At 38.5% G+C, this 1,017,228-nt stretch overlaps 4 protein-coding genes and 1 long non-coding RNA gene across 21 annotated transcripts; 4 read left to right on the top strand and 1 right to left on the bottom strand.

Annotated features, from left to right (window-relative positions):
- The first annotated feature begins 21,939 nt into the window (after nt 1-21,939).
- On the top strand, nt 21,940-72,609 carry TASOR (transcription activation suppressor). 7 transcript variants are annotated; one of them, XM_067544189.1, is made up of 24 exons: nt 21,940-22,404; nt 30,791-30,936; nt 31,757-31,849; nt 33,075-33,147; nt 34,859-34,950; nt 35,375-35,533; nt 41,542-41,669; nt 43,350-43,381; nt 44,795-44,900; nt 45,338-45,441; nt 45,527-45,630; nt 45,861-45,933; nt 46,033-46,107; nt 50,233-50,949; nt 53,054-53,493; nt 56,716-56,860; nt 58,428-58,484; nt 63,143-63,975; nt 65,205-65,327; nt 69,534-69,693; nt 70,453-70,561; nt 70,762-70,940; nt 71,029-71,187; nt 71,854-72,609. In XM_067544189.1, the coding sequence occupies exons 1-24, from the start codon at nt 22,038-22,040 to the stop codon at nt 72,411-72,413; spliced, it is 5,034 nt and encodes a 1,677-aa protein (XP_067400290.1). In that variant the 5' UTR covers nt 21,940-22,037; the 3' UTR covers nt 72,414-72,609. The 7 variants fall into 7 exon arrangements, with proteins under 7 accessions (XP_067400290.1, XP_067400288.1, XP_067400293.1 ...); XM_067544187.1 differs by having other exon boundaries at nt 63,020-63,975; XM_067544192.1 differs by lacking the exon at nt 71,854-72,609 and adding an exon at nt 71,577-71,710.
- CCDC66 (coiled-coil domain containing 66) lies at nt 71,995-124,217 on the bottom strand. Of its 4 annotated transcripts, none has more exons than XM_067544195.1 (20): nt 124,002-124,216; nt 122,109-122,173; nt 118,115-118,140; nt 115,719-116,148; nt 112,911-113,073; nt 112,604-112,707; nt 111,349-111,482; nt 109,833-110,009; nt 108,855-108,986; nt 103,262-103,515; nt 102,810-102,894; nt 101,805-101,966; nt 99,901-100,060; nt 99,209-99,346; nt 92,321-92,820; nt 90,311-90,345; nt 88,538-88,821; nt 87,549-87,676; nt 76,964-77,052; nt 71,995-72,129 (listed from the first exon to the last, which is right to left on the bottom strand). In XM_067544195.1, the coding sequence occupies exons 1-19, from the start codon at nt 124,010-124,012 to the stop codon at nt 76,969-76,971; spliced, it is 3,072 nt and encodes a 1,023-aa protein (XP_067400296.1). In that variant the 5' UTR covers nt 124,013-124,216; the 3' UTR covers nt 71,995-72,129; nt 76,964-76,968. The 4 variants fall into 4 exon arrangements, with proteins under 4 accessions (XP_067400296.1, XP_067400295.1, XP_067400297.1 ...); XM_067544194.1 differs by lacking the exon at nt 71,995-72,129 and adding an exon at nt 76,623-76,865; XM_067544196.1 differs by lacking the exons at nt 71,995-72,129; nt 99,209-99,346 and adding an exon at nt 76,623-76,865 and having other exon boundaries at nt 124,002-124,217.
- Nucleotides 124,218-168,145: 43,928 nt separating this feature from the next.
- Nucleotides 168,146-853,377, top strand: ERC2 (ELKS/RAB6-interacting/CAST family member 2). Of its 7 annotated transcripts, XM_067544466.1 has the most exons (18): nt 168,146-168,216; nt 180,331-180,420; nt 206,340-207,143; nt 285,255-285,671; nt 355,313-355,387; nt 362,611-362,652; nt 375,618-375,773; nt 382,947-383,114; nt 459,900-460,067; nt 501,722-501,859; nt 517,760-517,900; nt 519,329-519,469; nt 530,664-530,857; nt 568,954-569,089; nt 615,607-615,767; nt 721,619-721,766; nt 747,424-747,558; nt 853,056-853,377. In XM_067544466.1, exons 3-18 carry the CDS (start codon nt 206,487-206,489, stop codon nt 853,134-853,136), a joined length of 2,958 nt encoding a protein of 985 aa, XP_067400567.1. In that variant the 5' UTR covers nt 168,146-168,216; nt 180,331-180,420; nt 206,340-206,486; the 3' UTR covers nt 853,137-853,377. The 7 variants fall into 7 exon arrangements, with proteins under 7 accessions (XP_067400567.1, XP_067400571.1, XP_067400566.1 ...); XM_067544470.1 differs by lacking the exons at nt 168,146-168,216; nt 180,331-180,420 and adding an exon at nt 173,764-174,162 and having other exon boundaries at nt 206,340-206,909; XM_067544465.1 differs by lacking the exons at nt 168,146-168,216; nt 180,331-180,420 and adding an exon at nt 173,764-174,162.
- On the top strand, nt 306,893-327,401 carry LOC137150505 (uncharacterized). Its single transcript, XR_010918986.1, has 4 exons — nt 306,893-307,019; nt 326,423-326,609; nt 326,868-326,987; nt 327,197-327,401. It is a non-coding gene; the product is annotated as an uncharacterized lncRNA (long non-coding RNA).
- An 84,280-nt stretch (nt 853,378-937,657) lies between the features above and the next one.
- Nucleotides 937,658-955,047, top strand: WNT5A (Wnt family member 5A). 2 transcript variants are annotated; one of them, XM_067544185.1, is made up of 5 exons: nt 937,658-938,095; nt 943,826-943,959; nt 944,966-945,231; nt 950,204-950,496; nt 952,188-955,047. In XM_067544185.1, exons 1-5 carry the CDS (start codon nt 938,090-938,092, stop codon nt 952,644-952,646), a joined length of 1,158 nt encoding a protein of 385 aa, XP_067400286.1. In that variant the 5' UTR covers nt 937,658-938,089; the 3' UTR covers nt 952,647-955,047. The 2 variants fall into 2 exon arrangements, with proteins under 2 accessions (XP_067400286.1, XP_067400287.1); XM_067544186.1 differs by lacking the exon at nt 937,658-938,095 and adding an exon at nt 943,432-943,509.
- Nucleotides 955,048-1,017,228: the final 62,181 nt, after the last annotated feature.

The raw sequence follows: 1,017,228 nt of genomic DNA, 5'->3' as shown, positions 1-1,017,228 counted from the left end.
TTTGAATGGCTCATATAAAAGACTTTAGATTGTTTCGGTAATAGTATTCGTTTGTTGACAGGTGGTATGAATAGATATCTGTCTTGACTGATATTTTTGCCTATGCTTATTTTTGTTCTGTCAATCTGTGTATAACTGTAAATTATACACTTTTCTGAAATGTACCATTATTATAAAATTGCTTGTAACTGAAAGTTTGATGAAAGGCAATGTTTAGATAAGAGAGGTTAGTTTAACAATTACTACCTCCTTTACAGAATTACATAAATTACATTACAACATTGAATCTCTCATTTACTATGTTTTCCTATAAGAACTCACTGCTATAGACCTACTGTGCATCACCAAACATTCATTACTGGGAAGAAAATTATTTTTAGATACCGCATTGAAACTGTCATAATATATCTATACTTACTGAGTAAATAAACATTTTCTGTTTCTGTTGTTGCTTTCATCAGCAAATACTGAAGCAATTTATGCAACGAGGACCCAATATTTCTAGAAAAACCAAGTAGAACAAAAAAAATTAATTTGGAAATTTTGTTTTATAACAGCTTTTTTATGTTAAAGCAACAATACAGGACACTGTGTGTGTGTGTGTGTGTGTGTGTGTGTGTGTGTGTGTGTGTGTGTGTGTGTGTGTGTGTGTGTGTGTGTGTGTGTGTGTGTGTGTGTGTGTGTGTGTGTGTGTGTGTGTGTGTGTGTGTGTGTGAGAGAACAAACACTATTTGTTTCTTGGATTCACCTTTGTTCCTTGGATATGGAATCTTTTGTAGTTTTTCACTTGTGTGTGATCTGCATGTCAGATGTTTGGTGGTTATTACTCTGACCTGAATAAGCTATACTGTGAGGGATGTGTGTTTTCAGTAGTTTTTACTTCAGTTAGTGTTAAACTGCTCTTCTCGTGTGAACAATTTTTCAGTGGAATAAAGTTTTATTGTTTTGTCAACCAACTTCAAGATGTGTAATTCATACTGGAAAAGTGATCTAGATATGTATTATCTTTTTTCTCAACACTACTTAATGTTTTGCTGTGCAGTTCTCATAAATGCAAAATCTGACAGGTTAAGTTTATATATAAACTGATTCTGCTCAAAGAGAAGTAGCGAGAATATCCTTTTTTAAACGTGTGGTGTCATGAAATCTCCACAGGTTTTTTTTGTTTGGACTTTGCTCTGATACATGTTTATAGTATTGTGTATATTTCTAGAGTTATTGAGTACACCAGTGAATTCATTGCAAACATATGCTTTAGCATACTCTTTAGTATTCCCTGTTCAGGTGGCAGGTGGCGAGTACACGTTAGTTGCAGGATAAGGTCTATAGTTACTTGTTTTTCACTCTGTTTTTTCTTGCCATCATTTTTATGTTACTTGCCAAACTTATTTTATTTGAATATATTTATAGAATTGGTCCATGTGAAGAGGTGAAAATATGGTATCCATAATCACTACATTTAGTCTGGAAAGTCTTTGAAATCTCACTGTCATATGGCAGTCTATTGTGTATGATGTGTGGGGCAGATCTTCAACTGGTAAAAAAATGATTCATATCAGCTGCACAGCGACCCATAAAAAAGTTGTTTTGCAACAAATATATATAAATGTGTATTTTTTTCTTCTTGAAACAGGTATTTTATACAATATATGCTGCTTTTCTATAAAACCTTTAATAAAAAGATTTATATTCATATATAATTGTGGGAGGTGCTGGCTGTAGTTACATAATTAAGATTATCTTCTAAAATGTGACAAATTTATGTTTTTCATTAAAAGTAGGTGGCTTTTGCTGTGAATTTTTTCAGCAACAATGTCTATGCCTTTTGAATTTTCTGTACAAGTTTCTAAATTTTTTTTTAATAGAAAGTGTTTTAAACTGGGCTCTGTCTGAGGTTTGTCCATATCAGCCCAATTTTCCTTTCTTCACTGATATGATGAAAACATGTTACATTGCCTATCAAAACAAAAATTGGTGGAGGGGAGGATGTTGAATAGATGTGGTGCAGCAATTAAAAATTATCCTAAATTCAAGTTTTAAAAAAATTTAAAAGTTGAATTTAGGATAATTTTTAACCATTATTTGTCATAACAAAGTTTATGCACCAGCAATTGCTGACAGAGAAACTGTGTGTGAAAGCACATAAAATCTTAGTCAGAAACGACACTTCCATCAGAATTTATCTTACAGTGAAGAAGGTTTTGTTTTATATGTGACTACTGATGGATAAAATAGGTCAGCAGCTGCACTTCAACCCCTTCATAGTAGTCCTGTTCTTCCCCTCCTGCTTGCCTAAACAAAAATAACTAGCAAAATAATATTAAATTATTGTGAAGCAGTTAAGGCTGATACATACCTAATACAAAAGCAGGAAATTGAAAAGTTGAGTGACCTAACAGTATATACCGTCTACTTCTCCCCACACAGACACTTATCTTTTCCACAACTCTACATATTCTACTTTGCTCTTCTTGGAGTACTAGACTTCCCATCATTCCATCCACCCCTTCTCAACACACCAAATTATTACATTAAATATCCACAACTGTTTTGAGAGAGCCTAAAGTATGGTGGAAGGGCATATGCAGAAGGAAATGTTGAGGAAGGCAGAGTTAAAGGCTGTAACATAGTTAAGCGTGTGCCTGTGATTGGAGAATATTTATTGTTAAGTGACAATATATTTGACATGAAAACACAAATGAAAAGTATTAATATACACAAACAAAAATGTTACAAGAATGCTAAGGTTGCAAAGTTAAGCATTCGTAAGCTAGGAAATGCTCCCGTTGTATATATGTATTATGCTACTGTCTTTAATTATATGACCATATACTTCAATGACTGTGGATTTAGGTCACTATTGTGCGCTTTTGAAAATATCACCTAAATCCTCCGTTCTCAACCTTTTCCATACTAACATCCCATGTTACAACAGTGGAAAAAAACCAGGACACATTTTTCACCCCAATGTGAGTAACCATGGACTCAATTACATCCACAAAAGCAAGAATTCAATGCTGCAACTTAAATTGCATATATTCCCTTCAGTGCCTAATTTCAAAAGAAGACTTAAGGTGGTTAAACATTTGTGTGTAGGAATTTACGTTAGTCTCATCTTCATTTCTTTTTTTATTGATATTGAGGTTTTTAACATTAAGGAAACTGTTTTTTGTTTTTTTTTTGTTTTGGGTCATTAAATTTCCTGTCTGCTACAGTAATTGTAAACTAAGAAGAGTGGAAATTTCAGGGAAGTATGAGACTGTCATATTACTGACATCAAAATTGTTTTTTTCATTTAGTTTTCAACTAAATATATGAATTCTCCATGGAAATGTATGCAACTCTGTTTTTAAGATCAATCAAGTCATTTGTTAGTTTCAATAGCTTCTGCTTGAACAGAATGGATTTTCAGAAGCAAATATCCTTGATGCTTCTAAATTCAAGAGCACGTCACAGATACAAAATTTTGAAGATTTCGCCAGTCTTATTTTGTAATGCTGGCCACCAGGAATGGAAAGTCTTGAACTTTTCTTCTATCTGCAGGTCTTTGGTGTCAAGTACTGGTAGATTAGTCAAATAGTTCTCAAACTTTTTTCATTTGCAGACCTCTAAAAAAATTTCAAATGGCGCTAAGGACCTCTTTGAAAATCTTAGTCTGTGGACTCCTAGGTGGCCGGATGCAGATTGAAAATCATTCATTTATGGTAATGACAACTTTTTGCAGACGCCTTAGAGACATAGTCTGTGGACCCTGTGGGGTCTACGGATCACAGGTTAAGAACAAATGATGTAGTCCACGCTTCAAAAATCTAAGAATTTTGAGAGTTACAGGACTTAACACATTGATATCTCCAAATACGAAGCCTAACAGTCTGTTGCTAGTCCTGAGAACAGCTGAATCTATCATTCCTGATGGAGGCCATTTTTTAAAGTGTATTCTTTCCATAAGGGTGGCTTATACAAATACCAGAGAAGTTGAAGATTAGAAGAACATGGCCAGGCAATGAACAGTGGTAGTGTTTTTGTTATCTCCATCTCCTCATTAAAAATAAACAAACTGTTAAAAAACCCAGCAAAATAGCTATTCTTGTTGCCGTATCAAGGGACGTTTTCACCCAATGTATTCACTGTTTTCTTCTTAAAGGGATGACAACTCTGGCATTGAATAATTTCTGAAGTGAATAGATTAAGATAAACTTTCTGATCTACCATCTATATTTTTAGTTATATTAAGCACATGCTACTGTGCACCTTTTTATACCAGATTTGGATATAATTCCTCTTATACAAGACGTTGGTGAGACCTCATCTGGAATACTGTGTGTAGTTCTGGTCCCCCATGTTTAAGAAAGATGAACTCAAACTGGAGCAGGTGCAGAGAAGGGCTACTAGGATGATCCGTGGAATGGAAAACCTGCCTTATGAGAGGAGACTCAAAGAGGTTGGCTTATTTAGTCTAACCAAAAGAAGGGTGAGGGGGGAGATATGATTGCTCTCTACAAATACATCAGAGGAATAAATACCAGGGAAGGAGAGGAATTATTTAAGTTCAACACCAATGTGGACACGAGAATAATGAATATAAACTGGCGAACAAGAAGTTTAGACTTGAAATTAGATTCAAGTTTCTAACCATCAGAGGACTGAAGTTCCAGAATAGCCTTCCAAGGGGTGCAGTGGGGGGCAAAAATCCTAGCTGGCTTCAAAACTGAGCTTAATAAATTTATGGAGAGAATTGTATGAAGGGACAGCCTAGTTTGGCAATTGACTGATCTTTGAGTACTGGTGGTAGATATGCCAAGGGCCTGTGAAGGGATGTTAGATGGAGTGGGTTCTGAGTTATTACAGAGAATTCTTTCTTGGGTGTCTGGCTGGTGAGTCTTGCCCACATGCTCAGGGTTTAACTGATCGCCCTATTTGGGGTCAGGAAGGAATTTTCCCCCAGGGCAGATTGGCAAAGCCCCTGGGGTTTTTTCGCCTTCCTCTGCAGCATGGGGCACGGCTCACCTGCTGGTGGATTCTCTGTACCTTAAAGTCTTTAAACCATGATTTGAGGACTTTAATAACTCAGTCATACGTCACAGATCTATTACAGGAGTGGACGGGTGAGGTTCTGTGGCCTGCGTTGTGCAGGAGGTCAGACTAAATGATCATATTGGTCCCTTCTGACCTTAGTCTATATGATATAATATCCTCTACCACCAACCCATACAGTGGAATGAAAGAGCTAGCTGCATACCAACGTATATAGGGAGAGGAAATTAGGATGTAATCAATATGGATTTTATCAAAAAGTCCCAAGATCTTGTTGATGGATGCAGTTGTATTTAGAAGAGTCAATAAATCTACCCTGGAGCTTTCAGGATCTTGGATGAGGCCTTTACCCCACTTCAAACATCAACATTTATGCTGTAGGAACTTTTGGGCGACCCAGGAGCAACCTGAAGCATTCCCCTAAACTTAAATAGCTTTAAATGACTTAGCAGCTCCTGCATCTGTTGCCACGGGGCCAAATTCTCTGCTGGTATAGTTCCACTGCTATCAATGCAGTTATGTCAGCAGAGTATTTGGCTCATAGTCTCTCCGTCTATTGGTGATGAACATTTTACAACAGAGAAACATTTGACTCTATTAAAGGGATACTTTCCCAGTGTCAACAGTCTGAAAATAAAACCAATATGCAATACAAACATTTCTGAAAATAGTTCTCCACAATGCAAAAAAAAAAAAACCACCTCCCACCCTTCTCACCTTCCTTCCCCTACACCAAAAGAAATTAACTGAAGATAGGAAATCTCTGAAGGAAAAATTTCCCTTTGGTCCACAGTCCTTTTTTTTTGTTTTAAATGTATAGTTACAGGAGTCAGTGGCAGAAGTGGAATCAGCATTCTCTTTAAAAACAGCGCAAATGCCCTGAAGGAGAACATGCAATGAAATGTAGTTGTAGACTCATGGGTTTGGAAGAAAAAAACCCTACCATAATGAAAGTGGCAGTTACATTTCCCCAGCAGGTAAATACTGCATCTGGGTGTACATCTTCACTGCGGAGTTAGCCCATGCTTTTACTCAGGTATTGCCCCATACGCCACTCCTATCCAAACACACAAACTTCTCACCCAAGATAAGGGGAACTGACTTTCAATATGGGCTGACTGGCATGACTGGGTTAGAGCCTAGGTCTACTTTCACTTGGGCTGGAAATCCACCCACTTTACACAGAGGATTCAGGCTGATAGCCCTCCAGTGCCTTCCCACAATATTGAGTTGGTGCCCAGGAGGACAGACTAGTTCTCCCACAATTCAGTGAGAAAGAGTCAGAGTACAATATTGCAACACAAAAGAATCATGGGCTATACCCCCCAGAAATCCTAGCAACACACATGGATGAATATAGCACCAATGAGGACACAGTAACTTGGATAGGGGTTTGAAAAACAAGGTTACTTACCAGTAACTGATGTTCGAGATGTGTTGCTCGTGTCCATTCCACTATAGATGTGTGCATGCCTCCGTGCACAGCTACCGGAACTTTTTGCCCCTTAGCAGAGCCCGTAGGGCCAGCTCTGGTGCCCCCTGGAGTCCCACGCATATGCTGCATTATATGAGGCACTGCCGCCCCTACGTCCCTTCTTTCTGCCAACTCCGGCGGCCGGGACGGGACGGGACGGGACGGGGGGGGGGGGGGGGGGGTGTTGTGGAATGGACATGAGCAATGCATCTCGAAGAACATCAGTTATTGGTAAAAGTAACCGTGTTTTCTTCTTTAAGTGATTGCGCACGTCCATTCCACTATAGGTGACTAACAAGCAGTACTTTGGAGGTGGGCTGGAGTTAGCAGTGAGCTGCCTGCAGCCCAGCTCTGCTGAAGCCCACTACTTCCCGCACCTTGGACAGAGGCATGGTGGGACATGAAGGTATGTACCGCCAGCGTGGCAGCTGTTTTGCAGATGCCCTGCCCTGGCACTTCCGCTAGGAGGGCTGTGGATGGAGCTTGAGTTCTGTCAGGTGAGCTGTGGCATCCGGAAGCAGCACCTTCGCCTGCTCGTAGCCGAACGCGATGCAGGAAATTATTCACAAGGAATTTGCGGCGGCCAGAGACCGGTGAAGCTTTCATCTGGTCGGAAGCTGCGATGAAGAGCTGTATCACTCTCCGGAACGGCCTCGTACATGTGATGTAGAAGCCAGGGCCCCACTTGCGTTTTAGCGAGTGCTGCCTTCTCCTTTCCTCCGGACCATGTGGTTCGGGGAAACCTGGGGAGAATATATAACTGGTCCAATGAGACTGGGCAACCACCTTGGGCTGGGTGCGGTCTCATTGAACCTTATCTTCTAGACCACAGTATGAGGGAAGAGCTCTGGGGTCACAGCCCTGATCCTGGAAACCTTTCTTACGGAGGTAAATACCCCCAGGGAGGCCTCCTTCGCGGAAGGCTAGAGTGGAGGGCATGACGCCCTGGGTTCTGGGGAAAGGGCTATGGGCCAGGAAGGACCAGATCGAGATCCCAGGGAAGCACTGGGTCGCAGGTTTACGGATAGAGCCTTCCACCGTCTTCAGGGACCGAACTGCCATCTGACGGGAGGACCGCAATCCCCCTTCCAGCGGCTGATATGGCTGCTAGGTGGGGCTACAGGGAGGCTAGTCGATCTCTGGAGCTTTAGCTCTGGCATGTATTTCCCGAATCGCCTCCCCTGATGAGAGGCTGGGCAGAGTATCTTGGGACTGCTCCACTTGCTGGTAGCGCTATTGAATAAAGTATTCACAAACAAGTCTGGCTTGCAGTCGCCCTTGTTGTCTGGAGTAGAGCCTGTCTGCCCCACTTATCCCTGTGGCTGGCAGCAACCACCACCAGGGGCGGGGTGGTGAACAGTATTCAAATCCCTTGGCTGGGCGTAATACTTTTCTTGGCTCATTTAGGCATCGGGCTACAGAGGAGGGGGTTTTGCCACAAGACCCTCGCTATGTTGGGCGCCCCTCTGTAGGCCAGGGCAGCTACCACTTTGTGGAGCCCCTCGGTGGTATATTAAAGCTTGTCTGACGTCCCTTTTGCTCCTTCGCCTCCAGCCCCAGGTGGAGGCCACCTCCGGAGCAGTTCCCGGTGAGCTCTAGAAACAGCCAGGGCTCAGGAATGTGCTTCATCTGGCCGGGGACCTGCAGCCCCTCTTCCCACCGACCGGCGGTCCCCATAGAAGTCTATGCCCATGGTGCCGAGTCGTTGTCCGAGGGCGCATGGTGGCCTTTTTCTTGTACTTGAGGCACTGACTGCATCCCTGAGGGGTTGACGGACCGTGGTCCCGTCCCCACTCAGGAAACCCCTTAGGCCCCCATACAGCCATTGGGGGTGACCATTGCCTTTGAGGCCATCTGCCTGGGGTTCTGGCACCTTTGTTGATGGATGCTCCCCCAGGTACTGCATCCCCAAGGGGACACTGAGGCACCGTTGACAAACCACTGCTGGTGCTGCCCAAAGCATCCTATTGTGCGGTACTGTTGCTCCAAAGAGCGACCCCTCAGCAACGACCACCTCAACTACCAGGGTCGTCGTGGGTGCCACGGCCGGAGCAGGCGTACGGACAACTCTCTGGCGAGCTGGGTGACCCGAGCATCATCCCTGCATTGAGGACTTTTTGCACTCCCCATGCATCTCGGCGTTGAGTCAAGCTCCAGTGGTGCCAAGGCTGATTCCAGCATCCAGACTTGCCTTGGTGCCCAGCGAACTTCTCGGTGCCGAGTCCATCTCCGGCATCCGAGTTGGTGCAGCCTCGGTATGGGGAGCAATATCTCGTGCCGAGGCTGTCTCCAGCATCCGGGTTTTTGCCTCGGTGCGGGGTCGAACTCCTCAGTGCCGAGTCCGTCTCCGGCATCCAGGGTTCCTCGTTGCCTCGGTGCAGAGCGCGAACTGCTCGGTGCTGAGCCTGTCTCCGGCTACTGTGTTCTGCACCGCCCAGCAAACACCTTGGTGCCGAGTCCGTCTCCGGCATCTGGGTTCTGCACCGCCCGGCTCCTTGGTAGCGAGGTTGTCTCCGGTGACTGGGATCAGCGCTGCATACTTGCTGGCAAACTCTTCAGTGCCAGAGCGGGGGGATGGACCTCACCTGGTGCCAGGGGGTCAAGACCAGTGTTGGGGGGGCGACTTTGCTCTCCACCTTATGCAGGTTGGTCCGGCGACCGCAACCTGGGATGACTTCTAGGGGGGCGTTCCTGCTCTACCCTAGGAAACCAGTCTGCAGAAGATCTTCCTCCCCATACCGGGGATCTCCTGAGCCATTCAGGGGGTCCCAATGTGGGCTTCCCCTTAATGCCAGCCCCTTCTTTCTCACGGAGGTATGGGGGGCGACAGCGTCTGTAAGGCCAACAAGGCTCTTGCCGCCCTTTGGCCACCGAAGCCGGTAGCTGCTGAGGGACTCCCCCACTCCTCGAGTTGGGGAGGCTCCCTGGCTGGAGACGCTGGCTCCGGCAGTGGGTCTCCGTGATCCAACCTCGGTGCGGATCTGTGCTCCATCCCGCCTGCTCCAATGGTGCGGGGATCTGAGTGCTTCCATCTCCGCAGTGCTGAGTCGGGTTGGTGCCGATGGTGCTCTCTGCACCAGAGGTGTGCTGGATACTGCAGCGAAGCCATTGGCTCAGAGCCGGCTCAGGGCTCCGTGAGCCAGGCTTTCAGGTGGATTTTCCAGAGGTCTGAAAGCCTTATGATTCGTTCTCTTACTTACAAAGACCTTTCCCTCCACGCTTTAGGCAGTGGGGGTTAGTTAGCAGGAAAGCCTTCCCGCTGGACCGCACGGCTTGAAGCCATGACACTGGAGCATACCTGCTCCTGGTAAGAAATTAAACTAGACTATTTTCAAGAGTCTAACTTACTACTACAGCAGTTACTAATCTAACTAACTAATTAACACAAAAATCCTAGTTTTAAGGTTTAAACACGGGGAATAAAGTGCTTGCAATAGAAGCGCAGGCAGTTCCAGTAACCGCCACGGGTGGAAAGAAGGAACTGAGGGGGCGTAGGGGCAGCAGTGCCTCATATACCGCAGCATGTGTGTGGGACTCCAGGGGGCACCAGAGCCCGTCCTATGGGATCTGCTAAGGGGAAAAAAGTTCCAGTAGTTATGCACGGAGGCGTGCACACACCTATAGTGGAATGGACATGAGCAATCACTCGAAGAAGTGATTCCTCACATCTGGTCCAGGATAACACAGATGTGCTCAAACCTGGATGCCAATCTAATCCAATCTAACTCTGCAGTGAACCTTGCTTTGCAGTGAAGACACACCCTAGAAGAGAAGCAATTTAATTGCTCCCGAGCCAGTGTGCTTTTAGAAGCACGCACAAAGGTGCATGATCTGAGACGTAAGTATTGATTATCACAGACTTAATTCCCAAGTACCACTATTATAGCAATGTAATGAGAGCCAATAAATGAGTTATAAAATATTGATTCTTCTCTATCACCTTCCTTGCTCCCTTTAAATCTCCAAGGAAAGTGACTGAAATTCTCAGGCAGACAGTCGAAACACAGGGTGAAAACCACAAATGCTGCATACAGTTTATCTGGATAACTGAACACCATACTTCTGCAATTAGATAAATATCTGGTGTTATGTTTCTGTAATTTATGTAAATTACAGCCATAGACACTAATTACCCTATTTAAACTTGGCTACCTCCCCAAAGACTTCTAAGAAGAAACTAATTATTATTACTCTGTATTTTTGTAAACCACTGGAGTGTACCACAACACCAGATTATTTGTGTTGAAAAGACTTTTAAATAGGTAACCTAATGTAAAAACAACCAACCAGAGATTAGGTCACAATTTTTAACTTTCATTTAGAGACTGCCACATTTTTTAAAGCCCCGTAAAGCATATGAAATTACAATAAAGAAATAATGTCTAAAATAAGATTCTTGGTTTAAATATTCAACAGAAATAAATATTTATCTAACAATCATTCCTAAATACAATTTTTCTCTCAAAAAATAAATCAACTGTGAATTTTTATTGTTTGGATAGCTCATGAAATTACAAACTTGGTGTCCCATATATGACCCAGGGACCCCTTGGTGCCAACAGGCAGAGCACATAGGGTGCATAAAAGTTACAGGGGTCCCCTAGGTCTGGTATCTACATACTAATTCGTCAAAAGATGTCATGTAAGGTCTCCAATGAAAGCCTGTGTCATACTGGTCCTCATTATCATTGCAAAATGTACATACAGCTAATATGTAAGGAGCTATGCATATATACTGAAAATTATGTTCCTGAGGTCAGAGACTTGGGGCTGGTCACCAGAAAAGGTGAAAAATAGGTTTCTTTTAGGAAAAAGATGATTATGTATACGTCTGTCTACATGTAAATTTAGTATTATATGGTTTACAATGAGCACCCTTTACAGTCTCAACAAAATTCTAATCAAGTGATTGCAAAGTCTCTAGGAGAGATCCTAGACAGGAAAACACAAGCAGCGGGGTTATCCTGTATACAAGGGCAGACAATGGATTTTTGGATTATAATTGTAGTGGTAAACTAGATATCTTTCCACTGAGGAGGGAAGAGGATAGCATGCTTGTTTCATGAATGGAAGATCACAGCCAGGCGTGGCCGTAATAAGCTGGAAGGATTCTGGGTGAGCTTTTGCTCTGATGACCTGACAATTTCTTATTAATTAATTTTGGCTTTAGTATGCATATTATGGTTTTATTTTATATGTAAGCTTTGTTTCCAATATTTCTGCTTGCTATCATTTTACTCTGTTTTTTTGCTAAATAAATGTATATCTGGTTTCTCTATAAACATATCTAAGTGCAGTGTGTTAAGTGGAGTTCTGTTCTATAGTGTAACTGGTAAGCTGTGATGTTCTGTTCCTTTGGGAACAGAGGATCTGAGAATTCTGAGTGTTCAGTGGATCAGGGCACTACAAAGAACTCGGGTAGGGAGGCATTGGAATGTGCCTATTAACTTGTGAAGAAAGAGTGTGGCCTCTGGAAGCCTGGATGGCAGTGCTTCTGTTGCCAGAGGCTGGAGAATTTGGGGAACTGACCCACACCAGGCACAGACAAGGCTTTCTCACACCAAGAGCAGGTAGTAGAAAAATGCCTTTTCAACCATGGGTACCTCTGTCACACCATATCTCTTAACTAGAGCTGGATGGATTATTCTCAGTGGACAACTGAATGAATATAGTCCATTTTCCTTTTTGCTCAGGTATTCCTAAGCAGTCTGATTTTTACGGAGTTACTTATTTGATTCAACGTTTGTGCAATCATATTTGTCAAACAGATTTGTCAACTATCTTCTGTACATATTGCTTTCAGAATTTATACTTTTATTTTTTGCTGTGTGATCACTTAAGTTGTATGGTATTGTATTCCTTAGGTGCTATTAAGGTTTACTAGATACAGCAGATTCTTATAGAAATCCATAATGGACAAAGCATCACTGGCATTAACACGCTACACAGCTTATTCCAAAACTTATGGAAATTTCCAGACAAGACTTAGTTTATTTCCAGGGAAAAACCATAACCCCTATCCTAAGTATCAAATGCTGACCAGATCTTGCTTCTCTTGTGACATGTGCTGAGATAACTCAGGCTAGTTCAGTTGTTTTGAAAATGCAAATAGATTTGACTATTAGATTTTCTTTTAATTATTAACATAACTGAATGGTTGTTACTGACCTTAAACTAGGATAAAGGTAGCAATGCTCTATTTAGCTCTGTTTTAGGATTTCCTATAATGCCTATCACCAGGGCATTCCTTCTCCTTTCAAAATTTACATCAGCACATTTGAGAAAATTGTGACATGACATGGGCGCCAGTCCCATTAATCTGCCTGTGATATCCAGCTCTATATCTTTTTCTCAGCAGACGTAACCAGCTTTGTAACTGAGAAGTTGCAGAAGATAAAACAGCTGGCTCAAGCCTACCCCAGGTAGTAGCATGAGCAAAACCCATGACAGAACTGGCCAGAACACTGCCTTCCCCCTTCATTGAGGGCATTCCTCCTTCCACACTGTACCTCTTCCTCCTTGGGAAAAGGCCCAGACATCGTGATTAACACCTTTTGTAATTTCCAGTTTAGACTACTGCAATTCATGAGGTTTAAGACGAGGGTCACATACAAACTCTGTCTAGTACTGCATACATCATCCTAACAAAGAGTCACTGAAGAGATCATATTAGAACACACACACACACACACACACACACACACACACACACACACACACACACACACACACACACACACACACACACACACACACACACACACACCATTTCCTTCAATTGCTGATCCTAATCTATAAGGCTTGCTATCCACACAAAAATCTGTTATACCTGAGACTGCCTCTTCCTCCATTACTAAGGAAGTAGAATTCAATGGGAATGTTATTGACAGAACCTAGGATGAAACTTTCAACTGCTTAGGTAGGGCATTCTCCACAGAGGACACTCAAATGTGGAACTTGTCACAAGATAAGAGAAGAAACTGAAGCCTGAGAGTTGTCTCATTACAATGCAACATCCAGTGATTCTTAAAAGCTTTCCTTCACTTAAAAAAAAAAATTGGTCAGCCAGAGACTTTTTATAAAAAAGCATTAGAAGTAGAATGAAGACATTGAGTTTTTTCTAGACATAGCATCAAGCATATTTTTATCCATTTTATTTGTAATTTCTTTTGAAAATATAATTGGCAATATACCAAATGTTTAGAAAATATCAAGAAACTGAGGAAATATTTACCTGAACAGCATTTTTGTCTCATCAACCAAACTATTATAGGACCTCTCTTATCTTTACCTCCTTCCCGACTGCACATTATTTCCTGATCTCAACTGAAGTTCCAGAGTCTTTCCCAACCCTCTGGAAAGTCACAGGATCTGTACCTCTACATCAACTTCAGATGTAGGTTTCTCACTTTTCCAACTGAATTTGGATCCCTCCAACTCCCCTCTTCTGAATTTCTCCAAAATGATTTATACGAAATATAATTAATGCTGAAATGTACTATGAATTTTGGATCCATATGAGACAGGAAACAACAACGTAAGAGACAGGTGCCAAACATTAGTGCATCTACATAAAACATCCATATCAGCATTTTTCCAACTTCAGATTCTGACAAAGGCCTATATACATGTCTTCAGGACCATAATCCATATGGTCCTTCCTTTCTTCCACCATTCGGACTGATGCAGGAACTACTGATAAGTAAGGGCTTGTCTGCATGGGGACACTCAAGAAAGTTAAGGTGAATCAATGAAATGTGTGACATTAATGCACATAAATTAAAGCTCATTAAACCCCTGTATGGATGCTCTTATTCAGGAGTAAACATCCTTAGAGAAGATTAAGCTACAACAAACTAAGGCTACTTTACTCCTGAATTAGAATACCCATATGCAGGTCTAACATGCTACAGCTTACGCATCTTAAATTTCCTGAGTGCCCCTGTGTAGACATGGCATAAAGACAAAGAACTATTGTGGCAGTAAGAACAAAGTACAATGTAACAGAACTTTGCAATCAGCCAGAAGTACATACATTTGTGCAATAGAGGGGGAAGATGAGACTTCACAAATGTGAAATCGTCACTTTAATTTTAAAAAGTCTAAGCATAAATTACTAATATATAAACTAACACATTTCAAGAAAGTCGTTTTTTAAATGCCAGCTGTACTTAAGCTCCAGGACAACTTTAACATAGATCCAATAAACCAGTGGTTCTCAACCTTTCACGTACCCCCTGGTTGAGAACCACTGCAATAAACTGACCAGAAAATTCAAATTTGATGTAAAATATATTGCTGGTAAATTAACTCTGTTTCAAATGCATATCAATGCTTATTTCACAAGTATGGAGGAAGACTCCTATTTCTTTCTTGCTTTCAGAGGCTAAGGTGCATTGTATTTCAAATAATTTCATCATCCAACCACTAGAAAGCATAAGTAAAGTGGCATCTCTCACTGACTGATACCACACCATTCATTATAAAAATACTAAAACAACATAAGCATTTCAAAAACTTTCCAAAAAGTAAATTATATATTTCTTATTTGGTAAATAATTGGCTAAACCACTAGTTTTCCTTAAAGCTCAGCCTAAAATAGAAACATTTGAGAAAGTGGGATAACAATTCCAAATCTGACGGATATTCTTCATTGCTCAGAAATAATTTATAGACTATATCATAAGATAGAAGGCCAAGTGGATCTTTCCATTGTATTCCAAAACCTTTCTATATTTCCTGATGATTTAATGTTTGATGCATCTTAGAAGAACACAGAGAAAAAAGTGCCAGCTCAATCATTCACTGGAATGATTACTAAAGATCCCCCTAATGAAATTTCTATACATATAAAAATCTAAAGGAAATTCTTGTATACTAATTTTGTTTATTATTCCAATTAGCTCAAGAATGGCTTTGTGTCCACATCCCACTCTGCAGCTTCTCCCTAAGAAAGAATGAACATGCCACAATAAAAAATGCATTTTACCTTCAAAGCAAGGACTTTATAATTGACAAAATCAAAGCCAACAAATATTAATAAGTATATTACAATTTGATAAGTTCACACATTCATTTCAGACATAACACTTTGAAACATCACCCATAAGCATTCCATTAAAAGTTTTGATTTTCCTTGGAAGCCAATTTATTTCCAAGATCATAAAGACTAGAAGTTTTCTCCTCTTCTATCATTTGTAATTTTACAGAAAATAATTCAGATTTAATGATGACCTTGTTGATAAAAAAAAAAAACTTAATTTCTATTAGTGCTTTCCAATATATTTGAACTGCAGGGACTAGATGTGGAAATACAGTAGAACCTCAGTTACAAACACCTCGGGAATGGAGATTGTTCATAACTCTGAAATGTTTGTGACTGTGAACAAAATGTTATGGTGGTTCTTTCAAAAGTTTACAACTGAACACTGACTTACCATAGCTTTGAAACTTTACTATGCAAAAGAAAAAACTGCTTTTAAATATCTTAATTTAAATTAAACAAGCTCAGAAAGTTTTCTTATCTTGTCAAATCTCTTTTAAAATCTTTCTTTATTTTTTTTTAGTAGTTTAACACAGTATTGTACTGTATTTGGGTTTTTTTTGTATCTCCACTGCTGCCTGATTTTGTACTTCAGGTTCCAAATGAGGTGTGTGGTCAGTTCATAACTCTGGTGTTCATAATTCTGAGGTTCTACTGTAGTTGCCGTACCATATTTTATTTTCTTTATTGGCAACAACAAAGAACCACTTCTACACTACAAAATTTGGTTGACAAGTTACGTTGGCATACAGCCGCCGACATTTGCATATAACTCAGCATGTGCATGCTTGGCTGCTAGCATCAGTGTTGTGTGTAATAACCAGGACTGCGTCTGTCATTGTAACATCAATGTAAAGTGCAGTACATCACAAGTAGGTATGCCAGTGTGTCCTGCCCAGCCATCCAGCACAATGTCTTTTGGGACATTTTCACACAGCTTTGTGGGATAGTAGGAAATCACCCAGGGAGTTCTAGGAGCAAGGGGTAAAGCTGTTACTATGCCACTCTCTACATACCATAATACTTTTCACATCCCATAATTTTCACGTCTTTTTCAAAACTACTACAGCATGTGCCCTACTTATTGGCATCCATCTTTTCTCTAACAGAAGCATGGAAGTGCATAGCTCAGCAAAACTGCATCCTACTGCAATGGAAGAAACTAGGCTACCATCCCTAGAAATCTTTGGGAAAGGATTGCAGTGTATCTCCATGAAAGTTCCATTGAGATATCTTAAGAGAATGTAATACATCAATATTCTGATAAGCAGAGTCCTCCATATGCTCCCTGTCACCTAGCCCAAAAAGCCAAAGAAATCAGATGCCAATCCTACCTGTTTGTTCTATCTCTACCCAAGCACAAGACACGGATCTGATGTGGACTCTGTAATCAGACTGCCTTACCACCTTTTCAGAATAAATTCCATAACCTTTTGTTTTCTAACATTTTACCAGTACAGCAATGAAAAGTCAATCCCTGTGCCTTAATTTATTAATGTACTGGCACCATTTTAAAATGGAGAACAAAGGCAGTGAGATGAAGGAGATGAGGTTTGAGGGAAAAGGAAAAAAACTGCAAGGAATAATACTTGTACAGAATTACCCAAGTTCCCTTTCACTTCATCAGTGGCTCACCTGTACTCACATGGCTAGACTGCTGCAGAGTTTGAAACACTTCCTGGCTCATGGAATGGTTTGAGTCCCCTGGGGCATTGCTCTTCCTTTCTGCTTCCTCTGCATTGTCCATGGCAGGGAACTTTACCTCAGACTTCTCTGAGGTAGCCACAGTTGTCTGCTGGGTGCTAGTTGGGTCACAGCCAAGCGTAGCATACAATTTGTTGTAAAAGCGCCAAATCTCTTTTTGTCCTCCTTGCTTTGTAATATTCCTGGGATAGTTCCTTCACTTTCATGTGAAATTACTGATCCCTCTAATGCCCCTTTGCTAGCATCCCCTGTGCACTCTCCCCATGTTTCTATGGCTGGTCCATAGCCGTGCTTGCATAATCTTTTCCCTCCCACAGGCCAAGGAGACCCAATACTTCTTCTCTACTTCAGGCAGCAGTGCAACAAGTAGCTTTCTGTGTATGAGGAGCCGGCATGGTCAGTTAGGCAGTTGGATACACACACAAAAGGTATGCTACTAGGTGTGCTTGCTAAGGTGGGCAATCAGGAGAAGGCATTTAAAAAACATGCAGGGGTTTAAAAGGTGTTGGGGGGAGGGGATACCAATCTCTCTGACCCCTGGGCATTGGAATTCAAAACTGTGATAAGAACAGTCACTGTCACAAGGACAGAGGCATTGTGGGACAGGCACTGGAGGACTGTTAAGGTTGACACAACTAATACAATGTCTACAGTTGCACTGCATTGACCTCAATAGGTCGGCCATGGTTCTGCACCACTCAGGGAGGTGATGTTACTGTATCACTGTAATGGGCCACTTAAGTCAGCAGAAGACAAATTTAAGTGTAGACACATGCATAACTAAGTCAACACAAGTGGACTTAGGTTGATCTAATTTTGTAGTGTAAATCTAACTATCCTTTCTTACAACTGATTACAGTTCTTTTATCTCTATAATTGGACAAAATACCAATACTAGACATCCCCACATTTCACGCTGCAGCAACTCATTCCTTTGGTTTCCTGGTAGCACATTTTCATGCAAACCAGTTTCTCTTCCGTTTTTGTTTAGCCTCAGTAGCACCAAATAATTCTTCCAAACATCAGTATTCCCTGGTACCTAAATGATATGGATTTTCTTTCCTTGACCAATTCTGTAATGCTTTGTCCTCTTGATCATGAGATATTTTGTTCATTAAGAATTTCTGTATGAAACATTTTAGTTACCTTTTTACTGTGTCTCTAATTATTCTACATGTTATATTTGCTGTCACCAGTGCATAAAATCTTTGCAACATTTCCAAATTCTAAAAATGCCATGGTGTAGACTGAATATGCTCATATTTTTATGGGGCAATTCTAAAAACTCTTCATAAGGATCTCCTATGACCAATGGTGTTGAAGGCAACAACCTGATGTGTGGTTTTCGGTTGTGTTTTTTTAATATTGAGCCATCTTACATTATTTTTAGATTTTTGCATCTTTGATCTTCTCTAGTTTATAGTAGGAAACAAATGCTTAAAGTATTTTTAAAAGAGATGAACAGTTATACAAAAAATAATATTTGTCCAGCTTCTAGCCTAGCTTTGCCACAAACCTAAATTTTAAAACTGTTAGGTTTAAATTGAACCTTTTTCTAAACCCAGCTGAAAGAATTCTAACAGTGGACTGAAGCATTTCCTGAAGTTGTATACTTTACAGATACACAGAAATGGATAAGCTTAGTTCCTACCCTCCATTCTGTTTTATTTAAAAAGTGGTTGGTTACTCACAATTTGTAGTTTTTCTTGATGAATCTCACTTGAAGTTTCTAGTACAAGTCATGGAGCAAATGTACCAATTATCAGTTCAATATCCTTAATGTAAAAGGAACTCCCTTTGGCTCTGATCTTACGAAGATTTACACACATGCTTAACTTTACATACTTGTGAATAGTTCCATCGACTTCAGAATATGTAGTTAAGTAACTGTGCCAGACTTTGCATGATTAGGTGTTTCCTTTGCAGTTCCCAATTCCACAGCAAAGCATGAGGAGGCACAACCAACCACATCTATGAACTGCTACTTCTAACTTCCTCTCTCAAAACACTAGTAGCAGACCATAGAAAAAAGACTATTTCTCTCTGCTGTGACTCCATAAAGTTTTCTGGCATCTTTTTTTCTTTGAAGGCTGGATGTCAAACTGTTCAGAACAAGAGAAATACAATTAAAGTAAATTTACTTACTCCACATTGTCCACTTAAGCAGCTAGCAGTTACAGAAATTTTACGTATAACAAACAAACAAAGTGAAGCAACAACAGAGAACTCAAACATCCACCATGCTGATAGCTCCTCAGTTCACAAACGTTGTGCAGGAAATAACTTTGTCCCCATTTTTTAAGTATTTTTTATGGATTTCTAGTGAAAGAAATATCTTGAAACTCCTACAACAATATTTCTTACATGTCTAAAGCTGCTTTCTTAGAACTATTCCTAAAGCAAGGGCACACATTCTAAAGAGAGGGTAGCATACCTTTCAACTTGCCAAGGCACAAATGAGAGACCCAATATGGAGACAAAATTATTCATGCAGAAAATTTAAAATTATTATTCTATTTCTATTCAGGATCTTATACTCCCTTCTGTATTGCAGTACCTATGCATCTTACAAAAGCACATTAAATAACTTATTTGCCATGTATGGTTCTTTTTTCCTTTTTTCCCCAGAAAGAAAAATTGTGAGGTATTTTGTTTTAAATTATTTATATCAGTATACTGTGGTGTGTGTTTATATTAAAAGGTAAGAGCCAAAAGTCTTGCACATGGTTCAGAAGACAGTAAGTTTAATTGTGGGAGGAGAAAGTGTTTAGATCCTGAGTTTGTTCCTGTCTTGGACAGGCACCTGAGAAGGCTGTCTCCTGCATAAACAAGCTTTATCCTTGTGGCAGACAATTCCATTGTGCCAGAGGTCTGGAGCTGTTGAACATGATCCTCATCCAGAGCTATAAGTGACCTTTAGGTATCTTAGGGGTCACAGTGTTCAGTACGATGAAAGTAAGGATTGAGACTTTGAATCTGACCTGATCTCCTATGGGCAATAAGTACAGTGAAGAGTAGACAAGTTTCATATGTTCAATGCAGACCTTGTTGCTGAGCTGCTGCATTCTGTACTTGGGAGTTTCCAGAAAGCTGATGACTTAGTGTATAGACAGATTGCATTACTGTAGCATAGTCAGATGACAGAAGTGTGCATTACCAAGGATACATCATCGTCCACAAGGAAAAACTGTGGTAGAACATCAGATGCTGCTGCTGTAGGATTAATTATCTTGGTGTAAATAACTATCTATAATCTGAGATTCATGATTATTTCTATTGCAAGTTATTTTTTGAACAGATGTGAACAGACTATATTTGCATGGAATATAAATATTGGGACAAAATGAGTGACATTACACTCTAAATGAAATATCCAATAATCAGCAGAAAATTGGGGACAAATTCCTCTCAGTATCTATTTTCTATTTTTGTTATTAAAATAGTTACTGAAGAACCGTAAGTGTTCAAAGACAAGCATATGGCTAGATGGGACACCCAAATTACCAAGTTACACAGAAACCACACTTTTAAAACCCAACAGCACTGAATCAGTCTTAAGCTTTCTGAAAATGATAAAACTGAATAGAATTCAGTTTATGGTGTAGATCTTTGGATGAGACCTTAAAAACACAAATCCTAACTAGCTGTTGTAGACGTTCAAACAAGGAGAAGGACCCACGAATTCTCAAATTCCACTTCTCGAGAAAGGCAAGGTGAGAAACCAGACCTCTGCCTCTCTAAGCCCCCCTGAAGAAATAAGGTTGGAAACTAGGCCCACACCTTCATCTCTATTCCCAATCATGAACAAGGGTGGGGATCAGACTGATACCTTCTTCTCTATTCCTTTTTCTTGAAGAAGCAGGGTATTACACCCATCTTCTCCTCCGTTCCACGCCTGAAAGATGGATGGCTTACATTGCCAATTTCTCTTTTGTCCCCAATGCTGTAAAAAGGACAGGAAACTGGTCCCTGGCCTTTTCCTCTGGTTCTGATGATGTGACATAACAGCCGGTGAAGATGCAATTTTGTGTGGTCCCATTTAGGCCATTATCAAAGGCTGACTGATAGATTTAGGGACTCAGACATGCTTCCACTGCAGGAGCTTCAGGACTGGTGGCAGTTGGTCCAGCAGATTCCACCCTGCTTCCACCCTCACATCACAGCAGCAAGCACCGGGGCAAAGGCTTGGTGAGTCTACCTGGTACAAACATGTTCCCTTTCCCAACAGCTGTGACCCATGACAGGTGCTTCAACGGCCTGGGTACTAGCAGTGCAACAGTGGTGGATGGTGCCACCCTTTTAAATGAGGCCTGAGAGAAAAAATCATCATGCTTCTCAGGAACTCTCCCTTATCTTGCTGCCAAGCCTAAATGGCGAAGTGAACTAGCAATGGGAACCACTCGCCACAAGGAAGCTATGGAAGGGAGGAGCGCGCCAAAAGAGACACCATTCCAGTTCACCAACGTCCCAGCTTTTCTTTCCTGCGCCACACAGTCGCCCCTCCTCCCATATTTATAACCTGCCTTACGCATTGATTGGCCGCGGCGGGCGGGACGCTGGCCACGCCCCTTTCCCAGCTGCGGCGCCGCCGCCATGTTGGCGGGGGGGCAAGAGGGGAGGGGACGGGAGGAGTTGCCATAAAGTGAGCCGAAGAGCGGCGCGCCGCGGAGTGCGGTAGAGGCTAGCGGGCGGTGCATGGAGCTTGGGAAGGGGTGGTTCAGTAGGTGAAGCAGAGAAAGGAACAGTGGCTGCTGCTCAGTTGTTTCCTTGCCGTAGGGTTCAATGGCGGATGCCGTGGTTACCGGCGCTGGCGAGATAGAGCCGGAGCAGCTTCAGCGGACGGAGAAAAGCGACCGGGGCCTCCTCGGTGTGGAGAGCAGCGGCGCAGCAGCAGAGGACAACACACAAAATGGCGGCCGCTGTGATAGCAGTAGCGCCGAGGAGGCGCTGCTGGTGGCTGCTACGGAGGATAAGGCCCCCCCAAATCTCAGCAGCAGCCAGCGCAAGATCAGCGTTTCCACGGCACATGAGCTGCAGCAACCACAGCCCAGCGACGTGGTGGGGGGGCCATCCCCTCTCCCCAAGCCCCCCGAAGATCTGCCTATTAGGAGGAATTTTCAGATCCCCAGGAAGAACAGAGAAAAGAAAGGTTGTTCCCCCCCTCCCTTCTTCTCACCCTCACCTCCTCTTCATCTTATTAATTAGGGAGGCTCTTTATACACTTCTCACAGCTGCATGCAAAATCTTGCGGGTGTGGAGGAGGCTGTGGAATGGCTCGGACTAGAAAGGCTTTTGGGGATGAGAGTTTAGTGCCACAGAAGCATTTATAGTCTCCTTTTTGCGTGAGGAAAAAAAGGTGCAGCTTGAATTTGAAAGGGTTGCTTAAAAGTGGAAAAGGCTGGATTTGATTAGGGTGGGCTTGGAAATGGTTTATCACAGCTCCACTTCTGAGGCACGCGCGCGCACACACAGCCAAGATGGTTCTTTGTGGGGGACACACACGGACATACAGAGAAGATGGTTCTTTTCTTTCTCTCTCTTCCCTCTCTGCAGGAGACAAGTGCATCCATATTTAGATTGAGCTGGTAAACACATTGTACGTTTCTACTTCAGAGACACATGCAGAGAAGATGTCTCTTCTTTCCCTACCCATTGAAAGCTTGTGTGTGTCTCCATCTCTTTGCAGGAGAGAAGTGTACATCCCACATTCATGTGCTTCACACTGGAAATGTTACTTTTTGAGGCTCCTGTTTTTTAAAATGGATCTTCCTCTGAAAGCCAGTGTTATCTCTCTCATTTTCTGGGAGACTATTAATTTCTGATTGCTTTTATTTTGTTAATTAACCAAGAAGATTTACTTATTTTGTATCTTTTTTCCAAAGTTACCCCTTTCTTGCCCTTCTCCAGTAGCAGAACAGAGGTCATTAACAAAACAGTTACCACTGCAAGGCATTTTAATATAGGGTTTTCATCTTTCAAAGAAGCTGTTTAACTTTTGTAACTCTCTTTAAAAATTTGATCTATAAGGAGGAAGTGAAGGTAGGTTTGTTTATTCCCTTTCTCCTTCCCATTTTGGAGCTGGCAGTAATTCTCTTGGAAATACAAATGTGGATATGAAGCTAGCACAGGCTATTGTAAAAAGGACGAGATTGACTTAAAATAATGATGTTCTGTCCTCCTTGATGTTCATCTGATAGAAAAGTGTCTGGATAAAACATGGCTTCTCTTGTTTCAGATATCCCAGGGGCAAGTGTGATTGTTTTAACCAGAGAGTTATAGAAACAAATCCAGAGGCATTCAGTCCATCATACAGATTTTTAAACTACCTGCCTAGCAATTGGTTCCATTGTGAATCTGGATAAACCTAAAATATATAATCTCTAACTGGAAAACACCTTCTAGAAGATCATGTAGTACATCGCCTGCCTGTGCAGGATTTCCTGCAGTATATGCTTTTGACTCCTTTAGCATTTTAAATATCTTGAGTGTTAAGGCTTCTGTCACTTCTTTTGGGTTGGAGGGGAGACTGTTCTGATCTAACTCGTTCCAAATGACTTGTTAACATCAAGACTATTTGGCGTGTTCTCATGGATTTACTCTTTGGTGTATTAGAATTTCTTCTTTAAAATACTGTCCAAAGAGGTCTCGGTTTTAAATACTACTTACTATTTAAGAATCTTTTGGAAACTTGAAACATTTCTTTCCATTCTATCATATACATATGCTGATGTATTGTTCATGAGTGCTTGGCTTTTGCCATAACCATGCCATACCATTATGTGCTAGGATATCATTACTTATCACATACTATAACAAAATTGGGCTAGATGGGTAATTGGATGGAAGACTTCCAGAGAGAACTTGGGTGTTGCAGTAAAAGTTAATGATGAACTGGGAAGTTGTGGTATTAAATCAATACTAAAGCAGTGCCCCAGTTTAATGCCAGAGTGCTGGTTCACTGTTGGCAATTTGGTCTTCTGGATGAGTTCTGGAACCAAGGCATCTCTTTCTTCCCCCAAGCACTTATGGCTAATAAAGAAGACATCTCTTCTTGGAAAGGTAGGGATGTTGATATTGCCGCCCTGTCCAAATTCCAAACTTAGGAACACTAAGCAACGCTGACCAAAAAAAAAAAAAAAAATCCTTTTGCAACTTCCAATGGAAGTTATTCTTGACCACTTGTCTAGAAGGATCTTGTAGCATTGCTGGTGCAGAATGACTGCTGTGTTCCACCCATGAGGTGGCTGCTTTTCAGTTGTGGGAGACTGATCCCTGATATACAACCTATAAAGCTCTTTGTGCTCCTGCATGATGAAAGCAGTATATCAGTGTAAGTCATAACTATATTTTCTTTTACATTACATTTTTAAAAACATTGAAACCTATTCTACTTTGGGGACAGTTTTTAAATAACTGTGAGGCAATTTAAAAACTGTACATGGAATTTGCAGAAACAGGTAAATCCTGGGTCTACGAGCTTCTTCAATGTCTGAAGCAAGAATAGGTGTTTCTTGAATGACAACTAGAAATAAATGGAAACATGGTATCAAGGCTAAGCCTACGTCTAGAGAGTTATAGAAAATGTTTTGAGTTCAACTGAACAAATCAGCGATGGAACTAATTGAGGGATTATATAATGAAGCTCTTTCTATTGATTCTCTGCAGGAATCTAACAGGAGGGTGGGGCTTTATAAACTGTCATTAAATGGCAAGAGGCGTGTTTTTATTTACTTGCTTTCCCTTTTCCATAGAGACGTGCTTCCATAGGGAGCATGACATTAAATGTTTATAAGCAGGAAAGATTGAATTTATTTTGATTTGAGGATTTGGTCTATTTTATGGTGTCTAGATTACACAAGGCACTAATTGCAATAGCCCAGTTTCCTGTTTTGTTCATAAACTCTGTGGCCTGCTGCCATACCACCATCTCATATGACTTAGCCGTGTCTTGCAAGCTGTCCACCTTGATCCTGGCCATTCCTTTGAGAGACCTTTCACCGAAATGTAATGGGGAAGGGGAAGGTGCACAAGAAATGATGCTGGTACCAGTGTCTTCCTTTGGACACTCATAAAAGCAGTTAAGTACGTGCTTGAGTAGTCCCACTGATTGTAGTCCCACTGATGCTTAAAGATAAGCACATGCTTGAGTACCTTCCTGAATTGTCACTTGGTAAGGTGCCACAGCTGTTTCTGTCTAGATGCAAAATCAAGTCTTGCTTGTCATTAAAAATTCCATGGCACTTGTAAGTGCTGGGTTGTTGGCCAAACTCTAGTTCAAGTGAGGATGTCTTTTTGCTTACTTATATTATCTAATATATCATTTGATATGTATTTTTCCATTATTCTTCCTAAACTTTTGAAAATGGTGGTTCAGTGCTATTCACCATCAACAGTCCCCACCCTAGGGGATTAAGTGATTCCCTGAATTTGTAAACTGCTTCCATACATTTCAGGGTGAAAGATATTACAATAATACAAGGTCACGCCTTATAAATAAATCATTTTGAGGTCCCATTTTATCAGCACAGATCTGTCTTTATGATCTAGCACTAGGAAACCATGATTTCAAGAAAATGGTATTGTTCATATTTTGGTGGCAAAAACATTTCATTCCTAAAGAACATTATCATCCAGCTAATTTTCCTGTTTTATGAAAAGGAAAATGCTTTGTATTCCTGGAAACCTGAAGTAAAGCTTACTTTATGTGAAGAAAGTCAATATTCCCCAAGAAAACAGCATTATCTTCCTGATTTAGTGGATGTCTCTAATAATCATAAAAACCAAAGGAACCTGTAAATTTAATCTGATCATGTTTACTGAGAATCATATATTGCCTTTGAACTGGAAGTTGACTAACAGTGCTGTCTCAGTATTGAAAATGATGCCTGGCTGTACAGTATAGACAGTCAAGCACCAATATCTGTTTTCAAACATTAAAGTGACATTGCCTATATATTTTCATTCTGTGTAACAAAATGACTATTATACTAATACTGGTAGAGCTTATATGCAAGTATAGTGAAATCTCCTTTGTACTTCAAACAAAATTTCACAAATCCTATAGCATAGTTCCTGAATGTCCTGAAGGCCATTATAAATTAAACTTCTCATTTCCATAACTGCATGCAGCTAACTTCACACAAACTGGAAAATGGACAGTAGAAACAGGCCAGGTATTTTTCTAATCCCGGTGACTTTCTAGGTCATTGTACGTTTCTTCCTGAACTCCTACAAGAATAAAAATGCCCCATGAATGCCTGTAAAATCTTAAAGTATGTGCACATATTGCAGGATATAGTGATGGTTATGAAGAAAAAATACTTGTGTGTTTATCTCCTAAATATATAATAATATAGACAATATTATCCTGGAACTGCAATTCTATAGTTATAATTACTACTTGGTTGGAACCAAAAAATTGACATCGTGTTGTCTGAGTATTCAATTGGTGGTTCTGAAGATATGTGCTTCCTGAACTGTATTAAAATACCTTCTATGTCTTAGGTTTAAGGCCTAAGCAACAGGTGATGTGTACAGAAATATAGTGTTCCCTGATCTACCTCAAATGTTCTTTCCTTCTCCTTAAAAAAAACAACCTCGCAAAATCAAGATTTTTTTAAAATTTATTGTTGACTGGGTTTTTGCTGGCTGAAGTCAAGATTGTTGAATGACTATTTCTTTTCCTTCCCTCCCCCCCCCCCACCCCTATAATTAGCTTTTTAAAAAAGAAAATCAAACAAAAAAAACCCTACAAATTCCATCTAAACAGTTCAGTCTAACTACTATTTTGGCAGCTGGGGAGGTAGGGCTGTAAGAGCCCCTCTGTTTGATGTAGGCTATGAGAGGATTGCTTTTTGCGTTGGGGTGATATTTCTATAGGCCTGGTAAACCAACTTTAACAGAAAAAAGGTTTTTTGGTTTTTAAAAAATACAAAAGCCAAAGGCCATTGATCGTTAAATCTTTTCCAGTACCTTAAACATTAAGAAGTAACAACAAACAAAATTACATAATTTTACTTTTTTCTGTGTTTTACATGTGAACAGGCAAAATTTGCTGTATAATGAAACTTGTGGATTTTAGACGGTATCACCAAAAGACATACCATAAAGTTTTTGCTACTTATTTGAATTGATGAAATCAAATTATATACAGAATGTATGAGATACTTCATTGAACTTCTTTCCCCCTTAGGTGAAATGCATAATTCATGTTTTAAAGCACCTTAAAGTCAGAACTTTAGGTCCAAGATATTAAAAAGTCGAGTGACATTTAGGTGTCTAGTTTTAAGACCTTTTAAAGGGGCTTAAACTTTTCCAGAAGTTAAATGTTCAATACTTTTTGAAAATCCAAGGCTGCTTTAAGGGGTCTCAAATTGGGCTCCTAAAAAGCTCTATTCATTTCTGAATATATTGTCCATGGATCTTTATTTAGTTCAGAGATGGTATCAACTCTGACTAACTATATTTCTTGTGATAGACATAATAAAATTTCATCTAATGTGAAGAAACCCCAGTACTTTCAAAACCTATCCTTGAGCAACAGCTATGCATGTCTTTCTCTGCATATTAAGTACTATCACCCAAGAAATTAAAAAAACAAACAAACAGATCTTGGTTATTACCAGAGCTCTAGACTATATACTCTACCATAGTTCAAGGGATTAGGTGGGTATAGTGCACCAATCCATGACACTGTTGCCATACACAAAACTGTTCGATGTCTAGTTGTCAATAATACATTATTCCTCATAGAAGAAAATGAAGAATAGGCTTGCAAAGAAACTAAATTTTGGAGAATTGTTGATCTTCATAAAATTGTTCATAATACAGGGTCTAAGAAAACAAAAACAGGTAACATCATTAATAATGGCTGAACAGAACTTTAACAGCAGACAGGACCTCACCATAAGCAGTAATGTGCCTTTTACAGTCTTGCATTGAAGAAGTAGACTGTATACTACTACTATGTGACCACTCTTTCATATATAATATTGCAAGTCCTGTGAACCATATACATAATATTGAGCATCCAGGGTAACTTTTTTTTTTTTTCCCAAGCTTACAGAAATTCAACAACAGCCATAGTAACATAACAGGACAACCAATTCAAATCACTGCTATTTTCACTACAAAAGTTTGAAAAATTATTTTTTAGATGCTCTGAATAGAAATTCTGAATGGTCAAAGTGCGATACAGTCTATAGTGAAACTGTTTCCAGCATAATTTATTGAAATGAGTGCATGTAGATGCTGTATAAATGCAGAATTACTGCAGTCTTAAATCATATTTCTGTTGCTCAAATTACTTCTTAAAAACTTTGACACAAACAGGTTTATTTGTAGGTAATGTTGTGGAAATTTTCCAATACTTTGTAACCTTTCTTAATCTTATAAAAACAGCTCTAATATACTTAAACAGCAAAAAACGTGTTCTCTAGATCTGGAGAAATCAAGATATAGCTAAGATGATAATCTGATATTTTGTAAGACTGCTGCTGTAATCGATCTTTCTTTACGAAAGGAAAAAACTGTTATCCTGACTTTCCTCTGTGTTCCTTCTCTGTGCTTGGTTGGGTGTGGTATTTTGCGTCTGGTGACCTTTTTTCCCCCCTTGTGTCTTGTCTTGAACGAAGATTGTGAGCTATTTGGGTTAGGGACCATTTTATTGTATGTTTGTATGATACCTAGTAAAATAGGCCCTGACCTGGTGGTTGGCTTGAGGTTCTACTGCAGTACATATAATGCACACTATATAGCTAAACTTTGTTATTAATAGGGTTCATAATTAATTAATTAATTGTATATGTATAACAAGTATGTTTTGTGTTACCAGGGCATTGTCTTTTAAATACAAAATACAACTGTATATAATATATACAGCTTTAAGAACGAAGACTTATGCCTCTGTTGCAAGATGACTCAGTTTCAGTAATGAGTTAATCCTATTTTTACTGATTTTTTTTTTTTTGTTAAATTATTTTTTAATATCCATGCTAAATTTAACTCTGAAAGAAGGCCTAGTGTATGGTTTGGCTGGCCTTAGATAACCATGGCAATGACTTAATACTGCGTAAAGAAACAAATCATGACCCGCCTCCTGCATCTAGTAGTTCCTTCCGAGAGGGGTCTGATGACTGGACGCCACTGCAAAGCAAACTGTTGGCTCATTAGTCTTTTTCCACTATATAGCTTTAAGTCTCAATCTTACAAGATAAGTAAGACGTGCAACATTTAGTGTTTTCAGTTTCCATTAAGCTGAACCCAATTGCATGACCATACATGCAGTAATAGATCCTGTCCTTTTCTTCTAATTGGCTGTTATCCACAAGCTTTTACTAGCTGTTGATCAAGCTGTTCTTGTCACTTGGAGCCTCTGTAGTGTCCCTGTTTAATTTTGTGGACCTCCCACCCCTTTAAAAACCATGCACATGCGCACACCATTATCCAGTCTTGTGTAATCTTTGACATCCTTAAATCACGCCTTGCGGTTTTGTTAAATGTTTTATACTGTACCTGTAGCCACATTTGTTTTTGTAATTCCTTTAGAATTTCTGTGCCTCCTGAACTTTTAGAGCAGGAGGCAGGCAGTAATAGAAAGGGCAAAAGGATTGTTTTGAAGGTATCTGGCAGATCTGTTTACAAACTGAACTCTGGTACCCTGCTAGAATAAAGCTTTACTTCTGTACATCTTAAAAAGCTGTATAGGGAAGAAACCTGGCACATGGTGCTTCAGATCTCTTAGGAGTGCAACTTAACTTTTTTGCAGCTTAGTTGCTGCCCATCCTGGGCTCCTCTCTGCAAATCAGTGCTTCGGTTTTGCTGCTCCATGCTGCGTAGTTAAAATGGTGGATGGGGATGGAGCTGAGGGGTTGAAAGATAAACCCGAACCAAGGAGCCGGCTACACAAATTTAGGCGGCAGCTTGGCAAAAAAGTAAATTTGAAGTGGCCATCTTTGGGACTGCATAGTTACATTATTTAAAGGACCTGAGTTATCTTGGGGGATTTCTTAAACTAGAGCTTGAACACACATAGATGACCCTATATTGTCCCTTCTGATAATAGCCATTCATTGTCAAGGTGAGTAGGCTAAATATTGACCAAAAAATTGATGTTCAAGTGTCTGGAGAAAACTGAGAGGCTGCAACCAGAAACTACTACATTCTTGCAATAACAAATTGTTCTGTCTAACGGCATATTACAGCTTTTTGCAACGTATGTTTGCTACTTTCTTGGGAGTATGTTGAAATTACAATAGTGTATTTCCCTTGCAAAGCTCCTGTAAACTAAGATGACAACTTGCTCAAAAGTAAATATCAGTAGGAGATGAAGAAATGTTGCTACCGTCCATGACTGTGATACTGCTAAGCCTAAATTTCACAATTCTGAGACAGTTTTTAATAAAAAATATCTAAAACGAATCAAGCCATAAAACTAAATAGGGTTTTTCTCTTGAGCTTATAAAACTAATAGTGAAATGAAAATACTGGGAATTTTTCAAATGTATATTGATACTAATTTTCTTCTCTCTGTGTAGCCCTATTTCAGCCAGTAACTATGGGCTCTCGAGAGTTTGAAGACGTTGTGAAAATTTTGCATTCATCTTACTTGGAGTCAGGTTCAGTGGCCAATTTCAATTACAAAAGAGCCAGCTTAATCCATAGTGAGCTGTTGGAAAAGGAGGTGAGTACCTACAGCTTGCCTTTTATGAAACAGTGTATAAGCTATCAACTTTTTTAGAGGTTTTGCCTAGCTCCTTCATTTACTTGAAGCCAAACTGTTTCATATGCACAAATGTTGGATCCTTGTGTTCCATACTGGGTTCTCTAAGACACTGCATGTGACTTCCCATATTTGAATGAGTTTGCTATACTTAAATGAATAGCACTACCTGAATAATTCAGTAAGCTTTTAAATTCAAGATAATTAAATTAGGGCTATTTCAAAATATGATTCATACTGATTTACAATGTGAAATATGAAGAAATATTGTTTACAAATCATACTACTAGTCTTTCCTCTTGGAAGTTCTTGTTACTAGCAAAATTAACCATATTTGCAATAGATGATTATATAGCAGAGATCTTTGGGGAAGGGGTTACTTGTGCCCTTTTCTTTGTTCCCTGCCAAAAAAAGTGGGCTTGCTCATTTGATCTTGCTGCCTCCAAGATGAGGGAAATGGATGGGGTGTCATGTTTCTGGCTGTGTATGTTACCATTTCTATTATGGAGGGCCACTTGACCAATCTGCCTGGCTTTGTTTTTCTTCTGAATAAAACAGACTGGCTGCTCTGAATATTACTTGAACCGAAGTAAACTCAAAATTTAACACTAACGCTATATGAAGTTACTGATAGAGCTGTGACACTTTTTCTGTATATTTCTCTAGAGCAGTGTTTCTCAATTGGTGTTAGTCAAATTCAACTTCCTGCAAGCCAGGTGGCACTTGATTGAGACAATACTAGTTTCTTCAATGCACGTATTAAGACTTTGTTTGATAATAGTTCACAGAAAAACGCAGAGAACTGAAATGCGATGGTCGCCTAGAAAAAGAGCTCGTAGAATCTTACGCGTTTCTGATGGTTGATCGACCTCAGGTGAGAAGAGACATAGGCTTTATAAAATAAGGTTGCTTTTTTAGCATTTTTTCTTGTTACTGGTTAGAAAGGTCTTTCAAACAATTGTTTGATGACTTTATGATTCATTAACAACTGCTGTATGTTCTGCATCTGCAGAGTTCAGCACAAGGGAGCCATAGAAATAAGGGAAGAGGGATTTTGTTGAACTGTGATCTGTTATTCAGTGACATTAATGGGATCCCAGTTACAAATGTTTAATTTTCTTAATTTTTTTGTCTCATACCTCTTAGGTTTATGCTTATAGAACCAAAAAAAAAAAAAAAAAAAAAGCATTCTTAATTTTACTTATAGTGTTTAACTCTTTGGCTGTTTTTGAGATGTTGGAGCATGTATATTGAACAAGGGTATTGCTTTGCTTGATCTTTTTTGAGACGTTTTGGGGGGATTCTTGGATAACTTGTACTGCTTTTCTCTTGACATTAACACAAGGGAGACCCCTGAAAACTGTTGTGTGAAATGTTGGCTAGTTGGGACTATTGCAGTGAGTCCCTTCTTTCTGATGTGGAGACAAGGAAAGTTTAAAAAAAAAAACAAAAAAAAAAAAACAAAAAAAAACCCACCTTACCTTCATGCTGCTTTCTGGGGTATATATCCTTTATGATCAAGACTTGCTCTGAATATTTTTAGATGTGTATAGTCTTCCTCAGTGGGGCTGTATATCTCCAAGAGCCGTATATAACCTGCAGTATTTGCAGTCAGGATGTTACAGGAAAGTCACCCTATTGGATGGGCCCCTTCTGTTGCCACCTTATAAAGGCTGGAGGAAGAAAATATTCTGTATTCTCTTTATTTTTTTGATACAGACTGAAGTCTTCAAAATGTAGTTATTTTACCTTCAGGTGTGTAGTTGTAGATCAAGCACATCTTACTTCCTTAAATTTTTTAGGTGGCTATGGTTAAGTTATATAGACCTGTTTCTATAAACACATTGCCTCCACAGCATACATAACTGTCCACATTTGGCATGTATTAATCTTCATGCCCTAACAGTTGTTCAGTTAACACAAGGTACAATTATAATTGAGATTACACTAATTGTGTATCAAGTGTTTGACATAGAATAGAATTTAGAACGTGTATTCATAAAAAGGAGAGGTTTAATAAATTGCCTGTTGCGCTCATATTCTAATTTTACTTTAAAAATGTGTATGCATCTAAAATTAGATAAATTTGTTTAATTCAGGTTCAAAATATATGTGAGAAGGGTCTACAGGTGGGCCATTCCAAAATAACAATTCTTGGCAGTCCTTCCATGGGTAACTATCTCCTGTTTCTTTTCTTTGTATATATTTACATCATTACAGTATGATATTTCCAATACGGATAATGTGATACAACTTTAAACCTATTGACCCTGTTATATAATTTCCCAAAATTAGCACTTACACTGTGGAAAAATCCGACACAGCTGGTTTCAGGAAATGACCTTGGATTCAGGAGCAGTACAATTTTTACAAATACTTGAATTAAAAATCAAAATTAAGCTGGTCTTTAAAATGGCTTTCACAAAATTAAGATTGCATTACCTAATTACCGAATTTCAGGGAATGTTCTAGGCATCCATAGGCAGAATCCTATTGACTTTTTGTGGACAATTGGAAAACCCCAGATTGGGGTGGGGGAGAGGAAGGGAGCACACTGAGCCCCTGCCATTTGTTTAACTTGAAGTTGCAGTTCTGTACTCTTCTGGTTGTGTGTACATCAAAGAACTGGCTGATGTCACCCATTAACATCTTCCAGCATAACAATACACCCAGCTCAGCTCTGCCTCCCAGTTGAGTTTAACATTTTAGCATCCTGAATAGTTATCCTCCCACACTGAAGGAAGACCCAGGGGATAGAGGAAAGGGGAAAAGAGCTGCAGAGGCTGACACCTGATCTCTGCAGGCACAAATGGGGGTGGGGGAGAGCCAGTGGCGCAAAGGCCCTGCGCCAGGATTGCAAGGAGGAGGATGAGACCCTGGATCGTGGCAGAGCCCACCCCACAACTGAACAGTTCCTGCCCACGGGTGACTCCAACACTCCTGGCTGGTGAGTGGGGCCAGTGATACCCGATTCCCATAGGCACAAGGTGTTGTAAAGGCTGGAATCCTGGCTTTGGAGAAGACCCCTCCCCTCAGCCCCAGCCAGGACTTTGAGGAGGACTTGTCATCCCTAACTGTGGGGGAAGCCATCCAGCAGCTGAACCACTCCCTCCCCAGGCATCCAGCCATTCAGCAGTGGAATGGCCTCCCTACAGCCAGGGACTTGCTGTCCTCACAACCCTGGGGAGTCTCTGCAATGCCACAGCAGGACCCACCCTTCCCTATACTTTGTACCTTCAGGGATCAGGTGTCCCAGACTTGTGGCTATGTAGGGAGCTCTGTATGGTTCCGCTGTCAGGGCCTTGCTCGGTCACTCACCAGCCAGAGTGTGGGAGCTGTCCCCAGGCAGGAACTGTTCAGCAGTAGGGTGGCCTCCTCCACATCAGGGGCTCATTGTCGTCCTTGCAGTCCTGGCTGGGGGCCTCTACTGTGCTGGGCTGGGATGATTGAAAACACTTCCACACTTGTCCCTTTGTATCTTGGGCTTTGTAGTGGCACAGGGAGCCCCCTGCAGCCTTACTGTCAGTGCTGCCCTAACTCAACCCTAAAATAAAAATCTGTTTAAAAAAAAAAAAAAATCAATGAAATGGCCGGGGGAGATAAAAATCAAATTCTGCCAAGCCTAACTGTGGAATGTTGCCTACAATCTAATATGATAGCATGAAAGGTGACTGAACACAGTGCTATCTGCCTTGCTTCACATGAGGCATTTAGGCTGTTTGCTCTTCCCTGTAACTACAAAATTGTTACAATTGTACTGAATTGGTACTTATAGTCTTATAGAAATGGCTAGCGCTTTTGTCATGCTAATTTATCTCAAGTATAACATTTTAATGTTCAGAACCTTCATTCTCTTAACTTTGTATTCCACCTTCTTCATCAGGTGTGTATCTCTCCAGGTATGCTGATTTATTACAGGCTAATCCCCTGGAAGTTGGAGCAACAGGTGACGTGATTATTTTTAAAATAATAAAGGTAACTTCTATTCTTAGCTTTTATCTTCAAAGGCTGCATTTCTTATTTTTGAAGTTTTCTTGCCTTTATTGGTTTGTTACAGAGTTCTGCTGCTTGTTTGTTTTTGAAGGGTATTTGAAATTATACAAGGCTCTGTAGTAGGAAGAAAATATCTAACCATTTTTATTTAAAAGCATATATTCATTTTAATAAACCATGACTTAGTTGTTTCGCTGGATACATGCAGATTTAACTGGTTTGTTTTTTTGTTCCTTCAGCTTTGCTTTTTCTTCAAAAAGATGGAATGAGAATGAGCTTTTTTTTTAATACTTTTAGCTAATGTCAGTTAGCTCACTCTTACAGTACTGTTGCACTTTATCTGTAGCTGCTCTAACAATTGGTATAATTAAGAATTTAACCCTGCAGTTCTTTTTTTCCTTTATAGGGAAAAATGAAAAGCATATATGACCACATGGGTGTGAAAACAATGGAATCAACAGTTAAAAGTGCATTAGATCCAACACCAAAGCATGAGTGCCATGTTTCAAAGAATGCTAATAAAGTAAATTCCTTGTTGGCTTACAGAGCGTATGAGCTTACTCAGGTAGGAGAGTGGCTTTATTTATATATTTGTATGTATGAAAAGAAAGCATGGTGTAGTAGTGTTACAGATGTAAACACTTCAGACAGTCACATATGAGATTACTTAATCACTTACTGTGCAAGTAAAATATTTGCCTGTTCTAAAACGTTATATGTATCTCAATATAGTTTTTCATTCTGTTTGTAACTAAAACATTTTAAGTGGTCCTGTATCCCTTCTCTAAGTCCACAGTAAGTTTCTCCTTTTCTAAAATATTATCTTTGAGTATGTGTCATTGTGGATTTTACTGTAGGTGAGCATGCACCTCTTACGTATAGGAACAAAGTGGCTTCTTAATTTTTAAATAGGAGTGTCTGGGTCAGTGCATGTGCACTGTGTCATCTCATGCTCCTGTATGAGGGCATGCCCTCTCCTTCCTCAGTTTCCTCTTACCGCCCATGGCAGTGAGATGGAACTTGCTGAGTTCCGACCCCACTGCTAGTTCTTAGCTCAGGCTAAAATTTTTCAGAAATCTTCCACTACTTCTGAATTTCCAAGGACTGATTCAGACTCTACTGGTGAGAAACTCCCCGCCCCAGCACTCTGTACAGGGCTCTGTAACATGGCAGACACTAAATCTGCCAACTTATTCATCCTGTGGTGGACTTATCCCTCTGAAAGATGGACGTAGGAAGTCTCTCTTAGTGTGTGGTGTTTTTGTTTTTAAATCTTATATTCCAAGCCGATGCTTGGTGTGCTTGTCATTATCTGCTAGAATGAGCTTCAGCCTCATGATTTGCATTGTCTAGTTCAGTCTCTGAACACCCATTTATCACTCAGGATTCATCACCATTTCATTTGGGGCTCCTCCACTGCTCTAAGAGAAGGGTGATGAAGTGGATTTTCACTCCATCCATTTAGCCTCTTCAGTCTTAGTGCAGGGTTCTCTTTTATAGGAACCCGTTCTCTGCAGACCACAGAAGTAGGAAAGACTCTAGGACAAGAAATAACAAGTGGTAGGAGAAACATTGGGTGCCATTCTCTTTTCCTGTATGTAACACCCTGTAACAACCTCTCCCTATGAACATGCTGGGGTACCTTGGCTGTTACAGACAGCAGTTTTCTAGGGCTCTGAGCCTAGCCTGCTGGAATTGGGGGGAGATGGTCTACTATCTCAGAGCATTTCCCCAACTGGTCGGACACTTGAGGAACAAGAAGCTAGAGCAGATGATGAGGCTACTTCTCAAACCACTATCTCCTGGCCATCACTTAATGAAACTGTAATGCCTGTCCAACATTTGTGGCTGATGACTTTAAGCAGCTTCAAAACCTCATCAATCGCACGGCAGACTCCTTGTCCTCTCTGAGTGGTATCTGAAAGGAATCACAACATAGGTTATTGAATGTCCTCCAACTGGCAGCACTGAACAGTCAGTGAGGTGATATTGGATCCCACGAGGACAGTTTGGCAGACTCTAGCAACAGTACCACCAACTTGCAAGAGGTCTGATAAAGGACTCTGAATTTTTGTTTTCCATCCCTCTCCTAATTTGCTGGTATTGGAGGCAGTAAATGATCAGGGAAAACAGCATCATTCCAAGGTGACCCTATAGTTCTAATCATAGAAGTGTCTTGATCTTTTTGAGCAGAAGTGTTATTTATCAATGACTCTCTGATTTTTAGATCTCTAATTAACAGGCCCTCCTGTCCAAACACAGTCACATGAACTACACAAAATTTAAGCATTTATTGAGAACCTTCCTCTGGAACAAAGAGTAATTTCAAGCTGTCAGTGCCAAAGGACAATTATTAGCCCAGACATCTCTCCAAGTGCCCATGGATGCTGCAGACCCTGTGGCCCATTTAGTCTTCTGGAGGGTAATCCTGCTTGGGGCATCCTGGCTTCAGCTGTCCGGTTTCCCAAGAGAGGTCAAGAGTATGGTGAAGGACCTTCCCTTTGTGGGGCTTAAGTTGTTTACAGAGAACACAGACAAGTCCCTCCATATGCTGAAAGACTCCAAAAACCACTCTGCAGTTGCTTGGAATTTATACCATGGGAGCAAGAGAGAGCCTAGTAGATCACACACTGCCTAGGGATCCCACCAGAAACAATTTTCCAGGTTCTAGAGACCCACATAACCCACTAGAAAGAAGCACAGTTTCCAGAGGAAGAGAACCATAAACCATCTGGTTCAAGTATACAAGTAGCTTCCTCAAAGCACCAGTTTTGATGGGTTGACTGAGGGTGTGAAGCCTCCTCTCTCTAGCCTTTCAGCTACAACAGTTTGTCTTCCTGCCTCCCCCCATTTGGAAGGCAGCTCTCCCACTTCTGACATGCATGGGACTGGAATACCACAGACAAATAGGTTTTGGAGATTGTTACATTGGGCTATGCCATCCCCTTCACATCCCCCTTCTCTTTTCCTCTTCGGGACCCCTCTCATGAGCTCATAACCTCTGGTCCTTGTCCTGCCTGATCTTGTTCATCTTTAGAGTCCAAGCTATTGAGGAAAATACATAATTACAGGCCCATTTGTCTAAGGAAGGAGAAAGGCATCTGCTGAAGATAGTAGGCTTGGTGTCTCCCCCCCCGCCTCGACCCTACCACCACACTCCTCCCAAACAGAACAGACAATACTTCCTATTTGTGGAAGAGGCAAAGATAGCCATCTCCAGACATTCCCACATTCGGAATAAGTCATCTAGGATCTGTGGGTCTAGCTCTCTTTCATAGTCCTGGGAGTAGTGTCTGCTGAGAACATTCGCCATGATGTTTTGTATTCCAGGGAGGTGCATTACTGAAATGTGAATACAATGGGCTATGCCCCAATTCCATATCTTTAGTGCTTCAGCACACAGAGAGATGTGTCTCTGTCCCACTGGTTAATATCAAACATGCAAGCCTCTTTGTCCATCAAAATCTTGATAGACTTCCCTTAGAAGTAGAAAATGGAGACAAGCATTTCTGACTACCTCCAGCAGGTTAATGTGGAGACTGGTCTCCTGAGGTTGACCCTGTCCCGAGGACTGTCTGGACACAGATGTGCGCCCCATCTGAGTAGCAGTGCATCCCTTTGTATGGTGACCATTAGTTCTGGCCGAAAAAACACCAGCCCTGACATTGTGGTGATTATTCCATTAATCTAGGGAATCTTTCACCTGGCATGGAACAGAAATTTATTTAATCAAAGCTGTCTGGTGACTAGACTATCCTGAAATACACCTTCGCTGCTTTCGGGGTAACATTGCATGATCTGTGACGAAGGTGCAAGCTGCAATGTGACCCAGAAGCTGCAAACAGAATCCTACTGAGGTCTGAGGGCTCACTTGAATAGTCTTGACGAGGTTTGATAAGGTTATGAATCTGTCCATGGGAAGATAGGCTTTGGCAGTTAGTATATCCAAAGATGTCCCCAACAAAGTATATTTTCCACACAGTGGTCAATGCAGACTTAGACATTGAGCTGAAGGCCTTACTGCAGGCTCAGCGATAGGGTCCTCTGAGTGGCTGACAGCACTTCCCCATAAGACTGACCCTTGAACAGTCAGCTGTTGAGGTATGAGAATACCACAGTTGCTCTAGACAAAGGTTTGCTGCCACCACCGCTAGAACCTTTGAGAACACTCTTGGTAGTTGAGAGACTGAAAAGGAAGCACGTAGTATCGGAAGTGCTCCTGGCCTATCATGAAATGCAAATATCTTCTGTGAGCTGGGTATATCGCAATTTGGAAATGTGTGCCTTGTAGGCTGAGAGTTGAAAAACCAATCCACTGGGTATAATGAAGGCATTGTCGCTGTCAGAGTCACCATCCTGAATTTTTGGGACTTGACAAATTTGTTTAGAATCTTAGATCTAAAATATCGGTCTCCATCCTCTGGTTTTCTTTGGTATGAGGAAGTAACTTAAGTAGAAACTGTTTCCCTGTGTAGACATGGGACAGACAATTGCTCCTAAGCAAAAGAGGGAGTTTGTTTCCTTTCTTAGAGTCTTTATATGGCCAAGACAATCCTGGTATCCTTATCTGTTTTAATTGATTGTTGGACAAGGAGACCGACAATCTTCCATGCTTTGCTTTTCTTCTCAAGATGCGAGCCGCATCCCAACCTAAAGATTCTTCAGCTCAAGGCTTGGCTCCTCGATGGTTGGCTGGAATTGCACTTGAATTTTCTTCAGTTGCGTTTATCCTGGATTACCTGCTACAGCTGAAGAAAACAGGTTTATGAAGTAGTTCAATTGTTCATCTGGCTACAATATCAGCCTTCCATTCTCCAGTGTAAGGGTTCTCAGCGAACTAGTTTAAGATCCTAGACCGGAGCAGGGTCTTTTACTTGAGAGAAGAGTTTCCCCAGTGCTTTAATAAACCTTACAGTTGTGGGGTGAGACTACTGAGAGTTGGGGAAATTGGAGGCTTTGATGGTGGAGCTTCCCTTTACAGTATTTTCAAGGACAAAGTTTCCTTACTTCCACATCCCAAATTCCTTCCTAAGGTATCATCTGAATTTCATCTGAACCAAACCATATGATTTTACACCCCACCATCACCCCCAAACTCTGGTCAGGAAGCTTCTTTCCATACTTCTGATGTCCAGAAGAGCACTGGCTTTCTGTCTCAATAGGACCAAACTGTTTCAGAAGTCTTTCCATTGCAGACAGATCTAAGGGTTCTGCTGTTTCTACTCAGACTGTCAAAAGTGGATTTGGGGATCTATTATCATGGGCTTTGAGGCTGGCAATATCCAGCCTTCTGCTGGGGTTTTGGTCCACTTCACTAGGTCACAATTAACATTTATGTGGTCTTCAATATACACTTTCTCCAAACACTGTGCGTCTTGGTCCATGTCTCTAGAACTGACATGGCAGTGGGCAGTGTAATTCTGTCTTCTGTACTAGACTCTAATTGGAAGCACTGTCCTGAGGATACTGCTCAGAAGTAAACTGAAGTGGAGTAGCCATAGGACACTACTTAAAGAAGAAAATGTTACTCACCCTGTGCAGTGACTATAGTTCAAAATGTGTGTTCCTATGGGTGCTCCACTACTTGCCCTCCTTCCTCTCTGGTTTTTGGAGTTTTCTTGGTGGCACTTTGCAGTAGAGAAGGAACTTAAGAGGTGGTTCACCCATACAGCCCTATATAGCTTCAGTGTGAGGCAGGATGATGTGTAGGGCACATGCATGTGTTAAACAGGCATTGCTAATGAAATCTCTGATTGAAGGCGCATAAGCACCCATAGGGGAACACATCTTAAAGAACTACAGTTACTGCACAGGGTGAATGAGTTTTCCTGTAAATGACTTACATAGCATTACATAAGAACTTGTGATAAAAGAAGAGAGAGAATCCAACTCTGTGGACAGCAGTCAACTCCCTTAAACACAAGACTTTCTCTTCCTGTAGTCCCTAGCCTCATTTATTACACACCTTCAAACTTCTGCGACAAAGGAAGTAAGGGTCCTACAGACAAGTGTCTTGTAGTACACAACCTTGGTTGATCCCTATAGCAGGTTCATCCTGTGTACTGAATAAAGCTGGGTGCCTGCAGGAAAAATAGTATATGATGATGTAATTAAAGACCGTATCATAATACACATGCACACGGAGGCTGAATAAGATTGTATTGGAAACTTTTGATTGCTTGACTTTGCAACATTATTGTTCTGTTAATGTAGTGTTTTAACATATAATTTGGATTGCAAAATGTGTATGAATGTGCATTTTTGTCTGTACTTTAGATACTAGGCTTCATAGAAAATGTTTCTTACAGGTAGTAAAATTAGTTTGTTTTTCAAAATCTAATCTACTATATTCATCTTCAGCATAATTTAATACTTAAAAAGCATTAATTTCTGGATTATTTAAAACTCTTTTGGTTAATAATAAAGATACAGGATTTCTGAGGGATGGCTGTGAAACTAGTGGCACATTTTCAGAAAGAATTGGAAACCATTCGTTAGCTTTAAGTAAACTTGCAAAATACAAGTTTAACAGATTTCTCATTTAGTTAACTTTTGTATTTGCTTCTTTTTTAGTACTACTTTTATGAATATGGCTTTGATGAAATAAGACGAAGACCAAGACATGTTTGTCCATACGCTGTTGTTTCGTTTGCTTATAAGGATGAAATAATTCAAGTACCAAAATTTTTGCCCCCATCAAGGTAAGGTTAGAATGCAGGTTTACAAAAATTTTCAGTGTTTAATATGAAGAGACTTGTAATCCCTAATATATATTCAGTTTAGCATTACTATTCCTGAACACTGGTGCTGTGTGAATATTTAATATTTGGGAAATTGAGGACTCACTGTTAAGAGCATTCAAGCTTACTGCGAGAAGTTATGAGTATTGGTTTGTGCAGAACCGTGGCCTGTGCAGAACATAGTTCTGCTGCTTTTCTTCCCCTCCTCAAAACCACGCTGCCCATCCAGAGGGGTGTTTTGCTTCTGTCAAAACGCCTTCTAAATTTTAAAAAAATTAAAATAAATTTGAAAGTTATTATGGGTATAAAAAGAAACTAAAAGTAGTTTCATGTACTCTACCTGGAAGCAAGGCCCCCACCTATTTTTGTGGTCTTACAATAATATATTCTTTCACTTTTGTAATAATGAAAAATCTTGTGTCTGAAAGAGCCACACAAACATGGAAAACCTCTTACTATACAGAGGAAACCGATTGTAGACAAAGTAACGTGTACAAAATAAACTGAAAAATTGATCCTTCTTCTGTCATCCTATTCAATTATAGTAATCTTTTGTGACTTTTGTAACAGAAGTAGGTTTTGACAAGCTTCAGTAGTGGCGTCCCTTGTAAAGTATTGTGTGTGTATATTTGTGCAAATTACTTAAGAATTTGGTAATTCTCTGGAGACAGACAGAAAGATTGACTTATCACTCCCAGCAAAGGCATTTCTGTACTTGATCTTCCAAAGTTTGAAATTGCCACCCACAATTTAAGGATTCACATAAACGCGGGATTTTCAGATGCTTCTAAAAATCCCACACTTAATTTTGTTTTCCATCTTTAAAATCTGTTTTACAGTAGCTTATCCAGTGAGATGAAATGGGATGTATTGTTTTTTCAGTATGGAACCATTGGAAGATTGCTATTGGGTGTTTAAAATAATAATTGTCATAGACCATTAGTCAAACTGGAGCTCCCTTTCTCTCTCCCAACCTGGTATGGGGGAAGGGTTTGTCTAATCTCCCTCTTTCATGGAATGTCCACCTTCTCACTTTGTTGTACACTCCTCCAAACCTCTCTCAGAAGTACTCTTCCTTTGGTTTAGAATTGCTGTAAAGAGAGCATCCAGCCTCTCTACTGCTCCTGAAATAATATAGCTACTACAATATTCTCTTTGGACTGCTCTGACTGCAACTTCTGTACTGCTTTTAACTGTATCTGTTAAGCTGCTCTGATGGATATGGTTAAAACATTACAACTCCCTCGCGTGGATGCAGTTATACTGGTATAAAAAGTTTCTATTGGGATAGATTATTACTATACATTACGGAATGAAGTTATACTGGTATAACTGTATACACATTAGGGGGTTGTTTGTACTATTTTAACTATATTGGCATAAAAACTGATATGGATAAAGCACTACAAAACCTGTTTGTAGGCAAAACTTTTGCTCGCTCACTCTCTCCCCACTTGCCCCAATGGATGAATGTGCTGCCCCAGCAACTCCAGTAATGTGGGATTAGAGGATACATGATTGCAGTGTTGCTGTCCTTTTAGACTGGCCAATACATCCTAAATGTAAAGGTTTTGTGGGTTTTTTAATTGTATATTGAGAGAGAAACTTCTGTTTAATTTTTTCTTGTTTTGTGTTTGTTAGGTCAAACAGCTTTAATACAGATAGAAACACAGGTAAGGATCAGCTGCACTGTAACTCCTGGTTTTATAATAAATGCATTGACTACTTTAGTCACTTGCTATTAGCTTTACATGAGCTTTATATGTGCTTTAATTGGCTAACCTGTTTTTGGGTCATTGTAGTTAGAGAATAAAGAGTAGATACTAGCTTTGGTGTACCTGACGGCCAAGCGTAAAAAGTAAACTCAACAGTGCAGATTACATTATGGTGTGGCTAATTAGAGTGGTTTAGGATGCAGTTGGAACCCAGGGGGTAGTTTTTCCTATTTCATGTTACAAAATAGGTTCAAAATAGTAATACAAAAAAACATATTGCCTTCTTGTATTTTTTGCGGTTGTTAAAACTGCAAGAAAAATTGGGAAAAGCTCACTAACAACCATAACTGGGATGGGATTATGTTGTCTGAGGCTACTTGCCTGTCCTTACTATTTAAAGTGCTTTGATAATTGATATGAAAAGTTCTTTTCTGTCTCATAATGAAATGCAGCCTTCTGACTTCCATAACTAGCAGTTGTTTTTCCATGCCACCTGACAATGCACATTTGTTTTATAGTATCTTTAAAATATATGTAAGTAGAAAGTTAAGAGCTACAATAGTTTAATACTGCAGTGAATATCCAGTGGCACGTTGATTACTGCAGAATTCCAGTTTTCATTTAAAAAAAACCCACTAACTCTTCATGGTCTTAGAAAGAAACTTAGGCATGTGACCTGGAGCAGTGATGCTTTCTGAAGTTTGTAGTGAACCTGAAACAGCTTTAAAGTCTGAACTCTCCCCATTTATTTCCATGGGGAATCAGCTCTGATGCCTAACTATGAAGAAGTATGTATTACTGGGTCTAGCAGTTTCCCTGATGTCCATTTCAGCAAAGATATCTAGGAGTTGGAAATGGGGAAGGGTGGAGAAGGTCTAGCAGGTTTGTGAGCTACTGTCTGTATTTCTGGGCACTCCCATCGCTCTGTCCTCAATGCAATAGACAACTTAAACTCTGCCTTTGTTAGACCTGAATCCTGTCAACAGTTTGGCAGTGGCAACTTTTTATTTCTCTACTATTTCTGTGTAGAAACTTCGTTTCCTCTCTCTTTTCTCTTGCTTTTTTTTGTTTTGTTTTTTTGGGTGCAGGTCCATTAGTGGAAGCACTGTGTAGCCAGGACAAAGGTAATTTTTTCCCCACCGTGTTGTTTAGCTCTACTCTGAGCAAGGTAAAACCATGTGGTAGTGAAAATTGCCTGTGCCCTGGCTACTCATGTGTGCTTTTCATTGCCACCAGCAGTAGGAAACTTCCCAAAACTTAGCGTAGAGACATGCTGTCTTTCTCTCTTGTCCCTCGCTCACTTCACTTAACAGCGTATCTTCACTTGAGACAACTGCTTTATTTATTTTTTCTTCCCCCATCTTAATTTAGATAAGACTAACTACACTTTATGGAGAGGTCAGCTTTTGAATAAAGGGAAGCTTTTATGCCATGCTGCTTTGAAATCTGCAACACGTCCTTTCCTTCCATGTAAACTGTAAGTGTTGATTTGAAAACAGTGAAGCTGAAAAATATTGGTGTATAAAAACTTTCTTTAACAGAATCTCGTGAAATCTGGCCAGATTAATTATTAAAACTTAATCTAAATGCATTGGGTAAAATTTTCAAGTTACTTAGGAACACAAGTCCGACTTGGGTTTCTAAGTTACTTAAACACTTCAGAAAATATTGTCAATTAATACGTGTGTTTGGTTTAAACAAGCTTTTTAAAAAAACACAACAGGCTTTTCTCTGCAATTCCTGTTCTTCTGGTAGAAAACTTCCTTGATTACTTTTATGTTTCAAGAAATTAGTTTTCAAATGAGTGTATTTAAAAACAAAACAAAAGCACACCCTTCAGTTTTTATTTCATCAATGAGACTGGGACTATGGGGTAAAGAGAAGTTGACTTTTTTTCTTTCTCTTTCATTTCAGTCCTGAGAAGCTTAACATTGAAACTGTTATGAGCATTGACCAACTGAAGAAGAAAATTGCACCAGCATTGTTCTATAAGGAAACTTATCTAGGGGCAAAAGAAGGTATACACTCATGTTTTTGAAGTAAAAATGACCTCTGGATATAAACCTGAATTTTTACGACTTTTTTTCCTTCCCTTTTAATTAGTGTTCAAGAGTGGAATGTACTGTAGCCTTTATGAGGTTGTGGAAAAGACAAGGTCTGGAAGTAACTTGGAAGGCTTACTTCAAAAACTAGAGAAAGAGAAATTAGTGAGTAGAATATGTTTCTTTTTTCTTTTCAAAATGCTTGCACTAAATATTTTCTGTAATGTTTCAAGAAAATGGAGAGAATCTATTCTTGCTGGCAACACATTGCAGATGTAAGAGGATTGTTTTTCGGTGCCAGTGATACATTGGAACTTGTTAATGTTAACAAATAAATCTCCTAAGCTTTGGGGCATACTTCATACTAGATCTACTTTTTTTGCTCAAAAATGCAGGTTCTTGTTAAACCACTTGGGGACAGAGGATATCTCTTTCTTCTTTCTCCTTGGCAAATGACATCCCCATATGGTATGTAATGTTTTAAAATAGTTAGTTGTGTTTTGAAATATAACTGGCTTCCTAGTAATAAATTGTATAATTCTGTTATCACTTTTTTGCTTTTTGTAGAGCACCAAACTGGAAGGTCCCGCATTCTGCAGGCATTGTTCCTATTTCAGGAACCTAGAGGTATAATGACTTCAAGTAAGTCCATTGACTTCTGATTGCATTCTGTGGTTAGATGTAGTTAATATACAGTTGAGATGCACATCTATGTAGCTCAGTTTTAGATCAGGGTTGCTACTTACAATGCGTGAGCATGAAAGAACATATATTGATTTAGAACTCAGTGATTGCAGGGCTAGCACTAAGAAAACCCTTTTTACTTGTTTTTTACTTATTACAATAGTTCATTATTTTCTGTCTAATTGTATGAAAGGGAGCAATATTTATTTTCAGTAAGAGTAAGTTCCAGTAGAACTAGCTATTCATCTGTCCCTGAAGACTGCCTTTTATTAAGGTGTATCATTACAGTTAAATCATCTATTAATTTTGACCCATAGAACTTAAAGGATAAAATGTATCTGTAGGGCATGGAATAACTTAATTTGGTTGCTTGAAGTTATGCACTGGGACACGAATCATGTTTTCAGTTCAACAGTTGAGCAAAGAAAATGTATGGAGCGAGAGAAGCATAGGATAATCAGTCATCGTTAATACCACTAAAAAGAACTGAACTTAGAATTTTAATAGATCTGGAATGGAATTTTAAAAAATCCACCATTCAGAGTTGAAGCTTTCTGTTTCTATTATTTGTTGAGCATGTACTCTTCAGATTTGGTTGCTCCCAGGTTCCTACCTCACCCTATGCCTTAGATCCTTTCACTTTCTAGAGGAGCCCACATAAATATCAGGGAGATAAATGACTCGTTTATATCTTCTAGCCAGGTAAATGCCACAGCCAGACATAGTGGATTCGCAGGAGACTGCTGCCAGCCTGTTGTACCAAGGGGTCTAGTTAGTTCCCCACTGCCAAATAATTTTCTTTGTCATTATTACTCCAGTTGCCTCCAAAAATATACATGCAAGTCAACGTAACTACTAGAAATGGATGCTTTAATAAAAAGTGGTATTTCATAACTCAACATAAGAATGGTCATACTGGATCAGCCAAGTGGTCCATCTAGCCCAGTGTCCTGTCTTCTGACAATGGCCAATGCAAGAGGCTTCAAAGGAAATGACCGAACAGGGCAATTATCAAGTGATCCACCTCCTGTCATCCAGTCCCAGCATCTGGTAGTCAGAGGTTCAGGGACACCCATGTCATGGGATTGCATTCCTGACCATGGTGGCTAATAGATGTTGATGGACCTTTCCTCCATAAACTTATTTAATGCTTTTTTGAACCTGGTTATAATTTTGGCCTTCACAATCTCCCCTGGCAGCGAGATCCACAGGTTGACTATACGTTGTGTGAAGAAGTTCTTCCTTTTGTTTGTTTTTAAACCTGCTGCCTATTAATTTCATTGGATGGTTCTTGCATTGTGTGAAGGGGTAAATAACATTTCCTTATTCATTTTCTCCACACCATTCATGATTTTTATAGACCTTTATTGTATCCCCCTTAGTCGTCTTTTTTCCAAGCTAAACAGTCCCAGTCTTTTTAATCTCTTTGTGTGGAAGCTCTTCTGTGTCCTTAATCATTTTTGTTGCCCTGCCCTGTACCTTTTCCATTTCTAATATCTTTTTTTTGAGATGAGGTGATCAGAACTGAGTGCAGTATTCAAGGTGTGGGAGTACCATGGATTTATATAGTGGCATTATATTTACTGTCTTATCCATCCCTTTCCTAATGGTTCTTAACATTCTGTTAACAATTTTGACTGCTGCTGCACATTGATTGGATGTTTTCACTGTCCACAGTGACTCCAAGATCTTTCTTGAGTGGTAAAGCTAATTTAGACCCCATCATTTTGCACATATAGTTGGGATTTTGTTTTCTAATATGCATTATTTTGCATTTATCAACATTGAATTGCATCTGTTATTTTGCTGCTTGGTCACCTAGTTTAGTGAGATTCCTTTGTAACTCTTAGCAGTCTGCTGTGGACTTAAATATTTTGAGTAATTTTATATTCTCTGCAAACTTTGCCATCTCACTGTTCTTCCTTTTTCCAGATTATTTATGAAATACGTTGAACAGCCTAGGTCCCAGTACAGATTTTTTGGGGGGACCCCCTGTTTACCTCTCTCTATTCTGAAAATGGACCATTTATTCCTACCCATTGTTTCCAATCTTTTTTAACCAGTTACTGATCCATGAAAGAACCTTCTCTCTTAACCCATCATTGCTTAGTTTTCTTAAGAGCCTTTGGTGAGGGACTTTCTCAAAGGATTTTTGAATTCTAAGTATATTATTTCCACTGGATCACTCTTGTCCACATGTTTGTTGACTCCTTCAAAGAATTTTAATAAATTTGTGAGGCATGATTTTTCTTCACAAAAGCTGTGATGATTCTTCAGCAACAAATTGTGTGTTTGTCTGATAATTCTGTTCTTTGCTATAGTTTCAACCAATTTGCCTAGTTAGGCAAGTTGCCTGAAGTTAGGCTTACCAGCCTGCAGTTGCCAGGATCACTGCTGGAGGGTTTTTAAAAAAAATTACCACATTAACTATCCTCCGCACATCTGGACAGCTGATTTAAGTGATAGATTAGATACCACAATTAGTAGTTCAATTTCAAGTCTGAGTTCATTCAGAACTCTTAGGAAAATACCATCTGCTCCTGGTTACTTATTACTGTTTAATAAGGAGGAAAATTGTATCCACACTGAAACCTTTAAACTCTCTGACTCTTCCCCCCAACTCCTCCTAACGCATCACCTGTTAATATTTATATTGCAATAAACCATAAAGGTACCATTTGGGGACTAGAACTCCATTGGGCTAAGCACTGTGCATGCATATGATGAAGACAGTCTGTTCCTCAAACAGATTATAAATACAAAAATGATGAGACACAACAGATAGATATTGTCCTCCCTTCTATCTTTTTTGTAACAGTGAGCCTACTGTGATTACAATAACAAGCAGCAGTTGCCACACAATAGACATAGCTATTTTAGAGATGATTAGCTCCAAAAAGCATTAGAATATTTTGCAAAAAGTAAACTGCAGACAGTTTTTCAGAACAACATAACTTTAAAACTTGGAATTTTTCATCTCTCTCTTTCCAGAGAGGGGGGGAACCTCTTGGGGCACTATCCAGAAACTTAAGGGCAATCAGGTCTTTTTACAGAAGTGAGGTGGGATTGAAAATTGGACTGACAGTGAAGAGCTTTGCCCTATGATGAGTGACTTCGTCAGTTCCAGGTTAATGGACTAAATCTTGGAAAGGGCTGGATTTCAAACTGAGCTAGGGAATGTTTGAATCCAGGGTTTAGATTTTGTGCCTGTCTCTAATCTCATGCCTTAGTTCTGTGTTTCTGACTTGTGGAGGAGTTTGATCTAGTGGGTGAAGTCTCCCAATTTGTTTCTAATTTAGAAATCTTAATTGGAACTGGTTTTAATTGCTGGTTTGGCAACTTTTACTCTCAAAAAGGAACTTGTCAGCACTGGAGCTATGAATGTGGGACACTGTAAGGAGCCTGAGATACTAAATCAAGAGTGTTAATAAACTGAAAGACTTCTCTGGTGAAGTGATTAATCAGTGGCAGACAGACTGAAAGGAGTTAGTATAGCAGTCATCTGAATTGTGTATGTGAAATGTACTGTGAAAACCTGTCACTTTTTTTCTTCATGTGTGTCCTGGCTTCTTTGAACATTTCTAAGAATTACTTTGAGAACAAACCAAACACAAAACTAACTGTTGATTGAGTTTATAGAACTTAAACTTTCAAAAGGGTTAGGGCATTGCTTGAATAGTTGGACAAGGGAGGAAAGCCTTCATTGCTGGAGTGATGAGACAAGTATGAAAGTGTAGATAGAAAGGAGATAAGTGGTGATGAGGCCTTTAGGCTGAACTTGTTCATCAGACAATCGTCTTTTTTTTTTTTTTTTTTTTCCCCAGGAGTGAAAAATGGGGGATGTGGGGAAAGGTCTTCCCTACAGGAAGGTAGTAAACAGGATGATTTAATCATCTTGGGTAAATGTCTGTAGCGTTTTTTTGTAACTAGATGATCTCTGGAAAAATGATCAAGTTAAAGACTGGATTTAGATAATTTTGTAATAGCTATAATTGTTGTGTAGTAGTTTAGCAGCTGTCTATTTTGGCCCAATTTTTTTTAATGATTTGTTTTAATCATGGGCTTTCTTTCCTTCCATCACAGATCAAAAAAATGTTCCCTTCGCAGTACAGAAAAGTTCAACTACATCAGTATTGCAGGAAAATAATGAGATTATGCCAAAGCTCATGAAGTTCATTCAGTCACTACACTTTGCTTTAATTCAGTCTCGTAAAGACACTACTGCAGATTTCAATACTGTGGTGGAAAAGCATGTAAATGAGTATTTGAAGCGAAGCATTAGTGGGTCTAGCAAATATAGGGAATTTGTTTTATACCCTTATGAATCACGGCTCGATGACCGAAAATTTCTATATCCTGCTCCAAAAAACAAGTCCCATATTGACAGCTGCTTGCGTAATTACATCTTTGGTTCTGAAGCTTATCAACTGCCTGTTTCTAAAGCAAAAGAATTGATGGAGGGAAATCAGAAAGTTCAGCAGTTCAGTCCCATTTCAGATTATGAAGCCGCAGAAGAAGAAACTGACTTCACAAATGCAAAAACTGGGAAAAGAAACGGTTCTAAATGTGGAGGTGCAGCTGCTAAGCAAAAACCCCCTCATCCTGGAGACTATGATCCTGATAGACTCAAAGAGCTCATTAACTTAATTCAGTGCAAGAAAAAAAATGTAGGTGGAGAATCTGATACAGAAGATACTAGAAATAAAAGTGGACTAAAACGAAGACTACACAGTCACTCTGAAAATCTGCGGAAGCACTTAAAAATGAGTGAATCCTCAGAAAATAGTTGCCAGTATGAAGGTAAGAAATGTAATTTGTGTAGAATTCTGTTTTAAAATAGTAAAATTACACTGAAAATTATGGAAGTGCTTTTTTAGGTAAGACCATTGGAATGACTTCATTGCTGCTTTGTGTTATTCTGTTTATGCACAGTTGCTTCACTCAAAAATGGTTAGTGTGAAAATTCATAAATAAAGGGATGATTGTCATTGACACCTTTATAAATATATTTGACCTGACACTTTCTAGAGGCCATGAGCACAAGCAACTCCCATTGACTTCCATAGAAGCTGCTGACGTTCTGCAGCTGTGGAAATAAGACCAGTGACCTCTTAGAGAGTTTGCTTAGTAACAGGATATATTTTTGAGGCTGTAGATATCTGTACGTTCTGTGCATTCATGGTCTTTATACAAATTTTTGGTATCCTACTATTTTCTGTAGAATGTAATACTTTAAATAATTGTATCTAGCCCTTTGTGGTTCCAGTGCAGCGTACTAGTCTCCCTGAATGTGCAGACAAACTGAAACAGTAGCTTGGAGAGGCAAGCACTGTAGTCATTCCTCTTGATGTTTAAGACTATGAAGTCTGCTATATCTGACATGCCCCAGCACTGCTAGCTATTTAATTTATCTTGGCAGAAGCATAACTAATGCGTTTAATCCAGTGTTGTTGGATGTTGCATTCTTTGAAAGAATGGTAATCAGTAAAATTCTTACAAATGCTATAGAAACAAATAATTATCACATTCATGGATTGTGTATTTTTTTGTTGTCCACACACCTGAAAAAGTTAAAACGTATGAACAGAGGGCACTTTTCTCTGCACCTTTTACCACCTTGGCACACAATAATAGATTCCAGTTTTGCTAAAAAGGCTTTGATACCTGGGGAGTGCTACAATGTTTTTTTTTTTTTTTTTAAGGTTAAAAAAACCCCCACCTCTTGGCCTTTTGCGCACATGTACACTTCCTACAGCATTTGAAGTTTCTGGTGTTGCTAGCAGTAGCTCACTTTTCTCTCTCTGCTCTCCTTTTTTCTCCACTCCTGGGAGAAGGCAGGGAGGGCATTAGTCCCCTCAGCCAGTGATTCATGAAGGAGTCTGCCTCCTGTCTTGCCATGGGGAAAACAAGACCATGGGACTCTTAAGGGAATGTAAATCGTCAGCCATAGGAGTTGGACTCCTGCAGTACTGCTAATGGAATTTATGGAGCCTCTTCCTTTCTTGTAGATCACTAAAATACAGAATTAGGGCCAAATGGCAATGCAAACTAAACAAAATCGTACAACATCCATTTGAGCTGAATTTTGGGGGGAAATCTTTGACTGAAACCAGCTGTTTTTGAAAATTTCTTCATGTTGGGCTGCATTTTATATGCTTTATATAGGCCCCAAAGTGAGGTTTTTGTTTTGAAAAGCTTTTGACTTAAAAATAATTTAAACTAGGTTTTGTACAGGTTAGTTTTGGGTTTTAAGGACAAGAGAAAGTTGGTTATTGGTGCTAAATTGTGTCTAATCCCTGTAGATATGCCTTAATATATGTACTCAAAAAGAAATTTTCTAATCTGCAAATGCAGCATTGGTAAACTAGTGAAAAATTGTCAGATATTTGAAGTAGTTTTAACATGTTTTGGTTGACCTCTTTTTAAAATAAATTCAACTAACACCCTATAATTTGGGGGTAAGTGGATGGGGGCAAGGAATTAATGGAATGATAAGATTGCTGATTTCTTGTTTTTTTGTCTGTGTGGTAGACATAAAATATATAGGATATGTAATGTTGCCAGGTTAACCTTAAGAGAACTGTAACTTTATTTTCTGATTTTACTACAGTGCTCTTACATTAAGCAAATATTAAGTAATGCAACATTAATCCTTTTTGTTTACACTACATTAAAATATCATTGTGCAAAGTGGTCTGAAATAGGGCTGATCTGATCTGAGGGGCATATTTCTAGCCTTAGGAAATTGCTGCCCTCTCTCTCCCCCATGTCCTCAGATTAGTCCAGATTTTCTCTGTATGTGAACTATGGGAATTTTCTCTGAAGACTGGAAGGATGTTTAGAAAGATGACTTGGTATTGATCGGCCTTTTTTTCCCCCCCTTCTCATCCTCCTCCCTTTAAAGGCGGAAGAACCTCAGAATCGCCACAATCTGTTTTCTCAATAATTACTGGTCTTGGTGGACATGATACTGACTTGAGACAGCAAGATGCAACAGACCCTGCGGTTACAGACACACACGGCCTCATTAAGTTGCTCTTAGAAACACTAGCTAGTGCAGGACATTTGGATTCATCATTGGCACGGTCTGTAAACCAAGCTTTAGGTTTGGACACTGATGAAATAGAGGATTTAAGGCAAAAACATGAATATGAATCCATTCCAGCACAGGATAAGGAAGAACATGCGCTTCCTAATATTGCACAAGCTGAAAATGTAAACTTTAAGGATCCACATAGCCCAGTGATGTTGGAAACTGAAGCAACATGCTTAGCCTATCCTACTGATGTTGACCTCAGGCTTTCTGCTAATGAAGTAGGCATTGACCACACGCTGCGTTTAAAAGTAAGTATCTTCAAGGGAAAAATCCAGTATTATTAGGATGCTGAATAAGCATACAGTACTTACAGTTGTGAAAATTTCTTTATCATTAGTTCCTATAAATTGTACCCAAGGCTTCTGTTTTTAGGCATTTGTCTTGGAGCTGTTTGTGTTTCCCGGGAGCAATGCTGAAAAGTCAAGTTTCTGTACACTAACATCATTTTTTTTAGATATGTGCTTCTACCTATTAGGCCTATTCCTTTTCTTTGAAAAAGATAACTGAAGAGCACCTTGATGATGAAAGACATACATCTGGTCTCAATCTGTTCTGGCCTAGCTTTTCAACTAGCTATCTTTCAGCTGGTAAGGGTGCTCCAATAATATGCTATAAGATTGCTGCTGCTCCTTTGCTTAAGAAGGTAGCTGGCTATTGAATTAGAGACTTGCGTCCTTTGGTTTCTTTTTCACCCTGGTAGGAACCAGACATCACTGACAGTCCATCTTTTTACCTCTTGCACGTATCAGACATTTTTATTTAGCCTCTTAGATGATTTATGATGGTGTGGCTTCTCTGTGGAGTATAAGGGGTTGTCTTTTATGGGAACAGGCATGTTAATGATTATATAATGGGCCCTATGTGCCCTCCTGCTGCTTAGTCACCTCTTTTCTCTCCAGAGAATGGAGAGATCCACTGTCACATCTCTGTGGGATGGCATTGGATCCTGCTAGGATGTTGAGGCTTACTATGCTTGGAAGCACAGTAAGGAGAGGCTGATGGCCCAAGTTCCCTTCGTAGCTGGTTCTAGACCTTGTGGCAATCTTAAATCCTGCTTTCCAAAAATGCTAAGGCAAAGGGGATCTCTCTCCTCCTTTTTTAAACTCCTGCAGTCAGGTTTCTGTGGGCAAGTCAATGTGCTCCACAGTCAGATGTTTCAACAGTTCAAGGAGGAGGAGGTTGATAAATTGGAGAGGATTCAGAGAAGAACCATGAGAATTATTAGATTAGAAAATATGCCTTATAGCGATAGACTCAAGGAGCTCAATCTATTTATCTTAACAAAGTCAATGTGAAGGGCTGACTTGATTAGTCTGACTCTGCAAGTACCTACATGGGGAATAAATATTTGATAATGAGCTCTTCAGCCTAGCAGAGAGAGCCATGATACCATCCAGTGGCTGAAAATTCCGGTTAGACACATTCAAACTGGAAATAAGATATCCCTGAAGTCTTATCTGCATCTCCATAGGTAATGATTTCAGGATCTGAGCCCAGGTCTATGCTATAAACTTATATCGGTGTAACTATGTTGCTCAGGGGTGTTAGCTACAGTTATACTGACCTGACTCCTAGTATTGACCGCACTGTGTCAAGGGGAGGGCTTCACCTATTGACATAGTTGCCACCTCTCATGGAGGTAGATTAACTACGCTGATGGGAGAAACTTTCCTGTCCAGCGTAGTGACGTTTTCATTGCAGCATTGTAGTGGCACAGTGCTGCTGTAGTTTTTTAGGTGTAGACTTCCATCAGACTTCTTGTCTGTCTTATGTTCTGACCACGGAAAGGGCAGTTCACCTCTTATTCAGTTACTGCTAGATGGATTCAAATATAGATTAAGGAAGCATGTATAGTGGATAGTTTTCCATGTCTTATGGGGCTTAGAGGTGGCATTTTTCAAAACAGTTCAGTGTTGGCCTGACTCTGCCCCCATTGAAGTCAGTGGGAAAAATTGCCATAGATTTCAGTGGGGCAGAGAGAGGCCAGTGCTATAAGCTCTTGAAAAATTCATCCTAAAACTCACTCCCAAAATATGACCACTTGGGCTTAGAGAAAATCTCAACAGCCTGTAAGTGGCCTATACCTACTTCCCTATACCATTATTGTATGATTGTTGGAATTTCCTCTCAGGTCAACTTTTGATTGTAGGGTCCTGAGAGCTCCAGTCCAAGGATTGACAAGGTAGGTTCTCCAGATAAATTCTCCCATGACCTAGGTAATCCGATATTACTAGACCAAACAGTTTCTACGTTATTGGAGTTCCCTGAGCAGAAAAGGGAATTTTGGTCCTATCTGTAAATAACACTTCTGTAAGCAGTTCTGACCATCTGGAATCTGTTAGCAGTATTGTTGTAGCTGTGTGGGTCCCAGGATATAAGAGACAAGTGGGTGAGATAATATGTTCCTCTAGACCAACTTCTGTTGGTGGAAGACAAGCTTTTGAGTTTCACACAGCTCTTCTTCAGGTCTGCAAAAGGAAACCAGAGTGTCACAGTTAAATGCTATGTGGAAAATGTTGCTAAGCATAAGGGGTTAATGCTGTGCAAGAGACCACTTAAAATGAAGTTGTCAGCTAACACTTCTGAAGTTGTAGGATAAAGGAGGATTAGTGGGCTACAAATTTTTGTAATAAGCCCAAAAACCAGTTTCTGAGACCATGATATTTAGTGTCTAGCAGAGTTAGAATTTGTTTGCAGGCTCTTCTTTCTTTAGGAGGTGTTTTGTAGGTTTCTTTTGAGGATGGGTACAGCTGGGGCACGATAGCTTTGTGAAAAGTGTTGATCCACAGGTGGTAAAATGTATGGTTTTGTCTTTAGCATTTTTCTTTGTGAGCTCATTAAGATCAAATCCCACACAACACACCTTTCCAGATTCATTTGTCCTACACACATGCCTGTCACAACATGCAGTGTACCTCAGCCAGTACATCAAATACCCCAGAAACAACAACCATGTTGGTGAAACCAGATAATCACTGTGCTCTCAAATGAACACCTTAACTCAATCTGAAATCTAGCTGGGAGTCTTACTGATTCAGAATTTAATTTCAGTTTATAGAAAGTTATCAGTTGGTTGAGGGCAGGTGTGCCTTTTCTGACTTGAATATCAGCTGACTCAAGCTACCTGGTTAAGGGAAGAGAAACAAGCAATCTGCTTATAGACAGTTCGAAATGCTTGAAAGGGGGTGGGGGCAAATTTTAGGCAAATGTGCCTAAAATGGCCCTCTGAATTACTATGGGAAAGACAGTTTTTATCACTTCAGCAGCTTTGCTGATGTTCTGTCATGAAGGATAAAAATACATATGGTAAAGTATTTCTGCCTGTGTTCAGATTTGATTAACTTAAAGGCAAACATTCTATTAGATTGGTGATCTTATCTACATTCCCACTACGGGTGAGAAGGCAAAAGGTTAATACTTGGGTGTTAAGAATGCGTCACAGTCTTGAATTGAGAATTTTATTTTTTTAGGAACCAAGCACTGGAAGTGTTAGTAGCTTTGATGACTACAGCCCATGTCCTAGCACTCCCATTGAACATGCTTATCGTAGGCAACATTCCAACTCAAATAATATAGGAGAAGCTGGAATACACTGGAAACTGATTCCAATTACAGGTAAAGACACTGCTAACTCTTATGCTGTTCTAAAATATAAAAATGTAACAGAACCAGTTTTCTAAAGGTCTCATCTTTCATAGATCCCACTCTTGGGTCACACTGTGTAATAGTACATAGCTTTGTTTTTAATATTTGGCTATTACAGAAATAGGCTGAACTATAAGCCTCCAGGGATCAAATTCTGCTGTTATATCCATGTAACAACCCATTCTCGTCATTGGGCATGCCTAGCTGTAACAAAGACCAGATTTTAACTTCTTGGATGTGATGACTGAGTAGGAATAGCTTTGGTAATATATTGGCTTCATGTAGTGTAGCTGTCTAGAATTATGGTCTTCATATTCAGTTGTTTGCTTGAATTTGTATCTCACAAGATGCATCAGACTAAAAGCTGCAGTCATCACTTTCATCATGACGTTGATAGGCCTAGTTGCAAGACTAAATAGGCTTATGCTACAGAGGGGTTCAGCATAGAAATAGTTTGAGGTTACAGTTGACCTTATTGGAAGAAGAGTCCCTTTTCACCAAATAAAGATATCCTTCTAGAGGTACTTCAAAATCTTCATCTTTGACCATAAGAATGAAACCCATTTTCTTAGAGAATCTTCTTTAAAGAACCTTCTCATCCTACCTCTTGATGACTGAGTCGACAGTATCAAGTCCCCAAGAAACCTATGAGCATTGGCGTTGAGGGGTGTGAATAGTGGGATAAAAGAGGCAAAAAGTCAAGAGCCATAAATGCTTCTGAGGCTGGGCACTGAGTCCTTTTTTTTTTATCCCTCTCTCTTCCTATGACTGACCCAAGTAGGATGCATTAACTATAAAAGCTATTGGTTCCTGCTCATCTTCTAAGAATCATGGAGTGGTGACTTTAGATGGAGCTGGATTGGCCTTACCAAAGGGCACTGAGACCATTTCAATATCCATCTTCTTGTTTTTTATTTCCACAATCTTCTTCATAATCCTTTCAAGGAGATAGGATAGCTTGGATATCTGGCCTTCTGCAGTTTAAGCCCCAGAGGACTAAGCTCATTACCCATTTAGTGCTTTCCCAAACAGTGGAAAATAGAGAGAGACTGTCAAGTGTTATGATGGACAAAGTGTTTTTTGCATTCTTGAATGGAAACAGTTACTGCGTGTTCTGACACTACATGGTTGTGGAAATAGCAATGATAAGGAACATGATTAGGCAGCTCAAACTATAGTTTATCATAAGTGCTGGATGTGGGAGTTCTTATGAGGATTTGCCAGTTGGCTGTTACAGCATACGATCAACTACTAGGTTTCAGTATTATGTGAAGCTTTTATCTGAACCATGGAATTTTCCCTGAAGTATTTTCTTGGATGTTCCTTCTCTTCTTATCCCTGATCACCAGAGATGGAGGTAGTATGTTTTAATTAATAGACATCACCGGCTTTACAAACTCTCTAGGGCATTAACTTTCAAATTAGCTCTTACTGTATTTATATACTAATTAGTTCCATAACACAATTAGTTTGTGAGAGGTGCTATATAAGTATCTATCCAGAAACTCTACAAATGCTAACTGCTGCTCTCCCTCAGGAGGGGCAGGAAGAGATCCAGAGGATCAACTGGAAAAACATGGAGATAACCAAACAGGTGAGAAGAATGGCTTTTTTGGGCTCTTTTTTTTTTTTTTTTTTTTTTTTGCATATGCCACTACTTCCCAAATTGCTGAATAGACACTTAGTCTCTTCTGGTATTAAATTTTCATCAGGAAACCTGAGGATTGGATAAGTAGTCTGGAATTGATTCACTGAAGAATGTTAAAGGAGAATTAGAAGAGTCTTAAAATTTCAGACTTTTGTGTCAGTTTGATTATATCAAGCATACCTTCCTGACAATGTAACAGTGTCAAACAGCCTTTGAATTTCCTTGTAGGGATTTAAGATCTTTTCTATAGCATCACTTACAATAAGCTTCTATGCCCTTATAGAATAGACTGCATCTGATGATTTGTGGGTTTCTTTATTTTGTGGTGGAGGGATGGTTGTAGAAGAAAAGCATAGGTTTCAGGGAAAGCAACTTTAGTTTTTCACTTTTTCTCAATTGTAGGGAGATGAATTAGTGATTGATCTCTTGCTTTAGAATAGTAAAGCAAAATAGTAATTTGCCATTTTGATTTTCAATCCTCTGTATCACAGTTGTGAGGAATGATAGAAAGTTCTGATTTTTTTTAAGTAGTAAATTCTTTGCTTTCTGTTGCATGGTGCTTTCTAATCTCTCACTGAAAAAACTTACTAGAGAGGGAACCTTGCCTTTAATTACCTAAATTACGTTGTTAAGCATTGGGTGATCTTTGTCTTAATTACTATGTAATCCAAACTCCACAATAGGCTGGAAGTAAATTTAGGTTTCAGTTTTAGATATCTGCTTTCTTGCTTGCGGTGATTTGTCCTAACCAGAACATGATTTTATTCCTTTAACTTAAAAAGTCATCTTGAATCTGGGGCTAGTCTCTTATGCCAGAAATTCAGTCAAACTTGTTCTTGCTTACTCTTCCCTGATACCTTGTACAAGAAAATGGGGTAGTAGATGATGCTCTTAAAAGTGATAACTTTTGGTGCTATTCATTTTGCAACTAAGCTGTTAAATGTTTTGGGGCTTTTTCCTTTGGCATATGCTACATGAACTGCTGATTTATTTTTTTTATTTTGTTTTAATAAACTCATCAAAAATAGTCTTTTCCTTTTGTCATTCTAAAATGACGTCTTTCCACAGCATTGCAGAATCTTGCTGTGTAAATCAACAAGGATAGCTTTTTTTTTTTAAGTTGGTATTTTTTTTATGCACTCGTTTGTAGAAAAAGCTTCTTTGGTGTGTCTAGTTAAAGTAGGAAGTCATATGTTTGAACAGGAACAAATGTTGGAAGTTATTTGCTCAGTGTACCTGTTCCAACTAGTTTGACAATTTGTGCCCATGCCTAACACACTTTCTCCTTAGTATTTGTGACCCAATGGTGTAGATATGTGAAGGATGCCACCTTCAGAGAGCACTAGTTAAAAGTAACGTCTTTATTTCTTCTCTGTAAAGTGACTGGAAATACTTTGGATTTAAAATTCTGACCCCAAAGCATTGCTTTATAGTTTGAATTTCTGTTGTAGTTTGGGGGGGAGGGGGAAAAGGGGTTGTAAATAGCTGGCTTCTCGTCAACAAACTTAGAAAGTTCTATATGTTCTGGTAGTCTTAGGTTGAAAGGCAGCGTCTGTCATGCGTTGTTTAAAATGCACAGAACTTTTCTCTTGCAGTACAACTAAATTGATCTTTCATGTGTTTGTCATGTCTCAAATTAGTGTTAATAAATCTTATAGCATCTCTCTCAATGATTGTTTCATATTTTGGATTTAGAAGGTTAGTCACATTCTGCCTAGTGAAGCATATATGAGGTGGGGGAGCCATATTAATAATGTCTTCCCTAAAAATCTGTATTTAAGGATGTAACTGAATAGTAATCATTTGTCATTGGAAAATTTAAAAAGCGGTAAAAATTAAAGTACAGTATTGTTAATTCAGTCTTAAGAGTGTATGAAAAGATTATATAGTACTATATATTTTGGGGTACAAAAATAAAGTAGAAGTTTTGTGAAAATGACATTTTGATAAGCAGCTTGAGACAAATGAAATGCACAAATAAGAACATATGGCCTGTATTTTACACTAGTGCAAAGTGGGTTTAAAATGCTACTGTTATGTAGGGAAAGGTGCTGCAGTGCTGCTACACTCGGGTAATATTTTGCTTCTGGAAGAGTCTTCAAGGGGAGGAGGGGAAGGGAATATGTTTAAAAAAATAACAGGCAAGTTAGGGTAAATCTCCATGTTTGTCTAATTTGGAAATGTATAGTGTTCATTTATCTTTAAAATGCAATTCTGTTCTAAAAATGACTCTTAAAAGTTTGTGTAGCTGTGACTTCTAGACTCAAATGTGCTCTGCATACCTGTGTAAAAAATTACACATCCCAACTTCAAGCCCTGCAAAACATGTCCTTGGTTCAGAGTCAGGCTCTGTTCTCTTCTTTTTGCTAATCCCAAATACAGTAGAACCTCAGAGTTAAGAGCACCTGAAATTGACTGGTCAGCCCCACACCTCATTTGGAACCAGAAGCACACAATCAGGCAGCCCCACCCACCCACGATACTGTACAGCAGTGTTTCTCAACCTTTTAAGTAGCAAGTACCCCTTAACTTCTGAAAATTTTAATAAGTATCCCAACACTTAATTTTCCATGGGATTTTATATTTCCAGACTAATGGGAGCCATATGTTGGGAGAAGGGCTGAGTATATAAGGCCGTGATACGACAGATGTCAGATCTAGTGTGGGTAGGGTTACCACCTTTACACCAGGGGTGCGCAACTCAAGTATGTACCTGGGCTAGAGGTGATGTTGGCCAAAACTAGGAAGCCTTGAGTGGCATGCCAATGTTGGGGAATATAGAGCACTGTGCCAAGTTTTTTGCCGTAGTTTTGAGAGGAGGAAGGGGTGAGAGAGAAAGAGACAGGAAAAGAGAGTAACTGGTGAAATCTGGGATTTTCATAGTTATCAATTTCACTGCTCAGCTAGTGCCACCTGGGCAAGTTGTAGGCGGCTGCCGCCTGGCTGCCAGCCCAGGAGGTGGGTGACCGCCACCCAATCCGAGCTGGGGCAGAGGAGGCTTCCGCGCCAGCTGGGACCCAGGGATGTGGGCAGGTGGTTGCTGCCCGTCTTCAAGCTGGGGCATAGGAGGCTGTCCCTCGGCTCGGAGCCGGGGTGCAGGTGGCTGCTGCCCAGCTCGCGAGATGCAGGAGGCTGCCACCAGGCTCCCAGCTGGGAAGCAGGGAGCTGCTGCCCGCCTCCCCCAAAAGCCGGCGGCTGCCGCCTTCCTTCCCACTGGGAGCTGTGACTAGGTGGGAAGCGGGGGGCTGCTGCCCGCCTTCCTCAGAAGCCAGGGGCTGCCCACATGCCTCCCAGCTGGGAGCTGGGATCGGGTGGGAAGTGGGCTGCAGTCGCCTGGCTTCTCCAGAAGTCAGCAGCTGCTGCCCGCCTCCCCTTCACTCTGTTTTTCCCTGGGTGCCCCCAGCCTGTCTCTCACGTACCCCCAAGGGTACGTGTACCACAGTTTGAGAAACTGTGCTGTACAGTACTGTGTTAAATGTAAACTACTAAAAAAAAAAAAAAGGAAAACAGCATTTTTCTTCTGCATAGTAAAATTTCAAAGCATTAAGTTAATTTTTAGTTGTAAACTTTTGAAAACAACCATAACATTTTGTTCAGAGTTACGAACATTTTAGAGTTATGAACAACCTCCATTCCTAAGGTGTTTGTAACTCTGAATTTCTACTACATAAAGATTATGAGGCATATACATAACAATACCTTTGTTTGCAGATTTGGCAGAGAGGTAATGGATAGAATGTGCTTGGGAATGAAACTAACCATAAGTATAATGATCTATGTCAGGCTGGAATAATGCAGTGAAACTTTTCCACATCTGCTTACAGTGTTATCTGATCTGTAAATAAATGGAGGACTTCTGTTACTACTGTCAATCTTGTATTTTTCATGAGCATTGAAAGAAACTTGTTTAACAGTAAGATTTGAGGGAGATCTAAGATTGTAAGGGACTCACTAGCTGAACTCAGATTTTCATAATTGCATGCCAATTATACTTGCAAAAATGGCTAGCCATCTGACTCATCATTTTACATGCACACAGTTTAAACTCTACACCTTAGTGTGTGACTAAATATACTTATTAAATTCTAAAGATTTCTACTTAGTAGCTAGATAGGAAGAAAATGTCAAGGATCTAACTGGTCACCTACCTACTTCAGTCTGCTTGTATCTCCTGAAGGTTAGAGTACTTCCTGTTGTGCAGTAGTGCTTATCAGATGATGTTGGGCAGAATGACTTGCCTATGATCTTCTTTCCTAAGCGAGAGTAATGAAATGCTAAAATATTTGTTTTTCTTCCCCTAGAACCTAAGACAGGTTAAACTCTCAGGGCTTCTGTACTATCATTTGGCATTAACTCCCTAAATGAGGAGTTAAATTGTTAGGCAGAAGTTGATGCTGTTTTAAAATCATTACAAACTTCAAGTGTATATTTTTGTTGACTTTTCAAAGATTAGATTATAATAATTAACTCTTCCTGTATAGGTCTGAAATCACCAGAAGAACAACTGGTGTATTTGCCACCAAAGGATGCCCTTCCTAATGACCCCCGGGTAATAAATAGACAGAGAAGTTCTGATTACCAGTTTCCATACTCTCCATTTTCAGACATACAAAAGGGAACAAAAGAAGATGGACTGCATACAAGTCACGTGGAGAAAAATGAAGAACAGTGTGCACTAACAGATCACCTTCTTTCATCTAAGCACTCCATAAGTGGAATAATAGAGTCTACATTATTGGAAGAATACAATCTCTTTGCAAGACAGGTTCAGGAGATTTTGCAGCAGAAGAATATTGCATATGTTAGTGGAATGTCCACGCCTGTCTTTTCAGCCCAAGAGAGGGTAATGAGACTGTCTGAATACATATGTTTACAGGCATCAGAAATCTCTGTCCAAGAATATATAGAGAGACTGAGTGAAAAGCTGAATAATGTTGTTGCTCTATCATCTTCATGTAGTAGGCATACTCCACCTCTTAACTCTAGTCCAGATCCAGCAGGAGATGCTGTAACTGACGCTGAATTGAATCCTCCACCAGAGCAGGCTGTACCTGTTTCAAGTGACTTTGACACTGCACTGTTATCAGAACCACCATGTAACAGTATTGTGGAGGATCCAGACTGTAATGATCAGCATTCATCAATGAACTTAACCATGGTGAAAGAGGAAATGGACCATGTGACTGCCACCACAGAGGTTATATTGACATCCGATAAAAACACTTCCAGTGATGGTCCACTGGAGCCCCCAGAAAAGACTCAGAAATCACCAGATAACTTAAACATTTCAACTCAACCAGCACTCTCTGATTTTATAAGCCAGTTAAAACCTGAAGTATTCAACAGCTTAGTCAAAATCATTAAAGATGTACAGAAAAACACTGTGAAATTTTACATTCATGAAGAGGAGGAAAGTACCCTCTGCAAAGAAATAAAGGTAAATAGTTTTTCCCTTAGGATCTACCCTTAGCACAGAGCTAGGGTGTCGCACACTTCATAGCTTCTGTAAGCTGAGCAAATTGCACACAGCAGGGGCTTCTTGTATGCCTTCATTCCCCACTCCCCCTCCCCAAAACCCTGCATAAACTCTGTGTGCCACCCTCCCCTCCCTTTCCTTTCTATTTCAGGAACTCCTTGTAACTCTCATCAACTAGCACTTTTGATCTATAAACAGTTGTAGAGATGCTCGAAGTTGTGGCATCGTTGTTCAGCTGGCACGAGCTGTCTTCCCCCCCCATTTTCTCCCTTCCTGTCTTTGTTGTTCCCCAAAATCGATAGGATTCTTCTCATTGATGCTTGGAACATTTCCTGAAAAAGTGGTGGTCAAAAATCACACTACGTCCAAACACAAATGTCACCATGTTGAGTGTAAGGCCTTGAAAGCTTGGCCAAATATTTCTACATTTTAAAAATGGTGTTAATGAAGCCATTCAGTCTGGAATGAATAAACCTGACCTGCAAACATAAGTAAGGTACATAGATACATTTGAGCTTTGAAATTGGATGTTGATTGACTTATGAAAGTAAGGCTCTTCTGTGGCATATTTGCACTGAGTTTGTCTTCCTCTTGTCTGGACAGGTATAAGCCTATTAGCTGGACAGTGGGATTGGTTGTAGAAGAGAACTTGTTTTGTTCTTTTTGAAAGTAACACTGTAGGGCAGCATCTATGACGGTTCAGGAATGAAAAGAAAAACATGATCAAAAGCATAGTGTTCTCCGTTCTACTTGAAATAGAGAATTTATTAAGGGGGAGGGTCAGATGAAAAATTCCTACCATTTTTGTTTCTTGAAATTCCAGATAATGTTGAGAAATTGCACTTCTATGTTAATATTAAATACCATGGAGTTGAAAGTTAGTGCTTTTGGCTTTTAGTGAAAGCTTGTGCAATTTTCAGCAGATACTAAGGGGATCAGCCACTGAGAGTTCTGTAAAAATAATTCCAGAAAGAACTTTATAAAATGAATCTATTCCCTGTCTTTCTATACCTTTTTTTAGCTTGTGCTCTTGGTTATAGGTTAAAAAAAAAAAAAAAAAAAAAAGTCCTACATATATTCTACTAAAAATGTCTATGTGCTTGTTTGAATAGTAAAAACTGTCTGCATGGTGAGCTTTGGAATTGCATTGGTTTAACTAGTTAAATCTTTGTTTCTTTTTTGTGGGGTAGGAATACCTTACAAAATTAGGTAATACAGAGTGCCACCCAGAACAATTCTTGAAAAGAAGAGCTGCTTTAGATAAACTATTGATAATTATTCAAAATGAAGATATTGCCAGCCTCATCCATAAGGTACATTAAATAAATCAAACTCAAAGCTTAAGTTAGTCATTTGCATTTAAAATGTTACATTGTAATGTGCATCTTGAGTAAAATGGATTAAACTTGTTGACGTATCAAATCTTGTAACTCTTAAACTACTTATGACCACACAACTTTTTTCCTTTTAATTTAGATTAGACAAAATGGAAGCACTGCTTACAGATCAATAGCCAAGGTTAAGTGGAGTTTGCACCTAAAGCGGGGACTTAACTATGTTGTTGTAGTACTTACTGAGTACAGAATGAATATTCTGATCTTGGAAGTAAATTGGTTAATTAGTCCAAGTTAAAATTAAGGAATTAATACCAAGTGTTAGGGAAAGTTGAAGCAGTTTGCTCAGTTAAGATTATTCTGGACAAAAAAAGTCTTTATAACTAAAACTCACTGAAATCTTGGGCACTGTATACATAAGCTTTTGAATTTTTTTAAGGGTTAATTGTTTTCCATTATTTTTCAAGACTGAAAGTTTCTCTTTCAGCAGGAACTGACAATTGTTATTCTTTAGAGAATTCTACATATAATTGTTCTTTCAAAAGGGAACTATGGTCAACTTGCTAATGTTAGGTGGCCAATTTTGAGAGAGGCCTCCATCTCCTATTATTATCAAGGAGACTGAGGCCACAGGGTACTCTTAAAAAAGAGCTGCTGGCTTCATTGGAAACAGTGAGAGTTAATGGCTATATTGAAAAGACACCTTAACTGACAGCAGCTGTGACTTCTGTCCCATTGAAAAGAAAGAGAGATGGCAGGTATTTTGAAAGAGGCATTTATTCAGAGAGACTCATGAAGAATGTTATGCACCAGCCTCTGCTGACCAGTAAACCATAATAGAGGCTCAGACTAAACGTATACCCTATATCATAAAAGACAATAAGAGGACAACAAGAATGCCACCCTGGCTAAACAGCAGAGTAATGAAAGCTATTGGAGGTTTTAAAAAAGGGCATCTTTTGAGATTTGGAAGTCCTATTTTAGTGAGGCTAATAATAGGAAGGAGCACAAACTCTGGCAAGTCAAGTGTAAAAGGATAATAAGACTGGCCAAGAGAATCTGAGAAGTAATATGTTAGACACACAAACTAGCCATAAGGAATTTTAGTACATCAGATGGAGGAAGCCTGCCAAACAGGCAGTGGGGCCTGTGATGACAAGGTATTGAAGGAGCATTCAGGGAAGACTAGGCCATTGCAAGGAAGCTAAATGAATTCTTTGCATTGGTCTTCGCTGCAGAGTGATGTGTGGGAGCTAGCTGTGATGTGGGTATTGTTTTTGGGAAACAAATCTGAAATACTGTCCCCCCATGTCAGAAGGTAGCTAATGTAACATTGATTTTTGAAAAGGGCTTCAGAGGCGATCCTGGCAATTCCAGGGTGGAGAACTTAACTTCAGTACCAGGCTAATAAGTTGAAACTATAATAAAGAGCAGAATTATCAAACCCATAGAGAAACACAGTATGTTGGAGAAAAGTCAACACAGCTGTTGTAAAGAGAAGTTATGCCTCCCCAATCTATTAGAATTCTTTGTGTGTCAACAAGCATGTGGCTACAGGTGATACAGTTGATAGTATACTTGGATTTTCAGAAAGCCTTTTGACAAGGTACCCCCACCAAAGGCTTGTAAAGAAACTATATACACATGGGAGAACAGGGAAAGTCATCCTACAGATCAGTAGTAACTGGTTGAAAGAAAACAAACAATATGAATAAATGGGTCAGTTTTCACAAGAGAGAAGTAACTAGCAGGGTCCCCCAAGGATAACCTTTTGCTGTTCAACATATTCACTAATCTAGAAAAAGGAGTGAATAGTGAAGTGCCAGAGTTTGCAGATGATACAAAGTTAGTCAAGATAGTTTTAAGTCCAGAGCTGACCACAAAGAGTTACAGAAGGAGTCTCACTAAACTGGGGGACTGGGCAACAAAATGGCAGATTAAATTGACTTTTTAATCAGTGCAAAGTAATGCATATTGGAAAAGTAATCCCACCTATACATATGTAATGATGGAGTCTAAATTAGCAGTTTCCACTTGAGAGAGATGTTGGAGTAACCCTATACAGTTCTCTGAAAACTTGAGCACAGTGTACAGCAGTGGTTAAAAAAAAAACTAACAATGTTAGGAACTGTTAGAGAGGGGAGAGGTAATGAAACAAAAAAATATAATGCCACTATATAAATCTGTCATGCACCCACACCTTGAATACTGCTTGTACTTCTGGTTGCTCATCTCAAAAAAGGTAGTGGAACTGGAAAAAGTTCAGAGAAGGATGATAAAGGGTATGGAGTGGTTTCCATTTGATAAAAAGACTGGGAATATTTATCTTAGAAAACAGAAGACTAAGGGGCAACATGATAGAGGTCTAAAAATCATGAATGGTGTGGAAAAAGTGAATAAGGAAGTGTTATTTACCTTTCTCCCCCAGTACAAAAATCACCCTATAAAATTAATAAGCAGCAGGTTTAATGCAGATAAGAGGAAGTACTTTTTCACACAACACAATGTCAATCTGTGGAACCCATTGCCATGGGATGTTGTGATGGCCAAAAGTATAACTGGGTTCAAAAAAGAATTACTTAAGTTCATGGAGCATAGGTTCTTCAATGGCTATTATCCAAGATGGTTGGTGATGCATCCCCTTGCTTGGGTTGACCATAAACCTCTGGCTGTCTGAAGCCAGGGGGGTGGAAGACTGTTCTGGATCACTCTCAAATTGCCCTGTTTTCGACACTCCCCCTGAAGTTCTGGTACTGGCCACTATTAGAGACAGGATACTGAGCCAGATGGACTGTTGGTGTGACCCAGTGTGGCAGCTCTTACGTTCTAAACCATCTATTATGGAAACACTACCATTAATCCTAAATTTTTCTGCTCACAAGCTACCTGTTGCATCAGATCTGTTCAACAAAAAGTTTAGGAAAGTGAAGCTGAGGGTGTGTAGGGGAAGAAGGGGGAAAACGTGTGCGCACACACAGTGGAGGGAGATGCAAGAGGCAGGGGGAATTTTGGAGTACAGGAAGGAGAAAATGAGTAGAGTGGTACAGTCTTCCTGTTTTGGGCAGTGTCAGAATGGCATAAAGTAGCCAGAACATACCAGTGAATCTGGCAGTGATGTTAAAATAGAACTTTTAATGATTTAAGGTTGATACCTCACATACTAGGTAATATTTCTTATTTAAGGTAACAGTCTCTTTAGGTTGCTTGACCTTTTTCTTCTTGTATGAAAATTATTTTAAAAAAAGTTCCCTGACAAAAATGGTTAAAATGGAATTAAGGTTGAGAGTACATATTAGTAATTTAGGATAAAACACAAATGTTGCAGCTATATCAGAAACAAGCTTTATAAAGTCAGGATATTCAAAGTTCGGTCACATGTAAAAAAGAGCCAAAAAAGGTTTAAGATAAGGAAATGCAAAGTTAAGACAAATCTGCACTGTATTGACATAGTGAGGAGGCAGAAGAAAGAGAAATGTAATGTCTTTTATACTTCTGATCTGGAAAGACACATGCTAAATGCCTAAATCATGTGGTTTTACATGGTGTCACTGCAGGGCAGAGTTAAGATTGTTTGGAGGGCCTGTCAACCTTGATTCCGTTTTAACATAATTTTTGTTTTGGGGAATATAGATGTGATAGTACCATTTGATCTTTAGTCCTGGATATGCTGTGAACAGAAACTACAAGCTTCCCCACACAGCTTTGCCAATGCACATCATTCTTAATATGTATTCAACTCCATGGAGGTTTCATTAATGCTGTTGTGTATAGTTTTTATGATGGGTGAAGGGAACTTATGCGCACTTAGATATTATGTTGATGGCCATGGTATAAAAACTTACATGGGATGGGGCAGCGACTAAAGATATTTTGTGGAATATTCACCTTTTCATACTGTTATCACTTCCAATCTCCCTACCTCCATTCTGCATGCATTTCTGTAATGACTTCATTGTGAGATCAAGTCCCACAGAAATAAATAGATTAGTCAGTTTTGGAAAAAGTCTGTCTCAGAACCCATAAGCTAGTGTTGGAGATAGGGGCAGGAAGTTTTGTAATCTTGGGTTTTCTATTTTTTCTTATAGGCATTTAAAATGTAGTTTCAAATCCAATCACTCTTCCCTTGTCTGTTTGCATCATACTTTTACTCTAATTCTAACTATATATATTTCCCTTTTTAAACAGATACCTGGTTTAGTAACTCTGAAGAGACTTTCCTGTGTCAGTTTTGCTGGTGTTGATAGCTTGGATGATGTGAAAAACCATACTTACAATGAATTGTTTGTGTCTGGTGGTTTTGTTGTGTCTGATGAATCTGTTCTTAATCCAGAGTCTGTCACAGTTGGTAAGAATTTTTGTTAAAAATAATGAATTTTAGTATGGGAGAAATGTCTTATTGACAACACTTGAGAATGAAATCCTGCATCTAAGTACAGAAGAGTGGCATGGCACTGCAAACTTTTTGCAATCATATGTATCAAGCTTGTTGGGAAAGACCCACCTCCAGGAATGTTAAATCAGTATATTCTCATTATTGGCCTTTCTGGAGATAGCTGTCCACAACTGGATTTTGGGCTACTTTAATAGGCTGTTGATGTAGAAGTCAGTGTAGTCTCTTAGCCTGGGCAAGATTGAATACCTACCTTGACATGAAAATTTTTGTGTGTTGTTACCAAACCATTCCAGTCCCCAAAGAATTATACACAGCTTTTATAATTGTTGCCTTTATTTAAAACAGCATAGTTCTTTCCATTCTCTTTTTCCCCCTGCCCAATAACCACCACCACCTTGTAAAACAAAACTGAAGTGAATTATTTTTAATAAATCTTTTAATGGCAATAAGTCACGTTGGGCCAAATTTAGCCTGTGTATAAGCTCACACAATTTTAGTGGACCTGGGTAACTGACAGCAAACTATAATCTATTAGAAACTGAATAATCTGTGAAAGACAAATTTCACAAAGTTCAGTACTGGGGTTATGTTTACAGTTGTCTTCCATTTTACAAATCTTTGCTTAACAACAATAGTTTATGTTTATAGCTCTGATTTAAATGGTTTTTTAAATTATTTTATTAAACATTATTTTAATTTTCTCCAAAACAGATAAACTTAAAAATTTCTTAAAGTTCCTTGAGGACCTCAGTACCCCTGATGGGAAATGGCAGTGGAAAGTCCACTGTAAAATACAAAAAAAACTCAAAGAGCTTGGAAGGTAAGCAAATGTACTCTAAATGTCCAAGTACTGAAATGACACGTTGGAAAAATAGTGCTTTCAAAGATCTAAAATGTTAAATCAAGAAAATATATTTGAAGGGTGTTTTCATTTTGTGATACAGTATGTAATTTGTATCTTGATCTAAATGTAAACATAAAATCAATCCTCTTTTAAATAGAATGGATTCATTTTTTCAGAATGAATGCTAAAGCCCTGAGTCTGCTGACACTTCTGAATATCTATCAGAAGAAACACATGGTTGAGATTCTGTCCTATCATAACTGTGACTCTCAAACACGAAACGCTCCAGAATTAGACTGTCTTGTTAGACTTCAGGCTCAGAATATACAACAAAGACATGTTGTCTTCTTAACAGGTAAAAACAGAACTTGCAGCTATCTTTTTCTTAACTTTGATATTATTATATTACTAAGCCACTCCTTTCTTCTTTTTGTAAATTTTAGAAAAGAATGTCAAAACCTTTTCAGATTATGCTGATAATGGAATAGTAGTTGCTACAGTTGATGACTTTATGCAGAACTTCAAAAATCTTGTTGGCTACCATAACTCAATTACTGAAGAAAATAACCTTCCTTCACCTGGTGTTCCTGAGAGACAATCAGGTAATATTCAGCATATTTTATACTCTTTCCAGGTAATCAGAGGAGTGGGGTGGAGATCCTTTAAGTGTAGTGTTCCTGTCTCTTACCAAATAAACAGTGTAGATTGTGAGGAAATCCCAACTCTCAAATACTCTTTATTTTAAACTATGGGAAAGGGAAGTTGGGATGGAATACTTTGATATCTTAAATACAGAATCACAGGCTAATTCAGTATCCAAGAAAGCCCAATGATAAAGAGGGTAATATGTAAGCCAGCTGGCATACCCTTCTGTTCTGAGGGAAGGATGAGCTTAATGACAGATTTAGAAATGGTAACAAAATGAACTTGGATGTCAGTAATTGCATTCTGTAATTGTCTTATCAAATACTGACCTACTGTATAACTTTAGATGCTGTTTTGACATTAACCCCTTTGGAGCTGGGAGTTGGGATTTCCCAACACTAAACATGAACACAATGCGCAGAAGCTTTTAGCATCGGAATATCTGGACATTCACACAAAGGGTTAAGTGTGTGTGTTGAGTAAGTGAACAAGAGTGGCAGAAGACCAAGCCTTAAGTGATATTGGACTTACAGACCTGAAGCATAACACTCTGTGAGTAGTGTATAGCTTTTTTTAAAAATTGTATATTTTCAATAGAGTAGGACTTCTCTTTCTTAATATAGTTCATGTAGAAAGCGATGAAAAGGACGAGGAAGACATGTCTTTGGATTCAGGGGATGAAACATCACAAATAGAAATCTGCAGTGATGCCTCAAAGTATGAATCTCATTCAGAAGCTTTACAGACAGAGACCAAAGGCTCACATGGAACAGATTCAAAAGAAAACTCTCTAACTGATATGCAGCTGTCTTCTGAAGGACAAATTGGGTTGATGGAGAAAACTTCTCAGCTTGATTTGGAGGAGATACAGCCAATTACTCCTGTTTTGACAACATGTTCTGTTGAAGGAGACAAAAACAATTCAGTAGATCAAGTTCCTTTCAACAACTTTCAAGTTTACAGTAGACAGTTAAGTTTGTCCCATCAGTTCAGTCATTTTAATGTTCTCACTCATCAGACTTTTCTGGGAACAACATACCCAATTTCCACAAATCAAAACCAAGAAGGTGGGAATTACTTTCTGTCTGCTTACAGCCAGAGCATGGATACAGACAAGTCTTCATCTCCTAGTAATTGGGATGTAAATTGTGATTCTTCCAGGCCATATCCAAAACAGAAATAAACACAAAACTAAAACTTTTTATAGGCTGTTGTGGACTACTTCTGTTTCTAAAAAAGTGAATTAACAGTTTCTATTTTATTCTCTGAACAAAATGTTTCTTGTCCTTTAACTCAATGTTTTCCTGTCTTATTTAAATCATGATGGCCTGTACCAGTTGAAGCATCTGAAAATTGAAATAAATATATTTTTTAACATTTATTGTATTTGAATTATCTTGTTTGTTGGCACTTTTAAGTTTTTACATTTGTATTTGACCTGTACTTGGGCTTCAGTTTGAAGTCTGTTTTAATGTAAAACTGAATGTTTGCTTAAAGCATGTGAAATAGCAAAGCTTCATTTTTAAAGTAAACAGTAATAGAGTATCCGAACCACTTTTCTTTCAATGAATATCAAAACTGTTATGTATTTATTTGATTGACATTGGACACAAATTTTGTACAAAATGTTTTTACATAGCTATAAGGCAGTGTAGTTATTTTAATGAATCTATACATATATACTGGATTTTGGCTAAATACCTCAATTAGAGTAACCAATGGTGCAGTTGCATTTAAAAAAATAAACTCTTCATGCACATGGGACTTAGTAGCAACTTGCATTGTTTGTTTTATATTCTGTTTCCAAAATACAGAAAACTGATGGTGCAAAGTGTATTTCAATAATACCATTTTTGAGTGCATCTAATTAATTTGTTTAGTAGTTCCTGCTTATCACAAATCCATGGAAAGGGCCTTACAGTTTACAAGTTCTGTACCATATCATTGTAAATAATCTTACAGCTGGCAGAAAACTAATTTGTTTGGTTTTAGCTTATACTACTATATGTAATTCAACAGGTAGTTATCACTATAACACTATCAGTACTTTTGGGCCCTGAACTTAGTGTTCTGCTAAATGTGGTGCTGTCATTTAAATAAATATCTTCATAAATGTAGAGTTTTTACTATTAACCCTTTCTCTTAAAATTACATGTACTGTGCTAGATTTTTGTTAATCTCTCCTCCTCTTGGCTCCCCCCCCCCCCCCAATATATTTTTTTGTGGTAACTCAGTTACTGAAGCATGATATATCAACTTTCCTTGTGCACAGTTTTGTGAATACTAGAGAAGACTTCTAGAAAATAGAATGTGGATGGTAAAGTGTTAAGGACTCTGTCATACTATCATGTGTTTGTTTTGTTTTAATTTAGGATTAATCTAAAACTACCACCTAAGATTAATATAAGAAAACAAAACAAAAAAACCAAGAACAAGAACTTAATTGATTTTCTTCAGACAGTTTTATTTGTGTTGCAGTCAGTTTGGATCTTAGTATAGCAACAAGGGACAAACATTTTAAAGGCAAAATCTGATTATAAACCACAAATGTCAGGTGCACTCACTACTGAAATAGCTTAAACTGTTTTTTAAAGCTAACTAATTTCAAGCTGGTGTCCATTTTTAAAATACTTTTTCATGCACCTAATGAAAACACTTCTATAAAAAGTATTCTAAAAATAGAAGAAAAGCTGCTTCACTTTGTTTTACTGTATCTAGCATAGTTACAAGAAGCTGTTCCTTACAGAATATCAAACTGTTTAGTATATTAGTGAGGAACTAAGCCACTTATGGAACATGTGTTAAATCATAATGCAGGTGCTCTTCTTCTCATGAAGAAAAATATTCTCAATTTCTCAGTTAAACTGCCTTTCTTCTTTACACTTTAGATGGTGAAATTGCCATCCAGAAACAACTGTCTTACAAAGCGCACATTCAGATGTGTGGTGGTTCTCATATAATTAGTGAGAGAATTTATCCAAACTGTTGCCTAACAGATGGCCAGATATTTATCACTTGTGTACCTCTAAATTAAACAAATGCTTTTTGGTTTGGATTAAAGGCATTTATCTTCAAATTCAAGCTTCTTACAACATACTGTCTCGAGGAATCTCATTTGAGCTGTACATAATATTCCTCCTGTGGTAGTTTTGAAAAAATACTGGTCAACGCCATGAGCCCATTGGCATGAGTTAAAATTGATTCCTCTGTACAGGTATCCCTTCTGGCTGGAACAATTTTGCCCTGAACTGACTTCAAACACATTTAGAGAGCTGAGCCCAAACACTATTTTGAACCTAAATTCAGAAACAGATGTTCAATTTTTAATACTGTTTGTGTTCACCAAATATACAAACCTAGTTTAGAACTTTTTTTTTTTTTTTAAACAAGATTCTGCTATCTGAAAGCAGGAACTAACTCATATTTGTTTTTATTTGAATAAATGACCTGACCCCACATTGAGCAGTAAGTTGTCTGGCTTGTTGGAAGCTAGAGGCTAGGGCTAGAGAGCGAGGATATGACTTTATGCTGCAGCTGCAGACCAGATTAGCATGGAGATGCTGATCCATTCCCCCACCCTACCCCTTGGATGACCGGAAGAAAGGGAGAACTCTAGGTCCATGCTGGTGCAGGAAAAGCTCTTGTTTACATCCATCAGGTGGATTTGTTCAGGGTGGCATTTCTGGTAGCTTTTTTTTTTTTTTTTTTTTAAAGCTTTTAGGATCAGTGAACTAGTACCGGAGTCCTGTAGGGATTCTTCTAGAAGGGCTTTGCAACTGAGGGATATAGACTGGGAGGGGCAATCAATTATATTAACCATATGGAAGTTAAAGACTAATGAAGGAGGCTGGGGTGAATCCATTATTCTACAGGAGGTTGGCAAGTGTGGGATCTGCCCTGTGGAGACTGTGAGGGCACATGCATGGAGATAAGACCAGGGTGGGACAGGGCCACCTTTTTATTCGCTGTGGTGAGAGTTCCTTCACACTACCAGTTTGCTACAATTTCAAGAGGGGGACTAAATGTTGGGGCATCCAGCACATGAATTTAGTTCCCACTCATTCAGGAGCTGGTGGCAACAGCAGAGGCCCAGCTGGGCATGGGAACTAGAGTAATTCAGGCAATTGGGCATTGGCATTGTGAATCATACATAATGTATGAAACCCCAGGTGGGGAATCTGTTAATTTTCCATTGTATTTTCATTCCAGATGCTGGCAGACAGGCCAGGCACATGATGATGTGGATCTGCAGGCACAGTATTATTTACTGGGCATGTAGGTGGTCTTCCAGGTTAGCTGGAGGTTTGTAGCTGGGCCTCAGTGGTAAAGCAGTCCTGAGCTGGCAAGGGAGAAGGGGCATGTTATGGGACCAGCTGATTCCTTTTCTGTACACTAGGGGGGCCTGTGAGCAGGCACCAGATATAATTGTGTTTCACCTTGGGGAAGATGATTTGAGACTGTGTGAAGGGGTAGGCTTAATGGTAAGAGCTAAGAAGGACTTGAGGTAGATCCTGGAACTTTTCCCATGAGTAAAAGTTATATGGTTGGACATGCTGCAACACAGGGTATGGGAGGGAGCTGTGAAGCCCCCGTGGGCTGACAAGGCTAAGAGGTATGTGAATAGGGAGGTGGCCAAATTCATGCGTGTCAAAGGAGGGTCAGTAATTTCACATGCAGCCATAGGATATGGGGCACCAGAATTATTCAGCGAGGATGGGGTCCACGCATCAGATTTGTGGGCTGACAAGTTTTGGCCGATATTAAATGGGGCATTGAGATGCTTGGGAACCTGTTAAGTATTGGGGGGGGAGGGGCAGACAAACTAATTGTTGGTGCCTCTTTGTGGCAGATGTCTAGTTCAGGTACTATGTGGGAAAGGGAATTTATTGGTAAAGAATTTTAAGGAGCAGAAATTGGGGAAGAGGATGGGGTTCAGGGCTCCTATGACTGGTCTGACTCCTAATAGCTCCCCTTACCACTCATTTGAGGGGGGGGAATCATGAGGTCCCTGCTGTGGGTTGGCTGGGGACCAGGCTGGCTAAGAGGGAGGGTTGACAGAAGCCCCCTGAGTATATACTGATTATGGATTTATCTGCACTGTACGCTTTTATCTGCCAGGTACTCCCAGGCATTTAAGAATAAAGTTGTGGCCTAACTAAACCACGTCAAGTGTTTCTTGTCGTCCTTCCGGCATAGCTGGACAATAGAAGCTGCCGTTCAGTTTTAGGCTCCTTATTCAATATATACACTGTTTTTTGAGTGCTGGGTTGCTTGGTAGCACACAAACTCTATTTATCTAAGTGATGCGACAGCTTTTGGGGCAAAGCAACACTGAAAGTGGAAAAGATTGGTACTTCATATTTTTTTTAGCATGAGGCAAAAATTTGTCATTCAAAAATATTTAATTTTATTTATGCAAAAAATACACTACATTCTACAAAAAGTTAATGTAAATAACTTTCTATACTGATGCTTTCCCTACTACATATTTTTAAGAAATCTTCATAGCAGAAGACCATTCTAAACATCAAATGCATTATATATTAGATTCAAGAATCTTCAAGCAACTTCATGTTGGGGGTTGGGAATGAAACCACATATCCTCTCACATTTCATGTAGAAGGTTAGACCTTTGCTAAAAAACATTTAGATGCAGTTAGTAAATTACAGTAACAGGTATAAAGTGCTGTGCCTGATGTTTTTAAAGCTGAATTATTTTGTATGCTTTTGTACCTCTTTTAAAATGGTGAAATGAAGTTCTCTTCTTGTCTTATGGTTGGAATTAGACCAGTCTCCAACTCCTTCTGCTTCTGGAGGAGACCCTGAAATAACGAGTACAAATTAAATGCTCTTTCTTCTCCACAAATTGTGAATAGTGGCAAGCTTCTACTTTATTTCTTATTCATCCTTTTAAACCACTTGTTTTAAAGCTCTTAACCAGTTTAAAATATTTTTTAATTATGTAAATCAAGCATTCAAAGTAGGAAAACACCCACACTAAGATTGTGTATGCTGTGTTATTTCATTTTCCTTTTGCACATGCACGGTGAAAGTCTTGCCTTCCACCTAGAGGAAGTCTGAGAAAGAGCAAGGGTTAACATTTCTAGTATTGTGGCTAGGGGCCCCAATTGTTGAGCAGAACCTCCACCCCCCCACTGCTAGGTGCTGAACAAAAAGATGGTCCCTGCCCCAAAGAGCTTATGTAAGCCTTTTGTTCCTGGGCACCCCCATCATAGGCCCTAGCATGGAGGCAGGAGTGGAAGTGGCCAGGCTTTTATGTGCTTGGCAATTCCAAGATGCAGCAAGGCCCACAGGCATTGATGTTTAACTGTCAAGTTAAAAGACTTAACTTTTTGAATTAATGGCTGTCATTAATTATAGGAGGCCCCTATAATGTGTCTCAACTGTGATTTTTAAAAAAATGCTTAAAACAGACATTTGCACAACTGAAAATTTAAGTAGCACAAAAGGATTAATATATATTGATCGTTGCCATCGTAATTATTTTTGAAAATCGTATCCTGCCAAGCCTACATCTATTATAGAGTGTTACAGGAGCCTTGGGGTTGCCAGGCTGTGCGAGAGGTTGCACAGGCCCTGCGAGGAGCTCAAAGTGGAAAGGTGGCCTAACATCTTTTTTGCTCCTCCCTCCCTACACTTGGGCTATACCTTGTGTGTGGACTCTTGAAAGACTTTGCACAAAATCTGGTTCCCTCAGTTCTATTCTTAGCTCTGCCAGAAGTGATCCTGTGTAATCTCTCAGTAAGAAGGAAAGAAAGCTACTTAGTTCTCCTAAAACAGGTTTATGAGGTCTTGCTCAGAAATAGGGGCTAAGATACAGACTTATTCTCAGTCAGTGGAAAGAAGGTGACTAGAATGCATGGGAGGGTGGGTGTTTTTTGACACCTATCACCCTTTTCCCTGGTGGTTAAGTTTGAGTGAAACATGAGTGACAGAGCCTGCTGTGCCCATGATGGAGAAAAAGGAGCCTGTGCCATCATAGTTGGGAGAGAAGGGGAAGAGAATCTCTGCTTTTGTGGAAGGGGAGGATGTGCTCTTCCCACTACACACCCCTAATTTTTTACTCCTGCCTTTCCTAAGCCAAGTAGTGGTGGAAGCTAAGGATACTACTACTGTATTCCCTGCCCTCTGGCTCTCTAATTCTGGGTCTGGGAGCATGTTTGGTGCAGTTGATATGGTGGGGTTTTGTGGAGCTCCAGTGTACTTGTTGCAGACAGAACATAAAACAATTTTAGCAGCAAGCATCTCATAAGCGCCACTGCCCATGTACAAATTGCAGTTTTCAGAAGCTTAAACCTTCAGCCAAATGTGCTTGGATTTTCATTGACAGCAAAAAGTACCTCTCTGATCTCCCAGCTAAAATCCTCATTTTTAAAGTTTCTTTAAAGTACCAGAAAATTTTAGTCTGTCTTAAATAAATTTTGTCTTGGTCATAGGAATAAATTACCCTCTGAACTAGAAAAATAAGATTAGAGCCAAAAGTAGTTAAACAAGGAGTTGTTCAGAGCTGAATGTTGCATATAAAAGCCAGATGCAATCAACTGCCTTGGGCAGGAGGATAGCAGAGATTATCCAACAGTTAAATGTCCTAAAGGTAGTAAGTGGCTGCTGGGATAACAACAAAAGACTCCAAAAATTCATTCCTTGATAGAACTAAGGTTTATTGAAAGAATAATCTTTCCCTCAAGCTTTTGCCAGCAGAGACAACTGATAGGCATCAGATAGAAAAACATTGCTATTTCACCCCCTACACTAAACCTGAAATCACTTACGTCAGCACCTTAAAGCACTAATACCAAAGTTCTTTGCTAAACTCATCAAGCACAAACTTCAGGAATGCTCAGCAAACATGATGGCTTCGCTCTCCATGCTTCAACACCATTTTGCAAATATGGGATAGCTAGAGGAATATTCAAAAGTGGTGGATCTTCGGCAAGCATTTCCATGAGCTCAGAGAGAAACCCAGCCCAGCCAAACAGAATTGGAAAATGTAGTGGATCTTGCTACATAGACGGTTTCTTCTGCCAATCTCCCACATGTACATGTCACACAAAGTATGGCAATTTTAGAATCCCAGCTAGTTCATTCAGAATTAGACAATAACAATGACTGCCAGCTTTGTGTTCCTCATGTTTTGCATGCTCTAGGAAGGGATATGGGGTGAGGAAGGGGTTATATCTGCTACTGGTGAACCACATGTACAGGGGCTGAAGCATGTCTCCCTAGAAGCATGGTAATTATTAAAGATACTATAACTGCTTGTAGTTCTACTGGAATACAAACTTGTAGACTTTCTCCCTCTAATTTAACTGCTTTACTAAAGGTATTTGTCTTGCCCCTACAACTGTAATGTGAAAGGGGCAAGAGTCAAAAGAGAAATTTACTCACTCTGCAGTAACTGAGGTTCTTTGAGATGTGTCCCCCCCTGGGTGCTCCACTGTAGGTGCGGCAACGCTTTTGCATCTGAAATCAGAAATCTTCAACAACAGTGCCCATTGGACTGCACATGTGCACCATCCCTGCCTCACGCATTGCGCTGGAAGTATAAATAGTGCCATCTGGTCTGACTGCCCTCAGTTCTTTCTCTGCCACAGAGCCATAAGTTAAGCTCCGAAGCAGAGGGGAGGAGGGCAGGTAGTGGGGCACCCATGAGCGGGCACATCTCCAAGAACCTCAGTTATTGCACAGGGGGAGTAACTCTCTCTTCTTTTTCGAGTGATGTCCCCATGGATGCTCCACTGTAGGTGACTACAAAGCAGTGCTCCTAGTTGGAAGGTTGGGGCTTTGGAGCGGCTTGTAAAGTTGAGGACAATGCTGTGTCCCCAAAAGATAGCATCTGCATAGGAGTCCTGCATAATGTTGGGCAAAGGTATCTGAGGATGCCCATGTGGCTGCCTTACATATGGCACCAATAGGAACATTGTTCAAAAAAGCAATGGAGGTTGATGCTGCATGTGTGGACTGTGGTCTAACTGAGGTAGGAACCTGTGTATTATGAAGTTCATCTGATATGCAAATGCATTGTGAGATCCATTTGGAAAGATGCTGCTTTGATATAGCATCGCCTTTGGACCTCTCGGTAGTGGAGCCAAAGAGACGTGGTGACTTTCTGAATGGTTGTGTCCTATCAAGGTAGAAAGATACACACGTCTTATGTCCAGAGTCTGGAAAGTTGTGTCTTGTGGATTACTGTGTGTGTTGGGGAAAAAAGGTGGGAACGTATATGGGTTGGTTCAAATGAAAAGAAGTTATTACCCTTCAGTAGGAATTTTGGGATGTAGATAAGTGTGACTTTGTCCTTGAGAAAGACAGTATGTAGTGGAAGAGCCACGAGCACTGAGATTTCTACCACCCTTCGAGCTGCGATAATGGCAATGAGAAAGGCAGTTTTCATAGATGTAGAAGTGAACATGTTGCCATTGGCTCCAAAGGGGGTTTCATTGATGATCATAGGACTAGAGTAGGGTCCCAGGTACAAGTGGGAGCTCATATATGTGGGTAGAACTTCTGGATGCGTTTTAGAAAGCATTTAATGAGTGGATGGGTGAATAGAGAGCATCAATGAATAGCATGATGGAAGATGGTGATGGCTGCCAAGTGCACTTTAACGGAATTGTTAGATAATCCGCTCTGTTTGAGTTGGATAAGGTACTCTAGAATAGAGTGGCAATGGGCATTAGCTGCCTGTATATGTTTTGGGGTGCACCAGTGTTGGAATCTGTTCCATTTGTGGGTATACATGTGTCTGATGGTGTCTCGTCTACTGTGTAGTAAGACTAATTTTACTTGATCAGAGCAGTCTACCTCTGGACCCCGAAACCAAGAAGGAGCCACACCTTCAAGGTGAAGTGTCTGTGGATTGGATACTGGGCATGCCCATTGTCCTGTGAGAGGAGCCACGGTGTCGGAGGAAGGTTGATGGGTTGGCATAGAGACATCCAAAGAAGGTAGGTGTACCACACTTGTTGGGGCTATTAATATGATGTGAGTTTGGTCCTCTTGTATTTTGCAAAAGACTCAGAACAGTAGGGGGAATGTATACAGCAATGTTCCATGTACCACATTGATCCTCATTCCAGTCCTGCTCTGGAACAAAACTAGGGGCAATGAGAATTCAGTGGGGTGGCGAACAGGTCTGTGGTTGGATGGCCCCATTGGCGGAATATGGGACGTAATGCTCTCATGTCCAATTCCTATTCGTGTTCTTAGGAAAACGTTCTGCTCAGCGTGTCCGCCATGGTGTTGTGCTGTCCGGGAAGATATGCTGCCGAAATGGAAATATTGCTTCCAAACAGATAATGAGATCTTGGCTCTTCCCTGTCTGTTGATAGAATACATGCAGGCGAGATTGTCTGTCATCACTCTTACTGTTTGGTGTTTGAGAAGTAGTAGGAAATATTGGCAAGCATTGTGAACCACTCTTAACTCTAAAAGGTTGATGTGTATAGTGGATTCGGTGACTGTCCATCTGCCTTGTATCCTTTCTTCCAGTAGATGTGCTCCCCAGCCGATGAGGGAGGCGTCAGTGGTTAGAACCATGGTCGGTGAGGGTTGAAGGAAGGGGACTCCTGCACGAACGCTGTTGGTATGTGTCCATTAGAGTAGACGGTCCTTCACTTGTCTCTTCATGGACAATGGTTTCTGGATGTTGAGTTCGTAAAGAAGGTACACTGTGCAGAGCCAGCCCTGGAGAAAGCGCATATGTAGTCTCACGTCTTACCACGAAAGTGGCTGTTGCCATATGTCCCAGGAGCTGAAGACACGTGTGTGCTGATACCCAGAGACACATGAGAATGTTCTAAATCAGATCCATTATAGCTGGGAATCTATGAGGCAGTAGAAAGGCTGTTGCTCATATGGAATCAAGTTGAGCATCAATGAATTCCAGTGTTTGAACCGGCTTTAGGGTGGATTTTCTAGCTTGACAAGAAGGCCCAAGTTGTTGAAAGTGTTCATGGTTGTGTGGACTGCTCAGAGTGCTTCGGCCTTGGATGGAGCTTTGAGAAGGCAATCATCAGAGTACAGGAAGATGATTCCTGTCTTTCTTAAGTGGGCCGCTATCACTGCGAGTACCTTGGAGAAAACTCGTGGTGCTGTTGATAAGCTGAAAGGTAGCACTTTGTATTGGAAGTGGTTGTAGAAAGCATCATAGGAAGCGTCTGTGAGCAGAATGTATGGTGATGTGAAAATAGGCATTCTGTAGGTCAAGGGCTGAGAACCAATCCCCCTGTTCCAGTGCAAGGTCTAGGATGGGAGTCACCTGCCGGATTTCTTCTGAACCAAAAAGTAGTGGGAGTAGAATCCTCAGCCCCTGTGTTGTGTGGGGACCAGTTATATGGCTCCCAGTTGCAGAATATGGTTTAATTCCTCCATGAGAATTGTCTTGTGAGAGGGGGTTCCTGAGGAGAGGTGGGGAGGGGAGGCAGTGGGGTGGTATAGTTAGGAAGGGGATGGAATATCCTTTCTTGATTATTTCCAGGGACCTATCTGTCTGAAGTGATAAGCTTCCAAGATGTTAGGAATGGTGCCAATCGGATGGTCTCTTTGTGGTTTTGCAGATGCTGGGAACAGGTGGAACAGAGGGGGTTTTGGGGCCCTCGACTGCACCTTCAAAACTGTTGCTTATTAGAAGGTGCTTGAGACGCTGCCCCTTGTGCAGCAGGCTTTCCACAGTTGTTGTGATTGTTAGGGGGTTTTGACGGCAGCATTGGTTGTCAAATTGCCTTTGTGGGTAGTATGGTTGAGACCTGGATCTTGGAGGAAGCTGGCACTTCCCCAACTTTCTCTTTGGTTGTGGGGTATATATGCCCAAAGATCTTATTGTGGCTCTGAAGTCCTTCAGAAAGTGTAATGAGTTATCCATGCGCGCCGAAAAGAGTTTTTGCCCTTCGAACGGTAGATTTTCAATAGTTGTTTGTACTTCTTTTGGGAATCCTGAGAGGTGTAACCAGGATGCGCATCTCATAACTACAGCTGTAGCAATGGATCTATTGTATCGGCTGTATCCAGGAAGGGCCTGTAGCGGTGTGCGGGCTATGAGATGGCCTTCCATTATCAAAGGAAAAAATTGTTCATTTTTGGCCTGTGGGAGGTCCTGGCATAACACCTCCAGTTTAGAGTAATTCTTGTAGTTGTATTTGACCATGAGGGCCTCGTAATTAGAGATCGTAAACTGGATTGTTGCAGAAGAGTAGGATTTTTTTTCCCGAATAAGTCAACTCGCTTCCAGTCCCAGTCAGAATGAGAAGATCAGGGTTGGTATGGGTGATTCTTCTCGTGCACAGCATTCACCACCAGGGAGTTTGGAGTAGGATGGGAAAACAAAAACTTTGCATTTTTGCTAGCACATATTTTCTATCCGCAGGTTTGCATGTGGGCAGGATAGAGGCTGGGGTCTGCCATAAGAGGTTGGCTGATTCCACAAGTGTTCCTTTGATGGGTAGCGTGATTTTTTTACGTAGAGGAGGTGTGAAGAATGTCAACGAGTTCATATTGTTGCTCTCTGGCCTCCTCTAGTTGTATATGTAGATCATCAGCAACCCGGCGGAATGGCTCCTGGAAATGTTTAAAGTCATCAGCTGCTATGGGAGGTGGTGGCATGATGGCCTCATCCAGCGAGGATGATGAAAAGTGTAGTGTGAGTGATACTTCCTGGTCTTGCTCACCATCCTATTCTTCCTCCTGTTCCTGCAGCTGTTCTTTCTCCTGTTGTGTTTGTGGAAGTTGTAGGTGAGAAGATCTGGAGAGAGATGAAGATGGAATGAACGGCAGGGCAGGCATTGTATCTACCATGGTGGGGAGTTGCCAAACTAAGCTCTATACATAGCCCACAGGTCCCAATAGGGCCAGTTCGGTGGGAGGGGAATGTGAGACTGCATCCAAGGAGGACCCTGCCAAGGCTGGGTTCCCTGAGATGTTGATGGACAGATAGGTGCTAACTGACCTGATGTTGATGGTGCGATGGACTCAACATATTTCTTCCTCTTCCTCCTCTACATCACTAGGAAACGGAGGAGCAGTCCCTGCAGGAGAGAACAAAGCATGGCTGGACTTAGAAGATGGTGAGACTTGTGATAAGGTTTGTCTCAAGAGTGGAGATTCTGGGGTATCAGATGCTCTTAAATCCGAGATGTATCTGAATTCTTGCAGCATATAAGGCATCCACGGTGCAGAAGGTGTATGCTATAGTATGGCCAGCAGGTGGAGGTGGAGCCGCTGATGCGGTTAGCGCCAGTGCCAATGTCTTTGTTGGTGCTAAGGATGTTGGTGCTGCCACCTTAGCCAGTGCTGAGGATTTTGTCGGTGCCGACATCTTCAAGGTTGACAATTTTGTTAGTGCCAGCAGTTTCAATGGCACCAATATCAGTGCCAATAGTTTCTTTGGGACCAGCAATATGTAGATGTAGATGAGATAGTGGGCTCAACTTGATCACCACAGACAGAGGGTGGTGCCGATAGTTGGCGGTGAGCACTCGTGTGGTCCTCAGATTTTCTGTCAGAGAGTGAGGGAACAGGTCTCTGTGGAGACATGACTCTTATCAGAAGCCATTGACACCATGGATCTAGCTGGGGATGGCATTCTGGATGTTTGCACCTCAGAAGCTGAGGGAGAGGTGGTTCTCTTCATACCCTCGGCCCAGTCGGAGGATGCCTTTCTCTTGGTCAGGCATGAGGTGAGGGGGTCAGTGGATGGTATTGCTGACGATGAGGGTCTTTCTGGGGAAGACTGAGAACCCAGATGTGATGCTGGTTGAAGGGATTTTTCCATTAGGATAAGCTTTAGCCTAATGTCCTTGTCTTTCCTTGCTCTTTGTTTGAGGCTAAGGCACTGGGAGCACTTGTGGGAAACGTCCTTCTCCCAGGCAGCAAATACAGTGTGCATGGCTGTCCATTAAGGAAAACGTGGCCCCGCATGATGATCACCTCTTAAACCTGGGAGAACCTCGCATAAGGGTGAAAGGGTAGCTTCCCTCTCAGGAAAGGAGAAGCAGGGAAATGAAAAAAACTATTCTATATTAAAACTGTAGAAGTGGAAAGTTGAGATAAATTATAGATACAAAAGGATTTGGGGGGGGATGAAAAGGAAAACTGAGAACTAGCTATTTAAAGTAGAGGTAAGAGAGTATCTGAGAAGAAAAAAACAGGCTCTGCTAAAGCTTCCATTCCAGACCACAGGTGGTAGAGAAGGGGACACGGCGCTATTTATACTTCCTGCGCAATGTACGAGGCAGGGGAGGTGCGCATGTGCGGTCCAATGGGTACTGCTATTGAAGGTCTCCGACTCCAAACGCAAAGGCACTGCCACACCTACAGAAGAGCACCCATGGGGACATTACTTGAAGAACTACAAATTCATTACTTCTGCCAATAAATCACTGGTAGAACCTGCTTATGTTTTTGGTATAGATCACTGCTGCACCAAACAATGACACTACATTAGGACATATTCTCATTGGGAAATTAATGCAAACAAGCTCAGCTAACTAGCAAATGTTCCTGCTTTCATAGCATGAATTAATTTTTAATGGCAGAATGGGAACCTGAAAAGCAACCGCTACTGAATGAAAAAAAGACACCAATACTGTTTGCAAAGGCCAGTTTTCAAGCAGCTGCACAGCTAGAAGTAGAGACAATTCTAGGATACAAAGGGGGAGGACAGCAATGTGACTCATAGCGCTTGATTTTACAAGATCATCTCTAAACAGTTTAAGCTCTGAAAGAGCAAGGCTGCATGTACCCCCACACAGAATATATGCAGCCTGGTTTCTATAATAATGTTTTAAATAATTTATTAATGGTAATTTGAAAGACTGAAGCAGGTCAATCAATACACAAAGCAGGAACAAAAACTGGCATTATGTCTTCTTTTTCCAGTTTGGCTTGTAAAATTTGCATGAAGTGTATGTTGTAGAGATTCCAGTGTCCATTAGTAGTTTAAACTGATGTTTAATGTTCAGAATGAAAGGCATTAATGCTGTATCTATGAATGGCTCCATGCTATCAGTTACACCAGAAATGTTCTTTGTGAAAAATATGCAAACTTGTAGAGAATTACAATGTGAGTTATTTTAGGAGTTTTATTATCGTATGCACTTTGCACTCCCCCATACCACATCATTTAGCAGAAGAAACCCATGAAGAGTTTGTGCTGATCATTCAAGCCTACTATCTCAATTGTCCTGGCCATGAAGAAAGACGGGCCTGCAGTAGAGAGAGATGCATAAATACCGCATCCCACCCCACCCCTGGGCACATGTACCAGTTTTTCCCATACCTGAGCTTGTCGCTTCCCTTTCCTGCTTGGCTCTGTTCAGATGAGTTTCCCTTTTCCCCTCTTCACTATTCCTTTAATTGCTCCTTAAAGAACACCAAAACTTATTTCTTTCTGTAGCCAAACAAGGACTCACTGCATCTAGCTATAGTGAGCACATCTGCTTTGAACCAAATTCTATTATCCACTCATTAACAGGGAGAGAATCAAATTAATTTCTGTCTTACTAATTAGATGCAGGACAGTGTCATCTCCATAGTACCTTGACACTTATCCACAAAAGAGTATAGCCTTCAGAATCATTAACTAGTGTTTTTATGTGCAGTGTGTGTCCTTTTAATTATCTTAATCTTTTCACTAAAATAAACAGATCTCATTCAAAATTGTTTTCATTAAATCTTGTGGAGATATGTCATTACCATTGATTTACTAGAGATAATGGTGCAAACACTGCAAACCTCATACACATGTTCAGAGGCTTTTGTTTTGAACAAATTCACATATATAATATTCTGTTAAGCCACTTCTCATTTTTATAGATACATTGGGAATCCAAAAACAGACTGCAGTGTTGACAAAAGAAAACCTAATTTAGGAAAGGTGTTTTATAATGATTCGTATTTCAAATCAACAAAGTAAAATATTTTTCATAGTTACTATAGAATTGCCAACCCTGTTAAGTCTTTTGCTGTCAATGGATAGCTAAACCTTGACAGGGTCATCCACCAGTTGTGGGAATGCCACTCCCTCAAGATAGGGTCCTGATGTGCTATGAAAAATTATTCCACTTTTATCCATAAAGTTGAATCACCCCACTCTCCAGGAAGACCACTTTCTTAGGTATCCAACTGTCTCAAAGCTAGGAAAGGAAAGAGGCTGAAGATGAGAGTAATGTAAGAAAGACCAGGGCAAAAAAGTAGGATGGAAGAGGAGACAAAATTGAGAATAGGACTAAAAGGATAGGAAAATGTTTATGAAAAACACAAAACTTTAAAATGTTCATTACATATTTAGCTTATACTGTACCTGGCGTAATTCTGACAGTCCTTTGAGGATTGCCTGTTGTCGGTCTCTATTTTTCACCACATTAGGATTAAGAAGTGGATCTCTCACATGATCAGAGCTAAAAATCTGTCGTGGTGTATGGTACGAATCTAAAGATAAGTATAATTAATTATACTATGTAATTGTTTCAATTTTATGTTAGTTTCTTCAAAGTAATCTTTATATAGACTTTGCAGAATTTGAATTTTTTATAATTTAAGTGGAAAATAACTATTTTTAAACATTTTTTTCTATTTCTGTAGATTTAAATTTTCACAGTTGCAAGAAATTTTGGGGAGATCAGAAATTGAAGGTTAGACAATAATTGTTAATGCCAGTAGATGTTGAGATTCAAAAAGTTAAAGCTGTATAACCATTAAAACAAAAATTGTCAATATTACATGTCAAAATATACAAAGTAAATATCCTTAAAACAAACTCCTCAAGCAAACAGTCTTTTTTTAAAAACTTTATCTATATGTGAATTTCAATTATTGATGGAAATATTTTTTCACTGGTTTGTGTCTGTGGTGAAATCGATGTTAACTGATATTTACCAATAAAAATCTAATCTTTCCAAACTTGTCTTTATAGCTGATAAAGAGCCTGTTTTTCTTCACTGCCAGATTTATCATGAAAACTATTTAAGTTAAACCATATTTCAATTACTTAAAAAAGTTCCAATATATCCATATACATATGTATTACCTAATAAAGTACAGTGATGCTTCATTAGAATATACTGCTAATAAAAAGAACAAGTTAACTTTATTTTCTTTTAACACTACTAAGTGGCCTACTAAGCATAGGATCTCTCTACAATACTGTGCCACAACTTCTTAGTCTCTAAGGCATTTATAAGGATAAATGTCAGACTGCACCATTTACATCAGCTATTCACACAACTCTTAAAACTAAATCATTTTAAGCCCCCTCTCATCTTAATATCAATTTACAATACATTTCAGTACCATTAAACTGTCGATATTGCGGATCATGTGTTGAAGGTCTAGTCATTGGCGCATCTGGATCAAGGTAATAAATTTCGTTTGTTCGCACGTAGGGAATAAAATGAGAAGAGGGTGGCCTTTCAGGTTCAATAACTGGAGAAGATTTCCTCTGCTGCATGTCTGAGTTGATATTTTTCTCTCTTCCACTATTGCCATTCTGAATTGGGAAATTAGAAGTACTTATCTGCCTTTGTTGTACTTGGTGTAATCTGTTTTTAACTGCTGGAACAGGTGGTGATTCAGATCTGTGCAAACAATTTTAGTTAGCCTAAAATAGCCATTTTCAAGCAATGTGCTTCATTTTATTACTTCTAAAAATTCTAAAGAAATATTGTTTAATGTATCTTTAAACAAAATTTAAAATATGTCTTCCCTCCCCTGTGTGCTTTATGTGCACTATAAACATTTTGGAGCTTGATTTTCCTCTCTGTGCTGGGCTCTCTGATTCACTCTTCTAGCCAACATGGCCAGAAACTCAATGGATATTGCTAATTAGGAATTCACAGGTGACAATTAGCATAGTGACTCTGCTACTTCCCTTGTATTGGTTGATGAAGGGGAGAACCCACACAGCTCTGGTTATTCTCACCTGCCAAAATAGTCACTTGGGACCAAAAGCTTGGCTAGACCTGAGAATCAGGCCATCAATATTCTATTTCTATCAGCTGCAGAAAAGTCCAGGCTCTTCTTTTCTAAACAACTGACTAGCATCCTATAATTCCTCTTCTATAGTCTTTGACATTTTTATTTTAAATATTTGACAGAAATATCTGTTTGTTAAAATTAGCCATTTGCTTATCATTCTCTTTGTACCTGAAAACAAGCTCTATGTAATTTATATAAGCAATTCATATTATTTAACCTGTGCTAGTTCTTTTAAGGCTGAAATGCATTCTAAATACTTTTTATAAGAATAAATGCAAATAAATGTGCTAAGCAAAAAATATATGCTGCAAAACGTCATATTCCCTGGTAAGTGACAGAAAAAGAGTAGGTCCTGTTTTTACGTAACTAAATTTGTCCTCATTTTGGGACAGATTCTGCTGTCTAATATTGTGCCTTTAGCGCCCAATGACGCACATCAAAAGGCCATTTTGATTTGATCCAATATCTTCTCTTATACAGAGAGGTTGCAGGAATGGGCCCTTCAATAAGGAATCTGATTCATTTTGCATTTGGGTGCTTAAAGCAGTCTCTGTGAGGGAAGTTAGTCAGTGACTGCAGGAGTACCTTCAGTATTGCCAATCCCAACCTCTCAAAATTCATGAGTTAGCTGCCCCCCACTCCCCAAATTAAAATTAACTTAAAAATCATCCAGTGTTTTAATAATAAATGCTAAATTATTTTTATTTGTCTTATATTTGAAAACCAGACAAGTTCATGTTTAAAGCTTTTCTCCACAACCATGAGGGAATTACTTGTACTTTTTTTCTCTCATTACAAGTATCTTTGACATTTGAAATTCCAGTTATGAAGGCATTAAGGGAGATAAGAACACTCCAACTCTAAAGGAAACCCAAAGAACCTTTGATTCCACATTTGATCAGCTACCATACTTTTATACTTCAAAGCCCAGTATAGTTTACTCTCTGGAGTAAGTCTTTTACTGGAGAATGAAATATATATAAATGTTTAATTAAGAAATTGTATATTTTAGTAAAAATTTCACTAAAAACTTATTTAATTTCTCATTCTTAATGTCCTTATAGTAACTGATGCTGAATGCAGACCTACCTTTCTTCATTTAAGCGACTCTGAGACTGTTCTTCCTAGAATAAGAGCAAAAGAAGTAAAAAAAAAAGAAACCAAAAAAACAAAAACAAAAATCCTAATTTTTCAATACACATTTTATTTTGTAAGACAAAATGGTTTTTTCCTTCTTAAATTCCTAGGTAGTGTTAGACCTGTATTCAGGAGAAATACACTTATCTAAGACCTACATCAGAGATATTGTTACAAACATTGTAGACCAAATTCATTACTGATGTAATTCTTCTGAAGATAACGTACACCTCCATGAGATTAATGTGCAGAGCAAGTTTGGCATTCCCAAAGCTGATGCAAAAGGTAAGAACCAAGGACTTTAAGGTCTCTAATGCTAGTAACTCTTCATGGTTGGAGGCAAAGTGGACAGGTTGTTCGTGACTCAAGGGGCCACCCTTGAGGCCATGACACTCCCTGACCAAATTTTCCCATTAGGAGAAAGCTCACTACCCCAGACAAGGACAAGTTGTGGCCATTGGAGGTGAACTAAGGAACCACTAATTGCTTCTCTTGGGGACATTAAGGATTAAAATTTCAAGCCTCAGAATCAGTTTGAGTCTGGTAGTGTGTCTACAGAAGCTGTAACCTGGAAGAGTGAGTAGGTAAGAATTCCTTCCTCAACTCCTGTGAGGCTGAGGAAGCAGCTGAGATCTCTGCTAACTCTGAATCAAAGCAGTTGATACTTATCACCTAATCAGCAGCTCAGAAAAAGGGCTGTCCTATCAGGGAAAGACAAAAATAAAATCTCTAAAGGGAGGAAAAAGCTGTAAGAGTGAAAAATTCTCCATGCTATAAAAGAGGATTAGGAAAATAAATTTCTATTCTATTTATTTATACCTGTAGGTGGAAAAGTAATTCACAGGTGGTTGGAGCATCAGAAACACTGGGATATAGAACCTGGTATATATGGCTGGATCCATGCTACCCAAAGCTTCAGACTAAGCACTATTATTAAATGTTTGTCCCTTTTTCCATGCATAACAGATTTTTCTTATAAATGAAAAATAGTGTTAATAGTGTTACTTGTTACTTCTGAACGAGTAGTTTTATACCATACTTCAATTTATCTTGTATTTTCACTCAAAAGTCAACTATTCCTGTAAATCAACTGCAGAATTCAGTTGTAATAACTGCCACTGTTGTTGACCAATGTAAGTGGAAAAACAGTCTTCAGTATTGCAATTCTAGCCCCCACATTCATTTAAGACACACACATGAATACCCCTGAAATTTCACAAGTAACTTATTGTGCCCACAGCCTTTGATGTAGTGTATGTGTAGCATTTATTTTCAGCCAAACAGATACATGGCCTCTTGGCTGGCTATACAGAATTAGAGGTCACTTCATCTCCCAGACACATTTTTCACTGGAAGGTAGAGCTGGTAGAAAGGGGAGAAATGAGGCACAATGCCAGTGCTGGGAGATAAGCAGTATCAGTGCTATTTTCTTTAAACTGTGGGAAGATAGGATTTTTTTTTTCCAACCATGGGCTACTGATGATGTGTTTGGTGGAATGGGAGAAGGAAAAAAAGGTGCAATTATGAAGTATGTACGTTGTTGTCACAAATTCTCTCACCAGTCAACAAGGGCTTTAATTTGTGCAAATTAAAATGGTTCTGCGTATTTTTCCCTGCTTTCCCCTTCACTTTGATGGACATGGAGGGTCAAGTCAGTTTCCTAACTTCAATCTGCAAGAGTACAATGATACCCAGACTTGTTCCTTGCTGCTAATCAGATTCCCTCTTTACACAAAGAATAAATGACAGCTGAGTTACAGGGAATAATACATAAGAGGAGGGTTCTGGGGACATCAAAACCCAGATGAAGTGAAATCTGAATGTATTATGTCACTAGAATATCAACATTACTTTACTAAGTGCTGGAGTTGCACTAATGATCTTCTACCCCAGACACAAATGAGATATTAAATGAGCCAAGGTTTTATAATAAATTGTTGTTGTTAAACACCAAATCATTACCTTTGTGACTGCGTGTCCCTTACTCTTTGTATTACTTTGCTGGTGAGGTGAAGGAGACCTTTCTGGAGAGACTCCTTTCTTCTGACAGAGTTTGCCAGGAGTATTTCTTTCTACCAATTGAAGCAGCTCTATTTGTCGTCTTACTTTCTTTTCCTCCCTTTGCTTTTGTAGCCGTCTAGGATATCTTTCTGATGCTGGAATATACCTTTTCCCAGGTTTATTTATGTTCCAGTCAGGTTTCTTTCCATATTTTTCCATAGGTTTCGTTTGTTTCTCTTTTCTTGCAAATTGGTCATATAAATCAGTGTAATTGCCATTATTCTCTTTTTCTGAAATGTTCTTTTTATCTGGATACTGCATTTCTTTCTTGCATTTTTTGGTGTTAAATTTCTCTTTATATTCTATGGAAATATCTGGAGATGTACAGTCCACAGTTCTTCTTTCTACAACTGGCTCAGTACATGTTTCAGATCTGACATATGCTCTGGAGTCAAAGTAATCTAAAAACAAAAGTATCTCTTTTACATTTTTCTAAGCAGACCACATGACTTCTTTGATTTATATTTTAGTACTTCAGCTATAAATGCATCACCACTCACTTTATTCAAAATATTGGTTGCTACAATATTGGCATACATTTTTAATCCTTCTGATGTTTCAGAGTGAACAGCACAAGGGAGAACCAAACATGGTGACCAGATAAATTCAGTCCATGTTTAAAAGCAAGGAGAACAAAATCTAGACAATGTAAGAGAACTTAAACTATAAATGAAATGAAACTACATGGTCTTGAAATATAGAGTTCATCTTGTGTTGTGATGAAGAACAATACAAAGTTTTTATATGAATCTTTAACATGCATCTTGTTCATGGTTTGTCAGATCATATTCACCATTTGAAGTGCTTCTGACTGTGAGAGGCATTCCCAATCTGGTTTCTTTTCTCCCCTCTCTGAGGGGTTCTGAGTCAGGAGCTGACTCAGTAACCTGTCACTCAGATCCCCAACAATACAGGTTAATTGGAATCTAAGTGGAAGACCAGTGAACAAATAGGGCCATAGCTGAAGGGCCAATTAGAGAAAGAAGCAACTCTAGCAGCTGGGAACAGATACATGGGGAAGGCTCTAAAGGAAGGCAGAGCTGGTTGCTGTTAATACTGCACCTTTTTCCCTCAGAAGTCAGAGGAGAGCTGACTGGGTCTTGTATATATGTAAATAGCACTACAGGCAGTGGCCTGAGAACACTATAATAAAGCACAGTAGTGGTGAAGGTGGCCTGGAGTGAGTATGGTCTGTAACCAAGGCAAGAGAAACTCACAGGGGACCCTTGGGGGCTTACCTGGGATCAGTGTCCCTCATCTGCACAGGGAGCCAGCGTAAGTGTCGATGGTCTGGGAAATGGAAGAAATCTTGAAATGGCTCATGAACAGCAAAAGAAGCTGCAGCAGTCCATGCAGCTTTTTCAACAGTCCCAGCAAACAGAGCAGCAGGCCCCGATGGTGTAGCAGGTAGAGCAACAGAAAGCTCTCCAGAACTTTATCAAGGAACAGATGGTGGTACAGACCCAGATGCTGCAGAGTCTGGTGAGTCCTGTGACTGGATATAGCAATAGCCCAGGGAACTGGACTCTAAAATGGCTCCTACAGCTGACCCTTAGGCCTTTCACCAAACTTTTGAGAGGATGGCTTTAAGTTCCATCTGGGATAAGGTGTCATGGGCTTTGCAAGTGGCTCCCTATCTGACAGACAAAGCCCAACCAGCCCTAAATGAAGAACAGGGACTGTGATGTAGTCAAGGTAGACATCACAGATAGGATGGTTCTGCTGTCAGACAGTTACCAACAGAACTTTAAGGTGGTGAAATGGACAGTGGGAATAAGGTCATAACTTTTGCACAGAGACTGTCAGACTGGGCTACTAGCTGGTTGCAACCAGCGATCCAGGGGCTGGAAGAAGCAACGGATGCGGTGATCCTAGAATAGTTCTTGCTAGGTCTTTCCAAGGTGGGGAGTGTATGGGTGCACTGACACCAATCCTCAACATTAGACAGTGTAGTGAAGCTGATCAAAGAATTCTTAGAGGCTGACCTACCCAGACAGGACAGGAAATTGGAAAGAAGTTGGTAGATGCCCAGCCGAAAAAAGGAGGGAGGAGTCCAAAGGGTCCTCACATTGTGACAGAGGAGGGGTGGCGCGTTAATAATGTGGGCAGCCAGGACACACAAAAAGAGATTGTCCATATATGGATTGCAGGCTGGCGGAGTTTTGTGGGTGGACTGGGAAACCTGTGGGATAAGGCATGCATATTCTTCCAGTCAGGCTTGGCAGGAAATGAGTGAAGGGGTTAATGAACTCAGCCACAGGGTGTGTGCAGTCTGATGAGACCTGGTGAAACTCCATTGGATGTTAGAGATGGTAGTAAGGTTAGAATGTATACATGGGGAAAGAAGACACTGCCCCTTAGTGAAAATTCTGTTAGAGGTCAAGGGTGTGTTTAAATGGAAGGTGGAGGTGGTGGAGGCTTTACCTGTCACGTTGAGTCTTGACTGGAAACCTTCCCAGTGAGAGATGGAGGAAACTTCAGCAGGCCATAGGGTCAGTTATAGAATGCAGAAAAGAAAAAGGAGGTAGTCAGAGAGAAAAGAACCTACACAGGGAGATACACCCAGGAAGCTCAACAAGAGGGAAAAGAGTCTGGCAGAGATAATAGAGGAGAAAGGAAAAACCGAGGTATAACGGGCTGATGGCCAAGACGCCCAGGTATATAGCTGCTAAATACAGGGGTTTCCCAGGGAGTCCCAGGAACGGACCATCATAAGAATAAGATGTCAGACCTACAGGGAATGGAACAAAGTGTCATGGAGAGTGAAAAGTGTCTAGAATCAGAGGTAGAGCAGCAACAAATTAGAAAGGAAGGTCAGATAGTAGAATGCCCTTGGCGTGAAGACAGGCAGAGACTGAATTGTGGGAATAACCACAACCCACAGATTTATTTTGTGTTAGAGAGAGAGAGGCAGGCAGGCAGAAGACTGCTGTTGAGGGGCCGGGAAAAAGCCTAAAGGTGGGGGTCCCACAAAAATCAGGAAATGTTATAAAGGCAGAGCTTGGCCCAAAAGAAAATAGAGCATTTAGAAGAAGGGGGGGGGGGGGTGTCAGGAGCTAACTCAGTAACCTGCCACTCAAATCCTCATCAATATAGGTCAATCTGGACCTAACTGAAGACCAATTAACAAGTAGGGCCCTGCAGCTGAAGGGCTAATTAGAGGGATGAAGCAATCCTAGAACCTGGAAGCAAATAAAGGAAGGAAGCAAGCCCTGGGGAAAGGGGATGCATAGTTTGAAGGAAGGCAGAACTGATTGTTGCTAGTACTGCTCTCTTTTTTCCTAGAAGTAAGAATACTATAATAAAGCACAGTGGCAGTGAAAGTGGCTTGGAGTGACTGTGATCTGTACTGAAGGCAAGACAGACTCACAGAGGACTGCCCCATGACACCCTCTCCTTCTAAAAGGGAAAACTTTATTTCAGTGTTTAGAACTAATAAACCACCTACCACCTTGCCAGTCCCCTTCATAAACTGTATTAAGCACACTCCAAATATTTCTTAATTCTTTAGACTTTGCAAATCTCCATTGATCTTTCTATATTTGCTGCCAAGCCCAAAATATAAATTTCTTGTTAAAGAAACAAAAACATTTTAGTGGACTTTGCCAACCCACTTCAGGGTTCAAGATTAGTGCTGTGCTCTTACTGTAGATAGTTTTTGCAATAAAGAAACTTCTTGACTATTTAAACTAAAAGGCATACAATGAGTGCATATTTCTACTAAATAATTTTTGCCTCAATTATAGTGTTAAGAAATGTAAAGCATCGTTGGTCTTCATTTCTAATAGTGAAAAGTTCCAGAGGGGTAGCCGTGTTAGTCTGTATACAGCAAAAACAACAAGAGTCCTGTAGCACTTTAAATACTAACAAATTTAATTTCTGCAGGCATAAGCTTTCGTGGGCTGTAACCCACTTCGTCAGATGTAAGGAATAGAAATCAGATAGAAGGTGTATATATATATACATCTTAGGGTAAGGAAAAACAACGGGGAAGTTAGGTATAAGCAAAATCCATTCAGTTAGAGTAGTCCCTATTTAGACCCAGTTTGTGTGAAGTTTGCAAATGAATTCCAGTGAGGGATAATGAGCAGATGATCCCTCACTCGCTCAAGCTGTGGGAGGCAGACCTATCCTTCCTTACAGACAGCCCCCCAACCTGAAGCAAATGCTCATCAGCAACCGTACACCATAAAAAATGAACACTAACCCAGCAACATACCCCTCCAACAAACCCCGTTGCCAGCTCTGCCCACACATCGACTCTAGTGACCATCACAGGTCCTAATCACATCAGCCACACCATAAGGAGCTCATTCACCTGCACATCTATTAATGTAATATATGCCATCATGTGCCAGCAATGCTCCTCTGCCATGTACATTGGCCAAACCGGACTGTCACTACGCAAAAGAATAAATGGACACAAATCAAGACATAAAAAAATGGTAACATCCATAAACCATCGGAGAACATTTCAATCTCCCAGGACACTCTGTAGCTGACTGGAAAGTTGCTATACTTCTACAAAAAAACTTCAAAAATAGACTTCAAAGAGAAACTGCAGAACTGGAACTCAGCTGCAAACTTGACACAATCAAACTGGGTCTAAATAGGGACTTGGAATGGTTCTCATTACAAGAAGTAATTGTCACTGTTCACACCTTCTCACCTCCTAATCAATGGTTGTGAATAGGCCTCAACTACTCTGAATGGACTTTGCTTATACCTAACTTCCCCATTGTTGTTCCTTACCCTTAGATGTGTATATATATATATATACACACACCCCTTATCTGATTTCTATTCCTTACATCTGATGAAGTGGGTTACAGCCCACAAAAGCTTATGCCTGCAGAAATTAAATTTGTTAGTCTTTAAAGTGCTACAGGACTCTCGTTGTTATTTCTAATAGTAATAACAACAAGAGATCTGTGGCACTATTCTAATAGTAATGTTTGACATCTGGGAACAAAGGGTCTGGGTATGTGTTAACCTAACAACCCGTTAATGCCAACTGGCAAAGGTTCCTATCAGGCCTGACAAACTCACTGCACCTAACACTTTGCTGTAATAGTATTTATCTATAAGAAACGTGAGCTCTTAAATGAAAGCCAGATCACGATGGTCTGTAATATCATTGTGAAATGTATGTACTGATTTATATTTAAAGTTATGTCTCTGTACTAAAAGTATGTCCTTATAGTTGTATCAAGGTGTTCCTCTCCAACAGAGATGGAAAAACAGTTTTGCCAAACAAAGGGATGTATAGTCACATGGCTACCCAAGTTCATACGTAGTTTAAGCATTGTAAACAAAACACAAAGGGAGCTACAGTTGTATTTCAAGGCAACATGAGCATGTGAAAACTACTTGAAGCCAGCACACCAGAGAGCAAACAGCAGGCGGTCATCCTGACTGTAGGGTCAACACAATGAGTGTTGTGTAATATAAGGAGAAACAAAAAGCCTTTAGTTATCCACTGATTGAGGAAACCCCTTGAAGGGCATAGGGTGTATTCACGAAAACTTGGATCCTGGTTTTGTCTGAAAACCAGCAGTTCTGACAAAAGACTGAATCCTTGGGAGAAAATCTAATTTATAAAATAGGAAAGGTAACCATTAATAAGTGTAGACCTAGGACTACGTTTTATGTTTTGTTTTGTGTTGTTTCCACTCATTAGCCTTACTCAGTATCTCTCCAATCTATATCTTTGATCATAAGTTTATGATTTTTCATTAATATATTTCACTGCTGTGGCATTATAGAGGACCTGATTTTGAGTTGTATCAGTTAAGCTGTGTGTATAATATTCCTCTGTTGAACCTGGTAATTACTATGAATGTCCAGTGACACGGGCTGGACACTGGGGGGACTGATTTGAGGACTCAGGGGTTGGTGTATATCTAGCACTAACCTGCACAGAGAGGGGAGGTCTGCAGAAACCTGGAAGTGTCTATGGAGCCAAAGACTGTTGGTTTCAGGGAGCTGAACCATAGTGGGGACAGACAAGAACACCCCACGTTAAGGGCAGGTAGTGGTGAGGTACCTGACAACACTGAGGACCATCATCACAGTGTGATATTTGGATACACCAACTACTTTTCTGCATGTTTTGCAAGGAGGAAATGCAGAAGGTTTTGCCAATTTTTAAACTCAATGGCTTTTGTTCCCTTACTCCAAAATCACTGGCATCAATTTTCTAGTATCTTCACTACCTCCTTAGGGCTGCAATTCATAAGATATTAGGCATGTGCTTAAGCATAAAAGTAATTCCACTGAAGTTAATGGTAAAACTCATGTGTTTAAAGTGAAGTACACTTTTAAATACCTTGCTGAATTGGGTCCTATATTGTTTACTCACATGATCCTGAATTAGTGCCATACTGCACCCAGACCAGTATGAATTTTTGTTATAAAATAGGTAACAGACCACGCCAAACACACTATGCATTCAGACTCAATAATACAGTTAATGTTGGCAACAGGCTGAGAATACTCTTACGCAGTACTTATGTGTCTTCATTTTTCACAAGTCTAAGCATGCCCTCCTTTGTTAGAACTATCACATCTCGTCCAGCATTAGCTTCCGTATAACTGCTGATATTTTGTTTACTCTTCATATTCTAACATGCCTATTTCTGTCTAAGCAATCACTTCTAGTGTTACTCAGTGCTGCATAAAGTTTTGCCTCTACCTCTAACCTGAGCTAATGAAAAAACTACTCCATTATTTTTTGTAATATATAACATGATACCTTACTAAATCATATCATATTTTTGGAATTTATACCTGTCTGCACAGCAGTATCTTTCCGAGGAGAGGTTACGATTTTAACTTCTTGATGCATCTTACTGCTCACTTCATCAGAACAATGATCATGACTTACATTTGAAAGGCCAGTATTATAACTCTCATATATTTTATCACCTAAATAGTAAGAAAGAAGTGACTTAATTAAAACTATTTTCTATTAATGCTCTATCTAAATCACACTATCAAGCTAACCCTATACTGTAGTTTAATAGAGTAAGAAATTGGGAGGTAGGGCTTCTGGGTTCTAGTCCCGACTCTGCAATTGGCTCACAGTGTGACTTTGGCCAAGTTTCTTAGCTTTTCTAGGGGAGATCTTCAAAAGCAATTACAGGACTGAGGAGTGCAAGGCCCACTGAAAGCCAGATCAGGTGTACTTGTGCTCTTCAGGTGCTCCTGAAAAACTCTACTCTGTGCTTGTCTTCATTTATAAAATGCAGATAATACTGCTTGGTGTTTGAGGCTTGATTAACATTATACATGTTTAGCTTTTTGAGATATTTGACTGGAAGGAGTTTTAAAAGATAAATTTTGTTCATTTTCTGAAGCCAAGGAGCACTGTCTAGACTGACTCCTGAAGCAGAATTTTCTTCTTGAAAATAGTATCCACAGCTCATGCAAACACAAAAAAACCCCCCACAAAATGAAATATATTGAAGTTTGGTACTTGCCGCCGTCACCATCACCATCAAGGTTCTTCTGAAGTTTTGAAATGTCATGTCCTTTTTGAGCCAACGCTCGAATTCGTTGTTCCTGTTTTAATCTCTGTGCCTGTTCTTGAGCTCTCTGCATTGTCTGATACAGCTCATTTGTTTTAAGAGTCATGATTTCCTATCATAAAAAAGGAACAAATGTATGAGAATATTTAGTCTGAGAACAAAATAAACAGGGTTGAATAATCTTATAAAGTGTACATATATTTATGATTTTTTATATTTGGGGTTTTTTTTACAAGTGAGCAGAAGAAATAGAGCTAGAAAGAGCTATATGTAAGGTTAACCAGAGAGGAGCTTATTGCCAGCACTGTAGCAACATAAAAAGCAAGACTCTTGTGATCCTCTGTATCACGTGGCCTGAAGGGAAGCAAAGAAGCCAGTATTAGAAAATTGTGCACCCTAATCCTACGGAAGGGAGACAGCAGAAACAGCAAGTCATCCCCAAGCAGAGCTGCCTCGTCACACTTTTAAGGCTTTGTGGGTTTAAGTTGCAGGAGATGGAGCCAGGTAATAGCTCCTCTCAGCACATTACAGATTTCAGAGAGAAGTGCTAGAGTTCTAATCTCTGTGGCTTTGTGCATGTTGGTAAGGGGAAGGGAGCATCTGATGGCAGTACGTTTCCTGAAGGAGCTGTGCTGCTTGAGGTGAATCCAGTAAAGCAATGAAGTGAGGCAGGTCATCTGTACAGGAACTCAAACCCTAAAAGCTACATGGATGCTTCTGATTTCCCTGCAGAATTTGAAGCCATGTGTGGCTTGAGATATCCTTCCATGCCTTTCTTGAAGCCCACTCCATCTCCTCCAAAAAAGGAGCCAGTTATGTGGCTCAAAACATCAGCTAAAACTTATTTTTTTCCCCTTCCACACATTTGTCCATAGGGGGTAAGGATGAGACCCCAGAACACTGTTTGAATCCACCAAGGGGTCAGAAAAAGTATTCTAGTACCTCTAGAATGTGTCATTGATTTTTGACATGACATTACTAAAATTTATTCTGAAAAAAAACTTCAGCCCTGCTCATTGCATAGCTAGTCAGGTGCATTACATGGCATTTTTGGGGTGTCTCAGAAGCATCAAGCTACAGACCAATACTCCGCTTAGGTAAGCTGGGAAGGTATCAGTGGACCTCAAAGCACAGTTTTTGCTGTTTCTACTAAAAATGCTATTTTGGGTACAAAACATTGCCTAAGACTTTATCCTTCCCAGCTTTTTAAAAAACTTTGAGACTTTTGTCCATCTTCGTGCCTTTTTGTGAAAATTGCCTGGATCTCAAACTGCCCACCCTCCACCGAAAACCCCCCCTCAAAACACCACCACCAACTCCTTAAACTAGAGAGTACACACAATTAATGATATGAATGAGAAAATAGATTTCAGTTTAATGCATATGAAGTTAGTAAGGTCACTCTTTTTTAATTATGGAAAAATAGGTACACTGTGTTTTTTCTAAAAGAGAAAAAAGCTTAAGAGGTGTGGGGGGGAATAAGGTGATACCTTTTCCTCACAATAGGGTGATGGTAGTGCTGACAATTTTCTTGACTTTCTAGTTTAATCAAGAACATTGGGTAACCTTTTTGAAGCAAGTCAGAGGATTTTTTTCACTTCTTCCATTCAAATATTTAAAACTTGATTTATTTTAACAGAAGTGTGGTAAAATTCCCTACACTGCTTCAAAAACCTCAAGATTTTTTACCTTTAACTATAATTACAAATGGAATTTCAACACAGCTCTTGCCTCATGGTTAGATAATAGTATTATTTACTATTTATTTCTAAGTCTATTAGGCACTAACATCTTGATTAAACACTGTCATTTACTTGCACAAAATAAAGGCTTAAATAGGGAGTGCAGACACCCACTTCCTTTTTTTTTTGTTTGAGCATATCCTCTTCAAACTGCTTTTGCATTAGTTCTCGTTCTCGTGCTAAGCGGTGTTCTTCTTCTTGTTCTTCCCATTTTCTTTGCTCTTCCTCCAGCTGCTTCTTCCTTCGCTTTTCCTCTACTTGAGCCATTATAGCTTTCTAGTGATGTCAAAATCAAATAAAATTTAGTAAAATTAACAGTTAATTTGCAATATACATAATATAAAATATATTACAAGCGTTCATGTCTCCTATATGCATTAGAAAACATATAACTTGTATTCTGATTCCATGAGAGTCCAGTTAAATAGGAAAGATATTTTCTGTGCCACACAAGTGGAACTTGGCTCTCTGGCAGGTAAACCTTTTCAGCAGAAAGTATGCCAAAAAATACATTTTTTAAGTACACATGTGCCCCTGGATCCTGTCACCCTGATTACTTTTTATAGGCTCCAGCTTCCCTGGGGGGATAATAAGGCATCTGGTATATTCTGATCTATCCATCTGCCTTGGAAGATATTGTAATAATATAGTATAGTACAGTATATTATGACTCCAATCAGCCACAATAAACTGTACTGCTATGGCAGTGGATGTAAATATAATTGGGGGCTTAATGCAAATGAGAATAAAAACCATACTGTTTAAACATCTGCTGACCAGGAACTACACTATCAGTCCAGCTAAGGTACAGTAAGGATTGGAGAGAAGGGGCACACAAATATATTAGATCCCTGAGGAGGTGTCTCATCATTTTTCTGAGGTATCAGTTTAATAATAGAGGCTTTCAAAGCACTTGACAAATGTTAATTATGCCTTACACACTACTGCTGTGAATGAAGTATACCTGGTTAACCAGGTAATCTGGTAAAGGTGAACTATTGCTCAAGGAAATAGAAACTATGTGTATTGGCATTCAGGCTCCTGCGCTAGTCACCTCACCACACTTAGCCTCATTCATTCTTTCCATTAAGTCTGTGTCAGATTTAAACATGATTGTACCTGATGTTCTAACTGTTTCTGCCGCCGCCTGTCTCTTTCCTCAATTTGTGCAGGATCCAAGAGAGCAGTCATTGACCGGAGAAAACTATGAAGAAAATCATTTAAATGCTTTTCAGTTTTAAAAAGAAAAGAAAAATTCCAGTTTCATTTAATCTGCAATATCAACAAGATTTAAATGTAATATTTTTGTGTCAATACATGTACCTTTATTCATTATTATAGGTTTGCACTATAATTAATAATGAAGTTGAATAAAAGAATGTTATTCCAGTAAACTTTACTAGTAAATTAAAAAAAAAATTTTCACAAGGGATCCATGCCAAGCAAAAATACAAATTCCTGAAGATAGGAGTAAATACCAAATTAATATCCTACAAGAGACTTACTAACTTCTAAAGATATATCAGAAATGAAGTGATTGGAAGACTACTGTCATTGAGGAGTGCACTCACCTGGCTTTTTGATTTTGTTCCAAAGTACTGTTCTCAACATTTTTTTCTAAATTATCCACCTTTGAATGTACAAGGTGGCCTAAAGCTGTAGGTGTAAAAGGATGAATAAAAGCAGTCGAGGCCTCAGATTTGGGGGACAGGCAAAGAATTTCAGGCTGCTTGGTATACGTTCCATTTATGGGGTGTTGTTGATTAGAAGAAGGCTGGTTCTTTAAAGAATCAAAATGCATCGCCCATCTCTCATGCTCCTCAGCCTAAATAGATATGAAGCAACAAAGAAAATGGAAATACACTCAGTTTCATTGCCATATAAAGTACATTTAACTAAACAGTTTGACGATTTATTTCTATTTTGATAAAAGCTACACAGCAGTCTTGCTGTTTTCTTTAAAAGCTCTATTATGTCTTGCTGGTTTTTTTAAAAGCTCTATTATGGAGTTGTAGCACATAGAGTAGTTAGTTCTAGAAATAGGAAAACTGACTCATACGAAAGTAACTTTACAAAAATTCAAACCAAATCTTTTTGGTGCAAAAACACCTGCAATACATTGCTACTATATACAGCAAGACTCAAAAACTAGCAAGTAAAAAAGTTAAATTTGTCAAGAATCTTTTAGTCTTGTAAAAAATAAGTTAATACCAGTACAGGGTTTTCCAGAGCGTTCTCTGTAACCTTATTTTGATGTATGTTGTTGTTTTTCCTGTCTCCAGTAGTCCTACAAATTGCTAGGCTTATCAGTTACCATCCCAGTCACTCCTCCATGCAACTTTGTCTTGCTGCCCAGATATTCCCTCTTTAGCAGTATGAATGAGAAGTATCAGCAAGCTCTTGTTCTTGACAGAAAGCTTTTCTGAAACACACTTTTTATGGCCAAGTATAAAAACAAGGATTCGTATTCTTTCTCACCAGCCCACATCCATGCCCCTGTACTTTCATTCTGGGATAATAGTCAGTGGGCTGGCCTTTGTGCAGGGATCCTCACTAATGGGAACTCTCTTGCTTCCCCCTAATTTTTCAACCACACTAAGCATGCTAAAAAATACTGCATCAATAACAGGAGGTGGTATACGTATGAAGCCTTTTCAGGGATGGAGCTAAGTCAAGACCGTTTTCAGCCAGAGAACAGGTCTTGGAGACTCCTCCACAACCATGACCTTCAAAAAAAATCATAAAAGATCTTGGTTCATAAAGGCATTGGTTCATGATTCATTATGCTGCTTGAGGTTTTTGAAGGTGTCTTGTTCCCCTCCCTCCCTCCCCCCCCCACCAAGAGATCCACCCCACACACATACTCTGTCACATGGGCATTCTGACATGACACCCACACAAGCCAAAAGGAACCAAGGTTTCCCCTGTTGGTCCTCTCTACCATGGGGTGGGTGGGAGTGTGTGCGTGTGTGTATATACACAGTTTTCATTTGATATTTCTAACTTGTAGAAGGAATTGCCTTTTTGAAGCGATTGTGGGGTGGGTGTTCCCTCAGTATTTGTCTTTTAAAGAAGAGAAATTAGCACATCCCATATACAGTCTTGCACAGGGGCACTTCCTAGAGGCAGAAATCCTCTTCTCTGGCAGAAAAAGCTTTAGTCCTATATGAGAGAGCCAACAGAAGCAAAAATGACCAGGAAAAAAGGAAATTTGAAAATTTTTTACCAATCTTCTTCCCACTGTTCCTTGAGTTTCTCACCCCCTAAAGAAGGTAAGTTGTCTGACTCAGATGAAGAGCCAGAGTAGGGTACTTGGGAAAGAATTTTTCTTTTATAAGTCTTTGGTTTAATGTGTAGAAAACTGCAGCCATAACACACATACAAGCTGAAAAAGAGGATGTGAAGGAAACAAAATTAAGTGCAAGACTCTTCCTTCCAAAAATAAATTGGAAACAGGTTTATTGTTACACTCCTCTCTGAGGGACCTGCTCCAAAGAGGTAGCTTATATAAAAATCAAAAGACTAGGCAGCTAATGAAGTTTTACAGCGTCTAGGACTTCAAAGCTATTAAGATTCAGTTTCCAAAGGCAGGTGTAGCAGAGGGCTTCTTAGTTTAGTAACACAAGTAATTATCACATTTAAAGTGAAATTGTTTCCTAAAGTCTCTGGACAGAATGAGGGTGCACTCTTTGTAAGGGATTTTGCAGCAGCAACAGCTAATCAAGCATCCCTGGCACCAAGCTGCTTTGCAAAAGCAGCCATCTTCTGTGTGATAACCTAAAGAGCATCAACTTACTAAAACACTAAATCTTTGTTTTAAGGATTATATAATTAGTATATTCAACTCAGTGGATTCGGTGCACTTCACAGTGAAAGACATGGCCTCTAATTCAGAAGGTCACAGGCTGCAGACAATCACTCCAAGCAAATTTTGTGACAACCACTGTTGGTTGATACACTGGAGAAAGGAGTGCCTGGGAAATGGGAGGAAACAAACACAATCGCCTCACCTCATTGAAGACCCAGAAAAGGAATACATGTCCAGCTACATAGGAAAGTAGTAAGGTGTTTTTTGTTTTTGTTTTTTTTTTACTTCCAATAGTCCCAGAGTAGAATAGGAACAAAGTACTGGAACAGGAATACCAGATCAGAAATTTGTCTCTTTCTCCATCAGCAGAACCAAATGACTGAAGACCAAAGACTGTCCGTTTGGACAGACATGGGTCTGGAAGGCCTTCTAACATATCTTCAAATCTAAGCAGGCAATGTCAGGCAAATGGTGACTGCAGATAATGCATTAGATTTATTCTATTGAGCTCAAGACTTCGCCTTCCAGGTTTTCACAGAATCATCCACTCTCAGAAAATATCAAACTACAATATAGGAGATTACTCATCTTTTATGGACAAGAGAACCACTGAACCAGTTTCTCCTCAGAGAGATATTGGTCTACTTATTTTTTTAAATAATAGATAAAGAAATCTGAAATGACAGCAGCTCTAGATTGAAGAGGTTGAAAAAGTGAATGAAGAAATCTAAAATTTCAAAATGGAGATACTATCAACTCTCTACAGCATCCCCAGAGATTATCTAACAGACCTGGCAGAGGCATATCTTCAAATTCCTGTTCATTAATATCGCTCATCATTTATGTGAGGGTATAGGATACCCTTGTGATTAAGCCACTGTATAGAAACTTGAAAATCTGGTTCCAGCTCTACCACAAATGAGGGCTGTAGCAAAGAAGCATGGCCTCCCTCAGAGATTGACAGCAAGGGAGGGCCAGATGCCCCTGGCAGGTGGAACCAGGAAAGCCACACCCATCACACAGGAAGCAGGGGGTGGGACAGAAACAGGAAGTACAAAAGGTCGGCCCTGCAGCTCAGTTGTGGAAGAGCTGTTGAAGAGAATAGATGGATCTTGTTGGTTTTAACAGCCAGAGGAGCTGTTGCCTGAGGATGGGCCTGGGCTGCTGATTGACTTGGAGCCCCAGGAGCTATTAGGGCTGCTGCCTGAGGACTTGCCTGAGCTGTGGACTGACTGACAGCCAGAAGAGCTGATGGGACTGCTTCTTGCAGTGTACCCTGGGGGGATTGAGGACAATCCTGAGCTGAAGGTACACTATAAAGGGGGTGTAGAAAGTAGCCCAGGAGGTAGCTAACTACAATCTGGCTCTGCTCCTGCCCAAGCATTGGTTGGTGTGTTTCAGCTGGAGCTCTGCTGATCCTGTGATGGAATGCTCTACCTTTATTAGGGCCATGGGCTGGGACCTGGTGGAGTAGGGTGGCATTGGGTTCCTCTGCTACACTAACTCTGGTGTGGCAGATTCCCCACACTAAGCCAGGAGGCTTGTGTTTGGTGCTCAGCCCTGCCTGGGCCCTTTTGATTGTTTAGTGGCCTGCCATACCTGAGAGCTTGGGCTTATAGACTCAATACTGCTCTACCCTGCTGGAAGGTTGGAGCCCTGGAGACTACTAACTTCCCCTGTTGACAGACTGTCATCCTAGGACTATGTAGCAAAAAGGTGTGGCTTCCTTTGGAGATTGACAGTGAGGGAGGGCCCAGCACGCCTACAAGGGCAAATCAGTCTCTCGTTGCCTAATTTTCCCTATCTGCAAAACATGGATAGAATTTCCCTAAATCAAAAGGTGCTATTTAATGTGTTTGAGGCACTCCAGTACTATAGTGATAAGCCTCTTCAAAGAGCTAGGATGAAGCTTGCCTCCACCACTGAAGACAAGAAATGGCCCAGTGTAGGCACTAAAGAAAGGAAACATCTCCTGCAACTATGCACTATCAAACTTATACTAGTCAGCTTTTTGAAAGGACAATTAGGTACCTATGTCCCAGTCCTGTCAGACAACACACACAGGTAAGGAGTCACAAAAATCACAACACTCAAAAAGAAGGCAGTGGAATAAAAAGGACTGTCAAATAAAAGATGAATTAGCTGGTTTTGGTAATAATGGTGTTCCAGCAGTGAAAAAACCTCCTTGGCCAGAGATCGCTTCTACTCTGCACTACGAGGCACCCTAAATTCAACAGCCTGGAAATTTAAAGGCAAACTCTTCCTTCAGTGCTTCCCCAGAGACAGGAGTACTGTCTTTTTGCCCCCAACCAAAGCACAAAACAGAAAAATTCTGGTATAATATATGAGGAGAGAGGCCTGTCAACAGGTATTTTCATGGTATCTGAAGTGCTCATCAACCAGTAAGAGGAGAGTGTGTGGCAAACAGATTGGAGGAAGCTCAACTTCTTGGTTATCGAGCAGTTTCCTTAAGAAAGCAACAACATAGAACTTCAGGAACAAGTGTGGCATGTAATTGGAGAACGAAAGGAAATATCAGGTAACAAACTTTCCATTGTGAAAGAGTAGCAAAGTCTTAAATCTTCTTTGAGCAAAGTGACTCAAACTTGTCATGCCAAATATATAAACTATACATTTAGTTTATGCATCAAAGTTTGAAACTTTACAACTGCAAATGGTAAAAATACTGTATTTCATTCTTAAGCAAACAAACAATGAATAAATAAAAAGAGAGCTTTACATGCTGCAGAGCCAGGATTTCTGCAATACTTTGAGGCATGAGGAGTCAGCCTCTGATCCCTCTCCTTCTACCTCAGTCCATTCTAGAGTCTGCAGGAAACTTCCTTTTCTCACTGAGTAGTGTCTGGCCAGTCTTCTTTAACAGCCCCTTCTAAGTACAAGTGCTTTCCCTCCGTGAGAAAATTACTATGAGCAATACCAACCAGTTTTCCTGTGAAGAAAGCTTTTTACAGATGAAACTAGATAGTGGGCTCTTTTTGTTCCCTTTGCTGTCAAAGTACTAAAATGCTACTTTTCTTGCTGGCTGGTTGTTTAGCTAGAGCTCACTGACTGCCATAAAAACGGGGGGTAAACTGCTGGCTCTAGTGAAGTAAACGAATAGAAATTTTACCACTGAGTTCAAATGGGCCAGGATTTCACTTTTGACTTTTTTCAGAGGGCTGGGTGCCCACAACTCCCACCAAAATCAACATGAGTTGTGGATGCTTATTGTCAGGCTTTAAAGGTTGTGTGATCCATAATATGTTGATAGACTTCCACTTGAGCAGAATTGAAAGATAAAATAAAAACAAACCGACCTTTTCTTATACCAAATTACTGCTCTAAATTACAGCTACCTTTAATAAATTGTGTTTTTCCTCTTTCTTTCGTAGTTGGGCCTCTTCCTTTTGTTTGTCCAGATCTACAAGCCACTTCTTCTGTTGTTCACGTTTCACAGCACTAAAGGGGTGCTCCAGTGGTGTAGCTTCCTGAAATCACACAGATGCTGGTCTCTTACCTGTACTGAAAATCTAATTTCTTCATTTATTGAAATGGTAAAGATGCTAGAGCAAATTTTGCTCTCTCCCTTCTTTCTCTTCCAGCTTCAGCTGGTAACAAAAGGGCAAAAGTAACGTAGTCTGGTCCTACTCTAACTTGAACTATTGGACTTTTGCTCCTCAAAATAATGACTGTTCACACTAGGAATAAAAAACCAACAAAAAAACCTTTCCTGTTCTAGTAGTTACAGTTGGGGCAGCAGAGTAACTGGGTGGCTTCCAAGTCCTCAGCCCCATTTCTCATTTTTAAGAAGTACTGCCATTCATGAATTCCTGAATTACTTCACATAATGCTACTGAATTGGGCATAAAATAAAGGACTTCATTTTCAATACAATCTGGTCCAAATTAATTGTCCAGTCAAGGTGTTCAGAACATCGACTATAAAATGCAACTGAGAAACTCTCTACTAATCTTTATTTCTATTGATAGCCTCAACAACAGTTAATTTCTACGTTTGCTAGATTTTATTTAATCTTCTACTTTTCCTTTTTTCCATTAAGAGCTACATACAGAGATTGACTCATGAGTCAAGTACTTTCCTTGATGTCAGTCCTATTCATGTCAGCTCTAAAAGTATCTACTAAAAATGCATGATTTTGAAGAAAGACTTCATAACATCAATATCCTTGTAAACTGTGGATTCAGACGCAGCAATGCAAATTATAGATGGTGCAAAAATTCTGAACAGGCTTGCTTAATAGAACTAATGCAGATACGCACTCACCACAGCAAATTTTTCTTAGACAAGATACTGCATGCGATTTAAAGTCTTACCCCTAATACAAATGCTGTACGAATGGCAGCTGGCAAGTCAGGTGAACTGAAACTAGATGACTGCCCCGTTGGACCACTTGAAACACAGGGTTGAACATCACTAGCCTCTGTGACCAAAGTGGTTCTAAAAATGTGGTTTTCCTCAGTAGCAATGCTCAAATCAGCTGGAAAGGTCATCTGCAAATAATGGAGTATTGGTGACTTAAAATACTCAATTTAACTTTTCGGGGAGTTGGTTGGTTCCATAGAAACACGTTTTTTAAAAATACATTTAAATAAATTGGTGACTTATATTTTAGGTTTTGTACAAGCTGCAGTTCATAGAAACTTCTACCAAAATATGTAATGTACATGCAATTACCAGTGTCCAAGTCAGGAAAAAACTCCTGCATCAACATCTCAAATAAATCCTAATTCTTGGGGTCCAAGATGGACAACTTTCAAGGGATTCTGAATGCTACATAGGAAAGCAATAGCCTGCTTATGCAATAATGGTGATAGATTATATAACCTTGAGAATTGTGCTTATCAGGGTCCAATGAAATGGATAGTGAAATGCAGTACACCCTGGTTATGTTCCCAAAAAGCTGCCATTATCACTTACTTATCAGGTTGCAATTATATTTTTAAACCACCGGAAAAGACACATGCTTCTACAATCTAAGTCTAGACAAATTAGGTATCAAATCCTTGGACAAGATTGACTGAATTTCTTTTCCTTTCTATTAGTAGAGGATACATTCTACTCAGACTCATAAACTAAATATTGGTTTAGACATGTAGATACTTATAGCTAAACTTGCCTTTAATCTAATGAGTTATACATACTGTATTTACACAAAGGTCAAATGTGTTAAACAGCAAAACTAATGAGCAACCTAAAGTACTGCTTGACTGATCATAAATAAACTTTTATTCTCAAACCACAGAACAATGAGAGGAAAAAGCCAACAAATTAAGAATAAAGGCTAAGAAACATCAGAATGAACAAAGTACAGACACATGAATTAAATGATTTTTACAGTATGAACAGTCACAAATTACAAGCAATATGCAAAGTATAAGGTTAAGATTCTGATTTCACTTGACAAGAAGCTCTGCTTAGGCTTTGTGTGGCAACACTAAGGGAGTCTGTTGCAAGACAGCCAGGAGAGAATGGATATGGGATCACTGGTAACTTTCTTCCACCACCCACACAATAAGGGCTCCATACCGTGTCCTTCAGGGCTGTTAGGACATACAAAGCTTCTCTGATACTGTTCTTCTACTAGGGAGAGGAAATGGAATCTCCAAGTGCACAGCTTAGTAGCATGAGCTGTGTGCTGGGATTTTTCCCTAATGCACATTCTACAACTAACCAGGGGATACATGTTGAAAACAAGTTCTTATATGAAAAAATAATAGAGCAATTCTGAAATATGAACAAAATACAGAACTACAAAAAAACCCAAAAACCCTAAAATCCATTTGTTCTCTAAGACATTGCTTTTATTGAATGGTTCCTTGCCAGCCTTACTTTAGTTTGATTGATTGTCTGCAGTTTTTCCAAATGGATTTTATCACGATCACCATCCATTTTTTCCCAATGATAGTATTTTGTCTGTCGCTCCAAAGTTTCTTTTAATTTCTTCTTTAAAGCTATCTGTTCATCTTTAAAATGAAACTTATTAGAATAAGTAAATAACTGTAACTTCAAAAAAGAAAAATATGCAGTGTGGTAATATAAAAAACATAATATAAGCCACTTAAGATGGGTAACTGGGCTTTGCCCAATTAGTTTTTCTAACCAGTTATTTGTTCTAAGTGTTGCAAGGTCCTACGCAAGAGAAATTATGAATTGCCAGTAAAAATAAGATCTTATTCTCCTGAAAACATTGATTCAAAGATAAATATCAATAGTTACGTTTTTAAAAAAGCCTATACCACAATGGTATTGACCGTTTGGATGGCAGGATTAAGTATCAATTCCTACAAGTTTATTTAAAATGGGAGAAGGGACCAAACTGACATCTCTCTATAGCTTTCCCTCTCTACCAAAACAGTGTTTGCGTTCTACTTGCTGATTCTGCAACAATAGTTGAAACCTGTGGATCAGTGCTGTGCTACACCTCTTTGAGCCAGCTAGGCTGCTGCAAAAGAGTCAAAGGGCAGACATCAGGCCATCAGGGGAATATCTCCAGCATGCAGAGCCTCAGTACTGCAGCTCCACATGCAAGAAGCATTCTCCAGGTAGAACCAGGCTAGCAGAGGAAGGAGGTGTGTTAAGGACCAAAGAAGGCATGACTGGGTGGACTACTGCCCTGATCATTCTGACCGTGCAGTGGCCCACTGAAGCTATTGCAACAGGAGTGAAAGTTATGGTTGCTCTGTGGAATGCCCTAGCCTGCTCCAAGGGCTCCACTAGCCATGTATACACTAACTAAAGAAGACAAGTCATAAACTGACTCCTGTCAATTCCTGCCTTGTCATAGGCACCAGAGCAAGGATGACTAATCTTAATCTGCATGTATGCAAATTCTGGCTGAAACAAAACAAGGAAAGGTTTTTAAAAATAAAAAGCTATTTTAGCAAGTCTAATTAGAACTTCAACAAATGTTTTACGAACAGGAAAAACACAAACTGATTAGAGAATATTTGAAATGCTTTTCAACTCATATCAATAGATTTACACCAGTATAACTGAAAAATGAAGTTTTGTTTATATTACGTGACCAATGCTACTATAATACATTGCTTAATACAAATATGGCAAATTATATTTTAATGCATACCTAGTTCCTTCTTCCACTGGGACTTCTTTGCTTCTAACAAGATTTTATCCCCTTCTCTTTCACCTAAGGTACTAAACATGTCAGCTGGTTTCCATGAATTCTTACTGGGGGGGAAAAAACCAAAAAGAACCCCAAAATTAATTTTGTTTTTAAAAACCAAGGTGTTTAATTTTAAATTAGCTATTCATTTAGATTGCAACTACTCAGGTTCTATTTCATTACTAATGTGTTCATATTAAAAGTCTAATATAGGATGCTAGAACAAAAAAAAATTGTTTTGGATGATTAATTCAACAGATCTTCATACATAACTTTCTGTTCGGCCTGCTCAGATGCTTCTTGTTTCCTGCTTGAAGCATAATTTTCATTTGGGACAGATGAAACTTCACCAGCTTTCTGGAGTAATCCCATAATGTTTTCCTCTTGTGGTGCCTGATTAGTAGCAGTGATGTCTGTGTTTTTGTTTTGGCCTACGAAGTAAAATGTACATTTTAAAAACATTGCAGTAGATTCTCACTCCACATTGTGTACAATAGTCTATATTAACAGTAGAACCTGGCTAATTCAAAATAATGAAGCTGAAGCTCACATGCGCACTAGAACTGCAAAGGGGTAACACCACCAAGTATGGCACCTCAGAAGAGGTGTACATACAGAGTGACATTACACCTTTTAGCAGTGGAAGCAGTTCTCCTGAGCACTGGCAAGGTATGTCTCCTTGAGGTACAATGATTTCTAGAACTGCTGCTGGAATCGTGCAATGCCACATAACGTCAACATAGGGCAATACCTAAAATGATTCAATTCTGCACTAAATGTTGATGGAGTTGCTGCAGTTTTGCTTTCCCAGAGTCTGCTTAGAATATTCTTAACTAACCAAGTTATTTTTAGGGCACAATCTCTAGTAAATGTGTTTGCGGTAAGGTATTATCTTATGCATAAGGGAATGTGATAAGAAGGATGGCCTTGGGTTAAGGAATTGGACTAGAACTCGGTTCTTGGTTCAGTTGTCCTACAAATTATTGTGACCTTGAGCAAGTCCCTTAATCCCTCTGACTATTCCACAACTGTAAAGCAAGTATAATGCTTCCTTTCTCCCAAAACCTTTTCCCCCATCCCCTACATAAACTGTAAGCCATTTGGGATAGGAACTGTTTCTGGTATGCACAGCATCCAGTACAATGGGCCCTGATCTTGGCTGGGACCTCAAGGTGCTACTGTGATATGTATAATACTAACAACAAGGTGTCATTAAAATTTTCTGAAAACTACTCTTAACATACTAGGAGACTATAAGTTGTACCTCTTTCAAAAAGAAAATTTTTTTTAAAAAGTGTCTCAAGACATGGAAAACTTTAACTCTTTTCAACCTATTTATTTAGGCCCAGAATATACAAATTTCAAAAAGTAGTAAGTATAGAAATTAAAATCAATGGTGGATGCTATTTTTAGGAAAAACAGATGAGATGTCTGCTCTTGCAGGGGCACAGAGGGGATTAAATAATTTCCAATAGCTTTACATGTAGTTATCTACATCATTCTTCTTTGCTTTAACCCCAAAGAATTGAAGTTTCTTTTTTTAAAAGTCTATCTCATCTACAGAATTCATTTTTAGAAAACATAGCATACATAAAGTGTCTTTTGTAGGACTAAGGGAAAATCACTTTGTTCTGGCTAATTTTGGACTATCAACGTGATTGAACAGCAAGAGTCCTGTGGCACCTTAATTACTAACAGATTTATTTGGGCATAAGCTTTCGTGGGCAGAAACCCACTTCGTCGGATTGAATATTTCACTCATAAACTGTCAGTCTCACACATATGGATAGGCTATATGAACTTCTTCTTTCAGTAAGATAAGAATAGATCCTAAAGTGATAGCATCACTTTCTTGTGAGGAGACTCTCCCTGTAAATCTAGCTTTATTTTAAAATAATCCAGCTCATCTATGTCAGTGGTTGGAACTTGGAACAGGTTCATAGCAACTGAAATGAGCTGGGGGCCTGAGTCTAGTTTCTAATGAACTGGTGGTCTCATCACTGAACATAATCATATTTGGCATGTTAGTTAAGACTTTCAACAGAGACACTTAAGACCAAATGCTGGTGTAAACTGGCACTGCTCCACTGAAGTCAACAGAGCTGCACCTTCATTATATGTTCCAGGATGTGCTATGATATTACACCCACCACAGAATCTGGTGGAGCATGAAACTGGTTTTGAGATTTAATAAGTCTGGTATTTTTAACTGGACACACAGGCCTCTAAATATTTCTGACTCACACACACACACACACACCCCCACGGAAAAAGAAAATCTTCAAATGGATGCAATTGTTAAAGGCGCAGACCCACCAAACACTCACTTAATGAAACATCCTAATAACTTCTGTAGGAAACCAGATCACCTACTTGTGCAAAAGGTTAAATGGGTGCACGTTTGTAAGATCAGGGCCTAATACAGCACTTACCTCACCTCACCCTCCCAAACAAGTCTGCTCCAAAGCAGTTCTATGGTGGATCTTCTGGGCAGGAGGATTTAATTCCTACTCCCTTGTGATCTCTTCCCATTTACTTTCCTTGGGCCATGTGCTTGAGAGAGGATTTTTCTCCCAAGAGTAGGGCTATATCACGAGGAATTACTTTTTTTATGATCATGTGTAAATACTGTGTTCCGCTTAGAGAGACGTAAAATCTTTATACCATTTAGATAAAATGGACACGAGAGAAATTAGTTTCCTAACAAAAACACATGTATCTGACTCAGTCGTTACATAGGTGAAGAAAATCTATATCAAAGATTTTAATGTGTGTAAACTAACAGTAATAACTTAGAGACGGTTTTGTAATTTTTAATTTATAATGGAAAATGTTCCTTGTAAAAATAAGTTGAAATATTTTCTCAAAGTGCCTTTGACTTTAATGGATACAAAATAACACTTTTTTGAAGACTGCACATTTAATTATTCAACGAACTTCCTCAAGCTTAAATCTAAAGTTCAAGTATTTCATTTTTATTTTAAAAAAAACCCTGCAGTTCATTTTCATAATACAAACCTTCAAAAAGCTATCAGTAAGAGAAAATTTCATTTCTGCTGCAGGATATATATCTTACTTGTTTCTTCTTGTTTTTCCTCCTGGCTCTGGGACTCAGTTTTGGTTCCTTGTTTTACAGTCATCAAAATCCGTTCAAGTTGTTCTTGTGTTAAACACACCAAACTGCTCCTTAGATCTTCAGCTGAGATGTGAGATTTTTGAGACTTCTGTTTGGACTTTTTAACAGCAATTTTATTAGGATTCTGTAAATAAGGCATTCCAGTTGTGTTGTCATTTTGCATAATCAAAGCATGATCTTTATTTAAGGATTCCTTTGATGAGAAAGTCACATGGGTTTTTTCACCTTTTATTGCTGACCAACTTGATCCACTTCTGGATTTTGCTAAAATATGTTCATGCTTGACAGAGGTATTTTGTGTTGATTTCAGAATATCTCCAGACTGTTTTGTTCTCAATGGATGTTTGAGGATCTTAGCTTTATTACCCAACTGTTAAAACAATAACAGTTTTTTATTTATTTTAATATCCTATGAAAGATGAAACTGTGTACCCTTAGTCTTTTCCTGCCTTTACATGGTAAAAGTGCACTTATTTTGTCATGTCTAAATATTAAGAGTCAATTCTGTTCTCTGTGCAGTTCACTAAACGGAATGTCTCCATATTACTAATGTAACTGAAAGGAGGATTTAGCTCCAAGTATACATTACTGTTAATATGAATGTCTAAAGTAACAGTATGGAAATTAGTTTTACAATCAGTTACTTGTCCCATATTGCTGTTACTAGAGACAATAATCCCTCTTCTGCATGTGGTTCTGCTAGGGGAAAAAAACCAGAATAAAATTTTAAAAATCTGGTTCTCACCAGAAGCACTAATTTAAAATGCATTTGCATTCAACTCTCAGCTTTCAAACCCTTTGATAAACAAAACAGGATAATTTTCTTTTAACCTCTTGCATGCCATGCCTAACCTAGTTTCCTTTCAAATAGTGAGCCCAATGATTTCTATGTTATGTCCTGGCATAGGGGTGTATGAATGTATTGTTGCATTTATGATGCTTATCCAGCAAGGGCACTAGACTTGTTATAAGTCACGTTTATCTAATCAAGCATGACGAAGATTGCTGAAAGTCTCAGACAGATATGGGAGCTGGGGAAAGAGAGAGTTTTTAGATAATAGTCTTAAAAAATACATTTTACCCAAGATAAACTACTAACTTCTGCAAAAAGAACGAAAACCACAGTATTAACTAAAAGTCTTGTAATTGAAGGAGGTACATAGTAAAAATGATGCTTCCTCATGTTCTCCATCCTAACCCATCCCCAAGGCAACTTAGAACACATAGAAATAAGAACAAGTTGTCTCAGGCTGAGCTGTTATGGACCATAGTAAGTAGCAAATTCACCCCTTCGAATAATCATGTGCAACTCTTATAGATATGAACAGGAGGTGTATGCAAACATCTGAAGGCATAATTTATTCCTAACTAAGGCTTCAGAATTACAACAGCTGCTGATATATGTTAACTGCATAGGAATTCCTTTGATCCTTTTTCTACACCTCTCTGCTGGAGTCCCCCAGAGATCTCCCTTGGTTCTCGCTCTCTTTTCCCCTACCTCTTATGCATGTTCTTGGGTGATCTCATCTGCCCCCATGATCTTGCTTAACATTTCTATGCTGATGATGACTCTCAATTCACTCCTGACCTCTCCCCCTCTATTCAGGCTCACAATTCTTCCTTTATTATCTCTTCCTGAAAGTCATGTTGCTTTCCTTCAAAATAAACATGGCTAAAAATGAAATTTCTAAAGCTTGGCTAGAACCAGGCATATTTTTTCCCTCTTGTCCCCACACATCAGTATGTTGCCAACCTTGTTTTGTTCTGTACTATAAAAATCCATCTCTTTCTCATTTTCCCTTCAGCTGTAACACTTGTCTATGCTTTGGTTCTCTCCTGCCTTAACTACTGAAACCTCTCCTCTCCTCTGGCCTCTGCATCTCAAAATTTGCTCCTTTCTAGTAAGGATGGCCTTAAGATAGTTAAGATACTTGAATGGGACTCAGAAAATCTGCCTTCAATACCCAACTTTACCAGATTCTGTGTGGCTTTCAACTACACACTTAATCATCAGAACATTATCCAATGTGGTTCACTGTACTGTCTTTTTTTTTTTTTTTTAAATCTCTCTTCTGAGAATTTGTCTTAGCGAACTACATTTTACGCATATTGCATGCAAAGTATTTTCCAGAGAGAGAGGGGTTCAAGTCCTTAAAGCTTACAGTAGCTGACAAAGTAGGTAAGTTTAACAGTGGAACTTCATTCTTTCATAATCAACATTGACCACATATATTTATCTAAATATAGAAATCGCTATTTAAACACATTTTGAAAAGATAGTAACTCCTTTATTTTTAGAGAAGAACCAAAAATACAGTAGTCATTAATCCACTTACCTTCATTGTGGATTTTGATTTACCCACTGTAAAACAAATAAAACAAAACACACACACATGAGAAAAGTATTCAATGATCAACAATTATTTCCTTGACAACCACACCCTGAGAAATTCATGGTCCCACCTGGCCTTAAAATTTATGACTCTATCTATTATGGTTATCTAGTCTCACCCCTACTGTCTAATAAAGCCAAATAACCTTACCTAGTAATTTCTGCATCAAGCCCATAACTTCTGTTTAAGATGCAGCATACTTTTAGAAAGATATCCAGTCTTTAAATAAAGATTTCAAGTGATGTAAAATTCACTACAAGCCTAGGTAAGCTGTTCCAATGGTTAAATACCCTATTTTTTAAAAATGTGTACCTTGTTTCTAGTCTGCATGTGTCTAGCTGCAGCTTCCAACCACGGGATTTCACTATCCCTTTAGGGTTGTCCACACAAAGACTTGGTACACAGCAAACCATGGCATGAATCTGCAGCGCACTAGCCTGCTGTACTCTGACTCGCTGTGTGGACCCTACTACTATACACTAAAAGTTTTAAAGTCTGCTTTGACCTTAGTATGCAGCAGCAGGGTCCATTTAGGGCTTGTCTACCCAACACAGCAAAGCACTCTAGAGGATATGATTTGTAGAGCAGTCTAACCGCCCTGTGTAGATCCTGGTGGCCCATTATAAAAAGAACCTAGTTCACTTTAACACAGTTCTGCGCAGGATCTACACAGGGCAGTTAGAACGCAACACACTAGAGCACTTAACAAATTACATCCCTGTAGAGCACTTTTCTGCACTGTGTAGATAAGCCCTTAGTGTGTGGTAGGCTAGTGTGCTGTATATTCACACCCTGGCTTGCCACATACTATGTCGCCTTTTTTCTGATTGATTAAAGAACCATCTACTATCAGAAATCTCTTTTCTATTTAGGTACTTCTAGACTGTAATCAAGTCATCTCTTAGCCTTCTCTTGGCTAAACTAAACAGATTGATCTTCTTTAATGCTTACTATAAGGCATATTTTCCAGACCTTGAATTATTCTGGCAGCTCTTTTCTGAACCCTTTTCAATTTTTCAACATACTTTTTGAAGTGCTGACACTGGAAATGAATACACCGTTCAGTAATGCTGTATACAGAAGTAATATCACCTCCCCACTCCTACTGGATATTTCCTAGCTTATATATCCAAGGATGATGTTCGTCATCTTAGCTACAGCATCCCCATGTTCAACTGATTATCTACTATTACCCCTACAGTTCTTCTCATTGTCACTGCATTTCAGGATACAGGCCTCTATCTTGTAAGGCCTACATTTTTGTTCCTAGATGTATGACCTTGCATTTGTATTTCTTTAAAAAATATGTTCAAATGAGTCATCCTACCATGCAATCCAGGTGTGTCTGTATAACTGACTGGTCCCCATCACTATTTACCACTCCACTAATTTTTGTCTCATGGTCAAATGATACTAGCAATGACTTTATATTTTCTTCCAGATCCTTGATAAAGATAGCTTACAGCACTAGCTCAAGAGTAGATCTCTGTGAGACCCAGTGGAAACAATTCCACTGATGATGATTTCCCATTTAAGATAAATATCATTACATTTGTATTTACATTAATTTGTATGCCCCTAAGGCCCTGTAGCTGGGTGTGCTGTCCTTTAAGGATAGACCCCAAGTTTAGCACTACCCTGTTTTCAGTTTCAGTCTGAAGTGAAGGTATTTTGGGGTCAGTTCCCAATGGGCTCTGTGGCCCCTTCCTTTGCCTGAGGGGGGAAAAGAAGGGGTTTGTTCGCCAGATGGCCTCTGCCTACCAACCCAGAATCAAATAGAGACTGCAGTTCTCAGAGAGACCACAAGAATAATAAGCTATAGCAAGGAATGCTGGGAAAGGAGGAAGGAGTCTAAGGTCCCTGCCCTCATAGCAGTGAGAAACTGGAGGGAGTAGGATCTTTTGTGATGCTGTACTGTTTCATAAGAGGGAGACCTGTAGAGAGTACTGGTAAAGTATCTCTCTGGTGAGGAGCTGAAACATTGTTGACAGAATGAGTCCCCTATGACTCTGAGGAGTCATAGTGAAAGTGGTGTGATTATAACCCAACACTAATAAAAGTGAGCCCCTGATAAAAAGGAAGGAGGTTTACACAAATGCTGGAACAAGGGTCCCAGGCAAGGAAAGACCCCTTTGGTAAGTATGTTTTATTGTGGACTTCCTTTTACCATGAAAGGGTGGAGCCTGGGGTTTGGTAGAGGATTACCCAGACAGCAAGAGAAACTGCAGCATAGCTTGCATCTATCTGAGGGACAAGCAAAGATCCTCTGTTTACAGACACCATCATCTTGAAATCTAGTCAGTTTAAAAATAATGAATTGGAAGTAGCTTCAGCTACTGTGCCTGACTTTGAGTCCCATTGCCTCTATTTCTGACTCTACAATCTCACTTCTTTTTTCATTTAAATGGCTTATTCTCTCCACCATTTTTATGTAAAAGAAACACACACAACAATTTCACTGAAACTTGGTTTCTTAAGCCATTACAAGAGGTTTCCTATTAATGTCCCACTGCTGTTTGGAAAGCTTAACATTGTACAGGAAACTGAAATTAATAAATAATGCAACCTGATACAATTCAGCTGAATATCATCACTGCTGTTTACATCAGTCTGATTAACTTTACAAAAGATTTTAGAAAAGATTTTGTATTTTATTTTTTAATTCAAAGCCAATCCACTAGCTAAAGGGTAGTGTTCTTATCTTGCTTTGTGAGCATTCTGTGTTGACTACTATTTCCAATCAGTCACCGAGGCCAGTAAAGGTGGGGAGATTGCCACAGATGTAGCACTCACAGTCCAGAAGGAAAAAGAGAGAAGAGGAAGGCAGTGTACCAAAGTAGTTAATGTCTACAGCAAACTTTATGGGATTATTTTCTGAGCCAATCAATGCCATTAAGTCTTCCCTGGACAAAAATATCATAAATGCAGTATCTGGAAGATGAAAGATGACTTTAAAAGGAGGGGGAAAGGGCAGAGCTTTTCAGGCTTCTGGCAGCTATGTAGTGAACCCTGGGAGATTTTGGGAAAGGGGATTTATGCTTAGATAAAAATAGCAGTGTTTTATTCTGAATATCAGATTTAGGATTTATTAATGAATGACTTGCACAACTTTCTTGAGTTTACTGGTGCTACTGTCCACTCCATTAACCACACCCTGTAGTACTACTCACAATATGGACAGCTGACCCTTCAAGAAATCAGAACCTTTCCCCAGTTGCCTTCTTAACAGAAATACAATCACGTATCATACTTGTCTATTACTGTAAAAGCAATGCTTTCCATTAGAACCATTTAATAATGAACAAATACTGGAAAAGAGGTTTTTTCATCTCACCAGCAAGAATGACAGGTGGTATAAAAGCATTGGTTTTTAAAAGTAAAAATGTTCACAAAGCTTTGTCCTGTTAGTGAATCATTCCACACCCCAGAGAAAGCTGCAGCGCCTTGCAATTTATATGGAACTAAGTTTACAACAATAACAAATTAACATGTTCTCTCTGTTTAAATATAGCATTGTAAAGTTATGGAAGTATTCCCTCAAATTAGGTTAGTCCATGTATAACAGTCAATTTAGCTCTGAATGCCCAAGAGCTAAAAGACTACAGAAAGAGAGGTGAGACTATCTTAGACTTTGCCAGTTGATCAATGTTTATGATGATTAAAACCACTATTGTCAGACAATACATATGGCTGGCATGCAAATGATATATGGAAATTCAAATACAAACCCATGCCAGTAAAATTTTGGTGAATACTAGGACCCATAAACAACAATGTACAGAATATTTATTCAAAACCTTGACTATTTCTTTCACACCACTATTCAAAACATTAATACCTAAGCTTTATAACAAGATGATTCATTTTGCTTATCTTCAAGATGTAAAATGTACTGGAGACAATTGAACTTATTGATTATACATAATAAAAATCATACCATATGAAGCCAAAATTAGCCTAGGTTTTCCATCCAATATTTCAGTTTCAAGCTTTAATCCATCTCTGTAAAACAACAACAACAAAAACAGCTAAACTCTTCTGTACCTGAAATCATCATCAGCAAAGTATGTGGGATTGTGGCACAAGGAAAGAGGTGGGCTCAAGACCGTCAGATGGATTGTTTGGTTTTCTATTTAATATAGACTTAAACAATTCCTTCTTGTAAATAAGTCAGTACTCAGGTGCTGGAGGTTTTAAGCCTGCATGTCTCAATATATATTTAAGTTGGGTTGACATCTTTAAATATATTCATACCTTGTCTTGTATGATTTCTGGCCTGGTACAAGAGATGGGTAATTAGATGATTGATAAAGGGGTGAACTAAAGAAAGATGTGTTAACCAATATAAACCATGTTAATTTCAGCACCATACAAGACTGTGAGATGGCAATAACTGGGAGAACTTTTAAAAAACAGTATTTAGCTGTCCTTTAAATAAAAATTAAAATTGTCTTCATATTCTAGCAGAATTTATGCTGTTATGAGTGAGGATTCTTCAAATACAAAAGAAAAACACCAAGTACACCTCCAGGGAATGGAAATCAATATTTGAGATTGTAAATATTTCTTTAAATCTTACATTTAAGTATCTGAACTCTATTCTACCCAAATCCCAGTTCTTACTGAAAAAAATGGATATATTAATCCTAATATTAAGGCAGGAGTGTTGTTAGCTCTTTTGATTCATGGTATTTTTCTTAGAGCCCTGGTTGTTAGAATCTGATTGTGTGTGCATCTTAGCTTTCATTTTAAAAAAATAATTTAACGTTCTTGCCCTCACAGTTGCACAGAAAAGCCTATAAACATACATCCTACATGTTTGAACACTACAAGGTAAATAAAAAGAACCCTATTTTATATTTTAAAAACTTAATTGTTTTTATGCAAAGATCATGATTATTTTTAATCCTGATTCTTCAACTCTGAGGGCCATTACTACTGATGCAAGGTAAAGTGAAAGTCATAGAGTATGCGTAAGTTGACCTCTGAGGGCATAACCAAGGGGCTACAAGTACAGTAGCATTCATTCTGGAAAGAAAAAATGTGTGAAAATTAAATCTTTTCGCTGCACCATGAGGCACAATAGGAGTAGTGGCTGTGCAAACTTCCGCATCCAAAATTTCCTTCCACTGTGCCATACCTCATCCCTGACTTGCATCACACAACTTGGTCATGATCCATGATTCAGAACTAAACAGCTCTGTATTTTGCTAAATATTATGTAAGCTCACCAGTCCCTCAAGAAACAGGACCTGAGCCCGTGGATCTCTCTTCCTGCTGTGCGTTAACTTTCATAATGCATACCTGTCCCAACGTCCTTTATTAATCCTCGTCGGAAGAAGTGGCGCTAAAGCTCTGACTCCTGCCATTGCCTAGCGGGACGCACAGGGAGGATTTTGTACTTCAAATAGTGTATGCGCTACCTGTAGTAACGCACACGACCGGCAGCTCTTGGGAGGGACTGTTTACACCGAGTTGTGAGGTGAGGCACAGAATGAAGTAGGTAGAGAACCCACTGAACACTCTCAACGAAGAGCACACAAAACACGGGGGGGCCGGGAGGACAGAGGCGCCTCCGACGTTGCCGAGGCGTCTTTGAGACACCAACTTCCAGGGCAAACCCAGGCGCCGACACGTCGCAAATTTTACATGAGGACGTTTTGCAGACCCTGGCCCTGCTTTTGTGGGAGCTTTTTGTAAGCAGCGGCGGGGCCGAGGCGCAGCCCTGCCCGGCTCCGGGGAGCGGGTGAATACGGAGAGCCAGGCCAGGCCCACCGGGACAGACACGCCCAGCGCAGAGGAGCCCAAAGCCAGGCACTGCCCTGCTTACCCCAGGTTCATGGCCCTTCCCCTTCTGCGCCCGCGGGGTCGGGACGCGGCGGCAGGAGCGACCCCGGCGGCCGCTGCCTGGTGGAGTCCCTGACGTGTGTCGAGTTGTGTACGTTGGTTGCTGCCACCACCGCACAATGAGAGAGACGGTGATAGGCTTCCCCGCCGGGGCTCGGGCTCTCCCACCAATGAGCTCTCTTTACACTGCGGGGCTGGCTTCGCGCGCGTGCGAGGCATTGTGGAGGATGCAGTCCGGAGCCTCGCTCCCCCACCTCAGCCGCGCGCTGAGCGGGTGGCAGGAGACAAGACTCCCGAGAGCCTCGCGGGGCCGTTCCAGCCGCTGTAACCGCGTGCGCCTCTGGGGTTCTCTCTTAGATACAGAACTGTTAGTAGAAGGGTTGTGGTTGGGTTTTGTTTTGTTTTGTTTTGTTTTGTTTTTTTTTGGGGGGGGGGGGGATTTAACAATGTTAAGATACATGCAGATGATAGATAGATAGATAGATGCAGAACTATTCGTATTGTATTGTAGCCTATGCAAAATGGAGTAATTGGGGGAGGGGATATACAAAAGCTCTGACGCAAACAATAGTTTATTGGGGATACAAGTGTATTCAAACTGGTTGGGAATCTGTCATACCCCAATTTACTAAAAATTGGGGAGGGGCTATACCAAATTATTAATATTATATTAAAATACACACCTAAGGGCTCAATTGTGTAGTTACATATGTGAGTAACTTTCACTAGAATCAACACAGTACTCAGGATGGGTTTTTCTTGTTACATAAGTATTATTTGTTTTAGGGGTGCTGGAACAGTTTGTATAATGGTGGTGCTGAGAGCCATTGAACCAAACAGTAAACCCTGTATATGAGGGAAACCTTCATGCAGAAGGTCTGGCAGTACCACCAGCACCTCTAGTTCCAGCACCCATCATTTGTTTTGCCAGAGGAATAGATTGGGAGCTGTGGCTGCTTGCTACTGTTGAAAATAAGGCTACTCATTTAGATGCCTATGTATGGGTTGGATGACTAGCTCTAGTCAGTCAGATTTGAAAATGTTGGGGTAGGTGTTTAAAAGTGGTCAAATGAGGGCCAATTTTTTGAACGTGGCCTCTTAACACCTTGAGGATCACTTCCTTACAACATAGGCTTCAACTGATTTCATCCTCCTCGGCCATCTCTTCCCATCCTCTTTCTCTGCCTCCCATTGAATAGCTATAATTGCACTGCAGCTCCCTACCTTTGTATTGTCATCAGTGATGCTTTATGGGAAATGCTTCAGGATAGGACATTGAGCACCCTCTAACCCATTGGTTCCTCAACACAGTTTCTTTAATAATGGGGCATATGAAAAACAAAACCTATTATTTTTTTAACTGGAATCTAAAGTTTTTACTATTTTTCAGGGAGAATTACTTCAATAGAGGGGATTTGGTTCTGATTCAGAAAAGTGCATAAGCATCTACTTAATCCATCCCTATTCAAGGCAACTCTTAAACTCATACTTAAAATAAATGGGCTTAAATCCTTTTAACTTCAAAGGAAGTTAAACACATATTCTAGCACTGTCCTGAATAGCGATGCTTTCCTGAATTGGGACGTAAGTATTTGGTCCCAGATTGAATATTTATAATGGACCATATACTGGAATTCTTACTCAAGCAAAATTCCCACTGAAATCAACAGAAGTTTTGTCCGAATAAGGCCCACAAGATTTGGCCCAATACAAGTCAAAGACTGTCGGACAATGATGCATAATCAAGTTGGATTTGATGTGTACGCAAAACCCAATTTAACTGATGCTATTTGTAATTACGTCAGATGAATGTGCCAGACTAACTCATCTCAGATATCTAACAGACTATCACCTATTTCCATCCAAATACACCTTCCCAGGTAGTTGTCTGCTATTGTTGATGTGGTAACTAAAAATCCAAACAGCCAATCTTAGACTCTTTGGCCTGGATCCTCAAAGGTATTTAGGTTTCTAGTGCCTTTGGTCTGAGACCTCCATTTAAGGACCAGAATAAGGAAGGAAAAGAGACTCAACACAGGGGAAACTTTTCTCAATAACCTACTAAAATGGAATTTAAGTTCTGTGAATAGAGGAAATGCTATGTTTGATTACAGGATACAATTTAGCTATTTTTGGTTGGCTCCTCTATTCCAGAACTTTTCCTTCAGCTCTGAATTTCACTCAGATATTCTAGAGACACCAGCTGTAGGCTTGCTGAATTTATTTTATTTATCTAGGTGATATATTTTCATGCTCATCACAGTGTCTGAATGGCTGAAGAATATCAGAAAACAAAATAGTCTGGTTTTTCATAGTCATGGACCCACTACCCTGGCCGCATCCCATCTCCCACATACCTATGTGCATACTGCACCACAGACCATTGCTCTATGGTGTGCAGAAGTGTGGAGCTCCCAAAGCAGTCTTTCCTTCCCCCTCATCCAAACTATATTCTTTTTTCATAACTTCAAATTTAGTGTTCCCAACAGCAAAATTTTCTTTTTTTAAATGTATCAAAATAAAATATAGCATCATTTCCAGTCTTTATTTTAGCCAGCAGGTGGCAATACAGTTTCAAGCATCTCAGGCAAAAGCTTGAATTTCTCATGGAAGAAAATGTATTTTAGGCAGTCTGCAAAACCATTTTAAAAAGTTTCTTGAAACAAAAACCAATTTTTCATAATCTCCATACTATTTTATCAATTAATTTTAATGTTTTATAAATAAAACATCAGCAGCTTTCTCAACTTTTTTTCAGACAAATGTGAAGAAAAGATTCCTGCTTTGAAGAGTTTACAGTCTAAAAAGAGGTTACCATCTAAATAACGTTAATGTAGTGCTGCTGTTCTGTTTTAGGCACAGTCCCATATACTGCAGTTATGCACCTGCACAAATGGCTATCCTTTTGCCAAGATGCACACTATTTTTTCGTTTGGTTCCACAATAATGTCAATCTTTCTGCTAGATACTCTGATGATGGGTGTCAGTATAAAATCTATAGATGGATCATCTGGCTCTTTAGTTTTTGCATTTGCCATTTTGTGCTCCTGCTCCATTTCTATTTCTTCTGTTTCTCCACCAGAGCAGGTTCAGTGGGTCTCAGTGCCTGTTGTTGCCTTTTTCGTCCACACTCTGAGACCATCCAGAATGGGGTAAATGTCAGAGGTAGAATACATTATCTTAACAGCTTCTTCATAATGAATCTGAAAAGAATCCTAAAATTACTGCTGGAGACCAATTCTGCCTTCTAAAACCACTGTCTTCATTGTAGTCTACGTAGTCTATGAAAAGAATATTCCAAACCTTTACATATGAAGCCATGGATGAAGGGTTGTCATTGCTCAAGCTATATATCTGCCACTACCTCTGAGTGCTACTGCACATATACGAGATGCTCAGAAAACAGATAGGCTACAATATGATACTGTTGTCTGATGTTTTAGGTTACAAGAGTGTTTTGAAATGTTTTCAACCCTTGCAAGAAGACTGGGCAAATTTGATAATTGTAGAGAAATGTAATGACGATCACATCATCGGTTAGAGCACGTCATCACTTCCATAATGAACCCTGATTCTGTACTTTTTCTCCTCTTAATTATGCTTTTGGCAAAACTGTCTGATTACATATTTACCCAAGAGACTGAGTAACTGAGAAAGTGGTTGTGAGAATCAGAGAAGCCATAACTAAGTTACCTCTCTTCTCTCCCTGAACCCATCCCATGTCCTAAATATCCACATTAACTTCTGTCATGACAAGCTCCTCCAGGACTATCATGATCTCATACATTGCTGCCAGAAGACTTGTCTCCATATCAGCACTGAGGTGCTGTCAAGAATGGCCACCAGCTCTGAATGTGACTTGTGGTCTTATAATCTATTCATCCCTATTTGTTCGTTTTTCTTTTGCTTTTGGTTTTAGTCCTTTTAAAAAAAACAGGTAAAAGGTGGGTTCTTGCTGTTGAGGTGTGGTGGGCAATATTTATCATGAGTAAAAGCCCAATTCTTTCTGCCCTTAACTACAGTTCTCAAACTCTAGAGCAATTCAAATTATTGTGTGTTTTCATGTTATGGATGAAGGGGACAAGGGAGAAGAAGCAGAGCTACACTGTTGTCAGAAGTTAAGAGATTAATCTTTGCATGCTGGGAGGAGGGAAGAGACTGTTTCATCAGCCTCCCTATCCCTAGAACTGCCTCCATTCCACTCAGCCTGAAATTCCCATATGGCTCCCATTCCCTTTACAGCTTCTGTCCATAACATGCTCTCTCACGCTCCTGGCACCCATGTACTGATATTTCCCAGCCTGAAAGGCAGCTTCATTGCCCAGAAAAACATCAACAGGCTTGCATTCCTTTCCTGTTACCATTTCTCTCAGAGGACTTCAAGAGGGTCAGGATTATGCGTTTACATCTCTCCTAAATGACAGATTTAGCATCCAGGTAAGAAATGGGTGCCAGGTGGCAATCAAGGCTGCCACTTGGAAATCCTATATCAGGGTTTTTAAAAAATATTCTGATAGCAGTTTTGAGTTGAATAGGTTAGAAGGTTTTGTTCTATGAAGTACACCTGGCCTTACATGTCACTGTAGATCACAGAACACAAAAATATGGATCTACATACATCTTTTGAAGATAACAGAAAAGTGATTCTCTTCCTGATGGACATTTATGGCTAACTTAGTAAAATGCTTGGAAACTCTATCTCCACCTGTAGAGTGGTTTAGAGTTTTGTATTTGATAGACTTTCCTATCCCATATCATAGAGCCACGGTTCTCGACCTTTTTTTCCCGAGTACCACTTGACCTGACTGTACCTGACCCGAGTACCACTCAGGGAAAAAAAAAAGGGGGGGACTTTTGGCAGTGGCAGCGGGGTTTCGCGGCAGCAAGGGGGGGAACTTTCGGCGGCGGTGGGGTTTTGCGGCGGGGGGGGGGGGGGGACTTTCGGCAGCGGATTTGGCGGCGCCGTACAGCTCGCGTACCATCCAGCTTTCTTCGAAGTACCACCGGTGGTACGCATACCACCGGTTGAGAACTGCTGTCATAGAGAATAATACATGCTTGACCTCTCCTGAGAAAATTTATCTAGCTTAGGGTTTGTACTGTTACCCATCACTGTGATCAATGAGCACCTGCAAGGAAAATGAGACTGTCATAGCAAGGTTTGCAGTGGACTTCATGGAGTCATTAGTTCTCCTGCCTTCTCAAAAGATCAGAAAGAAGACCCATAATTGGGTTTTTTTGTAAACATAGGATGTGGTCCTTGGTTGGTCATCAAAAGATAATATTTATAACTTGTCTGACTGTAAGTATTGTTAATGGGTTTTAAATATATATAAAAACTGGATTTCTGTAAGAAAAAGGTGTGATCAAATGTTGCATTTTCATGGGGACTGTGGAAACCTTACTATGAAGTTTCAACTTCAAAATTCTAATGTTTGGCAGCTTGACCTAAACATAATTCCCTTGGATGACTCTGTTACCTGTGAGTTATCAACAAAATGCAGCTAATGGAAGAAAATTAAAACGTGGGTTGTTCAAGGCATATGCTTTCCTTCTTTGAAAAGAGGCATCTGTTTAAAATCAAGATCTTTCAGCATGTACATTCCAAGAGGTTTAATATAAACTATATTACAAAATGAAAAGTCCTCTTTACGTTTTACCAAACTATTGGTCAATATTCACACTTTGCTATAATGTGCCAATAGATACAGTTTCTTATGTAGTTTACCTCATCTATGTTCTCATACATTTCTACATGTGGGGTTTTTTTAAAGAGGAAAATCTCACATAGGGTTCATAGTTTGTCACAAGGAAAATACATAATTTAAAACAAATATAAAATAGCTTTATAAAGGAATTATTCATCTTAATGGAGAAAAATTGCTGTCTGCAAGGTTTGCATCACCAACAAAAGCTGTAAATTAAACTCAAACATACACATTTTAAAAACCTGAAGTGGTTTGATTTGTACATGAAACACTATGGACCAAATTCATGTATTAACTTCAATAGTTACATCAGGGATGAATTTGGCCCAATTAGTTTAATTTTGTATGCTGTTTTAACAAACAATGTAAATATTTGCCATATACATTTTTCATGGATCATATTTTGTTTTATTCTAATTAGTGTAACGATATGATTAAATGAAGTCCTATACATTTAAATGATACTATTTTTAAAATTTGTCTATTCTAAATAAGCAGACTATAATTTATAAAAGTGGACTTTCTACATTTAGAAAAAAGGTTAACACTTCCCATAATACAAACATTTTTTGATATTAGTATGAAGATCAGATCACTTTTTAAAATACCCTAGAGAAAAGACATATCATGAATCATTCCCATGGTAGTAACAAAGGTTCCTTAACCGAACAACTGTTTCATAAGAGATGGTATGTAGTGGTTCTCTCTTGTAGAATATTCCCAAAATATTCATTTATCAAAGTGGGGAATGAGAAGCACTCTATCCAGCTATTATTGCAGTGCAATTATCTAACCAGTACTGAGAGAGAACGCATTGTGCTTTAGTGCTGATAATAGGAATTCTAAGGCAATCTAATTATGTCAAGCCTTTGCTGTCTCAAACAAGTTAGGAAATTTAACTGTATCTTATGTATACGTTGCAATATAACGATTACAGCTTTATTGTCACAATACAGAACTCTTCAAAGAATAATCCAGGCTATAGAATATGTTTCAGACGAGATCTACTTAACTCAAATTTCTATGCTTGCACTTGTATTAAATTTTGGGGAGATGTCAACAGTTAATCATATGGTTTTAGTCAACGATCTTTAACACAGATTGCAATAGACGATGGAGTAATGGAGTACTACCTTGAATTACAGTTTACCACCAGTCTCTTCAACTAATATAAAAGTGATTAGTCCCAGTTAGTACTTTTTATAGAATCCTGCCTAGAGAACCTAAATTTAGGGTCAAAGAGGTAAACAGAGAGAACACTGTAGGGACTGGACATTTCTATATTGCAGACTAGAAACCCTCTTTTCCGCTTTCATGTTTATGCAACAGCTTCTGCATATGTTATATACCCATTCATGGATTTATTTGACCAAAGAAATGGAGTATAATTATATCTTATTTTGCATTCTGCATTCTAGTTTGGTTCACTTGTTCAGTATGAATTCATTTTCTTATGTACCATGAGCAAATCTTCTGCTTAGTTACTGATTCTCATCTGCAGAATTTAACATGAATAGTAGAATCCAAGCAACTGAGTGTGACTGGAGTGATGAGAAAAATATATTTGCAAAAATCTAAACATGATACCTTACACTACTGCTTGACCAAAAATTTTGATTAAAGTAAATGGACTTCTGGGAGGTAGAGCAGAGAAGTTAATATTTGTTCCAATAATATAAGGATTATTGGAATGCCTGCAGGAAAAGGATACCAGACCTTGCTTCACTTCCTGATAAATTAATCACCAACATTCTTGAACTTTGTATGCAGGAGGAATTGTGATATGTGGAAAAAAAACAGTGACCAATAGTCCTTTCAAATTATATGTCTCTTTTCTTCTGGTGAACTTGAAAGCACCTGAATCATTAGTTAATCAAGCTTTCCAATACCTCATATAAAATATATAAGATGAGAGACTGAGATTTCAATGGGAGTTAGACACTTAGGCACTTGTGAAAATCCCACTAGGTGCCTATCTGAATTTTATGTGCCAAAATACCTTTACAAATCTGGCTCCAAGTGATTTAGGCGCACAAGTCTCATTGAAAATCAATGGCACTTGTGTTCCTGAGTCACTCAAGACTGTTATGCTCACTTTCTAGATGGGTAAATAACACCTAAGTGCAATGATTAGGTGCAGTAGTATTAGTGACAATGCCAGATAGCCAAGAAACATTAAACATTTACTTAAACGTCTTAAAACTAGCACAGTCAGATCCTGGCATCATGAGTGGGGCTCTACTGCAATACAAATTGTAATAGTAAAAGTGGTGCCTATCTGTATGTTGTAGGTGCCCTTTCCATAACTTCAAAATATATTTTAAAATAAAGCCATTACTCTGCATAAACTCTGTGTTTTAGAGAAACAAAGGTGAAATGTGTTTCAGTCTTCACTGCTACAAAATATAGACTTAATTTAGTAGTGTCTCTGTTTCAGAAATGGAGTCAATTAGTAAATAAAATGCAGATATCACTGAACACATGGGTGCCTTTCAGAGAGAGAGAGAGTGTGCGTGCGTGGTGAAGAGCAGGATTTTGCTAACTATGGTTACCCACGGGCAGATGGCTTAAGCCTGTTTTTTCATAGCATTCTTAGGAAACAACATCTCTGAAGGATGAAAGGAGTCACGTACACATGCAGACCAATACCATGCTGGATGGAATGTCAGACATGTGCAGGCATTTGTGATTTTGCTAGCATTTAGTGACTGGCATGAAAAGATTATATCAATTCCAATACTACTACTGCTAATGTCTCCGGTGATAGAGGGCTGCATTTGTAGCTAGAGTTGAGTTTTAACCCTGATGCTACATGTGTATAGGCTAGTTGATAACTATAATGTCTGCTACCACTCCAGTTACCTACAGTAGTTGTCCTGAACAATCTATATTAAAGTATTTCTACCTTTAATTTTCATTGATCAAAGCAAAGTGCAATCTATAAGAACATCTTACTAAGTTTTTGTGGAACTAAGGACTTTAGACCCCAATTTGTACAAGTGAACAAATATGTAAATCAAGGGTGGTGCATGGTGTCACAAGCTGATTGGCCCAAGGGGTGGTGGCGGGGCCAGCCACATCTGTGCCATAATTAATTAGTTGATTCTGAGCCCCATGGGTAGGATTAAGAGGGTCAGGTGATAATTTAATAGACACCTGGGCCTCATAAAAAGGGTTAGAGAGCTCAGTGTGGGAGTGGAAACACAGGGAGTGGGCAGACTTCTGTAGAAAGCTCTGAAGTAGGCTTTGGAAGAGGAGTAATGAAATTACAGGAAGTGTGCATACACCTGTGGAAGCCCTTGAGCTAGCAACTACAGGAGACCAGGTACTCCAGAGGAACCAGCCTTGGGGCCCAGTGGTCTGTACTGGAAAATTGAAGTGTGCAGGGAATGGAGCCCAGCAGGTGTTGAAAATAGTACTCCAGGGAAATGAGCCTGGGGGCTGAGTGGTCTATCTCAAAGCCAGAAAGACTTTCAAACAAGATCCAGAATGGAGGTGGGAACAGGACCCTAAGACAGGCTGAAGAGAAGCCTCCAAAGGGCAGAAAATCCTTTTGTTTGTTGGGCTTGGACTTTTGTTGCCCTGGAAGGGGTTAAATGTTTGTGATTGGGAAGTAGATTCAAGCCATGTCTTGAATATGGATCCTTGTGTGCAAAACCAAGGAGATCTCCTTAGGGAGGGAAATTGAGGCAGGAAGTGTCTACAGTGCCACACTCAGCCAGCAGGCATGTGGAATGGCATACAATAATAAATATGGTCTGTGATCAGGCACCACTTTTGTAGGGTAAGAAGGAAAAATTACCTTTCCATCCTGGTATTATAACTTTCTGTAGCTGTCTTCTCTAATATTTTTGTGAAAACTAGTAGATAGGGACAGAATCAGAATTTTAAAACTCCACCAATAGCTCCAGTCACACCACTTGTCCCAATTTTAAGGTATATCTTACAAAATATTTCTTAAGCCAAAGATTGATTATTTGCACAGAAATGCAGCTGAAACTGGCCATGACGTCTATTCTAACAGAGGATGTGGAATATGGGAGTGCTCTAAATGTAAGAACTATCACTTTAAAAAAAATCATTCGCACTCTGTGGCATAATGCTCTCAGGGGCTCTTGCTCTTTTCATCTGAGGTGGCTACTCCCTTCCTCATCATACCACATTCCTAGAGTAGTCTATTGTGCTCCTTTTCCTTGTCTGTGCTGACAACCCTTTCTCTTGCTAGAAGGGCTGAATGCCCATTCCCAGGTGGTTAGTATCTCTTGACTGGCAGGAAGTGTTGGGAACACTGATTTGCACTCTTCCCTAGTGATGACTAAGAGCTTCATTTTGGACAGGCATAGAGAGAAATCCCAGCTGGCTCTGTGCCACACAAAGCTGAGGAGCCCTACAGGAATGAGTTTTTTGTTGGAGTAGAATCTGGTTGGATTTTTTTGTTTGTTTGTTTAAACTGAAGTGCGCATTCTATAAATCCTGTTGGGTTTCATTAACCTGTGAAATAGGTTTCCATAGTCAAGGGTTTCTCAAACTTTGCATAGTGTGGGCCATAACTTTTACAGAGTGTCTTGTGGACATCTCTCCTCTCACTCATGGTCACACAGACTTCATCCCCTTCTACTTTTATCTACATAACATCCTCTGGGAATTACAACAGGCTGACAGAAAATTAAAATTAAAATGTGTTGTAGCTCTGTTGGCCCCCGGATATTACCGAGACAAGGTGGGTGAGGTAATGACTCTTCCTCAGATAAAAGATCTGTGTAGCTCAAAAGTTTGTCTCTTTCACCAACAGAAGATGCTCCGATAAAAGATGTTACCTCACCCACCTGGTCTCTTTAGTAGAATTTAGCAGTTAGAAACAAGGAAAAGATATCTGCCCCATGTAACCAACAAACCAGTAGCAAGTGCTTCACAGACTGCCAGTGGAGTACAGACCACAGTTTAAAACTGCAGTTATAAGCTATTTTAAACCCAGAACCTTCCTCAAGGCAACATTATGCCTTATTATGTGCCATTGGTCAGGCTCAAATTCATATTCAGTTTTCAGCTCTTCATAACCTAACTGTGAAATTATAAAGTGTTTTTTTGTTACTAGCTTGCATTATACCTCAGAATGTAAATGTAAATTTTTACTTTTCTTCATTGCTTTCCACTAAAAATATAATACAGTAATCATCAACTTTATGCAATCAAATGCCAGCATGAAAGTGTATTAATCTTTAACTAGCACATCTGACAATTAATGAAGTGAATGTATGAGCTGTATGCCAACTACATTTATTGCTAAAATCAAGCAAAAATCACTTTCAGGAAAATCAGTTATATTGATGGGCAATATAGTTGGTATAGGACTTGACAGTCTGATGAGACAGCATATGAGTTCATGGCACAGAAGTCAATTTCTGAGACTGTTGCATCTACACACTAAAATACTTCCAATATTCTTTTATGGAGTGATGCACTTTCCTTGAAATTTGGTTGGTAATTAAGTTGCCAAAATATGTGCACACATCATTCATTATTCTATTAAGCTCAGTACATGACTTCTGGCATTTCCCACTGATATTTTTGGGGTTAAGTGATAGTTAAGATAGAGGTTGTATTAACAGGCACTCCTCCCCATTCCATCCTGTTAAAGCTTGTCACCATAAAAGCATTCATGGCATGGAAGACTTGTATTTCTTAATTTTTTAAATTATATACAGTATATGGCAATTGAAGCCTTTAAGATATGGTGCTGGTGAAAACTCTTTCATGTCTCTTGGATGGAAAAGAAGATGAACACTTACATTTAGAAGTATTAGTGGTGAGAGAAACAAATTCTGTTCTCAGAAATCAGCAGGCACAAATGTATGTATTTTGGTCAGGGCCAGTGTAGAGATGGGAATAATCTTGAGAAAGTTATCATAGAAGGAATGGTGGAAGGTCATCGTAGTTAACTAGCAAGGAGATGGTATGTGGCAGCTCACTGGAAAGTCAACTGCTGAGTGTGCAAAATTAGCAATGGATCGAGGAGGTTTCCAAAAATTGTGCTATGATGTCACCAGAATTCAGATATGAATAAATATGGCACCCAACAAAAACTCTGGGGACACCAAAAAAAGCATGCAGTTGGCTTCAGACATTGAAGTTCATTACAGTACAACTTTAAAATGAGAAAATACCCCTTTAAGGTGGTTTGTGTCTGAATTTATGTAAATATAGTATTTTTATTAGCAAGTATGTGAATGGGGACTCTCCCTCTTCCTACCTCCCACACCTATTTCTCTGATATTTTTTGTTTTAAAATAAATTTAATCAATTTGGGGCCATATTTACAGCTGGCAAATGTGGTCACACCTCCACTGATGTCAATAGAATTGGATTGTCTTATGCTAGTGGTGAATCTGACCCCCTATTCCTAGACATAGTTTGATAAACTGCTTGCTACTACAGTGATGAAACATCGATTTCTATTAATATTAATCTTTGTATACACAATAGTTTTTTATTAATTGCCCAAAGATCACATAAAATGACTGTTTCAGTTGCCTGTTGTGCAAACGCATCTATTGAAGCAGTGGCGTACTGAGGGTCTCCAGTGCCTGGGGGCCAAGCCTACATTTGCGGCCCCACAAGACTTCACGCCCGCAGCACAGGGCAGGAGGGGTCCCAGGACCGTCCCCCAGCTGCCTCGAGGAGGGAGGGGGTCTGTACCTGCGGGGGGGGGCGGGTGGAGGCTTGGAGGGGCCACAAATACAGGCTTGGCTCCGCTGTTCCCGCACTTAACCGGCACGTGGTGCCCGCCCATCTCGCTGCAACCCGGCGCTGGCTCGGATGGGGCAGCCTCTCCTCCCAGCCTGGGGGAGGGCGGCCTTTCTTGATGTGCGAGGGGGCACTCCTCAGTGCCTCCTGTGACCCCCGCACTTATCTGCTGCTCCAGTCCGGCCGGGATGGCCTCCCCCCATGCCCCCTGCAGCCCTATGCCCAGGGCCCTGGCTCCCCCTGCAGCCCTATGTCCAGGGCCCTGGCTCCCCTTGCCCCCCTTCGGTATGGCACTGCATTGAAGTGAGTCTTGCTTCAAAAATGAGTGTGTACACTGCATATTTTTTGCCTGGACATGTACTTGGTACTTTGAAGTTTCAGACAGCAAAATAAGTTAGTTTCTCTTCCTTATTATTTATCCATTCTGTCTCTTCATGGCAGTCTTATTAAACACAAGTCAATTAAAAATGTTTGTTGTGAATTTGAACATTCAAATTAATAAAAGTAACACTACACAAATCTTTTTATCAGGATCATCGAGACTAAATGAGGTGAAGATGGAATTTTTTTGCTGTAAATGAGGAAAGGCCATAGAGAGAGTGAGAATTTTATTAATTGCAGAATGGATTATGATCAAAAGGTAAATAGCAGTGTTTGTCCATGTTTATTACATTTCTTTCAACATTTTCATTAGAATAGAAATAAAAATGCAGTGTCTTGTACTACCTTATAAAACACAATGGTTGTCTGGAACAGAAATAGCAACCAAGGTGAAGTTATAGTGCCTGTTGCCCATATATTGTATGTTTTCCAGCATACATAGTGGGTAGAGGGTTGCACACTTCAGTAAAATTTAGCATTGGGTGGTTATGAAGTCTCAATGTCAGCTATGTAATAGGAAAATACAGGGTCAAGTTTGTTTGGTTATTTTTTAGAATGAAATTGCAAAGAATGAATGATCAATAACTCCAAAGTCTTTAGGTTAGCCCACTTATCCTGAAAGATACATTGTTACTTTTAGAAAAGATATGTGTTTTGATGTGAATTTTAATATAACCATAAAAGCAAAGATTTCTGTTTAGCATACCATTCTTGTAAGGAAAGTATCTCATCTTCTGCAAAATAGTTACAAATGAGTCGCTTACTCCTCAAGGCTTGACTGAAATGCAGTATGCAGAAATCTGAGAACTCTTCAATATGGTCTGCAAGCTGCAGAGAATTCCAAACAGTTCTCAATTCCCAGGAAGAAATTCATTCCAGTATAGAGAGCTTGTGCAGAGCACATGCACCACTTATGTCCATATTGTCTTTATTGACAAGTGTCTCAGGACTGGCCTGCTTAGTTCCTACAGCTTTTAATATTTCTTGAATATCTGATTCTCCCTCTCTCCCCACTCCTCCCCCCCCCAACCTATTTCAGAATTTTCTTTTTAGGTATAACATCTTTTCAGATAATGTCTAATATTTTTGCTGAGGAGTCAAATCAGACTTATATGTTCCCCATGGCATAAAAAATCTCCTGGAAAGTGATTCTCCCCCTCCCCTCCAGAAGTGGATGTAGATGTCATAAAATTGGCACTGGGGTCTTCATCAGTTAATTCAACAGCTTCATGTACAGTAATTGACAAATGTGAGCATGATGGGGACTGTGAGGAAAGTGAAAATCTCTTTACTGTTCCAGGCCCCTTTGTTACAGGAGTATTTATTATAATTAACTAATGTCTACTAATGTCTCACCCTTAGACTTCTGCTTGCATATAGGGATTAAGTTAATAGCAGAAAATGTGGAAAGTGCCCCCACAAAAACTCCGAAATAAGCAATTTATTATTTGATACCTAATATCTTAAACATGGGGGGAAGTTGACCCGTCTGTACAATGTACTGAAAATGTTAACCAAATATTAGAACCATTCACGGTGTTTGTTGAACTCCCACCTAAACAATCTGACAGCTAAACGATCATTATAATGTGAAGGCCAACTGGCAAAGATCAGATACTAATTAAGTAAAACATAGATATAAAGTTTTGAAATTTTTACAGAAGCCAAAGTGGCACTCCAAAGTTCTTAAACTAAAAAAATAGTATCAGTAGAGTGGCAGCTGATCAAGCAGTGGGGAGAAGGTCAATACTACCTCCTCTGCTCCCAGACAGAAGCATCATGGGGTAAGGGTCAATGGTAGATCCCTTTGGAGAACTACTAGTCCAGCACTGGAATGGGGAAGGCTATAACACCTCTCCTTCCTCCCTACCACTCCCTACACTAAGTATAACTTCTTTTAAGGAGAGATTTTTCAAAGATTGCTACAAAACTACATAGAGATTAATATTTTTCCTTTACTATTCTTTTTTCCTACTAAAAGCATTTATATCAATCAAGCAGGAAACAACCTATGTTCAGTAAAACTGAGAAATTGTCATGCAGATGTGCTAGGGGATAGTAATAAGATTTAAACCAGCTGCATAGATATAATAGAAAATGATAGCTTTAGCAAGTGAATGCTAGTAATTATATTTCCATCACTCCCTGGTATATTGTGTTTTAGCTTCTTGGGATAAAACTGAACTTGTACAGAATCGGAGTTAAATAAGCTTCTAGGTCTCATGCTGATGGACTGTTTAAAAATCCATGAGGAAAAGAAAAACTAAAACACTTAACACTGTAAGAAAGGCTACCTGAAAGCAAAATTTATTTTTATGTTTCTGGAGCCTCTCACTCTTGTTTCTTGTGCTTAAAATTAAAAGAAAGCTGTAGGGATTTTTAGGTAATATTTATGTTGAATCCCTTATCTTTCTCCTCTGCATTTAACTTCTCAATTTATATGGTAATGGGATCCATAGAAAAGCTACAATCATACCTCTCGTATGTCTCACATTTTGAAGAACATCACTCATTTTTATTACACACAATGACAGTTACCTGCTCTAATCTGGTGTCCCCCCATTTATATTATTAAAATTATTTACATAAAAAAGTATGAATCTATTGAAAGGGTTGTTTATGCTTAAAAATTAATTCCATATCATTACCACAAATAGAAGTTATGGGCTTGTTGCAGAAATTACTGGGTGAGTTCCTTTGTCCTGTGTTATGCAGGAGGTCATAAGAATGGCCATACTAGGTCAGACCAATGGTCCATCTAGCCCAGTATCCTGTCTTCTGATAATGGACAGTACCAGATGCTTCAAAGGGAATAAACAGAACAGGGCAATTCTTGAGTGATCCATTTCTTGTCATCCAGTCCCATCTTCTGGCAGTTAGTGGTTTAGGGACATCCATTGCATGGGTTGTGTCCCTGACCATCTTGGCTAATACTCATTGATGGACTTATCCACCATGAACTTACGAATTCTTTTTTGAACCCAGTTGCACTTTTGGCCTTCCCAACATCCCATGGCAATGAATTCCACAGGGTGACTGTGCATTGTGTGATGAAATACTTCCATATGCTTGTTTTAAACCTGCTACTTATTAATTTCATCAGGTGACCTTTTGTTCTTGTGCTACGTGAAGGGATAAATAATACTTCCTTATTCGCCTTCTGTACACTGCTCATGATTTTATAGACCTCTGTCATATCCCCCTTTAGTCATCTCTTTTCTAAGATGAACAGATCCAGTCTTTTAAATCTCTTTATATGGAAGCTGTTCCATACTTTTAATCATTTGGTTGCCCTACCTCTGTAATTCTAATATAGCTTTTTTTTTTTTAAGATGGAGCAACCAGAACTGTATGCAGTATTCAAAGGGTGGGCATACCATGGATTTATATAGTGGCATTATGATATTTGCTGTCTTATATCTATCTCTTTTGTAATGGTTCCTAATATTCTGTTAGCTCTTTTGACTGCTGCTGCACATTGAGTAGATGTTTTCAGAGAACTATCCACAATGACTCCAAGGTCTTTTCTTGAAGGTAACAGCTAATTCAGACCCCATCATTTTGTATGTATGGTTGGGATTATGTTTTCCAATGAGTATTACTTTGCATTTACTAGCATTTAATTTAATCTGCCACTATTGCCGTCGCTCAGTTTATTGAGATCCCTTTGTAAACTCTTCACAGTCAGCTTTTGACGTAACTATTTTGAGTCATTTTGTATCATCTGCAGATTTTTGTCACCTCACTGTTTACCCCCTTTTCCAGATCATTTATGAATCTGTTTATGTTTGAACTGCACAGGTCCCAGTACCAATCTCTGAGGGACCCTGCAATTTACCAGACTAAATGATCATAATGGTCCGTTCTGACCTTAAAAACTATTAATCACTTTAAGTTTCTGGTAGGTGTTTGCATGTGTGCAGTCCTCATTTTGTGTTCTGTCACACACTGAATCCCATGTATGGGCCTTGGCATGTTGAGAGAGATGGCCACAACATAAATTGGCCAGGGGAAAAAGGCGTGCATGTGCAATGATTCACAATTATTTCACATACATCAGCAGCAGTTAGAGGGGAGAGAAAAAATAAATAGATAAAGCAAATAAAAAGCACAAGGTCTTTTGAAGAGGTTTTCCGGTCAATCAGCTAAATATTTTAAGGAAATCTATGAGGACAATTCTCTGGATACTCATCGCACCATCCTCTAGTAGTCTCAGAAAATTCACTCTTCTACAGTATTCTCCCTCTGTAAATGATTATGGTCTTTAAAATGAGAGCGCAATGGGAGCCCTATTCTGTAGGGTACTGAGTGTCTCTGGTGAATTGCTCAGCTCCCTCAGTTCAATGGGTGATGAGTGTGCTCAGCTCTTTGCATGAGGCACTTGGAACCTTGCAGGACCAGACCCTGTAAGAGCAATAAAATAACACATTAACTACATTTAATAAATCCTGAAAAGTAATGTACATTAGAATCTCTCTAGTTTTGGAAAGTCAGCTATGGGAGTGTTGTTTGTATTTCCATTTGATGCTAAAAACATGTCATTTTGTTTGCTTTCTTTTAAGTTGTGTATCCATTCATTACAAACCAAGAGCAGGACAAAAAGATATTAAGAGACCAAGTATAATATTATAAAGGGGTATGGATATAACATAATAACATTGTTAAAATCCTCTTGTTATTGCAACTATTAACCTATAGTATATCTTTTCATAAAATGTTTAGGGTCGGGGGAAGGGAAAGAACTAAAGAAGTAGGTTGGAAATTGTAGAGAAATTTTTAATATGTAAAACTTAAGAAAAATATAAATGCTATATCTTCTTTACAAAATGATTGATTGGCATGAATTATATTACCCTCCTTTAATTTTTTATTAATTGAGTCCCATCTCAGCTGCTCCAATATCTTGCTTGGGGTTGATGTCAGATTGACAGGCCTATAATTACCATCCACTTACCCTTTTTAAATATTGGTACAATGTTAGTTTTCTTCCAGTCTTCTGGAACATCCCCAGTGCTCCAGAATTTACTGAAATAATCATTAACAGTCCAGTGAGCTCCTCAGTCATCACTTTTAAAACTCTTAGATGCAAGCTATCTGGACAGGCTGATTTAAAAATGTCTAACATTAGTAGCTGCTGTTTAACATCCTCCTGAGATACTAGTAGAATGGAACGAATGTTATCACCATCATTTGATGATACTACATCATCTGTTTTTTCCCAAATAATGAACAGAAATATTTATTTAACACTTCAGCCTTTTCTGTATTATTGTTGATTATTCTACCATTTCTATCTAGCAATGGACCAATACCATGGTCAGGATTCTTTTTGTTCCTAATATACTTAAAAAATCCTTATTGTCCTTAATTCTGCTGGTCGTAGATTTTTTTTTTCCTCATGTCCCTTTGCTTCCTTTATCAATCTTCTATAATTCCTAGTTTCCAATTTATATTTACTACTGTCAACTTCTCCTTTCTTCTATTTGTTAAATAGTATAATTTTATTTTGTATAACTGCCTTCACTTCCCCTCTACACCAGGTTGGTTTTTAAGCCAATATAGCCTTCTTCTTCAGTTGTGGGATTGTGGCTTTTGGGCATCTAGTAAAGTGTTCTTAAACAATTCCCAATGATCATTCACACTTTTCAGATAAAATTCTTCCTTGCAGGTGATTTAGCTCATAATTGTTTTCAGCTTGGTACTTTCACAAAGAATATCTATCACTATTTTGGACTTTTTATTTGCACATTATAAATGTGATTGAATGATGATCACTTGTACCTAAGTTACCGTTACATTTTAGTTCTGTGATCAGTTTCCCTTTACTTGTCAGGATGAAGTCTAATATAGAACCTCCCCTGTGTTGGTTGCAACACTTTTTGAATCAGGAAAATGTCATCTATAATAGTTAGACATTCTAAGGATGTTTTAGTATTGGCAACATGACATTTCCAGCATATGTCATTCAAAAGATCCCCCATGATCATGAAGCTTTTTCCCCTACACCTTATAGATAGGATAATTGGCTCCTTACACTCCTTTCTTCTGAGTTACCAGTGACTTGGAAGCAAGTAATGCCTCTTTGGACATAGAACACCACTCCCTCTGTCCCTTTTCCCACTTGATCTTTCCTAAATAGGTTATAACCATTGATTTTAACTTTTCAATTGTGTGAATCATCCTACCAGGTTTAAGCAATACCAACTAGATTGAAATTATAAATGGTTCATATTGACAGTAAAGACACTGATAAGGATATATTGATGGTTCATATAATAAATGAGCAATTCCAGTTCCTCTTGTTTCATGGGTAGCAAGTATAATAGGCCAAGGGAGGCTAAGCCTACCCTGGCAGAGGTGCTGCCACCCCACCACTGGATACCTGGGCCGGGATGGCCCCACCTCTTCCCTCCCTGGCTGAGAATGGGCTTCTGCCAGAAGTTTTTGCTTATTTATTATGCACCATGCAGGTTCCCAGGCAACTGAGGAAGCAGTATCTGCTATTCACATTCTTTGGTTCCTTGATTAATTTTATTCTCAACATCTTGATTCTGTGCTAAATCTCCCCCTTTTGTATTAGTTTAATGCCGTCCTGACATCTCCAGCCTGTCCCTGTGGAGATTGGATGACCTCTGTCTCAGTAGAAGGGAGCTACACAGCTCCCTCTCCCCATAGAAATGGACTACTTCAGAAATGTCATGTTCCACAAAATCAAAACCCTCCATCCTACACCACTTACATAGCCAGCAGTTCAATTCCAGACTTTTATTCCTTCTGTCTTCCTTTGCTTGTGAAACAAAAAGGATTTCAGAGAAGATTGTTTGGACATTTGTCTTCATCACACTTCTGAGTTCCTTGAAGTTCCCTATTCATCCATCCATCCATCCATCTGACGAAGTGGGTTGCAGCCTACGAAAGCTTATGCCCGCAGAAATTTGTTAGTCTTTAAGGTGCTATAGGACTCTCATTGGTTTTTCTATTATCTGAGATCCCGAGATGTAGTTTCGTTAGTGCTGATATGAATCATCATCAGTGGGTACTTGCCCATTGACTTCAGAAATCTATCCAATCATCCAGTGACAGCTCATGTCTTGGCTCCAGGAAGACAACATACCATCCTGTTGTCCACTTGTCCCTTGCAGAATGTTCTTTCAATTCTTCTGAGTATTGAATCCTCAGCAAAGATGGTCTATCTTCCTTGGATGGTTGGAGATTCTCTTTGTGGGCAAAATTGCTTTTCTTACAACTTGGGCCAAGCTGCTATCCATGCATGTGTCCTATACATCTCTCCATTCCCTCGGACCAGCTGGATCTGGACAGGTATCTTCCAGTTTGCACATTGAGAACCTGGAATTGATTTGGATACCTGTGGCTGTGTGAAATTCCTTGTGGTCCTCTTCTCTGTGGTGGCCATAGCCTGCTCATCCTCATCTCACTCCAGCTGTGAAGAATGCCAACATGATCTCTTGTCTCTGGTGGTTATGAACTGCCCGGCATCCTCTCTGACTGTCTTTCTGACTCCTTGATGGCCAATTTCTTTCTTCCTTGAACCTAAGGTATTGATGTTTTCCCGAACCTGGCTGTCTAGGAATTTCTCAGCTTCTCTGATCCTCAGTAGCATCTCAACTTGCCCCTCCAGTCAAACAATCTATTCCTCCAGCACAGCCATTGACTTGCACAGAAATTCCATTCCGGCTTCAGGCAGAAAAGAAGACATGGCACATCCATTGCAGGTCACTTCCACTGTTCCATTGGTGGCCTTCATGAAATCATACCTAGAGCTGACCCTGGAAGGAAAGCCTCTGACACTCCCTCTCTGAACTCCCTCAGAAAGTCTCCCATTAGCTGCATCTGCTCTCAGGTCTTGCATTTGTCTAGCAAGTGATTGATTATACCAATCCTGCTTACCTTGTCAGCTCAGCCCTGCCCCTAACCAGTAGGGAACGATTAACCACTCAGACTTCAAACAGCAGGACTGATCAAAGCTGCAAGAGTCAGAGCCTTGGGGCCTTCACCAAAGCATCAAATAACCGATCTCTCTCAGGTGCTTACTCTAGGAAACCACAGCCCAGCTATGTAGTCTGCCCACAGAGAACAACCAACTTATAGACGGGACAAACACACCCTTCACAGAGTTCTGCTTCTATCGACCACAGGATCCTTTACACAACTGCGTTTGATTCTCCACTGCCTTGCTACATTGTGTGGTCATTTACACCTGGGCAAAGGAACCAGATCAGAATAGCAGCATTTTATACCCATTTGTGCAAAATGTAAATAATGACACAAGGTTCACAGTTATGGAGAATCAGTCCCTAACTCCTTAAACCTCACAACTGAGGCTTTGTCTACACTAACACTTATGTCAGCAAAACTGTTGTCACTCAGGAGTGTGAAAAAACACCCCTGAGCAACATACATTTTGCTAGCATAAGCACTCTCATATAACTGCATTACACTGATGGGACAGAGCTCTCCCATCGACATAAAACCAGCTCAATGAGTGGCAGTAGGTATGTTGGGAGGAAAACATCTCTCACGGACATAGCGCTGTCCACACGAGTGCTTATGCTGGCAAAACTTATGTCGCCATGGGGTGTGTTTTTTCACACTCCTGAGTGACAAAAGTTTTGCCAATGTAAGTGCTAGTATAGACAATGCCTAAGTGACTACTAAAAAGTTTATTTATATATTGGCCCTAATTTACTATCAGTGGTGTTGCACGGGTGTAACTGAGGCCTGAATTTAGCATAGTAGGCAAGTGAAATTCCATTGACTTCAAAGGTGTGCCTGATGCTGTCCTTGCAGTTCTGTGTTCTGGAAGGTTCTAGGGCTTGTCACTTCTTAAGTGCAGTTCAGTAACTGTCTCATCTTAATCCTGCTGCAATCTTTGACAAACCTTCGCTGACTTCAGTGGTGCAGGATTAAAGCCCTAAAGCAGCATCAGAGTTCAACTCTTGATTGAATAAAGGTATTTGCAGAAATTAATATGGGTAGAGGTCTATGTACAAGACTGAAATCTTCTTTCCAAAACCAGGTTATTGTAACTGGAAAATTCCTGCTTTTATCCTTATCTGCCACCTTTTTAACCAGTCTATGCCTGGTGCATAGTTGATGCAAAGAAATTTCAGCATAACAGATGGAGATTTAGCAAACAGGAAAATGATGGCCTATGTAAATGTAATGCTTTTTCCACTCTTTCGCATAAATCTCTGCTTTTGTCAAGTTTTATGAGAAAAGCTCTTTATCTATAACTTGTTTTTTAATCCAGTTTGGTTTTGGACTTGAATTTATCTAAAAAATAATCTTAATGAGAAGAGCTCAGCAAATGCTATATTGCTGCATATAACTGTTTTTATCTGTGCATTAGAATTTCCAAAGATGAAAATTCACTTAAAAATAATCTTTATCAAACTGTCTCTACAGAAGGGGAATTCATTATATCTGGTGATAATTGTTTTGCAGAAAATTAGGAAAATAGCCTAAATCTCTGTGTGGGTTAAGAGTCACTCCTGCTGAATGAAAGAGCTTCATCTGTTGTTTTGTTTCTATAATGGAAGTTTTTTGGGTTTTTTTGTTGGTTCTAAAAGCTTGGCACTGTTGAATTAGAGAAGCTTGAATAAAAACATATTGGAACACTAGTAAGTCAGGCTATGTTTTTTGAATAAGCAAAGAAGCTTTATTAAGGAAAGGAGATAAAAATGTTGTGCCACAGCTTTCAGACATGTTGTTGTAGGCCTCAGAAGAAAAATACTTTTATCTGGCTGGTTGCAAGATGAGACACTGAACTTGTGATGACAAGCGTGACAACAAAGCATCATGTTGCTTGCTGTGGCACAAGCCATGCAGTCAACTCTTTCTTCTGTGATGATTTCCCATACTACTGCAATGCCCTGTGTATGTCTAATAGTGTTGTCGTTTATACTTTGGGGCAACTGAATTTTGCAGGAAATCACCTCCATACCTACACAATTATTTGCAGACTGTCCAAAATCAGTGTAGTTTCTGAAAGGGTTTTCTATTCCAGTTTTCTATAATTTTATATTTCACACTAGATCTTATTTTAAAGAAGCATACGTTTATAATAAATCGTGTCAGAAGGATATATTATGGCGCTATGATAGTGAGTATGGGCCTGGTACTAATACCCTTACTCATGTTGAATAGTACCTTACTCAGAATAGTCTCACTGAAACCAATGGATATAAGTGAACAGTCAGGTAAAGCATAAATAAGGGTTGCAAAATCTAGATGGTTAAGCATGATACGACTCTGCCTCTAATAGCCATTTAAAAAAAATTCACCCTGAAATGTCACATGATTACTCTTAAACTAGAGAATGTGTGTGGGCTCACTGACTGCTCTTAGGCTAACAAGTTGTTTTTAATTATGGAACTTAGGAAAAATAGTTTTTCCTCCTAGAAAATTGTTCTAACAATATTTTTCTTGTTGTATAACTTAGGTGGTTTATTTAAAAATCTCCATACTTGTTTTACATATCAGCCCACAATGAGAATTAGCACACAGGCATATATTTACTGTTGTGGTGTCTCTAACTTTAAGACTAACTTAAAGATTTACAGTCTGCCCTCAGTAACAGCATGCAGTTATATCACCACAGGGACAAACCAGAGAATGAATTATTTTATGGGGAGTAATTCCTTTTGTGGGGAGTAACTTCTTTTCTTGTAACTACCTGGCCAATACTCTCCCTGTGAGCAAGTGGGTTGAGAGAGGTGTGGAGTGGGAAAAGCCATGACCAGAGGAGCTAGGGCTTCTCCCACTCCTTGCCCCTTTCTGCCCACTTGCTCACAAGAGGCAGTATGGAACAACCAGCTCATCCCCGGGGTTGCAATCACAATCTGAACACATCTGAGCAGGGGATTAAGGGGATTTCCATTTACTCATCAGTGCAGAGGTGTAAGGTCTATGACTAGCTAAACCTTACTTACTTAATAAATTTTCTTTGAGGAAGTTATAAGGTACATATTATGTGTACTGTGTAGATATTGACTAATTTCTTATTCTCTCGTTTATCAGGGAGTTTGGGCAATTATTAGGGGCAGATAGCATCTTTGCTGGTCCTCTTCACAGGGACTAGATTCCTTTAAAGTGGGAAAGGTAAGAATGTAAATGTTAGGCAAATGAAAAGCTGGGAATGGAGTCTAATAGCAGAAGACTGTAGATTATCTAGCAAATTTTGGCATACCAAACATGTGGAAAGAGAGCGGAATATTACTTTATTCCAGTGAATGGTGTTCATCTTCTGGAGTAAAGGGATAAAATTATATAGTGTGTGGGATAAACTCTCCCCCCCCCCCCTTTACAATCTCATACCACCCTACAAATGGTGGAAAAAGGCCTTGTGGCAATTATTTCTATGTTTTGGGTATGGACTGAGAATAGCAGGGTAAAATTTCCATAGCAACCTTTCAGAGTCATCTGCAAAGTCAATCATTTTCAGAATGCTGAAAGTGCTGATGTTTTTTTAGTGGACCAATGCCATTATGCAATAATTATGATAATATTTGCATGCTGGATAGACATCAACCTGACTAATCTTCATTGGTTAGAGCTGCAGCAACTTGCAATTATGATCGAGCCATATATTTAAACATAAATATGTCACAGGAAACAAGGGACAAGTGTTTTATATTTCTATGGTGTGAAACTGTGCCGAGGAGTGTCAAGATGACATATTTGTCCTATACCTAAACTGAGTTGATCTCCAAATTTTTTCCTCTCCATAATATTGATATATTTTAAATAACACATTATCAGACTGAAATTATGTTCCAAATGATGCCTTAGTGCAATATATCATCTCAGAGAAACATTTAGGATATATTATTCCAAAATATCTTTTTTTCAGGGGATGAGAGAGTCAGAACCCAAATCAAAATAATTGTAGGATAAAGATTGCCTTTAAGAGCTTGGCCAACATACTGTCAGGCTGCATCTGGAATTAACTAGCCATGTTTCCTGACCAATTGCTGCAGTAAAAAAGAAACTTTCTATTTGGACTAGATAGCTCAGAGAATTGATACCAAGCACTTTTAGCATCTAGATTGCAGGTTCAAACCCAGTACAAGATTAACTATGATGCTACCATTTGCAAGCTGTTTGATATATGTAGAATGAATTTGGTGGTCGCAGTCCACTTTCTACTTGACAGTCATCCCGTCACAAAAAAGGACCTTTTTTTGACATTGAAAGGAAATTTTGTTTTTAGTCTTAAAGGGGGGGGGGTCGTCAAAGATTGAAAGAGTTCTCTCACACCTATAGATAATCCTCTGTAGTGGAAAGCTAGGGTACATTGTGAAGGGTGATCAGAAAATCCTGATACCTTCCCCACAGAATAGGTACAGTGAAAGCTTATCGCAAAATATGATCATGTGAATGTTCAGGGTTTGTATTTTTCCGTCATTTTTGAGGAATAAATCCTTAAAGAAATTTATACATATTTTCTACAAAAGTTTAGTTTTCTTTACAAACAATTTGTAGGTCAGCCAGCTCTGTTTTCCCCATGTAGTGGGGTTCCCCTGGGTTCTAGTAGGGGGGACAGATTATCCAGTAGTTATGGTGTTCACCTGGGATTTAGAAGACCCAGGTTTAATCCCCTGATCTGATACAAACTTCCTTGGATAAGTCACTTGTCCCTAGATCCTCAAAGGTATTTAGGCACCCAACTCCGATTGCAATAGCTTTGAGAATCTGAGGCTTAGTCTCTCTCTGCCTCAGTTCCCCATCTGTAAAATGGGATAATTGTAACTCTCTTCCTCACAGGGGTGTTGTGAGGATAAATGCATTAAAGATTGTGAGGTGCTCAGGTACTACAATAATGGGGACCATGTAAGTACCTGAGATATCTAGCTAAATAGAATAAGTGGCAGCTCTTCTGTTCAGGAGCAGTGTTTAAACTCTGTATCCACCAACCACAAGGTACAATAGAGTCAATTTACAAAGACAGGCAGACACATGAAGACATAAAATATATTCTAAGTAATTTTGTAGGTATGAAGGAGCAAGGCCATTGCTCAAGTCTGTCTAGTGTTATTTCAAGCAGAATATCTGAAATAAGGAAAGGGAACTGTTTTGGAAAAGCTGCTTTGCATTTACGGTCCTTGATTTTTTTTTTTTTTAAATGACGAGTGCAGGTGAAAAGGGGTGTATGGAAGGACTCTACTCTGAAAGTCTACTCCAGGAGTCTACTCGAAAACTTCTCATGGTTCTCACAATATAGCATATACACCATTCTTTTTTCTACTAAAACCAGAAAAATACAGGTTACTTTTATGATATAAGAACGTAACTTGACTTTATGTGTCCGACATGACTCTCTGAAAATGATCATGATAAAATCATGGCCTCATTTATTATATCAAGGTAAAGAAATAATTTTTCCTAGGAAAAAACAATGAAGTAAAAATAAATGTGTATAGGAAAGGTTAGCTGCTTGGTTGGCTGGGCCAGTATAATTTTTTTTTTAAATGAAGTAGGAAACTCAAGCAACTGAGACACTGAAGCTCTGCACAAAAGCTATTTAGAAAGGGATTTTTCTTCTCTCTTACTCTTCTATGTAATAACTGATGTATGCTAATTTATTTTGATTGACACAAGTATAGAACCAGTGACTACAATCTAAGTGAATTAACATTAGTGCTTTCACAGGAGATGAGGAAATGAACACTCCATAATATTGCTTGCCATTACCATTTTTAGTTTCTTTTTATAGAGTAGTGTTGTTTTTTCCACTGGGAGACTGTGATAAAGAAATATCGCTAAAGGCACTCAGATTCCTGGGAAGATGTAGATAGCAGTTTAGTATGACTAAAGCATAAATTTTCACTTAGTCCATCATTCTTTGTGGCCCTTCTTCCCATATGTCAGCTATATCACTGCACTGAGACTTCCAGGGTAGACTCCTTCTTTTGAAACTATAATTACAGTCTATGGTCCACCATCAAGGAGCCTGTAGTGTATGCCCCTCTTGCCTCTCACTCGGTGTCCCACTTTCACAATGCTCCCATCATGTGAACAAGCATTAGGACTGAGACTGGATTCACATTTGCATCTCTATATGGCAAACAATTAATTATACAAAAAGTTGACTCCTATTGTTATATTCACTTGTTACCTGACCTCAAGCATTAAGATGTTTATGTATCTGTCTGATCCTCACTGTCATGTTTGTTCTCTCTTTTTTTGAGACTACTGCTAAAGCTGTATTTGAAGTAAAATAACAATCCTGTAAAATGAATAACATTCCATATTGATACAACAGAGACCTAGACTGAATTTTGTCAAATTAAATTACTAGAACACATTTAAAAAAAAAAAAAAAAGAGTTCACAGGAGATGCAGACCTATTTGACTCCTGGGTTGGTCAGCAGAGCCTTCCACAACTACAAAAGGCCTGGCCCTCAGATGAGGGAGAGACCACAGAGCTCAGAACTCAAAAGATAACAAGGGACAAAGAATGCAAAAATTGGGCCTGAGTGAAGGTCAGAAAAAAAGATGGTGTCCAAAAAAATTAAAAAATCAGCAGTAAACCCCAGTATGAAAATGTTGTATTGACAGTGATGGAGATTGAAGTATGTTATTTTCATAACAAGTATGGCATGGTTTGTGGCAATGAAAGCTTTCACACTACCTCCCTTCTTCCCTCCCTCTGTGTTCTACATCCACCTGTCACATTTTGTCCCTATTTAGAGTATAAACTCCCTGAGTTTTGGCCTGTCTTTTATGTTTATACAGCATCCAGCCACGTGAGGTCTTCGGATAGGGCCCCAAGCACTAATGAAGTCTCAACAGGAACCAGCTATAAAGATGAGAAGACAGTTCTGTCATCTTGGTCTTTCAATTTTGGCCTCTGAAACAACTGGTACTAACCATCAATAGTAGTGCCTCCTTACTTATGCTTTGCTGTCCTGAAGTTTCACCTTGTTTTGAGGATAATGACAGGTCATTCAGAAAGGTTTGTTTGCAAAGCTTGAGATATGGGTGAGCAGAATGAAAAATACACTCTTTCTGGTAATAGGTATTCCTGTGCTGAAGTATGGGTAGCTGAACAAAGATATCTCTGAGGAACAAAAAGCCCCAAATAATTTTGATATTAGACATGAAATAGAATCATGCTAATCACTAAATGGCATCACTCAATATTTTCTAAGAAATATTTTCTAAGATTTGTGAAATGTCTAGTTGTCATTATTTGTTCAAGCGTTACTGAATTGCTGCAAGGCATGTGTAAGCCAGTGGTTCTCAAACTTATTTGATCATGCCCCACTTCTTTGTGTCTGTAGTAGCTTACAGCTCCCATCCTGCCACACAAGTACATATACAGGTTTTTTTTAAATCAACATGCAACTCTCACTAAATATTAAAAACAGTACAGCACTGTTTGAAACAGAACTATTTAAGGATATAGTAATGTAAATTTTAAGTGAGTTACTGCTTATTTGCATCACACTGTTACTAGTGGGATGGGTGTGCCTGTTTTTTTTGGAGCAAAGCAATTCCATCCTGGGTTGGATGCTTGAAACAGCTATCCAGAGATCCTCTTCTACCTCCAATTAAATGTGCACACTGTATCATATCAAACGGATTATCATACATATGGTAATGACTTTGTATAATGCTATGCAATCTTAACAGAAATCCATCAAAATACACAGCGCCATCTGAGGGCCTGATATGGTTGGAGGAATCAGTGTTGCTAGTTATCTATTGCTGTGGGTAAAATGTGAAAAGGAAGGCTTCCCCTCGCCCCCATAAGCTTCTCATGCTCCTTCCCAAATACATTCTGTGCCCCTCCAAGGGAGACCCCCCCCCCATCCTCTCCAATTTGAGAACCTCTGGTGTAATCTACATGCCTCATCCATTTTGCTGAGACTTCAGTCTCCACATATAATTTCTGCGATGTATGACAAGACAAGGAAAATTATTCAGTTTCCTCCATTTTCTATTCAAGATGGTCTTATATAGTAGAAAAAAGGTCAGTTAAGACCAAGGCTTCTGCCTTTCTGGGAAAGATCTTTCTGCAGACCTTAGGAGTTCTTACAACACTTATGATTTTTTTTAATCTAAAATATATTTGAGTATAAGTCTGGAACAGTTTATTCCAGATGACAGTCTAATTAGCTGTGTGACAATGTGTCAAATGTGGCAGCATTTATGTCCCTTTAGGAAAAGGTAACCATTTTAGTCTAATGTTACAATATGCTTATATTATTACTTAATCAGGTACATTTGCAAATTGATTAAGTTATGAACAGAGAACAGATTGTGAACATGGCTATTAAATGCAAATAAATAATAGGAAATCTCAAAATACCCCTCGTAACACACATGCTGTATTTGTGGAAAGAGTATGATTATGCATGTCTATTCTCTTTCTTCCTAATGAGTCTCTCTCACTTTTTCTATTTTAGAAACCATAAAGCCTTATAACAAGAGGTCACTTGGAAACATTTAAAATGAGTGGGGAGCTATCAGAACAGAAATTCTTCAAAGGATCAGTCACTAAGGAATGTATTGTCACTTCAGTGCATTCAGCTACCACCTATATCCTCAACTAGCTGCAGTAAAATTCAATCATGCAACACCTATTAAGTGACTGTGAAGGAGTACACAAACCACTCACTGGAAAGGAACGTGTTAAAGAGCTACTCTAGGCCCAGGCAGACATGCCCCTCTGTACCTGCACAGGCTGGAGGAGCTTAAAAAGGGGAGCAGAGGAACTCAGTGACAAGAGACAGTGGAGGAGAGCTGATCTACACTCTGAGCTGTTGCTACCTGAGGCCTGGCTATATTGATCTGACCAAGCCTACGACAAGGGGACCTGTGACTCTGAATGTTAGAGGTTTATCTTTGTGTTTAGTTCTTTATTTTTCCCACAAGGTAGAGTGGGGACTGGTAAGAAGTGATCCAAGGAGGCAGTCACATAGCACCTGAGGATGCAAGGCTTAGCTGCCTAGCATTGGGCCCTGAATTGGAGCCTAGTGGAGAGGGTGGATCCAGGCTCTTCTACAACACCCTAAAAAGGGACAAATATGGAAGTCTATCCTTTGGTGGTGAAACTGGGTTAGGGGAAGATCCTGAAAGTACAAGGGTCTGAACCATGAGACCCTGACCCAAGGAGGAAGCCCTGATTTCCTTGCTTAATCCTGAAGACTTCCCCATATTGGATCCTTATATATACCTGAATGGGAAGACCTTGAAAACATCACCTGGCCAGAGGCCTAATTCACTGAAAGTACAGACCACTGAAGAGCAGGGTGGTAGTAAGAAAGGGTAAGAAGGAAGACTACCTCTCATGCCCCTGCCTGATCACTAGGTAGCACTGAGGATGAGTGTTCCCCTTTATAGTGCCACACAGAGGTTAAGTCTTCACTGACGATGGCAAATTCGCTGCCATCAGATTGATTGAGCAGGTCTTCACTGACCGTTCAAATCGATCCAGAAGTCGACTTGTTAAAAGCACCCCCTCAAGTGGCACAGCGCAGTGAAGATGCCACGCACAATGGAACTTAAGTCATTGATGGGAGTTACACAAACTACGCAGAGTAGCTTGCATGATGGCCGCCGAATTTTAAGGTAAGTGTAGACCAGCCCTAAGAGTACACTCAGGGTCCAGTATTGCAGTGTTCGCAGCATCTATGGGTGCTGCAAATATTGCATAGCCATAGAACTTGAGGATATTTATCATCTGACTATATGAACTTACAAGTGCCACTCTTATGAACATATAAGTCCACAGAATACCATCACAATTAACACTAATGAGATCTTCCTAGAACAGATTAATCAAGGGTGTGATTGCATATAAAAGTCCCACTGACTTTCATAACATTAATAGATTGCTCTATCTAGGTTGTATAAGGTCACACCTCCTCTCCCTCCCCTCCCCCCCATGATACCTGTGAAAAACTGTTCTAGTCCAGGGGGAGGTGAGAGAGACTAACTGGGCTGAAATTTTACTTCCCATGTGTGCCTCCTAAAAGAGATAAGATATTGGAAGAAGAGAGGGAGTCTGCCATTCTGATTTGGTACAATGAGACTGAGGTGGGAGGGGTGTGAAGAGGCCCTCCAACCACAGCTTGATTGGTATCTCTGCACCCTCTCCTTGAGGTAAGGATTTTTATTTTAAACATTCCTGGCCCTTAGACCAGGCAGGAATTACTCTGGCTCCACTCATGACACACTCCGCTTTAGTTCATATCTAGGTAATTTCTGATAGCTATGTGAACTCAGCCTGATTGATGGGCAGGGCTAGAACAGAAGGCTCCGGAGTTTGGAAAGCAAGGTGAGAATTCACATGAGTTTCTATCCACTCCTGAACAACTTTTGGGAGGCTGAAGAGACTCTTACCCTTCTAGCCAATGGCAGGGCTTGCAGCACTCCTACAGCCCCAGGTTCTGCTATAGCATTTGTCAGCCAAGTACATCTCTAAAAGGTGGCTTTAGCTAGTGGGTTTTCACAGTCCCAGACTCACTGTCTCTCAGGTACTGTCCTGACTGGTTTGTGCTCACATGCTCTGAGTCTAACTGATCTCCATATGTGGGGTTGGGAAGGAATTTTCCCCCGTCAGATTGGCAGCGACATTTGTCTCTTTTTTGGGTCTTCCTCTGCAGCAAGGGGCACAGGTCCCTTGCTGAGATCATCTGGGTATATCTCATTTAATCAATTCCCTGCAATAGCCTCTTTGGGCATTGGTGCATTTTGGTTCCTCCTATTCTTTTCCGGTGGCACACAATAGTTTAGTCTCCTGTGGGCTGTAATACTTTGGTCTAACTTTGGTTGTTGGGTTTAGTGTGTGGGTGCTGGGTGTTGTTGGTGGCCTGTGAGATACAAGGAGGTCAGACCAGATGATCTGGTGGTCCCTTCTGTTCTTAAACTCTGACTGTGTGACACTTAGCCATGGCCTTATCCCATCCTTCACATCCCTGTATGTTGCTGTGGAGGGTGCTGCCACAGACCATTGTTTCTCTGGTCTGCAGTGGGGGGAGACTTTATCTTTAGGAAAATCAGCCTGCCACCTAGCCAGAATCCATGACTTTAGAAAGCGATGGATATTTTTTGATTGGGTACATTAAAAGGGTTTAGGTTTAGGTACAAAACAACCTTACTATCAGCATGAACCCTTAATTCAAGTAACTTCCCTCACCCGTGTCTCCCTGCTACTAGAAATGTGACAATTTAATTAAATACATACTTTACAGTTTGTGCTATTTTATTAAATCACATTGAACTGTAGTTAAACTTGATTAAGCGGCGTCTTTCCCAACAATATTTCCACAAAATACAGACATTCCATCTGCTATGCAATAAATGGTCTAATCTCCCTTTTATGCACATGTGTAATAGACCTTTAAGTATTTTTTTAATTGTATTACTGCATCTCAAGAACATAGTGGTGTTCTACATATTGGTATACTAGGCAATAACTGTGAAATAAGTCACTTGCTGAAAAGCAGCGTCAAATCGCTGACTTGGTACATGAATTTATTCATGCACAAGTTAGGCCTTTAAATACCGAGTTGCAGATTCAGTAATAATGAACATGTCCCATGTACCAAAAGAATCAATACATAAGGGAAATAAAAATGAATAAATGAGAAAATAAAAAGCAATTGTACAAGTTACATAAAAGAGCAAGGTTTAAAAAGCCCAGGAGACCTGTCCAATCAATTCCTAACACACATTCCCATAACAGAGAAAATATCTCAGAAGAAAAAAATGATGCTGATAAAATCTGACAAACTAGTCTAATGAACAATTTAAGTGTATTTTAATATTCCAATATACCATCTGAGACTGCTGGATTATGCATCACTTTTTTAGCTGCTGGAGAAAAAATACACTATAACTGCTGGGGTGTCCTGGACCTTCTCTACCTGTGTGCTACTCTGGAAACTTTAATGTTTTCTGTCTCTAGAGGGCAACCAGCCAAATAAATTAGTTAAAGCTAAGCCCTGTCCATTTGCTTGCACATGCCAGCTTGGAAGTATTTTTCCCACCTCTCCAACACATGGAATGTCTAGGTTCATGCTGCACTTCTAGGATCCATGTACACCAGGTCACAAAAATCATAGCAGCCACCTGTATTAGAATTGTGGAATCACTAACATGAGGAAAGAGTCCAGTGGAAACTTAACTCCTACATAGTATGTTGCATAGACTGGAGCTTGAAAAATGTACATGACACCTATTAGGCTAGAAGCAGATAGGAAAAGTTATCAAGAAGGCACAGGGCCAGAACAAGTGAGATCTAGGGTCAGTAGCATGGGGAGCAAACTATCACTCCCTTCCAGCTATGGATGGGGAGGGTTATAGATTATTACCAGGCTACTGTCCCAGGACTGTTTTAAGGCCTTCTCTTTTTGTGTAATTTCTGGTTCGTAGATGTTGGATAAATTTGAAGAGCCTGACTCACTTCAGGTGTTTGAAGGAGAATGAGGTGCTCTCTCTTTCAGTTCTTCACCTCACTCCCTCTCCCCAAAGCCTCCCAAATTGCTGAGAGGTGACTAGAGGGGGTCTCTGCTATGCTACTACTCCTTCAGTCCAGTCTCTGTCTGTCTGGGTTATTCTTCAAGAAGAACTCCATTGCTTGCCTGTGCAGCTGCTGATCTTACATTTATATAGCACTTTTCACCCGACGGATCCTGAAATACTTTTAGAGACTGAGCTGCAACAGAGTGATCATTTCATCCACCTCTGTAATGAACTGTGATGGCTGCTTAACAGTCCAGTACTACACAACTGAGTCTCCCTCAAGTCCCCATAGTCATCAGCTTCCATTCAAATGCTATTCTATACAAGGGAAGGAGAAGGACTCGGATTGACTCAGGCATGGGAAGATTTTACAAGCAGAGCAGGGGGTTCCTCTCCATGTTGAAGGCCAGAAGAAAGGAAACTCTGAAGCAATGTATCTTCCCCATCTCCATCATCATGATGGAGGAAGAACAAAGTATTTTGCTCCATGACAGCCAAATGCTACAAGCCCAGCGTAAAACAAGATTTATGATACAGGCTGTCCTTGTTCTGCCTGGTCTAACACTAGGCTGACAAAGTGAAGATGCTCCAGCATAAAACTCGTGCTCTGCAGCAAGGTTGCAACTTATATCTGGAAGCAATAGTTGGTTGCCCTCTGACCCTTCTTTCCTGTCAGATGGAAGAAGAGCATGGTACAAATTTTCCAAAATATTATTTGTCAGTAGGGCTGAGGAGACCATAACTTTAGAAAAATAAATACTTAGAAAGTATTTCTTTGGGAATAAATGAATTTGTTCCTGTTCACTGCTGTTAATATACTTTGTTATATTGCATTTTTTACTGGAGTAAATGAAGTGTCAATGTACTTATCGCTTCATTTGATCAGTCATAAAACTGTCAAATGAATTCTAGTGTATAATCTTTTTTTTTTTTAAATCTGCATTCATTTTCCTCATGACAAAAGGAACAAGCTCCAGCCAAGTTATTCATCTAAGAGGAAATTAAATTCACATACCATTCATATGGATTGTATTTGAAACAACTTCTCATTTTTTTCCTAACATTCTGCATTCAGCACATAAAATCAGTTCCATTGAAAACAATACATTTAGGTAAGTTCATGTAAGCTGGTTCACTTATTTTTGCATTATGTAACAAAATATACAACAGTATATAAAAATGGAAATAACATTTCCATTAGACTATTTTAAACTGTTGGACAGCTTCCCTTAAAAAATCAGAGGCTTAATGCATATGTTTTGTGAAAAAGGAAAAAATATAGAACAAGATTCAGAAAACAAAATTACTGAGTCACCAGTTTTTGTCTGTATAATGATAAACAGCACTAAAGCAACATTCATGTGGTAGCTAGAAATAGCTGTATGGGAGAAACTCTAGTGTGAGGTCAGTAAAAATATGCAGCCTTGGAAGATTTAGAGAAATCATAGTAAACCCAAGATTTTAAATGAGAGATTACTCAATACTAGTGCAACCCAAGCAATGATCAGAACCCTGAATACAAAGATGCTCTTTAGACCTATAGATTCTATATTATGACACTTGTTTCTTTTAATGGAATCTAAGATAAAACACAGTCCCTTTCCCCTCTGCTACGAATGCTTCTTTCCTAAGCCTTAATGTTTCTCAGGTGCAGTAGTTTTCTTCTTCTCTAGTCACCTACAAATAAGAACTTAATTCTTGAATTATTTACCCTAGGCTTCTTTGTAATTTTCTTCTCCTTTTCTTTTTTACCTTAATTTTTTCTACTTTGCACACAAGTATCTTATTTCTTTTTACACAGCAGGTGGTCTGGTGCCTTCAAATTGAGCTAAAAAAGGAATCTCTAAAATACAAGCAAACTAGCACGTGGGCAGGGTTTGGATGCAAGAGCACCACATGCAAGAACTTATATTTCAAATATGGACCCATGGATTTTCCCTATTTTGATCTACAAGAGACTTCACAAGTCTTTCCATAGACAGAACACTTCCTATGGACTTCAGCAGTGGACAGACTTTGTCATTTAATAACCGCATGGGAAAACTATTATACCTCATCAGTCTGTTTCATGCTGAACATTTTGAAGCAGATAATTTTGCCTTCCAAAATGCTGCTATTGTATGCACTTGGATGCTGATTGCAAGTATTATCTTAAGAGAATCATGTCTTAACAGTAGGAAAATTACTCCTCTTCTAAAGCCTTCTTTTGTGCTTTTATTCATCTTCTGCTAGCTGTGTAGCACTAGGAGATAACTGACAAATAGCATCATTCAATTCCATGGTGTCTGTCCGCTTTTCTTTTTATTTATTAAACAAACAACCAAAAAAAAAAAAAATCAAACAACAACATGCAGATTCTCAGCAAGCAGAAAAACTAAATGTCTTCCTGGAGAAGAGAATCACAGCCTATGTGGGAACATAAGGGCAAGTTGCACTGCAGTGGAACCAGTGTGGTTCAGCTGCATAGAGGGGTAGGAGCACGGTTTGAGAAGGGCTAGTCATAAGGTATACAACCTCTGTGCATTGTAGAGGCCATTACTGCACACAGCCTTTCTGCAAGGCATTGCTCAGGTACTAGCCCTACAGAACAGGTGGGGTATGACTTGAATATCTGCCATTTTGTGTGTTGTGTTAGCAATAAGATGTGGCAAGTAGGTAGTGTTGTGGGAAAGAGATCTTTCTTAAGTATGCTGAAGTGGCCAATGTTACAAGCTGAAGCTTTAAAGATTGACATGTAAGCAATCTGGGCCCAGCTTGCATTCCTGAGAGACTCAAGCCACACTAAATCCTGCAGGAGACTTGACCCTCTTTCCTCAGTTCTACTCATCATAATAAAGTGTGGATCTTTGCTGCCTCTGCAACAGGGGCATGTAAGGGCAGTAAACAGCCACTTCAGTAAACAGGATGAAGTAGCTTTTGTGGTTGCTTTGTAGAAGGGAGTAGGGAGAAAGATTTCTTCCAATAGTGGTGCACCCCTCGCATCTGTCAACTGTGCAGTCCAGCAACTCAAGCTGGGTGCTAGCATGAGGATTTGACACAGGTTTATGAGGGATGCAGACAAACTGATTTTGCCTAATTTCTAACCCACTGAAATGTTGTGCATTTGAAATTCTTCTGCTGTGATTGGGCTCATGTTGTCCTTAGTGATTGCTGTAGGAAGGGGGAACTGAATAGGAAAGAAGTGAGGAAAAATATGACAGAGTGGTCAGAGTGAAATACAAATAGAGAGAAATTCTAAGGAGAAAACATATTATACAGACCACACAGAAGGCCCCACTTATGGTGGCTTCATTTTGGAAGGGGGTAAGGAGTGGGGTGGTTGATGGGGTTATTATGTCTCATACAGATCATAAATTTCTTTTCAACCAGAAAAATATATTCTATCATTGAACCACCCTGGATAGAAAAATAAGTTTCAGTTACAAATACGAGGTACAAATATTGCAAACCCTATAAACAATTAAGAAGGCTTGTATATCCCCAATCTTCAAAAAATTTGTTCATCTTTGTCTTTCAGGATAGCCAGAATCTGATGCTAAATTTCCACTGTGTGCAATGAGTTTTATCTGAATATGGTGTACACAATCAGAACCGACAATTGGGCCAGATATTCAAAAGAACTCTGTACCCAAAGTGCTGAGCATTTCTGTAAATCTGGTCCTTATTTAGGTGCCTAAATGGGAGCCGAACTTCCTTGAAAACTGTGGCCCTTAACATCCAATGTAGACTTACACAGCCACATTGTGAAAGGAGAATAATATCTTACATGAGGAGTGCCTGCAAAAGACATGCATCTACTGGGCCTCCACAAAATCCTTTGCACATGCTGACAAGCAGTTGTGAAATAGAAGTTGTAATCATGCATACTAACGGATACACATGTGTAGTTACTTGCAGTTACTGCAGGCAGTACATAAATGGAGGATGATAACCCAGCCACCTTATTCTCTGAGTCAACAAGTGCTGTAGGAGGGAGGTAATTAGAATGGCTGTTAGCGAGTAGATCATGATATACCATCACTATTTAGGAAGAAGTGTTATAATTTTGACTTTCAATTACAATCTGCAAAATTCCCATTTATTTAAGACACATGGGAAGTAAACTGACAGAATGTGCATGTATCAGTTTATTTGTATCCCCAAAGGAGTCATTTTATATTTAGCTGTTGTTTCTGAAACTTTTTCTGCAAGAAAGGGTATAAAACAACTGTTTAACTGATAAGCAACTGCTTAACTGATTACCCATACTACCTTTTCTGGAGTTCTTATGATTTCAATTATTATATAAAGAAAAGGACTTGAGAGCTGAATTTAGTTGTACTGCATAAAGTTTTATTAACTATCCTTAATAGCAACTAATAATATAGATACTAAGAAGGCAAAAATGGTATAGGACTGTGATTTTGCTAACACAAACTAGAAAACTGGTTGATATAACCGGTCAAGTTTTCAGAACAAAATCACACAATCACAATGGAATTTACCACATACTTTAATTATTATCTTGGGAAGGTGACTTTGTTTATATTTTTAATTAAGGTCTCACTTGTGCCAGTTGGTTATCAACTCTGATATTGCTAACACAACAGAAGAAAAACTATCCAAAGCTGGATCACAAGACCTTTTGGTCAGTTACTTACATGCTAGTTCACCAGGTCTCTTTCCCAATTGATCTCTAGTAGTAAATGCTTTTAAATCTATGTCCCAATGGAAGATATTAGCCCCAGGATCTGACTAATATTATGTAAAATAAACTCCTATGTTTATGACACTGTACATACTGAATGCAGTTCAAAAGTTTGGTCATTTGGTTTCATTTTATGGTTATGTATTCCTAGAAATTGAAAGGCAGTGTGACGCTATTAACTATGGTCTGCATGTGTACAGTTACAATACTAGTTAATGGTAACTTTTTCCATTTTAAAGCTACTTTAAAGCAGTTTTTATTTTAATCTGTTACAAAAGAAAGACAAACTGTAAATCTGGCAATCTTTGAAAAATGTGCACTTCTTTACTAATTGAGTAGTCAGCTTCATTCAGGAAGTGGTCAATTGATTGATTTGGGTCACCACCCAAGAGAAAGTCTGTGTGTTACTTATCACTGGATCTTTACTCAGCTGTCAGCGTTCAGTTCAGTTATTGCAGTGTCAGCTCCGGCTGTGAACAAACACAGGTGGAGTCAAAGCCACACAGGACTATAGTCATTTCCTGGTGCACTAGTGGGTTTACTGAGTTTCTGAAAAAGAAAGCCTTCTGAAAGGTGGACCCAGGATCTCAGTTTTTGGCTTTCAGAAAGAAATGTACTGAAGGAGATAGGTCATTTTATCCTATTTCTGCTTGGTGGTTCAACTTGGCTCCTCTTCTTGGAGGGGCTGACATGGAGCGATCAGTTGGAGACCCATATTTTTCCAAAGATTTGAAATGTCCTGTCCAAAGGAGAATCATCCTTTTCACCATGTACTCAGGAAAGAACCATCCGCTTTTGAGTTCTTGCAACTGGAACTGGAATTTTTCTAGTCTCTTACGCAACGTATCTTGCCACAGCAGCACGTATGAGAAAAATTAGGCCATAACTGTTAATACAAACCTCTTGGGACGTACCTTGAACACCAGTTGATTTGCTCTGGTCAGCAACTTATCTCTGCAAGTTACTTTCTGGGTGCCTCTCTGTGATGCATCCTTTGGCAAATTTTGCAATTTTAGGCTTGCTCAAGTTGCAGTTTCTCCATCAACGGTCTGCTAGCTGCTGAAGTGTCCAGTTTAAACATATAATTTATACAAAGTTTCTCTATATTTTGTGATATTCTTTAAACTTTTTTTAACAGTCCATTATACAATGCAGTCACTTCAGGAACTGCTGTTTTCCAGTAGCAGACTGGAAGAGCTGTATAAATCTTCCATTTCTGTTTGTCTTGCTTAACAACAATGGTAGGTCCTTGGTGTGTATGGCTGAGCTAAGTCTGTGCATTATTAATGTCACAGTTACATTTTTGATTCTTGCACTCTATGGTCAAGTATCCTTATCAACACGCTACTTGGTTTCATTTCTTTTTATTTACTGTTTCTTTCAACACAGGTGTATTTTACCAATTTGATAACATAAACAACCTACGTTTCTGAAGAAAATTAAACTTCTAACCATTTCAAAGACACTGATATGCTCAAAAAGGTTGGTTGTTTTTGTGGCTAGGAGGAGTGTAATTGAAAATTATTTTTTTTTGTTTAATTAAAAATTTTTTTTGGAATTTTTGTACTTTAAAGAAATAAAAAATAAGGAACATAGAATTAGATTCCAAACTGTTTGAAACAGAGAGATGATTTCTATTAAAAATATGTTTTATCAGCTTTAAAATACCCTGTCCACATTGAAAGCTATAGAAATAATATAGGGTGCAAACCTGCACTCTTTATTCAAGCAAAACTCATTGGGCCCAATCCCAAGTTGGTGTAAATTGACAGAGCACCATTGACTTAGGTAGAGCAACAATGATGGACACAGATTGCAGGATTAGGTTAATAGATAATATAAATAAAATGAATAGTTTTTAAAGCACCTTTTGGGCAACAGAGAACAAATGAACCACACATTCTCTCCTGAGCAAAACTGATGTTAAACAGATTTTTGTGACTCCTTATAAAAACAGTTTTATGCTAAGAGATTAGAAGTATTAGGAAAAAAACAGCACTAAGAAAATCCCTAGTTTAAAATATCTCTGTTTCTGTATCATTCTTCGCTTACAGTACATGAAATGCCTATGTCAGGGGGGAAAATTACCTCTGATTAATGACACCTTAGATTATTATAATTGAAAGAATTATAAAAATCCCAAATATCTAGTTTTCCCCATTTATACTCTTTCTTTATGTCTTGTCTTTTCGTCAGTGCAGACAATAAAATCCAATTCCCTGTTATTTTTAGTCAATTTCTCTTCATGTCTGTCAAGTACAGGCAATTGGGTTTCTAACCCTGCAAAGGAATTTAAAAAACAAAAACAAAGCCATTCATTACAAAATATTCATTCAAAATATTTACATTCATATTGGGTTTTACACATCTCCATGGCCAACTTGTCATGGTATTAAAAAAAGGAAATAGAATGGAAATAAAAATATATGCAGTTAGGCAAATAGACAATGGGTCACTACAAATATTGCTATTATAATTATTGCCACCGGTCTTATCTTAATGTGGCTCTGGTTGCTCTATTCATATAAGAGATGATTGTAACCATTGCTCATCACAACACTGATACTATAGCACAGTCTGCTCCAGGGTTCAGGAAATTATTCTCCATGTTGTAGCCTGATCTTTTGTGGCTTATAAAAATCTTTAATTGAGTGATAATTCAGTGAATAATGCATTTATTCTTCCCTTCATGGTAGCTACCAATGCTGTAAACTATGGTTTGCCTGTCTACTTCTTTCTATATATATTTGCTTTCTGATTAGTCTGAAGATATCAGAATTAATCCAGTACAGCATGTCAAACCATGGGATTCTACGCTCTGCCCCAACATGAAGTGCAACATGGAAGATGCTTCCCTCATCCCATTTGATGTACTGAAAGGGGAATAGGTGATGCTTTTCTCCTGCCTCTCTTCCTATATGCCACATTGAGGGGCACTGGTGCGTCTCTTTGCCTCTCCTTAACTGGCAAACTGACAAGAGCTTGGATGTTTTTCCCCAGTTTCATCTTTAGATGGCAAACTTCTTGGCCGGGGGGCAATGTAATGGCTGGTTGTACATAGTCTTTGCTGCTGTGGCAGTCTGTACAAGTGCCTTCTTCTCACTCTGAAATTCCTGCCCATGTTGTCAGTAGGGGATGGGTTTTCTTCTTAAAACGGGTGTGTGTGGAAGGGAAGGTAAATTATGAAGGAACTCCTCAATAAGCTAAAACTACAACAGCATATTTTATATATAAATCAGGATTGGTCTGTACATCGCAAAGTTAAGTCAGTGATACTGGCTGTACCCTACTTTTCCCCAAGAACCTCAAGAAAAATGAATTAAAAGATGAGGCAGTCCACAAAATTAAAAAAGACATCAAGTACAGTAATAATTTTACTGTTCTAAATAGCACTTTATTACGTGATATCTCAGCAAAATTGGTGCCTGAATTTGGAAGAGTTCTTTCATGAGCTACCGTCTCCACACACACATGTCCTCACACCAAGTACCTTTGTGCATAAGAAATATATGTGCTTATACTTGTAATCTGCTAGAAAATATCAGCCTTGTATTGAGCTGGTATGGTATAACTGCACTTCTCAACACTATCCCTTTTCCCTTCCCCCAAAGGGCTAGCAAATATACCGATTTGTCCCCAGGGGATTGGAACAAGGCCAATGGCTGGGGGCAATGGCAAGAGGTTGGAAGCTTTGTTAGCAACACTGTCTGAAATAATATGGGGTTGGAAAGGATGTGAAGTTCACAGTGGGAGAAGGGAGTGCCTGCCTAGTAGGAAGGTGAGAGAAGCAAGATTTATTGGTGGCACTGGATCAAATAATGGGAAAGGTAGTGGATGGAGAAGACAAAACTCGGAGGAGATGGCTATGGAGAAGACATATTCTTGATAGCGCTGAGCTGATTCTTGGGCCTAAACACACCTCAGGCAGGGGAGAAGCCTCATTAACCACTACTCATCTTGAGCCCTGGTCTACACTTAGCTGGAGATTCGGTGGCAGTCGATGGGAGTTACGCAAACTACGCAGAGTAGCTTGCGTAACTCACGTTGACTGCTCTGCTTCCCTTCTGCGTGGTGTCTTCACTGTGCTGCGCCAACAGGAACAACGTTCCTGTCGACATAGCGCTATGCTACTTGAGGGGGTGGTTTTACTCAGTCGACTTCCTGATTGATTGAGCAGGTCTACACTGACCGCTCAATCGATCCAGAAAGATCGATCTGGTGGTGGCGACTTTGCTGCCGTCAGCATAGACATACCCTTGTGAGTAGGCCTCAGTACCAGCACAGGTATTGATGGAGACTCTCAGTGGGTGCGTAGACAGAGGTAGAGGTAGAGAGCTCCTTCAGAAGCAACCCAGACTGAGAGCAGGGGCGGGGAGCCTTTCATGTAAGAGTTTGGTTCTGGATGGCTGAGGCACAGATAAAGGAATAGGAGGAGAGATGGAAATTGGAGTGAGAGAATTAAGAGGAAAAATGCAGTGAGGAAGGGAAAGAAAGAAAACATGTCTGTTCTTTTTGGCAATGGATCTTTCCACAACTGGCATATCCCTTCCTTTCTAATAGCTCTTCCATTTCAGCAGCCTTTAGCAGGGCTTTAGTTACTTTAACTGATATAGCTATGGGTTAGCAGATATGGCATTTTCCAGTCTGCGTTTCACAATATAAAAACTCAGTCAGGGTAGCCATAGGTTTGTTTTTCTATAGTGCCTTCCGATTCAAAGCATTAGTGTACAAAAACTAGTGAATTAAGCCTCACAACGTCATTGTTAATCCCATTTTATAGATGTGGAAAATTAAGAATAGAGTTTAAATGGCTGGCCCAAGGTTATGTAATAATAAGTTTGTGACACAGACAGGAACAGAACATAGATCTCCTAACTTAATTCTATGCTTTAACCAATAGACCCTGTGTTCTCAGGAAGATATTAGTAACATCTTTATTTATTATTAACTTTTAAATTAATTCAGACAGTAGTAAAATGATAATTTACCACTCTGAAATGGATCAAATCACTTCATATACAGTATTTTAAATATTTCCACTGAAGGCAGAGGAGTGATTGTGGCATTTTTTTGTCCCATAGGAAAACATTTTGTCATCCCATCTACCACCCTAAATGCTAAGTCATAGAAATGCCACTGTTACTATTACTGAATGCAGTTCAATGGACTTTGAATCAGGTCCTTTGTGCTATAGGGAACCAATATGGCCATTGTTACTTGGGAATCTAGAGTCTGGAAACTCCATTTTAAAATATTTGCAAACATCTTACTGGGTAGAAGTATGAACCTCTGTTTAGACAGTGCAGTCAGGTGATTGCTTGAATAACTTTATGAAGGGAATTAGAAAAATAAAACAGTTTATTCACTACTTCTCAGCTGTATAGCACACAGTAAAACTGCATGACTTAGAACTTGACTGTATAACTATGGAGGACCTGATCTTATAGCATTTACATACAGTTAACTTAAATCAATGGGAATTTTACACTTTTAAGGGCTTCAGAAATTAACTGGAACTGACACATGTAGAAACAAAACTTTTTAATTTATTTAAAATATTTTATATATATTATTTTGCTTTTAATATTTTTATCTATTTTAACTTAAGTAAATAGTTCATTAGTAGCACTTTACACTCACTTTGCACAGATTTAAATGACTACATATGGTGCAAGTCAATCTTCTGGTCTTAGGTGCCAATACAACGTTGATATAAAACATGCAACTCTATTAGGGAAAGTAGGAAAGAAATTCTGGCTGTGATATTCTTATAAGATACTCAAATATTAGAGTGACAAGCACAGTATACACATGTTTAAATAGACTGGCCCCAATTCACTCTTATGATCTGGCTGAAAGCCAGTTTAAATGACTACTTGGGTTTTTCCTACATACAGGGCACTAGGCTTGAAAAAAGGGGCATGACTGAAGCACCACTGCACTCTGACAATCTACATCTGCCAAAATGGCTAGTTGAAACCATCAGCAGCTGGGCATAAGTTAGAGCAGCTCTAAGTTGCACTGGCACCTGAGGTGCCTATAACAGGTCTCAGAAAGAGAGAACAATAAAGGCAGCCTAAAGCCAAATCCTCCCCCCACTATAGGTCCTGTCTGAAAGCAACTCAGCTGGATCATAGAATCTGAACTATTTACTTCAGTGGAGTTGCACCCATTTACACCAGGTATGAACATGTGTTGGCCAAGTTTTAAGCAAAAATATAATTCCCTAGTATATTTGTAAACTTGTGGAAGTAGTTGAGCATGGCAGAAATATTTGTAGATCTTTAACCATTGTAGCATAAATGGATTGTGCTAAACGTAGATTTTAATTTTGTTTACATTTTGATGGAGCAGAATATTAATAACTGCTTATTTAGCATGGCATGTGCCCTTAGCATTAAGTAGCTCTTTTATTTTTCAGAACAGACAAGAGTGGAATGCAATGCAATCAAAAGTTAACAGATCTCTCATGGAAATGATTTAAGCTATAATAAGAAAATTGGAGATTTTATTAACATTGAAGAAAATATGAACATTAAATGAGTATAAACTGTCCAGCCTATAAAAAATGTAGGATTTCTTTAAATCTGGCATTAGATTTTAAATTAGAAAAGCAAAAATGTATTAATTCAGATAGAAATCTCTAGTGTACCTGTATGGGTCTGTAGATTATATTGCATGCTGTACAGCTGAATAAGTAACAGTATGAAATAAAAAAGAATTATATAAAACATTTTATGCCATTCTAAGTTGAGCTGTGTAACCGTGAAACCAGGGGAAACTGAAGTTTTCTTACAAATGCTAAAGTCAGCTCAGATTTGTCAAAAGGTTTGCTAGGCTTCTGTGATGGGGTATATGAAGCTCTGCAGTCCTACACCCCTTCCCAGCAATGGAGCAACTAAGCTGAGTCTAGGCATGAAGGGTCCTGCATGGGAGCTGCCCAGCAGGCTCAGATAAATCGAGCTGCACGGGTGAGCAAGGGTGCTCTTCTATGGCCAAAAGGAGCTGGAGTGGGAGTATTTACTGGAGTGTGGATGGGGGAGGACCTGAGAACTTTAACTCTAAAGTAATGGATGCAGGTAAAGGGACTAGGTGAGAAGAGGGCCAGGGGATGCAGCAGCAGTTAATTAAAGGAAGCAGTATGTAACAGTGAGTTCCACACATCTATTTAAATGATGCTTATAATTAAACTTATCCAGTGTATCACCTTGGATTTTTTTTAATTATGGGACATGATAAATAGGAGCACTTGGTTGGCCTTCACTATTCAAGTCTGTACTAGTACCAGTTTATGTACTTGTATCTTTTTACTTTGCTCCTTGTCAAATAAAATAAAATAAAATAAAATACACCATAGGGCAGATTCTGTCCTGCCCTTAGCTTTTTATATTTTTTATCATTAGGAAGCCTTCTGTGCCTCTAATCATCTCTATACCTTTTGTTGTATTGTTTCTACTTATGCTCTGTTCTTTTTGTGATAAAGTGACCAAAATGGTGGCATTACTTAATTTTTCCAAGCCATTTTCAACTTTTAATTTGTATTTTAAAAAGTACAATGGGCTGTTACTTAATGCTCCTGATTTAGCTTCTGTAATAGAAGATGAAAGCTGAAAGCAGCTTTGTCTGTAGGGAGGCACAGATGAAAGTGGCAGGGACAAGGTTCATGGGAATAAAATTTTTAATGCACCTTTTTCTTTTATTTTTAAAGCATGCACCTGTTGTTGCTGCTTTCAATTATACAGCGGCAGTGACTGGGCTTCATTCACACTTGAATTTCTATTTAAAAACAGGTCTGTTAAACAGCTCCTGTCTTCACCATTTTTATAGAATCTAAAATTTGAAAAGGGGCCAGCTGCTACTGAAATGTTGGCAAAGATAAGGGCAGAAGAGACTGAGTTGGTGAGAATAATGTGTTGTAGATGAAAAAAAGTGTAATAATATTGCTTTTCATAATGTTTGCTTTGAAATTTTAAATAAAAAAAACTGAAAAGAAAAAGTACCATAAAACAAACCTTACACATTTTAGGCTGTACATATTCCTAAAACCACAGTAGCAGCTGAGATGAGGGAGGAAAATATAAAACGGTTTTCTTATTTTAAAAAAATGTTATAACATATTTTATTTATTTCTTAGGCCTAAACTTGCTCCCATTTAAGTCAACAGAAGTTTTGCCATTGATTTCAATAGGCCCTTTACAAGCCCCGATACATGAGCAGTTTGAAAACTTTTTGAGCTGAGGCCTGCTCTTTGAGGTTTTGGTTGTGCCCTCCCTTCCTCCCTCCCTCCCAACCCAGACAAAAAGACACATGCAAAAGTATGCTGATAGCCTACTCATAAACCTAATAGAGACCTTAACATCACTTTAATTAAATTACCTACATCTGTACATTTCAAATACACAGATACTTATCAATGACACAGCTAACGCTTCCTCAGCAGCGGGCTACTTCTACCTTGCATCTAGGCTGCATTGCTAGGCCAAGGCCAATACTTGCCCCTTCCTTCTCGGGTTTTCAGGGTGGGGGATGGCGCATGTGATGACCTCTGGGAGCGGAGCCAGTGCTGGGTGTGAAGGCTGCTGGGAATGGAAATAGATGTGACCGTCGTGGATATTGATCCTAACCTACAGGCTGGGTGGACCACTGAGGTGAGTTGGGGTTGGAGGTTGCATTCCCTGCCCTCCCCTGGGGGGGCTGGCAGGAGCCACCTGGTGTTGCTACTTCCCACAATGTCCCTTCACGCCCCCCCCACAGGGGGTGTGCCCCACAGTTTGTAAACCTCTGCAATACATGGTATGTAAATGAAGAACTGTGGATATACGGTATTGCTATATTTTCAACACAGAAAGGACTTCAGGAAAAAACCCTTTATAAACCAATCAGAAAATATGCCAGAGCATGCCTAAAATGTATAAAATATATTAAAGTCTAAATTATGTCAAATAAAAATATTATGACATTGCATATTACATTCTACATGGATATCTGTTAATAAATATATTGATATGAGCTGGAGGAAACCTTGTTATAGGCTGAGTTAAAACCTCTTTAAGAGTGAGAATTGAAGGGTGCATTCACAAACATTAACTCAAAATGACAGTTATCAGAAAGGCAAAAGGAAGTTGTGAACTCCCCCAGAAGTTTGAACTGAGTGGAAAGCTCTTGCTGAGTAGTATTTATGGGGGGGGTGTGTGTGTGTGTGTGTGTGTGTGTGCGCGCGCGCTTGAGGGAAGGTAGAAAACAGAGGAACTGAGAAGAGCGGGAGAGGCAAAAGAGCCAGAAAGCCAAGCAACAGCCAGTGAGTACAGCGTGCTGCGGGAAAAATCTAGAGTGGGAGTTTTGGGATCTGTTGGCTAAAGAGACTTGGGGCTGTAAGCTAAAAACTGCTCCTCTTGTTTGGTTCTTCCTGTGTTCAGAGAAGTAGACTTTGTACATTCATTGCATCAAAGAAAATACCAGTTTCCATCAATATCTGCTTCTAATGGAACATTCCCAGGGCCTTGAACTTTAACTAGCTGCTCAGGTTGTAAAGGGGTTATGCTATGTTTAAACTACATAATATGAAAAGCAATTCTGACTGCTTCCCTCAGAGAGCTGGCTAAACAGTCTTATTCACTGGTCATCTATCAGGAACTCCTCCATATGAAAAAGTAGTTGCGGATTACTCATGTGCAGGCTTTCTCCCTTTCATATTTAACAATAACACTTCTAGCATCACAACACCAGTGTAATAACTAAAAATGGACCTGACTTGAGAAGCTCAGATTTAGGTCAGTTCTGAATGGGAAGGTTTGATATGCTGTTTTGATCTGGGCCCATGTTGTCTCTACTAACAACCCATGCAGGGTATCTGTGGAATCCTGACTGCTCCCTTTGCTTGAACTCTACATTTTTCCTCTTACAATTCCCCCACCTTCCTCCAGTAGTTGACAAACTCCCCTCTCCCCCCAAAGGTTCTCTACCAAATGGCCCTGTCTATATTAGGGAAATTTTGCCCTTTGGTGATCACAACATTGGATGCCTTACTGTGATGGGTTGTTGGCTACAATTAATTCTGCTCTGAGCTGGATTAGATGACAGTCTAATTCATGATTGCCAAATTGGTCCTTGGCAGCCCTGTTGATCAGAGAACAGAAGCTGCCTTTTCCCTACACTGGCACAGGGATATATCATGGCCACAGTGCTTAAAATGCTGTCATCATCTACAATAAAACTCCCACTGCTTACACAGTGGAGCAAAATTGGTGTTAGCAACAGTGGAAAAAATTGTATGAAATTTCTCTAGTGTAGACAGGATTGGATTTAACTTTTGAAAATAAGGGAAAGTTACTATAAAGTACCACTCAGGAAGATGAATCATATTTTTCTGGTGTCAGTCTATCCTCCTATATAAGAAGCCTGATAGGTCCTCAAGCCTAGAGAGGATAACCACTTCACTGTTGCTCTTTTGACTATGTGGACGTTCATTATTATATACCATGCAATACTTTTGGTAATTACTTTCAACAAAGATTTGTCCATGTAAATATGCAGCCTTTGAAGAGTAAAATTTGGAGTCAGTTCAGATTGTGATAATGCTTACTGTCCCTATTCTAGTATTGTCCTGAGCCCAAGAAAAAAAAAAGGAGATTTCAGTCCCCATTTTATTTTTAACTAAAAGGCATAGAAGCAGCAAAGAGGAAGACACACTTTTATTATGCATCCTGTCCTGTTGGTTTGGATTCCACCATTGTCTTGAATAGTTACATCTCAATGAATATTCATAAAAGAAAATGATTTCAGCTGGCTTTGGATAATGCAAATGCCATAGCACTGAAGGAATTAAATCAGTCTGTAATCTGACTGGCTGAAATCAACTTCATTGGGCAAAATATTTTATTATAGAAATGCCACAAAATCTGTCCTAAGCAAGGTTGTTCAACAGTGTGTATATGGGTGAGCCAGGAATAAAATAATTACAGATTTGAAGTGCTCTGTGAAGACATTACCCTATAGCAACATGGTTAAGAAGAGGAAAGACAGTGATTTATTTGTGAAATTCCTGGTGTGGAGTAGAAGTCTTGAAGATGTGGTCTGAGGTAAATCTGTCATAATACAATGACACAAACGATAATTCTGACCACCAAAAATAAAATAAAAATAAAAATAGCAAGCAAAGGTGGGAAAAAAGCAGAAAAGAAAAGTACATTCCCCAGCATTGAAAGCCAATTATTAGAGCTAGGAAACAAATGGCTTTGGTTTTTTTAAGGATGATTTTTCCTGTTTCACCTCTCTACAAAATCAATCAATCAATCAATCAATCAAAGGAGTCAGTTTCTTAATGCAGTCTGCAACATAATAAATTTCTAGTGAAATAGACTTGGCTCTGTATACTTAAACTTTTAATTGGGGAGTTGCAATAACAAATTTCCTATTTTTTTTTCTCCTGCATAGTCTTAATTATTTTTTCTCCAAAAAATAATCTGGATGGCTCTTGAATTCATTTTACAGTTAGGCCAAAATATAGACATACACACACAAATATGCATTTGGATATCTAATTTAGGCACCTGACTTTGAAAATGTTGGCCTTTAATAAAGAGAGGCAAGAGAACAATTTAATCTCAATAGTTTGCATACAGACCCAGTTGTATTTTGGGCTGTCTTATAACCATCAGCACAGCTTCCTTTCAGACCCACACATATTGGGTGGGGGGAGTGAAACCCCTGGGTTTGCAATGAGGGGACAGAGATAAATACTTGGGTGGGAAGCCAAAGGCTGCTTCTGTTGCTAGAGCTCTTTTTGCTCTGTCTGTTATTAGGGAGCTTGCTACTGCCCCTTGTGGCAGATTGCTCTGCCCTAATGAAAACCCAGCTGCTCCTCGGGAATGCTGGGAATGTTGAGTCAGGGACTAGCAAACCAGAGAGCTTGGCTCGCAGCTTACTGAGGGAGACTCGCTGACGGACAGAAAGACGAGGGATAGAAATACACAAACCTCTCCCGACTGCAGCAGGTTCCCTCTCTCCCTCGCCTCTTAAATGTTCGTCTGTTCCAGCTCTCCATGCTGCCTCTTTCCTCAGTGTAATCAGCTAGACGTGATGTTGTAAAATCCATGTGAGGACGAAAGACAGATGCAATGATTTGAAAGGTGAGACGCTTAAGCAAGAACATGGCCATAATAGATTTTTGTGTATTAATTTTGATGGACATAATTGTTGTATATTGCTGTCTAAAATGTAGTGGCTGAAAATCAAGAAAGAAATGGCAAAAAAGAGAGGATTTTTTCATTCCTTTAATACATTGCAATAAATGTGACCAAGTGCACCTCTTATTATAGTAGTAATGAGTGCCTCTCCCTACAGAATCCTCATCTACATACCTTTCTTGCAATTTCTCCTAAAATCAGCCATCTAATTGTCATTTTTGTGCACCGTTTACAAATACTACTATATTATTTATTAAAGTTGTCTAGCATGGAATTGATGAGAATTGAAAATTCCTAGCTTTGTAGTCCACATAATATGTAAAGCTTAGTGAGGTTTTTGTTTTTTGTTTTAAGACAAACCGTGTCAGAAAAAAAAAAACCAAACACACCCTGATTTATTTATTCTGTTTGTGGCTAGGAAAGGGAAATCAGTCAGACTAACAGGATATTATTTTGCAGTTATATAATGAATGAATACTTACTGGGGTTGCGCGTTTACAATGCTATGTGGTTTTAAGGATCATTTTAGGTGGCACAAGCTTATGATGCAGATGATAAAACCCAGAAATACATTGAGCATACGTACATATTTATATTTTTAAAGAGCTAGAGTAATGAGGTGATGGGGAGGAGGGTGGTGTCTGTTTTATTAGTGTATGATTGATTTCTAGGCGGCTACCTGCTAAGCCTTGTGATGGATGGAAGGGAATCTACTCCCTTAGCGGCGAATTGATATTTCCTTTTTGATGGACAATCCTACAGGCCACTTGCACTGGCAGAAACTGGCTCGTTGCAATGAGCACGGCCAATAAGTGCAGCCAAGAGGAGGGCAAATCCCCCTTGTCAGGGACAGTTTCCTGCTTGGCTTTTTAAATCAGGGGTTTTACTTAACCATTTTTTCCTTCCAATAATTTGCAAACCCTCCCCCCCCCGCCTTCAGTGCCCCTTCCCCACAGCTGCATGGAAGGGAGGAGGAAGCCTTCTCCAGCCCCCTTTCTCCCCACAGAAGGGCAGAGTTCTCCCTCTAAGTGGTTTCTGCGCTGCTCCTTCCTTTCCCCGCGGGGGGGAGGGGGCGAGTATAAAGAGACCCTCAGCCAGTCAGCCCCCCTTGCCGTGCCGTGCCGCCCCGCGGGAGGGGAGGACACCCTACGCCATCACAGGGACAGACGCAAATCGCTCCCCCCCCCGGCCCGGGGCGATGAGGGAAAGAGACTCCCCCTAGCATCCCTGTGCTCCCTCCCCGCCCCCAGTGCACCGAGAGACTTGACTTCGCGCCCCCAGGCGCCCCTCGCATGTTGGGGTGTGAGGCGCCCCAGCCCCCCAGGTCGGACGCTTAACAGCTTCCACACCCTTTGCACGGCACGTGTGTGAACAGCCTGACTCCCCCGCGGCCGGGGCGGTGCTTTCTCCCCCGAGCCTGCTCCAGATCAGGAGTGAGAGGGGCTGCAGCAGCTCCTGTCCTCAAGCTACACAGGTGAAGGGGTGGGAAATTTCCTCTCGCTTCTGGGGAAGAAAAACGCTTCCCCCCCCCCCCACTCCGGGCCTCTCCAGGGGCGAGGGAAGAGTGTCCCTCCCCCCGCGCTCCCACTCGCGGGGTGAGACTCAGAGTGCACCCCATCTCTCCCTCTGCTAAGGGGTGGGGTGGGCGAAAGGCTCACCACAGTTCCCCTCGTGGTTTTCCGGGGAGGCGGAAAAGAGGCTCCCATCGTCAATGGTGTGTGTGTGTGTGTGTGTGTGAGAGAGAGAGAGAGACACTTCTCTCCTAATACTGCACTGTGGCAGAGGGGAAAGGCTCCTCCCAGTGCTGTGGTAAGAAGGGAAGGATTGCCCCCCCTCCTCCCCATCTTTCCTCCATGTCCAGGTGTGAGGAAAAACAGATATTGCAAGTTCCCTGAACTGCCTTCTGGAGCTGAGGAGAGACTTTTCAGGTTCCCTTACTTCCCCCTATGTGGAGGGGAGAAAAAGTCTCTCCAGGTTCTGTTATTGCCCCATATAACAGTTTCCCCAGATCCTTTCACTGTTCCATGATCTGGAGGTGGGAAGAGATTCACTCTAGCTCCCCTGGCTCCCCAGTTGGTGCTGGAAGCAAGTTGGTGCTGCTACAATGTTGGTATGGAGGCCCAATTCCCTGACTCCCCTATGTTGGTGTAGGAAATTGATTCTCTCCAGGTCTTCTCACTGCCCCATGGGAACAGAAGGGATTAGAGGGTAACCCCTAATATTAATGTGTTTGGAGACCCTCCCTTAGTAGTTTTTCAACTGTCCTCGGTGGGAGAAAAGAGTCTACCCCGCTAAACTATTCTACTGCCCCCACAACATAATAATGGCCACAAACTGGGTAAGATCAATGTTCCATCTAGCCCAGTATCTTGTCTTACGACAGTGGCCGGTGCCAGATGCTTCAGAGGAAATGAACAGAATAGCACAATTATCGAGTCCTCCATCCTCTGTTGTTCAGTCCTAGCTTCTGGTAATCCAAAGTTTGGGAACATCCAGAGCATGGGGTTGCATCCCTGACCTATCCTCCATCTAATTATTTTTATAACTCAGTTATACTCTTGGCCTTCACAACATCCCTTGGCAACAAGTTCCAGAGGTTGATTGTGAGTTATGTGAAAAAGTACTTCCTTATGTTTTTTTTTAAACCCACTGTCTATTACATTTCATTGGGTGACCCCTGGTTCTTGTGTTATGTAAAGGGGTAAATAACACTTCCTTATTCACTTTCTCCACACCATTCGTGATTTTATAGATCTCTATCCTATCCTCCCTTAGTCATCTCTTTTCCAAGCTGAGCAGTCCTAGTCTTTTTAATCTCTTCTCATATGGAAGCTGTTCCATGCCGCTAATAATTGCTGTTGCCCTTCTCTTTACCTTTTCTAATTCTGATATCTTTTTTGAGATGGGGTGACCAGAATTGCATGCAGTATGCAAGGTGTGGGTGTACTATGGATTTATATAGCGGTATTGCGATATTTACTGTCTTATTAGCTATCCCTTTCCCTAATGGTTCCTAGCATTGTTAGCTTTTTTGACTTGTGATAAAGTCAGGCTGGATGGCTGGAAGAGGGTGGTCAGTCTTACTGGGTTCTGGAACATGGGTGAGAACAAGCCCGCACATAGCTGAAGGCCCCTCCACCAGTCTAAGGGGAGGAGCTACTGAGCCTGGGACACAACTAAATTCCAGGGACAGCAAATGAAGGAACAGGACCAGGTGTGAAGGTCATAGGGTCAAAAGTAGGGAACTTGAAGGGGACCCCAAGCAGAGAACCCTGGACAGTGCCCACTGCTCCTCAAAGGTGTTTAAGGAGACAGCAGACGTTGCCTAGAGGAACTCCACCCGGATACATGAACCGACGGAGGAACGGCAGTGGGCCCCACAGTTGCAGAGCATCCCCCCAGCCAACCACCTCTTCCTGGTCTTCTAGATGGCCAGAAGGAGGAGATTGACGAGGAGGTCCCGCAACTTTGTGGGGCCATGGATGGGGTGTGTGTAGAGGAACAGGTGCGGGGAAAAGTGCAGCCAGAACCTCAACAAGAGGTTCTGGAGGAGCTGGAACAGGGGCTGCAGCCTGGCGCACCCGAGGTAAATGTGTGCCAGGGTCTCCCTCATGCTGCAGAAGGGGCAGCTGTCAGGACGAGGAGTGAACCGTGCCAAATACAGGCCCATGCTCACGGCTCCGTGAAGAAGCCGCCAGCTTATGTCCCCAGTGGGCTGTGGGACCCAGGTGGAATACGGACTGGCCCACCGGAGTTCCCTGCCCTCAAAAGGTTAGCCCTAGAATGATAAAGGCCCTTTTCCCTACAAACTGAGAGAGGTTTACCTCAGGTCAATTAGGGACACCTGAATCCAATTAAGGGCTGCCTGAGACTTAACTACCTTGAGTCCTTTTGTATGGTCTGCAAATTTTGCCCTGTCTGTATTCACCCCCTTTTTCAGATAATTTATAAATATGTTGAACAGTACAGTCCCAGTACAGATCTTTGAGAGACTCTGCTATTTACCTGTCTGCATTCTGAAAACTGACCATTTATTCCTACCTTTTGTTTCCTGATTTTTAACCGGTTACTGATTTATGAGAGGATCTTTCTCCTTATCCCATGGTTGCTTAGTTTGCTTAAAAGCCTTTACGGAGGAATCTTGTCAAAGGCTTTGTGAAAGGCCAGCTACGCTATATCATCTGGATCACTGTTGTTGTCCGTATGCTTGTTGACTCCCTCCAAGAATTCTAATAGATTGTAAAGGGCAATCACACGTCACCAAAAGCAGCGTTGACTCTTCTCCCAACATATTGTGTCCCTCTGTCTGATAATTCTGTTTGTTATTATAGGTTCAACCAACTTGCCTAAGACTGAAGTTAGGCTTACAGACCTGGATTGCCAGGATCACCTCTAGACCTTTATTAAAAATTGCCATTACATTAGCTATTCTCTAATCATGTTGTACAGAGGCTGATTCAACTGAGAGGTTACATATCACAGTTAGTAGTTCTGCAATTTCATATTTGAGTTCCTTCAGAACTTTTGGGTGAATGCCATCTGATTTATTACTGTTTAATTTATCAAATTGTTGCAAAATCTCCTCTACTGACACCTCAATCTGGGACAGTTCCTCAGATTTGTCACCTAAAAAGAATGGTTTAGTTGTGAGAATCTCCCTCACATCCTCTGCAGTGAAGACCAATGTACGGTAATTCATTAGTCTTTCTGCACTGGCCTTGTCTTCTTTGAGTGCTCCTTTTGCACCTTGATCATCTAGTGGCCCCAATGATTGTTTGGCAGGCTTCCAGCGTTGGATGTACTTAAAAAAAAAAAATTGCTGTTGATTTTTGTGTCTTTTGCTCGTTGTTCTTCAAATTCTTTTTTAGCTTGTCTAATTATATTTTTACATTTGACTTGCCAGAGTTTATGCTCCTGTCTATCTTTCTCACCAGGACTGAACTTCCAATTTTTAAAGGATGCCAGTCTGCCTTTTTGCCTCAACCACTCTATGATTTAGTCATGGTGGCATTTTTTTTTGGTTCTTACTGTGTGGGGTTTTTTTGAGGGGAAGTAGTGGTGTTTAGAAATTTTAGCTCTGCATCCCATCCTGAGGTGACATGTATGTACACGGTCAATATGGGGATAGTTGAAATCCCTCGTTGTTGGGTTTTCTGTTTTCGTAGCCTCTAATCTCCCTGAGCATGTCACTGTTGTTCACCATCCTGATCAGGTGCTCAGTATTATGTTCCTACTGGTATACACTTATTATTCAAGCATGGAATTCATATTATTCATCCATCGAGTTTCTATTGTAGTGTTTTGATTCATTTAAGATTTTTACTACATTTGACTCTGCTTTTTCAACTATAGTGCCATTCCTCCACCTGTGCGAGCTGCTCTGTTTTGTCCTATATATTGTGTACCCGGATATTACCGTGTCCCATGATTACCATTGTTCCGAGTTTCTGTAATGCCTGTTATATTAATAGCCTCATTTAATACCAAGCACTCAAGTTCACTCATCTAAGTATTTAGACTTCTAGCATTTGTAGACAAACACTTATAAAATTTGTCTATAATTAGATATGATTGAATGTTTACATTTAATTCCTACCTGTACTTTATCAGCTCCTATCCTCTCTTCTTTATTAGGACATAGGATTTATTAATGGAGAAACTTTCTTAAGTGATGTCTCTGTCCAAACTGTGTGCTTCTCTGCCCTTCTTGGCTTTTCCCCAGCCCTTAACTTTAAAACTCCTCTATGACTTTTGTAATTTTACATGTCAACAATCCTGGTTCTATTTTGGTTTAGGTGGCACCCATCCTTCCTGGATAGGCTCCTCCTTTCCCAAAAGGTTTCCCATTTCCTAATAAACCTTCTTCCCAACTCCATTGTCTCATCCACTCATTGAGACCCTACAGCTCTGCCTGTCTTACTGGCTCGGTGTGTGGAGCTGGAAGTATTTCAGAGGAGCATTCCCCCCCAGGTGAAAAGGAGGAAGAGATCTAAGGGTGTAATGAATCTAGCCTCACCACTGATTTAACTTGGAAGTGGTAGGCTTGATGGCTTTTAATGCTCACTCCCATCTCTGTGGGATCTGATCTATTGCTCATCCTATTATCATCAGGAATGGCTGTCTGACCTGCTTGACATCTTTTGTGGGAGGAGAGGGAGGAACAGCAAAGAAAGATGTATCCACGCCAGAGAAATTCTTATGGTAGGTACAGGCTGAAGGCTTTGTTGCTCAGGCTGAAACTAGCTGAGTAGGGCCAGCAGCAACAGCAGCATCTTTTCTAGATGTCTCTGTATTGTGGAGAAACCTTGCTCATAGCCTCAGTAAGCACCCCTAAATATGGGCAGAGTTGCATGGGATACTGTCTTTTATCTTGTGGGGATGGGAGGGTGGATGATTTCTACAGCATAAAGCCTATAAAAGGCCCAGCTGTAGCCACCTGGCATTGTGTGAGGCAGAGCCCACAGCTGGGATGAGTACGGTGTCTGGAACCGAGGCAGTGTTACTTTGCTGGTGGAAGAAGTAGCTGAGGGCATGGACTGCATCCCTGTCATTCTCTCAAAGATGCCCTTTATTTTTGGGGGGATGGTTAAAGTAACAGAATAGTTGAATTAAATGATTTGGAGGGAGTGTGGATGCTGAGGAACTAAGGGATATTGCTATGGTCGGGAAGCAATATCTCCTAGCAATATCTAGGCAGGTTTGTACAAGTACCTAGTGATGAAGGCTTTTTAGTAGCTCCCACGCTAAACCTATTCAAGAGATGGGATCTCTCAACTGAGCTCTCATTTTCTATTCGTCCTCTTTGGATTTTGGACTTTCCAATTTTAGGGTGGGATAGGGGGTCTCCTTTGTTTTTACATCTCACCCAAGTGTTGAGCTCTTAGAGTACTTAGATTCTCCTTTTGCACAGAGACTGTTTTCCCAAAACTTGAAGGTTGAGCTTCTTGGCTGGGTGGAGAGTTCTCTCCCGTGAGGCAGAGTCTCCCTCCTTTCCCTCCAGGATGCAGGATAGAATCCCGTTAGGATTTCTCTTTTTCCCTTACTCTGGATTTGGGGTGCTCAGACAAATTTCTCTTTCCCCAAGTAGCTAGGCTTGCAAAATAGCCTCCTGCCATGGAAATGTTGGGTGAAAATATTTAATCCTATTTGGACACTAAATATAGTGATATTCAGGGAATTAGTTACTCAGTTCCTCCAAGCCTAAGAGGGGCTGAATGAGATCCATCATTGTTCCTACCCTACTCTGAGGAGGAGTGACCAGTGCAGGTCCCTGTATGGAGAGTGAAAGGAAGATTTGGGCTACTGTACAGCCCCAAAGACACCAGAGGGAGGCAATAGACCTGTGTCTGTCTTCTTCAAAGACCACATGCACTGTCCTAACTACTTCTCTATCAATATTTATAGTACTTCTTCTATCTATCCTAACATGTTGTGTTTTTGATCTCACTTAGACTGTGAGGGGCAGAGTCAGTCATTTTTATTCACTTTGAAAATACAAGGTGCAGCTTTGTTATATTCTTGCATGTATTGTTGCAATGTTGAGGCTGACTTATTGTGTGCTCTCATGTATATCTTTTCCAGTCTTTGGGCTATTTAGTGTGTATCTTCAATCTATTTTTTCAATATAGATAATCTTTTTGGATGCTCTTACGTGCATTTGGACAATGTTGAGATTGGCTTACCAGGTGGTTTGATTTTTAGTTTGCAATGTTAATGCTGGATTTGCACGATTCTTTTACTTCTATTTTTTTCTTAGTTCTTGAAACAGGGCAAGTGTTACTTAAATGGAAAAGTAGGTAATTTTCATTTTGAGAATCACAGGTCAGCAAGAAAACTTGGGATATGTAAAATACACTATGTTTTTAGAAACTGTGTCCAAAACCCTGGGTACAGGGTAGCTTTGGCTTCAGCATTGCAAAATTAAAACACAGTGACTGAGGCATTACAAAATAGAAAGCAAAACTGTCACCCCCTTTCGTTCATCTCTACTTCCACCAGTAATGGTGATTCTTCTGGGTGGTACGTAAAAGAAGAATGGCAAATATAAATCAGCAGAAAAATCAATTTAAATTGTTCTAGAGCATTTTTGCCTTTAATTGGGTTCATTTTTTGTTTGATTGTATAAGTGCGTTAATGGCTCTTTAAGAAATGATTCTTTTGAAGTAAAGTGGATTGGGTTTATGGTGGGCTATCATTGTCCATATGTAAGGTGTGAAGTTAACTGTTTTTTCTGTTCTGCCTCAGAGAATGGTTGTAGGCTCTCTTTAGGGTCTGGACAAGGCTATAAGCCTAGATTTCAAATGTTCATTTGTACAGAAACATTTTGGAAATGCATCTCCATTCTACTAAATATTGGTTCCTGACATTCAACTCTCATGCTCGGTGTCATTATTTATACCTGGCAACTGGTGCTCTTTATCTTTTGATAAATTCTAGTGTTAGGGACAGAGGTAAGAACACTTGAAAATTAGTATTGCTGTTTTGTCTCTTTTCAGGGAAGTCTAGTGATTTAGTTGGTTTATATGATGCTGATTGCTAATCCCTACTTTTTAAAGCAGTAATTGGGCAGATATGACTTGGGAGTAGTTGAAGTGGTTCAATATACTACTTTTTTATCTTCTTTTGATGAGAAGAGCTTGTATTAAAATTCAAGGTATTACCTTGTGAGATGCTGAGTATCCTCATCTTCCACTTAAGACAATGGAAGTGAAAGTCTTTCAGCACCTCACAGGATCTGGCCTTCAGACAGTCTGATGTGTACAGTATAAAGAGCAAAGTGGGAACCTGGAGTTCCTGCTTTCGTTTAGAAGCTTGCAGGATCTGCCTGTGATCTGAAGCTCATCTTTTGGCTGTGTCAATGATTTTACATGTTGGCAAAGTTCAAACATAATCATAAAGTCAGCAGGGCAAATGGAAGCTACATTTAGTTGTGTTTCAGCTCTCATGCTGGACACAGATACCTCAGTTGAAACTGCTGACCATAGCTGTATTCCAAAGTAAAGTCATGTTTCAGCGGTTAGGATATTTGCCAGTGCCCTGTCACACCCACCAAATGTCAACCTAGCACATAGATGTTTTCCTTTTCCTTTTCCCATGAAGAAACTGGTACAGCAAGGACCAGGGTGATTCTGGTAGTGCAAGTTAGGCCTTATTATCCATGATGTCCAAAATCTGGGGGGAGGTTTTTGTTCGATAGAAGAAAACAAGGACTCAGTCTCCTTTCATGCTTCCAATATTTCCATAGAACTTCATTTATCTATATCTGTTGATGTTACTCTTGAAAACATTTTCCTGCAGTGTTAATGGTGTTTGTAGCAGAGAATCACTATGCTAATGCCCCTGCATGGCAGCATACTACCACATATGGGAGACCTTCTGGAGCTGGTGTGTGTGGAAAAGGCTCTAGTCCCCTGTCATTTTTAGTCTAAAGATGGCACATCTCTTTTCTAGAAGAGTCTGGGCAATGGAGAAATATTGTCTTGTGCAGGCAGCAGTCTTTAGTAGCATATAACCTACCTTTGGTTCCAGTAAGAGCATATTTCTCTCCCTCCCCCACCTTTTATGGCAATGGATAGGGTACATCTGAGGATAAGGACTTGGTTCCACCCTAGTGTCGAAAGCTGTCCTTGAAAACCTAGGTGGATTTGTCCTTCAGTTCCCTAAAGAAATTCCTCGCTTCTGAAGTCATGTTCTAGAAATAAGGAGTAGATGAATTTTCTGGGCTAAATAGATGTTCTCCAAGAAACCTACTTTTACAGTATAGCACTTATTTTAAGTGAGAATTTAGAACAACTACTGTGTAGCCAGCCTGCCTTCTTTTTTTAGTGTCTAAATTACCAATTTTTTTTCAAGTTCTGTTCCATTTCTAATATGTCTATTTGCATATTTAAAAGTTTTAAACTGTTTGCATGTCATGCTAGCACATTTTATGGTACTGCTCTGAGTGCTCATGCCCCAATGCTGCAATAGAATCTAGTGGCTGAGGTTTGCAGAAATGGAAAATAAGTGACGTTAGCAAGTAAAATGAGGAAAGATTCTGCTTTTAGAATTTAAAATAATTAAATTTTAAAAAATCTAAAACTGTTTAGGATAGAAACATGAAAAGATAACGGGAGACAAAAGATCAGAGAGGAGAGTAAGGTAAATGGTAGCTTTACCTGTACAAACTGCTAGTGTTACTGTCATTCAGATAACTGTGTAGTTAGGATAGGTGTTTGCAGGAAAAGGGGAACTTGTAGGAATCAACAGATTGCTTGTGATGGTTATCCATGTGAATGCAAGGGAAACAGATGTGTTTCAGAGGAAGTGAGAGAAGTAGAAGTACAGTCCCTGCCACTCCTGCAATAGGTTATTGTTAATAGGATGCAGAGAATTTATCTCCAGGTAACTAGTTGAGATGCAGTGCAGCTAATGCTGATGTAAGGTTAGTAGAATAGGATGACTGCTCAGTGGCTCATGTGATCTACGTTGGTTGTCTCAGTCCAGTTCCTAATGAAGTTTACAAAATCCAGCCTCACAAATGGAACCAGTAACATCCTTTTGATTCTCAGTGGCCATCACTGAATTGACTTGGAGATTATTCTACTCTCATTCCTGAAAATGATCCCTTCGTGTCAAATTTTGAGGGAGGTTACCTTCCTGCTGCTCTTTTAGTCTTCAATTCTGTTAACACCGCACTTTCATAGGTAGGGCCTTACCAAATTCATGGCCTTGAAAAAATGTCACAGACTGTGGAATAAATCCCTTCCCGTGAAATCTTGCTATGAGAGGGGAGAAGGAGGGGCTGGGACAGGGCTGGGAGCGCCCCAGCTGGGGGCTCCTACTGTTCTCCAGACTCCAGCTGCTAGTCCCCCGGTTGGATAGGGATGGGATTTACTCTTCCCTGTTCCTGGAGGTGGAAGTGGGTCTGATCTCCCCTGTGCTGCTGGGAGTGCCCCAACCAGGGGCTCCTAGCTGCTAGTCACGGCTGGGCTGGTGAGTGACAGGACCTGTTCTTCTCCTGCACAGCTGCTCTCGGGGAGGGGGAAGAGAGAGATCAGGTCCACCTCCAGGTACCTCCCCCCCTGCTGCAGGAAGCTCCGGGTCTGCTGGAGTGGAGCCATAGAAGTGAGGGTGACAATCCCATGACCCTTTCCCCCCTCCCCAACAGGTTTGTGACCCATCACCAACCTCCTTTTTGTTTGGGACCCCCATAGTTATAATATTTGAAATTTCAGATATAAATGTCTGAAAACATGAAATTGACTAATTTTTCAAATCCTATGGCTGTAAAATGACCAGAATGGACCATGAATTTGGTAGGGCCTTATTCATAGGCAACAACATTAATTTTAAAAATTAATTTGCCAAGAGATACATGGCCAATGTAATAGTATTTCATTGTGTGTGTATACTAAACACTGTATGAATCCTCTGTTTTCTTAAAAAAGACCTCTAGGGTCTAAACTTTTCTGTGACCTCATGACGTGTTTTTACAATTTTCTGTCATCTCTACCCTCCCAAAAAAGAGACATTATATTTTTGAAATACAGCTTCCTTGTCTTGTCATTCTTTTGAATAACTGAGACAAGATTAGCAGAGTAGGACATGGTAAAGCATAACTGTATTAGGTCTTGATTCTTTTTCTGCTGCTAATGCAGGAAGATACAGGTGTTCCCAAATGCTTCTTTTGGCCTCCTCCTTTGGAAGAAACCATTTGCAGTGAAAGGCGCGTTTAATTTTGATTGCCAAATATTGGCAGGTACGCTGTACTGTGGCTTTTATACAGACATCCTTTTTTTAAAAAAAACTTCATTTGTAAATCTACTCAGTCAACTTTTTGCTAAGGAAGGAGTAGAATAACACTGAAAACAGGTGTTAGGTGTTCATATTAGATGTCTACAATGATAGTTCACAATTTCTTGTGAATTGGTATGATTATACTCAAAACAGATTAGGCTCAACTTCAGTACTAAGAAAGGGAAGGGGGTGGTAGCATAGCTGAAAACTACTGTGAAATATTTAATAACCCTAGTTGGTTGGGAACTCAGTTCTATCTCCTCTGAAAAATGGCAATTCCAGTAGCACAGTGTATTCTAACACTCTTCTAGTGAACTGGTTCTGTACTGACTCAGAGGGAACCTATTGAATCACCAAAACCATTTCCTACTGGACCTGCATGTTCTTTAGGGGGCTACAATATAAGCATGGATGAGGTCCAGCCCAGTTCATACTGGGCATGATCCTGAGAGGTGATGTGCACCATCATATCACACGGAAGACAATGGAAGTGAAGGGTGCGCCACATCTCACAAGATTGGGCTCTTTATGTATTTTGGTGAGAACACAGCCTAAAATATTACAGCACAAGTCACAGTACAAATACACACATATGCATACTTATTGGCTCAAATTGTTCTTCCACATGGCTTTTGCTTTATATTTTATGACTCTATAAAAATAAGTAGAGCTGTTGAATTAAATTATAGATTATAGAGTGGATTTCTTTACGCTGTTTGGTAGACCATTTTAAATAATCTGGAATGTAAATGTTAAAAAACCCCAACTTTTTTGCATATAGTTTCTCCAATTTAAAAGAAAATGAAACATTCTTATAAACACTGTGTGGACATCTGATACTAAAACCAGATGCTATTTTATTATTTTCTGAAGTAAAAATATTCTTATCGCTAAAATGGAAAAATTGATAGTTTTATTCTGCAAATAGTTCTGAGTAGGCTGTAATTTTACTGATGGGAGCAGAGCCAATGAATTCAGTGGAAACTACTCTTGTGCATCGTTTGCATAATGTTTAAAGGCGCTTTATGAGCCTGAGATGAAAGTAATTAATACAATATGAAGTTAGTAATCTGATATAGAATTTACACATTTGCTCAACTAGTTAGATTCAGTTGAAGCGGGTGGGGTGGGTGGGTGTGTTTAGGGAATCTTGAGGCAGTTTTATCATTACTTTCAACTCCTTTCTGGGAATTCTTTATAGGAAAATAAATAGCCTATCTTTAAACTTCTTTCTTATAATAAATAGGTCACACTGTATGCATAGTGTATTGACACTTCATGTTTCAAAAAGTTATTTAATTCATATTGTGTGTGTGTGTGTGTGTGTGTGTGTGTATAAACTAATCATAAATGTTTGAGTACTGTAAGAATGTTTTATGTGCCTTCTGGTTACTATTCTACTAGTATCTCTTACATTATGCAAATAATAAAATTTATTTTGGATTACTGAAAACTCCCTCATGCAGTCCAAGTATGACTTTTCCAATCATATCTTAATTTCATTTATAAGGAAGGAAATTATTTTCGCATCATGACATGTTTATCACTTTGTGACTGAGCCAATGATCTGTATGAGTTCATTCTGTAGAGCTGATTGGATTATAACAGCGTTTAATGCGTCACTTATTGTATATCAAAGGGGAAACAAATAGAGAGCGATCCTCCATAATGAGTTGATATTGTGTTAAATGAGCTTGTTGCGTGAAACAAATAAATGGCTCTCCTGTCTGTTTCATTTTATTAAAAATCAAATATGGCCTGTTCATCTGCATCACAAATTTCTGCAAAGCCTAAAATACAATAGCTGTAGTACCCATGGTCTTTTACCCCCTACATTTTTTATGGGTCTTATTCTTTCCATTTTCTTACAAGATCATAGAGAAAATAATATGACTAAAGAGATTCCTGCTAAAATGTTCAAAATTATAAAAAACTTAATTTCTTCTAGTGATGGGCTTCATTTATCTAAAGGAACTGAATGGAAGAATATACACAAATATATTCCCTAAGACCAATTAGGTATGTATATTTAAAAATCAAGCCTTAATATATTTATAAATAAAATTTAAGCCTTAATCTGGCAATTGGATCTAATAATGGAGAGTCTGAACTAATGAATCCAATTGCAGGGCCAGACTCTTAATTTGTTTGCCAAGACTCTTGGCTCTTTATGCTCTTAACACACGTTTCCCCCTGTTTTGGTGAGGTGATGAATTAGTTGTATCATATTGCATGTATGAATCAGTCCTCTTTTTCTGTACTTAATTGCTAAAATGCAGTTGGACCCTCAAATGCAAGTAATAGCCTCCAAGTGGGGGAAAAATAGTGTGACTATTTAAACCATAATATAAGCATCCATTTTTTTTCATCTTTCTCATTTTAGGCCTGGGTGGTGGAGAGGCATGCCTTAGGAAGGATGCACATCCAAAAGTGGCCACCTTTGTGCTCCCTTTATTTTGGGTTATATCCCAACCCTAACAAGTTTGCAACCTTCTGGCATGATTTAAATTTGCCTGGTGAGAGTCTTAGACTGTGCTGGCTGTAGTCCCAGTCTTCTAGCTGTTGGATAAGGCATCTTTAAGGGAGCTTCTTGGTAGTGGACCCACACAAAGCTGCCCCTAACATAAATAAGGATCTGCTTTATTATGTTAGTGATTGCATCAGGCTGCTTTTATAAACAAAAGTTAAGAATATTTTCCCTACTGTTTTTATTTGTGGGGGAAGGTGTGTCTGAAAGACTGCTTTGATTCTGTATACATTAATTTAATTGGGTAAACCAAGAATTTAAGATTATTTAGAACTAGGGTTAATTTCAAGCTGTAATGTAAAATCCATCGTTTTTTTAAAATGGAGAGGGTTACAATAATGGTTATTATGTCATCTTAAATCTGGAAGTTGCAATTCGTGATGGGAAGGAGATCGGATTTAATAGTTTTGAGAATGTTGTAGTAAAAACAGTGTCTTATAATTGCTGTGGTAACTCTTCCTCCCCCCCCCCCCCCCCCCCCCCCGGCTCGTTTTAGGTTTCAGCTGAAAAACTGAGCATTTTAATCAGTGGAATGTCAAAGTTAAAATAGTACAGCACTTGCCAAGCTAGTAAAGTCCCTTGGAGACAATGGTACTACATAGAAAATGTGGATTAGGAAGCACTAACTTCCATGCAAAAAGAGTCAGAAGTGAGATTTGTTTCTTCTAGGTGCAAACAGAATTATTTAAAAGCACCTCCTAGCATTTGCAGGAGCATTTGTTAAACATAACAAACTCAGGATAGGATGGGAGAAGACAATGAAAATGATTGTCCCCGATAAAGGAAGGCTGAAGACCTACTAAAACTGCAATTAATCTTCTGAATTCTTTCTTATGGGTGGGAGGGAACTTATTTAATCTCTGGGGGCATCTGCTACCTGCTGCTGATAGGACCTGCATGGGCCAAAAAGGCCCAAAGAGGAACACTTGAAATGAATTTCTGCACCAAGAATGATTAAAGGATTAGAAAACATACCTTAGTGATAAACTAAACAGTTTGAGCTTCTTGAGCCTAACTAAGAGAAGGCTAAGGGGGTGACTTGATATAGTCTAGAAGTACTGACATGGGGAACAAATATTTAATAATTGGCTCTTCCATCTAGCAGAGAGGTGTAACACAATCCAATGGCTAGAAGTTGAAGCTAGACAAATTCCGACTGGAAGTAAGGTGCATACATATAATGGTGAGAGTAATTAATGATGGGACTACTTTACCAAGGGTCATGGATATTTTCCATCACTAACAATTTTTCAATCAAGATTGGATCTTTTTCTAAAAGATAAGCTCTAAGAATTATTTTGAGGAAGTTCTATAGCCTGTGCTATATGGAAGGTCAGACAAAATGATCACAATGGTCCCTTCCGACCTTAAAATCTATGAAAGTTTTAAAGGTGTGTGTGTGTGTGTGTGTGTGTGTGTGTGTGTGTGTGTTTGTTTATTTTTTGTCTTTTAACATTAAAAGCAAACAGGACCCATATTTTCAGTCTTATGACTGAAGAATTAGTGAAATGATATGACAAGAGCCCAGGAGCATGAGAATTGAGCAACTGAGAGGGGAAAGGACTTTTAGCCTAACTCTTAGAAAAAAAAATTTTTTTTTGTTAGCACTTAGTTAAATTCAATTAGCAACATTTTAGATAAAAGATGTTGTTAAACATCATTGGCTCTTTCAATTAAGGAGCAAGAGATCAATATAAATATGCACTGAGACATCTAACCTTCTTTGGAAAACAATTTACTATGTAAAGTGTTCCTTTTTGATATGCTGAACTATGCTGCTGGAATGGATCTGAAAGAGGCTCCACATTGACCCGGTACTGGGCTAAATCCTGGGAGTTGGGGGAATGCTGGCCAATCGGCACGCCTCTCCCTCAACTGGCCAATGGGTACCAGAGACTGCTGGGAGGAGCTACCTATGATCTCTTGGCAAGAGCCTACCTCCCTTGCTACTGAGATTCTCTCTCTCTCTCTTTTACTGTTGGGCTACATCAATTTTCCCCCATCCATTGATGCAAGTGGGTGGTATTTATTTATACAATATGTTTTCCAGCAAAACTAGGGGAGACAAGACCTGATAATTCTGCTATTCCTCAGCCTGGTCTACACTAGAAAATTAAGTTGGCATAACTACATTGCTGAATGGTGTGGATTTTTCACACCCCTGAACTGCATAGTTGAACTGATCTAAGTCCCCACGTAGAAAGCGCTAGGTTGACCGAAGAATTCTTCCATTGGTCTACCTACTGCCTGTCAGGAAGGTGGGTTACATAAATTGATGAGAGAATCCCTCCATCAGTTTAGGTACTGCCTATACTGAAGCACTATGGCACAGCTGTAGCATTTTTTAAGTGGAGACAAACCCTAAGTTAGAAAAGCCATATAATGTTTTTAAAAACCAACACATCCCCTTTCAGGCCTTTTTATCCTTCCAAGGCCAAGGCAAGTTAACTTGTCTCAGGCAGAAGATGATCTGTTTGGAATACCGTTAATAAGAGAGATTCAGATTAGACCTTTAAAGATTATTTCTTTAGATTGTTTAAATACTATTAAATAACGTAAAGGCTGAAAATGGACTGAACTTTAATGTAAATATTTAATCAAAACAGGGTTTAATTTCAAAACTGTTCTCAAAGTTAGTTGTCCAAAACATTGCAGTAAGAAAAAAGATGATTTAAATACAATGCACAGCCAGGCCATTAAAAAAAATACTGCTTTTTTGGTCTTTATTTTGAACATCAGAGTTTACAAAAAGCCTAAACCTCTTAACAAAATAAAAAGGCAGTACTGACTTTCAAGTTACCTACATTTGATAGTAATATGGTTGCTCATTGCATTCAGCATGCTTGCTATCCAACACCCTTAATATTGCTTTTGGGACAAATGGTTTTCGTTGCTAGAATTTTGTGACCTGACTGCTTTATTTTACAGCCTTGTGCGTTCTAAGATGCATATTCAACAACCATTCCTATTCTCTCCTTCATTCACCATTCCTTTTGCATTAAGTAAAATGAAATCCAGAAAAGAGCATCTCCTGTGAGGTGATGAACACCCTCAACTTCCATTAATATCAGTGGGAGTTGAGTGCTCAGTAACTTGCAAGATCAGGTGTCAATAGTCAGTTAAATTCTCATACACAGATTTATACACTTTGTGTAAATAGTACAACAGTGAATAGTCTGAAAATTTCTGAAATAATTTTTAAATCATGGTCTGAATCTGTATTGCTGGTATTATTACACTCTTTTTACTAATGTTGTAAATTTCATTTAACATATAATTTAAGCAATTATCTAAATTTGAATGTTGCCATTCGGTATATTGTAAGGGCATAAGTTAGCAATATTTTTAAAAATATGAACATAGAAATAGGTATTTTTATCACTCTAGTATTTATAATTGTTTTTCAAAATCTTAACAGATACAGCCATACGATTCTTTATATTTTTAAGTATCTGGTTTACAAAAAAACCCTCATTTGATCATTGCTCATACCAGCGTGCATTAAACCAAGAAAGGCCACTTGAACTTTAATATTGGTAAATACAATGTCCAATGCATCTATGAAAAGGCTTTTTGTTCATTATCTTTTTATTATAGACATAGTAAAACAGTAAGTGCTGTAGAACTCAGATTGGCTAATAAATGCACACTTATACAAAGGGTTTCACTTCTCCATTTTCCAATTTTTCTCACTCTTGTCTTTAATGCAGCAATAAATGTTAAAAAAAAAATACTTAAAGAAAATCATATCCTGTTTTGCTTGGTGGTGTTGAGCTATAATTACAACAAGGAAAATCCCAGAGATAGCTAGCAATAAACCATAAATATATTCAGTTCTGGGCCACTGGTTTTAAAAGAGTGCATTCCTCAAAACTTGGAGAAATCCTGTTTACCATTCAATGGTGAGGGTGTTTTCTTTATAAAAAAAAAAAAAAAAAATTGATAAAGGTTGCCAAGAGATTATTTGTGAAACAGCCATGCATCTTTTCCAGAAGACTTTTGTCATCTGAGATGTTTAAAAATGTCGGAAAGATAAGTCATAATGGAAAATATAGGGATGCTGGCTATGTCTTCTTTCTCTTCCCTTATATACCCATCCTTTTAATATCTGTTTTGTTTTCCTTTTATCCCTGTGGAACTTTAAAGATACTGAACTATGTCTAGACAGTTTGGAAGGCTTTCTGAACATATTAAAAATCAGCTTGATAATGTCTGTACTTAATTGGCAATGCGTATTATTTGTGGTTTTTAGTAAGCTTTCAATAAAGTTAGATGTGTGTGTTTTCGGCAATGAGAACTTTGGCAAGTCTTCAGGTATTCCACTATTTCAATACTGGCTTGCATCCAGGGTTTGGTGGTGACAGCTAGAAGATGCTGGATCAGGAAGCAGGGAGAGATTGCAAGTGGAGTTTGAGGTTCCTAAGTGGAGCTGTCAGGATTATAGCAGTGCAACAATGCTACTATAGTTAAGGTTGCATCATGACTTCTGTTTAAAGATTGACCTTCCTAAGGCCTCTAAAATTGACATGCTTAATTGGATACCTTGTGAAATTTGGTGTGCTTCAGGAAGGTGCAGGGTAGGATTACTGACCTAAATTTAGGGTCATTTGAGCTAGGAGTTCCAGAAATATAAATCCTGAAAAAATTGTCACTTTTTTCAAAAACGTTTCTAGCAGGTGTTTGTTGTTTGTTTGCTCAGAGCTCAAACAATTGATGTGATAGAGATCATTTGGACCCGTATCTGTTGAGTTTTACCCAAGTTCAGCACCCACTGAATCTTTGGGGATCCAAACTGAGAATGGTATTTAAGAAAATGTACATATATATATTTTTTTTTTACACTACACATGCATCAATACAGAAAAACAACTAGCGGGTTTCCATTCCTGCCATTTTATATGCTTTAAAGGTTGACACTTGTAAGTGCTCTTAAAAGCGAAATGGTTACTTGGATTACTTTGAAATTTAGTGTGCCTCACGAGGGTACAGAATAGCCATAGTGTACTAAATTTGTGGTCATTTGACCAAAGGATTCCTGAACAACAGGAACCCCCCACCTGTGTCCTCTTTTTGCCTCTGCATATTGTTAAACTGAGAAGTACTAAAGACTGGATGAATCACAGATCTCGTTGAGATTGATGGCTGTGAACTCACCCTTCATTTAACATCGCTAAGGATCTCAAACTCTCATCTAAGAATAAAGCAGTTTTGGACTGGGATGCTGGAAAGAGCTACTATTTGAGAGTCATGGCTTCTAATTTTATTTTAGAGGGAATGCAATCCAAGTCTTCTGGGAAAATAATTAAACCCATGAATGCATCCAGGGCAGGGAGTGGTATTGGGGTTGCAAGAAAGGGAGGCGGGTTATGAGGAGGCAGATAAATGGAAATGGATAGTAGGGGAGGAGAGAGATTGGGAGTTCAGGTCAGGGAGGCTTAAGGTGTGGGGGCAGGATGGAGTGGGACACTGGAAGGGGGGTTAGTGGCAAGGAAACTGGAGGAGAATAAGTGCAGGGGCACCTGTCAGCTCCATATTCTCTCTCCCATGTGTGTCCAGATCTGGTAGCGTCTTGCCCCTCTAAGGGGTCTTAGCCCCCCTCCCTGTCTCCCTCATATGAGCTAGGGGAGGCCTTTTCCCTCTGGGGTGTCTGAGCCCCTCTTGCTGCCATCTGTGTGTGATGTATGATCTGTGGTGCCTGTCATCTGCATGGGTTGAAAACCCCTCCCAACTCCCCTCATGTAAGCTAGGTTCTGAGGGGGCTTGTGCTTTTGGGAGGTGAGAAGGGGTATACTTCATGCATCTCTCTGGCTCTGTAGCACTCAGGAGGGGGATGGGCACACCCACTGAGGTGAACAGAGTGGTTCATATGTCTCAGAGCAATTGTTTTAGGTTGTATTTATCTGCATGGGGTGTTCCCGTTTAGTTGAGAACATCACATTGAGATAAGTGAGCCACGTCAATGCCCTTCTGCCATGTACATTGGCCAAACTGGCCTTTCACTACGGAAAAGAATCAATGGACACAAATCAGACACAAAAAATGGTAACATCCATAAGCCAGTAGGAGAGCACTTCAATCTCCCAGGACACTCTGTAGCTACTCTACAAAAAAACTTCAAAAACAGACTTTAGCGAGAAACTACAGAGCTGGAACTCATCTGCAAACTTGACACAATCAGACTGGGTCTGAATAGAGACCTGGAATGGTTATCTCATTACAAGAAGTACTTGTCACTGTTCACACATTCTCACCTTCTAATCAATGGTTGTGAATAGGCCTCATCTACTCTAACTGAATGGACTTTGCTTACACCTATACACCTCCTATCTGATTTCTGTTTCTTGCATCTGACGAAGTGGGTTGCAGCCCACGAAAGCTTATACCTACAAAAATTAAATTTGTTAAAGTGCTACAGGACTCTTGTCGTTTTTACACCTTTTTGAGTCACCTATGCTGCAGATGAATGTGTAGAGGAGCCTTTCCCTGCATTGTCTCTAAGTGCTATAAAATCTTTGTGCTTCCACAGATTTCCTTGAAATTTGCTGTGCCTCATGGAAGTGCTGAGTAGGGTTAGTGACCCAAATTTGGCATCATTTGGACTAGGGTTTCCAGAGATAAGCCCTACAATAAATAGTCACATTTTTCAGAAAGTTTCTAGGTGGGCTTTTTTGGGGGTGTGCGTGCATGCTCATGCAGTGCTAGCGATCAAACTATTGATGTGTTGCAAGTCACAATGGTCTCAGGTCTTGCCAGCATAAGTGCTAGTGAATGCAAAACTTTTGTTTCTCAGGGGTGTGAACTGTTGAGCAACATAAGTTTTGCCAGCACAAGTGCTTGTGTGGACAGTGCTATGTCAGCAGGAGACAGTCTCCCACCGACATAGCTACCTTTGCTCGTTTAGATGGTCTTATGTTGGCGGGAGAGCTCTCTCCTGTCGACATAACGCGGCTACACAAGTGCTTTTACAGCGGCACAGCTGTACCGATACGGTGGTGCTGTTGTAAATTTTAAGTGTAGACTAGCCCTAAGTCAATGGCACCCACTAAATCTTTGGAGGACCCAAATTGTGAATGGTGTTTAAGACCATGTAAATTTTTTTTACTTGCATAGATATGCAGTCTGGAAGAATTACAATGTACATGCACCGATAAAGAAAAATGTGGGACAGTTTCTATACAGTCACTTTTTGCCTGCTTGGGTAGTTTGAGGGAACGTGCCAATGCCATTGACTGTGGTGAGCACCTGCCACTGGTGTTTCTAATGCAGATCTTTGTACACCTGTGCAATAAACATTTAGAAACTCATGTTTCGCTTGCTTGCTATGAATTATCTATATTATAACTAACATGTCTTTATTTTATGGGAGGTTTACTGTGAACACAGCAGAGTAGTATATAGCTGTTCTTACTTTTTTTTTTCTTATTGTGTGAGGAGTAGCCAGAGACAGAGGTCTGTGTAAGTTGGAAGATGAGGGAGAGGGTTTGAGGAATGAGGACTGGTGTGTGGTGCCTTGGATAGATTGTGAGAGAGCTATTTTACTAATGGAGTGAGGGGAACAACTTGCTACTTCCTGACTTCCCAGGAGATAAATGTGGTCTTTTTCCAAAGAGAGACCATACACAGGTTTGGCACTGACAGCGCTGATGTCTTGACCATGACATGAGAATTTGGTGACTACAGGCTGATTGATTTGATTTGATTTGATTTTGGCTCCATATGCAAATTGCAGTGAATGATATGTACAACTGCCTAAATGACTATTAATTCCTACCAGCTGCGACAGATATGACAATATCCTGGACAAACCTTATTTAATTGTTTTTTAGGACTTCATTGTATTAAAAATGCAAATGTTTACATACTACTGAGGGATTGTTTGTAATTCCTGGGGGGCTTTGGTCCCCCTTCCCTCATCGAACTAAGAAGAGGGGAGTGGTTATGAAAACTCACCCAGGCTGTAACACATCCAGAGAGCTACCACCACCTGCAGATAGGCTTGCATATGGGTTCAGACTGGATTCTCCAGGGACCAACAGACCAAAAAAGGGATTTTTGGACTAACAGCCTCCAGTTAAAACTGACTCAGGGCCTTCTGATCCAGCAAATGGACAGAACCTCTGGGTCAAGGACCCTAAATCCTTAGGAAAGGGTTGGAAAAACTTTGGCCTACTGAGGCGCCAAAAGACTGAGGGGCTTGTTCTGAGTGAAAGTTATGAACTTGTGACCACAGGAAACCCTCTAGGTGGGGTTTGAAGAACTGTTCACTACCCAGATCCCTGTCCAACTAGGTTCACTGTCCAACTAGGAGGTCATATTTAATGGGGTCTTGTAGCAGTCTGACCTGGGTCTGGTACTAGTTAATATTTTCATTAATGACTTGGGTAATGAGATGGAGAACATGCTTATAAAATTTGTGGGTGATGATAAGTTTGAAGGGGTTGTGATCACTTTGCATGATAGGATTAAAATTCAAAAGAAGCTTGATAAATTGGAGAATTGGTCTGAAATCAACAAGATGAAATTCAGTGAAGCCAAGTGTAAACAGGGCCGTATTATTCTTTAGGCACAATAGGCACAGTTCCTAGGGCCTTCGAAACTTTCAGGGCCCAAGAAAAAGAATTTTATATATAATTTTTTATTTTTATTTAAAAAAACTATTTATTAGTAGCTTAAAATCAAATTAGTTATTTCGGTCGGGGGGCCTACGAAGGTCTTAAAACAGCCCTGAGTGTAAAGTACTGCATTTAGGAAGGAAAAATCAAATGCACAACTTCAAAATGGGGAATAACTGGTTAGGGGATAATACTGCTGACAAGGATCTGGGGGTTATAATGGATCACAAACTGAATAAGAGTCAACAATGTGATGCAGTTGTCAAAAAGGCTAATAATCTGGGGTCTGTTAACAGGAGTGTCATATATAAGATACAGGAGGTAACTGTTCTGCATTATTCGGCACTGGTGAGGCCTCAGCTGGAATACTTGTCCAATTCTTGTCACCATGTTTTAGGAAAGAGGTGGACAAATTGGAGAAAGTCCAGAAGAAAGCAACAAAAATGATGGTAGGTTTAGAAACTATGATCTAGGAAGAAAGATTCGAAAAGACTAGGCATGTTTATTCTTCAGAAAAGAAGACTGAGTGGGGAACCTGATAAGTCTTCATATACATTAAGGGCTGTTATAAAGTGGTTGATGATCAGTTGTTTTCCATGCCCACTGAAGGTAGGACAAGAAGTAATGGGTTAAATTTGCAGCAAGGGAGATTTAGGTTAGATATTAGGGTAATTTTTCCTAACTATAAGGATAGTTAAGTACTGGAATAGAGAGGTTGCAGAATCCCATCATGGCAGGTTTTTAAGAACAAGTTAGACAAACACGTGTCAGGGATGTTCTAGTATATTTTGTCCTGTCTCAACATGGGGGGATGAATTACATAACCTTTTGAGGTCCCTTTCTGCCCTACATTTCTAGGATTCTATGTATGCCTTGCAAAATGAAGTTGAAGAGTAATTGCTAACTTTCTTTTTGCAATCTAACTATAGTTCTCCTCCCCCTCCACCCCTTTATTTAGCTTCATTTAACAAGAGGGCAGCCATCTTCTGCATTGACTGAAGATTTACATTAATTTTCCATGTGAAGTGAATTATGATGGATTGGTCTGAAAAAAAGAAACCGTTTTCTCCAACATTTTAAAAAAATTTATAAGTCCTTTTGTTTTGCATGTTTTGAGAGAGAAGAAAAATGACATGCAAAATTTTTCATTAAAATGTTTGTTCAGTGTTTGTATTTTCTAAACTTCATTTTTTGATTTTCCTTTATCTCATTTCCTCTTTGTATCTTACCCCCTTTTTTTCATTTTGTCATGTGAAAAAGGGGTAGAGGAGGGAAAGAAACTGAAATGCAGAAAAATGGGCAGGCAAAACTTTTTTGTCTTCTAATTTTGTCAAAATATTTAACGTTTAAAGAATAAACATTTTATGCAAAACATGTTGGGCCTTTTTGGAAAAATTTCACCCAGCAATGTTGTACCATGACACATCCCTTTGAGCTCTAGTCACTCAGTGAAGAAAACTATATGAACATAGATAAAGGACTAAAATATGTGTGTTTTGTGAAAGGAGCTACGCTATGGCAACTGAAGGGGAAAAAATTGATGAATATCACCCATTACTATTTCAGGTATATTATAACAAGCTGTGGCAATAAACAAGACCAACTGTAAACTAGTTATATTTGCTTATCAGTATACCATGCAGTATAGTAATGAAAGCATTGCAAGATCAAGGCTTTTCTAAGTAACTTTCTAAAGTACTTAAATTTACTATATGACTTGTTTGGGAGATGTCCATATTTTATTTAATCATTATTGGGGAAAAATCGATATAGTAAAATTTAACATCATGCAGCATAATTAGCATATTAGTGCTTAACAAATAATAAAACATTACAGAAGTTCAATGGCTGCTGGTTTGAATTATCTCAATGGTTAAGATAGCAACTCAGTTCCCATTTTAGGTGTCAATTGCTCCATTGACCTAATAGAGAAGTATTTGTAGTTCCCAATGGTGGTATATATATTTGTCCATATGGTGACTTCTGCGACATAATTATCGCCCTTGTCACATAATCTGTCTTACATTTTGTTGCTTGTAGGAGTCAGCCATTCATTCACATATTGATAAGTTTCTCTGATTTTTTTTTTTAATTATTTTTTTAAGTGCACAATGGTTTGATGGTAGCTCAGTGCAGTTGTTAGGTCTACTAGGGAAGTAGATGTCTTGGGGATCAGTACCAAGTCCAAGCAGCATGTTTTTGTGTGGGTGTGTTTGTGTTTTGTAGGGAATCTATGGAATATAACCCACTCATCAACCTTTTACATATAAATTGATTGTCCAGTTTACAGGTGCTCAGGTGCTACAATGAGGGGTGTGTTATAAATAGGCAGATAACATCACCTGTGCATGCAATGTGCTTGTGATTCATTGAGATAAAATATAGACAGGTACAATGTAGAAAATTTGTAATTCAGTGGAAGTAATTTAGCTCAAGCAAAATCCAAACAGGATCTTAACAAAATTAATGGTTCTGTGTAGAAGTACGTAAACAGGATGAAAATATAATAATGAATATAAAACAAATCTGAGAGCTCTGTGGAGATTATATTCTTGTAAGAAAACAGTATAATGTATATCACAAGAATATTAGAGCACTTGGAAATATAGATAATGTAGTAAGGCAAACTAGAATTAAAAGCTGGAGGTTTTTAGGCTAAATAAAAATCCAGTGTGAGAGTATTAATGTAGCTAATGTGAGTCCATGATGATGATGTCAGCAGAGTACAGAAGATGAGATGAGGCAAAAACCTTGAAAATAAATTAAACCTAATTTAGAACAGCCATTAAGAAGCACTTTCTTTCTAAAATAGACTATTCCCTTATTCTCTGAGATCTTAAGGACAGACACTATAGTAAAATACCCAATAATTTTCTTTCTGAGCATGCGTACGTAAGAGGCCCCAAAATCCCTTTATACATTTTTGTTAACAATAAACAATATTTTATATTAAAATATAAAAGTCACTTTAGAAATTAATATAAAAACGCACATTTAAAAGCTATTCTTAAAAGTAAATTGAAACAAATGTGCAGTATTTCTAGTGTCACTAAATTGAAATGATTACATTTAAAAAAAAAAAAAAAGGAAAATAACTGTTTGAAGTATAGAAAAAATATGACCCTAGTCCATATCTAATATGGACCAAATCCTGCACTCTGTGCCAGGCCTAAGGATGGGAGGAAAAGGGGCCCCAGAAAAGCTGGGTGGGGATGGGGAAGAATATAGTCCTCCCATGCCAGTCTATGTAGCTGTATTGGAGCTGCTTCATGCCTGCTACTGTAACCTCTGTAACATCAGTGGCTTGAAGATGTATGTAGCTGTGGATCCCCTGATTTTGTCCCTGAAGCACCCTCTAGGATGATATGCAAGAGATGCTTACCAGTGGTATGATCTCCCTTTGTCTTGCTCCCCACCTTCTGTCCACAGGAACCTCCCTAGTTTTGCTCTGGTTTAGGGCACTCCATGCTTAAGGGTTTGCTTCTCAATGAGTTAAATTTTGCACTGATAGCTTTTAGTCAAGAGAATCATGGTAAATGGAATTTAATTTCCAGGGTCTAAATCCTCTGCATATCCCTCCTCCTTAGCCCAAGCTCACTAGCTGGGCTCAGTGCCAGTAGATTCTATATGAGGTGAAGAGGAAGAAATCCTTATCCATGGAATAGCAGTCGATCTGTTTATGTGTCTGCTGCTGTGGCCCTGAGGTTAGTGTCCCCTGCTGCTCCTGGGCTTCCTGATGGCCCCTGAATTTTGATACCTGGGGGACACAGGAAATCCTTGTGAAGCTAGCCTGTATGAATTGCTGGGAAATGTGGCCCCAAAACCTTTCTCTTCTCCCCCATTCGGCAATTCTACACTGCTTCTACTGCATCTGGGGTCTTGAGAGTTATACAGAAGGGGCAGATTTGCCCACAAGTAATTGATTTGTTCCCATATAAGGGAACATTTTTGTATACTGCATTTCACATGGGCTACATTTTGCCTGCAGATCTGTATAATTCAAAATAAGCCTGGCAATTGATTGCAAATTAAAATGCACGTGAACTGCTGGTGTTTCTTAAGTAATAACTTTTCAGTTGCTATTTCTTCATGGCTTTTTTTCCTTGTTTTCAGAACTTTCACATACAGGTTTCTTTATTAAAAAAGAAATGAACATATCACAAAAACAGTAAAGGAGAAATCAAGGGAAAAACGATGCCTCTTGCCACAAGGTCAGCAACACGGATTGATGGAAAAACATCAGAGAGTTGAACAAGACCCAAATTATTGTTATGGTCATTCATTTTACAGACTTCACATGTGCTGGAGAGGGGAGAGGATTGAACAGACGACAGCTAAAAAAGCCCAGAATGTCAAAACAAGCAGCTAAAAATTCATGTCAGTGATTTAATTGGAGGGCTAAGTGACTTAAAAGAGCAAATATAAATTATATCCATACTAGATTGTGGTATGATAACCTAAGAAATGGTGGCACTGGAACACCAGACATGGGCCTGATATACTGTAGGTATGTCCTATGCTTCTCTGAGACACAACCTTACCAATGTCTCACTCCTGCCACATCTGCAGCTTTTAACTGGGCTCAGTATAAACAATGCTAAGGATTTTGGTAGTCCATTAACATTGCATCTCCTGGTTTATCACTGTGCCAGCTAGCCTAGTATCCAGTCTTTGAACAGTGACTAATGCCAGGTGCTTCAGAGGGACTGAATAGAACAGGTCGTCATCAAGTGATCAATCCCATCAGCCATTCCCAGCCTCTAGCAAACAGCAGTCTCTGCCTGTCCTGGCTAATAGCCATTGATGGGCCTATCCACCATGAACTTATCTAGATCTTTTTTGAACCCCGTTATAATCTTGGCCTTCAATATCCTCTGGCAAGGAGTTCCACAGGTAGACTATGTGTTGTGTGAAGAAATACTTCCTTTTGTTCATTTTAAACCTGCTGCTTATTAATTTCATTTGTTGACCTCTAGTTTTTGTATTATGAGAAGAAATAACACTTCCTTATTTATTTTTCGCCGTACCAATCATGACTTGATAGACCTTTATCATATCCCCCCCTTAGTCGCGTCTTTTCCAAGATGAGAAGTCCCAGTCTTATTAATTTCTCCTCATATGGAAGCTTTTCCATATCCCTAATCATTTTTGTTGCCCTTTTCTGTACTTTTCCAATTCCAATACGTCTTTTTAGAGACGGAGTGACCAAATCTGCACACAGTGTTCAAGATGTGGGCATACCATGGATTTATAAAGAGGCAATATTTTGTTTTCTGTCTTATCTGTCCCTTTCTTATGATTCCAAATATTTTGTTGTCATCTTTGACTGCTGCTGACCATTGAGTGGATGTTTTGAGAGAACTTGGAGTCATTGTGGATAGATCTTTCTTGAGTGGCAATAGCTAATTTAGACCCCATCATTTTATATGTATATTTGGAATTATGTTTTCCAATTTGCATTTATATTTTGCATTTATCAACATCGAATTTCATCTACCGTTTTGTGAGATTCCTTTATAACTCTTTGCAGTCTGCTTTGGACTTAACTACCTTGAGTAGTTTTGTATCATCTGCAAATTTTGCCATATCACTGTTTACCCCTTTTTCCAGATCATTTATGAATATGTTGAACAGTACAGGTCTCAGTACAGACCCCTGGGGGACACCACTATTTACTTCTCTACTCTTTGTTTCCTAACTTTTTTAACCAGTTAATGATCCAGGAGAGGATCTTCTCTCTTATCCTATGACCGCTTCCTTTGCTTAAGAACCTTTGCTAAGGGACCTTGTCAAAGGCTTTCTGAAAATCTAAGTACATTATAGCAACTGGATCACCCTTGTCCACATGCTTGTTGACCCCCTAAAAGAATTCTAGTAGATAGGTGAGGCATGATTTCCCTTTACAAAAGCCATGTTGACTCTTCCCCCATAAATCTTATTCGTCTGTGTGTCTGATATTCTGTTCTTTACTATAGTTTCAACAAATTTGCCTGTTACTGAATTTAGGCTTACTGGCCTGTAATTGCTGGGATTGCCTCTGGAGCCTTTTTAAAAAATTTGCATCATATTGACTATCCTCCAGTCATGCGTTACAGATGCTGATTTAAATGATAGATTACATACCATACTTAGTAGTTCTGTAATTTCATATTTGAGTTTCTTCAGAGCACTTGGGTGGATACCATCTGGTCCTGGTGATTTATCAATTTTGTTCCAAAACCTCCTGTAATGACATTTCAGTCTGGGACAGTTCTTCAGATTTGTCACCTAAAAAGAATGACTCAGGTTTGGGAATCTCCCTCACATGCTCAGTCATGAAGACTGATGCGAAGAATTTTTAGTTTCTCTGCAATAGCCTTATCTTTAGAAATACCTTATCTTATTAACTATGGGATCGTTTCTCTCTGCTCTAGTTTGATGTTCTCCTTCCCTGAGACTTTCCTTCTCCTCAACAGTACAGCAGCTGTCATACCAGGGGTGGAACCGTTCTTCTGTGTCCTGGAAAGTCTCATCTATGTACTTCTGTCTCCCTTAGCTCCTCCAGTTCAGCCACTCTGGTCTTCAAAGCCCGTATGCAGTCTCTGAGGGCCAGGAGCCACTGTATATTTGGATCCTCGTTGTACACCCATTGCACTCTTATGGGGAAGTCGAGATCAATAAAATAAAAATTTGGTGAGAGGATGATTGAGCAATTGGGGAATTATGAGAAGGGATCAAATTGTCCCAACCCCAATAGTCATGAGGTGTTCCCTGCTTCAGTGACTTTAATTTCACTCTATAACTGTGTTTGGAGCTGAGGTATCAGAAATACTTTGTACTCTAGTGAATCAATTGCTATATACAATGTGGCAGCCGGAGCTGGGGAGACATGGATTTTGCCTCTTCACTGGGGACATCTTTGGGCACTCAAATACGCATAATAATAAGCACTGTTGTAAGAATTTAGATAGAGAAATTGCATCTGGCTCTTGTAAGGTTTGGGTTTGTTTCCATACAAGAGGCTTCAAGGCTCGATTTCCTTGGGTCAGGCTTTAGCCTATTCCATTAAAAGGTTTCAGCATTACCCAAAGGCCTGATTCTCCCTCCACAGGCTGAGTAGTTCCCATTGATTTCAATGGAAGTTATTGGTATAGTTGCTACAGTCAAATTTCACATCCACAATTTCTGCTTAAATTGTCAAAATTTCAGTACTTGTCAAAATGGATGTCTGTGCTGCATCCTGCAAAATTGAGGCTTATGTCTACATGGAAGAAATATCTATATTTTGGGACAACAAAACTGCTTGTCTCCTGCAGTATTTCAATACAAAATACAAGCGAATGGAAACAGCGGCTGTTGTTAAGCCAATAAACACAAAACAATGTTTTGTTAGCACTAGTTGATCCAGTTTGCCTAGGGCTGTATCTGCACTAGAGAAAGGAACTATTTGAAATTGGGCCACTTGGAAAGAAACCGTTTCAGCCCAAACAGTTCAGTGTGTCCATTTTAGCCATGCTGAATAGGCATCAGAACCTTGCATTTTTGCCCTCTGTCCCCAAGAACTGTTTTAAACAATTTCCACTGCAGTGCCCTCCGGATATTAATATAGTTCCTGTCCCAACTCTCAGAAAAAGGGGACTCTGGAAGATTTTGAGAGGCCACTAATACACTGTGGAATAGTATCAAAGGGATCAAGATGAACATTTCAGCATGTCCAAATCCACACTGGCAATAAAACAGCTCACACTATATTAGTTCTTAGACCTATTGAAAACCTAGTTGGAAGACACTTTTGTATAAAGTCATAGATGGTTTACAAGCAGTTGTGGTGACCAGAATGGTTTCTGCAATTGTATATTTCTCTAGTGTAGACATAGGTAGGAACTTGGTTTTTGTCTTTGCATTAACGTCTATAATTGCTTTTACTAAAACGGTTTAAACACTGTGGCAATGATTTAATATACTAGCTATTCCTGGTTTAAAAACACTTTTACATTCCTTCACCCACGAATATCTTCTCCCTCTTCTCTCTCCTTCCATATTCACCTCCCAAAACCAAAACAAAATAAAACAAAACAAAAACAAAAAACCCTCAACACAAATGTAGACTGGGCATTATAGAATTGGAATAGGGTATTTGTATATTGTGGTAACATCCTGGGGAAATGCTTAAAAATTGCTGAGTTTAAGTGAAAGACTTGCTGCTGCTGCTCTGAACTAATCACTTTTTAAGAAATGACTTTAGATCTGATGTAGTCATCGCAGTCAAATTACTTAAATTCGCAGATTTGATGGAATGCTTGTTTAAAAAAATCTGTGAAGTCTCACAGTTATGGGTGATAAAGGTGGACCAGATGTTCTTGGTAGTCTCAAATAAATAAAATGAAGAATTTTATTGGTTATGAAATTCCCTATAATTTTAACTGTTCAGATTATTTCAATCAATTACAAAGGTAAGCCTGCCACAGAAATACCATTGACACCAAATGCAGAAAAGGGGATTTGACAGGTCCTCCTCCTCTTGAGGAAAGAATTAACTGTTTGTTTGTAATATGCTTTTTTTTCTTGAAGCAGACAATAAATACCAGCAAGCCTGTTGTTTATACTATCGGTCATCTTTCTAATAATAATTTCTAATTGTACAAAAGACAATTATTCTGTGAAATTAACTGTTTTATTGTTAAACTTGAAATTTAGCTTAACAAGATCTGTTTTTCTACTGCTAAAGCTGAACTCTCAGAAGTACTGTGTTTTTTACTTAATCTCCCCTCCCTTAGCCCCAATGATGTCCCCATCAGTGTGTTTACTCAGCTAATGTTGTTAAAGAAAACAGATATGTTGTGTTTTGCAAATATATTCTTGACCTCTGGTTTCAATTTGTTTTTGTGTAGAAACCAGACAATTTTGTCCCTAGTGCAATTTCATTGTTTGATTTTAAATGCATTGATTTAAATGACTGAAGTTAGACAGGGATATATTTGGCTCAGTGTTACTAAGTAAAAATGCCAAAAATAGTTTTCTTCATTTGAAATTCCATTAAATATGTACGTTCACAGGTAATGATCCTAAATATAAAATACAGTATTTATCTTATTTTAAAAATAATTATTCCAAGACCGGTTGATGTATGCTGTGCTTTCTGAACCATTTTCATCATTGTAAAGTTACTTTATATTGTTTTAAGTTTTTACTCAACTTCAATTATTTGGTTTTTTTCCCTCTAGATCTTCAATTTTTGAGAAGTCCTCGATTTTTGCCTATTCAGTGAATGCAGTGAAACCATTTGCCAACGTTATTTGGAATTATAGGTTTAATATCCAACTTCAGTGTTGCTAATTTCTTATTAACTAGTACCTCACAGTAGCAAAAAAATGTATGGAAGTGCCAGAACAATCAGTAATTTGGAAGGCAGTCCTTCCAGGTCTCCTCGTTTGCCAAGATCTCCTCGTCTGGGCCACAGAAGAACAAGCAGCGGGGGAGGTGGAGGAACAGGTAAGACACTATCCATGGAGAACATCCAGTCTCTTAATGCAGCCTATGCAACATCTGGACCGATGTATCTTAGTGATCATGAAGGTGTCGCTTCTACTACTTTCCCAAAGGGCACAATGACTCTTGGAAGGGCTACAAATCGAGCTGTGTATGGTGGTCGAGTCACAGCTATGGGGAGTAGTCCAAATATTGCTTCAGCTGGACTTTCCCACACAGATGTTCTTTCTTATACTGACCAGCATGGAGGTCTGACCACATCTTCTCATCACCATCATCATCAGGTTCCCTCTATGCTGAGACAGGTAAGGGACAGTACCATGTTAGATCTACAGGCTCAGCTGAAGGAACTACAAAGAGAGAATGATCTTCTGAGAAAAGAACTGGATATCAAGGACAGTAAGCTGGGATCTTCCATGAATAGCATCAAGACTTTCTGGAGTCCTGAGCTAAAAAAGGAAAGAGTCTTGAGGAAAGAAGAAGCTGCCAGAATGTCAGTTCTTAAAGAGCAGATGAGGGTTTCTCATGAAGAGAATCAGGTAAGTAATCCTGAAAGTTAATTTTTACTGATTTACAATTAAGATCTTAATATTTTGCTTATGATACTGTGACCTGTATTAGAGCAAGTTTGGCATCATTAACAGGAATTCTGTGTCTTGTCTACCTCTGGCTACTAAGCAGTAGGAGAGCACACTAATAAGAAGCTGGATATAGCTTGTAATTTCCCTGATTATTGCTGAGAAGAATGACAATTTGCCACTATCTGTTTTTCTTATTTCTGAGACATTCTGTAGTACTTTTTCAACAGCAGTCCAAACACATTCTGCAACCTTCACTGAAGTGGGAAACGCACCACTTCTACATGTAGAAGTATAAAAAAGTATGTGGGGACATATTTTGTCATAAGGACTTAACTGCCCAATTTCCATGAAAGCCAAAGGGAAACATGCTATTTAAATCCCATCACTTAAATTTTTTAATAGTCTATAGTAGACCTACCATGAAGTAAGTTGGAATTGTGCTCTGTCAGCTACTTTCCTTAAAGAGACCTATCTTTAGGAAATGAACAATTTGAAAATGTTTAGTTATGTCTGAAGTGTAATTACTAATGTTTCCTTTCTGTTATAAAATGATTAGATTAAATATACAATGCCATCAGCAGAAAGGTAGCTATTTATCTGCCATTTCTGTGAAGTTATATAGATCAATGGCAAAGATGAGATTGCAAGTTCCTATTTTGCACAAAATTCCCACACACTTTTGCTGATGGGCTTGTATGTTTAAAGCTGTCCCTTTTTAGAACATTTATTGATTCTCTTATGACAAAAACATATGTAATATGTTCTTCACCTTTCGAGATCTCCAATCTGTGCTCCTCCATTGACAGGCAAGTAGCAACAATCAGGGTTTTTGATGTTGTCTTTTTCTCAGGTTTCTAATCACTGGTATTGCTTTGCTTCTGCAGAAGTAGTACTAGTAGTGTGCCTCTCTGAACTTCCCAGTGCATTTAAATGTTTCAGTATATATTATTTCTCTCTCTACAAATATTTTAGTAGTATACTGTGTATTCTTGGTGTTTGCTGACACCAGTCATTTCAATTGGGATCTGCTTTTGCTGTTAGAAAAGGACCATCCTATTCACTCAGTTGAGGAAAAAAATTTTTTTAATTGACTCAGGATCCTCCAAATATTAGAAAATCCAAGTTCTTTATTTCTAGTTATATTGCCAACATGTATTGCCTCCTCACTGTTAAACTTGCATTATGAGGCGCTTTATTCAGAGTGGACTGCACAGTAGATAGTGGGGGACTTGTTCCTAGCAATGCTGCCTGGGAAGAATGTTTTTGATAAAGTAGTTAATGGCTGCCTTTAAAAACCTTTTAAATAATTGCTGCTTAAATATCCATATGTGCATTCATGCTAAGTTTTTAACTAGAATGGTAGGCTGAGTTCTTGTTAATTTATCTAGTCCTTGAGTGTGGTTGGCAGGGAGACAAAACCTTGGGTACTAGAATTCTGATAAGCACTCTGCCAGCTTTTCAGACTTCATCTTTCAAGATGTGTCTCAAGACTTGCTTCAATTCAAAAAGTTAAGTGTTGAGAATAGGGCTGAGTGAAATTCAGATTTTTCATCCTGTGGGAAATTCTGACATTTCAACATTTTCTGTTTTCATTCTAAATCAGAATGAAAGGACTTGATATTTTTAATGGAACAGAAATTCCAAGAACTTTCAATTCACAAGTATCCCATTTCTGTTTTTGTTCTGATCAATTTTTTTCAACATTTTTGATTTAAAAAAACAAAACATTTCAACATTCCCAAAATGGCTTGGTTTGGTATGTTGAAATGATCCCAAATGCTTCATTTCAAGTCAGTTCAATATTAAACTATATTTTCCCATTTTGGCGCACAGCCTCATGGGAGTGGTGGTTTGGGAGTTTGATGCTCTCATTGTCTCCTATAAAACAGACTACTGTAAAATGCAGATTTGGATCAACTGAAACATTTCACAAATTTGTGTTGAATTTGCCAAATTGTTTCACTCGGGTGAGGGGAAACAAAATTCTGAAATTACTTTTTATTTCAAAGTTTTCTTAGTACTTTTTATTAAAATCGAAGTAAAGTTAAAGTCAAAAATAACATTTTATTTTGGGTTGAACCCAATGTTTCTTTTGACTCAATATAAAATCCTGTCTCAATTTTTCAGTCTGGCCAGCAAGCCAGTACTGCATGAATGTAGTTCTTGTGTAGTTCAGGTACTAGAGTGACGGCCCTGGAGATTGAAGACCTCTGTTTCCAGTGAGTGCACTTGAAAATTTCATTCTAGTTGCTGCTATATTCTTCAAATGCTAGAACCCATAAAGTCTCTAGAACTGAAATGAATTTATAAGTGTGTCCATTGTATCTGTACTGTAGGTTCTATCAAGATACCTCCATTTTTAATCTGGAGGGGATCATGTCTAATATGTCGGGTGGATTAATTGATGTGTTTGTACAGAAATTGAAGATTTTGAAGTGTTGTATAAATGCTAGGTATCTCATCATCATCAGTGTTTCACACTCTCCACCTATTCTGTCCTTGGTCTATCTTAAGAATGCCCTCAAGCATTTCAGTCTTGGTGGTGTTTCTTGTGATGTGGACTGAGACAACAACAGCCTTAATATGGTAATGATTTTCAATCACTCCTAATATCCTCTAGGTTTAAACCAGCAATCTCGAAGAGAAAGCATCTTTCTTCCATTATCAATCCCCTGAGCCATCCAGTCTCCTCCAGGAAGCTAACTTAATGGAGGTTGTACTTTTCCATGACCCAGACTGAGACTGACATTCATGGTTAGGATTAATCATTCTCACAGGATGTGGAGCTCATCTGGAGTCTCAAGACTCATGGAAACTGGACATAATCCAAAAGAGAACTCCACATAAACTGTGTGTAGCTCAGGTTAGTGAAGCTTGCACTTCAGTTTTTTCACTTTAAATCAAAGTAGTGTTTATTCACACAGAAACCTTAGTTCTTGCCCTCATCGAAGGCGATGGACCCTGCACCCCTATGTTCTGAATTCAACCTTTGAACCCCAAGGTGGGGTTGTCTAGCAATGAGCTGGTCACAAGATCAGCACAGAACTTTCTAGATGGGCTTGGCTTTCAGATCTGTTGCAGCTATCAGCCACTGACCATCCTTTTGTTTTGCATGCCAAAGAATTTGTTTTTGCATTCTGACATGGCTTCCCTTAATGATCTTGTTTGTGGTAAGTTTAAATTTAGAGAGGCTGGGGCTATCCAATATCGTGTCTGATGCTCTTTTTACAAGCTAGAAGGTGTTTGATGTGTTATTCATAATCTCCCTTCAGTTTTATGGGATCATGTGAGGGGTGTTCACCCCATGCCTCCCCTGAAAGGGTTAAGAAAGCTAAGAAAGGGGCCAGTTAGGGTATGTCTACACTGCCAGCTCCATGGCGATTGATGCAGCAGGATCGATTGAGCGGGTCATGGAGACCCACTCAATCGATCCCAGATGGGCTCTCCAGTCTACGCCAGTAATCCACCTCCGTGAGAGGAGTAAGGCTGCGTCAATGGGAGGGCATCTCCTGTTGATGCAGCGCCTTGGAGACGCAGTGATATGGCAATGTAAGAATGTCAATGGGAGATGTGCAAACTGTTATGTAGCTTGCATATTTCTCATCAACCGCCGGTGGCCATGTAGACCAGGCCTTAGTGAGATAGGCCACACATGAAGGTTTAGGCTGGAAAAGCAACCCCTGACAGGAAGCTGGAGTATAAAGCCAGGAAGCTGGCACCAGAAAAGGCTGCAGTGAGGAAGTCTGCAGCCACCCTTGGGTGCATCAGAGAAGGAAGGATAGAACTCAGGGAAAGAGCAGGACCCAGGGACCCCAGCCCTGATGGAAGGCCATATGCAGAAGGCCTATGGGAGATAGAGTAGGAAGCAGGCCAGGGAAAAAGCCAACAAGGTTGGGGGCTCAACAGACTTGGGCTGTGTGTTCTGTGGTCCCTGGGCTGGAACCTGGAGTAGTGGATGAGCTTAGATTCTCCTACCAGCCACTGACTGAGTGGCATTGCTTGGACAGCAGGTCCAGTGAGACTCTACCCCAGAAGGGGAAACCACTTAGTGACCTGGCCAGAGGACTGAGTCAGAGAGAGGAAGCTGCAGCTCCTGGAGTGACAGGGCTGGTTCACACTTTGGACTTAAGTCAATTTAAAGTCCCCTATATCGATTTAAGTACTCCGACGTTCACACTGTCACCCACTGTTAAGTCGACTTAAGGTGCCAGTAAAATCGATTTAATAAGACCACCTCTGCAAGTGGCGTAGCGCCTAAATCGACTTTGTAAATTCGAATTAGTGTTTGTGTGAACGTAATGGAGCTTAATTCGAATTAATTAACCTCCAGAATGTATCCCATTATGCTCCATTTTCACCTCTCTGGCCAATCAATCTGTGGTGCTCTGTGGTCACAATAGCAGATGAAGTCCCCTCCCCTCAAGCCCTGGGAAGATTTGATTTTCCTGTTTGTTTGGGAGGGGGAAAGGCATGCTGGGGAAGGGACATCTGGTGAGTTCTCTTTCTTCAGTTCCAGTTTCTGTGTGTGTGTTGAATGCAAACAGAGAAAGCAACCCCCCCCACGCCCTCCATTCCGATCCTGTCTGTGTGTGTGTTGAATGCAAGAAGACAAATCAACCCCACCCTAATCAGTTCCCAATAGCTCTCCATTTTGCTTTGGACTGTAGGCAGAGAAATCCACCCCCGCCTCCCCCCAAAAAACCCCTGATACTGTCTCTGTGTGTTTGTGATGCCAGCCGATTACCCCCCAGCCCTCCGCGTGGTCTGCATTAGAAAGTCACTTGCTACATTGTATAAAATCATAATTATGACAACTGAAACATATGTCTCTTCTTACTCTTCAATACATAAACTAGAGGCAACATTGTGTCACACCATCATTGCTGAAATTGATCAATAGATACATTCTTCCTAACTTTAAAAATTGTGTCTACATTGTATCCAAGCATCATTAGTTCAAAATCTTACATATGTATATTGTTCTTCACTAATTTGGCTGTGGCTATCTTGTTTTTTTTTCATTTTGAAGACACCTCGCCAGTGGCCCAACCATTAGTCAGTGCTGCACACAGACAGTCTCAGATTAGGAAAAGGAAGAAACTAAACAGCCTACCCTACCCCTGAAGAGAGTGAAGGAACCCTTCCCCCCACCCCTTCACCCAAAACATAAATTCAAAAATAAAATTTTGCATCTTTTCAAAAACGTTTCTTTATTAAAGAAAATCTTGTTCATGAGGGATTTGCCGGGCACAGATCTGGCAAGCAACAAACGGGGGGGGGGGGCCATGAGAAAAGGCAAGCAACATACGGGGAGGGGGGAGTGGGTGCAAAATACAGAGGGGGGTGCATGAGAAAAGGCTAGCAACATACAGGGACAGAAATCACTAATGCATCACTCATTTGTTGCCTGCAGCAATTGGGAATTGTTCTGCTGGATGTCTTGAAGCAGGGCAGCCGCGGCTGCGTCACCTTCTTGCTCTTTTTCTCAAGTACCCCATGCTAAGCCACGAAAAGCAATGGCGAAATCAGGGAGCAAAAAAAGCGGCTAAAATCCTTTTCCTGTTTGTTTGGGAAGGAGAAAGGGTGGGGGAAGCAGCGACGCATCCTGGGATGATGCCACAGCCTCCATTGGTAGTTACGCTGTGGGATTGCACTGTTTTTTAATTCGAATTAAGGCTGAAATGTATGAATTCAAGAGACCAGCTCAAATAGCATAGTGAGAACAGTCTGCTGTTATTTCTTTAAATCGGCTGCTGAAAGTTGGTTTAAGCTAATTCGAATTAGCGCTGCAGTGTGAACATAGCCTGAGAGAGAGACCAGTGGGAGTGACTGGAAGGGGATGTGTGGGACCTGGAAGAGAGCTAATCCACAGAAGGGTTGGGAGGAGATGCCACCTGTGGTGAGTGAGTGGGACCCCAGTGGCAAACCGCAATAAAGAAATAGCTGTTTACCCCAAAGTTTGGAATTTGTTTACAGGTTTATTGGTCATTTGAGGCCATGTTACCTTGCTCTAGAAAACTTCACCCCTTTGGACTCCCACTCAGCATCCTCACTGGTCGAAGTTATACAATTGCACTCTATTGTGCTGGGCTTTCTTAGAGCAGTGTCATGTTTTAGTGCCTGGTGTCCAGAGACACTATTCCCTATGTAGTCTAAATCTGGCTTAAGTGACTGCAAGCTGTACCTCTTATTACATTAAAGTATTCTCTGGAGCCTATTTCCTCAACCAGCAAGGTAAGTGAATTTATAACTAGTTCTGAGCTTCTTCCATCTTTATCAGGAGATCTTCCTTTCTGCCTTTTTTTTTTTTCTTGGGGGTGGGGAGGGGTCTGAATCCTTGCAAGAAAGGACATTTTTGTTACTGCTTAGACATTTAAAGTAGGACCTTAACATTTCAGTTACAATGGTCAAAGAACTTGAATTCATTGAGAGACTGTTCCCTTTTTTTTCTGGGCCTCAGGAAGCAGGTGCTGGGATTTTCCCTAGCTGAACTGATTCTTTGCTAGATCTACAAGGTTTACAAAGCTGAAAGCATGGCTTCCTCATTTGTAATGTAGGGCCCTATTTTGTTGGGGGGAAAGAGAAATCCTATGTAGTAGAGGCCTGTAAGGATAGCAACCTGGTCAGTCTTACATTCTTTTAAAAATACTTTACCTTCTACAGCTGTGTCTTCAGGGTTTCATGTCCATTGGGCAGAGGTATTGTCTTGTCTCCCTATCACTTCATTGCTCATGCCATTTTTTTTTTTAATTAGGATGGTTGGGATTGCCCTAAATATGATTGATTCTGCCCTTTAATTGGGCAGCAAATTGTCTAGGATTTTTAACCTGTAAATGGTGTTTCTGCATCTTAGTCACCAATCTGTAATGTCCCAACCAGATACTGTGTATATTTTTTTCCTGATTGTTGTTCTTACTAATCTTCTTAGTTTGAGTTTATTATTCAGAAGGGATATTATAGAAGCTTTGCATGGGGATCAGAAGGCTGAGAGCAGGGAGTGCACCAAAAATCCTTCCATGCTTTTTGTTCCCTGCACTGTTGCCTGTCAAAAAAGGAGAGAAAACTAGCACCATCCATTTGGATTGAGGAGTCCAACATGAAGAACCACCATATATTATTCTACTTTTGTTACATTGCAATAATTTAATCAGATCACACTGATGTCTGTAAACAATAATTATAACTTAATTGAATGAAGGAAAAAAGCATGTAAATATAATTAATTGATTATCAAAACAAATAATCCACAGTTACACATAAGACATAATGGGGCAAATTAATTCCTGTTGTTTTCACTGAAGTTAAACCAAGGGCTAATTTGTTCCATTGATTTTTTTCATAAAGTGAAATTCCTGCAAAGATGATTATTTGATTAATTTGCTCTTTAAAAACATATAATAAATTATCTGATCTTTTAGGTTGAATTTCTTCTGTTACAATAAGTTTGCTTCTGATTTATGAGGAAAAAGATAAATGATAAAAAGGATAATAGCAAATCCTCAAAGTTTGATAAGTTTGCATGTTTCTTGAAATAGATTGGGCATATTTACAGAAATGTGAGTGAATCCTGGATACTGCAATTACAAGGATAAAGTTGATAAAAGTAAGATTTAACTAATAGGATCGGTATATGCAAATTAGTAAAATAACTTCAGTTGCGACTGGCACCTCAAATGCAAACATACGTTTTTTGCACTTTGTTCTAGACACTTGTCTTGAAATCAGTAAAGAAAAATAAATTAACAAACATGCAGGAAAGTAGTTTTACTTCCTAATATTAATTAATTCAAATTTATTTACAGTAAAAGGTAGCATGACCAAGCAAACATATAAACATGAACTACAGGCTTTACTCATTTTGCAGGTCTGATGACATTACACATCACCCAAGCTATACTTTTATGTTTATTATTTTGTTTGGCTGCATGATCTAATGCTGAGTACCTACTGAATTATCTACTTTCAAACTAAGATCCCAATGCAGCAGTGAGCTGCTTGCAGGTGAAGTGGCTCTGCCTGGGCCTAATTGGAGCTCATTCTAGGACTGGCCCTAATTTGCTCTTTATCGCCTATACAGTATTGTATATCAATATAACTGTGTGCGTGCGTATGCGTGCACACACACAAACAATATCACAAGTTGTGAAGTTGTAGTAGATACTCATCGTAAAGTACAAGGGTACATGCCCCATGATGATGTGGATAACCTGAGAAGTGCTTGTACACTGCTTGTCTTACTGGTCTTCATGAGGTGTGTTATCACTTTTATAAATGGGTTACAAAACCCCAAGAAAATGTCTTACCTGAAATATTTTTTTGAACATTTTGTTCACCAAGATCAAACAATCCATTTAAATTGTTTTCACTTCAGTTTCATAACTCAGTATTTGAGACATAGACCTTAAAATTGTTTGTCTCTTTGAATCAGTAGGTCAGCATGCTCATACTCCCTATTTTCTGTTCCTCAGAATTCTGCTGGTCTTTTTTTTTTTTTTTGGAAGTTTTTTTTTTTAATTTCTTCTCTGTTAACAGCTACATGCTTACTTGCTAGTTTTTAACTCTAGTTTGGATGGTATTTTCATTATATTCTTCACTTTCATTCATTGAAATTGACATTTTAGGTAAGTGAAACACATTCCTGTTTATCTTCTGCTTTAACTGTTTAAATGATGAAAATTACAGGCATATTTAATAAATCTTCAGATTATTCAGTGACCATGTAGTTGTTTTAAATACGGTTGGAAGCTTTTGACTGTCAGTCTGGCGTCACCTTTCATAGGTCTTTCTTTGATTATATTTATGATATAGGCATTCTTAAGTAATTTATATTAAACCTTCTTAGAGTTCTTATTGTGATTATAACTAAACCTGAAGTCTTGTAACCTGTGTATGTATGAGTGAATTAAATATTAATTCAAGAACAAAAATGCTATAATCCAAAAACAAATGCAGAATGAAAGACTGGCTATCAGTATTTTGTGATAAATAGGACCACAAACATGGAGGCGCTATCAAATGGGGAGTGTGCTGGATTGAAAAAAGTCTTCAAACATCTTTGTTGTCCTTCTTTGAATTTGTGGTTGAGGGCTCGAAGCTATTGTGATATAAATATTAAATAATAGAGATGTGAATGTTGTGTATCAGAATCCAATTTATGACTTCCAGCTGTGCAACAGCCATGCCTGTTAAAGGTGACCTGATAAAGGCTATGTCCTTTCTTGCATTTTTATGAGCTATAAAGGAGGTCTGAAAGGTGTGTGGCTTACCTTAAAACTATCAGGAATGTCAGTGTTGATCTTGGTTTTGCTCTGGGATGTGATGCGGTTTTTAGAGTCTGTATATAATAAGTTCTCACATCTTAAGCCTGGTCTACACTGATAAATTAGATCAACATAGCTACCTTGCTCAGGGCTGTTGAATTAAAAAAAAAACAAAAAACAAAAACCTCTCATTCTGCGATGTAGTTAGGTCGACCTAATCCCCACTGTGTGCACAACAAGGTCAATGGAAGAATTCTTCCATCAACTTAGCTATCCCTTTTGGAGAAGTGCATTACCTACATGAATGGGGGGAAAACTCTTCTCTTGATGTGGGAAGCATCTGTGCTGCAGCTGCAGTGTTTTAGCTGTGCAGTTGTAGTTTAAGTGTACCCATAGCTGAAGGGGAACTGGCGTGGAATTTAAAACAAAGACTTCCTTTCTCCAAAGTGTTTAAACATTGAGGTTAAATAGGTGTTAGCAAAAACAAGTTTCAAAAGAGTTTTAAACAAGCTGACTAAAAATATTACTTTCTCTGTTGAACAACTCTCTTGGCTCTTTTGGTGATGTCATTGTATTAGTTCTGTAATAATCATGCTCTTCTGGTCTAGGCAGGCACTGAATTTCTGATGTAAAAAAAAGGTTCTATGGAAAAAAAAGTTCTACATTTCAAGCCTTTTTTTTTATACACCAGAAAGACCTAAAAACAAGATAAGTCAACTTCTGAGGAAAGATTGATACTGTATAGATGAACAGACTAGCAGAACTTGACCTACTGCCATATGACAAAGGGCTGTGAGCTCATCAGCTCTCAGATTAAAACAGGCATGCCAAGGTAATATTTTGAACTGAGTGCTACAAGAAGTGTTGGTAATAGTACAGGTGGCTTTTTTTCCTCTGAGTGCACTGTATTGCTAGATGTCCGTATCTAGATAAGTTCCAAATAGGGTAATTACGTTGTGTTCACTGCAACTAAATTTCTTTAGCCATTTCACGTGGATATAGGATTCTTCATTCTGTCCTGAATTGTTTTTGAAGTAGTGCTATGTGCGGTTCAGTAGTTGCTGCCTCATGTTTCTGTGGAGGTGAAATGTTTTTTATATAATATAGGCAGGCCCTGGTTCGGAGCTGAGCCTCCCAGATGCACAGCTCAGGAGGTGCAGCCCTAACAGGGAGTGTCGGGGACACAGCTGACATTGTCAACTTTGTACTTCCTAGATTCTGGGCTCCCAGTACAATTTAAAGCAGTCTCTTCAGCAGCTTCCCACAACTACTTATGGGCCACTCCCGTGGCCCTGAGTGGACTGAGCACAATGGACTATGGTTGTTATGCCTCCTTCCGTCCCTTGTCCGTCCCCTGAACAAGAGGTTGGAGGGCAGCAGTGTTCTACAGGGAGCCGTTCTACACTGCTAAAATGTCAAAGGGAAGTTGAGAAAATTGGGATCCTTGTGTGTAAATTGCTTTGGGTTCTGTTGGAATGAATAGCATTGGATGCAGTGCACAAATAACTAGTTACCGGACTAATTGGATCTTTTTTTTTTTTAAAACAAGGTTTCTAATAAGTCAAGTCAGGGTAAAAAAAAATTAGTAAAGATTTTACTTCATGAATTACAGTTCCTCACAAATATCGTAGACAGTACATCAAACATAATTCATGTCCCTGGTAAATTTTTCATTTCTGGTTTTCCCCCAGGGGGATCCTCTGTAATCATGAGGGAGCCCTGAGGAAGTCTTGCATTTTCTCTCTAATTAGCCTCTATAAAATGTTTCCCTTCTCACCTTTTAACCCGGGAGCCCTGGGTCAGCTATGGTAACATTCAGAAATGTTCTTGATATATTTTATATAGTAATAACTTTGGTTCAAATTTATTGCCTGTAGCATCAGCAAATAACTTTTGATTTTTAGTACTTTTAGATTGTTTGGCTCAGGAATTGGAAGTGTATTTACTTTTCAAATTTCCCAAGGCATCCGCCACAATGCAGTTATTTCCCCGACTTCCAGCATTCTGAGATGGTAGACAACACTAAGAAAACATATGAAATAAAGCATCTTCCAGCCTTGAAATGAAGGGAACAATGCTTCTTTGCCAACAGCAAAATCCTGAGGCAAATAAATGTAAATACTTTTGAATTAAGGGTCAGAGCAGCAAGGTCTTGTAAGGTAACCTCCATTCCAGGCCCCGCTACAATGAGAATGGGAGGGGAGGGGGGCGGAGGGAGGGTGTCTCAACCTCACATTTCTGTAGGGGAAAAACAAAAGTCAGGATAAACTGGAGGTGGAAGCATAGCACAGTGAGATGCAGCTATAGAGGCACTGTAAATTCTGAAACACCATCTGCTTCTTCCAATCCAGAGACTAACCTTTTTCATGATTCCGTAACAGTGTAAGTGACTACAGAATCCACCTCTTATTGTAGAATCTAAGTTTCCATTGAAAGTATTTTTACACAGCTGGTTGCTGTGAGGCTCTGATCCAGTAAAATTTAATCACTAGTGTAAATTTAAACATGTGAATTGTTCTGTTGAAATCTGTTGTGCTGTTCACAATTTTAAGGTTACAGACATATTTAAGTTCTTTGGGACGTAAGTTATTGGAGCAGAAAACTAAGAGTTCATGCATCTTCTCCAAATTTGTTCATGGCTCCTACACTGGCTCCCCAGATCCAAAAACCTCCACTGCTCCTCGGGCACCAGAGACCTAAACTACTTCCCATCCCTTGCTGGATGGATGCCAACATTTTCAAATTACTCCTTACCCAGCTGCCAAGAGCTCTAGGTTACTCCACACAACTCCTGTGCTGTTGTCAGATTGAATATTTTGTATATAAAAATTTAAAACATTCCAAAATAGAATTCTGTACTGAATTTAGTATCAAAACAAACAATATGAAGAATATTGTACTAACAGTATTTTTCATGTTTAATTCAATAAAAAAAACTTTTTCTGAATGTAGTTGATCCTGTGACAATCGCATGCAATATCTTTGAGGACCACATTGCATTAAATCTATGAATGGTTTATGTATGATTGTGTTCTTCTCCATGGGGGAGGGTCACCACAGCTCTTACAGGAACTAAAAATGGTGGGCATTAAGGCAATCATTGAGACTAACCACCTCTGGAGAGGGTACTATCCTTGGGAGTGGTTTTTAAAATGGATTTTCCAGAGACTAGGAGATAAAGTAAGGGCTTTTGGTATACAAGGAATCTTGAATTGACTCAGGGTCTTCTTTCTGATCCAGCACATGGACAGGACCCCCTGTCCAAAGGGGAACCCAACCCTGGGAGAATGGTTGGAAAGTCTTTGGCCTGCTAGGGCTTCATAAGACTGGTGTGTGACTTCTGATACATTTAGTGTGTGATTCAACCTATTTCTTGTTTTCTGCATGTTTTCACTGTAATGCTTTTACCTTAAGAATAAAGGAGTTTGCTTAGAAAGAGCTATGCGGTAACTTGTAATTGCTTGACAAAACATGGTTTGTAGCCATCAGAGAGAAAGTGAAGCACAGGTGCTGGCCTTTACACCTCCACCTGTATTATAATCTTTGTATTGTTTAGGCAGACTGGCTTGCTGGAGATATCACAGTGTGAGTCAGGGAGCTCTGCAGCCTTAACTCTTGGTCAGGAGGGAGAGAGACATGGGTCTTTGCCCAAGAGAGGTGATGGCTAGGAGCTAGAAACCTTAAGTGGGTGTCTTTGAGGGACCATGGAGGGGAAAATAAAGGTGCCTTTACCCTGAAACTGTTACAGATCTTGCTTTAGAAATACATTGTTCCACTAAAATAGCATTCCTATATTTAAAAAATGTAAGGTTCTTGCTGCAGAACTTAGGTGCAGAGGGAAGAGTACGCATGTCACGTCTTATAATAATGTTTTTATTTCAAAGATATGACATTGGTGTGTGCCAACGTAAGTTTTAACAAAGCATTCCTGTCCCGGTTCAGGGAGTGAGATATGTAGCTGTCTTTCTGCAATCATAAATATCAGCCTGTCATTTTTCTTCTGTTTTTAGAAGGTAGTTCCCCCATTTGTGACACTAAAGGTATCCGTTGTAACCAGTCTGTGTAAGGCTCTGGAGGATTTCAGTGTAGATGGAATGTGTGACTTTATAACTAAAAGTAGGCAGTGTAATACCTTATTTTGGAGAAACATGTTTTGCCCTCAAGTTCTTCTGAGCCAATAAGAGCAGGGGAAGTAAATCCACAGTTGGAGTATGAAAAATACCTAAGAATAGCAAAGGCAGGCAATGGCAGTTCATGCACCTGAAGAGGGAAAGCTGTCAATGAGAATTAGACAAAAACACCCACTATAGACTCTCTTTCCACCTGAACTCTTTTAATTTATTAAGACTTTTTAGAACTGCAAAGTGAGCAAGCAGAATTTGTTCCATAAAGCTTAAAAGGGTACATTTCCAAGATAGTTCCAGAAAGTAGTCTATTCCTTTTTACGAACTGGAGTGGGTATGGGAGTACTCCAGCAATAAAGGTTGCAGATGAAATAGGCAAATCACTACATTTCACAAACGCTCAAAAGAATTTTCCACTATACAAGAGGTCACCTAAGCAGGCAGACGGGTATCATTCCTAGTCAAGCATGCTACCACCTCATCAGAAGGAGAACTTTTGTCTCAAAAGATTCAAGTGATGGGAAAATAAAGTCTCCCTGAGAAGACATTTTGATGCATCAGATGTAGCTGTGCAAGTCTCCTCTGTTTTTCATGTACTTGTTAAAATGGTCTTGGAAGAGATTACAGAACCAGCTGAAGACAGTATCTTGAAATCTGCCTTGGAAGTGTATTTTGTTAGATGCATCTAGTGGGGTCATTTTGGTCCAAAGGTGTAAGAAGGGGAGGAAACATGGAGTTGGCTATGCAGATAATCTTACGTAGATAGTAGTGAGTTCATGCATGTAAGTTCCCCTCTGTCCTCCCTTCCAGGTCACACAGCAACACTTTGACTGACTCTTGCAACCAAGAATTTACACTGACTGTGAGTGTGTATATTTACTATGGTTTCCATGGAAAAAGGATACACAACATGATACTGATCATACTATTATACAGTGCAATAGTTTTCATTTCCCTCCAATATCTTTGTACATTCCTCAACTTGCCTCTCCCTTTTTGGGAGTCCATTTCCCTACACGTTTTCTTGTCTCTCACTTCCCTTTTGGTGTGTGCATGCTCTCTCTCCCCTTCAAGATGCTCTGTTCCTCTAGTCCTCTCTCCTCCCCATTAGTGCGCACACATTCCTTCTTCTCTCCCTTTCGTATTTTCTAGTTTCCCTTCTCCACTTTGGTTTACTGCTCCATCTTATTCTCCTTGCTCTTTCTCAGGAATGCTGACTCAGATTTGCCCTTTCCTGATATTCCCTTTGTTTCCCCCGTTTGTTATTTGTAGTGACTTTTCCGCTAACTTGTTTGACTGTAGATGATAAAGGCTTGATGTGGTCTGCTTGATCTGCTGCATCAAAATTCCTGAAATGAGCTACTTGTAAATTGTATGCAATTATGTTACTAATTCAATGGAAATCCCAGGACAGACAAACTGATTTACAATGTGGTGTTATGTTGCTACTTGATGTATTGTTCAACATCTCAATTTCAAAAATATTTTAGTAGTGCACTATTAAGAGAGAATCTTTAATTCAAATAGAGCTGTGCCAATCTTGGACCAAGATTGCTCTTAAATCGTATGTGGTTGCTATGGGTTTTTTGAATTTTGTCCCTGTATTTATTGCAGGTTTCACTCTTGAAAATTTATATTTGAATAACTCCACTCGTACTTCATCCAAAATAGATTACCTGAAGTGCTGCTGTTGCACTTCTCAATACTCGGATGGGCACTACAGATTGTGGTGCGTATTGTGACTTCATACTGTGTAGTATTATGGCATGATGCCATTTGTATGGAATCCCATCGTGCATCAATTTTATCTCTATAGTCCTATTAAGATTTTATGCTTGAAGATGTATAGGATTACCTGTTGACGATCCACCTAGAATTACTCTCAACTTGTTGTAAGATTGGACCAGTTTGTGTGTGGTCTTTGACTTGTCAAATTTTTTTGGAAATGGATTGTATTTGAACCACATTTACTTCATCTTCCACCTCCTGCAGGTTGCAGCAACACGATTTTTATAGGCTCCTTTGGAAACATGTCTATTATGACCTATGACAGGAGTTAGTATGACTCGTGTGGCTATGTTGCATGCAAGGGCCCTTTTCCTGACTATTTCACTCTTACTCTTGTTCTCTCCAAGGTCTGTGTTCCCCTACCATGCCTTTTCTCCAGGGGCGCTGGAACAATTTTTATAGTGTGAGTGCTAAGAGCCATTGAACCAATCTCTAAACCCTGTGTGTAATGGAAACCACTTCAAGCCAAGGGTATGGTAGCACCCCCAGCACCTCTAATTCTAGCACTTATTCTTTTCTCCCAGATCTCTAAGCCAAATTCTGGTCTCAGTGGTGGTCCTGATTTACAGCAGTATAATTAAGAACAGAATCTGGGCCTGTGTTCCTACCCCTGCCTTCTTCCCAGGATCTCTGCCCTCTTATGCTTCTCCGGGTCTTTTCCTTGAATATTTATCCCCCAGATCTTCTACTGTGTGACAAAATAGGATGCTCCTTGAAAGTGCACTTTCAAAGCATGTCTATGAAGGGTGAATCTTTTTGCTCTCCAGTAACTAATATAAGGTGAGTTTTCAAATTAGTGCCAGTATCAATTGTTTTAAGCATGAGAGTCCCATAGTTTTTACCTCTGTAGTCATTAAAAGTTTCCATGAGTGTATTCTAGGTTTAAGTGTGACATGGAAGTATGTGTCTGGGAAAGAGAATTGGATGAAATAATTTGTTTGTTTTTTTATGTCTAGTCTCTTTTAGTAGCCACAGATGCATGATTTCAGAGTACAACATTGACCACCTGAAATAAAATATGTGCATCACAAGTAAGATTCAGTATCTGGTAAAATTGATTGAAAGTGCGTATTAACATTCTTGTCAGACAATATAAACAAAATAATTCATTACTGGATTAGATTTTATTCTGTAGGTCAATAGGGATTTTATATGGATTTTTAAAATATTGATATCCTTTTTAATTACAAGTTTGGTAGAGAAAGATAATAGTGTTGACATAAAATACTGAGATTTCTGTAAGGTGTTTGACTTGGTACACAGTTGGATTTTAAAAATAATAGAAAGGTATAAAATTAACATGGCACACATTAAGTGCATTGAAAACTGGCTGTTAGGTCTCGAAATGTGATTGTAAATGAGTGTATTTCCAGTGAGGTTTTGCAGGGATCAGTTCTTGGCCCTATGCATTTTTATCAATGATCTAGAACAGTGTTTCTCAATTAAATTTGGCCACAGAACCCTTTTGAACTCAATAAATAATTGCGGAACCCCCCAAACTCTTAACAGTATTTTTACATATGGGGCCAAAAAAATGTCGAAATAAGCAAATTATATACAAACAACTAGGTCAGCGTTTCTCAATTAAATTACACTTTCACTCGATAACCTTCGCCAAAAAATCCGGGACATCTTCCCTTTTTCGGCGGCGCGGAGAACAGCTGCTCGCGGCGGCGCGGAGAACAGCTGCTAGTGGAACCCTAACAGTGGGGTTCCGCGGAACACCAATTGAGAAACACTGATCTAGAAAAAAACAATATAAAAAATACTGATAAAGTTTGCAGATAACACACACTGGGTGAGTGATAAATAATGACAAGAACAGGTATTGATTCAGAGCGATCTGCATAGCTTTGTAAACTGAAACAGGCAAACACTATGTGTTTAAAACAGCTAAGAGTAAATGTATACCTCTAGAAACAAAGAATGTAGGTCATACGTACAGGATGGGGGACTGTATCATGGGAAGCAGTGACTCTGAAAAAGATTTAGGGGTCATGATAATCAGCTGAACATGAGCTCCCAGTGTGATGCTGTGTCCAAAAGATCTAATGTGATCCTGGGATGTATAAAAGGAATCTCAAGTAGATGTAGAGAGATTATATTACCTCTACACTAGGCACTAATGTGATTGCTGCTGGAATACTGTGTCCAGTTCTGGTGCCCACAATTCATGAAGAAATTGTAGAGGATTCATAGAAGAGCCACAAGAATGATTAAAAGATTAGAAAACATGCCTTTATAGTAATAGACTCAAGGAGTTCAATCTGTTCATCTTAGAGATAGTTAAGGGGTAACTTGATTGCAGCTTCTGAGTATCTACATGGGGAACAAATATTTAACAATGGACTCTTCAATCTAGCAGAAAAAGGTATAACACAGTCATATGGCTGGAAGGTGAAGCTAGGCAAATTCAGCCTGGAAATAAAATCTTTAACTGTAAAAATAATTAACCATTGGTAAAAATTTACCGAGGGTGGTAATGGATTTTCCATTACTGGCCATTTTAAAATTAAGACTGGATGTTTTTTCTAAAATATATGCTCTGGGAATTATTTTGGTGAAGTTCTCTGGCCTGTGTTATACAGGAGGTCGGACTAGATAATCACAATGGTCCCTTCTGGCCTTGGAATCTTTGACTGAATCTTTTTCCTTCAATTTCAAAATTCTTGAAGATCTTAAGGCAGTAAATCTGGGCTCTAACACATGACCACCCACACATTTTTCCTGGTATAGACATGGCCTAAGATACACAGATCCAAGGATTTAATGTAGCTCTCCAAGGAATTGGGAGATGAGCATCATATGTATTGGAGCACTGAATTGTATTACCATTTGAAATGTTTCCTCTCGTCGTTCTGCTGCAAGAGAGAAAATGACATGCAAAATTTATTTCAGCAATTTCAAAATAATTCTTGTTATGCTAAAAAACAGGATATTGAAGGAAAGGTACCTTGTTTCCATTCCAAAATTCCACTTAACTACTCAGAAGATTCCCACACTACATCCTTTGCAACTCATGCAAAAAGAATATTATTTCCACTATTAATTGGATTAGGCTCCTGCTTAGTAAGAACGAATTTTCTCACTTCTTTGAGAAATGAATATGAGAAACTTGGTGATAGTGATACCATTCCAAGTTACTGAAGATTGCTGCCTATAACATGAATTATTAGCTATAGATCAATTGCTCAGATATTGAAAGCATGGTAGGTTTTTTTTTTATAGCTTTAAAAAAAATGAAATGCTGTAAGCAATAGTTGGGGAAAATAGTTTTGGTATAAATTCAGAAAAAGCTGGAGTAACATTATTTAGAAGTCTGAAAAAAGATAAAAAATACAATAGTAATGAAAATAACTATGTTCTACTCACTTTGTTTTGAGTGCGAAGAGGAATAATTGTTTAGTTTAGTCTCCTAACAATATGCTGGAGATGACTTTTCCTTTAGAAAAAGTGATTTTTGAAATTATGATAAAGCTTGAGCAAGAAAAGACCAAACAAAACAAGCCGTTACGTATTTCCCTTTTGAGGTCTAAGGTGGATTTCTATTATTCCCATGAATTCTGCATTAGCTAAGGTAATTGGACAATAGGGAAGGAGAATACCCTAGTAACTGTGTAGAAATTCACTGCTTGTCTATTAGGATTAATCTTCAGAAAGATATATTTCATTGTCAGGATTCCTAACGCAGGTGCTTCTGTTGCATCTTTGGTCAAAGTATAGTCATCCAATCAGAAGGAGATTTCCCTTAAGGTTCAGTGGAATCAAAAAAATATAATCTTTGATAGAGAATTTTGTAGTGTCACATGCAGTTAGGCAGACCTGCCGCATCATTTTAAAAAGCTATAGGAGCTTGGTTCAACAAATTTGAAAGTGTGCAGAAGATTAATTGTTTAGAACTGTATTGAGGTACAATGTAGTATCTAGCCCCATCTTTTATGTTCAGTGCTGAAGGGATGCACTGAAAGTATCTGCTAAGGTTATGTATGCAAATACAGTGTTAAAATACACCTGTGACTACATCCATGGACAATAGATGGCCATGATAAGCAGCTGCTAAAATTCAGCAAAATTTTGTAGAGTGAGATTATTTGGGAAAACATTTGAAAAAGTTGTAACTGAGCATGCGGAAAAAGAAAAGCATGTTATATCATTGACAGAACTCTACAGGAAAGTGAGTAAAGATCTTTCCTCTATGCTAGCAAAAATACTTCAGCAAGAAAATCTGGTATGGAAGAAATAGATCATGGAATGGAAGAGGTAAATCGGCAAATCCAGTCCTCTTCAGTGTTAGATCAGTTTACACTGTCAGAATCTTTCTCTCCAGTGAGGAGGGAGGAGATCAACATTGGGGAAGATGGTTGCATTTTCAGCACCAACAAGTGAATGGGTTTGCTAGTAGCGCTGGGTACAAAAATGTTCTGTAAATTGCTTGAATGCGAAAAATCTACTTGCTTTGGCCATGTTCAATTCTCTTTTGTGTTCACTTTTCACAGACCTCTGAATGATTAAGGTTATGCTTGCAGCAAACTAATTTCCAATTTACGTGCAGGATTAACATAAAATGTATTTAAGCAAACCAAGAAAGAAGCTGAATGAATGTCTGAACACACCTTTGCAGCTATGGCTGCATATGCATTTTGTGTGTGTGTGCGTTCTTTAATTTTAACACAAACTGTGGTCTTGACAGAAACCTGCATACTGGTAAATATAATACATTGGGACTATGTAATACAGGATGGGAAACTTTTTAACACAGAAGGGGGAACAGGTTTCCCAAAATTCCTCATCAGACTCCTGGCACAGAAACAATTCAACCAGTCAGACAATGCAATAAAGAAAATTTTAAGTTAAAACTCTACACCCAACCAATAAATCTCACCATAGCCTATTTTGTTTCGTTAGGAACAATGCCTCTGGCAAGGCATGGATGGCCCAGGGGAAAAAAAAGCTTTAAATATTTTTATAAACAAGATTAGGACAGTTCTGTTCACTTTCTCTTAAATGCTACAGGGATTCAAAATCTCAGTGACTTTTCCCCCTCCCTTCCCTCCACCCAGCTCTCTACCTGACAAGAGTTATGATCATCCAAGTAATGAACAAAAACAGTACCTTGTGACTTCTGGCTAATCCCAACTAATTAACACATCTCAAATGTTAACATACAACTGGCCCAGACCAGTGGTTCATCTAGCCCAGTATCCTATTTGTGACAATGGCCAGTATCCTTGTTTTAAGAAGGTGCAAGAAACCCCATTGCAGATGGTTATGGAAGGGGAGGTTTCTTCCTACCTCTTGTTGCTTAGTGGTTGGTTTATGCCCTGAGGTGTAAACGTTTAGATCTATTCTAAAAGGTTTTAGCTTATCTGTGGATGTTCTTCTTATCCCTATAAATGCCTAATCCTTTTTATGAATCCTACTGAGCTCTTTATCTCAGTGATAACTTGTGGCACTGCATTCCGTAGGTTAATTTTTCATTGTGTAAAAAATATTTCCTCTTACCTGTTTTAGATTTGTTGCATGTCAGTTGCATTGATTGTCCCCTTGTTCTCTCAGAGAGTAGTAAAAAGGAGAGCTCAGTTTACCCCTTCTATAGCATTCATTATTTTGTATATCTGTCATCCCTGCTTATTTTTTTTTCCTGAACAGTTCCAAGTCATTTCAGTGTTTCCTAATATGGAAGTTTCTTTTCAGGTCTCTAATCAGTGTTGTCACCCATCCCTGAATCCCTGGAATACTGAATATCTAACACTCTGTAAGTGATTCACAGAGCATCAGAAAAAGTTAATAAAGTATGAATAACTGAAAGATCAGAATCTGCTGATGGACATTCTCTGAGTGGAAAAGGAGTCTAAAATTTGTCACATCATTGATTGTGAATGGAGCCCTATTTGGCAGTCATTCTTACTGTTTGTTTTGTGTCGTCTGCTCGTGCTACTGATATATTGTCTGTTGGATACTTTTATAGGCACATTAACCATACTTGACATGAACAGGGAGCCTCAAAGATTTTCCGTGGCAAAATTTCCAAATGTAGTGTGTGAAGTTTTTAATGTTTCTTCTGGAGGAATGAAGTGAGAAATCAGAAGTGTGGTTGGCTACAAAATCAGAAGTGGGTGTAGGCTTTGGAAAAATAAGAGAAAAGCTTTAAATTGGATTTGAAGCTAGATATAAAAGGATAACAGATACAGTCTTGGGGCCACATTCTGGGTCCTGCTTTGGCCTGTTTACATGTTCCGCTGGCATAAGGTGGCCATAAGAAAGCTGAAAAGAGCCCTTTGGAGAATACATCAAGGCTGAGGGATGGTGCTAGGCTGAAGTAGGGAGATGGACACTGCCCTCCTGTGCACACCCCAGATTACAGGAATGGGGGGCAGGGACAGGGATAGGAGGGACTATATTGGAAGTGGGCCATGGTCAGACCAATGTGTTTTGGCTACTCGAGTGTGCAAATCCTCATCTGGCTACCTGTGGGCTGCCCTGTGAAGTAGAACAGTACCCAGGGCCATGCCAGCCTCCAGAGCAGCTCAGGAGTAGGGGGAGACAAAGATGCCATTCTTCCACTTCTCCTGGGCTGTACCTTCTGTGCTGAACCAAGCTTTTCCTGGATTATAGAATATGGTCTCTTGAGATTTGAAGTTGGGTTAGGGGAACATCAGAAAAGTGGATTGCAATTTTGGATGTATGAATAGCATGCTGATGATGATTGTTTACTCAGTGTGGAAACAAACTCCACTTAAACAGAAACAAGCTCATTCACAGATGTACAATAAACTTTTAATAAGCTGTAATGTCATGAATGCATTGCTTATAGGGTAAAGACAAATATATATTTTCTGTGCATCAGTCAGGATGCAGATTGTAATATGATACAATGAAAATGTGACACACTGGTGCGGTCAAGTATCAGAACTTTGTTTGGGAGAATTAACCAATGTTTTTTGTTTCCGATTTAAAAAAAAATAACTTGGTCACTGGAGCAGAGTAGAGTGACAGGATAATAGTATTCCACTTTGAAAATGAATCTCTGCCAAACCACAATGTTTATTTTCTATGTATGCCTTATATATCCCTGATCATTTTATAGTGCCACAGGATACCATTATTATATTACAGTTTGGGGCTTGGGTTGTTTTTTGGCATTTTTCTTAATTTTATAACTCCAAAAAATTCTCATCAGTGAAGTAGTAGAAAAACTTTTGAAATTATAAACAGTAAAGATTAAATAAACATCTTTAAAAGAATTTGGATAAAACTGCAACCAAGAATTGAATTCCTGTCTTTTTTTTTTTTTTTTTTTTTTTTTTTTTAAATTAGCTGCTTACCCATTCATAATAAAAAATGTACAGGAGAAAACATTGCCCTTTGGTAACAGAGCTGAAGACATCACATGTTTTATCTAGTGAACATCCTACCCTAATGATTTTGATGTAAAGCACTGCATTGTTTAATATGAAAGTAATAGCTTTATCTTAATGCTTCCTAAATCATGAAGTTAACTTGATATGAATGAGTGAATTCTTGTTTTAGGATGATCAAATTAGTTTAGTGTCCCTTTTTAGATACCAATGTATGCTGAACTCCCAGCAGGGAATTCAAGGATTGTAAATTCCAAAGGCAAGAATGGGTCAGGGCAGAATGGAATGGGTACCTTTCAGCCTGGTCCTACTACAGGTATCTACGCTGTCTCAACTATTATTATTTAGCCACAAATAAACACAACGGAGTTTTTGGGACACATTTTTTATTATTCTGTGGCTGGAGGGTGGTATTTAAAAATAACAAAACCAACAAGTGAACTCTTATACATAATTATTTAAAATGGTTCAACCACCTTGATTGTTCCCTTATTCTGAAATCCTTACTGAGACAAAACTCCTACAAAAGTGGGATTCAGTGGGAGCATTGGCTGGCTATTTCTTCGAAGGATTGCATCAAATCTTCCTGCTCACTGCATTCCTCCTGCCCCTGTATCTCCAAGCTCTCTAGCAGGTTCATGCTTTGTAAAGCACTATTGCTCAGGCAGTGGGCCTCCTACACTTCTCAACCATGATTGTTCCATGTAAGAAAGTGCATGGATTGTACCAGAGCAAGTGAGCGTCATTGTCACTTCATATGTCAGCCAAAAGATACTCCATTCCCCCATGATGGCTAGGCTGATGACTATAAAAGCTTACTGATGTCCTGAATGTGATCCCAGAGCACTTTTCTGTGCCTCTTTTTATATCTTTTCCCACATCAGTTTCCTCTCTCGTTTATATTTGGGATCCCACATTATCTGTTAACTGATCAATTTATTTTTGAATCTCTGAATGGTCAACCATTTTATCAACTACCAATTTTTTTTATGGACACCTTGAAACTGATGATCCATTTGGGGAGACTCAAATTATGTGACCATCACATTAAGAATTGTAGATTTCCTACGGTATAGACTCTGTTATTACAAGTGCACCCTCTACTGTTGTCTCTTCTTTATGTTCTGATGTCTTTCTCTCCCTCCTTGCTTGGCCCTCCCCTATTCAATTGTCTGCCCCTTCTTTGTCTTTTCACTGTTTCTCCCTGTACGCTTCAGTTTGATTTTTTTTTAAAATACTTCACATAGGAAAATTATCCTTCTCTTCATATGTATAATTTTTATATAGAACTGTAGCTTAGCTTTCCTATATAAAAGATAGTGGGGTGATATTCAGCTTAGTAGAGCTATATTGGGGCTGAAATTGGCCCAGTTTTCTTCATTTATTTTTTTTTTGTTATTGAAGTCACTTTCAGAAAGCCACATTGCTTATTTCCTTTATTCACTGACTCCTCTCTCTCACCCTCAGCATCATCTAGTCATTGCTGGTCCATGAGACTTAGCCTGACTCTTACAAGCTCACACACTGTTGTATCTCTGTGATGCAGCCTTCCTCAGGTTGTTTTGGAGTGAGGTAAGGATTGTGTCATGGATTAGGTTTGTGTCTTAAACGTTCTCTTGTTAGCCCAGGGATTTAGTTCAGTTTTGCACATGCCCTCCAATCCTCCACCCCCCTACCCCAAGGGGGGAGCTTATTTTTTGGAGGAGGAGCAGAAATGTAGACCCAGCAATTGCTCTAGGCTCAGATTCTCATCTACTGGGAATAAAAGTAGATGACAGGAGCACACTAGGTTTGACTCCCTGACAGGCTACCCCCTCCCCCAGGTCGGCCTGCGATTGACACTTTGAGGCTTCCCTATCGGGAGTAAAGACAAGACTCACTCCCTATCAGCTGTACATAGGTTTTAAGAAGGTCTGTTTAGCATGGTACTGAAAATAAAGTTCTAGTGATACTCCAACATACCATTGAGAAGTTTTGTATTATCACTTTCTAACTCAACAGTAACATCTATTAGGGAGAGATCATCACAATTAAAGGGCGTAAAATTAGCAAACATATTTCATAGAAATGCTTTGTCTCTGTATTAGGACATGTTGCTCATCTGTTAGATTTTTATTTCAACTGCTGATACAATGTTTTTTCACAAATGTCACACTCCCCTACCACATAAGGAAATTATGAGAAGACTTGAGCAATCCGCTAACGTCTTAATGCTGTATGCTCCTTCAGAGAAGGAGAGGATTTCTTGTGGAAATACTACATCTGGATGAAGCTTTTTAATAAAACCCAAACATTTTCTAAAGGCTATTTAGCTCTCTTGCATTCCAAGAAATTACATTGAAAAACTTATTTATACTACAGTGAATTCAAGTCAAACAAGTTGAATAAGGAAAAGGTGGCAGTTAATGAGAACCAGCAGGGCCTTTGAGCAGAATGCATAATAGTGTAATAAGGCTGGATAAACACCTCAACTCTCCCAGTATCTCTGAGAAGAGAAAGCAAATGTAAGTAATTGAACATATTCCTGCAGTTTTCCTCATTCCACTGTCCAAGTTGCTCTATAAGAAATTTAAACAAAATAGATCAAAATAGATTTGTTGTAAACATTATAAGGACCAAAATAAAGGCTCTAGATGTACTAGGAAGCTTTGTTCAAGTTTCAGACCAAAAGATCTATGGGCTGTTTCTATCACTGAGGTTAAAAAAAAAAAAAAAATCCTTATAATCAAGGCCATGAGTCAGCAAGATATTTAAATATATGACTTCATTGGGATTACTCACATGCTTTAAGCACATGATGATTTTCAGTACTTTGTTGAATTGAGACCTTAGTCTTGCTCTTACGAATTTTCCATTGATCTCGATAATTCTTTGATCAGGAGCTGTTCTCCAGATCCCCTTATTTATCTGTTATTGCTGAAATGCCTTATTTTCTTTCTTTGCAATTACTGATGTTTCCTAATCGTCTTTTCTTTTATGCATCAGCAATCCATATTTCAAACTGAACAGTATTCAAGCAATGGGATATATTTATCTCTGATGTAACATGATTAGTTGTAGTGCAGTTAAGACAGGGATGAATTTTTGTAAGGTCTTCTATATTTTTAGTTCAATTTTAGTTTAGTTTAAATTGTGGGGAACTAGATGACATGGGATTGGTAATGTGATATGGAGTCTTTCACTTCTAGGGACCCAGCTTTTTAGATATGTAGGCATTCAGCATTGCAAAGGCCTAGGTGACTGAGATGGTTAAATCCCATTTTAGATGGTTAAATCTTGGGGGCACTGAGGAGCTTAAGTATTACTGAAAGTCAATGACACCTTGAAATGCTGAATAGACCAACACCTAATTATCTTTAAAAATCTGGGCCTAGGTCAGTAGGGTGAATCCAGTTCATGTCCAAACAAAAGTTCTTAAAATCTGATTATATTCACTCCATTTATATGAACAATGGTTCAGTGAGTGACAGAGTTTTAAAAGTGAAAGAGGCAATTTTGAATTGGATTTGGAGGAGGACAGCAAGCCAGTAAAGGTGATGGTGTCTGGGCTTGGTGTATTCTTACTTTTGGAAGTGGAAAAAATAGTTGCTAGAGCATTTTGGAATACAGAATTTTAGATTATTGCAATTAACTTTTAATAGTTTTGCTAAATCTTCATATCTAAATGGGAAAAAGTAAGGCACAATTAGCAGAGGCACAATTTTGTTTGTTCTTTATCCCCATGAAAAATATCAAGTAAAGGTGCAAGTTTACATTACTTGACATTGTACTGTACCCTAGTAATTTACAATCAGTCCCCATAGGTTCCTTTTTGTTCTCACTGTGTTCATACTCTTCTTTTTTTTCAGTCAGTTTGAATAAAAACAGTTAACTCGTTATGAGTTCTTCCTCCAAGTTCTTCATGATGACACTCTCCATTCTTCGGGTCATAAAAAAGACCGTATTTCAAGCTGTGCACAAAGCAAGGGCAGACTATCCAGGAAGGCTTTGCTTTTCTCAGACTTAAACCTCCTCTCCTGGTGTTGCCCCAAATTTTTTTTCTGATGCTAGGAACAAGTTTGGTTTACACAGTGCTAGACTCCTGTCTGCTAAATTATACCTGTGCGTTTATATGGGAAAGTTCTAAAGACTGGCAGAATTTTCCTAATACAAGAAGGACTCTGTTTCTGAAAATAGGTTTGTCCTCCTTTCTCTTCTTTTGTATTATAGCCTATTGTATTCCTGAAAAAGGTAAGACCTTGCAGCTTTATCATCATTGACAAGAATTTGCACCTTGCTAGTTGGCAATTCCCTGAAATTAACTGTATGGGGTAGAAAAAGTTTTACAGTATTGAGGATAAAATAATTTGTCCCTAAAATTTCTAAAATTGTATATTTAAGATTTAGAAGAACAAGAAATGGTATAGGCTAAATCCGAATAATTCTGTCTTGTTGCCAATTCAGAAATGTGACTCCCACTATTTTAGTCACATGGAGTTCTTGCTGGGCCTAGGAGGCACCATGATCAAGGGCAAACAAAATAATCAGTCACTTATTTTATTATTAAAGAAAGGAAAATAAAAAACAAGCAGTAAACAATGATTACTTGAATTCCAATCTTCTGTTACAATCTTTTCTGTATGTCTGAATTGTTCTCAGCAGAAATTGATGCTTAAAATTGGGTTCCCCTCTGGTTGGGACGTTCTGCTCTAGGTGACTTAAAACCAAGAATACTATTCTCGGAATCAGGAGGGTGTCCTTTCTTAGTGTCTTAGTTACCCATCTATATACTGTTTTAGTTAAAATAATTTCATTTAAGTGTTGGTGATTGGTGTTTGGTTGATCATGGATAACATAAACAGTTTATTAATGAGCAGAGAGGTAAGTTATCTTTAGTAAGTCATATGAAGGCCATTACTTACTCCATTCAAGGAGTGGAATGGAGACAGGCAAAATAATGAATATGAGGAATCTTACATTCAAGTTAAATTCGACTATGTTCCTCTGTTTACCAAGGTTAGTTTTATGTCCTTGCCAGGAATACATACTCTACACAAGATGGTACTTAACAGGAGAAGCTGTTAATACCGTATTAACAATAGTTGCAATATGCTATTAAAATCATTTAGAGACAAATTTAAATCTAAACCCTTGGTTTTACTTTTGAAAATTCCATCTTGCCAATGTTGCTAAAGTCTACGTGATATGTTGCAGAAGCAGTGTGGGGCTGGAAGGTTTTCTTGATGCTGCCTTGTGGCCAGAAGCGACAGGTGGAGGGGGTGTGTGATTGGAACGTTCTGTGGGGGGAGTGATGATGCCAGCCTTGGGTGTCAGGGCTTGGGTAGGGAGCACCAACTCTACACCCTGACTCTCCTCAGCGGCGAGCCCTGTTTGCTGGTTTATCCTGAGTCTGGCAAATCCTGAGCTCTGAAAGCTGGACTCCATCCTGGTTATTAGTGGCAAACTGTGCAGCACCCCCAGTCTGCCTCCTCCAGGTGCAGTGCCTGCCTACCTCCCCTCGCTGGGAGAGGAGTGGCGCCAGTAGGTGGAGGCTGGCAGCACACGTGCGGAAATGCTGCCTGCAGGCACGTGTCAGGCTTTTGCGACATCTGTGCTTTCCTAAACTTGATCATAGTTTCTCTGCTCGATGCAGTGTGTGGTCATCACTGGGGAGGGGTTTGCGATGCAGCACATGAGTTGCTGTGGGGCTGGGAGAGGAGGCGTCATGGGGAGCAAAGGTGGGAGGGGGAGAGAGCGAGGCCTCACCAGGGGCACTAGAGAGTGAGGGGGAGAGCAGGGCAAATGGGCAGCAACATGCCCACCCCTCCCACGTGCAGTCAGTCACCATTGCCCCCCACCGTGCAGAGGCAACGTGTGAGGTGGTCACGTGCCCCTTGCCCTCCCAATCTTTAAATTGTGCCCACTATCACCAGTTACGCATCAGCTCTGAATGTGGCTTTTGTTCTTTTTAGTTGTCTCGTTGCTGCTGTTTGCTTGCTTGTAGGGATGAAATGAACAGGTGAGGCTGAGGGCATGACTGGAGAAGTGTTTAGGACCATAAGTGTAAGAGTGTAATAAAAGTAGTGCAAAAGTAACCAAGAGAGCATATAAGCCCAAGGGGCATCTCTCAGTTGAGAGGAATGTACTCTTCTTCTTTTCCATATTCTCCTTGATGGTATATTCTCCCTGATGGTGAACACTGCCCCTTTGCTGTCCCCTGCTGGGGCTTTGCTGGATTCATATATCAGCTGCTGTCAACTTTTACTGGCTCAATTCCTTCATGGCATGATCTTGATAGTATCTTCACCTCATGAATATGCTGCTGTTAATGTATATGCAGCAGGTTTGTATTTTTCAACTTTATGATTATATGCTTTCGTGTTTGTGGCAGGAAATTCTAAGAACATCTTTGAAAATAGAGTTTTAACTGCTTCTTTTCCTCTGTTAATTTTCTGAAATATTTCTTAGTCCTGTCAAGGTTTAATAGGAGTTGAAATTCTGTTTCAAATGAGCCCAAACACTCCTATTTCCTATCTATATGTCTTGAAGCTCTTAAAATAGTCTTTTTAATTTAAATGATTGTTAAAGAGAGAGGTTTTTAAATTTTAAATGGTCATCAACAAAGGCATTATTTTTTCTTAACAATCTTTGGAGAGTTTTTCTTGTCTTCCTGTGTTTTGGTAAAGAGTTATTTAAGCATTGCCAGATAACTGTGAGAAAGATAGGTTATATAACGCACATTAGTTAAGTACCAGTTACCTCTACTAGGTTTCTCACTGTTCTTTGGATCTGTATTCCTTACCTCAAGTACAGATTGGAGAATTATTATAAATTTGAGTTTTATTAGCTAAAACAGCTTTTAAAGCAAATAATTACAGAAAGCAAAATAAAGGTGGTTAGATGATAGTATTCACAATGTCAGATTGAACTCCATATGGGATGCTACAATGTTCAAGACATAATAATTCAGGTCAATTAATTCAAGGTCGTATCACAATCTTATAACAAAGGTAAACTTGTATTTCGTTCTATACTAGTCTGAACAGCTGCCACTTACATGTGCAAGACTATCACATTAAACTCAAAACAAAATATGCAAGTAATAACTTCAGTGTTATTCTGACTTCTCAGGTTTTTACCAGTACTCTAAACTCTATGCCACTTTAACCAAAGGGTCAAAAAGTAGTACTAGTCAATTAAAAGCTTCTTCCTCTTTTTGTCTAAGAAGCAGTCAGGTCTGTGGACCACAATGGGTTTTTTTCTTTTTTCGGGTGAAGTCTTTGACACACTCAGGTTTCTCATAGTAACTTTTGCCATAGCAGAGCACAGGTTTCCTATTGCAGCACTACTATGCTTAATTAAATGAGTTTCTGCAGCTTTAACATTCACAATTATTTATTGATTTAGAGTAACTTCTAGACAACTAAGCCGAAACTTGTTATTAAAACACAAGTCCACATTGTACATGTTAGTTGTTCATTAACTCAAGTACATACTTCTGAGAAGCATTTAGCTTGACATAACCAAGTTGTCACTTGGATAAGCAATCCATCTATAAAAGTCCTTCATACTAGTTCCAACTAACCAGTAAAATGGTCAGTTTTTCCAGCTCAGCTTCACGGTTGCAATGACTGGTTTCTCAAGATAGATAGGGAGCTCATTCAGGTGATTCACTTAAGATGTTATGACAGCTGTACTATTTTATTCTTTCTGGATTTCACAGCAGCCTCCTTAGATAGGAGTTCAAAAGACAGAACTAACAAGGTGGCTAGTTGAACCATTCAAGGGGTAGTCTTGCTGTCCTTTGTCTCTGCAGATGTTTAGGCTTCAGGGAGCAAGGTGTTGAACAACTCCCAGTTCAAAGTGTAGATATACTCTTAGTTGCTCAACCTCCACCTCCTCTGTGTGAAACACAGAAGCAGCGTATTCTGTTTGATCTTAAGATTTAGGTCTAAGGTATACCAAATATTCTGGTGCATGTCTATAATTTTAATGAGCTCCACATTTTTCTTTATCATTACTACATAACTAATATCTTCCCAATTAATGTAAAAATATACTCAAATGACTTCTTATATTAGTAACCAGTTATAGCATCAATTGACCTTTCTATATGGTCACATATGTAAAAAGCTTGCTGTTTGCCTCTAAATAGAAACCTTAGGTAAAGTATTGGCAAGTACACATATCCGAAATAGCTTATACCCCCATAAGCACTGAGTAACAACAAAGGTTTTCATTTTTAAGTGGAAACATGAGTTAAATGTTCTATATCTCAACTGTCTCAGTTCAGGGCAACTGCTCCTGTATTTCCTCCCCATGGTCCAGCAAGGGCACCCCACTCTAGGCTTCTGGTTCCCTAGCCATTGCCTTTTTTGGCTGGAAACACACGTGTCTCTCTTCTGACCAGGGTATTTCCACTCTGAACAGTTTCCTGACTCAACTGTGATCTCCCCAGCAAAAGACATACTGCTGAAGTAGGCCTGTTTTGCTTCTCTCCTCAGAGACTTTACACAGTATAATTGACACAGTTCAGTGTGGCGCTTACACTGGTTCTGGACTGAAGAGACAGAAGACACTTGGTGCCTACATCTGATAGTGTTAGTGACCGCCAACAGACTGCATTGGCACAGGCACAGGTACTGGCACCAACAACAGAAGCATTACCAGTGTTGGCTGACCTGATGTTAGAGGAAGGTGCTACATCTCCAGTACCATCCTTGGCTTCAATGGCATTACACTCAGCACCAGTACACTTCTCCGATCTCTCAGTACTGATGTCACCTCGAAGAGCAGCACTGGAGAAAGTTTACTCTTCTTCTTGCTCACTGGGATCCATCTTCTCCATGCTGTCCAGTAGGGAATCTTCTCCCCTCCATGCATATGTCAGGAGAGGCTTTCTCTCTCCAAACCAATGACACTCACTTTCAAAGTTCCAACTCATCCACTTCAGGTATGACAATGGCCTAACCAGCCTTGTCCCTACAATGCTCCACCATGGTCCTATTTGACATACTGGAGACTTCAATCTAGAGCATCTAGGATCTGATCTCCCTCAAACCAGTCAAGAAGATTCGGAAGGTCACATTCCATTTAATCAATTTTCAGACCCCTGACAGGAACAGCAAGAACATATGCAGGTGAAGAACAGGCAGGTTCTTGGGCTACTTGACCAATGTCCTTAATCCTCTCCCAGAGATCTGTCACTGTCTTCTAACGAGTCTTCTAACGAGGCACTCTCCAGCTACTGTCCAATATCACTGATATCCTTGAAATAGAGATCTCAGTATTGCAGGAAAAAACTGACTAGTTATTTGACAGTCTACATTCTTTCACTTCTTTTAGAATAGCATTACCAATTAACGGTAAAATTAATGGTAAAATGGATACAACTCTCTGGTAGACACCAGCAACATTACCCCCAGCTGGTAAAACAGTGGGGAGAAGGGGAAGCATCATGTACCTCAAAAGGTATAGCTCCATTCTTGAGCTCAGAAGACTGAACAAATATCTGACACCTCAGATTCAGGATGGTAACATTAGCCTCCATCAGTCCTTCTTTTTGGGTTCAGAATTGGTTTGTGGCTCTTGACCACCAAGAGCATGCTTCTGTTTCCCTCTGGCCCACAGGAAGGTAGCTGCAATTTAAAGTAGGATCTAGACATTACTAATAGAAAGTGCTACCATTTGGTCTCTCCATATCACTGAGACTTCACAAAATATCCAGCAACTGTGGTGGTACTTCTAACAAGACATGGCATTCATATCTGTCCCTACTTAGATAAATGACTGTTTTAAAGTGAGGTCCCATCAAGAAGGCACAACGGTCCTGGGCCTCATAGGTTGAGTAGATTTATTTTTTTTTATAATTCTCTATCACAGATGAATTCATAGGACCCACTACTTGACTCCAAATTAGCCAAAGCATTTCTTCCTGAGGACAGATTTCATTCTCTCTCCAGGTTATTTATCATTAGTATCAAAATGAATCCGTCAATCATAGTAAGAATGTGCTTCAAACTTCTAGGCCACATGTCAGTGAACACGTGTGACACTGCTAGCCAGATTTCACTTATATCCTTTACAAGGCTGGCTGTGATCCATGTATCACCCTGTGAGACATCAAATAAACATGAATGTTGTGGTCCAAGCTTGCATTCTGTCATCACTGAAGAATATTTGAAAGGAGGTACCTTTCTCCACACCACCTCCTACAAAGACATTGATCACTGGTGCATCAGAAAAAGGGTGGGGTATACACCTTGGACCATTTTCAGATAAAAAGAACTTTTGGTTCCAAAAGGACACGACTCTACAATTAAACATACCAGCCCCACGGAACTCCCCTTTGAGCCCCTCTGAATGCAATTTACACTACCTTACTTCGAGACGTCCTTCTTGGTCTCCATTACATCAGCCTGAAGGACCAGCAAATTCTGTAACAAAAGGATCAGTGTAAAGTTTTCTAAGAACAAAAGTGCTAGTAAGTTCTGTATTCCACAGAACACATGTGATTGATAAGCTCATTAACAAGCAGTTATGAAAAATAGTGTTGTATACCTAAATGATGGACTGTGATGGAAGCAGAGGCTGCTTTCTAACTGCACATGAATTCATCAGTGTTCTGTCTGGTAGTTGATTTTATTTTGTTGAGCATTAGCTGATTTACCTTTTGATAGAGCAATAAAAAGAGTTGTGAAAAGAGAAGATTTAGCATTGTTAAAAAATACAATAGAAACTCTTTTTTTATAAGGCATGAAGGGTGTAAAGTATAATCACTCCTTGGTTTTAGCCCAGAGGTTCCCAAACTTTTCTTATTGCATACCTACTTCCAGATCTACCAGCTGCCCATGTACCCCTCCTCTTCTCATCACTGATACTTTGTGTGTTCTTCTTAACACTACCTGTCTTTACCCATGTGTCCATATTTCACTGTTATGTACAGATATAGCTATAGTGTGACACACACAATCAAAACCCCTGCCCCCCCTCCCTCCAGTGCATCCACCCTCTCTCTCCCGGTCTAACTGAGCTCAGAAGTTAGTTGAACAGTTGCTGGGAAACTGAACCCATGCTATATGGTGATTGAAGGTGAAGGCTCTGTACGTCAGCATTTTTGTGTATCAGTGTTCTCATCGTTACGTCTTGAAGTAAATTAACTACTGTATTTTATATAACAAATTCCCATAATTTTAAACTTTTTTGTCTGAGTAGCCTATTATGAAAAGGCTATAAAACGCATCATTACATAATTTCTCCTGTGTATCCCTCAGACATATCTCATGTACCACAGTTTGGGTACCCCTGTTTTAGCCAGTTGGATCATCTTCAAAGCCCCTTCAGGTCATCTGCAGAATGCTTGATTACAGTGTGATAAAGTCATGCCAGAGGGCCTCAAAAGGGCATACCAGGGCTAGTATTTAAGCCCAAGAATGCCAAAAGCCTTTGTTTCTGCAAGAGATGATTGCAGGGTAATTAGAGACATCTGGACCCAATGAAGGGCTAGTCCAGGTGTACTTAAACCCTGCCTTCCCTAAAGGGAGGGGGGAAGCACAGGAGAAAGAAGCTGCCAGAAGGCTTGTGGCAGCTGGAGGAGAAACTTCCCCCAGGCGAGGAGACGGTGCTTCTCTGCAGCCTGAGGGCAGAGAAGGAGACAACCCTTGGCCCCAGCCGGCAGGAGGGAGCCACAGTAAGGTACCTCCCCTCGCCCTGGGGGCACACTGAGGGTAAAGGACAAAAGACTTGTTCAGCCTGGGGAGACGGGGTAACCAGTGACTCCTTGGCCCATGACAAGGGGTAGAAGTGTGAGACACACTAGGGTGAAGCTGGCTGTTGGCCACAACAGACAGAAGCTATGTTTAATTAGTAGAATACAAACAGGTCAATAACTATATATCACACACATTTTATCTATTGTGTTAATAGAATCATAGAAGATTAGGGTTGGAAGGGACCTCAGGAGGTCATCAACCCCAACTAAATCATCCCAGCCAGGGTTTTGTCAAGCCAGGCCTTAAAAACGTCGAAGGATGGATCTTCCACCACCTCCCTTTGTTACCCATTCCAGTGCTTCACTGCAATCTTAGTGAAAAAGTTTTTCCTAATATTCAACCTAGACCTCCCCATTGCAATTTGAGTCTGTTGCTTCTTGTTCTGTCATCTGTCACCATTGAGAACAGCCTAGCTCCATCCTTTTTGGAACCCTCCTTCTGGTAGTTGAAGGCTGCTATCAAATCCCCCCTCACTCTTCGCTTCTGCAGACTAAATAAGCCCAGTTCCCTCAGCCTTTCCTCATAAGTCATGTGCCTTAGTCCCCTAATCGTTTTTGTTGCCCTCTGCTCTACTCTTTCCAATTTGTCCACATCCTTTCGGTAGTGGGTACCCAAAACTAGACACAATACTCCAGATGTGACCTCACTGGTGCCGAATAGAGGGGGATAATCACTTCCCTCAATCTGCTGGCAATTCTCCTACTAATCCAGCCTAATATGCCATTAGCCTTCTTGGCAACCAGGGCACACTGTTAACTCGTATCCAGCTTCTTGTCCACTGTAATCCCCTGGTCCTTTTCTGCAAAACTTAGCCATTTGGTCCCCAGTTTGTAGCAGTGCATGGAATTTTTCCATCCTAAGTGCAGGACTTTGCACTTGTCCTTGTTAAACCCCATCAGATTTCTTTTGGCCCAATCCTCCAATTTTTCTAGGTCACTCTGTATTCTCTCTCTACCTTCCAGCATATCTACCACTCCCCCAGTTTAATGTCATCCACGAACTTGCTGAGCATGCAATCCACCCCATCATCTAGATTGTTAATGAAGATGTTGAACAGAAGCAGCCTCAAGGCTGACCCCTGGGGCACTCCGCTTGATACCGGTTGCCAGCTAGACATTGACTCATTGATCACTACTTGTTGAGCCCGATGATCTAGCCAGCTTTTTATCCACCTTGTCCATTCATCCAAGCCATTCTTCTGTAACTTGCTGGCAAGAATACTGTGAGCGACCGTATCAAAAGCTTTGCTAATATAAAGATATATCACATCCCCATGTCCACAGAGCTAGTCATCTCCTCATAGAAGGCAATCAGGTTGGTCAGGCATAACTTGCCCTTGATGAATCCATGCTGACTGTTCCTGATCACCTTCCTCTCCTCCAAGTGCTTCAAAATGGATTCCTTGAGGACATGCTCCTTTATTTTTCTGGGGACTGAGGTAAGACTGACTGATCTGTGGTTCCCCGGATCCTCTTCCTTCCCTTTTTAAAAGATGGGTGTGATATTTGCCTTTTTCCAATCATCCGGGACCTCCCCCGTTTGCCACAGTTTTTCAAAGATAATGGTCAATGGCTTTGCAATCACATCAGCCAACTCCCTCAGCACCCTCGAGTGCATTGCATCTGGCCACATGGACTTGTGCATGTCCAGCTATTTTAAATAGTCCTGAACCTATTCTTTCACCACTGAGGACTGCTTACCTCCTCCCCATACTGTGCTGCCCAGTGCAGTAGTCTGGGAGTCTGCTTCCTTTACAGGTGTGGTGGGCCCATGGCAATCCCTAGACCCTACATTGTGGAATATTAACATCTGCCACACACACACGTCTTGGACGCTTCACTATAGCTTCTCCAGTTGGGCCAACTGGCCTTGTTTAATATGTTTTTTCTAATCTCATAGCTCTGTTCTATGTTGGTTTTTATATTGTGCTCATCACTGTAGTATCTGAGCATCTTATAGTAGCGCATTAAGTGATGTGACTACACTTGTCATGTTGTCTGTTCTCTCCATCCCCTCCCCAGAGGGAGAAGTATGTGCAGTGGAGTGTCTTGTCTTGGTGGGTTGCTATGTATTTGTATTAAAGAAGGCCTGGTCAAAATGTAATTTGCACATGGAGTGGAGATTGGTACTGATCCCCCCTTCTAACTTCTAATTTGGTGACCAAGTTCTAGTCACTTTCAAAACTTACTATTTTATAAATCTATATGAACCTTAAATAACTATGTTAGGGTTAAGATATGGCTTTTTCACTGAGTTCTACTTGAGAGTGGCTAGAGTAAAGAAGAGCTGTACAAATTGAACAGAAGTAGTTTGAGATTTTCTGAATGAATGCAGGCGAAATATTTGTGGTGCTGGGAGAATTTGCTGACCAGCAGCACTTCCTTCTGCTGCTGAAAGATGCAGCATGCCTCACCTTGCCATGTTCATACTCAGATACCCACAAACCATTTGGGTCAGGAATGCCACTGAGTGAACTGTCCAGCCCAAGGGAGTCTGAATGATGGCTGGCTTCTGTGCAAGTAAACTAGGGGAAGAAGAGTTTCCCTGTGATGTATCTTCCCTCAGGACACCTGATCAGAGGCACCAATAATTTATTTATTTGTCTTTTGGCATTTCAGAAGACAGAAAAAGAGACAATCTGTGCTCCATGGAATTTATAGACTGAAATGTTTTGCACTCTTGCAGCACCTTTCATGTGAGAATCTCAAAGCATTTATAAACCATAATTTAGATTAATAAAATCCCTGTGAAAATACAAACAATAGTATCACCATGAAGAAAACTCATGCACAGGGAAGCAACTCACCCAAAATTACACGGGCAGTCTGTAGTAGAGTTGGGAATATAACCTTGATTTTCTGAATTCCAGTGCCAGGCTTTAACCACAAGGACCATCCTTTCTCCATCTGTCTATTTATAGGAAAAACAATGCAAGTAATACATAATCAAATGTTTGGAATAGTGGTGCCAATATAATCAAAATTCTAATTATACAACATCTTTTGTTTAAGTGGAAGGAAGCGGTAAGGCTAGGTTTTTTTTAGTTTAGAAATAATTCAATTGCTGTCCATGTTTCTTCAAATTGTTCTGAGTTTGGTCAGTGATGCATAGTAACTTGATTAATAACCAATATTCTTTAACAATGTGTTAAGAATGTAAGGTGGGAAAATGAATCACGAGTCCATCCAATTGAGACTTAATCAATTTTTGCCTTTATACATTTTCAGACAGAATTGTTGTCACTTTTAGTATCTGAACATATATTTATGCCAGATGATAAACAGAATAGGTAAGGGCCCAAGTTACAAATTCTGGGGCACCAAGAAGTTCTCCTGTACTTCATGATGGCTGTTGACATCTCTGATCCATGATTTGGTACTTGAGTCTCATTCCTTCAGTTTCTAGTCCAGAATTTCTCCAACTGGGCCCCTTTTTGCTTATATTCTTATACATGTCCTCATTACGCATTCCTTAATTTTTCTCCAGTCAGGACTAAGCATTGTACAATACACATGCACAAGCTTCAGTTTACACATCTTTTGCTGTTTATATAATTTTCATGATATTATATTTTGTCACCCTGCTTCTGGATTTTCCCATTAAAAGGGGACTTTTGTCATTACAAGTTTGTATAGTCATTACACTAATTAACTTCCCTAATACCTAAAATCTTCTAACACAACGTGTCGTTTTTGTTCTGTCAGCAGTAGAATTATTTAAGCAAATCTATGTAAGTGGAGAAGAACTGGCAAAACAACACTCGTGCCCACAAGGTAGGCTGAGGCCTTTGCACAGGTGTTACATCATTCATTATTCATAATTATAAATTATTAAAATATAACTAACAAAGCTCTTAATATTACCATTTTATCAATTTCAATATCATAAGTCAGCATGTGTGTATCATTATAACCCTCTATTGGAGACGGGTTCAGAGTGAGGCCCAGGTCCTCAAAATTTCAATATCTTTAAACACTGGTTTCTACTCAAAGTCTAACATTGTTTCCAAATCATTACAAAAAAACTTCATCAATAATTTTGCTCCTTACATTGAGGCATATTTATTTAATTTTAGTTCCTTAATAATCAATTGTACACTAAGTATTTATCCAGGGACAACTGTTTATTTCTAACAGTCCATACCATCAGAATAGATTTCTTGGTCGATATCTGCAGCAATAATAGATCTCCTCTATGCATCTAAATAATGTATGATTGGAAGTAATTTCTATAAGGTATATCCTAAGGCTAGTAGAACTTAATCGCAAGCCATTATATGTATTCTTTCAAGATTAAAATTTCAGAATAACTGATAAACAAAACTTCCAGAGCATATGAAATAAGCTCCTGCTCTTCATATTTTACATGTACACTTTGCTTTTTGCTCCATGAAAAATCATATACCTTTTAATATAATATTATTTCCTTTTATGTGAAATAAGTGTTATATTATCATTCACAATTCTGTCTGTATATTGAGTTTTTAAAATAAAATGAGCACTTAGGAATTTTAAAGAGGATAGGTTATAATTAGAAGATGCTCCTGCTGCCCCTTTTTTGAATGTTGCCCCTGTGTAGACCATAACTCATACAAATAAACAAACAAACACCAAAAGAGAAATCCACATGGTTTCTAGTTATTACATTTTCTGAATTTTCTTATTAAACTGAGTAAATACTTATTGAGATTAGAGGATTTTAATGTGGCTCTTTGTACAAAGCAATAACTGAGAGGAGTGGTAAGAAAATTTTTTAGACATAGTGATAATAGAGAAGTTAATATGTCAAACTAAAGCTCAACAAGACACACACACATCTAATAAACATTTAGCTTTTTTTTTCCACATAAGGTACAATCACCAATAATATAAATGAAAAACATGAGACTGTTTGTTTCTAAAGATTATAATTAAAAGCAATATATGGGGGGGGGGAGGGAATAGAAAATGCATGGAGGACAAGACTAATGTTATAATCCTTTGTAATGGAGAATAATGGACTATTCATATATTGCAGAAATACTCAACAAGGGTTTTTTTTCCGTTCTTGTCTTTTGGTCATAAAATAAAGTTTGTGTTTTTGTTTTTAAAATAAAGCTCCTCTGACACTAATATTTCTTTGTTTCCTATTGTCTGCACATTGAATAACATTATACCACTACATTTGAAACATAGGTAGATTTTTTTATATTGACTCATACAAGAGGAATATACAGTAAAATGTTTGACATTCCCAATATTTGAAAACTAGACGCAATTCTCTGTCAATGAAGCTCATGGCAAATAAGCCATCTGACTGGAAATACTTTCACCATCAACCTAAAAAGTGGCTTGGGCTGCTTTAAGAAGTGAAAAGATACTCCAGGATATGGTAAAATGATTCTGCTTTCTGCATTCTTTACCAAAATGCCCTATTGGGCTAAGGGGAATGTGTACAGGTGTATTTTCCAGATGGGGCAAATTGAGCGGATTTATCAAGTGCCAGAGCCTGGATTCGTCAGGTTGTAAAGCAATGTATTATCCACTAGTCTATAATGTGTCTCATACAATCTATGTACTTAGACCAAATGTAAAACAGTGATGATAATGCTTCCCTACCTTTTCAAAGAACTGAGAGTTCTACTGATGAAAATACGGTGCAAGGCATTTATTTATTTTATTTATTTTTCACTCTTTTTGTGATATTCTCACTTAGTTGAGAGGAACAGTGGCCTATGGGGTCTAAGTGTTGGTTCCAAAATCCAGGATGGATCTAAACCAAGTTAGCCCGCAGTTCTGATCTTCAGTATTTGAACAGTGGAAGTCAATGGGACGTGCACAGACAAACAAGGGAATCTGGTTTTATTGTGATTACAAAATGGGACTTCAAGACTCCAGACTATGCATAGATGTTCCGATTTAGTGGATACCTCAGGTGTGTTGGAGCCATAAGGCAAAGCCTCACTACGTACCTGAGGTGAGAATTAATCAGCACTAACATAGTCTGTCATATCTTCATAGCTTAATTGTTGGAGAACATAGTGATCCATGAAATAATGGTTAATAACTATACTAGAAGAAAGGTTATAAGTATGTACAGAAATTAATCTCTAGAGTAGTTTTTTGTTTATGTGCCTTGAATATCAAGCTGGCAACTCTTACAACAAAAATTGTCTCTGGAGATTCCATATCTTTATATTTGAAGTATCAATTTAGCTTTCTTGTGCTGTTTGTAACTGCACTTGTTAGCAAGGTACTTGTACACTCTGAATCTTTTTTATATACTTTATGTAATCAAGTACATTCACTCATAGATTTACTTTAGAGTAGAGTTGACGAGAGTGTGCGTGAAGATGAAAATTCCACTATCACTGCAAGTTGATTGAAATACCAAAAACGCTAGGTGGTTAGAAAGAACATAACTATTGTTCTATATGTTTACATAATCTCAACAAATAAACATTCTTTTTGTTAGATTTAATTAGCCAATATAAATTATTTGCTTTTATCAGAAATAGTGTCATGTTTTCATTGTAATACCAGACTTGCCACGTAATAAATTTAGAGGCAAATTTCAAAGTATTAAGTACATGGGTGTAAATTATATTGGACTTCTGCATAAGGGAAAGTATGAGCATGTTGATATTTATATATATGTTCTTATGTACAGAGAACTGATTTAACAAGTCAGTTCAGGATGTCTGGACACCTTACTATTATCCAGAGTGCAATTTATAAACTAGATACTAGTTGCTAGAAGAAACCTGCCAAAAATGTTGATTCCATTAAAACAAATTATAGTGTGTCATAGCACAATAGAATCCTTTCAAATGGATGCCAGTTAAAGGAATACTTTTATTTTGAAAAATAATTCCTCTACTTTCCTAGTTAAGATACCATGTTCTCCTGAAAAAGAAAAATAGTATTAACCCTGCATTAAAATATAATTATTTTAACGAATATACCATGAGAAGAGAGAGAGAACAGTAAGGTTCCCATCTGTTAGAGATGTGAGCTTATTATTAATGTATGGTTGGAATTTACAGTATGTTGTAAAATATGTTTAATAATATATAGCCTGAGTGGAACCTGTTTAGGTATTGTGATGTTGCAGGAGCCAGAGAGCTAAGTGCTCCTTTAGCCTTCCTTTAATCATCTATGTCTGTGTCAAAATCTAAAATGGAAAACTGTTGGCTTCTATTTCAAAATTGTTCAGTGTGCCAAGTTTAGCTGTCCTCGGTTCTCTATTCTGGCAAAACACACTTTGACTTCAATGGGAATTTTTTTCCTGAATATGAAATGAGTAAGGACTAGAGGATCTGGTGCATTGAAAACTTCAGTTTTAGTTGCAGTAATAGTACATTTATTTATTTAACATTTTATACTGTAATAGCGCACAGATGCCCCAATCAGGATTAGAGCCCCATTGTACCAAGTGATATCAAACACACCTCAGGGCAGCAATTGTCTCTTAGGAAGTTTTTAGTTTTTCTTGGAAAACTTGGAGGGGGCATTCATTTGGCAAATGTAATTTTTTTGGCATTTATTGTAGCACACATGATACATTTACATCACCATCAACTTCATTGTAACAAGGTTCCCAAAAAGTCTTCCCTCTTTTTTTTTCCCCTTTCCCCCTTATCCAGGGCCTCTTCATGGCGGGGGGGGAATGGGTACACTTTACCTGGGTCTGGGGGGCCTGGCCCAGGCTGCAACCCTCATTACCATGAGGAAAAAAATTTTCATGGCTCATGAGATTGTATATATGGGATAAGGGAATGAACTTTCTCACCTGCCCCTCAGACCGTGTTACTGTTGTCTCTGTATCTCTCCATTGGATTATTTCCTCTTGTTTTCTGTATACAGTTCTAGCTTCTTGTGCTCCCTTTCAATGCTTTTTACAACTCCTGCTGTGCCTACAGTAAGTCTCTCTATTTCCTTACCACTCCCATCTTATGCCTTCATTTATCTGCTTAAAAAGCTTCCTTTGTTTCATTCATACACTCTTAGCATGGAAGAAGGTATCAAGACATCTGTACACATGGAGTGTCTTCCCCATCCCAGAAATCTGATGCCCACCCTCATCTTTCAAATATATCCATAAAATTTGCTACTTTTGCAAGAACCATGAAGGCTAACTGATGCCACTATGATGTGTTCATCACGTCATTACTGAAATAAAAAAATGCCTCTACTTTTGAGAATAAAAATGATGCTCCAGGATATCACCTTCTCTGGATCTCCTAGTATATGTGTGTGCGTGTGCATTGTTTGTTTGTGTAGTTTGTTAGCTCTTTGGGCAGGGACTACATATTCCTTTGTATAGCTCTGAACAATATTTATTTATTTATTTATTTAAACAAGCTGTTTCTCTGAGTGTCAGAACTCCCTTCCAGTTGCATTACTGGCTGCTTCTGGGTTGGCTTTTGACTGGTGTATACAAAACTTACTCTTGGGACTAAAGGAGTGCAGAAGATTGTTGAGACCAGGAGCTGTCAATTTTTTATTTGTTTTTAGTAAATAACTTTTTTTGTGGGGCAGGAGGAAGGAGTTTGTAGAGATTGTGGAGTAGGCATGAAGGGCATGCCTCTGGGTGTGATGGTGTGGTCCAGTGACCATGAACACCAGAGTACACTAAGTTGGAGTTGTGGCCATGCAAGGAATAGGTAGCTGCCACATGCGGGGAGGTGGAGTCTTCCCCTCCTAAGGGTCCATGTAGTCACTGACACAGTGTCCATTTACTTGGGGAGGAGGTTCGGAGAGAGAATTTTACCTATAACATAATTTGCATTTATTTTTCTTGGAGGAATTATCCAAATCATAGAATGTAATTAATTTAAAAAAAATCATCATCTTACCCAGCAACTAAATAAAGTGTATTTTAGCAGTCCATTCAAACTACAGTACACTACTTTAAAAAAAAAAAAAAAAAAAAAAAAAAAAAGAGGCTGAATATGAAATTTGCCTTTTTTTCCTCAAGGTAAAGTTGGGTTGCATGAAACTTTTTTACCTTCTCAAAATCATATAAGCTCTCTTAGTTTTCACAGCATATATATAATCAGCTGTGTGTGTGTGTGTGTGTGTGTGTGTGTGTGTGTGTGTGTGTGTGTGTGTGTGTGTGTGTGTGTGTTTGTTTGTTTAAAACTCTCTTTGTTTAGTTGTTTGGAGCCTTGGGGATTGACAGTTTATATTTGAAAATATTTGATGCATAAGGGCCTTATTTCTCTCTCACTTACACTGTTTTTTCACTGGCATAGCTCAGTTGACTTTAATGGAGATACACCTGATTTATAATTTAGCAAGTGAGAGAAGAATCAGGCTCCATTACTGCTTTTTTCTTTTTTTCCCCCTCTACTGCAGATGTCCCTGTTTCAGCTAGTTTCAGTGAGATTGTAGGTGTAAATTAATCCTGTTATGTATTCAATTATCTATTAAAATAAATTTGCCTTGTTTAAGGCAGATCACCCACAATTTTCACATATAGATGGAAATAATTAACTTCTGTTTCAAATTTAGTTTTTATTTTGTGGAAGGGTTCAGGAACAAATTGAAGGAGTAGTAGAGACTCATTTTTCTAACAGTCTCTCTAAACGTAAATACATCTTAAAAAATCTTTCATGATTTTAGTCTAATAGAATACAATTTTATATTTATAGAACTTTGTTTTGACTGAATTTAATTGCAAATCTGGGAAGTTGATTATAGTGTTTTTGAGCGGTCTGACATTTTGTTGTTTATACTTTAATAATTGTAGTCATACAGCTACAGCTCTCATATTGATCATTGTAATATAAAAAATTGGATTCGTTATTGTGGGTCAAACCCTGCTGTTGTTACTTCATCCAACGCTAATTGAAGTCAGTGGAAATTTCCCTTGAATAAAAGATTGAGGGCCAGATAGCCCTCTTTTATTCCACATAGAAAAATTTTAAAAACTGCAAAAATGAACAGATTTTTGTAGAGGGGGGCTGATCTTCCTCCACACCTCAGATTCCACAGAAGCCCTTTACAATCTCCATGAGTTTTCGACTCTGGCATGTAAGACTATAGGTGTCTGAAACAGCATTATTATATATGGGTTCCTGTTCTGCTCAATGAACTCTCTGCCTCCCAGAGAATGTGTTTGGGGCAGCTGTTCGGGAATTTATGGGAGCATGTCTCCTAAGAGAGCCATGTGCCATTGAGATGGGAACTAGCATAAGAATGGAGGCCCTCTGGGCCTCTACACAAATTTCCAAGACTCGTGCAAATGTGCCAAAACAATCAGTATCTTCCCATAGATCTTGGGACATCTACAGGGCTGGGGGACCATATTTCCTGCAGAGGTTGTCCATCCTGCAAGGAGGCAATCTATGCCTTTCCTTGTTCACCTCCTGCTATGATGCTTCCGAGGAAACCCGCTTCACCCATGAAAGGGATAATTTGGTCCTGATTAAGGGCTATAGGATTTGGTTTCTGTGATTAGGGAGCATTAAGGTATTGAAGGATCAGATTATAAATTTGCAGTCATATGAAATGTCACTGAAGTAATATTCCTTATTGTCTCCAATCTTAAGTCACACACAGTACTGCTTTCCAATAGTCGCATTATTCCTTCTGTGTATCAAAGTGTGAACAAGATAACTCATCCAGCACATAGACCTGCCCACTTAATAAATCCTGGAGATTACAGTGGGTTCAGTCTTGCAGTTAGCTTGACAACTAAGTGAACTGCATTTAGGATGGAAGACTCACTTCTGAGAAACTGTTCTTTTCAGTATCTATGAATTTAAGATTAGAAGGTGATTACAGAATTGATACCACTGTAATCCTCAGAATTTACCAGTGGACAGGTGTGGGCAGTTTTATGAGTTGTTTTATGGTATATTTCTGTTCTGGCAAACATTGACTCAAGGCAGCATTGTTAACAAGAGAAGATAATCTGAGTGACACCATGGTCAAACAAGATGACTCAAGACTGGTGCTTCAAGAAGAAACAACATTCTGCATTAGGGATAAGCAAATCTTGTTGTGTCTGAGACTTCGTTAACTGTGTAGTCTCATTTTTAGGATAGTTAAGGTTTGCAAAATTAATTTTGAGTTCACAGGGCCAGCTTCTGTGCTGTGCCTTCTGTGAGGCATAGCCCTGGATGATGGTATTGAAATGTGGCTTTTTCATCTATTGCATCTGTGTGAGTAGCCTAAGTGTAGCATACTCTGGCCATGCCCCTTCCACATCAGGGTTGGCACAGGAAGTGGCCTGTTAGGGACGTCTGCTACCCCTCATTGGTGCAATGTTCTGGAGTTTTCATGGTCTCTTTATACAGGATTGTCTATGGGGACTGTAACAGGGTTGCTTGGCCTTGGGCTAGAGAGGCTGGGGTGAAACCAACCCTGATTACAGGATGAGACCCACCTGTGAGGAATCAGATGCTTCCCGTATAAAAGGAGCCAGATTTAAGTGCTGACAGAACCCTGCTGGGACAAGAGCGGAATGGAAGTGATTTCAAGGAGTAATATGGCTCTTGCAAGGCCCTATGTAGGACAGAAGCACAGAGCAGGGAGGCCAGCTCTCCAGGCAGGGAGGGAACCTAACCAAGCAGGGGAGAGACTGGGAGAGCCAGAGAGGAAGTGAAGAGGTGAAACCAGAAGTGGCCCAAGAAAAATTGCAACATGGGTAGACGAGTTGGCCTACCTGCGCAGTATGGGGCGCTGGGCTGGAACCTAGAGTAGAGGGTGGGAGTGGGTTCCCTTATGAACCCAAAGGACCAGGTATACAAACCCTTCACAATGCCTGTTGGGCCCAGTGAGAGGGCAGAAGGATTTGTTTTGTGTTCCAGACCTTTTGAGGATTTTTAGTTTGGACAACTGTGATTCTGGAAGGGGTAAACTAAAAACTCTGGAGGGCTGAGTCACTGGATAAGTTACTGGCAGAGAAACCACCATTGTGCCGGAGTGACCAGTGGTAGGGGTTGCTAGCCCCGTAAGAGAACAGCAATGCTATTCCTAGCCACGAGCGGGCATCCAGTGGTGAGTAGACTGTGTTACATGGACAGAATCTGCCCTGCAACCTTTTTCCCCCGTAATTTATAGTCATGACAATCCCAATTCAGTTTAACAATGTTTTTCTAGTTATAAAGATTCTTGTGCTCTTTAATGTTACCAGATTTGCCCATCATCTTGGGATGCACTCATTTATTAGGCCCTCGGGTGGGGTTGTAATTCTATCAATGTACTTCTTGAGTCACTTGTGCCCTAATATGGAGCTTTACTTCTCCCTTCTGCAAGTCCCCTCCCAATGGAGCTATCCTGCAGGACCTAAGCTTCCCAGGGCTGGGTTCCTCCAGCCCCAGACTCGGATCAACACCCATATATACACACACACATTCACAGATTAACAGAGCACGTCTGAGTGGACCGGGTCAATCAGCACTCTCAAGCTGACCCCTTATATGTCCCTAGACTCAGCAGGCTGGGTCGGACAGCACTTCCAAGCTTCCACCCTTATATGTCACTGGCACCTCACTGGAATAGAGTACGTCTGAGCAGGCTGGGTTGGACAGCACTTTCAAGCTGACACCCTTATATGCCACAGGTTCAGCACATCCCTATCTCCACTTTCCCATTACAATTGTTCTGGTAGTAACCCCCTTGATGAGCAAACCCCACAGGATTTTTGGGCGTTACAGGGATCTTTGGCTTAGATAAAAGAAGCTTTGTTTGTAGAGCAAGAGAGGGAAGCTGAGAACACGAAAGAGTGAACAAAGTTTGGAGAGACTCTGGCAACCAGCTTGATTATAAAAGTTATTTTATTGCCAGGTATATAGAGTACTAGCCATACAAGGAAAGACCAATAACAAAACAGTTACAATATTACACCGTTTCAATTGGGGTATTGAGGACATCTAGCCCAAGTTTGATTACAAAAGTTAAACCTGGAGTGAGAGAGAGCAAGAGAGACCGATCAAATTATGTCTGAGGGGAAAAAGTGGGGAGGGAGAGAGAGATTCCCAGGAGACAGGCTGTTCAGCTTAGGGTCTGGAGTGCTTGAGACAGGCAGAGCCCCCAACATGATCAGTCAGGAAAAAGTGAAGTCCCAGTGGAACTGATGCAGCTTTTGGATCCAGGGCCAGGCATCAGAATAGAGTTTTGAACATGGATAGGGAGTTTTGTAGGGAAGAAACAATGGTTCAAGGAAGAACACTAGATTTGTTTACGGGTAAACAATGGCTCAAGGGAGTATACCAGAGTTGTTTTGTTTAGGCTGGACAATAGGAACTGATCATTCCTGACTATGGGCGGTGTTCCTTCCAGGGAGCTCACAATGCAATTAGGCAGATTCAGTATTTGGATGCCAATAAAGGGTTCATTACTAGAATTGGTCTGATAACTGCTGAGCTGGGGGTGTGCAGATGTGGGTTTATTAACATCTGGAGTGGAGATCTCCCATCATGCAGTGCTTCCCTGGTCTCCGAGTTCAGTGCAGTCTGTGCCTTGGAATCTGTTCTTCATTCTGTGTGGTAATGGAGATGCCTCCTTGTCATATCTTCGATGCAAATTAGGGTAGGGGAGTTAATCCTTAATGCTGTTATCCTAGTCCGATAACAGGTGTGTATTCCACTGCGTTTTCATTGCTTTTTGTTAGTCTTTCTTCTGATCAGTTCGGGTTCAAGCAGAGGCTGGGTGGGGGGCAGAGTCCTTTGTGGGTTAGACAGGCTGGGTACTGCCCCCTGGTTCCCCAAGAACACAGGGCTGACAGGTAACAGTAAGGATAGAACCCCACACCCCCAAACGGCTAGGTTGGCAAAAGTAGTGGCTTATGTATGTTCTGTATCTATGCTATTGTTGCTGGAACTTCTATCTGTGCCACCTCTGATTCTCTGTTAAGCAAAATGTGAACCCAATAAACTTTTGAACTCATGATGTTTGTGTGTTTTGAAATGGGGCCAGATGAGTTCAGTGTCTTCCAAATTAAATCAGAAGTTTTTTTTTATTTAAAAAAAAAAAGTTTGTTTAAAAGATGTAGTGGATCAAAAAGCTCTGCTAGTGTGGACATGCACAATAGTCTGTATAGACAGCCAGGGTGGTGATGGTAGTGAGGGAAGTTTGATGTTCATACTCACCACCTTCCTTTTGTTTAAACTTTCACTAGTACTAGATGTTCTTTCTCATGTAGCCATTGACTAAGGGAATCAAGAATGCCTGTTACTGTTGATAAGAGTCTAGAACTTTCAGTGAATGTACTTAGTCCTTTTCTTCACTCTAGGTGTCCAGGAACTTCTTAGATATAGGATTGGAGATTATTTTTCATGTGCTGTGAGAAGAACGGTGACCAGATTTTCTCTGTTAAAAGTATAGACAGAAAAGGATAGACAAAACTTCTGCACTGACTAGACTAAAATTTGAAGCTTTGACTAATTGTCCCTTGATGGATAAAAATAAGGTCATTATGGGATGAATTATTGCTCTAGGCAGGTTGAATTTTTACCTCTTTGAAAGCAGTTGGCAAAGTTAATTTTATTTATCAGCTGTGGTGCCTAGGTGCTATGGTGATAAGCACATTAAAATATCTCTTGAAGAAAATGGATAGTACAGTAATATTTGTTATAAGATTGGCAGTGCAGTTGCAAACACTACCAGGCTTTTCATCTAAAGCTGTTTTTCAAAGCCTGTAATGACAAGAAAGGTTTTCCTTTTCATCCTTTAGCATTATAATTCTGCCTGGGAGGAGGGGAGGACTACTATTCTGCTGCTTTTATGATGATGGGAAGTAGGGACTACTTAGGAGCTGTCTTCATCATTCTGACTCAGACTCAAGTAGGTCTCTTAAATAAGTAACTGGCAGTGTTCTTCTGATAGAATAAAATGGACCAGCCACTACCAGAATCTAAAAATTTCAGACTTGAATGGCTTTGGTCTAAACAAGTACAATTTGACTTAAGGAAGGATTGTTGGCATGTCACACGATTCACTCTTGTTCCTTACAGAGCAAGTTTCGTTGAATATTTTGCTTTTTATCTGGAAACTGTATCAGAAAGGAATAGTTTCACCATTGAAGTTATCCTCGCTAAAAATGAATCCCTGGGGAGTATTAGCTAGCAGTAAGTTTTTGGTTGTCATCAAAGGAAGGACATGACACACAGCATGCATCTGTGGGGTCAGATGATTCTTTAGCTGATTGTATGCTGCATGTCTTGAAGCACTGAAAGCTTTTGATAGAATTATTCTTAAACTTCTTAGGTTTTTTTGTTTTCGTTTTAAAGCAAAATCAATTGTAATTGTAGAGAGAATATTTTTTTCAAGTGATATATTTTGTATAAATGTATATTTCAAGGCTTTAGATATTATGAACTTGGTTATGAAAGTATTCACCAGTGAGTTATTAGTTAATAAACTTAGTTTTTTAATTGTTTAATGGTTCCAATATTGTTGAATCTTAACGTAAAGGAAAAACCTCATTTATATTTCTTATGAAAAAAAATAAGACTGCAATCTGGACAAGGGTGTAGGTTAATTTCAGACAGAATCTCAAATGTCCAAGAAGCAATGATACAATGTGGAATAACTGAACCATGCATTTTTCTTTTTGGAACATCATTAAGCTATCCTTTTTGATATGCATTAGCTATGTGGTCATTTTTCTGTATTGTGAGTTCAATGTTTGCTGTTTGGGAAAAAAATTAAAATTCCCTTCAGTTTTGCCTATCTGATTTGGTTGTTTTTATCAACCAAAATGTAATATAGTCACTAAATTTAGGCCTTCTTGAGTCTGTCTATTGTGACGTACCCCTGACCTCATGCAAAGACCAAATGGGGTTCCCCATTGTGTCCTGGGCTCTAAACTAGCAATTCCAATACAGGATCTAAGCAAATCAATTATGGTAAGTACTGACTCCAAATCCTTAATAGAGACGACAGTTATACTGTTTTATAGTTGCTGGGTCATACAAGATGTTTGTAAAAAGAGAAGTCATTTAGTAAAGTAGATTGTTCTGTGGACAGAATTAAATTCCATTAGCCTAAAGAAGGAAGCATAATCTATAGTGTTTTCTCTAGCTATGCTTGACATGCACTGATGGTAATGATTTATCTGTGAGCACTGGATGAATACGCCTGTGAGGTATCTTTTGAGCAACATTTGATCCTCCAATTACTCCCATCCAGTATCTGTTACTTACAAAACTGAATCATCTATACGGACTCTATTCAAAACCTGTTAATGATATTAATAAGTTTTAAGAACTGAGCAATCCTAGTAAGTAATAAATAACATAAGGTCATCAATGCATGATATCATCTTGTGGTCATATCTATCCATGTCTGCTGCAGACATTTTCTCATTCATTCTCATTGCCTCAGCCAGGGATTCTGTCTCCAAAACAAATAAAAAGGTGCTGGAAGGACAGCTCTTTCTAGTGCCACACTGACAACAAAACTAAATTAGCCTTCGACACATTTATAACAGATACTCTTGGACAGATTGCGTTCACTCTTTTGATAATACTTGCTTGAACACCAAAAGTTTGCAATCCGTAAACAAGAGTTGCCTTTTGACAAAGTCAAATGGCAGTTCAATATCCAAACTGTGATACGTATAATCTGCCTATTGTATTTAGATCATTAGCACCATGTCACCAATCACAGCAGAGACAACACCAACATTTTAAGAACCTCTGTTTCTCCAAAAGTCACATTACTTTGTTCTATAGATTCTTTATTCACAGGCGCACGGAAAACCAACTCATTTCTGGCATTTCCTTACAGTAGTAGCTTCAAGGGATGTGCTTAAATAACTAAGAGCCACACCCAAACCCCTTCTTTGGAATATATCTACCCACACTTTCCTAGGCAAAAGGGCTAATGGCATCATGGCCTTGGAGTCTCCTGGAATCCCTGTATCCTTAAAGAACACTGGACCCAAATCTGTAGATCATGTGACATCCAAATGCAGTTCTTCTGTTATGTACAGTCCTCTTTGCCCTGGTACCACAGATGGTTTGTTGGATATTCTGCCAGATTCCTTGCTTGTGGTCGCATGCTCCTACCTTCATGGGGGAGAAAGAGGAGGATTGTTACAAACTGAGGTGTAATACAGAAAAAGCATTAACTTCCATGGGGATTTCTGGCATTAAAATATGCTAGTTTTTGACATATTGCATTGTCCAGAACACTTCTCTTCCCCTCCCATCCCCCATCACCAGTGAGATCATCTCAGCATCCCCTCTAATATTCCACAGACCTGTGAAGACTCAAACACTACAAAATGTTCTCTGTGGACTTAGAAGAAGCAAGAAATGAAATACAATGATTCCCTTGTTCCTTGCTTATTGGTCACATTTGGCTCATGTTTGCAAGTGCTGCTTTCTTCCACACTACTCAGTGGAGGGAAGCATAGAGCCCCAATTGCATTTATTAATCCCTCTTCCCAAAAGTAAACTTTCTTTCAAGTTACATATCTTCGTATTTGTTTCAGTTCTTCATAACACACTTATTGTGGTTTCCTATAACCTAAATAACATCTGAGAGTACTTTGATATCAAAGACAGACACACAGGGGGAACCCTTATGAATAGAAGAAGCATGCACACATAGAAAGTATTTAGTAGTTCATAGAATATTCCACAGGCATTGTAGAGATAATAAAAAACCTGGATAGCACTAGTTACTGTGTCTACAACCCCAAATAATAGAGACCAAGATGTGCATTGGTGGCACCAAGTAACTGAATGATTAATGAGAACAACATTAACTCTATTTAAGTTACTGTGTAACTACTAATACTTTCAGTGGAATTACTATGGTATTAACAAGTTATAGTTATTATTGAAGGCAACTTGTTAAGTTCTCAAAATTGTGAACAGAGGTGCCAGTCAGAGTGGACATTTTTGCATATTTACAGTATGTTTACTGCAAAATAATTGGCTAATAACTAGGTGATTTAGGGTCATGCTTAGCTGGAAAAAATTACACCGCTTTCTTTAACTATACAGCATCCTTGCAATCTGTAGTTTCTATTATCCTGAAATGCTGTTGTCTCAAACACACATTATTTAGTGGTAACTATACAGTTTCTGAAACTCATTTCACCATGGTAACTTTCAGCATAATTTCTTTTTAAATCTGTTTTAAATGGCATTGGTCAGGAAGCACACATCTGTGAAATTATACAATAAGTATAAATAAAGCTAGTTAATGTTTACAATTGTGGAGTATTCTTAATAAAACTATCTAAACAGAAACCTTAAGGTTAAAGCAATAAGAACTGAAAGGAGAAATTACCAGCTGGTGTCCCAGAGAGTATAACTAATGTTGCTTTTATAGATGTCATGAGGAAAAAGATAAGATTTCACAGAATATAATACTAAAGTAAAGTTCATTTGTAGGAAAAAATACGCATGTGCAAACCATGGCTATGATTGACACACCAGCAAAGAAAGAACAAAATTCATTAAATGTCTAATTTGTCTTCATTTTTTGAGATAGCTAACTAAATTTTCTCCTTTATTTCTCTCCAGCAATAGTTTAAAATAAATCAGCCAGCTGGCTGAAAACTTTTCACTTGGCAAGTAAGCCCTCAGTTTTATCCTCCAAGGAGGTCAGGGTATCTTGCATTTCTTCTTGGAATGAATTCTTTCGAGTATCTGCTTTATAGAGTCTCCTGCAATATTGGGAGAAAGAAGAGACAAAGGAATTTGGAAGCCAGAAAAATGGTATAGGCCAGTTAGAGAGAATAGGGGATTTAGATAAAATTTTAACTTTTTTCAGCCTCCTTCTTTCAGTAAAAATAGCACCGAGACCAACCACCACAATAGCTGCTTGGAAAGATAACACATTATCTAATGCTGCTGCATTTTCCCTGCATTATGAAAAGAGGAATACAAGGGTAACAAATGTCAGACACTGCTTTTAGAGAATATTACAGTAGAGGCTTGTTTGACACACCTTGTTACATGGGAGCTTTATTCTTTTAACAGTACCAAGTCTTTGAGTTGTGCACAAAGACCAAATAAATGGGCTTGGCAGAAGGATTATTTTCCTGCACTTCCAGGTCTGCAGTAACATCCGTAGCCCCTGTACTCTTCTTCTGTGAGTTTTGGGCAGTGAACTCATGTAGACCAATGTCGGGTTTCAATGCTGATAGCAGAGGATTATTGATGACAGAGGATGCCTGCACTTCCAGGTCTTTATTCCATTTTGCTCCAGCATAACATCTGATTGGCTATTATATGATTTCAGCCCCTGTAGCATCTTCTTCTGTGAGTTTTCTACTATCTAGTGGATGGCGGCCAAGTGAACCACCTTCAGCTCCCTGTCCTCACTTGACCCGGTGTCCAGCACCAGGCCTGCTGTAAGTGTCCACTTAGGTAGCCATCAGGTCAGGGTACAAATAATACACTCCCACAGACCAATTGACTGTTCTTTCTACTGCCCTGCCCCTGAAACGTCTTCCATCCTGCTGTAGAGAGATCTGCTGCAGAGCAGTGCTCCAAAACATGCAGTGCTGTACGGTCCCTCTGTGCTGTTAGCTCCCACTGAGAAACAACCATAGTGCTTTTGCTGCATTTAGGGCCCTTTGTGAGGGTTTTGCCCTTAAAAGGCATGTGGTTTGGAGTCACCTGCTGTTATCTCAAGTGTAGTTGGTTTCCTAAACAATAAAACAAACAAACCCAAAACAAAAATCATTTGTCGGATTTATTCTTTCATTGGGATAACTTTTTCTTTCCATATACTTGCAGATTCTTATAATAAAATATGTATTTCTATGAGGTGTTGTTCTAACAGGGCTGGGAGGGGTCCACTATTTTTGTTTTGGCATGGTGTGGGGAAATGTATGATTGTTAGCAATTAAGTTTGTTTATGTAAGCCATTGCATGTAGTAAAGTATTGCAAGATGCTTCAAACCAGACCACAATTTATAGGCTAAATTCCGGCAGATGTTGGACATCGTTTAGACTAAATTTTTTACACCAATCCTAATGGTATAAAACCTTGTCTGTAGGATCTTCATATGTAATTAGAGGAAAGGTCCAAGGACACATTGTGAATCTCCTTAGGCTTGTACTCACCTCTGTCCACTGTAGTTAGGTCCCTTTGTATTTCCCACATACATTATTTGTTTGTGTTCCTGGCAAGAATAATTTGGGAGGGGAGAAAGGGCTGTGCATGGAGCTGCTGCCAGCCAGAATATGAACACAGAACAACACTGCTTTTGCAAAAAATATATTTACCTGTTTGAGGGTGCCTTTGGCACTGGCTTTGGAAGGTTACCAGGTGGTCTGTTCCCAGGGATTCTCTGTTCCATTGGCTCTGGGAGGCCACAGGGGGATGGGGTCACTGAGCCAAAGTTTGGCTGCATACATACAAATGCAAGTAATCTATATACAGTACAATATACTAGTACAGATATTTATAAATGTCATATGGTGGGGTGAAGAGTATGATTAAAAAACCCACATGTCCAGGTTTTACTGGGACAATTCCTGCTTTTGATTTGGCATTCCGGTGTCCAAAGGACTTCTTTTGGAGTCTCTGAAATATCTGTTTTTATTTAATAGTCGAAACAGATTATTGCCATATTGAGAATTTGCTCTGTTCACTGGAATAAAGTGTTCAGTGTGATGAACAGTTCGGAGTGAAGGGGAAAGCTGAATGAATGTAGACTGTCATAGCTTTTCTTGTTCTTTGTCAGAATGCTGATGACATTTGTTTAGTGCTTTTTGATAAACTCTTTCATGCTGCAGCTTATTGAGGACATTTTAGGTACATTTATGTTAAACAAAATGTATATCCAATGCAGCCCACTGTATCTAAAATGTCCTCAATGAACTGCAATATGTCACTACTTAAAAGAATGCTACCAAGGATTTTCATGCAAGAAGACTTGTGGGGGTAGAATAGTTTCCATGAATATACAGTATGTGCGAATGTTTTATGTAGTTATGGAGGTTCCAGTTGCACCTGCATAGTTAAGACTTAGTTGAGTTTGGCACTTAAAGCAGAGATTCACCCTTTGTATTGTATAAAAACTACAGAACTTAGTCTCTGAATACAGAATTAGTTTTCTGAGAATTTATAAGTAAATCCACTAATCAGCAAAGTAGTTAATATTAAATTACAATGTATCCTTTAAAAAAATTATCATCTGGTGTCAAACCTTTATTTGCAATGACCTGGTGTCTGATTTGTTTTTTAGGCTCAGTTGTCATTCCCTTCCCACCCTCAATCATTCTTTATAACTGAAAGTTTCCCCTTCAGCAGGGCTGATGAATAATAGTTTAGTACAGAAAATTCCACAAAGAACTGCCTTCTTTCAAAATGGCGTTCATCTTCCATTGTTCTTAATGGGACTGAAACCACAACTGTCCTTAGTTAGGCAGCCCTTAGTGAAGTGGCACTTGGAGAACAATGCCTTTCTCTTCTTTCTTCTCAGAGGCTGTCTCCCCTACTTGACAGCACAGGGGGACCACTCTGTTGCCTGAAGGCACCTTGGTTTCACTCTTTGAAAACAGTGGGAGATCATGGCCATTTTGAAAGAGTAATTCTTTGAGTTTCTGTGAAGATTTTATGTACCAGTGGTTGTTAACACAGGGACTTTCAATTATGACTGCAAAAAAGACCACTAATTCTAAATATATATAATATTTTCAAAAGATACCAATTAACAAGAGGGAGAAGAAAACTGGGGTGTGTGTGTGCACATGCAGGGAAGTGTGAGGGTGTAGGAGAGAGGGAGAAACTGGGAGTGTCTGTTAGAGGAATGCAGGGGTATAATAGAGTGGGAATTTTGTAGTGTGTGTACAGGGAAATGTATGGATGTGCAAGAGTTGGAGAGAATTTGGTGGTTGCGGGGGGCGGTGGTGGTATGTGGCTGTTCACTCTGGCTATTTTGCACTGCTCAGGTAAAACAAAGCAGTGCTGAGAACCTAGTTCAACTTGTCAGTATGCTCTGGGCGCTTTGTGTTGCTCCAGAGTAAGAGAGAATGGCCAGAGTGTACAGATAATTTTAAACTTCCATAGACAGAATAATTTAACGTTGGTATGTTATATCTTAAAATCCTAGAATCATAGAAGATTTATGGTTGGAAGGGATCTCAGGAGGTCAGCTAGTCCAACCCCCTGCTCAAAGCAGGATCAACCCCAACTAAATCATCCCAGTCTGAGCTCTGTGAAGCTGGGCCTTAAAAACCTCTAAGGATGGAAATTCCATCACCTCCCTAGGTAACCCATTCCAGTGCTTCACCACCCTCCTAGTGAAAAAGTTATCCAATCTAGACCTCTCACCACTTCAACTTGAGACCATTGCTCCTTTTTCTGTCATCTGCCACCACTGAGAACAGCCTGGCTCCATCCTCTTTGGAACCCCCCTTCAGGTAGTTGAAGGCTGCTATCAAATCCCCCCCCTCACTCTTCTCTTCTGCAGACTAAATAAGGCCAGTTCCCTCACCCTCTCCTCATAAGTCCTGTGCTCCAGCCCCCTAATCATTTTTGTTGCCCTCTGTTCTACTCTCTCCAATTTGTCCACATCCTTTCTGTGGTCGGGGGCCCAAAACCGGACACACTACTCCAGATGTGGCCTCACCAGTGCCGAATAGAGGGAATAATCACTTCCCTCGATCTGCTGGCAGTGCTCCTACTAATGCAGACCAATATGCCATTAGCCTTCTTGGCAATAAGGACACACTGACTCATATCCAGCTTCTTGTCACTGTACTCCCAGGTCCTTTTATGCAGAACTGCTGCTTAGCCAGTTGGTGTTCAGTCTGTAGCTGTGCATGGGATTCTTCCATCTTAGGTGCAGGAGCCTGCACTTGTCCTTGTTGAACCTCATCAGATTTCTTTTGGCCCAATCCTCCAATTTGTTTAGGTCACTCTGTATCCTAGCCCTACCCTGCAGTGTATCTACCACTCCTCCCAGCTTGGTGTCATCCACGAGCTTGCTGAGAGTTCAATCCACGCTATCCTCCAGATCCTTAACAAAGATGTTAAACAAAACTGGACCCAGGTCTAACCTTTAAGGCACTCCGCTTGATATCAGCTGCCAACTAGACATCGAGCTATTGATCACTTAATAGTAAAATCCATATGTTGTTGAGATGAACTTCTTAGATAACTGAGCTGTATACAGCAAGAGGTTTGGATGGCAACACGAGTACCAAGAGCCATATGTTCCCTTCCACTTGCACAGTTTGGAGGGGTACAGAATGGGCTCTAATCACAAAGAGGAGAGTTGGGAGCGAGGGGAGGACGTGTATGGGAAAGGCAAGTATGCAGTATGTTTTCCGCCATTGCATAGGTTTATCTATGGCTATAATATATGGGAAAGAATTGAAGAGACACTAAATGTGGTTCTTTTTGGGTGGTGAAAGCAATATTGGACAAGGCACAAAATTGCTGCTGCCCAGAGCGGCGTTAAGTTCCCATATAGGGCTGTCACAAACTGAAGAGGAAGGTTTGCAGAGAAGCCAGTTACAGAATTGTGCTTGACTGCTTTTAATGAAAGTGGGGGTTGGTGGGATTTGAAGGCAGAGCAGGGATCACATCTATAGCTTGAGGTCTGTGAATATTCCTTATTTATTTCTGTGGATCACAGGATAAAATTCCTATTTAAGCAGTTCCATGAGTATGGTATGGCAGGCCAGCATCTCTCCTCAAGCTATATGAACTTTTGAGAGCAGAGCATTTGATGAAGCTGAAGTGGTTTATGAAACATTTATAGCTGGGAATGCCTACGTACCCTTAATCGCTAACTTTTTTCTATGTTGTGTCCAGTTAGTAAACCATTGCAAGGTTTTTAACAAGTAAAATATGTTTTATGAAAATTTCATAAGTAAAATGCCTGTGATGCACGTATACTGTTTCTCAGACAGATTCTTAAAACAGGGAAAACAGACAATACCTTAGACTGCATACTGACAGAAAAGGAGAGGTTACCAAGAGCTTTTAAAATTCCGCACTAGGGAGTGCAATCAATCAGAAAAAGGATCCTGTGCTGGGAGCAGCTGAACACCCTCAATATCCACTTACTTCATTGCACTTGGCACTCAGCACCTCCAGGAGGCACCTAGTACTTCATAATATGCATATGGACACACTAATATTTTGATGTTGTAATAGGACTATGTCGTGGATCTGATTAAAAATCCTCAAAAGCAGGAAAAATTCGTTGTTTAAAAAAATGAAACCTCTAGTGTGATAAAACACAACAATACAACATTCAGAACTCCCTGCCATGGTTTAATATTGCAGAGTTAGTCCTTAGTTGTGAATTTTATTGTTCTTGTGGGTTTTTCTCACATCTCTATTTTGGTATATTTTTGTTGGGGGGAAAAATACAGAACAGGTTTTACAGCCATGTTTAACACAATTTGTCAGTGCTTAAAATTCAAATTCCCAAGTACTTCTATAATTGAGATTTAATTAGACAGTTATTGTGCAGTACTGTATGCTGAACAGTGATTAGTGAAACATTTATGGTGATTTAACAGCCATGTGGTGGATATGAATGTATTAATTTGTTGTCAATCCTTATCAAAGATGTGTCAATCTGTATTAGAATGTGCATGAACAATACTATTAAATCTGACTGTTTTGAGTTAGAGACTGCAGGCTTTACTGTCTGCTCAACATCTTCTACTGATCCTCTAAAGAGTGGTGTTTAAAGCTTTGGAGGAGGTTATGCAGCCCTTGCAATGGAGGCAGCAGGCCCCCAGAGTCTATATCTCTAACTAGGTACTTATCTGGCCCTCATCACCATAGTGTCTGTGCACCTCATTTTAATTGATTTTGTTTTAACCACACACCTGTGAGGTAGAGAACGAATAATCCTAATTATTTTAGAGATGAAATTGTGACACAGGTTATATTTGCCAAAGTCATGCAGGAAGTCTACAAGTGAATTTGAAATGGAAGCCAGGTCTCCTGAGTCATAATCCAGTGTCCTGTGTAGTAGGACATCTTTCCTATCCGATGGGAAAGGTATCCCAGGCAACTCTGCATTACTTTTTCTGCCTAATCTCAGTGGGCCATGTGTGGGATGATGTTTCTTCACTCTGTTGAGCTGGGCAAGTCTTGTCCTATGGTCAAATGCAAAATGTCCACATTACTTAAAAAAAAAAAAAAAAAATCAGAAAAATATTTTATCATGATGCAGTTCGTCCTCAATAGCATTAAGAATTATCCAGGTACTTCCTATGGATGCTGTAAACATTCACTTGTACCTAAACCAATTATTTGGTGGATCTGAGAATTCATGTAGAAATATTGGCTGTTGTGTGTTGTAGATAGATGATGTGTGGTAAATGCCCTTCATCTTTGTGCCAGCTGCTTGCATTGGTCTAAAATATTTTTGTTCTGCCATTGCTGAAGCTGCTCTTGAAAATCATTGGATCCAATTGTAGAAATAGCTAAGGTGGAACATCTTGCAGTTCTCCCTGACTAGACCTGATTGACCGTAAAATGGCAGAGACTACCAATAGATTAATTGTTAAGGTAGTGGCACTCTACATTCTTTTTATTTTATTTCTCAGAGGTGAGTCTTTCTAATAAATGTCATAATGCATAACAATTTTTAATAACAAAATGTTTATCTGTATATAAAAACCAACTAACTGAAAATTAATCTGACAAGTATTTTCTGGAGTATCTGAAAGACTGACATACCAGTATATATAAAATATTAAAAGGGGAGAAAAAACTTACACCTTTTTTAAAGGAATTAGGAAGAAAGTCAGAAAAGCAAACAGTGACTTGTCGGCCTTTGTTGCACACATTTGCTAAACATTAGAGTGGCTCTGGGGATTGGTAGCAGAATAAAGCACCTATGGATTTGAACCAGTGACCTATACCAATGTGGTAATGACCTATGTTTGCTACCATCTGTTTGGTAATCTGTGTAAAATGACCTGCTGTCTTGATCCAATTCTTAATGGACAAATATCCACAGCACATAAAATATGACCACATTCAGCATTAACTGGCATGGATTAATGTGCCAATCTGAGCAAACTATCCTCAAACCCTTCAACATGGTACTTTCAGGTTATGGTTGGGACAGAGAAGACGTGATCCTGTTTAGCCGCTTCACTTCATTTGTGGATAAACTTTAGTCTGGGAGGGGAGGAGAAGAAACCCCAAAGCAGCTCACCATGATAGTGTTTAATTTCAGAATTGAGAACTATACAAAAATGAGGAAGTTAGTGATACAGAAATTAAAAGGTACTGTGCCAAAAGTGAAATCCTTGCAAGCTGCATGGCAACTTTTTAAAGACACCGTAATAAAGGATCAAAAAAGTGTCACCATAGCTAAACAACAGAGTAAAAGGAGCAATTAGATGCAAAAGGCATCCTTTAAAAAGTGGAAGGTATGTCCTATTGAGGAAAATAGAAAGGAGCATATAAACTGGCAAGTGAAATGTAAAAATATAATTAGAAAGGCGAAAAAAGAATTTGAAGAACGGCTAGCAGAAGACTCAAAAAGTAACAGCAAAAAATGTTTAAGTACATCAGAAGCAGGAGCAACCAGTTGGGCCACTGGACAATCGAGATGCTGAAGGAGCACTCAAGGAAGATAAGGCTATTGTGGAGAAACTAAAATAATTCTTTGCATCAGTCTTCCCAAACCTGAGCCATGTTTTTCGGTGACAAATCTGCGGAACTGTCCCAGACTGAGGTGTCATTAGAGGAGGTTTTAGAAAAAATTGATAAATTAAACAGTAATAAATCACCAGGACCAGATGCTATCCACCCAAGAGTTCTGAAGGAACTCAAATGTGAAATTGTAGAACTACTAACTGGTATGTAATCTATCATTTAAATCTGCTTCTATATCAGATGTCTGGAGGATAGCTAATGTGATGCCAATTTTTAAAAAAGGCTCCAGAGACGATCCTGGCAATTACAGGCCAGTAGGCCTAACTTCAGTACCGGGGAAATTGGTTGAACTATAGTAAAGAACAGAATATCAGACACATAGACGAATATGATTTATGCGGGAAGAGTCAACATGGTTTTTGTAAAGGGAAATCATGCCTCACCTATCTACTAGAATTCTTTGAGGAGGTCAACAAGCATGCGGACAATGGTGATCCAATGGATATAGTGTACTTAAATTTTCAGAAAGCCTTTGACAAGATCCCTCACCAACAGCTCTTTAGCAAAGTAAGCTGTCATGGGATTAGAGGGAAGGTCCTCTCCTGGATCAGTAACTGGTTAAAAGATAGTTTATTCCTACCCTTTGTTTCCTATCAGTTTTCAGAATGGAGAGAGGTAAATAGTGATGTCCCCTAGGGGTCTGCACTGGAACCAATACTGTTCAATATAATTCATAAACTATCTGGAAAAAAGGGGTAAACAATGATGTGGCAAAATTTGCAGATGATACAAAACTACTCAAGATAGTTAAGTCCAAAGCAGACTGCAAGGTGTTACAAAGGGATCTCACAAAACTGGGTGTCTGAATTTCATCTGCCATTTTGTTATCCAGTGTTGATAAAAGCAAAGTAATGCACGTTGAAAGACATAATCCCAACTATACATGTAAAATGATGGGGTCTAAATTAGCTGCTACCACTCAAGAAAGAGATCTTGTAGTCATTGTGGATAGTACTCTGAAAACATCCACTCAATGTGCAGCGACAGTTAAAAAAGCTAACAATGCTGGGACTCATTAGGAAAGAGATAGATAATAAGATAGAAAATATTGTATTGCCTCTTTATGGTACGCCCACATCTTGAATACTGTGTGCAGATCTGGTTGCCCCATCTCATAAAAGATATATTGGAATTGGAAAAGGTAACAGGAAAGGGCAACTAAAATGATTAGGAGTATGGAAAAGCTTCCATATGAGGAGATATTAATAAGACTGGGACTTTTCAGCTTGGAAAAGAGACGACAAAGGTGGGATATGATAGAGGTCTATAAAATCATGACATATGTGTAGAAAATAAATGTGTTATTTATTCCTTCTTATAATACATAAACTAGGGGTCACCAAATGAAATTAATAGGCAACAGGTTTAAAATGAACAAAAGGAAATATTTCTTCACACAACACAGTTAACCTGTGGAACTCCTTGCCAGAGTATGTTGTGAAGGCCAAGACTATAATGGAATTAAAAACAAAAAACAAAAAAACAACAACTAGATAAGTTCATGGAGGATAGGTCCATCAATGGCTATTAGCCAGGATAGGCAGAGGCTGTTTGCCTGAGGCTGGGAATGGCCGAGGGGGTGGATCACTTTATGATTACCTGTTATATTCATTCCCTCTGAAGCACCTGGCATTGGCCACTGTTAGAAGACAAGATACTGGGCTAGATGGACCATTGGTCTGACCCAGTATGGTTGTTCTTATGTAATGTTATCCATTCACATGAATTATGGCTCATATTTTTATCTGAATGCATTAAAAATAAGAGATGGTTCAGAGCCACAAGGTTCTACTTTGTATATGAACCATCTCAAAGTTTATGTACCCTCTGATATTGCTTCACTTTACTTTAAAGATAGGACCAGCTGTAAAACTTGGCTCCTCATCTGAAGTTTCCCAAGTCTTAAGGTATATTTTTCTTGTATTTTGGGCTTAGTCCCGTATCTTATTTTAACAAAACATAAAACTATGCAAGCCTATCTTGTCCTAATCTGGAAATATTATAGACTGGAGAATGAATAATTAGTGTTGCATTGCTTCTCTCAATAACTATATTACACTCATTTATGAAAAAATTGGGAGAATAAATGTTTATTTTAGAAACCGTTCATACTATTAAAATAATCATTTGAACAATGAGAAAAGTAGCCATTTTAGAAGGAAGGACCTGGCTTAGCCTATAACTTTTGGGTTTTACAATATTTAATACCTCAGTAATAAAAGAAAAGGTTTATTTTAGTAAACTTTTATATCAAACATTATCAAGCATTCAGTTGCTTAGGAATCGGACCATAATTTTTTCACTGCTTCTTTTGTTCCCGTTAATCCTTATTTGTAGGATATAAATTTGGTGCCATCTTGTGGGAAAGTTTCACAGTTGCAGCTTACTTATTTTGTTGTTCAGGGTACAGGAGCCTTTCAGGCCTCAAAGAAGTAGATACTGTAGGTGAATATGATGGAAAAAAATACAGGTTTAATTAAATGTATTATGTAATTTGAGAATTATGTTTTCTAAAAGTATGTTATTGTCTACTTTGTGGATTTGACAAGTCAGAGAGATGCTCTCTAATAATTTCTCTTTCCTGCTGATATACAGTGCTTTAACTCAGGATACAACATCTTCTGCAGAAGGTCATCCCAGGTTTTGATACATCACATTTTTCTCTGTTGGCTTTGACTGAAGGCTGTTGTGATTGGAACTGCTAAAATCACTGGGGTGTTTTTTGTTTTGTTTTGTTTTAAATTTCCCATCTCTAATAGAACACATAGTGATAGAACTCCCTTTCAAATGATTTGAATGGAAACTGATTATATATTATTTAGCTCTCACAATTGTTAGTTTGAGCTGAGAAGGATAAGAGTTGGAGCCTGGAGAATATTTTCCTTCATTTTGTCTGATAAAATACATCAGAGATGTGCTGGGATTGGAGCTTGGACCATTACTTGTTTTATTTCTGGATTGCCAGATCCTGTTTTTAAAAGTGCGATATTGTCTCCCTCAATAACATCAATTCATGTGCTGTCTAATAACCAATAACAGACAGATACAGGGGGAAGTTTTCAAAAGCGCAAAGGGGAGTTAGGTGTTCAACTTCATTAAAAGTCAATGTGAATTAGACACCTCACTGCCCTTGATGCCTTTTGAAAATTTCCCTCATAGTGGCTGGTTGGACACTTGTGTTTGTTATTTAGAGAGCCTTGGGGTTAGCAGTGTAGTGTTGAGGTTTTATACCTGGTCTTAAAGTCCTTCATAGGTGTCACTCTGTCCTTCTAGTCTCTTTTTTCAATGTAGTAGAGTAATCATCAGAATCTTGCTTCTCAAGATTGAGCTGATATGTCTCATGTTTATACTTTTCAGGGCATTTCCCACATCCCAGTATGAAAACCTTACATTAGTGCATTAACTTACTGTGTACAATACACTGAGGTGAACTGAGGGTGTGTCTTCACAGCACAATTAACCTGAATTGTAACTCAAGTATTTATTACCCCTAACTTAACTCCTGTATCCTCCCCACACTCACCTCTAAATTGACTTAAGTGGTACTTTAAGCCTGAGCTAGGTGGCCCCTCAGAGTATGTCTATGCTGCAGCTGAGTGGTGTGATTCCCAGCATGGGTAGATAGATTTGTGCTAGCTCCCTCGAGCTAGAGTGATTAAAAGTAGCAGTGCGGACTTTGTGGCACTGGCACTGCTCAGGCTAGCCACCTGAGTTTGGACTCAATGGGTTGGATGGCCTTGGACTTAGGTGGCTAGCCCCAGCCTGTTGCCAGTGCCACAATATCCATGCTATTTTTAGCGCTCTAACTCAAGTTAATCTGGTGCGAGTCTATTTATTGTGCTGGAAATCACATCCGGCAATGGCAGTGTAGACGTAGCCCGGGACGTGTGGAGGGTGAGGGCTGAAGTTCGAATGATGCTGCTGCTTGAGCTAGCACCGCCGTAGGGATGCAACAGCAACTCCGCAGCTAATTCAATCACTTGTGCTGCTAATCAAATCCCACAACTCCAGTGGTGGTTGGAAATATGGCTGCTGTCACTCAGATGAGGCTAGCTTGAGTTCAGTAACCGGAGTCTATTAAATTGAGCTAACTGTTGCAATGAAGACAAGCTCTGAGAGAGCAACAAACCCTTCTCATTAGGTCTATAAAAGCTCTCTTGTTACGTTTAGATTGTGAATGGTACCGAGGCACCAAAACGATGTAATTTAATGGTATTTAGTGCCTTGATGCCCTTACAAGAAGACCTCAGTGATTGAGCAAGCGTCTTGAATTGTAAAAGTCACTTAGGCTTATTTCCTCTATTTTGCCATTTTAGTCTATACAGACTCAATTAACCTTCCTTATGCTTGAGGAAATGTATGCATATTTCTCTTGGCTGAGGACCTAGCTACTGTTGTCCATGGTCTTGCCATCTCCTGTTTAGACTATTTCAACTCTGTCTACTGAGTGTGAAGTTGAAGGCTACATAGAAATTCCAACTTGCACAGTAAGCAGTAGCCAGCCTTTTTATACAAGAAAAGCTGCCAAAAACACATCAGATCAGTACTCTGCTGATTTCTTAAGTGACTGTGGCTACACTTCAAGGCCTTTGGCTTAATCTTCATGATTCTGAATGGTCTATTGAGTAAGTGGAATACTGAGGCTGATCCAGTGCAGAATGAAAACCTCAGGAGCCACAGGCACAACCGTTCCCTGTTCAGGCCCCTTTACTGTGGAGCGCCTTAAAGCAAAGATGTCAGAATGACTCCAAAGCAAAATACAAACCTCCTATTTCCGCAAAGCTATGCTGGGATAATGAAGGCCAAGAACAGACCATCACCATTTCTTAGGGACACATAATGATGGAATAAAATAAAAAGGAAAAAAGTCTGAGTAAAAGCAACAGAATCGTAGAGTAGGGTAAAGTAGAGTCCTTTGTGAACAAATGTAATATGACTCTTGTTTTCTATTTGGTGCCTAGATGCTAGTGATAGTCAGTGATTTCGGTTTTATTGAAATGTGTTGTACAGTTTTTCAAATCTACCTCCTTTTCTTCCAAGAATTTATCCAATCAACTCTACAATACCTTTATTATAATATGATTTACTAATTTTTTCACTCAATGTATTTGGACAATGACAATAATTTGTATTTTGTTTGAACCTATATTCAGATAATTATTCCTCTTTGAAACTTTCTTCTTCTTTTAGCAGTATGAATAAAAAGGCAAAGTACAGAACTCTGTTTACTATTGGCTTCAGTTTTTATGGGCTCCCCTATACAGGTCCCCACTCCCCCATCCCTCTCACCACCACCCCCTTGGTAGGGCAATAATCTCTGTTTGTTTTGACTTTGGAGTTTCTGCTCATTGTTCTGTCTGGGGTGGAAGAAACTAAATATCTTTCTCCTTGGAGTTTATAAGGCAGCGGAATGAAGCCCAGTTCATAGGATGATGTTGTTCAAGAAAAAGTTTCTGCTTTTAATTTTTTTCAAGGATCTTAACAAACATCCTATGAGAGAGTCCCCAAATCTTCTTGAGGAAGAAAACCAGGTCACATAAAAGAGACGATTGAAAATTATGTCTCCACAGGTTCTTTAGTGTTTGAAATCTGACCTTGATTGCTCTCATTAATATCTTTTAGTAAGTGGTTTGCTGACTCAGTGACTGAAAAAGAATCCCTTCTCACATGCGTAATCTTCAATTTTATGAGAAATAGAATAGAAGCAGACTTCTCAAGCATCCTGAATCTTGTGCACATTCCCATTTAGAGTGAATCAGTCTCACTGTCTGCAGCCACTACCAAACTGGATGATATTTCAAGTGCAGGGGAGGGGTAGAGACTTGCAAAATACCCTTTGGCTTAGAGGAGGTTGCATTAGGCTGATAGCCAGGAGCCCAGGACTTCTAAAACTATCCTCTTCCACTAACTTGTATTTGTACTTCTCTTCATTTATTATTGAGCATGACCTCATATACCTTACCGTAGGAGGAAGGCAAGTATAATTCCTTCGATTTTTACAAATAGGTTAACTGAAAAATTGCACATGGTTACTTCTAACAGAGCTTGGAGTAGAACTCTGGTCTCTAATATGACAGACATGGGTATTATTAATGCATCACACTAGTTTTTGGTTTTGGCTGTCCCTTCTATAACCACTGCTCTGACCAATAGACAATACTACCCTCCCCCCCCAATATCCAAGGATAGAATTTAGGAATTTTGTTCCCCAGCATTTTTCAGCTGTCTAGCAAATGGTTGTACAAAGTGTGCCACTTCCCTTCTAATGCCTGGTCACATGCAGAATAATACTCCCTTAGCTCAATGAGCAGCAATCTGTGCTGGAGATCTGATAGTCCTGGGTCTATCCTGTTGCTGGCCTGTGGAAGGGGTCTTTATGGTTGCACATTATACATTTTCTCATTTTCCCTGTTTTCTTTTCAAACAGCTGGCTTAATTAATTCCCATAGAGAAAAGGTATATTTACAAGTGGATTTTATAGTTATGGTGAAAAATAGAACAAAAAAAAAATTCCACATTTTGGAAATTTGTCACATTTCAGTTGCCACATACTGGCAGTTTTGAAGGCTGCGAAGAATGGTTAGGAACGTGTCTTGTCTTATTGAAAGTATTTTTAATTTCCGCCAGTTCTACCTGGCATGTTTGGCAGGAATAACATCAGGGAAGAAAAAGATCATACATTATACCCTTCATATATGATCATTTGTGCTGCCTAGTGGATTCTGTCTGTTCATTGCTAATTGTTTTTGAGGAGTAAGTACAATACAATTATCATTGTATAGCATTTTCCAGCAGTTACCAATGCAGTACTTAGAAAAGGAGATAAAAACAGTAACTGCGATAAGGCTTAGAAAACGTTGACTTTAGTGGCTTTTATTGTCTATTAATAAAGGTACAGTGGATGCTATCAAAAAGAAAACACTGCACTGCTGAAAGAGTAAATAACATATCATGGTATACATTCTAATTATAGCAAATATTGTACAAAAATATGTACTGGGCTACAATATTTGTTCTGCTTTTAATGGTGCCCACTGTAATTAAGACCATGGAATAGATTAGTTTAAAGAATGTGATTTCTTTCCCTCATGTTATAAGACTTCACTGAAGTTGACTGAAAACTTTCGGGCTATTGAAGTCATTGGGAATCTCAGTAATGATTGCAATGGGAATTAGATCAGACACCCTTGCAAAATTCATTTTGAGGAGAATAAGGATCATATGATACCATCTGCTGTAGTTGTAAGTTCCTGTGAAAGTTACACCACATTGATTTCTACATGTGAAGTCATATTTTTTCCTCCAGGCTGGATAATGGCTTTAGCCAGTTTGTTGTTGCCACTTTTCAAAAAACCCTTTGAAAATTTCAGCTCACTTTATAAGAAATTTTAATGTTTTGTTCAAAAGAGTTGTCAGAAATATTTGAATTATAATCAGTCCTTGAAAATCCTGTGAACATTGCTTACAGAGTACCAGTATTTACCTCCTCCCATTTGAGATTTCTGAGATGCTAATTCCACCACTGAGTTTAATCTGCCCTTTCCCATTAGGACTTCTAATGTATGATCTTAATGCAGTAGCATGCTGGATTGTTGTTAGTTGTAAATCTGTTTTACATCATGTTTTCTTGAAGCAATAGCAATGCCGTAAGCAATTTTTCTGTCTATTTGCAGCTTGATGGAGTCAGCCTATATATTCTAGCAAAAAATTATTCTGAGACTTGCATCATGTCTGTCAAGTGATTTGTAGAAGATGCTGAACATTTGATTTCAGAGGATGGTTTAATGGAAGGAGTTGTAATTGTTGCACTCCAGAGTATTACATGTCCATGGTTTGAAAACTCTCAAGTGATTGACTTAAAACAAACTTGCCTTGGCCTATTGCTTAAATACAAGAGGATGCTTTTTTGAGAATGATTGCATGTCCTCAGGCTTGTTCTAAGGCATGAAGATGAAACCTGATTAACAGCTAATACTAGAAAAGAGCAACAAAGAAAAAAAAAAAAAAAAGAAAAAGGAAAAAAAAGCCAGAAATATACTGCCTATTTTGTTAGTTGGAAATGTTAGAATGGAAACATTAGAACAGAACCTACTTACAGAAAATGATAATGGAAATAATTTTGAATAGTGACTTTGATTAATGTGAGACGAAGTAGACCATATTCAATTAAAAATATTAGACAACATTTTTTTTATCTTGCAGGTAGAAAAAACTGATCAATTTGTCTTTCAGATGAGGCAGAAAGTAGAGGTGCTGATCACTTACAATCATTGCACCCATATGCACTTTTCACAATAATAATAATAATGATGTCCTAGCCAAATTCCAATGTAACTAAAATTACATTGAATAAGGCATCTTTCCTGTCCTAACCCATTATATAATGTGCACTGTTCAGCAGTTGTCATGTTTCAACCCATATAGATGGCTGTACAGTGGCAGCCTGAAGTGGTCCCTATATATAGTTTTCAGAACATTTGGGAAACCTTCAGGAAGTATGATGCAGTGTAAAAGAAAGTAGTTATTATTGGTTTTATTAATTAATATTTATTAAACAGTAGCCAAGCATATTATAGTGGCTGTTGGAAATTTCAAAAACCTGACCCTGCTATATACATTGAAAAGGATTACTCAGTTTTTTTCTTTTTTTAAATGCTAAAGATGTTGTATTTCCATTTTGTGGTCTTGATCCTAAAAGGGGATTGCTTCTGTGAATCCTTGTCCGTTCGGAGTCCCATTGAAATCAACAGAACTCTGAACAGGCAGATTTCTGTCTGTTAGGCCTGTATTTTTCCATGATGTTCCACTGTTTGAAACAAACTTTCAGTTGCAGGCCCCTGTTACTCTTCTCACACAAATTTCTCCTAATGGTCCAATTTCTTCCATGTGGCCCACAACCATAAAAAGAACATTGAGATTTTAAAAAATGACATAGTTGACTCATTCATCTGCACCTCCCATGGTGTCCTGTCTGTCTTTCTGTGTGCATTTTCTAGACTTTAAGCTTTCAGAACAAAAACCATTTTAAGCTCTCAAAACAAAAACCCATTTTAAAATCTTTTATATACAGGGTCAACATAATGTTGATTGACAAATATAAAATAACAGATTTGTATTAAGATATATCAGAATATATATTAAAGTTAAAATGAATTCTTATAATAGATTAACAAATAGCAGAAAAATTTAAATTCAGTCTTTTAATGACTGTCCACATTTTAAAAAGTAAGTATGTACTTTTGAAAGATTTAATTGATATATAAATGCCGTTTTACCACATTTCCAGCAAAGTGCTTCAGCAAGTTTTGAAGTACATGAAAGATTAAGATGGTCCCCCTGCTCTGAATAATAATTTTCTTGTTTTCCCTATTATTCGTTTTAATTGATAGCACAGATGTTTGCACAGGCCATGTAATGGAGCTGATCAATAGCAATTTCTTTGTTCAGGAGATGGTTTTCTATTAAAACCTTATTTTAGCGTATCCTCTCAGTTTAACAGAAAAGCTCCATTTGTCTTGAACTACTTCAGGCCATAGAAGAAAATTTTTGAGAGGTTTGAAGGGGATTGGACAAAACAGTATAAAAGTAAAAATAAAGGTTTTTGTTGTTGGAATGGGACTTATTTTGGTTCACTAAGGTCAAAAACTGAAGGAGTAACTCCAATTAAGTCAATAGGGGTAGGACTACTTCAAACTGACAAGTAACAACTGGAAATCAGGAAATTCACTGTTAGAGTGTCCAAAGCACCCTTGAGTCTGCTCCTTGTGTCATGCTTTCTTCCACATATGGGGTACGTAGGGATGTTGTGAACAGTCCAGCAAGAGATCCCATAAAATTTTTCCTATTTAGCTTGTGATAAGCTCCAGAGCTGGAATGAGAGGTGGTGAAATCTAAACAAAAATGCTTTATATAATCCATCCTAATCCATCTATCAACCAATCACTGTGGTATCCAGGCATGAAAGAAACCATATCCAGGGTATGAATCATAACTATAACTAAGGAGGGAGTCTGTACTATTTGACAAATTAAACTTAAACTAAGTTGCATATCACTGGAAGTGTTTGCACTTTGTTAATAAAAACTCGTGCTGGCTGGAATTAGGAAAATAGAAACCTGAAAGTTTTTGAGTATTCCTTTTGAAAAGTGTATCTTCTGAAGATATAATATTGAAAATACTTGGCACATTCTGGAAGCAAAAATCTTTCTTTTTTATTTAAGAAGTATATTTACAATGTCCAGGTTTCAGTAATCTTTCGCAGGATTGCTTTAGCAGGACCCAAATAGGGAGATAAACCCCATTACAAGTAAGGGCAGACTTCTAGCAAGGGATTTGCAGGAGTCTCCTCCAGCACCTCAGTGGAATCACAGATTGATTCTCGCCCTTAGACATAGAGTTGGGGAACAGAGTGGAAAGAAGGCAAGGAAGGAATGAGAAGGGTTTGATTTTAATTTTCATCGTCAACTGTTCATTAACAATGCTCTTTGTTATAGGAATTTTTCTTGTTCTTTGAAGAAGCTTGAGTGTTGAAAATGTCCTTAATATTCTGGTCAAACGTTGACTGCTATGATGAAATAACTCCTGTGGATTCTGCTCTCTGATTTCAGAAGGTTGCCAGGAGTAACTGCAAGATTCAAATTCTGAGCATCTTTTGTAGACAACAGGCATCTGGAGTCTAAAATCAAATAGGATTGGTTATGTTGACTTTTAGGTCGTGAGAAATCATGTCAGGATTAAGATTTAGGACCCAAATATCCTAGAAATCTTCCCTAAAGGAGTGCTAAGTACTTCTGTTCGAAGGAGAACAGATTAAGGCTAAGCATGGCAAAGAAATAAAATGAGAGAGATTTTTGTAGATAGAAATAAGGGTAATTTTATTTTTTGCTAGTCTGCCTTCCCTGTGCCCTCTGTATAGATATGTGGGTGGTGACATCATTATTTACTTGTATTAGTGCTGTGCCTAGAGGCCCTAGTAGACCAGGACCCAACTTGCTAGGCACTGTATAAACACAATAAAAATACGGTCCCTGCCCTGTAAGCTGTTACTTGAATTGCAGAAGGAAAAAATTTCAGACATGGGTGCCTAATGTTAGACTGCATGTTTCCAGCACCTCTAAATGCAAGCTGCTTTTAATTAGATACTCAGTGTTAGACACCAAAGTTTGAAAATTTTAAGTTACTGTTCCTATATTAATCTAATCCTGACTCTTTGACTCTATGTATTTTTTGTTTCTTCCTAGCTATATATAGTTTACCAACTTTAGTCATTTAGAGCCAGATTTTCCCATTCTTACTCTTCTGTGGAAAGGAGGATATTTCAGGGGAATATTTCAGACTTGTATCAATGGATTTTATATCCAAAAATGCTCCAAATTGACTAATGTTCTCCCGTGATTTAGGGATGGACTACCATACATTATATATGTATTACAAAGAAATATAGTGTATGGCAAGATACTAAAAACAATCTGACAGCAGGAGATTGTAGTAAAGTTTTGGAAAAGGAACTAACACTTCTCTAGACAGTGTATAGTGAGACTGGGTTCAGTGCATTAGGAAGTGATCTAGTTTAACTGTGGCTGGATTTCTAAAAGGACTGTATAATTTTCTGAATAATAAGATTTGCTGTTATGTCCCCTAAAATAAGAGAAACAAAATCCCATGCTTCATGGTGCAAGCTGGTCACCTAAGGGATCAGAAGATAATGTTTACACTATGTGCATCATTGTGCAATTGGTCAGCTGTGTAATAAGATTTTTTTCACCTTCTTCTGAAGTATCACTGCTGGAGGCAGGATATTGAACTTGATGGACTAATGGTACAAACTGGCAAATTCTGTGCCTGAAAACACAGGGCATTGTATATAGGGCAACTTTATTCCATTTCCTTTCACACTGCGAAGAGATAATATGATCACACAAGGTTGCCTTTGAGGTGTCCCACAACATCGAAGTGTTAGCTGCAGATGGCGCTTTTAGAGAGTGTGTGTGTGTGTGTGTGTCTCAGAGAGAGAGTTGAATGTGGAAACACACACACATCCGATATTTTAGATCAGACATTTTCAGAGTTGGGGGGCTTGATAGGCTGCGCCAGTGGGATCAAAACAAAGAAAACCCCTGTCACTTTTATGTACAATAAGAAAATTCAAATAGTTGTATTAGATTTCACAAATCAGGGTCCAGCTACTGCTAAAGCCTTTCTCGTGCATCCATCAGTGCTGCAGGGACAAAGCAGGGTTTCATCTAGTGAGACCATAGTGGTGTAGTGCTAGTATTGAGGGCAGAGAGACTGCCCTCATGCTATAGCTCTGTGTTCCATAACTGGTGCCAAGCCAGACAGGAGCTGCTGAGATGTCAGGGACTTGCTGTCAGAAGGTGATGGAGACAGAATGGAGGAACAGGTCATGGTGACTTCTTTGAGGATGGGTCATAGTTGTCTGACACCCTGTCATCACCCTGTACTCAGTGAGGACCCCATCCTAAAAGAAATCCTTCCTGAACTCCCACTTCTGGCCTTCAAAAAAACAAACCCCAACCTCTCCAAGCTCCTGATCAGAAGCAAGCCCCTCACAGACCAAGATACACCAACTCAAAGTGGCACCAGACCCTGCCAGAACGACAGATGCAAAATCTGCAGATATATCTCCACTACTACAATGATCAACACTATCCACAACACACCTTTCAAGGCTACTCCTTGTTTCTACCACAAAATGAAGGAAGTTTCCCACTTCTTCATGTCATGCATCAGAGCTGGTACCATAATGGTATGCATGTGCTTAAACCTGGATTAATTGTTCTTAACATTACATGGTTTGAACTCCACTGTATGCTATTTTATATAAGGGAAGAGGTAAGTGGAAGGACAGTTCTTGTTTGGTTATCTTTTTTCCGTGTTGTAGATAAGGAGTTATGCCATACACTATATGGCGATTAAAAAAAGTAGTATCTCAGATCATGGACCCAATCTTGCTCCCATTCAAGACCATAAGAGTTTTGTAACTAACTTGGTTGGAGGTAGAATGAGACCCTATATTTAAAATTCCTGGGGTTTTTTACCTCTAACAAAATTTCTGCATGTGGTAATCATTTTATAAATATCAAAGTGCAAAATATTGGAGTGTGTGTGTGTATAATATACACCCATCCATAGGATAGTGAAGAAGCTGGATCAGTACCTAGGGGGGAAAAAGCTATAATAGGAATTGATATGTTAAAAATCCAGCTGTGGAGTGAACAAAATGTTGTATGTAAAAGAAGATAAGAGTTTTAAAGCTTGAAATCTATTACATGTATCCGCAACTTGAAATAACTCTAAAATATTTAGTGTCAAAGCAAGCCTCCTCTTCCAAAACCTAGTCACTATTCACCACTACAATGTTAGAGACTTAAAGAGAGATTCTTCTGGCTTTCCGGACACTGAAATAGAATAAATAGTAAGATCATGATTTTTTTTTTCAAGCCTGCAAGCAAGTAATATCCTATATGGTGATGGCAAGGACTGGATGTGTTAAACATCTGATTATTGATTATTTGAAACAATTGCATGTGTCTGTGTGGTTAGAAGATATTACTGCAGCTATTACCCTCCCCACCTTTTGGTTTTAAAATATCTAAGTCTGTACTGGGGTGGAGGGGAGTCCAATCTCTGTTGAACGAAGACAGGAATACATGTTTGGGAGAAGATGTCCTTTATAGGCTTGCTTCATAATATTGGGAGTTGCTCATAGGTCAGTGATGAGATTCATAGAAGTACTGTGCATGGATGGATAGATGGATTCTATGTATGACGTGTTTTGGAAGCATTTGTTCCAAACATAGAGTCTGAGCCAGGGAATTTATTATTTTCTTTTTTTTATATACTAATTTAAGTGCTCTCATACTTAAATCTTTTCTTAAATTTTATTTTAAGAAAGGGGCTCAATTAACTACACTGGGAAGTGAAATAATTTTTGTCCAGTGAACAGGGTATCAGCAATGCACCTTTCCCCACACTGCACTACTAATATGCCCAGTCCTGAGGGTAACTTCATCTCTTTATCCTTCCAGTGTTTTGTCTAGTTGCCAACAAAGGTGCTAATTGTGATGATTTTTTTTTGTGACATGGAAAACTGTCTCTTAGAAATTGGACTGAGGTCACTTTTCATTTTTTATAAACTGCAAATGGCACCTTAATAGAGAACCTAGTTTAAAATATTCCTACAGGGGTTCAGCTAATTTTAATCATTACCTTTCAAGCATCTGGGATAGCTACCCTTCTGATAGTGATTTAGAGACAGATATTCAAAGGTATTTAGGCACCTAAAGATGCAGACACAAATTTAATGGGAGTTTCAAAAGTGCCTAAGCAAGTTAGGTGCTTAACTCTCATTGTTTTCATGAAATATTTTTGAAAATCTGGCCATTAGTATAATTGGGTCTAGAAGAGAGATTAAAAATAGCCCAGTGAAATAGCTGCACAAAAGCTGAGGGACTGTCCCATCAACAAAAAAGTAATGATCTTTATAAAATCTTTGGATTCAGAGAGTTTGTCAAGCCTTCCCCTGTGTTTTACTGATCCTATCTAGATGATTGATATTTTAGACCTCCTTTTGTGCCAATCCTTCTTAATCACCTGAACATTGAGGCATTAATAGGAAACATATGGCCTTCGGTCTCCAAAAGTGGGCACAATGACAGCCACACATGGTTCAACAAATTCTTATTGCTCCTAAAAATTAATTGTACTTCCAAAAGTTCACAAAATGAAGAAAAGCTGCTGTGCTCACAGTCTACAAATAACATGCTGGCCATTTATAGTGAAATGTGCACACTGTGCCATGAGAGTTCTGTTAGAATATGTAGGAATAGTTTGGGAGAATATTCTGTTGTCAAGTAGGTCTAGGCAGAGGGTCTAAGCCCTGTACTCTGTAAAGCAGGATGCCATTCAGTTTACTACTGTAGAATAGCGGGTGTGTTGACCAGCTAATGCCATCCAGAAAAACTCTGAAACCTGGTAGAATGTGGAGATTCATTTTTAAAAGAGAGAATAATAAATAAAAGTGTTGCTGTGGCCAGCCAGTAATGTTAACTAAATTTACAATTTATCGTTGGAGTCTGTTTTAATTTGAAGCCTTTGTCTTCCTATGTTTTCTTCATTTATGAATTCATTCATTATATTCATTCATCATCAGATATTATCTTCTTTAAGACTCAATTTCTATGAGTTCTTCTTGTACATCATCTCCTTAACCATTCTATAATATTTTTGAGGCCGTAAGTACACTCTTTACAAGTTTAACTGAAGTAGATGACATGCTCTATGCTCTGTGGCCACGTAGTTAAATCTCTCTATCTACTTCTATAATTTAAATTGAAAATATGCCTTCAGAAATGTATTTATTTTTAAAATACAGTTAAATGCAAATTAGGGGGTGTGTGGTGGTGGTGGGGGGGTGTGGAATAAAAAAAAAAATCCTGGGAAGATGGAATCTTTTCTTCCCTTAGAGCATTTGTTTAAAACACTCTTACCTTTGATGGGGATTAACCCGTGGATATTGACAAAAATGTTTGTCCGAACAGATTCTAGTAATCTAAGATATACAACCAATATTCTTTCCTATTAATAATTTGTTCCGGTAACTGATAGAAGACGTGATTTCAAAAGCATTAAATCCTAAATACAAAATGCATTTTTACATTATTCAATTTAAATTCAGTTGACTGTTACAAAATTATATATCATCATTGTGCTAAATTTGAACCGGGTAGAGTCAACTAACAGTGAAGAACCAATAGACAGTTCTTATATCTAACTGCATGTAAATTAACTAAATTATGCCTTATCAGTGATTTCATGAGAAAAGTTGAGGAGCTTCAGAAAGTGCATTAGGATTAAAAAGTATCATGCTATGTATCCAAATTGTAAGAATCTCACTGATATACTTGTTGAGATTGAACAGTTCTGTTTTGGACCATGACTATCTAGAAGTTTATAATATTACAAATGTTAGTACATTATTTAGACCATTTCATGAACATAGGGCGCAAGTAGTACTGCTGTGAAATCTGCAAATAACAATATAATCTGAAGTCATATCATAAACTAATAATTTGGCACAATTACGTGTGGCCAAATCTAGTCTTCATTTAGGCAGATCTCCTACTGACTGTCTTCAGTAAGGACTGCAAGATTTAGCTATCAGTGGATAGAAATCCACTTTATACAGGCAGAATATAGTAGGTACAGAATACTTAGACAATCTGTGGTGTGTAGAAATATATTGTAATCTAGGAGAAAACAGTCAAGTTAATAGAAATCTTCTTTATTCAGTGATGGAATTACAACTTTTGAACACTGTAATATATCCATTTGTAATATAGCCATTGAGTATAGTACGTCTTAGCTTTAGAGTGATGTGTTTAAATGCTTATAAAGTTGGTGCTATACTATATGACACAGTAAAATGGATTTTTTAAAAGTACTTTATGTTTAATTCAGTTATTTCTGTCGAATATTCTTTGCTTGCTTTTGACCTTTCTTTATGTTGATTTTGCTTCATTTTTTCATTCACCATGCTGTTCAGTTTTTGGATGCCAGGAGAACAAAGGTTTGTCCACTATTTGCAGTTAATTTGTTTTGCAAAATTCCGTATTGCTTAGTGTTCTATTTTTGTTTATTTGAATTGCAGAAATCCTGTTTAATGACTTTTTTTGTAAATAAAGCAATGAAGAACTTTAGTGATTTACCTTTATTTATTGTGACGGCTATGATTTGCATTATAGCATGAACAGTACCATTGAAAAAAATGGAAGGCAGAATTACTTCTAGTTTATGAAACACTTAGAAAACAAAGAATACTGAGTCTTCAGTCTTTATAAGCACAAAATGTACTAGCGGCTGTGTCACTTTGAGATTTTTGCAACAGTTCCCTTTCTCTTCACTGCTAATTTTATTAAGTATTTTACCTGTAACTGATGCTATATTTTGTGTTTGCATTCATGTTTTATATTTTTCCAGTAGCACCTGAAAACCTTCATTACAAGTATTTTTGTCAAAGATGCATTTGACATTTTATAAGACCACTTGGTAGAAGTTCATCAGTGATTCTATTAGCTTTGTACCGTTACCTATCAACAGCTTACTTAATAGAAGAAAAACTACATTTAGATTCTTCATTGACCTTATTTTTTTTTGTATTATAGCATTTGCAACTGACAATCCAGGCACTTCAAGATGAGCTTCGAACTCAGAGAGACCTTAATCATCTTCTTCAACAAGAAAGCGGAAACAGAGGTTCTGAGCATTTTACTATTGAGCTTACAGAGGAGAATTTTCGAAGACTTCAGGCAGAACATGATAGACAGGCTAAAGAACTCTTTCTCTTGAGAAAAACTCTAGAAGAAATGGAGTTGAGAATTGAAACACAAAAGCAGACACTAAATGCCAGAGATGAATCAATAAAAAAGCTTCTAGAAATGTTGCAAAGTAAAGGTTTGCCATCCAAAGGAATGGAAGATGACCATGAAAGAGCTCGAAGGATGGCTGAGGCTGAATCTCAGGTTAATCATTTAGAAGTGATTTTAGACCAGAAGGAGAAGGAAAACATACATCTGAGAGAGGTAAGAAAAGCACCTTGATCGTAAATCTTTTCAGATAAAAGGACACTGGCAAAGACATTTGTCCTAATTTTGAAAATTTATTTTATACTATTTTGAAACTGGAATCTATTTTCTTTTTGACTTTTCTTAAATTAAAAAAGGACATTGAAACATTTTAATTTCAAATTCTTCCAATCCACAAACACATAAACATAAAGAATGACATACTCTGGAAACAAGTATAAGAAAAGAAATTAGGTTACATTTTGGGTTTTCCCGCATTGAGTGTGTCCCTTTAACCATCAAGTTACATTTCCTTTGAAAAGTCAAAGTTATGCAGCTATTGAGGAGAGAATGAATAGCTACTGAACTGAAAATTAAATAAGGAAGAGTTGACAAAAAATGTAGTAAAATGGTGCAAGGTTATTTTTATCTTATTGGATATCTTGTTCTTGGCATCAATGTGCAGGTTTCTAGTTCTGGTGTAAGACTGGAGGTTGAATCAGCCTAAAATTTATTGCAGATCAAAGCATTGCACATTGAATGTGAGGTGGTGGGAACTGGCTGGTACAGCCAATATCGTAAAGTGGCAAAATGGTACTTTTATCCAGAAAGGTGGGGAGCCACTCATTTACATTCATTAAGGAGTGCACACAGTTTCTGATCAGAAGTACTTATTGTCTTTTTGTCATGGCGTAATTCTTCGTTTACAGTTTCTTCAATAGTGGGAGGGAGCAGCAGGAAGAAATATTTTAAAGCATTCCTTTACATTTTCTTTCTAACTTCTACAGCCTAACAGCTTTCCTGCCATAAGGAGATATGGGTAAATCAGCTTGTCTATAAAAAAAAAATTACTTTAGTCTTCACCAGCCCCTGAAACCAAACTGAACTCAATTCTGCAGTTCAAAAAAGTTTGGAACTTTTATATCTTTGTATGACCCTGAAGTTACTAGTCTTAGGTGAAATATTAAGGACATTTTTGTTCTGGTGGTATTTGACCCATCTGAAGCCCAGAAATTCTGGAAATCTCACCAGACTTATTCTTATATTTCCGGCTCATTTTTTTTCTTTTTTTGCAACACCCTACCTTTTAAGGGAGGAAGAGTAAAGTTTTGTCCTCTAGGCACTGTGGGTGATGGTTCTGTTTCACATAAAGCCTGTATCCTGAAGTCCTTTCTCATGCAAAACTCCCATTTGAAAAGAAATGTTATCCATTAGTAGGGTCTGAATCAATGGGATATCAAAGGAGTTGCAATTGCTTGCGTCAGCACTGAATTTGACTCATAGCCTGCTAGAGTGAAGCTTCTGTGATGTGCTCTATAGCCTAGCAATCTAGTTTCTTGGTTTTGATCTGCTCTTGTCAGAATAAACCACGCTGTTTATTTTAGAGTTAAATGATTTAATAATTTTTCATTGGCACTGTTTGTATCATGGAGTTTAATGTCATTTAGGTCTGTGAGTAAAGCTAGATAGGAATGGAATGTGTTTCACTTCCAGGTTTGATATACTGCTTTGTGATGGGAGGTGATGTGTATTGCTTAGGTTGAAATAAGGTGGTTATCTTTTTTTCTATTTAAAACAAAATATTATTAGCAAAGGGAATTGATCTAATTCTACAATGAAGCCCTAGATGGGAGCGTTCTTGTGAACGAACCTGTGTTGTTTGAATAACTGGCAGTGCAAGTGAGGTTTTGTTCCATTTGCTATAGTCTTCCACCACTGTAAAACAGGATGATTTATTCTATTCAATAGCTTAAGCAAGAACTTTGGAGTTTTTACTGAGAATACTTTTGGAAGCATTTTAAAACTCTGATATATTATGAAACCAGTATATGTATATTTTAGGATGTGTTTTAAATTTGAATGTCTAACAAAATATTTGTGTTTAGGGACTTCACCTAAAATATCATGATTATAGTCTTTTACAAGTTGATCTATAGGGCCCATGTTGAGTATGTCCCTAGGAATGGTATTTTCTTTTGGAGGCCATCTAGTATACAGCTTTGATCAAACTCTTAAAGCTTTTTTTTTTTTTTTTTTTAAATTAGCATTTACTTCTGCTGTTTGACTGCTTGACATTGTAACTGGGCCAAGTTAAAGATGAGTAAACCTCTCTGCAGCAGCAGGTTGAGGTGATACTTGTTAATAATCATGTGCTTTCCAGTACTATTAATCCTTTCACTGCTAGTTTCTGCAATAGTCTCCATGTGACAGAAGAATGGCATGTTCAAAGAGGAAAAACCTCGAAATTTTATATGATGTCAATACCTTTCCTTTAGCTTTCCTTTAATTATACCTGACATAAATACAATATGGTCTTCAATGTTTGTTTTAGTCATTATGACTGTACCTTAAACACTCCAGCAACAGCCGTTACCTGTTGATGATAGAGGTGCAATTTTCTTGGGGCCCTCTTTTTTGTTTTGGTAACTGACTACGCCCCCTGTGCACTGGCAACACACCACGAAAGTTTCCAATCTTCAGTTTGTACTGCATTTCTTTTGTCATTGTTGCTGTATATTTTGGGTCCTATGTTTGAGGAAGCAATACCTGAATTCAGATGTTCTTTCCTAAGGAGGTAGAAATGTTGCTATCTAAATGGATCAGGCTCCTAGCCCTAATCTATGGGGGAGGTATGTGATGGGGTGTATCCCATGGAAGGGACCCTGAAATCATACCACACCTTACCACTGTAGCATTGATAAGAAGAAGGCCCACCACGCCAGCCAACGCCCAGACAAGACTGGAGTTTTGGATATAAATTGTTAGCCCAGTTTTGGAGGCTACACAGGGAGGCATTGCCAGCTGGGAGCAAATTACATGCAGTGGAGTCCATTCAGGCTCAACACCTGAAAAGAAATGGTTACTTTCAGACAGGATAGAGAGAGAGTTTGTACTGTCCAAAAGCAGGCAGCTCTTGTCAAACCATAGTTGTTACTCTACGGTGTTTCTATTATTGGGTATTATGTTTATGAATTTACTTCTTGCAAAACTGAATGGAATGAAATGCAGAGAGACTTTTTCCAAATTAGTATTAGTTTGGGCTATGCCAGAATCTGTTCAATAAAACCCACATCCAGACAAGGTGACATTAATCTCAAACCCAAATCTCTATGAAACTTTGTATTGTTCTAGCCCTACTATATTTGATTTTTTTAAAAAAGATCTTTTAAAGGTACCTTAAAATTTCTTTTCCTCACTTTTCTGCCAGAACAAGAAACCCATATATTGTAAAATACATCTGTTACATTTCTTATATATCACTTTAGTGGGTGATTTATAGGAATATGTAAAATTCATTCTATCAAAGTAAAGAATTCTCTATTCTCACTCCATCTCTTTTCTGATTTGGATGACACTACTCTGATGATTTCTTTTTGTAAGAATGACTAATGGATCTTCAAGAAGCAGTAAGAGAGATGCTGTTACCCAGGGTTCCTCGACCCAGTAACTTTTAGTCTCTGCGAGTTATCAGGAAGAAAACAAAAGGGGAAACAGTACCCTCCGTCTGCTATATGGCTGGCATAGACAAATCAAAACCAAGTGCTCTTAACTTAAAGCTCTATTTTATTGATCTCCAGCACTTCCCCTTTACCGGAAGTCTTCACTTATTATTCTTAAGCACATACAAATACAATAGGTGGTTAGAGTACCCCAAAACTTGATAGTCACTCCACAAGTCTGAGGCAGTCTTCAAGTGAATCAATCACAGATTTCTGAGTGGCCAGTCCTTCCATCTGTGTCTGGAGATCTTTTCAATGTGTCCACGAAGTGATCTGCCTGATTCAGACTCGCTACCTCCTTCTTATACCCCAAAAGTTAGAGACAGGTCAATCAAAAGAATGTTACATAGCAGACCAAACAAATCAATCACTGGGAAGACGCACAAGTTGGAGACGTCACAAAAAAAAAAAAAAAAAAAATTAAGTAAGGAGTCTAAAGCTGTAAGTCTAGCAATGATTTCCCCATAGCTGCAGTCCTAAAATATATCCAGACTATTTTTTTGACATCTGCCCCAACATATTCAGAGAGAGAGAACGCAGAGTCAAGTCCACTTCACGTGTTCACTGTCTGACTTCCTCCCACTCCTCACCCCACCGCAGTTTGCCTTGGTTATGCTAAGTTTTCTGCAGTGGCCTAAAAATGGCTAAAAGCAGTAAGCAGAATAATTGATAGTCCATCCCAATAATTGGCAGTGGTTTTGGATGCCTGGCTGATTGCTAAAATGCCCTGTACAAGGTCAGTCTTGATAAAAGTAATAGGTTGCATTCAGTTTAGTATTGTTACCCTCTTTGACCCAAGTGGTTAACAAGTATTTGGGGTCTTCTGGATTGCTTGCGTTAGGATGAGAAATTGATATTGGAGCCAGGTACTTCCTTGATACAATCCTGTTTGTTTAAAAAAAAAAAAAGAAAAAAAAAAAAAAGACCCGTTTCCCTGAACCCAGTAGGAATCAAACAGGAAACAATTTCCTTTCTTGATATTCTAAGCTGCTCTCTATACCAAAAGTGCTCTTTTTTTCTTAGCTTTTCCTCAGGGTCATGCTACAAGTACTTCTCTTGCTGCTCTTGCCTTTTTGTTGCTTTCTTGGTCTGTTTCTGAGACCTTTCTTGCTGCATTTGCTCACACATATGACTCTACCAAAATAATACCCAGCCCTCTGCATTTGTATTCAGTGCCCCGTGAAACCCCTCTTCCCATATAGCTCAGCTCCTGACTGACTTTGCCTGTGGCTTGTATTTTGGACAGTGACTATTGTTTCAGCTATCCTACTCCAAAAAGACTCTAAACTACTACTACTTCTAAGAAGAGCTTGTAATAATTTTGACTTAGAAAATCTTCTCAAAAGAATATGAATATCCTGCAACAATCCTATTATGACAGGTTGTTGAATCTTCATTTATGCTAGTGGGCATAATAGCCAACCTTCATTCAAGATAAATTTATTATGCCCACCAGCATGAATGAAGATTTACACGACCTATGAGTCTCTGGTTAAAAAAGAGTGAATGGAATAGTGAAACAAAATCCTCCCCTCATTCAAAATAACTTTTTTGCATGTCCAGGATCAGTATAAAACTTCTTCTGGATTGTTAGACACACAGGTTGGTCTGAGTAACGGCAGCAAAACTAAGAATATTTTATTGTGGCTAACTGCACAAGACCTAGAGTCTTGAGAGATGGGTTCTAGTTTTGGCTGTCAGTGACCTGCTATGAGTCTGGGTAAATCATTTGACTTTCATGGAATACATGAAAACTGCAGCTTTTAGATCACCAGGACTCAAGGCTAAGTGCAGAAGGTTATTCTGTGCCATGTTGGGAAGATGTTTCACCATCTGTAAAATTATGATATTTCCCTACCTCCTAAGTCTGTTGTGAACCTTATATTAATGTTTCTCAAGTGCATCAAGAACCTATTTAAGGGTCTTTCTAAATGAAAAAGATAAGCTTCACAGATTCAAACCTTGGCATCAAGGATTCATTCTCTCACTTTTACTCCCATGTCCTTCAAGTCTCCTGTTTTTGATTTTTTTTTTTTTTTAAAAAGATGAACAATTTCAAATTCAGTTGAAAAGAATAATAAAGAGAAGGCAAGAATTGTTCCCCTTATGAGAAGTTGCTTTAGCCATTGTAGTGCTCTTGTAGTTTGCTGACACCATCATCAGTAGAGGCAGTCTGAGGAGACTAGTAATAGGCCTTTATCTCTGAGTACAGGTAAAAGGTCCAAGTCTTCCTTTAGAAAGGACAGGCTCAGAGATTAGGCAGCAACCAAAGTATTGATAAAACCAGTTTGTGTGCTTCTGCTCCTCCAGTCACTGGTGGTATTGTGGAAGAAAATGTTCTGTGCACTCCTTTCCTTCCATTTCAGTGACTTTCATGGAGAGGAGAGTGTGGGGGAGAGACAAACAAACAGTAAATATGCTGGACATGCAGGAATGACATTTACAAGTAAAAATTCTTCTTTCCTGATTTTCCTATTGTTAATTGATTGGAACCAATCTTGTGAGATACTGAACACTTGATGCCTCACAATACTGGACCAATTGCACACACTCTACCGTATTTGCCGTTACAGTTATACTAACCAGTATAGCAACAAAGAGGTTATCTTGCAGTCATATCATCATGTTTACTCCTGTGGTGTGTTCCCTGCAGTGAGATCAGAAAAGCCTGAATGCTGAATACATGAAAACTGCACCTTTTAGATCACCACTAACAGGACTCAAGGCTAAGTGGAGAGGGTCATGCTAGGCCATGTTAGAAAGACTTACCTGTCGAAGTAGAAGATTTGTAGAGGCAAGTAAAAGTGGAGTGAGGCCTATTGAGGTTTGTAGAAGGTGAAGAAAGCTAGCTAGGCTGAACTTGAAATCCTGCTGTCCTTTCACAGAAATGGAAAATTGTCAGGGTAGTTAGCTTATTTTTTAAAATATTTGTATTTGTGATTTCTTTTTTTGAAAGAGAGGTTTCATTTATAGTCCATCTTTTAAAAAACTTAAATATAGTTAATAATTTCTTTCTGAGAAAGGAAAAAAGGACTGATATATTCCTGGGTGGCTGTACCCCTAACACAAGTTGAATGAAGTGCTATTTCACAGTCTAGTGTCATTCTTTGAACAAAAAATAACCCAAATCATTATATTGAATTTTGAAGTCAGTTTTAAAGAGTAGCTTTTTGAAAAGACATGGAGTTATTTTCCATAATTTTAGGAGTTCTTTACTCATGATCATACTTCAACCGCTTAAAACTGAACCCTTGTCTGTAGCCATTCTTCTTAATTGTGTACACACATTCATTTCATTAGAGTTTTTCAGTGTTAGGTGGATTTTATTGATATTTTTAAGAGGTGAGAGCACTGAAGTATTTGCTTGAAGAAGAAAATCAAGTACAGTATAATGAGTTACATCGTTCTTGCAAATATATACACATAAGGAAAAAGACCCTGTTCGTCATGGCAGTGTCCCTTTTTAAATTAAGCATTTTAAACGTTTAAAATCTGTTTGAAGTCTCATGGTTTGCTTGGCATTCAGAATTAAATATTATGAAGATCACTAAGCATACATACCTATCACAAAATGTGAGATGCCTGCCTTATACTTCGTAAATTGGTTATCATGTATCTTTCCTAGGTTTTTAAATAAACATTTTTCTCTATAAGTTTGGAAGAACTTTAGGTAATATGGTGATTTTATCATGTGGAAATCTAGCACAGATGTTTGGTATTACTTTTTTTAAACATGGTGACCACACATGATTTATCCTAAGTACCATTAAGTATTTTTTTATTATTGCTATTAAAAACTTGCCTTAGGCAAAGTCCTGCTAAATTTCTAGTAAAGTCAAATGTTAAAATTCCAGAAAGTATTATTATATATAACACACAGCATCTCCTATATAATGTATAATTTCTCTAAAACTGAATCTGAGATCATATTTAGTTTCATACATGCAATTTAACCCTTATCTTGTATGTATTCTTAAAATAATGCTATAATGTGTAGTTTATAGCTTTGTAGAAACTTTATTATAATTTGTGTATTTTAAACTTTCAGAACTCTTTTTTTTTTTTTTTTTTAAAGATTCTGCTTCTGTCTTTGAACTCAGTTGGTCAAGTAATGAAGGTTGATGATAGGACTTGAACTGCCAGCATGAATTAGTTATTGCATGTTTTAAATGTTATTAATGGAACAAAGTTCGTTCTTCAACAGTGAATAGAACAGATGCCTTGCAGACTTTCAATGTTTACAGTAAATGCCTTGCATTGGAGCCAGTAGTAATTTACTAAGGAACTACTTTATCAACACCAAATATATCTCCCCCTGAAGTTTGTTATATAGATTAACAATCACTCTAGACCGAATCTCTTAATTCGGCTCATTAGTGCCTCTTTCCTTTTTATTCTACTGGCCCGGCTCAAAATATTAATCTAATCAATTACTAGAAGAGTCCCTTCAATTTTAAACAAGTTAAGCCAAAAAATGAAATTTGCCCTCCATAAACTTTTTTAGTATATGAGTTTTAATATGTTGGCTATAAATACATCCTTATACAAAAGATTCTCATTAAGGCAATTATTTTCTGTCAAAATGTAAATAGTTATATGTACATTTTAAGGTGACTTAGGTTTGGAGGAGGACTTTGTAATCTTGGTAGTCACTTCAGACATGAAAAAGTAGACAGAATCTGATTATGCCTTGGAGAACAGTAATACCTTTTAATGTCGCCTATTCATGATGCCCCATATTATTGCTGGCAACACATTTTACAGTGCATGGGAAGAATTAGAAAGGTTACAGACTAAAGACTCAGTTTCTTTTCAAGACAGAACCACTCTCAATGAAGATTTTACACGAGGCCAATCAGGAGTCAGAATCCAAGTCAGAGCTGAGTTTAGAGCTGGGAATTCAGAAGCAGGGCAGTCGTGGCAGCTAGCTAGGGATCTGCATTATTGCCTGGACACTTCCTGGTGTGCTCCATGGGCTTATATAGAGTCAGGGATCCAATCAGGGATTGCTAAAACCACTATCAATAAGATCACTCAAGCAAACCTTCCCAGGGTGTTCAACCTGTGCAGATTGTGGTTTGCAGGGATTGGTTAGGTTACATCTGCCACCAAGGGATGTTGGTTGCCTAGTCACCCTGCAGGCCTGCATTCAAGTCCTGTTGATCCTGACAGCATGTGGTTCATGAGCCATGGGAGAAGATAGATGTTCATCTGCCTAAATCATATGTTGGGCCCAATCTGGTAGGACTGCTCAGAGGCTGACTAACTCCACACAAAATAGCTGGGGGGTGGAGGGGGAAAGAGCGGCGGTGGCAAAGGAAGGAGGAGGGGGAATGATGACCTCCTTTATAACCTTTAGCCTAGTAGTTAGGGTGTTCACCCCCTGGTTCAAGCCACCTTCTCATCAGGCAGAGGGGGATTTGAACGGTGATCTGCCACCGCTGAGGTAAGTGCTTTAACCACTGGGCTGTAGAGTCATTCTTTCTCTGACCAGATTGAATATTGAATTATTTAAAGTGGAACTACATTTGTAGGAGAAACTGAGGGAGATCCACATTAGAACATCCCATAGTTTGGTGGTTAGGGCACTCACTTGAGTGGGAGGACTCGAACCAGGAGCTCTCTCACCCTGGTTGAGTACCCAAACACTGGGCTAGAGGTTATAAAGGAGGTGGTCCTCCTCCTTCCCTTCCTCTCCTTGTCTATTTTTCATGGAGTTAGGTGGCCTCTGAGTGTGCTTACTGGATCAGGGCTTAGGGACATGCAACTTAGGTGGCCTAACCAGTGGTCTCTCCCCTGGTTTTTTAATCGCTCTAGGGCTTAGGCTGGAGATAGGTTCCTGGGCACCTAAAGTGAGGCAGCAGTGTGCATGCTCAGAAGCAGGAACATATTCTCTTAAGAAATCTTCCTGCAAAAACTTAGGCCCGGAATGTCAGCCAAGTGGGTGTTTTGTGAATCACAGAGGTGCCTAAACACAGGACTTATGTGCCTAAGTAACTTTTGATCCAACCCACTGCCTTTTTGTTTCTGCCTATAGCCTCGTTACTCCTTTATTTATTTTACCCTCTTCTCCTTTGCTTGTTGTTTTCTTGTCCACATACTTATTCTTTGACTTTTGATGTGGACGTATTTCTTTAATCAGGGGGATAAATTCTGTTTTCAGTTATATAAATGCAAGTTCATTGAAGACAATGTGGTGGGTGGTGTAATTTGGCCAAAGTGTAGCTGAATTGTGTACATACAAGTTTCAGGTATGACTGAAGAAAATAGTGAGTTAACAGAAAGAGAAAGATGGGAAATTTCTTAAGTAGCTCTCAGTATTACGAGAAATGTATGCATTGTTTTTTTTATTCTGTAATTGGGATTGTACCCTTTTAACTTTAACTGTATAGATTTAGAATTGCTCATTGTAGTTACAAGGAGTCATGTCTTAGGTAGATACTTATGAAGTTTGTATAGTATTTTTAGAGAACCATCTCCCACCCCTAAAAAGTCAACTTGAAAATGTTAAGCACAAGATTTAGGAATGTTGAATAGTAAGAAAACCTCCTAAAGTTTCTAGGATGTCAAAGGACTCCTACTCAACATTTAAAACACAAAGATTAAATTTTCCTATTTGTACGTGTGCATAAATATCAATAAAAGTAATTACCAGTGTTAGTTACTCCTGTGCATTGAGAAGACAATGTACCTCCTAATCTCTTATGCCACTCTGAAGAAAAAGAGCAATTTTACATGTAACTGAGGGAGAAGCAGCACTATTTCTAAAAGATGTATTAAGGACAAGTTTCTCAAAATGAAAATGAGTGAGACCTTGCTATTGGCCATAGAATTCAAGAAATACTCCCTTCACCTCTTTTCCCTCCAAAGAAAAATCCCCTCATTCAAATCTCCATTTTAAAATATCCAGATTTGAATTTTCTACAGTATGAGAGTTACATTTAAAGGGCTAAATTCTGCTCTCACTTGTATAAGGCAAATATGGTGGAATTACTTCAGGTTAACTATACTGTAAGTAAAAGCAGAATTTGGTGTGTATATATAGTATACACCTCATGACAAGTATTTTTGTATGCACCTGCTTATCACTGCACTTCTTACCAGGGAAAATAATATATACTGTTATGCACAAGCCAGTACATTGCACATGTACTGTGAATGTACCCAATGGAAAGAAGGTTCCAAATCGAACGGCCTTTTTTGAAAAACTACTTTTAAAGTAAATAAATATAAATGAGACAGACAGTGCCATTTATACATTACAGGATCCTCACTCACAAGAATAGGGCAAACTACCACTTAATTGTGATCAGTGGAATGGAGAAAGGGTCCTTATGGTAGTAGGATAAATGAGAGAATTTAAATAATGATTCAATATTCATATGCACAGGTTTGAGACTGGTAACCAAAGCTAAAAAGAAGGACCATAAAATTGCTTTCACTAACAAAAAGTATTTCTTCATTATCCTTCCTGGCACAATTTTAGTTAATAGCAGGATGTGGGGGGAAAACACAATATATGATAGTTTGGAACAGATACCAAAAATAGTCAGCTTTGATGTAACTGGTGCATTTTTGCGCACTGCGTCACAGCTGAATCTGTCCATAAAAAGACTGACACATCCAAACCCCTTTTCCATCCTTCTGGGTATTGTTCTGTTTTTCATTTTGTGGTTGAACTTTTTATTTTAGTGTAGGTGAAAGCTATTTTGTATAGGCATAAACATGATAGCCCAAGCCCTTACCTGAATGGGGTGTCGATTAACATTAACAATCAGTCTGAATTTAAATTTGGAAATTTTAAAAGTCAACAAAATAGCAAACTTCTCCCAGTATACAAATGAATCTGAGAGGGATCAATCATTGCTTAGTTTTTAAGATGCTGACTGTCCTGGAATGATGTCCAGGCCATTTTATACTACCTGTTTCCTTTGAAGTTTAATCACTTTTTCAGCACTGATGTGTCTCATTCCCTGTCCAGTCTCCAGCCTTTTCTTCCATGTATGTGCTTCAAGATAAGCACTTTTAGTAAGTATCTGTTCATCACTTCATTGGTTCTTCCAGTATAAGGCCAATAATCTGTCTTGCATCATGGATCATCTGAGGCACTGTAAATATGTGGCCTCAATTTCACTCTTGATTCCTCAAAACTCAGTACAGCCTTCAGAGTATAGAAATAACCCTTTTTCCAGAATTAATACCAAAAGCCCCACTACCATAAACCAGAGTCCCCTGAAGCACAGTCCAGACAATATATTCGTCCCAACAGTCCAATGCCAAGTATGGCTCTTATGTCTCACCACGCCTCACCCCACCTCTTCTAACTGGAGTGTTTTCCACTCTGTTTCCTCCCAGGTAGAGTTTCAGCTGTTGCCTGGAGACGATATTCACCAGCCTCCAGCTATCTTTCAGAGCCAGCAGGCATCTACTCTGCTGCTTTCAGTCTTCAGCTCTCTTTGGCTGTGGCTCGCTGGTCTGGTGAAGTTTATAGGTAACCCCCACCTCCTCCTACCTTCTGCTTTCACCAGCCTGATCTGACTCCACTAGGACACTGTAACTGCCCCCCTCCATCAGGGGCATCCCATCCCTGGAGCTCTCAGCCCATCACTACTCGACTTCTGAGCTCTCCTTACTCTCAGGACTCTAGGTTCAAAACTTTTCCTGTAGCCACTTGCTCAGGGTTTGCGACTCTTTGTTCTGAACTTCCCTTCTCCTACTTCTGAACTCTCATTTATAACTCTCTAGGGCAGCCCCATCCTCCTAAACAAACTCGGGCACATCTGGACTGGAAGAGGAGAGCTAAGTCCAATTTCATGTAAGGAGCCACCTACCCTTTTACAGTAACCAATCATCTATTTTGTTCAAAATAACCGTCTTCAGTATGACCGGTCTAGAAATACTATCTTCAGAGTCATATAAAAAAAACCTGTCCAATAATTTTTTAATCATTGCAAATACCAGTTTTCAAATATCCTGTACGTGCAGATGGTCCAGTCCTGCACAGTCAGGATGAATGGGAACCCCAAACCTACTCCACCTTTTCCAGCTTTTTGCTGAATGAACTGAATTGGATTTGTAAAAGGGAATATCTTATTGTTCAGTGCAGGAGCCTTGCTAGGAAAGTCCTTCTGTGAGCAATCAATATTTTGAGGGAATCTAGACAGCCTTTAGAGTGGTTCTTCACGTTGAACCCAGAGTTCCTAAAGTCCCTTCTCTAAGTCCCTTTATAAAATTCTCATCTGCTTCAGTCTTTACCACGTCCCAGTATACTTTAGAAATAAATTTGTAGCCACAATAATTTCCAATTTCTAATTTCTTAAACAATAGTTTATGGGATGTAAAATTTTTACTTGCTGGTACTAAAAAATTAATTTGAGCTAGCAGTGTCTTCAATTTTGAAATGTAGTGGCTTACAGTACTACTTTGATCATTAATTTGTGGGTTTTTTCCTTTTCATTTTATACTTAGAAATTATGCCTCTTAAAATGTCCTTTTATGGTATTATGATACCTTCAAAATGTTTTCTTTTTCTAAACATTTTGGAACAGGATCAATAGATCAGTCAGTTAACAATTAAGACCTCTTATAATAATCCTTCTGCTGGTTGTGCCACTGCCGCCTTCTTTTCTTTAAAAAAGGGAGAACATTGTAATTCTGCCTTCCCAGGGTTTCAAGGAAACTAGATTGACTGAGAGTGTGTCTAATTACATTACACAACACAACACTTGGATAAGTACCTGAAAAGGGTGATGTTTGCTTGATCCTGTAAAAGAAAACCATATTGTCTAAACTTCCAGAGTTTTTTGGAAAAGTTAATAAAATAGATGATGAAGATAATGATATTAGAGAATCTTTAAGGAAAATAAATAAACATTGAAAAGGGGAGAAAGCATTGTTATGGATTAAAAACCTCACTGATTAATTTTAGTGAATAATTGTTTTTCTCATAGACACAAGAGGCGCCCTGTTTATATCTTTGGGCTTAAGCAGCACAATAGCAGGTAAATTCAAATATTGAAAAGTGAAAGGTAATATGTACTAACCATATTTAGATAGACTCTGAACTTGCAAGACACATATAGGAATTGTCATGTTCATTGACCTCTCTATCTTAGGTACTTATTTGGTACCCATCACCGCAGCATCTGAACAGCTCACAATCTTGTATTAATGGGGAATAGAGAGATTAAGGAACCTGCTCCAGATCTTGCAAGAAGTTTGTAGCAGAGCAAGGAACTGAACCCAGGTCTCCCAAGACTCAGGCTAGTGCCCTATAACCACTGGACCATTCTTCCTTTCCCACTGGATGACTATTCTTCTCAGTCCAGTATGTGAGTGGACCTGCAATGTTAAAAATAGTAATAGGATGGTTGGGCCCAAGGATACTGTAGAAGCTAAAACAGAAGGTATTTTGATATTATATTGAAGAGTTGTCTGTCCTTCTAGGAAATACTATATATTACTTTGGTCATCTCACCATCAGAAGGATACTGCTGAGAATGAAAAGATCTAGAAAAGATTAGTAAAGGTGACTAGATGTACAGTAGGTCTTGCATATGAGGATAGATTCCACAAACTAGGGTTATTCAAACTGGAAAAGAAAAGTGACGGAGGTATTCAAAATGAAGATAGCAATGAAAACTGTTCAGTTATTCCTTTTTTACCTTGTTCCATAATAGTAGAGCAAAATATTATGTGATGAAATTTGAAAAATGGCAAATTTGGATCAAAAATGTCTGAGTATATTTTACCCCTGGAATTCATTGTTACAGATGGTTCACAGAGAGAGGACTAGACTGGACGATTTCATGACTGCTAAAAACTTTAAAATAATCAAAGCTCTCACGTTAGATCAGTTTGGTTCTCAAACTTATTTGATCAAGCTCCCCTTCTATGTGTCTGTAGTATGCTCCTGGCCAGCAGCCGTCCGTCTCCGGCCACCCAGCTCTGAAGGCGGAGTGAAGAGTGGCAGCTGCTGGCTGGGCACCCAGCTCTGAAGGCAGCGCTGCTGCAAGCTTCAGCAGAGACGTAAGGGTGGCAATGCCATACTGTGCTACGCTCACTTCTGTCCTGCTGCTGGCAGAGGGTCTGCCTTCATAGCTGAGTGCCCGGCCAACAGCCACTGCTCTCTGGCTGTCCAGATCTGAATGTGCACAGTAAATCTCTCCCCTCCTCCCCAGTTTCTCAAGCCCTCCCCGGAATACATTCCATGCCCCCAAATTTGAGAACCTCTGCTTTAAACCATATGTTCCATCCCCATTCTTTCTCTCCCCTTCTCCTTCCCGCGGTCATTTCACAATTGGCTCAACACATTAGGGCACTTTCTGAATTTCCTCTGAGGCATGAGCTATTGGACAGAGGCAGGATACCAGACTTAATTGGTTAATGGCCTGATCTGATATGGCTAAACCTGTCTTCCTGTATAAAACCCAATAAAAAGAAAGTTAAAAATACTACAATCATGCTTAGCAGGCATCGGAATAACAGCCATGTCTGACTACAAGAATGTGCTGTAATTTAACCCAACTGACCTTCAGCCAGAGAGCATAAAATACTTAAAATTTGATTGGCAGTTAGATCTCAAACCTAAACACACGCATTTTATTGCAGACGTATAATCCTGCAATATCCAGAAAGAGAACCTTCCTAAAAATAATTCTATTGAGGAAAAAAAAGTTAAAGCTTTTTATGATTATTAGTGCTCCTCTACTGTACAGATGTTGAAGTAATACCATATTTATTGCAGCAGTGCCCCCAAATTGACAATTTTTAGCTATAAAGATGAGACAAGCAGAACAGGTGGTTGTTTTTTTTCCCCCCCACCAGAAAACCTTAGAGCTAAATAGAAATTAAAGTTTTGAAAAGGAATAGATTAGTAAAGTACCCTTTCATTTGTAATGGACATATTTTTCTAAATCTGTTTTGTCTGTGTAGGCTCAATCAAAAAGAGAATATTAGAAAAGTCCCTTTTGTCATCTTAGGGCTGATGTTTCTTTTATGTATTTTCTGAACCCCAGACTGACGCTGCTGTTGCAAGTGCAGCACACATGTTAATTAAACTGAGACTGCTGACAGGAAGAGACAGAGTGATTAATTAGCAAGTATCAGATGCTTTCTTATTATATGTGTGTGAATGGAGCAGCCTCAGTCTTTACTGAGACCACAGAGCAGGATTCTTGAGCAATGAGATTCAGAGCCTCCTATATAGGCTTCCAGCTCATAGCAGTCTGCTACTCTTACTGAAAAATTCTGAGGGCTCACTGTCTGCCTAGCCAAGATAGTTCTATCCTAATATACGTAAAGAACCAAGGAAAGAGGAGTAAAATGGAAGGAGGCTTTGGTTTTTTACTTTTAGAAAAAGCTGCCTTTCATTTATTTATATGCATTTATGAGATATGATAACTGCTGTGAAAGATGAGCATATTTTATTACTAATGTATTTTAAATCACCATTTGGAATACAGCAATAACATTAATTAGGTAAAACTTTAATTATTGTAGTTGTAATCCTGTTGCAGATTTAGGGCCTTATTTTACTCGTTTGTTGTCAAAGTTTTGGGACCCTGATCTGTTTCTACAGAAATCAGTGGCAAAACACCCATTAACTCTAATGACAGCAAGATCAGTCTCACAAATTCAGCAGGTCTTTTTTCAAACATTCCACACAATTACCTTTTGGGCTGAAGTATTTGGTTTCTGTCAAAGGTGAATTATCAACTTTTTAATATAAGCAAAAACACTTTAGAAGTTTGACTTTAGTTAGGATGAAAAAAGCTTATTGTATTTTTTGACCACTCTGTTCATTTTTACATTGTTACTGTAGATAAAAAGTGGTGGAAACTTGCCATAGGCATAGTTCTCATTGAAGAGTAGTGCCACTACCTGGCTTAATTTTTTTCCCATTTGTACCTATGTTATGACCATTGAAAACTTACTATTCTGTTCACATGCAGTAGAGGTTTTCATTACACTGGAGGAGAGCACTTGCATTATTGATACAGTGTGAATATCTGGAATTGTATGCTATTGAAAAATAGCAAAAAGTAGCATTCAGAATCTGTTTGGCTAAGTGTGCACTCTTTATGTTGCATTAACTTTTTTTGTAGTAATTTTTGTAAATTTGAGCATCCATGTCCAAAAAGGCTCCTGGAGAAAATGTAGCAAATAGAAAAAATAATCTAATTACAATTTTTCTGTGCCCAAAGGATTGGCTAGGAAACCCTCAGAACCCACCTCTTCACTTGTAAAGAAGAATAGATAAAATGACTCAAAAACAGGAAGGACCTGCTAATTGTAGCACACCCTTGGAATCCAAGGGATGCCCACAGGGAAGGAGTTCCATTGACAAGATCATAGTACTGGGAGAGGCCCGTTTCTGGCCTCTTTTAGAATGTGTGTTAAGATAACAATCCAACTTCTCACTTTGTTTGGTACAATAGACAGTATTAGGAGGCAAAAGATGGTCCTGCAGGTCCCATAGCCCCGTATTATGAAGGGCTCTATATATCAATAAGTTTTTGAAGTGTATGATAGACTTACTGGCAGCCAGTGCAGTTTGTGGTGAACGGATGTGATTGAGTCCCATGCAGCTATATTATGGTACAAGCAAACAGTTGCATTGTTCAGTTCTTGCAGGTTTTGGGTAGGGAAGGAGCAAAATTACAATTGATCCTGGAGGTGACAAGGGCAAGTGTGGCCATGATGCAGTTTTCATGGGAGGTGCAAAGCTAGAAGCATTGGAGCTCTTTCACGGTGAGGTGACCCAGCATCTCTGATCAGGTCTTAAGTGAAAGATATATCTGACCAAATCTTGCTGCCATTGACGTTGATAAGGAGTCAGCTCATGCACATGAAGAACAGGAAGTGATAAAATAATGGAGAGTCTTTCAAAACTGAACCTCTCTTGGTGACTTTCTCATAGCCAGTTTAGAATCTGAACCAATATAAACTTCCAAATTTAAAATAAAGTATTTTTTCCCCTAACTACTGTATAATAGATCCTGCAGGCTGTACCACCCAAGAAACAACACTGGCAGTCCCATTTCCTTTGAATATCTAACTCTGTAGCTTTACATAGTATTTTACATTCAGTAGTCATTTTCTGTCAGAGAGGTTTTTAATGACTATCATTAGGCTTGGCAGAATTCAATTTTATTTTTTTTTATAATTTTGATGGATAATATTAATGTTCCTTTAAAAAAAAAATTTCCTATACTTATTGATTTTAAATTTTCATAGTTGCAAAAAATAATGGCTTTTAACCTTTTTAATTTTAATTTGTATCCATTTAAAATTTCACAGTTGCAGGAAGCTATGAGGGGGAGGGTGGTCAGACAATGGGTGTCAGACAGTTATTTAATGACAGATGTTGAGAACCAAAAAGTTCACTTTTATAACTGTTTAAAACAGAAATGGTCAACATCACGTCAAAATATATAAAGTAAACTTCCTTAAATCAAATTCTAAAAAGTTCTCAGCAGCACTTTTTCTTTCTTTGCCTCTCTGTGAATTTTATTATTGAAGGAAATATTTGTTTCTTTTGTGTGTGTGTGTGACGAAATCAACATTTACAGACAAATATATAATCTTTCCAAGCATAACTATTATAGTATGTCAGACACAGAGAGGTCAATATCCCAGAGAACTTCTTTTAGTCCTATGGGTTTGAACCCATACAACATAATCCCAACAGAACGTATTTCATAAGAAAACAAGAGTTGTTTAGACTTCTCAGGTCATACACACACAATGTATAGCTGATACTGGAACTCACTGAATCCTTTAAAAAAGCTTCCCCTCCTTGAAAGCTTTCTTTCTATTTACATTGTATCATCCTAGCTGGGTTCCATTCCTGTCTTCCACATTCCTGTCTTCCAGTCTCACTATGTGGCCTTGGGTAAGTCACTTAACCTCTCTCTGCCTAAACATCTAGTCTGGTGATACGGTAGTACCTATTCACCTGTGTGAAGCACTTTTGGATCCCTCATCGAAAGGGACTATATAAGTGAAAAAAATATTATTTTATTTTAAGGTTTGCTCTGATTAGAATTAATCTTACAAATTTAAAACTTTTGTGTTTGTTAATAATCATGGGCTAAATTCTGGCTTGCTTTACACAAGTGCACTGTGCAGAAGAAGGGGTAGGGACACTCTTCTTCCCAGGCCCAGTGCAGGACCTTGGTAGAATACTAATAATACTACTTCCTCAGCACAGGGATGTTGTTATTTATCTTGCTCTAGTGCTTAGGAGCTCTAGTCATGTACCAGGATCCCCTTGTTCTAGACTCTGTAGAAATGTAACAAAAAGACTGTCCCTGCCCCATACAGCTTACAATCTAAGACCAGCCCCTCAGAACCAGCCATAAATGGACATGGCTAGCAGGAGGGAAATGGAGAGTTGGCTGTAGGCAGTGGGAGAAGCTCTTACTACAGCATTTATAAGGCATTTTAGGCTGCATACTCTCTGAGGCATTCTGCTATTGTCTGCCTTGGATAGGCAGGACAGCTCAGAGTATCCCCACATGGCTGCTACTTTTCCATGTCTTGATCTCCTCAGTGCCCCAGAGATGAGTTATGAGTAGAATTTGGTTCTGCCTGTGTCTTGTGTCAAAGAACTTTTAAATTGGTGTAATAAGTTTTAGGGTAAAGATTAAGTTTGCAGATATATAGCGTGTATCACTGCATATCCTTTAAGATCCACATTGTGCAAGTATATGGAAGCATAACACCCAAATTTATAAGAGACTTTTTGTGTGCTTAAGAAAAAAATGTGGCCCTTGGGTTAGCTCTGGTGTGCAAATTAAAATGCTAAAGAAAATTAACATTAGTTATATTTATTTTGAATTTTATATAATTGCACTTAAATATTGCTTTACATTTTTAGTGTCTATAAGTTCTTATTCTGATATGTCATCACTGTGTAAATTGGATTTAAGTACATGATAAATGTGCCATGACTTACTAATGTCCTTTCATTCATGTCTTTCCCTGTGTCCTGCTGAGCTAGTTTAGTGTGGTGAGTTTTTTTGTAAAACACATTAGTTTTTCTGAGTTCTGGTATAGAATACGTTATTTTCAGTCATAATGTTCACACAAATGCAAACGTTTATAGCAAACATGTTCCTATACATCGTTTAGTTTAAGTACAGAATAAAAGAAATTCTTCTGCAACTGGGAGCCCTAATCTTTCAGACTGTAGCCCTAGTTTAGTGTAGGGTGCAAGGAAGCTGTAGTCTAATGCACAGAACACAAACACAGTTCTGCATGTAAACAAACTTAATTTGTTTAGAAGTTTTTAAAATTTGCCCCACATAATTCATATTCTGTACTACACATTTGAGGTCATTAGATTCTGTACATAATCCAAACTGTTGTAATCTAGAAGAAAAGTAATAATATAAATGATTAAAATTGAAAAGATTGTGCTTACCCATTTTGCTGCTTCTGGACTTGATAATTGCAAACAGATTCTGGCTACTTTTGTTTTTCCACTTAACTGAATCTTTTATACTATCATTGCTCTGCTATGCTAGTGATCGCTTTCCTAACTCCTTTCAAGCAAGCATTACTTTCAAAAGCTTCCTGAAAGGGGATAGCCCTGCAGAAGAACATGTACACCTCGTTAAAGGGACCATGCTTCTGAAAGCACTTTTTTCCTCCCCTTCATAACCTACCATTTGCAAAATGCCCTTTCTATTACCTCTGACTGCTGTTGATAGCGTTGTGTTTCTTCTCCCACAATACCTGAGGTACTAACTCAGGTACCTCATATGTTTGTGGAAAATACATGTATGGGGATGAACATGGACCTTAAATTTTACTTTTGTAACCAAATTTTAAAAATTAAATCACCTGGCTACTTTTTCTGATAATGGCAAAAATGCATAATCCCTTTTTATGTAGTTTTATTTATGGAAATGACTATGATCCTACTGACACAGGGAACAGCTGACTAATTCATGAACTGGCGCCTCCCTTCTTCAAGGTGCTTTCATGTTTTTTCTTAATTTTCAAGCAAATCCTCATTAGACTTAGCTAAAACTATTAGGGACAGTGAGGGAACTTAGGCTTTATGGCTTGCATGCATGCCATGTCTTGTCCAAATGAATGAAGCTAAGTTGATTAAGATGCTTGCAGAATGCCTCATGAATTTTAAGCTGTTATTACTACAAATGCCTTTTATATAAATAACCTTAGAAGAATATTTTCGGAGACAGGAGATTGTCACTAATGTGAAGTTCGTTAAGTTTGCTGAGCTATTTTTGTTAACGAGGAAGACAGAAGATGAACTCATATGAATCTGTTCCTAAAAAGTAATGGTGAGTTTTGTTTGTATTTATATTTACCCTTTTTTATTCAGGTAGGCTTCCAAAACGTTTCCAAACTGCAGTAATGGTTTGTGTGCATTGAATAAGTAATAACATATTATTGATTAGATGCTAGTGAAGGTGTTCAAAAATACATTAATTTGTGCTAGCATGTACCACATAAACTCATGTGATTATTAGTAATACACAAGGTTTCTTTATGCTTGAGTTAAGATCATCCTGAGACTAAGTTTCTCCTCTTTGTGTGTGAAATTGCTTAATTGAGAATATCAGGAAAAGAATGAGGGTTAACACCTGTTCTGCATGATAAATTTTGATCAGCAACAGCTGTTTGGTGATAATGCTGATAATTTATGTGTGTGTTAACAATATATATAAAACACAGCTACAGAATGGCTTAGATTGTTGTTCAAACATGACTTCCTTTGAAGTATGGTAGTTTTTGGTTCTTAGCTGGTCTTCTGGAAAAACATCTTACTAGTGGATAATATACTGAAGTGCCCTGGGGAAAAAGTTAGAAAAGACTTATTGCTTTTGATGTGAGCACATGATTTTAAAAATATAGTTGAAGAATTTTTTTAAGTTGATAGACTAAACTGTGTGGTTTTGTTGCGCTGTTAGTCCAGCTTCTGTGCTAAATGGACAAAATAGAGGATGGTGTTTTATGTGAGCATATATATTAGAGGAATTTCAGTGGAAATTATTTCAAACCAAATGGAGTTTCAGAAAATATGGGGTTCTCATTCTTCTGCTGTATTCATAATGTTAAAGGGAAGATTGTCCCATTCTTCAGGGTTTCATACTGGAACCCAGCTGTAAAAACTAAAGTTAAGAGAAAACTGGATGTGGTATAATCTTTTTCATGTATTCTCTGGGACACTGTGGAGAAATGACATTTTAATAGAACGAAGAAAATACAAGGCAATACTCTAGGAGAAAGGAATATTTTATTTTGGGTTTGAGTTTTACCACTTTGATTAGTAAAATGAAAGAATACAAGTTAAGCTTTTTAACTGTCCGCCACATAACTCACTAACTTTTTATAGAGAGTGTATATTTAGCAGTGATTTAGAGATTGAGGCCCTGATCCTGCAAAATTTATGCAGCTGCCTAAAGTTAAGGTCCACGAGTAGTTGATGGATTTCTCCGTCTCTAAAATTAAGGATCTGTGTAAATTTATGAAGGATTGGGGTTTAATATGGTGTGGCTGAATGCTTTCTTAAAAATAAGGATTTCTATTTAAAAAAAAAATCCCCTAAAGAACGCCTGACACTTGTATAACTTGTGGAAAATGACCTTATTTTAGGACTTTCCCCTAACTCAGTTGAAGTCAACAGGAGTTTTGCCGTGCACTACAGTGGGAACAGGCAGCCTGATCCTGCCAAGAATTCTGTACAGTTTCTTTTATGTAGAGTCCTAGTAGCTTGATGTGAGTAAAGTTGTACAGTACTTATGTGTTTAGTATTGGGACCATAGTCATCAGGTTAAGGTCCAAACTACTTTTTTTTTAAACACCACAAACTCATCGCCATAAGTAGAGTTTTACTGGTGTAACTGAAAGACGTTAGCCCAGCAATGTATTCTGCTAAGCCAAAATTGGTTGCCATTTATTACTTTACAAGTAATGCAGTATACAAACTGAAAAAAAACCCCAAACATAAAAGAAAACCCCAAAACAAAATCTTCATACCAAATCATTGTGTCGCTCTCTAAGAATATGAGAGTCCTATATAGACATAAATTTGTGTACACAATCATCCAGCTCATAAACTCACAAGTGTGTGTGTGATATATATAAATAAAAATGCATAGAGGACTGGAGCTATAGATACTCAAACTTATATTCCTCATCCTTTACTAAATATCTTTTCCCATACAAGCCCCAGATTGTGACTTTTGGACAAGCTACTGTATGAAGTAGTATGGCCAGGTTATTGGGAAGATGCCCCTGAACTACCAAAATAAATGTGCTTTCTGGTCAGTAACTCCAAGGTTCCCCAGCTGCACACCTATGAGCTCTTCCATCGACAAAGGCAGGAGGGGCAATTTGACTAAGCGTAAATCATTCAGAATGTAACTTGTTCTGTTGGCATAATTAATATAATGTGTGCAACTAAAATATTTTTTGTCACTAGGTGGCACTCTTGAATGAGGCTTGTGTTTTATTCCTGGGCTGGCATTACATTATTTAATTCACAAACCATCCCTCCCAATTTGTTATTTTCATCATTTCTTTTATAATGTTTTAGTGAAATGAAGAGAAGGTGGAAACCTTTATTTTAAATTGATACCAGGGACACTTATTGGGCTTTTATAAGAGCCTTTTAAATAAATGCAGTGTGGAACAATTGCAAATAAGAACTGATGTAAAGAAGACACAAAGAATAGTGAAGCTTTCTTTACAGAACATGCAAAGGCTGTAGCTCAGGCCTAACAAATTAACCAAGCTTCTGCCTTTTAAGTTTTAATGTTCTGAGTGTAAAGAAAAAAAATGTTTTTGGAATGGATGATAATTTCACTTAGGTACTATACTGCAGTTTTAGTTGGATGAGATATGTTCAGTATTTTTTACAGACCAAACTGGTTAGTATTGCTCTGCGTTGTTAAATCATCATAGTGTTGCACCCCATAAACAAGTGCATTTCAGTAGTGAGTGATGTGAATGTGTATTTGTAACTCAATGAGTGATGCATATATATTCATTTTAATATTTTCTATACTGCCCATCTCCATCTAGCTGCGATGCAGAACAGAATGCAGAGTAATTAAACCAAAATGGGATCTACTGGGTCAGAATAAAATAGCTATTTTATCAAACAAACCTGGAGGGCGAAATACTGAAAAGAGAAGAGCTGATGAAAGAGGGAGTACAAGTTCATCCCAGGAAATACTCGCCCAGATAAATTTCACACCTATAGAACTTACCTTATGCTCCATCTTGGAGCTTTTGTGGATCCTAAGTGGGACTTTGATAGACATCCTTGGGAGGGAGCTTTATAGAAAGGGTTCCTGGACTCTAAAAAGTCTTTACTGCCAGCCTGATTTATAATTAAACTTGTGGTGGAGAGCAGAGAGCTTTGGCAAACTCCACTGCTTTGGAGAAGTATAGGAGAGAGGCAGATGCTTAGGACTTTATACACCAGAAAGAACCTTAAATTGAACTGCAGTGCTGAAACCAGTGCAGAATGTGGATAGTGAGCATTAATAATTCCCTTTCAAATGGGCAATTATGTTGAGGAACTGCTCCAGCTTCTGAATGACATTCAGTGGCTAGGGGGTTTAAATATACCTCTTTGCTGTGCAGTGCAGGTAGGAGCAAAGGACTTAAATGTTTTGCGACTTTTCTAACTAGTAGGTAACGTGGCTATGGGGCATGCTCCTACTTGACCCCAAGCAGGCAGAAGTGACTTTATGTGCTTGTGATGTGGCTAGGACCCTGGGAATTTGAGGTGGTGGGGAGCATGTCAGATGAGGGAAACAGGAAACAGCTGTATTGCATATTAGCATGTCACCCTCCCCTTGAGACACTTCAAGCAGCATTAAGTCTGCTTGCAAGATTTCTGTCATGCAGAAGAGGATGGTTATATGTAGTTGTACAAGGGGAGCAAAGGCAGCATATAGTATAGCCCACAGTTTGTAAGGTGTTTTCTAGACCCTTAGAACGGTGCTATATAAGGGAGTGCTGACTTTTTTTCTTACAATAACATCTATAATCAATACATTGTGAAAGCAAAGTAGATTGCCATAGGCTTTGGGGCTGTCTAAATGTCCCAGAATTAAGTTATTAATCACAGAGAGGTTTTTGCAAAGATACTTTCCCCCATTAATTTTAATGGGAGTTGTGTATCTAAATTTTCTAGTCAGTTTTGCAAATTTCAGCTATGACTGATGCTCTACTATTACCTTTGTTCAATTATATTACATAATGCTTAAATGATTGTGTTCTTTGAGGAAAAAATAGTTGGGACTTATTAAGGAACAAACAAAGCCACATTTGTTTCTGTAAAAGTACAACTGGGGGCTCTATGATAAACCACAGAACGGACACTTGTAATTCTTTAAGCCAGTGGTACTCAGACCTCAGTGGTTCAGGAGTCAAATTAGTGATCAACCATTACCCAAAAGAGCCACAGTAGTGTGAATTCATTGTTTCATATGTTCTATATCTATATTCTCACAGCAAAATGACTAAATATTATTTTATCTACTACAATTAGCTAATAACATAGTAAAAGCATCCTGATTGGTTAATAACTTAGACTGGTTAATATTTAAATCACACAGTGTTTTAACGTTGCATTAAACATGCATTAAATGTTGTAAAGAGGTGCAGGAGACACATTAAAGAACCCCTTGTTGCTCTGAGCCTCAGTCTGAGTATCACTGCTTTAAGTTTAAAGATTAATAGCCTTGTCAGAAAACATTAGGTTGCTAAATAACACGACAGTAATGGTATCGAATTTGGATACAGGATTTTGTGATGCAGAGCCAGAACAGGTCATGTTGTTGTTATAAGGTTTAAAAAAAGTTGCATACAAATGAACCAGATGTAAACCGAACTACCCATATTGCTCTCTAGCTTGCACGTTGGCCCTGCAAAGCTTATGTGGCAGCAATAATAGAGCGTGGGATTATTTAATTTCTTGTGATGAGTCCTCCTTTGATATTTCCAGAGCTTCTGGGCTCAGGTGTAGTCCCTGATATTGTAGATCCAATGGAGCTGTGTAGCCAGGGGAAAAAACTTATGCAGACAAACAGTGTCTATATTTGGATGGATGCGGCATTCCCAGAGCCTGTGCAGATTCCTGGGAATCCATTAGACATGTGGGCTGCTTCTGTGATCTGTTCCATGGGGTGGGTAAGCAAACCCTACCTTATAAATGGAATGATCAGGGAGAAATTTAACAAAGAGATGCTCCCATAGGCTTCTTCTTCAAGAGCTCCATCCCACAGGTTTTACTGAATGAAGGAATGATCAAAGCCAGTGTCCTAAATGAAAGGCTGAGTTTCAGATTTAACTCTGGGTTTTTCTGCTTTTATATATGCCATAGAAATATGGATATAAACTTCCAGGGGACACAATTCATTTTCAAGAAGTTTTGAAGAATCAAATTAGATTAATAGTATTATGGTGATAACACATAAGCAATATAATAAAATACATGGATTGATTGTTTAATCTCTGTGGATAAATTAAGTATTTCTTATTTAACATGATCAAAAACCGTATTTCACAGCTATGACCTCATACGGCTTTCTGATGTAATAACAATGAATTGACAATAAATAGAACTGCAGAATGCATATAACCTAAAGTAATTAGGTTTATTAGTTGAGTCACTTGTGATGACTGCCTTGTCGTACATTAGTAACTGTACCATATCCATCCTGAGATTAAATCTAGAATGATTTTTTCCTATATTAAATCCTTGGGGGGGGGGGAAGTAAAATCTTGCAATCAATAAATATGCAGGAGGGAAGAAACTCATTTAATAATTTGTTAAAGTTACTACATTCTGGCCAGATCTTAAACTGCTGTAAATCAACATGGCTCCATTGAAGTCAATAGAAGCTCTACTACTGATTGCAACAGGAGTAGAAGTGGGCATAAATACAGTGGGAATTGTTTAACCCACCACTGAAATGCTTTCATTTCTAGGGATGTGGGCAGCATCCAGTTGGTGCAGAGCAATCTGTAAAACAGTGGGAATAGTGAAAAGCAAAACCTCACGGGTTACATCTTGTCTGAAATTCTCCTACCCTAGTGTTTCTCAGACTTGTTTGGGGTAGAGACCTGGGGTGAGGAGGGAGATTATCAAGGGTGGAGAAAATTGTAGGGGCCTGAATCCCTTTGCACCCTCCCACCCCTCTCCTCTCTGATTCTGTAACCATGCTGCCAAATCTGAAGAGGGCTCCTTGAAAGCATCCCAGCTTCCCTGTCTGCTCCCATTATGGTCTTCAGTATTATAGCTGTGGGGAGCAGCTCACAGCTACAACTCACTGCCCAAACTTCCCCGCTCCTCTGTCACTCAGCTGTGATATCAATGAACATCCTCTCCTCTCCCTCTGTCTGTGGTGTAATGGGAAGGGGATCAGAGAGGAAAGGAGAAAAGTGTGGGGAGAAAAGTAAGGAAAAAAACTTCAAAAAAAAAAAAAAAAAAAAAAAAAAAAAAAAAAAAGACAGGAGGAAAAAAGGGCAAGATACCCAAAATAGAAAGCAGGAAAAGGGACAGATGGTGGCAACTGTGTCAGGATGTGCCTGGCATGGGGGAAGCAGTGCACAAATGCGCCAAGTAGAGGCGCCAACAGAAAAAGGGATGGGAACAACTCTCCTATACAGCTAAATGTGTGGAAAAGAGAAAGAATAGCGTGACCAGAGGAGTGCAGGTATTTCAAATCAATTGTTTAGATCACTGTGCCATTCCCATTGGCAATAAATAAAAAAATAAAATAAAATAACAACTCTGAAGAGTAAAGGTAATCCTACTGTAACTATGCCATCATAATGGCAGACAATAGGTGCTACTGCTGTGGCTCTTCACTTGATAAGATTTTTACTTGACTATCTATGGTGTTAACCGATAGGCATTCTTCTTTAGCTTAGATAGGACAATTTATGCTTTTGGAAATAAAGGTCCTTATTTCTACTGCTATGGGTGGCTGTTTTTGCCACACTGACGATTTTAAATAACTTAATATTTCTTAGTACACTTATGATGTAGGCAGATCAAAGCAAGATCAATTACACACAACTTGTGGTACACCTGAAGTGCATAAAAACATAGGTAATACGATATAAAATGTGGCCTGCAGTATGATAAGATACATCTAGAATACAGGATGATAGGTGGCATACTAAGCTTCATTTTCACTTAACAAGAGAGATCATGAATGTCATACTTCTGGTGTTTATTTTGCGTTATGACCTTACTTTTAACTCATGAAAATAAAATGTTTCCCTTCCCACTGACACATTATGTTCCTCTGTCTTCATCTTTCTCTCTCATCATAGATTTAGATAAAAACAGACACTACCTATCAAATTCAATGAGAGTTCTGCTTGTATGGTAGCTACAGGACCAGACTCCTAACATTCTGTGTGAACATGTTTGATACTTGCCTAATATTCAAAATTTGTTGACCCTCCACAATTTTATTTAGAGCTATAGATTATATTGTCATCAAATTTAAAGTCAGAAACAGTTTATCAGAAAAAAGGTCTTGACAACCTTTAGGTTAAAGATTGGAAATATTTTTACTAATGACTTAAATCCTGACACCAATTGGATTACTTACAAGTGTCAGTTAATGTTCTATTTAATAAACTTTTCAAGATGTAGGAGGACTGGTTTCCATGGAACCATTGATGTTTTTGGCTTACTTCATAGATTTCATTCATAAAGGCAGAATCTTGATCAAAACTTCAGGAATGTCACTCAGTAATATAGTAAGATGTCTGGTAGTTTGGTCATTTCAGCCAACATATCCATTAACTATCAATTATTTATTTTTATTTTGTGCTCACTTTATATACCAACATGGGCACAGGTATCTGGATATCTTCATTTTACTACCTTAAGTTCAGAAGTATTGATGAGAATTTGGACAAATTTTCTTTTATATTTTGTTAGCTTTTGACCTTTGTTTGACCTGTAAAGTTATTTGTACCTTTCTCAAAGTAATAGCAGGATAAGTCTAAGAAGGTTTTATATCCCCCCCCTTCTTCTGCCTATACATAGCTCAATTAAATGTGAATATGGAAAAAAACTTTAATCATAAAGTGCTATTGTGTGTAACTTTTTAGGTTTTTCTGCAATGTGAGTTTACTGATTTAATTCTGGATAGGCTTCAAACCAGTATAATTATTCTGTAGTACTTTGCAATTCAGGAGTATTGAGTATAATAAGGAAAAACAATGTTCCTAATACCACATTTGGTGTGCAAGTAGTATACATATTGAATACATCCATCTCTTTAGTTAACCAGTTAAAAAATAATAATCTGAGAAACTAAACACACACCTTTGTACAAGTTAAAAGTGAAATAGTTATCAGTATGCATTGTTTCTATGCTTGGAGATTTGATTTTTAAATGTTTGAGATCATTGATTTCCTTTGTTAAAATTATTTTTTAGATAGATTTAATTCATACATAACACGAAGCATACAGTGTATCAGAAGAGATTTGTATGTGGGATGGTAGCTATCATCAATGACCAACTAATGGTTTAAAAACGTAAATAATTCATATATGATGTACAGCATTTTAGTTAACGTGGAATTTCTGGTATTCTTCATGGGTCTGTAAAAATGTTCCTAAGATAGTTTTTCTTTTGCATGTTATGAATATTATGTGAAACGCAATATAAAAAGTAGAACTATAATTCAGCCAAGAGTTCTTTCCTAAGATAATTAAGACAAGTGTCCAAAGAAAGATTTTATTATTTTATTTAAACACAGTAAGAAAAAATTGCTACTTACTCCTTCCTTAAAGGTCCCCACTGATAATACTGGGCAAATTATAATGGCCTCACCTGGACAAAAAAGTATAACCCAATTCCCCATACATACATACAAATATATGAGTAACTTTTCTCTAGAGACAAAGTAAAAATTGGATGAATGACCAAAAGAAAATATTTTTGTTTAAATATGTTGGAATGCTTTCCATATGCAGTACATATTTGTGATTCAAAAAGAATAAAAACAGATTGTCCTTACTAGCCTTGGTAAGTTTGCGTCTTTCACATCTTTGAAAATGTAAGTGCATGAATCATTCCTTTCACTCTTCAAGCTACAGGGCAAAATTCTGCATTACTTTATCCTCAGCCCTAAATAAAAAAAATCTGACGTTTTGTAGCAAGAATTGCTTTCATGCAACAAGCAGTATTCTCAAATGTAGTTCTGCACATTCTTTAATGGAAAGTCTTGCAGATGTGGATGGTATTCATAAGAAAAGATTTTTCCAATGAATGACCTGTCAAAACTTTGCCAGGAAAAAAGGAAATGTATCCTTTTAAAATTCTCAATATATTTTCAGCCAGATCAAATGCGTAGTATTCCAAGGACTGGATTTATCCACAGTGGTGCCTGAAAAATAAAAATCTTTAATGAGGTTGAAGTTGCTTAACTGATGAGGGAAATTGCAAGTGAATATTAGCAGTGACAAATTAAAGCAGGAAAGAAATATTTTTTACTAAAGAGATGTACAAAATACCTGTAGGGCACAGGAATGTGAACTCTCATTATCCACAGAGACAAATTCACGCATATCCTGGAAAATATCAAGATAATGAAGATGGAAACAGAGCAGCAAAGGACAAAGCTCACTGTGGTTTTTTGATCCCTAGAAGAGAAGAAAACAGGATAACTACTGACCTTGGGGGAGGGAATAGTAATGAAAAGAAAGGGATGTCAAGGTTCTTTCATCACTGTCCAGTCTGTGCAGGTGACAGGGGGAAGTAATATGTTTGTCTGTCTCCCAGGCTCCCACCAAAGATTCTTGTAAGGGTCCTCATATTGCTTTAATAGCATGCAACAGATTAGTTTTTTGATTACTTCATCTTGACAGATTTAAAACACTGAGAAGTTGATGATTCTTATTGAAACATTTTAACAGTAGCAATGGTTGCTAACTTCTTCATGTAAGGAAGTCTGTCCGGTTTATTTATGTGATGTGAAGTAGAAAAAAACGGAAGAACAGTATAAAATTGAATATAGTATCAGACTATGACTCTTCTTGGTAGACCATCCATTCCTGCTACTGCTTTTGTAATGCAGAGGATGGAAATGTGGCTAAGGGAATAATATCTTAAGCTAACTAAGGAATTCCACTACTGCATGAATACAGTGGCATATGAAAATTGCAAATGATGTGACTGACTTGGGGATTACCATGGGACTGTGTGACCATTTTCCTTAAGAGGCAAAAAGTCACTGTTCTGCTTATTTAAATGCCCAATATGTGCAAGGTGCTGAAATGCATGTGTTTGAAGTACAGTTAGACGAGGACTGGGAAGGATAAATTGACTGAGGTCCTGTGTGGTAATGCATTTAAGAAGAGCTGGCCCGAAAATAATGAGGTAGAGTTTTAGGAAAGTCTGGTGAGGTTCATAATGATTTGCCCTTTCTTGTCTACCAAACACTATTGATGGATGAATACCTACCTTACTTTTACCAAATGCTTCCCCTTTTTCCCCTTACTGTTCAATCCACTTGCATGCAACTTTTAAAGAAACAATTTACATATAAACATGCCATGCATTTGTTAACAATGTTACTGAGGTTGCAAAATCAAGCACTCAAAGTAAGGCAATGCCAGAATTAATGTTGCCCCTGTAACCTTATTTTGGCCCTGTTGTGCATAAGTGTTATGATGTGGTCTTTAGTTCCATGGTCATATGCTATTTTTCCACCAGAGTTGTACCTCATTTAGTGTGCAAGACCTGCTGCTCAGTTATTGAATGAGTATTGTGTAGTGAATGATGCTGTTTGAAGGATCACAGCCTCATTTGCTATACTTGGAAAGTATGTGATGAATGAGGAAGAACAGAGGAAGAAAAACAGTAATGTAGTGAGTTAAGGCAACTGACTGGGACCAGTGTGATCAGTTGGTAGCACTGCCACACACTACCAAGCTAATGTCACTTCAGAGAAATGTTTCACAAGTGTCCACTAATTGTATATTTGTCCCACATTTTCTGGGTGCTCAACTTAGGGCTTGATCTTTAGAAATACAAAGCACTCAAAGTGCAACTGAAGTCAATGGGAGTTGAAAATGCTCAGCATTTCTGAAAATCAGGTCCTGGGTGTCCAAAGTTGGGTATCCAATCATCAAGGCACCTAAAAGTAGCGGATACTTCTGCAAATTTTGAAATTAATGTCACTGCACCTCAGTTTCTTATCAGTAAATTGAGGATAATATCTGCTTGCTCCACAGATGTGCTGTGAAGGCAAATTAATACTTGTGAGACGTCAACATGGTGACCAGTGCTATAGGGAAAAAACTATGATTAATTTCCTGATGGGCTTTTTCTGTGGCACTCATTACTATATCTAGTTTCTCACAAATATTAATTTATCTTCCCAATGCTCCTGAGAAGCAGAGAGGTGGTATTAGCCCCATTTTAAAGAAAGGGAATTGAGGAACACAAACATTTAAAGCCAAAACTTGCAAAGTGCCCATCTATATATATATAATATAAATTTCTCATTCAATGTATGGCCTATGCTTTTAATGCAGTAAATAAGCCGTAGGCCATACTTTGAGAGAGAATTGAACAGTTAACTCATTCACTGTTCACCCATCATGTACAGTGGCTCTCCAGTTCAGCAAGGGGTAGCTAAGCATTTGCATAGCAGTTCCATTGATATCAAGCTTTGAGACATATGGACATAAGTACCTTGTTGAATCAGGGCCTGAATGAACCTGCAGATAGAAACAGTATGTGATCATATTCATAATGAATTATGTATTGGGGCAAATTTAAAACCCTGGCAACACTGGCATTTTCCTAATTTTTGTGCACTTGAAGCTTTGACAATGTTCTTCTAGCTTAGCTTTTTGTATGTAATATAATAAATCCCTTCCTCTTAGAAGGGGAGCAAAGAGTAGATAACATTCTCTGGCTGGTTGCATCTCAAAGAGTGTGTGTGAATATAAGTTTTTACTTAAGTTCTATTTTGGTCTTGGCTTGGACTTAAACTTGATTGCAAATTCAAAATGGGAGGGTCACTGATATAATATCTTTTATTTTGTTTTACTGGAAATCAACACACCCAAAAAAGGGACATTTATGTTTGTTGTTCTGCCGTATGCTATTCAATTTCCCTTTTGAATTAATGAACAAAGAAAAATAGTGCACAGTTGTGTATTTTATAGTCAAAGGTCATATTTCAGTTTGATCTGAAACTTTCCATTTTTTTAACCAGGGAAATGGAATTATGGGAAATAATGTTAATTAGTTGAGATCCGTCATTTTTTTGCAAAGTAAGTCCCTTGTTTGTACATTATGAACCTGATTAAGTTATTTTTGCAGGGGAGAAATTCCACTGATTTGAATCTGAAGTTTTAATTTAATTAAAGGTGTAAAATTTGAATAGCAAAATATGGAATGGGGGTGAAAAAGGGGGTAGTGATTCCCCATGTGTGCATGTAAATTCCTCTCCAGGCATACTGTCAGTTGGGGTACTGCTTTTTGGGAGGGGGAAGTCAGGGCAGAAGGGTATGAAGCTGGTGGAACAGCATGAATACAGCATGCACCCTTTTGATTCCCAGGGAAGTTACACCATGGAGTTAATTCTGTGGTCTGGTTCATTTTCTGGGTCACCTAAAAAGTGAATTCAGATCCATAGTGTTCTTGGGATAGACTGCAAGATAGAAAAATGTGTTGAAAAAGTAGAACATCTAGTAAATATGTAGTGAACTGATTAAAAGTAATGTCTAGCTTTTTAAAGTGCAGGCTTCACTAGAAGTAATCCTGCATTAATTATCATGCCAGGCTATATATCTCTGGAGAGTATCTATGCTAATTTCTGAATGCTCTGATGCTGGCACCATGCTTCCTGGATGCCAAGTACATGTTAAATGTTTAGGGGAAAAAACCCTTCAAGTTTATGAAGATGATATAATTCTGTACTGATAAATGTAATGAAATTCAGGTTATTGTCTTTGAGGGCTGAAGGAACTAACTTCTTTATAATGTATACAGTTATTTTGTTGAAGGCAAATTACAGAATTAATTGTATCTGAATATTGTGGATTAACACAGGAGTTAAAGGAAAATGCAGGTTTTGACTCAGACTTCTCATGAATGAGATTAAAAATAGCCACATCTGCATTTTGCTTCAGTTTTATTTAGGATTGGAGGGCTGCTAGAAATAGTCAATAGGCTGTGGATGCTTTCTGCACATCGAGCTCACCCATTCAAGGCAAAAAGTGGTCTGCTCTGCAAGACCAAAAAAGAAAGTTGCAGAACAGTTCATTTTGGCCTGGGTTCAGCAAGGAATTTAAGCACATCCTTAATTTTTAAGCAGGAGAGTAGTTTAGTTGACTTCAGTGGGGTTAGGGATATGTTTAATGGGGACTCCCATATGCAACCAGAGTCCTGTTAAAACGAGAGTCCTGTAGCACTTTAAATACTAACAAATTGCATCTGATGAAGTGGGTTGCAGCCCACGAAAGCTTATGCCTGCAGAAATTAAATTTGTTAGTCTTTAAACTGCTACAGGACTCTCCTTGTTTTTGCTGTATACAGAGTAACACGGCTACTACCACTTTAGAGTCCTGTTGATCGTCTTCCCCACTGCTTAGTCATTTGAACCTCTGGGAGTTTCTAGAGCCCACATTCTTCTCCTTCATCAACACCAAGAAAGGAGACAAACTGTTCTGTGTGACATAAGGGCCAGCTGTATGATGGGAAATAGATAATGCTTTGTGAAAGTGACCTTGGCCTTTTTACCCTTTCCCTGGTTAAAATTAATACATATTTAATTTTAATATGTTGAAATACATTTGGGCAGTGCAGGAGTGGGAATTTTGCTTGAGTCAAGACTGCGGGGGTCAGGACCTGTAAGTATCATGTGAGGAATTTGTATCAGAGTGTTCTGTGGAAACAATCATGAACAATAATGGATGTTGCCTGACTAGTTTTCCACAATAAAATATACCCAATTTAATCAAATAATGCTGTTATTTTTAGTGAACATCTGCTATTTTTAATCTTCTTTTTGGGAGAAGAGAACAATATAAATCAAGAACAATAAATATTATTGTCTTACAATATGTTTTAGACATGTGTTGGGATAAAAACAATAGCCACAGGCTGGTACTACAGAAATCTCTCTGTAGACCATTAGGCTTTAGCATTGTTCTTTAATACTCTCCATTACTGTAATAGATTTAGTTCCTGTACACTTTTTAGTCAATAAACAAACATTCAGGGCATGCAAAAATTCATTTTCCACAGGTTTTGGAAAAATCAAATTAGATGAGATAATGCAGTGTTATGGTAATGCAAAGACTAAAAAAAAAACACACATTCATTTGTAACTTTAGCAGAGCTCAGAATGTTTCCTGTTAAATGTTAGAAATTACTGGCATTAAAAATGTGGCAGTGTGGTTTTTTTTGTTTGGACTAAGGGAAACTCTTGTGAATTTTCAGTGTCATTACAATATTATTTTCTCAGCAATGTTTTGGGAAATTTAAGATGCCACAACAGTTCAAGCCGTGGTAAGTCTTTAGATAATATGTCAAGTACAGGGGCCTGAGAGATAAGAGATTTATGTTCTTGTTCCTAACATTGAAACCAACTTGGGCCATGCTCTTGCTCCTACTGAACAAACTCAGTTGGAGTTCTGGGTATTTGTAATCTCACAGGATCAAATTCTTAATTTCTTTGGGCTCCAATGAGGTACTCAAAGGTGTGGAGAGATCATGGGCTAGCATTCTATCTGAACAGAAAATCTAGACTTCAAAAGAAGTATTTAAACCTGCATTTTTAAAGTATGGTTTTGCTGAATCTTCTTGAGAATTTACACATGAAAATCCAGTGTTTGTTCTTGCTAACATGCAAATGGATAACTATGTCCAACTACATGTGCAATATGAATTGTTTAGATACTCAAGCACTTTTATGAACACATCCAATGCACCCTTCTTTGAAAATTTGTCTTTTATGATAAAACTTGGTCCTTATAGTGCTTTTCATCTGTTGACCTCAGATGTTTTACATAGGTGGGTAAGTTCTGTTTTTCTTATGATGAGATTGAGGCCCAGAGAAGGGAAGTAACTTGCCCAGTGCCAGCCAGCAGATGTGAATATGATTGGTCATTCTCATTTCATAGCACTATCAAGCCAAAATTTTAATTTATTGTACAATTTATATTTATATATTGCATTCCCTTCTGTTTCCATATAACCTGTATAATTGCTACCTAAAGACTGTGATTAAGGTAAAATTATGGTACTGTGTTGAACAACTCTATGTTAAGAATTGCAGATTAAAAGAAAATCTCTGCACACTTCCTGGTGCAATATAGAATCTCCCTTCTCTCCACTTTTAAAAGAACTTGCCCTGTTTAAATTGTCTGTCCCATCTTAATAAATAATTTTACATGTTGATACTTTTCATATTATGTGCACAGTAACTCAGCAATCAAAATACTTGGTACCGTGGTTAAATGGTATCTTGTGATTCAGACCCACTTTTAGTCCCTGTCAAGTACACCCCTCTGGTGACTGGTTTCGCTACCTTCACCCCTCTCCAAGTGGAACCACAAGATCCTACTGCTCTTAGATTGGATCTATGGGCTATAGGCCCATTCCCATTTACCAACTGTGTTTGGTACCTGCAAACTCTCTTCCTTTGAGAGCCTGTGACCAGTGGCTGATTTGAAATTACTCAAAAACAGTTTCTTCAAAACACAATATTTATTCATCTGAAAGGTAAATAGCAAACCAAGGAAAGGGTTAAAATAACAAAAGGCCTATATGCCTGGATCTCACTTGAGTTTTATTCTTTCCTTGAAGTTTTGGGTAAATTTCACTCAGTGCAATCATCCCCTCTCCTACAATTTTTGCAGCAGTCCAAGCCCTGGTCTACACTACACAGTTAGATGGACATAAGGCAGCTTATGTCAACCTAACTATGTCAGTGTACACACTACAGCCTTGCTCCTGCCAATGTAAGTGCCCTACTACGCTGACATCATAACTCCATGAGAGGTATAGGGCTTATGTTGGTGTAGTTAGGGTGAAGCAGTGTCAATTGACAAGAAATTGACAAGAAAGCCTGGCTCCCCAACAGGGCTGCTGCTGGGTCTTCACTCCAAGCTGGGTTGCCAGCCAGTCTCCTAGCTTGGGCTTGCCCCCCTGGGGTCCCGGCTTCCCACTCCTGGCAGGGAGTCCGGCTGCCCCGACACTCTCAGCTCAAAGGCCGGCTGCCCCCCAGGCTCTGTTCCCCAACCAGTGTGGATCTCCTTGCTAGAGGCAAGAAGCATTGGTGGGGGCAGCTGGGCCCTGGCTCTCAGCCCTCTACACTGTCCGTATTCGGCTGGTGGAAATGCTCCTGGTGAGGATGCGTACCACCAACAGAAGGAGGGTAGTGTAGACATCAGCCACTGCAGTAATCACTGTGATGGCTGTAAGTCAACCTAACCTAAGTCATGTTAAGATTGTAGTGTAGACATGCTAGACATCTCTAGCTACTTCTACTTCTTCTAGCTACTTCTGCCTTGCTCCCTTTGATCTTAGGCTTGGGCCCTGGAAAAATTAACCTGCTAACCTGGTTGGAGCCAGGCTGGTGGGAGGGCATTTCCCAATGAATAACTCCCTCATTGTTTTCCTAAGGATCCTTGGTATTCTCTCTGGTGGTACTTTATTTTTGTCATTGTTTCAGTGCTTTTCTGTTTTCCCCCAATAGGCTCCCTTCAGTTTAACTCTATGCAGGCAGGTAGGATAATATCAAGCAGGTAAACTGAAGTGCATATGATAGTCATAAAAACACTAGATAACTCATTCTCCTCACTTGATATCCTCCTTGCTATTTATTAGAAATTAATCATTACCCTTACATGAGAGAAATAAGATGGCAGGAATACAGGATTAGTCATGCACAATTCACTTTCAATCACATTGTTGCTTTCCAGCTGAAAACATTATCTTTACTTCTGTCAATCAGAGAAAGCTACAATTTGATGGAACAGTAAAGACAGGGAGTTACACAAAGCAGAGCTATCAAGAACTAAGAACTTAAATTTCTTAAGATATGAGGAAGAGCAGAATAAAGGGAGACAGTTTGTTGTACCACTAATCTTTAGTCTCCACAGTGGTGCTAATGGAGCCAAACTTTATCAAATAGTCCAGAGTTTACCTGGGTGAGAATCACGTTGGGGAAACTTGCTGGCTCTCAAACAGCCTGTCAGAGCTCAAGAGTTTATGGGAACTGTAGTAAGGTAGGGCTGGAGGTTGCCTTTAAAGTCATCAAGTCCAGCCCCCCTGTGCTGTGGCAGGACCAAGTAAACCTAGACCATCCTTCACAAGTGTTTGTCCAACCTGTTCTTAAAAACTTCCAGTGATAGGAATTCTACAGCCTCCCTTGCAGGCCTATTCCAGAGCTTAACTTTATAGTTAGAAAGTTTTTCCTCATATCTAACCTAAATCTTCCTTGCTGCAGATTAAGCCCATTACAACTTGTCCTATCTTCACTGGACATGGAGAACAATTGATCACAGTTCTCTTTATAACAGCCTTTAACATATTTGAAGATTATCAGGTCTTTTTCTCAAAACCAAACATGCCCAGTTTTTTAATGTCTCAACTTCTGAGAGAATCTCAGGATGCCTAAAGATCAACCTATCTATAGTCTAGCACATGGTCCCCAAACTGTGGGGCGCACCCCGCTAAGGAGACATGGAGGAACATCTGATGGCATGGTGGCGCCTGGGCCACGAGAGGATGGGGGGGCTGTGCCACCCAGCCCTGCTCTGCCTCTTGTTCCAGCTAAGGCCCTGCTTCCAGCCCCTGCTCTTGTCTGCTGGCTTCCAATCGTGGTACCCTGGTCCAGCCGTGATGCTGCAACTACACTCCCAGCATGGGGGGTGGGGCACAGACACATTCTGTTAGTGGTAAGGAAAGGTGCAAGAGGATAAGTTTGGAACCATTGGTCCAGCAAGTTTTTATGCTAAAGTATCCATTTCTTTAATATATTTGTTACTGTAAGATAATGTGAAAATGGCCTTCTGTTGTGGAGGGAGACATATCCCCCTTTTTGAAGTTAGAACAATCACACAGATGGGTATCTGCTGATTAATATAGAATCAGACAACTTACTATGTTTCTGATTAATCTCATGTTTAAACCTTCTTCCTTTGTGGTATTGACTTATGCTGAAACAATATTTGTTCCTGATTTAATTAACTTAATCAATTTATATTGATATTTTAGGGTTTCCCTCCTCTTTTCCCCCCTGGCTTACCTTGGCAAACAAAGATAATCCAAATCCCCTCCCTTTGTCTGTTAAACTTGCACTTTCCACCTTCCTAGAATACATTTAATATACAATGGATAGGTGCCATTTTTCTTTGAATTTGTATTTATATATTAATACAAGTATGTAGTATAGCTCAATTGTGAAATATATTTGTGAAAAACCAGGGAAAGAAAGAAAAATATGGTTATTTAGTTTAGGTTTTGAAAAAAAATATAACTAGTCAGTTATACTTACGACAGTTCCCTTTGAGAAATGTCACTTCATTTCAAAGATGCTTTCACTTGAACCTTTGGAGGAGGAGGGGGAGGGTTCTGCCTTGTAGAACTACCTTTAACTAACTTACTACTAGTTTTCACCAGTCTCTAAATAGTGTTTAATATGATCATTCTATTTATAGATTACTAAACCTCAATATTCATTTGCAAATATCAATTTAATACACTATCTAAACAATTTACTTGGTTTTGTTATGTACAAGACCATAAACTGCTGTTAATGCTATTTAAATATGGAAGTGTGCTTAAATTTCTTAAGCGCCTCCATAAATCCCAGCCTTTTTCTATTATCAAGCCTGATATGAACATTCTAATGGATAAAAATCAGCTTTAGACTGAGAATCATGATTCTCTCTTGTTTTGTAGGACCACAGTCTTTTCTGAACCATAGAAACAAAAGCATGTGAAGTCCTTTGTAATAGTTGGACAATTCTAGACTAATGGGCCTATTGTTTTTTCCAAACCCCAGGTGGTTAGTTGTTGTCTTATATCCTGCAGTGAGAGTTCATATCCCTTCTTTTTTAAATCCCTTATATTTGGGTAACATCTTTAACCACTCCCGCTTTTAAAGTTTAATGTTAGTCACCTAAAGAAGTGGGCTGAATTTTTAAAGAGGTACTAGGCCTCCACAATTCCTACTGACATCTGAAAATTAGGCTGATTTTAGCCTTATTTAAGCAGTTGACTATAAACAACCAAATGCGAATATATGTTCTTAATGTTAGCCATCCAGGTATGAAAATGTCCTAAGTGTACGGCCATGCCAAGGAACAGTGGTAGCAAATTTACTGAAAAGATGTGCTGAGTGTGATTTTTTTTTTTTCCAGCACAGCTAATGTAGGAAACTATCAAAAGAAGTAATTTTCAGACAAAAAACTAAATTAAGATGGCCTAAGGTTGAGCGTATATATGAATAATTTAGAGTAAAAAACATTATAGGGATGTTGGAATTATTCCCAAAACAAGCCCTAAAAAACCATGAAATTCAGAGTTGAGATTTCTTTAAGTTTAACCTTAACATATTAAGATCTGGAAATGCACAGTTAAGGCACTCAAACAACTGTAATGCTGCCCTGTAACAACATCATGTAATAACTGCACAATTAATAAGACACATTGTAGACCAGATCAGACTAAATTGATTCATACAGAGTACACATTTGATTTTTTTTTAAAAATCCCCTCCCTCCAAGTTGCCACAATGGCACAATTATGGTTGTGTAGATGTCCAACCTCTGTGTTTCCATACCTTAAAACCCAACATGTTAAGGATAACTCTGAATTTCCTGGGTTTGTATTGCTTATTTTAGGCACAGTTATGATGTCCCTACATTTTTTAACCCTAAATTTTTTATACAGACTTACAGCTTTAACTCAATAGTTTAAAATGTTTTTTTTTTTTTTTTTTAAACTATTGTCAAACATCAGGCCAGCTGTGTAAGCTGGAACATTTTCTAAGAAATGATCTTTAAACTGTTTTGGGGGGTACAAGAGACTTTGTAGCATCGGCATTGCTTAAGTTTAAAGTTTGAAGATGTTGTTAGAGGGTTTTGATAGCACTTTTAGTAGCATATGTAACAAAAGGAATTGACTTAGTGAAACTTGGAGCCTGATCCTGCACTGCTTTCTTGGCAAAGATTCCTAATAGCCTGACAGTTTCTTTCTGCAAAACTGCAGATGATCATTTAACAGCCAAAACCACAACTGGGCATTTACTCTTATAAATGGGGTCATTCCGTGTGTCTACATCGGCTGGAGATGGAGAGAACAGAATGGTGTAGCAGAAGAAGAACAAAGGAGGCATCTAAGCAGAGGTCCACTTCTCTCAGTGAATGGCCCAGAAGTCGTTAGGAACTCTTTTGTGGTAAGTGATTTTTTTGTTTTTGTTTTTTTAATAGAGTGAATTATTTTGCAGCAACATTTACTGTTTATCTTTGTCATCACAGAACTAGCAAACTGTGACTGTTGTATGAAACTTATTTTCTCATTTTTCTGTTTTCGATTAAATTTACTTTAATGTAATTTTTCAGTTCCTCTACATTCATCTTTTTTGGGGGGAGGAGGGAGAGTGGATTTGGCAAAGGACGTGATCAATGTAGATTTTGTTTTGTTTCTCTTGCAGATACTGTATCATCTGCTAGGAATTATGTTGCTATAACAGAAGAATAAGAAGAACTACTTAATGATTTCTTCCCCTCTCCTCCTCCCTCCCCCAACTAGGCTTGAAAGATTATAAACTGAGGCAAGTAAGCTTGCAGTTCCTTGTCTTGTTTCATTTTCATTTGATATGAGGATTGTATACAAGCCATATTGTAAGAGTGCTGCGTGGGCATATGTATGAGGCAGAGCATTGATCATACAGATAAATAAAACAGATCATATTAGATAATGGAATTGAGAATGAAAGGTAAAAGTATTTAAAGTAATATAGTATCTTTTTTTCCCCTATAGATCTTGATGATGTCATCAAGTTTTACTTGCCAATTTCCTCCCAGAAAACACAGGAAGATGGGATGTTCTGAAGAGGCTGGCTACAGAAGGATTAAATTGCACTTTGTCTTCCTTCTTTAGGAATACTTCCTTACATTGTAAACAGATCTAAAGAAAATAGAAACGTCCAAATTTACAAGAAGTTTGTTAAAATAAATATATTTAAACCACACATGGGGTTCTTTAAATATACTTTTTTTTTTTTTTTTTACTGCAAGTGTAAAAAGCTTTTGTGTATTGATGCAAATACTACAAGTGCTCTATGCAATGATTTCCTTTCAGAAAGTCAGATTATAATTAATAATGTGGAGGAGTTACTCTGTGTAGGAGACAAGTGCATAAAATAGACCTAACTTCTGGTAGCAAACATACTGGCAATAATTTTTTTTTTTAAATAGAAATTTTCTACATATGTCCTTTTTATGATCTCAAGTGACATATGGTAAAACAAAAACATATTATACAAATATAGATTTGTATATAGTTGTCTATTCCAATGTGCTTAACAGACCACATAGACTTAATTTTAATCTTGTTTATGTTGGTTTTATACCAATGTACTTCCACTAATTAATAGTTATCCTGTCTTACAGTGGTGGAAATATGATGAGGATCAGGTCTTAGATCTACAGGGATAACTTCACCCACCACTGAAAAGCAGCCTCCTGAATAATCACATTTTGTTATATCAATTAATAGAAAATATGAAATGTATTTTGAAGGGCTTTTTCAACACACTGAGATGTGTTTAGTTTCATCTTAAATGGAGTTTTATCTTATATGGAGCCTTGTGCCAAAATATCTTTGTGCATTAGCTTTACTAATTGGTGTCAGCACACCTTTGGGAATAAATGTTATTAGTTAACTTATGTACCTATTTCTGAAGAAAGTTCTGGTTCAAAGGAGCCAAGAATTGTAGATGTTCGTGGAGTATTGGTCTGTTTGCGGGACCAAGTAAAAGATTAGCTCTTTGAGAATGGAGGTCATGTGGTAAAGTCTATGGGCCCAGAAAATCTGTTAGATTCTATGGAGAGAGTCTATCGAGAACTGGAAAGCATTTAACTAAGAAACAATGGAATGAGTAAAATAAGAGGTGTAAATTGTTCCTACATTATGTCAACGGAGTTAGAGAATTGGAAAGCTTCCGCCAGACAATTTTTTATGATTTCTGACTTTTGGTTCTTTCTTTACACAGTTCGTAATATTCTACCTACCTAATAATATTGGAGCCTGAATTTTGCAATAAAGTGGTACTCAGAATTCTCATTGATTTTTTTTTTTAAACGTGTGTTTCTTACATGGAATAGTTACAGTACAAAGCCTAATGTTTAAAATAAAGTTTAAATTAATTTTTCTCCACTGTTAGGGTTTTTCTACTGGAGAAACATTGATTTATCTCCTCCCCCTCCCCCCATAGTGTTTTGAATTTAACATGTGTTTAGTTTCATCTTAAATGGAGTTTCATCTTATATGGAGCCTTGTGCCAAAATATCTTTGTGCATTAGCTTTACTAATTGGTGTCAGCACACCTTTGGGAATAAATATTATTAGTTAACTGCTATTTCAGAGCCAAGGGCAACATAACTACTTATCTTTTTATAAGAGCTACTAAAGAAGTGGCTGTTTTTGTCAATTATGATGTCATACAATATATAAAATCTGAGGCCTTTCAAAATACAGTAATAATCAATTTCAAGCCAAAAAAAAAAAAAAGATTATACCCCCAGCTTGTGTAAATTGCAGTGTTTACACAGATTGAAGATCTGGCTGTTATGGTGTTATATATTTCAGACACCAGTGAAGACTCGTGTTAAATTTAGGTGCATATATGAGGGTCAGAGGTCAGCTGGCCCCAAGGCAGAAGCTGTAAGTTGCACAAAGTATACACTGTGCCGAAGATGATTGACTGATCTTGTCCAAGACTATAAAAAACTAAGTAGCAGATGTGAAGTATGTACAGAATAAAACATTCCAGGCAGTGATCAGACAAAGGTCAGTATGTACTGGGGAACAGAGACTATGTAAATTGACTAAATCAGATTGATAACTCTCTTTATGTACCGTGTGACAGTTACAAGAAAAAAATAGACTACCCATTGTGAAATGTGAAGTCCCTAAACAGAAAAGTGTCTGACTTCAACAAATGTTTAGAGAAATCTAAAAACAATGAGATGAAGAATTAAGAAAAAACAGATAATTAAAGATGGGTGAATCAGCTTTGAAAAGTTTGAGTACCCCTGAAGAGGTAAAGGGGTGGATAAGGATATCAGGTATCAGTTATATGTGGGTGTACGCAGGTTCAGATTGAATGTGTGTGTAAATGCAGGAGAATGGATGTTGCATTCCTCCAGGTCTTTTTATAATTTCAGAGCAGATGTGTTTCTGCAAAGATGATAAGCAATGAAGTAGTTTATAATGTCAACAACTATATTCTCATAACTAGGCTTAAGAGTTAATGGGGTTAGTTCAACTTCCTGGGCTAATTAATCTCTGAAGGCTTGGCATCAAGCAGTACAATGGAAATGTAGAGTGAATTCCACACTAGTAATAGTAGTAGTGGTATTTCATTCAATGATTTCAAAGAGCTTTACAGATAACTAAGGGCTTTAATAATTTTAGATTGTAAACTCTTCAGAGCAGGGATTATGCCTTTTGGAAAGCACTTTTCACAGTGTGGAATCTACCAGATATAATTTATTAATACTTGAGAGAGGTATGTATGATATCTATATGATACAGATGCGTAAATCAAGACAGAGAGAAGTTACATAATATACTCAAGGCCAAAGTCACATCAAGTCACTGGAGGAAGGGAGAATTTAGGAGCTGTGACTCCCAGTCCCCTCCTCTGATTTCTAGACCGCATTGGATAAAATGAACATACTCTATGCCTCCGTACACTTTAGAAATCCTGTTGTTATGCCAAGGTTTTATTGAGTACATAGAATTTTTGAGTGCTGCTAACTTAAAGCTTTGAAAACTGACAGACCTACCATTTTTTGAGATTTTTTTTTCTTGTTACAGCTAGGAAGTCATTGGCAGATTGTGTTTTCCAAAGATAATGGCTTGTATTAAATCAAACTCCACAAATGCGAGTCTCCATGGTAACAGGGTAGATTCATGTGCCGAGATCTGCTCTTGTAAATCAGACTTATCATCCCACAGGTAGTTTCACTGGTGTATAAAAATGGAGTCATCTTATCTTGTAATGAGAAGGAAGAAATAAGATCAGGAATTTTGTTTGCAGTTCACTTACGGTGGCATGTGCTATACATGTTTACATCTGTGACACTGAAGGTATTAAATGTGTCTGGTTTATTGGAAAAAAATGTAATTTGAAGAGGTTTTTTTAAATCAATGCTTGTCACAAGTTACACAGAAGTCCATTAGAGAGAGGGGCTTGAAAAGCTGCTTGTGGATTAAACTTCTAGAAACATTGTTGATCATGTATAGTGATTGCTACCTATATCTAGAGGTGGAAGAATATATTATCCCATCAGTGCACAGATGATGTGAATCTTCTAGCTATGTGCTAGCAAAAATTATCTGTACTGCTGCACACAAATGACCAAATAAAACATACCCTAAGTATGTCTACACTACAGTAAAACATCTGTGGTTGACCTGTGTCAGCTGACTCAGGCTCTCAGGGCTCAGGTTGCAGGGCTATAAAGCTGCAGTGTAGTCATCTAGGCTCGGACAGGAGCCTGGGCTCTAGGACCTCATGAGGTGGGAGGCTAGACATCCCCTTAGCCTTGGAAAATATCTGTAGGTAAATGTTCTAATTCAGACCTGGCGTAAGAAAGTGTAGTGCTATTGAAGCCAATGGTATTGTACCTCATTAACTGAGGCTTGAATTTGGCCTTTAATGCAGGGGTGACTTACATGTCCACAGAAATGTAAAAAGCAGCTTAAAAACTACAGTTCTGCCATGTAAGCATGACAAAAGTATCTAAGTACTTGTATAAGGAGCCTCCTGCCATGGAGACCTTTCAAAGTAGGCCCTTGCAGATTGGTGGTGAGGAAATGTAAGCAAATTGAGTACATGTCAAAGTGCGATTAGTGTGGATCTGGCACAATGAATATCCATGTGCTCCCATAGTAGGAAGTATGAGAGGAAATGGCACTGTGTTCTCTGCGCTGGTATTCTCATTTTCCAGCCCCTTCTCACCTGCTCAGTGGCAGGATGGACGTGTGAGATTGAGCTGGGGAAAGACACAGCATGTTTTCTAAATCCTTCCAGGAAAAGGCCAGCACTTTAAGTACTTAAAAGCTGAGGGTTTTAATTATGATCCTGTATATTTTTGGAAAGAGCCTACCTTCATTTGCTTGATAAGCAAGTACACTTAGAAAGGGTGTTTAGAGATGTTAGCCCTACAGAATAACAGTTATGGTCCTTCTGATCCTGAAAATTCTTAAGAACATGTGTAACTTTACTCACAGATGCAAAGTTCCTTCCATATACGTTTGCAGCATTGGGGCTAAGTGTGCAAATCTTAGAGGGGGCAAGGGAACATGGCAAGACTACTGAGTGAAACTGGGGATAGAATAACCAATGTTGTGTCATTGCTTTTGGAATGTCAAGTTATCTATTTTGATGTATTGATGGGTATTACCTGAAAAGGGAGATTATCCTCTTAATCTGGGTTGGAAGGTGATCTAATGTTGAATACAAGTTGAGACATGAGACTGAACTGCCAAAGCTCATCTATTCTCTTGGATACATGCTGAGATTGAGCTGACAGGCAGAAAGAGAAAGCTGAGAGAGGAAGACATGTTTTGTTTCCATCAAGATATAGGTAACATTTCAATATTTTTTAAAATTAAGCTTAGTCCATTTTAGTATTTGACAAGACATATAACTTCTGCTTTTATTGTTTTCTATTTCTGTGAAACATTTTTTTAAAATGTGAGATTAAAATGAATTGTGCTTTGGAGCTGTTAGGGACAGTTACTGTGTGGCACCTTGGAGAAGAACTGTACTCTGTCCTCTGGGAGGCAGTCAGGATGGAAAATGGCTTTTATTTTGTATTTGGTTCCCTCTGCTGGACGCTCACCAGGCTGCTGTGTTGGTTCTCAATCTGCTGGATTTGTGTGCTTGAACCTTCCCTGGTTCTGAAAAGGCTGCTGCACTGTCTTTCTCCTCTGCTTTTCTGGTATATTTCATGGGCACTGGCACTCTGTTACCCCTTCACAAAAACAAGACTGCATGGCCTGGATGCTCTAGGACCAGCACTGCCTCCCTGATTCCTCAGTAGATGAAGTCCCCAGTTTCTCTCTTAAGGGGTAGGTGATAGGTGAGGCAGACAGACCCCGAGAGAGGTTTTACAAAGAGTTATCAACACAGTTTACTTTTTGGTTACATAGCACAGAAGATTTATAGAGCCAGACAAAAATAATAAATACACCTTTGCTAATTTCCTTGCCTCAGTTTCCTCACCACTCTGGAGCATTCTTGGGCTTAGGTCAGAGTCCTCTGGGTTGTCCAGGGTGCTGTCCCTGCTGTTTATGGCTTCTTTTCTGAAACATGGAGTCTCTCTCTCCCTGTTTTCTTTGAGGTTGGCTGGTCCAGCTGTTAAACAAGACCCCTCTGCTATAAAAGCATGCCCCTCTTCTGTCCACAGCTTTCTCTTCCTCTTGGTCTGCGAGTCCCTCGAGTTTATAAGTCCTACCACTAAAACCTGGTTTCTTTGTATGGCTGCTGGGGAAGGAAAAGTCCACTCTTCAAATCCCAGTCTCCTGCAGAGAAGTTAGAGCAAACTGGCTCCCCACCACCTTCAACCATCTTACTGTTCTTTTTGGGGCCAATACTATTCATTAGTTAATAGCCCTTAACTACTGTCTGAAAGACAGATTCGTAGGCTCCATCTCCCTATGTCACCCTCCCCTGGAATTTCAGTCCAACATGAAGGTAAAAGGACAACAGAGAAGGCAACAAATCCCACATTCAAAATGGAGTTTGCAGTCTGACACAGAGTCCTCAATATCAAACAGTTAGAAAATAGGAAAGAGGCAGATTCCCCAAATCGTCACATTGATATATCCATGTATTCACTGTGCTCATCACTATGATATGAAAGTGCCTTGGCATGGATATATGGCAGTCTATGCCCTCATTCCCCAAACAATGTCTCAGAAAATCTGACATGGGATGAAGATGGGGGTGGGCTACATTAGCGTTGCTGCAGAAGCTCTGACTTTGACTGACTTGACTTCTGTGCAGTTGTACTTTCAACCTTACTATTACTTTGTAGTTTGCATTTAATCTATAATAAGTGGTCAAAATCTCAGTTTATCAGGCTTTCTGATTGTATGTCACTGACTCCACTTTTTTAAAAAAGTTCTACATAAAATGTCACTAAGTTGCAATAAGAAGTTAATTCTTTGCAGTAAATGGTGTTATTGCTAGTTGCAGTCATTTTGACATCTTTATGATTTGATATTTGATAGCCAGAATCATTGAAATTTTACTCTATTTAAGATTATGTACTGTAAAGTGATTGAAAAATCTGCCTGCAGAGCTAACGGTTTCTTCCTACATTGTCTGGATCTGATAAAGCTAATCACACATTTCACATATCACATTGCTGCAAATCTTCTTTACTTTGTTCCCAAATATTTTGAATACTAGGAAGTTAAAAGACTTTATGCATATTAAAATGTAATAGAAACAATAAAATTAATTTACTTATGTAAATTGTGCTCCTCAAATAATTTCTAAAAATGATTTTAACAATAGTTGAACATAATTTTACAGTGGGTTTAGTGTTTAGCCAAGCTACAAAATTCTAATTAAAGTTACAATATGTATTTATGCGGGAGATTGTGGGGCTTCTTAGAGAGCTACTCTGGTCTACTTAGCATTTCTTGAACTTGAATTTCTATTTTCAAAGTGAAAATGTTGCTAAGGCACAATTTAAAAAAAAAAAAAAAAAAAAAAAAAAAAAAAAAAAGTATTATCGACATACCCAGATACCCCAGTCAGCCCTGGGGTCCCATTGTTACTGATCAGTGTACAAACATATAATAAGAGAGAGTCCCATTTACAGGCTCTGAATCATATGTATTATGACATAAAAAAAACACACCTTCATTAAAATAATGTTAAGGCTGCAAAGTCAAGCACCCAAGTTAGGACAAACCTGAACTAAGATTGCGAGGGCAGTCTTAATTCAGGCATTTCCTAATTTGGATCTCTTGTGCAGATGGTAGTCTCTTTAATTACGACATGATCTGTTATTTTTTTCCACAAGACTACTGCCTCTTTCGGTGCACAGGGTAGCTGGTGCTCAGTTATTCAATATTTCTCTTTATCATCATTTAGGTGTGGCCCCAGGCCTTATTTAGCCACACCAGCCAACTCCTGTACAGAATATAAAATTATTGATTTCCTCATGTGTATTATGGTGCTGTTACTGTATTACCTGAGTGCTTCACAAAAACTAATTTACAACACCCTTGAGAAGTGAGGCATTATTATTGTTCCTATTTTACATAGAAAGAAACGAGGAACAGACACACTAAGGACACTATCAAACAGTGGCATGCTGTGGCTCTCTGGTGCCCAGGGACCAATACATGTATTTGTGCCGCCCTACCCCCACCCCTGTCCTCTACCCCCACCCCTGAAAAAGGCAGGGGTTCTGTGGGGAAAAAGCATGACCACAAAAATAAAGACTGTATCATAATGCAGTCCACTTGTGCATATGTAATAAGATTGCCCAGGCAACACTTATTCTGGCATTTCTTAACTTTAAAATGCCTGATTTTGCAACCTTAACATTCCTTTAATGTAGACTTTTGTATGTCCTCTCTTAAGTGCTTTAATAAATACAATGACAAAAAAAGAAAAAACTTCCATTTGTGTAGAATCATATTGACATCCACATAGGTAATGAGAGGATCTTAGACCTTTAGACTCACAGCACAGATCTCTATTGCATCTGCTAATAAAATAACGTTAGCTGTAGTAGGCTGTAGTAGGCTGTTATCTTGTGTGTGGACCAGCCGCTAGTGTAAGATGAGGCACACATTTTGCTCATGAGTCTCATGGCTAGTTACTGACAGAAGAAGAATGTAGAAACTCAAATTCTGGGTTCTATTCCAAGTTGTGGAGAGGAGTGTGCCCTTGCCATTATAAACCCATTTGCCATTGCCCCCTCATCTGTTCCTGCCCTGTCCTCCCTGGTTCCTGCTGGTTCCCCTCCTTTCTTTTTATCCCCCTCCAACTTCAGCCCTTGTTCCTTCCACCCTGCTCCTTTCCTTTCTGCATTCAAGTTAAGGCGATTTCTCTTTTTCCTCCATGCTGCCTGGACACTGAATGAGTAGGGAGCATGGAGAGCAGAGGAGAGAGCTCTCTGTTCCAGTGGGTGATGCCACAACAGACCCCACAAGCCAACAGGAACAATTGCACAAAAAGGCTTGCTACGCAAGGATGAAGCATGCTCAATTGCTTTAGAGACTGGCTCATGCATAGTCTGATCATATGTAGAAGCTGTGTAGGGATAGAGCATATTCAATGCAAATTGGAACTTTGGAAAATGATGCTGCCACCCTCTAAATTTCTGAGCAAGTGCAAAGTTTATTTTTTTCAGAGATTTATGACGTGGCCAAATTTGAGTAGATTTTTGCAATGGCAGAAAAGGCACATCATCAAAAGTGACTTTCCCTTTGCCAAATTTCAAGTCCCTACACCAAAGCATGGAGCCACTAGAACTTCTAATTGAAACAATTGTACAAAACAAATTAATATGGGCAAAACAACATATTTTCCCTACTTTGTTGTGAGAAATAGCTGAACTGTTTGGCTGGTGTGGTGGGGTGGAAATCAGCTTGAGACAGACACCTTTCATGGAAAATTTTAGCTTAAATAGTTTGTCAAAATTATAAACAACTAAAAATGGGGTCTTGTAATAGAAGGTGTTAAGCAATCTAAACTATAGTCATTTCTACCAGCTCCAGTTATAATATAGTGGATTTATTCTGAATATGTCACTTAGTTCCGTGTGTTCACTAATAACATAGGATTTTCCCTCCTTCTATTTCATAATGTAATTTTCCTCTACTATTTCTCCCTGCTCCAATACAAGAGTAACTACATTATTATATGAATTCTCGAGCCACAAGTGTTGACAGTCTTCTATGTTCTGGTTTGGCTCTCACACAGGCTTTACACAGGTGTGACCTTATTGATTTAAATGGAATTACTCTTCATTTACTACAATGAGTGAAAATTTAGGCATTTAGACTCCATTGCTGATTTCAGGTAGTCAACATGTGAGATGAGTAACAATGTATAGTATAATAATGTATAGTTTGCACTCAGAACCACATACCTAGTATGATACTGTCCCACATGGATAAGAAAAAATGTTTTAAACAAACATGTTGGTTGGAAACATCATGAAATTGATTTCAAGAGCTCATCTCAAATATTTCTTACCATCTTCAAAACAGTAATATGGATGAGGACATAGTGTAATGTATATATCAGGATGACAATCCACTATAGTCTGATATTTAATTGAGAGCTGTTTCATGGGCTGCTAACAACGGAAGCAGAAGACTGAGAGAGGAAAATTGCTGGTCAGCTGACTTCAGGTTACCACAGCAACATCGTGTTCTGTTTCCCAGGTAATGGAAACAGATAGCAACTGTTAAGTAAATTTTTTTCTTTTACTTTTAAAACACTTTTTCTTTAGTGAGCTGATGGATGAACTTCTCTAAAATACGTTGTTAGACTTAATCATAGGATTAAAAATTCAGTTGAATTTTAAATAGTCTGTGTGGGTTGGTTATTGTGACAATAACCAACCCACACAGAGTCACGAAAGTTGGTTCAGTAGTTAAGGCTCTTGGAAGACCTGGGTTTAGTTTCCTGCTCTGCCACAGACCATAGGTAAGTCACTTAGCCTCTCTAGCCCAGATCCACAAAAGGATTTAGGTGCTTACCTCCCACCTTAGGCACTGAAATCCAAAATTTAGGCACCACTGAGATCCTTAAAACCCCTGATAAGATGTTGCCTAATGCTGAAGGCTCCTAAAGTTCCTCAGCACCTAAATTTCTGCTGTTAAAATCCCTGAGGCACCCAAGTTTCTGCCTCTGAGGATGCACACTGCTGGGTCAATCCTGACAGCCAGCGCCTGTCCCAGCAGGATCCTACAACCAGATGAAATTAGGTACTCCGCTGCCTATATCATCTGTAGGGCCCAATCCGGTAGAGGTTCTCAAAGCATACCTAACTCCACACAAAATGGCCAAGAGGGAGGTTGGGGGAAGTGGAGGGATTCCCTTATAACCTCTAGCACAGTGATTAGGGCACTCACGCAAGGTTTGGGCAACACTGGTTCAATTCCTGCCTATGCCTAATGAGGAGAGAGGATTTGAACATGGGTTTCCCACGAGTGCTCTACCCACTGCGCTATGGGATATTCTGATGTGCTTGTCTCTGATTTTCTTGTTGAAACTATTCACTGTGTATAAATAATTAAATATGTATTAAGCCATTGGGAGAGTATTATTCTGTGGTCTAGTCATTGGGCACTCATCTGGGAGATGGGAAGCCCACTTCTAATTCCGTCTCATCATTAGAGGGGATTGAACTGGGGTCTTCCACATCCTGGGCTAAAAGTTGCAAGGAAAGTTGCCACCACAGCTGCCACCTCCTACTTTTTTGTGTGGAATTAGGCATGTGTCATTGTCTTTCTTGCAAAAATGACTTTGTTACCTGACTCCAGGAGAAGGTTCATGGCTGTGGGTCCCATGTGGGAATAGGCACTTAATTCTGAGCTGGAGGGAAGTACTTACGTGCCTGAGAGAGGCAGGGCTTAGGACCCAACTCTTCTGTCCTCTTCGCTAGCTATTGGCTAGCTTAAGTGGCTCCTGACCTAGTGTGCTGGCTTTTGTGGATCCGATTCTTAGGCACCTCTCTCTTCCTGTGTATTGTATAGGGAGCCTAGGTGCCTGACCCAGGGTTTGTGGATTCCACTGAGTGGCTAGGCACCTAAAAGTTAGGGATTGCAACCCCTAAATTCCTTGGTGGATTTGGGCCTGTGCGCCTCAGATTCCCATCTGTAAAATGTGGATTATTGTACCTGTAAGGATAAATGCATTTGTGAGGCACTCAGATACTTATATGGCCCCTAAAACCATAGTCTAACATAGACAGCAGAAGAGACTTTTGGGGGCAGGGGTAGTAGGAGGTTTACAGGGAGATTTTTGGGACAAAACACAAAGGTGATTATAAAAAAAAAATTGGTAAATGGACAATCAAGACAGACACTACTAGTGGAGCAGAGGAAGGAACTGATTTCTCAATAGATATCACCCACAGAGAAGGTGTAGAGGTAGAAATTGTCTTTTTTGGTCACTGTATCTTGTAACATCAAGAGATAAAAAGTCTATAATTGATACGATATCGTTTTCACTTCTGAAGGATGTTTAGCTGGCGGAGAAGGGTGGCTTGGGTATTGCTTTGTCCCACTGATTCCTCACTGCTGGAATGGACCATTTGGGCCATCAACAGTTGTCGCAATTAAAAGCTGCCCTAATTTTCACTGTGATCAGCCCACCAGCAGGATGCCTCCTCCATCCTTCCCCCATCAGGGGAGAGTAAGAGTAGTTTAACATAAACCTCCATGATATTCCCCCCAGCCTTCTTTCCTGAGTAATCTTCTGCTGCTGCTGCTCAGGAACATCGGTCACTATATTTTAGACTTTTAATTAGCTTGTCCTGGCTGTTTGGCTAACATTTCCCAAACAATTCTGTACTTATCCGATGCCTGGCTTGTAATAAAATATAATGCAGTTAATCATTTGCATTAAATGTGCAACCTACTCAGTCCACACCTTGTGTATAAATTTTTCTTGAAAAATAAAAGGAACGATACTAAAATATTAATGAAATCATTCTACTGTGGTTTAGATGATTGGTGTGCACTTGCTGAAAACCACTCCTTCATGTGCGTATCGCAAAGCTGACAGACATGATGCTTAGAGTATTTTGTTCATATCTTTAGAATCCTCTTCAATGGTTAAGCTAAAAGTCAGAAACTACAAAACTGGTCAGAGCAGTCTTGTCTGGTCCGACTTTCAAAATATTCAGAGCTATTTTAAGGGTGAAACTGATAATGCTATCAAATATCTCTCAAGCACATTCTGACAGCTTAATTAAGTAAATAAGGAGAGAGACATTGGGTGATCCTGTTCTTGATGGTCCTTGATAAGCTGTTAATGGACAGAAATGTTTTCCAACTGAAGGTTAGATTTCTCCAGGACAAAGAGGCTTCTGCTTTGTCTTTCTTGAAATATCAGTCTAGGGACAATACTAACTTGTCTTTTGCCAAGCACACACTCTAAATAAGAAAATTTAAGAGCAAAACCCCTGTGTTTTCAATAATGTCAAATGCTTGTGTCATTTTTTTCTCTAGAACAGCTGATGTCATTTATTTGCTGTTTCAGTTCATTGTTTTGATTTGAAGACACAAAACATCTCTCCATTACAGATGACAATTATCTTTAGAATTTGGATGAAACTCCATATCCTAACAACTAAACAGAGCTCGTGGGGGGCCCCCCCTCAAACTTTTCCAGGTGTTTTACATTAGAAAACCAGCTATAGCCAACTCCATAAATTAGCTTAAAATGCTACTGTCGTTCAAACAAGTTTTTAGTCTTCCCTGAAAGTACCCAATATTTTTATGTTCTTGATAAACAGAACTCTTGTTGCAGAAGAATGAAAACATACTTTAATAATCAATGTGGCAAAGGTAGCTCAACATTCTGTACCATAAACTGTAAGTATCTATGCATTCATAGGCCCTAGGTCATTCAAAGTATTCTAAAATAATAAAGATTGTACTGAGAGATAATACATTGGGTCACAGAATACTTGAAAATATGACAAAGCTTAGTATTCCATGTTCTAAGCTGTTCTGAACAAACCATAATTCATCTTCATCATATCCATTATCAAGAAGATCAAAACAAAAACTAATATAGATATGTTGATGAATAACATGTTTGAATAATCAGATTATGGTCCCGAAAGACCGCTTGGTTATTTGCCACCTGATTCCCTAACTTATTTTTCCTTTAAAAAAATCATTTACAATGATGGTGTCTCAACCCCCATTCTTTGCTTGTCTCTTCACCTGTCCAGTTCTTATGGTTAAAATTTTGAGGGTGCAGAATTAATTTTTCATTTTTTAGTATAGCTTTAGATCATTGTGCTATCTCTTGACTTCTAAAATTATTAATTATTTATGCATTTCCATAATATGTAGTGTTACCTAGTGGATATCTGTAGACTGTGATATTGAGTCTTCTGTATTAAACTATATACATTTAGCTTACTCGATCCCTCTTTGTGACTTATCCATCAACCTTGTAACTAAGCATTATTCTTTTCCTTTGTATTTTGTCTATTCTCTGAATGATCCTTCTGCCTGAAAACTGAAGGGATTGGAGTGGTGTTGACACCATGGCTATATATATACAATTTTGTACAACAATGGGTTTCTTTACCACATAAATGTGTTGCAAATTTATTTTGTATTTTGTTCACCTATGATTTTACTTAGATTTTTCAGTGAATATGTTACTTTCTAAATAAAGTAAAGTAGCTGTCCCCAAATGTGTGTGTGTTTTTCATCTCAAAATACTGTGTAGGATTTCAAATTTATTTCTACTGAATTTCATTTTGTTGCATTGTGGCCCACTCCTCCAAATCTCTTCAAATGACTCAACAATTTGTCTGTCATTCTGTATGATTGGTACACATCTGATATTTTTAAAAATGTATTTATCTAGTACTGGAATGCCTGATCGTAGTTTCATTTTATACCTTATTCTAGTTTGCCATGTTCTAGTTCTAGCATACTTACTGAAACTAAGCTCTTTGATACTACAGTGATGGGCATTATAAGTACCTAGAGAGAGAGAGAAATATCAAACCACCATCACTGCTGTGAATTCCATTTGATACTGTTCCCCTCTTGAAAGTCATCCTATTAATAATTTCCCTCTGTTCATCAATGTGATTCTTGCTATTAATTTAAGGCTTCATAATGAGTCATCAAATGTTCCTACAAAAGATGTGTCATTGCAACAGACTGCAGTATAACAGAGAGTTGATTTTGGCTGAGGTGCTTCTGCAATTAGTTGGCATCTTTCTGAGCAGCTTAGCTAAAAGGGAACGCTAGCCATTATCATTCAACTGGAGATACAATTTAGTGGAGAAGACTATTTAAAAAAAATACGTTCTGTGACCGTCTCAGAAGGATAACAATTCAATGTTTTTATTTTTCATTATTAACATATAAACTTTCCATACTAATATATTTTATTCATAACCTGTATTTGATCCCTTTATAAGACCCATTTGTATTTGGTTAATGTTTTATCTGTATATTTTGTTCAAATTCCAAAAACGGCAACTATATATTATAAAATCTGCTTTATCCTGTTTGTATGGGGGTGTTCATTATGTTTTGGAAGAGCTGAGCTCATCTAAACAAAAAGCTCTGAAGAAACAGAGAGACAAACTTAACAAAAAGACCACACTATATTTTTTTAAATTTCCAAAGTCTGATTGAAGGTAAATTGTTTAAAATATCTTGTAAAATGTCCATGGATCTGTGGCAATAGACTCATGTCATGAAATTGATATCTAAGAAAAATATGAGATTCCAAAATTGAAAGTTGGGGAAAAAAGAAGTGTACTTTTATGTCTCCAGAAAGAAATGAAAGAACAAGACACTAAGACAACTAGAGCTTTAATGCACATTTTCCAATAATAAAGGGAAGCAGTTTAATTGATGAGCATCAATCAAAAGCACACTGCAGTCCAGTACTTTTAATTCTTAATTCAAGATTTCTATTTACATTATTGTAGAATAGAAACTAATACAACCATGTTGTAGGTATCAGAGTGTAAAAAAAAATATTAAATGACATCAGGCTACAGGCCCTCTCTTTGACTGGAATTTCCTGCTGACATTGGCCACATTAAATGGGCAGAACATTGCAATCTGCACCTCCCTCTGGGATTGAGAGAATATGAAACATTTGTCAAGCTCAGCTTCAGGATTTTGGTGTATGCATTTTGAAATATTTGCAAAGTCCTTATTTTCTCTTACTTGATTATAGCATAGCATTTAGCTAAGCTTAGAAACCGGAGTATTTATTCTTAAGAAGTTGCGTTCAGCAGTGTTTGTTTGGTTTGAAACTTCCACAGGGTATACTGTCCCATGCCTTGTTCCCTATAAATGCATTTACTTTTCTGTTTAAAGAGCATGTTACTGACAGTCGTGACTTATCTTAAGGAATTATAATCACATACAATGGTCCTCCTTAAAAAGTCAACATTTACCAAATCAAGCTATATGAGATACTGTATTACTTAGTATTCTAAGAATGGGGAAAATTCTGGAATGTCTCAGATGCCCTACTGTGATAACAGTTGGTAAGTTATTTTTTAATCATGTATCCTAATAAGTAGAAATGAAATAAAACACCACACTGGCTGTGTACTATTAAGGTAATTATGGAGAAGTATTTCTAAGCATTCTGTTTAGCCTATATCGTTGACATAATTGAATACTTAAAAAAGAAAATGGCTGAAAAGCAAACCCATTAACAGGAGAGACATTGAATTTCAAAATACAAATGGAGAAGCCACATCCAATTACCTAAAACTTCGTGCTTATGAACAAATCTAGTTCAAACAACTCTAGGACTGATTCTGTGCCAAGATATTTAATTGGATCCTTTGCCACCAACTGAAATACCCAAGATTCAGTTACCAAGATTTCCCTATATCCTCCAAAAACCCCATCTCAGATTTCCATACTATAGAATTCCTATACTAATCTATCTGGATAGGAACTGAATGGAATAGGTCAGCTGTCTAGAACTGAGGTATGTGATTCAGGAGGCGGGGGAGGCGATCCTGTTAAGGAATAGTGGGTTCAGCTTTGCTGTCAAAGAGGAGAATGTGTGAAATGTGATATTGCCGTCATGACAGAAGCTGAAAATTCCTATTTTCTAGAAGGCTCCAATTATTGTCATTACTGAACTTTGCACAAAGCAGTCAATTCTCCACATCATCCAGCATTGTAGTTAAGTTTAAATATTTCACTAGCTCTCTGGCGGACCCTGTTTGGTATCTAGGTTTGGCATCATTTTCTGAAAGAGCCCTGCTGGACAAATACTATGTAGCCTGAAGTAATGATGTTTTAAACAGATATAGGTAACACTTGCCCATGGTTAGAAAAGAAGAATCTCATGGAAGCTGAGAGAGTTAGAAACCAAGAAAATCAAATGATTCTAGGATAGTCACTTAACTGACCCAAAGCAAATACAAACAAGGAAGCACAAGGTACACCAGATTTTATGCTAGCACAATAATAGGAAGAATGACACAAATTAATTGAAAACATGGGTATTGGCAGATTCTCAACTATATCTGGCAAAATTGTGAAACTAAGATAAAATTCTTTTTTTAAAGAAAAGAAAGGAAAAATAAAACCCTTTAATAGTCACAGTTCCTCAGAAATGTACAGGTATCTGGCTTCCTTACTGCTGTAGCCTGCACAGAGCCACAAGAAAATGCTGCTATCTGCAATGCCAGTCCTACTCAAAATCTTATTTGATGTGTGTAGTTTGCAACAATGAATTATGCAAAAAAAAGAAAAAAAGAAATTCAATACCTTTAAAGTTTAGTATATATTAACAACTGTTCAAACAAATAAAAATGTTAATGTTAGTATGTTTTCCAATAAACTTAATAGGCTGGCCACCACATCTGTGGAATACGGGACGTATAATAATTTGGGCTGATTCATATTCAGTGCCCCTTAGTTTTTGCAGCACCAGTTAGCCACCACTTGAGGGACAAAGATTAAATTATTTTTCACCCATCTTCTGTCCAAATTAGAACTGGGCACACACACTACAAATGGAAGAAGCATAAAGGTGCATAGGGAGAGGCGAAAGGGTGGAAAATGTGCTAAAATGGATGCTGCCTTCTGACCCAAACTCCTGTTCTGGAATGCCCCTAAAGAGGGTTATCAAATGGGAATGTGTGTAACTGCTATGTTCCCAATCCCAATAGTAGTAGGAATATTAGTTATCTGATTGTAAAACTATCAGAAAATTGGCCAGTTTTTTCCTATATTTTCAGTAAGTTTTATAATTTCATGGAATCTTTGGAGGTTGAAAATGTTGAATAAGCTCTTAAGGAAAAAATAGAGTAGCTATGTGGGAACTGAGCCACAGAAGTTGTGGTCCCAATCCCTATTGGCCAATACTTGTGACGTTATCAAACACTGCTGTAGATCTTTAAAAAATGTTCCTGCACCTATGAAAAGCAGGCAAACAGCACTCTGTACCAAGCTTGTGGATGCCAGTGGCAGATCTTCCTAGAACTCTGCCTGATAATGAAGCGAGGAAGTCTTGCTGAACATCTGAATCAATGTCCTTTTGAGAATGGGCTTTCTCAGCATGGTGACAGACATCAGTGAAGTCTGCTCTTTCTTAGCACCCTTTGCTATGGCATCCCAGTCGTGATTCATAATTAGGGCTGTAACCCACTTTGGATTTTAAGCCTGATTTTGACACTCATTTCTGCTTCAATTTTAAAGAAGTTTTTTTCCCGACTGTTCAAGTTTTATCTCTTGTTAAACTGGATGGGAAGTTTTTTAAGTTTCATGTTTATTGAATATGGAATCTTTTGTTGTTGGAATTTGAACACGTTTTTCTTTTTGGAAAATTTTTTTAAGTGTTTTATATTTCACAGATGGCTTGGTTTAGAAACCCCAAATTTGTTTAATTCATTTGTCCTCAATATAAATTAGTACATAGTTTTGTTGGGCTGGGTTGTTAATATTTGTTTGTTATAAATATTTGAATCTCTTGGAAATGCCACATGCTTCTTAGTGGAATTTATAAACTTTACAGTTCTATAAGGAGCAGAGAAAGCTATCGAGGTCAGAATTTGTCCAGAGTTTATAAATTTCATTGGAACATAGATACTCTTTCTAGTCCTTTTTACTCACCAATCCTGATTCACTATTATTGCATACTAGTTTGAATCTATTTCACTTATGCAAATCAATGATTTTGTACTGAATTTTACAACCAAGAGAGGAAGTAGGGTGAAAACAATTGATTCTCAAATTGGTTTATACAAAAATAGGCATAAAGAAATCAGTTTCCCCCATTCTTTTGAAAATTTTAAAAAAATCTTAGGAAAAAACAGAAATAACACTGAATGTTTTATTTTTTTGATAGAGAAATTAATTAGCAAAAATATTACTGAATCTACTTTTAAAATTCCAGAGCTGCAATGTCAGCTTCATAGTAATGGTTATATATGCTTTCAGTTATAAACTTGATTTGACACACATGCACTTCACCAACTTCGTCACAAAAACCTCCCTTTCACTTTTATATTTTCACATGTAGTCTCTTGCCAGAAGACACTTTTTTGTAATAAAAGACAATATGTGGTGGCTTGAAGAAGGTGGGAGACAAACTAGGTTTTTCAATATTCTGAATTTCCCTCTAGTGTCTGTCTTTAAGTACCATAAATACAAACCCACTGCATGTTATATGCATAAGTTTGAGATGAATTAAAGCATGATCAGTTGTAAAGAACAGCTCTTGGATATGTTATGGCCTTCAGAGTTTTGTGTATAAATAGTATACTCTGACTTCACTTCTAACTAACTGGTGCTATATGAATAGCTAATCAAGAGTAGTATTGGGGCCAGCAAGAGTGCTGCCAATGATCGTTTATTGTGTTGGAGTACTGATGTGTGTTTAATAGTTTATGCATTTAGGTTGTGATTCAGCAAAGCACCTAAATATGTTTAAGTCCAGCAAAGCACTCAGGCACATGCTTAACTGCTTTGCTGAATAGAGATGGACTTATGCAAACACCCATAAATTCATAGAGTTTAAGGCCAGGGGCACTATTAGATCATCTAGTCTGACCTCCTGCATATTATAAACCCTTTCATTCAATCTATTTACCCCTCTGTTGAACCCAATAATTTGTTTGGCTAAGACATATTTTCCAGAAAGGCATCTAGTCTAGATCTGAAGACCTCAAGAAATGGAGAATCCACCATTTGGTAGTTTATTCCAATGGTTACTCACCCTCCCTGTTAAAAATGTTTGCCTTATTCCCAATTTAAATTAGTCTGTTTTCATCTTTCAGCTATTAGTTCTTGTTTTGGCTTTCTCTGCTAAATTAAAGAGCCCTTTAGTATCCTGTATTTTCTGCTTGTGAAAGTACTTCTCCACCATAATCAGTTTACATCTGTTTTCTTTTAGATAAGCAAAACATATTAAACTTTTTAAGTTTCTTAGTGTAAGATATTTTCTGTAGCTCTCAAATTATGTTTATGGCACTTTTCTGCACCCTCTGCTCTTTAAAATGTGGACAGCAGAACTGGACACAATATTCTAGTACCAGTTTAGTAAATGCCATATACAGAGGTAAAATCGCCTCCCTAAATGCTATTCATTATTCTTCTGTTTATATGTCCAAAGATTGTATTAACTCATTTTGCCACAACTTCACACTGGGAGCTCATGTAGACTTTTTTCTCCACTGTGGCCCAAGGTCCTTTTCAGAGTCAATGCTTTCCAGGATACAGTCCCTCATTCTGTAGATGTGGCCTGCATTCCATGTTCCTAGACATATAATTTTGCATTTGGCTGTATTAAAATTAATTTTGTTTGAATGGAGGCCTACTTTACCAAGTGATCCAGATTGCTCTGAATGACTGCGATGTCCTCCTCACTGTTTACCATTCTGTCAAACTCTGTGTCATCTGCACATATTATGAGCAGTGATTATGCGTTTACTTCCAGACCATTGATGAAAATATTGAATAGTGTTGGGTCTATTACTGATCCCCCTGGAACTTCACAAGAAACAAACTTATTTTGTACTTTTTGTGATTTCAGTTAGCCGCTTCTTCATCCATTTAATGTTTGCTTTATTGATATTATATAATGCTGATTTTTTTTAATCAGAATGAATGTGGTACTAAAAAGTCTAGGTATATTATATCAGTGCACCAACTAAGCAACTAAATTTATAATCCCCTGAAAGAATAAACTCTGTTTGACAAAACTTATTTTCCATAAAACCAGGTTGATTGGCATGTGCTTGAGTTCTTTCATGAACTGGGATGTTAAACAGTAGAAGACTGTAACAATAGAAAGCAATTGCCTCTCTACTATGATTGTGCTACAGCTATCAACTGACTGTCACTTTCAGGGGGCACTCATTTTTCACCTAAACTTTAAACAATTCTACAATATTAGTTACATCCTGGGTTTTATTACACTAAATAACTGAATTAACAGAGACTTGACACAACAAAATGTTCAACGATTTCTACCATGTTATGGAGTGTCTCTAATGGGTTAGTGGCAAAATGATGTGGAATACTACCCACCAAAAATGCTTCTTTATTTCCTAGCTGCTGCAGCCTGGCAATGTTATCAATTCATAGTTGTCAAAAAGATAAAATGTGTCTGATCATAATTTCTTTACTGAGATGCTGTTTCAAGTGCTTCAGGACATTTTTGGGGGGAGAAAGAAAAAGGGAGAGATGGGAGGGAGGGTATGCTGACAGATTAAGAATAATGTAAATTTCAAGTTACAGAATTTTTAAGGATTCTGGTTTAATATGATTTGATTGGTCTTTCTAATAGTGTTTTTGGCTGGAAGACACTAGAAGTTAAATTGACAATTTAGTTAAGTGCCTGTGCTTTTATTTAAATGAAATAATTGATCAGAATGTTAAAATACTGCTGATTTTAAAGTTCAGACAGGCTGATCATGTAGAGGCAGTACAATGCTCTTGTTCACCAGAAGAGTGGAAATCATCTGCTTTGTGGAGGTGTTAGAGAGAACTAGTTGTTCTTATGCCACAACCTGCTGTGACTTGCAGATTTGCCTGTTTTACCTGGGATTAATGGAAGCTAGGTTTGCTTTAAGACCCTCTCCCATGTCTCATTTAGCCTAGTCATTGCCCTCTTTCATATGTCCATTGTAATTGTCCTCTGGTTCTCTGTCTTGGTTCCTTCTTATCAATCTCTATTTTTTCTGTATTATTTTACATTTTTAGTTATTTTTCTTTTTCGCTCTTGTGTTGTGACTCCTCTTGCCTGTTCCCTACTTTGCAGAAGGTCATGTGCTGCTTGGAGAGAGGGGCTGGATAACATACTCTTTCAGCTTACCTTGGATCAGAGGAGAAAAACTTGGGCCTCTGAGTTGCTGCATGAGCTTTCAGCCTCCTGAGTCTCCATTGCTTTACCCACAGCCACAGATGTACCTTTGTCATAGGATATATAGAGAGCAAGGATGGTCCAGTGGCTCGGGTATTAGCCTGCCTCATTGGAGACCTCAATTGCCTGCTCTGCCATAAATAGGCTTGGCAGAATTTGATTTTAATTTTGATGGATAATATAGATGTTTATATTTGAGTGTTTTTTCAAATTTTTTCACTAGTGTGGGAAATTATGGGGTGTGTCAGAAAATAGTGAGGAGCAGACAATTTAAAGTCTGTAGATGTTGAGATTCAAAAGGTTAAATCTTTATAACTGTTAAGCAAATTATCAACATCACATGTCAAAATCTATATATAAAGTAAATATCTTACTCAAACTCTGAAGTTCTCAAGCAGCATTTTTCTTACTTTGATTATCTGTAAATTTTCATTATTATTGATGTAAATATTTTTAGTCGTTTTTTGTGTGTGTATTTGAAATCAGTGTTTACTGGCATTTAACTGATAAAAATCTAATCCTTACAAGACTAGCCATAAACTTGGCAAATCACTTAATTTCTATATCTAAGTTCCTCATTTGAAAAATAATGAGAATAGCGCTTTCCTATCTCTGAGTGGTTGGAACGATAAATTGTGAGGTGATCTGACACTACAATAATGGGGACCATGTAAGTACTGTACAGCAGATCTTACGTGTTCCCCGATGTCTAGTACAAAGAACATTTCTAGTGTGAAAAACACCGCTCTAAGGAATAGGGTAACTGAGAAACTAAATGAATGAAAACGTGTGCCTATGTAAAGAACAATAACTATTTGCTAGGCCATGTTTTCAGAAGTAAAAATGAATGCTGTGAAAAATCTAGCTTTTGGCATTGCAGGTTTTAATAATCCATTTTAAAGGTAAATAACTACTGAGGTAAATTTAAAACAGAGGAGCTAATACATATCCATATGTCATCTATTTAGAATGTAATTTCTTTAGGTAAGTAACCTTTTCTTCCTATTTGTTTGTACAATGCCTAAAAAATTTGTTATTTCTAGGTATTTTTGATGTAAAAATGTATTAGTGTCTTTTTATTCTTGTCTAGTGAACAGTTTCAGACCATTGATATATAATAAAATAATATAATAAAATATATAGTATAAATATATAGTGTGTGTATATATATAGTATATAGTATAAAGTATAAAATATAATGTATAATAAAAATAGCATGTAGCCATTGAAGCCTTAGGAATCTCTATAAAACACAGCAGAAGTAGAATACAAGGAATATCAGTCGTCAATGTCTAAATGTTCCTGGGACAAGGTGGTGAATTGTTTTAAAAGTAAAGCTGGGATGAAGAGGTAGAAATGAAAAAGCAGGATTTATGTTTGTATTAGGTTCAGACTAGGGTTCAGAGTTCAGGTCTGGGGTTGAAACAGGTGTGGAATATCAGTTCAATGGTGTTCAAATTTTGCATGCTTTTCTTGATTAATTTCCACATGGAATAGCAGAAATCTCTCTGTCAACTGATCTTGTGGGATTTCACCATTGTGGGATGCATCTGAAAGGGGTGTGGAGAAGAGACTCCCACCTGCATCTGATTTTTGCATACAACCAAACCAATACTTTGGGTTTGGGTTCTATTCCAGGATTCAAATCCAACATTCCAGAAATACACATGCAGGGAGAAGTGGGCAACCACTTAGTTCTGGTTAGGCCCCATGTCCCCTAAACAGTTAAAGTAGATCTAAAACATCAGTGGGTACCAATGAAAAGATCTGACTGTCTATTTTTGGTGTGCTTATCACCATAATGCCCAGGCACCATCATGGTATCTCAGTACTAATATGCAGTATTTTGTATAGCTCTTGAAAGATTGTTTTTCAGTCTGCAGAATTCTGGTTAAAATGTACAAACAAAGTAATGAATCAGAAAGATCTAGGAATTGCAACAATCCAGAATTCTGATGGGATATAATGAAAGCATAAATTAATAACTGAATGTGCCTCAATAGGTTATTAGTAGAAACCTTGCTGATTAGAGGTTCAAAGATTTTGTAATGTAAATAAAAGGGGCTTCAGACAAAAATTTCAGGATCAAAAGCTATCTTATTTAAAAGAGTTCTAGAAGGCTCCCTGGTCCTTTTAATAAAAGCAATTGCAAAAGACAAAAGCAGCCTCAATCCAAAAAAGACATAATTGACAAAAATATGGAGTTTCCTTATGTTATAGTAACTGCATGTTCAAAATGTCACTTAGGTAACTGTTTAGTCAAATTATGAAACCTCTTAGATGATCTCAGTTAGAAAAACAATACAATATATTATGAAAATAAAGTGATATCAAAATATCCATGAATCAATTTCCCTACAGAAAAAAATTACACAGAACTACATTAATTAAAAAATTGAGCTTTGTGAGAGTCCCTAAATGTTTGAACCTGATTGGAAGAAAACTCACACAAAATAATAAACCGGGAGTCATTTTCTGATCTTCTCCAGAATCCCAAAGTCTGCTGCATTTTACCAGCAGGGCCAGAGAAGAAAAGCTTTTAACTCATCCAGCATCAGATTGATTCATAAAGCTAACAGGAAAAGTATTATGAAGCAAGGCTTCATGCTCTGATAGACATCTAGGAATACTCATCATTGGCAGTCTATTCATCTTTGGCTAAAGGGGTGGAAATTCTGGTTTGTTTCCCTGGGTAATGTATGGAATTCTGTTCATACTCCATCTCACTTTACGTGCCCTTTGGGAACAGTGTCAAGTCTTAAAATTACCTGTAATTTTTGTTGATCGGATAGTGGGTTGATTGGCCAGCTTATTTCCCCCACGCAACTTCCATAGGAGAAAAAAAATGGCAAACCTAGGACATTCACTTAGTGTTTAAGTCATTTGTGAGATTGACATTTAATTCATTTTTTATTTTGGAACTGTCTGCTAAGAAAACCAGTGATTGAGAGATTTCGTTGTTGTAGGTGACATGCAAAGGTTTCTTTCTTTCTTTCTTTTGGAAAATTAGTTATGTCCTAAATGCTCAAAAGAGCAAGGGTAAAGGGGCATTCACCAATTGCTTTATTCTAAATGCACCTTTAAAAAAATATTCTTAGGGCAGGTACTAGAAATTTACTGGTATCATGCAACATAGTGAGTTAAAAAATGGAAGTTTTAAATGTCTAAAAAACACAGTACATCTTTTAACAAACAAATTTAAAACATCCAATATTTGCAGCACTACATGCTACACTTTTTACCAGAGTCCTTATGGCCAGTGCAGTTTCTGGTATTGATAGCATTGCAGCATGATGCATTGTATGACATTGGTCAGTGGGATTCACGGGCCAGAAGTAAGCATTTTGTACTGGTATGTTTAGACTTAAGTTATCATGCACCCTGTCTATGGAAGCTAAGGGGGTTGGGGAAAATGGTGGAATAAGACAAGCCAATCAGAGTAAATCCAACTTCTATGTGATCAACATATACGTATTACTTTATTAATATTATTTGTATTGCCCCTATCACCCAGAAGCCCTTACTAGGACCCCATTGTACTAGGCACAGTACATATGCAACAACAAAAAGATGGTCCCTGCCCCAAAGTATATAACAAGACAACAGATGGATACAGACAGATCGGGAATTCAAGAAAACAATGAGACAATAATGATCAGTGTGATAGGAAGTTCTCAGCATACCAATAGCCTAACTGTAACTTTAATACTAGACTGAGTTCCAAAGGTCACACAAAACTGATCATAAGCATGAATAGAATTGCACGTATTATCTATGGAAACAGCCATTGTTTCCTTCCCTTTAGCCAAAGATGTATGGACTGTCAAAGATGAATGTTTCTGGGTAAATCTCATGCTATTCAGTCCTATCACATACTACTTTTCCTGTATGCTTTAAGTATAAAATGATTCTTTGGGTATAAAAACTAAGATTTAGAAAATTTTGTTCATTCCCATACTATATAAGTGTAGATTGCTGAGTTATTGTCTTGTAGAGATTTAACTTCACAAACAGGCATAGTAGGTTAAGAAATACAATTAGCCAGGAAGCTGAGGGAAAGTGTATTTCTCTTAAACCTTTTGCTGGAAGACTTCCTTTTTACTAAATAATTTTTCCTTTTGTATAAGATGAGCCTGAGTGAAGCCAAAGGGGGAACAGGAAGTGGCAGGACAAGGTGAGGGAAAGGGAAGGTATTTGTACGTTCAGGAAGAACTCTCTCATTAGTCACAATCAGCAGCACCCTATCATGGGGTCAGAGTAGGACTGTTTTTAATGATCTGCTGTGGGAATTGTTAGTTGCCTTCTTTTTTTTTCTTTCTTTCTTTCTTTTAGGGGGAGGGGGAGAATGTGTGGTGTAGGCTGGGAAGGAATTTTTCCATCATTGGCTGAGGCAGGGTGCTGTGGTGTAGGCTGGGAAGGAATTTTTCCATCATTGGCTGAGGCAGGGTGCTGTTTTCCACCTTTCCCATAGCAGGTCAGGGACCAATCAGGTAGGTAAGGAGGTTAAGATGTCCAAGTGCAGGTACTCATTACAGAGGATATATAGTTCACTGATAAGCAGGAGTTGAAAGTGGATTTAAGGGAAGGCAAGCCCTAAGGAAGCTGGAAAAGGGTCGGGGGAGGGGTGGGGTGTGGAGCTCTTAATGTCTGGTGCAATGGAGAGACATCCTTGTTTTTTCCATCCCCTTTGGTTTGGAAGGGGAATTGTTGATGGCAAGATCTCCTAAACAGGTAAAAGATTAAGGAAAGAATGATGACCTGCACTGTATGATTTATTGCTGGGCACTCCCAGACAGGTTGTGGCCTAATAAAGTTGTGGCCTAATTAAAACACATCCATTGCATCATATCTTTCTTCCTGTGTGGCTGAGGAAATGGGATGTAACCAATACTTAGTTGGTTAGTAGTAATAATCACATCTCTCCAGCTGCTTAACCCTTGTCAGGTTGTACTTTACTATATGCATTATGGAAAGAGGTGAATTTTGAGGAGGAAAATGAATGATGACAAGGAAGTGGCTTTATGGGTTTTGAATGGGAGCCTTGCCCATTCATAAGGAACAACATAGAAGACAGCATGAAATGGAGGTGCACTGCTATAACTGAGAGCAGCATTTGGCCTCATATTTTATAAAAGACTTGGATGTTGATCTTATACTGTCCAGGTTATAAAACAGTCTCCATGTTATTTGATGTTCCATTGACAGTTACAGAGAAGCTTTTCTTTCTGAAAATTTCATTAGCTCTCCAAGGAATAAGGCTATACTTAAAGTACTCGAAGGAATCTGTTCCCTAGTATTTCCAGTGTTGGGTTTGAAAGGGACTATTTCACAACATCAAAAGCAATTGCTTAAAGATATTGTTTGAGGGTCTCTTAAGCACTTTTATTTGGGCTTATAAAGAAGAAGCATGAATATAGCATGACTTAATTAAAATCCAAAATATGGTTCCTTGAGGTCTCACCAGAAAGAGTGAAGACACAACAAAATAGATAAACTGCTTGATCTGGATGAAGGAAGAGGCAGAAGGGAAGCTGACCCATCCACAGTGTCATTTGCTGTCCATCCTTGAAGAGGTATCTCCACAGGTTGTTGTGCAGGAATTGAGCTTTATGGATAGGAATACGGTTGGGAATGGACAGTTAGGACTTGTGGGAGACATAGCATAGTCCATAGCATAGTTCCCATTAATTCTGCAAGGAATCATCAAGTAAGCTGAACCCATTGGCATTATTTTAGTCACTTCCCCCTTCTTGGCTCTGAAACTTTGTGGGAGGGTTTGGTAGCAATATTCTATGGCATTGTACTTTCATGCAGGTTAGTGGGGCTGAGAAGGCTAGAAAGAAATAGCCTTTGCACAGATGATTCTGAATTCCAGCAGATCCTATGAGAACCCTAGAGTACCTCATCTAAAACCCCTTTTGGTTCTAACTGCACATGTGTGAATGAGGCACTTAGAAACTGATTGTAAGATAACCACATATGGAAAATTATGGAATTTATGGTTACCTAGAGTATGTGAGAAACATTCACATCAGCATCAGAAGCAATAATTTGAATAGATATTAAATGTTTTTTCTATTAATGGTTTGTACACCGTTCTCAATGTTGTCAATATCTACTCCCCCAGCTTTGAAGAGTGTCTGATGTTGTTTACATTTTTGTGTAGCAATTGTAGCCCCTATATTTTTATTACCTGTAGATTAATCTGTGAAGAATATCATACTGTGAATACATGAAAACTGGAGTGTAAAAGCTACTGTAGATGGTGCTGCATCAACCCATTATATAATTACTATCCTTAAAATGTCAAATTTGAATTTAATGGCTTTAAATTGCTTGTTTCAAATATTGGTAGAAAAACTCCTAAGCAGAGAACTTCAGTAGAAGATTTTAAATGACATTTATTTTTCTTAGTGTTTGAATTAGCAACGCAGTGTACTGTAATTGAATGAATTATTTGATGTCTGGGCAAAAGCAGCAGTGTTGTATTTGGACTAAGAAATTACTTGCTGGCTTTGTCACAGTTGACATTAATTATTGATAGAGGTTTCAGAAATAGCGCATGTGCCGACAGCGTTGACTGTAATATAAGATAGAGACTGCAGTGATGCTAGAGGGATTATAAGAAAGATGCACCTGTAGCATTTGGACTTGTTCACTTCTGAGCATCAGACTTCTCACTTGCTGTGACTGTACTATATTTATATGACTGACAAAATAATGGAAAGATGAGTCGTCAAGCTTATTTTTATCGTGTCCCTCCACAGGAACTACACAGAAGAACCCAACTTCAGCCTGAACCAGCAAAGACAAAAGCTCTTCAGACAGTCATAGAGATGAAGGTATGGACTTTGCATGCTTGCCAATACATGATCTTTTAGTTTGGACTCAGTTAATGCCTTTTAATATTAAAACAAGAAATGAGCGGTAGCTTTTACTGTAGAATTTATTTTGGTGTAAAGCAAGGGATTAATCAGTATTCCCTTCTCCCCCATTTCTAAATTTTCATAGATCTGTAAAACAGTTAATTTAGTAATACCTCTTCTTAGTGAAAAGCTAAGGCCTGCAATTTCATGAACTTGAGAATAGTATTCTGGGAAAGGTATACAAATATTCATTCTCTCCAGAAAGAACAAATAATTCATCTCTCTCCAAACCCATTCTTTGACAAATGAAATAATTTTCCCTTTCCACTTGTTTCCTCAATGAGCCATCCCTGCATTAGGAAGATGACTGATTTGTAGTGAGCAAGCTGATAAACTGGTTTTGCAGCTCATAGAAACTAGATCATACAGAAAGTAGCAGCCTTTTACCTATAATCGTACAGTGAAATTTCATATTCTACTAACGCACAGTAAATAATTCTTTCCTTTTATTAACCTCCTCACACTCATGTCACTGTTCTTAGTTAGGAAGATAAACAAGTAGTCCCCTTCAAAAAGCAGACAAGTCCTGCTTAGTGAGGTTTTACAAGGATAATTTTGGCTACATTGTAGGTAATGTCAAATAACATACAGAAAAGTTGGACAATCTTTGCATTGTAGTATTCTAGTGATCAGAACAGCTTGGGGTATGTTTCAGGAAAACTTTTTGTTTGTTTTAGTAATTAGAAAACTTCAGAGGCCTGATCCTGCAAACCCTTACTCATGTGTATAGTTCTTTCTCACATTGCCTTTGGTGAGGCTACTCACATGAGCAAGAGTTTGTAGGATTGGAGCATAAATTTATCAGTAAAGAATTAGTGCAGAACAGAGAGAGACACACAGACACACACACACACACACACACACACACACAAAACACCCTTCAGCTTTTGTCACAAACAATAAGAATGAATACTAAGGGCTTGCTTTTGTTGCATGTTGATGTAAATCCCGAGTTGCTTCATCAAGGTCTATGAAGTTACAGTGGTGTAAATCTGGTGTAAAGGAAGTTTGAATCAAGCCCTATGTTTTTATGCTGCACACTTACCGTATGATATAGTATTATAAATGGCAAAAAAACCCAAAACAACCTTATCAACCACCCTAAAAGATAAATAACTCTTCAGCACTGAGCTGCCTTGCTGAATATTACTCATTTTTTGGACATGAAATTTTTGCATTACAAAGCTATTATTTCTCTCCCAACACTGTGTGTGGGATTTGCCAAACTTGGTTATACTAACTGCTGTCAAGGCTGAGTGGATAAATGAATATTAATGAAAGGTATATTTTTATATCAGCTCTTTTTAACAGCACTTCTGGGTATATATGCCATTATCTGTTTCTGTATAATTTACTGTTCTTTTGATTATTATATTTAATTATTGTGTCTAAGCCACTTTTTCTCAATCTGTAAATTGCTGGGCTCCCTGCAACCTTCTGGAAGCATAAAGGAACTCTGGTACAATGGGGCAACAGAGAGAGGTTTTTGGTTTTTTTTTTTGCTTGTGGCTTAAAACCAAGTAATCTATTGTTGAATATTGAGAAATAAATGCCAAATATTCAATAGATAGTTCCAGGTGTGCTAAACCCAAAGAGAATAATCAGGCATAAAGGAAAAATTAATAGCCTGTCTCAGACCAAATAATTGAAATCTGTCTGTCATATGAACCTTTAAAAATCATTTTTCTGTTGAAGGTCACTTGCCTGTATTGCTTGCATGTCTCTTAAAAACATGTTCACACTGGAGACAACTGAGGAATTTGTCTAATGGGAAGAGTGCTGTGTCAAAGCTTGAGAAAACCTTGATCTGTTGTTTGATTGCTTTGTTTAATATATATATATATATATAGCATTGCCAGTGTCACACATTTAAAAATTACAATTTAGGTATCAAAAACTCATTAGACTGGTTTAAAATTATGAGATTTAAGAAGAGTAATGTTAAGATCTTTTTATTTGTCTTCTAGGTTTTAACCCATTAGGGATAACAATTTCTAACATTTTCCATAACCATAAGGACTAAAATATTATTTTTTTAATCAAAGCTGAGATTTTCATATAACTATGTGAATGCACAAGTTGGGTCTTTAAGAAAAAAAAAACAAATATTATGAGACTCATGATAAAAATGTGAGAGTTGGCAAACCTTCCTGAACTACAATAATGATGGCCTTTCCCTTCGGTCTTATAAAAGGAAGTGCAAATTAAGGGTCTGAGTTTTACCACTGACTTCCATTATAAGTGAGTGACTTCAGCATATTTGAATGCTGAAGTAAATATAGTACTTGCCTTTTTGATGGATAATTATTAGCTTGGATTATTCCTATATGTCTAATGGGAAAAAAAAAGTATATCAGTGGCAGTGTCCCATATAGTGCTATGTATTTTATGCAGAACTTGCTGTTGATTCCAGCTAAGAGTCCATGTATGAGTTGATATAAGAACATTGCCCAGCATTTTTGCAATAATTCATGAACCACAGCATATTAGAAAGTAGGACACTGGGTTTTGTTGGGATGATCATTTTGAACACTTAACATTGAATGCTATCAGTTAAAAAAATAGTCAAACTGACATGCTGCACCTGTTAGGGTAGTAACAAGAAAAAGAGGAAACCTAAAGGTTAAGTGGCAAAATACATTTTTAGTTCCTCTGCAAATGCCCAAACCCATTCTCCATATGGTGGGAGGGAGTGCTTATAGAGTCACAGGTATTCTGACAATTTTTCTGCAACTGAAGTCAGAAAGTCCTGTCTTTTGGCTCCTCAGGATGCTATGAAATTTATGGTTTCCATTGAAAAAGGATTAAGAGCACTACTTTTTATCTGCAAGATCTTTGTAATGAGCACTCTCACTTATCATTGCTGAGTCTGCATTCTGAAGAGGTGGTGGTGGGTCTGACTGGCTTTCAGCTCCAAAGGACAAAATTCTTTCTTTTTCTCTGACCATACCCTTCTCTGGGGTTGCCCCATTATTGAAGGAAAAAGGGACAAATGTCAATGGCTGAAGTCCACGTGATTAAGCAGCAGTTTTCATTACAATTTTTAGCTTTGGAATGTTTGCCAGTAAATGTCTTAATCCCAGCAGTATTTGTTCAGAAACAATGCAGAACATTTGTTTTAAATGATGACGCATAGAAGCAGTAATTTCCCTACAGTGTTGTGGGGGAAAGGAGGAGGAGTGAGGGAGAGAGAATCGCCCTCCACTACAACACTGACTCTGCACCACCATGAGGCTCCCAGCAGTATACATTTCCTTCTAATTGCATCCTCCCCCACTTGCCAAATTAATATTTGGCCAGTAGCAAGCGGTCTCTCCCTCCCCATCAATCTCTTTTTTTTTTCTTTCCTTCTTTCCCTTATTGTGCTCCTCCCCCTGCCAAAACCTTTCATTTTGTCCTCTTCCCCCAAATTCCCTCATTGTCCTCTCCTCCTCAAGCAGTCACTGCCCTCCTTCCCAGTCTCTCCTCTCTCCCTCCCATAGCCCATCGTCTCCCTCCCCACTACACCTACCAGCCTCTCCTACCTTTCCTTCCATATTTTGTCTCTTCTTGCAATCTCAAAGCCTCATTACTTCCTCTTCATCTTTATTCCCTCACCTGACACTCTTACCTTTCCCCAAAGCTTTTCAACCTGTCCTCTTTTCATCAAATTTCTACACTCTCATATCTCTTCTCTTCTGCACCCAAATTTTCTTCCTTCCCCATCTCTCCTCTCTCCCCACACAGTCTGTTTCTTATCTGCTTGCCAGAACTGTCATATTCTCTCGAGCCCCATCTTCCCAGATACCATCTCCCCCCTCAAAATTCCTTACTCACTTTTCCCCTCTTTTTTCTTTCAAATTTCCTGATTTCTCCAGACCCCTAATTCTCTCTGCCTGCTTCTTCAAACACAGCCTCCCACTCCTCCCTAATTTACTGTCTCTTCTGCCTCTCTTTCCTCTCCTCCTTCTCAGCATCTCTTGTACCTGTGACCTCCCTTTGTCTTCTCCCTCTCCACAAGAGCTCAGTTCTGCCGAGATAGGTCATAGGACGGAGAGGACAGAGTGACCCCCCCTAGAGCCAGGAAACTTCATTGCACCTTTCTGTCTCACCCTGTCCCTCATTCCTTTGTTTATTGTTCCCCCCAAGCTTTCTTATTTAGATTTACCCCTTCACCCCAAGTTTCCTGTCTGTAATAAGGGTGGCACAGAGACATGCTCTTTATTTCCTGGTATCAATCACACTACGTGGGGCAGGGGTACAAGATATTCCTATCCTATGACAGAAGTCAGTATTCACTGACTCCATAGACTTTTGTTCCCAGGGTTCCAGTACTGTCAAACACAAATGTTCAAAGATCATGAGTCAGGGTTCAAATCAAGAGGTTTATTAAGTAATACATTTGTATTATTTTTATTTGCCTTCTGGTGTCTGAGCTGTATAGTGCTTTGCTTTACATTTTCAAGCTGTAATGTGCAACCAGGAAGGCAAGAATCTTTTTATTTTATTTTATTTTATTTTTAAATGGAAGCTGAGATCCTCGTGTCGTTTCCTGAGTCCAGCAATTGGTGCATTAAGGAAAACAAATGTTGCAAGACAGAGAGTTGGTAACACTTGTCTTGGGATTCTCATCTGTCCCTGTTATCGCTCAGCTCCCCTTTTCCCCAAGGTTCCTCTGTCCTTTCTCCACCAGGGTTCCTCCGTCCCCTTATTTGTCCCCTCAGGCACAGAGGAGGAGAAGCAGAAGGCCACTGGGCCGTCAGAGAGCCAGTAGCTTGGGCTCCTGTTCAGCAGGCTAACACCTTTCCCATTCTGCTGACCTCAGCCACTCCAAGCTGGCAGCCAGAAGGCGAGGAGAGAGTTCACCTCTAAATACAGGAATCCTAGCTCTGGCCTCCTGCCTGCCAAGCAAGGAGGGCCACAACAGCTAGAGGTAGGAGTGTGGATATTTCACTGCAGTGTTCTTTTCTCTGCAGCTGCCTCCTGTTAGCTGAGCAAATCAGCTAAACAGCTAGCTGATCCTCACCCAGAAATGGAAAGTAGGGATGATTTTCTGAGCACTGCTACATAAAGCAGTAGCCTCAGACTCCCCTTAGCTGCTTCTCCTCGCTCTGCACCAGCTGGCTGAAAGTTGGTGGAGACACAGTGGTAGGATTTTTGGTTTTTGTTTTTTTGTTTTTTTTCAGGCTGAAATTTGTGGGCGGACAGTCTGCCTTTTTTTCTCCCTCATTCCTTAAAATTATGCCTAGGCATAAAAGGCTTGTTTTAGGAGAAAGATCACTGAAAAATACCTCCGATTTTCAGACTATTTTGATATGGTAGCAAAATATTAAGTGAATAATTGAATTAGTACAAATTACAGTTCATCTGACTGCTGAGTGAGATGTAAGCCAAAAGCCTGTAATATTGCTGTAACCCCCTTGCTTAGAGTATGTTCATAGGGATCTGTGATGCCGATGGATGGTAAACCTATTCTGATTATTCTGTTGAATGAAAGGTTGCTGGTTAATAATATAATAGGCACCAGTTATTGGATGATACCCAGGCCTATTATTAGTCCAGGTCCTCCAGTTAGCTACTTAGTTCAGCATGAAGTGAGAGTTGGAGAGGTAGTATTGTTTTGTGTATATCCTGCCTTAAATACAGATTGGATTTGATAACAAGCTACTTTATTGATGGTTTGCTAGGATGTTTTAATGATCTGTTTCCTTAACCAGGGATGGAGATGATCTGTAATATCCTTTTCCTCAGCTTTGTCCTCGCAGTGCTAATTTCAATGATATGTGAGTGATAAAGTGGAAGGGAAGAAGGCTAGAGTACCAGTGACAGCGTTTCTGAGATGATATGCTGTGGCTGTGCAAGAGTTGAAGTATATATTCTTCACCCCCTTCAAATCTTCTGCAACGTTCCAGTCAGTGGAACCTGGTGGTTAATAACCTAGTTAAACTGGATCATTTGCACCTGATTATGTGTTTTTGCAAGGAATTTTCAGATTACTTTTCATATTTGGACGGAGTTCTCTGTGTTCTTGGGGGATAAAGGCAGCATCTTTTATGTTTGCATTTTATTGTGTGGTGCATGTGCGAGGTACAGGAGAATGTATATGACAAAATCTGTATGTTAGATCCGTGTTTCTTCTTGCTTATGAAAAGCAGGAAGGAGGTGTTGAGGACATTGGTGGAATGGAAAGTCAGTGCCTTGTTTAACAGGGGCAAGGTGTCAGCTTCTCTGAAAGAAGTAATTGTTACAAACTTGCTTAAGAAATCATGTTTTGGTGTGGACAGTTTCTCCAGCTATCACCCATCTCAGATCTTCCAATTTTGCAGAATGACATGAAAACTGTTTTACTGTGAAGTCTTACCAACAATTACGTATGCAAACTAGAATCAAGTTTTATCTTATTGACACAGCCATGAGCAGTAGTATAGTATTTTGGTTTATTTAAATGTTAGATGATATGTTAATGCTAGGGGATTTTATTGCAGTTACTTTGTTATATAATATGTATTCCATACTAAGAACTAAGTTGAGAATATATAATAGTACTAAGCTAAAAACTGAAAAGTCCAGAAATGTGTAATGCAGCCGTATGCATTGTGATACAGACTTTCATTACATGATTATACTATTATTTCCCCTGTTCATTCAATGCACCCGTTGAATGATGTACGTAAATGAGGCAGGGATAAATAGTGAGTGAGGCAGGTGTATTGAAATCCATTGCCTTCAATGGAGTTGCATCCACTTACGCTCTGAGTTTTTGGCACATGTGTTGTAATAATTTAATATGGTTTAAGTTTTTTGGCATATGAGGATGTAAGATTGGTTACTATTGGTTAAAATAACCTCAAACATTAAAAACAAAGGAGATTCAATATATTTGGCCTGACTTATTATTTTTGTTAAGAAGTAATACTGTGAACTTAACACCAGGGCCAAATCATGGTCATCTTGTTCATGCAAAGTCCCACTTAGACTAGTGAGACTACTTGTGTGAGTAAGTTAGGCAAAATTTGCCTACCAATTTGGCATAAAACTCCTCATTGTAAACTATTGGCAATCATGATGAAGTCTGAATAACACGGAGACAAGAACAAAAAGTGTTTGAAACGGCAAGTTCTTAAGTGAATGAAAATATCTGTGATTTTACCTTATTGCAGAAACAACCATCTTTATATATTGATCCGGCTTTGATATTTCAGGTATGTTACTACAAAAATGTGTGTGTGTGTGTGTGTGTGTGATGCCAAGCACTCTTCTTTTTCTGATTGCACGTCCCTTTCTCATTTTAAAGGTGAACCTAAATGTTTTCTACACTCCTTTTAATACCTGTACAGACACTGTCTACATAATCATATTTAATTATCCTTATTAGTATTTCATTTTTTTCCTAACGATTTTTTCTTTTTGGCGCTCTTGCATAGCAAAATGTTGTCATGAATAGGCTTACACTAAGTGAATATTTATCCCAAATACCTGTCTTCTGTAAAATTAATAATAATGAAAACACTTCTGGTCATAATAGATTTGGTAATATCCTTCTTTTACAGAGCTTAAATTTTGAGCCTAACCTTAAGGTGACAGTATTGCCTTAGAAAATAGATCTTTGCAGAAAAAAAAAAGTGATTAAATGTTCAAGTATTGACACAAAAAAAATTTAAACTAAAGGCTCTGTTTCCCAATTGAGGAAATAGAAACATAACATGATGTGTGTGTTCAATTAAAAGTAATCAAGACGGATAGAATTTGCAATTTCAGATATTGAATACTGACATTGAGCTGCTTGTGAACACTACAGAGTTATTCACAGAAATAATTTTGATGAATAATTTTAAGTAACAAATATATTTGGGAATAGTGATTCGTTTGCTGACATTTCATGAACAGAAAAAGAGTCAAAATGCCTTGAATAAATTATTTGGTGCAGATTATTTGCCCAGCTCTATATTTTTCAGTGTGTGTCAGACTATATGCTACCAGCAGTTTTTTGATAATATTCTGGGATATATGAGTCGTCATCACTGGAAACTGATCTGCAGAGTCAGTCTCTTACTGCCTCAATTTTTCTCAGTATAATCAGGACAATCCTTTATTAAATAATGCTTTTAATTTATGCTTCAAGGCATAAATTGAATACTGCCAGGACCACAGAGGAAGGAAACCTATATATGACCTTCTCCCAGGACATATATAGGCTTGTGCTGTTAGGTAGGATTATTAATGCGGGAAGAGATACCCCTTCCTCTGTATTGGTATTGGCAACTGTTGGAAGTAGGATACTAATTCTGATCAATAGTCTGTTCCAATATAGCAAGTCCTGCTATATATTTCTATCTTTTAACAGGGTATGGAGGGCCTAACTTCAAAATCTAATCTCTGATGCCATGATTTTGGAGAACTCGGAAGAGGTTTTAGTCCCAGCTAATACTACACTTCTTCCTTCATCTTCTGTTGCCAAACCTTCTGTCTTAGTGATTCAACACACACCCAGATCAATTGTTGGAATGCTGCTGGTGTAGATAATCCACAGTGCTTGGGGCTTGAAGCAGATAATGCATCTGCTCTTCTTTCAGATTGTTAGACTGACAGACCAAGTGTCCATAAATTTAGCCACAACTAGAGCTTGTTTAAGTTTTTCTGATGGAACGGCTTTCTGTCTGAAATGTTGATTTGACTGAATAGAAACCAGGGAGACTGGCTAGGCAGACTTCCTGCCAGCCTGCCCAGTTCCCCAGAAGCCCAGCTATCCTGGTTCACCATCTACCTGCCTAGTGGGCTTCCCAGACTGCTCTGTTTCCCTGTAGCCTGCCTGAATGGGACCCCCAGGCTGCCTGGCTCCCCAGCTGTCTGGGATGGAAATTCTTGGAAAAGTCCATTTCAGTTCTTCCAAAATTGAATTTTTCAAAAAATCTCTGTTCTGCAGAAAAATTTGCATTTCTGAGGTTTTAGTTCTGATTCTGAATGCGAAAAAAAGTTGCTCATGTGAAATTTCCCTGGGACAGAAGTTCTGGTTTCTGCAGAGCTTTAGCCACAACACTCTGTGTGAGACTAAAAATAAATGTTTGATTTCAGCACTCAGAGCTTATGTGAACAAGTACATAAATAACTACAAGACGTTAAGTGAGAAATTTGTTACAAGGCTTAAACTTTATGCCACAGGTCATAAACTGATCAATTATAGTAAAAGTAAGGAGAAGTAACTGCAGAATTAGTAAAACACAGTTACAGGTTTCTCTGGATTTTGTCATCCTCTGGAGTAACAGGGAAAAGAAGGTGCTAGAAATAGGATATGGGGTTCGCTGGAGCAAGCTGGCTTGCTCCTGTGTGGAATTTTCTATGTTGTAGGTACTACAGTAGTTGTTTGTTCATTCTCTCTTGTCCCTTCTTGAGCCTCATCATAATTATGATGATTTGTTGTTCTTTCCCTCTATCCCCCCTTCTTTTTTGGGATGATTTCTTCAAAACAAGAATTATATAAACAGGCACTTCCCTTTTTTTCCATCTTCCACTCCATCACACACTTTTCTGTCTGCTCCATCACAAAAACCTTTTATAAAAATGCTTTTGCAGATGGAACAATAGATGCCTAATAATAGATGAGTTCTATCTAGCATGTAGAGTAGGTAATTCAATAGCAAAGAGATTTTTCAGTTTGCTTCATTCAGAATCTTAATTCTCCAAGGTCTGCTGATATGAATAATGCTAATCCCCTGGTCAAGATTTAGATACCCTGGTGATAAGCTATGATTCTGCCCTTGGAAGCATGTCACGTTTCACCTAATACACTAGGTAATTTAGATGGCATTTTACCTGCATGATTAAATACAAATTTGAAAATTCTGTTACAAACAAACGCCACTTTTTTTAAAAAAAGAATGTTTTCCTTACAGCTGGTTGGAAATTTTTAGATGGAATGGTTTTCTATTGGGAAAGGCCAATTTGTCAAAATCAAACTGTTCTGCAGGAAAGTGCCAATTTTTGATGATGATCTGATGAAATCCAGGCAGGATTCTGCTTGAATGCTCCCTGCAAGGCTGGTTTCAAAACCTGCTTGGTTTCCTCCTGGCTTGCATGTCTGGCTCCTTTGCATCATGCACCTGACAGACTGATGGGGAGCTAGGAAGATCTGGAATCCCAGCACCAGGCTCCCTGTGTCTCTTACAGGGTTTCCAGTGTCCTTTGCAGGCTGCCCAGATTCCCAGATCGGTGGACTATTCTCCCATTATCAGCTCAGGAGTCGTCCTCTCCTGCCACCTCTGATCCTTAGCTTAGGTGTTACACTCCTTCCAGGGGCATTGCAGGTGGACCAGGAGACGTGGATAAGTGGTGGTAGCACTGTTATGTTCTCAAATCGGCATATTCCCTTTCACCAGAAATTCTGAGATTTGAGGCTTCATTCTGATTCTGAATGATTCTGCTGAATTTCCTGTTGGATAGATACTGCATATTCTGGCCAGCTCTATTTTACCTCCCTTACTCTCTGCTGTCTGAAAGGCTCAGCTGTTTGTTGGGGGTGTGGGCCATTGTGGCAAGGCTGGAGATATGATCTAGAAGTTGTTTGAATCTGTTTGCTTGGGCTTCTGATAGAAGGACCTCTAATGATAGCTCCAGTGTTCAGCGAGGTGCTCTCATTTTTTCCCCCTGTGTAATGATTTGGGTAAGAACTCTTGCTGCTTCACTTTACCGCTTCTTTCTGTTGTGGCTCCCCTTCAAGAAGGGAACAGGTAACATCATTAGCAGCATGCCCAACAGAGTTGCTTTTCAGACAGGAAACAGCAATGCACATGAAATATTAGGAACAATAGGCTTTTATATTTTCTGTATTATTCTCTATCCCATTCCTTATGCATCCTAACATCTTGTTTACTTTTTTTGATTGAGTGCACATTGAGCAGTTCAGTGATGCCTAGGTTCTTTTCCTGAATTGCTACAATTCATACAGAACTCTGAAAGGGGTATGAATAATGTAAAATTTCTCTCTAAAGTGCTTTTCTTGGAGTTAATTGACATGGGATTTCATCTGCCAGCATGGGGAATATCACCTCCCTTTTTCTACTCTGTGTTTCCTGGGTTTATGCATCTAGGAATCGTATTTCCTATATTGTTGCAGCATTGCACTTAAAGACAGGTTGTTAATATTTGCATCAAAAATACATTGGAAAAAATGGTTTAAAAATTCAGTATGTTAGCTATGACTCACAAGGTATGCAGATATATTTGCCTAGTTCCACTCCCTAAAATATCTCTACTATTGTAAACTGCTATGCCATTGTTATGTAAATGAGTTAAACTACACTGGCAAAAAGCTGGGTGTGTTTTTGTGCCTGTTTTTACAGTTCTAGTAGGAAGCAGAAATTGTCTTCTGACCAGCAGGCCACCTTTCTTTTTCTCTGGCCTCCCTTGTCTGATTCTGAACTATTTCATACACTCACTGCTTCATAGGTGGCTGTAGAGATTCTGCTGTGTAGGCATCCCTATGAGGCTGTAGTCAGGCACACAAATATTTACTAGACATTTTATAAGGCCCCAGGCAACTGCCTGCCCACCCCTCTCTGTGTAGCAGAACCAGCCCTGCATTGCTTTTGATTTTAAAATAATTCTTTTGTTGTACCCTGAAGTTTTTTTAAAAATACCTGTTATCAGTGTGACCCTTTTAATTGTTTAGTGTGCTGTGTTTTTGATTCTGTGACTTAATATAAGTATTTAATAAATGTAAAAAGTATTTCACAAAGCATGATGCATGCTGTGACTCTGGTAGTAATTTTATAAGTAACTTGTTTGTGTTAAATCATTAACATGTTCTTGAATCCTTTTTTTCTCACTGTAGATAACTTGCTGTTCTTGTGTTTTAGACAGAATAGGGTTGATAGAAGACTTACAGGGGCAAAGGGAATTAATTAGATAAATTAACAAATTTTCCAGGACGTGACATTTCGTGACACTTTGGTCTTTAACAAAACATCATGTTTTACACAGAAGGAGGAAAAGGCAAAAAACCTCAAAACCCAACATTTCAATCTTCAAGTTATACTATTAAAAATAGAAAATATTCTTACTGTTACCTTGTCATTTTTTAAAGATTAGCCTCCTTTTCATTGTGCATCAGGACAGCAAAGCCTGAATGAAAATGTTTCTTTGGGAATTATGAGGAAGGTCATAAAGGAGGAAAAAATCCTCTCTCTCAAAATGGAAATAGAGGCTGGGCCATGCAATACTGCTGGGTTATTGGAGGAACAGAAAACAGCTGTTTTCCTCAGCTATTGTGAAGTGATATCAAAAATTTCATAACTCGTATGTAGAAGATCTTATTGTTAAATATGGTGGTTGCTTGCCACTGTTGCTAATGAATTAACTTTTTTTCTTCTCAATTAAAATGGAGTAATGAATCAGATATCACAATAACCTAAAACAGATTAAGTGCCTGAATGTGCACCCTTTGTCATCCATGTGCTGAAGGTGCAGTAACTCACCAGCATCCACATCCTGTGATGTCTGCTCACTGCCCTTACTGGTCTACTTAGTGCTCTTCTGTGAGAGAGTGTCCCAACTATTTTGTCATCTTTAGTTAATTTTTGCTTACTCAGATTGGAAAATGAACATCACTTACCTTGGTACTTAAAAAAAAAAAAAAAAAAAAAAAAAAAGGAAGTGCACAGTAATACACTATAAAAAGAATCTTCTTTGCCAGTGTGAAGACCCTGAGCCAGATCCTGTGGCCTGCTCATATTGCACATGGTACAATTCAGAGTGTGTGTGTGTATATATACAGAGTATAAAGTGTGTAAAATTTGCCTTTGCACTTCTTTGATCTTGAGTTTGTGCTGGTCTTGTCCCCAAGTGTAAATTAAAGCAGCATGAAGGCTGCTCTAAAACGTGATTTCTGCCAAATACCCCAGGACAGAAATTAGCAGGCCACAGAGAAGCTCCAGACCCAAACCTACATCAGCTGTTGGAAAGGAGAATGGTGTGGGAAGCCACTATATTGGCTCTTTGCCACTGCATGATATCTTAGACTAGGGTGATTCTCTTGTGGCAGGCTAAGCTGACTTTATGGCTGAATCTGTTGCTGTGCAAGACAAAGTAACTGCAGTACACCCAATGATCTGGACTCTCACAACTCTCCTTCCCCTAATAATTGACTGGGAAAAATAATTTCCTTTTACTTGGAGTAATGGGGTTTATAAACCCCACATGGGCTGGAAAGGGTTAAAGAAATGCAGTCAGCCCCAGCCACTGGACCTGTAGTGGATGTCAGAAAAGGGCTGAAAAAAGGAGAGCTTTCTTAGGTACAGCTGGCTGAGAAGGAGAGCAGACCAACTGCTCTCACTTGGGGAGAAACCTGGCTGGAGCCAAGAACTGAATAGGACTGCAGCCAGTGAGAGTCTCACTAAAGGGAAGGCATGCCTGACATGCGAGTATTAGGGACCTGCCATGGTGCTTAAACCAAGCCATGGCAGGTTGTGCTCCACCTGAAGGGAAATGGGGGAGGTCTGAGAGGTCAGTCCAGAGGTTACCTTCATAGTAACTTGGCCAGAGCCATAAGACACTAGAGTAGACTGGAAACTCAGATGGGGGGAAACTGAGGCAGCAGCATGCTCTGCCACAAGGAGGTGTACAGGGTGCGGTGACTCAACAACACATGGATTATAGAAAAAAATATTTTTAGAGAGAGTAATATAGGTGCATATGATAGACCATATTACACCAAACTGGATTGCATTTTGGCTAATGTCAACATTTTCAAAAATAGAAAGTCAGGATAGGAATTTAGCAACTATTCCCGCTTTTCTGTGTCCTTCCTTTCAAGGTTTACATCCCTTACCACTGAGTGGAATTACTGAGAAGAAGGGCCCTCTAAAGTTTAAGGATAACTTTGGAAATAGGTCTTCAGATTCAGAAAGCAGGTGCCATCAAACATGTCCTACCAGTTATGGAATGTTTCTGTAGATGGGTACACCACTAATGCCATAATGTCTCAGAAGATGTCAAATGAGCTGACGTTTTGTGTTCCTTCCTGCCAAGAAGCTTTTGCTATGTAAGAAATTTACCAATAACTTGTAGCACTCAAAAGGTTCAAGCAATGGCCATATGCTACTGCAGATATCAGAGGCAATATTGGGAAGTTGTTAGTTGGGGTCTGTCTATTAATGGTAATGTTTCACAAGGCAGTCTCTTGTTTAGCTACATGTACTGCTAAGAGGACACAGTAGGCCTCCTTTTCTGTTCCTTGGTTGTATGTCCTCGCATTTGTTTATGCAGAGCCTGCAATCTCCTCAGATCTATTACATCAGCCAGAAGGTCTGGGAAGCTAACCATAGTCTAGTGTAAACCTCCCTTTTAAAGTTTCTGTAATGATAATGTTGTACTCTGAACATTCTCAGGCATCATATCTAAAATGGTGACCATTTCCACATAAATCAGGGAGGAGAGCTGATGAGTCTGTCCATCCCTTGTCTTGGAAAAGGAAAAATCTTGGCACTGCTTGGGTTTCTGAACAGTTTAAGTTCTAATTCAATGGAACAAACTAATTTAGAAAATAAAATTTATGTATTTCAGTGACCCTTGAAAGGATCAAGCCAGCTAGGGCTGTCTTAGCAAAATGGATAAAAATCTGTATTGAAGCAGGTGTCAACAATAGCTCGCTTTGTTATGAGGGGTCATTTATCTGAAGCAGTTTTTGCCTTCGGTGGTTAAAAAAGAGGTCATATTGGTATCAGAAATATAGAAGTTCACAGTGTGAATGTAGATGTCCAGCTATTGTTTTTCATAACATTATTTATATGATATTGCAGTCTATGACCAATATTGGCTAACATCTGTAAGCTTTCAAATGCCTGAATAGCCAAAGACTGTAACCGTACTGCCAACATCTACTGTTCAAGATGTTAGATTTCAAGCCCAGAAGGGACTATCGTGATATTGTAGTCTGACTTCCTGTATAACACAGGTCTTTGCCAAAATAATACCTAGAGTGTATCTTTTAGAAAATATCCAAGTCTAAACTTCCTGATGGCCAGTTTATATCCATTAGTTCTTGTGTCCACACTGGTGCTGAACTTAAATAATTCCCTTCCCTCCTTGGTATTTATCCCTCTGATGTATTTATAGAGAGTAATCATATCTGCCCTTAACCTTCTTTTGGTTAGGCTAAACAAGCCTCCCCAGTCTATTAGAATTCTTTGAGTGGGTTAACATACCTGTGGACAAGAGTGATCCAGAGGATATAGTGCACTTGGACTTTCAGAAAACCTTTGAAAAGGTCCCTCACCAAAGGCTCTTAAGCAAACTTAGCAGTCATGGGATAAGAGGGAAGGTCTTCTCATGGATCAGTAACTGGTTAAAAGACAGGAAACAAAAACTAGGAATAAATGAGCAGTTTAAAGATTGGAGAGAGGTAAATAGCCACATCTCCCAAGGATCTGTACTGGGACCTGTGCGATTCAACATAGTCATAAATGATCTGGAAAAATGGGTTAACCATGAGGTGGCAAAGTTTGCAGACTATACAAAATTACTCAAGATAGTTAAGTCCAAAGCTGACTGTGAAGAGTTACAAAGGATTCTCACTGAACTGGGTGACTGGGCAACAAAATGGCAGATGGAATTCAATGTTGATAAATGCAAAGTAATGCATTTGGAAAACAAAACCCCAGCTATACATACAAAATGATGTCTAATTAGCTGTTACCATTTAGGAAAGAGATCTTGGAGTCATGGATAGTTATTTGAAAACATTTGCTCAATGTGCAGTGACAGTCAAAAAAGATGACAGAATGTTAGGAGCCGTTAGGAAAGGGATAGATAAGAAGACAGAAAATTTCATAATGCTGCTTTGTAAATTCATGGTATGCCCACACCTTGAATACTGTTTGCAGTTCTGGTCAACCCGTCTCAAAAAAGAGATACTTTAGAATTGGAAGTGCAACAAAAATGAATAGGGGCTTGGAACAGCTTCTGCATGAGGAGGAATTAAAAAGATTGGGACATATTAGCTTGGAAAAGAGACGACTAAGGGAGGGATATGATACTGGTCTATAAATCATGAAAGGTGTAGAGAAAGTGAATAAGGAATTGTTATTTACCCATTTGAATAACACAAGAACCAGGGGTCACCCAATGAAATTAATAGGCATCAGCTTTAAAAAAAAAAAAAAAAAAAAGGAAGTACTTCATACAATGCACAGTCAGTCTGTGGAGCTCATTGCCAGGAGATGTTGTGAAGGCCAAAACTATAACTGGGTTCAAAAAACAATTAGATAAGTTCATGGAGGATAACTGCATCAATGGCCATTAGCAAAGATGGTCAGAGATAAAATCTCATGCTCTGGTGTCCTAAGCCTCTAACTGCCAGAAGCTGGGACTTAACGACAGGGGATGGATCATTTGATAATTGCCCTATTCTTTTCATTCCCTCTGAAGTATTTGGCATTGGCTATTGTTGGAAGACAGGATACTGGGCAAGACCGACCATTGGTCTGACCCAGTACAGCCATTCTTATATTCACCCCACCACCTGGTATGGTTCTTGAAGAGTTGAAAGGTCATATTATAGATTCAAGAACCTGATAGATATTGGGAGAGAGGAGGTGTTCCTGGGAGTAAGAAGTGTTAGGAAGTAAATCCTGTTAACTGTTCCTTTAAGGACCAGAAGCCAACCAATCGGTGATGAACTCGGAGAGGGGGACCATCATAAATGCTGCCTTCTTCCTCATAGCAGGACAGATGGTGGTAGGAGAAGGCTTGCAAACTTGCTGAGCCTGAAGACTAAGTAGGGTCAGCTGAGGGAGAAGCTGGCTAAGACCTTACAGTGGGCTGAATTGCAACTCAGCTCCAGGAGGTGAGTTGGGGACTCCTGGTAAGGAGAAGATTCAGACACTGAGAGGTAGTCCTGAGGTAATAATTGTTTGAATTACTCAACTCTAGGGGATGGCTGGGGCTCCTGTCATAAGGAGATATTATAGAGGCCGAGAATCCTGAGGGGGCTGGGAAAATGGTTTAGAATGCAGGCTTCAGAGAAGGCCAGAACTGCCCTTTGTTTGTTTGGGACTTTTTGTTGTGGACTCTTTTGTATAAGGTTTTATAATAAACTGGCCCCAAGGAGGGTATTATTGAATCATGTGTCAAGAATGCCTGAAGTACAGTTATTGGCTGAGAAGAGAAACTGGGGTAAGGAGTACCTGCAGAGCTATGTTAACTCAGCAAGGGGAGGCTATAGGGCAGGTACACCATTCAACACTTGTATTACAGTAACAGTTCTTCCAGCTGTGTTGTCTATATATATTCCATGATCTGCCCTGTTTTCCTGCTACTATGGAGTCTGGTAATGCTTGGATTCTTTATTGGCAAAGGAATGGGATAGTTGGGATGGCTCTGCTCATTATGTCCTGATTTGAGGCATGAGGATGCTCAGGGCACCGACACTGCTGGCCAAAATAATCTGAATTTGGTGCACATGTTCCCAATGTATGAAACAATGGTATATATACAGCAATGCCTCTTGTAAAACTATGAATACTGTAAGGTGAATAACCATTTGTTCTCAAGTAATAGCATTTATACAGGAGCCGGGGCTTTAAGAGAAACATCAAAACAGGTATAAGTGTACTTTCTCTTCAGTATATGAGAATGATACTCTTCAACTAGGCCTAAAATTACAAATCTTACTGGAGTGGGACCATGTCAGTATTTGTAACTGTGGTTGATCCCACCAAGTATGTCATTCCAAATACTGTTCATTGCTTACAGAGGAAAAGATGTTAGATGAATTTGCAGCAACTGAAATGAACTTAAGAGTTCAGTCTTAAAAAAACCTCTGTGGTATCCAGTAATGATAGTTTCAAGATTTGATTCTAAACAATGTAATGTAAAGTTTCTCTTGAAAATTAGATCATATGTGTACCTCGCTTACATACAGTCATATCTGATTCTGGTGACCTATTTGTTTTCCTGACCATTTGCACAATTGTTGTGCAGACTTTCATTCTCTGTACTAATAATGGCAAAGTGAGGGAATAGACTTTTGTTTTCTCAACTGGAAGATTTTCCTGGTAAAGTGTGTGCATATCCTCTGCAGCTCCCAAAGGCATTGTATTAGAGGTTAGTATTGTGCCTATGGGATTACAAAGAGTGAATATAGCAAGGGTCTTTGCTATCCTTTTTAATATGTTCCACCAGGTGGTCCCCTCTGTGCTGGTTTAGCTCCTTTGGCTGATTCAGTGGGGGAATAGGTTCGTGGCCTTACTTTAAACTTGCACATCTCCACCTCCTTTGAGGTTTCTAATTATACTGTTGCTGTGAGGTTCTCCTGGTCCTTGCTGAAAGGCAAATGTTTTATCTGTTCCTGCGGAGGTACCAGGTGGCTCTTTTGTGGATTCTCCTCTATTTTGTGCATTTATGGAAGCTGAAGTACAACCGAGACCTCAGCATTTTGCAGTAAGTGCTTGATAATAAAGGAGTGGGCCTGGGGACTGAAAAAAAATAGGCATCTCATATAAGAATTTAGTCTTGTAATTCTCATTCACCTATCTCTTCTCTGCCACTTTATCTGTACTCTGAATTAAAGTAGCCAAATATGGATAATTATCACATAGCAAGTGAAAGAAGATATTGTTCTAGAGACAGAATCTCTCCCATCCAACCATTTCACAGTTATTTATTACTAATAAAGGAAATAAATGCATTGAATTAATTCCTTGGTTCTGCAAATCATTACTGGTTATAGGAATAAAGGTTAACAATATTGCAACTCAACACAAAGTCTTTGAAGAAAAGAAATTAATGTACATCCCTGCATAGTTTTGGTTCCTCTTGGATTTGTAACAGTAGTTGGTGAAACTCAAAAGGCTCAAATTTTCATTTTGGGTTAGTAGCCAAAAGGTCAGATGCTTATCAGAGCCGGATCCAGACTATCCAACCTCTGAAATTGCAAAATTGGCCTGAAAATAGGCTTTGCTATCATGCAAAAGTTTTGGTGCTGATTTACTTCAGGACAGTCTGGAGGTAGTGTAGGAATGACCTTTTTTAATATCTCAAAACTTCAGCTTCTGGCTAAAGACAGGCAGTACAGTCAGCTGAAAACAGAAACAAAGGTTTTTATTTTACTTCAGAGATTTAAATCTTGGGTAAAGGTTTGGTTCAGCTTTTATTTTATCTGAGAGAATTTCATGGGGCAAAATCCTGACTCCATTATAGTCAATAGGTCGTCTGCCATTGACTTCAGTGGGGCAAGGATTTTACTCCAGTTTCTAATATGTCTTGGCTACTTTGTATTCTTGGACTTCATTTCTCTGCACCTGGTCCATGAAGAATGTGTTCCCTAATAGTTGTTTGAAAACAGATTTCCTACTGAGTCATTTTGCTATACTCTTTCAAAGTGAAAATTTTGTGAGAAGGTACTATAAGTCTTAATGATCTCTATCCATTCCCAATCGGATAGATTTTTTTTTGTTTTCAGACAACAAGCAACAAATCAAAATGAGAACTGAATCACTGGATGTTTACAGTGCTGTGCTGGCACAAAGTGGTAACCAGTCCATGATATATGATGCGGCATTTCTATTATTGCATATTAACTTGTTGCGTACTGTTTGCAATGTTCTTTGAGACTGTAGGATGAAAATATATATCCTGTCTTTGGTTATATGTGGGTATACTAGTGGAGGAAAAGGACATAAGAAAACCTCTTCTCTCATTTCTCAAAACACCAGGGCAGGATTGTAATCTTGTGTTCAAGAGACCATTAGATTGAGAGGTTAGTCAACTCATGATGGCCCTAAATTGTTGGCAAAGCATATAAGGTATTTCCATGTACATTTGGCCCTGCTGTACTGTCTGTTGTCCTTCTCTCTATTGGGCCTTGTAGGAAGTAGGGCAGGATTTTGCCCAGTTTGTGCACGAGCATCAAAATGCTCATTCTTAATAGATGCTAAAATAAAATGAAGCATCGTGCTGTCTTTCTGTTGAGAGCTGAGGTCCAAATCCTGTTTTCCCTTAAACTGGTGTCAGTGGAATTACCCAGGATTAAATCAATATAAATAAGAGCAGAATTTGTTCCAGTTTCTTTTGCTGGTATATTATTATTGTACTGCATTGCTACAAATACTGCATTTTTAACATCCAGGTTTCATATAACTACAAATTCTCTTTATTTTAAAAATCTTTCATTTAGGACACAAAAATAGCTTCACTTGAGCGCAATATAAGGGATCTCGAAGATGAAATACAAACGTTAAAGACAAATGGAGTTCTGAATACAGAGGACCGAGAAGAAGAGATCAAACAAATAGAGGTTTACAAGAGTCACTCAAAGTTCATGAAAAATAAGGTACAGTCTACTAATAAAATAGTTTAATGGTATTAAAATAATGTGAACAGAAGTTTTAATTGGCCTCTTCAGTTTAAGCAGCCCTCTGTGAATTTGCTTATGGCACATCTGCGGTACTTGGCACTGAAAGGAGTTGCTGCAGGAACCCTTTTTGGATTTTAAAAAAAGGCACTTGTAAGTACAGTAGAACCTCAGATTTATGAACACCAGAGTTATGAACTGACTGGTCAACCACACACCTCGTTAGAAACCGGAAGTATGCAATCAGGCGGCAACAGCAGGGACCAAAAATAAACGAAACAAAAAAGAAAAGAAAAATCCCATAAATACAGTACAGTGCTGTGTTAAAAATTGATGATTAAATGCAGCATTTTTCTTCTGCATAGTAAAAGTTCAAAGCTGTATTAAGTCAACTGTAAATTGTAAATTCAGTTGTAGACGTTGGAAAGACCATCACATTTTGTTCAGAGTTATGAACATTTCAGAGTTACGAACAACCTCCATTCCTGAGTGTTTGTAACTCTGAGGTTCTTACTGTATTGATTCAGGAGAGGCTAATCCATCACACTTCATCTGCAAAAACAGATTGATTAATTTACTATATTTCTTATATTTTACACTGTTTCCTATGTTTCTTTTTTTCATTTTCTCCTTTTTTCAGCCTTCTGTTTTCACTGCCCCAAGACTGCTTTATGACTTTATTGGTTTTCCATTCTGACCTTCAATATTTTCATACCATTTTTAATCATTAATTTTTTAAATTACCTTGATAGTATTGTGGTTAGTACCACTGTGCCATATATTATGCTGAGTTATTATTTCCATTGTAAATGTGTGTTACGTATATAGTATATTAAAATTCTAATAATTTAAAAATTTTTAACTTTATAATTCTAATAGTTGCACTTACACAGTGCCTTTCACTTGAAGATCTCAAAACGTTTTACAAAGGTTGATATAAATTATTATCCTCAATTTACAAAAGAGAGAGAGAGAGAGGCTAAATGTATTGGCTAAGGTCATACACCAAGTTAGTAGCAAAGTTTGGAATAGAACCCCAGGGACCTAACTCCAAGACTCACAACAATACTGCTACTCAGTTATTTTAAAATGATTAGACTTAAACTTGGCATATAACCTGTGATCCAAGCTGCACTTTTTTTACCACACTTAATTTAAATATGTTTAGCTGCCCTGTAGTTAAAGAACACGCCCAAAATTTTAGTTTTGTACTTTCAGATTACCTTTTCTGATTCTCTTTTCTCAACTGACTTAAATTTTTTAAATAGTGGTATTTTTAAATACAAACTATGATGAATTTATTCCTGAATTTATGTTTCTGATTATATTATTATTTGCTTATAAAGTAACAAAGTGCTGAGTTGACGCTACCTTCTATAATACACAGGTATGGTGATCAGATTTTTAAACTGGAAAAACTAGGATAGCAATGATAGAGGAGAGGGAAATGAAACATTCACATAGATGAGTTTTGTGAGGTGGGGAAAGGAGAGGTAGGGAGGATGAGCATGGGAGGGGAGGGGAATGTGGGAGAGGAAGGACAGCCGCTGACTATATATAATGAAGTTAAGACATTGGATATAATAAATAAAGTAAAGCTGGTCAAAACCATTGTAGTAATTTTGATTGTGAAACTTTACACTTTTTTTTTCTTGATTTTTTTGCATTCACTCCTCCACATCCAATATCTATTTTTATGTGAAATTTTGTGGAGCTGGTAATTTTTTTAACTGAAAATTGGAAAAGCTCCTTTTGTGTTTAAATTTGTAGCTAGGGATTTTGAAAAAGCTGTTTGAGGGGGTGATTCTACATCTGCTTCGGTGGAGCCCACATGATTTGGTGGAATCATAGAATCATAGAAATGTTGGACTGTATGTGACCTTGATAGGTCATCTAGTCGAGTCCCCTGCATTGACGCAGGACTAAGTAATACCCTGACAGGTATTTGTCTAACTTGTTCTTAAAAACCTCCAGTGATGGAGATTCACAACCTTCCTAGGTAATTTGTTCCAGTGCTTAACTACCCTGACAGGAAGTTTTTCCTAAAGACTAACCTAAATCTCCCTTCCTGCAATTTAAGTTCATTACTTCTTGTCTTGTCCTCAGTGGTTAAGGAGAACAATTTATCACCCTCCTCTTTATAACAACCTTTTATGCACTTGAAGACTGTTATCATCTTCCCCCTCAGTCTTCTTTTCTGCAGACTAAACAAACCCAGTTTTTTCAGTCTTTCCTCATAAGTCATGTTTTTCTAGACCTTTAATCATTTTTGTTGCTCTCTTCTGGACTTTCTCCAATTTGTCCACATCTTTCCAAAGTGTGGTGCCCAGAACTGGACACACTATTCCACTTGAGACCTTATCAGTGCTGAATAGAATGGAAGAATTACTTCTCAAGGCTTGCTTACAACACTCCTGCTCATATATCCCAGAATGATGTTTACTTTTTTGGCAACATTATTACATTGTTGACTCTTATTTAGTCTGTGATCCACTATAACTCCCAGATCTTTTTCTGCAGTACTCCTTCCTAAGCAGTCATTTCCCATTTTGTATTTGCGCAATTGATTATTCCTTTCTGTGTGCAGAACTTTGCATTTGTCCTTATTGAATTTTATTCTGTTTATTTCAGACCATTTCTCCAATTTGTCAAGATCATTTTGAATTCTAATCCTGTCCTCCAAAGCATTTGCAACCCCTCCCAGCTTGGTATTGTCTACAGAATTTATAGGTGTGCTCTGTATGCCATTATCCAGATCATTTATGAAGATATTAAATAGAACCAGACCCAGGACAAATCCCTGTGGGATCCCACTTGATATGCCCTTCCAGCTTGGTTGTGAACCATTGATAACTACTCTCTCAGTATGCTTTTCTAGCCAGTTGTGCACCCACCTTATAGTAAGTTCATCTAGACCATATTTCTCTAGTTTGTTTATGAAAAATTCATGAGACAGTGTCAAAAGCCTTACTGAAGTTAAGATACATCACATCCACGGCTTACCTCTAATCACAAGGTTTGTTACCCTGTCAAGGAAGGGCGTTGGGTTGGTTTGATAAGATTTGTTCTTGACAAATCCATGCTGATGTTACTCATCCCCTTATTTTCTTCTAAGTGCTTACAGTTGATTGTTTGATTATTTGCTCCATTTTTTTACTGGGCACCCAAGTTAAACTGACTGGTCTATAATTCCCTGGGTTGTCCTTATTCCTTTTTTTACAGATAGGTATTATATTTGTCCTTTTCCAGTCCTTTGGGATTTCTCCAGTCTTCCACGAGTTCTCAAATTTAATAGATAATGGCTCAGAGATCTCTTCAGCCAGTTCCTTTAGTATTCTAGGATGTACTTCATCAGACCCTGCCAACTTGAAGATATCTAAGTTGTCTGAGTAATTCTTAACTTGTTCTTTTCCTATATTAGCCTCAGATCCTACCCCATTTACACTGATGTTCACTATGTTAGTTGTCCGATCAGTGCTGACTTTTTTGGTGAAAACTGAAACAAAAAAGGCATTTAACACTTTGCTGCATTTTATGTTATTGTCTTTTCCCTCCTCATTCAATAATGGGCCTACCCTGTTCGGATTCTTCCTCATACTTCTCATGTATTTATAAAATGTTTTCTTGTTACCCTTTATGTCCCTAGTTTAATCTCGTTAGCAAGATTATGTAATGTGCCTAAAGTCACACAATAAATTGCTGTCAGTATTAGGATTAGAACCGAGATTCCCTAATCTCCAGATCCACCTCTAATACATTAGACCATAATGCCTTCTAGGCAAATCATTTTACTCTCTGAGTCTTAGTTTTCCCAAGTGTAAAATTGTATGATATTAAACGATAAGGATTTGCAGTCTCAGAAAAGGTACAGTACCTCAATTTCAGAAAGTGTGGGATCTCCTGGGATAGATTACAGGAAATTCAGTATCAGTATCCTGTGATACCTGCCATGTTTTAGCTACTGTGTTAGATTCTTTTCATGGGAGAAATGAAAGCTTAAGCCCTTTTAGAAGCTTAATTTATATTTAGAGTTTTTTGGAGCACTTTTTCTGTTCAATACAGTCTTTTAAAACTCATAAGTGAGGTTACCATTAGTGAGGTTACAGAACACTTTCAAATGTGGTTAACCTACAAATATGCAGTTTTCAGTAACTTACAATGTAATTCCTACAATGTCTCAGGAAATATATTAAAGCTTTAAAGGTATAAATAATGTTCAAAAACTTGTGCATATAAAGGGGAAGTTCCAATGTTTTTGAGAGGAAGAGATTCAATGTATTTCTTTGCTCTAAAGAGCAGATGAATGAGAAGAAGACTGTTATACATACCATTGTTTCGTCACAACCTTCAGGTCAGAACTTTGATAAGTGTGTCACATTCTGATGAAACTCTGTACAACTTCTTTCACCAGCCCTGTCCTTCCTCTTACAACAGAGATTTGCAGTAAAAGATACTAGTTTGGCCATTCATCATAGAACCTTTCAAGGTGAAAAAAGTATTTATATGGCTGTCAGCAAGCAGATCTTATTATACCTGATCTGTCGAACCTGAGATTGCTGATAAGAAGTTCTGATAAATATAAGTCCTGATTGATGCCAAACAGTAGAACAAGGCTCTTTTCATGGTTAACAACTTTAGGTGCTAGAACTCTCTTTATACCATTAAAGAATAAATATTTAGTTTACATATCTTCTTAATTTAAATCTAGAAAGGAAGGTTTATCAGATGCATGCAGACCATTAGTGAATATTGCTTATTGCATTTGTATAGCACAATACATCAAGGTGTTTTCTTTTTTATAAATTTGAACACATTAATAATAAAGACACGCCTCCAAAATTCTCCAGAGAATGAGACGGTCAGGAACAGGGACAATTAGTGGTACTGGGATACCACATATGGTATCTTCAATCTAGCAGAGGATGGTAAAATACTATCCAATAGCTAGAAGTTGAAGTTAGACAAATTCAGCCTGGATTTAATTTTCGTGTGTGTAAACTGTATGATCAGCATCAAATATTTCCCAAAAGGTGTAATTCAGAATTACGTCTGTGACGTATTATTGTGTATTGACCTTGAGGATGTGGCTGACCATGACAAATGTTTTTTTCTGAGCTACCAGTCCCTTCAACTCTAGATTTAACCTCATCCAAACTGGCCTTTGGGATTAAAGTGAAATGAGAGAATGGGAAAGGCAGTTCCAGCTCTTCTTTGGTCACACTCATAAACTTTGATTTAAAATAAAAATCTCTAGCCCTTATGGTTGTGAGGAAAAACTTCTAAATGTAAACCAAGTATCTTCCAGAGTTAGCAGAGAACATCCTGAAATACTAGCTCTGAGAAGTTACTTCCCATTCAGCCCCGTGCAGGCTGAAGTAATTTGATAATTTAAATAGCTAATACTAAGTATCTCACAACAGGGCAATTTTTCGTAGCCAATTTGCTTGTCCACTGTTGTTGCATAGAAGGTATTGAGAAGAATACCTGTTACATCATCTAAGCTTTAGGGATTGTTCCTTCTAATATATACTCCAGTGCTTTGACTAGTTTTAAATGTTCAAAATACTCAGTCTTTTCCATCCCAGGACTCTTCCCCCATTTAGCAATATGGGCAGGGCAGGGTAGCTGTGATCCTCGACTCCTGTTCATGAACATCAGATTGAGAATCCTTGTCCAAAGTGATGGGGATTGCACAACTTTTACAGTCTAATAGACTTGCCATCTGGAATATCACCACCCAATTCCTCTCCCCCACAGCCTTTTATTAATTATGGCTTTTTTCCTTTGGCTTTCCTGTTACTGGAGAACTCTGCATGAGCTGCCAGGAAAGGGAAATGAAGGGTGAGGGGCAGCAAATGTGTGGCAAGTGGAAGGTGGTTAGAGTTCCATCACTCTATTCCCTACTCCCCTGTTAAATTTCTGTTCCTCATCTACCACTATTTTTTACTGCCATGCTCATAACCTAGGCTTGCTCCAACCAATGGTAACTCATGTCATGATATCTGTGGTGTTTCATTCAACCTACATGTGCATGAAAGCTTTATTTTTCCTTCTGTCCCACTGGCCTCATGTCACCCTAGTTAAGCTCCATTTGGGATAATTGAACTGAGATCTGTTCTGAAGCGTGGGCCAAAATTTCACTTATTAAAGGCAGTAGGAGTTTTGCTATTGACTTCAGTACAAGTGGGATCAGGTGCCAAGTACTCAGAAATGCCGTTAAAATCAATATCAGGGAGACAAGGTGAGTGAGGTAGTATCTTTTATTGGAACAACTGCTGTTTGTGAAAGAGGCAAGATTTCAAGCTCCAGAGAGCAATTCTTCAGGTCTGGGAAAGGTAATCAGAGTGTCACATAAGCTAACTACAACGGAGAACAGAATGTTAAGCACAGGGAGTTAATGTTGCAAGAAACAATTCAAAATGAAGTGGGCAATTAACATACCTATCACAATATGTGATGAACCTCATCCAGTGCATCAAATGCCCCAACAACAACTATGTGGGTAAAATGAGACCACCACTCTGCTCTCAAATGAACTCACACAGAAAAATGATAAAAGACAAAAACACCCTGTCACTTGTGGGTGAACACTTTTCACAAAATGATCACTCCATATCTGATCTCCCAGACCTCATCGTCAAAGAAGACCTGCACACCACCTTCAAAAGATAATCCTGGGAGCTTAAATTCATAACTGCTAGACATCACAAATCGTGGAGTGAATAGAGACACTGGATTTGTGTCTCATTACAACAATCCATAAGCCATTAACCCTCCTTTGTTAACAAAGTTAATTGCCCACTTCACTGTGATGCTCTGATTGCCTTTCCCAGTTCTGAAGAAGAACTCTGTGGAGCTCAAAGACTTGTTGCTTTCACCAACAGAGGTTGGTCCAAATAAAAGATTTTACCTCAATCACTTTGGTCCTAGCATATGAGAGAGACAACACGGCTACAACAACACTGCAAACATTAAAGTCAGTAGAAATTGTGGGTGCCAAGCATCTCAGGGTCAGAACCTTAATACTGTTCCTGACTGTTCAGAAGGTGTTTGGGTTGCATCACATGAGATTCATTCTCCTCTCTCCGAACTCGTGTGAATATAAATTAGAAATTAAATTAACGATGTAAACCAATGTTTTTGCTGTTGCAGATTGACCAATTGAAACAGGAACTTTCAAAAAAAGAATCAGAACTTCTTGCCTTACAAACTAAGCTTGAAACCCTTAGCAATCAGAATTCAGATTGCAAGCAACACATTGAAGTGCTTAAAGAGTCGCTTACTGCCAAAGAACAGAGAGCTGCCATACTTCAGACAGAGGTAAAGTATTTTCTCATCATAAATACAATATAAATGTTTAGTTAACAGTGTGTGTCAGGGTTAAAATGATGAATTAGTTACAAATCTGTGCAGAAGATATATCCTGGGCTTTTTTTCAGTTTGTTAAAAATAGTGTAACAGCTTAAACGCCCTTCCATGTGCTAATCCTTTTGGCATATTTTCCTTTCTTCAGTATGCCAGCTCTGATTCTGCAGTTTTTTTTAAAAAGAACATTCTGATTTCAGTAGCAGTCCTGCATGTGTTAGGATTGCAGGATTGGACCCAAATGTGGAATCCACAACATTAAGGGTGTGTTAGCTGTAACTGAGATTTCCCATGCCTTTAGTGCAACATACAAATGGCAGTTCTCATTTCTTTTTAATATTTTCACTCCTAATTTCAAATTGCCTTGAGGTAGTTTACTTGGATCTCAGACCTGTTTCCTCAGATCTAATGCTAATTTATGTGTCTTCTACTGTACATTTCAATTCAAAAGAGCAAAGCCATTAGTATGTTTTGAAGGGTGCATATATATGGCAGGGGTGCAGGATATTGATCTGAAGTCTGTTTCTTAGACAGTCAGCTTTGATTTTTCAAATGTGAATAGATTGTTAATCCTTAATAAAGGACAGCATAGTTGGTGATTTTTATGTGTGATGTCTAAAGTGCAGAGCTTGAAAATATACATACTGCCACACTAGATATTTAAATGTGGTTCACACAGTTAAGATGATTTTTAAATGTGATGAAATAAACCTTTCCAATATTAGAAACTGTCTTCTCCAATAGTTCCTTTTCCCTGGCTCGTTTTGACTGTGAAGGTATGAAACATAAAATAAGGATGAAACTTATTTATATTTTAACTTTTTTATTTGTAAATTTTGAATTGGTGTGCAGTTTAAAAGAAGACAAATAGGCACTGCATTTAGAAAAGGAAAATAAATTATTTGCATTCAGAAAAGTATAATAATTAAATGGACTGGTTTCTTGAATGATGGTTCAAGCTTTAATCCTAGGTAAAGAAATTCCAGGGGCAAAAGATCACTTTAGTTCATCATTTGAATGGGGAAAAGTTAGCTGGCATTAATCTCTATTCATAAAATAAATATTCTGAGAATCTGGGTGTCTAATTTGCTGCATGTCCCATGATCCATTCTCTTACACATTAAGAAGGTACAAATGACAACTGGAGTTTGCAAATCTGACTTTGTTGGTCAAATAAAATAGAAGGAAACAAATATAAAATCATGATGATAGAACAAAGATAAAAAATATGGTAGGCCTTAGTCTTTAGCTCTAGCGTAATTAAGTTAAACATGTATTAAATCTTACTCTGAATGAATTTGGTTAGCAATTATCATAAAAATGTATTATCTTGTATTATCATAAAAATGTAGCTCTGGAAGGGACCCTGAGAAGTCATCAAGCCTAGCCCTCTGCGCTGAGGCAGGACCAAAGAAACCTAGACCATCCCTGACAGGTGTTTGTCCAACTTCTTCTTAAAAACATCCAGAGATGGGTTTTCCACAACCACTCTTGCAAGCCTATTTCAGAGCTTAACTACCCTTATAGTTAGAAAGTTTTTTCTAATATCTAAGCTAAATCTCCCTTGCTACAGATTAAGCTCATTGCTGCTTGTCCTGCCTTCAGTGGACATGGAGAACAATTGTTGTTCTTGAAGTAGTTGCAGCCATATATTACATGTGGGTATGCGCACCCCATACACCAGAGCCAGAGAACTCTGTTTAGCAGTACCCATGGGGTGGCATTCACACCCTGTGGCCATAGCCCCTCCCCAGCTATATGAGGGCATGCCGTCCTGACCCCTCGGTTCTTTCTCACTGCCTGTAGTCTGGAGTTAGACCTCTGGATGGCATCTTCACCTCATACTTTTCTCTCAGTTTCTGAAAACTTTTTCTTGCATATAGTAATACCACCTTAGGTTTAGTTAAGTGTCAGTTTAGTGTTAGCAAGAGTAGTGGGATGCCCTGTGTGATGCCTCACCAGGGTTTCAGCATTGTCTGTTCTATAGGGGGGCCACCCTCAACAGCAACCCCCACATGAGTTCCTTTTTGTTTCTCAGTGGTGACAAATTAAAGAGAGGTGCTCCATCTGCAAGCCAGTCACAAAGAGGACTCAGGTGGTGAGAGCCTTGTGGTTGAAGCAGCTCCTTCTGAAGCAGGCCATGAAGCCTGCTTTGGCACCAAGGCCCTCATCTGATTAACAGCCACCTGCAGACCCAGCAAGTGATGCCGCTCTGCGTTCAGGTTCTGATGTTTTCCCCCAAGTAGAACAGGGGTTGTTCACCCTCCTCTTGTGCAGTGTGGAAAAGGTTCCATTAAACAAACCGGGAACATTCCAGGGCTTGGAAAACTTCTCCTCTTTTAAGAGGAGTGCTGACTGGCACCATAGTCACTCCGGCACATGGGATGGAGCAGGTCTGTCCAGCCGCTCCCCAGCACTGCTCCAAGAGCAGTGAGGGCCTGTACTGCCTGCTCTGGTTCTGACCTTGTGGGGTCCATGGAGTCCGGTACTGACAATATCTGCACTAGTGCTGACTGTCTCCATGCCGATGGCATACCAAGCATCATCAGACTTGCTTTGTCTCTCAATCCTGAACTCTGCTGGCTCAGGCGTTCTCTGGTGTGATGGCATCTACTACCTCGTCCTCCATTGCACCCTTGGCATCTTCTGGCCTTGTTGCAGAGCTGCCAGGTCCACTGGCAATGTAGCTCTCATGACCTGTGATGCAAACTATGGAGTTGAGGCCAGGACTGGCACCAAAGATGCCCTTGACACTTGGGCATCCTTCAGTGGCAGATCCCTGGCCTCGATGTTGCCAAATCCTCTGGTACTGAGTGGGAGTCTCTCTCATTTGGAGCCTCGAGGGTCGATTCCTCACTCCTGTTAGGCACTGATGCCAACTCTTTATTGGGCTTCAGACAAGTCTGACCAGCTGTTTTCTCCATTGGAGTTGGCTCTTCCATTGTCACCGCAGAAACTTCGGGATTCTTCAAGATCCAAGTCAGGGTCATCTTCCCCCTCCTCACTGGATAGGTGCCAGGGAGCACCCTCGGATCACTATTGGTATTGAGATCAGCATATATATATCCTGTATTCGACCCTACTGGCCAATGGAACTGTTGAATCCCTGGGTGCTTTCCAGTCCCTGAGGTCCTGCTCTTTGACCCACTCCAGAGGAAGACCACTGGTCCTGATGGTGGCTCCCATTACCACTGAGTCTGTTCCCTTTGGACCTATGGGGCTCTTCCGACCACATCCTGTGGTACAAGAACAGGCTGTCTATGCTGCAAATCACCTCCTCCTCCTCACAAGATGATTCTACCATGCCAGAATCTTCCTCTTCCTTGGTGCCCAAGGGCTTTAAGGCATATCAGAACCTCCTGAGGCATATGGCCCCTACCTTGCGTATCCAGGTGGCATTCTTCCAGGAGAATATGCATAAGCTCCTGGATATTCTCCAACCATCAGCTCCAGGGAGATTAGTCCTCCCAATAAATGAGGATCTCCTGGAGCTTGCAAAGGCCCTCTGGAATACCCCAGCTTCATTGTCCCCAACAGTGAAGCATTCAGAGAAATGATACTTCGTTCCCATGCAAGTATTTGAGGGTTTCTGTTCCCACCTGGCTCCTAACTTTCTGGTGATAACTGCAGTGAATTATAGGGCTTGGCAGGGAAGGTATAAATATACGTCCAAAGACAGAGTCCAAGAGGATAGACTTGATGGGGTGAAAGATTTATATCTCCTCTTGCCTGCAGATGCGCATTGTGAACCAGCAGGTGGTGTTCTCTAAATGTGACTTTGTTAATTGGACTGCCTTGTCTAAGTTCGCAGTCAAATTGCCAGCTGAAGACATTCATTTTGGAGGGTTGTTTGGTGGCAAAAATTTAGTTGCAGGCAGCCCTGGACGTGGCAGATTATTCAGCTAGAATTATGGCATCGGTTGTAACCATGAGGAGGGCCTCATGGCTAGATAACTTGGGCACTATGTCCAATGTACAGCAGACGATTCAAGACTTACCATCTGGATGGGTTTTGTTTTCAGAAGACACAAATGAAACCTTGCACTTTTTTAAAGACAACTGATCTACTTTGGATGCTTTGAGAATATATGTGCTGGCCATGAGGAGATCCCACTATAGCAGTAAGCAGCTGCAACAACAATACCACTTGCAATGTTTTTTCAGACAGTGCTCCCTTTTTGTGTGGCAGCAGGACTATTTCAGAAAGAGACAGATCCCAAAGGAGTCTGAGACAGTCCTCTGGTTCTGGATATAGCCAGCTGCGCTGCCCTTTCCCCTTCAGCACCCCACAGCACCTAGCAAGTGCCTGCTTTGACTCATGTGTCCAGGACAGTGATCCAGTAGTACCTTCTCCTTCCCCATTCCCCTTTGTTTGGGGACAGGCTGGCTCACTTTTATAGTGTTTGAGACACTGCTAAAACGGACAATTGGGTACTTACCACCATCCAGTAGATTGTGCCATACTGTTCCTTTCTATCCCTTCTTGTGTTCTCACCCCTCCCCATTGTTTTTCAGGGACCCCTCTCATGAGACACTGCTCTTTTAGCATGTTCAGTCTCTACTGGCCCTCGGGGCCATAGAGGAGGTCCCCTTGCAGCATTGGGGGCAGGGATTCTACTTCCAGTATTTCCTGGTTTCCAATCCCTTGAGAGGGATGACACCTATCTTCAAGCTCCCTGATTTCAACAAATGCATCAGATACATGAGATTCCAGTCATAGAAGTACACTGTGCTGCCCTTTGGCCTGGGTCTTCACAAAATGGCTAGTTGTGGTGACAGCATACCTCAGGAAGAGGGGAATTCATATCTTCCTATATCTGGATGATTGGTTACTAGGGGTGAGTCCAGAGGGGATGTCCTCTGTCATGTCCTGTTCACACTATGCCTACTCAGTCGTCTAGGTCTCATCTTAAACAGCAGGAAATCAACTCTGGTTCCAACTCAAAAAATCGAGTTCATTGAGGTCCTGATAGACTCTACAAATTTGAGAGCGTTTCTGCGGATCAAACGATTCCAGGCGATTTGTCACTTATGTCTGGAGCTGAAGACCCAATCCTCAACCAGAGTCTGAGTATGCCTGAGTTTGCTAGCGCATATGGCTGCATGAACACAGATAGTCAAATATGCCAGACTATGACTCTGTCCTTTTTATATGTGGCTGAAATCAGTCTATCATCCATACTGTCATACCTTGGACAGACTGGTCCGTCTTCCTCCATTAATTAATTAATGGATTTCTTACAGAGGTGGATGGTTCAAGACAACGTGTACCAGGCATGTCCTTCACTTGGTCTCTCATCACCAGAACTGTTGTCACAGATGCCTCCTTAATAGGTGGGGGAACGCATCTGGAGTCATTGAAGGTTCAAGGCCTGTGGTCAGAATGGGAAGCTTCTCTGCATGTTAATGTCCTGGAGCTTCATGCCATCTACAATGCTTATCAGATCTTTCAAGATCTCATCAGGGGCTTAATGGTTCTCATGGTCACCAACAACACCACTGTGATGTATTATGTGAACAGGCAGTGGGGAGCACACTCCAACATGCTTTGTCAGGAGGCAACTGAGTTCTGTCAGTTTTGCATGAGGGAAAAGATTACCACTGTGGTGATTGCTCGCCTGGGATCCACAATCATTTGGCGGAGGACCTCAGCAGGAGTTTCTCCCTGAATCACCAGTGATCCTGAAGCCCAGCATCCTGCAGTCTGTCCTTGCAGTCTGGGGCATGTGACAATTAATGTATTTGCCACAAGAGAAAACAAGAAATGCCAGCTGTTTTGTTCCCAAGGGGGTCTCAGTCTGGCTCTTTGATTGATGCTTTTCACTTCAGTTGGGAATCAGCACTCTTGTATGTCTTTCTTCCAATTCTGATCATCCTGCAGGTCTTTCTCAAGCTGAAATTGGACCGTGGCAGGCACATTCTCAGTGTTCCAGTGTGGTCAAGACAATATTGATTCTCTGATCTCCTCAGGTTATTGGTCCGACCTCCCATATCCTTTTCTCTTCACCCTGACCTGATCACTATCACAGTCAGGTTTTGCACCCAGCACTCAGCTCCTTACATCTCACAGCCTGGATGCTGCATGGTCAAATGAGGAGGAGGAATGATGTTCAGAAGCAGTCTGACAGGTTTTGCTTAACAGTAGGAAGCCGTCCACCAGGGTGGCCTATTCAGCCAAGTGGAATTAGTTCTCAGTATGGTTTGTTAACCTGGGGAGTTCAACCAATGTGGGCTTGTATCCAGGACCTCTTGGAGTACCTGTACACCTTCAGTCTTCTGGCCTTGTGCTTAATTAATTGAGGGTCCATCTGTGGCAATTTCTGCTCTTCATCTATTTATCCATGGGAGGTTTGTGTTTTCAAACACCATGGCAGTGAAGTTCTTGAAAGATGTCACTCATATCCACCCACCCATTAAAGAGCCGATTCCTTTGTGGGACCTTAATGTCATTTTAGCAGTTCTTATGGTACCTTTGTTTGAGCCTCTGGCAACTTCTTCTTACACCCTTCTATGTCAGAAAACTGCCCTTCTTATGTCAATAACATGTGCAAGAAGTGTGCGCGAGTTGTAGGCTTTGACAGAGCCTCCTTACATGCAATTTTCTAAAGACAAAGTAACCATGTGGCTGCGCTCTAAGTTTTTAATCTAATGTGGTTTTCCAGTTTCATTTGAACCACGTTAAAGGTTTACCAATGTTCTTCCCTAAGCCGCAATCAATCCCAGAGGAAAAGTGTCTCCACACTTGGGTGTCAGATCATGTCTAACATTTTATCTCAACAGAACTGAACCTTTCCCTTCCTCACTGAGTCTGTTTGTTATGCAGACTCAATGACAGGTCAAGTGGTCTTTTCACAGTCAGCCCCCAGGTGGATAACTTCCTGTATTATGACAGCATACAAAGTAGCCCAAGCTAAACCTCCTCCAAGGTTAGTACCTCATTCCACAGAGCTCAGGTGATATCATCATTTCTAAATGACATTCCTATATTGGACATTTGCAGGGTGGCCACTTGGTCCTCTATGCATACCTCTGCAAACCATTATGTCATTAAGGCTGTGTCCAGATCAGAGGCAAACTTCGGGAAAGCACTCCTTCAGTCCTCCTTTAAATAAACTCCTCTGAGCTCCACATCCTGTGAGTACTGCTTGCAAGTCACCCACATAGAACACACAGCTGCATCTATTTGAAGAAGAAAAAACGGTTACCTACTTCTAATTGTTGTTCTTTGAGATGTGATGCAGACATGTATTCTGCCCCTCCATCTACTCTGCATTGGAGACTGCACTTCTGACATTTGCTATGAAGAAACTGAGGGGGGTCAGGGTGGCACCACTTTTATATGGTTTGGGGAGGGGCTATACTCCTACAGGTACTTCTAGGCAAAGTTTTCTGGTTCCAGTGCATGGGGAACACCCACTTACATAGAACACAGGTCTCCATCACATTGTGAAGAACACCAGTTACAGGTAGTTAACTGTTTTATCACTCTCTTCTTTATTACTATCCTTACTATTACTATTTGAAAGCTATCAGGTCTTTTCTCAGGACTATACATGCCCAGTTTTTTAACATTTCCTGATAGGTCAGGTTTCTAACCCTTTTATCATTTGTATTGCTCTCCTCTGAACTCTCTTTAATTTGACCACATCTTTCCTAATGTGTGGTGCCCAGAACTGGACACAGTATGCTAGGTAAAGGCTCATCAGTGCCAAGTAGAGTGAGACAACTGCCTCAATGTCTTTCTTAAAATACTCCTGTTAAAGCACCCCAGAATATTAGCTTTTTTTGCAACTGCATCACATTGTTGACTCATATTCACTTTGTGATACCCTATAAACCCTAGATCCTTTTCAGCAGTACTACCACATGTTTCCCATTTTGTGGAAGTGCATTTGATTTTTCTTTCCTAAGTGAAGTACTTTGCACTTGTCTTTATTAAATTTCATCTTGTTGATTTCAGACCAATTCATCAGGGTCCTTTTGAATTCTAATCAAAGTGCTTGTAACCCCTCCCAGTCTGATGTTGTCAGAAGATTTTTATAAGCATACTTTCCGCTCCATTATCCAAGTCATTAATAAAAATTTTGTATAGTACCAGTCCCAGGACTGACCCCTGCAGTAACACACTAGATATGCCCTTCCAGTTTGACACTGAACCATTGACAACTACTCTTTGAATACAGTCTTTCAACCAGTTGTGCACCCACTGTATATTAAATTAAACTAGACTTCATTTTCCTACTTTGCTTCTGACAGTGTCATGCGGAACTATGATAAAAGCCTTTTAAAAGCATATATACTGCTTCCCCCTTCCACTAGGCCAGTATCCCTGTCAAAAAAGGAAGTTAGGTTGGTTTGGCATGATTTGTTCTTGATAAATCCATGCTGGCTATTCCTTATAATCCTGTATCTTCTAGGTGCTTAAAAGTCTGATAATTTGTTCCAGTATTTTTCTAAGTATCAAAGTTAGACTGACTGGTCTGTAATTCCCAGCATCCTTTTTGCTCCCCTTTTTAAAGATAGGTATTATGTTTGCTCTTCTCTAGTCCCCTGGGACCTCACCCATCCTCCATCCTCCATGAGTTCTCCAAGATAATTGCTAACCATTCAAAGATTGCTTTGGCTAGTTCCTTAAGTACCCTAGGAAGAATTTCATCAGGGCCTGCTGACTTGAATACATCTAACTTGCCTAAATATTCTTTAACCTGACCTTTCCCTATTTTGGCTTGTGTTCCTTGCCCCCTTGTTGTTAATATTAATTGTTCATGGTGACCAGATACTCAACACCTTTTTAGTGAAGACTGAAGCAAAATAGGCATTAAACACATCACTTTTTTTATATAATCTGTTATTAGCTCTCCTTCTCTGCTAAGTAGAGGACCTATGCTTTCCTTTGTCTTTTCTTGCTCCTAATATATTTACAGACACTCGTATTCCCTTTTATGTCCCTTGCTAGGTGTAACTCAGTTTGAGCCTTATCCTTTCTGATTTTGTCCATACATGCTTATGCTGTTTTTCAGTACTCTTCCTTAACAAGTCATCCATGTCTCCACTTTTTGTGGAATTCCTTTTTGATTTTCATGTAATTGAAGAGCTTCTGTTGGAGCCATACTGTCTTCTTACTATTCTTCCTATCTTCCTTCACATCAGGATAGGTTGTAGTTGTGCCTCTTAATATTGACTCCTTGAGCAACTGCCAGCTCTCCTGAACTCCTTTTTTCTTTAGATTTTTCTTCTGATGGTACCTTAACTACAAGTACTCTGAGTTTGTCTGCTTTTTTGAAGTCTATTGTCCTTATTTTGCTGCTCTCACTCCTTGGAATCTGAAATCTATCACTTCATGATCACTTTCATCCAAATTGCCTATTCCTCCCTGGTGGTCAGAATCACAAAAAAAAAAAAAAAAAAAAGGTTGTCCCCAGTACATTCCAAGAACTTACTGGAAATATTGTATTTTGCTATTTTACTTTTCCGACAGCTATCTGGGTAGTTAAAATGCCTCATTACTTACGAGGTCTTGTGTTTTGTAAATTTTTTGTTTGTTGTACAATCTCTTCGTGATTTGGAGGTTTTTAGTAGTTTACTCTATCATTATGCCACCTCTGTTTCTTACCCCTTTTATCTTTACCCATAAACTTTCAACTGGTCTTGTTCACTTGTTCTTGTTCTTAGATCCAGAAGGAGGTGAATGTCTTCTTGATGTATAATACATAACATTTCTTTCCTTTTTTCATGCTGCCTGTTTTTCTTCAACAAACTGTACTCCTCTGTACCAATATTCCAGTCATGAGACTTAGCCCACCATGTCTCTGTGATGCCAGTTAAATCATAAGTTAGCTTATGAATTAATACTCCAGTTGTTCCTGTTTATTCCCCATACTCCTTGAGTTTGTGTGTAGACATCTAAGATGTTGAGCAGATTCCCCCACTGATTTCATTGCTATACTGCTGGTGATGGTGATGTATTCCAGTTAATTCTCCACTGATTTGATTACCTAATTCTTCATCAGCCAATACACATTAAAGAAAGTCTAGCATTTATTGTTCTCAGGTGGACTGTGGCAAAAAGGACTGTCTATTTCCTCTGAAACTGCAATGCTATTTTGTGATGTGTTGCTGGCATCAGGCAGTACTGACATAAAAGCAGTTTCTTTTCACCATGCTTCCTGTTCCGTCTGGTCTCACTTGCTACATGACAAAGGGCTCAAGCTTGAACATTTTGCAGGAAACAATTTGAGTTAAAATTAGCTGTAATTGTCTGATGTGCAGAGGACTTGAACCAGTTGTTACACATCCATTTATTGTTAGCCTCCCAGGAACACCAAAGGAAAGATGAGTGATAGAATGATTGGATAGGTGGACTGGTATGATGTGAGGACTTTAGGGCAGAGAATATACCTGACTTTTTTTTATTATTGAGCATGTATATTTGTGTTACTATATAAGTGGTGATATTTTGATCCAATAGTGTGAAATACTGTTAACAAGTTCAGAATCCATATAGGAGTAGATTTTGTGGACTATTGAAGAATAGGTGCTGTATAATTTCTGCTGAATAGCATCACCTTCCTGTGTTATCCAGATCTAATTCACTTCTGTATTAGAAGACAAGACCTGAACTGTTTATGAATGAAGCAAGGCTTTACGTTTATTGTGTATTTGTGGAGATCATACACTCTTTAAACATTTTCCTTATGGTTTTTCTTGTCCCCTGGTGGGCAAGCCTGACTGTACTGTAAGGGTTGGCTAAATCCACGCAGAATGAGCTTGAAATTGTCAGACTTAATCACTAGAAATTGTGTTTTCATTTTGTGTGTGTGTCTGTGTGTGTGTGTGTGTGTGTCTGTGTGTTTATATTATGAACTTTAACCATTTTTTTCTCCTTTACTAACTAACAAATGAATTGATTATAACTAAACCTGAAACAAGATCATCATAGTCTTGCACAAAGAAACTTGCAGACATTTTGAACAGTTTTTGTCACACTTGAATAATTAAATGACCTAATAAATTGATGAGGCTTTGAAGCACAGCAAGCTACTTTATATGCCTCATAGAAAAGCTTACTTCTGGCTTTGAAGTAAGTAGTGTGAGTCTAGTCATTTTATCATATGGCATCACAAGGAATTTTCTTTAATTCTTCTCTCTCTTTAAGATCTCTTTGTAAAAGGAAATGGGGAAAGTTGCTTAATGATTCCGCCTCTTACAGGAAGCAATTTGGGTTACAATTAGCTGTAATTGTTCATGGGCAAGAGACTTTTGGCGGCAGGGTTGAACACATTAAAGTGACTTTTTTTTTCCCTGGGAGATCAGATGAAAATGAGAGGCTCTGTATGTGTAAAGGGTTAATAAGAGATTTAGTCTTAATGCAATGATATACATTTCTGCGTACAGTAAAAACCACATAAAGAAAATGAGTTCCAATGCATAACAAATATATTCAACGTATGTCAAGGTGATTGTAGATGTAGCAGTTCCTTGAAATTTGATTACCAAATAATTTTCATCTTACTGGAAATTTAGAATGGGAAATACTTTTAGTTGACTCTGTAATGTCTGTTTTTCTCTGGAATGCATACAATTATAGTGTCTATGTTTAGAATTACTATTCATGTTTTGTAACAGAATATTTAAATAACTTGTGTTAAACTTTTTATTCATTTACACTATATATGTTGACTTATACCCTTAACTTATGTGCATACTTTAGGTAATATTAAATAAATTTCATTTTTGATTCCTTTGAAATACACTGAATACTTTATAATTTCCCAGATATATATTTTACTTTACTGGTGAGGCTATTGTATTCTGTTTGAATGATATTGGGTCCCAGATCTGCTGACAAATAGTTGTCTTTATTTTTGTACTGTAAAAATAGACTTCATCTGTTATCTAGAAATGAAGTGTACTTCCTGTACCCAGTAAATTTCTAGAGTACTAGGTGTATTATGTATGTAATAATAATAAGTTTCCATCAGAGGCTCACAACTCATTTTGGCACTTAACATGCCATGTTAACGCTCATAAACTAACATAATTTCTGTTTTCAATTTTATACAAAGGCATTATTTTTTATTTTTCATCAATCTTTTTTATCACATTGCACATCTAGCATTGTATAAAGTTCATAGTTATAGTGCAAAAGCCATACAGTGTAGAACTGCCCTTCTAGTGAATCAGTGGTAATTACTGATACCACTATATAGATAATTCTGCATTAGTATTAATACTCTAGAGGTGTATAGTGCCTTCCATATGTGGATCTTAAAGCACTTAAGCTTCAGTGAGCTAAGCCTCACAACACTCATGCTAAGCAAGCTAAAACAGAGACAGTTCGTGTTAGAGTGAGGATTAGAACCCAGATCTTTTGTTCTCATGATCTTCTAATGAATGAATATTATTTACTTTGTATAAATCAGGGATAATCGTCGTTATTGTGTTTCTGGCAATGACCTAATGGTTAAAGTTGTTGATCTATGAACCAGACATTTATAAGGCCTATATCTTGCTCATGAACCAGATTCACATCATTGTTTATGGTCATGCTAAGATTGGAAAAATACAAGCTTGCTAAATGTGTTAGGAAAGATATAGCAACAGTGCCCTGGTCTTTTGACTGCGCAAGTAATGTCTTAATTGTAATAGGCAGGAGTATATATAAATATAATATACCACCTTAATGAGTAAGCAGCAAATATTAATTTTGCAGTTAGGAAATTTATGAAATATGACTCTGGATATGTACTAAAATAAGAGATATTTGGGGAGGAAAGAGAACTAGCAGCAGCTGAAACTGTAAACACTCTAAAAACCTAGGGATTTAATTATAACAGACTAGAAGCAGGCAATCAGAACTTTGCAGGCTGAAATCAACTGAGACCAGATGTGCCACTACTGCCAGCATTGGCTCTAACAGACTGGTTCGGTAGTGCGTATCTTTTCTGTAATGAGCTGACTAACGGCTTTTTTTAAATAAAGTCAGTCAAGTTTGGTTATCTGAAGTATTTTTAATTAAGTTGATTTGAACACATAAAATTAACAGTTTTTGTTTAATTGATTATAAGTTTGAGTTGTGCACATAAAGAAGGGATTCAACAATTTGGTCTGAATAATATGGTGTATTCTCTAGGAGTATCAAACATTATGAGTCTATTAGTGAAATCCAACATATTAAGTTTGTTTGGGTGCCTTAACTGTGTATTTCTACTATTTAACTTTCTTGGATTTCTTTTAAATATAACCTTAGTTCTTAATTTCCTTGTTTTGTAACGCCTGATTTTTGGATAAATGCAGCTAATGTATTCTGTTCTTTTCTTTTCCCTGATTATTAGGGACTTTAAAGCTAAAGCTGATCATGAATTTTCCAAGTAAACTTTTTTTTATGCTGCCAAATGCCGATTCATTGAAATCAAAACTGTTTGCAGGAATCTGCCACTTTAGATGAAAACTTCAGTGGGAAAGGTTTCTCAGGTCTAGGATGGAACTGAATGAGAGAGAGAGAGACTCCTTCCCAGAATAGTCAATAGCCAAGAGGGTTAGGTTACTCATGTGGGAAACCCAGGTTCAAGTCTCTGCTCTAAATCAGGCAGAGCAGGGACTTGAACCATATCCCAGCTGAGTGACCTGACCATTTGATATTTTGTGGTTTCTTTCTTGCTCTCGTTTTTCATCAAAAAATTTAAATTAAATTAAATTAAAATTTAAAAAAAAATCAGTTTGTTTTGTTCCAATGTGAAACTGTTAACATTTTTGAAATCTTGAAAGTTTTTGTGGGATGGGAAAACAATTTCCTACACAGCAGTATTTAAGGCACAACTCATAGTTCTGGGTTATGCAGAGCTGTACTGCCTCAGGGACAGTACTGGAAAACGTTGTTTGTATACAGTTAAGCTTACTCCTTTTGGTACATGGACTGCTCTACTAGCCAATGAACAGTTAAGGAGGGAACTTAGCTCCATGGCCTCCCTGTCCCGTTTGGAAATCTTTGCAAAGGCATCTAAGAGAAGTGCCTCAGAGCGAGGCTTCCTTCTACACATCTTGTAAACATATAGAAGTCCTTTCCTAACCCCAGCACACTTTGTAAAGTGTACATGTGCCGAGGCAAAAATAATCTCCCACCTGCAATTCTACTGAAGTTAACAGAAGGGAATAAAGTGGAGCCTTTCTTTCTACAGCCTTTGTTCACCTTATCAGATCATCAGGGAAAGTGAAAAGGACACCTGTAGACCTCTTCTCTCATTCTCTTTGCCCCATAGGAAGTCAGCAGGATGTGGAAAAGGAGCTTCAGGTTCTGCTGGTGAATCTGTTTGCTCATTTCTTCTAGTCAAGTAGTCAGATCAAAGTTGAGACCCTTCCCAAAAGATTGACCAGGTATTGGGCCTTTGTGTCAGATATCTTGTATCCTAATCCTCCCCATTAGGATCCTTATCTCACTATATTCTCTAACTATAACTAGGTAATGTTTTGAGATCTCTGAGAGAGTGTTTTCCTGTGCTGATATTTTGCTGTTTGGTCCCCTGGAGTCTGTCATGTACTGCTGCCTATGGCCATTTTACAGTTAAAACTTCTTGTAGAGTTTCCCATATACTCAGTTTTCTTTGTACCTTTAATGAGACAAACCTGTCAGTTTCTGTGTTACGGGGTTACATTTAGAAGTTTTTTTCTTTAGAAGTCACATTTGTCACTTTCTAATTGTGATTTCATTAAGCATAAAGAAAATATTCCTGATAACAGTATTCTAGTTTTTGCCTGCTTTGTGGCTAAGTATACATGTATTAGATGAAACATCTTCATTCATTTTCCTCAAATATGTTTTAAAGTGAATTTAATAACTTTGAAAGGTGCCAGAAGGATACAGTTCTATTCAGATTACCTGGTGCATTCATCCAATCAGTCATCACAAGTGCAAGAAAATTAGTTTGGGTCAGTTCTTGGGTTGGTAAACTCCATGGAAAAGCTTGGGGGATGCTGGGTGTAATAATGGTGATACAGTAGATGGCACTCTTCCCCTTTCCACTGAATCCATACTAATCTCCAAGTCTTAGCAGCAGTCTTCAAGATAAAATTTAAAAAACAAGGTCCTAACATTGGTGATAATTAAAATTCCAGTGGCATTTGTTTATAATGATATGGTGTTATCTCTCCAGTTTAAGTAATTATATTCTACCTTCCTCAATTCCCATTCAGTTTCAATTGGATATGGTGGTATTCTTAACATTTTCCCCTTAAACTATTTAGTATTTTGCTTTGAGAAATAGTTGCCACTTTCCACTCCCAAAATGTCTGTATTTAAGTGGTGTGTGAGGTGATAAATGCATCCATATAGCAGGTATAGGACAGACTGTTCTTTGTTGCTTTACAGCACTCAAAAATTGCACCAGATTCCTGTTTAGAAGAATTTATAATCTAATTTCCCATATGTTGCAATGAAGGGACAACAAAATAATGGTGTGGGGGTTGGAGGTGAAAAGAGGTCACCAGAATAAGATTGTTCAATTACTTAATAAAGAAATGTGCATAGTATAGACTTTTAATCTGACTCTTTTAATAGACTCTTGTGGCCCTAGGGCAAAATGGGCTTTGAACACAGCAAGGGTGGTTTAGTAAATTTGTTTGGAGTGGGCATCGTTTTTTACAGGGTAGAATGGAAGAAGGGTTTGAGTCTGTATCTGGAGTAGAACACAAGAGACCGGTCACATAGATAGGCAGGGAGAGAGTTAATCAAGACTTTCAATAACAAGAAGAAATCTAATGAGGTTCAACAAGGACAAGTGCAGAGTCCTCCACTTAGGAAGGAAGAATCCCATGCACAGCTATAGACTGGGGACCGACGAGCTGGGCAGCAGCTCTGTAGAAAAGGACCTGGGGGTAACGGTGGATAAAAAGCTGGATATGAGTCAGCAGTGTGCCCTGGTTGTCAAGAAGGCTAATGGCATATTGGGCTGCATTAGGAGGGGCATTGCCAGCAGGTCACGGGAAGTGATTATTCCCCTCTATTCGGCATTGGTGAGGCCGCATTTAGAATATTGTGTCCAGTTTTGGGCCCCCCACTACAAAAAGGATGTGGACAAGTTAGAGAGAGTGCAGCGGAGGGCAACCAAAATGATTAGGGGCTGGAGCACAGGACTTATGAGGAGAGGCTGAGGGAACTGGGCTTGTTTAGTCTGCAAAAGAGAAGAGTGAGGGGGGATTTGATAGCGGCCTTTAACTACCTGAAAGGGGGTTCCAGGGAGGATGGGGCTAGGCTGTTCTCGGTGGTGGCAGATGACAGAACAAGGAGCAACGGTCTCAAGTTGCAGGGTGGGAGGTCTAGGTTGGACATTAGGAAAAAGTTTTTTACTAGCAGGGTGGTGAAGCACTGGAATGGGTTACCTAGGGAGGTGGTGGAATCTCCATCCTTAGAGGTTTTTAAGCTGCGGCTTGACAAAGCCCTGGCTGGGATGATATAGCTGAGGTTAGTCCTGCTTTGAGCAGGGGGTTGGACTAGATGACCTCCTGAGGTCCCTTCCAACTCTAATATTCTATGATTCTATGAATAGAATTATAAGAAGCTTTTAATTTAATGTGGTTTGTGCAAAGGAAGCAATGGAGAGAAGGAAGGATGATTAAGGCCCTAGATTGGGACTCATGAAACCTGGGCTCAATTCCACAGACTTTTGTTTCTTAGTTCCTCATTTATAAAATGGGGATAATACTTTTCTATTCAATGAGTGTTGTAGGGATACATTTGTTAATGTGCGCAAGGTGTGTGGATATTACTATGATGAAGTACTCCAATGAAAGAGGTGATGTGGTCAGATAGCAATGAGGGGTGATTAACCATTGGGGCAAATTGCTAAGGGAAGTGGTGGATTCTCCATCTTTTGAAGTTTTCAAATCAAGACTGTTTGCCTTTCTGGTAGATATGCTTTGGGCAGACACAAGTTATTGGGCTCAATACAGGAGTAACTGGATGAAATTCTATGGCTATTATACAGGAGGTAAGACTAGATGATCTAATAGTCCCTTCTGGCATTAAAATCTATGAATCTAAGGCAGTAAGTTTTGTTACTATCTGCCTGAGATAGATTTGAACCAGCAAAGTCATCATTACCAACTGTGGGCTAACCAGTCTCCTGTAACTTTATTTTGGGTTTTGAGGGAGAGCCTTAGAGCTGTCTGCATAGGTAAATTTAATCTGGAAACAGAATATACTCCAAGGTTAATATAACAAAACAAAGGATTTGTCACCTGTTGTATCATAACAATTTAAGATGTTAGTTATTTATATATCATACCAATCACAACGAAAAGATCAGAAATCCATATAGATAAGCAATTTCGTGATCAGAAAGCTAAATTTCCACACAAATGACCTGAATGTTCTCATACTAGTCCTCTTTGTTACTGCCATATATTGTACTCCGTTAGCTCAGCTGTGCTTCTTCTACATTAGTGGTAGAGATTATATTTCCTAAAAGCACTTTGACTCTCTTTTCACTCTCAAGTGTGGGAAACTCTTAGGAGAAAAGGCAGTATTTCTATATCTCTGTGGATCTGTATTGGATCTGTGTTGAACTTTTCTATCTAGTGATGGATTAAAGGCTAAATTTGGTGTAAATTTACTTCCATGTAGCCTAGTTATTGGTCATTTTTGGTGGTAAGAGAAATGTTCAATGAAAGAAAGATTTGAAAGCTTCTCTGACAAAGCCCAGTATTTTCCCAAGAGTGTCCCTAGCAATGGAAAAGAAGCCTGAGTCATTTATTCACAGAAAAGGTAAAATGTGTACATAATGCAAGTTCCACACATTGTCCTGAAAACATGCTCCTAATCTGACCTGGAGAACTCACCTCTAGGGGTGAAAGATAACCAGTAAAGAGCTGTTCTAATCTTGATTTCAGTAGGATGTTTGTAGTTATACTGTCAACTTCCTGCCTCAGTAGGATTACTTTGTAATCACCGTGTTGTTACTTAAATCAGTTCAAATACTTTTCTATGTAAATCCCCTAATAAAATAAATTCTCAAAGAGATCTACAGTTACTTCTTAATAAACCCTTTATTATTATAGTCCTTAATAATATTCTGCTGACTGTCTTCAGGTGTCTTTTTAAGACAGTGGCTGAATATTATATAACCGGATGTGATTCCATTTGATATTCCTCCACCTCCCTCACATGTTTTTTGCATTCCAAGTACAATATGGCCTGGGGCTTAAAACTAATCTATTATGATTTATTGTAGATGAGCTATTTCACGAGGCTGATTAATATATTTGTTAGTGAATGGTATCGATTTTTGCCATTCAGCAGAAGGCAGACCTCTTGTATTATTTCTATCCTCTTCATGATTCACATTGACTAAATAGAAACTCATACTATTTCTTGAATTACTACTATTTTCCTGTGATCTTACTCCTATGCTTCGCATGGTTCAGTGACTAGCAGTGACGTATATGCACAGATATGAGGGTTTGCCTAATACCTGAAGGTGATTGAAGAGTAAGAATAATAACACACTTAACTGTGTTTATTTATACAGATAGTTGCTTTATGTATATTTATTGTAGTGGAACATCATAAGTAAGAGAAAACTGATTATTTTTATTGACTGTAGTAAATTTTCTTCTAACAATGGTAATTATAAACCAGATGTTAGATACAAAGGCACTTGAAGTCATAAGACATGAGACTTTTTTAAATATAGCAGTAAATGGGTCGTGAATCTAAAGGATATTTTTCACGTACCTTATCTATTGTCTTTAATGTTAGTGATTTCATATGTTTAAATGTTTGTTTGATTTTAAAAGCCCCCATTTTAAGCTTTTATTATCAGATCTTAGCTGAAACAAAATATCTAATCCTGTAAAGCAATAACTATCATGGAGGCCAGAGATGGGAGGTCTGAAAAATGGTTTATTGCCACTTGGAAAACTGTTTGGAACCACAGCCATTACAAGGTTTATCACCTCTGCTATGTGCATTTCATTTTGTTCCATTTTGAGGGTATATATCACAGAAGTGCCAGACTATGCAAACTTTTTCTACCCTAATGTATGTAGTCTTTGTTTTGATTCTCTCTTTATTAATTATGTGAAAACCTGGGGTAAGATAAAAATGAGCCAGGGTCAGAGTACTCCATTGAAAATGTCACTGTACTCTGGAGATATTAGACTTACTGAGTTTTCTGTTCTGAAGATTTTAGCCACAGGTATTAACTTTTAAAGTGCTATCTGATGCTGTTACTTAAATGTTAGAGAGATTAAACACACATTTTTTAAGTGAGTGAATCTTTCTTATTTGTGCATTCAGGGTAATGGTTAATGGCAGGTAGACATTATATAGACTATATCAGCATTTTTTGATAGTGACTGGCACTTAACTAATGTTCCTACTATCAGGAGGAAACTATGACAGGTGGCTGCAAATACAATTGGTAGTTCACTGGAGCAAAACATCCATTTCACAAGTAATTCTGATGGCCTTATTTAGCACTTGATTAGGTAGTGCACCATTGCTTTAGATAACACAAACAATAATTGGCAGATATGCTATTTGAATGTTAACGAACTGTGAAATAGGTAAATGTCAAAAAGGAAATTCTGTAAATTGTGAACACAGTCCTGTCAGCAGATTAAATGGATTAGAAAGATCTTTTAAATATGTACTGTAACTGAATACTGATGTATTGAATGTACACGTATTAGTACTGAAAACTCAGCAAAACTAAGGAAAAAAGGTGATTATGATAGACGTTTAATGTTACTTTTTTTTTTTTTTTTTAATCTGTTTTCACAGAAGGGCTCTGAAATGATTGCCTTCTTGGCAGTTCTTTAATACTTAGAGCCAAACCACAAATACCTTATCTTCCATTATGTTACAATATTTATATTGAATATCTTTTCAAATGTAAATCTGTTTTTGCAGTAGTAATACTATTGCTAAAGTTATTTCATTCTGACACTGTCTTTCTAGGGTAAAATTGTACTTTACATTTCCCCCCCTACTATTCATAATTTTGTTTCAAATCATGCTAGGCCAATCCTTCAGTGTACTGTCTGCCTTATGCTCAATTGCTAGTGTATTCTGGTTATAAAGCTGGCTTAATTGGTATAGAGAGGATGACCCCAGTGTAAGGATGATTCTCTGATGACATAGAATTGGCGAAGGGGTTTTTATGCCACTTGCTCTCCCTGTTTATGCAGCAGAGAAAAGAGGCCATGGTCAGGGGGAGAAGGATGGCCAAGTTCTTGCACTATATGATTATCAACTGTTTTGGTCCCCTGTGTGCAGCCTGGTATAAGCTACAGCATCTCTCACACCATTCTAAAATATTCTAAGCCATTGGAACTCTCCATATACAAGAAGCAGCAGTATTGCTTTTGATGTCCTTTATTTTCATCTCTTGCCTGCTTGTGACAGTCTTACCCCAAGGCTCTGGAACCTGTCACCTTTCTCATAGTTTTAATGTTCTATGGTCTTTAATGTCTATGAATGACCAGAGAGCACGACAGAGGAAGAAAGCAACAGGGGAATAAATTCAAGAACTTGAGCTGGGAGATGAAAGGATGTGAGAACAACTGTGTTGTGGAGCAGCAAGTCTCTATGCTACAGCAAAAGGAGCACAGCTTTTGTCCATTGGCATATAACATCTGGCTGAGGAATAACTTGTGCACCTCAGAGCTCTAAATTGTATTCCTTAAGAGCAGCCGTATTAAGAAGAAAAAATGATTTAATTATTATATATCTTGAGCTGCACCCTTTAATTTTTAAACTGAACCGTTTGAATCAATCTGTTGCTATGGAAAATAGTAGGGGGAACCACCTGCCAAATGCCTCCCACTCTTCCTTCTGCAACAAATCTGGTGTGAGCTGGAAGCACTCTGAACAGCTGCTGTCCCTTCACTGTAGCAGCTGCTCAACAGCTTCCTCAACTAGCTGCCATTTCTATCACAAGGGAGGAGAGAGTAGTTCTGATTGCTCTGTCATCCCTGCTGGACTGTGGGAGCTCACAAAAGAGCAGGGTGTGAGCAAGCCTGGTTTTGCCCTTTCCCAGACTAGGGGGAATGCCTAGTAAAGGATGGCAGCACTACCACACTCACTCACTCAGGACACCAGAGTTAGAAGAGAATAAGAGAAGCTCAGAATTATGGCTCTCTGATTCTCTTCCCCAGCGTAGGTTAGAGCAGCCTAGAGGCTGTTGTAACTTGTGTCAGCTAGCAGTAGTTCCCTAGGAACCATAAACCATTTGGAGGTGAACAGAGATCAGTGTGCTTCAACCACTCCACCTCTCCATGATCAATACAGCAGGGGCCTGTGTATAGGTAAGTGTAGGAACCAATTATGCTGTGTGTATACCACTAGGAACATACCATGTTTGTGGAATTATCAACAGGAGACTTGTGGGTGATTTCTGCTCCCTTTGTACCACTTAAACAGCCCAAAGGGAGATGAATAGGACAGAGAATCTGTCTCAAAGTATTGATTGTGACTCATTGATCTACTTGTAATAATGCATTAGCCCTCAGATAGCAAAGTTTAGATGTCATTAGATTCAAATGTAGCTCATCGATCATGCACATATTTCTGTAATATATCAGAGCCAGAACTGTCTGTAATACTGTTCCGGTAGTTATTGGTGCCTTCCATCAATTTATATAGAATTTTAGCATTTCATTTAAAAAAAAAAAAAACAACCAAAATTGAAAAATGTGAAAGCTTTTAAGGTAGAAACATAGTTCCATTTGAGGCACTGCAATAAAGGCCTCATTTTCAGCAGTCCTGAGCAGCCTTTAATGCAATTAAGTTTTGAAAATGTTGACCTATATGAGAGGAAGACCTGCTGAACATGCTGTGTTGTCTGAATCGGTATGCAGAGAGCCAGAAAAAGCAGTTCTAAGAGAGATATTGCTCCGTTCATTTCAGTGGGAGTACTAACTGTGAAGCCTTAGTGAAACAATGAGAATTTAAATATAAACATATTTAACTATTTTGCTAATAATTGTTTTAGTAATACCATCCATCTAATGTGCTTACCGTGAGATTGAATGTCTTAGAGGTTAGAGATGGAACTAGACCATTCTTTAGGAGGTAATGCAGAATTACTCCCAGTAGTGTGTTCTCCAGTCCAGTTTTAAATGGGCCTGCCACCTCTTTCTTTAAACTGTTTCACAGAGTAATATTTTCTTATTACTTAAGAAGTTTTCCTTTCCTTTATTTGATATAATTACTCCTAGTTATATCACAGTGTGTGAAGCACAAGGAAACTGGAAGGCAGAGGAGTCCTCAGCTATTGTGCATAGGTGAAAGGAAAGTGGAGCTATTCCCATCATTGACCATAGTATGTTGCCTGACAGGTACTGCGGTTAGATCCAAATTCAAACTTTATTTTAAACCATTTATATTTAATAAGTTAAGGATTTTTTTTAGCAAATTCAGCAAGTTTATATATGCATAAAACAAAAAGAAATCCAGAATCTTCCTATTGTTATTGTCAGGTGTATGGCAGTTAAAGCAACATATAAAGTGTTACCTTTGTTGATCAGAAATAAGGCACCAAACCCTGCAAGTTGATACATTGGTGCAGACCCTCATTCCTATGTGGAGTTCTTTTGACTCATAGGACTCTGCACTGGCATATGGTCCTACCCTGGTGCATCAGTTTGCAGTTTTGAGGCGTAAAGCTAGATATCTACCACGGCCTTGATTTACATGACAAAAACATGCATGTCCTCTTCCCAGCTAGGGTGACCAGATAGCAAGTGTGAAAAATTGAGATGGGGGTGGGGAGCAATAGGTGCCTATGTAAGTTTTTATCATCCTCTTTTCTTTGTATGAAGATGTGATCGTGCTGTGCTTTTTCAGAATGAATCATAGGGCTGAACTGAGAAGTAATGCATAGGGCGAAGCAAATTTTCTATGCACGCCCTTGGGCACACTTATATTCACTTAGACCTACTTACTCCAGAGCTCCCTATGTGTAAGGGAATCTAGTTAATGTGTCAGAGTCAGAAAATGATATAAGCTAAAGTAGTCTCATCCTGTCCTTACTTACATCTCCTAAAATCACCTTGCTGGATAAGTTAGATCAATTAGAGTCTATTCTTTACACATGGATGGAGAAGGCATAAGTTGGTTTGTGGGAATTTGAATGTAAGGGAGTTTAACTGTCATTTATACATCACTTCTGAATTTGGCCCATATTTTAAAATTTATTTATTTGTAGAAATTTCTATGGTTCCCATTGTTGAAGTATCTAAAAACTTTGCAGATATTAATACATTTATTTTCACAACATCTTTGTGAAGTTGAGAAGTAATATTAATCCTATTTTACAGTTGGGGAAATGGAGGCACTTAGACAGACCATGTCCCAGTTCTGCAAAGCACTTAAGTGGCTTAACTTTGAAGTCTGTGTTACTTCAGCACATTAAGCACCTGCTTAAGAGTTTTGCTGAATCAATGCTTTTATGACTAGCTCAAGATCACTTTGTTATTTTGTGGCAAAGCTGGGAACAGAACCCATGGAGAAGGGGTTGCTTTCATTTTTGTTCCATAACCATGAGACTATCCTTTCCTTTAAAATACTAGCTGGCGTTTTATGAAATTGTGTTTTATAAAATGTTGCATCTATATGTATTTTGGGTTTTTTCCCTATCTTTTATTCTTTTAACTACTGGCAGATATTTAACACTTTTCTAGTGAAAAATAAATGTTGCTAACATGCTATGTATGGTGGTTTTTCCTTTTTTAAACTAAGATTCTGACTTTTGCATTTTTTGCTACGGGAGAGCTATGACTTAATCCTGTTTTCATACCTCTTCAGCCAGGTAGTTTGAGTACCAGAAACGGTAACATTAAGATGTGGAATCAAGGGCATCCTAACCTGATCTAAAATATACATATGAAACTAATTCTTTCTGCTGAAATCCTTTTCTAAGTTTTTAATATGTATCCTAAAAGTAAAGGCATTTGGTTGCTATCTTAAAAATGTATCTTACTTGCTGTATTTAAGAAAAAAGGGGAAAATCTCATGTCACTTATTTTATATGAAAGTATTGACACAACCGATTTCTTTATTCCTTGTCAAAATCCAAAGAATTTCTAAATCTCAGCTGAATGGTTTTACTCATAAGCGTATATAATTTCTCTAACAGAAAAAAATAATTAATTTTTAAAAACACTTTGGTAATTACCTTTTCAGAAATGCTGCATTGTAATTATTAATCTGATAACTGACACATCTTAAATTCTACCATTAGGATTTGACAGTATATAGTGAGGAGATCTAAAAACTCTTGAGTAACATACTTAATGGGACTGTTTAGTAGAGTGACAATAAATCAGGATGTCAGAATTGTAAACAATCTCCAAAATGATTACCATCTGTGACAGAACTATTCAGAAAACATTAAGGGATGTGAGTATGGTGTGATTTGGATGAGAAGCAGGGCAGCTTATGTGTTATAGCACAAGTTACCATTAAGATCATTCTGAGTTGTGCTTGAATGTTCATTAACACTTTAAGCCTCTAATCTTACCCTCATCCACAGTATTCTGTACATTGAAATCCGATTATTTTTTCTCCTCTTGAAGGCATTTGTTTGAAGAAAGTTAAATTCATTTGGACTTATATTTGAATTTCTCTTGACTGTTAACAGTTAAAGAGATTTTCCTATGATTTTACAAAAATTATTGTTAAATATTAGCTTTATGAAGCAATTTTTAGTTCAGTTCCAGTGAATCATATATTAACCGGTCATGTTTATTGACCCTGTATTAACAACTCAATTGTTTTATTAAAAAGCCATGTTATGTGAGACAACTTAACTAATAAGTGTGTTTGGTTCTAGAACATAACACACTGTACTTGAAATACATTTTGAAATCTAAAGCCTAGTCAATTGTGGCTGTGCTACAATCTCATTTATGAGGCATGTGTAGCTGTACTGTCCCAGGAGCAGACCAGGAAGCAGAATGTGACCTGGAGAATCAAAATCTGTCTTCCTTTAGAGGTGTAACATGCACTGACCCTATACCTGGTGCAACCTGTCTGCAATACAGCAGCACTGACCAGCATGTTGATGGGCCAGGGGCAGTGTTCTACCCACTCTCCATTCACATGCACCAGGAATATTTAGAGCCCTATAGAATCTGCTCTTTCCATGCGGCTACCCATGGTATGGTTGGTGCAAGGCAATAAGGGGGCACCTCCTCTGTTTGGGCATACAGGATAGTCCCTCAAATAGCAGTATGTTAGCTCAGGATATCCAATGTGGCTATCCATTGTCTATTATCTAGTACTTCTATTATCTTGTTAACAGAAGGAATTATAAATGCCAGTGATCGTAATACTGAAAACCACCCTTAGAATAAAATAAAATGATCATGGAACAATTATAGCTGTTCCGAAAGAATTGTTTTGAACAAAAGAATGCATCCTCTTTCTTCTAACCAGTTAGGAAACAAGCTTCATTGCTTGAGCAGATTCCTAGCAGACCACATCGCTCTGGCATTGGTGACAATAACATGCTAAACTTTTATAGCTGAGTTGTCATGTGACACAATTGTGCAGTGGTTTCAAGAATACTATAGTGGTGAGAAAATTGGCTCTTTTAAAGGATACAATTATTGTTTTTCATCTGTATCCAAAAATCTTCTCACTCTATTTTATTTCAACAGGAAATTCAATGCACAAATAATTTGTCAAGCTGTATTTTATAGGTGGTGTCTGCTAAGATGCATGTTAAAGTTGATGATATCTGAAAATAAGGTGTGACAAAGTAGTTACTTATATATGGAGCATGAATTGGACCAACATATAAATAATAATATGCAAGTTTGGGCTCCCTTTAAAGGTGTTCACAGTTTTAAATAAAAAGAAGTTGAGATTAACATTTTACTGTTAATTATTAATATAAAAGCTAGCCATTGAAAGTGAGCAGCTTGCTGATGTAATTAAACTCGTGTGATTATTCCAACCAGGTGACTTTCTCCTCCCCCCACCCTCCTTTCAGTGTTCCATCAATAATAATAGTTTTACTTAAAATGCACAGGGTGTCTAGGCTTAGTGCTGGCCCCCTGCACAGGTTTAATTTCATCCGTCAGTGAGTATCAGTCAATAGGGGAATCCAATTCCTATTTTATTTATGGTGTCACTCCTCAAAGTAGAATTCTTTATTTTTCTTGTGAATATACCTCTCCTCCCTTAATCTAGTTATATAGATGTTGCGTGATTTGTAAAATGTGTATTTGGGAAGTGTCCTAAATCTCATCTTGCTTATTACAATAAAAAGACAGTATTTAGAGATATAAGTAGTGATGCAATATTAACTTTATAAGACAATGTAAGTAATCTTGAAATCTAATTAAAAATAGACTTGCCAAAGTTCATACATTAAAGTGTCTTGTAAAATGATTTTATCGAAATCCTGAACTATCTAGAAGAAGCAACTCAATTGAGTTGTTTTCTATGAGAGTTAATGTCAAAGTAATACCATGTTTTAAGTGAGAAGTAATAGAGAAAATGTTATCAAAAGACTGTAATATATGGTGTAGATATTAACATCCTGATCTTGCAATGAGAACCATGCCAACAGACTAAATTGGGTGAAATATTTTTAAGAAGGTAGGTTACGTAGTGGTTGAAAACAATAGCATTGTTTTATCTTCAGAGCCCAAAATACAGCTAGAGTATAGATCATAAATGAAAAGTTTGTGTCTAGTCCTAGTAAATTTCATTTTCCTGATGACCTTCAAACCCTAGCTATTACCCCGGTGCAATAACACGACTCCATAGACATAAAGCAACAATTGAACGGGATGCTTCTCCATGCAATAATTGTCCTAAACGGCAGATAGAAGAATGGGTAATTTGCTGCAGAGGTGGTGGAACAGAAGGGAAGGCTGCTTCTGCCTGGCACTACTCTTTATGGGCAGTACTCTGCCTATGGCTGACCAGTCCTAGCACCTCTTGGGGCACAGGAATTGATCAAGAGCAGTCCTCCTAATAAGGGAAGGCTGTCAATGGCCAGCACATACTGCAGCAATACTGCTCTTTTAGCCCCATATAACTTATTCTTACATAACTTCCATAAACTCTCTTTATAAGTTAGTCCAGTGTTACCAAAGAATATTATTTCCTAGTAGAACACACACTAGGTAAACAGAACTTGCAAAGTAAAAAGTTGTTCCATACCTACAGAAAAACACATGATGCATAACATTGTGCAAAGGGTCTACATCTGCCTCTTTCCATTGTGTATGAGGAAATATCAACCTTCATTCACTTGCTATAACAGTGTAGAATTAACTGAGATTTTTTTAATTTATAGTGTTTTTAATATCAACTATTATCACTTTTCTTAGGCTACAGCTACATTGATGGTGGCAAATTCACTGCCATCAGATCGATTTCTCTGGATCGACTGAGCGGTCAGTGCAGACCCACTCAGTCGATCCAGAAATCGACGTACTAAGACCAGCTACACAAGTAGCATAGTGCTGCGTCAACGGGAACACTGTTCCCGTTGGCGCAGCACAGTGCAGTGCAGATAGAGTGCAGAAGAGAAGCTCAGCAGTTGACAGGAGTTATGCAAGTTTTTTGCGTACTTTGCGTAACTCCCGTCGACTGCCACCGAATCTCACAGGTAAGTGTAGACAGGGACTTAGTCTTTTTGGAGTGGATTGAATTTGTTTTTTACAGCGATTTCTTGAACTCTGAAATGGAATTGATGCTTGCAGAAAAAGTGAAGAGTGGACTGTTGCATTGTGGTGTCTATAAAAGCATTGCTTAGAGAGCAAATACGTAGATGAAAAGATGAAAGAACAAAGAAGAGCAATGTACTTGATGTACAAAGATTTTATGTATGTTGGTGAAGAAATTGTTTAACAACATTAGATTTATCTCACCGTTGGTGGCACTTTTTATTTTCATACTTTTTAATTAAAATGGTAAATAATTTTTCTCTTTAGACTTATTGAAGGTTTTCTTATTACCATTTAAAACCAAGTTTAATGGGTTTGCATAGCTGAGCAACATGCATCATAATAGGATAAATTAAGGTTTTATTAGGCTTTCTTCTGATAGTTTAATATAATAAAAATGTAATGAATAATAAGTAATATAAGGCCTTAATCCAGAGATGCTCTCCAAGTCAATGGTAGTTTAGGAAGATAAGCACCCTGCAAATTGAGGCTTATTGTGATTGCACAAAAGAAAGTACTTTAAATGCATACTGTAAAAGGCGGTACAATTCTTTGATGCTTGAAACATTTTGGCAAATGGTTTTTTTCTTCCTTTCTTATTTGTACTGTGATAGTACCTAGAGGGCCCAATCAGGGCCCATTTGTGCTCAGCATTGCACGCACGCACGCAGTGAGAAGAGGGATCCTGGCCTGAAGAGTTTATAGTCTAAGTAAAAGATGAACCCCGACCCAAGGATACAACAAACACTGGGAGCACAAGGTAACAGTGAAATTATTATGGGCACAGCACACCAGCTACCTAGCCGTTAGGCTACAAAACATTGCATATCACAGCAGTGGTGAGTTATAAGGAGGATAATGTAGTGGCTTTGCAGATTTTTGCAGGGAGCTCTTTCTGTGCATAAGGGGCAGAAGAGAGGCACTTGTTGGAACATTTGACTAATGGGCAATTAAGGCTAGCACTGCTGGTGGAGCAGAAGCAGGGATTAATGGTTGAATGTACCTAAAAAAGCAGGCAAAAGTAGCTGTAAACAGAGTGCCACAAGTGACAATGCAATGTAATAGTAATACTTTGTATTTCTGCTATATTTTCCAGCTGAAGATCTCCAAGTGTTTTAAAACACCAATTAAGGGTGAAAACATCCTTTAGATATGTAACTATTATATGTAAACTGCAGAATTGTTTCCTGTAAAACAAGATGAAGCTGTTTTGTTCTCCTAAATAATTTGATTCTATCATTTTCCTCCCATGTTTTCAATGGCATGTATTAATCAGAAATATAAGAGGCTTTTTTTTGGATTTTGCATTGTGTTGTCAACCAAACAGGAACCTAATTCTGTGGACATTTTTTTCAGTTTAAAACAATACTTTTCTATGTGTATAAGCTGAGCAGTATAAAAATCCAGACACAACAGTGCTCTTTCATCTATTCAAGCAAGGAATAATACATGTGGAGCAAAGGCTGTTTTTCTGAAGTAGATTTGCTACTTCACAGTTTTACTATGGTGAGCAATGGTAACTGAATTGTGTAGCCTGAAGGCTTTAGTAAATAAAAGCCTGTGTGGATTGGCTGGCACTGACATGTGGGAACAATTTTCTTAGTTTTCAGTTGCTGCAGGGAGGAATTACAATTGTGGTGCACAGTGAGCCATGAAAGTTGTGGTCTTATACTTGAGAAGAAACTGAGCTAAATTACTACTGTGCATAATAACACCTAGATTAAAAAAAATAGTTTGTTAAAGCAGCCTTTTTTTAATAGACTGAATGGAGAAATTTCTGAATTGAATTAATATCTTTAATTAAAAATGCAAAATACAAAACTCTTCAAAGTTTTGTTTTTCTGGAAGAAAATAATTTACTATGGTAATTTCAGAATTATTTAATCTCTTTGAATAATTGGTCTATTTATACTTTTAGTCATTGAGGCGGCTGACATGCTAGGAAACAGAGCTGACTCAATATTGTGTCTGTTAGCCATCTTAGTTATTACTTCCTCCCCAGTGTGTAAGTTCTCTTCCTTTCTTTTTCTGTGATCTTTAATTTATTGTAATATAATTTAAATCTTAGTCCTTGAAACAAATCAGTTGAAAGGGATGTTTCCTGTATAATGTCATGTACATGTTCTCTGTATATAGGTATTCTCTCATTTTGAATTGCACATTATATTCTGTCTGTCAAACTATTTCTATTTCTGTATATTGAATTTTTTAAAATGTAATAGCTACAAAAATGGCATTTGCTATGCAGCATTATGTAAAATAAATTTGCACAAATGCCAGGGTTACTATCTGTCACATGGAAAATAAGATTAAAAAAGAGTCTTTTTATCCCGCCACCTCACCTATGTATTGAACACCCTCCCAGATCTGTTCACCAAACAATTTCCCTCACCTACTTCAAAAATTTTCCAAACACCCACTTAGCCATCATACTTATGAGGTATGTACTTGTGCGGTAGGAGGAGACAAGAAGGGAGGGGAAAATTAATGGAATCCTCAAGACTTTTGGAGTGGAATCCTCAATGTGTTCACTAATGTTATTTGATTTCACTTTTATTATCCTTTGTTTTTAAACGTCATTTTTTTTTAACTTTGTTACTCTGTCCATTTCACCAGCGCTTTTGTTAATTGGTCCGCACTTATCATGTTGAATTGATACTGTGTTTTCAAGACAGATCTGTATCTTACATGTTTTGAGAGGCATGTGGCACCTAACAATTAAAAAATAATCATGGACATATTTAGGTTTACAGTACGAGTCCCTTTTCATTGTTAAACATGTAAGCAATAACAAACTACAAAGTGTAGAGTATTTAAAAAAGAGAATAAAATCAATAGTTGTAAAAATGTAAGTTGTGTTCTTCTTTGAGTGCTTGCTCATGTCCATTCCATTGTAGGTGTGTGCATGCCTTCATGCACGGTTACCGGAACATTTTTCCTTTTAGCAGTACCCCTAGGGCCGGCTTTGGTGCCCCCTGGAGCCCTGCACACAAGCTGTGGTATATGAGGCGCTGCCGGCCCTATGCCCCCTCAGTTCCTTCTTTCCTCTTGTGACGGTTGCTTGAATTGTTTTGGCTAGCATCGCAATGCTCAATCCCTTTTGTTCTCCCTTAATCATTTGTTCTTTGTCTTAGAAAGGTAGATTAGACCTTAAGTGTTCTTAATAGTGGTAGTTAGTCACTTAGGATAGTCCTGGCTGGGACTTTGCCGGAAGTGGGGCATGCCCTGGACACACCGTGTGCCTCCTGTGGAAAGGGCCTTTCTGCTTAGCAACCCCCATGATAGCTGCCAAAAGTGCCTGGAGGAAGCTCATCATAAGGACAAATGCAAAATTTGTAAGGCTTTCAGACCTTGAACCCAAAAAGACAGAGAGATGGGAGTGGGAGGCCGCCTTTGTACCTGCCGGCGCCATCGACACCAGAGGCATTTCAGGTGACACGGACCTTGTTGGCCTTGCCCCCGCTGCCCCCGCCTTGACCTCTGCCTTGAGAGAAGGGGCTTGTGTTGCAGGGGAAGCCTGCATTGGTACCCCCTGGTTATCTCAGGTGATCTCCGGAGCAGGGAGGGAGATCTCCAACAACCCAGTCACCCCAGGTGGAGGGATCAACACGGCACTGCTCACCCAGAATTCGGCGGGCAGAGCCATGGCCTCCGCCATCTGCATGTGTAGGTGTTCATGGCTGCAATCCTTGGGGCTGTCCAAGGAAGTCCAACAGTCCATCCAGGACCTCCCCTTCGATGGGTCAGCTTTGTTTTCGGATCAGATGATGGGAAGTTGCAAGGTCTGAAAGACTCAAGGGCCCACGCTCTGCTTCTTGGGTCTTTATATCCCCAGACCTCTAGACGCCAGTTCCTTCCTCAGGGCCAGCAACAACAGAGGTACCAGCCACAGCGGTTCACACCCTACAGACAGAGAGACAGAAATAGGGTGTCTAGGAGATGTCAGCCAACACTAGGGTCCTCCTCGGCTCCCCAGCAAGGGTCGTCTAGGTGATCCAGTAATCAAAGGAGGTCATTTTGAAGGTGTGCCTAAGGGCGGCATTCCAGCCTGTTCCCTGGATCCCTTCCGTCCCTTCTTGAACTGCCTAGCTCCCTTCCTGTCCGAATGGGCCAAGGTCACTTCGGATCGCTGGGTCCTTGTCATGGTTTTGGCAGGCTATGCCCTCCAGTTTGCTTCTACCCCTCCCAACAACCCTCTCTCCCCGTCCTTCTTCAGGGACACCTCTCACAAGCAACTCCGCGTAGAGATCCTTCTCAGCCTGAGAGCCGTAGAGGGGGTTCCACTGGACATGAAGTGAAAGGGGTTTTACTTGAGGTACTTCCTCATCCTCAAAGCGAAAGGGGGTCTAAGACCTATAGTAGATCCGCGTCATCTCAACAAATATCTCAAGAGGCTAAAATTTTGCATGGTCTCCCTGCCTCCATCATCCCCTCCCTGGATCCGGGAGACTGGTATGCCGCCCTTGACCTAAAGGATGCTTACTTCCACATTTCTATCTTCCCCAGCCACAGGCATTTCCTCTGTTTTGTGGTAACTGGCTCCCATTACCAGTTTGCAGTGTTGCCCTTTGGCCTTTCCTTGGCTCCGAGGGTGTTTACAAAATGTATGGCAGTGGTGGCGGTGCACCTGACGCGCGAAGGGGTCCAAATTTTCTCTTACCTGGATGACTGGCTGATCAGGAGCACATCCAGAGCAGTGTAGATCTGACATGCGCCACCTGCTGCTGGCTGGGCCTGCTAATAAACGAGCAAAAGCCCAAATTAACCCCAGTGCAGGGGATAGAGTTCATCGGAGTGGTCCTTGACCCATCCAAAGCCAGAGCTTTCCTACCCCAGCCACGCTTCAAGGCGATGTCTGCCATCATTGCTCGTTTGCACCTCTGCCCGAGGACAACAGTCAGGCACTGTCTGCAGTTGTTAGGACACATGGCGGCCTGCACTTATGTGGTGAGGTTGGCTCGCCTAAAACTCAGACCACTTCAGTCATGGCTGGCCTCAGTTTATGCCCCGAGCAGACATTCCCTCGACCGGGTGGTCACAGTCGTCTCCTCCTTCCCCCTCTCCCCCCCTCCCCCACCCCCGATCCTGGCCACACTAGACTGGTGGCAGAGCCCCTGGACAGTATTGAAATGTCTGCAGTTCAAAGAGTTAGTCCCCTTGGTCACCCTGATATTGGACGCCTCAGACTTAGGGTCGAGGGCCCATATTAGTGCCAAACTTGGCACACAAGGGGTCTGGTCAAGGGAGGAGAGCCACATGCACATCAACGTGAGAGAGTTACGGGCTATTCAACTAGCACGTGGCATGTTCCTCCACTTTTTATTGCGGGTAAGGTGGTGCAGGTACCGACAGACAATACAGCGGCCATGTATTATATCAACAGGCGGGGGGAGCCTATTCTTCAGCCTGCTGCAAGGAAGCCATTTGTCTGTGGGACCTGGTGGTGAGGCAGTTTTCACATAACCTCTTATCTCCCAGGAGTGAGGAATGACGAGGCAGACCACCTCAGCAGGTCGTTCTTACCCTGCCACATCTGGTTGCTGCATTCAGATGTGGTCTTTTTGATTTTACGATGGTTGGGTTCTCCCCAGGTGGACCTGTTCACATCAGTATGGAACAAGAAATGCCTGCAGTTCTGCTCCCTCTGTGATCCGAAGGCCGGGTTGCTCTCCGCCGCCTTCCTTCTGCAGTGGTTCGGGGAGCTTCATGTACGCGTTTCTGCCCATTCCTCTCCTTCACAAAGTCCTGCTGAAAATCAAGAGGGACAAGGCAGACATTATCTTAATTGTATCAGCCTGGCCACGCCAGCACTAGTTCAGCATGCTGCTGGACCTATCTATCGCCTCCCTGCAGGAGCTTCCAACATGGCATGATCTCCTGAGCCAGGATCATGGTTGCTTGCTATATCCGGACCTGGACCCCCTATACCTCATGGTGTGGAGGCCCCATGGCTGAGCACAGACGAGCGAGCCTGTTCAGTGCAAGTCCAACAAATCCTGCTATGTAGCAGGTCATGCATCGGGCTAAATGGAAGCAATTTACCTGTTGGGCAGAATCCCTGGGGATTTTGCCTGGGTTGTCGCTAATACAGGCGATCCTGGAGTACTTGTTGCAATTAAAACTCCAGGAGTTAGCCATGGCTTCTCTAAAGGTCCACCTAGCGGCTATATTGGCATTCCATTAGCCGTTAGAGGGGAGATCAGTTTTCTCCTACCCTATGACAATTAAGTTCCTGAAAGGGGTGGAGAGGCTCTATCCGTAGATCCGTGACCCGGTGCTTCCCTGGGATCTCAACCTGGTCCTTTTGTGGCTCATGGGCTTCGAGCCCATGGTTACATGCCATTTACTGCTGTTGTCATGGAAGTTGGCCTTTCTGGTGGCCATTACCTTGGCAAGGTAGGTCTCTGAGATTAGGGCGCTGACCTTGGAGTCTCCTTCTACTGTGTTCTATAAAGACAAAGTTCAGTTGCAGCCGCACCCAGCCTTCCTTCCAAAGGTAGTTTTCCAATTTCATTATAACCAAGACATTTTTCTTCCCGTGTTTTTTCCCAAACCGCATGGTTCAGAGGATGAGAGGAGGTAGCACACGCTAGATGTTAGACGGGTGTTGGCATTCTACATCGAGCGCACGAGACCGTTCTGGAGATCTACACAACTCTTCATTGTGGTGGCTGATGGGATGAAAGGTTTACCTGTTTCCACCCAGTGCATCTCATCATGTTTAAATTCCTGCATCAAGTTCTGCTATGAGCAGGTGAAGGTGCTGCTTCCGTGGATAATTACACCCCACTTAACCAGAGATCAAGCTTTGTCTATAGCCTTACTAGCAGGAGTGCCTGAGCAAGACATCTGCAGGGCTGCCACCTGGTCATCTGTACATACCTTCACTTCCCACTATGCCATTGTCCAGCAGGCATGGGATGATGCGGGCTTCAGCAGAGCGGTGCTGCAGGCAGCTCATCCGTAATTCCGGCCCACCTCCAAGGTATAGCTTATGAGTCACCTACAATGGAATGGACATGAGCAAACACTCGAAGAAGAAAAGACGGTTACTTACCTTGTAACTATTGTTCTTTGAGATGTGTTGCTCCTATCCATTCCATGACCCACACCCACCCCCGCTGCCAAAGTTGGCGGCAAGAAGGAACTGAGGGGGCATAGGGCAGCAGCGCCTCATATACCGCAGCATGTGCGCGGGACTCCAAGGGGCGCCGAAGGCGACCCTACAGGTACCACTAAAGGGAAAAAAATTCTGGTAATCATGCACAAAGGCGTGTGCACACCTACAATGGAATGGACATGAGCAACACATCTCGAAGAACAACAGTTACTAGGTAAGTAAACGTCTTTTCTCGAAGTCTTGATAATTGATGAGCGAATAATGACTGGAGTAATGGAAGCATGTCCCCTGAAATGATGGTCAAAGCATGAAGGGCCATATGAATGTTTAGCATATCTGGCATGTAAATATCTTGCAACACTGGATACAACAGTGCCATGTGAACTCCTGTTCTCACTTTCAGGTGACATTGTAAATTATCTCCTGTAAATTTAAACAAATTTGTTTGTCCTAGCGATTGGCTGAACACAGAAGAGGACTTGTAGGCTCTAAAGTTTTACATTGCTTTATTTTTGAGTGCAGTTATGTAAAAAAAATCCAACATTTGTAATTTGCACTTTCATGATAATGAGATTTAACTATAGTACTTGTATGAGGTGAATTAAAAATTATATTTCTTTTGTTTATCTTTTTTACAGTGCAAATATTTGTAATAAAAATATAAAGTGAGCACTGTACGCTTTGCATTCTGTGTTGTAATTGAAATCAATATATTTGAAAATTTAGAAAACACCCGAAATATTGAAATAAATGGTAGTCTATTATTGTTTAACAGTGTGATTAAAACTGCGATTAATCGCAATTATTTTTTTAATCTCGCAATTAATTGCGATTAATTTTTTTAATAGTTTGGCAGCTTTATAAATTACCTCTTGATTTGGCAGTGGTGTGACCGCTTCTTGAATACTGTGTCCAGTTCTGGTGTTCACAATTCAAGAAAGATGTTAAGTTGTAGAGGGTTTGGAGAAGAGCCACAAGAATGATAAAATGACTGGAAAACATGCCCTATAGTCAGTGATGTAGTGCTAAATTTTACAGAGCCAGAGCCCTGCCCATCCACAAACTAACCACCTGCCCTTCTTCACATCTGCCCCACGTGCTCTATTCTACTCACTTCTTGGACACTTCCTAGCCACAGCATCTCCCAGTGCAACTGATCAACAGATGCTTTGTGGAAGAGCACAAGTCTTGGAGGGAGCCACTGGGAGAGGGGCAGGAAAAGGGGGAAATTTTGAAGAACCAGAATGTTGCTCCATCTTGTCTTTCAGGTGCTGTAGTGATACTCCAGACAGTTCCAGCAGCACTTCACCACTACTTATAGTGAAAGACTAAAGGAGATCAATCTATTTATCTTAACAAAGAGATGATTAAGGAGTAAGCTTGATCACAATCTACAAGTAGTTGCATGAGGAACAGAAAAAATGATAATAGAGGGCTCTTGAACCTAGCAGATACAGGTGTAACAAGATCCAATGGCTGGAATTTGAGGCAAGACAAATTCACATTAGAAATAAGGTATACATTTTTATCAGTGAGTGTAATTAATCATTGGGACAACCTACCCAGGATTGTGGGTTCTTCATCACTGAAAAATTAAAAATCAAGATGTTTTCTACAAGATATGCTCTAGTTCAAGCAGAAATTAATTTGCTAAAGTCCTATGACCTGTGTTATACAGCAGGTGAGACTAGATGGCCACAATGATCCCTTCTTGCATATAATTTATTAAAATTATGTGGTAATAATGGGTTAAAAAGGCATTTTGAATTCTGAGAATATTTCATGTTAAAATTTTTTTTTAAAGTTGGCATTTCATGACTTTTTTGGATTTGAGTTTACACTCTTAATGTTCTTTTAACATATTTCTTAAAATACACAATTTCCTACATTTTAAAAAAAGCAAACTCAAAACCCAGAAATTCTGTCATATGGAATCATATTGATTCCAACATTGGCCATCAGTACAGTTGGAACCTTTAGATGTTCAAAACATACTACTACTACTTCTACTTTAGCTAATGGAGTAAGAGATAGCACAAGTTAGCTATTAACCTCTGTGTGGACCAGCCACTAGAGGAGGATGAAAAATAAACTTTACCAATAGTTTTACAGCTGTTTGCTTAACAACCATACAATGTTGGGACTCTCAAATCCTGGATTCTGTTACAAGTTCTGGAGAGGAGTGTTCTCTATTGGATACAGAGCCTCATGCTGCTGTCTCTCTGAAGCTTATCTCCTTCTGCGTCTTTCCCTAGTACGGTGGTTCCCAAACTTTTTAGTAAGGTAATCCACTAACTGCATTTTGTCTTTTTCTGTGACCCACCCCAAGTCCAAGTTTGTGTGGGGGAAAGGCAAAATTCACAGGTCAAGGTCGTCGTCCTCGCCAAGGGGGCACCAACCCCCCGGAGCAGCACTCTTCAACCCAGCACTGCAACCCTAATCCGGGCTAAGTGCAGCACGGAAGCCCTAAGGGTCATGGTTGGGAGAGTAAGCCTCTATCCCACACTCACCAATTAGTGGCAGCTTCTGTACCAGGGGTGTGGGCCTGGTTCTCTGCTCCAAACTTTGCACTGGGCCAAATGAGTAGCATGTGACCTGTTGCATGGGGTTGCAGTATTCATCAGGTGTGGAAACTCAGCTTGTAGTAGACACCTGGCAAGGAAATTCTGAGCCTGAATAGTTAACATTTGATAAAGTTATCAACTTTAAACTGAAACAACTGACAACAGGATCTTACCATGAAGAGGCCAGATTTGCAAAAGTGCTTCCCGCCCAGTAGCAAATCTAGTCCAATTTTGAACTTGTAGAGGCAGTTCACTTTAGAACTTGTAGAGGCAGATTTTCAGGTTATGGCTTTTTTTGGTCCAAAATGCATAAAATGCAGCTAACTTTTGAGTGTTTTAACTCTGCAACCTTTAATATTCTAGTAACTTGGTTTGTGTAATTTCCTAGTTTTTTTCCAAAAGCTAACTGAAAAAACAGAAATTCCATCATATTGACACCCACATAGTTCATCAGCAGACTTCAAACCTTTCTATTGCACAGACCTTTGCCACTTGAGCTAATGGAGTAATTGGTAACAGCGGTAGTAATGGGTTATTAATCCCTATGTATGTTGACCAAGCATTATAAAGGAATGGGAAACTTTGCCAGAGGGTTTCACAGATATTTGCTGACTGCTGAGGAATGGTGAGATGGAATAATCTGCATTCCAGATTCTGGTAGAGAGTATGTTCTGCCCTTTCCCCTCCTTCTCTGTCCACATCTTCTCTATTCCCCACACTGGCTCCTCGTTCCAATGCTGTTCTCTTCAAAAAGCAAGTTCTAGGCTTGCTCCTCTGAACTCCCAGTATTCCACCCAAGCTGCAGTCTCTTTGCTCAGCCATTCCCAGTTTCATCACCCACTTACTTACAGCTCCTTGTCCAAAGCTTCTTGCTCAGTCAAATCTAGTTCCTCAGTCTCAGTTCCTCATCTCATTTGTCTGTCCTCTGCCAACATTCCCTGTCCCCACTGTCTCCCAGTCCCAATTTCCCTCCCCAGCCTCCTCATTCAATCTGTGTCACATCCTGCCCCAACCCCTCATCTCCTTGCCCAGCTAGTTCCAGTTCTCCCCTTACAAACCAATTCCCAAATCTGTATCCTCTCACCCCCTCACCTCCTTTCCCCCAAGCCAGCGCTTAAAGTAGTCTGAAAAGAAAGGGGGGGGGGGAGGCAGTGTATCCTAACCCCAGCCACAGTAAATTTTCCATGTACTTCATACAGACAATTCACAAATTATTTTATATATTTCATAAACATTCAATTTTTAGCTCATGAAGCTATTTAGACTTCTTTTTAAATAAGGCAACAGGTCTCATACAAATTATTAAAATAAAGCCTGTGAGTTTGGTGGCTAGGCATCTGGTTGTCATTCTACAGATACAGTGATATTCAGTGGGGTTAGGGGGTCTCTGATAATACAAGGCTTGGGGTATAGTGATTCATTGGATTAGGGCATCTCTTGGGATGGGGGTACAGTGAGACTCAGTAGGATTGGGAAAGGTATCTCTGGAGATTGGGAGCTGAGAGTACAGAGAGATTCAGTGGGGTTGGTCTCTCTTGGGACAAGGGTGCAAAGAGATTCACTAGAATTGCAGGGGGGCTCTGAAATTTGGAGGTTCTCTCTGGGGATGGTGATGCAGTCAGATTCTGTGGGGTTGGGGTGGGATTGTAGATTGGAGCCAGGGACTCAGCTCCCCACACTGCTCCTTAGGTTGATGGAAGTGCTCCTGGTGAGAGCGCATTCTATGACCCAAAGAGGGCAGTGTGGATATCAGCCACTGCTATAATTACAGTAATTACAAAAAAACCCAAAACTTATTTTTTAAGTGTAGACAAGGCCTTCTTACACTCTTCAAGTCTTAAAACACAAGTACACTTTCACAATTACAAAATAAAATAGGGTTCACAGTATTGCAGCTGGGCTCTCATTTTGCTTCATTCTTTTATCTCACTGACTGATTGGTGACACCCCACCCCTTATATGTCTGCGAGGGCATGGCTGACAATATTCTAGGAAGTGCAAGGAAACTGTACTTCTCAGAAAGTCTGGAAGGTTCCATGAGATTCTACAAAGGTCCAGAACATTCTTGGAGGTTAGTGAAAAATAAATCCACATACGTAATACCTGAAACATTTTACTTCAAATATTCTATTTTCCCTTTTGTCGCTAACAGCAAAAATGGCACCCCAGGCGATCACCTGGGTCGCTTTCCCCTAAATCCGGCCCTGTCCACTCCTGGCGCAGCCTGCAAAGTTCTCAAGACCCTGGACTGGAGCATGCACAGTGTAGACAGAATGTTCAGGAGAATTCAGCTGTTAAAATCTGAGATGTCTTTACTGTGCATGTTTGAACTGTGTTTTTTAAAGGCTTATATTTGGGTGGATTTTCACTGGGATTGCAAAAGTCAGAAAGGTGACTCTCTGCCAAATTTTGTGTCCATGCTCAAAGCATGGGGATGCTAGAGCTTTTCAAATAAAAGGTCTCCAGAAGTTTTTATGTTGGCAAAACAATGCATTTTCCTCTTGCTCTGTTCTCTGAAATTACTGAAACATTTGGCTGAAATTTTCCAAAAAGATTCAGCCTGAGGCAGGCATGCAGCATGGAAAATTCAGCCCAAACAGTTTGTGTGGCAAACTTTTATAAGCACTTGAAAACTGGGTCATATTAATAGGAAAGTTAATATGAGGTAGTGGATGTTGTATAGGCAACTTTGATTCTGGTATTGTCTGACTTCTGAGTGCTTAACTTTGCCATCCTAATAATGTGCTTTTAATGTAGCTTTTCCTGTGTGTAATAGTACTTACATGCACCTAGAATTATCATTGCCTGTACTGAATGTCCCCTCTGTTCTGAGCTGTGAATTTAAAGGACTTTGCACTAACAAGGTGTGTATTCAGATACTGTTACTAGAGTTGGCTAAAAGCAGGTTGAACCTCTTGCCCAAATGTTGGGAATTGAGATGATTGTTTTCTTTCTCATGCCCCTTTCTGCTTCTGTCTCTCAAATTCTTATCTCAGTATCCAGAGAGCACAACAGCATCTGTAAATACTACTGTCTTTTTCCTGCTGCCCTACACTGAGATCAGGCACAGTATCACTGGCAGGGTGGGAGAGTTGGAGTAGCTTGTAAACAAATCGGTTTTGGGTACGGTTGAATATGGTTATTTTTTTTTCTTTTAAGTAGCTGCAAACTGCTGTAGTTCTAAGAAAATATTTGCAAATCCTTTTTATTACATGAAGCACTTGTGCACTGTCTTTTCTTTGCTGACTTGTACCAGTTATAAATACTATCAGGACAGCTTTAAATACAAGTTAGTAGTTGATTTTAGGTACTATTCATAACTCCTGTGGCTGATTTCCTGTAATACCCACTATAGTTAAAGTTGAAAGAGTTTCCATTATATCCCCTCAGTTTTACACATGCATACATTTCTGAATAATTAATCTTCAGAGCTGGTATTTTCCATGTACTGCCTGAAAATGAATGTAAAGTAAAACTCTTTTTGGATATAAGAAAGGCAAGGGGAGGGAGGAAGCTTTTCCCATTGTAAAATAATGTGTAAAGTTTTGAAACAGCAAAATAGGGTGACGTCTGAAGCCTGGAATGGTAATAGTCCTAACTAAAAGCACTAATCTCAGTAATCTTTGGTGTAAGGGGAAAAATTAATAAAGTGACACAAAAATAATTTCTGAGCATGTTTAGCAGAATCTATGAAGATTTTAAACAGCCCTCTCACTTCTTTGTGACATTACAATAAATGTCCTCATCCAGTTTGAGGCATAAACCAAGACTGTTGTTGCTCCCTTTGGTCAGAGAGCTATGGCAGGAGAGGGGTTGTTCCTGGGATTATTTGCCTGAAGGAGACCATATAAGTCCTCCGTACTAAAATCTTACACACATGGTAAAGACATTTAAAAATAAAAACAATCCTTATGAGGCAGTGAAGGAAATTGGAAGTGAGAAAAAGATTCTGTAGTTTTAGCATAACACCTCCAGATTTTGTTGCTTCTACTATACAGCACAGCTCAGGCTTATAAAACCTATTTTGAAAACTTAAACAGGGCTAACATAATGCAAAGATATTTTGCTGGTCTTCTGCATGGGGTGAATTTAACATACAATATATGTGTATTTCTATGTATTTGCTTCTATGTGTGTGATTCGTTTTGAATATTGACTGTTAAATTACTGTGTACCCGAGGAGTGGAAAAATAACTGAAACTAGATTAGAGTACATCAAGACAACTTGCATTACCATGATGCTAAAAATGTCTTAATTTCTTCTCAAATTATTATATTGCCCTCATCACTGTAGCATCTAATTTATTTTAATTTTAATACAACATTTTAAAAAAATTATTTATTCCATTTTTATCCGCATTTTAAAATGGGAAAACTTCACTCTCCAGTATTCATGGACACTGATGTGTAGTAAAAAGTTACTGTACTGTGAGTCCTTCCTATATTTCTAATGTCAAATGTATTACAGGAGAGCCACAGACTAATTTTGATCTAATTTTTTATTTATCAAATAAATAACAATTGAATAAGCTGACAAAAAAATACTCAACTTCTGTTAACCTGTATATAAAGGCATGGTTTTATCCTTAAATGCCCGGATGTTATTGCGAAGTTGCCAGGAATTGGCAAAAACATTATCACCTTTATTTTTGTACCTTAGGATGTTTATAAATTTTTTTATAAAGCTGTGGTGAATAAAATAGTATGTATTTTATACTGCTTGTAAGTTTATGCTTGGAACTGGAGGGAAGCAGTTAACAGCAGTTTTCCTAACCATAACTATAAACATAGTTAAGGTTAGGTTGCCAAGTGCTAGGCCGCAAATAAAGACAGATGTGTGGTCAAGTCGGCCTCAGCTTTTATTAAATAACCAACTGAACCAAATAAGCTAACCCTAAATCAGGCAGGAAATCCTTGCCAGACTTGACTCAGATTCACATACATTGGTAATGTATGCTGCTGCCCGACTCTGCAGATGCCTTGGTCTTAGTGCACTGTGCCTTGGCATGAGTCAAAGACCAAGGCCCACATTAACCTGTGTTGATTCCAGTCACAATGGTAACCTATGACTTAGGGTTTACCAGGCCCTTTGAAGCCCCCTGCTGGAGGCCTTGAGGTCCTACCACACCCTGCCCCAGGAAAGGATCAGTGAAAATGGGTCCTTCGGGCCTGTCTAGAAAGGCTGCAGGGGAGCAACCAATGAAAGCTCAACAGGCTCAGTTAAAAGGAGCTGCATGGCCTGAGCAGTTCAGTTGCTGGGTGGGACCAGAAGGGTGAAGGAGTAAAAGACTGTGAAATTCCATAGGTAAAGAGACTAGGGGAGAAATCCTGTTTAAGCAAGGGAGAGGACTGGGAAGCTTTCCAGGCACAGAGGCCTAGAAGAGAGAGAGAGAGTCCTCATTAAAAAGGGGTCAGAAACTGTTATAAGCTCTCCAGGCAAAGAGGCCTGAGAGAAGAACCTCAGAAATCAGGACAGAGAAACTTTCCAGGCAAGGAGGCCTGGGAGAATCAAAGGAGGTGATGGGACGGAGAGGGAAGCAGCCTAGGGAATACAGCAGCAGCAACTGTTTTAAAAAAAAAAAAAAAAAAAAGGGGGGGGGGGGGGAGGGGCAGCAAGTGGCTGCTAGTGGGCCTGAGTCCCTCCATTGGCCACTGGGTAAGTGATCTAAGTCCCAAGAAGGGAATAAGACTCAGTACTAGAAGACCGAGAAAGGGTTAGAATTTAAACAGGCCTAGAGACAGGGCTGAAGGACCCTGCGGAGGGGTAAACATTTATTGGCCTGTGTTAACATGGAAGGGGAATCTTTCATGCGTTTGACTGTGTGTGACTTGGCTGGAGGGCTGAGCCACTGAAGAGCTTCCTGACCAGGGCAACTGCTGACAGGAGATACTCAGGAGAGGTGAGCACACCCCATCACATTTGGCAATGGCCTCGTTTAGTATTCTAGGTGTTCCTTCTGTTACAAATGGCAACGCAGGTCTTCACACAAATATTGAGAGGATGGGTCACGTGATTCAGACTCTTCCAGGGAGAAGAGCAGTGCATTCACAAATTGGTTAAAATACACAAGAATATTTTTTTATCACAGATTTTTAGATGGCAGCTTTTCCATAACTGAAATCTCCCCTTATTCCTCCTCCCCCTAATTATGAGATTAAGTAGCGTTTTAGGTGTGGCCAGAGTGGACTAAAATTGTGGGAGGAAGGTTTGGGCAAATATCTGCAACAAAATTAAAAATTCAGTATAGCAATTGCTGTGTTGTAAGGATAGCATGTATCAGAGTCCACTACCTCATGAATGTCTTGTTTATTGTAATAATTAATAAATACTACTTCAGCAACCAGAGGCTTTCTGATGAATTAATGTTAACTTCTTGCTATCCTTGTGCTATATTACCATTTCTATTTGAAAACTGAGAAACTGAAGTACAAAGTGGTTGTTTGACTTACCTAAGGGTCACACAGGAAGTCTGCAGTAGAGCTGGGACCAGAATCTGACCTGATTTTCAGACCTGCAGCATAACCATTCTAGACCCACCTTCTTTCATAGGTGGTACATTTTTGCCCACTTCTGCTATATGCAAAGTAAACAAAATGTTGCTATGCTGTACCTGTTATCATCACATGGGTCAAATGTAACCAAATAGGATCTGAAAAGGATGTCTTTCATCATGCCATCTTTGTTGGTTGTCCTTTCTGTATGTACTATCCATTGGTATCCATTGCACTATATATAGAATAACATTCATTTCTTCTAGGGGAGGAATGTGCTAATGATTCTGGTGTCAACCTGGCCAATATGAGGGGAGATTCACTCTTGGAGCAAGCAGGCAGTGATTCTACCACTGCCTTACCTTGCAGAATATGCCAGTGGAGGGCAGCTTTATGTTCTCCCAGGGGCTTCGTAGAAGCATCGAAAGCGGAGGCTGCTGAGGGACTGTGCTAGCTCAATGTTGTTTTCTAGCTGCTGTGGATAACTACTTCTAGAAAGTGCCACCTGTTTTTAGCCTGTTCTGGCCCACCACATGCTTCCTTTGTGTACTTTCTGCCACTAAGGCCATGTACCAGGGTATATATTAGTTTATACCACTGTAGTCTCTCAACTAAATGTAGCCTTTAGCCTCTTTTGATTTTAGTGTTAGTAGTTTGGTTTTCATGATGATTTTAATATATTCAGTCCCTCTTTGTAGTAAAGGTGTGATACTTTTTTATTTCCTGAACACAGTAATATGATGTGGGTCACAGTTGAAAAGGATTTACATGACAGGGTAAATATCCTCTTGTTCCAGTAATACAGTTAATTACTTCCTCCTCTTCTCTTTTTAAAATCAGATACAAATAAAACATCAGTAAACAATAACAAGCACAAATGAATACAGCCAACTAATACAACACACAAATAGTAATGGCTAAGATAGAAGTCAGGGTACAGTATGAACCCCTTGACAAATGAGATTACTCATTAATTGTGAGCCCTTATCTATTATTAATTCAACTCAAATTGCCTGGCGAACAGACTTCAATTTACAATGTGTTAGTATATTGTTACCTGATGTGCTATTCAACAGCTCAGTTTTATAAAAACTGAGTAATAGTCTACTAATAAAAAGGGAATCATTCCTGTCTAAGTCAAACAGATCTTTGTGAATCCTGGACCAAGAGCAAGCAGAAAAATTATTTCAATGATTAATATCTTGCCCATCTTTCCCTTGAGATTGTGGTCAGAAAAACACCAAAAGAGTGCAGCTCATTGGCCATCTGCCCTACTCTCTGCTGGGTACCTCTCTCGACCACATGCATCTGGTCCATATTTCCCCCCTTGCTCAGCTGTACCTCTAGAAGCAGTTGAAGAAAGCTGAAGCTTAGAGATTGGAGGCCCAGTTTGCTTGGTAGTGGCTTGCTTCACAGTCCTGGAACATTGCTAGACCAGCAGTTTCCCAGGGTATTTTTCAGAATGTGGCCCTGATCAAACCAGGATTATGGGCAGGCATGTTAGTAGCTTCACCTCTTTGCTCCTCCCTATTGCTAATCAGAAGAATCTGTGTGGTGGGTGAGCGGAAGCATTCCTAGATAGTACAAAAATATCTGTGTGCTCTTCTTGGAGCAGAGGAAAAACACTCTGGATGGACAGTTGCACAAAGAGAACGTGAAAATAAGCCAGATAAATGGCTACTGGCCACTCTATTACATGGCTTCAGACCCTGAGCTGTAAAGTACAGGGGGACACAAGTCTGGCAGATTCTTCACTCCCCACTACTGTTCTCCAATCTCTTCTGGCTTGTCTAGCTGCTGCACTCACCCGCTTAGTCTAAAGAAGGAATGCCTCCAGTTTTAAAAGCTAGATTATTTGGTTTTAAAATACAGTTAAGTGTTTAAAATTAAAACAAATAATAATTTAAAGTTTCAAATGTAGTAGATGAGAAGGAATCAGGATGGCAGCTGTGATGTGACACACTGATAATTCAAGAAAATATAAATTCAAAACACATTTTTTGACCCCAATAATACATTCCAGACTGTGCTTTATGGGATAATAATGGTATATCTCAAGTGCTAAAAGGTTACTCTGTCTTTGACTTGATGCTTCACAAAACATTTAAGGTGTACCATTATTATAGTTTAATGATAAATCCTAGGATGAGTTATTGTTACTGTCTACCTAATTTCTTTCTTGAATATGACATAGAAGTTTGATTTATATTGTAAACTACTATAAAAAATCTATTACTTTTCTTTTCTTTTCTTAGTTACATAAGTTACATACAAACTCTAGTCACTGTGGCAAAGCTTTAAAAATGAGTGTGAGGGCATTTTTATACAAGTGATGAGAACCTCCTGGACATGATTGACTTAAATTAGCTTGATTGCTTTTATCAACTACAGCTGCACTATTTAGCATAAAAATGCAAAACATCTAAAAATCATTTGCCTCGCAGCACATAGAAAGATGTTTTTGGTTAGTTTTAAGACGTTTCAAATGTTTCTTCTACACATATTCTCTGAGAATGGATCCAGAACATATCTAGTTACAGAGAATTAGTATAGATATTGTAAACTTTGAGAAAATTAATTAAGGAAAATATGCTGCTTTATGAATTGCATATTTGGGATTTGGGTATTTTAGCTTTTAACTTGTTACTAAGTTAAACAGTTCAGAGATATTTGTTGTAGTGGCATAATCAAGCATCTGTTGTTAAATCCTAAAAGAAAAAGACTCCAGCATTTTTAAGGTAATGTGCAATTAGTCTCACTTGGCTGAACAGTGACATGGTTGAAAGAAAAATCCAGAAGTCATGTAAAACTAAATTTCTGTCAAAATCAGAGGAGAGAATTTTAGACCAGTATTGTTGATTGCAATCCAACTTTGAAAACTGACCTGAGTGTAAGGCTGCTATTGTTCTTTGATGGTTATGTTCAGTACAGTGACTTTGTGTGTGTTTGTGTGTAGGGTGTCTAGCTATCCTTTCTGTATTTCTTCAGTAGCCTTTTTTAGGGCTATGCCACAGGCAAACTCAAAATTGTCCTGTTTTATACAAAGACCTGTTTTTCATCAGTGGTATAGTAGTATATGACGATAAGTCCAGGCAAGTGCTTCTATGCATTCCTTAGATGTTCAGTATTGCCTAATTCAGAGGAAAGATATGCCTGCGCACACAGGTGCGTGCACACACAACATGCTTTGTCAATAATTACTACAGAAATCACATTAAATTATTCTTGTTTTTATCTCGAATAACAGCATATAATAAAGAATAGCTGATTTCTGGTTATTTCAAATTGTCCCCTTTGAAATGTGGTTTTGATTCAAGATTCCCACATCAAGATCAAAACCTTTTATTATTCTTTGAATTAGTGTACCTTTAGTTGTTTCTAAAATGAGGTCCTAGTTCAAGTATTTAGATAATGAAAAATAGTTGAATATCCAGTACGTATGGGTATGCAGTTTCCTTAACCAAACTTACCAGCAAGTGCTTCATAATGGAGTTGGCCTCCACTTTTTCATAATCCTCAGAAGATAGTGCTTCCTAGTAAATTGGTACTGCTTTTTGGTGAGTGACTGTAATGTGTGTATATGAGTGACGTGTGTATATTCTCATTTTGGTGTCTAAAATTAGATTCTATTGCTCTTAGTCCTGTTAGTACAACAGAACCAATACAGCTAGGTATGAGTGAGTTAATTATATATATATTTTTTGGCATCAATAATAGAAGAGTTTAACTTTATAATACGGGGGCAATTAGTTACACCTGTACAAACTTACTGAAGGTAAAGGGATTTCATAGGTGCCAGTGAAGGCATAATATGTGTTTGAAGAGAATAACCAAGATTAACGTTCAGATCCTAGTTTTAACTTTCAGGACTCACAGGAGAAAAAACATTTAAAAAAAATGTAAACTGAGCACATTTGCTATGGAAACCATGGGGTTGATAAACCTGGATCCCTAACTGTTTTTAAAGCACCATTTTTCATAGCAAATTATACAGAATTGGTAGCTCTTTGTTTTTGTCTTTAACTACTTACTCTTTAGATTTCCTCTCATGTACCTAACTTCCACTTTATCAACCAGTTTATGTTCCTTGCTATAGACATTATTTTGACTGTATTTTCCTTCTTTGAAGGATGCTATTTAAGCTTAAATGATCTCTTGTGCTTTGCCATTTAACTGAACTGTATGAAGTGTGTGCCACTACCCAGAAATTGGCCCTATTCCATTCTTGGTTAGTGAAAGCCATTGGAGATTGCCTGGGACAGCTACAGATAGAAATATTAGCAGCTCTTCAACATGTCATCTTTAACTTCATCAAGGTCAGAAAGCAGCTTTTCTGTTTGTGTGAGATATTGTTACATATGTGCCAGTAATTGTAATTAAATTTGCATAGTGCAGGACCCTATGCAGTTAATCTTTGGTAGATTTAATATTAAGACTGCTTCTGTATGCTGGCAGTGTCCTGTTCTGTGAAATGTATCTTGTATTTTCACAATCTTTTGAAGAGATTAGAAAAAGGAGCAGAATTTCAGCCATGTGCAGAATAATCTATGTCTGGAAAAAAGATTACTTTCAGAATGTTTCATGGAAAAGAAAAACAGATGAGGAATAATACTTTTTTTTTAATTTTAGAATTTTCTGAAATGGCAGATTTATAAAGCTCCCGTGTTACTGTCAACTGTCAGAGGTTGGGGGAATGAGTTTTGTTACTAAAGTTTTGTTTCCACTACTCTAGTAAATCTGCTTTCACATCACAACTAATTTTATGGTAAATAATTTACTCCCCAAATTATTTTAGCAGTAATATATGCAATGATCAAAATACATATATTCAAACTAGAGAATAATATTATGATTAATTAAGCAATAAGTATATATGCACAATTGGCACTTCTAAAAAGTGAACAGTTATTACAATGCAGTATAAATACTTTGCTATAGTATATATTCCAAATATAGGAAATGCAGCTGAAAAGTCAGTACCACACTATAGTATTTGTTTTCTTTTAAAGGCATCCACAGTACCAAGGAAATGGCTCTTGCACTAGTCCAAATAAATTTAATATCACAAGTAAGTAGCTTAAAGAGCCTGTTTTTAGTTTCAGGAGCTAAAGTCAGAGGAAGATGGGTCTTTTGGGGATATTCTGGTTAAAAAGTAGAAATGCAGGGAGAACTTTAGTCTCTTACGTGTAAACAAAATAGTGACTCTGAGAGTTCACAATTATGTTGATAATGTAAGAGCCAGAATAGAATTTAGCTGCGTCTCCCATAGTTACACTGGCTAGCAAGAATTTTTTTTTTAAAAGTACTAAAAATTTATTTTTTAATAAATTAAGAATATATTCTTTTGAATTCACAATATGAACAAATCTCTTTAGTAAAAAGAAGCCATTTTTAGTTAGCTGCTTTTCAGAGAATCTCTATGCTTCAAGATAAATAAAAATAGAATCCTCTGAATTAGACGTATCTTTTTATAATGCTGGCTTTCTCTAAGCCAGTGTTTCTCAATTGGTGTTTGCGGGAACACTGTGAGGGTTCCGCTGATCAGCTGTTCTCCGCGCCGCCGAGAGCAGCTGTTCTCCGCGCCGCCGAAAAAGGGAAGATGTCCCAGATTTTCCGGCGGAGGGTATCCAGTGTAAGTGTAGTTTAACTGAGAAATGCTGACCTTTGCTTATTTCGACATTTGAAGACTGTTAAGTTTGGGGGGTTCCGCAATTATTTATGGAGTTCAAAAGGGTTCCGTGGCCAAATTTAATTGAGAAACACTGCTCTAAGCTGCACTCACAGGAAATGAATTTAGAATATCTAGAAGCAGCAACACCGTCAACTGATCAAGAAAGAGAATCAGAAGTCAGGCCTTCAGCTGCTAGAATGAGATCACTACACAATGCTTCATTTTAAATCATAAAAATATTGTTTGTACTAATTAAAAATGAAATGTAAAAAATGGTGTTAGTACAACATTAAGGATGCACAAGTAGTAAGCTACTTGGTAAGCTAACATTGGTGTAGGAGCTTTCAATTTTCTGACTTTTGGTAACTTTAACTATCCAGCTTTAGGCCCTCATCCTGCAAATGCTTATGCATGTGATTAAACTTGTTAGTAATCCAAGGCCCCAAGCATAATTTTTTCGGGCCCAGTACAAACTTGTAACACGGGCACCCTCCCACACACATACCACAATCCTTCATCCCATACATACAATCTCTCATGAGCCATTAAAATTTTTTTCCTTGTGGTAATGGGGTTACAGTTTGGGCTGGGCCCCCCAGGGCCTCCAAGCCCCAGTAAAGTGTACCCCCCCCCCCCATGTGGGTGCCCTGTAGTAATCCCATTTCCTTCAATAGGAATATTCATGTGTGTAAAGTTAAGCACATGTGTAAGGATTTGCAGAATTGGGGTTTTAATGTAGTATTAGCACAGGTTTTTATTTTATTTTCTAGGTTTTTAAAAGAAAAGGAAAAATGAGAGGAAGTGAAAGAAACTTTGAAGAAATATAAACAATTGAATCAGAGTAAATGCTAAAGGAGGTAACCTTTTAAACTGCCTTAAATATTTAGGCTGGTTTAAGTATTTAAATTACTTTAAAACTTTGCAATGGCATAGTTTTAAAGGGGAGTTATCACTTTAGATACCATTAGCAGTTAAAGCAGCATTGTAGTGGCCATAAATACCTAAGATGACATAACATTTTATTGTCTTAAGTATTCAGGGCTACATAAGTGCTTAATCCATTTTAACATCACACTTATGAATAGATATATACATGTATAATATTTTTCTCTCGAAGTGGGAACACAGATTTAGCTAAATTTTCTATGGCATGCATGCATTAATGTATGTTCATCTTATCATAGCTTACTTGTTATTTAATCAATGAGGCCGTCCGTCCTCAGTGAGGACCGTTTACATGCCATATTTCAGAGTTCAGACATTTTGGAGTTATTTGTGTGAAAAAAGTGTCATTCTTTTTCCCATAAAATGGAAAAACATTTATTTTCACCTTCACAGAACTAAAAATGGTACTTGAGATTTCATTCAAATTTCTCTCCAAAATTCATCTTTAGGCAGAAGCTAATTCATCTTTAGGCAGAGGCAGGGAAAGGCACTCTGATATGGTTATAGGTACTAATATAAGAACACAGATCATTAGAATGAAAATTTCATATCAAAAGATGATTTCTTCAGAAATGCATGACTGTGAAAAAGTCACAAGTGACTGGTGAATTCCTGAAACTGCTTTGCAGATTAAACTATAATGTTTGTTATTAGATGAGCACTATAATAATCTATAGACCAGATCGTGCATTGCACTTTGGACCTGTCAGGAGGTGCTAGGACCTTTGTTTTTTCCATTAATATTTTGTAGGTCTTGGAAATAATCATAAAATACATATTTGCAGCAGGTCATTATAAAATATTACTATCTTTCACCTGCAGTGTCAAATTTAAACAATAATAGTGTTGCCATATTTTACCAGGAAGTAATATACCATTCTCCCCTTTTCAATCCGTAAGACACACATTGGTATAATTGTACTTTCATATCATGATTAGCATGTAGGCTGATTTTCACGAAGTGCCTTCAGCACTAATTCTCTGTCTGCAAAATTACATTTTGTGAGATACTAGCAAGATGCTTTACATGGTGATCTATTTTCTGTCCTTTATATTAACTAGTAGCTACTGTGAATTTTTTTATGAGTTTTATTTCAACTTAATCAAAAAAATCAGGATCTCCAGATACACATAGAAGTGGGTTTTTCACTTAACTTCCTATTTATACACCTTTTTCCTGTTCTTTTTCCCCTAGATACACAGTTGGCAGTTTACATTATCTGAGGATTTGGGCCACACATGTTCAGCAACACATTTGGGGTGAAAGCCTGGTGTCACTGAAGTCAGTGGGAATTTTGCTATAATTTTATCTTCAGGTGAAATTACCTTAACGTGCTAGGACTCATGTGGGTTTAAGGTTGCTAACCCTCCAGGAATTAAAGATTATGTCTTGATGAAACATCCAGGAATATGTCCAATCAAAATTGATTTCAAATGGTGTGGAGTTGCATAGGCCTTCTGGACAGGGGTGCATTTCACTCTTTAAGGATAATGTTCAGTGTTTCACACACTATTCATAATTTTAACAGGGATTGGATTGCAAAATAATACTCTGCACATAACATTGAATATTTTATCTAATTATTTTTCAGCACATTTATCTCTGTCCAGTAATAATAGAAATAGTTAGCACTTATTATATTGTTCCTTCCAACTGAGAACTTCAAACATTAAAGGGCAAACTGGAATAATACAATCACTGGACTTCTTTGGGTGTTGTGATGTTCTGCATTCTACCAGGAGAATATGAGGGAGGCATCTCAAGGAGCCACATAGTGTTCTGTGGCTGCTATCTGTGGTGCAGTCATATAACGCTTCCAATACCCCCACCTCCTTCCTACTGTATTTGGGGCAATATGTATGTTCTTTGTGCACTCCCCTGAGTATCTGTGTAAGATACCAGTCATAATATGTCCCAAACTGTTTAAACCCCATAATAGTCCTGTGAGCAAGAGATCTAAGTATTTCTGTTTTATATATTAGGGAAACTGAGATACAGAGGGGTTAGAGGAAACCTGCCATAGGTCAGATAGTGAGCTACTGTCAGAGTTAGATCAGATCTCCTAATTGCCAGTCCTGTGCTCTAGCCACTAGATGTGTTACCACTCACTGCTAAAACTAATCAATAATATCTGTGTGAAATAGTTGGTCCATTTGCTCCGTTTAACACTGAATGCTACAGTTTGAACATTTGTAAGCAATTAGGAAGATTGCCACCACTAAATGAACTGGAAGAAAACATAATTCTTCTGAAACCGCATTAATATTCTGTTTTAGGGTGACCAGATAGCAAGTGTTGAAAATCGGGACAGGGTGGGGGTTATAGGCGCCTATATAAGAAAAAGCCCTGAATTATTGGGACATCTAGTCACCTTATTCTGTTTTAGGCTTCTTTGTTAAGGTCTGCTCACTTTTTCCGTGTTGTAACTTGTGTAAGGGGGAAAAAAAGAACTATGCCTGAACCTTTGGGTATTTTATTTATGTAAACTTATTAATTGGTATTTCGTTATCCAACATAATTTAGGGTATTTGGTTCATCAGACATCAGAGAGATGTAGTTACGAGATAGTTCCTCCTGTCCCCCAGCTCAGATAGTACTTTCGTTGAGTTTACTTCTGTAGTTTCTGTATATTTCATGTGGTTCATCTAGGCAGGAAATTGTCAACATCATTTTTTTCTGCAAAAGCAATAATTACTTGCGCTTTGCAAAAAGTGCAGTATTCATTGTATCTTCATATTACATGAATATATCTTATACTTTTCTGCCTTTCCCTTTACTTGCGTTGAATGCTTATTTTTAAGACATTTTTTACTGTAAATTTTGTTGCAAAATAACCCCCATGCAGATTAGATTGTCTATCAAATTTAACATTAAGCAATAGGACTTCTTGCCATCAAACTGCAGATGAGGTACAGATAATGTTGTAGCTGGAAGATAAACAGGTTACAATTTTATTGCACAGGAGTGAACTTAGCAGAAGAATACAGTGAAACACAGCCACGTAGTCCTTTTAGATGCCAACTCTTGATCCTTCTGTGATCCCAGTATGCTTCACCTGCTGAGACCTATTGTGGGGAAGGTCATGCAGTCAGGCATGAAGACTCCCAACCAAAGACAACCTACCAAGCCCAGAATAGTCTGCACATGGCTGGGATCCCTCACAAAACTAGCATGCTGTTTGGGATTAGATATGGGCATCTGCTTCCAGCAGCAGAAGTAAGTCCATCCCTCCCACTTGCTTTCCCTAGGGTAGGAGAGAGAGTTCTGTTTTGCTTTTCAGTAAAAGGATCCTAGCCCACTAAGTGGAAGCACCTCATGTTAAGAATGCAGTTTAGCTCCAGGAACATTGCCAAACAAATGTTTAAAAATCAGGCCCCCAAAATATTGAAATTTAAAACATAATTCATTTTTGTTTCTTTTTATTGGCCTTCTGTTTTTTGAGTTCTAGTGTGCATGTTTATGTAAGACATACACAAAAGGGAGTGCACAGTGACTTTTAGACCTTTTTGGACTTTTGTTCCTCAGAGGCAGTGTTGCCCGTAAATACTGATAAAGTGACCAAGTACACCATTACAGAAGTACGTATAAGTATACTATGGAAACAGTACTTAGGTATTTATAGGTAGAAGTACAAGCGCAAGTACTTTCAACTCCCTTATTCCCTACGATTGTCTGGTCAATGTATGGACAACTACCTAAATAATAGAAACACATAGTTGAAGAGAGAGAGAGCAAGAATGAAATTTTATTCTATACACTAACATAGAGTAACAATAAAAACATCTCTTACAAATGTAAATACATTTTTCTTTCTATGGGGGGGAGAGGAAGAGAGAGTGTGTGTGTGTAAAAATAATGCTATGTACAGACAACATCATTCTATGAAATGGGCAATTTAGTTGCAAGAATTGGCAACACTGTTCTAATGACCTGCAAATTAAGGACAGAGTCCTGCCCTTAGCCCGAGAAGCACAATGATTCTAGGACTTGTTGGTTCTAAGATGGGCCACAGAGGCACTTGGAAGAGGCACTCTACAATTCTTTGGGACCAGGGGTGATCCAAACAGTGAGCTACAAATATAATGCTGTTATTACTACCTGGTACTTGTTTAACTTCTTTTTGGTTAAGGCATTGAAAGAAAAGGGCATTGAGGAAATGGTGTACACCTGTGGCCTTAATTAATCTCTGGCAACTTTTATCCTTCCCACCATCACAGTGTGCCACGCGCAGCTTTGGTGCACTTCTACTCTGAGGATTTAGCCCATTATTTTTGTCTTAACAGTATCCTCTGTTTTAATTAATAAAAGGGAACAAATAGTGCCAGTGGCCTTTTCATTTTTAAGACATGGTCAGGGAAGCTTTTTTCCCGTACTCCTAAATTATAGAGTGATAGAAGCGTAGGACTGGAAGGTACCTCGAGAGGTCATCTAGTCCAGTCATCTGCACTCAAGGCAGGACTAAATATTATCTAGACCAACCCTGACAGGTGTTTGTCTAATCTGCTCTTAAAAATCTCCAATGATGGAAATTCCACAACTTCCTTAGGTAATTTATTCCAGTGCTTAACTATCCTTGCTGCAGTTTAAGCCCATTGTTTCTTATCCTATCCTCAGAGGTTAAAGAGAACAAGTTTTCTCCCTCCTCCTTGTAACAACTTTTTATTTACTTGAAAACTCTTATCATGTCCCCTCTGTCTTCTCGTCTCCAGTAAAACCTATTTTTTTCAATCCTCCCTCATAGGTCAAAGTTTTCTAGACCTTTAATCATTTTTGTTGCTCTTCTCTGGACTTTCTCCAATTCGTCCACATTTTTCCTGAAATGTGGTGCCCAGAACTGGACACAATACGTCAGATGAGGCCTAATCAGTGTGGAGAAGAGTGGAAGAATAGCTTCTCTCATCTTGCTTACAGCACTCCTGCTAATACATCCCAGAATGATGTTTGCTTTTTTTGCAATGGCATAACACTGTTGACTCATATTTAGCTTGTGATCCACTATGACCCCCAGATCCTTTTCTGCAGTACTCCTTCCTAAGCAGTCATTTTCCATTTTGTATGTGTGCAACTGATTGTTCCTTCCTAAGTGAAGTACTTTGCATTTGTCCTTCTCCAATTTCATCCTATTTACTTTAGACCATTTCTCCAGTTTGTCCAGATCATTCTGAATTTTAATCCTATCCTCCAAAGCACTTGCAACGCCTGCCAGGTTGGTATCTTCTGCAAACTTTATAAATATACTTTCTATGCCATTATCTAAATCATTGATGAAGATATTGAACAGAACTGGACCCAGAACTGATCGCTGGGGGGACCCCACTTGATGTGCCCTTTCAACTTGACTGTGAACCACTGATAGGTACTCTCTGGGAATGGTTTTCCAACCAGTTATGCACCCACCTTATAGTAGCTCCATCTAGGTTGCGTGTCCCTAGTTTGCTTATGAGAAGGTCATGCGAGAGAGTATCAAAAGCCTTACTAAAGTCAAGATATACCACGTCTACCGCTTCCCCCCAGCCACAAGGCTTGTTACCCTGTCAAAGAAAGTTTTGACATGATTTGTTATTGACAAATCCATGCTGACTGTTACTCATCACTTTATTATTTTCCAGGTGTTTGCAAATTGATTGCTTAATTATTTATTCTATTATCTTTCTGGGTACTGAAGTTAAACTGGTTTGCAATTTCCCAGGTTGTCCTTATTCCCCTTTTTATTGATTGGCACTATCTTTGCCCTTTTCCAGTCCTCTGGAATCTCTCCTGTCTTCCATGATTTTTTAAGATAATCGCTAATGGCTCAGATATCTCCCCAGTTAGCTCCTTGATTATTCTAGGACGTATTTCATCATTCTATACTGTATTTGAAAAAAAATTATATATATATATATCCATATTTTATTTGTAATATTTTAAATATATATTTAAACTTCCAAGATTTTGGCATTTAGCTACCAGAGGCTTCTAATGTGTGCTAACAGTTAAAAGATTACATATTTGGATACACCTCTAGTCTCCAGGATGAACCTTAAAATAGTTTTAAGAAGGAACAGTGTTATACCACACAGAAATGTAAATAAGGGAAGTTACTACAAAATTCTTCTGGAAATGCATTTTTTATCCTTGAGCTTGGTTTAGACCTTGTTTAATAAAATGTTGAATGATGGTTTTTTTAATGGTTGTTTTCCTTATTATTCAAGGACATATTTCTACATTAGGTTTGACCTATATTTTGATGGCTATAATTTATGATCAGTTTTCTAATCTAGTCATGTATTTTTAAAACTAGCCTTATTTATAGCCAAAACAACTTGTTTTTGGAGGAAGTTTTATTCCTGTGCAAGTAAGCTAGGGGAAAAGTGATTACTTATTTAACAATCTGATTTCACAACACTTGATTTGTGAGACGATAACATGAACAATTCACTTTCAGTAGCTTTAATTATTGAAGTCTCATGGTTGATTAATTGAAGACTTTCTGATGCATTACACTGCTCACTTATGGCCTGATTATTTATGCCTTGCTCAAACTGGAACTTCATTGACTTCAGGGATAATTTAATCAAGACATAATAGACTGTATTATTATAATGCCTTTATTGGGAGTTCTAACCTAAGTGAGGAATGCAGGATAAGTCTTAATTAGCAAATACTAACACTGTTTTTAAGCTTCAAAAAGGCTTGAGTGTTCCTTGTTTACATGCCAAGACTGCATTTTAGGCTTCTACAATTGAGCTTCATGAACATGTTATAATGCAGTATCATTGCTATCAAGAAACTAGGAAGAAAAGTGGCATTATACAGAAAACCAATTAACCAAAAGTTACAGCTTTACAATATTGACATATTTAAAGGTTGTTTTTTTACTGCTACTGTGGAAAAAGTAAGACAGAGGTCTCCTTCACTGCTTCATTTACTCAACTGTAAAATTGAATTAGGATGATTTTTTTCTAATATGTAGTTTTTTGATATTTTATTCTTGCTTTAGTTTTTTCAGACTCTTCTTTCAGTAAATGTCACTAGTGTCTGCCTCTGAGAAAAATTGACGTCTTGGCTCATCTAATGAATATACTTTATCACTCTTAGGAATAAATCCTGCCCCTTCCTTTGCAGGTGCAGTGTTTCTCTTGGCAGTAGAAACTCCTTTCCTGCAGAAGAAAGGGTGGGGTTGTGCTGTGGATTTGGGGGCTGTGTAATGACTGAGCTGTGTATTCCCTGAGAGTCATGGAGATCAGCTTACTGTGTGCCAGCATGCTTTGGGCAGGAGAGACGTGAGAGTGAGGCCAGAGGCTCCACTGCAATGTAGGTTAGCATAGCAGCAGTGGCACTGCAAGTGTCTTGGCTGCCTTTTAAAAGCCACAGAGTGGCTCCACAGCTACTTTACATCTGGTGTTGTAGATGATTCCATCCTCCATTGCCCTGCATGTGCCCTGTACTTAAGTTCTGATCACCAAGCAAAGTTCTGATTGATCAAGCAAAATTTTAGGGCCCCCAACCTTCATTAAGATCTCAGTGAACTCCCAAGACCTGAATGGAGAGTACCTGAACAAGGATGCCCAGAATGACACGAAAGAGTACCTGCCCAAGGAAACTCAGAAGCATAAGACCTTTTTCATTAGGAAGACCTAATTTGACTTGAAGGATAAGAATATTCTCATTAAAACTTATTTCCCTAAGAACTGGAGACAAACAGCAATTTGTTTAAGTTTGGGCATCAAACAAATACTGAAATTATGTGGACAGAAGCATTTATGCTATTTTATTTGTATTTTAGCCTGTGATGGGATGTTAGATGGGGTGGATTCTGAGTTACTACAGAGAATTCTTTCTGGGTGTCTGGCTGAGTCTTGCCCACATGTTAAGGGTTTAGCTGATCACCATATTTGGAGTCGGAAGGAATTTTCATTCAGGGCAGATTGGCAGAGACCCCGAGGGTTTTTCACCTTCCTCTGCAGCGTGGGACACAGGTCACTTGTTGATGGATTCTCTATACCTTGAAGTCTTTAAACCGTTATTTGAGGATTTCAATAACTCAGTGATAGGTTAGGGATCTATTAAAGGAGTGGGTGTATGAGGTTCTGTGGCCTGCATTGTGCAGGAGGTCAGACTAAATGATCATAATGGTCCCCTCTAATCTTAAAGTCTATGAGTAGGGAGGTGACTTTTTCCTATGTATATGGCTTTGATGAGACTGATACTAGAAAACTGGTGTCCACATTTTAAAAAGGAGAGGCCATAAAAAATAAATCAAGGACTAGAGAAGATTCCTTACACTGATAGACCTGATGAGTTTAGTCTGTTTAGTTTGTCAGAAAGAAGATTAGACATAATTTGATTATGTTGTGTAAGAGAAAATACAGGGATCTTTAGACCAGTGGAGAAAGGCATAAACAGGAGGCAATGGCTGGGAGTTAAAACCAAACAAATTTAAATGAGAAATATCACAGATTTTTAACAGTAAAAGTGATTAATCAGTGGAACAAATTACTAAGGGAAATGGTGGATTCTCCATCTTTTGAAGTCTTCAAGTCAAGACTAATGTATTTCTGGAAGAGGCTTTAGTCAAACACAAGTAATTGGGCTCAGTGCATTGGATAACTGTGAAATACTATGCCTAGTGTTGTATGGGAAGTCAGATTAGATGATTTAACCATTGTTGCATTCCTTCTGGAGCAGCGTGGGAGAGAGATTGACTGAGTGACAGTCCATCTCTTTTGGCCTTCCCACTGTTCTGGGGAAAGCCTAAAATGTGACGTGACTGTCTGTCACAATGTGTGCGCCCTGGTGCGCCAGATTATCCATGCTGCCTGGCATGATGGGATGGAGTCGAGACACTTTATATCTCCTCTGCTCCCTTGCACATGTACTCAGGATGACTGTGATCTGACCTTTTGTGTGCCTTACTCTTGATTTAACACATAATTGGGCTACAGATTTTTGAAATTTCAGACATTCCTTCTTTGATAATATTGGAAAGTAACCAGGCATGACTGTTGATGATCTGGATGAGGCCAACAGTAGGAATATTCAAGAAGATAGCACAGTTCTCTGTTCTGGTCTTACCTTATCTCTACAAGTCACTCTGTACCCAGTTAATTATGCTTCTTAATAAGGGCCACCTTAGGCTTAAAAGTCAGTGTCCGTAAACTTGTTAAACTGCAACAAAGATCAATTAGAAAGGAACTTTCCTATCATACTGTTATCTGCTACAGTTACAGAATCAGAAGATTAAACTTTTACAGCATTAGACAGTCCCCCTTAGGAATGATTAGCATGCTTTTTTTTGTGGAAGAATATGAACACATTCAGTAAAATAATATTTTGGAATAGAAGATAATCTGTGCATATGGAATACTTGTCTAAGGTCTTCCAGACACTCTGGCACACCTCAATGACTCCATGGTAATAGGCCTCATCAAATTCACTTTCCCCCTTCCTAGTAAGCTAGGAGAAACCGGCTTCTTTGTCATCCTTTGATTTGAGCATGAAATTTCTCCTTTACAATCATTTGGGACTCTAAAGTTTTGGTCACAAGCTGAAATGCCAAGTTTTACTTCCTCCGTAAGCAAAATCTTGTCTTGTTGCTCCTCCTGAAAAAAAGTAGACTTTGTGTGAGCTGCATGTGTTAAGCACCTCTTTATTCCCCTTCAGGGAAGTTTGTGTTAATCTTCAAGATGCCATACTTCGAAAACTAAGGCTATGTCACACTGCTCAGATGAATCATCATCAGCATGTGAGTTAGAAATTTATATTTAGATGATTTATAACATTAAGACCACCATGGACTTATAAAAGGAACTGTAATCCCTTTTGGTTCCATCAATCAGGAAGAAATCAGTGATGTCAGCAGTGAGTTTCTCTTAGATGCCAAAATTTCTAGTAACTTTGACTTGAAGTAATTCAAAGCCTTCCCCGCCTTTAGATCCATGAGTTCTTCAGTCCATGCAACTTCCCTAACTAATTCCCTTAATTTTTTAAAGTTAGCCCTTTTGAAATCAAAGACCCTAGTCACAGATCTATTTTTGTTTATCCTTCCATTTAGTTTGAACTGAATTAGCTCAAGGTTGCTTGAACCAAGGTTGTCCCCTACAACCAGTTCTTCTACGAGGTCCTCACTACTCACCAATACCTAACCTAAAATGGCATAATCACACAGTTCTCAGTAGTATTTACTTCATTAAAAACATTAAGGAGGTCTCTGTCCGTATCCAAATTGGATCCCGGTGGTCTGTAGCATACCCCAAGCACTGTCCCAGGGGAAGCTCTAGTAGCTTTCTTCCCCAATACAATTTTTGCCCAGACAGACTCTATCTTATCCATTGCATCACTTCTGATTTCTTTACAATCTACTTTTCATTGATATACAGTGCTACTCCACCACATTTGCCACAGGACCTCAATGGGAAGGAGGGTCTGAGCCTGAGTCAAGACATGACCCAGGGTTCAAGTCCTGTTGCTTTGCCGTGTAGAGACAGTCCCACTGGACTATTGCTCTGGGAGTCCTCCAAAAGTACACCACAATACCATAGGCCAACTTTCTTTGTCTATTGGACAGTCTAGTTTGGTAGACAGACCAGTTTTTCCACACTGCACCTCAAACAAAGGGCTAGTGACCACGTTTTAGGAGTGCACTAGGACTAGGATATAGGTTGTTGGACTTGGGCCTGCATAACGCAGTGTAGATACTGGAGCCCTGGGTAGGGACCCAGCATTCAACAATTTCTGGGGTTATAAATGACTGCAGATGCTCAAGCCCTAGGTTAACACACCCAGGATTTGATAGCTTATGTTCTAACCCGGGGCTTACATAGCAGTGTAGACATACCCTTTGTGTAAACCTCAAAGACAAAAAAGAGATACCTGAATCCTTTTTTTTTCTTCTTCAGAGAATTAAAGCACATTGCCAAGAAAAGATGGAGTGCTGTAGGTCCTAGTTAGATTTAGAGCTGTATATTTAGGATCTGTGAGAACCACTCACTCTAGTCAATCCTCAAGGAAGCCTCTGACTTTAAAGTGTGTTAACTTCCTACAATTTTAAAGATAGGGGGATTTACTCTTGTCTGATCTGCAAGAATCATGCTTTCTGGGAATCCCTTATATCAATCTGGAAAAATACAACAGATGATTTTCAGGGAGCATCCGACTCCCTGGGTTGACATCTAAAGCATCAAGCCTGTGCTTGGGGCACAGTCTTCTGAGAAGTATATCCATTTTGCCAGATTATTGGGTACCTTCATTCTTTTCAAGAGGATGTTATCCAAACCCTATAGTTTGAAGGACAATTAGAAGATCGTGATTTCCCATTTTCTGAATAACTCAGCAAATCTAGCAAAAGTCTTGTTAGGAGAATGAACTCATTCAATTACAGCTTGGTAATTATTGAGACAAATTTACCATTAGCATTCACTTGAATTTAAAAATGAATTCATTTAATTTGTGCTCATACCCCTTTTTGTGTTCACTTACCACCAATGTTTCAGTGATCGCGTTTACTTTCATGAATGCGTGTGTAAGTATTTGCAGCGGAAGTGGTATATTTTTACATGGAAAAGGACACTAGTTGACGCAGCAGGGGGAGAGAGTTACTTTGGCACAGAGGAAATTAAACGAGTCAGCAAAGGATCTGACTGCATCCCTCACAGCTAGTTCCACACATGCAATTACTTTGTATGGAGGTGATGAGAGAAAATTAAATTTAAACTCTATACTCAGCCAGCAAATCTTACAGAAGCCTAGTTTTACTAGGAATGATGCCTTGGGCAAAATCTGTGTGACCCAGAAAGGAAAAAGATTACAATTTTCTAAAATTCCCTAACATCAGGAATATATAACAGAAAACTGTTGTACTACCCTAATTGTTCAGTAATGTCAAAAAGAGAGAAGATTAATTGTTTCACCTTTTAGTAGTTACTGATTTACATTTTTTAAAGTGCAATAATCAACACTCTTAGCACGTGTACTTTTAAAAAAATAACTTAAGAGCATTTATGAAATGGGATAAAGACAAGAAGTGACTCTCTCAGCCATCAACTCCATAAGCCCATTCAACTTTCACCTCATGCTCCATAAAAGCCTTGGGAGAACAAATGCATCCTTCAGCATACCTTGACAGTCCTCAAAATGAGCCTTGTTGTAAGAAGGGATGAAGTAAATTCCAACGTCAAGGATGAATCACTAAGAACTTCTGGTCTGAAATAATAACAAAAATATTATTTCTTTATAGTGGCACCCTTAACAATATAGTTACTTTCCATACGTTCAGGAAAGGGTGGTCCCTGCTCTGAGGATCTCACAATCTAAAGAATAAGGAAGTAGAGAATATTTTATGACAGATTCTGTTTTTACATAATTTCTAATTCTATTTCAAGACCAGGCGATAATTTAAGAATCCTACCTTTTTATATGTATATCCTTCTTTCAGCAGAGTTAAATCTGCAGCTATGGTCTCCATTGATTTGGTGGAACTAGAAACGTAAATGATAATCTCAGTTTTTATTCTATTTAAAAAAATAATTCTTTAGTCCTTCCCCTTGTAAATAAAGCCTTGCAAATATAGATCAGTCTGTACAGCTGAAATAAATGAGCAGTCAGGCTCTACTTTTTCAGTATTTAGCAAGGAGTACCTTAATGGTCCCTCCACACACATGTTTTATGCAGCATGATACAGTTATTCTCATCTAGCTTATCCTCTGTGAAATAGTTAAACTGGCCTTCTGCATAGAATTGTGATAACAGTGGAGTGGATTTGGGGATCAGGGAGGGAGGGGACACCACCAATAATTAGTTTGGTAAGCACATCCAAAAATTGAGACCTGCAGTGATGTCTGTCACTTCCTCATCCCAAGAGGCAGTAATTTTCCACTAGAAACCTAAACCTCAATCAATTTATATAAATTCATATTTTGCCTCTAAAGAATAAAAACATAGCAGGAATCTGTGCAGTGACTATTACAGCACATGCTTCCTGCTGCATGGGACCTGGAATACAGAAGAATAAATGGCCCTTTCTGTTAACATATAAATATAACCGGCTGTGTGAAATGATAAATATATTTACAAGTTACGGATGGCCTCATAACCAGTAAATTATACACTGTGAGAGTTGGAAGTCTAACCTAAGGGACTACATTTTGACATTATCCTACATGTGTAGATGGGGATTATGCCAGAGCCTTTGTTTAGACTGAAGCACGTGCGCATTGGATTGAGTCAGTATGAGTCATCAGGCTTTTTTCCAAAGTAGGGCATTCTGGAATAACTATGGGCTGCTTTACTATATAAGGCCACAACTGTCCAAGAAGTTGGAATAAGGGTAAGAGACAGAACAGAGCGTCTTTGAGCTGAGGTTTGCAAAGTTCTGCTTGTTTTGCTTGCATGGTTCAATCAGAGTGGTAGGAGTGAAAATGGAGAGTTGTTTTATACTCTCACAAAGATTTCTTGCTTTGTAAGTGGATTTTTTTCGTTTTGTTTTTACAGTTTGGATGAAACACCCCAGCCACTGTATCTGCATTCCGTGCATTAGTAATTATTGTTAATTTATCTATTATTACCTGTTGAGTGGTCATATTTTCCCTAGAACCCTGACTGTGTGATGTGAAGGGAAAAGGAGTTAAGAAAATAACAGTGTAACAGGATGTTTACTACTTTGCACCATAGGAAAATCTGTGGCCAATGATCTGCATGATCAAAAAGAGTATGACTGAAAAGCAGGGGAAAGAAAAAAGGAACTTGCTGTGTGAGCCCTTTTGGAGAAGACAGAGCACAGCAAGGCTGCCAATCGCTGTAGTTGCATTGAGCGGATTCTCTTCAATCATGTTCAATTTGAAATTTTTGGACCAAATTACAGTGAGGTGGACGTGGCAGAGCTACTGTTTTGCCTGAGGGGTGGTTGTCCATGTGAGTGAGGGAATGATGCCTGGATGCGTTATGCTTGCATAATCCAGGAACAGAGATAATGGACCAAATTGTTGGCATAAATCCATTGAAGTAAATGGATTTACACCATTTGAGAATTGGCACAATGCCTTAAGGCACCCGAAAAGGTACACTTTCATCAGTGGTCTTTGCAACACCCTCTTCCCACTGCTGTGCAGAGGAAGTTCAGGCCATCTCATTAAACTTGACACTTGGAAAGGAGAGTAAGGGGAACCTTGTGGCAGCTCTAATTTGGCCCATTAATTATTATTATGATGTTTTTTTCTCCATCTTGTAAATGTCGCTATAAATACCCTATCAATTATAGACAAAACATCTCCTTATAGTGAACCTTTCAGAGAAAGAATCTTACTGCACACAGCATTTATAATCATTGCCTAGTTTGCAATGTAAAATTACATACTGTCTGTCAGAGAAATATTGACTGACGATATAGTTCTAAAGGGCACCGATTAACAACTATTAATTCATATTCCTTAAAAGATAAGTATTTAAATGAACTTCTTTGCAAACTTAATTGTGTAACATTACATTATGTAAAAATAGTCTTAGCCTTTAATTGCTGTGTCCCATTTATCTTAATATACAATTGTATGTACACTACAGACTTGTACCTTTCTATAATTATTCGGTTTCTTGTCCAAAATGAATTCAATGGGGAATCAAGCAGAAGTTCTGACTCAAGCATTTCTCTTTGGAGTAACTTGTGCTGTTCTCGAAGAGATGAGTATGTTTATCTTAATAATTTCATACATTGCACCCATGTTGTGACTCCCCCGCATTAGTGTGGCAGTTTCATATTTACTTAGACACATGTTGAAGAATGCCTAGGACATTCTTAATGCCTAGGACATTCACAAAAATTAATGAATTGAGCTTCACATGACATAAATAGTATTTCTACTTTAACAATGAGTAAATGAAAGCATAGAGGGTTGAACCAGATTTTCCGAAGTGCGCGCACTGACTTGCATGCAAGCAAACTCTCATGCCACATGCTTATATCCTTGTGCAGATCCTCGAATATGGACATATAGTAGAGTTTGTGTAAGCACATTTGGACAATTGAATAAACATGCCCTAGGAGGACAATGGAGACCCCCTGGGAAGGCTATTTGCTAACGACTGCCCCACTTCTCCCTATGAGACAAAGGGAGTTGTTCATATGAGTGCAGCATGGCTGGGACATGAGATCCCATAGTGGGACTCATGACAAAAACTGTGCTTATAAGCAGGAGGCCTTCTGTGTGTGAGAGCAGAGAGAGACCAGAACCAGCAGACAAGACTGGGCTGGAGGAGATGGGGTGCAGAAGAATCCTGAACTTCCTGGAAAACGCTGGCTAAGTTGCAAAAGACATGTAGGGGTAAGGAAGGTGAGGCAGAGTCTTGTGTACAGGTGTTTATTTTTCTATAGATCTGTAGATCTCTTGCGCTTTATTTGAGAGTAAAGTGTGCATGTGTTTTTACTTGCTTATACGGTCATGTAACCCCCAAAGAAGAAAATAGTAAACTAGAGAGTCCACAAGTTTGGTGGAACCCTGGGAGCATAGAGCAGCTACTGGAGAGGCTTGGGAGAACTGCCACTAATTTCAGGGTCTAGGTTATTGGACTGTGGGGTCCCCACTCCCAAGAGAGGTGTCAGACATGAGGGCTGCACCTGAATCCTATGCCTAGAGACCAAGAGCCAGAGAGACACGGCTTAAACTGTGCCCAGCCTCAGCAAGCCAAGCGCATGTGGGACCCAAGGTTTGGGTCTAATACAGCAGCCTGGTAAGCGTTCAGGAGTGGGAGTTCATCAGGGCCATAAGATTCCCAATTGCTGGTACTCGAACAATGTAAGTGTTAGTTCCTGTGAAGTTTATCTCCACCGATGTGGACTCTAGAGTCTGGCTTCCCAAGGGGAAGCTTGGTCCTCAAGGGGGGATTCAGGTGGGAATTCTGAAACAAAAAACTTGAAAGTGGTTAAAAGCCGAACCTTTGAGGAGACTGGGTGACCCATGGGGATCTGCAAAGAAGCAGACTGCATCAAGACAAAGTTGGATCTACCTAACTGCTTGAGGGAAATGCAAGGCTTAGATAAAACCGTATACCTTTTACGCTCTTGTTATTTACTCTGTTGGTTATGTTACTGTGGATAAACAAGTAATACTTTGGCTTGAACAAGCTGTCTGGTGTCACTGCATTTATCAACTCGTCAAACCTCCTAGAGAAGTTGGATCTGGTGAGGAAAATGTAGCTAGTAAATGGGGGTGGGGAGTGCTGTAGCATAATAATCGAGTCTCAAAGCAGGCAGGATCACGATATTCAATTCTGAGGAAGTGTAAGACTGTCATTTGAAAGAGGTGCTCATGGAGAGAATGAGAAGTCAAAGATATAGCTTACCCCCTGAACCAGCACACAGGTCCATTGCCTCTATAGTTTAAAGATATTTTTCTACTTCTAGTCCTTTGTATGGATGCATTTAGTTGTTGCTTTTGTGACTAAATTAGCAATCTTATAACAATTTTCAGTAAAAGATTGGTATCCCAACTATTTATAATCATTGATCTCAACTATGTATAGTAAAATAATCTGAAAAAGCAGCACTGATAACATTTTTTCTTAGTACCTGTTATATATAAATGTAGTGGATATCCATTGGTACCTTTTATGTTATTAGTAAATTATACACTATTTTGGCATGAAGCAGTTCAGTGTACTGCCATAACTTTATGGAATAGCATTATAGTGTATTTAATTTAATTTCTATTTATCTGTTTAAAAAATAAAATCGGAAGGTTATTAGAGACAGGATTTTCAAAAGTTAAGTTACCAAGATTGATAGTTTTGTAAATTGGTTTTAAGTATTTTGAATTTACAGCTATCATTATGTTGCAAAATAACATTGACTTTGGAATGACTTACTTCCTTTTGCAGTAATTCATAAAATATTATGACAGCTATAGTTTTATAGTGAGCATAAAAATCAGTGAGGTAAGTTCAGTGAGGTAAGGTTAGTGTTGGAAGTTTTATTAACAAAAACTTTAAGTATTAACACATGAGTTACAATTCCCATGTGTTTTCTGAAATTTGCTGGAACTGAACTGAACATTAAATTCTGAACTTTGGACGAGTCACTTAAAACCACCTAATTTTAGTGCTAGAAGTAGCCAAAAATGTGCGTATGAATAAAACAGTTTTTATACAGTTGGCTGTATTGTCAGTCCACATATGATCAGAATTCCTTGCTGCAGATGATGTAAGGTCCAATCTACACTGTGTTAAAACTGATTGAAGGAGTGATTTTTATTCTTGATTTAAACTCTCTTCCAACTAAGCCATTTTCTAATGCTGTTTGGCCACCCAATATTACTTCCGTGGGGAGAGGGCATGATAACCAAGAAGATTTTGGCTTAGAGTAGAGGAGAATGAAAGGAGGGTCAGCCTCCTCTGCAGCATAAAGGGTCTGCTGCCAGGTTGGGGGGAACCTTCATTAGAGGAGGGATCTGGCTAGAGTCTGCAGGGGCGGAATGGGAGTGATTCATGGAATGTCCGACCATTGTCCCCCGAGAAACATGCAGGGAATTACTGGAAAAGTTAATATACTGAAAGGGGATTTCCACTTCCTAGTCCAACAGGATGGAATTGATCTGGTGAGATTCCCAAGAAGGGAACTTTGTGGAGTTTCCTTTTCCATGCATGGAACAATATGGCCCTGTGTTTGCAAACTGTGTTCTAGCCTAGATCTCAGGCTGCCCTCTCTCCCCCCAGACTAGAATTTAGTTAACTGCCATAAATCTCTCCCCTTCTGTCAATATCCCTTAAGTGTTTATTGCTTAAATATTAAAAGGAGGATACTAAATCAGATTACATTTTCAATGAATTAACAACTCTTTAAGATTAAACGAAATAGCTGAATTAAAAATCCAGCTAGGTCTGCAGCTACAAAATTTAAACTTAATACCAGAACAGTAAAATGAGTGCTTCTGATTTTCATACTTCAGGAATGCTGGCTTACTGCAAAAAAGCTGAGTCAGCGTCTATCACTAAAATTGGGAGGAATCTGTTGTGATATGCTTATAGAAATATCTAGATATGCTACAACAATTAAGATAATGCTGATGAATCCTATAAAGCATATCAAAATATCTCAGTAGGAAGAATCTTGTAACTTTTCGTAAGTAGGTAACTTTTCGTAAGTAAGTTTAATGCAAATATGGGTATCGAATGTAGATTTTATTTTTAAATGATAAAACTTAAGTGTTACAACATCCTGATCCTGAATCTTCTTGTGTGAGGCAGACTGCTGTACTCCCGTAGAGCTTCATGGAAGTCAGTGGAAATTTGTATGGGGATACAAGTCCAATTCACATGCAGGAAGTTGCAGGACTGGGGCCATAGATTTTAAAACAGTTGTATTGTAATACAAATCTTTACCAGTTTACCAGTCATGAGGATCATATCATGGGTAACATGGATTAGGCAACTGCTGTGTAGAGTGGGGCCATTTTAGCAGCCATAGTGCATATTTTTTTGTTAAAATGTTTTAAAGTGAAGATTTTCTCTTCTGCAATGATCCTTCAGGGAGATGCTTAACCAACTCACCAACCAGTCAGGAATTCAGCACCTGAAAACCGCACGAGTAGTAATTAATGTATCCATTCCACCTTTTCACGTGTTCCATGTAGTAAAAGCATGATATTAAATTGCACAGGATTAAATTATCTATGACTTTGGGGTAAGGAAAAATTATTCTTTTTAATATGTGTATTGTGTTCCTGCATTTTCTGGGAGAAATGGATGTGCATTCAGTTTAATTCTCTATTTGACAAATTCTGTTTTGTAACACTGCAGTCTTAAAAAATATGAAAGCCAAATATGGGGGGGGGTTACTTTTATTTTACAGTTAAATCTCATGCAAAATATGGGGCGGAATTTTAAGAGCATGAAAAACACCTGCTGTGCATGTACAACTCAGGTCTGCATGCTCACAAGGGGATGAGTGCATACAAATTTCTGATGAGGGGGGCATGTTTCTTAGTTTGAGATGTGGCACCCCCTAAGGGTGCTGCACCAACTACCCATGTAATGAATGGCAGCACAGGAGTGGAGCGGGCTCTGCAGAGCTGGCACAGGAGGGGACAGGAAAAGGAAAGAATGGGCAGAACCTGGGCTCTGTCGTCCCCCTGCATGTGCTAATGCTAAGTGATAATATTCTGTGCCAAATATAGAGCCAGCAGAGTTTAGTCTCTCTAGCCTGCTAGAGCAATGAGTGGACTGAGAAGGAGACTGTGACTTTGAGCAGCACACTGCCTCTTATCCAGTAGAAATCATTATCTCATGACCTAGTTCATAGTATTCAATTTTTTAAAGACATGAGTGTTTTTATTAATAAATTAAAAAAGAAAAAAATACTGCCAAATCTCTTAGCAAGTACTTTTAACTGTGATGGTAAAATAAGTAATTCTTAACAAAGAAACACAGCATTGCTTCTGCATGTTTTATTTCCTATCAGAGCTCCACAACCTTTAAAGCAGTTTCATAAATGATATATATAATCTGGCCCACAAGTTAGACATTTAACAGTGAGGGAGTTCCAAAAATAGACATCACTTTTGGAACTGGACATGAATAGTGGGTGATGACATGAAGACTAAAAGTTGAAAGTTTAATTTGGAATTTTTGGCCACTTACATTAATTTTTTTGAAGTATACCCTAGTATTGAAAAGTTATAAAATGTTGCATAGTACCAGACCAAATTACAAGTTTTAATGTATTAAATATTTAAAATAAGTACGAAGAAAAATAAGTTAGATGAAAAATAAAAAGCAGTCTACTTATACAGTGATCTTTGAAATGCTTTATGTATTAGGTATCCAATCTTATTTTGCTTTGTTTTTCCAGGAAAAGATGGTGTTCTCTAAATTGCCAAGTTTTATTAGTAAATGACCTGCCAAAGTTTGAAGGGAGGGGGGAAAAAAGTGAAGAACTCTGGTTTTTCAGTCAACATTATATAACTCAGAGAGTTTTCTTGTGTACAAAAATTTCTTATATATAATATATATATACACACACACATATACCTGATACTGTAATATGAACCATGTTCCACTTCTTTTCTGATTGTATTTAAAATGCAGTTGACGTAAGAGGAAGAGGAGGAGGATCAAAATGCCATAGTTTTTCATAGCATGCAGCAGTAAGTTTTTTATTATTTTGTGATAACATTTTTAGGGAAGATAAAGATAATTTGTAACTTCAGAAAATCAATATGCGTGTATATAAGATACTCTTTTGCTCCACATCATCTACAGACCATGAAGATGATTTAACAGCTTTTGGTTTCACACTATTTGGAGATTGAGATTTGACTTACAAAATGTTATACTTGCTTAATACCAAGCTGATAGTATACTGTAAAAGGTTGAATGCAATTCAGCTAAGGTAGTTTAACTTTCTGAGAAATACAAAATTTTTGGTTCATGATTATTAGAAGTTGAGAGAAAAATTAAAGGAAGGGGAGAATTACCCTTTGGATATAGGCAGACAGCAGAATATTAGGCACAGGACTGCTCACCACTGGGAGAGTAAAGGAAAAAGTCCTAGCAGTGTGATAAAACACCTGGCAGGATGTGTGTCTCCCTGCTAGCCTTGGGAAGAAGCAGTAGCCACTAACTTGAACTGTGTTTTCTCCCTTGAAGACCTGGGGTGGGGGGAAGAACGGGGGCGGTGGCTAGGAGGTGGGGAGAGAGAGTATGTGTGTGTGGCTTTCCAGCACACATCCCTCCACCGTTTTCTTTTAGCAGCCAGGAAGGTGAAGGGGACGTTATAGGTGGCATGTAAATTGTGTACTTTGTCTAATATTCTGCCTTAGATCTGCAGTGGATTTTCTGTTACCTGCAGGTTTTAATCTGAGCTCTCACATGTGCTTGTATGTAAAGAGCCTAGCACACATTAGGAGTTGTATTGGTAAAACCTGGTAATAACGCACACTGTTTCTGCAAAAAGAAAAAGAGGGAACATTGAACAGGATGTTGACAGGCAGACATCACTGCATCAGTTACTCTTGGGTCATGTTTTCATGCTTTTATTTGCAACCATTAGAGCTGGAAACTTTCATTTTGGGGAGGGGGGGAAAAGAAAAAAGCTTGAAATACTGTCATAATAACAGATTCCAATAGCTGGAAATGTAGGCACAAGATTATAGTGACTAGGTTTAAATCTATTTCTGCCTTGGGCCAGATCCAGCCTCTTATAGATGAGTGCAATTTATCTCAATGAAAGAGCCTTTACATAGGGAGCCGTGATCCCCTCACTTGCAGTGTACAAAACCACTATGGGCCTGAACAGAACACAGGACTGAGATGAGGCACAAATATTCTGATGGACTTGACCATGGGCAAGAACTTAGCCATTCTAGTGTGTTAACAAGAAAAATGCTTTCCAGATTTGGATTCTATCTTAGCTTAGAAAACCATGAAGTGTTATTTATTAGATAATGTGTGGAAGGGCCAGTCGCAGTGTCATAGTACATGTGCTAACCTAAATGTAGGGTTTTGTTGGGCTGGCTTAGCAGTTAACCATTAGAAGGGAGTTGGGAGAAGGGAGGTCATGGGCCTACTCACTTTAAATCTAGCCAAGAGAGTGGGCTGGCTGCAAAGGGAAGTACGTGCTACACTCTTTTAAATAGCCAAACTTTCCCTGCACAGGTAGGAACTCTGAATGGTACCAGTTCTGATTTTCAGAGGTGCTGAGCAACCTTGGCTCCTGTTAACTTTGTGTGAAACTGCTGATGCTCGGCACTTCTGAAAATCACTCTTAAAGCTTTCCTGAGGAGCAATACTTTGAGAGCTCCTGCTGCTGTGATGCCTTCCATCCACTCAATTGCAGGCTAGTACCTTAAAGGCACAATAGAGCCTTAAATGATTTGCTCAGGGCATCATAGCACGTCTTCTGGATACAAGTCTGGAAAAAGGTCCTTGATGTTCAGTAAAAGGTTACCAATGGGTTATTGTTTTGTTTTATTTAAAAGTCACATTGAGGCTTACATTTTACGCTTGAATAATGTTTGTGGGCTATAAGACCTGTTGTTGTGATGTTGTACTTATTCAAAATCTTCATGACAAGAAAAGAGGAAAAAAGTCCAATAAACTACAGTGTAAATCTTTTTCCCGGTGTATAGAAAAGCAATGAGCCATTTTAAGAGCAGGAAGAACACGCATCCTGAGATTCAATAGATCATCTAAATTGGTCCCAAATTGAGTTTTAAAAATGGCTTTGTAAAGACTTTTGTTCAGAACAAATTTAGCATTACAAAACTCACAATATAAATCAAATTAAATCAGATTTCTTTGCAGATTATGTTGTAGATTAATAATGTGCTGTTTCACCTATGGAAAAAAGGTTGATTGATTAATATACATGATTCTTTCTGATTAGGTTTTTTACACTGCTTAAAATGCTAAAGTAACATTTTTCATTAACTTACTTAATTATTGTTTTTTTATTATGAATTAAATTTCTCATTTCTGTAAAATGTTGATTTAACTCCAAATCAATCACTTTCTGGTGCTGCAGATTTTATATTTGAATTTTAGATTTGTAAATCAAAAAGTTCTCCCTTGTTTGAGCTCTTCAAACCCCAAGTTGGAGGGAAAATTGTTCTAGGACTACATTGCCATGTACTATAAACATACAATAATGTCTTCTCTGAGTGGAACTTACTACTAAAGTTAGCCGGGTGAGATTCATTTAACACACACACTGGATGATATCAGGGATCAGCCATAAAGGCAAAAAAGGTCAGAAAAAGTTTACCTTTATGCAACGACTATTGTGTGTTAATCCGAATTCTCTGACTTCCATGTAATGATAATACAGGCTGTCTCCATCCCCAAATCACCTCTGTATGCTTTCCAGACTATAGACAGAGACTGTCTTCCCGCTACAGAGGAGAAAAAGCAGGCCTGAAAGTAGGCATGTAATGCCATTTTTGGCATCTCCTTTCCCACTCCAAGAGGGCCCCAGCTAAAAATTTGGGCCTAGTAACTGGTCTTCTGGAAAAACAAACAGAAATAGTTCAGTTAAGAGTAAATTGTTTTTATTTCTGGAACCCAGCCTTGACGTTGATGGGAGTTTGGGGGTGTGTAAGGAATGTAGAATTGAATCCATAAAGCTTAGCTCTAACAGTGGTTTGGTTTTATTGATCTCCAATGACATTTAAAAAGTAGGAATTTCTGAAGAGGAACTTCTGAATGGATTCATGTGCGGATAACATTTTATGTACAGCTAGTCTATTTTAATATTTTGTGGCTATAATAGATTTTCCAGTGAGCTGTCTATTACATGACAATACAATGTATATTATTATTTTTAAAAATTAAACCTCATCACAAGAAGACTACAAAAAAACAAAAAAAACAAAAAAACCCAACCCTAATGTTCAGTGTTTTAGCTATTTTGGTCTGAAAATAACAGAGTAGGGAAGAAAACAACTTGTCATAATGTCACAATACATTTGCCCCCTTCTCCTGGCCAAAACTTCCCCTCCCCATCTGTACTGCCAGGTTTCTGCTAGCTGCAGCATAGCTAGTAGCATTTCAGGATAGCAGTATGTGTATATACAGAGACCTGTTTAAGTGATAATTCAAGGGACCAGTGAGAGTTGTAACTCCCATTTAAGTAATAATGGTTAAAGTTAAGTGCTATTAAAGTGCTTTGCTCAGTTGGGGCCTTGATGATGATTTAATTGTGATTCATTTTAAAAGTATGATTAATAAAGAAAAAAGTTAAACACTTGGGTTTGTCATCTCCCCCCCCTTTGGCTTTTGCTTTGCTCCAATAAATTTCCCTATCCATAACAGCAAAGCTTAGGTAGAGAAAAAAAAAAAAAAAGAGATATATTTAAGGGGTATGCTTTCCACTTCAGTCTAATTTCTGTTATTTCTCTTTTCCAGTTCTGCTTTATTTACCATGCTGTCTGTGCAACTTAAGCTCCCTTTTTTTTACTACATTTTCCAGCAGAGATGTTGCTTTTGCTCTTTCCATTTCAGTAACATTCATGTATAAGTTTTTCATTTTTGCAGAACATCAAGCTTGGCACAGGTTACACAGTGTATTTTGGATCCTTATACTCTACAGTCATTCCAAGCTTGGATCTTTTCCATCTTAAATTATGCCAGTGTTGGATCATTTAATTTTCATATTGTTCCTATTCTTTTGTTCCATGTACAATTCAGATTGTTTAAATCCCTATATTACATTTTCCAGTAGTGTTTTTACTGTTCAGTCTGCATGACTTCACTTCCCCTTTACCTCCTCATCATCAGAATTTTGCAATCTGTTATATATGTATATATCTATCATAATTAAGAAGCTTTATGAGTTCCTATGGACCTGATTTATTAAAGTACTTATGCATGTGCTTAAGTGCTTTGCTTGATTGGAATGGAATTTCTCAAATGTATTAACTTAAGCATGTGCTTAAGTATTTTGCTGAATCTGGGCAATTATTATTATTTTAAAGAAGCTGTGACAACTCTTTTACATCAAATGTCTTTGATTATCATAAATCATGACACAATAAGGAAATTTCAAGCACAATAAAGTTTGATTGTTGATGGTATGGATAGTAAATATGTCCCAAGCTACGTCTTAGTGCAGACTCTGTGTTCATATAGAATCCTGTGGGCCTCTTCCCCTCTCGTTCACAATTGTGTAGCCCAACTCCTATTCCACGTATAGTTATACAATATCCCTGTGGCAACTACTGGATAGCAATTGTTTACATAGAAATGTCATATGAGAAAATCATTTACATATTTTAACTGCTTAGTGCAATAATCGTTTAGTCCTTTTTGAAAAAGTCACACTGTCTTTTTTGCTTTTTCAGTCATCTCCCTCTTTCCATTTTTTCTGTTCCCCTGTCTCCTGCTGGTATTTGCTTGTCTGTAACCCTTGCCCTCTTTCTTCTTCATATTGTACCTACTTCCTGGCTGCCTGGTTCTACTCTCCAGTGTACATGTTGCCGAGATCCTTGATTCTCTGCTTCCTGAAACATGCTGCCTACCCATCTGGTCATCTCCTCCCATGCTTACTCTGGTTATGCTACCTGATTATTTTGTTCCTTTCACTGGACATTCCTTTCCTGTTGATTACTCCGAATAATGGCTGTCCGCTTCAGTCCCATTTATATCTGTGGGTCCCTGAAGATCGCGTCTTTTTTCCTCTCCTCTTATTTCTGATGTAGACAGGTAGGCTGGCTCTCCCCCTTCTTATCAGGTGCTTCTGCAGATATCCAGACTCCTAACTGCAATGAAAAATCTAGCTACCTGTAGAAACAGCTGTACACAAGTAGGAACCAGTATCAAATGACATACAATTCTTTCCAGACCACCAGAAAGTGCTCTGCTGACCATAGTTTGACAATTGTTCATATATATATTTTTATCTTACTAATACATTCCATCAACAACCTATGTTAAGAGAACATGAAGTTGCATGGTTGTGCACTCAAAAAACCCAGAAAATGACAAAGTTAAAGTTCTGTATGCAGTTTCCTGACTCTTGGGCTGCTTATCGGTGTAAACTTAACCTATTAATAATTTTTATGGAATTTTATAGTTTGTTTTTAAAAAGTACAAAAGAAATTCCATAATATAGAACAACTTGGTTAAGTACCATCGCAAAAGGACTGGAGGAAAGAACCTTTTTCCTTCAAGGCCTTCAGAGATGTCCAATTTTTATTTTACAAGATTTGCAGTGAATACAGGATATACTCTTACAGTTTTACAGGATGTACAGTGAAGAAAGTAAAGGCTCCTGTTGAAACCCTTCCTTTGTTCAGTGGCACTTTCACTAATTATTTCACTCTTCAGGTCTGGTACTCAGGTATTGAATAGGCAGGATGACTTTCCCAAGCTGTGTACTTCATGACTTCAGCAAGAAAATTCAGAGTAAAATGCACTGCATGTTCACGTATTGCTATTTTCAATGGTCTCTAAATTTTATCAAATCAAAATAAACTTTCCTAGATTATTCATAGGCTCTTCAACTTAATGAAAGCTGTTTCGATGTCCAATATCAACTTCGGAACCCAACCTTCACTGTTTTAGATCTGTTAAACAAAACAACACAATGCTAAAGGATAATGTTTTAATGAGAAAGTATATTCATTTCATTCTCTAAAAAATTCAATTTAGGGCAGAGACCCAAGCCCAGAAAACCTTAGTCCAGAAAATGAAGGTTTCATATGCTACAGAAGACTGGGTTAGAATGGAAAAGCGTATGTAATCTTAACTATTTTTTACTAACATTCTTTCCTTAAAGTCTCTGTGTTTCATTTATTGACTACAGGTTGATGCCTTGAGATTACGACTGGAAGAAAAAGAAACTTTTCTTAATAAAAAAACAAAACAACTGCAAGACCTCACAGAAGAGAAGGGAACCTTGGCTGGAGAGATTCGAGACATGAAAGACATGTTAGAAGTAAAGGAAAGAAAAATCAATGTCCTTCAGAAAAAGGTAAGACTTCGAACAAAAGAATATGTTGTAAAATTTGTGAGACACCAGTAAAAGTATGTATTCCTTTCTTACAATATACTGCCTTTAATGTGATATAAAAACAACTGGGGCTAAGATTGCACTACTTACTCATGGAAGTAGTTTTTACTGACATGATTTGTCCTATTGACTTCAAATGGACTATTTTTGTAAGGATTATTTACATAATGAAGGTTTTGGGATTGGGTCCACCCTCTGCAATTATTAAATTCACCCTATGATGTAATGTGTACAAAATTAGTGATGTTAAGAAAAAATAACTCTTTTTAATGAATTCAGATAAAATTCTTTGACATTCAAAAAAGCCTGATTCTGTTAGTAGTGTCACTGAAATGCATGGGACTGCTAAAGGAAGAAGATACTATTCTGTGAAAGGTTGACAGAATGTGACTCAAACTCTTTCACTTTTTGGATTATACATTTTAAAGATTTGAAGAAAAACTAATTAGGGAACATAAATTCTTTGGGCTTCTTGCACACACAAAACACAGGACATAAAACCTAAGAAACCAAAGACACTCCCCAAAGAGAAATAAGTGCCATCACAGATCAATTTACTCCTTTTTTTCCTCCAAATTTAAAAAAATTAGCAAGTTTTCCATGGAGTCAGCTAATTCACTTTACTCTATTTGATAATTGGTTTCACCTTAATATTATCCACTTAGGGAAGGAAAGATACTATCATAGCACTGCATCTGTTCTATATACAGTCTCTCTCTATATAAAACAAAAGAAAGAAAAGAAAAAACAAGGTCTACTAGTATCTGGAATCAAGTATGTTTTAATGTATAATTTAAAAATAAAAATAAATTTACTTTCCATTTGTAACCTATCAACAGGTTACCCTCTACATGACTTGTAATGTATGTATGTATAGTATGTCTAAATGATACTTCTTAAAACAAAGACTGTTACTAATAATAAGAATAAAATTAAAAGCAAGCCAAATATATCCTCTTAGGATTCTTCCATCTTTAGCACTGAAGGGTTCGTATTGGCTGGATTTGACTCTATCAAAGGTTGGCTAGATGTGAATGCTTGAGCAAAGTAAGATGCCCTGGCATTCTCAGGAATTGAGAACACTGTCCTTGTAGGCCAAGGAAATAAGGGCCCAGAGGTCAAGACCAAAATTTGAATCCCTGCCCTCTGTTTTTGTTTTATGAAATTGTTTAAGAAAAAAAAAAGTTGAGATTCCAACTGTTTCTAACCTTGATAATATGGAAGATACTAAATCTTAAACCTCTCATTGATTCTGAACTGAATATTATTTGTTCTGAGCCTCAAACGAGGATAATTGTGAAGAAGAATAAAAGAAAAGTTACTTGAAGCGGGTTAGAGGCTTGGAATGTGACTAAAATTAGTCCTGGGAGAGAGAGATCAGTAGACAGAGAGCAGGACAAATGGGTATGGTAAATGTAATTTATGGCAGAACTATCATAAGCAAACTAGGAACATGTGGTATAGATGAAATTACTATAATGTGTCTGTATAACTGGTTGCAAAACTGTACTCAGAGTAGTAATCGTTGATTCGCTATCAAACTGGGAGGGCATATCTAGTGGAGTCCCACCGGGTCCATCCTGACTCTCATACTAGTCAATATTTTAATTAATGACTTGGCTAACAGAATGAAGGGTGTGTTTATAAAATGTGTGGATGACGCTGAGCTGGGGAGGAGTTGCTGGCATTTCAGATTAGAATTCAAAAGGACCTTGACAAAGTGGAGAATTGGTCAGAAATCATCAAAATGAAATTCAATAAGAAGAATTGCAAAGTACTACACTTAGGAAAGAAAAATCAAATGCACAAATACAAAATGGGAAATAATTGGCTAGGATAATAATTGCAGAAAAGGCTCGGGGTTTTAGTGGATCCAGTACTGAATATGACCCAACAATGTGATGCAGTTGTGAAAAAAGCTAATATCATTCTGAGGTGTATTAACAGGAGTGTTGTAAGTAAGATGTACTTGGTAATTGACCTGCTCCCTGTGGTACTGGTGAGGACTCAACTGCAGTACTGTGTCCAGTTCTGGGCACCATTTTTTTGGAAAGATGTGGATAAATCGGGGAGAGTCTGGAGGAAAGCAACAAAAATTATAAAAGGCTTAGAAAACCTGACCTTATGAAGAAAAGTTAAAAACTACTAAACAAAACTGGGCATATTTAGTCTTGAGAAAAAAAGACTGAGATGGGGGACCTGATAAGTCATCAAATAAGTTAAGGTGGTTCACAAAAAAGACAGTGATCAAATGTTCTCCATGTCCACTAAAGGTAGGACAAGAAGTAATGGGCTTAATCTGCAGCAAGGGAGATTTAGGTTAGATATTAGGAAAAGCTTTCTAATTCTAAGGGTAGTTAAACTCTGGAACAGGCTTCCAAGAGAGCATGCAGAATCCCTGTCACTGCAGGTTTTTAAGAACAGATTAGGCATACTCCTGTCAGGGGTGGTCTAGGTATACTTGGTCCTGCCTTAGTGCACGGGGCTACAGAAGATCAGTGTTTCTCAACCTTTTTGATACCAGGCACTGATTTCCTATACTGTGTCAGGGAAATCTCAGGGATCGGTGCCAGTCCATGGACCGGTTGTTGAGAAACACTGGACTAGATGACCTCTTGAGTTCCCTTCCAGCCTTACATTTCTGTGATTCTGATATGTAGTGAACATATTCTTGTGAATATACACTATATTGCAGTTTTTCTGTTTAAGATTCCATCAGTGTATGACAGAGGTACAGTAACATTTCTACTTACTATACATTCTGTAGAAAACCCTGGGCTACCTAATAATTCTGCCAAACATTTCTTCATTCCATTTGATCCAAAGTTGTACACTTTCATATCAAATTAATTAAAATGCAGTGTCTGTTCTTTTATATCCATACATGTATAAATAAATAGACTTGTAGACTTTCAAAATACTGGACTTTTTACTGAAGATAACAATTCTAGAGTTGTACTACCACTCCCAACTGAATCCCAGAGTAAACTCTTCTCCTGGAATGTGCATGGTATACAGTGCAATAAATAAATCCTGGTAAGAACTAATTGCAAAATGAGTCTGTACTGAATTGATTCTCTAACGTTGGAATTGGTGCCTGACTTTATTTTTCTTGAATAATATACTGCATCAGGATATTTCTGATGTTCATGTTGTACACGAAGGGCCAAATTCATGCTTTACTTGTAGAAGAAAAGATCAGTGAGATTACAAGCATAAGGATTTGGCATTAAATCATTCTTTGGGATCACACAGTTAAATGTATGTGTAGATTTAGACTCTATGGGGTATTTTTAATGAGCCCATTGCTATAATATCTAGGTGTTGATTTACACTGTCATGCCCAGACATAATTATTGTGTAAATATCATAATTTTATTTATATGGTAGGGATATAATGCATGGAAAATTCTTTCAGAATGATCTTTGGGTCACATTTACAGCTTAGTATGAAGCTTTCAGTAGTGTACGAACATGTTTAGGGTTAAATTCATTCACTGATGATTTATATGAAGAAAGTTTAAAATGGAACATTATCCCCCTTTGTCCCCAATTGTTTAAATAAATTCAGATCATGATACTATAAAAGAAATTTTCTCTGTATATTTTCCTTATGTCTGGTGTACAATCCCAAAGTAGAAATTCTGTAGGTTTCAGTCAAAAATATAGACTTTTTTCCTACACAAAGCTAAAAGGTTGATCTTTTTATTGAGCCCACCCATATTTAGACTGATTATGCAGAATGTCTTCCTTAAAAAATACAACTCCTCCTCCTTTTTCCCCCCCTGATTAACTCAAATGGATGTCTCACCCCTTCTCCAGGATCCAGTAAACGATTTTATCCTTTATCTACAAGAGAGGCAGAGAACATTTGTTGTCTTCATGCCTCATAGACTTTTATATTCTGTCTCACAATTTTAGAAAATTTGGCTCAGTTTGACCATATGCTGTTTTTTCAGTGTTTGTTCAGGGAGTCATGTTTTATTTTTATTTTTTTTACTCTACAGTATTCCACAGTAATAGTCCCAAATACTACAGTAAGATTTCTGTAAAACTGGGACTCTCAAATTTTTCCATTGTGCAGCCCAAGCCTTAATAGTAAGACTGTCTCATGGACAGCCTCCCCGCCTGTTCATGACCACATGACATCACTTCAGCATCTACAGCAATTGTTTACAAGGAAAAATTATATTTGGAAAATAATTAATTTGTATTTAGTGGTTTTTAATGCAGTAAGTTTTTCCTTTTTGAAAAGTTAATTACACTTTTTATTCTTCATTTTGTCTTCTTCCTCACACCGGTTCTGTTCCTTTTTTATAATCTAGCCTCCTTATTCCATTTGTGCTTTGCTGTTGCTGGGTTCTCTTCTCTAGCTTATGCATCCCTGCTGTCCTCCTCTCATGCTCCACTGGTGTTCAGTCATTGGTCCCCTTTTCCTTCTGGTCCCTTGGGTATGTCTCTCCCTGTGGAGCCTTTACTTCAGCTGGTGGCAGTCAAACATTTGGGTGCTTAACATTTGAGGTTCATCTAGTAAGAACTGTATACATTCCTAATATACTATGTGAAATGGACTATGAACTCTTTCAGGTGGAACGTAAGAGCTTCCACAGAAACAGATTTTTGGATCTTCTAGTAGAAGAATATCCTGTCTCTTGCAGTGAACAAGCTGGATATGAAGAAATGCCTGGTTGCCAGGTTATTCTTTTGAAAACATTGAATGTGACAGAGCTGCATTTTTAAAATGTTCACTCTAGTCATTAGGCTTTTCTGAAAGTATTATTACAAGTCTAATTAGGAAGCCTTCATTTTCCTCTATGCAGGGCCAGATTCTGATGTTTTTTATTCATGCTGAATACTACCTGGCTCTGCGAGTAGTCTTATTGTTTCAGTGAAACTATTCAGAGTAAAGTAGACAGAGTCCAACATGAGACAGAGTGATAGAATCTGACCCTAAATTATTGTTTTATATTGCTAATGTGGGACAGATTCTGCCCTCAGATAATCTGTATAGACATTTGATTTTAATGGGTTGCACTAATATAATTGAGAAGGCACTGCATTTAAATCTATTCCACAGAGTAAAATCTTGCAAATGGACTGCAATGAATATATAAATCTTAAAACCAAGTTGAAATGTATAACTCTGTTTTACTCTCCCTGTTTTATACCTGACCATAATCTGCCTCGTTTAAAAAAACCAAAATTACTACAAAAAGAAGTTGGAAGAGTTTCATTTCTATTTGGAACAATTGTTCTGCTTGGAGCATAAAAATAATTCTGTTGAGGACATATTAATAAAGATGGGAATGAAAGAAAAGCATTGGCAATATTTTGACAAGCAGGAGTCTTTCTGATGCATATCAAAGATTCAAACATCTAAATGAATCCCCACAGAATTAATGTGGTGAGTTCTACAGCTAGGCATCTGAGCACATGTTGCCAAAATAGAGTTGAGAAAAGTAGTGGGCTAGATGCTGAGCGGATAATTCACTTTTCTTTTACTCAGGCTTGGTCTACACTTACATCGGCGATTCAGCGGCAGTCGACAGGAGTTACACAAAATACGCAAAGAGCTTGCATAATTCCCGTCAACTTCTATGCTGCTTTTCTGTGTGCCGCCTTCACTGCACTGCGCCAACGGGAACTGCGTTCCCGTCGACACAGCGGTACACCACATGAGGAGGTGGTTTTAGTATGTCGACTTCTGGATCGACTGAGTGGGTCTTCACTGACCACTCATTCGATCCAGATAAGTCGATCTGATGCCGGCATCTTTGCTGCAGTCAGTGTAGACATAGCCTCAGTAAATTCAGTGTAGTTGTGGATGATATCCAAGTAACATCACAGATGAGGCCTTGAAATGCCTTATAGACCTACAACTGCATCCATAGACTGTTGCTCTGCAGATGCCATACACACATGAGAAAGTGTAGTTTTGACCAAACTGGAAAACCATCACGCTATTCAGCATAATTGGCTGTTTTAGGGGAGGCCCAGGGTTGGAATAGCATGCACTTGGATGGTTTGGATCAAGATACATTGCATGGAATAATAAACTTAAGTCAATGTCAGAGGTGGAATATTACTTAATATTTCTTTCTTTTAGAATCTTTGGCACCAACATTTCATTTTAGTGCCAGTAAAACTGGGTATGCTGCTTTAATAGCCATGTTAACCTGGCAAACCTAGTTTTACACCTCATATCTGCCAGTTTAGCATGCAGAAATTTTTGTGTACTTCTTACCAATATGTACAAGTACAAATATGTATGACTACAGCCACCGTGTAGATTGAAAGGCCAAGGGATATTCAGTGTTACAGAAAATAGAAGATTCTGAAGTGGATGACAAGTCTTTTATGTCCTCTCTGTGCTCTCAATTTCTTCCTGCGTACAGTGGCTAATCCTGATACATTTAGCCCCTTAGGTATGCATAGATGTTTGAAAGCCAGTTACATACCACCCTGATTTGATTCTTCAGTGTTTGAAAACAGGAGCTATTTATAAAGAGAAGAAAGTAGAACATGCATTGTTAGATTTTCTTAGGGCAAAAGCTTGTGGAAGTTCTTCTAGGGAGATATTTTGTAGGGGACCAAAATGAGATTATAAAAGTGGATTAAGAGGATATTTGCTTTCACCTACAACACACAATTTCTTAAGTAAAATTGTTATAGTTTCCATCTCTACTAGTTTGTTTCATGACTTATGAAGTGCTACATGACTCAGGGCCCTAACCTACCAGCTATTATGATATTTCCTACAAACGCTAAAGTCTTAGCTATAATGTAATAATGAGAATATGCATGCTTAGCAGATGGACCTTGCACACTTAGTGGTATTGTGCTGTTGACATTAAATTATAGTGTACTGTGCAGTATGTTGCATGCCTTGCAGTTCAGTGTCTTCTAAAAACAGTAAATTTAATCTTGTCTGATTAAGACCATACTGGAACAAACAAATTGGTCTTAATCTTGAATTTAAAAGCTTGAAATTATATTATTATCATCAATTTATATAGGCAAGGGATTCTGACTGAGAAGCACAAAACAGCTGCAGATTCTGAATTCAGAACATTCATGCATTAAAACAGGAAGAATCACTGCACCTTAGGACCTGGCTTGGCATGTAAAGGCTAAGCACATCACTAATATAGGTTGCATCAGATTTTTATACATTTGGTGTGTGGTCTCAAAATCCCATTGCAGGCTGTAAAGTATTTAATGGCAGCTGTTACAGTTGTTAGGGAACAGGGGAAAATACTTATGCCCAGATTTTACTGGTATTTAGGTATTGCTGTACTCAGTGTTGCAACAACTAAGTGATTTATGAACCCAAATCTCATTTTCAAAAGTGATTGAGGCTTGTAGGAACCTAAATCCAATTGGTAGGGATTTAGGCTCCAAAGTGCCTAAATCCCTTTTGAAAATGAGAATTGGGCTCAGTTAAGCATTGTAAACACTGAGCACAGCAATGCCTAAATACGTTTAAAAACCTGGGCCTTAGTATTGGCAAGACACTGACGGCAGAGCACTGGACATTACTACAAACTGTGAAAATGCTGTCAGAGAGCTCTTAAATACGTGAATTGAGTTTGAAAATAAGCAAATCATAGTGTTCCACGTTTGTGTTAGAATGAGATAACAGATGCCGCACTGTGGAATTGTTTCTTGAAACAGACCAGTGCTCTGATAGCAGATTGCATATGTTTTTTAAAAAAATTACCATTGCACGCAAGGTAATGACGACATCAGAGCTGCTAAGGCAACTGTTGACTTGTGTATCTTATGAAGAAACAGCACCGGTAGCAGTAGATATCTCAGTTAAGTATACTGTCTTCAGGGTACTGAATGCCAGAAAGTCTTGTCACTAAGTGATGATGGGTGAAGCTATGCAACACAAGATAATGTTCCTTGGACACTCCGGGATGAAAAGGAGATACACCGATGAAAAACAGCTCTATTTAGGGCTATCAGTATTAATCCAAGAACATCCCATTATAGAATTGATGTCAGAGCAATCCCCACTGGTTCTGTAATGGAGCTCAACTTTAGAGCATGTAAGTAATGCTTATGAAACAAATTGAGGCTGGCTGTGTAAATCAAAGAAAACCAAGAAAGCAGACTATAGCGAATGAGGAAATGATTTTCCAGTTCCACAAAAGTTTTTGATATGTCAAAATTTTTTCTTCTTCTTCTTCTTCACTGGGATGAAACTGAGAACTTGCAAAGTTTTTCATGAAAAATCAGAGCAAACTGCCCACCCCCAAATAGCCGCTAGCTCAGTAGTTAGGGCACTTGGGGCATGGGGGACCTAGGTTCAAGTCCCTTTGTCTCCCACATCCAAGATGAGTGATATTGCCACTTGGTTATAGAGCCAGTCTCTCTCTGTCTGTCTTTCCTGTTGGAACTGTTTCATTTTGTACAACTAATTAAACGTTCATTGGGCAAGAGAGAGACTGATTCAGAGCAGGGACTTTAACTTGGGTGTCCCACATCCTGGGTGAGTGCCCTAAGAACTGGGCTTTTTGCTACTCTGGAGTGGGTATTTCCTTATTGTCTGTCATTAGAAATTCCATTCTGGCCCAGAGAAACCTTCCCAATGAATGTTTAGTTGAAACTGATATGTTCCTGGGGAAAAAAATTGGTTTAAATGAATTCGTATTTTCTGACAAAGTATTTTGTCAGCAATTCCTGACCAGTTCTAGCACATATCCAATCAATCCATCTAAATCAGGGCTCTTCTTAACCTGTGGGGGTGGGGTTATGACCGCACCCTACATTACCCTTTTTAAAAAAAATGTGGTTCTAGCCTTTACAGTTATGGGGAGATCCTAAAAAAAACCAAACTGAGCATAATGCAGTGATATTGACTTCTATCTACAGACAGCCTGAAACAATAGCTCAAAGTATTTATTTTATTCAAGACCTTGTGGATTTTGTGACTCTACAATCATGGATTTTTTCCACTATGCTACTGAATCTAGCATTTTTGCCATGGAATTTGCCCTTTTGTTGTGGCTGAGCACCTAATATTTTGCTTAGTCTCCCTGCTCTACTGGGACCTGCCTGTGTTGCCTCTTGCTGTCTAGATTTCCCTTCAAGAGAAAGTTAATTGGATTATAGCACATTCTCCCTACACTGGTCTAAGGAACTTCATAGGAGGATGCTCATTTCTTACCATTTTCCCCTGCTCTGTGGATTTGCCGCTTGCAGCCCTGACTCTCCTCTACAACAGACCTAGAGCTAATCACATACCAGAATGCTGTCAGGAGTTCTCTGTAGTTGGTAAAGGGTTCTAGAGTGTAAATGGCCTTTAACAGGAGGGAGCAGTGAACCATTTGGAGAGCAAGCATCCATCTTGACAGAAGAAATCCTCTAAATTCCTCAAGTGAAAGCTGATGAGTTCACAAAATCAGAAGGGTGTTTTATTAAGTAGCAACCCTGTAAACATGAAAGTTCTCTGAGCACCAGAGTTGGTATAACTGCAAATAGTGAAAGCCGAGAAGCTCCTTATAGTTGGGGAAACATTGATTGTGCCCCGTTTCTCATGATCGTTATGTTGCAATAGACGTCATTGTATTGGTATTTGAAATGACATTGGGAGTTAGCTGCCTAGGTGCTTCTGAAAATCCCATACGGCACCTAACTTCACCTTCATATTTTTAGAAAAATGTTTAAAGTCTGGCCTGTGTGACTTGAATCCATTGCACCCTGAGCCATGTGGACATGGTGGTGGTCAGTTCACTACAAAGCATAGGCATCAAAGAGGATGCCAATGGAACTATTAAAAAAAGATATCTAATGAGATTGTGAAATTCATAAAGATAAGCCTACCAATGCCCACTTTATTCTTTTATGTAAAGAATAGGCCACTCTTCCAAAACTGAAGTTCATTGGCTTTCACATGGCAATGTTTTTCATACCTTGTTTGATCTCAGAGAAGATAAAGGTTTTCCTGGCTGAATAAGCCCCTGTCCTTGCTGAATATTGCACTGATCAAGTTAACTTGCTCAGAATGCTTCTCTTAGGGCAGACTATGATCTGAGTCCTCGTTCTGTGGGTTGCAAACAAGTGTCAGGGGACTGTGACCACCCACTGTTCCTATACTGGTAAATGTGCAGGGTGTCCTGGCTAGATAAATGGGGGACATGAGTGATGGAAATCCTGATGGAAGAGTATTCCAGTACAGAAAAGATTGGGAACTGCTGCTCCTTGTTGTTCAATTAATCTAGAAAAACACCTATAATTACATTACCATACTCAACTAACAGCCCATCAGCAGCACCTCATTCACCCTAAAGGTATAAAACCCTCCACAGAATTTCCCAGGGGGAATGTGTCTTGAAGAAGATCCCAGCATCCTTAGGAAAGAGAGACGTAGCAACAGCTGAGCCAGCAGAGCTGGCATAAGTCTTCCTCATCTCACAAGCAGATCTAGGACTTTGTAAATACATGGCCTCAGGAGCCAGCACATCCCCACCCTCAGCAGCACCAAGTGCTGGCTCCTTTACATCTCAGGAACTCCAATGATGTCAGCAGTTGTAGGCTCCATGAACTCTGTTGCGTGGTTTGGAGACTGGCAGGTGTGGGAAGAGTCAGAAGGGGGTTTGGGTAACTAAAGAGGAAGTTAGGCTGTTGGCAGTTTACAGCTGCGGACACCTTTAGAGGTTATGCTTCAGTAGAGATTGATTGATTTTGTTTTCTTGCACCTCACACCTGCAAGGACCCACCTAACCCTCCCAACCCTATGTGGGGAACACATCTCGGAGAGATGGGAGGCCTGTCATCTGAGGGACTTCTGAGGATTGTGTGTGTGTGTGTATAGTTATTTGGGACAGGAACCACTGTCATAGGTATTATGTTTGTACAATGCCTAGTCCAGGATGGGGCTGTTAGGTACTACTGCAATAATAATAATGATGGTAGGTAGACAAGTAGTTGGGGAAAATCTACATAAAAGGGAGGTAAACAGGTGTAGGATAAACAAAATTAATATAAATGAGCAAAAGTTCACTTTTTGGTGAGTAGCAGGCACACGTGAAGGGAGCACAGGGAGGTTTGATTTGATAGGGAATTTTTAAAAGGATAAATAATTTTAAATTATTCCTACACAAGTTATGCCCATTGTAAGCTTATGGTAGCAAACTCTGACAAAGGTATTTTCAAACATAGTTCATATAAAAATGTGACTGTTTAATAGTTCAGAATTGTTTAGATAGAATATACTGAAGCCCTTTTAATGATTGTATGCCATTTTAAATTAATGAGACCTGTACATAAGTCTCATGCTACCATTGGGCTGTGAAATGTCAATAGTAATTAATGAAGCTGTCTTTTAATAAGATACTGCATTTATTCATGCTGAGAAATGACTACCAACATGTGAACTAACCACTGAGCTGAGCAAAGGGAAATAATGTTGTTTTCTTTTTAATAGACTGGAGGAAATTTCTTCTGGAGAAAGTGTAAGAGAACTAAGTTATGTATAATATGGTTAACCAATGACAAAAGAGAACACATATTTGGAAGATGCTAAGGAATGGAGAGGAATTATTTAGGGTGGCACGTGGAGGTATAACTAAGAATAATGGAATGCAATTAAGAAAAAGAAAATTTATTGAATCACATGAAAACTTATTAGGCTGTGGAATAGTCTCCCATGGGTTGTTGTAGAAGCCCTAATGCGTGGGACTTAAAAAAAAACAGAGGAGATCAGTACAAAATGTACTTGAGAGAATAATTTTTGCATTGGCAGAAAGATGTTCTGGATGATCTAACTTCTATCATTTCCTCATGCGCTAAGAATGTTCTGTACACTGTGGATTAAATCCTGGGGTCACTGAAATCAATGGAAGTTTTGCCCGAGAGTTCAGTGGGGCCAGGATTTCCTCCTGTGTTCCAAAAAGGATTGTTGTAAGTGTCTGAAAAACAGCATTTATAATGAAAAGTCCAAAAGATTCTTAATTATAACAATATATTCTCTAACAAATGGCTGGGGTGAATCTGCACCTGCATGCTGTTGATTTTGCTCTTACAGCATTGATGGACTCACTGTGTTTCAGATCAGAAATAAATGTAACTAACAGGCAATTTTGTAAAGAAAATTCATTTTCTGCTAACAAATTCTCTAGCTGTACTCATTAATGTAAATCAGACTTATTTTGTAAGAATGATAGCAGGCAATTTCATTCCAAAGTATTTGTATGTTACTACTACTACTACTACTACTTTTGTTCTCACAGCAGTATGATAAATGTAAACTGGACAACAAATACTATAAGTTGTCCATGGAGAAAATAAAGTGAGTGTACATTTGTGTGTGTGTGTGTGTGTGTGTGTGTGTGTGTGTGTAAGGGGATGAATTCTGTGATGGGTTTGCAATGGCAAGTACCCATGTTTAATAAATATTAAACATGCAGTAACTATTTATGTAGACTTTCATGTGACTATCTAGCTCACAACTTAAAACAGCCCCTGGCAATTCACCTTTATGGCAATTTTAATTTATATATTATATGTAGTACTGTAAATAGTTCATGCTTTTGTACAAGGTACACTTCTTTGGTGAGACTACCTATTTTTTAACTTGAACACGCTTCAGCAGTGCAATTGTAAGTTAGTCCTTTGCTCCTAGTAGATGAGATCTTCAGGTTTTTTTGCTGTATTCTGTACCTTTTCTGTGAGTAAAGGTTGCAGAAAACCAAAACAAATAAGGTGACTCCTTTGTATGCATACAGGCTGTAGATGTTAGATGGAAACATTGCTTTCTTAAAATGTAAAATATGAAGTTGAAATTTGTAGTTCACCACTGTATTGACTTACAGAATGTGTATATACACTTGTTATTCAGAGGTGTCCTATGTTTCATTGCCTATAGCTTTCTGAAATTAGCATGAAGACATCTGATCTGTGTAAAAATTAGAATCAATAATTATTTAAAATACAGTAAAGCTCCGCTTGTGCTTTTCTCTGTTTCTCTTTAAAAAAATCATTGTCAAAAATTACAAGGCTAGATTTACCAGCAATCACTCTGTCTGTTCTCTAGTGAGATATATTCACATTCAGACAAACCTCCATTAGAATTTTCATATTCTGATATCAAAGAATGCTACAGTTATGGGTACAGGGTGAGCTGCTCTTTGAATCCCTTTTCCGTATATCTCCACTAACCACTTTTCTGGGGGTGGTTCAGAATTTGTTTTTCATGCGGCTTGTCTATTGTAACAGGGCACAACTCTGCTCCTGTCTTCTTGCCCTGCAGAAACTGTGCCAACTCCACTAGTTGTGCATTCACAGTGCTGTTTATTTTGAGTTCCCTCCACCAAGACCAATACTGTTCCTGTGCAACAGTCTGTTTACAATATCCTCTGTGCTTTTGGCTTTCTCATTAGGACCTGAGGGAAACAGAACTCCCTTCTCTGAGGATTCTGTGTGACTGGGCTCAGCTAGCTCTGCTCCTCTACTCCTCCATCCCTCCCACCCAGCACTTCCTTTCTGTGTCTCATTATCAGATTTGGGCTGATGGGCTGTTTATCACACCTAGTCGTGTGTCCCCCCCCCTCTCCCCCCCCCCCCCCGATTATCTAATTACCTCAATCGGCTTTCTCTGGGGAACTAACTGGCATCTAAGTGATCAGAGTGCAGGCTCTTCTGTTCACCCATTGCACTCCGTCACACTGTACAAGTAGTTATTCCAGAATAGCTATTCCTGATTAACTCCTTGTGTGAATACTCTTTTTCCAGAATAAGAGTGTTTTATGCTGAATTATCTTAATCTACTTTGGAAATTTGCTAAGAAATAAGAAAAGTAGACATTTATTTATAGCTTATTTTACATATTGTGTATTGCATTTGTGTTCTCTTGTTGGCACAAAACCAAAACCCCATCACTTTTGCATTTCTGGAACTCCTTAATGTTAGCAGTCAGGCTTTTCTGGTCATTGCTGTCAATGTTACTGTGCATACAATGGCTAGCGTCTCCAGTGAGTTAATGCTTTTGACTTTTTATTACTCTTGGAAAAGCATCACCCTTCACCTTTGAGTGAAGCTATTACTGGTATTCTGAAAGCATGAAGTTCAAAGACTTAAGAAGAGTTCATACTGTAGGTAAGTTTAACAGTAATGATAAATGAGAAGTCTTTGTTATCCTTATGTTTCCCCCTTCATATTATGGTTACCAGATGTAGTCAGAGCTAACAGTGCCAGTTTGGTCAGATTGCTTTGATAACTTTCTTGTTGCCAAGTAATCTGTACTTCTTGGAGGTAGAATCAATGGTGGCATGTTTGAATAAGTGTAGAATAAACCTGACATCAGAATAGAATTTGAAGCTAATTCACTTCTTTCTGATACACCTGAATTTAATTTTAACACCTAAGCAGCTAAAGTGCTAAGATCAAAGTGAAATAAAGTGCATGGAGTGAAGAGTTACTTGGAGTTAAGAGGAAAATGGCATAACATTGTCTAATCTTGAAATATGAAAGAAATGCTAGGCCCAATTTTCTTCTCACTTGGCTATAAATCTGGGGTGAGTCCATTAAAGTCAGTTACGCCATTGTAAGACCTTGTGTGAGTAAGAGGAAAATCAGCCCCGGTGTTTTTATTGCATAAGAAATTACATGAATCGAAGGCAGAAATCTGTTTCCAGTATTGGAGGGAACATGGAGATCATCTGAGTCTACCATAGAATCCTGTTCTTACTACCTACTCAGCTCCATGAGGGACTGACCATAATGCTGGTCAGAAAGAGAGAGCTGCTCGTTGCGGCTGCGTACAGTGCCTATTGCTGTTCCTGAGTCAGGGTGAGAAATTGCTAAAGTGCCACATTGATTTTTAAAGAATTAGTCTTAAAAGCAACTTAAAAGCAAATATATCTTTATATTTTAACCTGCAGTGAAATACCTGTTGTGAGCTATCCTAAAATATTCATCGATAGTTAAGTCTGGATTTTTGTCATGGCTGTCATGGGAGCCATACATAACATTATTTTAATGTTTGTTTAAAAAAAATCCATGACTTTTGAGAGTTTGGGATTTTTGCATGACAGCGGGTGGATATGATGGTAAACAGTTGAACAAACTTAGAGAGCTGCAGAGCTGCAAAGCTTAAAACCTGGACTGCCTGGGAAGATAATAGAAAGCAGGAATTTAGCAATTTAGTTATATCACAGATCAGGCCAGTGAATTATCACAGAAGGCCTCCATGGGGTCATGAGATACCCCTCTGATCAAGATAATAAATAAATATTATAAATAAAGCTTGGCTGGGTTTACAAAGGGTGATTTCTCTAGTGTGGCAACTTGTGTTCCTCACTGTTATCACTGCACTTGCACTGTTCTTACTATTTTCCATGAAAACACAATAAAAAAGGTTACTTTAGCCTGACTGCTTTGTGAAATTTGTAAATTAGTAATACTTGTGCCTTAACATCACAGACCTAACAAAAGTTTTAAGAGCACAAGTTTAATTCCCTGACTAAAAACTTTTGAGCCAGATTGTCCTTGCTCTTACGTGTGTGTAGTAGGGTGTGTACACACACAAGAAACTTCTCCCTCCATTAAGGGCATGGGACAATCAGAGCATCTTCCCTGAGTCAAAGGCCACAAAGCACTCCAAAGGGGGCAGGACGAGGGCTCCCCCACCCTCCTCGTTGCATCTCACACACCTGGCAGACTGCAGAGCTGGCATCAATCTGTGCCAGTCCAATGGATGGCACAATTAGTGTACTCAAGCTGAGAGATTGTGCTACCTGGGTCACAGTCTTGCCTGGAGCTCCACCATGGGCAACCTGTTGTAACATTTACCCCATTTAGACTTTTGAGAAAATGTCACAATCTAGCTCATAGTATTCAATATGGGCTAGATTGTTTTTCTTCCCTGTGATGAGGGGTGTGTGGGGAGATATGGAGCTGCTCTACCCCAGGAAAACAACTCCTCCTAAAAATTACTGGGTGTGCAAAGACTGCATTCCTGCTATTACATCCTTTTGTGGGTGCAGTTTATTTGCCTCATCTCTGCTGGCCTAGATTTTGGCCCTACCTCCTTGCCCTCTGAACCACCAAGCACTCTGAGTGCAGTAGAGACAGAGCAGCCCTTGCGTCTCTTGGTGTGGTAGCTGTAACTCTTCTTGGCTCTTACATGGGCTGTACAGCCATGTAGGGTCCAGGCAAAATGTAGCTGTAAATGTTTTTCTGAAAAACATTGTACAAACTAGAACAGGAAGCAGGAGAGAGCTTTCCTGCTTTTGGTAAAGTTTAGCATACTATCGATAAACACTGTGATGGCTTTTATTGATGGTAAAACAAAAACTAGTTCTTGTCTTGGATAGTGGAATGGAAATTAATATTTGTATACATTTGCTTTTCATTTTATTAGTTTTCTGTTAGGTAATGAAGAGCTTACTGCTGTAAGTTTGTGAGCATTAAATTAGACATCAATTAGTCATTTTAAAGTCTATACAGTTACTGGTATCTGTCATCCTATGGAACATGATGGTAAATACTTATTTGCAAATTCCCACACATTAGACCTGGTTGTAAAGCACCTTATAGAATGAATCCTGGAGTACAGACTTTTATTTATGACTTGCAGTGGAATGTAAAACCAAAAAAAAAAAAAATTACTGAAACATATTACATTCTTTATTACAAAGTGAGTTCTTTGTAAAAAAATTTATTCTGGAAATTTCACAGGACGAAGATAAATGACACCAAGAATTTTAGATAAAAACTTTAAAAGAGATTTATAGAGGTCAACAAAAATACTAGTGAACATCAAATTATATACAACTTTTAAAAGGGATGAGATAAAGATGAGACTAAAGTAAACATGAAAATATAAACACACACAAAAAAAAAAATCAACCTTCCTCTCACCTCCATAAAGAACAAAAATCTTGGGTTTATTTTCCCCTAGCTTTTCTCCCTAGAATCTGACGCAAGGCTGAAGAAGAAGCAAAAGTATTTACTGACACCCAAGTAAATGCTCTGTGCCATTATAAAGACTTACAACAAAACAAATGAAAATTTTTAATGTATTCAATGCTCTCACTTATAAAAACTTAGGTTGCATAAGCAGCATTTAACATCACAAATGAATTTTGAAGACCAAGTAAAAAAGGGGAAGTCTTGTCCTTCCCCAACTCTCCAGAGAAACTAAAATGTATCCACTCAACCCTCTGATAAAACAATGTCCTTTCTGGCTTTTTTCTTATTTCCAGTGTTAGGAAAATTAAATAAGGAAGGTTATGTATTTTTAATACGTGCGTCGTCATATTTGAACTCAAAGGTCCCTCAGCTGAAAACTTGCCCCCCAGTATCCTGAAGTTTATATTTAGGGTATGTTAACTAGTGTGCTGTGAAAAATGTCATTTCATAGGTAGCCATATTTGGCCTTGTATATCGAAGATAGTACCTGATTTGCACCCAGAAGTGAGTAAGGAGCCAGAGAACTGGTAAAACATGCCTCCTATGTCTAATATCACTAGGCAAGCAGTTGCATCTCGCACTAGCTGAATCTTCTAACTTTCAAAGTTAGCACCCCCCACCCCTCAATTGTAGGAAACATTAAAATAATCCTAACTAGAAATCACAGAAATGTAGAAAATTATAGTGAGATCCAGAATTGAAAAGGATTGCAAATGCTTTACCAGATATATAGATGAGAAATGAAGTTTTTGGCCACCAATGTCAACTGAATTTAGTACCAGATGAGATCTAAAAACACCTCCAAATTTTATTATACTGTGGTGAACTGTTCCTCATTTGGCAGGAGGGTTGATCTAACAGGTCTTTTCATCTCTTAATTTCCACGGTAAATAGGATTTAAGAACGCTGGGTAAATAGATGTTTGGCTGTTGAGGATAATAAATCTCAAAGACATGTTAATGACACCACAGAGCCTCTTATAAACATGTTGTTGGGGGGAAAAAAGTTGAGATACTATGCTAAGGTGTTTTTTATTTTTTTTGTAGATGATATAAGTGATGTATATAAATCTGTTATGTCACAGGAAGAGACAGAGAACAAAATGAATGTTGCAAAAGACAAAATGTGAATGTCTCTTCGCACTGAAAACAGCTATCCTGAACACAGATATTTCAGATTATTTCTGCTTCCTGTTCAGACATGTATAGTAACATGGCAATGCCTTAATATCTTTGCTGCTCTAGAAAGGTACAAACTGTTCAACAGATACTGATTTAAAGAGGCCCAAGTTGCTGCATTTAAAATTTCTGTTAATGTTTAGTAGTGGTTTGATAGTTTGTACACATTGAAAGTCTGTGTCGTACCTGAAGTAAGTAATGGTGCAACTCAATACATGCATTGTCTTTTGTACTGCTATATTGCAAATATTAAATTACATTTCATAGTAACAAGAATCTTAGGGCTCTGACAAACAACATTTGGAACACTTCAACTCTTAATTTCAGTTTGAAATAAAGATACATGCAGTGACCTTGGGTTAATTTTGAATGACAAAAAAGGGCATCTTTAAAAATAGAAGACCAATATTGTAGAGGCCTCCTACTAAACTTTTATTTTAGGTAAACAAGATCTTGTTGTTCCTAATATAAAAATAAATGTTATCTCTCATCAGTGCAAACTAAAAGTTATCTCAGATAATGGAGTATTTCTTTTCATTAATAGTATGGGATCACTTAAGATATTTGTAATTTTCTCTTGTGATATTTTTAACGTATTTTTTTCTAACGGATTTTTTTTTCCAAAGCGCACAAAACTTTTTCCAGGTAAAATCAGATTAGCTGTAACGAGCTTCTTTATACTTTTATAAGGAATGGATGCTCAGATGGTGTAAATCAGCATAGCTCCACCAAATTTGTGAAGCTATGGTTATTTACTGAGGGACTGGACCTAGAAATATAATTCTTACTTTATATTTAAAAAAAATGTCTACCATAGATCATTCTTATTCTGTTAAAAATCCCCTGTCCCCATCCAAGTAATAGGCCTGTGGGTCAATAAACAAGGCTAAATTCTTTCATCTATTGTTTTGATTAGAAATATTGGTCTATTATCAAGAATATTACAGAGCCATTGTAGAATAAAGAGGACTTTGGAAGTTTCTGGCGGTGTTTCTTGGACTGTGGGTACAAATATACAATTCAGAAATACAGATGGCAGATAAACTTTGAAGAATTTGACTCACACCATTTTTCCCTTTCAATTGTGAGATCTGTGATTTATAAACTACTGTATGCACATTTTATGATGTTGAATTTTCTATTTAACTGATACTGTAAATAATGAGAGCAAGTATTGAATGTTCTCTGTATTCCATCATGTATGATAATAGAATATAAATTTATATTTTTTCCAGAGATAATTACCAATATGTATTTTTAACATGCCATTATGTCAACTGTCATTTTTGTGGAAGATTGCATAAACGTTCAAGTTGTGCTACAAATCCATATATACAGGTAAATGTATTGTTAGGGTCCAAATTTAATTTGTGGCCAAAGATTTATAACCAACTTAGTCATAGTGAACCCTAGAAAATACACATCAGAAACTTGCTACCTTGCTGCTATAACTGTATTTTATCTTGCTTAAGTGGGTTTGTGGCACAGCCTAATATTTAAATGTGAATTTCCTTTTTTCCCCCCTCTTAATTCCAGTTTCTCCTGTTGCTTTCCATTAGAATCAGACCTGGGCTATAGTATAGTTTCTACTTAAATAGAAGATGCATTGAATTCCAAAATTGGCAGGACTTGTTAAATGTATTTTAACCTATATAGAAAAGGGAACAAAGGGGAGCTTTTGCTTAATACAAATAATCTTGCATCTTAAATAATGGTAAAGTGTGCCACCAATAGAATGTAACGTATACTTAAAGTAAAAAGGGAATTGTGGCAGAAATTCCTGAAGCAAAATATGAAGAATAAGAAAACTACTCATATACTAAAGTTATTTGCATGCAAATACAAGGAGCATGAAAAATCAAGAAAAATGAGCAATATTACTAAGGTATGATATTTAGACTAAGTCTGGTATTGATTCCTATAACTGCAATGTCAATATAGATGTGTATAATCTCTAAATAGGAGAGATGGAAAGGGAAGAATTAGTAGAGCAATAGCTTTATTTGTCAAATATTTATAATAACTGCATTATGAAGTTCTTTGGATAAGGATACAAAGAATGAAAAATAAGAGAAGCTAAAAAACAAAGGAAGCATCAAACCATCTTGGACATGAATATTGTCACATAGCTTGAAAACTGACTTCAGGAATTTATATATATATATAAACGCTAAATGGTAAAGTATAACATTCTGAGTGTGGGGGAGACCTAGCTAGAGTGGAATGCATCAGCAGTATATATTAGATGTGGTTTTCTTTAGTATTTTCATATCTTTATTAATATAGTGAACAAGAATGAATAAATTGAGGGGTAGTTGCAGACATCAACTGAAATAATACTAAGGAAACTAAAGAGATTAGAAATATGGGCAGCTTCATATAAGAAACATTCATCTTAACACAATCTGGTGACTCTTACTCAATGTTTAGGAGATAACCTGGAAAAGCACTAATGCTGAAAGGACCGTAGGAGTGATAATGGACAGCAAATTAGACAAGAGTTTGCAACTTGATATGGCTCCAAAAAGCATGAATGCAATTTTGAATAGTAGATGCAGAAGCATCATGTTACAGAGTGGAGGGGTAATAATCCCTGTCTAGGTGACTCTGGTGTGACTAAGTCTGGAGAATTATGTTAAATATTGGACATCTCCTTGTCAGAAAGATGACAAATGGGAGGGAGTTCAGAGAATAAAAATAATTAGGGGACTGATGGGGTTTACTTTTGAGAAAGATTAAAGGTTTCTGGCTAAATGAAAACTGAGAGGATATGCGCCTTTTAAATCTTTGAGGAGTGTTAATGCCGTGGAGGAAGAGGAATTATTTACGATTTCATGGGGGGAGGGGAGGAATAGCATTAAATTAGACTGACAGTTATATGTAAGGTTTTGGGATAAGTATCCCAATGGGAGCAGAGGAAGTTCCATTGCCTGGGATTTTTAAAACTAGACTGGGCAAAATATGAGTAAATATACAATAGGGATCAGTCCTGCAGTGGCAGGGAGATGACTATAAACCAAATAGGCCTTTTTCAATTCTAAGGTCAATGATTCTATACCCAGGTGCCCATAGGACCATAAAGTACTGGTAACTGCATAAATCAAGTCCTCTATCTGATGCTCAGGAGAGTACTAGGAGGTTATCCTGCCCTGCTTTTGCCATTAATTTGTTTTCGTGGGGAGAGGGGAAAAAATGCTGCCAAGGCTGTCAAATTCTTCCTAAGGCACCTGAATACCACATGGCAAGATTTGGCCCTTTCACTTTAATATCAGTCTGCAAGTGGATATTTTAAACTATGTATTTTCAGTAATCTGCTTTTTAGTTCCCTTCTTTGTGACACGTTAGAAACCAAAAAACAGAACCTACTTTAAGAGCAGATTGCTCTTTAGTTTTGCAAGGTGTTACGCTAACTTACGTGCAAATCAGACAGTTTATAAATACTCACTCTCCACATGCATCCTTTATGTTGACCTAAAATTAGCATCAAGTAAGAAGGACAAGATTTTCGCAGAAAGGGATTTGCCTTCTATTAAACTGCACACGTACTGTACAGTAGCCTGTTTTCAACTTGAGTTTATATTAGTGTGTATTTAAGGCCAGATGCTTTTCTGTGTCTTGCATGCCGAATAGCATATCAACTTACTGCAAAATCTGCTTGAAAATTCTTTGCTTATGCCAATGCCTCCTACTTATATGCAGCCATACCAGCTAACTACACAAAAATGGTCCTGTGCAGTAAAGGCACACAATTTCTGGAAGCACCTGATAGTATCATCTGAAGAAACAAACCATAGGAGGAGTTAGAACAAAGCCAAAATTCTTTGTATACTAGCCAATAAGGGGTCAGTTTTTTGAAAGAGCTCAGCACCCAGCAGCTTCTCTTGTGACAATTTAGAGACAGGTTTTTTAAAGAGTTCACATCCCTTGTGTTGAAGTCTTTTGAATAGCTGGTTCTGTGCAATAACAGAAAATTACTAGGAAGGAGAATTAACTGGCTGGGACAGAAATCCACATCTTGGTGTAGCATAATATTAATTAAATTGTAAGATCTTTGAGAGTGTCTTCCTTTGTGTTTAGAAAGCACCTAATACATTTTAGATGTGTCTGAACGCATTGTGTGTCTTGCTTAAAAGAGTCCAAGAGCAAAGTTGTTTTGTTCAGAGTTTACTGATGCCCTAAGGAGAAGGGGACACAAAATGAGTATATCCAGATACACAAGTGGATATTTTCAGCCCAGGTTTATTTTGGCTAGCTTCCTGTTAGAGGTTAATTTTAGCGCTAGGTTCTAGCTTTCTCTCAGCTGGAGTCTGGCAACAGATGCCAGGCCATCAGTCCAGGAGCTCCTTTTCCTTTGACAGCCTTCCCTTCTCTTGGCTTAGTCTACCCACTGACCATCCTTCATAGTTTAGCAGGCTTCAGGGCAGCTCCCTCCCCAAGGCTCATTTTGGCTTTCTCCTCCTCTTTTTCCTAGTTGCTCTGTGGGAACTCAGCAGCCAGTCCCTTCCCTCTGAAGGCCCCGTGGCTGCCTCAGTATCCTGAACAGGTAAATTTGCATCCTATACTATGGGGGAAAGACGAATCCCATAGTATTTAGAGCCGGTTAGAACATTTCCAGCAGAGTTTATTCATGAAAAACAGAAATATGTATATTTTTTTTCAGTTCTGGTGTTACTGATCATTTCCCATTACACCTTTCACTCATTCATTGGTATGAGGCATGATTATGGACATGATTTTGTTGCGGTAAAATTAGACAAAATTCATGGAGCATCATGATAAAAACATACAAAATAAGGATATGGTCACGGCGGGGCTGAAGCTGGAGCCCAAATCCTGCCACGAGGGCTAAAGCTGGAGCCAAAGAAGTCATGGAGATCTGTTAAAGTCACGGAATCCATGACCAAATCATATCCTTAGGCAACCAAACTATATTTCTGTTTTTATAATAGAATAATATCTTACATTTCTGTACAGATTTTCTTTTGAGTAGTTTAAGCTTTCTACTAATATTGATGGATATTATCCCCATTTTACAGATTGGTAAACTGAGGTACAAAGAGTGTCTGGTGCTTATCACACATGAAGTCTGCTGCAAATATCTGAATAGAACCCAGATCTCTTGATTGCTAGTCCTGTGTATTTAACCACTAGATTATTCTTCCCAAGCCTAGCTTACTAAAAGTTATTTTAACAGATTAATATCAATGTCCCTTTTAATTTCTTCTGTGAAACATTATTTAGCTGATCTCTGGCTGTGACAGAGTCCTACAGGGATGATGCTCTGGAACCACTCGGGGTGAAGCCAGACAGGCCTCTAATGAAGTGGGCCTCCTCTCACCAGTGCAGCTGCTTCCTGTATCTAGCTTCTGAGTGTTCAGCACCCCTGTTCCACTATGAGCGCCCTTCAGTGAGTCCTCTGGATGGGATGCCTGGGGAGCTCATACACACCCTCAAAGGGGCCATGCACCCCACCTTGCAGTCAGAAGTGATTCACAGCCAGCATGGAAACCAGAAGGGTTTATTAGCTCTCAGGAACACAGCGTAGAAAAGAATGTTGTTAGCAGATGAATCAGAAAGTTACAGCAACAGCCATCTTGGGAAGTTACAGAGCCCCATTCTTGGGCTCTACTCCCGGGGATCTCCCACAGGGGACTGACCCTTCCTGCCGCCAGCCTCAGATACACCTGCTTGCCTCTCCACAGTCTTTTTCTCATTCCTGGGCAAGGTGATCACCTCTCCTTGTTTCTGCCTGCCGCAGCTTGTCGCAGCCAGTTGGCCCAGGGGAAGAGGGGTCCTGGCCATTGTCTGTGTATGACAGTTATTCATGCATTTGCCATGTGTAGCTAAAGGAAGGCCCACCTGCCTTCTAGTGGTCTCTTCAATGATCACAAATCTTGGTCCCATCACTGAAACACGTGAGTAACATAGGGGAAATTGAGGCACTTGCACAGTATTCCAAAAAAACATTAAGAATATCTCTTTTGTCATGCTGGCCTTTCCAGATTATTCAAGTAAAAAATCAATGCTTTTATTTGCTGTACCAAGTTCCTTCCATTGAACATATCCTTTTTGTTCTTTAGTTGTAATTTTAGAGTTATTCTGTGGTTGAATGGTTAAAATTCAGACTGGACTGTCAAATAGCAAAATTAAAGGTACAGTAAATCTATGTAACTACTGAATTTAATAGCTGTCTTTTTCTAGCCAAAATGCAACATAGGCATCAAAATGTTAATTCCTAAATTAGCTGTTTCCTCCTACAGAGCAGACAAGCATAAACAAATTTAATTATCCATGGCAAAATCAAGTTTAATAGAGATAACTACTAGGCCTATTCAGCAGAAAGTTTGAGTTCTGCAGTTTTGGCCAATGAGCTTTGGTAGGCTTTTGTGACAGCTGAGTGTGATTCAAGAGCTGAAAGTCTCTTTGTAATGTTCTCTAGAAAATGTTCTCCAGGCATTGGAAATCCTAGACGAGTGAAGAGAAAAAGTCCTTTTTCTCTTTATCTTGTTACACCAATGGAGTAAGTGAGAGAATTTTGCCCAAAGTTTCTTTATATCTTCCCTTCCTGTTTCTCCCTCCCCTCACCAGCAAATCTGAAGGTGGGGTGCATTCCTTTATTATCCGGTTCTCTGATACTATTTTTTTTTAAGTTAAATGTTATAGTGGTTTTACTGAGCTAATGATAGACTTACAAACTTGGTCAAAACCAGCGTCATATTTTTCCTAAAATAACTTTCTCTGTGTTTCTCTATGTTAGTCTCTCTATGTTAGTCCAGGGTTTGGACTAAGAGATAGTGTGTTTAAATTTAGAAAACAAAACTAATTTTGAGTTGCCAGATTATTAAGGTGAGTTTAAACCTCTGTCTAAACTTTATTTTTGGATCCTCCAGTCACTTACAAGTGGACCAGTTCTTTAAATTGTAGAAAAAAGTAACATATGACAATATTCAGCCTGGAATTTAATTTTACAGCTAAGTTATTACATATTTTATTTTATTTCTTTATTTATTCAGGTTTTTTTTTTTTTTTGAGAAATACAAGTACAGGTGCCCATCCAGTGCTCTGGACATCTTTTCCATAACTTAAAAATCACACTATAAACATAAATATATGTCTACCCATAAATATATCAACCTTAGTGCATACTCTCTTCAACAGCCTTAACAGACAAATGGGTTTTGCAATGTGCTCAGAAAATTAACAAATCTGGGCTCTGGCAAAGATGGTGGGGAGCAAGTTCTAAAATCAAGGATCCCTCCCAGACAGTGCCCTGCCAGCATCTCCCTCTCATAAGCCGGTCGGAGAGCACTTTCATCTCCCTGGACACTCAGCAACAGACTCGAAAGTTGCCATACTTCAACAAAAAAAACTTCAAAACCAAACTCCAGCGCGAAACTGCAGAGCTGAAACTTATACGCAAACTTGACACTATCAGACTAGGTCTGAATAGAGACTGGGAGTGGCTAGCCCACTACAAAAAATAATGTTCCCTCTTTTGACACTCACACCTTCTCATCAGCTGTTGTGAAGGGCCTCATCCACCCTGATTGAATTTACCTCGTTACACTTGCCCTCCTCACTCTGATGTAACTTACCCATCCTTGCATACCTGTATATATACCTACCAAACTGAAGTTTCCAATTCATACATCCGACGAAGTGGATTTCTGCCCACAAAAGCTTATGCCCAAATAATTTTTTAGTCTTTAGGGTGCCACAGGACTCTCACTGTTTTGCTAAAAACAGACTAACACGGCTACCGCTCTGAAACTAAATTAGATAGTCTTTCAAAAATTTCTTGTTGCTGTTACTAGCATTTAAAATGTGAGGTTTATTTTTATTCAGGAACAACCAATATTTGCTGTAGAAGGCTAGGATTTCTTATGTCGCTGGAGCAAATAGGTGTCCAGAGCCTCTTACGAACTTTGAAAAATCTCACCATAAATCTTTATGTTCAGAAGAAAAATATATGCCACTCACTTACTTAGAGGTTGCTGATGAGTTCAGACCCATCTCCTTAGCAATAACTCAGAAAGGAACCATACTTCTACAAGCAAAGGAGCACTCCTGTGCTCGCTCTCTCTCTCCCACTCCCCCCTTGCCAGATGCTCCATTGACTTTGTTGGGTCTTGGATCAGGTTTTAGTGTAAATACTTTTGGGTGATTTGGGATCAGGTAGAGTGGTGGACATTTTAGGAAGACCTGAGGTTCATTTATGCAATGATCTGTTACCCTGGTCCTACTTTTGCCACTACTGTTGTTTTCTTCTCCATAGATTGTAAATAGTTATTCATGCATTTGCCATGTGCAGTAGGTAATTTGTTGTACAGTGTGTGTATTATTCTCTTTCTCTATTATAGTGTTGTTTCGTTATATAACATATAGTAATGGTGGTGAACGAGAACATTTTGGAAACAGACATGGCAGCGATAAAGCATACTCTGTCTCAGGATGAATTTTAAAATCCCTTTTAGGTTTTGTTTTAGATTGTACTTGTTCAGTTCACATTTCACAGTTGTGAATGTCTTGGACAGGTAAATAAAAATACATTTAAGCCCAACAGAGAAGACTGATTGTGCCATTTTTTAATTGTGTCTTGGCTTGAAGGGTTCCTCTTAAAAACTTGAGTTAAAATAACTGTGTTCAGTCAGTCTCCTGACCAAGTCGAGCTACCTGCCTTTTCATTGTTGATATTCTTCTTGATCTCTCAGCTGCCTCTGGGACTGATGGCTGTCCATGTTCTTCACCTTCTCCATACTGTTGTTTCTCTGTGCTTCCACAATTCTGCCCTTTTCTGGTGCCCTCTCACTTCACTGACTTCATTCAGCTACCACTTGAAAACTCCCACCCGTAAGCATCTGACCAGGCTCATGTTTCTGCATGTGTCTGATATTGCCTTTAGGGATACTCTGTGTTGCCATAGGCTCAAGATGTCCAGTACTGAGTTAATAGTAAATGCCCTCCTCTTTCCTATTCTTCATATCTGTCTGCAACTCTGGTATCCTTTCCAACACTCAGGCTTCCTACCAAAATGTCATCTTTGACTCTCCTCTCTCTATATCTAATTGCTCATTAAATCTTAGAGCTGTTCCTAAAGTGTCTCCAATTTTTTTTCCTGTGCTCTGTGTCACTACTGTCAAGGTACTAGTCCACGCTCTGGTCACTTCCTATCTTGACTACTGCAGTTGCTACTTTCTGACCTGTCTCTCCCATCTTTTTCTCTCAGTCTACTGAGAATGTTGTTTTAACAGTCATCTTCCTTTCTCAATATTCTGACTAGGTCTTTGCCTTGTTGCATCTGTGCACTAGCTCCCCACTTCTGTATAAAGGTCAAACTCCTGTTCATTTCAAAGCACACCTACATTGTAACCTATCTACATCTTTGTGCTCATCTCACTCCCATCTGTGCACCTTCAGCCATAATGCTTAGAATAGTGTACCCTTGTATTTGAACTGGCAATGAGGAATGTATGCCAAGTTCAGTCTCATTCCTTCTTCAAAGGCCCCAGAAAATCTATTTGTTCTGTGAAACGTTCAGTGACAGTTAGCCACTCTGTGTTTGTTTGCTGTTGTATTGTCAAACATACGAGAAGAAAGTTCTTGGCAGGTATTACATTCTATGTTAAGTATATTCTAATTGTTTTAAAGAAACATGTACACTTGGGATGATCTATAAATTAAAAAAAAAAGTATTTCAATATGTAGATCTTATACATAAGAGGCTGCACAGTATTTTTTCACCCTAAAATATTAAAAACAAACTGAAGATGAATTATTTGAAAGCTTGAGCTGAGAGCAACAATCCTTGAAAACTTTTAAACTGAGTTTAGTATTTTTTCTGCTAGAACTGAAGATGGAGAAGGCAGTCATAATTAAAATATGAAAAATAATGAGCTTAAACATAATGACCTCCTTAACTTTTTGTTTTTTGGCAAATGGCTTTGCTAAATGGTAGTTTAAACTCCATAAAAATTAGCTTCATAAGAATGTGATATAACTTCTGGCCAGTAAATTATCCAAAAAGAGAAGCACCTTCTTGTTCCTAAGGGTATTCCTTTCAGAAAAGAAACATCTAACTCACAATTCACAGATCACATTGCAGAGTTGATGTTTACAGTGTCTCAAGTTACCATGTTTATACAGTAATTATTCTATTTTGATGCAACACCAAGGCTTCTGCTTTGACTGCCTTGTTTGGCTTGGTTCTTTCATTTTCAATGGGAATGCTGATGGTTCTTCGAAGGTTTTATACAATCTGGATTAATTCTACTAGTTAGTTAGTTTTCCAAATCTTGCTGCACTGGGTTTTTCATGGTGGGTTTCAGAATTCTGTGGAATGTTGACCTCACCTTCTCATAATTACTTTTTTTCTTTGCTATATGGCAGCTAAGGCAACCCTTTTATATTGTTGGACAGATAAAACACAACTCATTAAAGCCAGTGTGATGGTTTGAGTGTAACCATAAGCAAAATCTGGATCTTTGGCTAATACTTTCTGACAATAGCCACCTTGTATTTAAACACATGATTTGGCCTTTATATGTGTAACAGTGTCAAGTTACTGCTTTCATCTTTTCATTACTTATTCAACCTTATAAGAAGGGGTCAGCCATAGACATGACACTGCTTTTCCTTTCATACAGGATATGCTGTATGATTGTGGCCTCTGATGGTCCTGTTCAGCTTTTTATATATTGTAATTTTGTAAAATCAAGTTTATACATTATACATACTTTGCATATGTTTATATATGTTTAATGTTTATCTCAATTACATCAAGATATGTTTTCTTTACCCATGAGTGCTTAATTGGAGAGAAACTGTCCAAAGAAAAAGGATTTACACTTGCAATGAATGAATAACTAATATGCATTGTACATTATTATGTCTTTTTGTCCCTCTGCCGAGCTTTAGCAGATGTCTTGGGCCTTGCAGGTCATCTTCCCAGTGGAGGAGAAGTCAGGGGCATAGAGTTTTGGGTATATTCCAAGTGTACATATGTAAACCAGTCCTAGAACAGAGGTGATTACAAACACATGCAGACAATTGCTCTTTCAGGAATTTCAGCCCAGCACTCATGCCCAGTTCTCAGGGAATAACTGTCTCAAGAATTTAATCCAGTCAGATTCTAAGGCAGAGAGAAAACTCGCTTGCTGTCTTGCATAGTGGCCTCTTCCCAGAACTGTGCATAATAAAACCAATAACAGCAGACGGCCTGTTTTCCCAAGGCTGAACATTTGCTCACAAACTAGGAAAAAGAACTTGGAAACTATGTATAACAGTATCATCTGGTGACTTGTGCCATAACAGCATACTAGAGAGCTGTACATTTTGTTGCTTCAGTAGGCTGAGCTCATTGCACACCCCAGGGGCTCCTGTCATTCCTCCATTTCCCCTCACAAGCTCCTTGTATACCACCCTCCCTATCTTTCAGGGACTCTGCAACCACCCAATCCTTCCTTTACATTGGGGGCTCTTTGCATCTCCCATCCTCCCATGCCTGGTCCCATTTACCCAATATCATTGTCCCCATCTCTCATGTTGGGGGTTTTATGCCCCCATCCCCCATCCCTGCATACTAGGGTTCCCCATTCTTCCCTCCTGCAGGCAATGAACTGTGTGTGACCCCCTTCCCAGTCCCCTTCTCCCAATACAATAGTCCCCCATTCTCACCCTCTTATGTTAGCAGCTGTGCGTGTCACCTCATTTTGCTCCTTCTCCTTGTGCCTTCTGTCACACAGCCCTAGTAGAGCTCCTGCAGCAAGGTGCTCCCCAAGTGACTGGGTTTGGGTTCCACCTCACTGGGCCCTAGTATGTACTCTTAAGCTTTCCTTGGTCTGTGTAGGCTGCAGAACTGTCCTTGGTCTCTCTGGAATGCTTCCTAAAGACAGACTCTCTGATAAACTTTCACAAAAATGGGATCTCTTTAGGCCTCCCAGGACCATTGCAGATCCCCAGGACTTCCCAGTATCTTCAGCACACCCTTTCCAAGACCTCCAAGCTTATGGGCACTCTGGGTTTACATTCACCTCATCAGCAACATGTGATAGTTGAAGAAAGCAGACACACAGACTTGTAAGGGTTCCAAAATCAAACACTAAATGGTATAAACACTAGATGGCATAAAAGATACACATATCTGGAGAAGAAAAATAAAACCGTATACTCGCTTTCCTGCCTTAGTTTCCTCACCACACTGGAACATTCTTTGGGCTTAGAAGAGGGTCCTCTGTAATGTCTTAGATCCAAGCCTGCAGCTGATGAGGTCTCTCTCTCTGATCCTTGTAATCAGTGCCCTTATGCTGTGTTTCCGTAATAGCTGATGAGAGCCCTTATCTTTTTATAATCTCCCATCCCCTTTGTCAGGTGATCAGAATCCATCACTAGGTGATCCATTGCTTAATTACCTCCCTCCCTCTGGATTTCAGACTTGAAAAACTGGTGTGCCCTGAGTAGCAGCCATCTTCTTGTGCCAGGGTGCTCATCAAAATTTATTGGCCTCTATTGCTAGTCCTGGGCCAGGTGTAAGAATTTCTCCTGTTACCTCCTGTGCGGTTTAGTGCTGAATATGGAGGCAAAAGGATAACAAAGAAAACTGACGAGCTCCACTTTGAAAATGGAGTTTGCACTCTGACACTGGTATGCAGAGGCCCCAGTATCAACCAGAATTCACAAGTTGTACATACAGAGATTCCCCCCAAGTCATTACACTTCCTATTCCCCACTTCCCCACTATGGCAGGGTCTCTGTATGCTGTATGTTTTATTGCTGCATTATAGACTGATAAATAAGAATTTGACTTTTAAAAAGTATACTGTACTCAACGCTCAGTGTGTTTTATAAAAATGTGCAACTTAACTCAACATAGTACAAGGGCTAATGTATACACCTGGGGGGATAGTCCCCTCTTGAGCACTGTGTGCATTCTAACTCTTGTTAATGTTAATGTGAGTTGCACGTGTATATCAAAGGAAGGCTATGTCCTAAGTAAGTCGCTTGGTAGCATTACTGTATTGCCTACATTTTATGTTTAACACTGTTCACATTAAAATATTGAATCCAGCTTCGTGCTAAATGGGTTTAAAGTACTGTTGTAGACAAGTGTAAATAAAGTCACGTCACAGATGGAAAGCCAGATTGCGATATGTTTTCTTTTAATTAAAATATTTCATGTCCTCACAAATGCTGCTATTCCAACCCTAAAATGCTGTAGTGCTTAAACACTGCACAAACACACAGGTTGTTCCTCCACAGCTCTGGTCATCAGGTTGATGTGGGGGCTGATGCTTGAAGCACCATTAACTATTTCTGGGCCTCTTGCTAACTACTACTGTGGAAACGTAGTAGGATTCAACCTGGAGAAACTGTAGCACTGAAGGAAGTTGGAGACAGTGGAATAGTGCGGAGGGGCCAGTCCTTTCCATGGATATATCTTGCCTCCATGGGTTTGATGGCATGATTAAGGCCAAAGTGTTTTAACAGGTTACAGTGAACACCAATAAACTGAACTGATTTGATTTTAGTAATTCACACTGATGTTGGCATTTTAGAACTGATACGATCATGTGATTTGGGAATGTTATAATACCCTGATATTTTGGAGAGACAGCCTGCAATGCAAAATATAGGAGGAAATATAAGGCCAAAATATCCTGTTGGACCCTGTGCTATTTTCTCTAGGGGATGTTAGCTCCGTGGAAAGCACTCCAGAAATATGTAGAAATGGGAAAAACTTTCTCTCTTGGTAGCAAAATGGATAATTTGTAGACACTGGAAAGATTAAAATCTTTCCTCTATGGGTTCAGAACTATGATAAGTGCTGAAACGACTATGAAATTCAGGAAAATCCAACTTACGTTGAAAAGATTTATAGACTATTTCCTTACTCTCCTGATAAAAACAAGAGACTAGTAATAAAAAATAAAATACTATAATATATGTAATTGGAAGCAGCAAAACATTCTTCTTTAACTCTACTTCATAAACAAAAACTTGCATTTTTCCAAGAAATCCTATGTATTTTAACGTTTTTCTAATTCATATTTATTTTAATTTTAATATCTAAATATCTTATAACCATTTATTGTGACTTTTTTGAATTTATATAAGTAGGTTGTATAACTTTTCCCCCATAGAAGAAGAAAAATTCATGGTTCATGTGCTGAATCTGTAAGCACTTCTGGGAACTATTCTCTAACTTCATCATTATATTATTCTGAAATGTCAAACTATTGAAGCAAAAGACATGCACAGTGAAAACATTTTATTAATCAAAACTCTGATTAAATAAAATAAGAGTACAGCTTCTGTGCCATGGAAGCTGATGCAGGGCTGTGGAGGTAGATGCTGTATTTTGTTCTTACTGGGTCAGAATCTTAGGTAGTTACTGTAAAATCTGTTAAAGTAATATTAAAAATACTTTCTGACTGCCTTGACACTTGATGACTACACTTCATTCTGTGAAATGTTTCTGGCTATAAACCAGTGCTTCTTTCCAAAAACCATTCCCTGTGCTATCTGCTATCACTTAGCAGTATTTTTTTCAATATGTTATATTGTGCAAAAAAGTTTAATTTGCATCTTTTAAAAAAATGGTTTTTGTTCTGATTTTAACTAAGAATGTTATGTTATCCCAGCATTTAAAAAATGTAGTAAAGTGCAGAGACATTGGTACAGCTCTCTAGATTTTTAATACTTCCATTGTATTAGGTCCCTACCAGAGTTACTTCTTTAGTGATATCAGATTCCAGAATATGTTGAGAGATGTCTGAAATATCCCATTTGCAGTATGGGACAGAACATTTACCATGAGAAATACTATCCAATAAAAGATAAATTGTGTGTAAATAGCCATGTAGGATATTTACATTTGAATTACCTTAATATTGTCCTTTTCAGTTGAGTAGTTCATTTTTGTATCCTTCATTCTGTTTGTGTACGTCTGGGAGGGGGTTAACACTTGAGACTGGATGCTAGGGTTCCAAATTCATAGTCTTAAAATGCAACAAAGAAAACACTTTCTGAAGGAAAAAAATGTATCTGCTGAGGGAGAAGGGGAGCTTGAAATTCTGTCTGTTCATAGGGATATCTTTTCTATTGCATAAATGTTTTTTCTATTAAATCGTTCTCAGATTCTGTTAACTTTTCATTAGAATGTTATAATAATTTGCAGAGTTTGGTTTTTTAAAATACATAAGCTTTTTACTAAATAAAGAATGAAAAAAATTATAACCACAAATTCTGCTTTTCCTGGGTTTTGGGTAAATGAAACTAATCTTATATTTTTTTGATTCACTGCTGTAATGTGATACAAATTTCAGAAAATTAATGAGGTCTAGAGAAATTAAGAGGAATACAACAAAATTAGTTTTAGGACTCAAAGAGCCAGTATTACAAAATATTTGTTGTTTAAGTTATTTAAACCCTATAAATCCAAAGCAGAGTGGAAAATACATTGAGCTAAATTAATTGTATTAGCAAATGTTTTAAGGTTTCATAAAAAGTCAATAGGAAATTTTTTTCTGAGAAATTCTTACACCTTAATACAAATATTTAAAGGCACTATTTTGAAAAGTTTTCTTTGATTATATTATTTTCTTGCAAATTCCAGAGCACAGTATTTTAGCTTTAACTTGAATGTTACAGTATCTTAGTTTTAACTTGGATAACGAAAGTAATTTTTTAAAGAATTTAGGTTTATGTAGAATTATAAAGAATGGTGACAGGTGAGATTTAATGTAATCCGTTGAGTACTTAAGAAGCATTCTTGAGACAGTTGCCAAAAAAGTGACAGGATTAGCACTTGCAGTTTATTGAGAGGATACCTAATAGATAAGATTATCATCAGAGCTTTAAAAATATACAAATAGTATCAACTTTAAATGATGAGAATATACCCATTTATTAAAATACTGAAAGATGAGATGAATTTATTTTAAATACTGAAAGATTAGATGAATGTATTTGTATAAAGATAATGGTGCAATGTCAGTAGGTGGGGATTACATGTTGACAAAACTTGATGGTAATGCATGTCCCAGTTGGCCAGCTGCAAGCATGTGACAAACAAAATTAACATCTCTAATGGACTAGACTGGCTGCTACTATCTGATACTGATATATAAAACCTTGCACGTGCATTCATACCCCCATATATGTTAGAGAGAGAGCAATAACCTGTCATAATCTAGATTATTCTCAGTTTAAAAAACCCGCAAAGAACTAGTTAATTTTATGTGTTACAAGATTTTAGTATTTAAGAATACTAAATCCCATTGATCTCTCTAACCGTACTGAGAGATCTATCCAAGATTAGCTAACCCTGAGATCTTGTCTATGCTAGCAGATCATTATTAAACTCCTGTCCAACCCCTATTTAAAACAAAAAGACTGTTTTTCCTTTCACTTTACACTGGTGTAATCCAAATAACTTTAATGGAGCTGCTCCAGATTTACACCAGTACTAGTGTAAGTAAGAGAATAAACTGGTCATTTGTGTATTGCTTTATATGTGGGCCATGCATTGAATGATTTAGATTAAAACAATTGTAATTCAATGGGGATGTTTTTAATTTGCTGCCTGTTCCCTTTACCTCTGAGGGAAGAATTTTGTTAAATGCTGTAATATTTTACAACATGTTTTCTTGGTTAATTTTAAAATGTGATCCAAGCCTTAGTTTTAAGAGGAAGGAAATCGTGTAAATGCTTTGGAATTCAGATAAGCACTGCACATAGGAAATAAGTACTTTAATTTGGTGTGCTTATGATGGGTAGGTCAAACTGATGATAATAAAAGAGCAGATCCCAATTTAGAATATTGATTACATGTTTTTTGGAAACAGTCTTCTGCTATTCCCCCCTCCATTTGAAAATATATTATGATGAAGCTGAGACATGCAATAGCTTAAATATTCCACAGGGGGTCATGAAGTAGTTGTTAGAATCATTAATACTTGGATGAAAGTAAAGAAACATAGTGTTCAATCCTCTAAGTACTACCCCTTAATAGAATTTTGGATGTGACTACAGCACATGCCATAAAAGTTCCTAACTCGTTAATAGCTCATATTTCTATGTCTGTATAAAAATATACATGAACAAAAATACTACTATGTATAAAATAGAGATCATTTACAGTAATAAGCTGATCTACATAATATCTTCCCAGAACCTTGTTCACCCCTATCCCCTCAGAGAGGTAGAGCATGTAGTGTCTCTTGAGCTTTAACTCTTTATACAGGACCAAATTCCACACAAGGAGTGTCATGCAGGGCAGAATTTGTACAATTGCTGTGGTGCATATTTATGTATTTAAATGCCAAAATTGAAATAGTGCCACTAATTCCACTGATAGCAACGATACAAATGTGTGGAGTATACTTTGGTGTGCCTTTTCTAAAGCTAGTATTTTACTGAGTCACAGAGCAAATAGGTATTTCTTACCCACAATAATAATTCCATGTACTTGCATCACTGCACTGTAAAAAGATTAATATTGGCATAGTACTTTGACATATCTAACTAACGGCTTTTCAAACTGCAATACATTTTTATAAAGAAATTACCACTAGCAAGTACACACGTACATGTGCTTGCACTCTATGTGTGTGTGTGATACACACACACTAACATCTAATTATAAGTTGTCAAAAATATCTTCAATTGACTTCACATTTTAGGTAAAAATACAGTTTATTTCAGATTTTTTTCATGCCAACGTGCATTCCTGGTTTTGTGGCTGAAAATTGCTTTGTATGTGCAAAATATTGCATTATTATATGCAATATAATTCCACTGATTTCAGTAGGGGCAGGATCTAATCCAGTGTGTGCTCTGCTAGAGTCTATCAAAGTAAAAAATCTGGCCCTGATTCAGGATAATGATTAAGCATTGCTTAATTTTAAGCATGTTCTTGACCACTGTCCTGACTAGCAATGCTTTCCTGAACTGGAGTTTTAATCTGAAGTCCTTAAACAGGAAGACTTCGTGAAATGAGTGGGAGTTTTTGCCTGCATGAGGGTTCATGTCAAGCTCTGAAGAGGTAATATTTTTTGCATAAAGACTGGAGCACTGATCCATTTAATGTCTTTCACTGAAATTGGATTTTGAACACAGTATTTATACAATTTTTCCAGATTAACATTAAACTAATGAGAGAGAATGTTGGAGCAGCTGCACTAATCTGCACACTAGACCTTTGTGATTAATGTGGAACATGTTGATCACCCATGAGGTTGATGTGCAATGATTTGAGAAGAGCATTTCCTCAATAAAGGCCCTACTGAACCATTAGGGTTGCAGTTTCAATCACATTCAGCATTTTTTTTGCCAGGTTGCCAGGTACTAAATAAATATCATATGGGAGGTTAAAAAACTGCTTCCTATTAAAAATGAGAGGATACAGTTAATTTAATCAATACATTACTGCTTCAAACCCATGTTTAATTAAGTGTCTCAGAATTTGTTTTATAAAATGTCATGCCAGCATTCTATGACTGATTTGTTCTATTATAAATTGATAACCCACCCTATGCAGTTTTCCAATTATTTTTCTTCCTTTACTATTACTGTACATTAATTTATTATAGGATTTTATATAACCGACTTCAGCCATAAAAAGTTGGAAAGTTACCCTATTGAAAAGAGCTGTTGTCTATTTTTGTTCTACATCAATATTCAAATGGGACTATTAGAAGACTCCGATAAACCAGTCACAATGCTAAAGATATCTATTTATTCAGCTTTATGCAGCTGTCTTCTACCATATAAGTCTCTAGTTGTATACATTTTCAACAGCCATGAAATAATCTACAAACTTCAGGCTTTATAGATGTACAGTAGTAAGTCAGTGACAGGAAGTCTGTGGCAGTTGCTTGGCCAGTCACATCTATAATATATTAAGAAAGAATAAGTGTTTTATAAAACTGCCTAATATATGTGGTAAAATTCTTGGAGACACTTCAGTGTGAAAATGAGCATAGAATCTAAAATATTTGTTTATTTTTAAATAGAGGAAAATCAAAGTGATTCAATAGTGGGTTACTTCATATATCTTGTAAGCCTGAGCTACAGCATCTGTGAGCATAAAAATGTAGTTGCTGAGCCTTTAACACTATTGTGTGTATAATACTCCACTAGCCAAATAGTTGTGTGCTTCATCTGGGAGAGAAAGACGGTAACATCCTTGACAATTTTTGTTAACCTTTCTGTAATATAAAAAGCTGATGCTATCCAAGGGCTGCTACTTGGCTGAATAATGGCCAGGTGTAACATGTTCTGAATTTGCTTGGTGATTTTTGCCATAAAATGTGTTTGTTTTTACTTTTAAATGTGTACTTCGGGGACTACTGCCAGCAGAAATAAAATGACAAGGAACAGTAGAGCAACCTGACCAAAGGTTCTGTTGTTGCAGGATCAGTTGCACAAATGGGAACATTGTGTATGATAGCGCCATTAATCTATTTATGACATATGTGGGTATATCGTTCTCCTTATTCTAATCCACCTCTGAAGATATGAAGTGGACAACAGCCAGAAAAGTAAAACTGCTACGATGATTCTGCATTTGTGTGTGTATACATATTCATATGGAATAGGTTCTTGCTGTACTCTCATCTGTCCATTGGAGTTGAGCATCCTTAGGTAATAAATCAACATTTCTTAAAATCTAACTAAAGTTCATGTTACAGAAGAAAATCAGCTTCAAGAATGTTTAATGAAAGTTGTCTTACTCTGTGATGGCATTTTCTAACCATTTGGGATGGTATTACTATCCCACTTATCCAAAGGCATTTTTTTTTTTGAATTTTTCATATGATTTGGAAAAACTTAAGCAAGATAAGGTTATACTCTTTTTATACCCATTTTACATAGTAGACCTAGTGAAGCAGACAAGTTAAGCAATTTGCTAAGTTCTTGGAGAAGGTCATTTGCAGAACTGGGAATAGAACCCAGGATTCCCAATTCTTACACCCCTAAAGCATTCGATAAGGTAAATCAAAATAAAGTATCAGAGAGAGGAACAACATCAGGAATGTAGGGGAAAGCTCAAATGATGGAAGTGGCACTGATTGTCTAGACTGCTGTTTTCTTTTCGATTGAGAATACTGAAAAATTGTAAGCGTACATAAATATGGCTTAATAGACGTTGTAGTTGTTGCCATATGATTAGTTCTGATTTGGTCCATAATCACTTTTGTGTATTTTTAATTTTTGCTCATGTTTGCATTCTCTTTGTTTTCTTACTGTTAAGAAATGTTATGATGTTTGCAGTGTTGTTGCAGTCAGGCTATGAGCCACTGTTGGTCATAGAATATGAGAGAAGGCGGGTAAGGTAATATCTTTTATTCAGTTGTCTTCTGTTCGTGGAAGGGGACAAACTTTCAAGCTGCACAGAGCTGCTCTTCAGGTAAGGAGAAGGAAAACTAGCATCCAAGCTAAATACAAGGTGGGACAGATCATTTAGCATAAGGGGTCATGTGTTGCAGGAGATCACTTAAAATGAAGTGGGTAATTAACATCTCTAACAATGGAGCATTAGTAGGCAGCAGGGTGTGTACAAGTTGTTGTTATAATGGGTTATAAAACCAGTGTCTTTAAGTCCATGGTTTTCAGTGTCCAGCAGAGTTATGAGTTTAAGTTCACAAGCTTGTCTTTTGAAGGTGTTGTGCGTGATTCCTTCGAGGATGAGGACTGAGAAGTCAGCTATGGAAAATGTGAAAATTTTGTGAAAAATGTTTGCCCATGAGCAATAGGGTGTTTTTGTCTTTTACCCTTTTTTTTTTTTTTTTTTTTTTTTTTTGGTGAGAGCTCATTTGAGAGCATAGTGATTGTCTGGTTTCACCCACAGGGTGGTTGTAGAGGCATTTGATGCAGTGGATGAGGTATACCACGTGTGATAGACACGTGTTGGACCCATGAATCTTGAAAGGTCTTTTGTGTGTGTGTTTGGGGGTGGGGAGAGGTATTGATCAGCACAGCAGGGGAGGAATATCTGCATGTTTTGCATCTGTTGTTCTGGCAGTGTCTGGTGCTCCTTTGACTTGGTGTCCTAATCCTGTGGGAGCTTGCTTCTGCTGAGGAGCTTGCCGAGATTTGGGGGTTGTTTGAAGGCCAGATGTGGGAGAGGGTTTAGGAAAGAGATCTTTCATGATGTGGTCCTCATCAAGTATGGGTTTTGTTTGTTTGTTTATACCCTGTATGGGCTCTAGCATATTCTCTGGGGTTTTTTGTTCTGTTTCTTTATTGAGGCATAATTTGACAATTCCTTTTAAAAAGTTTCTTACAAGTATGTAATGCAAAAGAAATATTTTAAATGAATGTATTTTTAAGTTGTATTATTTTTCATCCTTGATATTGTAAAAAGGAATATTTTGCACATGCTGGGATTTTTTTAGATAAGAGGTGCATGATATGAAGTAAGAGAAATAGAAATATATAGTAAATGGTAACTAATGTAGTCCCCAGGAGAAGATCCAGGCTACCAATCATGTGCAAGTTATAATCTGCAGTTTAGCTTGTTTGTTCTCAGGCTATAGATAATGGATAAAAGTGCCTGGTTTGCTGCCAGTACATGGTTTATTTGCCAGATATGCTGTTTCATACTTGTTCAACTTGATCCATATCACAGGTTCTTCCTATTAAGAGTCTGCTTTACATGCAGTTACTTTAAATCAGTTACCCACAAAAATATTTTATGGTACAAACTTTGCTACAACGTATAGTAGATTTGGCACATTTTTTCAGCCCCAGTCTTGAAACCTTTGTGTGAGCATGACTCACATTCAAGTCAGTGGGAGCTCTGAATGCACAAGGAGAGTATGTTTGGTTCTAACTATATGGAAACAAGGATATTCTGAAATATATTATAAACTGATACCTCAATAGGTTTTCCCCATTTTATATCATAGTCGACCATTCCTTGTTACTATTTATTTTCCTTTAAAATTAAGGACCAGATTTTACTTCTCAACGTTCATACACTCATGCCACCAAAACTGTGGCTAAGACCAAGAGTACTGGGTGAAGAATGGCTGCCCAGACTGTGCATTCCACAAAAAGTTCAAGATGAACCAAGCCCCATTAGCTGTCTGTGAATTGCACCATAGAGAGATATAATAGGCCATATCCACAGAGGGCAGTGGGCGTAATCTGCAAGTACATGCATGTGTGCAGAGAGGGCTACCCTACCAGACAATGGACCCTATGTACAATCCCTATGTAAACCATGATGGGGGATGATGTAAGGTAAGTTCCATGTAAGATATAGGGTGATCAGCTAGCAAATATGAGGAATCGGGACACGGGTGGGGGTAATAGGTGCCCATATAGGAAAATATGGGAATTTTGTACAGTATGAATATCAGGCCACTGATCCTTAGGTTCTGTTGAGCTCCACTCTTTGCAGGGCTCAGTGGGGGAGAAGATTGGGGTAGGTGGGTTAAAGACACTTTTCCTTTTTCACAATCCTTAGGCAAGTTGAAAGCCGCTTTTCCCTTCTCTGTCGTCCCTAGAACTGCCTAAAGGGACTATTGCACCCATGTTCCTGATCTGCCCTGTTATGTGCCTTACTGTAGAGAGGGCCAGGAGCTGGTGGTATAGAGCCAGATACACTGGCTTTACATGACACAGAAATTCCTCTGTGTCAGGAATCACCAGGTGCATTGTAAGGACAGCGCTCTACTTGCTTTGTGCTGCCAGCGTGGTACAGATAGGATGAAGCCAGAGGTGAGGATCCACACCTAGATTTTATTGGAATAATTCAGCGTTTTAACAAAAATGATTAATAGCTGGAGGATGATTACATAATAAATACCTCAGTAGAACTAAAATTTGAAAAATAGTAATTTCTGATAGCATGATATTTTGTCAAAAACTAATTTTCATTGGATAGTATAATTTACATTTTGTATGCTGGACTTCCTTCAGAACTGTATATCTTTTTACATTTATCTTGGCTGTTGACATAATTTAAATGTGCGCCACTTAAATGTTACTCTTATATCTTTTGGGCCATGTTCAAGTTATGCAATGGAGAGTGAGCACTTGGCAGAATGGAAGAATCATGTCAAAATATGTATCATTAAAAAAAAATCTACACATGTAAATTAGAGTTACCCCGGCTAGTTGCGGTTTACATGCTTAATACTGTTGGCTGCTTTAAAAGGCTAACAAGTGCTTGGTGCACCTCCAAAGGTTTGGTTCAAATAAACATTCAGAAGTTGAGATGTTACCCCACAGGTTTTGAGGCTTCCCTTCTCCTTCCGCAACACCCTCCAAATCCATCCCACACCCATCCCAAAACCTTGTGATATGTAGCTATGAATATTGAAAGAACTAAACAAAAGAGGAGGTTGCTCTGTTGCTCATCATGTGCGGCATAAAAGATGTACAGTAACCCGAGGGATACAGCACAATACATGTACATGTAGCTGTTTTAATAATACAGATTATTATGGACCAACTTCCTATCTGAATGATATGACAATGATTAATATTGTGGTGTGTTTTTATTTTTAGATTGAAAATCTACAAGAGCAGCTTAGGGACAAAGATAAACAGCTAACCAACTTAAAAGACAGAGTGAAATCATTGCAGACTGATTCCAGTAACACAGACACAGCTCTAGCAACATTAGAAGAAGCTCTGTCAGAGAAGGTAATGTTTACCATGCAACAGTTTTATATGGTGCTCTTTCAATGAGGGAGTGAAATGTGTGCAAAGAAAGACGCTTTTTTAAAGCACAAGGAAATGAAAGGAAGCTTATGTAAAATTACACAATTAACATGTAAAATAATCTCCTCTGTATTTTTATTTGGCGTTTGTCTTTAAGCTGCAAATGACTTCACCGCACATTAAGTGGTGGGGCCCTTTGTCTGGTTTTTTGGAGAAGGTGTTTTGCCTTGTAAGGGTAGAGAGCCAGTACCTGGTACAGAGCGAGCCCATGAAGGGTCAGTGTTGGGATGGCCAGGTGACTAGAAGAGAGGGGAGACTATTGATGCCGATGTACATGCAGTAAAAGTCTGGTTTTGTTTTGTTTTGTTTTTTACCTGGACCAGGCTGAGCAGCCTCTGATCTATGGAAATAGTTTAAATACCAGGTTTTGTCATGATCCACTGTGGGTATTAAGCTAATCACTACTTTCTAGTGGGGTAGGGTTGAGCTGAGGCTAGGAAGGAATTTTTCCATCACCGCCAGATTGGCCAAGGCAAGGTTGGGTTTTCACCTTCCCTACAGCAGGTTGGGGATTTAGTGGGAGAAAAAAACAAAAGGGGAACTAGGCTATGGTGTCACAACTCATTATGTAAGCTTGGGACAGGTATCCAGGCAAGTACTCTGTAGGGAATAGATACAGTGATCAGATAAAATGGATCTGGAAAGGACTGAAAGGAGGTATTCATTATAGGAATGACAATGAGGATTTCAGAGCTCCTATGAATGGTAAGGCAGGGAGTCAATCCCCCCTTCTTCATAGCTCCCCTTAGTCCTCATTTGAGGGGGGTGGGTGGCGAGATCCCAGCAACTGGTTGGCTGAGGACCAAGATAAGTAAGGGGGAGGACTGACAGCAGTCTTTCAGGTGATATAAATGATATTGGAATTACCTTCACTGTACAATTTTATCTGCTGAGTTTTCTCAGCCATTTGGGAGTAAAGCTGTGGCCTAATTAAACCATGTCCATTGTTTCCTGTCCTCCTTCCAGTATGAGCTGGACAATACCTAAATACATGGGGCGAAATCCTGGCTCCATAGAAATCAATGGGAAAATTTCCATTGACTTCAATGGGATGAGAATTTCACCCGTTGTTAACTTTAAATACATGAGTAGTGCTACTGAACTGTCGTACTTGAACTCAGTGGGACTCTTCTTGTTTTTAAAGTTGAGCACATGCATAAGTCTTTGCAGGATTGAGATCTTAATAATATGTGCCTTATATTATAAATATGCAGCGGGAGCACAACTAAATTAAAAAAAAATATTTACTATTCTGCAGTATTTGATCTTACTGTGGTATTTCCTATCCTAAGCACAGAAAATACATCAAAATACCATTATAAGGTCAGACACTGTGGTGTGGTTTGTTTCTTTCTACTTAAATCACTTTATTAGTTCTTATATTGTCAGTGATAGCCGACAGTTTTACATTACTGTTAACACGATTGTTTCATTTGGTTTAATTATCTGTAGTTTGGACAACTTTCTCAGAAAGTTGAAAACATTTATGCAGGTAAAAATTAATATATTCTCCATGCTAGTAGCTTCCACTGCTAATCTTGGCATGATACTCCACAGTTTCATGTAGCATAGCAAAAAGGAGTTAAGTACTTTTTAGTTTCCTGATAGCTTTTGTTTACTGTTGACTCTGTTCCCAAGTCATGGTTTTATGGACTGACCGGCCAAAGAAAACTGAAGACAAGATTGTCTGTTGTCCTGTGTGCCCATGCAGGCGAATAAGAGGGCTTAAGACAACCCCTTACTTCCCCAAGTGTACTACCTGCTGTGCGGGTTACAGTATGATGGGGAAAGTAATTTCAGAGGGCACTAATTACTCACTCCCTTACAGGTGAGAGGAAAGTTAGATGATCATGGGTAGAGAATGGGTGAACCTTTGATTTGTTCCCAACCTGCTGCCTCCACATGCCAGCAAACGGAACAGTTCATTCTCTGGTCTGTTCTTGGGGCAGCATAGTTATTCACTGCCTCTCACTCAGGGGAAATTGCTATGCCACAGTCTAGCCTTTAGTTAACAACTTTCCCATACAAGGTAGCAAGCTTGTGGAAGACTCAGCCAAGATGAGTGTTAGAAGCAGATAGCATATCTGTGTTGAATAAGAAACAGAGAGATTTAAAAGAAAAGTGTGCCCTCTTTTCTTTACTAGAAATCCAAATGATAAGAAACATTGGGCCAGATCCACAGCTGGCATAAATGGAATTCAATGGAATTGTGTCAATTTACAGCAGTTAAGGATCTAGCCTGTTAAGGACCTGATTCAAAGCCCATATACCCATTGACTTCAGTGTACCTTGGATGAGGCCCTAATAAACTATACAAATATGCATTTGAAAATAGAATGCTCTGTTTATCCCTGATGCACACAGTGTGTAGCACCATTGAACTCAATGGGGATTCTCTGGGGAAAATGGCAAGGTAGAATTGGCCTAAAGTGTTTAATTACACTGTGTCTGTGCCTCTTCTAGTGGATGACTCTTTGAAAAGTGACAGCATTTGTAACTCTGATCATGTGGGAACTCAGTGTCAGGCTGTCAGCCGCGGAAGATTTTGTGATGCGTTGGAAAGAGATAGGGGCTTGACGGGTCTGGTCAGAACCGGTTTGATAAGAGGCACTACTCGGCCGGGTAAACAGGCTGTGCAAGGCCGTGTGAATTTGTCCGTGGTGCCAAAAGAGGAGGAAAGTGAGGACAGAAGGTCATGTGCTGTAAATTAACCAATGCTTGCTGTTCCCTCGAGAATGCTGTATAAAAGCTTGAAATGCAAACTGCGCAAAAAGACTCGGCCATGAATCCACTTGGATTACATGGCAAAATCCCCCGGCAGCCCGCTTCGCAGCATGCCCTAGAGTCTCCCATTGCTGTTTGAAGCGTATGCCGTGATTAAAAATAAGTGCACCTAATTGGTGTGGGCGTGTTTTTATTCCTCACCTGGTATCCAAAACCTGCAGGCAGCTGTAAGCAGCGGTGCCTGGCATAACACAGGCACTGTCACAGATCACTGTGATGTTGGTTCAAAATCAAATAAATGACACTCGTTTTAATTTTTTTTAAATGTTATTTCTGTAAATATTAAACATCACAACCAAATCCTGCCCTCAGATGTGTGTGCGCAATACCCACTGACTTCATTTGAAGTTGCATGAGTATATATGAAAATAAAACTTTTAATGGCACCTGTCTGCTCAGTAGTTTCTCTGGGTGGAATTGATTACAACTCCCATGAAGCCGCTGAGGCTGTATTTTATATGGAACAACTGGTAAATGTTTAAATAAACTTGGATAAATATGGAGCCTTCCCAGTGGTAAGTGGGATTTGCTTTTAGACATTAGTCTGAATACTATGAAATGCTGCCCTCAGTTATGAGGTTTTTCTGAAGTCTACAGATGCAATTAAAACCCTGTGGCAGGAGGTGGAATTAGTGTTATCTATTGTAAGTAAATATGTTTGGGCCTGTGTGCAAAGTTAAATCATGTTCTAGTGTCTAATGAGAATTTTAATCATATAATGAGGTAATATTATTTAATTATCCAAATAAGTTGGCGTGTGTTTAAGGGAGACTGCTGCAGGTATGAATGCAGTATGGTGGGTTTAATGTTATAGCACTTTACAAACAGTATTTAATCCATATGGAATTAGTAAATATCACCCCTATTTTACAGACAGGGAAACAGTCTGTCAGATGTTTTGCGACTTGCTAAAATCACACAAAAAATTAGCATCAGTACTAGGGAATCCAATTTCAATGTTCACTTCTAATCCAGTAGTCCAGATCACCCCACAGAAAAGTTATTTATCCTTCTCCCTTGTTTTGTCATCTGTAAAATGGTTAATATTTAGCTAATAATATGTAGCTGTGTATAAATTTTCTTCTTGTGTATTTTTGGAATTTGCTTATCTTAAATATCATTACACCATTTTAGAAATATTAACACTAATGCACCAAGAAGTTAAAGTGATTTGTCTGGGAGGCACTGTGGTGAAGTGGGTTAAACAGAAAACTGGGAATCATAAGACTTAAATGATTTTCAAAAACTTTTCTATTTCTGTAGAAATTTCTTTCTCCTATGTACTTAAATAAAATAGACCAGATTCTCAGCAGATGTAAATCAGTATGCTGTTTTCCATCAGCTGAAGATCTGGCCCGGCATGAATCATACAAAGTTCTAAAATCTAGTATATCAGAAATTCAAAAAGGCTTTGAATTATGGGCTTTGTCTTTCAGTTTTATCGGTTTATATTTGTAGACTGTGAAGTTGGAAGACTGCAACATAGCAGTTCAAATTAAAGAAGTCCATCAGAATCATCATGTGTGGAATGTTACAGCACCAATAATGTTTATGTCTCATATTTGGAGCTAACTATTTGTTGATTGGAAACCTTTTTGTACTGGTATACCAGACATGAGAACAAAAAACACACCGCAGAGCCAGAACAAGGAGATAAGGTTAATGTGGTGTGAACTGAGCAAGTAACAGGTCACTGGGTTCTGGGGGATTGTATACAAAAAAGAGGAATTGCCCTGGGATGAAAACAGTACTCTGGTCTGTTTGATTTGTATACTGCAAGTCATTGGTGCTAGCCCTTTTTGCCACAGTATCACATGGGCAGTTCATGTTCAGTTCATTATCTATTGTAACTTTTTCAGAGTCCTTGCTTTCCAGGGCACAGCCCCAGCCCTCCCTCCACTCCCCCATCCTGTAAACACGGCCTACAGGCCAGTTTTTTTACAAGTGTTTAGGCACCTAAAGATACAGATAGGGATCTGCCTAGTGGGATTTTCAAAAGCACCTAGGCACCTAAATCCTATTGTCCTTTGATGTATTGAAATTCATATTTAATTGTGCCCAGCTTTCCAAGTGATCCTGATTGCTCTCTATTTACTGACCTTTTCTTATCCCTATTTACCTCTCCACAAATCTTGGTGACATCTACAAACTTTATGAGCAATGGTTTTATATTTATTTACAGAACATTGATAAGAATATTAAACAGCATTGAACCAAGAACTGATCCACATAGACTCCAGCCAAGAAAAACCCACACTTGTAGATGATTTTCCATTCTTTTGGATCAATCAGTTAGCCAGTTTTTAATTTATTGGACGTGTGCCATATTGATTTTTGCATAATGCTAATCGGAATACCAGGAGGTAATATGTCAAATGCTTAACAGAATTCTAAAAGTATTACATCAACACAGTTATGTTTATATAACAAACTTGCAATCTTGACAAAAAATGATATTTAGTTAATTCAATAAAACCTATTTTCCCTGGAGACATATTGATTGGCATTAATCAGATTATTAAACTTTTATTCTTTACATCTCAGTCAGCCATTGTTATTTTGCCTAGAATTGATATCAAATTAACTGGTTCATAATTATCTGTCATCCTGTTTACCCTTTTTTAAAATATTGCTACAATACTGGCTTTATTTCAGTTCTTTGGACGTTCCCAGTTTTCCAAGATTTATTGAAAATAAACATAAATGCTCCATAAAGCTCCTTGCACAATTTTTAAAATTGTTGTGTGCAAATTATCCAGGCCAGCTGATTTTTAATTTTTTTTTAGTAGATTCTGGTTATTTACTTCCTTATTTACTGTTGGAATAGAAAGTATTTCATGATCATTATGAATACATCATCCAGTTTCTTTTAAATACAGAACATAAGTGCTTATTGAACATTTCTGCTTTTTCTGCATCTTTATTAATAATTTTATAATCTCCAGCTATCACAGCTCCAGTCTAGTGTGCCACTTGCCAGATTACTGTGTGGGGACCCGACTGCTGAATACCTGGGTGTTTTAAGCCTATAGAGTCTTAAGTGGAGTCTAGGCACTGCTACTATTTTAGAGCCTCTGGGCAAACCCTTGGGGTGCAGATCTTCTATCTGGCACACCCTCCTGAGAGCTGCAACTATATAATCCCCTGCCTAGCCTCTAGAACTAGTGTTGACTCCTCAGATTCTTCCCATAGCTTAAACACACCCTCTCCCAAAACTCCACCCAAAGGTGTGAGCCTTACAGTTTACCTCTTCATTGGGTCATATGATAGGTGCAATGCGTAGCACACACAGACACTTCACACAAGATTCTAAACCACCATTGCTCTTTACTTAACAGATTAAGCACCAAGAATAAAGATCATATAAAACACATCAAACCTGCTGAATGCAATGTTCCTCCTTCTAACTCATGCTTTCCTTGGGGGACCATCTGAGTTCAGGCAGGCAGGGTTCCCCCTTCCATCATCAGGCTCCTGCAGCAGCTTTTCTCTTCTTGAGTAGCTGAAGATGGTGAAGACCCTGAATAGATCAGCTTCTGCCCTTTTTTATAACGATGCACCGCCTCTGTCAAATGACTCTCAGATCAGCCTCATCAGGTGATCCCAGACGCTTACCAGGGAACTTCATTGCCAGGCAAACTCTCCCTTGAGAAACCACGTCTTTTGGGTGGGAGCCAGCATATAGCCTGAATAGAGGATCACCCTGAGTTACCAATGATCTGTTGTCAGCCTTGTGTCACTAAGCCTGGGAATTTCAGTCCAACATGGAGACAAGGAGACAACAGAAAAGACAAATAGCTCCTACATTCCAAATGGGCTTTGCAGTCTGATAGTTATACAGGGAGTTCATCATTTCACACAGAATTAATAGATTATATAGACAACTCCCCCAAATCATCACAGTCTCTAACAACAGACTTACATTATTGTTCAGTTTCCTGTTGATCCTGCAACTGTCTGTGAGACATCCCTCTCTGCACTATCCAATGCTATGGAAGGAAATGCATGATCATGACGCTTCTTGCGATTCAGAACCATTCTTACAGTTCTCAACAGAAAACATCTGCTAGTGTTTTGGCGTTTATACAATCAGCACAGAAATGGATTTGTCGCTTTCCTAAAGTGATTATTCGTAGGTTCACTTTTCAAAAATATTTGAATCCTCTTCCCTCTTCTCTGCCCCCTCCTACCCGCCAAAAGCTCTCTCTAAAACTTTTATAACTAACAAGGGTTGGGTCATTCCCCAAATTAAAAGAAAAATTACTCTCATAAGGAAAAGATATGATTTTCCCAGCAGAAATTTAATCCCTGATCTACTGTTATGTAGTGCTAAAAATTTCTATAAATTCTCAGTTATACAAACTACAGTACTAAGGTACAGGAGTCAGCATTTGATCTCTACAAGATAAATTGCAGATAGACTTTTTAAGCCCTGTCTATACAATGTAAAATATGGTTTATTCACTGAATGTGGTTTAACCTAGGCCTACTTAACACAGTTCAAAACTCCCATTGATATACAGGGGAATTTAGGTATCTAGGTACTTTTGAAAATCCCACTAGGGGTCTCTCTCCCTGCAAGTTTAGGCACCAAAATAGCCTATGTCACTTAGAGCCTGATTTTTAAAGGTAAGTCCCATTGAGACTTAGGCATCTTATTTGTGCACTTTTGAAAATTTTATCTGAAGTTTAGCTCACTGATTCCCTACCATTAGATGTGCTAAAACAGTTCCCAGACTATTAGTACTGAATGTGGAAACTATGTTTTGAAAATTGAGTCAGAAAAAAACACAATCATATTCTTGGACTGAATTCAAAGCCAGTATACTTTTGTTAATGTGAACAAGGCGTTATTCAGAGATTCATGGATTTTAAGGCCAGAAGGGATCATTGTGATTATCTAGTCTGACATCCTGCATAACGCAGGTCACATTACTTATGTTCTCTAGGTGTAGTTGAACTAAATCATATCTTTTAGAAAAAGGTCCACACTTTATTTGAAAACTCCCCATAGAAGGCTTTTATCCAGAGAATATTAAAACTAGCCATATTAAAACATATTAAAACTAGCCATCCAAACAACAATAAAAAATCACACTTGATGCCACAATTAAATGATTTAACTATGTTTTTTTTCTTTAAAATGTTTACCATAAAGACTGGCTTTTAGTTTTGTGTGTATGATTCTAGGCACATTATCACTTGTGTTGGATTTGTACATGCAAAGGGCAGCTGTGCAAACTTTGTGTGTTTACTGTTTGCAAGTCCTGTAATTTATGTGCACAAATTATAGTGCATTGAGAATTGCAAATAAAGAATTAGATTTTGAATTAGAATTAGAAAATATGGCCACTAGTATTTTACAAAGAAATCTTAGAAGTAGAATTTTGCAAGTGTGTGAATGTTCCATTTTGGCTTTTCTTTTACTTTTAATGGCAAGGTGGCTTTGTCACTATGTCCAACTAACTGAAAAACAGTTAGTGAGAGACTGATGGAATCCTGAAATCATTACTTACACTCAATAGAACAACCAATTTTACAGTATGCCTGTAGAATGTATTCATTTAATATAGAAAATATTTCCAGGATCCTAATATACACCTCTCAGTCTTTAGTGCTTTTCCAAATGATTATCCTGATAAGCTGAGGTAGATAAACACTCTTTAAAGATCCTTTTTGCTGGAGTATTTTGCCTTTTAAAGACTAGTGGAATCAAATCAGATGGGATGCCAACCAGGGATGCTGGAACAATTTTTATAGTGGGGGTGCTGAGAGCCATTGAACCAAACTGTGAACCCTGTATATAATGGAAACCACTTCAAGCCAGGGGGTGCGGTAGTGCCCCCCACACCCTTAGTTCCAGCACATATGATGCCACCACATACATACACAAATGAAACTGTTGTGAACAATGCCAAGTCTTGCATATGGAGAACACAATCTTCATCATGAGCTCTATAGCCATTAGATTATGGTTTTTAAGTACTACTATATTACACTGTGATAAAAACAGCCAGTTTTTAAAATGTACCTTTTAGGGCAACAGTCTTCTATACAAAATACCAAATGTTTATAGCTGTTCTGTTGTTGAATATAGTTAGGGTTGATTCTGTTTCTGATGTCAAATAACTTGTAGTAATGTGCAAGATTCTAAGGAAGTAATTACTTAGGACTGCACGGGAATAATTAATTGATATACTTACGATTTGTGGGCATATTTTAATCATCCTCTAAACTGGAAGTTTCTTTTAGGCAATGAAAGCTCTTTAAAGAAGACTAAAGGTGCACTTTGTATTAAGACAAAAATAATTTTATTCCTGTCCAGATAATTATTTTAAAAATAAGAATAGGTTAAAAACACTATCGACTCTCTTGATATTAACAATAAACTTTTCAAATATGTTAGCTTTAGCACTTGTCCTGCAGCTCAAGAGGTTGCTTTTATGAAGCTGATATTTATAAAGTTGGTCTTGCCATACAACTGCTGTAGCCCCACATATTAGATAAGCAATTGAGTATGTCTGATAATAAAGCAGTATGCTCCTGCAATTCAGTTCCTGACTTCTGTGATAAAGTGCAAGTAGATTAGACCTGTGAGGTACTAGATTAGTGTACAAGGAAAACTTGCCAATGCAAATAAGACTAAAACAAGAATACATTGTTGGGATTTCTGCAAGTTAGCTGTTAATCAAGTAAAACATGGTATATTAGGCCCTATTAACACGTTTTTGACACCAGCCCCCTGAAGCTGACAGTTAAATTAGCCTTCTTTTGTGATTGACTGAGAATAATTTTATACTATTGAACCATTAATAAAATGCCAGTGTGAGTATTATTATACGTTTTATATAATTTATTATATAGGTAATATTCCTTTAAGTAACTAAGTTTTCAGGTGGCACTGGTATGAAAAACAAAACAAAACTCCCCTAAAGTAATTATACACACAGCAATGTATATACTTTAACATTTTTAATCTACATTCAATTCAGGAGGATAATCTTTGAATTTACAGTTTAAATATAACAGACTGGGAATTTAAATATTTATTATCAGGAGTGAATTTGGGCTCTTAATAACATACATCATCCATGTCTTGTGTAGCTCACAATATGTGACACATTAAAAAATGTAAATCCAATACACTCCTGTCATACTGCTCACATTAAAAAAAGGGATTCTGTTTCTGTTTAAGGCCCTGCTCCTGCAGCTTCAGCCATATGGGAGAAGCTCTGTACACACGTAAAGTCATATTGAAGTGGCTAAAGGATATTTCTGGATGAAATCATGGCTTCACTGAAGTCTGTGGGTGGGGTTGCTATTGACAGCATGAAGCCAGGATTTCACCCTCTCTTGTATTTGGTGTATGGTATTGAGCAGCCTACGACTGTACAAATGATATTATCTTGGAAAGGGCTAGTCAGCCTTTTGTCCCCTGTCTTTGACCATTTCTTTTTGCTGTAGCAAGATGGAACACATCTAAGTACATACAGGAATGTCATCACTATGTAGCTCGTTTGTTAGAAGAAGAACTGTGGAATAGTTCAACATTGTCTTCAGCCAAAGGCTCTCACAGTTCTAATATAGGTGCACACTTACCCAAGGAGATGATAGGTGATTTTTTTCTGGCAAGTAAATGCAGGATGTGAAATGAGAGCAGAACTCTGAATTTCAGGCTCTTTAAAAAATTATTCTTCAGAAGTGCAGTAGCAAATAATACCTGTTCTATATCAACTTTATTATTACAAGAACATCAGACTTAGTGCTGATTATTTTCCTATGTCAAAAAGGTCCCAAATGTATGTACTAAAAGTCCCTCAACTGAGGCCTGGCTATATAGTTAAAAATCCTTCATTTGAATGTTAAAAACTCACACTATATTAAAGATTAACTGTGTGTATTAGTACAAAACTAAATTACAAAGCATTTAATATAATGTACATATTTTCTTTGTAGTACTGATGAAACAGAAAGCACTATAGCTTGATGTACAATATTGTATAAAAGGAGGAAATTGTTAAACTTATTGGAGAAGCACAAATATTTACAGGACTAACGAAGCAGGCCTATAATGAACACCACTGAAACAGAACACATATTTTACGTTTACATCTCATGTTCAGATCCAGCAAGAGACGTGACTGAGTTCTCAGTTTATCCATATTAAACATCCGATGTTGATACCTGATGCTAATAGCTGATAATATTCTTATCTTTTCAATTGCAACTTTGTTATACAAATAAATTCTAAAAGATACACTGCTAATAATGTACATTTAAACACAAAAGTCAGGAAATGCAAAAGTTATTATTCTTACTGTCATGTAGCTATGCTCACACTGTACATACTATAAGGTACACATTTAGCATTGTCCGGCTATACTGAAAGAAAGACAGGAAATATATGATATGGTTTTAATCAGGCTACAACTTTATTATTATTAGATGTCTGGGACTACCTGGCCAATAAAAGTGTGTAGTGCAGGTAACTCTATGTTCATTTAATATCTTCCCGAGGGGCTTCTGCCAGCCTCCCTCTTTTTCCATCCAGGTCCCCCAGCCAACTCACTGCTAGGACCTTACCATCCCCGCCTCAAATGAGAGTTAATGTGGGCTATAAGAAAGGGGTTGTCTCCCTGCTGAACCAGCCTTAGGAGCCCCGAACGCTCCACCCCACAATTCTGCTCTTTTAACAAACACCTCCTTTTAAAGTCCTTTACCAAGAGATTTATCGGATCACTGTATGCCTTCCAGATTTTTTAAAAAGAAAAAATCCTTTTCCTGGTCTCTGTCATCTGACTTTTTATCCTGTTCTACTTAACCATTACAGGTTTGCCTAACCTCCAGCCCCATCCAGGTGCAGCATGAAGATTGTCTTCCTCATCGCCATTAATGTCTGAAAAGCTTCTTGCCTAGTTTGATTTGGCGAGACACAATTGAGAGTCAGGGGCACTGGGTGTCTTCTGAGCTAAGGGAATGGGTACATTTTTCTTTCCACATTTGGGGATCTTCAAGTTTCTCTTACAGGTGGGCTCATGAATATGAGGGATCTTCAAGAGAGCCATCTCCTCCTGACTCCCAAACATTCCCCTTTACCACAAGACCATCCAACAATATTCTTTGCACAATTAAAATTATGTAAATATTTTTTTCAATTCAAAAGACCCCATTAATTGAATATTATTTTTAAAACCCAGTAAATCCATATAATGTGCCATTTAAACCTCGGGAAAGTGATTAATCCTGCAGGTTTTTAATGCAAAAAAGAACATACGAATGACCATACTGGGTCAGATCAATGGTCCATCTAGCCCAGTATCCTGTCTTCTGACAGTGGCCAATGACAGATGCTTCAAAGGGAATGAATAGAACAGGGCAATCATCAAGTCATCAATCGTCCAGTCATCCAGTTCCAGCATCTGAAAGTCAGAGGCTTAGGGATACCCAGAGCATGGGGTTACATCTCTGACCATCTTAGCTAATAACCACTGATGGACCTATCCTCCATGAACTTATCTCATTCTTTTTTGAATCCAGTTATAGTTTTGGCCTTCACAAAATCCCCTGGCAATGAGTTCCGCAGACTGGCTGTACATTGTGTGAAGAAGTACTTCCTTTTGTTTGTTTTAAACGTGCTGCCTATTAATTTCATTGGGTGACCCCTGGTTCTTATGTAATATGAAGGGGTAAACAGCAATTTTTCTCCACACCATTCATGATTTTATAGACCCCTATTAGTTGTCTCTTTTCCATCTTGAACAGTCCCAGTCTTTAATCTCTCCTCTTATGAAAGCTATTCCATACCCTTAATAAAATTTTTTGCCCTTCTCTGTACCTTTTCCATTTCCAATATTTTTTTAGATGTGGTGACCAGAACTGTATGCAGTGTGAAAGTGTGGGCATACCATGGATTTTTATAGTGGCATGATATTTACTGTCTTATTATCTATCCCTTTCCTAATGGTTCCTAACATTCTGTTAGCTTTTTTGACTGCCACTGTACACTGAGTGGATATTTTCAGAGAACTAGCCACAGTGACTTCATGATCTCTCTCAAGTGGTAACAGCTAATTCAGACCCCATCATTTTGTATATATAGTTGGGACTATGTTTTCGAATTTTCATTAGTTTGCATTTATCAACTTTGAATTTCATCTGCCATTTTGTTGCTCAATTTATTGCCAGTCACCCAATTTAATGAGATCCCTTTGTAACTCTTTGCAATCTGCTTTGGACTTATCTATCTTGAATAATTTTGTATCATTTGCAAATGTTGCCACCACACTGTTTACACCTTTTTCCAGATCATTTATGAATATATTGAACAGCACTGGTTCCAATACATATCACTTGGGGACGCTGCTATTTACCTTTCTCCATTCTGAAAATTGCCCATTTATTCCTACTCTGGGCTTCCTGTCTTTTAACCAATTATTGATCCATGAGAGAACCTTCCCTCTTATCCCATGACTGCTTACTTTGCTTAAGAGCCTTTCGTGAAAGACTTTGTCAAAGTCATTCTGAAAGTCCAAGTACACTATAACTATGGGGTCACCCTTGTCCATAGGTTTGCTGACCACCTCAAATAATTCTAGTAGATTGGTGAAGCATGATTTTCCCTTGCAAAAGTCATGTTGACTCTTCCCAACAAATCCTATTCATCTATGTGTCTGATAATTCTGCTCTTTTCTATAGTTTCAACCAGTTTGCCTGGTACTGAAGTTAGGCTTACTGGCTTGTAATTGCCAGGATCATGTCTGGAGCTCTTTTTAAAAATTGGCATCACATTAGCTATCTTTCAGTCATCTGGTTAGTAGTTCCACAGTGAGTAATTCTGCAATTTGAGTTCCTTCAGACCTCTTGCATGAATACCATCTGGTCCTGGTAACTTATTACTGTTTAATGTATCAATTTGTTCCAAAATCTGTATTGATACCTCAATCTTTTGTTAACACCTACGGGTTTTGTACTTGAGTGAAGGGTGGGTCCAGGGAAGCTGAAAAGACAGGTGAGACTTGGAAACGCCCTCCCTGTCTGCTGGAAACACTATTTATACTCCACTTGCTCCATCATTCAGTTCCAACACTTTCCCTCATTCTGGGATATAAAGGGGCAGACAAGACATGCTGGCCATTGAAGACAGTGATGAAGAAGGAATACATGGCAGATATGTGGGGATAGTGAGGGGAAACAACTAATGGCTGAGATACAGAAGCTGGGGGATTCAAGGCTCTACCTCTTTGGAGGAAAGAGGCTTTTTTGATGCTTCATAGAGTAGACTAAGGAAGGGGAACGCCTTCACTGGAGAGAGGAGAGGAGAGGGGAGGGGGAGGAGGAAAGGAGGGTTGCTGCAGCAGGGTGGGAATTGGAATTGTTAAGCTCACACTCCTCACTTCGATCTCACCCTTTGTGTCTTACAGGATGAGGTTATGCCTTTTACAGATTTCTGTTGTACAGTGGGTGGGGGGAAGGGAGGAGGGAACAGTTTTGAAGGGCCTCTGAAAAGGATTATACTGAAGGTCTGGAGAGGACAGTTAAATAACTAGAGATTCTTAATAATAAATTTAAATATCAGTTCTGTAAGTGAATGAATGATTTCCCCCCTTACAGGATAATCCCTTTATAAATAAAGTGAGCTGATGAGGACCCACTGAGATGGTGCTGTCTTTGTTTCACTATTTTATTAGCGTTTTGAGATGTATTGAAAAATACAAGTGAGGATAAATCATATTAAAGCAAGCAAAAGGAAAACATTACATGTATGGCAGTATACCTAGTCATGCATGGAACATATTAACATGAGAGAATGCATGTTATTTTGACAATTAGACCTTCATTGTAACCATGTGGTCATGTGTGGCTATGCAGCAGTATTTTAAGGGTTGGTGCTGCTTTTATACTAGAGATTTCATGCATAAATATAAAAATAGAATTTAAAAAGAAACGATCAACAGTATTAAAATGGCACACCAAAGGAATCCAGAGAGGGAAAAGATGGATTATGCCATCTCATCCATTTTCCTGCCAGCATAGTATTGTTTCATACAGCTCATGTTTTGTCTAGTCTAGGTTTAACTTTCCTGAGTGATATGGCTTCCATCACATTGCTTAGCTAAACTATACACTATATACTTGTTTTTATATATTTTTTTAATCAATTCTTTAGCCCACGAATTATGTTAGTCTGCTGTGAATACCTTCTAATTTGTCCAAGTGTTTCCTTTGATGAGCCCAGAACTGAATACACGTTCTAGAGGTAATCCCGTCAAAGCCATGAAGAAAAGGTCTATCATTTTCCTGCTCCTTCTTAGAGCCCAGTTCAGCACACCATTACAGAATATGATAATCTTTAAGCATGCATATAATCATTGTTATTAGGATGGAAAATAGTCTTCTTTGGGTATTACAATTAAAATGAAGGTAGATTTTTCTCTGTCTCATTCAGTATGTTTCTTGACTGCTTCAAAATGTAGTACCTGCGAACCATAGCATTACTGACAACTAGCAGTTTGTTGCTGACATTCTAAATTATTACACAATCATTAACTCCGCTTTAGAACTCTCATGAAGACTCTGTTGCAACCTGCACAGAACTTGCTGGGAAGCTAGACTGTAATAAGTAAATTCAAACAGAGTTCAGTGGAAAATATGGCTTTGTCATTTTGAACATTCATTCGTAAGTGCATTGTCCAAATAAGTAGTGTTCTCTAATATTTTTTAAAAGGTATATGTATTTTACATTAATATCAAGTTTTGTTGAACTTTGCCTATGATGATACCATAATTCAGCATTTAGGGCCTGATCCAATGCCCACCAAAGCCAGTCGAAGTATTTTTATTGTCTTCAGTAAGTGTTGTATGGAGCCTCCACTAATTAGATATTTGTTATCTTTTATTTCCCTTATCTGGAAAATAAAGGTGATATTTGTGCTTCCAAAGATCACTTTTCATAGTGCAACTTAAAGCAAAAAGGGCTTTCTTTATTTTCTGAATTGCTGTATCGAATTTTACATTTTTACTGCTCTTTCTTATTGTTAGGAGAGAATAATAGAGCGCTTGAAGGAGCAGAGAGAACGGGATGACCGAGAAAGAATTGAAGAAATAGAATCCTTTAAAAAGGAAAACAAAGACTTGAAGGAGAAAGTTAATGCTTTACAAGCTGAACTGACAGAGAAGGAGGTCAGTTTTTGCAATAAAATTAAAAATCTTTGTTGTTGTTATCATCCTAACAAGTTTCACTGATATAAATAAGTTAATTAGAGACCACTGTCCAATAGTTTAAGCTATTAGTTACTAAAAATAGATGAAAACCAACTCCTAAAGCAATATATTTTGGAACATTCCTCACTCTCAAACTCTTGATTACTTTCCATAAAATATTTCTTTCCTTTATTTCTTGTTTGTGTGTATTTCTATCTTTTATATATATTTGACAAAGCTTTAATATTTCATTGCTTGTCCTATTTTCAGTTTTTATTTGAACTAATAGGGTAGCAGGAGCAAGACCTTCCAAGTTTAAGATCCAAAAGTATTTGATTCAGTCAGACTGATTAGTGATAATGGGTTTACTTGGTGAGTCCCTGCTCCAGTTGACAGCATTACTAAAGTTTTGGTGCTCAGTTCATTAGATTCTTATGAATTATGTGATGAGCTTAAATCCTATCCATGTCATGCCACAAGACACTTCCTTTGGTTTTTCTCCTCTTGGGAAATATTTTCTCTATTCAATCTGTCTTTAAATTCATTTTTTTCCTAAATCTGCCACCATGATGATGATAATTTTTTAAAAAGCCGGCTACCATTTTTGCAGGGGCTACAAGAAATGAGGGTGAGACTTCCATGGGTTGTGGGTCACTTGCAGGATTATCTGGGTTTATCTCACTTAATCAGTTCCCTGATATTACGGGGGCCTTGGGCACTGGTGAATCCTAGGCCCTCCAATTTTGTGCCTGAGGGCTGCAATACTTGGATCTAATTTCAGTTGTTGGGTTTACTGGGCAGTGTTGGTGGCCTGTGATATACAGGAGGTCAGACTAGGTGATCTATTGGTCCCTTTTGACCTGAACATCTATGACTCTAATTTATTTTAAAGCTTCTAAGGCTATTATAAGTAAAATACGCAAAATTAACAATAGAAGTTTATAATAGTATTTTAAGAACAGATGAATATGTAGAATACTGATATGTGTATCTACCTCCACACTTCTATTATAGGATAACTGGCGAAAGTAAAATCTAATAGTAAATTAAATATAGAGAACACTGAACAGTGTGCAAATATTTTCTAGTTCTCAAGGACTACATTTAAATACAGGTGAATCATCTGTTTCCCCAATGAAATTACCCTCTATGCTTCCAGCAGAGGGAGTGCTGTATATTCAAGAATAAGTAATCTTTTCACAAATATTCAACTTTTTGTTAACTTGCTAAAAATTACCTAATATTTTATTATGCTGTAAATACCCATCCCTGTGCCTGCACATACGTACTATATAAACACAGTTTTTGACGGACAATATAACTGATACAATAATTTGCCATCTTAGTGGCTTGTATCAATGTAATTTCTTACACCATCTTTCCTTTTTTTCTTTAATAATTTTTCAGTCTAGTTTAATTGATCTCAAAGAACATGCATCTTCACTGGCATCAACAGGGCTAAAAAGAGACTCCAAATTAAAGTCTTTAGAAATAGCCATAGAACAAAAGAAAGAAGAATGTAGTAAGTTGGAAGCACAGCTAAAAAAGGTAAGTGCCTTCTAAGAAAATTCTTACTGTGAAATGTACTAAACTCTTCACTTCTTTAGTATATAAGTGACAAAGAAGCAAGAGGTCCATTTTAAAATCTGGCAATCTTCTACTGTCTGCTGATACTAGCATCAAACAATGTTGACTTTTTCTTAAGAAGCATGTATAAAAGCTGTCCGTGAGCCTGAAAAATTATCTTAAGTTTCCTGTCTGAAGGGTATTTGAAAAACTGATGAAAATAGTGGGGGGGGGAGGGAAGTTATAGAAACCAGCCGTTACAATGTGTGCAAATCTAAACTACTGTTAAAGATACATGGAAATGTTTGTAATGTATTAAAAAATGAAAGAATCTCTTCATGAATGATGAACTCCTATTCTTTCTAGTGAGAAATATCTAGGTCTTATACTGAAATTCTCCTTCATTTTATTTATTTAATTAAATTTGTGGTAGTTAAAGAAAATAGTGTTTAATCTATCACAGCTGGCAATTTATTTATATCCACTAAGAAGCAGAAGCAAATATTGAAAGAAAAATGTGTGAGAAGTATAATATTTTATACAATAATTTTATGTAGATTGCTGCATTACAATACTAATTAATTTTCAAATTTTGTTGACACATTTTCTATCATGCATTGTTTCTTTGACATTTTGCTGTGTCATTTGGTACTGTCTGCACTCATTGTTCAAACACCAAACTCATGACATACTTAGTGGGTTTAAGCATCACGTTTCCCTTCTGCAACTATTAAATAAGCCAGTGAGAAGTGTAGATAAAACTTCGGATGTGGATTTATACACTTGTCTTCTAGAAGAGGTTAATTATTTTAGCTTGAATATTGACGTTTTTAGGTCCAGATTCTGATACCCTTCCTCTTGTTGAGTAGTTAGCCTCATTGATTTCAGTTGGACTACCTGTGGAGTAAGGTATTACTCAAGCATGAGCAAGGGTGTCAGAAATTGATTCCCATATTTTTACCTATAATTTTAGATTTTATGAAGCACTTCTAGAGTAGGTACAGGTGCTGTATTGTGTACTTTAGAAGAGTACACCTAAAATATTATGATCTGATATTAATTTTACTTATACTGTATATATACAGTTGTTGGGATGAGAGAGAATATTTTCAAAAAAAACTTGCATGCAAAGGGCTTTTAACAAAATCTTGAATTCTTTTAAATATTTGATAGGCTATCAATGTAATTTGCACCAGAATTAAAATATGTAAATAAAGCGTGTAGCTATAGATCATTTTTATTTTATTAAAAGAAATATAATTATTTATTGAAGGTGTGAATAATCTTTATTTACACTATAGTTCAGATCAGGTGATGAGCATGTTGATATTATGCAAGATAATTATAATTTAAATATTATTACCTCTATGGCTAACTTATTTTTTCCAGTGGCCTTATTTTTGGTAGTTTTTTTTGTAATAAATAGTTGTTTAGAAAGCTGAAGTACCTATCATCCTAAAAAATGGCTATCTGTTTGAAATAGTTGAAATTCTAAATTAACAGCTATGTATATATCAACACATAATTTAGTCATGAAAAAATAAGCAGTTATAAAAGTCTATAAGTGTCTGGGCCTCCTTTTAAATAAAAAGGGAGTATGTTCCTTATGAATAAAATACAAAGGGTTACTAAATGAAAGTTGAAAACATAATAGTTTTATTATACCATAAAGACAACATGAATTCCTGGTGAGAGCTGGCCCAAGATTTTTATGTGATTAGGTATTTCCACAATAACTTGCAGAGATTCAACATTGTTGGATCTGTTTAGGAGAATAGAAACACTGGCTGTTAATGACAATGGATTGCAAACAGTAATTTTTAATAGAAGCTTTAATTTCCGCTAAATATAAAAATATCCTATTATAAAAGTAATTGGCTCTTCAGAAATTGAAACCTACCTTCAGCCACTGATTCTGTCCCTTAAAAGAATAACTGAAACAGAAGTCAGTGTTGTGAAGATTTTAGTATTTTGTTCAATAGAGTTGGTAGGGAGCATCTATGTTTCTTCATTCTTATACACAGTATATAAATCAGCATGTGTCACATGGGTGCTTACTGTATCAATGAACACTGAATACTGCAGAGGTGAGAGATGTGGCGCTTCTATTGGACATAATTTGAAAAGTAACTCAAATAAGTATCCATTCTTTAAAAAAAAAAATTTACAACTTGCATATCATTTACAATTCTTAAAAAAAATAAAGAAATCAAAGTGAAGGCACTTTTAATTATAGTATTTTTAAATTTAGTATAGTTTGCTTAGCATTAACTATGAATCTTTAGTTGCATCAATTTTTATTCCTAAATATTGACTTAATCCAGAACATATTTGCAACAGTGAGCAGTTCCTCTGAGAAGTCATAGGCATAAGCATACCCAGAAGAAGTGTTTATGGGATACAAGCTCTAAGCAAACCTGTGATGAGGAATAGTTTTGCCTTGGAATTTTGTTCCTCTTCTTTTTCAATTTTTTTTTTTTAATTCCACCTTCCTTTTTTTTGTGGGGAGAGGAGAGGAGAGGAGGAAATATCTTTGTTTCTTCAAGACATTTTCCCCAGGTTTTGGCTATACCTCACTATTTCTCAGTTTTATATAGCTTTGCACTGAACAATATCTGCATTTCTAGGGGAGAAAATATGCAGACTCTGAAAGAATATATTCAAAAGTAAAACAAAAGTCCTTAGGCAGACTCTTGAAATATTTCATTACAACAAACTGAACTGCAGTCCTGTTGTTAGTTCAAATAGCATATACGTTTAAAAAACAATAAGTAGGAGAGCATTTAAAAAGAATAATTACTCCAGTGTTCATACTGTATTTTACTGTACAACAAAATTGTTTCAAACCACGAGCATGCTTATTAAGCCTTTTTGTTGCAAGGATTATGATTTGGAATTGATGGGAACAAAATGAGTGGAGAGCTCCCAACACTTTTCTGCCAAAACTCTACAGGCATTTTTTTACTTATTTTCCTTTGCTAATTATGATGGAACACCAGGAATTACCTCATAGGTAGTTAATTATTTTTTATGTTGCTTTCCTGAATCTTATTATCCACTTTAGAATTTCCTCCTTTTGTTGTTTATCATGGATCTTAAATTTCTTTGCTTACTTGACATACTCGCTGTTGCTAAACTACTGTTTGCTAAGCTGTACTATTCAAAAGTCATATTGAATAAAAAATTCAGTCTTGTGTTAATACAAAAGAAAAACCATAAATTTAATGATAAAGTTTAATTAATCTTTTATTATTACCATCTTTGAAACTTTGGTGATGAATTGCAGCCTTGACTAAAAGCGCTTCTAATGATTTATTGTTTGAAACCAGCACTTAATGTATCATCAAAAGTGGACACCTTTCTTTATTTCATGGGTTATTTAACTTGAGAAAGGGAAAGTAACACAAACCTTAAATTTTTTACTCCAGCTATTCTTTTTTAGGAGCCAAAGTCAACATTTATGTTTCCCCAGTGCCTCTTGCTTTCACCGAGGAATGTTTAGAAACTTAAATTTCTACTTTTTTATGACAAGTTCTTCTGTGCAGATGCACTGGATTTGTTGAGCTAATTCTGTTTTCCTGGATCTTTCCTTCTTTTCCTGTCTATGCTTCACTCCTTCCCAACTTTGCAATGTAGCAAGCTGAACAGTTGTTCAATCAGATGTACAATCCAGTAAGTCCTTTCTGAAAGTGCCCGCTGTAACATATGAAAGCATGAGGATCCATTGACCTGACACTGTGTTGTGCTCTTCCTCTGTGGAGCTTTGCAAAAACTTTTTTGATGATCACTTATTTTAGTTATGTCAAAATAAATGAGCTTTGTGGACTTCAAGGCCATTTCTTTTGAATATGATACGTACTAATTGGGAACTGGATTAATATAATATCCTCAGAATTTCAAATGTCATTGCCTTCAGGTCCTCAACTTCTCCATTATATTTAAAAAAAAAAAAAAGGCATGCTGAAGATAGCTGGTTTTTTTGTTTTTTTTTGGTTGTTGCTTTTTTTAACGCTATGTTCATGGGAATACTTTATTGGATCCTTCAAATTCAAAATAATATCTGGTGTTTTATTTATAATATCTCAACTAATGATATCAGTAATAATACCTAGTAAATATCTATCCAGCATAATTTTATACTGTTGCGATATGATCACATTAGTTCAGAAGGCAAAAAATCAATGTGTATGTGTATGTTCAGCATTTATACATTTAAAAAAATATTTTGACCAAGAAAAAGCTGAAAATATAGAATGATGAAAACAAATGTCAATGTTGTTCTATTGTTTAAACAAGAAAATGTAATATTTTGCTTGTTTGGCATTATTCTTCCTGATGCTTTCTCTAATGATAGTTTCTTAAGTTTGTCTCTATTGTATTAATTTTTCAAATTTGAGAAAATTTGCTGTAGAAGATTTTCTGGCTGGTACAAACTAACACTAAAAATATTCTGTGAGCATCACAGGGCAGAAATAGTGATGTAACTGGATTGTGATAACATGGCTATGTATGACCTGCTGATTGCATAATAATCATATTTAGAATTACCATGTAATTGCAATCTGAAGGTGTGGGAGAACTTGATTTTATAGGGTTCTGTGTAAATGTGGTATTATACACTTGGGATGACACTGGTCCCATTGAAGTCAATGGGCATTTTGCCATTAACTTCAGGATTTCGTCCTTAGGGTCTGTTGTTCTATTGTTGATATTGAGTAATTTCCATTGATGTAATGGAAATTTCGTGTGTATTGATGGAAAAATAGATTCCATAGAATATGCCATATCTACTTCTGGAAAATAATGTAATTACATTTGGAACTCAGCCATAAATTGTTTATAGAGAACATAAAACCTAATTATATACCCATTTTCTCATCCATCATACTGTTTTGGTTATATAGTTTGCACTCTTGTACAATGGAATTGTTTCTTTATATTAATATGGATCATCTACAGGATGGTTTCATAGGCAGACACATACTTCCATGCATATCATTTGCACTTTTATAGTGCACACCTCTTGTTTATTGCGGTCTTTTCTGTTATCTTTTCTCTTGCTTTATGTAAACAACTCACTTCATTATTTCAGTTTTAATCACACTGTTATAGTGATTGCTATTTATTGTCCATTAATATATTTGTATATAGTATCCCAAATCTAGCAATTTTTCCTTCTTTTACATACTTATTTTTTACACGTAACGTCTCTCAGTGGTTCAGAACCAATAGATGGAAAGTCTTTTATATTAAATTAATGTAGCAGGTAGTTACATCCTATCCTCAGTGCACATTTTCTTTAGTTATTTTCCCCTTTGTGTTCTATATTTGACAATGTGAGACTAACGGTGTTTTTTAAAAAGTGATCTGAAGACTTGTTCTTTAGTCTACACGATTGCCATTAGCAGAAAGAGAGCCAACTGGGTCTTTCCAAATCGGAGACAAATGACATTTTGTAAGGTGGATGGCAAAAGACAGTTCTGTTGAACTTCAGTCTTCACTTTAAACCTTTTCGGCATTTAACTATCAATTCTTAAGTGAGCATTTGTTCCTTCATAATGTATGTTCCTTTTTCAGTAGAATGATAAATCTTTGTTAGTCCACAGAGAACTGCCAACTCAGGGGCACTCACTCTTATCACTGAAGCTACTTTTTAAAAATTCAGAGAACAAACAGACAAATCTGTTTCACACTTGTAGGCTTTTTGGTAATATAGTGGGAAAAATAAAAAAGGGGCCCTAATCCAGCTCACTTTGTTCATGAGAATATTCAAAATGAATTTAGCAGGACTACTTGTCTGAAGCATATGAACAGAATTTGGGCCTTGTTTACTTTTGTGTGTAGATGTGAACACTGTTTGAATTATGCAAGCATGCCCTGTGCTAATAAACAATGGTTAGAAAACAGTGACATGATTGTTTTTGTTCTGTAATAAGATATTACAGTTTATTTGATAGTTTTGAAGTCCTTTAACCCGCTTCTGAACATTGAGGACTTGATTCTACAAATACTGTTCAGGAGCAATGGAAGATCAAAAACCAAAGCACTTGCAAGATCAGCTCTAACTTGCTTAGCTCGGTCCCATGAGTTACCTTAAAAAATAACTGAAATCTAAAGAGATTTTAAAATTTAAGAGGACAACAGATTATTTAATTTATTATTGAACCAGATAAAATTCGAAGGATCTTAAAAAGTATTTTCTTGCATGTACATTTCTGCTGTTTCATTTAATTATTGTTTTTGTTCAAGCACTAATTTGATCTTTCTGGCTAATTTAAATTAAGGTATACTATTCCAATGCATACATACGATACAGAAAAATGAATGCAGAATTGTGCCCATAATATAATAAATAAAAGCATTAATTTTATATGTCTTTAGCACACTTTTCTATTTCTGTAGAGAATTTGGTATTTATACAGAAAAAAATTACTTTGCCTCTACTTGTGGAATGCAAGATAAAAAACAGGTTGATAATATGAAATGCTTCTTAGAATCAAAGAAGTTCAAACATTAGGGTGACAGTCTCTTCGTTTGGATGTTTTGGGATTGCAGAAAAATGTTTTTTCCAATACTGAAATACAGTGTAGTATCCATTCAATAATTGTGTGTAAGTGGTATATTTAAAATGCAACATCCAATTAATAATTAGAATTAAAAATGTCTATTTACAATTAACATTTATTACTGAGAAACTGTTGTTAGATGTTAACAATACTATTCAAATTAAAAATAGTATCAAGCCCCCAAATAATTAACAAACAAGCAATTAGCATTTATATTTATAAGTGATGTATTTTAATAAAAATTTTTTTGTCTTGTAAAGAACTGTTCAGATGGAACTGCTCGTTTAGCCATAAGTTAGAACATTTAGCTGTGACACTGAGTATCTTTCCCAGACCTGAAGAAAAGCTCTACATGGCTCAAAAGCTTGTCTTTCTCACCAACAGAAATTTGTCTAATAAAAGATATTACCTCACCCACCTTGTCTCTTTATTAGTCCCTAATGTGAGACAACTGAATAATGCTCCTAGTTACTTACTTTCTATTTACATCCAATCAGTCTGTTCTTTGCAAATTTTGAACACAAGAAAACATTTCCTTTTCTAAGATGTTTTATGTTATTGTCCCATCAGCTCTCCATATATTTAGAACCTTTCCTTTTTATCTTCCATTTAGTAATGTGCAAGGATTTGATCCTGCATCTCTTATGCAAAATAGCCCTTATTCTCCCAGTTAGTCCCAATCTACTGAATGGGTAATACCCATGCAAGAAGGGACAACCTAATAATGGTTTGCAATACTGGGCCCCATATTTATTTTCCTAATGATTTTAGATTAGAGTGTTTTTTATCCTGGTATTTGCACTGAGTTTTTACTTTATTTTAATTGTTATGCATCTCTGTGTAGCATCTCCAGAGTCTTGGTGGGGTGGGGTAGGTAATTCGTCAATTCTGAGCTTATTCATGTTTTATAGGCACTGTTTCATGCTTGGAGTGGTGTGGAGATGCATTGCTCCAGGGGGTACTTAGTCAAGAGGAATTGTGCCTTTGGAAGGCTGAATTCCTCATGGAGTTTGCCAATATATAGAGAAAAATACCTTCAATTACACCTTTTTGTGGGTGCAGCATGTTCCTGCATGCATGCCCAGCTAGCTCTGGTGGCTCTGCTGTGTGAAACCTTGGCTCTGCCTTAATCCTTTCCCTTTTGAAGTATCTTGAATCCCGAACATGTTAGGAATAGTTCATTTGCTTGGGGAGTGTTTGGACTTTTATTATGTCCGGCTACTGCACAGGAGGGCAAAGGGGAATAGGGAGTCTCCTGGTGCCATTCACTTCCCTTGTGCTTTCTGGAGCAGTCAGGCCCAGTGGAATTATAATTGTTATAAAAGTTATCCAAGTGATTTCATTTTACACAATTAATTTTCAACACTAAACATTTGAAAACATTACTCTGTCTTCAACATCTAGTACATGTATAGAACTTCCTTCACAATTACAATAATGAAAAGCAACATCAAACATTTACAATTTTAATTTCAAGTCAGTATGCAACTACCATTAATTAAAGCTTTCATAATGATTAAATAAACTATTTGGTAAAGCAGTGTGGTCAAGTGGATATAGTGTGGGACTGGGATTCAGGGAATTTGGGTTCTCTTTCCACCTCTCCCACTGAATCATTGAGTGTGTCTACCCTGCAGCTGGGACCATGAATAGACAGGTGCTGGCTCTGTATGAGTTAGCCCACTAAAATTAACAGTACAGTAGCTCGGGCTAGCTGCCTGAGTACAGTCCTTTCCGACCTCTTGTTACATACTCAGCTGGCTAGACTGAGCCGTGGCCCCGGCTGCCACAGCCACCCTGCTATTTCTTAGCAACCCTAACTTAAGCAGAGCTAGTGTGTGTCTGTCTACCTGAGCCAGGTAGCATCCTCCCAGTTGCTGTGTAGACATACCCACTTTGTGACCCTGAGCAAGTCACTTCATCTCTCTGACGATGCCTGCACTAGGGGATTTTACAAAAATCATCCCATCAGTGCTTCCACTAGTTCAACTGAATGATGCGAGTACTAGGAGGAGCCCTAGTGTGAATAGTGCTTTTCTGCTTAAATTTCTCTTAACTACCATACCGTACAACTGAACAAAGGGAAGTATATGGCATGGTATAAGAAGATAGTTTATAGTAGTCTGTAACTATAAATTAAGCAGACAGTAACTTTTACTTGGTCATTTTTGCACTGTTGTGTGTCAGGGATAAGGCGTGACACTCACATTTGACAACCTTGTCCTCCTTTCCCCAAGCTGTGCAGGGATGCTGTGCATCCAGCAGGACTATAAGGATTTCCCCCATTTACTTCTTTTGGCCACAGGAGAACAATGAGGCAAGGAAATTCAGCTGGCCAAGCGCCCATAAGTCCTTACTCTAGCTACTTCCTCTTCTGGGTCTAAGCCAGCAGGGGGAGCTGGAAGGAGAAGGAGGTGGCTGAAGCCAGCTGTCCCAATATGCTGATGGCAAGGGAGTTGAGTGGAGAAAAGACTGAGAAAGCAGGAGAGGGCATAGAATGGAAACAGGTTGAGTGGCAGGAATAGAATGGGGGGAGCAGGGCTAATGGAGAGAGACTGAAATAGGACAGAAGTGGGATGGTAAGGGAAAGCTAATGGTGATGGGCAAATGGGAAGATGGGGCAGAATGGGTGATTCTGCTTCAAGACTTTTTAAGTGAAACCATGATCCCAGATGGGAGAAGGAAAGCTGAGGAGTGATGTGGAGGGCTGGCTCGCCACATAGATTACCTGGGATCTTAGAAGAGGGAACCTGATTTTACCTGTGGATTTTTGGCCTCAACAGAGTTACAGGAATACTTGCCTCCTCCTTCTCTGTTTTCCCTGGGAAAGGAACATGCCATCCCAAATGTGCAAAGTGCTGTACACTCTCATTTCCTGTTGAAATCAGTGGGAACTGAGTGTGCTCCGCACCTTAAAGGAGGTCCTCAGTTTCTTGCACAACTGCGTTTTGAGCCCTTACTATTACACTTACTTGAAAATATTATTCTGGCAAAACAAAAAATAGTTTGACTATAGCTAATCTTCAGTGTGATATTTATCAAATTTATGTGGATTTCTAACTGATAAAAAAATAATCTGTTGGTTTAAACGTGCTACCAGAACAATACAGTTGAAGTACTCTAAGGACCAGACCCTGCAATGAACTCAGTGTGGGGAGACCCTGTCATCTATGTGGAGCCTGTAACCTAAGAATATAATATTGTCTAGAAAAGAGGGTTGGAGCAACAAGAAAAACAAATATAGTGAGCTTCTCAAGTCACTTCTTTGTTCTTTTCACAATTAGATCTCCTATCTGAATAGAAATCCCAAAGTAGAAAAATAGAATTTGAAAGCAAAATTATTTTTCCTTATTATCCTCATGCTTAAATTGTATGTTACATGCAGAAAAAAAACTTTGTCCTTCAGCAATTAAATTTTTTTTTATTGTTTTCCCCCCTGTAAACACAAGACTTTAAAAACATACATATTGAAAAATTTCTACTAAATCATTGCAAAGAATATCAACCTTCTAACCATAGTAGTTGGTGATACTGATTTTTTTTTCCCAAAACATGCATGTTTCATTTTTACCAGAAGTTGTTTCATTGCTTGCTTGCCTTGTTTGTTCCCTGAAATTAAAAATAAAACAAATCAACATCTGCTCTGTTTAGTGAAATATCAGGAGGACCTACTGTTCTAAATGTCCTTAATCTTTGTAAAATTTGTGTACATTTTTAAAAAATGTTCTCTGAATTTTCTGTGTTTAATGTGCACTGTGGTTAAACTACTTATTTTTTCCCTGCCTGCTCTTTGAAGATGCCATTTAGGAATAATGGGAAACAAGGGGTAGGCTAAGCATTGCAGTGCATTGTTGTTTCCATCTGTCTGTGATTATTTCAGCCTACAGTTTAAAACACTTTATGCCCAATCCTGCTCTCACTGAAGTTAATGGGGGCTTTCTCATTAGTTTTGATGGGAGCAGGACAGGACTCTGCACTGTTGTTGTTGTTTTCATTGTGTTCTTTCTTGTCTGTGAAATTGCCACCCCCACCCATGCATGTGTTTGCCAGGTATATTTATTTGTGCCGTTTTCAATGGACTTTTTCCTCTGATGTTTCAGGTTAAGTATTAACAGTAGGAAAAAAAAGAATTTTGGGTAAAAGTGTCAGCTGAAAGCATTCTTCTAGTTTTACCTTTAAAAACAGCTCTGACTCCTTCCTTTAAATTGTTAGTATCCAATGAGATGTTTATAGATATGCAATGGTTTAATATGTGGACTAGGTTACAATATGTGGCATTTTTTACAATGCCTGCTTGTTCCACAGTATTAAGAAACTTTATAGTGAAACAAAAGTTAAGATTTTCATGGCTATGTTCATATATGAAAAACCCTAAGCTGGGGGAAATATTTTTTCTTCATGATGCAGTTTTGGGCATATAGACCTCAGATGATTTTAGGAAGAATGCGGACAGATTTTGATTTCTCTTTACTGTGCCTTTAGGGGAAAATGTTGCCAACTGACAGAAATACCCATAATCCTTTTTTCATGCAAACTTGAACTCTGGGGTTGCAGAAATAGTGCCGACAAGCTGTCTAAATGATTGTTGTTTTTTTAACTTAACATCGAAGGCTCATGAAGCTGAAGAAGAAGCACGGCTGAACCCAGAATTTGCAGATAGAATGAAACAGCTTGACAAAGAGGCATCTTACTACAGGGAAGAATGTGGCAAAGCTCAAGCTGAAGTTGACCGACTTCTAGAAATCCTCAAGGAAGTGGAGAATGAGAAGAATGATAAAGATAAGAAAATTGCTGAGCTAGAAAGGTAAATTTTTTTGTATTTGCTTTATATTGAGTGGCATTTTTTATTAAATGATTTCCATTGGGGAGGAACATAAAATAATTTAAAAAAAAATGTCAATTCACATTACTTCACATGTACCTAAGAAACAAGTCTGTGTGCTGGCTGTGAAGCAGATTTGGAATCTCTTCTTTTTGGCTAGAAAGGCTTGGTATTCTACACATCAAAGAAAATATATAGGGGAACTCCTACACAATTTGCATAATAACATCCCTGTCTGCAAAACCTGGATGAGATATTGCATTATGGGAACAATTATGCTTTTTTACTGGTACTGTATTAGTATGAGGTGAACCCAAATAAGAACCATTCCAGACATTTGTCCTTACTTGGAACAGCATCAATACCTCTGGCCCTTCCTCTTTCTTCTTACTTACTGGGGAAGTTGGTCAGCCTTTTCCTAGTGAAGGGAAAGAAGTAGGGGGAACCACTCACATTATTCCTTTTAAACTGAACAGTACTCTAAAGTTTCTCCTGCAGATTGTGCCCCAGGTTGTACTGTATATGTGAAGTTCTTGAGTCTGTGAGATTTCTCCATTACAGTCCCAGATTAGCCATTCTTATGGGAGAAAGGAAGGGATCTTGTGTATTCAAGTGTTTCACAAGTGTGTATTCCAGGGGTTTGTTGTGAGATGAGAGACTTAGGGTGCCACATAAATCAACAGGGAGATCAGTGGGTCACAGTGTAACTGGTGCTAGATCCTGTCCATCTAATGGCTACTACTGGCAAAGTGGTGCTGTTCCAGAAGACAGATCCTGACACAAAACAGACCCACTGGTAATTTCAATTATTGGGGGAAGAAAGACAAGATCTGTTTTTTACGGAAGGAGACTTGTGTGGATTAGAGGTAAAACATCCTTACATGGTTTGAAAATTCAGATGAACTTCCAAAAGTTTGATTATTTATCAACTTTTACAATTTCACTGTTGCTAATTATTTATTTACTTTTTGCAGCCACTTGACAAAAATCTGTTTAGCAGTAATTACTTGTGGATGGTGTAGAATAAAATACTTAAGAATAAAATCATATGAAAACTACATTTTATTCAATATATTACTTTATTATACAATATTTTTACTATTATTACAATATTCTAATTACAGTATATTAGTTGTATGAGTAAGGTGCATGTGCCCAAGCGGCGTGGGATGAATGATAGGTGAATTTTGTAGATAAATGCATAATAAATACATCTACCCGATGTGCAAAATGCTCACAAGTTATTGTGAAATTTTTGATAAGCATATGGTAATTCTCCTTGCCCAGATTAGGAGTTATAGTAATTGAGGGCCTTAATATGCCAAGAAGCACGGACATCTACTGAAGTTAGTGGAAATTACTGGTGCCAAGCACCTCATAGGATTGATCCCAATTTTCCTTTTTAAATTTTGTTTTGGGAAACATAGCAAAATAAAAATTTAAATTCCCACACCGTAAATAATATAATAATAATCATAATAAAATAATAGTTTACTTCCAGCATAGTTAATACAAAGACTATAATCAATTATGGATACATAAGGATAAAAATAGATCATATAGCTTTCTTCATGCATATGAATGTGATTTCCTTCATTATATTTTTATTTGATTTATGTGAGCCTTAATCTGAACATAAAGCTGTTTGAGCGATTTACTGACAATAGATTATAGAGAAAATGGTTGGAATTCTAATGAGTAGTGGATATTTTAGATATTTTGCTTCAATTTCACACAAAGAAATGAATCTCATACGTATATTGTGACAAAATTGGTGATATATTTCTGAAAAACATTGTATACAGTATATTTGAATAGCTGAGTATGATCAGTCGGTGACTGTAAAATCTTACAATTTTTAGCCCCCAACTTGAATTGAGATCTGTTAGCATGGATCCTTGTCCTTGTGTGGAATTCTGTTAATTTCAATGGGATTACTCATATGATTAAAGTTAAGCACGTTTAAATGCTTTCATGCATAAGAGCTAGAGTACTCAGCACTTCTCAGGACTGAGCCCTAAATATACAATGTACATAAGAAAGTACTCCACCAAGAAGTAGATTAACTATTCCAAAATAAAACACAAATGTTGACTTAGAAATTGATTGTCTGTTAATCTATTTACTATGTAAGGACTAGGTTAGCACTGGTTTTACACTGCAGTGCGGTAGAATAAGGGGACATAAGGATATTCCCCCTCCTGCATGTGTTTTGGTATTGAAGATGGGGGAGTGGGTGGTGAGCACACCAGGGAAAGTAATCTGCTCCAGGTATAGCGAGACAATGTAGTCCAGGGAAGGAAATGTGACTCAGAGATTCCCTCTTGCTCTAATGGGAAGTAAACTACCGAATTGTTTTACAGGATGCTTCGTACCTTCCCCCTTCTGATGGCTCATCTTTGTTGGCTGGTTATCTGGCCAAGCCAAGACAGAGCCAAAGCTTTATCTATCCCCTACCCATTCCTTGTGAGAATAAAAAGATGAGTAGCAGCTTTGAAAACTTGCTTCCTCCTCCTTGTTCTCTTACTCTGCTATGCAGCCTCCAAAGGGCAGATTACAATGTTACCCTATGTGAAAGCATATTTTGCTGGAATGCTGCATGTATTTAAACTATTATGACTTTTATAGAAACGTATCTTCACATGGTTTGTTTACCTCCCCTTACTTTTTGATGTTTTCACTGCATTTTATAGTTCATAAAATGCGTTATAGGACTTGACTATCTGTCCCTACTTTTTTCCCCTCCTTTGTCTTCTGTTCAGTGACCAGAACAGCACATGCTTGGCACTATCTCTTAGCACCAGTATAGGAGCTTGTGTGAGATTTCTTAGGAAAGTGAGTGCTCTGTTCAGGCATGCATTTTGACACACAATCTGCTGAGCACCGTGTGTATTCTTATTCTAACATCTTCCTTGCATTGCAAGGTACTCTTTTTTTAAATTGTGCAGCATCTAATTTTGTTGGTTTGAACTATAAAAGTCATACTTCATAATATTATGAGTTAGTGTTTTTACCACTATAACAAATATCTCCATTTTAGAGTTGTGGAAGAGTGTTTATAATTAAATCCTTTAATCTGAAATGTAAAAACCATTGAATTAAATTTGTTTTATAGACTGAAATAAAATTTAAAACAGAAATCACGTTTTTAACTGGGCAGTTGACTAGCATACAAGAGAACGTCAAATGTTTGAAAGAAGAGATGTCTGGTTTAGGACAGAGTCTAATAAGTGTACGTGCTGAATAGCAGACAGGCAGGAATTATTATTGAAACTGAAGGAGCTTTTATGCATATGACAGTTCTCTTTGTCTTGAACTTTATATTTCTAGTTCAGAAATCACTGCCCTTCTGACAGTTTAATCATTTACTTCTAACAAATGCCTATAGTGCATACCATACATCACGTATACTGTATACTGTTTGTTGGTCTGTGTGTTAATTACTTTTTATATACAATAAAATACTTTTATTCTTCAAATTGGTTATTGTTACAATATGATAAACTTAAACGCTTTCTCCACTGCTAACATTCTTTAGTAACTTATTGCATTGGTCATGTTTTTTCTGGTATGTCAGTCTAATACTAATTTTCAGTATAGTCAAGTGTAAAAGATCTTCTTCTACAAATATCAATATAACTAACAATAACAATATAGACTCTTAATATCCTGAAATATGGTGTTCCCAGAACAATCTTGCCTTACTTAACTTTGTATCAGTACATAACGTGAGTGGTTTGATAAGGGAATGAGAACTGAATCTTGTGCTTCCAGAACATGAGAAATACAGATATCCTGTTACTCAGAATGTGCACCAGGGTAAATTATGAGTAGTCAGAGTGGGTGGGTGAAGTGGTTATAGAGTTCCTGGTCCTCCACAGTAACCAGGATGTATTGTAGCGGGGAGCTTACTAAACATGGGAACTTCCTGGACAGGAAGTTCTTTAGTTACTACTTAAAGAATGGATTTTTGTGTTTGTCCTCACACTACAGTATGTGTGAATACAAAGCAGCAAAGGGAAGTTGTCCCTGCTCATGGATAACTTGGTATTTGGGAATTGTAAACAGAGTTTTCTGAAAATGTTTGGACTCCATTTGTTTAAACCTTAATAGAAGGGAAGGTTGGAAAAGATCTGACAAGATACCAAGCAGCTACAACTGGTAACAATGGGAGACAGAATGTAAGAGATGCCACAAAATGGGACATTTTGCAGTAGCATGCAGGTCACCAAGAGTAGTGGAAACTGTCCAAGAAGGATTGTTATCAGATGACAGTGAGTCTATACTTCTAAGGACTATATCTTCAATAGAACAAGAATATGTTTGTACACAAGCATGAATCTCAATAATCAAAACCGCCAATTTAAAATTGTTACTGGAACAGCAGTCACCGCAATTCCAAAAAGTTTATAATTAGTCCTGGAAGGAGATCTGCAAAGATCAAATATGGTTCTACATGGGGCTAGTAATAATACATTGGATGTTTGTGGACAGTTCCTTGGGAAATTTGGAAAGGACAGAAAGTTCATCAATAAGTGATCTATGTCATATAAGGAGTAACAACTCCCCTTCCCTAGTGTTGCCAGCAATACAAGGACTACACCTAACCGGCATGGATCTATACAGGATATGTATCCATGCATCTTCTCAGGGATAGGAAAGATATCAAGAGAGTACAAAAAAACAACAACAATGCCATCACCAACTCACTTGGCTCTGCATCCCTATACCATTGGTAGGGAAAGTTAAAGATGAATTCAAGAGTGTGGGCTATATGAGGTTATTTCCAAGATAGAAGAATTCACTGACTGGTATGTGAGGATGGTTGTAGTACTGAAGCTCAGTGGCAAAATCTGCATTTGTGTGGACTTTACACAACTTAGTAAAAGGGTGTGCAGAGACAGACATGCTTCTCGCAGTCTTCCACCAGGCATTAGCTCAGTTATCAGAGGCCAAAGTCTTCTCAAAGTTAGATATTATGACAGATTTCTGGCAGATCCCTCTTGCTAAAAAAATCTATACCATTAAGTACATTCATCACCCAGTTTGGAAAGCAGTTTCATTCATCTTCCACTTGGTATATTGTCAGCCCCAGAATATTTCCAAAAGAGAATCTCTTAGCTTGTCAGGTGTGCCTGGCATCCTTTTCCATGCAGATGACATGTTGGTATATGGCAGAGATACAAATGAACATGAATGATTACATGCAATTTTGAGATGCTTTCAAGAAGCCAGACTCACTCTAAATAAGAAATGTGAATTTGGAAAGGAGCAGATAATATTAGTAGGACATATAATTAGCAAACAGGGAATTCAGACAGATTCAGACAAACTGAGAGCATTAATCATCTGACCCAAAACATTTCTGGTGTAAAAAAGGTTCCTGGACATGACAAACCATTTTGGGAAATTCTTACCAAATTTATTCATGTAACAAAACTCTTAAGAGTTTTCTGAATGGTCACAATATGCGGATCTGCGGGAGCACACAACAAAATTAATTTAATAGAATTTAAAGAACTACTGACATCTCCACCTGTTTTGGCACAATATTCTAAACTACCCAACAGCAGTAGCAGTGAATGCATCGTGATATATTTTAAGAGCAGAAGTCACACAAAAGCAGCCAGAAAGAGACCAGAGACTTGTTGCATTCATATCAAGGAGCGTCTCAAAAAATGAACAGTGTTATGCTCAAGTGGAAAAGGAAGCTCTAGCAGTCACTTGAGCCTATGAACAGCTCCATGCACACCTGTTCAGCTTGGATTTTACCATAAAAACAGACCATAAGCACTTAGAGGGTTCAAAACCATTGGATGATCTTCCACCTAAGATTCAAAGATTTCAGCTATGGTTGATGCAATTTTCTTTCAACAGTGAACATGCCCTAGGGACAGCACTCAGAACAGCAGACGCTCTATCTAGAACCCCAACTAAGCACCTACCAAATGAAAAGGAAAAGACTTCACAGAAAGATGTCAAAGTCCACATTGACCTTGTTCGGGCAACAATTGCAGCATCTGCCAGCTGATTTCAGCAAATTAGAGATGAACAACTAAAGATAAGACTTGACAAAAACTTACTCAACTCTGCCAAGGAGGCTGGGATGGACATCAACTTCCAAGAGACCTACTATTGTATTGACAGGAATGAAAGGAACTTCTTTGTGGCTGGAAAGGATGAAACTATTTTATCCCTACAGTACTCCAGAAAGAGATTCTCTCCAAAATCCATGTAGGACACCGAGGAATAAACAAGTACAGAGCATGAGCACAGCAGTCTCTATGGTGGCCCAGTCTGAGTGGGAAAATTCAGACTTTAGCAGAGGTTTGTGAGGTATTTAACAAGGGGGAAAAAAGCCCCAATCTTCAGAGCCATTATTCTCTACAAAACTACCTGACAGACCTTGGCAGTGGGTAGTAAAATATTTGTTTTTCTGGAAAGGAGACAGATTATTGTAGTTGATTACTTCTCGAGGTATATTGACTTGGCTGTACTTACATAGACTTCATCAGCAGAGGACATCCAGAAACTGAAGTGAATATTTGCAAAACATGGAGTTCCTGAAGTCCTCATATAAAATAATGGGTATCAATTTACCCACTGAAACGTGCCTAGCATTTTTAACATTGTACTAGTAATCCACATTCCCTCCAGAGCAACAGTAAGGCGGAGAGAGCAGTGCAGACTTTAAAAAGACCTGTTAAAAACAGTGGACCCATATAAAGCAGTCATGACTTAACAGCCAACATCACTTGTGTCTGGTCTATCTTCAGCAAAGTGTATGCTGGGAAGATGACTGAGAATGCCTGTATCTGTGGCACCAATATACTTAAACCTAAATAGCCCGACCTGAAGGAATTTTGAAAATGGGATTCCATAATACAAAATAGGCAGCAACAAAACTTTAGTTTTGGCATAGAACAAAAGCATTACCTGAACTGAGACCGGGAAACAAAAGTTGGCTTTAAAAGCTCCAGCTTATTGTTGTTTAGAGTGAAGTTCCATGAGGGTGATGGAGTGGGGGATGAGAGTAAATTGTGATGCAGATCCCTAAAGCCTGAAGTTATTCCAGGGAGGAAAATGTAGACTGGTCAATCATTTTGTTAAATTGAGTCCTGCAATTTAGCATCGCCCTTAGGAATGACAAAGATTTCTCACAGATATTATTTTGAAGCAAAGATACTGCTGAGGTATTTTCTTAGGTGCAATTTGATTGTGTTCTCTTTGTTGGACTTTAATTAATTGTATAGTAAATGTGTGCAGTACTATTGTAAGAGACTGCCAGCGTTTGCATCAGAAATTCTTTGTGGTGAGCTAGACTGGGGCCGGTCTTTAAGCGGCTGTGCAGTAGGTAGGAGATAATAAAGGAACAGAATTATGGCCTCTGTGCTCCACTGACAGTCTTCTTGGGAGCGAGTCTTCCAAAAGCCACCCAGTGGCCATCCTATATAAGGGCCTGCGGCCAGCCAGCTCTGTTCCTTTATCAGTCCCAACTGGGAAGGAGTCAGGTGACTACTAGAAAGCGGGAAGAGGTCAGTTGAGGAGTGCTGCAGGAAAGTTAGCTCCTGTGTCTGGTCCTAGAGTAGGGAGGAGAGGTTCAAGGGGAAAGGCCTCTGGTCCACTGTAGCCGGCTTTATTCAGGGGAATAGCTTTGTATGTCTTAGATTGTGAGTTTTATACTTGAAGAATAAAATCGTGCCCTGAAGAAAAGGCCTAAATACCCTTTTGTGAGTGGCAGTAGTCCTTCTGGGTCTGGTGAGATGGACAAGCAGTCTACCCCCTCCACATCACCCAACAGAGCTAGGACCATATTGCACTCTTCATAGCACAATTGGGTTTCCAGTGGGCAATTCAGCCTCATCAAAACAGAATGTCCTGGTCATCCCCTGGAACGGTGTAGTGCAGCACTGCCTTTCTCCAGGCTTTGATTAAATGTCACAATCTAGCCCACAGTTTGCAGTTTTATTTGTTCATCTAATGATCCACTTCACACATGCAATTGAGTGTTTGCACATACCACCTTAGAGATGCACAGTTATGCACATTGAGTTTTAAATATTCTGGCTTTCATGGGATTTAGACTAAAATTTATTTCACTGCGTATTTATGTAGTGAATTGAGATGGAGACAAAAGTGATGGCTACTCTATAAAAATTGCCAGCATCCACGCCGGGCAGCACTGACATAATTCAATATGGGATATACAAGGAACCAGGATGCTGAAGAGATTTCCAAAGTTATTTTTGTGGCTTTTAAAAAAAAATTACCTTTTATAAATGAATGCAAGAATATGCAGCTGTGACAACTCCAGGAATTATTCTAGGTTGGCATAAAACGTGGATTTATTTTTGTTTTGACTAATTGAAAGCGCACATTAGATATTTTTGTACAAATAAATTATCGAGCATCTGGGTATTTTAAATGATGAAGTATTAACTTCATTCTCAAGAGTGAAAAAAATATTGCTCTCATCTTTAAAAGGGACTGTATTTCCTATGGGGGAGGGAAGCAATATCTTTGATCATTATTAGGTGCAGTACTTTGTGAACCTCCAAAATGAAAATCTTTGAACATGTAGCTAAATTGTTTAGGTTTTTTTGTTTTTCGAGGATGAAGGTGACTTGCTGAATGTGGGTCATCTCCACTGGTTCAAATAATTATTTTGTGATGATTAGTGCATGCTGCCAAACAAATGCCTTAACAATTGCCACCTATTTTTATTAACTACAATTTGTATAGGTACATACACTGAGTCGTAAACATATAGATAGATAGATATCATTTTCCATGGTCAATAAGGTGGCTTTTTGCTTTTAAAGCTTTTGATTTGCTCCTTACTCATCAAGGAAATACTATACAGAAGTTTTATTTTACTGCTTTTTATTTTTTTTATTTTTTTTAAATAAAGACTGTTGATATAACATCTGCTTGCTATATGTTGGAAAAAACTAATGTTTATCCTCCCTTTATTCTCTTTTGCTATCTCCCTTCCTTTCTGTTTATTCTCCAAACCGCTGCTTTCACCCCTGCTCCAACCAGCTTGACTTCCAGGTCAGTATCTTCTGCTTTCTTCTCTTACATCACTCCCTGCTCAGCTAAGCTTGGTCTTCTCATTGATAGAATACCTTTATTAAGTGGTTTTCCTCTTACAATTTATTTTTCACAATTTTCATCATACATGCAGAATTTGTTTTTCATATAATTTTATTGTGAGAAATTATTGGGAGGTTACCAGTTGTGTTTCACGATCAATCATCATTTTCTAAAGCATTGTGTAAAATGAAGGAGCTAGAAAAATGTTATAAATTTCCCATACAACAAAAGTTCTGGCAGTAATAGAGCAGCTATGTTATTGTGGTAGCTTAAGGTGTTTTATTTTAATAAATCACAATGTTTTGAAAAATGTTTTCTAAGAAAAAATGGTTTAGCAACATTGAATCCACATGTTTTTTGTGAAGATTTTTTCTTTTTTAAACTTATTTTTATTATTATTAAGGAACTCATCATTTAAATACAATGTCATATACTGGTTCAAATGATGAGAACAATAATAGCATACAAAAATATTGATAATCAGACTCACTCTTAATACTGCTACTGCTGCCAATTATTATAAATATAATAGAGCAAGCATGAGCATCAGAATAAATTATTCTGTGAATCTGCGCTCTCAAACAGAAACTATTAGCTGTTTGGGGCAGCTGAACATCAGTTGAGCCAAATTCAGGCCTAATACGTGAATAATCCCAAAACAGGTGCACATATATATTTGGCAAATGCAGTGTTAATTTGTATTCTGATCAGAAGTAATTCCCTGCACAGTCTCCCTCTCTTCGATCCAGATTATTCTTGCTAGAATTGGTACAAGTGCATTATTCTTGAATAATGTGTATAAGTGCGTAGGTGCCATTTCATGGGATCAAGGTATATACATTCATAAATATGAAGTCCATGCTGGGAATATTCTTCCAAGTTTCCTCTTGTACGATGGGTCCTCTTGTACGAGCAGCCTTTCCATGGATTTCTTTGAGGGAGAATCAGGATGAGGGTGAACAACTTTAACCTTGCCTTCCTCCTGCAGTTGTGCCTCAGTTTTCCAGTGGACACCTCTGTGAATGGATGAATCAGGATTTACCTCATGATCCTTGAAGGGAAAAATATTAAGGATGGCTGAATCAGCCTTCTGAAGCATCACTCTTATTGTCAGATTAACTCAAAACTTCTTAAAGCTTGTGATTGTTTAGTTAAATGAACTCTGCCCGTCCTCCATTCTTTTTTCTATCTCTCCTTCTCCACCCCCAAATCGAGGCCTGCAGCTTATTCCCCCATCAAGAGCAAGACTATCTCACTTCCATGTCCCTAAATCTGTCACATGACCTTTCACGAAAGACCCATGAACCTATCAGCTCTCCAGTCTTTTTGCTGATCCCTGGTTCCTTTTCCTTTCCAGATTGTGCAGAGCTCTGGTTATTTTCCACTGGCACTGTGCAGTGCACTGTAGGATGGCATTACTAAGCTCTAGGGTGGTTCAAGAACTAGAATGAAACAAGTTCTGGCGTTGCAGAGAGAATAGTGAAGATCTCTTGGATTCACAGTTCTTTAGTCAGAAGAGTGTCAGAAGCTAGGACATTGTCTTTCTGAAGTAGAAATGTTTATTGTTTATGGGCCTAGATTTAGGAGAAGGTGTTGAGTTTTGCAAGCCTGGTTTTAAGGAATGGAATATATTGCATTCCTGGGTTGGCATGACCTGGGCAAGGGTGTATTTTTGTGTGTGTGTGCCACATGGGTGTGAAGGGAAAGGGGACATTGGAGGCTTGCACTGAGTGGGGGCAAGAGGATGGGATAGGATGGAGTAAATCCAAAAGTCTATCAGATAATGGGGAAAAGATAGTATTTGGCTTTTATATAGCACTTTTACTCCATAGATATCAATACACTTTACAAAGGATGGTAAGTGTCATTATTCCCATTTTTCAGATAGGGAAACTGACAGAAAAGTGAAATGACTTGCCAAGGTCATGCTGCTTGTTGATGGGAAGAAGAGTGCTCAATAAATCATGATGTAAACCAAAAGTGCATCAAGAAACAGTAAAACATTATGAATATAAAATGTAAATTAACATATAACTACATCATAATAGTTTCCAAAGCTTTCAAGAGAAGAGCTCAGCAGAAAATGATTGTGAATTGAGATATTGAAAAATGTTTCTGTTCCAAATCAGGATGAGAAGTCTAAATCTCGAAAATGTTTGTGAATTGAATATCTGAAAAAAGTCAAAAACCTCTGTTCAGATCATTTGAAACATTTCATTTAGAGAATTTTGAAGCATTTTGGTTTGATATGGACCATTTTTAATTTAGAATATTTTTACTATGATTAGCTTAAATTTCAAAATGAAAAATTGTTGTGAACTGGAAACCTGGAATTTTTAATTTTGATAATTAGAAACTATTTTAAAAAATTGAGTTGAGAAATTCATTGAAACGGAACCTTTCCTGTGAAAAGTTTATTTCAACAAATGGACATTTTTCAAAGAAAAACATCTTCTCAAAAAATTCCCAACAAGCTCTAGTCAAGAGTAATAAAAAACAAGTAATAGACATTCGTTTGCCACCTATTCCTATACTCCGAAAAAAAACTTATTTATATCAACCAATGAATCAAAATAACAGAGACTCTAGAAATAAGCTTTCTGTGCTTGGTCTTTACTGTTAACAGAATACAATAGATTATTTGATTTTTCTTTACAAAAAGTTTCCCAATATTACTTATCATAGCTGAAGTTGAAGGAAAATACTTAGCTGGAAACTGGCTTATGTGTCATGTTGCTGAGATCCCAAAAGAATTTTTACTGTACTTCTCCAGATGATTTAGCCCCTTTTCAAATGCCTATTTAAGACAGATGAGGTCATGGTGATTGTACTGCAGATGTTTTTTATAATCCTCTCAAAGGAATTCTATAGCTTCTCTCTCAAAAGTTCAGCTAGAGGTGCTTTGTAAATTCAGGTAGATCTGCAATTACTTTATTATACTGTATCCCTATCACATTTACATACAACTAAATTGCCTCTCATATTTTACTCCATAATTTTGTGCTTGCTGATGAAAGTAGACCTGGTTGAAATTCAGAATTTCTATTCCAGGGGAAATGCTGACATTTTGAACTTTCTCTTTGTCTAGAATTGGAACAAAAAGTCATCAATTCAAAATTTCCTGTGAAATGAAATTTTCCCCTCCCCCCAAAAAATCACGTGGGAGATCTCAAAATGACCTTTTCAAAATGTTTCATTCTGATAACGTCAAAGTGCTTTCTTTCAAGCACTTAATGTAATTAATATGAAGTTGAAAAGATAAATGAAACACTTATCAAAATGAAGCACTTTGACGTTATCCGAATGAAATGTTTTTACAATTTTTCTTTGAAATTTTGACAAAATTGATACATTCCTTCTAGACATTTTATTTTGTTAAATCATAATTTTCTGACAGAACAGTGTTCTGTCAGAAAATTTTCAACCACTTCTAGTTGAAAGGGAGAGAGAGTGGTGTCACATCCAAGACTTACTTTTCTGTATTTGGCAGTGCAGATTCCGGGCTTTTAGCTGTAGAAACTTTAGTGTTTCCAATGAAGTGTGTTAAGTGCTCTAGGAAACCCATAAATCTCTAAGCATAACACTTATGTTTTAATGTGGAAAAAGTTTTCTGTTTGGGCTTCTAGTAAACCATTGTTGCCTTGAGTTATTTCAATATCTCCCATTTTGCAATACATGCTTTTGCTAATGAAATTTAGCTCACACTTATCTTCTCTGAAATGCACCTGGCAGCTATATTTTCCTTTTTCAGCTCCTGTGGCTTGGCTGTTGCTTCACATGGAAATTAATGGAAAAGGGCTTCTTAAAAGCCTATTTCAAGTTGAATCCAGTGGCTTTGTGGGGTTTTGGTCCTTAGGTGATTGGTTGTCCCTTCCTTTAAACCTTTCTCCAAGCCTTCATTGTACTAATCATTGTCCCGAGATGGTTTTTTTTTTTTTTTTTTTTTTTTACGGTCCTCTGACAGGTGTATAAACTACATCCGAGCTTTTAAATTTATCTCTTTTTCTTAAGGACAAAGTGGTGCTTCAAGCTCATACAAGGTTTTTGCTAAAAGTGATCTCTTGAATTCCACATGAACTAGTCCATTTGTCTTTTAGTTTTCTTTCACATACCACATGGCTTACCTGGGCACCTTTGTTACATTCACTAAGACAGGCTTTCAGCCAATATCTAGATAGAATTTATTCCCCTCGCAAATCATCCAGATTGATGAGTCCATCTCAGTGTAAAGGCTTTCCAGGTGGATAATTTTTGGGTATCCAGGTTTTTCATTCTCAGGCAAGGTTCCAGATATCAGATGGCCTGATGTCACATTCAACTGGAGCTATGGCAGAATCTTCAGACTGCCTTTGTAACATGTCCATATCTGAAAATTTCAGAAAGACATGTTTATGCTAGTGATTTTTACCCTGCATTATTCTGTATATATTGAGGCTGGGCCAGATGATCATTTTGGGAGAGATGCCATATCTTAGCGCCACAACTGAGAACTCAGTCCATTTCAAAGGAGGGGTTGTTGCTGCAGATTAGAGTCCAAAAGGGAGGATCTGTAGATGCAGTTTTATGGAGGAGGAATATTAACTAGGTTGCAGGCCTCTTAGATGTCAAGTTGTAACCTCAGATAGAAAATTCTTTAGCACATTCCTAGCCCTACAGGTATGAGCTTGTCACAAATCTCTATCTTTCTCTCATCAGCTTCTAAGTTAGTCTTCTACGTTGGCAGTCTGGATAAATATTGGCAATTTTGAAATCTTTGAAGAAGATTCTCATTACTTAAAACTTTACGTTTAGCATTTTTCTGTGTTAAAACTTAACTTTTATAAATCACTTTCCAGGTAAAGCTGATCGCATTTCTATACATATGTAGTTTGCTTTTCCTGAAATTTGAATCTCACCATCATCCTATTCAGCTCGCAATCAATAGCATTACTAAACAGGATGAACACTGATCTAGTTTCTTCTTTATTGTATGTGTAATATAGAGAGCTTCTAGAGATGCTGGGCTGAATAGTAATTAAACCCAAGGATTCAAACAGCCATTTAGAAACAATTTATTTGGAAATCATTGGTTGCTTATTACTGCTTTATTTATAAAACATTTGTTTTCTTTTTTTCCCCTCCAGAAATAAATTTGATGTGCTTTCTTTGGCATACACTTTGATGAATTTAATAATTTAATGTTGGTGCTATAGCATTTGTGTCAGCACATATTCAACATGTATTGAAAAGGTCATCTGCAATATAAAAAGTTAAAGAAAGAATCTCATGCAGTGTAGTTGCCATGTATTTAATTTCTGTGGCATTTAATGATTGGTGTGTGGAAATATCTGTCCTGTGGTTGGGGACGTAATTCCTGTTTTGTTATATTGACCTAAAAGAGTAGCTGACCTCATTAAAGAAAACTGTCGTCCTAACTCTGCCAAATTTTGTCCCTCGAGCCTTGGTTAAGGCTACTAGAGTACGATGTGGGTTTATAGAAGGATTCTAGTGATACATAAAGGTTTTCAAGCATGTGTAATCATTAGAGTCAGAGCTTCATTTAGGAAATGGCTGTATTTAATTATTCAGTTATATTCTTTCCTTTTTAATTGTTTGTTTTGCTTTAGTGTTGTTAGAGAATGTAGTGTCTAAATTATAACATAATGTTCTTTTATACTAATGGCAGACTAGATAATACAATATATTATAGAAATAATTACATGTTTTCTAAGTGTTTATTAAAATAATCCCTAAATACAAGAAACAGCACTTTTTCACTTTTAATGAACAAATTTAATATTTCTTGTTTAGGCCATGCTACATTGCAATACCCCACACCATTTCTGTACATAGATAAACTGTAGATGGGTATGTGTTCCATCAGATATTAATATACAGAAAAATGCAAGAAACTTTGTCACCACCCTTTGCTGTTGGTCTGCCTTATCCTTTCCATGAGAGGTTAAAGCTCAATGAGATGAGCAAGGCAAGGTTTAAGGGGTTTTAAATTTAACTTAGTAGCCTTCTGCAGTTTTGTCAAATGTCAGTTTGATGGTTCCAAGAGCAGTGTGATATGTTGTTCAAAGATAATTTCCCTGGAGAAAATGAGATAGTTATACTAATGAGCACTGAGAGAATCCTTGATATACTGTACTCTTCAGAGAGACTGCTTAATCTTGGTGAGAAACATAGTTGTAATATTTATTGGGTAGCTGACAGAGTGTAGTCATGTCTTTCTGTTATAGTATGTTAGGTAAATTAGACTGCCTTGTAAAATTTGTAAAAATAGTTAAAGGTTTGTTGAAAGGTGCTTCAAACTTATCTGTTATATATATATTCACAATCAAAACATTTTTGGTAAAAAAAGAATTAACGTCAAAAGTGTATTTCAGTGGAGTCCAATTAACATGTAAAAGTCAGTGTTGCACTTTCTTCACAAAAATTCTGAATCTTTAAAAAAAACTCAACAGACTAACTGGAGATGAACAGTTGAAAGATCCAGTCTGTTCCCCTCTGTAATGTAATCCTTCATTGCTCACCATTATCCCACCCAATTGACCCCACTCATATTTTACTTTGCCTCCTACAATTTGCTACACTATATGCAAAGGTCAAAATAACAAACTACTAGGAGATAATTGGAAACCGATCCTTGAATAAGAAAGGAAAATTTATAATCTCCTAGTAATTTATTATTTTGACATTCAAATTTTAGGGGGCAAAGTTGATCTTGGGAGGGCAGCATAAATTGGGTAGAGTGAGAATTCTCTAATCCTTTGAGTACAAAAATATATGCTATGGGTTTGAGTGCACTTGGGTCTCCACTGATGTGCTGGGGAAGAAAGGCCACAAGAAACAGTTCTCCCTTTCCTTTCAGTGCTTTTCCAGAACAGGGACAGCCCTTATGCTCCCCTTGTGTCACTATTGGCACTAATCTCCCTAGAGGGGGTAGGGCCATGGATTCTGGGAAACATTTCCTGTACCCTATGAAAGGACAGTCAAGCATCCATGCTGCTCTTCCTTTCCAGGGTGTTCTGCATCTGGCTGAGGCATGATTCCTCCATGCATCAGATATTTATGTTTACAGAGCAGTCAAATAGCCTCTCATTTGGGAGATATTGAACAAATGAAATAAATGTAGAAGTCAACAAAATCATTCTTTTTGTGTGAAGGAAAGGAGTAGCATAGAAAATAGCGTGGAGACAAAGGAGGGATAATGATACAAAGGACATACTGACTAGAATAGAAGAAAACACCCTAATTTTAGATTATTAATATAAGTAGTGGAGAAAGTTGCGCTCAGTGATCCACTCTGGTACACAAGGCTTGGACCTTGTGTAGGTTTTCTTCTGAGGGTATGTTTGAATTAGCTAACTCAGGTTAAAATAGCAGGGAAGATAAGGCAACTCAGGTTTTAACTCAGTTTAGGAGCTTGAGTTAAAACCTTGAGCTGCTAACCCAAATTAAAATATGAATTGCCTGCTATTTTAACCTCAGTTAGCTAACATGAGTTAAGAACAGAAGAAGGTCTATTTGACTGTGGCCCACAATTGTAACTGTAGCTCATTTTCCAGGTATCAAGCCTCCAGAAAACAAACTTTATTTTTAATTTTCTGTTGTGATTGTGGCTAAAAATTCCACTGAAAATAACTGCTGAACAAGCAAACTATTTATTTACAGCCCTCTTTCCCAACATGCACAGCTGATGGTCTAATGGATCTGTGACAGATGAACCCTCTGACTTAGATTTGAATAGTTTTCATTGTAAATGAAACCTCCTAAAGCGTTATCCAGTAAGAGTGGGCCGAGATCAACAACTGTACTGCACTGAGCTTTCAGTGGTCACAATCCAAAACGTATGAAGAGATGAAACTGGTGTGAGCCACAGCTGACTTTATGAAAAAAGGTAGCAATGAGAATCTAGTGAATCTCAGTTACTTACTTTCCTCCATGCACCACTCTCCAGCATGTAATCACAGCATGTCTCCAGTGCTTTGGGTGGAAGTGCTGCAAACTAAAGGACTCCACTTAGTACCATTTTTGTTTAAACAGTGACTCTGGAAGAGTTCCCAGATTATACATCTGCTAAATAAATACCTAAGCACAGATGTTTATTTTCAAGGTGGGAGATACTGATTCTGTGACAACATCCTGTTGTACCAACTCATAATGCCAACATGTCGGTTTGTATAGTACAGTAATATTTTCTTGTAGATGCTTGTTGTGACCAAGTGACTGTGCCTTAGTTGAAGCACTCAGAATTAGTAACCCCACACATTCATAAGTCAGGCTTCACATATTCATGAGATCAATTTAAAAATGGTGAAATTTTAAAAATAAATAAATTTAGGGCTCTTTTTCTTTGCGCCTAGGGGATACACTTGAGTTACATTTTCAAGTTCTTGTACATAATCATGAGAAACACTGTTTTTTTAATTGAAAGGTGAGATTCTCATGTAATCACTAGGCAGCAGAAGTGGGACATTTAAGTAGTACACCAAATAATGAGACATGTTAATCTTAAGAGTTGGCAACATTGAGTACTGTAACATAGTTGCATTCTTCTGTATCTTTGAGAGATGATAACTAAAATTTTAGCCATATTATTTGAACCGGATATTTTCAGCCACTGTTTATGCTGTTCAGTTACTTGGCCTCATCCTATAGTCATCTTCTCAAAGCAGCAAAGAGTAACTCGGAGCAGTTCTCACTTAGCTTAGCTGGCAGACAGAATTTGAGTCTCTAGGAGAAGGAGAAAAAAAGACTTACCTCCTATCAAAATGTATCTCCTCTCCCTCCCCACTCCAGGGCTCTAAAAAGGGGGCAGGAATGGTTCTCTGTGATACTTTCCTCTAAGGCTTTTAGAGACAAATAAAGAAAGATCTCTGCTATAGAAATATAGTATGTTGGGCCTGTATTAGCTAGAGGGCATTCACATGACCCCTCTCCACAGTAGTCCCCTGAACTACTCCTTGCTTACCGTTAGCTGACATCTGAAGGGAGGGTCCTGATGGTGGAACATTGAACTTCTACATTTCTCTGATGAGCAACCACAATCAAAGTAAATGAAATCCCCTCGAGCTCCATCAAGAAGTGGATTAGGAGATTTAACAGTGTGAAAGAGTAAGCACTGTTTTGCTAAACTTTTTTCTCTTTTGTGCTCCACGGCATCTAAATTGATGAATTTAGGTTAAGCGTGGTCTTTGGGATCACAGAAGTTAAAAAAAAATGTTAAACTCAGTCTCAATGGAACAAATTCTATGGTGTTTACTCAGTTTTTACTCATTCTGTCATCAGACTGAACTCTCATTGATTTCATTGGGAATTTGCTTAACTAAAACCGAGTAAGGACCCTCAGGATTTACCCCTATTCAATCAAGAGAGCCCTTTGCAAGGAAGGATGCTTTGTGTAGGAAGGCTACATTCAACAGACAGATGGTCAGTTGGATATAATTATAGTGTGGGGGCTTCCATTAGCATCATATTTGCTTGTCATTGTACCTATATATCTGTGCTGCTTATTTACATTTGCTATTTATTAATCATTTACATAAAAATAAAGATTCCTGAATTCAAAAGGAATGGAAAATGATCATTTTTTAAAAATTGTGAGATACCTTTGAAATAGAAACTGACAGTTAATAAAACTCTGTTTACACATTTTAGTTACTGGTGCATCTACATGAGTCACTTCCTCTTAAAAGTAATAATTTGGCTATTTAAATGCTCAGGGCATGGACACATTTTATAGTGCTATAAAATGGAATAAAGGAGGTTGTGCAGAAAGCTGATTACAGGGTTTGGTCTTGTTGCTAATAGAGTAACAAATATTCATAGCAGCTCTGTCAGCATGTATCATATAAAGCTAAATCTGATAACCTAACTTTTAAGACAGAAATCCCAACTCAAAAAATGCTCTGTGGGGTTTAAGGATGTAGAAATGATAAACCTCCTAAATACAGCTCTTGGGCTTTCTTAGGCTCCAGCTTGTAGAGGTTGCTTGTTTTTAGGATGGATTAGATTGTGACAATGGTGAACTGGCACATGGATTGATCAGCACGATAGGTGTCCACTAAAGATGCTGGCAGTGGTGAGTTTGTTCACCTTCCCTGAAAAGCCTTCTAGAGTGTGTGGAATGCTGCGTGTTTTGGGGCAGATTTCCTATTTGGCTTTGGGGATTGAATCATAGCTGTTCCAGGACTGCTGCTATCTCCATCATTGACTTTTTGCTTTTCAACCTATGGTTGTTGCCCCATATCCCATTTCAGCAGAAAGCACTTTTGTTTCCAGGCTTACCCGATGCCTCTTTGCTTATTAACTCATAGCAAATATAAGAGCAATCAGAAGCCGGTAACTGCATTCTGCATTACTTTCTTCCGACATATTTGCCATGTGAGGACCTCAGATGAAAATTACTGCTGTGGGTGCCAGTTTTGAGCTTATTTGCAGTTGGTTGCTACCCAGGTGCAGTTTGTACTACAAAACATTCCTGAGATAAAATAGTAAGAGCTCTGTTATCTAAAATTGTACAATGTATGCTTATGATCGTCTCTTCGTGCCAGATTATGCCAGGACATAGTATGGGAGTGCAGGTGTGGGAGGAGAACATAAGGAGCCCTTGTTCTCTCCTTCGTCTATCACACACAAGGGTCAGGCACAATAGCACTTCTTATACTAAGGAAAGGAAGTGACAGGACTGCTCCACAAATCACTCCAAAGAGTGCTGGAGGAGGCATGACTGTGTCCCTGCTGCACATTTTTCTGCCCATGGAGGTCTCCCTCTCCTCCTGTTCTGTTTCTCTAGAACAGTTAGACAAAGACTTGTGAAAGAAATTCAAGACAGGTGTAACAGGGTGTGACAAAAAGGTTATGGTATGTAATCTGTGTGTTTTTGTGTGTGACACATTTAATCAAACTATGGCCCATAGAGACAGCTCCTTGCACAATTTAATCTACTATATGTGGTATAGGTTGCATGGGGTGGAAATGGGGAGATGTTTCTTAAGGGTAGAATATGGGTGAATATCACCATTGCTTTAGCAGCACATGCTATATGTGCACCCTTTTGCTGGAGATGTGGGTAACACCATTATTATTATCTTGACAGGAGCTAAAATGGGACCCATTAGAATTAGCATACATAGTGGGTAAAGTAGGTACTGTGTTTAGGAAAGTATTCCTGGACTGTCTGATTTTTCTCTTTGCTTTTACATTATCTTGCTCCTGCCTGTCTTATTTTGGGACTTCTGTTAGGTTCCAATCCAGCTCAATTAAAGTCAGTGGGAGTCTTTACTTAATGAGGTTTGGGCGTGGTCCTTACAGCTGTTTGAGCTGGTATTTTAATTTTTCATTTTACTAATAGAAACATTTTGTTAAATGGAAGTACAAAGTTGATTGAAATGTTTGCATTGTCATTCCCATAAGAAATCTTATTTGTCTGTTTAAAATTAGAGATGTATTTAAAATTTTAAACAGAGGTCTTATGTAGACCAGAACTTCCCTGAGGTTCAGGAGTGGTGGATACCAACTTTTGTTTCAAGTCTAACTGTAATGGAAATGTTGGCTGTGTCAAAGTAATTAATTCTCCACGGTTCTAATGATTCATCTTGTTTTTGCATTTAAAGTATTCTGTCTCATTTTTGGTCATCATGTCAAATGGGTTAGACAACGAAAAGTAAAGCAAGAAGGGTTAGACATAAGGAACAGATTAAAGTATCCAAGGATGTTTTGGACATTAGGCATTCTTCAGGTCGAAGAACATAATCCTTTTTTCTGGATTGCAAATGCATAGTTTTCGGGGGGGGGGAGGGGGTTAAATCCTGAAAGTATGTAAAATTCAAATGACAACACAGATAATTTTACCTATTAAAATATTTGTCAGGTCTTTAATAACCTATTTTATTGTAAATCCTAATAATTTATAATCTATGTATCCTCGATTAATTTAGTAATTTGAACAGTAGAGTTTTCTTGAATATAAAGGATGCTTTATTTCAACTGTTTTATTCATCATTTCAAAGATTTCAGGCTAAAGTGGGTGTGGGTTTTCTTATCATGATGATACCTATTTCCCTAGACAAATTCATCTATGGGTTGTAAGTGGATAAACAATTTCCCTGCATATTTGTGCCAGCAATACATCTGTCAGTAACCCTCTCACCACCTCACCAAGGCATAAAGCTTATGAAAAGAGGAAAGGCTCCAAGCCTGGATTACATCCATATGGAGTTCGTACTTCACCTAGGCTACCCAAAAGCTGGTTGCTTCAGTTACTCAGCTGATGTTTCTGTCAGGACTAGAACCCAGGTCTTCAGAGCTTGGGATGGCTGACATCCCCACAGTGCTACCAGGAGGCCATGCAGAGCCACCCACCCCAGGAAGCACTGTGGAGAATATGTGCCCCAGGAAGAACTGCCCAAGGGATCCAGAGTGACAGTACCCTGTGGCCCTCTGATTGGCCAACTACCCTATTTAACCCTGGAAGGTGCCCCAGGAATTTGTCTGGGCAACAACACAGACTTCTGGCCTCCTGCATCTCCAGACCTCACCTTGTCTCCTGATCTCTGGTCTCTGATCCCAGCCTGACCCTGACTTATCTCCTGACTCTAGTCTGGTTCTATCTCTGTTCTCCAATCTGACTCTGATCCTGATTCCTGCCTCCTGATTCCAGCCTAGTACTACCTCTGATCTCCGATCTCTGACCTCGACCTGACTTTGAATCTGATTCTTGCTGACTGAACCAAGCTCTAGCAATTCCTATGATCACTGCTCACTGACTACTGTTCCTGATGTGGGCACCCTAATTCAGCTATGACTACTAGGCCAGCGGCTACACTCTGGTCCCTTACAATGTCCAGGACAATTGCATCCCAAAAATCTGGCTCAGGGCAAAAGCTATAGCTATTCCAAAATCAGGAAAACTCCTGGAAGATCCCATGAGCTACTGATCCACCTCTCTCCTTTATATCACAAGCAAGCTTATAGAGGACTCATTCTGATGTGCATCAATGAGATTATCGAACCACAACTGCTCTTAGTTCAGGCTGGCTTCAGACAAGGACAATGTACCCAAGATCAAGTAGTTCACCTAACATCCAAGACTAGAAAGTTGATGCCATTCTGATGGATCTGTCAGGTGCATGTGATACTGTCTGGCATGTGGGACTGTCCACCAAATTGTTGCAGATTATTCCCTATAAACTCATGATGTGGTTCATCATGGAAATAACAAATTGGAGCTTCATCTTGCAAACTGGTGACAGAGTCAGCCAGCTTAGGCATCTCCATAACAGAGTCCCACAAGGATTCATTCTAGTTCTTCGCCTTTTCAACATATATATTTATGAACTACCAACAACTAATGTCGATGAGTATGTATGTACAGATGACATCTGTCTCACTGGCGTGGGTAACATTGAGTATCGAGTTACTCAGCCAGGACACGAATGCTCTGGCCGCTTACCTTCATCAGTGGAGACTTAAATTAAGTGAGTCTAAGATGGTGGTCACACCATTCCTTGTGAACAATCGCTTGGCCAATCAACCCCTTACAGTCTGTGTTGAGGATCCTCCACTCTCTTTCCAGCCTGTTGTTACTTTTTTTAGGAATCAAACTGGACTGCAGTTTAATATACCAGTCCCATCTAGAGCGTTAAAATAAAAAGATAATCTCCAGTGCTTGTTGATCCAGAAGCTACTGAGAACCTTTTGGGGAGCAGAGGATGAACCTCGGTACTGGTATTCACTCCAGCACAATATGAGGCAGAAGCTGGCATATGCATCTCAATTATTCAGAGCTGAACACAGCCACCTGTATCATTAGTGGTTGCCTTAGCCCACATTAAAATCATAGATCCCTCAAAACTTCAACAAGATATCATTACCCTTAAAACTGCAAGAAGGGCTATGACAGAGGAAAATAACCCGCTACATGCAAGGCTGACAACGGTTCAGACATGTGCAAATAATCAATTCACACTTCCTATTAGATCTGTCTGCCTCCAGAAGAAAACACATACATCTCCAGTCCCTCCTGACTTGCCATGACAGATTTTGTGACATGCTTTTGGGGCAGCTGTTCATGAACTCATATCCAGTGCTGCCAGCCCAGTGCCAATCTCAGATGAACAGTGGCATATCAGGGTTGACAGCTCTGTCCTTCCAGAGTGACAGCAACTCTGGGGTAGAGAGACAGGCATGCTGGCAATTTTCAGAAGCCCTAACTTTCATCCACCTGTTTGCAACCTGGGATGCACATCCTAGATCAGGCTGTTGACTGGAACGGTCAGCGTGGCTGCCACAATGCAGAAATTTCCTTTTGCTCAGCCTTCTCTGTGTAACGATGGGGTAGCAATGCAGACAAACGTGGTAACGGAGTGCACAATGAGACTTTGGAGGGCTGACTGCAGTACTTTGATACTCTTGATGAAACAGCAGTTAAATGGTTGAACAATCTAGCTATCAATTTGTGATGACTACAGAAGATGATGACCCTGTCCTAATGTTTACAGTTAGCTAGAGCTTAACCCATCTTTGTTCTTCAAATCTGTATATTCATAATAACAGAGTTTTGTGTTCCAGTAAGATACCAAAATATGGACCCGATTTTGTTCCTCTTGAAGTCAGTGGGAGTTTTCTCATTTGCCCATTGACATCAGCAGGAGAGGACTGGATCCTAAATTCTAAGAATTTTATGCAGTAAAATGTATTTTTGTTTAACTATTAATTTTAATTAATTATTAAATATTAACTATTATTCATTATTAACAAGTAATTATTAAAATAGTTTTTTAAAAATAACATTATTGTTCAGCTTTGATTCAAGTAGAAAATCAAAATGTATTTTTAAAAAGAAGTTAAAGGATGAAATTTCCTTTTTTTTTTTGTACATTTTTTATTTTTAAGGTACAAGGTCAGAACTGCAAAGGCAGATATGTCCATGTGGAATGCCACAGAAGTATTTGAGTTTCAAGGGAGTACTCACATGCATAAAGTTACTGTCACACACACAGTTTTTGCAGGATCAGTCTTAAGTCCTTACAGTATCTTCTATGTGGCTGATGACTTGAACCCATTGTAAGTTGTCAGGGTACAATGCAATATCCATATATCTGAGTCATTTGTTAAGATGTAGAATTGATAAAGGAAGAAGATATTAATTTCTTTTTAAAATGAATTTAAATGACAATTTTAAAAAATCATCACACTGGATTTTTCAAGGAACATTTCTTCAGAAAAATATTTTCAAGTAGCAATCTTAGCAAGATTCTTCCTAAAGTACATCTTCCACAGCATGTTATCCTAGCTGTTTGATTTCTTTTTAAATTAGTGTGTAGAGTTATAGGATTTATCATCACATCAAGTCGGGGGGCATGAATATTTTAAAAAACGCTTAGTTGCTTTGACTAAATTGTTACACTTAAAATTAAAATTTGATTTATTTTGCACTAAAAACACGGTCTATCCTGTTTTGATACGACTGTTTCATTTTGTATTTTTATATTTTGTTTCTGTGCTAGGAACATAAAACAGAGCATTGTTAATCCTATTTCCCATTGTATATTATTCCAGACATGGAGTATTGCATATTTTTGCTATGAAATTGGCAGTGATGTGTAAGGGTTTCTGGCGCAATGGTGAAGTTTTTTAATTGGCTCTGACAGGTAGTCCCACTGTAATAATGTTTAATGTGATGAAAGTTGTTGAAGTGAAGTATTCCTTAGGGGAATATTACAAATCCTGCTCTTCCTCTTTGCATGTTTGCGTTTTTGGAAGTTTTTTTTAAAAAAAAAACCCAAAAAAACAATTTTTACTTTGTGATATCAGATAAAGGCTACTATGAGCATGATACACATCTTATTTTTGGCTGACATTGCCTAGTTTTGGCTGATATTATTGCTTAGTTTTTGGCCAACGTACCCAGGCGCCTAATTAAAATTGGGAATTTAGTAGTGGGTTGATTTTCTGTAACTATTAGAGGGCAAGTCATTTGAGAGTGAACTATAGCTACATGGTATTCTAAGATGAAGTCTGCAAGATACACATATATCTGCTGAATGGAAATTTAAGATTTGTTTTTAAATGCTGGGCTAAAGAAATTAAATGTCCTGCTGCCTGGATTAAGAGATCAGCTGTTGTAATGTTCTTCCAGGAGAACAAGAAAAAAGTTTAACTCAGTTAAAAATAATGCCCAATTTAACATAAAATGCTATCTGTATTCTTTCTATTAATATAGGTTCTAATGTGGTCTCCATTATGGTAGCATATGAGTGCCATTTCTTACAAAAGTTTTGTATTTAAGATTGTAGTTAGATTGTATTTAAGATTGTAGTTAGCCCTAATATGGTTGCACAAGGAAGTAATGCAGAGTAAGACCTTCTCCTACACCTTTCATTAGGACTGCCCCAGATCTCGGGCCCAAGCATGGGGGGAGAGCAGGAGCTGTGTGCCTGGTACATGTCCTTCTTGAGCAGGTGAGTTGAAGAAGTAAAGAGGAATGGGGAAAGTAGGTAGAGCCAAGGCTCCATCCCCTGCCTCAGTGCACTGGCCAGCAGATATGAACTGGAGTGTGGGTGGAGAACATGCTATGCCTTGTAAGGTTGCAGAAAATTGTTCTCCTTCCCCTTTTTCTCCCATGAGCAAGAGGGAATGGAGGAAATTATGATACTCTCAGGATCCTGGGAGTTCCTCCTGGGGCAGCATAGCTATACTCTGCCCTATGTTAAAGTTCACTCTAGCCTTAAAATATCCATGAGAGGATATAACTGAAAAATGTTTAGTATTAAAAAGCTCCACACTCAGAAATTAATAACCAACATTTGGACAAATATGTCAATTTATTCATCTTTTCTCCTTTACACTAATTTGAAGGCCTCCTAAAATTAAATGCTCAGAAGTTTGTTTTATACCTTTATCTCATATTCTTTGTGGTATGGTTGTTAGTTGGATGCAACACATTTCTTTTTTGGACGGCAGAACTGGTTGCATGAAATCTGTGACGTCCCATTGCCCTCACCTGTCAAGTCCCACATGCCTTTGTCCTTTCTTCTCTGCTGTTTAACATATAGGGTGACAAATCAGATGACAATAAGATCCAGTCAAATGCCCATACACGTAAATAATGCATATCAGGCTTTTATAACATTTTTTAAACAGTACTATTTTATTTAAACTCTTCCCAGATCATTTTTTATGTCTTATACTTCATTGATTACTTTCTCTTGCCACCCACATAACTGATCATCTGTTTTTTTCATTCATAGCAGAGTACAATTTCAAAATGTGAAAATTTGAAAGGAACAAAATTCCTATTTGTTATGTACTCATCAAGAAAAATACTTAGATAAGTTTTTGGGAGGTGAGAGGGGGCACTGATTAATGTGCTGCATCGTTGAAGACAGCTACAATTTTGTCTCTACAATTTACATAAGTTTCAATGGTGAAATATTATGAAAGTAGTGTAATATAATACTGTAATATAATGAAATATGAACCTACAGATGGGGGATTCTTGCGTATGCTGTAAAATTTGACATGGAAAATACAGCAATCTATTGCATTTAAGAAATCTTGTCCTGTAAACTTAACTCTATTCAGCATTAGCTGAAATAGAAAGTTTCTATGATGTCTAAACTTTTTGGCTGTTTATTCTAATTGACCAGGACCCTGATGTAATGAAACCTTCCCTTTTCTGCTATTGTTTTCTTTGCAAAACTGACAGGTGTACATACCAGTGTAGTGTGCAAGAGTTGTAATTCTAAGGGATATTTTGGTGCCAATTCTAAATGCAAAAGGAAGGTAAAGGGTTTATTTTTTGGTTGGGGAGGGGGAAGAGTTGCTGCTTTTGGGTTTTTTTTTAAGTGAAATCCCATAGGAATTAAGTTGGTTTTGCTGTAATGTCTTTACCTAAAACTTAAAGGAAATCAGTGAGAAATTCAGTATTATTACATAGTGCAACAGATCATAAGCAAACTATTCTTGATTATAATGAACTGAAATAGGTTTGAATAAGAAATTTATGATGACTTGGTCTCAGTTTTCCTAATTTATATAGAGTGGGCTGTCCTACATATAAGTAATATGCTGAACTTCAGTAACTTTGACATTAAGATCAATTGGAGTTTAAAGAATACGTATATAGTGTAATATCTGGGTACTCCTTACCTGCTACTGATGGTTGAAGTAGTTCTTACTGTTAATCTGTATCAACCCCTCTTCAACAAAGTTAGTTCCTTAGTTTCCTAAGCTCTCTATTATACTATTGCATTGTTAGAAGCTACAGTGACTGACTGGATTCACTGATTACTGCTAAGTGCGGGAAGCCAACCAGTAATCCTTTATTGTACTGGCCCATATTACTGCTCTGCATGTCATATAAGCTCACAGAGAGAATATTACTGGCAAGGACTATGCTGAATTAATGTTATTGAATGAACAAGCAGGTGTCTGACCAGGCTGCAGCGATTATGATCAAGTATTAGCTTGAACAACACACAGTGAAGCAGGATTTCATCAAAAACTCAAGACTGGAGCAGCTTTCTTAGACTTATCTGATGGCTACAGAACCATATCGCTTTCTCCTGAAATGGCTTTCTCCTGAAAACCTGCAAAATTATCCCATACAATGCATCGATAAAATTCTTCCAAGAAATTTTGACCAACTGTAGGTTTTTCATTCTCCTTGGTGACCAGGTCAGCAGGCTATGCACTATCAGCGATTGCCTATGACAGGGATCAGTCTTAGCACTGATCCTGTTTAATATCTACACCAGCAACCTTCCCTAAGCATTATCATGGAAATTTGTCTTTGTTAATAACATTGCTCTGACCACACAGACCTGGGATTTACCTACCACAGAACAAATTCTAACCAAGGACCTTAAAACCATGGAAGAATATTTCATGTATTGGCAGCTAAAACCACACCCCATGAAGATAATGTGTCAGCATTTCATCTAAAAAATTGAATGGAACTGTATGTGGACTTTTGTGGTGAGTCTTAGTGTGTGACATTAGACGGAAGCCTCCATACTACCAGCATCTGAAACATATCCGTGACAGAATAAAGATGTGTGTAAATCTCAACCAGAAACTAGCAGGAATACTGGTCTGCACAACTTTTACAGACCTCTTTACTGGTCTTTGATTGGTCTACTACAGAATATTGCTAGTCCATCTGAAGATGTAGCTCACATACATCACTTGTTAATTCTCAGTTTAACACAGTCATGCAGATCATTATGGGCACAGTAAAATCAACACAACTGTGACTTCTCGTATTGGCACACATCTGTCCACCCCCAATTTGTTGTGACTTGAGAATCCTTTGAGAGTTCCACTATATTCAAGGGAATGGGGATCTTCCAGTGCATGAAGACCTAAATAATATATTGAGATTCTGACTCCAATCCAAAAGACCATTTTGGTTTGCAATGCAACAGCTCAAAGACTTGGGCTCCCACCGAAGATCAGTGGTGAGCAAGGTGGGAGGACACAAATGTCAACAACAAACACCTCATCTGTTATGTTAAATCCTTGGAAAGTACTTGTATTGAGAGAGAGATCAGCACTGAACACAGAGAGATGCAAACCCATGAAAAGTCTTTATTGAACTACACTAAAACCAGCCAGGACTGGCTGAGTTATCCACTAATAATCTAACTCTATTGCTATGGCAACAAGCTAAACTTTGTTGCTACGGCAACCTAGGCAATAAGGCAAGACAAAATACACAACATATGCCTCCCCCTTTAATGAAAACGCCCATTTCACAGAACAATCACTAAAATAGGGAATGAGGGTAGACTGCCTCATTTCCCCGCTAAACCCGGGGATTATTCTGCCCTGTAATGTGGTTTTATCCTAGCTAAAGATCCAGCCATTGAGGAGGCCTTCTCTCTCTAGGTGGATTTACAGTGGACGTCTGGTTTTCTTGCATTGGTGGAGGTCTAACAATGAGCTCAGGAATAATAGCTCAAACAGATGAGGTTGTTGTATCTGCGCGAACAGGGGAGGGAGCTGTATCTGTTGCAGAGGTGGATGGAGAAGGGGAGTCAGGAATGGGTGACTCTTGACTTAATGATATCTCACTTGTAATGGTGAGGTTAGGCAGTTTAACTGGAGATGTGTCCTTGGGACATGTATGACCAGACAACAACTGAGCTACATGTCACTGCCAGGTGAGATCATCTGCAGTTTTGACAATGTAGGAAACGGGTCCTGCTTGAGTGATGACAGTCGCAGGGATCTATTTAGCTTCAGAAGCAAAGTTCTGAGCTAGGACAGGCTATCTAGGACTAAAGATTCGGTCTTTTGCTCTGTGTGCACATCTGAGTACTTGGTTTTGCTGTTGAGTTGCACAACTTATCATACTTTGGGTTTTAGTGGATCAAAGCAAGTGCGCAGCTGTTGTCCCATCATTAGAAAGGCCGGGGATGCTTTGGTTGTAGCATGACGTGTGTTTCTGTAGGATAGTAAGAAGGTGTCCAGACTCTTTTGAATGGACAAATGTCCCCTTGCAGATCTTAAAGCTTGTTTCGTGGTCTGCACAAACCTTTCAGCTAATCCATTGGTGGATGGATGATACAGTGCTGAAGTGATGTGATATATCCCATTTGCTTTCATAAAATTTTCAAACCCCTGAGAGACAAACTGTGATCCATTGTCACTTACAAGTAGTTCTGGCAGACACGACTAAAAATTTCACACACTTTCTGGATAGTACTTTCAGCAGTACTGGATGGCATTACAGAGACTTCTAGACATTTAGAGTGGGCTTCTACAACAATCAGGAACATGCTTCCTTCAAATGAGCCAGCAGAATCAATGTGAATACACTGCCACAGGTTTTCAGGCCAGTCCCCAACTGAGGCACGTTCCTTACACTCTGACATGAAGTACAAGCTCTTGCCTTCTCTTCAATGTCACTGTCCAAGCCAGGCCACCAAAAGTAGCTTCATGCAATTTCTTTCGTGCGCACTATTTCACAGTGACCTGAATGTAGCTGTTCTAACATCTGTGATCTCAGTAGTGGTGAGATAATGATGCGCATCCCCCACAACAAGCAACCAGAATGGATTGATAACTCCATCCTCCTGGACATGTAGGGAAGAAGGTCGGGTGAGACCTGAGAGTCCCATAGAGATGTTCCATGCATCACTAAGTCCATAACTTGGGTCAACGTGAGTCAACGTGAGTTGCCTTCTTTACTTGTGTAGCAGTGATGGGTGTGTTCTCTACCTGTTCAAAGTAGAAGATTTCTTTCTGGCCAATATCTTAATGTTTAATTGGTAAAGGCAGCCTTGAGAGACCATCTGCATTGCAGTGCAGAGTGGATTTCTGATAATTGATCTCATATGTGTGTGTGGAAAGCAACGATGCCCATCGTTGGCTGAGCTATCCACTAATAATCTAATTCTATTGCTATAGCAACAAGCTAAGCTCTGTTGCTATAGCAACCTAGGCAATAAGGCAAGACACAAAATACACATCATCATCAATGACCCAACCAAAGAACCCAGTGGCTTTTCACTTCCATGAAAATAGGCTCACTTTGAATCACATCCACACACCTTAGATATGGCAGCACATCCACACATGGCAGATGTGCTGCCCTCCTCCATAAATGGGAACTGAGGGTTTGTCTATGCAAACATTTAGTTCATGGCAAGCTGAGGTGTTGACTCTACCCCGCATGAGCCTGCCACACTCTGTCTGCTATCTCCTGATGCTCATTAATGTGCTTAAATCTAGTCTTCTTTGAAACAGGACCAGCTCTTGCTGTTATTTGCCCCTTTGTGTTGTATACTACAGGAAAGAAGCTGGCATAGGGAATATGGAGGGGAGAGGGTGATGACAAGAAGCCAGTAGTTCAATCAGTAAATACAAGCCCTTTTATAGGGACCAAATATAAGTTAGTTTATCATTTACTCAGCACTATGTTTGAAACCATTTTAAACTGGAAGGATGCCTCATAACATTGAATCATAGTAAATTGAATAATACATTGCTTAAAGTTCAGTTGAACACCACATCAAACTACGAGGCCAGAAAGAGACATTTCACAGTGTGCTTTTTCCTTGCAGAAATGGTTTTCTGCCCTTTTTCCATGCAGAAATGGCTATATACTTAAGATCTATCCTGTATGAACCTGTATAAGTGGGCTGATTTTTATTTGGATTTGCACAATACTTCTAACATATGGATTGGCATGTGATTATAAAAATAGAAAGGACCTCACCCAGATGCTGAAGGTATTTTAGTAAATAATAGAGAACTGTGTGTCAAAACGCATTTTGTTGCTTATATCTTGGAGTCAGCTTCAAACTGACACACAAGGTTTTTATTCTCCCCTACCTCCAATAATCTGGCAGGATAACCCTGATGGAAATATCTCCGCTATTTCTTAGTTATATATTGCTTAACTGTTACTGATTAATTGTGACACATACTGTTGTGTATTTCATAGCATTAATCTTTCCTTACATGCAACAGTGTGATAAAAGACAGTGATTTAAACTAAATTCCTAAATCTATTGTAGTGGACCTGATGACCCAGTGGTCATCAAGTGGTATATTTCTTGCCCCTCACTCCCAAATCGAATTGAACTGACTTAAAGAGGCTGCTGCAACTCCAACAGGAGGCAATTGTGGCACTATATTGGTGGCCTCTTGCGTCTGGGAAGAAAGAGTTTCTCTGTTGGGAGCCTTTACTCCTGTCAACTTGCAAGGGTATAGGAGAGAATGTCTATAATAATGCATTTAAGAGCTGGGTTTATGCCACGTCAGAAAGGGGTATTCCTCATGTGCGTATGAGGTAGAGGATATTTGACAGTGGGCGAATCTTTTATGAAGATACAAACCAAAGCTTCAACTTCTGCAGTGCCCCAAAATCTCAGTTCCTGATTATTTGTCTCAGCCTGGAGGAATTCAGTTACTGTTTTGTGTAACTCAAAACATGATTGAACTAACCAAATGGCAATTTAAGAAGGAAAATTTTTGATTGTATTGTTTAACTGAGCTGAGGAAATAAATTGCTGGGGAGAGGGTTTTGCTTTTTAGTATATACAACAATATGGAATGTTGGCAAGCATATGCTTTTCTTGCAAATTCGCTTTTCTGGTCTTAGAAGTTGAGTATAAAAGATACAGATAGTAAATGGTCTTTGAGTCAAGTTACTTTGTGTATTAATCATCTAACCCCAACAATATAGCACAAGTTTAGTACTACTACTCAGTGCATCCGTCTTTCCAAATGTATTAGTTTCTTTGGCTGTATTTGTTTTTATTTGTCTGCTGTTTTTATCCCTATAGTTCTTTTTTTCTTTATTTATATTTATCTTTATTTATTTTTCATTAATGGATATCATCCTGTCTTAGTTTTGAACTGCTTTCTTTATGTGAATATCTTTGATTTTTTTTAAACTGTTTTGAAAATTTGAAATTTTGAAAAGGAAGATGAGCTAAATTTGTAACACATTTAAGATAAGAAATAAAACAAATAGAAAAAAAATATACATGTGGTTGTACTGAAGCAAACTACATTGAATCAAATAGTTTGCTAAGAAAGTGGTCACACTGGAGCTGAAGGGTTTCAGAAAAGGAAATTAATAGGGAAATTGCACAGCACACTTGTTGCTTTTACTTCACTGAGTGCCTTGTTTTATTTCAGAGTTCTGTTCCCCATTTTGGTAAATATCACTGTTGTTAAGTTTGAAGTTGTTAAGCTCTCACCTTCCATTCTGAAGTTCCCTTGGTGAAAACCTAACATTCCTGTACCATTACTTCATCTGTTTCAAGTTCTCTGATACCCTGGATACCAATTTGGTTGGCTATCCTATAAAAATGAAGGGTATTGAGCTTCCCAGTAGCCTGCCTAAATTGAGCAGCATTTAGGTCATGATAGCTTCCGTTTCCATTTTATGCAATAAGTTACTCTTCCAACTGAGAAAGAGAGAGACATTAAGGAGAGCTGGAAACATTGCGAAGCAGATTGAATGGTCAATAGTTTGCGAGCCAAAACCAAAAAAATAACACACACAAAAACCCCCAACAAACTTTGTTCTCCTGCAAGCATTGGTGAAAGCGGGGCCTTTGTCACAGATCATTGCTCCATACACTAAAAGATAAAGAAAATGAACTGCGTGTGCACACAGTTCTCTCTTTCTGGGTCAATCTCTAAAAATAAAAATTCTCTTGCTTTTATTATTTTGCTTCCTAGATATTATCATGAAAACCCTTTGATAAAAGAGATTGCGTTGGAAATAATTATATAGAAGGACTTAAATCACTGAACGTTCAAATGCCAACCCATGTGTTTAGCTTTAGGGGAATTTCAGTTTGTCAAAAATGGTCACGAAGCAGATGAAAACTGTATTCTAACTGGCTGATTAACCATTTGTTAGTAAGCAAATTTACATGTGCATAGCTTGGTAAATGGACATCTGCATATGAAATCAAAAGATTCTAAGGCCTGTGTACCAGATCTTTCTGTAGGATTGCAGCCTTATTTGAAATGCACTTACTGGGGCAGGAAATGAGTCTTTGTCTCATTAAATTGGATGCATATTCAGCCAAATTGTGCGCTAGATTGTAATTTTACAATCTGGCCTCACTAAATGCATAATCAAGTGCCCCAGGAGCAGGCTATAGAATGAATTGGGACTCAGAGTCACAATCCTCCCCTGCCCTCTCCTTGTTCTGGAGAGAAGTAAGTTATTTTAGCTCTTTTTGTGGGGAAGCTTACTCCCCTACTATGTCCCAGCTAACTACTCTAGCTGGCTAGTGGGGAGAGGGCAGAGGAGAGGCAAGGGTCCTACTCCTTCACCCCTTCCTCACCCACTTGCTCACAGCAGGGAATGTCAGGCAAATAGCTCTTGCTCTCGCTCCACTGCAACTGTTGTGAGCAGGAGTTAGATAGGGGCCTTATTCCGCCATACAGCAGAGTAAGGATTTTGTCACTCTCGTCCACTGAGGATGACCTAATTTGGTGAGTAGTCCCGCTAACGTGAGTAGCATCACTGAGTGAAAATAAGGGTGGCAGAAGCTGGTCCTCAGCGAGAAAGGATTATACAGGAGCCAGTCCTCACTTGGTATGACTACGCTGCAATTAAAAACCCACAGCTGGCCCATACCATTGACTCAGGCTCGTGGGGCTTGACTAAGGGGCTGTTTAATTGTAGTATAGAGGTAGGAACCTCCTACCTTGCAGGGTCCAAGAGCCCAGGCCCATGAGCCTGAGTCAGTTGGCATGGGCCAGCCGCGGGTTTTTAATTGCAGTGTAGACACACCCAATGAGGTCTCAGTCCAGTAAAGAGTGTGATCAGTCCTATTCATATCATTGGGATTACTAATGTGCTTAAAATTGCATCTGCTTAAGCACCTCATTGAACAGAGACTGGAGTGCATAAGAGAGAGCATTCCAGAGACTTCCAGCAATATAGTTTAAGATTATATTTCTCTTTAAGAAAAAATAAATAAAAATACAAAATAACCACAACCTAGCGTCTCAAAAAGGTGTCTCAAAATCTTTCTCAACAAACTGTTAGTTGTGCATTTTAAGTACCCAATAGTCAAGGACTCTATCTTGTATATGCATAGTAAGATGCTATCTTTACTGTGAGTACTGAGATTACTAGTCTATGCAAATATACTGACCTTTACTGCTAAACATCCCTCACACATTTGTTTGTTTATTATCCATATGCTACCTCTTATCATAACCTTATATAGTGAGCTCCCTGGAGCACGGATTGTCTTAGATTTGTTTATACAGTGCCTTTCTCAGTTTGGCCCTAATCCGTGATTGGGGCATCAAGGTACTACTGCGATACAAATAATAATAGTCACATGATCTAAAACTGTTTCTTAAATAATACATTATAACCTTCGTACATATTTTTCTACAGCCTTTGTAAAATGCCTTTTGCACACAGGGAATGAGGCAGGACTCTACATATCAGCTTTGCATACTTATGTCTGTATGAACTTCATCAGTTTTCTTACTGCCCCACGCTATGTAGTAGTCAGTAATAGAAGGTGCTACATGTGTGTCTAAAATTGTTTTTTATGTTGTATAATATGAGAAACAGCATGTGATGATGTAATATTGCCACTCCACTTCCTACCTTCCCTCCATCTCACCTCATGGGAAGGCTCATCAGGGAATGCAAGTGAATGAAGGCAGATGCAAGGATGGATTTAAGTGGCAGGCCGTAACCTTATTAACACTGGGGAGGTGCACTATATATCCCACATCTCTCATGTACAGGCAGTTAAGTGGGTACAGTGCAGGGGTCACAGGACTCCCACTATATGACCCATGACTTAGGGTAGACCATCCTCAGTGTACCCCTAGAACTCAGCTCATTTCTGAATCCTCTCAACCTTCCTCACTCAAAAGAGGTACCAGGAGGGTACCAAATGGATACTTCGGTCTGCAAAGACTTCAGGGTTCCCATTTTCCACAGATACAAAGTCTACCATTGAAACCCAGGTCTCTCTATTATCTTCAGAAGCTGGCCCTTTCGGCTTTTATTAGCACTGGATACCAGCCACTCTACTCTGCACTCTTATCAAAACCAATCACAAGGAACAATGTTGGCATCCACCCTGACATGGGGAGGAAGAAACCCTGATTAATGATTGAAGATCTGTAAAGAATAATGTTCAAATTTCTTATTCTGCCATCTTAACTTCTAATAGATTTAATATAAAGCATTTATACAGTCTCACACTGGTAATATATTTAAAAAATTATGTTGTGTGAAAGAACATTGCATTGCCAACAATTTAGCAAGAGGTCTTCCTCAGTACTGGAAGGAAAAGAGGGAATGTATGAAAAAAGAAAGGAAATTAACATCATGCTCTGAGTCCTATTTCCGTCATTGCTAGTTTCTTGTATATCACTATCCTTGCCTTCAACTGTATTTTAGAGAGTCATGTAATCTGGTTGCTGCTCTTTGATGCCAGAATATATTAGGTTCCCCAACAAAAGTGACTTTGGGTCTAATTCTCCATTGCCCTGCACCTTGTGTAGACATTTACACAGTGCAAAGTAAAAGTAAAATGCTGTCAAATCAGAATGTTAGCTTTTTACACTCATTTTTTACTTTGCAAATGACTAGGTAAGGTTCTGAGATCAACAAAGAATCAGGCCCTTTTCAGTTTTGCTCGGTGGAAAAACAGAGGTTTCACCTTCTTTGTCTACCAAATTCCTTTTCAGAATAGCAAAGTCCTTTCTCCAACGTACGTGGCTGGACTGATATCTGAGGAAAATTCATTTAATTGTATAGTACTTGCAGCAAGCAGAGTTCTCTCTTGATACCGCTGATCAGATAGCATTAGTCCCTGAAACTTTTTAAGGGCTTTCCTAGCAGAAATACAGTAGACTTTTTTCAAGTAGTGATGGCTTTAATTTAACTGATTTTATAAACTCTTGTCTCTTATTCTTACATAGTTACTGGTGATTTTTCCACTAATGATCTGCTGTATTATGAATCTGCTGTATTATGGCGCTGTACTTACAAATTTGTTATATGCCATTCCTTTCTAATATATTTTTTAAAGCATAATGAAACTGATGTTTCCCTGAGATTCACGGGAAAGTTTGTAGTGTAAATAATAAATGGCAGGATCCATCATGGGAAGTAGGTGGCATTGTCAGCAGAAAACACAATTAAAATTATAAAAGATTGCCCAATTGCTGCAGTATCCTTATGTCTGTACAGCAAATGTACATTGTAACTTGACCTATTCTTCTTATAATGTCCACTGCAGAAGCAACTGGGAAATTTCCAGTGATCTTATGGGCTCTGGAAAATATCCCCTTCATTTGGCAAAAAAGGATTAGCATGTAGAACTCATTAGGAATTTGCACATGACCTTATTATTTTATACATAAAAGGAAGCAAATTCCTCAGAATCAAAAGAAAGTCAAAGAAAATAATATCTAGGAGCCCAGGCAGGTAGAAACCGCTGCTCTAAGCTTGACGTGACAGTGGCTGATGCTGTAGGTTACATGGCAAAAACTGTTTACCCCACTCATCAAGAGAACTATTCTAAGTACAAGAAGCAGGAGAATTTTGAATATTTTAATAAATAGGATTCATAGTGAAGTATGAGTCAACTTTGAAACAATTAAATAATATTTTTAGCTTAAGTTGAGCTCAGTCTTAAGAAAATAAAATGTTTAATTCTGAGAGAATGTTTCTAATTTCATGAAATGCTAGCCATGAATAGTTTTATTTACTTCATTCCTTTATAGAAATCAGGATTATGATCTTTAAAAAGTCATAAGGCTTCTCTGGTTTATATCTTTTCTGGTAAGAAAATATTTCTAAAGACATCCTTCATTCTCAATAACATGTTTATGCTTTGGAACTCCCTCTCCTTCCTCCTTTCCTCCCCCCAAAGCCACCCCTAAATGAATTGTAAAAAATATGAATGTGCAGCATACTTTGGCAAACAGCACAGCTGGAACATTCAGTATACTTTATCTATTACTTCCCTGTATCTTAATAATTAAATATTACTGAAAGCCCAATCCTGCAATCCTTATTCTGGCAAAACTTTCTGTGAAGTCAATGCCTGTGTGAAGACTGCGGGATCTGGCTCCATTGTCAGAAACTATGCTTTTAGCATTGCAAACACTATTAACCAAACATACAAAAACTCTCTTAAAAATTATCTATGTTATGTCATGTGTCAGCTGTATCATGTGTTTATGCATCTTTTTGTAGAGTAAGGAGTGTTTGGAATATATCTTGTGAGAAGGTTTCAAAGATTAAAATAATCTCTGGGCCAGAATATTTGTTTTATCATTTGAAATTTAATTTAATCTAAACCATTTTGAAATGCCATTTTAAAAACAGTATAAATGTTATGTTTTAAGTCTGACATGCAAGATATTTGTATCTGGTGATAAATAATATTCACCAGTTTACATTGTAGCAAGAGATATGTGACTGTAGCCATCAGAATTAACAGGTATATGCATACAATTCTTAGACATATGAAAGATCAAAACAAGAAAGTGGCCAACCTGAAGCACAATCAACAAATGGAAAAAAAGAAGAATGCTCAGTTACTGGAAGAAGTTCGTAGGCGAGAAGACAATATGACAGACAACTCTCAACATTTGCAGGTAAGCTGATTTATTCATTCATAATTGTATGCCAGTTTATTAATTACATTTTAAAATTGCCAGATAAAATATTTTTCAATTTGTCATCTCAAACATGCAAAATGGGTCTGATCCTGCAACACAATGATCATTCGGTTCCCATCAGAGGAGGCACTCATAACCTCACGAGATGAGGTCTAATATATGCTAAAAGGGATCTTCCTTGTAATGCAGAATAAGACAACTATGAAATAAGAAGACCATGAAAGTAAATGAGAATTTACTAAATACATTAAATATTAATCATAGATATGAAATGCTGTCTTCTCTATTTGAATTGAGAATTTTAAATTTGTACAGTATAGCCATACATTTCTCTCTTCCATTCATTTCATGCGCACTCCTTGGACCAAATTCTGCACCCGTTTTTATCTATGCATATATCCATGCATCTACCTACTTATGTATAAATAACTTGGAGGGAATGCAGAGTGGAATGTATTGATCTTCTCTACAATGTGATATCATTTCCCCTTGGTGTAAAGGAAAGGACGATATTCCATTCCCATTTCCTTACTTATCTCAAAATGAAAGCAATGTGAACAGGTTTTTTTTGTTTTATGTGGTTTTTTCCCCCTGTAAAATAGTTATAGAAGATTAAGCATTATATTATTTTACATATGTAAACTTTCAAAGATTTAAAAAAAAAAAGCTATCACAAGGAAAAAGCAGAGCTTTCATGAACCAACAGCTCCTCATTTTTAAAGACACGTTTTTACCTTGGTTTTAGAAGAGTTTATACAGTTAATGATTCATCAGAATTCAGAGATAAAGATTCTGCAAGACAATAGTGAGCTGATATAATTCAATGATACAATGCATACAGAAGAAATGATATTGTGGCAGAGACTAACACACAGATTTGATAACTGCATTCAGTTATTGTTTAGCCTTCTCTAACAGTTGACTAAAAAAACTATGATCAAAGGTATCTAATGTTACAAAAGTTTGTGAATCACATGGGCATATCTGGAATCAGTGTATATAGGTAAAAGTTTAAGGTACAGTGCAATAGGTGCTTTTTTGCTTGATCTGGTGGTATAGTGACTCCTGGAACAGCTTCTAATAGATGGAATTTGGCCCTCATGTGCATTGTACTGTATTGTGTTTCTTGTGTGTGTGTGTGTGTGTGTGTGTGTGTGTGTGTGTGTGTGTGTGTGCGGGCACAATACGGAGAATTGAACACCACTATTTGTGACCCAGTGTTGGCTCTACAGCTAATAAGTATGTCAGAATCAGCTGTAGGAGATTATATACCATCCAAGTTCTTGGAAATCTTATAAATTGCAGAGTTATATACTGCACTGCTCTATACTATATGGGTTTTGTTTTTTTAAAACGAAATCTTGAAGTTTATGCAGACTTACCATGGACCATGGTAAAGGGTAAAATTAGATTTCTATAATACAGAATTACCATTTAGACCACTGAATTAGTTCTTAGAAGTTAATTCATCCCAGTAAACAGAATCTGATTTGATAGCCTAATAGAGGTTTATTTTTGCTATTGAAATTCAGACAGCTGTTGTGGTGGAAAGGTTCACAAAAAGATAGCTTCAGAATTCTTTTTTTCGAGTCTTTGATGTGGCACCCTCAGAGAATGCCATATGGTGGTTTCATGTCTCTCTCATTTTATCTTAGAATTTATAATTATAATGGGCCCATCAAGAGTTAACAGAGCAATACCTTGCCTGAACTTCCAAAGAATAAGCTTTGCCTCGGATATAGCCCTCTTACACATCTCAGCTGCTATCAAACATTTGCCAGTAATTAGTTATGAATATGTTAAATAATTAAGAACAGTTATTTTAATAGTAATATTCTTTATATTCATTACAATTAATTTTTCATTTAAAATGTATGTTTTAGAAGACTACGGAGGCAGAAATAAATGTCAGCTATAATGTATTCATTCCTATATAGTAGAACAAAATCACCTTCAGAAGGAATGCACAAACTGTGATGACCTTTATTAGGAAATAAAAAGGTGCGGTGTTTCTTTCTTGGGTGTGTTTAAAACCTTTGGATACTTGTTTCTATAAACAGCAATATACCCAGTAATAGTATATATGATGTATTATAGGTAAAAAGAGGGGGAAGTCTGATACAATTGTTCAGAGAAACTGAATGACCTCTTCCTAAATGGAAAGTGCTTTAATTTTGTCTAACACGAGGGCCTTATTCACATAGGACAGTGACCCACAGGTTAAAGAGGCATGAAAAGATCAGACAAAACAAGAAGAGATTCATTTCTCCTAGAGGCTTTTGCATTGGTCCTTGAAAGTTACCTCACTGTTGGTAGCTTGATTTCTGAACTACTAGGTGCCTTCTGATGTCACTGGAAGTTGAGGGTTCTGAGCATCTTGAAGGAGATGCTCAACACTTTGCAAGATACACCATAATGTGAATAAAAGTCAGTGATACCAAATCTTTATTTATAACTTATGAATTGACATTACAGGGCACCTTGATCAGGATAGTATCCATCATGTAGACTTAGATTCTTCATGGTGCTACATGCACATGTGAAGGGTGAGAGTACAATGAGCTTCCATCTCTGTGGACAGTTGCAGTCCTGCTTTCGGGGGAGTACAGGACTGTTCTTTCTCTACTCACCTTGAAGTGAAAAGGAGGCAGGGCTATGGCTTTACCCCTTCTTACCTCAGTGCACTAGCCTGCAGATCTAGCTGGTTGCACAGTGCTTAATGACTTCCTGAACTGTGCAAACTGCAAAGGCCTTAGAAGCAGGCCCACAGCCTCTGTTTGCCTGAAACTCTGAGGAAGACTCTGTTGCAGAATACTTATCAGTGTTTCCTCTTGGGAGAGGCAGCTCAGAACTGCTTCTTGCTATGGCACAATGTAACCCATAAGTAAGGTGATCAGGGTCAGTCTTTGTGTTGTGTCCTGTTTCAATGAAATCCGAGTTTTATCCTGGTTTTCTAGCACCCTTTGCTGACTGGCCATTTGAGTAGCCTTTCCTCACTCATTACTCTGTCTTTCTATTCACTCTCGGTTGATGTTGGTTGTGTGTGCACTGGACTGGATGTGTTCTCCCTCTGCTGTCCACTTCCTCAGTGAATTAGACCGGCTCTCATTCCGTAGGTTGGGGTGCAAAGCCGGTTCAAAGGCAGGTGAGTGAGGAATAGAGAGCTCATAAAATTCAATGTCAAATGTAAAATAAATCTTTGAAATGTAAAATGGAGCTCTTTTGGAAATGCAAGTGGCTATGTTTATAGAAAAGACTAGACTGACTCAGAACACTGGCACCCACTCAGATGTGATTTTGATTGACCTCTGAGGCATCAGACAGAAGATGGTTTTGAATTAAAGCTTTAGCACCTGGTGATATCAAATAATTTAATTTATTTGGCATAATATAAATACTCCTGCAAACTTAGTTACAAAGAATCTGGCTGGAGGGATGGAACAGCTGCTTTCTGCTGCTCTCTGTGTGGTGACTGTGCACATTGAATTTGTACTGTGTTCTGCTTTTGCGATCTAATATCTCTGTTCTAAATGATACATATTGTAAATACATTAGATTATAAAGAGGTAACTTGTGTCCACTCATTTCAAATGAGGAATTAGCCCATTACTGGAATATGAATATTTTGATCAATTGGAAGGTATGATAATACTTTGCATCAGTAGATCGAATCTACCTGCATGACTTCTGTTTAAGTCCTTTATAGTGAATGGTTAAATAGTGAATTCATAGCAGTGATTTTCATGTTGTCCCAATTAACAACCTGATAAAATGAAAAACATTGTCAATCTTTATATTAAGATTCCGTTTATAAATAGTAAATAAATGATTAATAAATTATTAATAGATGTTTTAATGCATGGTGACTCTACTGTTACACATTATTATAGAGTCCAAAAACTCAATATGTTGCTTTATAGACGTGGCTTATATCCATCTGTTTCACCTTCTCCTGGATGTGCTTATAACACATATTACTCCTGTTCGTAACATGCTTATAACAGCTGTTAATAATTTCTTAACTTTTTATAAACCATTTTAAATGCAACCTTAATATAAACAGTGACCTAAAATTCTTTGATCAACTGTAATAGATGCCTGATAATATTTGAGGTCATAGTCAGCTGGCTGTAGCTCCAAGGGTCTGATATGTCAGTTCAGGACGTATCCTGTGCTGGAGCACAGTGTAGCTCTGGCCATATCCCCTTTCTCCCGTCAGGCCGCCTACATTGGGAGCTGCGAAGGAGTTGTTGAGGGAGACCATAGAGCTGGCTCTAGGCTACTTGGAGATTCTCCTAGGGGAAACCCCAGGAAATCAGTTAGCTGGGTTTCCAGCTAGTTTACACAGCTGGAGCAGGGGCAGAGGTTCTGTCCCTAAGTCTGCAACTGCTTACTTGCTGTTTGACAGGTTTCAAGAAATTCAGAAGTCAGTAGTTTCTGTGAAACCTCAGCCTAACAATGACGACAGTTTCTTCCTGAAACTTATAGGTCTCATGGCATCCTGTGCATATATAATACTTTTCACTTGGCTCAGGATGAGACACCTTCAAAGTTGGTTAAGAATTGAGTATCTTCCTTAGCTTGGTAATCCCCCATCCTTAGTGATCATGTCTCAGAAGATTCTAGACCCCTATTGTGATGGACAGTGCCCGAGAATGTCTCCTTAGGGAATTCATTTCAGTCTCCCTTAGCTGTCAGCTTTGTGATTGATGCTTCAGGCATAACTTTTGGGGCTTATTTGGATTGCTATAAAATTTGGGGGCCTTCAGAAATATGAGGAGGCCTGACTCTGGAATAATGTCTTAGAAATTTAGGTTACTTATGTTGTTTTTTCTGAGTTTTCCTTCCACAAATCAAGGGCAGACCTGAGATACACCATGTAAATACTGATATATATTTCAGAAATAGTCAGAGAAGGAGGAGCTGACCCTTGTACATTTTGTCAAGAAGCTGTATGCCTTTGAGAATGGTGTATCAGGCATCCTTTCTTTTCTCTGGCTCTTCATCTGCCTGGCAAAGACAAAGCTTTTGCAGATGACTTGAGCAGAAATTATAATGATCAGCACGGATGGTCTCAAACGCTTTGTGGTGACTTCAGTCTTTCATGGGTGGGGGATTCCTCAAATACTTCTCTTTGCAACAAGTGAGTACAAAAAATGTACTTGTTTTGGTCTACAGGATAACAGGGATGCTGGTTTTCTGATAGATACCTTTATCTTGGACTGGTAGAGGAATTTCTTGTACACATTCCTTCCTCTACCTCTGGTACTAAAATATGGATAAACTGGAAAAGAACTGTGCTGGAGCTGGGGCTGTAGCTCTCTATATTTCTTCTTCTCGAACATTTGGTTGCATGAGGAATCATGGTCATTGCTTTTTCAAGCACTATGACATAAATGCAAAAAGTACATAGGCCTTTAGGAAAACTTGGAAGTGGATATACTGGTAATCTCTATGAAGGACTGAATCTATTACTGTAGGTAAGTACCTTTTCTTTCTCTTAAAAAAAAAAAAAAGTCCCAGTAGTTCCTGCTACCTTTTAAACTTTATTTTAGAGTAAATTATGCAGTTGTCATTTATTGTGGACTTGGGATCAACAGCTGGCTATCAATACACAGCTTTTTCAGTTGTGTAATTAAGCTTTCAAAGAAGGAAGATTTACCTCCCTTAATATAAAGTCAAAGATCTTTTTACATTTTGAAGACAAACTGTTATCAAAACATGTATAGATATCTGAGGTAATTCTATCTGTTTTATGATCATTTTTTAAAATTTGCAGTCCTGATGGCTTGTTTAATTTGAGTAATTTGGTTTTTTTCCCTGGCCCTCAAAAATATTTGGTTCAGTAGTAGGTTTCTGCAGCTTTCCACAGAACTTCTCAAATCTGTTTTCTGGTGAGGATTCCAAGCTGTATACCTGTCTGTAAAATGTTTGAAAAAATCTCAACTATTTATCTTTCTGTAGTTCTTTTCTCTTTTATTACAGGACTAGCTTTCAAGCTATATTATCTAGATATCAAAATAACTCACTAACATGTTCTGACTTGTTACTTTCAGCAAACTAATTGGCTTGCTAATAAAATATTGAGTTCCCAGTCCTTTCAATAAGAATAGATTAAGTTTGTAAGGCAACATCCAGTTAAGAAGGCTTACAGTCTGTCTCCTGTTTTGATATACTAATTATTTATTTTGTAAAAATATGTTGATTAATTTTTTTAAAATAAGAAAATATCATTGCTCGCTATAAGTAGGCTTAGCACATCTTGATGTGACTTATATAGTGGAAGATAGCAAAATATTATTTCCCACCCAGTGTGCCCCCAAAACTTATTCTCTTTTGTTTACGTGAACTGCAAGTTAACAATCACTATTTTCCAATAAATGGATGACTGATTTTGTAGATGTTAGTCTTTCTCTCTCTCCACCCTCAATAGAGGAAGAAGTAAATAGCAGGAATTAGGGGAATGGAGAAAGCTGGCTAAGAATATAGAATATTCCAAGCACCATATGTGCTTACAAAAACATATAAATTAAAACAGTATAAAGGTATCTCAGACATAAATAAAATCTAAGGTCAAGTCTTACTTTAACCAGTTACATAATTGCTTGAACACTGCTTATGAAAGGACTGGACATAGGCATTACCCCACTGCAGCATGGCCTATGAACCCCCTTAAAAGCACAAGCCACCAACAATCTCAAATCACAGCAGTGTGTCTGGAACCCAAACTTCTGAAGCTAAATACTTTTTCACAAACTGAACTGTGATTATAATATTATTTGAAGAGTATCCCTATATGCTCCAACCACAATATTATATAATGGAAATTTGCACATAATAGTACACAAATTGGTCTTATCAACAATAAAGTAAATCATTGGAATAGCTGTCAGAGGAAATATTTCTACTTGTGCCTGATTATACATCTTATAAATGCAGAATTCCAACTGTAAAATTTGAACAAAAATATGAAATATTATATTCATGCTGAGCACAATAACTCCATTGTGTGTATTTATCTAAACAGCAACATACACATATCCCAAGGGAGATTTTTGGAACAGTAGGAAGAGAGAATTAAAAAATGTTCATTGCCTATTTTGTTCTGATCTGCTCAACTTCAAAATCTCTTTCTGTCATTTCTCCCTCAGATTTATCTTTTGAAAAAGTTTTTGACTCCACTGTAGGTTTAAACATCTAGGTTGTTCACAATAATTATCCTGCAAGCAGGTTGGGTAGAAGAGAGAAGAGGACCATATGCTGAAGAGAGATTTCTTTATTGTATCAAAACATTTCCTTTTCTTTAAAAGCAAAGCAGTATACAATCCAGGTTAATCTGGAATACTATAATCAGGGATTTTATTTTATCCACTGTACTATTCCTTTAAGTAAATTGTTCTGCAGCTATAAATGGTTCTAAGTTTGTAGAAGCATGATTCTTGCCATGTGAAAGCCTGTAGACACCTATTAAATTAAATGAGGTCCAAAGTGATTTCATTTAGCACAAAACTGTCTTGTGCTCTACAATTCCATTTTTTCTATGACCCCAAAAGTCCTTAAATCCTGAATTTTCTCTTTATTCATCAGTTTGTTGACACATTGATATAATCTCTACCTCTCTAATAGCATTAGGAATATAAGATGCATTGAAGACAGGATGTGTTGTTGTCACATCTCATCTCTCTAGTCTTAAATTAAAATATAACCAAAACCTAACCAAATGGTATACCTGATGTACATTTATTGTGATGTGCTTTAGAATCAATTTCCTTTCTGACATTGTCAAAAACTGGTAGTAACGTGTTAATGAAAAGAAGATTGGAAGATGAGATGAAGTATCACAAACACAAATGAATACAACAGTGTCATCTTGTTAGAGAGAAAAAAACTGTGACTTTATCACACAAACAGATGTCAGTATGCATTTCTGAATTTTCAAGCAAGGCAGGATGAAATCCCATTGTCTGGCTATACCAAAAGGAGGACAGGAAACACTTGATATGGATTTAATCAGGCCATAACGTTATTATTAGATGTCTGGGACTACCCGGCAGATAAAAGTGTATAGTGCAGGAAACTCCATGTTTATTCAAAATAACTACCTGGGGCTTGCACCAGCCCCCCCTTCATTTTCCATCCAGGTACCCAGCCGACCCATTGCTTGGACCTCTTACCATCCACCCTCCCCAGCATCTGAGGGTTAAAGTGGGCTATGAGAAATGGGGGTTGGCTCGCTGCTCTACCAATCATAGGAGCCCCAAACCGCCCTCTGTTCCATTCCTGTAACCAGCACTTCCTTTTTAAGTTGATTTATCTGGTCACTGGATGCCTTTCCTATGGAGTACCTGCAGTGGATATGCAACTAGCTTGACTGCCTCCCTCCCCCAAACTCAGTTGGGTTTCCATACATCCCCCAATGGCCTCTTTTATAGCAGCCAAACCAGCCCCCAAGTCTGACAGATGAACCCCCATCTTTCCTAAATAACTCTATACCAGGATTGTCAAGGTCACCAGAAGCTAGGTTGCCAATGACCATGTACCGCAACACCAACCCCTCTGTGCTGGGCCACATGGGTGACCAGCATTCCAGATCCTGAAATTGGAAGAACTCATTAAAACTTTCTTCATAGCTCAGCCATGTGCCCGGTGCCAAGGATCTCCAGACCACCGACAATATTATATGCCAAGGCTCCATAGCGCCAGTGGCATCTGCTGGGGTTCGTTGCTAACTCCTGGTGCAAGCTCCTGAAATCTGTCGAACTGTGAATGGGACAAAACATCTGCTATGCCATTATCCACCCTGGGCATGTGCTTGGAAGAAAAACCGATGTTAAGGCTTAAACATTGTAGCTCAAATGCCCTCACTAACTTCATAACCCTGTGTCATCTGGAAGTTTGGTGGCTGATAACATATAACACTGCCATGCTGTCTGCCACAGGAGAACCCTTAACACTTCCAACCTAACTGGCGATGGTGCTGTGCCCATTGCACTGCCCGCAGCTCACCCCCCTTTCCTACTTATGTTCTGCACCCAATAACTTGCTCCACTTCAGCCAAACCTGTGGATGGCACTTGACCCTATCTTGTTTTCCCCTTGCGACTGTCCCCTACTGCTCTGGCAAGAATGGGCTGAATGGGTCCCAAAACATGTTGCAAGCGTGCCTGACCTTACAGGTTCTGCAAAAACAACCACTATCATTAAATGCCCATCAAATATCATTATGTGACTCAGGCCCCTCCCCGAGCTGCTTGTGGAATGAACAAATCACTATCCATGTGAACTTCTGGTCCCCGTGGAGTCATCCACTCCAACCACAGCCTGTGATGAGGTATGTCCCACTGGATCCCAGTTTGTGTTGCTGTCCTGAATTGAAACTGCTTGCCATAATTAAACCAAGACATGTCCTTGAACATATTGTTTGTTTGCCTGATTATATCCATATACTTAAACAAAGCTAAGCTTTTCTCTGGGTAAACCTGTACTATAACACCTACATAGATAAGGAAGGTAGCCTCCAAATTTTCCCATGTTCTAGGTATCCTTGACCTCATGGGCAGCTGCCTTTACGGTTTGCTGTGCCGTGCCTTACTCTCTGTCAACACCGCCCTGTGCAACAGGGATATGTCCACGTATTCCCCTGTCTCTGCCTGTCCCTCCCTGCACCTGGGAAAGAAGGGTGTTACTCCCTCTCCTCCCTGCTTTCACCATCCTGTGTCCACCGGGAGCCATGCTACCTGGATCCTCTGCTCCTTGTGGCTGCTGCAGTGTGACTTTATTACACAAACAGATGTCAGTATGCATTTCTGAATTTTTGAGCAAGGCAGGATGAAATTCCATCCATAAAGTTACAGCTTTGTAATGATTAGAATTGAAATGCATACTGCTCACATTTTTCAGGACTCTGAAACTCATAAGTTATTGCATTCAGTTAGTTTTTAACTTAGAGGCAAGAAAGGTGAGGTAATATCTTTTATTGTACCAGCTCTGCTGGTGGAAAGGAGAAACCTTTCGAGCTTCACAGAGCTTTTCCTCAAGTCTGAAAAAGATAACCAGAGTGTCACAGCTAAATACAAGGTGGGGCAGATTCTTAAGCAAAAGGGGTTCACACATGCTGCAGGAGACCACTTAGAATAAACTCTGCAATTAAGGGTTAGCATAATTCCCCCACTCTGCTGGACACTAAAAACCATGGACTCAATAGACACACTGGTTTTATGGCTCATTACAACAATTTGTAACACACCCTACTGCCTGCTAACTCTTAATTGCCCACTTCATTGTAACTGATCTCTTACAGCATGTGTGAACCCCTTTTGCATAACCATCTGTCTCACCTTGCATTTAACTTGGACACTCTAGTTTACCTCCTCAAGACCTAAGAAAGAGCTCCATGAGGCTTGAAAGCTTGTCCCTTCCACAAACGGAAGTGGGTTCAAAATAAAAGATATTTCCTCACCCACCTTGTGTTTCTCTTATCTTGGGACCAACATGGCTACAACAACAATACAAACAACAAAGTTTGTAACTTATGCATTTATCTGAAATTGGCTCTATATCCATCTCTGAAAGATGTTGTAGCATCTTGAAGGTTTTAACAATTCTGGCTATTCTGTGTAAATACAATTTTTGACTTTCAGCCACTCGTCTTCATTGTTGTGGATGAAGGAGCTGAGGTTAGGATTTTGCCTCTCAGGATACAATTCCTCCCTGATCTTCCCTCACTGTGCATAGGGAAAATGCATAGTATTTTATACCTTTGGGTGTTGCAGCCACTAGCTGCACAAAGATGGGGTGGCTAAGGGGGAGGGATTAAGAAGAGAATTGGCCCACATTCTTCTCTCCCTTCTAACTGACCTTGGACTTTGTGCATGTTGTGTAAGTGGTGGGCAGAAGGCTGCTTGTGCCTTCCCCTCTACATAAAAGCCATGGACAGTCTGGCTTCTTGTTTGGAGAGTTTCCAACACAGTTGCTGACAGCATAAGTTAAAAAGCTACTCACCTTTTGGAAGACAGCAGAATTCAAGTGGATCATAGTACATATAAAAAGGTTATTTTCCTTTTTTTGCTCATGAATTAATACAAAAATAGAGAGCTGTGGTAAAGATCCGAAGACAGAATTTGAGAATGTGTCAGGTTTCACATATATCAACGTTAGAGTTAGAAAAGAGGACTCTCTTTAAAGCTTCTGAAAAACTGTTTTGGGAAAATGTGGGGTAATAAGGTAGTTGATTATTAAAATGAGTAACAGTTTTGCTACTTGTGCTACCTGAACATACCTATGGTTAAAGCTGCTGTTTAATATTGTGCCTGGTAGATAAGATTATAGATCCTGATGCTCATTACTAGATCTTGTCCTTTAGAGCTCTAATTTAGTAGTATAGGCTACACAGAACTATTTTCCGCACATGCTTTTTTTCTATTTTTCACACTAAATTTTCATTACTTTTTCAGGTTTTTGGATAGCAAGCCAAATTCAAGTCCAAATGGGCAATCTTTGTAATTTGTCTGGCTATTTCAGAAGGAGGACAAAAGATGCTAGATGAGGCTTTAATTAAGCCACAACTTTATTCTTAAAATATCTAAGCATACCTGAAAGATGAAATTGTACAGCCAACACAATCTTCTTTTCTGATTTTCACACTAAATTTTCATTACTTAAATCAGATACATTTGTTCAGGTCTTGGTAAATACTTTTTAGATAAACAAGCCAATTTCAAGTCCAAATAGGCAATCTTTTTAATTTTTGGCTTTCTCCTTATACAGTCTATTGAGTTAATGAACTAACATATGAACAAATGTAAAAGCCAATATTTTATGCCAGTTTTCTGTAATACGTCTGCAGAATTCTCTTCAATTTATTGCCTGAAAACTAAAGTATATTCTTGTATGCTTCCATTTTCAAATTATAGGTTCCTTAGGGATTGTAAAATTTCTTCTTTTCCTATGGTTAAGCTGAAGTGTGATCAGTTTATAAAAAAAAAAAAAAAATCACATATGTATTGAATATTTTTAGCCTTTATAAAATAAGAGGTATGAAAGGAAAAAAATCTAGCATGGTAGATTACACAACTGTGCACATTAGTGATTTGTTCATGGGCACTTTCTTTGCCATTTTTCTGCTTCTCTAATTATAGTTGGATTTTGCCAGGATAGGAAGTGTAACTAATAACTTCAACCTCAAAAATGTCCAGCCTTCAGCAAAATGTATAGTTTATTATGAATTTCACACAGTTCACTGAGGGTTTTTTCCTTCAAATATTTGGAGAAAAGAAAGCAGTTGCATTTTTGAGAGCAGTCATCTTCTATGATGTATGTCTTTAATATGCATATATTTATAATATATATTTACCTTGTTTTTTAAATTTAGGAAACTGCCTCAATTATGATGTATTGTTTTTATTTTTATGTTGCATACCTTGTGCTGAGATTTATGATGGGAGTAATAGAAAAGGTAAATCTGCTTCTGATGATTTATTGCAATACATTTTAAAAAAACAGCTTACCTACAAAGTCAGAATAATCAAAATAAATACATGTAAGACTGTTAAAGACACAGATACCTTACATACATTTGAATATTAATTCATATTGTTAATGTGAATGAACACTTAGGCATTTTCTTTTCTTGGCCAGTGGAGATTCCATAAGCTCTGGATAAATTCCATATGTGTTGCTGAAATGAGTGTTGAACTTCAGCCAATGTTTTAAGATTATGCTGAAGAGAATTTTTCTAAAAGGTTTCAGATGAAGAAAAATTCTAAACTATTTGAGAGTCTACAGAGGGCAGAAAGGTTGATTGGTAGGTCTGAGGATCAATACCAGAAGTGTTTTTTTTTTCTTTTGGGATTTACTTTGACATTTGTTTTCATTGCACAGTGTAATCCCCAGAAGCCAAAACTACTTTTGTTATAAAATGTCCCTATAGACAGTCTATGAAAATCTTATTTGAAGATCAGTTTCTAGTAGACTTGCAGTCTCTCAAAATCCTTCTTTCTTTGTAGTAATCGATAGACTGACAGAAGTGACAGTGTTCTGTACGGTATATTTTTAACTAACCATTTTAAAAAATAGTTCAAGTTTATATGTCAAATCTTATAACTAGTTGTTTTTTTCATTTCCTGTCTCTTTTTTCTTCGCCAACAGTTATTTATATATGCATATTCAATAACCTGAATATTCTTAAAAACATGTTAATCTCCTTCAGGATTTATGACTTAAGCCAGGAGTACTACAGATTCAGAACATTACCAATACTTCATTATAACAACAATGATAATATTATATGCACTTCTGGAGGATCTTCCATCTAAAAGTCTGGATGTAGATTTCCTTATCTTAGCAGTGCATCAGAAATAATGCTTTATTTGTTTGTTTGTTTCTTTGCAAAGCAAACCCAATATACTATGAGTTTAGGTGTTACCCAAAGTAACACAGCAGAAATAGACCTAGAACCTGAATCTCCTGACTTGCAGGACTTAAATCATTAAGCAATACCGTAAAATATCCTGATCTTACAAACTAGGTTATACTCATCTATTACAGTTAGTTACTTTAAAATCTATGAACAACAATTATTTGAAAATATTTGAATGTTTAATTAAACAACATAACTATTTCTAATAAGGGTACAGTTTATAGAACATATACTTTAATGATTTGAATGGTCTATGTAATGTATATGAATGTGAACTTTAAGAAAAACCGTCCTTCGGAAAAAACAAAACTGAAACAATAAGAAACAGGAAAATTTTAATGTGATACACCTTTTTTTCCCCTCTGAGTATTTATGTAATAACTCACACATGTGGGACTCCTGTAATCTCCAGGGGGCAATCACATTCAACATGCATCAAAAGAAATAGTTCAGTTAAACCAACTCTCCCTATCCAGCAATAATTACTACAGGTTTACAGTGAGATATAGTTGCAAAAGGTTAGTCAGTAGGGCATCTGCAAATCAAGTCATATGTCAACTCTACATCAATAACCTCATTATAATAGATGTTAGTATTTCAGCACATCATAGGCCGATATAGCAAAATGCACTTTGATAGTTTTTTAATGTTAATTTTGACTTATAGCTTGTCCAATATCTTACTGTTATATATTAAACACCCTAGATTATATAAATTATATAAATTATCAATGACAAAGACAATAATTTAGACTGAAATTCTGCGAACTAAAACTGCAATAAAATGTCTGAAGCTATTTATGCAGTTGTCCTTAATTTAACATGAATTTGGGAAGTTTTATTGTGTAATATAAAGACAACTTCATGATGTAGATTTTGCTATTTAAGTGGTTTATCACAAATAATGCTTACGCTGAATTTTTTTTGCAAGCAAACCTGTTTTCTTGTATATGCTGATGTAATTTTTCAGATGCCATAAATATAACCAATTAACAATATACTGCAAGAATTTAGTGGAAAATACTTTGCTTCACTTTCATTTAGATGACAATGTTTTTCTACTTTCTAAAAATAACAAGTGACTAAATTGATAGGTTGGCTGAAGAAAATATGAGTAACACAGGCCATATGAGGGTGAAATACGTAGTGTCATAATTTCTTTTTGCTGTGTGCATACTTGTATAACACATGCTAACCCAGTGTGGCTATTTGTCTCCCTCTAGTGGCTAAACCATGTATAGAGAGATCTGTCTGGTACTGCCTCCAAGCTAATGCACCTGGTCATTAGTTTGGAGAAAGAAAGGTTACTTAGTTGAAATGGGAGTTCTTTGAGTAGATTATCAGTACACAGATCCACCCCATCTGCAGTCCATCCCAACTATTTTGCAGTGGTCACTGTATTCTGAAAAAGTGGAAAGGGGTAAGGTTATGGGGTGGCTGTACCTCTTTATATAACTTTGCTTACAACATTCCATAGCTTGAGTTGAAGTTAATCGCTGCCAGTGATCAAAACTTTCCAGAGGGTTGTGGGCTTTGTGCAGCATCAGTTACATCTTAATAATATGGTGGATGTCCACTGACTATCTACTTCAATAACTTCAGGTATAGATAAGTAACTTTTCTATCTGGTTTGCTACTGATATTGCTAGGTAAGTTATGCAAGGTAATAGATGGTATCTGACTTCCTTATTCATAGAAAAAATATAATTTATCATTATGGAAAGAAGACAAATTCATTTAATTTTTTTTTTCCAGAATAGAATCGTATGGTAAAAATAGAGGGGTTAAGATATAATGGACAGATGTGAAGCTGATATGTAATAATGTTATGAATACTGAGATGTAACCATTTTATGAACTCTATATGGGACTTTGTCAGGAATGGGAATTTTGGTATATTGGATTACTAGGATTTCCTGTATGACAGTATTGACCTAACATCATAAGGGGCTGTGTAAAGAGCAAACAGAAAAACATGAAAGAATAGTAACTACCAGTGAGAAAGGGAGAGAGCAGAACCAGTAGAGGAATGTTAGAGGGGACATTAGGGAACCTAGCTGGATCTGGAAGACATTGTGTGCTGTATCCATCTTTCATATGAAAAAGACTCCCTGCGTAGAAATGTCTGGGAGCAGATCCTCAAGTGGGGTAAATTGTTGTAGTCCCATTGTGTTTAATGAATTAACTAATTTTAATTGAAAAAAATGGAGCGATGACAATTTACACCAGCTGAGGATTTGCCTCCGATGTCTGTGGTTGTGGCCATTGGAAGAAAGACCATGCATGATCAATCAGTTTTAAAAGTTTACCCTATATGTAACTGATCTGTAGCAATGATAACTTTTAAAAAAATCTTAAACCATACAAAATGTTGCTGAAATGTATTCACATATGAAACAGCATTTTGGGGATTCCAACATACAGGGAAAAGGGCCCACTTGGGATCCATTACCAAGTTCCATTGAATTTAATAAACATTTATCTCTGTGTGTTAAATGAAACATCCAAAATCAAAAGCCAGTCCCAGAGAAATAAAATGAATTGTAATTACCGAAAAAGAAACTTGCAGTTGTAAAATTACTGTTTTATATGTACACGGGGGTGAAAGAACTGATATACAGTAGCCTGTTTTTATTACCATTATTTTTAGCTGTGAAGTAATTCCCATTGGATGGGGTAAAGGTTTATTTAATGAATATATAAAGATTTCTATATATCCTTGGTTAGATTAAATGTCATCACAGTTGAACTCCTTGTTAACTTTTCAAATAAAAGAAACATAAAATTGTACACTTGGCATTTTTCCCTTAATGTTCTTTGTTTCCTCTGGATTCGGATATAGATTTGCATAGGATAGTACACTTTGAATTTATCAAGATAGTTCTGTTTTAAAATTGTGAATGAATTTGCCTCCATTTTTCTTTGAAGGTTAGTTAAAGTTTTATTGTACTGCATTCTACGAAATGCATTTTTTAGTTTTTCCTCTCTCTGTCTGAGAGAGTATTCTAGGGACATGTCTGCACTAACTGGAAATATTTTTAAGATTGCATTTGTTCTTTGGTTTAGCTAACATTTATTTAATAATATTATAGAAAAGCAGATTGCTGGTTAGTAAGCAGGTTAGTAAGAGTTATTTTACACCTGTTCTTTAGCTGTACCATGTAGCTGTATCATGCTGAAAACTAGCCCTAATTTTACATAATATAGGTGGCATCCCAAAGATAAAACGTGGGTATATGCAATCTGCTCTTTTCTTCAGAGAGATACTTATAACAACGTGCCATATAAGTGCTGTAGCCCCTTCTCTCATTTTGGATGAAGAATTGCTGTCCTGCTGTGTTTTCTCACATATGGCGTGAAATCCTGGCCCCAGTGAAATAAGTGGGAGTTTTGCCATTGACTTCAGTGGGGCTAGGATTTCACTCATGTTGTTCAAGAGTTAAGAAAGCTACTTAAAACAAATAGCTGAAACATCATCAAACTGTGGAAAATATAGACAAAAATTAAACAGCCAAGGGAATTTAAAAAGGCAGGTAAATGATTCAAATGAAATTTATTATCACTCATCTTTCTATGTCTGATCTGTTGGTGAGAGTGACTATGACTTGAAGATCCAGACATTTAGACATTTTTAGAAAACATTTTCTGGGTTTCAGATGGTCTGTTTCACCTAGTCTTCCAATATACACTTAAATGTGCTTCAGCAATTATTCTAGTTTGGCTGTGTGTATTCAAGTTAGTTAACTAAGGATATATCTGTGCCACAAGTTAAGGTGTAATTGTAGTTTGGGTAGCCATACCTATACAGTCATATTTGCGCTAACTTTAACCTATCTTAGGTAACAACAGTAGTCACTGAAGACATGGCGGCATGGAGTATAGCACAAACTAGCAACCTAAGTACATAGAGTTGCCATCAGACTTGTTCTGATGTAGCTTGCTTATGCTAAAGCCTGTGCTGTCACATTTTAGCTACTTTTATCTGTGCTAGTTAGATTAAGGCTAGCATAGATAGGCATACCTTAATTTGAGGTGTAGATGTACCCTATGGAGCCCCTAATTTGTGTTTGGCAATTGGAACTAGGCACTTTGAACCAACAACACGCATTTAAATATAGCCCAAGAGAAGTGGCTAGCTAGTGGTTAGCTAATCACTAGCAAAGAGTTTATCCAGTCTGGAACTGGAAATCCCTCTCACAGACATCCAAAGTCTGATCGACATACTGCAATAAGAGCCAAACTGCAGGCAGGGAAGGTTTCCAAGTTGATTGCTGCTGCTATACTTGCTTCAACAACAGAGAATTAGGAGATTGGTCTGTAGGCTGTCCCTGGCAGAATTTAGCTCTAGTTTTTTAGTGGTGGTTTTATTCTGAATATAATATTGATCATACAGGGCCAGTTTATGCCTGACCCTTGTGCATAAAGAACTTTCTTTCCCCCCTCCCGTGTGCAAGAAGGATCAGGAGAATTACAGTCCCAGCACTCTAATGAGCATAGGGGAAAAAATCTGTTACCGCTGTAATTAGCTAAGATAGAAACGGGATACATCCAGCATGAGGACATGATTGGCTCCTCATAGCTCAGACCAATGGAGATGCAAAACTAAAGTCAGCCCTCTGCCTATTGAGAAGTGGCCTTTGAAATACTGGATTTGGAGCCAGGAAGATGGGATAACATCCCAGAGGTGATGAGGGGACAATATTCCTTGCATGGGGGAACAAAGATTTTGTATTACCTCCAGATGGTATTCCTGATCAAACACTCTCTTGTGACAATATGGGTGTAACCTCACTGTGATAAGATAATGAACTTTAACACATAGTATTGATGAGTAGGTTAGAGTGAAGGATAGAGAGAGATTGTCAAACTGATCCAGCGATTACCAGAGGAACTTGATTTCCAGAAATGTTCAAATTTCTTTTCTTTTCTCTACAACTAAACTAAGGGGAGCCTAGAGTACTGGGCTCTGCAGTTTCAGGTACCTTTTCTCTTTTGAATAAAACTTGTTTAGGAAGTATCAGACCATCCCAAAGGGACTGGAATCCCTCCATCTCCAAGGAGGGGTACTTAAGGGCAAGGCATTTCTGGATTCTCAGCCCCCACTCCACAGACTCCTTTCCCACAGCCCATTCTTTTTGTGATGGGGCATAGATATAGGTGTCCTTTCCCACTGAAGTGTATACCAATGAGCAGTTGTAAGTAAACATGGGAAGAAGCCAAAAGACCAAGGAGGAGATGTGAGTTGTTCTGCTTTACTCTTGTAACTGTGATATAGAATAAAGTCATACAGCAAGTTAATTAAACAGAAAGTTCTTAAAATGGACAAAAATACTTATATTCTTTAAATTATAGAATTATTTTCTCTATATTTTCTAGTAAGTAAATTTAGGCCAATCCATTTTTTCATTTGAAGTGGTCTGAATATTGGATGTATAACTGGCAGCCTTTAAAGGCATGCTTGTTCTAGATTCTGAATGCAGAAGATTGATTTGGAGAAGATACTGACATAATTGCCTCTTTTTTTTAATTAGGTTTCTTAGATTTTTGAAAATGCTTCCATTGTCAAAGTTCATATATAGGTGCAAGTTTGCCCTCTCCATGCCCAGATGGTTGAGGTATATAGTGTTGATTTTAGTGCATTAAATTACTAGTGTGCTGTCAAAGTCAATTATACATGTTGAAAATGAAGCACACCGCTTCCCTGTATCATTACAGCAGATTTGTTTTTGTTTTGGTTGCACTTTTTGGTTGTGAAAGGAGCTTTATGAGAAATTAGCAAACCGCAGTTTCTAAAATGCTCGCAGTTGAACAATATTTTTGAATGTTTGTCTGCTGAATACCTGAACCTAATCATAAAGGTCTCAATTTTTAAATGGAATGCTCTTCTCTTAACCTGATTTAGTGATGGGTTTACACATTTACTCATTTTACATGCATTTTTTCTTGCTGTTATTACAGGCTTAAAGCTATAACTACACTGTGGTTTTGTGCACATGTATAAAATTTCCCTTCACAGGTAAACCACATGTGCACTATGAACATCTGTCTTCTAATCCAAATATATTGTTGTTGCAAGCAAAAACCTATCCATCTCTTCTAGCCAGGTTCTGAATGGTCTGGATTTTTTGTATGTCCTCTATGACGATGGCTTCTGTTAAGTTGATTGTTCCCCAAACTAATTTTTAAGTAATAAAACAACTGTCCCAAATCTTTCGTTTGAATAACAAGCACAATGTAACAATAGCATTTGTGTTTTTAAGGAAAGCTTAGCCAATGTGGAATATATTTTAAATGAACCAATATTAAAAAGGATTAGGCTTGAATGTCCCTTTCTAATTGTTAGAATGCCTTAATATATTTTATTATTTTTACTGTAAGTTGAGATGCCTATGATTGGGTGAACGTTTATAGGTAAAAGAAAATCACCATCAGTTTGAGTTTGAGGACTTGAAAGAAATGTAAGTCAGTCTAGTCACGTGCCTATGTTCTGAATATATACACTTTTAGGTGCTAACATGACTCTCTCATAATGCATATTTACCTATTTTATTAATCATTTTGGCTCTTTTTCAATACAAAAACAATGGACATGGAGAACAATTGATTGCTGACCTCTTTGTAACTGCCCTTAACATATTTGAAGTCTGTTATTAGGTTCCCCTCAGTAGACTTTTCTCAAGGCTTAAACATGCCCAGTTTTTTGAATGTTTCCTCATAGGTCAGGGTAAAGCTTTTATCATTGGACGCTCTCCAATTTGTCCACGTCTTTCCTAACGTGTGGCACCCAGAATTGGACACAGTATTGCACCTGAGACCTCACCAGTGCCAGGTAAAGTGGGACAATTAACTCCTCTGTTATACATATAACATCCTATTAATACACCTCAGAATGATGTTAGCCTTTTTCACAACTGCATTGCATTGTTGATTCATATTCATGGGTCCAGATTCCAAGGCCAGAAGGGATCATTATGATAATCAGATCTGATCTCCTGTATAACACAGGCCATAGAACTTCCCCAAAATAATTGCTAAAGCATATCTTTTAGGAAAGCATCCAATCTTGATTTAAAAATGGTCAGTGATGGAGAATTACCATGATAAGTAAATTGTTTCAATGGTTAATCACTTTCACTGTTAAAAATTTACATCTTATTTCCAGTCTGAATTTGTCTAGCTTAAACTTTCAGCCATTGGCTTGTGTTATATCTTTTTCTGCTAGATTGAAGAGCTCATCATTAAATGTTTGTTCCCCATGTACATACTTACAGACTGTAATCAAGTCACCCCCTTAACCTTCTCTGTATTAAACTAAATAGATTGAGCTCCTTGAGTCCATCAATATAAGGCATGTTTTTTAATCCTTTAATCATCAGGTTTGGGGACTTCTGGGGGTGGGTGGAGTACCCGTTCCTGATGAACATTCATACCAGGCTGAAAAATTACTTAAGGACCTGTATTTGTCACCATATTCATTTTTTTATCTCCACCCCCGCTTTGTAGCCCCCCGTATATGCCTTTTGACTGAAAGTGTGAATTATTTCGTTTGCTTTTTCAAGGGTTGCTGACAAAAGTGTGTTCGTATTTCAAACTATATTGCTTCATTGCAAACATGTTGGTTGAAGGTGCCTCCAGATGCAGTTGTGTCTCTGATCATCTGCTAGTTACTTAGGTAACTTTAATTATTATTACCAGGAATAAAAGTGGAATGTGTGTTCCTGTGTTGCACTTCCAAGTGCCTAAGTATTCACTATGATCCCAGTACTACAAGATGTTAAGTGCCTCATGCAAGGTACTGTATGCCTTTAGTGACCCAGAACTCAGTGCAAGGTAAGGATGCTCAGCACCTTACAGGATTTGGCCTTAACGCTTTTGGAGAAAGGGAGGAGACTACTCACAGAACTGGAAGATGGATTTGAGTAGCATTTTATCAAACTGTGATAATGAAGCTCAAGTCTGGTATGCCAAACAGCTTACAAACTTTTTGGCAAATCTGAGCTGATGTATAGTTGTAGGAGGAACTCTGTGGGTTTGCATGGTTTTGACCCCAAGCATGTAAAAAATATGTTGGCTTTGGCCTAGTTTCATTTAGAGCTTTTGGCTTCCATTGAGCCCAAAAGTTAAAGCAACATTTGGGACATGAGCCAGAGCCAAAGCCAAAGAAAAGGGTTTGAATGAACCCCTGAAACCATAACCAAAACAAGTTTTACACAGCTCTAATTATGATAATAGTTCCCTCTTTTTTTTCTTTTCACTTCAGTTTCTTTTCACTTTTTTCCATAGCTCAGATCTGTTTCTCCAATTGTTAGGGTACAGGGATGTATATACTCAGTAAAATCATTTTTTTTTTGTGTGGGTAAAGGGGCTAAAAGTGAAAGCTCATGGGTTTTGTCTGTATTTACTTTTACCTTAATTATTTCAATTGCACAGCACATTTTTAAGCACGTCAAATATCCACCTGTATTTCTGAATTTCAGCCAAAAGCCATAAGACGTGCCTAACTTTTGTAATATTTTTTTCTGGTAACTGTAGCAAGGTTAAACATGACCCTCATGGTATATCTTCAGAATATGAAATGATGTAACTGAGACATCTGCACAGAAATAGACTGCAAGCTTGAACTTCTAACTCTTGTTAATAGGTATCTCTCAAATTCTGGTAATGCATTTTCTATGGAGACATAGTTAAGGATACAAACTCCATCTCATTTGGAACTCCTGGAACTGAGGGACAGAACGTTTTAGTGCTGCTGGCCTGAAAATGCCTTTCAAATCCACAATCCAGATATGAACATCAACTATTATACATCTGGTAAACAGTACACATATCATAGGGGATTTGGGGAGTTCTCTTAGTCCATCCAGCTCTCCTTCCCTAAATTTTAATTTTTTAAAAATCCACGCTCAAATAAAAAACTTAATACTGTTTGTATTACAAAGCTAAGTATATGGTTTCATTTTTAAGGTTGCAAAAGTGATTACAAATTAAGCCTCCTTTTGGCCTAAAAATTCTCCTAGTTAGGCTCATGCTGTCAGACTTTTTAAGGTCTGAAGCAGATCAGCCAAGCAATTTTCTGAATTAGAGTGGTGAAAATTTTAACATGTAATCTTAGCCAAATATTACAACACAGATGGACTGAGTTTAAAATTCATTTTGAACTGTTAATTTTGTAGTATTTTTATGTATATATCAACTAGAAGTTAAGTGGGAAAGTGTCACAGGGTTGCTGCCCCTTTAAGGGGAGTCCAGGGCCAGGCCACCTGTGACAAACTAATTTAAGTGGAACAAGCCTGTCTCATGCTTGAATAAAAAACACCTGAGACTGATAAAAGGCCATCAGGGGCCAGAGCTCTGTGGCAGGGAGATACTCGCAGAAGAGAGGAGTTTTCCTAATGAAGAGGAACTCCCAGAGAAACACAGGCTCCAAACAGAAGAACTGTGTTACCCCTAAGTCCAAGAGGAAAGACATTATTTCAAGTTGATTTTGGATTTAATAATGTAGGACCCCAGCAGGGGAATTGTCGCACGCACTGCAGCAAAACTAATTTTACAGGCAGTCTTCACTGACCCTTTCCCAGCTTTATTTTAAGTATGTTTTCATGATAATTTTCTTGTATTATTTCCTTTGTAAAGGGGAATAACATTGTAATCTTAGCTAAACTGCAAAGTGTTTGTTTGGAATTAATAAATTTAGTGTAGTATCTCTTTCCTCATGTATTTGCAAATAAAAGACTAAATCCTAAAGTCCTTACCCTACTTTTGAATGAAATCGTTGCCCCATTGAAGTCAATGGGAGCTTTGCAACCAACTTCACTGAGGCCAGAATATCACCATTGGACTTATTGTGGAGCAGTGGCAATCAAAGAGTGATGAGTGGCCTGGTTTGGTTCACTAGACAGGGCTGACAAGTCTATTACATTGGGGACCTACAGGGCAACCTAACAGTCACAGGGAATGAAGAATAGAAGATGTTGGGGCTCACAGGAGGGCCAGAATAGGTGGGGTCATGGATGGTGGATTTTGGGGGACACATTACTCTTCATGAATCCCATCCTCATCTGTTGTCATCTACAGGCTTCTCAGGCCAGGTCAGAAATTTTTGCATGTATAGTAATGTTACTTTAGGGGTATGATTTTTTTAACAACATTTCTATACTAGAAAAATCCCTAGTATAGCCCGTTATAGCAGCAAAAAAGTACAGTCTTACAGGTTTTTTATTTGAAAATCTTATGTCTCTAGTGACAATGACTGCCTCCTGCTGCCTCTCCTACTACTCACTATGAAGTATTGAATTACTTTACGTCTGACAATGAAAGAATTTAGAATGAGGACAACTCTCAGGGGTAGTTTGTCTAACAAAACATTTAAGAAGAAAGGATTTAATATAGATTTATGGCAAGGAGGAAATCCACACAGTATGAGAAATGACTTTAGGAACAACAGAAGCATGTCTATGTGCAAAAAGAAAACCTATTTTCATGAAAAGTAATTTTAGATGTGCTGAGCACCCACTAAGCCTTCTGAAGCCAATGGGAGCTGCAGGTAGTCAGCACCTCTGAAAAATCAGACCACTTGTTTCTAAGTGCCAAGACTTAAATACATTTGTGTCCAATCTGAGTGTGCGAAACATTGATGTTTCAGTAATGTTAAAGCTGTGGCTGAAGTTTAAAAAAAGCAAGGAATGGTCACTATTATTTGCTCTTGACTTCCCCTTCTGTGCTTAGTTTTTCAGTGTATACCTTACAAATGCTGTCCCCTTGCATGAAAGAACCACTCCTGTAGCCTGCAGTAGTAGTACAAAACATTACAATGTTAACTCATGTTACATCAATATTTTGGACCATTGCTCTAATGTAGAACAATAGAGTGTTCTAAATAAGGGGTCCAACCTTGTGAATCCTGTAACGTACATTACCTTAACATAAAGGTATTGAGTAAAGACAGAATATTAGCCTTATCTTACATTGCTTTTATAATTTTGTATCAGGATTGATATCCTTGAAATGTTGTTTTAATTGTTCTACTTGTTTTTAGTTACTATTATTTTTAAAATACCTTAGTTTAAATGTCAGACTCTTAAGAACAAGATTGAGCTAGAATTAAGAACAAATATAAGGAGCAGTATTTTTTGTTGGAAGTAAATTGGTATGTGATTGCAGACAGTGGTTCCTCTTAGACCCTATATATGTTTTGTTTAAAAAAAAAAATTATTTTCATTACATGTTGATATGCATTTAGCACTGTGAAAGCAGCAGAGCATACAAGTTACTTTTTTTTTTTTAACATTTCCATTTCCTGCAGTATTGTTGCCCCCAGTTCTTTGCTTCTCTTAGTTGCATTTCCCTGTTTTGTTTCCATATTACATCTCATAAACTAAGCAGGGTCAGGTTGGGTCAGTACTTTGATGGTAGCTCTACACAGGATATCTAGGTGAACTGAAGGGGGTAGTCAGATTTTTAGTCAGTGGTAATCTCCCTCTGAGACAGTATTCAGCCAGTGTCCCAGAATTTTTTATAGAGGGCACTGAGTTGCTGAGGGGGCCATCTTTCAGATGTGGCATAAAGACCATGTTGTCATTTAAGATCCCTTCAGACTTTACTGAAGGGTAGGGATGCTAATCTTGGTGTATCGGCCTAATAAAACTCCAGTAATTATTGTCGATACTGCCTTCCTAAATTCCCTCTTCAGTTTTAATTTAATACAGTGTAAGTTTTCTCTTCTTGACCTAAACAGGTGTGCATTGTTTGTGCTTTGCATTCACCCCAGAAGTGACTGCATTTCAGTAATGTCAGAAGTGATGTCTGTGAATCTTTTATCTAAAAATATATCCTAGGGCATCCAGGCACCAGGGCCTCTCACAATCTGGCCCCATTAAGTAGTACTTTGCTGTATGAGAAGTCTTATTGAAATGTATCATTCAGTGTAAAGATAGCACAATTGGACACTTGGATAATCTTTGGGATCCACAGGTGCAAGTGGCTATAAAATGTGAAATATTAAAAAGAATACGTGATGGTTTTACTGACACGTCAAGCTATCAGCACTTAGGATGTCAAACAAAATGATTGTACTGCTTTGCAGAAGGACCTAGTAATAAAGATACTGGATATTTCTGTTTTTCTTTGTGAAATCATTGATTAGTGTGGTAATGAAAGTGTGTAGGCCCTGATAGTGGTCTTAATTCTGTAGCGTCACTTAACTGGGAAAATTAATAACTGAAAAGGAGTCCAGAGTGACCTCAAGACTCTCACTTCATGCATCAGAGGAACTAATATAATCCCGTAGGGTGGGAATGAGGCAAGTTGCATGAGAGCTGACACATCATTTTTCCCATCCTAGCTGCTGGTTGAATAAAGCTGCCCCACCGTATTAGTCACAAGGTAGAAGTAGTGATTTTAGCAGCTGTTGAGCATATAATAGAGGGAAGAGGATTATATATAATCAAACTGTGGCTCAGAATGAAGGCTCAGCTGAACAACAAGTACAAATACTAGTTAGTGGGCACCCTAGAAAAACATGGCTTGTGCAACCGAAGCACAAAGCATGCCCTATTTTTTTCTTAGTCAAGCAACTCAAAGCAAAGCCAAAGACCTACAGACTGATCCAAACCCATTGAAATCAACATGAGTTTTCCATTTATTTCAGTGAGCTTTGAATCACAAATACAAAGCTAATAAGTTGTAGTGTCTCTCCAAAGTATGTGGTACCCTCCGCAACTCCTTGTTTGGTAACAGAGAGAAAGGATCTGTAACTGTTAGAGTGTAAGCAGTCTTGAATATTAATTGTCACTTCAGGAGGGAATGACACATTTAATAAAACTCTGGGGCTTGATCCTGCATCTGCTGAACTTAATGGAAGTGTTCCCCTCTACTTCAATGGGAGCAGGATTAGGTCATTAGTGATGTCTATGGAAATAGAGGTTAATGAGAAATACAGTTTCTCCACAGTGAAATAAGTTTAACCAGCTCCTCCTATTAATACGCCACAAAATTAAGTGACAGTGGGGAAAAATAGGGCTATTGTCAGACAAAAGCAACAGTTGCTAAGAAGATTCAGGACTGGTATTAAATGAGACTACTCGGTGGCAATAGGGTATAATACACAACACAAGAATTTCTGGTACCCTGGTGTCTCAGAAATCTTAGTGTCACAGAATAGTTGAGAAGCGTTTTAACACAGGAATGGGGGAATTTGTTTTTAACATTTGGGCCCTGATTTTTAGAATTGTTTGTGGGTAATCTCTGAACATGGTTACAGACTAGCAATTACTGTACAGACAAGCCCTAGCCTACTGTAACTGCTGGGCAGGGAAATAGTGCCAGGGGTGGTTGCTCAATTATTTAGGTCCTAGGTTATAAAGGGCTTTATAGACTAGTACTAAGATCTTGAATTATATACTTTGGCATACCAGCCATCAACCAATTCTATAGTTACTTCAAAGCTAAAGAAATACATAAGGGAAGGTTTTACAATGTCTGGACCTGGGGGAAAAAGCTAGAAATATTATGTTTGGATGTCTGTAAGAGGTTATGAAAGAAATCTATTTTATAGAGATGTTTTTACTGTTAAACCTAAACAACAGTCTTAAACTTCTGTACCTGGAGAATAATTCCACTAAATCATAGGGGCTTCTTTGATTTTTCCACCATGCTACAAAAGCACATCCTGAACATGTAAACACACAGTGTAAATTGCTACTTGCTTGTAAAAACAGAATAAACTTCAGAAATAAAGGCCTTTAATCCAACCCATTGGGACTCTCTCTGTCTCAGGAAAGAATCCAAAATGGCAGCTACAGTGTGTCAGGTTTCATGGGTCATGTGTATCGTAATGTTGTATCTTTTGAGACTTGTGAGTTTGCTGAAGTTTTAATGTGGCTATCCAGTGGATGACACTTAACATTTTTTTAATTATCCACCATTCCTATAAAGATAATTACACAGTCAGTACGCATTTTAAAATACAGTTTTGTCATGGGAAGAATGCTGTGCTGTACGCTGTGATTTATACAAGACTGTACTATAGGGTGCCTTACTGTCTCAGGAGGCTGAGTCTGTCTATCTGTTCCTCTTATCTATCCACACACAGCTGTACTTAAGCAACTAAAGTACATCCCTATAAACAACTTGAGATGTTTGCAAAGCTGAAGAGTGAAGCATTCCCAAAGCGTGGGAGTAGGAAATACCTGACCTTTTCTTTGAGTTTAGTAGGCAATTCACAAGCTTCCGATTCCTGTCAGGTTGGGGCATCTCATTTTTCAATTTTAAGGATTTTGCCCTCCATAAGCATTGTGAGCCTTTCCAAATTATGGTATATTCTGTTCTTTCCTAAATATTTATTTTATTTTCCTGCAGCAGCCTGGCATCTTTGCTACTTTTTTCCCAGTTGTTACTATAAATTATTTAATATACTGTACTTTTCCTGAGTGTAAGCAGGAGAGTAGAGGCAGAGGACTGACATGCAACCTTTTACTCCTACTCTTACTAGACACTTTGCTGATCACGTACTGTAACAGTTCTGACCAGGTGTAATTTCATCATCAGTATGTGACAAGATGTTTATGACTTTCCTTCCAGATGTGGACCTTGCCACAGTTATCCAAGCCTTTGTCACCTTGATACCTTCATTAATGTGTTCTGAATGGCACAATATGAGGCTAACATTCTGAGCCTGAAATTAGTGCAGAATATGCCTGCATGATTATTATGTAATGTTTTACACAGAGAGCACTCTGCCCTAGACCCCATAAACTGCAGTGGCATCTGGGTACAGTTTTGGGTGCTGGTTTTGAGCTCTGAAGCTCTAACTGGATTATATGTTGCAGCTGCACTAGTGAGGGTGCTGCTTAGGCAATTAGTCCCTTGCTGTAAAGAGAGTGAGTTGGTGGCAAGGCATTTTCCATGAGGAATGATTCCTAGATTCCAAGGCCAGACAGAATCTGACTTCCTGCATAACTCAGGCCATAGAACTTCCCCAAAATAATTCCTAGAACAAATCTATTAGAAAAACATCCACTCCAGATTTAAAAATTGTCAGTCATGGACAATCCACCGCAACCTTTGGTAAATTGTTCCAATGGTTAACTACTTTCACGGTTAACTGAGCACAGTATTGCAGCAGTGGTCACACCAGTGCCAAATATAGAGGTAAAATAACCTCTCTACTCCTATACAAGATTCCCTTGTTTATGCATCCCTGAATCGCATTAGTTCGTTTGGTCACAGGGTCATGCAGGGAACTCATGTTCAATTGATTATGTACCAGTAGCCCCGCATCTTTTTCAGAGTCAGTGCTTCTGTATCCTTTACATTTAGCTGTATTAAAGTGCATATTATTTGCTTGTGGCCAGTTTACCAAGTGATCCAGATCACTCTGTATTAATGCCTGTCTTCATTATTTGCCACTTCTCTCAGTTTTGTGTTATCTGCAAACTTTATCAGTGATGATCATGTATTTTCTTCCAGATCATTAATAAAAATATTCATTAGCATAAGTCCAAGAACAGATCCCACTGGGATCCCACTAGAAACACACCTGCTTGATGATTCCTCGTTTACAGTTACATTTTGACCCTAACAGTTAGCCACTTTTAAATCCACTTAATGTGCATTAAACTTATGAATTTGTTCCCCCTTTTGGTTTGAAAAAGCCTGAATTTGTTAATCATTGTGACATAGTGCAGGTCTCACCATTTCTCATGGGAATGGGTTGAGAAGTTTGGCATTATTGGAAGAGGAAGTTTATTGTTGTTGAAATTATTTGGGGCAAGTATTTTTCTAGTCTGCGTATTTTGTGTCATTAAATAACATAAAAACACATGGATGAAATGGAATAGAAGTATCAAAGGGAGTGAAATAAATAAAGTCCAATATCACCCACCTTCAATTAAGCCGTTGCCATTTTGCATGTCTGTGAGTTCTTTACTTGTAATATTCCTTTAAAAACAAACAAACAAAAGCAAAAGAAGAAAGGAGGTGGGGAAATAATGCCTTATCTTGTACTGCAAAATGCATGCCTAAGAAAAGTGTCAAGAGATTGTTTAGGGTAGTGTGGAATGCACTTCATCATCATGGTAGTTAAAGATCCCACTGGGATTTGAAACCTACTAACATCCAGTAACTTTAGAGCAGACAGGTGGTATGGAGATGAGGGAAATATAGTTGTAGCCTCAGGCAAATACTCAACTTATGCAGCTGTTTCATGCATTCTGGCAACATGACTCAGTTAAAATCAAATAACACTCTCTTTGCCAATATTTCTTTACCTGCATATGAAACCAGTTGTCCTTCGTTTAACAAAAACATGATAATTCAAAGAGCATTAAAAAAAGTACCGTTTCTCACACAGAATTTATATCTTGCAGCTGTACAGTAATCCAAGTGAACTGGAGTAGAGTTTCACTTTATCAGCCAATCATAACTTTAAACTGTTTTTACAATTCATCTTACAATTTTTAAAGCCAGATTTAAGTCTGTATGTGAAAAATAGTCCACATGATGCATGAAACCATAGATTAGTCAGTATGTATTTAAGGTAGTACTTCAGTAACAACAGAAAAATGACTTTAGAGAATTTACAGATTAAAATATGAATGAGGCATTTGGAACTTGTATCAGTGTTGTCAGTACTGTATCTGAAAATAGTAGCTTAAGAATATACTTAATTTACTTATATAGGGCCAAATTCCTGGCCTTGCATTAAAAGCAGCATGCTCAGTATGTTAGTCTGCTGCAAAACCTGGCTCCCCACCAGCATAACCATTCCTGAGGACAGTTAAGCATCATGTGGAAGAGTGGGTGATGTGTCTGTGATTGGTACCCAGGCAGCTGTCTGGGAGTGGGTGAAGCTCTGCAGATGAGCTTTCTGCTCTGTGGCCATCTGACCCCATACCTTGGTCACTTTTCTCCTAGTGAGAGTCCTACTGCATAGGAATCAAAAGACATGGATGGGTCTCTAAATTTAAAGAAAGAAAAGTAGTAGCCACACAGCCAGTGTAAGGGTGCTAAGTGGGGAGCCATGTCCACCCCCATGATGAAGGCCAGTTTCTTGGATTTTGCTCCATGCTGACAGCTCAATCACATATCTCTGCTAGGAAAGCCATGTCTTGGTCCCTGTGGCCCATTTATCTGTCTGTCTGGCACATCAGGCAAGGAGGAGCCTCCTCACCTCCGCAAGTGAATTTCTGGGAGACAACGTACATGCTCAGTACCCTCTTGACATCATCGTCCATAGCCTAGGTACTACTCTGCCCTGGGCTTGTGTGGGGAGTTGATTAGTCTCAGAAGTATTTCACACCAAAGGAGGCAGGAGAATCTTAGGATTTGTTTAGGCCTTTGAGTCTACAAAACCCTCCTACTCTGTGCAGCTCTGGCAGGCTCCAGGGTGAAGGGGCTCATTGGGCCAGGATTTGAATTATAAGAGGCAGAAAATTATTAGAATTATTTTGGGGTGTTAATAAACTACAAAAAAGTCCAACTTTTTACACCAACAATACTTTTTTGTGCAGCTTCGTTCTGCTCTGCTTTATTAGTCTTTTATTCTTTTAAAGCATGTGCTAAGCTATTTTAATATTTAAAATGGGCTTTTCAAAATTTGTTATTTCTCAAGTAAAAGTGGTAGTTGTAAAGTAAAAGATGCTGGACTGACAGAATTGAAGACTGACAAGATCTCCAATAGATTTAGCATGAGCAGCAGCCTTAGAAGTACAGTCACATATTTCAACAGCAGTGCACATTAAGAGTGACTTAGAAAGGACAACCCTATGAGTGAGAGGGTAAATCAAGCTCCGTTTTTTCTGCTGAACATGATAGAAAATTGATATTAGTTGATACTAATTGATACTAGTTATGATATTTGTCTATTATTCTTTCTCTCATCAAACTGTAAAGCACATTACTTTTCAATATTTTTATTGCCAATCACTTTTTTTACTAGTGCATTCTACTGTGTTTTATAAAAGTTACTTTCTGCAGTAACAGTGTTTTTTGGGAAAAAATCATGAATACTTAAATACTTTAAACAGGTTTTTCAACTTAACAATTCTGTTATAATTATTCATCAAACTAGCCTTGGCTCCATGGTTTTAAAGTTATCAAAGTTTACTGTGTTGTGAAAAATATGTTTTACATTGTTTGGACATGCTTGTCATAAGTTTCTCAGTATATCATTATCCTATAAAACCTCCCACTGGCAAGTCTGCAGGAGAAAAATAGCGTAAACTATAGAAGACTTAATGGCAGCTTCCTGCCAATTTTCATTCTTGAATCAACAGCATTTGTTTTTTGCTTTTGTAAAAATGTGCACAATTTAATATTTCAAATAAATTTGTTAGTTTTATTTATCAGCCCAGTGTAACAGATATCCACATTTCCTACACTTCCCTGTTTTTTCCCCCTTTTGATTGCATGATATCTGTGATTCTGGTCATACCAACACTGAGTGTTTGTGCACGTAATTTATATACCTAAAACCAAACATCACTAAAAAACTGAAAGCTTTTAATATCTTTCTTCTGGACAGTTATGTTTAGTTTTGAGTTGAATTATGTGGTAAGAACAGCGGTATTCGTCTCTTTGCTTTGTTTCTTCACAGTTTTCAAATTCTAGTTATAGTTTGCATGGGCCTATCTATGGTATTTTTCTTCAGGTCTGTGTTAGGAAATATTAGCATCATAATTATTTTTATTTGGCAAGTGAATTTTACATGCAGATTGGATAATTAAGGATAGTGAGACAAATTCTGCTTTTAGTTACTGCTTTGGTTCAACTGTGCCAAAGTCAAAAAAGATAAATGATAGCAGAATGTGTCCCACTGAGTTCAAAGGGTATAAACTGCTTTTCTTTCCTGACCTGGGTCCTATCTAGGTTAACAGGTTTTGTTGCCCTCAAAAAATCTTTGTGGACTAAAGGGCTGAATAATCTTTTCTATATGCAGGAAAACTTAACAGGATTCACAATGGGAAAATCTTATATCTTCCTGGGCCTCTTGTTGGCAGCTTGTCTACTAACTAAAGTAAAAGAGAGAAATGAATGTGACAACTCTGATAAGGAAGACAGATATCCTGGAGAAGTAGATACTGCTCTTTTTTATTTTCGTTTGCTTGCAGTCAGGGTGATTTAATATCATATACTTTAGTTAAATGCTTTTGTACTATTACAACCATATTAAACAATAAACGAATAAACATTGACATGTATCACTGTGAGTTTATACCGGCAAGAGTTACTCTTTTGAAGGGGCTAATCTTATTCCCCCTTCAAGGTGGAGTATTGCATAATGTTACACTATGTTAAGATGTATCTTGAGTCACACTATAGATATTTGTAATGCAGACAGTAGGATGCTAGTTATTCAAACAGATTGTCTAAATTTGTCTGGATAATTGGGAGTTTGTATAATTAGGAGTCATGGTCAGACAGGAAGACAGGTTACCAGTTCATTATATACAGTGAGGAAGTTTGGATAACTAGTTCATAGTGTGAATGTTTAGTTTTTCTGTTAACTAAATCTATTATGTATAGGATGACATATATTTATTTTCTGTGCCTGTATATAAAGCTTCTTTAATATTCCACTATCACTTGCATTTACAGAACAGATGGTTTATTATTAGCCATTGCCTTTGTTCTTGTACAGTGAACTTTAAAAAATAGTAGTACCAACTCCAAAATGATAATCTCTACACAATGTCAATTTGTTGCCATAAGAGGATTGTAGTGCTCTAATTATGGGTAACAATTGTATCTCTTTCTACTTTTTAATCACAATTTTTTAAAAAAGAGTTAAACATGCAAAGATAATAAAAAAGGTACATTAGTGTCCAGAATTCTGTCCCAGTGTAACATTTTGATATATAAAGAACAACAAATAATCAGTAGAAATCACAGTATCCCTACTACCTGATCATCATGTTAGAAGTTCACTGGTCCACATGGTAATAAATATAACAAGTACCAAATCACTACTGAGTTATATCCAGTACAAGACAAAGATGCATCTAGACAAACAGATAAGCAAGAAATCAGACCAAGAAATACATTTCCATCTTCTGTGTCCTATTAATCTGTGTATAAAAAAAATGTGTATTTTGACACTTCCAAGTTTAGCATGCAGAACTGGACTGTCTGTCCCGCTAGGAATTCTGCAGCTTCTATACAGCCTTTACTAATCCTGTCACTTTCTGCAGTGTTATTGCACTGGTTGATTCCACTGGAAGAGGAAGATCCACATCCATGGAGGAGTAGGCAGGATTTGCCCCTTCATCTGAGGTTTAATGGTACAAAAGACATTGCAGAGGCCTTCTATATTTAGGTGAATTGTAGCTATCGTGAATCAGTAAGGAAGGCAAGCAGTCCCTGTGGTTCACTTCTCTCTAAATTACTACCATCCAGCTATGTGTTGTCTTTGTTGTCTGTGATTTTTTCCCCTGTTAGTGTTTGAATGATTGAGATTTTAATTTATGAAATAGTGAAATCTCCCACTGCAGAGATTTTACTTTGTGGAGGAGTTTCCAATGGAATTCTCCTTGCTCAGGGAAAGGAATTTAGGGGTGGAGGTAGATGTGTGCATGCAGAAGTGATTTTGAAGGTCTTATGCGTGTACCAAGAAACTGGAGAAATTAGATATATGGAAATAGAAATTGGTGGTCTTCCAGGCAATATGGGATCTAAAAGTGCTAAATCCTTTAATAAATAAACCTTGGTTCAGACTGGAATGTCTTGGCTTGATCTTAAAGATGATATTATGAGGGACTTATAGCAGTTGACTAGCCTCAAAGATAATTATCTGCACATTCCAGTCTTGTTCTGCCATCAGCAGTGCCTGAGGTCTAAATGAAGCAAATGTTATTTCCACTACAAGTATATTTTATTTAGACTAGCCTCAGACCAAGGATTTTATATAAACTGTGCTCCTCACTGGAAATACATGAAGAAAAAATATTTTAATATCTGCAAAACCTGCTTGTCATTGCACCTTATTTACATGTTGTTAACACACTATCCATAATTTCAGCAATCCTTGGCATTCTTCTAACCAGGCCGTCAAATGGTGGGAAAGTACCTTCAGCTTGTGAGCCAGTATTAATAGTTACTGTTTTCACTGACATTCTGTGGATGACAGTATATGTTTTTACAATTCTCTACTGAACATTTGAGGGTCGGATCCCTCAGAACACCCTCAGAACATGTTAATATAGCTTTGTGGATTTGGCTTGTAATGTGTATCAGATGCTCAGCAAATTTAATTTATAGTAGCATGTAGTATGTATTGGAGCTAATTTGAAGATCGAACAACCCATCTGATACAGTACTTATAAGTATTAACAGTACTGTTAAGTATTAACAGAATCATATTTTAGTATGATTTAGTATTTTAGCCTGGAGATGGGTGGAAAACTTTTTTATTTTTAAAAATTGCTTAGCTGATACATGTGGGTTTTATTTACTTGTAGACAATGCCTATGAATTTTTTAGGCTTCATCATTAGGAATTGTTCTGTCTGTATTTCCTGAAAGGTAGAGAGAGAGAGAGAACTGATGCTTTAAAATAATTAATTAACCATTACTTCATTTAGTATTCCTCGTAATAATAGTAATGATGATGTCCATGGTTGTGTTCATATGGAGATGATATGGGTATTCTGGGTCCAGAACCCATTATTGTGTGATCTAGTTGGAACTTAAGTACATAAAAGGATATTTAAACACATCAGTACCAATTTAAGTATCATTATGTGAGATATGGATGCCCTTTTAAGTTACTCATGTTGAATAAATGTCTATGTATTTTTGTTTGAAACAGACCAAATAATCTCATCTTGTAGATTTGAACATTTTCTATTTATACCCTTCTGCTTCAGTACCTCCTTTAGGGAAAGAAAAGAAAAACTCAAGTGAGTAGTAAAACTTAAATCCTGCTGATTATGGTGATTAAAAATGCCATGATATTTTTGAGCAATTTGAGGTGGTTTTGCCAATGTCCTGACCAAATTCTGCCTTGTTGGATGTATTCTGTCTATCTCAAAAATCCTGTTGTGAATCTATTTTAGGGTTTCATACTGCCACCCATTATCATCAGTATCTGAATACCTTCCATGTAAAATTTACTGTCGTAATAAAGTCTTTAGGGAATTTCATTTTCTCTGGCTTTTATTTCATTTGTCCAGACTGGGACTATATCTATTTCAATTTCCCTTTAAGTTCCAATAATAGAAATTGCTTTTCACATTCAACCCAAAAAGGTTCCATTTCAGTTGTGCATGAGAGATTCATATATATATACTATATATATATATATATATATATATATATATATATATATATAAATGATAGAAAATACATTCTTATTTCATTCTATAGGACTCTCTCGTAAGGGGTTATGATTATTTTGTCATCCTGAAAATATATATTATGTGTGTGTGTATATATATATATATATAATCTGAAATGCAGTAAGGGAAACTTCAGGATGAAAATAATCATAACCCCTTACGAGAGAGTCCTATAGAATGAAATAAGAATGTATTTTCTATCATTTTAGCCCACCCCATAGAATTGTACTGCTTGAATGTAATTCTGTTATGTTTTATAAAGTGACATAAGTGGTTATGGGTTATATTGTTCATGCACCTTATGACCCTCAGTCCTTTAAGAGATGGATTTGTGAGTACTGTATTTCTCCCAGATGGGACAGGTGAAGCATCTGACTGGAGGGACCACATCAGTGTGAAGAATCATGTTGTTAGAGAGTCAGATTACTTCCTGTGAGAAGTCTATAAAAAGAATCTTGAATGGAATCTGATGAAGACCAGGGATTTGAAGAGATCTGGTGTGGATCACTTCATAGCAGTTAGTGGAAAAGCTGTGGCCAGAATGGGACGAGGAGAGCTCCATGTGCATACAGAACTGGGGAAGGAGTCCAGCAACAAGATTAGCAGAAGGCCCTGGAAAAGGTCCATGTCCTTATCTTAGATATAACCATGAAGTGCTGAGGAAGGGCCAGATAGGAGCTGGGGGAGCCAAAAAGCAAGGGTAAAGAGCTAAATATGTTTGCTTTAAATAATCCATAAATCAGACCCTAGAGAGGAGATCTTAATTTGGAATGTCAGCTGTATGGTAAGTGCAGAAGGCAGGGTGCAAAAGGAAGGGAAACTGAGGCTCTGAGAAACCTCAGTGGGATAGATTCATTGTCTGTGTTACATGTGGTGTCAGAGTTGGCATCCCTGGAAGGGAAGAGAGAATGTAGGATATCCTGCGCTTACTATCACAGTGGGCAACAGTAGCTTGAGCAACAGAAGGAGACAGAGGTTATATTACCATAGTGTCTATATGGCCCCATAGTTCGGACACAGGGGTGTGAATTGCATTGCTTACTAGCATACTGAGCTCTAACTGCCCCATGTGGGTGCTGGTGCAAACTAAAAGATACCTAGTTCATGTTAATGTAGTCCTCTTTCAAGATGGATTGTGTTAACACAAAGTAGGAATCTTTTAGTCCATGGCTGCAGGGTCTACGTGGGGAAGTTACAGCATGGTTGGTTGAGATCCTGTTTTCATGAATGTAAACACACTGCTTGTTTACTTTCTAGGTGCCGGATAAAGGGAATGTTGTCTTTGCCTTCTACTTACTCCCTAAAGTTAATTGTTTGTACAGTATTAACTACCTATAACTTGTTTTTCCTTTGTGCTCATCCCTGTTGACTTTACATCTCTGTGATAACTTCGTATGTAAATGGGCATCTATAGTGTTAGCTTACTATACTTAATTTATATCTGACTGAGATGTGAATAAACACCTTTAAATACCTCTTATCTGACAGAAGATGTGTTTCTTCACTTCTTCTAGTGACTCATACTTTGATACAGACTCTGAGAACATATTTTCAGTATATATACATAACTCCATACATAGTAACTGTACATACATTTCACAACAATGTTAATGACCAATGTGACCTCAGCTCTCATTTAAGACCTCGTATGATATTCCTTGGCGAACTAGAATGTACAGACCAGAATCCGGACATTCCCGTAATCCCCTTAGCAGCTGGCATCAAGGGGTACTTGGATCACAATAATTACTTCAAAATTTCCCATGTAAAGGTATTCAGGTACTTTCATGCCATCAAATATTCATGTTCCTCAGTATCTTTAGTCATTACACAAAGTGTGAGCATCTTGTAATTTATTTACAAAAACTACCTGTTTGCAATAACACTTACACAGACAGTATAATGATTCCCTTCTGCTTTTGAAACTATTCTATGAGAGAAGCATTTCTAATTTTAATTACATATCAGGATTATGGATTAAATGCAGCTGGGGAAGTAGCTTTGTGCAGAATAACCGAACAAGTGTGCTAAGAATCAACTTCTGGCAAGAAAACTCCTAATTTGCCTCCTCTCCCTGAAGTTGACCTGGTGGATGAAATAGTAGATGTGTGTATGATTCTAGGCATGCCTTCTCCAAAGATCAACATTTGTACACACTTTAGTCACCTTTTATATGCAGTGCTATTGACATTAACCAGAGAGGCCAGACTGACAGCGCTGTACTTTAACACCACCTAAAGAGTTGCTCTGCTGTACTTGCACAGTTTATCTAAAGAGACGCAACACAAAAATCACATAGCCTAATTGTTTTCAATCTAAAAGAGTTCTCATCCGGATACATTCAGTTACCTTACAGGATACTTATCTGTTTAAATACACATAAATTTGATAGCAAATATAGTTACTATAATATATATTTTAAATAATTTTGGAAATATTAGGGCTGTATAATTTGTGAACATACATACATCAGATTTGATTCTGCTCTCACTTATGCCAGTGTAGATCAGATTTAATACTACTTATAGAATTGGAGTTACATGGTGTCCAACTAGTGTAACTTAGAGCAGGATATGGCCCATTAGCTTTTTCCTATCTCATTACAGCTATCATGAACATGTTCAAATGAGGCTGACTGGAAAAAGGAGAGGAAACACAATAAGATTAAGTAAAGAATTACTTTTCAAATTAATTCAAACTTCAAAGAACATACTTTTTTTAAAAGTGAGAAGTGAAATTATAGGCAAATGCTTTTATGTAAATATAATATGTTGTGCATACATGAGCCCTGATTGAGGAAAGAATCCCTACCAGGACAGCACTGAAGCATATTCTTAAATTGGGGATATAGTGCATGCAGTAGCATTAGAGAATATCAATACACTTTACAAATGTAAGCAAGGATAGTGTTAATACCTATTTTACAAATTTAAAATTGAGGCCTAGAGATGTTAAGATCAAAGCTTTCCAAAGTGTCCACTGATTATTCCTGTCAGAGGTCTCGACCTGTATCCATGGCAGTAAATGGACAGATCTTGTTGACTTTATTGAGTGTTGGGTGGAGCCTCCAGTGAGATAGGGCTTGTTGACATGGTGAAAATTATCAGCATAACTATGGTGGCACAATGGTCCCCATGTGGAGACTTTTATTTCAGCATAAGAATGCCTTTTTCTGGTTGGGCTTATACCATTTTCAAAGTTACATAAGCTCAACCAGAAAAAAGACACTGCTGTATAGGGATAAGAGTGACCACATGAGGAACTATATTGGTATAACTATAGTGTTATAATTGCACTGTTATAGTTATGCAATTAAATTTCCCCTTGTAGACAAGCCCTTAATAGTAGAATAGGAAATACAATCCACCAGATCTCTTGACTTCCAGTCCTGTTCTCTAGCCACTAAACATACTGCCTCAGTAGGTAAATATATGCACATCTTTAATGTAAGTGCATGTGCATTCATTCTAGGCAAAATCATGTCCTCAGTTACCCCTGGGCTGCACAGTGATGGGAATGTAGTTGCATAGGTACAATGACAGCAGGTTTTATCTCACAGTGTTATGTGCAGTCTTGAACATTACATGATGATATTTTAAGATAAGTTTTCTTTTCTATATAGAAAACAAATAATGATATTCTGATTTATAATTATGTATTATTTAAAAATACAGTATATAATCAGGATGAATGTAAATAGATAAAAGTATGTTTGTTTCTGTTATGCTTATTTATGTTCAGTTTTTTAAGCGTTTGACATTTAGAATAACAAAAGGAATCTAAACTCAGATGTGCAGGATGAGAATACCTCTTAATTTGCCATGTATTCCTCAACAGCAGCAAAAAGATTCTTCTCCAAATTATTCCAAGTGTTTGACTGAAACACTGCTTATATTCCTCCAGCCTGAAAAATCGGCATCATCAATGTGAGCAGCCTTTAGCTGGCAGGCTGTAACTATAAATAAATATTTGGGGCTTCATTTTGATATTTAAAACGGTGTTAAAATTAAGTTTTACACTAATGTAACTTTTACTGATTACTGTTCTTGTTTTTTCCTGGTGTCCACATGATCAGAATCAGGCCATTGTCTAGTTTACCAAATGTCACAGCAGTAATCCACTGCTGTTGTAGTAATTTTTATTTAGGAGCAACTCCATTCTGTGCGCCGAGGATTCTGCCAATCTTCCCCAGGATTTCAGTTTTGCAGGAAGGTCAGAATTTTGGGAGTCTGCACCACAAAGTCCAGCTCCACAATGGCTCACTGCACACTTCCGTCTAGCTGAGACTTGAGAATGGTGAGGTGCCTGAGCTGGTGGATCTGCTACTATATGGGTCCATAGACCAGATATCTCATACAAGATGGGAGGCAGGCTCTGTGTAGAATACTCCAGTCCTGAGATGGCAATTGGACAAACTCTGAGTTGTGTGAGTAGGGTGGAAATGATTTCTGCTGTTATGCAGAATGTCTTTTAGGGGGCAGAGAGCTGGGTGGGGGAGCTAAAGAACACTGTATTTAATTCTAAAGGGGAGAGTAGATGAATACAAACTTTAAGTTCCATTTAAAAGATACACTGTGCCCATTATTGTCTCCTAAACAATGAGCCTGTTTAGAGTGATTTTTTTTTTACTGACTTACTCCAATATTTCCAAAACTATTAATTAAGTTTGGATATTGGGACATAATACATCACTGAATATCCGTATAATTTCTAGGCAAAATCATCACATTCAGTGCAACAGTGGATAATGTATCCAAGAAGCATAGTATTGTGTTTCTGTTTTTTAATTAACTCATGGGGTTAAAAATAAAACTCTCATCTCACAGCTGATCTGTTGTCTATATGAAGTGAACTCAATTCATTCTCCAGAACTGGGCTCAGTCCAGTTTCCAGAACCTTTATGGACAAGTTTCTAGAATTTAATAGAGATTAAATGAATAAGGTTCTGTGGAATTTAGTCTATTATAGAGTTTAATAAATAATTATATCTTCTCTGTTTTGTTAATTATCCTATATAATAATTTTATTTTAAATTCTGAATGTCAGTTAAAAATACCTAAAGGAAGGTCATACTTTTTAAATTAAAGTCTACAGGACTTTTACATAGGGATGGCAGGTGTCGCTGTCAAAAAGACACAACTGGCATATTTGTTGGCAAAACTCAGCTGGGAGGCCAATATATGAATATCAGGGAGACTGAACTACCTCTCATCGTTAGTAGTGGTCCTGGCAGAGCCATGTGGGGAATCTTTGCTGGTACCTGTCTTGTTCCTCTTTTGTAGTTAAATAGGCTTCAGCTTCTTGAGATGTCAGTCTAGTACATGTCATAAGCACTAAAAATACTTTTTTAAAAAGCCCACTTTACTCAATATGAAGCAATAATTATAAGGTTGAAATAATGGACTCATTTTTTTCAGCACTTGCTGTCAGTAGTATGACATCCCTTTGACAATTATTACTGTCTTCTTATTGAAAAATTAACTAACCAAATGGGGTGGCATTTTAAATGCTGTTGCTAATTTACATTTAAAAGTACATTTAAATTATACAGTACACATTTACTAAAAATGTGTATAATACCTTGCTGGTTGACATCTCTGGGGTGTAATTTCCTAGTCCCTTACATTGGTCATGCCATGATCAAATGACCCAAAATGAACATTAAATACCCTCCTGGAATCTAAGTAGCTTACTTCTAATTTTTGTTGTTGTTGTTAAATCATTCAAATAGTTTGCTCCAGAGCCTATGTATTACATTTTTAGAGGCTGATCATCCACTTCTCCTTTCCCCTTTTCCAGATGTCAAGGGGACTGTTTGTGTATGGATCATAGCCGTCCATGCAGAAAGGGGCAAGGTTAGCCACAGCATCACACTCACCTTCCCAAAACTTTGGGAATGATTCCCCTTCGTTTGGGAACCTTTGAAACAGAAGGTGGCAGGACCCAGAAGGGCTGTGGATGAGGGGCAGGCGGTCCTCTGTTGGGTCGAAAAAAGATAAAGGATAACGCAGTGTCCCCTTGTTTGCCCTGTAGAGTTTAGGGCTGGGTCTGTATTATCTTTTCTGCATCTGCTCCCTGTGGTAGGGAACCCACATTTAAGTGAGATTGTGGGGACAGCTGTGGCCAGGGGGAATTCCCATCGGGATGCACTTTTAGAGCCTTTGTGTGCGAAGAGCACTGGCCTCCCACTGCTCCCCCATCAGTGTGATGTGGTGTGGGCCCTGCTCTACAAAAGGACAAACTTTGCCTTCCCAACCCAAAGACACAACAATTTGGTAGTTGCTACATGACGAGAATCTTATGGAATCTTTCTCTTTGGCTAGTCCCTGGTCTTTACACTGGAAGGGGCTGTCTAGTTCCTGTTAATTCCATATTCACAGAATTGCAGATTGCTGAAGTCTACATAGAGTGTAGTTTGAACTCAGAAGAGTGAGAATTGCTCCCAGTTGATGTGGAGAAAGATAACTTTCCAAGAAAATTTCTAAGCCAGTTGATTCTCAGTTGAACAAATAGAACATCTTGTTTTTTTAGCTTTCTTGATTACCTCTTTTCACTAATTCTAACATTGTTGTATTTAGATTAAAATGGTAAATAAGATAATTGTACGTAAGCATAGTGGGATATATCAACATGTATTTTAGCATTTAAAATTCATAAATGGTCTGAATATACTAACAAAATATTACATTTTAAATGAGTAGGATCATTGTGCATACCGGTATGTGAAAAAAATCCATAAGGGTAAACCAAAACTCTTGTATTTATCAGTAATGTTGCTGTTAAAATGAAGTGCCAACCCTTTTAAGGTAATATTACTAATAATATTAGTCCTGATTGTTGGAAGATTGCCAGCTCTTCGTCATCTTGCAGAAATATGTCATACTTGAACTGTAAAAAAAAAAAAAAAAATCCCCAAACAAACTAAAAACTATGCGATTAACCCCTTTCCCCCTCCTTTTTCCTACTAACTGGAACTATATTATGTTAGCATGAGTTGCGTTGAGCCGAATCCAATCTGGAATTAAGAATGCCCAAGGGCATTTTTAACAAACTGTCATTCATTTGAACTCTAACCCTGTTTAGTTAACAGATTCTGGTTACTCAGATGTATATTTTTTGCACATTCACTTCTCTTTCTTTTCATATTTTGGTTTGAAACTGTATTAATTGGACTTGGAGGGAAAGAGGTTTGTTTAAAACATATTTAAAACGAAGAATGAGAGTTACATGTATAGTAGCTTGGTTTGTTGTTTCTCTGCCATCCAAAAATGATGAACTTCAGTTCAGACATTGAGGATAAACATATTTAGTCAAAATGAGATCCTCAAAATGCCTTGATTAATCTTTCTGGGTTGAAAAAATTCACAGTTTTTAATAGCTCATTTATTATATTATTATAATAAGGAAACTAGTGAAATTAGACCATTGCCTTCCAGAAATGCAAAAAGGAGCTAGTAATGGATTTGGGACATGCAGGGTTTCATCTTAAAAGGCCGAGCACAGAATTCAATGAGATCCCAAATTAATCCCAGAATAAATTATTCCAATGGATGAGATTAAATCAAATCTTTACTTAGTAATTACAATATCTATCCAGCATCCATGAAGGAGCTTCTGGATGTTACAAATTTCAACCATTTCCAATAGGTGTCACTGTAAGGCAGTAATGCTGAAGAAATGTGGGGTAGAATATATATAAAGGTAGAAAAATCATATAACAGAGGTAACTAGAAGAAGAAGATAATCATTACCTGCCATCAGCAGATAATTAAAATACTTTACAGTACTGCTTGGATTTTGGATGGATTACTGATGAGAAATAGTGACTTTGAGAGAAATTCTTCTGTGATTTTTGTACACAGAATATCCTATCAATGTACATACATGGACTGACAGGAGAATAGACACTTCACTATGGAAAGAAAATGGATCCACTCTAAAGAATGGATTCATAAAGTTAGAAAGTGGTTGAATATGTTCTTCAGTGCAAACTTTCTCTTACACTTTGTAGAAGTGTGTGAAAAATGCATGAAGGCGCTATTTAACCAACATTAAGCTGATTCCTCAGCCCCCTTCTATGGACAATGGAGAAATTGAAGAACTCCTGTGAGGTACAAGATAGTATTAGTGCTGGTCTCACTTCTCCTCCATGGGGACCTGAATAAAGCAATCTGATGTCCACTTCTTTACTTTCTGGGGAGAGGGAAGAAAAAAATTCCTAATGCTCCCTTCCTTCCTCACAGCAGGGATTGGAAAAACTAGGAAAGGGGATATTTGGCAAAATTCAGAAAGCTGAGATTCAGCCTTAAAACCAAATGCTAAATATTGGGGTTTGTGCACAACTCTAAATTAAATGGTGATAGATTAGTTCTCTTCCATATCATCATTTTTTAATCATTTAACCCCGACATCAGGGCTGTGAATAGGTTCTGTTGTTAGGGTATGGGCTTTACAGTTGATCTTTCTCCCTTTCTAGAACTTTAAATGTGTAGCTTACAGCACTGCCTATACTTAAGACTGTCTGACATTTTGCATTATAATATAATGTGTGTGTCTATATAATATATATATACGGGCAGTGACCTTGACAATGATTTTAGCAATCACACACATATGCATTTTCTAACTATTTGAAAATCAGTTCCTGCTATACCAGCCTGCCAATTTTTTTCTGTAGATCTTGGTGCAGATCTTCTCTCTTGAATGTATTTTCCCATAGTATAACTTTTCTAGGAAATAGTCACTGTGGCAGGGCAGTAATAACCATTTTCAAAAACATGCCTTCTTAGGTACTGAAAGTACCAGGCATATTCTAATATTCCATCAATCTCAATGGAATGTCAATAGAGAATGGTCACACAGTCGGTGTGGTAAAGGGGTTAAGTAATAGATAAGTTTTCAAATAATGTTTGAATCTGATTACTATTCCTTGATTCATATAATAGTGTTCATTCTGCTTCACAAAGCTATTATGTGGGAGGCAAGCAACACAATATTTGCTCAAATTGGAAAAAAATGTATGTGGTTTATATATGCTTATTGCATGGTAGTAGGATTTAGATAACAGAGGCAAGCAACAATTAAAAATGAACTTGGGGAAAACATCTTATTTTCTCTGTAGACAGGCTGATTATATGACCACAGCTGAATTCTGTCAGACTTCTCCTGTACACCAGAAAAAGCAAACATTTTTGCTTGACTTCCATAGCATCAACAACATGGTGGCACAGAAGAAAAGCAGTCAGATTGGATACATTCCAGTTGGCTCTATCCCCTATTGCTTTCTGGTTGGTCAGATGTAATGCATCTAATATTTTCCTCCACTGTTGGTTAATTTATAGAATTTTAATTTTTTGGAGAGGGAAGTGGGTGAGTAAGAAAACAAAACAGGAAATGTCACAATTTCTTTAAAAATATAGAAATCACTGGATCTTAGGCAAATACTTTACCACATCACCTATTGTTTACATAAAACTCATTAAAAAGTACAAAAGTTCACATTATATCCTGAAGTAGTACATAGTCTGTAATTTGTGATGTCATGATTACTATAGTGGCTACTCTATTTTTAGCAGATTACAAGTAGGGAGAAAGAAAGGAGCAACAAAAAATCTGTAGGTGACCAATCTTACTTCTCCAGTCTTTTATGACTCATGTGTTTAGAGGGGTGCATATAGCAAATACAAAATGTTTTTACTCTGACAAAAAAATTCAGAGAGAAAACTCCAAGTTAGGACCATTGCCTGTATGTACTGGGAGACTGATTCTCTGCTCAAACAACGGGCAAAATTGGGACCTGTGGATGACGTCTAGTCTGATTGGCCTGTAGTCTCCAGTCTTGTCTCATTCGTCTGAGCTTCTGTGCCAAGGGCAAGGGGAAGCCACACTGGAGTTAATGTGCTGTTTGGCAGTGACCATGTAGTGACCTTCTACCCTGTCATATAGACTTAACAGTTCTATTAATGTAATGATCCACCCACAAGACAGTCCTGCTGCTGCCAGGTAGTTGCAATATATATTTTCCTTTCTGCAGAGGTTGAGTTTTATTCTTTAAATAATATTATTTCACTTTTATAACACAACCTACACTTTTTTCTAAATTGCTATTTTCTTATGGTAAAGTAGAGGTTTTTTGAATCCCTGCAGTAAGCAATTTCCCATGAATGCATTTCGTATTTATTGGTAAATGTTCCCCAAAAATTGCTAAGACAGAGCTGAGGTTCAGAATATACTTCATGAATTAAAAATAGATGTTCAGGTGTAAGAACCTTAGTTCTTTCCCTGTGCCATATGCTCCATACTCTCCTCAGAGATTCTCACCAATTGTCATATAAAATAGAAGTCTGAAAGGAGCTGTTTTTGGTGAAAGTTGTGTGTGGTGTCAAGATCAGTTTATAATGGAAATGCTGTTAGAGCCTGAACTATAGAGTTACTGCCACAGGTCCATAATGAGTTCCATAGACTAAGTGGTGCAGGAAGTATTTGTGACAATGGCACAGGTTGAAGGGCTCTTGGTAATGTACATTAGCTCAATGGTTTATATAAATGTTATTGGTGACTAGATGGATTCTTGGAAACTTGATCATTTGCTGATGTTTTAAGAACTGATTTTTTTAACCAGTAAAAAGTAGGAATGGATTTGAACAATGCTTCCACTTATATTCAGCCCTTCTATGATTTTTCTGTGTTTATAAAATGATTATTTGCCATGAAGAATATGGAACTTAAAAAAAATATATGCTTTTTAGTTAGAAGAATTGATGAATGCACTGGAAAAGACCAGACAAGAATTGGATGCTACCAAAGCCCGTCTTGCCTCAACACAGCAGTCTCTAGCTGAGAAAGAAGCACATCTGGCCAACCTAAGAATAGAGAGGAGAAAACAGCTTGAAGAAATTTTAGAAATGAAGTAAGTACACTTACTCCTCTTCATGCTAGATGCACTCAAAAAAGTATTTTTCCATTGCAATTTTGTTTTTTTCTGCTATATATGTACTGTGTTCATATTTAAACAGTCTGAAACTGAGGACCTCTAAAATGTGTGTGGGTTAGGTTCCCTCAAAAATGAAGAAATATAATAAAATATCTTTGGATTATGAAGGTAGTGTTTATTGGTAAGTCAACAACACACACAGGTAGAATACTTGATAAAGTGTTCTAACTTCCATTTGCCTTGTAGTATTAGATACTAATAGAGTAGCAGCACAGTTTCACTTAATTTGAAAGCTTCTGAAATAGTTTTAAAATTAATCTGTCTCCATTCATTATGGAAATTTAAAACATTGATAATGTTCTGCTTTATTCTGATGTGAAAAGGGTTCATTTGTGGCACAAAAATTTGTCCACTGAACTGCATTAAAACTGGGATATGGTCACATCTTTCACTAAGAATCCTGAGAAAAGCTCCATGTTGGATTTCCTGTTAGAATGTCAAATGAGAGGGAAAGAGAAGGTCAATTTTATATAAATGTAAATCTTACTAAGTTGAATTGATAAAAAAAAAATCAGCATGTAATACTATCTCTATATATAGGTTTAAGAAACCAAAAATGGTACAGAGGCCTATAATTTAACTTCCTCCCCACAATAAAGGAAAATGTGTGTAATTATAATGCATTAAGGCTGTGACAATCTCTTTGAAATTGGTGGCCTGCTAGAGAAGAATGACCTTGTTATGACTTGGCCAGTCTGGTAAGTGAACATTACACACAGGAAATTCAAAGAACATGAAATGTATTGTAAAATTACAAATGCAATATAAAAAAGGCCATTTCTAACTTTCAGCTTTTATCAGTTTTCTTGCTGTACAGAACAGCTGTCCATATAGTTATAAAAAAGGTAAGTCCATCTGACAAAGAAATTATTTAATATTGTTGCTCTAAATACACTATACAATGCATATACATTTATATATATGGTATAATTCTGCAAATGTCAAACTGAACAAGGGATATCGTATAATAAGTAGGTTGATTATAAATATCTAGGTGAAATCATGGCCCTAATGAAGTCAATGGGAGTTTTCACTTCTGGTCTATATTGAGAAGTGGAAATGTAGATGGTACATGATGATACTACTGTTTAGTGAGCAAACAGGGAAACAAATGCAATAATAAGAAGCTTTTATTTACTTCGCTGTTTTTTGTAGCTTTATTTCATATAGGTAGATGCTAGTCAACTGCTGATTCAGCTGCAATGAATCAGATGCTTAGTGCCAAAACAATTTCTAATGTTCATCTGTCTTGACTGTATAATGCTGTAGTCAATTGCATTAAGTAAGTGATAGAGTCCTGCCTTAAAGGAAAGTATGCCTTTTTGTCATGACTGATCACAATTATTAGTTGTTGGGTAAAATAAAAAAAGATTGTAAGGCTTGTTCTGACTGTTGATGTGGAATGTTTGGGTGGCTGTACAGACACTCCTGGGTATTGGAGACACATGTTTGGAATGCATCTTTTGGTTGAGATCCCTAGTTGGTAAAGCCTACGTAGAGCTTGAATGCACTTTAGGCAGAAATGGGTTTACCTAGCTTTATGGATAAAGGATCTAATAGATGGTGGAAGATTCCGTTGTCCTACCCCAGAGTTAGAAAGATGTCAAAGGCTAGGATGGAATATAGGAGAGCCACTAATATTGTGATGACAATATCTCATATCACAAATTCCTAATTAAGGAAGTAAGTATTTGTGATTGATAGGATATTTTACTTGTCCTGTCTTTACGTAGTTGTCAGTGTTCGTTCTTTAAATTTTGATAATTACTTTTAACAGCCAGCTTTATTGTTTTTTACTTTGTTTCCTGTAGTGTATTGGTTTATAATTTTTCTAGGCTAGTAAATGCATGTAGGTATCTTTGTTCTAACCTTAACTGGTGTGTCTGTGTTTAAGAAAAGCCCCTTTTTACATACAGTTTTTTTAATCTATTTTTATACCTACAATATGAACCTGAATTTGTCTTAAAAATAAATCCTCCAGATTAAAAACAAACCAACCAACTAACCCAAAATCCCTAAATCCAGAAAGTTTACTTATACACAAATACAGGATACCTCATAGGCAGCAGAGGGTTTCCTAATCGTCATCCTTGCAGTTTGGCCTCCTGCAGGCCAGTGCGGTTAAGTGAAAATCCCAGTTTCAATACTTCATTATTCCAGTTTTAAGCAGGTATAACTCCATCAATTTTTAAAAACTCCAGAGAGTGGTTTGGAGCTTAAACCTTTGCCTTTTGTAAAGTCTCTTCCCTCTAGACGTGTGGGACCTCCCTGGATCCTATCGCAGAGATCCAGTCCTATTGAAATTAATATGAATTTTGCTAATGATTTAGGTGGGAATAGGATTGGACCTACTTTCCTTGGTAAATAAAACAGATGTTAATGTATTATTGTTTTACAGTATACCATAAAATACTGCTGTGTGAGATGTGATATAAGACTGAGTTAATGTTTGGGAAAATCCTTAAGTGGTTTTGGTCCTACTCTGAAATGTATCTCTGGTTATCTGTGCATTAATATTACTAGTCAGTTTGAATGGGATTATCTGATGATAGAATCTTAATGTAGTAGCGCTGCACAGGCGTATCTGTGATTTGGTCAGCATAACCTCTATCACTCATGATGTAGTGTGTGATGAAAAGAATTTATCATGACTATCAGAATCCAGAATGAGGCACATATTAATATGAAACTTCACAATGCCATTTTTACAAAGGCACTTTTAAGTGGAGATCTGCACTTCAGCATCTTAATTTTATTACTTTTTAAGTGCTTGTTACCACATTGCATTAGAGCTACTTTAAAAAAAAGTTATTGTAACTTTGGCTTAATAAAAAGTTCAGAATTTTTTTAAAAAAATTATACATTTAAAAAATCATGCTTTGAGCTCTATGGATGAAAAGAGCTATATTAGTGCTAAATATTGTTTCTGAACATATAAGATGTATATTTTATAATGTGAATGTACATCTTAATTATATATATATATATATATATATCAATCAAAGAAAATATTTTGGTTTAATAAAATCTGCAGTACCTTAATATACTTACTAAATAATCTAATAAGAATAATTTACGAACGTATCAAAGTAGTTTGATTTTATATACTTGCTTACTGAAACAGGAACATAATAAAAGAGCAATTCCAAAGCTGCATGGTATTTAATTATTTTTATTAATATGCATTATGTTCTAATAACCAAACTATAAGTCAAATTAGATCTATATGGGGGATGACAGAATATTGACAGTTTGGCATAGTAGTAGTACATCAGTATAGTGTTTATCTGCTTTTTCTCTGATAATGTCTTAATTTAATTAGCAAGCCCAGACTATAGCTCCATAACTGATATTTACCATTTTATTATTTAATTCTGAGTAGATACAATTTGTGACTGCTGGCTTATAGTCAAATAGGCATGACTTGTATATTTAAGAACTTTCATGATGATTTCCTATGCTTATATTATGTTTAAGTTCCAAACATAGCTCTCCATTCTAAACCCATCTGGCTGATATTGCCAAGATCCATCTTAATTTACTGGGTATAATCAGTTGTCAGTTTTAGATAAGTTCTGCAGTTGTCTCCATATACACTAAGTTATTTAAAGACGTTTAGAATAAAACCAGGTAGCAACTTAATCTAGTGCATTATCTAGTTGGGTTTTTTGATCTGGGCTCTGAGAGAGAGCACCACTCATTAGATAAGTACCCTTCAAAGATGAGGCAGTTGAATGGAATGAGATAAAGATCTCCTTATGTTCTTTGCTTGATGTTAACATGTGAAAAGATCAGAATTATTTTTTAAGAATTCCACAATATTAAAGTTTGGAGCAAGATTTACATGTTATTGACAATAAAGAGTTATATAATTTCTGGAGAAAATATTTTTGTTATGGTGCATATTATTTTCTCAGTGTACACACATAATTCACACTGGCATTAATGGGAGTAATGCATGTATGTTAACAGCAGAAAATACCGTATGTTCAAATCCTTCATTTGGCCTGTTTGGTCCTAATGCTTTCTGCATGGTTTATAACCAGTGCCTTCTAAGCATAATAAAATCACTGAGCTAATTATTATGTAAACTACACTGTATTTTTCAAGTTTCTGTATTGCATAATGTCAATAACTTAATATAGATTTCAGAAATTGTTTACTATCTCTTAAAATGCTTCAATTGTCTTAAAAGTAGACTCTATTTAAAAATACATACTAAGGCTGTTATTCTTTCCTTATACTTAATGTACTTAAGTGTATACTTAATGTAGTGGAAAACGCAAAATCTTGTGGAAACTCAATAAGCCTTTACTTGAAAAGTTTCCTTCATCATCATAAATTTCAAGGCCAGAAGGGACCATTGTGACAATCGAATCTAACCTCCTCTATAGCACAGGCCATAGAACTTCCCAACAAATAATTCCTAGAACCAATGTTTTAGAAAAACATCCAATCATGATTTAAAAATTGTCAGTGATGGAGAACCCACTATGACCCTTAGTATGTTGGTCCAGTGGTTAATTACTCTCCCTGTTGAAACTTTATACCTTATTTCCATTCTGAATTTGTCTCGCTTCAACTTCCAGCCATTGGATCACATTATATCTTTCTCTCCTAGATTGAAGAGTCCATTATTTTATTCCCCAAGTAGGTACTTATAGACAGTAACAAGTCACCCTTAACCTTTTCTGCGTTAGCTAAATAGATTGAGCTGCTGAAGACTATCACTATAAGGCATGTTTTCTAATTCTTTAATCATTCTCATGCTCTTCTCTGAACTCTCTCTAATGTATCAACATCCTTCTTAAACCAGAACGGAACACATTATTCCAGTAGCAGTCTCACCAGTGCAAAACACAGAAGTAAAATAACCAGTCTACTCCAATTCACATTGACCCTTTTGGCCATAGCATCTTATTGGGAGCTCATGTTCAATTGATTATCCACCATGACTCCCAAATCTTTTTCAAAGTCAGTTTCCCACAATAAAGTACCTGATTATGTACGAATGGCCTACATCTTTTATTCCTTGATGTATACATTTACATTTATCCATATTAAAATACACAGTGTTTTCTTTCGCTCTGCTTACCAACTCATCCAGATTCCTCTGTATCAGTAACCTGTCCTCTTCATTATTTACCACTCCCCCAATTTTTGTGTCATTTGCAAATTTTATCAGTGATAATTTGATGTTTCTTCCAGGTCTTTAATAAAATGTTAAATAATGGAAAGACAAGAACCGATCCCTGGGAGACCCCATAAAAATAAATATGTTCTATGATGATTCCCATTTTACTATTACACTTTGAGACTATCAGTTTGCCAGCTTTTAATCCATTTAATGTGTGGCATGTTCATTTTATATCTTCCTAATTTTTAATCATAATGTCATGCAGTACCAAGTCATGTGCCTTACAGAAATCTAAACATATTACCTCAGCACTATTACCTTTATCAACCAAACTTTTAATCACATCAGAAAAAATCAAGTTTGACAGTCTCTATTTTCCATAAAACCTTGTTGATTGGCATTAATTATATTACCTTCCTTTAATTCTTTATTAATCAAGTCCTGTATCAGTCACTCCATTATCCTGAAACAATAGATGAGGGGAAGGAGGAATTTCTCCTCTGTGGTGTGGGCAATGGGTTCAGCCTTTCAATCTTTCGGATGACCCAATATTTGCCAAGAAGTTTTTCAGCTCACAGGACATCTATAATGGCCTAGATTTCCTTTTGCATGGCAGCATAGTTTCCTCAGAAGCAGTACTTCCATACAGTCTCTGATGGAGGTTCCTGCCAAACTCTTTTCATAGGCCCACAGGGACCAAAAATATATTTCACTTAATTGCAAATAGCTCATATTTTATATATTGGACTTATATGGAATCCCATTTAGTTTTAATATATTAATTAATAGGAAAAGGGCTCATTTGTATATAATAATTCACATATGCAGCATATGAAAACTGCTGTGCTATCTCTGCATATGAAACCAATATACTTTTCTCATGTGGAGCAGGTTTCAATGTATGGATGGGGTCACTATTATCTTCCTAACAGTGTCAGTATTATCTTAAACAGAGGAAGATACAATCTGTGCCTCGAAGAGCTCACAGTCTTTAAAGACAAAGACAGATGAAGAGTGGGGGAATGGATATATCACACAAAGAAAGATGACAGAGTAGGGGGAGAGAGAAAAATCTGAGGCTGCTGTGTACTGCATTAGAACTGAACACTCTTTTCTCACAACCAATCAGTGATTGAGCTGATCTGCAAAGCAAAGAAGAGGCAGCTGCAATTGCCTCTAGAAGCTAGTCTCAGGCAGGAGGCTGGTCTCTGAAGTTGCTTCTCTCTCTCTTGCCTCCTCTTCAAAGGGAAAGGATTTTTGTTTTTGTTTGTTTTTTGGTGGGCGGAGACCTTGGATGGATTCAGGAGCTAGGGGGACATGACTTCATCTGCGTAATTTGGTGATAGAAGGAAGTGTTTCTAGTGCCTTATTGATGGCAAAGAGATAGGAGGGAAGAAGGCAGCATATACTCATAGGGACCTCTTTGAGGGAGTGTATTGGGGAAGGACTCTCAGTATGTGAAATTTTCTGTCCCTCCTTATCTCTGCTGGCTGAAAGTCACTGTGTGTAGTCACTAAGTCATTTAGTTTCCCATTTTGTTTATGTGGGTCATTTACACAGGAACAGGGGAAAGAAAAGCACTTCAACAAAATAGGAAAGATTGGCAGGGTGACCTAGGGGTTGATCTAGTCTCTGAAAGGACTTTTAACTTTCTTTTTAAAACTGACAAAATTTAAACTAATGGCATCCTGTTACTATCAATGTTTCTGTGAAGTGGTGCTGCCTCTTTCATTTGTTATAGTTTACAACACTGTTCTTGTTGAAGAGGGAAAACAAATAAGTGGATAATCCAGTCCCTTACCCACATCTCTGTCTGCAAACAGAGATACCCCTGGTACCTGGAGTTTATCACAAACTAAGGGGGAAGATGTTTGTGGGTGTTCCTGTAAAAATATTGGCATATCACTGGATTAGTTTCAAGACAACTGTTCTAACAACCAGCGCCTTGAAGATAATTCCAGAATGAATATATAGAACTGGATGTATGATATTATGTGATCCCTGTACTGTTTGGATAAACTCCAAATGTACATAAAAATACCAGGCTCAGATTTTTCTAGTCTTTCTTTGAGTTACTGTTCTGAAAATAGGATGCATATTAACATTTTCTCTAAATAGTTTACTTAGTCCTAACACAAAGCACTATAAATGTCAATCCATATATTGGGAAAGATAGCTTTAATAGTTTCTCTGTGATGTGAATTGTTTAAGCAGTCATCAGTTGTTGATTTGAATATGCAGTAGATACTTTGCTAATATATAAATAGTTGCGGAGAAAAAGTGTTTTCACAAAGTAGTTCGGCATTTTACATTATTTTGTTTGAGCTATAATTGTATATTCTATAATGATGTTCAGTAAATAGGCAACAAATTGATTGTCTCTAAAAATATATCTTTGGAAAAGTGGAATAGTAGGCTACTTTTGCTAGTCTGTGGACTGTTTCCATTTAATTGTTGGATTCATGCTGAGACTATAGAGAGTCATATCCCAAGTTAAATACAAACAAAACAGCAGGATGTTGATACAACTGTGACTTCCATAGGAAGTAGTTAGAATGGTAATGTGGTCTCCTTGTAAGGTGGGTGGAAACTCCTATGACAGCTTTTTGCCCCACAGACCTGTAGCTCAGCATGCCTTGACTAACTTTTTGACACCACCTTGCAAACACCATAAAGATTAGAGGAACCCAAATGAAAGCTTTGTTCTCTGGAACAGAAGCTTGCTTGACCAAAATGAAGAGATGTTTAAAAAAGAAAAACACTAAAGGGGCACAGGGCAATAAAATGCTTCTCTCTGTGAGAACAGTGTGAGTGAACTATTTACTTGGCAAACCACTTCAGTCATTTAAAGACACATGACTATCACCATGTGTCTGTTTAGATGAGAGCCCAGTAATAGTGCTTTTCAGGCTGAAATACTATGGTTTCTCGAAGGCTTTATTTGACAAAATCTGTGATATTTGACTATTCATTCCCACCAGAAAGAAAGTGTATCATTTCCTCCTTTCATTTGTTTTTCAGTTTATACTCATAATTTGCTTTGATAACTTGACAGAACCTCACATTGGAATGTAATTAGGTCAATTCAAACAATCTTCAGAGTATTGAAAAAAAAGGGGCAATAGTGTGTCCCCAGTCTTTGCCTGAATATTTCCAGGGCAGAGAAGGTGCAAGGAACCTTCGTCATGTCTTGTATTCCCTTTCCAGCAGCTGAGCACAATAGCAGCCCTTGAACTTAGGAAGTGCTTGGAATGTACAGCCCAAAAATACAGTCTTCCTTTGCACTAGGGAATGGCTGAAGTGCTCTTTTGGCCTTCAGTCAACAAACCAAATGACAATGCTTCAACTGCATACAGTATGCAATTGGAAAGGATAGATTCTAATCCATTTGACCTACAGGGAATTCAACCAGTCATAACCAACTAGAAAAAAGAAGTAAGGTTGCAGCTCCTGAATCTGGACAATTCATAACTGGAGGAGTGGCCAAATATGTCAGTCATCTAAATATGAAATATACAGGCTTGGCTTCTAGGGGAAAAGATCCTCCTTCAAACAGATGCTGGAGAGAGAGGTTTTTTCTTACTGTTCTGTATTGCTCATCATTTTCACATTGTAAGATGCTGTATTACAGGACTGTAGTTGTGGCAAAATTAAACTTATCTTGGTTTACATCATCATCTTACTTGCATGGGGTGTGTTACTTGGGAAACAGCATGTTTTAACTTGCAAGGTTCCTGAGGTATCATCCCTTCCAGCTGGAGATTGTTTTTTTTCCCTCCACTGTGGATATGACCCTCCAATTTTGAGACAGATCAATGACCCATGTGCATTTTTGAGTCATCTGCAAGGCAGAAAGGAATGTGTATGTGGAAGGGCTGCCCCTGTATGTTATTTTCTGGGTTACTACCCTCTTGCAGCATATTATTGTTAGAGATCATGTTGCCATTGGTTCTCTAGCCATTCTTATACCCCGCCTCACTCAGTCCAGGGGAATAGGAAATGAGGATCTTGATAATGAAGAGGTTTCATGCTTAAGTGATCATTTCTATTGGAAATTCCACAAGAATTGTTATGGATTTAAGGGTAAGGGTTGCAGCTTGTCTCATGTTTATTCTGAAAAGGGAACAAATCACCCCGAACCTCAGAAATCTTCAGTGGGCTTTTTTTTGTTACAGACTCCAATATAAAATCTACCTCCTACTCTTCCAGGGCTTCCAAAGACATTTCCTTTGTCTCTTTGACCTTCATTTTTAAATCAGGTTTTCTATGCCTTCTCCCACACTACTCTCCACAGACTGGAACAGGCTGACTGCACCTAGTTAATAACTTGATGATTTTTCAGATCTCTTTTCAAAAATTTGTTACATGAAGTCAACTAATGTACTCTGGAAAGGTTAAAGACCATAACTCCCAATACCCTTTTGCTTGTATCATTGATCTACAGGGAATAAGAGAGTCTGTGTGATGATATAAGTAGCAAAATGATAGTTTTAAAGTACTGATTGCAAGAGTGAGGACTGAGACAAGTGCTCTCCCTAGGGACTAGAATACTTAGAGGATGGGCAAAACTCATGAAGTTTTAGGTTTTAAGAACTGCATAAACTACTTCAAGTTTATAGATACTGAGTTTGCAAACCTTTCTCTTGTAATTTGAAACCATTATATTTTCAAGAATAATTAAGTTCTTAAAACAATCTTATAACCCAAAAGGAAGCCTATTTTATGCATTTTCATTCTCTTTGAGTTTATTCTTTTAACTCCTTTTCCACCCCATGTTTCTTCCGCTGTCTCACTGCTCCATTTCTGATAGACTCCCATGAGTGACATGCAAACCCAGGAGCTTTTATGTTGAATTTGCAAATTTGCATTATTTGAGTGGGTTTGAATTTGGCAAATTAGCCCATGGCATACCTCAGATTTGCAGTATTCCAAGGTTCCCAAATTCACTCCTGAAGAACTGGGGAAGGCTGTAGAAGTGGAACAACAGTGAGAAGGAATGGAACTTAGGGATATAGAGGCAGGAAGAGAATGGAGAGGGTGTTACATTAGCTGACTGCAGGAAAGATATGACACTAATTGGCTAGTATTGTGGGCAGTGGTGCAGAATCGGAAAGAACCAGAGTTGCCTAAAAATCTCTCCCCCTGTTTTCCTGGGTAGTTGTGGGTCATATTATAAATAGCCATAAGGAAGATGGAATGATAAACAGCCAAATTCTTATGCAGCCAATACAGTAGGTGAGGGACTAATGCTGCCTTTTTATTATTGAGCTTTGACTAGGTATTTGAAAAACAATTCAGCCAAGACCAATTATCAAATTTTTGCCTAAACTTTGGCAAAATAAATATTCTAAGCCAAATTACAGTGCCAATGTTTCATATGAATAACACTATACATAAATAATTTATGTTATACTATAATTATGAATCAGTAGATGTTGCTAAAAGGTTGTCCTTATAAAAAGAGAAAGGACTTGCAGATCTAAATCATGAAAATTTGGATCTGGATTATATCAAGGGATGCTGATGTTTAGAAGTATTACTTAATTTTCTTTGGAAACATTTTAGGTTAATCTAAAGATAACTAATTTTGGAGTTTGGCTTAGTTTTACCTTGTAAATGAAAATTAAAATGTTATATTGAAAACTGTAATAGCAACTTTTTAATATTTTCCATTGCGTAACCTTAGTTTTAAAATATTAAAATAATTTTTTTTTTAAAATACAAGCAATACAAACATTTTACCCAAAGAATATAATATTTCAGGAAGAAAGCTGTACTCTGCCAGGACTGATCTCAGCCAAACTGTACCTTAGTTTTTAAAATAATCTAAAATATGCTTTCTGAAAGTTTTATCAACTGAGGAAATAGGAATGATCAAAATGATGAAACAGGATGATATTTGTACTGAACTGTAGCCAATAAGAGAATGTGAGGGGTTCCATTTCCAATAACAAGTTCAGAAGAGCAAGTGGCTCCAGAGACAGCAATGGGGGAGTGGGAAACTGAAAGAAAAGCTAAGCTTCTGTTTTCAGGGATACCTTTTTTTTTTTTTTTTTTAACCTGACTGAATTACACACTTGTCTACTGAAACCCTCTTAGCGTAATTCCCATAGGCCTCAGTGACACCTAGGGCAGCACTGATCAACTGCAGGCTCCCATATTGCTAACCTCAGCCAATAAACTGATTATGATTCTAGCAGACGTGTCTGTATTTTAGGCCTTAGAAATAGGGTGGGTAAGTTTTCCCCTTCTTCCAACAAAAATCCTGCATATTTGAGATGCAGAACATGACAATTTAACTATAGGAATTAAGAGCTGATGGCCTCTCCAGCAGGAAGGTTTTGGACTTAGTGAAAATTTGCTTTTTTGAAGTTGGAAAGCCAAGCAAGCTAAAGGGTTCATGCCATATAAACTAAATTGACTGCTTATGAATTAGTATTGGATATACAGAAATATAAAATATACTTAGAAATCTATATTGTACTATATATTGTAAATTTTTATATAAGTTACTGTCAAATAAATGCAGCATATAACCTGATGCTACACAATCTCTAAAGAGTGTGCATGCTAGCGAAAGATTTTAAATAATGTTCTTGACAAGTCAAATGAGATCTGTCAATCACTAAATATTTTTATCTGCCTTAATACTTGCATTTCCTTTACTTAACATATTAGTAAGTAATATTGAAAAAGAGTGTAAGTGTGCAAAGCAACATACCTAGAATATTTCTATATATTTCTCAAGATGAATTAATTTAAACTGCTAACAGAGCAAAAGCAAAATAATTGTCTGTAATATGGTTTGTAATACACAATAGTGGAGTGAGGTGTGAACTATATTAGTGTATGTAGTCACCATGAAAACTACTCCCACACAATTGTGCTAAGACACCTAATTTTTAACTGGTAACACCCCTGCTTTTAGTCCTAGACCATTCTTGAACGGCAGCTGCCAAATTATGATGAAGTGTGTGATGGCTGTTTGTGGTAGGAACTAGGATGAAATCATCCAAATCCTGTTAGTTTATGATTTATGTTGAATTTAGGTCTCTAACGTATGCAAAGTCCATGGACTAGCCCACTGCATCATCTTGACCTTAATGGCACTTGATCTTTACAGGATATTTATGCTACCTTGTTATGGCCCTGATTTTCTGCTTTATGCTACCTGTAGCTCCCTGATCCAGAGCTCCAGCACAAGTTGGGAGGGTTAGCATGTGCACAGTCCTAATTTATGTACTGGTGGCATAGCCACCTCCACCTCTGGAGGTGTATGCCAGTTGAAAGTTTCCCTGAAGAGAGCAAGTACTCCTTTGGTCATTTCTTTAAATTCCTAAGTTGACCAGTGATGTCCAATTTTTGTTTAGGGACCCCAAACCAGGAATGAGCCTCACTCCTTGCTGTGACATCTGAGAAGGAAAACCATAGGTTCCCTCCAGATAGCAGCAAGGGACAACCTTGTAGTGCTCACAGTGGCTGTCTAGGAGAGCAGAGGGTATCCACAGAATCCTGCTTTAATTGTGGAGAGGGAAAAGGAAAAAAAAACCCACCTAGACTACCAGCATTTCTTGGGAGCCTAGTCCAAGACTGTAGAATGGACTCATTCAAAAACTGAAAACAGCCACAAATCTCAACACTATCTGTTTCAAGTGTGGAGTGCACTTCCTCAACCTTGTGTTCACTAATAAAATAAATAAATATACACACAATTTTCTTCCTGTGTAGAGGCAGATAGAGAGAAAAAAAGGAAAGGATTGGTACTCACATCACTTAATGCACTCTTGGATGATGCTTAGGTGCCACTGTGTTGAACATGACATGTGATCCTGAATAGAATAGAAGAGAAGCCAGATGACACAGAAATAGAAAGGCAAAGGACCTTTTCCTCTTTTAGGGAGAGGGGCAGGAAATCTCCCCATCAGAAGGGCTTAGAAGGAAAAAGGGGGCTTAAGGGGAGCTATTTAAATGCTACCCATAATGAGCAATTACTAACCTTGACACTCAGTTTTACGTTCAAGGTTGTAGCATATTTTAATATTACCATGTTCTATTCTTATACAGATAAGCTTTCCCCTTATTAAAAATATGATATTAGTCGTGATCCAGAACCATGCAGAATCACTGTTGAAAGCTGTTGTATTTTGGACCGTTGCTGGTTAATAATCTAGCATTTTATAAGACAATGCTAATTTGTTAATTGATAAATTTATTATGTTCTTTTAAAAGTGTTTTAAATTAACAAGAAAGTGAAAGACTCTTAATGTATTCTAACTTTTTCTTTATTAGAATAAGTATTGTTTTTTCTCAGTGTACATCAGGTTTTGGTTTTGTAAATACATACATACTAAGGGCAATTGTGACTCATTGGCCTAAATTAAAAATCTAAAAAGACTTTTTGTGATTAGAATCCCCCACCTCAAACATGCACACATTTATCCTTGTTGCTTTTGATACTGACCAAACTAGTCCACACAAGCTCCTGAGGAACAAGTTAATGCCCATGGCTTTCTAGTTTCTAGGGCTCATTCTTTTTATCCCTGAACTCGTAGAGCATGCTCCTTTCAATTAACTTCATTTTCTTTCAGTGACTAAGCATAGAGTGCTCATCTTCCAGTCAGGAGGAAAAGTGACTAATCTTTGTGGATTAGTCAAGTGGAGGCAATCATGAAGTTTATCACCTGTTATCCCCTTGTTCTCCAATGCCCCATGGGCAGTTTTATGGGTAGGAAACACATGTAAGCCCACCTGTATCTAAGGTAGGTGTTGTCTTATGTGAAAGCTAAAATGTTTCACCCCCCCACTCTCTCCATGTGGATCATAGAACCAAAGCTAGCCTTGATACTTGCAATACCTAACTTACTTTATCTTTCATGGATAATTTACCTGTGTCATTGTATGCATAATCATGCTTCTCCAGACTAATTACAGGCCAGGCATTAGATTCTACTCAGTTTCACTCTGTTGCCTTGTCCACTCTGGAGAAACACACCTAACCAGATGCTCACCAGCAACTGGGCAGTTTGAGGGAAGATAAATCTCTTCTACATCTCTGGGTGAAACTGTAAGTCTGGTCCTGCCTTGCCTGACCCTGACTTCCACTGGCCTAAGAAAAGACCTGGAAAAGACCCTTATAAACCTTGCTCCCTTGTGTGTCTGCCACCAAGGTATTCTACTAGGCTATGTAACAAAGACAAAACTGGGGATCAGGAGACTTTGTTTCTATTCCTGGCCTTACCACAATCATCCAGTGGGACTTTTGGCAGTCACTTAGCTTTACATTTTTGCATATGTCCACTAATTTTGAGTGGTCAGTTTGAGGCATGATTTTTCATGGTGCTGAGCATGCACGCTTCTGACTGGATCCAATTAGGGTTGTTGGTATTTATCATCACTAAAATTTAGCTCCTTTGTGTTTCAGTTTGACCAACCAGAAATTGCAGTACTCAGAATTAGTGGGTGCCTCTGAAAATTTAGGCCTTAACCTGTGTGTCTCAATTTGTCAGCTGTAGAACTGGGATAATAATATTTCCTAGCTTGTGGGAATATTGATGCTATGTTCATAAAGTCCTATACAAAAGAAATATTTTACTATTATTATTATTATTTTATTATTATTATTATTGCACTTTGATTTAAAAAGTCATTTGATAAAAGGTATTTTTCTCTTACCATTTTATATTTTCCTCAAAGAATTCACATTCACAATATATAGTAAAGATCTGAAAGGTTTAAGATTAAAAAGAAAAGATTCTTGCTTATCAGTATATTTCCCTCCCATTTGACAGACATTTTTTTCTTGCTTTCTTCTTTGTAAAAGGTATACTTGTTGATACAATGTTTTTACAAAGGTAGTTTTGTGTGTTTATATAAATAATTTAAATCCTGATCCTTGAATAAAATTATTCATGTGCTTAAATGTTCACAGACTAAGGACCTTAGTCTGCTCGGGCATCTTGTGACAGTACAAAAATAATGTGGGACCTGGATTTGAGATATGGGGCCAAATTATACTGTATTATGTAGGTATAGATCTATGGTCTTCAGTGAAGTTACTCTGAATTTATATCAGTGTAAGTGGTCCATAAACTTAATTTTTCACACCTAACAGGCTGGGACTGGGAATGCTTCAGAGAAAAGGCACTCAACCATAGGTAAAGCAACCTCATCACATCAGTCTACAGTGACCCCACTTCATAGTCAATGAGCACTGTTGAAGGCTCTGGTGGTAGTTATATCTTGCTCACCTTAGGTTAAGGAGTTAAGGTTAAGCTCTTGAGCTAGAGGGTGGGAGGAGCAGGAGGAAATAAAAGGAAGCCATACTCTGGATATGTCTGCACTAGAACTGAAAAGTATAAATTCTAACTTGAGGAGACATACCCATGATAGCTCTGATTGAGCTAGTGTGCTAAAAATAGACCTGTAGCTGGGAAGGGCTAGCTGCCCCAAGTATGATCCTATCTGAAACTATAAGTATGTGCTCATGGCAGCTAATTCCTCCTGCTGCTTGCTAGCACAATGGGATCCTGGTCCATGACTTAGACTCCTAGGTACTACCCTAACATAAATAAATAAATAAAAATAATAATAATGCTCTGAGCCCTGAGTGGGGGGCTCGAAAGCCTCCCAACAGTCACCAAAAATAGCTCCAATTTATGTAATTTTAAATTATTTAACATTTTTGAGTATTACCATGTTTTTTGAAGTATTTTTCAATTAAAATATTTTTAGTAACTGAACAATCTTATTATGGCTATTCTGAGAGGAAGGTAATATGTGATCTTTTCTTTTAGTCTTCTGTGTGGTCTGTCTGCAAATTGGAAATGAGCTATGTGCATGTTTGTGGAGTTTAGAACAGCAGTTGGTGTTGGAAATACTGTGTAATTCAGTAGCATAAAAGTAGACATAGATTACAATAGCATCCAAAGGATAGAAGCCTATGCAGTGTAGTGGATCTTCATTTGACATCCAGCAACCTTATACCCTCTTAACACAGCAGAAAATACTCTAACATTCATAAGCTTAAAGAAAAAGATTTTTACCTATTAAAAATATTTAAGCTTTCAGTGTGCATGAAAGAAATTTGATTGTTATCCAGTTTTTTCTCTTAAGGATGGATTTTGTCACAGAGCACAGCTAAAATAAAACTGCTGAAACAAAAACACTGCTTCTTTTATGTTCTTGTGGAAAACCAGTCCCTCCTTTCCCCCCAAGACACCTGGTTTCCCTCCCCCCTAAAAAATAAAAAAAAATAAACTAGGGATCCAATCAGACTGAAAAATGCCTACAGTATTTTTACAGTTGTATTAAGAAATACGGTTTATATTTTTGCTCTTTTAGCAAGATCTCCCTTCAACACTTTTATATAGTAATGTTTTGTTTGGTCTAACGTAAGCTTTTGTTAGAATATAGCCTAAAATGAATCTAATTAACAGATGAAGTTAGGAAATCCCTACTGTAATTTGGAAACTAAATGAATAGGGGATATCAATATTTGACAAGCAACTTCCACTTAAGGCTAATGTAACTATTACCTCATTAGAAGTGCAACTTTACACTCCTCACATAAAAACCTTTATTGAATTTAAAATATGTATCTGACAGAGGACCAGCTGAAGTTGAAAATGGCTTTGTGAAATTCATGCCGTCTTTATTGATGCTGACTAGCTTTATAAATGTTTATCTTAATTATGTTTTATTGTGATTAAAAAGATTGCAGATCCTCTGACATTTCAGTAAAGTGAGCTGTTACATTTTTTTTAGGGTGGGGGCAGGGTACAAAGAATAGTCCAGCTCAAGAGAGGAGGCCCCTTGCAGGCCATATGAATCCACTTACATGTAAATTGCTTGTCTATATGAATTAAGATGAAGGTTATGAAAGAACTGCTTTTCTGTGTTTACTATAGGATTTTTGACAGTCTCTTTCCTCTTTCAAGTAAATTTGGCTTAAGTCCATAGTCAGTACAGTTTTAAGTAAACTCCTCTTTTGTTACATTAACAAGGTTATAACATCACTGAGGCAGATTTCCAGCTGCATGAATTGAGGGCTAAGCATGCGGGCTGGGGGGATAATTAAAACCTTAGGGTGGGAGAGTTAAACTATCAAGTAAAATTGGATAAAAGGCTAATTGTCCATAGCAACGTAGTACGTTTCCAAATACCAGTGAAATAATGATAAGTAGGAGTAGTCCTTTAATTGACTTTTGAACATGAAGATTGAAAATTTTAGGGTACAACAAATATCAACAATAAATTAAAAAGAAACCTAAGGAAGTCTTAATTTTAGTCCTTAAATTGTCATATTTTAGTTATTCATTTAATAACAAAGTTATGTTGAAGAATTTAGTATTTTCCCAACTTCTTTGACAAAACAGGAGTATTTTTGTATGAGTTCAAGATGTATGATACAGTATATGAGAACAGGCTGGTCAGCACTTTGTCAAAGTTTGTCATATCTTAGGGGGGAAAAAGAAAAAAAAAAGTTCAGTTACATACCTTTGGTGACCTTCTAGAAAATGACATATAGTCAGGCAAGATGATACATTACCGCAAAGTTTAAAAAAAACAAAATGACTTGTAATGGCAGCTTGTACTGAACTAAATGAATTGTGAAGGCCCATTTGTTATTCATTAGGAGAAGCAGAGCAGATTACTGTTCTGCCTTCATAGGGAGCCTTTAAACTTAAGGTCATTTTACACTAGTACCCTTGTGGCATGGACAACATTTAATACATTTTTAACAGCTTTTACATTTCCACAGTTTGCAGCAGTGCTGGTTGCATCATGTCTGTAATGATGGTGTTTTAAAGTAGTTTAGAGTTACTTTGGAGGGGGGAAAAAGGGGAAACAAAGAGTTGAACTGATGAAGTGACTTTATATACTAAAGAGCTAAGCATGCAGAGCCTACTGCTATGAAGTAAGCAAGATGATTCCCAATGCTAGAGAAGCACATCCCTAGGGAGCAGCAAGTTTCTATACCTTAATAGAACTATAGTTGTTTTTCTCAGTGATTGCTCCCTGGGGGAAGGGAAAATCTGGAGGAGGGTCTGAGGAACCTTTTTATTTTGAGTTGTTCAGGAGTCTGGTGGAGAACGTTCAGCATTTCAGGATTGCTTTGAGGAAGTACTAACACTGTCCATCATAATCAGTAAACGTTGCGGTGGGGGTCCAGGATGAAGCATAGAGGTTTGCAGATCAGAATAAATATTGATTGTCATTGGCTCTCATATGATGGTGCTGTGGCAAGTCAAAAACAAGAAAGCAAATAGAGAATGTGCTGAGATAAAACGATCTGAGAACTTTTGTTCAAATATACTAGGAAAATCTGAAAACAGCCAGTATTTTGAAATAAGAACTTTAATTCTAAACAAGGACATAACATTTGTTAACCAACTTAATCATGTTGTTATTTTACATGCTACTTTTAGACTGTAGTTTAGATTTGTTTGTCCTAGTTCATATTATACTGACTTGAATTTTGGTCAGAAAATGCTTTATTGAAGGATAGATCATGATGCTGATTTTTAAGCAGAATTTAGCATTGATTTCCATGGATACTTTTGCTTGAACACTAGCGACATAGTGTCTAACTTTGCTTGCAAATAAAATGAATTAAGAGAATGCTAATTTAAGTAGACTAATTGTTATTTCTCCCAGGTTCCCCCTTTCACCTCTGCTTTTTTTCTTGTTCAGCACAGCAGTAGTGTTCTTTCTGTACTTCATTGTAGCTAACAAAAGTAATATACTTGTGGTGGTGATACAGTGGTTTTACTATTTTGTTACAATATTTTTTGTCCAAATTAATAGGAACTGACAACTAGCATTTGAACAAAAAATTCTAATGAGTACTTTAACATCAGAGGTATTTTTACATGACATTTTGAATGGCAGCTCATATTTTAAAGTTAACAGACAAAATAGATTTTGTCCCTTTAGAACATAACAAATTTTAAATTACATTTTAAAATGCAACAATATTGACTTCTTCTGTTTTGAATAGCAGCAAATGGGACATTATAAAAGAACTTAGGAATTAAGATGACATTATTGTGTCTAACCTTAATTATTCCAATAAAATTAGGTTTAGGTTTCTTGTTATTTATTTTGGAAATGTTCAATTATGTTGGTATTCACTAATCCTCTAACAGAGGAATATGATCCTCTTTTATGATGAAGTTTAAATTACAATGTTTTCACATAATCATTCTTGATTTCTGAGCTAAAGCTGTATTGGAGAATTGTTTTAAATGAAATCTATTAGAATTATTTAAAGTTTTAAAAAGTGGCTTGTGCATGTGAACAATGTAGTATAACTGTATCTCCAAAAGCTCTCTGCTGATGTTTAGTGTGATCAAAACACAAACACATATGGCTTTGGTCACTTTAGATTTTTTCAAATGCAGGTGGTGGTTGTGAGGGAGGGTTTTATCAGCTCAGATTAAAGTAGAAACCATAGAGCAATATAGTTCAGCAATTCGTTTTTAAAGCCTGCATAGTTTATAACGCCTATCATGAAATTATTCTGTGATGTCCACAGAATAGTAGTCCTGAGCAGGTACAGTATAAATGACATTTCTTTACAAACTGAGTATCTTTTTAATGTCAGTCATATTTCATTACCTGATATTGGTATTTATTTTGTCTTTGAAGTTATTTGCTAAGATTCTTTTCATGTTTGTAGCTTATTTTTCATAAATGTAGAACAAAAGTACAATTCAGTGAGAATTCCACAATTAGGACCTATTGGTTAGCACTACTTTGTTTGTACTATAGCTCTAATTGAATTAGGGTAAGTTACTAGAAAATATCAGTATTCATTCCTTTGATTTATTAACCTCAGGCCAGATCCTCAGTTGAGCTTGAGGAATGCTTGGCCCATGTGAGGAATTGGGTGCTTTTATGTTTCCTGATGCTACACAGCACCAGACCAGTCTTCCATTATAGGTTAGAAGACCTGTCAGGCTGCTCTCACCTGTACCAGCTGTTAGTAGTCCCCAGGAGAATTTGCAACAATTGGGGATCATTTAGATGCTGTGAAACCAGAGCCCACCCTTCTTTGCCTCCATCACATCCCCTCCACTGGCTGTAGTTAGGAAGGTGGCCAAGAGTTGCTATGGCAACTTCATGATCCTCCTACACAAAGTGGCCATCTGTGAGCCTCATCTGCCAGATCTAGAACCATTTTGCACTGTTGAATGGAGCAAAAAAGCTGGAGCACAGCTCTAGAATGAAAGTCATTATTCTGTTGATATGAAATGATAGGTATATAGCCAAAGTTTGGTTTAGGTAAGGGCTCCAAAATTTGGATGCTTATTCAAACCTCTTGGGAATACCTGGTAATAAATCATACGGCACAGGTCATCATTCTTTCCTTAATCCTTTCCACGTATTTGGCAGGACTGCCACCAGTCCCCTTTCCCCACAACCTGGTCCCAGCCAGCCTATTGCTGGGGCCCCACTGCACTCTTCTCATATGAGGTTTAAGACAGACTTGAAAAGAGAGAGGTGTCTCCCTGCCATACTAGATGTAAGGAGCCACTTCCTTAGGAGGTGCGTCTTACTAAATCCACTTCCATGTCCTGTTTATCATGGAACTATGTTCCCTCTGTAACGAGATCTGTACTGGACACCTACCACCTGCTAAGTGTTGACATCTTAACTTAACCTCCTTACCTACCTTAATGGGTCCCTGACCTGCTGTGGGAAAAGTGAAAAAACCCACCCGCCTCAGCCAATCTGGCAGTGAAGGTAAAATACCTTTCCAGTCCCAAAGAAAAAAAGGCAACTACTACAAACCCAAATCAGATGATAAATCCCAGTTCTGATCCTTTGGGTGGGAAGTGGACTTTGATGATCGGTGATAGAGAGACTTCTGAAATGAGTGAGTCAGCAGCACTATCTGATCTGGACACTTCCTGTTTCTCTCTTCCTCCCCCTTCCCCATTGGCTCTGCTTTGTTGGGTCTCTCTCATGACCCAAATGCAGTGGGGACCCATCTTCTTTTCCCTGCTGCCCAGACAAAGAGTCATCACATTCAGTTGTAGTGAGCACATTTTCTGTCTGGGGAATTATTGAATGTTAAGAGAGAGATAATAGATAATTTCCTGGGGGTGTGGAAAGAAATTTCTCTAACCCATAAGCCTGCAATCTCCACAAGCGATAGGAACTTCAAGTGCCCCTTCAAAGGGAAATTAACTCACAGTTTGTGTTTATTCATCTGGTTCATCCCTGGAGTTTATGCTTACTAGACAGGACATTTTGAAGGAAGAATATCTTGAGTAAGAAAACAGTGCTTCCCTGCATGTGAAAAAGGTGCCTCTGATTGGTCAGTTTCTGCCTCCAGGGTTAATTCATGGTTTAATCAAGCTTTCTTTGCTTCCCAGTGGCAAACCGATCCAGGACCCCTTTCAGTCTCCTCTGGGAATGTCAGTATGAGCTTTGTTCTAGGAAACTGAATTCTCTCTAAATAGTTGCTGTTACTCCCTAATGAGTCACTCATGACTTTTTTAGATAGCAGGTGTGCCAGATATGGCAATTTCCTACAATATTCTTGAAAAACTCCTTCTGTATTAAATGCAAAGTTAATTTATTATTGTGGGCTAGGATTGTGTGTAACTTTTCTAGCAAGGAGATGTGATGTGAGACTTGGGAATTCAAGGAGCTATATAGAAATTATTCCAGAAAGGATGGACTTTTGGGACAATAAGTGTGAAGTGGGTTGCCTGAGAAATACCTAGGGATAGGTGAATGCAAATTTCCCACCTCTGATTATGCAGAAACCCAGCCTTTTGAAGCTGCAGTCCTGAGAGGGTGATTGTCTGCTGATTACCTGTTCCTGGAGGTTGGAGCTCAAAGGCCCAAGCTGTATAAAAAAGCAGGCTGACTTGCCAGTCTGGGTTCTGCTTCTGAATCTGAGACAGCTGTGAACTTGAAACGATTGGGGAAAACTCAGTTTGGGTTTTGAAGGACTGACACCTACTAGAATGAAAGGTTGGAGTTGGGGATGATCTCTGATAAGCTTTTTAGCATATATGTAGGTTCTTTTATTGTTTTTAATATGTTTTCGCTAATGGTTTTACCTTCAGAATAAATGTGCTTGCTTAAGAAGAGCTGTGTGGCAGCTTGTAACTGATGACAATTGCTCTGTTCACAGCATCTAGAGAGGAAGCAAAGTGTAGATGCTAGCCTGGTTAGGCATTCTGGCTTCCTAGTAATATCGCAGCATAGTCAGGGAACTCTGCAGCCTTTAAAGATCTCCTGATCATGAGGGAGAGAGATGCAGGTCTCTCCTCTAGAGAGGCGACAGCTGAGTGCCTTTGGTGAATGGCAGAGGGGAATACAGGTGCAATTGCTCTGATGCTGTGACATTAGGGCAGTAAGAATAACTTCTCCTAACCTTGTGCCCATCACTCATGTTGGTGTGGCATAGAAGAACAGAGGGTGAACTGACAGAAGGATGGAGTGCGCCTCCTGTCAAAAGAACTCTCAAAACAACCTTTAAACCCTTGACACATTAGATGAGAATGGTCTACCTGTTTTACTCGAGAGATTCAGAAAAAAGCACTTGCCTTTTCTTCTAATGTAGAGAGGAGAACTGCTTTTTAGGTACTGAAGTGGCTCTTTAAATAAATTATCTGTATTATAAAAAATTGTGTCTAAAATCTAGGAATTCTCTCCCTTTTCCTAGAGTGCAACATTTTATAGCATCATACACAAAATCTTCCTCTATTCGGCTAGATCTGTGTTTTATAATTTCATAAAGACTGTTCTGATATTTCAAATCGTCCAGAGCTTGTTATATATGTATATTCATCTTGGATATCTATGGAGTGGGTATCATATTATTTAGTCTCACCTTCCAACGGAATCCCAATTTTTTCTGTGTGAAAATGCCATATGACAATTACAGCCGTGATCCATGTTTCCCAGTACACAGTACAATTGGAAACAAATATGAGCTACTTTGTTCTGGCCAGAAGAATCCTCTGGCTTGGCTCCTGCTTCAGAGATTCTTTAGATAAACTTAAGCTCCTAACTGTCTGTTTTAAAGGCTGTTGTCTCTTTGTAGAAAAATTAGACTGTGCTTTAAAGAAATCTTGTGATAACAAAACAGTGCTCTCTGGGACATCTACAGTAATTCTAACTCTCAGTTCAAATACAACATCTGATCAGATAGTAGTACTATGCAATCTTGACCTAACTTCTCCATCAGAAATTCCTGCTAAAACACAGAAGCCATGGCAATCCTCCTGAATATTTAACTAGCATGCTGCTACAAATAGCAATCAGCAAATAGGTTTTTTGTCTTTCCCCCTCTGGGGAATTATTACTTAGATCCCATTAGACCATACTAATGGCAACTGAATAAGGTAAAGATACTGTAGAAAAACATACCTACTCAAGAGGAAAGGTTCTGATTAATATGCACTTCTCTGAAATACATTATCATTAGACTCAGTGAATGCTTCAGAAACATTTTCATGAATGAAATTCATGGAAATCCACTGGAATAAAAATCATAATTTGTTTCAGATGTTTGTGCTTCTTTTATGTTTGCATTTTGAAAATATTTTAGCAAGGGAATTTACTGGTATAATTGCTTACAGAAACAGCAAATTTTCAGTAAATATTAGAGAATTTTGAACTCATGAATAGCATTCCCACCAGAAATCGGATTCTAAGAATTACTCCAAGCCTGTCTGGCGACAGAAGCATAGTATGGGACCATCCCCTAGGGCGGTTATCCTGGAACTCACTGAAATTAGAAATATTGCCCCTCTACTTTGACAGTGCCTAGACACCAAAGATTGGTCTTCACTGCAGAGTTAACTGATGCTCTCTCCTGGGTGTTGTCTTTTCCCCCTCTCCCCCCCCATCCACACAAAAACCTCTTACTTGAGTTAAGTGATTCTTTCAAAACAGGCTAGTTGGTACAGATGGCGTTCTGGGTTAGATCTTGAGTTGTGCTTTTAATCGGGTTGGTAACTCACCCATTTTGCAGTGAAGACACAGGCTAAATTACTCCAGTGCTGATAGTCCTCCAGTGCCTTACACCAGTGAATGTTTCACAGTAGGTTCCTCAGATGAGAAGAACAGCAATCCCCAGTTTACCCTAGGGTCTTTTAATGTCGAATTTCATCCCAAACTATAAAAATACCAACAGAATGTATCTGACGTGATGAAAGCTTGATTCTGCTGCAACACACTTTACTAAATCAGATGAAGCACAAGTCGGGGTCCCATACATGTGTGCAGTGGGTAGTCTATGGAGTATAGCTAATTTTTATTTTCATAGGCATGAATTTTTAGCAGCTATGAATACTGAGGGAAAGAAAGGAGCAACACATTCCATTTCCTGGTTGCCAGACCTGTGCAGTGTAAAAGAAATCTACAGTGATAACCTAAAATGAGTTGATTCAGTAGTAGGACAGGATCCATAGTGCTTCCATGATAATGTACCATATATATTTTAAAATATGTCAAGTGTCTAGATCCTTTGGAATTCAGGTGCATAAGACAGATGACCCTGGATTGGCAGAAAACATATAATTTTCTAGTTGAAGGCACAGTAAAATCTATTTTCTGAAAGGTGGTATAAACTAATCTTCCTTCCATAGGAATTTGTCTATAAAACCTTCTGAGGGGAGAAAGGATTTAGTATTTATTCCAGTCACAGATTTTGGCATTGTGACTGGCGCCCAAAGAGTTGCAGCTCTGGCAGTCTGTGGCTTGGTGTGAAAAACCTCCAAAGTGTGTTTTCTAAAGAAAATTATCAGAGGTCATGATTGTGTCAGCCAGGGTCAACAGCTACCAGGCCCAGATAGCTAGATACCAGAGATCTCTCTTTATCCAAGCTCTTGGAAGTGCTAGATCTGACTTTGTACTAGATTGTAATGCTAGATTCAGATCTATTAGGAGGTCAAAACAAGCTGACAGATTTCAGCGAAGAAAAGCTTCTGATTAAATGGAATTAGCTGCAAGGAACTATGTTCATGTCACAGTTGGGCAGAGACAGATGTGCAGATGAATAATCAAAATTAATAGCAGACACCCTTAAAGGACTGGTTAATCTGCCAGTAGAGAGTCTGTGTCTTTTCTTCCCACAAGTGCATGAGCTCATAAAAAATATAAATGAGCCCAATAGCAGCAAGAGCCTTAAGATCTGTCTGCTCATTAGTGAAATTTCAAAGACACATTTCCTGTGGTTCCATATCTTTTTGAGCTTCATATATTAAACAAAAGAACTTAACAGGGATGGGCAAACTTGTTCAAACAAATAGAAACTCCCTCCCCTGGCCCTATGCCCCCCCAAGCTTTCACTTACCAGTATAGGACAGACCAGACTGCACGTATTTGAAGATATGAATATATTCAGATAAGATTTCCTCATATCACTCTCAGAGGAAAATAGATGGGTGTGGGGATGGTTGAGGGTGAGGATTCTCCCATCATTCTCTCTTCCTCAGCCCTGTCTCACAGTTGCTGCTGTGGTAGGACTTTTTGTGGTGAGAGGTTGGGGAAGTTCGAGTTTGCTGACTCCTTATGATGTTTTCAGTGTTTGTGTAGACAACCGTTACTTCTTTAGGGAGATGGTCTGATGGTCTTGATTCCACCCAATTCCCTCTTCTATCTCTGCTAGAGACTACTTTATCCACTCCTTCATTCTGCAGCAGTGGGACCTACCTTCATCAGTTACTGTAGCTCTTTCAACCTTGAAAACACAATGTAGATTTGTGCTCCGGAGTTCACTGGGGTAGTTGGAAATCAGCTATCTGAATAGTCACTTACCATTAAAATGAACTGATTGCTCATTCTCCTGTCTGACATTTCTTTATGGCAACCCATTGTAGAAAATATTATGGGAAAGTTCTCAGATATGAAGATAAGGAAAACTTTCTCTCTACCCAGCTAAATCTGTGCAGAATGAATAACTAAAGGGTGAGTCTATTCTGAATAATTGTGGCAAATGAAAAAATGTTTAACAATATTTCAGTTGTGAAAAACATACTGATAAGTCTCGAAATTGCTTTCATGAGGTACAAGGATTGCCCCACACCACTGATATTTTTGGCCAGTTTGTAGCCTATAAAGAAGACTAATAAGTCTTAATAGGTTATAAGAGGAATTCTGTACTGTATTTGGCCAATACAATAATCTGATAGCTTCCCCTGTCCGTGCTGTTGGGTCCTGGAACCCAGTTTTTCTCTTTCAATAGACTGCTTCCAAAGTACAAGTTCCCCATTTTGCCAAAGACAGTGGTTCTTGCATGGGATTGTGAAAGGCCTTGTAAATAGGGTTAAGGATTAAAAACAGGAAGCCAATGAAGGGATTAAAGGAAGTAGGTTATATGTTCAGAGTCACTGGAAAGGAAGATGACTTAGTATTGTGGCACATTAGGTAGATTGCAGTTGAGAGATGTGAGAAGAAGTCTAGAAACGAGAATTCCTCAATATGTCTAACTCCCTCACCCCCACCCCCATCCCTTCAAAGAACCCTGGGCATTTACTCAAGCATCTAGCACATGTTTCTGGGACTTGAGCTAGCAAGCTCATGGTAGCGCTCTAGGAATAACTGTAGACAGTGCTTTGAAGTTGCAGTTCGGGCTCTGAAGCTCACACCCACCCTGTTGTATTTTATATGTTTGTCTGGTTCAGAATTGTTTGTTATAGGACTTTAGATATTTATATAGGAAAAGGCAGGAGGGTGAGGGTGGGAACATTCAAAACTTCCCACTGCTGATGTCATCTTAAAGATTCAGGGAATAGTTATTTTTAGAAAATGAATGTTTGAATGTTCCCATAAAGTCAACAACATTAAGTATTCTTAAAATCAAAGGTTTTTCATGTCATCCATTAGCATCTGTAACCCAAATTTATACCTAAATTATATTTAACTACTTCTTAGAGGTCTGTAATTATCAATTGACATGGTCCACCATTATACAGAGATGCAATATTTCAAGAGATTTAGAATTTTGTTTTCTGAAAACCCTAGATTTGTACAACTTAGTTATTTAGGAAAAGGGCACAGAAGTAATTTTACAAATACTGATAGTTCATGTACATTTACCCCAAAGCAATTCCAACTAGGGGATAAAGCAGGCTGTTGTGGAACTGAAGTGTTTCCTCCCATGCCTTCTCTACACAACAAATTTGTTACCTGTCAGTTTCATATAGAGTTTATTTATGTTTGACACACTAGAGTTGGCCTGCACTTTATCATCCATCTGCCATATTTGCATAACCTTTCACGGTTAAGGGCTGCCATCTTGACAAATTAAACTGGTTTCCTATGTCTTTTATGGATTAAGCCCTCTTGGACAGGTTGTACTTTCATTTAATTCCTAAATAGTGTTTGCTATGTGTTGTAATCAATACAGTCATTCATTTTATTCCATTGACATCCGACATATGTACTAAAAAGAAAATCTGAAGAAAAATTGTTTAGAAAATATTGAAACAAAATTGAGCCTTGGGAGCCCAGATTCTGAGGCTCCCAGGGCATCTAGTCTCCTGGCTCCCTGAGTGCACTAGAGGACTGACAGACAGCTAAGAGCGTAGAAGCCCTGGGAACCGCAGTTAATCTGGGAACCTCAGAGTTTGGTAGCCAGAGTTCTCAGGACTTCTAGGCTCCCTGCAGCGGAACTGTAAGCCTAGAAGCCCTGGGATTCCTGACCCTGGAGCAGTCTGCATGGAAGGCCTGTCCTGGAGCTGCAGACCCTGAAATCCTTTGGCTCCCCAGTAGCCCACCAGGTGTTTTGGCAGGCAACCAAGTAGGTTTCTGACAGAATCCTGCCTCTGTTTTGTTGGAAGTTCATCAAAACCTGGACATATCTACGACACATTTCAGTTTCAACTGATCAGCATTTTCTGATGAAAAATTGTTTTGTTGGATAACTCTTGACCAGCTCTAGTTAAAGCCACATGTTCTGATTGAGCTGGGGATGGCACTGAGTTGTACCTGGCTCTCAGGCCATTGGAACTAGACCACACAAACACACACTGTCTGTGTCCCTCTCTTACTTTTTACAGTATGTCATATCTTTGGTGGAGTTCCTAACGTCTATATATTTTGCACACTCAGAGTTTGTAAGTTACACGTGGACTCCTTGTTTTGTTTCGTTGGTGGATGTGCCAGACTGAAGTGTAACCTTATGAAGTTCACTTGGATGCTTGGAAAAGGCATTCTGCGTGTCAGAATTCGAAGCAGTTCCCAAATGTTGCTGAGGCCCAAGCAATTACCTGCAAAACTGAAAATCCCATCTCCTCCAAACAAGTCTTATGCACAAGATCTCTCCGTGGACTCGAGAATAAAACAATGCGATTTGTGCGATGTGATATAACACAGAATATTAAACAGGAGCTTAATTCTCCCCATCCTACTTTGGATCGTAAGACTGGGCCTCCTACTGGGAAGTACAATGCTCTCTATTATTAAAATGACAGCCCCCACCTAGAGAGTCAACAGTCCAAATCAAACAATAGAGCCAAAAGCGCCTCCTGTACCACCACAACAATTGAGATCAGCTGGTGCCTTAACAATCCCTTGATTTGAACATCTGGTGGCAGGACATTCTCAGCGGAGGTCCACTGACTATGGAATTCATTCCCCCCTGGGTTGACAAAGCCAGAGTTTCTTTATGTTCAGGGCACAGAGCAAGGCCTATTTCCTTTCCCAGGGAGAAAATTCAGCTGGGAGCCAGCACTTCATCAAAAATGGGTAGAACTGGCCTTGGAGGGATATGACTGTAAAGGCCAGAGGATAAGCTGATCCAGAATATTACTTTGCACCCTCCCCAATCTCACCCTAAAAGATAATTCCTGAGGGAAAGCAGTGGTGGAAACATCTCTTGCTCTTCCCTGGGAGGTGAATCCCTCAGGGTACATTTGCTTATGGTGATGTAAAGAGGTGCACAAATTTGATGATTAGGAATTTGAAACATATAACTCTCCTCTGCCAGCCCTCTTGCTCCACAATCTACCATACAACCGATTGAACCTACCATATCCCCTATTGCTTTCCTTTCCTCCAGCTGCCACAAAATCTTAAGACCCCAGATTCTGTCTCTGCAGTCACTATCAAATGTTTGTTCACCCAACCTGCTATCTTTACTCTGAGCAGCTCATAGTTAGTTGGAGTTCCTGTGATTTCCTTTGTGGAAAAAGCTCCACAGGGTATTGCTGTGTGTTGTATCTGTCTATGGAAGGAAAAAAGTACTACTTGGCCAAATAACTTACACGTACTAATTTCCTTCTGTCTTAAATTGCCAAGTGTTCTTTAGAAGCAGGTGGATAGCTCAACCTGTATATTCCAAAAATGTTTGGCAATGTTAAACGCCTTACCAAGTCTAACAAAATGTGCCTCATTTCACACACAGTAAAGTTTCTTATTTATAGCATATTAAAAGGTTAAAAGCACTCAGAGGAAAAGAAGAACATTAGACAGAGCTATTTTAATCCAGCAAGCACGGTTAAAAAGGGAGGACTTGACAGGTCCTATACATATAGGGGTCCAGGCTAGTGTGATGGCATGAGAAAATTGGGATAATTTTTGCCTTCCAACAAGAAAAAAATCTCAAGGGATTCCACCTATTTTGAAAGTCGGAAAAGTTCAAGTTCTCAAAAGGACTCTGTGCAAAATTAGTGTGAGGATGGGTCCTTGGCAGGAAATATTGCAGAGAGACCTACAAAATATGCCTAATATGTGTGCCTTTGTTGCCATAGCAGCTGTTAATATTTTTGCCAGCAAAAACATGAGTCCCTAATAGACTTGTTTATGTGGAGCGCTTATTAGAGGGAGTAATGCAGATATAATCAGCATTTCTATTTAATTTTGGTTTTAGTTCAGTTGTTTTCAAGGAATTTGTTGCTTGTGTAACAGTGAATGTAATTTCAAATAATGGATTTGAGAGCTCTAGTCATAATAATACAGCTATCCTAGACATTTTATTTTGCTTTATTTGTTGGTGGTAATTTAATACAGGTACATTTATAGTTTGCTTTTTTCTATTTACTTTATTTTACATATTCCTATTTTAACCTAATCGTTGATTTGTTGTTTCCTATATGTTTAAGAAGATTACTAATGTTTGTTGATTAGCTGTAGTATAAATTTCCATGACCGACACAAAGAAGTATAACATAGATAAAAAGCAACACAATCCAAACCCATTTGGTCTCAAGGATCAAGGGTGGTAGAATTGTGCCTGAGATACAGTGCTTTCTGTCCCTGTTATATCAGCTTGCCTTTCTGGTGAAAATTCACACTGCAACTTTTAATAGACAGACATTACTGCTCTTTTTAGATGTCTGGAAAATTGAGCAGGTAACTTCATTATAGAATGCTGCACTGTATCAACTTTCATTATAAAAATTAAACCGCATATGCTCCAAGTCAACAATGCTGAAAACTGTGAAAAGTTTTGTTGTTTTGTGTTCATTATTATTAAAGGCAGAAACTGTTCCAGTAGTTTAATTCCATAGTGTGTAAGTGTACTAGCTTTTTCCTTCTCTTCTTTTCAAATTATTATTACAGTCTAAAACTATACTTCGAATAAGAAAGCTATCTAACTTTGTTCCAAAGATCCTGATGAAGGTTCACTCAATTACCTTTTACATACAATTTTCGATCTTCATGAAAGGAAATTTGACAGAACTGTGAGCCTAGTGCTGCTTGCATCTGGTGTCCCTGAAGATGTAGTTAAATCAAGAATTGCTTTACATTCAGTAGCAAGCAAATCAAAGCGAATCTCATAATATTTACTGTTTATATAGCTTTATGATGAATGTCTATAATGACTAGCACTTCACCATATTTTTGAGGCTAAAATGCACACACATTGCTCATTGAAAGAACAACAGTGGCTTATATGAAAATAAATCATTATGCCTTTGATATTTCTGTATGGGGAATATATGTTTTTGGCAATACTGGATAATACCTGCTCCTGCTGTTTATGAAAGATAAGCACCTGGAAATGTACTAGTATTTCTCCCCCACAGTCCTCAGTTTAATCTTGATATTTAGTTGTTTCAAGTTCATTTTACATTTTCCCTACAGTATAAAGATGAACGTTCATAACAAATTAATTTCCGTTCCTTTTCACCTCATTCTTTTGTATTTCATTCTATGTTTTTTAATAGAAATACAAAGCTTGACCAAAACAAACTAAACCTAGAGTATAAAGATATGCTACTACAACACTGTGAGGAGGAGGGACAGTTACTTAACATCTAATGTGAGAGATTATGTTGAGATGTTGGGAATAGTTGTTAAGGGATAGTATGTACTGTATTTATTCCTGTGATAAAAGCATTGTATTACTCTTAAGAACACTTGTAATGATATACCTTGTATGGAGATTAAAATGTCTAGGTTTCATATTTATTAATTACGAACATCCATGTAAATGTATCCAGAAAATTATATATTTATTAACTTTTATTTTATAAAAATCTACCTATATAAAGGTCTTTGTGAATATTTTTGTAAAATTAAAAAAACCCAACGATTCAACTTGTGTTGCCAAATATCAACTGAGATGCCCTCCTCAATAAAATAAACACCAACCTTCAACACCTTCTCTTAGGCATAGCTGAGGAGTATTGGAACTGTGTTCCAAAACGGTACATGTCTTTGCAGTCCTAATATCATCATTATCTAACAGATGCTGTCCCACAAGTGGGAAAACAAAAATGTAATCTAGTGCTTTTTCTGTGTGCTCTACATGTGTGGTAGAACATTTCCATGCACCACATGTCCCTCTACTATAGCTGTATATCTGCCAAAATAAATATTTTATTCCATTTATTTTTAGTTGGTATTGCACAGGTTCTCCTAAGATTAAACAGTCAAAGGTCAGATAAATTGAGATGAACCATGGATTTAAGACAATTGTGCTGCACATAGTTATTTAAATAGAGATTTTTTAATATATATACCTGATTAAAAGATGAGGATGTTTGCTCAGCAGAGAAGAGCAAAACAATCATTATCTGATTGTACATGGAATCCAGTGGCTGCTAATCAAACTCAGAGCTGCATCTTGTTAAAAATACTTAGCATAGACTTTCTACAATTAGAGGTTTTGCCATGTCAAGGGAATCTTTCACTCAGAGCAGCGACCCATATTGTATTGAACAAACACATGAGTTTTTAATTGGGAACAATAGCTTAACAAACCACTTCCCAGGACCATTGAAAGAAAAGTATGTGCCTATGGCAATTTTGGCACTGAACAATGTTTATTTGCATTTATTTCAAGCCAGGGCCTGATCTACCAAGCAAAAGAAAAAAGTATTGAAAGTTAATACAGAAAACAAAGCATAAATGACCAAAAAAAAAAAAAAAATTGACTAAAACACAATGCCAATTTGCAGATGTGCTATATGTGATTTAGTGGGGAGTGTATGATATGTATACTAGGGCCAGTTCTTCTCTGTTACACTGGTGTAAATCCAGATGAACACAAATGAAATCAACTCATTTGGTCCAAAATTGTATGTACTTCATAGTATACATCACTACAGTATATTATATATTTATTTAGTAGGTTTGATTTATAATATATAGTTAGCTATTTTTATATAGTATTCATCATATTCTGCTTTGTAGAAATGATTGAGTTGAGTACAGCACCAAAGATATCATAAATGTTAAATGCCAGCTCAAACAGGACATTTTAGGTAGTTTGAAAAGTCACTCCGTAGCCTTGGAGTATAGAGAGTACTCTGACATCCAACATTTAAAGGTTATAACTAGGGCTATTGTCAAAAATCTTGCTTTAGATACTATTAAAGTCAATGGTAGCTTGCATATGCATAACTGAGTATAGAATCTAGTCCTAAATAACCAGATGAGTCTGACCTAGCTGAGTGCAAAAATAGTAAGAAAATGAATGGCCTAATACTTAATGCATTGGAATAGAAATCAAGAGCTATGAGTCTGTTCCTTGGTTTACCACAGATTTCCTATGTGATCTTGGGTAAGCCAATTTCAGTCCAAATTTTCAAAAGTGCTTACTAATATTGGGATCCAACATGAGGCTCCTAGGACAAAATTTTTAAGAGGTGCTGCGTACCCAAAAATTGAGACCTTCCATGGTAAACACTGACCCTAACCTCTCTGGATCTGCATGCCCTCATAAACAGGCACAATAAGGAGGTTGTCAACTAAATCCATTAAAATTAGTGAGACGTTCAGGAAATACAATGATGAGGGCAATAGAAAACTCTTTAAATAAAAATCTGTCAAATATGCTGGACCAAAATACTATGTTTCTTATATTTAAGTAGCAGAATTTTAAAGATAATATGACATTTTCTGGAAAGGCAGTTTAAGGTTTTTAAAGTAGGAGTGACATATTAAAACAATGGAGTGCCTGTAATAGTGTGAGCTGCTGCATTTTAGAGATAGCAAGGTCAGGAACTCCTGCAAGAAAAGAACTGCAACAATCCACCCTTGAGAAGAGAGAAGCATTCATCAACAATTCAAAATAGTCCTTGCTGAGCAAAGGTCTCATTCAGCAGGCTGATCAAAATAGCTTTAATAGGGTGCACATGTGCGGAGAAGCAATGCGGACTGGTTAATATTTAGTTGTATTTTATTTTTTTAAAACTTTTAAAATATTTTTTATACATTTGGTAATATGCATTTATAGTGATTTCATTTACGTTCTTTTGGTCAAATATTCACCGGAAATATTGCACGTGATTATTTTTTGTATCATAACTGTGGCTTCACTGACTTAGTATTATTTTAATATAATATTTTACATAGCCGTCCTTATCATATGCTAGTTCTGATGATGATGTTGTTTGCCTTGGACTGTGTTGCAGATAGCTTTGCTTAAGCCATTAGTTGAAGTGATTGGCAGTAAATTGTATGAGAGAGTGATATTTGTTTGCCCTGCGTGTATGGGACCCTGGGTGAAATGAAAAGAGTAATCTAATAAGCTAGTTACTTGACTGGTCGTTTGAGACTTCCATATTCCTTGTTTCATTTTCTTCTGTAGCATAGTTAATGAAATATAGCCCTAAAGCCCTGAGGCTTGAATACATTCAAACAACAAAGTTTGCTTTATCCTGCTGCTTTTATGTGATTGTAGTAAGCCATTGTAGTTCAGAATTTTTCTATTGGTTTCTTGAAGGCTTACTTCAACAATGGGAATCCCCTTTGGCTATATTATAATTTTCTATGCATAGTTTTTTTACCACTGTCCCAAGATGAATTCCAACTTGTTGAGAGCACATCGTTGTACTAAGACGACTATAGAACTGAGATACTATGGTGATAAAAATGGGGTAGCACTATATATATGCTCTCCATTTGCAAAGGCAGCTTTTCAAAACCATATTTCCATATTTCCATATTTTGAATATTTCTTGTTTATTTTTCAGTTTATCTAAAACGAAATGAAAAGAAAGTTAATTCACACTTCTGACATTACACTTCTATATTATGAATCTCAGTACACAGACAAAATGCTCTTATAATAACCTCAATGAAACCCTTAACATACTTGTATCTCTTTAATCTACTTATTTAGTTTCCTTGTCACTAAATTTCTTTCTGTCTTTTTATGTATATGTATCCACTTAAATGTGCACACACACTATAGATAGATATTTATATTGTGGATATTTATATGATGGATTTAACATGTGGGTATATTTTATGATATTATGAACTATAAAACATTCATTTCTACATACCAGCAAAACTACCTGCACGTACCTGTAATATAATATGTAATACAATGCTGAAAATGTCTTTTAAATTTTTGATGTATGTATATTTAGCTGCAATTTTGAGGTACAAGAACTTGGCTGGCAATTGTTGCAGTTGCTAGCCGTCAAGAAGTTTTTGCTAAATGCCAACCAATTTGTATGAATGACTCTTTATTCCATAGTTGTGTTGATAGAGAAATGGTCTCATTTTGAACCACTGAAGATTAGATGGTGGTGTACAGAATTTCAGATATAAAAGATTTTTGGAAGGCACAATAACAGACCAAAGAAGTGTGTTTTATTCATAAATATTGCAGAATAAGGACAGTAGACTATTTGTCTGTTCTAAGACCTCAAGTTACATAAGAAAGAATCCTGATTCTGAATTTGAGGATACTAGTAAAGAAAACCAGGAATATTTCAGCTTTTGTCTGAGGAAAACCGTTATTTGCAAAATATCTGAGTATCAGTAATTTTATTATCTCTAACATTTTGTGTATATTTTGTAGTGAGTAATAGGAAGAACATTTTTTATGGAAGTACTTGTTGCATGATTACTTGAGGTAGTGTGCCAATATTCCCAATATACGCTATTGGCGGAGTACAATTTACACTGATAAAATACACTAAAATAAGAACTTGATTAAACTTTGTGCCCTTTCCAGAAATCAAAGCATCTCAGTTTGGACACTACAAAGTATAAAAAGGGGCAGCCATAAAGATCAAAAGTTCAACAGGGCAGATTATGGTCAGGCTTGGCCTAATGGAATTCTATTTTCAGTTCTTGCTGAAGTTTAATTTGATGCTTTCACAATACCAGTATGGTTGACATCTAGTGCTTCAAATAGACGTATACATTACTAAATCTTTGTAATGTCTGCAATTATTATGATACTGATAGTTGATTTCCACAAAAAGATAAATTTGTGTCTGGCAGCCTGGATCTGAGTAATTAATTTGCAAGCAATCCGTGATACTGTAAATTGGTTCCACTATCCAGAAATGACTTTCAAGAGGAATAGAAAGTACTTTTATCTGCTAACTCTTCATTTAAGGTTTGGTGCTATAAGACAGTCCTATATATCATATACATAGCTACATACTCTCTATTGTTTTAAAACCTCCTTTTTTTGGAAAATGTTAACGGCACAGTTAGCTTTTATTTTAGATGGTTGACAATTTACTAAATGATGTGGTTTACAATGAATAGAGACAACAAAAGCATGTTTTTTGGGGACATGCAGAAGCAGTTGTCTTCCTGCCATCATCATGCATCATGTCTGAAGTTCTAGGAAGAATTGTGTAGCACTTCTCAGCAAAATTCAGGTAATTTTTTTACATTCAGTTAAACCACAATAGCCAAAAATCTTTCAACAAACTTGACTGAGTCAAACAAATGTTTACCAACAGACAGATCATGAATTCTAACATTGTGTGACCAGACCTCATGATCCAATCTTCATAAATTTGTTTTAACTTATGTTTTCATAAAGATCTCCTCTTCCATTGTTGTTGTTGTTTTTTTAATGATCCTGTATCTTTTTTCTTTTACTTATTCCTGCCATTCTACTTGACCATTTATTCATTTGTCCAGTTTACTCATTTTTTCTAGAGATGCCATGGGGGCTTGTACTTCAACCAGTTTTTGCCATGATTTGTTCAACTTTTTTTTTTAATGTTATTGCCCCCTCCCGCCCCCGTTGAATCCCCCACATGCTAGCCTTCAGCCTGCTTTGTTGATGAATTATGTAGGCATATAGACTTCTAATAAGAAGGGAAAGAATACTTTTGTAACCAAAGCACTGAATCAGGTTCTCTTCAGAGCTTTGCCACAGACTTTCTGAGCAAATCATTTATTCAATCTATGCCTTGGTTTTCTGGATTTCAAAGGAGATAATAATAATTTCTCTCTGAGGTAAAAGACTTAATTAATGCTTCTAAAGAATTCTGTGATCTTTTGTTTGGAGGGCACAATATTGGTGCAAAGTATATAATTAACATTATTCTCAGTTTAAAAAGTCCTACCATACGGTCTTATTTGTGTAGTTACCAATGTTAGGCATTTTCATCTTTTCTTTTTTTGTAACTGACTGTACCCATGAATGATATTATATGCCATCAGCTTCCTTTTTGTAGATAACCCATCTTTAAATATGGTAAAAACCTATTTGCAGCAAACGCTAATCTATTTTTAGTGAATATGAGATTTCTTGGATCTGCAATGTCTCCTCCCCCTCACACATATATAGTCCATTTATGAAAAGTGAGTACTGATGAAATGTTTTTCCAACCATTGATTGATCCATCCTGCTGTTGCCATTTTATTCAGTACCACATGCTAACGCTGTCAGATGTAAAGCTAAATCAGAATCTGGTAAACTAGTCTCCATATCAATGAAAGAGTGCCAATGTATGTAGATGAAGGCAAAGGAGAAGAGAAGAATGCCAAATGGAAATTGCGGAGTTGGAAGACAAAAGAAATCCATGGACATTAAGATTATTAAAAACAGTAGGAAAATAACATAAGTGTTCCTGTGATCAGATAGAGAGCCAGGAAATTCCCAGAAACAGAGAAGTTATTTACTGGGAGGGGAAGGAAAGTTTTGATGGTGTAGGCATGTAAGACAAAAAGGCTATCAGTGAAACCATGAATGGATAGTTTAAAGCTGTAACATAGAAGAACATTCCTGTAATTGAACAATTATTACAAAACAAGGTATTAGAGATAACAAAACACTAACAAGTAGCACTTTTTTAAAGTTAGTAACATATGGTTTAAGACTTGAAGAAATAATTATTTTGTAAGCTTCAAAAACTGTGTTGAGGCAGCTGACATCTGAGAAGCAGCAAATGTGTCATTTTACTGTTTATGGACAGTGCCTTTACTCAAGTTAAAATTAATATTTCAAATCTGAAAATTAAAGACTTCCACTAAATTTTGCATCCAGGGCCAAACTCTGCTGGTGTAAATCTGGAGCACTTTCACTGCAGCCATTAGAGCTTTTCCAGGTTTACAACGATGTAACTGAGAGCCGAATTTGCCCTTTTATCTTCAACCAGTTGATTCTGTGTTAACCAAAGGGCCAGAATTCTCACCTAGTATGAAGTGATATAGCTCCATTGACTGAAATTGACTTTCTAGCTCAAAATGTTGAAGAACTTCTATCATTACCATTTAATGACATGTTTAACTGATAAAGAGGGTGCAATTGTAAGCACGACTGTTACAAGGTGAAATGTGGTGAAGATCAGGATGATTAAGCATGCTGCATTATTATTATTTATTATTATTAATTTGACAATACACAAAATCCTAATCCCTACTGCTACTCTCCCAGGTGATTCTGGGGAATATGAAATGCAGCCTTTTGATGAACTAACTGGATATCGAATAGTACGCATGATGCAGATTATTAAACAGTTGAAGATGAGCTGCCTGTTTATGAGGTGCTCGAAAAAGACTAGAAAGAAAAGACTTTTATATGATCTACAATCTAAAATGGAAATTTATTAGAATATCAGAATAAAGAGGAAGAAAAAGAAGACAATCTGAGAGCCTATACAGTCCAGACATTCAGATTAACACTTACAGTACAGCAATCAATACCCAGGGAAACTTTACAGATTTTTGTACAAAACAGAACTTGTAATTTCTCCTTTGATGTTACTAAATTACAAAATGAATAGCAGCAATTTCAAGCCCCCAGGAAATTATAAATATTCTAGGAAAACTTTTTCCCCTCCAAAGGGTGATGTTAATAGTTTGCAACCTGCATGTTTGAAATGCTGGTGAAAGCTATAGCAAAAAATGGCTCTAAAGCTGGGCATCCAAATGCCTTATGCAGCTTTGGAAATTACAGTATTAGTATGACTCAAATCTACCAAATAACATGGAAAATTTTGTTTATTATTTATACAGAATTGAATGGAGTATTTTTCACAAGAATATTATTTCTTCTAACAAATGTATTTAGGTTCTGCGTCAAAGTACACATTAGACAGATGTTAGTTTATCATTCTCATACCGGCAGTTGCTGTATGCAGAGATCACTATAATCTGAGACCAAGCATGTACAACTTTTAGCCTGTCCAAAGAGGATTTTGTCAGTGATAACAGGCATTTATGACATTCCCAAGTGTTAATCTCTGCAGTAAATGTGTTTGTGTTACTTAATACAAACACCATATTATAGTTGCTATTTCCTATAGAAAATGTATTTTCTTTTAATATACTTAATCCTTAGCATTAGCCTTCAAAAATCTATAGTAAGAAATATGTGGATGAAATATGAAAGTGGAGAAGGCATAAACCCTGGCTAAGACATCACTTAAATTGGTTTTTTATGGTAGTGATATGAGACATTTCTCCCTCCCTCCCCCCCATCTTTTGGGTAAGAGATACTAAAATGTACTCTTATAAACAAATGAAAGATCTACGTATTTTCTCTATTCCCACTAGGTGATTTTTTTCATGAGAACATAGTTATTTTAAATGTTGTATAATGTACTCAATACCAGAGTAATATGAAATTACATTGTCAGAAACTGTAAATAGGTTAAGTTGAATCACAAAGAACCAGATTATGACCCGTCCTTTGTCCTTGCTCAGATTAAAGAAGCAGAATGCATCATATTACTCCCATAATTTAATAATTCTTACATTTTAAATTCAGACAGCATTGACTTGACTCACCTCCTGTGTAACCCACCCCACAGAATGTCTATTAATTCCTGCATTAAGTTCAATAGCTGTGCTTGTATTAGAGCATATATTTTAGAACAGCATCCAATTTTAACTAAAAAAAAATTCCAGCATTGTAGAATGCACCACAACCTTTTGTAAAGTGTTTCAGTAGTTAATTATCCTTGTGGTTAAAAATGTATGTCTTCTTTCTAGTCTAAATCTGTCTAGCTTCAATTCACAGCCATTGAGTCTCATGGTACCTTTGTCTGCTAGACTGAAGAGTCTCTATTATCAAATTTCTGTACATTTATGTACTTATAGAAAATCTTGATATACGAAATAGACTGAGCTCTCTAAATCTTTCAGTATAAGGCTTATTTTTCAATTTTTTAATCATTCTCATAGCTCTTCTCTGAATCCCCTCTAATTTTTCAATATCCTTCTTGAAATGAGACACCAGAACTGAACACCTGTATTCTAAAAGCAGCCACACCAGCACCAAATATGAAGGTAATATAACCTCTCTATTCCTATTCAATATCCTCTTTGTTCATACATCCAAGAATCACATTAGCCCTTTTGGCCACAGCTTCACACTGGAAGCTCATATTCAACTGTTAATCCACTATGACCCCCAAGTCTTTTTCAGTCTCACTGCTTTCCAGGATAGAACCCCCTCTCCATCCTATATGAAGGGTCTATGTTCTTTGTTTTAGATATATGACCTTACATTTGGCCATATTGAAACTCGTATTGTTTGCCTGTGCCCAGATTACCAGGAGATCCAGATCACTCTTTATCCATGACCTGTCCTCTTCATTATTTACCACTTTTCAGTTTTTATATTACCTGCAAACTTTATCAGGATGATGTAATATTTCCTCCCTTCAAATCACCGACAAAAATGTTAAAAAGCATAGGGCCAAGAACTGATCCCTGTGAGACCCCAGCCATTCAGTGGCAATTCTTTATTTGTGATTACATTTTGAGACCTATCATTTAATTAGTTTTAATCCATTTTAATGTGTGCCCATGTTGATTTTGTATCGTTCTAGTTTATTGATCAAGATGTGTGGTACCAAGTTAAATGTCTTACAGAAGTCTAAGTAAATTATATCAGTACTATTACCTTTATCAACCAAACTTTCATCTAATAAAAATGATATCAAATTACTTTGACAAGGCCTATTTTCCATAAACCAATATTGATAGTCATTAATTATATTACCCTTCTTTAATTCTTTATTGATCAAGTCCTGTCTCAGCTATTCTGTTGTTTTGCCTGGGATGGCAGAAAGGCCTAAAATTACCTGGGTCATCCCATATACATTTTCTAAATATTGGCACAACATTAATTTTCTTCCACTCACTAGAACTTCCTCAATGTTCCAAGACTTATTGAAAGTCAACATTAACAGTCCAGTGAGCTCCTTGGACAACTCTTTTAAACCTCTTTGATGTAAGTTATCTAGACCTACTGATTTATAACTATCTCACTTCAATAGCTGCTGTTTAACATCCTCCGTATTTACTGTTGAAATGGGAAGTATTTCATTGTCGTCATCATATGGCTTTATGCTAAATACAATTATATAATTATTGACAGTTCTACCACATGCATCTACTAATGGATCAATACCATAGTTAGGAATCCTTTTATTCCTAATATACTTTAGAAACTCCTTATTGGCCTTGATTTTGCAGGCCATAGACTTCTTTTTGAGACCTTGTACTTCCCTTTTCAATTGTCTACAATTCCTAGCTTCAAATTTACATTGATTTCTATCAGCTATATATATGGGGGCAAGGGGGAGGGGGAGAGATGATGGGAATTATACATACACACACACACACGTACATATATGTATTATGTATGTAGTATATATAAATAAAATAAATGGAAAAAGGGGGAATTAGATAGCAATGAAAATAAACTAGAAGCTAGGTATTGTAGAAATATATATCTGTATAGTAGCTTTCGTTTACCTTCTAAATCATGTTTGTTTCTTAATCAGTGTAGCCTTCTTTTTCAATTGTGAGATTGTGATTTTTTTGGGCATCTACTAAAATGTTCTTAAACAGCTCTCAATTCTCATTCACATTTTTCTGTTTAATTTCTTAAGCATGTGTGTAACTTTAAGCAGTTAATTTAAAGATTTGTGTGCTTAACAGTATGCACTTGTTTAAGAACTCTGCTAAATTAAGGTCATAAACTTGATTTTCAGAGATTTGTATTAATTTGTATTAATTTCAAATGGAGTTGTAGATGTTCAGCACCTCTGAAAATCAGGCAAAACTTCTATTGACCTCAACAGGGCTGGGATTTCACTCTGCCACTTTCTAATCAGTGCCTTTCAAAACTACAGTATTTAGTGGCCCATGAAATAGCAATATGTTCTATGTGAAGAAGAAGAATTATCTTGCAAATATGCATATGGAGTAAAGCTCACTTGGTGTTAAGAGGCAACGCAAAGCTCTCTGCATCACAATTTTTGGCACCATTTGTTTTGTAAATTGTAATTAATTCACACACTCTAGCAAAGACGGACAAATACAACCCTAAGCAATAAACAGAAAGAAACACTATCTTAAAAGGCCGCAAAATTAGATGACATACTTCCATGTTATTCAAAGATTGTAATGTCACCTAGCACAATGACCATGCATGTCAGTTGGGTAATTGATAGTGACATTTGGGGAATATGTTCATTGCAATCCTGTGAGTTCATTATGGAAGGATGGGCTGTTGAGAGGGACATTCATCATGACTTCTGATGAAAGTCATATGTTGTAGGAATGTTTGTTGGCTACTTCTCTTCAGGAGAAATAAATACACATCTATACGAAAAATTGTCTTTGAGAGACATCAGAGACACAATACCTTTCAGTCACCCTGGGAAGAATCACTGCAATTGCAGAGAAAATGCCTGCTGGAGTTTCTCCAGTTGCAATAGTTAATAGACAATTCTGCAAAATTTGGCAGAGCAAGAACTAGAAAAGGAACTGGTATAGAAAAGATATGTATACATTGTGAACAATAATATTTTGAATTACTTTTATCCTGCATAGTAATTCAGTTATGTGTTGAGAGAAGCATATTGAGAGAAGAGCTCTAATTTTAAAGTAATTGACAAAGCAAATAATAAAGCAGGTACTATTGGGAAAGAACAAATGTGAAGTGTGTACAGCAGTTGCCATTATGAAGGCAACTCTTACCAAATCACATGATAGTGATTTCACAGTATTTCTCTATATTAACACTAGAAAATAATTGTGATAGCTACTGTTGTAGAGTAATTGTTAGGAAAATGTGATTATTTAATTTTGACAAAAGTGTGGGTGAATGTATTTGCATTAATGCAATATAAAGGAAATAATTAGTTCTTGCTAAATAATCTGAATTAACATAGTTAGAGAAGGTACCTGATACTGAATATTAATAGATAACTTCCAGGGTTTTGTGTGACTAGCTGTGAACACCATTAATTTTTTTAATGAATTAATTTTTCTTTTTTAAGCTGTGAATATTTTTTTATACCTCAGCTAACAAAATTGTTGCATATTATATGGTAAGATGCCCTAGAATGTGAGTTGTAGTGGAACATAGCTAGAGGTTATGGTTAAACTCAATTTAATTACCGTTAGGACTATTTAATTAGCGTATAAGTAAAGGAAGTTATTTCAACCCATCATCTATTAAGAGGTTGAAAGAATCAGATGGGCCATGTGGCTACATTTAAGCTTCCTGTTGTGTATTTTTTTCTTCACAGTTCAGATATATTCTTTGTATTAATCTGTGTGATCAAATAACCCAGACATGCCTTAACTAGCACCAACAACAAAGCCAAACACCTTGTAGCTGTGAGACCTCATGAAAACCAGACTTTGGTCTCTCTGACCTTTTTTAATACCATTTACACATCCACAGGATCTATTAGTGACATTTTTCTTAAGGTGGAAGTACTAACCTTTTAGCTTTGTATAAGTTACAGGCAGAGGATCAGATATTCCATGTGACACTTAAAGGAGATGAATGGTAATAAGATATAAGAATTACTCAGTATATGATGCTTACATAATATATAAGTAAATAAACTACTGTAGTGTATGTATGGTTCATGTTTCTTTTAGAATTACATTTCACTTAAGATAATTACTAAAAATAACTTATTATAATGAACAAATAGCTCTATAAAGCAATCTTCCACACAGGAAATTACTCATTACATGTAATTTTCATGTTCAAGAATAGATTGCAGGTCTATCCTATAACAATACAAATAGAGAGTCTACCACACAATCTAAATTCCAACACATTTAGTAGTCTAAATAATCGCCATTCAGAGGAGTAATAGGTTACTAAAAGAAAATGGAAGAGTTATGCCTCTAGATTGGCTGCATGAATAAAGAAGCTGAATACGTTGACATCTGCTCTCTGGAGGAACAAATATTCTGTGAATTTGTTTATAGCTTGACACACTACTAAAATTCAGTTGTCTAACATTTTGCATAAATATTTATGAACGGTGGCCTGTGCAGTTTCACTGTGAATTAAGAAATATTGGCAGTTAAACTGATATAAATCAACAGAACACCAGATACAAACATTTCTTTTGATCTTTGTTTTTACTAAAACCTTGTAAAAATGACCAGAACCTAATAGCACAGTCCTCATCTTTTAGGATCTGATCCTGCCGGATACTGAGCATTTCCTGAGAGATGTTGAGCATACTAAACTCCCATTGACTTCAGTGAGAGTTAAGGGTTCTGAGCCCCTCATAGAATTTGGTCTTCTGTTTTGAATTTTTTCAAGAAGTTCTTGGAATTGTGTTCTTGGGCTGAAATGTGTTTCTTCAAAAATGACTTTGAGAACTAGTTCATTCTTTGGAAGTTTTTGGTGATCTATGTTTTTTCTGGCATACCTCTGCAGATAAGACATTTTTTTCAGTGTTTACCTTTTTATGACATTTTAGAGAAACAAAGAAATTGGCACATTGTGTGTTTTCAGTTTATTTGAATTTTTTCTTTTAAAAATATTTTTCTTTTAAAGATTTTCTTTTAAAGATTAAAAATCTTTTAAAGAGATTTTTTAAAAAAAGACTGGTGGTAAAATCCATAAGGCACTATAAAAGTGATAAAATTATTAATGATCTAAGAATTGAAAAAAATATTTTCTGCTGTAGTATGAGCTGCAGCTTTTCTTTGAAAGCCTTTGCAACATTACTAAATATGTTTGTAATAGTCATGTTTCTCAGTGGCAGTGGTAGTTCAGAGATCAACATTCTCATTCTTCATACCAGAGTTTTAGGCACTGAGGTGAACTAATTGAATCTTCTTAGTGGTCTCAATGTTAATGCTAAGTAATAGGCATTACGGTAATGCAAGCTGGAGGTAAAAAGAGTGTGGATGATTCACAATGTCTGCATCAGCAAGGGAAGGCCAAACTTCCATAGCTAACCATACGAAAATAAGTACTACAGCATAAACCATTTGGGATTCAGGAGCAGTCAGCTATCCAAAAGGACCCTGATGTTTCTGATCCTTTTTAGTAAAATGTAAATGTATTTCACCAGTTGATGGAGCTGTCACAACCCCTTTCAGTACTCTAGTTGCTTCCCCCTTCCAAACAGCATTTTATTTTATCAGGATAAATTTTATCTGGATTGAGCCTCAGCCAGTTTTCAATCAGGCCTCTACTGAAGTCAGGCACTGGGAAAGCAAAGAAACACTATGGCTTGATTCTGCTAAAAATTGTTAGACAACTGAGTATAATCAGCATTCTAATGGCAATAAAGAACATTATAAAATGATAGAAATAACTCTTTCATTAAACTGCATTTATTATACTGGTGTGGTGGATTCTCCAGATTAAGGTTGGGTTCAATTTTTCCCTTTTAGGAGGGATTATGATGTTTTTTGTATGAAGAAACTGTGTATCTGTCCAAATTACCAGAACAAAATCTGTGAGGAAAGGATTGACTTTTCTGGAGATTTTCAAACTAAATCTTTTACATTGTCGCAACTGATACAGAAACACACTATGTGCAACATTAATATCGCTCATGGTGCAGTGCAAAACCTTGATTACAAGCTCAACAACATTAGCAGATACTTAGGGTTGGCGTGTACATAGCGTGTGTTTGTTTGTGAAGGAAGCATGAGGTTGTAATTAAGGATTTACATTATACTGTGAGGAAGATTAATGTGTTTGTCTGTAGTGTGTTTCCTCATCAGTTGGAGACAGAAGGAAGTTCTTGTCACTGTCTGTGGAAATGCACTGTGTAGGCATTAGAGTGCTGTTAAGAGGTGTCTCATAATTTGTCATATCCTGGATTTTTAGGGTTTGTGTTGGGGGCTATCACACTTATTCAGCCTTGTTTAGATATGGAATTTTTATATTAAAAAATCTTTTGGACATAAAACAAATGGCTCTTAACTGATAACACAATATAAAATAATCTTTTAGTGTTTTCAGTTCTGTCTTTCTATATAATGCACCTCTTTTTAATCTGTGTATCTGAAAAATTACTATAAAGAATGGAATTTTTAACCTTAGTGAAATCCCTGAAGATAGTTTATCAGATGGTAGTATAATTACAGAATTTTAAATCTTGAAAATGAAATGACATTAAAACAAACTGTAACCATTTTATTTAATTTCATAAATATAGTGGCTACACTACAAAGTTAGATTGGCTCAATTGTATCATTGACGGCTGTGAAAAATTAAGCTGAGCTAAGCCCTGGCATAGACACCGCTAAGTTGACAGAAGAATTCTTCCATTGACCTACCACCTCTTGAAGAGGTAGATTTACTACAGCAATAGAAGAACCCCTTCTGTTGCTTTAGTAAGTGTCTACCTTACAACAGCACAGCTGCAGTGCTGCATCTGTTTTCCTGTAGTGTTTCCCATGTATACATACTCTGGTGTGGCATACCAGATCCTTTGAGGCCCCCTGCTGGAGGCCTCATGGTCCTACCACACATACCCCCAGGAAGAGCATCAGAGGTGGATCCTCCAGGCCTGCCTAGAGAGACTGCCTAAAAGCAGCCAATGGGAGCCCATCAGGCTCAGATAAAAGGAGCTGAAGGAGCAGGTGAGTTTCTGGCTGTGACCAGAGGGGCAAGAAAGGGTGCAGAGGAGCTTGATGGGCTGATTTACTGGCCCTGCAAATGAGGGGATCTGACAACTGTAACCCTAAGGTACCAGATGAAAGGAAAGGGGCTATGTGGGAAAAGGCCCAGGGAATAGCAGCAGCAAACTGGAGGCAGAGGTATGTGGCTGCTCTGTATAGGGTCCCTGGTTTGGGACTCGGAGTAGTAAGAAGACCTGGGTTCCCCCATCAGCCAGTATTGGAGTGGTCTAAGCCCTAGAGAAAGGGGAATGCAGCTAGTTTAAAAGCCAAGCAAAGGGCTGGCATTTAAAGGGCCCGGAGGCAGGACTGAAGACTCTAGAGAGGGCAGAGTTTGTGTAACTCTTTGCAATCCTGGAAGTGGACTGAACTTGAGAGATGATCTGGCTGAAGAGTTGGGGTAGTGAGGACCTGTGAAGATAGAGTCTCCAGGGAGAAAACCCTGGGGCAGTGCTCAGTTAAAGGAGCAAAGAAGAATAGAGTCCTGCGCAGTCCATATCTAATCTGCATCCACGGCAATCATCTTACCCTGGACTGCCATCCGCAGCATGTTGATCCGCATCCGCAGGTATCTGCAGCTCTGGGGCTCCCAAACCCCTCCAGGTGGCTGCCCAAGAGCTGATGGGCATGCTAGAGAGCCCCAGGGAACAGCTGATTCCGTGCAGGCTCCCCTGCCAATCAGCTGTTCTGCAGGGGCTCCCCTGCAGAGCAGCTGAATGGCGACCAGCAGGCGAGCCCCGCTGAACAGCTCTTTGGTTGGGGGACTCTCCTGTCCGCCGCTGATTAGCTGTTCTGTGGGGGCTCCCATGCTGGCTGCTGGGCTCCCCTGCTGGCCAGCAGAGAAGCCCCCTGAACAGCTGATCGGCGTCCAGCAGGGGAGCCCTGAGAACAGTTGTTCAGCAGGGCTCCCCTGCTGGCCACCAATCAGCTGTTCAGCTGAGCTTCTCTGCCAGCCAGCAGAGAAGCCACCCAAACAGCTGATTGGCAGCAGGTAGGGGAACCCCGCCCACCGCCCAAGAGCTGTTCAGTGGGGCTCCTCTGCTGGCCGTCAATCAGCTGCTCCTCTGGGCTTCCTCTGCTATCTGTCGATCAGCTGTTCTGCAGGGTTCCCCTGCTAGCCGGGGAGTCCAGCAGAACAGCTGATCGGAGGACAGCTTCCGCCCCCAATCTCACAGGCTATGAGCTGGAGAGAGCTGCTTCCCTTCCTTTGAGATCCGCATCTGCTCAACTATCTGCCAAAAAATGATCTGCAGATATGAAGTGGATATCTGCAGATTTGTAGAGTTCTAAAGAAGAACTCTGCAGGGCCTAGGTGTAAGGGTGAAGAGCAGGGAACTTCAGCAAGTAATGGACAATGAGAAGGACTCTAAGGAAAGCAGCCCGGGGCCTGGTCTACACTGCTGGCAAAATTCGGCGGCAGTTGACAGGAGTAGCTTGCGTAACTCCTGTCGAGTTCTTAACTTCTGTTTAGCGCGCCGGCCCCACTGTGCTGCGCTTTTTGGGGAGGTGGTTTTATTAAATCAACTTCTGGATTGATTGAGCATGTCTTCATTGCCGCTCAATCAAACCAGAAAATTCGATCTGATGTCAGTGAATTTGCTGCCGTCAGTGTAGACATAGCCTGGGATTCAGTTATTTACAACAGGGCATGGAAGGTCTCACAGTTACCCCAGAAGGGGCTGAGAACCAAGTCCAGAAAGCAGGATGAAGAATAAGCCAAAAGAAAGAGAAGAAACATTTGTTTGGATATTTGTTTAGACTTTCAGCTGGACTTTAGTTACCCTGAAAGGGGATTGTTGATTTTGGACTGTGTGACTGGGCAGGAGGGCTGAGCCACTGGAAGACCTGCCTCACAAATTCAACAACCCACAGGGGATGCCAGGAGAAAAAAGATTGCAGCACCACACCCACCTGACAGGAGGCACTCACGAGAGATGTTTTCCCCATCACATATAACCTTAGACTAAAAAGGAGATTTTGCTTTATCAGCAGTATTGTAGGCTGATATGCTGTAGTGTCCATGGACAATGTTCTAGATAGCAGACTGGAAAAATAGTGAGGAAAATTTGGAAAACAGTTAAAAAAATAATTGGGAATGCTGTCAGCTTCCTGTTTTGTTGATGAAAGAAGCAAGGACAAACGTAAACATCGCTGAGGTGTTCAGAGCTAGTGGTGGTGTCTAACAGTATGCTAAAATGACATTTTGTGGGTATGGTAATTATAGGAAGTTAAGCTCAGGATTTTAGTTGAGCAATAATAGGCAATAGCCATTGAGAAAAAAGGACAAAAAAGTGAAATTGAAGATCTTCAGTGCTGTTAGAAAAATGAAGAAGAAAACAAGCAGTGGGAAGGCGAAATTCTTGAGAAAATGGAGGCAGCCATTGTTTTCAATGAGAGCTCTGTGGCTATATCCAGGGGTGCTGGAACAATTTGTGTAGTGGAGGTGCCAAGAGCCATTGAACCACACTGTAAACCCTGTATATGATGGAAACCACTTAAAGCCAGGCAGTGTGGAAGCACCCCCCCCCCAAACTGCTGCGTCCAACTCCTATGGCTATATCATTGTGTAGTGCTATTAAAATATACCCTGCTGCCACAGAGCAGCATCATTCTACATTTGTTTGTTTTGAACACAATTATTTTTAAACAAGCTTCTGTTTTTAGTGGCAAAACTTTATCTGTGAGATAATGGCCTTTATTGCACCAATCAACACTCTGTCTGCTTTATAATAAGCAATATGGACTGATGTAGCGGCCTTTTATCAGTTAGATAAGGACTCACTGGGATAGTTTCACCTCAGACACTTTACATACTGCCAGTCTTTATCTAACCGATAAAGAATTGTGATGGAGGTCCTTGTTACTATTCTAAACCTAAAGTTTAGAAACAAATAAAAACTCTCTCTACATTAGAGCACACATATCCTTTTAAACTTTGGCATTTGGCCTGTGACTTTCCAAAATTCTGTATTGGTTCCTGGAGGTGGAAGTTTGGAGGCAAAGAATGCTGGTATTTCCTGTCCTTGGATAAGAGCCAAGACCAGCACTACAATATGATTTTAAGAGTTTCCAGAACTAACCAAGACAAGGAGGGCACTTTGAGAAATAATGGAGCCCTCAGGCTAATTCTGAAGTATGTAATATAATGTAGTATAGTTCTATCCAGGACAATTATCTTAAGCATCCTGGAATCCAATAAATCTGTGTATTTGAAGTATTTATTTTATAAATCACATATGCATTTGTTATATTTTTATTTGTGTCAGTTCAGGCAACCTGAATTCTGACATTTTGTACTTTTGAATGCTTGACTTTACAACATTTAACACTACTTTAACATAGTTTTTGTATGTAATATCTTAAGTCTTTTTAAAAAGCAAACTGAAATAAACAGAAATCGCATTGTATGGAACCATATTTACCTCAACATGGGTCATCAGCAGGCTTGGATCCTTCCATTCTACAGCACAGATCTCTAATACTTGAGTTAATAGGGTAACTGGTAGCAATATTAGACGTTATCCTCTCTGTGGACCAACCGTAGAGGACTGAGACACACACTTTGTAGATGTGTCTTACGGTTTTTTTGCTAGACAGCAGAAAAATGTTGAGACTCAAGAAACCAGGGTTCTATTCCTGGTTCTGCAAGGCAGTGTGGACTAGTGAGTACATAGACTCCACGTGGTTCTGTCTCAACCAGCTTGCCCTCCTGGGCTTCGGGCATGTTCAGTGTAGATGGACTCTTTCAAGAATTTAGCCATCTATTCTGACAGACCTCTTGAGATGTGCAAATAGTAATTTTCAGAGGCTTATAACTTGGCCAAATATGGGTGACTTTTCATGGAGCAGCACAAGGCACCTCTCGAACTTCACGCTGATCATCTTGCCAAACCTGCTGCAAAGTATGTAAGCACTAGAGCGTCTCAATGAAATGATTACACACATTTTTTTAACATTGGCAAAACAATGCATTTTCCCCTCACCTTGTATTCAGAAATAGCTGAACTGCTTTTGCTGAAATTAAAAAAAAAAAAAAAAAAAATTCAGCTTGCAGCAGACACCTGGCATGGAAGAAAATTCAGGCTGAATAGTTAAAAACGTTAGGCCATTTTGGCTATAGGTGTCAAGCCAGCTCTATCATAAATATGATATTTTCTGAAGGAATATTTTTATGGTTCTCTGAGATAAGTAAAAAAAAGGTGTTACACAGATCTATTTAAAGGGCAAGATTGGGCATAGGCAAGTAAGAAGGCATCATACAACAACTACGTATAATGTTAGGTTGTAACAGTGTGGAAGGGAGAGCAGCTTCTGTTGAGCTGCTACATTTCTAATCCCCCTGTGCCTATGTGAGCAGGCAGTGCACAATGAAGGAGTGGGGGATGGGTAGAGGCTGCTAGATTGCCCTCTTCCTGCCTTGTGCCAGTCTGAACAGTTTCATACTGCCCTATACATGGGACTTGTGGAAAGCCATGATTTTGCTCTCTAGTATCCGTTCTATAGATCATTAGTTTATAAATCATCCATCTCTATCTACATTACTGTATATACACAGTACACATATATACACGCCATATGCATCTGTAGTACGTTACCTCTTTATTATAGGGACCAGAATTTGTTGTCGGTTATAAACCTGTGAAATCCACAGAAGTCAACGTTCTCTGGGCCTGCATGAATTTAATTAGGGCAGGGTATGGACTAGGATCTACCTTGATTAACATGCTGAAAAATTCCATTACACCTATTGGGGCTGTATGGGATGCTGAGCAGGACAAAATATATTCCACTGTGCCTCCCTACAATAGAGTGGTGATCTTCTAAAGATTTGCATGTCATGCCTTAGCTAATGTTAGTTTAATACCCGCAGTATTTTCTATATTTCCCTGTGCTGTAGTTATACTACCATTAGTAAGGCAATTGCCAAGTTTTTAATGGTGACTGTGATAAATACTTCTATACTCATTCTCTTATGATAATCATATGATATTTTTTATTACTACTTTAACTCATTTCCATAATATCAGCTAGTAGAATTTATTTGGCAGTGTCTAGACATTTGATGATGGTAGACTCAGACTTAAAAAAAAAAAAAAAACCAACTACATATATACACCACTCTGTGTGTGCATATATATGTGTGTGTGTGCGCATATATATAATAGTGTGTGGCAATGAGAGCATTGTGTAATTTAGTGGTAATTTTCTCTCTTTAATTTTAGACACAAATTCAGACCAAAGATTTTTTCTTTCCAGAGCTGTCAGTCATGGCAGACACACCATTGTACTGGCCATTTATTTATTTATTTACTGTAGAAGAAAGAAGAGAAGATATTGTAGTTTTGCTAAAATAGTAACTAGACCAACTTTTAATGTACCAGACTTCTCTGGGAGTAAGAAATATTGCAATAGGTTATAAACTTAGTTCATCTCTGAATTATGCACTGTGTACTTAGGGTGTACTAGAGCTATAGTATGTTTATCTGTTGACTTCCACTAAGATTTAGGCTCTATTTCTACTTAATAACATGCTTTGTTTTGTTTGACATGTATTTTATGTCTTCCATGTGCGTGGATATATAAGATACACAATCGTGGGTGAGGGTCTTGAGAGAAAGTGCAGCACTATAAGTAGTAATAATAGTAGTTGTAAGGAAAAAGATAGGACATCGTTTCCTTTATTTTATCTTTTATTTTTCCTTCACAGGTCTAGGGAAGTTACTAAACTGCATAAAACTGAACATAAGAAGTTACTTGAATCATATTATTCTTTTATTGTATTTAAAAGTTTAATTCTTGGCAGTCCATAAAACTGACAAGAAAATATATCCATTATCATTTCCCACTGACTTGCAATTATTGTCCTCACTCCAAAACAAATGTTTTTGCTAAGCTTGCTGCTGATTGACATCCTATACTACATATCAGCTTGTGTTTCCATTAATCAAAATGAGACTACAGCACAAATTGGTCCTGTGTATTAATAGCTTTTATATCCAGAGATCTGGGTTCAAATGGTGCTTATTGGAGATCACAAACAATATGAATTTGGCGGTCATGATATAGATTATAAAACTGCTACTTTTTCTTAGAGTAGTATTTCTGTGAGTGGTCCATCTAGGTGTGCTTGTACCCCATGCAACTCAGATCAAAGATTTGTGTGTTCAGCCCACTCATGCATAGCCTGCAGCCATGTGTCCTGCACCATAACTATATAAAACTGTAAATCGCCCTCAGTTACAACTCATCCTTCTTTGCCTGACAGAGCCTCAGCAGTATCCAAGTTGAGCTTACCTCAACTGTATTTTTTTCCTCATATATGACTAGTTAGTTAGTGGTAGTTCTTACTGTTTCCTTCATGTTAGTTGTAGTAATTTTATAATTAAAAATAATAATAAAAAAAAATCTTACTTTTACTTTTAGGGTAAGGATTGTTGTCCATTCTATATTTTCTCCCCTCAAAGGAACTTAAATGCTAGGAGGGCATGCCTGGTTTTAAATGCTGCCTTCTATGCCAAGAGGCTATTCCAGTCAGTGATGGACACTCCCAGTGTGTTCATTGCCTTGTGAAGTCACATGTTCCCCCAAAGTGTAATTTCTGTTTATCTTTAAAATCAAGAGCTAAAAAGAACCAGGAACTTAAGTTATGTAACCTTATGATGAAGAGTTTACTCTGACTGGCTTCTGATCCTGGCCAGGGGACCTTACCCTCTGCACAATGGTCTCTGAGCAAGTCAACCACTTTGACCTCCTTGGTACAGCACTCTTGTAGAGCATAGAGGAGGAAATCTCTGGAATTCTCTTTAAAAAAGCTCTAGAAAACAGTCTTCAACTATCTAGGTAGAGAATCTACATTAAAGAAATGGTCTCCAGTGCAGACACCTGCTATGGCACATACCGGTCTCTGACTCAGTACTCGCAAGGCTGCAGTTCTTCAGGTACTGTGCGCACCAGTAAACTCAAGGATACCAAGTGTTTTGGCTCTGGAAGATTGGTACTGTCTGGTGATCAGAGCGGTATGGAGAAGAAGACCAGCTCTTTTAAATTTAGTACTGACAGAGTGTACTAGGCTTTTGGTACCCAGAATTTCAGCACTACAGAAGACCAGACCAACACCTACTGGTCATTCACTGGAGTACATGAGACCTTCGGTACTGTCGGCTCCCTTTGTCACAGCTACTTCTGCCCAACCTGCCTCATTGATACCAACCATTGCTTCAGTATCGCTAGAGTTTCAGTTCCTTTGGAACCTGATGGTAACAGTAATCCCTGAATCCCTTCTGTTTGACACTGACCCATTCCTGTTACCAAGCACCTCTTGGTCTCCAGACATGTGCCCAGTGCCAACAGAGTCTCTATCTATCTGTATGAATGCTCCACCTTTACCAAGTGGCAAGGAGAGGAAGATGATGGGGACTTCTCAAAGTCTCCCGCATTTCTGTCCTAGGATTTTCTTTCCATTATCATGGAGCCTTCTTTCCTGAGACCTCCAAGGAGTCAGAATATCCCCATGAGAGACATTCTCCATACTGCTCATATGGACACCCTTGAGTACCTCTACCTGACCTATGCTTCAATAGCCTTTCTTAAGGATGTTCCTGTCACAGTAATATGTAGATCCATGATTTGGACCACCATTTATACATTTTCTGTACACTATATGGTTACTCTCACCTCAGTTTCTAAAGCCATGTTTGGCTCTGCTGTACTGTCTTGAATCTTTGACTCAACACTGAAGCCCCACCCCTCCATAGAGGGTACTATTTGGTAGTCACTGGGGTGGAGCATCCATATGGATGCTACTCAAAGAAGAGAAGGAGAGCTAATGACATCAAGAAGGTTGAGCTGTTTAAATCCTTTGTTTAGCTGCAGTCTTCACTAAAAAGGTTAATGGTGACCAGATATTCAACTCATTCTCCAATCTGAGGCACATGAGGTGCAAATGCACCTAGAATGGAGCACATACAGGGACACTGCTAGAGAGGAGCTCACATACGGACACACATCTCAAAGAACCACATTTCCTGCACAGGGTGAGCAACTTTCTTTTCATTTGAAACAAGGTGTCACAATTACTGTAGTAATTTCTTCTTATAAAGAACTCAGGGGTTGGACAATATGGCTGTTTCCATATAGAATAAGCCTAATCGTCCTAAACTTTGTGGGATATCTTGGTTGCAGCGTTCTAGTCTCCAGCTGGTGTAATTAATCTCTCATTTTCGGAGGCACCAAATTCAACCAGACAACAGAACACAGGCTTGAGAAAAAACTGACTGAAGCACTGCCATTTCTGTAACACAGAATGGCATGCAGCTATCTATGGGATTTTTTTTTTTTTTTTTTTTTTTTTTTTTTTTTTTTTTTTGCAAAAGGCAGATTTACTAACATTTTACAGAACTTTTGAAATATTTTTAAAAACTTTGAATTCCATTAGTGGAAGAAATAATATTCATAACGCAGTTTTTACAGAAAAGTTCATTTGGAAAAAAGATAACATGAGTTTACTATTTTCAATGAAGACTGCCAGCCATACATTCTTATCGTAAGCCTTATAATTTCATATCATATGAGCAATGTATTGATTATCTGCTAAAATAATTAGTATGTTTTCCTTTGCAAAATCTTTGAGTAGCTTGATCTTTGTTTTCAGTAACGAAGGACTGAAGTTAATTTCTCCAGTGTGTCTGCAATTTCTCTTTGGCTTCCATTTTGTATCCTTGTTTTCAGCTTTTACCATATTTGGCTTCCTTTTTCTTTTTGGCTTGTAGAAGAACTAAAATCAAGTGCAAACTAATGCTTTTATGTTTTCATCTCATCTCAGTACAACTTTTGAAGCTCATAGCGTCATAGAAATTTAGGGCTGGAATAGACCTCAAGATCGGCCCACTGTACTGTGGCAGGAATAAGTAAACCTAGACCATCCTTTACATATGCTTGTCCAACTTGTGCTTAAAAACCTCCAATGATGGGGATTCCACAGCTTCCCTTGGAAGCCTGTTCCAGAGCTTTATTACCCTTTTAGTTCAAAAGTTTTTCCTAATATCGATCCTAAATCTCCCTTGCTGCAGATTAAGCCCATTACTTCTTGTCCTAACTTCACTGGATGTGGAGACCAATTGATCAGTTTTTTTATAACCTGTCCTTAACATATTTGAATAGTGTATCAGTTCTCCCCTCAGTCTGCTTTTCTCAACACTAAAGACTAGTTTTTTAATCTTTCCTCATAGATCAGGTTTTCTAAACATTTTATCATTTTTGTTGCTCCCCTCCCCACTTCAGTTTGTCCTCATCTTTCGTAAACTGCGGTGCCCATAATTGGACACAGTACTGCAGCTAAGGCCTCCCCAGTGCTTAGTAGAGTGGGACATACATCAATCTTTTTAATACACCCCAGAATATTAGCCTTTTTCACAGCTGCATCACATAGTTGACTCTTATTCAATTTGTGATCCACTATAACCCCCAGATCTTTTTAGCAGTACTACCGCCTAACCAGTTATTCCCCATTTTTAGTTGTGCATTTTTTTTTCCTTTGTAGGTGAAGTGCTTTGCTCTTGTCTTTACTGAATTTCATCTTGTTGATTTCAGACCAATTCTCTAATTTGTCAAGGTTGTTTTGAATTCTAATCCTGTCTTCCATAATGTTTACAACACCTCCCAGCTTGGTGTCATCTGCAGATTTTATAAGCATACTCTCCACTCCATTTATCCAATTCATAAATGAAAATATTCAATAGTACAAGGCTCAGGTACAGACCCCTGTGGGACCTCCACTAGATACACCCTCTCAGTTTGACAATGAACCATTGATAACTACTTTTTGAGTATGGTCTCTCAACCAATTGTGCACCTATCTTATATTAAATTAAACTAGACTGTGTTTCCCTAGTTTGCTTCTGACAATGTCATGTGGAATTGTGTTAAAAGCCTTTCTAAAAGCGAGATCTCATGTTTACTTCTCCCCTCCTAGCCACTAATCCAATAACTCCATCAAAGAAATAAATTAGGTTGGTTTGGCATGATTTGTTTTTAACAAATGCATCCTGGCTATTCCTTATAATCCTTTATCGTCTAGGTGCTTACAAATTGATTAATAGTTTTTCCCAGTACCTTTCGAGGTATCAGAGTCAGGCTTATTGGTCTATAATTCCTGGCATCCTCTTTGTTTCCCTTTTTAAAGATAGATACTATATTTGCCCTTCTCCAGTCCTCTGAGACCCTATCCTTCCTTCATGAGCTCTCAAAGATGATTGCTAACAATTCTGAGATCACTTCAGCTGGTTTTTTAAGTACCCTAGGATAAATTTAATCAGGTCCTGCTGACTTGAATACATCTAATCTATCTAAATATTCTTTAACTTGTTTTTTTCCCTGTTTTCCCCATTCACCTTACTATAACGTTAATTGAGTTGAGTGTATGGTCACCATTAATCTATTTAATGAAGACTGTAGCAAAAAAGAAATTAAACACTTCAGTTTTCTTGATATCATTAGTTATTGGCTCTCCTGCCTTGCTAAATAGAGGACTTATACTTTCCTTTGCCTTTCTTTTGCATCTAATGTATTTAAATAATTTCTTCTTATTCCCTTTTATGTCCCTTGCTAGGTGTACCTTATTTTATTCTTTAGCCTTTCTGATTTTGTCCCTACATGCTTGCACTATTCTTTTGTATACCTCTTAGCAATTCCACTTTTTGTAGGATTTCTTTTTTATTTTCAGATAATTAAAAAGCTCCTCATGGAGCCATATAGAATCATAGAGTTGGAAAGGACCTCAGGAGGTCATCTAGTCCAACCCGCTGCTCAAAGCAGGACTAACCCCAGCTAAATCATCCCAGCAAGGGTTTTGTCAAGCCGTAGCTTAAAAACCTCTAAAGATGGAGATTCCACCACCTCTCTAGGTAACCCATTCCAGTGCTTCACCACCCTCCTAGTGAAAAACTTTTTCCTAATGTCCAACCTAGATCTCCCCCACTGCAATTTGAGACCGTTGCTCCTTGTTCTGTCATCTGCCACCACTGAGAACAGCCTAGCTCCATCCTCCCCGGAACCCCCTTTCAGGTAGTTAAAGGCTGCTATCAAATCCCCCCTCATTCCTCTCTTCTGCAGACTAAACAAGCCTAGTTCCCTCAGCCTCTCCTCATAAGTTTTATGCTCCAGCCCCCTAATCATTTTTGTTGCCCTCCGCTGGACTCTCTCCAACTTGTCCACATCCTTTTTGTAGTGGGGGGCCCAAAACTGGACACAATACTCCAAATGCGGCCTCACCAATGCTGAATAGAGGGGAATAATCACTTCCTGTGATCTGCTGGCAATGCTCTTACTAATGCAGCCCAATATGCTATTAGCCTTCTTGGAAACCTGGGCACATTGCTGACTCATATCCAGCTTCTGTAACCCCCAGGTCCTTTTCTGCAGAACTGCTGCCTAGCTCATCGGTCCCCAGTCTGTAGCTGTGTATGGGATTCTTCCGTCCAAAGTGCAGGACTCTGCACTTGTCCTTGTTGAACCGCATCAGATTTCTTTTGGCCCAATCCTCCAATTTGTTTAGGTCCTTCTGTATCCTATCTCTACCTTCCAGGGTATCTACCATCCCTCTAGCTTATTGATTTCCTTAGTTGCATCATTAGTTGCTTGCAGATTCAGATAAACTCAAATAAAAATGACTATTTAAGTTTGATGAAAGAAAAATCTTTGCAATCATGTCAAGTAAGATAAGAAAGCTAAAGCAAAAATCAAAACCAAACAAATAAAACATCAACATGGTTGAATAGGAAGTGTTTAGAATGGCTTAAAGTTAAACTTATAGTCATGTACAATGAAGGTCTTGATCCTGCAATCATTGAGGGTGCGCACATCAAGGAGAGCAAGGTTGTTGCGCTGCAACTCATGTGCTAACAAAGGCTACACATAGGTATAAGTGAAGCTCATCAGCTTGTGTGCATGTTTGGTGTTCAGCACACTTGAAAATCAATGCTCTAAATTAAAGTTGAGCTCTTCTGAAAATGTGGCCTTATTTGTGGGTGCTGAACATTGGAAAATCTGACCCTACATATGTTCCGCTCCACTGAGCAGATTCTTAAGTCCTTTGCACACCTGCTCTCCTACTTTCAAGTGCAGAATGATAGAGGATTTGAGCATGAACAGATAATGTTTGGAGAAATATGGGCTTATGGGTAATCCACAGGCTGCAGCAGGGTTCTTATCTATAGCCCTCATGCTACAAGCCAAGTAAGTTGACGGCCATGCAGCAGTGCTCTTATTAATGCAATCTTAGGTCCCCCAGCTCCTTGATCTACTCTATTTTTAACATATGATTATACTTAATACTACTCTGCAGCTACACTGTTTAGGATCAAGCTCTATATATTATTTTGCAAAGTGTTTCTGATATATATTTCATTCACATAATGTAAGCTATTTTGTGTGCATTAATATTAGTAACTTGAAGTAAATTGATATGCTGTTCTCTTTTCATGTAAAAATAATGGACTGTATATGGATCAAGGATACATTGAACTGGCTAATGTTTCAGTGCTTTCACAGGTTGTGAAATGTGATTCTGACCAGCCAGAAAAGGAGAGCAAATAGGACCAGCAGGAATTTTTAAAAAACGTTCAGGGTTGAAGGTGTGATTTGCTTAAAAGGGATGAACTTTCTAATGAACTTTCTAATATCCTTGCCCCGTCATTTCTCCCTGAGTTCTCCTCCACTACCATTGCTTTGTTTGGTAATGGCACTGGGGCTCTTCTATTCATCAGTGTCTCCCTCTTTTCCTTGTGTTTGGTATTGCACATCTATCCTTTCTTTCCCTGTAGCATGTAAAAAGCAAAAAGTGGATCAACAGGATGAGAGGAGCAGAGGGCCAGATACTTAGTTCTGGTCAAGAGGTTCTAAGCCACTTCTCTGTTTGTTGCTTCTGTGATACTGAAATTAGCACATGGCCATTTGGGACTCAGAGTAAATGAGAGTAGCCTAAGGACTGCTCCAGGTTACACTGGTTAGACTGGTACACTGCTCTGGTGGCTGAGGATTGCTAGAATCCAGCGTGCTCCAGTGATGGCTCTTGCATATTCAGGAACAGCCCCTACACTGGAGTGTATGGGGTGGGTGGCGTAGACCTGACTACATCTGCTTTATGCAACTGACATGGTAGCATACTATCTCTTTTACAACATTAGCCCTGATACAAAGGGAGCAGTACTGGAAGCTATGATCTGGTTGAGCATCTCTTGTTAGTCAAAGATAGGAGGTGTTATTTCAAAAAAGATCTGATTTCAGGGAAGTGTCTAATCACTTTTCTTGCTTGGAGGTTGGAGAATGGTGACAAAAAATAAAGAGAGGCCAAAAAAAGAAGAGTTGTAATAGGATGCTCTAAGCTGCATCCAAGCCCACTGTTCACTCAGGGTGTAGATTTTTATTTAAAATATTTCAGTTAGGTGGACGTAGAGCTCCTGTTCTGTACAGAGTACATTTAAACAAGTGTATATATCATTAGAATGTATTGATAAAAGGCCTAATCCTGTAGGTTCCGAGCACCTATTAGCCCTAAAGAGTTTTACACTGTGCCAAACTGACCCAACCGTCAGTCCAGCAACAAAACACTGAATTGCTAAACATTGGATATCAGACACTGCAATAGAATTGTTCTTATATACTTTGTAGATTTTTAGATAGGAAGGTATCAAATTCTATACAATTTCTACTTTAAATGCCCAATAAACTAGATAAACTCCATACTTCCTGCACAAAAAACAGATATGTGGGAGGAAATGATGAAGTGACAAATAGATTGAGCATGTAGGATAAAATCCTGACCCAACTGAAGTCAATAAGATTGTTATTAACTTCAATGGAGCCAGGATTTAACCTGTAGCCTAGTTAAATTGGTGTTCATAAGACACAAAAGTGGTGATGGGTTAAATTTGTATTTGAAAGGCAGAGAGGTTTGAATGTGCATCAGTAGGTTGTGTACTTTAGGCTGCTGACTTATCACATGGGGAACAGAAGTTTCAAAAGAGTTCGGCACCTATTTAGGCACCTAAATAAGGACCAGATTTTTAAAAGTGTTCAGCATGCAGCAGCTTCCATTGTGACACTTGTGGCCAGATTTTCAAAAGAGCACAGAATGCAACTTGCTAAGCAACCTTGAAAATCTGACCACTTCTTTTGGTGCCTAAGTGAATGTTGAGCATTTCTAAAAATTCTATCGCAAGTTAATGCAGATTTCCTAATGGAATTGGACATCTTCAGGATGTTGTCTTCCACAAAGCACTATTTATTGTAGCGACATCTGAATATTAGGCAACCTGAACAAAATACCTGCTATATCAGTACTACCAGATGCCTTAGTGTGGCACTGAGTTAATGAAAACAATCGTAGATGGTTTAATTTTGTAGATTTTCTGTAGTATTTGTATTGAAATAATTTTTTTTGCCATAGCCAATAGGGAAATATTTGGAAAATATTTATCAAGTAAATTGTAGGATTTGATTTTTCTTCACCAAGGCACATGCTCGTTATTGATCAGATTACAGCTTTAAACTACTGGCTGCTTTTTAGATGAGTGATGTGCCAATGACAAACTCAGCCAGAATTCCTCCTGGGGGGCTTTAGGGAGTGCATGCTGGAGCAGAAGCTGAGCCACTTTTTGAAAGGGGAGAGCATGATCTTTCCCAGTGTTGGCTCAGCTTTGCTGACTGGTATGCATTGCATCTACATACTCTGACCCCACGTGACAGAAGATGGCTACATTGTCAATCTTGTGCCATCTTCCTGCCCCTGTTCACTTATGTAGGGTCAGCTATTATCTGGCCCTATGCATGCAAAAATATAGATATTGGTTTACAAAATTAATTTTACCTGTACTATTATTAATTTTAATATGTTGTGTAATATTGTAGCTTCTGTAAGACTACAGAAAAAAACAGGTCTGTAGTACAAGCTGTTAAAACACTGGACAGTTTGTGGAGACTTTGCAATGGAAATATTTATCTTTCTATGAAGTTATTTCAGAATCAATCTGAAGGTGATATTCTAGACTCTATGTAACATGATTGTTACTTCTTCTGCTGCTGGGCAATATATCCTTTGCTAATGACTATATATTGATGACTGGAAAGGAAAACCTGACAAAATTCAGTGAAAATGACATCCCCCTTGAGAAACTTTGTTTGGTAAAATGATGACCTTACAATATGACTTTAGGTATTGAGCCTTCTGAAAAAATAAATATTATTATTTTTTCTTAATCAGTGGAAAATGTGCTTAAGTTGACTGAAATAAATCAATATTGTTGAAAATGTAAACCATTCCTAACCTAAAAAAAGTAAAAACATTACTTTTTATACTTCCAGGATTCGGTTCTAACATATGTCACAGTTCTTTTTTTCATATACAGCGTGAACTTTGAACCCCCGTTTTCAATCTGTAAACATTTCCAGTTATGGAACATGTCTTATCTCATAAGTTGATAAGAATTTCTATGAATTCACTTCTATGGAAAGGTGTGTTAAATTTTTCCTGAGTCATTCTAATACTATTATAATCTCACTTCAGTACATCAAGTTCTACCCTATTCATAGGAACGTGTTTTATCTTTCTAAACTGGAGCAGTGTATTTTCTTAAGTGCAGCCATATATATTCTAGGAAACTATCAGGATAAAATCATATTTAAATGAAATTAATATTTATGTTGCAAATGGCACCATGGATTATTAAAAAGGAAATATTTTTTTAAATTGAAACCGCCGTTTATGTTCTTTGTTTATATTTGGCATTTCTCTAGTTTAGGCAATTAAAATAGCCTGGTCACTTTCAATTCTATTTACCACTCCTATTTCAGTTATTAGTCTGTTTCACTTATCTGATTCTCATGCAGCAGAGCTGCACAATGTATTGTGTTTTGGGTTCTCAGCACCAGCAGAGAATGTTTAAAATGCCTTTTGAACTGTTTTCGCTGAGGTTCAAATCATGGTAGGTTATATAAAATTCTACTATTCATAAAATTATAGAATAGATGATTGTAATATATTGTATATGGCAGTGATTCTCAACCTTTCCAGACTATTTTACCCTTTCAGGAGCCTGATTTGTCTTGTGTACCCAGTTTCACCTCACTTAAAAACTGTTTACAAAATCAGACATAAAAAAAAAGTGTCACAGCCCACTGTTACTGAAAAATTGCTTACTTTTTCATTTTTACCATATAATTATAAAATAAATCTATTGGAATATAAATATTGTACTTTTGTTTCGGAGCATAACATATACAGCAGTAAAAACAAATTATTTATTAAATTTTAGCTTGTACTGACTTCACTAGTGTTTTTTATGTAGCCTATTGTAAAACTAGGCAAATATCTAGATGAGTTGATATATCCCCAGAAGACCTTTGTGTATCTCCAGAGCTACGCATACCCCTGGTTGAGAAACACTGGTATATGGAAAAGGCATTTGGTGAGTGGGAAGGGTGAAATAATCACAAAGTAGAGTGGTTCAGGCATGTCTATGGCAAACAAAAGGGCCCTCTCACATCTGAAGAGTTTATGCCCATTGGCACTTATTAATAATAAATAAACGTACTTTATTTTGTCAGACTTGGTAAATGGTATATTTAATAGGGATAATTGTACAGGTGTTTCTTTTAAGGATAATAAATTTCTCACAAGCCAGTCAAGATCTCCCATTGTTACGAGAACTTCACAACAACAATAAAATGTCCAAACTTTAAGTTAATGTTTATGGCCCTTCATAAGAAATGCAGAGCCACAGACTTTATGCTTTCTTTTCAGAAGGATGTTTTGAATTTTAATTTGTACATAGAAACCACTGACTACACGTGTTTAAGGCCTTCAACCTCTGCAAATTCATATCATTCCACCCAAAACAACATTTGATGATAAAATATCAATTACTAGCTAAGCACAGTACATAACTAAATATTTGCCAGTTTTCTTTTGTTTTTTTTAAATGGACTGGCATGGTTTATACCTTAATTATTTTTAATTCAGTGTCCCTCCCAGTAGAGAGGTTTATTAGGTAGAAATATGATACTGTTAATAAAGCATTAAACAGTTATTCCTTAGTCCGTTGCCTCCTACCAAGTCCAGAGGATACCTTCTTCAACCCCTCTCTACAGAGGTTCAGGCAAGGACTTCCTCAGAACCTTGTCTTACTCCATGAACACCATACAAAGACCACTGGAGCCCTTCAATACTCCCTTTCCATTTGCAGCTCTTTACTTGAACATGCATTTTATTGTACAATTAAGTTACTATTCATACACAGAGCTACTCACTGCTCTTCACTGAAGGTTCTTTTCATGTCTGCTTTCAACTGCCACCTTTTTGGCTGTTCAAAAATTAGCACAATTTTTACAATGGAAAAAAGAGTATTGTCTTTCCTCATACTGAAAAACGGCCAAAGTATTTTTTTGTTGTTTTTACAGTTCAAAGTTTTATTCTCTCTCTCTGTTTCTGTGTGTGCAGCAAGCACACACATTCACGCATAAGCTTTTGGTAGCTACTGTACTGGACCTATTTGAAGAGAAGAGCTATAACATTGCTATTTACCTCCTTTCATACTACAATGGATAACAGACAGACTAGCTGAAATTAGTGGAGAATAGATATTTCCACAGCAGTTTCCCATTACTTAGCCAGCTGATCAGATATTTTTCTTTTCTCTGTTTTAAAACCTCTGGGCTGCAGGAAGGCATTGGATTTTGCTCCTCTGAATTGAAAATATTACCCCATTTTACCACACAAATTATTCCTGGGTATCAGGGTAACACGTGACATATAAATATTAAATATTAGGATAATAGAAATCACTACAGGAGGAAAGTAAAAGGTGAGTGAGAACACCAGAGCTCTAGAAGATCTTTCTACTATGAAGACAAACAAACAAACAAACCCTCATTAATACTTAATGGAAAAAGTAGGATGATAGAAAGAGGGGGGGAAAACGGATTCATGGACAGCTCAAGTGCCTGCTGTTTGCACTAGGTATATTTTGCAAAGTTCAGCAGTCTCATCTAACTTAAGAAATAGCTAAGTTCCCTTGGGGACACTTTGGGGATCAGAGATATACTGTAGTGGGGAATGTAAACATGATAGAGCAAAGTGCAAGGTCATGCAGAGCACTGTGTTAGCAAAAGAATCTTAAAATTGATTCTCTACTTTTCTGTAAATTCTCTCAGAAGAGAAGTAATGATCTCTGAGGTCTAGAATAAAGATAGATAAAGAATTCTGGCATGAAAGCTTTGCACAGACTACAGCTGCCTGAAGAAAATAACAAGATGGTACCCTCATAATGAACTAGATTAGTCCAGTAAAGAAATAATGGTTTGTTCCTAAGGTGCTGGTATTATGGTTTTACATTGTTTAGTAGAAACCTCAAAAGGAAGCTCCGGTGAGGAGCTGTATGACATCACTGATATAAAATGGTGACTTAATCCTTGACTCTTTTCAATCTCAGCTAACCAGAAACCTAAAAATGGCCACTGATTATGAGTACTTCAATTTTTGAGTGCTCAGCTTTAGACACATTGGCCTGATTTGCAGAAGCTCTGAGCACCCACAACTACATCATCAGTGGCAACTCCGAGTGCTCCTTACCTCTGGTGTTTAAGTTTGGACACTAACCTGGCCTGATGCACTCAATATCAATGGCCATTTTTGAAGATTTGGTTATGACTGTCTTTTCTGATGCAGCCCCACTGACCAAAACAGATTGATAGCACAGAAATGAGCAGCTGTCATGGAAGAAACAGAGGTATACAATGTCCTCTCTGATGTGAGATGTGTAACAGGAGAGACTAGAGGATCACGTGTACTAACTTGAGCAAGTGCTTTTGTTTTTTTAAAGGTACTGTATCCTAAAGACATTAAGTTGCTACTGTAGTCTAGTCCAGACTCCCTGAAAGAGCTAACACCAAAGGTGTCACAGGCAACCTTTCAGAGGTTGTTAATGTGAGAAAATGATGTAGAGGAGGAGCACGTGCCAAATGTGACTCAAGACAAAGTAATAAAAGGTCCTTGATCTTGTGAAATTGATCATTGTGGACTACAAAAGATCTTTTTTATTTTTCCATAAACATAGCCTATCTCCACTTCCTTTCTCTTTTTCTTGTGTTGTACTCTCTTGTCCCTATCCTTTTGTGCATTTTAGGAGAGCATTCTAACTTAATATTGTTTTGTAATTTTGTTTTTCTCTTGAAACAATACATTTCAATAATTTTTAAAAGAGCAAAGTGGCAGATATTTCCTAAAACACTGATAGAACTCAAACAGAATTCTGTCCTCTCCAGTGATTGGTTTTTGCCAGCTTTTTTGATGGCTTGAAAATATTTATTTTGAGTTATTGGAACAAAAGACTAAGGGATACTTTTCTTTAGCAATGAACAACATGGCTCTCACAGAATACTGAAAGGATGGGTGGTTGTCTTTAACTGTAGATTAAACAAAATACTGGGAACGCCAAGGTGAACTGTTGCAGAATTATTATACGACTTGTATCAGCCCTTAAATCCCCATCCCTCTGTGATTATAAGGCTGGATCCTGCAAGATGCTGAGCATTCTGCCCCTGTCCAGCAAAGCACTTAAGCACATGCTTAGCTGTAAGCACATGAGCAATCTCACTGGCTTCAATGGGACTATTTGTGTGCTTACCACAAAGCAAGGTCTCAAGTGCTTTACTGGATTGAGGCCAGAGTACTCAGTACTTTGCATGATCGATCCCTGAATCAGTCAAGGAAAGTCATTTTAGGATGATTCCGTGCTTTTGGAAAATAGTCCTTTACACCGAAATGAGTTTTAGGTGGGTACAGATCTCTTTTTACACACTTGGACATACAAGAATCACATGTGCATTTGTGTTTTGACCTATGCATATACACAGCACTTTAATATTAGTACTGCTAATTGTTCTTGACTTATGAACATAAAATTCATTCACTTTAAAATGATTCCATTTTGATTAATAGGAGGATAGATGAAGATCTTCATTTCTCTGATTGTTACAAAGTACTGGTGTACAGCAAAACCAGGCATTTTTGAGGAAGCTGCTGTCATTGCATTTGAAAAGTCTCTATTTCTTTGTGGGGGAGGGAATAGGGGCCTCCTTTGAGGAAAGTCTGAATTAATTGAAATATCCAAAATTTATTACATAATGAGACAGCTTCCTTTCAGAAATTTGGAATAAGGAAATACTTAAAAAAAATGTACAGGGTTTGCCAAAGCAAAACAGATTTGCAGGTTTTGGCAGCTGTGCTCAAAGTCCATAGGTCACGATAGTGAAAAATGACCAATGCAAAATATAGCCAGCAGCTGGCATGTATCTTAATGCTCACAACACACACTCATCAGGCTCTGATGGAGAGATTTATGCTGTTAAAAACAAAATCTTTGAGAGTAATACTGGATAGCCCAGTATATGCAAGTTTCTCACCAGTTAGAAAATGTATGGTACACTTTGGTCTCACTTATTTTCTTATTTAGCAGACTATTGCAGAATATATTTTATTAGTGCATAACACGGCACTACTATTATTGCAGTGCTTTTATTCCCCTAAAAAGACACAATCATTTATCTAGTATTACATTTTAAATTAACTTTTCTTTCTCATAATGATAGGTAGCGTGTTTATAGTGCCTTCCATCTGAGACCATCAAAATGCTTTGCAGATATTAATACAGTTAGCCTTCTACACCATGAGGTAGCCAGGTGTTATTTTATAGTTGAGTTGACTGTGGTACAGAGATGTTGTGGCATGCAGAAGGAGGCACAGGACGTTAGAGGGACTACTCACATAAGTGTTTTTAGAATTTGAGCCTAGGTTTTCTGAGGGCTTATCTATATGAAGACTTATAGAGGGTCAAAGCACAAAGTGCATAGCTCACTACAGAGCTTTTAGTGGGTGATACGGTCCAAACGGTGACACAGTGCATGGTAGGCTAGCACAGAAAAGCCCTAAGTCACAGTCTTGTTCCTTTAGCATCCATCCTTCCACTAGTTTTAGAATTTTGAAAATATTTTAGTTTAACAAGAACGCCACCAGGCTTCTTTAATAAGGATAATTAGCAAGTACATAGCACTTTATATTTCTGTGAATTCTGTACAGACATTAAATCCTGACCCTGTTTATGCATTGGAGGAAAAAGATGTAGAGCCCTCTCCCACCTGCAAACCCTGCATGAACAGTGCTGTGCAAGATTTTAGTGGCCAGTCAGAATCATTCCATATATCACAAGAGAGTGCTGAGAGAGAGCAAGCAAATTATCACTTCAGAGTGCACACAATGGTTTGAGGGGGGTGTAGTGTGTAGGAGCTATCAATAGCCCCAAGGTGGTGAGCATTCATGCCTCAGCTTTCCCCATCTGTGAAATGGGGATAATGATACTTGCCACCTTTGTAAAGCACTGTGAGATCTATAGATGAAAAATACTATATAGTGTGGCAAACAGCCAGCTTCACCCTTGTGGGTCTCACGCTTCTATCCCTTGTAGTGGGCCAGGGAGTCACCGGTTACCCCATCTCCACAGGCTGAACAAGTCTTTTGTCCTTTCCCCTTAGCATGCCCCCAGGGCCAGGGGGGTACCTTACTGTAGCTCCCTCCTGCTGGCTGGGGCTAAGGGTTGTCTCCTTCTCTGCCCCTCTGGCTGCAGAGAAGCACCATGTCCTAGCCTGGGGGGGGGGGGGAGTTTCTCCTCCAGCTCCCACAAGCCTTCTAGCAGTTTCCTTCTCCTGTGCTTCCCCCCCTTTAGGGAAGGCAGGGTTTAAGTACACCTGGACTGGCCCTTCATTGGGTCCAGGTGTCTCTAATTGTCCTGACTTGACTTTATCACAATAGGAATTAGATATTATTCTTAGTCCCCTGAACCATCAGGATTCCTCTTGCTCCCCCTCCCAACAGACTTTAGCTCTCTAATTTAGGAATATAGACTGTAATTCTGAAACCCCTTCATATGATAAGAAAGAGGCCAGCAAAGCCGCAATATTAGATTACTGTGAGATAGTCAACTGCGTCTGTTGAATCAACAGAAGGAGCATAAAACATTTGGTTCCACACAAAAAAGGGAGTTCTGTAAGTTTAGTTTCAAATGATGTATTTTAAATGATGCAGTAAAAAAAAGTTATTTGAAGTGAGGCCATGATAATGTCACTTAATGTAATGTTTTCTGTGCTCCACTGTAGTTTGTTATTACTACATAACTACATACATACTTACTGTACAAGTGCTTTATGTACATTGTTAGATATATATATATGTCTTTGGCCAAATATATAAATCCAAGCCCATGCTTGAGCATTCACGCTGCATTGTAAACCTGAGTTTACAATTGCTGAACCCAGGTCTCACAGCCATGATGATGTGTCCAGACCAGTGTTTCTCAATTAGTGTTCCGCGGAACCCTGGGGTTCCCCGGGAACACTGTTAGGGTTCCATGAGCAGCTGTTCTCCGCGCCGCCGAGAGCAGCTGTTCTCCGTGCCGCCGAAAAAGGGAAGATGTCTCGGATTTTCCGGCAGAGGGTATCCAGTGTAAGTGTAATTTAAGTGAGAAATGCTGACATTTGCTTATTTCGACCTTTGAAGACTGCTAAGAGTTTGGGGGGTTCCGCAATTATTTATGGAGTTCAAAAGGGTTCCGTGGCCAAATTTAATTGAGAAACACTGGTCCAGACTGTACTACCTAGATATTTTGACTGATCTGTGGCTTCACCTGTGTGCACGCTGTAGAATGACAGGGGTTGGACCTGAGTCTCAGAGGACTTCGGCTCTGAGCCATGCTCCTGAATACATGCTGACCTGAGTCTGACTGATTTGTGTGTGGACAGAAAGGAGGCTTGGGCTCAAACCTGAGACAGAGACCTGTGTGTGTGCAGTGTAGACATACCCTCAGACTCTTTCCATTGATTTCAATGGGCTTTGTATCAGGCCTGCTGGATTTAATTCATTTAATCAGATTGATTTTTTTAAATATGGTAACATATCAGAAAGAGAAACTGTGATCTGGCATTGGCAAGATTGGTAGGATGGGGCTTTTTTCCAGTAGATTTTACATAGCAAAATAACAGTGTAGGATGTATTATCTGATTATGGAAAGATTTTCTAAAGTATGACCAATTTTGGAGGAGTAAATGGGAATGAGATTGTCTTTTCGAGAAGAAATTTTGGGAACAGGATAATGTTCATGGTCATGCAGAACTATGTACTTGGTCATCCTTTTTCAGTTCATCCTAATCTTAAACTCCTGCTTTTTCACTATGGCCTAAATACTGTTTGCCTTAGTCACATACACCATCTTACTGGCTTCAGTGTTAAGTGAACAGGATTTGATTCAGTATTCCTCATTCTCTCCTCCAGGAAAAAAAAGTAGAAGGTTCTCTTGAACTCACTTTTTTTCTTTGCCTCAATCCCCTTCCGTAATAAGGTATTCCATATGTTTATTGTATGTGTCAAATTATTCAAAATGTTATTTCTAGATTGTTTTATTTCAGATTTGTTTTTAAACTGGAAAATACATGTTCATTGAGCTGCCTCTGTGTGGACCAGTGTTGACACCCTGTGGCTAACTAGATTTAATCACAGATGAGCATTTAATAGGGATATCCTATGGGAGATCTCCCAGACTTTATCTACTCTTTGAATACAGTAGTCTCATAGCTGAACCATGTATTAACTGTGCAGCCTGTTTCTTCTATCATTTCCTCCAGAGTGCATGTAAAAATACTGTAATAATATATTGAATATCAACTGGATTTTATGGCTACTTTTTCTTATTCTCTGATTCAGTATATTTTAACCGTTTCTTTACTAATGTAAAAATTTGTTGCCAAGTGCACAAAAAAGTCCATGTGTGATGAGTAATGAAAGTGTTCTTTAAAGGGTCATAGAAGCAATGTCCTTTACATCGATCATTCAAGAAGATTCAATTATAAATCTCTAAATCTTATTTATTACTGTTGTGGAGAAGATATTTATCTGGAAAGTTTTTCTACAGAATTTTATTTCCAGTGGTCTCAACATCTGTCTATATATTTAAGGCAAGATTCTGCTCTCAGTAAAAAACATTGCTGTAATTTAAAATAACCCTATTGAAAACAAGGACTGCAAACAACCCAGACTGGTGTCTGTTTCCTCTTTTGTGTCTTGTATAGTACTGATAAAAATGTTGATATTTAATAACAGAGTGCCCTTCACCATGGTATCTGGGCATCATGTGAAAATTAAAGGATAATTGTTACTTTCTTTCTTTAGATTTATAATGGCACATAACAAAGCACTCATCTGTTATTTTGAATACTATTAACAAATCATCAGCAAAGCCCCAGAAAAACCTGATCACTAACGCAGTGAAGTGAAGGGGATGGATCACTCGATGATTATCTGTTCTATTCATTCCTTCTGAAGCACGTGGCAGTGGCCACTGTCAGAAGACAGGATACTGGGCTAGATGGACTATTGGTCTGACCCAGTATGGCCATTCTTATGACTTTCCCCACCAAAACTCCAGCACCCCCAAACAGACACTGTTGTCAGGACCTACACTCTTCTAATATCCAGGCAAAAAAGATGGTCCTTGTAGCATGCCCTGAAAGTCAATAATCTTGGTCTGTTTCAGACCAAAAGCAGCAGCTTGTTCTATAGCTGAGTGGGTCTCATGGAAAATGCTGTAGCGCTAGCCCCCTCTGTTAAAATCAAATGACTCCAACAACGAGTGCCTCTGCTGACCACCACAAAGGCAAATGCAGGAGAGAGTCGGTCAAGTAGGTGCCAAGCCGGGTAGGATTTTGTAAATCAAAACCAACATTCAAATTTCACTCAGAAACTGACAGTCAGTCAGTGCAAGTTACGGAGCACTGCTGTCAAGTTATTTTGCTAAAATATACTGCTTATCCAATGAATTTCTGCCATCTGCATCAGCTTGAGCTTTCTTCTGCATCAACTTTTGAAAGTATCTTCATGTTTAGTTGAATGCTGTAATCCAGCATCACAATAATTGGTTCAAGAAGCACATGTAATGCTAAATTCTGCCCAGATTTACTCTCCATGCAACTCCATTTAACCCAGTGAGGTTGAACAGTACTTAAGACCGAATTTGGCTGTTAGCTGTCAACACTTTGCTCCATTTTCAGCTGCTTGTACTTCTATTACTTACTAGGAAGTTTCTCCTCCAATGAGATATGTATGTGGGGCATTTTGTGCCATCATACATACTGGTGCTGTACTGCATATGCATTCTGTTGAAAGGTAATTACTAGCGATCTCAATAATTTGCAAAAGGGTTCAGCATTTATTTTTTTAATTTGCTGGGGTAAACAGATGAGCTTAATTTTGATGTCCGTGTGGGTTGAGGCTAATTGGTCCTTTTGCCTCTTCCCAGCTAATTATTCACAACTGACTGGCCCACTCGAATATTTTCAGTGTTTGGGAAGGAACGGATATATATAGCAGAATAGGACTGTTCTCATTTTACCAAAATCTCCAGGAAAGATCATCTGGGGGAAGGCAGTCCATCTGCCTTTGTGTTTTGTACCAACAGGATTTAACAGGTCCCCCAGGTCACTCTAGATTCCATATAACAGAACTCTAGGCTTGAGAGAGATTCCACTTACTACAGTATACTATTATTGCTAGATATTGTAGGGTACCATCTGGAATGCCTGCCACTTGTAGACTGATGTGGCAGTGCATGAGCAGCACATTCCAGTGAGACCTCTTCAGAACCCTTTGCTACAGAATTGAGGGTTACTGCCTGCTTTCCTCCACTAAAGATTTTTGCTGTGAATTTCAGGGAGAACAGGTCTACCAGCTCCCTACCCTATCTCCCCTCCACCGCTAAGTAACTTTGCCAAGTCTCAAGTTTCATTACAAATGTTTTGCACAACTCTACTTGTTACCGGTTTTAGACCTCAGCATTCCAGTTATTTCATCCACTTGGGAGTAAAAGTTTGATATGTTAAAAATTTATTTTCCCTTTAGAAGAAACAGACTATAGTTCTTTGCAAGTTAATCTATTGTCCCCATTAGTGTGATAACCTTTAGGCTGTTTTTCCTATAGTCAAATGATTGGAAACATATTTTAGTGTTCTTATAACAAAGTATTTTATTGTAAGAAATCAAAGTGGTGGGATTTACTACATTTTAAACCTACAGGCAAGAAACTCCAAGACCTAGCACTTAGGAATTTTTAGACAAAGAACAACTCATTTAACCAAAACACATTTTGAATTCTTTTTGTTACAGAGGGAAAATATACTTCTTCTCTTCTTAAGTGCATTGCTCTTCATAATCTACCATAAAACTTGAAAGTGTCAATCATTCAGATAATTGAAAACATATAATAAATTTAAGGAATGTACAGCTGCTAAATTAACTAGACATTTAAAAGACAAGAATTTTATTGTAAAACATTGTAGTTTTCCAAAGTCAGTTTTACCTCTAATTGTGTTGCCCAAAAAACCTTCATTTTACAGTTAGTGAGGTTTAGAAATTCTTTTCTGTTTAGTCTTTCATCCTTGAGTACTGAGAATAGAAACTACCATGTTTATCATACTTATTTTGACCTTAACCTTTTTTTTTTTTTTAATGAAAGAGAGTTAAAATATCCCAGCTGGCATGTCTCCTGCTGTTGTGAACAAGAAGAAAAAAAAAGAAAAGGAAAAGGAAAAACTTTGAGTAGTGAGTAAAACCTAATAGCATTTTAGGCAGAGCCCAGAATCCATAATGTTGTTATATGGAGGTAGAACATTGAGGAGGGACTTACTAGTTCTAGTTTTCAGACCTATAAAAACCCTGCTTTTCTGTCTGTTTATAGAAAAGAACTATGATAGAATTGTAAATATCAGAGAATAATAAAACACATTTATTAATTTTTACTTCAACTTTTGTTTTGGATTGCATAAAGAAAAGGAACTGCAAATATAGATAACTAATTGCACCTTTAAATGGAAGGTAGTGGGTTCCATTGCAAGGCTCCTTGGGCCAGATCTTCCGCTGGTGTCAATTGGTGTAGATCCATTAGTTTCACTGGGACTACTGTATGTAAATTCACATCAGCTGACGATGTGCTAAGTGTATAGATTATGGGTGAGCATCTGATTTGTGTGCAAGTGAGAATCTCCTCTCACTTACATTAGTGTAAATCAAGAGTAACTCCACTAGTCAGTGGAGCTACATGAGTGTAAAACAGTTGAATCAGGGGAAAACGGGAATCATATATTCATATTTTTCTTATTTCATCAGTTGGTAAAACTGTGTAATGTGTGATTCAAAATGTGTAATCAGCCTAGAGACTCTGTCCGTTTGCTCTATACCATGGGATGCCTAGATGCCTTAGTGTCTGTGAGGGACTATGCTGGACATCCTCACTGAGAGAGTCTCAGAACTGAGAAAGCTTTGGTCTAAAATTCTTCTGATAATATCTAGGAATTAGATGTAAGCCCATCTAAGTAACAGTAGCTAATGGGCAGAGAAATAGGGTGAGATGCAATTGTTCAAGTATTTAGGGCTTACTTTATGAAAAAGCTTTGTATGCCAATATTAAGACTATGGATTATATCCTCTTGGACATTAGCACTAATGTAGTTACAGAAGATGGGTTTAACTGACTTTAAAGGAACAATCAAGCAGACATGTTCTGCAGCTGTGTGGCCTCTGGATGTGCTTCAAAAGAGTCAGTTTTTAGAACAACTCATGGGAGCGCCACACCAAATTTCCATTCACATTTAATTGCTTGCTGTATATAGATCTCTGGATATCTCTGAATATCCTATAGTTCTGATGCACTGAAATGGCATATCCTGTAGAGTTTGGTGGCATTCCCATCTTTTGGAGTCAGGAGGAAAGAGTGTTCCTCCTGACTCCAGAAGTAAACTAATCCATGCCCAGTAACAAAGATTGGTGCTGGTTGTCCTGGAACTAAGTAGGATGGATTTGAAAGCCAGACCATAATAACCATAGCCAATAAGACTATGTTGAAGTAACATGGATTTTACTCAGCTTGTTCAAAATGTTCAGGGTAGAACTTTCAGAGCCTAATTGATATCAACATTTCAGCTGTTCAGTCCCTGACAGCTTAAATTACAACTTTGTGTTTAAAACTTAGATAGAGAAAGAGGCCATAATGTCTTCTGTTGATGGCAGTAAACTCATGTCTAGCCTCCCATTGTGGAATTAAACTAAAAATATATATCTATATGGTGTCACAGAACCACAGGTTGTGTTATGCCTTTGACCGTTTTACAGTTTTTCTGAGAGTGTACCCCTTCTTTGTGAAAGGCCATGGGCCTCCACTTTTTACAGAGGGGGAGATCCGTGGCTCTGCTACTCTGAGATTGGGTCCTGAGCTTCAACACACCTGTTTCTTTCTGGGACTCCTTCAGCAGATCCAAATGAGCTTGGGTTCCTGTTGGAGATTTACTCTGTAGGAAGCTATGCTACCAGAGCAGGTGTTTACAATGACACAGCAGCTTTTTCAAAACAAGACATTGTTTGTCAACTGGAATACAGTATTTAGGGACATTAGGATAAAATGGCAAAGCAAAACTTAAATGCGTGTCTCTTATCTAACTTGTCAACTTCTGCTTGCTCACTTAGGCAGGCCCCATTTTGCTCTGGCCTGGAAGGCAGACTGCATGCTTGCAGCAAAACTCCCTCCCTTGCCCAGTTGTCCTGGATTGCCTCACCCTGCACTGGGAGAGCAGGATTCTCGCTGCAGTCTGCTCAGACCTCAATTGTTCATCTTCCATTTCAATCAATCATTCTGTTTTCACATGTCCTGCCCCCTAATTCCCTGAAGTCAGGCAAGGAAGGGTTTGTGATCAGAAGACAGATAATTGTCCATAGACATCCAAAAATTCTTCTTGGCTACCAGTCATTAAAAGTCAAAGGTCCAGTTGTTGATCTCCATTCTATTTCCAAGCTAGTCCAGTCACATGTTGCCTGTTCTTGACAGACAATTCACACCAACCCAGACATGTCTACATGATGAACACCCAGTCAATTAATTGCTTAGCCCCCATCCCAGGAAAGGAAACCTCTTCATACCTAGTACATAATAATACAAAAGTGAATGGGAAGACTGACATAATTTTTCTTAAAAATAACAAGAAATTTCTTAGGTTTTCCACTTCAATATTTAGAGTCACTTCAATAATGAGGAAACTGCAGGATCTGTGACTTCCCATAGCCTTATGCGCTCAAAAGTTGTGCCTGTTTAAGTTGGATATACTCCATAGATACTAAAATATAAAATTACTTTTACTTGGTATTTGGGACATTGGTGATGGTGACATTCTTTCTAATAAAAGAAAAATGCCTAATTTTAATAACATTTATGTCGATTAGTCCCTTTCCCTTCTTCTAACTGATGCACTCCGAAATATACTGAAAGTCTTAACAGACTTTATGTTTAGCTTGGAACAATTACCTGAGAAAGGAGACATCTCAGTCTGCTTGGAATTGGCATGATGATTCAATAGCTCATAAATAGCTTATTTCAATATATGTTATCTATCTGTTTTGTTTGGAAGGACTGAAATAGTTCCAAAATGAGTGTTGCACTCTTTACTTTCTTTTCAAGTTAAAATCATAGCAGTTGTTTTTGATGAAAAGCAAAGGGTACAGCAGAGGTAGAGCTTGGCTGAATGGGTATCTTCTTTTTAAAATGTACTTTAAATTTTAAAAATATCATAGAAACAAAAGCTAAATTCTGTTTTCCTGTACACCAGAGAGAAAAACAGTAACAGAGAAAAATTTAGCGCAAAATATATTTGAGGGAGACCAAATCCTGCAATCTTGTTTAATGCCAAACTCTTTTTGAAATTAATGCAATCATTAGTGAAATTAATAAAATATTGACGGAATGAGTATTACAAATGTGGGCCTTTTATGAGTACTATCTCAAAAATATCTAATTATAGTCGAGAAAGGGAATATTACGACGATTCCTACATTTTATATAAAAATAAGATTTTCACTAAATTCCATTGTTGTTTCTTCTGCATCCTGTTTGCATAAGGAAGTTAGGACTATATCAAATCTATTGTACTTTATCCAATATTGTATTGGACTTGAAGGCTGTTAATGGCTTGGTAACATAAAATGACAAACAAAATTCTCTAACAATATGAAAGCAATATAAACCATTTTCACATAGGATGTTCTCTGTCACACAAATAGATATCAGAATTGATTTGTTCATTGTACTGTGATAGTACTTAAAGGGCACATAATGATAAAATTATGTTTAAAAATTGATGATGTTGACATTGTGTCATGGTGCCTTTTCAACACAATGATAGTGTTTCAATTTGTAAATTTTATATGCTGAAAAAATCTTTTTAGCAAGCTGCAAACTTTTAAAGACGTTAAGCCTGCCAAATTATAGCCACTTACTTTTGCCTGACATATTTTCAGTTTAGACCCATATAGGGGCTGCCAAACTTGTTTCTTTTCATTACCTGTTCTATGTCTGGCTTGAAGTTTAGATTTTTGAAAATGGAAAAAAGCTGTTTGTGAAATCACAAGGCTCTTGAGCTCTTAGTTTCCTCTTAGTATCAACGTTTATTTATTTAGGTTTGGGCTGGGTTTCAAAAGATGAAATTGGAAACAGAGAAGGTGATTCTGAATACCATTTATCTGTATGTAAGCGAACATTCAATGTACGTTTAATTTAAAAAATTGCTGTTTCCTACAAGAGGGAGATATTTTTCACATTGTTAAAACATTTTTAGAGGTCACTAGGTGGTCATGTCACCAGCAGGGAGTTGTTGTTTGGCAGGCTGCATTAGCAGTTAGTAACAAATGCCTCCCATGATTCTGTGTTCAAAAGGAGTTGCTTTGGAAGTAACAAATACTTACAACCTGAGAACTGAAGTATAAAAAGTAGTGACAAGGGAAAATGTTTGGAAATGTAAAACAGCATTTTAGTGGCCAAATTGGAGTGTTTAGGAAGTTGAAGATTACATGTCTACTTTATACTTCAGTTTAGAGTTTACAGAAGCAATAATATCTTAACTACTACATTTGGCAGTCACATCATTTCTAGTTAGTAAAGCCCTGTTAATTTGTGGTCTGCCATAGTTCTTGGTTTGGGATATAATAAGTGTTCTTACAATAATTGTTATAAAACCCACCACAATTGTTTAATAGATTCTATTTTTCTGTGTTGCAGTATTTGCATAATCAGTAATCACTGATGAATAAAAATCCTGATTTATTTTATTTAACGTGGGCCTAGAAATATGCAAAGTAATTTTAAAAAGTAAAAAAAATAGTAATACAAGGAATATGAACTAAAGGAAAATTAGGCCTGACCTACACAAGAAAAGGGACTAATTTTGAAAGTGGTTTCTCTTCATCTTTACCATTTGTTATTGATCAATATGTAACGTGCGGACAGCTGCTTTACTTAGTAGTAGTATTTAAAAGGTAAGCGTACTATCAGCTGGACTGAAAACATTTTCATTTCACTGTATATGTAAATAAAATCAATTTATTACTAGTTCATAGCAATAACTGTAGTTTTTCTTTTACTATAAACTACACTTGTTTCCTATGAATACAGTATAGCCATTATGATCATCATACTATTACAGCTATGATCAGATCATCCCATCCTGCAAAAAAAGCCTGTGGAGGGACTCTAGGAGGAGGGACTCTAGAAGGAGGTAATCTCTTTGATCAACCTCTCCTGATGTTCCTTCTTGACTGGTCAATCGTAGGGGCTACTTTGATCTGCGGCCCAGCACTGGCCTCTGGTGTCCATTCTATTCCCACTTGCCACAGCAGCCACCAAAACCACTCCCCATACTCCATGCAGATATAGCCTCAGATTGGACTACGTTGTCTTTTTTGCCTACGCTCTTCATGGCTATAGTGGTGCCAGACTGAGCTGCCCCAGTTTGAGTCCACCAGACCTAGAGAGGATCATGCCACAGAGGCAACTGAGCAATGTTGGAATGGAATATCTGCATGTGGAGTGTCCTCTTCTCATATTGGAGTGGTGTGGACAATCCTTTACATACAGTTCAGTTTTCTTTTACCGGTAAGCTAAAGGGGTTTAGTAGCTGGAATAAATTGTAGGATTCATATCAAATTCTTTAGCATATAGCCCCCCCCCCAAAAAAGAGTTCAAACCTTCACACAAACAACCTCAGATTCGATATGATTGAAACAGTTCAGCCAGGTATGGATAGACTTGGTCTTAATAGCCATTACTTTTCTATAGATATTTACATTGTCATTGTGCTTCTCAGATAAGGTTTTTGTTTTTCTTTTATGAAAAGGCAGTTGCCAGAGCTATGTATTTTACTGTTGTTGTAAATAAATGGAATATAACCTTCTAATGGGATTTGTAGAAGATCAGTGAAGGAATGGTGGATCTCTTTGGAATCTTTCCGTAAGATAGTTGTGGTTTTGAGAGAGACAGACATAAATTTGTTCCTTGTAAGTGAACACAAACAGAATAGAGCTAGAATAGGGTATTATATGTACAATGTCAATTAATATGGTAATTCAGTACTTTTTATTTTCATGCAGAAAAACAATATTTGTCCAGATCACTATCAGGAAGGATGCTAGAATTACAGTGTCTGGAGATGGTAAATATCTCATTAGTTGGTTAGGTAATTAGTATCCATCTGGTGCCCTCCTGACTGTAGCAACTAAGAATTTATTCCATCAGTAGGATCTTATCTCAAGACAATCAGTGACAAAACTATCTTCAGAAAATGAAGTCTACAACTTAACAATAATGTTTCATCATTAACAGTGTTAACACAATCAGCAACATAACACAATACTGATTTCCAGGGATTCTTTTTGTTACTGATGAGGGAAGGATCATAGCTGTTGACAGTTTTTCTACTCTGCTGTCTTTAGTCTGTGGCGTTAATTTTCACTTGCAAAACTAAGCTCTCACTCAATACAATCACAATAATTATTAAATACATAGGCCTCAGTCCTTTGATGCATTAGAGCTGCTTCTTGCATAGAGGGATTCTTTGTGGATAGAGAACAACTGTAGCAGTTAGTTCCTGTGCCACCCCTCTCTCAGGTGTGGAGGAAGTAGAACTGATTTTCAGTTAACATAATGGCTGTTGGAAGTTGTTTGTGGCTGGTACAAATTACAGCAGCCCCAAGGCTGCTCTAATTTCTGCAAGAGATTGTAGTAGATCATCAGCTGGCTGTCCCCCAGAATGAAAGGGGTGCAAAAAGCACCTTCACCTTCCCATCACACTGGATGCACTAAGGACTCCTTGGCTATAGCAGTGGATCTGGCCATCACTATTACATATAAAAAATGCTTTACATATTGTGGCGAGGTAGGCCTGTTTGGCCCTGTGGGTCTGCACTCCCTTCGGCTATGCCGGTGGTGTGGCTGGGTGGGAGCAGGCGGGCCCAGGCCCACCCTCTACCCCAGACCCTGGCCCAGGGACCCTGCGAGGAGTAGCCTCAAACAGCTTAGTCCATGGGATATTACCTTCCCTGGGTCACTTGTCCATGGCCCCCCTGCTTGTGGTCATCCTTCAGGCTTTTGGGGCCGGCATCCCCCGGCCTTGCCTGGACAGGCTTCTCCTTAATTCCTGTGGCTGGGTGCTGTCGCAACACCCACACTAGCTCCAAGCCTCGTAGCTGCGCTGCTCTGCTCCGCTCAACTCCCTCTCAGCTGCCCCTGCCTGCCTGAAACAGAGGCTTTTACCTGCTGTGGTAAGCTCCTTAACTGGCTTCAGGTGACCCAATTAACCTGGAGTAACCCTGGCTGTGTTACCCAGGGAACAGGGATTTGGTAAGCCTGGGGCTGATATATATGCCTGGGGCCTACTTCCGTTCCCTTGTGCACTCCCGCATCCGGGCAGAGTTCCTCTGGGCGGTGTCCGCTGGCTCCCTTGACACCTTCCGGGAGCAGTGGGCGCTGTCCGGGGCTCTCTGCTCAGTGTCCCCTTTTGGTTCCCTCCGTTTGACCCTTTGACCATCACACCCCTTCCTGTTTTCTCATTTGTTGTCCCCCATATTCAGTTGAGTCCTGGATCTGGTGGCTCCTCCCCTTAGGCTGGGGGAGGGGCCTTTAGTGGTGGGCGGGCTTGTGCCCGCCCACCCATCCTGCACTCAAATAGTAGCACCCTCCTATAGCCATCAGGGCTGGCCCCATCACAATATAAAAAGTCCTGCACAAACATGAATTAGCAGGTTATCTTTTTACTATAAAATGTGCATTTATTGGACATTGCGGTAATTGCAAGGTAGATCTTTCTCCTTTAAAATACAGGTGGACCAGACAACCTCCTCTTAGAAAACAAGATAAGCTGTCAACATACATGAGTGTACCTTTCATAATCACTAAAGTCTTCTGTTATCAACTACAACTTTGCTGTGGGAGTAAGCACTGATACTCAACCTTCCATGATCTTCTGAAGTTTGCTTAATCTCCTCTCACTACATGGATTAGCTTCAGTAATACCCTATAAATGTGAACTGAAAGTATCAACCTTCATAAGCATCGAGTATATTCCATTCATCCCAAACAATTGGAGATATTTGTGTTTATCAGAGTGACTTCCACAAATGTTCATTAACATGGAACTACCTCTTTTGTTTTGATCTGGCCATTCAGCTTTACTGTTTGACTCCTCTCTAAAATTAGACTGGACAACAAAGTGGGTGATTTTATTTAAAAATATAAACTTCAACAAAAATGTAATCCTAAATACAGCTGTTTCGTATGCCCACAGAGCCACTTCCACTATTTTTGTATTCAAAGAAGAACTAATGAGCTGCCCCTATCACAGTGAATGAGCAGGAATCAGTATTTCACTGAAAGGTTCAAATGTGGTAACAGAGTAGGTCAACAGCAACATCCTGTCACACGGTTAGTTATATTTTGTAGAACTTGCACTCAAGCACCAGAGAGGACTTAAGGTCCATCTGGTAGGCTACTAAGCAACTAAATCCTGAAAAGGCATTCACTTTGATTGTGCCAGGGTACTTTTTCTCCATTTTCTACATGTCTATATCTTTGAGTTTATTAGCAGGAGAGGTTATGGGTCCAAATTTTCACTCTTCCCTAATTCAGCAGATGTTAACTCCTCCCCTATTCCTCATCTGAAATGCCATTCTCTTTCCCATCACCTTCCTACCTGTGACAGCCTCGAGATCCATATACAGATTTCTGTACATGACCCAATGTCTTTCCGCAGCCTTGTCTGTCATGTCTTTTAAAGTATGGCTCTCAGGCTCTGCTCACAACTTCCATGTGCAGAGAGGAGCATGCAAAAAAACCTCCCAACTTACTGAAAACTCCTGACTAGGACCCCTGGTTCTTTAAAAGTATTTCATCCCACAACATTTAGATGGTACTATGATCTGCTATTGAAGATGTTATCCCTGTACTGAATGCATTTTTTTAATCAACCACCATTGCTCTACTCAGCAATATACTGTTTTCTATCTCAGTCTCTGTCTATTTATTCCCGGATGAAAATTGTGTTAAACTAGAGTTAAGGTTGAGCACACATCAATAATTTAAGAATAGAAACATTACAGGGATGTAATCATCCCAAAAACAAGAGTTACAAACCCAGAACATTCAGTATTAAGGTTAACATTTAAAATGAATTCAAACATGTTAAGATATGAAAATGCTCAATTCAGACATCCAAACATTCTTTACTCTACCTACTAGTGACACTATACAATAACCATAGAATTATTATTGTTTATATTCTAAGATTAGATAAAACTAGTTTCTAAAGAAAAATTCATTTTTTTCTTATGGTGCCACTACAGGGTGGAATTTGGGTTGTTTAGATGCCTTAACTGCATTTCCATACTTTAACTGTGGGGTTGCCATTAACAAAACGCCTTCTTTCAAAATGGCCACTGCCTTGCATTTTTCTCAGTGGGAGTGTAGTCAAATTGCTCTCAGATTAATTTACCGAGAGTTGTTCAATCTGTAGATCGTTCAAGAAGAGGACCCAGGTGGCACGGGACTGTCGCCTCAAGCAGTGCTGGTTTGAGCAAACCATGTGGCCTGATCAGATGCCAAGGCCCTCCTTGGGCCGAAGATCGCCTTCGGGCTTGAAGAGCGCTGCCACCTCTCATTCTGAGGCAGGTGTTTCTCTGACGAGGCACAGGAGCATTCTCTGACGAGGCATTCTCCATCATTGGTGCCAAGAAAGGTCTCATAAGATCAATTGATACCACTCCAGGTCTTAGGATGACTCATCTGGCTCCCCCAGGAAAAGCATGGATTGGCACGTGGCCAGCAATAGCATGTTGGATGGTGCGGGTACCTCTGACCCTTCTCTGGAACTGAGTAGGGAGGTAAGAAACCCCAAACCATTGATTCCAGTTCTGGCCTCCGGGAATCCGTTGAGTCTGGTACCGACAAGGATGATGCTGATACTGACTCTATACATTGTGTCAACACATCAGCTTGCGATGGCCCTGCTCAGCCTTTTGGTTCCATCCTCATCGTTGGTCCAGGTCTTTCCAGGCTCGCACCTTTGACAGTCCCTCCAGTGGAGCATGCCACTGAATCATAGGGCCTGTCAACATCACACCCAGAAGCTCCCCTTTGAGTAGTTGGGATGGAGCTGGTACTGGAATCGGTAAGGGGGACCTCGGTACTGGGACTCTCCTTGGTCCAGCTACAATTGATGCCACAGATGCTTCCATGGTGGCTTTCACCACGCTCAGCGTTGATGCAGTCAGGCTTTCCAGTACTGATGTTTGTGCTGGAACCAACCCTGCCTGTGGTACTGGCATGTTTGGCACCAACGGTACTGCCTTTATCAGGGGCACTGCAGTGTGTATGTGTGTGTGTGTGTGTGTGTATTCCTGCCTTGAGCTGGGTGATGGATGAATTGGACTGCCTATTGGCTCCCTTGGGAGTCGCTCTGACCTTGCGTCAGAGATCCTGGTGCTCGTCATCCTCCCGCTCCACATCACCTGACGAGCTCCGAGGACTGCCAATGGACCACTATGACTCCCAGGGATGGCATATAACCTGTGACTGGAATGGAGGTCCCTGGCCCAGCACCTACTGGCCATCAATGCTCTACGTATTTCAGTGGCCTGCTTGGACTTAGTGGGATGCTTCTCACTCATGGAAATCCTGCTCCTTGTACCGTTCAATGATGGCGGATGCGGATCAGTTGCAAACCCAGGCACTGGCGGTTTTCCTCAGGGCTGAGCAACTGGAGTCGTCCTCTCCAGATACATCATCTCGGGAACAAGAGCCGGCTTTGGCTTAGTCAAGAGCCTCCTCCTCATCTCCGATTGATGCCATGCTGCCTGGTTCATTCTCCCCCTTCATTCCAAAGGACCTTAAGGCATACCAGGGCCTTTTATGCTGCATAGTCACATCCCTTGGCATCCAGGCAGAGTTTCTCCAGAACACCTGCAAGCTGGTGGACATTTTACATCCCTCTGTCCCCCTGGGAGAGTAGCCCTCCCGATTAATGATGCATTCCTCGAGCCAGCGAGAGTCCTCTGGAGTATACTGGCCTTGGTACTGCTTGTGGCCAAAAGCATGGAGAAGCACTAATTCAGTCCTATGCATGGATTTGAAGGGTTATATTCCCATCCATCCCTGAATTCCCTGGTTGTAATGGCAGTGAATGGCAGGGCCCAGCAGTGCAGATTCATGTCCACCCCCAAGGACAGAGAATCCAAGCGGTTGGATCTTCTGGGCAGAAAGATACCTCATCATCTGTACAGATGAGGATCGCGCATCAAGAAGCCTTGCTATACAAATAAGTTTTTTTTCAGTTGGTCAGCAGTGTCCAAAATCATGAACAAGTTGCCCGAGGCCTTGCGTGAAGTGTTTTGGGCATTTGTCACTGAAGGCTACTTGGTAGCCAAAACATCGCTGCAGTTCACCCTTGATGTTGCGGACACTACAGCCAGGGTGATGGTCTCTGCGATTACTATGAGGACAGTTTCCTGGCTTCAAAATGTTCGGATTCCCTTGGATGTCCAGCAAGCCATTGAGGACTTGCCCTTTGATGGCTGGATCTTGTTCATGGGGATGTGCACAGTGTCCAGATAGAGATGCCGCTATGAGACTCAGCAGCAGCAACCATATCGCCTGCAGCACTCCTATATGGAGCCTTTCACTACCCCAGAAAGAGGGATACATCTCACAAGAGGAACCAGTTGAGCTTGGGGTTTGTCCAGTCCATTTGTCCTCCCCCAGCACCTGCTAAACACCCATTTTGACTCCTTGATCCACAGCACTGTTCCAGTCATTGTTCCACCCTCTTCATCCCCCAGCTGCTTTGGGGACGGGCTGGTCTGTTTTTACAATGCTTGGAGCTTGATCACTGACAGCTGGGTCCTAAACACTTTCAGATCAGGCTACACCATCCATTTCTTCTTCACACTCCATCCTCCCCCCTCCTCCCCGTCCCTCTTCAGGGACCCCTTTCAGAAAACACTGCTCATCAAGCAGGCCAGCTCTCTGCTGACATTGGCAGCGATGGAGGAAGTTCCTCTGGAACTCCAGGTCCGAAGCTTCTACTCCCGGTACTTCCTGATACCAATGCCCAAGGGAGGGATGAGACCCATTCTCAATCTTCGCGGCCTCAACAGATTTATCAAATACATGAGGTTCAGCATGGTCACTCTATCGGTATCCTCCCCACACTGTCTTAAAATGATTGGATCACTGATATGGACCTTTAGGATGCCTACTTCCATGAGGCAATTCTGCTGAGCCGCAAGAAGTTTCTTCATTTTATGGTAGGAGAACGCCACTTTCAGTATGCAGTTTTCCCATTCGGCCTCTCTTCTGACCCCAAGTCTGCACCAAATGCATGACTGCTCTTATGGCATATATCAGGAGGAAAGGAATCCTCATTAAATGAGTTTTAAAATTAATGAGAATTAAAAATTATTTTAAAGGCATAGTAGGCCTGCTGCATTTATTAAACTTACTAAATTGTTGAATATACGTCAGCCTGTACTTTTATTTGTATGTTTGTTTTTTAAAAGGGTGAAAGGCTGAAGTTTCTTTGCGCCTCCCTCCAACCCATCCCTCCAAACCTCTTGTGCCCCCCGGGGCAGGGAGCAGTTTGCACACCACTGGGCTAGGATCCATCTCATATTCCAGAAAAATACAAATATCTATTAGTGTTCCCTCTGATTCTTTTCTCAGTAGCCCTTTCCCCAGTTTCTACATTGCCATTTTACTTGGGGGAAGAATGGACTTGTAAGTAACCTGACTCATTGCCAGAATACAGTGGACCATTGTTACATGGATTCCATGCCTAGAGAATATGAATTTCATTTACATTTAGATTTGGATTGTGGATATGTGGAGTTTATAATTGCAACACTTGATATCATGCTTGACAGGACAGCCATCTACAGAAAGGTAGAATAATAGTTAGTTATTAACACATAGTCCTTAAATGACAGTGAAAAAAGCTAGAGCCTACCTTTTCCTATGGATATGCATGCACGGTTTCTGTCAGCACTGTCTCCTTTGAACAGTTGTAGTGATATTTAAGACATAGACTGCTATTTCCTATCACCTGTTCAATGTCTTTATTCATGTGTGGCAAGTAAACAGATGTCTCTAAAGTCTCTCTAGGATTTAATTTCACGTAGAAATAGTAATTATGATCCCATTTGCCTTCAGTAGTATTTTTCCTTCTAGTGGCAGTTCATCCCAGAATGGAAAGTATCACTTGTGTGAGCCACTAGGCCACCCATACATTAAGTTTGAGAGCATTTTCCATAGCAACTAGCTCTTACTGTTTCTGTCACAATTTTTTCCAGATGTGTTGTTGATTCAGGTAGTATTTGAAATGCTACTTAGAAACTTTTTCTCTCGTCTATGTTTTGGAGTCTATTGTTTGGTTAAGGTCATGTTGACCTGTAGTTTTTTATGTTTTTTTAATAAATTAAAACACACACATGCCCATTCATCTAATGGAAAATGTCTTCCGTTTGGGACTACTGTACAACAAACAGCCAAGTGTGCTTTTTCCTTTTGTGGTCACATTCACTCTACACTCTCCTTTTATTTCATTTGCTTGGCCATTATATACCACAGACAGCATTTCTTCTTTAAATTTATGACTTTGATCTATATTTTAGGCTCTCTGAAAGTAATTTATGGTGATCAAATATGCTTCTGCAACTGTATGTAATTTATAGGTTATGATTCATTTTGTCTGTTATAATGCAAACTTGGTCATCTCTACAGTGTGAATATTACACAGATTAGTATTTTTAGATAATCAGCATTGCTGTCTTCCTTTTTTCATGGTTACAATTTGAAAAAAAAACCCAACTTTTTATTTAATTGGGTATTACTGTTTTGACTTCGAGCTTTGAATCAGAACATTTACAGTTTAAATGATTTGCTGCTTTGTTTAATGTTCTTAAATTCTGGATTTATTTATTTTTCGATCCTATAATTCTTTGTTAATCTTTTCAACTCTGCTACTTTCACCAACTACTGTTATGTTTGCTCCAGCAATTAATGTCTTTATAGTCAACTGTGCTACTGTGTACCATGGGTTTGGCAAAAAAAAAAAATTGCATTATCAACCTTCAGTTAGAATTCACGGCTATTTATTAGCATCTCCATCTGATTTGGTTTCTGTCATTAAACAAAAAAACCATTTGCTTCTGAAATATCAAGTGCCATAAATTAATCTAAGCTCTATAAGAGGTTTAAGTGGCTTGATTTTTGATGGTACTAAGCACCCACAGTTCCCACTGACTTTCTTGGGTGCTGCTGGGGCTCCACTAATCGACTCCTCCAAAAATGAGGCCACAAATGTCTCCTTTTTGCTATGTTCTTCAACAAAAGATACATTCCTTACGTCATTTTTGTAAGATATATGGAATGCATCCAAATTTTGCAAAATAACTTCCATTTGGCATTTTCCAGCTGTTGGTGTGAAAGTATTATAAATGTATTAATAACCTATTATCAGGAAATTGTAAAAAGAAATGCTGCCATTTGTTTGTCAGGTTCATTCCTGATAAAGACTAACATCTCTACTTAAAATACAAGTAATCATTGGACAAATTCATATTGTGTTTCAAATAGAAATATCAGAGGTCTAATCCCAGTTGATGAATTACAATAAGTGAGGCACATGGCTCTCAGGCCCTGTAGATTTTGCAGGTGCAAGCCAGGAGGTGAATATTTCCAAGCTTCCATAGGTTACCTCATGTTGTTTTTGAGCAGGAGAAAGAGGAAAGGCCTTGCCCGTGGATAATATTTGCATTCTAAACTGGAGCAAAAAAATCTGAGAACATACACAGTCCTACACCTCAATATCTCTTTGAAGGTTATTATAATATGGCATTACATCCATTGCCAGCACACATGTGTCTTATTGCTGGGGTAAACCCAGCTGTGTGCCATATGGATAAACCTTGGATGCTTTGGTTGCCTAAACATGATTGAATGATTACAGACATAAGTGTTTGGAAGTCTAATGCCTCTTAGCTGACATCTAAGAAAGAGGAAGATGTCAGTAAGCAAGGACCTTGATATTTAAAATGTTGTGCTCTGGGATGACGGAGGAGAAACCTGGCTGCCTCATTGTCGCACTCAGGATATTAGTAGTAGGATATAGGGCATTTTACCTCCAAGTCATTATCATCAAGCAGCTTTTTAGTGGATGGCTGTATGTGAAATGAATTTGGTAGTTCCAGTCTGATTTGTGGGGGTCAGGTGCCCATATCATAGAAACAATCATCAGTTCTGCTAGTGTAATTCACACTCCCTGTTGGCAGTCTGACATGGAAGCCCAGGAACAAATGGTTACTAGAGTCTAAACTGCTTTCTTACCCCTAGAAAAGGCCCCCTATTGAGGTCCATATGCAAGCAGTTACTTAGAAGACTGTCTGCAGTTCTGTGGATCAGTGGAGAACTTCAGTTTTCATACTTTCAATCTGGTGCCCTTTACAAGCACTTAATTTTTCCACGTAGAAGTATATTTTATAAATGTGCTCCAGACAGTCTCATAGTCTACTACAGCTGTGACATGAATCTGTTGTATGCTATCTTTCTGAAAGTTAATATTAATAACTTAGAAATTAGGAAATTTTATCTTCATTTACACCAGTGGAATTCTATTAACTTTAATAGGAGTTGCATAATTGCAACAGACAGCAGAAATTAGTTCTAAATCTTTTCTCTTTCATGGTTACATCAACTCCTTTGTTCCATTTGATGACTGTCAGTTATTTGTTACTTTTTGAAGCTATTTTATCTCTTGAAATATTATTTCCCACTTCAGCACCCTTTTTTTTTTTTTTTTTTTTTTTTTTTTTTGACCTGTCCTGTTTAAAACTTGCCTTTACAACACTTTGGAAGTGCCTGAAGCAAATGTTCCGATTGTGAGGCCCGAACAAATGACTCTTGACTACCATGCAGACATACGGCTTATTGGGCAAAATGTCTTCTCTTTACTACAGTTCAGTGATATTCCTTGTGTCTTTTTTCTTTTTTGTCTGTGTCTTAGAAAGCCAGTGTAATCTGTCTTCCAGTTCTTGATCAATGCATGTCCTGTTCCCTAAAACTGTACATCTGTCTTTTTTAAATTGGTTCTTTAGCTTGAAACAAATTTTTAAACGATTTACTGTACCAAAAAAGATCAATCAGTAAGTTGCCCTATGCAAATTTGAATCATATGATGACATGCATGCTTCTGGCAATGCCTATAGTAACTCCCTTAAGAAGGAAGTCATCATTAGTCAATATGACTCTGGTATCCTACCTCTTTTTTTTTATGACCAGTCTTTTAAGGTACTAATTAGGGAAATATTTGTGTGCTGTTGTCTCATCTCCTCTCTTCCTTCTGAAATATCTTGAAGTTGTTCCATGTGCCCTTAACCTCCCAATATTACTGTCCCTCTTGATGTGTTGCATTTTGAAAGCATTCATTTTGTATGCTATAGTTACAGCTGGAGCAGGTTGGTTGATCTAGACAGGATAGTTGTCCTCAAGAAGTTAAGATGTTTACTCACTAATGAAAAATGAGCAAGAGTAATTTATTCAATAGTGAATCTATTTATTTAGGTTTTATAGTGCCTATCTTAGTAGGCATACCAATGGAAGTACAGAGTTTGCAATTGAACTCTTAGATTTCTATCTAGGTGCTTCACAAAATTAAAATTTTTGGTGTTCCATAAACTGAAAACAAATAAAGATTCAAATATTTGGTTACCCTTTATTCATTACTTAGACAGAATACATGTAACTGCAAAAAGTAAAAATAAAATAAATTGCATATGGCAAACTTCTTTGAATATTAATATGATAAGTGCTGTGGTTTGTTAAATGAGTAAAGACAATTATTGTACAGTGTAAAGAATTCTTCAAAAACAAAATACTCTGGGTGGTGAAAGGAAGTTCATCTTCTAACATGGCAGTCCCCTAACAAATAGATAAACTTGACTAATTAATTGTATTTTTAAAAACAAAAAGTATAAGTTGCAATAATTTATTACAGTTATTTAAAAAATTGCTTATACTTTTAAAAATAAAGTTAAGATCATTCACTTTCTTACAGAACTTATACATACATCAATGCTTAATAATACCATCACTTGTTTATAATAATGACTACAACAGATCAAAGACACCATATCTCTCACCAACCCAAACAGCCAAGAAAAAAAAGATGAACTTTGCAGCATGCCCAGGAGGTTAGTAAATTCAGACTCAGACAGAACATAATGGGGAACATAACATTCCAAAGTTAAGGGCTCTCAGCGAAAACTCTACCAGCAGCCCTGTCAATCTTAAATCTAGTTTGAGTACTTTATTGGTCTCACCTGTTGTAGTGTGGCACAGAGAGTGGCAACAGGTCAGGCAAACCAGTCCCAAATTATGAGGGTTTTATAGATAAAAACCAACAACTAGAATTCCACTTGGGCATGTATTGACAGCCAGTGGAAATTATGGAGCATTTGTGTTATGTAATTTCTGTGAGATACTCCACTTAATAAGTGGGCAGTCATGTTGTCTGGAAGAAAAAAAGGAGGCAATGGATGTGATTTCATTAGGCTGCAACTGTATTCACTTAAAATAGCTGGGAATGCCTAGCAATGAATTGTACAGTGCAGGTCCTCATCCTTTCCTTAAACATTTCCATATAATTCATAACCAGATCCCAACTATCCTGTTACTAGGATCCCACCACCTTCCCTTCATATAAATTGAAAGGGGGTGATTAAAGCAGTGGGTTGGCTTCTTGCAGTTTCAGATGGAGCCCCATATGGAGGCAGGGACAGTCTAGACTGGAGCAGGACAGGAGCAGGGCTAGGAGTGAGATGAGCACAGGAAGGCAGAAAATCCATGGGCGTAGGTGTTAAGCAGCCAGTCCTCTGCTGTTGTTACTGGTCCTTATAAATCTGGCTGATCATCCTGCAGCCAGTCAGGTGCTGTGATTAATGAGGCAGTTCCAGGGCAGTGCAGCTGAGCCTATTAGTTGCCGAGCAGTGAAATCAGCAGTAGAGCAGGCCAGTAGCTGGTCTTAGTTGGCCTCATCCCGACACCATTGTAAATCTCTCCACTGCAAAGCACATCCTGAAGTATCCCTCACTGACTCGTGCACTAGTTCGCTATCTCTAAAAGCACCAAAAAACATTACCAGGAATTGAATTGCAGCCTTGAATTAGGGCAAATCCTTTCAGCGTCTGCATATTTTATTGAGAACTTGTACCAAATTTCTAAGCGTTTGAACAGTGATGGGAGGATGTGGATCCTCTCCAGGACCATGTCTCGAGACTACACCACTAAAATCCTCAGGACTAAGAAGCCACCACAAGGTTCTGGATAACCTCTCATTTTACTGGCAAATACCAGACTCAGTAGGTGACTGGAGAATAACGTTCTGAACATAATTCAGGGTCTGTTGCATCATTAACTGTGAACTATTGCATGGGTATGAAGGGTGGTGGATTGAGTGCCAGGTGCCTTCTTAGGAACCAAGACCAAAGAAAGAAACACAGTGGTTTTTCATAAGTAAATAATTGAATGGCCCTGCAACTCTGTTAGCATTTATTTCCTGTGCAATCTTTTTTTTTTTTTTTTTTTTTTTTTTACAATGCCCCAACCCTTCCACGGACCTCAAATTTGTGGACATTACATAACTTCTTACCCCTTTATAGGGAATCCTAAACCCTTCCCATAAATATGACCCATCTGTATTACTAGGGTAATCCCAAAGGAATAACTGTAACACTTTAAGCTTAAAGGACTCCTGTTGCCAGCACTTCTACTACTGTCCCTGTACCTTGGGGCAAGTGGGAGGAGGAATGGATTTACCTCCAATCTTCTACTACATTGGGGCCTTCCCCAAAAGCTGTAGCAGTTGTGGGCCACAGGGCCCCAAATCAAACACCTGCCCTTGTTAAAAGCCCAGCAAATATTCAGAGCATTGGGTCTCTGTTAGGCTTGCCAAGTAATAAATAGACTGCTGTCAGTATGAACACCTGGCCTCGGTGGTGTCATTCACACCAGCTAGAACGTGTGATGCAGGATGTCCCACCGAATTCCAGTCTATGTTGCAGACCTCAGTCTAAACTGCTCATCATAGTTAAACCAATCCATGCCCGCAAATGTATTAAATGCCCCCCAAATTATGTCCATATATTGAATAATGCTGGGCTTCTTTGCTCTGAAATAACACCTGTATAGATCAAAAAAGCTGCTTCCCAATTTTTTCAGAATTTAGCTAGCCTTGGTCGTTTGGCTTTTACATAGGCAGATTTAGATTAAATCTTAGGGAAAACTTCCTAACTCTAAGCACAGTAGGATGATGGAACAGACTGCCTAGGGAGGTTGTGGAATTTCCTTCACTGGAGGTTTTCAGAAGAAGGCTGGATAGATCACCTGTCAGGGGTGGTTTGGACACAACAAATCCTGCATGTTGGTAGGAGGGGTTAGACTAGATGACCCTTGCGGTCCCTTCTAACCCTGTTGTTCTATGATTGGTTTGCTTATCCAATCTCATCTTGCTGTCTTTCATAGCTTCCCCATGAAGTATTGATAAATATTTATGAATTCATCTCTCAATATCTTATCTTCAGTATTGGAGAGAAGGTGAACTCCCATTGGGTCATGCACCTGTATTACCATATTCCTGACTAACTTCTATGGGACTCTCAAAATCCTGAGGCCCCCGGGTGTCTCCTGAAGGGTGACCCTTTCCCATGAATTAACATGCCCTGTCTGAGGGGGTCTGAACTTTTCTCCCTCATGTTTCTTGTATTGATGACCCCACTGTGTGGGAATTGCAGCATCTGGTTATTCCTTTATCCCAAAGCATGGTGACCGGGAACGCCTCTGCAAGACTCCCCTCTGAGGTAAGCCCCAGCCTCTCAAACAATTGTAAATTAACCTGTAACAGTTGTGAAAAGCTGTTGATCTCTGAGATAGCCATGCTTGTCCCAGTAACCCTGGGCCCTCCCTCCAAGACAGCAGGTCCCCTTACCCAAGCCCTGTGGCTAAATCCGTCACTGCATATTTCAGTAGCTCCAGCCCCAAGGAAGGTGCTCACCTCTCTCCCCTCCCCATCCTGCTGTTTTCCCCAGTAAGGATCAGTAGACCAGTCTCCCCTCTCTGATCCCCAACAGCAGCATTGGAGGGGGGGGAAGGGTCAAATAACCATTCCTGTATCAACTACCCTGTCACTGAACTGCTGCAAGGCTCTCCCGCTGGTTGCAGCACCATGCTCTCCCAAACCATTCCCATTACACTTCTCTCACCCTGAACTCTCTTGCCCCTCAGCCACCGTTTGCTGGTGTTCTGCCCCTGCCATCAGTGATTGCGTCTCTTGCTGTTCTTGTGCTCTGGCTCCTGGGTCCTAGAGGTAGCGCATCTCCCTGATCTCTCTCTGCTTGTCCTGTAGTACTCTGGAGCCATTGAATTGATGCTGAAACAACTTCTGTTACAACAGCATGCATTGTTTCAATGAGTTCTTGGCCTGACCCACCCTCCCCCCAATCCTTAATGCTTGTTGTCCTGCCCTGGTAGGGTTTGCTTCCAAGCAACCCCTTCTACTTACATGGGGAAAGAAGGCTCCATCCGGGTTTCCCAGCCCCTTCTTTATCTTCTTCAAAGGCTGCCCATATTCCCTGTAAGGACTGAGTTCTCTGTGTCCTTGCCCAGCCCTGTCTCCTTTGCATAGGCGGAAAGAATTCACACACCTTAGCCATGCTGATAAAAAAGCCCAGAGGGGGATTTCTCTTCCTTCTTCTGGTTGGGGCCCACCTGCTGAAAGGGGAGTATAGTCTCCTCTCCCTCCTCCCCCCTCTCCCCCCATCTCACCATGTAGCTATGGTGAGTATCCAGAACTTCTGGCAGGCTCTTTGCACATAGAGATGCTGCTGCTGCTGCTGCTGGGAGTAAGTGAATCCCTGCTACGCCTGCTGCCAGCCCAATCCCAGGGCTGCCTGTGGTATAAATATCCTACCCTCTCACACTCACATGCTCTTCTGGTCAGCAGGAAGGGTAATGCAGTGACTTTCACTGACCTGAGCTTCCTGCTCCTCCTGTCCATCCCTGTAAAGTTTTCTTCTCCTGCCCACTTGCTGTAGGCAACCCTTTTCTTCCAGCCAGGCGGACATAGATTCCCCCTCATGGAAGGTTGCAGTGAGCACATTCTGCCTTAGCTTCAGTTTTCAAATGGTATTAGTCATCTGCCCCCATGAAAAGCTCATTCTGGTAAACTAAACTATTCAGAGTCTTCTCTCTGCCCATTGCTTACTAGTGTATCAAAGCTTGAAGCACATGCAGTACTGCAACTAAATGTGGGTTTCTATTTATTGTTTCAGAATGGAGCTAATTAGTCTGATGATGCCCCTCTTAAAAGGTTAGCCGACCAGTCTCTGAGGCTTACTAGTTTTGAAATTCCTACTCTTGAAAGTGCTGCTGCTGTGACTGTATGGAAATTAGAGGGGAAGCCCTCATGTAACTGCAGCCAAAATGTGCACCATACTTCAATTAAAATTTCCCGTGCAAAGGAACCCCAAGGAGTCATCACATGAGTTGTTAATTATTTGTTTTCCCAAAGGATCATATTCATAGATCTATTATCAAAATGCTATGAAAAGCTTGGCTGAAGGCTCCACCCACTCGTGAGAATAATGATCTTTTGGGTTGTATTAAACATTGGCAATTTGTAATATTCAGTCAATTGTAAAAATAAAATAAAATTAAAAAAAAAGTTAAGGTTTCTAACATATGAGAGAAATCTTTATAAATGCTTCCAATAAATTTCAAGTGCTTTAACATTTCAGTAAAGCAAACAAAACAATAGTAACTTTTTTTCCAAAAGCACAGTATCATTTTGGTAGTTTAAAAAATTGGCTGAAAATTATACTCATGGGATCAAATCATTCATCCTGAAAACTACTTTTATCTTTGTCCATTATAAACACCAGGAACAATGTTGAAAGACAAGCAGTTTGACAGTGACAGATTACCTATAGTTTTGTTTTTCTGTTTAGTTTAGATAGACTTTGTGCACTGCTGTGTCCCACTGTAACACAAATCCCTGTATTCAGATGTCATTGGTCTTATTGTTCCCAAAGATTCTTAATCCTCTGTGTTGCATGGTTGTATGGCATACTATAGGCAGAGGTATTTTAGCAAGCAAGCTTGTGTTGGTATGCAGAGCACCATGGCAAAATGGACAAATAAAACAAATCTTAATTAAGAATCAAAATAGCCAGAAATAATGATAATCTGGTAACATCATTTTTTCCCCACAGATTTGTGTGTTCTATTCTTTTAATTGTGCACTGAAATAGCTTTGGCATTGAGTATATTTAGTACCTGACCCTGACTTAACAAAGGTCACCATTAAAATGTCTCTAAATTTCTTACACAGCCTGAACATAGGTATTGCCCACTCGTGTGGGGATTCCTTTCAATTTGCACCAAATGAAAATACGGCAGTTATTGAAAAGGCAAGGTCTGTGAGACTATGATGTAATTAGTTTCATGGACAGATATATCTCCTCTCCAAGAGATCTGTTTTCCTTATCTGTCATTAAGGAAACAAAATTCTAGACAATAAGTTAAAAGTGCATTATGACAGAGAGTAAGAGGGTGGTTTTCAAAGACACACTATGGAATTGTGTGGCTAGCTCTAATGGAAAGTCAGTGGGAGTTCACTGGGTATCTAGCTCCCATTTGTGTCTTTGAAATCTCACCCTAAATTTGTAAGTTTTTCTTAGTGATTTTTTTAAGGCAAAAGGCCCATTTGCATATTTCAGGCTGCTGGAAAAAAAGAAGTATTCAATTCGGGCCAACATAAGAAAACAAAGATATTAAATGGGGCGAGGGGGCATAATGGGAAATGGGGGATAAAAAGATTGCACTGAGAAAAATGGGGGAGGCAAGGGGAGGATGGGAAGAGATCTGCATTCTGATGAACAACTTATGGGTTTGTCAGTTGAAATTCCTCTCCTCCATTTCTTGCACTCTGAACTTCCACATCAAGTACCACTTCTTCTCTGTGCTCCTTCGCACAACCCTGCCAACCTTCAAATTCCTGCTCACAACCCCATGTTCACTCCGCTCCCTTGTCCTCTCTACATGGGCACTCAGCCTCCCCTCAACATCCCACGGTGTGCAAGAGGCTATGAACAGGGTGGTGCCCAAGGGTTCAGGAATCCCTCAGTTGTGAGGGAAAGAGGATGATGTGGAGGACAGTGATTAGATGGGTGGGACAGGGAGCATATGGTACATTGGAGGTGGAGAAACCCATTGCGTTGATGCCAAGCCATTGATGCTTCAAGAGCTTTCTTGACATTGCTGTCTTTGTTCCCCAAAGACTCAGAGCTGTGTAGAGTCCTTGATACTGTCATGGCTTGGCAGAGAGAGTGAGCTTCTCCAGCATTGCTGTTTCATATTATTGTTTATTTTTTTCTGCAAATAGCTTACCCTAAAGAGAGTTGTTGTTTGAAAACAGTTTTAATATATTTTAAATGGAATAGTTTATAAATGGTACCCTCACTATATGACATAGTGTAATCTGTATGGACCAAATTCTACTTTTAGCTCCAGAAATATAGTTCTAGATTAATCCCTCTGAAGTCAATAGAGACTCTGGATTCACACTTTTGTAACTGAATGCAGAATTAGATCCGTGGCTCTGTTGTAGAATGTATAGATTTTAAATTGATTCAGGCAATCAACATATTTTCTTTTTAAAGAAAATGTTTCAAAATACAGATAATGTTCCATTGTTTATTTTCTAAAGATGCATGTGCATCCATAATGGATTAACGGCATGTTTTAACATACCATGTTTTTTTCTTAAGGGGTGACAGAGAGAGGCTGTTTCAAACAGGATCTCTCATCACTGTCTATCTCAAGCCACCTCCTACTGAACTTAAGGTTGAATACTCAGGGTCATAAGGGAAAGAAAACAATAATTAAAGGGAAAAAGTTGATTGAGCTGTTTTTTTCCTCCCTCAGTATGATTGGCATGTGAGAAGTGGGCAATATAGTCTGTGTATATCATTAGTTCAAACATTTCTGACTTGAATTATTTTAATGGCTACATTTTAAATTGCATTTTTGTATTTTATGCAGAATGGCTTAAGTAATCAAGACTGTAAAAGTTCTTGTTAGAAAATCTTGTGTCTATAAGTCTTAATGTTGACATTTTATTTTACGTTGCAATTGTACTGTCTCCAGCTTCTACCCCTAAAAATTGTCATGGGTTCTGTTATTAAAGCTCAGAAAATTATTGATAGACTAACATAGCTGGGGAGTAAAACAGAAGTGTTTACGAAGTTCCCATTTAAATTGACTGTGAAAAGTGGCACTGCAATGTATTACGGTTGTAGGCTTCTGTGAGACTCTTTAAGAAGGTTAACTGCAAGGCAGCACTCAAAAGAGAGCATTTATCTTAGTGGTCATCCTTCAGTGTTTTAGTCTACTGAGAACTTTTTTCAGGGTGGCTAAAACCATTTTTTTGTGTTTTATTAGCTGTATCTTGAATACCTCCTACAAACTGAATGACAGCTTAGGGTTATTAAATCTGTTCTTAGTACATTCTTTTATCCATTGTTAATCTTGACTAAATATATGTTAGTGAACAACCCTTTTTTCTCAGTTGTTGCCCATATTTGTTAAAGAAATTATTCCCTTTGACATTTGTTTAGGCTGAAGTTTGATAAAATACTGCATATAGTATACTTTTCCAGTTTGGCGTTCAGCAGACTATTTCATGGATTTATTTCTCTTTGCATTTTCTTATCTTCCATTCTAGCATGCTTGGGCTTCCTTTTTATATTAAGTAATTTTTTCAGTCCAAGACAGCCTGTTTCACAAGCTTATAGTATGTCTGTATTGTTGCTTAAAGATCATTTAGGGGTTGTATTTTGCAAGTTTTATGTTTACACTTAAATTTGTGCAGCTTTGCATGTCTTCTACTTTCTGAAGTCCCATAGCCAATATTTTTGTGTAAATAAAAATGGTTAATATTCTTTAAAGCTACTCCCAGTGACTTCAGTGGGAGTTTTGTGTTAGTAAGGACTACAGGTTTTAGCCCTTTGGGTAGTGGAGCTGTTTGTTGTTCCCTGTGATCAAGATACTCAAGCACATGCACAACTTTAAGCACATAAGTAGTTCTGCTTAACTATGTTGCTGAACTGAATCCTAGTTTATTACTTCTAGACATGGTGCAAGAACTCGCTCCTGGAGACATCACATTAAGGGATAGATTCTGCCACCCTCAATCACATTGAATAGTAACTTACTCAACAAGAAGTCGCAGTGAAATCATTGGGACTGCTTGCAGTGTAAAATTGTACATGAGTAAGAGTGGCAGAATCTGGGCCTAAATAAACTGGGAATAATCAGGTATTTTCATAAGATAACACCAAAAATATTGCCTGATTTTGCTATTAAGATAATTTATTGAGGGTCTGTCATCTAAAAAGGGCACTTGAATGCTTTATGTAAGAGAGTTAAATACTCTGTATCAACTAAAACTGGGTCCAAGTGGACTATCCACAAACATTCCATATGTTACTGTTGAAACGGAAGCACAACATTGTTTCTGTACAGTTTGAGATCAAGAGAACCATCCCTCATCCAAACAATAATATTTGTCTGAAGATGTTTTTAAAATAGCTGGGTACTAATTAGCATTGAGTATTAATGTTTTGAAATGATAATTTTATGGAAGTGGAAGAATGTCATCTCACACACTCCGAAAAAGTTGCACCACTGGGGTCCAACAGTATTTTGAAAACATCAGATATCAGTTGCATTCCTACAAACTGCATACTGCCATTTCTGGGGAATGAACTTTATGCTGTAATAGGACATTTCCCGCTCTAATTAGTCTGCTCCTAATTTGCATAAAAACTTGCCTGTCCTCAAGACTTACCTTGTTCTTGAATGGGGTCCTAAATGTTTCAAATAGCTCATGAATACCTGACAAAAAATTAATTGTAGATGCATAGATAGGAATTAGCTTTAAGCACGTAAACTACATCCTCCTTCTAAGGGCCTGATTCTCTAACCCTTACTCACACTGAGTAATATTTATTCAAATAAGTAGTGTCATTGTGACTACTTGTTTGAATAAGTACTACAGTAGAACCTCAGAGTTACGAACACCTTGGGAATGGAGGTTGTTTGTAACTCGGAAATGTTCGTAACTCTGAACAAAATGTTATGGTGGTTGTTTCAAAAGTTTACAACTGAACATTAATTTAATACAACTTTGAAACACTACTATGCAGAAGAAAAATGCTGCTTTCCCTTTTTTTTTTTTTTAGTAGTTTTCGTTGAACACAATATTGTACTGTACTGTACTTGCTTTTTTTCCCCTTCTCTGCAGCTGCCTGATTGCGTACTTCTGGTTCCAAATGAGGTGTGTGCTTGACTGGTCAGTTCGTAACTCTGGTGTGCGTAACTCTGAGGTTCTCCTGTATTTGGCATGAGTAAAGGTTGTGCAGTTGGGCCCTAAACTATAATATAGAAAACAAAAATAAGTTAAAGTAGGCAAACTTCCACAAAACTTCCCAAATCAACAAGTGAGACTCCCCAATGTCCCAAAGTTCTCATTGTCTGATCAGCTGAGTGAATCTGTCAAGCAAGTGCAATAATGAAGACTGTTGCATTCACTTCTTTTTATCCAGTGGCTGTCTTGAGAGCTGATCAGCTGCACAACTCTATGGGACTTTGCAGTCATCACCCAAGGGTAGTGTGCAGCCTTTAGGACCTCTGTCCCTGCTGAGGTCACTACCTTCCCTCCTCACAGCAGTGATGTAACTGTAAGACACAACCCATATTTTGATATTTTTAGCTGCATCTTCAACAGTATTTTTCTCTAGTAGTCATCTGCATTTTGTTTGGTTTTTTTGGAAGAATGGCAGGAATGAATTCCTTACATAGACAAAAGGGATTTGAAGTGTAATACTAATAAGAAAGAATTATTATTAAAATTGGAGGGAAATGCTGATAGATTTAGGAACTATTTTGTTAATTTAGAGATTTTTCTAATTTGACCGTGTAAGGCTGGATTAACTTTTCTTGATGTTAGAAATATAACTCTAATATTTATGTAATAGAGTAGTTGGGGGGGGAGGGTCAAGATACTATTAGCAAAAAAGATTGCTTTCTGTAAATATTAATGTTGAAGAATGTTTTTAAATGCACTGCTCTAATAAATGATTTTAAAATGTATGTTTATTACCATCGTTTATTAAACACTAAGGAGACATTTTGGCTGCAATAAGTGATAACATCTCTGTGGAACTGTATTTTGATATATACTACTTTTGCTGACATGGGACATAATTAAGAATTATAAATGATGCTAGTGCTCTCAACTTTGTTAGCCAGAGAGTGTGTCAGACTATATGTTGTACTTAGTGCTATTCTGGCCCTGATTTTCAAAATGTATGTTCCGAGGGCATACGTTGTAGGCCTCCATTTCTAGTAGCACAAGGGTATGTATGGTACATCACTGAATTGGGAGATTTATATATGGAGCTTCCCATCTTTTTAGGTCACTGAATCAAATTTAGTTCATGTTGGTTAATGACAAAGCCATTACCATCTAATGGGTGTTTTGATAGTGAATACGAAATAAATTGTAGCTTAATTCCTAGTCTTTAAATCCACCAGCTACAGTGGCAGTAGTTACCATCCTTGACATTTTAAGCAGAAAGGCCAGGTTTAATAGGCATAGAAGCCGAGCTGTCCTCTCACCCCCAGAGTTGTTCCCTCCAGAAGAGGATTCAGGAACATTAGCAAGATAGATCTGGTAAATTTTTCACAGCTGCTGTCAGAGCTGCACGTGTTCTATGAAACAACAGAGAACTTTAGGCTCCAAGTCTGTCCATCTGGCCTCTCCCATGAAAACTCAGTTCACTTCACTTAAATTAGCAAAACAGACAATATCCTGTTTTATTAAGCTATGTCTTCCTGGAACTTTGTGGAGTCTGAGTGCAGGGACTGCAGTGGTATTAGGACCACATGGCATGGGCCACAAAAAGATGGGGAAGGTTTCTAGTGTCCTTCTATACACCTGTATAAAGATCTATCACAGTTTGGCTCTTGGTTTTTTAACCTCAGTGATTTGTGCTATATATAATGATAATTCACATTGTTTTGAGCTACCTCTTGCATTTTGATTTAAGTAGTCAGAAAAGAGTAATCAAATGTTATAGTCCAATCTGATTAACTAAACTCTGATTAACCAAAACTCCTGGTCACATACAGTTGGATTGTATACCTTGGGATTGTTACTGTATCACTGTTCAAATCACGCATAATCTATGTCTCTTAGTCACCATGAAAAGACATTAGAACAGTTGATGCTCTTTTTCAACCTTTTCAGGTTGGTGACCTCATATTCAAAATCATAGAAGATTAGGTGAACTAGTCCAAACGCCTGCACAGAGCAGGACCAACCCCAACTAAATCATCCCAGCCAGGGCTTTGTCAAGTCACACCTTAAAAACCTCTAAAGATAGAGATTCTACCACCTTCATAGGTAATGCTTTTCTGTGCTTCACTACCCTCCCAGTGAAAAAGTTTTTCCTAATATCCTACCTAGACCTCCCCCACTGCAACTTGAGACCATTGCTCCTAGTTCTGTCGTCTGCTACCACTGAGAGCAGCCTAACTCCATCCTCCCTGGAATCCCCTTTCAGGTAGTTAAAGGCTGCTATCAAATCCCCTCTCATTCTTCTCTTCTGCAAACCTAGTTCCCTCATCCTCCCCTCATAAGTCATGTACTCCAGCCCCCTAATCATTTTTGTTGCCCTCCTCTGGACTCCCTCCAATTTGTCCAAAATCAAAAATGTTCATAAGCCTCTTACATTTACTATAAAAATAAGAGTAAAAATGTATCAATTATAACAATGTTAACCCTGTATTAATTTTTTGTGTGTATATTTTGAGAGGTTGACAGAAAATAATCGACATTGAAGAGTAGTAGTGTGTGGGAAGTTGGGCAGCAAGATTTTGTAATTTTTTAGATTGTAAAAAAATTGTCAACCCCCTTTCATATCCCTGAGGCTTGGAAGCACTACTGTAGGTCTGCATATCTGGGTGTCCACTGAGTTGGAGGACCCAAAGTGCAGACTTTGCAGTTTGTTGGATTGCTCCCTTGATTTTCAGAAGATTTTTTTGTATACCCCATCTGCTTCTTAAAAGTGGGGCTGTATAGTGTTACAAACCCACACACATCTATGGTTGCAAGTACATATGGCATTTTTTGGCTGGTGGTAAAATGACACGTGAGTAAATCTAAGTGTCAGTAGTCGGAATTCTACCAAATTTACCAGAGCCTGTGACTGCCCTTGCTCTCTACCAGACTTGGGGTCTCACTTCCAGTTAAATTCTGGAGAAGGTATAAAGATTCACTTCAACACCTTATTGTGTGTTTCCTTAGCAGAGGACAAAACATTACCCCTTAATGTTGACCTAAAATTTTTATTCTCCACATGATGTTTTTAGAGAGAGTCCTCTTCTTTTATAGCTGGGTAAACTCTGCATTACACTTAGTAAAATATGACAATGTCACAACTGAAAATTTTGAAATCCATCAGGTGGCAAATATTTAAATGTAAACCTATCAGAGAATATGCAACTGTATCCACATATCTTAATTTCTAATTTAACCAGATTTAACAACAGCTGGAAAATCTGAGATATTCCCACCTATCCCATAATCAAACTGAGTTTGTTGTGATTCCATTCTTACCATTCTGTGAACTTTTGCAACTTCACATCCCAACCGTGGTTATATATTGTACATCCTATTGGAAGTTCTAAGTATGAGAACTCAATTATTACTAGATTTGTAATTGTAACTTGGAACCATTTGAACTAAAAAGGTGATTGTAAAATTCATCTTTCGATATCAAGCTAGTTAATTCTTACTTTTTTTGTTTTAGTACAATTCAATTTATAATTGATATTCATCTAAAGCAGGGGTTCCCAAACTTTCAGTTTTGAGGGCCACACTACTCAGTCTTGCTCTTACGGTAGGCTGGAGCGGCTGGGCCCACATGATGTGGGAGAGGAGTGGGGGAAGGGGCGGGGCTGGGAGGGAGGAGTGCCCACCGTGCAGTGCTGCTTGCGGACAGGAGTGGCTCCTGGCCAGGGCGCTGGGCCCACATCATGTGGGAGAAGGTGGGCAGAAGGGGCAGGGCCAGGACAGGGGGAGAGGGGGGAGACAGGGCAGGCCGGTCAAAATGTGTCAATGGGCCAGATGTAGCCCACGGGCCGTAGTTTGGGGACCCCTGATCTAAAGTATCTACTGTAATAGTAATAAAATAGGCTTTGAGCCCATTAGCATTAATGTAGTAAACAGGTCAAATTTTCATTCTAGATGTCCTGAAAGCAAGATTAATTCAACAAAACCTGTCTTAAATGACTGTTCAAGATACTGACAAAAATTGGTTGCTCAATGTAAGTTAATGAAAAGTTATTCTTTCAGAAATACTCTTTTAATCAACATAAACCATTGTACATAATGTAAACTTATGACCAATTTTTGTTTGTAATATTAATTATATATGGTAATAAAAATGTGTGTTATCAAATGAACAATCAAATCATTAAGCTTATCTGGTTTTATGTAATCACATATTTTGTCCTATTTAACTTTAGGAGGAGTATATTCTACAACAATACAATATATTTTTCTATGGCTTTAAAGATGCAGAATACTTATTGCTGACTCTTGTTGTCAGCTGGCTCTTGTTATCTCCAGCAAAGTTGCTTGAGGAGGTCATGGTGTCATTCTGAAGAAAGTAGGGGCTGAAAAAAGAAGGTCTTGCAGAGAAAAACCTGAGGCTGAAGGGTTTTTTCCCCTTATTGTTTCAGTTACTAATAAAGCCAAACACCAAGAAGGAGAAAAAATTGGATTTTGGGATGTGTATTCTCTGGGCAAGGTGGGGAGATGGTGGCAAATCAGTTGTTTCTGTTTCAATGCACTTAAAGTCTGGGATTGTCTAAGGACCTAAGGGAATTAGGTACTTTAAAAGAATTACATTATTTAAGCACAAATAGTACATTAAAATAATAATAATTATAAGCCCATTAAAAACTTTATGCACAATACTTAACATCCACAAATGGCAAATTGGATACACAATATTTTTGTGTAATATCTTTATTATAAAAATAATAATTTTAAAACTTTTTTCTAATGTTACTTTTTACTTACACAAAGACTGTTGGAGAAATATGTCATCCTTCTAGACCCGTTTATAAAAAATAGAATAAAAACAAAGAATCTTTGATTATAATGAACAGGCAGAATAATAAATGAGAATTTTAAAGTCTATGTATAAAATGCAAGTGTTTATTTAAAATTAATCTATATCTCATAACTTTGAGAGCAGAATAAATGGGTTGTTTTTCTTTGGCACCATCAGAAATGTTGTCCTTTAAATATTTACATTAATACATTAGAAACTTTGAAATAAAAGTGATATAACTTTCTTGACATTTTTACTGGTAAGCATGGGGACTATGAGAATTCCAGCCAGTTAGCTCACCTTGACTGAATGAAGTTCATGAGCCATGTTCTTACAGCTATTAACAGTTGGAGTTTAGGGTTAATTTATGACTCATTTTTCTGTGTTTATTTTTTCTCATGATTGACCTTTATGTATTTCTGGAGGAAGACATATAGACCATAACATATTCTAAAATGCTTTTAAATATTACATATTACATGGATTATCATTTGATTTCTATAATTGCGTACATTACAAAAAAATCTAATACATTTCTATTTATTATTTAAGAAAATAAGGAAAAGATTGCTGCCTTGACTTCAAGGATGCTTAGAAGTTTAAAGGGGATTAAGACCCCTCCACATCCCTGCATGACTCCCTGCATCTCCATTGCAGAATTATTTTAATTAATGCCGTGGTTGGCAAATGCAAATGGCTCCAAAGCAGAGATTAAGAGGAAAGGGGAGTGAGAGAAAGAGAGGGAGTAACCCTGAGGTCCATGTTTCATCATTTGCACTTTTTGTCAGAAATTACTTTTGTATTATGGTATTCACTGATAACTTAAAAACAGATCCTGCTTGGTGCTAATAAATAGGAAAATGCAGAGTAAATCAGAGGGAGATCCAGAGACCTGTCATTTGTGTGGTGAAAGCTCCAGGAGACTGAGAAAGAACTGATTGGAAAAATATATTCAATTTGTAGCATTTAAGATATTTTTAATATGAACTTTAGTGACAAGCTTACTTTGATTAAGCAAAATGTGTTTTAAAAGTATATGTCCAAGACTGTTTCTACCATGACAAAATTCAAAGAAATATTGTTAAAAATTGCCTTGTATAATGTGTTGCATGTATTCAGCTAAACTTTATGTGAAATATTTGGATCAAGAGAGAGCCCATTAGATTAATTTGTTGGCACATAAAGTCTGTTCATGATGTTATTACACCTGCCATAAGTTGCAACTGGATGACTATTCAAAGTGTAAATGATTTTTCAACTATCACTTACACAAAATATTCCTAAGTGTTTTCTGATTTATTTAAATGAGAAACAATAACATTTCTTTAAATTTTATTTTATCAGGCAGGAAGCACTGCTTGCTGCAATCAGTGAAAAAGACGCAAACATTGCCTTGCTTGAACTGTCTGCTTCAAAGAAGAAGAAGACTCAAGAGGAAGTAATGGCTCTTAAACGAGAGAAAGACAGATTAGTGCATCAGTTAAAACAGCAGGTGGGAAAACACTCATTTTACTCTTCTATTGGGGGGGCTGTGGCTTGGCATTATTTTCATTTTCACTGTTTTATTCTAATCTCATATTGAAAGTCTTCAAGCCAAGCCTACCTTGTGCCAGCAGCAGTGCAAGGTAGGGTAAGAATAATGTAAGTGTTGCCGTACTACTACTTAATTGATGGCTGTTTAGTGTTTAGCTGCATGTTAGCTTGGCTCATGTTATATGCAGCCAACATACTTTCTGTTTTCCCTCTTCCATAATAGCTGCCACCTTCCTCATGACAAAAGACGTCAGAGAGCAGATGCATCCTTTCTAACCTGGTGGTTATGTGTACATTTGTTGTAAATAGTTATTTGTTCAGAAGGTTCGATGTTTTCTGAGAGGTTATCTGGAAATCATAATTGTGATTAAAACAAACACCAAAATTAATTAAAACACTTTTATCTTTGCTATTATAAATACATTGTGGCAGATGAGTGCTTAGTTATAGGCTCTAGAACTAAGTTTTGCTATATGAAAAAAACGTAAATGTCATTTTATTTTCTAATTTACAAATGAGGGAAATCACCATAGTAAGCAGCATACAATATATATGGACATCTCCACTGACTAATTTAAATAATTTCAATAATGTGAACACACTGTATCCCAACTACTCTCTGATTTAGAGATCTGATAATCATGGCACTTGTAGGTACTATAGGCTCAATAGCAAGTGATGGAAGGATGGTCAGATAACCTAAATAGAAAAAATCTGTGTTGTGTGTCATATGAGTGTGTTGTCAAACACCTTCTCTCCTTTAGTAATGCTGAGAAAAGAGATGAGAAGGATGTTTTCAGACCCTGATTGGTAGATAGTGTTGTATCTAGTGTTTTCCTTTGTTTGGCAATGTCATCATTGAGTTTTGTGATTGTTACTTGAGAAGCAGGAAAATATCACCAGACAAAGTCGTGCTAGTCCCTTCAGCCTCTCAAAGTAATCAATCTACTCTCAGTCAATGGGTCATTTCACAGATGCGCATGCCATGTTAATACGGTATTGGGGTGTACCACATAGTTAGCCAATTTTATTATTCTTTATTCTGAATCATACATTGCATACTGTAGGCTCTCATTCACTCAGCTACAGAAAGCTAAGGAAAACCCTTGCTTCTTAGCTGAATTCCCTATAGCTCTGACCTCATGCACCTAATCATTATAGCTTTTTCCCACAGGTCTATAGACATAGGAAACAGCCCCTGAGCATGAACATATCATCCATTTGTGATGCTGACTTCATCACAGACATTGCTGCCAAGTACCTGGGTTCCAGCCATGATGCACATATGTCTCAGGTCAGTCAGCTGTTTAGGAGACATTTCAGCCAGTACCATATGCCCAGTAGATACATCATCATTTGTACTTTCTCATTCTTTTTTACTTCTTGATCCCTGGATTGTCCAGGCTGCAGCCAAGCAGCCTGGATTCAAACAATGGTAGTTTTTTATATTTTATTTATTTATTTTTGTTAGATGATAGCAGATATTTCCTGTGACCACTTCAGATAATTCCTTTCTTTCCTTCTCCTTCACCTTTCCTAACTGAAGCGTGAAATAATAGAGCACCTTACCTCCACAAGGTCTGTCAATTTTTTTTTTTTTTTTTTTTTTTTAAAAGAAGTGCACTCTAGATACCTATATAGACTGGGGGTATATCTCTTCAACTGATTTGTGTGAAAGTGTGCAAAACGTCCATAATTTCCTTCAGCCACAATGTAGGAATGGATAGGAGCAAGAAGTAGGAGAAGAGAGTAGCTAGAGAAGCACTATTTTGGATATTTTAGATTAGACATTTAACCAAGTACTGCTACTTGTAGTGATAAAGAGCTTCAATACCAGATGTACTCACACATTAAATTGATGCCAAAATTTCCTTTTTTTATTGTCCTGGACATCTCAAGAAGAAAGACAAGACGCCAGGAATGTGGTTTAACTAGGCTGCAACGTTATTAAGTAAAACATCTGAGAATCCTCCAACGATAACTTGTCCAGTGCAGGTCATCTTTCTTTCTGTAATCTGTGCCATCTAGGGAAGCGCTGATGTCAATCCTCATTGCTGATCACTACCACCCTCCCTCAATGCAATTGTTAAGGGTATAGGGAAAAGATTGTCTCCTTGCTGTATCAGAAATCAGAAGCCCTAACTCTGTTCCCCACTTTTTTAGGAGATGCATTCTCCTAATCTGCTTCCAATTCTCATTTATCAAGGAACCACGCCCTATTGAACAATTAATTGTGATGGGCATCTGCCAAGTTGTGACAACATGAATTTTACAACCTAACCTATCCACCAGATCAGATCATCCTGCATCCTTTGGGTGCACAGGAGCTAATAGGCTGACACGATACTCCTCCATCTAGCCAATCACCCAAGGAGCAACCCTTCTCAAGCCCACAAGGAGGCTGGGTGTCCATGAGGGAGGGAAGGAAGTCAATTCTTAAAGTGGCCAACTTTCTCCCCCCCATTACTGGCTCAGAGAACGCCTCCCCATCAGTGAGGCTGCAGTGAGAGTGGTAATGGGGAGACAGGTTTACTTGGGCATTCACTATAAACAGATTGAAGAGGTGTGTCTGAGAGTCTCTTTAGCAGAACACCATTAAGAGTAGATGTTCCTGTGCCACAGAGACATCAGTAGGTGATAGCAAATATGATTAGAAATGGGTAATTTAACTGTTCCAGTGCCTAGACTCTTTGCTCACAGGGATTTTTCAGCTTCTGCCTTTTATTGTACTGTGTTCATTTCCTATACATGAATTCAGTCACATCTTGGGTACCAAAGAATACATCTCTGACTCTCATGCACAAAACAGGTTTATCTCCACATTGTATTGCTTCATGATCTACAGTGTTCTGGACATATCCATTCTTTTGCAGGAGATGTCTTCATAACACTCATCCCACACTGGTACTTTCTACTGTGCTTCAGTATAAATAGAATTGTTTCTTTTTTCCTTTCTTTTTTATACCTTCCTATGGGAACCTTTGTGCAGCTCTCCACGCTCTCCAAGTTTTGGTCTAATGAATGCTATCTTTTCTGTTGAGCCTGCCTCCCATTTTACCTTCCTGTTATACACACTTTACTTTTATTGCTCCAAAAGAGGAAAACAATAGTGATGTAATAAAAGAAGTAGCCTTTTCAGATCACTTCTAGTTACTGTCATGTGGTATAAATCAGGTACCTGGGGATAATTACCAATCTACTGTTTAAGACAGAATAGCTGATTTATGATGATTCCGAAGTGATGTTACAGTTAGGGTTAGGTTGTGTTAGCACTCCCATTTACATGTCTATTTTCAAAGATTTATAACTTTAGCAAGCAAATAATTTGTAGTTTGGAATTAGGTATGCCAGTCCTTTGTGGGGTGGCAGTTTATCTTTTAAAATTATAGAAATTCATTTAGTCTTTTTATGACTGACTTAAGAAAATACTGTTTGAATCAGCTGCTATTCTGAAAGTATCATATATAGGCAAATCAGCTCAGCCTAAATAAGAACTGTCCTGAAACTTTAGCCAAAGTTCAAGATGCACCACTGTATATCTCAGACCTGTTTCATTAGTTTTCTGTTTTCATTGCCATATTCTAAGGCTAGGGTCTCTTTCTTTCTGTCTCACAAATATTCCCAGACCGTGCTGTTGTTTGCTCTGGTGGCATCCCAGAATGCATAACACATCTGAGAACTTCAACTTTCTTGTATTCTGAAGCTTCCAACATTTCACTCTGGAGCATCACAAAGGATGAAGTCCCAAAGAGAATAGCATTGTGCACTGGGTGATGCAGGACCTAGCATGCTAGTCTGCTACTGTCACTGAAGAATGATTGCAGTGTCTCCTCAGAAAGTCCTGACGCTACCGGCAGGGAGGGTCACAATAACTTATCTCTGGAAACTCCTGATGCTTTTAATGGAGATGGGAAGTAGCAGCATCTCTTTCAGGAAATTCCTATTGTTGATAGGCCAGAGATCCAAAACCACCACCAAAGAAATCTGGCCTGGAAGAGGGGATAACCATAGACGATGATAGGTAGGAGAACTGTAATTCACCATGCCTTTCCCAAAGAATCCTAATGATGGTCATGAGGAGCCCTGGAATATCCTCCTGAAATCTCACATTTTTGGTGGGGAGAGGGTACAGAGCCTCCTTCTCAACAGTCCTGTTGGTGGGGATGAGATCCCCAGATTCTCTGGTAAGGAGAAAACCCTGAAGCCTCCCTCCTAATACTTCTGCCAGAAGGAGAGAGGGCCAAGTAGCGTCCCCAAAATGTTCCAATCCTGGTTAAGCCTATGGAGGTCGGGTTGAGAAGCAAGGGTCAAAGAACTTTAGTGGGGAGACCTCAAAATGTTCAGGGTCTCCTAAGATTCATTTAAAAATTCTAGGTGCTTATCTGACAGGAACATCTAAACATTTCCAAATTCACCTACTGTTGCTGAAAACACTATATAGCAGGATCTGGTGACTCCCACAGTGTGTAGTCATATAGGCATCAAAGATCTGCTTCATATTTAAAGAGATACAGGACTGTATGCAGTAGATTTTTATTATTGTGTTTTAACAGTTCAAGAGGTCAACTCTATTAAACTCAGTGGCGTAACCCAATGTATTGAGGTTTTTTATAGTTTTATTGTGATTGGATTAACGCCAAAAAACAGATTCTATCACAGTGCTGTAATGCATCACAGATTTACACTGAGATTGAATTGCCTAAATTCAAATGTGTCCAGATTTACCACAGGTTTACACTGTGATAAACTGCTTTAATTTCTCTGATAGAGTCCTACAGCATCATGGTATATTTTGTACTTCAGCTAGAACCAGATTATCTTGCGGAAGAGTTGTGGAGAGAGAGTTTCAAAAGAACATTAAGGCTATACCACAAACTGACGAAAGCACAGAAATTCCCATGTGAAGGAGAAAAGTACCATATGTTTTTCAATAGCTAGGCATAACAGAGCAGCACCTGAACAGCTTTCTTAATCGTATCCATTGTGCCTACAAAAGCCATATGATATGTTTCCACCTTAACAATGAATTTCCTTCCTTTTGTCAGTCTCTGTCATAACCTTAATGTTATTTAATGGCTTTTATTTTCAATATGAATTGTGTTATAGTGAAGTCAATTCTTAGTAAAAAAATGGAGAAAAACATTTACTTCCTATGTCTGACAGTTTAGCCAGCTGCACCCTTTTCTTTTTATTGAATTGAAGTTTCATCCATAAATCATCTTTAGTACAACCATTTGTTATTTACAATACTTTAGAAAAGTAAATTTCTATATACTGCTAATTAGGGCTTTTATTTTTTAAAAGAAATATAGTTGCACACACAAAATGCTTTCAAAATTGTACATACTATTTGCAAACATATTTAATGAAAAAGCAAAACCAAGAAAACACAACAGATAATTGTGCATGCAAATGGATTATGGTAATTTGCATGTGTAATTGTCTAATTTGTATGTACTGTCACACTAATGTGTGTGAAATATGTGGGTCTTATGTGCATAATACCCTCTTTAATGTTGAATGTCTGTTCTAATAACGTTTAATTTAAAAAGTGATTTCTTTATCATTGTGGGATTATTACCATAATTTATTGTTATTATCCTGGCTAGGAGGAAGAGATTAAAACCCATTAAAATTCAAGTGCAGTTATAGAAAACAAACAAATAATAAAGTGGGTAAGCCAGTGGTACTGTCCAGCCTGGGCCTTGCGGCCCTTCCTTGGACCCAGGCTCCGAGGAAGGCCGCAGCGTTCTTTTACAAGGGGAACGTTCTAGTGCCTATGCACGAGTCTTAGCCCCGGCCCACAGGCAGGGCAGGGCAGGTAAGCAGTCTGTAGCCTCCAACCCCCCCAGGCAGGGGGAGACAGGCAAGCAGTCTATAGCCTCTGACCCTCAGGCAGGGGGAGACAGGCAAGTAGTGGATCTGCTGTCTAGAGCAGCAGGGGAGAGCACTTCTTCCTGTGGTGGCTAGGGAAGAGGGAAGCGGGACGCAGGCCCACCCGTCTTTACTGTGTCCCAGCCCAGGGCCCTATCAGTGGCACAGTGGTTGCCACTGAATCAGCGGGGCTCCAACCACAACACGCTGATTGGGGCTAGCCCCTGATTCAGCTGCTGTCTAGCCGGCTGTCCCTGGGCCACTTCCTCCCCCTGGTCCCCAGGTACCTGAGGGTTCTCCGTGTCCTCGGGGTTGCTGGGGTACACGGCATGCGGCAGGCTCACCAGTCTCTCCATGTCGATCGGTGGCAAGTTGGGGAGTTCCTCTGCGGAGGGCAGCTCCTCCAGGTCACAGGGCTCCTGGGGTTCCCCGGCGTCGGGCACTCCTCCAGGTCCCAGCTGGTCTCAGGGGGTTCAGCATCAGGCAGCTCCTCCAGGTCCCGGCTGGTCTCAGGGGGTATCTCCCACCCACAGGCCTCGGGGGGCTCGGCAGCCCGGTCCAGTCCCATGGGCTTGGTAGCTCGGTTCAGTCACTGGGGCCCAGAGGCCCTATCCAGTCCCTAGGGCCTGGCAAGTCAGGCAGTTTCAGGGGCCTCCGCTCTGGGAGGCGGTTGCTCTGGGAGGCGGCCCGGCTGGGGTCAGGCCTAAGCCACAGCCAGCAGGACGGCACGTCAGCCTCTGGCGGCAGCCTTTTTCCTACTGAGCTGCGTGGCCTGCCTTTTATACTTCCTGTTCTTGTGGAAGCTCTGCCCCTCTGTTGCTGGGCAGATTGGTCTGACAGGCCTGGCACTGTCCAGCATGGACGTTGCGGCCCTTCTTCGGGCCCAGGCTCCGAGGAAGGCCACAGCACCTTCCTGCAAAGTGACTATGATAAAATGGGTTCTGGTATATTTTCTGAATTATACCTGATGTCAGAAAGATCCCAGTTTAACTTTCAGATTCCAATTTGAATTTGCAGTTAGAAAAGCATATTGTTGTTTGTAAACTGAGTAAATTTGCTTTGGAAGCTGTTAAGATCTAATAAACATCAAACTTGCAAAATCAAGCAATAGCTTGTCATGCCTCCTTGCTCTGAGAAAGCACAAGCAACACCCTAAATAATTGAAATAAACTAGGTGTTTGTATAAATGAATGGGAATGTTACAACACATTGTAAAACTAGGGACTTACTTTAATGGAGACATATATTGAAGATCAAGATATTATTTTGTGCCTTAACTTATCGTAAAATGAGTAATATACACACAAAATCCTACTAATTTGTTCCAAAAGAGTAGTGGATTTCTGTGTTGCAAAAATGCATTTGTTTAGATTTATATAGTGAATCAATGATTGGTTTTACTTTATACAGGTCTCTCTGTATTCCATAGTTTTGATAACTGTGGGAAGGTTAGTTAACTTTCTCTGTACCACAATTTACTCATCTGCAGAAACAGGGATAATAATATTCACTCGTGGTGTACTTTGAGATCTTTGTCTGGCAGATGTCACCATATAAGTGCAAAGAATTATATGCATTTATTATAGTGCTGCAACCAAATATTTGTTCCATAGGAGTTTAAATCAATGTGAAGCACAGTGAAACACCAACAACTGAACAATTTGGAGCATTCTGATTATTTTACATACGTATACTAAATGCTAAAAGCTTGATAGGCTCCCATGTTTGTGGAAGGCTTGAAAGAGCTTTCAGACATACAGTATTAACCCACAACTAGGGCTGTGGTTGGCTGATTGTATAATATTTCTAATCATCCTAACTAGGATTCCTTTGAGAATTCAGAAATAGATATTGTTAGTGAAATTTGTACAATGATGCAATCCTTCCCGAAATAGTTAACCTAAAGTGCATTAGTAAAAAATCTCAAGGGATTTTTTTAAGAACAGAAGATATTCAGTGTTACCGATTTATCCTGATCTCGGATACCATGAGTAAATTTCCCAGTTGCCTCTTTACACTTTTGGGATGTTTGGCCAAATATATAAGCGGAATTGGCCAAACTGAGAGGTCTTCCAGCTCCTTGAGAGCGTTTTATTCTTCTTTTCCAAACATGAAATTAGAAACCTTTCCAACATTTTTGAGACTGCAGGTGTACAGGATACTCTGGCCAGAGGCAAAACTGGTGTTTGGCAGTGTTCTCTAACCTATTAGTTCATTGCTTCATATTTCAGCACATGAACATATTACTAATGGAATGAACAAAGTGTGAGAACCAATGAAGGAACTTGTAATATCGCAACAACATTAACCACTAGCAATGCTTTCTCTTTCAAGCAATACCATGGAAATATTTCTTATTATCAGCTAGTGGTAGTATATGTGCAAAGAGTGCTTTCAGCAGCATCAGAGAAAAATGGAACTGAAAGAAGCATATTGAATTATACAGGTTAAGTACATAAGAAATAGTGTTAATGTGACATTAAGGGGGAGAAATCAAGAACTCAAATCACAAAATGTCATAAGTTAAGGTTTTTCTTGCAGCATTTACTCAGCTAAGTTGCACACATCCTGTATATTTTATTATATATATATTAGAAATATAAATAGTAATAGTATATTTACATTTAACAAGGAAAACAGGAATAGAAATGGCTACATATGTGTGATGTGGCCAAATTAATGTTGCAACTCAAAACATAAATTTTTGGAATTTCATGACTATTGGGTTCTGTATTTTGCAACCTTAGTGGTACATTGATGTTACTTTATTGTAACTAGTTTTTAGGGAGTGAGAGGAAAAAATATCTAGTGCTGCTTTCTTACATCCTCTGCAGATATCATCAGCTGCATCTTATCCGCCTTTATTTCTTTCAAGCAGAATGCACTTTTGTGTACTCTCTTCAAAATTTGGGCCTTAATGACTTTTTTGCCTCAGTTTCCTCATCAATCAGATGGAGACAGGAAGACTTAATTATGTCACAGAATTGTTGTCAGATGAAATTAATGTGTGTAAAGTTCTTTAAGTTCCTCAGGTGGAAGATGTTATTGAAATGAAAAGTATTACTATTATTATCATTATTCCAGATCTTTACTAGAGCAGGACTTGGCAGACTGCTGGACCCTTTTCTCCATAATTTTTCATTAGGGGCTTGTAAGGAAATGCATACATTTGCTATAATGTTTCATTTCTTTTGAAAATGATGTAATTCTCATTTTAAAGCGGTTGAAATTTTTGTGAACGATGGCCAACTCTTCCTCACCTCAAATGAAGCATATTTCTTGAAAGAAACAGATTCTTAGAAGTATTTTTCTCACAAAAAGTTTAAATAATGTTACTTATGACGCAAACAAATAAAATCGAGGAAATTTTCCATTAAGATTGATACCCTGGGGTGAATTTTCAAAACAGTGTACTTTGTGAGGATTTAACCAACCAACCAATTTATATTAGTTATATTGTCCAATTCTAATTTCACAGAAGTCAGTGGATGGTTTGCCACTGATTCCATTCTGTTGGGACAGGATGGGTCTCCAAGTGATCTGGTATTCTAAGTCATAATTATATACACCTTTGAGACCTTTGTAATGCCAGTATACAGTGTTGAAAGGTAAGGATCAAAGTCCATATTTTCAACCAGCCTCCTCTATTGCAGGCATATCTGTTCACTGTGCTTGAAAACAAGAAGAGAATGTGAAAATCAGCATTTGCAGTGTTTACTCTACCTTCTCTAGTCTTTCTGTCATAGTAACAGTATTTTATATTATGAAACATTCAAGACATGTATTATTAACTGAAGCCACTACTTGATGTTATTGCCGTAACCCTTATTCTCCCTTCCACTTAAGTTTGTTACTATCACTCATGATAGTGGCCTTGATTCAGCAGTCTTTAAAACTATGCCTATCTTGGAGCACATGAGTAGACTCACAAACATACTTTCCAATATTTTTTATTTTTCTCAGTCATGAAGTTTGCTTGTCACTAATGTTGTTCGTGTTCCAGTGAGCACTATATTTTACTTTGTTTTATTATGGTAGATTTATTTTCACTGATGTACAAATCTTCGTAATATGTTAATTCATCATGTAAATGAATCCTAGATTACCGGTTCATCACAGATTATTAGTCAGTTTGGCAATATGGCTGCCAAATTCTGTTCTTCTTCAGGTCCCATTAAAATCAATGGACGCAGTTCAAATATTCACAGGTCTACACATCTTGACTGAGCTAAAAATCCTTATAATTTTTATTTTAAAAAATTATTACTCGTGCCCAATAATCAAAGATTATTCAGTTGCACTCTGTAAAATGTTTCCATTTTTTTCAAATACACAAACAGTTTGAGTCTAAAGTATTAATCTTGTGAGAATGTGCTATAGTATTGGGATGCTGAAGAGAACCAAATCTCCATGCAGCCTGCAACCAAGTGCTAGGGAACATAGATTTGTGTGTGTGTGTGGTTAGTTCGTGTTCCCTGGTAAAGCTAGTTACTCCAGAAGAGGTATTTAGGGGCAGGGATGTGTTGAGGGAATATTGGCTACACCTACTCAAGATGTAGCAAGGGCTAGCCCTCCTCACAATCTCCCCAGCACCTTTAGAAGTTTGTTTTCAGAGGCATAATAGCTCCAGGTGCACCTGCTTGGGTGTTGTGCCTGTTTCCTTTTCAGTTCCTCTCAGGCTCAGGAGTCATAACTGAGCCTTAGTGCCAAATGTTGCCCTGAGATGAAAAGTCATTTTTTTCCCTGCCTATCATATAAACTGTGATGGCTGGACCATGTAGGAATCATGGACCTGGTATACAAGCCCACACACACTGTTTCTAGGCAGTTACCTCCTTTAAAACTGATTGCCCCCTACTTCTCAGCATTGTCCTTATTGAGGGTCCTAAATCCTTGATGAGCCATAGAGATATCTAGTGACACTCTTTTTTTCATTGGTGAACTTCTCGGTTTAAACTTGCACTACAACATCTGTATAGCCACAGCAACCGAAATTAATTTAGTTCAAGCAAATATTTCAAAATTAATTGAGGTTTAATGTAAGTTCCTCTGGGGTAGCCGAAAGGATACAGTTTAAGCAGTCAATAGAAATTGCGGAGGTGGAGCTTTTGGTTTGACTGGTAGGATTGGGAAATGGTATTACAAGTCCCAAATGTTACCATTTTTTCCCTGAAATGGAAAACATTTGTACTGTATAAAAAAAATCAAGAATCTCCATTAAAATATATTTTTCTCCATGAGGCATTTGTGAAGCATAAATAGAGAAATTTATTCAGGTCTATTATTAAATTTTCAACTATGATAAAGCTTAACGAAGGCATGCTGTACTTTAGCTAGTGTCTACTTGATCTCATATGCAGAATTAATTATCAGTAACTCAAGAAACATTGTAAATTAAGGGGTCTCAAATTTACCTACCCCCATTATACATTTAGTTTTTAAATGTTCCTGTGATATTAGACCAAACTATCTCCTCTGCAAACAGGAGATAGAATGCCTTAACAAAAAAAGCCAAGCATAGTGTTGTAATGTGTCTCCACGCTCTCCCTCTGCCACCTCTATTCTAATAAGCCAACAATGGGTTGAAATTGATATTTCCTTTCTCTATTGTTTCTTGCCTACTAAGGAAAAAATTCAGTAATTCCCACTTGGGTTGTATACTTTATATGGTGAAAGTAGGAGAACCAAATCCAATGATTAGAGCCCTGCATGGATACAAAATTTATATCCACATCTGATCTGTGATCTACAAAATCATCCGTCGATATGAAGCAGATATCCACGGATTTGCAGGGCTTTACCAATAATGAAACAGCAAAAATTTAAAAAACAGTGTATTATACAGATTTTATAAACATGGAAAGACAACTGATGCTATTAGCCATATAGTTTTAGCATTAAGGTCTTGGTTTGCTACTGTAACTTCCGATTCATGTCTGTTTTAAAATAATTATTATGGGGAGTTATCCTTCTAATGAGTTATTTCCTGTCATTGTAAAATATCAAAAAAGAGACCTACATCTTATATTGCTTGTCTGCTTTTAGTAGGACCTGGCCTGAAATGGCCCCCGGCAGCTTCTATTTCAGAGCTTTAATTATGCTTTTTAACCCACTTCTTTGTGTCTGTGTTCTTGCATACTTCTTTGTAATTACCAAGTTTAGTAGTGGGACTCAGACAAATACTTTTAGCGTGACTTTAGCCTATCCATTACTGACTATGCTGTATTATTACAAGATATTTCCTGTGCTTTGAGCTGTGCTGTTAATTCACAGAGCTTGAAAAGGTTTAGAAGACACAAGCTGCAAATACAGTGACCAGAACAGAAAAATCAGACAGACCATGTTCAAATCAGCATAATTTTAAAAGTGTCAGGAAAATTGAAATTTGGCCTCAGTACTTCAGATAAGTGTTTGCTTGGCACTTGGAATCACAGTCTGTCTCAATCTGCCAAGTTTCTAATATCCCAGCAGGTGTTTGTGACAGGACTATTACCATTCAGCATTTAAAAGAAAGAGACTTATTAGGCAGTCTATCTTATCTCAGGATCAGTCAGTTAGGTTTTGGGATATTGCGTGGCAACAGGTGTGATAGCTGTTAGTATCTGTTAAATAGTATTTTAATTTTAAAAAGAAATTAAATATATGCAAAGCTTGTCTGCCAGTGTTCACCTATTTAAACAATTGGATCAAAATCTCTGACATGGTGTACTGGGACTTGGTGGGAGGAAACCAATCCCGCCTTACTTTCCACTCATCATTCCTAGCAATCTTAAATGGCAAGATTGTGCCTACCTTGCTTTTAGGTAGTTAGGCAGACAGATTGTTTTGCTCTAAGGTTTATTTATGCCATCAAGGCCTCTTTTGGCTCATGCCATATACTTTGCCCAGGATCCTTTCTACATCACATACTTACGCTTTAGCTCTACCACATGACATACCTTGACTTAACTTTCAAATTAGCAATTAACATTAAAAAAATCTGCAAACTCTTCTGGCTCTCACTTTTTAAAAAGCTAATTATTGTGGGTTCATTCTGCTTTTTTCCTAGGATATTTCTTGCATGTTAATTTATATTTTCATTTCTGGTACAGAATCTGCCAACATTTTTCACTCTTTAAATACTGTTAATCTGGGATCTAATTTGGGTATCATCTGCAGCTGTGTGAGACCTTGGATGAAGGTTGGCCTTTAAAAGGACTACGGTATTCCTCACAACTGTGCCTTACTCCTATTTTCAGGCACTTTGGATCTTGATAACTGAAGTTTCTGCTCAGGCACACATCCACCAATGCCTGCACTGTACCAATCATTGCACTCTGCCAAGTTTTCAACCAATTGTCCAAGTTAGTGGACCCTCTAGATATCATGCAGGCTCAGTTTAATATAGACTGGAGTGTGGATGGAAGGAAAATAACACAGAATTTGTATGTTCCTATAGCCCCAAAACACCATGAATTCCCCCAGTTTACCTTGGTAGAAGAACATTTCTAATTCTTGTATCCATGCTCAAAATACTTTGCCAACTGCAATCAAAGTTAATTATCTCTCAAGTCAAATCACGGAAATTTGAAGTAGAAGAGTAGCGAATCCTGTCTTCAATAAAATGTCATGCCTCTGCATCTATCTTGACCAGCACAATTCTCATCAGAAATCATCTATTGTACCAGTAAGAGGAACAGCACCCTTATTATCAAGTTTGGAGTTAGAACAAAACAAAACAAAATACCTCTAAAAGTGTTTATGCCCGGAGTACTTTATACTATATTCCAAGATGAAAAAATTATGTTAAAATGAAGTTAAGGTTGAGGGTACATACCAGTAACTTAAAGGTAAAAAAACATTACAGAGATGTTATAATTTTCCCCAAACCATTAATTACAAACCCAGGAAATTCAGAGGCAAGGTTACATTTAAAAGGAATCCAAGCATGTTAAAGTATGGAAATACAAACAAACTTAACTCTGCCCTATAGTGATGCCATCCAATAACCATATGATTATGATTAAGGCATTTTAGCATTTGTGGTCCCAAACTAAATAAAACTGATTTTTAAAGAAGCACTTAAATATTCTCTCCCGTCCCCCATAACGATCATTACAAAATCCCTGAATCTTTTATTTATCCTTCAGCTTTTGAGCTGTACTCACAACCTTATCTTTATGTTAACATAGCTTGTGTCTTGGAATCTTCTTGTTTTTAAAAACTTATTAAAAATGTAATACGTGAATAACCAAGAAACCCAGAGAATGATGCTTCTATTTATTTCAAGATATATATATTATGAACCTTAAATCCTATATATAAATTTTTGAGGGTAGATTTACTGGTACACCAGAGCAGAACAAAAGAGCCAATGTGTACTGGTAAATCTAAGCCTTCATTTTCAATTGAGTTACTGATTTAGAAGGCTGCATTATGGAGACCAAAAAGCTCTACATGAAAGGAGCAGTGGGGGGACACTATTCCCTAAACTTCAATGTCTCTGAACTTTAAGGGCTTCCTTTATGCTACTGCCTCAGTTTCCCCAGCACATCTTCCTCAGTGTGCCATTGGGAGCCTTTCAAGCACTGATATCCAAGTTAATACACTGCCATAGACCCTCTAAAGAATGGTGACAAATGGGCCAAATAAATTACTAATGACAAATCCTGACATGTGACCTGTCCATCCTCATCACAACCCTATCAAAGTGTGGCATGTAAATTAGCTGCAGACAAAGGATGGTGATTGATTGAGTTGCCTCTGTTACAATGGCATCACTTAAGAGTTACCTGAGATGACCTGATATATGTAGCCTATATAATCATAAGAATTAAATACAACAATACTTAACAATAAACATTAATAAGTTAACTTAATTATAACTAATATCTTCAAATATAGCCAATACATAAGATTTGAATGAATGTTAATTATATGGAGATTTTTGAAGGGTCTGTGTCATTTGAAACAAAGAAAAAACTGACACCAATGCTAAACTTCTTAAAGGATCCTTTTAAAAATTGTTTAGTTTATAAACTATTACTGGATTCATTTGTAAATTCTCAGAAAATTCATTTTGTACTCAGAGAGTAAGTGCTGAAAGTTTGGGGAGGACACACTGTATTTTTCATATATAGCAAAGGTTTTGGATCCCTGATTTAACTACAAAATGGAACTCAACCTTAATGACTAGTACTTCTGTAATATATTGATAAAATGATGAGGGAATTGTAAAAATGTTTATGATGTCCTTAAAGGTACTATATAGCTTATCTACCCAAAGTGCTAGTTCTTCAACCTTTAAATTTCATGATGCCTTTTATAGATCTGTGTTGAGATTTTTAAAGCTAACTAGGAGATTAGGCCACATATCACTCATTAATTTTAATCAGCTGTTTTTATTTCCAAATGTTTTAATCAGCTAGCTTTGCAAATCTCAACCCTGGTATTTTGGGGCTAATGTTCATTTTTGGCTCCTGTTAATGTCCTAGTGGAATTGAATGCTTGATTCCATGGATGTCATAATACTCATATCTCAGACCATAAGCAATCCTTTCTCTTGACAAGGGAGGAATTGCACATTCAGTTCAAGGAAGTCCCTCTGACGAGTTATTGTCAGAAAGAATAGTACTGATGGTATTTTAGGGATTTAAGTTTTATTCGGAGTCATCTGTTGATCCAAGGGAAAAAAATCAGCAATTTAGAATTTAGAGGTCTCAAGAATTTTCATAGCTTTTGAAGGATATATCTGTGTTGCTTTAAGCATGGTGGAATCACAAGCAATGAATCCACGTGCAAAAAATCCATAAATACAAAAGGAAGGTTAAACAAAAAAATTACTAAAGCCACAAGGCTCAGCTTAACTCATGCAGAATGGACCCTACTTAAGTGTTGTATCTAGTTGGTAAATTAAACGTGGTATTTGAATGTCTCAGTGACAGAGCACTTATTTGGGGAGATTTGCCTCTCTAATCAGTGATAGTATAGTCAAAATTAATTGGTTCAGAGTCTGAAGATAAATGGCAGTTAGGTTGAACATGTTTCCAGGGCTTGTCAAACTGCAGTTTGAAGTTACCAATTTGATCCCAGAAACTCACATGGCTAAATGGTGAGCAAGCAACAAAGTGAAACAAATAAGTGGAAACTTGCCAAAAAAAGTATAATGAAAGTAAGAAATTGAGCTTCTGTTTTGCCAAGCTTTTGGAAGTTCAGGCTCTGCAGACACCATCTTAAATGCCTGCTATGGCCTCTTCACTAATCCTCAGAAGACACCATAATGTTCATTTAAAAAGTCATAATAACTATTTCACAAAGCACTTTCGTAGCTTTATTTCAGGAGTACCCCACTCTAATGGACATTTATATTCAGTCTACATGTTGGAACACAGTCTGGATTCCTTAGCTTATAAATACATACTGTTTACATAGGCTCTTCATTTCATGCATACTGTTACAATCCTTGAGGAGGCTGTCAGTTGACAAGTAAGATAAATTGATTTAGTGGACTTTACAAGTGTTTAAAGCTAAGTAAAGTGTGTGTTGTCCAGTATTTAATTAAATGTAACCTTGTCAGGCTACAAATCAGTTACAGCAGTATCTTCCAATAGGCAATTAATATTTTCTGTGTCTTGGACAAACAAGAAGCATTATAGATTCTTCACTTGTCTGCAGTTGATAGCAGTTTTCAATGTACATGTAAAAATGCTGTTCTAAGACAAAATACTTGATTTTATTTGGAGATGACAAATGCTGGATTTAGATGACTTGTTTACAGTACTATTTTAATGGTTATCCAACCATATTTAGTCCTGGAGTTCTGGGTGCAAGTACTACTGAAAAAAGCAGTTGGCATTGTATTTACATACACCAACTTTGAACTGGTCCCATGGAACTTATACAAATTCTGGAAATATTTTGGTTCTTTATTTGAACCATGTACTGTAAAGTATTTTATTTCAATCCTTACATGGGGTTCTCAAAGCTAAAAGTGATTTCATTTGTTTTCCAAAATTAATTTCTTAAATAAAAAAGACCAAATTAAGCCCTCTACTATTAATAAATCAGTAAGAATCGTATTTTGCATTTATGTAGCAGCTGTTCTCAAAGTGCTTTACGAAAGTGAGTAAATATTAGCATCCCCATTTTACAGATGGGGAGACCACAGAACAAAAATTTTGAAAATTGCCCAAGGTCACACAAGTCCATTGCAAAATTGGACCTAGAATGCTTGTCTCCAGATCTTTAACACCATCTTTTAATGATCAGCTCGCATTGCCTCAAGTTTAGCAATAGATCTTACATCTGCCGCCTCACCACCTTACATAAGAGAAATAAGCTTATAGTAGGAGAGTATTCTGAGAATATTTCAAATTCCATTTGGTGAGGATAGATGGAGGGAAAAAATCTGAAAGTAAGCAATAGCTACTGAATGATATTATCTCTATATATTCCTTAGAAACAAATCTTACTATTTTTCTTCATTTAAACCACATTCGTGAGAGTTTTATTGTTAACTTGATCCAGATGACTGATCAAAGCATAGTTCCCTATTGCTACTTTGCTAAAATATTTTTGAAGACAGTTTTAATATTACAATTTTACAGCTACAGATTGCTGTTAAGCTATTGAGTCCATTACCAGTCAATCAAAGACTTTCATTTCATTTCAGTAGATCCTTGCTTAAATTCCACGGAATCTTAGGAGGACATGAAATATCTGTCAGTTTTCCTACAGAGGCTAGTCATAAATTCTTCAGTAAATGGGTGAAATTTCAGTTACCCCCACTCTGTGTGGCTTTGGAAGCTGAACAAATAGCAGTGTTGAATGATCAAAGATAATTGCTTCAAGCCTTAAATAATATTATACTTATATGCCTTTATGTTAGCAGCTTTTAATTTCGCTTTCATTCATTTATTACATAACCATATCACAGAAGAGATGCATCCCTCACTGTATTTACTCAATAAATTATTAATTTAATAGTAAACTGTTTTGGCAAGTTTACGTTGTTCAGGCAAAAACTATATTTGTTCAGGCTTTTCATTCATTTTCATTATAAATATAAATACTCTAAACAATATTATAAAAAGAAATAAGAAAATATTCAGTTGCATAAAGCTGGTGTGAGTAGGTAATAAGATCAGTAGGAAACACTTTTAGCATAAGAAAATAGAATTAACATAATAACCAATGCCTCAACATGCTCTGCAAATATAAAATATTATTACTGCCATTTTACAGATAACTAAAATAAGGCACAGAGAAATTAAGACGCATGTCTAGGTCCCACACTGAACCAATGGTAGAATCAGGAAGAATATATTGATCTTCAAGGCAATCTGTAAGGCTCATCTATTTTAAATGTCTTTTGGAAAGGGTGAGATTATAGCGGGTGGAGTCAAGTAAGGTCTGAGGTGGAATGGTATATTGGTTATTTGTTATTTTCTTATTATTGGATACATCTAAGAAGCCAGGCTTATTGTGTTCCTTTTTTTGTTTCCATAATATCACATATTTTATTAAATGAGGCTGGGCATCTAGAAATTTAGGTAGGTCCCTTTTTTGTTTTAGAATTTGAATTAAATAACATATATTACTATAATGATTCCCAGATATCTAGGATTTTGCATTTGAGAAAACACTCTCTTGGAATTTTCATGGTCAGAAGAGACCATTATCCTCATCTAGTCTGACCTCTGGAATAGCACAGGCCAAAGAACCTCACCCAATAATTTCTTCATGAAACCCATAACTTCTGTTTGAGCTATTGTATATCTTCTAGAAAGATATCCACTCTTGATTTAAAGACTACATATGTTGGAAAAGACCAGACAAAAGAGAATGTGTTGGCTAAATCTAATAAATAGGAAGAGATTAAACTAAAAATCTCATACCTTTACTTGAAACACTAGTTTTTTATTTGTGGAATAACAGAATAAAATGAGAGTTAATAAAATGAAGATAGGACAATATTTTGTACTGTGGCATCATTTGTAAAATATTTTATGAATTGAAACTCCAGCTTCCATTCTCCAGATAAACTGTAAGATATATTAGATCCAAAAGATACTAGTCTTTGGTCACTGGAATAATTAGCGGTTGGAATTAGGTTTTAAGACCAAGGTCGGCTGTATTTAAAAAGTGTTTTGAGAGGAAAACTTAAATATCACATATTCAAAAACTGTCCTTTTAGAGCTATGCAATAATAGTTACAAAAGCTGTAAGTGGTACAGACTTGAAGTTGACACATTTTAAGCACCCACAGAGATTATACATGTTCTGAATCTAAGATTAAGAGACTCCAATATTTTCTGGAAAAAAATCAAACTAAAACCACAAGTTCTGATGTACTGCAGTGCCAAAAGCTCTGTAGAAAGGGTTTAGTGAGCACTTGGGTGGGAAATCTTCAAGGGACTTCAAGATGCTGCAGGAGGTGATGGTACTGCCAAGTCAGTAGGTGGCACTCTTCCCTCTGAGTCAGTACTTAACCAATGTTCCAGCATGTTGTTGTGGGACACTGTGCCGTTGGAGGTGCTGTCTTCCAGCTAAACCTAGGTTCTAGACACCTGTGGTCAATAAAAATCCCATGGCATTTTTGCAAGTGTAGGTATGAAGCTGTGGGTGTCTGCACAAATTCCAACCTGGTTAATTAATTTCTTCCCGGAATAAAAATATACTTGACATTTCAAAGTCTACCAAACATTAAAAGAGTTTGCAAGTAGAACACTCAGCAGTAGTGTACAGACTGTTGTATTTTTTAGAAAGAGCTGAAAAAGATTGTTATATCCCTCAGTTATACTTTCTTGCTGTGTTTACTTTTTTCCAAAAAGGACTTTCTATTTATAAAATGTTTTGAAGTCTGAGATCACAAAAGATCTCATTCTTAAATTATAAGAAATATCCTAGGGAAAATACAGTTCAGTACAGGATTACTGTATTTTTTAATGGTAGCTCAATTGAAACAAAAATGTAACCTGGAATTCATATTATTCCTGCAGAAGGCTAACCAACAAAAACATATTTTACCAGAATTTTGGCACCATTTTTAAGAGGCCAGTTACAAGCAAGATTCTTGAAAAGGCTTAGGACATCTGGTCAAAATGTGACTTTTTCATATCTATTTTGCACTTCTTACTACTTTGCTCTCAGCATAGACAAATTAAAGGAAGCCTCCTTTAGCATTCACAATTGCTTTGTGCATATTTGTACTGCAATATGGCATTCAAAAAGAAGAAACGTTAGAAGAGGTTTATTTATATTTCAGCACCAAATTAGAAAGATGACATCATTCATTTACAGTTCTTATCCCATGACACTTGTAATCCCCAGCACCTCATTACAGGAGACACTTTTAGGATTGCATATATCATCTTGTTTAGCTTTTGCATTCTTTTATGGGATACAGTTGAAAGGTAGGAAATTTAAGGCTGTTCATTGATAAGAAAATAAACTAATAAAATCTTAGGAGCTTCCCCAAAGGGGAAAGTTATTACAGTGTTTACAGTAACTGGATTATTATTTGTCCATTAGTTCTCCATCTTTTTCACCCTCATGAAAAAGGCCTTCCTTCTTGAATATAAATGAAAACAATCCACCTATAATTCAGATAGAGTTGATCCTCTGGTAAAATTAAAAGAAAGTCCTGCATAAGTACACACAGTCAAATGCTTCTCTCCCCTTATCCAATTTGGAGGGAGCAGAATGGCCCTATTTGTACAGAAAACGTTCAGTGCCATGCTGATGTGAAAGATACCTACACAGTGTCTCTTCTCATCTTACTAAGTTTAGAACTTAAATAGTACACAATAAACAAAAGAGCATAACGCTACAGGTCAGCACACTCTATATTCTGTTTCTAGTAAACACACAGATTTAAGATGCCTGCAGTCATTCTAAGATAAATAATTCTGGACATTTAATGAAAATACATAATAACATCTTTTCTTTCCACATAATAGGAATGTTTTATTAACATCACTGTTCTTAACCAGAAGATGAGGGTACGTTACTGCAAATCCTTTTTTAGCCCAGGATTATTTTCCCCCCGAACATGGTCATTTCCATTTACAATTATGTTCAAATGATTGGAAGGTGTCAATGTTGTTGAATGAATTGTGGTGCACTGGAACTGGAATGTTAATAGGCAAAACAGAGATCTAAAAAGAATCAGTTGTTAGTATGGAATAAGCAGGTATGCAAATGTTTTCTGACACCAGTGATGGAGGTGGTTCTGGGATGAAAAAGTTCTATCACAAATTTGTCTCACCCACCTGTCCTGGCAGTGCTGAACTTTCAGCTTCATCACCCAATAAAGGTAGTGGTGGTCCTTCAATAGCCTGCTCTATATGTCTCTGCCATGTGAATTTATTTTACATATCCACTATGTATGCTTTTTAGCAGGAACCATTTAACACCTGTAGCACAGGTATAATCTAGAACTGCTTGTCTGGGTTCAAAATTTCAGCTGTTGACTCTGGACTCTTATTGCTCTACCTGGGTCTATTGTTTTGTGCTTACATTGTTATCTTTGTTGACTGACATTTTTAAAAAAGCCTTTTACCCCTAGGTTCCACACTGCGTTACTGGAGATAGCAACATTATTTCCTATTCCAAATATACGTCATATAGTAACTCAATTACCATTGTGTGGCAACTGTTGGAAAAACATTTTTTTTTCAAGGTATGCAGAGTTGTTGTAGTCATGTTTGGTCCAAGGATATTAGAGAGACAAGATGGGTAAGGTAATATCTTTTATTGGAAAGATGCCTGTTGGAGAGAGAAAGAGAGGCTTTCAAGCTTGTACAGAGCTCTTCTGCAGGTGATCATTGTAAGATGAAACTGGTGTGCTGCTATTGCCCAAACATTCGATGTGCCGAAGACTCATATAGTGGCATTACTGTTTTTCAATACGTTAAAAAGAAATTAGCATGGTGTGCGTGAACTAATTATTTTCTTTGCAGAGAACTCAAAGGTTGTTTGGTTGTTTAAATTAATCTTCCTGCTAAACTATAGGAAGGTATGGATGGTGTGGTGCTGATTTCTTAAGATGCATACCACTCATCTTTATAAACGTTTTGAAATCATGAGATGTAAACTAAGGCTCCTTATCACTTATTTGCTATTTTGCTAGGACATGGGACATTTCATGTACTTTTAGACAGTAATATTCAATAGAAGTAGAGGTAATTGTCACATCTCTAGTGACTTTGAACAAGCATCAGCAACCACCAAAACTATACATCTTTGGAAAGGTCCTGAAACATTGATTTGGGTGTTCTGCCCACTAGAGTCTTAGGCCATGACCCTGAGTGCAGATAAATGTATTCTGCACTCTGTAGTGTACAACTTCAAGCTAATTCAGTGTCTGCTATTTTAAAGATAATGGAATAATAATTCAAATATTCCATAATAGTCAATTGACTTAACCATCCCTTCCAGTGGTTCCCAGTTTTAACAGTTCAGTTTAGAAATACATGATATAACATCTTCTCTGCAGCTTTCATACATCTTACAAATGGGTTTGGGTGAGTATCAGGCATGGAGCACCACCCAATATCAGTATGGCACCTGTGTGTCATGCTGCCTTTGCTGGTAGTGTGGGACAGTGAACAAGCAAAGGTGTATGTAAGGTGTATGCAAAGGTGCTCTATGTATAGCGTGAGCTCTGCGGGGTTCTTCCCTGTATGTTCCCAGATTTCCAGACTACCTAATGAAACTCTTTGATTCTCTGGCTCAGTGCTTCAGTACAGAGTACCATAGATAAAGACTGAAACCCATTTCCATTGCTTAGCAAGAAGTCTAATCCAAAGGCAAAAGCAGTTGTAAATGAGGACCCCCTACTGACCTTATAATTCATTGTCCTATTTAGAGGTTTCCTTCCCTATATCTCTTACCCTGGAAATAAGAGTCTGGATGTAGGCTCATTTATTACAGTAATTATCTTATAGATGTGACAAATATTAAGCATATGTTTACAATTAATATTTTGTTCAATTCCATTTTGCAGATATTTATTTTAGTACATAAACGACAGGGGGAAAAAGACAGAAAATGTATTGTATTCCCATCTCTGACAGATTCAGAGTCTTCACCAGGAAACCTGTCTAACGTTGGGGTATCTCTGGGACACTCCAAAGATTTTTCTTTTAGATAAGATTACTGGTAGTAGCTTCCAAATCTGCCACCTTCATAAGTGCTCTGTTCTTTGTAGCCTCTGTGAAGCACGTGGTGCATGTTCAACTGTTGCTCGTTTTTGCCACCCTCCTTTACTTCATATTTTCTCCTAAGCCACAGGCCAGCTCACTTTTCTTCTGTCTCACCTGCTCGCTCTGCATTAGTCATACCTGATATTCAGTAGAGCTGATCCAATAGAATAATTTTGGTCTGAAAATACTGATTTGTTGAAGTCAAGACATTCCATGGAAACATGCTGATTTTGACATTTCATTTTGAAATTTTTATTTTATATTTTAATTTTTGTTATACAATCTTATATTTATTAAATTAATTTAAAATATCTCATAAAATAAAAATTATTATGAAATAAAATATTCACATTTTAAAAAAGTCAAAATTGAAACAAAAAGTTTTGATTGTCCCAAAATAAATTTGCAATAAAAAAAAAAAAAAAATTTGTGGGGAATTTCTACATTTGACATTTTGTTCTATTCCGTACAAAACTAATTTAGGAATCTCAGAATTTCCCACAAAATTGAAACTTTGTTTCCGAATCAACTCTAGTATTCAGTTGTTTTTGCCGTTCATCCTTTCGTTGTTTAAAATGGAAATGGGAGGTCATCTCTTTAGAAAAGAAATGGAATATATGGATTTGTCAGTGACTCAGTGTTTGGCAATGCACTGGATTACATAGATGGGGCATTGTTCCAGTTACTCTGCCACCTGGCCTCTGGAGGAATTCATTGTGTGAAACACTGAGGTGATCCTTTTTAAATATTTTATTGCCCTGAGACACACAAAATATTGATAGTGGCTAAGTACTTGTTTGCCAAGAGGCTTTTTATGCATTCTACCTCTGGCTGTTCCTGCACTGCCTGTGGATGTTTTGTGGTATTTCGCTTGAGGCGACAAAGCTCGTCTACAGGGGGGGGGCATCTGTCTTCCCGCCCCCCTCAATGCAACCCAGTGGACAAATCCTATTGGGAAGCCCTGCTGTAGTATTTGTTTTAATAGTAAGTGAAAATAAGACTTCTCTGTGTTCAGTGGTCCCTGTAATTTACAGCCCCCTTCATACTGTGCCTTTATGCATGTGGCACTAGAATATATGGTATTTATCTGTTTGTTTATTTTACAAACCTCTTGTTTTTCACTTTAAAAAATTGTAAAATGTGGTGAATTTAATGGCAAGTGTTAATTTTTATATTTAACAATGAAATGTTTCCAAACAGTATTTCAATTCAAGTTTGGATTAGATTGTTTAATACTAAAACTACTTGGGAGCAGATTCCTATGATATCATTCTGACATCTAAATTATATTAATTGCACCCTCATCTATTTTCCTCAACACACTCTGGGTGAGGACTTTGAAAATGACGGAATTTTCGTCTTGGTTTGTCAGGGGCAGGTAGGTAATCTCTTGATTACAATGTATCAAGCATTGCTGAATTTATTTTAAATAATGACTACTGACAGTAGTAAGTATTGTGTCCAGTTGTAAGTGTTTGCAGGATTGGGCAATTACATAATAAAAATATTTTGGTGTGACCCAACAAGATCTGGATCGCTGAGCTCTGAGTGTCATATGATGTAAAATAAATGTAAAAGTGATTATAGACAGTGTCTTATTTATTATTTTCTGGTGGTGACTAGATTTTATTTCCTGTAAAAGTCAATAACTGCGACATGTCAAAATCCCTCAATGATTTTCATAATCTGAATTTGATTAAAACTTGTTGTCACAGATTAGCATGCTGTGCCTGTATCTGTACTACACAATCTTCTGATTTTTATGCCTGATTCTTTAACAGCTTGGTCCTAGTTAAAGAAACAGCTTTGCAATTAGCACCCCGTCTCCCCTCAAAATAGGCAAGATACAGCTTTCACCATAATCGCTTGTCATTGTTACTGTGATTGCCAATGTAATTGCAAGTGTGCATGATAACTTATATTCCGTTTAATCTGATTTTGCAATTATTCAGTAAGACATAACACACTGAAAAAGAAATATGCAGGAACTCTTGTTTTACAATGGTAAACATAAAAGTATTGGGCTAGATTTTGCTCTCTGTTACACTCCTAAAACCCAGTGAATTTACTGGGCCAAACTCTGCACTCTGCAATCCCATTTGTGTAGAAATCAATGTGATTGCCTGGAGCATTACTTGGCACCATAATTGGCTCAATGCCTTTAGTGGGATAACAGGGGTATAAATAGAGACAAAATCTGTCCCACTGTGTTCTTTCTTTCTTTCTTTCTTTCTTTAGGTCCCAGTCCTGCATCTGGCTTCTGCTGGCACACCCTTGCACCTATATAGAACTAGTCATAGGCTTGAGGGCTTAGAATTTGACTTATGATAGCATCATTAGATTTAGTAATGAAAGGAGAACAATAGGTGCAATACTATAGATCCTGCCAAGACTGTATTTAACCAATATATTCCCGCACTTAAGAACATAAGAAGCGTCAGACCAATGGTTCATCTAGTCCTGTATGCTGTCTTCTGATAGTGGTCAATGCCAGGAGCTTCAGAGGGAATGAACAGATCAAGCAATCAATGAAATTGTCTCCCTTTCCCTGTTCAGACACAGAACAGAATGAAACTGATGGCAGACAACTATGAGGATGACCATCACCACTACCATCACCACCACCATCACCGCCACCACCGGTCTCCTGGAAGGACCCAGCACTCAAATCACCGACCCTCTCCAGATCAGGTCAGTCACCTCCTTTCTTACCTTCACACTCAACCTTTTACCATTCCAAAATTTCAATATAAAATAAATATTCCAAAGAAATAATAAACAATTTAAGTAATATGCTCTTTGAACTGAAATTAATAGCTTTGGTATTTATTTCCATCACTCAGGGAATCTAAACGTTTTTCTTCCTCTTTCTGTTTGGCTTTTTGTCTGACTTATTATATTTTTCTTCCCTCTCTTCCTTTTGCTTTTGCTTTAAACTTTTAAGCAGAGTCATGATTCATCTGTTTAAATAGAAAGTTATTGAAGAGCTGCTTAGTTACAGCAACTTCAGTATTAGGCACATGCTTTTTGGAATAATTGCTATTCAAAGACTTGGTCAGTGGTTCCATTATGAGTTCTTCAGTTCAGTTGTTCCTAAACTGCATTAACTCTATTTTGGTCATCTTTGGTAAACAAAATGTAAACATTTTGTGATATACTTTAGAGTCAATTTTCAAAATTGACTAGTGATTCTGGGGGCCTGAGCCATTGTCTGCCAAACGTGAAACATCCTCAAGAGACCTTTATTTCAGAGTACTTATTCTCTAACAGTTGGAACCCATTGTCCTGCTATACTGAAAGAAAGACAGGAGACATTTGATATGGTTTTAATCAGGAATCAATTTTATTATTAAATGTGTGGGACTACCTGGCAGCCACCCCCCTTTTCCATCCAGGTCTCCCAGCCAATCCATTGCTGGGACCTTACCATCCACCCCCCCTTGTAGGAGGGTTAAGTTGGGCTATAAGAAAGGGGGGTTGGCACGGTGCCATAACAATCATAGGAGCCCCAAACGTCCCCTGTTCCATTCCTTTAACCAACACCTCCTTTTTAAGTCCTTTACCAAGCCATTTATCCTGTCACTGTATACTTTTCCTATAGAGCACCTGCACTGGACATCTGCCCACACTTATATAATGAGTTGTGACATATAGCCTACCTCCGTTCGTGCCACATGTTAACAAAGGCCTCCCTGAACCTGCTGTGGGGAAGATGGAAAAACTCCAACTCCACCTAGGCCAATCTGGTGGTAATGAAAAAATTCCTTCCGTGCCTCCCTATAAAGGGGTGGGCTAGCACAATGTCCACAGCAGGTGGCCCACAAACCAAAACTGGTATTTCACCATCTGTAGGCGAGGGAGGGTGGGTGGTGCCTCAGCCTGCTCGATGTGAAAGAGGGCCTTCACCACATGGGCTGCCTCTTTCTAAACTCTTCCACCCATTCAGGTTCCAGGGGAAGAATCAGCGTCGTCCCTTGTCCCCTTTTGCAGCACTTTGACCCTGCCCCTCGCCCATCCATAAAGCACTGTTCCCTTCATTCCGCCAGCCAGACAAATTCCCTCCCGCTTAAAGGTGTGGTGCAGTCATTAGTGTGTTTCAGTTTGGACACCCCAAAATTGAGCCACACCCTAAATCACTAGTCACCTACAAATATCAGAATTTGGGTTTTTTTAAAGAAAAAATGCAAGTTTTGATTATAATAATGATATTAAAATGTTGATTTTTTTTAAATGTGAAAAAAAATTAGGTAAATCAAACTTACTCAAATATGATTCCATTTTAAATTTCCATTAGCACAATTTCTAAGGCAATGTACATCACCTTGCCTATAATTTTAATATATAATATTTGGTAATTTTATTGTCACCCAAAAAATTTGTCTTTAGGAGGCTTTTTTTTCATGCTGGTTCCCCAATTAATGTTGCAGTAGATAGGGAAATAACTGGTAAATGTCAGATGTTCAGTCTGTGTGATCTTGGATTATAGCCATCCAAATAAAGAGGATACCTTGACAATAAACTTTATGGTTTTGTTGTGTTTAAGATGGATGTGTTTTCAAACAGAAATTGAGGACTTTTTGTTTCCTGAAACACTTAGGCCCTGCCTGCAAGGATTTAAGCACATGTATAACTTTATGCATATAAGTTGTAATTAGCAGGACTACCAATGCACGTAAAGTTACATACATGTTAAAGTCTTTGCAGGATTGGGGTTTTGAAGTAGATTTCTGAGAAATTCATTGAAAACTGCGAAAGAGTTTGCAGAATGTTTGGGTTTAAAATTGCCTGTCTAGTTTAGCTCCTGTTTTTATATTAAAGTATTATTACCAAAATATATTTGATCCTGATTGTGAAACTTTAAGGATTACAAGTTTTATTTCTTTTCCTTTATATTATGTTATTAAAATATCTTGTTTTTCTTTTTTGCCATCTGCAAAATGTCTTCCTTCTCACTTTATTTTACCTCTGGCTCTCTTTTTCCTGCTTTCTCCTTCCCTCACCACTAACAAGAAGAAACTACCGCGGTGGGGTGGGCTTAATGAGAGCCAGAGGATGAGCACAGCTAGACAAGACAGCCAAATTCAGCAGCATCTCTTATTGTGCTTCTGGGTGTCAGTCTTTAGATGAGATGGTTTGTGAAATATGCAATATATTGAAAAAGAATAATACAACACTTTGTTCTGTTGTATTTTAGACACTTGATGGCCCTCAGTCATCCTCTGATGAGACTATACTTAGAAGTAGGCTGCACTGATTTGGATATTTTTGATGTAGTAACTTCAAATAGGATAGTGCCCTCTTTTCTGTACATAGGTTAGTTATTTCATGACTCCTGCACCACCCAGATGCTGCTAAGTGGTTAAGTGAGGTACGCAGGGACTACTTTTCTAAACCATTTACCAATCAGTAAATTATTATTGCTACCTCCAAGGGAGAAAGGAGGAAGCGGGGGAGGGAGGAATTGTGACTCAGAGGTGTCACTGTGACTCACAGTGCCTCTCAGAGTTACAACTGTACTGCTGGCAGTTTACACGACACCAACCTTTGTTCACAGCTATGCTTAGTCACAAAGAGACTTGATAAGAGCACAACCCATACATTTTGCAGGTTGCACAATAAGACTGCAGCTCTAAAGCTGCATTGTGAAGAAGTCACACATTTTATATTCAGTAAAAAAAAAAATCGTAGTCTTTAAAAATAAGTATTTTACATTGGAGTTATGGATTTTATAAAAATTTTCTACAGATGCACTGACACTAAAGAATTAACATGTCCCTACCAAAAATGTTATTTAAATGCTATGTAGTTTGGGAAGTCTAGTAAGAGCCTGGCCTCTTTCATTGATCCCCTTCTGCAAAACTCCAAAGCAATTACATACTTTTTACAGGGTTTTTTTTTTTTAAGTATATGGATGGGTATGATATCTGCCCTTTTATTATTTTTGTTATCGTAAATAACTACTACAGTTACTGTAGTAAGGACCTACAATTAAAAGAAGCTGACCCTGAAATGATTCTATTTAACAAAAAAACCTTACATTTCAAAATAAGAAAATATGTGCCAAGCCACAGCTTTCAACAGCATTTCCACTGCAGCCAGGTTACCATTAATAATCCCTTCCAAATTCCAATGGAATGTGCTTAGTAAAGAAATGAAGTTGAGTGTGCCAGCTACAGATGAAACCCTCTGGAATGTTGGGCTTGGCTATTTAAAATGAACATAAGAGACTTTTGCAGCAAATCCAGTGCAATAGGTGAGTGTATGGGAGGGGTTTAGAAAAGGTGGCAGGGATGAGAGAAGGACACAGGAGCTGTTCAAAGGAAGAGGGAGGGTGGCAAAGTAATAGTATATCCAGACTAGGAAGAAGCAGGGAGGAGTTCAAGAGTAGCAGAATAGGAAGAGCAAGATTAAGTCATCAGCCATAAGAGGAAGGGTCTAGGAACAGCTAGACAACAGAACATAGTAGAAAATTCAAAGGAGGACAGCACAGGGTCCAGAGCAAGAGGAGGAAGAGAGCCTGATTCTGATCTCACAGTTCTATTGACAATATGGTGTCACACAGGGTTTACACTGGTGTACGTGAGTGCAAAATTTATCCCAAGAACATTTTGTAGTTCATTTATTTTTGCAGGTAAGTTATATAATTGTATGAAAAAGACGGTGTGGTTTGTAAAAACAGCCAGGTAATATACAAATGTTAAGAAATTGAGACTTTTCAGCCAGTGAGGGATGGTAGTATTGTCAATAGTGACAGAAAATGCAGGGGAAAAGGTGGGAGGAAAGGTAAGGAGTTCACTTTGGACCACGCTAAGCTTAAATTGATGGTGAAACATATATGAGGAGAGAGGCTGAGATGCAGTATTAGACTGGTGAGAAGTAGAAAGGTAGATTTGTGAGACATAAATGAAGATGGTTATTGAAGCCATATGAGAAATAAATAGAAATAAAGGGTGTAAAAGAAGGAGAGGAAGGATGCAAGGACAGAACCCCTATGGCCCTCTTCTGGACATGAGAGATGCTGAAGAAACAACCAGAGCGAGGTAGGAGAACTAGGGCAGAATGGAAGAATGAAAGCCCCGGGAAGTGGATAAGATGTCATGAAGTACAATGATCAACACTGTACAAAGAAATCGGAGGAGCCCATGAAGATGAAGTAGAAGCCTTAAGATTTGGCTGATTTGGCCAGGAAGAAAGTACTTGGGACCTTAATGTGAGAGGTTTCAGTTGAGACAGTGAAAACCAGAGTGGAGTGGGGTCCAAATAGAATTCAGGTCAGGGATGGTTGACTGACAAACACATTGACTGAGTTTGGATATGAAGGAAAATGGGCCTTTATTGGAGAACTGCGGGGGGAGGAGGAAGAGGGTTTGTGTGTGATGGCTGAGGTGTTTGAGGATAGACGAGAGCAGAACATGCCTGTATTGTGAGAGGAATCAACCCAAAGAGATTGAGAGATTGAAGAGGGTTTACAACTGAGTCATTAGAGAAGAGGGAGAAAAGAACAGAGAAGAGGGCATTATCAGCATTGATGGAGAGGAGATCGGAGAAAGACTGGGTGGAGCAGTAGACGGCAGGTGGGTGATGTTGAAGGAAATGAAGAATTGGTCAAAGAGAGCTTGGCCTGTGAGAGGTAAGAAAAATAAGATGTGTTTGGTGAAGAGAAGGTTGAGGAAGTGGCCATTTAGATGATGGGAAGATGGGAGAGATCCAGAATTGTAGGTCAAAAGAGGAAGTAATGGTGAAAGTGGAGTTCATTGGCTGAGGCATCAGGGTGGAAGGTGAAATCACCCCAGGTGAAAGTGGAGGAATATTAGGTGAGGAAGAGGTAACGCCAGACATCAGAATCAAAGCAGGTGGATTGAGAGGAGGTAATGACAGCCACATGCAGAGGGAGAGAAGAGAGGAGCTAATGGATTGCTGGTCAAAGTAGGAGAATGAATGAGAATGGGGAGAGTTGTAAACAGTGATAACAGTAGAGTAGCAGTCTGATGCCACTACCTGATATTTGGAAATGATTTGGAGTGAAAAATAGGAGAAAGAGAGGCCAAAAAAGAGCAGCTACAGAGGCAGAGCTGAGGCAGAGCCATGGAAATCCTGGTTCTTGTGGGTGGGAAGAGATGGAAGGAAGGAGAGATGAGCAAGCTGTGCATAGCAGTGGTCTCTCTTTGTATGGAATAAGTATTCCAGAGTGAGCAAGAGAAGGAGATGGGTGTAAGGTTTCAGGGGGCAGCCAGTGGTGTGGAGATAGTGTCAGAGATGGTTGTAAGGCTTGAGAAGCTGGTGCCTGGGCAGACTGTCAAAGACTTAGGGTGCAGAAGTGAGATAAGAATTTGTGGTTGTGTGCGAGCACAGGGATGGGGTAGAAGTGGGTGGACTCAGAGCAGTAAAGGGGGAATGAAGAAGGGATGTAAGAGAGAGACGACTGGAAGTAAGGGAGAGAAATGAGATGAGGAGGAAGGGGGAGACACTAACGATGGAAGATTATGCAGACAAGGAGCAGAAGAACAGGAGGTAACAATAAAATGGAGAATGAATATATCACTAAACAGCAAGATGATAAACTGATGGTACGGCAGTTAAACAGTGGCAATTGGTTAATTATGCAGCAAGCAAATGAATAAATCCATAGGCTAATCATTGTCAAAAGAATCTCCAACAGAACAGCATGCTAGCTATGAATGTGAGAGAACTAGCCATAACCTGTGCTTACATTTTTCAATTATGAATCCTTTTTTCTTTGCCTGCGATCTGTTGTTATTTGCCATTCCATACAGTACTCTTTGTTATTGAAGTTTAATTGCCATGTGGTTTTATTTTCCATTCACATGCAAATTCTGGATATGTGATTTTTGGTGACCATGTCCCAACATGCTGATAGTGGTGTGAAACCACAGAATAAACTGGGAAAATAAATGTGTAAATGGTCAAGGGGCATTTTTATTGTTATAAAAAGAAAAAGATGGTGCACATTGTAACATCTATGCAACTTAACAGGAACTATTAGTTACTCTTTCAAGGTTTTCTACCAATTTTGAAAACTAAGCAGAAATTCCAAAAGATAAGGCAGAACTTCTAGATAGAAAAGAGATATTTGAAATACACACAATGTTAACTTTGAAAAATATGTTTGTCTAATTTATATTAAGTTGTTATTTATGATTGTGAATGCTGTTAGTTTTATGTGTGTATTCATATATAGAGAATTTATCTTTTTTGAAAACATTGATATTATATATGGTGTATGTGAAAAAGTGTGTGTGTATGTTTGCATGAGAAATTAAGACTTTCTACCCCATAGCATATATTTGGGAGAGTCAGGCATTCTCCACCCTCTGTATATGCTTGTATATGCATATACATGCTGTAAAGAGAGAGGGTGTGTTATCCATCTATTTGTAGATAACATATATACACAGCCTAACAGGTGAATACACACACTCATATTTTTCACATGATGCTGTTTGCTCAAGCTATTTGTCTTTAGTTTCACATATTATATTTACATTATAGATGCTATGTCAGGGCAAGATTGAGACTTTACAGCTCACCGTGAGTAAGGAGAAGTATGTAGCTGTGCTGCCCCAGAAGTAACCCAGGGTAGGAATTGTGACTCCTGGCTACTCCTTTACAGGGTGTAGTATATCCTCCCCTTCAACCTGATCAGATCCACTGGGAGAATAGCCAAGTCTCTACCCACTCCCTGCCCCCTTCCCCTCACTATCTGCCTATCTGTTTGGGGAAGGAGGGAGTACAAATATACAACCCCAGTTGGACCCATATGCCTAGACTCAAGGTCCAGGGAAGCCCTAAGAAAGGTCCATAGGCATTAGGGATATTCTTACTCTCCCATACTCCCCTGTGTGGCAGCGTGAGAGTCAGACACAATATGTACAAAAATGAATGTTGTACCTCTGATTTTTATTTTTATATAAATACCTTTCTCAGTATTTATTGATATTGAGTAAGTGGTTCAAAAAAGTAAAACAAATGTATCCTCAGTACAGTATTTGTAATTTTCATCTCTTTCATTCAGAGCTAGCTGTTAACAAACTCTAAAACCTTTGTATTTAATTTCTTTGATTCTTTCCCTTCTTTCCTTGAAAGTTGGCACTTTACTTAAATTCCACCTGGAAACTTATTGACAATCAAAGCCAATCTTGGAGCATTGGCGTAATGTACTCCCAATGTGAAATTCTTCTTAAGAGCATTCAGAGCTATCTTCAATTTCCAAGTGGCTGTAATGTGGGTAGTGCCATGACTGCATTATAGCAATCTAATCTTGATCATTGGAACAAAACCCCCATGGGGGATAAATTTGATCTCCCAGGTTTGGAAACTCCTGACCCCTTATTCTTGTAAACACCTGCAGGGAGCTTCCTCTCCCACTATCCCCCACACGTTTCATCCACCCCAAAGCCTCAGAAGTCTTGTCACCCTTTCTCCTGACCCCCATTTGCCAGTGCTGCCCCCAGGAAGAGGAATCCACTTACCTTCACTTCTCATCAGAATCTGTTTGGAGGAAGCACCAGCTGATTGCTTTCTCTTGGACTTTTGGGGGAAACTGCTAAAATCAAAGGTAGGCAAGGAGCAGCACACTCCTAGTCCCTGCCATAACCTCTTCAGCGACATTGCAGCCCTTTTGTGCTCCCCAGTCTATAGGGAATTAGACTGTAATGTGTTGGCAGACCTGCCAGTTATCACAGAACTTATGTGACACAAAGTCACCTGCACCAATGCTGTTATGCCTGCCCACATGTATGGTAAAATTGAGACACCCTCCTCCTTTCAATACTTTGTAGTCTACAGGAAGGTGATTCAGACCAGCAGACTGAGTTCTATTCCTAAATTTCCATTGGCTGCTGATAATATTTCTGTGTGCTTCACAACCCTTATTATTAACTAAGGCACCACATCCCTGCCTTAGAAGGAGGCAACTGTCATTCATTCTTTTACAGATAAGGTAATTGATGGGCTGTACCAGATCATTTCAGGCTAAGATGGGAATAGAACACAGATTTCTATAATCAGAGACTCAATTTTCATCCTCTTTGCCACATTGCCTTTCAGAAAGAATGTGATGGTCTCTCTCTACTGACAGTCTGCTCCTAGAGCCAGGAACAGAACCTAAGAATTCACTCAAGCACTCAGAAATTATGACTCTGACCCATAAGATTTTAAAATAACATTTTGGGTGCTTTTTCTTTGCCTTCTGGTTTTAGAACCTTTATGGTACACTTTGGTCATGTTTTGATGCTTTTCTCTGCAATCACGAGGGTTACAAATGTACTTTTATTAAAAATGAAATCTGAGATTCTCACATAATCACAGGATTCCAGGTGCTGGGGCTTTAAAAAGAAAACAAACCACCAAATATGGTAAGAGGTGACAACACTGCTTTCCAGAAAGTAAGACTCTTTCTTGAAGGTATAACAGTAGCATTTACTGGGGGGACCTTCACACTGCAGATCAGCGAAGGTGCAGTGGAATATTCCTCCTTCTAATATTTACATAGCCATTAATGCCTACTTTATTCTAAAATGGGGACTGAACCAACCCTTCATCCAACCTCCTTCAGACTTTGGGGAAGTTTGGATTTGGGTTCAAACCAACACTTCACTGCAGGTCTTTTATATTTGTAATAGTCCAGATGAAAACCCCAAATCCAAAGAGCCCTGAACTTGGGGGAAGAACTCATCTGGATCTGAATTTTGTAGCTCAGGCTCATCCCTGGTTTATTCTAATACGACAATGCTGTATTTTATATTTACATCACTGTGTTACTTAATGTCTTATAAGCCGTTTAGTGAAGTAAAACCCTATGTATATGTGAAATATTTATTATGGTTGTTATCCATAGCCTTCTATTTATAATTATAATAGCTATATGAATTTTCATATGCCTTTTAAGTATATTAAAGTTGCACTTCTACTGGCAGATGAGGTAGAGTGCAGAGAATAGGTTTTGCTGTCTATGTTACCTCCAGAAGATGGATTCTGTATATTGAAAAATTATACCTATTCTTTGCTTAGAGAAATACATTTATTTTATGTTTTGAGGTATAATGAATGTGATATAAATGTATACATACTGTCCTGTGTGTATATTTATATATAGCTATATTTATATGTCAGCTATGCAGAGTCTTTTCCACATATGGAAGAATTTCTTGAGATCATGTTTAGTTGTAGAAACCTCTCTCCATCACTTCCCCGGAGTGTGTGTATTAGGATATACAGTACTTATATAGAGGTTTACATTTATCTTACATTGCTTAGTACAAAAATTAACTGCCACTAACACTGTATAAAGTAGGTCTACAAAACAGATGAAAGAAGCAAAAAAAAATTCCATTCTGTAACTTACAGTAACTTGATAACAAAAATTGCATATCTGTTACTTTTAATGTTGTTTACTTATGCGAGATAGCATGTCAGGCGTTCATTACAAAGGAGATTATACATTTTTGCATTGTAAATCTGATTTAATGGACCACTTCTTGTAGGAAGCTTTGGATTTATGCTTCATCTAGTGACAAAGCTTTAAAATATATAAGTACACAGGGAAACATCTTATTCATAGTATTGTTAGTATGGGAGTGATAAAGTCGGTGGTCACAAGCAATACGGCCTACTAATTTATATTTGGGTACATCCTAAGTATACACAAATAGGCCAAATTATGGGTTTTTTTAAAAGATCCTCCTTATAACTTGCTGACTCTTTATTAATTGTGACCGCTTTTCTCATTAACAGATTTGAAAATATATCTGTGACTCCATTAGGTAAAGCTGAAGGAATTTAAGATTTATTCAACTTTCTGAATATAAAAAAGAAACTCAAAATGTGAAGCTCCCACAGCTCTATTCACTAAAGATTCAAATGAGTCTTCAGTCAGTCTTTTCCCATTTTTTAGCCACAGGCTCAGTTCTGCATGTCATTCATGCACAAAACTCTTACTTAAATCAACTGCTGTTCCACATGCAGATGGCTGGTGGGATTGGCCCCAAAAATATATTTGACCTTACAAGTTTCCTGTGAAGTGACTAACACATAAAACATTCTATGAGTTGTTATAAATATTTAAGGTTTCCTGAGTTTAAAAATGTAATTTAAAGACCTTTTATTACAAAGCAAGTAAATGTGTACATCAAAGGAAATAGAAATAGCTATGAGGGAATGAATGTATGTATGTATCATTGTTTGCAATGTCTCAGGGCCTGTAGTTACGTGTTTAACGAACCATCGTTAGCCACAGACAACAAGAAGAGATGATATTAAATCAGCCTTTAGGAAGCTAATTCAAGAGATGAGCAAGTTATCACCAGATTTACTTACCCCACATTAATTCTTAGCATGCATGTAACATGAAAGGGAGTTGTGATGAGCCTTGTCAGGTAGGCTGTGAGATGGTACACTTCAGTATGATAATGAATATATTTTATACAAACTCTCCAAGCACTACAAGTTAAGCACCTAATCATGCAACACTGGAGTCCTTAATTAATTAATTAATTAATTGCCATTAATTTCACTAATGATCAGAATCAGTGAGCCATCATAACATCATTAAACAGATCTTAACAGCAAGCAGTGTTGTAGTAAAGCCAAGTTAAAAGATTTGTACATAGATTATCAAAATATACTGTGATATGCAATCACTAGCCATTTTTAGAAATAATACGTCAAAAATAAAGACATATTTTGGATTTCAGATGCTTTTTAGCATGTGTATAATTGAAAACTTGCTTTGGATTTAACATTTTGGATGCCATTAATCTGTAATGCAAACTGGTATCTTAGCATTTAAAACCCTATAAACCAACTGAAATATCAAGGTTTAAAAAGCAGCTAATGTACACATACATTAGTCAAAAATTGCTTGATTATGGTTTATTGTTTGAAAAGTCCGTAGATTAATGACTCTCTAGGGTATACATTGACATGAGAGACTAACACTTTTTTGGGTGCAAGTCTCTGATGGTAGTGATTGCTGGGGCATTTTTAAAACTGTAACTTTCAATTTGCACCACAGTGCATTAAGAATTTGTTGACTGGCAATTAACCTCTCTGTGCTTCAAAGAATCATAGAATCATTTGGCACTGACTTATCTGTCTTCATTGAATTATCAATCTCTAGCTCATGATAGAATATCTTTCTTTTAAAATTAATGAACACTGGTCCTGATTCTTCAATATCTTGAACTTTGGGTAGTCATTTATACCTAAGCAAAGGAACTACAAGGTGAGTGTAAAGTGCTACAGTTCTGGTTTGGTACTGTTTTATACCACTTCGTACAAGGTTAAATGATTATAGAAGGTGTAAACTAGTAGAGAATCTGTCCTTACATTTTTAACACAAACCATTGTTACTAGATATTACAGGGATATGAAAAATCACATCTTAGGTATAATTTATATGGATGGTGGTGAATAGGTCCTTTTAATATCTCTTAGTGAGCCCTATCCTCTGTCTACTTATGTTAAATTCACTGAGGCCCAAGATTTACAATTATTTTTAAAATGAGATTGTCACTTCAGTGTAATCCTAGTAAATTGATAAAAAAGAGTTCACAATAGCAAAGGCAAAAATTGTAAATCCTAAAGCATCGGGATATTGGAGATTCTGCAGAGTGGACAAAAACTTTCAGCTCTTGTCTGAACTACCCTCTAGCACCAAATGTTTTTAGGTCGATTCATTACTGTGATCCAGAGAAGCCATAATTAATATTATGAGTATGGACACAAAAGTTAATATAATGAGTAAATGAAAATAATTTTTTTCAGAGATGTTGACTTTGTGGACACTGAGCCCTGAGTATGGTGAGCATGTGTCTTTGATCATAAAATGCTGGTGGTCTTCTGTACACAGTTTGGGTGTGGGGTAGGAAGTGGAGAAGTAGTATGCTATTTATTTTCTAGAGAAGCTCTAGATCAAGTCAAAATAATGCCAGAGTAGATTTTTAGATAAGGTAAACTGAGACTTTCTTGATGTTGTTTTTCATGTTAGAAAAATAAAAATCCATCTGAAGATTTTGGCTCATTTGCGCATCATAATAGATAACTAAATTAACTTTCCCAAGCTGATTAATGCATATAGAAAAAGAGGTCTTGTTACAGGTGTTCTTACAACAAACTAGGTGCAGGGAAAAGAAAAGGATAGAAGAGGAATTTTATTAAAATTGATAGATTCATAGATTTGAAAGCCAGAAAGGGCTATTGTGATTAATTGGTCTGATCCTCCAGTATAACACAGAGCAATGGTACATCAAACCCATAATTTGTGTTACAGTTTGGGCCAATCTTTTAGAAAAATATTTACTCCTGATTTAAAGACCGCAAGTGATGGAGAATCCACCACAGTCATAGGTAAATTGTTCCACTGTTTAATTGCCCTCACTGTTTTAAAAAGAAAAGGTGCCCTATTTTTAGTCTGAATTTGTCTAGCTTCAGTTTCCAAACATTGGATCTTTTTATGCCTTTTTTTGTTAGATTAAAAAACATGATCATGGCCTATAAGTACCTACCTTAGGATAAGATTTTTAATACTTCTTAAATCACTTCTTTACTAGTGGCAGCATGAGACCTTTGTCAAATGTCTCCCAGATTGAAATCCCACAAACAATTTGGATAAATTTACTCTTTAAAAAGAATGATTAACTCAGTCTAAATTAAGTGGCAACCCTATTTTTTAAAATTAAAACTGAACAGATAGACAAAGCTTGTGAAAAGAACCAAAATTTTCAAAAGGAGGGGAAAGATATGAACAGAACTGTGAATTCAAGAGAAATGTTTAATAGCATAATTTTTTAAACAATCATAAAAGGCAGATGAATACAGTAGCAATCCACCTGCAACAAACTTCTGTTTCAATCCAATTACATGTAGTTTTATTCAAACAATAACACATGAAAGTTACTCTATACTGTAGTCAGTGGTAGTCACGTGAATAAATTCAAGAGTAAAATTTGCCCCATAGAAATTATTCTATTATCACACCGAAAATATATTTTGCCAGTCAAATTATGCAGTGAAAAATACACAAGTGCAATCTTGTGGAGTTTCTGAATTCTGGCTCAAGTATTTCTTACATAGTTCACACTCTGGACCTGTTCTCCTACTGATGTATATGCAATACTATTGAACAGAATATGCATTGTACCGCTGTACAATAGCTCAGTACAGTAGTTTTAGTTTTAGTTTAGCAAAAATTATAATAGCACTGAGAAAGAAATTGTCATATAAAGATCTAGTTCAACTACAGTGTCTCTTAAAACCAAAACCTGCATCAGCGTTTGGCTATGCTGGAAGATGAACAGGAGCCACTGGATGTGGTTTAATTAGACCGCAACTTTATTCTTAAATGTATGGGAGTACCCAGCAGATAAAAGTATAGAGTGCAGCTGATTCCATAATTATTTCAATATATACCTGGGGGGCTTCCATCAGCCCTCCCCTTCGCCCATCCTGGTCCCCAGCTAACTCAGAGCTGGGACCTGACCATCTCGCCTCGTGAATGAGAGTTAAGGAGAGGCTATAAATGAAGGAGGGTTGGCTCCTTGCCTTACCACTCATAGGACCTCCAACCCTCCTCCCCTGTTTCCTCTTCTTTAAAGAATTTCTCCTTTAGATCCTTTACCAATCAATTTTATCTGATCACTGTATCCCTTCCCTATGGAGTACCTGCACTGGATGTCTGCTCCACATTTACATAATAAGTTGCGACATCATAGCTTAACTCCAGTTTCATGTTCCCTCCATCTAAGCCCCCATCAAATCTGCTGTGGAGAAGGCAAAAAACCCTCACTTTGCCATGGCCAGTCTGGCGGCGAGGGAAAAATTCCTTCCCAGCCTCCCAAGAAAGAAGCAACTAACACGATGCCCACAGCAGATCCTGACAAAACCTGGTATTTCACCACTCACATGGGTGGGATGGTGGGTGCTGCTCTGCCTGGTCCAGGGAAAAGAGGGCTTTTCCTGCACCATATGGACCTAAGGGGATGGATCAGCATCCCATGCTGACCTGGTCTGTAGTTTCAGCAGAAAGTCACTCCCTGGTTCTCTAACCCTTAAAGGGGCGCACACCTTTTCCAACAAGCCATAAAATGGCTCCAACTGCTTAATGTGTGATGAGGTCAGTGATGCTGCTAGCCAATTGGAGGCCCTAAATAGGAATATTTTGTAAGCCCCCCCCCCCCCCCAAAAAAAAAAAAAAAAAAAAAAAAAAACACATACTAATGATTTATAGGGTGTCCCCTTGAGCTGCTCAGGGCCCTAAACAATTGTTTAGCCTGCTTATGCTTAGTGCCTGCTCTGGGTGAGGTCATTCTCCAAATTTAGATGTTCTGCTTTCTCTACTGTAATGAGACACACACACATGTAGGGAGAGTAGAATATGGGCATTGAATTCCATGTTATGGAGGTAAGGAATGAACATTTTCTATGTTTGTATCCCTTTTCTTTACTTAAGATGCCAAATTTTGTTCTCTGTTACGTGGGTACATTTCCTTTTGAAGTCCATCGGCATAATACAATGAAGAACAGAATTTGGGCCATAATTCTTAATTTTGAGAGAGAGAGAGAGAGAGGATAAAGAAGAAATTAATATTTGCCTATTGAAAAATTAACAGTGGACTAGACCAGTGTTTCCCAACCGGTGCGCTGCAGCACACTGGTGTGCCTCAGGCCTGAGCAGGTGTGCCATGAAATTTTTTAAAAAACTACTTGAAGAGTTCTGGATTGTCTCATGAATATTCATGAGTTCATTTGGAGGCTATATGGTGGTGTGCCTCAAAATAATTAAAGGTATCAAGGTGTGCCATGGCAAAGAAAAGGTTGGGAACCACTGGACTAGACAGTAGAACAGCTGCATGTGGTTAGGGAGGGTTCCTTGGAAACATGGACTTCCCTATTTTTGTTGATTTCTGAAGGGTTTTTTTTTTTTAAGATATCAACAAAGATTAACATAATTTGTGTTTCCTCGGATTACTCTATATGGGTGAAATTTTGTAGTGTTTTCTTACTCTAGCAATACTCCTATTGAATTCTAAGTTCATTCAATTAAAGGCAATAGTCTGAGTAAGAGTAACTCCTATAGAAGTCAATGGGAGCTATTCATATCTTGTCACCTAGAATCAACCCCAATGGGAGTTTTGTAAGATTTGAACCTGCACTGAGAATAATAATATTCAGACATTACAGTTTCTTTACTGCCTGTTATAGTTGTGCAAACCTTAAACTAAGAAATATTCCAAGTTAACTTTACAGGAATTTACCCACATTTCTTCTGTGTTAAGTGATAGCTAAGTTTATATTTGACTGTCAGATTTCTTTACTTAATTCAGCAACATGGAAGACATCTTTCTTAACATCTGGTTTTTAATAACAGTTGACATCTGGGAGCTCTTTTTTATTCCTAGAATGGGCTAGGAACAGTAGTGATACCGGCAATGTATATTTTAAAGCTAAAATTCCTGTCTGTTTCAATCATAATTAATTGCCACTCATTTTATTTCTTTTTTAGATTAAATTAAGTGCGTGCAATTTACATTACACCAACTAGTTTTCAGTGTTATGAAACTGTAAAATTTCATGTATTTTTTTTTATTTCTAAAATATGAATGGTTGGATTTAAAATATAAAAATTTATAAGATAATAGTTGTTTTTTAAATGTTAAAATAAATTAAACACATATTACATGAACATGGTATATGCTGATCTGTATACATAGATATCTGAGTATCATGTAAGAAAAAAGATCAGGTAAAATTATATATTATAACTTGTTTTATCTTCTTCCCAGTATTCACACATGTCTAATTCCTGCATTCATTACAAAAGTCCACAAAGACGTGTAGCATGTGTACCTATACATGTCTCACGGAGTACAGCGATTAAGAAACATTCTAAAAACTGTAATCTGCAAATAAACATATTCAGGGAGGAACATTTCATTTTTTTGATGCACTTTTTTGCCTCAAGCCTGTAATAAATGGAAAGAACACTCTTCTTTGTTAGAGCAGGATCCAAAATAATGATTTTTTAAAAAATATGAGTTTCTGAAAATTCCATCAGCAACTGTTACTGAGACAAGCAAAAAAATCTACCATAGTAACCTGAAAAAGAGCAAAGAAACTGGCTTATAGTATTCCAGCAACATACGGTATTTAAGGCTTGGTTAAATGATATATTTGATTGATTATATGTTAGAAAAGTATACTTCACTAAAAAGAGATTTTTGATTCCTCAGCAGTTTTTATTGTATCCTTTAACCTTACAGAATGTGAGGCTGTTTGATTATAGTAATTACTTCTTTGCTTACTTATGAGGTTTAAACTGTTTATGCAGTAAGTGTGGATTCACATCACGCGGAAACAATCAGCTTTTAAAAAATGTAATCTTTTAATATTTAATCTTATAATCCACTTTTTGACACAGTGATTTAACTGGGTGGGAAGACTGTTTTACTTCCATTGTTCTTGTTCTGGTTGCTATAGACGCAAATTCTCTGATGTATAGGAAAAAAAATTGTTCCGTTGTTTATGCTGCTTAAAGTTCAAAACTTTTTTCTTTGTAACTCATGTTTTTAACAGCCAAGATCACTGTCCCTTAACATGCACCAAGGTAACTAACCTTTTCTTCTTTCATTCCAATGCTAACATCTTCTCTGTGCATCTCTAATATCTGGCACGCAGGATGATGAGGAGGGTATATGGGCATAGCCATTCCTATAAACGAAAGTTCCAGTTTTGTTCTGAGGGGTGAGAAACCATCTTTTATATCTATTTCAAGTTGCAGTCTAATGTTGTTGTTTTAATTTTAAACTGTATTCACAGACGTGTGTCCTGAAATTTGTCTATGTACTAATGTAATGTTTTCTTATGTGCCATGGGGAATTCGAATTATGTGCCATTTTTGGAACCATGATGCCTAGCACAATATAAGTTTTTGGTTTTTTTTTTCAGTTTCTACCAGTTTAATATTTTAAGCACCTATTTCATAATGTATACTTCCAAAGTGCTCTTTTCCCAATAATTTGCATACACTGTTATGGACTTCCTGTGAATAGTGGCATTCCTGTCACTAATAGAAATAATGACAACTTCCAGCAGTAAACTTTAAACTGGAGTTAACCTGCCATGTTACCTCAGCTGGGAAAGCCAATATAAGAACTCAGAATGTTTTTTACAGATTAAAAATGAATGTTGTTTAAAATACTTGGCACATGTTAGATATTGAATCCCATAGGAATATGATATCTTCATCTGCATGAAGAAATGATGCTAATAAATGAATGATGATTTTGTGAAAATTCAAATTGAGAAGTACATGCTTGGTGAGGAAAGCTGCAGTCTTCTCATACACCAATTCCATTCTGACTCAAATAATATGACAGATGACATTCTAGGCTGTGTCCATGAAGTTTAAGAATAGAAAAATGTAGCTGCTTATACTAATAATTTTCAACTATGAGTATCCTATTGTCATTACTTGTTAATTATGTGTTCAATGCGTAGCCACTTGTAGGTTCTTGCCTTGTAAGTTATATTTAACATATAGCTCAAAATAGGGCATTGGCCCTATGATTATGACATAGGGCCTAATTCTCATTTAAACTAAGGACACTTTACAACACTCTGGCAGTATAAAGGGGCATTAATGTACAGGAAAATCAGGCTCTGGGTTTACGTGTGCAAAACACTTCTAACATAAGTGACGCTTTACACACTGGAACAGTCCTATTAACTTCAGTGGGAGTGTTTATGAGAGCAAGGACTACATACACGAGTAATGGTTTGCAGGATCAAGCCCTCGTTGAAGTGGCCTATATTACTATTTCGATTGTTCTGGTGTCCGTCATCAAAAAATGGAAAATTACATGAATTAATTGTGATTTTATAAATGGCTGTATAAAATTTAGTGACATTACTCGAAGAGACTCTCATCTACAAAATAGACATTTTCCTCATGACCGTAATTTCTTGTTACTTGAAAGTGAACGTGTATGTATTTAATGTACCTAATGACTGTAAGATGATATGGAATTAGTGATATTCCTATTTAATGGTTTGTATTTTTTTTTTAAAGAAAATGTTAAAACTCCACATGGCACAGCAAAATTTAACACCCAAGAATAGTAAAATAAAATGATTATTCTGAACAGTGTGGTACCAGTCAGCATCTGTACAAACCAAACTTGCATATCAAAATATAATTAAAATCTTATTGTAGTTTTTTTTCTGATGCAAGTTAAAATGTTATATTATGTAGGTTTATAATCTATGTGTGTATAATGTATAATACACACACAGCCTGTATAGTAACACTAAAACAGCACCATATTCTAACTACTTCTGGTCACAGTTTCCTCTCTTCTGCTAATAAGGTTTCTGTTAAAAAAACAAAAAAAACAAAAACTTTAGTTCTGTTTCACATGAAAATTTAGTAGAGGTCTGGGTTTTTGATGTTTTCATGTTGTGCTGTGAGTAATTAGCAAGTGCTGTTCAGCTAAAGTTGCATACTATTTCAATAAGTTTCTTCTGTGATTTACAAGTAGCAGAGTTCTCAACTGTTTGTCAGATTCCTTTCTTCTGTCTTGGGTATGTAAAGCAGATTTTTGTTTACTTTTCAGGCACACATGTATTTCCAGTTTTAAAAAAGCCTTAGTCTTACACTTTTTTGTTTGGTTGCCGTTGTGATTTATATCATATTGTTATATTTCAGAACACTGATAAATATCTTATTTGATCTTTCTTTCCAAGCCAGCGTAGGCTCGGAGTGCTGCAAAGGTAGCAAATCATACCCCTGGTGGGAGGTAGTGTGTCACATACAAAGTGATTTCAAAGTTAATCCCATTCAGACCTCCTAATGCAGAAGAATAATGGTTTTAGTATGGGACCTTCGGGATAGGTTATCATAAGGTGAAACCTCAGGACATAGACCACTTCCTAAGGGAAAAATAACTAATTTGGGTATTCATTTAATATCAGGTTTTTTAAATTAAATGTGAGTAATACTAAAGCATTTTATGTTCATTTTGCAAGAGATGTAAGTGTTTTATTTAATCCAAACAGAGTTCAAACAACACAAAAATAAATAAACTTTATAATAATGCACTATGTCCATAAAAAAGAAGAAAGCTAAGAGCTTGATTCACCCCTATGATCATAAGAGTGTGCAGTTTGACCCCACTCTGCCTGCAGGAGGATTTATGTCATATAATGTATAAGGCTTTACCATCTTCTTTCTCCTTCATGGATTAGAATGGAGGAAGATTGTTTTAAATTCTCATGGATTCTTCAGAGGAGTCCCGCTAACAGATGTTGCCCAAGATGGTATAGCCTCACCCCACCTTCTTCCTGACTAGCTCCACTCACTTTGTAGGGTGTGCCAGCTAGCTCCTGATATACTAGCAGAACAGGAGTTGAGAGTGGCTGACTTAGAGGACATTTTGCCAAGAGGCCTGCAGCCTCTATTTTGTGAGGGGTATGACTCAGACACCTGATCGTCTAGTTTATGAGAAGTGTCTTCTCTTCAGTTTCTATTAGATATAGATTTTCTGTTAATCATGATATTGAAGTTGTGGATACTGGATATTATATCTGGACAGTAAAAAGTTTCTGAAAGAAACGATACTTTAAAAGAACAATGACCATTTTGAGTGTACCATCCAGGAAGCCTAGTATTTGTAAACCAGGTCATTTGTATAAATTTATTTTGCACAAAAAGAGATTGGGGCTATATCATTTATCACTATTGTTGTACTGTATTGCTAGATTTTTAAGAAATATGCTTGTTAGAATTCATTTAAGGTGCTATAGACATAAACTGGAATAAATACTGTCCGAGAATTAGCTTTGGAATTTTTGAATCACATCTCTTAGTGATTAAAATAGGACCCAAAAGCCTTGAGCAACAAGCACATGTCTTGGGTGGTGGTGTGATGCATAAGGCCGAAGGCTAGGTGAATTTAATAATTAAGAAGAGTAATAATCCAAGTAAAAATGAACATTGTGGAATGTCTTATTGCTCTTAAAAATAGAAATAATGAAAATATAGGGGTTTTCTTACAGAACAATATTATAGTGGGTATAATGGCAATCATTAATATTTGTGTCCAGGCTTCTAAAGTTATAAGGCATAGATTCTCTGCTGCAGCATTGTTCCGCTCCCTTTTTCTGTACTGTGCTCTGTCTCAGTATACTTGAGAGCAGCCTGGGAAATATCCTAACCTAGGCTAGCTGACAATGATCCCCAAGGGACTGTCCACCAATTGAGCATAATTGAGGGACACCTCACTCCAGCCATTTCCTCTGCTAGAATTGTGGTGGTATAGAACTAAAAGGGAAGATATTGGTGGTTTCAGCTATATTTTACTGCACAGTAGTCCAGTGAGTCCGGCTCACATTTCATTATACAGATGAAGTAGAGCCAAAGATAAGTAAAATGAACTGGGATTAGCAGAAAATATGAGTGATCCCTTTACAGTTATTTAAGTGAAAATACCACGAATGGTGAGAGATCAAAGGAATATACTTGTCTAATTGTAACTAGAATCTAATCTTCTTTAGAATTGCTGTGAAGAATTTTACCACAGTTTTAAAAATGTTGCTCAGAAGTAGTTCTGATGGTGATAAACCTCTAGGGATGACATGACCATGTCAATGGTTAATGAAGCTGATGATAACTGAGAGTGACGGGAAGCTTACACTGTACCCAGTATTAGAGTGAACAGATGGTTTCAGCCTCCAGAATTTAAGGGCTCCCAGGAGACTCATCAATACATGGGACAAGACATCTCTTAAACAGACTCCCCCTTTCCAAGGCAAAGAGTCTGATACAGAGAAACCAATTTTTTTCAGTCAGCTGAAGTAATGTTAAAGCTCAGCTTCAGGATAATTTAATTCAGTTTATGTTCCCTGTAGGACATTTTTTAGCTTCAAACTTATACCAAAAGCTAATTGTGAACATAAGAGAGAAACAAGAGACAGACAGGAATGAATGAGCGGGATATTAGTATGTTAGAGGAAAATTTAAGTTAGCATGCAACAATTTAACTTGAAAACACTTGGAGCACAACTATGTAGACTTTTAGGAAAAATCCTTCACCTTACTTCTTGTAGATCATGGGTTTTTTCACCATACTGTTTAGTTATACATTTCAAGCTATTTCAAGTCATGGGTGTAACAACTCAATCCCACTACACATTTTTGTTTATGAACAACATCATAATAATGCTCTTTGAGTTGTTTTAATTTTGATTTCAGAAATTTACATACAAAGTATACAATGCTTTTGAAAATGATCCTTTATCAAAAGCATAAAGAAATAATAATTTAATTCTTGTAGATGTAAAAGAGAATAAACTAAAAGCCTTTGAATTGAAAAGGGATGTTTTTTTAAATGAGAGACATTTCTTTTCCTACTAAAATTAAAAGGTTTGCTTATTTAGCATAATAGGAGCTACAATGTATGCATGTTGGAGTCAGAATTCAATTTGAGTTTGTCACAAGCATTGTAATTTGTACTGATGATTTAATCATTGAAGCCATGGGGCCAAGTATTGCACTAAATTGCTTAAATGTAAATCTGAAAGACTCTGTCAGAATCAAGGAATTTATTCCAAGTTTACACCAATGTAACTGAGGGCAGAATTTGTCTCATGCAATTCAGGAACATTTTTATTTTCTAAAAGCACTAGAATAGAATGTCTTTTAAAATTGGAAACATATGCAATTTTTTTAGGATCTGATTCATAAAAAAATACAGATGTGGACATTAATATGTTTTGGCAGAGATCCTGGCCATATCCTCAGCTGGTATAAATCAGAATAGTTCCATTGACTCCATCTGAACTATGCAGTTTTACACTAGCTGAGGATCATGCCTCCTTTACATCAGGAAACATGCTCAAATCAAAATGAAAAATTATGAATATGTACCTGTATAATGGCAAGGTATCAGTAAGTGAATAGTTGTAAATGAAAATCAGATATGGGAGCAGTAATTTTTTTAATCCATGGATCAACAGCTTGAAAGGTAAATGTTTAAAAAGAGGGAACTCTCTCTGTCTTCCCCCAATTTTATTTAACTGGGATAATTGTGGCCCTCAACCACTCCATTCTTAGTTTATCTGAGTTTTCATAGAAGAGCTAATGTATATGCATAACTCTCATTGTAGTCAATGAAAATTACTTGTATTCTGCAGCTGGAAAATCAGGGTACCCAAATTTACAGCATCCTCATTTAAAGAATTTAACAAAATGTTGCTGCAAATCAAAAGCTGTAACAAAAGAGAGACATGGAAGAGATCTGCTGCAGTAGAATAGATAGAGCTGGGCAAATAATGGATTTTTCTGTTAACTGATAATTCTGAAAAAATGGGGCAGGGGAGAAATTAATTTTGGGTCAGTCCAAAAAAGTCTCTTCCCCCCCCAGAATTTTTTGTCAAACCAAAAAAAAAAAAAAAAGTTCAACCTGAAAAAGTGTTTCATTTTACCTGAAACTAAATGTCTTGTTCTCAGTTTTGACCATTTTTAAAGATTTGGGAATTTTAAAAATAAAATTAAAGCAAATTTGGAAGCAACAAGTAATTTTGATTAAAAAAAATCAAAAATTTGATTTAAAAAATATCAAAATGTTTTTATCTTTTCAAAATTTGGGATTATTTTTTAATCTGAAATTAACAATTCAGCAAAACTGACATGAATTCACAAAATGTTTTGGTGTCTCCACGTATTTTGCCGAAAAAGTTTCAGATGAAAAATTTTGCTCAACACTAATAGTAGATGCATTCCAGTTGAACTGTGAATCCATTGCTTCTCTTCGCTCTGAATGTAAACCCATATTTTGTTATATTTGCACATTTAGTATTTAGAGCATTAAGTATTAGAATTAACAAGGCTTTCATGAACAGCAAATTGCAGTTCATAGAACAAGCCAATTCCACGCTTTTTGAAAATGGAGTTCCCATAAAGGGTATGTAAGCTGTACATGTATTGTTATTTCATTTGGGCCCTTAATTCAAATTAAAGCTTAAAAAAATCAACAGCTCCGAGAAATAAACCCCAAAAGAATATATTCCAAAATTTCACTTCTTAAAGTTGTTCAAAATGTTTCTAATTTTAATGATCCATCTTTTAAAGTTAGGGTTACAGGACTGGCTGCCTTTAACTGAAGGTTGCAGCCAAGTCTGTGTTCCTGTGAACTGAGACACTGGCAACATTTTCTTCTCACGGAAATTTCCCTAATACGTAGTTCAGTGGAAACATCAGTTTCCCTTCAGCTGAAAGGACAAATCTAAAACTGAAGACACACTTTGAGTTGAAAAGCCAAATAATTGTATTTAAGAAACCCTTTTTTTTAAGTTAACAGATACACAAAATACATAAACTTTTGCTTTTATATAATTCTGTAATATAAAAGTGGATTCAGTAAATTCTTTAAATGTTTTTTAGACAAAATCTGCTCCTGGTCTCGGGATTTTTTTGTGGACAAATTTAAAAACAGTATTGGTGAACACTCATTTTTGAGCAAGTGTGAGAATATGATATTCAATAAACAGATAGGAAGGCAAGGCATCTTCCTGCAAGACTGCAATGCCAGTTCATAGACGTTCACCACTTCAAAAAATTCTGAGATAATTGCAGTGTCAGAGTTGGGAAAGATAACCATGCTTATGAATGGGCCAAATCCTGTGAAATTTCCCAAGGGGTAAGGAGGCAATTTGGTTCCCCTTGTAGACTTTCTTCCAGATTCTCCCATTTATGTCCATGGTTTGCTCTCCCTTGCAGATATCTTTCTGTCTGGCTGCTATCACTGTAATGTCAGAGCACCTCACAAATATTAACTAATTTATTCTCACTAAATCCCTGTTTGATAGGAAGTACTATTATCTCTGATTTTATAAATTGGAAATGGAGGCACAGAGAGATTAAGTGATTTACCCAGGAGTTCATGGGAAGCCTTTGTGGCAAAGACAGGAATTGAATCGCCATCTTCAGAGTCCATATCCAGTTCATTAACCACAAGATCATCCTACTTACATAGACTCTCTTTCCTCCGCATGAGCTCTGGCGGTAGATTTCCCTCTCCTGGAACTGTTAACAGACACAATTTCTTTTTAGGACACAATTTCTTTTTAACTTAGTACTCTTACTTAAAGAATGAAATTGCAACCTCCAATGTTTAAAAAAACAAACAAACAAACAAAAAAAACCAACCAACGTTCTGTTTTCATTGATCCATCTTAATATATTGAATGGATAACCTAAGAATGTGGGTTTTTTTTTTTTACATTTAGCTAACTCATTTGCAGTCAAACCTTTTCTGATGCTCTGAATATCATTGCCTTATAAAATATTTTCTGTTCATGTCTTTTGAACTTTTCTAGCTTTTCAAAATGGTTTGTTATTGTGTGTACAAAACTGTTTTTAAAAAAAATGAAGTTGCAGTTTATGCTGCTGATTTTCTAACTATTCACAGAATAGGGACTAGAATTGCGAACTTAAATATTAAGCTGTGTAATACATATTTTTGGTTGGTGCTATTTTATTTCCTTGTGTTGATCCAGAGGTAGTTGCAATAGCAGTGTTGGAACGCCTTGGGGAATGCCTTGAGTCAGGATGTGGTGGAATTAACTGCTGCTTTTCTTTTTTCATTCACCTACAACTCTGACGTTATTGCATGTTTCAGAAAAAACGTCTGTAAAAATCTCTGCTATGTAAAACCTTTGTGATTAAAAATGGGTGTTCCCACTTGCCATATATTGTTTGCTTTTGGCACAAATCTACAATAAGTAATGCTCTGAAGAATCACTGAAGATCTAGTTCAGAGTTCACTTATTGTTCAGTTTTTTTATTGCAGAAAGTATAATGAGATTTAAAGGTGGTTGAAATACTAATTTTTGTGAATAATTTCATGTAATTGGCCAATAATGGGCCTGATCTTTTGGATACCTCATCAGTACCTTCATAACTAAGCAAAATGTTAGCATGAATGATCATGAATTTAAGCCAAATTAATAGTTTTTGTGGCAGGGAATTAGGATCAATTTTTTTAAGAGTTGGATTGAGGAGTTAATGTTTGAATCTCGATGTATCTGTCTCTGGGCTTTATGTAGCATCTGTCATTCTGGTATTCAAGAACTGAACTGACATTAGGTTTAGACTATGGCTTTTGTTTGAAACTGCAGGAGGGTTAGGTTTTCTGAGATTGTACTGAGATTTTGGTTGCAACTAAATGGGGAAATAGACCTATTCCATTTGTGGATCTGACTGCAATCAGAACTATAGTAATGGGTTCTGATCTGAGAGTTTGAATCCGAAAGCTCCTGAAATGTGAGTGTGCACTCTAGATTCCAATTTTGCCTTATGTTTATTATTTATCCTTTTTAGATCAGATTGTACCAGCCTTACTCATATTGATTTGTACCTTACTACACAAGTAGTCTCACTGAAATCATCGGGCCTACTTCTTGAGTAAGGTACTTCTCTGCATGAGTAAGGGGGGGTAGAATGTGGTCCTCTAATTGTAGAAAAAATAGTAAGTTAAAACACACTACTGTAACTTTTAACTTTGCCACTTTGGTGCTCATATACCATGAAAGAAAGAGAGATGATGATTGTGGTGGAACAAGACTGGATAGGAATGTATTGTAAGGTCACAAAGCACTCATCACTGATTAAGAAACAGACTGGCTATATGGGGAAATCTGATTGGCCAACAAATTTGGCAGTACATGCACCTGTACTGGTTGAGGCTTGTTAGAAACAAGATCTTTACTTTTTTTTTTAACCATAAAGGCAATAACATGTTTTAAGAATTTAGGCTATATAGCAGTTTATTATGGGTGACTGAAACCACCTGGCTTTCAAAGAGCATGACTCATGACACATCTGAGGTATGCAAGCATAATATAACTGCTCACTTTTCCTTTTCTATTATTTACCAGTAAAGTGCAGCAGACATGGAAAGATAGTTGGGACTTTGCCACTTACTCATCCATGTGTGTCTAGAATCCAAATAGACCCAAAATAGATTGGCAGTCAGTACTGTTGATTTTATTCTTTGGTTCCTGTGACGTAAATCAAACATTTTAGGTTGTGTGTAGCGATATTTTAGACAAAATTTATTTTCTGTTATATCCTGAAAACAGGGTGAAATTCACTCCCGGGCTTAAGGCCAGTACAAAGCCCATGTGCCATTTAAGTCTTCCTGAAGGCTAAGTGGGATTTAAATCGTGCAGAGGGACAAATTTCACCATTAAATAGTGTCAACTACAAGTTAAGGCCAACACTTTCAAAAATAGAAATCTAATGTTATGATTCTAAATATAGATTTAGGACCCTAACTTCAGATACTCATTTTTAAAATCTTGGTCCAGTGGTCACTGTGGTAAGGAAATATCTTTTCTAGAGAGACTTCAGAGTTATCTAATGGAATCATCTTTCAATGTAGGAATTGTTTGCAGGATGGATGGAATTTTAAGGCTTCTAAGCTATTAATAAGATTAAGGCAACATAGTTTTAATGTTTGTTTACTGGTACCTTGTAGCTATTTAATGTCTCTTATGCCGCCTAAAAGAGAAGAGAAGGAAAAGGGCTATTTGTCAAATGAAATGCAATACATAGCATTGCATCTGATATGACTGCATGTACAGAGATGTTCATGTTCATTTAAATCTCCTTTTTAAAAGTTTTCTTTCCTAGTAGCACTCTGAAGTATCACAAACATTGTGCAAATAAGGATATGTTGGCGTAAAGTAACTAATAGCTATTGTTCAATTTTTATTTCATTATATCAAATGGTTTGTAAATAAATGTTTTCGTGTTTGAATATTCTATTTAGTCTGTGTTTTGGAAAAATATGTTCACTTTGAAATTAATCTCCATAGCAGGCAAAAGCATGGAAAAAAAGAAGGAACTTGAGTGTATGAATGCTAGCTCTATGTTTAGTTAGCTAGATGAGTGTTGCTACATAGTCTGGCGCCCAAGGGCCTTTTGGATTTGTGACTTTTTAGGTGTGCTTGTTGTTCAACTATTTTACTGGAACTTGTTTTTACTGAACAAAAGGAAAATCCTTCACGGAACTGTCTTTTGCAAACCAGGAAGGGACTTAGGAAAACTCTTTCTCTGTTTTGTGACAGTATTTCTATTTTTATTAGAAATATCTATAGTTTTTTAGTGTGCAACTTTCAAAGTAAGCATGAAGTTATTTTCATCCTTGTCTACAGAATGTCATTACTAGTATTTTTATGGCAATTCTGCTCTGAAGTGGACAAGGCAGAGCTAATTTTCACTAAATGTACATAGCCATTCAATTAGCTAAATGCACACTTTTTTTTAAACGTGTGGTTTGCTGTGAGTGTATGTAGCATTTTACAATACTTCCCACAAATATAAAATATATGCCATGAGGGGAATCAATAGGAAGAGTGGTGCTGCTTTTCTGGAAAAAAAAACCCAAAAAAACCAGTTTCTTGATATTTGCTTTTAGCTGTGACATGGTAAAATACACTACACTATTTAGGTCAGTTGGTGAAATCAGAGTTTTGCCATTGACTTCAGTGAGGTCAGGATTTCACCCAGAGACTGTTAGGCAATTGCAGTCTTTTGATTTGTTCCTATTCATAGTAGAAAAAAGATCTGTTCACAAAGATAAGTATTTCCGAAGAGATTTGCACAAACGGCAGGTCTCTAACCTTACTTGAGCTGTCATTAGGCAGGCATTTATGTTATCTAATCTTATCTTATCTTTGGTATTTATACGACACCAGTCACCCTGGTATCTAGGTGTGGAATTTTTATTATATAAATTCAATAAGTTTCCTTCTTGAAACTTGTATCATAGCAATGTAAGTCAGTCAATTCTATCTGAACTTTGGCTTCAGCTTCTTCAGCTACAGATGAAAATATGTATGTAAACAGCCTGAAAATGTGTTTGTTTAAATAAATCTTGGCGCTTCTCAATCCATTCAGCATAGAAACAACAATCACAATGTCAGATCCCTGTCAGAGACCTCTATGTGCTACTGTAATAGAAATTAATAATAATTTTTATAAATTGCTCTTTGGTCAGAAAGTGGAAACGGCCATTATGTTTAACCTGTCCATGAAAAAGCTTTGCTTGGAAAACTTATAAAGAATATCAGAAAATAGTTGATTTTTGTCCTGAATTGAGAAAATCGAATAATTTAGATATGATCAAATATCTTAAAAAAATATAATGGATATTTGTGCAAATACAAATTTGCTGTGGTTGTGTTTCCACACTTTTTGTTATTTCTTTCAACAGATATACTAGTGAATATGTTCAATAGCATTAATGTTCCTGGAAAGAGTGAGTTTTAGGCAACTGTAAGTGAATATATGCAGTGAGTAAGTTTGGAAATTGAAGCATAAATAGTCACACTGGAAACTTGATTCAAGGAGTTATACTAATCTAATCAGGAAACAGAAACAAAACCATGTGATCTACATATCCATCAAAAGTAACACTTTCTTGAATTTCAAATATGAAAAAAAAAAACCCAACAAAGTACTCAAAATTCTACACACAATCTAAGGATATATGAACAGCTTTGTTCATTGTGATTTAGTTATCCCTATGATATAAGAAATCCAATTTCTAAGATTGGGCATACCCTCTCCTACTGAGTTCACAAATGGAATTGTCTGAGCTTTGTTGCTATAGTTTATGGACTTTTAGAGCCTGATGTTGTTCTGCCCTGCACTGGTTTTACGTATGTTTATCTCCACTGACTTCAGTGTATTATTAATCTATACTGCATTTTTATACTACTGTAATTTAGACATTGTCTACACACAAACGTGCACTGAAATAAGTAATGATGTGTTTTTAAAATTATGTAGTTAAACCAATGAAAGTTGGTGTGTAGACACTCTTATTTCAGTTTGAATAGTTTATATCAATTAAACTTAAATCAATTCCTTACCAACATAAACTAATTAGGCTACTCTAACCAAATTAAGCTTGTCTACACAGGGTTTTGTGCCAGTTGAACTAAATTGGTTTTTAAATCAAATTAAGTAAAGTAGTAGCTCTTTCTCATGTAGACAAATCCTTAGATCAGAATCATAACCTCTATCTCTTGGGATGGACATACGCTTGATAGACTAGAGAATGGAGTTCAATAATGTAGTATATTCTCAATTTTGTATGGGGCCCTGATAATTGAAGCCTAATTAATCCTGTTGGCTCCCTGATGGACCCAGTGCCACTAATGTCAATTTTGAGGAGTTTGGCAATAGGCTTTGCCTGGACTATTTTCATTAAGGACTGATTCTTTCCTATGGAAAATTGGAATTAACTCATTTTGTCACATACTGTTCTCCAAAATCTGGAACATATTTGTTAGGTGATAAAGCCCAAAGGAACTGAACTAAAGCCTTGTTCTTTCTAGCAGATCTTAAATTTTTATTTTACAAGGATTTTAATAAAGGTTTATGAGTTATTGTATGTCCCTAAAGATTCAGGCTTCAGCTATTTTAACTGTCAGAGTGCCAAAGGCGGACGGACAGGTGGTTAGTTCACACCCCTATATCCTTTGTGCAGTTGATAAAGGACAAGTCTGGCAAGAGAAGCCCCTTTTCCCCAGTCCACATGGAGCTATACCCAGTCTTCCTCCCCTTTTGAAGTGGCAAAATACCAGGTTTGGTTGGGACCTGCTGTGGACATAGTGCTAGCTGCTCCTTTCTCAGGAGGTTGGGAAGGAATTTTTCCCTCACCACCAGATTGGCCAAGATGGAGTGGGTAGTTTTTGCCTTCCCCACAGTGGGTGTGAGGGGCTTTGTTATGGTGCGTAGGGAAAGGAGTTAGGCTGGGATGTCGCAACTCATTACGTATGTGTGGTGCGGATGTCCAGTGCAGGTAGTCCATAGGGAAGGGATGCAGTGACCAGATAAATGGCTTGATGAAGGACTTGAACGTGTTTGTTAAAGGAGCAGAACAGGGGGAAGGTCCTATGATTGGCACGGCAGGGAGCCAACACCCCCATCCTTCAGAGCCCACCTTAACTCTCATCCGAGGGGGGGAACAGAAAGGTCTCAGCAATGGGTTGGCTGGGGACCAGGATGGAAAAAGAGGGAGCTGGCAGAAGCCCCCAGGTAGCTAGTGAAATGATCATGGAATTACCTGCACTGTACACTTTTATCTGCCGGGTAGTCTCAGACATCTAATAATAAAATTGCAGCCTGATTAAACTATATCCAGTGTCTCCTGTTCTTCTTTCAGTTTAGCTGGACAACACCACACTTCACTCCTCACCTAGGCATCATTCCACCTTCTTTGGTCTCATTTTGTTCCTCCGTAGACTGACCACTGTGTCTAGGAGGTAAGATGTGTTCAGCAGCCATAAACTCTGTGGGACATTTGGACTGAAATTAACATTTCCCAGTAATATATTGGCCTTTTTTCAGTGTTAGAATACTTTTAAGTGTCTGTTTATCATTTCCTCCCTAAATTCTTTACCAGTGAAGATCCAGTTTCTCTTCCACCTTTTTGGGGGTTGCAGTTTATCATTTTCTAGTATTAGGTTTGTTATTTGGAGGTTTGTTTAAGATGTTTCTAGAGTCATTAGATGAAGCCTGATAATATAATGGACATCCTTTTGTCCTACTTTCTGGCAAATGCAGCAATATCAGTTCAAAGAAAAGAGGATGGAAGAACTGAACGGCATGGCAAACACTGTTGTTGGTTGTTTGCAGTGTGTTGTATCTGTGTTGGTCCCAGAATATTAGAGAGACAATGTGGGTGAGGTAATATCTTTTATTGGATTAACTTTTGGTTAGCAGTTCTACCATTGTGAACCTGCCCAACAGTTTGCCATATAACTGGCAATCCATTAAAGGTGTATATTTGATAGAAAAATATTTAAGGAACTCAGTTTTTCAATTTATTTTAAGCACAGAACAAATAATCTTCCAATGGTAATGAGTTTTCTTTGAACTGAATTTGTTAGCCATTCAAATTGCAACTAATCTGAAGAGAGGGAAGGGCTCATCTTCATTGTGATTAAAAGAAAAAGATTTCAGATGAGATTAAGCCTATTTGTTCAGTGATTATAATGTTTTGGAATACCTTGACTTTTGGTGAAGGGCAGGAAAGAGGACTTGAACACTAGCAGTAAAACTCCTCCTAAGGTCATATGTAAATCCTCAGCAGACACAGTTTTACTGATGAGAGAAAAGAGTTTGGGGAAGTTTAAGCTAAAAATGGTATCCCAGAATAATTGAGTTGGAAGAAAAGCCCCTCCCCTTCCTGAATTGATGGGCTGTAGTTTCCAAATATACATTTTAACACAAGGTGAGAGAGAGAGCCCACTCTTTGCTATACAAAAAGATACTACTAAAAACAAAAAAAGCTGAAATCTATACTAAAATTTAACTGCTGTAAGCACCAAGGCAAAATGATCACTATTCAGTAATACCTCAGTTGCCTCTACACTCAATTTTACTTAGGGATTCATAGGTTTTTAAAATACCCATTTCCTTCATAGCTACTTCAGTCTGTCGGTCAAACTTTGATCTGATGTTGAAGTTTTCAAAAGCTGCCTGTGTTGCAAGATTTCAGCAAACTTGATCTTGCAGGTTTAACTTAAATATTGTTTCCATTTTGAAGTCTGTCATGCGGGTGCACCACAAAGAGTGTTTGGTTTTAGCCCTGATGCCTTGGGTGGTGGTATGCAATATGTAACAAAATACTAGGAATAAAGAAAACTCCTGAAATGTATCCCTCCAGCTATGGGCCAGCTGAGAGTGAAAGAGACAGGATGTAAAGTAAAACCAGTATTTCTCCCTTTGATCAAAGGATAGATTCCCACCACCACCCAGCAGGTGATTAACACATAAGTACATTCTCTTCTAAGTGGCATTGATTGGACAAAACTAAATATCTGCTTAGCACCCTCAAAGCAAACATTAGGTAAACTGGTGTCAGGAATATTTTAAAACACTTTGCAAGTTCAAGTTTGTAAATGAGATTATGTGATCTAAAATGATTGTCAGGAAAGTGAATTTGCCACTATATAGTTTGTCTACTAAGTTATAGGAGAATGTGCAAGTTTATAAAGGAAGGAAAACCAAGCAGTTGGCCCCAGCACCTGACTAATTCTTGAAGTTAAATTTTTGCTTTCAGAAAATGAGCCATTTGTACAAATAGATGCTATATATTTTCCAATCATGTATACTTTCTGCATTTGGGAAAGGACTCATTAATACTCATCTGGGTGATAAAATTCTGTGAACATAAAAGCATGGTGAAAACAATAAGACAGGGTGTGGTGGGCCTCAATTTTATATACAAAGTCAATTCAGAAACAGACTTAACCAACTAGAAGGTTTGTACATCACAGATTGTTTTTACTTCAAAGTTAATGAAAAAGGGCATTCTGCCTTGTTTCTCCAGGAAATAAAATACTGCTTTGTGTTTTCCCATGGAATCACCACAGATATTTTATTTATTAAGTGCCAAATGTGTGCTTACTGTTGGGGAAGAGCAAAACACTGTCACTGCCCAAAGGAACTTACAATTTTTGTAAATTGTCAAACACAGCTAAACCCTAAGTCACTAGGTCTTTCAGTTATAATGTATCTATATATATTATTTTTTTGTCATACTGTATTTATCCATAGCTGACTTCTCTCATAATATATGAAATAATCACAATAAAATACAAAATTAGGCACATTCTACAAAGTGGTTTGCTTTTCATTACAAACTAATCAATTTTAGCTGAGGTGCATAAACAGGCCAGGATTCACATTGAAAACACACATAAATTCATGGTTTTTTTTATCTGAAAATAATAATTTCAGCAAAAATAAAAATAAAGCAAAATTCTGTGTGTAAAATCATGCAAAAAGCTTTGAAACAAATATTGTGTTGTTCCGTTTTGGTCCCTTAAGTAGTAGCTAAAATTATACTGTAAAAAATTCTTACCATCACCTTTCAGTTAAGGGCTGTAATGTGTCCAAAAGCCTATCTTTGCTTTATAGTATTTTCAAATTTGAAAGGCAAATTTACCATCTTAATAATTTGTCAGTTAGCATCCTTTTTTGATGGGTATTCTTCCCTCCACACTTCCCCCTTTTGAAACACTGGGGGAAATTCTGGTGCTATTGAAGTCAATGGGACCAAGATTTCACCCCCATGACTCTAAAAAAGATCTGCCTTGAGCATATTGTCCTTACTTTTGTGGTTATGAATTGGCTTCCAGTAAATTTCAGTATATGACTTCAGAAATTCCATACACCTTTCATTGTTTTGCCATTGGGATGACAGTAAAGACCTATTAGCGATAGAAATCTTGTTATCAATTGGTCACCTCGCTTGCGATTTCTGTTTAGAACATAATCTTAATAAATGCTAAATATCTCTAACTCTTTTCAATCAGATGTGAAACATAATTATGCCATCTCAGACTTTCATTTTAGAATCAGTCACACATTGCTATTCAGAACATTTGATTTCAGGAAAGGATTTCAGTAAGTAAAATAGAGAATTTTTTGAATTACTGAAGCAGTTGTAGCACTATATCTCATAGAACATGATATTAAATCAATTTATTTCATCACAGAGCCACACTCAAATATATCAAGTACATAAGACTGAAAGAGAAGATGAACTAGTGAATAATACATTTATATAATACATATCATACCAAAGGTCATTAAAATGCTTTGCAAACTATTTGTATACACTGCAGAAGCTTTATAAACTGCAGAATTTGACCTTGAAGATATAGGCCCACATTTTTAAATATGTGTGCCTACAGCTAAGCACCTAAATCCATATTTGCATGTCTAAATAAAAGTGGCTTGTTTTACAGAGACAGCACATTCATCTCTTACTCTGAAAATCAGGCCACTTTTATTTAGGTGCCTATATATGGATTAGGACCTTAATGTCAAGCACCCAAGTTGGATATTTTAGCTATAAAACTCCATTAAAATGCAGTTATCGCTGGGGTGGATGGTGATGGCAAAACAGCACACAAAACAAAATTAGGGGGAAAGGAAATGTTGGCCAATGACACTGAGGTAAACCCCTGCTCTTACCAAAAGGTCTGTGGAAACTTTTAATCTTTCTACAAAACTGAGAGGATTTTGCTTGTTATGGCGTCCTCCACAACATGTATTTACTGACATTTTCCTCTAGTGTAATTAATGCAGTCTTTTGTATTATAGCTGTTGTGAGGTTCTGTGGAAACATAGTAGCTAGGATCCTATTTTGTCATCCAACATATAATTTAAATATAACTCAACCAGCTGAAATACAGTGTTGCTTGTAATAAGTCCTAACAAACAATAGTTTGTTTACAATAGTAAACTAGAATAGTTTACAATAGTAAAATAGTTTACAATAATAAACTAGAATATTTCCCCTGTTACCTTACAACTGCACACAATCTTTTAAATGTAGTCATAGGATTGCTGATTTTTGGTGAACAAAGCTGCATTATCAGATTCTAAAACCATATGAAGTAAAGAAGTCTTGGCTAAAAAGGAATGCAAATGTGTGTATCCAGGAATAGAATATAGATGGTGCATACCAAAAAAGAAAAAAAGCTTTAAAAATTCTAATTGAGACTTCCTTTGTAGTTTATCTTTTTCATTGAGACCAGCAAAAAAGCAGCACAGTCTCTCTGCACTACATCTTTCATTTGATATTGTAGTGCAAGTTTAGCACATTGCAGTCTTAAGAAAAACAAATACTGTTTGTCAAAAAGTCACTTTCTATTAAGAAAAATAAAAGTTGTAATATGAAACCACCAAATTTGAGGGGAGGGAAATATTTAAGAAATTAATGTAAAGTTTGTGAAAATATTGTGAAATAAGGGTACCTTGAACAAGTTTTTGCATTGTCTATATTTTCTCCACATATAAGAGTAAAGATTTCCAAACAATCTAAAATTATATTGGCAGGCATCTCAACAATTAATGAATTAATGATTAGGTAGCTTCAATAAAGGTGTTTTATGTAATGACAGATGAGAAGAAAGGGAGGGGAACCTTAACAAAACTTCTGTTGAGGTGCAATCAGAATGGCTTATTCTGTGTAGTTTAGGTTGTTTTTGTGCTAGTAGGAAAGCTTCTTTCCTATCCAGTGTATTGTTTGTGTTGCTTTGTGGTATCAACTGCAAGGATCAGTTCCACTGAGACACTGCTAAAGCCTCTTTTTTATATAGCTTTGTGAAACACCAGCAAGTGTCCTGACTCTTGCCCTTGACGTGGTGTCACAAATGCCAATCATTTGGTACCATAAGCAGGCAGGCACTGTCATGATTGTCTTCAGGGTAAATTCTTGTTTGCATTTCCTTTACAAAGAGCCTATAGTTGTTATTACACCTGCCAGTGTTCAGTGTCACTGACCTCTCACCTAATGCACAATCTAGTGCGTATTTTTTTAAAACAGTCAAACTGACATGAAGCCCACTGAAATTAGATGCATTTGTCATGCGCTGCCACCTATCATCTAGAGAATAATAATAATAAAAAAGAACAAGTGAAGGTATTCACAAATGTAAATGTCTGGAAATTGCCTTTGAAACTTGGATGTATTGTTCAGTTATAAATGTATTTGACTGATTGCTTTTTTCCTCTACAAAAATAACTGTATTAAGGCATATAATGCCCTCTTTACTGTATGTGTTTGATTGCAGCTGTTTTGCATGGAGTTGTTATATAGGAGTCTCAGCTGCCAAATACAGTGTCGCAAGCAATAAATAAATAAATCACTGGACTGTATTAAATGCATATTTTGCCCAGATGCTGCTTTGAAATACTGGATTAAAACATAAAAGTTAGCTTTAAACCACAAACATGAAACTTATGGGAAATGGGGTCACACGGAAAAGCCGTCTGATTGGCAGGTGCCTCCGTACAGCTTATATATGACAACATGTATTGCCGAGTACATAGAATATTACATGTACATTTTGAAATCAATAGTATATTAAGTTACATTTTGTCTCTTCTTTATGGTTTGTCTGGGTGGCCCAAACAAATGGACTACTAAACAAAAATAAGTAATGTGGTGAGTTGTTGGTGCACTCAGTGGTCCACAGAATTTCAGTAATTGTGTACCTTGTTTCATCTAGAGCTGGGTGGCAAGTGGAAACGTGTATTAATCTAATACTTTTAAAATATTTAAAATTTTAAAAACTATGTGAAATCTGTTAGATTATTTAATGAATATTATTTGACCAGCTGTAACTGCCTCATAGTTTGTACCTGGAGCAGAGAATCTTGATCCAAATTATTCTATCAGGATTTGACTTTCCCAGTATTATATTGGGGCATGAGGAAGGGGGGGAAAAAAAGGAGCATTCAGTCTTGTGTGTTTTTAACAGAGTGATAACCAGAGGACTTACTTAGGGTTAGATTCTCCATTGTTACTGTGAACTGAAAAGATTTTTAAGGAACAATTTAAAATTCTGTTAATGTCCCAATTTAATAACAAAACGTGAAGACTTCAGAAATGGCAAATGTGCTTGAAATACTGACCAGTTCTGTCTCCTTGTGTTCCACCTGTCTTTCTGTTGTATCCACCTGTTTTCTCTGTCTTATATTTAGATTATAAGGTCCTTAAGACAAGGAGTATTTCTTTGTTAGGTATTTGTCTAGGCCCCAGGATAATGGGGACCTGATATATGATTGGGGTCTCTAGGCTCTATTGCAGTGCAAATAAATAAATACCACTAATAACAATAATTAATAAAATGTTTGGAGATTAATGCATTCTTCATTAAGCCATCTATTCTTGAGTTCTGGGTTTCTCCTACCACAGTTGATGGCATCATAATCAAGTATGGAGGGAGAGATGGTTGTGATGTCCCCAGCAATTGTAGACCAAACACAGACCATTCAAATTGAATCTTGGCAGTTAAATAAAGGAAAATCTGTGTAATTCCACATGATGCCTTTTAATTGGTTCCAGTGTGTATCATCACCAATGGAGAATTGCCAGATGACTTCATAATCCCATCGAATTTTGCAATTACATCCCCATTTTGACTCCAAGGAGACAGCAAACTGTCTCTTTGCCCTTGTGTCCCTTGCCAAGTTCTTTGTTCACTTATCTTAATATGATGACTGATGACACTTGCCATTTTAGGACAATTGAAGAACCTCTTTTGGTAGCTGCTTGCTTCATACCATAAGGCTGCCCATACGTTGTATCCCCTATAGTTTTCTATTCCATTACCCTAGAGAAAGTTTCCTCAGGAGCTGACTCTCTGCATATCTGCTAATAATTCAATACTACTAGCTGGGTTGGATGCCTCTTGGTTCTCTTTAGCATCTTGGATGCAAATTGCCAGTCCGCTTCTTTGGTTTCTACTCCCTCCAGTTCCCTTATCACCAATCCTTCCTCATGTGGTGTCTGTGGCAATGACTTCCAAAGTTGGTTGTGTAAGAAGTCTTTATTTTCTCAGATGCTATACAGCGTTGAAACTTGCATTTCCAGACCATGTATCTTCCCCTCCAATATGGCCACCAATTTGCACTGCATTCACTTTGTTTTCGGTTTTCCAGCTGAAATGAAAACATAGTACATACCTGGCTGTCCATAGCAGTTGTTCCCTCGCTGGCCATATTTGCAACCTGGTATAGAGTCATACCTAACAGAAGGAACCACAGTCATCCTTCTGAAACTCCCCAGTTTGCCTATATTTGATATAACTTATTCAGTGTAATTAAAGTATAAATGGTATGGTTTTAGTTGCAATTAGCAATAAGGGGTACATGAGGACTAGCATGACTTCTATGTCTGTTTTAATGGCTTTCATGTTTCAGAATATAAAAATGTGTTTTAAATGTGAATAAAAAGTTAGGCAGTGGGGCAAACTAAATATTCTTGGGGTTGCTAACCACAGATTGAAAATCCATTAAAAATTGTGGTGTTTGATTAATTATCTGGAGTTGACAAATGTTGGTAAAATACTCACATTTAAAACAGGGGCAGATGGCTATTTGGGCCTAATGGAGCTAACCTCCACCAATAATGTCACATCTATATAATATAGGTGATGTAATGCAGGAAGCCATAATACCTGTTGGCAGTGGTACAGTTGTGGTTGGTCTGAAAGGTCTCCAGATCCTGGAAGCTGTTCTATGCCTGGCTGATACTGGAAGACTTTGGGCTCTTTAGCATATAGTCTGCAGAAACAGAGGGAAGAGGCATAGAGCAGAGAATACAAAGCTCCGTGGCGCTATTTCAGATTACATGTGCATGTGTGTCCAACATTTGAGTCTCAGCAACAGGTAGGAGGAATTTTTTAACCTAGTGGTGATGTATGTTGGTAAGGAGTGGGAAGGGAATAATTTTGAACTGAGGGATTGATTTTCTGAGCCTGGAACACTAGGTAGAAGCGGTACTCCAAGCCTGAGAGTGTGAGGAAGGAGAGAATACTGAGTTGACTGGCTTGGTTCTGAGCTGTGGAGAAGCTAGACAGAAAGAGCAAAGGTTCTTGGGCTGGTGTGCGTATCAGTATTTCTAAGTGGGTGGGGTTGGGATGGAAGGAGCTGGGGAGTTTGGGCATCAGAAAGTAAAGGATTTGGTTTGGTAGGGATGACTGAACCAGGGACTAGGGAATGAAGTCAATTGGTTCATGAAATGGTTGTGTGTGGTGATGCTGATGGGAGAAATGGTATAGCTAGACTCTAGGGTGAGAGGCTGCGACTACGAGAGAGCAGTGAAGGATTGAGAGAGGGATAAGTATCGTTCTTCTCCTAACTCATTAATCACACCTTCAGAGTATCCTTTGGAAGAGCTTCCTCATCCCTACTTCAACTTTCTGTGGGAGTTCCACAGGTCTTTATCCTTGGTCCCTTTCTCTTCTCCCTCTACAATTTATCTCTGAGTAATCTCATCCCCAGACACAAATTCAGCTACTATCTCTCTGCTGTCAACTCAGAGATCTACCTCTACTCAAGATCTGTCTCCTCCTATCCAAATTAAAATCTCAAACCACTCACTGACATCTCCTTGTGGATGTCTAGCCATCAGCTCACACTCAACCTGAGTAAAGAGAGTTCTTGATCTTCAGTCCCCAAACCCTCCATTCTACATCTTTTTTCAATCACTGTTGATGACATCATCATGCTGCCTGTCACTCATTCCTATAACCTGGGCATTATCTTTGACTTGGACCTTTTTCTAGGTCTTCACATCAAGATTATGGCTAAATCTTTCACATTCTTACTGCATAATATCTCTAAGTATAGATCTACAGTTATGGTGGCTTGGTGCATACAGACAGTGCAGACCCAGCTGCACAGGTATTGATACCTGTGTAGATGGTGAGGCACTGCTTAGGTGAGTAGAGTAGAGTGCCTTACGCAGCTGAACCTTAGGGCCCACATATCTCTTGACTTGTCCATGCAGTGCCACCCTAATCCACACTTCCAGTTTTAGCAGTGTATTGTCCTGTTGTCTCCCTGCTGCTGGCGTCTTTCTCCACTCCAGTGAAAGACTCTGGTAGCAGGGAAAGGCTGTGGGTGGGGGTAGGCAACAGAGAGAGGCCCTGGCAGCTCCCGCTACTGGAGTCTTTGACTCTTTCCCAGCTGCCTCGCCCCTGTTGGAACCTTTCACTGTCCCGTGTAACAACACACTGCAGTGAGTGTGGATGCAACTTGCTTTTCTCTGTAGCTACATGTACCCTGTACACCACCGCAAGTGTAGGCAAGATATATGATATGGTCTTTCCTATCCATCCACACAGCTAAAATTCTCATCCAGCGTCTCAACATTTTGTGTCTTGATTACTGCAACATCCTTCTCTCTAGCCTTAGATAATGTAATCTTGCCCTGCTCATTTCCATTCTGAATGCTGCTTCAAAGATCATATTCTTAGTTCATTGCTTTCACTCCTGTCACCCCAGTCTTTGCATGCACCCCTCTATTGCTTGTCTTCACTTTAAAGACCCTTAAAAGCCTATCCCTCTTCCCCAATCTATCATCTCTCATTTACTAGTGAAATGTCAAGTCCAGCCTCCAACTGGCCTAGGATGGCAGCTTTCATTGCCCAGTTGTTAAATTCTCAAACACGGACCTTTGTGATTTCTTCCACACTGCCACTCACGTTTGAGAGGAGCTGCCAGAAAAATGTCCACAATAGCTACCTTATTATCCTCCCCTTTATCAGTGTGGAGCCAGGGAAAGGGGAGATTGCTACCTGCTGCTCCACCATTTATTTTGGGCAGCAGCCACTGCCATTAAAAAGAAACACTTCAAATTATATTTATTAATTATTGTGATGGTGTGAAGGACCCCAAAAGTACAAATCACTCCCTAGGCAATCCACCAACCAGATGGAATGCTAACAAGGCTAAGTAGGTCTGCAAATGGCCAGCACAGGAATGTATATGAGCCTCAGTGGCAATAGGCAGTGGAATCCCCAAAGAGCAGGTATTGAGTTGGGCGGGGGAAAGAGGTGTGGAGCAAGAAAGAGCATTTTTTCCTTTTCCCTCCCTTAGGTTTAGCTAGACCAAGCCACATTTTATAACACATGCTTTAGGCTATGGGTGTGGGAATCTCTTTAGGATATTTGTTTCAGTCTTAAAGAGCAGAATAATAGGCTTTGTCTTCACTGCAAAAAAACCAACAACCCTGTATTTTTACTGTGGGGTAACTATTGCACAAGAACATAAACTTAAGAACATAAGGATGGCCATACTGGGTCAGACCAATAGTCAGTCTAGCCCAATATGCTGTCTTCTGACCATAGTCAATGCCAGGTGCTTCAGAGGGAATGAACAGAACAGGCAGTCATCAAGTGATCCATCCCCTGCTGTCCACTCCCAGCTGGAAATCCTAGTGGAGACAAGGCACTGTAATTTTATCACAAGGTAAACTAGGCCAGGTCAACCATGGGTACAGTGTTGACCTCAATGAGCTACTTTGTGGTTAAAAACTACAGGTGCCTTTACTCCAGTAGGATTGTACAACAGGATAGCTAAAGCACAATAGTTACCACACCATAAAAATTCCACTGTTTCTGCAGTGAAGACATAGCCATAGTTGGCTCATAAGTTTAAAATAATTTGCACTCAACTATGGGAAAGATAGACAGGGAATTATTGCACTATAGCTGTGCTGGTCAGTTTCCCCAGACAGACAAGCCTCAAAGCTTCCAACTTGTGCTCCTATGTAACTTAAGCACTTTTGAAAATCCAGTTCTGGTGTTTAGGGATATTATCCTCAATCCCCACCTATTCAGTCATGTCAGGCTTGCTTTCTTCTCTCCCCTCTTTGGGTTAGAGTGTACCACTCTTACTTGTGTTAATGAGCATTTATTCGCATGAGTAATCCTACTGACTTCAGTGAACTACTCATGTAAGCAAGTACTTATCAGTGTGAGAAATGGATGCACAATCAGGCCCTTTGGGAGGAATGGTCTCAGACTAAATTACAGACTATAGATACAGAAATTACATAGGTGTTGAGTAATACAACAGTTTAACTCTTCAATTAGAGTCCTTTAAACCTCATAGTTCCTCTTCTCCTGCAAGGGATTTCCTGCCTTGCAGGATGAATTCTGTTGAATAACACTGAATTCTTGTAAAATAGACACTCACTATCTAAAGGACACGTGGCATTTTAAGACTCCAGTACTGTACATTTAATTATTTCAGATACTATTATTTGCTACAGTGACGTAGCAGTGACTTATGCACAGTAAGGAAGTGATTCTCTTTGTATCCCATCGTTTAAGCTAGTTCTCAAAAAGCCTTGATTAAAAGGAAGAGTTGTTGTTTCTCCTCCAAAACAAATTGGAGTTATGTTGAATGAGAAATTATATATATTTCTTGCCAAAAATATCTAGATCAAGCAAGATCAATAAGCACATTTGGACTTCCAATGTTTTTCATTAGACTTGTCCAACAGAGGATTGCAGGTGATTCCAATTTGTAAATTTGCAGGATAACCTCTATTTTAAGGAGGTCCTATTGACAAATGTTTTGAAGTAGTCACTCAAATCATGGCTGTACTATTTGTATCATGATTTGTCTTGACATCAAGTTGGAGTAACTAGAGCATTAACAAGAAGTGAGCTTTGAATTTTAGAAGTAGGTGCATCAATCAGTTATCTTAAAAACAGGGTGTTCTCTGTTTTCCTGCATATAGTTACTGCTGGTTTATTTTTATGCACACAATAGTCTATAAATGTGTAAAGGGTTAATCTAGCCCCAGAAGGGAGATGAGAGAAGATGGACTGCCTGATTATTTATGGGGTCATTGCCATCCACGCCATCCCCACCAGAACATTGCCTTTAAACTGTTCTTGAGATCTAAACTTTCAAATGATAATTAAACAGGAATCTTTTGTTATACCCTTCCTCCCTAAACAAACAAAAACATCACAACTCCTGCTATTGCTTGGCTTGGTGTTTGAAGGAGAGATTTTATTAAGAAGCACTTAATGTATAACGCACAGTAGAATTTTGTTCCCCTTAAATTGGACACAGGGAAATCAGGAATGAGTGGAGAGACCTCTGCTGGGTGGCAGAGAGAGAATTTAGGTTCCCCAGTGCCAATTTCCAAGGCAACTGCTGAAGACAATCTTAAGCACTTGTTCTCACGTCAGCGGAGCTGCTGGCAGAGGAAGTCTTTTCTTGTTTAGGACAGCTAAACAGGGCAATCATTTGGAAACTGGGAAAATTTGGCACCTATTAATCTGCTGGGCATGTACATACTTTAAATAATTTCATGATATGAACATCTACCCACTTTCACAGTCAGTGATCAAGGGCTTTTCACAAGTAGGAGAACTAATACATTTAATAACATGAGACTAGCTTGCAATACAGTATAACATGGCAAAGCCCAGATTTTCAAATCCTTCTGTACACCTTTTGTGTACACAAATCCCAATTTGCACATGCTAATTGGGGTATTGCATCAAGTTCAAGTCAATTATGCACACTGTTTTGCACATGGGTTTGAAAATCATGGCTTGTCAGTATTGCTGTGACTTCATAAACATATTTATATTCATTTCATCTAATGAAATTCCATTGACTCCAGAATTCCACTCTCTTATTAGTTAGCTGCTTAGATAACTGAAGAAAAAATATACCTTTTTGCTAGCTACAATGTCTTCATTTCAACCGAAGTTCTTATTTTTCTAGGCTAGACCATGTATTCCAATACAAACCCTTTGCACTGCTCCAATGTATGGGTCATGCCAGGCCAGAACACCACTACACCACCAGATAATTTATCAATGCTGCGGTAATATGTAAGAGGGCCTGATTTAAGAGGAGTGCAATAAAAAAATAAAGGGACTGTCAGGTATGTTTTCCCTAGATTGTGGGCTCTGTTACCTAGTCAGGTGTCAGTATCCTCTGCAAGTAAATCACACTAATTGCCCCTTGATGTATTTGCTACATCTAGTCCATTCCTTTTAATCTTTGCCATCACACTGCAAGACTTGAGAGCAGAAATAAATAAATTGTGCTTTTTAGTTTAAGGAGTTTGTTATTATGAAATCTCCTGAATGTATGAAAATTTGACACACTTTAATACAGATGTTTTGGATTGAGATAACGTGATGTGTATCTGTGTGTAGTGAATAAGGCCCTTTATGTAGTAGTTTATCATTCTAGCAAGTTCATGAAAGTCTAAATTCCTTTGGTTAATCCATCTGATTTTCCTGGCAACAGTCAAGAGAATGGAGTAGATAGACCTAAGGTTTAAATTCATATATTCATCCTTATTTGCAAATATACTGTCAGAGCCAGTTATTTTACACATCAGCAGCTTAACTGCAGCCACAGAAAATTCATGCATATCCACTTGTCATTTGCCCACTCGGTAATTTACATATGTAGTTATCTGATTTGTGAGTAATTTTTGTAGGCACAGGAAAACAGTGCACATACTTTTTGTAAGTGCAGCTTACATAGTGTCTGAAAATGTGTTTCACAAGGATTTTGCATAAAAAATGGAATGAGATGTATAAGAGAAACTCAGACAGAATGACACAGTCTGCTGTTCATCTGCAGCGTGCTATTTCTAGTTTAGCGTTTGAACTGTACAGATGCAGGCTGGAATCTGTGTGAGTTAGTGAATGTCTCTTTAACTAGCTGTGTGGTGAGAGAGCCAGCATGATGAGGTGGAGCATGCCAGTTTTCTTTCCCAAAGGATCTAGTTGCTCATATTGGCAGGAAGTTTTACTTACCAGAGTGGTTAACAACTGGCAAAGAGAGCACATCCAGATCTGAAGTATCCTTTACACACATTTGTACATGGGAATTTCTTACGTTAACAAGGGAACGGTAGGAGTGTAGCACATTACTAATCTCCTGTTTTATTTATTAAGGCAGCACAACAACTGTACTTGCAAGGTCACAACAGTGAAAGGTGTTATTTCCATTAAAATTTCTATATGTTGGTTGATGCTTATGGTTTGTTGTTTTAGTCTTTTGAGATTTTAAATGTTGGTGACTCCTTTTTTGTCCTATGGCTACTGTACCCTGTATGGTCCCTTACAGTATGTGCTAACTACTTACATTAAACAATCTGTTCCACCTTGCATTTTGCTGTGACCCTGGGAGTTCCTTTCCCAGATCTGAAGAAGAGCTCTGTGTACCTCGAAAGCTTGTCTTTCCCACCAACAGAAGTTGGTCCAATAAAACATATTACCTCACCTACCTTGTCTCTCTTGTATCCTGGGACTGACACAGCTACAACTACACTGTATCTACCCTGGAAGTGACAGGCATGATGTTAATTTCAAAAAGTGGTTCCACAAAGGTTTCTTTTTTCCTTTTAGAGGAAGATGTCACCTGTCCAGCTCAGAGTGAGACAGTCTGTCCTTTGGTAATATTGATTAGTTAATGTTCATATAGATTTTTGAAGATTTAAAGTTGTATGTAAGTGCTAAATATATAAAGGTTGCTTAAAATGTATTTATTTATTTATCTTTATTTATATATTGCAATAACACCAGGATACTGTTAGAAAAATTAAAACATACATTTCTCTATAGGCTACTACACCAACTCTTATGACTTGATTCCTTTTCATTCTTGCAGTGCATTTGGAACATGACTTTCACCTGAACTATAATTGAAGAACCTGGTTTAAATCTGCTATACCCCCCCCAGTATACTATTCTAAATAATTTATTGGATGTCAGAAATATTTGCTATTCCTGTTGGAGAAGTCTACTGTAATCAAATCCAAAAACAAATGAAAAACTCTAACGTAGTGCACTGTCCACATAACAGTCCAGAAAGGTAGATTAGGCACACGACCACTCTACATGCTTATATTACCTCATGCGCACTCCCTCTCACCCCTACTTAACTGTGTGTTTTATCCCTCTCTTACATTTAGTCATCAACTAAAATCATAAGCTCTCCAGGGCAGTAACTATCTCTTCAGTATATGTTTGTACAGCCATAATAGGGTGTTGTCATGACTCGGACGTGAGTGGTCTGACCTAGTGGTCAAAGCAGAAGTTAGGCCAAGTCATACTAGGAGGTCATAATCCAAGGCAGACCAGAGGGCAAACCAGGTGTCAAGTATCAGGAGACAGGCAGGGTCAGGTTACCAGGAGATCCGCCGTTGGTGCAGGTATTGCAGGGGAAGCAGTCATAAGCAAGGAGAACCCAGTAGCATAGACAACTTCCTGTTCCTGTGCTTAGTTTATATAGAAGCTGTGAATCAATCAGGTGCCCCAGCATTCTGCCAATCAGATTCCAGGACTGAAGTTCTCCATCAGGATTCAGCTTCTGTTCTGGCAACTGTTAGCAGATCACTGGGTGGCAGGTTGGAACTTGTTAGCTCCTAAGAGCCCTAGAGAGCAGCATTCAAGACCTGTGGTCGCTGACAGGTGTTGATTTGGGCTTCTGCTTGGTACAACATTACACATATTAAATAATAATGATAATTAATAACTCAGTTTAAGCAACAGTTACCTGACAGTAGTCAGTCCTTGTAGTTCTCTGTCCTGTAAGCCTCGAAGGCCTATTGGCACCTAGAGTGCCAAAGTACCTAGGCATACTCAGCATTGTAGGAATGGAGCTGCCGGGGACATCGGAGGGCAAAACCTGAGTCAGCCCTGCTTCTGAGCCAGTAGAACCAGATAGCTTGTTACCTCCTGGTGAAGAGAGGGTGGCAGCCCTCACACCTTCCAGAATGTTGGTTAGTGCTGCCTTCGTGCCAAGTGGAGGCAGCCTGGAACTCCCAAACCATTGGCCACTGATGAAGCAAAGAGAGAGGCACTGGATGCCAGGGAGGGAGCAGAAGCTGCTGATATGAGCTCGTTGCCATTACTCCCAGAGGGGCCACGAAGGTAGCCAGTGGTGTAAAAGGAAGTCTTGTTCATCTAAACACATTGGTTGCACTCACCATTGTCACTTGGGTGATGCTGAAGGGGTGGTGGTAACCTATACGTTTGTATCTACCCCATTTGTGGCTGCGAGCGTGCGTGTAGGAATAGTAAACTTGTATTGACCTATTGATCTCCACTATGCTAACTTAAGCCCTGTGGCACGTGCAGTGGTCCCAAAGATAAGAATAGTGTTTCTCAGATGGCTGTCATTGTCCTGCTGCTAGTTTCTGCTGCTGTCATAAGGCAGAAAGGGACTGGCAATGCCATTGGAGCCTGGCTCTCTTCAGCTATGGGAAAGAATGCCTCTGCTGCCATCCTGAAGGGGTGGTTATGTGGGGACACCCATCTGCAGGGGAGAGGCTTATCCAAGCCCACAGCTTCTGCCTCGCCCATTGGTTACCTGGAGTTGCTTAATGTTGGAGGGGGAAGTCCCTGCCACCTCTGCTTTTTCTATGGCAATACTAGGAACTATCCACCAGCTGCTCTCCACGCACAGGCGCATATAATGATTGTCCCCTCCCTCTCCCCCTGATTGCTGTGATCAAGCTGACTTAAACCAAGCAATCACAGTGCAGGAAAAGTTCATGAAACCCCTGCACCCTAGCCTTGATTGCCTACTCAGTGGCAGGGCATAAGGACTAATGATCTCTTTGGACATAGAGTCTACAATCCCAGGTCTATAACCAAATTCTCTTTCACACAGTAAACGCTGTATATCCTCCAGCACTGTAGAGGTTAAGTCATTGCTTAAAAGGGAGTAGTGAGATTTTTTGAAAGAATGTTGTAGCTAAAATAAATCCTTTCACCTTACCTACAAATTATTTTCTGTAAGGGCAGTTTAACTGCAGATGAGTTATTCCCACAATAATAGGGCTCCTGTATCAGTAGTTTTTAAGGCTTGTTATGTTTTGTGCTGTCATTAATTTCTCAGTAGGATGATAGCAGCTGTTCTCTGATTGAAACATGAAGAAAGATGTGTTGGAATCAGATAAGCATCACTTCCAAAGCAGCTTTACCTCCCAATTTGCTTGCCTTTGTAATATTACTAGCAGTTAAGGAATGCTGAAATTGAGCTTTATGCGTGATTTGAATTATAATCTGACAAGATATATTTAAATCGACATAAAGATATTTTGGGCTTGTTTCTATTCTTCTTGGCTCAAAAATACATTTATAACACTGTAAATTAAAAAGTATAGAATAGGAAGGCATCAGCTGGCCTTTGATAATCATTCTGTAAGATTTCTCCTTGTCAACCCTTATGATTATGATTTGCCTTTTTGATGGCTTATGAGACTTTTTTTTTATCTGAAGTGATTTGTGACTGAAGAGCATTAGTTTCTTTTATCTTCTTCTCCAAAGCTGCACTTGTAAGACTACATTCAGCAGCAGATTAATCCCCAAATAGCTTGGTTCAGCTTTCACAGCTGCTGCCAAATAGGCCTTCTTTCACAGGCCATTTTATACTTTGTGGCGGTTATAATTAACAATTGCCCATAGCAAGACTGTCTGCATTTCACAAAATAAAAAGTGGGTCCTTATTGACACAATATCCTAGTGAGAATTATTGACATGAGAACATATAAGGAATTTTTTTTAATTGTGAGAAATAATTTATTAGGAAATGAGCCTATGCTTTGGCAAACATGGAGGGTTGCAAGAAGCTAAATAGGTCTAAAGAAATAGTCACCTTCAGTTTCTTCTGGTCTTGTTTGATTGTTGGTAACACAAATGTATCATATAAATGTATCATATAAAATGGTGCACCCATTTTATCTCTGCTGACACTCCAGTGATGTCAGTAGAATTACAGCAGGATTAAACCTGGCCTGATATTGCGTATTAGCAAACGAATCTCCTTCACCGGGCTTACGTCTCCAATCTTTTAACTCGCTTATATCCTATGAGATGTGTAACACTGACTATGTAATTTAGCATAATATTTATTTTTGGCCTTTAAATTATATTTGTATTTCTTTGCTGTTCTAAATGTCCAGTAGAATCAAATAAACATTTTCTGAAATTCATATTAATTTACTTATGCATCTTCATTAACTCCTTTATTGCTGGGCTTCACTGTAGCTTTTGTGCTCCCTTGGAACTCCATTGCTTCCAAGTGCTATACATGTGGCAGCACCTGGTATGTGTGTTTTCCTATGTACCAGGTATGTTTAGCAGTGCTTAAAGTTGTTTAAATATTACACATTCAGTAGTTGACAGTAAATTATTACCAGGACAAATACTTGGAACAATACATATTTCCTCTTGATATGTCATTAAAAAAAATGGCAGATCTCCTGTTAAAACTCCCATTAAAACTCAATTGAAAAGTGAAACTATCACAAAGCTATATACATTGGGTAAAACCTCTAACTGTGGATTATTGTAATAATATACAATTTTATTTATACATCATCCATTTCCCTCCCTCCCATCAAGGCCTTGGGGTGAGGTACAGTGTAATATATAGGCACACTGAAAACCAGCCTTTTAATTTCAAAGATATAAAAGCAAATGGGGAGGGGTGTGCAATTTTAATCATAAGGTTACATTTATTATTGTGATTATCATAGTACATATATACATCTTCAAAGCAGAGAACAAACTTTTTAATTCTCACATGTCTGTGAGATATTGAAATCTAATTATCCCCAATTTACTCATGGGGAAACTAAGACACAAAATGGCCAAGTGACTTGCACAAGATCAGCAGGAGACCTGGCAAGATGTGTGTTTTAGATTACCATTGACACTGACCTGCCTTCTGAATCCCCTCAAATTGAAGTGGACATCTCTTTTGGCATTCTTACCTAAAGTACTTTACCTCTTCCAGAAAGTGGTACTACTAAGAAAGATTTCAGCACACTACTCTACTCTCCAATTCTGGAAATCTTTCCTGGAATAACGCTATCTGGAGGAGATGGTGGATATTTTTATGTAGGCTGAGGAGCCAGAATACCTTCTGAGTAATCCCATGCTCTGAGATATTCACATTGCTCCAAATTATTTCAATTTAACTTTAGGGTAGAGTTAACATTTAAATACTGCAGATTTTATTTCACGTTAATGGGACTGAATTGTGCAAACTGATAATATTAATGCTACATAATAGTATGGAAAATGTTTTAATTGGTAATTTTGAGTCTTGAATGGTTTTAGCTTTTTTTCTGGTTTTTGTTAAATGCCAAGTGATTCATTAGAGCACATGACAGGCTAGAACAATGCAAGAAGGAATGTGTAAAAGGGTTTATGACAGTTTAGATTAGGGAGCACTATGATATGCTCTTAGCAAATGTATGTGAGGTGGAAGAAACAGAACAATTTGATGAAAAGTGAATGGATGGCTAACCACAGGCCTTGTCTACACTAAGGAAAATCAGACCTATATGCAGGCACTTTTACCATTGTGTTACCTAATCTGGTTAGATAACATGATGCACTACCGTTGTCATTGCTGCTATTCACTCAATGCTTCAGTCATAATTTTGGGCAATGAGGACTTGACCTGAGGGTTTTTTTTGTTTTTGTTTTTTTCCCGGGGCTTTGTTCCAACTGGATAAACTTTGTTTTATTTAGAAAGAGATTTTTCAAAGGCTTAGTCAAAATTCCCATTCAGAGGTATAATGGGAGTTATGTGCCTGTCATCTATGTCTTTGATTGTCTCCCCCTTATTCTTTCTTTAATTTTAAAAAAATGTACAAATGTATATACATGAAGTCTAGGTATCCTGACAACAATTATGTTTACAATCAGTAAAAATATCACACAACAGACCAATACAATAAGAAAAGTTAATACTTCAGCCAGCACACAAAGCAAGGCAACCCCATTCTACTCTACACTCTCATCTCTCCCAAGGTCCTGTTAAATAGAGTCAACAAACTGAGGCAATTTCGGACCAAGTGGGATGTGAATTCTGGAAGCAAGGGGCCTTCATGGAAGAATACTCTGCCCTCTGTCTCATGTAGAGCCTGATCTTGCTCCCATTGGCCTCAGTGGCAAAACTTCCATTGACCTCAGTGGAGTAGGATTCAGGATGTATGGTGAAAAAAGCATTTCCTGGTCAAAATCATCTGGAATCATAAAGGAATCATTTGGGAGACCACAACCATTCCCAAATTGTGAATCAAAATAAGAAACAGTGGAGAAGAATTCTAAACTGGCTACTAGATACTTTTGATAGATGCTGAGAGACATGTAAAGTTTCTCTGTCTTGTTGAGCAATTCAAGTAGCTATTTTGATTCATTACCTTATCAAATAGTAGACTCCCGCCATAGGTAGCACCAAGACCTCTTAGGCTTTCTGTAAAGTGTTTGGGAATCATGGGCTATCTGGATACCTGGAAATGGAGATTTCACCAGTGGGAGATACTGAAACAGCAAGGCTTCTGAAGGCATGATTCATTATTGGAATTTTACCTTATCATAACAAGCCCACAGCTGGGAAGCAATATAAACTCAATACACTCAGCCTTTCAGATCATGGAATACTGGACACTGCAGGGTTGGTGAATGGAACAGAAATTAACCTGTGTGAGACTGAAAGTATGGCTACATTGCAATTGGAGGTCTCAATGCAACATGGGCTGGCATACCCACACTAGCTTTAACCTAGCTAGTATGGTTAAAAATAGCAGTGAAGATGCAGTGGCGCAGGCTTTAGTACAGGCTGTACAAGCCCACTAGGGACCCAGGGTATGTTCTCATGTTCCTAGCCTGCACTGGGTCCATGCTGCTGCATCCTCATTGCTATTTTCAGCCACACTATCTAGATTTAAGCTAGCTCAGGTATGTCTATACATCTCCAGTTGCAGTGTAGACATACTCTGAGACAAAAGGATGATCTTTTTTGTTGGGGGAAAAAAGCAATAAGGGAGCAATTCACAAATGTTCAGTACTTTACAAGCTTAAAGAAAACCATTAAGTGATAAAGCCATTTTTCCAACTAAAAAAGCAGATGGGATATCTGGGAATGCTCTTAGTAGTCCAGACTGGAGTTGGCAAATTTCCCCCCAAACTTGATTTAAAAAGCAAATGTGTGCTTTAGTTGTTCAAACTGCATTCAACTGAAATTTTGAAATTTCTCTTAACTGTTTCCCGCAAACAGATTTTTACTACTTACTTGGAAATTTAGGTATCAAAAAGGTCATAAAATATCTGGTATTGCACTTCGCTAACTCAGTTAAAAACCATGGAGGATTTAAATTCACAGGAGCACAAGTAATTGAGATAACACTGAAAGACGCTATTTGTATCTAGGACTTGGACTGAACATCATGCTTTGCCTACCAAGCTAGCCTACTGTGGTATCTTTGAGGGCTGACAAATTCTAGGTTTTCCTGATGTTGCAAAAGGAGCAACACAGAGATGATGATAACTTTCCTGCAGGAATTCTTTGTTTGTTCTGGAAGATTCAGACATTTGTGCCCAAGCAGATGTTTGTTAAAATGGAACAACCAGTCACTTTTTTTTGATCATGTGCACCAATTTGTAAATGTTGGGCCTGGTCCTGCAAGCAGCTGAGTGCTTCAGCTGAATGCCTTCAGCTCCCATTTAGGCACCCAGCACCTTGCAGGTGTTGTTTCATAAGCAGGCAATAGGAGAAATTGAAGACTCTTCAACCTCAGAAGCTCTGTCTCTATTTGAGGAGGAAAGCAGACACACCAGGGAGAGTCTTAAAGATTGAATAGCAGACACTCATCTTCTGTTAAGTTTTATCTATGAAGCTTATGTGTGGTGTTATGTTTGACTTCAAACTACTTTTTGGTTTGCCTAGTTTACAGTACTTTCTTCTGGAATATGCCTGATTATGCCATCTTAAAGGAAGATGGATCTTACAACTACTTGTAAGAAAATGTGTAACTGTGTAATGTGTAACACGGTGCATTGCAAAACTGTAACAATAACCCTATCTAAATTTGGAAAATTCCTATAAATATCTGCAAAATTGGATAAAATACCCACACTGTCAATAGATTTTTACAATTGTTTCTGAAATTTTCCCCTGCCCCTACTGATGTGTAAATCAGAAGGGGTTGAAGGTTTATAGTGGTTGCATCCAAAATAGTTTATTCAGACATTCTGAGGTAATCTCCTTGCAATCCTTCAAACAGGAACCATGTTCCTCATTCCCTTCCTGTGGCAGAACCACAGACCCTATTATATTAAGGAACCCTTATAACATCCAGCACCTTTGGGGAGGGAGGAAAAGATGGAACAAACTAGAATCCCCCTGGTGGGGCGTCATTAGGACGAAGTAAGGATCTTGTCAGAGTGTTATGAGAAGGAAATAATTGACTTTTGGGGTCATCCCAAGAAAGAAAGGAGATTAGAATAAATGTCAAGGATGTAGGCAATTTATGACTAACCTTACTTAAAATGCTATAAAGTTTTAACACAGCTTGAATTCAGTTTTGAAAGAGGGCTGAGTTTCAGGTCTAACCAGTTAGCCAATCCCTAATAGAAAACAATTAGAACAACAAACTTTCCAAAGAAAGATGGAACATTATTTTCAAAAGTTTTTTTGTTGCATTTCTTCTTTGCAGAATATTGGCACAGCTATACTTATTGTATCCATTATAACTCTTTGACCTCTCTTATATATTAATGAATGTAAACCAAGACATTTTTAACTTCCCTGGTTTTCATTCATTTTTTTCAAACAAAGTGATAGTGCCTAAAACAGCCCTATCAGCCTCTCAAGGAGACCAATTTAAGCTTTGGCAACTAGCCACAAACATAAACATATTTTAATAACATGTATTTATTAATGTATTTATTTATTTGGTAGGGCGGGGGGCAAGTTCTTGTTATTAGAGGTTTCTTTAAAAAAACAGAAAAATTGTTCTAGCTTGACTCTTCAGGGAATTCTTCTGAAGTGGTAGGTCATTCCTGGCCAACCTTTTAGTTGAATTAAATAATAATAATAATAATAAAAACATTAAAAAGGGAAGTACTAGGGTTCAGTACCTTAAATCTGATGTAATGTCAAAAAAAGGTTTAATGGTGGTCAATAGTATAACACATCTCCCAGAGGGAATAACCTTTATATTTTATTTGGACATGATAGGCCACCCTTTCAGTGCACAAAAATAAAAGATAATTCTCAACTGTCAGTATCTGTATCTGATTTCAGAAGTGCATACTTTGAGTAATAATACTAGAGTGGAGCCAAAAGTAGAACACCAAGTCAAAACCCTTTGAACTGTGAGTGAAGAACTTTGATTCCATTTCCCAGATTCAAACCCATCCCTACTGATTTGGTTTCATGTCAGATCAAAATCTAAAATGAGCTTGTTTTCCATTCCTGGATGTGGATGCAGTTTAAATCTCATAACAATAACTGTTCTAACAAGATTTTAGCCTTTGAGCATGGAATTCTAGTAAGTAAACGTGTCTTGCAAAGTCTTTGGCATTTGGGGGATGTTTACACTGCAGCTGGGAATGAGTCTCCCAGCCCAGGTAGACAGACTTGCGCTAGCAGTGCTCATGCTAGCATGCTAAAAGCAGCAGCGTGGCTGTTGTGGCTCTGATGAAGACTGAGGCTGGCCATCCAAGCTCAGATTGAGGTAGTTGGGTAGCCCTGAGAGCCAAGCTGCCGCCTCGGCCGCAACATCTTTCTTGTTTTTTTAGCGCACTAGTGTGAGTCTGTCTCCCAGGCTGGGAGGCTCGCTCCCATCTGCAGTGTAAATATACTCTAAATCTCATGAGAACAGGTTGGAAGATTTGAGCGAGTGTCAAAATCCAACCACTAACCCCATGTTTAGACTCAATTCTGAAACCAGTCTATAACTCTAATCTGGATACCAACACTGCCTCCTCAGCTCTCTCTCTCTCTCTCTCTCTTTTTTTTAAACTCTCATGCTGTGTGGTTAAAGGCAGTTAATAAATTTATTTTATTTTCAGAAGTATCCCACCAATCTGCTATTTCCTCTATGTCGTCACTGTTTTAATCTTATATCTCTGGCATCTATAATTTTCTCACAGGTTTATAAACCCATTCACAAAACAGTATACAAGAAGTACATGTATTTTAACATTTGATGTTAATTACAATTAATTAATCAATTAAAAATTAATTGATGCAAATTACAGATATTTGATTTCCCCCACCTCAAGTGCAGAGGAGTGCAAATTGAAGTTTTAAATATGAAAATAACCATTTCAGATATAAGAACTAAAAAAGATGTATTTGATATTTATTTACTTTTCCTTCAAGCATATTCTTGTGGGGGTGGTGGTTAGCCTTTGAAAGGCAATCCTTTTGTTTTAGCATTATTTTTAAACTTGCTATGACAAGCTGATTCTGAGTCAAGGATTTTTTATGGTTTAACAGAGTGCGCAGGGTGGAGGAGAGACTTAAAAGCAGGTGGGAATCAGAATACAAGTAGCCTTATGTATTGTGGATAAACTATTAACAGGAATCCTTTGAGAAAAGTGGTCTACTGTTGATTCTAAAGGTTAGAAATAGCATATGTTGGTGTATATGATATTTCCAGGGCCTGATCTGGCCAACATAAGCCCATATAGCTGCAGGCATATGCAGGTTTTGTGAGCTGGTCCCTATTCTTAGGCATAAGTAGCATATTTTTTTTAGGCTTTACACACCCACCCACTTCCCAGGTGGCCTCTGCATTGATCACCAAGCTCTGTGTTTATATATAGGTGTAGCCCATGAACGGTCCTAATACAGTCAACCTTGATGGAATAGAAATAAATGTTCCATTGACTATTTAATCAGGTTTTTTGGGGCAAAGAATGTCTCTTACTATATGTGTTTGCACATGGCCTAGTATAATGGGACCCTGAACTTGATTCTAGATACTACTGTAAAATAAATGATGATAATTATAATAAAAATACAACTTTCTCATATCCCATAGCACAATATTTACTAGGTTATTATTGTAATTGATGTTATGCAATTGTAAATGTATGCTATTTCCAGCTGTGACTACATAGAAATTACAGGTATGCATACCTAGAAATTAAATGCAAACAAATGTCAGTGTAAATATTAACCAGGAACTCTGTCATCAAAATTATACCAGTATATACGTTTGTGAGCTGGTAATTTTATATTGTCAGGTTTTATTATGTCATTAGTTTGGTCTGTGTGCTTGTGAGATCTCACAAGCCAAACACAGTATGACCTAGTCAGAATTTGAATGGAACTTCACCAGATAAATTGCAAGTTAGTATGCCATGGTAGCACACTTCTCCGAAGTCAGCACTGAACCAGTTCCACAGCATGAGGTTAGGGAACATTATGTTGTTGATATTGTCTTTAGAACAAGACATCAATGTATCTTAAGTTCATATATGGCCCTCCCTCACCATACTACCTGAGCACCTCATTAATCTTTAATGAGGTAGGAAAGTACTATTGTACTAATGGAGAATAGAGGCAGTGAGAGTTTGTGACTTTTCCAAGGGAACGGAGGATGCCTGTTGCATAGGGGGAACTGAACCCAAGAATCTAGAGTTGCAGCCCACAACCTGACCCACAAGACCATTCTTCTTCATAAACCTAACTAGACATAAAACCTAGCTGCTGACCATTTCTGGTCAATGAGAACTATAGCCATCCATCCATCTCTCACACTCATTATTTCTGACCTCCTCTGGAAGCTCATTCCCTAGCCAAACCCCTTTAACGAAGAGTCCTTCATCTTGGATCTTGCATGCTTTGGGTGCTTCAGTGTCCCAGAGCAACACAGCTGTTTTGGAAAGCCAACAATAAAATTGTGCTGATCCAATGTGGCTGGTCCTTAAGCCATTAATACCTTTGAAGATCAGGACCAGAGTCTTCTATCAATGGAAGTGAACATGGAGTTTCTGGAAGGATTGGATCACAAGGATGACATGCCATGGCAGCCCATTCTATTGAGGTGAGGAGCATGCAACATTTTCTACTGGAGCCTTTGCATTTCTTCCACCAATGGGACACAGCAAGTTCCAGTAGTCCATTCTTGAGGTCACATATACATGGAGTGTAGTAGCCAGATCGTTATCTTAGAGATGAAGTTTCCTAGCAAGCTAGAGTTGGGAGGGTATTTTTCACCACTGGTCATGTAGGTTAAGTGATGAACTCAACAGGACCCCGAAGCTGCCCACCACTTTCATGAACATGGTGGCAGGTGCCTCAGATGCACTGGGTGAAGGAGCAATGCCCCGCTTAACAACATTTCTTTCTTACCCAGACTTATTCAAGCCATCTGCTTTCCATGAAGATCTAGACACTGTAGTATCCTTGTGATGGCATTGGTTGTATCTGAGGAAAATGAGATATAGAGCTTAGCATCATTCAGTGGTGTGTTTTTGACAGCAGAGCCTTTGGCATCATATCTCCTGTCCAAGTAATCAGGACACTTTCCAAAAGGGTGGGGGACTTTAGCTTCTAGTCCTAATCAAGTTATTATCTGTGTGATAACATCCCTCCCTTAAAAATGTCCCTGGTATTTTCAATTGGAGACTGTATTCTTCAATTTCTGTCCTAAAGCATTCTCTTGTGTTGCTCTGTGTTGTTTAACAGTTGCTGCATTTCATCCCAAAGGTGGCTCTGCTGTGTGAAATGATTCCAGTATATATAGTTTATAAGATATGTTGGTAGTATTCTGATGAAAAGCATTATATAAATGTAAGTTGTAATAATACGATTTTCCAGATTCTCTCTTGAGATGATTTGTTATGTAATTGGTAAGGTTGTCAGAGTTTGCTTCCTACTCATCTTGTGTTTCAATCTAACATTGTAGCCTCTTGTTACTGAATCAATGTGAAGACTATTTGGTAAAGATGTTTGCTTTCTGGAGTAGTTTTTGAAGTGAGTATACTTTTTACCCTGGCAGAATAGTAATGAGAAAAATGTCGATAGAAATTATTTTCTAAAGTAAAATATAAACTTTTTTCCATTACATAGACATCACCAAATAATGTTTTCAGTCATTAGATGCCATATATGTTTATCTTGGAAAGGATTGCTGTTTAGTGATTACAGACATCTTTGGTCATTTGATTAGTTTATGTAAAATCCTATTTCATGTGGCATCTTAGTCCTGCTTGCATTTAAACTAATTTATTAAGTTGATATCTGGATTCCTCATTATTTAAACTTTGACTCAGACATAGAATGTGTTTTCTATATTACTGTCATCATTATGAATTAGGCACATTAACGGCATTAAAAATGCATACAACGGATTTAATTGGTATTTCAAATATATCTTTGAAGGTTTAACTGAAAAAATGAATACACGTTAAAAAGAATTACTAGATGGTTACAATGACTAGCTGCTTTGAAACATTGTTTTAGTAGTCATATTTAAGATAGAGAGAGGTTTCGGGTGGAGGTTGCCTTTATTTTTAGAAATTTTAGAAATAAAATTAATCAAGATTTGTGAGCAACATTAGATTTCTATATTTTTTTATTTGCTCTAGACATGCTTTCTTCTATGTAAACATACCATAAATGTGAAACAAAGGTTTTAACCCGAAATCTGAGAGAAGTACCTTAACTGAATGAATCACTCACTCTTCCTTATAATGACAATTTATGATGATGGGCTAATATTACAGTGTAAGTAAATGTTATACTAACAGGTTCTCATATGAACAGATTAGACTTCGACCTTAGACATTTTTATCGTACTTATTCATTCCTTTAAAAGAATGGTGGCTTTTACATTTTTTAGAAATGATTCCAAATGGCTTGTTGAGATTACATCTTCCATGTGAATTTCAGTTGGAATTAAGTTACAGCAAAGACTCACATTATTTAATAGGTATGGTTCAGACAGTCCTGCAGAAAGAGAACAAGCTGGTCCTAATAAATAGAAGAAGCTAATATTTATATCAGCAGTGACCAATTGGAGCTTGTGAGCTGCATGTGAGTCTTTTACAGTGAAAGTGCAGCTCGCCGAGCCCTCTTTGCCCCCCCATTCTCCACCTATCAGACTAGGATGAGGAGCTCTGAGCTTCTGCCCTGTAGCACGGTGGTGTGGTTAGAGAATTCTGCCCAGTGGGGAAGGGAGATCTCAGGAGGTCAGTAATTTTGGCCACCCCATTATGTGTGTGTGTGTATGTATGTGTGTATATATATACAGTATATATGTGTGTGTGTGTGTGTGTGTGTGCGTGTGTATATAAAGAAGCTTTAAGAAAATCTTATGGCTAATGTACTTGAGAATGCATGTGTACATAAAATGTAATATCCAAAGAAAATAAATTACTTATGGTTTATGTTATTACATATAGACTACACAGATGTATATAAACCATCCTCGTGTCTGGATCACTTCATGACCTTAATTCCAAGCAGCAACTCAGATCGGTTGTAAAATCATGTTCTTTATGTTCTTTGGAGGACAAGGGGAACCAGTGCTTTCTGTGCTAAACCTTACAAATGAACAATATTCTGTGACGTTTGGTAAGTGCTGACAAACTCACCACAGTTAACAAAGCTCCATTAGGGTATCAGTTTCTTTGGGTTGAATCTAAATTTAATACAAAGCAAAGCTTATGACCTCAAGTGTTTAAACTTTCTGCTTCATTTTAAGTCTAGGCTTTCACTCTAGGTAACTTTTGTGATGTGAAACATGGCACAGTCTTGAGTGATGACATAAAAGGAAGAAATATTTCTGGAATTTACGTAACAAATTGTATTTAAAACCAACAAGTAAAAATAATGGTGGAGGAAACCTTCTAAAGAAAGATTGGCTATTTTTAATACACATATCTAGCACGGTCTCTTTACTAAACATGATTAAAAGGTTAGTAACTGTAAACATACAGTGTCATGTAGTATCATACCATACATCATCTATAGCAGTGTTTCTCAACCTTTTAGGTAGCAAGTACCCCCTAACTTCTGAAAATTTTAATAAGTACCCCAACACTCAATTTTCCACAGGATTTTATATTCACAGACTAATGGGAGCCATATGTCGGAAGAAGGGCTGAGTATATAAGGCAGTGATACGACACATGTCAGATCTAGTGTGGCTAGAGCAGTGGTTCTTAACCTTTCCAAACTACTGTACCCCTGAAGCCTGAGTCCCACCCCCACGGGGCTGAGGCATGTAACTTAGTTTCATGGCGCCCCTGTGGCTCCAGGCAATTACCTTTCTTGCCACCCCCAATACCAGCTCTGCACTTGCGACCCCTCTAAAACTCCAGGTTAAGAAACACTGGGCTAGAGTTACCACTTTTACACCAGGGGTGCACAACTCAAGTATGTACCTTGGCTAGAGGTGATGTTGGCCAAAGGTAGGAGGCTTTGAGTGGCATGTCAATGCTGGGGGATATAAAGTGCTGCGCAATGTGCGGTGCGCCAAATATTTTGCCATAGATTTGAGAGGAGGGAAGGGGTAAGAGAGAGACAGGGAAGGAGGGCGAGAGAGAGAGAGAGAGGGAAGGAGGGTGTGTGTGTGAGAGAGAGAGAGATAGGGAAGGAGGGCAAGAGGGAAGATTGTGATTGCTCTTTTTATAAAAAGGGTATGTCTGCAGGAGTACTGTAGTGGCAATGGGTGAAGGGAGTGTTTGGACCTGTAGTTCAGAGATAAAAAGACACAAGGATGTAATCAGACACATGCAGCAACATGCTGAGACACACACACATGCAGGCAGACATGGAGGCACACACACACATACGTAAATAGGCATACAATAATTCAGAATGTAAGATTTATTCTTTTTTATTGAATTTTACAACAGTTTTTTAAACAAAATAACACGTGAATCATAAAAATTACAGAACAGTAAAAACAATATAACTCAAACATTTATATTAATAAAACTCTCCAAACATAGGTATCTTTGTTACTGAAATTGATGCTCCCCCTCCACAAATGTGGGACTGGACTGGACTGGACTTTTTGCTAGTTTTAACAAAATAACATAAAAATGAGTTCTTGTAAGAGCTGGATTTAATGAGAAACTTGAGCCTATTTGGATGACATAAGCATTCCAAATCTCGTTTTTAAACTACTTATTGCTACTATCAGATCATTTTTCGGGCACAGACGATTTCTTATTTTACATTTTAGCCCAGTCAAGTGTGAGAAACTGGTCTCACACAAATATGTTGAGGCAAACAGGAGAAGCTCTGTGAGAGCCGTGTTTTTCAGCTGTAGGTATTCCCGTTTCATTTTCTGCCAAAATGTAGGGATGTCACCCAGTTCCATGCTCTGCATCCTCTGCAACGTACTGTCCGTGCAAAGCTCAAAAAGTTTTTCTTCATGCTTTCTGGAATCCCTGCTTGTTCAATAGTGCTGTCATTAAATGGATTCAAAATCCACAGATTCTGTGGATCTTCATGCTCTTCAACATTATTTCCCTAATGTTCAAAGTTTGACTCCAAATTTACCAAGTGTTCTTTAATATTTTCTTTTACACCTTCATTCAGAGTGATTTCGTTTTATTCACAGAATTCTGAGAGCTGTGAAAATGAAACAAAATTTCCACATAAAGCTTGATTCTTCCAAACCTCAACTTTTTTCTAAAAGCTCTTACTTTGTCATGCAAGATAAATATAATTGTGTTGTATCCCTGAAGCTGAAGGTTCAAGTTATTGATTTTATCAAAAATGTCACAAAGATAGGCTAATTTGCAAATCCATACTTCATCTTCAAAATGCTGTAAGAATTCAGATTTCATATCTCTGAGAAAGACAGTAACTTTATATCTCAACTCGAACAGGCGATTCAACAAGCTTCCACATGACAACCACCGAACTTCAGTGTGAAGAAGTACATGATATATTCAGATCCCATGTCATGGCCCAGCGATTGGAAAAGACGTGAATTCAGAGCCCACACTTTTATGAAGTTTACTGTTTTCACAGCAGTTCCTAGCACGCTGTTTAAATCTTCATTCAGTTGCTTTGCAGCTAATGCCTGTCTATGGATAATACAATGGTTCCACTTGATTGAAGGATTTATAGTTTTTAAGCGAGCAACAAGACTACTTTGTCGACCTACCATTGCTGCTGCGCCGTCTGTGCATACAGACACACACCACTCACATGATAATCCATTTTTTACAATGTGCTCATTTAAGATCTTAAAAATGTCCTCTCCTGTTGATCTTGTGTCCAATTCTTTGCAGCCATATATTTGTTCCTGTATTCCTTCCTCGTCTTCATTATCAATGTATCTGACAAACATCATCAGTTGTGCATAGTTGGATACATCTGTAGATTCATCACTCTGTAAAGCGAACTGTTTTTTCTGGATGATTTTTTTTCTGAAATTTGTTTAATTATGTCTTCTGCCATGTCATCAATTCTTGTTGTCATGGTGTCATTTGAATGTGGGATGGTTTTAATTGTATCTACTTCTGTTTTGCCAAACATGATTTCAGCAATTCTGATGCAGCAAGAATGACAAGGTTCTCTGCAATGGTATGTGGTTTCTTCATTTTTGCCACCCTGTGTGCAATTTCAAACAAAGCTTGTAGAGCTCGTTTAGGGCTCACAGAGTACAATTTCATAGCAGCACTTGATTTTGTCAATCTTTCACATTTTCATGTGAAAAAATCTACCGATTTGTCCTTCAGATCGGGATGTTTCGTTTGAAGGTGCCTTTTCAAAAGGGAAGGCTTCATACAGTGATTAGACAATGTCTCACTGCAGATCACCAAAGTGGTAATGGAGGTATACCTCTGTTTGTTGTGAACCCAAAAGCCAGATATCTGGGATCATAGCTACGTGCTTTATGAACCCGTGAAGATTTTGTACTTTCACTACTGATGCTTTTTTTTTTTTTTTTTCAAAACATGATCCTCTGAATCCAAAACTTGTTTCACATTTGTATGGGAACTACTTTCTTCTAAGTCTTTCTTTTTACAAGAAAACGATCCATTTTAACACATTCACAATCGGTAAAATTAAAACAGTAACACAAGCCCAGTTACATTCAAACACTAAATGTTGAAACTACAGCAAACTGGCATGTGCTTAAACTCTCAGAAACAGTCTTTTTCCCCTTTACTCCTGGACGACTGTATTTCTCATAAAGCAGGAGAGTTCTGAGTTCTGCAATGCTGTGTGGCAAAACCCCCTGCTCTCTCTCCCCTCCTTCCTCCTCCCCATACTAGGAGCAAAGGTCAACGCCAGCCAATCACTATGGCCTGATGGCAGGGTCACGAGGTGTTCTCCTCACGTAGGTGTGTACTTTTGAGGTCTGAGCAGGCACTAGCAGCCCAGACTGGATAGCAGCGCTCCCCATGGCTGTCCCTAGGGGGGTGCAGGCCTGGGGCAAATCACACTGTGTGGGCCCTTCTTAACATTTTTAAACTGGTAAAATCTGGGGCTGTCATAGTTGTCAATTTCACTGCTCAGCTAGAGCAGTGGAATTGACACGTTTTCTGGACACTGGGCTTTGAGCCAGGGAGGAGGGCTGCCACCTGGGCAAGTTGCAGGCGGCTGCTGCCTGACTGCCACCCACTCCGAGGCACAGAGGAGGCTTCTGCGCTGGCTGGGACCCAGGGATGTGGGCAGGCAGCTGCTGCCAGTCTTCAAGCCGGGGCACTGGAGGCTGTTCCTCGGCTCTGAGCCGGACACGGGTGGCTGCCACCTGCCTCCCCCAGAAGCTAGTGACTGCCGCCTGCCTCCCAACTGGGAGCTGTGAACTGGTGGGATGCGGGGGGCTGCTACCCGCCTCCCCCAGAAGCTGGGGGCTGCTGCCCAAATCCCAGCTGGGAGCTGTGACCTGGTGGGAAGTGGGCGGCTGCTGCGCGCCTTCCCGAAAAGGCGGCGGCTATCGCCTGTTTTGCAGCTGGGACCGGGCAGGAAGCAGGCATCTGCAGCCTGGCTTCCCCGGGCTGTAGCAGCTGCTGCCCGCCTCCCACCTGGGAGCTCTGACAGGGCAGGAAGCGGGCAGCTGCAGCCCAGTTCCCAGGACTGTGGTGCCTGCCGCCTGCCTCCCAGCTGGGAGCTGTGACTGGACGGGAAGCGGGGGGGGGCTGCCGCCCGCCTTTCCCAGAAGCTGGGGGCTGGGTGGGAAGTGGATTACTGCTGCCAGGCTTCCCCAGAAGTTGGCAGCTGCTGCCCGCCTCCCCTTCTCTCTGTTTTTACTGAGTACCCCCTGCCTGTGTCTCGCGTACCACAGGTTGACAAACTATGATCTGTAGTCTTATGCTTTTATGATTGTGTTGAACTCATATGTTTATATGGAATTTTAACAGGTAAATCCTTTAAAAACCCTTTATCAAGAGGTGTGGAGATTGGTAATCCAGAGCCTTTCATTCTTAGATCACTTGTTCAAATATATGGTAGTCTAGGTTAAGCTGAGAACTTGTTGCATTTTTTTACCCAAATATTGTTTTGACAGGAAGTGGCTTTTTGACCAAAACAAAAATTGTTCAGTGTCCATATGGGATCTCCCCTCCTTGGACCTGTCTATCTTATGGAACTCATATAATTGCTAGGAAGAAAGCAAAATAGGCAGAACAATATATATATATATGGACTATACATTTTTAATATTACTAACTAACATTTTTAATATTCATAGTTGTGTGGTCTTTCATCAAGATATTATTTTAAACAGAACCAGAGAATATTGGGTTTTTAATTCTGATTCATTCTACCAATACAGTATTCATTTTTCCTGTGGACCAGTTCAGTTTTCTAGCCCAAGATCTTTGCATTTAACCTACTTATTTGGTTTTTTTACAGTTCAAATACAAATTCAACCAGTGACATCTTTACTGATTCAGCATAATGGGAAGAGAATTTTCCCATCATCACAGATCATAAATCATAAAGCATATTCTCTTTTGATAGATTTCAGATGTCATATCCATACTGTATCACTCACAAAATAATTTTCTAACCAGAGGTTGAACTTCTGTGACAAAGTGCCCATTCATTTACAGATGATATTTCCTGGCTATCACCAAGGATATCTGAAATATTTTATGTTTTCTTGAAAAAGCTTTTCTTTACCCCCCGTTCCTGCAGTCTGCCCCACCATGCACCAAATAGGGGAGATGTACATCCTGTTTCTAGTGGTTAAGATGATTTCATATGGGGTTTATCAAATATTTTATTTAGTTACTAACTATTCACAACTAACGGTTGTGTTCTTTGTCTACAAAATAAATATTTTAAATGTAATTAAATTTAAATAAATTTAAATATAAACTATTTTTATCACATCAGAAATGGTGTCTGAAATTTCTTAGCCCGCTCCCTCTTTTAAACGTACATAGGCTCTTTGAATAACATGAACAGTTCTTGGAATTCCAGTTGATCTCCAGAATGGGTGTAGCCAGTTGATGGAACTATAACTAGTTCTAACATAGGCAATACTAACAACAAAATAAACAACAGAAAACTTAAAAAATCCCAAAAAACTGGAAGTTGTAACAGCCTTTGGGCAATTGTAATTTATGTGCGAAGAGGTGCCAGGTGTTAAAGCCTGTTTCCTCTGGTTCTTAATAAAAAGGGGGGAAAAACCCTATACTTTATCATGACAGTCACCTACTGTCAACTGGAACAACATGTCTTCTGAGACACAGCGATTTGAGAAACACTTCAGGATGTGATAGAATTTTATAGATTGCGCAACTAACAAAAAATGTGTTCAAGTCTATTCAAAGTTGTTATACCTTTGTAGGTTAGTTTTGTTTCTCATGTTGTTATTTTAATTTCATTCTATTCTAAACCTGCTTGAATATAAATAATAAGAAATAACCAAATTAAGTTTAGCATATTTTTCTTTTTCTTTGATTTTATGTAATTTTTAATGTATCTTTGATTTTGCTGTAATGGGTGATTTGCGAAAGGTGGCTGCAATTCCTCTCAGTTGTTAAATAAATACAAAAGACAACATGTAAAATTAAATTAAATTGTTAAATTGTTACAGATAACAAAACATAACTATTACATCGTACTGAAGTTACCCCTGAATCTCACAGGAGCCAGGACCAGTTTGAGTTCATCCAGAACTCCTAAGAAGCCACTTGATTAGGGCACTCCCCTGTGTAATGATGCATCCACACATCATGCTTATGATTAATGAAAATTGTATGTATCTTTAACAAACTAAATAAAGAACAAAACTTTGGAGACAGGGCCATGCTCAGAGGAGAAGGGCAGCAGAGACGGTGTACAAGGAATGAATTGCAGTGGGAATGGTCAACAGGAAGTAAGAGACCTCATGGAATGGCATGAAGTCAGTAGCTGCCAGCAGGAAGGGCAGAGGACGCGAAGAGAGTCTCCTGACTGCTTTGCATGTGTGCTTGTATTTTCGTTGGCTATGGTCCAATACTTGCATATGCACCTTCCCTGAAGTACAGAGAAAATTCCTGCCAGAATCAGGAGCAATCCGTATGGGATGGGGTTAAGTTAGACCACAACCACCAGTGTATATATGCTTTAAAAAGGACAAACTATTTTCTCATGCCACTATATAATTGCCCTGCCAGTGCGCTCATGGAAAGCCATCAGTAGGCCCTATCAGTGAAAGCCAAAATGAAGGAAAAGCACTTCCACCACTTTTTTATTTTCTGTTACATTTTTTTCTCTTTTCTAGTACCAGACAGAATTTGATTCACTAGAAATGGAACATTTTTTTCCTTCAATGCATAACATATGTACTGTCGTTACATTAGCGCTCCTGGAATTTTTGTAAAGTAAAAATAGAATTCATTAATATCTTATAATTTACATTATTTCAGATCCCTTAGATATTTTAGTTTTAAAAGTGCATTTTTTTACTTAGAGAAAATGATTGATAAATAAAATCTGACTCATTCCACCATTTTTTTATCACACTGTTTCTAACACAATGGATATACAGATTTATTTATGGCATTAGGGTTTTTTTAAAACTTTCATATATGTCCAGTTTCAGATTTATTTAACTCAGAATAACTGATAAGAACTACAGCTGGGTGAGAAATAGATTTCCCATCCCACAAAAATGTTTCCTGTTCCACCTAAGGATAAAACTGAAAACATTTGACAAAAAATGAGAGAAACCTCTACATAGAATAGTCAAGCACTTGGTAGTTCGGACACTTACCTGGGATGTGGGAGACCCAGGTTCAAGTTCCTCCTCTGCCTGATAATGCTGACCAGAGACTTGAACCTGGTCTCCCAGGTGAGGGGCCTAACCATAAGGCTATTGGCTATTCTGGGGTAGGCTTTCTCTATTTCTCATTTTGACCGGAAATGCCATCCTGGATCTACAAAAACTTTTTACTATTTTTGACAAAAAATAGTATGATAATAGGAATGGCCACTCAACTTTAACTAAAGCAACCTTGCCATAGATGTTAAAAAATATACAAATGTAATCCATTAAGGTCCTTATTTAATCATTCAGAAGTGATGAAATTCCATCCTTAGAGACTTTTAGGCTTTGCAATAAATACCATCGGAGGTATGTTGTAATAGAGCTTTATAGGCAACTATACAGAGACTTTTAGAGATGTGAATGAAAACAAATATCTATGTGCTGTATGCGGAACCACATCCAGTGATTTGACATCCAGCATTCTAATATGCTAATATGTGGAAAAGCATCCTATGAGGATTTCATCTAACTTGGCAGTGTTTTGAAATTCTGAGTTATTAAAACAGGAATACTTGAAAAAAGACTGTCTTATCATACTCATTTCATTCAACTTCAATTATATTTCTTTGTTCACTATCTATGCTTCACTCTCCTCTTCAAACGATTTGAGAATTATGTAATAGTTGCAAGCACGTACACGAGAGCTGGTGGTCCAAGACACAATTCAGAGGTGAGTAGTTAATCTGGAGGGAGTCCAGTGTGGTTTAATTTAAATTTCCTTCTATAGCCTCAACATGTATATTATACCAGCTTACGCTTCCTCTGGCCTCTATTTGACTTACAGCCAGTTACTAACATGTAAATTACAGCCTTTCACACACAACCTCTGAATTTTGTCTACTGAGTGTAACAGAGTGCAAAAATGTCTTAAGTAGAGTAAATTGGTTTAACCTACTTGTTAAGGCATAAGAATGCAATGTAGGAGGAAAAATTAACAGGAAGGTTTATGTTAAAATGAGAAATTGGGGTTACTTTAATTTGCACCTCCTTCCAACTCTTTGTTTGCAAGTAATACTAATTTAAATTCCATTAGATAGTGGTAAGTAGGTTGAAGGGAGATGATTACATCACCTTAGTGATGTTAAAAATCACTCCCTGCTTTTGGCCCATGCTGACAGTGCCCCTCCCCAACACCCAGTACCCCTGCAGATGTTGGGCCAAATTTATCCATAGTGTAAGTTAACTGAAGTAAATTAGTTATTGAAGTAAGCTAGTGTAACTCAAATGAAATAAAATTAATTACACGATTGATTTCAATTTACAGTAATGCTTGTTCTCGAGACACCTTTGGCATATAAAAAAAACTACATATTTAAGATAACTCATCATAAAAGCCTTTCTTTTCAAATCATGGCCTACCCTTACAATTACAATTCCTCGCCATTTTCAAATGCCTGGGAGAAAATATATGCGCATTTGGCCCATTGTGCCTGAGTTACAGTGCCTCCAGGAGTACCTCCCTATAATCCTCTCTTAAGAGTTGAATTTAAGCATCTCTATGGTTTTGAACTAAACAACCACAAGATAAATTACTCAGTCGTAAACTGGTGCTAGAGCTCAGAAGCTGTGTTTCTTTATGTATATACAGAGTCAGGGTAGGCCTGGGTGTCTAGAGACAGTCATTTCACAGGAGGCTCAGGTTTAAACACAAAAACCCTCTATGGAATTTCAGGCTTACTTCAAAGATTTTGGCTAAACTGAAATAACACAAAGTTTGGCAAAAGTTCATGGCAAAATACCTTCCATGCAGTTTTACAGTCAGTAAACTCAAAGACTACAAACACTGCGACTCTGATGTTTCCTCAGAACACCCTGCCTTTAGTTCTGATCAACCCAGACCATTTTTAAGGAGATGATCTTAACTAGGCTCAGCTGCAGTCCTCCCTGGGCTGACTCTGAAATTGAGTTGGCAGTTAACACCCTAAAAACTCAGGTTGTTGTCAGGCTTGGCAGGGCCTTATTCTAGGGACAGCAATGGGGAACAACACGGTAAGGTTTCAGGGTCCCATGCAGAATGTGAGTGTTTCTCGTCATACTCAATATAAGAATATATTGTACTAGTCCTATTGGAAGTTGTTTCTTCTGTTTCTTTTACAAACTAATCATTATTGAACTCAAATAATTTTTTTTTCTTTTAAAAGACCCATCTTACTGTGAGACCACAGCAAACCACCTAGTTTGTGTGTGGCACTATCTATTTCATAGTACATGTGCATGGGTTTGTTTATTCTTAGTTAAACAGAAAATCATTCGCCTTTCTTTAATTTAATTTAACTTTACCAGCGGCAGGAAGATTAGAAAAATAAATAAATGGAAAGAAGGATCACTGCCAAAGGAGGTCAATTTTTTAGGCTTACTAGTTTTGATCTGTGCCCCTTTTAAAAATGTGCTATAATTCTGTGGAGAGGTTCTAGTCTATTAGGTTAATAGAATAAATGTTTGTTTAAGGAATATTTAAAGAAAAACTTGTTACTGACTCAATGTGATAAATTCTCAGCATTTGATTGATTTAAATACTTCATCTAGATTTCCATCCTGTGAAGGCTTTGTGAAGAATGCAAGACCCAAAATCTAAGGTTCAGTCCTCTTTTTCTTGGGCTTTTGCATTGTGAATCTCGGACAGAACGTTTATTGAGACTAGCTCTTATGTAGGTCTTTAAAAGGAAGATTTCAGATTGACTTGTTTGTGTAAATACAGGACTGTGAAGATTTTACAAAGTGTATTTAGTGAGCAGTAACATCAGAGTTTAAACTGGGGGATTAAGTGATAGTATGTGTCCGTTTTTCCTCCTTTTTCAATTTTTTTTCCTATTTTCATTTGGCAGGAGAGAAAAATAGGAGTAATGTTACAGCCATCTCTTCTCATGTGCGATGAGACTTCTCTCCAGAGGTTGGGAGAACTGTTAGTGCAGGGTTTTGCAATGTGACAGAACTGGACTAATTAAATCCACTACCCCAGATCCTAAAATAGGGATCTGCTTGAGAAGGTAGGGGATTAATTTAGCTGTGAGAGCCATCAAAGAACGATCTCTAGGAAGTGGCTGGAATTGAAAGGAGAATCATGGGTTTCCCTGTCTCCAGAACTTGGCTGAAGCAAGCCGCACTTTAGGCTGAGTGAGGGAAGCCCGGTTGTATTTGTGTTTGGCCCTTAAAAGGAAAGGACATTTCTTTGTTTACCTTCTGTTTCACAACAAAGAACACCACAAAGGTGTTTAAATTTCACCTACATTTAAAAAAAATATTTTAACTGTGTCTTCCCTCACCATTCAGAGCACTAATGTATAACTAGGCATGCAGCTACACTGGATACTCATATGCATTGGGGAGTCCAATGACCTTGTACCTTAAACCATGTCAGCAATTTAGATACTAAATATAACTTCAGCTCATTGAAAGTGATATATACACATTTTTCTGTAACAATTCAGTAACAATTGGGTATTGAGTCCTTAGGTGTATAACTTTTTTCTTCAGTGCTGCACTGTCCCATATGACTGGGGCTGTGTAGGGGTCCTAATGTTAGAAGCATGCTATCCCTCTTTTTCAAACTCTCCTTAAACCACACTTCTGTGAAGACTATCTGTCCCCAGAAAAGTGCTACTTTATTTACAAGAAAGCAAAAATGTCAGTGCACCACTGTGTGCTACACACACCACCTGATGTTTGATGTGTCATTTTTTGTCTTTTAATTGTAAGCCCAAAGGGACACAGATTGTCTTCTCTGGTTTGTCCAGCACTGAGCCCACTGTCAACTCCCAATGAATATTAACTAATTATAGTAATTAAGTATAGTATAGCCATATATGATGTCATCCGCAGAGTATCCGCTCATAACATTATCATTGTGCTATGTGATACCAACACCATGCTGGGAGCTGATGTTAGAACAGCTTAGCTGGAAAGCATTGAGCATTGTGGTGGATGTGACCCTGAACAATAACAATGAGTGACTGTTCAAGCTACATGCTGCAACCACACTTCATGTTTCTGACACCAATTTTCTGTTGGTGGAGAAGCTGTGTACATCATTGTCAAGTGGTCAGTGGTGCTGAAGCTGGCAATATTGACCAGAGGTTGCTCATGGTCATGATGAAATTGAAGTTGAAGGCAACTCAAACCAAGTCATCCATTACTCGTTTAGACTTACAGAAACTGACTTACTGCTGCTGTCAAAATGGAATATCAGGCTGAATTCTGAAAATGATTTGACACTCTAGCCCTTGCAGATGAAAGACTTGAACACGAACAAATCAACACTTTCTATTATGGATGCCACCAAGACAGTGATAAGGAAAAGGATCCCCAGCCCTAAACATCAGTGGATCAGTCAACAGAACCTGGATGCCGTAGAAAAATTATGTGTGGCTCACTTAAATAGGAACAACCAAGAATACCGACACTTTCAATGCTTTGTATAACACAGCTTTTATGTGGGACTGTGAGACATTTGGGGCAAATAATTCTCAATTGATAGAAGCTGCACTGGCCAGAAATGACTGTGATGTTGTCTATAAAGAAAAGTATGCCTTAAAAACCAGTCCACGGAACAAATCTTCTCTTGTCAAAGATGGACGTATGAATGTTCTGAGCACCAAGGCAGAATGTGTGAGTAGATAAACAGAATACTCCCCCCACCCCAATTTTGCAGATTCACAGTTCCTGGTGGACGTGAAGAGTCCAGTGACTGCCTCTTGGAGATGTTATTGTCAAAAACATTCAAAGCACAGCCAGTAATCTCAAGAATGGGCATGCTGCTGGCATCTCTGGTATAGCTCCTCAGCTGAACAAACATGACAAGGATTCTGTCTTAGAATGGTTGACTAATAATATCAACAGAGAATGGATTCATATGTGGACCCACATATCAACTCTAGACTAAGATCATAGAACCATAGAATCATAGTATATTAGAGTTGGAAAGGACCTCAGGAGGTCATCTAGTCCAACCCCCTGCTCAAAGCAGGACCAACCCCAACTAAATCATCCCAGCCAGGGCTTTGTCAAGCCGCAGCTTAAAAACCTCTAAAGATGGAGATTCCACCACCTCTCTAGGTAACTCATTCCAGTGCTTCACCACCCTCCTAATGAAAAACTTTTTCCTAATGTCCAACCTAGATCTCCCCCATTGCAATTTGAGACCGTTGCTCCTTGTTCTGTCATCTGCCACCACTGAGAACAGCCTAGCTCCATCCTCCCTGGAACCCCCTTTCAGGTAGTTAAAGGCTGCTATCAAATCCCCCCTCATTCCTCTCTTCTGCAGACTAAACAAGCCTACTTCCCTCAGCCTCTCCTCATAAGTCTTGTGCTCCAGCCCCCTAATCATTTTTGTTGCCCTCCACTGGACTCTCTCCAACTTCTTCACGTCCTTTTTGTAGTGGGGGGCCCAAAACTGGACACAATACTCCAAATGCAGCCTCACCAATGCTGAATAGAGGGGAATAATCACTTCCCGTGATCTGCTGGCAATGCTCCTCCTAATGCAGCCCAGTATGCTATTAGCCTTTTTGGCAACCAGGGCACACTGCTGACTCATATCCAGCTTCTTATCCACTGTAACCCCCAGGTCCTTTTCTGCAGAACTGCTGCCTAGCTCGTCGGTCCCCAGTCTGTAGCTGTGCATGGGATTCTTCTGTCCTAAGTGCAGGACTCTGCACTTGTCCTTGTTGAACCGCATCAGATTTCTTTTGGCCCAATCCTCCAGTTTGTTTAGGTCCTTCTTTATCCTAACCCCACCTTCCAGGGTATCTACCACTCCCCCCAGCTTAGTGTCATCTGCAAACTTGCTGAGAGTGCAATCTACCCCATCCTCCAGATCGTTAATGAAGATTTTGAACAAAACCGGCCCCAGGATCGACCCCTGGGGCACTCCACTTGTGACCGGCTGCCAGCTAGACATGGAGCCATTGATCACTACTCGTTGAGCCCTATGCTCTAGCCTGTTCTCTATCCATTTTATAGTCCATTCATCCAACCCATAATTCTTTAACTTGCTGATAAGAATACTGTGAGAGACCATATCAAAAGCTTTGCTAAAGTCAAGGTACACCATGTCCACCACTTTCCCCACGTCCACAGAGCCAGTCACTTCTTCATAGAAAGCAATCAGGTTGGTCAGGCATGACTTTCCCTTGGTGAATCCATGTTGACTGTTCCTGATCACCTTCCTCTCTTCCAAGTGCCTTAAAATGGATTCCTTGAGGATCTGCTCCATGATTTTTCCAGGGATTGAGGTGAGGCTGACCAGTCTGTAGTTCCCTGGAACTCCTCTTTCCTCCCTTTCTTGAAGATGGGCACTATATTTGCTTTTTTCCAGTCATCAGGGACCTCCCCCTGTTGCCACGAGCTTTCAAAGATAATAGCCAATGGCTCTGAAATCACATCAGCCAACTCCTTCAGCACCCTCGGGTGCATTGCATATGGCTCCATGGATTATGTGTGTCCAATCTTTCTAAATTGTCTTGGGCCTGTTCCTTCAGCAGTGTGGGATGTTCACCTCCTTCCCATTCTGTGCCGCCCGGTGCGGCAGTCAGGGAGCTGACCTTGTCTGTGAAGACAGAGGCAAAAAAGGCATTGAATACCTCAGCTTTCTCCACATCCTCTGTCACTAGGTTGTCTCCCCCATTCTGTAAGGGGCCCACACTTTCCCTAATCGTCCTCTTGTTGGTAACATACCTGTAGAAACCCTTCTTGTTCCCCTTCACGTCCCTTGTTAGCTGCAACTCTAATTGTGTTTTGGCCTTCCTGATTTCATTCCTGAATGTTCGAGCAGTATTTTTATACTCCTCCCTAGTCATCTGACCAAGCTTCCACTTCTTGTAAGCTTCTTTTTTGTGTTTAAGTTCACCAAAGACTTCTTTGTTAAGCCAAGCTGGATGTCTACCATATTTGCTATTCTTTCTGCACATCGGGATGGTTTGTTCCTGTGCCCTCAATAAGGTTTCTTTAAAATACAGCCAGCACTCTTGGATTCCTTTCCCTCTCATATTAGCCTCCCAGGGGATCCTGCCCATCAGCTCCCTGAGGGAGTCAAAGTCCGCTTTTCTGAAGTCCATGGTCCGTATCCTGCTGTTCTCCTTTCTTCCTTTTGTCAGGATCCTGAACTTGACCATCTCATGGTCACTGCTGCCTAGGTTGCCACCCACTTCTACTTCCCTACCAAATCTTCCCTATTTGTGAGCAGCAGGTCAAGAGAAGCACGACCCTAATTGGTTGCTCCAGCACTTGCACCAGGAATTTGTCTACAGCACTATCCAAAAACTTCCTGGATTGTTTGTGCTCTGCTGTATTGCTCTTCCAGCAGATGTCAGGGTGATGAAGTCCCCCATGAGAATCAGGTCCTGTGAACTGGAAACTTTCCCTAATTGACTAAAGAAAGCCTCATCTACTCATCCTCCAGGTGTGGTGGTCTATAACAGACACCCACCATGACATCACCCTTATCTCCAGATTCATATTGGAACTCCTCCACCCTTTCGCCCCTGCCTATCCTTCCTGAACAGTTTATACCCATCCATGGCAGTGCTCCAGTTGTGTGAGTTACTCCACCAAGTCTCAGTTCTTTCAATCATGTCATAGTTTCTTGACTGTGCCAATTCCTCCTGCTTGTTTCCCAGGCTTCTTGCATTTGTGTATAGGCACTTGAGATAACTAGCCAATTGCCCTACTTTCTCAGTATGAATCAGGAGGCTTCCCCTGTTGCACTCTCCTCCTTCTGCTTCCTTGTGGTGTCCCACTTCCCCACTTACCTTCGGGCTTAGGTCTCTGTCCCCCATCGAACTTAGTTTAAAGCCCTCCTCACTAGGTTAGCCAGCCTGTCTGCGAAGATCCTCTTCCCTCTTTTCGTTAGGTGAATCCTGTCTCTTCCTAGTAATCCTTCTTCCTGGAACAACATCCCATGATCAAAGAATTCAAAGCCCTCTCTCCAACACCACCTGCGTAACCACGCATCTACTTCCACAATGCAATGGTCCCTACCTGGGCCTTTTCCTTCAACAGAGAGGATGGATGACAACACCACTTGTGCTTCAAACTCCTTTATCCTTATTCCCAGAGCCACATAGTCCGCAGTGATCCGCTCAAGATCGTTCTTGGCAGTGTCATTGGTGCCCACGTGGAGAAGTAGGAAGTGGTAGCGGTCTGAGGACTTGATGAGTCTTGGCAGTCTCTCCATCACATCCTGAATCCTAGCTCCAGGCAAGTAGCACACTTCTCTAGTTTCCCCGTCCGAATGGCAGATGGATGACTCCGTCCCCCTTAGGAGGGAGTCCCCGACCACCATCACCCTTCTCTTCCTCTTGGGAGTGGTGGTCGTGGAACCCCCATCCCTAGGACAATGCATCCCTTGCCTTCTGATCCACAGGATCTCCTTCTGATCCATTCCCTCAGATGAGTCTTCCAAATCGTTCTCCGCCATAGTATCTGTGCAGAGAGCCTGAAAACGATTCCTTACCTCTATCTGCATGTTGGGTATATAGGTTCTCTTTCTTCGGGAGGTCACATGCTGCCAATTTTCTTCCCCGTTCTTCAGTTTCCCCTGATGTATATCTATCAAGCAGCAGTGGCTTCTGTCTTTTTGTATGGCTCTGAAATCTAGGCCACCACAGAGAGACAAATGCATCAGCTGGACACTTTAGACATGAAACAGCAATGACATAATGAAGGCATATGGTGGTTTCATCACATTATGAATGAGGATGTCAGGTATCAGACCAACCAGCCTCCAATGTCTTCCCAAGTAACTCAACGCTGGCTCAGGTGGCTTCTCATCTGCTCTGTATGCCAGAGACCATACCAGCTCACCAGCTGATCTAACAAAAGCTGTATGGATAAGACCTCATGGACAACCTCTTACATGCTGGAGGGATATCATGGCTTCTGATCTTGTCCACCTCAGAGGCCTTAATATAGAGCAGGCAGCAACATTAGCAAGACACCAGGCTTCCTGGAAATGGGTGATCTGAAGTATGCACACTACGCTTCACAAGCAGGAGAATTAATAAATGAACAATGAATTAATTATAGTATTGCATACCCACACATTTGGAAAGCGTGGGTCTGATCCTGCTCCTATTGAAGTCCATGGGAGTTTTTTCACTGAGGATTGGGCACTTCGTTAGCTAACTGAATCCCATCTTTTTATATGCTAGTAATTTTTAATATGCTGAAAGTTTTAATGGGTCTTTTTCAACCAAGATGATCCATTAAGTAGAGTAGTACTTACTGTTATGTTAAATTGCTATACGGTATCTGTTACATATTAAAATATTATTTCAAAAGACAAGTAGTTAATAAGTTAAGATGATTTTAAAAATAATGAAATAAAAAATAAAACTATCCACTATGGAAAATTATAATTAGAATGGAAAATTCCATTATTTCACTCACTTAAAAGTTAGCCTTTCTGAGTGAAAGGAGCGCAGAGAATATCCAAAACAAGAATAGGAAACTTGTTTTGCACTACTAAGTAATCTGAATATATAATAATAATAATATATAAAATGTACTGTGATCCTCAGACCTGGTGTGTTAAGGTTTTGCCTGGAGTGAATTTTTACAGATAATTTATAAGCTCTTGCAAATAGGAGTTTACAGTGGAAACACTGACTCTACCTTAATTGTACCAATGTAAATGGCACTGCTGTAATGAGGATCTGGCTACATTCCATCTTTTGACCACACCACCAACTTTTGTATATCATAAAAGTGGTGTTTCTCCTCCTCCACAGTTGATTTCCACATGTAAATCCTAAATCCCTCCCTCCTTCTGACATGCAGGTGTGTAAAAGTCATAATTTCATCTATGTGAGAGAAAGTCTTGCATTTAAAAGAGGTGCCAAAAACAAGCTGCAAAGTTATAACTGAGTGCTGGGCAATTTCAACTGTTACACTTTTAAAAGTGTATGTGGTCACTCAGTCACTTTCTAAAGAGTTGTTAATCGGAGGAAGAGTGTCTGATTAAATATAAAAACTAAAGTAAGAGAAGAAATTCAGAAAAAAAAATTTTTTAGTATAAAGCAGGGGTATTCAGCATGCTGCCCAGATGTAGTGCAGAGTTCCATGATAATGTCTGTGGCCTCCCTCTTCTTTAATATGGAACTGCAACACACAGAGACTCTTGACATGTAATGTTATAATGTGTTCCAAACAGTCTTCCACTCAGATAAGTGTGGAATATTGTGTGCTGATGAGTTCTATAATAAAATAATACTTCAAACTTGGATAGCAGTTTTCATAGGAAGATCTCAAAGCCCTTTACAAAAGTTAACGTGGACATGGGCTGCACCTACAGGTTACAGATGAGTGGCTGCAATCTGTGGCGCTGTATGCAAATTAATTTTGGCACTGAGTTCTTGGCAAAGTCAGCATAAAGCAGACTATCTTTTATCAAAACAGTTCAAATAATTAGATTCCTGTACAGCAAATAGGAGCATTTTTAGGAAAACAGGTCCTTTGATAATTTAGCAGGTACAAAAATGCAATCAGACTTTTTTCAAGGATTCCTTCTTTTCTTATTTGATGTGTCTTTGGAAAAATCCGTTTGTGATCAGTGGAGTGTGTGTATGAGGAAAAATGAAGGGTCTTTGGTATTAGGATGAAAATCAGTCAGTCTGCTTCTCCCTCAAACAACTTTGCAAAATCTGTAAAGCCATCACCTTGTCCTATTCTATTCTATTCTATTCTATTCTACTCAAGTCCTTAACCATGCTCATCATTCTAGTATCTGAGCACCTTCCAGTAGTGCATTAAGTGCATTACTCTTCATAGTGCTTTCCTCTGCCTACCAGCGTCACATCTATCTTGTTCAGGTTCAGCTTCAGCTAGGGTGACCAGCCAGCAAATGTGAAAAATCAAGGCATTGGGGGGTAATAGGTGCCTATATAAGATAAAGTCCTGAATATCAGGACTGTCCCTATAAAATCAGGACATCTGGTCACCCTAGTTTCAGCCACCTATTTTTCACCCATTAACTGATCTCATCCAAGCACTGGGCCATCTTGGTGGTAATAGCATGGTGGTATGTGATGAAAGAAATCGTTAAATTCCTTCTTAAATTCATTCTCCATGATTACTAAAAGCACTGCAATCTGACAATGACTAAGCAGGTGACAAGCTTAGACAACCAATTACTATGAAAAACAGGCTCATTTTACATTTATGTTATTCTTATTCCCCCTCACCCTGCCTTTTGTCTATTTCTTCTATCTGTTGCATTTGTCATTATCCTGGACTCTGAGTATTTATGGGCAGGGAATGTCTTCTTTACTTACTTGTGCAGCACAATGGGACCTGGTTTTTTATTTGGAGAATCTAAGTGCTATTGTAATAGAAATAAATAATAATAAATACAGCATAGGACGTGTTTTCATATAGAGATATTCCTATTCTAGGTTTCTCAAATCACTTTACAAATCAGGAGTTGTGTGCATATCCAGAGAACAAAAATAGTAACTTTCCATAAATTAGGAATATTCACAAGATCAGTGTGGGACAAAATATATTTGCCCTAGAATTTGGGAATATCCTGATATAGTTTGTACAGTTAACAACATTAGTAGAGCTTGTTGGAAATTTTCTGAGAAAACAGAGTTTTGTAGACAAAGCTGGTTCATCAATGTCTTGCAAAAATGAACTGGGTTCAGTGAAATTTTCACAAACAAGAAATCTCGCACTACAACCAGCTTTAAAAGTTATATGAAAACACTTTGACCCATTAGGTCTTATTTTATTGAGAAAGGGATTGTTCGTTACTATACCAAGATAATTTCCTGCTGTTATCAAAAATTTTCATTAAATATTAAACATACATTTTGACTTCTTATCAGAGACAGAAGGGACTTTGCTTTAATGTCTCATCTGAAAGACAGATTATCATTGTCTGCTGTACACCATTTTTACTGTTTGTGTGCTGTGAGCTTAACATTTGGGGTTCACTAGCTGTGAGGGGTTTTTTGGGGGGTTTTGAGAGGAGTTTCTTTTTTAGTTTAGTAAAAGGAACTACTGATCATTTTTTATATAAGGTTTAAAATAACAAAAAGAATCGGTCATTACAAAAGGCAAAACGGACTTTGTGTTAAGCGTCAGAAGAAGCTGTGACCAAATGCAGTGAAAACTTGTTTTCTCTGATTTTAAAACTATAGTGGAATACAATAATCACAACTATCATTACTTATACAGACTGTGGTAAATATAATCCCTTTTGACCAGGTTAGTTGCAAAATTAAGAATCTGGAGACAGCAAAATACTACTGAGGATGAAAAGCAGAACATAGTCAATTGATAACTACTAACGTTTTTTGTTTATGAGTACGGATCTTTCTCTCTACACCCTACATAACTGTACTACGCTGGTAACACACAATTTACACATGGGGCTTGTCAATGTGAGCTGTGTCATTTTTGTCCCCTTTAGTGTGATCTACTACAAACTAAATGATGGCAGCAGCTATGGAAAATGCTCCCAAAATTTGGGAGTGAGAAGGGTTATTTATTTTAATTAAAAAACAAGTACAAACATTAAAATCAATGAGAAGCAAATACAAAGAGAAAGCAAGAAAGGGATGAATAAATGCACATAATTTATATTTATATTTATGTATTTATTTATATATGTATTATATTGAGTTACAATATATTTTGTGTATTGAGAGATAATTAAAAAGCATAAATATTATTTATACTGATCAGCATTCTTATCAACTTCTATTCTGGGCATGTGGCATGGTACTATATTCATGAAGTTTGATCCTCTTCTGTAAAGTACTTCAGTCTGGTGTTCTTGTTTACTGTCCTAGCAATAGTAGTTCAAAGTTGGTGGTATTTCTGATGTCCTCAAAGGAGATAAGAATTAAAAGATTCATTGATTTGGAATGTTATAGCAGTGCTGGTCTCAGCATATTAGACAGACTGGGTGGGTGAGGTAATATCTTTTATTGGACTGACTTCTACTGGTGAATGAGACAAGCTTTTGCGCATACACAGAGCTCTTCAGATCTGGGAACAAGCTTGTCTCTCTCACCAACAGAAGTTTGTCCAATAAAAGATGTTATCTCGCCCACCTTGTACATTTGATTTGGAAGGAGTTTATTCCACTCACACCCAACATTTGGAACACATTCCTCATTTATGTTTTTGTACCTATATGGGACATGGTTAACATTTACTAGATTAACAATACACAAGTATTGGAGCCAAAAGGGGCTATTTTTCAAATGCTGGCAGTTAAATTGAACCTATATGGAAGCAGAGAAATTACAATCAAGGGTGAATGTTGGTTATATGACATATGGACCTTTATTAGAGGCTTACATAACTCAGGCTGAAGTTTGTCACTCAAAGCTCTCACATCTTTACCTTTAAAATACTTTTCTTTTTGCTTTACTGCCATAATTTGAAACCATATGTAATATTTGACCAATGCATGCTGGTAACAAATGGGCCATTTTGAATTGGCTTTTGTGTATTTTTATTATACAACAGGGCTTTACAGTGTATTGTGAGTATTATTGCTATAACTGGCAGTCTGTCTCCATCAGACTGTTTTTATGAATTTTCATTTCTAGTGTTTCATCGTGTCACTCATACATATTGCTCCCCATTATTTCTAAATTTAGAGTTGTTTTAAATCCTTCAGGCTTGTTTGTTCTTGTCTGTTTTATACTAACTGTTTAAAATACAGTAGCTGTTGCTTATTGATAAATAATTCTGTGTGTTCAATTGATATCTTACGTTTAAAATGGCTACCAAAAGCTGCATTTAGTCTCAGTCAATTGTCATAATAGAACAGATTGTGATTGTGAGTTTTATGGGTTTCTTTTATATTTAATCCTAGCTAAATTAAGTAAATAGTTAAAATTAATTGTGAAGCAAAGAAATAATGACAATTCTTGGTGGGACCAAACCAAAGACTAGAAATTCCTAGAAAGATACACTTATCAAGTCATCATCCTCTGTTTTTTGGCAGTTATCTTGTAGTATCTCTTTAATATCTCCTACCTGAAGTAGCATCTATATCCTTCATTTGCATATGAATAAAATTGTCAAACAGACCTTCTTCATCTCAAATTTCCATGACATCTGCATTTGTCAGATATCAGTTATGAAAAAGTCAGCAAAGTCCCGTGCAGAAAGGGTAGTGAGGTTAGAAAGAGGGAATGGTTTGTGGAGGGAGTCAAAGGCATCAAATAGGCAGCTGAAATTGTGGATGGGGGAGGTAATCAAGGTGGACAAGTAGAGTTGCTTAGCTAGGCAAATGGTAGAATTGAGGAGAAGAAAACAAATTTATGGTGGAGGAAATCAGCATGTTCACAGGACTTCTGCCAGAGACAGTCCACTGCATGAAAGCAAGAATGAAGGAAGTGAATGTTGGGGATGAGCCAAAGTTGAAAGTTGGCAGGGGGATCCTGCAATGGGAGAGAAGGGCAAAGGAGTTAAGGGTGAAGGAGAGTGTAGAATGGATAGAATCAACAACAATATCAGTGTAAGAAAAGGGAGAGAGAGCCAGGAAGGAGAGAACTGAGATAGAAGAGAAGTCATCAACACTGATGTCTTTGAAGCCACAAAAGGACAGAGTGGCAGGACAAAGGGGAAAGGATTGATGGGCAGGTGGTGGTCAGGGAGGGGAAACTCAGTGGTGGAGAGATCAGAGAGAGAGAGCAGAGGTCTGTAAAGACAAGATCAAGTGAATGAATGTTTTGGTGAGTAAGATAGTAGCTCAAATGAGGAGAAGTGAACATGGAGTAAGACAACTTATGGAGTTGGATGGGTCATTAATGTGGAAGTTGAAGGTACCAAGGAGATTGTGAGAGATGGTCATCAAATGGATTTTAACAAAATCCAGTGGCTAAACCTAGAAAAATTCATACTAGAAATAAGTTGAATATTTTTAATACAGGTAATTAACAATTGGAATAACTAACCTAGGGACGTGGTGTATTCTCCTTCACTTGCAGTCTTTATATCAAGAGGGTCCCTTTCTGAAAGATACGCTCTAACTAAATCAGAAGTTATGAGCTTGAAGCAGGAACCACTTAGGAAAATTCTATGGCCTGTGTGTTATACAGGAGATCAGAGTACATCAATGTTTCTCTTCGGGTGAGTCCTGACTCCCAGGTAGGGTGACCACATGTTCCGATTTTATAGGGATAGTCCTGATATTTGGAGCTTTTTCTTATATAGGCACCTATTATCCCCCACCCCTGTCCTGATTTTTCACACTTGCTATCTGGTCACCCTACTCCCAGGGGAATCATGCAAAGCAATTCGGGGTTTATGAGGTACTGAAAATTTTGTTACAATCTAAAGCAAGGAAAATCTGCTCCCCCATTCCCTTCACATCCTTGCCTTTCAAGGTCATGTATTCTTTGCCAACCTATCAAAACACACAATCAAATAAATTATATAATCTTATCATTGGTACAGTTTTACTCTTACTTTTATAGTAAATGTAATGGGATTGTGACATATTTTAATTTAAAATAAGGGGTCACCATCTTGAAAAGTTTAGCAGCACTGGATTAGATTGTCACAATAGTCCTTTCTGGCATTAAAATCTGAGAGTCTGTTAGAGGAAGAGAGAGACATGGGAGACAGAGAGAAGGAAGATGGAGAGGATAGCAACACAGAGGGAGAAGAGTCTGATGCAGTGTGTTCAAAAGAGGGGAAGAAATGGAAAAAAGGAGGGAGAGATTGTAAGTGGCAGGAATAGAAGAGCACACCCTTACTTTTACTGATCCAGGATGGGGAGTGAGAGAGAAAGAGAGGGTGACTGCAGAGGCAATGCCAGCTAGAGTGATACAGGTCTCTGGGAGGAGCAGGAGTTGGCATGAGTGATTAAAATTGTAGACTTTCTGCCATAAAATTAATTACGTTGTGAGGTGGTTTTCTTGAAGAGTTCCCTGGACAATAATTTCTTTGCCCAAAATGAAAATTAACCACATGCATTCTTAATCAATAGGAAATCAGAGGGTGTAATAAGATAAATCACACTATAATACTGCTTCTGGTCTCAGCTAGTGCCAAAGATGTAGGGTAATTATCAGTCTTTCCACTTTCCACGTTGGCGACCACAGGGGTCTGAACCACTTATTCTGTCAGATAATGTGCTTAGCTAGCTCTCAATGAAGTTGCATATCATGGTTCACTACCCTTGATTTCTTTCAGAACAGAAAGTGGCTGGCTTAGTGACTAGTACTAGTGTATCTGTGCAGATCAGCAGATAATTTAGTCTGATCTTGTTTGATTTTATGGGTCTCCTAAAAACTTTGTTTCCACATACCTAGCAGCTTAACAGATAGACATATGATTTCAAGCTGCTAAACATCAAGGACTATTTTAGAAGGGGCAAGAATGCATGTTGAGGGAAAGAAGTGTGGAATTAATGCCTATGAAGAATTTCACTCTGGCTTATACTTGATTGCCTTTCATTTTCAGACATGAATACATTTCATATTATGCATCTCTGCATGTGTTTATATTGTACAAGAAAATCAACGAAAAATGAGATAACTAAATTCTTCAATAAATAAAGTGCTTTCATATGTATATGGTTCTGTAAAATCCAATAAGAGATAAAAGGAAAGTTCTTTACAACTGTAAGGAGGGCTAAACAATAGAGACATTCTTTAAAAGTAACCCCGTCTAGAAATAAAGGCGCACCTTTCAAACCCCCAAATCAATACAGTAGCTTAATGGATTAATATATCCTGGATTTAACTTCAGTTTGAGTCTTTATGTTGCTAACTAAGTTAAATTGTTAAATGGACAGGTAAGTTACCAGTTCAAAATGTCATCTATTTTTTTTTTTTACTTATGAAACAAAATACAAAGGACTTGTCATTTGTTGATTTCGTAATTTCACTTCAATCATAGAATTAAACAAAATGTTTCTGTACTTTAATTTTATTGGAAAAAAATTACTTTCTGTTGTAGAAGTGGATTGGCTGAAGATAAAAGAAATGCAATAAGCTAATAAATCTATCTTCCATATAGCATCATTCTTGGGAGCCAGCCATTTTGAATTTTATATGAGGCATTAATTTAATGAGGCTGTGTTTTAATAAGGTTCTGTAAGAAGGAAAATACAGTAGCTTTAAATTAGCAAGAATGTCATTCCTGAGAGCCTGACAAAGATGTTTGCATCCTTATAAATGAGCTTTGGGTTAAAGTTTAAGGCATCTTGATAGCTGAGCTCAGCATAGAGTCAGTTTGTACGTAATAAGCATTTTCTTTGTCAGCAGTTAGTGCTGGATAATTTTTATGCCAAATAAGTGTGATTGTAACTCAAGAATTCCCCTGGTAATAGATTTTGGGGTTTGGTTTTTTTGTTTGACTTTTGGGGAGAGGGGTTCCCTGTCACAATAAGCACTACCATTTAGTAAACTAAAGAATGGTGGGCGGCTATTGACTCCAATGGTTGTTACAGACACCATCTATTGGAGGAGGAGCTGCATTGTGTAAATATGCCCACTGCTCACTTCTGCAGAGTTAGTATACAAATAAAAGCAATGGTGGGGTGTTACTTAGAAGAAGCCAAAATGCACTGACAGCACTGTACCCAGCACTAACTAGTGTTATCAGTTTCTTACTTTTATGTGCTTAAAAAGTCAGTACATTATATAGGATATTATAGTGGGCACCCCTAAAAAGTTTCCTTTTAATTTTTACAGTTAGATAAGGTGTTACTCCTATGAGCAGGTATTTCCCATCATTAGAATGGGGAATGCTGTTACTTAATGCCAATACCTTACCTAGCAGAAAAAAAAATTCAAAGGAAATGCTTTCCGTGCCCTCCAAGTACATGGATTGCAATATTAAACAGAGAGTGGCCCAGATAAAAATAAATAAAATAGAATTGTAAAACTTGAAAGTGATATCACTATGGTGAATAATTAGACTCCGCCAATGATATTCAAGGTTGTAATATCATACCTATGAAAACTAGAATTCATCCAATTAGGGCTAAGGGTCTGATCCAATACCCACTGAAGTCAGTTGAAAATCTGCTGTTAAGTTTAATGGGCACTAGCTTAAGTCCTAAAAGCTAAATTTACTTTCACTGTCATACTACTAGGGGGTTGCTCAGACCCATTATCTTTTCTTATTTATAAGCTTGTGTATGGTTCTCATTTAAGTGGTATTTGAGTGTCTCAAAAAATTAATGGAATTTATCTTCACTATACCCCTTCAAGGGAGGAAAGTTTTATTCTCATTTTGGGGAACTGAGGTAACAAGAGACAAAGTGACCTATGCAGATCATGTGGGAAGTCTCTGGCAGATCAGGGGATAGGATGCAGACCTTGGGAGTTTCAATCTGGTGCCTTTAACCATGAGACCATCTAGAGACAGCTGTTTAACTGAGATTGTAATGTGAGCGTTTTAAGGGATAGAATAGCAAGTAAGCAAACAGTTTTCAAGTATTGTGCTGGGATGCCAACATTTGGTGGTGGGGCAGGAAACTGGGATAATCTGAAAGTTTATGAGGATCCAGCGGCAGGATTTGCCATGGAGTTTGTGAGAGAGGGAAACTAGAAGGGAGCTCTGAATTCAAGAGCCCCCCAAAATTTATATGAACAAATTTCAAATTTGCTATTTCTATTGTCTGATTGATCACCTGACTGTCATGTTATTGTTTCTTCTCAGTGAGTGGACACTTGAAACATTTCAAATGATAGAATAATAAAGAATGATTTATAAATGGTGAATAATGAATAGTGCAGTGCCAGTCTGATTTTTCAGACCAATATTAATTTATGCTAATTTGCCAATATTTTCATATATGACTATTAACCATGTGAATAAACACAAACAGCCGTTAACAGTGACATGAATTATCTCTGGTTTAAAGCAGAAAAATAATTGTGAATCAGTTTATGTATTATTTGGCCAACTCTAGATGTCTTACATTTTCTCTCTGATAAAAATGAAGTTTGAAAGTGTATTATATATATTTCAACTTTTTATGGAATATTTTCACTGCACCAGTTTTGTTGTTGGGATGTTATTTTTCATTTCTCAGCTAAAATGATTGGAATTTGTAGACTTGGATTATCAGAAAGTCAATTAGATGTTTTGACATTGGACTGTTACACTTTTTATAATATTGTTGTCTCACATTTTTTCTAAGTAGAAGATTTTCAGCTGTCAAAGCTAATATGCATGAACAAAGATTATCTTCATTTTTGTACTTTATAAGAATGGGAATTTGAACTTCCCTTACTGATTTTAACATTAAAGGGGAAACAACTGAAGATACTTGAGAATATGACTATAAAGTGTGTGTGTGTCTGTGTCTGTGTGTGCATTTTATATATGAACAGCCATACTGGGTCAGACCTATGGTCTATGTAGCTCAGTATCCTGTCTTTTGACAGTGGCCAGTGCCAGATGCTTCAGAGGAAATGGAATAGAACAGGGCAATTTTGAGTGATTCATCCCCTTTCATACAGTACCAACTCTGGCAGTTGGAGATTTAGAACGGAGCATGGGGTTGCATCCCTGACCATCTTGGCTAACAGCCATTGATGGACACATGCTCCATGAACTTATCTAATTATTATGTGTATTATAGTCAGGAGCAGTAGAACTGTTTATTATTAAGATAGTATGACAATTTTCATTATAAGACTCTGTTTTCAGTTGCTTATATCTTTTCCAAATTTAAACTACTTGGGCTGAAGTTTTTTTTGGCCAGGTGTCTGTCTGTCTAGCTGATTTACTCTGGAAAATTTCAGCCAAAACAGTGTAGCCATTTCCAAGAACAAGCCCAAGGAAAAAATACATTGTCTTGTCAAATGTAAAAGATTCTGGAGACCTTTTCTTTAAAAAATCTCTAGCACCCCCATGCTTTGGAGCAGGAGTTTAAAATTTGGCAACAGGATGGTCTTTGTATCAGAGATATTCCTTTTGGCATTCCTGTGAAAATCTGCCCAAATTTGGACAAATTATAAACCTATGAAAAATCACAGCTCACACATGCTCAGTAGAGACTTCTTTGATTTTATCAGCTACATTCCCTACAAAGTCCTTCCATCCTGAGCATGGTCCAGCCCAGGGCTGAGCAGGACTTTCTCTGCAATTACAGCTCTGGATTGCTGCAGGCCATGCCAGGAACTGAGATCAGGAACACTATCTCTCCTGTGCTCTCAATGACATCCTTGCTGGACCTAGACAGAAAGAAGGTGGCTAATCTGAATGCAGAGAGGACAAGAGCCAGACCTGCAGAGGAGGAGTAGATGGGGACAGGGAGCCTGGTGGAAGGGAGACTGAAAATGGCATCCCAGCATACTTAAGGTACAGACTGTCACTTCTGTGCCAGACATTGGACCCATCCCTACTGCATTATTGGGACCAGAGACTGGAGCAGTTAAGTCCATTGCAGCGGGTCCAGGGCAATGGACAGATGGTATCAGCCACAACCCTGTCATCTCTTGACAATAACCTGGCACTGGATCAGTCATCTTATTCCCCCAAGGCTTCAACTTGTTCAAAGAGCTTGGGAGGCAGGTAACGGCAGCCTTTGGGGAGACCTACTGAAGTGGTATGGGACTCACCATACAAACTCCTCCATATCCTAACTCATCAATACCAGAACACAGCAATCCTGATCAACAAGAGCTGTTGGAGCTTGTAAAAGTCTTTGGCAAACAATGGCATCATTGGCATAGACATAAAAATGGGCAGATAGAGACAGTACCAGCTCTTGGCTATGGGATTCAAACAGTTTTATTTGCATCCAGCACCAGGGTCTTTGGTGGTTATGGTGGCCAATGAGAAAACCCAGCATGGGCACCAGAAATTGACTTCTAAAGACAAGAAGATGAAGCACCTTAATTGTCTGGGCTGGAAATCCTACTCTATTTTGAACTTCCAGATGAGAATCTCGAACTACCAGGCAGTTTTGGCAAAATACAACCATGTCAACTGGTGTGCTTTAACCATGATTTATTGACAAGCTGCCACAAGAATGCAGGGATGATTTCCAGACTATCTTTGCAGAAGGATGTTTGGTGGCCAGAACCATGCTATAGGTGGCCTTGGATGCAGTAGACACAGGCTCCAGAGTCAGGGTGACATCAATCACGATGTGTCACTCCTCCTGGCTGGTCTTGGCAGGCACACCTAAGAAATGGCAAACAATTGTTGGAGACAAGCCATTTGAGGGCTGCTTGCTCTTCCAGGAGAGGACCTTTTTGTAACCGTGGAGTGCAACAAGTCTCACCACTTCTGTTTGTGGGGGAAGGTCACAGTCTGGGTTCTCTGTCAGAAGCATTTCTCCTTCTGTGGATAGATGAACTATTCTGTGTGTTCCCTCCCATTCCCCTGCTTTGGTGCTACAGAAAATCAGGCAGGACAAAGCCAGAATAATACTCATTGCCCCAGCATTGCCATGGCAAACATGGTTCAGGGATTGCTATGACCTCTCTTTAGCACCGCTAATCACTCTGTCCTTGATCCCTAACCTTCTAGTTCAGAGCAGGGGCTCAGCCTTGCACCTGAGCCTGAACTTCCTCCACTTGGCAGCGTGGATGTTCGCTGGCTGACACCAATGGATAGGGTCAGTTCATGAGACATCTGGCAGATTCTTGCTAGTAGCAGAAAAGACTCAACTAGATCCACTTGCCTCTCTAAATGGACAAGGTACATAAGCTGGGCACAACAGCACGGCATATCCATCAGGCATTCAGATATATAGTAAATCCTGGAGTACCTATTGAACCTGAGGCATTTCAGCTTCTCACTGAGCTCATTGAGGGTCCATCGATGGCCATTTCAATGATTCACTGACTGATTGATCAATCCCAAGTCTTTTACCACCTTATGGCAAAGAGGTTTCTGAATGGTATATTGAATCTGTTCCTGCCTGTCAGGGATCTGGCCCTAGTGTGGGACCTCAGCCTGGTCCTCTCAAAACTGATGGCTGCTCCCTTCGAACCTATGGCTACATGTTCACTGTCCTATCTCTTCATGAAAGAGGCCTTTATCTTGGCAGTTACATCTATCAGAAGAGTTGGGGAGTTTATAGACTCTGATGGCAGAGCCACCATATATAGTCATCCACAAGCACAAAATCTCCATGAGATTGCATGGATTTCTTCTTAAGGTGCTGTCAAAATTCCACATCAATTAAGTCATCCACCTACTTGTGTTCTTTCCCAAGCCTCAATCTGGGAGAGTGGAGTAAAGGCCTCAAATTTTGGATGTGCACAGAGCCATGTAGTGCTACCTGGACAGGACAAAACCATTTCCAGGGTTTCCATGGAGAGAATCAATGGACAGGCTACATCTACACAGAGGACACTGAACTGGATTGCCCAGTGCATCAGGACATGCTACCAATTAGAAGGCTGGCAGCCACCTAACAGAATATGATCCCACTCCACCAGGACATAGTCCACCTCCGTGGCCTCCCTGGCAAACCTGCCAATCCAAGACATTTTCATAGTAGCAACCTGATCGCCTGTACACACATTCACGAAGCACTATGAATTGGTGGAAGTGGCCAGGGATGATGCAAGATTTGGAAGATCCATGTTACAATCCATATTTACAGAGATTCCTCATAGCTGGTCCCAAAGAGGGAGTCATCAGCTGTGGAGTATGTATACAGACAAGAAGAAGAAGTAGTGCTAGTAGTAGTGGTAACTGAGATGTGTAGTCCATATACATATTCCATGACCTACTCCCCATCTCCACTACTTCAGTGTGCTGATGTCATGGGCTCTTGTGGTGGCGAAGGAAATGGGTATGTCAAGGTGACTGAGTCCTTTATGCTCTCCCAAAGTGCATGAGAAGAGGGAAGGGCTGGATATTTTTAAAAGGTTTTTAAGGTGCGGCTTGACAAAGCCCTGGCTGGGATAGTTTAATTGGGGTTGGTCCTGCTTTGAGCAGGGGATTGGACTAGATGACCTCCTGAGGTCCTTCCAAACCTAATCTTATATGATTCTATGATCTGCATTAACCAACTGGCATATGTATACAGACTACGCATCTGAAAGAACATCAGTTACTGTTCAGGTAAGTAATCTCTTTTTCCTTGATGTTAGTCAACTCACTAAAACCAAACTTTTAACAGCGGCCACTAATTGTGTGTGCCACATTTTCTGGGTGCCTGACTTGAGACCCTGGAGCTTGATTTGTAGAAGTGCTAAGCACTCGCCACTCCACCTGAAGTTAATGGGATATATTGAAGTACTATATGAATATATGAAGTACTATATAATGCTAAGTTCCTTGAAAGATTAGTCCTCAGCATTTCAAATTGAGCATCCCAAATTGGTAAATACTTTTGACCTTAATTTCTCCATGCTTCAGTTCCCCATCTTTAAAATGGGGATAATACCAATCCTGATCTCACAGGTGTTTTGTGAAAATAAATGTGTTAATATTTGTGTAGCATTCAGATACTATAGTGATGAGCACCATAGGAAAACCCATGATGAAATTAATTATTTTGTCTTGGAGCCGCATTGGAATAGTGAATAGTAAATAAGGCATTGAGCCACAACTGAACAACCTTAAAAAATATTGAATAGAACTTCATCCATTTTGTGCACTAAGTGAGGCATGGGTGTTGTGCAAAATAATATGTATTCATGTAATTGAAGACAGTATCATACATACACACAAGGGGGCTAAATTAAGGTTACACAGGCAACCTTAATTTGGGCATTTTTAACTTTGGAGTGCTTGATTTTTGCAACCTAAATAATGTTAATTTAACATACTTTTTTTATATGTAATAATATATGCATGTTCAGGAGACTTTGTAGGATACTGGTACAAATTACCATTGTATACTCTTAAGGAAAAGAATTGTCTGTGTTCTACTGACAGTTGGCCTTTAATCATAGTGAAATATGTTAAATGTGGGTGACAGGAAGAGGGATCAGTTTCCCAATACCTTTGTAATCAGCAAGGTATGTGCTCGTTGATTGGTATGTGAGGTCGAATGTATGATGACAGATTTGGTGAAAAGATAAAATCTATAATTTCAATTTCCTTGTTATATCTTAAACAAATAGTTTTATACCAGCCTTTCTTCTGTCATTTCACTTATAACTATAATTAGAATTTTTTATCAGTTCATTCTTTTGATAAGACACAACTTCCTTAAGTGAACTTTATCTATACACTTAAAGGTCAAGCAACTTATAGGGGTTCTTTTTTTGGGGGGGTGAAGGGGGTGTTACTATAAGATCTACATTTGTAATCATTGACTTCTAGCTACGATAAGGTCATTGAAGCAAAAAGGCAATCAAAGAAAATAGCATGAATTGGTTTAAGAGACAGCTAGACATTTTTATGAAGAGAGAGAGCATCGAAGGATACAGTGACAAAGCAGGGATGTGGGGTTCAAATAAACTTAAAGGGGACAGGCTTGTTGGTACAAATGGCCTTTTCCTGTCCAGCAGTTTCTTATGCCCTTATAAGATAAAACAGTTTAAAAGGGTAATAAAGCACTGTCAAAATATTTGACATGTCCTGTAGCTAGTTATTTTGAGCCAATAAAAGTATCTAAATTGACCTAAATGACAACAGTTCAGGTATAAATATATAGAATTTACGACCTGAGAAAGCAAAATACCATGCATCAGTGCTGTTTACAAAGTGATAGTTGTCAGATTCCATCTAAGGGTTTTACTTGACAGGATCTCGTTAGCAAATTTGTGCTTTATAATGTATGCAAAATTCAATGAATTTTAAGAATTAAATTTCATGATTCTGGTTAGAAAGTGGAGATGGAGTTCCAGAATAACCAAAAACAACCCCATTGCAAATTCCCAACTCATATAGTTTTCAAACAGCTTTCACATTATTTGCATTGTAAAAATTTAAGCTTCCAGAATCAATAAGTAGAATACACAGGTGCATGCAAGGAATAAAACATTTTAAATAGCAGATTGTATAGCTAGATGATTAGGAAGTGTGAACATTTATTCCACAAACTGGCACTAATATGTTCGATGTCAGTCTAGGAAAAGTGAAATCTTTTGCAAACAGAATGTTTTGGAAATATTTCCTCAATAACTCTGGAAAATATGTGACAATTTATAAATCTCTCTGTGTGATTATCTCCTATATGCAGTGTAAATAAAAGCCTTGTCCTAAAAGCCATATGAAGACAATGGGCGTCTTGACTGAGCGAGGTGATCAGGATAGAGCCCAATATGAAAATCAAAGTTATATTTCAAGGGCTAGATATAACTCTCATTAAAGTCATAGGGTTTAAGACTGGAAGGAACCAGTAGGTCATCTAGTCTGATCTCCTAGCCAGCAGCACCACCCAGCCACCCACACACTAAGCCAAGGAATGGAAATGACACCACAGAAGACTAGACTATTGTGTGCCATAGGCAATGAATAAGAGGGACCGAGATGCACCAGTACTCGAGGACCCTGCAAAGGCAGGGAAATGATTAAATGAGATATACCCAGATAATAAGTCAATGGAAGTTGGATTGGCCTTAAACTTAATTTTCTGCTTGAAATTACTACTAACACTGATTTTGGACCACTGTTAGGGAGACAAGAGTGTACCCTTAGTCTAAATCCTGATGTAAATCTAGTCAAATCACAAGTTGTTGGGAGCTGGGACATTCTTTGTCATTCTGTATTTCTTTGTGAAGCATCATGGACAGCTACAGTCATGGGCAGCGGGTGAAGCTTCCCCTTAGTGAGGCTAGCTCCTCATCGCACACTCCACCCCCGCTCCATCCCAGGCCTGCATCTGCTCAACTCTGGGCCTCGCTCCCTCCCCCCCTCCCCCCTTTTTCTGCTCACTGCATGCGTCCCTCCTGTCCTTCCCCTCTCGTCCCCCCTTGGCCTCCTTGCCACGTGCATCTCCCCACTTCCCCGCTCTGCCCCCCTCCACTCCTCCGCACCTCTCCTTCCCCTGATGCCCTCACCGCCCTTCCCCTGACCCACGTTTATTTATTATGTGCCATACAGGTTCCTGGGTGGCTGAGGAGGTGGTAGCTGCTACTCAGCATCCCTGGTTCATCAGTAATCTCCCTGGAGAGTCCAAGACACCCGGGAAGCTGAGTAGCAGATATTGCCTCCTCAGCCGACCAGGAACCTGCAGGGCACATAATAAATCAGCAAAAAGTTGCAGCGGAAGCCCACTCCTAGCAGGGAGGGGAAGAGGCGGGGCCACCACAGCCCAGGCATCTGGCAGCAGGTCTGTGCTGTCTGTGTTATATCTGCCACCCATGGTTACAGTGCTGCAGGAGCAATAAATAACTTATTATATGTTACTGCCATCTTTAAACACTGTCAAATTAGAAATACAATAAATAGAAAAATCAGTGATGCTGAGTTCAGGTTCCTCAGAAAGAATTAACCAAACGAGTAATCACCTAATATGATTTATTTTAAACATGAAGATCCATTTGAATAAAGTAACCTTCAAGTGGAAGAATGAAAAATAATCTAATGCCGTCTAACAAAGCTTCAAAGTCAGATTGTCATTTTTTTCTGGCAGTGAAGCGCCCACATTATCTTTTTAATGTTAAAATCTGTTCAAGTCAGTGAAATATCTTTAATGAACTTGAGGGCAAGTGTTCAAAGAAACCTGGGGAAAGGCTAATGTCTTTGAACTATGTAGAAGAAGTTTATCCTAGATTAACTTGATCTTTTAGTTTACCCTGTCTTGTAATCTAGTAACAAAGATCTAAGCATCAAGAGTACCCCTATATTGCAGTGAAAGGCCAGGCTAAATCTAATATATTGTAATATAGAAGTTCATCATTTCCTTTAGATATGGTCATTTAAAAATAGGAGGGCTAGCACAGAAACTTATTTTGCATTGTGACCATATATGTCTCACTCCTTCCATATGACCAGTCAGGGAATCATTAAGTATTATATTTTCTTTAGATTTGTTACTACTTTGTAATTTGAAAACAAAACTTCATTTTTGTTTTCATTTTATCTTACTTTTCACTATACTTCCATCCAGTTCAACCTTTCATCACCCAAATGTGGAACAATGTGTCTTCAAATGTGGAAGAAATAATAAAATCTGGAACAAATTATGAAATTATGGAGCAGGGAAATGCAGAAATGTATCGAAATAAGCACATGAACAGATAGGCTCTGATGCACATGAAGTCTGTTATGAAGGACACATTATTTTTAGTTTGAACTTCTGCTTTTAAATTTCACTGTAATCTGATATAGCATTTGTTTTGTTTAGTACTTGAAGAACTTTTGGTGTTAACAGTATTCTTTTCTACAGAAATTCCTTTGAATTTTAGAATTTGTACTCTTTCCAGGTTACAATAAGAAAAACATGGAAGAGATTCTAATAGAAAAACAACACTCAGTTTTGCAGCTGGCAATCACAATGCCTATAGTGCCACTTTTATTTTATTAAGTGGAACAGGTCAATTTAATAGAAGAGCTGGATATATTCCTTCCCTGGTGAAAATAAAATAAAGAACTAGTAGAATTTGAGTGATCCATCATCTCTCCATTTTTTAATCATTTTGTGTAACATCATTTAAGATCCATGTGATTTGGTATATTCATATAGGAAAAGAAGAAATGTTGCTACTTAAATGGGAATGGAGGATATGCTTTATTTTAAAAAGCACTAGAATATGGTCTTTTTTGCAGATATACAATATTTCATGTGTCACTTTGATTTTGCTCTGCTCTGTCTGAATGTATAATTAACATGTACAATGACAATTAAGGTAAAAGATACTATAGTACATAGTAAAAATCAGGTAAAAAATGTTAATTTATAGAAAAACTGAACTTTTAAACAGAGAGCTGTAGCAATAGAGAAAAATGGTGTAAAATGTGGGTCAATGAATGAAAATGATTGTAAAACATTTACTTTCACATAAATCTTCATTCAACATTCATAATAAAGGATACTATATTTTCTTAAATTGTAGTTTGCACAAATTCTGGTCATTTGGGATGAAATCCTGGCTTCATTAATGTCAATGGAAATTTTGACATTGATTTGAATGGACCCAAGATTTCTCCCTGGGTTTTTTAGGCAATAGTTTTTTATGCTACCTTTTTCTTCCATTTCCTACAAATTTATAATCTATATAAAGCAAAAGGAAAACTGGAATTTTTCTGAAAAGTTAGGTTAGTGACCACTCCTGTATAACTGAAGTCAAATACCATACAAAAAGTTAGTTGAGCTAATGGGCTGGTTCCAGCACAGCATACGTTTTGAATCTGGGGTTTCTTAGTTATTGAGGGTGTAGGATTCTGAATGCTTTTATCCTTTTATTGGTGAATGCACTAAAGTGCATGCAGACAGAGAATGTTAAAGTGGCAGTCAGATAAACTTGTTAAAGCAGTGGGAGTTTTTCCTTTCTTTCTACCTGACTTTATCATCACAGTGGAGTTAAAAGGCAATTAACCCTTCAGCTCTTTTCTGGCCAGTTTATTGGCATTTTACACACAACTGTTGAATAGACAGAGCCATATTAAAAATTCCAGCAAAGCTAGCCTGGGGATAACAGACTCTAAATTTCAGGTTAATTTAAGTTTCCTTAAGAGGAACTGTTGCCAAAAAGCTCAAGTAAAATAATTTAAATACAGTACCTGTGCTCCATTTTCCAGTTGATGGAAAATTGTAGTAGTCTTGCTACATGCTGTGTTACATTTCCAGGGAAATATTTTTATAAAGAGTGTTTGATGAAAAGTTTATTCCTTTAGTAATAACAGGGTACCCACTGTGTTACTTAAGGCAGTGAACGTAGTGGGCAGAACTAGACATTTTCTTCATAGTAACAATGATCACACTTTACATTTCTATAGTTTCCATCTGAGGATCTCAAGGCACGTTAAAAACATAGGTTACTTGAACCTTTCAATATCCTATTGAGGTAGGTTTTGTTATATCCATATTACAAAACTAAATCAGAGAGTTTGAAAAGGACACTCTCACCTCAAAATTTGTCCGAAAATTTAGATTTTGTTTTTTTGCTTTGTTTTTAAAAAGGCAAATGGGAATATTTCCAGGTTTATTTTTAATTTCAACATTAATAGTTGTTTTTAAACAAATACACATTTCCTATGAAGTATTTACAGCCCCAAATGTTGAGAACTTAAAAGTGACACTAGCTTCATTGTTACTCATAAATGAAGAAAAGAGAGAGAAATATATAGTGAGAAGTACCAGTAGAAGTAGTCAGAGATAAATTGGAGTTTTAAAACTATTTCAGTTTTAATAATCTTATGCTTCCAATGAAATATATGACAGAACTCCCATTTTCTTCAGTGGAAGCATTATTGGGCCACTAAAGATGTATTAGTTATTTATGTGAAGAAATGCATTTGATTAAAACTTTGAAGCTGATTCTGATCTCATTGACACTAATGTAAATAAGGAGGATCTCCTCTGAGGTCAACTGACTATCATCAGTGAAAAACAGATGCAAGTGAGGACAGAAATAGGGCTATTATTTTTAAGATGAATATCTATTTAAGTAAATTGCCAAAGGTCATATAAGGCCTGATCCAGTGTCCACTTAAGGGAATGGAAAAACTCCCATTGGCTTCAGTAGCCTTTGGTGAAGACCATAGAGAATCAGTGATTTAGAGATTTAGAGAACTTAAAGTTTTTATCCCTCAAATTTTGTTAGTTTGGCCTCTCAGTATAGATCCACAAGTTTACACACAAAGAATAAGTGAGACTTTATGTACAGTTTATCTTAACAATAAGCAAAATAAACAAAAGCACCATTGTTACCCAGTTTCAAACTAGTAGCCTGTTTTTTTCACTTAGCAGTGCTACAACTGGAAGTGAGTGTCATAACCAGAGTATTAATAGGCCCTTTATCTAAAGTGATAGATATCTGTGTTGCAGCACTGAATGTTAAAGGCTCAACTCCTGCTTTTGATATACGATGGAGCCTTGTTATAGTTGCATATAATAGAATTTTTTTGGCCTTTTCTCTTAAAAAAATACCTAGCATACTACATGCCAAAAAGTTCAATAAATATTATTTAGGGAGCATATCAAGCACTTGAAAGTTAGGAAATGCCTGATTTAAGCTTGCTTGTGCAACCGTTACTCTTCTACCCTGTACATATGTAGTATGATAGTCTTCAATTACATGATCACTTACTATTTTTTCCACAGGGCCTTCTTATGTTTCAGTGCACTGCATGAATGGTGCTAAGGGAATGAATCAGGATTGCATAGTGAATAAGGTAGGTGAGAGGGAGGATAGTCATGAGTTTAAGGCAGGGGAATGGCAAACATAACTTGGTTCTATCCATGTCTCTGCCCTGGATTTCTCATATGACAATTAGCAAATCACTTAAGTCAAAATGTTTGCATTGTATGACCTTTATTTTCGGGTTGCCCAGCTTTAGGCTCCTGGCCTGATTTTCAGAATCCTGAGCACTTATGACAACATAAAATCAGTAGAAACTTTGGGTCTTAACCAGTTTGACCATAAAATAGTGTAGTTTGGATGAATGATCACAGCGTTGCAAGTCAGGAAGTCCTGAATTCACATCCTCTTTCTGCTAACGATTTGTAGTATGGCCTTGGATAAATCACTTTGTCATTTTATCTCAGTTTCCCATCTATAAAATGAAGATAATATTTGTACCCCTTTCTCACAGGGATGTTTTCTGGATAAATCAGTTATTCTGTCTATACTACTTTGAACATATGAAGTGCTATAAAAATGTGGAGTACTTTGAAAAATCAAGCCATAGCTGTCTCAAATTGGGGGCCAATCACTGAGGCACCCAAAATGTGTGAGACTTTTGCATCTTTTGACCATATTGGCTCTGTATCTTAATCTCCCAACTGTGAAATGAAGATAATAGTACTCTCCATGTCACAGGGGAAATATAAAATTAATTTATGGTCATGAGGGTCTCAGATATTGTGATGATGAGCAGCACTGAAATGCGTGTGAAACAATTAATAATAAATAAATGCTGGATTTGGATGGTGTTCAGTTAATAAGGTATAGGACGCACATTAAAAGATTAGCTTAATACAAAATATTTTACAGATGCCTTTTTCCCTCAGCACTGTCCAGCCTGTGCACTGAATGAGGCATGGGTCCTGTGGAAATAATAGCATGTTATCATGTAATTAAAGACTATCATAATTCATGAACCGAATGGGGCAGAATTAAGGTTGCATGGACAACCTTAAACCTGGCATTTAATAAATTTCAAGTGCTTGACTTTGCAATGTAGATCATTTTCTTTTAACATGCTTTTAATATATGCTATACTAGAGCTACATCTACACTTGGAACTAGGATTGTGATTCCCACCTCAGACTACCTTTCATTGAGCTACCTACATACTCAGGCTACCTTTCATTGAGCTAGTTTTCTAAAAATAGTAATATAGTCACAGTAGCATGGACAGCAGCGAGTGGCAGCCCAGGATAGCTGCCACAAATACATACCCAAAGGGCTCAAGGGGGGTTGTATTTGAAGCAGCTAGCCTGATGAGAGTTTAACATGATAAGAGTTAGTGCAAGTATGCCTACATGACTGGGAATTACAACTGTAGCTCCAGGTGTAGACACAGCCTGGATCTCCTAGATTTGTGGTAATAAAGGAGTTTAAACATGTTTGGAAAAAATAGTTCCTTTTCATGTGTTCAAAACATGAAGTCTAGCTAGAAAATGTAGTTTTAGTTTATTTCAGTTAATGTTTAAGGCATTATTGTATTAGGAGTAAATAAGCATAGCCTTCATAGAGAGACAACACTGAACAAAATCCTTTCTTGAAAGTTTAGCCCCCTTTTCTTACTTTCTAAACTGCAAAAAGTACTATAGATAACTGCAGCTTTTATTTCCAACCTGACCTTCAAGGTTCTGAAACTAATTTGCCATACAGCTTCTTAAAGTCTGCTCAAGGACTTCCTTTAGCAGAAGAATGTGGTTCTTATTAAGTACATCCTATAAGACCCAGGAGGATTGCATGCAAAGGAAATAAGACGGAGACACAAATGAATTTCCATCCTCCAGTCAGATACATGATATTGATGACCACGATATATGTGAAGGTTATTGTTAAGACGACAAAGAAAGAGAATTAAAGCAAATGTCTGACAAATTGGCTGTCTTTATGTGCATAGATGACAAGGGGTCTATATGGCTAACCAGAAAGAGGAGATGCAGGCATCAGGCCAAATAGTGATATAGTCAACAAATCTGTTTGATTCACATGCTTACATGTAACTTCTCTTTTAAATAAGGCCTCATATTAAATTACCTCACCATGAAGGACTTAAAAGTTTTTACATGAAAAATGATACTTTCTTTATTCCAAGTGTTGCTTCACTTGTATGAATTTTATTTCTTTACCATACTACCAAGATGTTCTGTTAAGGTGTTCTGTGGCACTTCTGGAGGAAATGTTTTTTCCCTTAGCTCTTTCTTTAATGAAATACACTAGATATAACCTATTACCTGCAAAATCAACTTTTTTAAATTTTAAGTTTGTTTCCTACTATAATTCTGTTGATGCTGAGGGGTATGTCTTTTCTATATGACTAAGTATTTTCTCATTAAATAGCAATGAAAGCTGATTGAGTATGGACCATAATAACATTAATGTGACATTGCTTATGATTTGAGTTGTAGAAGTTTTGGTTCTACTATATCTTTAGTACTGTAACTGAATGTATGTTTCAGAGCCTCAGAATGCATTTTGAGGAAGTTTTATACAGCACACTGACATTGCACAAGTGTAAAAATGGACTTCTAGGCACAGTCATTATATGTTATTCTTCAGAAACATGTAGAAACTTAGTTAATCAGGGGTTCTAATATAACTTACCTATTAAACTGCTTTAAAGCATGAAATCTGATATTTTCACCATGACTAATCCATGAAATTTGTCAACTTTATCCATGATTTACACAAGCTCTATTTGTAAGGAGAACTTATTTTAGTCCTAAGGCATGGAACATTATTTCCCAGCATGCTTTTAGTATCTTTTTACTAATATGTATAAACAAAGTGTGCACATTCAATATATTATTTCAAGATCAGGAGGTAAAATATGAGGAGCACTCAGAGTAGATTTCTCATTGCTGAGTATGAGAGTCTTAAGCCACTAAGCAGAAAATAACCTATCGTATGAAAGTTGGTAAGAATGGTTGTGATCATAAAGTTTACCTAAAATAATTGGATAACTTGCTTGCAGATTAAAAACATGTGTGATAGTTGTATGTCTTTATGTTTTAGTCTACATACAGAATTAATTGCTGTCAGCATAAAGCAGACCAAACAAAAAATAGATTTGCATCAACTCTTGGTTTAGGAAAAAAATTGAATGACAGTGAGCATAATTCTGTTTTGTATTTTGAGGAAGGAGGTGGCTATAGAGCATTCACATACTGTAGCACAATACTATATATGGGAAAAATGAGAATCCTTTATGTAAATGTAATATCCAAATAATATCTTCAAATGGAAAAAAGGGAGAAAAATCTCTTGCTTCTAAAATATTAGTCCACTCCAGCTGTCCTCCATCATTTGGTGGGAGAAAGGGCTGGGGAAAGGCCAAAAAGCAAACTTTCACAAAACATCCAATTTTTAACAGAGCATAATGTCTTAATCAGCTTTTACAGAATTGCTGTGCACCATACATGCTATAAATGTACAATACATTCACACTTAAGTAATCACGCTCCCTGTAATGATGAAAACAAGATGGCTACTTATTTATACAATTACACAATACTATAGATGACAGAAATACAGTATTGACTAGTAAAGTGAGCAAGAGACTAGACACCTGACTTTTATTCCTATACTCTGCCCAGAGTTCCAGCCCCCTAAACCTGCTGTTTATATAGATAACCTATGCTTTTGCACTGGTGTTTGGTTCTTCTATTCCTGGCCTCTGTCACCAGTCAGCATGGCTCATGTTGGATTCAGGGCCAGCCCTAGACCAAATGGCGCCCCAGGGGAGGAGCATGTTCAGTTGTCCCACCACCCCACTCCATTTGTTAAATTTTTTAATACTTATTTTTTATTGAATTTGTAACCCATTTCATTGCACAATTTGCATACATGATTTATCCCTGTTGTATAAAATGATAAAATTTGCACAGATCTGTAAATCTGTGTTTATTCATGAATCCACATACAGAATACCTGAAACATTTGACTTCAAACATTCTATTTTCCCTTTCATTACTAACAACAAAAACAGCACTCTGAGCCTGGCATTTCAAGTTGTAAAATACTTGAATATAGCCACTTTTCAGTTATTTGTGAATGGGGGTAGCCATTTGAAATTTTTAAGCAGAATTTTTTCATTTGCCTAACTCAAAAACATCTAAATGGATTTTCTTCAAGCCTCCTCCAAAAAAATATTACATTTGGTGAATCTCAACCCCCTCTGCCCCACAAATGGAACATTCTGAGAATGTTCTGAATGAGTAAAAATAGGAGTATATAAGAAAAGTAAAATTTCATAGAATCATAGAGAAGTTGGAAATGGAAAAGATCTACTGATCTTCTGTTTTCATACAACACCTTTTAATGTGGTATCTAAGAGTTATAAGATTATCCAGTCCATCTCTCTGCAAATATAAGACTTCCCTGCAGTACCTTTACATGTTCATTGCCAGTGAATACTATAATACAAAATACATGAATAATCAGTAAAACTTATATAGACACTCTGTTACTGATTCATTCCAGATAACTGAGCCATTTGGGGCTATTATTTGCATATATATTCAAACTGATATACAGGGAATTGTCCAGCAAAAGATTGAAGACATGCTTCTACAGCAGCCAAAGAATCCCAAATGTTTTTGGCTTTAGCCCTCTGATGCAGCAGTTTCAGTGTATAGTCATGTGTATCCCACATTCAGATTCTTCTCCTTTATTGTTCCTCTCTTAAAAACGTGCTGCCTTGTTATCCATATAAAACATAATCTTCCAAAATGTAAATTGGGCTTAGAGAAATCACCCATAAATTCTACATCCATTTTTTTTCCAAAGCATACAGTTATCAGCGAAAAGTGCCCTTAGTTTGCCTGTATTATGTCACTCATGTCTAGAAAGAACAGAATCCTGCTGTTTTCGAAGCTGACCTCCTGTTGCTATTTGGCCATTTGTAGGATTCTGTCCCAATTCCTTTAATCCAGTATTTTTCAATAGCACCATATTTGGAATCATTTGCAAATTATTTTTCTTCTCTGTGTGGTTGTCTAAGATGGAACAACATATATTGAAATTCAAATTTTAATGTTCTTTTTCCTCAAAAGAAAGCATAAAGAACAGTCTCCTCAACTCTCCTGGGTACAATTTCTACACATATATATTATTATTCTTTGATCTGTTGTCCAGAAGTTTTATTGTACTTTATTATTATATACATCAGATCCAGTTCATGGTTTGTTGCTGCAGTCAGGTTTACCATCTTCTTAAGTTGTTTTTTCCCTGTTATAACTCTCTATTCTGCATTCATTGATCATTATTCCTATTATATCAAAGGTTAGCTGATATCTGTTCAACCTGCCTGTACAAAGCCTTCATTAGTTCTTTCATTGTGGTCAGCCTCTTCTAAGGTGAGAATCCAAATGAAGATGGCGTGGCTGATCTAGCTGATGCATGCTCAAAGACATTCCTGTAAGGAAATCTGTTTTAGCCCTCTTTGCTTTACTTTTTGGCATTTGGCAAAGACTTATAGCTAGCTTGAATTTGCCAGTAACTAGTTTCAGTAAAACTATACATTGATTCCCAACATAGCAAAATATAGACAAAACAAACTTAGGGCCAGATTGAGATATCCTTACTCACACTGTCTAGCACTTTACTGTACGATTAAATCTATTGACTTCAGCAGACACTACTTGTGATGTAAGGTACTATTCCAGACTATGAGAATCACCGTCTGGCCCTTAAAGAGCTGGGGCACACAGGCATGTATGTGTGCTCACTTTATCAGTTGGCCTTTCTCTGTTGAGAGAAGTACATAGGAAATAGTTTACTGAACAGTTAAAAATGGTTGATTGATGATGATGATCATTTTACCATTCCAAAAAAAGAGAGGATTTCCTCCTGCATCAAGTGGTATTATATGTGCCTTAGATGTAATTTTTTTAAAACCCATAATGCTGTGCATTTAACTTTACCTGTGTGTACTTTTCTAAAAGATTAAAGATGATATTAAAGAAATGACACACAGTTGAATAATTGAATAGTATGTATTTCAGTTTTAGCAAATTTCTAATGCTAGCAAATATGGTACATTTGTGAGGCCAACTTTTAAACTGTACCATGTTTTCTTGCTTTCTCTGAGGTTGCTTCTAATCCACTATTCCTTCACTTTGCTGACTCTTTACTGCCAGAAGCCACTCCAACCTTTAGCTGATGTGAAACACCATCTCCAGAAACACCAACTCAGTAATGTGGGGGGAGGGAGGAGAGAGGATGAGAACAGGTTAGTAGTACCAACAGCTACTGCAGTGAGAGAATATTTAGTCTACTAACAGGTTTTGCTGATTGTGATGGAACAAAGAAGTTAGAAGAAAGAAGACAAAAAAGGGAAAGAAAAAGGCATGAGAGTATATGTGGAAAAGAGAGAAGAAGAGAAAAATGCAGAGCAGACTAAAAGAAAAGAGTAGGGAGAAGAGGGTATGAGAAGAGAGGAAACTGGGACAAATTAGAAGGAAGGGCGATATGGAGCTCTTCCTATATAGTTTGACCACAGACAATTACAGTTGGCAGGTACTGTATATGAGATTTGTCCATAAATAATATGTAAGGCCCTACTTGCTAAATTGCAGAAATTGCAGATTCTACAATATTGGGCTTCCACCACTATTTTGACAATAGGAGCCCTGCCGTGCGCGAGGTGGACAGCGGGAGTCCCAGTCTCTCCAGGGCTGAGAATGGGGGCCCCCCAGTCAGCCCTGGACCCCACTCTCAGCCCCGGGTGGCTGACAGCAGATAGCAGAAAAGTAATAACATACTTTATTATCAAATAATAAGGTCCAAATAATTAGGTCCATTATTACTTTTCCGCAATTTTCCATGGCTTCTCTGCAACTCAGCCACAAATTTTTGACAATCATCCTGCAATTTAAGTAGGGCCTTAATAATATGTGAATATTTCTAATTGTAGAAAGATACATAAAGGAAAGAAACAATTATCAAGGGATTTATTTTACAAAATATAAAGTAGAAAGATTTGTAAGTACTCCTTCCATAATATTCATTTGAGAAATTTTGTAGATCTACTGGTCCTTTTCCATTTGTGCTTTAAAATTAATTTAAAGCCTTATTGTTATGCTTCAAATTATGAAATCTTCCAAGGTCAATGAGTGAAGTAATTGACCTGCCTCCTGTAGGAAAAAAATATGCAAGATAAATTACATAATTAATTTTAATTACATAATTACAATGTTTAATGTGTGGGGGTCAAAGGGTACTATTACATTTAGAAGTTATGGCAAGGAACACAAAAATAAGCAACATAGTTTAATTCTGTGTTTCTTTAGGGTTTTATAAAAGGGGTTCAGTATGAGCTATCCTTGACCTTAAACATTGGATGATTATGGCAAATAATATATTGCTGTTATACTTTTTAGAATCATAGAGACACCTTTGTAAATGACTAAGTGCACTTTACCAAAGACTTCATTTAGATTTAAAGTATACTAAAGTTAATCAGCAGTGGGAACTCAACTGACAGCAATTTAATTTGATTGGGTAAGGTAATTACGTGATTACCAGTAATGTTTATATATACACAAGGATATTTTTATTGGAAAAACCTAATTGCTTTCTTACTAAGAAGAGAAAAAACCAAACAAATTTGTTGTCACAGGTTAAGAGGATATCCTTCACTCCTCTATGAAACAGCTTCTTGTTATATTTTAGAGACAAAATGAATTTGTTTTACCTCAGAACATTTGCTGATCTGCAGCAGGATTATATTAAGTTCTTTTTTCTAAAATAAAAGTAGTGCTGTCATTTTTTTTTTAATATATATTTTTTAATTTTTTGGAGTATAAATCTTATCACTTATGCAGTAATTTAGTGGTACCCTAAAGATTTTGTGATACTGGTCATTCATGATCCCCTTTAATGTGCAAGAATCGTTACTTAAATACATCATGGTCTATTTTTCCATCTAGAAAATGTATATAGGCCAAACTTAAACCTAAGGATCCAGATTATTAATGTTTTTTTGGTTTCCCTATGTTTAAAAAAAAAAAAAAAGCAATTATTTACAATACCAGAGTTTGAATAGCCAGGTAACAGAAACAATGTGCTGCATGCTTATGAGACTGGATTTAGAGCTGCCTTCTGGGGCATTGCTGAGTAAAATCTCATTTTATGTAGTAGAGGCCTGATGCAAAGCCTATTTAAAGCAATGAATCAGGCCTTGATTTTTCCTGGACTAGTGGTATATGCCACTTTGCAGAGTTGCATCTGATATCATTCAAGAAATGCAAGCAGGAAACTAAAGATGATAAGAACAACTTAGCTCCTTGTTGCCAGTTGTTGGACTCATCTAATCAGTGGGACTGGGATGCTGGCCAATAAATCCTGACTCTTGAGTTAAATCATTAATGCAACAGAATACTAAACAGGCAAACAAATGAAATTTCAAATCGATTAATTACAATATGACAAGAAGTTTTCTCATCCAGATATATTTTTGGTTGTACAAATATATTATTTTGCTCTCATACTTGTTTTTCCCTTGTGCATGTTTTTAATAAAATATTACAATTTTGAATGTGTTGTTTTTTTAAACTAGATGATCCAGTCACTGTTGGAGGCACATAGCCATGGCAAAATCTCATGCAATACATTGATCACCTATCCAACCTTTGCCTAGAGTGTGATCCCCAGTTCCTTCAAGAGATCCATCTTTACCTGTCTATAAAGAAGAGGAGGAGTGAGACATCTGGGATAACCACATATCAAAGTTTAACACCAGAGCAGGTTGAATCTTAATTTATATTGTTTTCTAAATCAGTTGCCAGTACTGACTGAAACATTTGCTGAAGATTTTTCATTGATGCATATTGTAATGTCGTTAGAGAGATTGCAGCATGTGACAAGTTTTTACCATCTTAAAAACGTCTTGATTAAATTCCCCACTTACCAAAATTATGCACACATTTTTCACAGGACCAAAGTGTGAAACTGAACCCCAAGTCAGTCCAGTAGTCTAAAGATATCCGCTAATGATGATCATGTTTAGTGATGTCTTTGAACATGTCTCTTGCACACATGCCTAACACAAGTCAGAAATGATTAGTTAAGAAGTCCAGAACTGTGGAGGTTGTGTTATTCTTACACCACCTTGAGCTTATGTAGTTGAATGCAGGATCTTCCGCAAATACACTCATTTTCACTCACTTGCTCCAGGCATATTAAACCTATATTTCTTACCCTTCCATTACCATGAGAACTTTAATATGCACAGAACAGACAGGGTTTCACTTACTATCCTAAGGACTGCCCTTCCAGGAGTCTAGCACAGCCCACACACAATCCTGGAATATGTCCAGTTTTTTTTCCCCTAAGCAGAATGTGAACCTATGACCTTATAGGCCTCAGGCAAGAGGGCTGCCTACTGAGCCACCAATACCCAGTCCATCAATGAGTTTTAAATGCCAGTTGCTGACTTTGCAGAGATAATGACTTCAGTGTGTAAAGATTTTCTTGTGGAGTCCATAGCCTCACATATGGTGTGACAGAATAAATATGCTGAAGCCATTTTAGATCTGTTGTGTAATTGAACTATCTTGATATAACAGTTTTTGTAGTACATTTCCATTCAGGAGATATTATTGAAAGTGACACTGATACATAGGTTTAGGCCCAGAACGTAGATATTGTAAAAAGAAGATTTAGCAAAAACAGAAATGTTTTCATGAAGTTGTTGGAGTGGAAATTTCAGTGTAAACAGCTTTTGTTTGGATTTAAACATTCTCCTGCAGGATTTGCAATCCAGAGATTGCAGTGTTATTTTAGTGAATGAGAACCAGAAAGTATATGTGCTAGTAACCAAGAACCAGATACTGAAAGTAATGAGTCAATTTTTATTATGTTTGTTAAATGAAATGCAAAGAGTAAAAAAAATATAAATCTTGAAAGGTTAGATTTAAAAATTAGTTCAAATATAATATTCCAAGGCAACATTAGTAACACAGGTAAAGGAATTTGTTTTTTAATATTATTTTTAACCTGACAGTATCTCTTTTTGATATGTTTTGTATTGGTCAGATATAAGATCAATTTACCATAGATGAAGCCTTAAGGTTTCTGGCCTATTTCTATTTTATGAAGGTTCTCCATTTCCAGTTTCGTAGCAAAAAAATAAGTAAAAGGTGTATGGGGTTTTAGATAATTCTCATTCATTTACTGTTGTTATTATTAATCATGCTTATTACAGTGGTACCTAAGGGCCTACCAGGAATTGGGGCCCCATTGTGATAGGCACTGTACAAACACAGAGTTGTAGATTGTCCCTCCCACAAAGAGTTTACAATCTAAATAGACAAGACAGACACAGGGCAGGGGGAAGGGTGTAACACATAAGCAGAGTGAACAGTATGTTGATATCAAACATCATGTTAGTTGCACAATTTTGTTTTTCTGGAGTGGGTTTAATTAGGAAGGCATAAGCTAAATAGATAGAAAGTTGAAGGGAAGTTGGGTGAGGAAGACAAGACAGGGAGGAAAAGGATAAGAGGAGTTAAAGGATGAAGAGAAGTTTAGGTGAAGAACTGTGAGGAAGAAGGAGGAGAAGAGAGAGGTTTGGAGCAAACAATTGATCAGCACCGGACAGAGAAAGAGGAGAATACAGGATACTAATAACTATGAATATTGTTAGTCAGAAAGTTAATTATAAGCTGTGGGTCAAAGAAGAATGACTTAAAGTATCCATCATTTTAGCTTTACAATTCTTTTAAATTTGGAAGAAAGGGGTTTAATGAAATAAAAGTCCTATATTTTTTAATGTAAATAAATGTTAAATGAACCAATTATAATTAATCCAGGTGATAATAAGGATCAGACTCAAATCTACCGTGCTGACTGTGCATACCACAGAGGAACATGTTCATTTTAGAGACTAATTAGTGCAATCAATTTAAACAAATTAATGTTTTTGATACAGCTTCATAGGTCAATAAGCGTTAAGTATGAATATAGAAAACTTGACTAGATCACCAACATTATCAAATGAATTTGAATCTTTTGTCAATATTTTTATTAGATAATAATTCTGTATGTTTTCATTATTTCTGCTATAGTTGATCCCAGGCCTGCAGATACTTAATCACATATGTAGTCCTGAATCATGCAAGTAGCCTTATTGTCTTCAGTATGTGTACTCATCTGAGTAAGGGTCTGCAATATCAGGCCAGATTTTTTTTTTTTTTGGCACTAAAATGTTAGTTTTCACAATGACAGCTGTATACTTTTTAAGTCACTTGAGAGCTGTAGCTGGCATAAAACTAGAACTGTAGATTTGCTTGGCACAACTTTTGTTATTTTTGTATGTCTGCTCAAAATACTTCAAGAAAACAAGTGATGTGCAATATTTTTATTTCTTTGCATCCGGTAGATATACCACCTAATTTGGTATCTGAAATTGGTAGACTGTGAACTGGCGCTTTAAATGCCACATAAAAGAGAAATAGAAAATTAAATACACAGAGAGACCTCTTTTTATTTAAAGAGTCAGTTTCTGCCACCCAGGATAATTATGATAAATATGATAATTAGTACTTTACTCCACAAGTATTCCTATTGATTGAGTAAGGTGGCATTCAATATGAGTAAGAGTGACACAATCTATGCCAAAGCAGATAATACTTGTGATAGATGATAATTACATTGTTAATGAGACTGAGGTCATTTATTTGTGCACAAGACAGATATAGCACATTTGGCAGCAGTGCAGACTTCACTACACATTTCTATCACTCTGCCTTAAACCTTCTTTGGAAGGACCATCTCTTTACAATACCTACAGTGTAATATTGCTACATATCTTTCATGTACAGTGCATTTTATAATGTATAGCAGCATAATGTACAACAATAGATGTTATATGTCAAAACTATAATTAGTTTGCATAGGTGGGGGCAGTAGACAGGAAAAGCAATGAAATGACGAAACGTGTGCCTGTGCATGCAACTGGCTGGCAGGATGATTGTTGAACATGGCAAAAAAGAGAGAGGTTTTGAGCTGCAGTTTAAAGACAATTATGTCCATGAAGTAGAGAGAGGTACCAAGATGATGAAAGTGATATAAATTGCTAGATTGTGAATATACGGTTTGTGATAGCTGGTGCAGTGATAGAAAAGGATTGACTTCAAATAGGAGGGCCGAGATTGGAGGTGTGAAAGGAGGCTAGACCTGGCAGATTAATTAGGAGTTCAGAGAGAAATTGATGGGACTCTGGCTATGAAAATCCTGGAAGATGGGAGCAATTTCTTAATGGATGGGGAATTATTTGAAGGCCAGTTGAGGTCTTTCAGGGTGTGTGTAATATGGCTGTGTTTTTACCTATGAATGATCAAGCTTATTACAGTGTTCGAGATAGATCGGTGGTTTGATATGTATAACTTTGGGAAATCATAGAGGGAGGGAGCTACAGTAATCAAATGATGTGATGAATGAGCAACCGGTGTGACTATCAAGGCCATAGCCAATGCAGGCTGTGTTGTAGAAATGATAGGCAGACATGCAGTTATAGCACTATGAGAATTTATAGTGGACTTGGGTTCATGTATGACTCCAAGATTATGGATACGATGATTAAGTAAAAGCTACAGTAGAGATGTTTCTCTTCCAAAAAACAGTAGGAAGATACCCATTTTGGTGACATTCCATGAAAAGATGTTAATATGGAGCCAAGTGTTTATATGTATTTCCTTTTATCAGTTTAAAATTTGTTGCCTTTCAATTTCATTGGATATACCCTTGTTCTTATATAAAAGAGATTAAATAACAGCACTCTATACCAGTGGTTCTCAAATTTTCCATACCTTGATGCCCTGTTACAACAGAAAAAGGTTTCATGAGGCCCCCACTTCACCCTACTCTCTTTTATTTGCCCTAAAGAAAAGAAGGATATTCACAACCCTCTGGAACCTGTTTGCAACTGTTCTTGGGGGCCCTAGGCTGAGAACACACAATCTATAACATTAATCATTTTATATACCTCTTCCAGGCCATTTTTACTCATATCTTCTATAAATTAAACAGTTTCCTAATATAGAAGTCTTTCCATGTTTCTGATTATTTTTGTTGACTCTGGACCACTTCTGTTTCTGCTGCATCTTTTTTTACATGGCATAACCAGAACTGACCTCAATATTCCACTTGAGGGTGTATCATCAATTTATTTAATGGTACTATAATATTTTCCATATTATTTTCTACCCTGTTCTTTATACACTTGAAGATGACAATCTTCTACAATATTTTGCTAAAAGAATTAAGCTGAATATGTGGCATTGATGATGGATGTGGCATATGAAGCTACTGTAGTCATTTTATCTCCATGCCTTTTCAATACTTAGTCATTCTATGGAGATGACCAGTAAGGGTGCCAGATGTGATGGTGGTTTTGATGTGGTCATTTGTCCACTAGAAAACAGATTGAATCTATCTTTCCTTTTAGATAAGCTAACAAACATTCATAAGCTGGTAATGCATTTTGGTCATGATCAACCTGAGCTGGATTTAAACCAGTGACCTAGAGTTGAAAGACACCATATCCCATTACCCATCCCATGAATACTGGTCTTTTAAAGACTTATCATCATTTCTAGTTTATGTACGTGTCTAGAGGAGGAGCAATCTGTTCACGTATTGGCCTTTAAAATACTAGCAACTCTTGTGTTAAGAAAAAAGGGAAATGTCAGTCTGAATTTAGCAGTTTGTCAATAAATGATGATTGAGGATTTGAACAAGCATTCAGATGCTGGACTAATAACTTTAACCAGCCTGTCAGATAGCTTTAATCCAGTCATATGGGAATGTATACAGTGTAGCAGTCACTCATGAAACATGAAACTATGAGAACAGCTGAATAAATTCAAACACTTTTTTGAACATTCTAACCTTTGTCTTAAAAATTGGATAATATAAGAGAAAAACTAAGACCACTTTATTTTGTTTTTGTTATTCTGTTCAGTAAATGGGAAAACTTAAAATTTCTTACAGTTGCTGGTATAAAGAACAACTGGCAATTTTTTAACACTATGGTATATTTAGCCACCCCATATGAACTCTATTCCTTCTCACTCATTAAGGAATGAATCTGGTTTCTGTTTTGTTCAATACTGTATATACATCGCACCCATAAATATTTGAACTAAGTAAATACAGGTTCTCAAACATAGAAGCTTTCACTGTAAATTGGGGGCTGGGAGCGTCTTTTAAAATATTTTATTCAAAGACCAAATGCTGCCCTTTAGAAAAAAAATACTTAATCCAAAAAAAAAAAAAAAAGGATGGATTTCTATGTACCGTATAGCAGCAGACTCTTGACCAGATTATGTCTTAATGTTCACCTTTATATATCTACAGATCTGGCTATAAAGAATCTATGGAGGAGGGGTGTGGAGATACCCACTTCAGAAACACATGGCCAGTATTCAGCCATATCTGAATTTAATTGTCCTTCATTCAAGTGCTTCAATTTTGCTTACAAATACAGAACAGACTTCCTAGTAATTTTCTTTCTTGAAAGCACAATGATTTTATTCCTAACTGGTAAGAGCATGAATTGGACATATATTTATGGCTGTGCTAAAAAACCCCATGCATAATGTGAAAGATACTTCTGTGATAGTTGCAGAAAAATATAGCAGACGTTGCATATTGCAAAATTTGGATTAAAAGTGTACTTATCACATACCTGACCTTTATGCATTGCAAAATTATGAATGAATGTTTGTGTGATTTTGTCACACAGATATTTATTGCTGTCACCCTCTTCTCTTCTCCATACTTTTACAGCCTGAAATTCTGAGGGACTATCCAGGTTTCAACCAGTGGTATAGTCCATCCAGACTTGTCTTGGAATGAGACAAGGTTTTCATTACGTTTTGGAGTACACAATTCTCTGTGTACCTACTTAATGTGGTTAGATTAGCCCCTTCTGTAAAGTGTCAATCCTCTTGTGTGTAATGTGCCTTTTGAATTTGATCAAACATAGAATGAGTTTAATTATGAAAGTCTTTTAAAACAAAGACAATTATAAATATAGCACATATTTACACTGTTTACTTGGCAAAATCATACAATACAAGAAAAAATTAAAAATGCAATGTATAGAAACCATATTACTGTGCATTACACATAAATAATTAGTTAATGTGAACCTCCTCCATTTAACTTGATGAAGCCAAATAATTTACATTAAAAGTAATAGTGTCCGCTGTAAATATTGTAAATAATGTAAATACTGTAATATAGTGTCCACTGTAAATGCTGTCAATAATTAGCTAATGTGAACCTTCTCCATTTAACTTGATGAAGCCAAATAATATACATTAAAAGTAATATAGTGTCCATCCTTTATTTTGGTGCCATTTTTATCTATTGACTAAATACCTGAGGCAGCTCAAAAGTGCATGCTGCTTTAGCTAACGTTAATAATAACTTAAATTCTAATTTTTTCATTCAGCTATTTCTATTCCACATGGTAATATAGGAATTAATGGGATACTTTGTTAATTCCAATGACTTTGGCCATACCTGCCCCTTTGTGAGATTCTGCAACATAAAGGGGGGAAAGACGTGCACAGCTAGAGAGACCCATTCTTGAAAGAGGATGAGAGAATAACACCATATCTTCAACAAGGAGCAGTGGTTACTGTCAGCTCTGTAAATGTTTGATCTTATGCTCATTGAAGCCAATGGCAAAATTCCCATTGACTTTAGTAGTTCAGGATCAAGGCCTAACTGCCTAAAGCCACATTTATGCATATGTAAAAAACACACATCACTTTAAAAAAACAAACAAAAAACTTGAGTTAATGGCATGTTAAGTTTAAGTCTCAAAAATTGGGAATTTCTGAAAGTTAAGGTTGCTCTGACAACATTAATTTAGACATAGTGCACATCTTACTTATTTTATGGTATACATTAGTAACAGACAATATTAATTTGGGTTTTCACTTAACAAGGAAAATAAAATTGCAAAATGTGACATGCTGACAACATGGCCAAGTTACTGTTATCAGAGTAATTTTAATCATGCTGGAAGTTTCCTGACTTTTGAGGATTTGATTTCTGAACCTGAACATTGATGTAATGGGTTTTGTTTTATTTTAAACCTTCTTGTTTTTGAAAAAAAAAGAAATGCTTTTCCCACAGAACTTGTGTATACCCTGATCCAGTGCAATCATTTTGTAGAGTTTGAAAGTTGTTTGAAACTGAGCTATTCAGTTTACATCTAAACTTTGATATTACACCTATGCTGAAATACTTCATGTAGATCAACCTATTTTAAACATTTGAGTCCATTGCCCAATAACTCTCTCCTCTGCAGAGCCTATCCAACTCCCTGTTTTCTGGCCCCAGCAGATAGAGCAATCTTAATTCATCTTTTAAATTCCTTAATACAGAGCTTTTTGGCCTTGTAAGTTCCTTGGTCTGTAGATATGCTTTCAACATCTGGTGGTTTTGGTAGTGCAGTAGTGAATCCTTAATACACGTATTAACAAATAGCTAGAAAAATACAAGAAAAGTTATGCACAAAATTGTAGTTTTTAACACTCATAACTTGAAAGCTGCTGAACTGATTTTCTTTAAAGTTTTCTTCAAACTGAGTTGGTTCTAAATTTCAATGAGATCTGCAAAACAAAGTTTGAAGTTCCTAGCTGCAGCCTTTTGATGCAGATACAGCAGCAAACTGAGGACAGACACATGTGTGGTATTAAGCAGTAGGCTGTAACTTTTATTAAACTTTAGCACAGGGGAGGGGCACAATCTGCCCATCATCCATACTCTCCTATATCAGGAATTTAATTGGTTCCAGTGCAGAGGTTACAGGGCTCCTTACCATGTAACCCATAAGTTGGGGTATGCTCTCCACAGTCTTCCCCCTGGACTCAACTTTTTCTGAGTCCTAGCACCCTCCCCAGTGCTAGGAAGATGGAGGGTGCAGAAGAGTTGGGAACTTGACTCGTGATAGCCACAAGGTTTGACCTTGGCCCGCAAAGGTCACAAGGCCTAACCCAAGGCCCATCACCAAATTCCAGGTCTTTTCCCTCTGGGAACTTTGGGCTTTGAGCTCCAAATATGATTTTTGTATAAAGCTAAAGGATCATTTCAACTTGTGTGCATCTTAACTCTTGTGTGTACAAAGGATACAGTACTTTCCCTTTGTTTTTAGTTGTATTTCACTCCATCAGTTACCAGAAAACAATAGTTTGCTTTATTCTTGGTTCAGAAGTATTAATTATGTGGCATTCAACTATTTGGGGATGGGAGTGAGAGAGAAATAAACCAAACATTATTTGAAGACAAACATATCTAAAATGTGTGATATTTTTAATATTTTTTTAAAAAAATTTGGTAACCTGCAAAAAAAACCCAGCAATGAATAAACTATTCAGGGTACACGTGAAGATACTTCACCTGATAGAATTATCCCAGATATATGTTGTCACTGTACTTTTGCTAAAAGGAATCCATTTCTGTAACTTATATTTCACTACCCGTTTGATATAAGCTTTCTAGGTCCCAGGTGTGGTCATCATGCTGACATTCAGGCAAGCTTGAACCACCATTGTGTATTTCCAGCACTTTTAGTTTTTTTGTACACTAATTAAATGGTATACTGGTAAATCTCTATACAGATCTGTTTTTTCTCACAGAAGCAGAACTCTAAAATAATGAATGCTTAGAAAAGGGAAATGAATTACACATTCATGAATTCATGATCTAGGCACAAACATTTAAATATGCAGACTGACAGCAAGCTGCACTTCTGGAAATAATGTTTTGCAAACAGGCTTGTGGAAAGCCGGCTTCTTGTATAACAATGATTCATACATTAAATTAATGTTCTCAATCAAAGGAATATTAAAAACAAAATGCACAAGGAGCAGCAGAAATATTGCTTAGTGAATTAGCGTATATTTCTAAAACTCTGTTTTCCATCTGTTTTAACTAAGCGTTCTAAGATATTTAAAGCATAGTGCTGACGTATGCAGGCTTCCTTTGTTTCATGTGTTGCAAGCTCATATTCTATTTGTATTACATCTTCCATCTTGAAAAAAACCTTCCCTTAACCCCACTTGACTCTTTGAGTCCCTCTACCTAAAAAATTCTGAAATGTGCTCTTTACCAACACCAACTATCTTCTTGATTCCCTCCAATCTGGCTTCTAATCTATGCTCTACCAAAGCCATCCTGCCCCAGATTTCTAATAGAGTTGGGTAAATCATATTCATCAGATAATTGAATTAACAAATTCTACAATATTTTTTCATGATTTATTCATTTAGTAATTTTCCATTATTTGCACAGTTCTACTTAGTAATAACCCTTTGCTAGCTAATTCAAAATGACACTTGGTCCTCATTCTTTTTGATTTGCCTGCTTCCACTTCCTCTCTTCTGTTAGGTTATGTAACTCCTCTTCTGTCTTGGTTTTCATCCAGCCTTGCAATGTCTCCTTCACTGTATCCTCTAGTGACTCTTCATCCTCCTCTTTGGCCCTATTTCATGAACCTTAATGCTGTATTCTCGGTCTTTTCCTCTTCTCCCTCTCTACAGTTTTTGGTAACCAACGCCACTCCTATATTTTCAACTATTATCTTCATATAAATGATTCCCAAATCTATCTCCAGACTCTCCCCCTTCTCTCCTGTTTTGTCTCAAAGTGCTTACCGACCTCTCCTCACTGATGTGCGGCCATTACCTCAGATTCACTGTTTCCAAAACTGAAAATCTGTACTTGCAGGTTAGGGCTGAATCTTGCCATTTCCATCTCTTCCCCTCCTAGTCACAATGGCAAAGAAGTTTTTGAAAGATTGGGCAGCCATAATTTACATTGGTCTGTCCTGACCTTGGTTCACTGTTCTGCACAAGACTTGAATCAGCTACACAATAGATTTTAGGATTGGTGGCAGTTATCAACATAAGTTTCAGAGAACACATGTAGTGCCTGCCATTGTGAATCATTTATTCTTTTTAAAGATTTGATTTCCTGTGTATAGGAATCCATAATACTGACATTTTATAGCAAAGAGATACATAATAATTAAATACACATTTGCTTTCTTAAGAAGGTTGTGCACTTTTTTAGCAGATGCAAAAATTGTTTGCTTTATGTAACTATTCCCCTTGTCTAAATTTAACTTGTAGAAATTGATGATAAATGTTAAAAGGTTCATGTAAAACTGTTAAATTGTCAGTTTCAAAATTGCGTAAAATGTTGACGTTTTCATTAGATCCCAGTTCTGAGGAATGTCCGGCTTTCATCATAACAGAGTTGTTTAGTTCTATGTAAAGTCTAAATACTCTGCCCTTGGGAGATATCTTACTGTCACCTGCTCCTAAATTGAAAATTATTTGTTCAGCTAAAGTTTTTTTTGGAAAGGAATTTATTTTTTTTTCTTCATCAGAGGTCTTTGATGTGGGACAGAATTCCTTCAGTGTAAAATAAGCCAAGGCCTAAGTAAGAGATCCTATGTTGGAGAGATGCTATTAAACAACTATTTAGTTTAAATGCATCCTGTTCTAGATAAGCAACTAAAATCTGTCCCTTTTTGACCTCTTTCTTTCTGTCTACATTAAACAGATATCTAGATTTTTGGATAAATAAATCCTTTTAGATACTTTAGCAAGAGAAGACTTTAAACTCCTTCTCCTGTTAGCTCTTTCTCAGTAAATAAAAAATAGTACATGTGAACTAACTTAAAGTATTCATATTACAGTTCTAATTGTCCAAAATACGTACTGTATGGAATAATGGTAGAGGAAATGATGATAGACTATAAAGAGAAAAAGATAATATAACCTAATATTAAAAATAATATTTATAATATATACTCCAAAGGCTGTACATTTCAGATAGAACCAGAATTATCAGCAGTATAATCTTAATTTAAAAATATAAGAAAATGCTGCAGACCCTTGACAACAAATTCAGTCTTGATATAAACAGATTTAGCTCTCACTGAAGTTAATGGGAATTGTTCCCACTTACACCAACAGTGTATTTGGGCCTGTGCCTACATCTCAATCCTAAATTTTTCTGTATTAAAAAAAGAAAAAGGTCCTGTTTGTTTTTAAAGAGCTTACAGATATGGAAACAAATTAGGCAAGCTCTTGTTGTAATTAGTGGGAGCTTTCATGAGTAAGACTATTTAAAAACTTAGCAAGGGTCTCTGGTTTTGGCTCTGCTTTAATTGTTTTCATTAAGTATATTGCAGAGTATGTTCTACAAATAAACTTGGCTGCTTAATATGAAAGTGTAGTATGCTGGCACAAGGGCAAGTGTGGCAGAATCAGGGTATGGGGCAGCTGGAGAGAAACTTTTCAGGAGAGCCAGATTTAGAGGGTAGAAACAAACCTCTCTGTGGTTACAGGTTTATTTTTCATGGTTCTCGTACAACCAGGAAATGCAAATAAAAATCCCATCCCAGCCTCTAGCTACATTTCCTGCATGAAGCTGAAATTCTTAAACTCCATTTGGGGTCAATGCTCAGCACTTCTGAAAATCCAACCATATGTGTCTCACATTGGCACAAAAAAATAAGTTGGCCCTTTTGAGTTTTTGTCTGTGTTTTGCCCAAGGTTGAAAGGAAGTCTGTGTTAGAGCTGTGTTACAGCCCTGGCTGAGTTCCCCCTTGTAGACCATCATCAGGCTGCTGTATTGGACCCAGCCTTTGGATTTTACAAGCTTCCAAGCTCCCTGGGTCTGGGCAGCATCCAGACACTGTCTCTAAGTGCTGCCCATTGGGCAGATTCCCAGGGTGCAGACTCCCTGTCTGTTACCCCTTCTCTGAGATGTGGGACCCCACAGTCTAGCTGCGCCAGGCCTCAGGACCAGTTCTGAATCCTGAAAGTCTCCCGAGTAGCTAATGCATGCTGTCCCCAGAGCTCTCCCTTCCCACCCCCACGTGGGCATTCTGGTTTACAGTTTAACCCTTCGGGGACCACATGGTATTTACAGTAAAGAACACATAGGTTTTGCAAAGAAGCTTGTTAAACACATGCACACATTGCCAGTAGAAAGCACTAAAGAGTTACAAATCTGAGGAAAAACAATGAACACTTGTACACAACTCCCTCCCTCCATTTCCTCACCACTTGTGAGAGCCTTTTGGGTCTTGGTCAACAATTCTCCTGCCCAGTCTTCTCATTCTTTTAATAGTGGGGCCCCCTTGCTAGGGACTGTTTCTTTTTTTAAAGCAGTCGGACACCTTTTCTCCTTCTGTCCTTGCACTGGTGTTTTTCCATTTTCCAACCTTTCAGGTGCTCTGGTGGGCAGACGGTTGGTACCACCCATTAGCCAGCCACAGTCAAACTATTTAATTGTTGATGGCCCTTTCATTCAGGGTCAGATACCTAGACACCCACCCACCTCTACAAGGGGGATGATGCCATCCAACATGACAATTACCTTATAAAGTAAAAGACATAATCAAGGTTGCACTCAAAATGGAGACTGAATAACAACATACTCCCCACCCCTTCAAGATCAAACTGACGACACTAATATAATGCCCAAACTGTCACAAGCTGGCAATAGACCCAGATTTCCTGAATGCTAATCCTGTGATTTAGTCTTTCTTCCTTAGATTTGACTGTACTAAGATACCCAGCTAATGTGAAGCTTTTGTGCAGGGAGGTATAGCAATCCCACTTGTAGCAAGCTGAATAGAACTGTTAGGCAAACCACATATGATTGAGGTAATATGATTTTTACAAGAAAAATCCCATTCATAGGATGAATGTCCACTTTAATATCAGTGTCCTTAAGTAGCAAACTCATAATTTAGTACTCTCCACAAAGATGAGAAAAGACAGCTACGTCATCCCACAATCAGTGCACACGTCAGATGTTCAGTAAATAGATATTATCTCTTTGCCTTTCTCTGCTCTTTAATGAATTTCTTAAGTAGGAGAGAGAAGGAAGAAAAAGAAATAGTAAATGCAACATGTATTAAAACATTTTCATGAGTAACTTACATTTCTGGTTGCTATAATGGACTTTGCCTGCAAACATTATGAAATCTCAGATAGTCTTCTGTTACCATATGTTTTTTAAATGAAAGTGCCAGCAGATTGAACATTGCACATGGGCTAGATTCATCCCAACCTGATACATGCTCTCTTCTATTGCTATAAACCAAGGCGCAGGGACTCCAGTAGCTGCAGATCTGCCCACAGGAAGAGTCCAGTGGTACAAGGTATCAACAACCTTTTTTGTCACGCCCACCAAGTGGGAGTGGGTAGCACCCGGCTATGCAGGTGGCACGAGAGCTAAGTCCGAGGCCCAGAGTTAGAGCTGTCGGCGGTAAAGCTAGGCCATTCCTATTCGCAGGGACTACCGCTGTGTAACCAAGTGAAGGTCACGAACCTCGACTAATCCTTAAATGGTTCGCTTCACAGATTCACACCGGGCCGAGTTAATGTACCCGGGTAACTACTGGTGAGTTACAAGTCATTGGTACATGATAATGAGACAAAGAACGTGGGGCTAAACCTCAGTGCGAGTGTGTTTATTTTAAGCTGAAAAATATACAGATAATGATAAATGGTAAAACGCTTGGTTTATAAAGACAGCCCTATGCTCTGTAGTAGGTGACGGAACTATTGCCACACGTGTCTAGAGATCTATGCTACTAGTATCTCTGGTTCTCCTACTTCCCGATTACAATGTTACCCTTATAATACGCGATTCTATAATGAGTTTGGATCCCCTCTAAACCTGAAACCTCAATGTTCGGGTTGTTAACGGCAAGGCTTTCGTCTGGTCAGAGGAATATTACGTCTCTGCTGGTCCTACACGCCTCTCTCTCTCTCTAGGGAGAGTTTTCCCAATTGTACCGGTACAATACTTACAAACTGCTGAACTGTGCACGCTACAAATATTCAATTTGTCTCTGATAGTCAAGCCCTGCGACCAAGGCGCGCTGACTGCTGCTGAAGACCAATCGAAAGAACTAGGTCTTCCCCAGGAGACTAGATCTGGTTCACCCTTGGTCTGAAGGTGCAACACTGGGCTTGGTGCTCTGGTACCCGTATTTATATGAGTTCGGGCGGAGACCAATTCTCCTAATATGTAAATGAGTTGGTGGGTTTGAATGGTAACCTGAGAGTTGTTTGGAAGAGATCAATTTCTCTAATATGCAAATGACTTGTTTTGACTGTAGAGAGATGGGTTTTGCATGTTACCAATAAGTGTAGCAATTTGTAGATTGATAGTATTGCTGCACCTGGGCTTAGGTTTTGGCGGGAACAATTTGCGCCAAGAATTTTGTTACCAATATAAGTTACTTACTAGTGGACAATATGCTAAAAAGGAAATAAACCTTTTTAACTTACCATGAATATCCTAATATACTAACCAACTATTTCTCGTAACATCCCGTACGCTGAAGTGACAGCCCCACTGGGCCGTCCACGAAGCCTATCTGTCTTTTACAAACTACAAGACAGATGCCATTTTGGGGGACCTATCTAGTATAGGCCCTACATCTTTACTGGAGCAACTGTAGGAAGCCAGTGCAACTCAAAACAAGTGCCAGTAAAATAAGTGCCAGGCAGCTGGGTGATGCACTGTTCTTCAGCTTCCTTCATCAAGTCGCCTATAAAGCCCAGATGCAAACAAAGTTTGCCAAACTCAACATAATCCTTATATTAGTGCAAATTTGACCAGCCCTCCCCTAGGAGTGAATCCAACCCATGGAGTTTAATAAATTAATGGTGCCGGTTGCTCTCATTGTAGCTGAGTAAAATGTTATTTTCTTTTTCATTCATTATTATTTGTTAGTCTTCAAGGTGCTACAGGACTCTTGTTGTTTTAGCTGTATACAGACTAACACGGCTGTCCCTCTGGAACTATTCATTATTATGTGTATTGTGGTAATTCCTAGGAGCCCATTTTGCTAGATACAATACAAATACATAACAAAAAGATGGTCTCTGCCCTGAAGAGCTTTATTTATTAAGCAAATGTAATTAGTGCAATACAAGAAATGTTTTTATATAGCAGTGCCTGATCTTGCACAGTAAGTTTCAATCCTGAATGAGGCCTGTGGGCACTACTATAATACAAACAATAAACAGTAAAAAATAGAGGTCTCCATTAGAGGTCTCCATCCTTAGACGTTTTTAAGGTGCGGCTTGACAAAGCCTGGCTGGGATGATTTAGTTGGGGTTGGTCCTGCTTTGAGCAGGGGTTGGACTAAATGACCTTCTGAGGTCCCTTCCAACCCTAATCTTCTCTGATTAGAAAGTCAGTATTTAGCAACATTTACCTCACTGTATTATCTGATATACTTAAGTTACTGCCATAGTATGTCTAGAATAGGAAACAACGGTGTTCTCTCAGTGATTTAATATCTGAGGTATCATAGTGTGGCACTTGTTCTCTTTTTATTGCAGTCTAAGTATGATCTAGAGTTTTGCCATGGTCTCTATATATGTGCACTTGTAAAGGGTATCCAGATTAATATGCGTGTTCCTTTTCATCTCTTGCTGGGATTAGTATAATTCTTGGTCTCAGTGCCACCACTCTTACCTTTAAAAAATTTGTGATTTTTACTTTTTCAAAACTCGGCTGCCTGATTAATTATGGGAACCAGAATGTCTAGTCACCTTAGTCTTGTATTGAGAGATTTACTACTCCTATATAAATAAATTTTCATCATTTGCCAGTATGTGGGATCTTCTGTGCCACATTTAAGAAGGCTTGCATGTCTTTAAAATTTTTTGCTTACTGTGGTCTGAGTTTGAAATCAAGCTTTAAATTGCTGAATATTATTTTATTTGTTTGTAGTAACTGAAAAGTTCTATAAGATATTTATATGAATGATACTATCTAGATGCATGTGAGCAGCTGAGCTATGTGCTATAACAGCGTACCCAGAAATAATTACTCTGGGAGACTGTGGTTCTTGGAATTATATTAATAGTCTTATGGAGTGCCTGTGTCACGGTTATTACAGTATTTGATAATTTTGGGAAAGACTATCCTGTTGGTAAGAAAGTAATAGCAGCAAGGTTGACTAAATATTTTCCCTCAGTGTGGCTTGATGGGTGCTTTTATTATTTCAGTTATTTCAATCTTTTCTATATAATTTCCACCAGAAAAAAAATACAAATAATAATTCAATACAAAGGGTACAAAAAGTGTTTAGTTAGCTACTAAGTTACACTTAGCCTGATGACTTGCATCATTTAAAGGTAAATCACATATCAAAAATGAATAATGATAATAATATTCACAACTTTTTTGGTTCAAGACTTTGGTATCTACCATTACATCTAATGGTGTTGATATGCCTATAACAGAGATCCAGCAACTGAATATCTTTTCGTAGAAACAGAATGAATGGAATTTTAAAAGGTTCTACAGTAACTTTTTCAATCAATCAATTGAACCATATCAACTGTGAAACAAACTTACTTTCAGAAGTATAAGTTAAATGAAGATTTATAGATGTCTTTGATACAAAACATTCATGCTATATTTTCAATGGATTTTTGTCTGAATTAAAAATATTTGTAGGATGTTTGAATTCTGAATTCTCAGATGCAGAAGTAATTCAGAAGATGATAATGTTTCTATTTGTCCAGAGATAATTTAATTACATTTTTTCAGAGACTGTCAAAATAATTTAGATTTACCCTTACTTAATTATTAAATCCATTCACGTGGATTAAATCCATTCAAGGGGACCAAGATTTAGAAATATGCTAGTTAAAAATTTCACCAAACATCTTGTAGTACGTCTTGCAAAAAACAGCATATGAACTATCTCAAGGCAGCTTAAATTCTGCACTAAACAAGAAGTGAATTATTGAATCTCTGAAACAAAGTCAATCAGAACCATTTGAATCCTTCCTTGCTTTTGTCTCATTCAAAAGGAAACACTTTTTAATCTGTTTTCAATTTTTATTGCACATTTATGCTCTGTATTCTTTTAGTTTGGAAGGAGATCATCTGAAAATACCTATTGGTTGATCTTAGTTAAGTTCTCTGAAATTGGCAAAAACTATTTTCAGCTCATCATAAATCAATTAGCAATAATAGTGAGTATTATGTACATGCTGCAAAACCAGCAAGTAACAATATATCTGAATTATATCACAGAGGGAATTAACTGGTACATGTGTTACATTGTTTGTTTGTGGGTAAAACTGCAGTATATAAATATCAAAGCTCATTGACAAATGATCTTCTATGAGCGCAAAATGTCAAATGCAGCAATATGTCTATAATACTACAGTAAATCCAGGCCAATGAATAGTTAGTAGTTTAGCTAAACAACATTCCATTGAAAGCATTTAACTTAGCATTACCAGGGTATATCTAGTTAATAACACAAACAGCTGCAATCAGGTGCAACTGTTGGGCTAATGTACACACACTGCTCCATATCTGTGATGAACAGATGCCTTCATTAGAATTTTAGAGCAAGTGTGTGAATCCTGGCATCCGTGATGCCAAATGAAATTCTATGCCTCAGAACCACTTTAACATTAAGCTTCCTGAGCTGAGAGACTTAACAGTTTTCTGTACAAATAAATAAGAAAAATCATTATTTTGGTTTAGATCTTATAATAAAATATTTTGTAAACAGACCAATTACCAAAACAAGATTTATTTTTATTTTGCGTTTATGTTACGATAAACTCTGTAGCTTTCCAGCAAGAAGCATTGCATACATATACATGCGCAAAACCTAAAAGTTTAAAAAGGACTATTCCCATTTACCACTGTAGATTGATTTTGTTACTAAATCACTCTTGGAAAAGTCAATTGATTCCTAATGCGACTGCTTACATAGGAGTGGAGTGTTTTGTTTGGTTGTTTGTTTCAGGTGCATAGTGCACCTTTCATTTAAATGGAATGTTTGGCATTATCAGTTCACAGTGTAAATAAGTCTGAAGGTGAGATCAGGTCAGGCATAAAATGTATATATTTTATATATACACAGTTTACAGCTGATATAACATATAATATATTGTTATATATATAATACATGCGCTCCTTTCCTGTCTTTTTTCCCTGTGCCTGAATGTGTGTGTGTGTGTGTTTTGGTCCCTAGATAACTGAGGATGGGTGAGGGACATAGTACCAGTAAGCTCTGCCTTTAGCGAGGTTTTGTTAATGCAGTACATGCCAAGAGACAAGCTTAATTAACTCTTACTGAATCATCCTGAGAGAGTTTCCCTTTAGCCTTACCTAAAAGAACTGCTGCCTACAGATCACAAGGGTTCAATTCAGGTCCAATGTGCTGGATGCACATATAGCAAGTCCAGCTTCCTGAAAGGGGGCTTCACTAATTTCAGAAGTCTGCTTCAATTTTTGACCACCAGTTGGGAATCACAGTTGGAAATGGGAGTTGGATCAGCTCACAAAGGATGAGAGGAAATATAAGATATGCAAAAGAGCAAATTCAATATATGAGAAGATTATTTTAGTTCCTACTTGCTAATCTTGTGGAGGCTTCCTTTGGCTCATTTATTAGAATAGTCCACAAGCATGATTGTGGTACTTGACTCAAGCATAGTACTTGACTTCCTATTGTTAAGATAATTTGAAACTATTTGTGTGGTAACAACAGTGTTAGTAAACTTACTATAGTTATGTACATAAAAACGTTATTGTGTTAAGTATTTATAGCTGGATTATGAGGCACATCAACCGCTTTTCTTAATTGGTTTATAAATCAGATGGGTAAGAAGCAGGCTTTATTTTAACATTTTTGTTTTTCACCATCCTTTTATTTTTGGTTTCAGTTTTTTAAACTGTGGACATTTTAAGCAGTAGAATTCCCTTTATTCCATGTACAGTCAAACTACTGTGACCACAGCCCAGAAAGCCTGTTGAAAGTTTGACCTAAAGTTTCAGTTTTTTAAACTGTGGACATTTTAAGCAGTAGAATTCCCTTTATTCCATGTACAGTCAAACTACTGTGACCACAGCCCAGAAAGCCTGTTGAAAGTTTGACCTAAAGTGTTGTACTTCATTTATTGTATATGTGGAAGGTTATGGAACGGGATTCCAGAGTCTACTAATCTGTATAGCTGCGATGAGTATCTCATTTTGTAAGGGATATCTCCCAGATTGCACTTTAGCTTTCTAATGTCACTCTTTGGCTTCACCATGACTCCTCATCTAATTCCAAATGGCTAAAAAATAACTTTAGATGACAATGGAAATTTTTATTACTTGTTTATTTTAAAAGTCTATTTAGAGCTGAGGTAGATAAATGCAAATACAGCGGTCTCTCCCATTTCTAAAAACATTTTCCCATATGGAAGAATGGCATGGTGCTAACTCTAATGTGTCTTTTAAGCCACAGCCTCCTGTGGAGAAGGGATTCAGAAGCTCATTACCTCTGAATTAAAGTCATTGGAGGCCTTTTACCTGAGGTGTGCACAATACTTCTGTGAATGCTGGCACAGTGCACTGAGCATTAGCCATTGCTATGTCCGTAATTGGGTGCAGCATGTGCTGCCACCCACTCCCTGCATTTTTTCCCTGCTTAACTCCATGAAGGACCATCCTCCGCATCTCTTTCAGGCTGTTTATAGCACCACCGACAGTGTTAGACTCACCAAGTTCTTGTGTTCAAAGTTAACAGGAACACCATTGTAACTGGCTCTTGCAGAGTGGAGCAAAGGAACGAGGGTGAAAGTTCCTTGAACCCTATTGTCCCTTCGTGTACCCATGCAGGATGTCCTAAGTTTCAGCACTTTTTTAAAAAGTCCCCTTATTCAAGAGGAATTTATTTGGTGATTGTGATCACACCAGCCCAGAGAGGCCAAATAAGCCACAAATAAGCTAAGGAAAAAAAAAACCATTGCAATGATGAAAAGCAAACCATTCTGTTTTCAAGTACTGCTGAAGCTTGCTTTGGAATGGCTTCCATGAATACTTGAGGTGTTCAAATGCTTGTGACATACCACAAGCGAAGGGCTCGCATATCCTTTGTATAAAGGTAAATCTCTGGCAAACAAGGTAAACAGGAAACTGTGGCTGTTCTTTGTAGCTTAGCAATACCTCCTGATTGTGTGAGACTTAGACAGCTAACTGACCCTCTATATCCTTACGTATAAAACAAATAGCCTATGTGTAAAAAAAAAAAATCAAGTGGTGGTCTCCAGTCACCATATTCTGGAGCCTGACTTGATAACAAATTGACGAGGCAAGCAGAAATGAGAAACTTGTATGTTTTTCCTTAAAAGATGCTAGTCTGGGTTTAAGCAATGTTACTCTCTATAAAAATGATTTTTATGTGAGTCCCCTCACACAGATCTATTTACTTGTAGTTGTCTTCTGTGTGCTATTTTCCTATCATTTTTCCCCAATGCCATAGAAGTTCTGTACGTTAGTGATAGGATGGCCCCATAGTGGAATTTGTGTGCTCTCAGGCATGCTGTACGTCTTTGGTTTCAGTTCTATGTAGCAATCAAGCCAGGATGAAATTATTGAATAAAGTTGCTAGTTTTCTACTTTAAAATTGAGCCTTAGTGAGAATAAAACAGAACCACTTTTGTGCCTGCATTTACTTTTCTCTTTCACTAACTGCTTCATTTACATACATTTCATATACATATGGTTTGTTGTTTAATCTTTCACTGCATTGTTACAAAAATATGCCAAAGCTGACTCTAATTGTTAAGGAAACTAAAGGAATTTGGGGAGAATGCCCAGAAATTCAACATTATTTAAATAAAATACATGTGTATTCTAAACCTTTTAACATACAACTTTCAGTGCGTTCCCCCGTTTACTAATATTAAAATAAGACTTATCAGCACAGGCTACTCAGGGCTGTGCTGCTGGAGGCAGAGCTAGAGATCCTCCTCCAGGTCATAAGTCTGCAATCAGTTACACTCATGCTTAACTTAATGCACATGTCATCCTTTTGAAGTCAATGGAACTACTCATGTGCATAAAGACAACTACATGCATAACTGATTTTAAGACCGTTTCCTCAGTTTTTAGTCATTCCTTATTTAGGCAAATACCTATTGACTTTATTGTGAGTTTGCCTGAGAATGGAAAGGGGAAAAACTGAGTAAGGAGCTCATGATTAGCCCTTTGAGATGCTAGAGAAGACAGTCTGGGAATCAGGCTGTCGGAAGTCATTGAAGGAGGGAAAGATGATGAAGCTGCCATACATCATGAAGGGGAGGAAGAGCATACTTTGGGGGCTAAAGACAGATTATGGAGATGCAGTGGAGTTGAAGACCAATCTATTGAGTGTCTTAGCAGGACTGAATCTTTTGAGGTTCTCCCATTACAAATCAAAAGCAGATCATGGAATAGTCAGTATTTTATATACAAAGTACAAAGTAAGAATATCAGTGTTTTAAAAAATGCTTTACATTTGGGTATAGTAAATGTTGTGTGACTGGTGTTCTCCAAGCTGTTGAAATCATCCTTGAGTAGAATATAGTTTAGCTCATCCAAAATGAGCTGTTTACCATGATCTAGGAAATTTATTGTTTTTCCCCCTTGGGCTGTTTTGTTTATCATTTCATAGTAGTGTGGATTACAGTACTTGTATTGCCATCTTACCAAGAATACAAGTATACATGCAATAACAGCATGTATTTTAAAAAATTACAAATGCAACCATCTAAGGGGAAGTTGGTGGGGTTTGTTTTGTTTTTGGAAGGGTCTTTAGTTGGAGAGTTTGGGATTGTAATAACAAATACATACCCCTCTCACCACCTCAAAGAAAAGACCAAGAATGGCTATGAGGAGATTAGGATGACAGGCTAAATGAAATCTGGAGCTGCGTTTTGATGAACACCACTGCTGCAGGTAATTAACGCCTTTCATTTTGAACAATGATTTCAAGCACTTGAGGGAATTTGGAATGATATTTTGCTCTTGATTCCAAAAAGTAATTTAGAAAGGAAATGAAATAAGACTAATTTTATTTTCCATTCTCTCTCTCCCCCTCCTGTTCTTTCTCTTGTTGAAAAGCTATTGTCATTTTATGTCATTAAAATATAGAATTATTGCCCCCAGATTTCCAGTGAACCACAGCTGTTGAGCTTTTATGTCAGAAAGCTTTGAATACCCCACTGCATTGGGAACATTTGTAGCCTGTGGACCATGACAGTACTGTGGACTTCTCTCCCTTTCTGACAGAGGAGAGTGCCTCAGGGTGTGCTCACATAGTGACTGCATTATTTTCTGGCAATTGTGGTAAAGTGTTCCTTGCTTTCGGTTTTTCTGCCTCATCTCAAATGTACAATCATCCTTCAAACCTATTATATCACCTTCTGAATTCTGTTTCTATGTCCCACAGGCTACACAGTCTATTGTTTAAAACCCTCACCACTGCCATACAGATATTAAATTAAGCATTGCAGCTTAACATGGAATGTGTGGATACTTGAAGCAGGATTTAAAAGACATTGTGATTTCTTCATTGTGTAAGAGTGTATTGCACTGGACTGTCAAGAAATATAGGAATTAACCTTTTTCAGCCTAGGAACTGCTATTTTGCAGTGAAGAGCATTAATATTGCATCAAAAACCAAGCAGTGAGCATGTGAAAGGATGAACATGTATTCCGTTTAAAATATTCTATAAAGTACTTTTTTTTTGGGGGGTGATGGAATTAATCATTTTTCAATAGCGCTCACCAGCTGCAGCATATGTAAGTAAACTGAGTACTTCTTTCCCACAGCATATGCTGTATATTTCATTATTATAACATTTAATTTTGACAGATAATCCTTATTCTTCTTCATATGAAGTCTAAATTCAGCAGATGGATGGGAAAAAAACTGGCAGAAGAGAATGTCTATATTGTGTGAATTGAGATAGGACATATATATATTATTGACAAATAGCAGGACATGAAAAACTCTACTTCCAGACAATCTTCATATAACATTGTCCCAAGTCTGGATCACAGTTTCTCTCTGATCTGTACATCTGACATTTTCCCACTCATCCTCTTACTTACATATTACTAAAATAGGAAGTGTGGTGGTGGAGGAAGATTCTGCTTTCTCCTAAAATAAATTTTCTGTGCAAAACTTGACATTTTTGTTAGATTTGTGAGATTTTGCACACAGAGAGAAGAACCACACATAAAAAACTAATGTGATCTGAATGCAAAACTTGTAGAGTTTCACTGTGGTTCAATAAATTCTGTAAAGGTTATCTCATGACAAACAAAAGGTCTCTATCCATTTATAACAGGGTAATCCAAGCACTCCCAGAATTGAAAGCATACAATCATTCTACTGACTATATTTTCTTTTGCTCATTTTGAGGTTCAGAGAATGAACAGGCACATTTTTTTGCACCCACAGTCAGGTAGAGTTGCAAGTATTCAAAATGGTACCTGCAATTCAACTATTACATATTGCCCCCGCAAAATAGAGGCTGCCTTTGGGAAAACTGATCTCCATGTACTTAAAAAAACCCCAAAACATTCTCAGTACTTCACTTCTGGGATCAACATCTTTTACCTAAGACAGATAAAGCCTTGTTTTCAGCCATTTAGACCCCAGTCCTTCAAGAATGATGCAGGCAGATCCCGGTGCTTATATGCAGTCCTATAGAATTCTTCATGCAGGATGAGGCATTTTCAAAGAGCTGGTGAAAACTTTGCCTGACTGCAGCAAAGTAAGAATTTCCACTTCAGAGGAGATTTAACCTGACTTATGATGTTCTTAATCAGTGTCAGAATTAAATAATATTTTGAAAGATAGTCTTTAGCAGTACCAGCCCAGCTCTGGGTCAGAAGGAGCTGTGTACTCAATAAACAGTGTACTCACTGTGCTGCACCTGCAGTAGTTGTCTGCTGGATGGAGTTAAAAGGGCTGAAGCTGGCTCAGGTAAGGCCTGACCAGGAAGGAGAGCAGATAGCTGGCTACCACTCAGTGGGAGAAGCCTGACTGGAGCTAGAGAGCTGAGTTGGACTGCTGGCAGACAGAGACTCCCTGAAGGAAGGTAGGCTTGCAACAGGGTGTGTAAGGCAGTTGTGAAGGATAGTCGGGGGAGTAGTGTTTTCCCAGAGTTCTCCATGCTGGCAGAGAGGTCTGCAGGAAGCAAGAAGATTCCTGCAGGGTCAGGGACTGCTGTGCCAGGGAAGATGAGAAAGCTCTCCAGGAGTGGAATCAGTTGGATGGCCAAAACTGCTAAGAAGCTCCGCAATGAGTCTGGAGATTATGTTTAGAGAGAGTGATGCTGATAGACAGTGAGCCTGGGAAGAGGCTGTGAACCTCAGACAGGTTGAGGTAGGAAGTGGTCCAGTGAGGCAACAAGGGATCAGCATAACCAGGCCTTGACTGCTTATTAAAGGGATTTTGGATTAGAACCCAGAGGAGAGGTAGGGCTTTGATTCTCCCATCAGCACACCAAGGAAACCTCTGGGCACAAGGGGTTTGAACTATTGAAACCCCCTGAAACAAGGGGTAAGACTCATGAGTCTGGAGTCAGACCAAAGGCCCAATGTTAGGTTGATGGACTACCAGTTTATCCCAGAATAGCTGGAACTATACGTGACCCAGCCAGAAGGCCAAGTTGCAAAAAGAAGCACAACTCCACAGGGCTGGAGCAGCTGTCAGCATGGAGTTCAAAAGGAGGAGAGCCTGGTACACTGCACCCAGCCAAAAGTGGGTGTATCACCTAGTGAGTCACAGTCTTCCAATCTTTTATACAATAATATCTGGGAGGACATTTTCTTCATTAAGCCCAATTGATCAGCTCCTACATACCTAGAAAACCTTCATGATTTTCCACCAAAGAAGTCAGGACTGACATGCCAAGTCACACACCTATATGTGACAATTAAACAATTAAAATGAACCTCTGAACTGAATATGACCCACAGACTTGTGGCTTCTGGAGACTACAGATCCCAGAAACCCATATTTGGAACTCCTGTGGTTTCCACAGGTGAAACTTCTGTGTTAAAGATAAGGTTGGCAGTGATCTAATGCTGATTGGATTCAGCCTGCAGTTAGACAAAGTTTGGACACTCCATTTGAGAGGATTTTTAATCCTGAAGAAGCTCATCACAGGGATCTAAAGTAATATCCAAAGGAAGCAAGAAGTAGGCAGCATATAGGGAAGGAAGAATAAAACACACACACACACATTGATGAAAAGGCCTCTAAGATATGTTTACCATTAATTAAAGTTTAAATATTTTTCACCCAATAACTTTTTTCAGACTGTTCTTCATAATTAACAACATTATAGTTCCAAGGTAACTGTCCAGTGTTGGTTGCTTGGAATGTCTACAGCATCTTTTATCAAAGTGTCTGTTTTAAAATTACTTTACTATATTTTATGCAAGAGTTGATTGTAATATATTCAGCTTTTCTCTCTTGCATCTGATGTGTTTTGTAATCTGTAGTGAATTAACTGTGGTATAAAAGACATTTTGTGTCATCATCTTTCACTGCTGTCATTACTGGTAGGCCTGTTTCTCACCATAAAAGGCTATATGCTAGTTGCTGACTGCTTTGTTCCATATGCTGACTGGAATGTTTCATAATTATAGTCAGCAAGTTAAAACACCTTGCTGTACAAATACCGTTTCCGTTCATATTTCCTTCACCAGAACTTATAGTGTGTGCCAATGCTTGGCTGCTTGCAGAAAGAAGCAGCTCATTTAATAGGTAGGAAGATGAACAATGTCAGAGTCCCAGTTGTGTCTGGTGCAAGACCACTCTATTTTGACTGGGGATATACGTCAACATATGAATGGTAGCTGGTTCACTGGTGTTAAAACTGTGCTGTGGGAAAAGAGGAAGAGTAGGAGAACTACGGTAAATGTTTCCTGCCTCGTATACTAATTTTGAGCAAACCACTTAAGTCAGGTCAGATTTATGGGGCTGTCTTAGAGTACAACAATTACATAGTTTCCTCTCACATCCATCTTGTTTTCCTAATTAAAAAAAACCATAGTTATATTCCTGACGTAGAGGTACAAAATGGTATTTATTTTCTTTAGTAGCAGGCATAGAATATCTCCTTTCTTTTTTATGATTTGAGGGGGTTTAATTCTCCCGAGCTATTATTTCATACCAAAAAAAGAAAAACCAAAAACAAACCTGACAAAGTCATGAACACACCTGGAAATTCTCCCTGAAGAATTGGGCAATGTAGAGAATGTATAGTCTGTCATCACTTGGATCTGTGGCTCTTCATTAATACAAAAGCTCCTTAAATGTTAATCAATTAAAGTATAATATAGAATAAAATGTGGCCATGAAACTCAGAGAGGATACTAGAATATATTTCATTTTAATGAAAATGAGTATGATATTAAATAGCATACTGTAATAGTGTTGATTTAATAAAAAACTAAAATGCTCCATTAAGTAGTGAAAGGGGAAAAATATGAATAGATCAGAACCAGACTTGACTGTGTGATCCATGATACGAAAGAATTAGGACACATACACTGAGGTACGTGTTCATTTTTTATTTATTTTGCTTTCTGTTCTTTGTTAAAAATAAAAACTTGGAGATGAGCTTTGCAACGTTTTGAAAATGTAAAGGTAAAAGACATTGTCAATCTACATTTACTGCAAACCTGATTTATAAAATAGTTATAGCAGTTTAGTGTCACTTATCTTTGGCTGTTATCTCAAAGTTCTGATAAGATGAAGAGGGCAATGTGCATTCCAATAAGGGACTAAGGACTTGTTGAGCTAAACTGTGTGGAAATAAAGGCTGGATGAACTAGTTTAGGAAACATTTTCTTGACCCATCTCCAAAAGGCTTTGCTCCCTTCCACATTTCCCTCCCTATGACTTTCCATTGTATCATCAGTTTTCTTCCTTCTCTTCTGCTATTTTCCAGTTAACCCTGGTTGACTTCCTCTCCATAACCTACCACCTGGCCACTCACTTACTTCCTCATGATGCTTTGAAGATAGCATGTGCCCCAGTAGTTCTTGTTCTACTTAGTTCATTTCATTGTTGTCACTTACCTGCACAAGCATAGTCCCAGAACTTGAGAAATGGGAATGTAGTAACAGTCCAGAAAAGCCCCGCAACAGGATCTTCAAAGATAGGGATTTGTGAAGAAAAAGGATTTATGGAGAACCTGGGAAGGAACGAGGATCTTTTCATGCATGCAAGAAGGGAGTGAAGGATCTGGGATCTACTGGTGGGCTGCAGAGAAAAAGAAGAAATCAATATGGTCATGGGAAGAAAAGGAAGGGCCCAGGGTAATCATCCAAGGGTCTCAGGAAGCAAGGAGGTGTGGGCTATGGCCATGGTAAAAACACTGTTAGAAAAATATGTCCAAAGAGTGAGAAGCACAGGAGCCTCACAAAACGGATATAGAATATTCAGAGAAAAGAGATTTCTGTAACAAAAAAGAAAATGGACCATTGCTATTGTCACAGTTTGCCAGGAATATGTTTGAAATATTGTCTTTGAGATGCAGGGTTAATTTTTTCGAAAAGTGTGTGGGAAGTTAGACACATAAATTTAATTGGCAAATACTGAAATTTATATATGCCTCTCCCTCTTGTACCTGTTCCTTCTTTGTGTCCTAATGTTTAGTTTCATCAGGGAATTACTGTACTGTGTTATTCTGTACTGTGCCAATACCAGAAGCACATCAAGACAAAAGACATTTTTGAGCATGAAATTGGAGAGGGTTGGATAGTTCAAGACACTGTTAATTCTTAAGAGGAAAAAGGTCATAATAAAAATGGGAAAATAAGCCAATTTGGAAGATGTAAGAAAGATGTAAAAAATTATTGGCAATTTTTCTTCTTATGCAATAGCTTTGGAAAACAAGAAACAATAATGAAAGCCGCCAGTTCATTATTTGTCATATCATAAAAAAGATTAATAGGCTGAAGTGTTTTTAAATTCTTGACTTAATTGAAATCAGTGTTTATAGGAATTGCTAAAGTAAAAGATGAGTGTAATGGCCTAAAAATGTCAGCAAAAGAACATTTTTGAGCACATCAGATGCAAAAACATTGGAAACTATTCATCTAATTTAATTGTCATCTTATGTCAGAAAAGTTAATGTGGTATCTTTGATGAGTAATGAATATAAAGAATATCCTCAAACAGAAATATTTCCATGTCTGGGCTTTATCATGCCCTCATTAAAGTTTCTTCCTTGAAGCTTCTTTGTCCTTAGCATAGGGGACCCTTCTTGTTCTGTGAATATCTTCTTTAACGACTTAGTTTTAACATGTTAGCGGAGTGTGTTCAGATACGCTTTTTAGATCCTGCTCAGATAATGATAATCAAGGAGGGTTTTTAAATCCTTTAGTTTTACCAGGTCTGTCTTTGTCCTTTATTTGTTTAATCAATCAGATTGGGAAGCTCATTCTTGTCAGTTTGTTCTTCAGACACGATGTGCCTGCTTATTGAGCAGTAATGGTTTCTCAGGTTGCATATGTTTATGTCTCGGGAAATAAACACATGAGCCAAATGTCTGTAGTATCGCTGAAGATCAAAATAATTAAGGCATGAGAAATGACAAAAATGGCAGGTGACTTAGGTGTGACTTACCCTTCCTTCTGATTTCTGTTCCCCTATTCTTATTAACTTCCTCATTCCTGGCATTCTCTTTCATGTTACCTCTAGTCCCTTTTATAAAATCTGATGAAAACAAGCTACATACCCAAGACAACTGTGCCACTTCATCACCATCTTCATTTTTTGTGTATTTTGAGTCCATCCCAACTCTTTCATCTGGTTAGTGTCTTGTGGCCTATAGCATGATGGGTGGAAGTGGAGAATTAGGCTCAATTTTCAGAAGGGACCTGGTTTGGTAAGAAAGGAGTGGATCAGGAATGCAACATCGGGCTCCGCTGCTAGCAGGCAAATGCAGGCCTCTCAGCATATAACACTGGCCTCTGTGCATGCTCCATAAAAATCTCTTTTGAACTATTCTGCCTACTTGCTTCATCACCTATTGCTAATGAGGTTCAGCTCTGAAACAGATTTCCACCCCTGGTCTGAAATAGCCGAGCTCTATCCATTTGCAAGACACAGGCTGCACAGGAGATGGGCCTTTCAGGGAAATCAGGAGTTTTCTGGTGAGGGGAGTCTGATATTTTATGAGAGATCTAATATAGTTTAATAATTTACAGCAGAGGTGCCTAGAGCCTTGGATAGGTGCCCCCCCCCCTTTTTTTTTTTTAAATAAATCTAATAATATTAATGGAACAGTGGATAAAGATCTCAAGGGAGCAATCCTACAAGGCGCTCATTCCCTCTTATTGGGGGCTGAGTTAACTCACTAGAAGTTGGGAGTATACTGTACCTCACAGCATTAGGCCCAAAGAGGCAGATGTTATAATTTTATGCTTATTGAACCTGAATTGATTATTTAAATATATGTATATAATTATTTGCATCCATCCTGAAAGCTTCTAATTCCCAAGGAGTCAGTGTTTAAATTACTCGATTTCATATGTATAAACACATATTTTATTTGCAAAACCTAGGAGTGACAAATGATTTAACCAAGTTTTCAACACTGTAATTCACTCACTCTCATATTGCTATGAAGTGAGTTACCACCAAATGTTGGCTATATATCCATAGTAGGCTTAAATGGATTTACAAAGAAACATTTTTTTCAGTCATGGTTGAGCTATATACAAACAATCTTTATTCATGGGACCCACACAGAGGTTTGGAAGTGACAGACTGCAACCCAATCTGGAGGAAGGTCACGCACAATCAGCATAGCTGCCTCATGGTCCCTACTAAATCCAGTGGCTGTGATCACTGCATACCCTGGGCCTGTTCCAAAGTCTACTTAAGTCAATGGGAAAACTCCAATTGACTTCAACAGGCTTTCGATCAGGCATCTTATAAATGGTGTTTTGTGGCTTCTAGATTTTCATAGTTGCAGATTCGCAGTCCCCGCCTCCAACTCTCCCTGCTTGTTGCTGCAGATTATGCCGCTATGGAGTGCTGCTACAGAGCATTCAGGAGATATAGTTTTGTCCTCTCCACCACTTGCATTGCTAAAATGCAGCATCTCCACTGCTCTCACGCTTTATGTCCTTGGGGAAGGGTGAAGGATTTGGCTGGTAATCAGAAGAGCCAGCTCACATGCTATTCTATTAAGTGGTGACGTGGAAGATTTAGAGGTCCAGATTTCCAGCCTATATCTACAATTTTGTGCATGCAATTAATTGCACCTCCTTTGCGCACACAGTCATTTGTATGTGCAATCTGCACCATTAAGTTGTGCATGAACACTTGGAAACCAATTTAAGAATGGCTAAAAATTTGGCCCAAAATATATACAGGCAAAAAAATTTGAACACCCTTACATTTCACCTTCATTCTAATGGGTTTTAATTTTTTTTTTTTTATATTATAAGCTCAATTGTCAGTTGGAGTAAATCAAAGTAGCTCCAATGGAGTCAATGTAGCTATACTGATTTACACCAGTTCAGGTTCTGGGCCTATATTTAACATCTAGTCCCTACCAGCATTAAGAAACCAATAAAACAGACTTCAAACATCTGTTCAATCCAGTGTCTAAGGCTGAATTTCAGACTGTCTTTTCTATCAGTAACTGTTTAATTTGGTGTATTCATGTGTTTCTTTGACCTTTCCTGAGAGGTTGATGGATGTGTTTTTAAGCATCCTTAAATGAATTATAATATATGCCAAACTTATATTTTTGTAATATTTCTGCCAAAATGGACTACAGTGGATGGTTTATGTCCACATTACATTGGAATGTGCATGTTCATAAAATTTTATGCCTGTCATCTGACATTTTGCCAGCATTCATTTGCTATTACATCACCCTCATTTCTTACTTTAAATAAGTTACAATGCAGGTACTAAGATAGGCACACATCTTACAAGGCAAAAAATACTTAATGTTCTCTTTTGGGGAGACAGCTGCACCTGCAAGGAAGATAAAGCTAGAAAGAACTTACGAAGGTTTATTTGATCATAGCAATGATGCTTCTAAAACTGCATTTGACCTGCTCAATTCCCCTGAGCACTGTGTGTAGGTAATGGTGCAATTAAGGCATTTGGTACTGAATCTGTAAGGGAAAGTCTTATTTTAAATAATGAGTTCATATTGAGCAGAGAAATGTTTGCCAGTAAGTGCTTGGAACTACTATAATCTTCACTGATATGTACATGACCAGTAGGCCAGGAAACTGGCGGTCAGAGGGTGCGTGGTTGTCTGAAGAATGCATAGAAGGAACTGTTTTTCAGCTTATTTCAGGAGTATTTCTTTCTTTAAATAGAATTGTAGTTGTAGAATTTAAAGGGGTATTAGCACAAGAAAGGAATATATTTTATATTGCTATCAGTATCTTCTTAGACTATTACAGCTGAAAGAAATGTAAAACCAGTATTTAGTTTTGTAACTTTTATGCTCTTTGACTATTTTTTCATTTCACTCAGCTGAAAGAATGAAACGAGATTGGTCAGTTGCACTTTCGTTTATAGGCAGTTTCACTTCTTTGTTTGCATACCCTGTGCTTTGCATTTGGGTTCAGAACAGTGTAGGTGACTCTCAATCCAAAACAAAGTTATTCATTTACATTATCTGTAAAGACGTCAAAATGTTTCTGTTCCTATTAGCTTTTGTAATTTTTGTTAACAACAAAACCCAAATTGAGGGCCTGTACTGAATTGACAGTGCCACTTAAGGAAAGAATCACCTTGAGCCCCAATCCTGCGGGTTACTGTGTGTGGGAGTACTCCTGAACCCACACAGAGCCCTATTCATGTCAAAGGGGCTCTGTATGGGTACAGAGGTCTGTCACTTGTAGCATCAGGGCCTTTGTCACTGAAAATTTTTCAAATAAGAAGCTTTCTCAATGAGAAGTGGACAAATAATCACATTTTAGCTATACATGAAGCAGAAGATATAAATATCTGAAGAGAGAATATTAACATTGACCTTACAGTGCAAAGCCCAGAGCTGTATCAATAAGCATTAATCCAAGTTAATTTGAAATAAATGCATTCTCTCATTTTTCAAGAGGCTAGTGACAGCAGCAATATATAGTTGGAATTATGTAAGTGTGGGGCAGACAGAAGAAGCTCTAAGCAAACCATAACAGCCCACGTTTGAGACCCTTTTCTAAACCTGGGCTGAGGATGACAGAAGAAACAGAACTCAAATCCACCCTGAGTTCAGGTGGGTCCTTAGTTCAATGGGAACCTTCTACATAGCCCAATATATCAGAAAAGATAAAGGGCTTGTTGGCAATTGGAGGCGGACCCAGAAGCTTGCAGAGTGGCGGACAGAAAACAAGAGATATCACCTGATCCTAACCACTGCCCCATATCTGAGGAAAGGGAGAATGGTGTCAGAGAGGAAGAAGGCTCATCTGAGATTTTAGAGGATGGAGAGAAAAGGTTCTGGTTAGGTTGAGAGAAAGATATAATACGGGGAAATGCAAAAAGGTAAAGATAACCTCAAAAGTATCAAATAACCTTCAGTTACTTGTTCAAACTTTATGGGACAAAACCACTTGAGGTTTGCACATCATATACACAAACGATACACTGTAAGAAATAGACATGCTTGAAGAAAATGAATGAACAAGTCTGTTTATATTAGTAAGAGAATACAAAAGACTAGAACAAAATGAATCCTGTTTGTAACCATATAAAGTTGAGAGGCACAGTGCTGGGGGACAAACAGCAGAGCAATTAAACTGAAAGTTTATAACAAGATTTATAGCATTGTATTCCAAGGAGCTCAAGCTCATGCACGTAGATGTTTTGCATTTTTAATGAATCTTCTGGAAGGGGATAATTTTCCAGAATTTCTGTATTTTAGGATTAAAATCTGTAGAAAATACAACATGCTACACTGCACTCTGTTCAAGACTTGATTTTTGGCCCAGTTTCTTACTCAGCATAGCATTTTCTCAAGTGTGTACACATTGTAGACTGTTGCTACGTTTGGCTATGTATTGACATTTGTTTCTTGCAGTTTAGTCACTGACTGTTTATAAAGCAAATGTCAGATGTTGACCATGAGTGAGAATGTGTTACATACTGAAAGTTCTATTCCACATTTGATGTCCTTTTGAAAGCAGAAATTTCTCCTGTGTGATCTTAGATAGTTTAACCCTTTAAGTTATAATGATATATGTACCAGAGCTGGAGAAAAGCCTGTTTAATGCAGAGATTAGTAGAGCGTCAGAAAAAAACTATTGGAGGATTAAAGTTTACTTTCTGAAATGGTTCTGAACTGATGACTACTGAAGGTGTTTCTCTTGATATGGTAGCTTATTATGAAACACATCTGACTGAGGAAAACACCAAATAATCTAAAACAAACTATATAGATGCAATTTACTGGCAATATTTTATTATTCATCCCAAAAGATTCCGAAGGAACTTAAACTAATAGTAAAACTATAAACAGAGATCATTTCCCCAGCCACTGAAATGCAGCCATCCATGAGGTGAATCATGGCATCTCTTAATCAGGGAGCAGCTCATTAACTGTGGACAGCAATTCTGTGTAACAGGAAGTAAAGAAAACTATATCCAATTGAAACAGGAAATTGGGGGTGAGGGGTGGGAATTTAAGTAGGCAGACTGTAATTGGCCAATCTGAAATTTGGCTAAGACACTCCTCCTATTGCAAATGGTTCCATAGGATCTGTAATGACCATAAGTGGTCAGGAGTGGACTTCAGACAGGTAGTATCTCCAGCAACATAAGACCCCCTAACAGGATGCCAACACAGACTCAGTCTCTGACACTGGCTTAGAAGGAGGAGTGACACCTACTGAATCACCATAACTTTTTCTTGCAAAATTTAGATTTTCCTTCGAAGTCTCCCATCCAGTGACCCAACGCAACCCCGCTTAGCTTATAAAATGTAACCCATTTGCAGCACAAGGATGAATAGGTTTGCAATGACAGATTGTTGAGTTCACTGGGAAAAAGCAGAGAACATTGGAATTTTTGTTTTTCAATTGTTTTCTGCAGCTTCCCCTCCTCCCCCCATTTAGGTCCTTTGCTTAATTTACATGTTTCCTTTTGTAGTGTGAAATACATAACCATAGCATAATACAAAATCTAGTTTAGTTCTTTACCAGAAACTACTGAACTGCAACAGGTATCTTCTGTCTTCAGAGATGTTTTGTATAACATTGTTCTGGGTTGTTTTAGGGATATGAGGACAAGTTCAAGTTAAGAGTGCTTGCTGCATCATGTGTTTTAGTATATGGGTAGATAACAGCAAACATCATGTAACTGCTAAGTGTTGGATAACAAATAATACACTATTATCCCTTTAATAAGTTCTAATCCTCCAAGATGCTGAGCACCCTCTACTCCCACTGAAATCAGTCAGTTCAGGATTTTCACCTTGTAAGAACAACAAAATCGGCTTTGTTTGTCACTGTTTTGCTGCAGAGTGATAAACGTGCTGGTGTTAGATAGCATCAGGTTTCATTGCATAAAATAATACAGTTTAATTAGAACTGCCCAAACTCAAAAATCCGAAAGGATTCAGAAGATTATACTCTGAGGATTTTAACAAGAATTGTTCAAGTTTAGTCAAGAAAAAGCTTAGGGTTGTGCCATTTTCTATTCTTGTACCAAAGACCCAAAAGAACATGTAACAGCCAATTATGCCAGCATGATTCCTCTATACTTTAATATCTGAACCATTCCATGACTTTTTTCAATACTCCATAAATTAACAGACTGAAACTGTTAAGTACAATGAAGAATATTTTAAATGTTACTCCCATCATTTTTTAAAAAAACCCTACTGTTAAAATTGATAAGAAACATTATCTAAGGTATATAATATAATGTATGATTAATTAAGCTAAGTGGCATAAATGAATTAGTCGAACCAATCATTTCCCATTTAGTGAATCTATAGTAAATTCCTCATGATGGAATTCTTGTATTGACCCCTGAAAAGTGGGGGGCATCATTATGGGAAATTGGGAGGGGGTCACAAAGGTATGTCAGCATATAGAACATTATATGTGATTATATTATATCCTGCAAAGTTGGGAGGTGAGGAGTGGAAGGCATAGTGGAGCATATTGACCTCTGAAAAGTTGGGGGGAAGAGGGCAACTGCTCTCTTTTCCCCTAGCAAATGACTCCCCTGCAGAAAAGGAAGCGTGGATAAATAGAAATCCTCTGATATTATCTTCTGTCTTTTTATTATCAGAATACACAATCTTAATAGTAAACTTTGTCCGTTTTCCTGCCAGTGGCCTTTTAGCCATTTCTTCTAAGTGCCATGCTTATATTCTTTCACTGAGGGTATGTCTAGACTGATTCTGCTGCATCGGGCTTCACGGCTCGACGCAGTGGGATCAGTTGAGCGGCCAGTGGAGACCTGCTCAATCGATCCCAGAAGTGCTCTCCGTTTGAAGCAGTAACTCCACCCACTGGAAAAGAGTAACACTGAATCGACTGGAGGGCATTTCCCGTCAGCGCAGTGAAGTGAAGACGCCGTGGTAAGGGAGCGCAAGTAAGCCGATGGGAGATACGCATTCTACAGTATGTAGCTTGTGTATCTCCCGTCGACCCGATGTGGCAGTGTAGACCAGGCATGACTCTTACTCAGGGTTTAGCTTTCAAATACAGCTATCCACTTAAGGAATCATAGATGTTAGAAACCGAAAAGACCTATTAGTTCATGGAGTCTGTCTCCCCACCAATGCAGAATTATTCCCTAATATACATTTTCTAGTATTGCATTACTGCAGCTAGTTATTTATTATATACTTAATAAAGAGTAACTTGTCTTCAAAAGCATCTGTTCAGTGCAAACAGCCTGGAATGAAAAAATATGAAAAAGGGCTCTCCCTTGCACATTCTGTCCTTCTTTGTACCTGCAGGATAATCTAAAATGACTGTTATGTTAATTTAGGGAACTATGTTCTGTCCCAGGTATGAAAGATTAGCATAGGTGAGGCAGAGTAGTCTAGTGACTAGGCTGAGTCTCAGAAGGCCAGGGTTCTATAAACAGCTCTGCTATTGATCTACTGTATGATCTTGAGCAAATCAACTCAACACTCTGTCTTTGTTTCCCTTCTCATCCTGAATTTTGTCTATTTAGACTGTAAGTTCTTCAGGGCTGTGACTGTCTCTTACTATAAATGTGTATAGGGACTAGCACAATGGGGCTCCAACTGAGATTTGAGCCTCAGGTGCGACTGTAATACAAATAGATGATGATAAAAGCAGCGTTTGGAACAGATCTTTCTTCCCTTGAGAACAAATATTCCTCTCCCTCCATATCCCACTGAAAAGTGAAGATCTTTTTAGAAACATCCCTATTAGTACTGTAGTGTATTGTACTTTGACGTTAAGATAAATAAAAAGCAAACAAACATATCTTTGTCTGACAGGTTTGTCTTGGGCACCCCCACTTCACTTATCCCTCAGCCAAGATTAATTGTTTCAGAGGGAGGATTTCCATCTTCAGAGCAGGAATGCAGAAATTCCTCCTATTTTGTACATTCTTGACATCTTTTCTTTGTTATCAGTTTCACATCCTCTGTGGGTTGTGAATCTCTGTTTGGGGAAGGGGATGTAAAGTCCTTGAGAGTCTTTGGGGTTTTTTTTACTTTAAAATGTTCTTTGTCTCTGTTGCCTAATTTAGCCCCGAAGCTTTTTCCTCCACATCCAAATGATGTGGATAGCCATTTCTGGTATTTGGAAAAATATTAATTGGACTGATGTTATTTTTGGTTTTCTTTCTTTCCTCCCCAATCCCATTTTAATGTTGCAGTCATGGAATTTTTAGCACTGGAATATATTACTTATATTTGACTTCATAAGGAAACATCCAGTACTTTGTTCATAATTGAATAGTGATTTTTAATTAAAATTCTCCTCTGATCTGGTTATGGTTGATATAGTATCTATACCACATTAGACAATGCGAACACATTTCTAGTATGTTTTGAATTAAATGAGAATTTCCATTTTTCCTCTCATTACCATTTACAATAGTTATTGACAAATCTTTGAAAGGCTAGGATTTTGACTTTTAATTAGGGGCAAATGTGCTTGACATCACACTGAATCTATATTAAGGACCCTCATTTTAAGGATGGGGTCCTATCCACTCAATAATTATAGAAAAACAAAACATTATGTAATTAACTTTTCCACAGAAAGTGAACTTTTCCATGATTCCTTGTGCTTTATTTACCTGGCTCATAAACAGTCTAACTAGACTCCTTTTCCATTATGTGTAACAGTAGTGTATGGCTCCAAAAAAATAGGGTAAGAGTGTGAGAGGATATGGAATTGGCAATAAAAAGAACAGGCCAAGTGCAATGCAAAAGCAACATATGGTTATGAAAAAAAAATAGAATACTTTCCATAAATGGAAGGTCCATAAATTACCGCAGCCCTGGGGTCAAATATTTGTGTGTGGAATTGCTGAAGTATTTACGTAACTATTCATTAAAACCATGTAAATGCTCAAGCAATCAAGCTATTGTTTTACACTGATATTTGTACCTCCTGTCAAGCAAAGAAAAAAATGTGGTCCATTGATAAGGAATGATTTCATAAATATGCTTTTTAAAAAACAATTAAAAAACCCCAACTTTTCTTAGAGGGACACTGTTACGTTAAAATCATAGACCTTTTTTGTTTTTAAAGTCTACACCACAGGGCCCGATTGCCCACTCCCATGGACAAACCCTCAAGAAGGGAGGGGAGGAAAACTCCACAGTGTTCCCCTTGTGGAAGGTGAGAAGGGGGCAGTGTGATTTTCCTCTGTGCAGGTCTTGGGGGAGAGGCACCAAGCCATCTGTAGGGAGGCCCTGAGCCTTTGCACTAGTCCATGTATTTGTCCCTTACAGCTCTGTAAATGTGGGGAGGAAGGAAAGATTGGCACAGTGCAATGATAAGTTGCTCATAGTTTAATTAAATGCAGAGCTGAATTAACTTTTTGGCAAATTTCCCATGAAGTTTGGTGGGGATAAAGAGTATCTCTTATGTCACTACCTGGCCCCCCCTGACTTAAGACCTGTGCAGCTCTGGATATGGCTGTGACACACAAACACACACAAAAGTCCCATCATACAAAAGTCCTGTGGTGCAGTTTCTCTCTATGCTAATATTAACCCCCTGAAATTATTAAGAGACCAATTTAAAATCTGCTTTTCCTTCTCTTAAAACCCCCTTTTTTTATTTTCCCCAATGTGTCCTGTTCTGTGTTGGCATTTTTCCACTTTTTTTTTTTTTTTTTTTTACCTTCAGCTTTTAATTTTTATCTCCATGTTTCCCGTCCCAATTTCTAATTCACTTCCAACTATTACCACGTTCCTCTTCATTTCCAGTCTTTGGTCCTTTCCCCAAGACTCTTGATATGGAGGTCAGAATATGGGTCATGCCCATTTTTCAGATTTAAGTGAAGTGAGCATGGATGGGGTGAGCTGATGACAGAATGACTTGGCAGATGTTTCCCTCCATTTGCCTGTGACATCTTTAAGTTGTAAGTATTCTTACGGCTGGGGGGGGAGAGGCGAGACTTCTCAGGGTTGTGAAATTGTAGGTTAGCATTGAGCAATCTTAATTATTTCAGAGTGAATTCAATTATAATTATATATTTTGTAAGAGAAAAGACTTTAAAATGTTTTTCATTATATAGCTCTTGAATGAAGTAAAATGGAAATGGCTATGGGAGGAGTGGCAACATTTCAAAGCACCCCTAGCAGAAACAATAAACCACAAAAACAAATGGCCTCACAACAGAACAAAAGACCAAAACTTTGAAAACTTTAAAAATGTATTATCTATTACTGAAGTCATGTTGCTGACTTCAAGAAGTGACGTACATTTTTGTGCCATATTGAATGCGGCACACAGCATACATTTGCTTCTTGAGATGAGACATGACTATTTTAAAGGGTTTGTGTAACTGACTTGTGGGTGCATTTCTTGTTCACACTCTAACTCATGCAAATAATCTGAGATTCACCACAAATGGTGAGGTATTCTCTCAGTACAAGCTTTGTAGATCTCACCAGGCCCATAGACATATCTCATCCATGCCATTAATCAGATGCTTAGTGGGAAGGAACAACCCTGTAATACTACAGCAAGGTATGAGCCAAGGAGCATAGCATGTATGGATTGAGCACTTCTGAACAAGTCCAGTCAGAATGTGGAATTATCTATTCTCTTATTTCTTTACAAGTCAGTTTCCTTTTAAGATTCTAATTTGTTCTTTCAGTCTTTGTTTAATTTTTATTATTCAGGTGGGTAGCGCACACACACAAACACATCATTATATCAGAAGTGCTGATATTCTGCTCCATTTGAGGAGACAAGGAAAAAGTAAACATGTACCAAAGCTCAGGTCTTGTGAACCCCTGTTCATTTTGGAGCACTGCAGAAATTGTAAACTCTCCCCTGTGGATACTATAGTCCTCCATGACAGTAAGCCTTGTGGGATTTTAGCTTTCTCTCTGAAGAGGTTTTCTCATTATATTTGACATTTCTGAGAATGACGTGATTTTAGCTGAACACAGAACACATGTACAGATAAAGGAAAGTGAGTAATGCCTTGAAGTGACATAGGCATTGATGTTCCTGTACATTAGTTGTGTGCTGTATGTTGAGGTAACTTCTTGTAATGCAGTAGAATAAAATGCCATTGAATATATTTAGAAAATACAAATATTGTTAAGCTGTTGTCAGAAGTAGAGACCCTTATATAGTTCACAGATAGGAACAGGTTTTAAACCCAAACTATTTGCTTTTTTATGCTCAAAGTCCAAAGCAAAATAAATATTTGCATGCACCCACATTTTTCTAATGTAATAATAAAATAAAATAGATGCCCAAAACAGTTCAAAAAGGTTCTTTTCCTGTTGTAAGGGTTATTTGCTTTACTTTCAGTGTTACAACTTGTATGTTCCAATAAAATAAAGTCCTTGCCTTGTTTCCAGATATAACTATCCAAAAACAACAGAAATAATTATATTTGTGTTTACTTTGTCTTAAGTTTATGACCAGATTACTGGAATCACCACAGTAAATTGGAGTGATGTCTGGAATTTAAAATGCCTGTCTACTGTATTCAGAGAATAAATAGATTGATTTTCACAGGTGCTGAGCAGCTGTACCTCCAATTGACAGAAGTGCTCAAGTACCTTTACATTGGTAAAGATGCTGTTGACTTTAGTCAGAGCTGCAGGTACTAAGCATCTCTGAAAAACAGAGCAAAACACGGTGTTGTGCAATGCTGTTTGCTCAGTATTATGCAGACAGATGTACAAGATTCAGTTTTGACACAGCCAGAAAAGTCTATGAAGTTCAATTCTCAGGAAAATCAAAACCAGTCTACTTCCCTAACCCAGTGTAACTAATGCCTTTTTCTGCAAAAACACTCCCCTCCCAAGTATCCCAGTGTGTTTAACATGCTTTTAAATATATCAGAGGCTTTTGAAACCATCTTTATCTTTTGATAGAAAATTTTGAAAGACTTTAAAAAAAAAAAAAAAGTCTTGTAGATGATTTTTTAAACTAACTAATCTGTAAGTCTCTCTTTCTTTTATATTGAACCTGAGATGGGCCAAACTGTTTTGGATAAATTTAGATATTTCTAAAATTGGGAAAAGCCGTTAACCAATTGTGGAAGATGACAGATTTAATACTTAAGCCAACCTGTCTGAGTAAAGGAGCCTGTAACAATTGTCCTTGTCACAGAAGGCACTCATGCTTGCTATGTTTATAATGTCCTGTTTGTCATTTAATGTGTGTCTAACAGCTACCCAAGGGTGACTAAAAACAGTCACTAAGTTCCCCATGTCACTTTTCACTCATCATCACCATTATGAATGGTGATAGTTTTAAATCTCCCTTTGCCCATTAGCTAATGATATCTGAGAACTAAGTATCACCCTTCTCTTTTCCTTCTACAGATGTCATGAGTTTTCTATTATTTCTCATTGTCAGATTATGGAAAGAGTCCAAATCCAGAAATTTAAATAACAATTCAATTTCCCCTTTTCTGTTTCTCAAATTCTTCCTTACAGAATTCTACTTGACAAACAGTTCTACTTTTGAATTGGTTTCACTGCCTGTGCCTAGCAACATAAATGCCTTTTACACTTTCCAGGCCTCCCACATTTACTTTTAAAGCTGACTGTTCTCACTGGCTATATATCTTTGTTTGCTATTTATTGGTTACCAAGTTAGAGATGATATTCAAAGTAAGGTTTAAATTGAACTTAATTGATGAATAACCCGTTTTGGCCCTCTGCACAAGGATGAATTTCACTTTGATACACTAACTTTCATTAGTATATTTCCTATAAGGCATCAAATACCTTCTTGAGAATATATGAACTGTTACTGTAAAATATCCAGGTTTCTTGCACAAAATATATTTGCTGCCCAGGTCCACTGCTTATACACAGATTATTGGATAAATTAAGCAAACATGAGGTCATTATCCATGCATCCCTTTTGGGGTTAAACAGAAGGAGTCTGGATGAGGATACAATCCCATACATATGCATGTACACATAAAATCAGTTACATTTCTGTATAGAGAAATTAATCCTCACTGTTTAATGTGGTGGTTGAAATCAGTCACTTTACTTTGTGAATAATGCAGAGAAAGTATAGACAAACTTATAGAATTTGTTAAAAAATTGTTGAAACCATGGAAAAGACATGACCTTCTTAAGTCAGTGGTGGTTTTGTGTTGTTGTTGTAGGAAAAAGGAACTTAATTCCTGGAAGTGCCAGACTATTTTTGGTTGGCTGCTTATCTCCTTTAGAGTAGTCTGTTTGTCATCTTTTTTTAAGATGGAATTTGGATTGCTAGCCAAAAATATACTAATTTTTACTTGCATTGAGGTTATATAACAGATTGTGGACTTAGATGTTTAGTGTTTCAAATGACTCGATGGCTCATAGCAGTGAATGATAATGTTTTTGCTCAGATAATGTTTTAATTTAATTTAGGGATGCATTAAACCTCTTTGAATTAAATAAAACTACACCCAAAATTCAAGCCTTTTGGGTCTGTTAATGGTCCTTTAAAATTTTTTATTAATTATTACTATTATTATTTTCATCTAGCTCTGCATTTTCTTATTCCAGACTGAAATATGAGCGCCAAAATACCATGGGTCTTGGAATTTCTGGCCTGTTCAGTGACAGGAAGTATCAGAAATCTTACAAGAGAGCCCGTTGTTAGGAGAGTTTTTGAAACATCAAGAGGAATGGATAAGGTTTGAGGAAGCATCCGAACTTTCAGGGTGATTATCCCAACAGAACAGAAACTCTAAATCCTGTAAAGTTCCATCTATCACTCTTTATTTTCATAGAAAATGTACAATGGGAGCTAGTCTTTTTGAAACTCTTCTTCTTAGAATATGCTCTAGGAGCTTCCTCAGTTGATTCTACATCTGGGCCTGGTTAGATTGTGACAAAGTCATTGACTTCACTGGATTACTCCATGGTCTGGGTGCCACGTGTTCAAACAACTCAAATGATCACTCAGTCTTATATTCAAGGCAGAGCTGGATCTGAGACATATTAAGAAACCCAGATTGTTTGTTTTGCTCTGCTGATTCCATCAGCTTGAAAGAGATGGAATTTCACTTGATAAGGAAGGAGAAGAAGTAGTAGTTCTGTGGATCTGTGTTTAATGAGGTTCCAGTCAGATCCAAGGAAACATAAGGGGCATGGATTTGACAGTGGCTCAGCATCATAGGGGCCATCCAGATCAAGGGAGACTGGTTGTAGACAATGCCTTGACATGGCACTCTGACAGATGAGGTAGCCACTAAACCAGCCTCAGTGTTTGGGTGGAGAGGATTTTGGTCAAGTCAATCTCTAGTGACATAAGACAAACAACAAAAAAAGCCACTATTATCCTGTTATTCAGCACTATATTTTCTTGTGTTAATGTACTACCTTAGAAGAAAATAGTAAACTTAGAACACTTGTATCCTGCAAATTTACAAAAGCATATTATGTATACTATGAATATAATGTTTCAAAAGAGCTCTAAGCCTGTTTCTAATGTCTGTATAGAAAGTTTAGTGATATCATTCCAGGTGAACCAGTAATGTCTGCCTGAAAAAGAGACACCATCACTTGGATTTTCTCTCTCTTTGCAAAGTTGTATTTTCTCTCTGTAGCTCTAGTAGCACAAAGCTTGTTTTTCTACAAGTTGCTCCATTTTCAAAGATAATAGGTAGATGTTATAGTTCCAGCTTTTCTTCCTAATATTACATGTGTGGCTCTATTTGCATTCTCTCAGCTTATGTTTTTTCAGATGCAGAAAATTATGTAATTAGTTGTGGGGTCTCATACCTTCATTTCAGAGATGTTTCCCATTTAAATTAAAGGCCTGTTCTTCTACCCAATCAGTAATTGTCTTGATCTCTGAAAATCTCCTTCAGCTTGATTTAATTGTTAAACATTAATTTAGTGGGAAAAAGGCTTCAAAGGGGGGGGGGGAAAGAACCACTGGAGGGGCTAAATATTAATAGGTGCTTAAAAGCAAAACAGTCATTCTTCCCCTTCTAAGCTCGCAGCCCTTCAGGCCTAGTGGAAAAGAAACAATTGACTGTATTTTAAGATTGTATAGGTTTCATTGACTTAAAATGAACTGAAAGCAGCTGTAGGGAGATTTACCTCGTCTTTATTATTTGCCTTGTGAGGCAGAAAGAAAAACAGTGTTTTGTTTGAATCAGAAAATACAATTTTCAATGGTGGTTTTGAAAAGGTTATATAAAGAGAGTTTCACTTTTCAATAGGGGAAAAAAGGTGAATAGAAAAATTCTGTTTTGCTAGCATTATACCTAGTATAAAGGTTTAACTCAACAGAAAACAAGCCTACAGTCTGTTTGCAGGCTTTTTGTTTTGTTTTGTTTTGTTTTCTTTCTGATGGATAATCTTTGTGTTTACCACACTATTCTGCCACTGATGACAGTAATACTTCATCCTGTTAATTCCTTCTACCAAGCAAATGAAAACAACGATGAAAAGTACAGACATAAGCTTTAGTGTGTTCTTATTAATATTATCTGCTATTCAACACTAAAACCCTTTTTCAATTCTTGATACTTCATCCAAAATATAGATTTTTATAGATATTCTGGTTTTTATTTTTCTGTCCCGATTTTATAGCTAAAAAGTCAGCTTAATCAAAGTTAATGAGTTTTTAAATAAAAAAGTGATGTAAAGACCAAATTCAATTAAGAAATAAACTGTGGATTGATTTTAATCCTTCATTTTTTTCACTTTATCTGGTACAAATAAATTTTTGAAAAACATTCATTGTATTAGTGCTGAGATATTTGCATTTAAGAAGCAGCTTTCTGTGTTCAGTCATTATTTATGATGATCAGATTGCTGTTTTGACTCAATTGAACTCAGTGGATGAGATCTGTTGACTTAAAGTTTGCCAAAATTTGTTGCTGTGATAAGATTCTTACAGTGATGAGCATCTATAAATAAATATATACAAATTAAATAAAACAGGTGCCTGATATCAGACTGAGAGCATATGACCATACTAGGGAGTGAAAGGCACACTCTGGTATATTTGGATTCCCCATAGTTCATTTTTACTTCCTATAATCATTGCCTGATATGACCACCAAACACACAGTGTTAGAATAACATCCACTACAGCGCAAATGAAATATTTCTTCCACGATTTGTTAAAGCAAAGCATTTTACTATAAATGACTCTATGAATGGTATTCATGATCATACAGGTCTTATCTAGATGATATGAATATTATACATCTGAAAAGTGCCCTGGCACTGCAGTAGCAATACTTTACTAAACAGTCAAATTTTGGTAGTTAAAATGTCCATGGATACATGCCAAAAAGCTCATGGGCACAGCGAAAATGTGCGATGGAAGTTTCCCCCCTGAATTCTGGCTCCCATCTAAAACCTATAGACAGGGCACTTCACAGGTCCTTTGTGACAGGAGCTGTAGCGAAGCATTCTGGAGTTGGGGTATGATCTTTGTGCTCAGACATCTTTTGACCTGACAGTTGCTAATCCATCTCTCATCCACCCACCCACCCACCCTTGGAGTTCATTATCCCTTCTTCTAGGAAAAATTGTCTACTAAGGGCTGTGGCCATTACTGGTCAGAATACAGATTCACAGTAATGTTGCTTTGACAGTGTACGTTGTATCCATTCTGCAATTGTTTAAGTTTGGGAGGCAGAAATTTCCCCATGGTTAAACAGTCCTTCTTGTTATTAACCCCCATTTTTTGGTGTTTATAATATCTCAGAAATGTATGCTTGGCACTGAAATTTGTCATGTGCCTTCTCTGTGATGGAAAGGTGATTTTTTTAAAAAACCAGAAAATTATCTGTATGAGGGAAAGCTTGTGTTTTTTCATAATAAAAAAAGGAAACCCAGACACTAGCCTGTGTTTACCAATCCTCACTCAGATATGTGAGGTTTGTCCAATGTATAGACTTCCATGCCTTGATGTGTGTTTGCTTAGTTTAAAAAAAAGAGGAGGAGCAGGGGAGATTTAAGAAATATTGTGTGAATAACTTAATAACATAATGCTCAGGCACTCAGACTGTACTTTATTGATTTCACTGTGTGCTTAATATAAACGTCAGTTATTTGCACAGAGAACATCAACTACACCGAGCAATGATTCCATCTCCTGTATTAACTTCTTCAATTTCCCCCACCTACCTGTAAATAGGATATTGGAAAGGGCCAACTAGATCAGGCAGTCTTCTTGCTGAACTCCGGTACTTGAAATTTTAAATTTTTCAAGCTGTCTGGAATTCAGTGATCCCTGGAGTGCACGTCCCAAGCATGAAGAAAACACGATTGCTATTGCAGATCAGCATTCAAATACACATTTATTTTCTTTTTTATTATATTAAAGGAAATTCATCACAAAAATAGATATTAAAGCAAAATGATAGTAGTTATTTAAATGTTCAACAATCAGGAAGACCAAAACTATGCACCTAAATTTTCAAAACTAACTACTGACTTTTGGATGCCCAACTTGAGACACCTTAAAGGGGCCTGAGTTTTGGCAAGCGCTGAACACCCACTCTGAAAATCAGGACCCTTTAAAGTGTCTCAAGTTAGGCACCCAAAATCAGTAGTCACTGTTTAAACTTGAGGCCATAGTTCTGAAATCAACCATAACTCAGTCACACTGGATATATTAAATATTAAAATTACTACCACATAGAATAAGGCAAAATAATTATTTCGCTTACATCAAACTTTCTGCCAAAGATCTGAAAGCACTTTTGTTATTCCCATTTTACAGATGAGGAAACTGAGGCACAGAGAAGTTAAGTGACTTGCCCAATATTACAAAATGAGCCAGTAACACAATCAGACCTGGAACCCAGACTCCCTGTCTCATGTTCAAACTACTAGACCATAAGTGTGTAAGGTGGTTGAGTTTTGGTTCCTATGTTCCCCAGACCCCTACTCCTTCCTGGACTCTCAGCATGCTCCTGTTCCATTCCATGACCTCTTCAACAAAGGCTCTTTGTCTTCCTCCCTGCCCATCATCTCCAACAGATCCTTCCTCCCTCTTACTTTTGATGGTCCCTTTCACTGGAAGGTCCAGCAGCCCTGGCACAATGTCAATAGGGTCTGCACTTTTATTCAGGTTGAGCTCTTCCCTACTCAGGAATGCTCGCTTCTAAATATGGCTCCACAAAATAAGCTGTGACTAATAGGACTCATACTTGTGCCAAGGAGGTACATTGTCAGACCTAGTGAACCCTGTACCAAAATTAGGAGGAGAGGAAATTGATTGGACTGTCTGATGTCAAAGAGTAAAGGGGGTGGCTTTTTTCTGGTCAAGCGATGGATCAGAATGCCTATTGCAGGAAGGAAAAGGGAGTAAAGAAAGAGGCTGAAGTTCAGGCCAACTCTGTTTCATATTCTGTTCACCCAACCCTTTTGCATAAGGGATTAATGACTTTGAAATGTCAGTCTTTTAAAAAAAATTAGTGGGGGTAGGTTAGCTTCATTGTTTTACTGCTTGAAAATATATTAATGCATCAGAGATCAAAAGAAAATGTTTATATAGTAGAACAATGTAATTCTACATAAAAATAGGAACATTTATTTGCAAGGTTTTATAAAAAGCAAAGGAAATAAAAGAAAAGTTATAAAATTCTATAGGAATCCTGACACATTTTTGAAGTTTCTTGAAAGGTACAAATTTAAAGTGAAAAGCTATGAACTTTAGTGATGAATTAAACTGTTACTGTGGATTTAGCAATGTACTACGAAAACCTCAAAGCCTTACTGTCCTTGTCAGTTGCAAACATGGCTCTATCCAGTGTGGCCCAATTCCAAGACATTTAGGGACTGATTTTTCTAACCTATGAATGTTCAGCTTCGTGCACAAAAATGTATGTGCAATTCTTTGCCCTGTTTATAAATAAAACTACAGTAATTGCATGTACAAATTGGATAATTGTGTGCACAGATGGTCAGAAACATATCTGGCCATTTGCAGGTGCAATTACTTGATTTGTGCATGCATTTATATTCACTGCAAACACAAGTTAGGCTCACATTTTGCTACATATTGCTGAGTAAACATATGTCAGAGAAAAATTGGACCTTCACAACAAAATTAATTTCCTCTCTACAGAATGGCAGTTTTAGCATATCTACAACAACTAAACTAACATCCTAGATAGACTGTATACTTTGTGCAAGCATATTCATGTGCTTTGTGTAGGAGGAATACTTTTCCTTTTCCCTGGAAGTTACTCCCAGTTCTTTTTTTTTTTTTTTTTTTTTTTTAACAAGATTTGTGAAGCATTCTGCTTCTTTTGGCAATGCCATGTTCTCAGAAATAGCCTGGTGTTTACTTTCTTTCCAAGCGTTGTTTGTGATCAACAGGAGACCTGAATTATAGAGAATTGCCATGGCTGAAAGCCATTTCAGCCCAATAACACACAACAAGGAGAGGAACATTTCTGTAAGTGAATACATTTTCATTAAGCAGGTTATTCACTTAACCAGCAGTAAATGTAATCCTCTCTGATTCTCAGAGGTCACCTTTTCCCTGTCAGTCTTCATTTCCTGCAAAAAACATAAATTCGGCATTCAAAAGAATGTGGAGTCTAGGTAGCTTGACAAAATCATTGACAAGTTTACTTTAAAGAAATACAGTAAAAGGGGGTTCTACCAACCTGCTGTTAAAGTTGCTCAAGATCTGTAGCCACTGATATTTTACCTCACAATTAAAGTAGTCCCATTTTGTTCTGTCTCTTTGTTAGAAGCATGTTTATTTGTAAGCCAGGAAGCTATTTTTTTCATTAACGTTGCATCATAACCCTCGTAATGTTCTAATTTTATTTTAGCACAAGTCAAATCATATTGCTGAGCTTTCCAATACTTTCAGCATTTGTACTGGCCTGCATGCTAGCTCTGCAGAATGTAATGGAGGAGGACAGTTTTCCTTTTAAAGTTGATAATCTCTGTTATACTTGCACCTCTCCTGAAAACTGGACTCTGTCAGACAGTTTTTTGTAGCCTATGGTGACAGGAAGATCAACAGACAGAAGTTGCTCCGTTAACCTCTGAAGTAATGAAATTGCATTGCAGCAAGTGAGCACTCACGCTGCCAATTTATTATCATTTAGGAGGAAGTGAAACTACTTCAAACCATTCTATTATCCATAGTTAGTCTGATAAATACACAAATTGCTAATGCCCAATCAGCCCTGTCGGATATTTAACAGTGAAGAATATGCTGCTAATATGTCTCCTTGTACAGGTAAAATGGACAGTATCCAACTCCAACAAAACACAGTGCAGCTTATTTTGAATTTTTATACATATCAAACATTCAGAATTAGAACTAGTTTGACAAATAGTGCAGACATTATTTACATTCAAATGTAGAAGTGTTAAAGATGGACTAAAGCAAAAACTTCGGAACCAATGTCCAGAGACTTGAATTCAAATCTCCAGCTCTTTTGGATCTGACATGAAACCAAAACTAGTTTATAAGGGGCCTACTTTATGTTTCTGATTCAGATGCAGCCAAAAAGTCCTGAGAACAGATCTGGGCCTAAGATGGTTAAAATCTTTCAAGATTGTCTGATCTCATGAGATTTCCACCAAGATTCCACCAAAATCTTGTGAGAATGGCTTGTGGAGAAAGCAACGAAACCCCTCTCTCACACCATATCAATAAACATATATACACCGCAAAACTGGCATGTAAATACACTCTATTATTCTTGAGACTAGCCCCTATGCACAGTCGCTTGGGATATATGGGTTTTGTTTGGTGGGATTTATTTTTCCTGAGAAGAGTAGGAATAATTTGCATGGTTGACTTTTTAGAAGGACAAATAATGCAAGCATTTTTTCCATATAAAATATCCAGGTGGCCAGATATCCATATCACATATTCCTCTTTCCCATGGAGGACATGTGGAGTGATTTATCCACAGCTTTTCAGAAGAGGCAATCAGGGTGGCCAGCTAACTGCAATGGGCTCATGCTGCTGCCTGCAGGATTTCTGGTGTATACATATAGATGTGGATAGCCAAAATTTGGTGAAAACAGTTTGCATGTGTGTGTTGAGTGTTGGCATTTTGAGGATATAATAATAATGCTTTACATGTATAGAGCTTGGCCGAAAGCCCACTGAAATCATTGGAAAGACCCTCTGTGACATCAGTGGGCTTTGGTTGAGCTCTGTAGAACAGTCAAAGCACTTTGCAAAGCCAGGTAAGTATTATCCACATTTTACAAATGGGTATACTGAGAAAAATAGGTTGAGTGCCAAGGTCTCACACCAAGTTAGTAATAGGATTATTTCCTACCCTCTGCTCTAACCAAAAGCCCATGCTACCTTTTCATCACTCTTACTCATCCTCAGTGCAATGGGACGCATTCTCTGAACGTCTCCATTCCCTTTGCACCATGAGAACAGCTAGATCTCCCTGCTTGGTGTTTTCCTACATGAGGAATGTCAGGTAGGTACAGAGCCAGTGTAGCCAGCCACTTTCACTACAGTCCCCTGCATAGAAGTAGGGAATGGTTGTGGCCAGTGCACATTTTATTATATCCCCACCTGGCTATATCCCTCTCTGAGGTCCATGTCCAGTTTTCTTAATTTAGAGCAGCCCCCTGGCTAGTCTAATCTATGCCAGGGTCATCATAGAATTGCCCCGAGAGTCAGGGGCCCTAACTGGCTCCTATAAGCTTCCCATAGCTGCATCCAGAATGTGGCCCAATATCATCTCCCTTCCCCTTCTCCGCCCCCATTCCCATTACTCTTAACTCGAAGGCTATAATTAACTTAGTCTTCCCTCCCTAGACAGTTCGGTTTGAAGTGTACTCCTACCAGGATAGCGCAGAAGGACATTGCATTAGTACCTTCCTTGACACACCATGGTCAGCTTTTTCAGCTGTTCTTAGCTGGGCGTGAATAACAATACTACCTCCTGCTGAGTAGAGCTGACAGGCACAGAATGAAGACTGTGTGGAACTGCAGTTTGTGCTACTGTGAGGAAACTCCGCTGGTCAGGAGCACAGCTAGAGTTATTGTACTGTGCAGCATTCCTGTAAAAATAATTTAGAGATGGAGGGGAACAGGGTAGAGTGTAGCTCCGCCTTCCTCACAGCTTGCAGTGTCCGCAGAGCACTCTAACTACATATTGGTTCTTGTTTTCTGTGTTCAGAGTTTTCTCCAGAACATGGCAGCATCGCTGGCTGAAAAGCGTAAACTGAGAAGTTCTCAAGAAACCTGTAGCAGCACTAAAACTAGAGCAAATATTTCCAAACACAAACAACTCTCAGTGGACCAATATTCTTTCAACACGCTTGCTCTTTTCTGCTTCTAACTCCTTCCTTGCTCAAATATTAATAGCATGCATAAAACCAACTATACACACTGTATGTGTGTGTGTGCATGCGTGCGCGTGCGTGCGTGTGTGTGTGTGTGTGTGTGTGTATATAGACAAAGAGAATACATGATGAGTAGTGTAAAGGTTTTATTGGCATGAACGTGGGATGACTGCATTACAAGTGGTGAAGATATTTCCATTTAACACAAAAATGTTTTATACCTTACATATCTTTTTGAAAAACAAATAAAACAGAGAAGATTAGGGAATGTTGAATTTCAATTTGTAAATTCAACACTATTTGGTATTGGCTTATATCTGTAGTCATTTTACATGATTTAACAATTAAATCTACAGAAGAATAAAATCATAACTTATTTTCCCCTATGTTTAGCCAAAACAAGCAGTTAAAGAATGTAAAATATATCATTTTATTGGCACTAACTCACAAGTGAGTCAGTGAACATTTTTACATTTTCAACTAAAATTGGATTCTAACCTTCAAAAAATGTATAACAGTTCTCCTTCTTGTGGCTTGAATGTTGACATATAATTAATTTAGGATTTCTTCACAAGATTTCCTGTCTAGGTTTGTACCTGTCACAAAAATATCCTTGAGAGTTTATCTAACAGCAGGAGCACCAAGCAAGTCCATTGAAACAGCAAAGCAGTTTTAACTTCTGCCAACAGGAAATACTCATAACAGGATGAAATAAAGATGCAAAAAAGAGGACTGTTTTATTCAGTACATTTACAAAATCCCAACATAGACTGATAGTGTTATAATATCAATAAACATAGATAGTGTGTCAACCACCATCAGTAGTTAATAGCATTCCACAAATATGGACACTGGTGCATAGCTGAATATTCTAAATCATAGAATCGTAGGACTAGAAGGGACCTCGAGAGGTCATCTGGTCCAGTCCCCTGCATTTATGGCAGGACTAAGTATTATCTAGACCATCACTGACAGGTGTTTGTCTAGCCTGCTCTTAAAAATCTATAATGATTGAGATTCCACAGCCCCCCTAGGCAATTTATTCCAGTGCTTAACTATAAATCATGACGCACATAGTGCCTTACTATTATTTAAAATTAGTGTTTCATCTCAATATATTTAAACTCATTTCATAAAAGTGTTCCCTTGTGAACAATTGAAATTGCTTGTCTTGTTAAATAATTTAAATAAGACTCTGACTGATGAAGTCTTCCTACTGACACACAATCAACTCGGGTCTCCATCTACAACAAATCCCCAAGATGCCAGAAGGGGAAACTACGTCTTGAGTGGCTTCCCTTTCCATCCCCATTGCTGGAGAGTTGGAGGGAGGTGCAAATTGAGTGGTGAGTTGCTGCTCCCCTCCTCTTCCAGTCCTGGGAGAGATCAGGTCCTAAATGGTTTTCCAACCTGGGAAATAATTTAACTCTTTTATCTGGCTGCATTGTCTATGGACCCTATTAAACAATTTATTATGATTATAGTGTCACTTTCCAGCACTGGAAGATCCATCCCTTGAGGCATTTACAATAAAACTGTATGAAACACTGGAGAGTATTCTGTGGGAGACAATCATGCAAAGTCAGAGAGAGGGAGATCTATTGTCCTACATCTTTTCTGTCTCTAATTTCTGTGATTCTGTGAGTTGAAAATACAGCTACTTACCTACACTATCTATGGTTGTTGAGCTGCTGCTAAGAAACTACTCCTGATTTAATCAAATGCTTCTGCTTATAAAGCAATGGAGAAGCTGTGGCTAGGGATATGAGGGACAAATAATGACTTGGTTCAAAAATCACAGATAGCTTTGGGGAATCTAAGCAGGATTGGAGTTTTATTTTGGTTTGGAATGGATAAGCATCTGGACCAAAAATGTCTTCCAAGCCACATCTGCAGTGCAGCCTTCTTCCATGCACCTTATGTTGTAGACCACATACCCTCTCCTCATAACCTCAAAAATGAATTGCATGCTCCAGCTATGTCTCTATTGAATCCTGACACTTTTTCTTTCAGTTATGCCATTTCCTTGTATAGAAGGTAAGCTGCTGCATATTCAACCCAAAGTGCATAAGTGCGAATGTAGAGGCACAAGAAGTGATGAGCTGCAACTCAGCTTTATACACAAACAGAGCTGGGGAAAGAGGCCAGGCATCTAGGTGTTGGAAAACACAGTCTTGGAGGGGCAGAGCTGGGTGCTGATAGAGGTTAGGGCTTTTTAACCTTAATTTGACTAAGCATTTAAGTTTCTGGCTCAATTCAGAGAAAGGGATGAAGGTTGAAAAGCATTTTAATATTATACAATCATGTTGCCCCTTCCTGAATCAAAGGGACCAGCATGCACAAGGTATTGAACTTAAGCCTGAAACTTTGATTGAGTTAACCAACCTTTCACGTAACCTGCGTCAAAATTAATCTCTGTGGAAAAAAGAGTCAAAAGCAGCCAAGGGAAATAGGAGCACAAGTGACTTTCATGGGAGTCCCTATGAAGCTAACAGAAATAGCAGCAAAGTGTGGACTGTGTTACCTGGATTATAATTTCACAAGTTGGTTTTAAGAAATTAACTTCCACTGGTGGGCTCCACTGTTTTGCCATTTAAAATTCAGTGCCCTTTGGATGCACAATAAAGGTCTTTCTCTTCGTACTCTTTTTTTTTTTTTAAACTGATGATCTGCTGACCTCAGCAATGTCTTTGTGACCTACCCCCATGGTGACTCTCTTCATTCCAATCAATAGGACTGTAGTATGCAAGTGAAGTAGATCATGATGATAAATCTGAGTTACCACTTACGTCACAATTCCACTGCTCAGAAAATGAGCTCTTCATAAGCTGCTAACTGAGATAGATACAATGGTAAAAGCACTACTCAGGGAAAGCGGCAATAAAAGAAAGATGCTTGGAAAGGAGCAAAAAGGAAAGGAACAAAAAATAGGGGTGGATAGCTCTGGGCTCCAGTCACAGTTGGAATGAGGGAACAACAGGGGAACCGAAAATGAGCAAAAGGAGAGAGAAGGTGTTGTGGGGTAAAAATACTGCTCAGTTCAGTTGTGTGATGGGTTGTTCTGGTTAGTATTTGTCAGTTCATAACTACAAAGTAAGTGCAGTTTTTAGATTGATTTCATTTGTAATATACCAAATATGCAGCAACATGTCAAGTAGAAATTGTGTGCTTTTTAATAGTGGAGAAATGTGCTCTTTGTTACACTGTATTGCTATTTAAACATTGAAATTCATGGTGATATTGCTGTAAATTTACATGGCACTTTACGGCCACATAGGAAACTTTGTTACCTGCCTTGGATAACTTTCAATGTAAGGCCCTGATCCTGTAAACTCTTACTGTTAAGCACACAAATAGTCCAATAGACCTCAGTGTAGGGCTAGTCGCATGCTTAAAATTAAGAACACATGTATGCCTTTGCAGAATTGCGGTCTAAGATCTCGTTACAAAAATTAGTTGTCTCTATTTTATTTTTTCTTTCCTTACTGCATTCATGTTTATTATAAAGACTTGTCAGTAACTCCATGATTCATTTTTACACATGCTCTATAAGTGCCCCATCATTGAAAGAGAGTGTCTAAGGCTCCAATTCAGGAAACCATCACTATTCAGGATGGGCACTTAAGCGTATTCTTAATTTTAAATGCATGTTTAATGCCCGTTGAATGCCTGTTGAAGTCAAAAGATTAAAGCATGTGCTTAAGTGTTCACCTGAATTGGGCCCTAAATCTTCCTGATCCTGTACTGAGAACTGTGGGCAGTTTTAAAAGCGATAGCATTCTAAAAGCTATAAATGGATGTAGTACACCTAGCTGGTCCAAATTCAAAAAGAAAAAATCATGTTAGCATTTAAGAGAATCACTTCTTTTCTCTAGAAATTAAAATAAGATATAACTTTAACTATCAAGCTTTAGGCATATATGAACAGGTTCCTATGATAAGCCATGTGAAAAAATATATTATTTAGAAATCATCTGAAGGAGAAGAAGGTGAAACTATATTTAGTTAACTGCAAGAACAGGCTTACCATAGATAATACATCTCTAAATTACTTCGAAGGCATGTTTGTTTGCTTCATATTTAGAATTATTTATCTTGCAATACAATAAGCATGCATTGCAACACACTACAACAATCAGATGTTTTCAGATTCTAATAACTTCCATTTAAGCAGTACATGACTAATAGTAAAACAGTGTGCTAATTATTTGTTTAAATCGCAAGAAAAATGGAGGGCTTGTCTAAACTATGTGACAAACTGTGCCAGAAGGGTGTGATTTGTAAAGTACTTTAATGTGATGCACTGTAATTGCCGTATGCAGACCCTGCTGGTGCACTTTAAAAGGTATCTATTTTCATTAATATAGTCCTGTACCTTAATGTGAATTTGTTACCTTTCTGAGCTTGCCAGCAGGGTCTACATTAGGCGGTTGGCACGCAGCATGTTAGAACACTTCTCAAATCACTCCTCTCTAGTGTGCTTAGCTGGCGCTGACTAGACAAGCCCTTTGTGTGACTAGAGGCATAACTGTCAGTATGAATATGCATGTCCAAGGAACAAGGCTGTCAAGCCCATTAGCTTACAAAAATTGTTCAAAATAAACTAACTTTGCTTTTGCCCCCCATGTGGTTGGAAAAAACCTGCATGTCATCTTAGGCTAGATGTACTTATATTAAATCAAATAACAAAATGGCTACCTGGCCAAAAATGATAATCCCATCAATTCTCTGCCAATGCCATCAGCTCCAAGAACGCCACCCTGAGCCCAGCATTTCCAGGAAGACGTGTCCTCCCAAGCCAAGTATCCAGCCTTTTCCTCAGGGGAAAGAAATGAATACTTCACATCTGTGTTCCATCTTAACACCTACCACACATTTGATCCAGCCATAAAACTAGCTCCCTTGCTTTGTGCCTGTGATCCTTTTGGATTGAACCCTCCAGCCACTACCACGAGGCACTCCAGCGCAGCAAAAACGTAGTGACCGATATGCTTCCAACAGCAAGGCACAGTGAAACCCACAGTAACCTGAGTTAGCTAAGCACAACTCCAGCCAGTTTTCACTGTTAACTATCAGATGACTCTTGCAGGGGGAAATTAAAACAAACTTCTCAGTGCCAGGTCAACATGCATGGGAGTATTCCCTTCTAATCCCAAACTGGCAATCAGCAAATCTAGGCATGAGAGAAAAAATCAGTCCCAAAAAACTGGAGATTCCAGAGCCCATCAACCGATGGATTTCCATAGATATGACCTAACTTGGCTCAGGCCAACTATCGAGAACACAAAATGGGGAATGGGAGGGAAAGCTATTCCTTCTTCAGCGGTGACTGACGAAGAATGTGCTTTGCTCTTGCCAGCAGCTTTGTGTCTGTCCGGAAAAGATAGCTGGCTACTCCCATGAATTAGTAGGATCAGAACTTACTAGTCATGCTGCCTGGGGTTGCATGCTCACCAGCAGCTAAATGATGTATTGGCAGTTAAATGACCATATTTTAAAGTGAAAAGCCTGTCACCTCACTTGTCCAGGGATGGGAAGAGGGCATCAGGGAAATATGCGTTGACCGAGAAATGCCTACGCCTCCTGCTCAGCCAAGCAGCTCCCTTCTCCTCCGCCTTCCCTGCCTCCCTGTGGATTTAAGTCTACATATGGGGAGCGTTTAGCACAAGAACTTGTGCAGTGGGGGTAGACCGTCTCGGCAAAAGCAGGCTGGCAATTTATGACAGGTTTGGTGGACAAGGAAATCTTTGAGGAGCACATGCACTCAGCCAGCTGTCATTTGCACTATCTCAGCTGGCCAATGGCTCCTTCAGGTGACAAGCCCGCAGGAGTTTAGAAAAACTAGGACCAAACACTCATTTTGAGAACCCTCCCTGTAGTCAGGAACACCTGGTCATCCTAATTGGCAAGTAGTAGAAACCCCTCACCATTCCCAGAGTGCACAGAAAAGCATAATCCCTGTGGAGGGAGGAATCACCATTTTCAAAGGAGTGTGTTATACATCCTGCCTATCTTAAATGACTTGCCTAGGATTTTTCTTTTAAATCTAGTCCTAAATCTCTCTTGATAGTATAGATATCTCATTTGTTTGTGCGTTCATCGTTTACAGCTCATTTCACATTCTCTGATTTTTTTTCCCTGAAGGAAAAGTATTTTGGATATCTTTTTACCAGACTTCGGAGGAGCCTGGATTTAATTATAGCGAGTGCCAATGAATGGGATTGACCCCAAATGAGATTTTAGTGGGTTCATGCCGTCTGTTTTCATTTTTTCCATAAATTCCTAATAACAAAGAGATCGCTCTAACTAGTGACAATTTTCTCTTTTAAAAGGAAACAACATCACTCAGAGTTTGGGTTTGTTTGTTTTTTTAAAAAAAGCATGCAGTAAATTGAAATTAAAATAACAGTTAACAAAATGCAAAAATACATCCAACCTCCGTCTGCCAAAAATAAACAGTTTGAAAACAAATTTCACATCCCTGACAATGACGACTGTGTTTATAGCATGTTTCTGTGGCCTCACTGCATTCTGCTATCACTGCGAGCTTGCGCCCAGTATTTAGAAATAAAACAGAAACACATTGAACTTGCTGAACTAGCTGTTGCCACACTGCAACTCTAATGGGCTTAGTGACCACAACCTACAGGGGCCAGAATGTGTCAACAGCAAAAGGGCCAACCTCAATCACTGTCTGTGCTTTCCAGAGCTCTTACATGTTTAATTCTTTGCAGCTTAGTTCTCCTGCTGTTTTGGCTGCTCAGAAGTAAGGCTCATGTATTGCAGCAGCCTTCTCTACCTCATCTAATGCCACAAAGGTCCCAGCAGGAGATCTTTCAGTGGAGCAGACAAGCCACAAGCCAGGGCAAACAGGGCATCGCAACTTCCTCATAAGATGACTTATTAGATTGGGGGCTTGACACAGCTTTTATTTAACCACTTCATTTGTCAGCCTCCAAAAATTTGAATTGTGTCTAAATCTGAAACAAAACAAATGGTTAGTTGATGTGCGGCAAACATTGCTACAGTGAACATTTCTCTGATTTGTCTATGAATAAACAGCCCCTCTAGTTCTGATGTAATCATTTGTTACCATAATTCTATACGAAGCTTTCTCTCACTATCTGATACCCAATCACACAGTAATTTCGATTAAATGGGTGTACTCCGGTTGGAGGGGTCACTGCTTATTTAGGACTTTGAGTATGGTTTTAGAAGGCCAATAGTGAAGTGGTTAAATTACTGAAAGTGCTGGAACAGTTTCCTGCCGGCACATGCACTGGCCTAAGGCAGTGCCTGCTGTTTGGGAGTAAAAGAGAGTACCTTGCCTTGTCCCAGGTGGCAGACAGGCAAACCATGTTATTAAGAAGCAGGGATTGCAAAACCTTGATCTTCAGAAAAGGCCCCTAATTAGTCCCTAGCATGAGAATAAATGGCATTCCACATCAGCACGGATGAAAAAGGCTCCTTCAAATTTGATTAGGTAATCTCTACCATTGATAGTTTTTAGGATCGTGTTGGGAACTTTTGTCATTTGAGTCACTTCATGATTCAACATTTCTGCTCATTTAAAATGTTAGCAAATGTCCTGTTTCAAACTCTGCACCTTAAGGGAGACATAAGTGTCCTGACAAATAGCTATGTGCCTCATTTTGCCTTCTTGGAGCCTGATCCAAAGCCCACTGACATCACAGGGAGTTTGTCCATTGACTTCAATAGGCTTTGACTCAGGCCCTGTGAGAACAATATTTTGAAGTGATTCTTAATGGAGTTTCTGTAATCCCTTTTTAATGCAGTGTAAAAAATACATATGGAGAAATATGCTTTAAGATTCGGGATAGTTCTGATTAGCATTGTTTTTGCCCTAGATTTGTTTTATAAAAAAAAGTATCTATTAAAAAAAAAAAAATATATCAAGTCACATCCATGTTCTAACATTGATTTATAAACATTCCTAGTAGAAAAAGCATCCATATCTAAATAGTCTCAAGGCTCACAAACTTCATCTAGCTCTATCCATATAATTGTACAGTAGTTTTCAAAGACACTCATTGCCGAGACAATTTGGAATAATTTGATTTTATTCATTCCTATAGTATCTGCTGTTATTTCTAACTCGGGTTAGTAATTCTGGCATTATAGAAATCTGGAAAATTCATCAGATCTATGCAGGACTTCAAATACCAGCTCTAGATCCTTTTGTGCAGATTAATTTTATGGAATAAAGAATTTAAAACATAACAACAAAATGTGACCATTTCTGAATTACCCTGCCAGAAAATGAACAAAGTCCTTAATTTGAAAAGTATTTGTTTTACAGATGATTATTGTGAACCACTAAATATTTATATCTGCATTGTATTACTTCACTCTATCTACTTTTATTTGGAATCTTCAAAAAGGATAGTTTACCTCATACTTTTACTATTTTAAGATTTACTGTGAATAATCTGTAAAGCAGTGTATAGTAAGAAGAAGAATGGTTCTGTTTTAACAATTTAATGATATTCTCTAGCTCCTAAGAAACAAACTGCAAAACTGTCTCTTTTAAGAAATTATCGTTATTCAGGAATATTTTATGTGACCATGAAGAAGAGGATAAATTATTAAGATTAAAATTGTGTAAACAGGATCTGGGATGTTTATTTTTTCAGATTCTTGCTGTACTATGACTACTAAGCAGTACTCTTTTTGCCTACAGGTACCCAAATGTTGTCAGACAATTGCAAAAATACCAGGTGTCATTTCCTCTAAGTGGAACTTTTAAGACTGATTCAACTTTGCTCTTCTGAAAGCAGGATGCTTTGTTTTTTGGATTCAGTTTTCTGGATAGAACATGCCATGCTCAATTTACAATTTGAATAGAGAAACTTCCTTCTGCATTATTTTAACCTGTATGATTTGAGATGTAAGAAATTGTATGCCAAAACTTTGGTTATTTTAGCTAGTTCTAAACAAGAAAAACTAACATCAGTTTTGACAACAAACAAAACCAGTTTTTGTTCTATCAGTTATGTTTCAAAGAGTCCAATTTCAAACCAAACACAACTTGTGGTTATTCTGTCAGATATTTATATAGCCACTGGGGCGCCATAGTTATGCACTGCATACATCATTGTATTTTTAAAATGTACTTAATGAACATTTTTTCTTTTCTGGTAACTACTTCATTGCCTTAAATGAATGCATTCCAATAGAATTTGTAACAAATGAGTACTTTGTGTTTGCATTAATGCCAAACACGTTTAACAAATTTTTAACAAGGAACACTGGCATAAAGCCAAACTCCTAGAGGGACACTGAAGGAATGCTGTAAATTCAAACTAGATTTTACCTTTTCACTTAACTCAGCAAGTGTCTTAGGTGTCTTTGGCATCTCAGTATTGCAAGTTTTCTATTTCAGGTTGGATAAAAATGTATATTTAATTATTTCTCCTGGCTTGGCCCTCTTTGCAAGAGACTTTTAAATCCGTGTAGCAGTGTTTGACAGGATGCTATACTCGTTTAGAAACAGGCAGGCCTTTTCAAAATCTTCTCTGTGAATCTAATTGTCCCCTCTCAAAAAGTTACAAGAACAATACAAGTGCTCAGGTTGAAGTGATAGAGGATTTCAGATTGTAGGTAGCCTATTGTATTCAATAATGTATTAATATAAGGAAAACTACAGTGGAGCACATTTCTATTAGACTTCCATAAAAAAGCACCCAATGTTGTCCCTAGTGTTGAATTGTGAGTTTCTAAATTTTGACCATGTTTGTAACTGCACTTAAGAGGAAGGGGAAAAAACAATCCACAAGGTTCCCATTGATCTAAACTGTAGGATTGCACAGATTCTTGGCTAAATTCAACTGCAGTTTTTCAGTTATGCCCACATGGTACTTATCCTTGAAGAAATTCCACATGGTACTTATCATTGGGAATTACCTGTTCTGTAATACATGCTAATATTGAGAGTTACAAGTATCTGAACAAACCACATACTCACTTTTTAATTGTAATTCAATATATGAAAGTTATCTTTTATGGTATATCAGTTTTAATCAAATACAGAGACTGAAAAATAATATTTAGCACCCATCCAAGAATGTCAAAGCACATTAGACATCTTAATCCTTACAACTCCCTGGGAGGTAGTTCTGTATAAACCCCCTTGCATAGGAGGGTAAACTAAGGCACAGAAAGGTACGTGACGTCCCAAGGTCACACAGTGAGTCAGTGGCAGAATCAGGAACAGAATTCCATCTCAGTTTTCATTAGTCATTTCAGTATGTCATAGTTTGGGGTTGATCACAAATACTTAAGAATGCATTTGGGTCACGATTGCATTCAGATTATAATGTGGCATTCCATAGCACAGTTGAATAACTGGTAGTATCAGTGGTCCCTAATCCTATTTTTGAATTATTACTGTTTTGGCTAGTTGCTTAGAGCAAGAAAATTAATTTATTTAATATAATTTGTCAGTACTTTGATCATAATAATAAATAAATCTTCAACAGGAATACAGGGAATTCATCCTGACAACATTTTTAAAGATGTAAAGTCATATTACAGATGTCTTCTAACTGATTTTTAAGGAACAGAAATAGCACTAATGGATTGTCATTAATGATAGCCTTGTAGTATCAATATTTGGTTAGATACCAATATCCTAACAATAACTGGCTATTTTCTCCTTCTCTCACTCACTAATTACCATGTCAGTTGTTGGCCTTTTATGCTGGTACAATGTGTAACAGGTTAGAAGAGGGCAATTTAAGCCTATGTGAATGAGTATCTGTTTTTGTATCTGGGTGCTTGTTGCAAACATTTGGAAAGCATATGGAACATTATGGACATTAACCCAGATGTCAAAAATAGCCTGCATTTTACTACTGTTATTAAAGAGTTTCCCCTTTAACCCCTTTGTGTTTACCCTCTCTTTCCCCCAGCTAGTCTCTACAGATAACTACTGAGAGGAAAGGATTGGAGGTAGAAACTAGTAATCAGGCAGGTGTCTTCATCCAAAAGAAAAATAATCTGAAAAAACATTATGAGCTGTCACAGTTTTTATATCTTCAGATGTAATTTTCATTCAGTGACATCTAACTGACTTTCAGAGATACTGAGCACTGGTAGCTCCCACTGACATCACTTTGAGTTGTGGGTGCTCAGCAACTGCTGCATATCAGGTCCAATATATCTAGCCAAATCTTAGTTTTGTATATTTTTCAGTGACTAATGCTGTGTACTGGCTTGAAGAAACACGGATATAAATTACACTTACTCAGACCTACTAGGTGCTTGAGAGCAATATCCTTTTATATGTTTGTATGACTTATTTGAGAAATATTCTGCATTTCCCACTTATGGTGAACAGGTTTTTGTTGTATTTCCAATATTTAGATAGTTTCCTGATGAATGGATTGGTTGATTAAGTGGGTGGAGTTTTATCCAGGAATTTTGTTATTGTATGACAATCCCTAAATGAAAAGTAGGAAAACACCTCAGAGAGATTGTAGTTTGCATTTTACTGCTCTTCCTCAGACTAGCATTGTTTGATCTGAGGTCTTACTTTTAACAGCATAAATGAGTGTTAATTGCAAAGGTGCTTTAACTTGTAAATATCAAGGTACATAGAAGATTCATTTTGATTGTTTTATTCATTTCCCAACTCTTAAAAAATGCTGTAGACATTTTTTGTTCTAATACATGCAGGAATGTACACTTCTTGTTAATTTCCATGAGTGTTTCCTGTGTCTATATATCTCTTTGAATGATGATTAAAAAATCCTCAGTACACAAAAGAATGGGAGCTATGCACAGTTCACGAAACATAACACGTGCTTTGACTTACAGTTTTCATAAAAAGTTTGCCAAGATGTTATGTGCCAGAACTAGTAACATGATCTACTTTAGGAACTCCCTTGCTTTCCAGCTCTGCAGAAGTCGTTTTTGTCCTATTCAATGGCCTGATCCAAAGCCCATTTAAGTCAATGGGAATCTTTCCTCCAACTTAGATGGGCTTTGGATCAGGCCCTAAGTGTTTTAACCAAAAGAATTGCACCAAGTTCCTGCAGGAAGATTGAGAGTTCATCTGACTATATGTATATATATATATGCAGCCACCATACAGACATGTACCTGTAAATACAGATTTCAAATTATTTGCATGTTTGTTTGTCCGTGGCACTTAAACAGTGTGGAGCTACACTTTCCGAATAACCACACTGATAAAGTGTTAGCTTTAAAAAAAAAAAGTAGCCAAACAAGTCTATTTACAAAACAGCTTCATCGTAGTCTTTTAACAGTACCAAGAGCAGAAAAGTGATCTGTTGAATATAATAATATATTTTATGCCATTTTTAAACAGACATTTTGTAAACTTGTCAGTTACATGAATGCGAGACCAACAATTAAGAATCCTAGTAGTAAATGCATTTGTCCTTTTCTAGTCACAAACTCAATAAATTAATGTGCACATACACTGCAAAGGAATTGTTTGGTTTCCTGCCTGTCATCTGACATACACATGTACTGAATAAAACTATTTGACTGCTCTGTTAAGACATTTTATTGTTACTTTAGTTCTGTTGCAATTAAAATGACTTGGACCTGACCTTGCATATACTTACTACCAGATTTTGTGTCTGGTCCAAAGCCCATAGAAGGTAGTAGGAGTCTTTCCACTAACTTCATTGGGTTTTAACTCTGGCCCATAATGCTTTTCTACTTTGAGAAATCCCATTGACTTCAATAGCACTACTAGTAAGCGCAATGCTCATTGTTAAGTGGTTACAGGCCAGAACATTGTATGTTTTAACCTTTTATAAATCTGAGACTTCCATTTCTAAAATACCTCAGTCTACATTTGAACAAATTAAAATGGATTTACCTTAAAATATACTAGTAAAATGTTTTATTGTTTTCAGTACTCCCTATTCTGGAAGGTCATGAGAGGTACTGAATACCCTCACCTGCCATGGAATTCATGGCCCTCAGCACCTCTTGGGGGGCAGCAACACCAGGTAGCATCTGGATCTTATTTCAGATAGTAATTGCTTTTCTACTTGCAGATAAAGGAAAGGCACTTGCCTTCTTTCAAAATAAAGACCTTTAATTTTGTCAGCAACTGCAGCATTTCCACTCCTGTTCATTTGCATAAGACATACAAATATGTTTAACATTTAAAAAAAATCACAATACCCAGTAGTACCTGACATCTCTGGAATTTAAAAGCAGCCCCATTCTTTTGAATCTTGCTGTACAAATAAACTGTAGAAGAAATAAACATGGGCTTAGGTAATAGGATGATTGGCGCACTATAATTCTAATACATAGGTTCAAATCTGGAAGTCTTTATTCAGTTCTTACTCCCTACGTTGGCAAAAATTCCACTTACTTCCATGTGAGCCTTCACTGGGTAGAACTGGGACTATTTGTAACTCTCAAGCATTTCAATCATTGAAATGGTTTATTCTGTTGTTACAGTTGTCAGAGGAGCTGGAGAAAGAGGAGGAAAAAACGCAGCACTGCAGAATTAAGGTGATAATCTATTGCAGTGGATCTCCAAATATGACCATGACATCCTGGAGCAGATCATAGAGACAGAAGATGAATGCTGAGGTTTTTAACAGATGAAATGCTGCATAAATTGGTGTCTTCTCCATTATTTCTTGTAGTCATTATGAAGTCAGATATTCTGGAAAATAATGAAGGGTACTCAATAAGAAATTACAAGAACTTCATTTCCATTTTTAATGGGTCTTGTAAGTTACTCTGTTTTCACAAAGTAACCATCTGTTCAGAATATTATTTAATGAAGTTCAGTTAAACAGATTATTTAACTAATTTTGATAAATTGGTATTGATTTTAATGTGTAATTCAGGTTCTGTTAGGTGCAGTAGCTTCATCTGCTAATTCTGCCTAGTGTGTTCTATTGCACTAGATTATCAAAGAGGTATTAATAAACTGTTATATAATGGAGTCTGCATTAATCTTACCCCCAGTTAGAAGTGGGCTTTTCAGAAAAATAAAAACTAAGCCTTTACCCTCCTCTGTTTTCTTACATCTACTGTTATTCAAATAATCACGTTTTGATAGTATAACCAGTATTAAGCTCTGGGCCAGGTTGGAAATGAAATCAATTTTTGGTACTACTTACTGTTGGCAATGATTAGCCTTATGAAAATATGGTGTGTGTCTCTGACAATGCATGGGGCATCTAAATTGATCATCAATAATTTACATACCGAATTTATATATCAGTGGATGGTAAAAGCTTGAGGTATGTATATGTACATGTATGTGTACATGCACACATGTATCAACCTTTTACCATCCAAGTGAATATAGGTATTAATTAATAAAAGCTGGGACTCATAAATATATCAAGATAAGAATGCTGTGAATACAGTATATGCATTAGGCCTCCTGTAAATGAAGGAGCATTTTTCATTGTTTTTTCTATTGAATAAACAACCTCCAACATGGATCCCAATGAATTTTAGATGTTAAACAAGAAAATATCAGTAAATGAGGAGAAATTAAAAGCTGTCTGTATCGACAAAGAATTTCAAGTAAAGGTGAACAAATTAAAGCACATGCCAGAAAAAAAAAAAAAGCTGAAGTCATTATGTGTAGTGGTGTGACACAAGTGAGAGTTAATTCTCTACCATTTCCTCAAAGAGAGGATCCTTACAATTCCATAACCATTTTCAGTCAGACTGGCAAGTGTTCAGCTGTTTTACTGATGCATCTCTTTTTGTCAGTGGAAAAAGTACTTCTATACTGATGTGAGCGGGAAATGAATATTTGCATTATTAAAGGACAAACAATGAATTTAAGCATGGGTGGCCTTAATTCTTAGTAGTTCTTCTTTGCTACTGTAAAAAAGGATTCTAAAGAGGTTATTCCTAAAGTCTTGCACTGAATTTAGAAAAATGTTATTTTTTGAAATCGTTGGTGCAATTAACCCTGAACAGCCTATGTGAGCCATACTATATTAACCCTTTTAAAATTATTATTGTCTAGTAAACAGTGTTTTATTTAGTTGTCCCATCATTTTTGATGCAATTAAAGAGCAACTAATTCAAGCAGAAGTCCTTCTTGATGCTATCATCTTCAGTAAATAGAATAAAATGTATAGAATTAGTATAGCATAGGTAATCCAGATTCATTCATGTTTAAAAAGTTTGTCCTTTAACTATCAATGGAATTTTAGATCTTTGTTTTCAAAACAGCAAAGCTCTAGGGAGTTTATTTAGCACATATGACAAATGTTGCACTTGCAAACTCAGACAACAAAACTAGTTTCTTGTGATGAATTTGTTGTCATAGTAAGGGACAACTGTCTGTGTCTCTTACAATCAGGTCTTTACCTTAACTCTGCAACTGAATACTTGAAGTAAGAAATAAACTAGGGGAAAATAGGGTCATAAAAACAAAACTGTATAGTTAGATATTTATATGTATGTGCCAATTTTGTCACAGACATTATTTTAGGGGCACTTTTTGCTCCACTCATGTTGTAAGGGTATTGATCTAAACTTTTATCAGGGGCTACAATTTAGCCCCTAAAGAAAAAAAAAGTCTAACATTTTGTTTTTTTCATTTCATGTGATATCTATGATGTTTGGAGAAAAATCTTTTCATATACTGGAATAGAATCTCGGGGTTTACAATAAACACTGTGATGTTGGAAAAACATTTTATTTGAGCAATGTTTGGTAGTCCCCCTCCCCAAATGTAATGAAGTAAACCAACTTTTGGCTAACATTTAAGATAAATAATTATTATTTTAATGTGGAATCAGGCTTGTACTGCATTCTTTCTTTCATTTAAATGTACAGTATGAATTTTGTATTTATGGAATTTTGTGTATCTAGTATGCACGTAACTGCACATTGACTTTCATTTGAAAGTGGGTTTAAATTTCCTTTTTAAACAGTGTTTATGAAAAGACCTCAGATGTGTTGACACAAAAACTATATCTGCATTGTGTGGGGGTTTTTTGTTTGTTTTTTGTTTTTTGTGTAGAGTGATGTTTGAATGTGATGTTCTGCAACAATGGGTCAGTATTCCCTATTTACCTTAAACCCTTATTTTATAGTGCTTCATGTAATAATTTCCTCAAGTGAGTGGCATGTGCTGGATTGTGATATTGATATGTGGTTAAGGATATTGATATGAAACTAAGGAATCCTTAGAAATTACCAGTGGGCATGTATTAGACAGTCATTGTAATTTAATGTCTAGTAGAAGTGTGAAGTATTAAGGTATTTAGAGATCATAACATTATTATCATGTGTATGGGAAGTACTTACTGTTGATCAGCTTGTTTCTATTCATCAAATAAACTGTTTCTTTCTGAAATCAGTGTAGTGTCATTAAAACTAAGTTTAATGACTATAAACAAATCTGAGATGTTTTCCACATGGTAAATTCATCACACTCCTCATTTCTCTAATTGCTACCATTCAAAGTAGTTTATCTTCCTGTTATTACTGTTACACAAACTGTTTCAAAAAGCATAAAAAGGAAAATGTCTCTTAGGCCCCAATCCCACAAACACATTACGCACCAGAGTAACTTTACTTATGTAAGGTAGGTAAAGTTACTTATGCTAAGAAGCGTTTTCAGAATTAAGGACTTAGTGAGCAGTATACTCTTTGAGTGGTTTTCTAAAACATAATATTTTGTGTGACCCTTTATAATTGCATAGAAAATTACATTTTTTTTTATATACTTTACTGACCAAAGGCCATAAGGTGTGAAATTCTCTGCACAGTCAGCTCCTTTTTTCAGCTGCCTGGTAAGTTGTTCGCCTTTTCCATTATGTTCATTTTTTTAGAAAAGGAACTTTTGTTGGACAGGAATTTCTTACCTCATAGAACTCCCTGGACCAACTCAGTGCACACATAGCAGGAGAATAAAAGGTAAGTAAGTATGCATTTGAGATAGGTTATTTAAAACACAGACTCTTAGTTTTAAGCTCTGTTTCTTTACCTACAAATTAGTCCTCTCGGTAAGAGCAATATAAGGCTATATAATACTGTACTTACATAAAATATTAAGTTGCACTATTAATTACATCTAAATGCACATTTATTATGTATTTTACTTACGCCTACCTGGCCTGGAGTTGTGACATTATAAATTGAGTACTGATTGCTCATAACATCTTTTTACACCAACTGTAATCATTCACAATTGCTTTGCTTTTTATTTGGACAATACATATGGTGCATCAGAGTTCAGCCAGCACCATATCAATGCTCATTCTTAATTCTGCTTTCATAGTAGATCACGACTTGCTTTTATGGGCAGATTCTGCCTCTTCCCCTTCTTGGACACAGCAGAAGCAGGTGATTTATGGTTGGGCTGTGCGGAAAGAGGTGACAGAGCCTGTGAAAGAAGTCTCTTCTGCGAGGGCTCCTCTTATGCCTCTGCAGAGGAGGAATCTGAGGGTATGCAGAGATGGGGCAAGGCCACTGGAACTGTGTCTCTGCCCAGTGGTTTGATTGCTGCAGCTCTGAGAATGAGTAATAGCCCAGAGGGGCTCAATGCTACTCTTTAGCCTGCAGGAAGCCAACTGATGGATGGTAGAAATTCCACTTCATATCCTGGTTGCTTGTGCTATACTCTGAGACCTGGCTTTGGCCCTGAAAGAATCCCGGTAATCCATGTAAAGTGCATCCTGTCTGGTATAAAGACCTATGAGAAACTATGAAACATGAGGCTGTATAATTACATGAATTCGTTTCCATTAGTTTCAGATTTTGGGATCACTTTTCTATTCCAAAATGCTAAACTTTCAATTACTGATCCACGGGATATACTGCTGCTTTCCCGCACTCTTTAATAAAGGCCATTCTGCCCTCTAAAGCATATGTATAGCTCCCATTGAAGTTACCTGGGGCCCTGCACACATCGCAGGGCAGAATGTGGTCCAGAGATAAGAAAGGATATCTGATGATGTAAGGTACTATATATATTTTACTGTGAGGAGCTTGGGATGACCTCATTTTACACATACAGCAGAGCAATGAGCGAGTTTTCTAGTGGAATTACCTCCACTACATTTAGCCCGCCACACCACCATGTATTTTATTTATTCCAGACAGGCCCTGATGTTGTAATGAAGCTCCACAGAGACAGAAGTCCTCCCATGTGGATACAGCTGCAGAATCCTTCTTTTGTTTGTTTGTTTGTTGTTTTTATACTCTCTCCACCTTTCCCCTTTGAAACACATTAGCTACTGCAGCACAAGATTGTCACTAGTATGAGGGGGAGTTAGGGCCTGACATCTATAAATGCGACCTAAAGACAATGTATATAATGACTGAAATATACACTATGTTTTGCAATATAAAAGAGCATACATACATGCACAGTATAACCCCATTTATCCAAAGGTCTCTGGCAAAGTCTGAAACCACAGTTTTAGATGAAGGTGGAAGCCAGCTGCACAGCTGTAAAAAAAGCTATGCTCTGGGTCCCTACCCAAGAGAAGTCAGTGGACTCCAGATGTTCTGGCAGCTGTAAACTGTTCCAGGTCCTCCATCCCGAAGCACAGTGAAGAGCAGCCAGCCAACTCCAGCTGGACCATGGGGGCGGTGAAGAGAAACTAGATGGCTCCAGAAAGCAGTGAAGTGATGCTAGATGACTGGTGACCACCCGTCCCACTTTAAAAAGACTGTACAAGCTGAGGGACATAACTGCTAATCTCTGATTAACCAGAGTTCAGGTAAGGGTTTGTCTTCTGTATATATATGAGAGGAAATATATATATACAGAATATGTGATAGTTTGGAGTACTAGCAAATTTTTATTTATATTTATTTTGGATAAATGTGAGTTATCGAAATCCAAATATCGCACATCATTCTGTCATCACCTATTTTACATGAGTCATATGTTTTCCTTTTTTGAGTTTGGCTTTTTTTTTAAATCTCTATTTTTTATAAATGATGCCACTCATACGGGTGAATCCACATGCACACACACATTATGAGAGAGAGATTGTAGAATTATTTCAGTGGAGAAGTGCAGAATTAATCTCAGAGTATACTTGCTACTGGTACTTGGGTGTTTTTCCATTTCAGACACCAAAATGATGGTTCAAGCTGATGTCTGAAGATTTGGTTCCCCATATGCAGTTTATTACGGAGTTTACACTTCATTTTAAATGTAAAAATAAAAGGTATATGCGTATTTTTTTTTCAAACAAGTGGCCAAATTCTGTCTAAGTATGAGAACAACTATAAGCCATAAAAGCTCTGCACAAATCTGTACCTGGTATGAAAAAAAAAAATCCTTATTATGACCCCACTGAAAAGTGACAAAGTTGATGCATGGCACAGAGGGACCTGGTTATTAGATGTATATCTGTATGAACAATGGTTATCTGAACCAAGCCTTTTGCATAGCTGCCCCCTTCTCCCCTCTATCCCCATGTTTTAGCCCTACTGTTGGCTCAAATAGAGCATGTGAATGCAGGAGTTGTGCACAGGACTGTTGTCCAGCAGGATAAGAATGTGCATTAGGGGACTGATCCAGAGCACACTGTAGTCAATGGAAAGACTCCCTCTGTCTTCAACATGCTTTGGATCAGGCCCTAGTACTGCTTTTGGCGTGCACATGTTTAGAGGAGTGGGGAAGCGATACCCTTTTCCCCACATTAGTCAGAATTTGGCCTGCGTAGAATTGAGCCAGACTGAGTATCCCAAATATTGAACTCTATGGATAGAAAATTAAAACATCATCTTAGGTTTCATATGGAAGTTAGCTTACCGAATTTAAGGTTTGCTGATTTCATTTTTGGAGAGCAGTACTCCATTGCTGTGAATGAATATACTGTCCTATTAAATTCTCTCCAAATTCTATGAATTTTGCAGAGCTGAATAGATATCATTCAGACTGAAAGTTAGTTTGATTCTTACTATCAGTTAGATAAAACAAATCACACATAAAGTGTCTGTCATCTAAAACAAAACAACATACAACTAATTCCTGTCTCAGGAAACACTGTAGTTTTAAACCCTCACAAAAAAAAAAAAAAAAAAAAAAAAAAAAGAAAGAAAGACAACACAAGAGTAAAGTCCCAGATCCTTCCAGATGACTAGCTCCTGGAGGAGCTGCTCCAATTTAGATAGTATTTACTATGTCAGAATTATTCTTACTCAAGTTAAACAACTAGTCCCCATATCTGAAAGGTGAAGGTTGTAAATCTCTCTGGTGAATGTTGCGTATGACAGGGAAGGAAAGACTTGCATAATTACCACTTGTACTTCCTCAGAGAACATGAGCTCAAGCCTAAAGCAAGGAGTTTTGTTAATAAAACATTGGGCTTGAAAAATACAGGAAAAGACCTGACCAGCTCATCTGATAAAAAAAGGTGTTCTTGGTTAGAAAACAAAGTAACAAATAGGACTTTAGTGGAAGCCTCTTCTAAGGTCTTGAGTATTGAGCAGGAATTCTTGATCATTCTTCAAAGATTGGTAACAGTGATTCATGGTGGAGTTAATTGAGATTCTGTATTGTCTTTCCTTCATCTGGAACTAAAATATACTTTAAAAAGCTGGCCAGAAAATGGAATTTCCATCCTGTGGAAAATTCCAATATTTCTGATTTTTTTCCCCATCACAAACCTGGATGAAAAGTCAAAATCTCAAAATATATTGAGGAGCAGAAATTTTGAAATATATCAGGTCAGAAACATCAAAGCAACCTTATTAAGATATTTTGTTTTGATAATGTCAAAAAATTATAATATTATATAAAATATTAAATATTATAGTATTGTAATACAGAAAAAAGTTAAATAAAATAAAAGTTGAAACAAAGCAGTTGGAACAAAACAAGAATGTCAACACAAACAAGAAAGTTGATAAATATTCTATTTTTATTTCAACTTCTTTTGAACTTTTTCTGTCAAATATTTAGTCCAAGCAACATGTTCCTATGAAACATTTTGATTTTGATTAAAAAACATTTTCTGACAGAAAACTGTTGTGTTGAAAATTTGTAACTAGCTCTAACACATATGTTATCTTATTCTGAAACAGTTTAGTATGTTAAAATTCAAGAGTAGTTTAGTATACAGTTCAGTCGGTTGTAAGAGGTGTTAGTCTGGTCTGTGCCCTTCAAATAAATTGTATTAGGTTAAGGCCAGATTCTGAGATGTTCAGAGTGGCATCTTAACTCCATGGATAACCCTACTGAAATCAATGGGACTAGTCATAGAATTTAGGTGCTTCTCAAATGAGTATGGGTCTGAGCATATTTTTGTGGCTACATGCTGAGGGCCGGAATTGGACTACTCAGATGAGTAAAATTACTCACATGTACAAATGTAGCAGGATTGGAGCCTAAGAATTCCCTGTAACTTGTGTGGCATTACAAGAGTGCCCATTATGATACTGATAACTTTCATGATATTCCTTGTCTAAATTTGTTCAGACCATATACCCCACATGGAAGGATCTAGTTTAAAATCTATTGCATTACATCTGCTGCATCTGACGAAGTGGGTTGCAGCCCACGGAAGCTTATGCCTGCAGAAATTTGTTAGTCTTTAAGGTGCTACAGGACTCTCTTTGTTTTTATTGTATTACAGTATCCATGGTACCAGTTATTGTGGTTGTTTACATTGTAGCCACATGGGCATAAAGGAATGGCATTTTTCATCCTTTCATAACTTTCTATCCATTTTCCAGTTCTCACTCAGATTTCCTCACTTGAAGATGCCATATCCATTCTTTACAAGCTTTCCTCCAGAAGAAGATTGTTTGCTCCTTTGAGCTTCTCGGTATTGCTTCTCAGAGGAGCTGTCCATTGCAGCAAATATTAATGGCCTCCAGGAGACACCTAAAGTAAGACTGATTTTGTAATTAAACACACACCTTTCAAAGCAGATAATCTACTAGCCTTACCCTGTGAAGTGGTGAGTGAACCCCCACTACTTCCACTGAATGCAACGGGAGTTAAGTACGCTCAGCAGCTTGAAGCACTGGGCCCTAAGTATAGAACCCTGTTCAGTGTTCCTGACAGAATCATTAGGTCCTAATGATTAGGGTTCCAGATACCGAGTATATCATGGAATTTGAAAAGAGGGTTTTTTGAAGTACCAGTTCTTCAAAGGGTTCAGTTTTCTAATCATTTAGGTATGAAGATTAGTTTTCCCTCTCAGCTCTCTACTTCTTAAAAAATACTAACGGTAACACATTTGGCATTGCATATTTATTAGACTCATATTACTAAGGAGAAATTATGCAAAAATATACCTGGGCTTGGAAGGGTTTGATTTTAATGTTGATAAACATTGATTTCACTGTACACACACACAAACTGATTAAAAAATATTTCCAATGATGATGATAGAAATGTATAGAGAGGCAAAGTAAGAAAAATACTTTGATTTAAGGATATTTACTTTGTGTATTTTGACACATGATGTTGATCATTTATGTTTTAATGATCATAAAGCATTAACTTTTTGAATCTCAGCTTCTACTGTCATTAAGTAATTGTCTGACCACACCATAATTTTCTGCAACTGTGAAAATTTAAAGAGATAAAAATATTAAATGCTTAAGATAAGCATCGATATCTGTCAAAATTATTTAAAAAAATCAAATTCTGCCAAGCCTAAATATACTGTACTGAGAAGACATTTTTATATTAACCTGTCAGATGTTGACATTTTATCCCATTTTGATAAGAACACAGTTTATTTAAAAGCAAAGATGTTGAACTGGAGACTGAAAATAAGTTAAATAATTATTCAATTTGGGTAAAACAGATGAAACCAATCATGCATGATGCCTTGATGTATGATAGCCTATTGCTTTTATGCAGTTCAACCATGTGTAGACTAGGAAGTCTCTCAATTTTAAAAATCTGATCTTTATGTTTTGGTAACTTTCTTCCTATCTGCATAACCAAAGCATTTGAAAGCATCTTATGTAAACCATATGTTACAAAAAAGATGGTGGTTGGAGAGAGAGTTTTGATATGTTGCATACCCTATTTGCACCACAGGAATTGGGATGCAACGAACATTTGCTTTTTCCCAGTGCAGATTCTTAGTACAATGGTGCAATTACATGACAAAGACAATGTAACAGTTATGATTAAATACAGGAGATCTAGTTAAAATGAATACCACATTTATAGGAAGTTTGGATTTTTTTTAAATAAATATTTTGAACAATCTGATTTCACTTTGGACTGGCTTTAAAAATCCCATCCAGATAAATGCAACAAAGAATTGTAAATGTAAATATATTTTTAAAAGCAGTACAGTATGTGAAAATGATAGATTGTTACATGCATCATTAATTCAGCTTAGTACAGCTCAAGCAAGCTTAGATTGGACAGCATCTTTTAGATGATTCATTTATGAATAGGTAATTTCTTATCCAAAAGCCAAATCTCTGATCATTTACAGAAATCATGGGCCATATGCAGCTCTGTACAACTTAATCTATGATGTCAACACCACTGTCCTCCTCTGCAGAGTTCCAGCAATGATTATACACTCACAGGGTCATGACAAAATAATAATACACAAGTCAATGTTCAAAATAAATTTTAAATGTGGAATTTCACCCCTTCCCCAAAACTACGCTGGTATCACGTGCAAGACTGGCAATATTCAGTCCTGAATCAAAGACAAGTTTAAGATCAAGTATTTCAAAGGGGAGAGTTCCAGCTATGCAGTGGCACATGCAGCAGTGGAAGATACTGAAGTATCAGACATTAAGGTGGTGACAATTTTATGTATAGAAAAGCTATTTTAAGTAATTTGCAGAGGTTTTTAAATGTATTTGTTATAATCTTTTCATCCATTGAGACCTGTACAGTGGGATTTACAATAGTCAAAGCACCTGTCTTAGCATGAGGAATGATACAAAGAATAGGCAAATAAAATATTTTAACACTTGAGAACATTTTCCTTGAGACATGACGGTATAGTATGATGTAAAGGCTTTACCAGCATTCCTTTGCAATTGCACGGAGAACTCACTCATGGCTTGGCCATTCATGAGTAACACAACCATCCCAAACTTGTGTCAGTAAAACCTTTACACCACACTATTGTATAGCCTCTCTGTACATGGGGAAAATAGACAGGTTGATGGAGATGGAACTCCTTCTCAACTTACTCTTCTGTTCTCCCACTCTTTATTATTCCTTCTCCCTCTTCTGCTGCCCTCTTACCATTTACAGATGGGATTGTGAAGTCTTTGGAGTGCAGCAGGACTATGAGATAATAGATAACCCAACCTTTGCTATTCACCTTTCCCTATTTTCCTCCTCTTTTTCTTTGTCCTCTTCTAGTCAGCCTAAGAAAGCAACAGTTGCCTTCAAAACTAGATAAAGTATTAGATGCTGGCATTCAGCAGTATCTTAATTCATTTATAAATGTAGGCCATTCAAAAAAACTGATGCTCATTCTGGGTGAAATCCTGGCCCCATTTAAGTCAATGAGAGTTTTGCTACTGACTCCATCGAGACTAAGATTTCACCCCCTAGGTATTTCAGTCAATCGTAATGTAATCTGGACGTGCTATCATATGATCCCTGGGAGTTCAGGAAGAAAGTGCTGCGTGAGGATCAAGAAAACTAGCTAGCAAGAGAGCTGGTTAAGTGAATGAATGTTGCTAAATTGGCAACCCACAATAAAGACAGTTATTAATTGCAATAGAGAAATTATTATCAGACAGGTGAGCTTTGCTGGGCTATTTTGCTGACAGTCACTACACTGTGGCTACTAGATTTGAACTAGTTGGGTTGCTACAGAATAACGCTCAGCTGGAAGACAGGTTGTAATGATGATAGATGCCAGTGGTCTGTGCTTTGGTGGTTACAACAGTAGTCTGAAGGACCATATTGGGTATTGGTGAGTGCCTGTCGTTGCTGCAGAAAGAAGCTACTTCACAAATGAACTAGAGAGCTTTGGAGTATAGTGGAGAATGGAGGCCTAATCTTATTGGATCTGAGATTACAATAGCAACACACCAGAATCCACTGTGGTGGTTTTCCTCCGTCATGCATGCAGGAACTGGACTTTGATATCTATTATACACCAGGTAAGCTGACTGAACTGTTGCCTTGTCCTATCAGCCCTCAGCCAGTTTGTTACTAAGCCCCATCTGGGAGCATCAAGAGAAATTGTCAATCATAATGGTGCTCAGAGGTGATCTGGAATTGTCCCAGACATGCAGAAAGACCCACAAGATGCAAGGCATGTGGTTTAACTAGACTGTGACTTTATTCACTAAACTCCTCCAGCAACTATCCAGCAATAACTGTTGTGTTATTGTTATTGTGCTGTTGTGGGTGTGTAATAATGCACAGCTAGGTGGAAAGGGTGTATGTGCCTGCCTCTCAAGTATGTGAAAGCCAATGGGCTTCTGCTGCACCCTTTGCCCAGCCAATCAGGTAGCATGATGTGAAATACCATATGACAACTATTTTTCACAGATTAGCAGTAACTTCCCATTGTGTCTAAGCAGCACTGTGAAGCAGATCTTATGGTAGAGCAGCCCTGGAAGCAAAAATATTTTTCATGCTATTATTATATTTGTATTATTGTATTGCATAGAAGCCCTAACCAATGACCAGGACCCCACTGTGCTAGGTGTTACATAAACACAAAACAAAACAATAGACCCTGTTCCAATCTAATATCACTGGAGGTGGGATGGCCAGTTTACAAACCACAGACAGTGTAATTTGGCCTTACACTTTATTCAGACAAAAGAGATTACTTCTGTGTAAAGTTGATCTCCGATGGTATACAAGTAGCATAGGGGATCCCACACTGCCCCTCTCTTTTCTGATGTTATAGTAGTGAAAAGAAAGCACAGGGGGAGTAAAGCGGGCATGGGTGAGATAGCACCATACCCTGCCAATTCTCAGCTGCATATATGTCCCCTAGCATAAATTAGAGCAACCCTCAGGGCTGCTCTGATGCAGCATAGAGAGATCAGCCCTACACGTAACAGCAGCAGAGTTAGAGAATCAGAGAAAAATAACACTGGAAGGGACCTCAAGAAATCATATAGTCCACTCCCCTGCAATGATGCAGGACCAAGTATACCTAAATCTTCCCTGACTGGTATTTGTCTAACCTGTTCTTAAAAACCTCCAGTGACGGATTCCACACCCTGTCCACACCCAGAACTCTCGTTGTTTTTGCTGTATACAGACTAACACAGTTACCCCTCTGGAACTTTACACCCTGTCTTGGAAGCCTATTCCAGAGCTAAGCTATTCTTATAGTAAGAAAGTTTTCCTAATATTTAACATAAATCTCCCTTGCTGTAGATTAAGTCCATTCCTTCTTGCCCTGCCTTCAGTGGACACAGAGAACAATTGATCACCATCCCCTTTATAACAGTTCTTCGCATAACGGAAAGCTTCTTTCAGTGTCCCCTTTCAGTCATCTTTTCTCAAGACTAAACATGACCAGTTTTTTAACCTTTTCACATAGGTCAGTTTTTCTAAAACTTTTACCATTTTTGTTGCTCTCCTCTGGCCTCTCTCCAATTTGTCCACATCTTTCCTAAATTGTGGCACCCAGAACTGGACACACTACTTCAGCTGAGGCCTCACCAGTGTAGAGTAGAGTGGGAACTTCCCAATTCTTACCTCTGATAGTCCTCCTGTTAATACCACCCCAGAATTATAGTAGACTTTTTCACAACTGCATCACATTGTTGGCTCGGATTCAATTTGTGATCCTCTATAATCCACAGATCTTTTTCAGCAGTACTACCATCTAGCGAGTTATTCCCTATTTTGTATTTGTGCATTTGATTTTTCCTTCCTAAGTGCAGTACTTTACTTTGTATTTGTCCTCATTGAATTTCATGTTGTTGAATTCAGACCAATTCTGGTTGTTTTGAATTCTAATGCTGTCCTCCAAACTGCTTGCAACCCCTCATAGGTTGGTGTCATCTGCAAATTTTATAAACATATGCTCTACTCCATTATCGAAATCATTAATGAAAATGTTGAATAGAACTGGATCCAAGACTGACCCCTGTGGGATCCACTTTGACAGCGATAACTACTCTTTGGGTATGAACTTTCAGCCTGTGATGCACCCCCTTTCCCTTATAATTCCATCTAGCCCACATTTCCCTAGTTTGCTTATGAGAATGTCATGTGGGATTGTGTCAAAAGATTTACTAAAATCAGGATATATCACATCTACCACTTCCCGCCATCCACTAGACCAGTAACCCCGTCAAAGAAGGAAATTAGGTTGGTTTGGCATAACTTGTTCTTAGCAAATCCATGCTGGTTATTCCTGATAACCCTATTATCCTCCAGGTGCTTACAACCTGATGGTTTAATAATGTGTTTCAGTGTCTTTCCAAGGCATCAAAGTTAGACTGACTGGTCAATAATTCCCAGCTCCTCTTTGTTCCTCTTTTTAAAGATAGATACTACATTTCCCTTCTCCAGTTGTCTGGGATCTCACTCATCCTCTATGAGTTCATGAAGATAATTGTTAATGGTTCCAAGATTGCTTCAGCTAGTTCCTTAAGTACCCTAGGATGAATTTATCAGCCCTCTTGACTGGAATACATCTATTTTATCTAACTATTATTTAATGTGTCCTTTCCCTATTCTGGCTTGTGTTCATTTCCCCTGTGGAATAAAAATTGAGCTTTAAGCCACTTTTGCACATCTTTCCACTGACCAGCAGATGCTACAGTTCAGCTGTTCACATCCACCTCATAGGATTAGGTCCTGTGCATTCTGTTTATACAGCTCAGACCTAATACAAGAAGTGAGTTAATTCAACACACACACACATTTAAAATATTACTATACATTTAACAAGTCCATTAATATGTGCACATACCAAAACTGAGTAATTGTGTGACCTTATTACTATAATAAATATAAATAAGATATAAATCTGTCTCTAACCCAGGACTCAATATTTCCCCTTCTGTACCCAGTATTGCCAATCCCAGACGGTCAAAAATCATGACTCAAGTCCCTACCCCCCTTCCCAAAAACCATGAGATTGGGTTAAAAATCAGGAGATTGTCTTTAAATATATTAGATTACCTTATAATACATGTTGGATTCTCTTTCTTTGCCTTCTAGTGTCTGAAGTTTTAGCATGCATTTGCTTTTCATTTTTGAAGTTATGTCTGCAGCTGTGAGGACTAGAAACTTTTTTTTAAAATGAAAGCTGAGGTTCTCATGCAATTTCTTGTCCAGCAACTGAAGCTTTAAGACAAACCCCAATAATTGCAAAACTTGAGATAAAATCATGAGAACTGGCAAGGCAAGTTTTCAGCTTTAGTAGGGGGTGGGGGAGAGATGGGTGATCTGTAGAAGAGAGGAATTCCATATTTTGGGGCATGGGAATTGTTGGAGAGATTTTCCCCACCCTCCCCCTTTTCTAATTGCAGCTATTTGAAAGTGATAAGGAGTTTGGAATGTTCGAAATAATCCCTGGGCATATGGAGTAGTGGGCGTCAGTAGATCCCAAAGTACTTTACAAAGGAGATCAGTATCATTAACCCCATTTTGCAGACGGGGAAACTGAGGCACAGAGAGGGAAATTAATTTGCCCAAGGTCAGCTAGCAAGCCAGTGTCAAGGCTGGGACTAGAACCAAGGTTTCTCCTGAACTGCAGTTCAGTGATCTAGCTATTTGGCCGCACTGCCTCCTCAGAGTGCAGGTAAATGTTCAAATGAACATGAATTTTTTTTTTATCGCATGTACATTCCCATTATCGGGTATAGCCCTGATCCTGCAAACATGTATGCACCTGGGGGTTCTCAGGGCAGTAAAAGTTAAGCACATATGTAAGGATGAGACCTGTGTGATTACACATCCACACGTTAAAATCATATGCAATGTAGGTTAATAACATATATTCAAGCGCTCTGATTAAGTGAGCAATTTACAAAGTCGTGCCTCCTTTTCTAGAAAATAGCTACCTATTTCCCAAACAGTTTGTAGATAGATGGAGGAGAGATGTCTCTATCGACCTCTGAATGGATCTTGCTTTTGGTGTATGGCCACGGGCCAAGGTGTCAGGATATAAATCACATGGAGTTTCATGTTGAAATGAACACACGAATGTATCGAGTATCTAACATGAACTACACTGTGCAATTAACTATGGAAGTGTATCTGTAAGATTAGAAAGGTGTTTTCCATGTTAAAAATATTTAATCATATTACAAGATCTAAAGCAGCTCTAAGAAGAGCTAAAGCGCTGAAAAAAGCAGTAACTTCTGTGTCCGACTCTCCTATTGGGATATTTAGCCACAGTTTTTCTCTTAATATAAATGATCATTAGCATTTTTTTCTGACGAAAACTCTTTAATCGTTAGCAGTAAAACAGACAGGAGTGAGGCTCTAGTAGCTGAAGATCTCTGCTGCCACTAAAACTGGAAAACAAAAGCTTGGGAAGGATAAGTGGCTGTAATGTTGTTGATACTTCTCTCTCTCTCTCCCCCCCCCCCCCACCCCTTTGCCTCGCCCAGCTGGTTTAAATAGCGAGAAGAAATTAAAATTCTTAAAGACTTGCAGGATGTTTGGCTTGCTGCCTCTTATTTCCACTTTTATGCTCCGGGACTTGAAAACTTGCCCGTGATTTATAAATTCCCTGTTCAGAAAATATGATTTTAACACCCCCCCCCCCACTCCAGCCCCGCCAAGAATTCCAGCAACGAAACTGATTCAGTGTTTGCTTTGCTTATTGCCAAACTGCTGCTAATACGTCCGCCTGCTTGCCTTTCTCTATTGATCGTCCTGTCCGATGACATTATTCAATTACATGATGCTAAACATCACACTGAAATACAAACGTGAGAGCTTGAGGCTCTTTATTAGTTTATTTCAGGCGATCCTGCTTGTTTGACTGCCCAGCCCCCTCCCCCTTTTACAGTTTTCTGCTATTCTTCACTAATTCTAGTGATTTGAGAAATGACCTTTAACCCAAGCAGTTTGCAGACTCCTGAAGGGGATAATTGAAATGCCACAGTAAACCAAAGGCAATAAAATATTATTTACTAGGCATAAAACTAAGGTTGGTCTTCCTAAAAGGAACGAACAAGCCCCTTATTTTCTCCCCCGCCTGGAATTGGAAGTTTGGTGAGCCATCTAATTTATAAATTCCTCATCAGAGTTTCTGGTGGAGGAAGGAAAGCTCAAATTGGGAAGATTAATTTATTTCCCATAGACTATACATGGAAGAGTTTCATTAAATAGTATAAAAATCCAGGTATGGATGTACACTGTGCCTACACTGGTGTGAGTGTGTGTGTGTGTGTGCGTGCGTGTTACACGGTGTGTTTGAAAGAGAAATAAGTGCCTCAACAAAAATTTGATCTTTTTAAAAAAAGCTGTTATTTCATTGCGTTTGACGCTGAGGTCCAACTCGTTATGGACTGAATCCATTTAAGGGATCGTACTTAATCGCATATCCCGGGTGGGGATGTGGCTTTCTTTGCTTCATTTCTTGAGGTTTATTCCTTTGTTATTGCTAAAAGAAGGAGGTAACTTGGAGAGAGACACGATCTGCTGTGCCGGATGAACTCTTTGAACTCCTCACTTTTCTGTCAGATATTCATTATCAGGGACTATCCTTGCAAATAACTGATTACATATCCACCAAAGGTTTTGAAGATCTACCTAAAACCAGAGAGGTTTGCTAAATAACAGGAACAGCTAACAAGAAGAACAATAAACTGTGTTGATAACAGACCCCTCTCTGCTTCAGGTGCTTAGATAAGATTCAAGGTAGTTAGTAGTAATCTGAAGTACTTTATTGTCCCTTAAACCTAAATCTATCGGAGTAAAGGATCTGTGATTTTTTACAGTCTTGTTTTACACAGTGTGCGTTTGATCATTCAGTCAGTGGCAAGTGCAAATAAGGCCTTTCTATAAACTTTCATCTCTCAGAATGAGCTTTGGCACGATTCTGTACATTACACATGCATCCGTGGTGACGTGCCCGACTGACAGCATCCTGACCTTCTCATTGCCGTCTCTAGTACTTGCGGTCTCAGAGTTTGGTTCCAAAAATTGACCGAAGAGATTCAGCAAGTTTACAAAACAAATCTTCCCTTTCCCCTCGCCCTTATCTTCCAAAGTACGTATGGAATAAATGGGCTTTACGAACTACTTTGATCCTGTATAGCATGTCTGGTTTCAACAGAAGCAGCTAACCAAGAGCCATAAAGGTTTTGAAAGGACTGTAAAAACCGTTTACAAAAGTGGTTAATAACCGAGAAGAAAAGGAACAAAAAAGCGTTGCCATATTTGCACTGTGACCTGGTACAAAAAGTACCCCCAGACCAGCCATTACTTTCTTGTCTTCATGCGAGGGGTTTGCATTGTTTAGGCTGTTAAACTATGCTAAAGAAAACTCTCTTGTCAAAGAGCATAGGATAGGTGTACTTCCCTGGGGGCATAGCCGTGTGTGTGTTTGTGTGTGTGTGTGTGTGTGTGTCTCTCTCTGCTCCTGACAGTGTGTGTACAAGCAGCAGTGGAATCACACCAGCTGAGATGTTTGTTTCCCCCGTTGGACTCCCGAAGGGATTTTATTTGCACAGAAATGACTTGGAAAGAGTGAATGCATTTATTGATATTGGGGGCTGCTTTCTCGGCACTGTTTGGATTTCTCAGCGCTGCTTTGATAATGTGACTTCCCCCCCCTGTGGACCTGCAGTTACAGAGGAATAAAAGGGAAATAATACGGAGTTATGAAATGAGTCAGGGAATGCTGCTACTTCCTGCACTTGGGTGCATGTGAGATGCGAGAAACGCAATAAAATCGTTGGCTGAGGATTGCAGAGTGGAGGAACCATTGTGAAGTACAAAGGTTTCAGGAAACCCTCCTCGACTTTAGGTTAAATAACGCAGGACCTAATGAAAGCCAAACAGTTTTGACAACAACCTGCCAAATTTACAGCGGAAATAAACACTGGAGAAGAGGGGAATCAAATAATCAAACCTGTTTAGTCATTCAGCATTTTCCAAGTGTACCTGGAGCCACATCCACAACTTTGTGCATGCAAGAAATAACTTGTCACATGAGAAATTCATCAAGAAACATGAACTGTATTATCTATATAAATATATGTATGTATGTGTGTATACACGCACGCAGAGCTTTCTCACGTGTGATATATAGCGTATGTATTTATGTAGGGGGCTAATGGGAACATGGTGAATGATATATACAATGATATTATACTCCATATAATATATGTATCTATTCTATATTTCGTGCATTTGTGTCTCTATCCCCTATAAGCACGTCTCACTGATTCTGGGTTTCCTTTGATGGGCCGGGTATGTAGACAGGTTTTAATCACACACAACGTCTCCTCTGCCCGGCTCCCCGAGTGAGACTATGGGAAGCTGCTCTGCTTCGAGTTTCAGGGTAGGTTGCCAGCATTCATGAATGAGGCTCTGGCTACGGCCGGGAGCAAATGACCGGGAGGAGTGCGTCTCCTCGCCTGTGAAGGGTGTCACTGACGGAGGCTAGTGTGAAGGGGGTCCCCGCGGCGCATCGCTGTATTGCAGAGGTTTGTGTCGGGGTGCGGGCTGCGGTACAGCTTTAAAACCCAATCTGCTTTGCCATAGGTCGGCCCAAGGCGCATGCGCACCTCCTAAAGTTTTTCGGCCGCTTAACTTTTCCGTGCACTGTTAAGAGGCGGGCGAAGAGAGGAGCCGAGAGCGATAGAGACCTAGGGGAGGGGGTGGGGGGGAGCGAGCGAGCGGCCTCTCTGCGGCGCGCGGCGGCCGGGGACAGAGCCGAGAGGCGCAGGAAGGAAACGCTTCGGCAGCTCCAGCGCTTTGCCCCACTGCTGCGGGTGCCGCCTGTGTGTGACTGGTGCCCGGGGCTGGGGGCTCTGCCCTGCCATGGATTGGGAGAGTTACAGCCCCTGAAGCCTGGGACCTTCTCCCTCCCCCCGTCTCCTCTTGCCCTAGTCCCCGTTCGGTCTGCAGGAAAAGCCGCCCCCTCTAAGACGCGCATCTTCTCCCCCACCCCCACCCCGCCCCGCGCCAGTTGTGCAGAAGAGTAAAGTCTGGCTTCCCCCCTCCGTTTAAAATGGAGGGACGCAGCCTGCGGCTAGTTCTGCAGCCCCGGCCACCCAGCTGCGCGGCGCCCAGCCTCTAGGAGAGCGGGGGGATTCCTTCGCACGGAGCAGCCAGCTAGGAAGCCAGCTCCTCGGGGGCTGGGGAGGGAGCGGCGAGCCCCGCTCCGGCGGCGGCGGCTGGGCTGCACCGCACCGCACAGTACCGCACCGCACCGCACCGCACCGCACCACCTGGGCTGGGCTGGAAAGGATCGTAGCCCGGGGCGCTTCTTCGCTGCAGCTCGTGAAGGTTTTTATTTGTTTCCCGAGTGTTGCCGCACGATCACGCCCACGGGCGCCGCGCGCGCGCGTGTTTCGCTGGAAAGCCCTAATTACGGCGAGTGCTGATGGACCTTGGAAAGGAGCCTGCCCCGCTGCCCCGCTCCGCTCCGCTCCACCCTCGGAGCGCCCGCGCCGGACAGAGATCTGCGTCTGCCCCTTGTCAGCTCTGCGGGCCCCAGCGCTCCCCCTCGCCGGGGCTCGCTCCCTTCCTGGCCCCTGGCAGCCGCCGCCGCCGCCGCCCGCAGCTTTGGAGGATACCGCATAGCTCCCGCGAGCCCGGATTTACTCTCGCCTCCTCTCCCTGTCTCCCCTTGCCCCGTTTGGATTACTTGGCGGCTCTCCTTCGCCGATTCCCCCTGCAATGGAGGTGAGTGCTAGGCTGGGGCGAGGGGCTGCTTGTGAATACGCTGAGCTCGCTTGTGTGTGTGTGTGTGTGGAGAATGTACATGGATTTCTGCATACCTTTGACCAGCGCGCAACTGAATGTGGTGAGATGTAGGGGAATCTCCCCCCCCCAGCCCGGCCCCCCCCCTTTGGACAGCTTTGGAGACCCTCTTTCCCCTCCCCCCAATTCCGGACTTTTTCTCTCCCTTCTAGTCCTACTGGAGACTCGTGGGTCTCAAACACCCCAGTTCTGGCGGCCCAAATTGCGCCCCCCGCCCCCGCCCTTGCCCATCGGGAACAAGCCTCTTTTGAAGTAAGAAGGCGAAGAGTTTTTAAGACGCTGGTTCTGAGTCCGCTCGCCGTCGCTGTGCATCTTTCTTGCACCAACCAGTCGTCAAAGTTGGACAGACGTCTTTCCGAACTTCGTTTCTGGGGAGGCTAGCGAGGGTGGAGTTGGGAGCAGGCAGTAATGGAGGCCTGTACCTTTAAGGAAACCTGGCTCCAGGCCAGTTTAGAACCTGGCTTTTTTCCCCCTTCTCCTTTTTAATTTTACTCGAAATTTGGGAGAGACTCTCCCTTTGCATCTGTAAAGGATTCTGCTGGGGTCTGCAATGGAGGGACGAGGTTTTTCGGGGCCCCTTTGATGCTCCGAGGACTCCATGTTGGAAAGTCTGTTAGTTAGTTAGTTTGTTTGTTTTTAATTGTCAATTGTATGCTAAATTAGTTACACTCGGAGGGTCACGGAAAGTTCAGTTTCGCTGAGAAACGAATATTTTCTAAGTTCATTCAACTCTCAGTGTAAAGTACTAGAGTGTACTTTAACAAAAAAACTAGGGGGAAAAAATCCCCCTCCCTCTTCTCCATGAATTAACTATATCCATTGGTGTTTGAATCAGAGTCAGTGGCTTTTTCTATAAACTTGAACCCTCTACAAAGTTGCAAGACATATAGCCCCCCCCCGTACCCCTCTTTTTTATTTAAAACCACTGGAGGGAAAAGAGGTGGCTTCGCTTTTGTAAATCGTTTCCTTTGAAACTCCAGAGCAAATCAGTATACAGCAATCGTTTCTGCATTTTACAACCCAGCCGCGCCGAATGGCTCAGGGTGCCTACTTACCGAAGGCAGGGCTATGACATAAAAGCTGCCATAAAACCAGATGCCTGAACAGGCTTTCCAGACACCCTGTGTTTAAAAAAAACAACCAAAAAAAAAAAAAAAAACCCCAACCCCAACCCAAAACAGGATCACCGGCGATTCCAGGGCTGCTGTATCTGTAAAAGAGCCCATTTTCATCTTACCCAAGAGCATAGCACTTGGTGCATTACCCTCCTCCCTCCCCGCCGGCCCAACAAGCGCCTTGCACAGTGAGAACGGTGTGAGACTTGGGGGCCGGTCGGCGCCTGGTTCCAGCGGTTTGCTGCTGGCAGCTGGAACCGAGCTGCTGCTGCTGCCGAACGTGGCGGCAGCCGCGGAGACCGATCGGTAACTTCACAGCTCGCAGGTGTCTCCTCTCTCTTCCTTTGGCTGGCTTCTCGGAGGGGAGGCCCAATTAATGGTTAAAATAAACACGAAAGGTTGGGGAGGGAGCTCCGCACCGAACCAGGGGGCGGTTCTGGCGGCTGAGGCTGCCCCCTGTTGGGAGAAGGGCTGTATGACTCCCCGACAGGGTGCCGCCCGGCCCAGGCGAGGCCCGCTCCCACTCCACTCCGCCTAAGGAAACCCCCCGCCCCCCGATTCCCCTGTTCCGACGGCGTTCCCCGCGTGCGGATGAAGATGGGCTCCAAGCGGCCCGCTGCGATGCATTCCCCAGCCGCGCAGCTGGAGCGCGGGCCAGAGGCGGTTTGAGGCCGGAGTCTAAGAACCTGTTTCCAGCGCTCTCCCCTGCCTTTTGCACCCCCTCCCCGCTCTCTGACTGGGGAAACCCAGCGTTAAACGCGCACCTCGGCCCCTAACGCGGGTGCTGCGTCCAGCCAGGGCCGTCCGGCGCTGTTAGACACGCACAGCGGAGTGAGACCGGCTCCAGGACGGGGGAGCTGCTAGCTAATCGCGGCTTGACCCTGCCCGTGATGTTTACTCGTTGGGATTTTCCCGGCTTTTCGGGAGGTTGATCGTAACGCCTTTCCGAGCTCCCGTCGCTTCGGAGACCAGCCGTCTCCGGCGTGGCCCTGCTCCCCACCGCGCTTCTCTCGGGGCGCACTGACTCGGTGCCCTAGGGCGAGGGCCGGCCCGTTATACGCCGGAGGACCAGCTGCTCTTGCTGGCTCCGGGGAGCCAGGGCTATTGCCTCCACGAACCGGCTGACTGGTTCACGATTTGCAGTGGAGACACGAAAATCTCCCTGCTGCCGAGTCGCTCCGGATCGTGTCATTGGCAGGGACTGGAGCCTAGGAACCGAAACCGAGTTCGGTTGCACGGGCTGAATCCTCTTCTAGCCGCCCGCATCGTCCTGCCCAGAGTCATGTCTACCCCGCCATGAAATACGCAGCCGAGCGGTTCCCACCTGCGCTGCGAACTGAGACAAGTGGCTAGTGACTGAGCCGCAGAGAGACTTAACTGGTTTGCTGGCAGTGTGAGGCGATCAGTTAATTAGGCTTCACTTCGTGTCCCCTTGGTGCACTCAACCAGCCAAACTCTTCCAACTCCCTCTTCCTTGAGTCCTTGTCATTGAGCACTGCCCGCCTTGTGAAGTCGGCGCCTAAATCTCTTTAGGATTTCCTACACTGCTGCTAAAAAGTACCTTTGACGTGAATAATTACGGTGCCTTCAGCGAACTGTCACTTTATACACACATGAAGGTTAGTTTCCTCGGATTTAATTCTTGTCACCGAGGAGAGACCGCTCCGACTTCTAAACGGACATTAGTTTCTTCGTCGTATGTTTAAAGCCGCAGCCTTCCGCGCCCCGGGGGGACTTGCCCGGTGTGCAACGTGAAGGGGGAACCATTTACACCCAGCAAGAGGCTCGAAGGGCCCTAGTGCTAGTCCCCCAGCCCCAGCGCCGGGGAGCGTGTGGCCGTGTGCCTGGGTCCGTACACTCATTTCAGCTGTCCGCGCCGCTTGAACCCCGGGAATGTCCGGCCAACTTTCCTGTTCTCCGACGTTTCCTGTGTGTCGCTATGACAGTTCTTCTCTCCCCCCAAACGCCCCCGCCCCCCAAATCAGGAAGAATTCAGGACACCTTTCATTCCCTGCTAACGTTTTTGAGAATGAATAGGGAGCCCCCCAGTGTTGAACTGCCTTTAAATATATATATATATATACACACACTCTCTTTACCAACTCCTTAAAAGTCCTGTGTTTCGAATGAAAAACCCGCTCGAGTAACCTGTTTGCTGGACGTGTGTGACTTATGAATTGGCATGGCTGTTTATGCGCCGGCAGAGACAGCGGGATGCAATAACTCACTCCACTTTCTGCTGCTACATTTCCGTTTCCCCGTGGCTTTTCTGCTGCGCGCATTGGCCGCTCTCCCTTGAAACCTTGTAAAGGCCGAGCCGTGGCTGCGCTCCTGGAAGGAGAGTTTATTTAAACACAAAACCAAAACCCCGGGCTGGGTTTATGGATTTAAAGAGCGATGCCCCTTTGTCAGTCGGGATTAGTTCAGCCCCCGCGCGCCAGGTAGGAAAAACTGGATACAGCCACTTGAAAAGCTCCGGCAAAAAGGACGTGTTTAAAGCCGGGAGGGGAGTCCTGCCTTTTCCCTGTCACGCTGGGCAAGCAGCCGTCTGGGGCTCTGATCCCCACCGATCCCGGTGCCTGACAAGACGATTCGCCTCCCTTCCTCCTGTAGGGAATCGCTTAGGTTTTTCCTTGTAACAAAGACATTCCCGTCGTCTGTGGGCAGCAGGCTCGCCCCTGCGTTCCCCCTCGAGTTCATGCTGAAAACTTTAAACCCTCTATTAGGCAGCTGGGAGTGTTTAATAGCAATTAGGCCCCAGACTAATAATACCTATCCGGAGCAGGGCCTCTCCCGGCGACTCCAATCGGAAATCGGCCTGCGCCGAGCGCGGGGAAGCGGCCGGCTTCCTTCGCCTCTCCTGCGCCAGGAACAGGAGCGGTTCTCTGCGCCGGGCGCGGCTAGCGCGCGGCTTCTGCACCCGCGGGCTCCAAATGCGCGCAGTGTCCTGCCACCCCCGTCCACTCAGCCGCACCCAGGGGAGAAGGGACTGGGTCCTGCCCCACGGGAGGAGAAGGCTCTTTCCCAGGCTGCCCCGGGACCCCCCTCCAGCCCCCTGGCACTACAGGAGCTCCGCGCCGGGCAGCCCCTAGCCCCACCCCGAGATATTCCCTCCCCCCCCCCTTTCAATGAATCAAACTGTTCCCACGCTCCACTAGCTGCCCAACTCCCCCGGGAGTTCGGGACCCCGGTGTCAACGCTGGCGGACGGGGGCTCCCCTATCGGCCTCTCCCCCGGAGTGGGTCGCTGGCTCCTTGCGGGGCGTCCTGTCAGTCGCCCGAGCGCGCTCCGGAGTCCACTGCGCTTCCTTGACGCGCTCCCCTCCCCGCGCTGCTACCTGTCTGTCTGTCCAACCTGTCTCCCAGCTCTGCGCGCTCCCTCTGCCCCGGGGAAGGATCTGCAGGCTCTGCCCGGAGGGAGCTGCCCTGCCGCGCCGATGCCACCTCCCCCGCCGAAGCGCCTTGCGGTCACTTCCCCAGCCCGCAGTCCCGGGGCACCGGCGAAGCTGGGCTGGGGCGCGCGGGGCAGCCGGGTGGAGGACACGATCCCGACCCATAAACGCTTCGCCTCCTGGCAGAAGCAGCAAATCCAACCTCCAGCTCCCATGCGCCCTACTCGTAGTGACGGAGCAACGCGATCCTGTTCCCCCCGGATGGTGAAATCAAGCGGGAGAGCCCCACACACCGACATGCTGAGAGCTTATCCCGGGCTGCCCTGGTGGCTTTCTTATCTCTCCTTCCCCCTCCCTCCCCCGGTCACAATCAGATTGGGGATCCCTGAAGGGACTCAAATGTCTGTCTCCCGAACGAGGAGAATCGGAATCACACGCTGCCCCCTTCGGGTTAAGGTCATTTTTGAGCTAGGAAGGAGAAGTAGGAATCGCCTGACAACGGATGAGCTTTGCGATGTTTTCTCCAACGAGATCTGCCTCGACGGGTCTCATCTGGAAGCAGCTCCCAAAATGGCCCATAAAGGTGTCATTTGTGTGTGCGCGTGGGGGGAGGGGAACATCCATTGTTAGTTTGGAGTTAATGTAACAGCTGAATCTCCCTGCCTCCCCCCCCCCTCCCAAAACACCCCCGCAATTTGATGCATCATCTTCACTTTGCGTTGATGTCTGCTCCACTTGTTGCTTCTCCCGTGTCCGGGCGCTCTGTAGACTGCTTCTACGAGAATGAAGGTGGAATAAGTTTTTTTTTTTTTTTGCTGCTGTTGAAGTGTGTGAGTGAGACTAAGACTTTTCCAAGAGATTGGGTTTGGCACTGATCTTTGAGTCAACGGCAATGAGACATGTCTGTAGTCGCTGGGCAGACCTGCGAGCAGAATCGCAGTGAATAACATTTCCTTGTCAGGTTGCGTGGGTGGATTAATTTTGACTAGAAACTGCCTGCATTTTGCCACCAAAAACCTCACTTGAGAGAAGGGCGGTCAATCAAGAGTCAATTTAAAAAGGACCAGGAGATACCTCTCTTGTTTAAATTTGTATGCTTGAAAATGATCTGAGAAACAGTCTGTTCCTTTTTTTTTTCTCCTCCAGAAATCCATTGGAATATTAGTCGAAGGAGGTGCTTTGGGGACAACTGGAAGTGCAATGGCTTCCAAGTACCTCATAGTGGTTCTGACCATTTTCTCCTCTTTTGCCCAAGTTGTAATAGAAGCCAGCTCTTGGTGGTAAGTATCTTAAAATATACTCATTTTATTTAAAAGATTGTATTAAATTTTGTTTGGTTGATCTATATAATTTGAATCATAGATAGTTAATCTCTTCCTGGGGAGAGTGCTGTATGAACAGGAGATTTTAGTAAGACTCAGTTTCTGGGATAACTAAATTCATAGGGAATATTTTTTCACCAGCTTTAAAGTAGCAAACTTTAAAATTCTAAATGGGTCAGTTAAAAGCTCATTCTTCAGGGTCTGAAGTAACAAATGTAAGGAAAAGTACTGAATTACATGAAGTCACCACACAGATTTTAAAACAAACAAACAAACAACTTTCTAAATAGCCACATGAAAATTCTGTTTAATATCTGGATTTTTTTTATGTTTCTATTATTTTGGGATTTTTTAAAAAAACCCTCTTCTTTGCTGTCTCAGCTGAACACTTTCTGACTAGAAGCCCTGTTTTAATCATGTGAAAGCACATATGGAACTCTTTTAAGAATTGGGAAAACATGACTAATTTTTAGTGTCTATACATGCCTCTGTATCTCCTCTATCAGTTAGAAGGAAATAGTAGTTGACTATAACAGCATCTAACTGTTGGTACTTAAGGGTTTCCTTTTTTTCTCATAATTGTGCAGACTGAAAGTTGAGGCTGAAAAATCTAAATTGTCATATGCTAGGAGTTGTTTTGTTGTTATTTTATGCACTTCTCTGACCAGGCAGTTGCTTGGAACTTCTTGTAAGTTTACCATGCTCACAGAAATTTGTAGGGATGGAGTGAAATTTGAATCCTGGCATCCAGGTACATTGAAATGGGGCAAAGACGGTCATTAAAGTATGCTGCCATCATTCCATACATGTGACCAACTGTCTTCTGCGCGGCCTTTAAACAAGAGTTTGATCTTCATTGTTTTTAAAAGGTTTGCTCTTGTGACCAAGAGGAAGGAGTGGGTAGATTTATACATTAACATTGTATTTGTCATCTCAAGGTTTATCTAATTCTTTCTTTATGCAGGTCTTTAGGTATGAATCATATGAATCCTATGAACCCTGTTCAGATGTCCGAGGTATATATAATAGGAGCACAGCCACTATGTAGTCAACTAGCAGGACTTTCCCAAGGACAGAAGAAACTGTGCCACTTGTATCAGGACCACATGCAGTATATTGGAGAGGGAGCAAAGACAGGCATTAAGGAATGCCAATATCAGTTCAGACACAGAAGATGGAATTGCAGCACTGTGGACAACAACTCTGTTTTTGGCAGAGTGATGCAGATAGGTAGGAAGAAAACACTTTTTGATCAAACAGTTGCCTGAGAATGTGTGTGATACTTACTTAATGTTCTATATTAGAAGCTCTTGCCTAGTTCTTAATTTGTGTAATATATATAATTTAGTGTCATCATAGCTGACAAAAAATTAAACTATTTTTAGTCAAAATTGATTTCCTCCTTACCTCCTATCCACCCCTCCCCTCCAAAAAAAAAAAAAAAAAAGGGGGGGGGGGGGGCCAAAAGCATCTGAATACAAGAGGGCAGTAGGAAAGAAAAAGTGGCACTAAAATACTCATTAAATTTAAGGAAAAAATCTGAAATAAAATAACAGCACATTTAAAACTAATTAAATATTAGTGTATGGCAAAAGTATCTGGGTTTCAAAATCACTTATGTTGAGTAATACATTTCTTTAGTGTAGCAGTTAACTAAAAATTTCCATAGTGTTTATAAACAAGTCCATCTCATTTACTGCCAGGTGTGGCAAAATCCTTCTATGTTTTAAAGACAGTTGGATTTATAACTGAAATTAAGCAGCTCTATAATCCAGCCAGAATCAGGTTTATCAAGACAAAGTATGTGAGTGTACTTGTAGTTTACATTACATATGATAACATAGCAGTTATGAAAGGATGTTGCACAGGAATCTGCCTATCCCAGTGTGCTGAGTCCCATCCTCTCATCTGTTAAATCCCTCTTTGGAATTCAATTGTTTTACACAACCCACATAGTACAAATAATTCTTATAATTTAGGGGCCCAATCCTGTTCCTATTGAAGTTTATTACAAAATTCTCACTTACTTTAATAGTACAGGATTGGGCCCAATTTCCAGTCTGTTTCTCTATTTATTGAGTCTCCAGCCAGAGGAATCCACTTCTCTGTCTTCTGTGTTTTGTACAGCATTTGTACCAGCACTTAATTTCAACATTGCTGTAGCTCATAGTTTGTGCACAGTTGTTTTTAAATTTGAGATCTAAATCAAATCCTTTGTTCCAGTGCTTTTCCTATCCTGTTCAAAAAAGATTGGCTTAAATTAGATTAAAAGCAACTTTATTTGTAAATTGCTTTGCCCTTGCAAAGCTTGAAGGAATACTGTCAATTACATTTGGCCCTAATCTTAAGATTTTTGTAAAAATAAAGCTTTTATAAAATCTGAAATGAATAGAAAATGTCAGAGTTTAAAAATATCTGAGGAACAGTTTAATTTAAACAAATAAACATTCCCATCTCTCTCTCTCTCTCTCTTTTTTTTTTTTTTTTTTTTTTGCAACTCCAGCATTGAGAATCTAAAAACTAAACTCACTTCTCATTGTCCAAGCTGAGCATGAAAAACAAATGCAACCATGTTGAGACTTTTCAGCTTTAATCTTCTGGAAGTTACTACTAAAACCAGTAAAGAAATGTTTAAATTTCTGGCCCCATCCTTGAATGCTTATTACTCAATTAGTTCAACTGATTCAGTGGTGTGAATTAAGGTGGCAGGATTGGACCTATAATTTTTATGTTGCCAGTGTCTCCAGTATGAAAGGTGCACACCCTCCAGAATGTGACATATATGGTCCCATGGGTTTATTGCAAGCTGAGAAACTTTGCCCTCTTCACTACTATATGACTGCATTAATTAATATCTATGCAGCAATTTATCATGTAATTAAACAACATATAGTAACTGGAGATAGAAGTGGGATTAATTGGTTTATCCAATGCTTAAAGATCCTGAAAAGTGTATTTAAAAACAAGAAACATGTCAGTTTTATTTCACATTATGATGTTATATACATGATTAGTTGCTGTTCCTCTTGAGAAGGAGAAAAAAATCTGTAGTCCTGAGTCTGATTCTGATTATACTTAAACCAGTGTTCCATTGATATAATTTGATTGTCAGTGGAATTACTCCTTATTCTCACCAGTGTGAGATGATCATAGCTGGATCCTGACTCTGCATAGTGTTGTAGGATTTTTTCATTTATGCTAATGACTAAAACGTAAGTAATTCTGCACTGAGGAATCTTATTAGAGAAGCACTGACTTGATAGCATAATAAATTCTGGAAGAAAGAGTATTTATCAGGCAAAGTTATCTAAAGCTGTACAAATAAACCAAGCATTGAATATAGAAACTTAGCTTGTGGTTTACTGAACATTAAATTTACAGGGCTTTTATTCTGTAACCATAGCTTCCTCTCCATTGATCATCTGTTAATTAGACTATTGTAGTTCTACTACATGCAATATATTGTGCTGTTCTTTAGCTTCTCAGTAGGCTTAGAACTATGGGGTATTTGGACCTGTATTTTAAACATAGGAAAGGAATATTAAAATAAAACAAAGTAAATGGATCCTTCCAACATCTTCATGGGATAGAGGTCCAGTCTAATCATGTCTACTGATGGTTTTGAAATACGGGACAAAGAGAATGTTTTATATCTTATGCCCAGATTTAGATAGATTTTGTTCTGTAAACTTATTTTTCTGTGGCACTTCTCTAAACAATAATATGTATGTGGAACAATGTCCTGTTTTTATGTTACGTATGAAAGACATAGAGGAACTCAAACATTTTAGACTGTGTGTTCTCTTGCTATGGTCACAGTAGAGAGGGATGCTGAAGAAAAGTGGGAAAAGACAGACATATTTAATGCTGGAGGAAAGCATGTTTGTGCCTAAATACTCTGGAAAACTATTCCAGAGCAATTCATCCATGTGGAAAAGTAACCCCTATAATGTTGCCAAGGTCAATGAGACATAAGGCAATGTGTTGGGTTAATGATGGTTGTGCAATCTAAAACTGCTGCCCTGAGATCAGTTTCAGTGGATTAGTCAAATTTTACTTAAACTAAAAAATGGAGTTGAATACATGCAACTTGCTCTGTTAAGGATAATTTTCTCTCACTTTCATATTACCCTTTTCATACCCTTCTACCCCATCCTTTCTTCTTTCAGGATTCCTTAAAAATGTTCAAAGACCTTAGATGAAAAACGTGGGTTTTGTAACTTTATGCAGTACACAAGATAATTAATATGTGTAAACCTGAGCTAACCATACATTTGTCAGAAAAAATATCAGAGACAAAGGGAAAACTTCTGCATTCCTTACCTAGGCAAAAGTCCCATTAACTTGAATAAGGACTGCAGAATATATCCAAAACGTTCATTCCAGTACAATCCAGAATTTAGCTTTAAAATCCGTCCAAGCGGTTTCTTCAGTTAATTTATGGTAAATGCAACATCAAAAATATATAACGCCAAAATTATTACAATCCCCGAGTCTACTTTTGTAAAACTTTATACTTAGGAGTAACCCATTACTCTTGCAAGTAGACTCCTGAGTGAGTATCTGCTGGAATGGCCCTTAATACTGAGAGGGCGAGGTGGTTCTGATTCTGTTGTTTTAGAAGTGGTCTTCCCCTGTATCTGACTTCTACTTTTTCTCATTTAAAGAACATACATTACTCAAATTATTCCAACAGGTGGCAGTTATTAAATTAACAGAGCTGCTCTGAACATAGTGTCAGATCAATGTTAAATACAGATTAACTGTAAGTACTGTATATAATATACAGTGGTGCCCAAAGGCTCCACAATCAGGAGTGGGCCTTTGATGGTAGGCCCTGCACACACAGTCTCTGCCTCAAAGAACTCTGATCCGAAAACCATATCTGACAAAATCTGAAATTCAGTTTTACAAAACCCTGATTTTTACAAAAATGTTCACCCACATGCTTGGTAAAATCGAGGTTTACATAGACCAACTCTATTTTTGGAGTAAAGAATAGAAGTAAAACTAACTGTTAAAGCAATAGCAAACCCTTGTTGATTTTCCTCTTCAAATTATATTTTAGCCTGATCCAACAGTCATTTTGGGAGTCTTTCCTGGAGAAAGACTTCAGAATTAGGCCCATAATGATGCAATGATCCTGATAAGAAGAACTGCAAACTTCCAGAAGGCTCTATAATATTAGCCTTGCTTTAATGAAAGACGTTTGTTGTAAAATAGAACTCTTGCCATTCCTGAGAAAGGAGATGGATGTAGCTGGGCTCTAGGTAAAAATGGATCTGGATAATGTGTTGTCAAGGAAGCTGTTAATGAATTTATCTTCCAGTGAGGATATCCTGTGACAAGCCCATATGAATAAAGAGCTTTTTCTGTCATCACCTTGAAAGAAACTTATTTATCTGAAAATGAAAGTTGAAAAACTTGAATGTAAGGGAATCAGTCCTTGGATAAAACCTTCAACAGGTTCCTGTCCCAGGCTCGCTCTTTCCTGCAACTTGTGGAAATGATTAGCAGTGTATGAAATCTTCCTATTCATTGGATTATTAGATACTAGTGGACCGTGGGCTATTTTAACTTTATTTTAAAATAGTCCCCTTCAAAGCTGCTGGCCAGTTTATGTGCAGGGCAGAGTATTGACAAGTATAATTCTGGTGTGCACTTTTTTTGGACACCAGCAGGCTTTGTGAAATGATGTAATTTTAAATAAATTGGAACAAATGAGTAAAGTAGATAAATCCATGTTCAAGCAGTAATAATTTAAGAAAGAGACGTCTAAAAGTTGTATATGACTTCTTTTAAAAAGACAAGACAGGAAGCAGCCAGACTCTCTAACCCCCACATACAATTATTATTCTAACCCATTGCTAAACACTTGGGTTCATATTCCTAAGGCCTGATTCTCCTCTCAGTTGTACCAGTGTTGCTCCACTATGTTCACTGGTATAAAACCAGTGTGAGAGGAGAATCCAGGGTCTGCTCTTCATAACTGAACCTACACTTTGTCATTGATTTGTTTGCTTTTGGGAGGAAGGTGAGGAGTAAAAATGTTTCTTTGTAGACCTCTTAGGTTAAAGCACCTTTCATTCAAGGATCCCGTGAATTCCAAAGGGTCCCTATAGCATTTTCCCATGCCCTGTGTTGAATGTCATAGAACATGTTCAGGCTTGCCTTTAACACTTTGTTTTCTCTTTCCTTGCAGGCAGCAGGGAGACTGCCTTTACTTATGCAGTTAGTGCTGCAGGGGTGGTTAATGCAATGAGCCGTGCCTGCCGAGAGGGGGAGCTCTCCTCCTGCGGTTGCAGCAGGGCTGCCAGGCCCAAAGATTTACCCCGGGACTGGTTGTGGGGTGGCTGTGGGGATAACATTGAATATGGCTACCGCTTCGCCAAGGAGTTTGTGGATGCTCGGGAACGTGAGAGAATTTATCAGAAAGGCTCGTACGAGAGTGCTAGGATTTTGATGAACCTGCATAACAACGAGGCTGGAAGACGAGTAAGTGGCTGAGGGATAATATCTCCTTCCCCTTCCCCAAACCAGCCTGCCTGGGAAGGGACACACCTCATTAATGAGAGAGAGAGAGAGAGAGAGAGTGAGATAAAGAAGAGTGACATGGATAACTTTCCCTAAAGGTGCTTAGCTCATGCATGTGTTGGTTTTGCAAGGAAATATTTTCTTTGCCTTTTTAATTAGTCCCCAATGAAATCTGCTGGTGAGCTTGGAAATCAAAACCTTTAACACTTGGCACTCTTCAGACACAGAGGGAAAATGTGGGCATAAGTATGAAGGATAGTGGGCGGAGGGAGAGGGCACGTCTGTGTGCTGCTTACAGCAATGTGTGTGTAAATGCATAAATGTGTGTCCCAGAGTGGTAACACTACTGCCATTGATTTTTCCATTCCCTACCCTATAGGATCATTGGGACTTCAGCATATCTTCTCTTCCTCCATGTTCTTCTAGTAAAACCATACAGTTTGCTGTGAGTTTTCTGCAGAATAGAGTTGTATTGGTTTATATTTCCAACCAATCCAGTTCTCTTTGGAAGGAAGAGAGAAGCACTAAACTTCCTAGAGTGGAATATTCTTGTGGGGTTATAACATGATTCCCTCCCCACACATAGCCTTTTGAGGATGTAAAAAGCTGATTATTAGAAAACACTTTCTGTGGCGAAACGTGTTTTTATGGCTTCTTTAATCATGAAAATGCCTTAAATGAATTGCTGTAAACTTCTTTACAACACTGGGAACTCAAAGAGCCAAAGTCGTTATTTTCCTATTTTCTATGGTGCCAGAAATAGTAGGCTAGAGACGTTACTCTTGTGTTTCAAGGTGAGAAGGGATGAAAGATAATTGAAAATTAATAGTATTTAAATGTGAGAGGAGGGCATCCGTAAGCAACAGACAGGCCAATTTACTCCTAGAAAGAAGAAAAATAACACTTTCACAGTGGTCTACGGATACTCTAGCAGTTTTTTTTTTCCTTCCTTCCCAGCCTCCTCACTGCCATTTGGCAGCACTGAAACTCTTTAAATATTGGGTGGAAGTTGCATACAGCCTCCACCTAACGTGTCAGACCCCAGGATTTTTGGGGCAGTGTCAACGCTGACTCTTATTTCTATTTATACAGGGTAAATGACTGAGATCTCACTGCCAAAGCTTTATAAACCGGATATTGCTGCGTAGGTCAGTCCCCCACCCAAAGGTGTTTGGGGGTTTCTTCTGGATGAAGTGCCTCTTACACAGCAATATTTTAGATGGGAGGGTGCTGCTGAGCCAAGAGCAGACAATCAGCTGCTGCATAGCCTGTAACAGGAGAAATCTTAACTCTTTCTCTAGTACAAGCCTCAAACTAAGACCAGTCAAGAGAGTAAAAATAAAATGAAGGGCTTATTTACATTTTTCAGTGAAACAGCAAAATCCTTTCCCCAGCTTAGGACACATTCCTAAAACTGAATGCAACATGAATGATTCTGCTGAGGACTTGTGTGCATGCTTAGGGGGTGTGTGGTGTGTGAGAGAGGGGTTGAGGGCTCTCTCCTTTTGGTGGGGGAGGGAAAGGAAGAAGGAGTTAGGGGCTCTCTTTCCATGTGTGTAGAGGTAATGGGGATGTTAAGGGATTGAGGGGCAAGCTATGTAACAATCACGTTGACCCTTTTGTTTCCCCCCCTCCTCCTTTCTTTCCCGTAGACTGTGTATAACTTGGCTGATGTGGCCTGTAAGTGTCATGGGGTGTCTGGCTCCTGCAGCCTGAAGACCTGTTGGCTGCAGCTGGCTGATTTCCGCAAGGTGGGCGATGCCCTGAAGGAGAAATACGACAGCGCTGCTGCCATGAAACTCAATAGCCGGGGCAAGCTGGTGCAAGTGAACAGCCGCTTCAATACACCCACCATCCACGACCTGGTCTACATTGACCCTAGCCCCGACTATTGCGTGCGCAATGAGAGCACCGGCTCCCTGGGCACCCAGGGCCGCCTCTGCAATAAGACCTCCGAGGGCATGGATGGCTGTGAACTCATGTGCTGTGGCCGGGGCTATGACCAGTTCAAAACAGTGCAGACAGAGCGCTGCCACTGCAAGTTCCACTGGTGCTGCTATGTGAAATGCAAGAAGTGCACAGAGATCGTGGACCAATTTGTGTGCAAATAGGGGGTGATGAGGTGGGAGGAGCTTCTTCCACCTGCCACCAGGGGGTGCCACTCCCAGGACAATCTCCACTTTATTTATAGAGTCCAATGAATTTTCTTTTTTATTATAAAGGTTTCAAAAAAGTGACTGGAACCCTTTCTGCACCATCTTAGGACTGTGTGTGGTTTATATTTTGGGCAATAATGGGGGAGAACCTGAGAAAATATTTATTTTACCCCCCCCACCCCCCACCCCCCAAAAAAAAAGACTTTTAAAAAAAGAAATAGTGTAGTTTGAAGGAAAATCCAACATATCCTAACTTAGTCCTATGGGACATAGTACATGTGCAGCAGGCAGAGAGTTCTTGTTATGTGGTTGGGATCTGAGAATGATCTTTATGGACATAATAACCCAAAAACCTGTGCATGATTTTAGCTTCAGTGACCAAAAGTTTTCTGACAGATGTATACAAAGCTGATCATTACATCCAGGGGTCCATAAAAGAAGGATTGGTACATCCACAGGAAGGTTCAGCACAAAGCTACCATGATGTCAATTATATGACTGCAAGGTGCTAATTTAAACATATGACAATTAAAGGGTACAAGCACATAAGATTTCTAAAGGGCTCAGCTGTGCTATTCAGGACTTAACAGTCTTGGTTCCAGTTGCTAGCAAGACCAAAAAAATTCTGCCTTGATTGACACTGAAGGTGTACATCAAAGCAGGATGTGGCCTATCAGTTCATCAGCTCTTCATATAATTGTGTATGATGTGTAAGTATTCCATCTTAGGAAGCAATGCCTTACTGATAAAGATATCAGGAGCAAGTGACTTCTGAATGTCATCAAACAGTGTGCTCTGGTCTGACCCAATAGAAATTGCACCACTGCAGCTGTTTCCCTTTCCCACTCTCTGGAAAGCCTTTTAGGAAACAGAATTCCCTTAATTTAAAATGCCTTAAAAAAAGAAGTAGTACGATAGCTGGCCACCTTTCAAAACGCAACTTAGAAAATAATCCCTCTTATTTTATTCAAGGAAATTAATCATTCACCATCAATAATTCTCGAGATGGTTGGTTTATTGTGGATTTTGGGAAAGCTTTGACTTGAGGAGACAATAGTTTCATGTCTTAGTGATGTTAAGTGGCTATTTTAGTTCAATGAAACATTGCAGCAATACCCAATTTATCATCTGATGTCTTCAGTACACATGCTTTAGATAATATACTGCAGGTATACACTAAAACTGTTCAGACTATACTTGAGCAGTTACATATATACGGGAAAACTGTGGTCTATTGGTGTCTGATATTTCAAAGCTTTTTGTACATATATATTTCAGTACAACCAGTGATTTTTATCAAACTGCTAAAGTTACAGAGGCAGTTCATCAGTTTAGAGCATATTATTTCCCCATTTCCTTTTACAGATCACTTACAATTTTTTTGTATTGATTCTAGCGTTCTTGGTGTCATAACACAGAGGTTTTAAGAATACTTTAATCACAAAGAAGTGAGACTTTTCTCAACCTAAGGGGGTTTCTTGGGCTATAGGTAGAGGAGGTATCATGCACTTGAATTCACACTGGTTTGGAGACCGCTTTTCTCTCCCATTTTCCTGCCAAGGGCATTATGGTTATCATTGAAACAGAAACCTTAAAATTCCCTAGTACAAGCTGTATTTTGGCCCTTTGTTTGTTTTAAGTTTTATTCATTTTTTTCAGATGGAAATCAGTACCTACTACAGCAATCTCTTGTGTTTCCCCCAATACAGTGTACTTACAGGAACACAGTTAGTATTTTGTCATTGGATCCGAAATCTCTCCCCAAATCATTTCCATCCCATAAATTAAACAAATTGTCCTTCAAAACCAAACAAATAAAATCCTCCATTTTAGCTTAGTCATGCTAAAGCCTTAACTTCTCACAAGCCTAAAAGCTGTAGCATTGTTCATCTTGATCATTTATCAGCTTTTTAAATGATGCTTTATTGCTCTTAATTTATTAAGGACATATTTACCCCTCTCTTCCAGATGTTTGCAAACCAAGTATCTTAAAGTTGTTGTTGTTTTTTTTAAAGGCACTACTTCCTTGAATATGTCACTTTTGGTTTTTATTATACAAAAACCATAGTCATTTTTATTTGCTGATTCACCTCTTGTTCTTCTTTAGTGAGTTGTCTGTGAGCAGAGCTGAGTTCAATGATCCTAGCTATTAAAATACTATTTAATGTAAAATATTTTACTTGTCATTCAGATATTATGTAAATCTTCTATGTCCTTTCCTCTGTTTGTTCTGTACATTTAATGTACATATTTCTGTCTTGCGTGATTTGTATATTTCACTGGTTTAAAAAAAAATTGAAAGGCTTTATGCCATAATGGAAGATAGACTATAAAAATAAAACTTTGGTTGTATGTTGGGAAGTGGTTTTAATTATCTTTCAGAGGAGGCTTTGTTAAAACTGTGAAAAAGGTTGACTTTTTAAAATTTACTACGTGGTAAAACAAGGAAGTGACCCTTTGCCAAACACACAAAGTACAACTTGAAATTTTATTTCTATATGAAGCAGGCTTACCGATGTAACAACTTTTTTTGTGGGGGGGGGAGACTTATGACTGTGTGCACCACAAAATATTCTGTAGATGGTTAGGAACCCAGCTGACAAATGGCCAGAGGAATTGAATTATTGAACAATTATGCATTTAGCTTTGTGTTTGGGGGTTTGTTTGTTTTTTTAGCAGTTTTGGAGTCATGGGGGCCTGATCCCATAATTCTGTGAATGATTCTTACCTGAGAAGCCCTACTTGTGTTAACTGAGCTACTAGTGTGAATCAAGGCTTTACATGGAACTAAGCGTTTGTAGGACAGGGGACTTGTAGCTTGGTTTTTTTTTTAAATTTTTGTCTGACTAAATTTCTAGTCTAAAAAGATGGTTTTCTATGATTTCAACTAAAAATCAAATATTCTGCCCAGACTTGTCCTGGAGTATGTATAAGGATGATATCAAGTGTCCTTTTTAAAAGAGCACAATGAAATTTTAAAAGCAAGGAAGTAAACTAGCAAAGGGAAACAAATGTGAAAAGCAAAGGCGTGCTGTCCTGAGACCAGCATGCTCTGAACTAATTTCCTGAATGTGTCTCTGAAATCTTTGCTACATCGGAGCGCTTGATAGATTAGCACCCCCTCCTTTTTTAGTTCCAGGATAACCTTCTAACATACTGAAACCCATTTTTGGCTGCCAAGAATGTATTATCCCACAAAAACAGTAGACCAACATCTGCGTGTTTTAAAATAGCGATTCTGGGCAAATGCAAAGTTCTGTGGTCCTATTACTCACATCTGGTTCAGTTTTTCTTTAGTTGTATATTGACCAGTGTTCTTTATTGCAAAAACACAGCCCCTATTTAGAAAAGTCAGCATTTCTTGGACTGGATTGTGTTCAAACTCTTCCCAATAACAGGAAAATTAACAAAAAAAAATTATTGATTGGCAGCGCCAAACAGCCATGGGCTGTGATACAAGGGAGATTGCTGTAAGTTTCAGTAAAGTTTATCTGTTCAGTTCTTTAAAATGCTATTATCTTCTGTCTGGAACCCTATATTTTTAGAAACCGTTGCAAACCTTTTTTTCTTATTATTGTGGTGTTGCCAGTACCAATTTTCAATCTGTTTTTGCAGAACATTATTCAAGCCATTGGTATTATCAAGAAGTGCACCAGGAACAAACAGGGAGGAAATTTGGAGGAGTGAACTGGAACAGAGAGGCAGGCAGTGCATGGAAATGGAAAGCTTTTTGATTTCCATCTCTATAGAGACATTTCAGCTGTATGATTTCATAGACGTGCAACACAAAGGCTTGATACAACGCTTGTGGAGTCTTTCCAGTGACTTCAATGGATTTGGGATCAGGTTCCTTAAGAAAGAGTGCCTAAAATATTGCAAATGTTCACTATAAAACAAATCATTTTTTATCGGGGGGAATAGCCTGTTATTTCTCCATGATCCTCTTTTGTTTGAAACAAACAAAATAGGCCGCTTTTTTTTTAGCAGAAAAATAAAACCCCACAATACAAACCAGTTTCTATAGGAGAAGTTACACATGCTTGCATTAAAACCCAAGTTCTGAACAAAGTTAGAGACCTGAACCTAATGTTTCATCATTTAATAAAAATCTTTCTTTTTCTCAGCACTTTTATCCATAGCCCAAATTAATTTCACTTTGCATTTAAAACCAGACTAGAGACTTTATTAGCATTTAAATATGATTGTGATACCTTATGTAGTAAAACAAATCAGTGACAACTGGAACCAGCTACAGAACTAAATTGCTATTTTTGTTCATTGTCATGTAACATTTGTATTAAAACAAAATCGTGTGTGTACAAATTGGTGTGATCTCTGGGCTCAGGGAAAAGAGGTGGAAGGCTTATGTAGCAACAGCGACGTATGATTTATGTATGATCTCCTCTGAAAGCTGCAAACTTTGTTAATTGGTTGAGCCAGCTCTGCGGTTGGTGTCAGTTTTCTGTAAGCTGTTCCTTTAACTCTCTTGAAATAGCATTTGAAAACAAAAAGGAAAAATCTTCAAAATCTAATACATACAAATATGGGAGAGAGAGGGGGAGGAAGGGAACCGTACTGTAGAGTAGTGTGAGAATTGATAAAGTTTAAAAAAATATTGTGATTACAACCTGTGAATCTAATCTATTTCTCTTAATCCATGTTTCTGTTACATGAGGGTTGTATGCATTGGTTTATGCTATGCTGGTACTTTGTACATCTATTGAGCTAAACTCTGCTCTCAGCGATACCCGTGCTATTGACTTTAATGGCATTGCATGAGCCTGTGTTGAGAGTAGGTGGCTTTCCACACTGTTCTTGTGGGTGTGTGTAAACACACACACGACTTTTTTCTGGCTTTGTTATTTAGAAAAGGTGGGTAACTAATTATGAAAAGTTCTGAGGCTGCTGAAAAGCAAGACTACAGCGTGGTTGTATTTTTCATAGTGACAATTCTCCCCTTCCATAAATTGCTCACTTAGGCAGGATCAGACATAATAACTATCATAGCAGGAAGTTTGACAAATGCTAATGATGATCACCTGTGAATAGTTCCTGAGTGGTTATATGCATTTTGCAGAAAGATTATTTATGAATTCCTGCGAACCTCAGTCTTCATGATGCTATATGGCCACCTAAAAATGGGGTGAGGTTAAGTCTTTCTTTACTGTTTATAGGCATCATAAATTGGATCTTGACTTGCATCACAACAGGCGTGTTAGGCCTTGGCCCGAGTTCTCTGGTATATGTAGGAGGCTATCTCAATGACAGTCTACAACAAAATCTCCAAGCAAAATTCTGGCTTGGGTAGCAGCCAGAAAAGCTGTGTACGGCATGAGGAGTGGGAAGTGAAAGATTTTTCGCTCCAACTTTGGCTCCTGTAACCAGGCCATTGTTGGGGGGGCCTTACAAGACAGGTGGTGTTTTGGAATGGCAGGGAAGGGCCTAGAAATCAGAGGGCATGATCCATGTTTTGGTAGACACATGTTTTGATCCAGCAGTATCACCTTGGCCTGTCCTCCTCCGCCTATGCAAATTATTGTACTTGGGGGTCAAATCGTGAAGTCTCGATCCAAGATCGAATTCTCTGTTATACCAGGGTGAGGCCAATGGCAAAGTAAGAGCAGAAGATGGCCCTCATTTCCTACCTTTTCCTTATATAGGCAGAAGAAGTCGAATGGAGTTCAATAGGAGTTTTGCCTCTGTAAGAACTGAATTAGGTTTTCAGGATTTGGCACAATTGTTGCTGCTAATTCATACCTCCTGACATTTGCAGTGGCTAAAGTCTTGTCCCGCAGGGGCTGGAGGTCTGCAGGGGTGGGAGGGGGAAGGTTGCAGATGGAGCCTACCCTACCCTGACCCCACAATAGTGGCTTCTGCCCTATCGGGCTGGCTGGGTTCGGCTCCCCACTCTAGGCATTGCAACTTGGCATCTGGGGTTGCAGCACTGCTCTAGTTTGGTCTGGCCCCTTCATAAGGGGTACAGCTGGGCCAAATTTGAGTGAGTGATTCCAAATTATACAGGTATAAAATAATAAAAAAATCCTACCTTGGCTACCATTTCATTGTAAGAATGTTTCGGCACCAGGAGGATGGCTCATGTTAAACTTGTTTAGCTGATGGAGAAGTGGGCCTATTTTGTTTTTTTCTTTATTCCGGTAGTAACTTCATTTCAGCAAACTAGAGAGAGGTGAATCAGGTCTATGCCACCCCACCTATAGTAACAGTGGATTACTAAAACATTAAGACCCTGCTGTTAGAAAGAATGGGCAAAAATTCAGAGGCTGCTGAGTAGCTCCAAACACTAATTTTTTTATCAACAGTTAATGATCATTCACTGTTGAGTTATATTTTTACAGGAAAATAATTAATCAATCTGCTTTATGCAGCACAAGACATATTATTGCTTCCAAATGTGTAATGAATGAGGAAAGTAAAGGTGAGAGGTTCAACTATGCTGATGTGATGATATTGTTCTGGTACTAATATATGAAGCTGACATTTTAAAAGATTCATTAGATAGCCCTGCAATAACCTTATTGCATATCAATCTTATTTCCATGATGTTTCAGGGGACATCTACAGGTATGCAATGTTATTCAAGCATGCTGCAATACCACAAAAACATCATGCAAAATAATTCACAGGATTTGAAATGCAGAAAAGCTTTCAAAATATTAGAATAAGAAATAAAACTATTCATCTTGTCAATGCAAATAAGTTTTCCACTCATTGTATTTGTAAAAAAGTGTGCAGACCTCATGTGGATTTGTCATTGATGTTTATTAATTTAATCTTAAAAAAACCCCAAAAACCCACACCCAAACTTCAAAGCTCAAACAGTTATTTAAGAGCAGTCCAAAAATGTGTTTCTCCAGGCCCAAGGCAGTTCTAAACTAGTTACAGTTAAACAAAAAACATTTCTCTCAAACTCTGCAAATGTTTTAAAATATTCTAAGTGCCTCTCTCTCTTTATCCTGCCAGTAACCAAATCGGAGAGAGAACTATTGCGTTTTTGTTGTACAGCAAGGTGAGATTTCCTTGTGAAAAGCTTCAGAATTATCACTTTTATTTAGTTGGGTTTTTTTCATTTTCCTCTCTGCGCTGGGATCCCTCTCTCTAGCCCATCCCTAGCTTCCCTGTTATGAAAATTTGTAGAAGGCAGGGATTGACAGTATTATCTTTCCAGCAAGAAGATACCACAGAAGTGGGCATGAACTAGTCTCAGAGCCTGATGAGAGATGCAACATAAAAATCAGATGGCCCTCAGTGGAAGGAATATGATGGAGGAGAAAGGATTTCTGAGAAGGTATAACATATTGCACTGGGTTGTGGGTAAAGAATATTGTCGGTGTTTATAACTTTATATACTGTATTTGTGTTCCGTAGTAAGAGGGCTTTTGTTTGACTAGTTCCTTTTGTTTTACATGGGCTATTATGAGGGCATACTTGGCAGTTTTAAACATCATTGAGAACTATTTGTTTTAATAGTTTTGGTGTAGTCTTCACCAATTCCTTGAGGAAAGCACGGAATTCGCATCATCTAACAACATGGTGCTAAGTTTACCCTTTTATACAAGCTCGGGATACCTAGAAAAGTTTTCAGGAGAGCTGCCTCATTATTCTGAGGGGCCTGACTCAACCTAAAAGTTCTGCATTGAGTTCAGTGAATATTTCTTTGTTTAAGGAATTCCCATATAATCCTCCATTTTGGAAGGTGCTGTGGGATATTATCCTGTTTTGGTGCTAACCCCCTTCAACTTCCACTGGTGTTGATAGAAATTATGAGTCCACAGCACTTTTCAAGGTCTGGCCATCACTGAATACATGCACTGTGAGGGAGTCAAATTTACTTCTCCCAAACAATTGCAATTATATGTATTAAAATGTCTACCTCTGCTGTGGAGTGATCACAGTTGCCATTTGATGTAAATCTTTGCAAAGAGGTATCTTGGCTATATTGCACAATAAAAGTTACCAATCATGGACATGTCTAGAGCAGTGGTGCTAATTACCAAAACTCCCCTGACATTTATGCACTTGCTCAAAGTGGTCCTGTACTAAATCAATATGGCTGCATGGTCATAACACCACCTAATGTGACCCTGCCACTCCTCCATACAGACAGAGGCTTGGCTGGGCCCAAATTTCAATGAGTAGCATTGCAACCTGGTGCATCTGGTTGCTACACCACTGACATTTGGCTTAGCTGGCCCTCAGTCTGAATAGAGGGGTGTCTGAGCCAAATGGTGGTGTGACCTGATGCATGAAGAATCTGCTTCAGTATGGTAGTGTGCAGGGGAGTTCACCAAGAACTCGACTCCTGGAAGCCCAGCTCATGAGCTGTGTGGTAAGATGGGGAGAGACACCCTGGTGAAGGGATAGTCAGGGTCCCTGTAGGGGAGTGAGGGATGATGGGGAAGCAGAAGGGGGTTCCTCTGGGATGGGGCAGGGATTCGAGTTCCCTCCCCTCCCCCTGCCAAGGAAATGGCTGACGTGGCACCACTGGGGAGCCTCCTGTCCTGCAGTGTTGTCATACATTCACCACCAACAACAAATAGCTTCCCACAGTTCATGAACTTGGAATGTAATTTGATTCATAGAATCACAGGGTTGGAAGGGATCACAAGGGTCATCCCCAGCCAAGACGTAGGATTTGTTGTGTCTAAACTATCCAAGACAGATGGCTATCCAGCCTCCCTTTGAAAACCTCCAGTGAAGAAGTTTCCACAATCTCCATAGGCAGTCTATTCCATCGTCCTACTCTTCTTACAGATTTAGGCAGTTTTTCCTGAGATTTAATCTAAATCTGCTATGTTGTAGTTTGAACCCATTGCCTTTTGTCCTGCCTTCTGTGGAAAAAGAGAACAACTTTTTTTTTTTTTTAATGGCAGCCTTTCAAATAGCTTAAAACCACTATCATATCCTCCTTTAATCTCCTCTTTTCCAAATTAAACATACCCAGTTCCTTCAGCTTGAATTCCATCCCTTTGATCATCTTTGTCATTCACCTCTAGATCCTTTCCAGTTTGTCTACATCCTTCCTATACATTGGTGACCAAAATTGGACACAGTACTCTAGCTGAGGCCTAACCAGAGCCGAGTAGAGTGGTACTACCATCTCCTGTGACTTGTATTTTATGCCTCTGTTAATGCAACCTAAAATGGTATTTGCTGTTTTTTGCAACAGCATTGCATTGATGACTTATGTTGAGGTTGTGATCCACTGCAATTCCTGGATCCTGTTTAGAAGTCTGCTGCCAAGCCAGTTTTTCCCTATTCTGTATTTGTGCATTTGATTTTCCTTCTCTAAGTGTAGCACCTCAAGTTTGTTTTTGTTGAATTTCATTTTGTTGGCTATAACCCAGTTCCCCAATTTATCAAGATCCCTCTGACTTTAGCTCTGTCCTCCAAAGTATTGGCAACCCCCTCTAGTGGTGTGTCATCTGCAAACTTGATCAGTATGCTCTCTATACCTACATCCAGGTAATTAATAAAGACGGTAAACAACACCAGATCCAGAAGAGATCCCTATGGAACTCCACTTGAGACCTCCCTCAGATCTGACATCATTCCATTAATAGTTACTCTTTGTTTGTATCCACTTAGTAGTTCTGTCAAACCCGCATTTCTCCATTTTACTTATCAAAATGTCATAGGCGACTATGTCAAAAACCTTGTTAAAGTCCAGGTATATTATATCTATCGCATTCCCCCATCCACCAAATCAGCTACTCTGTCAAAGAAGGAAATCAAGCTGGTTTGGCATGATTTGTTCTTGGTAAATGCATGCTGGCTGCTAGTGATTACCCATTTGTCCTCCAGAAATTCCCGAAGTGAATGTTTTATACATTGCTCTAGTAGTTTCCTGGGTATCGAAGTCAGGCTGTTTGGTCAATAGTTCTCCAGCTCCTCCTTTTACCTCTTTTTAAAGATGGGCACCATGTTAGCCCTTCTCCAATCTTCCAGGATCTTTCCTGATACATGAGTTTGTAAATATTAGTGCCAGTCTCTCCAAGATTTCTTCAGCTATTTCCTTCAGGACCCTCTGGTGAATAGCATCTGGTACTGCTGATTTGAATTAATTCAAATTGGTCAGAAGATCTTTGACATGTTCTTTACTTATCCTGATCTGCATCCCTTCCCCTTTATTGTATATGGTAACTTAGCTAGTCATCCAGTCACATGTTTTTTGTGAGAAGACCGAAGAAAAGTAGACACTGAGCAGCTCTGCCTTCCTATGATCTTCCATTAGCAGCTCACCTTCTCCATTGAGCAGCAGACCCACACCATTTGTCTGACATATTTGAAGAACCTCTTCTTGTTGTCTCTAACATTTCTTGCTAGCTGTAACTCATTCTCTGCCTTGACTTTCCTGGTTTTGTCCCTACACGCTTGTGCTATTCCCGTGTATGCTTCCCTGATGACATGCCCCCTCCTTCCATTTCCTATATTTATCCCTTTTGGTTTGTAGATAGGTAAAAAGCTCCTTGTGCTGCCACATTTGCCTCCTGTGGCTCTTCTTACTGCATCGAATATCAAACGTTGTCACACTTTTGGGAGTAATAAACAGCATGAGCCTCTAATTTTCACCCACAGAATGTTCACTCACACTTGGCTATGGGTAGAAATGAGCATTTGGACACTAACTCTCTCACTTGCATTTGTGAAGTAGCTAACTAGACAGCTAAGTGTTAACAATTAACCCAAATTTTTGCACCTGGATTGTGAAATTCATCTCTGGGCAGCAGGCCAGGTGCTATGCAACAATAGTATAAAAAGCAGCATGCTGGAAACCATGTGGAGTGCATAAGAACAACTTTCACTGGTTCTAGAAAACCTATGAACAATGCTGCATATTTTTGTGTCCCATCTACTGCACATTACTTATTAACTATCTTCATCTATACAGACTTCTTTTTTGTAGAGCACTCTTGTAATGCCCATTAACTGGACTTATGTGGTGCATAGTCAGTTGCTGGCTGGGATTTACTTTCACCCACAGTGAATTGCAGGTGCAAAATTGTGGCCTATTATTCTGCCTACGTAGTCTGATTCTCCTCTTGTTTACACCCAGTGTAACTCTTTTGGCTTCAGTGGTGTTAGTTCTGAAGGAGTGAAATCCTTTATTTCTATTTCCGGTTTGGAGAGAGAAGGAACTGCTGTTTCTTTACTTGTGGCATTCAAATTAACTTGCTTGCCTGCTGTTTTCTTGATAGAAAATAGATCCAGTTCATTTTTATATTGTTTTATATTGTAGAATGAAGTATTTAATTAGAAAGGAAAATATTTAAAATAGCTTTATGTCTTAGTGTCAGTTTAGGTTGGCATTTATTCATGTAGCCACACTTTTGTCCCCCTTGGTCATTAATCATTATTAGGGAAGTTATGTCAGAATTCACAATTAGCTCCAGATCCTACTGTGGTTCTCATTTCTTGAGAAATGTTGGGCTTCTAGGAGTGGACCACGTGACAAAATTCAATCTACTTTACATTTTGTTTTCATTACATAATACATATAACTTGTTGAGAAAGATAGGTGTATTTGAAGCCCATTTTTCACTGGGAGGTTGAAATAATACATTGGATAAGATATTAATGATGATGCTGTATCCTTCTATAGCCTCCAGCATGAAAAGAATGCACACATTTATTGCCATTATGCCATTTGGAGAATCTCAGATACTGCATGAGCTAATGTTGTGATAAACCAGTCATCCATTTCTGGATAGTGACCTTGCCTCAGATTCGGCGAGTGGAACCATAACAAAAAGGAGATGAGAATAGATAGGTCAACCAGGTTGAAGTCAGGTTTAAGCATTGGTTTTATTTTATTTTATTTTATTTTGTCTCCTCCTATTGTTGGTGTTCTAAAAAGGAAAAGAAGTGTAACTCCCCCATGTCCGGGAGCACTGTCCTTGCTACAGATGAGGAAATGCATTTGAAAGAGCTTGGAAAAACTTCACCTGTCAAGCAAACTTACCTTTCATTGTTATTTAATTTAAAAAGGTGGTGATCTTAAGGCAGACTTCAGTAAAGTTAACAGACTGTAATCAGGGATGCAGTTAGCCATGGGAGATTCATACACTCGCTGCCTGATCTGTTGCCCTCAACACATGCCCATTCATAGACACATGACTTTCTAAAGCAAACATATCGTTACACATGGTATTTCCACTAACATGCAGCATCCTAACTGGTGACGTTTGATAGTGGTATCTGGAAAATTGTTAATAAATGGCCTGATGAATAATACAAAACCCTGCCAGTATTCTACAAGAAATGTTAAAGTGTAAACCACAGGTTAGCTATATTTCTATCCACACCGCAGACTTCTATAAACTCAGTTTTTGAAACCCAAGTGCTCACCAGAACTCAATTCACCTCCCCTTTTATCCCTCTTTGCTTCCCTGCTTCCTTTTAGTGACATTCAGGCCATGGCTTATATTCTGGCGTAATGAGTACTGTAGTTTTGATTCTCTCTTCATCAGGGTGAACGGCAATAGGCTTGCAGTTTTGGAGAGACTGCTTTGGCAGTTTCAGTTTTCAGTTCTGACAGGAAATCACTTTTCTCCCTTGAAGCATGATTATTGGGTTACTCAAGTGCAATCTAACCACTGTTCAAATGTTGTTTTGTGTGTGGTTTTTTTGGTCTTATGAGAATCCTAAACTGTCCCAATGCTAAACATAACATTAGATGTATCTGCAAGAAGAAAGCAGTATGTCATTTTCAGTGATTGCTTATGATTTTACTTTATCACTAGTGTTGCCTTGATACCACTTCAGTCGCAGCTGGACTTGGGCATCAGAGGTGCTAATAGACCATTGGCTGCATGTATTAGCTGACCCCTCTGGCTTTTCACTAAAGTGTAGGAATGTCCACTGAATTGATTTTAGGTCTTGTAGAGATTTCCCCAGTACCATTTGGTTAAGTCTTGAGTGCTCCAGTACAAAAACCAAGTCCTGCCTTTCAGCAGAATGGACCAGTTATTTACTCTGATGTTAACCAATAAAATGATGCTAGTGTTACTGCTTCCCCCTTCTTCACTCCTCCTCCCATCCCTTGAAAGTTTACAGAAAATATTTAGCAATGCGTAAAGGGAGCAAAACAATTGTCTGGGCTAGGCTTAGTGAGAAATAGCTTAGTCTAATACTTTCCTACAGTTAAAATTTACAGCATGGGCCTACATCATTTTTTCCTTTCTAATAATTTAAAATTAATAGCTATATTACAGATACACAGTAAAACCAGTTCATTATTAATATTATGACTTATTGTTATTGTGTCAACACCCAGGATCTACAACCAAAGATAAGGGCTGTCAATTTTTTTTTTTTTTTTTTTTTTTTTTTTACTTATTACATTTATTTTAGTTAGAATTTCAGTTTTGGTTCATTTAATGCCTTAGATTTCTTGATGCTACTAGTTTGTCTAGTTTGTTTAGCAGAACAATCTTCTAATATAAAATATTTTGCTTTGAGCTTTATAGAGGCTCTACAATATTAATGGAGCCTGAGGAATGTTGCTGGCAGTCTTTATAGATTTTGCAAACAGTAATAATTTAGGCCCCAATCCTACAAACACTTAAGCACACAAGTAGTCCCATGAGTTTAATGAGACTATTCATATTTGTAAAGGTAAGCGTGTATGTAAATGTTTGCAGGATCAGGGTGGAAGGATGGTAGACATGCTACTAACAGAAGAGTTGTGCCCATGTTATGAAAAACTGTGAGATTTAGATTATATAGCTACTGTAGATCTTTGTAATATTTTGCAGTTATATAATGCTATTCATTTGAGGCACGCAATCTGCTTTGCAAACATTAAATAGACTTCACAAAGCAACTAATAGGTAGATCATTGTCACCATACATAGTTTATAGATGGATAAAATGCACAAAAAGATTACCTGGCCTCACTGAAGTCAATGGGGCTTCAGTGGGGCCAGGATTAACCCTAAATGTCTTTCCCATCTTCATACAATGAGTTAGTGACAGAAAAAAGAATAGAATGAGTCTTGATTCCCATTACTCTGGCTCTACCCCAGTAGACACCAGGCCACTCATAAGTTGAATGGTCACACACATGGAGAATTAATTATATATATAATTGTTAACCTGTTAACTCTGTTAACCTTAATAAATATCATATAGCTGTTAATTCTTATTAATTTTGTATAATTAGCAATGAAACATACATTTACTCTAAAGTGCTTGGGTAGGAGACTTAATTTAAGGTATTACCCAAATACCTGTGTTTGTTTAATTATTGAAACCCTGAGTACACCATTTTCTAAGGAAACTTAGAAATCAGAATTAAAACACGAGCCCTGAAGATTTCCTAAAAAAGAGAAATGCTGCACTATTGCTAATCTGGTGATGGCTAAAGCCTGTTGCTTGTGGTTCAGAAGATATATATATATAATGAGTTATACTGAGATACCAAGTTCATTTTATATATAGAAGAAAGACCTTTTTACTTTGATAAAGGAAAATTGATCTCATGGCTGTTGATTCTGGACACTTTGTGATCAGTGTGGATACCAGTGAGACACGGTACGCCCGATTTGCAGATCAATAAGGTTTAATGTGCAAGGTTTTCTATAAATATACTAGTTAGATACAAAACCTAAAATTAACTACAATATATCATACTCACTAAGCCTGGAGAGCTAAGCAGTTACTCAGAAGGCTGCATACAGGAACAGCTTTCTTCAGGGGCCCTGCCAGGGAGTCAGTGGATCCTCTGGTCCAATCAGCAGCACCTCCCACGGAGTCAGGTGCTGATAGAGCGCCCCCACTCTGTCTAAGTGGTGACTACTTATACCCTTCCATAAACAACCTTCACCTAATTATCTCTCTCTCATTATCATATATGCTAATTACCTACATGGGGTTTCCATTGTTAACTACATTCCATTCTTACCATGATAATTGGGGTCGTCAAAACAACATCTGGTGATAGGAGAGGCAGAGTAAAAATATGCCCCTTGGCCCCCAGACATTCAAGGATAACTTGTTGTTCCCATCACCATTATCTATGTGCAGCTGCAAGCATACAGTATCTGTATTTTGTCTTATTATGTGCCATGCTATGCAGAAACGGAGACATCTATAAGGTTATTCAGTCTCTGCCAACTGGAAGATGTCATGCAACAGGGGTCAGAAGAGACAAGCAAGCAACTGAAGCTATGCTAAGCCTGTAGGACAGTGGTCAAGCAACTCAAATTGTACTGGGCCTCCAACAATGGCCACTTTTATAACTTACGTGAAAGGGAATTTACTGTAGGAGAGAGAAAAATGCAGTCAGGAATAGTCCATGCTTTTAGCCTTGTATCAGGCACCCCTAAGGAGTATGTTGTTCCAAAGATATGTCTTCATTGTAACATTAATTTGGTAGGACTTCAAGGGGCATATCCCATGGTTCTTTGAGCTTCAGTAAGCTGCTGCTTTACGATTCTTTCCCACTGAATTATGTGAGAACTTGTCTGTCCTTTGGGAACATGGTGTGGGGGGGATTGTGGGAAGCCACTGGAGGACTACCAGCACACAAGTGGTTTAGCTTGTGTTTTCACTACAAAGTGAGCATGTTACCAACTCAAGTGAAAATGAGCTCTAGCCTCTACCCCAACTGGGTCAGCTAGGCTGGACTTGAAGAATCATGAAACTTGGATCACAGGGCTTTGTGTGCATGGGAGTGGGATTAGCAGTAACACTTGAGGAAAAAGCTAAGTTAACTCTGCAGTGAAGACATTACCCCAACTGGTGATTTTTTTCTGACTTCTGTGGGCTCAAATACATGATGTGTCTCTCCTGATAGTATTTGTATTGGGCCTTGAGATTCATTTAATCATTGACTTGAAATTGGTGAAGCAATAGAGCTATGTTGATTTACCTCAACTAGGGCTACATCTTCACTGACGGCGGCAAATTCGCTGCCGTCAGATCGATTTCTCTGGATCGACTGAGCAGTCAGTGAAGACCCGCTAAGTCGATCCAGAAATCGAGTATTAAGACCACCTTCTCAAGTGGTGTAGTGCTGCGTCGACAGGAATGCGGTTCCCGTCAGCGCAGTCCAGTGAATACGGCGCGCAGAACAGAAGCAAAGAAGTTGACGGGAGTTACGCAAGTTTTTTGTGTAGCTTGCGTAACTCTGGTTGACTGCCGCTGAATCTTGGAGGTAAGTGTAGACAAGCCTTAAGGCTCTGATGGGATGGTTTACACACATTGGTTTATTGAGAGATTAACCTTTCTCTTCAGTTTGGTTTGGTGCCATTTTTAGTTGTCTGTTGAGCTTGATCCTGCAGTTATTAAATAGCTACAAATAACATTGACTTCAACAGGAATGAAGTATTTGAAAAGAGTGCAAGATCAGGCATAGAAACAACATGTTCTTTCACAGAAGAAAGTTAAATATAAATAGCATAAATATTGGAAAACAAGTCTGTGGGCTAAATGCAGACCTTCATAAATAGTTGCATCTAGAGTTCTGTATTAAAAGGAGTATCTCTATACAGTTGTATATGTAGAAAGTTAGTATAGGGAAAGGTTGTCGTATGCTGGTACATGAATACTGTTCATAAATATGTTGGCTGAATAAAGTTGTTGTTGCCCTGCTAATGACTCTCTGTCTGAGCACCTCTTAGCATTACTAAACTAGTAAATTAAAAAGAGATTGACAGATACACTATAGATTAATTTGGTCCATTAACTAACTCCATTGAAATCTGCCTGTGGTTGTGGTTTTGTTGTTGCTGTGTTGGAGATGAGAAGAAGAGCTCTGAGTAAGCTTGTCCCTTTCATCAACTGAAGCGGGTCATATAAAAGATATTATCTTACCCTCCTTGTCTCTCTATTGAAATCAACAATTACAACAGAGATAAATTTGCTCCAATATGCCAGCTACAGTGTTTTATAGTGAGCCTTCTGATATTTGTTGTTCTTAGATCATCAGCTGCTGGAGTCAGATTATTGGCTGCAAAGCTCATCTTTCCTTTAAAGTGAAAGTAAGGTTCTAGCCCTCATGTTTGCAGAGAAAAGCTTGGAAACATGAACCTTCAATGCTCCCACACAAAGAGGCAAATAAAGAGAAACTCCCATTTTAAAAAATCTTATTATTGTATGATTTTGGGGGTCATTCAGACTTTCATTTCACATCCGTTTACTATACCAAATTGCTGATTGTTTGGATTTAATTTTAAGTAGGAGCCACCTTTTCAGTGACTTTTCATATTTAATACCTTATATTTTCTAGTTTTTCTTGATGATTCAAAAACTCTTATTTCCAAAGCTTAATCGTATCATTCACTATAAGTTGAGTGGTTTTGCAGATTCCATTTTTTAAATCAAGACTACATGCTTTACAAGCTTTATTAATATTGCATTTAACAGGACACAATAGTGCCAACCTTTTAATACAAAGTAGTTCCATTATGGCACATTAATACCACACAATTGATTTCTGTATTCTTTTGAAAAAGGTTTGCGCCAACCTGGATAAGAATTATTTTATGCACAACAGTTTTTCAATCTGACTTTTGTTATACAGAGGTATTTGAACTCTCAGACTACTAAAAGAAAACACATGGTCAACTGAAACATGAGAGAGCCTTTTAAGCGGTGTCTTTCACGTCTGCAGCCATCCCCTACTGAGTCAGAATCTAGCAGCTTTTATAAGATAAGCAGGATTGGGCCTATTCAGTACTTGCTTGGAAGACTACCAGAGGAAGTTCAGGTTGATCAAGTAGGTAGGTAGGTGACTTCTCGGAGTCAATACTCATATAATACTTTAGTACAGCGCTGAACTTCATCAGGAGATGTCATCTTTTGGATGAGACCACTAAGGGATCGCCTGGTATTTTTCATATGGGTAGTGTCCTAGCTGAATTCCAACTTAATTAAGTTGGAATGGGATGATATGGCATCTATATAAGCCTCCCAAACAGCCAATTCAGAGGATATGTAATTTTTCCCTCTATACATGATTCTTAGTTTAGTGTTGGGATGTATGGGCTTCCTTGACTGCAGCGAATACTTTGATGATAGGCCAAGTGAAAAACCATTTTCCTCCTATGTTATATGTCTTAGATCTGATGGGGGGAAATGATTTTCTTAATCACATGAGCTACTAGTGGGATTTGATCCCTGGATCGTATGGGGTTTGGTGTCAGCGCTGCACATATCTTTTTTTGACACAACTTCTTGCTCTTTTCTTGCCCTCAAGCCTCCTTAACTTTGTAACCTTCTTTCACTTACATTTTTGGGCATGCTATCATTCTTCCCCTATGCTTGGAACAGTTTCCCTCTTTTGCAAACCACCTTTTCTTTGTTCAAATCCGTTCTTAAAACACACTTCTTCCATGAAGGTTTTCATTGTTATGTCACTAACTAAATTAACAGTTTACAAAAAGATCTGTACCAGTTTGAGACTGGACCTTCCAGTCTCTGGTGGTCATCTGTTTAGTATACTGTCAGTCCGTTTAAGGGCCTGTCAACATTTACTGTAAAGAACAGGGCTGTAACATTATTCAGTAACTTGATGTACACAGACTAGAGCAACCCATATTGTAATATATTTGGGAAATTACCATGTTATAACATGATCTTCCCAACACATTATATTTTTCTGCATGGTTGGGCCTTAAACCCCTTAGTAAAGGGGACAGGTTTCATCTACGTATTGTGCCCTGTTGCGAACACTGATGGTGCTCATTGTATTACAAAATAATGCAACAGCCCTCTAGTGCTGATGCTCAGGAGTACCCCTAGTGGTATGATTGCCCTACGCAAAAAATAAAAACAAGCAGGGTTAAGTGCTTGCTCTCTACACCCCAGTATGGTAATGTCATGCGCTAATGAATGATGGCTGGCCAGTCTCGAGCCTGCTGTCCAACATGGCATCCTGAAATCAGTGGAAGGCCTGAGGCTGGATTAATTCAGGGGCTTTAGAGGCTACAGCCTAGGGTCTTGGATTTTGGCCCCCCCCCTGATATATAATGTACAGCATTGTTCTTCAGCTGGTAGGCCAGAGCCTGCCAGGAGGGCCATCAGCTGTTCTTTCATGCCTTCTGGGAAGCAGCAGCCAATCAGAACTGCTCAGGGAGCAGCAGAGCTCACTCACCTTCATTTCGGGTGCCTAGCATGGTCTCACAGGGCAGCTTGCATCTCAAGGTGGCTCCACTTGTGCTCCCCAACCCCACCTCTCCTGTGAGCAGGGATGGTTCCTCCCATTTCCCTCCCAGTAACACCCAGCCAGCATGGAAAGAGGAGAGGGGTGACGAACCCCTACAGCTCCCTCCTCTTCCTGGGAGGGAGCCCTTGCTGCAATCCCCTCCCCCCTCTGGTCTGGGCAATGGGGTGAAGAACCCCAGTAGGAGCAGAGGTGAGATGGGTGGGGGGGACACAGCTGATGATGGGCCTGGGAGCTGGGTGGGTGGGATAGATTAGGGGAGGGGGCTAGAAGGCCAGATAGGGCTGAGCAGATGGGAGAGAAGGTTGCGCAGTGCTCATGAGCATCAAAATTTCAGGCCATGCGAAAGGGAACGTAGATGTCCATTCATTTCTTGGACATTTAACTTCAAATTTTAAGTTTGTAGTTTAGTTTTTATAGACTTGATAGCATACCATTTTAACAAACAGCATTTCCATATATTATGATGTGGTTGCATGATTTTGTTGGAATATTTTCTACCAGCACATGTAACCTTGTAGTTTGAGCTTAATAAATACAACCTGGAACACTGCACTCGAAAGGTGGCAACCCCAGCCAATGAAAGGCTGTCACATTGTGGGGGTGCCCTCCAGACCAGTGAAGGGTTGTGGCATCATCTGCCCAGTGCCCCGCAACCTTGAGTGCCTCACAATGCTTTGCTGTTGTAGGTCCCAACTGAATATGAGAATATTTCTGGTCCTCATTCATGTGGCAAAATACAATCAAGTCCATAGTTGCCATGGAACACTACACGGCTCATGTCACATAAGGAGACTGACTGAAGTCTCATGCAGATTTTGTAGAAGAAACATTTTCCATGTCACTATTTTGTGCAGCCATGGGACAATACCAGACCATCTTGTGAAGGCAGCACATAAACAACTCTAAATTTCTCCCTTCAAATTTGCTTCTTTTATTGCAAAGGCATGCCCTTATTTGCATTTAACATTAAAATGTGATACTTGCCACCTGCACGTATTACTGTTCATGAACGTCATCGCTCAGCTGGAAATGTGCACACCACATGCATCCTCTTGACTCCAAAAAGAGCACCCAAGGGTTTTTTTAAACTCAGCTCATAATCTACAAATGCGATAGGGGGAGGAAAAAAAAGATAAAAGGGGATTTTAAGATGTCATAAAATATTTTTTTTAAATTATATTGAACCTCTCTCTCTGTTGTGAGGAATCAGAGGACTGTTTAGCCTTCGTCCTATGCATGGGAAAAGATAGGAGAACTTCCAAACACACGCTAAAGCATTTTTATAGCATTGCAGGGGTAGAGAGGTTTGTGTTTGTTTTCCAAGTTAGAGATGTCTAAAAACGTTGAGGCCATCACTTCACATATTGTTGGTCTGATGATACTCAAACCACATGCCATGTTGTGGCTGCTGGTTGTCTCGCTGCTATAACTACACCATTTGAAAGGAATTGTATGTGATTTTCTTGTATATATTCTTGTTGTGCCCGGGAATATCTAAATAAATATTTACACACCAGCTTCACTTTCATAGTGTCAAGCTAATTGCATGATTTGAGATTGACAGGATTCTATCAGAGACAGGCAGAAAAACTGGTGTGAGCAAAATATGGTCTCCCTGTTTGTTGTCCCTACAAATTGTACGTAGATGGGTGGGCTAGGAGTCAGCATGCAATTAACATTTATAAACAAAAACAAGTGAGCGAAAGGGCCAGGGGCCTCAGTGACATAGCTAGGCCCCCGTATTGCGCCTGATTCTCCACTGCCTTGTTCCTTATGTAATCAGTCACTTACACTTGTGCAGACTGTCACACGCTATCGCCCGTGTGAGCAAGTGAGTGGATAGTTCTGATTGGGCAACAGGTTTACACCCACTTGGCACAGATGTGTATAACTACACAACATGCAAGGCCATGCAGCTTCATGCCTGCTGTTTTAAACAATGTTCACTTTATTTTAGCAGATGGCTGTGTACCTTTTGTTTGAACCAGGACTTCAAAGGCTCATGTTTTCACAATATCAGCCCTTTTCATCCCACTGTTCTGTAGTAGTGTTTAAAAACAAACAAAACTCTAGGCGTTGGGAGCAGCTGAGAGGGGGCTTCGTATGTTAAAGAAGCTCCATCAAATTTAAACAATTAACTGCTTCGCACACTGGTGCTGACCATACTAGGTATGTGGGGGGGTGGCGGCTCACTGTTCAGAAGACTGGCTCATCATACAGGCTTTGTGTGCTACTTTTCTAAGATTGTCTTTTCATAATTAGTTCAGCTTCCATACTCAGCCTTGCTTATATTTGTGTCTCTTTTGCTATTCTGGGACACAGCTCCCAACTTAATCAGAAAGTCAGGGATTTTTTTGTTCTGTCTAAGGGCTCACTCAGATATGTCAATCATCAGTTTAAAATCAGGTTTGGCTGACCCCTCTCTCCTAATTAGCAGAAATGATTTAGGCTGCTGCCTTGTCATCCCTTTATTGACACTCACCTACGGAGTCATTACTGTATTTGGTTTCATATAAACACTTCCCATACCTCGTTGTAAAGAACTGAGGCTGGCTGGAACCTTGAGTAAAATGTATTTGTACAGAACGTACAGATCATACAAAATTATATCTGGGGTTACACTATTAAGAATAAATGAACTCAAAAGTCTGGAAGCGGTATAAACACTGAGACTCGTGGGCATAAGTCAACTTCTCACTGATGGGGATTAGGAAGCATCTTTCTCTGTACACAGCTTATTCCAGAACTGCTTGCTACCATGTTTATTCTACCATCCTCCAAGGCATAGGACATCTGACTAGATGGACCACTGTGCAAATTCAGTATAGCTGTTCCTATGTTTCTAAAACTAGTAAATCTTGCTTGATAGAGCCATCAGTCACAAACAGAAATTCACTTCTTGTTTATTTTCACTATAGAAATTAGTGAGACTATCGGCTACCAATTGAGATTTTGTTTGGTATATGATCCTTGAATGCTACAAAGCATGTTGTCAAAATGGAGGACCCATTAATTAGCGAACATATACATGAGGTAGCGCAGTATGTTAACAGCTCAGCTTAGTGTTTCTATGGTCTTAAATCTACTAGCAGTGGAGCCAGTGATCAACTACGGTTCATAATTTTTGCAGGCATCCTGCGCCCGATCCTCAGATGCAGTCAAGGCGTGCTCAAGGGAGCTGAAGGGAAGGTTGCAAAAGTGCCTTTTGCAAGCCCAAGACCCAGGGCTGCTCCTGACATGGCTTAGAACAAATCGGTCAAACCTGCACCAGGTGCCCGTGGCCCACAGGAGGCTGTGACTCTCACGGATAGGGGCAGAATGGGCAGGACCTTGCTCCCTTTCCTCTGGCCACACCCCTCTACCGGCTGCCAGGACAGGCTGACATAGGAGCTGCTATTGTTAGGTCTTTGGAATCCAAGGTTATCCCTGCGCTGGATGGATCATCTCCTGTGGCTGGTTAAACTAGCTTTAGGGCTGTTTTGCATTGGGGGAGCAACACAAAGCCAGCCTAATACAACTCAGGAGCAGGTCCACTGCTTTTGTGTTAAAAATGCACTCTACGTGATCCTGTGATTAAATGTGTGGCTGCTTTTTGTAAGCCCTTGCACTGGAATGCTGCTTTTTGAAGCACCTAATATAGAAGGACCTGATGGTTACTGCGACTATTTACATTTTGGTAGATGTCATCGTGGGCTTGTAATAAACCCTGAGAATTTTGTGAATGGTATCCATTTTTCTGCTGAACTGGTAAGTTGGCTTGCACCTGGAAAGGCAAGAGGAAGGTTATAATTCCCCTGAGTCAGTGTTTACCTTTGTGTGAGCCATTATTTTTACCAAAAAAAAAAAAAAAAAAGGTTTAGACATTCAGTTTCATATCAGGCACGGTATTAGGGCAAAATTCTGCCTTTGGATTGTCACACCTGGAACCTGACAGCCAGAAGTACTGAGTTCCCAGAACTCCAGCACTTCTGATAATCAGGCCAATGAAGGTAACAGGAGTGGTGCATGTGTATCACAGGGCATAAGTTGGCATATACCCACAGTCATCTTGCACCCGTGAGACTTGCTTTTTCTCTTGTGCCAGGGCCTGATTTTCAGCAGGGTTGAGCCATCCAAGTGAAGTTGCTGGAGCTGGGCTTTCTCAGTGCCGCCGAAAAACAGGCCCTCAGTTTCTGCCTACGAAGAAACATTTTATAGAGCAGTATGACAGCAGAGTATAAAGACACAGTCTAAAATAAAAGCTTAAAATTAAAGGGCTTTTTAAAATATACTGGTATCTTCATTTCTTATCTGAACAAGCATTAAACTCTCAGTTTTATAAGTGATTTTAATTGTTTTTCTTATTGACGGGTGACTAGGTAAATACCTGAAATGCTGTTTGCTCTCAGCTTATGCTAGTTTGCTTAAGCGTTTTCAAATTGAAATGGAGCGAATTTAATGCACAATAGGCAGAGACCTTGACTTCTATGCTGTGATATTATTACCAGCTGTCCACATTTTATAGACATTTCTATCTATCATGCTAGTTAGGAGTCCTCAGAGTGCTCTATATGGCAATCTTGTGTGTTGACTTGGGTGTTTTGATGTTTTTTTCCAGTGTGTATTAAATTCATTTTTATAACTGATGTGGTCTTTGGCCAATAAGAAGTTTGGTGCAATCCTGAAAGGTATACATAAAAAAGCAGCCTATCAGTTTTACTAGCAAATGTGACTTGTAGGACTCATGGCGGCACTTACAGTCATGAGGCTAACTCTTAAGAAGCAGAGCAGCCAAGATATGCTTGATGCTGTTGGAGTGGAGTGAAAGTGGCTCCAAGCCACCTTTGTGTTTGCCTGAGCATGGGGCTAGCTGGGCCTGGCTGGCTATCCAGCATACCCCGGAGCAGCCTTATGGCTGCTCTAAATTACACCCAGCTGCCCAGGGACCTGAGGTGACATTCCAGCAGCCTGGAATTATTGAGACATAGCGAAGCCCCCTTTCCTCCGGGACTGCCCTATATGTTAGGACCTGGCAAGGGGTGAGGGATTGGAGAGGAGCAGCTATGGCAGCTCTACACCAACAGAGTGTTCCCCTATGCTGGGCTGTGGATGAAGCTGAAGTGCTGTTGAGGTTTGGATAAATACCTGACATGCAAATTCTAACGCTCAGAGCTGAACATGTCCACTTCATGCATCTTCTGCTTCTCAGTTCTCAAGCTACAGTTTTATTTAAAACCAATCAGTTCTCCAAATGGATTCCAAGTGGGTTGACAGATCTTTTTATTTGTCAAATTTTATCCTCAGTGACTGTATTTACCCTTAACTTCAGTGGGAGCTGCCTATTAACATGAGGGCAAAATTTGATCCATTGTTTTTTTCTGAAGGGCTCCAAATAAAAAAGTACAATGTAGTGCTCATGTCGCACTCCGAGAGGAAGGGAGTGATGGTAGAGGCACAGCAGCACTCAACTGAGGAGCTGAAGTGAATTTTATTGCACTAAGCTCTTTGGAGCAGAGACTTGTCACGCGGCTGTACAGTGCCTAAGACAATAGGATCTTGGTCCAAGACTGGAGCTTCATTCTTCCATGACTCTACAGCTACCACAATTACTTGAGGACAAATTGTTTCTTGGGGACCTGTGCAAAACTATTGCATTAGGGATGTAAATGAGTGCAGAACTCATGACGCAGACGCTAAGGTTCCTATCTCGTGCTTTAAGACACAATGTAATTCAGTTATAGGAACATGTACAAAATGTATGGCACACAAACGTAATAAACGAAATGCTGTATTCTAGCTACAGGGAACATTTCTTAGACCATAATGTCTACCTACTTACTGCAATTAGTTATTTTAAAGAATGCAACCCCCTCCCCCAACCCTGTTTTCCATGTAAAATGCAATGTTGCATTTTGAATCTTTACATTTGGTTGATCAGGTCTGGATCTGACAGTCCATATTCCAGCAAAACGCGACATTAAAATCAATGGGTAGTTAGCCTGAGTAAGAATAGTGTTCAGGCCCTCATACTGTGCTTTTTTCATTTGAACTGAGTTGTACTCTCAACATTTATTTGTACCTAGTTGACAGTAATTTTATTTTCCAGAATGATAGTAACAAAGTTAATGTTTCAGCCGGATCAGGCTACTTCATGTCAGTTTGGATAAAATCGTTTTCTCAGTGTGATTCTGTAATAGCAATTATATCATCATTAAATTCAAGTATTTTTTTGTCTATACATTGCCCATGTTTATTAGTGAGTTTAGTGTGCAGGAATCAACTATTTCCCCCCTTGATTTATTATTATTTATGGCACAGCTCTTATGCACTGTGTGTACATATGTATGTGTGTATATACCCATGTATATTTTATCTGATATAAAACATGCTGATGTGTGATAGTAAATACGTTTTCTTGGCATGAATTTGGAATGCCAGGATTAATCATGAATAACAAAATTAGTTTTTGCCAATCAATTCTTTATACTAATATATATGTTAAATATGCTTATATTTAATATTATATATAGCTATGCTATGTAACACACATGCATTGATTCTTTTCTGAATAGTTTCATATTGTTTTTGTTGAGAGTGAGAGGGATTTATTTTTTTTAGCGTAAAAGCTTCAAACAAAAGATCTGAGCTAATACCTCATGTATGGCAGTTGCAGCTGTCAATTTGCTCACTCCCATCTACTGACTGGCCTTGTTCTTGAGGAAGCCTTTCCTATCATTTTTAGAGCCACACTGTTGAGGATAGAGAAGACAAGGAATAGCATTTCAATATGACGGGACTTCCTACGACCACGTTAAAGGCCTCAGTCCTGCAAATATTTATTGCCATGAGTAGACCCAGTGATTTAAATGGGACAACTCACGGTAGTATAGTTAAATACACGTGTAAATGTATGCAGGGTTAACGCCTAAGGCTATATTCCCCATCAGCCTTACCATCTCCACCTATTCTCTTATATTTTGTTGTATGCCACATTTGTGACTAGTGTGTAGTATGCAGACTGTATCAAGTTCTCAAAAAAAGACTTGAACAAGAGAATTTGTTAGATAGTAAATTGGGTTCTTCATGTTGCATTTGTCATTGAGCTAAGCATTTTTTTTTCATTTGCTGTCTTAAAAACACTGTTTAAGTATTTGGTAAGATAGTATATTATAATTGCAAAAAGGTGCATAGAATACTTCCAACTGACTCATTGGAATAATTTGAAATAAAACGCGTTATCATGATAAAGCCTCAGTTTTCATTCTTATTTTTAAATCCTCATTTAAATATACCAGATTTTATTACACCCTGTCAAGCTAAATTCTGTAAGTGCCTATTTAACATGCATTTAGAGATTATAAATTTACAAGCCACTTGTGGGGGGTGTACATTTAGCTGTACATATGCATTATATGCCACTTAGCAGAATGACCTATATGTATTCCTAATATCAGTATTTCATCATATTACATGCAAAAAGAGTCCATGCTTAAAAAAATACAATGGGTGAAATTTTGCCCCCCATTGAAGTCAGTGGGAATTTTGCCATTGACTTCAATGTGCCAGCTCAAGTCTTGTGCAGGTACTTTGAATATTAAGAACTTTGCTCTAAATTCAAGCTGATGTCTAAGGGAAATCCAGATTTTATATTCTCTCAGATCTTCTACTGCCAGTGGTTTTGTGTGTTAAGTAATATGATGCTAGGGTGAACGGATTGCTTTCTATGAGGAGGTGATGGGCTCTGTGGATGTGGTGAAAGCGGTGAACGTGATATACCTTGACTTTAGCAAAGCTTTTGATACGGTCTCTCACAGTATTCTTATCAGCAAGTTAAAGAAGTATGGGTTGGATGAATGGACTATAAAATGGATAGAGAACTGGCTAGAGCATAGGGCTCAACGAGTAGTGATCAGTGGCTCCATGTCTAGCTGGCAGCCAGTCACAAGCGGAGTGCCCCAGGGGTCAGTCCTGGGGCCGGTTTTGTTCAACATCTTCATTAATGATCTGGAAGATGGGGTAGATTGCACCCTCAGAAAATTTGCAGATGACACTAAGCTAGGGGGAGTGGTAGATACCCTGGAAGGCGGGGTTAGGATACAGAAGGACCTAAACAAACTGGAGGATTGGGCCAAAAGAAATCTGATGAGGTTCAACAAGGACAAGTGCAGAGTCCTGCACTTAGGACAGAAGAATCCCATGCAGAGCTACAGACTGGGGACTGATAGGCTAGACAGCAGTTCTGCAGAAAAGAACCTGGGGGTAACAGTGGATAAGAAGCTGGACATGAGTCAGCAGTGTGCCCAGGTTTCCAAGAAGGCTAATAGCATATTGGGCTGCATTAGTAGGAGCATTGCCAGCAGATCGTGGGAAGTGATTATTCCCCTCTATTCGGCATTGGTGAGGCCCCATTTGGAGTATTGTGTCCAGTTTTGGGCCCCCCACTCCAAAAAGGACGTGGAGAAGTTGGAGAGAGTCCAGCGGAGGGCAACAAAAATGATTAGGGGGCTGGAGCACAAAACTTATGAGGAGAGGCTGAGGGAAGTAGGCTTGTTTAGTCTGCAGAAGAGAGGAATGAGGGGGATTTGATAGCAGCCTTTAACTACCTGAAAGGGGGGTCCAAGGAGGATGGAGTTAGGCTGTTCTCAGTGGTGACAGATGACAGAACAAGGAGTAACGGTCTCAAATTGCAGTGGGGGGAGATCTAGGTTGGACATTAGGAAAAAGTTTTTCACTAGGAGGGTGGTGAAACACTGGAATGGGTTACCTAGGGAGGTGGTGGAATCTCCATACTTAGAGGTTTTTAAGCTGAGGCTTGACAAAGACCTGGCCGGGATGATATAGCTGAGGTTAGTCCTGCTTTGAGCAGGGGGTTGGACTAGATGACCTCCTGAGGTCCCTACCAATTCTATGATTCTATGGACCTCCATTTAAAAAATAAATCTAACTATATTGTATTATATACCTTAGACATAAAGAGAAAAATGTGGATTTTGCACGTTTCCTATAGATCAGGGGTGGGGAACGTCCGGCCCGAGGGCCGTATAAGGCCCGCAAAATCATTTGGTCTGGACCTGGTTGGGGGGGGGGGGGGGGATTTGGCGGCGGCGCGTTTTCACGGCGGCGGTGGGGGGGGGGGGGGGGGGGGGGGGCAGTGCCCACCGCTGAAACCCTGCCGCCGAAACCCGCGCCGTCGCCGAATTCTCCCCCGCCGCCGAATTCTCCCCCGCCACCAGGGCCACCATCAGGCCCTTGATATAAAAAAGGTTCCCCATCCCTGCTATAGATTAACAAAGATTTTATTTGTGTAATCTTCACAAAATACTTTAGTTTAATGTTAACTATTGTTTCATCAGCTATTAGAGACATTATGGTGACATGTTGCACATGCCTTTTGGTTATTTTAAATAGACAGCCTTGCTTTAAAAGAGGATTTAATCTTTATCACATCTGTGGTGGATTTACTACACTTCCTGTAAAGTATTTTCTAAGGTAATGAGTATAACATTAACAAAGCCTACTTTTTATGTGTCAGTCAACATTACTTGATGCTTTTCTCTCTCATTCCATTAGATCTCATTTGCATTTTATTGTGAACTATTTAGACTTGAACGCATTAAAAAAATACTCCCAAATATATTTTAAAGTATTAAAATACTTTAAAATATTGATATAAATTATAGTATGTGTCAAATGTGATCCAAGCATCCATTTTAGTTTCTGCAGAGATTTTTAATATCAAACAGAAGAAAAATGTTTGTATGTATTAATGTTTATATCTCAAATGTAGCAATATGCTTTATATTCTGTGTATGTGTGCTTGTATCCTTTTCAAGAACATATAATAGAGAAATAGATAATATAGATGCATACAAGAGGAATATTATATATGAAAATAAATAATATACAGCACATACCTCTTAATCATGTTTCTATACATATTTACAAGGATAGTACAGAATCATTTTTCTCTAAAGACTATTTTACACATATCTTCATATTAGAATGAAATATTACTCTTTTGGACTCATTCGGAACATCTTATTTTGATGACATGTATTTTCTCCTGTTACCTTCCCATCTGGTAATTCACTACATCCTCTCTTTGGCTCCTTCTTCCCCCACTGAGCTGCTCTATAATGTGCTGGTGGGGGGGAATCTGCCTTTCCTCTACCCAGTTGGGATAGTGTGCTTCTTTCAAAAGAGCTGTCCTTGAAATTGGGCCCCTCTTTTTTCAATAGTGGAACGTTTCCTAAAATAAACTTCTATTGAAAACAAAAGTTCCACACTGTCAGATGAGCCTTAAACAGGGGCACTCTGCTCAAAGATTGTCTTTCTATATTAGTGTATTTCAGAGCAGCAAACCCAGCGAAAGTAAAGTAAAATACAGTTAATTACCCCCATATCTTATCTATAATTTGGAAGGGAGGGTATGAATGAATGTCAAAGCCTCCTGAACTACTATTTATTTGATTCTTTTACTAGCAGTTAAAGGTTGTGCCACGTGTCAATAGAGCAGGAGGTTTTTCTTGGATTTGACCTTGATCTCATGATGATTTGGCCATTCCTACTATAGCTGGTATCTCCACTGGCCTGTGTGTGTTTACCAAGCCCTGTGCATTCAGATAAACATATTTTTTCATATTGGAATTTTTGTTGGTGTTGGGGGAATTTACTACTAAAATGGCCACGACCACCCCAACATAGGTTTTACAAGGTAAGTTTTTGTTCTAAGGACCCCTTTACCTCAAGTTCTTGACCCCACCTGCATCTATCATCAGGTGCAATGCCCCGTTAAAACAAGATTACAAAGGTTAAACGATAAAATAAATAAACATTTATTAAGGGACAAACAATAAACAGTAAAATGGCTTGGTGGCTTGTGGGACAACACAGAAATAAGAAATAAGTACATCACCACTCAGATGACCTCAACAAGGATGAACAGGTAAGGAAGGATCAGGAAGACCAGACGGATCAGGATCAGGTAAGGACTGGATACAGGAACGCCAATGGGAACACCAATGGATGGGATGTGGAACACGCACAAGGACAGATGGAAACAGGAACAGATGGATGGAACAGTTAGATTCTTCTGTCTTGATTCGGTGTCTTCACTCAGTGTGGGCATGACTGTTGCTAGAATGGACAGCACGGAATGCTGCTCTCACAGTCTATTCATACAGTTCTGTTGCTGGGCAGAACATGGGTCAGGTGACCCCCGATGGTTTCACACTCTTTTTGAAAAGTGTACCAAAGCACCATAGAGAAGGATACCCAATATGGATGCCAAATTACAACATTCTTAAAACAAAATAGTGATTGCACAAACAGAGTGCATACTGGCAGAAATATCCTCTATTTTTTTCCAGACCACATCCCCTTGCAGCCATCCCCTTTTGTTCAGTCTGTCATTCTGAAGAGTGCCTCTACTAGGGAGAGGAGACACCAAGGCCCTAATCCTCCAAACACTTAGCCATGTGCTTAATTTTACCACTGTGTGTTGTCCTATTGAGTTCAATGGGGCTACTCATGGGAAGCATGTATTCTAGTGTTTTCAGGATTTGGGCCTTGTTGGCCAAGTTCAGACTTACTTGAACATCGTGATGTTGAAAATTTGACTCAAACTCAAAGGGCATTTGGTTCAAATTCTGCTTAGGATTTACTGGGGGAAATAGAGGAGCAAAGATGAGGTGGGAGAAAATATTCCAGTGTAAACATAAGGTGAAAAATAAAGCCAAAAGAGGGCAGAGAGACAAATACAAAGAGAAACTGTGGAAAAACAATGGTGAAAGAGAGACGTTCTAAGGAAAAAATAATACAAAAAAATATCATATACAGGCCGCCCACTTGCGCCAGCTCAGCTTGTGTGTGTGTGTGTGTGTGTGTGTGTGGCGGGGGGGTGTTTTCTACCGCCTCTGATATATAGCGCAGGCTTCCCTTTAGATAGAAAAAACATTAAAATATATTAATCATCCTTAAACAAAAAAACATGTGTTTGAATGACAGGCAAAAGGCTTGCAAGGTCAGAGTATTTGTCTTGTGAACTCTGGAAAATAATTCACAACGTGCACCAAACTTCTGACTCTGAGTTTCACCCATTTTAGGTCCCCAGTCTGCCCTCACTGATATACATGATAATCATGCATGTGACCAGTCCCATCAGACTGGGACTACACATAAGGGTAAAGTGTTTCATATGCATAGGTGCTTGCAAAATGGTGCCCTAGGCCTTATCTTGTACATCTTAAACCATAGTATAATCAGGCGAGAGAAATAGACTATCTGTGGCTGGTTCTGGAACAAACAGATTGTATGACCTTTACTGTACTTTGTCATGTGGGAAATTGTTTATCTTTACATATGATAGAGTTCTGAAGTGAAAGACTGGAAAAATCCAGGCAGTGTGATGGGCTCTGTTGCCTTTGCATGCGACTGGAAATCTTCTAAACAACCTGAGTTCTCTGTGTTAATGCAGAGTACAGGTCTGCACCAAAGCTGTGTTTCTGGATTCAACAACCAGCAGGCATTATCTTTTTATATTACAGTAGTGCCAGCCAAGATTAGATGTGGGACAAAATACAAACAAAAACATGGTCCCTACCCCTAAGAGCTTATAACCTATGGCTTTCAATGCGGGGCTCCATATATGTACAGAGGTATGCCCATGCTGATGCAATGGCAGAATCAGAATTTATGCTCCTGATTCAGGAAAGCACCAAAGCACACATTTTAGCCAATACCTATTAAGAAAGCACTTTAAGCATAAGCATCATTATAGAACATGTGAAGAGTCTGTGTTATTCCTATTTTATTCCTCACTAAACTTGGATTACTTATTCTTTGAGTTTGGATGACTTTGCAAGTAAATATTTTAATTAGTTAATGAAAATAATATATGCTTACGTGCCCTTCCTGAGTGGGGTTGCTTTCCTGAATCAGGCCTGAAGACAATATGTTACTAGTAGGTATAACAAGCTGTGGGAGAGAGAACAAGGATATCAGTGGTATGAATATGTGAATAGCCATGTTCACAGCAAAAGCATTGTGGCTCTGCCCATTGATGCTAGAACACTCCCTGAGATTTTGGAACTGATCAGATGTGACATGCAAAAGATATCTCAATATAGACAAACAGAGAAATGCCATTGAGTTATAAGTAAGATCTTACTTTACTCAGCCAATAAATGGATATTAACAATCCCTACTGGCCATCAGTCTAGTTGTTATGCGTTGGATGTCCCATAGGTGGTATGACAGAAGAGGGTCTCTTAAGGAAGGACTGGGAAGAGAATAGTGTGAATGGTCTAGCTCAGGGAAGCTGTTTCATGCGTATAGAACAGCATGGAAGAAAGCAACAATAAATTGAAGGTGATGGGCACAAATAGGTGGTATCATTGGCAGATGGACTGGCGGTAAGATATAAGTGGATAGATAGGGATGGACAGAGTTGGCTGCATTTTTCTATTCTAGTTTATATAGGTTCTTTATACCACACTTATCACTGTAACATCTGAGTGCCTTCCAGTGACGCCTTAAGTGACATGACTATCATCTGTCACATTTTGTTTTCTTTCTCATATTGTCCCCATGGAGAAAAATGTGTGCAGTGGAATGTTTTCTTTTGGTGGTGTGTATATATATACTTCCTGTGGCCTTGAAGCCCTAAATAGTATGGAGCTCGCTATTGACACCTGTAGGTGAACAGAGAAAAAAGCAGCCCATAGCTGCTTGAGAACTCCAGTTGGACAAAAATTCCATAGTGGTTGTGAGTGGAGCAGTATTGCCTACCTAGGATGCCCAAGAGAGGTAAGTTAGTTTCCTCGGTTTCTGGTGGGGACATTGAAGACAGTGTCATTTAAGTTTTCAGAAGGAACCGCTAGGTATATGAACCTGGCCCTTTTTGTTGCCAACATCTGACAGAAGGGTTTGATATATATTTATCAGAGAAGTCAAGGTCAAAAAATGCACCTTTGCTGGAGAGGAATGTGGTGAGATTTGTGGTGGTCCTTAGTTCTTGCAGGGAATTCATTTCACAGGCTTCAGCTGGTCCCTGAGAAAACTCTGTCTCCTGCTCAGATGAGCTTTATCCTTATTGTAGGCCATTCAATTATGCCAGAGGAGTGAAGACTCGTGTAGAATCTGTAAACTTTTTCCACGATAGTCTTCTGGCAGAGATCAAAGTAATTGGTGCCCAATCCTCCTCGTAGCAGCACTACAAAGCCTTAAGCCTTTGGGCAAAGAAAACATCCATTTTCTCAGTTTCAGTTTTCTCAGGCACACCAGCTATTCTTAGATTTTCAGTTTCTGGCTTTACTATCTACTTTGTCCATCTTGTATTGTAACACATTATTTTCCCTGAGCAATGTATTAAACATGCCAACATATCCTGCACAGCTAGTTTGCAGATCAGCAAACCTGTTTTCAGCACCTACTAATCTCTTAGAAAAAGACTCCACTTTATTTTCAATAGCAGAGACAGTCTGTGAGAAGTCTAGTCTTTCATGTATCAAATCCTGCTCTGCAACATGACTTGTTTCCAATCTAATATACCAATCTCCCACACAAGGACTTACAATAGTGGATGCAGTTCCCAATGTAGCTTGCCGTACTGCTTGGGTGGTGCTAAAAGTTTATTTTTAGACATGGATGGAAACAGAAGTCTTACTTACCCTTTTCTCAAGTGCCAGCTCTAGCAATAGCAAAAATATTCCAAAAGAGAAACATAGAAATGAGATCACAGAGCTGTGTCTGCAACTTAACAATCTCCCCACAATGGGTTGGCAGCAAGAATAGAACCTAGGATCATCATCACTAAAAACCTAGGCCTTGACTGCTTGAGTCAAAGAAGCAAGTAGCACTTGTAGTAGATTCTTACCCTTTTATGTGAAACAGCCACTCTAGGGGAGCGTGCAATACACAGTGAGTGAGTTAAATACACAGAACCCCTAGTCACCATCTTCAGAGATAATGAACTACAGCAGATCTCTGATGTTTCTATGATACAAACAAAAAAATGTTGGAAGTTATACCTATACGCTCCCTTCAGGTAAACCGTACTGAAGAGCAGTGGTGGCCTAATATCTGTGCATATTGTATGCAGTCTGAAAGGCTAAGAGGCTAAAAGCCCCGTTGTTCACCACACACATTTAGCATTCATTGACACTCTGCATGTTCGTCTAGTTTCCGTATTTCCTCCTCTGCAGTAGGAAGGAAAAAAGTCCCTTCCTCCCACTAGCCAAAATGGTGGACAGCTCACTCGCTCCCAAAAGGCTGCAGGGAGTTTGGGGAGGTGAAGATGATGTCAGGAAAGTCTTGCTAATTAATTTCAGCCAGAGGTCTGAATAGATCTCAATAAGAGATGGCGCATAAAATGTAAGTTTTTTTCATGATGTTCGCATAGTGACACACAGCACAGATTTTGTGCTTCCTGAGGGCAATCGAGGAGGAAGCACTAACTACTCATTTTCAGTAGTAGGCAGCGCTGTACACCAGGCCTACTTCAACCATTTCAACTATTTAAACTTTACCTGAGCCCCTATTAGTTACCTGGCTTTCCATTTCCAAGTGCCCAGCTTAATATGGTGCTATTGAGCTAGCTAGTCTTCACAGGAGGGATAGGTATTGATAAGTGCTGTGCCGTCAGGAAGGCTGCCCTTTTTAGTGAAGCTTCTTCCTAATAGAACATGTAATGAGGAAAATTCTTTGAAGCAGATGTTCTGCAGAATTAAATAGGATCAGTATGTTCTACCTGATGTCAAAGATAGTTAGACTCAGACAGTTAGAACTCAGAGGTGGGTTCCAGATCTCAAATGCTGACATGGTTGAACCATATGAGATACTTTTATTTAGCAGGCTTGTTGGCAAATAGCCACCTAATCAAGTATCAAATGCATCAAGGTACTGATAACTTTCTCAGTTACTGTGATATTGAATACAGAAGTATCCCTAAGAGCTTAAGACAATACTACATAAACAGTCCACCAGCCCACACCATATACCTGTGTGACAATTTGGGGACTCTGCCTATGTACATCTTGTGAATTCTGATTGATTTAATGAACCCTATGTATAAATTCAATCCTCAATGTGCAGTAAACCAGACATGGTCTGACAAAGACTCTCTCATGTGTAACATGCTGCATCTGGAAGAAGCTCCATAATGAACAAAATAAGTTGTTAGTATTCTAATGACTCTATTCTGGCAGGACAATGGGTATTCTTAGAAGCTGGAAGACTCTGGTTATTCAAGGTGGTCTGCAGATAGAGGAATGTCAGAGCCGTGGACTAGCCCCAGCAGTGGAAGCAAGAAACCTCGCATTTAAGGTGTTACTACTCGCATTTAAGAATACAAAGGAAACTTGGGGCAAGAGAGAAGAACAAAGGAGCAGGTTTTTGGAGGGAGAGGGGACTCTTTATGGGACCAGCCAGAGCTGAAGGAAAGTGCTTGCTGAGGTCAGAGAGAGACTCCATCAGTTGGAGGAGAAGCCATGAGCTGCAGGAAAGGGATACTGAATATCCTATAAGAATAGCCATACTGGATCAGACCAATGGTCCAGCTAGTCCAGTATCCTGTCTTCCAACAATGGCCAATGCCAGGTGCTTCAAAGGGAATGAATAGAACAGGTAATCATCAAATGATCCAACCTGTCAGCCATTCACAGCCTCTGGCAAACAGTTATCCTTGCCTATCCTGGCTGATAGCCATTGATGGACCTATCCTCCATGAACTTATCTAGTTCTTTTTTCCACCCTGTTATAATCTTGGCCTTCACAACATCCTCTGGCAAGGAGTTCCACAGGTTGACTGTGCATTGTGTGAAGAAATACTTCCTTTTGTTTGTTTGGTCAGGCTGCTGACCAAAGCTCAGAAACACTTATGAGTGTTGAGTAAATTGAGGCAGGGAATGGTGTATAGGTAAAATTTTGCTGTTTTACCTAGCTCTGTAAATCTCATGTGCTATCTAAAGTAAAGATTAATTGTTTTAGAAGCCCTGTGCAAAGCCTGTGTCTGTTTACTTCAATTATCACATGTCCCTGAAGCGGTAGACTATACATAGGGTGTCCACAAGATTGGACCTCTGGGAAAGGCTGGGTGGGGAGTCTGGGGAGACAGCAATCGTCATAGGGCTTAGGTAGTTAGGCCTTGGGAGAGTCATCTCTCAGAAGGGGATGCTTGAAAGAGAATTTGCAACTGAGAGAATGCCTAGAAAGCCAGAGGCAGTGCCTGTACTCTGCTCAGACTTAGGAAAGCTTAAAAGTGACCTGTGTAGGATCCAAATTTAGCAGCCTGATGAATGTCCAGGGCAGCTTGACCAGGACTGTGATACTGAATATAGTAGTATCTCCAAGAGCTTAAGACAGTACTGCATTAACAGCCTCCTTGTCCACACCATGCACACGTCAATAGCCTTCTCATGGTTTCTGAATCAAAAGTAGAGTCCAGCACTAGAGATGTTGAATCCGCCTTTCATCTTTAATGCATGATGAGGCTTTGGAAGGAAGATCGAAAACAACAAGGAGTTAATGGGAGTAGGGGAGCTGTATTGTGTCAGCTGACCATGTAACTGTATGTGAGGCAGGTTTCCCCAACATGATAGCTATAATATTCCAGCAAAGTGAACTAATGAGGAGCTATGAAGGGAAGCAATAAGTGCTGGATATCTGGCTACCACATTGCAATTTTAGTCAAAGATTTTGGAAGGGTCTTAACTATTTCACTATTATCTTGACAAAATACTTTAAGTTTTTAACTTCTGGGATAAACTATAACAGGTTTTTTTTATCATTGCTTTTACTCATGCTTTCAGCACTTCTCTCCTGTGACATGATCTAATTCTGCCTTCTCCCTGACAGTAAATGAAAACATCTTGGGAATGCAGTATGGGCACAGGTATAAACTTTAAAAACAAGTTTTGATCAAAGACTGCATAAGCTAACCACTGAACAATTTCTAGTTGACTTACAGCTATCTTTAGACATAGTGATCTGAATGATAAAGGACAATTATGTGTATGGTGGCCCATATAATAAAGACAATGACATGTAAAATGTAAAACACAATATATAGTATAAGAGATTTTACAAATTAAATAAACTAGAATAATCGAGCTATATCATGCCATCAGTTTTTAAGTAGAATCCCCATGTAGAATTAAAGACGAACTCTGCTTAAAAAACCAATGGCAAAATATGGCCTATGTAAATTAGAGATGGAAAAGACCAAGGACTTACGCTCTGTCCCCTTCAACATTTTCTAGAGGGTTCTGTCCAGTCTAGTTTTAAATGAAGTAAGCACTGGGACTTTCACTTGTCTTGGGAGATAGTTGTGTGGTGTGCTACTACAGCTCAAAGTTAGGTGTACAATTTAATACACATATTCCTGATATATTAGCAAGCATTCTTTTATATTAAATGCCATTTCTTATTTCTGATCCATATTTTAACCTCTTCCAGTCCCTTTCTATTCTTTGTCCTTACTGGGGTTTGCAATGCCTCCTAAATTAGTACAATCTGCACATTTAATTTTTATGCTGTTTCCCTCTTCTTCGAGATAACTAGTACAGCTTTTAAATAAAACTGAGGCCAACGCTGAGCTGTGTGACACTCCACTGGCTACCTTTTCACAACCCTGTGAATACCATTTACTTCAATCCATGTATAAACGCACATACCAATCTGACAATTTTTCAAATGAGATTGTGCGACACAGTATAAAATGTTTTTCTGGCGGCTCGCCACATTGCATCCACTGAATTTTTTCCCTTTACTAAGAGCAAGATTCTGTTCTCATTTACATTGATACAACTCTGGAGTAACTCCACTAACTGCAGTGGAATATCTCCTGATTTACATCCAAGTAACTAAGGATAAGAATCTGGTCCCGTGTTTGTAAATTGCTTTTAAATAATGAACATTATCTTGTTTTTGACAACTGTAAGGCCACATCCTTAGCTGGTGTAAATTAGCATTGCTGTGGAGTGATGTTGACTTACATCAGGTGAAGCTCTAGACCATATTGTTTATTGCATGTACCATTATCCTCTAGTTACCTAAATTTTTCTCTCTTGATATTTGTTTCATTATTTACTAGGGACTAAAGTTAGATTTAATGTACCATAATTGCAAAGAGTGCTATTTTCACCCTTTTTAAAGCTTGCATTTTCCCTAACTCTGTACCTTTCTGGTTCTCCTTGACTTTTGGAAAATAATTGCTACCATTTCAGTGAATCAAGTGAGTATGCTTTTTTTTTCTTTCTTACAGTAACTAGCGCATCAATAGTTCTTTCCTAGAAGCAGAAATGGCCACATAAAATATTTTAAAATAAATATTTTCGCCAAATGCAAAATTTATCTCATACAGGAACAATTTCCCTTGAATTTTTCCTAAGACACAGTTCTTTTCTACCAATGCTGGAACGGATGTTAGCACATAAAGGTGTATAAAGCATGTCTATGTTGATCTCTACATTCATACAGTCATGTAATGATAAATAAATTTGTTTCTAAATTGGCACGTCCCATTAAATCTACTTCATTACGGTATAATGATTAAAAAAAAATCACAGCAAATCAGGATGGCATTTGAGGATGCAAGAATACTTCAGAAGAAGAACAGTGAAAATATGCATAGCATAGGCTGGCTTTCCACTATGTTCAGGGAACCAGGGACTTTACATAAACTCTAACTAGAACAGAATGTGGCTGCCAGGTTTCTTATGAAAAGGAGATGACAGGAGAACATTTAATTTATTTTGAAAAAGTTGCATTGGCTGCCAGTCAAATACTGTACTGGTTTTGAAATTGTGCTCTGGTTTGCAAGGTGTTACATAGTCGTGGCCTATCTTTGACTGTCTTATTCTTCACATTCCTGGTTGTTCTTTGAGAGCTGCTGAAACACATTTCTTGGTTGTTCCAAGTTTTGCCTAAAGAGCAAGGGCTTTCACTTTTTATGCTTTGTCTCTTGTAACAGAAGGACGTTAAATTCAGTCCTCCATTTTTATTCAGGAAATGTTTGTTTCAATTAAAAGTGAAAATTTGTATTCAATGTTTGGAAAAGGAATAATTTTTAAAACATTGAATTTGTAAGTAGCGCCCTGGTCCCTCAACTCCTTTCCTTTTTTTACTGTTTTGCAACAGAGTGCATGATGTCTGGTTTTGTTTAGTTCTCCACTTTCTCCTCTTTCTTTTCCTTTTCTCCTTTTCCATTCTGAAACTTCTCAAAGTTTCTCCAACTCTGGAAAAATTGCAGAGTGACAAATGAAGGGGGCAAAAAAAGGAGGAAACACTGTAACTTTGCCCCTCTGTAACATTTCAAAATTCCCTCATCTTTGGAAAGTTAGAGTGGCAAGTTACAGTCATTCATAGTTTAGCTTCCTTTTATTCATCGCCAGAAAGCATTTTGACCGTTCCTTGTGTGTAACTTTTAGTATGGGTAGAGCTCCATTTTTCTTCTATAGAATTGAGTAAGAGTGTCTTTTTCAGGAGACATTTATATGTGTTAACTTCCTCTTGGATTTGGTTTTTCCCCCCTCTTTTTCTTCTCCTTGAGAGAGATTTTCTTTATAAAGGCAAACTCACCTTGTTATCTCAACTGGAAATGCAGTGGGTGGGACTGGAAACTGTTGATTTATTTTTACCACCAGTTTATTTTCTCCAAAGCACTTGATTTATTCTCTTTTCCACAAGGAGATCATCTTTCCTACTGTTGTTTAATGCTTTACAGTTTAATTAAGCTCATTCCATAATTTGAAAACCACAAATAGGCAGCTTTTCATGCTAAAATAAGATGGTTACTTAGGATCAAATAAGCCACTGTTAGTGCCACCCACTACTGCTGCGTACGGTGACTAAAAGAGCCTCACAACCCGTACACCTGCAGAGAAAGAGCTGAGGAATGGAACCCGGATTAACAGATGATTTCCAAGCACTAGTATGATGGCATGGGACAATCATATTTTTGAGTTGTGTGACTGAGATGCTACTTAGAAAGAAGGAGATGGATTAAGACCAGATTTTTCACCATGCCAACCATAAATATATATATTACTTTCTTAATAAAGACCAGATAACTGGCAAACTCTTTTATGGTCAGGTACTGCAGAGAGAGCTAGACTGAATTATTTACCGTGTGTGCTAGTAATTAAGTGCATCAGACAGTTCAAATCAATGACCTCTGCCTGTCCTCATCTTTTATATGCAGAATATAATTCATCAACAATAATAATAATGAATCCTCTCTTTCCTCTTTGTCTGACTACCATAGAATGCTTTTTCTCTCTAGGGAGAAAGACTAGGATACTTAGCCAAGGGTGTGTTTTACTTTTCTCAGTAGTTCTGATTCCTTTTTTCCCCCTTAAAGCAACATACTGTACGCTCATATTTTTTATAACGTATAAAAATACATATAAATACCACTGTGCATAGTTAAGGTTTTGCCTTGTCCATTTTTTATTTCTGCTGGAAAGATGCTTCTTGCTTCATTCTTCTTTCAGCATTATGTAGGAGTACTCCTGTTCAATTTTAGCTGTTTAATTTTAAAATGTATGAGTAAATTTTGTACTTATATTAAAGAGGGACTAACAGCACTGGCTTTTTCACACAGTCCTGTCAATGCACCTAAGTTCTGACTGGCAGTACCCCTTCCATTTCATTACTGCACTTCCACTGAGCTCAAAGGCTGTCAGTTTTGCTAAAATGTACCAGGCGCTATGGTGGTTTTGTGATGTATACAAATGTGGACGAGGATGAGACCACTAAACACACTTTCATTTCTGACCTAAGCCTATTTGAACATAGATCTATGGACTCAAGAGCTGTGGTGGGCAAAACTGGGATGGTTTTGGTTTTGCAAAAAAAAACCCTACTTGATCATAGTTTTGTTTTTCAAAACCAAAACCAGGAGTGGTTTGGATCTGGATCCCATTTCATCTGAACTCCCACAGATCAGGGGTGGGGCACGGAGAGGCTCTATGAAACGCTTCGGCCTTTGGCCAATTTCTAGAGGAGAGGTACTACATCGCCAAGCCTTTAACATTGTTTTATTTTCTCTTTAATGTATATCTCCATGCATCCTATATTCATGTCATCCCATACCTCAACAATGGCAGTGCTGGAAATATCCCCAGGGCAGCAGCAGTCTCTCCCCTGGTGAGATACCAGGATGAGAAAACAATTAAGTAATCCCAAACCAGCTTGACCCTGCAATTTATACTTTAAAATGCATCATGCAACCAGCCCCAATCACTCTTTCTACAGGGAAACAACTAATCGGTACCCACAAGCAGGAAAAATCATATTCAATCCTGTCAAGAGGCTAGTGTGGTCTCTTTTTTTTTTTTTTTTTAATTATTTATTTAACATATAAAATCCCTTTTGTTTTTGCTGACAAATCCAGCACTTCAAGATGGGCTGCAACAAGTCCTTCGTTCTTCTTTTGGAAAAGTCCTGTAGATTTTAATAAAGAACAACAATCTCTGTTAGGCCTTTTTAAAAAACAGACAGACAAAAAAAAAAAAACATTCTGCAGAATTTTATACACACTTGTATTGCTTTTATAAACTTTTATAGGGTGGTTCAAAAATAGGTGGCCTTATGAAAAGTATAGCAGTAACTTTTAAATTATCTAAGTTTTTAGCGGTTTTTGTTTTGTTTTGTTTTTTTAATAGATCATCATTGGTTAAATCCCTGTTAAATTCTATAGAACTTTTCCAGAAAGGAGATGAGGTCAACTTTTACGCTTTCTTGGGTTGTAGCCTTTGTGGGGTTTGTATGTCTGTGTGTTCATGTGTGGGTGCATCTATGTGCACACAGGCACTTGTGCTCATGCATACACATGCACACAACCAGGCAGAGACAGTCTTGATGTAACTTTATTAACAACAAGCATGAGGAACAATGCAGTATTTTGTATACTGCTATGTCTATAGACACACCATTAGGGGGAGCTCTGTTACTTATTCCAAGAACATCTATAAGATTTGTTACAAAGCTTAAGATTTCTCTTTTAAAACGAGGACATTCCAATTTAGGCCCCAAACACAGATAGGAAGAAGAACATTTCCATTCTGAAAACAGACCTCTTCCTTTTTATGACACAGATATTGGTATGGCTGGAGCCATGGTACATAAAACAGAAAATACTGGTTTTTAGGGTTAGATTGGATTAAACATATTTCATGTGCTGCTCATACAATATCAATATACAGCTCTAAGAATTCCAGAACTGTGAATCTTCCCTGCCCCTTCCTCCTCCTGTCATCAAAAAAAAAATCAAGGGATTAGCTTAAAAGTCATCAGAATTTTAAAAATATGTGTATGATCCTTCTTCTGATGCTCATTGTATGCATCCAATGTGTGTGAGTAATTTTGCATGTAGGAACAGCTGAAGGCTGTCGTGTTTTAAAAAGAAGTAGAAATAGAATTGAAGAATGGGTATGCCTCTATCTTGTATTACCTATCCTAATTATTCACAGAGCCCTGCAAATACACAGATATCTGCTTTATATCCGTGGACAATTTTTTGCGGATGATGGATCGGATGCAGATCTCAAAGGCAGGGAAGCAGCTATCTGCAGGTCATAGCCTTTGAGGCTTCCTCCCCACCTTTGAGATCCAGGGGTGGAGGCTGGCTGCCCATCAGCTGTTTGGCAGTGGCCCCTGGGGCAGGCCGCCCATCAGCTGTTCGGTGTGTCTCTCCCCCCTGCCAGCCGCTGATCAGTGGCAGCAGCTGCAGTGGGGTTGGCCTCCAAATAGCTGATTGGGGGGCCCAGAGCTGTGGGTGCCTGCAGGTGCTGATGCCATAGAAGAGATAGACTGTGGATGGTGGGTTGGATGTTAATTGATTCAGATCCACATTTTTGTATCCACTCAGGGCTCTAATTATTCAGCATTAATTCATTAATTATTCAGCATTAATAACATGTTGAATTGAGAAACAGTGTAAATACAATGTGTAGTATCACTTCTGTGTTACTACAGATATACATTTTATTACATTAGGTATTACAGGTATAAATCTGTAATAATAATAATCTATAATTTTATGGATTTGTTTTTCTAGTTTATCATTTCTTTTGTTTGCTTGAATCCTACAAATGGTATATTGAATACTAACCCTGTGGCCTATAAAATATTTAATTTGTTTTCTACATACATTAGAGTTGGATAGAGTTCCACTGTTTTAGGCTCTCTCTTAAAAATTCATTTATTTCTCACAGAGTTTGCCTATGAAGATGCCCTGAAATAGGATCCAATGTCAACATTTGAACTTTTTGGCTGTAGGTTTTGCAGGTCAATAAATGTAAGCTGCTTAAACTGATAAAATCCTTTCATATGTTTATTTATTAAAAATGTGTTAGACAAATTGTACCCACTGTTTCATATGACCAGGTCCTGGTGCAGGGACTATTTTTTTCTTCTGTGTTTGTACAGGGTCCTAGCCCATGGCTGCAGATTCTAGGATATTAACACTGACAACAAAGTATTTTGGACTGTCTTGGACTGATCCTGCAAGATGCTGAGTGCCTTTGGAAGGGTGACTCAGCACCTCACAGTAGGTGGTCCCGAGTGAGGATACTTAGGGTATATCTATACCACAATAAAACTCCTGCGGTTAGCCCAGTCAGCTGGCTTGGGCATGTGGGAGCTTGGTCTGCAGGGCTCTACAATTGCAATGTAGATGTCTGGGCTCTGACTGAAGCCTGGACTCTGGGACCTTCCCCCTGTTGTGGGATCCCATACCTGGATGTCTAGCTGCAAGTCAGCTGACATAAGCTTGCTGCAGGTCTTTTACTACAGTGTAGACATACCCTTAGCGGCTATAAGAATTTGAAATGAGTAAATGAATGCATTTCTAGAAGTGTGAGAGGCAAAGGTGAGTAACCCAAACTGGTTGTGTCATTTATCATATGCATTTTTAGGTAAATAAAGATTGACTGAGGAGATAAACAGGTTTAAACTGCACCAGGAAGTATTCTTTTAAGGGATATCAGCCATCTGCTAACAACAGCCATTGGCACCACTTTCCCTCTTCTCCTCTTGTGTGACCTATCTAGCTACACTTATTACCAGTCAGCACCTTCAGAAGGGTTTGTGTTATCTTTAAAGAATCTCCCAAACTGTGAAAAACAAATTAGGATAATGTATAATCAATAAGATCCTACTCTTAATAACTGTATACAAGAAGTCCCAGAAGCCTTTTTCCATTTCCAGAGCTCATGTGCAATTTAGGCCAAGGTCTTTGTAGGAAAAGTGGCCATGAGATTGGAAAGGGGGAACATGAATCAATGACTTTGGCTCAGACGTATTAGACAAAGCTCTGGAAGGGACAATAATGACAATGCATTGTGTGGTAAAATAATTATTGTGTGGTAAATCACATGGGGCAAATTCCAACCCTTTAGTCACATTGTACCTTACTCTGAGTGTAATCCACTGGATTTAAATGGGCCTACTTGTGGAGTAAGATACTACTGAAATAAGGGTGTCAGAATCTTGCCCTTAAGGGCATGATTACACAATGTAAAAACGTTTCTCTAACAAATTTTCAACACTGAAATCATTCTTTCTGGAATTAAAAAAAAGAGGTCATTGGTAAAGGGTGATGATGAGGAAAAAAGTGGATGAGAATGAAAAATTATCTAATAACTTTGTGGCATATTTTATCTAATGTCCCTCCTTCCAACAGAAGTGGTATAGAAACTTCTTTTGCTAGAGAAGCCAGCAGGGGAACTGGGTAATTTCAGACTTTTATCACTAGCAGGAAATGCAGCAGAATGTTAATTGCATAGTCAGTCTTGAATTTATAATAAAAGAGTACTTATGTGATCCTGTATTGATCGATTCCAATGGGAAATCATTTAACCATTTGGGAAATGAACAGCTAACACTGACAGGCTTTGGCAAGAATTAGTCAGTCTTTACCTTAGTGCTTAGTAAATTGTAATCTTACCTTTAATGTTGTACGATCAATTACCAGTGATTGAAGAATCCTGTGGTGTGCAGGAAATGTTGAGCACTTCACTTCCCTCAGAAGTATCATTAATAAGACTGATGAGGATACAAGAGATCTTGCAAGTAAAAATAAAATAAGTAATACACACACATCCACATCTCACAAACCTCACATCCACACACATCCACATCTCACAAACCTGAAATAGGGAAAGTATTATTCTCATGGAAAAAAGTTGATTTAAATCATTTATACCTATATTGGAGCAATATAAATTGCTTAAAGATGATAAAAGGGATTCAAATAACTGTTAGTGGCCCTAACAGATTGCCTCAAAAAAAATTCTTTCAAAGTGACTGATTAACTTCAATGCCGCCACTTCTTAGTCCCTAGAAGAATAGCTACTTAACATATTCTTCCTATGATGTGTACCAAGATTTTGTGCAAATGAAAGAAAAAAATTTCCTAAATTTGTATAAAAGAAACTACATAACTGGATGGCCTCTCGCCTTGTTCTTACCATTCCACCCTCATGGAAGCTAAGAGGAACAGTTGCTTTGAACACCCGCTATGGAAATAATGTGTTTTAATTTGCCAGTTTTAGGAAATGGCACATTTTCCTGATGCACAGGTACTATTATTTTTCGGCCCCTCTAACTTTAAAAAAACTGAATGTAGGAAAGGCAAGTAATAACTCTGGCATACAATGTTGATGATTCTATACACCATTTACAATAATTGTTTATTGTGTATTCTGATGTTGCATGGTATTATGCACATATTATAGGCAGAGCTACTGCCATTCATTTTATGGGAAACTCCAAAATGAAACAAATGTTTGTTTGTTGGTGGTACAACTGCATCTATATTGGGGCTTTTGTTGGTTTAAAAAGCTCATTAAAAAAATCACACTCCTAACCAACATTACTGTAATGGCAAGAGCTTTAAGTAGAGACCTAGCCTCAGAAGGAATTGTGATCTTAGTGGGAAGTGGGTAGTTGGAAAGCAGTAATAAACAAGTAGGAACTCCAGACAATCTCCTTTAAATGCATGATATTGAGGGAAATTTACCAGAACAATTATACTGGTATGTTTATACTGCTATAGTTACATCAGGATAATGTCCTATGTGGATATACTTATTTTGGTATCAGAATGTCCACATGGGGAGTTATACTGGTGTAACTGTAGCAGTATAACTATACCAGTATAGTTATGTTGGTAAAGTTCTCTGTGTAGAGAAGCCATGAGTCTTTCCTTCCTATCACAGTTATTCTATGATATATCTATGAGGCAGACCTATCCTTGATTAAAGACAGACCACCAACCTGAAGCAAATACTCACCAGCAACCGTACACCATACAACAAGACCACTAACTCAGGAACCTATCTCTGCAACAAACCCCGTTGTTGCCAGCTCTGCCCGAACAGCGACTCTAGTGACACCATCACAGGTCCTAACCACATCAACCATACCATCAGGAGCTCATTCATCTGCTCATCTACTAATGTAATATATGCCATCATGCGCCAGCAATGCCCCTCTGCCATGTACATTGGCCAAACCGGACCGTCCCTATGCAAAAGAATAAATGGACACAAACCAGACATTAAAAAATGGTAACATCCATAAAACAGTTGGAGAACACTTCAATCTCCCAGGACACTCTGTAGCTGACTTGAAAGTTGCCATACGTCTACAAAAAAACCTTCAAAAACAGATTTCAGCGAGAAACTGCAGAGCTGGAACTCATATGCAAACTTGACACAATCAGACTGGGTCTGAATAGGGCCTTGGAATGGTTCTCTCCTTACAAGACGTACTTGTCACTGGTCACACATTCTCACCTTCTAATCAATGGTTGTGAATAGGCCTCATCTCCTCTAACTGAACGGACTTTGCTAACACCTCCCCTCCCCGTTGTTGTTCCTTACCCTTGGATGTATATATATATATATCCCCTATCTGATTTCTATTCCTTACATCTGACGAAGTGGGTTGCAGCCCACGAAAGCTGATGCCTGCAGAAATTAAATGTGTTAGTCTTTAAAGTGCTACAGGACTCTCCTTGTTTTTGCTGTACACAGACTAACACGGAACTTTTCACCATGGGCTACATGATAACGCGGTAGGCGTTCGCACCCTGCAGCAGGAATAGTATTGCCACCCTTACTTTTGCGCTGCTGCTGGTGGTGGTGGCGCTGCCTTCAGAACTGGGCAGCTGGAGAGCAGCGGCTGCTGGTCGGGCATCCGGCGCTGAAGGCAGTGCCACCACCAGCAGCAGTAAGGATGGCAATGCTATTCCCGCTGCAGGGCTCTCCCACCCTACTGTTTTTTTCCCTCCTCTTAATTTCCCCTCTCAGCTTTGCCCCCTTGCCAGCGGCCCCACTTGCCCACCCTGCCCCTGTAGTCGCAGCAAACTGTCTGGTTATTTAAAAAAAAAAAAAAAATCACAGGCGTAACATCCTAGGTGTGTGTTTAGTTTCGTTCCAGAAAATAGTTTTGGTCTAGCAAATTTTTCTTAAACAAATAGGTCTACTGTGGCATTTCCAAAGTCCCGCTATTAATAAAGGTCCATTATTACTTTTCTGCGCTTTTCCATGTCTTGTCCACAGCTCAGCCGCAATTATTTGAAGGTCATCCCATGAGTCAAGCAAGGTCTTTATCTGTGTGGTTCAGCGGTTGCTGCCACTGGCCCTAAAAACAAACAAACAGAAACCCTTCTCCGCAGGAGGTGCTGAGTTGGAAATGCTGATGTCAACTTGGTAGTGATTCCTGTCCCCTCAATCCTCCGTTTATGGTTTCTTTGAAGGCAGGTGTGCGCTAACCTGTGCATAGGAACTGACAGACAACTTGTGTTCACAATGGCTTCATTGTCTTTCATTGCACCTGATAATGTGTGACCAAAAGTCATGGAATCATGAGGGTTTTTCTCATTTGCTGTGGGAGAAAAATTGTGTCACTAACTTGCCCCAGTTCAGTGACTGCCTCCTGAGCTCCCTCCCCAACATGTGCAATGTACTATTAAAAGTAAAACGGGTTAATAAATACTTACCTACTTTATAGGAGTAATGTTTGGAAAGTGCTTGACATCACTTGTTCAAAGGTGCTATAGAAATACAAAGCTGTTGTTAATGATTATTCTGACTAGAACAATGTTATAGCTTGCTTTTCTCATTTAGCAGGCTTTCAGAGGCATTGCACACTAACCAAAACCCACCGAGGCAGGGCAATCTGTGTCTGAACTTCATGGCTGACCATTTTCATAATGGGCCAAACCAAAATCCTGGCTCCCTGACATCTCCAAACTTGGCATCAAAACCTCCAAAATGAAACTTTGGGACTTGGGCCCATCTTTACTTCACAGAACTGTTGAACTAATCTCACCATTGGTCATTAATCAGCGAGTGAAAAACAACACCAAATGATGAGCTTGTGATAAGAACGCAAGACTAGGCATCAGGATAGTTGCATTCTCTTTCTGGCTTGGCTCCTGATTTACTGTGTGACCATAGGCAAGACATTTAACCTGTCTATGCCCCAGTATCCTCATCTATAGGAAAGGGCTCATTCCATTTTCCTACTTCATAGGAATGTTGTGATAATATGTTTGTTAATGGTTGTTAAACTGGTAAGCGGTAGAGTGATGATGGCCACTGACCAAACAATAACATGGACATCACCCAGAGGGTGAGAATTCCAAGGAGGAATTTGAGGGCTTGGCCTGTGCACATTTTGCCAAAGGAACTACTGCTAGCTCTTCTCCCCCCCCCAAAGTATTGGTGGGCCACTCTAGTCCTACTTCCAGTCTTTTGGCAGAAGAATGAATCCTTTCATATCAGATCCCACTTTAGAGCTGACCAACACAGGTATTATGAGGGTGTGTTGGGAATGCTTTCACATTTAGGGAGAATTTGTAATTTGCAGCAACATTTGGAAAGTGAGAGCTCTAACCAAGCCTCTCCCTCATAAAGAATGTTTGGCAAAGGTATAATTTTTAGTTTGTGAGTAATATATTGTGAACATTTTGAGATAGCAGAGCTAAGGAAAATTCTTGCTTGGCATTTTTAAGCTAGAGCCTTAAGACCCAGTAAAATGAAATTTGGCATTGATGTTGTTTTGTAGGCTAGCTAATGCATGAGGATGGAATATAAAGGAACAGCAGAAATATTTCATTTTAAAATTCATTATGTAGGCCCGATTCTGCACCCTTTATTCATGCAAGTGCTGTACACACATCAGTACAGCATTCAATTCCAGGGCATATGTTCATTACATTTAAGCTCATTTCTCCAGCCAATGGTCAAACATTGTGTAGTAAGTGACCCTGAAATGTGCTCTGCTGCTTGACTCCTTATTCAAAGCTACCTATATATTTCATATGTCATCTCAAATCCACCCATGAGCTGGTAGCCATTTTCTCGCCAAAACTGAGGGCAAGAAAGCAGCATTGCTTTGTGAATCAGCTATGAGAAACTGGATTAAGAGTGCTGCAAATGGAGCTCTCTGTTAATATGGCTGGTCTCCAAACGTGCGTCTTCTGCTTGCATCTGCATGTCACATTGCTAGGCCGGTGGTCAACAGTGGTGTTATTTGTCAGCTCTGCCCTCACGTTTGTACTGTTTTGTACTGGTTTTAATGCTCATCTCCTTCCACCACTCCCCACTTTTCTTTCCTTTATCTAGTTTCATGTTCTGTGTGTGTTGGACTTGGGCCTTGGTTGTGCAAACTGCCCAGGGGAAGGAGTGGTGCAGAGCTATGCCTCTGTTGAGGGAAGGAGCATCAGAATATCTCAGCTAGCTTCCTGGCACACAAGGGGAGGGTGGTGCAGCATATGCTTGTGGCCTGGTCTCACTTTCCAGGCTGGTGCAGCGGGTATGGGGCCATTTCCCCACCCTATCCCAACTGGCTTTAGAGTGGAGTGCATCCACAGAGACAAAGTGTGGGGGAACAGTCCATATGCATCACTGCATTCAGGGACTGCAATTTTGACTGATTCTTACGTGGGTTGTACAGGGCAAGTGGGAGCACCTTTGGCCTTACCCACAAAACAGCCAGCCCCACCGTGGCCTTTAGGTTATAAACTCTTTGAGGCAGGGATCAGGACTATTTGTGTAAACATTGACAAATCCCAGTCAAAGGTAGGGCAATACATAAAATATGCAACCAATAAAAGAGCAATAGTGATTAATGTTTATCACCACTAACGCTGCTTTTCACCATTCTCAGCTAGGAAGAGGGAGAAGAATCTGCTGGCCAATAGTTCTCAAGTAGATCTATTTTTGCTGACATCCTTGAACTGGATTGGCCACCACAGGCCATTTGCAAAGGTGATGTGGAAGGACACAGTCCTGTACCTACGCAACTCGTGGGTGTAAGTGCTTGGTAGTCTGAGTAAATGCATTCAATCGGACTGTTTATGGTAATAAACACTGTACCTGGTGAAGTTTGCAGGATAATAGCCAAAAGCATGTCACATATCAGTAAGTGGATTTACGCTGATGCAATTGACACAGTGAGGAAGTCAAACAAAGTAATGCAACACAGGGGAGCTGGAACAATCTTTATCGAGGGGGTGTCACTGAACCAAACTGTAAACACTGTACATAATGGAAACCGCTTCGAGCTGAGGATGCGGCAGCAGCCCCTGTACCTCTAGTATAGCAGAAGAAATAACTAGTAAGAGGAGAGTGTAAGCAGCTGTAAGTAAGTGCAGTCATCTCATTCCTTCAACTTATATGCTTAGGTGCATACTACAACCTTGAGAAGTTTTGAGGTTATAGTTTTATTTGCTACTTCATTAACTTAGAATGTCATTTTCTGTCATTAATTCGTAAGTGAAGTCTCATTAAAAATAAAAGCACTGGTTTGCATGACCAATAGGGAAGTTAAGCCATAAACAGGTTTCACACAAACTAGGATAACCATATTGCTGCTACTATATATAGTTTCAAATAAGTATTGGGTATGTTTCTAGATACAGGGAACAACAATTAAATATTTAACGCCTAAGTAAACATGCTTGATTACAGATTAAATAGAACTAGCTCATAATGAAAATAAATTGTTTAAAAGCTTGTATTTAAAAAGGCGTGGCATCCTTTGAATTTTTTTTAAAAATCAACAAACTGCAAAGAAAAAAAGAAAGGAAAAAACACATAATTACCACAGTTTGAATAATTTACTGCATATGCTTTTCCCACCAAAATGTTGGTAGGCTAAATGTGTAATTTATTTTTGCTGTTTACTCTTATTCGCCTCAGTATCTCATGCCAAATTGCTGTCCTGTGGTAAAAGAAGTCAAGTAGAGTCAAAAAAGTATATTTTAATTACAAATATTAGGCATAAATGTATTAGCAGTCTTTTTTATTAACAACAGATTGCTGGCCGAATTATTTATTCGGAAGACGTTATTTTGCTGAAATAATATAAAGAGTAGAACACTACATGTGATAAGTGGTTGTGTTGGCAACCCTTTTTCTTTTGCTGCTGCTACTTTGTAGGAACCCGAGCCAGCTCTTGAGCTAGTGTCAATCGATGTAGCTGCACTGATGTCAACATAGCTATGGCAGTTCATGCCAGTTGAGAACCTGGCTCATGAATCAAATTTGACCTCATTTAGCATGTGAATGAGCTTTGGGATGAGCCCATTTGGGGTCATTACCTTTGAAACTGTCATTAAAAAAAAAAAACCAATCTTAAATCACATTGCTTTTGCCAGTTTTTTTCCAGAGTCGGAATAAGACCTTTAATTCTGTAAAAGTTAAGTTACTAAAAAGTAAAAAGAAAACTAAGTGACTAAACCTGGCAAGAAAAGTAACGAGATTGATTGCAATAGTATCATGGAGTATTATAATAAAAGATGTGTTTGTTACTGATACAACATAGGCTATTTTTAATCATTTTCTTCCCTTATTTTTCATTGTTATCAGTGTGGTTTACGTAAACCCGACACATTTATATGTGTGAAACAGATGCAGAATGAAGCAGTTGAATCTGTTGTGACCATATTTTTTCAATCATAGATATGATTTATGGAAATGTTCTTTTACGTACAAAATTTAAACAAACCCAAACCCCACATTAATTATAAACCTAACATTCAATTCCATTTGATACTTTAGGGAGCTTGGGGATGTAACATTTTAAAGCAAATAAATAGTTTTTTTTAACCAAATCAGTCTTCATTAAATGCTGCATGGAAAACAGCATGTGACTTCCACTGAAACTACTAGAGAACCAAATTAGAAGTTTAGACATTTGGTCTTCTTATTACAGAAATATTTAGTATCTAAGATTTCCATCCAGCATCGTGTATCTGTAGCTTTCTGAGCCAAACAAGCCATGAAAGGTTATGGATGCTGGCTCCCCAGATGACCAACTTATTCAGGGCTCTGGTCAAGTTATTGTGGAGTAAACGCTAAACAATCCCGGGTGCAAGAGAATTGTAGAGCAGCTCAGGATTAGTAATCAGCTAAGCTACTTTTTTTCCCCATGCTCCACTACTCCTTGTACTGGACCGGTCCTTCTTCCCCTTTTGGGGATGTGACATTCGGTCAAACCATAATAACTCCCTGGCATAGCTCCACGAGTATGAGAGAGAGACAAGGTCTTGGATGACTTGGGTCTGCAGACGTACAGGACTTCATGGTTGTAAATGAGATAGATATGGTCTCTATTTGCTTCACCACTTGAGATAATGAGGGCACTCAGTTGAATAGGCGTGACAGTCCGCCCAGTAGAGGACAGTGGTGCCTATTCAGGACAAGCCGCTCTGTATATCAAATCATGTAAAAAATACTGTTGGGGTTTCTCACCCAATATCTCTGCAGAAAGGTATGTGTTTGTGGAGGGTTCTATTTTTTCATACACATTTTTGGTGGGAGAATTGGGGGTCATACACTGGGCCCCATTTTTTTGTCTCTGGGGGCTCTTTTAAAATTGTTCCCCAGCAAATGTCAGGTGGCATACCTCATTCTTCTCACCTCCTTGCTAGTGGGAGATATTGGCAGGCGGAAGAGCCCTCATCTTCAGCCTGATGGACTCTCTCCTACGTTGCTGCTGGGCCCCAACACTCTCAGTCAGGGAGGCATCTTTGTCTCTGGGGGCTCTTTTAAAATTGTTCCCCAGCAAATGTCAGGTGGCATACCTCATTCTTCTCACCTCCTTGGGATTGAGAATGACAGATGAGGTGGTCCACACAGTCACTAATGGTGTTGAAGCAAAGTGCTACAGCTATTGGGTGGACACTAGGGGCACAAAAATGCAGGAGTTAGGATTTGGATTGAGAATGCAGGAAAAAGGCTACAGCTAGGGTGGACACTGGGGGACAACAGGAGTTAGTTTGCAGGAAAAAGGGGAGGCTGCTGATCTTGGTCAGGGTGTGAATCAAAAGGAGAATGCCTCCATAATGTGGCGGTGTGCAGGACCTAGGGAGGAAAAGGGAACACCAAGTGATCTAGGCTGATCCCCTGACAAATGCACTAAATTAGTTTTAAATGCACTATCTTCATATCTCCCTTCCCTAGCTGTCTTCCTATAAACAATGAAACAAGAGGAAGGGAGCCACAGGAGTGTACAGGGGTCTGGTCTGGGGAACATGAGAGAGGAAGGCTGATCTGTTTTTTGCATGTCATAGATTTTAAGACCAGAAACACATCTTTCTAATTAGATAATATCTAGTTACAAAGTGTACGCTCCTCAGCTCCAAACAGTGAAAAATGATCTTTTGCATCCTATAGATACAAATTGGAGAGGCTAAAACTGTCCATTGAAATTAAAAAGGAGTGGTTGATTTTTGCCTCAGATTCCAAGAGTTAGGCACATTGGGAATTGTAGGAATCTTGAATCTTGCAGGTAAACTGTGAGAGATGAGAAGTATGAAAACATGGTGCAATGCTGACAGGATGGTATGCAGGCATTCCTGTGCATCAGCAATGTCAAAGTGTGGAGTTTATGACTGCTGTTAGTTTTTTTTCCCCCTCCTCCATCAGTAAACACAATCTCTCCACTCCCTTAATCTAAATCAAATTGCTGAAAAACAAGTCATGAGTTACAAGAGTAAATTTCCACTGGATTAATCACATATCTAGTCCAAAACATTTCACATGTAAACAGAAAAGATTAAATAAAACTAATCAGCCATACAAACAGTGGCTGTTTTCAAGATATTTTGAACCAGATCTTCAAGTGGTGTAAATCAGTGTAGTTCCCTTGATCTAGAAATTAAAGTAAATGTATTTATACCAATTCACATCCCTAAGGATATGTCTTTTTACATGAGTGGCTGGTTTAAACCCTGACTTTTTTTTAAACATGTAAAATATCTCAGTGTGGTAAATATTTGTCCTTTAGAAAAGTGGTAAAAAGGTTGTTACAAGGACAAGGGTGAAAAGTTGTTCTCGTTAACATCTGAGGAGAGGACAAGAAGCAATGGGCTTAAATTGCAGCAAGTGAGGTTTAGGTTGGACATAAGGAGAAGCTTTCCAACTGTCAGGGTAGTTAAGCACTGGAAAAAATTGCTTGGGGAGATGTGTGGAATTTGCTCTTAAAAACCTCCAGTGACGAAGGTTAGACAAACACCTGTCAGGAATGGTCTAGTTATTATTTAGTCCTGCTTTGAGTTCAGTGAACTAAACTTCAGTGACCTATTGAAGTCCCTTCCAGTCCTACAGTTCTATGATTATTTGCTGTGTGATAGGTTCAGAAATTGAAAGTTGCAATCACTGGACAAGAAAACACTAAGAAGGACAGGCAGAGAGTGTAGAACAAAACGTTAAGACTTGCATCAGCTAGTTTTCCTACATTAGATGTTTTATATGACACTAACCTAAAGGAAATGTAAGTATGAGGGTCATTGAATAGTGAGACTTCTATTACTGTACCACAATAGTAGAAATTCATCTGTTAAATCTCTCTGTGCTGAAAATTCACTGGGCTGGCCTCAGCTGCACCAAACTCATGCTCAGTGCAGTTGAGGGAGGGAAAGCAAAGGTGGCTTTAAGCCACCTATACTCCTCCCTTGATTCTGTAGGTAGCTAGGAGACCAAACTGTTCCAAAACACAGCTTAGACCAGCAGCAGGGTTACTCTTAATTTATCCTTGCTGGCGTGGTCTCCTAGAAACTATTTGCCTGGTCCAGGATTGATGGAGTGCAGTATGCTCTGGATCTGCCCCCCGCCTACAACATGCCTCCTCCCCACCATGGAATGCTTTGTGCATCCGGGGGGGATTGTGTTGAGTGAATCTTCAGCTACCTGATTGAGGCATATTGGGCACACTTTGTGTTGCTTGAGCAGCAGAAACGGGACTTAAGTAGGGGCAAAAAAACTAATTTTCAAAAGTATTGTTAAAAATGTGATGGGGTGCTTTGAGAAAGTAGTTCCCAATCTTTCAGTCTACTTTACAGATTAAATCCTTGGCTGTACCAGTCAATGCATATAATTACGTTTATGCCTCTGCCATTGGAGAATCTGCAATTCGTATGCAGAAAAACTAGACCAGAAAACTGAAATATTTTAAATAAATATCTGACCACAGACCAAGAGCCTATCACTACAAACTGCTTTGCTCATTATCACAATTACCCTATGAGCAACTTCCTTCCATCCCTACCTCTCTGACAAACTTTTAGTCTGCCAACTGTGTTGACCTGCTAGACACGCATTCAAATGGGCATACTTGTAAAGCTCAATGGGGCTTGGCCTGTTCCACCTTAGTTTCATATGATCTGGCAGACTCTATGATTCGGAGTCTCTCAAGCTGAATGATGAGTTAAGAACATGCAAAATGAAAGAGGAGGAATGCAAGTAAAGTCTCCATTGTACTAATCACAGTTATGTATGGTTCAGGCAGGAGCAGGGAGCACAGAGAGCCCTGAAGGATTAAGGCAGAGGCAAATGCTTTATTAATAACAATTGAGCTAACAGTGAAATAGCTCAATAGTTTTCAACTTTTTCATTGCTTTCAACCACAGCCATTATCCAACGTACAAATTCAGCTGAAATCTATCGATGGTTGAGAGCCACTAGTCTAGTCTAAACCATAAGCTTTAGTTAGAACACACATAGGATAAGACATAGGCTCAATACCACTTCAGTGACATACTTTTATCCCTTCCTTTTGTATCTGTTCCTCTTTACTAACATTGGATGCATATTTGTTACTGAAAATATGTTTTGTATTCTTAAAATGGGTAGGGGGAAAAGAGTTTTTTAAGAACACACAGAAGCCATGTAAAGATTATGGCGGAAAGCTTAAAAAGATCTCATAGGAGAAAACAAAGACACAAGGTTAGCTTTGAACCTGGGAGTTTCCCACATTGCAAATCAAGTGCATTGCCAGAAACTCACAGGTGTACACCATATGTACAGGTTAAACTGTAGTCCTGAGCAACATGATGACAGTTCTGTGTTCATAAGGTATATATCCCAAAGTGCACTTGTGCATCTGTTAGAGAAAAATTTGGACCCGTGAATTTCTGAGTTACAACAGTGTAAATACAGAGTAACACCACTGGCTTCAGTAGAATTACTTCTCCCAGAGCAGAATGTGTTCCCCACATTTTCTCTTCTGTATTAATAGCTTTGTGGAGGCTTGAGCATCACTTCCCTTTATAAAGACCATAAGACCAAAAAAAAAAAAAAAGATTAGCTAGAGGCTCTGAGGTGGCCAAGAAAGGTGAGGCATTCTTTGTAGGAGTATAACTGATTAGCGCTACAGATAGCTTATAAATAGACTGGGAAGCCTTTAAAGATTAGGAGGTTTCATAGTGTCCAAAGTGACAGAATGCATCTTAGTGGTGAAGAGGAGTTAAAATAGTCTGGGCTTGAAAGAACAAAATGATAAGTCTGTACAAAAAATGTTGCTAAAGTAATGCAGTTTTTTCAAATGAAAGTGTGTTGATTTTTGCTAAAAAACATGTAGAAATTCACTTTTTCCATGTGATTTCAAAGCACAAATAGCCATTCTGGCAAAAATTCACATCAAGTAAAACTTGAGAACAATGGGGTGTGATGATGATATATGAAATGACTTACGCAAATTTTCAGCTGACATTCTCCAAAACAAATGTCTTGAATTGTTGCACAGCTTTAATAGAGCTCTAGAACTAGGTTAAACCTCATTGATCAGTCGTGTTGGGATACAGGGTGGAGAGGAATCGGGTTTGGAAGGTGGGGGATTTAATGCACCAACAGACAAGGCTAGTGAGGCAGTAGTGTCTCTGCATGTGGAAGTCCTGACTGCTGTACCCACAGGGTAGAAAAAGAGGAGACAAGACATTTGGAACAGACCTAGCATGTTTTGGCCTCTTGTTTGTAGTGTGTTAGCACCTAGAAGCTGCAGTCAGAGATCAAAGCTCATTGCACAAGGCATTGTAAACATATACACATCACACAAAATGGTTTCTGTCCCAAAGAGCTTAAGTAATCTTTCACAAAAATTTGTCTTAAAAGGCCAGCTTGGAGCTGTGCCTTTGATTTGATGTAGATTTTGTTCATTAGTTTCATATTGCACAAACTATAGTTAGTAAAAAGAAGAGTATGGGTGAAAACAGTGACAACTGTGTGTTGAGCATCACTAGGATTAAAAGTGTGTGGCAGGGCTGGAGATGAACTACCATATGAACTCCACGATGAAGTTGAAAAATATGCGCAGACTTCAGGCATACCTCAGACTGTGAAGCTGGCGGTCAGAATAGCATTGCTTGTAAATAAGATCATTGCAAAAGGAAAGGAGAAATATTTTCTACAGCCTGAATCAGTTATTTAAGCACTTTCTACCTTTGAGGTAAGACAGAATCAGTCAGCTCAGCTGAACAACACTGGCTGTGCACTCATTTATTCAGACCTTCTGGTAGTGAGTCAAACCCAAACAACAAAAGTTTTTATTTTCCCACCAAGGTTGAAGGTTACACAAGTGGTACCCACATACTTGTGGCATCCCAACATGTTGTTCTCATGTGCTGCAGAGAAATCACAACTCCCAGATCAATGCAAGACAGCCAACCACGCAGATTCCGGCGTCACAATTACTTACTAATGCCTCCAAACACATTTTAGAAACCTTGAATAACATTGAGTAGCCCACCCCTTTCGGCACAGTTAACATCTACAGTTCTACATGACAGCCATCATCTCCAGTGGTTAAATTCAGGGGAAGGCTGCTTATTTTTACTCTTTTGGGATGATCACCTATTTGAACTCACTTATGGCTCCATTTCACTCAACTGCTCATAAATTATATTGGCATCCTAAACCCATGAAAATAAATACATTATTTATTGCTTCAGCATTGTACAGTCAATCTCAGTTTCTATTTCTCTCTCCCTCCTTTTTTTTTTAAACAGACACACACACACACAGATTAATCCTGCTATCTTTAGCCATACCTATAAAGCTACTTCTGAACAAACTAAGTTCTAAATGTAGAGCAAATGCCAAATTGAATGACACAGACCAGATAAACTTACAGGAAGCTTAGTGATGTGGGATTCTCTATCAAAGTAACATTTTCTATAATCTTAATTTCATAATTCGGTGTTTCCGATATACAAGATTAAAAGAGCTTCTGCTTTTCAGTTTTAACTGAGAAACACCAATAAAATACCTGAGACACAAAAAAACTCTCCACCATAAGAAATCCATGTTTATCTTATCAACACTGTAAATGGTTACTTGTAGCCAAGGACATGTCTACACAGAGCAATAATGTGGAGTATGGGGTGTGTGTGCGTGAGTTCTAAAGTGCGCTAATGTGTTGAGTATTAATTGGGCCCTGTAGACCCTGCCTATATGCACTAAGAGTTCCCCAATGCATTTTTAACATAGTTTGAACCAATACTATGTTAACGTGCACTAAGGAACATTACAACGAGATTTAACGTATAAATTGCTCATTAAAATATATATAAAACCCTGATTACTGGATATCTACATAAAACTCAAAATCTCCAAAAATGAAATTAAGCAACCCAAAAAAACAGACGCCCTAAAGATTACACAAGCTTGTGTGGAATAAAGATAAACTGGGTTCAGATATGCAAGAAGGTGAAGAGGTATGTTGGAAAGTGTGTGAATAATTTTTTAATCCAAACATTTCCTCATTCTTTAGGCACACCTGTTGCCAATCCCACTGTTACCCTTATGATGCATTCCAATACTTATCAGTTAATCTGGTTTCTGTTCCATGTAAGGGGCCTGATTCTGCAATCACAGCATTCTCAAGGAAATAAAATGTTTGAATTCTAGTGGGAGTGCCATATGTGCAGAGTAGAACTGGCTGGAACTTTTTTATATGCAGAAAAATTCAGCAAAAATGGAAAAAGAAAAGAAAACTTCTATTTGATGGGGAAAAATGTAAACATGAAAATTTTCAGTTGAAAACCAAAAAGTTTGTGGGTGAAAAAAAAACCTATACAGTTTTATTTCAGAAATGTCACTACATTACTTCTTGTGAGGTGTAGTTCCGGTTACTCATGCTCCCAATTCTCCACTATGAGCTGGACTCTCTTGCCATACTATGCATCCTATGATGCACCACAGTCTCCCCTCTTGTTGAGAAGCTGCTGTGCATCATGGGTGTCCCTAGCATTGAAGCATCCTGGGAGCTGTAGTCTGAACAGGACCCTGGCCCACAGAAGAGAAAGAGGATATGATGCAACTGAACAACCACCATGAGGTACTGTGGTGGTACTTCCAAAGCAAAATGCTTTGGTTTTCAGCCAGAGAGAGAGAACTTTTCAGTTTTTAGATTTTTTTTTAAATGAAAAGGAAACACTTTCCAGGAAAGATTCATTTTGTCAAAAAAAAAAAATCTGTTAAAAATTTTTGACCAGTGCTAGCAGAAAGGATGAAGAATTTTGCCTAATTTATTTAGCTTTAAAGGACTTATTAAAGTAATCATTTTCTCCTTCAACCTTTTTGTTACTTCCTTTACAGGGTAGTGTTCATGGTATCCTCTTATATTATTCCTGAGGCCCAATTTCTGTTGTTTTATTCCCATTTTGTCTATACAATTTAGCCTCTGCTTTTGTTTAAATAGTTAAATCTTGAGCAATTTGCTGTCCAGTTCAATTTCTGATCATTACTTCTCAGTTGTTAAATTATCCCATTTACTCCTATTTCTTCATGTTAACTATACTAGTAGTGGTGGTTTTAGCTGCAGAAGTGGAGTTAGAATTAGCCAAACCTTCCCTGCACAATCGCATGGGAAGTAGTGGTCACATATAGTCTGGTAAAATGACACTGTTGCCCTTAAAAGACTGGGAGCTACTCATCTGCACAGTTAGTAGTAGATTATGATTAAGAATTGGGTCCAGACTCTGATCTAAGACAAGAATTGACTCTTTTACATTTTTTTTTTCCACTCTAGGTATGTAGTGACTATTATCTGGTTAGAAACCAGCTTTAAAAGAAAACCAAGTGGATAAAAATTTTTGGAATTATATATTCATTTTTTGAGGTTTCATGGCCATAAAGACAGACGGGATTTGTGGGATTAGAACAGGAGGAGGGTTAAAGAGTGGGTTTCAATTGTAAACCTAACCTACTTTGACACAGTTAATATACATCAGCATTGGGGGGGGGGGGGAGAGGGGGGTGTCAGTCCATGCCCTCTGCTGTGTGTACAGCTATGTAATTGAAAGGAGATATATTTTTTATGTATTGCAGCTGGAATATAGAGTTGTCTCTGTGCCCACAGTGGAGGAACAGTTGTGAGGCTTATACCATGTTGTGTTTCAGTTCAGATGCAGAGTATTATAGAGTAATTGAATGTATTCTCACTGTTGCAGAGTATATATTTGTTCTATGAAATAAGAGCTTGTTGACTGAAAAATATGGCTTGCAGTTTGAGAGCTGTAAATTGATACACAAGATCAACACAATGAGGTAAATCTCAGTTTAGCTCCTTATGGAAGGGTTCACACCAGTTGGAGGTTACATGTGTGAACTGACTTAATCTGCTTGATTAGGCCTGGCTTGATGAAATCCTGGCTGGGATGATTTAGTTGAGGTGGGTCCTGCTTTGAGCAGGTGGTTGGACTAGATGACCTCCTCATGTCCCTTCCCAACCCTAGCATTCTACAATTCTATGATTGAGTGAATTTCAAGGGTAAATGTAATAATCCAAGAAGTCAACATTTGGACCTTAATTTCACATGGATGTGTTTTTCAATGACTGATTTACCGACAACACCATGGCAATGAGTCTTAGAATTCACGTCAACTGACTCTGGCAGTGTAGATGTTTGGTCTCGGGCTGGAAACTAGGCTTTGAGAATCTTCCCACTCACCAGGCTTCTAAGCCTGGGCTCCAGCCTGAGCCCAAAGGTTGACACTGCTACTTTTAGCCCTACAGCATGAATCTCGCATGCCCGTCATTTGATCTGGACTCTGTAGATGTTGGCTTAGCTTAGTCTCTGAAAAATAGGGATTTACACTGGAAATGCCCAGTGTGTCCTCCCTGCAACAACAGCTAAAAATGTTAACCCACTTCAGGAAGAGATTTTCAAATGCACAAAGGGGAGCGCGGTTCCTGACTCTCTTTTGTGACTTTGAAAATCTCTCCCTTGGTGAATAATATTCTGAAGCATGTCGCTTACTAGCTCTCACATCAATCATAAAACTGAAATATGTTCACCATAAGTACTGCATACGCATGCAGGTTTTTTCAGATAAGAAGCTCTTGAAAAACAAGGCTAAACTACACCTATCTCAGTTCAATTTGTTAAAGGTTTCAAGGCCTAATCCTTCAATCCTTTCACTGGCAAAAGAAGTCCCACTGCTTTTTAAATGGAGGTGTAGAATGGGGAGGGTTGTCAGATCGGGCACGAAAGGCCTGATTTTCATATGCAGACTTCAATTTTGCAGGTGTAAGTTTGTAAGAACAATGAATTATTGATTGTTGTGTATTTTGTGTCTTGCCTTATTGCCTTTGTTGCCATAGCAATAAAATTAGACTACTAGGGGATAGCTCAGGGCTGGTTTTAATATAGTTCAATAAAGACTTTTCATGGGTTTGCATCTCTCTGTGTTCCATTCTGATTTCTCTCTGAATACAAGTACTTTCCAAGGATTTAACATAACACTGGTGAAAATTATAAAGTTGACATATCTAATTGCCCTGCGACCAGGAAGCTAGCTGAGTGGCCTACAATTAACTGTGAGCCATATAAAACTGGAAGACATATTCATTTCCTATGGATCTGATCAGGTGAAGCACTTAAACACAATTAAATTGACACCTGTTTAACTCCCATGAGACTTAAGCACATGCTCAAATGCTTTGTTGGATCAAGACCTTAAAAATTACACAACAAGGGCCAGATTACCCCACTCTTGCTCATACCGAATAAGTGTGGGATTCACAAAGAGACTTAAGCATTCAAGTGCCAGGGTGTCTAGAAAATTACAACAGCCCTGTGATCCACAAAAATGAGTTAGATGCCTACGCCCCTATAAAACAAATAGAAGAGAAGAAATAGGTGCCTTAGAATGCAATCCATGCAGCTACCGTTCTAGGCAAGGAGCCACCTAAGGTAGCTGGTAGAAGATGCTGAAGAGAGGGGTGTGTCTTAAGCTTCACCCCTCTCAAGGAGATAAGTGCCTAAGTTTGGAACTGTAGGGAAGCGTCTATCCCAGCTTAGCGATCCATGAACAGGAACCAGCCACCTGGAGTCGGGTGACTTAGGTGCCTAATGCATTCCTTGTGGGAACAAGCCAGGCCCCTGCCTTGCTCCACACAAAACAGCTGGAGGAGGAGAGTGCTGCTGCTGCTTGCCCACCTTATAACTTCTAAGTCAGTGGTTAGAGCACTCCCATGAATTATGGGAGACCCAAGCTCAATTTCCTCATCTCTGCCAGAAGCAGAAAAAGGCTTTGAGCAGGGGTCTCCCATGTCTGAGAAGAGTGCTCTAACTACCGAGAGATGTGGTTTGGGGCTCCCTCACTGTCTTCTGTTGAAACTGTTCCTCTTTGGCTAAATTATGAAAATGATTGGAGCAGGGGGACTAGACCCTGGGTCTCCCAGCTAAGTGCCTGTAAGGCAGTGGGCCGTCCCTCCCTGTCTGTCTAAAAGGCAGGCCACGCCCCGCTCACACCGGTGCTCCTGTTCAGCCAGAAACTGGTGGTGGGAATTAGCAGTTGGGGCAGAGTCCTGGCCCCATATGCCACTCACTGGCACTGAAATGATTCCTAGCCCGGGCTCGGCAGGGAAGGAAGTCTCTAGTCCTATGCCGGGCGAGTCAGCAGTCTATGGCCATGGCCATGGCCATGGGCAGGGCAGGCAACCAGTCTATTGCCCTGGGCAGGGTAACAAAACAGTCTATGGCCCTGGGCAGGGCAGGCAAATAGTCTATGGCCTCCAAGGCTTGACAGGCTGTGATGAGGCAACCACCCCAGAGGTGGTGTGGAAGGGGGGCGAGGGGGACGTAGGCCCTCCCAACTCCACTGTGTCCCATCCCAAGTCCCAATCAGTGGCAGAGGCCATTGGGTCAGTGGGGCTCCAGCCGCAACTCACTGACCCAGCTGCAGGCCACAACACAACCAGACTGTCGTCTGGCTTCCCTGAGCTCCTTCCTTCCCCCCTTCCCTGAAGAACCTGGTTCTTGGGGTCACCTCCATTCTCTTTGGGGTACTCAGCTAGGGGCAGGTTGCACGGTTCCTTGACGTCGTCGACAAGTGGCAACACCAGCAGCTCCTCGAGATTGCAAGAGGCTGGTGGCTCCAACAGCTCTGTGGGGTTGTAGGTGGCTGGTAGCTCCAACAGCCCCTCTGGGGTCCAGTCCAGGCCTTAGGCAGCCCTGCAGTGGCACTGCAGTCAGGCTGGGGTCTCAGAGCAGGTAGAGAGACATCCTTCCTCTCCAGCAGCCTGTCTCTGACTGAGTGAGAGAGGCCTCTCCCTTTACACTTCATGCTCTCCCCCCTTGCTTCCGGTAGGGTGGACAGGGTTGTTCTGGCCCTGCCCCATCCCTCCGTCAGTCTCCGAGGGAGGCCACATCTCCTCGCTACAGTGCCCTAACCACTGAACTATGGAGTCAGTCACATGTTGTCTTTCCCCCTGTTCCCAAAATGACTGTTTCACTGTGGATAAATACTTAAATAGTCATTGGGCCAGAGACAGTTTAGTCTCCTGCATGGTTCAACAGGAGGTTTGTGGAGCCAAAAGTGGGACTTAGGCATCTAAAGCCCAGAGTTAGGCACCCAGACCTAAGCATCTTACTGTGAGACAAGCTCCATTGAAATACAGGGGACTAACAAAAGAGCATGGTACTTCTTTGGTCCTAGATGTCTAAAGAACCCACCACTTAATCCATTACATTTTTAAGTGTTATAAGCTAATAAATTTATGTGAGACAACAGACAGGAAGTAACAAAATGAGCTTTTTTTCTGATTTTAACACTTTCATTAGCAAGA

The sequence above is a fragment of the Emydura macquarii genome, unplaced genomic scaffold (genome assembly GCF_026122565.2).
Source record: "Emydura macquarii macquarii isolate MOO-44397 ecotype Brisbane River unplaced genomic scaffold, CSIRO-AGI_Emac_v2 contig_968, whole genome shotgun sequence".
In the NCBI taxonomy this organism is placed as follows: Eukaryota; Metazoa; Chordata; order Testudines; family Chelidae; genus Emydura; species Emydura macquarii.
Note: the sequence above shows the minus strand (reverse complement) of the source record. Positions and strands in the feature narration are given on the sequence as shown.

Excerpts from the sequence above, each read along its gene's own strand:
- TASOR (XM_067544187.1), top strand. The coding sequence starts at position 22,038 with ATGGCGGATGCCGTGGTTACCGGCGCTGGCGAGATAGAGCCGGAGCAG. Across the intron at positions 65,328-69,533 it reads TTGCCAGCCTCATCCATAAG|ATACCTGGTTTAGTAACTCT; the intron begins GTACATTAAATA and ends CTTTTTAAACAG. Across the intron at positions 70,562-70,761 it reads AAACTCAAAGAGCTTGGAAG|AATGAATGCTAAAGCCCTGA; the intron begins GTAAGCAAATGT and ends TCATTTTTTCAG.
- CCDC66 (XM_067544195.1), bottom strand. Across the intron at positions 116,149-118,114 it reads AATCAAAATCCACAATGAAG|TTGGGTAATAAAGCTAAGAT; the intron begins GTAAGTGGATTA and ends TTGTTTTAACAG. Across the intron at positions 92,821-99,208 it reads AGATACTGCTGTGCAGACAG|ATTACTTTGACTCCAGAGCA; the intron begins GTATAAATTCCA and ends TTTTGTTTTTAG.
- ERC2 (XM_067544466.1), top strand. The coding sequence starts at position 206,487 with ATGTATGGAAGTGCCAGAACAATCAGTAATTTGGAAGGCAGTCCTTCC. Across the intron at positions 375,774-382,946 it reads CAAAGTTCATGAAAAATAAG|ATTGACCAATTGAAACAGGA; the intron begins GTACAGTCTACT and ends TTGCTGTTGCAG. Across the intron at positions 519,470-530,663 it reads TGGAAGCACAGCTAAAAAAG|GCTCATGAAGCTGAAGAAGA; the intron begins GTAAGTGCCTTC and ends TTAACATCGAAG.
- WNT5A (XM_067544185.1), top strand. Across the intron at positions 945,232-950,203 it reads TGGCAGAGTGATGCAGATAG|GCAGCAGGGAGACTGCCTTT; the intron begins GTAGGAAGAAAA and ends CTTTCCTTGCAG. Across the intron at positions 950,497-952,187 it reads ACAACGAGGCTGGAAGACGA|ACTGTGTATAACTTGGCTGA; the intron begins GTAAGTGGCTGA and ends TCTTTCCCGTAG.